This window comes from Camelus bactrianus, chromosome 3, assembly GCF_048773025.1.
Source record: "Camelus bactrianus isolate YW-2024 breed Bactrian camel chromosome 3, ASM4877302v1, whole genome shotgun sequence".
NCBI lineage: Eukaryota > Metazoa > Chordata > Mammalia > Artiodactyla > Camelidae > Camelus > Camelus bactrianus.
In genome coordinates this window covers 45,748,672-46,619,290 of record NC_133541.1, presented here as the reverse complement: position 1 = coordinate 46,619,290, position 870,619 = coordinate 45,748,672, and the positions used below count along the sequence as shown (strand labels likewise).

Below are 870,619 nucleotides of genomic sequence, written 5' to 3'. Positions count from 1 at the left end.
ACAAATGAAGAAATATGGAGAAATACAACGAGTAAAATTGACCATAAAATGCACTTAAATATTCAAGGTTAAGTGGAATTTTAAATGCAAGTAGATTTAACCATCTGGAAGCAAAGGGGAAAGCAGGCATGACCCAAAAAGCAGAACAAAAACTAAATGTACAGGAGGAAAAAACAAGATAGGACAGTTTAATACCAACTGGTGCCCATAATCTGCAATGGATATTAAATATCTCATTCTTTGCTGAAGTTGGAGCACAAAACCATATTTTGGTTTGTACGCACTTGAAAGAAAGCAAACTAGCCCTTGGGTTATTGCTAATAAAGGGCTTAATGAGCCAAACAAGGTATCCTAGGACCTCACATCACTCCCCAGACTATCATTTATACCTTGAAACACAGGAAAGTGCGTGCACAGGCCTCCCAGACATGAAAGTGGCAGTTCGCTGGAGTCACCCACAGGGTGACAGCTGACCCAGGGGATGAACGGTCTGGAGACCTGGCAGAAAACAAGACAAAATGCACCAACAACAAAGGATGGTTTGGGGTTTGTATGTAAATATGTAACACGAGGGCACTTGAACTTTATGAAAACTTCTGGGGTCCACAGATCTATTGTTTCTCCACTGACATGGTTACCTGTCTGTAGAAATAAATGAGTTTCCAGTGTCTTGTCTCATCTTCTCCTTTCCCTCACCAATTTCTGTAAGAACTGGTCCTTAGAATGGATGATGGCAGTCCATCCCTAAATGGCACTGAGAATGAACTGGGATTGTAGCAGTCACGAGGCCCACAGCTCCAGCCAAATCTCTTTCTATTTTTTATATTTGCCTGGAAAGGGGTCAGACCACCTGCAGTAGTAAAGAAAGAACACTTGTCAACAAAAAGCAAGGGCAACTCCATTTTATTGGCTCAGGCCCATGACTGTTACAAAAGTAAAATGGAAATCATAGTTTTGAAGCAGAGTAATGGGATTTTCGATGAAGAAGTGCCTTATAGATAATCTAGTCCGACTCCATCATTTGACAGATGAGGAAATTAAAACAGACTTTCCCAACCACACACAACTGGTTAATAGCAAATCTAGGGCTAGAATTCAAGTCAGTGCCTTTCTGGGCAGATTTGAATAATATTCAGATCAACAGACTGTGAGGGACGGTAATGCATGAACTTGTGACACAGTCGGAGGAACTAGAGATTTTTAACCTAGAAAGGGTTTATTATGTCCCTAGCTCAGGGACATAATAACTATTTTCAAGTACCTGAAGGGCTGGCAAGTAGTATAAGGGCTTGAACTTGTTCTGCTGGCCTGAGGAAAACAAGGGCTATTGTGGGGAAGTTAGAGGAAAGACTTTAGCTGTTCAGTGTAACACATTACCTTTTAAATAGTCAAAATTTGCCAAAACAATTCATCAGGGGATAGTAAGCTTTCTGTCACCTGAAGCAATTCAGGAAAGACTGGAAGATAATGTAGTGTGTATGTTTTGTCCATGGAAAGGGCTGGGTAAGGGGCGTGGAGGAGAAAATTCAGGCATGAAAATCATTTGGATGAGGTGACCTTTAAGAGTATGTGATTCTTTACAAACTGGGACCAAATAAGGGTTTCATTCTTGCCTCCAAACTCTAAAACCTATCTTCCCATCTGTTTGTAATAGTTTAAATTTTAATCTATTTCAGATTTCAGGGTATTATGCCCTGAATATTTGATTTGAATGCTGTGGCAGAAGGTCACTCATATTCATTTATTTTTCTTCTTTTACTCTAATACACTTGCTAGTGAGTCTTTTGAATCTATTATGCAAACACATGCAAATCATATGCAAATAGTGTGGCCTCAGAAAATGACAGAATCTCATGGCCCTAACTGAGCCACCAAACCTTTCTTTAAGAAGGAGAGTAATATCGCCTTTTGAATGTCTCTGGGGCAGGAGACAATTTCCTGAGAGTGACACTTACATGACGTTGAAATTGGTTACTCAGAGGAGTCTCTGCCTCATATTCTTCATATTTATATAGGACTTTAAGGTTAAGAAAGCATTTTCACGTAAATGATCCCATTTGATCCTCATAATTACTCTGTGATGTTGGCAGAATAGGAATTGGAATTCCTGTTCAATTACTCACGTGGGAAATAGACTCAGAAAAGTGAAATGTCTGGCCCAAGTTTGCTCTGCTGATAAATGGTGGACCTGAGGCTTCAAAGTAGCCCTGCGTTTAGTCCAAGGACTCTGCCCACGACACTGTGATGCGTATCTGTTTAAAGCTATCAGTCTGGGTTTGCTTGGACTGCATTTTGCCAAAAGCATCTTTGAAGGTGCTTTTGTTGATGAGGATGGCATTTTAAGGGTAACCAAAAAATTCTGTCTGTAGTAGCCCCAGCACAGCGCCAAGGACATAGATTCTCCAACATCTTCTGCTTTTTAGCAACTGCTCCGAAATCCCCGGATGAGGAATGTTCTTCCTCCCATCCACTTTTCAGCTTTTTCAGGAAGCAAAATTCTTTCTTAAACTATGGAGAGTAATGGTACAGCCTCTGCAGTCAGACTGTCTGGATTGGAAGCCCTATTCCACCACTTTCTAGTAGTGTGGCCTTTGAGAGGTCATTTCTCATCTATAAAAGGTCATCAGTTTCTACATCTATAAAATGGGTGAAATAATGGCACCTCTGATAGAATATGTGATAAGAAGATACACATAAAACAAAAGACAACCTGCCCAGAGTTTGACACACAGTGTGTGCTCAGTAAATGGTAGCTACTATAATGATTGTATTCACGGTAGTAATGCAGTCGTGGTGGTAGGAGTAGTATCTCAAGACATCATGAACGGTGATGTTAAGAACTGGCTCTTGGAAATGGAATGGGAGGGCATTAATGCCAAGTATCTCCTATAGGCCAAAGGGTTGGAGAATAGACAATGTCTGAGGTGGCTAAAATTCAGTCCAGTGAGGCATGCATCAACTTTAACCTTCTTTAATCACTATCACATTTTGCATCACAGTGAGGGTAGTTGCAATCCTGTTTCAAAGCTCTTTCTAAGAAGAAATAGAGCCAAGGCTGACATCCTTAACTCTACTCACCCTTAGCAAGACTGCTCTGCTTATGGCAGTGTCCTCTACTTCCCTGGGTCACCTTGGGAGGGAACCAGAAGGGATTCCACTCCAGCTGCTTTAGCAGCCCTGAATGACAAGGTCACGGGAAGGACTTGTCCTTCTCCTGTACCAAGACCAGGGGTGCATACTGTGGAGGTGGCCAAGGCAGCAGCAGAGGCACAAGGGGCAGCTCCACTCCCCTTCTGGGGTGACCCTGTTCCCTCTTGCTCTAGTACCCAGCTCCAGCGGGTGCCAGCGCAGGGCTCAGTCCTTCCATCCACCCCCACAGAGTGCTCTGCCCTTCCAGTGTGCCAGGCCCCTCCCCTAGGATAACTAACAAGATGGCCTCCTCTGTGAGGACAGCCTCCTGCTCCCAGAGCCGTTCTCGTGCAAAGGGACCGGCGGCTGTTGGATCTGGACAAACTTTAAGAGTTTGTCCAGAGTGACTGGGAACCATCACCCGGAGAGTCCATGTGACCAGCCCAAGTGGGCTGCATAACCGATTCGTGTTTACCAGGAAATGCATTGGGCCATTCTGGGGCTGGGTCCGCAGCTATTTTGAGCAAGAATGGGTACTATGCAAAAGGGACTTCCCTTTTTTTGTAGCACAGGGCCACCCAACGCTGAGCAGTCAGCAGCAGTTTTTGTTCCCAGATCATTCTCCTGTGCACCTCTCTGGCTGCCAAATTACTGAGGCCATCATAGCTTGACTGGATTTCTTAGCTCTGGCATTAACTAACCTACCAAGCTGGGCTGCACTGGTCCTGCAATGGCTCCCTGTGCCGGCTGCTTCCTGCTGGCGGTGCTGTTTTCTGCCAACTGTAAAGTCATCACCTTCTTAGATCCAATGTGCACTGAGGTGAGTCCGAACTATTTGTCTTTGTCCAGATTAAACTGCCTGGAAATGTTAAGATTCAGCATGCAGCCCCATCTGAGCCTTGGCATTCCAATATCCACTGTCTTTCAAAGGGCAACGAGGTGTGTAGAAGTTTTTCTTTACTGTGAAAGAGAAACCAAAGTGCTCAGCTGGGGTGATGATCTCAAAGATTCTTAGTAGAAAGAAGTGAGAGCTGTTTTCCTAGGCAAATTCCCCCCAAATCATCCCAGTAAGGACATAAGATGTCAACGGGTCCCAGGGCAAAGAGCAGACCTCCAAACCTGCTTCCTAGTGTGCAGGAGCTATTTGTCCAACCTCCCAGCACATGGCCACTTCCCCAAAGAGTCCTCCAGTTTCCTGGCATTCAGGATGGAGATTAGTAAAGACCATCTGTGCCAGGTTTTAGAGCATATAAAAAGCACTCTGAACAAATCTGGCTTTCTCCTTGAATTGGACAGCCCTCCATCTGTTTCACTAACCCACAGGAGTAACATCTGAGAATAGAGCCAAGTCGCACCTTCTGTTTTGGACCACAACAGTATTTATCAACCTGTGGGAAGTTCTTGGAGAGGGTGGCGAGAGAGAGAAAGGAAATGGGCTACTTTCCTTGCCATCTTCCTCCCGCTACCTCTGATCCCAACAGGTGTCCAGTACCATGTGGCCTATCGAACAAGAGCTATGGACAGGAAGGACCATCAGTCTTGGTGGCTGGGTAGGTTGCGTTCCTAGGTTGGGGATGAATGATGAAAGAGGCAGGAGTAACATGATGGAGAAAGGCAGTGCTTAGGAACAAGGGTTGGGAGAATAAGGGAGAGTGGGGCAAGGACCTGCCAGATAAGAGCAAGAATCAAAGCCAGGGCTGAAATAAGGCCTAGAAGCAGAAAGCAACAGAACCTTGTATTCAATTGGAATCAGGATGCACACTCAGACCGAGAAGAGGCACAATATCCAGGGGAAACGAAGGCTGGAAAGTTATGTTCATTTGCTTAGGCTGCTATAACAAAGTACCACAAACTAGGCAGCTTCAACAACAGAAACTTATTTTCATACAATTCTGAGGGCTGGAAGTTCAAGATCAAGGGGTTGGCAAGTTTAGCTTCTTCTGAGGCCTTCCTCCTTGGCTTGTTAATGGCCTTCTTCTTCTCCCTGTGTCTTCACATTCTCTCCCCTTTGTACATATCTGTGTCTAAATTTATTCTTCTTATAAAGACACCAGTCATATTGGATTAGGGCCCCCCTAATGACCTCATTTTAGCTTAATTACCTCTTTGAAGACCCTATCTCCAAACAAACTCTCATTCTGAGGTCCTGTGGCTAAGACTTCAGCGAATGAATTTTAGGGGGACACAAGTCAGCCCACAACAGAAGTGGGCAAATGAAAGGTTTTCATCAGCCCCAGAAGGCGGTATCCTCATCATTCAGGGTGAAAAATCAATTTCACACAGGCCTGGAGCTGACATGTAAGAGGGTAGGAGTGGAGACACCACCCCCTCAGTTATGAGGTATGTTATGCCATCCACCTTCTGGCAACATCCTCAAATGGAATAATATTACCATTAAATTCCAACTTATTGGGAAGCAATCTGTTTTAAACACCCTACTCTCAAGTCTACCAGTTCATGTCTTAAATCCCTGCATTGCAGCAAAGTCTGTACATCCCTTCCAAAGTCCACGAGCGCCCTTATTCCTGGGAGACTTTGGAAAGCCCTGGAAATATTGGACTAGTCTAGCTTCCTACTGAGGGCACCAGGCCCCAGAGTTACCAGTTCTTTTTTCGCAAATGGTTCCTGCTTTAGCAGAGGGAAGGAGGAAGAGGCATGGAGAGCACCCTAGCCCTTTTGCTGCCTGTTCAGAGGACTTCCATGCTATTCAGGTGGCAGGAGTAGTGCCAAGTGTCCCAGGAACCCCAGGTCTGGCCTATGTATGCTACAGTGAGAGATTTCCTTTCTGGAGAAGTCAAGTGAGACTGAAACCCTCCAATATAATACCCTCCCTGCAGCCCGCCCTCTGAAACGACTCTGATTTTAAATGCCTTAAGAACAATTTAATTAATATTGGATCTTTATTTTCCTTTACATCTTCCATTGTGTTTGAGTTCATGACAGCTGTTTATCGAGCTATCACTTCTATGTGAATAGTAGGGAGGGAACTGGGAGATAAACTTGTTCCTGAAGGTAAAGAAATTCTGGGCTTCAGGCAAGAAGGATAAAGTCAAAGTGGTGGGAGAGAAAGCTTCTGATTTAAGGGCTTGGCCCTTTTTCAGGTGAAAAATCACCCCAGTTTTCCCACCCCTTCCCCTTGCTTTCCTTTCCTCATTCATTCTCCCCTCCCCCAGTTTAAGTAAAATTAACCACATACTGAACATACGTTCATGTAACTACCACGAGCTTATCAGGCCCTACCCTGAAAACAAGGTTTCTGTTTTGTTTTCCTTGTTTTGAGTTCAGTAAACTATTTATTGAAGTAAAACAGACACACAGAAAAGTTCACCAATCCTAAGCATAGAGTTCAGTGAGTTCTAAGTGACCACATCCATGTAAGCAGCATATGGACTGAGAAACAGAACATTCTCAGCACCTCAGAAGCCCTCTCATGTCTCCTCCTGGTCACGAGCCCCCACGAGCACCCAGTACTCGAACTTCTATCACCCTCAATTAATTTTGCCTCCGTTTGAATTTCATATACATGGGAACATACAGCATGTATTCTTTTGTGTCTGGCTTCTTTCGCTCAATATCAGACTCATGAAATTTATCAATGACGTCATGTGCAGCGATCATGTGTTCATTTTCATCATGGAATGGTATTCTGTTGTATTAGTGAAAAACTGTTGATTTATCCATTCTGTTGTTAGTGGACATTTGCACTGTTTTCAATTTTTTGGCTATTATGAATGCTATTGCTTTGGACATTCTTATCTATGTCTTTAGTAAACAAATGAACAAACATTTATTAGGTGTTTATCTGAATAGATTTATTTGCTCATAGGGTATATAGACCTGTAACTTTAGTAGATATTGCAAAACAGTTTTTCAAAGTTTCGGGACCTATCTCTTCTCATCAGCCATGTGTATGAGTTCTGATTGGCCCACAGCCTCATATACATTTGCTATTTTTTGTTGAACACAAGCCATTCTGATAGATGGGTAGGGATATTTCACTGGGATTTAATTTTTTTTTTCCTGATTAATAATTAAATTGAGTACATTTTCGTACTTTTCTTGGTCATTTGTGTATCTTTTCATGTGTCTGTGTATGTGAAGTGCCTTTTCAAGTCCTTTGCCATCTTCTCTTGGTTTGTCTGTCTTTTTTTTTTTTTTTTTTTTTTTTTTTTTTTTTGATTTGTAGTGGTGCTTTATGTATTCTGGATACAAGTCCTTTATTAGGTTGCAAATATCTCCTCCTACCCCATGGCTTGCCTTTTCACTCTTCTAACAATATTTTTTTAAAGGAATTGAAGTCCTTAATTTTAATGCAGCTTAATTTATCATTGTTCCTTTACTTTTGGTGCCTTTCTGTTCTGTTTAAGAAATGTTTGCCTACCCCAAGGCCATGAAGATATTATCATATGTTTTATTCTGGAAGTTTTATTGTTTTGTCTTTATGTTCATTTCTAGATTTCACATTTAAATTCATAGTCCATCTGGAATTGCTTTTTGCATATGCTGTGAGGTATGAGTCAGGATAAATTTTGTTAATAAACCTTTTTGTTTGAAAAACATTTCAAACTTAGACAAATTCTAAAATATATTAGAAGTCTTACAATTAACACCCATAAACACTCCACATAGAACCTTTCATTATTAATTATTAAGTGTGTGTGTGTAACATAAGTAACAAAATTAGACCTTTGACCAAGTTTTTGGAGGCTGACAAATATGCAAAGTGTAGCTGGAATTCAGCGTTCTGTGATTGGATTCTGGTAACATTTTAGATGTATTCTTGAATAATTACTTGGACGTGTAGGCAGGCCTCCTCATTTCAAATGAGCTCAACTTGGCTATCCTCTCTTCTCAAAACCATGGTAGGAGACAGTCCTTCAGGCCTCAGTAGGAGAGAGTACTTAGTAGAACTCTGTTTAAGAAAACTCCGAGTTCATGGATACAAGGGCTTCCCAATAGCTTGAGACAATGACAGGGATGCTGTGAAGACCCAGTGCAATGCTAATTTATCTTGTGAGTGCTTGACGTACCTTATCTCAGAATTCTCAGAGCTGGCCTGGCAAGAGGGGTTATTATCCTCAATCTACAGTTAGGCAAAAAATGAGGCTCAGAGAACACAGGTCCGTGGTTGAGAGCTGGGATTTGAACCCCAGCCATTTGCCTCAAGACACACAGAAAATGAACCGTATATAATTGGAATGCCCTTTGCTTGGAGGAGTGAGATTGAAACAAAGTTTTAGAGCTGTGATCTCTTGGGAGCGTTTTATTTTCAGAGAGTAATTGTTACTCTGGGACTTGGCTCAGTCAAATTGCTAGCTCTGGATAGAAGAGTAATTAATGAGGGAGGGTTGGGGTTCAGTGTCCCAGACTCCTTGTGCTTGGGGGAGCTGGTTGCTATGTGAGCCAAGTGCAGAGGAGACATCAGAACAGGTGGGAATCAGCACTTGCGTTAAACTCACAGGGTTCTAAATTAGAAAATGATTTCAACCCTTGTGAGGAGAGAAAATACTGTGGGATGGCAGAGAGTTAGAGACAGCAGAAAGGAGCAAAATCAGATCCTGATTGAAAAAATGCAAATGAATACCTGGAGGGAAGAGGGATTGCAGACACAGATGCAGCACTTGGGAGTCCTGCTCTGTAGAAAGGCACAGCTCGGAGCTGGAGCTGGAGACAAAGGGACTGGCACAGGTCCCAGGGCACCACAGGTTCTGAGCAAATGCCCACGACTTAGAATGGGGGTGGGCCTGGGGCAGCTATTGGGAATACCGTGTGGCTTTGCCTCACGCCTGCTGGCTGCGTAAGTTCTCATCCAGAAGGGTCCTGCCTGGGATGGAACCAGCCAAAGCAGAAGAGTGAGAAAGTGACTCAGGAAACTGACCTCAGACTGAGGTCTAGTGAAGAAACCTGGGGCTATAGGAAGTGATCACGTGGGGCTCAGAGAAACCGCAGGGGCTGCGAAAGTGGTGGTGGGTTTCTGCCTGGAAAAGCAACTAAACACATAGTTTTGGCTGCCAGCCCAGCCCTGTGCCAATAGCAGCAGTCACACAGTTGGGACCCAGCAGTCCTCTTCTACACCACCCTCTCCAGCTCCGTTACATTACCATTCTGCTGTCCGGGAACGCTGTGCTATGCTATCAGAACTTGCCCTCAGAAAGTTTTACTGTGAATCCTGACAGCGAGAAAGACACCATCTCCCTGATATGGTGCTGCACAAAACGTATAACCTTAATCAAATCATGAGGAAACATACAAACGCCAAATGATGGATATTCTGCAAACTCTGAGCCTAGATTCTGAAAAAAGTAAATTAATGTCAGGAAAGGTAATGAGAGGCTGAAGAATCAGCTCAGATGAAAGAAGACTAAAGAGACCTGGAAACTAAATGCAACAATTACACAGGAGTGTGAGTGCCAAAGGAGACCAGCCCAGGACAGTCTCTGAAATGCATGTGGTTTTCAAATTTTCTTATGAGCTCCGATTCTTGTCATTTGCCTCTTTCTTTAGGAATCAAGGGCAGAGAGTTCACTGCAGATTAGCTAACTGGAGATTATCGAATGTTGTGACCCAGGCTCACGGTGGACTTCTCAGCACCCCTAGGGAGGGTTATGCACTGGTTCCCGGGGTTTTCACTGGGTTGAAACTGAGCTACTTCATTTCCCTGCCTTTCCATTTGCTAGGCGCTCCCTCAGGTCACTGACTCAGGAGAGCTCCTGCTCCCTTCCAACTTTGGGAATCACATTAATGTAATAAAGTGCTTACTTAGTAAAGCACACAAGAGAAGTAATTTAGATGTCATGGGCATTTTCATATTCTGGCAAAGGAGGGAACTGTCAATGTTGAGCCTGTTCCTGTAGGGCCAGAACAGAGTGAGACAAATTGAGGAAAGGCCCCCTTTCTCCACATGTGTATGACATTTCTTAAATCAATGGAGACCAAAAAAGAAAAATGTCTCCTCAAACTAATCTGTACCTTAGCAGCTACACATACATTTTGCCTCTGGGTCTTCCATGTTCGTGGGCACCGAAGAGGGGCCCAACAGCAACTGTTTTCCCCTACCAGTCAGTTAAGTAAAAGTTTTAAATGCAAAATGTGCATGTCAAGGACATTATGTGGATTTGTGGCAGTGCCCTGAGGACTTTGGGTCTATGAAACAAAGGATGAATTACAAGAAAATGTAAGTATGACATTTTCATTAGTGACTTTCCTAATACTGTCACAATATAGAAGAAAACCAGTGATTTCCTGTAAATGAGCATGTTCACTGTAGCTACAAAAAAGTGCCAAGCTAAGCAGAAGTTGGAGTGGAAAAAGCAAAAAGCAATTCAGATGGCGACACCTCTCAAAATGTCACACTTCAGAGCAAAGGCAGATGTGTGTGGTCTTCCGTTTTCAGCTAATGAGACCTGTTTGCAACTTAGCATGAGGAAAGCTACTGATTTAGCGTTTGATGGGGCTGGTCTTTCCTAGACCCTGCAGTCTCAGTGGAGCCTCTAGTGAGACCACTGTGTGGCCAGGAGAAAAGAAGGCCTGAGAGGCTGGGTGAAATCACATGGAGCCTGAGATGATCTGAGAAGTAGCCCATGGCTCTGGGGTGTCAGTCTTCTTTGTGTCTCAAGTGTACTTTTCTTGGAGATTATTTCTGTCTATCCTAGGAGTCTCCCCATGCAAAATATACCTCATCAGGCCTTCATATTCACCCCACTATCCTTTATCCTAAGGCATCATCCAGATGAATTATGAGCCCACAATTCTATAGGCTTCTACCTAGCCCCTTTCTGTTTTTACCTAATTAGTCCAAGATCTATAACTTGAGTTAGGGAATCTTGCAAACAGTGTTTGGCAGATACCAGAATACGTGACTTTCCTGGGACCCAGGATGATAAATTCCTCTGAATTTATGTGCAGGGCTGTGCCCAAATGGTGGGTCTGGTATCCACAGCCTGCATTTCCAGAGATCCAAAACCGAGTCAGGCTTCAAGATCACAAGACCTTGTGACCTAAGGTCTGGGCCACACTGCTAGTTTTTTTTTTCTTTTTGTTTTTTCCTAACATTGTATTAAGAACATTTCTAAATATACACAAAAGCAGTTAGTTACAAGGAATCTTGTGTATATCATCCCACATTCAATAATCACCAACATTTTGCCTACCAGTTTCATCTCTCCACTCCCTCTCCTTTTGCCAGAGTATTTTAAAGCAAATCCCGAGCACTGTGTCATTTTGCCTCTAACTACTTCAAAATGCAACTCAAAACAAGATCATTTCTCTTACATTATTGCGAGGTCACTATTATTGACAAAATTCACAATTCCTTAATATTCTCTAATATTCTGTCCTCGTTTAAAATTCCCTGATGGTCTATAAAATGTCTTTTCCCAAACGCTTTATTTGAATTAAAATCTAAACAAGGGCTACTCTATTATCTGTTGCTCATGTCTCTTCGGTAGCTTGTATACCTCTCTCTCTTTATAAGAGCAGCTCCTCTCTTGTCCCACCCCCTCATTCTCCACTTCTACCAACATCATTCACATGTTGACAAAACAAAGTCTGTTATTCCATAGACTGTCCCACCTTCTGCGTTTGGCTGACTGCTACCTTCACAGGTAGACTGAAAGTTAGGCCCAAAGTCTTTTTTTTTTTTTTTAGGTATAAGAATTTTAAAACTTAATCAGTTTTCCCAAGTGTAATCACAGGTTAGATAGTGATATAGCAGTTTGGAGACATGAAAGAAAATCAGCCCACATCATACTTATTGGATTCACTGTGGGTGCATGCCTTGTTTTGTGAGCTAATCTTGTTTACATTCTTTTTTTTTTTTCTTGATTGGATTCAAGGTTAATCTTTTTTTTTTTTTTTTTTGGCAATACCTCACAGGTAGTGCTATGTACATTATACGGCATCACATCAGAAAGTGTGTACTATCTGATTGTCTTCTTTTGTTGAAGCTAATCTAGAGTTGATTTATTTGTTTTGAAGTGAAGGAAAACATTTCCATGCAACCAAAATCAAAACTGTAAAACAAAGTACATTCAGAGAAGTCTTATTTCCATCCCTATCCTTCTCTCTGGCTCCTTCCTTTCCCTAAATATAACCAGTTCGGAGTTTTTCCCCAGTTTCTTTTTCCAAATATAAGAAAACACACACGTACCTTTCTTACGTACTGTATACTATATACAGTAATAGACATTCTGCACCTTGCTTTTTTCACCTCAGAATAAACCTGCATATCACTCCATAGCAGTGTGTGGAGATGGTATTTACTCCTTTTTCAGCTGCGGAGGGTTCCATTTTGTGAATGTACCACATTTTGTTCAACTAGTCCTATATGGATAGATAATCTGGTTATTGTCAATCTTTTGTTATTTCAAAAACTACTAAAATGAATAGTGCTATGCATAAGTCATTTTGTGTTTTCCCAGTTTTATATTTGGTAAAGATTCCTAGATTGGTAAAGATTCCTAGAAGTGGGATTGCTGCTCAAAGAATAAAACATGTAATTTTGATAGTTAGCCAATCAAATTACTCTTTGATATAAATTTATGTTTTTTCTCTCATCAGAAAGAAGCCAGCAGAACATATAACTGTGAAAATTTAGGTCTCAAAGAAATTCCTGACACTCTACCAAATACAACAGAATTTTTGGAATTTGGCTTTAATTTCTTACCTACAGTTCAAAATACAACCTTCAGCAGACTCATAAATCTTATCTTTTTGGATTTGACCAGGTATGTATCCTAAATCTTTGTGTGTGCTTGATGTTTTACTTAAGTGAAAACACGACTTGCACTCAAATTGTTTCCAGCACTTTCTTTTGGGCCACAGGGACAACCTGCTTTTTCTGCATGTTTACCCTTTCCCATTAAATATTTTTAGGCAGGTAAAATATAATTTAAATAAGTGCCAGTCAACGGAGAGGAAAGTGGATTGTTCTCAAACTGGACTGTGTTGGCAGTGCTGCTTAAGAAATTCTATAGAATATCAGTAACAAAATTGAAAATAAATCTTGTACTAAATCAGATGCCACATCATACTACATTTTAGCATAGTTGAATATTAATGGATGTGGCATTTTAGGAAAACTTTACAGGAGAAATATGTATCATCTATTTTTCCCCCCCAAAATTGGGAAAAGAGTTTCATTACTTGGTTTTAGAGGCAGACTTAGTATTCTAAATGCTGAACTAGTGCTTGTTAATCAGTGGGCAGAAGTATCACAAGAAAATAAGGGAAGAGAGCAAAAGGGAAAGGCAGGGTGTGTGTGTGTGTGTGTGTGTATGCACGCATGCATGACCATATGTAAGGGGGGATAGGGTGCTGCATGTGGATGAGGTCTGCACCCCTTGCAGCATCTCTATTTCTTCTGCTCTGGTCCTTCAACTTAAGCTTCTGCAGGGCAGGAAAGCATTCACCTCCATAGAGCCACTTTGTCTGTGTAACCCCCACTGGGAGGTAGCCAGGGTGAATGCTGCCACAAAATCTCCTCCTAACAGAGGCTCCAGCAGATTTTGTGAGTTGAAGGTCATGAAGGAAGGAAACTGGGACTCTGCTCTCCTGACTGCCAGTCCAGAGTCCCCCAAATGACCCCCGGCCACCTCCCCAGCCAAGACTCAGTTAGACACAACTGAGAGTGAGCCTTGCCCTTTCAGGTCATTCTGCTACCTACCTAGTTTGCCCCAAAGAAACTGACTTTCCCTCTCTTGCCATTTCTCATTTTCAGATGAAATGAGTTTGACCACATTTTTAAGAAGTGCTGAGCTTTTCTAGCTGAAGACTCTTAAGTTTCCTCTTCCGCTATTTTCAAAAAGTGATAAAAATAGGACCTTGTACTTTCTAAAACCTTCCTCCACTGCTCCCCTCCCCGCCTTCTATCTGGTCACAACAGAGACACTGCTTTTACTACTTGACCCGGCCATTGTTCCTTTAGCTTTCCCAGCTTGCTTTCTGTGCCCTTTCTATCCCATCCTTCCGTCTTGCTTTTTAGACCTTCCTGTCTGGAATCATTTTTCTTTTTCCTAAAGCACCTCCTTAGACATTTCTTTGGTGAGTGTCTGTTAGTAATCAACTCCCTCAGTTTTTTTTTCCCCCCCTGAAAATATCTTTATTTCACTTTGATTCTTGAAAGATAGCATTTTCTGGCATATGGCTCCAGGCTGACAGTTATTTTTAATCCGGTCCTTCCAAACTATCCTTTCAGTCTTCCATCTTTGCTGTTGGGTGGTCATCTATCTGTCTAATCATTGTTCACATATTGGTGATCTGTCTTTTCTTCTCCTGAAGTTTTCAATAGCTTCTCTTTGTCCGTGGAATTCTGTTAATATCACAGTGATGCACTGTGTAGATTGTCAGGCTCCCTGACTCTGAGATTGGTGTCTTTCATCAATTCTGAAATATTCTAGCCATTATCCATCTGAACTTCAATTTGCTTCCATTTGTATCTCCTTTGGATCTATGGTTAAACTTATATTGCATTTTCTAATCTGTCCTTTATATGTTTTATCTCTTTCTTGTTTTCCATCTCTTTGGTTTTTTGGACTACATTCTAATTAATTTTTTCCTATTTACTTCTAACCAGTTAATATCCTCCTCAGCCATCTCTAATCTGTATAAACCATTTCAATTATTAACTTTTCATTTCAAGAAGTTTCAATGATTCTTTAAAATTTTACACAAATATTAGATCCATTTTAATATTTTTTCCTTTATTATACTTTTGGTTCTTATTGTTTCCCTTAAACATATTAAACATGTTTGACATAAGTATATTTATTATGTATTCTGATAATATATATCAGTTATATCATATTTTTTTATATAGCATATATACATTATCAGACAAATCTGATAATTCTGGCATCTGTTGCCTTTTTTAATCTGATTCTGGTGGAACTTTTTTTTTTTCTTTTCCTCATTTTGGCTAATGTGTTTTCCTTATATGTTTAGTGAATTTTTATTTTGAGCTCATTTATCTTGTGGAACTTTGTGTAAATTTTTGTTTAAAAAATTTTCCTGAAACTAGATAATACCAATAAATTATTAACATTATTGTGTGTGACAATGGCATCATGACTACAGAAAACAAGCCTATATATTTTTTGGAAATGCACACTGACATACATATGGATGTCTAGGATTTGACTTAAAATAACTCAGGAGAGGTAAGTGGGATTAGATGATTCAAAGCAGCATGTGTGGCAAAATTGTGAGAACTGTTGCACCTGGGTGATAGGTACATGAACGTTCATTATACTATTCTCTTTACTTTTATGTAAATTTGGAAGTTTTCCTTGTAAAAAAGAAAAATTGCTTAAGTAAGTAGATCACTCCAGAAAAGGTTTCTATTTACTTCTGCCAGTTACCTGAAGTCACTACCATTCTGGCACCACTTTAAGCTAAATTTTTCACCGGGGTTTCTTTTGGGTGGTCCACAGAGGTAGCATAAATTCAGGCTACAATCCTCATAGGTGGAAGTTTACGCTTAGGGAATCTCATAGGAGATTTTTCTTGTTGTTTTGTTGTTCTTCTACCCAGAGCCAAGGCCAAGACAAACACATATCTTCAAAGTCTCTCTGTAAGTTTTCTTTTTTTTTTAAGTCACCCATTGAAAGGATCCCCTGAGGGTCTCTGTTGTTTGCAGGTTTTTGATAAGACCTCTGATGCTATTCCCAACCATTGTCTCCTGCACTGGTCCATGTGGCTTATTAAAACCCAATCTCTAGGCCAGGAAGGATTGGCAGATATGACAAAACTAGCTCCAGAGATTGCTTGGTTCTATGGATTCAAGCTTCCTTTTGACAATGCACTTCTAAGCAATTCCCTTATTAACCTCCAGGGGAGCTCTGTGTGTGTATGTGTGTATGTGGCTCTATGTGTGTAATCCAGTATTTTTATCTGCAACACCAGGATGGGTTTCTCTGAACCTCTAGGGTTCCATATTTCACTGGAGCATTTTCTTATGTATCATTTGAATCATAACCATTTACAAAGTAATCATGGTTGCTATACTTTATAGGTGAAAAAACAGAGCTTGAGAAAAGTTGTGACTTGTCTAGGATGGCAAAGATTCTTATTTACACATCATATGTTATATACTGTGCATTATATATGACATAGTTTATATTACTTATAATAGTAAATTATAGTTTGATTTTGCCTACAAACCACTAATTATCTTATACACAAACCTGTGAGAGTTCAACCTATAATATCTGGAAAAAATTCTAAATCAAAGGGTTCACATCTGAGGCTAGTCATTAATTCAGAACCCCATCTACAGGTACTAACGAAAGCTTTTTATCTTTCACTTGGAATAATAATGTATACTGGTTTTACTGTACACAAAAGATGGCTTTTTAATATAGGTCACTGTGATAGTTTTTCTTTTTCCTAATTAGTTGTTATCAAATACTATTATCTTTTTAAGGTGTCATATTAACTGGGTACATGAAGATACTTTTCAAAACCACCATCAACTGAACACCATCGTGTTAACTGGAAATCCCCTCATATTCATGGCAGAAACATCACTGAATGGGCCTATGTCACTGAAGCATCTTTTCTTAACCCAAACAGGAATATCCAATCTTGAGTTTATCCCAGTGCACAATCTGGGAAACTTGGAGAGTTTGCATCTTGGAAGCAATCATATTTCCTCCATTAATCTCCCAGAAAACTTTCCAACACAGAATCTGAAAGTCATGGATTTTCAGAATAATGCTATACACTACATCTCTAGTAAAGACATAAATGCTTTGGAACAGGTCACTAACCTTAATTTCAATGGCAATGACATTAAAGGCATTGAGCCTGGGGCTTTCAATTCAAAAATCTTTCAAAGTTTGAAATTTGGAGGGACTCTAGACTTATCTGTCATATTAAAAGGTCTACAGAACTCTACTATTCAGTCTCTTTGGCTGGGGACATTTGAGGACACTGATGACCAAGACCTCACTTCAGCCATGCTTGAGGGACTCTGTGAAATGTCTGTTGAGAGCATCAATCTACAGAAGCACCATTTCTCTGGCTTTTCACCTTCCACGTTTCAGTGCTTCACTGGACTCCGGGAGTTGGACCTGACGGCAACTCACTTGCGAGAGTTACCTTCTGGGCTAGAGGGTATGAGCTCTCTCAGGAAATTAATTCTCAGTGCAAACAGTTTTGAGCAATTGTGTCAGATCAGTGCTGCCAGTTTCCCATCCCTTACAGACCTCTATATCAAAGGCAACACGAGGAAACTTGACCTCGGTACTAGGTGTTTGGAAAAACTAGAAAATCTTCGGAAACTTGATTTAAGCCATAGTGATATTGAGGCTCCTGACTGTTGCAACCTGCAACTCCAAAACCTGTCCCAACTGCAACACTTAAATCTGAGCTACAATGAGCCCCTTGGTCTCCAGGATCAGGCGTTCAAAGAATGCCCTCGGCTGGAACTCCTGGATTTGGCATTTACCCATCTGCATGTTAGTGCTCCACAAAGTCCTTTCCAAAACCTCCATCTCCTGCAGGTTCTGAATCTCTCTAACTGCCTCCTTGATACCAGCAATGAGCACCTTCTAGCAGGCCTGCTGGATCTCCGGCATCTGAATTTACATGGGAACAACTTTCAAGATGGGAGCCTCTCAAAGACCAACCTACTTCAGCCAGTGGGCAGCTTGGAGACTCTAATTTTATCCTCCTGTGATCTCCTCTCCATAGACCAGCAAGCATTCCACAATCTTGGGAAAATGAGCCACTTAGACTTAAGTCACAACCGCCTGACAGGTGATTGCATTGACGCTCTTAGCCATCTTAAGGGGACCTACCTTAATCTGGCCGCCAATAACATTCACATCATCCCACCCCGTCTCCTCCTCATCTTGTCTCAGCAGAGCACCATTAATTTAGGTCACAATCCCCTGGACTGCACTTGCTCAAATATTCATTTCATAACGTGGTACCAAGAAAACTTGCAAAAACTTGAGGGCTTAGGGGAGACCATGTGCGCAAGCCCTCCATTTTTAAGGGGAGTTAAGCTGTCTGATGTCAAACTGTCCTGTGGGATTACAAGAGTGGGCATTTTCTTTCTTATGGTATTTGTATTCTTGCTTATAATTCTGCTCATTTTTTCAGGTAAGTCTATTCTTAGGTGGAAATACCAGCACATTTAGTGCTGAAAGTTTCTAGAGATGGCAAATAAATGTTTAGCAAAATTGCCCTCAATAGAGGAACTGTTGTCTGTTAGTGATTAGACTTTTCAGACGGCTTCCTGGAGCCGGGCAAGGTTTCACTGTGCTTTTCTGAGTCCCTGCGCTAATGAATCTCCAGGGAAGGTAAACTAAGTAGGGTCAGAGGGCCAGATGCAGCCATGAGAGACACACAGCCATTTCCTCACATGGAAGGTGAGCAGAAGCTGAGGAGGACCCCTGCCAGGGAAAGGTCAGGAGAGTAACCCATCAGGAGGCCATCCCTTCCACTCATGGGCATCTTTCAAAGGAGAGTCACCTCCCACCCTGACCCTAAAAGGACACCATCAACTCCCACCACTTGGCCGGGCTGAGGACCCCAGCTCCCCAGCTCCCTGTCCCACAGCTGGGGAACTGTGCTCAGGTCTTTGCTCTCAGTAGTCACTTGGGAAATAAGTTGGGGATAAAGTACCAACACTTATTTTAAAGAAAAAAGGGAAAACACAATGAATGTAAAAAAGACTGAGAAATGAACCTTGCCATCAAATTCATTTCATTAACCTCTTTAATCCTTAAGTCTCTAAGGTTTCTACAATGCTGCTGCTGCTAAGGTACAAATAGCTCCGAAAGACAAAAACAACAAGAAAAAACCACCCACCCCTGCCAGGCTGTCCCTCCCCTAAGGTTTAGGAGTTTTGTTACACTGGCCGCCCTCACGTCAGAACCAGGGAGGTTCTTTCTACCTACCTGATGTTCTTATTCTGTTTCAGATCCTAACTTATAGGTGGGCTGTGGGCCAGATGCTCTTCTCACTTGAATGTCTGGTCCTTACAAGCTTCTTTCCCACAGGAACCATGAGATAAATGGTGGTTTGGTTCCCAGGCCAGCTCTCAAAAGCCTTTCACCTGGGATAGCAATTGAGATAGCACGTTACTGCGGAAAAATGTGTTACAGCTTGGTGTTACAGCTCAGACTGAATCGCCTCCGCAAAGAAGGACCCGGAATACTGTCGGGTGGCGAGCCTCCTCGTTCGCTTTCAGAGCTCCCGACTTCCAGACAGTTGCTCTGCCATCCCTGCAGCTCAAGGGGCCGGTGTGGTTGGAATCTCAGAATGTTGCACAAAAATGTGTTACAGCTCAGTGAGAGCCCAAGCAGCACTCAGAAAATTAGAGAACTCAGGTTTATTACGCCAGCAAGCCCAGAGGAGTTACCACTTAAAGCTCTGGACAGCATTTGTAGGTTTCACAGGCCTTTTATAAGCTGCCGGTTTTACACTTTGCAACATCATATGCAAATAAAGTATAACAGAAGTTGACCAACCAGGAAGAAGCTTTGTAGAAATAGACCAATCAGGAGAGAGAGAAATAACCAATCAGGAGTGAGGGGAATGGACCAATCAGGAATGAGAGAAATAACCAATCAGGAGTGAGCTCCATGCAAATAAAATACTACAAATGGACCAATCAGAAGTTAGGGAAGTGGACCAATCAGAAGTGAGAGTAATAACCAATCAGGAGTGAAGGAAATAACCAATCAGAAATGAGTCAGGGAACCAATAGAATTTTAGGTGTAAGTTAGCCGCTTTAGAGGCAAAGAATGAGATAGAGCCTCTGGGCCAGGGAACTGGACGGTGCTGGGAGGAGAGCAGCGGCCCTGCCTACGGGTCCTGCTGATCTTTTTATGGGGCTTCCCGCCTCAACGTCACAATGAAAACTAGCAGAAGAAAGAGAGCACCCCTGTGCACTCCCTGCGGGGCGCACCATCAGCTGGCTTAGTGAGAAGCTGGGAGTATCAGCAAAAATTGTGCCTGCGACGGAGAGGGGACAGAACCATTAAACACAGAGAGAGAAAGAGAACAGAGACGCTGGCAGTGTTATGCCTTAGGCCTTCTTCCCAAAGCACAAAGGCTTGATATTCTGAAGTCTGCATTGGTGGGCAAGAGAGCTGAGCTCTTGTACTCAGGTGTTGCATTTTAAGTCCTGGATTAAGTTCTACAACCAGTTTTAGGCCAGAGATAGTAGCTTATAGCTATAAAATTCTGATTGGATATCAAAATAAAACTTGATCAACATCTAATCAGAACTGATTAGCCCTTAGGTCAAGGGCATAATAATAGCTGGACAGAATGGAAACTTGGGGACCAACTCAGCTTTACCTCTGTACCCCTAGGAAAATTACTAAAGACAAGGGAATAGTGATGGAAAGCCATAAACCTTTCTGCAAATGCTTTGCAAGTCTTGGGATTTTTGGTGTATACTACATAGGAGTCCAGGTTTTCTCAGAAGTGCCTGGGTATGAACTCAAGCCCAGGCTAGAGTGAGGGGAGTGAGGCACCCATTCTGGGTACGAAATTTAAGGGGGAACCAAAAACTCGGTCATGAAGGCAAACCATTATTTTTAAAACTTTATATTAGTGCAAAAAAAAAAAAATCCATGATGCATATCAACATTTTTAAACAGGCTGCATAACAGTGCCACGCTGAACCATATCAGAGCCTGAGGCAAAAAGGAGATGACTAGTCATGCCTCTAACATTTTGGTATTTTGTTCATGGTGGATATTCTACCTCGGTTTTGATTTTTTATAATGTTGCATTAAAATATTTTTTATCTTTGCTACTGAGTTTTTGGGTGCCCCCTTAAATTTGGTGCCCAAGGTGGGTGCCTCACTCACCTACCCTGTCCCCACCCTAAGGACTGGTGAGAAGTGGGGGTTCCCGGCTACATACCAGGCCCCAGTTTACCGAGTGCCTATTAGCAGGCACATTATCTCAGTTTCACTCCAAAGTGTCCATCTCCTGTCTCTTTTATTTCTGGAAGCAGGGACAAGTGTTCCAGATCTTACACCTTGTTCCCCCATTTTCAGCTAACTCCTAACTCCTGGGCTCAAAGACTTCCTTCCTTCAAAGCCCAGAGAGGTGGCAGAGATGAATGGGTATCAAAATCCTCTGAGCCCTAGGAGGCCTGGGCCTGGTGAGAGGGGCCAAGTAGAGCCCTGCTCTGCTGATGACATGAAACATCACACAGTGAATGCTTTACTTATCTTGAATACCAGCCTTTGGGAAAACAGGTGCCTGGGAAGGCAGTTTTCCTCGGCTTCCCTGAGGGAGCATTGGCAAGGCAGTCATTTAAGGATGTGTGTTAAATGAGAAAGAGAGTACCTGGAAATAAAAGGACAGCGGGACACACTTCTTCAGCCACCTTTATTCCTTCCTGGGGCCTAGGATGGTGGGCATCGTTCTGAGAAGGCCAGTCTGAGCCACTGCTGGGTTGTTATTAGCCTTGAGTCTGGCAGTAACCAAGGCCTTTCTTTTCTTGTTGAGTCTTGGGGCCAGGAGGGACCTAACACAGAAGTGGGCCTGGCTGCCTTGTCCAGGCTCTCCATGCTGAGCAGCTGCTCCTCCAGGAAGCTTCCTAACTGCTGCTCCAGAAAAGGCCCCTGGAAAGGCCTCTAAGGACCTGAAGGCAGGCAGCCAGCCCTCCCAACTTAGAGACAGCACCTCCCTCTGCCTCACCACACACCTGGCCCACTCTTGTGCAGGAAGCTTCACCTTTGGGAACTCAGGCAGGAATGGAGCAGGACACACAGTTATTTTGCTGATTTTGTTCATTTGCTTGCAGCAACTTAGAGGGTCAGCTCTGGGCACTTAGGGAAATATTCCTGGTGGTGACAATGATGATGCCAAAACCATGCTGTCTGCTCCCCCTGCTTTTCTCTTTGCTTCTCTTCCCTTTTTCTCTCTTTGCTGTTTCTTCCCTTCCTTCTTTCCTTTTCTCACTGTGTGCTTCCTTCTTTCCTCCCTTCTTATCAGAGTGTATGGAAGTCCACGCTCTAAGAATCCAATATGACAGCACCAACTCACTGAGTTCCCCGTGGTTCCTAGCAAACTTAAGCTCCTTCCTGCCTTAAGGATTTAACCAACAGATAGAAAATACTAATTGCTAACTTATCAATCCACAATCACACTGTCCACCATAATACTTAATGTGTAACTCACAGTAAAATGAAAACATTCTGTAGAGTGTCTCTGATGACTGTATCTCACTAGACTAGAGGGGCGCAAGCCCTGGCAGCATGTCATGGCCCATGCTGCTGTCAGGCACCAGGCCCCACCCACGGGCTGCTCCGTAACTGAGCACTGATCTAGGGCTTTGTGACAGCGCCTCTGTTTTAAGCAACAGTAAATTGACCCTACACAGTCAGAAAGGGAGATTTTTGATGGCTGCTGTCAATTTTATTGCTTTATCCTGGTTACGAGGAGAGAATCTGCAGGCGTGGTGTGTTTATTGGTTTTATGTATCACATGTGGTGGCAGCTCTGACAAGCTACTCCTATAAAAATGTGTTATTATTGCATGTTGTAGCTCAGTGAGCTGACCCTGCATTTCAAAGTGTACTGAAGCAAACAGCATTGAAGTCCATAAAAGCCCACTGGCCTCCATCACAGAGGACTCCTTGCATGAGCTGCAACTCCCACAATCTGGGAGCAAATTACATCTTTCCCCTGTGCCAGAAGCCATCCCTGCTAACTGAACACAGCACAGACCCAAATACAGGCATTATCTATGTATCTATGTAAGATTTCAGGACACAAAATGGTCATTTTATTTCCTACTTGCCTAACTTCCCAGTAAGTGTCACTTGCAGTTTTGAAATTTACAAAAGTATGAAGTCGATGTCTTTGTAAAGTTTTTATATATGAGTATAGGATGCAAGAGGGGTGTCTGACATTGTTTTCTATCTGCTCTGAATGCCAAAGGGAAAATTAACTTAAATTACAGCAAGAGGAGACGTGCTTAGTTCTAAGCAAGTCATGACTAGGGGGAGTCTGAGTGTTGAGCTAGAATCGGTTGCCGCATACATTAGGAGCTCGAATGCCCAATATGGCGGGAGTTAGTCTGAAGGCTGCAAAGCAGTCGGCCTGCCCAGTGTAGCTCCCAGAGCTCCTGGATACTGGTTTACCACCAGAATCATCTGGGGGAATTCTTTGTAAAACAGATTCCTGTGCCTTGCCCCTAGATACTGGGATTCTGTTAGACCAGGGTTGGCCTTGGACTCTCAGCCAAATGATTTCATGAAAAATCCTTTTCCTATTCCTAACTTTATCAACCAACAGCAGAAACATGTGTTAGACTCCATGAGCCAAACAAGCTGAAGAATTCCTCCATAGCCTTTAAGAGGAAATTTCCTGACAAAATGGGAAAAAAGTTTTAAGGAGCCTTCACACCCAAGGGTGAGACATCTAGCCAAGCCACTGGTCGGTCTCCTCTGCCACAATTGCCATGTCACAGGACCTGCTCCTCAACCACTCTGCCCTCCCACCTGCCCCTACCTGTCCCCACCAGCTCCCACTCCAGCCCAGCTGTTGACAACATGAAATCACTTATTGAATATTTTGTGTCTTGAAAAAGGAGAGAACTAATTACTGTTTTTAAATTTTGTTTGGAAAATCCATTATTGCTCATGAAAGATCAAACAGTACACTTCACTGAACATCCACCACTCGCCACCCCCCACTGTCTTTAGATCATATCTGCTAAACATCTGTTCAAGACTGGGTACCAGATCCTGCAGAGGAAGCAGAGGACAGGGGGCCACCTGAGCATCCATCTCCATTCCTGTTGGTCCACGGGCTTCCTAACCAGCTTGAGTGGGTCTCCCTTTTTCTCTTTCTCCTGTCCTTGGAAACAACCTAAATATCCAACAACAGACAAATGATTAAATACAGTTGGGGATGGCATACTATGTTCTTGGGTGGGATAATAACATTCTAAACTTGCTGATTCTACCAGGAATTGAAGAAATACAAGTTAAAAATGAGATAAAGTTTTATATATATATTAGTCTGGCAAAAAGAGGAAGCTGGATAATAGTGCAGGTGGGATGTGGGGTATAGGAGCCACGTGCACTGCTGATGGGTGTAGACTGATAGGTACAGCCATTCTAGGACCACGTGGCAAATACCAGTTAAATACATGACCCATCAATTCTGCTCTAGGCATTCCAAGAAAATTTCACATATTCACAGTATTTGGGGCAGCATTATTTATGGAGGGGGAAGTTCAAAGTAGTCTGAGTTTTCCTCACTAGGAAAATGGGCAAGTAAAATGTGGAAGACGCACCCCACAGAGTGTCATATAGTAGCCAGAAACAATGGATTAGATACAGCTACAGCGACATAGTTGACTCTTCAACATACAGTGTTGGAGGAGGTGGAGAAGAGGACATGATCGCAGGCTGACCCAAAAGCTGGACCTGGGCAATTGGTGTCTCCTCTTCTCCTCCCCTGTCCTTGTATGGGTGGTGCTTTCACGACGGGAGTCATTTTCAAATGCAGACTTGAGAGAGCAGGGTGTTGCTGAGACCATCTGCACGATGTACATGACAACGCTCACCCTTTCCCCGTTAAAGCCTCCACATAAACTTTTAAGATCCTGGCAGCTGGGTGTAGGGAACTCCTTGTCTTGTGGCCGCCCAAGACAAGCCTTGTATCTAAGTTCCCTTGCTTATTAAACCTGCCACCTGTCACTCTGGAGTGGCTGCCTCTTCCTTCAGTCTCCGTTTGTCCCGTGTGAGGGCCAGTTTGCAAACCAACACAAAGAGCTTGATGGACAAAAACGAACCCCAAACGACATATTAGCATTTTTATAAGTTATAAAAATACATGCATACAAAACAATACCACCTATATTTTTTAAGATTACAGAAAGATAAATCATTAACATGGTTGCCTACATACAGGGTGGGGGAGGGGGGTGGATGGGAGTGTAGGGAAAAACTAAATGACCATGGTGCCAAGGTTGATGTGCCAAGACCTAAAGAGTAGGATGACCTCAAATATCTGCATCTGAGGTTCTCTACTTGTGCACTAGCACGAGAGAAAATAATACAGCATGCCCTTAATGTAAAATGTGGCCGTTACAAATAATATTGCAGGAGATTTACAGACACTGTGATCTCATACTAAGCAAAAGAGGTTACCAAACATCATGCCCCCTATTCACTTTTTTTTGAAAAATAAAAAAATCTACATAAATTGAAAAATTGAAAGTGGCTGGTGGGGTACAGCAGGGATTAAACATTTTTGCTTTTCTGTATTTTTAATTTGCTTTCAATAACCATGTATTGTGCAATGAAGAGGAAATCAGGATTTTTTTTTTTAAGACTTTGCTTTGGTTTTACAAAGACACAAGAATAAAGAGGTCATAGGTAGCATTTATAGGTACTGAAAAAAAAGGAAGCGATCTTTTAGGCTTTGTGTTTTCAAATGCAAATGCTCAAACCCAAGCTTTGTGGGTTGCTCTTTCCTTTTCCTTGAGGACAGAGGGAGCGAGTTGTTCTAAGGATCCCCACTTGGAAGGGGCAGTAGGTGGAAGGAGCTGGGACACGCATTACCCGGTGGCAGTGAAATGATGGACATTGAGGTTGGGGGGAGGTGGCATTCACAGGAACTCCCCTCAGTCCTGACACAAGGAAATCTGCCTCCAGCCAGGAAAGTCACTTTAGCACAGCACTGTTTCACAACGTGTATCTACTCGAAAGGGCAGAACCTTCAGGCGAAGGACTTCTACTGAGACAGGGTAGGGCTGGAGGATGTGGTGACACCGGCCTGACATAGGAAGACTTGGAAGCTGCAATCTGCTTGCTTGAGGCCTTGCAGTTTCCTTCTTCATCTCCAGGCTGTTTACAGCCATCCTGGGCAGTGCTTCAAAGACACAGCAGATGACTTTGTTAGAGGCGTTCAGCTTTACAGCATTAACAGACTTTGTAAAGCTGTGTGGAGCAATTCCTAGTCATCATAGGCAACAGATCTTTTCCCCCACATCTGAACAGACTTGACTGGCACGTTACGAAGCGTATAGGGAACTTCAGTCTTAGGAGCAGATTCCTTTCTTTGAAGTGCTTGCCTGCATCCAAGTATTGGGACTGACAGACCCACCGGCAGCCTGTGATGTTATAAGAGATGGTGACCTTGTCTTTTGGAGTGAGTGGTCCCAGAAATCTGTGAGATGTTGCTGCAGGTTCATCTGTGAAGACTGGTGTTAACGCCTCCAGTTCAGGGTCTGAGTTGTCTGAACTGCCAGAGAACATGAACCTGGCTGGACTGATGGACTTTCAGTCTACAAAAGTGATGAATTTCAGGTTCTACAAAGGTGGTCATTTCCAGCTCTTCTAGATATATGGCATGTGTACAATGCTAAGTGGGGTAGGAGGTGGAAAGAAAGGAATAACACAAAATGATTACTTTGAGGAAAGCATTAAAAACATATTAGTGGGAGGGAAATTAAATTAAGAGAACTGTCTTACCATTGAGTAACTTAATGTCTGGCCTCTACCGAAGTAAGCAAATTTCTGCAGTTAACATGGCTGTAATTTTTCATGTTACATTTGTGTTGTGAACCAAAAATCTAGATGGGAAATTGCCTACTAATGAATTAGAACTATTAAAAGAGCCCTATTACAGAGAACGATTAGCTTCCCTGGCTCATGGTTTCCCACCAATCATCGAGTTTGTAATTTTGCACCATATGATTTTTCTGCATATAAATTTAGGAAGAGGAAATGAGATGGCTTAGATCGTTCACGGAGGGTCTGCATCTGAATTCAACTGCATGAGACCCAGTAATGTTTAGAAAGGTCAAGAGCTTTAGGACCAGAAAAATCCAGGTTCTAATCCAAGCTCCTTTTACAGTGTGCATGTGAAGCAAATCACATAGCATGTCTGGGCCTGTTTGCCCATCTGTAAAATGGGGATGCCACCACCATCTGGTTTGAGGACTGTGTTGGGGCTCAGAAAAGATTGTAGTTAAAAAGCACCTTGCCCAGTACTAAGTGTATGTATACAGTAGGCAGACAATAAATGTTAGATTGCTTCCTTCCATCCTGATGGCCTTAACGGTTTTCAATTTTGAGGAAGGAGAAAGGATGGGAGGGAAAGAAAGATAAGAAAACACAATGGTAACTGATGGAGCAAGGTTTTAAGAGAATGGAAGTAGGTGGTATCACTGAGAGAGGACGCCTCTTCCCATAGACTGTAGGGAAGATGGTGAGCATGGCATGAAAGCTAGTAAGTTCTGCAGGCAAGGAAGAAGGTTGGTAGAAAGCACAGGAAGAAGCTCAAGGAGGACTTAATCTGGAAGAATGGAACATGCATGTGTTAAGTTAAAAAAAATTGCAAACATTCCACTCACCAAAAGTAATCTACACAAAACCATACTTTCCATAATAGAGAGCTATATTCAGTGACATTTTGGAGATGCTATGTATGCATGTGTATATGGGAAAAAACTTCATAGTCATTATCTTTTCATGCTAAATTTTTATTTCAATGTTATGCAACTGCATAAGTATAAATATTTGTCCAATATACAACAATTATGACATCCATAGGGAATTTCTTAGAGAAAATAAGACTGCAAACACTTTATTGCACAGATCCTAACAAACTTTTAAGCTGGTAAATCTACAGCTGGGAGTACTACTGAGGAGCACGTCTTAACAATCACAGGAGACTGACTAAAGAGAACACAGGAGAACTTCTACCAGCTGAGTGGAGAGGTTTACAACAAACAGGTACTACGTGAATGCAACCTTAGGTACTCTGTAGCCATCCAAAATGCAAAAACATATTTGGCAAAAACGGTGATACACTATACAAATATACATAAAAATATCATTTGTAAACAAGCAGCTAAGTTGTGCTTTAAAGGAAACTGGACAGTTAAAAAGCAAAGGCTGTAAACCATGAACGACCTCCCCGACAGACCTGTCTAGATGTCTGAGTGCAGAAGGATTAGGTTATGACAACTGCCAAACACAGGTATGAATTATAAATGTTGAGACCATTTGTAAAACCCATTTAAGTTCTTTCAAAATCTTTGTTTCTTCTACAATTCACAGCACAGTGATGGGGAATGGCTAAAACCACATGGGAAAAAAAATGAGGGGCAAGGAGGAAACTTTGTCTTTTTCTTGCCATCGCCTACTCATTTTACAATGAAGAACAACTAAGCAGTCGGTTAAGTTATGTCTTTGTTTTCGGAGTGGAGTTTACAGCCTCGCTAAACGATTTACAATCCACAGGGCTGTAAGATGATGCTGTGCTAGATGAACAATTTTATAGCCTGAAGATACTAAGACATCCCCGAGGGGGGCTGGGTGCTGGATTATATTTATTGGTAATTTTTTTTTCCTCTTACAAAACGAAAAAATCCTGCTGTGGATCCCAAGCATCTTAGAAATACTTCTCTGTGTGTATTTTCTCTTAGTGCCTTAGTATTTATGTCAGCAAGTGCCGTCTTACAATACAAAACAAGTCACCAGGAAAACTGCGACAACGAAAAAAAACAAACAAAAAGACCCCCTCAGCACTAAAATGACTGGACAAATTCTACAGTCCATGGTATACAAAATTTAAATAAGGCTTAGCAAAAGTAAAAAGGACAGGCACATTCAAGCACCAAATAGCTCCAACAAATCTTTTTTTGTTACAAAAATGCTGCTCTTTGTTAATACAGTATTTTTTTGCATACAAATAAAGAGACCATGTTATGAAATGTATGGAGCTACCTGATGCACAGAAATGAATGTGAAACCCAGGAACTTGCTAAAAACAGCAAGCTTCATCTACAACGTAAGGCCCCAGCTATGTATTAAAATGTATCTGATGTCCTGATTATTCCTTAGTATATACGCTATGATGTCAAAATCCACACCCCCCCCAACTTGTCCTCAAAAAAGCAAATTTAAAACCTCTTCCAATGCCTTGATACTTATTATTCAACCTAAGTGCTAGCAGATTTGTGTGCGGCCAGTAACTTTCCTCTTTGTTCAAGAGCAGGGCTGGTGCAGAACTACTACAAAATGTGTGCTTCTTGGACTAGGGACTCGTAGCATAAAGGCCTGAGTTTAAGAGCATGAAAAGAAGGGAAAAGCAAGAGAATGGAAATAAAGTCGACACGTGTTTATAGCCCCTGCTCTACCTACAGTGAAGACCTGACATACACACCCACAGACAAGGACCACTGGCCTTTCAGACAGTTGGACCCAGGATCAAAATGGCCATGAGGATGACTGTGAAATGAACATGGCTAGCTCCATCTGCTCTGGCCATTCCTGATGGAGGAGGATTCCAAATGCAGCCATTCAAGTAGTTCTTGCTTTAGATCTGGAAATATAGGTAGCCAGACACAGTACTATCAAAATCTCTGGTTAAAAATACACATTAAAAACTCACAATCTAGTGTATTTCGGGCTTTCTTTAATCATCAACTCTAGTTAGAATGTTTCAACTTAGAAAAAGGTAGCCTTGAAATATTCCTTTCAACCACAGACCAAAACATGTGGGTGGATGTGTATATACACAAATATGGGTGTATCTATACTTTTACACACACCCAGTTTCAACCATTTTACTTCATTCCTGCATTATGATCAATGGTAAAGCAAGAATCTTATTAAAAAAAAAAAATCTGCAGTAAACGACGCCATCAGCAGCAAGGAATTGGCTCTACATCCCAAACCAAACACACTGCTAGATATTTACAGAGAAAATCTTTTCCCTCAACAACCCTCAACCTCAACTGTAAAGATTGTTGTTGCTGTTTAGGTTTTGTGTTTTTTTTTTTTTTTCTCGTACAAACACTATCTGGTAACAGTTTACCGGTTACAATTGGGAAGGCATTTGGAAGAAGGTCCCCTCTTTCTCTCCATCCCTTCTCTCCCACGTTCTTCAAGGAGGCTCCGGGCTCTGCCTGGGGGGCGTTCCCACGCAGTGCTGGTTTCCAAGGTTAACAAGATGCAGTTACAAACGCAGGCGCAGACTGGGTCTCCCAGTCTCGCCCCGGACCTGCTCCATCACCAGGCTTTTTTGTGAGGGCTGCCTCGCAAACTCTCTTTTCCCCGTCTCTGCCGCAGCCCCGAGTCCTTCTCAGATGTAAGGGCGATGGGATGCTCAGTGTTTGGAGCTGGGGACGACTTAGTCACCTCTCTGCCCACATTCTGTTTCCTAGTCTGAGGAGGCTGGGTGGGGGCTGGCTCTTTCCCTTTGGTTTCTCCTGAGGGGGCTGCTCCTGAGAGGGCCCTGTCCCGGTGGCCAGCGGCCCCCACCACGCCTGGGTTGGGGTGATGCGACTCCAGAGTGATGACTGAGCTGTGGAAGGATGGCAGGGAGTCGCTCTTTGTCATCTGGGTTCTGCCGTCTCCCGCAGGCAGTGACTTCCTATGGTCCCTGCTGCTGGAGCCTGGGGGCTCAGCCGCAGCCCCGCCAGCCTGGGCAGAGGAGTTATCGCCGCAGGTTGGAGAAGCTTCTCGAATCCCCAGTCTGGCCTCAGGAAAGCTGGAAGAGTAGCTCAAAGACTTCTCTGGGAGGGCAGCACAGTGGAAAGAGCTCTGCCCCATGGCTGAGGGCGACCGTTTCATGCCACTGGGCTTGCCCGCCTCAGTCAGCGGCTTCTGGGGACTGGGCCCTTTCCCCTTGGCCTCTGGACAGCTCTTCCCCGCGGCCGCTGCTGGCCTCTCCGCGGCCGCTGCTGGCCTCTCCGCGCCCTTGGACTTGGCCTCACTGGGCGCCGGGGCAAGGCTGGTCTCCAGCTTCCCGATGTCCGCCGGGGCAAGGCTGGTCTCCAGCTTCCCGATGTCCGCCGGGGCAAGGCTGGTCTCCAGCTTCCCGACATCCGCTGGGGCGTAAAGTGCTTCGGTGCATTTCTTGCCTTCAGACTTCCCATCTGTGCTGGAGGCCAGCAGACTCGGGCTCCTGTCTGTCTGTTTGCACAGAGGGGTGCAGTCTTTCACAGTGGATGGTTTTTGGGGCTTTGGAGATGGGTTTTGCTTTTCCCCGACAGTGGGAAGTTTCTGGTCCACCGACTCACTGGCCCCTGAGTGTCCCTGCCGAGGCAGATGCTCAGGCTTCTGCAGCATCTCTGGGGGATGCCCACCACTGGTGGGTCTCAGCTTGGTGTCTAGAGGACCCCCTTCTGTGTGCAGGGGGACTGAGGGTCCACTTCCTCCCTGGCCAGTCACACTGCTAGCTGTGGCCTGGGGGCCTGTGAACACCTCCAACACACTCTTAATGCTGCCCTTCCCCTCTCGGCCAGGGCCACTGGGGGCCTGGGCACCAGGGTCTTTGCCCACTGCAGCCCCAACACTTGGCTTCTGGGAGGAGAGTGGCCTGTCTGGGTGCTTGGACTTTGGAGGGCCTGGGTCTGGGCCAGGCCTGGGCTTATGGCTGCTGCTTTCACTGTGCATGGCAGCAGTGGGCTTGGGAGGGTCCTGGAAGCCCAGGCTGGGGTCTGCAGCACAGGGCTTGCTCCCCAGCTCTCTGCTTGCAGGGTGGCTTGCTGAACTGCAATGCTGCCGAGCAGCCAGGCCAGGCAGCTCTTTGGTGGTGGGGGATTGCTGAGGGCTACTGTTGAGGTGCTTCTGTAAGGGCTGCTCTTTCTTTTCTGGTTCCCTGGGACTGTCTTTCTGCAAAGCTGGGAAACCAGAGAGCTTTGCATTCTTCGCACTCTCTGTCCTGGGTGGCTCCAGGGACCACCGGGCAGGAGTGGCTTCCGGCTTGGGCTCCAGGCCACTCCTTCCCTTGCCCAGCTCCCTCTCACAAGGAGTCCCTGCCAAGTACAAAGAGGAGTCCTCTCTGGCCAACAGCCTCACCTCATCTCGGCCATCTTTGGGGTTTGCTTTCCCACAAGGCCCGCATGCTTTCTCCATGGCCTGGATCTGGGTGTAGACATCTGGGCAGGTCCTCTCCACAGCCGGGAGGGTTTTGGAGTTGTCAATGGTTTTAGCAGCGTCTGGCAGACACAGCTCCTTGGAGGGGTCTCTGCGGACATCAGCCCTTGCAGCCGACCGCTCACTTCTGGCTGAGGAAGGGCCCTTCTCGGATGACTCCCTCCCACTATGCTTCTCCCTGGAGGGGGCTCCTTCGGGTAGGAGAGTGCTGTGCAATCTAGATAGCTCAGCGCCATGGAGGTTCTGCCCCAGGAAGGGAAGGAGCTTAACATCAGGACTGCTGTGGTCTTGGTGTTGACTGAGGCTGCCCTCTCTCCGCTGGGGATCACTTTCCATGACAATCGCCGGGGTCCTGGCTGTGTGGGAAGCCTTCCTGTCCAGCTTCAGCTCTGGGTCAGGCAGGGGAGCTGTGGGTGAACTCTGCAGACCCCGGCTGGTGGGCAGGAACCGGGGCTCGAGCAGGTAAGATTTGCTCACCTTGAAGCCAGCAGGGGAGGACTCCCTCTGACCTACAGTCTCACCCTTCCTCCCCCCGCTGCTGGGGGGAGCCAGCAGCACAGGGGGCCCCAGGTCACTGCACGGGCTGGGGCTCTGTGCCGGCTCTGGGGAAGGCAGCTCCGTCTTGGAGGCCTGCGGTCCAGACAGGAGAGCAATGTCCAAAGTGCCCTCAATTGGCTTCAAACACGACACAGACCTCCCTTCCAGCTTATACTCGGAGGGGCTTTTCCGGACAGGTGACTCAGGAGCAATCAAGCCCGGCTTCTCCACTCCACTGTCCACCCGGCCAGCTAGGGCCTTGAGAGGGACAAAGGAGATGGCGCTGATCTGAGCCGTGTGGGCACTGCTGATGAACGGCGCACGGCTCTCGGAGGCTGCCGGGGCCTCCTGCTGCCCTCCTGCCGGCCGGCCCGGGCTCCCTGGCAAGCATTCGTGGGTGCTGGGGGTCAGTTTGGGCTTGAGCACAGGGCCAAGGCTGTCATCTCTGTCTTCAAGTGACACTTTCTTTCGGAGGTAATCGATGTTGGCGAGCTTGCTGTCTAACTTCTCACCCCGGAGGCCCTCCTTGGCCTGGGGGTCCTTCTCTGAGTTGTCACCCTTCCCGGAGGTGGACCTGTTAGTGGAGTGACAGAGACCGTCTTGGAGGGTGCTGTGAGCCGAGGCTCGTTTGAGGTCACAGGTGCCCTGGCTGTGGTCCCTGGGTGCTGCCGCCCCCTCCAAGGAGACCCTCTCACTGGCCCGCGCACTGGCCTGCTTATGGAGAGCATCTTTCAGCAGGCTGCCCGGTGCCTGGGCCTCCTGCATGCCTGCTTTGTTATCAAAGTGACTTGACCTTTCTGAAGCCTTCGGGTAGATTTTCTTCTCTCTCTCTTCCAGTCTAAAAGTGGGAAGATTTTCCAAATCACTGCCAAGTCCGTGGGGTTTTGGGTGGGGCTCCTGTTTCTCTGGGAGCCCGTCGGGTTTCTTCACCACCACCTTGGCCTTCAGCTTCTCTCGGTCCAGCTCATCCACAGACTCCTGGCGGCCCAGCTTCCGGGACACAGGGCGTTTCAGGCAGCCTTGCTCCACGGGCCTGGCCCGGCTGAGGGCAGGTGTGTCACACACATTCTCCTCCAGGCTCTGCAAGGTCACCTCCCGCTGGGACTGCTCCCGCTGCACCTCCTCCTGGGTGACCTCCAGGCTGTGCTTGCGGGAGCACAGGTGCTTCTTGTCACTGCCGTAGGAGGGGGAGAGCTTCTCCTCCGACTGCACGCGCTTGAGCAGGGGGGACCGCGGGGGCTCTGCACTCTTGGGCCGCACGATGTGTCTGACAATGGTCGGAGGGGAGTGCATTTTGCTGGGAAAGGCTTGGGCAATCTTGGTGTTGCCAAGTGAGTGTCCCAACAGAGGGGATGGTGACCGCTGAGGGGAGGTGGGCTGTGGCGTGGGCGAGGGTGTCCGGGCCAGCGGGGAGAGCGGGATGCTACCTGCCGACTTCCGCCTTCCGGACCGGTACCGCTGCCCACTGAGTTTGGGGGCCAGACCATGGAGCGTGCTGGGCCGGATGTGCCCTGACCCCGCTGGGGAGTTGGGGGCACTAGAGCTTGGGGAGCTGCTCTGGGAGGAGTTAGTACCTGTGGGGGGAAAACAGAATGCTGTGAGTGATGCCCACCTTTCCATGCTCTCAGACCAGGGTGTTTTAGGGAAGGTCAGGGACAGGTCAGCAAACTGTCTCAGCATCTAACTCTAATGAATAAATGCTTTTCAGATTAAACCCTCCCACATCCAGGGTTAACTGGATACTTCCTGTCTTATTTAATGGTCCAAATCATCGTATCTTCTGCCCTTCCTGTAAATCCTGTTCTCTCTCAATGACATCCTCACCCCCTCTTTCCTTAAGCTGGAAGAAGCCTGTCTTCCAGGCTCTTCGATGGAGACCCCTCAACTCTCCCTTGCTGTGGAGGCGAGACGCCTCACTCACCGGATGGGAAGTCAGGGGTGGAGCGATAGCTGGGCGTAGGGGATCGGGGAGACAAGCTGTGAGTGGGGGACCCTGGGAGGCTCTCCCCTGATGACAGCGATCGGTTCAAGCAGGAGAAGCTTCGGCTGGTGTGGAGTAAAGGAGAAGGCTGCTTGGCTAGTTTTTTGAAAAGGGATCTCCTCCTAGGGTGAAAATAGGAGAAAACAGATCAGATTCTATATTCAAAACCACTCCTGCCTCCCCAAAATACCAGTGCATTCCGGACACACCTCTGGGCCAGAGACACAGATACAGTGGTAGATCCTATTAAAAACTGGGGACCCACTTTCAGATTAAAAAATTTCTATGACTTAGACCGAAAGAGTCTTTAATACTACGCAATGAAAGCTCCCTTCTTTCTTCTCTGAATTTCAAACCCTTTAAGAGGAGCTGGGAAAATAGAAAAAGGTATTTAATAAATACACATTCATTTGTTTGTCAGGTTTACGAGGAGATTGTTTTTGGCCTGAAAGCTTCCAAGTACATACCCCCAAACACCCTGACACCATTTAATTAAGAGATAATACAAAGTAAATCCCGGGAAGAAAAACCATCATCTTGGATGTAAACTTCTTTAGTGGTGATACACTGGGTCGAGGTTTTATCTCTGAGGGGCTGTCTGCTGTGCTTATTTCATTGTGAGCTCCCGACTATTCCTGAGGATAGTGGAGGCTGTACTTTTACATAAAAGAGCCGAGAAAGGGGAACTGAAGCTTATCCTATCAGCAGGGAGGCAGACACCAGGCTGTAGCAGAAGCAAATGTGTAGTCAGTGCCCAACAAGCACATCTTGAAGTAAAAAGCACGGCTTCAGATGGCTCCAAGTGCAGACAGCTGTACAGGGTTCCTCTGCCACCGCGCAAGCCTGGTTCACCCCAGCGCTTAGGCACTAAGGTTACAACCTGCTACTCCTTGAAAACAGTGTGTTCTATGTGACTTAAAGCACAATCAAATCTTAAAGCTCACCTTAAAAAAGAAAAAAGAAAAAAGAGATCTCAGAATGTGTGTGTGTGTGTGTAGTTTAATCAAAATAATAAATGCACTTGAGTTAAAAAGTCAAATACGTTGATGAACTTATAATGAAAAATAACAACTCTCTGCTCTGTCTTTTGCTCAATCCCCAGAGAAACCACTTTCTACTCTTCTAGCTGCTGGTTTTCCCATTTGTCTGCAAATTGTTAAGTAATATGCTTATGCTGTTTTTTCAGTTTTTCAATTTTAGAAATGATCTGTTGATTTCCTACCACAGAAAATGAGAATTAAGTTCTCATACAACTCCTTCCACCTTCTGACCCAAAATACTTCCCTGTTTCTATTCTTCCCAGTAGAGCTAAACCAAAATTTTTGGTTTGAAAAAAAAGGCTGGTGTTTTCTTTATTTTACATGATAAATACTGTTCAGAGCTGGGCCATGTAAGATATGATTCTATTTTTCTTTCTTGTACAACTCTGTCTTTCCTGGAGTTAATAGTCATTCCTTTTTTATTTGCTTACTTTTCTTTTCTATCATCAAAATTCCTCACAACCTAGGGGCAGGTATAGCCCAGCAGTAGAGTGCATGCTTAGCATGCATGAAGTCCTGGGTTCAATCCCCAGTACCTCCATTAAACAATTAAATTAAATTAAATTTTAAAAATCCTCATAATCTGATCTGACGCACCAGATCCAAGCAGGTAAAGGAGTGACACTGTGGCATCAAGCAGGGAGCACATCCAGACAGTTGCCTGGCGAGAAATGTCCCCACCAGAAACACATACACACATCATCCATGGTGTCTGCAGAGCACAAAATGGCACACAAAGTGCCTCCTGGACTGCAAATGTGTAACCCAGTTAGGCTTTCAGTCAGTAAAACAAAGCCTTTTTATTTCTAGGCTTATTTGGATGCTTTAAAGATCAGTTATCTTGGAATATCTGGCATTAAAAAATAGCAACTGTTTGTTGTCAAATTATGTAAAGGACATTATTAAAGGTAGATGTAATGCTAAAAACTGCCTGAAGTTTCAGTTCCTCAAATCCAACTCAACTGAAGTCTAGAGACTGAGAAACAGCAAAGGGCTTTTCATGGCTCTCACACGTGAGAGAATAAAGCCATCTACAGTGTAACTATGTGAATCTTTTCACTATGAAAAATAATGCTGTTAGGAATTAATAGAAATGCTGATGAATGAATAGATGTGAACCACAGCATAACATTTCTCAGAGAGAAAAGGACCCTTCTTATATGAAAGAGTTTAAATTAGGTAAGGAGTAACCCGCCTTCAGTGTGGGACACAACCAAGCCCAGGAAGAGGACTGCTCCAACGCACCTTTCTAGACTTTCCTTCTTCTTAGATTTCTTACTCCGCCTCACCATCCGGCTCTTGTAGCTGTTTCTCCTGGCTGGTCCTGTTTTGATTGATGTATTTTCAAATGGAGTGGTTGTGATTGACACCTTATTTCCACTCTATTAAAAAAAAAAAAGGGAAATGCTGTGATGACACAAGACCAGAACAGAGATAGGAGATCCAAAGACAAAGATCTGTAAGGACAGATATACTTAAAAGGCTTTCTGTTTGTCAGTGACCCTTCAAGCAGTCAAGTATGATGGAGCACAAACTGGGTGGGAGGAAACTGTGAGGTTTCCTCAGGAGGGGGGCTCTGGACTCCACAGAGCTGCCTGTACATCCCAGCCTGTGACCTGAGCACTTGCCGGTACCATCTAACAATAGAGTCCCGCCATCTCGTGGGGCTCCTCTGAGGATTAAGGGGATGGAGTTTGTAAAGCCTTTAGCACCAAGGGTGACACAGGGGAGGGGCTCTATAACTGTCATCTTCATCCATGTGTATTAAGTATAAACATGCCCAGGGGCTGTCTGCTCTTGGTTGATTTATTTTTCTTTTCTCTCCTTTTTGTGTTTTTCCTTTGACCTAGAAGTCATAGAGCAGCAAGACTGAATGAGACTTTTATTTTTAATTATTTTTAAAGATTCCTTTTCTACCACCGGAAAACCTGTCAGCATGCACAGCTGGAAAGTTTATGCCAGCAATAGCCTCTCTCTCGCCAGGTCAGGCAGGGTGAGGTCATTCCTGGCGGGATTCTGTGTCCTTCCACTTGGTCCTGGGACAGAAGCTTGCTGGGCAGGTCCCAGGGATGGATTTGACAGCAGTCACAGGCCAGGCTGAGGGATGCCCTGGGCAGGTGGGCGGAACCCATCCCAGACAGCACCCATCCCCTTCACTCCCATATCAATGACCTCTTTTTGAATTTCTTAATAACCAGGGAGAAACACATCCTTTCAAAGTCACAGATGGCCCTGATTACCCAGAAAAAACAAGAAATATAAGGAGAAGGGCCTTTTAAACGGCCTATGCCCGGCAGATGCCTAGCAACTTGGCTCTAAGTGGCGCTAAGAGTTGGGGGATCGAGTATGGTGGAGGCCGGGAACTGAAAAAAACAGAGATTGTTTCAACATCAACATCCACCTCCCCACCCGATTTGGGAAGTAATACAGGTCATTATAAGAAAAAATAGTCAAGCATATACAGAAAAAAATCATTGAGAAGCCTATCACCCAGCTAACATTGGTTATATTTTAGTATATTTCCTGCTGTTTTTTTAACAGGCATGTATAAATTATGCATCTATACATACTTTATAAATAACTTTAATCTTAATTAAACTAATCTAATGTTTAGTTTTATGTTGGTTTTTTTTTTTACTTCACATTTCATAACTCTGTAAAATGTCTCCTTCATCACTGAATATTCCTTAAGAACATAATTTTTATTGGTTATATAGCAATATTCCATGAGATGGGGGAATCAAAATTTAACTATTTCCCTACTGCTATTGTTTTCTGCTTTTCAATTATTATAAGAGTTGAAATAAATGTCTTTATCTGTAAGTCATCATTCTAACCTGACATTTTCCTTAGATTATCCAATTAGACTCAATATACTGCATCAAAGAGTCTATCTGAACTTTTAAAAGACTCCTGGTACATAATGATACACTAATTTCCAGAAAGTTTATGTCGATTTTTATTCTTGCCAGCAGCACATGAATACCTCTCTTACCACAGACTTGTCAGAACTGAATTTGGTGGTGGTGGTGGGGTTGTCAGAACTGAATTTGGTGGTGGTAGTGGGGTAATTAGGCATTTATTTATTTATTTATTTATTTATTTATTTATTTATTTATTTATTTATTTAATGGAGGTACTGGGGATTGAACCCAGGACTTCATGCATGCTAAGCATGTGCTCTACCACTGAGCTGTACCCTCCCCCTCAGAACTGAATACTAACATTAAACAAATGAGTGATTTTATAGGAAAAAGTTACATCAAGTTTTAATCTTTGTTCTTTGACTATTAACCAAGCTGAATGCTGTCTCATTTATTTTGTACCATTTGTATTTCTTCAGGGAATGATATGTTCATGTCTTACATCCAATTTAGTATCAAAGGTCTTAGTACTATTAATTTTGGAGTTCTTTATATATTTAAGAACATATAATCCCATACTTAATGTCATAATTGTAGAAAAATATTTTAGGGAAATGGGATTTGAACTTAAACAAGGGAAAAAATGTTTTTATTATGAAAGAATAAATTACATGTTTTACAAGCAAATGCCAAAACTTTAAAAATAAATCTTTATCTGATAATAGAGATGGACATTCTACTTATTCTTTAAACTAAAAATTCAGTGTATTCCTAGGAAAGGCCTACTAATGAAGGTTGTTTGGAATGGGGTTTTCTCTTCACAAACTGAGTGAGGCTGGGCTAAAATTTTCCCTATCTGCCTTAGGAGATGGAAAAAGGCAACAAACATGGCAGGAGTTTGTCCTCACTGAAGCCCCTTCCGTCCTTTTCTACATCACATACGAGTGACACAGAGCTGCAACGACCCCTGGGGCTGCTGTGGCACGTGAGTCCCTGGAGCCGGAACCCACTCACACCACAGCACTGACTTTCATATTCCTGTTGACAAGGGGCTACCAATGCCACTGAGCATTTTAAAACACATTGTGACTATTCAAGCACTTTCCATATATATTCTCTTTATTTTCACAACCAAGTCATAAGGGCTGTAAAAAAAAAAAAAAACAAAAAAAACAAAAAAACAAAAAAAAAACCCTTTCGGGAAGGGATTATTATACTTCCATTGTACAGAAGGAAAACAGATTCAGAGAAACAGGGTCTTCTTTCCCAAGTCACAGAGGCCAGAGGAAGAGCCCAAACCTGGCTCTCCTGCCCCTCACCCCCTGCCCACTCCTTACGGGCTGGGCACGTTCTCACCCCCCACCCCTTCCACCTCCCTTGTTCCCAGCAGAAGGCACAGCTTAATGAGTGGCGGTGGGAGGGTGGGGGGCGGAACCAGGTGCTGTACTGATACAAGGAATGATCACACTGTCAAGAAGAAACTTAAAATATATAAAATATCAAACATTATATGACATAAACATAATATAAATGCTGAACATTTCTCATCAGAAAATATTTATGACCAGGGTTTGCTGAATCAGAGCCCAACATTGAGCCCTGTACAAATGTCTCTTTCCACTATAAAAATCAAACATGCTTTTCTCTTGTTTCTTTATATGGCTGTACCAGAGGACAGTTCCCTTGACTTACGGAAATATACCAAGAGATAACTTCCCCAAGGAGAAAGACAGACACAAAAAATGCAGAGTGCAAATACTTGGTTGGAAACATTGTTGATTACGAAAATGGTTAAGATTGGAAAAATAATTTCACAGAGCACAGGTGAGAATTGTGAAGCCTGACACCTTGTGGATCCATTGGCTATAGCAAGTGCTGCCAGAGCAGGGAGCAACATGTTTTCCTGGCTCATTTACCTCAACAAATTGTTTTGGAGAAGGTGCAAGCTCTTATCGGAGATATTCTGTGGTATTGTTTTAAAAAATAACAACAGCAAAACCAGGCCAGTGGACTATTAAATGTTCAGTTAGTTAAGTATTCCTTTAAACTACTTGTGTGATTAGTGTACAGCGGGAGGGAAATTATTTTAAGCTGGCTGAACTGAATACAAAAAGTGAAGTCAGGCTATACAGTCTCTTCTCTCAGTCTGACTCCGTGTTGGTTTATCAGTTGGCCTTGGGTATCTCACTGAGATTCTTTCTCTGCAAAATGCACGTGATGGACCAGCACCCTTCAAGACCATGCCCTGACTCACACCTCCGTGGCCCAGCCCCAGCTATCCAGCACACTTCAACCCATATGCTATGAATTCAGGCTCCAGCTACTGGTTTACTCATGTGCCTCAAGCACTCTGAGCTTCCTGCCCTTGTGCTTTTAGGCATCTTCCTTGTTTTGCCTAGACCATCCTGCACCCCATTTCCACACATTCCACATCCACCCATCCTTCACAGTCCTGCACAGAAACCCCCCAAGTCTTGATCCCTGTCCACCCTGGTGGACAGCTCTCTATCTTTCCGAACTTGGGCCATATTTTCAGCCTACTCCTTTCATTTACACTTTGATAGCTGAGTATTGCCACCGTTTCCCCCTGAACACTGGGTTGTAAGTTCTTGGCAATCGGAGAACTCCATGCATAGAGCACTGTGCTGTGCTGGCTGGAAGCACAGGCTCGGGCTGCAATGCTGGGAGGGAATCCTCTTCTGCTCCTCCTAGCAGACACCCTTGGGCTGCTCTGCTAATTGCTCCCTGCTTTCATTTCTTCATCTAAAATGGGCACATTTATATTTATAGCACCTCAGCATGGCATATGAGGACTACCTGAGTTTACTCATGTAAAGTGCTCCCAATTACCTATTACTCCCAATTACTGATTAGAGCAGCCAAGTTGGACAGGTAATCCTGTGAGCAGGGGATATGACTGGGTCAGCGTGGCCTCCAGCATCCACTATTGTGACTGGACAAAGATTTCAGTGCTTTCATAAAGTTCTTTTAGAAAGCTACTTGAAATACACATACAGCCCTACATAATGGGCTCCGTGAGATTCTGTGAAGTGGTCTGCAAGTATAAACTACCCGTAAACAGCATCCAAGAATACCAAAATATGGCTACTACCTTGATGTCCTGCCAGGGACGGCACATCAGAGCCCAGTGTTGGTCCCAGTTACTTCACGCTTTGTCCAAGAATCGCTACTTAAATTTAGAAGAAAGCTGCATGATTACACAGTTCACTGGAAAGATAATTAAATCCCTTGTATCCTTTTTGTCTCATTACACTGGTTACTCCTCTCGAGTGCTTTCCTGGTGAACCTCTACTTGAGTCTGAGACACAGCACGCCACGGCTTCGAAAGGGAGCTAAAGGCTCTCTGTTACGCATGTCCGGGCCGCTTCAGAAGAGACACACATCAGGCCGACCCAGAAATGAAGGCACTTGGGAACCAGACGAGGACAAAGTGTTATAAATGGGATCAACTGGTTCTACCCAGAGACCTTTAGGAGAACTGGACATTCAAATTTCATAGAAGCAGGAAGAGAGATTTTAAAGTCCAGCATCATATTAAAATACTTAATAAAATAAATTACAAAAGTGACCAAAGGTCTCAGCAAAATAAACAAATGCATATTTTCTCAAGATACATGTAGGTTTCAGTTTATTATTTCTTCTTCTGATTTTATGAGCAGATGTAAGAAATAATATAAAGATATTATCAGGAGCTAAGATGGGTATAGCATAACACTGCTATAAAGAACGTAGGAGGCCGAATATGTTACCACTTAAAATCCATTTGCTGATGCCGAGACTCTAAGATGAATAACAACTAAAAGAAGCTCACTTACAAAACATAGATTTACTATCTAAACAAAGGGTGAACTAATGGAAAAGCTCAGGGAGCAGTTTAGATAGAAGCACCTGTCTGCCTACTTTTGTGGCCCTGAATCCACTGGAAAGTCTTATATATTGGATACAGTAGACAGAGGGGAAAAACCCCGAACAACTGGCCTGGGCCCTTACTCACAAAGGGTCGATGTGGAGCAGAAGTGGGGCACCCCTGGACCGCAGGCTCAGGTACTATGAGAGATGCGGCTGGTCAGACTCATAAACCTTTGGTCTCTTTCTTGAATTTTGTCTCGGGGAGTCTGAGGTCATTTCAGGTGACTCTCACAGCCAAGGGATCTCCAAGTCGACAGTCCTGCTCTGCCTTCAATTTCTTAGACACTTACTACAACAGAGTTGTTCCATGCCAGTTGGACAAAGAACATTTTCCAGAAGAGATGGTGAATGAAATTAAAAAACTCAGGTCTGACTTGTGGTACCAGAAGAGCAACTCCAGCCACCTTAAGGCTTCAGTCCCAAACCAAACGGCATATACATTAAGACATGAATCAAGACACAACACAAGTAATCGTATGTGCTTGGCTCCTCCCATGGTAACTTTTGGACAGCAAGCAAAGGAGAACCCCTGGTTCACCCCAATTCCACATACATTTACTGAGCACCCACCCACGTATGAGGCACGGGGTGAATGCTGGGATGGCATGGGAAGCTTTAATAGTAACTCCACGTCCCTCCTGCAGGTCAGATTTGCCAGGCGTTCACTGTGTCTGATTTCCAACACTGCCTATGGCCCTGAAAAATTCTCTCAATGTTCAGTCCTATTCCTCCAATGATGAATTGTATGCATTCAAGTGAAGGTTGACTAGAATTAGGGGAACCAGCTATAGGTAAGCATGACAGCAGAGCCAGGCCCCAGCTTCCATGGGGCCTGAGGCCAAGATCAAAATTTCATTAATGCTGTGAAGTGACTAATGGCAATGACTTTCCTCCAATCTGCCACTTCAGAACAGACCTTTGAATGTGCACGCTATTACTACTTCCAGAACCAAGACCAGATCCTGAATCTTTTGAAGAACATGCCTGTGTTGGCTGGGGGATGAGAGAAGGAGGAAAAGTCATCACCTCCCTGCAGTACTTTCCAAGTTTCTAATTTTCTTTCAAGTTCTAGTTCAGTGTCACTTCTCTGTGCTGCCTCTCCCCAGTCACAGAATGTTCTCCCCAAAAGGATGGCATCCCTCCGCGCCGCCAGCACTGGCTCATCAAGCTGCACTTTATCTGCTTGCATGTCTCTCCTACAGCCCCCCTCCTTCTCGAGGGCAAGGACCTGACTATGACTCCCATGTTACCAACATCTACCAGGGTACCTGCCTCAGAGCAAGTGTTCTAGAAACAGTCTGAATGTACTCTGTTCAAATGACATATCTGTTAAAGTTTTCTCTCTCACAGGCTGCAGATTATCTGGAGTGATGGCTCACATCTCTCTGACGGCCTGCCCCCTTCAAGCCCCTCCTGGTGCTCACACAGCAGGAGGTCATCCTTAAATCCACTGACTTGTAAAATAATCTTACAATTAAAGACTGTATTTTTGATCAGAGATAGTCTTCTTTTCTTGAAAAAAACTTAAAATCAAACTCAAATGTGTCTTTGTTTTAACCAGATCCATATTTGGAGCTATAACTTATATATTCCGCAGTCAGCAGGTGGCAAAGCAAATAACTCAACCAAACAGAGAGGGTCACTGGAGATAGTCTCCACCATGCTCATGCTTCTTGTGATTGTCTCACTCCACTGTCTTGAGTCAGCTTACACTCCATGTAGAAACTGGTCTATGTTCAAATTCATTTGTACAAGAGGGGAAAGGCCGAATGATTTCCAGAACCCCTTCTTCCATGACCATCTATTTCTATCACTTACAGTGTATGTTATGTACTCACAGCTCTAACTTTCAAAGGAAATCCAGCTCTCAGACGCAACCTTCAGATCTTACCTCACAGTTTAATACCACTTTGTCTTCTGCTATATAGAATAAAACCTACGAAATGTAGCTGAAGAAAATCGCCTTTAGGATAGATGTTTTCCAAACAGATGTTTTCTATGAGAACATTTACTATTTGTAATTTAGGGTAAGAAGTAAAATTAAATTAGGAAGTGATTATGCAGCTACCCAAATGTGTTTTTCCATGCTATAAAACCAAAGAATTCATGTTATTTTTGCCTTTACATAAAACCTGAGACTACTGAATCCTTTCTCAGGAATGAGACTGGGTGGGTGTGAATTTGCTGTACAGAAGGACTCTAGGACTTGGAGTAAAGAACTCTTAGTGCTAGTTCCTTCTGGCTACCTGCTTCATCTGGATGGCCATGACACAAAAAAGACAATACCTTTAGCAGGAGCTCGATAACTTCTGTGTGGACAAGTCCGTGCACTGGTTCTCCATTGATGTGTGTGATCAGATCCCCAGCCTTCAGTCCCGCCTGGCAAGCTGGACTTCCTTCTTCTACGTTCTAAAGTTCAAAAGGAGGATATATTTGTAAGCAAACAAATGAAAATCCTAACACCTGCTGTTTCTTGTGGCAGAGTATTCTGAGTTAATCAGCAAACGATCCTGAGCTCCTAAGAGGAAATCAGTAAGACATGGTTACTATTCCTTTTCTGTCATCATTCTAAAATAGGATAATTCCTATGGTCCCTTAAAAAATTTCAGATGATTTGAGAATGTATATATGTATATGTATGTGTGTGTATATATGTGTGTGTGTATACATATATACATACACACACACACACACATATATATTTTTTTTTTAAAGAAAGGGAAAAAAATTCAAGAAAAGAAGAATGAAAGAAGGATAGAAATAAGACTACCTTTGACTATTTCTACTAGCTTGGTATGCAAAGTGGATAATCATATATGAAGACTAACAGAATTATGAGAAAGAATTCATTTTTGCTAAATTCACCTCCACCACATAGATAAAGGGCAACAGGTCCCAAATGCCAGCTTCACAGAAAAAAAATTTGCTGTTAACTACACCTCAGTTACGTTAACGTATTCATTCTCTGGTTTGGCTGGGAATGAAACTAACAAGGCAGAGAGACCATGGGTCTTACCCAAACAATATGGTGCACTGTGTAGATGTCACTGTCTCCCACATACACCCGGATGGCTCGGATGGTGAAACCATAGTTCTTCCCTGAACTGTGGATCACAATGGGCTGATGTGGACTGGCAGAAGCTCCTGAGGAATCTCGGCTGGGAGAGGAATCCCGTGAAGAAGAAGGGTCCGAGGACAGGGAATGGGGGGACATTGGACTCCCCAGTGGAGAAACAGCAAACATGTCTGCAACAAAGAAGCCAGTCATCAAAGCTGATCACACACACTCCGTACAGCCAGCCCTTAACCACGGAGCCCTGACCAGCTTGGCAGCACAACCACAAAACAAATCCATTTGCTTCTAATAAAGAAGAAATAATATAGAAAGATGTATATTGGTAGCTAGCATGGATTTCAGAACACAAGCCTGTCAAGGAAATTTCAGAAGTGTCTCTTTTTAAACTAACTTTTAAAGTAATAATCTAAAGTTTTAATTCCTTAGTTCTTTACACTAAGTAAGAAACAATACAAAGTGTCACTACTGGCTGTGATTTTTTAAAATACATTTTCTTTTAATTAAAGAAATAAATCATAGATGCACGAATTTCAAGTACAGCCTCACGCAGAGGAGGCGGTATGGACAGGAAAAGACACTCAGGCTACAAATCTTGCCCTAAACACATTTAATGTGGTCCTTCTCAAACACACATGGCTGGGAAAGCAGTTCATCAGTTTACTTCTGCCTTTTATATTATTGAACTAACACTGATGAAATAACTTTCATCAAGAAAACACAGCCACGTCAGCTTCTCTAGAAAAGAATCACTACTCACGACTATGACTGGAACTGATTCTCTTCCTATATTACCTGTACATCTAGCAAGGTTTCTGAGAGGATCTGCGGGGGGATAGAGAAATTTTAAGAAAAACTCAGTTCATACTCTTCAGCACCAATTCTACTCTGTTTTCCTTGTTTTATAAGCAAACATGCTTTTGTTTTTGAGTTCTTATCACTCTTCTACCCATATGAATCTAAACAGATCTTAACTGGCCAAGTGAAATTATGTGTGTGTGTCTGTGTGTGTCTGAGAAAAAGAGAATCTACAAAAGATGCTGCAAGTTAAACAAGAACTTGGTCAGGGCCAGGCGGCCAAGGGTGGCCCTACTGAAGACTCCCAGGGTGTGGAGAGGAACATGGTGGGCACAGGGAGCTCAGTGTACCCAGACTGCTGTTGGCTCCAGTTCTCGTGTCTGTCCAGAGGAGAACAACTAGGGAAACGGACCAGGTGCTTCACTCTCTGACTTCACATGGCACCTTGGTGCTCTTTTGCTGGCTACCTTCTGTCTCATCAGAAGGCCAGGTGAACAGACACACACTGGTGGGCAGGGACTTTCACGACATGCAAACAGCAAGAGGACAGAGTGGTTACACAGATCCAAACTGCTAAAAAGCCAGGCCCCTGACCCTTACCTCAGGCCGTTTTCCCTCGTCTCCCCAGACTGAAGAACTGCCCTGTGCCCATCAAGGGCTGAGCATCCTCACCAGTGCTCAGAGTGGGCCGACCACACCCCACTTACCTTCCCTGCTGCAGCAGCACTGGGGCCACTGCCTTCTGGTTATGAATAGTCATTCAAACTACGGAGACAGGTGTTTGCTTTATGGTGCTAAGTGGGCAGCTCCCAGAAAGCAATGTGCTACAGTGAGCACCACCCGCAAGGGAGCCTTTTCGTACACCCGATTTCTTTCTGCACAAATTTGAAAAATTTTAAAAATGTAAACAATCCCTTTTATACATGGTCTGTTTCCTTCCAAATCTGCAATATTCTTCTGTCGCCACTTCCAATCTCTCATTGTCATTTGAGGGATAGGTCCCAGCCGCCAGGGCCAGGGGAGTCACTACAGACTCAGTGATTAGCAGGGGCACAACCAGGTTGTGGGAAAATCCTGCAACTCAACAAAACCATAATTAAGCCTCATTTTTTAACACCAGGCAGGAAGTGATCTGACTACCAGTAGGAGGAAGCGTAACCCCACAGACAGGGCTGGCAAAACGTATCATTTCAGTGCTGTGTGTAACTCTACAGCCCCAGAAGTGAAAACCTTGCGTTCTCTGTGTCTATTTCTTCATTAGCCAGATGAGAAAAACTATACTTAGTTTTCCAACAGAGATGCTGTAAACAGCTCTGTAAAGGATATAAATCATGTATGGTGTTAGGAGGAAAAATCATTCAGAGGAGGGAAATTTATCACTTAACTTGGGGTAGGGAGGCAGAAAAGAAAAGGAAAGAAAACAAATAAAAGAAATAAGCCTTTGTGGGAAGGGAGCCTGCCTCCTCTCCTGCTGCAGAAAGAGGAGAAGGAATAAGCCATGTGTGCCTTCTGGGCGGTCGGGAGGGAGACACTCAGGAGGGCTGTGCCAGGACACCACCCGCTACTGCTTCAAGCAACCCTGCATCTCAGTCAGCATTCCAAACCGGGGGCAGGGTGAGCACATGCACAAATCACACAATTTCATGCGAGTCGATGTCTCTCTACCTCCTGGGATCATGAGGGACAGAGCACTGGCAGAAAGGGACTTTGTGACTTTCCCCGAGATTTTCCTTTTCTCTGTGCTTTCTAATCGCGGCCGAGCCATGTGAGAAGCGGGTTCACCGGAGGGCTTTGAGGAATTATCTGTACTGTCCACACACTCGCTTCGTCCATTTATCTGATCCAAGTGCTCTGAAAAACTGCCAACTGTGCAAAGAAGAAGGGATAAACACGTTCAGGAAAATTTGGGACAGGAGAGGCAGGGAGAGGGGAAGAGAGAGAGAAAAGGAAGGACAAACACTGGGAAACAGACAACCATGTGGTTCGCGAGTCCACACGGTGTCTGGCAAACATGAAAAACACGTGATGGGTTTGAGAAAGGGGATGTGGAGGAGGAAGGACGACAGAGGCTGTCCATTCCAATTTCACTCTCCTGGTACACAAGTCTGATAATTCTCCACCAACAACTCCATTTAACTAGAATAATTACTTCTTAGAACTGAATTTTATGACCCTAGTAGAGACAACTCTTTTCCCTGACCCCACCATGAAAGGCTATGAACCAAACATCACCTTATGAACTGCACGACCACCCGCCGTATACTATAATTATCCTGTGATACTGATGATCATCATTAGCATCATTTGCTATGTGGACATCGTTTAATCACTTCCTGGGGACTTAGGTCTGTGTCTTCTCCTACTATTTTTCTAGGGCACACTTCACACTAAGCTCCGTAAGTCACTTACGGGCTCAAGTGTCACCTTTGACTTCCCCCACGCGATGCCTCCTTCCACTCTAAGCTCCTTGTACATTTCACGGCGAGACAAAGGGGTTGCCTCACTACCTTACCCAATGTCTTGCTACACCTTCTTGGCTTTTAACTGGACAGTGCCACAGGCTGATGTGGTCTGAAGTTCTGGGGTCAGTGAGAAGATCCAACCCTCTGTAAGCCAGCCATCACATCTTCTTTATTTTTAATTTTATTAACCCTTAATATAAACTGGAGGGTTTTTTTAAGTTAAAAAATTAGGACTTCCTTCAGCAGAGAAACGTTAGAGAATATATAATCATGCAGAAGGGTGCAGAAAAGGAAAATCACTGACACCAGTCTGGTAATCGCACATGCCAAGAGTAAAGAAACTTCCTGAGCAGAAGCGACATGAAGAATTTCCCAGAGAAAAGTCAAAAGACCATCCCTTTTGGTTTCTCCCATTCTTTCTCTCACAAGCTATCAGTTTTCTGAGGTTTTTTTTTTCCTTTCCTTTTTTTTTAACCAGTGATAATACACCTTTGTCCAGAAAAAACAATGCTTATCTCCCTTTTCCTTCTAAATGCTACATTATAAGCCTTTTTGCTTTAAAAATCAACACTATCATCACGTTAAGATACACAATCCACCCAGTGAATTCAATACCATTATGAATGATCCTTTGAAAGACCAGCCAGCACATTTTAAAGTGCTGACCATGTGACATTCTTTGCCTAGGAAAGAGGCTTAATTAGATTTTACACTTCTGTTACACTGCCATATACACATCACTCGACTGCACAGCTGAAGTTTGGTCCTAGTTTACAGCAGTGGCACAGACCCCAACGTGGGGTCTAAGCTAAGGGAAGCCTAGGACTTGGGACAGTGGGCGTGGGAATAGCACGGCTCAAGGTCACCCACTGTGCTGCAGGTACAAGAGAAGATTCAGAGACTTCATGGGACACTCACCTGACCTACAAAGGAAGACAATCTTAAGACAAATAGCAACCATCTTTCCTCTTCTATATCCCAAACTCAATCCCCCTTCACAGTGTATCTATTCCATTCACTCTAAATAAAGAAATCAACTGCTGAAGGTCTTGACAAAAACTGCTTCACAAATCCAAAAAAAAGAAAAAAAAAAAGAAAAAAAAAAAGAAAACCTCATCTGAAAAACTTTAAGCTTACTTTGAGGTGAGTTACACATTCCCTTCTCATTCTAATTTGGTTTGGATGGGCTCACTGACAAGTATAAAATGAAAAGCTGAATCTCTTTACAACAAATAATTTATTGGATGCATTAGAGCACTACACCTAAAACTGAGATACTTTGACTTCTCACTGCTTCAAATACAACATAGTCATGAAAAAAGAAACAGGTATAAAGCAGCACTTCCCTAAATGCCAGAGTGTGAACATACAGCATTCTCTGTCATCACCCCTCCGTCTCGTCCCGCCATCTCATTTCATAGCACTGTATACAAGCGTGTGTTTCTTTTCTGCCAATGGTGGATAATGTCACCTTAATGTTCTGTAAATGTCAAGGGTTCCTTCTTTTTGATGGTGGAGCAATATAAAAATCAACAAATCTAATCAAATTTAATTTTACTACAGTCACGGTTTTCAGATTCCCTAACTACCCTTGGCTATGAGCAAATCAGCGCATCTCTCTATTGTGAACAGCCCCCAAGGTCTTTGATTATTTTTAGTGTGTGTACGGGGGAGAAACAGAGAAAGGTGGTTTGAATCTATTAATCAAAATGCATGGCAGGGCATAGAGAGCTTTTTTAAATAATTTTTTAAATTATAAAAGTAATCCAACGCTTAGACACCATTCTCCTCCCTCCACCTCCTACATTTCTGGTAGTTAGTAAGCTAAAGAGACCGGGAGAGCCTAAAGAATTCACTCCATTAAGACTGTATTCCAAAGGGAGGCAACTACATTCAGAGTAAATAATAAACTAAGAAACAGATGAGAACTTAGGAATATAAAATATGTGACTTATCTACATTTGATTTGATTACCAAGATGAACTAAAAATGGTTAGGAATCTTAGAATACTAGCTTGTTTCTCCACTACTTTTTAAAAAAATATAATATTTATCATTTATTTTTTGAAGGGGAGACCTAATTAGGTTTATTTTATTTATTTATTATTTATTTATTATTACTGTTATTAAAAAATTCTTACTTTTTATCAAAGTGTAGTCAATTTACAATGTTAGTTCCAGGTGTACAGCAAAGCAACTCAGTTATATGTATATATACACACATATATATATTTTAGGTTGTTTTCCATTACAGCGCATTATTATTGCTATTTTTTAATGCGGTACTGGGGATTGATCCCAGGACCTCCTGCATGCTAAGCATGTGCTCTACCACTGAGCTATACCCTCCCCACCACACTACTTCCTCATTGCTATTCTCTTGGCTCTACAGAGTTAAGACAAGTGGAATTATTCTACGTGGAAACAGAATAGAGGTGAAAAGAGAGAAGGAAAAAACACAAAATCATTTTTCCCCACGATCAGTGATAAGCCCATGTGAAGCTCCACAGAACCAAACTTCTCAGTGAGGCTGAAATAAATCCAGCCTGTAAAATTTGTTTTCTTGAAATGACTCAAAACAAAACAAAACAAAACAATTACACTATGAATATTCAGTTAGTTAAAGACATGTTCACAAAAAATCTTGGACTCATTCATGGTTATCAATATAGCATGCTGGATGTGGCTTAATGAAAACATTTATTACAGCAACCTTAAGCCATATCCATGTTTTGTTTTTTAGGAGCATAAATACACATTGCTCTACAGAAGGATATGCTGTGCATGAAATTTTTACAAACCAAGTAATATTTTAAATGCACTTCCAGGACTTGCTCTGGGGGAAGTGCAAGTTTGATCATCTAATGAGGACCCCTCTATGATTAAGGACCAGCAAGTATTCATGATTCATTAAGCCTGTGAAGACACTGTTCTTGTTCTCAGGAAGGCTTACTTCACACAAAAGTGACATCATACAATGCTCTCATAGGGAAAGTCCAGGCCCCTGGTCTGCCTCCCATACAGCCAAAGATATCTCAGCAGAGTCTGCGCCAGTTACCCAGAGGCTGCAAAGGTAACCTGTGTACAGTGGAGTTGTTGCACAGGCACCTAAGATGCGGTGTTTAGCATTTCTGACTCCCCTCTCCCTTCTCCGTCTTAGATGCATGGAAGGCCACTGCGAACCTCACAGCATGAGCATCCTGCTGCACTGATGAGGGTCTAGTTTGGAAACGCTACAGGTATGGGGTACGGCATGGTCCCTAACAAAAACCAACTCCTTCAAAGAAATAACCACCTGCTCCAACACTACAGGGTACACTAGCTTACACTGTACCTTATGGGTGATGCTTTAAGACACAATGGAGGGTAATTTTGACCATGTGACTGATACACTTGCTTACAAACTTTGAGCCAGAAGCAGTGCCACAAGACATGCCTTTGCACCCATGACAGAGAACGTGCTTCCCTAATGGCCGTCAAAGGACCCATCGAAAACCAGCTGCAGAAGTGAAGGCTTCAGATGAAACAAGAATGATCTGATGTATGGCCAGACACTGTGGAGTGGTCTGGGACATCTGATCTCAGTTCTGAGGAGCTCATCACCCAAGCCTAAGAAGTGGGGCCGCGGAGGGAGTGGAGTAGCACAAAACGCCATCATCACTGCCTGGCTGGGTCTCCGGGCACCAGCAGTCCCCTCTCAATGTGCTGGGTGATGCCTGGATGGCAGGCGCCACGCTCAGGGGCTTACCTGACAGGGTGGAGCTGCTGATGGTGCTGGCGGGGGTGGTGACCTCGGGCTCCTCCTGACCACCCTCCGCAGGAGGGAGGGCTGGCTTTTCTGGCTGTTCATGCAGCTCTCTGGGGTGGGGAGCAGCCTCTTCTTGTTCTGCCTCTGCTGAAATAGCCAGTTTGGGAAGCAGGCCAGACCCAAGTTTATGTCTGTTGCTTTCAGTATCCGAAGAATTGGATGTGGATAGCTGTTGCCTTAATAAAAACCAAAAACATCTCAGGCATTGTCTTCTCTTCCTCAAGACACAGATAAAGGAGAAGCTCCTCTAGTTACTGGGATCTCTAAGGGGAGTTTTTGGAGTAGTAGCTTAAGATAGGATCTTGAGTTTTGAAATTTCTTATGCTCAACTCTTTCTAAGTCACCTGCTTTTTATTGTTTATTTCTCTTTGATCTGTAGTGTTAAAGATATTTCGGCAAAATCACTTTTGGAGCTAACTTACTGCAGCTGTATAAACCCCTTTAAATGAAATACATAGGTTTAGGGCTTCTATGCTTAAAGCAAACTCAGTAACTTCACTTCCTTCATGACATTTCTAAAAGCCTTTCATCTAGCCTTCACTTAAAATCCTAAGATCTCTTTTGGAGAGAAACTCCTGTTTAGAATAATGGCAGAAAATGAGGAAAAACTTGCTCCTCTCCTTCCTACTTTAAAGACTAAAGGTTGGATCAGCTTGGGTGAAAGCTGTGGGAAGAAAATGTAGATTATTTTTTATATTTTAAAAAACCCACAAAAACAAACAAACAAAAAAACAAAGTCATTAATCTATACATACTAGGAAACTGTGTTCAAGGTGAATTTGGGAAGAAAGAAACCAGGTAAAAATGGAACTGAGAGAGCCGAACCAAGACACATTGAGGGCAGTGATTCTTAAAGTGTGGTACCCAGACTGGCAGCATCAGCATCTCCTGGGAACCTGTTAGAAATGCACCTTCTTAGCCTGCATCCCAGATCTCCTGGGTCAGAGACTCAGGGAATGGGCCCCGCGCTCTGCTGGTACAGGCCCTCCAGGTGACCCGGATGCACACCCACGTTTAAGAACCACTGCTCTGGTAGCTGCTGCATATCGTACTTCTTAACAGGCATTTCACATACATTTCAGAATACTCTGAACTCCAGCTTAACATTTCCGTGGATGGCAAAGTCGTGCTTTTGGTTTTGTCTCCGGGATCTTCCTTCTCTTCTCCTGAATTCTGAGTCACCTGATCTATACTGCTGAAAACCTGCAAGGCAAGAAGTCAGTGCTGATTAATATCTTCTTGGAACGGTTTGACAGAAAAAAAAAAAAAAATCCTGGGAGGAAAACCTGAGAGTATGACTCAAGTTTGAATTGGGACCACGTATTCAGGAGGTACTTTCCAACACTGTTTACTTGAATTCTGAGGAGAGTTCTCAAGTCTAACTGTTTTCCTTTGGCATGGGCAGCTATGAATGCATCACCCACTCGCCATATCTCACTATGGACTTTGTATCTGCAAATAATATCCATAGATGCGCTGGGGTTTCTGGGCCTGGGATCGATGCACACATTAGATTACTTTTTAACCATGAAGTCAATCAGAAAAAGAAAATCACAGGGAAAAATTTTAATGGCCACCAGTCAGAGGCGAGAAGGAGAAAAATGCATTGCAACTGAGGGTGAAGAGAATAATAAATTACCTCTTTCAAGATGTGTAGGGGGAGAGTACACATTTGGTTAAGTCAGAGGTATTTGTTTGGCTTATAAATCACATATACAGACAGGTGGCTGCATAGGTTGGTACTGGGATTTCCGAAAGGGATGGAAGGTAAAATAGGGAGCTTAGAGCCCTGCCCAGGAAGCACTCATCACTGCCCAACCCAGCCACCTGTTGCTTCATGGGAATGGCCCTTAAACCTCCTACGCTCTACAGGGATTGGGAGGAAGGAGACTTAAGAACAGGGGACAGCGGGAAGGAACAGCTTCGTGGCTGGCTTTGATGGGCCGGGAAGCAGGTACTGGGAAAGCCCGCACTCAGTGTTATCAAAGCTTCTGCCCTGGCTCTGGGGACAGACCTGTACAACCCCTCCAGGGAAATCCCTACCTCCCTTTGTCCTTCCTATAAAAAGGGAGGGCAGTGCGGCCAATTTGCAGGTACACTCCGGGTAGTCACTTAGAAAGGTACGGAACACTTTAAAACATTCAATGCTATAGAAAAGCTGCACGATAACAATGCAAAATGCCATGGCAACAGAAAACACATTGCTACTGAAAATAGCAAAGGGAAGGCAGGGTGTCCTCTAGGTTCATTTCCATTTCCCTAGGACCCCACCCCATCAGGACTATCAGTTGTCTTTGTTTTGTTTGTCTTTTAATTCTCACCACTACCAGCTAAGAAGTGTCTTTCTCCAGCATCGATTTTATCTTCTACCATTTCCAAAATTCTCGCTTGACTTCTTACTGCCTCTTTAATACAACTTACGTTTTCTATCACTGGTTATGAGGCTTTTTCATTCCACGGTCAACTGTTCCCAAGTGTCTGGGCTTATGTCAGGGACTGAGCCTTCTCCTTTGTGTTGTATTCCGTGGGATACTAGGAGAGGGCTCTGCACACAATAACCTCAACATCCTTCATTATAAGATGAAAGAAACGGGAGGATGCCTCCACAGCCCGGCGCTGAGCTGGACCAGGGCAGCAGGGCAAGATCAGCACACAGGAAGGATCACGCATTCCGAAGAATGACTACGAGTGTTAGTCTGTGCCTCCAAGAAGAAAGATGTCAATCTATGGAGAGTGAAACAGAGGAACAGACCCCCGCAACGGGGTAGGGACTCTGGATTATCAAGATGATGGGGTCAGGCCATTTTTCCCAAACAAAAGGGAAATTTAAGTATAGGAGACCCCAACCCCCCACACACCATAGGTGGTTTTTATAATCCTGTGCAGCTGTTTAAGGCACCAACTATCAGCCCAGTGAGAGACTCTCCTAGAGACCCTCTGTGTTTATACCACAGTCCACTTACTTTTGAAAACCTGTGTGAGCATGAGGAAAACTGCCTTATTTCCACATTAAAGTCTTCGTCATTTGTATCATCTTCTTCCTCAGTCTCCATATGATGGTACTTCTCTGATCGAGCTGCAGGGAAATGTTTGGGAACAGTTCCAATTACTCAGAATTTCAGCTTTTAATTTAGATATTTTAATTATGAGTTTCTATATCAAAGCAACATTATGTTTCAGAACTTGTGGGTTCAAGATTGGAAGTTTCTTTTAAAAGTAGAGCTGGGGAGGGTACAGCTCAGTGGTAGAACGCGTACTTAGCATGCACGAGGTCTTGGGTTCAATCCCCTGTACCTCCAAACAAAGCAAAACAAAACAAAAGTAGAACTGATCTTCTACAAAGTAAAGGCCAAATAATGTTTTCTGTCAGATAATACACGTACTATCAAAATAACTTGTGTCATCTTCGGATTCCAGCTGGGGAATGAATTCTGCCTTCTGTCTCAGCAAACTGTTCCAGTCTAAAGAACGGAAGAATCGATGCTGTTTGACTTCATATGCACCACCTTGGGGTAGGGAGCGGAAGGGAAGGACAGAGGGAAAAGTTAAATTATCCTCCAAGCAAAGGTAAGCATCAGTTTTTAAGAACAATCTCCCCGCCACCCTACCCCCAAAAAAGTTCTATCATGAGAGAAGTAAAGAAATCATGGATCTTCTTCATCCTACAAGCAAAACCTCCAAAAATTTTCCCGTAATTTATCAGCAGGAGGTATGATTTTGCTAATAGCAGTTGCTATGGCACAGTTTTTCTTTGTTAATTTTTCCACAACTTCCCTATTTTTCAAAGGTTAATGATGTGGCCCCTTAAAATCAGGTTATGCTGAACCTGGGGACATGGACACACACTGGCCCAAAGTAGACTTGCTCATGACAAACCCAAGGAAATTCTAACAAGGTGCAAAATGTGTTCACAGCAATATTTCCTAGGGAGGTAAAGTTTTTATAAAGATAAATTTGTCCTAAATAGTATATAATGGTTACCATTCCATTTTATTGGATTCCTCGTTAACATGGGTAGGAATCAGATTCTGTGGATTACAGATTCTTAAGTAAGAAACTGGCAAACTTGTTTGAAAAATGTGTAATGCACGTGATGAAAATCAATCAAAATCCCGAAGTTTTAGGCTTCTTTTGGCCAAGTGAGCCTGATAGCACAATTCAGTGAAATAATGTTTTTTAATTCAGTTCATGATTTTAAAGGGAGATTTTTAAGAGCAGACCCCATCAAAATACTGTACTATCTCCCATGTAAACAGAAGAAGATGTACACATGATAAAATCCTAGTGAGAATCAGACACCTGCCCTGCTGCCAACACACATGCTGTTGGTGGAGGAGATGAGGAAGAATCAATCCTGAAACAATACCAGGAGGAGAGATTTCTCTCCAGACTAGTACTGCCATCTAATCACCCTCTCCACCAGGCGACAGCCCTCTAAGTGTGATGCAAATGCCTCTTTAATGCAGTTGTCACCCAGGCTTCTCATCTTGTCCTCAGTGGGGTTCAAAAGGAATAGGAAGAGAAACGCAAGCTGAATGAAAAATGGGCTTGGGTCTTGGGGTAGGGGAGCCGTCTGGATGGTTCAAAGATGTGGTTCTGTCCCCCGGGGCACTGCACAAGGCTTGTGGGAGCTCCAAACTCAGCCAGGGGAACCCGGGGTTCTGAAAATAGTGGAACGGAGAGAAAAAAGCAAGGTGGGAAAATCATTCCTCAAAAGGGAGAATGGGTTCTTTACAAGGCGTTTGATTAGAATCTTTACGTGGAATTCCAGCCCAGGCTTTCTCCATGTTTACAGCACAATACTCAAGCCTGTCGGTGATCCCAACAGCAATAGTGCTGGTGGCTGTGACCTGAGGGCCAACTTTGACAAGCATAGCACGAGATGCTAAAGCCGACTTGCTTCCTTTAGATAAGCCATTGAAAGTACCCCACAAAGTAGGCATTATCAACTTCATTTCTGGATGGGGAAAATAAAAATAATCAGTAAAGTACACTGGACCAAGATCATCCAGTGAGTAAGGATTAGAAGGGCTGAGGCTGAGGTCTAAAAACAGCCAGGTCCATCCTCAGTGCCACAGTGCCACCCGCCACACAAGAGGGAGGCATTCTACCATGCCACCTCTCCTGTATCATCCTGCAAATGGATTCACAACTGCTCATCATGGGCACCTGAGCCAAATAGCCAATTTCTGAGCACCCTCTGCACAGCCCAGCCCTGGTCCTCCGTGCATCCTGGTTCTTGTCCACCCCAACCAACAGCCCCAAACATATTTTCTTCTAGTGACCTTTTCCTGGAGGAGCTAGAAGGGCTTATACATTTATCTATCCAATTTCCTCACTGTGCCAGCGACACTGAGGTCCGAAGAGTTAGGCTCTATGTAGTGGCCCACCACACACTATACCTCACACTATACCTGAGTGACGATGACTGTCACTTCAGCTGCCACTCATGGGGCCACACCAAATGACAGCTGGCACTGCCAGGTCACTGAACTCTACCCAGAAAAGCACTGTTCTCCAGACTCAAAGGCTCAAAAGGCACTTCCAGATCATACCCAGAGGGTCTGAGTTTTCACTCCCCGACCTGCCAACCTTCAGAACCCTCACTGGTGAGAGCATCGCTCCATGTCTGTGAAGAATGACAAATGGGTCCTCCCCAAGGAGTCACAGCCCACTGCTGTCCCAGCTCACAGTTCTCACCCTTTGGCCTTTGTGCCCCACTGAGAAGCAGTTGCTTATCACTCCTGTTTCTCACGCACTTTTGGAAAGATGGGGAATGAAAGAATCAAAGGGACACACTGGGGAAAAATTACCTCTGGGCCAAACTTTGATATAGCATAGATGACGGCTTTATGAGCCAAATACAAATCATCAGACACAGGAACTCCTGCAAATGCCAGCTCTCACTGGAAGAATTCACCAGGAAGGGAAGGGAAAGGAAAGTGACTATTTCTTGAGCTCCTATTATATACGAGGTTTATGTACTAGATACCTTCATGAACGGGTCTGCACAATAATCCCACCAGGTATGTAATGTGTTCATTTTCATAGATTAGGAAACTGAGACTCTGGGCAAAGAACAAAGGACTCAGCATCCAGCTGGTTCGTGGGTGGGAGTCAGTCACGTGTGAGCTGCTCTGAAGTCCAATGAGCCTGGCTGCCACTTAATGCACTACAGGTTCAAAGGTCAAGTTCAAGTACAACAAGTTCCCAAATTGCAAGTTGCTTTGGCACTAATGTTTCCCCTTGAATTTTTCTCTCCTTTCATAGAAGTTTCTTAAACATCCATTATGTTCTTCACACTCCTTTTCTCAGCCTCTCTAGTCTCTCGGGCAAATGTGCACTTGCACATTTTCACGGTGCATTATTTCGCCCGCTAAATATGCATTAAATCCAAAACGCTGCCATTGCAAGCAGCATGGCAGGCCTGTGGGATTCATAGCCTCATTCTCCGGGCCCTACTGGGACCTGTCACGTTGGACCTGCCTGTTTGCCAAGCATTCCGTGACAATGCTAAGAGCTGGGGCAGGGTCTTTTAAATGTCTCTTTTGAGCTTCTGCTAAATTTGTTTCTCAAACTGTCAAACCCTGAAAAGACTGAAAGCAGCAGTCAAGGAGGAAATGTGCAGAGATAACTTGCAGCATGTAATAGATAAACCTGGATGTGCTGACCACCATCACAGCCCTGTCTTGTTGAGTGAATCAAGAGTCCACATATTCACAGAGGGGGGAAATGGGCAGAATATTAAGTGAGAAAACTCTCCAAACTGACACATGAACTCTGACTGGGACTCAGAAGGGATGTATTGACATATCACTTGTAGTCGCACCTTAGGACCGCACGTTGGGACAGCTGGGGAGGATATATAAACAGATATTTGTATTGTTGCAGGACAGTCTTACAGTGCCACTGTTTCTCACTGCTTCTTTGACTCCAGTGAGCAAAATCACTCCTCAAAACTCTGCCCCACACAGAGCCCGAACACTTTTTCTCGGACAGCTACTCATCTCTCTTGAACTAAAGCAAGTCTGACTGCAAGTCACAGACGGTGGGAAATAACAAGTGTGCTAGTCACTTCAGACAGAAGGAAAACCAAATCAAGTGGGAAGAAACAGAAAGAGCTCCATCTGCTCAAAGGTGGGGGCACCACCACCCTTTCTAAGTCTCCTCTGTCCGAAGAGGAAAGCCGGAGGTTACACACGCAGGAAAATAAACATGGCAGCACCAGCAGCAGCGGCACGCCTGGCTGTCGGAGCCAGAGCTGACCATCTTTACCTTCACAATAATCCTGTGCTGCGGTGCTACTATTATCAGCTCCATTTTACAGATGAGGAAGTGAGACGCAGAAAGGGAAATAACCTGCTCATGGTCACACGGCTGGATCTAAACTCAGGCCACTATCCAGAGCTTAGGCCATTACCTTCCCTTGGACTGCCTTTCCTAGTTAAAGGCCCACTCATCCACCGAAAAAGGCGAAAAAGCACATGGTGCTCTAGTACAAAGCTCCACTCGAAGCAATTTTCCCGAGTCCTGATTTTAAAAACTTCTTGCATCCTCTAATACAGGATGCTTCAGGTTTTTCTGTAAAGAGCCAGAGTATTTTAGGCCATGCAGTTGGTCATGACTACACAACTCCACCAGTGCAGCATGGAGGCAGCCAGAGACGATATGTGAATGTACAGTATTTCTGTATTTCAATCAATATTTACAAAACAAAAATTGGGCCCACGGGTTTTACTGCATTATCATAAACTCTAATAGCACAGCATTCCATACTTTAACAAGAACAGAGCCCTCCAACTGGGGAAGCTGTGGCCTAATGTTGAGAACAATATAAGACATGTATTTGGAGCTGCTGCAAATGACTTTTGTTTTAGAAAAAATAGGTGAGAGAATTATCTTTCCAGTAGTTTCGGATCTTTCTAGTCAAATGGGGTAGAATGAAACAGTTTAGAGTAAACAACCCAACAACGGCAATTTTCACTGATGACAATTATGGATACAGTGTGCATGTGTGTATATTATGTGTATATACGTAATGTGTGTTTATATTTAATATTTAGTCTCGTCTAGATAAATTCATATACTGGGGTTGGCTAGAATGCTTTATTGGGATCTCTTAAGTCTGTCTATTTGGAATATAAGGAAGAAAAGGAAAAAGAACTGGTGAGAAACAAAAGACTAGTAGCAGAACAGTCAGGAAAAACAATCAGCAAGAAATAAATCTACCATCTTTTTCATCTTGAAAGTCAGTGTTTTTTAATCCTCTTCCTTGGTCCACAGCGCTGATCGCCTTGATGGGAAAGCACAGCTCTACCCGAGGCGCTCATTTCTAGGACTTAGTTCAAGTACTGATAAGCCGTTTCAAAGCCTATAGACAGTAACGTGCTAGATCAAATCAGTCTACACACACACACACACACACACACACACACACACACACACACACACACACACACATTTAAAATCCGAAACAACAACAATAAAAAATCTTCCACATTTCTAATCCTCTGTATCAAAGTTTTAAGAGTCATGCTTTTTAAGACAGAAGACTTACGTGTGCCCTTGAGGTTTTCTTTCAGAGAAATTTTATTTATCGAGATAAATTAAGAATAATTTCTTCTTTGCAAAAAACAAGAGCAAAGCACAGAGACAAACAACAGTCACCAACCCTCCTAGTATACACACTTCTCTGAATCAGAAAAAAAAAATTCAAAATATTTTTGCTATAATGTATTGTAGCCACATTCTACATCAACCAACAGATGTTTCCCATGCAAAAAGCAGAACAAAAACAAAACCCTCTGAGTGCTCCACAAAGACAGTATTTCTTGCATTTTAGCAAAATTAAAACATGTGCTCTAACCTGTTCCCAGTCTCTCCAGCGGATTCTGCCTGAGAAGCAAGGTGATCAGATCCTGGGCATCGGGTGGTGGTGCCTCATCCTTTTCAGGCCAGTTGATCTCATCTAGAAGGAAGAAAAGTAGTTTATACTCTTATTGCTCAAATGGTGGTCCGGGTCCCAGCAGCATGGACAGCACCAGGGAGTTTGCTAGATGCAGAATTTCAGGCCCCACCCCAGACCTACTGAATCAGAATCTGCATTTAAATAAGATCTTCAGTTGATTCCTAGGCCTGTTGTATGAGACATGAATAGCAGAGCTTTCCACATTCAGAGAGAATATTTCAGTGAGCAGTGGGATCTCTCACTTGCCTTTTGGGTTCATTCTCCTTTGGCAGAACTGGCTCACTACAAATTGGTCCTCTAGGTATTGAGAGGACTCAATGTAGTAAAAACGCTAAACACCTGCATTTTAGGTGGTCATTCCATCCAGGAATCATCCGAGAGTCCAATTTTCTCTCCTACTACCATCCTCAATTGAGAATCTGGCCACAGCCATAGAGTTCTTCTGGTCCAAGCAGCAAAAAATTAGTTTTGTAAAAGTAATGATTTCCAGAGACAAAGGAAAGGTCAAAATGCTAAGACTAAAGGAGAAAAAAAAAATCCAGAGGAATTGTAGCAATGAGAGTATTTAAAATCTGTCATAAATATTAGAATGTGCTCTACATTCTACAAGAGTTTGCCTGAAGATAGGTGTGTATGCTTGTGTGCATGGAAATGCAATAAAAACATGAGTTGTGTCTCTGTGTGCCTGCCTCTAGCTCCTCTGCTGCACTTTAAATCTGATTTGGAAAATAAAACATGAATATGCATCTGAGCCGTAAGGCATCAAGAACAAAGCCAGCATTTGCTGCTTGTGTTAATTAAACAGTTGATTCCTCTTGCCATTCAGGACTCAGTATATCAGAAAACAGCCTACTTATAAATCCATAAACAGCTCAGATATTGTATAAAAAGGTTATACACTGCAGGCAACTCACAAATCTACTGTGTTAAAGTTTACAAATATGCCTGGCTTGCAAAGTCAACAATGGAAAATAACGCTGTGATTAAGGGGCTCCTGATACCAGAAGGAATTGTCCCGGTGTGTCCACTGTGGGACCGTGTAAGCACAGGCCAGAATGGACCAGAGGTGAGTGATAAAGATGTGAGTGATGACTGACCACCTTTGAGGAAGAGAGGCCTTTCTGATCTCTGCTTTGGGGAAATTTACAAAAACAGCAGGTAGGGTAGTAACAGAGCCTATTTAATTATCATTTAGTTTTGCCACAAGCTGCATAACAATAGTTAGGGTCAGCTCGCAGGTTAACATCTAAAGGTTATTGAATTTAGATGAAAGATGAACAGCTGTTAAGAAATAACATTACACTGTAACAACTACCAATGAAATCATTAACAATCTGTGGATTAAATTTGCTTCCTCCCCATTCTCATTATTTATTATTTGGTAGACATTTGTTTTAGGGTTTATTACACTTTTGTTAATTTCTTCATTGTGCCATTAGCCATTTTTCCCCATTTATGTAAATGTTACCCACATTAACCTTTTCTTCCCTGGTGCAACATTCCTATTAAGGAAAGGAAGACTGGACAGCAGGGAAATCATTTGCAAATCCCACACCAATTTCTTTTGCAGAAAAAGCACACCATAAAAATCGGTTCCATTGCTAGTACATTTCCAAATTCCGTGTTAACAAAACTTCCTCAGATCAATTTCCAACACAAATTGCTCTCCTGAGAATGTGAAAGTCAGTTATGTGCTATGATGAGTGAGTTCTTTTAATCTGCTGGCTACACCGTTTGATAAAGGTTAACATTTTAGTAGTCAAAACAGCGATACTCCACAGAATTATATGAAATAGCTTCTCCCCAACAGTGGCTTAAAGATAACTCCTGAATATTTACCACTGATGACTTGTCCAAATAGCTCTTCGGGAGTGTCCCCAAAGAATGGCACGCATCCAACCAGAAATTCATAGAGGATAATCCCCATGGCCCACCAGTCCACCGGCTTCCCATAGCCCTGCCTCAGAATCACTTCTGGTGCAATGTATTCAGGTGTGCCACAGACCTGAAAGATGATTGCAATATTAGAATAATTGGAATATTAGACATGCATTCAAATGAGCAAGATGGTTAAATATCAATTATTTCACCCAGAGTGCACCTGCTCAACCACATGGAACCACATGGACAAAGAACTGAAGAACAGCAATTCTAAGTCAGCATCTATAATACCAAAGGCACTGAATTACTTAAATGCCAAAAAGAGCAAAGTTTAAAATGCTGCTCTAACGTTAAACTGTGTGTAATGTCTAATTTCCAAGTAAGGGTTTGACCCTTTTGAGTGGTTTTTACTTACAATATTAAAAACATTTGAGATCTTCAAATTTAATATTACCATCCTCATCAGAGAGAGTTTTAGTATTTCTATGACCAAAATATATTCACATCCTGGTTACTGCATAAAAGCATGACAGCTGAGATGCGTTCACCTTAAGTAACTGTACAATGAACAGATTGTGGGCACGGTAATGAGGCATGCTTAAAGGGAAATGGGCCATGGCTCGGATCTGAGCACTCGTGATTGTACGACGCATCGTGAGTTTCATGAGGACTCTAGTGAGACTCCTGAATTCCTTACAAAAACAGTTTTCCATTTGTCTCTCTCACACCCTCACTGGTGTACAATTAGATCGTTCATCTTACTAATAGCCCATAATGTTGTGGGAGGAATGTGGAGGGATGGACACTTCAAAGAGGCCCAGGGAGAAAAATGGAAGCAATTTGCACTTTATTAAACGTAAGGCTTATACAGACATCTACATCCCCAGTGCTAACGCGAAGCTGGCCTACGAGAGTCGATTCTGAATTTCACCAACAACACTGTACTTTGTATTTCTCTCTAGAACTGAAGAGTGCGCAAGCTTACCTGTTTGTCCAGGAACTCTCGAGCATCCTTCTCAATATGACCCTCGTAAAGATTTGTAGTCATGCTCATTAGGCCCACCTTGGATAATCCGAAGTCGGTCAGCTTTATGTGCCCCATGGAGGTGACCAGCAAACTACAGAGCAGAAGGACACATTTTACAGCACTCACTTGGAAGCTCATTTTTTGTTTTTACTTTTCTCCCTCCCACTGTCAATTTGTAAGAGCATTTAGCACACAGATACCAATCTGATTACAAAACCCAGCCTGTGTGGGGCGGGGACGGGGAGGGTAAAGCTCAGTGGTAGAGCGCATGCTTAGCAGGCATGAGGTCCTAGGTTCAATCCTTAGTACCTCCATTACAGAATAAATAAATAAAAGAGTAAAAAACAGCCTGCAAAGAGACGAAGTCACACAAAGATGTAAAATATATGTATCTGGAGGCTGAGTGTAATTCACAGGGAGGGCCGGAGACCAGGCCCAGCACATCTTCCTTGGAACAGGCGCACAGCATCATTCATGCCTTGAAGCTCTCCGAAAAATTCACGCATGGAACTCTTGCCACCTTTCCATTTTCACAATAAGAAAATAGCAGAGAAAGGGCTACCAATAATCCTATGTCACACATCGGCAATCAAGATAAGCAACCAATCTGTGATTCAAATGAGACACGAGATAAAGAACTTGGAAGAAAAAGGTAGCATTGTTTCAGATTTCAACTTCTGGCTCGAATTTAAGTTTCTACTCATTAAGTACAAAACCTACATTTTTTTATACGTGCAAAGAATTCGCAAGTGACAGCTTTATGAATTTATAGTTTAAACTTTTTTCACTTTAAGTAGAAAATAATTTTACTTGATAGAAAAATTGAAGTAGAGGAGTCAAAAGAAATAAAGCAATTGGAAGGCTCTCAGCCCAAATTCTCACAGCTGTCTTTGTTTGATCATGTTGTGAATGAAGTTTTTCTTTTTTTGTATTTCTCAAATTTTCTGAATGAACATGAGACAATTTTATCATAAAATGTTCAGCACACTTAAAATCTTTCCATACTTACATATGTAATACTTCTAGAGGTGTCTCAAATTAGTAGAGAAAGTGTGAAACATTTAATAAGTGGTATCAAGATGAATGGCTAGTCATTTGGGGAAAAGGCGCCTATCTGTATCTCAAATTAGACACCAAAATGAACTCCACATAGATTAAAAATTAAATAATAATTAATTTGTGAATAAAATAGGAAAGAATATCAAGTACGTCATCTTGGAGTAGAAAAGGATTATCTAAGGATGATTCCAAATGCAGAAACTGTCCAGAGAACAACGCAGAATTCTGTGCAACTATTCAAAAGTTTACATAATAAAAAAAACTTTTAAAAAATTAACTAACCCTGGCTTTATAAACTTTTTCTTTTGTCTCTTAAAAGCTATCGTTATCAACATTACAGCCTTTAAAAAGATTATACAAAAATAACCATATATACTGTTAAAAATGACTCACTTGGGAACATTATGAGGGAACATTAAAATGTACAAAGCAGCATTAAAAGAAAACACTTTTATAGACATAAGAAAACTTTCTGCACTGTATGGGAAAAAGGCATATGTTTCATCAGTGTACATACTTGTCTGGTTTCAAATCCCTATGTACAATTCCATAATTATGTAGATATTCCAAGGCCAGGACCGTCTCAGCGAAGTACATCCTGGCCATGTCAACAGGAAGAGGACCCATGTTCTTCATTAAGGTAGCACAGTCGCCCCCTACAGAACACAAGGAAAAGATTTAGCAGGTGTCCTATGACCTAGGATTAAAGACCACCGGTTTAGACTGCAGCATTTCAAAGCAGACCGGCCTCCACCCACACACACTGTGTACCACGTTCATAAGTGGAAACTGTGTTAGGTAACCATATTTCTAATTAAGAAGTGGTGTGGAGAAAATACAGATTTTTATTTAAGAAGCCATACTAATAAGGGAGCAGATGTGGCCTGAAGTGGAACTGAAATTTGAAGAACTGATGTGTTTTAGGAATATGGTAACAATTTAAAATAAATCATTTGAAAACCTGGATTCTGGAATCAGGCTGCCTGAGTTCAAATCTCAGCTCTGACTCTGACAGGTGGGGACAGCTTAGGCAAACTAGGCTTGGTTCTTTCATCTGTAATATCAGGATACGAACAGTGTCATTGCTTTCATTGTGAGGTACTCTATGTAAAGAATGCAGGATGTTGCCAACACATACTAAACATGTGATAAATGTCAATTATCGTTGTTAGCATAACCAAGACAAAAATTAATAAAGTATTGGTGTGGTAAAAAGACCAACGGGTGGACATCAGGAAAGCTGTTTTGTCTTGTATCTACCACTAAATGTCCAGTAATGCTTCCCCTTTCTTGGATTTCAGTTCATTCATCTGCAAAATGAAAACAGTATTTCATGTTTCTTCAAGATACAAAGTTTTGGGATTCTGTGCAAACATTTACAAGAGCTTAAATTAGATGCTTTGGAAATTGTTCTGGCCCTTACTTACCTATTCATTTTATTAACATTGTTTATGTCCACAAGTCATGACCACTGAAACATTCAAAAATTTAATGTAAAATTGATGGAAATAAGATTACTTGGAGCAGTCAAAAGGTAAACCACAAACCCTCAAAAGTAAAAAAAGTTAGATTTTCTTAAATGTACCTTTCTCCTAGCTCATTTTTAATTTTGTACCACATACCAAAAAGGATATATTTGAATACATTCTTTTGTTTTGTTTCTGTTTTTATTTGATTTTAATATAAATTTCTTTTTTTAAATTGAAGTATAGTCAGTTTACAATGTTGTGAATGCATTCTTTAAGAAGATCCATTATAATGAATGTTTTTATGGTATATGATAAAAATAAGTAGGAAAGTGCCATCACCCATATTCTAACTTTAATTGAGAGAAGGTACTTAGGATGAAAAGCTATTAAAAAGGGAAAACAACCTTTTTCCAAATAGCTCTCATTTTCCCTTTGTTATAGTAGAGCTGGCACTTTACAAGCAATTATCAGAAGATAATGACTGGGAATACAGCCATCTCACTGCCTGGCCTCAGTTCCTGCGTGGATACAACCACGGAGGGGCACAAACACAGAAAGCGTCAGCCACACAGAGGGGCCAGTGGTTTCTGGGCCCAGGTGTGACGTTCTCCATGTCCGAGACTGACTCACCCTCCACATACTCCATGACCATGCACAGGTGGCGCCTCGTCTCAAAGGAGCAATACATGCTGACGACAAAAGGGTTTTCTGCAAAAGTCAGGATATCCCGCTCCACAAAGGCCTGCTGGATCTGGTTTCGGAGGATGAGATTCTGTTTATTAATCTTCTTCATGGCAAACCTCTGCCGCGATTCCTTATGCCGAACAAAGTAGACTGCCCTGAAAAGGAGCACGAGAGTTGGGGTTCACAGGAAGAGGGGATGCTTCTGGGTACCATAAACCATGCCATCATCCATTTTTTTTTTTAAGTTCATGTGGCTGCCGGGATTCAACTCTTACAAACTATGCTGGGAGCTACAAACATCCCGTTCCAGGCCAAAGTCCTTTCGCTAGATTGATTTCTTTTTTTTTTTTTTAATTCTTTCAATAAAGGTTATGGGTCACAGATAAGGCATCAAATTCATCTATACTGCCCAGGAAGAGGAAATGGACAGTCTCCAGACTGAGCTATTTTCCAACAGCTAGCTCTTGCTGTCAGTTTTCCCATAAACAAAACAAAATCCAGTACATAAGTTAGAACACGAAACAACAAAAGAACATACATATCCTGAGCGCGGTCTTTCCGGCATTGGATACGTTAGGCATTTTTTCTCAAATGACTAAAGCAATAATATTCTATGACACCCATGGGATCTGCCAAAAGGGACCAGAGTTGATTTCCAACCTGCCTGAGAGTAGTTTACTTCCCATGAACTTTCCAGATAAGTAAGTATGTATTAGGTCATGTGAGGCTGCCCTCCCTTCAACACGGAGCCGGTTTCCTCCCTGCGCACCTCAGCGTGACTGAGTTACACCTCTGCCTACTTCAACAGGAAATGCATTTCCCAACCAAAAAGGGGGTCCAAAGTCACTGCATTTCTGATCGATCTGACCCAGGCTGAGGTGTCCGGCAACTTTACTGTAAAATGAACAGGTTACATGGAATTTCTGCCGAAAGCCTCACCCAAATAGAACCAGTTCTGTCTCAGTAAAGACAATTGACACCCTGAAGCCTCAAATGATGAGAGAAAAGAGGTAATTAGAAGGAGGATCCTTCAAACTCTACCTGGAAATGATGAACAACAAGGAAAATGTCTTGGAGGGGCTCCTTTTCTCATAAGTTACTCCTCACTTGTCTCATTATTGAGGGAGGACAGGTTTGAACTCTCAGGTTAGGCAATGCTCAAATAATTAACAATCTACCTAAAGAGCCATCAAGTAGAAGTGTGTAACAGGTTACACGAGGCTGTCCTGCAACAAACGCAATGATCAACTAAGTAATAATTTACCTAAAAAGCAATCAATCATAGCAAAGTGCATCCAAGGATCTGCCTCCTAAACAAGGGGTTGTCTGAAATGCATGCTGGCTAGTGATATTCACTGCTCCTGAAAAAGGAAAGCAAGGGGGACTAGGACACCCTAAATTCCTGCGGAACCAGCATGTCAGGGTGATGCACTTCCATAGATCTTAAGTATATTCAATCTCAGCTGAATCAAAATGCATGTTTTCCTCTGAAGTGTTCAACCAGGAATTCATCTTTCTTTAAGTGTGTACATCTTTGTCTTCTAACTGTATCCATCTTTTCCCTTCAGTCATTAGATCACACATTCTTGGGGTCTCTGTTTAAACATTCTTTTTTTTTGCTTTACTCCTTTTTCTCTCTTCTCATTTATTTGGTTTTCTAGCTCTTCCTTCCCTATATAGTGAAAAGTTGTCTTAACCACACTCCACATATCCCACTATACAGCAAACTGACAAGGGAGCTGGCTGGCTGGGCCCCCACTGCTTCCTGCATGGGCTAGTGGTCCTCTCTCAGCAGGATGCCCAAACACTTGGGCTCCCACCAGCTGGCTTTACTTTCACACCTGTTCTTCTGGATAGGCTTGAAATCATGACTGACTTATTTAAACAAATATTTAAACTGATGAAACATGAGTGTGAAAATAGAAAGCAGTGTTGCTCATAAAAGAACTGAAAAGAATGCTTGGGAAAGGACAGATAAACGTGAGTTACTAAATAAAATTCCTATTGCTTTAGTATGAGTGAGATTTCTGAAAGTTGAGAAAATAATAAAAATCAAGATTCTTGCATTTAGATTGCTTCAAGTTCTTGCTTCACCTTTAAAGAAGCTAAAAGTGGAAAACACAAACAATGTAGGACAGGCGGCCATCCAAATCCATGGTTTCTGCATCATCAGATTCAATTGAGGATTGAAAATGTAAAAAAAAAAAAAAAAATCCATAAAATTCCACAATGTAACACTTGAATTTGCCACACTGGCAACTATTTACCTATCATTTACGTTGTATTAGGTATTATAAGTAATCTAGAGATGATTTACAGTGTCCGAGAGGATGCCATTTTATACAAGGGACTTGAGTATCTGTGGATTCTGGTATCTGAGGAGGGGTCCTGGAACCAATGCCTGTCGGATACTGAGGAATGAATGAGTATGGTTCATATTGGCTATCTTATAAAGGTGTTATATTAAAAGGTTAGTAAATTTATATACATATTTAGGTTACATTAAAATAAAGTACATATTTTTTGGTGATTTCCCACTTTGACCAACTTTTTTATTAACCAACTACTCATTCTTTCTTTTTCTTTTTTTAATTGAAGTATAGTAAGTTTACAGTGTTGTGTCAGTTTCTGGTGCTCAGCATAATGTTTCAGTCATTCATGTACATACATATATTCCTTTTCATATTTTTTCATTATAGGTAACTACAAGATATTGAATACAGTTCCCTGTGCTACACAGTAGGACCTTGCTGTTTATCTGTTTCATACGTAGTAGTGACTGCAAATCTTGAACTCTCAATTTACCCCTTCTCACAACTGTTCATTCTTTCTGAATCAGAACAAAGACTTTAAAAATTTTTTTCTATTTCCTATTACTGATTGGATAAAATCAAGATTCAAAACCCTTGAGCTTCTCCTAATCAGAAGCTGACAGCAGGACAGAGAGTCAAAGGGAGCACAGAAAATAACGAGGCTTCCTCTTTGTCACTGGTAGATATTGACATGAAGATTTTTCAAACAGAGAAACTATTTTTCAAAATAAACTTTGGAACTGAAAATGTTAAAAGAAAAAAACAGTATCTTCATATAAACACTTGTCTATTCTTGAGACTCAACTGGAATACAGCTCACTTTCCATCTCTTCTTCAATATTTAATATTGAGTAAGTTTAGTGCTGGGTACCCCAGACGTATAATACTGTGAACTTCAGTTTTTGACTATTAATAGGTTGCCATTTTGGTTTTTCACATCGCATCATAATTTCTTATATAAATAACTGCTCCACAGTGTGTTTCAGAACAACAAGAAATGAAGGAAAAAGAACAGGAATGTATAGGACTCTATGAAAGAAAAAAAGAGAAAAAAAAAAGAAAAAAAGAGAAAGATGCCCAATTTGACCAGTATCTAGACTAGGTAACGTGTATAAAAGCTCTTCAATCTTAAGTCTCAGATTTTCAGTTCATAAAATTTGACTTGACTTTCTGCTCTCCCTTGCTATTTACTTAAAATAATCAGGTAATCCTTAGGGCAATTTACCTAACCAGCTGAAATTAATCCTTTAGGTGGCTTGAGATATCATTGCCTCAGGACATACATATCTTGATCAAGTGGCAAAAGTCAACTAGACTTAATTAAAATTCCCTGTCGCTGGGTTTTTGTTTGTTTTGTTTTCTGTTGTTTTTTTCTCACATCTCTGTACTGCTTTGGGCATATTGTTCCTATCATCCTAATGCTGACATCTGTTTAGTTGTAAGTGGTATCTCTCATATACCTTCCTTCCCTTCCTGGAAGTCGGTGTTCCAAATCTACTTAAGTCAGCAGAGAGAGAAGGGGGAGAGAGAGAGAGGGAGGGAGAGGCTGAAAATGAGAAACAAAGAAAGACAAACAGTAGCCTGCCAGCAGACATCTAACACTGCTAAGCAGAGCTGCAAACCTCCCATGGCCATAAAACTAGAAGGAACTGATTCATCCCTTAACCCTGCTTTCTGGCCCCCAGGGTTGCTTTCTTTGAAAAGGCTGCTTCCGTCCCTCTTTTCCTACACTGACCTCCTTGTGAAACAGGAAATTCAAGGGTGGGAGGTGATGCATGGGGTAGCGGGCACAACTGGGGACCCTGGTTGCTGCTGAGTCAAGCATCACTCCACCCACGCAGAACAGAGGTGGGGGATGGGGAGAAATGGCATTGGAAGCTGGCAGGATCTAGAGCAGAATGAATCTGTCTTACCAGGAGTGTGAATGTTTCACGTGTATAAAATTATACACGAATCTGAGAGCCCCGTACAGGAATCCCTGCGAGCAAACCTGCACGTGGGAAGGAGAGTGCATGTGGTAGGGGAAGTGGAGAGCAAAGGCTATCAGCGGAGGGCATGCGCAAGAAGGGGCCTCCAATGACTCACAGACTTGCACACCTGCCCTCTCAGGTAAATGACCCTGTCCTTGGAGGGTTAAAAAGAGAAGAACACGCAGCAAGGCTAGAAAGAAATGTGAAGAAGCACTGTGCCTTTCAAATGGAGCTTTCTTTCTTTTAGAAATTTTAGGTCAATTTTATTCTTTCACTTCGAAGACTTTCGAAATTGTAACTTAAAAATCCAGGTGGAAGTGCTGGATGGAAAAATTGAGATGCCAAAAAGTTCTAAACGCTATTGTGAGGGAGAAAAGAGCTCTGCTTGGTATCTGAGTATCTGAGCCTCTCTCTCCCCACACCCAAGTGGAAATAATATTGACACATCACGAGGTCTTGTGAGAAGAGGACACACATATAAAGAAACTAGCATGGCGCCTGGCACACGGTAAGCATTTGCTTTCTACAAAGTGCTGAGTTGGCATGAAGGGATGTCCAACTGCCAGTCAGGGCTCTGGAACCTGTTAAACAGAGCAGGAAATCACGGGCTTATCAACTTGGCAAACTGGCTTTATACCATGAACTGTCACTGAGCAGGATGTCGAGAGAACCATGACGGGTTACAGCTCTTTCTAATGAGAGGGTTAGTGCCCAGAGTAAGCCATTTTTGAGAAGTCACAAAACTGCTGTCACTCTGAGTCACTGATGTGAGTGGTGGGCTCAGTCACACCGGTGTCTAAGCAAGCCTTGAACGGCCCCGATTCATGGACCCACAGGGGACTGTTTGTTCAGCCAGTTCACACAAGCCCACTATCAGCATCCTGAATGGGTGGGCTGATGAGTGGAGCTCTATTCAAATTTTAAATTAAAAATAATTAAAACGCAGAGGAAATTTGTCAGAAACGTAATGAGAGATGAACTCAGAGAAGAGCAAAAGAGGGAAAAAAAAAAAGTTCTGGCTGATCTGCAGAGGCTCCTGCAGGCAGCTTGTAAGCCCATTAATGACTTGGCCTGCGTCCTGGGTGTTTACTGATTCACAGCTTGTTTAACTTCTTGTATATCCCCAACCATTCCCCAAAGTGTGATATACCTCATCTACTATACAGTGGTTTAATTGCACTACAAATGAGTTTACTCAACCAATTACAGCTCCAAATACTGCTAAGATATATGCCCAAATTTGACAGAAGTGGTGCTTCACCGATAATCCTCTTCCAGAATTCTACCGCCAATAAAATCGAGCCGTGCTCAAGCCCACAGACCCCTTAAATCAAAGAAGAAACCCTCAGATGATCTCCAGAACTAAAAGAACTAAGGACCAATAATAAACAAACAAAGCCACAAACAGCTGCACGCTAAAACAATTTTCTCAGGTAGAAAAGTTCCAATGAGGTCCTGGAAAGAAATAAAATATTGCAAAAATAAAACATCAGAAAGCATTTAAAAGCCACATCAGGAAATATGCCATTTGACACAATCCTGAAAACAAATCAGTGAAGCATAGAAAGGACTCACAAATATTTAAGTTCTTCACTAAGTTAATGGTGCAGAAAATATGAGAGGCGGAAAAAAAAATGTAAAAAGAGACATCCCTGGGGCATAACAAAAATGGTTTCTATTTCATCTGCTCGTGTGTGTGATAAATGGCAATAAATGTCTACGGGATTGTTTATTGCTCTCCACCTACAGATGCAATTGAGATTAATACTTAATTAAACTGGAGTTCTGGGTTGTCTAAAATGGATCAGGACACAGGTTGCTTATTAATTACCCTCCCGAACTATTAGTAACTGAGAAAGATCTTGTCAGTATTGACCTTACGCCATGAGAAGGAAATCATCTGTCTGTAAAAATAAATCAAGGAAGGGGCACCACTAATGTGATCAGATTACAGCATAGAGTTCAACTGAAAAAAAATCCTGGTGTAATATACACAGACTAAAAGGAGTGTATTGCTTTAAACTTTCAACCAGCCTTCTTATTTAAGTGCTTCTCTCACAAGGTTGACTGCTGATCAGACAGGACAAATACTTAAGCTAATTTTCGAGTAGAAATGCTATATATGAATTTATATATATTCAGAGATACATATTATATTTGTATCTCAGATGTGTGTGTGTGTATCTAGATAAACACACCATATATAACAATTTTCCCTTTCTTTAGAAATTTTTACTATATAAAGTCTTCTCCAACCCTCTTCAATAACTCCCAGGTCACCTGGAATGTTTTCTGATGGGGTAACCAATAAAGAATGATTTGGGCATCACATTATACCCACCAATGAAGGAGCAGTGATCTGAAAACTAAAGTCCCCAACAACATCTATTTGGCAAAGGGGAAATGTGAAGAATATATCTCTCAGGGGTGTTAAAATACAATAGAGAGTTTTCTTGAATTACTCACCCATAGGCTCCATTGCTAATCAATTTAATCGTTTCAAAATCACTTTCCCGAGGTTTCCTTCGAAGTTTCAGGGAAGCATTAGAGCTCTTGGAGACAAAATACAGAAGTGAAAAAATAGCTGAGAATTCAAGAAAATGATTTTAGCAGCAAAATAAATAATATTTGAATTATATGCTCTGTTGTTTTCATATGCTGAAGTGCAGAATTCCAGCCAAAGGAACCTGGGGAACAGCTTTAAAGATCAAATTTCCAAGGCAGTGCTGATTAATTACTCCTCATGACAGTGGCTCAGTTTCATTTAAGTGAACCTCATTTCCAAGAGAGAGAGGCATCAAGTTTTTGAAAATTCCTGATTTTAGTTTACCTCTGTAAGCTACTTAATTTAGCCTCATCCTAAATTTTAAAACTTTAAAAGACTAAGTCCAAAATGCCAAACCTTAACTCTAGTTTCAGTCAACCAGCAAAAAACGGACTGGAGTGGCTCTGCATGGGCTGGTGGATGGCATGACTTCTCTGTGCCTGGCCAGACCATGTCTATTTCATCCCTGGGGCAACCTTTCCTATTTGGAAAAGGTAGTTGGCAATGAACGGGGCAGCCGAGCAGAGCAAGCTAGCCCTTCCTTCCTTCCATCCACCCATACTCTAATTTTCAAAAAGATACCAATTTTCAACAAGATAGCTCTTTAAAAAGTTCAGCTCATCCTGAGAACTGACCGGGCTCAGAGTAAAAGATTCTCTAGCTTTGTTACTCCCTCTTTGTAAAAGAAAACCACTTTTTGCCTAACTCTTTACAGACCTGCATGTTCCCTATGGCAACAGTCCCTTTCCCCTCATGCAGTAATCCTTTCAAATAAAGTCTATCCTTACTAGGGGAAAAAAAAAAGTTTAGCTCAAAGGACAAGAACAAAGTTTTTTTTTTTTGCTTTTTGTTTTTAACAATAAATTCTCTCACACCCCATGCCCCATGCATCTCAGCACTGAGTGGGCGTTAAGTCATTTTGCTCCCTCTGCAAAAACCAGAATTCCTCTCCTCTAATTTTGGAAGAAACCCCATGACTCAGTGCTGGTATCTGCTTTCTGTCCCTTGTTCCCCTACCTTTAGAAGACTTAGACTCAGCTTCCCACCTTCCTCAATGCCTGCATTCTCTCACCATCCTGGGTGACTTCAGTATCTACACACGTAACTCACCCAACAACCTGGCCTGTGGGCTTCTTGACCTCCTGAACTCAACTAACCATCTCCCTCCTCTATTTCCCCTTGGACTCTGGCCACAGGACCTGGACCTACTCATCACCTGCCATTGCCCTGCCTCAGAAAACATAATCCAAGACTGGGACCACTTACTTGTTCAAACATCCCACTCTACTGCTCTCCACAGCTTCGGCTGTGAGACCTCATCCCAGCTCCCTTGTTTCAATACCTCTTCCCCACCCGAGTGACCTCACCTATGCCCACGGATGATCCTCAGTCACTTAGACCTCCACCAAAAACTCTCCCCCTGGGGGCTGGGAGACCTTACACCTTACGTTCAATTGCCAGTTTAAAGGAACTTCAGCTTCTGCACATTCACAATTATGACAGTTATGATAAAACTCATAAAACAGTTATCATTTACTTAGCATTTACTTTGGGATGCTGTCCTAACCATTTTACAGACTGTTTCATATAATCTTTGATAATCTTTTCTATCGAGCTTACAGATGAGGAAACTGAGGCACAGAGAGATTCCCACAGCTTGTGAGAAGTGAAGTCAGGTTTGACTCCAGAGCCTGGGTATTTTAGCCTCCAGGCTACACAGCTGCCCCTCTCTCCTGACCACCCCCAAGAGTTGGGGGCTGGCCCATCTCGGTTCCTCTTCTGCTGATCACATGAGGGACAATGGCACCAGCATGCAGGACCCCTCCCCTGTGATGCTCCTGCAGCCTTTCAGAGGCTTCCCCATGGACACTGCTGCCTGCTCCCTCACCCATCTGCTCCCTACACTGCAATCAGTGTGCGATTTTTTTTCCCAGTCGGTAATTCTGATCAGGTCATCTCCCTGTCCACTCCTCCCTACTCCACACACACACACATTTCCCCCACAGCTCAGAAGCTTCCTACTGTTCTCTGAAAGAAAACGTTCAACAAAGATGAACAGCAGGGAGGTCTGAGTCCAGCGTTCACCTGGGCTCTCCAGGCTGTAGCTCTCAGGTCTCCCTACTTTGAGCCCTCAGACACACTCTCTCCCTTGTGTCACATGATGTCCCTTTGGCCTGGAATGTTCCCTCTGCCCCTTTTCATCCTAGTAACTTCTCACGTCTCAACTCAAGTGCCCTTTCCTTTGTGTTATATGCTTGATAAGCGTTGTACTTACTGTTGGAAAGCTTCACCAGAGGGTACCTGCATTTAAATGCATCACTTGGGCAAATCAATGCATTTTCTAATTAAATATAGTTGAGTTTACACATTTCTGTCTTTAAGATGGATCAGTAGTAGTTTAGTGACCAATTCATTTAAAATATTTCCTTCCTATTCTGTTCAAAAACAGTAGATTTGGTTCCAATTCTTACTGTATCTTTTTTTTTTAACAGTCTATGATTATTTTTTTAATAGCCAGGATAAGAGATAGTCTATGCTTTCACGACTGGCTTTCTGCATCTGAATGCAAATGAGACCACAGTTTTATGTTATAAAGCATGTGCTCTTAAATAGCATTATGATGTTTAAAGAAAATACTATGTAAAAGCCAAAATCTCCTGATGCTAATAAACAGAAAAACCAACATCACATTTCATCAAGAAGGATGTTTTCTGGGAGATCTTTCTGGACTGGCAAGATGAAGGTAAATCTCTTTATGTTATATTCTAGTAGGACATGGCCCTTTTTCTTCATAAACCTCATTCAAGTTTCTCATTTTTATTTTTTGTGCATGATTTCTTTTTATTAATTTGTTTCTCTTTGAATAGAGGGGCTAAAATTACATGCTTGCATATAGAAGCACAGTAAATATTTGTTGAACAAATACAGTAATTAACACAGCCAAAATCTACAGATGCTAATAAACAGAAAAAACCAATATCCTATTTCATCAAGAAAGATACTTGCACTCACTGATTCATCTGTTTCCGGTGTTTCTGCTGTTCCACTGTCATAGTTTCCCAACTGAGCCATCTCTAAGTTTAAAAAAAAGGCGAAGTTTGAGAGAAATAGGACAGTTGCAACTTGACAAGAGCACTATGTGAAAACAAAAGAAAAACAACTCCTCCAATATTAAAAAAAAAGAAAAAAGAAAGAACAATTTACTCTATACTCTGATGTACCCAGGGGAAAATTTTAAGTCCAAAATGGCAAGAACCAGCAACTGACATTTTGAAATTGTTCATTACAGACTCTTCCCTAGAACCCCATTTCTCATGAGCGCTTAGACACAGGTACTTTAGAGCTGGGCCTCTGCCCACACTAGCAGGATTCACCGGGTGACTCCATCACCACCGCTTGCAAAGGATTTGGGCCATGACTGTGCTTATAATCAGATACTCCAGACAGCCAGGTCTTCCCAGGCTCTGACAGTCATCAAAGATGTACTAACTACAGCTCAGAGATGAGTCTCAAGTTGTGGTGAGCATCCCTTGTTCCTATTCCTTCACATCCAGTGAGAGATGAACCCCCTAGTACATAAGAATGTGAAATTTGTCAGAAAGGAAGCAATAGTAGTTGTTAAGAGGACTTTGGAGTTCAAAAGACTTGAGTTAACACCACTAAGAGCACGTACTAGTGACCTTTTAACCTTGGGCTCTTCCTCCATAAGATGGGAACAATATTATTTATCTCTTAGAGTTTCTTATGAGTATGACATATGATGTGCATGTAAAGCTCTTAGCATGTTGACCAACAAAAATTAAGTGATCACTGAATACTGATTGTTATTTATTACTAATTAAATCATGTAAAGTAGTCAATCCTGGGCTGGGTAACACAGGTTTGACAACAGCTAAATACTACCCTCGTGGTCTAGTCAAGAGACAAACGCATCTAACTGCTCAATGTACATTGGAATGCATTCTTCAGTCTATATAAGTAAATGAGAAAACCTAATTCATTTTATTTTTCATTCTGATTTTTATACTTAAAAAACACATTTTATTAAAAAAAGAACATAAAAGAATTTTCTCCAAAATTGATCAGGTTATCTCTAAGTGATAGATCACAGGTAATTTCTATTTTTTAATTTTTCAAAATTGAATGTGTATAGTACAAAGTTACAGCTTTTAGTTATGTATTTTTGTGTGCATCTAGTATTATTTCTTAGACTCTTAGAATTTCATGTATTCATGTTTTTATAAATATAATCATCCTTTTTTGGGAGAGATTACACATAAAAGATACGAAGCAGAGCAACACTGGAGTGTTGCCTTTAGATAAAAACTAACTCCAGAATCGAAAATAACCAGAAACTGACACTAACTCTTCCAGTTTACCTGTAGGGGAAATTCAGGGAATGAAAAATGAGCTCAGTACAAACTGTGGACTTTCCTGGTCAAATGATGTCAACATCCCATGTGACTAACACTTTCGACTAAGGGACTAGGGGATGGACTACAATGTATTCAGCTGGAAGGGCTCAAAGGGGTAATTTTAATTTTATTTAAGTAAAACAGCAACAGCAGCTAACTTTTATTAAGCATCATTACATCTTGGGTGCAGAGGTGAACTCATATAATCCGAAAAACAACCCTTTGAAGAGGTACCATTGCATAGTGTTTATGGAAAACAGTGAGGCACAAAAAGGCTCATGGACAGTGGGGTCAAGGTCACAGCCTGCAGTGCTGGCACCCTGGGCAGTCCCATTCCAGACCCTCACTTCTACCCTTCCAAGGTCATAGTGTAGACAATGATAAGAAAGGAGACAAATGTGGATCAGAGTTTGTCATAATCACATTTTAGGTGATTACAGCAAAGAGATTAAAAACCATCCTCAAATCTGAAGCAAGAAAATTAAGTGTCCAGAGTTAAAAACACAATTCCCAGTGATAAATTTGTATTACTAAACATGAAACTTGTCAAAAATCACACATTTTTGAAAAGACTCTATAAAGGTACATTAATGGGCCTCAGATAATTCACCTGCCAAAGGCTCAGGCCACAGTGATATTTACTGCCAGGCAAGAAAACTGTGAGGAGCTCGCTCGGTCTACACTCTCGGGGCTGATACAACCTCAACCCCACCGGCGTGAAGAGTCACTATAATATACTTTGACAGCCTCCCCCACTCCAATTATTTTCATAAAAAAAAAAATTAAAAGATGGTTCTGTTTTAAATAGAATTTCTGCTAAATAACTATTATCTGGGAAATACATATTATTTGTAAGCAGTGGGTAGTAATGGAATGGAACCAAGAGTCAGCTTTTGAAGCAGGAAGCCAAGGCATCATTTTGTAATGCCTGAAGAGATTTTTAAAACTCATCTAAATACCATTAAACATCTGCCCTTTTTATTTCATTGATTTAAACCATTTCTGAAGACTCATGATTCAAAAAGGTAAAGATGGTAATTTAAAAGCCATGGGAAAAAAATCTCTCCCCAGGGAACTTTTCAGAAAAGCATCCACCAGTCTCTGATAAGTGATGAATCTGTTGTGGTATTGCTTTCAGTACAGTATAAATTTATCTGGCATTATCTCCCAGTAATGCATGCATCATTTCACTGGAAGCAAAGATTCGATGGCCCTAAGAGCAAACAAAGCGGGGGAAATAGGAGAGGAGGCAGAGGGCAGCAGGTTCCCTGGCTGTAGATGGGAAAATATCTGTGCCAACAGTCAGCATCATCACAAACAATTTAGCAAGATAAACACTGTTTGCAAATTCAATTTAATGAACCAGGAAGACAATTTTGAATAAAAGAGTCGATGATTGTTTTTGAGTCTTTTCAGGCAGTATATAACCTAAGCGTTTTAAATGACAATCTTAAATAATAATGAACAGGAAAAGGGGTGTAGGGAGTGCTTTGCAAATATCAGATTTAAAAAAAAAATTACTAACAGAGTGCTTCCTCTTCTCTGTATTTAATAGCATTAGATTTACTTTTTTTCATTTGAATCAACCAGAAATACTTTTATAAGTTTTAAAGAGCATTTTTTCCCTACTGGCTCTCTATATCACTATTTTTCATACTTTTTTGAGACAAGTAAGCACAAATAGATTTACGAACACTGCACCTAATTTAATCTATCATCATTTATCAGTCACCTCACTCCCAAATTACTTTACATTTACGTGTCACTTTTAATTTAAATGTAATGAATTTCTTCACCAACATTTTCAAGATCTGTACCCTTGAGGAGAACCCGACGGAGCTTTGCAAGAGAAAAAAAAAAAAAAAACCCAGAGAGGTTGGAAATCTAAACCCTTCCTGGACATTCTGGAATTATCATGCCGATAGGCCGCTAGGATTTCAGGGTCTGTCCCCTACTGCAGGTAAACACAAAGTGGGTCATGTTTACTTGTTTCTTAAGACTCAACTGATAGCTGTTTCCTTCAAATCACAACTGGCCCCCAAATACGGACTTTTCAATAGACAGAGCCAAAACATGAGGGCAAAGTAAAGATTTGCTGCTAAATTCTTCAAGGAGGCCGTGATGCGTAAGCAAGTAAAAGCCCCACGAGGGTTCTCACCTTCCAGAGGATCCTTGTTGAGGCCCAGCTGGCTAATGATGTACCTGGGAATGTCCGTTTTAATACCCTGTCCTTCTTTTGCATGGCCTTCTGCCGCTTCCAGTAGGTAGTAAAATTCTTCAGGATCAAATTCCTAGCAGAAGACAAACACAGATGGATACTTCTTTGAGCCAGAATTGTCTGAGGTTTTATTCCACGAATCCCATTCACAGTAAAGTGGGTGAATATACATGGTTGTGAGTTATATACACAGAAAGGAGGCAGAGGGATTATGTGATCTAAAACATACATAGTTTTCAGTTCATATCCAAAGCCTATTTACATTCTAAGGCAATACATTTATATACTTGGTAATCCGAAGATAATTTCCATGTCCAGTTTCCTCGTAATGCAACTTGGAAGGCACTATGCTCCACCTAAGGTATCTATCTTATTGAAAATGAACAGATCTGAATTTTTAATTGTGACTTTTTAGCAAAGTTTTAAAAATCAGTGACTCTCATCCAGAAGACTCAGTTTCTCTCTCTCCACAAATAGCCACAAAATGAATACAATGAGAATGCATTTTTCTTGAAGGTTTTGTAGGAAACTCCCTTAGTATAGAAGTGTCCAAAAATATTAGGAATAAAAATCTCAAAATTACCACTTTTATCACTAAACTCTAAAATTCAGTTATTAATATTTATATAACGGGAGCACTACAAAAGAAAAATATGAAAATTTCACCTCTGAATAGTTACCTCTGTCTTCTATGAAAATTCAGTAGCACCTTTTCCCCTAAGTATTTTACTTCCTTTGGCTGTCTGCTGCCAATAACAACCCTGAGGATCACATCACTCTAGATGGATGCGTGGATTTATGTGCTATAAATGATTACACTTACAGATTTAAAACACAGTTACTATTTTCAGTTATACTTCCTAGATTTCTTCCCCCAGGATTTTCCCCATTTTGATTAGTGCCCCAAACAGGCAATTTTGGAATCTCAGCATTTCACCTGAGAATTATTTTTTTTAAATGGCCTTTCTGAAGCTGCAAATGGAGTAAAGCCGAACCAATGTCCACGCTCGGTGCCCTTGACGTAAATTTACAATGAGAGACAAAGCAAGCCTGGAACTACAGGCCTGAGATGACTGGTTGGGGAAACATTCCCTAAAACTCTGAAACTGTGGTTTCATCTGAGCTTTAAACAGTGCGGAAATCAGCACCATCTTCAGATCTACTACTAAGCTCACTTGTTTCTACCTTTGATGGGCTACGTGTACTTTCACCTTTTCTCTTCTGATTAAAAGTGATTACTGTAAAAAAAAGTCCTTTCCTCTTTTAAGGCAAGATCTCTCTTAGCATATCTGCTCCTGTCCAGAGAAGCAAGTTTTAATGCTAAATGGTATTTTCCCCCACACTAAACAACCACAGGAAGTACAAGCTTGTGGTGCATAATTCAAAAGGTACAGCAGGAAGAGCAGGAAAAAGTAAGGCTTCCTTCCGTCTGCATTTGCCAGTCACACACTCTCCCCCGCAGAGGCATCCAGAGTATTGTTCTTTCCCTTCATCCTTCCGGAGACGCTCAATGCTTTTGATTCTGTGATTCTAAGGGTCCTGGCCGTTGATGGAAAGCCTTCCTCCACCACACCCCTACCTTTCTCCTCAAGACTCTGTCTACCACATCTCACTCATCTTACGGGGCTGCACACGTTTCACTCTGATAAAAAAACTATGAATCTTAATTACAGTAAGACCAAAACCAAAGCAATACCACCATGTATGTATATCCGTGTGTATGTAAAATTCTGAAAAAGCTATATTGTACACTGTGTTGCAAATACTTTAACAGCTAGTGAAACTTGAAAGTGAGTTTCGATGCTATGTTAAACCCCATGAAACTATTCTTATGTTTGAAGCTTCATATTTATTCACAGTGTTGACTGAAATCTCAATCAAAATTGCATAAAGCAAAGATTTTAAAACAGGAAAATGATCACTGACTACTTTCTTTGTACTTTTTATAATTGATAAATATTTTATATTTTGTATAATTTTACAATTGATGAATAAAAATGCTTCTTATAATTTATATAACAAACTAATCTTGCAAAGTCCCATTTCTCCAGGTTTAGATAAGGTCCCATTGTGCTCTCCAAGTGGGTTGCTGACGAGATTGCTAACATGCCACATTTAAAAAATAAGTAATAATTATAACTGCAGGTCACCATACATCCTATCTCTGATTTCCCACTCTCTGTATCTTGGCAACTCCAAAAAAGTGAGGCACAATGAGTGTTTCAAATGAGCTGTAACATAGTAATTATGCTGAGTTCAAGTCAAGTACATGAATTCATGATCATTTTTTAAGTCTGTCCAGAATGTGATATGACTATCTCTTAATACAACACAAATCCTTGAATTTTTACTTAAAACCAGACAAGAAAAAGCACCCACACATGGATGTGGTCATAAACATTCACATGTAATTTCTCTTGACTTTCCATTTAGCTCTGGTCTTTGAAGCCAAACGCAATGGGAGCTTCCTGGTGGTCACGGCCTTCCCACAGTTAACAATAAATGACATAATCACCTTGAGGGGCGACTTACCAGGCACTCTAATAACCGAGCCGGGCGGGCGATGACAATAAGGATCTTCCGAACTAGCTGTTTAACGAATGCCAATTCTCCACTTTCTGAACGATTGTGAGCCTAGGAGGAAGCAGTGGAAAGTATGATGAGACAGAGTTGCTCCATTAGACAGGAAAGAAAATTAGCAAAGCATGCTAATTAGATGACTGCAAATATTCAAAAATTAAGTGACTTAGAAAATACTTTTAAAAGATTGATAAGCAGACATTACCTCTACATAAACAGGCGCTATTAGACTGCTATATCTACAAAATGGCCCTATTAGCTACATTTTAATTGCAAACCTTTGATTTATTCTCTGTGTTAAAAATCACATGTGAAGGCTCTTAATGCGAAGCATGAATGAAGGAGACATGAAAAGTTTATGACATATTAAGTACATGGTAAAAGTAGACTGGGCAGCTGAGGAGGAACCTTGATTTTCCAGATGTCACTTCTTAAATGAATAAAAAGGCTAACACAGTAAAGGGCTGATTTTGTTATCCTGGGCAGTTAACACATTTATGAAATATATTTTACACATACTACACGATTAGCCTATAAAATAATTATTTCACAACATGTAAGAAGTTATGCACTGCTTACTTCAAATGTGAGGTGAATAATGCTTCTACTTGGATATATGCATATGAATTTGATTTCACATATTGAATAAATAATACCCAGGCACTCAAATCAGTAAAATTTAGCTGACTTAAAATCTTTTAAATTTGATTTTACATGTTGTCTATGTGTGAAATCGAAGCACAAAAAATATCCTGAGAACAAAATTCAGTTTATTAAGAGTCATTTTAATTTTCAATGATATTTTCTTGAAGAAATGAGGTAAATCTGTGCCAAGGCAGACATAAAACCAAAGTTTTAAAAATTGAAATATAAACTTCTATGCATGTTCACTTTCAGGCTTCCTTAATTTTCATATTTTGATGATTTACTTTTCTCCAAAGATTAAAAAAAAAATCAAGGTACTGCTGGTACAAAAGAATATAATTTCACAGATATAGTAATAAATATTTAAAATCATTCTTGAAGGGGCTTTAATCTGACAAGGACTGGTCCTCCCATAAAAAAGAGTTGGCGAACCAAATCTGTGAAAGATGCTTATATGTAGCGGTAGTATGTTTGCTGAATTTAAGCCATCAAATCAAAGGCAACTTTTCAAAATGTAGGTACAGAAACCATATACAGGCAAAAGCAAAACAGCTAATGTTTAAAAGAAAAAGCATAGAGAAAATGACCATCGGTGAAAACCTTTAGAATAGAATGTGTTCAAAGATAACCAACTAGTAACTATAACCATAGGTCCTAGTAACCAGTAAGGATACTAGGACATATATAAGGAGATAGACATAATATTTAAGCTGTCTTTAAGTTTTCTTTTCCCTTGTTTTGCAACCAAAAAAAAAAAAAAAAAAAAAAAGGTTTGGGAAGATACAATGAATGTCAAGAGATCTGCCTATACATGTCTTCTTCATAATTCATCTATGATCAAAACTAAACAGAAAACCTTAGAGATGAAGCAAAGAAACAACCCAACTTCTTGACTGATAACTTGAGCTAGATATTTGAATTTCTGCTTACTACAATAATTACTGCTTTATAAATTCAGGCATATAAAGAAACTCTAAAAAGCCTAATCATGTTTTGGTGGTCTCTTCAAGGGGTAACAAGAACTCTGTATCTTTAAAAAAATTAAAAATAGTCAGTCTAGATTATACAAATTCCATTTCAAAAACTGTAAAAATAATCAGTTCGTTTCAACTTATTTCTAAGAATTATCACCACAACCAAGGCCAAAACATATAATGAGTTACACTAACACAGATACTTTATCTACTATCACTAGAGGAGGAGGGGAACTTTGTTAAAACACCACCAAACAAAGCCGCACACTCAGCATGGGAAGAGAAAACAGCTTTCTGGCTGCCAGCAGCAAGCTCCAAAACTCATGGAATCCCTGTTTGTATTTTAGGTGTTGGCCACCACAAAAAATACTGAGATTCAGATTTGAGAGTAGGTTATAGCTTCCTATGTATTTTATTTTCTTTGGCTAAATACACCTATGTGAAAAAAAAAAAAAATGGAGACATAAAATCATTCATCTGGAAGTGACCTAGGCCTCAAGGCTTTAAAAAGGCATCAGTTAAATCAAGTTGCTCAACCTCAGGGGGACTTTGCCTGGGTGTGCCAAAGATTGACAACAATGGGAAAAATGGCTGGGAGACAGGCTCTGCGGGCACGCAATGTCACGGCTGGAAACTGACAATAACTGCATCGCGGGGAAGGCAAAGCAAGGTCTCACAATTTGGCTCTATCCAAAGGGGCAAGTTCCCCTGCGACCTGTTAGCTCCAAGCTCTGGAAGGACACTGTGACTGTGATTCTGAAGACAGTTTTAATTTTCACAAAAGGACAGAAGGAAAATGTTTATCTGTGGAAATGAACAAGAAAACGTTCTTGTTTATACCCAACAAGGCTACATGTATACATGTTTCTCTGCCCCAAAGAGAAACCTCTCTAAAAATGAACAATATTAATCTATTATATGATGCATTCAGATGATTTTTGAAACCGAGATTTTTAAAAATTGCCATGGAACAGTCTGCCAAATCTAACATACAGAAAGAAAGTTAAGTGGGGGATTTCAGTGTAAATAGCTTTGGCTGTCAGTTCTTCCCCTTTGAGGGGATGCCTATGAAGGAACGAACCACAGAACTTAACTGATCACTATGTTAATACCCTGGGACAGAACTGTGGAATCAAGGGAGGAGTATTTCACAGGGGTAAATTCATTTTCATTGTAATTTATAGTAGAACCGGTCCATGACAAATTGGAAATTGACAATAAAATCCCCAAACAATGTGTTCACCCAAAGAGAGTCGGAGAAACACTGCCTCAGTGGGCTGCAATAGGCTGAAATGTGAAAAACGGGAAAGAGCATGGAAAACTCTGTTGGGAGGTTTAGAAGGGAAAGGGAGGAAAAGCAGTGGCTGCTAGTCAGAGGGACTGTCTCATCTTGCCACAACTAAATTCAGTCTTAGCAAGCACAGGCGGATTTCCAGAAAACTAGGATGCCAGTATTTCCCTTCAGTTCCATGCAATTATTTACATAATCATGCCTAGAGAAAACCACCCATGATTTTATTTACAGGGGCGTAATGAATGCCGATGAGATACAGAAATACAATATATTCGAATATACAGGCTAAATAGGTTTTACTTACAGGCTGTGGCAGTCAGAACAAGCAACGTCACGCACTAATTCCATCCCACCATGCACACTCCCTCCCTGTCCTGGGTGATATCAGGAGCTGGGCCTGCAGGTGTTAGGCCTGGACAGAACCAATGTTTATCTGTCACTTTTAAAGTGGGATTTTTTTTAGAAGAAAAACTGACACTAATGAAAATATAAGTTGCCACGTGCAGGTTAATTAAGAGGACACACGGCCTGGAAGAAGCCAGCCATTTTCCATTTAGCTCTTCCAGATATTAGAACTAGATAGCATCATCAAATAACACACATACACTCAGGCAATTTATAACTTCATGGTTAAGGAGGGGGGAAAAAATCACCGCTTCAAAATCCTTTACAATCTACTTATTCTAGAGCCATAGATTGTTGGGTCCCAAGGTTCCTGTAAAGGTTATTACATTAACTTTCTACTACTATAATTGTTGACCAGAGTCAATTTATAGCAAGGAGCAATTTTTTTTTCCTCTTTCTTCTTTGCTTCCCTGGAACATGAACTCCACCTCATGGTTAAAACTTGTTAGCAAATGCTCTCATAAAAATTTTTGTTTTTTCAAGGGAAAAGCCAAACAAATCAGAAAACTTTCTATGGTTATGTGGTCCGTACCTCCTGCAGCAACTTATCTAATTTGTGCTGTAATTCAAGGAAGTATCGTGAGGTGATGAGACCCTGGTGAGATTTATCCAAGCAATCGCGAGCCAGTTCAATAATCTGATGGTGAGTGAAACTAAGCACTCCATCTGCTAGGGGAAGAACGTGGTCAGGAGAGTAGCTGGTGATAATTTCCTTTAGGCGCTCTTCCATCTGCGCTGTAGCCTGTGTAGAGAAGACACGCACACACGGATGTAATACAAGGAAACATACATGTGAACAACTCAATCGTCACATTTATTTAGCACTTTTAAAGACCTCCACAAGTTATTACATTAAATTTAATTCAATTTAAAAATTAAATTCAAAAGAAGCCTACCTTCTGTATGATACCATAATGGTACATACATAGCATTATATATTTGTCAAAACTCACATAATACACAACACCAAGAGCGAACTCTAATGCAAACTATGGACTTTGGGTGATAATGATGTGTCAGCGTAGGTTCATAGATTGTAACATATGGACCACTGGAGGGGGGATGTTGACGGGAGGCGGTTGTGTATATATGGGGTGGGAACTCTGTACTTTCTGTCAATTTTGCCATGGACCTAAAATTGCTGTAAAAAATAAAGTCAATTTGAAAAAAAAAAAAAAAAGAAGTCGTCTCATCATGCAGATAAAAACATTTGAGGCACACAAGAGAAACTGAGTCTCCCAGGGTGATCATTACTTTTTTCTATGCCCTATCACATGTAAAATGGTGCATGTAAGCTTCTCCAAATAACTCAGTATCTGTGAGCTGCTGTGCTCTCATTTCACATCTTGGGCTCTTTCAGACAGATTGCCAATAGTATCAAATACTGTAGCTCTGTTTTCACCTACTCAACAATCAGGACTGTGGCTAGAGTTCCACAGGGTGGGTCAAGAGTTTGTTCTCTTGGCTGTGTTTTAATGTACCAGGAACGAGCATCTTTTTAAAAATATTTTTTTGTGTGTGTGTGAGGGGGAGGTAATGAGGTTTATTTATTTAATGGAGGTACTGGGGATTGAACCCAGGACCTCATGCTTGTTAAGCACACACTCTATCATTGAGCTATATCCTTCCCAGGAACAAGCATTTTATACTATCTTTATCCTTTCCTCAAAAAGCTACATCATGGGAAAAAAGCCAAGGGGATTCCCTCGGTAACATAAATCTAAAATTTCCTTTCCAACTTTCATTTCGTTCTCTGGGATCCCCGATTGCCTAATCAAAATTCCTTGCTTGCATTAATTGTATGCACAGGGAGATTCCCTTGGCCTCCTGCTCCCTTCTGAAATTCTAACCAGTGTTAACTAGTGTAGTCAGGATCTCTCTCCCTGGTGAACAAGTGACATGTGATAAATAGCCAAGATGGCTTTAATCAATGACATCAATGTCCGGTTCATTACACATAATAAGTACTCTACTCCTGATTTATGAAACCAAAGATTTCCTTTTGCTCTCTTGCCTAGGGTCACAAAGGTGGGGGGTGGGGAGAGGAACAGGAACAAAATAGAAAGACTGCTTCAACCAAATGTATAGGGGAAAAAACACTCTGGTGCAAAAGCCATGGAAATGAGGTGATGGGGACCCTGAGAGGGCAGCTCCTGCAGCCAGGGCGCTGGCAACACTTCACCAGGGCCTCTCTGGTCCTTTCAAATTCTATTTGCCTGTATAATGGGGAACATTGCAACTGGACCTTCTTTTCTAAGTAATAGGGTAAGACTTATACTTACTAAAGAGATTGGGAGTCACAGCAAAGAAAAATTAGGTAAAAAAAAAAGAAAAGTAAAAGATTTTCATGGCATAGCAATCCATAGGCTTCTGAGGAAGAGAAATGGTCTCTGCTTAACAACAGAGCAGCAGGCCCAGAACATGGGCACAGGAAGAACCAAGGTCTAGAGCCTTTCAAGGCCAGTGCTCCCCATAGCACCTCCCCAGGCCCGCCCAGCGTGCAGTACAGCTGGCGGGGTTCACTTCACAGCCAGTTCAGCACACAGAAGGCGTGGCTAATTCTCAGTAGCTTTTAAAAATATTTAGTAATTTTATCTTTCTGACAAAGGCTACCATGCTACTTTATGCAAGTCGTTACTGGACTGGACCATTACTTCCCACAACAAAACCACCTTACAGATGCTAAACCTATGTTGCCCGTTCATTTAGATGCCAGGCATCTTCAATTCAATTCATTACCTTTGGGAACCTTTCTTTGTAGACATGGTTCATCATAATTATTTCATGGTCACAGCAGGCGGGAGAACGTCCAGGGCTGCAAGCAAAGCAAATTATCCTTTTAAACGTGCCACAGCATGAAATGAAAATAAGCTTTTTATTTATAAACAATGGGTTGCATCCAAAGGTACTAGGCAATCTTTGTAAGAAAAATGTATTGGGTAATAAACTACAAAATCAGTCATTAGTACACGTGCACACACACACTCACAAACACAAGAGATACTCTGAATAGGATTCAAAGAGAAAGTTCCAGAAGTGGAATGACACACATTAACGAGAGCTCTGATATAAAACTAGTTCAGAAAACACTCTTAAACTGCAACTATATTCTGTATGTCGCGTGCACTTGTGTGGTTCTGGAAACCACTTAATGAACTTCAATGTGAAAGAAAACAGGGCAGCTACAAACCACAGCATCTAGGACACGCCGCACAGTATAATTTCACACTTTCATCATACACCTGCGTTCTGCCACGTACCGCTGAAGAGGTCTAAGACTCCTCCACGGCACAGGTGTCACCACTGAAATCCATTTTCTAGCCTAGCAAATATTTGTTTGGGATGCTGAGGCCAACATTGTGGACAACATCAAACAGAGGCATACACCTGGGCGTTTTTCTCTGTTTCAGTAGCAGGCTCGTGCGCCTTCCTAGCAGTACACACTCATGCAACTTCAGTGGGAGAGTCTATGCTCCTGAGAGGATACAGCTGCTTGCACTAGATATCCTAGAAACTCCTGTCATGAAACCAAGAATGGCACCCATGTTGTTAAATACGATGGCTCTAAATGAATTCATAAAATTGGTCTTTTATTCCCTATCTCAAAATAATCTAACATGATTACTCAATGTGGCCATATTTACTTAATGATATTAAATAAGAAATGTACAAAGGGAAAACTCTTCTCAGTAAACTCTGATGTTCAACTGAACATATGACAAACTATGCTTTATAATAAAGCTCAATACATCAAAGTGGACCAGTTCTACAGCATTAAGATCTCATACTGTGAAGGACCCAGAGATCAACTGCCCTGTTCCCCCTGCAGAGAAGGACCTGTTGTCCCAGCTGCTGGGGCTACAGAAATCTGCTGTCAGTCCCATCAGGGATGACCTCAGCTACAGAGCCCCTCCATCCAAGATCATGTCCTTCCCAGGGTACCACATCCCATGACTGAGGCTGAGACATAGAGGAAGGGCCATTTGGCCCAGAGGGACAGCTCTGATGGGTCATGTTGTCCCCAGAGCTCCCTGAGGGTCACCTGTACTACAGCTAGATTTCTCCCTCTGCCCATCCTGCTTCCTCCCCTCCCTCCCACAGGTGTAATTCCCAAGCACTCTCTGATAAACATCCTGATCCCTGTGTTCAAGTCTGCTACCTGGAGAACCAAACTGTGACATCTATTATTCTATGAAACAAGGCCAAAATAAAACTGGTTCTACTCAACGTTAAGCAGATAATTTTTGGCATCCACAAAATTCAAGGGACAAAAACTCCAAACTATTTGCTCATAATCCTGGAGAAAGCAAGACTTGTGATGGTAAAAAACAATGGGTGGACTTTCATAACATGGATCTGAACTCCACATGTGAATCTGAATGTGCTGTCCTTTCTTTTCAGTCAACCTTCTCCCTCTTAAGAAACTAACTGATCTAGCACCATAATTAGATGGTTTTGAAATTTCCAATGGCTAGAAGTTTTTCTAGGTAGTCCTGGTAGTCCATCATGGTTACTGCTACTAGAGCAATTAGCAAATTATAAGAATTTAAAAGAAAAATAATACGATGTCTTTTAATGGTAACTTACAATATCATATATAGACGGAAAAATCACACTGTATTTATAGTAGCTCATAAATCAATAAAGACATATATGAATTAGAGGACTCAAATTCTTTCCTTGAAATGGTTGAAAAGAGATGACCCATTTAAGTGACATTTTTCAATCAGATCTACATACCTCAGACTTCGGGAACGGGGACGCATGGGCGTATTCCTGCATCTGTTCTCTGTGGCGATGCTTTCCGTGGTACAAAAATGTTTTGATAAGAAATGTAATTCATCTGGTGTTGGTTGATATGGTAACTGATGCAACTTCTCCTGGGAGGAACAGGATGACTAAAACAAAGCAAAGTGAGGTTCTATGACTACCTCAGAAAGACATTCTTCAAATGGATATGAGATCATAGCACTAAACTTTGTTATATCATCATTTTATACTGCTTCTTTTTCATGTTATAATTATGATACCAGTACCTAACTCTATACCTTGATGTTGTCTCTGAAAGGTCAAAGTGGCTTCCCTACTTCATCTAATTTGTCTACAAGATAATTGCCCCAAAGATAGTTTATCCTTTGGACAAAATCCAGGCTCTGAAAATTGATAGGACCCAGTCAAAGCCTGAACAAGAAAGGGACAATTGGAGTAAGAATTTGGGTGCATTAAATGACAAATTAGTTCTCAATTGAGTGTTGTACCCTCACTTCCACTGCTGTCCACAATCAAACACTGTGGCTTTCAGGTAGGTAACATGAGATGAATTCTATGATGTATGATGATAAATAAGGTAATGAGATCTCCATTACAAAGCATGCTGTCCCTTGCTGCAATTACCATCCACATGTGTCCTGGGTACAAGGGGAGGGTTGGAGAAGATACTTGTCTCATTAATGCCATTGTTTCAAAGCCTGGATTTTCTTCTGTCTTCTTTGGCTTAGGGGACACACACACACACACACACACATATTTATAGATATACACAGACTTTTTTTAAAAACAGCTTCAGTGGCAATGAGTTATTCCTTGAATATAGATTTGCTTCTTGAAGACAGTCTCTCAATACTTGGAGCAAAATAAAGTAGAAAATATGAGTGGCTAAATAACATTGCTTTTAATCAATCTGAGAGATGTAACTGTAAAGCAAAGAGACTGCTTTTTGTTTGTTTGTTTTTATTGATAGGTGAACCCTATAAGCAATTCTAACAAAAGAGATGAGAAATGTTTGAGTAATGGAAACATGGTTAGAATAAGCATATTCTGACAGATACCCCCGTTTGAACATTCTGTTCTAGCAGGCTTTTTTAATTAAAAAAAAAACTGCCATGTTAAGAGCAAACTTCCTAAGTACTGCAACACCGCAATGCAGCAACAGTAGAAATTAATGACTAAAGCTTAAAAATATTCTATACCTTGAAATTATAAAACACTTTCTAAGGACATACTTGAGACAAAGAGGAATTTTTACAATGAAATGAGATTATTTTATAAACTATAAAAATGAGAACACCACTAGAAAGACTTATAAGGTAAATCAAAGCTCTACTCAGAAAGTACAGGTATGATCTTAAATACTGTCACTGCGAAAAAAGAATTAAAACACATAAACTAATAAGCCAACTCAGAAAGTCAGTAAAAGAATAATAAAATCAATGTCAGCGGAAGAGAAGCAGCCATGAAGCAAAGATAAGGAAAGAGCAAATAGAAAAACAGAATTAAGATTTTGGACGTGTGTCTCAAAAGTCAATCAGTGTCACAATTCTATATCCAAGATTTCAAAACCCAGAAGTTTCTTCATAGGTTTACCATAATCCTTTTTGGTGGCAAAGCATCAACTGAACTGATGGAAAGCTACGTAAAATATGTATTTAATCTACTTAGTGTGACTGCTGGTTCAGGTTGGTGTAGAAATATTAATGCATTTGGTTATGAGCTGCTGGTCGAGTTGTTGCTAACCTGTTACGTACAGTACAGGGATCATGTTACCTTTCCCAAGTGTGACAATTCCAAAACACACCACGCTCAAGAGTTTCACGTGAAACTGCTTGCATGGGAAGGACACAGGCGACTTCAGGGGGGTGGTTCCCTCTATGGAGGGAGGGAAGAGAAGGGGACTGGGGGAGGGGCTTTAGATGTATTTTAATATTTCATTTATTTAAGTAAAAGTTTATTTTTTAAAAAAGCTGTAGCAAATGTAACAAACTGTAACCTGCTGATTCTAAGAGGAATACTTTGTGGTTAAGCCATACACAGAGCCATACAACTGAACTCTGCAGGGGTCGTGCCCCGGGTTTGCTGATGGGGATATGTTACAACAAATGATGACCCCGGTATAACTAAGTGTTATGAGCTTAACAGTGTGAGGGAGGTGAGGAGGCAGGGGGCTCCTCGGGGGAGACAGCTTCTTTCACCTTGGTTGGAACAAGCAAAGTGTCAATGGAAATAGGGTGACCGCAAACCCAAGTGACACAAGGATGAGCTGATGGCACTGGGAACAACCGTAGGCCCGTGAAATGGCCCGGGGATTCAAAAGGTACCAAAAGGGCCCAAAAAAGTGAGTCGGTATTAAACAGCAGAGAAGCCCAGGAGTCATTTTCAGCAGAGGTCAAAGGTCGGAGGAGAACTAGCACGGGCAACAGAGGGTGCAGGGGCTGTCCTCAGGGCCTCACACACCTACTGAAAAGATACCTCTGCTGATCGACACGTCCCTGAAACACCACTTTTACAAGAATTTCAAGAATCAGTTTGGGACTTGCCCCAAAAATCGAGTCCCATGACTACCTTTCTAGCATGTTCTCTAAGTGTGGTGCCAGTGAGTCTCATCGCCCAGCTAGTTCGCCTATGACTTTTGATGACATCATAAATCAAATCCACTTTCAAAGAGTGAAGATTTACAGGAAAACACTGTGCTTCTAGTTCTCAAGGCAATTAGAAGAGTTCCCCAAAAATGTTTTCAGTAATGATACCATTCAAATCAACATTTAGTCTCTCGAGATAACCATTTTGCAAAGGGCACTATTCATATGCGTGCAGAATTTTCTACTTGTTATTTATGAAAAATAATATGATTTTATAGTGATATCTCATGTTTATAGGGATTTATAGTCCTATTTTCATTCTTTCCCTCAGTTGAAAATAATTTATTTGGTAAGAAATATATGGGAGATGTCCTCCAACTGCTGCAATTCCATATTACTTACTTTAAAATTAAAAGTTATGATGCAAATATTATCTTGGAAAAGTTTCACAAGTGAATTTTAACTGCAAAATTTGAAGTTAAAAGAAGCTGCAAGACTAAATTTTCTCTGGAAGTCATCCTCTGTGGTCCATCAATTTCATATGACCACATCTTTCCAATTTCATAATAGAGCACTTTAACACTTGCCAATTTTGCAGTTTCCATAATATCCAAAGGATAAAGATGTGGTGCTTACATTTCAACATTAGCAATTCTGGAATTTGGCTAACAACAATTATCTGTAACACTTAAGCTGTATTTTCACAGTGTTTGTACTTTTATTTGTATATATTCTGTGTTTTTATTTAATAACTACGTTGCATTTCTATTTGGCTAGGTTGTAACCAGTTAACCCAGAAAACAAGAATCTAAGAATGATTACGTTTAGATTTAGAAAAGAAGAAAATGCAACCCCTAAGCAGTTTTGCGAAATTTTTGCCCTAATATTTAGAGGACAAGAACACAAAGAAACAAAGGGAAATGAGAAGTAGCATCTCAAAGTTTCAATGAACATTTTGACCATAACTGATACGGAACAAAGATAGTTAAACTTCTGTGTAAGAGCACCTACACTTCACAAATTTAACGGTTCCTTATGTCTTCCGGCAAGAAGTAATTTTAAAAGTTAAAATTTCATTTTGAAGGAAAAAATAGAAATATGAGATCAACAGTTATATGATACCACCTTCTTCAATAAAATAAACTCTTCAGAGAAAAGCTATCTTACCTCTGGGCAGAAACTGTTAGAAACACAGGTATGCGTGTGTGACTAAAAGCTGTCTGAGGAAGCTTTCCTCTTTAGGCATAACATGCAAGTCAGGGGCAGCAATGATTCCACTATGATAGATGGCTGGGTCAGGTTTATGAATTATCAGGTTGGTTTTAAGAAATACCCTGTAAATTCCTTAAAAAGAGCCAAGCGTCTGGGGTTTAGAATGCTTACTATATCCCTACTGCTAAAATAAGGGGGTTTGGAAAACAACCCCTCAGTTCATTCCTTGTGCCTCACACTTCTGATCAATAAAATGGCAGAAACAATGGCGACTACATTATAAAGTATGTTGCTGCTATTAGATGAGCTAATACCTTCTTAGGAAGCGGGACTAGTACCTGGCACACTGTAAGTATTTTACAAAAATACAATTTCAAAAGTAATTTGTACCCAAAGGGGTCCAATTCTATGTAGCTCACTCTTGCTTCATAAATTCAGTTTACAAAATAATGTATGATTTACTAAAGATGGAAAGAAGAAAGATCCTGTACTCTCACCTACTCTTCTTGCAAAAGAGGAATTTCTGTGTCCTAACTACAATAAAACTCGGCTGATGGGCAAAGCAAGGTGATACAGTTACAAAGAACTTAGGGCCAAGGAACACGATACAAATTGTGGGGAAGGGGAGGATTAAAGGAGAGTATGAATGGGAGAGTCACAGACCAGAGGGCCAAGTTCTCTATCTATTCTGGTGGCTGGGTTCTAACTGGAGACACCCAGGAATCCAGGGAAGAACACCCCTTAAAATTGAGAAAATTACTCTTGTTTGCTTTTTTGGCCAATCAATTTTAGCATTCATTTACATGCTGTGGTTGCCCATGCTTTCAACATCTAAAATATGGGCCAATAAGCAATGATGGTTACTGACCCAAAAAAACCAAGGGTGACTTTATTGTTATTTAGTGACAATTTTATCCACTAAAGTAATTCAGGAGTTTTAAGCATCTTTTCCTGATGTGAGGCTAAGATGCCACAGAAACTGTTCAAGGTTGTCAGGATGTTTCACAAAAATCATCTAAACGGACAATAAACTCACATACCACAACAAAATGGAGTCATGGATAGGAAAATAAATTACTTCCTCTCAATAAAATACCATAAGGAGATGGTAAAAAATAAATCAACAGATTTTAACAAGTCCGTTTTTTAAAGGTGTTCTAGAAAACCCACATTTTATTGTATCTGGAATTCTGGAAACAGAATGCACTGGTGTGACCAGTTCAAGTTTATAAATTTAATTGCAGTTTCTTTTCAACTCAAGTATTATTAAGTGCTGACTCTATATGCTTAGCACAGTGCTAAGGTTTATGGGGAAAAAAATAAACAGTCCTTTGCAAGGAACCACAGCTTTTGACAAAATGGAGATGGAAATGACTCAGAAAAGGTTCTAAAATCCTCAGGTCCACTTTCCTGGCTGGTATAAGAGCATCCAGTCTATCCACAACATACCGAGTCTTTCTAAATGATCAGCAGCTTCCAAGGCTCTGTCGAGACAAATGTCCTACAATATCACGAGTGTAAACTGAGAGAGCATATATCTAACCTACTGAATCATTTCCAGTCATTGCTAGGGCTCTTGTTGAAAGGGTGTAGTTTGCAGCAAGAGCATCCTTCTTCCTCTGTCCTATTTTCATGGTTCCATCTTGTCTCTTTACTTACTTTAATTTACTAAGTTCTTTTAATCTCTCCTTAAAAGAAAGTTCTTGTCCAGAAGGCACAAATTTAGGACTTGCCTTTTTTTTTTCCCTTTGAAGGAGAAAAATCAAAAAAGCGAAACAAAACAAACTCTGCATCTAAGCCACACAAGACAAAAAGACCCAGGACATCAAAGTTTAATGGCCTTTTTAGTGCTAATATCACTGGCGTGGAACCAAAGAAATAAAACCAGATTGTTTTTCCCCCCACAAACACCAAATGGTATTGAAACGAAGGCGCCCCATCTCCTCCCAACTTGTGATCCTGGGACTTACTCAATTTGTGCATGATAGTTTCCAAGCTTGCAGCAAAAAGTATGCCCTTTTTATGCTTGTCAGCTCATCATTTGATGCGTAGCCTATTCTGAGTGGCAGACATGCAGAATTTATCTTCTCCTTCCTATTAGGAAACACCCAGAGAAAGCACTGCCTGCGTAAGTTCTCTGGGGTTGTGAGAGAGGAAAAGTCAGGCACTTACAGAGACCGTGGAGCTGGGCGTGTTTGTCCCATAGCCAGAAGAGGGGAGAGAAGCCAAGGACCAGCGGCGTCCATCAGTCCTGGTGAGAAAGTGAGATTAGCTTCAGCCCACACTGGAGTACTGTTACATGGGAACCCCAGGGAAACAGAGTATTTTCAGTTGAACAAATGACACAAACACTGTCAATGAGGATGTGGAAATGTTCAGCAAGGGCCAGAGTAAACAAACATTATACAGCAGGTTGACTTTTATTTAAATGGAATCAATACACCCAAACAAGTAGAAAGTGAATGGGCTGATCCATATTATTGATCTCTCACTAATACACTTTGACAAAATGAATACCAGGGATAACTGCATTGGTCAGACTCAGCAGATTCAGATGAATAAAAACAGAAAGGCAGGAGGAAAAACACTCCCATCTGGAAACTGATAACCCAGGCCATGATCTCTGGAAGGGCCTGAACTCCAGCACAGTACAAGGGCCTCTGGGACTTTCACTGCATCCTAAAGGCTTTCTGCTCATTATTTTCAAGGCAACAGTCCTACTCATCACCTCTAGGGAAGAAGGGATCAGGGGGCTCATGGCCGGCTCAAGCCTTAAGTGGGAAATAAGTTCTGCACTAAGAAAGGGACTGACCTTGTGCTCAGAACCTCTTAGGAGTTATTATCTTCTGACATGACCTGGCTTTACAAAGTGTTGGAGCAAAAGCCTCTTGCAGAGTTTATGAGCATGCAGCCCAGCTCTGGCCAGTGACAGGGGGTGAAGAATGAAAACGCTCCACTAGTGATGGAATCTACTGCAAAGAGAGGAGCTGCCTGCTCCAGTCACAGAGGCAAAGCTGTCACAGAGTGTGGTTTTTATCTCCAAACTATCACTTTATTAGCAATTTTGAGCAAGACGGTGCCTTCAAAATCACATAACATTGTGAAAACAACTACACACACATTTGCCAAGGAGAAAACAGGAAAAACATACCCTTATAAAGAGCTATACCGCATTCCTAGATGGAGTATCATATGTAGACTTTTTGTAATTCACAATTGTATTAATTTACCCAGAGAGAGAGAAGAGTGGACCAAATTTACCATAGACACATTCACAGTAAGTAGAAGTGAGGGAATTCATGTGCATTCGATTTGAATTTGAGAAATGTCACAGTTAGATGTTTATGTAAAAAACTGACATTTCAGCCTACATTATAGGCAAAGGAGAATACAATCAAAGGCCACCATGGGTGTTGCCTCCAATAAATGTAAATGGTCCACAAAGAGAAAATGGAGAAATTCAGCTGGACAAATCACAGAAGTACTACAATGTTAAGATTTTAGTACAATTTACCTGTCATTTCTGTAACCATCATTGGAATACAATTGAATCAAATATGCTTGTGGGAAAAGCAAGCAAAATAAGATTTTTGTAAATATACCAGATAAGAGGGATGAGAAGAAATAAATCACATGTTCTTCAAAAATAATATTAGACAACTGAAAATATTAAAATATTTAAGAAGAAAATAATTCTAATCACATGCTTACACAGACTTCCGACCATCAGTTAAATGGTCACAGGTTGGTCCTATTTTTATCTGGCTAATTATTAAAGACTTAAGAACCCATGCCTGCACTTCCTATTTTAAACACCTCCAATTTTTAAGAAAAAAGTATATGACTGTCAAAGAATTATTCAGTCCATTTAATAACAATTATCAGAAACTAGTCTCTGGAAAGAGTGAGGGACACAATTTCCCCCACCATGATTTTGCTTTGTGATTAACTCCCTTTTCCCTCAGGTATCAATGAACATATTTCAAATGAATGAACAACTCCAAGAGGAGACATGATCTTATTAGTTCTGAAGCATAAATTACATTTGCGAAAACACACAGCTAGAAAGATATTTAAACAAGAATGTGCTTGGTACTCTGTGCTGCCACAGACCAGAAATAATTTATGTCTCATAAAGTTCCCTACGTTGTCCGTGTCTATCTACTCAAATGGAGCACAACGGACCACCGCATTTGCATTACCATGACAACCGCACATCACAAGTTACTATATATGCTATATAACAGTACTTAAGAGAGAGCAAGCCCTTTTTTGAAGAAAGCTACCACACAAGTACAGTTTGGATCCTACTAACAATGTTGTCTTTTCTTTGCAGTAGCTGCCAGTAAAATGTCATATGAAAACAAGACTATATTCTCGCTAAAGCAACAAGGCTTTTTGGAAAAGAGTTTTCTTTGTGAGTAGAAATCTCAATGTTACACTAAATGGAAAAATAAGAAAGGAAGAACATCTGATGAGAGCATAGGATGCAAAGAGACTGGCAAGAAGAAAAAAGAAAAGAAAAAGAAAAAACAACAACCACACGACTTCAACACTAATTATAAAAAAATTAGATTAATACGGTGCACAACACAGGAAGAATGAAAAGGTCCCAATATCAACTGGCTGTTATAACTGTATGAAGAGGAAGCATATTTCTTTATTTGTGTAATTGTTACAGTCATCTGGCGTGATACATTTTATGGTCTAGTTGATACTGGAACAAGCTGAACTATGCCAATATAATGTAACCAGAGTAACTCTGCCCACCTGTGCTCAACAAGAGTCTCATGACCTGAACTCAGCAGGCAAGTCTGTTCCAGTAGTTTGTTTGTGGAAATATGTTCTGAGATTTAACCTGATAAATAACAAGTGGGCAGCTAGGAGCCACCCATAGCATTTATTCAAGATTCTTTCTGTATTTTTAAGGAAAGTCAAAGCAACTTCTAACATGTAGAACATTACAACTTCTGGGGAAGGCAGAACAATGTCATTACCTCCCTCTTACCACCAAGGAATAAAACATTAAGTAACTTCATGATCAGATATTAATTGTAGACCAGTAGCACAGTTATTAGCAAAACAAAAATGTTTCCTTGCCCCAGACAAAATCTACTACACTATGATGCTCATTTTCACCCTATTTTAACTCAATACTGAAAAATTAACTCGATAATTTTACTCTTAAATATGTATGAGATAATATGGAAAGCAAGTGTGTGTCATCCTATTTACCAGTCTGAAATTCAGCTAGTACATTACAGGGATGTCGACTGGCGGAAAATTATCACAGGTTACGAGTAAGATCAGAAAAGGTTAATCAGTTTGAACTGTATCTCTTTACCCCAAAATAATTTTTAGGGCAATCTCTCCTCTCTTGTTGGACTGAATATACAAAATAATAAAATGTAGGATTCTCAAAATGGCATAACTTCCTAAGGGCTCAGAAATGCATGCCCAATGGTAGAGAATGGAGACTCACGAGTGGAATTTCCACGTTCTCTGAATGAAAAATCAACTTTCAAATGGACGAGAAAGACCCCAGATATTAAATAAAAATAAGCCAATTTGAGTTTTCACAGCAAACACAGTGCTCTGTTTACTGGAGTAAAAGTTTAAAAAGATGATCACTCAGGTCCTAATCTAAATTAATACTTTCTGAAGAGTGTGGAGGGAGTTCCAACTGGAAATTCCTGCAAAATGAACCAGAGGTCTCCTGTGGTAATCTTGTTACAGTATGGTTTATTTGTCAAAAATTAACATGCCTGGAGGTTTGTATATATATATATATATTTTTTTTTACAGCAAAGAAACCAGATTCACCTGTCCTCCAGTTAGCCACTTAATTATTAGATTCTCTTCATTTTTATAAATCTGGCAGGATTAAAAGACTATGATTTCTGTCATATTTAAGTACAGGCTGTAATGAGATTTGCAATTTCTTACTACTCAAAGTAATTAATTCCCCTTTTTTAAAAGATATGTATTTTAAAGACAATAGTGTTTTTTTAACCAACTTTTATAAGATTTCCCTTTTTACTTAGAATAATAGCACCATCATAAATTAATATTAATCGGGCAAACAAATACAGGCTTTGTGGGACCAGTTAATAGTCACATTCTCTTTGCAGTGCTTAAAGTTAGGACTAAAAGAACAAAAGTCAGAGTTAGGGAAAATCAGGATGTGGGTCTCAGGAAGTTCCTTGGAGATCACATGTTAAGTACTCTTGTGTCTGCCCCACGGTGGAGGTACACGTAGGTGGGGAATGTGTGATGTTTACAAGACAAACTTCATTTTAGAAGATTCAGAAAATGCTGCAAATGGAGCCTTTTCTCTGGATTTAGTCATCTAAAAGGTATTACGTGCTGACAAATGGCAATGAAGACAATGCAGGTTTTGCTTGTTATTCACGTGTTGCATCTATTTTTTTTAACTTGTCTATGTGTCTTAATTAAATGCTACTTTCCTTCACTTCAAGGTATGATTAGGTCTTTGAAGAAAATTTAGCAAATATCTAGGGCATTTAGACCATAAAATGAACCCAGCCCAAGTATTCAGAAACCCAGCTGAAGGGGCAATTTCATTTTCTGTGTGCTCTTCCTGGGTGGAAGCGGCAGCGTATACGTGTGTGAGAGGGATGATGGTACCCAGGAAGGTGAAGATGGGAATCCGACAGGGTGAAGTACACTAATCCCACATGCAGAATACAGAAGTGGCTGTGTAGGCTCCTCCGACTTGGAAAAATCACAGCGGACAATCCAGAACTGAAAAGGTTTGCAATTGGATCACAGGCCCACTGTTTTCTGAGCAACAACACTTTCTCATGACTCACTGACTCAGATATGAGATCAGCTGCTTTGCTATTTGGTGTCCAAATCAAACTAAGATAGGAAGAGAGAACATAAAACATCCTCATGGCATCATCTCAAGGAGCCGACTAAATTGCTGGCTTGATGATCTCAAGTAAAGGAGCATCTTAGAGTTTATACCTTGTGATCCCAAGGAAGCTCATTAAAACAAAAAGTATTTCAACAACAACAACAGTTGCACACAAAGATGAATCAAGTCTTTATAATATAAGCTCAGATAATTCAGTCAAAATTCGTTGCGCACCAAAAGCAGATACAAGACACTGTACTAGGGGTGGGAGAAAAGAGGGGAATAGGCTTTTCCTGCCCTCAGTGGGAGCCCACCATCTAGGGAAGGACCAAGAGAGGCACATACAACTCTAAGAGGAGGCATAAATCATTATTAAGACTGTTAAAGCAATAGTACAAAGTTCTGCAGTGCCTTAATGAGACCTTGGGCCCGGGAGCTTCAGAGAGGGCCCTATAAGATAATGAACAGGGCCTGGCAAGGCAGAAGGCAGGGGTGTCGGGGAGAGAGCGGAGCAGAAGGAGTGGGGGAAGTGAGGGGAGGGGGGGAACGCAGCAGGGGGAGGGGTGGGATTCTCTACCTGACACTCATTCCTGTGTTCACAACAAGTCCTTACCTCCGTGCAAATGAAAAATGGGCAGAGGCACTGGGGGAGAAATTTCTCGGACTATCTTGAGGGCTATTTCCTGTAGAGAGAAAGAAAAAAATTTTTCACCATGATTTTATTTTTGTATCATTATCTACATCCATAATCTTCTTCCCTTTAGTAATAAATTTCTGTACACCTTCATAAAATGTCCATCTCGTCAACACGTTTTTGTTCTCCTTGGAGCAGAGACAGGGGGTCAGCTTGATTCCAGCACAGCTTCCCAAGCGTGTAATACATGAATAGACACACCTATACCAGCCGGCAGTCGCCCGTATATTCAGTAATCTAAATATTCCGGCCCCCAGAATAATGACTATGCAACTGTCTTGGTTCCTGCTCTTCAGATGTTAGCATCTCCAGCAGCAGGAGGATGAGGAAGTGTAAGCTTCAACTCGGAAGGTGGCGCTTTCTATTTGAGGGAGGTAGTCTCTGTCTTTTTTATTTACAGAAACCAAATAAAAGTCCGAGTTTTCAAAAGTAAATCGTCGTATTCCCAAGTACATTTCTGGAAAGGCTGAAATGTCAGAACTAGTCATAAAATACTGGGGAGAAACCAGCAGTTGAGACCTATTCCTCAAATGGCCCAGCAGGACCAGCCCTTACCAATATTTTCTTCAGCAGTCCCTCTGCTCCTGAGCAGCTGGGTGATGACTAGCCAGGAGGCCTTTGTAAGCCACAGCCACGGAGAGGCTGGCAGAGGGGGTCCTCTCCGAGTCCTCCCGAGGCGGGTGGAGCGTGGGGTTGCTCACTGTAAGGGGGCAGCTCCTGGGGGGACTTGCTACCTGCATCATCAGACCACACAACCTGCAGCTGATGACTGAAAAAGCGTGGCAGGCAGCAGGAAGGGGGGTTCAGGGCACTCCAGAGCACCCTGCTTCCCTCTGTGTGTTTAATCACATTGGCAGAGTTGCCGGAGGGCCGACTGGGACTGTAGCTGGTGCAAATAAGGAGGTGAGGAAAGGCTGCAAACTAATCCTCTCTGTTCTCCAAACATAGAAAACAAATCAAGGAGACATGTTTAATCCTTAACAGCAAGCCAGGTGCCACGTTACTGATTTCACGCCGGAAATGACAATTGTAATTAGGCATAAGGAATACAAGATGGCACCTTGGAGTCAGCGCCTAGCTGTAAAGGTAAACCATTTATTACCTGTGTGCCAAAAAGAATAGACTAACACATTACAGTGGATCATTTCAGTGTTACCTCGAGGACTTCAGGACTGGCTACACCTCTAATGAAATTTTTTCAATTAACTTAAAGTTTCAGATTTTATAGTGATGTCTTCAACAGATGCCACTAGGTTTATGACAGCACAATTAAAGCCATTTAACTGGGAAGCGCTGAGAAGCCCATTTCTTTATGGAGAGAGACTCAAGAAGCCTTTTCTTCCTGCTGCAATGAAATTTATCATGCCTTTGCATCTGCTGTTCCTTGGGCCCCTGGAGAAATAGATTCTGCTTTTGCCAGCCAGTAATCCAGGACTCTTTCTGTGCATTTATCTGCACAGTAAATTAAGTTCTTTCAACCTCTCTCAACAGCCGTCATTCCCCCTCCCCTCCTCCCAGTTTAGTTTGTACATCACTCTACATATTCCTTAAAAGGTCATGATAACTTCAAGATGGCTGGAAATCTTGCTTCCTAAAAGGAAACAAATCAAATGCCAGAAATCTCCCTGTCGATTTTGTTTTTTATTTGGAAAAAAGACGTTCACTTTGCTCGCACCCCATATAGAGCAAACTACCAGTAAATTATGAGGAGAAACAAAACAACTGAAGCCAAGGCATTGTGAGAACAATCCCTGCTGCCCTATTCACTGAGAATCAGTAACATGGCCAGTGAAACTTGGCACCAAATTCTCAGCCCTGTGTTCTTCGTAAAGAGAACAGGAGATTCTATGAGATCAACTAGAACAACTAGACAGAGCTTATTACATATTTTTAACAATCTGAAGGAGGGAGAAACAAGGAATTGTCTTAAAGATCTTTCCACTTTTAGAGATTTTGAAGGAGTGGTCCCCCAGGAAGCCATGTAACATCCTATAATATATGTGGAGACCCATCACTTTGAGGATGCATGAGTAGAGCTAGAGCTAGAGCTAGAGCTAGAGAAGTAGGTTAATTTAACTCTACTCTTACAAAAAAAAAAAAGGCTACCATTAACCATTTCTCATCCTCAGGTTTGGCCTTCCCATCCTATGCTGCTTTTCCAGGCCCATTCATTGAGGATGTTCCTCGCTTTCTTCTCTGCTCCTGCACTGCTAGAAAACCAAGGCCAAACTCCCCCAGCTTCAAGACTATAGAGCTGCTCTATTATCTCACCAATCACAGCTCTTTTTTCTTGTTCTCATCAGACTGAAGAGCTAGGTGAAATGCAAGTACACACACCCCATGTTATCACAAAGGCTCCTAGGCATGGTGGGATGCTGGAGGAAATGAGGGTGGCTAGAGCTAGAATACCTGGTAATTCCTTGAAGACAATGGACTATAGCTTAATTTGAGGGCAGTTCAGCAAGCTGGAGATAAGAGAGGAAATGGAAGGACTTCAGGGAGGGGAGAAAATTAACAAACGCAGGAGGACAACGCAGTAGGCTCTCTAGAAGCAGGGGATTCAGACTGGTAAAGCCAATGAGCTGTGAGCTACGTGTACTGGTACCACCTAGAGAAGGGCCTTAACAGATGTTTGGACCCAAGAGAGGGACGCTAGAGATGTGAGCCTGGCATGAGTATGCTGAGTGGACAGAGGCGTTGCCAAGGAGGAGGGGCCAGAGTAGGGTGTGGAAAGCCCATAGGAAGGATATGCTGGTGAGCAGGTGTAACTGGTGTCAATTAGGACTGAGAGAAAAAAAGATTACAAACTCAAAGTGACTGACGCTTCCAATGTGAGCAGTCTGGGAGAATGACTGCCCAATTAAGAAGGAACTTTTAGGGAGAAGTAGGGTGGTAGTAATAGTAGAGGAAGAGAGTGGATAAGTATTCTATAGACTTTTGTGTCATTTGTTACAGAAAAGTCCTCATTGTTTCCTTAGGGAGAAATGACAAGATTAGCAGACTAGATAGGCAGAAGTCAATCTTTGAAGTCTTTGTTCTTATTTGAAATAAAAATTGATTTCTATGTTGTCTCTGAAGACTTGGGGGCACTATTTTGTTACACAAAACAACACTAGCTTAGAACAGATAGAATTATAAAGCACACTTTATATGTTCTTAACTTGGGGATGCACAGCACTTCCCCAGGATGAGAAAGCAAGACAGATTGAAAGCAGAGTCCTAGACTTGACCTTCACTCCTCACAGCACTGCTCTCTGAATTCATCCACCCATCTGCAAAGCAATACCTGGGAGACTCTCCAATGAAAACTGGTGCCAGTTAATTCTCTGCCCATATGTGCAGCACTTGCTGATAACTCCAATCCTGCCGCTCCCAGGGACTTGCTGGCTCTTGGATGTCTGAGTGTGAGGACACTTTATAGACTGCTGCTTCTGACCTGGTGAAGGAAACCTTCATGGCGGTCAGATATTGGATAGGTAATTAACTCCACGATCCCCAGGGGGAACTAGCATGGCTAATACGCAGGCAGTACATCAAAACAGTACTTTACCTAACGGAGCTACACAGGGTGCCTCATTGTAGAGGCAGTTATTCTTAAGAAAGTGATTTCCAGATTAATTAAATTGTTTAATTGCTTTGTAATTAGCCTGAAGAAGTTGTGTGTCTTTACCACAGAGAAACAAGCTGCAAATCTTTTTCAAAGGCATATGCTATACCCACTATAGATTATTAATGTGCTCTTAATAGCTGTCTGTTCACAAAATGAGAGCTGCTGGTTGCCATGATTTCCTAACCGGACTGAGAGAATCCAAGAATTAATGATGATTGCCATTTGAAATTCCTGGTGGATCAAAGAGGAAGCCCCTACTTGAATCCTTGTTGTTATTACTTGATGATCGGCTTAAATGAGTTGTGACGTTTTACACCATAACAATCAGCAGCAGTGTTTCTTATCACTCCACAGGAGATTCACAACAACGAAGTGACACTGCTTAAAAACCTGAAGACCAAACTTCACAGGACCAAACCTAGGACCCCTTACAAGACGAGTGCTAGCAGATAAAAGGGACCATGAAAGAGTTATGCAGGGACCTCAAGCTAAGGGAACTTGGAAAAATAACAATTCAAATTCACCTGAGCATTTTCAGTCTATGCTACCAGAACCAGCTGATGCAAGAAGAGAGTTAGAAATTCTTTTGCTTAGCTATCTCAGAAACTGGCCCCTCTCCAGATCTAACTGCGGAATATTCATTAAACATGGGCAGCTGTTTAGACTTTAAGTTGACAGAGAAAAACCTTGATTGGTCTTCAGTGGCATGCTCTCCGGGTGAGTTGGCAAGTGTTCATAGCACCAATAAATAGAAGTAGACTTTTAGGCCTGGGTTTTCAAGTGAAGAGAGAATTCCATGCAATAGACCAAGGCCTTCTTAAAGTCTGGCCTCTCTGAACCTCTTTTGGTTTCCCCATCTCTGCCATGTTGATGCTTCTCCAGCCAGCACCACAAGTCACTGTCAGCTGACTGACTCATTCAACAAATATTTATCAGTCCTCCACTAAGAGAGGGGAATGGTGTGATTTGGTTTACATGTTAGAAAGAACCCTCTAGCTGTTCTGTGACCAGTGGGATCCAAGCAGGCATGAATGAAGCAGGGAGACCAGTTAGGAGGCTACCAGCATAGACAGGGTAAGAGATGATGGTGGTCGGGACAGGATGGGAGTAGATCTCAGGTGTGTTCTGGCAGTACAGCCACCAGAGTTTACTGAAAAGCTGGACTGAGTGGAATGATGGGGGAAAGAGAGGAAATAAGAGGAAATAAGTCCAGATTTTAGGACTAAGCAAGTGGATGGATGGTGGCTCTAACTGAGACGGGGAAGAATGAGGGGGGGCAGGGCTTGGGAGTGTGAGAAGCAATTCATAAGAGCCAAGACGTGGAAGCAATCCAAGCACCCATCAACAGACAACTGGTTTAAGAAGATGTGGTATAGATACACAATAGAATATTACTCAGCCATAAAAAAGAGCAAAATACTGCCATTGGCAACAACATGGCTGGAGGGTGTTATGCTTAGTGAAAGAAAACAGAGAAAGACAAATACTTATAAGTATATGTATCACTTACATGTGGAATCGAAAAAATAATACAAATGAATCTATAAACAAAACAGAAACAGACTCACAGATACAGAAAACAAACTTATGGTTACCAAAGGGGAGCAGGAGGGAAGGAGGGACAAAATAGGGGTATGGGATTAATAGGTACAAACTGCTAGAAAGAACATAGATAAACAACAAGGATTTACTGTATGGCACAGACAATTATACCAATATCTTGTAATAACCTATAATGGAACGTGATCTGCAAAAATAAATAAACAAGCAAACAAACAAACAAACAAACAAAAAGACAAACCACTATGCTGTACAGCTGAAACACAACATTGTAAATCAACTATACTGCAATTAAAAAATGTAAAATAACCTTGAAAACCTGCAAAAGATTTATGAACTTTTCTTTATGGAAGCAGCACCGCAAATAATTTAAAATATATGAAGATGTTCTAATGCTCCACACTGTCTGCAATTGCATATAACAATGTTATACTTACGCAGTTCTCATATGTAGCATTTATATTACAATTAAACATTTAAAACTTCTGTTACAGTTTTTTTTCAATTGCACTTGAGAGCAAATAACATTTTTCCAGCTCACATTATTTAATGCCTAGTAGATTTAATAGCCCTGATCTGTTTGAGATACCCAAATGAGATAACAGTGCTAGTTAAAGGTCTGCAGAGAGGAAAATTCTGTAGGCTCACCACTGAAGTTTGGGTAATGATAACTTCAATTATTCTATGTCCTGTCACCGTAGGTAAAGCTGAATGAAATGTAATGCCATGTATACTGTACTTCATGTCTTTTTTCCTCTCACTAACTTATAATTCTAAATGCAATGATGGTGAGGGATAAACTCTGGTTACATGTGCAGACATACAAAAAGTGTATTTTGACTTCTCAGTGCCTAACCTAGCCCTTGTTACACAGTAAACTAGAAATGTGTTTTTTTTCTAATTTAACAACTACTCATTAAGTTCTTTTTAGGTACAGTGCGTTGAGCTACCTGTTAGCTAAAACAGATTAAATATCAGGTGAACAAGACCCAAAAGAGCTAAAAGTCTACTGACAGAAGCAGATTGGTACATCACCAACTCTAGATTCACAAGATGTGAGACCAATTCTGGATCCTTATTCACACAAAAAAGACATTTTCTTAAACGAAAGCCCTTAAATGTATCAAAATTACTCAGTAAAAAACAAACTCTCAATGACGATAAGACCCAGAGAATGTACTGTGTTTAAAATAGACTCTGAACAAATGAACATGTCCTACTTTCCAAGGAATGACTGATGAGCTTATAGGGTAGAAAACACGTAGGGAGTGAAAGAGAGATCCAGTAACAGGTCAATTTCTATGTCATAAGACTATCACGGATGCCTCTGTCTCCATTTCATGGCGCATTCCTCTGGAATTTGTGTAGTGTGTTTGAAATGCTGTGGCATTGACACGAATTCCTTGGAGATGTGTTATAATGGGTTCTCGAGAATGTTTTAGCTTTTCTTTGACCCTTCCTTATTACTCTGAATTGATGTCACATCTCAAGGTGATCCCGAGTAAAGACTGGTGAATGTCAAGAGTGATGAAGAAAGTTGATTTTTAGTTGTATGTTTTCCACCCACCTATAGTAATTCATCTTTGCAGCAATAGAGAAGAAATTACTTTTAGCTTTTGTTTAAAGTTACTGAGGATCGTCTGTAAGGTCAAGGAAGGGGAGGTAAGAACACAGCTACTATAACAGATATTCTGAAGTTTCATGCAATTTTATGAAATTTGATGTATTCTATTAATCTTAGATAATTAATTAGTCTCTGAATGTGGATAAAAGACTGAATTAAAGAATATAACCTAAGGTGTGCATATTTTTTTCTAACTTACATGAAGGGATTTCAATTCCATAACATAATGAGATATAAAGAATTTCCATTTTTACCTAAAAGGGGGTGGATGATATCAGGAAATTGGTTCTTCTCAGATTGTTTGCTTCAATTGCTGAGTAATTTCTAGTCAAAAAGGAAGTGTTTAAGTGAAATGCTGCACATTCATACAACTTGCTAAATGTAATCTAAATGTAATTTCTATTATAAACCTCTTCCTTTCAGTTCTGCTTAAAAATATAAATACTAAATTTAAGATGGTCCAACTTAACAACTGCTAAATGTTCCTTTGGCTTCTGTTACACAGGAACTCCATCTGACAGAAGCAAAATACGTGTATGTATTTTTTTTAATAGTTACTTGATCGTTTTCAAACTCAGAAATACACTGAGATCTAAAAGAATCAAAGACATTTAATTCTCTTGCTTCACCATAAAATAATATGTAATATACCAAGTGTCTAATGAATCAGAATTCTGACTTTCATTTCCCCCGAACCATACAGTACGAGATCTTGGAAATTCCCTGGCACCGAGAGTCTTGCTTTCTATTTTTCTCATGCCCCTCTTCCATGCCCTTAGGTCAGTAAACAGTTCTCAATCTGCGTTGAACAAGAGAATCACTTGGGAGGAATGGAGTATTACTCAATCATAAAAAGGGAGATCCTGCCTACTGCAATAATACGGATGGACCTGGAGGGCATTATACTAAGTAAAATAAGTCAGGTGGAGAAAGACAAAGACTGTAGGTTCTCACTTACATGTGGAGTCTAGACATCTCAAGCTCATAGAAATACAGGGTAGAATGGTTGTTGCCAGGGGCTGTGGGAAATCAAGTGATGCTGGTCAAAGGGTATGAATTTCTAGCTGTAAGATGAATAACTGCTGGGATTTAAGGTACAGTATGGTGACTATAATTAACAGTACTGTATTATGTACTTGAAAGACATTAAAAGAGTAAATCATAAATGTTATTACTACACACAACAAAAAATGGTAATTATGTGAAGGCCACTCCAAGTTATATGCAGATTTTCAACCACACAGGGGGTCAGTGCGCCTAACCCCCACGACTATTCAAGAGATAACTGCTTATATATTCTATACTTGTTTTTTGATTAATATTCTATAGATATAGAAAGATCAACTTTCTGTATCAGCCCTGTCATCATCTCCAGCATTGAATGAATTTCCAGTGTATCTGGTACCATAATTTAATCTTCTATTAATGGGTCTTTAGATTGATTTCACTGTTTTGATGATTCAATGAAAATCTTCTGAATCCTTAGATGATTATATCCAATACCTAGAAGCAGAACTACTGAGCCCCAAAGTGGATTCATTTTTCACTTTGGTGCATATAGCTCAATTATTCTCCACAGAAACTGCCCTAATGTGCACTCTCACTCATGGCATATAGGACACCATCTCTCCTCAATCCTGCCAATGCTGATTTTTTTTTTTTTTCAGATTTTGGTCCCATCACTTTATTTTCATATGCATCTCTTTAGGTTATAAGTGAAGCTGAGAATCTTTTAATATGTTAACTTAGCATTCATGTTTCTTTTTGTGCAAAGTACCTAATCCTTACTTTGCTCCTCTGAGTTGTTCTATTAGTCATCTTAAAAAATGATTTGCTGTTTTGTTTTTGGATTTTTTTTTTTTGTATATTGAGGCACTTCTGCCAATACAGTGAAGATGTTTCTCCCATTTGTGCTTATCTTTTACTGCTGCCCGTAACTCTTCTGTTGAGAAATTTTTATTTCACCTAATTTATCAACCATTTTTCTTTATGGCTTTTAGGTTTTGTACCTTGTTTGGAAAGGCTTTCCCCACTCTCAAATTATTTTATAAATGCAACCATAGTTTCTTCTAGTACTTTTACAATTTCTTTCTTTTTTTAATTAAAAACGCTTTTCTTTATCTACATGGGATTTATTTGGTATAAGGAGTGAGATACAGCAGTCCAGTTTATTTCTTTTCCAAGTGGCTAATCAGTTGATTCAAGACCATTCATTGGCTTTAATAATCTACATTTTCCCAATGATTTAAGTAAGGTACATTTAAGGAAAGCCAAGTAATTTGATGCAGAGACAGGGAATTGTAGGAAATTTGAGCAAGGGAGTAAATGATGGGGCACACAGAGAATGAATGAAGATCAAGCTGGAAAATCTGAAGGCCAGTTGAAAGTGTCCTTTAGGGCAGTACTCCAGGTGACTCTTCCCTCCTGTTTTTGTCAAGTACCCCAGGTGATTCCTGGGCATACTAGAGTTTCAGGATCCTGTCTTTAGAACAGTCATTCTTAACCTTGGCTTCATATTCAAATAGCTGAGGGAACTTAAAAAAAAAAAAACCCCAACGAGCAAGTCACACTTCAGTCCAATTAAATCAGAATGGGGATTGGGGTGCGGGCAGGATCAGTCATTGTTAAAGCTTCCCAGGTGATTCCAAAGTGCACTCAAGTTTGAGAAACACTAATTTAGATTCTACTGGAGAAAGTGAATTTTATAGATTAAGTTGTTCTCTAACCTTAGTATGTATCAAAATACCCTGGGGAGCTTTTAAAAAGATATATACTGATGCCAGTTCAGACACAGGAAGTTTCCGACTTAATTGGTCTGGGACCTGGGTATTTTTTAAGCTCCACAGGTGATTCAAGTGTGCAGCAAGGCTTTGGGACCTACAGTGCAGTAATTCTTCAACTGTAGAGTGCATCAGAATCACCTCAAGGATTTATTAGACCACAGATTACTGGGCACTGCCCCTGCAGTTACTTAATTAGTGAGGATTGGGTAGAGCCTGAGAGTTTGTATTTCTAACTAGTCTCCTGGTGCTCCGGGTCCTTGGATCACACTTGGAGACATCCACCACTCTGGTGTATGTCATGACAAATCATGGGATATATTTCTTTAGATAAAAGACATGATTAAGTTCATGTCTTAAAAAACAACGGCTTTCATGTAGAAAACAGATTTGCAAGGCAGTGAGAGGATGCAGCAAGATGGAGCCCAGTTCTCATTCTACTGCAAAAGCCCTGAGCCACTGGCTTGGGAGAGGAGCCAGGTATAAAACCCATTTCAGAGGAAGGCTTAGCAGGAAGGGTTTAACAAAAAATGATGCCGAGGTTGCTAGCTTGGGTGACCACATGGATGATGTTGCCAGTAACTGAGATTAAACAGAACTGGTGATAAGAAACTTGGTATTGAATAACAGTTGGGTTTAAGATGCTGGTGAGACACATTCTGATGGAGAAAAACCCAAGATAAAACTGTAGGGAAAAATTAGCACATGCGTGACAGCAGATGACCTTGGTCAAGAAGTGCCTGTCATAAGTAAAAGGGTGACAAAGGATGCAACCCAAGGGATCCCAAGAGTTAAAATGGATGGGGAAACAGAAAGGCGCCAGCCGACAAGAAGGATGGAAACACAGAAGGACGTATCATAGGAAGCCAGGGAAGAGAAATAGTCAAGAAGTAGGGAACAGTTCTGATATCACATACTGCAAGGTGTTCACACTGAGTAAGCTCACATTGTCTAATAAAGCAATCAAGGCATGTGACCTCCAGGAGACCCTGGTTTTAGTGGAGCAGCAGGTTAGGAGTGGTGTCATGCCCAACTACACCATCAGTGAATCTTGGCCAGTGTTGGACCAGAACTAGTTTCCCAAGGGTACTGCAGTAGGACTCTTTGGCTTTGTTTTACCAAGACATTAAATAAAGACAACATCTACATTTGGTTATTAATGTCATCAAGTTATAACAATAAGAAATTTCAAATGTTATAAAAGCTCTTAATTTCATAGAATAATTTAAAACCCAATGTTAAAAACATGCTCTATGAGGTGGAAAATGAAGGAAGTAACGCCTAAGTGAGGGGCCAGCTTTGACACTGTCTGCTACGAAGCTACAGTAAATAAAATGTTTCTTCTATAGGGCAGAATATCTCATTTTTGAACCTTAGCACAGAACAATTTTACTTACATATTTTCAATTAACAACATCCTTTTTTTCTAATATAGGAAGAAGTTCTGCTACCTGGTTTCATCATGTTTTCCAACAGCAATTAACTCAGACCAAAAGAAAGGAAAAAGACATTTTTATTCAGCAATGTATGTCATAAAAACACTCCAGTCTTCACCCAGATCTGACACTGCCCTCCAGCAGACACATGCTTTTCTAGGTGACGTCACGTAGAAGGTAGCAGCATGTGCCCATCACCCCCATGGGGCTGACTAAGGATAAATTAGACTGAGGGGATAACTCCAGTAGTACTACTAATACTGGAAAATGCTAAACATAAAACCATTTAACTGCTTTAAACTGGAGGCAGATGGTGAGGGTGGGAGTAATATGCACACAGGATTTTGCTGGTGAAACATTTAGAATCCATAGAAAAGGAACTGCTTTTAAAATAACTTTAAAAAACTTAATTCTAAAGCTAACATGGGCTCAAGGTTGAGGACTGCAAAATACCTTAAGTTATAAAAATGAAATTGGTAATCCTGCTAAAATAATGTCACGGTGTTTTTCTTTGGTCTATTTTTTGACAGTGTGTACATGTATATACAAAAATACTTTTAAATAGGGTCGTAAACCATATTCAGTTCTTGTATCCTGCTCTTTATAATTAGGTTGCGATTATAGTTTTCCTTTATGCCATTAAATATTTTTTAAAATGTGATTTTTTAACGGCTACAGATTAAACATTACACAGACAGACTACAATTTAAGCATCATTCTTCTATTCAGTGTTTAGGCCATTTCTATTTTGGTGCTCTTATAAATAATGCTGCAATTAACATCCTGATATATGAATTTCTGAGTAGTTTTCTGATTATTTCCTTAAGCTATATTTCATGAAGAGCAAATAGGTCAAGTGATATGAACTATTTCTAGGGTTTTCGACGTATCACTCTGCTTTCTAAAAAGACTCTAAATTTACATTCATGTACTGAGAATACCCATCTCACCAGAAAATAATTATTACCATGTATGCTTTTTAATATTTGCAAATCAGGTGAAGACTGATTTTTCATTATTTTTTAATATTTCCTTTTTATTTTATTTATTATTGTATTGTTTAATTATTTTATTTTGGTGGGGGAGGGGAGGTAATTAGGTTTATTTATTTTTAGAGAGGTACTGGGGATTGAACCCAGGACCTCATGCATGCTAAGCATGCACTCTACCACTTAAGCTACACCCTACCCCCTGGTATTTCATTATTTTGATTGGTCTCGCGTGGAGGGAGAAGAATTTGCATTTGGCCTTTCTCTTTCGAAAATCAAAACTGTTAAATGAAATGACTAGTAATCAGCTGAAAACCTCTATTTCCTGAGTTCCACTGAAATACTGGCACCAAAGAAATAAATGTGAACCAAGTCACATTTCTTTTTTCTTTCAATTTCAAGGATGCTAGAATGTATCCATTCTTAAGCCAAAGTACTGATCCCACAAGGAAGCAGGCTTTTTACCAATTAAGGAACTTGCTTCATTTCCTTCCTTTGACCTATTTAAAATGATTTGCATCTCTTAACACTGAACTGGGGTATGTTCCTTGCCTGAGTATCACACACACACAACACACACACACACACACACACACACACACACACACACACACACACACACACACACCTCACTCACTCACTCTCTCTCTCCCTCTTTCAAAACCTTCAACACTAAATTCATTCCTTTAATGGCTGGTCACTCTGGTAACTACTACAGAGTTCCGGAACCTTCCCCCATGTGCAAAAGGAGGCTTTCAGGTCTAATTGTTCCAGTTTATAGATATACTTTCCACAAACTTGGATGTAATGCTACAACTAATAAAAAAGGCGATAGCCTCCAAAGTGTGCCTGGAGGTCCAAGGAACAGCACCAGTTGCCCCATCAAAAGTCCAAACAGAACACCCATCTTCAGATGATGATGAAATGAAACAGTGACCCTATCTACAATGTGCTTGTGGGTCATTCAGGCATGTCTCCCTCCCTCCATCTTAGGTCTGTAAAGTCCAACTTGCTGTCCCACCCAAGTCTTTTCCTTAATATTTTAGATGCTAAGAGATCATTTTTCTTCAAACACCTAGAATATTAACAGTACGACCCCAATGAAGAACACAAGATCAATATGAATTAATCTTGAAAACAGAGGGTGAAAAAAATCTCCTTCAAAAACAAACCAACAAACAAAAAAATCAAGAAATATGGTGTTATAGCCTTAGAAGAAATATTTTTAAAGATTATTAGGAAAAAAATATATCTAATCCAACCTCCTCCTTTAACAGAAAAAGAAATTAAAGCCAAGTAAAGAGACTTGTACAGGGTCATACTTGATTGACAGCAGACCACCTTTAATTAACCTGGAATATAACTTCTTTATAGCTAAGGAAAAAAGGTGAACGTAGTCCATGTAATCAAATGCTGGTTTTTAGCTCACCAACACCTGATACCTTAATAAATGGACCACTGTGGAATATGCATGCTTTGGAGGAAATCCTTTGGTGCACCTGTAGCAGAGAATCTCCACTCGTGAGGGGGATGTCAGCAGGAGATTCAGCAGCACTGTAATTAGTGGATGCACAGTTTCCATAAAGATGTGTAGGAATTTTTTTCTCTATCAGCCCACGCATTTACTAGGTAGGTACCATTTCCTGCTGGCCCTCCTTGGCCTGATTTAGTCACGTGGGGGCTGTTTGTACACTATTACCCTTCTCATCTCCTAACTACTGGTTACTCTTTTGATGTATCACAGCAACAGTGCATTCCGAAAATAATCTGGAATTTTTCTCTATCCTTCAAACACACCATACATGATAACAATAAAATGCGTATAAACTCATGTGTTTCCTTCAGGAAAAAAATGAGCTCTCCCCTCCACTTCAGGTGGGGGACCAACTTCTTTGACAGAGTAGAAGAGAAGAAACACAAAGAAAGAAAAACAGTGAATATGACTCAGCCATAAAAAAGAATAAAATAATGCCATTTGCAGCAACATGGATGGAGCTGGAGATCATCATTCTAAGTGAAGTAAGCCAGAAAAGAAAGAAAAATACCATATGATATCACTCATATGTGGAATGTTAAAAAAAAAAAAAAAAAAAGAAGAAGAAGAAGAAGAAAGAAAGAAAAAAGAAGACACTAATGAACTCATCTACAAAACAGAAACAAACTTGCAGACACAGTAAACAATCTTATGGTTACCAGGGGGAAAGGAGGGTAGGAAGGGATAAACTGGGAGTTCGAGATTTGCAAATATTAACTACTACATATAAAATTGATAGAGAACAAATTTCTTCTGAATAGCACAGGAACTATATTCAATATCTTGCAGTAACCTATAATGAAAAAGAATATGAAAACATTTATGTATGACTGAAACACTATGCTATACACCAGAAATTGACATATTGTAACTGATTATACTTCAATTAAAAAAAAATATGGTAGAGAATAGTCTCAAAAAAGAAAAAGAAAGAAAGAAAGAAAGAAAGAGAGAGAGAGAGAGAAAGAAAAGCAAAAGAAAAGCATTGATGTAGACACTGTGCCAGGCCCAGGAGGAGAGAGTGAGTCAAAGCTCACCCAGGTCTTCCCAAATCCCTCCAGAAGGCATTTCCAGGGCCAGATTCCAGAGCCCTGCTAGAAGGCGGGCAAGAGGCAGTGACCAGGAAGCAGGGTTCCAGATCTGGCTCTGACACCAAGAAGCCTTAACACCTGGCTGCACTGGGTTTCAGTGTCCTTAGAATAGTTTTCAAGCCTGAATGTGTGTGTTTGCTCATGTGTACACACTAAATCCTTAACTCAAGCAAAAGATTACTCTCTAGTCCAGAGTGTGACAAAGGTAATCTCCTCTGGCTGGAGCAAAGGTGGAGAAGGGGCTGTGAACTCTACTCCCAAATCATCCCCACTCCCTAAACCTGAGGCAGCTCCCCTGGAACTGCGATGGTTCTGATCCACTGGACTTGACTGTGTTTTTTTTTTTAAATGCCATTCATTTCTCAAGTCAGCTCTAAACCAGAGTAAGTACACAACTGAGGGACCTCCAAAGGCTGGTATGCCAAAAATAAGATATCACAGACTACTACTCATGTGCCCCAGGAGAGACAGTCACCAGGATGCCACATTCCCCTGCCAGCAACCCTCTCGGGGACTCCAACAAGCCTGTGTTCTAACTTGTTTAATATTTACACACTATGTTATCCTATCATTTTAACTACATTATGAATTCAAGTTGGGTAAAATACTTCAACAGTCTCTTAAAACCTTACACTATGGCACTTTATAATATGGCAAATACTATCACATTTAAGCTATCAGATAAGGCTGCAAGGAGGCAGTTCCATTTTTTCCATTTTAGAGATAAGGAGGGGAGATCTTGAGAGTGATTTGCCCAAAGAAGCACTGCAGATACATGGTAGAGCTGAGGTCCAGTGTTTAGTACATATATCATTTGTACTTTCTCAGTTGTTACTAGATGTCAAAATTAAAAGGGTTCCGGGAGCGGGATTACTGAGTTACGTGACAGCTTGAGGTTTCTACACTGGAGTCTGGTCCTCAGTGCCCAGGAAAGCAGGAACACGGTGTGAAGCGTGAACAACTCTGCAGCTTCGTGTAATAGCTCCTTTTCCATTTACCTCACTACCTTTACCAGGTCACCATTATGTCAGTGGGTGCAAGTTCCTGGAAGTTTATAGAGCGAGCTATTGTTTCACCCAGAGAGAACACGCTTGAGATGTACGTAGATCCGTGTCGAGTTATTTTGGTGCCTACACAACACATTCCTGATGCTTATTAAATGTCATCTGCTGCAAGCATTAAACAGCATTTCCTGTGGACACAATCCTCGACTCTTACGGACTCAAAGATCTCAGTCTGACAACAATGGTAGACCCAATAGCAGAAATACAGGACAATAGAAGGCCAGCCCTTTAAGGAATCCCTTCGCAGATTAAGCTGAGAAACTAACCAAAGTTGATCACAATGACTCATGTACGATGCTATTTACCACAATATTACTTATAAGAACAAAAAACGGGAAAGAGCCAAAATACTCATTAGGGGGACATAACTATGGCACATTCATGAAATAGAACATTTTGTACTCATTAAAACCAAGTATTTGAGAAATAAAAAGGCATTTAATTGTATATAATAATCTCAAAGTAATACCAAAACGACAGAGGTACAAGCTTATATCCGATCCCATATGTATATACAGAGGCATATATATACATGTAAATTTATGTTTGTAAGCACATTTATATATACATAAGTGTTTTAAGTATTACAATAGATGTAGATATGTAAAATCTACATATTTAGACAAATACCCAAATGCCAAGCAGTTAATTCTGAGTGGCAAAAAAGAATATACATGATGCTTATATTCTTCTTTATATTTTCTTGTATTTTCTGAATTTTCTATAATAAACATGTACAGCTTTTGTGAACAGGAAAAAAGGGTTTTTAAAGACTTTTCTTAAATCCGAAATTTCATTTGTTAAGCAAAAATTCTTCTTCCTAAAACTATCTGCCTTTTCTTGCATGTACATTCTTCTAAAGTTTCTCCACCTCTCTCTTCCCTCATCTACAGAAACCAAATCTGCTGCAGACTCTGGTGAAGGAGTGCTGACGGGCTCCCCTTCCCACAGCTGAACCCTCTAGACATGTGATGGTTACCACAGGGTATGCACATCTCAACATTCCATGACAGGCTCTGCAATTACCCAGTTACTCCTAACATAAAAGCTTCGAACTTGAAAAGCCTGCAATTTGCATGGCTTTGTGCAGAAGCACCACACGTTATTGCCGTAAACACAAAAATCTGCATCGAAGCAACATTAACGCTGAAATTGTAATTATGGCAGAGTGAGTAAGTTCAAGGATGGAGACGGCACTGCTGTACCTGATGTTTAAGAAAATGCTCTTTAGCATGGGTACCTGAATTTAAAATACAGACTTTTCAACCTCCCTTACAGGTTGCCCAAGAGGGAGCACGCAGCCTCCTATCAAGTTCACGGGGTGCTTAAGAAAGACAGCAGGCTGTTCCCCGTGCGAAGGGGACCCCCGTCTCAGATTCTTTTATCTCCAAGGGACAGTGAGTTTCCCTGTGATAGAATCCACACGCTCTCACCAGCTAATGGGCTGAAGAAGACAGTCTGTACTGACATACTGCTGAGGATTTCTAACTCAAGTTCAGAGAGAACTTGGGAGTAAGCTAGTGAAGAGGCTGCCAAGCACCAGAAGCATCACAGCGCCAGCAAAACCAACGTCACTGTGACAATCACCAAAGCAGCCTGTCCAGTCTGACACCGTCAAGCAGTGAAAACCGCAAGGGTGAGGGCAGAGGTGATTTAGCAAGGATTTTAAATGTGCCTTTTCACTTTCCAGGTGATCATTTATTGATCATCTATCTTAGAAGAAAGGCAACCCTAAACATAAAGCAATCTCCTATTCTTCAACCAGCAGATAAAAAAAGGTTTTTATGTGTAGCCAGTTTGAACATATCAACTTCTTAAGATTTAGAAGACATAATAATACCTGTCATTTATAAATTTTAAAACAATGAAATATATCATTCTCACACTGTATAAGATTCAAATCTGAAGATGTCTAATCTAAAAGCAGACCAAGTTCATAAACCAACTATTTTAATCTCCATTTGTAATATTTTACAGAATTTGAAATTAAAAGGATTCTATCCCACTGCTATTCAAGAAAACTGACTATGAGAGACTTGAGTTTCTTAAGTATTCTTATCCCTCCAAAATTTCTAAGAATCTCTTTTCTCATAGAAAAAAAATAAGTTCAAGGATTCCTGGTGTCTATTTTCTAACAGAAAGAGAACAGTTCAGATTTCCTTGATTTTGGTGAAACACTGCGTTTGCTGAATGTTCTGTGGACTTGGGAGAGGGTCTAGTACCTTAGCAACCAAACTAATTAAGAGTGTGAAAGGCAGTAGTCTGGCCTCAGCTTTCAACAATGGTAGAAACAGATTATACTACAAACAAAATCATAGAAGACTTGCTAAAATGACTTTGAAAATAAAGCTATTGAGACAATGCACTATAACACGTGGGACTTCATAAGTACTTGGATATTTAACAGGACTTCCTCTCTGGGGGGAAAACAAACCTTGCTTTCGAGGCTGCATTTCTCGTCATTGGAGTAAAATGGAGCCCTGCATGTTTCTTTATAAACAGTTACTTACTCTTTCAACAAATTACTTGCAATCTGCCTGATAGATTACCAACTTAATATTAAAATTCACCACCCCCTCTCCTGGGAGCCCTGTCTTCTCCTGGGGTCTGTGACACCACCTTCTCTTTCCCTCTTGCCTCTCAGGGTGCTGCTTCTCTGTTTCTTGGTGGCTACTTGTCCTCTCAGAGTCTCTAAATGTTGGCACTGTAGACTCAGCCCTAGATTCTGTCTTCAGAACCTCCAAAACCTTTTCTCTCAATGACTTCATGCCCTCCCAAGGCTTTAAATACTATCTGTAAATGAGTGGTCCAGACTGTTATCACCAGCACAGACTCCTGAATTCCAGCCCAAATAACCACTGCTTGTTTATGTCACTTAGATGTCTCACGGACATCTTAAATCCAATCAGTGGCCAGGGGAACTGCTAAGCATTGCCTCAGATCTGTTCTTCCTGTCCTCTCCATCGTGGGAAGCACCCCTTCCACTGATGCACATTCTCAGCAAGATATCTGGAAGCCACCTTTGATCAACTCTCTCACCCCACATTTAATCCATCAGTAAATATTGTGTCTTTTAACTTGAAAAACATGTAATTAAGATCTAATTGGTACTTTAGAAAACAAGTCAAAGAAAATCCACAGCTGATGCATAAACAAAAAATACTGCCAAATTTTGATTTAAAAAAAGAAGAGCCCTTCCCAATGGATGGGGGAGTAAAATCTTCCTGAGTGGCTGCCCAGGGGACCCACGTTTCTAAAAATATCAATGAAAACAAAAACAAATACCACTGTTGTTAACACGGGGAAGCATTAAAATTAAATTTAGGCATCCGCTTTCAAAAGGTTCAATTTATAATAAAGGAGAAACCAAAAAGCTAAATCAAAGGCCATTCTAATTAAATTCCACACTTAGAGACTGGGGGAATATGAAAGATGCCAGTTATTAGATTATTATTAGGAACAGGCATGTAAACTCTACGTTCTTCTCAAAGGACCAAAATGATAAATGCAGTTCACAGGGCAGACGGAGCTGCAGAAGGAATTAACAAATACTAATGATGCTGGTCTATACCCTCGATAAGTGACTCAACACAAAGCCATACCCCAAACTAGGAAAACACAATGACTGACGTCAGTTCATCTGATTTTATCATCCTTTTCCTTAAGCAGGAAGGGCAAGATGTGTCATTACTTAAGCCAACAATTGGCAATTACACAAAGGCTAAGGATTAAAAAATAAAACTGTGGGTGCAATATGGAATAAGAAAGATGTATTCTCCATAATTCAGAGAAACTGACTTATGAACTACTTGAAATCAAAGAAACAGATGCATTGTGAAATCATACAGCATGGACACACACGCTAGATTAAGAAATCTGATTAAGTTCTGGGGATGTTTGGACAGCATGGGGACTACAGTTAACAATACTGTATTGTGTACAGAGCAGAGTACATACAGTATGTAGAGTCAATCTTAAAAGTTCTCACAAGAAAAAAAGTGTAACTACGTGAGAATATATATATATGTGCATGTGTGTGTGTATATAGATATATAAATCACTATGTTCAACATCTTAAATACAATGTTACATGTCAATAATATCTCAATAAAATTGGGAAAAGCACTATGATATTATGTTTGTCTTATAACAACAGAACCTGAAAAGCTGTAACATTAGTGTTGGCAGGAATGGAGTAAAATAAAAAGTTTCAACACATGCATTTCAGTCACATGTATAGACATACACATACACACACACAATACATAGAGGAAAAAAAGACAAGTGATACAATAAAATGTTGACCGGGGTTATCCCTGGGTAGTATGTTTAAGGGGGATTTATATTTCCATATAATTTTCCAGATTTTTCTACCAATTATCAGCTTGCTTGTTGCAATCAGAATTTCACATTTTATTTTTTAACCATATCAGCTTTGAAGATCAGAGTCCTAGGAACAGAGCCTGCAAAATTTCTTGTGAGATTTTGTCACACCTTTACAATGGCATGGAGTCATTTGGCGTCAGTGAGCAGATTAAGGACTTGGTTGGCACCGAGAGCCAAAATTTCAGGTTTTGCTAAATCCCTTGCTGCCCAGCTACATTTCTTCCAGGCTTACGGTTGGCATTCTCGGGAGAGCGGGTTATTATGAAATTCCTTGCCAAAATCAGGGATGCTGTCACGTATGTCTCTGGCACCCTGGAAGGTTTACTAATCCTGCTCCATCCCAGATTGCCTTCTTCGAATTCATTAGCCCACCTTGCTTATTTTTTCCCTATCTCTATTTCATTGCCGGACCATTAACTTTCAATTCTTTGCATCAGCACGCCTGTAAATCCATCGTCTTTTATCCTCATCCTGTTCTGCTTTACATCTGATGAATGAGAACAACTGATCAAGCACAATTGCAAGGAGAGCAAGTTGTAATGTGGTGAATCCAATGTGTGGCTCAAAAAGAAAGTCCCACACAAGTTTCAAAGAGGAAGGTCCTCACAGTTTTCTGAAATAATAAAAACTTTTTGAAAAAAAAGAATACAATGTCTCATAGTTTCTACTTGGAAACCACCTTAATTTATGCTCTGGGCTGTGTTTGTTAAGCCAATGCCCTAAGGGTAGATGTGGGGAGCAGGAAAAATAATGAAGGAATGCACATCAAAATGTTCACAGGGTGTTTTGAAGAGTGGGATTTGGGGTGTTTTCTTGCCCAACCCCCATGTGCCTACCCAGTACTTTTCTGAGTTTTCTAAGTTTCTACTTGGAGTTGTATTGTTCATATAACCTCTCCAGTTCTCTGATTATTTTCACCTCTATGGGCCTTCTTTAGCTCAGCTGTACTTTGAAGAGAGGCTTGGTGAACAGAGCAGCAAACACAGTGGTGACTAATTCTTCAGAAATAAAGTCCCTATATATTACAGATAGATAGACAGTAATTTAGGAAAGTTTTCCCAAGTAGATACTAACCTTAATAGGTTATGTGTACTTAGAGGTTTAAGAGTATTTCCTGTCTTTAATTAAATTCCCAGAGTTGTACAATAGTAAAGTGAGACTTCTTTCCATTTTTTTCTTCCAGAAACCCTTGTATAAATGAATCTAAGAAACTAGCTGCAAATTTCTAGTAAAACAATTTTTGAAGACGCAAAAGGTTAGGAATTTTGACCAATGGAGCAACATTTGATCTTAGGACTGTAAAAGCTTGGAGTCAGTAGGTCTCAGTTATTTTTCTACATCTAGTCTGTGGCTCATCCTCGGTAAGTATCACTTTTACAGCTCATACTTAACCATCTGAATCAAAATATAGTATCAATGTATTATTATGGTAGGCAGAATTTAAAAATGGTCCCCTCAGGTTCCTGTCCCCTAGTTATTGAAGCACTCATCTAGGTACTAAGAGGAAGGGATTTTGCAGACGTAAGTAAAGTCCCAGATCAGCTGGCCTTAATATACAGAGCTTATTTGAGTCGGCCTGCCCCAATCAGATAAGCCCTTTAAGATAAAGAATTTTCTTTGACTGTTGTCAGGACAAGTTAGAAATGTGAAGCATGAGAATGCTTGGATGTGCCACTGCAGGCTTGAAGATGGAGGAGGGCAGCCTCCCATTGACAACTAGGGTAAAATGGGGATCTTAGTCCTACGACCACAAGGATCTGAATCTGTCCACAACATGCATGAACTTGGAAGTAGATTCTTTACCAGTATCCAAGTTAGAGCCCAGCCCAAAGTAAACATAAATAAAGGAAGCCCCATTTTAAATGGAGTGGGGGAAGTCCTGAAGGGGGAGTTCTTACACACTACCACTCAGACCCCAGCAGGGGGAAAGAAGAATTTCTCCTAGCCCAGCAACAGCCCAGCCAATGAGAAGCCACCACCACTCTGGACTCCCCTCCAACTTTCTCTTTCCCTCCATAAAAGCCTCTTTTATTTTTTTTTTAAACTTACCTATGGTTTGCTTTAGTTTGCTAGTCCCAAATTACAGCTCTCTGCTATTTCCAGATAAACTCATTTTGCTGATAAAATAACTAGCTCTTTTGTTTTTTTTCGGAGGTCAACTGGTGACACTTTGATTTTGGCCTTAAGATACCCAGAGCAGAAAAACCAGGTGAGGGTTCCTATAGAACTAGCAGCTTATCTTTTCTACCTTTCTTTGATTTTAGCCTTGTGATAATTTGAGAGCCCCCCCTGAGGTCAAACCTACCTAGACTTCTATAGAACTTTAAGATCATAAATGGATATTGTTTTAAGTCACTACATTTTTGGTAATTTATTGCATAGAAATAGAGAACTGTGCAGGTATTTCTTTTTTTTTTTTTTTTTTTACTGGTTTTATTTTTACAGCCTTGTTTTATTACATCTTAATTTCCCTACCTTCCTATTCTCCAAAGATAAACACTGCTAAGTTTCTCCTTTCTCTTTCCAAAAATTTCCTATGAATATGTATGAATATACAAGTATGTATGTATGTATGTGTATATGCATTCTAAAACACAAACACATATAAAATTACACAATGAGTTTTTTCACTGAACAGTCTATTGTGGGCATCTTTCTAATATTAGAACATAAAAGCCCATCTCATTCTTTATAACAAATATGGAGTCTTGGATTACATACCTGAATTATTTTCTACTAAACCAGCCCTTGACTGAAGGACACGTTAAAGAATAAGATGGTAACAACTTAATTTTCCATTTGCTAGTTATAAGCAATGCCAGGCTTATTATTTTCTATTATTCAGTCAAGTAAATTCCTAGAGATGGATTTGCTGGGCCAAAGGGTAAATGTAACTGAAATTGTAACCAGTACTGCAAACTAACCACAAGGGTTGTATCAATTCACATCACCACATGATGTGAGAGGAACTGCTTCTCTTTGGATCCTATCAATTTTAAGACATTTTTGACAGCATGCGAGGTGAACAATACTGTCTCATTATTCTGGCTCACATTTCACTTATGATTGCAACAAATCACCATTTCCTATGTTTTTGTTAGCCAATTTTATTTTTTTTCTGTAACACGTCTTTTACATCTTTTGCCCATTTTTCTCCCGGTGCACTCACCATTTTCGTATCGATTTACACAAGCCCTTTGTGTATGAAGGCAATCAAGTGTTTGTCAGTTATGGGCATAAAAGTATTTTTCACACTTTGTTTTCTTTTGATTTTGTTTATTATACATAATTTTTCATTTTAGGAGAGATACACTAGTCTTTTCCTTTGGGGCTTCTGAATTACATTTCATGCTTAGAATCTCCCTGGAACTAGGAGCCTGTGATTTTTTTGCCTTTCTTTTGTTTTAATGGGACTGTCCTATACGTGGTTCTTTTAGGAATCCCTGGCTGTCAACACTGTTCTGGCTGTGCAGATAAGCTCTAGAACACAATGCCAGTGTCTCTTCTTCCTCAGCACCCTGCTGACATATCTACACAAATAAACTAATGTTCTCATCTGTACAGATTCATCCGATGGGTATAAATCCATGTGTCAGTGGTGAGTGGCCTGACTCACATAATCCCTACCTAACAAGAACAGGAAGTGCAGCTTTATCTCTGTGGTTGATGAAGCTCCGAGAGAAGGCAGGTTTTCCTTCTCCTGTTTTGATGGAGGCATCTAGAATGTCTCCTGGCCTCTGTACACCATCCACACTAGAGAACATAGCGACAGCAAGAGGTAAGAGGCACCAGGGTGAGTGAGAAGCCATTTCACTTTATCAAGACGTGAGGATGGGTTTTGTGTCTAATTTACATTTTCTCCTTTTATACAGAAGTAGGAGCCTAGGAGACTGTGTGAAATGCCATTTGTCACCAAAAGTCTGACAGACTCTTCTACAGCTTCTGAGGGCGTAACAACCTGTTGGCTCCAAAATAGAAGGAAAAATGCTCTCGGAACCTGAAAGACAGGCTTCCCTCAGCCCACTCCCCTGATCAAACACAAAATTATGTCTGAAGGAAAAAGAATTCTATGTAGAGAAGAGAAAAATAATTAAAAGGATCATTAAAGCCTTAACCACATTTCCTTTAATCTCAACATGAAAACTGAAGGAAATCATGGCAATAAAAGACTAATCAACGGGCACATGAAGTCTGATGCAAGTACTACAGAACGCTACGGAGAGGAGGAGGAATAAATTCTTTTAATCACTACTGGTTCATATGTAAGAAATAAAATTTATCCTATACTTAGCACCTACATTTACTGCTGGGTGCCCTGCTGGAGGGGATAAAAAGATAAAACAAAGATATAATTCATCCCCTGAGTAAAGTGTTTGGCCTTGCTTCATCCTCCGGTCAGCTCTGACAATTACAACAATGGTGCAGGATCAATCTCCAAACTCATCATTCAGCTTTGCATACGTATTACCAGCTGTTACCCGTCTCCACAATTATACCCCCACACCTTCTCCAAGGCAACCACTATCATGAAATAGGTCTTTAAAATGATCATACTTTCCTTTATATTCTTACTACAAACGTGTATGTACAGATACATACATATTCATATGAGTGTGTGTATGTGTTTGTATCCCTAAACAAAACACTGCATGGAGCACCACGTTAACCTTCTATGAATGGTTTAAGATTCTTTTGCAACTTGTTTTTGTTACCCAGCATTATCTCTGAAAGCTGGTTCCTTTGCTATGTGCACAGAGTTCCGTGGATGATTATGCCACAATTCATTTATCCATTTGCCAACTGACAGATATTTGGGTTGCTTCAAATGCTTAGCTGCTACAAACAATGCTACTATGAGCAGTCTAGAACATGTTTTCTTGTATATATGTGCAGGAATTTCTCTAAAGCGTTGCCCAGAAGTAGCATTTCTGGGCTTTAGTGGTCTTACTACAGTATCATAATTTTATCAATTTATCTTTTGCCTTTTTTGCTTTACCATTATTACTAGGAGGAAAACAAAATTTCATTCCAAAGAGGCAACTCTCTCTCTCCCATTTTGTCCTCAAACATGTCTAGAATAACTTCCACTCCCAATTGGAGAGCCTCCCTGAGCAAAAGGATTGTTTTCTCTGGGAAGAGTCACACCTTCATTCTAAATAGAAAGTCTACACCATTGGAAAGCCAATCACGTGAGTTTTCACAGGAGTGCAACTGAGGTCACGCTTCATCACTCCTCTGCCAGCCCATCATCCTCCATGGTCCTGAGCACATCTTCCTAAAACAGATCCTCCTCAAATCGGTGAAAGGCATTCCAAGTCCAAATTCATTCTACTCTCTGACCTTCATCTCTCTTTTCACCATTGTGTTCTCATGCAATCAAGCATACCCACCCCGCACGCTAGCCACACGCTGGGAGTTCCTCTTCTCTCACCCATTTCTACCAACCAAAGTCTGACACATCTTTCAACATTGTAAGCAATTGGCTCCTCCAATCTCACCCAAGCTTTCCTGATTGGAATTAACCTTTCTCTTCTCTGCACCATTTTGGATAGAATTAAAAAAAAAGAAAATACAAAGCCGTCTTCATCGCATCGTTTTTGTAATATGGTTCTACCATCCTTCTAATCAATTCTTAAGGCCAAGGGTCTCATCTCTTGAATATTTATTGTCTCCACAATGGTTTTGGATGCATAGATGAGATATATATGCCACTGCCAGGTAAAACTTTAGATAAAGTCTTGCACACAAACAAGAGAAGACATGTTCTAGACTGCTCACATCAACACTGTTTGTAATAGCTAATATATACAATGGTTAAGTTCAACTTTTGGGAGAAAAATACTGAGCAGTTATGATGCAGTTCAGGACACAAGACACCAAGCTATGGCACACTGGCATATTAAGTATTTTATGGTGAAGGGATTTGAGAAACAGCAAGTGTGTAAGGGCTTTCTGACCTGCCATGAAAGCTGGTCATAAAAACTTCATAAAATCTAGAAGTACCCTCCCCATACCTGGAGGAAAGGAACCTTCTTATCTCTGAAGACAAGGGACAGGAGAATCTGAACAAACAGGCCTTGCTAAGTTTCTCCCAGGTGCCTACAATTAACTCACCTTTGTCCTATACCTCTTGGTCCAACTCCCCACTGTTCATCAAACTACCATAAAAACAGTCAGATCTAACCATTTCTTTGGGTTTTCATTTCCTTATGAAGGCTCCTATGTCCTGTAAAAATGTATATTAAATAAATGGTCTTCTTTCTTTTGTTAATCTGTCTCTGGTTCCTGGCTTCCCAGTGGAGAAGTTAGAAGTTCATAACACTAATCCTCCGCATGTGATTTCTCATGTCCATGTTTCCCAAAGAAAATCCTACCGTGGGATCATGTCTTGCATCATCCACAAATTTAGACATTGAGAAAAAAAATAATGGGAATAGGATTCCACACAAGAAGGATGTCTCCATTTCAGAGTCCGAGCGCTGAAAGAGAGGGTCAGGTTCGGCTGACTCATCAGGAAGAACAACTTGGTGATAAAGCAATAGGGAAACCAAGATAGCAAAGATGTGGAGACACATCTACATTTCAAAATGCTTGGATTATTTTTAAAAATTAGCAAAAAGAAGTAAAACAAAACTCACGAAAGGGTGATTCGTTACCTGCATGAGCAGAGAGAGGTGAGTGGGGCCGAGGCAGCGCTGGCGACTGTCCATTGCCTATCAAGCTTTTGCGGTTGCTGGTCCGGCAACTGCCAAAAGGAAAGGAAAAACAGCTTTAAAAAAGAGACCATCTAGTATCAACACTGTTCACGTACGTTCAAAGTAGGCATAGCCAAGGCTGAACAATCTATCTGCTCATGCTATTTCTAAAATTTTTCAAGTCAATATGCACTGACTAAAATTTGAAGGGTGGCTGTTTTCCAAATATTAGACAATATAATGTATTCATATAGTATGTCACACCATTAATATTCCTCACCACCAGTGAAGCCATAATCAAATGCCTTCTTTCGGCTCTTGACTGCAAATATGTAAACGTGCCACACACACAAGTGATAAATTAAGGATTCAAATCAGCAAACCACAGGTAGCATCTATGTTGACATAAAAATTCTAATACAAAATTACAAGCAATGAAGCGCAATGACATTAATTTTACAATGATGCACTAATTAAAAATCTAATTATTTAGACAAATTTCATAGTTGGGCCTTTTGTCGATAGAACAGCTGATGCCTATGATAAATGTATTTCACTACTCATTCATTTTTCATCTTCATACTGCATTCAAATTCCTTACTAAGGTAGATATTCTGGAATCATAAAAACATTCTAGTCTGTGTTAAAATAACAACGAAGGCCTTTTCTCACAGGCATGTTACCTACTGTTTTTATCCTGGTACCCAGAGTAGAAATAATTCGCTACAAGTGGGTACAGGATAACTATTTTGTACTGTTTTTGCTAGTAGAAAGCTATAAAATAGATAATTTGACTCCAAAGTAACTTTCACAAGGCTCAAAGAACAGCACAAATACAAAGCTGGTTGATGGTGAAGTGGATATTGTCCTCTTTTTCATTTGCTTTTCTTCAGTACAGATTGGCACTTCGTAATCAGTATAGTGGTTAGAGAAGGGTAATAAAAACCATTCACCCATCACAAGGTTCAGGGCACTGTGACGTCATCCTCCAACACCTGGGTGGCCCTCAGCCACCACTAAAGATTTATTGTAATGTCTTCTTAATTCAGAATGTACCTGTTACAGCATTCTTGAAACAGGGCTTGTCCCCTAACTTCTAAATAACATATAGTGGATATATTTGAGAGTTTATATAAAATATTTAAAAACGAATATTTCTAAATACTATTCAAATAACACATTTCAAAACCAAACCAAATTTCTTTCAGCAAAATTGACTCGGGACGAACCCCGTCTCTTAAATATCTGCTGCTGATTAACTTTTGTCAGCATTCCCGTATTCATAATTTCTTAAGGTCAGGCTACATCTTTTTATTTTCCTTACTGGAGCAATAAACATCCCCTAGTATTATCTGTGAGTTTAATTAAGATCATGTTTACTCAGCCTTAAAGAAGTTGTTGAAGAAGAATAGACCTTTGATACTTAATTATGAAGATGGATTGTGGTATTATCAACTCATCTATCAAGAACTGAATTTGACCTATTAAATTCATAGTCATTAAGTCAGATAGTGTGATTAAAAAAATGCTGTACAACATATTTAGTGTTAATTCAAATTAATGTCTCTTCTCATTTTAATACAGAAATAATAAATCTATCCACTTGCTGATGTTAATAAAAGAAATTATAAATGATAGATTTATATCCTGGAACTCTCAGCAAAGTTATTTGTTAATTTTAGCAAACTAACTGAAATACAGGTTAACTTTCACAAAAATGGCTAGTTGCATTTTTTATACTTAGTATCTGATTTAAATCACTTACAAAAATTTTCTCTTGACATTCAATTATTAATGTTTATATATATAAATCAAATGAATAAGAAATAGGTATCAGTAGAAAGAATAACCTAATTAATATCTTGCATAGGGATATCAGTGAAATGCTGACTGAAAGCTAAAATTTAGAAAATAATATTTCTTAAAAACATTTTTAATTGAATTTCCCTAAGAAACTTATAGAATGACTAATACATTACTATAACAAGCAAAATAAGTAGCCAACAATTTCTACTTAAAAAAAAGAAGAACACAGAAAATTCTCACAACTGGATCAGGTATTTAAAATCTACCAAAAAAGGGTGGGAAAGTACTGATTTTAAAAGTGCAATTAAAAAAAAACTCAAAAAGAACTACCTGAATAAAATTTAAAAATGGAATACACTTGTTTGATCGATAGAAAAATATAACAATATAAAATAAAAAATAGGAACAAACTTAGTATTACATTTATCTCTTAATATTAAAGAGATTTACATGTGTACACAAATCTCTGCACTCATGAAGTAGAGTCTTGGCCTCACAAATGAATTTATTTGTCGCTAACATTCCTAAGGGTAAAGGAGCATATTTTATATATATTTAACCTTAAAATACCTAGATTTTCATTAATATATTTTTATTGAAGTATAGTCAGTTTACAATGTTGTGTTTGATATATATATATACAAATAATGTTAAAATACTGGGACCCTACTGAGATATTCTGTAGGTGAGTTTTCAAAATTTGATGGGAGGGATGGTCACACAATCTCATTACCATGTACTTCTGGTATCTCTGAGAGTCATCTAATCTTACTACTCTAGGTACCTGGTTGCCAACAAATGAGTCAAAATCTGCATTTAACTCCACAGCAAGAAAACTCCGAATGGGCAGGACCTATGAGTATTTATACCTAGACTGCCCCAGCACCTGGCACTGCCCACGTTAATAATGACACTGGTGCAACATGCTGAGCTGCCCTCTGTGGTCATTATGTTTACATCTGGGTATCACACTCTTTTCTGCCGATGAGAGGAGAAACTTATGGCTACTAAGTGTGAGGCTGGCTACCAAGGTGGTGGTGATCACACCACAGTCATTTAACCCATAACATGATGAAACAGTAGAAACATTGCCACTTGAGCAAAATCAAGGTCCCTTTTCTTTCCTCCAGCATCACTAAATTGGATCAGCTTTGCTTCTTCTCAAGCTGTGTCTCCCAAGGAAAAAACAAGTGCCATCCTACCAGGTAAAACAGGAACATAATTTCTACCATAGCAGGAGTCTCTGAACTTGAACATCTATCCTCGTCTAAGCACTTGAGTTTGTCAAGAGTTATCTCCAGTTCAGCCATAGGAACCTTAGAGGTATTTGATTGCAAAAATGAAACTGAAGAATAGTTATCAAGTCAAGTTTCAGCTCTCCAGCCCCAAAAAGCAATCTTCCAGCTTCATTCTTTAAGAAGAAATGGAAGCCATCCACCCTGCCCGGGGTTGGTCCTGAAAGCCATACCCAGGAATACCCACCACCCATAAAGCACCTCCTCCTCCCCAGGACACCCAGTTGAAGAAACATATGGGGACAGTGTCTGTGGATGACATGCTCAGTTTGTTCTTGCAAACGTGACACATGGCACAGATTCTTTACTTGCAAAATCTGAATTTAGTCCAAGAAGACAGTCATTCACTACTTGAGACAAAGGCAAAGATAAACTATGGATTAGGACAGGGGCTGATGATGCCAAGTGAGCATTTCTTTTTATTTCATTCCTTGGGTTCCTCCCTGGAAAGATCCACCCACATTTGTGTTTGTGTCTACATTTTCACCACTGGTATCACATATCAGGAAAAACTGATGAAGACTTAAAATTGTGTAAAAGAGATGAATGGCTTTCCTTTCCATGGCTTGTAAGGCAGTAGACGCCCCCTCCCCCGACCTCTGGGATTATCTGATTCTATAAAAGCGTATACCTGTTACTTTCTTTCTAATGACTAGGCCATTTTAAAACTCGGTCAGGGTTGGAGTTACACTGTAGAGAACTAGTAGTAATATAAGTGATTCTTGTCCATAATCATGTAAACGAATTTTGTCTAGTATAGACACAATTAATATTCACCCATAAAGAGATGACCTCAAACATTTACTATCACTGTCCTGTGAGATACTAACTAGCTTTGCATCTACTATTAAATTTAATTTCATCATTCCTAGTGCATATATATGTCTGATTTTCAAAATCTCTTACTGCTCTCTTACTAATTAATAAGTTAAATAAAATCTTTGACATGTTTATTTTATATTTGTATGACAGTCACATTTTTGACTTTTTTGATAAATTACATTTTAGCACACACTTTACATTATAGATATTCTGTAACTTTTTTCACTCCACGTTGTATTTTTGAGATTTAACCATGGCAACATAAATATGCGTTTAATTCATGCCTTTTCTTAGATTATTCATTTGAAGCAAATTTTAGGGTTCTTAAATGCACTAAAATTATATATATCATGGACATTTTTTTCTCTTAGCACACATTAAATACCTAGGCCTCTATGTATTTGCAAATCTGATTGCAAAAGCTTTGAAAAGAATCTTTGAGGCTGTACTTGAAAGAAAAATTATATCATGCCACCTAAAGCAAATCTTCCTTACAATCTTCTCTGGACATTTCTCCCCCAAAGTCTTAATTTCTTCAGATGCTGCCTTGCCCTTCTCTCCAAGTCTGTCTTCATACGATTGTCTTCTCCAGAAATAACTTTTTTGTCTTTCATATGTAAATCACTGTACCCTTCCTCCAGGCTTCTTCAAGTCAACAGCTCTACCCCTTTTCTGGTACAACACAACAAGGCCACACCTGATAGCCTGCTGGGTAAGCACTCATCCTCCTTAGAAGGCAACAGAGAACAAAGCATTCATAGTCCTGTCTCCATGACATATTGTTACTCACTTGAAGTTAAGACACTGCCAATGTCTTTCCTGTGGCCCATGAAATCAGGGCTCCACCCAGGCTTCCATTAATTCACTCAACAAATTACTTTTTGAGTCCCTAATACACATTAGGATATTTGATATTTGCTGTCCTTTAGGGACCTACACTCTAGGGGAGGAAGCAGAATTAACAAAATAAACTAGTAAAATTTGCAGTATGATAGAAGGTGATGGAGAAACATGATGCACAGAGAAGGACAGGGAGCATGGATGTAGGAAATCAATTTTAAATAGGCAGTTAGGAAAGGCCGCACTGGGGAGGTGATGTGTGAGTAAGACCACAAGAATCAGGGAGTGTGCTTTCAGCAAGAGCAAAGGCCCTGAGGCAGGGGTGCTCCAGGACCAGCAAGCAGGCCAGTGTGGCAGGAGTGGAGCGAGCCAGAGGTAAGCACACAGGGGACAGTGGACAGAGGACGGGGGGCACCTCTGTGGCAGCTCACAGGCCACAGGACAGAGACTGGCTTTTAGTCTGGGTGAAAAGGGAAGCCGCTGGAAGTTTTTAAACATGATCTGAGTTTTGCTTTAAGAGAATTCTTCTGGCTGCTAGATGGAAATCACTGAAGGAGGAAGGAGGGAGACTGGTTAGGAAGTTAAGTGAACGTGCCTGTCTGGTACATTCACATCTCCTGTGACTTGACTCTACAATATAGTACTTTATTTTAAAAATTTATGCAAAAAATCTCCCCAAGATTCAATGCAAGCATTATGGCTGTCCACACGCCTTTACACAGCCTTGCAAACACTGGGGAAAGCAGGTGCTGGGGTTGCGGCCCCTGCCAAGCAGAGAGCTTCAGGCCTCTGCATATTTACATCAGTAGAATGGCCTAGTTCACACGTACCCAGGGTATGTTATTATGAAGGCTTAGTATCGATATTATCGGCTTGATACTTGAACTTAATTTTTCCATTAGTAGAACAACTGCTTTTTAAAGGCATTAATTATAATGGAAATGAGTGATTGCTCCTACTGTTTTTACCCAGGAGCAAAAAACTTCAGGCTAATTACACACCTAGAGGAAGGTATAAGTCTCTAAGCTTTCAAAAATTCTGAGGAAAATCAATAGAAAAATACATATATTACTGCATATAGTACTTCTTGGAAATACATCTAGTCCATTAAGTTAAGCCCACAGTGTGAGGTCTGGCCCAATTTTCTGTCTTTATAAAGGAAGAGAGAGATGGCTGAACATACAGATATTCACAAGATGTTATTCAATACAAGAAATATTTAGGAAATGTCTATTTCTATGTACATAGTACTCTGGCGAATAAGAAAATGAAGAAAACACTCAAAATGTTTAAAATATAAAAGAAGAGTTAAGATTCATTCACAGATAATCTGTATTCTAAGGCAGACTCTGGCAGTGAGGTCCAAACAAAATTCTGTTGCTGCCTTAAGTATGAGCTAAAATCCCAGTCAGCTTTGAAACATATTTTCATAACTAATAAGCAGTAGCATTTTATAGTGCACACTAAGCATGGCAAATTGCCCCTCCATTTCACAGGTCTTCCCTAAATAACCCCTCAATCTCAGGGATCTGTGTGACACAGACATTTTTAAAGACCTATTTCTTCTTAGTTACTCCATTTTGTGGCTATGTCGAAGTAAGATATGTGAACACAGCTATTTCTACGTGGCTGACGTGGTGAGCTCTGAGGTCATGTATTAAGCATGGGACTGATGGGGCCTGACGTTCACCACGTTGTACCACAGTGACCCAGGCAAGCAGAGCATCCATTCTGTGGTCACTCATTCATTCAGGAAGTATAATCAGGGATTCCGCCTGGAGCTTACAACCTAGGAGGGGGTACAAAGATTATATTTTGCATCATGGTGAATCTTGGTGGATACCCAGAAAAGCACAGAAAATAAACATGACTTCAATAGAGATTCAGTAAATATTTTTGAATGACTAATTAAGTAGGTTTCCTGACTTTAAGAAGTTTCTAATTTAACCTGGAAGACAAACATAAAATAATTTATAAGACTAAACTGATCCAAGGTATTATATCATAGTCTAATTCTACTAGCTTGATCAAGGGTATACATAAAAGAAAACACAAAGAGCTGACAGCTTTATATAGTGTAAAACATCTTACTGAGAAAACCTACATACATGTCATTCTGAATAAAATCACAATGGGATAATCAGTGGAATTCAAAGAATGCCATAACACAATGTTCAAAGCTGAAGAGGAGCTGGTAATAATGTGGGATTTATAGTAGCAGGTAAGTCCAACTGCTGAAAACGTTAGAAGTAGAACGTAATTAAAATGAGAAGGGTCTAAATACCTGTTCACTTTTTTAGCAACATGCACCATAGGAGGCAGCTAGCCTGCTGTCCCCCAGGAATTCTAACACAACAGGACAGGTCATCTATTTGAATGAAGACACTTAAGGGCTGGAACAGTCAGTGATGAGATGAATTCTGGACTTCTGATTAGTCACGCAGAGCATGAGAGCTCAAACCCCGCACCAAAGCCACACAATGAAGACTGTTTGTACTGGAGACGAGGGTGTGGAGAAAGCGTTGCGAAGGCAAGGTCATTAATTCTGATTTAAGAGTTGAAGGGCATGTGCTGTGTCTTGGCAAACAGCTCCAAAGGCTGATCTGGCCAAAACATTGTGTGGAGTCATTCAAAACTGTGGTCTAATGGGTCCTGCAAGGCTAAAGGGCTGCTGTCACCTGGCCGGGCGACCTCCGGCTGGGCTATCAAAGTAGCAGCGAGTCAGCTGAGGGAGGGATGGAGGCGGTGGCCCCAATTTTATAACTGGGTAAAGGGTCAGACACCTAGGTGAGCGACACACATCTGCCCTTGTTCTCAGGGCAGATGTGGTCAGGGATCAAAGGTAAGTCTACAGACAAGTTTGGGAGTCAAGGAAAAATAAACAAAACACAAACTAATGTTTTTCTGAATCTCGACTTTAAGAGTGTGTTTGTGTTGTGGGGGTGAGGGGATGTGTGGGACACATTTTTTAAAAATTCCCTGCTTCATACTCAATACGGATAGAAGTCACCACCTGATACATTTTTTTCTAAGTAGCAGAAAGCCGAGTTCCAAGTCCAATGATAAAAATTACTTTTAATCAATTTAATTCAATAGCATTGGCTTTTTCCCAGTTGGCCAGTGTCAAGCAAACACAACTTAAAAAAAAAAACAACCTAAGAAAGTGAAGGCAGCAACAAACCAGAGTAAACACAACCACTTAAATCTAATGTTCCGATCTGCCTTTCTGAAAATACTCTAAAAAATTTTACTATTGACTTCTTTCTTCTGTACCTATTATCTCCTACTTCATTGCTTTAAAGAAAGAGCCATCAGCTTTACAAAGCTGAACTGGAAGATTTTCTTATATTCAAATCTTATGTGAACATATACACAGCTGATGTGATGCTGTTTTACCCATTCCAGGCTTCCCCACACAGAAATTAAACTTCAGTGTAACTTCCTACACTTAGAAACAATTTGGTGGATGTATTTTATTCTAGTAGGGTAATTTAGCTACAAAGCTCAGGAAGACCTATAAAAAAATCCAAGGGTCTGTCCCCTCTTTGGGATTCCGAGGACCCAGGGGCTGTTCCGTTCTGACCCACAAAGAGGAAGGGGGAGTTTACTTCCACAACCACGGCTCTTCTTTTCTGACACTCAACAGAAATTTATGTCAAGCTCAGAACGAACAGCGTGACTATTTAACACCCTTCCAACTCCAAAGCGTTTTGCATTTACAGCGATTTGGCCGAACGCTTTGCCCACGAGTGAACTGTCCCCGATTCCTGTGCCTCCGCAGTCAGAACACAAACATACACACATGGAAAGCCGACAGCACAGCTCACTTTGTTCTTTTCTGTGAGGAAAAGTCGTGTGGCAAAAAGCCATCATCTTTCTGTGCAGTATGTTTTGTTGCTAGCTGTGCCCAATTCAGAATCTTGCAAAACGACATTCTGCTAATGACATGAATGTCAAAGCTGTGATAATGGGCACAAGTAGAAGAAAATGTTTCCTAAATGGAGAAACAACAGGAAAACTGCCAAATGGATATTAAAATTAGTCGTGTGTTCGTCCCACACTTCAGCATTTAGTCCCCTACTATTTGTGCCCAACAACAAGGAAGCAGCCCTCTAAGGAGGGAAGAATAGCCCACCTTGGTGAAAAGCACAGGAAAAAAAAAAAAAAAGAGGTCAAAGGAATGCTTTCCCTTAATTAACTTGACAGATGTCTTTCCTTTTTCTCATTTGCATCCACTGATGTTTTCTTAGTCAGTCTCTCATTTTGCAAAGATGAAATTGGCCACAAGGAACCAATTCTGGTTCTAAAGACAGGAGGGCTGGGGCAATACCAGGAGATGCTGGTCTTTAAATTGCTCAGTATTCAGACTGGGTAATGAATGCTCCTTGCTCTTGCCATTTGTGGGCTGAGTAACAGAGTTTTAGCTCTGGAAGATGATGTACTGACTGCCGCGGCAGCACCACCGATGAGCAGCAAATGGGACCTAGGAAGGGAGGACATGTGGCTCCCACAACTGGGGCACATTCAAAGTTAGAAATCTCCTCATTAGACACAGAAATACATTTAACTGTATCTTATGTGAATACATTATACACTCCACAAAGGAAAAGACAATTCTGTTTAAGATTTCACAGATTGGCTATTTCTTAGAGGAGTACAGCTATACAATACAAGGACTTAACACTGGCCAGTCTGTTTTAAAATTCCTTAAGCCTCGATTTACTGATCTGTAGTATAGGAGTAAGAATATGAAGTACCTCAGAGGGCTAAGGAGAGATGAAATGAGATAATGCATGTGAAGAAATGATCATAGTGCCCAGCACAGCAAGGGCTTCATAAATATTAAACGTCAAGAGGAAACAGTTTGGTGTTTCTTTCTTGCATACACTCTTTCATGCATACTATGTTTTCCTACGTAGAATGTTACACGAAGGCTTTCCCTCAAGGATCTTGGAACAAGAAGTATGAGACTGAGACTGCCCAGAGAATTAACTTCTAAAATCAATACAATGAATTATGCAAGAGCTAAAGTGGCTGGTTCTAAGGCAGCAGACTTGACAGTAAATGTAAATATTAACACAGTTATAGAAAGCATGTCACAACAAGAAGGGCAACTGGTTGGCTTGAGAAACAGAAAAACAAAAGCTGAAGAACCACAAGTTCAAGTGTTCATCCAAGGGCTTCAAACTGGCAACCTCAAGGTGAAGAGACATGCAGGAGACCGCACCCAACACAGACGGCGAAGTTTCAGATCAACTGTCAAAACCATCTGCATCACCTCTGCCCAATGCCAGGAGTTATTTAAGTCATCCAGCGTGTCTTGCTCTGTGACCATGCTCCCCAAACCACCTTCTGACTACTTCTTGGAGAGGTCTGTCCAAATATGAATAACACGAATAACAAAAAATCAGCTGCTAACTTTCACTAAGTGTTTTTTTAATACACACCAAGTAATGGTTTAATTTGCATGAGAATCCTATCAGGTAGGACTTATTTTTATCCACATCTTATAGGCATGAACTTCTGACTGAGAAGTTCAGAAATTTGCCTAAGATCACACAGCTAGTAAGTGGTAGAGCTGGAATCCCAATTCGGGCAGTGTGCCTTCAGAGCCCGTGCTTGGAACTATTTGGTTAAAATACAAGGCAAAGAATAAGAACTTTGAAGAGCCTAAGCCCCATAATGTTGATTTTTCTGCCTGTAATTTCTCTCAGAATTCTGGTCCTATACACAAATCAGTGTGGTATCAGGAAGCAAATTTGACCATCAGAAAATCTAAAGCGTATTTATTGACTGTGTTATTGAGAAAAGTTTTTTAAAAACAGATTTTATTTTTGGTGGGAGAGGTAACTAGGTTTACTTATTTATTTTTCAAGGAGGTACTGGGGATTGAACTCAGGACCTCCTGTACTGTAAGCATGTGCTCTACCACTTGAGCTATACCCTCATCCCCGCAGGAAGTTTTTTTTTTTAAAGAAATATTTACAAATGATGTATCTCAAAATACAACAAATGCAACATTATAAAATCTACATATTGACAACTTCTCTAAACTTGTGACCCCAAACCTTACTTATTCTTTCCAGACGTCATTCCTCTAGTCTGATACCGTCCCCCATTCTTGCTCCCTGAGGACCTCCCAGACTCTAAGACAGCACGCATGAGAATATGTCTGTGCAAAGACGTTGTACTCAGTGGTGTGAATTACAGCAAAACTCTGGCAGGAGTTCAGACAGGGCAGAGAGAGGGAGGCACAAAAGCGTCAGTTCCTAAGGAAAGGCTTAGTGCTGGCTTCACTCACCTTCACATCCCTGGCCTGCCTCTTATGGGCATGGCCACCACTTTCTCACAGGGCCAGCCTTGTGTGCAAAGAGGTGACCTCATTCGTCCGGATCCTGGAATCTGGCCCTTATTAGTAAGCACCCTGAGCTCCAGAACAACACACACTCCGCCTCTTCACACACTCACTGGGCATCCCACCTCGGCTCATTCTGCACTCCCTGCGGTGACTCAGAGAGCTCCTGTTCTTTCTGTTCTTGGGTTCCTGTTTATTCAAGTTACGGAACCCTGACCTTCACATGAAAACATTTCTAAGCTGAAATTCAATGGTATAGAGAGCTGGTACCCTACTGTGTGCAATTTCCAAATTGAAAAGGACCCAAAGGAACTTGCCTCCGTGAAATTAAATTGCACATCAGGACGAGAATTAAGACACTTGAACTTACTGAAAACACATCACTGACACGATGAAAGAAATGCGTATGAAATCTTCCCCTGGCTACTTTTGCTTATTACTTTTCTAAATAGACCCTAAACCCTACTGAAAGAACAAAATATATATGAAAACAACAATGCAGCTAAACCCTCTTGAAAAGGCAATCTGTCCATAACTACCAACTGAGTCATTCCTTTGGCTTTGTGGTCACATCATATGTTCATTCACAGTATAATCATAAAATTGTAGCGTTTGCTTATATAACAAAGCGTGTTTTATGCCCGGGTCTTTAGGTATTAGCTACACTGACTGTTTATTACAGCAAGCCCCAAAGCTTCTGAACTCACACAATGATACAGTAAGGAGGAAGACCACATTGTGCAGTAAGGAGGAAGACCACATTGTGCTGTTAACCAACCTGCCTCAAGAATAGCATACCAAAACCGTGATGCTATGTTCTCCAAAGGACAAAAATCGTTTCTCATTATACTTAAAAAAAAAAAAAGTAACACAAACACTTCAGTTGTGTATTTTTGCATCTGAAAGTATCAATAAAATAGTGTAAAAGCAAGCAGCTAAGTGGTAGGCCATAGGTCCTATCATCTTTCTACAAATTAGCAACCAGCCCCTGGTGATGAACGGTTTCACAGGACAAAGTAATCTCCTCCTCCCTCCCTCCAACAATACCACCATCAGCTTGGTTTTCTTGTTTTTCTTGTTTCTTGTTTTTCTCATGTGCAGCTTTTATTACTCCAAAAATCCCCCAGGAGTTTTTAAAGAGTATTTCTGCCCCAGGAAGAGGGAGGACAGGCACCAGGACCCAAAAGAAGATGTGCTTATGAGTTTGCAACCAGGAAATGTGGGGAGGGAGACATTTCCCTGAGTTTTTAAATAGCTCCTTTATTTAGTTAGGTGACATTATGTATCTGAGAGGACAGGGAAAAAAAAAAACTGACCTACTCAAGGTTTGATAGAAACTAGGCAGTCACATTAAAAAAAAAAAAAAAAAAAAGACTAAAGACCAAAATGAAATAAACATATAACCACCTAAATTAGAAATGCAACTGTTAAAGGTTTCAATATCCGGGTAGGCAAATTGTTCCTTTCTTAGTCAGGTGAAGGCCATTTTCTCAAGTAAGCACTATAGAAAATGAAGACTATTAACATGGGGATAATTTTATCACTGAGAAATATAAACTATGAAATGAGTGGGCAGGGGAGGTCCCAGGAAGATTGTGTAAATGTATCCATAATACATTGTTAAACTAAAACATATCATTCCATCTACAAAAAGGTTTTCAAATTATTTTATTACATTAACTACCGGTAGAACCAGTAATTAATGTTTGTGCTTTAGTTGAAAAAAAAAAATACTAGCAATGGGCTGGCACCATCATTAGGAAGAACTAAAGGCATATTAATTACAACTGATAACTATATCCCCCCAATTCTCCTGGCCCTCAGCGTCACAGCCTCACTTCAGAGATGAGTCATTTTTCAACTGTTAAAACTTCCTTTTAGAAAAAGAACTTTGATTAGTTTTCTACCTCCTCATGCAACTTATGATTTTACCTCAACAAGATTAATCTCTAACTCATCTATGAGAGAGTTAATCAATTTGTAGAGAAATGAAGAAAACTACTTCCCTATTCCTTTTAAAATGTTTTTTAAAAATTGATAAGACTCAGGACTAGAAATAGGGTTGGCTGCTTTTTCTTGAGATAGCTCATTTTTTGGTCATTCTGTACTCCAAATCCTTTTCACGTACTAAATGAAATATATTTTTTAAAAGATCTACCCCACAATAAGGATCTAGTTCTGCCTGAGTCACACTAGCCTGACACTGAATGACGAAAAAGTCCAGAACTGAGGGAAGAAAAGGTGGCCCCAAGAGGTCCAGGGACCGAGGCTGACCGAGGACTGTCTGTCCCCCTGGGAATCGCAGAGGTGGAACCGCCAACAAAGCCTCTCCGCTCACCCACTCACTTTTCTCTCTTTTTTTAAAATTTAGTTTTATTTTTTAATTGAAGTATAGTCAGTTACAATGTGTCAGTCTCTGGTGTACAGCACAATGCCCCAGTCATGTATATAGTCGTTTACATGTTTTTTTTTTTCCCATTAGAGGTTATTATAAGACATTGAACATAGTTCCCTGTGCTATACGGAAGAAACTTTTTTAAAAATTTTATTTTTATATATAGTGGCTAACATTTGTAAATCTCAAACTCCCAAGTTTATCCCTTCCCACCCCCTTTCCCCAATAACCATAAGATTGTTTACTAAGTCTGTGAGTCTATTTCTGTTTTGTAGATGAGTTGATGAGTTCATGGTGTCCTTTTTTTTTTTTTTTAAGATTTCACATATGAGTGATATTATGTGGTATTTTGCTTTCTCTTTCTGATTTAAGATCACTAACAACCACCTAGAATTAACTCCTTCCTCTCTCTGGAAATTTTTTTGCTTCTAATCAAACCGATTTACTGCCCCACACCCTACCTCATACACACACCCCTTTCTGGACCTTTTCCTGAGCTGACAGAGAACAAAGGGTGATGTAGAACAAATGATCAGACTTGTTCTCCTAAAAACCCTGAATGAAGTGGTTAAATAAACTATGCTACCACCACCAGGTGGGATATTAGTCCCGAAGTGCTTACCTACAAAGACAAAGGTGAAAAGCGTAGAGTCCGAAGCTTGATATCAAACATGCTTACAATATACAGAAGGCAAAGAAAATGGACTGGGAGGAAACATACACCAACCGTCATGGTGATTACTTCTCGGAGGCAGGAATACAGGCGGATAAGCAAGTGTGTATGTGTGTGTGTGCATGTGCTTGTGCTCTGGTTTACAAAAACATTTAACCATGAATCCTGTAATCCCTGAATCTGGAAAAATATGTGCGTGTTACAAAGAAAACGGATGTGATTCCCAGGAGGAATGGAGCGAGCGAGTGAGTGATGACAAAGTGTCCCGTGACAGGGTCATTCACGGAGATATTAGTGTGTGGTATTCTTTCCACTGGAGGAGAATGAAAAGTATGTTTCCTTCCCTCATTCCAAAAGGTCCTTGTGTTCAGAGTCTGGGCTCCTGGGCCTTAGAAGCTCTTTAATAGGTCTTGGTTTCAATAGTGGAGGCAAAAGTTAGGAGGGAGCCAGAAGGCAAGTCTCACCAGGCCCCTCCCCAAGGACAGGAGAGCCTGCCGGGGATGGGAGAGGAGGAGCTGCCCAGCCTGGAAGACGAGGTGAGCTGCCCTGAGACCGGGCAGGTGGAGATGGGAGAAGGCACAGGTGTCCAGTGGCGTGTCTGGCTGTGTGAGTGGTCAGGACCTGTGTCCACCCCTAGGGGTGCACAGTGACAGAGTTAAGAACAGGAGCCATGCTCGCTTCACCAGTGCTGGTAAGAGATGCTCTTGCCTGCTGTAGTAGCCTGGGGTGCCCACATCCCAGCTCAGAACAGGTCTCATTTCACCTGGGCCTGGGAGAGAAGTAACTCAGGTGAGTAGGAAGCAATTGCTGGTTTCCACAGCACCTGAACATATCAGAAAGGCTGCATCAAGCAGCCACAGCATGACACTGCTTGTGGTGATGGTGTCATGGGTGTACACTTCTCTCCAAACTCGTCAAGTTGTATGCATTAAATATGAACAACTTCTTATGTGTCAACCCTACCTCAATAAAGTGATTCAAAAAAAAAAAAACAGCTACAGTAGTAAAACAATACACCTTGCCTCAGCTGGGAAGTACCACCCAGTCTTAATTCACAGTAACCCAAAATACCAGCAAGCTGTCTCTCTCAGAAAATCATTAATAAATGTAGTTTTACTGTTTTAGCAAAAGCTCAGCCTTCCTCAGAACCTGATTTAAAACATGAGAACAGAAACAAAGCCCGGAATGTTGACCGCACAGGTTGCTAATGAAAGAAATTGTCTGCACCCCTTTAATTACAATCCAGTGGCTGCTGGCTGTGTAGTCACAGTGGTGTTAATCAAGGCTGGGCCAGGCCCAATTCTAATAGTTATTAATGATGTGGGGAGGACCCAGCTAGACTTCGGCAGGCTTGGTCAGCTCAACAAATAGCAAAGCCAAAGGGAATCAAGTCTCCTTGACTTAAACTGCCAATAAAAGCCCCACATATAACCCCGGAGTTGCAGAGGTTTGCAAGTGAATGTGGTCAACTCAGTGGTTCCCTGGAAACTAGCAGTCCTGCAGAGGAAACTTTTGTTTATATATTTGCCCCCTGGAGTTACAAGAATACACTCATAAGTAGAGACTATCTTTTTAGAACATCCACGGAGAACACACATATTCTTATAGTGGTAGACATAACCAGCTACTCTAAAATAATAGAGAACTCTACAGACACCATCTCTTCCCGGCACTTACTGTTAAATATATTCACTCCTTGCAGAGCTTTAATTACTGAATTTATATTCAGGTGGTGATTACCATATTGCATTGAAATATAAAGTGTCTCACATTCAATTTGCAGAAAACGTGCAAAGTTGAAGCTGCAACGCCGAAGCTAACTAGAATCATACTGTTACACGTTAAGAAAGCATAAAGTTCCCAGTATTGGGATTAGTCACGTGGAACGAATCATCTGTTATTACAAAGCCCAAGATTTCAGGAAGGTCACGTATTTCTTACTTGGGGCCACAGAACTGAAAGGGGGGAAAATGTAAATTGGGAACCCAGCATCAGAGGGAGGAAGGAGGGACCTTGTAGTTTTGCAATCATTGTTAGGTAATCCCTAAGCCTCACCCAAATGCCAACAAGTATCACTGGGCATGGACCCCATCCATTTCTCTCCTGAGCCTCCTCCGAAGGTTGGAGAAATGCCACGCTTTTGGAGTAACACAGAGCATTTCAATCATGTTAGGACTTCAGGGCCCAGAAAGGATATGCTGCTTGTTCAGTACCTTACCTACAGGCAGCTTAGCAGAAAATATCTGAATAAACTCTCAGGAAAACCCCTCAATTCTCTAGGTGTGGCCTGTGATGACACCACAACAAAAGATGTAAGCCTTTTAGGTAAGTTGGTCTAAATGAAGAGATGGCACAAAGCCAGATAAGACATTGTACACTTAAGTCACTGGCCAACTGGGGCTTAATGCTCTAATCTCTTGTTGGAAATGTGGTTTGGTGTGAGGAGTCAACTGCCAATGAAAGAGCCTCTTTCACTGAGAACTAAATAAATAAACAGGGTTACAGCTACAAAGAAAGGCCAAAGAGCGTAAAAACCTGTTCTTAGACGTCACTGTTTATATGCCACTCCAGATGGCCAATGCATGTAGATGAGAATGTCATAGTATTTGACAAGAAACTGGTACTTTCCTTGAAACAAACTTATTTTGCTTATCCCAGAAAACGGTTGCAAAAACAAAGAGAAAGGTGACAACTGTAATGGAAAAATGAACACAGGCAGACTGTCTTCCCACAGCAGAGTCAAAGTTAATCAGTTCATCATATTGTAAAATCAAGATCATCCTAATGTGACAGAATTCCTAGGGCACCGCACACCTTTGAGGCGGCATTATTATCACTCAGCTGCTTTAGAATTGACTGCTTCGCTTATGACTTTGACCAGAAGCTTCTGTGTTTTGGTGGAAAAGCACAGAACATTTTCTGGAATATAATACCATGTCTATGTTGCAATATAGCACGGCAAACTAGCTCAGCCTGATCCTAGGATTTTTCTGTCTGCACTCTCCCCAAAAGGGAGAGGTATCGGTAACAATTTGAAAAAAAGCACAAAAAATTAAGACTCTAAGCAATGCTCACAACTCCAACCGTCAGCAGAGAACAAAACTCTACTTTGTTATTTTAATGTTAATAGCTGCCCCTTTTTAAAAAGTGCTATCAAGTCAGCAGGAGTTTCTTTTTTTTAAGGGTGAGTTGTTCACAGAACTAATTGCCAAGAATGAGATAGGCTTCAAAAAGAATACCGTTCTGCTCATCAAATACTGATTTCTGGTTTATCTCTTCTATGCATTCACTTTAAGTAGGACTATTCATTCCTAATCTGAGCATCTGTAAATATGGTTAGACCAGGGCGAAGAATATTTATATAATATTCTAAGACACACAATGATTGTCTTAAATAATGCTGAATTGAAATTTATCTTGTTTAACCTGTAAATATGGTCTATCACTTCTAATGCTCTGAGGCCTGTACAATGCTGGACATGAAATAAACAGCAGTAAGTCTGTGCTCCTATGTATTCTTTGCAGTTGCTCTGCATAGGTATATGTGAGTAGCTGTGCTTAATAAAATGTATTATATAATGCACATCACTTTCTTTTTCTGGAGTTTAGAACTCCATTATTCTCAATAAATCCCTTCACATTTACATCAAGTTCTATGGTAAATAACCATTTCACATACCAACATATATGACTGTGTGGAACAAGTATGCCCTCTGGTTGAGAGGGACAAGATAATACCAAGAGTAACAAAGTTAGGCAAAAAGTAATCCTCATTTTGATCTTGGTGTGGAATGTTCCACACTTCTCCACATTTAAAATGGTGTTTAAAACTGGTTTTAAAATTAACTCCTTGTGCTCTTCTACTAGGGATTGTAAACTCCTTGCAGGTAGGCATCTTATTCTTTTTGTGACCCTAGTCCAATACCTGGCAGAAAGATACACTCGATTAAACATTGTTGAATGAATGGATAACCTTTAAGACTAAGCTAATAAAAATGAGAAAAGTGTTGCTGAAAATGAGGGTGTGAGGAGTTTGATCACAATAAACCCTGACCTGATAAACCTTCCTTTCTTAAATTAGTGAAAATTACCATTTTACAGTTTCTCCTCAGAAGCCAAGAGTCTTCATTGGAAAGCAGAGATGGTGGGTCAGGATATACTGAGCCCTACACAAAGTCAGGCTGGACCCCTGGCCTCCAGGGCTGAATCTAAAATGGACCGCATGTACCACAGAATAATTTGATAGACAGATTTAAGCAACTGTAAATATCATAAAGGAACCTACAGGCTAAAGCGTAAAGTTGCACTGAAACAGGAGTTTCTGGAAGGGGACAGACAGCTTTTGACAAATAAGCACACCTACCACGCAAGTGACAGAAGTAGGTCATGATGAGTAAGTGAATTTTCCACTGACTCATTTCCACATGGATTGTGGGCAGCAAAGGCTACCAGTGAGCTAATTCTCCACCTGGCAGAGCTGGACAAATCAGTACTCTTAACGAAAGACGGGGAGTTAAAACTGACTCGTCGGGGAAAACCGCCATTCTAACCTAGAAACACATCAGTAGGCAGGAAGGTCAACAGGCCTGACAAGTGAAATGCACTTAATAAAAATCCTCATGTATTTAGAACACCTAACAGCTTTGGCTGTAGGCACAGGAGAGTGAGGTGATTCCCGTTCTTTCTCCAGCAAACAGATGGATACAGTCAGGTTTAAGTGGGGTTCCGCCAATTAACATATTCAACAAATCCTCACTAAGTCTGCATTGCAGTTTTTCAGCTTTTAACTTTGAATGCAAATAACCTCTCTTTTGGGTTTGACAGTAAACCATACTGGTAAATTATTTTTAAATACAAATTCATTTATTTTAGTGCAAATGGAGCATACCATTGTAAATGTCAAATAGTCACCATCCATTATGATAATAGGGTCCAGCCAATCTCTCCAACTTATTCAAAGTTCACTGCATGAATGATCAGAGCTCTCAGTCCCCAGACAGAACTTAAAATATGCCCTTATTAAAAAATTCAAGAGCAATAAATCAGGTTAAAGAAGTGACAAGAGATGACCCTCCTCCGCCATCTATTCTCGGCCATGCCCATTGCTTTCTGCTGGAGCAGCCAGAGAGCCGACAGTTTCTCCGTCCCTGCAGAGGACACCTGGATGGGACGTACATACCATGGAGACTGATGGTCTCCATCCACCAGGAATGTACACTGAAACAAGTCTGTTGAGATAATGTGTATATTTTACTCTAGTGGGAGATCACCCACAGATGAAAGTAAATGCTTTTCTTCACACAGGAAAAAATATTGCCCCTACTTGGAAAGATTCCACCCGATGGACATCAGTGTTATTTTTTCTAGCACTTAATGAGTTAGGTAGCCTCATGCATACTTTGTATAAAAGTAGTCAAATATTATCAGCAAGCCCTGAAGCACCAGTTGAAGCTATAAGGAAAGTAATTTTCACTGTAAAAGCTGATGGTCTGGGATCAACACCCGTGACCTTGGCCTCTTTGGCACCGTGCTCTACTGAACCAAGATACGAAATTAAAATAAAGCTATTGCAACACCCAAGGCTCTACAAAGTGAGACATTGTACACGAGTGACACAAACACTGAAGACAGGAAAGGGCTGAGGTAAAGAGCACTTACAAGATACTAGGTATTCCAAATAGAAAAAGATCATATGGCTTAAATATTTCCAACTAAAGCCACTTGAAACTACAAAATAGAATGGAGGAGTTGAAAACCACCATCTCCTTACTATGTACAAAATGGGTCTTATTCCAGATACCATCGCTGGGACTCTGACGTGAATACTCTGGAATGACGATTTACAGAAACAAAAAGGTATGTTTTCTGAGGTAAAATGTCACTCAGACGATCTATTTCTGTCCCCAGGGCTATGATTACCTCATCAAGAAGCAAACTGATGAACACGTCAGTTTACAACAGCTATCTGATCACCATCAGATGGTCATTTCAGGGCTTCCACCCAGTACTAACCTGGTTCAAGCCGAAGTTCAAAGTTCGAAAGAAAAAAAAACCCCTACACCATCAAATATTGCCTCTGAGACTATAAAACAAAAGAGATATGGAATAAAGGTATCATATCACAAAATCACTACATTAATTATAGAGCTTTAATATTGCCCTGGAAAATTAATTGTTCAGTGAAGACCTGTAAGTATGTAAATGAATGATATTTATCCATCATGTCTATAAAATATTTAGACAAAAGTATACAGTTGACCTTTGAATAGCATGGGTTTGAACTGTGCAGGTCCTCTTTACAGGTGGATTGTTTTTTCAATAGTAAACACCACAGCACCACACCATCTTGTTGGTTGAATCCACAGACGTAAAACCTTAGATACAGGCAGTTAACTGCAAATTACAGGTGGATTTTCAACTGCTCGGAGGGTTAGCACCCCTACCCCTCAATCCCTGCCATGTTTAAGGTCAAATGTATACTTAATTTGGAATTTGGATTAACAATTCTCTAACTGCTGTTAAATATACTAATATTTCACACTGAATCATGAAATTGGAATACACATCACTTTAAACATGTCTACATTAAAAAACTTTTAATGTAGTATGTAATTCAGAAAATTTCAGAAATATACTAATGACATACATCTTATTTTCAGATTAATGGGAAACTTTGTACAGACCTGTACACACCACAAACTTTAAGGCCACACACAGCCATGTCAATGATGTGGTCAACATCAGATTTTAACTCAACAAAAACAAATTTCTAGTCTCCTTACTCACACCCTTTCCCCATGCGAGGACACATGCTTTTCTTCTAAAACTTCCACCATTCTGTCCACTTGATTTTTCCCTCTATGTGAACACAGAAATCCTGCTGCCAACAGAGCACTTTTAAATGGAAAATGCTTTATGTTCTTGTCAAGAAAAACAAAATGAAAAAGCAAAGCAAAACTCAACCATCAAAAAACACTATGGCACAGAATTTTGCAACCTCAGTTTTCTACTCAACTCCTATTGTCTTTTTCCATTCTTATTTCTTTAGAGGTTGAATATACAGGATGGCGAGCTTCCCCAATATGCTTTTTTTCTTCCAGTTTTAGTTGATGTATAATTGACAAACGCCACTGCATAAGTTTAACATGTTCGGCCTAATGATGTGACTTACATACACGATGAAGTGATTATCACAATATGCTTAGTGAACACGCATCATCTCATACAGATACAAAATTAAAGACGTAGAAAAAAAGTTTTGCTTGTGATGAAAACTCTTAGCAACTTTCATGTATAACATACAGCAGTATTAATTATATTTATCATGCTGTGCATTACAGCCTTAGTACTTATTTATCTTGTAACAGGAAGTCTGTACGTCTTGACTGCCTTCATTCAATTTATGCCCCGCCCCCACCCAATACTTCTGGTAACCACAAATCCCATCTCTTTTTTATGAGTTTGTGTTTGGAGCATAACTGACCTATAACACTGTTAGTGCCTGTTGCACAATACAGTGATTTGATTTCTATACATTTCAAACTGATCACCACGGTAAGTCCAGTTATGGTATGTCATCTACAAGGATATCATATAGTTATTGATTATGTTCCCCACATTGTACATTTCATACCTGTGATTCATTTGTTTTGCAACTGAAGTTTGTACTTCTTAATCTTCCTCACCTACTTCTTTCCTCCCTCCAACCCTCTCCCACCTGGCAACCACCAGTTTGTTTTCTGTATCTATAATTCTGTTTCTGTTTTGTTATATTTGTTCGTTTCTTTTGTTTTTTAGGTTCAGCATACAAGCGAAATCATACAGTCCTTGTCTTTATCTGACTTATTTCACTTAGCATAGGAAACTATCAATACAAAGAAAAGGCCACTATGAATGGGAGAAGATACTTGCAAATGATACATTCAGTAAGGGGTTTATGTATAAAACATACAAAGAACTGATACAACTCAACATCAAAAACAAACAACCCAACTGAAAAAAGGCCAGAAGATCTGAACAGACATTTTTCCAAAGAAGACATACAGGTGGTCAACAGGCACATAAAAAGATGCTCAGCATCACTAATCATCAGGGAAATGCAAATTAAAACCACAATGAAATACCACTTCACACCTGTCAGCACGGCTAATCAAAAAGACAGCAAATAACAACTGTTGGTGAGGATGCGAAGAAAAGGGAACTTTAGAGCACTGTTGTAAATTGGTGTGGCCACTACGGAAAACGGTGGGGAGATTCCTCAAAAAATTAAAAATATAACCATCATATGATCCAGCAATTCCACTCCTGGGTATTTATTTATACGAAGGAAAAAAAATCCTAATTCAAAAAAATATATGCACCTTTGTGTTCACTGCAGTATTACTTATGAAAGCAACCTAAGTGCCCACCAATAGATGATAAAGAAGAGGTGGCATATACACACATACACACACACATATATTTTTATATATACACATATATTTATATTTATAAGTCATGCTATTTGCGACAACATAGATGATCCCCAACAAATCTTTAACTATAAGGAAAATTTCAGAATTACCATGAAACGTCAGTAGCTATAGTTTCTCCTTTGATGAAATACTTAAATCCCAAACACTACTCCAAAGTTAAATAAAACACACATGTCTATGGAAAAGATAAGTATATGGTTCTGTGGCTTGTCCTGCCTGGAAAACACTGCTTAAACCATGTACAAATCATCTCCCCACCCCCAACTCCATTTCACATGGGAAAACAGAGGGCCCAAAGGTGTAGATGCAGTTCCTGGGTCTAGACAGCCCTCAATACCTGAGATTCCTGGAAGAGAAATATTCGACAGTAAGTAACTTCAGCATTCGTCATCAATCTTTCTGTGGATAACTCTTAATCCCCAACCTGGAACTCTCTCCTAGCTCCAGGCCGTTGTATCCAACAGTCAGTTTCACGTCTCCACACGGATGTCTACAGAAGCTCCAATTCAGTGAGTCTCCAACTGAAATTATCATCTCTACCCAACCTGCCCTGCTTCCTGTGTCTCCAGTTCCAGGGTTTGGTATCATCACCCACAGCCTAAAGCAAAAATAAAGGCACAAACTCTTTGTCCTTCCTCACTCTAATCTCTCAGTTGGTCATCTGGTCCTGTGGACTTCATCTCCTGAACATCTCCCTTCATCCACCCTCACAGTCACCAAGCTGGTTGTGGTATCATTACCATCTCTGACCTAGAAGCCTATTGAAGCTTGCTTTAACTGGAATCCTGACCTCTTCCTTGTCCTATCCCAAATCATCCCCTACTGCCAGAAATCCTTCCAAAGGACAAACGTGATCCTATCACCGCCCTACGTAAAACTCTTCAGCCATCCCTCCTGTTGGCGGAGTAAATTCCAGTCTTCTATTTATCACTCTCATTGAACTCCAAAATCTCTTTGTACAGGTACTTGTCTCTTTGTCTGAAATATTCCCTTCCATCTTTCACTGACTCCTTTCACCAACCAGAGAAGGGTTAACTTCTCTGAAAGCCCACTTTCTGTCACATGCCCCTGGGATGCTCTCAAAAGTCTTTGTATTCCCCCCACCACAACACAGCTAAGAGTGGATAAGCACAGACATATAATCACAAACAGTGTTGTAAATTCTTGTTAATCCTTTGTGTCTTCCTCACCCCATACCCACTCCCACCATGTTCCCCACAAAACTGCAAGTATTCAAGAGGATCAGAACCATCTGTCTCCTTTACCATTGCCTCCCTGGCACAACGCTTGACGTAAAGGAGGTGCTCAACCAACATTAATTGAATTCATGAACTAAGACATGTAGAGGATGGAGAAAGACTGCACCCAGCTACGCAGTCCCAGCCTCATCTTCCAGATGAACTCTCCCCCGCTTTCGGCACATCTTAAACTCAGAAGCAGCCGGGACAACAGATCCGATCCTGAAGGGTGGCTTCCATGAAGTAAGGATGTTTCCTATCTGAATTGCTAAAACAGAGTGGGAGCCAAACAACTCCTTCACCCAACTCTCTATTCATTGACAATCCACAAACCTTCTTTGGCCTGAAAACTCTCATGGGGAAAAGGCTTATCACTCTGAGGGAGTGGAGAGCTTCCACTTTCCATTCGGCTAGCTAAAGTGTTTATTTGGAAAGATCTAAAGACAACTAGAAAGAGGTTCCACCATCTTTCATGCAGGTCCATAGGTAGAGGCAACTATGCATCCAAGCGCCATGTCTAAGACCCCATTACTAAGTAGGGTTTCTTCTTGGAGTTGTACCATGAGGTCCCACTAGCCCCGCCAGGCTCCGTTATGCACACATCTGCATTCATTTGTGGGGGTGTACAGGGATATGGACACAGCTAGAATTGACTTTCATTCCATGGCACAGCTGGGACTCTGATGAGAATAAAGCATAGAAGTATGAGCTACTGGTCAAGACAGATATATTTTATCTTGTTTTTGTAATAACTATATATTTCAGTGAGTTCTGTACTACAAATAAACATGACTAGTAGTCAAACCATCTATCTTAGTACAACATTAAAGTAAAAAACTGCTGTCTTCTACACTAATTATCTAAGTTGTATCATTAAATATGTAGATAATAAATATCCTTATACATCTTTGGGCAATAACTCTGAGAATTTACAATAATTACATAAACATGCCTTCTTGATGAAGATAATTTTTGATAATCTTACATACAAACATTAAAATAGGATATATTAGAGTTATTCTACCTTCCATATTTAATGTGATATATTTAGATTATCACAAATAAAGGTAACGGGCTAATTTAAGCCCAACTTCTTTTCACAGGGAGTTTCATTTTCATTTGCGTTCAGAATTACTATATAAGGTGAAGTCCAATGGTAAGGAGGGGAGGAGTCCTTACCATCCACATCCGTGTCAGCTCCTTGAGTCATTGAAAAATGATGGATTTTTTTTCCTGTCTCTTTTGAACATAATTCTGTGGTCTAAATGATCACAGGAGAGAAAAATGTGCCTAAGAGGCTATGATTTACAATTATTCTGTTTCATGCTGATTAGCATAAATGACCATGATAGAAAACTGCATGCAAAACCTAGAAGAGTCAATGAAAGATATTGATCCACAATAGCAATTACAGGAGGAAAAATCGCTTATGCTTCAAGCTTCCTATCTCATTTGGTAGAGGATCTTTTAACCTGAAAATGAGTCTATGTTTACAAAGCATTCTTATGGTCACATGACTCACCTTTCACAAGCAAATGGACAAATCCAGTCTCAACACTTTGTTGTACTCCCAGGTCTATTAGACTAAGAGTTTGTACCTAGATTAATGTAGAGGCATTTACAAGGCAACTGCAAAGCCAAAAGAATCCCCCTCTCCATCTGAAATCAGTACTGGGAAATGATGTTGAATTAGGCAAGTGGCATGTCATTTAAAAGCATTCATAGTTCCCTCCCCAAACAAAAAAATTTCTTTCTCCAAAATGCAAAGTTGAAGGGGTAGGTAGGTAATGAGAAGAAATGTCTTCCATATTCTGATAGAATTAGGAGAAATTTTGCTTGCGACTCCTCTTATGCAGAACATACTCAGACCTTCACCATTAAAACACTTACAAACTCTAAGAAAGAAAACGACCTTAAGATAAGTAAATGAGAGTTACTTTATCACTGTTATTCCTTAACTTCTTTCTAGTTCAAAGATCTCACTTTCCATCCTGGCAATACAATTCCACCCTAGTTAAGCAGGCAGGCACGGAACACGATCTCCGTGTTCACGGTCTTGATTCTAAGGAGACATGTGTGGTTACGACAAAGCAACAGCAGTGCTCTGAGGGCAAGATGCTGAGAGACACAGGCTCCTCTAAGGTAAGTAAAGGATACAAGCCCTGGTTCTGGGGTCCCTCCAGAGGCAGATGACTGGGGTGACAGCAGTCTCTGGCACTCTCTCACTATTGTTTCCTTCGCTTCCTAGTAAAGGAAGCTAGATGTCTTTTCCTAGCTGTCTTTTACTGCTAAGTAAAAGCAACAGATGAAACCCAGGGAATTTCTCACTGCTTACTTCCCAGGTGTATCAAAGGTTACTTTTCTAACGTAAGATCCCCTTGACTATGCCAGCCCCCAAAGTCAGGGTTCCAACACACTCGACAGGCCATCTGGGTCACCCTTTCTCTATACTGCTATGGAGTCTGAGCTGCCAGGGATGCAGGGAGCTTCTGGAGCCAGCTGTTCCAGACCTCTGTAGAGTCCATGGACTTCTAAGGGGCCTATAAAGAGAAATTAATGGGTCTACAAACTTGGACTGTTCTGTGGTTTTTCGCTGACCGCAAACTGAAATGTATCATTTCCTTCAGGAGCATTCACAGTGGTAGCAGTCCTTCTGATTTTGTCACTAATAGAAATCATGTATGTTTTCATATCATGTTATAGTTGCTGCAGATGTATTAAAAAATCATTTATACATAGTATCACTTCAAAATTATGGTAGTTACTAGAGCCACCTCAAGATCTTGGTATGTGGCACGTTAGTAAAGAATCACATGTATCACCAACTTTTCATTTTTTAATGACTATTTCAATGTAACTGGTTTCCTTTCTAATCCTATGTATTTTTAGAATTTTATTTTATGCATTTAAAACCATTCTGAAAAGTGGTCCACAGGCTTTACCTTACTGACAATGGAATCCAGGCTTTTAAAAACAGGAAAGCAGTGGAGGCCTGGGAAATCCTGCCAATGTCACATGACTCGTTAGCAGCAGATATGTGACTAGAAGCAAGACCCCTGACTTCATTGCTCGCAGAGTCCTTTAAAGCTGCAGCTTCGAGTAACCCACCTGTGGTCATGTGCTACCACATAATCGTTGGCTTCTCAAAGAGTCTCCTAAAAACGTCTAACTAGATCAAGACCAAGAGACTCTGGTTTGCTGGGAAAGATGAAGGATGTTCTCTGAAAGCCAAATCCAGCATATAGGAAGGTTTTCTAACTCCTGTATCTCACTCTCTTCCCAGAGACGGAAGCCATGGCTTTGAGTATGGATTGAAGCTGAGCTGGAAGAGAATATATACACGATGGAATATAGAACAAACAACACCCCAAAATTCTTTAGAGTATCTTCATATCCTTGAGAATCCCTCATCTCCACACAGACTATTTTCATTGAACACCGCCCCTGCTCTACCAGCTTAGCCCTCACATGCTTTGTATGCCATCTGTAAGGTGGCATTTCGGTGACTCCAGGTGTTCAACAATAGCATACTTGTACCAAAAGGTAGATATGGCTATTCATCATGGGTAATTTATGAGCCTGCCCAATATGAGATGAGGGAGGGGGAAATATCAAACTCCAAAAAGGCTGGAGCTGCCGAAGGTCATGGCATGGAGGCTCAATCTTATTTCACACACACAAATCAGATCAACTGAAGATGGAAATGCATAATACATTAGACAAACAGTTTCAAACCTTGATAAAAGCAGACCTTGGAATGTGCATTAACAGCAATTTGCATTTAATGATGTTTCACATTTGAACATTAAATGTGTCGAGGGGGAAAAGCAAATAAAAACATATCTAATTGCTTTCTTGAAATACTGATGACAGTACAAAGTTCAGAGCAGTAACAAAACGCCCAGGAGTTATTTGCTCGTGTAACAGTAATTTCTACCCTATATCTGTCCCTGCCTGCCTCTCTCTACTTCCCAAGTTCCACAAGAGGGATTTTTATTCTTTTAGAAGCTTTTCACCCTAAAGCATATGCAATGTGCATTCCAGACTTGAATCTGGCAATGATGTACCCTCCTGTCATTTATTTGCTAGAGAAAATATGGAACACCAGACTGCCAATCTAGCAATAATGTACCATGTGATATGCGAGTCACAAACTTGGAAGGCACCTCAAGCAGACATAAAAGCTACTTGGCACTAGGTATCAAAATTCATAAACATGTTCACGTCACTTCGACCTGAAAATCTCTATTCTGGGAATTTATCCTAAGGAAATAGTTCCAGAAGACAGAAAAAGCTATATGCATAAATATGCTCACTGTGGAGTGCTTTCATTCAATAAACCTTTATTAAGTGTCTATTATGTGCCAGGCACCATGCTGGCACAAAGTCTCTGCTTTGAGGCATTCACAATCAGCTGGGAATTCAGATAAGTATACACAGAATTACAACACATTGGGATAAATGCTAACAGGGCTGCAAAGAAGCACTAAAAACACAAAAATGTGCTGGAATCGAAAGGCAAAGAGAGTCAAGGAGAACTTTACAACATTTTAGGTAATGCTTTTATAATTTCTTCACGGTGTTATTTTTAAAGATACACGGTAATGTTAAATTGATTTAAAAATCTCTCTATTCTGAAAAAGCCTTCCTCAATACATTTTTCAAAGTGGAAAATAACAAGCAAGCATAATTGTCCTTAAGGGCTCTGTGAGGTCCTTCACCTTTCTCTTCACCGTGCGTAGGAGCTGGAGGGCAGCCAGCCACCACCACGCCCTCACCAGGTACATCGCCAGGACAGTCCTGCTCGTAGTTTTCTACTGGACACCAGAATGTCCCTCATCAAACTGCAGAGGAACTCCAAGTTCATTTTGCTTAAAACACAAAACAAAATAAACAAATGAAAATTTTTTTCTCACTCCCTTGAGAACTTTCTCTTTCCAATGGCCCAGAGTTGCTTCAGGAAAGTCTTGCGGTAAGATTTCAAAAGGTGCTTTGCTGAAGATGGTTTGTATAATGTAGAATGATTTTTTAGTGTACTGAGAAATGAAAAAAATTCCACAGTATTAGGGGCTGGGTGGAAAGCTTCTGAAGAAGTGTTCACTGGACACACCCACTAATTCGTTGTGAGAAGCTAAACTAAATTGGCACATGTCGCAACCTAAACAGCAATGCCTTTATTTACAGTTGGATCAGAGAAAATTCTATGTCTCTAACGTGCACGACACCCAATTCAAGTCAAGACATGCTACAGCTACATCAGGGCGTGGGAGCCGTGGAGACGCCTTCCCAGTGTGTTCCGGCCTGTGTCACAGCTCAAGGCTTTGGCTGTGCTCCAGAAGCAGGGAGGGGCTTCAGAAGACTCACTGGAGAAGGCCACACCTGCACCACCTTTCTTTACAGAATGCCTACAGGGAATGCCTACAGGGAAAGACTACAGTGAAAATAGTCCACGTCAAGAAGGTAAAATTAGCACTTACTGAGTGCCTACAGTTGCTAGGCATTGCCCTAGGTCCCAGTTTGGCCAAGATTTTCTGTGAAGGGCCAGATAGTATATGCTTCTGGCTTTGCAGGCCAGAGTCTCTGGTTACAAGTACTGGATTATGCTATTGTTGTACAAGCAGACATAGATCATATCTAATTGAATTGGTGTGGCCGAGTTCTAATAAAGCTTTATGTACAAAAACAGGTGATAGGCTGGATTTGGCCTGCAGACTGTAAGCTTGTCTACTGACCTAACTGCTTCACAATTTATCTTACTGAAGGCACATGAAAGACTTTATGGCTATTTTTCTTTCTTAAAGATGAGGAAACCAAGTATTAGAGGTGAGGTTACCTGCTAAAATCACTTAATCTAGCTTGCTGCAGAGCCAGGATTCCAACCAAGGTCAGCCTGCCCCCAAATCTCAACTCTTTCTACTATATGAACAGGGTCTGTTCTACTATATGAACTGATGAGGAAAAGGAGCCAACATAAGGGAAAGGGAAAAAAAAAAAGGCAAGTCTAAATCCTTCCTCTCACTTAACATTAAACTATTTATGCCCAACTGTGACAGTAAAAATCCTGGTAAACTGAGTTACAGGTGAAAGATTTCCCAAGAGAAGCTTCTGTAAAATTCCATACTGAACTACTTCATAACCAACAAGAGAAAAGGAACCAAATTTGATATTATAACATGTCAGATTATGGCAAAGCTACAAGGTGGTCACTCTCCTAGAATTCCAACATGTCCTGAGAGGATTTTGTAAAACAGCCCCACTGATATTCATATACTCAGTAATTCACTCATGCCCAGACTGTGGACTATCTTAGCTGCTTACAAAAAAGATGTCGTACTTGGTCCTTCAGGAACTTTAACAGAGTTGGAGGCAACACAAAGACACTAAAGAGTTAATTACTTGTTGATACGAACTGTCACTTGAGGATAAAAAAAACGACTGGGGTGATGCACACAGCTCAGTGCCTGAAACTCAAGGGAGAACAGGCAATAAAGATGAGTGCTTCTTCTGGCTGAACCTTGTTCTAGGTTCTCACTCCCCTTGAGAAATCAAAGATTCTATTTTCAACACAGTTGTCCTAAATTGGAATCTGGAGACCAGATTCCAAGTCCACCCAGGTTCCAATTTGCCTACCAGCTTGAAACTTTGGTATCTAAACATTAATTTCTTCATCTTACAATAAGGGGGTTCAACTGGATGTTTCTCAAGTCTCTCCCAATTTAAAGCTTCTACAAATCAATTTTTAAACATATAATTCTGTAATGCCAAACTTAAAAACAGTACCCTGGATGAAACCAAGAGGTCCAGATTTTTTCACCCGTAACATAGGGTTCATTACATCCTGAGAATGAGAAAAAGTTTCAGTTATTAAAACGACCTCCTTTAAAAAGCAGAAAGTGTCACTTAGAGAGCTGCACAATTTATTTCTGAAAATTAAATGATGACTTTCCCCAAAGGACAGAGGAAAAAGGAAGATGTGGAGCAGATGGATTCATTGTTCCCCTATGGAGAAAAAACATTTCTACACCTTGCAAAAATATATTAATTGGCCTGCCATCTGGCAAGCCTGCTCACATACATAAGGGATAAAGTTTAGAACTGGAGGTTTAACATTTAATCCTGTGGGGAGATGGTAATTGGAATCTTTCTGAGTTAGTATGAGTATTTTTAAAGGGAACATTTCAAAAGAGATTTGAATACAGGTGGTGAATAACAGAACCTAATATGTGAGCCCATCCGAGGTGACACCACGATGTCAATGGCCTCGCCCTGACTCTGCACACCAGTGGGCCGGCGTGGACGCTCCCGCACCAGGTGAGGCTATGCACAAGGGCGGTGGCTTTCAGGGCACGGTTCTGAATGACTCCCTACAGCCTGACAGATAATGCCCCCACTCCTTACTGTACATTACAGGGATTTTTCAAAATTTCTGGAAATCTTACCATTGTAAAGCTGAGTGTTTTAAAAGAAACCCTTTTAGGGAAAAAACATCTCAACAAACAGGAGGTACAATAAAATATGAGTTTTGTGGGATGTACCCAGAAAAAAAAAAACACTTGGAAGAATAACCCCTCATTTTTCAGTGGTTCTGTTTGAGAACTAGAATGTGGGGGTGATGATTTTGTGGTTGTTTATATTTTCGCCATCCTCTGTCTTGAGGATGCGTTAAGTTTAAACTTTATTTTGAAAGCTATATACAGTCCACTGAAATTAAAATATACTAAAAACAGTAGAAAGACAAGAACATTATTTTACAAAGCAAAGAAAACATCTTGAATTTATCTTCTATCACATGCACGTTTTGTTCTACCTTCACTTATACTGAAAAACTCCAAGATTCCTTCTGGATCTCTTCTCCAACAACCACAATCTTGTGCATGAAACTACATCCCTTCCAAATCTTCCATTCCATGGCCCTGCTTCCTTCCCCTATAAACAATCCCAAGTTATTTATAACCACTTCCCCCTAGGCGAATTCGGTTTATTTGGTTTCTTGAAATTTCTTCACCTGTATAGCATCAAAGGGGATATTTACACATTAATAATGTATCACACAGTTTAGGTAGTTTATGCTCCTTTCAAATATCTCATTCTGATGCATTTTCCTGGTACCTACTTGACATCACCAACCATGTAATAAGACAATGTGTTAATCACCTTCCTCATCAAAATGATTTTTAAAAAGGATGACACAATGTAATATGGTAACCAGACTGGGACACCAGGATAGAAAAAGGACAATGGGGAACAACTAGGCAAAACTTAATAAAATATGGAGCTATAATTTTTTAAATTGGGGGGCAGGGGAATGCAAAACAAAACATCTTATTCTAACCCTATATTGGCATTATCAAACAATTAAGAAGCACCTAAAACTTTGTAAGGTGATGAAATTACTCTATACCTTAATTGTGGTGATCATTACTTGCCTGTATTTGTCAAAATTCATAGAACTGCACACCTACAAAGGACAGTTTTACTGTACGTAGATTGTATATCAATAAACGGTATTTTTAAAAACCAGAACAAAACACATGTAGCTGCCTGGACTTTCTTCTTTTAGAGTGAGTAAACTGAAGTGGTAAGTTCTGTGTCAGTAGGAATCTGAAGAAATCCTAGGCCTGGATTATTAGCCATGAAAAACACCTTCTTTAACATCTAATTGGAGTACCCAAAAGGAAGACGTCTTCCACTCTGTCTTCAGGAAGGGACAGTCATTCCTCAAAAGCAGCTCACACATTGCGCCACTGAGGGCTAAGAGATGGTCAGTGAAGGGTTTCCGTGGTTTAGAGAATTCTGGATGTAATATTTGAGCCTTTTGCATGTTGTACTTCATTTTTACACAACTATTTTAAGCATAACGAAGCAGTTACATCTTAGTCCTCCAAACACAATGATTTTCTTCACAGAGGAAAATATGTATTTAAGTATCGACTCATCTCCTTAAAAACTCAGTTAGCATGAGCATAGTTGTACTTATCACTAGCATAATCAAGAGAAATTACTGTTAATTGTAAAAAGTGAAGAAGACTGTAAGCCATTCATCTCCAAGATCCCAACAGATCTTTCCTGGCATTCCCACTGTAGTGCCACAAGGTAGGAGATGCAAGAACTTTCGTCCCTTCTGTGAAATGCACTGAATGCTCTATTACATGATCAGCAAGGATTCTGAGATGACTCCATTATATATAAACTCACCTGAATGTCCAGGATTTTATAATGCCCAGAGAGAAATCTCAGCAAAATAAGCATGGGTGCAGTGGAATATTACTCATTCAAAAGGCCTGTAAGACAGCAGCTGTTCAGAGCTATACCATAAGCAAAACCTCAATTCCAAAAGCGCAAGCCCACTCAAACACCATTACAAATTGTGATCCTTTACGAGAGGGAAATTACAGGAGAACACACATACAATTTCCACTAATGGGAAAGAGAATCAGCAGGCGGCATTTTAAAACAAAGTAAAGCCTACCTCTATTTTTTTTTTATTCTCTTCCCTCAGACAGCAGGTAGCATTTCTATAGTTAAGATCAAAATTATTAAGGCTCTGTCTTTCACACATATCTTTGAATTGCCAAGAGGTTGCTATATGATAAAAATTAAGTTACTAAAATCTTACTCTACAAATATTATTTTCCACAATTAGAATATTGTTGGAGCAGTATTTCCTTTGGAGACAGGATAGGATACTTAAGCTTTTATCTGATTTACCACTTGCTACTGGCAACTTGGGGACACTTAATTGCTCTAAGCCTCAACTTTCTCATCTGCATAATAGGTATTATAGACAGGATTAAATGAGACAACATACACCAAACTGCCTTAACAGATATTCTTCTCTCCCCGCTCCTTTGCTGATGCTGATAGATCTCCTTCTGGTTATTACACATTACTGTAATTATCTGTCTACGTCACTTTCTAACCCCAGCAAATTGAGCTACCTGAACAAAAGGACATATCTTTGTTTCCCAGGTGATAATCATAGCCCTGGTCACATAAAAGGTACTCAACAAATATTTGGTACATAAATGAATCAACAAGGCAATACGATACATCCCCAGACCTTGTCCACAGAAGTCAAACAGAGTCAAATTAGGTTACTAGGTTATCAGGTTTCAGAAGGTGATTCAGGCTCATCCAGGAACCACAACGCAGGAATAGGATCACACTGAGATACTGAACGCATAAATAACCCCCTCCAACTATTTTTAAATGTAACCAACTTCCCATGTTTCAGAGGTCAATCCGCCAGATCTTGGCTTCTGGTCTCTCTGTCTTTTGGCCCAGCTTATAAACATCTGACTTCTCTTCAGTGCTTTTAAGGCAGCCAAAGCCATGGAATTGAAAGAGGAGCTGCATGGCCTTTAGGATTGGAGGCTACCCCCTCCCAATTCAACCCCCAAGACATCTTAAGAAATTCAGTCCACAACTAGAAGGCAAAAACAAAGCAAAGCAAAACAAACCAAAATCATTTCAGCCTAACAGGCCTTAGCATAGAGTTTAAGATATATACACACCTGGAACTTCCCAATAAAATCCATAAATGTTGAGCCATGAATCCCCTCCAAACATGTTAGTTTCTTATTAAATAGATTTGAAATCAAACCTGTTAAGCGGCTGCAGGAGCAGCGACAAGCCACTGCCTGTGGGACACACCTAAAAGAATGGAAGGTTTGAAAAGCGAAGCTTGTTTCCTCAGCTCCGGGCTGGGCATTTCAGTTACATGGGAACTAGAAAACTGGCTTCAAATGAGAACTATAATCTTTCTGGAACAATAGGTCATGACGAGCTTCCTTAATGCCAAAATAAGTGTTCGAGGTGACTTCTGCTAACTGAAAGAGAGCGTAAAGGGCATATATATTTACTCTGGCTTGAATACAACATTTCTGAATATGTCTATCAGTGCCAAGGGTCAGAACCCTTTACTTTACAGGTTTCAAACTTGGGACCCATTAAATGGAATGCTTTTATTTCCTAGGAACGGCATCAAAAATTTGTATCATGTTAATATCCAACCAGCTCAAGGACCTGTACCTTTTGATCCCAAAATCACCCTAGGTCTGATGTGAGAAGGTAGAATAATTTCAAGGTTAAGTCTCAAAAGGTAAAATAAACCATACCTTCTCTTGTTTAAAGAGCTTTTGTTTTTTTAAGAAGCCATTAAATAATAAGTAATCAATCACAGTTTCAAAGAAAACTGAAGTCTACCTACCAAGAGGGCATCTTGGCAATAGAGATGCTGGTAAAAATGACATCAAAACCACTAAGCTCCGAGAACTGCATTGAAGGGAGGAGAGCTCTGATCTTGAGCCTGGATTCCTATGGTAAGGAGGCTTATAAAAATCACTATTGATTTTTCACCTTAAAAATCCTAGATTTCCAAGGCTGACTTACTTGAAATTGACAGAAGAAAAGGCATCTCTTGAGAAAGAAAGCTACATTAAAAAGTTTACAGATCACATAGTGAAAATAAGGCAACTTTTACCCCTTGTTAATTCTATGGTCCAAACATTTAACTCCAGGTATCAAATCTGAAAATATGCAAGAAATTATAATTTATAAACATATTAGCTCATTTTGCAGATTCTTTAACTAAAACTATGACCTAAGCACCCCTGAACTACCCCATACTCTACCTGTCCCACCATGGCCATTTGAGATCAAAGAGAAGAAATTCCTTTGCTTAGGGACCAACTGCTTATGGAAAATGCAAATTCATAATCATCTATTTGACCTGCCATGTCAGGTGACTATGCCTACCAGCCATTCTGCCACCTGTCCTTCCTCTGGAGCAGCTAAGCAAGCATAGGCTAATTTTATAATGAACTATTTTTTTGGATTAGCAAATAATCTGTGTTTACCTAGCTAAGTCTAGAATGGAGACCATCAAGTGAGTAAAATTAATCCTCACACGGAAAACCAACCTATCCAACATGGCTTCACTATCTCCAATGCCCCGTGTCTCACCTAGGTAATCTTCTGGGAAAAGTCTTCAATTTTGTATCAAAAGTCTTGAGATTAGCCAAGTGAAAGTAATATTTGTACAGGAATTATATCTCAAGTTCCAAGATCAACAAGCCATTCCAGATCAGACTTAAGAAATAACATTACATAATAGTCACTTAATGTCTATTGTTTTACAGTAACAAAGGTTTCATTTACCGTATTTCCTAGAGTGCTTAATTCAGCTAGCAGTTTTTCCCATGGCAAACATCCTTTTCCCCCTTAACCCCTCCATGTACTTGTAAATGTAAAACATTTAATAATTACAATTTCTAATTAAAAGGTATCCATTGTACAGCACTTCAAGAGATAGGAATATTAAAGGGACATAGATGATTTTTATGCAAGTCACAGGTTCAGTGGTTTTCTTCAGATTCAGTAGCTAAGAAATCTAGCAGTGGCTAGATAATATAATAGTGACTCTCAAGACAAATGTCATAAGGTCAGAGTCAGGGTCCTTAGACATCAACATGCACTGTAATGTTTAAAATTAGAATAAAGCAGAGCAAAGACAGCTTCAGCAAACACTCAAAGGGCAAAACGACCTGGTAGCTCCATTGATTTTCTTCCCTTTCTGATTCTATGACCCTCTGGGATCTCCTCAAGTTTCACAAGTTCCTCATTCCCTGCACCCAGGTGATTCACTCAGAACCTAAGGCACAACCTCCAAAAGACACCTGCAACGTGAACGTCCACATCAGGTTAGAAGATGCCCAGAGACATGGAGCTGCTCCTCCCCTGGGAAGAGCTAAAAGCTTATTGGAGAGCTTCAGAACACAAATAGTGGTTGGCCTACCTCATGTCAAAATCTGGATTTTGCCCATATATATGCGTATATGTGTGTGTTGGGGGGGTAGATTTTGCCTGCAATTAGTTTCCCAAGAAACCCCTAACTCTAACAAAATCAGAATCACTGATAAATGTAAATTTCAAAGTCAGCAGAATGTAGAAAGACCCAGGGTTCTGTAACAAAGCAAGCAGTGGGGGAGCTTACGTTAAGATAAACATGACCGGCTGTCTACTCTTCTTACCAATCTCCTTTACCTTCAAATGCTGATCAAAGCCTAAATTCTCTGCTTGGGCCTTTTTCCTCTTTCTTCTTTAAAACAAAACAACACGACGTTTCAGTTTGATATTGCTATAATTACCTTCTCTAACAAGCATATCCAATAGCCATTAGTGTAGCTACAACTCCCATTGGTTTTCTCACTCTGTTAATAAGATTTAAGGTCAATATTTTCAGAATTTATAGCCAAGTTCACAGGGTAACTTTCCTAATTACCAAGCCAGAGGAAAGAAAATAAAGTATCAGAACTACAAGCATTAATAATCCCATGAACTTTTATTTAGACACTTTCTCTAGTTACAAAATGGGCCACGGATCACAAAAATCAAATCTGCTACTAGATATCCAGGTTTTACCGGTAGAGGTCGACTTCGCTTTTAATAAATGGTTGTATGCACACTGTGTGCCTACTTTCCTCCGGGTAGCCCCAGGACCACTGTATTATCTTGGATCTACTATTCAACTTTCAAAGGGATTACTAAATTATCATGATGTCACTCCCAAATGACTGGTTTACCTGCAGCAAAGACAGCTCGCATTCAAATAGTGTGCGCATGTTTACTCACACTTAGAGACGGGTGTGTGTGCGGTGGGGGTGAGGCGGAGGGCTCAGAGCCTCCAGTCCTAATCCCCCAAGAACCCAGCCTATTCCCATTTCCACCCATACAAAGAGGACGCTCCAAAATTATTCAGAACAAAGCCCTATTCCAGGCCTTCTCCTCTGTGGGCCATCTTCACCCAGGGGTTCACATGATTTCCTTGCAACCTCCACATCTGTCAGTTTTTAGCCCTGAAGGCAGATGGTCTCTATCGCGAGGCTGATAATTCCCCTGTTTTAAAGACATTGCTTAGGTTTCTGATAACAGGACATATGTGTAAAAAGAAGCCAACGAAGCCATGAAGGCACCTAATGTTCTGCCCCCTCCCTGGGAACTTACTGACACACATACACCCCTTCCAGTGTCGACCAGTTCCAGCCATGAATAGCCCATGCCCCACCAGGGACCATACGCTCCAAATTCGAATGCTTTGTTTTTAATGAACTTCTTTCCAAATCTACTTTTTGCACTCACACATTTCTCCGAGTCCTTTCCTCCTCCTTCTTCCCTCACAAAAGACCTACATATCCCCGGGATAAAACAGCCTGTAACCTCCTGTTGTAAACGTCCCACCAGAGGCTAAAAGCAACATTTCCGAGATGTGCATATTCCCGCTCCTATTCCTGGTGTGTGGTCAGTTTTAAGAGGGGAGCGATGCCCACAGGGGTCCCGCTAACAGCTGCTCCAGCGTGGGGCAGCCTGGCTCTGCACACAAGTCACTCAGAGAGCTGCTGTTAGCGTCCCGCCTAGGGTCTCAGCTTCCTGCTCCTCCCCAGGAGTCTCCCTGATGAGGCTGGGGGAGGGGGTGCAGGAGTGAGGGCCTCCTGGTCCAGCACCGGTCTCAGAACTAACTAGAGATGAGACGACAGGATGGAAGGGCGAGCCCCGCAGTGATGGGCGGGCCTACAGTCCACAGCCTGAAGAAAGGAGGAGGATGAAAGAAAGCAGTCATGAAACAGGCCTGGGCAAAGCAAGGAGTGGGAGGCAATGGGCGCAGACTCGGGAGGGGTAGCGCCTGCAGGTCAGGCGTGGAGACGATGAGAGCGGATGCTGGGTTTCAGCCACTTGTGGAATAGCTGGGGGAGAGGAGGGCAGGGGACCCTCCACTCAGGCTCCTACAGAGTCAGAGAGGGCGAGTGGGGGCTGGGGACACTTCAAGCAGCTCCAACTGTAAACACATTAGAAAGGAGATACGGGGCTGGGGAAGAACTTGAGCTTCCAGAGGGGAGGGAAGAGGAAGCTGTCATTGCCTATTTGGGCGATGAAGCAGACAATAAAGTGAGCAACAGTGAGTAAGGGGATATGATTCAGGGAAGAAGGCTGACAGGGCAGCTGTGAGTGTGCAGACGTGTCGCCGCTCTGCTTAGCTACCCAAAGAGGGAGAGTGGTTCCCACCCATGGTCTCCCATTCCTCCCCTCACTCCTGTTCTCTGGTGAGTCGCCCCACCCCCACCCCATCACTTGCTGAAGTCACCCAGGACTTCCCAGTCATCAGCCACAGCAGCGTTGACTGCTATCTCAGGGTGTCTGTGAGAACAGCCTGCTGGCTTCCTTCCTTCTTACAGGACTCTCCTCCACATCTCCTTTCCGGCGCCTATCTGCATCTCTGCCCACTCCTTAAATGGGGCATCTTCAGTTCTCAGGCAGAGTAATCTGACATTTTCTCATGGCCCTAATGAGGACTCCCAAGCCTATTATTTCTGGTCTAGCCTCCCCAAATGCCCTGGACCTACAATCCAACTGCCTGCCTAGGAGCTCTTTCCTTCCTACCTCAGAGCCTTGGCCGTTCCCAGATGCCTATGCCCAAACTCTTTCCACGGACAGCTCTTTCTGACCCTTTAGGTTGCCCCTTAAATATGATCTCCTCAAAAGACATCCCCTGATCACATTATCTAAAGTAGCCTCTGCCCTGTCACTCTCTCTCCTCAGCTCTTGCTTAGAGCCTTCAGAAGACAGGGACCACAATCTGGAACTTGACTGAATTAAATGTTTGTGGACTGGTGAGGCTGAGTACCCTGTCTGGTTCACCACCATATCCCTGGCCCAGCACAGGACTGGTGCTGCAGATACTGGCTGAATGAAGGAATGACTGCTTCTTGATACTCAGCATACAACAGATGCTCAAGAAATGTGCATGAATTGAGCCTCTGGGGATAAAGGGAGCGACCAGAAGTACAAGTTTTGTTTTGTTTTAATTTGGGGGGTGGTAATTAGATATTTACTTATTTATTTAATGGAGGTTCCAGGGATTGAACCCAGGACCTCATGCATGATAAGCATGCACTCTACCACTGAGCCATACCCTCCCCGCTCCGAAGCACAAGTTCTTGTGACTTCCCCTCCCCAACTCTTATATGTACAAGTGGTTCCTCCATTTCCCTGGTCCCTCAAGTCAAAAACCCCAGTGCCATTGTAGTATCTTTCTTTGTCCCTCAGAGCCAAAGTTCATCAACAACTTCTACAGATTTAATACCCTTAATATCTCTCAAGGCGTAATCTCACCACATTCTTTGCTCAGGCCTGCAAAACCCTTTAGAGAGGCTACCTCAGTAACTTGTTCATTGGTTTCTAGGTCTCTCCTCTCAGACCTACACTCCCCAGCACTGCTAAACACACCTCTCTCCCACTAGATAAAGGCCAAGGCCCCTGAAACACCAAGCATCCAGACTCTCCTCCTCAGCCATCACCCACTACTCACCCCTCTGTTGTAGTGAGAACAACCATAGTAAGAGTTAGGATGTGTTGAGAATTTTCATATGCGAATCACTGCATCAAGCATTTTACACATATGAACATATTTTAATCTTTACAACAATCCTATGAGGTAAGTAATTAACTTGTCCCTATTTTACAGACAGAGCAATTGAAGTCCAAAGAAGCAAACTCACCCAATACACAGTAGCATGGAGTTAAGATTCGAACCCAGGTGAACTGGCTCAGATCAATCCTCTTAACAACCGTGCTATATGGTACAGCCTCTCTAAACTTCATGCTTCGGCAGTGCTGAGCTGTGCTTCTGGCTCTTTATGCTCCAGCAATACTGAGCTATGCATAATCCCTTAAAGTCTGTGTTGCCAGGGCCGCCATGGTTTCATACAGTTTCTTTTGCTCCTTGGGAAGGCCTTGTCTTTCTACCACCAACCTAACCTTCAAAACCTCTTTGAGGTGTTACCTTTTCCATGTGGTGTGTATCCTGGCCCCATGAGACCAAAGTCTCTCTTATCCATTGGCCACTCCTACAGCTTATATGTACTTGTAAATACTTCTTGATTGCCCTGATTTGCAGTGATTCATTTGTGTGTCTCCATTGAAGGCAAGCCTTTGGCTCTCAGCTTTGGGTCACAGCCCAGGCGCATAATAGAGCTCAATAAACGTGGATTTAACTGGGGCTTTCTGTAAAAGGGGTGAGTAAAGGTTAGCCAAAACCTGACATGTCAGGGCAGGAGATAAACATATTCCATAGTTTCTGGAGACTATATTCATGCTCAAAACAAAAGAAAAACTCACCAAACACTACAGATGTTTCTGAAGGGAAGATGCAATGTGCATAAAAATTCAGTGCATTCTGATGACGGGAGCAGTTAGTTTAAGATCCCTGAGTGTACCTGCTGCTCATAGCAACTGCTGAATAATGTGAATTCAGCAAAAAAACAAAGCAAAACCAAAACCAAACAAAAACAAAAACAATAACAATAACAAAAAACCCTTTTATCCTAAGGGGTCTCAGAAAAATATATCTGGAACTTCACTCAGAGTGATGAATTGAGTCCCAAACTTACTCAATAGCCTGGTTAGGATTTTATTCATTTAGGTGTCACACATGTTTGGAGACACACTTAAGGCCAATGAGAACACGACAGATCTCTGACCATCAAGGTTAAAAGTCAAGCATCGTCTAGAGTCTCTAGACTGAACTTCAGTAAAATTAAAGGTGCACCTCAAAATTAAGCAGCAACATTTATAACTCAATGGTAGCCCTTTCTTTACAGTGTGACACAGAGGAGATATGAATGAAAGAGAAGCTTGATCCCTTCTCCTCCACATTTTTAATCCAATGAGAAAAGAAAAGATGTTACAAACCAAGAGTAACACGCAGCAGGGAAACGAATTCCCCCCCGTTCTACATTGTGGCGGGCTGAATGGCGTGTCCATGCATCTACGGAATTCAGTCTCTAAAGCATCCAGTTTCTGCTTCAGTTTAAAACAACATATTTTGGTTGAAATATCCTGTTCATTCAGCCTAGATTTCTGTCCCCCAAAGCAAGCAGGTGAATGGCTGGACTGAGACCACCTTGAGGAAATGAGGGAGAGGGAGAGATGGGCAAAGCTAGTCATAAAAAAGGAACCATTTCTAGTGGAAACCTGAACTTTATGGAAAAACAGCAGACAAAGTCAATGTGCACTGAGACAAACCAGCGTCTGCCACAGCCCAGGCAAAAATGAAATAACCACATATCTTTGGGATGAAGCACAAGGAAGCCAGGCTTTTGGTTCATTAGGACCATTTAAGAGTCTAGGCCTGAGAGACATTCTGTAGGTGCTTTTCCCAAAGAACTCAGGGAGTTATAGGCCCATATAAGGCTCTGAGTTGGAAAAGAAACTTTAAAAGTGTTCCTGTGAAAACCAGCAAACCAGAGTTAGGCTGAACAGCAAAGCAGATGCGATGCAGCAAAACCCAAAAGGCCTCCATGATGAGTTTCTACATGATACAGATTTAAAGAGTCTCAACCCATTCAGCCTCTCTTCCCTTTGTCTAAGTGGTACAATCATCCTATCCCTAGGAGCTGTAAGATGCTCCTTCGCAGGCTCAGAGCTGGATTTCACTCTTTGATTGATGTGAGAGGCCGACAGTAAAGGAAGGACGGTGACAGTGAAGTCCTCTGGATTACAACGTCAATCAGAACACGTAGTTGGGACAAAATATGCAAAATGAATGATCTGTCGAACAAAGTCAGCAAATGCGCAGATGCAGCTAGGCCTGGGCAGAAGAGCAGATCCCAGGGCTAAGGCATGTCCAGCTGGGGATGCGGGTAAGGCATCCTCACGTGGACACGGGGCACACCTCAATGAGGTCAGTGAAAGAAGCTGGCAACTTGAGAATGGAGAAGTGCTTTTAAAAGCACACATTTAGGGAATCTGATCAGCCCCATAAGGAAGAGAGTTCACATGAGACTTGGAGAATAAGAAGGATTTAGAGCAATTAAGGGAGGTCACGGAAGGGCAAGAGTCACGCTGTAAGCATACGCTGCATGTCTTTACGAAAGGACACAGAGTCAGAATTGATCACTGTATAATAAGAGAATGCAACAGCCACCTTCACTGGACTGGGAGGAGGACAGCTGCCCTTCACCTTCCCGGAGCAGCATAATAAAGGGAAAGCCGCTGGGGCCCTGTGAGACCAACAGTAAGTAGGTGTCTCTAGAGACGATTTTTCAGGACACACGTATTTCCCAACTCTGTGAACCCTGGAAATCCCCAATACAAACAGGCTGTGACAATCTCTACTCTTACAAGGGAGGGGGAAAAAAATCCACCACCCTCTGTGTATCACTAAACTGAAGATATGAGCCATGACTTGGGGAGTGGAGACAGCCCTCCCATACACACTCATTTGGCTGGGAAGAACCCAAGTTACTTTAGAACCTCGGCCTTCTGCCAGTGTGAGCTGTCTGAAATGGCGTGTTTCTGGCTGGACAGATACTGCCCTAAGGCCGCAGTCAGACCAGCCTGAAAATTCTTGATGCATTTGACTCCATACTACCACTGAACAGGGAAAGAAAGGGTCCAGATGCTTCCAGGTTCGGGCAGACAAGTGTGATGCCAGAGCTGACTTATCTCTTTGAGAAGTGGCTCCAGGTGAGAGTGGAGGCTGCATCACAGCTGGGACCACACCACTTAGACATATTTTAGGGCTCCTGGCAAACTGCAGAGGTACGAAGTTATAGACTTACTCCCATGAGGAGTAGGGGCCTGGTTCAGGTATGGCACATATCTCTTCAACTGATTATTGTTGGGGCGTTTGGTGCATATGGATGACACAGCTTGTAGCAAAATGACCAACATCAAAAGTGTCGCATCTCTGAATATTGACAGCAGAATGAAAAAAGCATAGCCACCTCATTTAAAAGGCACAACGTTAGAATCTAACATAGTTTAGTGGTATTAACGTTATTTAAGTTGTATTAAAAGGTTAAGTACAACTTTAAAATCGATGAGCTCTCTCTCACACATTTGTTATCTTTATGTATATAAGCATATATATAAACAGTATATGTGGAAGTATTCCAGGATGCTTCTGAAATTTAAGAAATACCAGGAGAGATTTCAAAAAGAAAAACAACCAAGTTTTCCAAAGTATTACGTATCTGCCTTTATGCCTCAAAAAGTTACTGGTATAACCAAACAGAATGAACCATTTTCCTGTATTCTTTAAACGCTAGAGCACAGAGATTATGAATCTCCAAATCTGAAAGCCAGCATCCTGTTTATTTGACTGTACCGCTGCCCTCATGCATATTCACATGTATGCGCAAGGCACGTTTTGAAGGAAAACAAAGAATCTGGATTTGCACAACTCAAAGGGTGTGCCCCTCTAAAACCAAAATCATGCCACCTGTCTGTGCTGGACGCAAATGTGGAGAGAGGAGAAATGTCTCCTTTAAGATCATTTTCTCTCACTCAAGTGTCAGCAACTAACTGAATTGCCTTTCATTTGTAGCATGAGTTCCACCTTGATTTTAAAAGTCTTTTTTCCCTTCACCTATTCTAACAAATATGTGTTACAAAATGAAAAGGCCAGACCTGTATTAGAAATAAATGTCAGCAGGCCAATAAAAAAGAAAAAAAGAGGGGAAAAAAGGCAAAGTTATGCAGACCTGTCTCTTTAAGGTAGACAATATGAAACAGGCTAACTTGAGCTATCTTTGAATCGTACATCTGCATCTTATAAAGGTCAAATATTTAATAGAGAGGAGCATCTGAAAGGCTCTACACAGAGAAGCAGAAGCTCCAACGCCTGAGTGAATGAAACGGGTGAGTGATCAGATCAAAGAGACAGACCAAGTGTCTCCTCCCTCTTCCCACCACTCACAACTCAAGGTCTGATTATCCACATTTCAAAAGGAGAACTCAGAAGCACATTCATCAGGATTACCCAGGAAATCCACAGGAGGAGGGACCACCTGAGCCAGCAGTGGTCCACCCCTCGGTGGAGTATAAACTTTTCAAACTGTCACCCAATCAACAAAACCCCAGGGGGTAAGGGGACCCAGGCAGCCAGCGCTGCTTCAGAAGCCAAAGCATTCCTTCTCCAGGCAAGGGACCCCCGCGTTTTACCTTTGTGTTCGCCGAAGCCTGTTCCCACTTCTCAAATGAGGCAAAGTAAAGTTTGAGAGCACGGTCCAAAAATTGGGGTCAGACATATCCATTTCCTTCTGGCTTCAATTCACTGCGGGTTCAAGGCCGTAAGACCAAAACGGAGAGAGGCCAGGGGGGGAAAAAAAAGAAAAAAGAAAAGCGAAAAAAAAAAAAGACAAAAAAGGTCCCAATTATCTACTCACTCCCTCCAGAGGAAACGTGCTGCCAACTGTGATCTCCAGAACAACTTGGAGCATGAGTGAGAAGTGCTCGTCCCAGCCTTTAATTAACACACAGCCATTTCTCCAACGTTCAGGCAACTTATTTCCTCTTGGGTTTGCCCTCTCCTGGTGAGCCTTGGCCAGCTATAAACAGTAATTACAAGAGTTGGGCCGTGCGTTCGGCTCAAAATGCTGTCTGTGTGTGATTCAGTCCAAGGTACTTTGTCATCTGTTTGGCAGATACCATTCGCAGCTCCTGCGGGGGGGTAGGGGTGGGGGGGAGACGACTATTTTAAGCCTCTGGTTCCGGGAGGCTGTTGCTTATCAGCAAAACCCTTCAACATCCGAACATGCCCAGTGCTGAGTTTCCTCCGGGTATCTACATACAAGGAAAGGAATTTAAATGGAAACAGCTCCTCTTCTTCTCCCCTCCTCGAAGAAGGGAAACTTAAAAGCACTTTTAGAAAGCTGGCCGGTTGGCGGACTCCAGCCGGACACCTTTGTGCAGCCTCCCCTGGAAGGGGCCGGGCGGCCGGGACCGTCCCCACCGCAGACACTCCCCGGAGGAGCGGGGCCTCATGGGAAAGGGGGCAGGCGGGACTGTGCGTGAGCCCCGGACGAGAAGCGGGGCGCCCCAGCGTCTCCCGCCGCCGCCGCGCCCCCGGCCCGGTTTCCCCATGGCTAGGCCCCTCCACATAAATAAACACGCCCAGCGCCATCCGGAACCGGGGAGCGTGCGCTGCGCACACCTGGAGGCTGATCCGTGATTCACTGAAGACTGGATCACCAGGAAAACACTCCGAAGAAGGCAGTAATGACTCTTCGCCCTGACGCTGTTTGTTGTGTGGGAAAAGCACGCCTAGGGGACGCCGCCCTCACCTAAAACCTAAGTAAACTAAATTTATGAGTTTACATCCATTTGATGAATTGCTACCGTGCACAGTTAGGCTTCACCAAATCTGGGAACTAGTCACACACTACCTGTAAAGATAGAGCCTGGCATTTAGTTAACAAGTGCTCGAATCATTTTCCTGCCAAGTGTGTTAGAGTTTGAAAGGAAGGAGTGGAGGGGAGGCTGAGTCAATGTTATTGTTATTCATTTCGAAGAAAGCCATGATATTGAAAGAACTCCCCAAACTCACCAATGCTTTGTAAAAGTATATAAAGAAAACATTAGAATTTAAATTAGCTGCCTTGAATCTGGTGTAATGTGGCAAGAAATACTAATTTTTAAAAAATGTTTAAGAAGATAACTTGTAAAAAATGGTTTAGTTCATCCAATAAATACTGGAAACAAACGCGTGCAGAAATATAAGAGTGAAGGAAAAGGGGGTTGGGGGTCAGCTGACAGGCGGGATAAACAAAGAACAGGAGTCTGCTTCAGGATGCTTTTCATCTAATTCTGGTGACCCACAGAAATATTTTCACCCAAGGACTCAAAGAATTCTGATAATTCTTGTACAGGGCTTTCTTATCCATTATGTCCTCAAATTCTCAGAGCCTTCGCAGATCCTTGAAATCTACACAGGTAGACAAAGAAGACAGTATGTTCTCAATTTTACATGACAAAATGCAGTTAACCAGATACTTAGGGGCTTGGTCCAGTACCTTTTGCCCCATTCTAAGCCATTTCTTCTTTTAAAAAATGTTTTAAAGTATTTTTAAAGGCTGACACAAAGACAGTGCCCATATGCCAGAGCACAGTTGCCCAACCTCAGCACTGTTGACATTTTAGGCTGGATAATTTTCTGTATTGGGGGGGGGGCTGTCTTGTGCACTGGAGGATGTTTAGCAGCCTCCCTGACTGCTACACACTAGATGCCAGTTGTGACAATTGATTATGTCTACAGACGTTGCCAAATGTTCCTTGTGGGGGCAGAGTCTCTCCTGGCTGAAAGCCTCTGCTCTAGATACTTTCTCTGAGAAAGGTGGTACAGAGCACTGGGCAAGAGCTGAAATCATGGGTTTGAATTGTTACAGTGACTGTAGGCAAATCACTTAATGTCTGCCCATTTTCTCTACTTTTATGGGGTCCATGATAGGATCAACTTCTAAGAGGCTGACACAAATGAAACCCCTTTGTGCAGTGTCTAGAACACAATGCACATAGATGTTGGCAACGTGAAGAAGCAGAAAGAGACCACACGGAGAGATGTAGGACTGGAGCCGAGGGCTCCCACATCATACTCTCCATTTTCATGGTGCCCTGAACATGCCTCTGCCGGGGTGCTGGTCACACTGTATTACTAACGACTGTTTACTGCTGTCTTCCCTGTTAGTCTGAGTTTCTTCAAAGCTGAAGTGATGTTCTATCGATCTCATATTTATACAATCTGACAGTTCCTGATTTACACAAATATGTAATACATGCTTTTTAAATGGAGATACTTCAGATGCTCAGGCATCTATTCTTTCTCTTAAGATGCCCTGAAATTTCTCAGTTTTAGCAGGTCAATTGATTTTCTCAGAGAATCCTCAATTTTTAAGAACCCCATGAGGTTAGAGGCTATTTTTAAATTCTGAAGACTTTCTCTTATTGACTTATTTTTATCTATATTCTGTAATTGGAAACAGAAGCGCTATGCTAACACTCTTCAGGTCTTAAGATGGCTCTAAGAAATGTCACAACCAAATCCAAGGGAAGCTCTCTTTGAATCCTACCCTCCCACCTCATCCCCAATGATAAGCCCAGGGAATAATTTTTGTGTTCACTATTAGATATCCAAGTTCAAGAGGGATAATTACATATCAGAGGCTGCCCAGGGAAGAAGAATGAAGATGGTGAAAAGAAACGTGAAAGTGTGCTATATAAATTATGGGATGAAGGAGTGCCATGTTCAAAGTGGAAAAGAGAAGATTTAGGAAACACGTGACAACTGTCCTTGATTATTGAAATAACTGCTATGTGGAAGAATCTTCAGATGTAAAGATGAAAAAGGCTGAAACAACAAGGAAGGACTTTCTATGTGGTGTTTGAGTAGAGGTAAGCTGCAGGAGATATAGTGAGACTTAAGTTCTGGATGATTTAACTCTGGTGCAACTCTGCACCTCCCAACTCTCATATCCTCCATGGTCCACAAAAGTCTATGTATTTGGGCAACACCTAAAGATGATAGCAACTAAAATGGATAAATCAATGAAATAAAACATTTATTTCTTCCCTTGCTTGAATGATACATATCCTGGTCTGTGGGCAGCAGATGCCATGACTGTCTCCACTCTACATTTTGGGGAATCTACCGTGCAGAGTCTCATGCATAAAGGCATGAGTGTTTTCAACTATGAATACTTCACTTAAATACGAATACTTTGCACTTGAAAGGCTTCAGAGAATCTGGGTTGTATCCAAAATGAAAAAATAAAAATTGGTAAGGTGTGTGAAGAGCCAGAAGTGAACTCATTAATACAGTGAAAGTAGCTGACTGATTCCTACACTCGCTGAAGTAAAGAGGAGGTGTGACACTGAAGTGTAACTTGTCTTTTAACCTGTTCGACTTGATTCAGGAACCTATGATTCAGAAGGCAGTGAAGTCAGTAAATACAAGAACTAAACTTGTCAGAACTACTGACATTTTCCTACAGACAAAATCATTATATGCGCAGAAACCAAAGCCCATTTTAGTTGCAAATGCAGTAAAATTCTGGCTACAAAGCTAAGAAGGAACTAAGATTATTGGAAAGTCTTAAGACTACAGGTGGTCTAGGTCAATATACAAATATTCAGTAAGATTTTCTGCTTATTGCACAGCAATTCAGTCAGCCCAGCAGTGGACAAGCTTTGTGAACTAGAATGCTCATTCATTTAATCAGGTTGATATTATCAATCACCGTTTCTATGAGAAAGGTGAATGAGATTGAAAACTTAGCTTGTCATGCTACTGAAATGCTATCTTAAGACAAAATGAGTATTTACCAAAGGGTCAAATTCCCCACTATTCACCCCTCTCCTACATTACAAAAAATTCCAGGTCCCTTTCATTGAGTTGAATTCTTCTGCCTACATCCCACTTCCTGCTCCATACTCATTCACTAGGGTTTCCTTCACCCTACACAGAACAGCATAAGGATAATATCCCTGGAGTCTTGCCTTGAACTTAGGCACTGTGGGAAGTTACTATTTCTAGGAGGTGTGAGGCCTAGGAAGCTGTCAGCTCCCTGTACTGACACTCTTGCTATGAGGCCATTCCAATGAGAAGACACTAAGGAAAGTGGCTTTAGTACTGAGTTTCCAAATGTATTTTGATCCTGGCTTGGTCTGGGGATTCTGCTGTAAATTAACTTTGACCTTTGTCCACCCTTGTCATCAGAGCGCCCAGAAGTGACTATATCCCCAAAGCTGTCCACACCTACAAGTGCACCTTGGTCATCTGCTAAATGCTGTCTTCAGAGTTTGAGTCTAGGAGTATGAGTAGCAAATTGCCCATCCTGAATGAGCAATGCTTTTAATCACTGTACATCTTAAGGCATAAAGCTTAAAAACTGGGCTAGAAATGTGAAGGAAGTTTCATCACTGAGATTGAGTTGTAAGAAAGCTCTTTTAGAATTGCTCAACAAATGTTTTGCTTACATTGCTAAACCATGAAGGAAGATAAAAGAGATCAATGAAAATTAACTTGGAGGGATGGATCTGCATGCTGAAAACCAAGAGACAGTCAATAAGTAGGGTTATATCATGCTGGGAATATTAAAAAACATTTTTTAAACACTATCACAATGTAAGAGAGATTCAGATTTCTAAAGGGAATAAATAAAACAAAGGAAACAAAATAAAACTGATTTCTCTTTCCTGATAGGTTAAATAGAGGTGCACATCATCCCTAAGGGCAGGTGAAAGATAGGGCCCAAGAGGGGAGAGGACAGACTAAAGAGGGACCAGAATGGGAAGAAAATGTGATATTCTTCTCAGGTATTCCCTGGATCCCAGGAGAACCAGAGACTCAGAAAGCGTAGCAAACAGCCAATACCTTCACAAAAATCAAAGAGGAGAACACATAGAGGTGAGAAATTTTTCCAAATTAGTAACTCCTTGATCTGCACATTAGAGAAGCAGGACAGAACTTGCATGATGTCAGCCCAGCACACAGGGCCAGGCGAGAGTCTCAAAATAACCGACTGTAAGCAGGTTACCCTAGCAGTCTGCCCACAGGCTCTCAAGCAGGGGGAGGTCCTGGGAGAAGCCCCACAGCTTAACCTGATGGAGTTACATCCCCTGGAAGAAGAGTTAGGCCACCAGAACATATATGTCATCCTTACAGGGCTGGAGGGGGTCATCCTGTAGGAAGGAGACTACTGAGAGTGCCACAGAAGAGTGTGTCCCTCCATCCTAAGTCAGCTGCCTGGAAGACCATCAGTAAGCCACCCAGAGCAGTGGCCTCTCACAGAGCTAAGCAATCCAATTACGGAGCCAAAAGCAGTGCTTAGATGCCACCACCTGACAAATAGGAAGGCTAGCTCCTAGACTGCTTCAAGACCAAACGTCCTTGTCACTTACTCCAGTCTTCCTATGTCCCTCCTGAGTTAGGTATTCCTCCACTGGGCTCTGCTCCTAAGAGCTCCTGCAGGAAAAAGGTTCCACCACTGTATCAGAATGTCTTTTTGCAGATCAGTCAGTCCCCCTTAGAATAAGAGCTCCCTGACGGCAGGGCCTCCATCTTTAAACCCTCAATACAACCATTGGGATGAATGTTAAGACAAGGGAGAAAGGGAAGAAGGACTTGCTCAGGGTTAGAAAGATATTTGATAGCAAAGTTTGGTCTAGAATGCTGATACTGTGAAGACTGACCTTGCATATGTTTTAAAAAGCTTTTTCTGTCTATTCCTCTTGGAGTTTTGTGAGTCCATTCCATTATCCGTATATGCTCACATCCATTCCAGTGTCTAAGATTGTCTCAGATTTCAAAATCCCAGATTTCAAAATCTCAGAAAAGAGACCATGCATATGATGCCGTGTGTATGTAGACACAGGTAAATATGTATCTAACTAGTTTGTATGAAATGCTAAATGCCTTTTGAGTAACAGCAAACCTCAGGTACTAATCATTGCATTAGGCTCTCAATCTGGAGTTAATTTCAAGGACATGGTGTTTCTTGATCCAGAAGCTTGGTCTAAGGTACATCATTTCTCATCTGGCTCCTGTGCATGAATTATAGTGCAATTATAAGAAGTGTCAATTTGGTTTAAGTGGGTCAGTGTGGTTATATTTAGCCCTTTGGTAGCTGACACTAAGACCTTTCTGTAACATTAGATTAAGGTTAATTTATCAGTTCTTCTTTTCTCGCATATTTTTCCAGGTCAGACATCTAAAGTTATGGAAAATCATCCCATTAAATTAAGAGGTAAGAATTTCCACTGAAGTACCACATAGGAAGCATCTACAGACAGAGGTAGAAACCATGTGTTTCTGTAGCCATTAGAATTTTATTCCACTGTTAAAGTTGATTCAAATTACACCACAAATCAGAAGATACTATGTCAGTGAAGACAAATAATTTTTTAGACAAGGAGTTCTCAAGCAAGCTTCAGTCCCTGTATCTATTAAGTTACATCATTTTTATAACAACAAAAATTTTTAAAGAAATATTAAGTCATAGGAGAATATGATGTTAAGCATAAAAAGTGAACATTCTTTTTCACTTATCATAACTCACAGTAATCCAATTAAAACATCAATCAGATATTTTTTACCTGTTTAACTGGCAAAGACTACAAAAAGGTAATAATGCTGGTGAGAGTGGGAGGAGAAAAGCACTCTCTACTAACTTTCTAGAAAGCAATTGAGAGAATTAAAACACACACACTATACATTCACATATGCACATGTGTCTACATACACGTGTACATATGTACAGAAATATAAATATATATGTGTGCATATACATATACAATATACACACATATACATTTGGACTATGTCCACATTCTAGAAATTACACACATATAATTGAGGATATGCACAAAGATCTATGCATATGGAAATTAATCTCAGAATTCCTTATATTAGTGTAACACTGGGAAAAACCCAAAGGTACAACACAAGGACAATGTTAATAAATATTGAAACAGCCATAAAATGAAATATTAAAAAACCAATAAAGACCATTGTGGTAGAAAAAGTAATACATCCCAAAGATACAAGGTTCCAATTCCTTGAACCTTGGGATGTGAATATGTTACCTGAATAGGAATTTTGCAGGCGTGATTAGATTAAGGATAGTGAGACAAGCAGATGAGCCTGTATCATCCAGGTGGGCCTGAAATGTCATCACAAATGTCTTTATAAGAGGGAGGCAGAAGGAGATCTGATTACAGAAGAATGTAACGACACTGAAGCAAGATGCTATGCTGATGGCTTGGAGGATGGAAGAAGGGGCCATGAGGCAAAGAATACAAGGAATGCAGCTCTCATGTTGGAAAAGGCAGGGCAACAGATGCTGAGTGTTTCTAGAGGGAGCTCAGCCCTGCTGACACCTTGATTTCAGCCCAGTGATACCGGCTTTAGAGTCCTAAGAGATTCTGACCTATAGAACCTTAAGAGAATAACCATAAGTTGTTTTAAGCCACTTAGTTTGTTGGAATTTGTTACAGCAGCCCAAGGAAACTTAGTGTTTTTTAAAAATATGTAATACAGGGGAAATGCTCCTGAAATCTGTTTTTTAAAAAAGGAAAAAATGAAGTTCTATGATCTAAATTATTTACAGTATAATAAATATGAATGTACATGAGTAGAAGAGATGGAAATAAACATAGCATTTTTAGTGGACATTTATGAGTATAGCATTATGGTTGCTTTTATTCCTCTTTATACTTTTTATACTTTTTACAATAAGTCTATATTATTTTTAAGGAGGAAAAAATCCCTCAATTTCTAGAAGTCTCATCAGGAACTGAAAGTTCAAGTTCCTGAGAATTTAAGAATGCTCTGAAGTTTTTACAAACCTAAGAAACACACAATTTCACTGAGATATTGTCATAAAATTTGATGGCTATTTTTTGACAAATAAAATTAAAGCATATGTAAAAGCGCTATAAGCCTTGGGAATAAATACTAAAATTGCTTTAAAAAAGAAAGTCTTCTCTACTCCCGGGAATTTTATAATATAAAAATGAAAAACATCTCTTTTCTAGACATAAAGCCTTACCTGTCTATGGCAACTGGGCAAATGGCTATTTGCAAAGCTGACTGGGTTATAAATGCACACAGAGCTTTGTTATGGGTTGAATATATACATTATTATTTGCAGACGGGTCAGGCTGTGCATTTTATGTGAGCCATTTTGAATTCCAAACCTGCTTCACTCCACTGGGCGGTACATGAAAGCATTCTTCTTTCATTGCTCAGAAAAATCATATACCCTTGAAAGGAAGCTCTGTTTTAATATTAGCCAAATATGTGTGCAGTAAAAAACGATGTTCTTAATTTCCAAGAATTATATTAGCTATAATTTGGGATCACCTCTCCCCAACATGTACAAACATTATTTTTTATGAGGCTAGATCATTCAGATTTTACTGTCTTTACTTAGCGAGACTGTGAGGACTGAAAGGCAGAGACCAAGTTTCTGGTTCCCACCGTGGAAATATTCTCTGAACCAATGTACATGTCATAGAAGACGACCATATGAATGTTCACAGAGATCAACACATTTTTCAACAATAAGTTGTTCCAGTTAATAAGAGCCACCACAATCGCCAATCCTGTCACCCATTATAGTGACAGCTGGGTGATGGATGAATATCTATCAATGTGAAATGAGAATTATCTCTACCAGGACACAGAGAGAATTCTCAGGACACAGAATTACCAAGAATGCTAATATACCAAGGATAAGAGAAAAACAAGGCCAGATGACATGCACATGGCAGAAACAGAACACTGAACAGGACTGAGCAAATCCCACTAAAAAGTGGCAGGAAAATATACTAGTTTGGAAAATTAGAAAATGGGGAAGTTTTTGCTGTACATAAAATGAAGAAAGAACAGCTGATGTTCATCTTTTCTCCCCACAGCCACACCCTGGTCATGGCCTCCACTGTCCCCTGCCTGGAATGCAATACCCTCTCTGTCCCCCACTCCAAATTCTTCTTCCGAAGCTGCCCAGCTCCGACATGTGCACATCATTTTGTGAAACAGGGGTCAATAGCTCCCTACTGTTGCAGTAGTATTTCTTCAGGTATGGTTTCTGTCCTACCATCGCTGAGTTACCTGGGGGTGCTTGTTAGAAATGCAGATTTGGGGAGGCTTCTCTACATCCATTGATTCAGGATTTCAGGGTGTGAAGCACAGGAGTGTGCATTCTACCAAAACGCCCCAGGGGATTCTTCTGTACATTAAGGATTTAGAGGTTTTTCATAGGAAAATCAAAACCTCTTTAAATGGAATACTTTATGATGCAGTCCCTTGTTATCTCTCCTGCCTCATCCTTCGACATGTGTCCCTCCGTGGTTTATGCTCCAATAATAGAAAATATGTACTTGTCAGAAATATCGAATTACTTTAAGCTCCCTAGACACAGTCGCTCTGCCTTTGCACATCCTGTTCCCTCTTCCTAGAATTTCCACCTCCTCTGCCTGGAAAACTTCTGCTCGTCTTTCAAGTGTGAGCTGTAAGGTCACCTCTCCAGCCAAGTTTGCTTACCTTCCTCTCGCAGACCTGAGTGTTTTTTCTCCTGGCTCTCCAGTGAATTTTATGCATATACATGCCTCTTTTATTTAGCAGTCATTCTACTGTGCATGATTGTGTGTTTATAGGTCCAGTTCTCCATGAGACTTTAAGTTCTCCAAGTGAAAGGTCAGTTTCTGATCATCAGTAGATGCCTCAAAGGACACAGAAGATACTCAGCAGAATGCATGGATGCACATGCATTATTTTCTAAGGTTAGTTTAAAAAAAAAAAACAACCTTCAACTGATTAGTTTTCTATTTCCCCAACTTCTACCCACAAGCCCTAGAGGAATGCTTTCAAAACCATGTTGGCTTCTGTCAATTGGTTGGATGATTTTTCTTTAAAGCCCTGCCTTTATTGACAACCTTCATGATAAATAAAAAAGAGCAAGAGAAATTTAAGTCTATCATTTTAAGGTGGATTTTAATAATTCATTAATAAATGCACCCCAAAACACCATTATCTTTTCACTTGCCTTCACAACAAGTATGGTTGAGTAAAGTGTTATTTTGTCTTCCCTGAGAAAAAGTGACTGAAAACCGGAACTCAGGCAGTGCGACCTTTCCTGAGGCTGGAAACTCAATCCTACTGGGGACATGATCAACGCAAACAACTGCTGCAGTGACCAGAGGGGAACTGAGAATGTCACAGCAGTAGCACCCAAGTTTGCAACGTGCTGACTCCTGCCCCTCAGCCCAGGGCTCCTGGCTCAGATACGTCGGCTTCCACAGCAAAACCGTCCACCCTGTTTGAGAGGAGTTGCGAAGATGAACAGACACAGCCCATCTGAGCAGCGTCTCACAGTCAGCCTGCTCTGCCCCTCTCCCTCCTCTTTGGCAAAAGCCCATTCCTCCATCTCACTCCTGCTCTTATTCCACAGTCCACCAATATCATCTGAGAGTTTAACTAAGAACTAACGTTTTCGTCGATAATGTTGAAGATTTGACTATCTAGCTGGGTTTACATTTTAAAGGGGATTGAAAGTTTTAGAGAAAGGTGCAAGGAGAAGGTGTGGGGGTAGAGTCCACCCCTGACTGCAGGAGTCTGAGTTCAGTGGGGGATGCTATCAATCAGGATCAGGGAACAAGCTTCCCAAAGAGTGGCAGCCATCCCGCTCTCTCCCCACTGCTTTTCAATAGAGAAAACCAGAAGTGAAGACGCAAAACCTTGCCCTGAACGGGCTATCAATCCCTGACGTAGATTCTACTGTCTCTTCTATTTTCCACACAAGCATCATGGAGAGAAGACTTATTAATAATTATGCAGCCACCAAAAGTGATCATTATAGATTATAAAACAGCGTGGTTGTATGTAACACACACACACAAACAGAAAAAGTTTAACTAGGGTATGATTATAATCCTATAAAATCACTAAGCATATAGAAAGAGATTTGTAGGCATCATAGAAAACTGCAAATAGTTCATCCTACGTGATTTATTTGAGTCTTTCGTGTCTGCTATTGCTGTTTTCATATATATGAAAGCACACTGTAAGTTTCAACAGTTACTTCCTGGTCTTCAGTAACTTGCTCCATGATTATATCAATTTGCTATGTTGTCAATTCATCTTCCCCGAAGCAACCCCAGCTGCCTTCAAATAATACCGCCTGATGCAAGACACACAGAAAAAGCAGGAGAGCTCAGGCTGTCTTCAGTGGGGACCCAGGGAGGGACAACCTTCAGTTGTTCACAAACACTAAACTATAAACTGCCAGGGGCTAAAACTGAACATCTGAACATCTTGAGTGGCATTTGAGATTTTCAAAGTCCTTTCTCTCTCCTTCAAAATAATCTTTTCCTTCTACTTATCCTTTATTAGAGTCTAGTACCACAGCTTTAAAAACATCACTGCAGAGTTCATGGTTCCCATAGATCCATCTAGTGACTGTGTCCGAGAAATGGGATCAGATACACAGTCAGCCCTCAGTATCCGCTGGTTCCCCATCTGTGGATACAGACAGCCCACTGTCCTATGCCATTTTATAAAAGGGACATGAGCATCCACAGAAGGTCCTAGAGCCAATTCCCTGTGGATACCGAGGGACAACTCTACATAATTCCATGAGCTGCCAGGTATCCATAGAGCACGTAAAGAAACAGGAGGTATTGTTTATTACTTTCAGCTTTTCTGGGGGGCAAAGCCTGCTGCATGTAATTTTCATAAGTGGAAAGCTCTGGCCCAGTCCCACAAAACCCAAAGGCCTTTTTAGTATGTGTTTTAAAAATATAAGTCAGGTAATGGAAGTTCTGGGTGAGTCTAATACCCACCTGTCAACAGGTGATAGATGGGTTGAGCCCACTGGTTAACCTAAGTATCCAAACAAGACCAATTTTAGAAAGGAAGGGGAAACCAAGTCTTTGTGGTGTCTCATAAATACACACCATGCAATAAATGATTGAATTTTTCAATGTGCTACTTTCAAGGGAAGCAAATGAAAGAACACGTAGGAAACGGTGAACAGATGAACAGAGCAGAGTGTGCAAACCAGGCAGCCAGATTTCATCAGTGCATACTAAGGACCACAAGCATATGTCCTGCCTGGAGTCTGCAATATCCCTTCTCCTATGCCACTGGCTACCTCAGTAGACTAGGGTGTAACTGCTTCTTTGAGTGAAGGAAGAATTTAAGGTCCTATATTGCAGAGTCATTATGTCTTCAGAAGCTTTCACTTCAACAATTCTGAACCTTATTTATATTCATTTTTCATCCAAAGAACTAGCATTTCAGGAGAGAATAACTAAAATCATAACATATGATTTTCCTACAAATAGCTCAGTAAATACAACAAGAATAACATCTCCTTTCCCCAATGAAATCACATCTAGTCAACCTGTCAGATTCCTGGAAACTCTAGGACAGATTCATATGTACAAAGTTCCAAGAGTAGTTAAGTAACTTTTAAAAAATTTCCCAGAGAAACATGACCAGATAAATTTCTCATTACCTGAGAGATGAATATAGAATAGTTGTGGTCATATGACTCTTTAAATTTGGGTATGAAAACTAACTTGATAAATAGAATATACTTCTCTTTAAAGTTTATTATTGATTTCAAAACAAAACTAAGAGTGTTTCCAAGGCTGTAAACAAAATTAAGAGTGTTTCTCAGGCCATATAAAAATTTATTTTTCTTTCTTTGGTAAAAGAGAAAAAGCAAAGCACGAGTAATAGAAATTTACTGATAATCCATAAATTTCACATTATGGAATTATTTTAACTTCTTGACACAATGAAACTTCCATAGAGCTGTCAGCAACTGGAAAACTCAGTCTGAATTTCACTTCTTCTGCTTCTCCCTATCAACCCTATATGGGCTTGCTGGAGAGCAGAGAAATGCCCTAAGGTAGAGATCTAAAGAAAAGTGACAAAAGCCAAATTCTCAGCAAGCTTATATATATGCGTGTGTGTATAGTGTGTGTGTGTGCGTGTGTGTGGTGTGCGTGTGTGTGGGGTGTGTGTGTGGTGTGTGTGCGTGTGTGTGCGTGTGTGTGTGCGTGTGTGTGGTGTGTATGTGCGTGTGTGTGTGGTGTGTGTGCGTGTGTATGTGGGGTGTGTGTGTGTGGTGGGTGTGTGCGTGCGTGTGTGTGTGTGGTGTGTGTGTGCGTGTGCGTGGTGTGTGTGTGCGTGTGTGTGTGTGGTGTGTGTGTACGTGTGTGTGGGGTGTGTGTGTGTGGTGGGTGTGTGTGCGTGTGTGCGTGTGGTGTGTATGTGCGTGTGTGTGTGGTGGGTGTGTGGTGGGTGTGTGTGCGTGTGTGTGTGGTGTGTGTGTGTGCTTGTGTGGTGTGTATGTGTGTGTGTGTGGTGTGCGTGTGTGTGTGGGGTGTGTGTGTGTGGTGTGCGTGTGTGGTGTGCGTGTGGGGTGTGTGTGTGGTGTGTGTGCGTGTGTGTGTGGTGTGTGTGTGCGTGTGTGTGGGGTGTGTGTGTGGTGTGTGTGTGCGTGTGTGGTGTGTGTGTGCATGTGTGTGGTGTGTGTGCGTGTGTGCGTGTGGTGTGTGTGTGTGCGTGTGTGTGTGGGGTGGGTGTGTGTGGTGTGTGTGCGTGTGTGCGTGCGTGTGTGGTGTGTGTGCGTGTGTGCGTGTGGTGTGTGTGTGTGCGTGTGTGTGTGTGGTGTGTGTGCGTGTGTGTGTGTGGTGTGTATGTGTGTGTGGTGTGTATGTGTGTGTGTGTGTGGTGTGCGTGTGTGGTGTGTGTGTGCGTGTGTGTGGTGTGTATGTGCGTGTGTGTGTGTGGTGAGTGTGTGTGTGTGCGTGTGTGTGGTGTGTATGTGCGTGTGTGTGGGGTGTGTGTGTGTGGTGGGTGTGTGTGCGTGTGTGCGTGTGTGTGGGGTGTGTGTGTGCTTGTGTGGTGTGTATGTGTCTGTGTGTGTGTGGTGCGTGTGTGTGGTGTGCGTGTGTGTGTGGGGTGTGTGTGTGTGGTGTGCGTGTGTGTGTGGTGTGTGTGTGTGCGTGTGTGTGGGGTGTGTGTGTGTGGTGTGTGTGCGTGTGTGTGTGTGTGGTGTGTATGTGTGTGTGCGTGTGGTGTGTGTGCGTGTGTGTGTGTGTGGTGTGTATGTGTGTGTGCGTGTGGTGTGTGTGCGTGTGTGTGTGTGGTGTGCGTGTGCGTGTGTGTGTGTGGTGTGCGTGTGCGTGTGTGTGTGGTGTGTGTGTGTGGTGTGTGTGTGTGGTGTGTGTGTGCGTGTGTGTGGTGTGTATGTGTGGTGTGTGTGTGCGTGTGTGGTGTGTATGTGCGTGTGTGTGTGGTGTGCGTGTGTGGTGTGTGTGTGCGTGTGTGTGTGGTGTGTGTGTGCGTGTGTGTGTGCGTGTGTGTGTGCGTGTGTGTGTGGTGTGCGTGTGTGGTGTGTGTGTGCGTGTGTGTGTGGTGTGTGTGTGCGTGTGTGTGTGCGTGTGTGTGTGGTGTGTGTGTGCGTGTGTGTGTGTGGTGTGTATGTGCATGTGTGTGTGGTGTGTGTGTGCGTGTGTGTGGGGTGTGTGTGTGTGGAGAGGGAGAGAAGGAGAGTCAGTTAGTTTGACTCTTCTGGCACTGACTACAGATAAAAAAATTTACTGAAAATGAGACATGGAATACAAATATCACTTAAAATAGATTTAAGATAAGTGATCTAAAAATCCTTTACATTTTAAGTAAAAAATATTGGTCATGTTTTACTTATTTTAGAAAAAACTTCCTTCTTCCTTGGTTGAAAACAACTTTTGCCTGGTGTGAATGTGTATGTAACTGCAAACTCGTGGGAACTCCTTTAAAACATTTACCTGAAACTCTTATTTCTTTCCTTAAAGGAGCTGGTTTCAACATGTAAGTGGGGGGAAAACAACACTTCACTATATAAAACAGCATTTCCCCAGGGCTACGCTCATGTGCCAATGTGGGTTCTAACCCATCCACACCCCTGCCTTGCTTCTCTGTCTCCAGTCCCAAATACCAAAGACTCTGCCCAATTTGCCTGAATAATTCTGGGCTGACACAAGCTTCAGTGAGGTGGTGAATATGGCCCTGGTCAATGGGTGGGCAAAATCCCTGTGAAGACAAACAGCTTTCCCCAGATATTCTGTACTGTTACTGTTTTGGGAGACTTCATGGGAATATCCAGCTTCCTAAAGGGAAAATAAATAGCCTTATTCAGATTATGCACAACAAGGGGTGAAGAGAGAGACATGGGTAAAAGGTACTTCTGAGAATCTAAGAAGAGGTAGAATTCAGGGCCATTTAAAAATCATCAATGTGCTAAGAAACCTTACCTTTGGGAGCCCCATCTGACATACTATCTAACATACTAAAGTACACCCAAATCACACATTAAACCTTTTTCCCCCTGTGAAACATGTTTTAAGTATTTTGTATTTTTGCTTTATAGCTCAACGATCATCACACACTCTTGAGAATTCTCAAGGAGTGTGAAGATCTAAAATAGAAATTGTTTTCAAAGACTCCATTTTTTTGAATGCCAAGTTTCACAATGAATGAAGTGAATAGATTATGTTTAGAGACGAGTACCTTAATTCTGCTAATAAAGCTGTAAGCTACAACCTGATTTCAGACACGTTAATGTGAAAAATGTAAGTTTTCATAGATAAAATAAGGTATGCATTTTGTCTCTGCAGTTATCTATTTGTGTTTTTTGAACCAAAACACCTTCCCTCCCCTTGCATCACACTTGGCATCATTCTGTGAACGTCTCTTTGTGCCTGAGAAGCTGGGTACGTATGGAGATATGACCTCCTGCAGAGGTGGAGAACACAGATTCTGGAGCCACTGCCTGGGGTTGTAATTGTAGCATCAATACTTACTAGTTCTGTGATCTTGGGAAAGTACCTTAGTTTTCTATTCAGTAAAATAAGAGTAGCAGTACTTATCTTCCAGGACTATTGCTAGGATTATGTTAGTGTTTTTTGAGTTTTGAGGGCAGTGTCTGATAATCTCAAAGTATTAGTCATGTTACTGTTACTTCAAACCTAATAGATGAAATAGTTTTGGAAGAATCACTCACTTTCCCTAACAAAGCTGCTCATCCACTGGGAAATATATTGAAGGAAGTAGTTGGACCCCAAATTTCAGGGAGATTTATTCATATACCAAGCCTTGAAACAAGGTCCTTAGTTCTGCCTTTTCCTTCTCAGAGATTCTTCTCTAGGATAAAAGCAGGTGTGATCCCAATGCCAAGGATAAATCCTTCCAGGTGAAGGGTCAAGGAGTAGGCACAGGAGAGATTCAACACCTTCTCTCCCCAGAATACTAGGGTCACCGCCCTCTAGTGGCTGAGATACTCAATTACAACGCCCCCAGCCAACTGTAATCCTATAGGTCTCTAGTAAACAAAATCACTCAGATGATGGTAAACTCAAGTGAAAAGTCCATTCTGAGCCAGTGGAGAGCAAGGCACAAAATAATAAACCAATTCAGTTTTCTTCGTAAAGAAATACTAAACATTTGCACAGTGTCATAATGATTAACCTTAGCATCACAAAAAGAGCAACTTTAATTAAATATAACCTCTTTGTAGGTATTGAACACCTACTTCAGTGTTCTCTAAGGACAGTATAACCCACATGATAAATAGCTTTTCCTTTCCCCAAGTTTTTTAATGGATGGGGCTCATTAGTTTACATAATCATCCCTAAAACTAGGACAGCACTCGCATTGTCGCTCTGTAGTAAAATATTAATCCTACCAAACCAAATATTTGACATGATCTGCTGGGCTTGGAGGGTTTTTCCTTAAGCCATTAACTTCTCAGAGACAGGAGAAAAAAAAGAAAAAAAACACAACATCTTTCACTACAGTTATGTTGCATAGGGAATATATAACAAAGGGAACTGGGTTTTCTTTAAGAGTATTGAAATTTTTTTTTTTTTTTAAGCAGTTTATGTCCTAAGCCATTTCAGCCACTCAGGCATCCAGCTCTTCTGAAAGGGTCTGATTTTTAAAACACTTTCCATGTGATTCATCAGCATATGCTATGTGCTGTAGCCCGACGAAGGGAGGTTACAGGAAATAAAATGTAAAAGTGTGACTGCTTTCTCATTTAAAAGTTCACTTAAGAAGGCTAAAAAGTGTCACCTACTAGACATAGAAGATCTTCCTTAAACAAGGCTCTTCTGTTTTTTTCACATAAACTTTAGACGCACATATACATACACCTGACTTTTAAAAAACCTTATAAAATACACTCAATTAAAGAGTGTATTTTATTCTTTCATGCTAGTAAATACACAAACATCAAGAAATATTTTAGCACATAATGTACCATGAAGAATCTAGTAAATCTACATAATTTCATAAGATACTGGGAGGTGTGTAAGAATACAAATATGTGTGTGCAAATTTGTGGGAAGCAAAAGATAGAGGTGTTGGAGAGGGATAAATATGAGTTTCAGAAATTTTTACTGGTGGCAATTCATCAAAGGGGTGATATTCTCTCAGCATTTGGACTCACAAGGCTAGAAATCAGCGTGGAAAAGAAAAACTGATGTGCACAATTATGGCTTCTCTCTCTATAATACAGATCAATTATTTCTCTGTTTCAAAACCAATGACCTCTACAAACCTAAATGCATTCTTACCATACAATCCAGCAATTGTACTCCCCAGATGTATTCAAAGGAGGTAGAAACGTACATCCCCACATAAACCTGCACACAGAGATTGATAGCAGTTTTACTCATAATTGCCAAAACTTGGAAGTGACTGAGATGTCCTATAGTTAAGTGAATGATCAAACTGTGGTACATCCAGCACTAGAACATTGTTCAGTGCTAAAAAGAAATGAGCTACCAAGTCATGAAAAGAGAGAGCAATCTTAAATGCATGTTACTACATGGAAGAAGCCAATCTGAGAAGGCTGCATCCTGTATGATTCCAACTAAATGACATTCTGGAGAAGACAAAACTGGAGGTAGTAGTGGTTGCCAGGGTTGTGGGGTGAAGCAGAGAGCGGTGAATAGGCAGGACAAAGGGTTTTAGGGCAGTGAAAATACTCTGAATGACACCATACTGATGATACATGTCATGAGAAATTTGTTCAAATCCATACAATGGACAAGAGGGAACCATAATGTAAACTGTAGACTTTGGGTGATAATGTGTCATGTAGGTTCATTGACTGTAACAGAAGTCCCACTCTGGGGAGGCTGTTAGTAATGGGGGAGGCTATGCACGGATGGGGGCAGGCGTATACAGCAGAGGGGAAACCTCTGTACTGTCTCCTCCATTTTGCTGTGACCCTAAACCTGTTCTGCTCTAAAACAATAAAATCAATTTTAAAAAGTGTTTTAATTTGTCTTATATTTTAGGCCAAAGGATATCCATGAAGATTGATAAATTATTCTTCCAAAAAGGACAAAAAACCCAAACCCTATAATCCCTATTGCCCACAAAAACAAAGCCCAGCTTGGTCCAGCCTCAGCACTTAGCAGGTCTTCCCTTCCCTTCAGTTCCCCGCACTGCGCACTGCGCTCCCCGGGACCCACGCTCTCCAGGCTTAAACCCGCCCTCCGGGCTTCTGCTGTGCCCCCCCCCCCCAGCTCCCCTTCTCTTTCTGATTGACAGCTTCTCATCCTTCCACAGCCAGAGAGCATCTCCTCGGGGAGCTCCCGGCTGAACCGGAATCACACAGAGTTCATCCTCTCTCCCCTTGTCTGTTATTATATGACAGTTAACTGTTTTCACGTCAGTCTTCCCGGAGGGAAGGTCATGGGTCATCCATCTTGGTAGCCCAGCCTCTGCTGCGGGGTGGTTATTGGCAATCAATACATGTTTGTAGGATGAATGAATGGTTCCACAATGTGCGTGGCCACACAGGTGGCTTCAAATCTCTTTTGAGGGAGGGTGGAGACAAGGAGGAAGTGAGGCCCAGGTTCCCCTCGTTGCTGTACTGCTTGGTGCTTTCACTACCACGTTAGCACAGGGCTGATTTCCCCCCAACTCAGCTATTTCCATTTGCCTCCCCATCCCCCACACCCTGATTCCATCTCCCCAAATCTTACCCTTCCTCCAGGCCTGGCCTCCTACCTTACCCACCCTAAAGGCCTTTTCCAGCTATACACGCACAGGCAGGCCCCAGGTAGAGGGAAGAGAAATAGGTTAAGTCGTAAAATCACTCCAGGCCTCCTGCTCAAGGAAGGCCAGCCCTGAAGACAATCCTGGTTTGGTAACACAGACGGGAAAGGCCTCCCTACAGACAGTGCCCAGGTGTCTCGCACTGATCAAGAGCCTGATCTTCCCAGGAGGAAAACCTAGTGTCTCTCAAGCTGCTGCTGTCAGCAAGGCCTTTGTCCCTTGTCACCTGCAGGGTACCTTCCCCTTGCCCGCACCCCAGGCCCCTGATTCCACGGCCTAGCCCAGGTCAGCACGGACCTCTCGGCATCACTCCACACAGGGGACAACTCTGCTGTGTGAAACCATTCTGTTCCACGTCTGTGAAACCACTCGCCTGCTTCTCCCCAAATCCCTGCCCGCATCTCCTCCAGCTCCTCAGCCCCACAGTCGTACCTGCGGGTTCCCAGGCCGAGTCTCGGAGCCACTTCTCAATAGCTGACCTCGTCTAGTCCCATAGCCTTTTATCTCCCCTACCGGCCCAGAAGACCTAATGCTTCTCTGAAATTCAGATTTCACATGAGTGCCGTATAAACGTCCCAAATTTAACATAAACAAAACCAGACTCTTGTTTTCTGCCACCAGCAGCTCCTTCTCAAGTCTTCCCCACCATGGGAACCAGAACCACCATCTCCTCGGTGACTCCAGCCAACAATCGAGAAGCTGCTCCTGATTCTGATTTTCTCTCAACCCGCCTCTTCCAGCTTATCTGTCAGTGGGTCCTGCACATCCTCCTCCAGAACACAGGCTCAGTCCAACCTCACCCATTATCCACCCCCACCCCTCCCTCCACCCCTTCCCCACCCTCACCCCCCGCACCCCCCGCCCCACACCTGCAGGCCCTTCCTTAGGTTGCTCTTGCCCTGGGAACCTCTCTGCCTGGAATGCTTTCACTTTGGTATTCTCATGGCTGGTGTTTTCCCATCATTCTGGTCCAGCTTGCATGTCATCCCCTCAGAAAAAAAGCCACCAGACCACCCTACTCAATTCCTCTGCAAATCACCTGTTCTTCTCTGGTGTTTTTTTGGCTTGTCTGTTTATGGTAGCATTCTTTCCCCCCTCCCCCAGACCTCGCTGGAATATAAATTCCATGAGAGTAGAATCCTTCTCTATCCCATTCCCTGCTGCATCCTCAGAGCCCAGAACACAGCCCAGCCAGCAGCTTATGCTCAAAATGACTGCGTGCTGTCGGAATGAAGGTGGGGCCCACTGCCTGCATCTCCCCTGCGTCACTCCTCAACACTCCTGGCTAAAATAAGACTTTGGGATGCACAATCCAAGATTTCTCTGTCCTCTCTCCATTTACACTTAACAAGAGTTTACTTTCTATCCTCCATAATCTGATGTTGTGAGTTAATCTTTGTATTTCTCCAGGATTTCTACCTTTAATAAGATTTCGCAGAAGGTAAGCCACCAGAATAGACCATCTGTCAATAAGTCACAACATTACTTTAAAAAAAAACTGTAAGCCACCTTCCTCCTCATCAGCCCGACAGCTATTATTTGCTAATCAGCTCTGTGCCTGGTACTTAATCATCCTCGACACGGAAAGATAAGCATTAGCTTCCCCATCATATGGATGAAGAAACTGGGTCTCAGAGATACAGTGTAACTGGCACCAAGTCCTTTGAAGCAAGTGACAAAGCCACAAGAGCCTGGCTAATGGTAGGTTAAAATGTCTCAGAGGGAGGTCTAGATATATAAAACAAAATAACTGTCTGTTTACCTCTAAATCAGCATCTCAAATCCCAGCTTCTGACAAAGTCACAAGAACGATCAGATCCAGAGTCACACATTCTGATTCCTGGAACAAAGCAAAGTGGTGGCCATCTGCGATCCCGGAGAAGCAGCACCACAAAGACAAGTGACATTAATGTCTCCAGAACTGCACCTATACACTGGCTTCACCTGGGGTCTCGCCCACAAATGCTGCCATTTGTGACGGCCCCCGTGACATTTCAATCCTCCTAATGAAGAAGCTACGAAGAGATGTTGGGAGCACAGGAAAGGCTCACTGGCAGCAAAAGGCTAGAATTTTCAACCACGTTTCTACTGCTCTGATGAAATGAAGTCAGCTAGATAGTCACGGCCATGCTCACCACTGAACTCCCTAAATAAAAATGCTAAATCAAAGCTGTAACTCTGATGAATGGGGTAGCATTGCTCGATACATATTTTAGTGTACTGCAGATTGATATTAAAACTAAATCTAACTAGACAATGAACCCTATGTAGTTGGGGAAATTAATCACCAGCCAAAGGGTACCACAGCCCAGCAGAGGCTGCAGGCTGGCAACCTACTTCGAGCAAATTGCCGACAGGAACTTTAATGAGGGAGAAAATACGAGCTACCGTAACTGTGGTCAAATCAGTTCCTGCAGGAGGGAAGGCACATTAACTGATGGGCTGATATCCGCAGCCAAAAGATCAGCTGCCATGGAGAACAAAAGGCTGTCAAAGCAAGATGCCGTTACTAAGCCAAGGCAGCCCAGGGTGCGGGTTTAAGCTGCAATGTGACATTCTCAAGGGGAACTCAAGTTTTGTTTCTAATGTCAGCTCTTTAAGTGATTTTTATTGATGTCGCCTAGCTCTCCCTGACTACCAACAGGAGATTCCAATAGGTTGTCATGATGTCTTGGGCTTTAGAGACCTTGATAAATAATAAAAATTTGCTGTCATACTTGATGACATAATTTTCCTACCTATGCAGGTAATGGTGTCCAGACACATTTGTATCACTCAATTGCATCTCTGAGTGAGCCTTACATCAAGTGAGACTCTTTGCCAAACCCTGATTAGAATCAACTTCAGTCTCCTGAAGGAAAGAGAAATGGCGATTGTTTCCCACTTTTTTTTTAAATTGACGTATAGTCGGTTTATAATAATGGTGGTTTTTAAGGTGAGTGCACGTGGGGACACACACAAGCACACATACGCAGTGATGTCCAGACTGGGGTCAAGGCCGCTACTGTTAAGGGAAAAAGAACATTTCGCCTGCAGAGAGCTGCAAGACCATCGCACAAGGAGGAACCGGGTCCTGGCCTTGGCATTTTCTAGTTGGCGAGACTGTGGGCAGTAATGGATTCCCTGCAAATCCTGATTTCCTCACCTATAAAGTGGGAATCTCACCGCCGAATAACTCCGTCTGCTCTACCTGCTCCCACAAAGGGGAGGCCTCAGATTACTGGGGCTGCCTCACACATCACAAGGAAAAGTGATAGGGTCAAGTTCAAATCAACAAACAGTAGGCATGACCTCACTGAGCTTTTATGAGGCACCAATTAGAGTCTGTACGTGAGGAGTGTCCCTAAATTGGAGAGCTCTGTACAATTACTGAGCCAAATTGATCTTGGCAGAGACACCAAGCTTTCAATGCTTCCCCAGAAGCTGTGTCCCTGCACAGCCCTCAGAACCAAAGTGGGTCAGAGAGTCTCTTGAAAAATGCAATCCCCAAATTAACTGGGGCAAAAATAAGGCTGGCCCTAGCCTTCCTTATCTTTCAACAACCCAAATTAATTTATAAGGTGATGGAATGCATGTTCTCCCAATACAAGTTTGGAATATATATATATATCTACTTTTAGAAGCTTCTAAAGCTTCTGGCCAATTTCTGTCGAAACAAATCCAATGCAACTAGGCCACTTTCACAATTTCCACTGCCAAATCCATGGCATAGGTGCTGCCGCCCCATCTCACCCTCATTCCTGTCACTACCACGGTAAGTACTGCTGACTCATTATACAGTTTTTAGCCATCAAGCCCCTAGCTGAGCCTCAGAATTCTTCTTAACGCAGAGTTCTAAGTGCCTCTTACACAAGAGTAGTTGAAAAGAAGTATTTATTATTAGCGATCTCTAAAAGAGAGAAATGAGCAATTGGCTTAGTTAAACGGCTTTCCAAAAAGAAAATTTCTCCATTGGGCTCGTCATTGCCAATAAATAAAAGCATCAATATTAGATAATTTCATCCATTCAATCAATAGAGTCAGCTATTCTGGGTAACATTTCACAAGTACCTTACCCTAGAAGGCTTAATAATAAGCAGTGCTCCCCAAAGTTACCCATTCTATTATGAGGTACATGGGAAAGCAGCAGGTTACAAAATTTTGCCTTTAAAGTGTTTGTGCCCAGATGATCTCTCCGGTACTCAGCTGCACAGAGCCTGGGGTCTCAGAATTCCTCAGGCTTCTCAGGGGGATCGTAGGAGAAGGAGCTTTTCTGCCTGGCTTGCTAGAGGACCTAGAGGCTGCATGCCTGAGTTGGGACATAGGGTTGTTCAGGTGTTTCTCCAATCAGAGTATTCAGCTTACTCCCCAGTTAGCAGGACTCAGGAAGTCACAGCTGAATGTGCCCCGTCAGGGCTAGTCCCTGTTCTCTGAACCGGGAACTGCTCACAGTTTTTCCTTCATTGAGCCCCAGACCACAGGAAGAAGCAGCAAGGCAGGTTCTGCGGAGTGTCTGCCTGCCACTCGCAGTCTGACAGAGGCCTGGGAGCCCTGCTGACACCTCCCACGTCTCCCTCCCCGCCACACAGGGAGCCCCGGGGACCCCTCCCTGCTCCAGCAGCAGCACCCCAGCAGCAGGCGGGATGTTCCCACTCGGCTGTTATGCCATCATTTTCAGATTCGACATTACTAAACACAACCAAAAATGAAATCGTTATTTCCCAAGTTGATGTTTCTCCTAACTCCCTATTTCTCTCTGAAATACCACAGTTCCTTCAGCCTCCATCAAGCCTCCATCAAGCCTTCCGTCTCTCAACTGGTCCTAGTGACTCTTCTTCCGAAACACCCTTCATATTCTTCCTTCCTCTTCTCAATGTCATCTTCCTAGTTCTGCTCTTTATTCTTCCTTTTCGGTGCTTTGCTTCCTCCTCTCTATTCGTACTACGTTTCTCCAGGGCAAAGACCTTACTAAAGTTCCATCTTCTCAGTGGAAAACCTCAGACACGCTCCATGCTGAGAAAATAACACCCAAGACTTGTGGACTGGCACGTGAGGCACTCTACACTTTGTGCTCATCCTTTCCCTTCCATGAAGCCTCCGCTGTCCACACTGCAGTTACTCAAGCTCTCGGACAAGCCACCTCATCGCCCCCTCCCTGGATCACACACCCGTCATTCCTTCCACTCCAACCCCTGAGGACCCGCCTTCCTTTCACTTACTTAGCCCCTCGTCTTCCTCAACGGTCCAGTTCAAATCCTGCTCCCAAATTCCTAAATCCTCTGGCTGCACCACTTAGGTGGCCCTTGTAACATCATCCTCTGCATTTTATTTTTTCAGGCGTCCAGGCTGAACTAAATTGTTACTTAAAACCAAAGTTAAGTTCCAAGAAAATCAGAACACCTCCTCTTCTGGTAACTTTCATGGCATTAGGAGAGCACACTGCCAGAGGCGGCTCTATGTGCTGACTGACTGACATGCTACAACTTACAAGTTGTTTTGAGATGACTTCCTAAGCACCGAGTTTAGAACACAGAATGAACTCGAATGGGTGCGTCTGAGGTCTTGCCTCCTGTTAGTAACCCTCACTCTCATTACCAAAAACTCACCCAAGAGCCACCCAGCCTTGGAAGCTCTTAAGAAACCACCATTTTTGGACAGAAGAGGAGAAGAGGTAAGTTCATTTTATGGAAAATAAATAGAAAAAATATTTCTGACTTTAATACCAGTTTAAACTGATTGCAGAAATTTCAAAGTATATGCTCTCTCATGTCCATTCATAACCACACTTTCAACCTGTATGTATAATAACACAGCGCCTCAGAATAAGCAAGCAGTATAAAAATTTGCGTGCTTTTACAGTGACCTACACAGTGGTCGGATAAAACCCACCTGGGAGCGCCCCCGAACGGGGAATGGCAGTGGGCATGCCTTCGGAGACAGGACAGCCGTTGAGTTCTGAGTGCTGAGTTCAAATCCTCTGACAGACAAAACAGTGAGACACATCCTCAAGCTCTTTCAGTTCTGTTTTCACAAGAGGATATAAAACCAAGTGGAACCCCACGTATTTCAACAGCTGTGGTAACTTATCATCTTTTTTCCCTTTTGGAACGAGACAATGGCCACCGTAACCTTGAGGTGTAACCCGAGGGGTCATGAAGGTGGAGGACAGTGACTCATGCCTGTGAAGCTGTTATGAGCAATCTGTGAGTCCAAACACTGCCAACAGTCTCAATAAGCAAAGCCACACACAGAGCCACTAGTATGTTTCTCAAATGTCTATAGATGCCGTTGGGAGCAATAAATTAGAGAATATTAAATGTCTTGGAATTCACAATCATTTGCTGCTTTCCATCTTTTCTTAATCAAGAGATACCTTCAATTAAGGGGTTGTGTGGGGTATTCTACCAAAAAACCTGACATTAAAAAAGGATCCCCAGAATGACAAAGGTGAGGACCATCTCTACCAGATTCCTGACGCTGACCTCGTACTCACCCAGTGCCACACAGTCCTGGGGATTTTCAAGCTTTCAGGCTGCTGGTGGTCCCCGTGCCATGTCTATGAAAGTCAGCTCCCTTTGTAACTCCCATTATTGATAGAAGAATATAGATGCAAATGAGTTGAGGATGGTGGTCAGTGGCTACTAAAAGGATAAACAGGGCACTCATTTATCCAGACTTTATCTCACATTGAGCTAAACAGAAAGCTCATATAACCAAGGCTCCGAGACAGTGCTCTAAATTCCAGAAAGGTAACAGGTAAAGGGTAGAGAAATCAAGCGCTTTATAACTGTCGCACACAAAATATCCAGATCTACACAGCGGGGATGCTAACTGTCCAGACCCCCCTGCTGGATGCCAGGGTCTAGGAATTCCCCTCCACGTCCTGGTTCCTGAGCAAGTCCGCAGAGTCCCCTCTGTTCAACACATGACTTCATTCTCCTAACGTCTGTGCAGAGGAAGTAGCATGGGATTCTCATGACCCTATTACTGCTGTCACACTTCAGTCAAGCTGTTTCCTTGCTTCTTCCCAATACGCGGCTGAGAGCTCCCTGAGTGGAGGGATGGAACCCTGTTTATTCTCATCTCCCCACCACACCAGGCTCTCAGATGCAAATTGGCTGTTGAATGAATGCAAGCACATGAAGCCCCAGCCCTGGGGGAGGGGCAGGAGCAGCAGGGCAGGCCAGGAGGCCTAGAGCATGGGTCTGCAGCCTGCAGCCGGGTCTGCAACAGGAGACTTTCAACAGCTGCTGGGGAGGAAAAGTGAGCCAAGCCAAGCACTCTGCAGGAAGCGGTAAGGCCTTGGAGGGCTAGAACGGCAGGTCATCCTGCGGCTTTTATTTGGAGCCATGTGCACTGTCTGTAATGTGTCAGGAAGCCACCACACACGTGGAAACTGAAGCAGCAAAGATTCCATGAGATGTGGCTAAAAGGCACCATCAACTAGACAGCAAGGGATTCTCTCCTCTGTGTAAATACAGACACATGGTCACACATATGCTCAAAGACATCCAAAATCTGGAAGGTTCAGACTGCACCTCAAGAGGGAATAAGGCCCCTGGGCTGTGGGAAACATGCTGGGCATCTTCCAGCCTTTAAAGACCTTTATCCTTTAAGGATGCCCTCAGGGTACCACCTCTCCCACGTCCGTCCCTGACCTCTCCAGCCACAGTGGTCTAGCTCTTTCATGAACCATCTTTATGAGCAGTATTAGAAGGAGGTGGGGTGCTGGGCGTGAAAGGACCACGGCACTAACAATCAGGAAAGCTGGTTCAGGTCACATGACTCCCCCAGGCCGTGGTCCCCCTTCTGTGAAAGGGAAGCAGAGGGGCTCATCCACAGGGCTCTCACAGAGTCATCTGAGGGTCACAAGAAAGTGAGAGAGTACACAGTTTACCATTTCATTTGGTTTCCATGGCTGCTATGACAGATTACCACAAACCGGGTAGTTTTAGACAAGGAAAAGGTATTCTCTTACCATCCTGGAGGCCAAAAGTCCAAAAGCAGATCAAAGGCCAACTCCGGATGTCAGCAGGCTGTGCTTCCTCAGGAGGCACCAGGGGAGAGCCTGCCGCCTGCCTCTTCTGGCTTCTCTGTGTCCAATCTCCCTCTTCCTCTCTCAGAAGGATTATTGTGATTGGATTAACAACCCACCGGGATAATCCAGCGTAATCTCTTCATCTCAAACTCCTTAAATTAATCACAACCTAAAAGGCTCTTTTTCCAAATAAGATAAAGTCTACTCGTTGCAGGGATTAGGATCTGAAACCTTTGGGGCCACCATTCAGGCCAATCCACTCACCAACTACATTAAGTGTTTAAAGTACAATTCCTGCCCTGTATTTGTTTCTTTCTTTCTTCCTTTCTTTTTTGCATATATCTTTTTTTTAAATTTTAACAGTGATTTTTATTTATTTATTTATTTATTTAGGTTTTTTTTCTTGGGGGGGAGGGTTATTAGGTTTATTTATATCTTTATTTTTAAGAGGAGGTACTGGGGATTGAACCCAGGACCTCAGGCATGTTAAGTATGCACTCTACCACTGAGCTATACCCTCTCCCCCCATATTCGTTTCTTAATTCACCTCCTCTCAGCTAGAACAGAAATTCTTTGAGAATAAGAACAACTCTCATACTCTGCATGTCCCATGAAGGCTTTTAAGGTATTATTTGTTCATTTGGAAAATAAAACCATTATTCTACTCAATTTTTAGTTCCCAGAATTAGATCCCATGTAAAAATTCTAACGCAGTGTCAAGTGTTTCATTTTTTTTTTCTAAAATAGCCAGAGCTTCTGTTCAGAGAAGCTGGGGAAAGAGGCACCGCATCATAGATGCTTCCACTGTCTCTGCAAGCGCCTTGCACTGAGTGTCACTTGTGACGCACTGTTAGTGCAAACCGTTCCACACCATCACCGAAATCCAAAGGCAGGAAAACCACTGGAAGTAAAATAGCAATAAACTCCCTCTAAACGAATGCGTGTGAGCTCCATGTAGCCCGATTCACCTCAGTGTCAAGAATAGACAATTCAGCAGCTAATCTGGAAGAGTTTGATGAAGGCTCAAAATGGGGGAGTACATGCATTCAGTCATTTTCTTCGACAAGTATTTATTGAGGACATACTATGTACCCAGTAGTGAGGAAAACAGGCACATCACTGCCAGTTTAAGGGCTTCATGCTAGTTGGGCAAAATAAACAACAAACAAACCTTACACAGCGAGGGGGATACACATCAAAGGGGACCTCAGGAAGCAGGTGTAAGGGAGGGGCTATTGGGGCTCTCCAAGAGGGGTGGGATGGTCTCTCTGTCGCAGTGGTGCCTAGTTCAGACAGTAAGTAAGGAAGTGAAGGAGAGGTCGGGTGACCGGAGAGCAGGAGCAAGAGTGCTCCTCCAGCCGTTCCCAACAGCTGGAACAGCTTGTTGTGTCAGAAGATGAGGTGCTCGAAGACCAACAGGACCAGGTCAAAAGGACCCAGGAGTCGGCTTGACAGGCTTCCCACTAATGAATTTGGGGACAACCTGACCAACAAAAACAGGAATGGTGGTCACGGATTATCACGCACCAAACAGATGTTATCTATTTTATTCATTGAAAAAGATGCATGAATCAATAATGACACTCCTCAAAATAGGGGGAGAGGAAGGAGGATGACTTCTCCTCTAACTGAAAAATACCAGCTAACAGTAGAATTAGAAAACCGTCACTTAACAAACAGCAACATGGCAACTGACTCCAGCAAGATCACCGAAGAATGCAAAACCACCAGGCAAAATTTTGTTGAGAAAAGGATACTCATGTGAACTCAGAATGTTGCTCCAGAGCTTACCCAATAAAGCAAAAGGGAAAAGTCTGGCAGGCACTAGATTTGGGGCTTCCCAATGTGATGCTCTGGGTAAGACACCTTCTCCTGTTCTTGTCAAACATGCTCAACCTCAATCTAATGAAGAAGAAGCCATCAGATAAACTGAGATGGTGGGATAGCCAATCACACAGTTGTCCTGTACTTTTTAAGAGTGTCAACATTATAAAAAGACCAAAAAAAAAAAAAAGTAGAACTGTTCTAAATTAAAGGAGACTAAAGAGGTATGACAACTAAATGGAATAGATCATCTTTAATTGGATTTTGGATTAAAAAATACAACTTGAAAGAACTTTTGGAGGCATAACTGCAGAAATCTGATATGGACTGCATATCAGATAATATTGCAATCATGTTCAACCTAGGAGTATAATAATGACATAATGATGTTATGGCTATGAAGTGAAGGTACTTGTTCTCAGGAGATAAATGTTGGAGTATTTAGGGGTGAAATGTCTGAATGTCTGCAAATTACTCTCAAATGGTTCAGCAAAAAAAAAAAAAAAAACAACTTTTAATATGTATGTACACTAAAAGGGAAGGAGGCAGGAAGATAAAGCCAATGTGGTGAGTGTCAACTGATGAATCAAGGTGAACATGGGTGTTGTCTGTACTGTTCTAACTTTTTTGGTAGCTTTGGAATTTTTTAAGAAGGGGAAAGCGCAAGGGGAGAACATTCTAGGAACAGGAGACAAAAGGCCATGACACGAACATGCCAGAATGGTCAAGAAAAAGCAGAGCCCAAAGCATCCAGAATGAAATGCGTGAGAGGCAGCAGGAAGGCGGGTCATGGAAGATGGGAGGGCTCTGAGCAGAGCGACTTATACAAGACCATGCCAAGTACGCGACGGAGAATGAGCCCAGCAGGGCTGAAGGGCTGAACTGAAGCAGGGGATAAGCTAGGAGGCTGCTACCAAATCCAGGGATATGTCTTTCTGACTTAAGACTGAGCCAAGTTAGTATTTTACATAAACAGGAAAAGAAAAACAAGTCCAATACTGGTGCAGGAAAAGTAGATGTTCTCTCACTTTGGGGTATCCCCATACTGTTTTATTAGCTGGAGCCAGTAATAATTCACCTTGCATGCTGCCAGGGGGAATGTAGGAGAAAAGCCTAAGAACCCATGAAATTGAGCTCATCTCTCTTCACCTGGGATCATGAATACAGCTACCCTGTTTTCATAACTTCTCACCATTGTCATGTTCCATTAGAATACACAACATCCTGCTGATACAAAGGTCGGGCTTTGCAGCTCATTTTGAATGCTGGGTTTCCAAGAACAATATGAAGCTAATAATAATAAATAATAATAATAATAATAATAATAATAATAATAATAATAATAATAATAATAATAATAATAATAAAAAAAACCCCAGAATCCTCATGTTGGAACTTTTCACAAACGCTACCTAATTAATTCTTATAACACCTCCAAGAGGTATTATTATCCCCATGTTACTGCTGGAGAAACTTGAGAATTTCTTGTATTTTCTTTTTTTTTTTTAAATTCTGCATTGGTATCACTCCTCTGACTGAGACACCTCTGAGTTTCTTGTTGTATCATCATCTTTTGCTTTCAAAGAATATCACAACCTCATTCTCTTATCAACAGGGAGGGTGTTAATGGCTGTAGCCACATTTTAAGTGTAGGAAATCAGTTTTTCAAAATGGTGTGAAATGTCTTTTTCCTAGTCTCAAAGCAATGTAGTAACAAAATGGAACATAGGGCAAAACTCACCCCCATACACACACACACACACACACACACAAAGTAATTTTTTCATTTATCCCAAGATGATCTAGTAAGGGAGAGATAAATGCTAAGGTTCCATAGAATAATTTCAATATATTCTAAAACCAAAATTCAAAATTTGGTTAAATAAACAGGTCACAATATTTGGTCCAGAAAGACAATGTTGCAATGAACACTCATGAGTGATGAGGGCCAAATGAGTGTTTAATGGCGAGTGGTAAAAAGGAAGTGTCTAGGCTCCTTGTGCTTGGGGTGGGGTTCCTTCTACAGGCCTTTAGAAGCATGCCTTCTAATAGAGCTGACAGGGCCTGAGACCACCACACCAATGGGGAGACGCTGTCAGCACGGAGCAGAAGCAGGCCAGCCCCGGTGGAGGGAACTGGGCACAGACCGCTCGGGTTAGAGCAGTGGTAGCTCTCAGTGCCTTTGGGGCCCATGGCCTGGTTTCCAAATGAAATCAATTTAACCTTCAGTGTATCACTTAGGCTCTGTCTAAAATAAAACCTAAAAAAACCCAGAAAATAGGGCACCACAATTCAAAATATGCTCCCTGGTCCCATAACCACACTCCCAACAGAGGACTGAAAAATTGACTTGTACGGTGAACCAAACAGATGAGCTCCAGATGGTAACAAAAATCACCTCCCCTGTAAAGAGCATATTCGATCCGGAACGCAAAGTTAACTGGACTGCAAACTGAAGTGTGTTGAAGGAAAGTGTAGACAGTGCAGCTTGATGCCCTAGAATGACAGTGGGGGCTCCTCCTCTGGGGGCTTGAGTCTGAGCCAGATCAAGCCTCTTACTGGATGTTGGTAAGTGGGTAAAATTTGTTGTTCAAATTTGGAGGCTTTGAGAGTGAAAGGGGGCACTTTTAACAATCAGTCTGGGACAGGAGGCATGAACTGAACTGAACCTGGGCACACTGAGATGCATGGTCACGATGGAGAAGTTTGTTTCTCTGGACCTCAGTTTTCCCATCTGTAAAATGTGAAACTGTGTTTCTTGCCTAACGGGCACTGTGAGAACTACAGGAGTTAACATACGTAAAGCACTTAGGAGAGTGTAGGGCACATAGCAAAGTCTCAGTGAACGCTGGAAACCAAGCCACTGCACATGCAAATATTTAAGTCAATCATTTTAGCCTCCCACTCAACTCAGTAAGCCAAATAGCAAAGTTAGCATGAAAAAGTGAACACATAACAAAAAACTGAGAATCATCATAACAAAAACTAAGACCCCTGAAAGGCTCCCAGTGCCTGGTGATGTAGGCACCTACACCCGTGAGAATGAAGGCTCTGAACTGATATGATAAACTTACCTGACCTTACAAGACCTCATCCCCTAGGCTCAATAACTTCGTAACAGCTAAGTTTATCATATCAGTTCAGAAAATAATAAACTCTAGGGAAAAAACCCGAAAGAAAGTACCTAAACACCTTCTGTAGTAAGTTTACTATGCATCCTTCCCCATCACTGCACATGAGTCTACCCCCGTCCCCAATCCCCCACAGACACATCATCTCATTCTCCCTTCTCTGGATTCTTACAAGCAACAGAAGCCTCAAGAGGGTGGCACTGGCATAAGCCATGGGAAGGCCAAGAGAAGTGCTAAATGGTCAGTCCACACCTTCCCTGCCACCCCTCCAGAGGCACCTGAGACTGCCAACCTTCCCATCTCTGCCCAGCCCACACCCACAGGACCAACAAAGTGTTCATAACTGTGCCCATCCCTGCTTTGCAGAACCACTCCATGGAGCACCTGCACTAAACAGCTCTGGTTCTACACAACGATTCAGAAATAAAACTCGGGGATGCATAAGGCAGTTCATTAAACCATCCCATTCCCCAAAGCACTGGAACTGGTGTCTTTAGAGTATGAATAAATTGCCATGTGGTACCAGCTTCTTCAGATTCTTCTCAATAGCTTCCACCAAGTGAAGGGGGGAAAACAGAAAATGAAAAAGACAAGTGGTCCTGCTCATCCTACAAAGTAAATGAAATTAGATGGGCTTACCAGTTGGATGATTTTCCCCACACTTACAGGTGTCCCAGGAAAAGCAGACACAAAATCACAACACACCGCCATGTATTTAGTAAATGCTGATCACGTCTGCCCCTCACCATGGCAACAAGCAAAGTGAGGGGACTCAGGAAGCTGTGGGTGCCCAGCAACCTTTCCAGCAGCAACAGGACAAATGGGCCCACTCTTGGCAAAACTGGACAAGGTGACCATTGTCCCCAGTGTCCTCCTGTGCTGAAGTATCATCTGCCTGTCTGTCCTTCCTACTACCCTGAGGACCACCACAGGTCCCATTCTTGCTAACAGAAATTTATCTCATTCATTACCTGTAAGCTATTACTCTTATTCTTAGGCTGTGTGTGAGGTAGGTGAAGACCATGAAGGTCTGTGAAGTTCATGACTTGCCCCAGGTCACAAAGCTTGTATGCAGTGGGGGCAGTGGCCAAGACTCAGGCACCATGTTCCTAGTCTATCGGGGTCCCAAATTCAGTTCCTCCAGGGCCTGTCAGGTAATGTGAGTGAAGGCAGCCAGCCAGGCGGGGTCTGTGGTACACTGGAGAACAGGAGCCCTGTAGGAAAAGGGCAGCAGGGACCCAGCTCTAGGCTAGATCACAATCACATCAGGGAACACAGACTCACTGAAGGGCTTTGGTTTTTCAAAAGCAGCTCCCCAAAGTCCCCAGTAGCTTCAAAGCCCATTCAATGACAACAATTAACTGCTCTCATGATGTATCTGCTATACACCAAGCGCTGTTGCAGGTGCCAGGGAGATGGCAGTGGCAAAACAGACAGGCTTCCACCCCATGGTGCTTACAATCTAACTCCCTTCCCTTTAAACAGCTTATCCTCTTCCCTGTGTCATTGGCCATGACTTCTGCATCACCTTCTCCGCCCCTCACCATGGCCAGGCACAGTCTCAAACATGCTCTGAGGTTTACCTTTAACAATGTGGTTCAACTCTGTCCTTGAACCTCACTTTATTTATAATTAATGCCTGGTCAGTTTTTACATCTTGAAGGTTCTAATTTAATATTTATGGAAGAATCAAAATGCACCGCCCTCCCTCTTAAAGTGTCAGCACGGTTCTCGGAGCACACAGACCGTGGACGAGCGTGGCACGCTGTGAGCACAGGTAAAGACCCCTCAACAGGCTTGAGTTCCAGGGAACGGCACTCAGTCCATGAGGACGCATTTATGGAGCCTCTACCACGCGTGCCAGGCACTATCTGGGGCTCTGTGGTTACATCTGCGGAAAGTAATAGACAGAAATCAGTGTCCTTGAGGAATCTGTGGCACAATGGCAGTATTCCTCTCTGAAACTGGTACTCAAGCCCACCAGCAATGTGGCATGTGTGATTTCAGTCACAGCCAAAATGAAGGGGGGGGGGGTGGTTTGTGAGAGAGAAGAAAGAAGTGGAACAGCCAGTCCACTGATATCTCTTGTGTAGCTGACTGCGTGTCCACCACCTTGAGACTCCAGGAACCAAATGGGAAGGTGAATTAAAGGATTGGAAGAAGTAAACTATGAGTGCAGGGAGTGCTCTGATGGTTGCTATCCTCTCAGAAGTGGGGGCATGCAATGAAAATGCAAAAGAACATCGCTGTATCAACAGAAACATGGTCCCTGGGGAATGGCACCTAGCCTCCAGCTACTTACTGGTCCCTACTGAGGGCCAGGCATGCTCGGTGCCAAGAAAGATCCTGAGAATGTAAAACGAGGGAATCCCCTTTGGAATTCTGCTATCTAATAATCACAGGCCAGATTATGAGCTGGCCTGGGTCATATTCACATTTTTCATGAGGCACTGATGTCATCATTATATGAACAGCCACTAACGTGGAGTCAGTTTAATAAGTACTGGGGATTGTGGAAATTCTGAGTGGCTATGGTTGCCTCCAAATGGGGAAGTGGAAGGCATATATCAATTCTACTCAAGGTTTTTTAAAGTATTTTTCTATCACAGTGGGGTTGATAAACTGATGTTTGGCGCATTTTTTTTTTAAGCTCTTGGATAAATTTTGTATTTTGCCTTTCTCTCTCCAGCCTATTGTGAGACAAGAGAATCAGAATTTGGGGATGGAGAAGCCTTCAGGAATAACGTGGTCTAATTATCTGTTCCACATCTTTCCAGGTACATGGGAACTTGGCTTTCCTGAGAGATTTCCGGTGGCGTGAAACCAATGGCCTGATGAGGTGGCCCATTCTACAAGCAGAAGGCTTTCTTAGAAAATTCTTCCCCTCATACTGAGCCAAAACATGCCTTGCTGTGGCCTCCCTGCAGCACTGCAAGGTCTCATTCCTGAGACATACCCAACTGCATTTGTGTTTCTTTTAGCAGCTGAACTTCCCCAGAAGCTACAGATCTCTCATTTCAGGGCAGTCTTCAAGAAGTACTAACTCCCATCTCAGCACAGCCTGCCCCCAGGGCTTCCCTAAGAAAGGAACAGAATCTTCCACCACCATATTGAGAAACTGTGTGTCAGCACCTCAAAAGGTCACAGGCACCTGTTAATGTTCACCACCATCATTCTCCCCTGACCTTCAAACACCACTCATAAAAAAGGAACAAAGAAGAAATCTGATCCATCACAATCAATAGAAGAGAAAAACAAACAAACAAACAAACAAACAAACAAACTCTCTGCAGAGATGCAATAAATGCTTTTTTTGTATGGTAATAGCATGAACCTACTTGGAATCTCTACAGTTCACATGGGACCATCATCTGGGGGCACATTATTAGAGACACCCAATTCCAAGCTGCCAAATAGATCTCTCCACCTAAATCTCAGTGTGTTCAAGACCAAACTCATCCTCACTATAATTTCCCTCGCCCTCCAATTCTGCTCTCTTGGGTTCTGTTCAATTAACACTAGACATCTCAGTGTCCATCATCCATTCAAAACTATCTACTGGACACCTACTACGGGCACCTTTCTTTCATCAACTTTTGTGACAAAGATTGCTATTACCAAACTCATTTCCTCTGCTTCCTGGACACAAAGAAGCTGTACTCTCCAGCCTTCCTTGTCCTTGGGTGTAGTCGGAATACTGAATTTTAGGCAATGGGACATGAGTGGAAGTGATGCATCTGCCAGGGCACCCTCTCCCATGCTCTTTCTCTCTTCCACCAGCTGGAATGATGTCCCAGGGCAACCTTACAGGCTATGCGTTGAAGATCCCCCTGGGTCTCTAAATGACTGTGTGGAGTGGATCCTTTCCACACTCTCGGTCTGCGAGTGAGTGAGAAATACAGTACCATCATATCTGAGCCAACATATACTTGTTTGGTGGCTGATTTGTGAGCAGCACTGTAACCAGTACATCTTCCATTTCCAATTCATTCATTCCTCCATTCTTTCATAAACATTTCTCAAAGACTGACTATACTCCAGGCATTGGAGAGGCACTGGGGAAATAAAAATGACTAAAGGAGGTCACAGGTCTACCTAAACCAGACAATTAAAATCCAGTATAAATGATCTCATGGCGATGTGTATGTCTTAAGTTAGTCACAGTGGAAAGATCTGAGACTTCATTTTGAATCCTAGGCTGGTTAAGCTGCTTAAATACCTAAGTGTGTTAGCATCTTCATCCATAAACAGAAGCAATACTCCTTCCTGCCTAGTGTCAGGTGGATTAAATTGAATGAAACAGTGTATACAAAAGCATTCCGTCAACTATAAAGTACTTTGCAAATGTTAATTTAATTCACTGCAATTGTCCTAATCCAGGACCTGTTATTCGTGAAATATTGCACCAGCATCCTCATTAGAGTTTCTACCTAAAATTCTACCTATTCTTAATGAACAGATTAGTGAAGGTAACTTTTCTCAGTCTGAGCTTGGATTGGTCATTTCCTTATGCAAAAAAGTCTTCCAATACTGTGCAATGCTTACAAAATGAAAGTCAAACATCTTAGCTCAGTATTCAAGGCCCTACATAGCACAGTCCCAAATTAATTGTTTTGTTTTGTTTTCCAAATTAATTTTTAAGTCCGTATCAACCTCTGTGCAAGTCCAAGCTTTTCTTCTACTTCGCCCACACGATGTTCTAGCTAACACACCATTTCTACAATGTGCCACACTTTTTCACCTCCTTGCCTTGGTTTTTCTTTGTCTTGTTTTGTCCTTCACCACCATCTCTCCCCATTGAAACCTCCAAAATTTTTAAGGTCCAGCTCAAATATCACCAGCTCCCTAAAAATCTCTCTCCAAAAACACTTTTCAGAACCTCACCCGCCTCTGCACTACCACACAGCACTTAGTCTGAGTATTCTCCTCCACTATTGATAGATAGCACCTTCATTTTGAATAGCCTATTGTCTTTAGGAAGGAAAGAGAAAAGGAAATGTGAGCATTTAATAAAGGCACGTTACACTGAAGAAGAAAGTTCAGAAGGCATTCCAATTACTTGCGGCTGAATCACCAAAAATAGACAAATTACAAGAGCAATGGAATTCTCTCGATTGTCAGAAAACTATTTCTGTGCTTTAGGATCTATTATATTCAGGGGATGCCTTATAAAAGCTATTACATGGAACTTCCATGTTGAAAGTCACTTTTACAAGAAAAAGTATAATCCTATCAGCAGAAGAGTAGAACCAAAGTTCAAAGTCACTAATTCATTTCCCCAGTCAATTCTTCTTTGCAGATTTTAGTTCAGTCTTATTTTAGAAAAATGAGAGAAACACATTTGTTAAATTGTCCCACTGATACCACGTAAGCAGAAAGCTTCTATGTTAGTGTTTTTATGCAACTAGCCATGAGTGGCAAATTTTTCATTCATCTGCATATATAAAGTTAAAAGTATTCATTGATAAAAAATAATTTAAGTCACTCTTTCTGTCAACTGAGAGTTTGCTTCATTTTGTCCCTTAGGATTAACAAAGGGCGGAGAGAAGCTGGGGACTCTCTCCATATCAACGCCTCTACTCTAGATACTGAATTCATGAAAATCTTAATAGAACATACATACCACACGTACAATGCTAACAGTATTTTCTATCATCTATTCTTGTAACAAACTGGGCTAAAATGCAATTCGAGTTCCTTGAAGATATTTCTCTATAGAATAGAGAAGAATGAATTTCTATCAGCCTGTGAGTGAGAGGATAGGGTATGTAACTGGGAATTCTTAAAAAAGATTAAAAAGTACTACTCCTTTTAGACAATTTAAGTACTTTTTCCTGTAAATAACAGAATAGGAAATTACTTGTGGCCACAGATATGCTACTCTAACATATATTAGAAAATGCTTTCCAGAAACTGAAAGAAACTGTATCTATCATAAGCGATTGATCAAAACGCGTGGAATTCAGTGCAGACCATTTCCTGAGGAAAGCCATATGAAAAACAGTAATACACACACAGGAGTCCAGCAAACAACTAATCACTGGCCACTAGGTGAATTGAGTAAGATATGCTCTATGGCATAAGCACAGTACATTTTCTCAGCCTGATCAAGCACAACCAGCTTCCTCGCTGCATATGTTAACGCTAAGACAACAGTTAAGGAAAAACTGTTCACTGCGTAGTGCAGTCCAAAGCATTCACACAGTCGTGCTAGGATCTGAAGGCAAAGCAGCCCCGGGCAGGCACTGGAGCGCGCTTACCTCCAGAAGTGAAAAGCGAAGAGAGGACTACAGGGACTGCCTGGGCTGGATGGGGTTGGACTCAGGCTCCTTGGAGTGAGACTGAAAGTTAAAATAATGTCATTCCAAGTGGGAGAAATGATGGCAGTATAAACACTACAGCTCATTGAAAGGACTCTGTTCCCTCTAGGCCAGAACCATCACAGCTCGCTTATCAGGACCACTAGGTAATCATCTAATCACGTGCCCCTTTCTGGCTCTCAAACGGAGAACAAGCACAATGCTTCCTGCTGAAATTTACATTCTCAAAACCACTGCTGCCATTTTTATTTGTGCCTTTCCTTTGTCACAAAACAACTTGGCAGATATGTTCGACATGCGATGTTTGCAAAGAAAATCCACTGTTTTTTTTTTTTTTTTTAACATTGAGTATATTCTATTTCTGATTCAGAAGCAATGGTAAATCTATAGAAGAGCTATCAGACCACAGAAATGAAAATTGAAGTTAAATACTGCAGCTTTTTAAAAGCAAAGCCAACAAACATTTCCATAAAGGAAGATGCATTTTTAAGCACTTTGCAGTGAAAAGTAGCCAACATGTTCTCTAATTCTCAGGGGGCAATGGTAAAAAGTGTTCTTATGTTGATATTTGTAATAAGTAACTACAAAATTTCTCATATATGGCTATAAAGTATTTTCCTCTCCAAAGAGGTTTTTTCAAATTCATCTGTAACGGGCCATTATAATTTCTATTCTCACCAACCCATCCAAACCACCAAGGGTATTCACCAGCCAACTCTCAAATATTCAGCATGGGGTGATCTTACAGTCTCTTTAACTCCTTTACTTTTGGCTTCATGGCTCTTCTCTTTTAGGGAGGAAGTGAAACTTAAATTTATCAGATATCTTATAACAATTTTGCCAATAGATCTAATCTATCTAAGTATGAAGTTAATACTAGTCAATTCCCAATTATTTTCACCTGGCAAAATCAAAGTAAGAATTAGCTAGGTATTCTGGTACCAATTCTTAGGTTGAATTGAGTGCTGGAAACTCCTGCTACATTTTATTGAGTTTTTAAAAGAACATTCTTCTGCCTCTCCTTTGGACCATGACTCTACATTGTACCACATTTTCCTACCCAAGAGAAAGGTGTCATGGAACTGAGTTACATTTTGGCTAATTCAAGCTGGTTGTGCCCTTCACTGAACAGAGAAGTGGCAACAGTAACTAAAATCAGATTTGAGCATTTTAATGCCATCCTTTTTCCCCATTAGGTGGATAATTGAGACTTGGCTCTATTTGTTTTAAACCAAAATGTTACTGTTCAAAATGTTCCAATTGACTTAACAGAGTAACATTTTATATCTTCTAAAACCATTCTCTGGTCTGTTGCCAGTACTTGGTAAACTGACGGATTGTTTTCCTTATACATTCAGAGCACAGTCAAAAGCTGCTGCTTTTAAACATACTGGAGTCTAACTTAGCAGCTCATTGGAAAGCTCTCATGAACGTCCACAGATACAGCCATCATTTAATCTAAGTACAGTCTTACCTGTTCCTTCTGGTCCTAAAACAGGCATGCAAAGACACTGAAGCAACTCCACGCCTCCAAGCTGAGACACGTTAACATGTGTGCTATGAAGTGCCTATGAACCTAATTCTATATTAAATTGAAAAAAGGAGGAAAAAAATCCAATTTCTCAGAAATCAGAAAGCCAAGCATCGGCCATTTATATGTCAGAAATTTTTGGATTAATTAATAATCCATTCATTTCTAAAATACTTATATATTTAGTGTCTCACATCCAGGATTTCAATTTCTGAAACAGGAATCAGAAACTGCCTCATGTTATTCATAAATCAGATGGAAAATTCTGAATTGCATCTACAGAGTATAAAATACGCTAGTGTAATAGTCCATGCTGCAGTACCTATGAAATTAACTCTCCTGAAAGAAAAACAGCAATGTCTCATGAGAGAACATTCAAAGCTGTTCTGAGTAGTTGGTCTGTTATAAGGTTCCCCAAATAAATAAAATTACATATATTAAAACTGCTCTTAATAAAATCAATGATAAGACTTTCTATTTTAACAGTTCTCTGCAGTGGTAAGAAACTGAATTTACTCAGACTGCAGAATTAGCTTTCTCAAATGAATGTAAAATTAATTACCTACCTAAGAGTGGTTTTATTTTTCAAGGTGAACAAAACATTCAAAGTGAATTTCACGCTAACACTACAATGACATTGAAGGGTGGTCCTCTATTCTACTGTCTCAGACTCCTCAGGTAGAGGAGTGAGCTGTTTTTAGATGCACAGTAACATTTATCAGGGTAGAGGCCAGATCGAGGGGGTGTGGTCTGAGACCAAAACAAAATCCTGGGGAACCCCCTGTGCTGGGCTGACTCATATGTCCTACGTCATCGCTGGCAAAGTCATAAGATTTGTGGCATACCCCAGTCTCTGGAATTATACAGGGAACAATGGATACAACTGAGTCTGTATTTTAAAAAGTAACTTTGATGTATCTCCTGTTAATGTGGTCAAGATACCAAAAAAGAAAGAAAGCAGAGGTGTGATGTGAAATGATAAACGCCAAGTCCAAAGACAACAACCAGGGAGCAGCACAACCAGAAGCAGTGGCAAAAGCGAAGCGGGGGGTTAAAGCTGTCGTTCCTGGGCCTGGAACACAGCCACAGGCATCTGAGCTGTGTGTTTCCAGAATGTAAGAGGGAGGACAGCTAAGTAGAAAGATGAGTGCATGCCACCCAAATATTTCACACAGATGAGGAGGGCTGAACGTCAGGGTGGAGAGCGGGCAACACAGAAGGCAGTGGGTATGCACTCTTTGTATCTCTATTACATGAAAAGCCACATCTAGCAAGAAGGTTGTAGGAGCCCTCCAACTTTTTGCAGCTGAGCACCTGTTAGTAAAAATTCACTGTATAATTTTAAAGCAAGAACTGATTAGGAAAGTACTCAAATCACTTCACAAATGTACTTTTTTTTTTCTTTTCTTTCATCTATTAATTGAGAAAACAGTTTCCCTTGTATATGACGCATCTACAGGATTCAAAAGGAAGAGTTACTGCTTGGAACCAGGCACAGGTCTCACCTGCAGTCTCCTCCTGGAAGAAGTCCAGTATAAGATGACTGGGATTGCCCAGATTTCAACAAAAATGTAATTTTCTATCTGTATTGCAAGTTAGAAGGCAGACTTCTCTTTTTCTACAAGATTTCTATTTCACTGTTTATCATTTTAAGTGTGCCAGCACAGACTAACTCAGAGCTTCTGCATCTCTGACTACCAGATTTAAAATAAAAATTTGCTGACACTTCCTGCATCACAGATGTTCAACTTCTGCGCCACAAATTAGATGTGGGCATTTGACGTGGCTCCATCAAATCCCAGGGCAGTCAGATGCTTTAATGGGTTAAAAAGAGAGAGAGAGAGAGAAACACAGCAAAGCAAACACAGAGCTCAACTAGGTAAACACACTGCATGCGGTAGTTGGAGACTCTGCAGAGAGGATGCAAAATGTACCACAGTTCATTAATATTCGGTTGCACAGATAAAACATGGACCACATCTAATGAGTGTCACAGATAACCCTTCTCTTGCACTCTTCTCCACTGTAATGTCTTCTGTTGTTCAATGCAGACAGAGGCCCTTCTTTAGAAAAAGACGGCATGGGGATAAACAAACAGTAAGAGAGAGGGAGGAAAAGAGAGACACAGCACGGCCTGCTGATACATTCTTTCACAATGAGCTGTTAAGCTGTTTCCAGCACTGAGGTTTAGGAACTTTAAATATGCAGCAGTGCTTTTCCTCTGACTGCAATGCAAAAAGGCTGGGTCTGGGTTTCCACATTAGCCGAAACCAAATGCCATACATTTAAGGCAGGTTCCTTCCACCTCACACTGCAGTGCTCTGAGGCTGTCAGTACAAACAAATGCTAAATAGCTATTGGTGGCAGGGACGCGAGTGCCATGCAGAAAGCATTAAAATATTAAAGAGAGACAATACTTACTCCAAGGTCAGCCCCGGAATCTGCAGCCTTTCCCGCTGGGCTTTCATGGTTGTTATATGTCACCACACTCTATTGTAACCATGACACATAGTCCCTGCCAGCGTCCCGGCGATGACACAGAGCCGAAAAGGAACCTCTATAAAGGGCTGGACTAACAACCTCTCGAGGGGGAGGGGGATCCTGCAAGTTTGGGTCCTTCCACCTCTCGCCGGAACCCGGAGATGCCAGCCGCACTCCTCAGGTTAACGGCAGTGCACACTGCACTGATTTCGTTAAGGGAATGAGGCTTTCGGCTCTGCATATCAAGTAATTGGGTTTCTGATTTTTTTTTTTTTTGAAAGAAAGTCGCTCCACTCACAGACCCAGTTTTCACCTCAGTGAAATGAAAAGTCCTTTTCACCACGCAGACTGGAAAGAAAAATAACAGAGCAATGGCATCATACTTGTAAAAGAGTTGATCTCAGCAAACCTCAACTATTCCCCACCTCCCAGGGATGCTCCTGAGAAGAATTTGGCCACCCTGAGGAAGCTGAGCTTATCCTGTCCTTGGTGGAGTTAACAAAATTAGTCATGTTCCACAAGAAGGGCTCAGGGAATGGTACCCAATGAAAATAATTAGATTTTTTTTCTATATATGGCAATCATCAGAAAGAGGAATAAACTAACTGCCTTAATTGGGGGGAAGTTGAACTCTGTTGTGAGGCAGAGACTTGTGTGAACAGGCAGAACCCTGCAATGGGAAAATACCAACTGCAAGCACAAGAGGCAGGCGCTTGTATGTTTAAGCTGACTTTTAAGAACATCGCAGGGCTACATACTTCACATAAGTAAGCACACGTGAATAAGGAAGGAAAGGGAGAACATATATTCTGGAAGCCTGAGAGTTCATCCCGCATTTACTTAATGGACAGGTTTTCACAGTATTCATAACTTGGGACTAAGTATGCTTCCATTGTCACGGACAAAGAACGTATCTGACTCACTTCCTGTAATGCATTTTAAAATGTTTTAAAATCTGGCCACTGTTGGTTGGTTGAGAAGAAGTACTAGAACAGACCCACATTTTATTTTAGCAAGATTCTTCATTTTCAAGCGCTGCAAGGCTACATACACACAGCCAAGCTGCGGTGAAACAATTGTGTTCAAATGGTTACTTTTAAAAGGCCGTGAAGTCAAACTACACCTTTTCACAGATGACAAAGCTACGGGCGCACAGTTGGTGGTGGTGCTGGAATTAGATTCTGGTGTTTACTCCTGTCCCAGGGACCGTCACGTACAGGGATGAAGTGTGCAGTTGTTCTGGTTGCGCCCTACACTAGGATGCTGAAGTCCAGCCTGCTTCCCACTTCACCAAGCCTGTGCCAAGGCTCTGGGCTGCTTCTGTCCTATCTTTTTTCACTTTCACAACATCGCCCTCAGCTCTGCACTCATCTAGAGGGTCACCTATTTCTAAACCTACAAAGCTGCATGAGGGTGAGAGGAAATTCAGATGACCTTCCTGGAACCCCTCTCTGCAACCTGCCTGCCAACTTGCTCTGAGACATTTGTTAATGTTACTTCCCCTTTTGTGTGAGCTGACACAACTAACCAACCCTGCTCCTTTTTAGGGGCAATAAACCCACTCCCGCTGGGAATACAGTCATTGGTTAGTCCCCATAGGAAAGCAGACAGAAATGTAAACAAGGAACTGTAATTAGTATAAAAGCATAACAATAAGAAATAATAAAGATATAATGGAATACAGAGGAAGCAAGATCAACTTTGTTCCCCATCCTCCCCTCCCCCATGCAAATTAGCTCCTTTGCAATGCATACTATCCAGAATCGCCCCATTCTTTCCACCTGAACCACGTGATCCAAGATAGACTGTGTCTAGGCTAGATCACTGTAGTCTCCTGCTAACTAGGCCCTCTACTTCCTCCCTGCTACCCTCCTACCCTTTTTGGCCACATGAACTCTCAAAGAATCTGTTCCAAAATATATCACTCCTCTGTTCAAAATCCTCCAATAGTTTCCCCCTTACTCCAAGTAAAAGCCAAAAACCTAGCAAATTTGGCCAAAAAATGGGATAATTGAGCATCAGTAAGAGTGATAATGGCAACGTATTAAAATAGATGGGAATTTAAAGTCATGAGTTCAAGAAGATAAGGAAAGAGGGGGAAAGGAAGGAAACCAGCCAGCCAGCCAGGGCCACCTTTGAGGATGCCAGAAAACTACCCCATTCATTCTGAAAACTGGTAAAGGGAAAAAAAAAATCAAGCTCTTATCCTGATTTCTCTATGAATTCTACCTCATAGATGGGAAATGATTCTTTTCATGGAAGTATTCAAAGTAGTAAATAAAGAACGAATGACAAAATTAGATGATCACCATTTTTTCAAACCCAACACCAATCAGTAGATCTAGGCCATAAGCAACAAGGACTGCTGACATCACAGAGACAACCGGGCCCTGTATTATTCTTGATGCAAAGCATAGGAAGTGGTTTTACCAAAAAAGCCATATCACCTCTGGATACAACCAACCTCTACATCAAAATATCATCCTATAGTAGTGACAAAGGAACATGTTAATATCACAGAGACATGATCAGCAAAAGCTAGACTGTGAAAGCCAGAACAAATGATCTAGTTTCTTAAACATTTTCAAAGGAGGAGGGGGAAAAACGATGGAAAGGGAACCTAAACATTAAAAAAGACTTGAGACTTATCAACTAATCGCAACATATAAACCTTTTTTGGGGTCTTGGTGTCAAACACATAAGCATTCAGACAATAATCAGCATGACACACCACACACACGCGTGCGTACACACACGTACGTGCGTACACACACACGCGCGTACACACACACACGCGTACACACACACACACAGGGTATTTGTTAATGCTAATCAGCTGTTTTTAAGTATCAAGTTGGGATCAGGATCATTTTTAATTCCTTATCTTCTAGAGACACTCCCCAAAATATTCATAGATAAAATAAAATGTCTAGGCTTTTCTTCAGATTAATCTGGAGAGGGAGATTAAGACATAATATATATAAAAGAAAACTGCCCATGAGTTACTATTTATTAAACCCAGGTGATGGGTAGATGGGGGCTCATGGGAACTGCTCTGTCTAGTACATGTTTGAAATTTTCTGCAGTAGAAAACTGAAGAAGAGTTCTTACCATGCCCACAAAGCTCTGTGTGACAGGTACAGACCCACCTTCCTGGCCTCCCTGGCTTCCTCCCGGACAGCTCCCACCCTCACTCCTGGCAGTTCTTCTTGTACACAAAGCACATTCCTACCCTACGGCCTTGCACTTACTGCTCCCTCTGCCTGGAACTCCTTTCCCCTGAGACATCCAAATGTCTTGCCTATTGGAAATTGCAAGCTTTCTCCACACCTTGTGTTTCCTTCTCATCCAGAGGTATTTTTCTCCTCAGTACTGATCATCACTTGACATATTCTGTACTGATTTGCTGATTGTCTGTCTTCCCCTAAGAGAGGAGGCTCCAAGAAGGTAAGTGGGTCATGTGCATCTCCAGTGCCAAGAAGGGCCCACAGGTATTCAATACATGACTACTGAAAAATGAAATTCCCCTTCCTATATTGCTGAAACCACCAACCAAAGAGATTCACTCTCCTTTTTCTTATCATTAGAGATCCACACAGTGTTAGATAACTTAAGTGTCAGAACCGTGACCTCAGAGAGTGGCCTTCAAGAAACTGGAGAATCAGGCCATGTTCAGATACCCCATGAAGACCCAAAAAGACCCTGCCGGCTGGAAGGCACACAGCAAGGGCTAGCTGCACACACATCCGTGCACAGGAGAAGACTAAGGTTACTCTAATGTGCTATGTTTTGACGGCAGGTGCATAGGTGGGGGAGGACATTGGTTTAAACTACTTTGGAATGACTGAGAACACATGCACAGAGGCCAAAGTCAAGCAGCCTTCTATTCTTACAGGGAAGGAACACCAGTCATAGCAACGGTGTGAGATGGGCTTTGAACAAGCCCAGGGCATGGCTGGCTTAAGCCTGGGTCCTTTTGTGTATTCTCTAGGGCAGTACTTCTCAGCCAGGAGTGGTAGTGTCTGGGGACCTTTCTGGTTGGGAGGAGGGTGCTGCTGTGGGCATCTGGTGGGCAGAGGTCAGGGACGTTGCCGAACCCCCTGCAGTGCCCACGACTGCCTTCATGACAAAGAATCACCCAATCCCACATCAGGAGTCCTGCTCTAAGAACCCTGCTGTGAAGGCAAGCACTAATTTCTACAGGACCCTCAGCATCACTAACCAGCATGAAACATTCTGGTTCTGATTTCATCGCACTCAGGAAAAAAACAAAAGAGCAGTCTTATTGTTTGTTTTATCTTCCAATATCACCTCTCTCAGCAACATTACTAACCTAAGAGTAGGTCATGCTCCCGTCCTGTTTTCAGGGGGAATGGCTTTTGACAGCCAGAGCCCCAGAAGTGTCTAGAAATCACAGAGATCTAATTACCAGGGTCTCCATGCCACACATGAACAGCAACCTAGATACTGAAATCTGCAAAGCAAGACAACCCAGCTACAGTCAAACAAGCTCCTGGCGGCGCCGAGGCCCCAGCTGAAGGGACGTCTCACACATCCAGCCAGGTATGGGATCTGAGGCACAGGGCAGCTGAGACTTACACATAAGGGTTTGACTTCTTAGACGGAATTCAAGGGACAGACAGCAGGTCAGTCTGTATTTTTTCATTTTTTGTCTCTCCAGATTCAAGGCTTCCGCAAGAATGATACAAAACCCTAAGGCAAGAGTGAAAATGCACATCACTCTCCCTGGATATTCAATTATTTATATATTCTTAAAAGGTGGGCATGGTTGAAGAAAATGTCCAAAAAGGTGTGTGTGTGCTCCCTTTTAAAAGTCACATGACCCAAAAGTACTTAGACCACATTATTAGCATTTTCTCTCCCTCAGTAGCTGATATCACTCCTTTCAAAATGTTTTATTCAGCAGTCCCTGTTCTAGGTGTGAGAGGGAGAGCGAGCAGTAGATGAGACAGAAAGACTCGTCTATGGAGCCCAGTTAAGCCGGGGAAACAAAGGACACATAGATCACTTCTGATAAGGACAGGTACTGCGCAGGCACCGTCACAGGTGACACGATGATCAGTGACTTGGGGAGCAGACAGTGCTTTTAGATTAGGACCAGGAGGACTTGGTGATGCACAAGCTTCATTTGCAGGATGAAAAGGAGCCAGTTCATGAAGAGTCAGGAAAAGAGAATACAGGCAGAGGGAACAGCAATTGCAAAATCTCTGAAGCTGGGACAAGGTTGACTCATTTCATGGCCATAACGAAGGCCATGTGTCTGACGTGAAGTAATGTAACTACAAAATGCAAACTTTTTGAGCATTTATGTAATGCATGGTACTGGGGAGGGATGCAATGATGGAGCCTACGTAAGTTTGGTTCTTACGGATTTTATCATTTAGCAAAATAGGAGGAAGGACAGGATAAAAAGTTACAAGAGGGAATAGCTTTATCTTCTATATGCCATGAAGATAAAAAATCAGGTCTTGATTTTTGTGACACCTTTAATAATAAGCATTAAAATTTTAAGCAGGCCTTTTTGAAAAGCCAGTTAACGGCTTCTGAGGACTCTTCAAAGAGCAGGTAACATGAGGCCGTCCACATGTGTTCATTCATTGAAGGACATTGATCAAGTGCTTCCTCCAGGCAAGACACTGGAGAAGCAAGATGACTAAGATAGGATGCCTCCTAGAGGGGCATGACGAGTAAAGATCAGGGCAGAAGCATCTTCCACTCCTTCCCCCCTCCCTGTCTCCTGCCCTCTCCTGTTCTTCCCTCAAACACAGTAATACCCTTCTCAACAGAGAGGGCTCATCACCAGCATCTACAGAGTTTGCTAAAGACATTTTAAGACACATAAGGTATCAAATTAACCACCTGTACACCTTTTCTGAAGAAACTACTAGGGGATATGTTTCACCTTAACAATGAGGTAAGCCATTTAAGAGAAATGCATATGATCAAGGACAGGGCAGTGTAGGGAGAGACGTGAAGGGAATTACCAGGATGAGGGTAATGATGGTAAAAGGACACCCCAAGAAAACAGCCATGCAGCAGACCTCGAGAGCACACAGACCAGTCTGCAACAGAAAGGTGGAGGTGTCCATCAATGGATGAACAGATAAACCAGATATGATATATACATGAAGTGGAATGTTACTCAGCCTTAAAAGGGAAGAACATTTTGACATACACAGTAATATGGGTGAACCTTGAAGACATTATTCGAAGTGACACAAGCCAGCCACAAAAGGAAGTGTCTAACTCCACTTTTATGAGGTGCCTAGTATAGTCAAATTCCTAGAAACAGAAAGTGGAGTGATGGCTTGCCAGGGGCTGGGGGAGTGAGTGTGTAATGAGTCTGGGATTTCAGTTTGGAAAGATGAAAAGGTCCTGTGGAGGTAAGGTAGTGACAGTTGCACAACAGTGTGAAGGTACTTAATGCCACAGAACAGCATACTTAAAAACATGGTAACTTTTGTTATATATATTTCACAATTAAAAAAGAAAAGAAAAGAAAAAGTGTATCTATCCTATGACTCTACTTATCTGAAGTTCAAAATCAGGCCAAACCAACTGACACTATTAGAAGTCAGGAGAGTGGTGGTAGGGGTGGGACATTGTTGGGGTGGCACTGACAGGAGGTATAAAGGGGACTTCTGAAGCACAAATAATGTTGTTTCTTGACCCAAGTGCTGGTTATATAAATGTACACAAATGGGGAAAATTCCTCAAACTTGTGAATCTGGGGATTCCTCAAAAATCTCAAGCTGCATCTCTCACAAAAAGCATAGAATCTATTTTAGAGGTTTTACAGCTTTCTTACACACATCTCTTTTTTAAAAAGTTATTTATACTCAGCCTTATTCCATGCAGTATCTGAGGCAGTATGTAAGAATACACACACACACTACTCAATAACTTCTGGTTAAATTAACACATGAAGCAAAGTAAAAAGTAAAAGTCAATTAAATCAGAACCAAAGAAAACAGAAAATGGAACAAAAGGACAAATTCATGGGAAAATACGAACCCAAATATTCAGGAAACACAGAATGCTAAAGTAAAGGGGTAAATTTTACAGAGCTATCTGAGAGCAAAGTAATTAATCACTTGCCCAACATTATACAGCTATTAAGTGACTGAGCCAGGATTTTAAATCAGATTTTCTCACCCAAAATACTTTGTTCTTTTTACTAAAGTACAGTATATTTTTCCAGGTCACAAAATATAAACACTGAATTACTCTACAAAATGATTTCAGGAGCACTTTTCTAGGTAATATTTTCTACATATTTAATTCACACCAAAAACTGATTTTCAATAGCATTTTGGAAAACATATTGTGTAAAGCCAAATGCACTCTGGATACATAACCCAAAGAAAAGCTAGTAAACTCTTTTTGAGGGGCTGGTAAACTGTCAAAAATGGCCAATAAACAGAAATATTAGAGTAAATGACACAGGGCTTGTAAGAAGCTTCACAAACTACGAAGCACTTTCCCAGGGTGGTAACTGATGGAAGACCGCTTGTCTCCACGCTCGGCCCCACAGTTACTTCCTGTCTGGATAGATCATCATGGGTACAGGATACACAGCAGTGTCCTTGGTATCTTCTATTTTTGTTAAGTGCTTAATTACATGTGGCCTGACCCCTTATCAGCCCCACCATCTTCTTTCAGGAGCTCAGCCCACACACGCAGAGTTCCTCATTAGAGAAAAGCTCTCTTTACAGGTTACCCTCATGATGTCTGATTTTAAATTTTTTTTAAATTTTCTCATTGTGAATTTACACAACTAAGGCATTTTCCACAGCTGAAACTCTGTGAAGTTTTTATAAATAATAGATGCCAAACAGAGACCTAAAAGAGGTAATGTGAAGATGGACAAATGAAAGAAAAATCTTACTTTTTTAAATACGAGGAGGAGAATGGTAAATTTAAAACAATCAAAAGAAAGAAGGAAAAACTCAGATGATCACCAATGAATTTTAAACACAAAGGGCCATATGCAATAGTTAAGCGATTTTAGGGAAACGTCATCAACATTTGTGAACACAGGTTCTGAAACCTGGGCCAGACAATGTGATAAGAAGAGGCACAAAAGTTTTCATCATCACTAAAGATCTATGGTCTTAAAAACGCTCAACTTTTTGAAATTTCTGCCCTGAACATATCTTTTATAATTGCAAGTCAAGCATATCCTTCAGTTGTTATGAAATGCTACGATGAGCTGATAGCCCTTAGCAGATGACCCATATGTGTGTGTTGTTCTGCTGTTCGAAGTCATGGTAACAAAAACATCAGAATTACATGACTAGGTGCAATGCATGCAGTGGAGGCTAGCAGAGCAATGGAAATACAAATGCTATTTCTTTATATTGAATGTTTGATAACTATCATTCCTCCAGCAAACATTTACTGAATACCTATTATGTGCACCATGCTGGAAATAACAGAGAAAATCAGTATTTCCTAGTTTTGTTATAAAATGTTTTCTTGGCTTAAAAACAGAATTTTACGGGAAAGGTTTCATTGGCTCTATTCTGGGAGTTGGAAGGGAGGGAAGGAGGGACACATTGACCCAAACTTGTTTTCCTTAACAACAGTCTTTACATTGATTTTCATCCGGATAATCGAAGCTCTGTTGGACAATAGAAGAGGTGAAATTAAAGACCGGAAAGAGTAACGCTGGCTTTGTGGTCACACTATCTGCTCAGACTTAAAGCATTCTGTGTGAGCAAAAGAGAAAATGGGGCTCACACTTGTCTACATCAATTAGCCAAGCAACACAGAGAGTCACATGCTGTTAATGTGATATTTTCCATCTTGATCAATGTGTATTTGTTAAAGTTTTTTTTGTTTTGTTTTGTTTTAAAGAGTGTGTAGCTTGTAAGAGCTGTCCCCCAAGTACAAATCAGCTGGCCAGCATGGTATCATGAATCCAAAGATGAAAACCAAAAAGAGAATGCAATCTGAAACACAAGTATCACTGTCTGGTAATCTGAAAATCCTTCTCACCAGCTGCCATCTTTTCCATTGAAAAACACAATCTTTCAATGCAAATACAGCACCTTCTCAGAAACACTAGGAATTACTGAAATAAGCATTTTATAAAATCTAAAGATCAATGAATTTTGCAAGAATATCAAGTGATTGCTGAGTTATATACATGGAGAAAATACAAAATGCATTCCATAGAAAAATGTTGAAAAACACATTTCAAACTATTGATACTCTCCTGAGCAGAACTTGAATTTTTTAATGTATAATATTCTGAATAACTATTATTATCTTCTAAAGAATTTCCAATTATGATTTTTACATTTTTCTTTTAGTCAAATTTTATTTAGAACATTATTTCCAAAGCTTCTGAAAAACATTGTTGATTTCTAGGATTATACTATAAATATCTAACATTTAGCATTTGTGTCAATTTCACGTGTTTCTATCTACAGGCGTTCTTACCCCGTTTTACAAATGAGGAAAGGAGGCAGAGAAGTAATTAACTTGTCCAAGGTCACCCAGCGAGGAAGACAGGAGAACATTTAATAGTAGGCTCTGGATAATTTATTGAGATTGCTTTCTGTAGCTTAATAAAGGATCGATTGGATGAAAGTTCCTTAAGTATTGTGAAGTGTGGTGGGAAGATATAGTCTACATTTACAGCATATAACATTCAATATAGATCCATTCAAATCCTAATTAACTTTATTTTTATTTTCTTGACCTCATGTTGATAACATTCTGTTAAAACACCTGCACGCTACCCAAAAGTAGGTGCCTCTTAGACCAGGATACAGAAGGTTTTCATTTTTTAGGATTATTGAAGGACATCATTTGTTTCTGAGCTAGCTCGTACACCTGGGGAGGTTGACAGAGCATCAGATCTCCGAGTCAACACTCTGACACATCGTAGTTACTCAAATCTCTTGAGTGAATGCAGAACTTTCCTTTTTTCAAAATAAGTAATTATCTTCAATTTCTAATAGTATATTTGTTCCTAGCACTCATTATTTCCACATTCAACCATTTTACCACACTATTTACTGTTTGTCCCCAATAGTCTTCTCCTTAATATGGATTATTATTTATAAACATTTTATACATTTTGAATTATTCTATTTGTTTATGTTTTTTGGTAACATCTAATGTTTATTATTAGTTAGCACTGTAAGATTAAATATGTATAAAGGATCTATGATTTCAACTGTTGTAAGAACTCTATGATGAAACAGAACTACTCAAATTTATCTAAGACAAAAATGACTTTCTTCAACTTTACTCAATTAAAATATTGACCTCAACTTAAACATCACTTGTTCAAAGAGATCTCCCCTGACTTCCCGATCTAGATTAGACCCACAGTTATCCTCACCTAGGACATTCTGCTCTTTTCCTTTGGAGCATCTATCACAATCAGGATAAGTTTTAAATATATGTAAATATAAACCCATGAGGGCAGGGGTCATGCCTTTCTGTTCACCACTTTATACTAAATGCTTATTTCATATGCTGTTCACACATAGGAGGCATTCAACTAATACCTGACAAAGCAAAGAAGCAATAGTTAAAGGTCACTAGAAGTACAGTCATCAGATTCAGCTGGGAGATTGTTTCTAGAAGACTTAATTACCATTCTTTAGAGAAATTGGAATCACTCCGGACTATCTTGAGAAGTCCAGTGTGCCATGTTTTACTCAAGTCCATCCAAACCAGTGGTACAGACGGCGTCATCTCAGAGCGGCAGTAAGAGCCATGGAGCTTGGAGACTGCTTTGGAGGAAAGCTGAGAGCTAGCTGGAGAGAGAGAGGCTGAGGTGAGGTGATTGGCCCTGGACCAGCAGAGGAGACAGGCAGAGGCTGCAAAAAGGCTTTGGGTGCCAAGAGGTGGGAAAGGAGAAGTGTAAAGCCACAAATTGTGATGATTCTGTCATCGTGCCAAACGGCAGAGGACGGCTCAAGAAGCACCCCTGATGACATAACACAGTTTATACGTGAAGACCAGTCACACCTCATCCCTTTCCCAATAACCTAAACTTGGAATCAGATTCTACATCTGTCTTCCCATGCCCACATTCTAACAGAACGCAGTCTTCGGCTCTGTGACAACTAATCCAATTCAGAAAATGACATGGGTTCCCATCTTCACCATTCCTTCTCTGTCTGCTCAGCCAGCCTGGGAACGCAGCCTCTGAGTAGGTTTAAGTCCTATAAGCCACCAGTCCCCTTCATTACTGCACCTCTTCTTTAGAAATGTGGTACTCAGGATGGTTGGGACTTGTGACACCTGCCCTGTGGATAAGAGGGATGTCACTTTGTTGAGAAACTCATCATCTAAATACTCCATTTTCCTTTGTAGCTTGCAGGGGAGAGAAATTTTTTTTTGTAAAAGTTGCCAAATAGTACGAGATAATTAAATAAGTGTCAATGTATCTTCACCAATCGCAATCCCCAACTGCCTCCTTACATCACAGGCTGCTGCCTCTAAAAGAATGGAATTCCTAAGATCCACCACTAAGACCTGAAATGTACCCACAATCTCAAATCTATGTTAAAATCCAACTTTCCTGTGGGGCCCGAGCTTGGATGGTACCAGCTTTACGGACTATGTGGTCGCCTGCCATAGAAAAGGCCTTGCAGGATGGGCAAGGATTACAGCAGAGAAGAGACTGTCCTGTGGAAATTTCACTATAATAATTCTTCTAGACAGAAAAGACTGCAGTGAGAAGTGGTATTGAGAGTAAAGTGAGTGGGAGGTTAGCTTCTAATCTCTAGATGGCAAAGTAGAAAACTTAAAATACCTGAAATCCCTAAGTAATCAGAGAAGAGTGTGAACCCTTTCCCCTGTGATTTCTGTAAAAGTACAGACTGAAAGCTCATGTGCTTTATGTGAAAAGGCAGAAGCGAGAGACATTCACACATTTCTTTGTGTGGAGATGGATACGGTATATGAATTAAAAAGAAAAGCTATGTTCCTTTATTTGAATGTGCCTTTGTCAGGTCAGGACCAGGCTGAAACTGAGGTCTATCCAAACCCTACAGGGACCATAAAAGTCATCCAGAGAAAAAAAATATCCATTTTTTTAGGGTCCTACTTCTTCTAAGGCAGAAACAACAATAAAGAATTCTGAGGTGAAAAGAATTAGTACATCATAAAACATAGGAAAGAAAAATAAAATACTCTCACACTGACTGTCCCTAAGAGAATTTATTCACATACTTAAATTTATGCAGCAAGTTACCAGGAGCCTCGTAAATACTGGGCCCATAATCAGGCTGTAACCATTCATTGTATTTACATTTCATTAGGGGGCACTAAGGTAATGATCTTCGAAAGACTTCACTGCGGCCAGTGCAGGAGAAAGTGGACATCTTAAAGGGAGAGGGCATAAAAAAGGAACGTCATTTGTCCCAGTGGCACAGAATTATTAAAAACAATCTGTTTAAAAAGTTACTCTGTGCTTTTATGTGTTTCCCACTTGCAATGGCATTTGAAATTAGTTCTATTCCACACATAATATGGGAGGTAAGACCTGAATCTCTCTGACTCCAGAATTTAGAGTGAACTTTGAGCAGTACACGGGAAACAAACACACTTCCATGAAATAGAGGCTACAACAGTCATTTCCAATAAATCTAGAACATTCGCCATATATATATTACCGCTTGTCATCTACTGCTGGCAAAATCCATGACAACCTTTCAGGCCCTTCTGCAGCAATCTGAATAGCTGCACCGAAGGGCAGAGCAGCAATACACTGAATAAAACATCCGATGCCTGCATTATTCCTTTGAAGGCTGTCAGCTATACATTTTGAATAACCTGAAATGAAGATCAAAAGGGAATGGAATGCATTTATTTATTTATTTTACCCGAGGCAGTGAATGAAAAGAAACTAAAATTTAGGATTAAAAAAAAAAAAGTTTAAATGGAGGCAAACATCAATACTCAGTTGCTAAGATCCATGAAGTTCAATCACTTCCTCTAAGTCACAAAGCATGACACTGAGCTATAAAACTGAAAGCAAAGGAACAAAAAGAGTTAAAGAGAAATAAAACCAGATATTCGGTCCTCCCACTTTTTTCCTCCTCAGTCACCTCCAATCTGACCTTCCACTGACACAGCTCCTCCTGTATTCCAGTCATGAGCATCACCTCGGTTCTCTTCAATCATTTCAGCCTGAGAGTGGTTCCTTCTTCCTGTGGGGATTCCCTGGCAAGTGTTCACATTTCTCCCTGTTTTCGCAAGCACATTTTAAAGACAGGAAGAACGTGATGGAACTCAAGATGGAAAGGGGAGAGAGAGGCTGTGTTATTTTGAAACTATTCTACCTAACATGCAGATGTTAGTCTGAGATAAGCGTTCTAAGCCATTTTTTAAAATACAGATTCAAAAGAATATGGTTAAAGAAAAATGAAGGGTAGAAATGACTGCTGAAGTTTCACACCTAAGCCACTGTACGAGCTTAACGGCCCCATTTAAAAACCTGACATCATCAGGTAACTAACTATATATGATTCTATATAAAAGGTAATTCAATGAACAAGATTCTGTATAGAGAATATAGCATAATTACCTAATTGATAAACTAAGTATGATTCCAATTACTCACTGCTGGAAGCTTTCCCTACAATAACAGAAGCAGCTACCACTGCTGTCCCCAGGTACCTCACCTCCGGACAGGCACACAGACAGCTGAGGGGCAGCACCTGCTGCTGCCCTCCCCCCGGGTGGGCACTCAGGCACTCCCATCTCTGAGGAGCTGTCCCATGCAAGGCAGGCACACCAGCTACACAAGCGCCAGGACCTTCGACAGCCTCCATGGGGCTCAGGGATGAGGACCTGCGGGGTTCTAGGTTACTCAGACAATTTGCCTGAGAGTATGTGCTAAGTCGGAGTCTGCAGAGCAGCCTGGGAACTCACTCATTATTTCTGGCATAGCTTCCCTGCGGAAACGCCTTCAGAGGTCTTCAACAAGCGATCTGAAGGTGAACTGATAAAAAAAGTGCTCATTTGAAAACCTGTGGCTGTTCACGAAAAAGCAACTAAAAATGAGGCTCTCACTCAATGGGAGATTCTGCCTCCAAGGATTTTTGTTTGATCCTTTCAGTCACTGAGACCTTGAGCCAGTGGTTTTGCCTCTGTGTGTCTAAGTTTCACTGGTTTGTAAAATGGAGTTCATAACACTGAGCCTTGCAACCAAGAAGTGGTCAATGTGTTCAAGTATTTCCTTCCTCAGAGAAGAGTTGTAAAAGCTCAGGATATGTCAAACAGAATTCTAAGAAGATCCCAATAACCTGCACTCCTGTATACTTCCCCTTCCCTGTCCACTGTGGCCAGACCCGTCAAGATGATAGAATATCACGCCCATGCTTTGATTACTAATAAGCTGACTTCAAGTGATTCAAAAAGAAATGGTCCTGTGTGGGCCTGACCTAATCAGGGAACCTTTAAAGAAGGTGAAGCAGCAGAGAATGGCTTTCTGTCCTTGCTCAAAGAAGATGGAAGACACTGTGAGCTCTGCAATTGTAAGGATTTGAATTCTGCTGACCACGTGAGCTGGGAAGAGAATAGAGCTGAGCCCGGACCTGACTTCTGATGTCCAGAACTGGGAGATAATAAGTGGCTGTTGTTTTAAGCCATTAAGTTTATGGCAATTTGTTACACAGCAATAGAAAAAACTAATACAGAACATAGCTATAAATTTATGTTTCTATAACCACTGTGTAAAAAGGCATCAGAAGTAACACAGTACACATGTATTAGAAAGAAAAAGGGAGAGGGAGGGGAGAGACTTAATTTGTATTGGGCCAGGCTCTCTGGTAGATGCTTTCCAAATGCTATCTTTTATAAAGAAACAATTTTATTTAAAAAACAATTCTAGTGTCTTCTATTACTCTAAAATAAAGTTTCAAATTAAAGCCCAATTACCACCAACTTAACAAAAGTTTTAACTTCCTTATCATGACAGAAATCTTTTAATTAGCAAAAGGATGTAATCCAAAGATGGCTTTAAAGATCCCTATTTTAAAAACATTCAGAACAAACAATGTGTAGGTGATTGTAACCTTTAAAACAACTACACAAAATAAAAATATTGCTCATCATATTGGTCATTCAGAACCAATTTTCTCTATTAATGAGAAAACTAACTCATTATCTTAAAAATAGATGCAACATAACCCATAAAGCAATGCAGAAGACAATTAACTGCACCAAAGACATTCAGAATAAAATATGAATTGTGACCTATTTTTTTTTGAAATAGCAAAACCAGAAAATACTCCACAATGTTTAAAAAATAGGAGTTGTATGCAGCCAAAAAGCAAAAGTAGGGAGAGGTTTATGTGCACCTTAAAAATATCAGCATCTATGTATGATATGCAGCGTTAATGTCACAAGATCCCTTGAGGTTCCTTAAACACTGAAATTGACTTCACAGAGAAGACCGGTGAATGCAAAGCCTACCTTTGCAACTTCAGACTTATTTTGAAATTTCTACCATTTATCATGCTGTAACTTTGATCCCTCAAAAAAAAAGAAAAGCATATGTATCAAGCATAGCCTCAAAACATCTCAGAATGCTACCACAGTGAAAAGGCAGCACTGTTCTTAGGTAAGCACATCTTCCTCCATATTATAATTGACAGCCCAGTGATCCAGGTGAAAGAATGGAAATATTCAAATAAATACTAAAAAGTTTTAGGCACTATTAGTAGTCATTTTTGCTGAAAGACAGAACTTGATGAAGTGAATTCACCATGCAATTCCATTAAACAAATGAGCCTCTTGGAATTTGCTGTTAATTTTATATAGATATATTTCAGCTGCTGCTATATAGCTTCCATGAGATAATGAAAACAAAAGCTATTCAGGGATGTCAAGCTTCCCTACAGTCACTGCTTACTTCTTAAAAGCAGTAACAACTTCAGAAAACCAGGAAGAATCTTTAAATACTCCTTAATCACAGAGTCTGACCTCTGTATTTCAACCAAAATGTGAACAGGCATGTTTTACTAGAAATGCTAACCACAGCTTTCATCCCTAAGCGCTTTCTGGTGAGTACTTGACATGCATTATCACATTTAATTCTATGAGGTAGATACTGTCATCAACCTCATCTCATTGGTAATGAAACTAAGACCTAGGTTATTTAACTTGTCCATAGTTAAGTGTGATGTTAAGTAGTAGAACTGGGCTGGCCAGTCCCTAAAGCCAAAATAAGTAAGCAATCCTCAAGTATTAACTATCTTTCATGAAGTAATTACTCTTAATAAAACATGAGAGGTATGACATCTATCACAGCTACTTTACTATGACAGGGAAAAATGAATGGAAATTTTCGTACATATGTATGCCAATAATCTAACAATTTTAGACTTACAAGAGAACAACACACTTGCACGCTCACTGTCACACACACATACCCTCTTATGCTGGTAACAACACAGTGTTACCTCAAACTGCATGAAAACTACTAGCTCTTTAATTATGCCTAAGTAAATGTGTAACATGCAAATTAGGCAATAGTTACATTAATCAATTTATAAGCATAAAGTAAACTGACATAATTAATCTAAGACCAACAAGAAAATAATTAAGAAACTTAACTGAGAACATAAAGCTATCACCAACAGCTTTTGTCATACAAGCTAAATTACAAGGGTAATCATAAGATATGCACACACACAAACTTGTATATATGACAGTCTGGAATATAGAAAATGGTGATTGTTCTTACGCATGTAGTTTAGAATCATGCTATGAAAGCTAGTTTTATCATCTTATATACTCTTCCAGTATAATTGTCAGAATACAAATCCAGATTTCTTTGTTGCAAAATAAAATATCATATTAATCACAAATATTTTATATATAGATCTAGAAAATATATTTTTAATGGAGATATTAAAGGTTGTATCTTAGATATAAGAAAATGTACAAGTTGGTAAGACAAGTATACACTCCCAGAGACATAATAGCAAATATATGAATAGATACTTCTCAGAAAAGAATGCCTAAAATTTGTCTAAAATAAATTTAGACAAAATATTTTATTAGTAAGTGAAATGCAAATTAAAGTCACAATGAATTATCACTTCACATATAAATTGGTAAAATATAAACAGAGTAAAAGTGCCTATTCCTGGCAGGGATGAGGGAAAAGACAGTTCTTTTCAAATCATTAGCTAGTGTAAATACATACATTATATTATTTCTTCTCTCTAGTTCAATTTGAATATTTTCTGCTAACCTGTCTTCTAGTCCATGAATACTGTCTTCTGCTGTGTCTAATCTACTGTTAAACCTATTCAGAGAGTTCTTAATTTCAGATATGTATCTTTTGGTCATAAAATTTTCTATATGCCTCTTTTTCCACAAATTTCAATTCCACGGTGAAATTTTCTAATTTTTCATCTTTTTAAAAACATATTTGTAATTTTATTTTTAAGTCCCTACATTCTAACTTCAACCTCTGAGTTAAAATTGCAACTAGATATTATGTTTTCTCTTTTCTCTCTTGTCTTTTAAAGGTCATATGGCCTTGTCTCTCAGTGTAACTACAACTTTTGATTATCAGGTGTTGTGTAAAAAAAATTGAAGAATCTAAATCCATGTTTCCACCACACTACACAGGACATTTAAATAACACAGATACACTGTATATCTCTTTATGTGTTTTGACCTTTGAAAAAGCACAAGACATTGTAATATTCAATATTTCTTCACCCTTTAAGAACCAAGATATCCCCCCTTGGGAAAAATAATAGCACCCATGAGAATTCATGCTCTAAATACTGTTACCTTATACCAAAAAGGGTTATTCTTCCTCTTCTGGGCTGAGAATTAATCACATTAATCTAAGCACAGCCTGAGCTGATTCAAGCTTGGTTGCACTTTTGGGATGATTTAGCCTATTTCTGACTCATCTCTGTTCCTACAGTGCAGGCCCTCTAGGGCATTCAGTTGATGGCATGGTAGATCTTGGCCCAACTTGTCTGTCAACTCGAAAACTAGACAGCAACCTTGGGGGACATGGGTCATCCCGTACTCTCCCAGCTGGAAGGTCTTTCTTTGGCCTCAATTCCTGTCTCATAGCCCAAACTTCCGCCTACAGCAGAGTCTTCCATGCCCAGTGCATCAACCTCTACCTGCAGGCCTCCCCACCCAATGCCCTGCACTAAATGCTGGCTGAAGCCTTGGGAGCGGACGGGTCATCTTCTAGAGAAGGGCTGTCCCAAAGGGCAGAGGTACCTGGGTACCAAGGGGATAAAGGAGCCTGGGTTGCCCCCATCCTGCTGAGGGAGTTCCCCTTGCTGTCCATCCTCTGGGAATTGTATACACACTATAAATATATAATGGGGAAAGGCATGGGTGGGGAAGGGTTGTGGGGCTGGGGCCTCACTTCCCCTCCTCCCACCTCCCCTGATCCCCTATCCCTGGGGTTATTTGTTAAAAAAGTATAGTAAAAGGATTTTTAAAAATTTCCAACCACTCTCCCCAAAACTCTAAACTAGAGCATAAAAATTATCATTCGCACTGTAGAACCAATCAAGACAGTGATCTTCTGATTAAAAGGGATCAGTCCACCCAATTCAGGCAATTTATTCATTTCTTGAAGCTATTTTCTCTTTCTGGGTGGCAAACAACTCTCAATTAAATATGAACAAAACACTATGTGACAAAACTACTATGCAACTTAAGAAAAAAGTTCAGTTTTATGTCCCTTTTAATTGTAGCATTTCTTACACTAGTGAGTACATTTCACACTAACAGTCTTTTGCTTTACAAGGCACTAGAACCATTCCAGGAGCAAACCATCTACCATGATTGTTATGTAATACTTATTTAAGAACAGAGTTCAATGCAGTATGACAGTAAAAAAAAAAAAAAAAGAGGTAAAAATACTGAAGAATAAAAATTGTTATTTGTACATAATATAATTTTATGTCAATAAAGGCAAACACAATCAAATTGAAAGGCAAAGATAATCAAATTGACTGAAAAACTATCAGTTAAAAAAAAAGTCGAGCAGCCTGTACAGATCCCATATACATATACAAAATCCATTAGTTTTGCTATCACTGGCAAAAAGAAAATATAATTTAAAATATCCTATTTGCATATTTTAAAAACTTAAAAATACCTCAAGGTATCTTAATGAGAAAACTGTGTGATCTGTAAGATCTATTTTACAGAGGAACAAATATCAGCATTGTTAAGGTGAATGTAGTAAATGTTCCTAGAAGAAAAAAAGATACCGTAAGATGACATTTCCCTCTAAATGATATGTATACTTTTAATATTCCACTTAGGGAAATATCTCATGGTGAATGAAACTCAAATATGATTCTAATATTTACCCAGGGGAAAAAAACATGAATAGGTTAAAAATTTAAAAAAAAATAAGAGATGAGTCTATCACATAAAAACCTGAAAAAGAAGAGTAAACATGAAAAGCTAAGTCTACAGTTGTTAAAAACAATATGGTACTGGTTAAAGAAAATACAGAACACAGATACAAACAAGAGTTACAGGACATATACTAAGTATGATGAGATATAATAAATCAGCAGGGAGAGAATTATTTAGTAATGGGAGAAGGGAATTACTGGTTAGCAAAAAAGGAAGAAAATTCTATTCTACTATGTACCAGAATAGATTACAAATCCCCTCATACAACAAATCCATTTATACAACAGATTTTTTGTGCCTACTGGTGCCAGACACTGTTAGGTATTGGAGATTCCAAGCTGAAGAGACACTCTAGTAGTATAATAAATGAAGTAAAAATAAAATAAATTAAGGAGCACATGTGAAAGTGCACTGAGGTCACCCAATACCTTCTAGTGGGAAATATCTTACTATGCTAATCTGAATAAGCACTCATGAAACTCAGAATGTGCTCTGTGTGTCCTAATCACTGCACCTCCCAATGCCTTCATACCCAATCGTACAGTGCCTGACACACAGCAGGTGCTCAAGTTATTTATGAATAACAAATTACTTGAAGTATTTTAAAGTAAAATGACTGCTCTTCTGTGTGTGTTGCACACAGAAAAGCCTGGACTCTTGTTCTTCCACTTCCAAAGAGGGAAAGTTTACTGCATTTTGTTATTGGTAGAATGGTTGGAGGGACAGAAAGCAAAGGGGAAGATTTCAATAAAGAAAAAGAAAGGTAACATTTCCCATTATGGCAAGCACTGTACCTAGGAGGAGAGAGGGGGTAAAGGCAAAGAACTAAGAATTGGATGAAAGTACCTCTGAGTAGAAAGGAGATACTGCTAAAAAGTGCAAACCCGAGAGCAAAGAGCTGAACACTTCAGTTTTATGACTTTCTAAAAGCAAACACTGGTGGCGTAAGAGCTCAGAGATGAAGATTACCTAAGAAAAAGATACTTCTGGGAAAAGAAATAAAAAAGACTCTTTCATTTACTGACATTATGAAGTCATTTTATTGCATTTGTTTAACACACCTACATGATGTTTAATACACACCAGGAACTGTTCAAGGTGATTTTACAAATATTATTTCATTTCATATTTCACACTGATGAAAGTCGTCAAAGAAAACACCAGTGAAAGGAAAGATACACCATTCTCATGGCTTGGAAGAATTAACACCATTAAAATGACCATACTACCCAAGGCAATCTATAGATTCAGTAAAATCCATAACAAATTACCAATGTCACTTTTCACAAAACTAGAACAAAGAATTCTAAAATTTTTATAGAAACACTAAAGATGCTGAACAGCCAAAACAATCTTGAGAACGAAGAATAAAGCTGGAGGTATCACACGCCCTGATTTCAAACTATACTACAAAGCTACAGTAATCAAAACAGTATGGTACTGGCATTAAAAACAGACACACAGATCAATGGAACTGAAAGAATAGAAAGCCCAGAAATTAACCCACTTATATGGTCAATTAATCTACAACAAAGGAGACAAGAATATACAATGGAGAAAAGATAATCTCTTCAATAAACAATGTTGGGAAAACTTGACAGCTACATACAGAAGAAACTGGACTACTTTCTCACACCACACACAAAAATAAACTCAAAATGGATTAAAGACATAAATATAAGACCTGAAACTATAAAATTTCTAGAATAAAACATAGGCAATATGCTTTTTAACAATATTTTTTGAACATGCCTCCTCAGGCCAGGGAAACAAAAGCAAACATAACCAAAAAATGGGACAGCTCAAACCAAAAAGCTTTTGCACAGCAAAGAAAACCATCAACAAAACGAAAAGGCTGCCTACTGAATGGGAGAAGATACTTACAAATGACATATCCAATACAGGTTAATATCCAGAAACATACAAAGAACTCATACAACATCAAAAAAATAAAATAAAACAAACAAAAACCAAACAACCATATTAAAAACTGGGCAGAGGACCCGAATCAATATTTTCCAAAGACATACAGATGGCTAACAAGCACAGTAAAAATATGCTCAACATCACTAATCATTGGGGAATGCAAACCAAACAACAATGAGGTATCACCTCATATCTGTCAAAATGGCTATTATCAAAAAGACAACAAACAACAAGTTTTGGTGAGGATGTGGAGAGAGCGAAATGTTGTACACTGTTGGTGGGAATGTAAACTAGTGCAGCTGCTATGGAAAACAGTGTGAAGATTCCTCATAAAATTAAAAAAAGAACTCTTATATGATCCAGCAAATTCATTCCAGGGTATTTATCAAAAGAAAATGAAAAAACTAATTTGGAAAAACACATGCATCCCTATGTTCATTGTAGCATTATTTACAATAACCAAAACCTGAAAGCAACCTAAGTGCCCATTGATAAAGTGCCCAAGGATAAAGAAATTGTGGTATATACACACAATGGAATACTACTCAGCAATAAAAAAGAATGAAATCTTGCCATTTGCAATAAACTGGATGGATCTAGAGTGTATTATGGTAAGTAAAATAAATCAAACAAGAGAAAGATAAATACTGTATGAGTTCACTTCTATGTGAAACCTAAAAAACAGATGAATAAACATAACAAAACAGAAACAGTCATAGAGAACAAACAAGTGGTTGCTGGGGAAGGAGAGAGAGGAATAGGTCAGGGAGATTAAGGGGTCCAAACTTCTAGTTACAAAATAAATGAGTCTGGGGTATGAAATGTACAGTGTGGGAAATACAGTCAATAATAATGTCACATCTTTATAAGGTGACAGATGGTAACCAGACATCATGGTCATCATTTTGAAATGTTTGAAATCACTATGTTGTACACCAGAAACTAATATACTGTGGGAGGTCAATTATACTTCAAAAACAAACTCACAGAAAAAAGGATTAGGTATTTAGTTACCAGACCAGGGGTAGGGTGGGGTGGGAGGAAGGGAGAACTGGATAGAAGTAGCCAAAAGGTATAAACTTCTAGCTATAAAATAATAAATATTCAACAAAATTATTGTGGCAATTATTTCACAATATATATAATGCAAATCACTGTGCTGTACACCTTAAATTTACATAGTGCTGTATATTGATTATATCTTAAGGAAACTATAAAAGAAAAAAAGTAAAACATCTCTTATAAAGAAAAAAAAGAATTTGAGAGGAACAAAATAAAAATGGTTCACAAAAAATGTAGGCCCATTAATATGCATGTAATTAAAAGACATGACAATGTAATAAAAATAAATTTCATTTATGCAGCACAAAAATATCACCAAATATTATTTAATTTAATCTTTATAATAACCCATGATTCGAGTGTCATAACCATGTCCATTGTACAGCAGAAGAAACTGAGTACCAGAGATGTTCTAATTAGCTTGACCAAGATTGTGTATCTATGAAGTGGTTAAGACAGGATTTAAATTTATGCTGTTATCAAGAAGTCCCCATTGATATAATTCATCCCAAATGCAAGACCCTCTAACACTTTCTTCATTTAAGGTGGGAATAACAGAATGACAAGAAATAAATAGAGAAGTCAAAGAAGAGGTGGCGACCGGAGTTTTAACCCTCTATCAGTGACCAACGATGAGGCTCTAGGCAAGTTAATAATCTTTCTGGGCCTTGGTTTTCACATCAGTTAAATGGCGACAATACACCTAGCCTCCAAATTAAGGACTGACTGAGGGAAAATACAGTGTATGGCGAAGCACCTGGCACCACGCAGCACAAAGCTGGAGCAAGGGCGGTGCATGCAGCTATAGCTACACCAGTATTGTGTGTCGCACTAAGTATGAAGCTGGCAAAGCTCCCCGTGGAGTCTCCCAGAACAGGAAAGATGGCTCAGATGAAGTAAAGGAGTTGATGGATAACTAGGTTGGAAAAGGGCAGAAGGACAGTTTCTGTGGGTAGCAAGGAGGTTGCAAGGTTACAATACGATCTGCTCCGCAGGCACCTTGGAAGTCGGTACTTCCTCTGATAAAAGAGCTAATAACAGTAAGAGTCCACCAACACCTACACCAAGAACGCTGCACAGTGTCAACATCCAACGACTAAGCTGAGAAATGGGGAAGCTCCTTCTCAGACCTTTACTTGTGCACCCTGCACATAAAAGGAACAAAAAATCAGATCCTCCGAATACCTTCCTTCTCATACTAGTAGTACTATCAGGTGTCAGCACACGTTCCTTGGTGCCTAGCATGTGCCAAGCACCATACAGAGCATTTTTGAGGCACCATCTCACTAAACCCTCATAAAGATCCTATTTCTATCTTTCCCATTTTACAAGAGGCTAAGTCACACAGCTGTGAGTGGCAGGACTAGGCTGGAAGAGAAACTTACCTCCTGAAAAAAAGCATATTATCTTAACTCTAGCAGTTACTGCTCTCAAATATACTGTTTATGGGGAAATCTTTAGAGAAAGCATGGAATCACCAAGTCAAAGCACCATGCTTCCACGCACGCAGAGGTCCACCACCTTTTAACTCATTAACATCAGGTTGGCAGACATTTTTCCCTATCCCACGCTTGGGGTTCCTCCTTGGCTGCTAAGTTAACTCACTGACAGTAGGCGAAAGAGTTCAAAGCAAGACTGGATTTTGAATAGCAGACAACCAAAGACAAATACACAACAAAGAAACAAACAAAAAACAACCAAAAAACTTAGACCCAAGTAATTATTTCTGCAAAATACAGGAAGACAAGGAGTAATTAAACCCGGGCTCACCTATCTCAAGTATAAATATTAAATCAGACTACTTATAAGTCAAGTTCTATCCATTAATGTATTAACAGTAATTTGCACCAATTCTGGCCTTTTATATATTCTATGCCAGTGTTCCTCAAAGTGGAGTCTAAAAGTCATTCTTGGGGAAATACGAACACTTGATACAGTAAAAAAAAATTTTTTGGTTGACATTTCATTGATACTTTGCAACAACTATCCTTTAATTTCACACTGCTAGATGATTCCAGCGCCACATCTCCCCTTGTGTTAATGGTCAAGTTGGCGGAGTAGCACTCTTTCAGTTGCCCTGAGCTAACGAGAAAAGAGCAGAGGCCCAAGTACACAAGTGAAATGAGGGCCAGAAGATACCACGGAGCAACAAGGATCTATCACTGAAGGCTTTTTATTAGAAAAATCACAGGAGAACTGGTTTCACATTGCATATGATAAATATGAGAACTCAAAATACAAACCAATGAAGCAAGCAGGTGCCTTAGCAGTCAACAGTATATTAAGATTGCTTAAAAATGAGTTCGTTTTGGCAAAGTATTATCAGTAATATGTAATATTGCTATTGTTACTTTAAATGTTACTCTGCAGTTTTGTTCTATTTGTTTTAATTTGTTTTAGAGGTAGGGGTAAAACTGTTAAATACAGGTTTACCTGACTTTTTCCTTTGTACATAATTAAATATTATTAAAATAAATATATTTAAGTTGACATTATAGGTGTGAAACAATTTCTCTTTTAAAGGAGCTCACACATCCTTCAAATTAGAACACTTCTAAATGCACGGTCACAAACTACACGGGTTTGGAAAGCACTGAACTGGCCAGCATCCTCCACAAGCTGCCACTCTTCTGTTCTGCACTCCTCACAGAGCAAGTGTGAGGCCAAGTGCCTCTCCACAAGCAGCTTAACATTTAGGTAGAGAACAGGTCCATTTGAGGAAAACAAAATAATCCTTCTCAAGGAGGATTTTGAGAATGAGATGAAAGCTATTAGAAAACACACGCACACACAGACATTTATATACCATTTCAGGGAGCTTACAGATTCCAGAAAGCTGATCCTAGGATGAGAACACCTCAAAAATCAGAGAACAAGAATAATTTATAAAAGGCGAATTATTCTATTTAATTAGTAAGTGGAAATAAGATGATGACATGCAACCAGGAAAGAAATAAGTAGGGACCGAAAAATTTGAAAATAACTTGCTCGATCATTAAAAAATTCAGGAAAAACTATTAAATAGGTTTGGCTGGGGAAATTTTGCTCAAATACAAGTATACACAATTCCAGATCTCATGATCTCACTTTCAAGTGGTCAAAATACAAAAATTCAATCATCACTGAAATATTTTTATTGATCAGAAATTTTAGTACGTAAGAGGGTCACGGAGGACAATGTAGGCATAGGGAGTTATCAGAAATATAAGTACTCAGTTTACCCCAATTAAAGAGATATGGACAGAGTCTATGGCTGGTTAAATGGAATAATAAATGATAATAAACTTGAGATAAGCAAAGGATTAGTCATATTAGGCTTTGAAAGGCCAAAGAAATCTCTGGCTTCCCAATGTATATGAGTTTCAAAATATGATTCCTGTTCAGATGAGAAAAGATGAAACTCTCAGATGAGAAATAATTATGAGGAGCTATGTTTACTGGCTGCAAAAGAACAACTAAGTAATATTTTGAGAACCCCCAACACAATGTTTTGTTGCAATTTACTTTAATCAAGTGCAGACTTTGAATAAATAAAAGGACTGAATTACTAAATGTCATGGTGTGTCAGAGAGAAAAACATCGAATTTCACTCCATCAAAGGTTAATAGAAAAATCGTAACAAAAACTATGCAAATTATTGCCATAGTTTAAGTAGATATCAAAGATTGCAGACATGCTCTAAGGAACAGAACTAATTGTCAACCCATGACCCACGCATAGCTAATAATCAACCCCAACGTGGAGGCCTATTCAGTTCATACTGTGGCTTTCAGGTCAAGGTTTCATCATTTCTGGTCTTAAATATGAACCAGCCATGCAAGGAATTTAATTCAAAGCACAAGCACAATTTCAACACAAGTTTATTTCATCTCCTTTTTTCCCCCTCCACTTTTCCTTTTTATTTTCATGAGAAAACAAACTTATTTCTTGAAATATGCAAACTGTGAGGTAGCCTAGATTTCCCGGTCACCTGCAGTTCTCTGAAATCACACTAACCAACTACATGAAAACAATGAAAATAAAGTCTCCTATGAAAAATTATGGAATTACTATTTGAGTCAGCAAATGAGAGGTTAAAACCAGACATTCAGTTCTAGGGTTGAACCCCTCTCTCCAGGCCCAAGAATTCCCTTATAAAACTGATGAGGCTACTTTCCCACTAGAGAGGAAGAGCTTTTCCTGATGAAGACTTCCTACCTACTCAATTCCAGAAACTTCTCCGATAATTCAAACTGAAGTCTGACAAACAGGCACAACTATAAAAAGCCCTATTGATTAAGATCTTATGAACAGCAATTCAGGAGGGACAGTTAACGGAAGACAGGCAGTGTTACATTTCTTACCATTAGGTTATTTTTGAAGACAGTCTGCATACCATTACCACCCCTGAAAAAATATGCTGCGTACTAACCTCTTTTACAGAGTTGCCATCATTCTCTGAAGACAACATGGATCCAGGGCTCCTTCCAAGATGTCCTTTCAACACTGGTGATGCCATCTAACAGGATCACCATACTGGTTGGAATTTCACTGGGAGGTGACTAGAGAAACTGGATGCTGCCCCTTTTCTACAGTATCTTAATACACACATGCCTTTTTGGTAGCAACAATGCTTTCAATATGATCTGAATATTTTTGGTGACAGAGGCCAGGGAGAGTATGGATAAATAAGACACAAATAATTTTCAAACTTTTTAGGTTGCTGCAGATTAACAACTGGAAGTTAATAAATGAAATCCAATGTAAAGTCATGCCTAATTCTATTTCACTTACAAATGGTAAGTATCACTTCATCAACAAAAGAAAACTGTTTGAATCCAAGTTAGCTGGGCTCCTGTACAGACCACACCATCCTCCAAGCCTTGCCCCCCCCAAATAAAATACATACATACATACATAAAGGAAAGAAGGTATTTATCCTAAAACAATGTAGAAATTCCTCTCCCACCACAAAAATCAAGATCCTGAAAAATGCCAACAAAGGGGAACCCACAATTGATAAAATCAATAGCTTGGGGGGAAAACAGTTATGGGAACTGAGGTTAAGAGTGAAATTTTCAGAGCCCTGGTAAATATGTAAAACCCCATAAAAATAAAATAAGGAAAATCATAACATTTTAGACACTTTTAAGGAAATACAAATGGATAGCATTAATTGCCTTTGAAGTTCCTCAAGTAGTAGATACTTTTTAGGATCTCACATCATTGTGCCTTTAAATGAGACACAGAAAATGACTTCCCTTTGTTACAGATAAAGAAAGTCCTAAGGAGCCATGTTTCCCTTAAATCTGGACCTCCATGAAATTTCCAGGGGCTAGCCAGTGCAGAGAAACAAAAATAATTCAAGGTGGATAAAGAGAGCTTTGGGATAACCTTTGTTTATCCTGCACAGCTACCTGGAGTGGGTGTCCCACTCAATACCAAGCACATAACTTCACTCCTGCCACACCAATTTTATAAATCTCAGCATCTCCTACCACGTGCAGTCCTCAAGTCAGCTCACTAACCCTCCTTTCTTCCCAATTCCTTACACTGGAGAATCAGATGCCAGAAAGATAGTGAATCCACATATAAAGGCAATTTTCTACTTATTCTGCTCCATACGTTCCTGAAACCATGTTAAAGAGTCAAATACATAATTAGGACATTTTTAAAATCCAAACTTCTGCATTATTCCTCATACAGTCCTCATTGATTTATTGCAAATCTGTCCCCATTCTTTAATTTTGTTCTTTTCATTCGCAGTCAAATACATACACCACTGGCCTAAGTACAATGAATGTCTGATTGAAACTCAGTAGTCCTTTTCAGAAAGACAAATAATTTCCCTCTGGTCTCAGCTGCATTAAGTTTATGAGAGTGACACTTAACGCTGACATCAGCATGTTCCTTTCTCTGCTTTCTAGTCAACTTTCTGGAACAATGGTAAAAAGCCATGAAGTACTCAAAACAGTGTCTAACTACCAAGATGGTGATGCTACTGAAGCTAAATGTTAGCTTGCAGAAAACGGTGACGACTAACACCATCTATGTTATAGGAAAGGGAGTTTTGAATAAATAAGGGAGCAGTTAAAGGGGGCACAGTCTTCTCTTCCACCTCACATAAAAGATGCTTTGGGGAAAAGATGTCACGGGGTCCCACAGACTAGTTCTTCTTTAGGTCTTAAGAAGAAATTCTCTTTTCTCCATTCTCCTTAAACCAATCTTTCCTTTCTGATACACTATATACTCTGAAGACCAATAACTGCAGTTCCTGTGGAGAGGGTCTCGGTGTCACTTAGGGTTACACATAGCTGCAGCTACATTTAATTGGAAACCCAAATATGCAGCTTAAACAAAATACCTTATTGTTCTCTCAGGTAAAAAAGGATCAGAAGCAGGAAGTCCAAGTGGTGTGGTGGCTACAAATTACCAGATTAAAACTACTTCTATTCTTCAGTTTTATTATCCTTAATAGTCTATCCTCATGTTCTACCTCATGGACCAATGTGGTTGCTGGAGCGCTCATCAACACAAACACATTCCACACAGGAAGAAGGAAGTAGAAGAAAAGAAAAAGGAGCCTCACCAGCTGTCTGTCCCCCAAGTAATTTCTGCTTAGATCTCATTGGCCAAAATGTAATGCCATGGCTATATACAGCTATGAGGGAAGGAGGCACGTAGACACAGTGACAAAAATCAGTTTTATCAGTAGAGCAGAAGGGAATTATGGATACTAGGCATACAGCTGGGTGGCTCTGCCAGTGCCCCAGCCAGTGTCAGTTCTGGACCGGAGTCCAGTTCCCAGGGGAATCCCTGAGGCACCTGAAGGTCCAGCCTTGTTCACCAGAGAGACATCGCTGACAAGTGGGGCGACAGCCTTCTGGCAGGGAAGAGCACCCCCGCTCAGAGTGCCCCTCTGCATCTTCCCACAAGCAGCCCCACGTGGTGGGGAGAAAGCTGCCGTGACCTCTAGTCCTGGGCAGCTCCCTCTCCCTGGCTCATCTCAACAGCACACTAAGCTGTGCTCTGAAGCTGCCTCTGTAAGATTAAGACACCAGATTGCATTTTCAGAGAAACAACGTTATAAACAGAGGGGGAGATTTCCAGGCTTATCCACAAAGGCCTATTTCACAGGTAATGTAGTAGAAACAGTATTTATTGGCCATCATCTAAAGTGGAATTGATGGGATTTCGATAGATTAGTCTTTGCTCTAATGAAGTATGCAAAAGAAGCTGGATGGAAGGAATAAGAAAGCAGTGGCAAGGAGCAACTCATGTTTCTTCCTGGCTTTGTTCTCTGGCAAATGCACCTCTCAACTGCTCTCTCCCCAACCAGGCACTTGTCTTATTCCTGTGCTTCTCCACAGTCCCTTCCCTGTCTGTCAGCAGGACCATGGAGCCCATTCAGAGGAATTCAGTGAGAAAAGGAGGGGACATTCCATGGACCACAACAAGCTCAGGCTGACAGGTGGAATCTACCTTCCAGATGTGAGCAGTGGGGATGGGGGCGGAGGGAGATTATGGATGAAACTGTGTCCCCTCAAGGATGGTGAAGTCCTGACCCCCAGGCCCTGCAAATATGACCTTATTTGGAAAGAGAATTTTGCTTATGACCAAGTTAAGATGAGGTCAATAGGGAGGGTCCTAATCCAATGTGACTATGTCCTTATAAAAGGGGGAATTTTGACACAGGGGAAATGCCACGTGAAGATGGAAGCAGACATGGAAGTGATGCATGTACAAGCCAAGGAACACCAAAGAGTGCCAGCAAACTGCTGGAAGCTGGGAGAAAGGCCCGGGACAGACTCTCCCTCACAACCCTCATGACAAGCCAGTTGTGCCAACACCTTGAGCTTGGACTCCTGCTTCTGGAACGAGAAGCTTCTGCGGTGGAAGCCACCCAGCTTGCAGCACTTTGTTCAGCAGCCTTAGCAGACTAACAGCCTGAGGCGGCTGGAGCATCGTCTCCCACCTTGGGCTCCGGCTGCGCAGGTCCCAGGGGTGGTTCCAGGAAAACTCCCTGACGGCTGGGGTGAGAGTGAGGGAAGCCGCAGGGCCTTCCCCTCAACTAGGATCATCCAACACTACAGTCAAGGTAAGGAGAAGTCAGGTGCTGCTGTCTCGGGTACGACGTTTCTAAGTCTGTGCACACGGCAGGACTGCATGGACAGGCAGCTGCCTCGGGCTTCAGGAGGGACAACTATGTGAGTGGGAGAAAAGGAGATGGAAATGTCGTTCTAGTGAAGGAGGCCAGAAAGAAAGGAAAATACCATATGACATCCCTTATATGTGGAATCTAAAAAAAGAAGAAAAACAAATGAACTTATTTACAAAACAGAAACAGACACACAGACATGGAAAACAAACTTATGGTTACTTGGGGGGAAGCAGGTGGGAAGGGATAAATTGGGGGTTGGGGATTTGCAGATACTACTTTATGTAAAATAGATAAACAACAAGTTTAAACCATAAAGCACAGGGAATTATATTCATTATCTTGTAGTAACCTATAATGAAAAGGAATATGAAAAAGAATATATGTATGTATGTATATGACTGAAATGTTATGCTGTACACCAGAAATTGATGCAACATTGTGAAGTGACTATACTTCAATAAAAAAAGGACCAAAAAAAAAAAGAGGCACTGTAATCACTCACTTCCGAGGACTCGGCAAGTTCAAATACCTAAGAGGGCTCTACTGGTCAGCATCTCTCACACACACTGTCCTCCTTCTGTAACGCCTCCCCCTTTTTTTCCCTCTCCTGGCCTTTCTGCACAGCATCTGTCTGGAAGACACTAGAAATGGAAGAGGCTGAAAAAGCTGATAAAGAAAGCTAATCCTTTTAATGATCAAAGTGGACTCCCCTCACTTCCATGCATATCCACACTCCATCTTTTATTGCTTTTAATAAAACATCTAGGAAGGGAGTAACAGAACAAAGCCCTCCATCTGTACATCAACGACCCAACTTGGGGAATCTCACACGCTGAAACCTCAGCCCCTCCCTGATCTCAGCTCCCCTCACTCTTCCCAGAGGGACGGCCAACATGATTTCTGGAGTTTCTTACTCTCATGCAAGTACGAAAGCCCTTACACGTTACTACCAAAACATCCCCCCGCCCCCAGAATGATGGTGCTCCCTGTCGCAGTCCCACTGGTTACTTTTTTTCTTAAACTCTGTCTCTTTCCTTTCTTTCCCTCATCCAGCAAAAGAATGACTGACAGAGATATGCAAACCATGAGAGTCATAACTGCAAATAGCTTAATTTATTCCTATCAATGAATATCTATTTCATTTACTGTGTTACCTGTTCCCTCCCCTCAATAAAGCTGTGATGCAGAGAATTCAAGCCAGACCAAAAGGAAATTCAGTTTGCATACTTCTCTATTTCTGGCACTTCTTAACTCTGATTGGCAAATGGAAGCCTCTTTCACCTAGATGTACAATTCTCTGACAAAAACCCACAATCAATGAATTAGAATTTAGGACAAGATTAAATTTAAATCACGCTCCTTTACATAGAGGACTGGAAGAACATGAAAGCACTGATCAGTAATAAATCCATCACTCTTATCTGTTATCATATTTCAAAAATTGCACTAGACTCAAATACATTAAGTGGATGATCCAGCATCTATCATCAAATTTGGGGCATGGCATATTCTTATTGAAAGCTGGAATAATTTAGTGTATGAATACAATAATTACTCAGTCAATTAATTAATGGTTTAGTCCATGAGAGTGTTAAATAGTAAGAGAGATACATGATTTTAAAACACCCACAAAAATATTTATGGAACAACTGTTACACTCCAGGCATGGTTCTAGGCACGAAGGATACAGCAGGGAATGAAACCCCCTGGCCATAGGGAACCTCCAATCCAGGAGGACAGCAGGTGCAAGGAACTCCGGGAAGCCCTCCCTGATCACTAAATCACTCTACAACTCACAACTTGGCTGCAGTGCAGCTTTCTGGGGCAATCTTACAAACTCCCAAGTGTTAAAAGCCAAACAAAGAAAATCTGTTCTATTCCCTAAATGAATATAGCATCTCTTTGTTGACTCCTGGAACCTATTAAAATGTGTTGTTTGGAGTGATTTCCCGCACACAAAAACTAAAAGCTTTTCTGAACCTAAACAAATATTGCCAACAGCTGTAGAAAAAATGTTAGCATTTGGAATTATATAAAACAAATCACTGAAAGCAAAGAAATGCCTCAGGGGCCCACACAACTACACACGACCATTAGGAACAGCCCAGTGCTCGGCTCTCCTGGCTGTTTCTGTCGGAAGACACGGAAAATTCTGTGGGCAAGCTGGACACTCAGCTCAAATACAACTGGTCAGCTCCAGCAAGCAGTCCCCAGCTGGCAAGATAAAGCACACCAAGAACCAACAATCAACAGGGAACAAGGACTTAGAAGAAACCCTGACAAGAAACACACTAACATGCTGCTGGGAGCTACCTCTGCACAGTGAGACTAAGGATGGAAACTTTTCTTCTTTACAGTTCTCTTTTTCTACGACGGAAATAACCAGGAAAAATGATTAATGCTTTCTGCTCTAACAATGCTCACAGTAACATAAAACGCTACCCCATTTCTTAAATGCTACCAGAGTATGACACTGAAAATACCCAAAGGAAAAATTACTCAACAGACATATGTGAAAGCTAAACTCTCTGCTTTCTAAATTATCTTTTAAGTGATGAGATGTAGGGTACTTTTGAATGCATTTTTTTTCCTGTTTACTAGTTATTCTACAATGATCCCCTGTGTGGACTGATAGAAGTATTATTTAAATTATTATTTTCTACAAAGACCAATTAGCTTTAACTAAGATACTATAAATTCTACATTATTACTTAAAAAATAGACCACAGTAATAGGGATATACATGTCAGTATATTCTCTAAAAACAAGTGTTGGAAATGCCTTCAGGATTGAATTATTTCCCTCTTTGAAAGGATCCTTGTAAGTTCAGAGAGGTCAAAACATACAAACTCTTCTGAAATTAGCTCTTTCCACAGAACACACGTCCCCGGTTCTCCATCTCTGCTACTCTGAGCAAATCAGCACCAAGTCTGATGAGTCAAGGAGACGACAACAGGGAGAAAATGAAGGGCGAGGTTTTTAAACCTCTGTCTTACGACTTACACTGCAGGATTAAAGTATTTCCTGATGACAGAAACACAGCTGATACCAGGCCAGCTACCTTCTTTACGATGGGCTATTAAAGTGCATCTTAAAATGAGCTTTTCCTTCCTTCTGCTCCAAACCCCATTTCTCCATAATCAAACGATAGGTTATGAAGTCAGAGAGCAATTTGTTACGTCTATGATTCCCTCTGCCTGCAAGGTCAAGTTTCATCAGCCCTCCTTGCTCCAAACAACTTGAAATATATGACTGTGTCCTTAGGTTAAGGTCAGTGCTCCAGGTTACAAATGGGCAGAGTGGCTTCTCTATGGGCAACACAAACAGCAAGAGCTTGTTGGGCATCCTCAGTACAGTCATTTACTCTGCAGAGAAGAGGGATGGGTAAGAGTCGCCCCCAGGTATGAAGCAATGAAGCTTGGAGGGTTTCCGGAGGATGCAGATCTAGGACCACAAAAGGAAGCCAGAAAGAGACAGTAAGTTGAAACACGTGAGCCACAACCTCAAAGCACCTACAACCCTCAAAGCACTTACTTCCCTCAGTGACCAGCTTCATTTCTTTTCGAGGCAGTTCTCCCAATGGCTGGCTAGAGAGATTTTTTTTTTCAGCCTTCATTTTGAAAGCTCCTGCTGCCAACACCTGTCTCCACTGTCACTGGCTGACCCCTAAATACGGGAGAGTGAGATTCCCCAATATTAACGGACCCCAAGAGAACAATTCTTTCTGCCAGGCTCACACCATGGGTAGGAAAGCCTTCAACTACCAGGCATTTCTTTTAATCAGTTACATTGCTTTGGGGCTCATTTTACAAAGCCATCTGGCTTTCCAGACATCAATGCAGGGACTATGAAAAACCCACTTTTTACTGTGGCCCCACAAAGGGGAGAAATCCACTTCAAAGAGTGTTAAGCTCCCAGGGTCCTGGTGTAGATAGAGCTCGCTCCAATTCTTCATTGTTCAGACATCCAAGGAGCCGAGCCATCTACGAGATAAAAGGAGTCCTCTGAAAGCACCATGTAAAGGAAAACGTCTGTTCAGTCACAGAGTTCCTACAAACGTTATCTCATGTCCCATGGCAGGGTGTCTAAGAAGATGAAAATGAAGGGGCTTTAGCAGACCTGGTGGAGACCCGGCCAGATAAAAGGGGAGTTGAGGGACAGGTGCCGTCCTAAATTGGAGACTGCTGAGGTGCCCTCCCTCCTATGAATATTCTCATTCTGACAAAATGTTCCCCACCTCAGGATGGCATTAAGGAGAAATGCTTTGACTTTTTTTCTCACTACTGAATACAACTGCAATTATATTTAAAATATCTCTACTTTCTGTTGCTTTGACAGGTTCGTTTTTGAAGTGTTCTATTCATACATTTCAATAGTCCTATCTCTGTCTAAGAGAGCGTAAGCTGGCTTTTAACAAATCTAATACTAGGAGAAGGGGCCAATGGTATTTTTTCCTTTCCTTTTCCTTTTTTTTTGCAAGTAGTGTTTTCATTCATTAGAATTTGCATGTTGGTAGAACTTACAAAACTCAAGGAGACTGACATGTAAATGTTTAGATGCATACAAATATTAAGGGGATTCATAACTAGAGGTCAAATTTAATGTCATTTTAAAAAGTCGCCCTTTGACATAACCTGGAAGTTAAATGCAGCTGGAGGTTTCATATCATCAACACTTACAGGTTTCTCAAGAGACAGCTACTCCTCTTCAAGGCACAATGAGGGTTACTGACTACTGACCCAGGGGCTTCATGAAAATAAATGGAGCAGGCTCCACGCAGTTTTTCCACATTTCTTGTATTGTTTTTACTTCTTTTTATTATTAAATCTTGATGAGTTGAGTTAGAGAAAAAGCTGCCAGGAGATTTCTAAGCCAGATGCCTGTTTAACTTCTGAGGACAAAGAGGGATTTCCTCCCTCCACTTTTTATTGCTATTTTTTTTTAAATGAAGTGTAGTGGCTGTGCAATATTATATAAGGTACAGGTGTACAATATAGTGATTCACAGCTTTTAAAGGTTATACTCCATTTATAGTTATTATAAAATATTGGTTCTGTTCCCGTGTTGTACAATATATCCTTGTAGCTTATTTTATACCTGAGTTCATACCTCTTACTTCCTATCCCTTATTGCCCCTCCTGCTTCCCTCTCCCCACTGATAATCACTAATTTGTTCTCTACGTCTGTGAGTTTGCTTCTTTTTTTGTTATATTCACTAGTTTGTTGTATTTTTTTAGATTCCAAACATAAGTGGTATCATACAGTATTTCTTTCTCTGCTTGACTTGTTTTACTTAGCTTATTACCCTCCAAGTCCATCCATGTTGCTAAAAATGGGACATAATTAAACTTCAAAGCTTTTGCACAGTAAAGAAAACCATCAACAAAACAAAAAGACAACCTACTGAATGGGAGAAAATATTTGCAAATGAGATGACTGATAAGGGATTAATATCCAACATATGTAAACAGCTCATACAACTCAACATCAAAAATACAAACAACCCAATTAAAAAATGAACAGAAGAACTGAACAGGCATTTTTCCAAAGAGGAAATGCAGGTAGCTAACAAGCACATGAAAAGATGCTTCACATCGCTAATCATCAGGGAAATGCAAATCAAAGCCATAAAGAGATATCACCTCACACCTGTCAGGAAGAATACAAATCACAAATGTTGGCGAGGATGTGGAGAAAGGGAACCCTCATACACTGCTGGCGGGAGTGTAAATTGGTGCAGCCACTATGGAAAACAGCATGGAGGCTCTTCAAAAACTAAAAACAGAGCTACCGTATGATCCAGCAATTCCACTCTTGGGTATAAATTTAAAAAAAAAAACACCAATTGGAAAAGATACATGCACCCCAATGTTAACAGCAGCACTGTTTACAATTGCCAAGACACAGAAGCAACCCAAGTATCCATCAACAGGTGAACAGATAAAGAAAATGTGATATATATATATATATATATATATATATATATATATATGCAATGGAATACTACTCAGCCATTAAAAAACAACACAAACCACATTTCTTAATAGCCAGAAGACCTGGCAGCAGGGGAAAAAAAATGAAAAAGCACTTAGGTCACAATTATGACTGATTTATAATTTCTGCAACAAGCCCAGGGACAGGGTGGGCCCTCACTCCAAAAGAACCACATCTTCTCTGGTAATACTGCACATTACCACCCACAGACCTTTAAAAGTAAAGCAACAGGGAAGTCTCATCCTTGCACTGGATCTGTCGCATCAGTGTTTTGTTCTAACTCCTACATGTAGGAGGCTTAGCATACTCTAGCGGTGGATTAAGGCAAAATAAAGATGGGATACTGGTGATATTCACTTTGAGACAATTTAAGATAGCATCAAACACACGAAGGCAGTATTTAATGAGGACAACATTTTAACAAGAACAAGAGCATAGTGTTACATTAGAACACTGTTAAGTGAAGTTACATATTACTAGTAGTGACCATTTGTAGGCAAGCTTTATGAGTCTTAAATTGGTAATTAATGTGTACAAAATATTTACTGTGATTCAGTTTTAATTTTTAGTTGTAAGACTTCTTTCATCTTTTCAAAGTACAACGTCACATAAGGTTGTTTTACTTCAGTTTGTTCTAGATTAAGAACACCTATGTATGAATTAAGGTGGGTTCCAGCTTCCCTTATCACATGAGGTCCAGAAATGATAACCTTGGCTTGAAGGAACATTGCTTTGAACATAATACCTGAAATATTTTTGGAGACACATCATTGTTTTTTGGTCAGCACAGTAATATTATCACTTGCTTAGTATCTTCATGTAAGTAGTGGGGGCTCAACATAACCTTCAGTTGATTCATTAAAATGAACACATATGGTTATTTTTACCCAAGGTTGCAGCATTGGGGCACTTCCTTCCTCATTCCTTAAGACCCATGAGCATTATTTTAATTATTCTAGTGCTTCTATCTTCCCAGTTTATCACTTCAAATCCTCTAATCACAGTGGCTTTTTGAATATGTTGATACACTTGCAGCAACTAGACTGTCTCTGGCTTCAAGAACAAAAACTCTGTTTATTGCCCATGGACTCTAATAAAGCCACCCCAACACCTGGTCACAAACGGTTGTTTATGTTTATTTATTTTACAAAAACAGAGAGGTTCTCTGTCCTAATTTAAACAATTCTATCTTCCAGAGTCTAGGATTGGGCAGCCTTGAGCAAGTTAAAGGCTTAAATATTTGGCAAATTATAAGAAAAACATTTCTTTATTATTAATCTTATGATACTCTTATTTGTTCTTTTTTTACTGTGACTTTAAGTTCTGATGATAGCCTACAAATATTTAAAAACTTTAAAAGTAACACTATAGAATTTACACACATGCAAAATTACATTTAAATATACTCTAATTATATCTTTTTTATTGAAGTATAACTGATTTATAATATTGTGTTAATTTCATGTGTAAAGTGATTCAGATTACATATACATATTCTTTTTCATATTTATTTCCATTATAAGTTATTTCAAGATATTGAATACAGTTCCTTGTGCTATATATACAGTGTGTTCTTGTTGTTTATCTGTTTTCTATATAGTATATATAGTAGTGTGTATCTGTTAATCCCAAACTCCTGCTTTATCCCTCCCCTCCATTTCCCTTTGATAACTGTAAGTTTGTTTTCTACATCTGTGAGTCTGTTTCTGTTTCACAAATACATTCACTTGTATTATTTTTTAGATTCCACATATAAGTGATATCATGTAATATTTCATAACAAATATCTTTTTATATTTATGTTTATCAACTTTGTCTATTTTGATGATGACTAAAACTTAACTGCAGGGAACACAATTTGAGTTGGTCAAAATACAGCTCATTTGGAAACATGGGAAATGTGATGTTTCCTTTTATTTGGTATAGTTCATATGATTTGTCATATTTAATATAACATGATTGATTCTTGGCTTTTGGCAGGCTCAGTTTATTCAACAGCTTGTAAGTACCATTTCCTCTGTCACTTAAACTTCCATACTGGCCAGCAGGAGCTCCTTGGTTCATCTGTCCTTCATAGTTCCAAACACTATCAAAAGCATCCCTGCTCATCAGGGGAAAAAATATCCCCCCCCTCCAAAAGTCAAAACAAAACAAAACAAAAAACTGTTCTGAAACCAACAAAATGTTCCCTATCCCAACCATGACATCTGGTTACGTCCCAGAAAGAATCCTGGTGTAGTGGAAAAGGTGGAAGCTAGGAAGCAGCTGTTCATCGTCTTATTTAGAACAAGGCAGAAAAATTACACTTGGTTTTGATTTAATAAAGATTGCAAGTTCGTATAGAAGATTCAAAGTGAACTCTAACTTTTCTAAGTCCTTTTTTAGTCTTGATGTGAATAATTTAGTTTCTCCCTCTTTTTAAAATTACCATCTTTAATATTTATACATATGCAAAAAATTCCCATACCAATCCATTTATTTGAATTATAATATCATTCAAAGTACTAAGAATCTCATTTTTTAAAACATAATTATATTTTTCCAAGTATATCATTCAATAATAATCACAATATATAATTTCATCATTTCCTTTTTGGCTATAGAACAAACTAATGGCTTTTTTTTTTTCTCCCTCTAATTAACCAAGTAAACATGTGTAGAACCTACATGGGAATGTTCCTTTACTTTCGTAAGCAAAATACAGACCTCATGAGTATTTGCAAATGTATTCATTTTTAAGATAATACTATTATTTTTAACCACAGGAAGTTTTAGTGTTTAGCTCCAATATTCTAAAAGTCTGTAGAAAATGCAAATGCAGGTATTTATCACATTAATATTAACAATTAAAGTTTTCAAAAAAAGCAATTAAGAATGTTAGTGAACACAATTAAGTTATATCACATTAACACATATTTAATGTTAAGAATGGTCAAAAACACACAATATTAGACAACTTTACTCCAAATTTTCAGTGTGAAAATTTCTTAAGTCAACATTGTTTAAGTTTTAGGAAAATGAAATCATAAGAGACTGATTGAAATCATAAAACACACAGTTTTTATGCACTCCAGTAACAGTTCTTTGTTCCCATTATCTACACACCCCTCAACCAATCCAGTTTATAGTTTGTTATATAAACAGAAATACAAATTATGTATAAGGTTACAGCCACTAAAAGCTTTAATCACTTTAGCTTTATTAAAATCTAATTTTTAGACAGATTAAAATATGCCATTCCTGTATCCCCATTTTTGCATCTTGGGGTAATTATCACAGAAACAAAGTAAAATCACATTTAAAGAATTAAAATTCACAGAAGAAATAACCTCAAGGTTATCAGTAAATATTTTCCAAAGAGATCCTCAAACTGAGAAATAAAAATTTTTGGTTCTATTTATATTACTATATTATATATTACATTCAAAACATTTACGATAAAAATCCTCAACTTTAAGTTTTAAAATTTAATTTAACCAGATCAGTATGAAACAAAAAATAAATGTCTAAAAACAATCATGAAAAGTATTAAAAGAAGTCCAGTGAGGGAGAACTTACCAGACATTACAACTCACTAGAAAGCCATTGAATTCAAAACAAAATGGTGATGGCACAGAAACAGACAGGGATCAGAACAGAGAGGCGAGAAATAGATACAGACGTATACGGCATCTTTATATTTGACAAGGGTAACATTTCAATCCCATGGGAAATAAAGTTTCTTGTAGTAACTAGGACTTAAGTAACTGGTTATCCATCTACAGTGATTTAAAAGAAAGAATCCAACTTTGTATCATCTATAATACTTAAAATGGGAGTAAGACTTTAATGTTTTTTTTAAATTCAGAAGAAAATTTACATGACCGTGGGACAGACAGTACCATCTAGCAAAACAGGTAACTCAGAAGCAATTAAAAAAAAAAAAAAAAGACAGACATACTTGATTAAATAATAAACAACAATTTCCTTGGTAAAAGATATCATACACAGAGACAAGAACTGTAAAGCTGTATTTGTACACATATAACAAAGGATTAACATTTCAAAAACACAACAAATAGCTCCCAGAAATTGTGAAAGAAAAAACACTACGAAGTAGAAAAAATGGGCAGTGGAAATGAATAGGAAATGAAGAAAAAAGAAATTCAAATGGACAATAAACATATGTAAATATATTCAACATCAGTGGCAGTGAAGAAAATGTAAATTAATGATCAGAGATAATAAGATTGGCAAGAATTAAAAGGAACAATGGTATCTAATGCTGGTGAGAATGTAGGAAGTGGGTACTCATGTGCAAACGTGATATACTCTTCCTTTGGGAAAAATAATGTATTAAAATCAAAAATACACATACCGTTTGACCAAGCAATTCCACTTCTGGGAATCTATCCTATAGGGAGAAAAAAAAGGACCAGTACGTAAGGACACAGGTACAAAGATTGCAGTATTGTTTGTTGTGGGGCAGAGGAGGAGCAGGGGATTGGAAGTAATGTGAATGTCCATTCATGGGGAAATGGTTAAATGAAATGTGGTCTATCTATAAAATAGAATATTAGGTATTATTAAAAAGAGTGGGGATAAATCTGTAGATACTGACTTAGAAGGTTGATAAAGTAAGCAAAGCAAATTCAAGAGCTATAATCCCATTATAACAACCACACCAAAACAATGAATGTGAATGCACTCATATGTACATGGAATAAGGAACAGAAGAACACAGACCAAACTGACAATGGCCACCTAGGGTTGTGAGTGGAAACAGAGGCTGGAAGGGATGGGGATAATTTACTTCTTTTTAGTGTATCTTTGTGCTATTTCACTAGTTACTATGAGCCTTATATTAATTTTAGAACTTTCACAAATATTCTTAAGGAAAAAACATTAGCTTTTATTAGTAGTAGAAAAGCAGTAGTACTTCTAGACATTCATCTTTAATAAAATAGTAGCAATTAAACAAATATTCCCTCCTCTGCTTACGCTAGTCACCAAAGAGTTTTTTTTGATTGCTTGCCCAATATCCATTCCACCTCTCTGCCATATGTGTATCAGCCATGTGGTTTGGGTGTGATTGACTCCACCCCATTCTCAGGGACTTCTGAATGGTCTATGCTAATTCTGTCCACCAAAAATGCAATTTGAAGCCACCTATACAATTTTAAATTTTCTAGTATTCACATTAAAAAAAATTAAAAGCAGGTGAAAGCAATTTTAATGACGTATTTATATTCTGACCCAATATATCCCAAAACACTGTCATTTCCCATGCAATTAATATATAAATTATTAATAGGTATTTCACATTTTTTCATATCTCAATTGGGACTAGCTACATTTTAAGAGCTCAGTAGCCACATGTGGCCAGTGGTTACCATACTGGACAGCACCAGTCTGAGCTAATGAGAGTAATGCTATAACTATTACCATATTCAACAGTGGACACAACACCTAAGAAGGCCCAATAGAAGAGAAACCCCGTAATGGTAGGATTATGATGAGAAGAACCAAGAAAAAAGTAACCATAACCACCCCCCCCAAAAAAAATAAAAACTGCTGGCAGCCAACTATGAGCTAGGAAGGGAGCCTGCACTGGGATGAAGGAAAAACTGGATTCTGGTGTCAATACTGAACCTCTGGATCACACCCTGCAAGAAGTCTGGCCTTCCTAGTTACATTAGCTGGTCAATTTCCTGTATTTTTTTCAGCCACTTTGAGTGAGGTTTCCTATTACTTGCAACGAAAAGTATCCCAACTGATAAACTCATCCATGGGCAATGCCATATCTAAACAAATACGTTCTTCTTAAGTGAATTAATTCAAATGTTCAACATTTCTTGCATTTATTTGTACTCAAAGTACGCTTTTGTTAAACTATGCTAATTTGGTAATACTTTTATGCATCTTCTGAAAGCATGCCCAGAGAAGATTTCCAAAGACTAATTCCTGATCATGCAGAGTCACTTTTCACAGTCATCACACAAAAGAGTATTTCTCTTCAAGACAATACAGACATGAGGCATCAGAGGAATCAATCAGCTCCACTCTCATTCCACCCTCTTTTCTGGTCCTCCCCTTCTAGACCAGTGTTCCCCACCTTTGGCACTGTTAACATATTGGGTAGGTAAGTCATCATTGGAGGTGTGCGTCTTCCTGTACACTGAAGGATGCTTAGCTGAATCTCTGGCCTCTCTTTACCCATGAGATAATAGATGAAACCCCACCCCTTCCAGTAGTTGTAACAATCAAACATGTCTCCAGACACTGTCAAATGTCCCTTTAAGGGACAAAAATCACCTCTGGTTGAGGACCACGGTTCTAGACCAACTATCAGTTCTAATGTACAACTGACCTTTGTTTTCTGATGACACGACTCCTCTCTGTGTGTTCCCTGCATCCTAATCTTTGCAGGCCTTGTCTTCTCCTCCTCTAGACATGAATACGTGAACCTTATCTGGCCACGCTCTTCCTCCTACTCTTCCTGACTACACTGACCGGGAGCTCTCCACTGCTGTTCTTCTTTCCAGAAGAAACGTAGCTAGTCCCCTCTGACTTCAGCTTGAAATCACTACCTGAGCTGCTCCCTGAATCACTCACCCAATCATTTCTCATGGGCTTCTCTGAGGGGTATTTGCTCGTTTTTGGTCACTCATTCCTCAATTTCGTTTGCCCCGGCTGGATCACCCATCTCCTCCATCAGTATACCATCCTAGTCTCTCCATACTGCATCAGCTCACACGTTATTCTCCCTAATACATCCCTAAGACCAAAGTTTCATTATAGCCACTGGAAAATTCTTCATAGCTTCTCAAATTGATCTATAGGTACAATGCAATTTTGATTAAAAAATCTCCACAGGCCTCTTTGGGTAGAAATTGACAAACTGATTCCAAAATTAAAGAATGTAGACTAGTCAAAACAATTTTTTTTAAGAAAATGAAGTTGGAGGACCAACACTATCTGATAGCTAAACTTATCATAAAGCTACAATAATCAAATCAATGTGGTATTGACATAAAGACAGTCAAATAAGTCCATGAAACAGGAAGTCTGTAGATAGACACACATATATAGACAACCAATTTTCAACAAAACCATAAGGAAATTCAGGGAAGAAAGGACAATTGTTCAACAGATGGTGCTGGGTCAATTAGATACCTGTATGCAAGAACAAACTTTGACCCACACTTTACCCACAAACAAACCTAACTCAAATGGATGTAGAAGTGAAAATATAAAATATAAAATTATAAATCTTCTGGGAAAAACAGAACAAGAATGAAGAAAACCTCTGTGATCTGGAATTAGGCAAACCTGGCTTCACCAAAGCCAGGACCACTTAAATAACAAATTGATAATTCAGACTTCATCAAAATTAATAACTTCTGCTCTTTAAGAGATGCTGTAAAGAGACTGAAAACATAAGCCATGAGCTGGGAGAAAATTTACCAATCATGTATAGCAGTTTTATTTATAATGGCCCAAAACTATAAGTGATCCAAATGCCCATCAACTAGTAGATGGATAAGCAAAGTATGGTATATTCATTCAATAGGATATTACTCAGAAACAAAAAGGAATGAACTCTTAACATAAACTACAACATAGATGAAGCTCAAAATAACTATGCTGAGTGAAAGAAACCAGACCAAAAAAAAAAAAAAAAGTACAAACAGTACTTTAGAAAATGCAAACTAATCTTTAGGGATGGCAAGTATTTAAGTGCCTGATTAGGCATGTGGGGGTGGGAGGAGGAAGCAAGTACAAATCGGTAAGAGGGAACTTCTGGAGGAAACAGGTAATTCATTACCTTGATTGTGGTGGTGGCTTCACAGGTATATACGTACGTCAATTTATGAAGTTGTGTGTTTTAAATTAAGTGCAGTTTATTGTGTGCCAATTACGCTTCAATCAAGCTTTTTTTTTTTTTTTTTTTTTAATAAAGGGGAGAGGGAAGCACTGTTCACTGTTGGAGAAAACGTTAACCGCTAGACCATGCAGGGCTCCACTGTTCTTACAGCTGAAACTGGTTGATGCCAAATGGGATTTCATGAGAGAAGCTGCTTTGTTTTTGTTTAGTTTTGTTGTTTTAAATTCTGCTGTGGGTTAATACAACTAGAATTCCCAGTTCCTAGGTACTTAACAAAACACAGCCTGGGTGATGTTAAACAGTAGCTGAAAGGTGTGTGCTGGGTGGGAAGAGACTACAAAGAGCCTCAAGAAGTACACATTTAAAGTATGTTTGCTTTAATTCTCCTTTTAAGTGTCTCCCAAGATAACTACCACTATCACCAACCCCTGCTGTGGTCTTAAGGATATGTCTGACCAACATCTTTCATTAAAAAAAAAATTAGAATAGAGCTAAGCAGTCTGAATTCTCAAAGATAATAATTAAGTAATGTGCTTTTAAGCAGATGTTTCATGACAGTATTTTTCCCCATGATTCTATCAGAATCAAGTGCATTTACATACAAATTGGTAATACCTGAGAATCCCACCTAAAAAAGCCACCATTGTTCCCCTAAGACACAAAACCATGGACCGATCTATCAACTCCATTTCAGTTTATGATGTCAAGTGCATTTTAGAAATATACTCCACGGCTTCCAAAGGCTTCTTTAATCCATAAGGACTGGTTTTAGTGTTTAAACTGATTCACCCTAGACATGAAAAAACCTTCTGCTGCTTCTCCCAGGTAATTGATTCTTGATTTGTTGAGATACTAAACACTAGGCTTTATGCCCTGAAATACCAAACCCCCAGTGAACTCACTCATTGCCCCACACAGAGCAAATCCTATTTAGTGTTGCAGCAGAGAGGCCAAGGGAAGCTGAGAAAGCAGACTACTCCCCTGCTCTGCCCTGTTGCCAGCAGAGGGGGAAGGTCCCCTCTGTCCCTGCAGTAAGCATCGTTTGTCCCACAATAGCTACATGAGGATGTCAGACGGTGCCCTCTGCAGTTTTTGAAAAATAAGAATACAAACTGTCGACTGAAATAAATGTGCAGCCTAAAAGTTAAGCGTTATGTTTTATTTGGCAGGAGGACTCAAGCCGGGATGACAGCCTCTCAGATGGCTCTGAGGGACTGCTCCGAAGAGGTAGAGGAGGAGCTAGGATATATAGGAGCTTTACAACAAAGCTGTAAACAAGTAGTTGGAACAATAAAAGATTGCTTGTTATCTAAAGAAAATCAGGCATCTCAAGTTAAAGAATTTAGTGCTTTTCTATGTATGGGAGGAGGCAAACATTTGGGCTCACTGAATTCATTCCTTTGACAAGCACCTAGCTATCTAGGGCCAGTATTCTGTCCTTTCTTATTCTGAGTCCGCTCAGAGTGCTCCATTGAGAGTGGCTGCAGAGGCTGGGCTGCAGGCCTGTCCTCACTGGGGGGTGGCGGCGGGGGTGGCGGCAGCCGCTGATGACTTGGTTTCAGCATTCTTTGTTTACTGATATGGTTGCAGTATTTTCACTCACACTGCAGTATTTTCGTTCACAGGTGCATGCTTGGCATGGGTGAGGTCCCAGGTTCAATCCCTGGTACCTCCATTAAATAAATAATCAAATAAATGAATCTAATTACCGCCCCCTCCACCCAAAAAAAACTTTTTTCCTCTCATGGAGTTGTGTTTACGGGACTAACTGCATAGAATTTCCTCATGGCACTGGTCAAAAGCTACCTGAGGATGTGTGAGGTGAAGCAGAGCCAGAAGGCCATTGGGGAGGGGTACAGCTGCTGGCATGTTCCACAGGCACGTCATATGTTCCAATACAGAAGCAGGGCGAAGTCCTCCACCTCCTCCCAGGAGAGGGGCTTTATATAACAACATCTTAAAAGACAACGCATCTGTATTCAGATGAAAGAAACGACCACCAGAAGTCTCAGACAGTGAGGCTTCTATTGAAGAAAAGGAGAAGATAATCCTAAAATTCTTTTCCCCCAGCCGCATAGGTCTGCCTATTGGCAGCTGCAAAGAGTAAAAGAGCGAGGTGTCTAATTCTCAGGAGTCCAAATGGCAGAGGGAAAGGTCAATATCCTAAGGAGAAACACCAGGACACAAGCAAAATCTCCCAGGTTCCCCTCCACGTGCCCCTCAGAGGCCTGACTTACTACAGCATAAGGGGTCAGGGGAACAGGAGGGAATGCAGCCACCCTGCTCCCACGTCTCATCGGATAATGGTCACATTTGGGGCCTGCCAGCTACTACAGGGGGACTGTCACACCCCACCAGCGTAGCCATCACCCGTCTCATGACTAGTCTCAGTAAACTCAGTGTCCTGCTAGTGCTGCTAGGTAACTTAAGGCTTTCCCTTTGGTTGCCATGCTAAGTGTAAACTCTTAAGAAGCGTTTGAGGCCATGCTTTCCAAATTGTTCAAAGAAACCATGACAAGCATGGTGAAGACAAGTGCACTCTGTCAAGTCTACTTTATGCGACCCTCACTGTGGAAGTCGAGGCCGAAATTCATGTCTTTATAGAACAAAACGCACCCACAGCTTTGCTGATTATCTCTTTCTAACTCAAGTGTATCACCCTGAAGGAGGAAAGGTTGCTTTCCAGCCTCTGGTGGGTGGGAACTCTAAATTCTGGCCACAGTTCACTGTCAAGAAACAATCCTAGCACAAGTACATCTCAAATCCTCCGAGCTGTTAGCTCCTCACTTATCCGACAAAGATACTTAGAATTGGTTTCCTGTTAAGGCTTCTTCCAGCTCTCAAATCCTAAGATTACACTTTTCCATATGGACATCTGTGATACCCCAATACCTGCCTGACTCAACATGGTTTTGAGAAGTAGTCTGTATACCAGGCTGGGAAAGGTGGGCAGGTTTCAAGGGATGGATTATTCTGGAAGAGGGGCCACTGAGCACAAGGAGTTCCCTCATGGCTTGAAGCTACAGAGCCAGAACGTGTGTGGGGTCTATCTCCATCACACGCCTAGAAACGTGTCACCAGTGTTGACCATGGAGGGACACAAGGCAAGATCGGCCCAGGAATGTGGGGTCAGCTGTCCCCTTTAACACCTCTCCGTTGACAGAAGGGTTGGTAAACAAAGCTGCCCCCAGAATACACTACTCAAAAATGATCTGGCTTTAATGGACCATCCTCAGCCTACTTGGCAGTCTTTTGCCTAACTCTATAGGACAAAAATAAGTGATGGCAGTAGGGGAAAGAGGGTTTAATTCCATTGTTATTATTATTTTTAACAAAACACTTACATAGAACTTACTGCATGCCAGGCACTGTTATAAACGTTTTACAAGTATTAACTCATTTTATCCTCAAAACACTCCAGGATAGAAGAGTACACCCATTTTTACAGATGAGGAAACTTAAGATACACGGAGGCTAAGTAACCATCTGCGGGTCACACAGCTGGTTAAACGGCAGAAGTAGGATTGACCCCAGGCAGCGTGGCTCTGAAACGCCTATTGAGCAACAGATTTGAGAAGGCGTCTTTGAATGAGAGAGCATAGGCACCCGCCTTGCTCCGTGGGCCACCTGAAAAACTCCCAATTCCTGTTTGACTCGCGTTTGCTAAAACGTCATTTAGTAAGCATGAAGCAGAGAACTTCCCCTCATGCTTTGGGTATCCAGACACTACCAGCACCTTGAATCTCTCCCAAGAACAGCAGTTCCCAGCTGGGGGTGGCATTTTAGATCCCCAGTGAGAAATGGGCTCCAAGTCCACAAGCCGCCAGCTTCCTCTGCCTCCCTCCCCAGCATGTGTACATGCAGATCCAGATTTGCACTCCCAAGTGTGTTTGGAAATGCACATGTATTTTAATGAACCTCCCTAAGTGACGGAACCTCCCTTGCCTGGGAGCAACACTAAGGTCTTCCTAGTAATTTTCAAAGGTGAGAAGATCAATCCTACATTGTTTCCATCCCCCAGGTCTCCTCCCTTACCCACTGCACAAGAGATGAATGCAGGTGGGATGAGGGATGCTGCGAATACATACCAAATACCAAACTGCTATTTGATGAATATATAAATGCAATTGACATTCTTTCACAGTCTGAAATCCTTTTTACTCTCAGGATATATTACTGCATTCTCTTTTTATATAAACATGCCACTTTAAATGCTAATTCAGATGCAACACTCAATTTTTTCTTCGTTTTGTTTCTGGCTTTCTAACATTCAAAATGACACTGGACTTCCATTTGGCTTTGACAATAGATATTTTAAATTCTTGCTTCGATATTTGTGGGGCTTGGAGGGAAGGAAGTCCTAAGAAGAAAACTAAGTTTATGTTAAAATTTATCCAAATATGGTTTGTACTCCCATGTCCTTTATTTTGCCTAAATTAAGCCCTTTCCCTCTTTCAGAAAATGTTGTCCTCACTTTGCTGAAAATCTCATAAATCTAATTCAACTCAGTTGTAAAAACCAAGGTGATTCCCTCTTTTGCATTCTAGAAATAACCTCATTTTACTCAAACTACTTTTCTAAACAGCTTGTCAAGGCAGTATGTTTTGGCTGAAATACAACTGGCCTGAATATGTCTTCTCTTTAAAAAAAAATACACAGACCGACATATGCCAATTACATCAACCCAAGCCTATCCAATTACACTGAAGGTCATTTCCTGTGTTGGCTCAAAATGAAGAATTTCAGCCTAAGAAATATCCTAATCCAGTGCACCCAGTCCAATTTATCTGCAGTGAGACAAACTCTTCCAAGTCGAGCAGGTCCAGCTCCACCCAGAAGTTTCCAGTAACCTTCAGAGTCCTCTGCCTCTGTAGTCCTACCCACTCTGACAACACTCTCTCCCTCTGCTGCTCACTCTCATCTTCCACCTCATACCTAAATACCCTTTCCTGCCCCTGCCCAAGAGAGACAAAATGAGAAAGACGTGAAGTCAGTTCATCACCCTCTTCATCCATTTGTTGATTTATACATGTGGCAAAATGGTCCTTGACAGAACTCCCGTATCTGGTAGTCTCGTCCCTCGCCAGTTCACCAGAAACATCCCATTAATGATTCATCTTCTGCTGTGCTAAGAGCAGTTCAGGGACACCTTGCCCAAAGGTACATGCATTTCAATAAAACACTGAAGAGAAAATACCTTTAAGAGCCAACTGAATAAATATCTAGGGCTGGGATGTTAAGTGTGTTTAGGATGCCTGTCTTCTTTGTGGATAAGGAGGTGGACCTCCCAGCAGATCTAAAACTGTTGCAAGCCGACAGAACCTTACCCTACTCATTCCGTGGCCAGCCTTACTAGACCCCAGCCATTTCAGAATAATAATGAAAGCAAAGGGGGAATGGAGAAGGGACAAAACTCTATGGAGAGAAATAGTACTGCTGCCTTGATCAAGAAATTAAAATAAGCAAGACAACTCCTAAATGGCTTTTAATCATTTCGATACTCCCAGCAATTCCTCAGCATGCACAAACATACTTCTCCAGGCCCTCTGTGCACAGGAGGAGCTGCTTTCTGCTTTGAGTTTCTGCTGCTGGATGTGTGTGGCCAAAAAACAAAGCCAAGAAACAGACCAAGTATCAGTCACTGTTTCTACTAAATAAAGTGATAACTGCAGATAATTCCGCAGATCCCAGCACTCCAGGGCTCCATGAAACAGTGCACTTGTGCTCAGGATTAAAGGATGTAGAAGAAAGGCTATTTTAAGTAGCAAGGATAATTTACTTGCTAAGAACAGATAATGCAGTTTCCTTCTCTGAGTGGGTGAGGGGGCAGACTGGAGGGGGATCTGAAAGATCATTAAAAACCAAGATTGAAGGAGGCCAGAGAGCTGGCCCCAGCCAATTTCCTGCTCCTCTCTCTAGGGAATTTTATGAAAAAAGAAGCCCCCTCTGTCCTGGAGAGCTGTTTACATGGGCAATTAACAAAACACGAAGGGGTCCTTTAAAATCAAAGAGTAGCTGCTAGGGACACTTAGGTTTTGCTCCGCACCATCCATTAGCTCACACTGTGGGCTTTTTACCCTTTTTCCACTTTCCCTGCCTGAAAACAAACACCTCCTAGAGAGCTCTGCCCCTTCAAAGTGTCATTTTAGGACCTAGGTTTGTAAAGACAGTTAAAGGACCCACAACACTATTAGCTCTTTTATAAATATGGACAACTGCAGATTCGCTGTTTTTAGAAATCGTACAATATAAATGCCATCTTGTGTCTAGAGTTTACTTTTAGCTTTTGCTCAGAATTGTATTTTTTTTATCATTATACTTGTTGATGCATCCACCCTCGTCCATTCATCCTACCTGCTGCCCAGGAGTTCACTGGATGACTGTATCATGATGTATTCAATGGATGTACAGACTTTAAGAGGGAGCTGAGAGGAAGGGAGTAGAGAGTATGGCAACTTCAGTTCCAAAAGAAAGAGAAGGAAAGTGATAGAAGAATCTGGGATCGAGAACCTTGGCAAATGGCTACTCTTTGTAAGGAGAAGGAGAGAACTAGCTCACATCCGCCTACACAGAAAGCCGGAGTAGAGGTGGGCTCTGGGGCTCTGAAGTTGTAAAGAGCTAGAAAAGCCTCTGGAAAACTGATCTGGGGTCACCTGGTTATTTAGTAACATCTGGCTTGGAAAGCTGTTTCCTTGACCTCTCTTGTCTGCTGCCTTTGGTACCATTAAAAAAAAAAAAAAAAAGCCACAACCATGGTCTTCGCAACCTCTTAAACACATATGAAATGCAGACTTCAAGTTAGTCCTCAAAAAAAACAACAAACAAAAAAATGACTGCCAATCACAAATTAGTGGGGATCTGAATTTTCTAGACAAAATACAGTATGCTTTTTTATCCCTTTCAGTTAATTAGTATTAAAAAGAAAAGCCTACTTTCTGTGTTCTTTTATTTGTGAAAGCTTTCACTGATATATATAGAGTATATGTTTTTATCATATGATTCTAGGCATAAAAATTATATGTAATCTTACTTAAAACAATAGTAATTTTAAAAAATCTGATAAATTCCTAAGTGTCTAAATGATGAAAATACATTTTAAAAATATTACCCAGCAAGACATTCAAATGACAAGTGGCAGATACAACAAATTCAGGTGTCTTCTTCCACGAGTACAGCTTTCCTGAAGGTACACCCCCTCCGACAATCGCTTTGCTGGGTAACCAGAGACAATGAATCAGAGACAACTGCATCACATTGTGCAGTTGCTCACTGTTGACATGGAAAGACAACGCAACAGAAGAACAGGATCAAATCCTCAATCTTTCTGAGAAAAGGTACTGAAAGACTTGAAAGCATTTACACAGTACATAAACTGAGCAAGTGTTAACAGGTTTAATGATCAGGTACCATTATGCCGGCTAGCACCAATCCACAAGAAAAACACATGGGAGCCTTTCTTCATTAGATCTGTATTAAAATCACTCGAGCACTTATTTTATAAGTAGTTTCTTTTTCTCAAAGTCATAAAAGAATCTGCACGAGGAGAGTAATGACCGGCATTCTTTGCGATGGTCACTGAAAACGCAGAGTGGCATTATGTCTCAGACATCTACGTCATTAATTAATTCTTTTGGGAATACTGGTATGCAATAGAAAGTTCAGCACAGCATGTTTATTTCCGGCTTGCTTTACTTGGAAGTATTATTTTTTTCCAAAATTCACTTTAAAAAAGTAGATTTATGATGACATATATACGATGCTTTATACCCATCATCTGATTGATAGGTCCATTGATTTTTATTAGGAGGGGATTTTAATTGGCTTAAATGTAATTCTGTTCTCTTACTAAGTATTCAGAGCATGGACTCCCAACAAACTGTTGCCAACATCCTTTTTTTCCATTAAAAATTCCATGTTCTCAAGTAGAGAAATGTAAATACTTTCGTTACCATATATTCCCCCATTGACTCATGGCTATCAGCTAACATGAACAGAATCGAGACTTATCCAAGTGCAAAAGGAGATACGGCCCTTCAATAGATATGAGGAATCAATTTTGCTAATTAATATTACCATAATAATTTATAGAAAACATACTAACTCAAACAGAAAAAAAAAAAAAGAACCATCTACTATAAAGGCTAAATGCAAGATCTGACTGAAGTTTTAAAATTTTAAAATAAAGTTTGGAAGACAAACCTAGGATGATTTTTAAACCAAACTATGAGGGAAAAGAGATTTTTGTCTATAAAGGAATTTCATGCATCCTGGCATTTCTGCTTTTCTTTTTTCTTATTTCTCATCATGATGGGAAATATTCAAAAAGTCTGAACTTTTCCAAGTCTAGGCAAAAGAGTCCTAATCATAATGCAGAAGAATGGAAGTTTTTGATTCTAAAGGCATTTCCTATGGCAAACTATTAGCCCATTAACCTCTAGTGCACAGAGATGTAAGCCGGAAGCTAGTGAAAATTTACTTAGGCTCATTCTCCAAGAACAATGACCCCGTGTCCCCCTGGCAACTAAAAAAGTAAAGACTAGAATGGATAGTAATGAAATGTTCATGGTTGATGAAGTTTTGGTTCCTAGATGCAAAGGATGAAATTTTCCAAAATTTTGTCAACAGAATGAATTCTTTCAACAATCACCATATATGTTTCTAATCTCCCAAGTTGAAATTTGCATGAATTTATCTTAAATACTGTACTTATTTTTTAAAAGGACATTGCCCTAGCCACTAAATTCTTCAGTATAAATCAGATACCAAATCCAAATGTTTCTGGACCAGCCCTTACAAAGTATTAGTTGGTAACAAATCTATCCTAAATTTAGTAGAATATTAAAAGCAATTAATTTCATTCTGCATCTTGTTAATGGGAAAATACTATGATTTATGCAAATAAATTACCTTTAAAAATAAAAGGCTGAAACACTACAAAGAAATCAGGTCAATGTTCACAAATTTGCTATTTTAACATGAATGTTACATGTTATCAGTTCAGTAAGGGCTAGATCTAACAGAATCTTTAGCTAATGCAGTCCTCATCAATTCAAATGCAAACGTATATATCATCTACTCTGAATAAAATTCATAATATAAAACATCAATCACAGGTTTCCATACCATGTAGATAAGCACTAATTCTTTATGCAGACCAATTTAAACTATCTGCAGACCACATAATGGTTTTGCTTGATTGCATAATAGAATTTTCAAGTTTAAATTAAGGTTCTCCCAGGAATAAATATGTATTTTGGCTTACAATGCCCATGAGGAACAAACCCTGGAAACTTTCTTCGAGCTATCTTTAAGTCATTAATATTTGACATTTACAAATAAATGCAGAGCTTTTTGTTTTCTTAGTTCAGCTGATTATCATTAATCTTCTGATGGCCACTGAAAATCTAACACATCAGAGAATAATCACATTACCAACTGTATCCCAAAATACAAATAAATCAATAAGGAAACTAAATTAGGCTACTTACAAACTTCCTCTTCTGGGAAGACTCAGCTCCTTCTGCAAAAGGAAGAAAGAAAACATATATGTGAGATGCTACATTAACCTTAGACCACTAGGACACCGAGTGGCTAAGATAAAACGTTATTCTTCTCCTTATGCTTGATTTGGCATTTTCTATAACTGAAAAGATTTCAATGTAATAATTTTATGCTGGATCCCTTCTTACACTGTACTCTTTAGACACTGTGTTTAAGGTACAAACACGGTCTACCTAAATTCCAGAGCAAAAAAGACATCAATCCTCCCAAAGCAATGACAGAGACTGAGTTGAACTACATGACCCCTATAATTGAGGGTAAGGAAAACCTGAGGAAGCAAAGAACTTATCCAAAGAGGAAAAGGACACAAGGAGGAGGAGAAATTTCGCAGGATTATAATTAAGTGAGAGGTGAAATGAAAAGGGTAGTTAAATCAGACTATTTGCCCCCAACAGAAGTAAACTCATTCAAAACACTGTGTCTACTGAAGATTATAATTTATAAAAGAAACACAGCAAAAAGTTTCCTTCTGGTATTATTTCCTAAAACAAATGTGATTTATGATTTATGCTATTTTGAAGTAGGTTAATGAACCTCTCAAAAGGTAACCAGAGAGCAACAATTAACAGAGCGCTTTATAGTTTCAAAGGGTGCTCTCACACTCAGTTCAAATTAAGATCATTATCTATCTTTCTATGGAGAGTCTATGGAAAAACAAAAAACAAAAACAACCAAGCAAACAAGCCAAACAAACAAAAAAGGCTAACAGAAATACCTCCACCCACTAGTGGAGTTTTCAGAAGCCCAGGGAACTCAAGGATTACTTGATGACAATAATTAAAGAACAGGAAGCAATGATTCATCTGGCTATTTTAACTCAAAATTCGAAAAGGCTGACTCAATTTGGGTTTTCATTCCCATAATTACCATTTCATTTTTTGTCTTCCAGGAGCTCCAGCATCATTTTTTGAAAGGTACTTCCCCTTCAGCTTCAAACTCACCTTTCCTGTTCCCTATTTTTATTGGATTCTTAAACGTTTGTCATGGCCTGTGGCCTCCTATCTTCTAAACCGTGCAATTTACTCCAGCCCAGCTCCCAGAAAATGGACCTGAGAGCAGTGAGGCAGGAGAATAATCCTGCTTTAAATAGAACTTATTTAAAGCTATTACTTAACTTAGCTATTAAGCGGAAAACATACTTTGATACAGAGTTATAATAATCACATCACTGTTTAATTCCAAGAAGAAACAACAATTTTAGGGACAGAGTATTTTCTTCCTTCTCTCAAGAGCTAACATTTTCTTTCCAAGGGTTGCAAGGTTCAGTGGTGAAAGGCTTTATTTTTTTTGTTTTGTTTTGTTTCGAGTTTTTCTTTAATCCTTCATTAGCCCCAAGAAATTACAGCGTTTGCTGAACTTGGCTCCCTGATGCTGAAACATAAATATACCTTCATTGACTAAAGCTTCTAATGATAAAAGTCTTTGATCAAGACAGTTTTCCTTGGGTACTGAAATGTAAATAGATAAACCAGTGAGTAATTTTTTTATATGTGTGTCCTGGGATATGACAAGCACTGAGAAATTTGTTTTGTATTCAGGTTAAAAAAAAAGAAAAAAAAAAAAAACACAACCAAAAAACCTCTCCCTAGAAGTGATCATTCACCAGAGGGTTTCTTTTAGAAAGAAATTACTGAGACCCACTACATAGCAAAAGGCTAGAGTTCAGTCAAGTAAGTAAATACTGCTATCCAGTAAGTTGATCTCACAGCAGCATCAAAAGAAAAGGAGGGATACCTGAAGTGTTATCATTAATAATAGGAAAAATATTAAGTCAGGTGTTATTTCAACTGTGTATGCAAACAGATCAACTGTGTATGCAAACAGATCACTCAGAAGACATAGAGGGGGAGGGCCAGATAAATGATCCTCAAACAGTTCAGTCAATCATATTCCACCAAATACCCTGACCATAAGCTGGCTGCTTTGCTCTGAGAAAAAAACTGCTGAAACAGCAAGATGAGGGATAAAAACCAAGTCTGTTGTTAATCAGAAGTCTTTCCAACAGGTCTAGAATGATGAGTCCTAAACAAGAAGAAAGGTTACAGTGGGTAACCCCGCCCTGCTGCTCCCTGGGGCTGGCAGCTGAGGTTCCAAGATGAGGAGCCGGGGACATTTAAGAGGTCACTGTCAACTGACCTGCGGGGTCAGCGCTAACCAGGCTGAGGAGCTAATCCACCTGACGGCTTGAATGTCAGGCTCGGAACTGGAAACTCAATTTGGTAGCAAATTGGAATCAGATGCGATGGTAATAAAGTGAGAGAAATGAATGTGCTGTGGCCAAGACCTTGTGAACAGTGGCTGCAAAAGCCTGCAAGTATCAGGAGGGCTAAGTGATTGCAGACAGAGCCAGGAGGGGCTGCTGCCCAGACGCATGGGGACCATGCACTGACCGACCGGCACCGGATGGACGGACCTGCGCAGCAATCAAGGCACTGACTGCCCCAGCGCTGGTGGTACTGTGTGTGTGTCCTCATCTTATTCTCTTAATGCCAGCATAAAGTCACTATCAGATAAACACACTTAGATCATTAGATAAAACATGTGGTATTGGTCCAAGTCATAAACCAAAGCTTGTGCTTAGCGTATTTGGAACATGTCTAAAAGATCAGCATCAGGTAATAAAAGAGAAAGGAAGGGAGGGGGAGAAAAGAAAGGGCACGAAGCATCAATCTGAACTAAACAACATGTAATTATTAATTATCACAGGGCAAAGAAATTCTTAAGAGTGTATTTAAGAATATTAAAAATTTTAAATTACTTTTATTGATATTGATTTCTCAGTGACTTCTAATATTTTTTAGAATTGCTGTGTATTATTACTTGCTTGAGATCATGAGCTCCTTGGCCCCCCTTTCTAAAACTGCTAACTAGCAAATGTGTACATTGAAAATAAATGTGAAGGAAAGTTATCTGTCTGAGAACTCTGTTTGTCTTCTTGCAATTCCTTGATAAGACTGTGGACACTTAAATCTAGAAGGAGCATTTCTGTGGGTTTGGGAAGAAAAGAGCCTAACAAATGATTCTGTCCCTTTTCTGGCCAAACTGGGCCTCAAAAGGAGAAAATAACATTGTTTCATTCATAAAGGCAATTGAGAAATAGCCGTAATGTTTAATATGTACAAGCCAATTTCCATAATGATAATTTTTAAAATATATACTATTTAGTAGGTATTTAATAGCTATACAAACACAAATAAAATGACATGGCTACACATGCCACATGTGTTTAGGAAATCTTTGAACTATTCTCTTAAACTGATGGACCAGTTTATGATTTAAAAGAGAAAGGAGATTCACATGAATTATATTACAAGCAGGATATGTAGATATCCCCTCCTTCAAGAGGTGGGGCTTAATTCTCTCCCCCTGGAGAGTGGGCTGAACTTAGAGACTCCCTTCCAGGGAGCAGGGAAAGGGAAGAGCAGCAACTTGTCAGTGGAGAAACCTGACAGACACCGTCTTAACCAACCACGCGATCAAGGTTGGCCATGTGCTGACACCTCATACCCTTGCTATGATACATTGAGAAGGGACTTCACCTCTGGGGCATTCTCCCTAAAAACCTTAACTCCAGCCTCATCATGAAAAAAAAAAATCAGGAAAATACAAATTGAGTCATTCTACATAACATCTTTAAAACTGGGTTGTGAAAAACAAGGAACAATGGAGAAACTGTCACAGATCAGAGAAGACTAAGGAGAAAAGATGACCAAATGCTTTCCTAGTACAGGACTGTAGACTGGACTCTGGACCATAGAAAGGACTGTAGTGGAAAACCTGGTGAATCTCTGTATAAAGGGTGTAGTTCAGCTAATAGTGACGTATCAGTGTCAATTTCATGATTTTGACAAGTATATTAAGGTTATATAAGATGTTAACACTAGGCAACAATGGTGGAAGGATATGTGGAAATTCTCTCAACTATCTTGCAACTTGTCTATAAATCTAAGATGATTAAAAAAATTAAATTCTCTCAAAAGAGAAGAGAGGTAGGGAGAAAGACGTGTGTGTGGGGGCAGTGTAGGCTACAGCATTAAAAGCATGAACTAATAAATTTCTAAATATTCTAAGCTTATTTTAAGGCAATATTTTCATCCCAATATTTTAGAAAGTTATAGGGATAGTCCAAATGAGAGAAGACTGTGGGTAGGACCATCACGGAAGATGGTGAAAAGCACTCAGATCTGTGAGAGATTTTTTACAGAACTTACAAAAGAACTGGATGTGGAAGACAGAAGAGAAAACAAGAAAGAGTCAAAGCTTTTGGCCTGAGCAAATGGAGGTTGAGGGAAGAGGAGTTCTGTCTGGATATGTTACATCAAGCAAGTCTATAAAGATTCCAAAGAAAAAATTCTAAGCAGGTGGTTGGACAAATGAACCTGGGTTCAGGATAGAGGTCAGGGCTGGAGACATCATCATGTAGGAGGCTAGAAGAGATACGAGAAGAGAGATCAGACAGAAAAAGGAGAGGCACAGGTATATACGACGCTGCCGGAAATCTACAAGTGGGGAGAGTTGTGCTACATGGTGTTAAATGATGTGCTGAACTACGCAGCCCCTGGGGCTCTTCAAACAACAGAAACTGAACAAGGCTAGCGAGTGAAAAAAACTATTGGGTAAACACCAGCTCTCACACAGGTGACAGGATGGTTGCACAGATAAGGATAGAAAGTGACCAGGAACCAGGAAATTCTACCCCAGAGAACATGACCACACCTGGGAACAGCCCAGCTAGGACACAAGTGGAGCTCAGCCTCCAGGAAAGATCTCTCAGCCATCCCTGCACCTTCCCCTGAGCACTCGGGCAGGGTCCCTGTGAGTGTCCCAGGACCGTGGGTGGCAGCATGATCCCAAGGGAGCAGGAACAAGAAACACTGGCTCCCTTCACAAACATATTGGGAGGTGGGGCCAGGTCTACCCAGATTCATACCCTGGGATGTCCTCCAAAAAAAGAGGAAGAGGATTTGCAAGCTGGCAACCTGCCATCCCTCCAAAAACAAGACAAAAACAAAATAAAAACAATACCCTGCAAACATTTAGAACGGCAATGTCTATCATCCACCATTTCCCCACTGTTTTCCAGAAACCATTCAATTTAAAGTTCATGTATTTCCCTATTACCATCATTCCTTAGTCATTGGTGGCATCACCCTGTCATCAAGAGTGACTACAACTACTCTGCACTGACAAACCATTAATTAGGGGGGGAGTTCTGAGACCCGAGAGGTATGAGGCAGTATATCAGGCACTGTTAGAGACACAGCAAAAAACAAAACAAAACATTGAAAAGCCCCACTGGGGAAACACACATACACACATACACAACAAGAGAGGTATCACCAGGTTCAAGTATATTACGCAGCATAATTTGAATAAGTAAATGCTAGCAGGGGAGAGAAAATAAAAGGGGATGAGATAATTCAGTGGTTCTGAACGCAGCCTGGCTACACATCAGTCACCCAGGGAGCTCTGACAAGTACCAGCGTCTGAACACCACCCTGGAGATGGGGAGAGAGTGGTTTGCAGGCTGTTTGGTGGAGGTTGGTAATGTTAAGTATCCTTAAGGACTATTAGTTTCCATAAATTGTTTCCCTTTGGATTTTTTTCCTTTTTGGAATACTACCTTTCTAGCTGTCACTACAGCAGGGAAGTTAGGTTTCTGGTTATTTCCTACGCGAGTGGGCAGTATCGTAGGGCAAGCAGTGTACTCCAAACGGAACTCTCCCTATATGACAGAGCGTGGCATTAGCTAAGGGATTAGGCTCAGTCAGGGACTGCCCTGTGTCACGTAATGCTTTTGGCCCCATTTCTGAAAGTCACTTGTGAAGGCAGAAGCACAGGACAGAGAAGTCCACGCCACAGAACCAGATCTGCCATGAAGACCTGGTTCTGAAGCAGAGCAGCAGGCAAAAGGGGCTTATGTTCAAACCACCTTGAAAAATCCAGTGAGCTGCCCATGCGGTACATGACTTTCTGCACAAACACCTAGAGAGGAAAGCTGGAAAGGCAGAAGGTAGACCTCTACAGATGTGCTTGGACATCTAAACCATTCGACCAGCCAAACACCACTGAAATCCTGCCTTGAGGCCGGGAGATGGGTGGAGGATCCTAAAGGACTTCCCCTTTCTTGTAGGTTTTATTTCATTCTATTTTTGTATATATAACCATACTGTACTTTAATACGTTTATTTGTGGTAGTGAAGTTCAACAAAATAATCCATAAAAGGTACACACAAAAATGCCTGCTGGGTTTTCATATAAGTTTCACCTCATTGCAACCACATACTCACTTCCTCTGAAAAACAGGAGAAAGTAGTTAATGCCTTCCTTTCTTTCTGGGGTCGGCTTTTTCTGTCGTGAACCCAAATCAACAGCCATCATCCTCAAGGCTTGGCATTCGCCTCGCAGGCTTTTTCCATACATAAAGCTTCCGAGTCACACTATGGGAGTCTGTCTCTGAGTTTCATAAGATCCTATCAAAAACAGAGTCTAAATGACAAGATCCTACTGTATAGCCAGGGAACTACATTCAATAACTTGTAATAACCTATAACGAAAGGGAATATGTATATATGTATAACTGAATTACTATGCTGTACGCCAGAAACTAACACAACATTGTAAATTGACTACAGTTCAATTAAAAAAGAGAGATAGTTTGTGATCTCCTAACAAATTCACCTGGCTGTCTCGCAGGACCCTTTGTAGTTCTCTGAGATGATCAATTACCCAGGATCACAAAGCCAGGAGATGGTGGAAGTAAAATCTGAAACCTATATCATCCTGCCCCAATTTTCCCTGCGCTCCAACTCTGGCACTCTGAAAGGGCCAGGGAGCAGGACACAGTGCTGTGTGAGAGACAAAGAGGGGGTCTGAGTACACAAGCAGAGGGGGTTGGCCTTAATTTCAAAAGAGGACAATTTTTCCTCTAAAGAGGAAGAAAAGTGCAGGTATCAACAAGTACCTTTTAAAGAGGAGCAAAGGAAAACTGAAGCAATTTATTTGGATTTCTGTAATTTCAGAAACACAGAAGGCAAAATCCTCTGCCCATGGTGAGGATGAGGGGCACATGCGGTGATTAAAGCCAGCGAAATCGGATTCCTTAATTCAATTGTATACTTTTTAGTAAAGGCTGATGTAGCAAGTGCTGTGCCAGGCACTTGGGATAAAGGACTCTACTTGCTGTAAAATCCAGTGTGGCAGGGCCTGGAATAGAGGTTTCTTCATAGCATGCAGGAGCCCTGAGGGTGGGAGTGATTAGTTTTCTTTAAAGAGAGTCAGAATTTTTTCCTGCCCAGTGATGCTCCCCATTATTCACGGTAATAAAATCTGGTGGAAGTAACACCATTCTCAACCTCAAGACTTAGTTCAAGTTAAGCTAATGACAAAGTTCATTGTCTGGGCCAAAGTAATCCATTCAAAAGAGGGCATCTGATTCAATCCAGGAAAGCAAGATGCAAAACAACGTTAGCTCCAGGTTTCTGGGAAAGTGTTCCTTCCCTTTTCCGAAAAAGCTAGCAGGAAAGGAGAATTACCTCAATAAGCTAATGACAGCTGCAGGGTAGAAGGTGACAGAGAAGAAAGACAGCTACAAACTGGGTCTTGGGTGATATCTCTGAAACAGTGGATCTGGTCTTGCCTGTACCTGGATTTCTCAGTCACATGAGCCAATCGATCTCCTTTACTGTTTAAACCAGTTTAACCTGTGTTTTCTGTTCCTTGCAATTCAGATATTCCCTAGTGAGCTAATACTCAAGCCTGGCCTTTCTTCAGTAGCATTTGGGAGCTGGCTAGGCAGACTGAGGAGGAGGCAAGGAGAGGGGCATTCCAGGAGAGGGAATGGATGTAGCAAAGCAGGGTGGAGTGAAATAGGACACAGCTCTTAGTAAACCTGGAGTGGCCAGAACAGAGGCGAGAAAGGAAAAACCAACAGGACATGAGTATGGAGGCAGGGACAGGGCGAATCATGGAAGGTTTTTGGAAGAGTCTGTCTTCATCCTATAGGTGATGGGGAACTCACAGAACATTTTACATAGGAGAATAAGATGATCAAATCTACATGTTAAAAAAGGATCACTCTGGTATCAGGATGTCATACAGCTTATGGAGGACAAATGGGCAAAGAATTCAGAGGCTTATTCAATTGTCTTGGAAGCATAGCCCAGCATCAGAACCAAGGAAGAGGCAGTAGGCAAAGAAAGGAGGGGCAGATTCAAGAGATAAATATATGTATAGGATCAACAATTAAGAAGAAATGCCTAAATTCTGGGAAAGTTTAGAACCGTAGGAGCTAAGGGTGGGCGCCATCCAGCGGTCAGGAATGAGGGCCATCCAAAAGCACAGAGGGCCTTTCGGAAGGTAAATAATGGAAATCTGAACGTGAGTAAGGGGTGGAAAAACCCTGTGGTCTCTAATGGGCAGGATTGTGAGATAGATTTGCAAAATAAGGTAAGAGCCAAGGCGGGTATCCCAAGTCTTTCCTGCATGAAAGTTAAATAACATTCATTACAAATGCATTTTCCACTTTAAAATTTTCACACAGTTGATGAGAGTTGTTTTTCCTTACTAAGCCCATCAGCCTTCATCCATCTAGGAACAGTCCCTAACATGTACTGCGTGGTGACGTTCATTGTCTCATTTCATCTTCACTGTTATTACCATTTTACAGAACTGAAGCACAGACCAGTTAAGGAGCTACATAAGGTCACAGAGCAGGTAAATGGTTTAGCTTGTCTTTGAATCCACATCAGTCTAAATCCAAAGCAGTTTAATTATTTTTCATCACCAAGTAAGATGTGGTGTGTTTGTCCTACGGACCCACCTTGAGTAGGCTATCAAATTGCATTCATAGTTGGTAACACACTGGCAATAACTCTCAGAAAAGAGTATTACAACACAGCTTTGCAGCTCTTTCTAAGCAAATTTCACACTTAAATTATTTTTATAGACTCTGATTTTATTTGAAGCAAAGCCTTGTGAACACGTTACTTTTAACCCAGACCTTTTAAAGCAGAGAAAGCGTAACAAGTCAAATCACCGGGGCACCCCAAGTAAATGAGCAAATGAAACAAGCTTCCTTTCCAGCCAATTACTATGGGTTTTGATGCTTCCTAACATGTTACACCTTTGACATCAAAAAATCGAGTCTGGGAACCTCATATTTATATACATGTTGCCTTCCAATTCAGTACTATGTGAGGGAAATCTGCCTCCTAACTCAACGTCTCCACGCTTCCGTGCAGGGTACGCTGAGTCATAACTAGTATTTATATTAATAACACCTCTACTTTATTGAGAGCTTACTATACACTAAGTGAAGTGCATTTATTTCCTCAAAATTAGCAGCTTTCAGCCCACAGTCATACTGTATTTTATGGGCTCATTTTGTTCTTAGAGAACAAAAGGCTTCGTCAAGTAAAAGTGTGGCATTTTTGAAATTAAGGAAACTCATTTTGATCAAATTAGTTCTCAACAGAGGAAACAAGAAAACATGTATTAGATCAAGCAATCTTTATGTTAAAAAAAAAAATCCTTATTTCAGCCAATTGTGTACTTTACAGTGCTTAAATGAACAAGACCTAGATTCAGAAATACCTATATTCTAACATAAGTCAGAGCTGGAAAATATCCTTGGAAAATATCCTTGAAAAATCCTTCACTACTGTGAGACTCTGTTTTCTAAACTAAAAGATGAGGACACTACAATCTGTCATAAGGTGTTGAGAAGACTCGTGGGAACATGTGCCCTGCACGCAGCACAGCTCCTGAACTCGAGAGCACCCTAGACAGTCAATCCGGACTATTTAAGTGTGACACTCACATCAGATGCAGCACCTGGGGCACAAGGGAAGAGCTCTGATCCTGATAGAGAGAGAAATGGGTAAAATCAAAGAGCAAGGGCAGAGGACGCCTACCTGCTCCTCCTCTCTGAATGGAGAACCTGGGCAGAGTTCCCTGAAACAACTGGAAGACTTCAAGCAAATCAGGCTTCAGTGAAATCACATACCCTGTTACTGATCAGTAGAAAAATTCCTTTAGCGGAAGGAGATCAAACACAAATGCTGGATATTTAAAATTTTAATTGACAGTGTACTTTTAGAGGTCCTTCAGGACTATAAAATTAAGGTCACCATAGACAAGTTTCGAGATTCTCTCTTTTCCCTTGGAAGAGACTCATGAAGGCTCCCGATAAATACGTGCAGCAGCCCTGCCACTTAACTCCGTTTCTTATTACTTGGGAAAGCTTGTGACCTACAGTGAGCTCAAATAAAAGGCAACACCACACAGCTGTGCCCTGCAAGGCTCCGCAATTTTTTTCAGGTCTTCCATCCATTACCAGCAAATTACAGTAAATTCAAAATATTGATCTGCACACCCCTATATGGGAAGAAAGTTACCATTGACTTTTATTGCTTATTGTTGGGTACAATTCCCAAGAATCAATAAAAGCTACAATGTTCATAAGCTTCTAAAAAGCTAGTTAATATAGTGGATATGAGACACCTCTTAGGATCACTATCAATCTATAAGATTCTTCAACAGAGCAGTGGCAAACATCTTCACTGTTCAAAAGCCTTATTTGATTTTAGAATCTTCACATTACCCAAGGAAACGCCCTGAGAAAGAAATAAGTATCAATGACTGGCAATAAAAATTAAGCAACTAGGAAGAACCCAGCTTAATAGATTTCCACTTTTACCTTTTGGTTCCCTTGTGCTTCCACACCGACATTACTGTCCAACCCAGAGTCAGTCATTAAGAGTCGTGATTTTTTTTCTTAAGTGTATCCTAACACAGATTTAAGATGAATTTTTCTTGACTAAGGTTTCCAGGTTCTATCAAAGGAGACCAGTTTGCCCATCAACAACATTTCAACCACTCCTAATTTAAAGAATCAATATCTTTTTATGAACCAATTTTTAAAAATCAGACAATAATTCAAAGATTCCATTAAAATTACAGACAACCTTAATAAAAAAAGAAAAAGGCTTTTCATAGAACCAGGAAACAGAATTGGATGAGACTGGTGACAGTGAATTTATCCAGCTGAGATTAATCACTTTTATTTACTAAGGACACTTTGTCGTTTATCTGGCAGTAACTATTCTAAAAGTCCATTTTAGTGTAGAAATTGACAGGCAAATCAGCTCAAGGGAGCCCCTGAAGTGCTATATGAAGCTAATACCCACAAGTCTGCTTTCTTCTGAAACCACTCTTCTCCATCTAAATGCAAAAGACAACACTTAAAATGTACATATAAAATGTATGGGGGCGATGGAAGATTAATGACATACATATTCAAATAATCAATAATGTGTCTTAAGCCTTTAATGGTACTGAAATTTATTGTAAAGAGGTCACAGAATAAAATAAACAATTGCCTTGTAAAGGATATATTTTACTTAGTAAATGATGGGTTCTATTTGTTAAAGGGTACAGAATCAGACTTTTTTAAAGTTATTTTTTCCAATGTGTGATTTCAAATTCCATCAGCTGAAAGTGTGCTGGAACTGGGAACCCCAAAACTGAAGAACAGAGCTTAAAGTAGGATCCCCTGTTTCCTACTTCACACCTTCCCCTCCATCACCACTATGAAAACTGGCACTGCTGGGCTCCCGCTGTGATGCAAGATACCTAGTGAGTGTCAGGCTCTGTGCGATACACTTTCTTCTACAGGATTTCATTTAAGCCTTACCCCTACCCTGCAATTACAGGAAGGGTGGCCACCATTTTTTTTCTGATGGAGATACTGAACCTTGGAGAAGGTACGCTGTAATTTGCCCAAAGTCAGAGGTCTCACGTTAAGGAGAGCAGAGCAAAAGCAAAGTAGCCTTGATGACCCTGTTCCCATACGGCACTAGACCTCAACACTCGACCAACAAACATTTTTATGAAAGGAACCCTAAATCCTTATTTAAGCTGCTATCAGTTGCCTTTTTGGTTATTTGCAGGTAAATACGTTCCTGATAGTCTCCAAAAAGAGTACTGAAGTTCGCAAGTTGGCTTCCAAACACTGATCCAAAGGCACACCAAGCATTAAGACAACCTTGACACCATCAACTCTGAGCATTAGGAGGGCTGGTGCTGGTTACCCAGAGAGAAGTGACCAAATGTTCCTTAAATGAGGATTAGGTTCTATGATGAACACAATCCTTGGAAACACTGATTACAGACCTGTCAAATGCAGTTCTTTCTCCAAAATAGATTTGGGAGGGCTGCACAGTGTGTGTGAATGACTTTGAAGTTAACCAAAGAGACTCCAAACTTAATGGTATCACATTTGTGACAGTTAATTAGCAGAAAATATTACAGTGCAGTGGAGTTTTGCCTTTTTTCAAGCATCAAAAGCAATAAAAGGCTTTCGGGTTTTAACTGCTTCTTCCCAAAGACTAAACTCTATTCTCATTGCAAAGACAGAACCCTTTCTCTCAAAGTCAAAATGATCCCTTGTGTGATTGTGATATTTTTGGATCACTCCAACAGGGGTGGACATTTAAATTGGAGACCTAAGAAAGTTCTCATAAGGTGGCCTCTTATTTTTGTTAACTGAAAAAATTAATTCCCGAGCAGAAAGGTTTCCCCCGTATCGTATGGGAATGCTGCCATTTGTAATTCAAGGGTGACCTTAGGTGGTTTCCACTTTGGTTTCTGTTATACTAATTAGGTCCTTCCTTTTAAAAATCAAAAGCATACTAGACCTTGCTGTACTGATACGATTCCTGTATTACACAGAAGCTCTGAGTTCTCATACTGGATTATCCTGTATCACCTTGGAAAGTGGAAATTGATAATTAAGTCAGGAATCACTGTCTATAGAATAAGTTTAAACAAAAAAACAGTAAAAACTGATGATACTATAACACAGTATGAACAAAGGGAAGAGATCAACTTTAGAACACGGAAGAACCCAAAATTATAGGCAGCCTAAACTATCTTTCAAAGCCACACTATTTAGACAAACTAATGAATTTGCACTAACACTTTTAAATGGTTCTGTCACTTCAGATGCTAGTAAAAAAAAGAGAGGAAGTAACCTGAATTACACTGAATAGAATTACACATCAAGAAAAAAAAGTAGTGAAGTGAAACAGACAGTTAAAGAAGTACATGTCTCTTTTCTTACTGAGACATAGTCGACATATAGCACTGCACGTTTAAGGTGTGCAACATTGATTTAATACACTGCTATTGCAATATGCTTGCCAATGCAGTGTCAAACACCTCTATCACATCATAAAATTATCATTTTTTTCTAGTCATGGGAAAAATTAAGATCTAGTCTCTTAGCTAGCTTAATGTTTATAACAGAGTTTTGGATCTTACCATCACTGTACTGCATGTTAGGTCTGCAGGACTTACTTATGTACTAGTTCCAAGTACGTCCCCTTATAAAACATCTTTCCTGTTGTTCCACCCTCGGCTCCAGGTAACCATCATTCTTCTTTTTTCTGCTTCAGTTTTTCTTTTTCTTCTTCTTCTTTTTTAGATTCCACATGTAAGAGATTATATGTCTCTCTTAAAGATGGAATCTAAATACAAAAATCCTAAAGGCTAAAAGATATATGCTAACTGAATTAAGCTGCTAACCCAAATGTCCTTCAGCCCTTGAGGATGAAGGTGTTACGGTGGCAGAGCCTCAGGGAGGCAGCCAGGCAGGGTGGCTCAGGAGACTGGCTCAGGAGGATGGCCTTGTACAAACTACTTACCCTCTCTGTGGCTTTCTTCCCTCACTGGAAATTATCGATAATAAGAGCTTATAGTGTTGTTGAGCAGATGAAATGAAAGAATACAAATAAAGTACCTAGAAAAGTGACTGGCACACATTGAGCAGGTTAACAATATTAGGTTATTATTTTATCTTAAACATTCATTCACAAATTTGACATTGCAACCCTCAGGTTTTGCAATTTGAAAGTATAAAATGTTCATCTACATAATAGGTAGTTATGCTGATGTATCTTCTGTGAACCAAACAACAGATGAAAACTAGTGATTTACTTAAATAGTCTATTCGAATGAAAGCTTAGAGAATCTATCCTTCAATTTCTTACTGATACTCTCAGGTGCTTTCCAGATGAGCTCTGCTGAACTAAAACTAAGCCCAAATAGATTACCTGGGCCATTGTAACTGCCCTTTATCAAGCATGAAGTCCATCCCATGAAAAACAAACTTCTCAAAAAGCCAGATTATCTTTTGACCCATACGCATGCTAAACAAGTTGGCATATGTTCCAAGCATTCCATAGTGTATCTTTTAAGAAGACCCTTTTTATCTATCTCATGTAGCTTTCATTAAATTACAAGAGAAAAAGTATTTCTCACCATGACCAGGAATAATGCGAGATTTGTCGTCTCCTCCGTTTTCACTCTTTCTTTCTCTCCATCTACCTTTCATCAATAAATAACAGTGTTGCTTTAACTAAAAAGTGTGGAAAATTCTGATTGAATTTTCCACTTCAGAGTACACAAAATCATTCCATCTAACATGCTGTGTTAGAAAATCTATGCCCCATTCCTACCTCCTGTTGCAGCCTATTTCAAGTATCGGTGATGCACCATTTCACGCTGCATGGCCGGTGAAGGAGAGTCAACATATTGACTGAGAAATGTTTGGAAAAAAACCCCTATTCCACATAGATCCCAGTGCCTGTCAAAAAGCACAAACATGTTTGCATTCTGTCTGCGCAAGGGCATGACAGAGCTCTCACCATAAGTGAAACCAGGTCCTTGCATTAACTCTCCACCTAAGCGGACTCTGCAGGGCGGGGGGCTTGGGGGAGGAAGAGTGGCCCAAATAATATGCTCAGAGGTGTTGGAGAGAAGATGTTATTAACTGTGCCCTTCCTTTCACCTATTTGCAAGGTTAAAATAAAATTTAGCAGAAGAGATTACCACCACTATGAGAAGGCACAGCTCAGCCTGCAGGCAAGGCGCACATAGAAGGAAAGGTAATATATTGATTGACCTTTCCTTCCAATTGCAGCCTGGGCAGCTAGCTGTCTTTTTTCATTTGAGGGGATATGACAGCTGACCCAGCTTATTTTCCTGGACTAGCCAACTAGGACAGTCCTTGGACAAGTGAGGCTGTCTACGATGGCAGAACCCAACAACATTAACACTGCTGTAATTAAGAGGCCCTACGTATAATGCTGTAATCTGATAGGATTTGAGCTCTTCCTTCCTCCCAAAATGCAAGCTTCCTTGGCAGAAAGCAGTGGGGGAAGATGTTTCCCAGGTGTAGAGAGTGGCAGCCAATATGAATTATTCATATTCCTTGAAATAAAGAGCAACAGGGTCCATTTAACCCAACAATCCCCAAAGAACTTTGCTAGGGGGTGGTGATAAGAAAAACTTCAATGCCCTTGGCGAAAGGGTCTATATTCAAGTAAGTCTGAGAAACACCTAATTGAATATAGTTCAGAGAATTTACTTCTAGCAAGATTTTCACAATTATTAGCATTTCATTTAACAAGCACAGAAGGCATGGTCTGCGGTGTTCCCCAAATTAATGGGACCATGGGACATGTTGGGGAAAACGCTACTCAGGCACGTACACAGACATGCTTTGAGAAATGTAGATTTAACTGAGTCTTTAGTACAATGATAGGATGACTGTAAGAAAAGCAGAGACCAAATTACTGCCATGTGATACCCCAGTTACTGCACTTAGTAACTCTGGATTTCTCAGTCTGGTACTGCAATCTGATGAAAGAGGTAGGTGCCCTGCACCATAATTCAACCAAGTGTCTCCTAGGACACCTTGAAAGGCTGCACAACAAATCCGAGAGAAGACTGAAAACAAGAGCTTCATAAACAAATCCCTTGTGCACAACAGTGACCCAATCACTAAAGAAATAAACTCCAAGCATAAAACTACATGACAAAAAAGACAAATGATCTTATTTACAAAATAGAAACAGATTCACAGACATAGAAAACAAACTTGTGGTTACCATGGGGGGAAGAGGGTGGGAAGGGATAGATTGGGAATTCAAGATTTGCAGATACTAATTATATATATATAAAATAGATAAACAACAAGTTCATACTATATAACGCAGGGAGATACATTCAGTATCTTGTGGTAACTCATAGTGAAGGGAAATATGAAAATGAATGTATGTTTGTTCATGTATGACCGAAGCATTATGCTGTACACCACAAACTGACACAACACTGTAAACTGACTATACTTCAATAAAAAAATATATATACAAAAAAAATTACATGACTACTGAAGCACAGATATATGATTAATGTGAAAGACAAACCCAGAAAACAAGGACTGTCACCACAGCCATGTGTCTACAACAGCTACAGAAGAGCTGAACTAAGCCCTGTTTATGAACGTTAAGGCTTCCCTTTGCTCTCTTCTCCCTACTGGCACATTCCCTCATCTCCTTGGACAAAGCTTCTATTTTTGAGACTTCCACTTCCACTCAGGAAGCAGACAGTCACAGGAGACCGTTACTCTCAATGACATGAATGAAGACGTGAAAGAAAAGCTAGAAACGCAAAGTATATTATCAATTTGGCTTGTTCCCCTCTTCCCAGCCATGGCAGGGTCCTTCTCCTCCCGCCATTCCACTAAGATTGGGAGCTAGCCATGGGCCTTTTCCTTCAAGAGTTTATCACTCAGGGTGGGGATAGGTATAGCTCAGTGGTAGAGTGTGTGCTTAGCATGCACAAGGTCCTGGGTTCAATCCCCAGGACCTCCATTAAAAATAATAATTAAATAAATAAACTTAATTACCCCCCCCAAAAATTTTCAAAAGAGTTTATCACTTGTGCATTCAGGTTTTTTTTTTAGGTTTATGTAGGCCTTTAGCTTTTGAAATTATTTTAAAGTATGATTTTGTGGCTTACACACCTTGCTTTGATTGTGAAGGTAACAGCAATGCTCTTGTCATTGTCTACATCCCAAGTCGAAGAGGAAGCCTCAGAAACAGGAGACACTGCTTCTTCTTGTGTTTATAATTTTAGGTGGGTGCCAAGCATTTTAATTGAAAGAACAGTAGGGACTGATGTAAATAATATTTAGCTCCAGAAAGAGATGGGTCTCTTTTATGTTGTACCAGTTGAGTCGGGGTGCTGAGTCATTCTGCTCTCTACTTGAACCAGGTATGGGTACTCTCATGACGCATGGTCAAGAAAAGAAACAGGCAATACAAACAGATGCAGAGATAGCCAAGATCCTGATGTTATCAAAGACACAAAAATAACTAGGCAAAAGGATACTGTGGCAAACGTGTGTGACAACATGAATGAGGACATTGGAAGTTTCACTAGAGAGACAAACTGTAATAATAAAGAACAAAAGGAAAAGTCGGACTGAAAGATACCAGAATAAAATGAATTTACAAGCTGACTGAACAAAGTAAAAGAAAGAATAAGCAAAATTTAGGTCAAAACCATAGAAACTGGAGGGAGGGTATAGCTCAATGGTAGACAGCATGCTTAGCATGCACCAGGTCCTAGATTCAATCCCCAATATCTTCATTTAAAAAAAAAAAAAAGAGTAAAACAAAAAGAAAGAAAGAAATTAAAAGAAATATCCAAAATGAGTCACCAAAAGAATAAAGCATAAAACAAAAACAGAACAAAAATGAAAAAGAGTATCTAAGATCTTTGGGATAACATCAAACTGCCTAATATAGGCACAAATGGAATCCTAGGAGGAGAGGAGAGAAAATAAGGTAGTAGATATTACTGAATAGATAATAACCAAGGGCTTTCCCAAAAAACTGATGAAGGGTATCAATCCACATATCTAAGAGGCTAAGTGAATTCCAAGCAGAACAAAATCAAAGAAAATCATCGTTGGGAACATCATAATCTAGTCTCTTTTTCAGGCAAGAAGCAGGTAAATGTGTGACAGGTAATAGGAAGGGAGAACCTACCTACCCCCCCCCCCAAATTAACTTGAAAAAATGTTAAAGCAAACAATGGAGGTTTCAAGATACTCAAGCCAGCCACAAAAAGATACTGTAGTGTCCAAGCACTGGCCAGCAAGTGTGTCTGTGGTGCTCAGGCTGCTCTTCTCAAGAACCGGCAGGGAACAAAATCCTTCCAAAACCCTATCAGAATCTATAGAATCCCCAGGCAAGATAAGGGTTGTCTGGCTATATGTTTAAATTACTTTTTAGAGTTGCTGGTTATGTTTTGATTTGTTTCTTTTTGCCCTAAGGGTAGAGGGATATAGGGGAAAACAGGACACAGAAGTCCTTGAAGGCAAAGAAGAGATTTCAGTAATTCTTCATAAATCTGGAGCTAAATTGGATAACCTGTACTTAGCCCAACTGATGATCTTTTCACCTCTAAATTAAAAAGATTTCCTACTCCCTTCCTCCAAATAAATTGTTAATCTCATCTTGGCCTAATGCCTGTTATACAAGTCTTTGGCAAGCACAACTCTGATGACCTGAGAAAAGTCAACAAATGTTAACTCAGCAGTTTTTTAAAGCCCTTGGGGAAAAAATCCACCTAAGGACAAGAGAAGTTAGGCTGCAACAATTCACCTATGTCTCTGTAAACTTTGCCAGCTGGGAGGGAAAGGAGGAGGAGAAGGAAGGAGGGGGAGGGGAGAGGGAAAGGGGGCAGGAGAAAGAGGGAGAGGGAGACAGAAAAGAAAGGAAAGAAAAGAAAGAAAGAGAAGGAGAGAAAAGAGAGAAGGAAAGAAAGTGGCTATTATATGATATTGACTATAGTTCCCTGTGCTATACAGTAGGTCTTTGTTGTTTACCTATTTTATATATAGTAGTTTGTATCTGTTAATACCAAACTCCTAATTTATGTCTCCCCTACTCCCCTGCTTCCCCTTTGGTAACCACAAATTTGTTTGCAAGTCTATTTCTGTCTTGAAAATAATTTCATTTGTATCATTTTTTTAGATTCCACATATAAGTGATATCTGATGTTTGTCTTTGTCTGACTTACTTCGCTTAGTATGATAATCTTTGTAATGCTCCGTTTTTTAAATCTTGGTGCTGTTACCGGGTACAGTCAGTGTGTGAAAGGTAATTGATATCTGCACTTCTTGGACATGTTACGCTTACAGGAAAAAAATCAGTCTCCAAGATCTTTGGGATAGTATCAAACTTACAATATCTGTACATTTTTGTGTTACAAGAAGATTTTTTTAGTAGATTAGTGAGAGATTCTTCAAAAGGCAGTAGGCTATAGTCACCTTCAAGCTTGTGCCCTAAATCCCACTGTGTGCTAGACCACAAGACAGCCAAATCCTTCAATACAAACTATCGGAACTGAATTCCAAAGGCATGTTTTAGTCCCACAATTTTGAATGCTTTAATATTATGTTTATATCATACCTTACAGAGAGCATCATGGAAAATAAGTAAGTGGAATCCACTTTCGGTAAAATTACTTGTATGTGTCAGAGATGTTAGGCTAAAAAAATTGGAGTGCCCTCTGCCCATTTTTCAACTGATCTGTTAGGTCCAAAATTCTGTTAAAAACAGAAAAATAAATTTTTTTCTTCAGTATTGCTTTGGCAATTCTGGGTCTTTTGTGATTCCATGTAAATTTTAGGATTATTTTTACTAGTTCTGTGAAAATGTCCTGGATAATCTGACAGGGATTGCATTAAATCTGTAGATTGCTTTGGGTAATATGGCCATTTTTAACAATATTAATTCTTCCAATCCAAGAGCATGGGATATCTTTCCATTTCTTTAAGTCATCTTTAATTTCCTTAATTGATGTTTTATAGTTCTCTGTATATAAGTCTTTCACCTCGTTGGGCAGGTTTATTCCTATTTTATTTTTTGATATGGTTTTAAAAGCATTTTTTAAACTTTCTTTTCTGATATTTCACTGTTAGTGTGAAGAAATGCAATGGATTTCTGTATATAAATCTTGTATCCTTCTACCTTGCTGAATTTGTTTATCAGCTCTAGTAGTTTGTGTGTGGAGTCTTTAGGGTTTTCTATATACAGTATCATGTCATCCCAGCAATTCACTCCTGGGCATATATCTGGAGGGAACTCTAATTCAAAAGACACACGCACCCCAATGTTCACAGCAGCACTATTTACAAAAGCCAAGACATGGAAATAATGTAAATGTCCATTGACAGGTGAATGGATAAAGTTGTGGTATATTTATATAATGGAATACTATTTAGCCATAAAGAAGGATAAATGCCATTTGCAGCAGCATGGATGGACCTGGAGATTGTCTCACTAAGTGAAGAAAGCCAGAAAGAGAAATAAAAATACCACATGATATCACTCATATGTGAAAGCTAAAAGAAAGATAAATTAACTTATTTACAAAACAGAAACAGACTCACAGACATAGAAAAGAAACTTATGATTACCAGGGAGATAAGGGGGTGGGAAGAGATAAATTAGGGGTTCAGGATTTGCAAATGCTACTATATATAAAATAGATAAACAACAAGGTCCTACTGTATAGCACAGGGAATGCTATTCAAAACTTTATAATGGCCTATAATGAAAAAGAATATGAAAAGGAATATATATATATATTAAAAAAAGAGAAATAAATCCTTGTAAGCTGGGATAGTCACACATAGGAACAGTAAGGAGAATGAATGCTTTCTAGATAGCTTTGCAGCATGATGTAGGTCCACAGTAGCATGGATTCAGGTAGCAGGAGAGTGGGATATAGGTCAAAGGAGGTCTCTGGCCCTGGAGGCAGAAAGAACATCAACTTGGGAGTAGTGGCTACCTTTTTTTGAACCCTGAGAAATGCCGCTTAGTACAGGGTGCCCACTGGGAAAGGGTGGAGCCCCTCCTAGATGGTGGTGCAAAGGTCGTGGCATGACGGCTAAGTGCAGGGACTCACTGGGCTTCACCTTGTACTAGCTCTGTGGCCTCCTGCAAGTATGTAATTTCTCTGCACTGTCTGCCAGTGTGTTATGCACAGGTGTGCCAGGAAGCCATCACGTGGTAAGTATAGCCCCCTGAGGCTCTTCCTGAACATGAAGGTAATCGTGCCCACTGTAGCTGGGATCAGAGGTAATCTGTAGATGGCTGATGTACAAACAAGCAAAAAAAAACCAAAAAACAAAACTATAAGCTGCCTCAAAAATTTTCATCATATTACTAAACGAATATATGTGTGTATATGCATGGTTGGGACATTGTGCTGTACACCAGAAATTGATACACTGTAACTGACTTACTTCAATAAAATTTTTTTAAAAACCATATATATATAAAATGACAGAAAAGAAAAAAAATTTCCATCAGCAATGTATCACCCCTAAAAGCCTTTGTAAAAAAGTTTACATAGTACAACATATGTGACTAAAATAGTCCCAGACTAATTACGGCAACCAATCTTCCCAGCCCCTTCCCTTCCTTTTCATATCCTTAAACATAGTAACAAATATTCCAGCCTCCAAAAAAGAAGAAATTATTCTTTAACACTTGAAATTCCTGGGACTAGGAAGGTGTTAATTACCATCCAGAAACTCAATATAAGGCTTTAAAATTTCTACATTTCTAAAATGTAGAAATTTTAAAGCCTATCCCCTTAGTGCTTAAAAATCAACCTATTTTCCTCTGCTATTATAGAAACACAATTCCATGATTTCCATCACCTTTATTCTACCTCATCTTTGCAACTATGAACTCTGGTCAATGCAGCCTCCTGCCCCCTCTGAATAGTGGGTTTCTAAGGTCTCAGAGACATTTACTCTTCAGATAGATAAAAATGAAAAAAGGATCAATCCTAAAAGGTTTATAGCAGTAAGAAAAGAAGACCATCCGCTCTGAGATAGCTCTGGGCTGATTTTCCCAGCAGGGGAGCCCAGGTTTTATAAACCTTGTTCTCATTAGAAAAAGGTAGAGAAATCGTTGAGAATTAGTATAAAGGATTTTCCAGCCCTACAGCAGGTTGAAACCATGTATCTTAGAATTATATGTAGGGTTTTGGTAGTTGGAATGTCTGTCCATTTGGGGAGTTTGGTTTTTTTTTTAAGAGGCTGGAATGTGACAACACTTTCTGGTTTTGAAATTTATTAGATGCTATGCCGACCGCTACTTACTCTCACAAGCTCAAAATTTCAATACCGTCTTTACGAACCTATTTATTCCGGATCAGCAAAGCTTCTGATGAAAAATGACAGCTCATCTAGAATAAATCTTCATCATCCTTTTGTGCTGAAATGCCAGGAGATTTGAAAACGAATCCTCTGCATCTCTCGTGTTCTTTTCTGTCCACCTCCTGTCTCCCCAGATCGTGTCCCTAATGCTCCCGTATCAAACTGATTTTTATTTAACAGAGGCCTTTACCAGCTCTGCCAATAACTGCTCTGTGGTCCTTGAACTACTATTCCTACTGCCCGTTTTGCCTCACTCTTTGTTCATTCACTGTGTTAAGAGCATTCATACTGGGGGACGGACAGGTGAGCATATTCTCCAAATAAAAGACACTATAGAAATTCCCAGTGGACAAGCTTAGCCAATCAGCGGTACATTACTTATCTCTGATTTCTCCTTAACTCTTTACCTCTTTTTCAAATAAAACAGATTTAATAGCTTGTTTTCCTATACTCAAAGCACAAAGGCATTCTAAGACTAAGAGAAAAAAATTCAGGCTAGAGGGAAAAAAAAAGCCAACTCCTCAGGCTGAAAATGAGCCCCTGATTTCTGCTCCATACTCTCCCCAAAGCCTTAAAGTTTTAAAAAAATTTACATTCACTGAAAACACTGATGGAAGACTGCCCAGTGATAATGCTTTGCAAGTCCTGAGAAAGGATGCCATTCGCAGAGGGACTTTAGGATTGAGAAATACCACTGCAAAATCTCAGACTAAGTGGTCAAGTATCTAGTTTTAAATAGCCTTGACAGAAAAGAAAAATAATTCCATAATGTGATGAAGAGAACACTTCATAAACTCCTTTCATACATGAGAAAACCTCGAGCAGTGGGGGCTGAGTGTTGAGTGGCTGCGCACGGCCACAGAGCTGGCTTATGACAACGCCCACTGTACAGCCCGGTCCAGGATTCCTCCCACCACTCCGCACTGCAAATGGGAAACTAAGTGCCTCTACTTGATCGCACTTCTCCCAAGCTGACACTCAAAACAAAACCAGGGTTCTCAAAAGAACTGGCAGCTGGTTTGCCGTAAATTGTTACTGACCCCCAGAACATGGGCATCTTTCATTTGCCAGAGTTCTTTACTGTAACTCAGGTTATTCAGTTGAAAATAACACAGTGTAGATTCTAAACCAATGTACTCACAATGAAAGGTCACTGGCTACACGGATGCACATTTCCATTTGCTATTTACTGTCCAAGTAACCCATCCACACAGCAAATGTGGTTTCCGCCAACAGCTCCTAATGTTAGAAAGAAATTGTAGGCCTTTCTCAAATTTCTAGTACTGCAGTATTTTGGGGAGAAAAGAACTTGACCTTTAAAATCTCTTTGTTAACATTGGCTGAACCTATTCATACAGCACATTAAGGCACCAGACATCTTCTTTATAGCTGTTTAATGAGTTCCTCTTAGAGCGTGTCTAGAAAAAGAAGCCATGTTCCTTACTCAAAACAAAATGGAACAACAGAAAGACTCTCACCATCAACAGAAGAAATCCAGTTCATTTACAGTGTAATACATAACACTTTGCCTGGTGAGGCACAGAATTTCTGAAAATGCCACAGCAGAATGAAATGAGCACGGGAAAAAAGAAAGATGAGGAACAAAAGCACGTGCTGAGTTGAACCAGAACAACACCGCTGACCCAGAGGTACACCTGAGTCTAACAGTGAATGTGCTGAATCACATGCCGTTTCAGTGCCTCATTAATTAGAACTTTTAGGTGGGGTCTGAGACAGAGGGGATGTGTTCCACTTCAGCAAGATTCACCTCTTACCTGATGAAAACACCCAGGTTATTTAGCGCTAGTTTATTTTCTCCCTCACATACTAACCCAGCTTTCATGACATCATCACAAGGATCCTAAGCCAAAGTGAGCTGTCTGGAGCTTGGGGAAGGGGACAGCCCAGGCATTTAATAAATGTAACAAAGGGATATGACGCCTGGAGTCCACTTTCAAATACTTCCACATAAGCAATGAAATCTGATGTACTGAGAATATCCAAATACAGTTAGGAGCCCTGGTCAGAATTTACTCCCCCAGCATGGTCAACTAGCCTTACGTCAGAGGTATCCAAATCTAGGTCACACTGGAGGTTTTGCTCACTGGCGTACTGAAATGGGTTTTCAATGCTGAAATCAAAATTAGTGGCCTCCCAGTCAGTATAATGGATGCTAGAAACAGGCTTTCATTGTTGACTCTAGTGGTATTTAAGGAAAGTGAATTGGTAAAAATCATTTTTGAGATATTCTCTGCCCCTGAATGAACAAGGCGTAAAAATTTATGAAGGTCTGTAAGTTAGGCCCTTAAGACTGGCACCCAAGGTGCAAACAAACATTCAGTGGCCTCATGCCCAGTGGCTGGGTCAGAGGTGCCCCCACTACATAATGCCCACCACAAAAGTGAGAGCAGCCAGCCTCTGGAAAGTAGTCAGGTCATTAACCTTGAGTGGAACTTTCCAAAAAGATTTGGCTGGGGCACCTACAAAGCCAAAGAGCAGGGACTTCACTGAGTTTACAGGACAGGCTACAGTTATGCCTTGTGCCTGTTTGCCAGTAAATATCTGTTTAATGAAAGTCTGTGTGCAGCAGGACTGGCCTGCAAGTTACGTTAGCTCAAAACCTCAGCCACATTTCTCTAGACCAGAAGAGTTGCGCATGACCAAGTTGGATAAAGACAATTCTCAATAATGTATCACACATGTAACTCCTATACTGGAGCCCACCCACACCAGCTCAATAAGCTTTCAGGAATTTTATAATCCAGTTGTTATATACAACCCTTATTGCCGATTAAAAAATACCTAAACTACCAATGAAATATACTGAAAACAAAGGTAAGAGATACTCAAAATTGATTCACTTCCTAATTAATTTGCTATACTTTACTAGGATATTTGTCAGTTGTATCTGTACATAATAGAGCTTCACTGGGCATCTCTTCCCAGGTCTGAGGTCACTTTTGCCACACTGGTACTTGAAACTGGCCGTGGTGGGAGCACTGACACCACAGAAACCAGCAGATGCTACTGATCAGGGTTTTGCTTGTTTCCAAGTCTAGTTGTTCAACACAGGAACTCCCTTGCTACAAGTGGTCTTGAATTAACAGAGAAGACTTTGCCACCTCTCAGGCCTTCAAGTATACAAGCATAAGTAATCCCCCACCACCCCATTCTCCGCAGTGGGAACACACCGCCATGCACCATGCGACAGGACACACTCACTTTTGAAGCAGCTGGGTCCACTAGTCTCTGGCGATGTCGGGCTGAGTTGAAATGGCTCTTCGGAGGCTGCCCTTCCTGACAGGGGATGGAAGATGGGGATGAACGAGGTGGGAGCGGACAGAGGGGTCATGGGATGATGGGAACATGGTCAGAAAAGGGAGAGGGACAGTGTTTAACGGCACTGTACTTGTCTGTTTTAGCTAAAATCCAACAATAAAAGCACGACACATTTTTTCCCCACAAAGCACATGCCACGTGCAAGTCATTTTGTTAAAAAGAGCCTTGTGTATATGTACATATACATACGCGCATGTGTGATAAACATCTCACGGTATCACATTCCCCTTCAAACCTGTATTTTTCTCTTACCTGATATTGTCTCTAATTATATTTCAAGGATACTAAGGAAAACTGGAGCATGATTTCCCTGAGTATGAAGTCAATCTTCCTAGAATAACAGAAAGTATTAAGGGGCATTCTTAGACTTGCCACCTATTTGGGTATCACCAAAAAGATACGGAAATCACAGTGTTTCTCAAAACCATGAAAATTCTCCTGCCTTAGCCACTCCTCTCTCGGTCATTCTGGCAGAATTCCTGGTGTCGGGCACCCACCAAAAACTCTGCCCCTGAATGTGATTAAATTTTATTGGCTCAACATTACATTTATAATCTAAATGGTATAAAAGGGTGGGCTTTCTTATACCAGCTGTCATATACATATAGGACAAATGGATCACATAGAAAGGCTGAACACCTCTCCATCACTCATTCCATGTCAAACAGACACCAAAAAACCCTAAAGTACTATATTTTAAAGGGAAAGTTTGGAATAGCACCCCCCCCCCAATGGTACAGCGTTTCACTTCTCCATCTCTCAAAGTTGGGCAAAAGTAAACAAGAATTTAAGAAGCAAGCACTGCCCACTGTCAGCATCAACTTCAGGGTCAGGGAGATGAAAGCAACAGAGAGATGGTCTCAGAAAACCCCTGAGCGTAAAGCCCCTAGTCCAAGTGGGCGTCTACACAGGGAGCAAAATATCCCTCAGATGAGCGTTAGCATTTGCTCACAGAGAAGAGGGGAAAAACCCTGCTACTTGGGTAAAAATGCGATGTCTGTATTACAATACTTAAGAATTCTTTTCTTTTTTCTCTAAGAATAACAGCTCCATTACTTTTAAGACATGGATCAATCACACCCACTTGAATTGCCAACAATCACTGCTTCGGTATCCAAAGTATAACGCTTACCTTTCAAAAAGGAAATGTCACAAGTAGCAGATTGCAAGTCAGGATTATGTTTTTCCTACTAACTGCCCTGCCAACATGCATACTTTGCCTACCCTCTTCTGAAAAAAATGCAAGGAAATAGTTTTAAAGCTCAGTTGACCTAGAAAATGTACCAAAGCTTTCACAGCAAAAATAACGCTCATTAATTCACTGAATATTTGGTGAAACAAAAACAAACAAAAAACAGAGTAGGACTTGCCATTCAATAGAATCAACAGTTTTTCTATGAGAAATATATATTTTTTAAAGATTTATTTAGTGGTATTTGAAAAGTAGCCTTTAAATTTAATGGTTTATCAGAAAGTGATTTAAATGCTTTTTTCTCCTTAAAAGAGTTATCAGAGGTAAATAAACAATTATCCTCATTAATATATCTGGAGAACTACCTGCCCTTATCAACCTCCCCACGGAATGATTACAACTCATTTAAGAGTTCCAAAGCACAGTGCCAGGCTCCCACTCATCAGAAAAAAAAATTAATCTTGCCGTTAAATACACAATTACAGTCAATGTGCAAATTAACTAAATTCTCAGCCTGTGGTTTATTGCTCTTCTTCTGAATCCAAGGTGAAAATGTTATTTTTTTTAATTAGCTAATTGCACCATGAACTCAGCAGGGGGCAGATGTTGATATTAAATCTCAATCTTCAGCTCCCAGTTTGTGAAAGGCTGGTTTAAAGAGAGCAAGCATATCCTTCAATGGGAATGGAGGGGGCAGGTGGGTTTTTAAAACCTAATCTCCATTTTGTCCCATTTATTACCAAGTACAATGACTCTAACAACAGTCTGCTTGAGATGAACAAACAGGTCTGTGAGATAATCAATATATTTACACAGATTCCAGTAATACATCTTAATAGAAACCAAAGAACAGCCGGAGGAGGAGGATGAATGTTATTTTAATGAATTGCATATGAAGAAGAAATAAAGGAATTCTGAACAGCTCACAGCAAGTTTTTTGCCATATGATTCATGACTTAAACAGATCTTAATTTTCAAAAACAGTCACATTGTATCCTACTGTTGAAAAAAACAGTTGGTGATGGTCTGTGGCTTGTGTATTCTAGACTTACTGAGGCTTTGCAGAAAGGTGTACTTAACTAGATTCTAATTAGGAACTTTTGAGAATTTAAGTCATTAGAAACTGGACATGCCCCCTTCTTCACATCAGGAAGACCTTAATTTAAAAGCTTTCCTCTTTTATTGCCGGCTGATTCCCTCACACTGCCAGGGAAGGTGCACATAGTGCATTTCTGAGCAGAGTCGGCTCTATCAGTTCAATTGTGAAATATTTTGCATTCTTGAAAAAGCAAAACAGGGTTCTCATAATTGGCATTGCAGGAAACCAATATCCTTTCCATGTTCAAGAACAACACTAAATTCTACCACTCGGGCCAACATTAAAGACAAAATTTGTGACTTCATTTTCTTTTCCCAAATTTTTAGTCCCAAGAATTCATTTCTCCTCCTAAACAACAGCCTTCAGCGGCTGGTATATGTCTTTCCAGACTGAGACATCAGTCTCCTGGTACCATTTACCTCCAGGTTAATGCTACCAACATCAGCACAATAACAGATTGGACCTAGGTGGGCCCCACAGGGCTCTCAACTGAATGGCTTATTTACATATGTAAATAGGGCTTCTTTACTGCAAGGGGAGGGGAGGAGGGCTGGATTCCTCACAGTTAGTTTTGTGCAAACAGAAGCACATTACATTGCTTAGGTCAACTTACCAGAAACATTTTGTTGTGATAACCACCACTAATAAAAGTAGCAGCCCTCGGTTATGTAAGTAACTATTGAAAGATGACAAAAGAAGTGTTGACATGTGCATAATCTGGAAACTTAATGAGACATATTTCATCTCCATGCTAAGTGCTTTCATCAAGTCTTCTTCTGTTAAGTAAGTCATTTTAGAAGTTATAAACATCCCTTAACACCGCAGATCATACTTTTTAAAAAAATTATTGTTCCCTAAACATTACAGATCTGATAGCGTAGTACTTTAGCCTAATTTGCATTTCATAAACATATTTACAAGGATGCTCTATGGAAAACAGTATATCAGATGTGAAATAATGGATGCCCAATGAATTTAGTGGCTGACATCAGATTATTTAAATACCTAACTCTTTAAATCATGTTTAAGTTACTCTATTTCAAAATTAGAGCCACAAGGAAAATTTAAAACTAATGCTTGGCATTATTCCCATTACCTTTGGGAAAAAAACCCAAAAACTACCACTAGACATTTCCAGCCTAGACATTTTAATATAAGGGAGAAAAAAAATAGAAAATCACATAATTGTCTCAAGGGCTCCAGAAGGACTTCTTAAAAGTCCATTCAAAACAGGTGTAATTCTAAGAAGCACATGCATTCTCAGGTAAGAATAAACTTTTTCTCCCAACTCTGAGACATCCCTTCGTCTGTGTTAAATATAGTCCTCCCACAACTGAAGCTCTCACTCAACACTATACTTAAGTATGTACAACAAAGCTATTGCAAACAGGCTCTGATAAAGGAACCCCTGCACATCAATAAGGCAATCTAGGACCATGTGAAGTCAAAAAACTCCATGAAAATAAATCGACTGGAAGAATTCACAAGCTGGGGGAGATTTAGCCATTACCAGGTGTATCAAAATAGGGATCAGAAACCCAAATGAATGGGGAAGAAATGTACCATTTAGAAGCTAGAGCACATATCCGACCATGGCATCATAGGATTCTAAAGCCTGTGGAACTAATCCTACAGTAATTTATGAAAACCTCCATAATTCATAACCTTGTAAAGATGAAAGTACATCATTTTTTCTTGTCTCCTTTCAAATCCAGGTTTTTCAACTTGGCTCAAGAAAAGAGTCACCAAAATGGTGCAGGAGAAGGGACACTCCCACCTGTGAAAGCAAACGCTGTGACAGCGGCCTTCTAACTTCTCACTGTGATGCTCAGTGAGAAGCATGTTCTACATCATGAAACAACACTAGCCAGCACTACAGGCAACGCACCCTATCCCAGCTAGGCGAGTCCCCTGTGAAACAGATGTTGGTCTCCACTGCGAAACTGATGATTTGGCCAGCGGTTAAAAACCAAGGAAGGGTTCTTAAACTGTACTGAGACAGGAATCACCTCGAAATGCCTTACAATTAGATGCTTTAGGTTGTGTCCCAAACTTCAGTCATTTACTTACTTTTTCCCCGACATCCAGGGACATGTGTTATTACATCTCCTATACTATCCCTTTCTTAATTGTTTTGTTTACAAAGATTCTGCCTTTTTTTTTTTCAGAACTTACATACTACAGTTTTTAATGAAGGCTTAAGCAGTAACATCTTGAAACCATGGCTTGGTTGTGCTCGTTACATTTTGTTCTAATATGTATCAAGAAAAATATATTCAGCACTATATAAAAACATCTGTGCACTGACTAGAGTCACCCAGGCACAACCAGTGGTGTCCGTGCCACCTCGGGCGGCAGACGGGGGGAGGCAGTAGCCCAAGCTCTGTCATAGCATCTCCCTCAGGGGGTGGGGGTGCAGCTTAGTGGTAGAGCATATGCTTAGAATGCCCAAGGTCCTGGGTTCAATCCCCAGTACTTTCATTAAAAAAAAAAAAACCTCAAACCACCCCCCTCAACCCCAAGTGCCTAGTCAAACAAGGACTGCAAATTTCACATGTCCATGACCCCATTCTGGACCTGGACCTCTGTCCCCCAAGTCTGTCCTCCTCAGTGTTCCTCATCTCCAGGAAAGGGCATCACTCATCCAATGCCCTAGGAGTGTACCTTGCTGTCTCATCCTTAATCTCAGTTCCCATGGGCCAAACCTCAACCCCACCACCCCTGCCTAACCCATCAGCAAATCCCCCTGGTCTAATCTTCATAATGTATTTCAAATTCAGCCTTTTCACTTTCACCATGATCAGTCTCATCCAAGCCATTTATCTCTATTGGTTTCCTAGGGCTGCTGTGACAAAACCCACAAACGGGGTGGCTTCAACAACAGAAACGCACTGTCTCACAGGTGCGGAGGCCAGAAGCCTGAGCCAAGGAGTCAGCCAGGCCGGTTTTTTCCAAGGGCTGCCAGGGAAGGGTCTGCTCCTCACTCTCTCCTTGGCCTCTAGGTGGCCATCCTCTGCCTGGGTCTCTTAACATCATCTTTGCTCTGCCAGTCTCCTTCTGGGTCCAAATGTCCCCTTATTTAAAAGGACATCAGTTTTACTGGATTAGGGGCCACCGTAAAAACTTCCTTTTCGTTTGATTACCTCTGGAAGACCTCGCCTCAATAAGCACACATGCTACAGCAGAGGGGCCAGGAGGCCAGCATGTTCGTGGGGAGACACAATTTAACTGATAACAGCCTCCAGTCACCCGGACTCTAGTGCTGGGCTCACATCCCTATTCCACTACTTTTGTCCTTCCAGCAGCAGACAAAGCCACCCTAATAGTGTCACTTTTCCAAACTCTCTAGTCCCCTTCCCTTCCACTCCCCTGAAGTCCTTCCAGGTCCAGCAAAGCCTCAGGCAACCCAGCCCTGCTCCTTTTCTGAGTTCTGACTGCTCCCCCGACTCACTCCAGCCACGCTGGTCTTCCCGCTGTTCCTGGAGCCCTTCAAGCACTCTCCCAACTCAGAGTCCCTAAGGTTCCCGCCACTAGAAAGCACTCCTTTTTTGTATTTTTGCAAAGTATGCCTATTCACTCCATTTAGGAAACCTCACGGGTCCCCTCCCCTAAGAGGACCCCTCCATCACGCCCTTTCCCCTTTGTCCTCCTTTACTTCCCAACAGTTACTACTGCCTGACATTACATTGTAGGTGCGTGTGTTTGTCTTTTTTTAAAACTAAGCTCCACAAGGCCAGGAGCTTTGTCTAAGTTGTTCTGGTACTTGATGGATGCTGGATAAATAGTTATCAAACCAATAAATGAAGCAAATGTATTTATATATGATGCCCCAGCTCATCCACACCCCATGTTTCGGTCAGGGTTCCTGCAGGAATCAGAGAGTACCCTCAGATTGGGTGGTTTGAGAAAACTTTGATAAAGGAATTACTTAGGAGTAGGGCTCCTTCACCACCCTTAGGCCAGAAGGGACAAAAGGGAGGGAGCTGCTTCCAGAACCCAGAACAGAGCTGGGTGTGCAGAGTCCACTCAGATCACATAGCCAGCCTGGGCCGGTGCCCCGGGTGGAGCCAGAGAACAATGGCTTCCATCACCTTCCCCAGTCTCTCTCCTCCCCCACTCGGATCACCTGCTCCCTACTGGGCCACACCCAACCAGACACCCAGAAGCTAGGGATGCAGGTCCCCAGGGGAGGAAAGAGAGGGAGAGAGGACAAGAGAAAGGAGGGAGGGTGGGGAGGAAGGGAGAGAGGGGAAAAGAGAGGAAGAGAAGTGGGGAGAGGAGGGAGGGGAGGGTGGGGGGGAAGGGGGCGTGAAGGAAAGGTGCAAAGTGATTTGGAGGTCAAAGGAATGATAAAAGGTACCCACTCCATCACTGAGCAAAAGTTAACAGCAGCAACCATACAGGCTGCTTCCCTTTTCTCTCCGTCTCCTCGCCCAGTCTGAGTTTCTTCAGCAGCATGTGCTGCTCCACCTTCAGAATGGCCCTGGCTGCACTGAATCCAGGATGTGCATCAGCACTGAAGTGCTGCGAACACACCTATGTGTTCAAGGGGAAGAGAGGCAAACAGTCTGAGCAGAGAAGCCACACGCTACTTCTCTTCCCTGGCTCTCACTTCCCAGAAATGCTGAAAGGGTGAACTAGATATTATCTGTGAAGTGCTGCGTATCTAATGACAGGGCTTTTTCTTTTGTTAGGGTTTCACATTAATGTCATTTTGGTAGGTCTGCAGTCTCAAATCAAAAGAAAACCCTGGGATTGGATTCTTGATGAAATTCTTACTTTGAATTCAAATTTACTTCCCAACCCTGGCACACTCCAATTTGCCTTTTAAAGTTATTCAACACTGGGAAAGTAGAAAAGCTAGTCTGCATCTAATCTGTTAGCTGGGGCACTCCCTGGGGCACAGCGGGAGAAGGCCTGGGGGCCAGCCTCCTCCCTGCTGGCACTGGGTGAGGGAAGCCAGTCGCAGGCCCTCGGCTTCCTGGACCTCAGCATCCACATCCGTAACTACACATGATCCACCTGATGGTTTGAAATTCCACGACATTCCAAGTTCCTCTCCAAAGGTTAGCTCCACATTATACAGATCAGAAATAACCAAGATACCCTGTTTTAAAAATGAGTGAAGTCAATTACTGGGATCATGCCATAGTTCAGATTTCTTGTAGGCTTTATACTGTCTGAATTTCAGGAGTCACAGTACTGACTTGCTATTTAGAAAATGTTTACATTTACTGCTGTTCATAGAAAAATGTTTGGGTCTTAGACTATATTATACCCATCAGTCAATGATGCTTTGTTAGAGCATTTCAGAACCTTACATATTGATTCAAATTAATGAATTTTGTGTCAAAGACCAGTTAACATATTTTACCAGAGACAATAAGTTTATGGATGTAATTACTGACTTGAGCTCCAAAAACACAGCACAATTATACAGCAGCACATATGTCAACCCATTTAAGTCACTTCAATTTAGAAAAAAATTTAATGATATCACATGCCACACTTTTTTTTTTTAATGAGAAATATTACAAGATACCTAAATTAAGAGAACCAATTTTCCACAGGGAAATCTGGGGGGAAAATTTAAAGGTAAACCAATTTTCTGAAGGCAAAATAAAATTTTCAACGTAGCTCTGAGTTGTACCCAAAGCAAATTATTGCTGGCAAGTAATATGGCTCTGATAATTAGACTTGATTGGGGTTTAAATTAAGCAGGGGGATGCACTCGACTTCTCAGAGCTGTTTTGATTTGTTTCATCTGTTTGAGCAGCCGTGCAGAGACCGGTCAGGGGCCCAGGAAGGGGGAAGCAGCCTGGCTCTGCAGATGTGGGCAGGCTGCTGTCTAAGTGACCTCTCTCTCATCTTGTAGCTGCTTATCACACAGATTCACATGTGGAGCAGAGTAAGGGCCTACACATACAGCCAGTCCTAACTACAACACCAAATGCCTGATACAACACTGCCACCCTGTCACACAATGACAATCATGAAGGGTTTTTTTTTGTTTGTTTTTACCCTAAGAGTGAGTAATTGCCATAAATTCTTGGGTGGGGTATATGGATGAAAGGTTGTCTTTTCACTTCCTCTCATTAATAAGGCCCTGGATGCTTAGAGAGCATGAACTTTTTTTTTTTTTTTTTTAAGGTACAAGAAAAAGGGACCCTCCTGTTTAGGTCACACGGCTATAATTCCATTCTCTGCTCTTTAACCAAAGCCTGCTTTATTTGGAGAACATTAAAAAATGCATTTTGATTTTTCCTAGTGGTTCCACTTGCTAGGCTTTGCCCCATGGGATACACACAGCACGTGTGGAAGGCACTTTATCATGGTGGAAATGGTCCCCAAGACCCACAGATGTCTGCATCTGTGAAATGGGGTAACAGCTGCCTCCACAGGGTTGTGAGGTCAAATAATGCGTATACCATATTCAGCCCGTGCATGGAATGGGAAAACACTTAATAAACGTTGGTTATTAATGGTACCAAGATGGCTTTGGGAACTACTTATTTATAGTACCTCTAACATTGACCCCCTTCACTTCTAGCTTAAACTCTACGTAATTGATTTTGTGAGGGGTTTGGTGCATTTTCTACACTGGTGAATGTACACAGCAATAGAGCCTAGACCTGGGATTCTAGGCTTTGTGGGGATCACCAATGATTCAAATTCCCCATCTGCTCATAAATCACATGCAGCAAAAGCTTGCAATGGGTACCTCCAGTTACCCAATTACAAGGCAAATCCTCGGCTAACCTCTTAGAAAATAACTGAGCAGTGACTACAGACTGGAAGCAGATGGCTTCATTGCCTGCCTCTGAGTAGACCCAAGCACTGCTTCTCGTCCCCCCACCCCCAGTCGTGTATCCTGACTGCATTATAGAAGAGCTGTCCATCCACGGTGACACGGTGACTTTCCCATGCTGTCAGTGCACTTCCACTCTGTCCCAGGCGCCCAGGGGAATGCAAAATAGGAAGGAAACACACTCAACAATCAATGAACAAAGTTTTTTTTTTTTTTAAGTTAGAGGATGGGAAGTGGTGGGAGGAAAGTGCTGAAGCGCGGGGAATAGAATGAGGGCAGATGACAGAAAGACAGAAGCAGGGGAAGTGTTTGGGAAGAAAAACAAGAAAGGCTGCTGACGAAAAACTACTCCAGCAAAAAAAAGGAAACGGTGTTCCTTGCCAGGAAAAATGTGCTAATCTTATGCAGCTGAAACAGATATTTAAAGAAACATTGTAAGACTTTTGTCTTTAACTCCTTAATACTTAATCTGGAAGGAATACCTAATCCTGAAGCACTCCAAGACGAACAGAGGTATTTCACGACTCTGAGCTACACCTCTCTAAATGTGAACCTCTCTTCTTGTGCAATAGTAAAGACCAGGGTAGCGTATTTTACTGTCTCAATCAAACTGTAAGTTCTTTAGAGGAGAGTAAACATTCTTGTGAATACGAGTTTTTAAATAGTTATCAGTTATATATACACCACTTACTGTGACCAAACTCTTACTGTGTCTTACATGCATTAACTACTTTAATCATCCTAATGGCTTTATGAAACGGACACTTTTACTCTCCCCATTTTACAGATGAGAAAATAAAGGTATACAGAGGTTTAAAATGTGGCTGATATCACAGAGCAGGTAAGAAGTGGAATTGGGATTCAAATCTAGGCAGATTAACCACAGAGTTCCTGCCTTCAACCACTGCCCCAAAGAACTCTCACTGGTCGTAATCGATCAGTAATGTAACATATTCAATAATTTGTTTAAGGTAGCACTGATTTATCCATTTGGCTTTTTAAGTTCAGTGACTTCAAGTACTCTGAGGTGTTTTGTAAAGCACATGCAAATACATACTAAAACCAAAACCTTACTGTTCCATTAAAAGCACAATTCTAAGAGAGCCATAAATCAGTGACTTACAGTCTCAGTCATGTCCTGGCTTCCAGGAGAAAGAGCCCTCATGCAGCACAGCCCTCTTCCTGCCGCCGCTGCTGCCACTCACTCTGAGGAGTGTGAGGTGCTCAAGGGCCGTGTGGAGCCCATTAGACGTTCTTCTACGTGTCCTTAAATCACTCATTTCATGCGACACTGCACTCAGTGACCAGCTTTCACCCAGCTTCCTCAAAACTGGCGGCCGCATTTAATTCACTCTGTAGTATCACTGCTTTCCAAATATCTTTGAATCTGATAAAAATAGTTAGTAAGATAAAGATACCCCTTGGAAAACTGTTATACTGTCTAAAGATGCCAATGCATTGAAGAGTTAGCTAAGAGAGAGCTCTCCAATGTGTTCGTATTGTTGGTGGAGGAGGAGGGTGTACGGGTAAGGCATGGGCTTTGGGAGACTGGGGAGGGAAGTAAGGGCAAGAGAGTTGAGGTTGGAGAGAAAACCAAAAATCAATGAAGCCGCTGACCTGTATCTTAAATAAAGATATTATACCAATATCAATTCCATGATTCTAGTGCTTAAATATAGCACAGTTTTAAGGACTACCAAAATACCAACAAGGAGAAATGTAATTGCCAATATAGAGGGCAGAATAAGAAATTTTAATGTTTCACATCTAACAGGGTTTACAGAAGGACAGATCAGAGACGATGAGAAAGAAGAATGTAAGTCTCCAGCTGCACAGAAACAAGGTAAGAATTGTTATGATTCTGCCATGATTTGACAATGTCCCAGAAGCCCTCACCAAGGCAGTAAGAAAAGAAAAAGAAGCAGCAAATAATTGGAAGGCTATTATTGTATTTGCAGCTGATAGGACATCTCTACTAAAATAACATGAGATTCTGTAGACATTTTTTGAATGATTAAAAGAGCTCAAAAGGGACTTTATTTTGTTTTTGTTTTTTTCAAAAGAGAATTTAGATATAAAATCAAAGTACAAAAATAACAGTATTTGTATATACCAGAAACGACCAATTAGAAAACATAAAAGGAAAAAAGATACAATTCACAATAGCTGCAAAAATCATAAGGTATCTGGGAATACACCTGTACAAAGATGAACAAGCATACAGTGGCCAAGAGGTACACGGAAAGGTGCTCAACATCACCAGTCATCAGGGAAATGCAAATCACAACCACAAGATGCTATCTTACACTTGCTACAATGGCTATTAACAACAAGACAAGAGATAAAGTTTGTCAAGGATGTGGGAAAAAGGAAACCCTTTTGTACTGCTGGTGGGAATATAAATTGGCGCAGCCACCATGGAAAACGGTATGAAGGATCCTCAAAAAACTAAAAATAGAACGACTATATCATCAATTCCACTCCTGGGTATATACCCACAGGCCACAAAAATTACTGTCGCATAGAAGTATCTGCACCTCCATGTTCGTCGCAGCATTATTGTAAACAGCGAAGCCATGGAAACAACCCAAGTGTCCAATGATGGATGAATGAATAAAGAAAATGTAGCATATATCTATGATGGAATACTATTCAACCACAAAAAAGAAAGAAATTTTACCATTTGAGACAACATGACTGGACCCTGAAGGCATTATGTTAAGTGAAATAAGTCAGACAGAGAAAGACAAATACTGTATAATCTCACTTCTATGTGGAATCTAAAAAACTGAACTCAGAAACAGAACAGATTGGTGGTTGCCAAAGATGGAGGGTAAAGGGGTGGGCAAAATGGGTAAAGGTGGTCAGAGGCACAAATTCTCACTTGTAAGTCAGTCCAGGGGAAGTAATGTACAGCTCTAATGTATTAACAATGCTGTGTTGTATATTTGAAAATGGTGAAGACGTTAAATCTTAAAAGTTCCCATCACAGGAAAAAAAATTTTGTAACCATGTGAGGTGAAGACTGTTAACTAAACTTTTTATGATAAATATTTTACAGTATATACATATATCAAATCATTATGTTGTACAACTTAAACTAATGCAATGTTATAAGTCAATTTTTAAGAAGAATAAATGTACAGAAAACACTGTACAAAAAAGGATGAACAAGATCTATATAGTGAAAATTGTAAAATACTTTAATAGGCACAAATGAACACCAGAATTATAGGAGAATATACCATATACAGATGGGAAGACTCAAATACGCCCCATATTAATTTAGAGAGCCATTGGATTTCTAATCAAAATTCCAAGTATATTTGTTTTGGTGGAGTTAGACAAATGAATTCTAAAATTCATTTAGAATCCTAAATAGCCAAAAATATACAAATCAATTCTGAATAGAAGAACAGGGGACTTGTCCTACAGAAGTCAAGATTTATTATAAAACTGTAGTGATTAAAACCATGCAGTATTACTAGAGAATAAACAGACTGGGGCAATGGGAAAACTCAAAAACAGACCCTTACACAGATGGGAAAATAGTAAAAAAAAAAAAAAAAAAAAAAAGAGAGAGAGAGAGAGATAAAATAACAAGCATGAACATACACTAATTCAGTGTGGTGAAAATTCACTTTCCACCTGGAAAAACATATTTAATCCACAACACATACCACACTAAGGAAAAAAAAAAAACCCAGATGAATGAGAAACTTAATGTCAAAACACAAACTTTAAAAATTTTAGAAGAAAAAAAATAAAGAAATTTCTGTGACCTATGAATAAGAACATATTTCCTAAATACGTACGAAAAGCGAAAGTCCTATAAAAAGACTGATAAGCTGGGCTGTATTAAAATTTAAGCCTTCTCAACGATGTCATAAATTTTACAGCGACAGACTGAATTATGATGTTCCTAATATGTGAAATGCAAGAATCAATAGAAAAAGACTCCAATTAACCACTGGCCATGTAACCATGTAACCACAACTCGTGCCTAGGTCAAAGCTTAAAGCAAGGACATTCCAATTTCACAAAAAGCACAATCACAAGATTCTCCTACAGTAATATGGGCATAGAGTTGTCTTTGTGCAAACATACAGGACTTGATTCAAAACTTGATAAGAAGTAAATCAGACTGAAAATCAGGAAGGCAATCAGTCAGAATGTGTCTTCCTGATAAAAACAACGCACAGAACTTCTAATCTTTTCCTCCAGACAGCAGTAACACTGACTGGCACGTTCAAGTGGAAATAGTAAAGTAAAACGCATGAATCTTCAACAAACCACTGTACAAGAGCATTCATCCATTTACAGCCCAGGTCGGGATCAAACAGGTCCTTGATCTCCTTCACCTTCACACTCTGTCCATGAGGGTCCAAGGCTCCCCCTGAGATCAGGCCACAGCCCCCTCTGCCAGTGTAGCAGACACCAGGGGTGGGCGGCACCTCCTTCCCCACAGCCCACCCTGGACCCCCAGCAACATGAGCCTCAGCTGCAGAGAGGCCCCGGAGCAAGCTCAGACCAACCTGCTGCTACTGCTGCCCCACCTCCAACACACACGGGGCATCTTTCTACTTCTGCCCCAGGCACTATCCAGGACCACAGGGGCCAGCCAGGCCCAGAGTGAGGAGGACGTAATTCCTCTGGGACAACCTTCCACCCACAGGGACGGGAGCAGGTGGTAGATACACTCCAGCTTCTGGGAGGAGTCCTTCAAATGGATGATTCTGAGAGGGGCTCTTTCCATTTGTGTCACTGCAGTGACAGCCCAGAGCCCATGGCAGTGATGTTATATCGGCTTTCCTTCAACATCACACCTCCGTCCTCATTCCTGCTCCCTGAGACCACCTCTCAAACTCTTTGCCTTTAAATATGCATCTCCAGCCCTGCTTTCAGGAGAACTCCAAAAGATTCCCCAAAAGGTTAAGAGAAGAAATACCACCTTGTCTAGCTCTCAACCCAACTTTTATAATTTGTGAGTTCCCTTATTTTTGAAATACTTATGTGCCAAACAGGCCAAGGTCTCTGTCATTAAGGAAGTCAATCTCGTAAGGGAAAATTCCCACAAGCACACTTGTAGTCACTGTGACCCGAGCCCACAACAAGGTATGTAAAAGGTGCCCACATTGTTAGGAGGGGTGACCGCTGCTGCCTGTGGAGATGCACCCAGGACTCCACCCCCTCCTTCTCCTGGCTCTGGTAGGCCCCCAGGATCCTTGGTTCCTGGTATTCATCCCTTTAGTAATCTTCCCTTCACTGTGGGGCTCAGTTATTTCACTTCAAGAGACTAGCATATGACCCAAGTGATGAGGTGTCACTTCCAAGACTAGGTCACAGAAGACTGTGACTTCTATCTTGCTCTCACTTGCTCGCTCTGATGAAGGTGAGTCACTACGTTGTGAGCCGCCCTACGGAGGCCACCGTAAGAAGGAACAGAAGATGGTCTCCGGACAACACTCAGTGAGGAACTGAGGCCCTCGGTCCAATGATCTGCAAGGGGCTACATCTCACCAACAACCACCTGAGTGACCTTTAAAGAAGCTCTTTCCTCAGTTCAGCCTTAGATGACAGCAGCTCTAGCCAATACCTTAATGCCTTCATTTTAGCCTTCTCAGATTTCAAGAGCCTGATCACCCCGCCAAGCTGTGCCTGGATTCCTGACTCACAAAAACTGACAGAATAAATGTTTGCTGTTTCAAACAGCTATGTTTTGAGATCATTTGTTATGCAGCCATTCCTAACCAATGTACGCACTAATCACAATTAAAAGTCACCACCAATATGGAATAGTCTAGACAGAGCATGTCTGATGTCTAACTCCTGTTCTTCTATGTACTCATTCAATAAGCACTGACTATGGGCTGGGCAGTGTGGACACAAAAGTTAACTTGAAAAAAAGACACCACCTCTGCCTTCTTGGAAAAGCCAAGCTTGCAAAATTTGTGGCAAACCTCTTTATGCAACTTCACTAACTTTTTAAACTATGGCTTTTTATAAATGTTTAATTTCTGTTGACTCTATATTTTATTAAATATATAATTAAATGTCTTTGCCACATTAATTCACTCTGTGTTCAGTGCAAGATCCCTAAAGGTTTGTTCCATCTGCTCAGAACATAAGTTATATATTTAGAAAATAATTCTGATTTTCTTCTGCACAAAAATTCTTACAGGAATTAGGCCTTTTCCTTCCATTCATTCAAAAAAAAAAAAACAAAAAACCATTCCCACAAGCAGAAAACCCATGAAGCAGTGAGCTGGAAAACTTTATATCCAAACATTCCATAATATTTTCCAAATCACTACTTGGAAGTCTACATTCTCCTCTTTCTCTCTGATGAGACTCAGTAACCACTGTGCAAACCCAGGAGAAACATTTAAACGTTATTGAATAATATTACTTCTGGGAGAATTCCATCTTTTGTGATAGAATTTTTCTTTTTTAATACTAACTAGAAAGAACAAACTGAGAAAAAACAGGCATGTTCTCTTGCTTACTCATAAAATATTTCTTTAGTTCTATGTTTATTTTAAAAAATACTGCCAGCTTTCCCACAGCATCACAAACAGCTCTGAGAATAAACAGAAAAAGATAAGGGGAAATGGTCTTTCAGTAGAGAATTTAAACATACACAGACACACTTGGACCTATCAAACACATATGACTAGGATAATTAAGTGGATCCTAGGTAGATCTTTTAGCATGTTAACTAAATTATCACACTGGTTATGCAGCCTTCACAAACAAGCCTCTATTCTCTTCCCATTCATATAGTCCACTTTAACCAGCCATGACTCTCCACCAGTCGTGGCACGAGGCCACGAACCAAGGAATTTCAAAACCAGGAAAGAGTAGGGGGAAAAAGATCATAAAAGAAACTTGAGATTTATTAACCATCCTCTCTCAGACTAGCTTTGGGCTTCAACCAGGGGGTGCTCCCACAATGACATTCTTAACAAGAGCATGTCATCCAAGTTTGTTTTCCAATTTCAGATGGGATGATAACGGTAATCTCCCTCTTCATCTCATCATAGTTTCCACACACTTCTTTCCTTACTCACCAAAAGGAATGTGATGGGAAGTCTATTTAGGGAGGGAAAGTAGTTTTCACTTTGTCAGGGTGTCCTCTGAAGAATACTAACCTGAATTTCTGCACCTTTTATGAAATCACTGCACATATCTAAGCTTCACGAATTTGCAAATTTGCAATGGTATTTTCCATGTAAAAGATTTTCCTGTGTTTCTAATTTTGGGGTAAAAAGTAGCACAAATGAATGGGTTTGGCTATGCAAAATGTCTTTCAGCCCAACGTCTCTCCCTAAATTACTTTGAAGTTAAAAAGGACCAGACCACAGTATAGGGAATAAATACAAAAAGTGACGCCAAAGAAACTCAGGTCTGTATCTGCAAAAACAAGCCCTAGGACGTCCCCACAATTTGCTGAGCAACTGAGCCTCAGTTTTCTCTTCCATAAGACACGGTTAATAATGGCTCTACAGGTTGTTTGGAGGATTACAGCTAATACACATCAAAAGCCCAGCACAGAATCTAATACTCAGTAGGCATCTGCTATACTACAGAAGGTTATTATTGTGTATTTTCAAAATATTTCACCAATATTGGGGCTATTGCTAGAACTCCTAATGGAAATTATTGTTGGTTAGAAATAATAGAAGTTTAGCTAGTGTCAGATTGCCTCACTGGGCTACCCACCAAGGAGATCAGACTGGGTGGTTCTCCAGACCCACTCCAGCCCTAAAATAAATAATGCCATGAAACGGGGCACCACAAGCAAGTTTGAAAACACTCAAAAGGAAGGGCACAGATAGACACTGTTCTTCCAAAGAATTATTCCACAATTCATTAATGCTCACCTTCAGAAGGAAATCTGCCCCAAGATAATGCTAATACAAAGAGACACACTCAACAGGGAGAGAGTGCACACACTGTAATAATCCCGTGATATGTGGCATTCATAAAAACAAAAAAGGTTTTAGATACGTAGCACAGGTTTTTAAAACATTAAGAACATGGTGACTCTAAAGAGTCATTTCCTAGGGAATGAAAGAGACAGCAAGCTGGAACAGTATCTCACAGATTAAACTGTCCTTTCAGAGCAACGGCCAGCACAAAAAGAATGCATCTGAGGCTACTCAGCATCCTTATGGCTCTTGCCGGGTGTTAAATTTTGCGTAACAAAAATTTGTAACTAACGAGTTGGTTCAAATTGCCTGGCAGCCGCATCAATTAAACTGCAGCGCCAGCCCACTCCCCTATTAAACCCTAGTTAAGGCCATGCTTTACTGGAGTCTTCCCTCTGCTTTTCTGCCAACTCTTCACATAGATGCGTATAAATAGATAGTGAGATAAATAAATAGATAGATAGATAGATAAGGTTATGGTTCTCACATGCAAAAGAGCAGGGCCAAGATGGAATACTGTTTTTAGAATGCTTTGAAATCATTCTAAATTAAAAAAGACTGAGCTTACCATCTATGGGGAAAAGTTCGGCATGAGCTGAGTAAAATTACTGCCTAAGCAGCCTCTACTGGCAAGAGAAACCCTCTCCCCATTCCAAAAGAAGATTTTTCCCACTTGGATGCAATTTTGTAACGTATTTAAAAAAAAAAACCACTTAAATTGGGTTCTTTGTAAAATTTTTGGAGGGCCTAAATTTTGATAGAAATTACAAACACAAGGTTCTAGGGTTAGTTCTGGCCCACAGACATCCTCTGTTTGGGGTTTTTAGTCAAATCGAGTCTGAAAGCCTTGATGCAGGGCCCGTGGTCTACAGTTTGACCACAGGCCCCGCTATTCCCTGCTGTTCCCCAAGTGGCCTTTGTATGTATATCTTCTGTGTCGAACCCCTGAGGGCATTTTAGCTTGCCTTCCCTCTCCTAAAATATAAAATTAAACAGTTAAGAGATACATACATAGCCCAAGTCTAGAAAATGAGAGTGGCAACAACTTGGGACAGGCTTTTGCTATTAAGTCCAATCAGAAGCCTCATTGCAGGATATTAATAAACTTTCTGAAATGGGATCATTTTTCTCAGGCAACTAGTTTCTTATTTAACAAGTTATGATTTAGAAGTCCAACATACACAGGGAACTCTATTCAATATCTTGTAGTGCCTTATACAAAAAAGAATATGAAAATGAATATATGTGTGTATATGTATGTTGTACACCAGAAATTGATACATTGTAAACTGGCTATATGTCAATAAAAGATATAAAATAAAATAAAATAAATAAAAGTTCAACGTGGCTGCACTAAAGAACTTAAGCATCTGCTCCGCACAGGATGGCAGAGTAAACAGATGACACATGGAAACACTTTGATTCCGATATTCATGATTTTGGTAACTTTGATGCACTCACTTTATTTTTCTGAAGCTCAGAATTCTTGGCCAGAAGATGAAGAGATTAAGCTAGATTAAATCTAACATTTCTCTCTTGGACTTAAAATTCTATGATCCTCTAATTCTAAGCACCCCAAGGCATTAGCTTTTGAAGAAAAAGTTTGTTTTTAAACAGGAAAGCTCTAAACCTGGACCCTGGAAGAGTTAGAGGCAGTGACAGGCAAATTCTTTCCCTGGAATTCTGCAGGGAGTCAGAGGATGTGCAAGGACAAGACTCTAGAATTTATCATTTTTATTTGGGCTGATGCAACCACCCTCAGTACGCCTGTCCCTGTGAGGTAACAGGCTTTTTGTCCAGGACCCCATGAGCATCTGAACTGACTTTGAAAGAGTCTCCTTTATGTCACACATAGCTTTTATCAAATTATAGTTCTTTTTTACACTTTCTGTTCTGATTGTACAAGTAATAGGTAACACAGATTCATAACAGAATGACTCAAAAACACAAAGAATTAAAATCATGTAACCTAGCCCCTGGAGGGAATCAACTTTACAGATGATTTACCATGTCTGCCTATGTACGTGGGATCTAACGAGGGACAAGACAATTTTCATCTCCAGAGGTTTACAGACACCTGGAATGGAGAGAGACAACGAGAACGGGGCAGTTATGATGACATCAGACAAGAGTGGAGGTAGGTGATGAGACATGTACTCTGGGCTTGGGGATTTAGAAAGGAAAGTTGGTGCTCTGGGTTAAAAAAAAAAAAAAGTCTAAATAAACTGGAAAAAAAAAACGGGGAAAGGGAGAGGTGGATTAAATGAAAAAAGACAGGGGAAGAGAAAAATGGAGGTGGGGCAGGGGCTGGGAGAGGCAGGCTGCTCCTGGTAGAGGGCAGAGGTGTTTCCCTGGTGAAGATCTGATAAGAGATTCTGTTTCTGCTGCTTCCTCAGCCTCCCGCTGGGGTATGAAGCAGAATGGAGCCAACTGGGCAAAGTCAGACAGAATCCTCACAGTCTCCATCAACTGCACTTTATGGTCAACCTCTCAGCCACAGAAGCCCAGTTCAGCTACACCACAAGTCAAAGATGCCCAAGAGAACCAAAAGGGAACCCAGAACAAGGACACTCCCTATCACCCTCATTACTTTTACTTAGTCAAAGCAGGTTCCGATTTTGCAGAGGCTACGACCCGCACCAGAACCTCACCACATCAACTGATGATGCAAAAGAAACATGAAGCTGGCTGGGGTGGGCGGCGTGGACTTCAGCTGCCTCGACTCTCCGCGTCCCATGCATCTTTCTGCTACCAGCACACCAGCCATCCCTGCTGCCGCACCATGTGCATAAATGCTGCAGCTACAGACATAATGTGTGGCTTGGCAAGAGCATCTGTGGAACTGGATCTTCCATTGTGAGCACCACAGACCACAAATCTGGGAAAATTTCATAAAGTTGATGCACAGAGGAGAGGAAAACTGGGAAGAAGAAAAGACGGAAAATAAATGGAGGATAACAAAAAGTCACTAGCCACAGGATTTCCTGTTCCACATAACCTAATCCTCCCATAACTGCATCTAATAGCTGACAGATGTGAACAATTATTTAGAGCAGAAATGATAAAAGGCAATAAAGATATAAAGCTTTAGGTTGACTCGCCACATCAGCTATTTATCACTGTCAAATCACTTGGGATAAAAATTACAATAACTGAGGCTAACTGATCGTTGGTGAAGTCATGCCTAATCATTCTTTACTTGTTAAACAAACACCTGCCTGCTTCTGAGGGGTTATCAGAGTAAGAACACAAACATACTAATCCTTCAAAGAAGAAAATGTTCATTTTTATTGCAAATGTCACTGAAATAAATTTTCATTTCTTAAGTATCATCTTTTTTGTGCTTCTTCTAATCTCTTTGTAAACAAATTATATATTCAACCACATTTACACTGTAAAATAACGAAAATAAGACATGCTTGAAAAAGGGGAAAAAGCAAGATGTTTTAGGGGAGAAACACACTAAATTTACTTTGGCATCAAAATAAAAAATTCTCAATACTGAAAAGGAAAAATTGCTATCTTAAGCAAATGGTAACTAAATAAATCCACAAAATAATGAGGATGCTTTTTATTCCAAGTAACAAACTACCCAATTCAAAGCAGCTTAAACAATATAAAAGACATATCCACTGGTGTGACAGAGAAGTCCAGTGAGAGCTTTTGCTTCAGACAATGTTTGATTAAGCAGCCTGAATCAAACTGCTAAGGACCTGATTTCTTTGCATGCTTTGACCCTACTTTTCCTGGCACAGCCAACTTCCTGAAGCATGCTTTCTTCATACACCCAAAATAGCTTTAAGCTACTTCTGCGACTATGTATTTCCTAATTAAGGCCCAGGAAGAAAGAGCATCTTTGCTCCAGCATTCCCAATAAAGGGACAGAAGTTCACGCTGCTGAACTCAGTTTAGGTCACATGCTATCCCTGTAATCATTATGGTCCACATGACAGAATATGCTGATCAGTCCAACCTACATCACGTGCTCCCCCAGATATAGACCCGAGTCAGCTTTTCCAAAACCCAGCACCAGTCAGAGGCAGCTAAGAAGGAGCAAGGGAGGAACGGATGTCAGGGAGGTATTCAGCATCGGGGTACCATGTCTTCTAACTTAGTAAGATCTCAATTTGGTTAAGTCACGCAAATTTATAGGCTCTAACTGAAAATGATTTTCCATAATAAAATTAGTAACTGCCCCTGGACACCATTTTATCTCCATGAGCTCATTGGATGCCTTTCACCCTATCTTCCAAGAACTTAAATTACCTTACATAGCAACTAAAAATTTTAATCTTCCTTCTTTTTGCCTTATTCATTTCTCTCTGTTTACCAACAAGCTCTCCATACAATTAGTTTATGAAATCTTTCCAGGCTTCAAAAGAATGTTCCAGGGATTTTAAACTGGAATATACATTTCTGATACAATTATATAATTTATAATTATAGATTGGCTCTATTTCCTTTAGGACTCAATTCATTCGTCTCTGCCAACAAACCAGCAATATATCCATAGACCAGGACAGCCTGCCTCTTAGCACAGTGCACATATTTCATTCGGCTCCCCATGAATAAAATGCCCAGAACTGCTATCTAAGCCTACAGTTGCGAAATTACAACATAGCATTAGTCCCTCATCGTCACTGGAGAAGCACGGATAAACGGAACTCATTACTGTTTCTATCCAGCTAAACACCTTAACATGGACGCCTTACCACATCCATCTCTGGGCTTCCCTGTCATCCTGGATACAACTTCTACTGAACTTGTCACAATAGATGATAATTATCAGTTAGGCTGCCCTGCCCACCTCAGAGAAGCAAAAAAATCCTAAAACCATAAAAATGTAATCCAACCGCTTAGACTGAACATAGGCATCTTAGATTTGAAGCCAGGCTCTGCCACTTACTAACTCTAAGACTCAGCAAGGTTAGTTAACTCCCCAGCTTCACCTCTGAGAATTGAGGATAACAATACCTTTCTCAAGGGGTTGTGATCCTCGAAATGACCTGTCAAGGCATTATTAACTCTGTCTTACAGAAGAGGAAACTGAGGCCCAGGTGCTCAAGTGAAATGAACTGACACATGCAAAGCACTTAGAATGGTACCTGGCACTCAGAAGCTGAAACTTACGACAATTAGCATAGCTCTTGTAGGAGCACCCTTGAAGTCCCAGCACAGAGGGGACCCGACAAATACAGCTGACTGAATAAATCTCTCTCTTTTCTATTAATTAATTTGGTTCTTAAGGTGTCTCTAAAGATTAGTGGCCATAACAGGCCAAGGGTGTTTTGTGGATCCTACTTTTCTCTTCTGCCTCATAGTCTCACTGCGTGATTTCATCGATGGCCTCAGTCAACACCCATACGATAATGCCACACAGATCTTTATCTATCTCCAGGCCATTTTTGTCATTATCTCTCCAAGCTCATACATGATCTTCTTGTCCACCAGATATCTCCCCTTGAATTTCCTGAAACTTATAAGAAGAGCAGAAATCAATGGCTAACCTCCTTCCTTGATGTCACACCTCTGATAACCTCTTCGCGGGGTAAATGTCCTGTTACAAGCTCCCATAGCATCCTATATACACACCCTCTTCATCCATCCATCCACCCATCCATCCACCCATCCATTCAGCCAGCCAACCAGCCCGCCCTGACTCCATGACAGGCTAACCTTAATAACCCTCATCACGCTGCATTTAACTGCCCAGTTGTAGTCCACTTCTCTACTTCCGGGTCATAAGCTCCCAGAAGATGACACTAATTAGATTGTGTTTGTCCTTGTAGCCCCAGATTTGCACAAATTAAAAACACACAGTAAATATCTGTTGGGTGAGTGGATGAATGTTCCCATGAGACTGGTCTGATTAGGAAGAGTTAAAAACATTTCCTCAGACTGTAAGTTAATTGCAGGAAGAGAAGAACGTGCTAAAAGAATGTCACCAATCACTGTTTTCAGTGAAGACACAGAAAACCCAAAGATACTTTCTCAAATCAAATCAATATTCTTATCCTATGTCCAAGCAATGCTGGTTTTAATAAATAGGGAAAGAATATTAAGTGTGTGCCTGAAGGTTTAAAAGGTCATAGTCCCTAAATGTGAAAACCCAGGGAGGAAACTGTGGAAAGCACAAAGCAACAGCCCATAACCAACACACACACACACACACACACACACACACACCCGGCTGGGACCAGTTGTTAAAAATGAATGCCAGACCTCACACCAGTTTTCAGTTTAGAACAACTTAAGGAAAGCATCTGACAATGACGGGAAGGACTATTATAATGAAAGACACTCTCCTGGTGCAGAGGCAGGAAATGATGCAGCCACTGTTCAACCACCACCACCACCACTCCCCACGCCAGCGGAGCCACTGAAACAAATCTGAGGGCCTGGGGAGAAAAGGCTGAAAACTGAGATAACTCATAAAAGAAAGAGTGTCCAACCACAATAATGTGTGTAACTCCTTTCTGCTCTAAGCCTGGGCAGAGATCTACCGTGGCTCAATTTGGTATCAAAATTCCCCTGAACGTTTGTTATTTTCCCAGAACAACTCACCCTACTTGAGAGTTACAGAACCCTCAAGAGTGCAAAGGGAACTGATAAAGTCCATTTCATATGGCTCCCAGAAAATAACAGAAAGCTTAATTCAAACCATCACCAGCATTCCTCTATGAGGACACAGGCTTAACAAGGGATTGCACTTAAGCCTGTGTTCCTTCCCCCAAATGCGATGCTGAATAGGTAGTCAGCCTCTCGTGCACTGAAGGCTTGATCAGAAAAAGTCTGTGCCAGCACCAAGAGGCACTAGGCAGGAAGCTGGGTGGGCGGGCTCTGGATCTGGCTAGGAAAATCACTCTCCCCTCTGTCATCAGTGAAGTGACCACAGCCTAGGAAAAAAAGGGATTCTTGAAAATATTAACTGTTCCAGGAAACCTAGGATGTAGTAGAGCAGATCAAATGACAGAGTAACCTGCTGACACACAATGTTCCTTTAAAGTGCTTGACAACTGAAAAGTAGTGGATGACAGCTTTGAAAATTCAGGTGAAAGGACAGCACAGGAAAGAGTCTCCCGTTTCAGGAGCACCAACAGGACAGCTATCAAAGAAAAAGTGCTTTGACATCAATACCGTATCTCATGGAAGCCTTAGAAGCAGCTCATACTAAAGATTTTTCTGGGGCAAAACAACACAAGGAAGTTTTGAGTTCTTAACCATGAACATAGAGTAGATTTGAATAAAAACAGCTGTAGATAAGGCAGTGACAGAGGTGTATACATAAATGCACAGACACACACACACACGAACACACACACACACACACAAGAACCCATTTAAGTGTTGAATTTCAAATTTTTTTGATTGGGTAAAGTTGTCTAGGCTAGTGTGGCATTTGAGATGCAAAATTTCATTCATGAAATTTTAAATAATTGTGGTAAGATTTATCTAGGCATACAAGCAGAACTTAAATATATAGCACATGAATAATAGAATGTGCATGAATTTTGAATGCTTATTTTTCAGAAGAAAACAAAGAACTGAATGTGTGAATTCTTAGAGTCTCTAAGTGTAGCCTGTATTTGCATTTCAATCGCTCACAAGGTAAGCTCTGTGAAATTGGTCAAATGTATAGACTCTCATCTCTCCTCCACCCCAAATCAGTCAATTAGCTTCTAGAGAAAGGAGTACACAGAAGTTAATACCCAGAAGCTCAAAACCTATTCCAGCTGATACAGATCAAAATAGATTCAAAGCAAGTACGTTGAGGACACAGGTTTTGTAGGGAACAAGTTCTGGGTAAGAGCATACAATGCCAGGAGCTATGTGCTGTCGTGGTCAGGGAACACACACACGGAAGTGAAACAGACAAGGCAGTGCACAGCAAGATCTGTACAGGAGGGAAAAGCAGGCGAGTATAAGAAGACTGAGAGCCAATACAGAACATTTTTCCAGCGGGCAAAAAATTCAGCAAATTTTGTCCATTTAAGACAAAGGCATTTTAGATGCCACCTCTGCTACACTGCTTAATATAGATGTGCTATAAATAAGCACCCCTGTGAGTCCACACTGCACCCCGACCCATGCACTCTAATGCTGAATCTCTTCAAAGGAGCATTTTCAATCCTCCAATCAAAAGCTTTTACTGGCTCCACATTAGCTACTCCTTGCCCTTTATCAATTTCTTTATTCCAAAGGAGATACTTTTTAACACCCATAAGAGCAAAAGTACAATACACAGCTATGACATACATGAATGTTACCAACATAGCATATGCCTTTCAATTGCAGCAACTTGGTTCCTTCATTTTCTGAAAAGCTACTTTTACTAAGTACTTACTCACCTAGCCATGCTTAGTGCTATGGGCTGATTGCTGGTGTCCTCCCCTACCCCCCACAAATTCATATGTTGAATATTGAAGCCTTAATGTGATTGCATTTGGAGGTGGAACCTTTGGGAGGTAATTAGGGTGAGACTAGGTCACAGTGGTGGGGCCCTCATGGTGGGATTAATCCCCTTATAAAAAGAGGAAGAGACAGGAGATCTCTCCACCAGGATGAGAGCTGTCATCAGATATGGCACCTTGACCTCGGACTCCTAGCCTCCAGAGCTATGAGATATATACCTCTGCTGTTTAAGCCACCCCATCCATCACTTTGTTAGGGTAGCCTCAACTAAAACAGAGAGGTACCTACCTTTGTTGTAGTCCTTATAGTAATCCCGCCAGCTAAGTGTTAGTATCCGCACGTGCTAGGAAAGGAAACCAAGCCTCAGAGAAAATTTAACCTGCTCCAGAGCCCCACAGCTAGCATGTGGCAGAGCCACATGGTCCAAGGCCAACAGAGGAGGAGGAAGGCTCAACCATCTAGAAACACAGGTAACAAGGGCCCGACAACTTACAGTGTCCTTACTATCTGCTTGGCACTGTTCAGTCACTGACATCCATGCGTCTTATTTTTACAACATTCCTGGGAGGGAAGTGATATTCTCATTTTATTGATGGCACAAATAAAATTTAGAAGAGTGTGGCATGCCCAGGAGAGTAAACCCAGCAGGTGGGGGATCAACATTCAGAGAGAAGTCTAGAAGGCTTCCAGGCCTCTGCTCTCCACCACACAACACAAGTCTGCCTCCTGTATTAGTCACCACTGCTATCACTGTACTTGGAAACAGCCCACCACACAACTAGCGGCTAATGACAAGAGCCATTTGCAGGGCTGGAGGCAGACTGTCGTTCTGCTGGGCTTGGCTTCTGGCAGTAGGTTTACATGGGCCAGCTCCACCAGGGTTTATTCTCGGACATATTCCTTTCATGGTAGGCCATCCAAGGGCAGGGCAGATGGCGAGTCCAACCACACAAGCATATTTCAAGCCTCTGCTTGTGACACAGTCACTCATAGGTTGGTAAGTCACATAGCTGAGCCCAAAGTTAAGTTGGTGTTGGTTGGGGGTGGGGGGGGGGGTGTTTATCTGCCATAGGGCCATGAGGTCTGGGCAAGAGATTTGTATTTCTATTTCAGAGGAGTGAAAAATTAAAGAGTCTAATTGAATCTATCACACTATCCAAATTCAGTTTGTATTTACCATTGCCTTTTAGTCTAGATTGCTCAACACTTAAAGGAAAAGGAATCTATGAGCTTAACAATTTATATTTGGAATAAAGTTTTAATGGGAAAGTGTAAAACAGTCAAATCAATGTTGTTATTCCATCTTCACCTTCATGACAATGCTTCATGACAAACTTGAGAAGAGGCAATTAGAAAATAGAAAATCATCAATATCTCATCATGAAAAATACCACTATGATGAAAAATCTCATAAAATGAAGTATTTCTAGGCCTGGTTGATATCTAACTTTGAGCCCTAAGCTAGAAAAAAACCATTAAAAAGTAATGTTTCCTACAGTCATTTCAGCTCATTGTAATCCATTCTATCCCCACCTCCCCACCACTTTCCTGAAGGTTTGCATGTCCTCAACATACTAAATTACGTGGTAGGAACTCATCAAGCATTGAAGCTAATAAAGTTAAGCTTGTACCTTCATTTGTTGCCCCCCCCCAAAAAAAAGTTCAGGTTTTTAATCAGTATGATTTAATGCCTTTGTGTATCCAAACACAAATTGAAAACAGTGTGTCAGAGAATTGATAAAATTGTACATATGCCATGTGTCTTTCTTGCTGAAACCCCCAATCTTCAATTACGGGTATTCCATTCAAATGGAACAAAAATCTTGGCTGGAGCTGATGTAATCTCACTCAGGTTTTAAATTCACCCACTGTTTCGAGCAATATGGCACCAACCTCATCATCTTCATTTAAGAATGAATTGCTTTTTCCATTACAGCCTCTACTTTGAGATATTTCATTCTGCCTTTTCAAAATTGTATTGGAATGAGACTTGTAGGCAAGTTGTCAACGTTGGAAGCAATTTGCAAAAAAAAAAAAAAAATACACATCTTCAAAATTGGATACATTATTTTCAAGGCCTGACACTAAACCATAAAACTACTTTGCTCTCTATGTAATTTTAACCAGTCCTGCAAAGTAAGTGTTAAAATACACATTATGGTAATTCTTGAGAACCATTCTAACGGAACTCTATTAGCCTGAGAGAAATTGTGCTCTCTCTTTATTCACAGTCTACTTCAATTAATTATTTAAAGGGGATGAATTGAGAATCTATATCCAGACTTGACTTCTCTTTGGAAGTCCAAGCCCTTAGGTCCAGCTGCTTACTGAGCATCTCTACCTCAAAAGCTTCCAGAGGTGTTTCAAACTCAAGATGCACAGAACCAACTAACCATCCTCTCACCATCCAAAGCATTTTTATTTCTTGCTCCATTTGTTTCTAGTCAAAACTAATGCCTGAAAACCGGGAGTCACCACCAGCTCCTTCCATTTCTTTCCCCAGCTATCCCAACAGGTCGTCACGTCCTGTGAATGCCGCCTTCAGTGTGTTCTGGGCTTCCCATGCTTTCTTCATTAATGATTGAGGGTAAAACATTTCCGTGCCCCACTTCAAATCTCCCAGTGGCTTCCTACAGTTAGACTAAGGTCTAGATCCCTCAATGCAGCATCCTTCTTGGGACTCGGCTCGTCACTTCCCACCTCTCACATGCACTATCTGCAGAACTTTGAAAAGGACGCACCCTGTGTGGCCACCACACCTTCGCACACACTGCTCTTTCCCCTCCCTGCAAGGCCCTTCTTGCCTAATTGGCACCTGTTCATCCTTCATCATCTGGCAGAAGTATCCTCATCTCCACAAAGCCTTCCTGGCCTCCTGCAGCAGAGGCATCAGCCGTCCCTGGTGCCCAGGCACTACGCCCGACGTGGGTCACAGTACTTGCTGTTACAGAGACTGCTGTCTGTCTCCCCCACCATGCTACAAACCCCCGACAGGTCAGTCCCATACTCCACTCAGCTCTCTACTGCGAGAGCCCGGGGTAAAAGTGCAGCAGTAGTACATTTAAGACTCAACACTCCATCCTCTGACACAAACCTGTTCAACATATGCTGCTGTTGCTATTCATATCATTATCAAACATTAATTGAAAGAAAGGCAGAGAATGAATTTTTTTCCTGGACTGCCCGAAGCAAAAGCATTCGCATGCAAAGTCTAAGTAACACGGCCAGTGTTTTGAGAACTCAAACGTGTACCTTACTGAAGTGTATCATGATAAGGGATCCAAATCACAGGTGTTATCTCTAGCATTAGAACACTTTGAGGGGCAAAGCAACTGCCTTACCATGCCCCAGAGGTGGTTTCCTGATGTAAACCACAAGCTGTGTGCCAGCAATTTAAAAAACGTAAAACTGCACCCAGACACCACCAGTACCCTGGGTCCTAATGATCTACAGCTGCCTCCAGCCACACTGCAGTGTGAAGTGACCCCTGTGGTGGACTGGTTCATGATCTGAGCTCTCTCATCACTACCTTTGCCATTATTGGAGAAGACAAGAAACAAATACAATGAGTACACCAGCCCCCTTCACCCATCTCTCTATAGAAACAAACCCCATCTCACTGGAAGAAGGGAGGCACCTGTTAAAGGCTGTCAAACCTTACATTTGGGGGCACACAAGTAGCGTGTGCTGTGACGTATGAGTTCTTTGGACACACGATCCCCAAGGCGCAGTGGGTCTCGACCTTGGCAGCATACCACCAAGAGACACTAACGTAACTGGTGAGGGCCGCGTCTAGGCCTTTGGCTTCAGAAAGCGCTCCAGGTCGTTCAAAACGGCAACCCCGTGGGACCACTGTCCTAAGGTTTGGAGCAATGCCTCACATGGAACTGATTTACCATTTCTCAGTTCCAAAGGGATGCAAAGATAACACACAGCCGTTATGAGTCTCCCGTTGATGGTCCTGGGTGGTATAAAGTTTTTCCTTAGACAATGAAACAAAAAAATTTAAAAGAGGCCCCCCAAACCCACTTTTTAAACTAATTATAAAAGTCATATATGCTCACTATTGAAGAGTTCAAGGAAAAATATTTTATGATCCCACCACCAAGATATAATAAATTAAAATTCTGGTCCATTTTCTTACTGTTATTTTAGATGATAATGAAGAAAAGGAAAACAGGTTCTTAATGAATGTCACAAATGATGGCTATTGTTTTGCCTTTTCATATCTCATTTTAATTCACCCTCAGCAATTCTGCAATTAAGTGCATTTTACTGGTGAGGAATTAACTAGCCTGGCCACCACCATACAGCTAAGTGGCACAGATGGCCTTAAATACTCCAAAACCCACACATGCTCTCTCCTTCCCTCCCACAGGGCTAACCGGTACACACACACACACACACACACACACACACACACACACACACACACACACACACACACACACGTATGCTGCACACTTTCACAGAACTCTATACACATCAGGTATACAGTTTAGTAACCTGTTCTTTTCCTTGACGTTATTGTCAAGCTTTTGCCCGTATCATTAACTATTTTTCAAAAGCATGATTTTAATGGCAATGTTGTCTTTTAATGTGTGTCTCATAAGTCGGTTGCCAATCTCCATGCTTTTGTTGCTTCCAAGACAAATATATCATTTCTAAGACACTTTAAAAACCTATGGTGACTCATAATTTACTTGAAATGTTAAGTTTCAAGTAAATTCCAATACCCTATTTGATTTCCTTAGACTCTGGTGCCAGCATAAATGACTTATCCCTGCTTGCATACTGATCTCTGTAAGTTCACGGAATTCTCAATTTTTATAGTTTATCTAGTTTATTGACTATTTGGTCTTTTAGTTTCCTTTTGTCTTCTTCTAACATTATTCATTATTTGCTATGTTTTAAATGCAATATTATTAACTGTTTAGGTCCTACCTGCTTTGAGAAATCTTTTCAGGCAACTGAAGGTTTTTTAAAAGATATGATAAATAAAACTACACATTTCTTAAAAGAAGGAACTAGAGCTAAACAGTGAAGAAGTGGTGGCTCATTTTAATCTACAAAATGATCACAACTGAGTATGAAACTCTGTCCTGATCGGCTAAGACACAAATGAAGACGCAGCCAGCTCTCATTACCTGATTAAAAGAAGCAAACTGGTTCACCTAGGGAGGAAGAAATTTTTGGAGAACTGAACTCAGAGCAAATTTATCATGTGGGCCTAATAGAAGAGACATTGCACAACATAATGGATAAGGCTTCAAGGGGACTTTCACAAAATGTGCAAAGATTCTCTCACAGCCATTTCTCTTAGCAACCCTCAATAAAAGCCAGGGATATAATGGGAAGTTGTAATTCTGTAAAGGGATTCAGAGAGGAGCAGAGATGGACAGTCTAAGTGTGATAGGATCTGCCGGAGGGCAGAGCTCAGGGAATCTGGGAGATGAACAGTAAGAGGTCTCTTGGGCAATGGCTGTCACCTGTCACTTCACAGCCAGGATCTGCAGAGCAGAGCAATTCAAAGTTGAGACTGCTTGCAGGACTTGGAGGGCAGACACCCTGCATTATGGGCTCAAAGGGGGCCCATGTGCTTTAGATGCTAAAGCAGGAGGGAAAGAACTAACATTTTCCTAGGAGGATTAAGAGCCTGGTTGGAGAGACACCACGACACCAAAGTGGGAAACGGTTGCAGGCCATGACTTTTCACAAAAAGCAGCTCTGAATCTCTTCAAATGCTTGAACTCAGTGCAGGCCCCGAAGATCTGTGCTATGAAACTTGAACACTGGCTATGGCTGGCAAACGCTAGGAGCATATTCGCTCTTTCTAAACCATGTGGCATGTACTTCAATTGCCCATCCAGATCGACGCTCCACCCTCCCCTGGGTCTTGGAGTTCGTATGCATGGGCCACATCCAGGGGCTCCCACACCCCTCTGGCTTCTGTTGGGTTTTGCTAATAAGGAGCACCAGCAAGAGTTCAGCAGGACAGAGGAAAATAAGGCTGGGAAGTCCCCTTCGTCCTCCCTGCAGAGCCACCAGGGGCTGTGACTTCTCTTAAGCACCTGTCACATGTCTTCTCTGTCTGCAGGTTCTGTAAGTGCTCCCTCCCCCCTCCCTCCTTCAGGCCCAGTGAAGGTAACGGCCTCCTGTTGCTTCCAGCCCCTGGTACTACTGCACTTCAACTTTCTCCATACCCTACTCATGCCTTTTAAACCGTCTTTTATTTAACTCTCCTCAGGTTATCCAGTTCATGCTCACCATCTTTTTATTGCCTGAACCCTGCCTGATATCCATATTTGATTATTTAAAACCATACCATACAAAGCTCTGTGCCAACACAGAGGGCAGTGAACTAAGGTGAACTGAGTAGGTACTACAAGCCAGATGCTGGGCTAAAGGTTTACAACCACCTTCCATCGTTAAACACGTATTATCTCCGTTTTACAGACGTGGACACAGAGATCAGAGCAGTTAAGAAACTTCTCTAAAGTTACAGAGCTAGTCATCGTCACTGGACACGAATCCTCAGTGGACGACACTCAAATCATTTTAAATTAATGCATCATGCAATAGGGTCAGGTGTGCAAATAAATGAAACAGACAATGACTATTGTGAAATTCAGGATGGAATTTAGTGATTATGGAAAATTTCAGGAAAAAAAAATTGTAATTTACTTTGGTCCCTAATGAGCAGGAAGAATTTTGGCAAAATAGGGAAAAGATATTGTAGACAAAGGGGATATATCAAGTCTGGAGAGGGGGTGATGGATCAGGGTTTTGGAAGGCAAGGAGGTAGAGATGGGACCAGAAAGGTAGACTGAGGCTGAGTCAGAGGGAGTCATGTGCACTTTTCCTCTGCCCTGAAGTAGACAATGCAAAGTCAGGATTCCAAACCAAGGATTGATGTGGGAGTCTAGGCTCATTAGCAGGATGGACTGGAGAGGAGTCTGGACACAGAGGGGTCCAGACAATTCAGATATTTAGGTGTGCAAGAGGGTAGGCTTGGAGTCTAGACATATTTTTATGGGAGAACTGACAGGGCTTTGTGACAGCAGGCACGGACGAGACTAAGTTAAAGGTGGCGATCGGGTCCAAACTATAGACTCAGTATTTTTTTCTTTTTTTAATTTTTTAAAAAACTTTTTTTTAAATAGAGGTACTTGGGATTGAATCCAGGACCTTATGTATGCTAAGCATGTGCTCTCCTTCTGATCTATTATCCTCCTCCCCTCCAGAATCAGTATTTCATTGACAGAAATAGAGATGACAATTTTCTGATTTACTAACAATTAGACTAGAGAATGAGAAGGTGTCAAAGAAGAACTAGTATTTAAATTTGTTTATTTGATGTTGTTTTGAAAAAAGGGTTTATTAAGAATATAATTCTTAGAGTACAAAATAGAAATCTAAGTGAACATAAGATTTTTAGGGCACCCCATCCTTACCTCCTGCGGATCAGGAAACCAAAACTACAGTATTTTATCTCTATGTCAGAGGCAGAAATTCAGCTCCTTCAATGGGTAAGTAACACCGCTCCACTCGGATATGGTTGCAACGAGTCTAACCGATGAGGGACTCATCACTACCAGAAGTTCATGGACCATCTTGATTACTTGTCTCAAAGTCATCTCTGTGCCTTCCTGGAACCTCTGAGAACAAATGTACCTTATCCCAAAGTGTTATTATTGTATTTCTATTATAATTCTCTAACTAGACCTCTTTCCTATAACCACCGGGAGTCTTCAAGTGAATAAGGACAGAGCAATACTCCCAAGCAATGGCCCTACTATTCAAGTCCAGGTAGAGTGTAAACACACCCATAACCACATTAAAGTTGACACAGAAGAAACACTGAGACACGATGACTTGAATGAGCTACACCCCAGCACTGCCCAACAGAGGTCATTTGATACCCAGGGAGAATGTGAGAGTCCACCTGCTTCTTCGCTTCCTATGACTGAGTTCCACACCAAGACCAGTGGAAAATCAGAGCCCAGGTCAAGGTAAGAATGTTAGGTTTTGGTTGTTGTTTCAAATACGGTTAGGGGTTGCGGTGAGGTATAGGGAAAAGAGAAGCAAACAAAACAAAAACCTAAATACAAATCTAGAAGTCTAAATTATAAATATTTAGCTGTCAACTGCAACATACAGGAAAAAACGTTTTTCTTAACATTCCAGCTGCCTGTGACAGTGGACTGAAATGGTAATATTTAATTGAGGGGGGAAATCAACAGAAGGTGCTACCAAGCAAAGCAAAGCACAAGAGATGGCAGGAGAGGAATGGCAGGAGGCCTCTCTGGGATCTCCCTCTCTCGGTGCCTCCTTCCTGCTTTAATGATGCCTGTAGTTCATTTCTCTCCTGCCTTGGGATCTATCCCATTAGGGATAGGGACGCTTTCATTAAAACAAATAAAAGGGAAACATATAACGGAAATCACTGAAACAATTAATTTCTCTGACAGTTAAAAAAATTCGATCCCTGTATGAGGGATATTAAGCCCGAAAGGAACCAGTTATCCTTTGACGAATTAGGCCTGTCTAGAAATTCAAATTGCCCCGAGTCCAAGGTCTGCTCAAGCCCATCCATCCGTCAGCATTTCCCATGTTTTGAGATGCAATCTGAAAAGTTTCCCAGATTCTAAGGGTGAAGCCACTGGGGCCTCTTTCCTTCATTCTCATTTCAAAGGCAGTGAGTGAAGTGCTATCAGCAGTACTGGAAATATGAATGCAGCCCACAGAAAAGATGGAAAAGTGCCGTCACTTCAGACGAACAACCAAGTTGTGCCGTCATTTCATGAGGTAGTCATGTCTTGAGAAATTATCTGTTCTGACTAAAAATAATTTCTCAAAGTCCAAATTTTAAGAACACTACTAGGAAGCCTGTATTTTAAGAACTGGAGGAATTCTAAAAACAGGTTCTGAACACACACTGCATTATTCTACACTAAACACACTCTGCATTATTGCAAAATTAAAGTTTAGGGAATTAGAATATCTGTGTGCTCCAGATTCTGGGCACTAGGCTTTAAGTTATTTAAAGAACTGATCGGTTCTAGTTGTAAGCATCTAACATTTTCAGTGTAACAGACCAACAGACTCTTATTATTAGACAATAGCCTATATTCTGTCATAATGATCCTTATAAAATAATGCTAACTGCCTTTACTGATGATTCTTCCAACTTAAAGGTAAATCCAAACAGCAGATATGGAATAAAAACAACTTTCATCTCACTAGTAATGACACAGAATATTATAGAGAAGAGAAATTATCCTCTGCTTTTCCATAGCAATACTTAGGAGGACCTACTATATGCCAGTGTATTTATTACATGGCCTTTAACTTTAAAATTCAGTTACACCTATCTCCTGTTAAGTACACTCTAAAGTCCTATTTTACAGCATGTCTTTTACAGAAGAAAAAGCAGACACCAAGAGGGTATGTGACTTGCTCAAGATTACCAAGCAACACAGGGTCAGAATCAGGAATGCAAAAGTGTGTATTTCAGCCTAGCTTTACTACGGGTGTACCTCATTTGCCTGTCGAAATGTTTCAGAGTATGTATCTGCACATTAACTTAAATTCTCAATTCACTAGGTGGCGTCACCCTTACAAACTCTATAGTGACATCTTTCGTACTACAAATATGTACTTACGCCTCGTATTTTGTAAGTAGTTTCCCAATACTGGAATCTCTTAAAACAGCTACTCTTTATGTGAAATGTCTTTTAAAAACATATTAAGTATAATGGGAGTTAAAGAATTACAGGCTTTGTTTAAGCCAAAATAAAGTTGTAACTGTGAGGTGGCAGAACTTTTAAGCACTTTTATATTGCTATTTCTCACAGCGTGGAGACTTTGCTTCATTCATAACAGAAAACAGACACTCTTCATCTGTTATAAGTGGAGTAGGACAAGTACAATACAAGTGTGTTAAGTACAATGAAGATCTGACAGACTAAGTGCTATATTAACTAGCAATGTCTCCTTTGTTTTGTTGCAAATCTTAAATCAAAAATAGTTCCATTATTTTAAATAGCCACAATAATGGTTTATTTCTAAAATTAAAAGTTCTCTGAAATTCACATTCCTCAAAAGCACTGTATATCTCAGTCACACCCTCTGAAGTTGTGATGACACATATTATAAAAATATACCACAAAAAGGAGTTTATCAAACATACATCTTAAATTATCTAAAATGGATTAAATGAAAGAGAAAACTCTCAGCATAATTGCCATCAATTTACTAATAATCTGAACCATTAGGAGTTTAATAGAGTTTATCATCTTTTTAACAAAGAGCCTTTCCATATTTAACCAGTGACCCCAAAGAGGACGTGGACCCACACAAACAGCTGTGCATTACCAGAACTTTATAGATGTGATGAAAACAAAGAAAAGGAAATCCACAGCAGTGACTAACCACACTGTACATTCAAAACAATGACCACACTGAAAATCATTAAAAAGGCAGTCTGTTTACTCAGGTTTGGAACAATAGATGACATTTAACCCCAACTTTTGTAATCCCTCTTTTGTTTACCTACAAATAATCCTTTAGTTTATCTATAATATTATTATAATATTAGAGTAATACAAATAGCATTAGTAATTGACATTTAAAATAAAAAGCAGACAGCCAGACCAGCTATGCGTCAAAGACCATCAAGGAATATATAGAAACATTTCTACATGTACCGTATATTCAGTCTTCCCAAGCACGTTTTTTTTTTAATTTCAAAATTAATGAATGAGAGTTTAACAATTACTGATGATGAGATTCTTTCACAGAGAAAAATGATCACTTACACCCAGGAAAAAAGAGTTACCAAGGAGTTAAACGTATTCATTTTGAACATACTTATGTTTTGGCTTCCTGAAACTTACAAACTGCCAAGCAGATGTTTTTTCCACGTTTCCGGATTTGCCAAGTTTTAACTTGGAATACATTTGTATGCTAAAGTCAGAGTAATTTAATTAGAGAAACTTGGGCACAAAGCACAAGGCAGTAAGATAGGGATCTCTCCTTATCTCAACATAAACAAATTACAGGGAACTTGGATTGAGCTGCTCGCAGAAACTTTCTCTCACTGGCAGGAGGAAAGCCCCCAGCAGCTGCACACATCTGCAAGGCGATCAGACAGACGCCGCTGCCCAGGCTGATCCCGGCACAAAACTCAGTCCTGTGTTCCCAGAGCTGAACAGAGTGGCTACCCTCGACAGACTTCCCTGACTGTTGACAGAACAAACCGGCTCATCAGCTGTCACTGCCAGCCACAATTTAACTACTCTCAAACAACCAGCAGAAAACACAAACAACCCACAAAGTATCAAACTACAAGTCCTATCTATTGTCTCTGACAAAAGAGCCTTTCTCATTGAACCCTGTGGTGTGTCATTGAACCCTGTAACCAGAGACTTAGCGTATCATGTTGCCAAGTGGATACCAGGAACTGTGCACATATTTGTGCCCAGTAAAGGAATGAAAAGGAAACTTTGAAATCCTCCACAGCTGGCTGCTGGCAACTGTGTATTTCAAGAATGGAAGGATCTCCTACCTGGAGCCCTCTTCGTCTTAGAATGCTGGACTCATCCATCTCCCCCTCCGCTTTCTCTGAGCCTCTCACAACAGTCTAGCCATGCTGTACTACCTCGACTTCGGCACGCTAATTCACAGCCCGGCAGCTGCTAAACACTTACATCACGCTCTAGCTGATTGGAGCCCAGAGTCAGCTGGTCCCGCTTAGTTATTCACTCCAGCAACTTCGGGGATCACGGATGCTTGCAGTTCGCTGGGAGAGCGCAGCAAGTGGGCTCGGCCACCTAGTGCGTTTATCCAGGTGGAGGAGGCTCTTGCTAATAGACGGGAAACCGTGGGATCCCTGTGTTTCCTTCTTCTTCAAAACACTGGCCCTGGCATTCTGGGTGACCAGAAAATGGCTTTCAGCAGTGGCTTTGGGTCAAGCCCCTTTGGAAGCAATGATAAGGTCAAAGTGGCTAAGTAAATCGGCAGTGACAGACACCTCTGTGAAAGGCAGCCGCAAACTGGGACGGTGAAAAGCTAGGGCACAGCTGGCCAGCCAAGCAGCACAACCACGCCTGGCGCTCATCTTTCCTGATGCCATCAAAGAAAAGAATGCAGCAGAACACGCACGCTGCCAGAAAACCTGAAGCGGAGGGCGCTGGGCGGCTGCTCTCCAGCCACTGCAGGGGAACACTTCACACCTCCCAGTGTGAAAGCCAATTCATTTACATAAACACCTCACCAGTCAATTCCTAGCCCAGAGATACAACATTTCAGATTTTAATTTCCCTCGTGATAGTAACTTAGTTCTGATGATACCAGACCAAAATGGAAAAAGGGAAAAGAAATTCTAAGAGTTATCATTAGTTGGAATATTAACCTATTTCTAATCTATCAGCAGCTAAAAAAAAAAAAAGATTCCCATCATGTGCAATTTCACAGTCTGTTTCAGCCTGTTTACTCTGCTCATCCTCATCTTATTTCTATTCGAAGCAACCAAGAGATGAATATTAAGTTTTCATTACTGGCCTGGCACAGGAGTAACAATATACGATACCACCAATCTATAGTAAATTATTCCCCCTTGATTTCTCGTCTAAAGGTATTTAAATTCAGAAAATAGTAGGATCCTGAGTGGCAAATACTAGGACCATCTGTAGTTTGTCTCGGAACCACCTCCTCCTTCACTATATCCCTTAGAGTCTTTTTCTTGAAAGAAAGTCAGGCATAATTTTTTTTAAAAAAATCAGTAATTTCTGGTTTTTGTCTAATCCAGGTATCTAGTGATTTCTGAACGTGGGGGTGGGCAAGGAAGTGATGAGTGGTCCCTCATTTACCTGCTCTTACACTAGCTCTCTGTCTCTCTCTGGCTGTCAGCACACTATTAGGCTTGCTATCAATTGATTAGACTATGTCATTAAACATAGCTCAGGGATTTATGAATCTAACCACTGAGGAAAATTGATCGCATTTTATGTTCCAGAATAGTCTTTGCATACATCTCCAGACATACAAAGAGAACCATGTCAGGAAATTCCAGCCCTCGCAGAAGCATCCTTGGAGAAGGGTATCGGGGTGTTCTTCCACCAAGGCGTGCTCATCTGACACCACTTCAAGGAGGAAACCCCAGAGAGGTTTTAGTTCTTGCTCTTACATGGAGGAGTAATGCCATCTCTAAAAGCAAAGCAACAGCACACCAGCACACACCTGGTCATCGCTCAAACCGAAATGTAGCCCAAAATTCCAGCACAATTTTTTATACTACATTTTTCTGTTTGTTTGTTTAAATTGAAGGACAAAAAGGGAAGGAAATAAATGAAAAGAAAAAGTCTAAGGGGGGGAAGGGAGGGAGGGGCTTGCTATCTGTGGGGAATCTGCAAAGCTGGAGGAAACAGATCCTCATCCGTTACAGGCGACCTGCACTGTAGTCTTTCCCTGCAAAAGGAAGACCTTTCTCTTCAATGAAAACAAAAAGAATGACAGTTGTTGCCCTTTCTCCCTCAGTTCTCCCTCCTGAGAGAAGAGCATCAACAGCTCCCTGAATCTGAAGTGCCGTCTTGGACAAAGTGCCTTGGCAGCAGGTCAGAATGTATTTACCAACCTGGATGTCATAGTTATCTGCCCCCAGGGGCATAAGGAAGTCCTAACTGACTCAAAAACTAAAAAAATAAATAAATAAATAAATAAAAATTCATGACCCAAGAAGCTGATCTATTAAAGGAAAAGCCGAGCACGGTGTCCTTATACACACATGCTTGTGATCTGAGGACTGTGATCTCTACTGATCCTTCTACAAAATGTGGGTCTGATGGAAGACATCAAGTTCTCACTAGAGAAAAGGAAGAGGAAAGACTTTTCCCCCTCTAATAAAGATCATAGGATGCCAGGAGGGAGAGGGAAAAAAAAAAAAACATAGAGCCCAGAAGTATCTTTTCTGTGACCAATCAAGTAAGCTGGTGGGAAGTGCTACCAGAAGACATTTTGAGGACACACTGTCAAAAGTCAGGTGATGTGTATCCCAGATAAGATCCGTGCATCCTAGGCACTTGGCAGCTAGACCTGTTTGGCGGGTAGGAGTGATAAAAAGGAATCGGCTAAGAGTGAAAACTATGTTTCTCAATAAAGGAATATTTTGAGATAAAAATCTAGGTTACTATTCAACCATTAACTAAGTCTAAGATAAGGATTATGACCACTGCGCCATCAAATCTAGTATGAAAAAATATCGATTACCTGTCAAAATATATCACTTTGAGAAGTGATACACGTACATGTTAAAGAAATAAAGCCAGCCAGAGGCAAAAACATTTGGGACAAAAATGAAAGGCTGCTGAAAAATAACATCAAGCAATAATGGCTCAGCAGAGGGAATAGTAAAAGGAAAATTGCTACATTTACCCTTTGCTATGTATTTTCTCATCAAGATAAGCCATGTGTTAAAATGCAATAAAAACTTCAAATGATGACACTATTCACAGGTAATAATTAGGAGCTAGTCTAATTTCCATTAATAAACTCATTTTTTCTGCAATTTTATACCTGCATAGAATATGTTCACAATATTTTGAGTCAGTTCACAAAGCACCAGCCTCAATGTGTTCTGCTTTTCCACATGTATTCAAATAAAATCGGGTCGACTTTGTCATCAGTTATCATCTGAAGTGAGGGGCCTCATGATACTTGGTTTTTAAAAAAGTTATTTGTATGGAAACACCTCCTACATGCTGTACCATAGGCATAATTCGCTTCATAGAATATTCAAAATCTGTGGACACTGTAATAAGGGCCAAAATTAAGTTTATTAGTTATTACAATAAATGACCCACAGAAACAAAAACAAGACCAAATCCCAATTGAGAAAAATCTGGGTAGGGGTGGGAAGCGTTTGGTTGTCCGTATTTTCACAAAGGGATATACTGAGATTTTGTGATCGTTGATGTCTGTGGTAATGCCACCTGGTACCGGGATGCAGGTTTGTCCCCTGATTTACACAGTCCCAGATTTCTCACAAATTTAAAAACAAGTTCCTTCTCGTCTGTAGATCCACACTGGTTACTCCAAATTAAATGCACCTTCTGGTTTTATTCTTCAGTAACTGAATGTGCATGGAGGAACTGCTGTGAGGAACAGGGTGAGGAATTTTTAAAAACCAAAGATGGGGGATATTGGCAAACTTAACCTTACCCAGTCGCTCCACTGGCCTGACCCACGCCCTCCCAACAGCTGTCAGCCTTTGGCTCCTGGACCACCTATCCAGAAGCCAAGAGAGGTGATGTGTGCGGGGACTGAGAGGGCCATTTCCTGGTGGAAGAGAAGGTTCCTCCCTCCACACCAGCCCGAGGGAGGAGAGTCAGAGAAGCAGTCTGGGACCCTATCCTTCACCCCAACGGAGCTCTCAGTGTGCTCAGAATGGGATTTCTAGTACCATTGCCACAACTGTGGTGGGATTTTCCCTTAATGTTTTCTTGTGCATGTGTGGAAGCAATCACTGCTTCATAGCAAGGTAGACAAATAACCACAAAATGCATTAACCACCATATTCTCTCTGTTACTTTTGGACAACAGACGAAGGGTTTGTATGTCTCTGTTCATTCACCAGGTAAACCAATATGGCCAAGTGGGTAAGCCCCTCCATTCATTCACTGACGATTTTTTTCACTTGTAAGATAAATGCCAATAGCCAATGAGTCTGCTGTATTTTAAAAATGCAATATAAAGGTCATAAAAAGTTACAAATGAGAAACATCATTCATGAGAATGCATGTAATTTATCCATTATTCTGAATATAATCATTCCTGTGTTAATTTAAGGGGTAAAGAGACCCTTGAATGCCAATGTCCAAAGCAGCTATGAGATTGATTCAAAATACACATTTTAGTGTTCATATTTAAAATCTTTCTTAATTTAGCACTTCATTTTCCTCCATATTTTACTTCCAAATACTAGCCAACATGTATAGACCACATAGCACGTGCCCACCACTGCTCTAAGTACTTTCCACAAGTCATCTTATTTAGTTTTTGCAACAGCCCTATGAGTTAGGTGTGTTATCATCACCATTATACAAACAAAGAAACTGACATCAGAGAGGTTAAGTAACTTCCTAAGATTGCACAGCCAAGGAAGGGCAGAACTGGGATGCCAACTCTAACAGGGTGACTCTGAGTTTGGGTTCCTAACCACTCTACTGCTGCTTAGTGTTTAAGCAAAGAAGGAAAAAGTGCTTTCAAGGTGAAACGAACATGTGAAAGGTGTCAGATTTTGTGGCTCCAAAGGGAAATTACCACCACATTCTAAGCTGTCGTGATCAGAGCAACCAGAAAGAGCACTTGGAATCCTCAATTCCACAGGCCCTGTGTCTCTAAAGGACAAAAGAGGCAGGGTCTCACTGCTTTAGGGCAGGACCGGGGTGGAGGAAAAGAGCAGCAGAGAAGGCGTGGGGTGTGACCTCTACTTCTTAAACGTCTCCGGGCCTCTAGAGGCTCCACTCAGTTTGAACAACTCTTCACCCTTCTGGCTTCAAAATTCCACGATTCTAAATATAATACATATTCACTTACAATCAAGTGAGGTCCACAAAACCAAGGCTCCCTTTCGGCTATGGTGCCTGCATGATACACATCCCCATTAACCTGTGGGCTTTTGACAGCTCTTCAGTCTGTAGCCTGATACTCTCCAGTTTTCTGGAACTTACCATGGAAGGCACTCTGTAAATCCCTCTCTCCTTTCAGTTGAAATGACTCAGGGCAAGCTGTTCTGAGTGGTGCTGAGAAGAACAAAGAAAGAGGAAATCCCAATCTGACTTCTCCCTTCATTTTCTGGAAGTCATGACTCTCCAGCATCCTTGGAAAAAAGTTCCCTGGCCTGAGAGCCAGTGCCTGGTCAGGCTCTAGCAACAAGATGTCAGGCAGCTTGGGGAAAGTCCCTTCACTTCCCTTCACTTCAGTTTCTGTAAAATGAAGGTATTACTCTTGGCTTAGCAGCAAGAAGCTGGGAAGAGGAGGAGGCCACCTGCTGGGAAATTTGGGAAACTGGTCCCAGCACCCTCAAGGTAGGGGCAGTCCATGCCCCTCAATCTGGACACCTGGTCCCTTCCCTACTGACCCCTCAGCCTTGACTCCAAACTCCCCTTCCTCCATGCTACCATCATCTCCCCAAGCACCTGTTTCACAGGCCACTCAGCTACCTGCCTGGCTTCACGCCTCCTTTGCCCTGACAAGACACGGAGAGGCTGAGGACGGAGCTGAGCTTCCCAGCAGTCCCTCCTCATTACCACTCCCCTACGTGGGAAAGCAGCGCTCAGACGCTGGGGAAACACACGCTGCAGACTTCACGGTAACGCCGGGAGCAGATTCAGTACCTGGCTACCGTCCACATTCATCTCCATTCCTGTCTAACACGGTAATGTTACAGTATTAGTCTAATCTTTAGAAACATTTATTGTCTGTTAAAGTAACCTACGAGTGAGCCAGATACTGAGCACGAGTGTCATCGATGCTCAAAAGCAAAGAGACACCGGAAACAGGCTCCATTCTACTGAAAGTCCCAGGAAACACAGTACTTAGGAACAAACACTGAAACCACAAATTACCTTGTCCTATATTTTAAAATCGTCGTTTCAGATTTTACAATCAAGTTCTCATCTCAAAGGTCAACAGAGGTTAAAAAAAAAAAAAACCCAGCAGTTCATACTGTGGTTCTTTTTCTCCTCAAAGAGAAAAATTTTAAACCTGTCAAGGGGATGAAAACAAAGGGCAGAATGGCTTCCAGGGAAAGGAGGAAATTTTCCACTCAAAAGAAAAGAAAGGATCTAACCTCTTCCCACTGACAATACACCGAAGTCTGAATTCATCCGAAGAGCTGCATTTTCTAAAACACGTTTCATTTAGCACAAACCGCAGGTGGGGTCAGGATCAAGCATATGCCTGTGAAATACGTGCATCCCACGCTTCCAGCACTCAGCTCCATCCCGCATCCTGCCTGTAATCCTGAAGACTGTCGGTGATGCCTACAACATAACGTGTGATTTCGTGTAAGGCTTTTCACAAGAAAGCTATACTGCCTTGACGTTTGCATCACCTTTTTTTTTTTTTATCTAATTATTTCTGGCATATTAGCCATCAAACCACTACTGACAATATGACAGGAATCATGGTATGGAAAAAATTACATCCGAGGAGGAAATAATAAAATATAAATCACATACATAAATTTCTTTTGAACATTTTAACAATGACACCCTCATATACATATGAAATATCGCAGACTATCCTCATAAATGCCTTAACATCAATCACAGCAGGAAAATATTCCCTACTTTGCAAACACACGGATCCAACAAAATCTAGCATTTTTAACAGAACTGTGTAATACAACTTCATTTTTTTCATCAAGAGCGTTTATGAAGATCTGACAATGGGAAATAGCTCCAATATTTTTTTTTTCAATTATGTCCCTTCATCTCTAAGTGATACACAGCTAACAGTGGGACCATGGACTAATGTTGAGCAAACCCCCATATTTTACATTAATATATAAATGGAGATGGGAGTAGATGAGTGAAGTGACACTGGCCATATTGCCAGCACAGGAGGCTTATCAACTGTATGAGCTTCAGACACAAGGACGACAATATGTTTATATGCGTGATAATACTCCTGGCATCAACTACTTATTTTATGAGCTTCTGAAACGGAGAGATATTCCTAAAGTTATTCCTAAAGTGATGAGATATACTTAGAGACAAAAGAGGAAGAATATTTTCAGAGTTTGAACTCTCTTGTCTGTATTCCGAGTACAGCTACTAAATCAGAGATTATAAAAGCACTTCCAAGCTACATATATGTTAAACTTTTTTAAAATCCTACAGTTACAAGAGCTAAATTCTAGGTTAAATATGCTGTTACCTAGCTGAACTTCTCCCAAAAAAAAGTACACACAAGCTAGTCATCTCAGAATTGGAAAGCTGACTGACTCAAGACAGCATGCTAAATAAAATTCGGATGGGATTCCACGCATGAAGTAATCAAGCATTCTCTCCACGTCTCTGTTTGCATCAACAAGCGCTGTGATCGAGATCCAAAGAAGCTTGTGCAAGCTGACTGTTTTACACTCGATGATCACATCCAGAGCCTTATTCTACCGTGAGGCATCGGGTTAGATTAATTCTGAAGTTTTGCTGGGAACCTCATTAAGATCTTGTTTGCATTATGTACGCAGAGCAAGCACCTCGAGTCACTCTTCTGCAAATACTGAGGAGCCAAAAAGGTCTTAGAGGTATATGTAAAAATGGTTTTAAAAATAAGTCGACTAATCCCAGGCAAGCATTTGGCAGTCAGATGTCCCCCCACCCCCGAACCCTGTTGGCCATTCCACTGCTCCCCACATCTGGTTTGCCTGCCTTCCCATCATCCTGCACTAACGTGCCATCGATTCAGAAGTGACTAGAAATGGGGCTGTGTCTGCAACTCATGTTCAGCTGATGGAAAGTAAGTACTCCCTGGGACTCTGACATCTCACACGGTAAGCCATGTGTGTCCCGCTTCTCTCCGATATTAACTCTGTCTTCTAGCTTCCCTTAAACGTACTCTTCAGAGAAACACAAAACGTGCTCCAGATTCTACCTCATTAATCCTCATCAATTTCTTTCAATGTACAAAGGGAAGAGACCAGTCTAATTTACGAACGAGGAAAGTGAGGCAGTGAGGTTAAAAGAAGAGCCCAAGGTCATGGGCACAGTAAAAAGGCAGAGCAAACAAAAGAATTCAGGCTTCTCAGGGTGGATCCCAGCCCCGACAGGGTAGCCATGTTCCAAAATCCCTCCCCTTCCTCCTTCACCTTAAGTCAAGGGCAAGGGCTGCCCTGTGAAGATTTCACATAGACACAGAAATAAAAAAACCAAATCTGTGTGTTTCCACACATGCACATGCACTGAGGGAGAATCAGAAGCATTAAATGAAGGTCAGACTAAGGTTACAAACTTATGGAGAAGTCACATTAAGCACCTGATGATATAGTACTTCTCTCTATTCAGTTCAGTAAGAGGATGCTGAAAACAGTGCTTCCATTACAAGCACACAGACCATAAACATGTTTTTTGTTTTTGTTTTGTAGCAGCAAAGTTTCTCTCTACACTACAAGAACATAAAGTCATGCATCAGTACTTAAAACACCATGATTCTTGGGGTCATATTATGCATTTAGTCCATGACTCCCATCTAAGACCTTGATGAGCAGCCTCTCTCAGCTTTTCCTTCCTCCATCTCTTGGTTCAAGGAAAATGCAAACTTGTCTAGCTTTCTTAATAATATTTTTAAATGATCAATATAATAGGTGTCTATTGCAGAACATCTGGAATAGACAACACTACAACATCATTGCTAATTTACTGAATAATAATTTATTACCCCACATTAAAAAAATAATTTCCATTTATTTATTTCTTTTGGGGGAGAGAGGTAATTAGGTTTATTCATTTTAATGAAGATACTGGGGATTGAACCCAGGACCTTGTGCATGCTAAGCACCCAGTCTACCACTGAGCTATACACCCCCCCCCATTTTTTCAACACTAAGATATACATGCACACTTACACACACAGGACATGGAAATTTCTATTAAAAGTGGTTTTGAAAATAGTTCTTGAAGCAAAACTAACAGGTGGCTTTCACAGACTGAAATCAATATATAACTGTCTTCCTAAAAAATACTTTAAAACTTTGATCCTCCTGGTGACTGATTTAATTTCTCTCTAGTCTGTATAAAAATGCAGCCAGGGCTCTGGCACCTTCTCCTTCAAAATCAAGGAAATCTATCTCGAGTTTCACAGACTGATATAAAGTCACAGTGTTCTATTTGAAATCCCCAGCTCATTCATTTATATTCATTCATCTTAATGATAGCATTAATGCGCAATGTGTTTCACAGAAACTAATTGTATTTTGCCAGAATCAAGTATCAACAATTACGCCTCCCATTATCACCTAACAAAGTAAAATAAAAATTTTAAAGTCTCAGGCATGTCAGTGAATATTTTGGCAGGACAACTGATTTGCATTTTTAATGCTACAATAAACTGACCAGATTATCATCAATTAGATAAATTAATATTCTTTGAGAAGGCAGGCAGTAGGGAATAATTCCGCTAGAATTCGTCAACACTCTGTCCTCACCTTCTTCAAGCTTTACTGAACACAGGCTTAGTCCTCCTTTGTCCCCTTATCTAAAGCTGGCTTTTGCGACACAAGTTAATACCACACGAGAAAGCACATTCCTCTTTAATTTTATATACTTATCATCGCTTTAAGAAAAGACAAGAGATTAGGGAAATCTAGCCTCTTGAAGTAAAGGAGAAATAGCCACCTGGGCAGTGAAAGCGTCCTGAGTCAGAAGTGCATGAATCAACATGTTTAAATCGTTGTATTATGATACATATATGTCCTTTTTTGATTCAAAAACCAATCACTAAGCGCCTGCTATGAGTTAGGCATTAAGATGGATGATGATGAAAATAGAAAAAGGAAAATGTCCCACCAGAAAAGTCATGGGATCCCAAGACACATGGCAAAAACAAAATACAGGGAGATCAGAGGAGTCACAAGGACATACACTCAAGGTGCTAAGGCTAAGTACCCAGTGAGGGCAAACTCGGAGGGTGGGTGGAGAATAAGAGGAGAGGAGGTAAACGCTGGTTCCCAAATGCATCTGCACATCAGACGCACTGGAGGACTTTTTATAATTTCCCCAAACTAAAGCCACACCCAGACTGATTCAATCTCAAACTTGGGGTGAGGGCCAGGCAGCAACCGTTTCCGAAGTTCCCCAGGTGATGCCACTGTGCAGACAGGTTTGGTAATCCCTGGACAAAAGGGCAGAGCACTGCTAAGTGGGTAGTAGTGGAGACCTTCACCACTGGGCTCCTGTAATCTCCCCTGTAAGTGATTTTACAACTTGAGAAAAGGGAGAGGGGTAATGGGAAGTATCAAGGGGGAAGGAAGGATTGATTCCTGTAGCCAGAAAAGAATATGACTTTGATCTCTTCTCACCAAAGACTAGTATTTCCATGGAAAGACAGGGCACTTTTTGTACAATCTTCCTTTAAAATTGAAGTTCAGTGAACTGCCAAGTCCTATCTGTCTTGGTCTTACTAAACACATCATAATGACTCAATTATTAAAAGCAAACAGGATCCTTCATCTTTTCCTTCTTGAAGTTTCTCCAATGCCACCAGCACTCTGGTGATGACTTCATACCTCACCTGACAACCTTGAATGCCTGTCACCACTCTCCTCCAAGACAGGAGGAAAAGACACTTGTGAGGAGCCTGTTAATTGTGTTCTTTAACTGTCCTCTAAAGAAAACTAAAAACAATAGGATGTATGTATCCTGACTGTTTCATCCACAGAAAATGTTAGTAGATTAAATCGGATTCTGTTTTGTAAAACAATACACAGAGATCCTTCCCTTAAGCCATCAGGGAAGATACAGACTTCATTAGGAAAAAATAGATCATGAAATTCTAGTATCTATTGGAAAAGCAGCATTTTTTAAAATCCTTATTTGCCTTCTGAAATGCATGCTTTAGAAATATGGTATCAATTTCACTACTCAGTTTCTAGAGGGGACACTTGTAATTAGGAAGTGAAAATGTTGCTTCCTTTGTATGCTGCCAAATAAACATCTTTAACCATCTTTGAGTACAAAAATCATAACACGTTCTTCATGTGGAGTCGCTGATGGAGCATGGTGTTTAACTGCAAGTGCATTAACAATTTCTAACAATGCATTCCAGTAACAGGAAATCTACTCCTTCAAGAATAAGTTACATCTAACAAGTTGCACTAAAATTTTTTTTTTAAGTTACTGGAAGGAATTTCCCTAGCTCAAGTATTCAACATTTTCTGAGCATAATTTAAATTACACAAACTTAAGATACCAAAACATCTACCATACGTTATTCTCTAAAACTCAAAATGCTGTCAAGATTAACAGCATACTCTTACTTGTAGCAGTAATCTGCAGCCCAAATGTTGTGGAAAAAATCTCTGTATGACAAGATAAAGCATTTTAATTTTAACCAGACATTATCTTTTTTGAAGCTCTTCTTGACAGTTTTCTTACAATGAGAGAATTAGTTTTATATAGTCCAGCTGTTCTTTTTGTTCCCCCTAACTGACCTCATGAACCACCCTGCACAAGGGGCATACCTTTCTCTCACATGCATTATGGAAACATCTTTCTAAAAATCCTCAATGTATTTACTTCTATCAGCTGCAAATGAGATTTGCTGAGGCGCCACCTACTGGACAAAACACCACTAGCACATGCACTTCATCTTGTTCCTTTCTTCAAGCTTTTAAAACTCTTGATTCTGAGTTAATACTGAAGAAAAGTGGAAATGTTTTTCAAAGGAAAATGATCTAACAAAAAACATAGAGTCTGTCCCATCAAGGGTGCTCTGGGTGGTGATGTTTTGAATGATCCTGGTGGGAGTACTGGCTTCTTACCTACCTACGGATGCTCATCATGCTGGATGTGCCACAAGCGAGGCAACCAAAGGTCATGAAAGACCCACTAGAGGATGACGCCTGCTTGAGACCAGGATGAAAGTGATCGCCCTCCTCCCAAGCTGATGATCCACCCGGAGCTCACCCAGCACGGGCCACACAGAGTAAATGAAGATTCTCAGCTTTTTGCTAACGCATAACCGTCAATGAGTATGAACCAATATTCTGATTTCATAGTTATTAGGTCAGGTAACAACATAAAACTCTGCAAACTATCTGGAGACCCTCCTTACCTGAAGTTCCCAAAGGAGAGAGCTCTGAGATGGGGAAAGGAATGAGGCAAAGGCCACAGTCTATTCCTGCAAAGCTCCCCCTGGGGACCCACCTCTCCTTTTAATCCACAAGGGCCCAGGCTCACGCAGAGCGCGGGAAGTTTTCAACATCTCTCTCCTAAACTTCATGGGCTGGACAAAGAGGGTGAAGACCTTCTCCAAGTCTACTCTCACAATGCCCTTCCAGGGAAACACTCCATTCTGAAAACAAGGGAAGATTACACCTTGCAACTAACTTTGTCTCCCCTTCTATCAGGTTTCTACCTAACATTCCTTCCTTCCCTACTAAATACTGCTTATCATGGAATCTTTTTTTAGGTTAAAGCTGTCAGAAATGAAAATCTGAGGTTCAGAAGTAGAATCACCCATTTCTTCTCAGTGGGTGAACTATCTGCCTGATGCCATTCAACTAGCACCTTTATGAAGCTCATAAGTCCCTGTCTCCAGCTTTGCCCATTCAGGTCATTTCTAAGTGGAAATACACAGCAGTGTTGCCAGGCTCGGACATTTTGTTTAGAAGCAGCCTGGAGGAAACTCCTTCCTGCATCTGTCTTTCGTGGAGGGGGAAGACGTGGCCTCCAAAGCACTAGGATGGCAGCTGAGCCACTGGAACCCACCCCAGGTCCTTCCACTTAACTCTTGGTTGTCCTTGGGAAAGTCATTTAATAAAGCGCTTCCTTTAATTTGCCTTAGTTTCCCTAAGGGAAGAGGAAACACGCCCATCCATTTTCACTCTCCAATGTTTTACTTTGAATTTTCTCAAGCCTGCAGAAAAGTTGAAAGGATACAACACTTACACTCTTCACCTTGAGCCACCAATTGTCAACATGTCCCCCAACAGTTTTGCTATCAGTATTTGTGAAAATACAATGAAGACAAAAATGGTTTTTGCAATTTAATAGGAAAATCTTAAGAGGAATCTTAATCTAATAGGAAATCTAATAGGAAAATCTCCCCGCAAGAAGGTGCTAAGTGGTCAATAACTACATATTGAGCATAACTTTCCACAAATAATCTGTATCAGGAATTAGACTTCTTTAGAAGCTTAAAAATGCGAAAGAGTTCTCATGAGCATTTCCCAGCAGATGCTTCAATAAGGGCGGTCAGTCTAAGCTGAACCCCAGAATCATTCCATATCAGAGCTGGAAGTCATCCACTCCAAACCCTTCCTTTTAGAGATGTGAAAACTGAGACCCAGTGAGGCTACCACCACTCGCCTTTCATCCGTCATGAGCAGTACACTTCACGACAAGAGAGGTGGGGACTTGAGAAGGAAAATGAGAGAACCAGGAAGACAGGGATAAAGGCAGTATGAGGAGGTAGCCAGGTGGTCAAGGCAGCAGCTCCCCAAATTCCCCCCTGCCCAACATCCACCCCCCCCGACATCCACCCACAGGTGATGCAGAAAGCAGGAGAATCTTCTACCCCAAACTCTCAGGATCCCCCTCTTTCAAAGGTCTGACCCTGAGCCACATACAGCAAGCATTTCTTTTGCTGTTGAAGTATAGTTGATTTACAATGCTGTTAGCTAAAATGGCACAAACGAACTTATTTATAAAACGGAAACAGACTCACAGACACAGAAAACAAACTTATGGTTATCGGGGGGAAAGAGGGGCGTGGAAGGATCAACTGGGACTTTGGTTTAGTGGATACAAAGTACCATAGACAGAATAAGCATTTCTACTTTGCTTCTTTGTCGATTATGCTGTTAATGTCTCTTCTAACTAATTATTAAACACAGGCTCTACTGGAGCAAGGATGTGATCACAGCAAATGAAGCTCTACTATGTGTGGCTTCGCAAATAACCAACCGCCTCCCTGAGCAAACACAGATAGGGGCCTCTGGAGGACACACAACACAAGTTTTATGTTTCCTGAGCCCGGTTTCTGGGTTTTGTGTTATGTTCCCCTGTTATGTTGGTCTTCTGCTCTAGAAATGCAAACACTTTTGTTCGTGAAATTATCTATGGCCACTTTCAAAATCCCTGAATCAATAAGAATAATTCAGCAGCAGAATATTAATTTTCAGTAACACATCTTCTATCGATTGTTTCTTGGCATCCTTCCTGGTCTGGTGTGGCTCCACGGTCAGCCCGGCACCCACTGGCTGTATTGTAATGATACATATCGACGGGACTCTAATGCAGAAGATCACACCATTACCCAGCCGGCCCTCTCTGGCCTTTTCTTTTGTTGTTTGCTGTTCTCTTCCTCCAGCCTCAGACACAGCCCTAGACTGGGGACAGGCAGCAGTTTACAGTCAGCCATCAATTGCTTCATTTGTAAAATCAGAGCGCTCCTGAACTCCTTCTGAAATACTTCGACGAGCTTTGATAAATTATAGCTCATATGCACAATTACGGGATCAATTCCCAAAGTCACCAGGTTTTCTGTCTGTCCCTGTTGCATTCACAGCTATCTTCCTAATATCTTTTCTCCTTTCTTAGAAAAGTGTTCAAAAACCTGACAGGCACCATTATTTAAGGAGTGTGCAATGCTTTCGTCATTTCAGAGTAACAGGATAGGTCTTTCTATTCCTTTTAACATATCCATTTGCCCCCTTTACAAACTACTGCACTAGGACTGAACACGTAACTAAGTCAAGATGCAGACCAGATTATATTTTCTTGACATGACTGACTATTGAGACACATAAGGTAACAGATGCTAACTGGCCCAGGATGTCCTATATATTCTATGAAGACATCAGAAGTACTCTGAGGCTTTCCACAGTTCTGATATGCATCCAACTTACTTGAATAAACACAAGAAAAAATGGCAAAGGAGGGAGACAAAGTACCTATTTGCAACATTTCCTGGATCATATTCTCAGTTATAGTTCGAACATGTTTAGACGAGTCTTAAGTATTTTTCTCAGTTTGAAAACATACCCATATACCAAGAATTTAGCTGTTTCATTTTCCACTCCCATCCTAAAAAACAAAAAACAGAAAACCAAAAAAACCAGAGCTGAGGTGACACTGGGATCCTCAGCAGCAGAGGTGAGGACCACAGAGCATCGCTGGCCTCCCTCTCCAGTGCTCAGGGACCAGCTGTCAGGGAAGCCAGGGGCAGCACAGAGAGGCCACCATGAGCCGCCTCTGCCCAGCTCCTGTACATGCTCAGGCTTCCTCTATTGCAGAAAGTCGTCACCTGAAGAGCTCCCAGTGATGCTTATCCTGCAAATAGTCATGCTTAGAAGGACAGAGGGAATGGACATATGGTTGTTTTGTAGAGCAACTGGGGCATTTCCATCTCTTCTGCTTTCACAGAAAAGTTATTTGGGGGGCTCAGCCAAAACCTTCCCATCCCACTTTGCTACATCTTCAAGTCCAGTTACACATCTGAAAATTAAGATCTTTGCCAGATTACAGCTAGTAATACCCTATTCACGGTCATTCAAGAACTGAGGGAGGTGGGGATAAAAGGCAGAAAGGACTGTAGAGCAGAGGGGAAAGCATTTTTTTCTGGAATTACTGGCCAGTAGACTCAACACCAGGAACTTCCAGGGAGAAGACAGCCAGATGCACCACTTACGGTGACAACTGATACTCAGGTAGCACCCATTCCCAAGGTTTTGGCCATGTTTAATAGTCAGGTTTGATTTATCCGTCAAGCCATCTCCTTTTGTTTCTGGGTATGCAGCTAGAATCCATCTCCCAGCCTCTCTTGCACTCAGCAGTGGCCATAAGATTCAACTCCAGACAATGGACGATGCCCTGTGCAGTTCTTGTCCGTTACTATCTGGGTGTCAACACCCAGAAGGACCTTGGCAGAACCTCCATCAGCCTGAGTCCCTGAATGACTGTGTGGAACAGAGCCCATCTCTGCCAAGATGGCCTGTAGATGAGGAAGAAAAACTCTTGTTCACAGAAATAAACAAAAACAATAGTAACTAAACTTCAAAGCCATTTCTTCAATACAACGCAACATACTCTATGTTGTCCTGATTAAACGTTGGGAGAAAACTTACCTCACCAACCACTACCAATCATCTTACAATTGAAAATCTTACAATGAAAAATGACTGCGTGCTAGCATTCTCACAGCAGACATCATACAGGTCAGGGCTGTGGGGCTTTCCAGCTCGACAGTCCACTTCTGAGGGACTGATTGGTTGATTCACATGATACTGTGTCCATGTGATGAAATACTGTGACACCATTAAAAAGGACACAGTGGGACTGTGTGTGCTAACATGAGAGAGCTTCACACTAAGTCGAACAGTGAAGCTCAAACACTGTGTAAAATTCTTTAATTGTATATACTTATGAAGACATATCCAATTTTTTTTTCTGCAAAAAGTATCAAAAAACTATGAGCAATGGGTTACCTCTGGGGAGACGGAAAGGAGGAGAAGAATCCATTTTCACTTTGTACCTGTTCTAATATTGTTTATGTATTAATTTCAAGAGGGGTAGCAACAGGAATAGCTATTTATTTTTTCTTTTTCATACATTCTTGTATTAATTAAAAGTGACTGTTAAAATGTGAATCAGAGCACTGAAGGAAGGATTATATCAATGGAATTGAACGAGCTTTCTTCCCTCCTCCAAGGCAGATTATCCCCCAAATGAGGACACTGTGAGGTTGTTGCCGATCGATTGCCTTCTGTAAGGATGCATTTCTGAATTTGTACTGTTGTCAAAGATGACCGTAAGGTTTTCCTATTTGTTTATTTGGGACTTAGGGCTCCCTATTTCCTTATTAGAAAAGTGACATGTGGCAAGAGCTTTTCCGTTTAGTGATCATGGAAGAAATGTCTGAAGAACCAGCGCCTTGTAAATTCTCTCCCAGATGCATTAATACACCTTTCCCTCTGAGTCCAATGCTATTTGTCTAAATGCCACATTCTGTGCAGAGAAAAGGCACTGCAGTTTCAAACTCTAGAGAAAGGCACCAGGAAAGAAAAACACAGGGTGAGGGGGGCATATGCTAGGACACAAATACTCTCTGGTGGGTCCAGAGTTAGGAATGCTCACTCCGAACCCTAGAGGAAATTCTGGACCTCATTTAAAAAAAAAATATCCTCAGAAGAAGATATCTTCAACCTGCACATTTCCTAGTAAAGTACAAAAATGCAGCTTACAACTCAGGGCTTGTCTCTTTTGCCTCGGTTGAATTTCCAGAGAACAGGCTGACCAGGGACACAGGCACCACATCCAGTATAATGCAGGCGCTTGCTGAGCTGTCTGATATTTTGTTTATATCAACTGAACACAATTCCCCCAGAATACAGAAGTTCAGGCAGAGAGAATGTGTATTTAAGTATTCTGAGATAAATGGATTGTGCTACGGTCTCAGGTACCACGACCAAATGTAGGCAGAGAGGACGCTGTTAGTGTAAGCAAGGATTCTGGAGCATCCTGTGTGTGCTGGCCCTGATCCAGGACAACAGAGGTCACAAAGACACAGGCTTCTAAGAGTCCGAAGTTCACAGGGTGGGCATAGGGGGTGGGTAGGGACAGGAAGACAGACAGGGTCAAAAATAATTACAACCAGCAAAACATTGCAATAGAATACATATTTTTTAAAGAAGATGAACACTCTCCTGAACTTGACTTCAACTCTCCATTATCTTCATCTTTAAAGTATTCTAAACCAGGAAACATCTTTTATTTGATTTGGGGCTGTATATTTGACAAAATGGTGCTGCTCAAAAATAAGTTGAGCTTAGCAACCCAGAGGGCCTGGCAAGAATGAGGAGAAGGGGGCCCAGCATTTAGCATTTTCATGCCCGTGTCATTCCTGCAGCCCTGCCTGCCAGCCCTCCTGAGCATTTCCTAGAAAAATTACTAATAAAAAACCTCCAGCTACATTTTGAAGCAAGGCTGCTTACAACAAAATTCCATGGGACAAAACATGACTGAATAATTGGATTTATGTCTCTGGCTTCGTGAGGTGGAAACCCCGGAAGAGCCCAGGATAAGGATATATCGGATGATCCCACTTCATGGTGGTCTGCAGAGTTTACAACGCACTTGGAAACAGAATAAAGGCCAAGGGGAAAGAGACGTCGTCTAGACCAGGGTGACACACTGAACATCATCCTTGGGGCTACAGTCAACTGTTCTTTTCTAGTCTAGCCTCAAGGCAGAGGGAGGCAGATGCTGCCATCTAGAGATATCTAGGGATATCAGCTTTGATATCAGTGCAGCTCCCAGGGCAGGGGAAGTGGAGGACTTCAGTTAAGGAAGCAGCTGCCTGAGGGACACATTCTTTCAGGGACAGGTGCCCTGCTTGTTTGAGGAGAGGGTATGGGAGGAGGAAATGCCTGACCAGAGTCGCTTCAGCTCCACAATTCCCAGGAGAATCAGAATGTAAACTCATCTGTGATGGCGAAAGCGGACACGTGAGGAATTAGAATGAGAGGGAAGGGTCACCTGAATCAAAGTTGGGGAGCCAGGGTCAGACGTGACAGCCAGGACAGGGGGTTAGCACCTTCTGAGACACGGAAACCTTTCGAGTTCCACTGCCACAATGATCGACTACAGACAAGGAAAAAGACCAGACAGAAAGCCGGAGGGAGAAATTAAAATCCGACAGGTAATCAACCCAAATCTGGCATCATGGAAAAAACAAGAGATGTGAGCAATGAAAAGTACACAGGTGTTGTTGGAAGTTACTGGGATACACAGAAAGAAAAAGAAAATCTACGTTTAGAGAAACGATGTTATAATGGTTACATACTACACACAATTCCTGTCCCACCTGTTAAGAACATTTTCTAAGTTTCCTATGAGAATTTACCAACTTACGATAGAAAAATCAATTTTTCTTCTTAAAATTAAAGAACACAGAAATTACCAAATCCTGAATTTCCCAATTAATTGACTGGACCTAAGATTCCTGGGCTAGAAAGCTAAATAAAGGTGTACTTGATCAAAGGTGTGGTTTCATTTATCCTGGTATCAGACTCCCAATCCTTCCCTCTTAATGAAGAGCTTTCTGCACTGACAGGCTCAGATGATGGTCATAATTCAGATGCGAGTTTGTTACATCCTTCAGTCTTGTGGGACAGGTTATAAGCTTAGGACTTTAGTGAGAACTGTTGCCACCAGCAACTTCAGGGCATCTAGTTAATTTCATGTCAATTTCAGCTTTTGTTTAAAATGCCAGACTAGTGGGGACCATTCAATCCTGTTCAAGCCTCTCCCTGTTCTGGCAGGACGAGGAACCCAAGAGTTGTCAGGCTTGATGGATGAAGGAAATTATTCCTCTTGTGCTGTCAGCGTCCATCCCCTTTTGAGCACATCCTTCTCATCAGCACAAGAGGCAGAGGATGCTCTGAACAACTCAGAATAAAGACAGGACAGGAAAACAGCTCATGCCAGCAAACGGGTAGGGTCTTTAACTTCTCACTTTTCCTTTTGTTGGCTCTTGTGACAATGCCACCAAAAACGTTTCTATAGCAGAGGACATCTCTACCGCTAGTAAGGCAATTGGTGGCATTTATGGTTTCATAACTGCAAGCTATCAGGAAGGTTGTTCACTCCCTTCCTAAAATCAAAGAAATAGTGCCTGAGATTGACAAGGGAGGCAAATCTCCACCTGGGAGAGAGCACTCGGTCTCACTCCCAACTCCTGTCTCTGAAAACATCCCCAGCCTGTGGAGACTATCAGTAGGTTCCAGTTTCTCAGACTGATGGCGGCAGCAACTAGTGACTCCTGCTCCAGGGAGCAGCAAAGCCCAGGGTTATGGGTCACATACCCTGTGGGAACAAGCCACATTAAAGCCAGGGTGGATGGTGCCCCAAAGCTGTGCAGTGCACAGACCAGGAGCCTGAGCATGGAAACCAGATGCAGGAAAAAATGGTTTCTCTCCCCACTGGTGACCCAAAAGAACTATGATTTCATTAAAGTCGAAGATGTTTAATATTTTTACATGGGATGATTTTTTTTCTCTCACTGGTTTTCAAAGAAAATTAGGAAGTTATTTCCACAAACAGGAAAATGTTAAAATTAGGGGCAGTCTTTTAAATGTAACCCAAAACAAATGTAACTTAAGAGTTAAGAGGCTCCCCTCCCAGCCCTACTGGATGTTAAAAATAGCAGGAAACTATAGGAGTTCGATTATATGATATACATACAGGAAGACAAATCAAAGGAACAGAACAGAGTCAAGGAATAGACCCATAATGTACTTGGGAATTTAATATATGCTAAAAGTGGTATTACAGGTTAGGGAGAAAGAGAAGTTGCTTGATAACAGTGTTGGACTAACTGGCTAGACACTTAGAGTAAGAGTAATACGCTGAATGGCTCTTTGACTCCTTAACAAAAGTAAGTTCCAAATAGGTTAGAGATTTAAATGTTAAAAATTACCCCATAAAGATAAAATAAAATGTGAAATAATATTGTTAGAATCTGAGAAGAAAAAATACCTTTCTAGGCATGACATGAATCCAGAAGCCACCCAAAATAAATAAAATGGACAAGCCTCTGGCAAAATTAATCAAGGGGGAAAAAAAGAATGAGGAAGAGAAGAGACAAGGAAGTAATACTAAGAATGGGAAAGGAGTCAAAACTGCAGATGCCTCACAGAATTAACAAGGGGTCGGGGAGAGAGGGATAAATTGGGAGTTTGGGATTGGTAGACACAAACTTCTATGTACAGAAAAGATAAACAACAAGGTTCTACTGTACAGCACAGGGAACTATTTTCAGTGGCTTGTATTAACCTGTAATGAAAAAGAATATGTATCTACTAAATCACTATGCTGCACACCAGAAACTAGTACAACATTATAAATCAAATATGCTTCAATTTTTTAAAAAAGGAAAAACATTTTCTCAAGTTTAGAATAAGTAAACAAATTCACACCAAATTACAAAAATACCAAACTGACTCAAGAATAAATAATCTGTATGTTCTTATAATCATTAAAAAATTGGGTCAAAAATGCCCCCCCAAAGAAATTCTCAGGTCTAGATGGCTTTATAGGCAGCATTCAGAACAGCCAAGAAAGAGATTCATCCATTCCTACACAAATTCTTCCAGAGACTAGAAAAGGAAGGAAGTTTCCCTGCGGTAGATAAAACTATTGTTTAGCAAATACTCGCTTCCCTCCGACTCCCCGCCTCACTGCTGCTGGGTCTAACCATCCAGCTTTCGCCAATGGGCCCAAGTGAGACGGGGTCAGTTCCAAGCCTGATCGGTAAGAAACACTCGGTCTTTCTGCTCCCCCTTATAGGAGTTTCCAACCTCCACCATGGGAAAGCCCAGAGTAAGACACAGAAGATGTGACTCAGACCTGCAGTCTGGATGTAAGCCAAGCCAACTCACAGATCCGTGGCTCTAAGCAGCCACTCCCAGCCAACCCACAGACCCACAGTAAGAAATAAATACCACCAAAGAATGCCACTGAGAAACTGTGGCTTACTATGCAGCGTTATTGTAGTACTGAAGTAATGACCGATACATTCCTAATTCCATTTGCTGAGCCTAACGAAGAGTATAAGAAAGAGAAACTACAAGCTAATGCCACTTATAAACATAGATGGCAAAATCCTAACAAAAATACCAGTAAACTGGATGCAAAAATGTTTTTTAAATGTTGTCATGACAGTGTTGCATTTTTCAAAAATGTAAGATTAAAAACCACCAACAAATACAGAAAAAGCATTTTTTTTTGTTAAAATGAAAAAAAAATCTAGGCAAGCATCAAAAAATTTATTTTTCACCTGCTACAGAACTTCAAAAAAAAAGGCGGGGGAACATAGCATTCATCACACTTAATATGAAATGTTCAAAATATTCTCTTTATGTTTAAGAACACCATAAGAATGCATGGTATAACCACTTACATTCAACATAACCCTGGAAACATAATCCTGGAAGTTATGGTAAATGAAGTAAAATTTTTTTAAAAAGAAAGAAAAGTTATAAAGGTTGGAAAAGAAAGAAAGAAAGCTATAATTATTTGCAGATTATCACTGTCTACATTGTCTACAAAAAACTCTCATCCCCAAAATCTAAAGATGAGTAAGAATTGATAAGAATTAGCAAGGTTGATAGATTTAAAGATTAATATACAAAAGCCAATTTAATTTCCATACATTAGCCAATTGGTATACATATTTATTTTTAAAAGATATTATTTTAAATTCCTAAGAATAAATCTAACAAGTGATATACAAATTCTTCCTGAAGAAAATAGTATAATTTTATTTTGGGGGGGAGGGAGGTAGTTTCATTTACTTATTTATTTAATGGAGGTACTGGGGATTGAACCTAGGACCTTGTGCATGCTAAGCATTCTCTCTACCACTGAGCTATATCCTCCCCTCTAAAACCTTATTTAAAACATTGATGAAGTCCTAAGTAAATGGAGCAATATAGCACGCTATAGAATAATAAACCTCAACATCATAAAAGTGTCACTTTCCCAAAGTGACTTCTAGATTTAACATAATTCTAATCAAAGTCTCAATCAGTTTGTAGAACTTCACAAGTGATTTTATGCAAAAGATAAACATGCCCCAAGTAGCCAACAATTTTAAAGAACAACAATGACATAAGGGAACTTTCTTGAGCAGTTATTAACAAGACTTGTTATGAAGTTACAGTAATTAAGGAAGTGTGATATTGGCACAGTAACGGACAAACTGACCAATTATGGGATAGAGAGCCCAGGCATAGAGAAACACACAAAGAATGCCTAACACTTCGCAGTCGCCTCTGATATGCGTTATGGTCTTTCACTGTTATGACAATGCTGTCGGCATTAACCATTCCTATTTTACTAATGAAGATGCTGGGCTCAACAAGGTTAAGTGACAATTGCCCAAAATTACTGAGCCAAGAAATTTCAGCACTAGAATTCAGTCCCAAGTTTCCCCACCCCAAACATGAGTCTTTTTCATCATCTGCTACATTTTGAAGAATAGTTAGCAAATAGAGCAAGACAAAGGGCCTGCATGCTAAGGATGATGGAAGCTCAAATGTTGAGCAAAATATCTTAGCAGAAACCTAGGCGGCACACAGCACCTGCCAGCAGAATTAAGCAGTGATCGTGGTAAGAGGGGTTAAGAAGAAATGTTCTCCCCTTCTGAGCGCATCACGCTGGAGCCAGACCATGAGTTCACTTAACTGAGAAAGGTATATTGCAAGTCCTAGAGAATTAAGGTCATGGCACTGGACGTGCAGCAGGGCTGATTTATGTGGGTCACAATTGGAAAAAAAACAAAACAACCCACACACTCAAATTAGAAGACAGGCACTCACTCTCAATAGAAAAAAATATGCTCAAAGCTCTAAAAAAAACTACAGAGACCCAAACTCCGTCTTCGAGTAGATATGGCCCCCAAATCATCAGACAGAGGCCTGTTTAATGCTCTTACATACATAAGAAGTGATCAGGATTTAAAATCAACAAATAGAAATGCTATTTTAAAGAACTGTAACAGAGGGTAAATTAGGAACACCATGTCCCATAAAGTTTGCTTCCAAAGTGCCATAATTTTCTGGTTGGGCTTTCAAATATTTAGTTTAGTTACTCCTATTGAAATTCCTATTAAAATATTTTATGTTCTCAGCTCACTTAAAAGCTTGATTTTTCTAGTAGTTTATTTATGCCTAACTTCCACAAACACAGAGAGAATCATGCTTTAAATAAAAATGAAATACAAAAATATGGCATTTTGAAGAATAAAAACCAAATTAGAATCTAAATTGCAAATCATCTAACATGTATAAGAAAGCTGAATTAGAACTCCAAGAGATGCTGAAGGGGAATATATTTTAAGGGTCATAAACCAACTATAATATTAATTGCAATAAGAAGGCTTATTTAAATGAAAAGCCCAAAACTAAGGATTTTATAAGCAATGTTCCTAATTTATATGCTTAACATGCTATCATTTGTTTCTGCCTTTCCTACAACCAACCAATTACAGCATATTTCTAAAGAACCAATTTTATTTGCTGGCAATTATTTGTTATCTTAGCCATAATTCTGCAGCTTTTCAAGCAGCAAATAAATGAATGTCTTACATCTGGAGAAGAAAACACAAAAAGTGATGGTATCATGTTTGAATACATGCGTTTATTGGCACGTTACATTCTAATTAATATAATTGACTTGGAAACAGGTCTCACAATAGTTGTTAACATTTGTGTCAATTTAGTGGCAGTTAATGACAGGAATAGCAAAGATCTGCTATTTCTTCCACTTTTAAGTAAAATACAATAAACCCTTCTGAAAAAGAAAAGGCAACCTCACAGAATATTCAGAACTCTTTTTAGTCAATAAAGCTCTACCTCAGCAGGCTTACAAAGCAGACCCTGTAGTTTATTCCAAGGATCTACGAGCTGGAATATGGGCACCCAGGGGTATACAGTATGATCAAATGGGGTTCAGGAAAAAAATTACAATACTAGTTTCTACAATTCCATTTTCTATGTCTCCTTTTTTTGGTTGGTTTTAGTACATTTCATAAGTTGACGTTCAGGCTGATATTCAGCTGATATGCACCAGCTCTGGTGGCTAAAATACTTCCTTCCAGGTTACCAAACAGCCATTGCCTCAAGCACTGCCATCCTCTACCCCAGGACTCCCTGTTCCTCTCCAGGATATGGCAGCTAAATGGTTAACCCTGGCAAAGGGAGCGGCCTCCAGGCCCCTGCTGAAACCCCACAGTAAATGTCCTCTCTAATGGTTTCCTAGTGGAGATTCACAGGTCTGTTAAGATATTGGTACTACCCCCTCTAACTACATGTAAATCGTTTGAAAATACATTTACTCATTAGGGAGTACATACTCTGAGTGTTTTACCGATGGGGCGAGTAAGCAAAGATGTGAGAGGCCCAACAGGCGTCCTCTAACTTTGTTACACCTGGAGAAACAGCAAAATTCAGCAAAGCCAAATAAATGATAGCAATATTAATAATATGTTCAGTAAAATAGATGTCCAAATTCTGAAGGTCCAAATACATAGGCACTGTGATACACGGTACACAAAATGTCATGTCATCCAAGAGGAAGGAAACTGTGTATCTGATACAAAAAGCAGGCTCATGAGGTTTCTGTATGATCCAATGAGATGAATGAAAAGAAAGGAATTTCTTTTCTGGTTGCCTTTTTACTTTTTATTGTCTAATGACATCACACCTAAAAATTTACTTCATATTGAAAACACCATATTATCGTTTCCCCATAACCTTTCATTTCAAACAAGCTTCATGCCTTACAAGTTATCCTGCAGAGAACACAGGAGATACCTGCAGTTTTTTGAAAATAATCAGAGAAACGTATCTTTACAAGGCCAGCTTCATCAATTCCTTCAACCATAATCTTCAGATATGCATTTAATAGAACTTAAATTCCCTGGTTTAAGAAATACATCAGCTTACTACCCTTGGACCAGATGATAATAGTTAATGTTCTTGTGCTCTGCCTGTGTGTTCCAATTGCCTTAACACGTACCATCTCACTTGATTCCAGCAACAGCCACGCAACATAGGTACGACTAATACTCCCATTTTTCAGAGGCACAGGAACATTCTGTTCCTTGGTCAAGGTCACCCATGTAGTAAGTGGTAAAGTCCAGATACCAACCCAGGCACCCTGACTCTGGAGCACATGCTCTGAACTACCTACAATAATTAAATTATAAATAAAGTGCTTGTAAAAAATCATCACAATTTAGATAAAGGCCACTGAAGTGCACAATCTCTCCAGGCAAGGGGAGAGGGCTGACCCAAGGTCTGTTCCATCCATAAAATTCTCCAATTCCAGGCTTCATTTTCAGAAGCAAGGCTCTCAAAGGTCAATTAAAATGTTGAGAGGTCTTATAGGCACAACCTAATATAAACCCATGATAGTTCAACTACTGTCACTTCTAAGAGCCCACACAATTAAATCTTTTTGTCTCACATCCTCATCGGTTATAGATTATTTTCCTGGGCTCTTTAGGCAATCAGACCATTTGGAGATGAGAAGGGGAGGGGGAGAAGGCAAGCAAAGAGATCTTAACAAATTCATGTAATAAATGTTTTGGTTCAGATATGCACAATTCAAAGGAGGGTGCATACAATCCAGCTTGGCGTGAGGATGGAGACAGACATCAGAGAAAGCTTCCTGGAAGAGGAAGGGCATGTGCTAAAGTGCAGAGAGGCACTGGCCAGGCAAAAAGAAGGCAGCTGCACAGAGAGGCGTTTTCTCTCCAGGACAAGGAAATGCATTAGACTAGGACTCTAACACCCTTTAGGGAATGGTAGGTGGTTCACTACTGCCCACATTATTTTACCAAACTTTAGAAGCAGTTAAAGATAAGAAATCCTCCATCTTCCATCACGTGAATCTGTCAGGGGATGGATGTTCCAGTAAATGGGGAAAACACAGAAGTTTCTTAATGTCTTTTTGATCAGAGCTATGTAAAAAGCTGGAGGTGGGGAGGGGTGGACAAAATGTTATCACTGGTTCTTATTATTTATTAGGCTAAAACTTATCATTGCTTGTGTCTAAGAACAACAACAACAACAAAAAAGCAACTGACTTACATTTACATACTTAAACAAAGGAGAGAAATAAACATACTTAACTCAGCACCTATATAAGCAAAGCAGGGGAATCTGTAATGAAAGAAACACAAATTTGGTTTCACATAATGAAGAGATTTCACAGGACTTCTCGGAGCATTCATTCTTGCAAAAAGAATGGTAAGTGTATACCTCTGTTTTCTTGGGGATAGATGTATAAATAAATCTATGACATATTAAAGCCCAGCCATCACTTAGTGAATGTAGAATTCCACAGTGCCAACAACAATGTGGTATCATGAATTTTTTGGTGGTTAGGATATACACCATCTGGACAACAATTCAAGTTTAAGTCGTGAATCACCTTGGACGGGAAGGTAGAGAGACAAAGAAAAATAGATAAAGAAAGAAGGAACAGAAGTTAGGGCTCCAAGGAAGCAAACTTTCAGGAGCACTAGGGCTTGGAATGCAGACCAGTCCTCCTATGAGGTCAGAATCACTAAAACTTAAGCAAGGGCTTTATGCCTTTTTATATATTTGTAAAAACGTTTGTAAAAAAAAATTTACATTTGTAAAGAAAAAAGAAAACCCACTCTCTTTAACTAGGCACCCATGGTTTAAGTGTTTTCTTTAAATGGAGGCTGATGCACCCTGAACAATAAAACAAAGTATTTAGTATATCACAAATAGCTACGCTGGATATGCCACATGGCTCGTTCTTCACTTAAAAACAAAACAAAACAAAACAAAACAAAACAAAACAGTGTCAAATTACAAAGAAAAGATCCCATAATCCAGTAAACCATTATTAACATCTAGTCACTGATCTAACAAAAATAAAGACTTATTCCCTCATGGCGAAAATACCTGAACATAATATGCTTTCCACCTGAGAGATTTCCTAAGTAAAAAGAAATCACCAGATTGGGTGCTTGAAGGCTTCCCATCAACCTCAGACAGACATTCTTCTCACTAAGAGATAGGTGGTGGCAGTTTGGGTCATCTTCTAGGGTTCAGATTAAGTCAGAAATCATTGTACCACTGATACCCATGAGCCTCTGAATTTTCATGTGATCCTGACTATTCTAGAAACATCATGTTAAGAAACATCACTGTCCACACCACACCGTCCATGGTATCCACCATGCCCCACCCCGTCCTACCGTGTATGTAGCTCCACTACACCTTGAAGCTTGCCTAATGACACCTTTCCAGAACCTGCAGCCTCCATCATTCCCCTAAGTCAATAAATACTCACACTGTAAACTATCCAGCGTGTAATCATCATCTACTTTGCCCTCTCAATTCCCAGGAGCCTTACGTCAACTAGCTTAGAAGCCCCTTAAAAAGCAAGACCCTGTGTCCCATCTTGTCTACACAGGTTTTAACACCTATGCCAAAAAGACTCCATTAATAGTCAATTGAGTGATAAATGAAGACTATACTGATTCAGAATTCAATGGCAGATTGGTACTTTGGGTGCCAATGACCAAGGAATAATTACCAATATACTTATTCTACTGACCACCCAAGTATATTGAAAATTCAGGTAGGAAAGGTGCTGAAACACATGGGCTTTTCCAGAGCCACAATAATCGAGAATTTCCCAAGAAGCCTATGAATTTAAAAAAAAAAAACCTTCATTTTTCCCATGAAAGGAACAATTACATCCAAATACCTTCCCTCCCATAAACCACTGTGTAATTATTCCGGGTTTCTTGTTTTCTGAGCTACAGACTCCCTTTGACATTAAGATAACAAATTGGCAATGCTGCAATTTTACCACAGGGGCAAAAGGACACCAGAAAGGACAAGCTGTGTCACACCAGGAGTCCACCAGAGAGGGGCCTGTCCACCACTTCACCTTCATCACGGCAGCTGTCACTGCTTCACCACCTTTATCTCAGTCATCTCCCCAGACACACAACCCAGTCAAATCCTTCACAACCCAACCGTCCAACCTATCTGGACTCCAGGAGCCTTGGAACAACAAGCAGAAACAAAAGGAGCCTCGGAAACTATCAAAACTTGGAATTATGACCTCCTTGACATTTGTTAATAAACCACCATCATCTAAGTATTAAATAGTACACACCAGGCAGTGGCGTGGTGCTAAAGATACGGTGAGGATAAGACAGCTCAAGTGCCAGCACTCACCACTCTCTAGATTGTCTTCTAAAGCTTGGTGAACGGGTTGGCCAGGTCCTAAACAGGGACACCAGTTGGGTAAGTGAGCGGTAAGTGAAAGCTAAGCTTGCTTTCTCTCTCCCTTCCTCCTCCCCTCCCCAGTCTTACCTACTTACCCACCTACCTATCCCTCCCTCCATCCTTCCCCCAGCCCCCACCTGCCACACACATTGTACTGCTATTATAAATCTGTTTTGCTCCCCTCTATGGTGGTAAGTAATTAAGAGAGAGCATGCATCTCCATGCATTAAACCCCAGAGTGTTTAAAGGTGCCATTCACCTCACTGACTCTCAGATGCCTTTCATAATGACGAGCCCACACTTGATCAGGCTGCCCAGGCACACCCACGAAGAAAGCCACTCCAGCAGGCACCCTGTCCTTCCCAGGAAGGACAATACATACAAACAGTCATGAAGACTTTTTTTAACTTTTGCAAAAATGTAAGGAAGGGGAAACCAGGATGGAAAGTTTTAAGTGACTACTTCTGGGTGGAATTTCATTGCAGAGAAAAAAAATCTCTCTCCCCAAGTAAGTAGTAGTTCATCATTCATAGACTGAATCATCATGTACTTCACATGTTTTCTGTTAATTATTCTTTTGAAACCCAGGCATGCTTAGAGTGAGGATACACGTTTAGACTACCTTTCCCGGAGGCAGTAGCCGCATTATAGTGAGGATTTTATAGTTCAGTTTTAACCTGATCTTTGATTAACTGACTCATGTTAAGCCAGACTGTCCATGGATGGGCCCAGGTGAGCTTCTAATGAGATCTATCTTCATGGATCAGGCCTGACCTGTAATAATCTGCTCAGGGGTCCCTACTGCTATTTCAGCACTGAGCTATGAAAATTCACCCCATTACTATCACCAGAACCTAGCTCAGAGGGTAATAACTAGGAGACGTATGACTCCTGGAACACAAGCGCTCCTGAGACTTTGATTACAACATCCACAGCTGAAGGCACCATTTCACAATTGAGATTACTACTTTCCAGATGAAAAAAACCCTGAGCTGTGGAATAATACCTTCAGCTACATACATTGTAATCACATCCAGCAGTTTTGCATCCCAAGAGCAATACAGGTTACCAATTGTTGGTATAGTAAGCTGATTTAAGGAATGGAAGGGAGAAGGTACAGGAGGAAGCACAGATGAAGGTACAGGAGGAAGCACAGATAACCCTAATTTCATATTTGCTTTATCTGAGGGCTTTCGTGTAAGAGTTCAATGTGGCCAAAAACCATACCAACTTTACTAAAAATAAAAAATACATTAAAAAAAAGAATGATAATTTTTCACTTAACAAACCAGCAAAGGTGTTTTTTGGAGTTTTAAGAAGACAATACTGGCTGCTGGCCAGAGTGTAGTAAGGTATATTTTCTCAATATATGGAAGCACAAATTTGTGCTTAGAAACAATTCAGCAAAAGTATGGAGAACCTCCATAAAGCTCATATCTTTTGGCATAGTAACCCCTCCAAGAAACTACCCTGAAAATATAGAGATGAACAATGACTTATTAAAAGCCTGCTCATTACCATTATTTTCAATAGGAAAAACTTGGAAATAACCTAAAGGGGGAAACAGTGTAATAAATTATGAGAAATCCATACACTGGAATATTATGCAGCCTTTAAATTGAGCCATAATGGCTAAGGAAAAATGCTAATTCATGGCTGTATCCTACAACTTTTGTTAAACAATTCATCCAAGGGCATTCAAATTGTTCCTCCATCAATATTTAACAGACACTCTCTCAGAGCTAACTAGTTGGACTTTGGCTCAGGGTTTTGTTTTTGAGCTATAATGCTAATGAAGTATTGATATAATATTAAATGACTGCAAATAAAGCCTGCACTCTAAATAAATGCTGACATTACGTCGGTGCATTCTGAATGAATTAAAAAGGAAAAACGCACTTTTGCATACGTTCAGTAAATTTTCCCTGACTCTTCATAATGCACTTTTGCAAATGGAAGAGATGAATATTCATCAAGGCTCTTTGAGTTTATTACAGTTTAAATAGTTTGGTTTTAATATTTATAGTACATCACGAAATGTAATTTTTCCATTACAAGAAATGGATACAATGTCAAAAGAGGGCCACTAAAGAAACATAAAATTATACCGTTTAACCTAATGCTAAAAATTGAAAAACAGTATTTGAAAGCACTTCCCCCTTCAAAATAATTCACTGTTCTAGAAAGATAATTTCCAGTTTGTCGGGTTGACGAATTCTGAGTGAAAATGAGGAAGAAAGAAACAAGTAGTTGGTCCCCCATCATGCAAAGAGCTAATGGAAACTAAGTGAAACTGCTACCTCAAATCAAAGGCTCTGATGTCCTCCCTCCTGAGAATACTGTCTCAGCTAAGCCCAGCTGACAACCCCCAGGACACATTTCTTCCTACCAACCCCAGGATCGCTGACATCAGCACTTTTTGACTGAAAAGTCCTGTGCAAGGTAATGCCCAAGAGTTCACTCATTTATTCCTCACAGTAACCTTCTAAGGGGACTGCAATCATCAGCCCCATTTCACAGATGAAGAGGCTGAGGTTCACACAGTTAATAAGTGGTAGAAACTGCAGGTGATCTCAACCACTCTGCATTCCTGCCTTGTTCCCATTCACCAACTGAACCAGTAGAGTTTAATTCCTGAACACAGTTTCCAAAGTTAACTGCTCTCTGGCTTGAAGAATAACTTCTTCATTAGGCTAAATAATATAAACCTAAGACGTTAAACACATACTAAAATAAAAAAAAAAACAGTCTGTTCAAGGGCACTTCAAATGTGCAGAATGGAAATATATTCACTTATGCATTCAACAAGTCTTCACTGAGCACCTACTACATGCCAGGCACTGCTCCAAGCCCCAGGGAAACAGATAGAAAAACAAAAAAATCTCTGCCCTCATGAATTTTTCATCAGAGTAATGAGATATATAATAAGCAAATTATGTGGCATATTGGAAGGAGATAAAGCTACTGAGAAAAGTGGGTGAAATAAATGATATGTGAGGTATGTAGAGAGAGAAACACTTTCAAAGAGGATGGTCAAGGAAGACCTCAATAAGAAAGAATGTGATGGGGCTGTTCACAAAAAGAAAAACAGATGAGGCTCGTGATTCAAATCAAACAGAAAACTGGAGAAAAAGACTGGAAATTAATTTTCACCATGCTCCTGCCATCCAGCTATTACTCCAAAGTACAAACGAAGTGACTGCTTCTTCTGATGGCCACACATCCCATTCCTAAACTTTAATCCTCAAGGCTTACAACCTTATTTTCCTAGAGAAAAATAAGTTACCCCTGGTCTGGCTTTGCCTCCTGAAATTTCCATCTTTCTTGCCAGAAAGCAGCATCTGTATAAATCCCCTGCTTCTGACGACTATGACTTCTTTGATAAACTACCCAAGTGTGCAGGGAGGGACAGAAAGATGGAGGAAGCAAACGGGGAAATGAGTTTTGCCCTCTTCAGATTAATGTACACGAAATATACATCTGACACTTCATCAGCACTCCCGGCTGGCGTCCCAGCAGGCGGACACAGGCTGAGCCTGTATTCTGCCAGCTACCAGGCTACTCAGGGTGAATTGGCAACATGCCATTTATCTGGAATGCCCAATGTGTCTGGGAGAGGGAACACCACTACATTAAGCATTGCCAAGGAAAACTAGCTACTTCTGGCGAGGAATTAATCTCCTCCTTGAGAAGGTAGTTCACATTACCTCAAAGCTTACCTATGGCATTTAAATCACAATAGGTCATACATTTACTGAAATTCATACCTCCCCAACAAGGGCCTTCGTTTATATCTTACTAACGTCTGACTGCCTCTCAGGTTGAGGGTCTATTCTTTTTTGATATGTTAGGTTGTCGTGTCAAACATGGAATTCTGTGGTATCAAGTGTAATCCTTTCATTTGGACATAAACCGCTTTGATCTCGATTTTATCATTTTTTCCACACTTGAATACATATATCCCCTCAACCTCTGTCTTCAAAGAATCAACAAAATATTTAAACCAGTGTGACTGCAGGATGGCTTAGAAGCAGATTAAGGAAGTTTCCTTGCATGTGGACACTGATCATCTCTTCACAATTTTGTCACCGTATTTTTTGAGGAACTAAACAGGATTTGGCCCATTACATGGACTTGAAGCCTAATCACAATTGTAAAAGGTACACTGGACAAAACTAAAAAGTTTTTTTTTTTAAATATATTTACCATTCATTTCTATAGGTGTTTTTTGTTTTTTTTTTTTTTAGATGGCGGTACTAGGGATTGAACCCAGGACCTTGTGCATGCTAAGCATGTACTCTACCACTGAGCTATACCTTCCCCATTTAAAAAGGTTTTAGATGGATACTCTAATTAGGACATCCTCACAGTATACAGAATCTCATCATTACTCTCACTCTGCCACTAAAGGAATACATCACTTTCCATGAATAATTATCCATTCCACCGATATTATTTATTGAACGCCTCCTACAACATGGTGTTGTGTTAGGAAGAGTGGGGAGTAGAAAGTCAGAGCAGACAGGCATTCTGCCCTTGAGGAGCTTGCAGTCTAGCTGGGGAATAGGAGGCATAAACACAAAGATGCACCCTGATAAATGGTACGTTGAGTCAGGAGGAAGGTGGACAGACAGCTCTAAGATGGGGACAACGGGGGTGAGGATAGCAGCTGGGGGGAGAGGGGTCAGAGTGAAGCACGTTCTGTTGTACAAATGCACCTCCAGGAACATCAGGCTTGTTTGGAAGACAAAAGAAAGGGAGGGAAAAGAAAAAGTTTTAATAGGTGTACATGTCTACCTCTTCAGCCCTATTCTCTATCAAATCTGTTAGATGTAATCGGCAGAGATAATTTAGATGTAGTCCGACCCAAGAAACATAAAGAGATCAGTGGCTCTGCCAGGAGCACCAAAAGCAAGAAAAGTTATTAACATGTACTGAGGGACATACTGAAATAAGTGATACAACACTGAACCCTGAGCAGATTCCGGCAGAACAATGAGAAATTAAGCTGGCGCTTTGCCTGGTAGCCCTCCACCAGCCGCCGCCGCCCGTCATACAACAGAAGGTGGGGGACAGAAGACTTGGTCAAACAGCCTGCAAATAGTTTTCTTTAGACTGCAATTAGAAGTACTGAATCCTCTGAAGAAAAGACATGAGGGTTACATTTTAAACCTTCACTGTCCAGTTGTAAATGGTTAATCACAGTCTGGCTTCTGTGCCCAAGCTTACCCATAATGTGATCGTAACACAAGTATTAACACTGCTAACATTTGAGACCCGTCATGTGCCAGGTACTATTTTAAGTTGGCTTTTTGTGGTAACACTATAAAAACTCGCAGAATAAATAAAATGGTAAGTTAAGTGGCTCTTTGATAAGAATGTCAGTGGACAGACTTTAGCGGGGGTCCTCTCATGTTTTCTATTAATAGTTCTCCTTGTTTTTGTATCTTATTCCCAAATATCTTAGGTCACCTAATGTGTTTTATCAATGAATCTGTTTTGTGTGTGACAACCAGGACTAGATATATTACTTTGTAACAATGTTGTTTTAATTAGAATTTACTTGGCAGTAAACATACAGGATTACTATTTATGTGTTCAGAATAATATTGCAATGGCCCAAAATCACTTCTATTTAAAAAATAAGAAATCACGTATTGTGAGGAATTTTCCTCTTTCCTTAAGGAGTAAATGCTTACTGTAAAATAAGCTTTTAATAAAATTCTCCAAGAAGAAAAAGTAACTTCGAACTTGTGGACGGGATGGAGGAAAATGCTAACTACCATTACTTTAACTGTACTTTAAAAAATAAATCCCAAAATTTTCATGAGAAGAAAAAAATGAATTTTGGTTTAAAGATTCATAGTCAATTTTGAAGTCATAAAATATCCTGAAAGAAACTTTTTTAGGGATAATCATTCAGTATATTCAGAATCTTTATTATTTTGAAACTAGCAATAGCGAATTCCAGGGTTGAATTCCAGAGACTGTTTATATGCCTTTTCATCCTGCAGTTGCAGATGAGGCGATAAAATCTGAGAAACTAAGCAGCTTGCTCAAGCTTATACAGCTACCTAATGACAACAGCAGGACTAGAACTTAGATCTAAATCAAATCTCTTTACATTACTGAATGATTCCCAAATATCCATCATAATTTATTACCAATGTGTAAAATTATAAGGCATCACAATGCACTGATTTATATATTTGCATCACCATCATTAAAAGATATTGAGAAAACCTATTCCTGTACCACACAACCCTACCACCAATGCAAAAGTAACTTGTACAGACTGGCTAACCTAGGCTGAGCCAAAGGTTAAAGCAGAAACGTAACGGTTCACTAGAAAACGTAATTCTATTAAGAATCATGGTTAAAAATAAAAGTCCACATTATTTAAAAAAAAATGCAGAAATACATGCTACTAACATATAAACAAATATTTATGCTATGTGCCAAGCTGTAAATGTAGAGAGTGCTGGCGCTGGAATAATGACCACTTTTAATGATTATAGAAAAGAAGGGGCCAGGCAAGAATCACCAAGGAATATGAAATCTAAAGGAAATTTTTGATGAGGAGAAACACGTTTGCATGGCCTGAAATTATCTTCCCACCAAATGCTTATTGACTGCAAGAGGAAATTTCTGACTACAGTAGAGAAATTAGTCAACACCTCAACTGGGTGAAAAAAATTAGCATCACAATGAGGAGCAGATGGACATCATGTGCATGCAGATGGCATGACCTAGAAGGACACAGCATCACCAACGTCACACGCTGGTCTGAAATACAAAACCTGAAGCTCACCATGAGGAATGACACACATCACATACATGTAATAGGAGAAATATTCCATTAAAAAATGGGGGAGAGGGAGTGTCACATAGCCTGCAAAAATGTCAGTGTCATAAAAGGCAAAGAAAGGCTGTGGAGTTTCCAGATTAAAGGACAATTAAATGCAATACATGACCGTAGACTGGATTCTATACTGGAGGAGGGAAAATGCTAGAGAGGACGTTATTGGGCCAATTGATAAAACTGAAATACAGATGGCAGAATTGCTTAAAAGGCATAAGTTGAATGAAGCTGATTACTGTGACAAGAAAAAGCCATGATATATACAGCCTCCTCTCAAAGAGTTAAAAAAAATTGTGTGTGTGTGTGTGTGTGTATGTTTATATGTGTGTGCAGACACACATATCTACACATACATATATAAAGAGAGAGGGAGAGAGCAAATGGTTAATAGTTGAACCCAGGCAAAGGATCAACTGGGATTGTCTATATTTGTCTTATTCTTGCAATTTTCCTCTAAGTGGGTAATTATTTTCAAATAGGGAGTAAAAAAAAAAAAAAAAAGATTAAAAACACTTCCATTTTTAAAAAATTTGTTTTGTTTTGTTTTGGCCCAGGAAGGTAATTGGGTTTATTTATTTATTTAATGTTGGTACTGGGGATTGAACCCAAAACCTCATGACACTTTCAGTTTTTGGTTTTTTTGAGGAAATAGTTGAGACAGAGTCAAGTTTACAGAAATATTCCAACTCAGGTTGGGAGGATTTGGAAAAAATTAGCACACTGAAAGTAAGAGATTTCACACTGCCAAATCTGGGTTAAATGTTAAATGTGAGTTTAAGTTCAAACCTAGTTCAACTCAATAAACTGAGAACAGTCTCAACGTTGGTGGCGAGATGGAGCAAACCCGCCCCACCACAGACTGAGCCCGAGGACACACTCACCAGGTTGGCCGTCAGCGAGGGTGCCGACTGGCCCAGGGCCTGGCTGCGCATGCGCACGAGGTTGGACGTCTCCGCAGAGGCAGGCCAGGCTGGCCCCGCCGCAGGGTTGGGAAGCAGGTATCTCCCTGTTGGGGTGAAGAGACGACAGTGTGAGTAGCAGGCACAGTGGTAGCACTTCTGTAACATTCTGGCCATTCATCTTCCATACCACTTCAGCCACAGAGCACAATTACACTGACTTACAGTAACCAGAAGCAAACTGATTTAATTAAGTTGGGAGATTTAGTAGCAAGTTCTGACCCCTACTTTACACATAAACCCACGCAAACCTCTTCATCTCTAGCCTCTGTAGCTTTTGGTCTGCACAGGACAGAGGGTCTTCTGACTACTGCCTATTCCTCGGGAATGTGCTGAGAATATATGCAAATACACAGAGCTTTCTCAGCATGGTAGAAATAAGCATGAGCATTTGCAAATGAACTTTTAAACCATCTAATATGGAAAGTGATCTAGCAATCAACTAGAAAAGTGTCTACAAAGATCATGACCAACAAAAAGAAGAGTTGGAAACGTTTCAAGGTGAAATGGGGCTTATGCCTCTTTGCCTCTTTGTCACATCTTCTCTCTCTGAAGCACTGGTGTTCATCCAATTGTGTCCACAAGACAGATATGGTATCCATTTGCATAAACCAGGACATTAATGTCAGTGTAGGTTCACGGAGCAGTTTACATCAACCTTGAACTCTCATATATATGTGTATGTCTTTAGAAGTCAAACAGCTGAACCAACTCACACTGTATTATTTTTCTTTAGTACATGGGCTAGGTTAGTTATCAACACACAAAATATAAGGCTTTGTGACTAGAAAGTTAAGATGGACAGGAGTATTCACATAGTCATGAAGCTTGGTAAAAGCAGCGCCCACATTTAAGTTTTATGTCCTTTGCTGCAATACTAGCACAATGAATGGTCATAGTAGGTGCTCACTAAATATTTGTTCAATGATGAAAGAAAAACTGGGTTCTTCTTTCCCAAAATGTAATAGGGAAGAACAAATCTGACTCCATATTGATCTGTTCCTTTGACTCTTACCCTGTGCTCTGTTTGCTATACTTAGTCATGCTGGTTCTGCACCTTTTGTAAAAGAAAGTCACCTATAGCCTGAAATACATAGGATAGCCTATTCTCAAGGCTCTGACCTTTAAGGGTATTAACACTTTTCCATTCATATAAAGATAAAAAGTTACAGAATAGAAAATAACATTTGTCTTGTTGGAGGTTTACAGGGACATCATGACCTTACGTGGGTGGATAGCTGCAAGAACAAAGGATTCTGACACCAAGAAGTTGGCAACAACCAACCACACTCCCTCCCCTTTTTAGTATGAAAGGAGCCTGAATACAGTTATGGTGAAGATGGTTCTCCAGGATATTAACCTGCCATCTTCTTGCTGGCTTTCCAATAAAAGTCATTATTCCTTGCCCAAATACCTCATCTTCCTGTTTATTGACCTGTCATACAGTGAGCAGAGCGAGTTTAGACTCAATAACAAAAAACACATAAGGAAAATGAAAAGATGGCAATCAACCCAAAGAATCTCATCTAAAGGCTGCACATGGGGGGACTCCAGCTTCACACCTCCTGGAATTGTGAGAGATTGCAGCATGTGTTGGTGGTGGTCTCACAGCAGAGGTAACATCTGTACCTTGGATTTTCCCCAGTAGATCTGTTCCTTGTACAAAAGCCTCCTCTCTTTCCTCAGGCATGTACTTTACAAGCACCCATTGGTAAATAACTATTGAAATATGTTAACTAGTGTGAAAATTCATATTTTATGGTAAAGAAAATTTAAACATAAAAAATCTTCTCCACCCTTTGGTCTCCTCACTCCTCTCTACTGTGCATTGTGTATCTGCATTATGCATCGACCAAACCTCCCCATGGGCAGAAATACCTGCTCAGGCATAAAGAGCAACGTTCTCGTAGAATCAACAAGACAACTCCTTAAACGTAACATTCCTTCTTAATCTAGTAAGGGGCTTTGATGACTCATGACCCACTACTCACTTTGTACTAACAGATTTGGATTGTGCAATCTATCTACATCATTTAATGCACAGCCTTCTGTCTCAAAAACCTGTATTACTGCTCTTTGACCACTTAGTGGAATAGTTCTCAGAGCTTTCTGAGAGTCTATTCCTGGGTTACAATCTTCAATTTGGTGCAAGTAAAATTTTCCATCTGTTTCTGGATCAACTGATTAATTTTTTACTATTAGTGCACAGGGTAGCTAGAAGCACTATCCAAGCTCAGGAGCTAGGGGCAGCTCCTATGAGTTGTCCATGTTAAGAAGTCTAATGCTTAAATCCAAGTGCTTTCAAAAATGTATATTTTAATTGCAAAAAAAAAAAAAAAAGATCACTTTTAAAATCGCATTACAAGAATACTTAGGAATAAACCTGACCAAGGAGGTGAAAGACTTATATGCAGAAAATTATAAAACATTGATTAAGGAAATTAAAGATGATTTAAAGAAATGGAAAGACATCCCATGCTCTTGGATTGAAATAATTAATATTGTTAAAACAGCCACACTATCCAAATCAATCTACAGATTTAATGTGATTCCTATCAAATTACCCAGGACATTTTTCACAGAACTAGAACAAATAATACTAAAATTTATATGGAATCACAAAAGACCCAGAATTGTCTAAGCAATACTGAAGAAAAAGAACGAAGCTGGAGGAATAATCCTCTCAGATGTCAGACAATACTACAGAGCTACAGTAATCCAAACAGCATGGTACTGGCACAAAAACAGACACATGGCTCAATGGAACAGAATAGAGAGCCCAGAAATAAGTCCACAGACCTATGGTCAATTAACCTTCAACAAAGGAGGCAAGAATATACAAATGGAGAAAAGATAGCCTCTTGAACAAGTGGTGTTGGAAAAGCTGGACAGATGCATGTAAATCAGTGAAGTCAGAACACTCCCTCACACCATACACAAAAATAAACTCAAAATGGCTTAAAGACTTAAACATAAGACAAGACACTAGAAACCTCCTAGAAAAAAATAGGCAAAACATTCCCTGACATAAATCTTAGCAATGTTCTCATAAGGCAGTCTACCAAGGCAATAGAAATAAAAGCAAAGATAAACAATGGGCCCTAATTTAACTTATAACCTTTGCACAGCAAAGGAAATTATAAACAAAACAAAAGGACAACCTACAGACCTACAGAATGGGAGAAAATATTTGCAAATGATGCTACTGACAAGGGCTTAATTTTCAGAATATACAAACAGCTCATACAACTTAATAACAAACAAACAAAAAATCCAATCCAAAAATGGGCAGAAGACAAACAAGTAATTCTGCAATGAAGACATACAAATGGTCAATAGGCACATGAAAAAATGCTCAATATCATGAATTATCAGAGAATTGCAAATCAAAACTCACACCAGTCAGAACGGCTATCATTAAAAAGTCCACAAAGGATAAATGCTGGAGAGGGTGTGGAGAAAATGGAACCCTCCTACACTGTTGATGGGAATGTAGTCTGGTGCAACCACTATGGAAAATAGTACAGAGAGTCCTCAAAAGACTAAAAATAGACTTCCCATATGATCCAGCAATCCCATTCCTGGGCATGTATCTGGAAGGAACTCTAACTGGAAAAAATATATGCACCCCAATGTTCATAGCAGCACTATGTATAATAGCCAAGACATGGAAGCAACAGAAATGTCCATCGATAGATGAATGGATAAAGAAGCTGTGGTATATTTATACTATGAAATACTACTCAGCCATAAAAACGAATAAAATAATGCCATTTGCACCAACATGGGTGGACCTGGAGATTGTCATACTAAGTGAAGTAAGCCAGAAAGAGAAAGAAAAATACCATATGATAACGCTTATATGTGGAATCTAAGAAAAAAAAAAAAAGAAGAAGAAAGAAAGAAAAAAGAGGACACTGATGAATACATCCACAAAACAGAAATAGACTCACAGACATAGTAAAGAATCTTATGGTTACCAAAGGAAAGGGGGTGGGAAGGGGTAAATTTGGGAGTTTGAGATTTGTACATGTTAACCACTATATATAAAAATAGATAAAAACCAGATTTCTTCTGTATAGCATAGGGAACTATATTCAATATCTTGTAATAACTTTTAATGAAAAAGAATATGAAAACAAATATATGTGTATACACACACACACACACACACACACACACACACACACACAGACGACTGGGATATTATGCTGTATGCAGAAATTGACACATTGTAACAGACTATACTCAGTAAGAAAAACAAAACAAAACAAAACAAAACAAGAACTAAAAATAGAGTTACCATATGATCCAGCAATTCCACTCCTGGGTATATATCCAGAGGAAACTCTAATTTGAAAAGATACATGTATCCCAATGTTCACAGCAACACTTATAGCCAAGACATGGAAGCAATCTAAATGCCCATCTCTCCATCAATAGATGATTGGATAAAAAGTTGTTTTTTATATGTATTTATGTGTAATAAACACACACACACACACACACACACACACACACGAATACTACTCAGGCACAAAAAAGAATAAAATGCCATTTGTAGCAACATGGATGGACATGGAGATTGTCATACTAAGTGAAGTAAGTCGGAAAAAGAGAGAGAGAAAAAAATTATCACTTTTATGTGCAATCTAAAAAAAAGACATAAATGAACTTACTTACAAAATAGACTCACAGGCATAGAAAACAAACTTATGGTTACCAGGGGGAAAGGGTGAGGGACAGAAAGATAAATTGGGAGTTCGGAATTTGTAGATGCTACTATATATAAAATAGATAAACAAGTTTAAACTGTATAGCAGAGGGAACTCTATTCGATATCTTGTAATAGCCTATAATGAAAAGGAATATATATCTGTATATGTATAACTCAATCACTATGCTATACACGAGAAATTAATACAACATTGTAAACCAACTACACTTCAATAAAAGAAAAAAAAAAAAGAAACTTAAAAAAATATGAAACACAGTTACCCAACATATGTGGGATTATAAGGTGACAAGAAATAAAATTTTGTTAAGCCACTGGAAAACATAATTAAATTAGGAAGCATTTATATACATATATAATGAAATGTTTATAATCCTGCCATGAGTTAGATTTTTCCATGTCATTATTGCATGAGTCTTATCCTTAGGAATCACACGAATGTTATAAATTGGATGGTCTGTTAGCACAACACATGGATGTTTTATTCCTGCCTAGACCCCCATTAGTGTTAATAGGGAAAAGAGGACAACAGATGGACTTAAGGCAGCCATTAGAAGGCTCTAACACTGTGCCATAGTTGGTCGTGATTACATCAAACTTTATACAAATTTGCTTTCTGATGACTACCAAGAGCCTCTAAAAAGTGTGTTGCTGTTGCATTCATGCATCATTTGCTGCCTACAGTTTAAGAAAATTAGCATCTGTCAACTGCATTATTCAGCTGCACAGGGTGGAAATGAATGGATAATGCCATTCCCAATTTGTTGTCTGAGAGGTGAGCTTGCCTAGCAATCTGGCAGTGAGATTTTTATACTGAATCAAGCTTGTTGTTACACCTGAAACTCTGACCCGCTCTGTGTTCTTTGGAAACACATTTCCAAAATTCCAATATGCTTATTAAATCATTTCTTAGGTATTGTCTACTGACATAACTAGAATTTAGAGGTAATAAATACAGGTCCATCTTACAGCTGAAATCTGTTAGCCAGAGTGATAGGAGAACTTCTCAGGCTCCAACCACAGAGGTAGGGGTTATCTAAATTTTACTGGTTACTATTACTGTTTTGGTCATAGATTCTTTACTTAACAGAGTGAGTAGGAAGATCTGCAGCCTTTTAAGGTTATAGGTAAAAATAAGCAGATTACTAAACCTGGACTCAGGCTATGCCTTGGTTCTATCTAGACTACATATGGTCTCTTTCCTGCAATGTATTTTCCTTTATTTCCATCCTGAATTCCAAAAAACAAGAAGACTTCCATAAATGCATGTCTTCAAACATAATATACCTGCTTCCAAAGCACCCCAAAGCTTGAAGTATCCCTCTGAAGCAGGAAAATATCAGGTCAGCAATAATTTCAGCAGAACAGCTATGTAAAGAATTAAATATAGCCTCTGGAGACCTACTTTGTCGTCAGAGAGTTATAGTACCTGACTAGATTTAAAAGCTTGCAGTGCCAAAGTTCCATAACACCTGAACTGCAACAGAGGTTTAGCAGTCAGTCCACGGTCTCACATTTTGGGTGATTTCTCTTGGATTACAAACAGGACATCAAAGGGAAAATAAGACCCAGGAACTACATGACCAAGCAGTCTTTAGAAGTGGCTTCTGGTGCTCAGTTTACATGAGAACTCTGGAAAAGTTTGTTTATTCCTTTAAGGTACCCACCTAGCAGAAGGTGGCCCGCGTGTTGCTCCTAAGGGTTGTGGTGAGGCAGGGGAGCCACAGAAGGGAGGGTAGGAGAACGGGGCAGAGGCAAGGGGCTGGGGACAAAAAGGACAATGGGGAGCTGGCACTGTGCTGATGCTATGAGCGGGCAGATGGGGCTACACGCTCACATCACTCATCCGATAGCTTTCCCTTTGGGCCTCCAGGCTGCCGCTGTCCTGAGCAACTACTGAAGCTCTCAGAGTAGCCCCCGGAAAGCTCCCATCTACCACTAAAGTGGGAAGAGGGCCATTCCCACCACTTTTCCCTCCCCACTGCCTACTAAAACCTCCCTCACTTAATTCCACGTTTGGGTGTCTACACAAGAGAATTGAAAGCAGGGACTCAAAACAGGTATTTGTACCCATGTTCATAGCAGCATTATGGAAAACAAACTTATGGTTACCAGGGAGGGAAGCGGTGGGAAGGGATAAATTGGGAGTTTGAGATTTGCAGATACTAACTAGTATATATAAAATAGATAAACAACAAGTTTATACTGTATAGCACAGGGAACTATAGTCAATATCTTATAGTAACTTATGGTTAAAAAGAATATGAAAATGAATATATATATGTTCATGTATAACTGAAATATTGTGCTGTACACCAGAAATTGACACAACATTGTAGACTGACTATACTTCAATTGAAATATATATATATATATATATATATATATATATATATACATATATATAAAACAATAGCCTAAAGGTGAAAACAACACTAATGTCCATTGATGGATGAATGGATAAACAAAATGTGGTGTATACAAACAATGGTGTAGGACTCAGCCTTTCAAAGGAAGGAAACTGACACATGCTACACATGTGTGAACACGTGCTACACATGGATGAACCCTGAAGACAGGCTAAATGAAATAAGCCAGACACAAACGGACACATTTATATGACTCCACTTATATGAGGTTCCTGGAATAGTCAGGTTCATTGAGACAGCAAGTGTAACAGTGGTTACTGGGGGGCTGGGGGGAAGTGGGGGAATGAGGCATTATTGTTTAATGGTTAGAGTTTCAGTTTGAGGTGGTGAAAAAGTTCTTGAGGTGGATAATGGGGATTGTCACACAACAATATGAAAGTGCTAAATGCCACTGAATTGTATAATTAAAAATGATTAAAACAGAAAATTTTGTTATGGATATTTTAACACATACACAGGTATACACACACACACACACACACACACACACACACACACAATTACCCTCCCTTGCTTAGCCAAAACCACTGCACCTTCCACAGGAAAAAATGAGGGAGTTCCTTTTATTGTCCAAAAGAAGGTATCCACAGTGAACTACAACAGCACCTGCTTTCACAAGTTACGCTTAAATTATACTTCAGCCCTGAGTCATTTGTGAGTCAGAGGAACTGAGTTTTTCAAGAACCCTCAAACTTTTGGAATGGAGAAAGCCTGAAGACCGTGCTAAGTCACTGGCTGGATCTGGGCAGAATCCATGAGTCAACAGCCATCACCCTAACCTGTACTCCATCATCGAGCTTTTTCTCTCGCACACCCCACCGCTCAGCCCTCAACAACAGGTGCCACATCACAGGGACCGCCATGCTCATGGGCTGCGAGCACCTCCCTTTGCTCATCTCAGCTGTGCTGCTATGACGCAGAGACATGTTCCTTTCACCTTCTCTCTCACACGGGTGGCTGATTTCCAATTTCCTGTCCCCACTGCCAAAGAATAACTATACTTAGACAGGATTGACAGTACAGCTAAATCATTCTTCTTAATGGCATAAATAAATATAATTTGAGAAACCAACAGACTTGTGACCAGGGACTACTGAAGTTCACTGACTCCAGTATTGAGCTGCTATTCTAGCCTTAAAAAAATGGGGAAAAAAAAAGTGGTGCATGTTGACTCACACAAGTAAAGTCCAATGCATAGGCTTGACCCCAAGTCCTTGAAGACATCACTGTCTACTAGCTAGGGATCTCCCCCCATTGACAGGAAACTGAGAGCTGAATGGAGAGAGGATGCGTGTCTTTGAGGAGATGGGCTGTCACTACGAGCATGGTGACGCCAGTGGGATATCAAGGTCTGAATCAGAGTAATCGCCCAATGCAGCAGTCTCCAAATTTATGTTTTGCTACTAGCCTCAAATCCACCAGAGAGGCCCAATTTCACTTCTTAGACTATTATCATCAGCATTCTGTATTTAACACAGAATATCGAGACAATACTACCAACCACAACACTAGCAACCACAAGGACCTAGTGACAAAGTTAGGGGGATGCTTTAAAGGGAAGCTTGTAGCCAGCAGATAGCAGATGGTAAGAGTTTAGGGCAAGCCTAGACTGACTGGGTCCATGAGAAGCAGTTCAAGGAGTCTTGCGAGCCCATTCCATACTATGAGCCAGGGACTATGGGAAGATGACACACGCCTGCCTACAACACAGGAATCAAAGCCCGTGAACAAACCTCAGGTTATGCAGAGCATCTCAAGCTGCGGCTGCCACTGTCAGCTGCAGCTTTACATCAAAAGTAACTTTCAGAGTGGACAATGCGACCAGATGACTCAAAGGTACAGCGGCCTTTTCACCCTCTGTCACAGACAGCCACCCTGTTACTCTTGCCACTGTATGACAGAAGGACAGAAACGCCAACACACAGTCTGTGTTTAAATGGAGACAGTTCAACTCTACACTCCCAGAGAAATCTATGTGGCCTTTCCTCTCTTTTCCCTTAACTTGTTCTTAAAGAAGAAATATTCTTCTTATCTAGCAAGATTACCAAATTCTAATAAAGGGAGGTATGAGGATCATCTGAGTTGATACATGATACAGAGCTTAGTAAGCTTCAATCTTTCTGTTATTTTAAGTATTCACACTGCTGCCTTTCGGCGTGCCAACCCCCAGAAAATTCTCCCATTGTGCAATGAGACTCAGCCCTGGCCAGCAACTCCCGGATGCAGCTAGACCACCAAGGGAGTCTCCGTTCAGTTGGTGACTGTCTGGATTTAAAATTTTTATCCAAAGATACATAATGGTTTGGCTCTAAGCTCTCTGTACAGACCAAAGGCTAATGTGACAACTTAACATTGATTTTTAAAGAAGTATGAAATAGAGCTACTCTAATGAGCATATGATAACAAGAATCTGACGCTAAGCAGCACTGCGGGAAATGTCCTGAGGGCACCCAGGAGCTGGGTGGGGATGCTGTCTAAGCGATGCTGGGCATAGGTCAGAGTTAACATCTGCAATCTGGCCTCCCTCCATCCTCGTATTGAAATATAATTCAGCAGAATGAATTGCCAGACATGTCTAACCCCCCTGGGAAATGACAGATATTGATGAATGCTGTTGGGAAGATATATGGAAGGAAACGGCAAATAAATAGAACCATTTTTTCTCAGAGTCATTTTGTAAATGTGTGGAGCAGCTGTTAAACTACTTGTCAGCTCCTCATCCTCTCTTCCTTTCTCCTTCCTCACCCCCATCTGCATTCTCTACACCTTTCTATAACCTCCCCGAGGACCAGTATCTTGCCCTCTTCAAAATGATAAAGGAGTAAGAGCCATCTCCTCCTCCCTCGTCATACTCTGACTGCTCAAGCCACTTATGCCAATCCTTTCCAAAATTGCATTCCATCCAAACACGTTTGCTGCCATCTCTGGATCCTGGAAAGACAGGTGACCCTTGAACAACATAGATTTGAACTGCACAGGTCCACTTACTCACGGATTTTTTTCAGTAGTAAATACTGCAGTACTACACCATACACAAATGATTCAATCTGCAGGGTGGAACCACGGATACAAAGGAAACACAAATGCAAAGGCACTGTGCACAGGGAGGGCTCGCTGTAAGTTATACATGGATTTGGGACTGGAGGGTGGGTATCCCAAACCTCCACACTGTTCTAGGGGCAACTGTCCAATTTTGAAGTCATGAAATGAAACTGTTGAATTCAAGTCTATTACCATTTGGTCCCTGTCACGATGTTCAAATCCACAAATCAAAGCCTGACTATTACCGTGTAGCAGCTGTGTGACCTTGTTAACATCTTAAACCTCAGTTTCCCATAAATGTTCTGTAAAACGAGAGGACTGACCAACATCCTGGGGTGACTGTGAGGACTACTTTAGAATATCAACAGAGAGCCTGTCATACCATCTGGCAAACAGAAGATCTGCAAAAGCAATGACTAATTATCCCGTCTACTGTCCGCTGCTGAACAACTCTTCCTGGCAAGGGCACTCCTCCTTGGTGTCATCCTTGGACTGGATCAGATGCTCTCCAGTTTGGGGTCCTTTGGGGTAAGTGGTTCTCATTCCATTCACTAAGTGGACTCAGCAGCACAGAGTGGGAAGCCAGTCAGATAGGGGATTGCACCCTGCTCTCACCACTTATTAGCTGGGGAACCCTGGATAAATTACTTTGCTTCTCTGGGTTTTCATGTCTAGATCTCTAGGAATGATAGTAGGTAACACATGCCAACTGCCCACCACAACACGGAACACAGTTTGTGTTCAGTAGTAGCTCAGGTCTCCTCCAGGCTGCTTTACCCGTCTTGGCGTCACTGGCATTGAATCCACAACCAGGGGTGGTACTAGCCTTACTTTCCCCCATCAACCACCTGCTTCTACGGAGCTGCATGTGTGTAGAGCGCCATTTATCTCTGTACCCAATATGCTCTTCTACATGTAAACTGCGTCACCTGGGACCGTATCTCATCTGTCTTTGTGGCCCCACGTCACACCCCGCACACAGAACCGACTAAACCTTTACAGGGTCACACCCTTAAGTCTGTGTATGTTTACTCACTCTCTTCTCTCTCATTTATATTTCTCCCAAGGTTCAAATTGTTCCTTTATTATTTAGTTCCCCATTGCCTAGAATATTCAAATGTGGTTCAGTTGTTTGTTTTGTAACAATAACAGTGATGAAAAGGACTCAGCAGCCTTAAATTTGATGCAGAGAACATCGTGTCACTTTTACTGGCTTTGATTTTCTCTTCTGAAAGCTGTCTCCAAAAGAGTCCAACACCTCCACAAAACACTTTGTATTTTCAAGCCAAACTGATTAACCTCAATACATGTGAGGACAATTTGTACTTAGGATGTTACTTTTTAGAGAAATTATGAATCCTACTCAATACTATTCTTTCGCACACTAAGATGTTTTGATTGACATACCCAAATGTCACTGGCAGCCCTGAGATGCTAAGCATTTCTGACAACTGCCCTACATCTAAACAGTTACCGCAGAGGCCAAGGAGGAATCGGGACCAGGAATTTTACAAGAGAAACAAAAAGAACAAAGGCAGCCACAAGGGCATAAAATAAACTCCATATGACAATCTAAGCAGAAATTTCCAGACAAGTACCATTTTCCTAACAGGTTCTCTATTTTTACAAAGAAACCTCTATATACAATCTAATTCTGATAGCAGTATAGTTCCACATACATTGCTTTAGAACAGTTTCTAGTTCCATGCTGGTGTTTGTATTCCAAATAGATTTAAAATTTTTCCTCCTCAATGGCTACGTATGGTCCCGGAAGAATCTCACATTTCTGTACTAAATGTTTGTTGATACTGATTAATGAATAAGCCGAAAATCTAGAACACGATTATAAAATTTTTTTTCAAAAACATCACATAAATCTTCAGCGCCTCCAAATGCCGTTTTGTCAGTGTCTTCTTTCTGGGGTGGAGGTTCTCCATCAGGGACCATAAAACCTGCTGCCTTCTTGCCTTACTAGGAAAGTTAACGTCCACTCCAGCTGGTTTAAAAGCAATAGGATCTAGGAACCACTGTTATCCAAACTGCAACCCTGTGCCCTGAATTAAATTCTAACGAATCCTAAGCGCACTGCAAAATTTAACACTGCCCTTGTTTTTACCATGAGGAAAATTTAAGCCAAGATTAGCATCATGATTGCCTCAAGCACTGCTCGGAAATTAATGACCAGTGTAGGGCTGGAATTCAACCTTTCCATGTCTGGTCTAAAATATAGCCCCTGACTTCTTCTGAAAGCTCAGATGTCATTAAGTAGCCTTGAACTCCAAGGTCAGTGCCACATGTCTTAAAGTAACAGCATCACTAGGCTACTTCCCACTCCTCTTTAGGGAATTCAGCCATGCTTATGGGACAATCAGTGCTCTGGTGCTCAGGTAGGGGATCTGGCTGTTCCAGTCATCCTCCAAATAGTCATCTCTCAAGATCAAGAGCCTGATCATCTTCCAGCCATTCCATTAAATGCATTTAACCTCCTATTATTTGAATCCACAGAGAGCACTGTGACTGTCAAAAGAGTGGCAGTGGGGCACATACACGCAGACTTTCACACATTAAAGAATATATCATATATCAGATCTGCTTATGGTTGTCCAGAAAGTTGGTCCTGTCTCCAAGAAGACTGCAGGTAAAGTTAAAGGTGGAAGGGTTCATAAGAAAAGAATAGTGTACTAATACCTAGGTGTAAGATCTCTAGGCCCTTGCCCCTCACACCATGCATGTACCTATGAGAAACATGTCTGTGAAGGCCTCGGTATACAACCCTTCCTGCAGCTACCGATAGACTTGCCAGATTTCACAAATTAAAATACAAGATGCCTAAACAAACTGGAATTCAAGTAAATATGAATATGTATACCCCAAATATCACAATGGACATATGTATGCCAAATATTATTACTTGTCTCTCTGAAATTAAACTTTAATGGAGGGTCATGCGTTTCATATGGAGACTCCATGTACTGAGCACTTAGGAGGGCCAATGCAGGAGGTTTTGCTTTGAGGATACAAGGAAGAGGTCCTCGAGGAATTTATAAAGCAGTAAAAGGGATGATAGGTCCACAAATAATAGAGTTAAAAGTGACCCATCCTGGAAGAGGAGAGACAAGTACGGTGGTGGCAGGGAGGAAAGAATCAAGTATGGCTGTGGAAGAATCAGCACAAGTGATGTGATGGGGTTCGAGACGGAATGTGAATGCGGTAAAGGATCACAAGCTTCATTTCCCTGTTTTACACACCTAAGAATGGGGATCTTATTGCTCTGGGTTTGTGCACACATCATCTTCCATTATTTTTCTATTATTTATATACACCAGGGCAGCCAAACACTAGCTAGATGGAGTAAAAACAAAACAAAACAAAAAAATGCTTTGCACTGAGATTCCTAGCAAACAAAGCAAAGATAGAAAGATAGCTCTCATTACTCAACAAAAGAAAGAATTGAAATTTATCGGACCAAACTAATGTCTTTTCCTTCGTTTGGAGCTCAGAGAAATTTGTTTCAGGGGTTTTAACAAAAGGGCAGTGACACACATAATTGTCACTGGCATCTACAGTAATGTAGGGCAAAGATGCAGGCGCATCCTACATTATGGAGCACAAAATAAAAACCAAGGGAAATAAAAATCAATGCTGTGTGTGCATGTATACACATGAAAGTCCACATGTGTACTTAACATACATACACGCCTCTCCTTTACAGGGACTTGGAAGCTGGGAGTGAAGTTACCTTATGCAAAATTCTTGAGGCCTAATTTGGTGCAATGTCAATAATTTACAGTGGTCATGACTCAACCTGTGTTCTTACTCAGAAAAAGGGAAACAGACATTTAAATGGTATTATTCTCTTTTTTCCTAAGTTTTACCCCCCAGTGATCCAGTCAGCTCTGAGTTAAAACCAAAGAGGAGGCCTACCCTCACCTCTCCCTCCAGGCCCTAGTGGGATGCAGAGACCTAAGACAGTCAGAGAAGAGAGAAATGATCCGGCAAGGCAGACACAAGAAAATAAATCTAGCCCTGACAATAGGCACTGATTAAGTACTTGAATGACAATGGAACGTGACAGTGACAAACGCAGGCTACCACCACCAGAGTTGTCCATAGATCAGAAACACTAATTTTTGCCCATCTTTAAACTTTCCCATAGGTGGCATTTGCATTTCTTCACCTACTCGTCTTACTGTGGAGTTGACAAAGAGTCAGCTTCATTTTCAGTTTCCATCCAGGAAGTTTAAAAAACCCTCTACATTCCTGATCTTTGATTAGCCACTGAAAATGAGTTTTAAGTAAGAGATGGATGGCCTGGTGTGCTCAGTTTCAGAAGACAGGACATCACTGTCAGGTTCCTCCAGGGAAGGAAGGGGCTTCCTCACTCAGTGGTAGACAGCATCTATGTGTGAAGGGAGAAAATGAGAGGAAACCAAGGAAAACTAGTCTTTGCAAAGACTTCTATCGCTCGTCTTGGTAGCTCAAAGTATTTACTACTCAAGCTTGAAGGGACCTTGAGAGTGTCTGATCCAATATACTTATTTTACAAATGAGGAAATTGAGAACCAGAAACAAAGGCGTAACTACTTAGCAGTTGACTTGGGACTGCACCTCAAATCCCCATTTCAGGTCCTTCTCATTACACCTTGAAAAATCAGTACAGGAGATGTCAAGATGCTTTCCCCACCCAGACAAGTCACTTGCTTTCCATCTTTAAAAACCCATTCAGCGTAACTCAGGTATTCCATTCTCCTGTTCCACGTCTCCCCGAGTCACTACGGCATTACACTCCACTACCATGCCTGTGTTGTCCAGAGGATTTATGTGTGGTCCAAATGACTGATCCCAGCACATGAGCAGTTAGCACCTCACATGCACCACTATGCAATTGCCCTGCAGTTTGACCGTGTATAAGCAAGTGTTACCAGAAGAGCCAGCTGCCTACCTACATTCAACTTCATACATGGGTTCCAGTGTGACGTGAAATGAGCACTCACCAGCTTCCTTGCCTTCCCCAACCTAACCTCCCCCTCCCCAATAACCGTGGGTGCTGTATGTGGGATTTAACAGTCAGTACTAATTTTCTATTACTTAAATTCATGTTTCATATTCTTAACTATAATAGAGTCAATTCAACTTTTGTGGCTTATCAAACACACTGAAGAATCACAGGGATCTAAAACTGCTTCATCTCTTACAGATGATACATCTAAGAAACTGCGAATCACAAGCATAAGCTTGGAGTCAGCACTTTTCAGAACCTCCAAGTACACAACGCACAAAGGAAAACCACGCCCAGTCGTGTCCAGGCCTTAGCCCATGCTACCAGAAAGAAACAGACTTTCAGGGAAGTACTAAAAATACAGCCAAGGGGAAAAGAAAATAAAAAGAAATGCTTTAAAAAAAAACAACCCTGAAATCAATTTTCTATTCTAAAGGGAATTTTAAGAATCAACAAGTTAAATTTTTGATGTATGGATTCAATAAGTTCATTTTTCTCTCAGAAATAACCAAAGTCCATTATTCATGAATCACACTAGAACACAAGAAATAAGGGGTGGAGAGAGAATTGGGGAAGAGATAGGGAGAGGGAGAAAAAGTGCTTTGGGGATCCTAAAATTCACATATCTTTGGTTTGATTCTGTTAAGTTTCTTCATTAGCCTAATTGGTATGAAGAACTTCCGTATATAAAACGTATTTAGATATCTACAATCTTTAAAATAACCCCAGTAAAAACTTTAAATGGCCACTAGACCCTCTCTTCTTTGGTGTACTTTGAAGAATTTCAGTCACTGGGTTTGATCACATCCAGCACACCCAGCCCAAGACCAAGATGGCCACCTTATTTTGCAGGTGATAATGGTATAGCTGTATCTCAGGAAGCAACTCAGCTTCCTACCCCAGCAGTCTCAGGATTCTATATCACAGTGATTTAAGGCCCAAGTTACCTTTTGCTTTGTAGAAGGCACATCAAGAAACTTAAGAGAAATTGGGTCTTCTAGCAATAACATCTTCTTAATTAATGCTCAGGGCTAATTTTTAAGTCCTTCAAACTCGATCTGGTACAGAATTGTAAAACAGATTTCTGAAGAACCAGATTTCCTAACCTAACAGGCCCCCAGCCCACTCTGGAGCTCATGCACACATCAAAGCCAACAGCCCAGTCTCTCACCTGGCTCTTGGTGTAAGAGCAACATCTGATTCTCCCAGTCCTTGCTTATTCAGACTCTTTCCTTAATTCTCCTATCATGTCTTCCATCACCTCTTAGATGGTTTTGTTGGTGTAAAATGTCTGAAGAAGAGAACACAGCTTCTTGTAGGACTCTGCAGCCTGGCTCTGAACAAGGTGGCAATTTCCAAGCAGCATGTGACCTGGAGCCTGGGAACTACCATGTGAGGATCATCCTGTTTGATGGAGCAATGACTCCTGGGTAGACCACCTGCAGAGGGGCTGAGCTCCAGCAGAAGGCTCCCTGACAGGGAGCCACTGGGAGGCAGCATCTGTCAAAGGAACCAGCAAACAGCACGTGCTCCATGATGGCAGTCTCACAAGGTCTTCCTACCCTGACAAGGAGATACAGCAAACATAAAATACGCCGACACTGCCATCTTCTAATTAGAACCCCTCGGCAGCAAACAAAATATCCAGACATAAACTGACACAGGAGCAGTGAAGAGGGCAAATGGTTTTAAAGGCTACTTAAAACCATGCCCTCGCACCAGAGAAAAGATGCTCGTGGACTTGCCTCTTGATTATTGGCGACTCAGAAAAATAGGTGGAGACACCCTCCAGCTTCATAAACCATTGGTGATCAACTTCAGTTTTACAAGCTCTAAAATGGAACACTAACCCAAGAATTCCTGCCCTCGGTCATTTGCTTCCAGCATAGAGAATTTATCAACACTGAGCAATAATAGTAAAACAAATAGAAGCAGGATGTTTTTAAGTCAGTAAAAACCGTAAGTGCGAATTATCTGGGGTTTTTTTCCTGTTGGCCAGGAGCCAAGAACCCAAAATGAGAGCATCACAAGTGCACCGTTCCTAACAACTGTAAAGACCTTCGCCCTTTAAAAGTTTCAAAACTTGCCAGATTTCAAAATATTAACATTTCGGTCATCCTTCATGGGTTGGTTAAGTCCACTGCTCAGTCCACAACCCCACCACACACCCAGGCCCCACTTCCAAGCTCCCACGGGCTCTGGCTCTATCTCTGAAGAATCCCACTTTGTGCACCAAAACTCCCCTTACCCTTGGACAACTCAGCTCCACCCTCCCCACGGCTATCTTGAGTGACCCTGGACCAGGCCCCTCTGCTACATTCTGTGGAGCTACTGTTCCCAGTACACACATTTCCCTGGTGCCTTAACCTTTCCCTCAGACATGTACACTGACTTTCAGTTCATGATCTCAGACCTTAAATGGGCTCCCAATGCTTCCAAGAAATCCTACTACATTTATAGCTCCTCTTCCTGGTCTCTGAGATCATTTCAGACTTCCTTCCCTATTCAACTCCCATAATAACCCTCCCGACCCCCTCCCGGATATTTCATAATGCATTGAGAAAAGTGAAGCCTCTAAATCTATTAAACTACCTGCTTTTTATTAAAAGAAAATGTATTAAAATACATGACCTGAAAGGCAACATCTTAAAATTAAACTTTTTATTTTGAAGTAGCTGTAGGTTCACATGCAGCTGTGAGAAATACTACAGAGAGACCCCACGTGGCCTTTATCCAGGGTCCTGCAATGGTAACATCCTACAAAACTATGATGTAGTCACAACCAGGATAATGACATGGATACAATCATGTATCCTTCATGAATCCAACATGAATCCCTCATGTTGCCCAAGTAGAGCCACATCTACTTCCCTCCCATCTCCAACCTCTTTAAGCCCTAACAACCACTAATCAGTTCCCTACTTCCATAATTGTGTCATTTCAAGAATGTTACATAGAAAGGAAATGACACAGCAGGTAACCACTTGGTTTTTCTTCACTCGGAATTTTCTAGAGATTCACCCAGGTTGCTCCTAACCCCGTGCACTCCAGCTTGTCTACATTTCACCACCCTCTGTGAGGTTTCCAGAGACTACACTGTTGAACTCAAATACAATTTCTTGTCCTTATCTTATTCTCTCAGAGGCTAATCCTTTCCTTCTCAAAACTACGATGCTCTGCTTCTGTCAATGCACAGTCCTTCTCAATGTTCCTACTTACCGTCTCAAAGGCATTTCAGACCTAACATACTGAAAACCGAATTAATCATATCCTATTTCTTTATTAAAACTTATTTCTCAGTCTCCCCTGACTTCATAAGTGCCATGTTTTCCCTGCCTTTTATGTAGTTGGACTCAGAGTCAAGAGCCCAGCAGGGACCGAGGGCTCCCCCAGCGCCAGCACCAGCCTTGAATTCAGCTGTGACCATGTGGTGGTATCTTGCCAAAAGAATGGGAATAGAAACGAAGTGTGTCTCTTCCAGTATGGGACTTTTAGGAAGTCAGAAAGGTTCTTCTCTTTCTTTCCACTTCCAGCAGCTGGAGGCAGAGTATCTTGAGGCCACAGAGAAAGAATCAAAGCAGAAGGTGGAAGAAATGTGGGTCCCTAACTCACCAGGAGGGAAGGACCTCTCTGCTAACCCAAACACTTACATTAGCTAGAAATATATGGCTATTGTGTTCAGCCACAGATATTTTTTGGTTTGCTTGTTATAGCATGTGGTGTTACTCTAATACACACCATTTTTACCTAGGCATTCCTTTGATGATATTACAAACACAAAGAAACCTAGAGCATATAGAAGAGTATTTAGGTGAAATATTTACTAAATGCCAAGGCTACCTATAAAATATTTATATTTTCTGTAAATTTGCTTTAATCTAAATTCTGTCCAATGTGCCCACTAAGCTAAAGAGAACTTTAGGATGAGAAACTCATTAAACTCTACACAGCTCTCAAACTTGATACCCTTCAACTTAATTTTAAAGGAAAGAGTATTTTCTGGAACTGCATAGTTTGTTTTGCCTTTCCCTCTTTAAGTAAAATCATTCTGAAATGCCTTTTTATTTGTATTTTCAGATGTTATACAAAACTGATTTCCATAATCCAAGAAGGAAAAAAATCTCTCATTTTTTCCCCCAGATAGAATACCATCATTCTAACAGTTTCAGAAGTTCTAATTTATACTGTCTACAAAGCCGACTTCTGATTATGATGTGCAAGTGATATACATACGAAGGTTCCTCTTTGTTTTACATTCCCAACAACCCAAATATGTTGTGAAAACAATCCTCTTCATATGGAAAGAAGCCTTCCTTTGTTTCCTGGCTGTTAGGGCTGTAACACGCAGACATCACAGCTGTGGAAGGCAGGACTAGGATTCAAGGCAATCATTTGCATATCAAGAAGCCAGGAGTCAAGATCCTGAGGTTCTGCCCTTCATTCTGCAGCTTCCTTGCTGTGAACTGTCAGCACATTACCACACAGTCATGCCCAGACTTAAGGGTCTGTATAATGATTCCAATAATGCATCTCTTCCTCATCAGGGGGCCCCAAAACTCAGTCAATGTTTACGTGTTGCTTCTGGTTGCCTATTTAGCAAGCTGCGAGCCATGAAGACATAAAACATCATCAGTCTCAAAAAAAGAAAAAAAAAAAAAAAAAAAGAAAAAAAATCCAGGCAGTGATAGGCATGGTAAACTCGAGGTCGTTGTTTCAATGCCAGACCTGCATAAAAGGTTCTGGTTGTTTTTCCCCTCTGATCTAATAATCTTAGTGATTCAAAACTTTAGTTAGGGAAGAAAATACCAAAAGTCCAATCAAGGGTGACTATGCATGGTAGAATTATAGGCTTACAGTTTCTCCTTTATGGTGCTCTGTATTTACTAAATTGTCACATTAAACACACATTACTTTCATAATTGAAAAACAGGTAAACATAAATATTTTCATTGTAAGAGACTGCATTTTAAGAGGAGAAAGACTGACCACCTTAGATGAAATTATTGGTGCTAATTCCTCACTTCCCTCCCAGGAGCATTATACACCTGCATTTTGCCAAGGTGTCATGGTGGGTGGAGCATGCTTCTGCCCCTTGACGCTGGGCTTGACCATGTGACTTTCTCTGGCCAATAGGAAGTTAGCAGACATGATGCCAGCAGAAGCTTGAAACCTGCCCGTGCATGTGGATGTGCACATGCTTGCTCCTGTCTTTTACCAGGAGGACATAATGCCTGGGGTAGCTGCTGGTCCAAGGAAGACGAGAGACATGTGGAGCAGACCTAGAACTAATCGCAACAGAGCCCAGGCTAAATCATCCAAAACCTGGCTGACCTGCAGCCAAGCGAGAAAGAAAAGGAATATGTACTGCTGTCTGATAGTGACATTTTTGTGGTTATAGAGCATTATTGTTGTCAACTGGTATACCACCTGATGCCACAAAAAACCTCAGAGGCAAAAAATAACTCATATATTGAATTGGAGTGTATAAAAGGGCCATACAGCATCCTTCTTCACATGCCCACTTATAAAGGGAACCAAGTCAAACATCATCCCAGTTGGAGAAAACTCCTTAGCCGACAGGAACTGTATTCCTCCCCTTTGTGAAATATATAATTAATTACAATTATGGTAAGTCCTATGAAGAGGTACTATGAGTCCATTCAACAATGAGATTTCACACTAAAAATATATGGTGAGCCATTTTCAATGTTTAAATGTATTTTTACATCATGATATTTAATGTTTATAATAGTTTTCCATTTTATGTGTATATCATAATATGTTTAATCAATATTCTTTTGCCAGATATCTAGATTTTAGATAATATGCAATTTTAATTATTATAAATGGTGCTGCTCTAAACTTTCCTGGAGTTAATTCTCTGCATATATTCAACTATTTCTTTGGGATGAAATCTGAGGAAAAGAATGGTTAAGTTAACAAATGCATGAACTTTAAAGTTCTTTTGGGGTAATTCTATGTATTTATTTATTTATTTTTAACAGAGGTACTGGGGATTGAACACAGGACCTCGTACATGCCAGGCACGCACTTCACCACCGAGCCATACCCTTCCCCTTACTAACGTTTTTAATATGTATTAACTGCCTAGTTTTACTTTACTTTTCTAATTAATGAAACAGGATCCCTACAGATGAGTCAGCCCCAGATATTAACTGAGCAAAAATTTTCCCACCTAGGATTCACTCCAATTAATCCTGCTGGAATTTACTGAAAACCTATTGGGTATCACCCATGCCAGGCACAGTGGAGAGCTTACAGCCTTGGACCCTGGAGCTATGACATCTGGTTTCAAATCTTGGCTCTGCTGTGTATGAGCACCATGATCTTGTGCAATTTACTCAACTTGTTTGTGCCTCAGTGTTCTAATCTATGAAATGGGGATAAGTGTGCCACCCTCCTAAGTGCACAGAGATGTTGGAAGGATTAAATCAGTCAATAAATGTAATTCCCTGAAAACCATGCCTGCCACATAGTAAGCTCTTCATGTTAGCTGTCATTATTATGAGGGACGAATAGATGAAAAGACCACAGATCTTCCTCTTAGAGAGCTAACAGTTTACTGAAACTTACCAAGGACAATTGGGTGGCAAAATTTTCATATTATAAATTAAGCCTTCACAAATTCTGTCTTAAAGCAAGCATAAAGTGGCTAAGGTGGTGGGGGGAGCTCTTGGATTAAAACAACGTTAAGCAATAGGAAGGTGGCTGGCCTTCAAATTACAGAATTATCAGGCACAAACCACTGATGGAAAACCAGTTTGACTTAAGTTTAGCGACAAGGTCTATCTCAAGGGAAGAGCCTATGTGATTATTTATAGTTGCCTAAAACTATGGGAAACCATTTTGCTTAAAGATCAGAAATGATGCTGCTTCTCTCTCTGCTCCACCACCTGATGCTAGCACAGAGCCTGACACAACGTAGAAATTCGGTTGATAAGGGTTTCAAACTGATGTTCAGGAGCCCAAGTTACCCATCAACTGAAAAAACCCTCAGTTCAATTCGTTATGCACAGAATACTAATAGCCACCATCCCTAGGCTAGGTGCTTTGCATATGCTATTTCATTAAACCCTCGGTGAAGGTACGTACAAGGCCAATTAAGAATGTTTTCTTCAAATTCTGATATAACTTTCAAGTGCCTGCTTTTTAGAACAGGCTGACGTTCAAGAGATTTTTTAAAAGCTCTCCGAAAGGCTATTAAATATTTTTGAAAAGTATCTGACCAAAGATGTAATTACCTAAAATAACTGGGTATCAAGCCAAACTGCAAAGGCTAGACTTGCTAGAGCTGTTGAGATTTTCAAATGAGATTCAAGTCCAGCTTTATTTTTTTAAGCTGAAGTCCAAATTTCGTGTTTCAGGTCGTTTACCTGCATTGAGAGCTACACCTTTGCATTATGTTAAAGCTTTAAGCAAACTGCTTAAGCAAAAATTTGAGAGAACCATTGCTCCCCCCTCCAATTGGTCAAAACTAGTTTAGCCAAATTGAGTAACTTTCCTAAGTGAAATTAATAAGTAAGGGGGTAAACCTTTTAACTTGTAAGATTTAATTTCCCCACCTGAAAAACTAAGGGTTAGACTAAATCTTTAGGATCTCCCACTTAAAAAAGCAAACATTTTGCATCTATAGAAACGAAAGCAAAGAAAAATATCCTAATAACCAATAGAAGAGTATCAGTAGAGCTCAAGTGTGAACATTTGCCTTAAACTTAGTGAAGTGCAGAAATTTTTTTGATTTTTTTTTCACCCCTCAGCCTGAAATTAGATTCACCCTCCATCCCAGGAGTGTGCTACACTAGGTCACGTGTTCTAGGCTCCACTGATCACGGGACAGAAGCATTTCTGCTCCCCAAAATTCCACCTCCAAAAAGTCAAAATCCGTATTCTCCAACAAAAATGAAGAACTCAACGCATTTCCAGATCATTTATGAACTGGCAGAAAAGAATGACACGTGTAGAGAAAACTTTGCATGGGGGTTTGGAAAAACAACGAAGTTTCTTACAAAATATTTATATTTAGAGGAAAAAGCACTCAGAATGAAAAAAAAAAAACCAGAAATCTAACCTTCAGAGATATAAAATGAAGTTTAATAACCTGAAAATTTATATGGTGAGGTTTTTTTTTTAATGCTTTAAGTTATTTCAGTTTGGTTATCTTTCAAGTAAACAAAATTTATCTGTAGGTTTTCTGGATTTGAATTTTTTAAATTAATTTTAACAACATAGTTTAAAAATGAGTGAAAGAAAAAAGAAAATGAGTGAAAGATTTGAACAGGCACTTCACAAAAGGAGAAATACAAATGTACAATGAGTATCTGAAAAGACATTCGACATTATTTAGTCATCCAGAAAATACACATTAAATCCAGACTGTGATAGGACTATTTACCCATTAAAATGACTAGAATTAAAAAGACAGGCAATACCACAGGTTGGCAAGGATGCAGAGCAATTAGATTCCTTACCTGTTGCTGGTGGGAATGCAAAACGGTACCATTTTGAAGACTGGCAGTTTCTTATAAAGTTCAACATACACTACTGATACACGTGGATGAATCTTACACCGAGCAAAAGAAGCCAGACACCAAAAAGCACATACTCTATGATTCCACTAATACAAAATTCTTAAACTGAACCTAATCTAGAGACAAAAAGCAGATCCATCACTGCCTGGGCCCAAGGAAAGGGCACAGGAATATTTTATACCCTGATTTTGGCGGTAGTTACACCGGTGTGTAAATTTGCCAAAACCCATCCGTGTGTACAGACACTGAGAGCGGATATGTTTTTATTATATGTAAATTACACCTCAGTAAAATTTACTAATAAAATCCTCAGTTTAACTGCTCTCTCTTGGATTAGATTTTACCGAATGGTCTGTGGAGGGGCAGGCACATTCTTAGAGGCTGGTTTTCACACGTGGAACTCCAGTGTTGCTGGGGATCTTTCTCCCGCTGTCCTTACCTATCCATGGGGGATTGGTTCTCTGGGAGACTAAAATTCATGATGCTCAAGTCCCTTATATAACATGGCACAGTATTTGTATATCAACTATGTACATCCTCCAGTATACTTTGTCACCTTTAAATTACTTATAAAACCTAAGACAATGTAAATGCTATGTAAATAGTTGCTGGCAGACTGCAAATTCAAGTTTTGCTTTAGGGAACTTCTGGAATTTTAAAAAATATTTTCCATCTGCTATTGGTTGAATCCGTGGATACGGAACCCATGGATACAGAGGACTGTACCATGTAGGTGAAATCCCCTCTCTGAAACAAGTCTCACTCACGCGACTCACCTGTCAGAGCACCTCCCAGGCTTCCCCGCCGCAGCTGTCTTCCATCCTCACTGAGCTGTTTTTTAAACTTCAGCGACTTTCCAGGACCAGAAGCTACATCTGGGTTGCTGCATTTCCGAAATGGCATGGGTGGAGGGGATAATATGTGGTCAAGCTGCAGAGAGAAGGACAGAGGTGTCACGTGCTGGGGACACTCTCAGCACGACCAGCATGCATGAGCCACCATTCACACCTTCTTCCTTCTTTTCCTTCTCCAAAACCCTCTCTCCTAACCCTGTTTTTAATTTGGCTACTTTCGAGACCTCAGAGTTCCACTGTTGAGTGTTCCATCTGAAAGATTATCTGGCTGGCTACAAAATCACCACTGCAGTGTTTTCAAGCTTCAGGTCACAACATATTAGTGGATCATAAGGTCAAGTTTAGTAAATTGTGACCAGTATTTTTTTAGTGCAACAGAAGAGAAATCACCAGAGTCCAATGAAGGAAGGAAAAGTATCATATCATGAAATGTTTAAGTTGTAAAGTTATGTGTGTGTATCCTGAGTCACCATGTACAATACATCTTTCTGTGAGCCATCATCCCCCTAAAAAATGAAGACTATTGTTCTACAGATTCTCTAGAGAATCAATAGATCACTTCTTTAGTTGGTCACAAAAGAAAATTCACAAGATTTTGGTGCTCACAAATACACATAGGGAAGGGAAATCTCCGAGTACAATGCTTAATGGAAATTAATACATCCCTCTATCATTTTATAGCTTTTTAAAAGAAAGCATGTCACAAGAGCCAGAGAAACCAAAGTCACTTCAAAAGACAGTTTTCCACAAAAGAATCCCTCATGTCACAACACTTATTTTAAGATCTGTCCTGCTTTTATAAGAAAACCTTTCATACTGGAATAGGACCCTATCTTCTAAAATGTTCTTCTCCAAGTAAGTATATGTGCAGATGTCAGTGCCTAGATAGTTGTTAAAGACAAAAATATTCATTTGCACATGCATACACCAGACAGTTATTAAGAACAAAAAAGTACAAAAGATATTCACAGAAATTCCAACTGCCACAGAAAAGAGCCAACTTCATAGAAATTTTAAAAGCAAAAAAGAGTTGGGTGACACTGCTCAAAGCCAGACATTTTTTTAGGGATGCTTCCCTGAAATTTGTTTTGTTTTCCTGGGTAGAAAGATGGTCCTCTGGTTGTATTTGTCAGGATTTTCTCCGATTAAGACTCTCATGGATGTATTCATAGGAAGAAGAAATTCAGGATGAAGTCAGCCATTTGTCCGGCTATGCAAGGCAGCATGTTCAAAACCATGACACAAAAAGAAATGTGACCTTGCCTATGAGTAACTCCTCTCAAGACTGTTGAGATGAAATAGGCTTCATTGGCTCAGCTGTTCCATGATGTCAACTCTCCCGCAAGCTCAACTGTGTTCATTAGTAACACAGAACAGCCAGATTTCAAGCACTTGTCAGTAAGTACCATCTGCAATTCACTGCCCATCAGTACTGCACTGTATTTCATCGCCACTTAGCTGTTTAGTGAGAGGTCCTCAAGAAGTTAGCAGTACGTCCACTCCAGGATCTGCCCTGATCAGCAGGGAAAAGGAATCCCAGATGGTATTTTTCGAAGTATTTGTTGAGGCTGCTGCTCATTACATCAGTGTCCTACTTAGGAGGGCATCCCAGGATGAACTTCTGTCTAGTTCTGCCCTTAAATGAATTGTAGCATGGGAACCCTGGACAGTGACACAGCAGATACTAGAAAACACAGAACCCAGCCAGGGGTCTAAATGCAGCCCCAACCATTACATAAAGTAGAGGTTAATTTTGCTTCCTGCTAGGCTCCATTTTATGTCCTTACCCTAGTTTTTTTTTTTTTTTTTTCTTTTTTCTTTTTTCTGCCAATTTTTTGGGGGAAAATTTAAGAAAATGTGCCACAACAGACAAGTTGTGAGATTAATACAATGAACACCGTATTCCCTTTACCAGTGGTGCCACACCACTTCCACTCGCTTTCCTCTCTCTCTCCTTCTCTTTCCCCTGCAGTGAGAGTTAGCTGCAGACATTGCAGATTTTCACCCCTCAATACTTCAGCCTGCCTCTTCTAAGAACAAGGACATTCTCTTAAATTCTCCTGCTTGGTACTGTATGTGCTCTTAGGCGATGCCTCAAACCTTTTGTTACTGAGGTGAAGTATAAATACTAGGAGAAATAACATATCATGTAGATTTCATACTAAAAATTTGCTTTCACACTGAAAAGAAAACTTGCAGCCACAAGGTGGCAATGTGTCATAGATGTTCAACAAAATGCTCTGTAATCACTAGACTCCTGTAAATGCACCAGGAGCCCTTTGGAACAGCCAAGCAAGCTGGGGTCCTTTCCATTTAGTCATTTTTCTCTTAATTACCAGTGGCAGCTGCGTAAAACACAAATATTTATTGTTTAAGGTTCATCAGCTTCTGCTACTTATTTTCCACCTGAAGTTAAATTTTTCAGCGTGCGGAGTTATAATTAATTTCTTTGGCAAAGAGTGTTATATCACAAATTAACAGAGGGTGGAAAAACAAGCCGAGGAAAGATGATAATTCCTAAAGAGGCATTATGCAATATCCTTACCTATTTCTGACAAAGCCACAAAAGACATGAAACAAACGTAGAAGAAAGAGAAGGAAATCCAGGAGAAGGTGTAAGAAAAGAAAAAAAGAAAACACGTCAACACGTATAGAGTTGCAAGCTATTAGTCCATGAGCCAGAGTTTTTCATCAGAATCTCAGCCCCATGATGGGGGAGTATTATTTTAAATCTGGCAAAACCGAGGCAGTGAACTGTGAGGGCAGCAGATGCCACAATACATGCAGAACAGCCTAGCAGCACCGCGCTGTGTTCCCATTTTCCCAGGATCCCATTTTCTTCCTCACATCAAATCACACTCCCAACAGGGCTCTCTCTAAATAGATCATTTTTCCAAATTTGCTGTGTTGTCAGCGGCTCTACTTTTCTTTCTACAATTAGTCAAAGCTTCTCAAAATGTTCCACTGCAGCCTTGCCATTTATTTTTCATTTTTTGTCCTGATTCAAACACTCTTGATCCCTTTAAAAACATTTCATCAGACCCAGAGCTTCTGGCCAACAGTCAACATATCACTCTGGACATTGCCCTTTAAATGATTTCAGTTTAATGTTTTCCAATTTTTCCAAACTCCCAAAGACTCCATCCTACAAGGAACTCAACTAAAGACAGAGGTTGTCTCCACAACTTTTCACTCACGTTCAAGGGCTTCCAAGCCCGTGCTTCTTAGGACGTGCTACAGATACTTCTAACTTCCCTCCCTATGCAATCAGCGGGCTCCTAGAGAGCTAGACCCTGCTCCCTGGTCATGTAAACACACTCACCTAGCACGCTGTCAGCCACTAGGCATCCTGGATTGAAACACATTCTCCAGAAACAAGGCTTTACTTCATTCACCAACGGCAAACACTGATTTGTGGTGGATTTGCTCAAAACTTCCCACGTTTAGTTTTCTTAACCTCCTGTAGTTCCAAGAACCACAAAACAGTTTGAAGTACATTTGCATATTACTGTATTTAGAAGTCAGACAGACAGGGACCAAACGTACCTCTCCCAGGTAAGCAACGTCTCTTGCTAGCAGTGCATCACAGGAAATGGGTAAGCATCTTAGAGAACAAAAGGTGTACGCAACTACTGTAAGTCTGATGCAGATTTGGAGGAAGTTTCCAAACTCATTTGTTCTATAGAAATGCTAATCACTGGAATTCTACATCTTTTTTATTCCTTTTTTTTTTCTTTGTCTTGCTTTGATTCGGTTTCTTTGGAGGAGGGGAGGTCGGCAGTAATTAGGTTTATTTATTTATTTAATAGAGGTACTGGGGATTGAACCCAGAACCTTGTGCATGCTAAGCATGAGCTCTACCACTGAGCTATATACCGTCCTCCTATTTTCTATATTGATCTCATAGTTTGCTGTTTTACAAATACCAGGCTGAGTAAAACAGAAGAATCCACCACAATTATACTGTGGCTTCTGCCATCAGTGAAGATGAATTAAACGCAAATCATTTACAAGACTTGGCCTCATTTTGTTCAGTGTCTCTGCCATCCCCCCCACCACCACTATCTCCAAATGGACCATGAGTTTCTTCCTCTATGGCTTTATGTGTAGTTTCATCCGGCTCTTTCTAAAAAAGGCATGTTATGACTTTCGATGAACACAGAACTTGCAGCCTTCTTAACTGACAGTTTCTCCAACCGCGTCTCCAGGTACTTCCCTGCCCAAGCACACAAGTTCTGTCATTTATATTTCTTATAACCATTGTTACTTGGAAACAAATGGAAGATTTTTCTAACTTCAGTCAATGGCAACTCATTTCACCTAGCTTCTCAAGTCACAAGTCCTACACTTATTCTGAACCTCTTTCTTATTCCAAAGCCACTCAGCAAATCCTCTAACTCAACCTCCAAAACATATCCAGAACCCCATCACTTTGCCATTTCTACTGCTACCACTGCTGCCTCTGCCATCTGAGTCTCCCTTGTAATAGCCTCCCCCACCCCCTGCCCCCAATAGATCTCTCTGCTTCTGTCCTACTCTCAGCACAGCAGCAGGGACCCTTCTAAAACATACGCCAGGTGCTCCGTATCCTCTCCTTGGAGTCCTACCAGGACTTCCCCTTCCCCAGAACAAAATTCAAAGTCTTGACAATGCCCTACAAGGTCCTACCACCTCTACCCCACCTCTCTGATCCCAGCCCCTAGTACTCCACTCACTCTTGCCAGACCTCAGAAGCCCCCCATCTTCCCACCCCGGACCTGTACACCCATCACTTCCTCTACCTGGGACACACTCCAGATATTAGCTACCATCCCCGCCCCTCCCATCTTCCAGTTCCCTGTTCAAAGGCTACTCCTTGTCGGGGTGGGGGGTAGGGGAGGCTTTCTCTAACTGCCCTATGCAGAAGGGCATGCCCACCACTTTTTCCCCTTTCCTTTTTTTCTCCATAGTATCTATCACCGCATGACATGTGAGAGCGTTTGTATTTGTTTACTGTTCTTCTCCCACTAGAATGTAAGTTACATGAAATTACCTACTAGTCTGTTTTGTCCACTCTTTGTCTACTGCTCTACATAAAAAGCGCCCTGGAAATATTTGTTGAAAGAAAAAAAACGCAAATCTCTGTTATTTAGTTTTTTAAAAAACTAAAAAAATAAGACACATGCAATTAACGGTTTTTATTGTTGGAAAAAAATAGGATAACCTTATAATATTAAATGTTATTCAAGATGAAAATGCTAAAGGGAGTCTCTAGCCTTTTGACAAAGCTGAACACTTCACATATGAAAAACACCCTTAGGTTACAGCAAATGGCATCTTTTCAAAGAATCTTTTCTATATACCAAATAATATGCTAATTTTTAAATACTGCAACCTCTGAAGGTGATTCCTATATAATGAATTATTCGACCTTTAACTGTACCCTAACTAGCATAATCACTTCTGTCTATCAGTTCCTCTGTTTGGTAATTCCTCATTCATTCCTAAGATGTGGCATATGCATTTTAAAGACCCATCCAGAATGCATGTGCCCTAAGGCCAAAGTTCATTAGTTCAAAGGGATCACCAATGACATGGCATACACAATGGGGTCTCACGGTAAAGTCTTTTTGATGCTAAAAAAAGAGAAAGAGATGGACTAGTTAACATAGGATTATGAAGACATTGTTCACTTACTCTGCTTCTTGATATTAAATATTCTAAGAAATTGTAGATATGAAAATAAATGAATAATTGTAATACTGTATAGACTTTGCTTATAATCTTAATTAACTGCTGTATTGCCTTCATCCAAAAAAGAATCCAACTGGCAACCTGAATTGACTTAGACTGAAAAATCAGATTGTATTTACGTTTAAACCAAAGCCTTTAAACAAGATTTCAAAATTTGATAGAGTTTCAATAGTTAAGACAGTCATTATTGTCCTCAAACTAATTCCACAGTGGTTAGGAATGCCAAAGTTTACTATCCTAATTAAGACATTTAACTGTTTCTATGCCTGTTTCCTCATCTATAAAATGTTAGTAAGAATACTACCTGTCTCCTGAGATGGTCGTGAAAGTTAAAAGAACTCATACGTGCACGTAAAACAACACACGGAATGTAGTAAGTGCACAATAAATGTTAGCTGTGGTGGTTACTAACATCCCTGAGTAGAAGTTACCTCATGTGGAAACATCTCTGCATGTGTACTTCATCATCAACGGTTTGCAAGGAAGTTAAACTTGTTACACTTTTACTGAGTGGTCTTTTTTTTTTTTCTTTTTGGCTCAAATGAGAAGTTGGTTTGAATGAACTGCTTTCAAATTATTTCAGGCTGTAATTCTCGTGCCGTGCTCCAGATCACAAATTCCTGGGGCTTGATCACCCATTGCTGTGGGGTTTTCAGTGTGCAGGAAGTGAGGAGCCTACTCCAGATTTGAATTCTCAGGCACAGAAGGCCAATGTCATGCTGCTTAACTCCTCCCCTGAAGTACGGAGCTCAGAGGTGGTGAGGATGCAGAGGGAGGGTGGCTGAAAAGGGTGTGACACAGCACTTGGCACACGCAAGCACTCAGTGAGTAGTAATGTTGGTGATAACTGTCACCACAGCTCAATTCACTTCTCCCCTTCTCTTAGCCTGTTGACTCACAAAGCATATGGCTCTTTGTTTACCTGGCCCTTCCAAGAGTTACCTCTCAGGCATCCTTACCTCTACTCTGCACAACTCAAAGAATAGAGTGAAAAGAATTCACTGTACATGCTCACCACTGCCTGAGGAACATGCAACCTCCCTTCCTCCCTTCCCAGCATCCTAAATCCAGCTATAGATTGAGTCAGACCCTGAGAGAGCTACCATCTTGGACCACATTTTACTGGGACCAATTGAATTGAATTTGCTAACAATCATTTTGGATTATGCCACCCAGAATGCATGCTTCCATGTAATGATTTTGTAAGAAACAGCCTCATATAAATCCTGCAACTCTTTTCTATAAACAGAAGGAAGGGCCTGTATTGAACATTCTCCTCCTTGTCAAGACTCATCTCTTTACAAAAACAGTAAGCAGCTGTGCACCAGGTATTCCTCTGGGGACAAAAGTGGACAAAACAGACAAAAATCCCCACCCACTAGGAGCTTCTTTCCAGCTGGGGCAACAGAATCTCAGAGAAAATGCTGTCAGTTCTCTGCACTAGGAACAGTTTGCCTCTGCTGGGTTATGGTCTGATTTTATCCTGGGAAGTCCATGAACCACATAACTAACCACGTTCCTCAAATGCAGCAGCTACAATCACAGGGCAAAGCTTGCAGACCGTCACCAGCAAGTGTGGCCCATCCAGTCTCTATCAGGATTTCACAGACCTGGTAGCTGCAGTAACCTCACTGGATTTCACCTCACCCTCTGCTACAGACTGAATGTTTGTGTCCCCCCTGCCAATTCATATGTTGACTCCTAACCCCGAGAGTGACGGTATTTGGAGGTAGAGATTTGGGGAGGTGATTAGGTCACGAGGGGAGAGCCCTCCTGAATGGGATTAGTGCTTTTGCAGAAGACACCCCACAGACCTGCCTTGCCCCTTCCACCACATGAGGACACAGCCAGAAGAGGGGTGGCTATGAACCAGGAAGCGGGCTCTCACCAGACACCAAACCTACCAGTGGCTCGATCTTGGACTTCCAAGCCTCCAGAACTGGGAGAAATAAACTGTGTTTATAAGGCATTCAATCTATGACGTTTTGTTACAGTAGCTCAAGCTAAGACCCAGGTGGTCTCAAGTCATGGTGATCTTGCTGCCGAGGGGACATTTGGCCATGTCTGAAACCATTTTTGATTTGTCCAACATAAAGGGACAGGGGACGTGCTGGTATCTACTGACTAGCGACCACAGGTGCCACCAAACATTCTGCAATCCACAGGAAAGCCCTGAGCAACAAAGAATTACCCAGCATAAAACATCAATTATGCCCCAGTTAAGAAACTTTTCTCTATGGTTGTTTTTCTTGTCTCTCTTCACCTATTTTTAACGTATTCACCTGGCTGAGTTATGTGTTATTATTGGTCATCTTAAAAGCCTTTTGAGAACAAGAAGGGGGGTCAAAGGGAGAGCTTAGATAGACTCTTACCAAGAATTGTTTATGTCAATATGATTTGTTAAGCAAATAATTTCCTGAGCCACATTAATTTACCCAAACTATTTAGCTGTTTATTGCATTTTGCTTTCTCAGTGAACATCCATGTTTTGCAAAATACATCCATAGAACATATTTAAACTGAAAGATGTGCTAGGCACCAATATCACTTTCCATCTGCAGTTTTGTAATTAATTCTTTGAATCACAAATTTCAATTAGCAATATAAAAAGCGTTTCAGAAACATCCTAACATACATTATTAGATCCAACTACAATGGCATTCACCTAAACAGAGCTGCACCACTAGCTTCATCTCTTAAGAGAATTGATTTTCTTTCTTCCCTCCCGAGAGAAATATGTAAATTAGCACTTTGATACCACAGTCTCGCTTTTGTCTGTCAACTCAAGAAAATCAATTCCTTTGCTTATGAACATCTCTACAAACATACACACACACACACACACACAACCTGCCAGCAATATCATCACAGTCCCAAGGACAAAGCACTACACAGCAGGCTTTTAATTGCCATGTGTACATTAAGCAATAACTTCATAGTCTACAGATTTAAATAGAGCTAATATTATATTACAGGTTTTTTTTAAGCATAGCACTTCTCAAAGTTCAATTTAGAGACAATGACACTGGGGAAGCACAGAGAATATACTGATTTGACTTCACATATGTAACACCTATTTTCCTGTCACTTTATTATTCTAGATGTTTCCCTGACCTTTATTTAAGGATGTGATCTATGCCTGAAGTTGTTTACATATCTGATGACGTTAAATTCCCCTGGTACCATCATGTCCCCATCAGCAACATAACTGAAGATTCTGACCGCAGTTAACCAAACAGGAAGAAGATACATTCCTCACCAGTCATCGCCTCTGCATTTAGAGTCAGAGGGGAAAATCGCCACAATGCCACAAAACTCGACATTCTGTGCTGGTTTCCCACTCTGGCTCACAGAGTAGACCCCTAGGCGGGTAGTTGTATAATTCCCATTTTACCAACGAGGAGACAGGTTGGGAAAGATTAAACCCTCCAACGCTATCAGCTACACAATAGAAACAAAAGCAATCAAGCTCAAGAGTCCTCACTCCAAAGCTCATGTTCCTTCCACTGCTCCAAACTGCCTCTGAGAGAGGGACTCACCGTGGCGCACAAATCACACCAAGCCAGACAAAGATAACTTTCATTTCCTCTTCCATCCCGCATCTAGGAAGATCCCCAGTCAAGATGGCATCTTACACTTCTGTGTAACCCATCTCAATGGTCTAGTTCAATCCTAACCAATAGCAACAGAAGGAGTTTCTAGGGCTCCTTAGCTGAAATCCTCAAGTTAGAATTCTAGAATAACAAAATATTAGCAGTGGGAAACACCAAGACCATAATCTGTTCTCTAATTTCCTACTTTTCAGAAAATGAGGCCCCGTCAAGCCAACCACCCAGCTTTGCAAAGACAGCTGGCACGTGAATCCAGCCCAGAACGCAGGTTTCCAGGCCTGCCATCCACTGCCCAGCATGCCTCGCTCCCTTACCTACCCTGCTGCAACCCTGCTGGTATCCATCATTCAATTCCAGTTGACTTGTGTGAACTTCTGGGGGTTTTCTTCATACATGCTTTATAACCCACAGTTTTTGTTTTTGTTTTTGGTTTTTTTTGGCCAAATGTCTACTATGGCCTAGACACTGTGCTCAGGGCTGAAGATAAAAACAGAATGGACACGGTCATCATCCTCAGGGCTCTTCCAGCAGATTGCAGGAGACAGACACACAGCCCAACCATGAAACCACATGGCAAACGTGAAGACTGAGTGAGGAATGAGGGACGATAGGGGCTTTGAGCAGAGATTTCATCCTGCATCTCATTAATTTCCTGTCCTTACTGTGTTGGCTGAGCCACTCTGGTTTACTTACTGCTTGAAACACAGGAGGGAATTGACTAGCATTTACTCACAGAGATTATGGTCTTCTCGGGGACCCCAAAGCTACTTCAGGAAGGACCACAGAGTGGCGTGTAAACCCTTGGTAATTTTCCTCCTAGCTTGGAGTTTTTCAGACTTGTTTTATGGTACAGAAAAAAGTTTTACCTTCTGAACAAAGTGATCTAAGAAGACTTATGGGGAGACTCCTCTCTTTGCTCAGAAGGTGCTCTGATAAGTACCGCGGTGGGAAGACATCTGATTCCGCAGGGTCTGAGGCTGAGCAGAACTAATTTGTATTATTGTAGGAGGAAGGATTTGTTGCTCAGAGATGGAAAGAGAAGGAACATGGAAACAGTGAAATAAAGCACCAAAAGACAAAGTGTGTTTTCAACTAAATGAAAACCAACCAAGGAGAGTAACTGGGTGCCAAGCATTCTCTGAGAAGAGGTGTAGAGAAAGAACAGAGTTTCTCCCACCATCGGTGCCACCCAGCCTAACCCAAAACGTTTCTCCTTCCTAAGGCACCAACTGCGCCACCATGGCGGGTGCTCTGGGACCAGGCCGGGAATCACATCCCACTTCTGGACAGGACCAGACAACAGTGGGGAGGAGGAAGGCAGGGGTTTGAGGCAAGCCCACAGCCAGGATAGCATTTAGCCACTTAAAAGGGACAAATTATAATTTCACTATCAAGTAAGGATAATGACATCCTCTTGACAGGATTTTTGTGTATTAATTAACTTATCAGTATCAAGTTCCCAGCAACAGAAGCCATTCGAATATTTCTTCTCTTTCCCCTACTCGATCCTCTCTTACCCTGGTTCATTTTGCCAGAACCATACACGGAAATCATCAAGCACTGGAATAACATTAATAACTTCAATAACATCTACTGAGCCTAAAAATAAACTTTCTGCAAGTTTCTGGGAAAAATGTCAAAATATGCTCTTCTTGTAAAATAATGTCTAAACTCTTTAACTGGACAAACAAGTACATCAATATTCATTTCATGATTTTACAGTAAGAGGGAAAAAGGGCTGTTAGAGCAAGTCCACCGTGGGGAACAGTAGCCAACTAAACCCTGACCCAAGACGCAAGATCAACACTCTTCAGAAAAGTGTTCCTAAGAAGCACGAGTCACGAGTTCTCTGCAGCTGAGGGGCCTCACCTGATTAAAATGGAAATACTTGAGAAGGATTGGAAAAACAATCACTGAGAAGTTGGCAAATAGAAAGAGGACTAGAAGGAGGGCCCTGGGGATGCGGTGGTGCAGGGCCATGCAAATGATTTCTATCAGCTTCATGTCTTCTTTAAGAGGGGGAAACATAACCAGAGACTGAAGGGAATGGAGAAGAAAGAGAAAGAAAGGACTGAGGGACAAAGAGGAGGCAGAGGCAGATGGAAAGAGCACAGAGTGACTGAGCAAGAGCTGTTCAGGGACGTTAATGTCCTGCTGGCTGCCAGGCTCCACGTCCCCTCATCCTTCCACTCTGGCTGTGTCCCACCCCAGAGCCTAACCATCATCTTTCTTAGCAAAAACAAATAATAAGTAAATAATTATATTAAGTTAACTATGTTAAGTATTTATCTATGAATATATTCCAGAATTAAAAGTAAATGAATTCTAAGACCTTAAGTCAGTAGGTCTGTGGCTCAGCACCAAATCCATCTCACTCCTGGATCTCTGTGTGACCAGGTGACCAGGTTCTGCCCAACTGTCTATCCTGTTTCCCTGGGCTTAGTCTTTGCTTCTCAGTTACTAGTCTCCCTGGTCTGGGGCCCCAGAACTCGAGGTCTGGGGGCTGCCTTGGGCCCAGGACCTCGCACTGCCTGCCTCTTGCCTCTAAAAAGCAGCCTGCTGGGGACCAGGTCCCAACATGGTGCCTTCCGCCAGTCTGCCCAGTGAACTGCACATCTGCCCCGCCTCTGTTGGGAGCCACATCCTGGACTTAGCACTCACTCTAGAACTTTAGATAATGGTGCTAATATCCCAGCCTTCCTCTGTCCAGTCACAGCATCCCAGGGCTGAGTGCCATGTCATCATCTACCAGTTCCCAAGAGTCAGGACAGGTCTCACCTGCCAGTCCCCCAGGAGAACATGAACTACAGAAACATGGGAAGAAGAAAATGACACAGAAAGACACATAAGAGAAGAAAGGGAGAGGGTGGGAAATATAGTGAGGGAGACAGAAGAAAAAGGAAAAAGAAGAGCAATGAATAGCTTGGCAGACTCTGCAGAAAAGGAACCCATCTTAACTTCTCATCACCCACTGCTCACTTGGGTCATGAGTGTGTCAGTAACTTGATCATTCTGATCTCTTGATTACTGATTATACTGTCCTTGAAAAGTCTGATTGGCTGATCAACCAGTACAGGGAACACACATGTTTTTATCTATTCTTTGCAAAAGAGTCTGGCTCCAAACAAGAGCCCTGTGCTCTGAGCCTCCCTCCCCGCCCCCACACTTGCCAAGAAGAAAACTCTCCAGGTTCCAGGAGAGAAGAACAAAGCGAGACATTCCCTGTAACCACATGAAATCAAGTAAGGAAAAGGTTTTGCCTTTGGGTACAGGTTTATAACTCTACTAAAAGAAGTATTCACCAGAAGTTACGGTACAGTAAAAACAGACAGAAGATAATTCACTGTCAAGAATCCCTTGAGTTCTCAAAGTAGCTCCCAAGGACTGGGTTGAGTTACGTCAATAAGGCCAACACAGCAACAAGAAGAGTTGAAGAGGACTGAGAGTTTTACCATATTCTGATTTTTAACCATGTCTATAAACGATAATTCTAAAGATACAGGTAAAAATATACCTACTTTAGCCAGTAAGAAGAAACAATTCTGTTTCCCTTCCCACTAAAGAACAAAGACAAAACCAATCAATACACAAGAACCCCAGGGAACCACCTGACCAGCTAGGGAGCCAACCAGTCCTCAGAAGGCATGAACACACTGACATCTGGCCACATCTGAAACAGATGTGGGCAGGTGGACCCAGAAAGCAACTTTACCGTCGGCATCTGACCTGACTCTGACTCCCATGCCCCAGGTTTTTATTTTCCCATTCTTGCTCCAGACTCGCTGGTAGAAGGGATCTAGGTTGACCACATGTGGATCTAAAGGCTGGAATCAAAAGACACACTAAATTAGAGGAAGTTTCAAATTTGAGCTTGAAATCTGCCAAGAACAGAACACTTCACTCTCTGCATATAGATAGTCTGCCTGTCAAGAAATTGAGGGCTCTTGTGTACAAAAGCCTGGACTTACAGGTAAATAAATTATATTTCTTCTCCTTATATGGGGATTTTGAATAATGAATCTTTCTACCCTGTGTTTACTTAAAGATTAATAAAAACCAGTTAACAAAATATGAAAGCATGGTTATCTACAAGACCACGCCCACAGGACTCATCTGGCTGGTGATGTACACAGTCCCCACCCCTTTGTATCACCATGGCTACTGGAAGCCAGGTTTCTTCCCTAGTAAGGCTATGGGTTTTCTTTGTCTTCCAGCTCCTGTAATGGTTATAGTCACCCCTTACTGCTGAGAGGCCCCATCCTCACCAAGCTCAAGCCACCCTAGCCACTAAATCTTCATTCCTCATCTTCACTAGTCATTGATTTTTCCAGGAATCAGCAAACTACAGCCCATATGCTGAGTAAAATACTGGACCACAGCCATGCTCATTCGTTAATATCCCGTCCACAGCAGCAGGGCTGAGCAGGTATTACCAAGCCCGTATGGCACACAAAGCCTAAAATATTTACTGTCTGGCCCTTGACTGAACAAATTTGCCAGTGCCTGATTTCTTCAGTAAATGAGCAACCACTGTGGGCCAAGTACTGCTTGGGCAGCGTGGAGAGAGCAGGGAGCAAGGCCAACCCCCTGAGATGGTCTTGGGGCTGTAAAGCAGCAACAGTGGGAACGGGCCCCTCTATCACATGGATGGTGAGGGGCCATCTCTCTGACAGGGGGCCAGGTGAACAGAGACCTGGAGGGAGGGAGCAGTGCAGGGGGAAGAGGCTTCTAAGCAAAGAGAAGGGGAACTGAAGCAAGAGTGAGTTCAGCAAGTTTGAGAAAAATTGAACAAGGTGGCTCTTTCCCTAGTTTCAGTCCACTGCCCACCCCCTTCGCTAGGCACAACCCTCACTGCAGCAGGCACATTCTAAGTGCTGTGGGCACATTATCTTATTTAATTGTTGAAACAATCCTCTGATGTGGTATTATTTTCATCCCCACTTTACAGATGAGGAAACTGAGGTTTAGGGAGTTTAAGTGACTTACCCAAGGCATCAGAGCTAGTGATCAATAAAGACTGAGGCCCCCAGCTAGCTGTCAGGCCCACCCTCTTCCTTGAGTCCATCTGTGTGCAGGCAGCCCTGGCCCTGTCACCCAGCTGCAGACCAACAGTTTTACGTTGCACCTGGTCCAAGGTGCAGACCACTTGGACTGATGGAGGAGGCTTCCCAAGCCTGCTTTCTTTTCCACTCCCTGTTTTTGGACCATATCCTCAGTGAACTCCTCTATTTCCACCCACCCCTAACATTACACAAACGTCCTAAGACTACTTCCAAAACAAACTCACTGAACTATGGAAGCCTCACTGACACAGGGCAATAGTGAGCAAAAGAAGAAAGGAGGAGGGGAACTGATAGTTACAGAAGGCCTTCTGCGGGCCAGGCACTGATATAAACACTGTGCACCTCATTTCTGAGAGATGATGCTTGGTGAGAATGTTGAAATAGAAAAACTTGGCACCTTCCATTTAGGTTTCTGCATTCCACAGTGCTGGAGGAGTCTCCACAGCAGAAATGTTTTAACTTTAAGGGACAGCACGTGCTACTAGACTGTGTTTCAAGATCAGTTATCACTGTATGTCCTGAGACAAGACATACAGCAACCCCCTATTCTTTTCTACCTCAGACCATGTTCTTGAATGTCCCTGCTGTCTCCTCTGTCTCCTTGCAGACTGTCTATCAGCCTTTATGCTTTGCTCACAAGTGTTCAGATGGTGTCTCAGGCATAACTGATTTGTCCTAAAGGAACCATCTACCCATATTAACATGCTTACCTCTTCCTAGAGGTGCGGGAGCCCACAGGCAGTTAGGACTCTTGGTGACTTAGCATCATGATTTTCCAAGCACTCCCAAGACAGGTGTGTGGACTAACACACCAGTGTAGCCTTTAATTTATAATACCACTGACATACCTAAAAATCACTCATAGCGAAGTTCCAAAGCGACACGCACTACAGAGCGAGGAACACACCTCCATAAATGCTACCTACAAAGTATGGAATGGAAAAGTGGCAAGGGCGATGGAAAATAACTTTCCCTGCTCAGTAGATAAAAATTAGAAAAATGCTTTGCTGGCTCCTCTGTTTTAGCATTTATACAGGAAAACATAATCCCATTCTTGGTTAGTATGTCTGCTGCTCCCCATGAATCCTAATCTCTAATCTGTGCCTCCCAAAATTTAGCCAAAGGCCTGACATAGTCAACACTTAGCATATGCATCACGTGAATAAATGTAGACTTTGTACTTGAGAGCATTATCAGGTGACAACTACCCCAAGGAGTTAAGAGATACATCATTGAGAAGGAAAGAAAAGAAGACCTAAATAAGGTTAAAATGCCTCCACATATGTGTACAATGAGAGGAGGGTTAGCCATGCAAAAAAAAAAAAACTCCCTGGAGCTGGGTTCAGAAGCAGGCCAGTCATTCCTCACACCTGATTGGTATTCCTTTCTGATTGACACAAACCAGTTTTACTCACCTCCTTTTTCTCCCCAGAATTCCTGCCATGAGGGTAGAGAGGTCAAGAAAAATAAGCAAGAAGGACCTCTCCTCCAACAACTGGAGAAAGATGTAGCTAAACAGGTGTGTGACCTCTCTCTCTGGGAAAGGAGGCAGTAACAGCAGAATTATCCAGAAATGTATGTTTTATATTCCATAAATGGTATTTCACTAAAAATGTAGAACTATGTACCATTTCCCCATTTCCCAAATGAGTAAGAATATAGGAAAGAGGCAGGGAGGGTCTAGCTCAGTGGTAGAGCACATGCCTAGCATGCAAGAGGTCCTGGGTTCAATCCCCAGTACTTTCATTAAATAAATAAATAAACCTAATTACCCCCCAATTTTTTTTTATAAGAGAGAAAAGAGTATAGGAATGAGCCAGAAAGTCAATTCCATGAATTATTTTTGAAAACTGAGAAACGACTTGACATAATCACACAAACATAACTGAGGGAGGACATTTTTTACTTAATGAATCACTCATCACTGTAGTTCATTAAAACAAAGGGGAAAAAAAAGATCTCCAGGAGAACGACAAGGAAGGTATCAATAATTCCAGACTTCGATAACTGCCCTAAAAGAGGGCAACGATCTACCTAAAATCTTTAAAGGATTCTTACATTTCAGAATCTTACGTAGTCACAACATCTCATAACCAAAATTTATTCATCAACAGTGGGCATCACCAAGTTAGAAAAAAAAGTCAAAGAAGTTGGATGAACGTTATCTGTAAGCAGCCTAGGACTATGATATGGTTCTCAGTGCCCAAGGCCTGGCAGCAGCTAAAAATTCACCACCATCAAAAAAAAAAAAAAAAAAAAAAAAGCAAGAAGGCAGCCCTGTCACAGCATCTTCGAACTGAAGGAGAATGTCATGGCCACATACTCTGGCCTCCCCGAAATACCTTTAGAATCTAGAACCACCCTCCACATACACTCTTGACCCTCCCCCTGTTTTTCCCCCTCTGTGGTACCTATCAGCTAAAGCACCGTGTGCCATACTTGCTTGCTTATTGTCACCACCCCTGCCCTGCCCCCCCCACTAGAACACAAGCTTTGGGAAGGCAGGGATGAGGCTGTTTCATTCCCTGGGGAAAGCCCAGAGGCTGGAATAGTGCCCAGCACGTAGGTACAGTGGCCGTTAGTGCTGCCTGGACTGTCCTTGGGCTCTCCACCTTCTGGGCACACTGTAGCATCGTCTGTCCTGCCCCCTGTGGATGGATAGAGCCACGTGACAGGGCCTGACTAGCCAATGTGAGGAAAAGTGATGCGTGTCGTGTCCTGGCTAAAGCACTTAGCTACAGGTGTGAGAGCCTCCAGGGCCCCCGTCCCATTCTGCTTCAGATAGGGCGGCTCTGTCAGCCTGTACCGGAGTGGGGACAAGAGCCAAGCAAAGCCAGAACTGATATAAAGCACGAGCAAGAAATAAACCTTTGTGCTTCAAGCCACCGAGGCTTAACCGATAGGGTAGGTGCTCAGTAAAACTTTGCAGCTGATGTGTCAATACCCCTCACAGAGCTCTGAGCATAATGAGTTCTGAGAGGACCCGTATACTCACAACGCAGCCCATCCCAATGTGGAACAATTCACGAGTGCTTCCTGGTATGAAGTCAAAAACTCTTACAGAAAAGAACCATGTGATGGCTAATTTTAGATATCTGGGCCCTGTCTCTTTGGAGCACCCTGACTAATGCAAATGGTGGGACAGGGTTGTTATCCACTCACTCCCTGCCTTCCACATCTGTCTCAAGCTTTCCTGAAGGGGCCTTTGATAGAACAAGGTCAAGAGAGAGTGACTTGGAGTTATGTTGTGAGTAGTGATCAATATGGGCAAGAGAAAGGTTTGTTTGTCCTACAGATGTTTCACTCAGAAGCTTCTTAGGAGCTTCAAGCTCCTTCCAGCAAAGTAGACCTCAAGGATGAAACAGCCTCTCCAGGATGGACCTTAGACTTGGGAAGAGCATACATGTAGAAGCAGGTCTAAGGGACCAAAGTGTATGGATGGACACGAGGCCAAGAAGAGAGTCTCAGCTGCCCAGATGTGGTGGTTTTATTACACATACAGGAACTCTTTGGTACTCCTTCTTTAAAGAGGTAGACCGTGATAACACTCCCCTTTTCAGTGCAGGCTATACTTAGTGCTTTGCTTCTAAGGAATGTAACAGGGCAGAAATGATGATGTGTAACTTCTAAAACTTGGCCATACAATGCATTGTGGGTTTCTCCTTGTCCTCTCCCTCTCCCCTCATCTCCCCTGCTAGCCTGTCCATCCGTTCCTCCCCTTCCATGTATTAAATACTTGGTCTGGGAGAAGCCAGCTGCCACACCATGAGGATATCCAGGCATCCCTGTGGAGAAGCCCATATGGTGAGGAACTGAGGCTTCCTGACAACAGCCAGCACCAACAGGCTAGCTGTGTGAGGAAAACATCTTGGAAGTGAATTCTCCTGCCCAGTCAAACCTTCAGATGACTGTAGCCCTGGCTGCATCCTCATGAATGAGCCCAAGGCAGAATCACACAGATAAGCTGCTCCTGAATTACTAATTCAACAAACTTTGAGACAGTAACTTGCTGGATTTGGTTTTGGGTTGTTTTGTTCTTTTTTGTTTTTTTTTTTAAGCAGCTACATTTGGGGGAAAATTTCTTAAACAGCAAAGGTAAGTAATATATCAAGTGTTCTTTGGCCTGAGTGTGTGCATACATGTGCATTTTGTATGAATGGCATATGCACAGTGACTTTATACGATGGGCTACGTATTCACATTGAGAGCCCAGGTATCTGACGGATGCGAGATGTTCAATCAAGTATAGTACTCCCTGGAGTCCCTAACCCTAGGTTTCTTCTTTGTCATACTTAAGCATAGAATGGTCCTTCCCTTCACTGCTATCAAGATCTTTTGAAAATAGCCTTCCTTGTACCACAAGTGAAAAGCAGTTTTGTTCCTCTACATCACACCACCCATCACCACGATGGGCCTCCTTTCACTTCTGCACAGCTCAGGAAACTCCTGAACAGAGAAAAGTAAGAGGAATGGGTCACAGCTAATGGTACCTGAATGTAAGGCTGTGAAATGACTACCTGCTCCTTTCTTTTTCCATATTCTAACTTTTTCCCGAAAAAAAGACTTAAAGAATTTGGAAGAATAACTCCAGGAGGAATCCCGTCCCCTGACACTAATCCATTGCCAACTGCAGTGGCTCAGTGGTGCTTTCTGCCTTTCTACCTCTCCTCAGAACTTGCATTTGATTCTCTAAGTCGTTTACTGTCTTATTCAACAGTAATTCAGCGACTGATGCAGAATAAAAATACAGCTCGTATCATGTGTGTGTCAGCAGGCTGGGAGGCACACAGACGCCAAGGCACACACGCAAAAGCACAAAAACCCACAGGACACACAGTTACCAAAGGATTTCCCATCTCCCGACAATTTGCACCTTTTGCCTCTGTCCTAGTTGTGGGCATAAGTGATAGCAGGGAGATGCTCAATCTAGAACAGTCTAAGGTGTAACTTCTAAAAAAAAGTAAAAAGGTTAACTGAGGCACTAAGCCACCCTGGATGAGGACAGGAAAGAAAGGGACAAAAGTGTAAGAGTCAGGTGAGGTGAAAGCAAGATGGTGCCAAGGTTTGCGGGGGAGTCCGTCAGCTCCAGCAGAAAGCAAGCAGTGGAAAAGGGGAAACTAGCTTCTCCAGATTCCCCAAATCCCACAGCTATTGCCTCTAGGATTAAGTGTTCTGTGTCACTGTACCAGGTAGAATAATGGAAATCTTACATCAGAAGCACTGAAAAAATAAAAGTTATAATAGATTCCTTTTACTTAGACAAAAACAAAGGTGGTGCATCACTTTTGAAATGGTTTCCAATTATGTTCCAAAAGTATGTATTGAATGCCTACCCCCTGTTAAGGTGCTGTAAAAGAAATGGTAGGGTAGAGTGCTAAGTAAACATAGCCCCTGCAATCAGGAATAGCTGAATCTAATAAGTGAGTCAACCTGTGAAGTTCTCAGGATCTATAAAAATTATAGCTCTTCTCCCCCAATAAACACATAGGCAGAATAAATACTAACTTTTGCTAACAATTTCAGGCTATCTGTAAATCCTCAAGGTCCATGGATCCTACAATAAGTACTTCTTGATCTCTTGGGAGGAAAAAAATTTCAGAATTTAATAAATGTATTACATAATATGTAAGCTTAGATGTTAACCTAGCCTCTCTTCCAAGCAGTTGAAAACATCACCTTCATTCTTACCAAAAACTAGATATTGAAGAGGAGAAAATACATACGTTCGTGTAAAAGGAACACTTACTAATATTTCTGGCATCCTTTTTTTAGGTAGTAATGATTAAACTAAAATGAAATTTGTGTGCAATCTAAATTTGTAACATCTGCATTTTTAACCTCATCCTCATACTAGGTGCAGTTATTTTGTGAGGTTAGTTCTGAATATAAAACACTTTCTGTAGCTCCAAGACAGCAAGCAGAACACTTCTCAATTGTTTCAGTGGTTTAAATAATTTTTGGCTCTATTATGAGTAGAAAAAAATTCACCAGAACATTTCATTTCTTAGAAAAACTCAGTTTCTCTACATCAACTGTATTTATAGTGTCAAAAAGAACACACAAATGACAAGTGAATTAGGCCTTTCTCATCATTTCTGCAGTGTCTCCAAGAGACATGGTCTCAGATACATCGCATAAGCTGTTCTTTAGGGGAGAGCACGGGACACTAGCAGTCTCAGGAAGGTACTCAGGACAGCACTATTCCAGAAAGTGAAACCCCGGGAAACACTAAGAACACTGATTCATCTTAAACATAAAGTGTACAGATTCAGAGATGAACTATTTTCAGCTAAGCACTCCTATTTATACAGGAATGTAAACTGATACAAAGGAGGGAGAAAACAGTTAAGATTAAGCATTCTGAGAGCAATGGGGAAATGGTCCCACTTTCCACAGGACAGCCCCAAATACCCTGGACTCCATCTGAGACTCAAGTGGCTCTGGAGAGCCAGCCAGTGGAAGGTTTGTGGATTATCCCTCCTTACCAGCCAATGACAATACTTACTGAGCTCCTAACAGCTGTATACTCTCTGCAGAGAACGAGTGCTGAAATACTAAAATATTTCAGCTTTCAGGGATTTAGTGGAGAGGGACAGAAAAAAAATTTGTACATATACACACAACTTATTTATTTCTATGTGTATTTTAGAAATAAGCAGATATAACCTAACCCAACAGTAACAGGAGTGAAAGCTGTTAAAGGAAGAGAAATTGAGAGGATGCCATCTCGCTGGATGCTCTTGGACCAGGAATCAAGCAAATTCCCAAGAAAGGTGATGTAATTAAACTATCATGACACATTAACTGAAACACCTTGTTCTATATGCAAACGTCTGACAGATACACCCCAGTGGTTCCGCAGATAACAGCTGTTCTGATCTTTGGATATTGCTAAGCTGCGCCCAATGCTGCTTTATCATAAAGCAAGTCATGATCAAACTGAAGTGTTATTATGCATTCAGGCATCTCTTTGGAAGCTCCAAAATGCCTCTCAACAACACTCTCTCACCTGGGGCGCAACCATGATGTTTTTCCATAAATGAACACATAACCACATCATTTTCAGAGGTGGGTTAATGCCTCTTTTAAGGAGTACGTGTAACTAGGTCACACTGCTAAAGACGTACTTGCTTAAAGTTGCGTTGCCTGTTTAGATTAAAATTTGACGTGTTTCTATTGCCAATATCTTGAAACTCTTCAAAGTCAATATTCCCTTCTAGTCCCAGTTTTCATTTTCTACCACGTTTTAAAGTACTTTTTCCTTTTTGAGAATGTATACGGGTACATAGAGTAAAATGGCCTATTGTTAACCAATGGCTTCTTTCATGAGAATTTGATTAAGCAGGGGAAATATACAGTAGATAAGCATAAGACAATGGACATTCATCTGATAACCAGCTTCTAAAATCTACATTTTACTTAGAGACTTTGACAGATATCTGTAATTTAAGCTACCTTGATCTTAACTGATTAATGCGAGAAAAATGCTTTACCTTAACTACTGTTCAGAATCCCTTTAAATTACCAGCGATCGGCAATCCGTCATCAGCAAATATGCCTGTGTCAAATGCCCTTATAATGAGCTATTCACATTTTCAAATATTTTCCTCCATTACCTAACCAGAAGATTAACACAAGGCATACAACCTGCAGAGAAGGGAGGAAATGAAATATTGGATCTTGGTTTCAATGCGTAAACCCCATCCTGAACAGTGAGGGGGGGAAAGGAATGTATAAATTGAGAAAAGAATTACCTATTCATCTTCATCAATAGTTGACACCATCATCATTTGGCCTCTAGAAAAAAGGATGTTTTAATTTGCTGGGAAGAATACATCTCTTCAGGGAGGAGATTCAGGGATCTGACCATGAATAATAATGAAGAGAGCAGAGTTTTCTTCCTGCGTAAAATCCAGCTCTAGTCTTTCAATCCAAATGAGATTCTAAAAGTTGCAGGTGGAAGGCAAGGGATTCGATTTATTTATTCAAGTCCATGCAGGCATCCTTTATCCATACCAACCAGATCTCCATTTCCTCTCACTCAAATTAACATTAAAACAATAGGAAAATAAAATAAAATATTCCTATTTGTACTGGCCAGCTTGGAACAACAAGCCAAGGTTCAAAGAACTACCGCCATTCATAAAGCTGCTCACGGCCCTGCCTCAAAAGGGCCCCTGGAAGGAAATTCAGGCACCACTGATAGAGCCCCACTCCTTTGGTAAATGCAAAACATCCTCTTGGCATCAGCAGCTGGCAATAAATCATTCAGGCTCATGCCAAAGCTGGACACTCAGCATTTATTAATTTTAAGTAAGTTCAGATACCCATTATCAGTTATGGACAATGACAACATGTCTCTAAGCCCACGATTTGTGCTCTGCACCTCAGGAAGCCAAGAGAAAGCAACAACACAGCTGGCCTTTCGTGGCTTCCTCATCACAACTGCTTCCCACAGGGGAAAAAAATTTTAGGAGATTCCCAAAGCATGATGCACATCGGGGCAAAAAAATGAGAATCCGAGAAAAGCAGAATAACAGGCCCTCAATGTGCAGCATTGAAGTGATGTATAAATCAATAGAGGATGATTAAAACACTGCTCTATGAAGGGCTTGCATAGTTAATATACATTTCATTAAGAAAAAAGAACGCTGTCTTCAGACCAAATGCTTGGGCATGCAGGACACAAGCAAAATGTGGACCACACAGCTTACATGAGTAGAATTCCAAGGAACAGAGCTAATCAGCACCATCATTTCTTTAATTTCACGTAAATAAAGCCCTTCATATATTTCACTTGTAATTTAAATTAACACATGTGCATACTCAAAGACCAGATTTCTAACATACTTTATCACTTCCCAGGCACACCCCCGCCCCAGCTTCAAAGCCCAGCATCAATGAAACCCATACTGTTCTTACTCAGATTACAGGACAAAACCCATAACTAAATACCCCTTATTGCATGATCATTGTCCTCACTCGAATAAAACACACATTTATCTTATCCTTCCTATATTAAATGGGTCAATTAAGTGCTGGTCCGCTTCTCTCTTTTTTTCCAAAAAGCAAATGTAACAGCTAAATATGTTTTTGCTTCAATTAACTTCACTGGAAATGTAGTATTGTGTTTACAAAACAGACAGAGCAAAAACAACCAAAAAGCAAATAGTACACAAGGAAAGCCAGGAACCACGGCAGATTGAGCATTCCCCTCTCCCTCTTCCTTTCTTAGCTTACCCTACAAATACCTCCACCAGACCTAAATACTGGGCTCTGGGTGATATTTCTTCAGAAAGTTACATTTAGCACCTACTAGTATAAAGACAGCCATCATGACTTTTTTGTCAAGGAGCATTTCACTAACCCCTTCCAAAAGAAACTGAAATTCCTTCAGCCTGTTTTCTTGTACTTAAAGGGAAAGTGAAAATTGACCCCAGTAAAATTCTTGTGATAGAGGTGTTCTCTGTTGCCTATTTCCATAGACTCCGACCAATGATATCTTTGAGCTAAACTTGTTCACTATCCAACAGAAATCAGATTTCTTATAGTCATGACTTTTCCATCATTCAAAGGCATCTCATATTAAAAAAAACTTAGGCTTAGTTATCAGAAATGCACCAGAAACCTACCATGCAAAGGACTAGAGCAAAGATACTGAAATATTCAAGATTATATATACATTTACATGTAATTTAGAGTGTTTAAAAGCTTTGTTCACTCCAGGCAAATTCAGAGTGTGCTATTCCAAAGAACCAAGGTCCCTCAGAAGCCACCTAGAGAACTATCTCAATTTGGATGTACTTTGATATCTTACCTTTCTGAATTCAAGCACATTTTTTTCATGGAAATTTATCCTCTGTTCAAAGTTTCAGCACACACCAACAGAAGAACTTTGATTTTCAGCTTATTCTATATATGAAACTCAGGTCCCACATCTTCCCTAGTCCTAACTAAAATGACCCAACTAATCTAACGTCAATAATACTTTAGTTACATGAAGAAAATAACAGAGGCCATTTATTTAAACTACAATGAGGTATCACCTCACACCAGTCAGGATGGCCATCATTCAAAAATCCACAAATGACAAATGCTGGAGAGGCTGTGGAGAAAAGGGAACCCTCCTTCACTGCTGGTGGGAATGCAGTTTGGTGCAGCCACTTTGGAAAACAGTATGGACTTTCCTCAAAAGACTAGGAATAGACTTACCATATGACCCAGGAATCCCACTCCTGGGCATATATCCAGAAGGAACCCTACTTCAGGATGACACCTGCACTCCAATGTTCATAGCAGCATTATTTACAATGGCCAAGACATGGAAATAGCCTAAATGTCCATCAACAGATGACTGGATAAAGAAGATGTGGTATATTTATACAATGAAATACTACTCAGCCATAAAAACCAACAACATAATGCCATTTGCAGCAACATGGATGCTCCTGGAGAATGTCATTCTAAGTGAAGCAAGCCAGAAAGAGAAAGAAAAATACCATATGAGATCGCTCATATGTGGAATCTAAAAAAACAAACAAACAAACAAAAAAACCAAAGCATAAATACAAAACAGAAATAGACTCACAGACATAGAATACAAACTTGTGGTTGCCAAAGGGGCGGGGGTGGGAAGAGATAGACTGGGATTTCAAAATTGTAGAACAGATAAACAAGATTATACTGTATAGCACAGGGAAATATATACAAGATCTTATGGTAGATCACAGAGAAAAAAATGTGACAATGAATATATATATGTTCGTGTATAACTGAAAAATTGTGCTCTACACTGGAATTTGACACAACATTGTAAAATGATTATAAATCAATAAAAAATGTTAAAAAAAAAAAAGAGAAAATAACAGAGGCCATTTATTTAAAATGTTTCCTGTACTTCACTGTACTGTCTACATGTTAGCTCACTTAATCTTCATGAAAAAAAAAATCAACCAGGTAGGTGGTATTATCCCCCATTTTATAACTGAAAAACCTGAGTTACTTGGTCAGAGAAAACCATAATAGTTTCCAACATGGGCCCAACCCAGAGTCCCAGAGGCAAACAGCACAAGTGATGGACCCAAAGTCCTGCCATTCTACACATAATGAAGACAGGCATTTAACAGCAAGGACAAAAGGAAAAGAAAGATGACATCTTTCTCCCTCCCAACTCTCCACCACTCAATAAAAACCCACACAATGTTTCTAGCACAACTAACTACCTGCTCAGCAGAGATACGTTATCTAGGCAACCAGCAGTGATGTCTTGTGTGTCCTACTGAGAGGTCACTGATTGCCTTAGCATGTTATTTCCTCAGTGGAAATGTCTCCATAGTGTCTTGCCCTTGGAGACAATAGCCTTACTGCCTTCTCCCTCTACTCCCTCCACTGAGTGGGAGGTGTCTAGAGACACGAGACCACAAAGAACTCTGAGGGGGACATCCTGTCCATTAGAAGATAACCTGAAGAGACCTGGGCAGGTGTTTTCCACTCTGTGGATCATGATCCATCAGTAGAATCCATTTAGCAAGTCAAGGCTAGAACTTCCAAGAAATCACAATGGAATGAAATAGAAAATATCAGAGTATTGCTCCAGTAGGGTAAAAAACTGTTCTATCTACCTTTGCTTTGGCAACATAGTCTATAATCAGTTAGCTGTGTATTTTTAGGATGAGTACTAAATTGTGATATAAAATGTATTTCTTACTGTAGGTTAGAAAGCTTACTTGACTCCTCTTGCCTTTACCCCTCACGTGCAACCACCAAGTTCTGCTGCGATTACTTCCTAAATGTATCCTGACCTCTACATCCTCCCAACCCCTGCTCCCTCACACCACTTCCTAGATGAGGCCAACACCTCTCACAAGAGCCACTAGAAAAGCCTCCAAACCGATCTCCATTATGTCCCCTTAAATCAACCTCCACCCCTATGCCAGAATGGTCTATTCAAAATGCAGATCTGACCCTGCCAATCTCTCCCTTACAGCCCGTCAGTGCCCACAGAGCCAAACCAACGCTCCCCAGGAACTCCCAAGCATCCACCACGTCCTGTGTAACGCAGCCAGCTCTCACCTGTCCCTCTGCTATGCTCTTCCTCTGAGACCCAGGCTGACAGCCTATCTGGAAACTTGGAATGTGGGTAGGTGAATCTGCTCTGGGTTCCCAGCAAAATCTGTATCTACCCCACAAAAATTGATTTCCTATGTGCCTCTCTTCAATTGGGCAAGAAAGTTTTTATCCACTTCCTCCAGGTCTTTACTCAAATGTTACCTTCTTAGTGGGACATTCTCAGCCTTTCCTGATCACCTTATATAAATTTTTAACCTATGATTGCCTTCCCATTCTCTTTCCCGGCTCACTCCATTGGCTTCTTTTCTTTATCACTTACCACTAGCTTGTGCATGCATGTGTATGTGTGTGTGAACTGTATGTATACATATTACATATATGCATATACACACGCAATGTTAGACCCATGTATACATATTTGTAACTTAATACCTTGTTTAATGTCTGTTTCTTCAAGTAGGAATAGCAGTCTTTGTTTTATTACCACCGTGTTTCAGTGCCTGACACATAATGTGCTCTCAATAAATACCTGTTTAAGGAATAAATGAACGAATACCATCAAGATCAGATATTACAAATTCGAGTCCCTAGCACTGATCATTCTGCCGACTGCAGAGTTGGTACACAATAAATGTCTGCATTTTAAAAGGTGAAAATAGAAATGCACGTATGATGCTTTCTATTTTTTGGCTCATACTCTTCTCCTTTTAGTAGATACAAGGACACAAAGAAATATAAGGCTAGACAGACCAGTTAGTAGACCAAAAGGAGAGCAGACCTTTCAGAATATTATACCTAGATAATGGGCAAACCATCTAAGAAATATTTAGGGATCTTGGATCTTGGTTTCAATGAGCAATGTCAATACTATATAGAGATTCCTTCATTTCTCATGAAGATATAAAGGTTAAGAGTTTTTAATACCCATATTTTTGCCTTTCTTATTTGTTGATAATAAAACCATTAAAGTTCTGAAGGCATTTGAAGCAAATGAATCATCAGGCATTGTATTCTTTTGGGGGAAAGGAGGATCTTACTTGGTAATAAGTCATGGGCACATCCAATATTTATAATCATTTTGAAAATCAGATTAAGAATGTAAGGAGAATGATAAAATATGCATATGTTCTTGAAGCTTAAAACTAAATCTCACACATGTACTAAGCAATTTCTGTTGAAATCCAGATTTGTGAACAATACTTGAAACTAAGAAAGAAATATGAAACCATTTAAAAAATATTCCTTTGGATCAAATAAAAGATTAATATAGATGGTCTAATAAGAAAGGTGTATCACTTCATCCTTAAGATATAAACTAAACACAACTGGCAGAAATTTAAAATGAAAAAAAAAAAAACAGTATAATCCTATGACCAGAAAAATAACAGCATTTCTTAAAAATGACATAATATTTCATTAAGAGCAAGGCCATCTTAGGTGGAAAATAAGGAAACAACCAATTTTGAGTGTTTTCCAAAAGAAAAAATAGGACATTTAAAGAGAAAATAAAAGGATGGTTATAGCCCACAGAGGGACCATATAAGATAACACTATTTGAAAGCGTTCTACCTTTAATAATACATAAATAGACTCTCCAGTTTCTAAGTTAGGGCAAGAAAGACCCAAAACCACATTTATAATCCACTAGCAGTCAGAATTCCACCTGGTTGGGGACTTTACTGGATTTGAATTTAAACTGGCATCCACCATGAAATTTTGGTTAACCAGGGAGACCGTACAATACACAAAACCTTGTCCTGTATTTCTGTACTCCACACCTGGTAAGTGTATTTTTAAATCAACAACTTACAACCAACATCTCAAGAGTAATGATACAACTGTTGTTAAAGGAAAGTCAAAGGAATGAATAAGATCGCCGTCCTCTGCCAAGTGGAAAATTAATACCTTAGTAAAGTGGGCCAGTGTGGAAGCTCCGTATTTGCTTGGAAATAAAAAGAGAATAATTCCACTAAAAGTGACAATTTCCTATTTTATATCCTTGAGTCAAACTTTCAAAATATCTCCCTTGTTCCCCTTCCATCCACCGTCCCCAGAAATATCCTGGCCACGTATTTGGCAAAGGGAGAAGTGGGGAGGTGTTCCAGAGACTGCTTAGGGGAGAATATGCCTGGTATAAATTTCACCATCACTGAATGTTCTGCCTAAAGTATTTCTTAAAAATACGAGACAAACTAAGAGAAGTCGGCTTCATGAGGCATCATGTTTTAATAAAAATGTGATTTGGTTTTAAGTAACTTGATCTTTTCCTCTTAAATGATGTAGTTAAGTGGAAAAATGTTCTGTAATACTCTGATTAAAAAGGAAAATAAAAGGATCAGTTTGAGATCATTGCTGGGAAAAGCGCACAAGCATCAACTCTGAAGATTCCCATTTTTCTCGACAGCCACAAAGAAAGCTCAAATTTTGCAAAAGGGAATAAGTAATCCCCCTTTATTCATCAAATTGTTTCCACCTCCCTGAGATGTCAAAAATGAAAAATAATTAGCAATTGTCTTATCACTAAGGTTCTACATTATTTTTCAAGCATTGCAGAAGGAAGTCCTCTGAAAGGACATGGTCAGCTATGCCACGACTGAAGCTCCTTTTAGCAATTCTGGTCCACAGCACTACCAGCTCTACAACAGGGAAACATACTTGCTTCTGGGCTATTTCTCAGGCCACTTAACAAAGCAGGCTTAATAGGAGACCTAGAGTCAAGAATTCTAAAACAGACATCATTGTGTTTAAGAAAGATCACGTGAAAAACGAATAGGAAGAAGAACCTCTCAGGACTTCAAAATGATCAACGTTCAGGACAAAGGTTTCCACGAACTCACACCTGTAAAGAAGAGATTTTTGATTAAAAATGGTGTCCATCTAAGTTCCTGGTGCTGCCTCTCCCAACTTCTCACTAAAATGTCACTGAAGATTTTGAAAAGAGTGAATATTCATAGTACCTCCAAAACCCAAGCCTGCTGAAAACACAAACTACAGCCAGAACCCAGCAAGGACCTACTGTAATGACAAGACAGAAATACACGATGTTCGGCTCACAGCAGATCCTTACTTCATTTCATTAATAGATTTTATTTTAAAAGGTGGGAGATTGCTTTGTAAGTTTTCTACCACTTCCCTGACTCAGGCACATACATTTTCAACTAAGATATTCAGCAGCTGTCTCTTTCTCCACCTGTGACACTGATCTGGGGAGTAAGGAGGGCACTGCCCCCTGAATATGCCTCCCTTGTGTCTCCAAATATGGCTGCCTCCCTCACTAGTCATCTCTCTCCATTCAGAAAGAGACTGCAAATCCCAGAAAACTATTTCGAAACTAAGGACAATGAGTATGTTGAACATCAAAAGCTATGGGCTGCAGCCAACATTTCTCACAGGCAAATTACAGCCTTCATTCCCCATTCATCTGACATACACGCATTGAGTTCCCTCAACGTGCCAAGCACTGTTCTTTCTATGTGCTTCGGACACATGAGTGGAAAAAAACAAAGACAAACATCTCTGCCCTCCTGGAATTTACATTTGAATGAGGGAGGCAGACAACAAATACAGTAAGTTAAATAATTTGGTAGACAATTAAAAGCACTGTGGAAGCAAAAAATTAGCATGTGGTGAAGGGAGTTGGGAATGGATGGGAGGGGCTACAGTTTTAAATAGGGAGGTCAGTGTGAGCCTCCAGGAGAAGATGACATCTGATAAAGACTCAAAGGGATTGAGGGAATCCACCTTCCGGATATCTAGGGGAAGAATCTCTAGACAGAGGCTTGAAACAGCAGAGGCACTGAGGCAACAGCATGTCTGGCACACCCAAACACCAGGAAGGAAGCCGCCCGGTTGGGGTGGAGCGAGGGAGGGAAAAGTAGGAGTTGGAAAGGTCTGAGAAGTAGCTGGCCAAGTTATGTGTAAGGACTTTGGCTTTGATCCTGAGTACAATGTGGACTGACTGCAGAGTCCAGGGCAGAAAAGTGGGCTGATCTGGCTGACAGTTTGAAACGATCACTCTGGCTGCTCTTTTGGGCACAGAGCACAGTGAGCACAGGGAGACCATTTTGGAGACTACGGAGGTACTTACAATGAGAGACAGCAGTGACTCAGGCCTGGGTAGTAGCAATAGTGAAGGTGAGAAGTAAACAGATTCTGGCTGTGTTTGAAGGTAAAACCAAGAGAATTTTTCCTGGATTTGGCACGAGAGAGAATCAAACCTGAAGAGTGACTTCAACATAGCCTGAGCAATGAGAAAGATGAAGCCGCCATTTACTGAGATGGAGAAGACTTGTTGAACAGGATTGGGAAGCAGATGAAAAATTCAGTTTGAGACATATTCTGTTAGTGATGTCTATTAGTCATTCAAGTAGAGTGACATATCAAGTAGGCAGCTAGATATGCTCATCTGGATATTGTTGGAAACATGAGGGCCAGAGATATCAAGCTGGAGATACCAAGATGGTAGCCAGCATGCTGGGTAAGATCACAAAGGAGAGAGTCAAAACAGCCAAGAGAGGAGGCCAAGAGCACACTCTGGGACATACCAACATTAAAAGGTCAGGGGAAAAAAGGAGGAACCAGCAAAGGACAGTGAAAAGGAGCAACCAGTGACATAGGAAGACAACCAAGAGTTTGAGGTGCCCTGGAGACCAAATGAGAATCGTACTGACAAGAGAGAAAAGACTAACCATTATACGTGAGGTCTGAGAACTGACCAGTGTAGTTAGGTGACCAATGGAGGCCATCGATAACCCTGACAAGAGTAGTCTCCATGGAGTGAGGGGATCAAAGCCTGATAGGTTGAGTTCAAGAGAGACTGGGGAAACATGAATTTGAGACAGTGCATAGAAATAACTCTTGGGAGGAGTTTGTCCAGTAGAACAATGAAAATGTGGGTACCTGGTGGAAAGCAAGGACAAGAGAAGGTTTATGGAAGATGGAGCTTTAACAGCATAATGTGTGACGACACCAGGAAAGGCAATATCTGAGGTAAGAGGGAAATGGAAGAATCGCTGGAGTGGTTTCTTTCCTTTTTATATGAAATAAAATTGACATGTAACTTTTTGTACATCTAAAGTATACATTGTGTTCATTTAATTCATTTATATACTGCAGTATGATTACCACAATAGCATTAGCCAACACCTCTATCCTGACACATAATTATCATTTCTCTGGAGTTTTTTGTGTGTATGTGTGTGTGTATTTGTGTGTGTGTGTGTGGTAACGATAATTAAGATCTAGTCTCTTAGCAACTTTGAAGTTTGTAACATAGTCTTGTGGACTATAATCTCTATGCTGTGAATTAGATTCTAGAACTTATTTATCTATAAGTTAAAAGAGTATATCCTCAAACAAGATCTCTCCGATATCCCCACATTCTGTGGGGTGGCTTCTTTTGACTGGGTGAGAGGAGACAAGATGGGAGCATTTACAGAGGGACTGGCTTTAGACAGGAGCCTGAATAGTTAACTATGACTCTTCTATGACTAGCATGGATTGTTACCTATTCAACAAGAAAGAGAGAGGACAGTAGTGGAGATGCTGGGTGGGGAGATGGGTGGGGGAGTCTCTGGAATCTCTCTTCTGACTATCAGTTTTCTCACCAATATAGGGATTAAGTTCACCAGCTAAGAGTGAAGATGTAAGGAGAGGTGTAAGGTTGGAGGAGAGAGATCAGAAAATGCCACCTTAAAAAAGGTATGTCATTACTAAACAAGAAAAACATTTTTAATTAAATTATTCAACTCAAGCTTTAAAAAAATCAAATAAACCTAAAAGAAGCTAAAGAATCATTAAAAAGATAAACACAGAAATTACGGGATTAGAATATAAACAGTAGAACAGCTGGTTCTTTAAAAAGATGAATAAAATATATAAAGCTCTTGCAAAGCTCATCAAGAAAGAGGAAAAATACAATTACACAACATTGGAAATAGGAAAATGGATATAGCCAAAGAGACAAAGGAGATTTAACACAAGTTGAAAAGAATATATAAAATTTTATGCTAAAAGTTTGAAACACTAGATGAAAATAATGATTCCTAAGAAAGTATAAATTACCAAAATTAACTCAAAGGAGACTCTGAATGATTCAATAACTATACAGAAATAAACAGTGTTGACAATGATTTTACAAGGGAGCAAAAGCAAAGCTTTAAGAGACAGAATTTCTATGCTATTTAAAATGTTACACGGTACAGGGAAGAAAAACACCCCCCAAGTTTCACATTTTGTTTTCTAAAACCCAGCATAACCTTGACATCAAAACTTTAAAAAATAGTATAAGAAATATAAAACCATTTTGTTTATAAATATATCAAAAATTCTAAAATAATTCTCAAGTCACATACAGCTATAATGCGATCATACTCTAAGAGGCCAAAACTGCATTTGAAATAAATTCAAAAAAGTCATTCCTGATAAAAAAACTTTACTAAACTTACAATATCTATCACTAATCATCATTTGAGATCCTATTTCACAATGAACTACCAAAGGGCTTCCCATGAACCTCAGAAACATATAATAAGGGCTCAATAAATAGTAGTTGCAATAGTAGCAGCAATAGTAATACATTAAAACAAGAATGTCTGTTCCTACCACTGATATTTAACATCTGTATATAAGGGTAACTCTTCTCTGTCTTCACAGGAGGTAATGGTCCAGTGAGGATGGCCAAAGCTTAAAAACACTTGAGCATAAATCAGGTAGGCTGACCACAACCTTTTTGAAATATAACACAAAACACAAATACTTTTAGGGGAAAAAAAGTCTGTTTTAATTGCACTTTGTTTTAACAATGTAGTAGATCTTGTGAAATTTCTGTGAATTAAGAAAAGCAAACCTGTAAAACACTGAACAGTGAAGCAAGAACACTTTATTTCATCTCAGTTTGTAAATAATTCAGGATAATGTATAACCCACTAAACATCTGGTCTTAGTGTTTGTTCAGCTTATAGTTTATCAATAGGAAATTCTCAGCTTCAGGAGGGAAAGAGAACTTTAAAAAACGCTTGTCTTCCTTCCTAGCTTTATTTCACTGTGATTCCCCATTGGGAAGAAAGCTCATTAGGAATCAAATTAGTTAGTTTATATTTCCTCAAAAAGGATTAGTTACATCCTCACTTGCAACTCCTGAGGTTTGAGAAAGCTTTTAAAATTGTCAAGCAAAAGTAAGCAAGCAAGGCGGTGCCATCCTAGTAATGGTTGGTCCAAATGCAAGGCAACCTCATGCCATCCACAGTAGGTGGACTCAGCTTCTCAAAGGAAAATAATTTCCAAACACAAGTGCTTCACTTCCATTAAGGCACCTGAACCATTCTGTACTTGAACATTCCACTGGTTCTCCTCCCAAGGAGTCAGGAAATGGATGTTTCTTAGAAAACGCCAGGATATAACTGTATGTGTTGTTAAAGACCAAAAGGAGAGGGAGCTCAGAGCCAGATGTGACTAACTATACAAAGGTATAACAAAGCATGACGCAAGGTAACTCTTTCAAAATGCAGAGCTTTATTGAAGAACTCAACGGGAAGTCCAGCAGGAGGCAAGGAAGAGAAACTGAATAGTGTAGAAAGTAACCAAGAGGGAATGAGATCTCAAAAGCAGGATACATAGGAGTAGGAAGATGGAGGAAAGCAAAGCATGACAGCAACAGGGCACAATCCTGGTAAACCTGGGGAAACTAGGAATTAGCAAAAAGCTCAAACAATGATATTTCTTGAAACAATTCAATCGTATCAGTTTCGAACACAAATAACCCTGTAACAGGTATCTTCAAGGTTGACCAGCAAGCCGGTAACCCTGTCCTCAGGTTAATAGCCACCCGGTGGCCATGTTTGTGCCATGTGACGCTGCGGGAGCCGGGGCCCCGAGGCAGCGCCTGCGCACTCTGAGCCCATCACACTCACTCTTGCCAGCCTGTGCCCGTGCCTGCGGCTTGAACTGGGTCCAGGCCCTCAGGGGGCCCTGGTTTGGAAGATACCAAAAGAAACTTCACTAAGAAAAGCTCCTATAAACGAACAAAATACCAGCAGGCAGAAGAGGCCAGGTGTCCGATTTAATGAAGACGACAACATTATACTTAAATAATCCGTACTTAAAGCAAAGCTTTAGGGGTGCTTAAAAAAATACCTTCCAGTATGGCTCCTTTCATTTCACTTACACTTTATTTCCTTAGCAAAGCTAACAAAACACTGGTTTCAAATAATGTGTGTGTGTGTGTGTGTGTGTGTGTGTGTGTATAAAAATATGTAAATATATATATATATATATATATATATATTCTGTCACATCACATAAACCCCAAAGACACTGAAAAGAGCCTTTGAGAAAAAGGACATTTTTTTTTAAAGCGCACAGGATGTAAGCCACTGTGCAATGGCCAAGAACAACAAAACACTGTCCCAGCTGAAACGACGTCCCTCATGTCCCAGCGAGAGCTCAGGCATGGAGGCAGGCCGACATCTGTGCGGAGGTGGTGGGAACCGGGCCTGGTCTCATTCCTCGCATGGCCTCCTCCTCTTTTTCAGTCAATTAATGGGGCTTTGCATAACTGGAAGGGACTAAGACAGCTAATACCGGACGGCTATCCCAATAATAATAGGTAGAGATAATCATCTAGAGGCATTTTGTAAATATGAACATAAAGGAAATTAGAAGCAGCCTCCTCAACGTAAGGGGGGTGGGGGGAACACCGAAGACTGAAATGCTAGGAAGAATTTTCCTAACATAGGGATCTATCAAATGCCTAGCAACCTCCCTAGGGAAATAGGAGTGAAGTCACTGAGAGTGGAGCAAGAAATTCATTTCTAAAGCCTCTTTTCCAACTTGGGAAATTTAACTCTATGCCTTTGTAATCTCCAGAGACAGCTTAACTGAGGCTGCACTGGGTGTAACCATATGTCAAAACTAATACACTGGATATGCTACTTACCCACAATTTGCAAGAAAATAGTCAAAACTAAAAGTCCCAAAGCAGTCTTTTCTTTATGGATAGGAGCATAAGCTACACCTTTAAATTATTAAAAGTATTTTGTCCTTTGCCCAGAAAATTATTTAAAGAGATGATGTTTAAAAGATCATAGAACAAGTCATTGAAGGAAAAAGGGAAGGGCAGGAATATGGCCATCTTTCTATCTTAATAGCAGCATTTTTACTAGAAGTGAATCCTTCTTCTCCATCCTCCCTCACCTGGCTAAACAGTTGTGGTCCAATCCTGGGTCTCATCCTCTAGGACTCAACTTAGGATGAAGTCTTACTCTGCTAGAAAACCCTCCTTTTAAGGTCCAAAGCACCATGGACACCTTTGCTGCCCTCCAGCCTTGTGCTCCTCATGTAGGATCAGATGGCCAGTCTCCCTCTACAGATCCCAGCTCCCTGAGGAAGAACTCTCGCCTCTCTATCTGTGAGACCAGTGATGAACACACGAGGAGGCATGTGATTATTGAGTCAATGTTGACTTACTGGTGACCGAGTCAAAACAGAAGAAAAAATATAATCGATAAAGGTGACATCAGTTCTGGCCCTGGGATGCCACCACAGTGAGTAGTGAGGTCAAGGCGACAGGCCAGAAAAACAGAACAAGGAAGTCATGAGCCCAGCTTGCCCAGGTCAAGTTTCTTAGAGAAGTGGTCCACAAACATTTAGGGCTTCCAAGCTCATCCCAAGAAATCTGAACAACTATGTATGTCCTAACACAATTTAAAATACACGTCTAAGCTTGTTCAATCTAGGTTTAAACAGTGGCACAAAATCTAATTTCCAGTATCTTGTAAATATTGACATTTTTTAATGAAACTGCTTTTATTCAAGTTTTTCATTGTGTCCATTGTTATCTAAATACCATAGTGATTTAATTTCCAAGATTCATATTTAAAGTACACAAACAGCCTTTTCTTTTACTTTCTCATATTTGGATATTTTTTTCCTTACACTTGTATTTCCATTCCCCCATGTAATTTTGTCCTAATGTAATAGTTCTCTGCTTTATAGGTTTTTATTGATCACACCACTGTACTTCTCTGTAACATAAAGTTATAAAAGTTAAAATTTTTTACTTTCAAATGGTTCTAATAGTATTAAAAACTTCATCTGGGTTCAGTTATTATTACAACTATTAACAGAATGCCATTTAACAAAATAAATGCCTAATTTTGTGATAATTAAAAATTAAAGCAAGCATAAAAGTCGGTTTTTATTGGAAATGCATTTCTTATTGAGATGAATTGTGACGGTTTATTTTTGCAAAGTAGTTCATTTATCTATGAACAAATATTCCTTATTACTAGAATTAAAAACTGTTTCAGCAGCAATTTTTTTTTTTGTATTAGAAATATAAAGTAAAAAACCTTGTTCATATAGGTAAGTTTACAGGAATGAAAGAGGTTTTACTCTGTCAGTGGTGCTTAATTCTTTGGGCTCCTCCTGACATTTATCCCCCCAAATCATAAATAATTCAACATAATTTTATATGATAATCAATATTCCTTGACAGACTGTTTCGGGTCATCTTCAATTTTGTTTACACACACAAAAAAACTTAGAAGCCACTTGATTTGCAAAAGGATTAATTTCAGTGTCCTTTGATTCATGTCCCATTCTCCACAACACACCAATATCCAATACTGGTTGTCCCTTTGTCTGGTACCCCAGGGAGCAGAGGAGGTTACTTCTGGTGACAATATACCATGATGAGATTTGAGAGAGTTGAAGTCAGGCAGCTCATTAGTACAGGTGTGTTCCTGGACAGACTCACTTCAGGAAAGAATGCCTAGGGAAGGTAAAGGTCTGGATAGTTTCCTTACAACTCTGTATGGCCCAGTACCTCCTGCAGAGTTTTCATACAACCACAGAAGTGACACCCCCAAGTTTGTTGACCTCAAAGGCCACAGCGCCAGAGGCCTGTCCTTAGGCAGAGAAAAGAGATCAAATACTAGCAGAAGAGGAGAATGCAGAACAGAGAAGCTAACTCTTTGGTGGCGCACAAGACAAAACCAACCCCGTAGAGACAGAGGTAAGACCCCCTTACCCCAACACACACAAAGTACAGCAGCCAAACCAGAGTGCTTCTCCCCTGGCCACACTTGAGCAGGGGCTCCCACTCAATGGGAGGCAAAGCAAGAATGTGCCATCTAAGAAGTGAAATTTAAAGAAGGGGTGAAAAGAGCAGTAAGAATATCAACAGAAGGAGCAATGACCAAAAGCTTAGGGCATCATATTTAAATAGTGGATTTAAGAAAATGCAGAGGGAAGGTGAGGAATCACTTTTCAGTGGACAAATAGGATTTGCCAGCAGAAGGCAATGCCCTGCATGCCAAGGACATGCAAGGACCAAGACAAGACGTAGAAGAGAGGAGAGGTGAGACAGTGACTCTGACTACCATGCCACAGGCTTAACCCAGGCCTGGGCCAGGCACTCACACACCAAGAGAGCTCTTTAGTGCTCTCTTCTTAAGTTCCTTCTTAAATCCAGTTCCTCGATTTTTTAAAAATTATAGTTGATTTACCATACTGTGTTAGTTTCAGATGTACAGTATAGTGATTCAGTATTTTTGTAGATTATATCCATTATGGGTTATTACAAAGTATTAGGTATATTCCCTGTGCTATACAGTATATCCTTGTTGCTTGTCTATTTTACATACAGTAGTCTGCTTCTGTTAATCCCATACCTTAATTTGTCCACACTCTTCCCTCTACTCCCCTTTGGTACCACAAGTTTTCTATTTGTATCTATGAGTCTATTTCTGTTTTGCACACACATTCATTTGTAATATTTTTTAGATTCCACATATAAGTTATATAGTATTTGTCTTCCTCTGATTTATTTCACTAAGCATAATACTATCTACATTCATCCATGTTGCTGCGAATGACGTAAATTCATTCTTTTTCATGGGTGAGTAATATTCCATTGTGTATATTTTATACACACACATACACACACCCCTACACACACATCTTTATCCTTCATCTGTTGATGAGTACCTGGGTTGCTTCCATGTCTTGGCTACTGTAAATAGTGCTGCTATAAACAGTGTGCATATATCTTTTCAAATTAGGATTTTTATCTTTTCTAGATATCTACCCAGAAGTGGAACTGCTGGATCATATTGTAGTTTTGTTTTTAGTTAAGGATCCTCCATACTTTTTTCCATAATGGCTGCACCAATTTACATTCCCACCAACAGCGTACAAGGTTCCCTTTTCTGTCCATCTTCTCTAGTATTTACTATTACAGGAGTGAGGTGATAATTTCCTGGATTTTTAAAGTCACAGAACTCAATTCTTGTTTTCTGTGAGGAGAAAACACCAGAACCTGGCAGATGGTCCCAATCATTTGGTGAACAAGGGGCAAAGGCAGAAACTGACTGCTCATGGAATCTGCAAACAGCCTTGGGCCGATTTGCAAATGTGCCTTTCATGCAGACCTCTCCCTTGTAGATCCTAGTAGCTGAGAAACACTAGAAATCAAAGTTAAGGACAACGTGGACAGGTCATTTGTATAGTCAGAGACAGGCTGTCTACCAGAAGGATTAAGAACATGGACCCTGACACCAGACTGTCTAAGTGTGAATCCTGGCTCCTCTACTTACCAGTTTGCTGGGTAATCTCTAGCTGTAAAATTAGGATAACAAAAGTGCCTTCCTCATGGGATTATCATGAGGATCAATGAATATGAATATATTATATATATGGCATTCATAAGATTAACAGGCCCATGGAAATAATATTGGCTATTATGATTACCATCATCCCCAAGAGAGAACTACACCACATCAAGAAGTGATTTAAACCATCATACTGTACACCCTAAACTGAGACAGTATCATATGTCAATTGTATCTCCAAAACTGGGGTGGGGGGGATCTGCCAAAAAAAAAAGTGACAGGAGGCCATTTGGTTCAGGCCCCATTTCTAAGTATTCAGATCTAAAGCTGAGATCACCAACCTCAGAATAGAATCTCAGTTCTAATTTTCCACTAGCCTCACCAGCTTCTGCAGGGAGAGACAAATACTGACAAGTAATCCACTAATAAAGGCATCACAACATTCCCTCAAAAGGCCATTTCTCCCATAATTGTGAAAATTTTGCATTAAAAAATATAAAATTAAAAACAAAATTCTATTGAAGATCTTGATCCAAGTGAATAAGAAATGCAAAGTAAATTAAAGAGGATAAGCAATTAACCCCAAACTTATTAATCTAAAATATTATTTGAGCAATATATTCTGTATCATGTCTAGCTTGATACTCAGTATTTCCCAAGGCAGGGGGATAAAGTAATTATGGAAAGAATGTTCAACATACACTGGCTATTTTAAATTCCAAACTAAATTTTAGCCACTCATATCCACTGGGCTTTTCCTACTCATATCCCATGGCCCCATCAGTCCCTGCCCCTCCTTCTCCACCAGACCACCAACCAACAGGAGATTAGTATATAACTCAGGAAAGGGAAAGGGCTGTTAGAGGAGGAGAGCTGGGTAGCTTCCAGGTAGGCTGTGAGCTCAGAGCAAGAAGGAGTCTTATCTTTGGTGATGGTACAACACAAGGAGGACCATCAGGCAATATAAACAAGGGAAAACATAAAACCAGACCAAGAGAAAGAATAAACAAGAAGCAAGATACTCCCACTATTGTAGGCTGGTTTAGAGACAAGTTAGAAGAGGGAGAATGTGTGGAAAGCTCCAGATGGAGAAAAAGTACACCAGCGGCTAACACTTTCAGATGAATTCCACCAATACTGTTCCCAATCAGAGGCTATTTTTTTATTGGGCTCCTTGGGTCAAAATTCATGATCACAGTAATACAAAACAATTTTCCTAGAAGTATAGGCCTCACTGAAGGAAAACTAAATAGAAGCAAGTTCAACCCATTTTCTGATGGGTTTTACTTCTCTATAGACAGTCTTTACATTATGGAGAGAATACTCAGACATACCTAGTTCATATTTCTAAAAGAAAAGTGTAACAACTTTTTACTTTTTCAGCAAAAGTCATCCTGACTTAATACTGGCAGGATGTTAGTTCTCCCCAACTTCATCTATAAATTCAATGCAATCTCAATCAAAATCCCAGCAAGTTATTTTGTGTAACTGATAAATTGATTCTAAAGTTTATATGGAGAGACAAAAGACCCAGAATAGCCAACACATTTAAAATATAAGAACAAAGTCTAATGGCTGACATTAACCCAACTTGAAGACTTACTACAAAGCCATAGAAATCAAAATAGTATGGTAGTGGCAAAAGAAAAAACAGACAAATAGATCAATGGAACAAAAGAGAGTGGCTGGAAAGAGACCCACATAAATACAGTCAACTGATCTTTGCCAAAGGCACAAAGGCAATACAATGGAACAAAAATAGTATTTTCGACAGTGTTGGAACAACTGGACATCTACATGCAAGAAAATGAATCTAGACACAGACCTTCTACTGTTTACAAAAATTTACTCACATTGGATCATAGATCTAAATGCAAAACAAAAAAAATTTAAAACTAGAATGTAGGAGAAAACCTAGATGACCTTCAGTATGGTGATCACTTTACAAACACCACCAAAGGCATGATTCAAAACAGCAAATCATTGATAAGCTGGATTTCACTAAAATTTAGAACTTCTTGTCTGTGAAAGATAATGTCAAGAGAATGAGAAGACAAGCCACACACTGGGAGAAAATATTTATGAAAGACATATTTTATGAAGAGCTGTTAACCAAAATACACTAAGAACTCTTAAAACTCAACAATAATAGAACAACCCAATTTTTAAAAAAAGGGCCAATACCTGAACAGGTACCTTACCAAGGAAGATACACAAGTGGCAAATAAGCATATGCAACAATGCTCCCATGAGACATCATCGGGCAAATGACAACTGAAACAATGAGATGTCCCTACACACCTATGAGTATGGCCAAAATCCAAAATACTGACAGTACCAAATGCTAACAAGGATGTGAAACCACAGGAATTCTCATGAACTGCAAGTGGGAATACAAAACGGTACAGCCATTGCAGAAGAAAGTCTGGCAGTTTCTTATAAAACTAAGCACATTCTTACTATATAATCCAGCAATCATGCTCCTTGGTATTATAAACATAACAACGAAGCTGAAAACTTACATATATACAAAGACCTATACACAGATGTTCTTAGTAGCCTTAGTCCTAACTGCCAGATGTAGAAGGACCAAGATGTCCTTCAGTAGTTAAATGGATAAATAACCTAGGGTACATCCAGTTAATGGAATATTACTCAGTGCTAAAAAAAAATGAGCTATCAAGCCATGAAAACACATGGAGGAAACTTAAATGCCTCTTACCAAGTGAAAATGTCAATCTTAAAATATTACATACTGTATTATCCAAACTATCTGACATTCTCGAAAAGGCAAAACTATGGAGACAGTAAAAAGGTCAATGGTTGCCACAGGTTAGAGGGGAGGGATGAATAGGTCGAGCACCGGATTTTTAGGGCAGTGAGAATACGCTGTGTGATGCTACAATGATGAATACATGTTATTACAGGCTACCTTAGAGGTACTGCAGGTAGTTTCAGACCATTGCAATCAAGCAAATATTCCAATAAAGCAAGTCACATCAATTTTTTAGTTACCCAGTGCATACAAAAGTTATGTTTGCTCTATACTTTGTCAGATATGCAATAACATTATGTTTAAAAAACATATGTACTTTAATTTTAAAGTTATTTTATTGCTAAAAAATGCTAGCCATCGTCTGAGCCTTTGGTGAGTAATAATCTTTTTTGCTGGTGGACAGTCTTGACTCAATGTTGACAGCAGCTGACTGAACAGGGTGGTAGTTTCTAAAGGCTGGGGTGGCTGCAACAATTTCTTAAAATAAGACAACAATGAAGTTTACCACATCAACTGACTCTTCCTTTTAAGAAGGATTTCTCTGCAGCATGCATAGCTATTTGATAGCATTTTACCAACATTAGAGGTTCTTTCAAAATTGGAGTCAATTTTCTCAAACCCTGCTGTTGTTTAATCAACCAAGTTTATACAGAATTCTAAAGAAATTGCCATTTTTAGCAATAAAGCATTTTCTAATACTCCAAACATTCAATCTGTAAAAAAACACAGTATCTGTGAGGCAGAGTAAATGTATCCCTGTATACCTTTATCTAAACTCATGGAATATACAGCACCAAGAGTGAATCCTAGGTAAACTATGGACTATGGGTGATTATGATCTGTCACTGTAGGTTCACCAGTTGTGACAAATGCACCACTCTCGTGGGGGATGTTGACATAGAGGAGGTTGTGCATGTGTAGGGACAGAGGGTATATGAGCAATCTCTGTACCTTCCTCTCAATTTTTCTGTGAAACCATAAACTGTCCTCAATTATGGGGTATTCAACTGCCAAGTTAATCTCCCAGCAGGATCCAGTATTTCTCCAATTCTCCTGTAGTGTTTCCCAGGACCCCACTCACACATACACACTTTGGAAGTTCATATAAAGTGTCTAAATAGGGTCTATCAAATGAGTTAAATTCTGAAGCAAAGCTGCCAGATTCAAACTATGGCTCTATTCTTTATAAAAAGACATAAAAAGATAAGTGCACTGTCTTACACTTCTAGGAGGGGTCTGAGTTGGTGCAATGAAAACTGTTTGGCATTCAGTCCTAGAGTTGAACTCGCCCTACATATGATCAACTCCTAGACATAGACACAAGGGAAATGTGACTTTGTGTATGTGTGTATACGTGCGTGTATGTGTAAATTTAATGGTCACCAAAAGACATGTGTAAGAATAAGCATGGATGCATGATTCATAATAGCTCCAAATTGAAAACAGCACAAATGTCCATGAATGGCAGAATGAATAAATGGAAGTACCTTCACACCTTGGGTACAGCAGTGAGAATAATGCTGCCCCACCCCCCAAATTCCACATCCTAATCCCTGGAATCTGAACATTACCTTACATGGCAAAAGGATTTTGCACGGGTGATTAAATCGAGATGGGGTGAATATTCAGGTAGGCTCTGAATACAATCACAAGTGTTCTTATAAGCTGGAGGCATAGGGAGATTGGTGACAAAAGAAGTGATGTCAAGAGGAAGCAAATACTGGAGTGATGTCCTTGGAAGACGGAGGAAGCGGCCACAAGCCACAGAGCAGAGCCGGCCACAACAAGGAAACCGATTCTCCCCTCAGAGCCCACAGAAGGAAGGAGCCCTGCCCACACCTTGACTTCAGGCCCGTGGAAATGATGTCACGCTCTCCCCTGCAGATCTGGCAGAGAATGAAGGCGTGGGGTTTTAAGCCACTGACTTTGTGGTAAGTTGTCACAGGAGCGACAGGAAAGTCATGCAAGGGGATACTACACAGAAATGAGAAAGAGCAAACTACCGTAACAACAAGCAGCGCGACCCTCACAGTGTTTGGTAAGTGAAGCAAGACACAGTGGGACACACTGCGTGAGGGCATTACATACAGTTCAAAAGCAGGACTGACTAATGCACAGGGATGGGGCTCAGGACCGCAGGGATCTCTGGGAAGCAGCACTGCCTTGAAGGGAGCTGAGGGGGTGCCTGGAATAAGAGCCTCTTAATACAGCTGCTGGTTACACAGGCATACGTACTCCAGGAAGATTCATCAAAGTGTCACGTGTAATACGTATACTTTTTTTCCAAATACTATAAATCAACAAGATGAGGTTTTCCCCCCCAAGGAAAAGAAAATGTTCTTTGTTTCTTTTTCATCATTAGATCCAAATGAGTCACAAAAGTCGTCCCCCTTGCGGAAGCACTGGCTGGGAGCAATCCCAGAGCTTGGCTGTTCTCACACAGTGAGGGAAAGGAAGAAAGATAAGGAGGCCACCGACCAGACCTAAAGAGTTGATACGGAAACAGGAAGAAGGAGGTCTCTGGCAAACAAAAACAAACCAGTGCTTCTAGCAGCAGGAAGATGGTATGTTTTTGCAAATCAAAAGACTCTATACCTAGATTTTTTTTCCCGCAAAAAATGCAGTCTATTATTTTATACTAACCAAAGTAGAGTAAGAATTTAGTTGAGGTTACAGTGATTCCACTGGGCAAAGGAAGATGCAAGAGAGTGTGGATTCATGCCTAGGGAAGAAGGATGAAGGGGAAAGAAAACGACCACAGAAAAGCCCTGCCCCCCTAACAAGGTCCAGACGCTGCCACGGGGTCCTCTTTTGTTCTTACCGAGTGAAGGAAGAATAAAAGTATCAGTACTTTGACCCTGACCTGATAGATATTATCAAACATAACACCAAAGACCACAGCAGAGTTTAAAACAAATACACAACAATTCCCCATCTGAGGAAAAACCAACCACCGTTGCTTCCTCTGGCAAGTAAGATCAGAATGAATCTGAGTGGAGCGTCACGTCATTCCTATAATTAAGATGAACGAACCCAGAGAGAAGTAGAAGGAAGTAAGCTTGAAGTGCGATCAGCAGGGCCACAGCAGAATGCATCACACCAAGTCCACAAGGCCTGGCTTCAGGAAAGGAAGGAGAGAGGCAGCAGAAACCAGCACTCGTTCCTTCCGTTATGTTTTTGGAGCCAAGGGTATTAAGCTAGATGGAGAGCAACTAAAATAATACAGCTTGAAAAGGCTAGTCAGCCGTGAGGTTGAAAGTGTTCACAGTTCACATGCCGGTACGACACCCAATTTGGTAGAACACTTCATTTTCTAAAGCTTAAAATCGCTTTACTGCAACACACCCAAGAGCCAAAAGAGGCTCAGTGAAGTTAGGAATCAGAGCTAGTAAGTCACAAAGTCGGGATTTTTAAACACTCTGGTGATTCTTTTTGTCCACATTTAGCCTCTGGTGAATGAGTGTCTGCATTAATATGCTGATATGAGACTGGTTTTAATGTCGCACTCAAACATCAAATTCAAATGTCAAATCAACATTGTACACCTGCATCTCAGTAAATTCATTTGAATTTCATTGAGTTTTCACTGAATTCATATAATTGATTATAAGTTTAATAATCAAACCTAAAAGAGAAAGAATTAGATAAATGTCATTTTGGCTTTAAAAATCCATTCTGTTGCTTCAATATCCCTGAGGGTAACACAGTCAAGCCCCAAACATACATTTTCTGATGCCTAGAAGGTAGAATAATGAAAGATTTTTAAGCTTCAGAAAACTGGGAATTGTTTTAAAAATCTGGAACCAAGACTTGAAAAACAGTTAAATCAGGGTATTACCTGGGATATCCTTGGTGCTTTTCTAAAAGTGTGGAATAATTCACAATTTTAACAGAAAAAGAAAGAAAAGAATTTCACAGAAAATTTCTGTAAAATTTCTGCAAAAAATGTTTTGGATACCTTTGGGAAAAAGTAACAGAATAAAAGAAAGGGAACCCTGAGTTTGAAAAGTAATTGGAGTTCAAGTAAAGAAAATGATATACTTCCTATCTGTGCAGCCAATAATTATCTCTCAAGGTAAATTCGTATTAGTATTTATCCCATTTTCTCATTATTTCAAAATGTCAGCGTTTTTTAATGTTGTGCTTTCCCTCTGATCATTTAAATTTTTTTGAAACACTACCACCACCCCAGGAAATAAATTCACTTGTGGTCAAAGGAAATGCATGGCAACTGAAACTCAACTTTTAGGATGTTATTGTTGGTTTAAATGATTAATTGCTAATAAATAGGTAGCAACAGACAGCCCATCTAAAACCTTAGTGATGGCCAAATGCGCAGCTCACTATGACCAGGGGAAAATGAATGTTTCCCACTCATAAACAGAAGGCCAAGTTTACACAAAGCAGAAAGCCAATAGCAAACAGCATCCTGATAAGGAATCTGGAAGACTCTATATTGGTTACCACATGCCAGCCACTACTCTTTTCCTTTTTAGAGAAAAAGAACTGAGGCTCAGAGTCCAAGTGGCTTGCTAGAGTCTGTTAGGTAAGATGGGTTCCAGTATCAGATTCTTTGAGTACTCACGCAATTCTGCCTTGACCAGCAAAGTTCATCAGGACTGAGAGGCTCCTGGGATTTTGAGAGGCCTGTTCTCACTTTCATTTCATCCTTAAGCCGTCTGGTGACAGAGATAAATTAACACCCACACCACTTCACCAACCAGGGAACAGAAGGTCAAAGAGAGTTAAGTTTGACCCAAGCTGGTCAAACTTTAGCGGTTAAGCCAGGACACCAACCTCGTCCTCCATCTTCCACACGGTTTCTACAAATAACAAACACAAGCATGCTGAGAGGCCACGCCGTGCACTAAAGCTGGGAACGGCTTTGCGGAACTGAGCTTGCATCCCACTTAGTAGTTGCATGATCAGGAATGTCGCTTCATTTTTTTTTTTTTTTTTTTTGCTTTTCAGTCTTCTCATCTGTAAAATGGATCTACCACACCATCCCCCTTCCTGGGAGAACTAGAATCAAGTGAAGGGTCTGGTACCTATGGGCACTCAGATGGTAGCTGTTGCTACTGCCAATAACACCGTTGCATCTTCATAGTAACTCTTTCATGAAGTATGCTACTGAAAGTCACCAGCCTTATGGAATCAACACAACAGGTTCCATGAAGAGTTTGAAAGGCACTGTTCTCTATTACAGTAAGTGCCCTTGGTCTCTATCACTCCGGATCTAACAGTTTTCCCACTATTATGGGCTGAATTACATCCCCCACAAATTCATATGTTGAAGTCCTAACTCCCAGTTACTTGAACGTGACCATGTTTGGAGACAGGATCTTTAAAGAGGTCATTAAGGTTAAATCCAATATGACTGGTGTCCTTATAAGAAGAGGAGATTAAAACACAGACACAGAGGGAAGACCATATGAAGACAAAGGAACAAGATGGCCACCTACAAGCCAAGGAGATCGGCCTCAGAAGAGAGCAAACATGCCGGAACCTTCCTCTTGGACTTCCAGCCTCCAGAAGTGTGATCAAATAGATGTCTGCTGTTTAAGCGACCCATTCCCTGATACTGTCTTATAACAGCCTGAGCAGACTAATATACCTGCCAAGTGCCACCCTCTCCCCCTTGGCAGCTCAGTGCAGGATGAGGAATACCCAGCTGTGGCTCCCCTATTACCATGTAACGTGCCAGAAAATTGTCTGGGCTCACCAATGAGCAGCAAGATGGAACCTGTTATGTACTAGTCATTCCATTATTGACAGCCCACTGAAGGACCAACCTTTTCAAGCACTTTCAACATTAGGGGCTAGTTCACGGAACTCCATGAGGAGGGACTGGGATTCAGGAGCAGGAGGGCCCTGGCCTCTTACTGCTATCTTCTTAAGAGAGACTGGACTCTCTTTAGGTCTCCCTAGAGGGAAACACGTTCAGGCACAGAGACTGGAATCTCCCTGTCAGAACGTCCAGGACCACCACAAAGCTTTCAGACTTGTGGAGGGTGTGATTACAAGGACAATTTACAACAGCTTTGAAAGGCTAACACTGCATTTGCAGTTTCATGACTTGTAGCAGATTATGATAAAATTCTACCGCTATTACTATTACTATTAGACATTCAAATGAGGTCTTAGAGTAAAGTTCCTTGTGGCCAAAACATTTAAGACAATGAGTAATTCAGCCATGGCTCTTTATAAATCTGAGTCGAACTCCACTGGATCATCCCCCAAGAACTAAATTCCCTTTTCACATAATGGCAATTATTCAAAATGCCTGGTTTGAAGAATGAAATGGACTAATCAAAGATGAAGAATGTTTATGAACCATTAGTTTGAGGGTGTTATCTGATCATTTTAGAGAACAGAAAAATTACTCTTCCTTCCCTCATTACTTAGAATACACACTTTCCTAGAAAATTCTACATTTTTTGCAGAATACCATTCAATAAAAGGAAGTTATGAACAATATTCATTATGACAAGTCATAAACACTCCTTAAAAGAACACATAGGATAACATGTTTCATTAAGCCCAAATTCTGCCTCCTTTTACAATGAATTTAAGTTACATTTCGAGTTATTAAAACTGGCTTCCCATTTCACATGGTATTACGAGTAAGAGGTCAGTCTGGGGCTTGGCTCTGTCCTCCAGCTCACCTTGTGACATCGAGTCCTCTCCGCCCTGGGCGGAGATTACAGTCACCACCACAGGCAGAGATTAGATCATGAAGCTCCGTGTCCCCCTCACACCCTCTGTGCAGATAAAGATGCAGAGGACTCTAGGGACAGTAGAGCAGTATTTCTCACAGATGTCCCCGGACAGACTCCACCAGTGTCCCAGCGGGAGGCTTGCTGAAAATGCAGATTCCTGGGCTCCCCCTAAATTTACTAATGTTAGGGCAGCACCCAGGAAACTTCCTATTAAACTCCCCAATTGATTCTTAGACTAAGTATAGTTCAAGATACCCAAAGCAACACAGAGCATCCGCTCATGCCACAGGGCTCTGGAGTCAGATGCTGCCATTTATAGCATGTGTGACTAGGGACAGTTACTTCACCTTACTAAGCCTTCATTCCCTTCCTATATTCTAGAGACAACACCTCTGAGAGGCTTTGGAGGATGACGCCAAATAATCTACATAAAGCTTTCCACACTCTGCCCAACCCACTGCAAATATTCAAAAATGGTAGCTATTACTATTATGACATGCAAAAGGGCTCTGAATTTATTAATCAATTTTGGTCGAGTGACCAATTAACCCTTCATTACAGCAAAGTGAATGTTCTAAGGGAACCATGGAAACATGCCTTCTGATTAAAAATCAGCAAGCTTTGAGTGCTCAGAGTTTAAATAATATTGAACGGTAAATGCCAGGCATATGGCTATAGGAACACATTCCGAAAATTCAGTTCCATAGTCAACGATGTTTTCATTTCACAGCATCGCAAATGGGGGTGTCAGAGCAGACTCGGGAGAACCTGAAACTGTTTCTATGAAACATTATTTGACTTTGCTGCCCAATATCACACCATAGCATTTGACTGTATAATTATGTATTTGGCTCAGTTTTTTTTTTTTTTAATCATTTGTATCTTCTGATTTTGTCTTTAAAAAAAAATCCCTATGTAGCAGTAAAGCAGAGATTAGAAACCCACCTGGGACTTCAGTGGAACTGAAGCAGCACATGTATTTAATTACGGTGAGGTTTCCAGCATTATCATTCTAAACATGCTCATGCTATACCCATTAAGAACAGGAAAAAAAAAGGAAGCTACAGGGAAATGCAGACAGCACACAGTAAGTTTAATCTTTAGATGATCTCAAATGAATTTGTGCAAGCAGAATTCCAAATTACTGCACGTAAATAAAAAGCAGGAAATCTGCCCCTCCAATATTCACTCTCCAGAGTTGGTTTCTGGAGCATTTCTGGAATGGGTCCCCATCCGAAAACTAGGTCCCCAGAGGAACTGTGAGGATGGTGGCAGGGCAGTTTCTGTGGTTTGGTGGTCATCAAACATTCATGGCTTGATCCCAGACCAGAAAGCTCCAGAACCTTCATGCTGGGCTGCATGATCCCTCCTCCAACGCACCCAGCACCCTGAAATATTTGAAATTTCTGTTTCCCTGGATGCGGTGAGATCAACATTCTTACATGTGGGAAGAGAAGACACGGGACACAAAAGAAGCAAGTGGAGGAGCAGTAAGAAAGAGAGCCATGAGCATCAGAGAGATGTAGAAGGATCGAACAGCAGCCCCAGAGCGTAATCTTGCCTGTAATTGAAAACTGCGGCACAGTTCTATAGAGGGAGTGATGGTTATTAATTATAATAATGACTACTAATTTCTGCAAAGTTATTTCTTTACTAACATGACTAAGTGCTTTGCATACATTACTTTATTGTCTTTATAACCACCCATGAGGTCATTGTGAAGATCCCCATTTCACAGAAGAGGAAACAAAGGCTGCACACTTGACACTTAGTAAGCACTCAATCCACTAACAAATGAGCTGGTGCCACAAAGTGTACTTTTAGAAGGATGACTTTGGCACTCCAGACGCATGTGGCAAAATAAAATGAGATATAAATGGTTACAGAAAAAAAATACAGGTACTAAAAAAGTCTGTGTCTTAATCATAAACTTGAATACACTAGCCCCAGAACAAAATTAGAATGTTGATGAAAGTCAGTCCTTTTGAGCCTTCTGGCATCTTCTACCCTGATAAGTCACTAAAAACGCACCAACCAATCTCACTCACCTGCAGCATTCCTGCACCCTATAAAAAATATGGACAAGCTGATGGTGTCGGCATATGTTCACACTTCAGGTTCCTATAGAAGTCTGTGACTCAAAATATTATGATCTTTATGTTCCAGGACAGCTCCTATTTTATCATTACCTAAAGAGTTCAAACTGGAGCATAGATGAACACAGTATTTTCCAGATTTGATCTTTTATATTTAAAAAATGAGTGGCTATTGCTCAACTTAGGACATTCCTAAGCATAACAGAACCATTCCGTTGGCTGCATGAACAGGGCGTGATTGCAAATGGGCATGAAAGATCTTTGAGAAATGATTGAAAATTAGATTATGGTGATGGCTGCACAACTCTATTAAAAATTGAATTGTATGCTAAAAAAGGGTAAATTTTATGGTATATGAATTATACCAACAAATATAAACAACACTCCATTGCAACATACCTGTGGAATTCATCCTGAGAAAGCAGAATTGCAGGCTAGGAAAAAAAATAAGTTCTGGTCTTGCTCCTCCCAGGCCCTCCCCTCCCCCCCCCCATCAGGGTTCCAACTAATAAACCTAGATATTACTCAAACTGTAAAGTGATTTTCATGAGAATGATCATCCTTCCTTCCGATACTATGTAATACCTTCAAGATTACGCTGGCTTTTTTATTAACTTTTTTTTAAGGTATCATTTTTAAGGTTGCTTTTGCCATAAATGCAGTGCAAAATGAGCTTAAAATTAAGAACATTCGTCATGTCAGTGTCACCTTCTTTTTGAATCTGTCTGCTGGGCATTGAGCCATCCTCGAAGCACCTAAGGAATTCTTGAAAGGCTGAGAACTTAGTCACCCTTCCTGCACTCCGACATGACCACCTATGAGAAGATGCCCATGGAGGGTGGGAGAAATGAGGTGAAGAGCGCTATGCCAGCCACCTTGGGGAAGCCACAAGGCTGTGCATCCAATCCACCATGATTTCTGGCAGATCTACCCTCCATGTATGTCCAGATTCTGGTCACATGTCACCACTTCTTGGTTGAAGCCATGGTTTTCTTCCTTCTCAGCTGTCGTAACAGCCTCTTCACCCATCTCCCTGCTTCCATCCTTCTTCCCTGTTATCTGTTCTCAACACACCAGCTGGCGAGATCCTCCAAAATCTAAGTTGTCTCATGCCACCCCTCTGAACAAAACCCTCCAGTTGCTTCCCCTCTACTCAGTATGAAAGCCCCCAAACTGGCAGTAGCTTCAAAGCTATACCTCATTCCGGCCCTGATACCTCTTTGATTTCCTTTCCTACCATGCTGTCCCTCCCTCCACACTAACTTCTTTTTCTTCATCCATATCAAGCACTTTCCCACCACAGGGCCTTTGCATTTGCTGTTTCTCTGCCTGGAGGGCTGAAAGCCAGCCTGTTCACTCCATTCTGCCCTCCACACAAATGTCATCCTACCTGAAAGGCCTTCCCTGACCAACTTATCTAACACACCACCCCTCACATACACCAACACTGTGCTCCCTGCCCCTTCTACCCTGTTTATCTCAGCATTTTCACCACCTGAACATATGTAATTATCTGTGAGTTGCCCTTCCCTACATTCCCTATACCTGAATGGCAGCTCCATGAGAGGCAAGACTATCTCTAGATCCTGGAACAGAGCCTGACCCATAGATGGTTCTTAATAAATTCTTGATGGTAGTGAGTGAATTAGAAAAACAGTGAGCCCTATGTCAGAACGGTGAGAATCCACTAGGGATGAAGATGCTGTGCTTCACATAAGGGTGGGTACAGATTCTTAGCAGCCAGATGCTCCCATCCCTTATGGAAGAAAGGAGGAAAGGGTCAAGGAGAAAAATCAACATTAAGGACTTTTCAATCATTAAAATTCAAAGACTGCTCCTGGGGGTGGTACTCATTCAGGACCCCCTATTAACTGGGCAAAAACAGTCATCCTTCAAAAACTTCTAGGTAAGAACTATTTTTCAGTGATAGAAAAAAATACATAAAACTAAAAAATGCATATAAAAGTGAATGAAGATAAAAATAAAAAGTGAATAAAAAATAAAAATGAGTAAAAATAAAAATGAATACAATAGTCTGATATATTTTGAACTACATGTGAATTTAATTTTTTTTAAAGTTTTTAACTTGAAAAGTCCATATTTTTGGTACAGTAGAGTCCTCAGAGAGGTGAAAACTAGTACTTATAGGTCATTTTCAATTTTTTTTCTTGGAACAACAACCCTGTGAGGTGGGTATGATCATCATTTCCATTTGGTAAAAGAGTGAACAGAAAGGTTATGAAAGGTTAAGTGATTTGCTCAAGGCTGTGAAATTCCAGCATCAGGACTTGACTTCAGTCCTTCCATTTCACATCCACTTCCTTTCCTATTATTTATATATTGTTTTTATTGAAAACCAAGCTCTAGAAAAAATCGTCTTTGATATGCAGCGCCAGCTGAAGAAACATCTAAATTCAAAGAGCGGTGGCCTTAAGCCCTTGAGAATCTCAATGGTGCCAGATCCGAAAATCAAGGTCTAAGGTACTACGAGAAACTGGAGAGGTAAAGACACAGTGATTTACCTCACATGAGATACAGATGCAGGAAAACATTACATGAAACAGAAGATTAGATCTAAGAGGTACAGACCTCTGTAAGGAAAGATAGTGACGTCCCTCACTAATTATAAAATGGAACAGAGGCAAAACACCAGAAAAGAAAACACAGGCAAGTACCACAAGATATCAGGCATTGGTGCCATAATCTCTCAAAAAGTATTTAAGATAAATCTAGAGGAAATCAAGTTGTATAATTTATCTCAAAGGTCATGAGACTCACTGTATCCATAGCAAACCTATGCAGAAATAGCCAAGTTTTAGTCACTAGAATCCAAACGTATATTAACCATCAATTGTTGAAATATGTTTAAAATATGCACTAATAGTGACTTCAAAGAATAATGTTAGTCATTAGTAATAATAACCAATAGTTCTTTTAATAATTATTAATATTCATGATTAGCCATTGATAGACAAATATAAACGTACATTATAAATAGTAACCTAAATAGCATTTACAATGCAACCCAAAAGATTAAAAATATATTTGTCAAGCAGTCTTAAATCATTCTCAAGTTCTGCTTCTCAGTATGTTAATACTTAAAGACCTAAAAGGCCATAAATTAACCATCTGCCTTAGAAATTAAAATATTTGAGCTTGTTATCCAGAAATTCTATACAGTGATATAGATGTATGTATTATATGAACGTGTGTGTGTATAATTTTTTCCCCACAGCCTCACTTCCATTCGGGGAAAGCACTTGCTCAAAGCTTTGCTTCACATCACAACAGACAAATATTCAGAGGCAAAAGGCCACCTGGAGAAGACAGCTTATATTCAGAGGCAAAAGGCCACCTGGAGAAGACAGCTTCATGCAGGAGAATCTTTAATCTGAGACAAATCGACTAGAAAGCACACTTCTAAATGATCTAAATTGCCAAATGGTCTACACAAGAACTACACTGAGAAGTTTAAGAAGAAAACAAACACCTTCAACTACTGACCACGCCTTCCAGTAAGCCTTTTTTTTCCTGCTTCTTTGTGACTTCTTGGCTTTAAAAATTCTGATGGGCTACCCAATTTTAACAAATTCCAACGAGATTAACACAAGAGATTAATGCATGTCATATCACTATCTAAGGCTTAGAGGAGTTTATCAAGATTAAAGACAACTTGAACACTAAAAAACAACAAAAATGAGTGCGGGGTTAGACTGGAGGGAGATAAACTAGCAGAATTTCCCATCATGAAAGAGCAACAGACAAACTTCTGTACAATGTCTTGGTGCTAAGAAATGCAAAGGTAATATGATTCTGCTGTTCAGACATTCATATTCTCTCTGCTCCCAACAAAGCAAACAGAAAAGTATCAGTTTCCACTTAAGTCCTAACACTCCAATGCTACCCAGAAAGAAGGGAGGGTAACAGCTGTAAGGCCAACAAGTATAAGAAGAACCCAGGCTACAGGTAACACTAAAAATTACCACAGCAGCATCCATGCAGCAGCCATCATGTTCCAGTTTCCCCATCACAGCTGCATGGCTAGTTGACTTCTTCCTACAGAAATATGTGTCTCAGTTACCACTCCATCAGTAGTGCTTGTCTCAGTCACCACTACAGGCACTCTCACTGTGAGACAAGCACTACTGATACAGTGGTGACTGAGACTACGTGCCTTCAGAACTTCTGCTCAAATAAAGCAAGATGGACAACAGCAAAAGTAGCTGTATCTCAGAGGACGTGGGTTCTATGAGGACAGTAAGTTAGGAAAACACACTCAAGAATGCCAGGGCGTTGGGTGCTGGGGGATGTCCTGCTTCAGCTAGGGCAGTCAGGATAGCTTCCTGAGGAAGTTAATATTTGACTGAGAATTAAACCACAACATCTGAGGCAGACAGCACTTAAGGGAGAAGTGACGGCAAATTCAAAGACTCTGAGATGAAACCTCGGTATTAATGAGGGAAGAAGGACCAATGTGCCTGGTGAGACCTCACTGGGACGGGTTGGGCAGGGTAGAGTGGGAGAGAGGGACTGTGGGCTGCCTGGAGTTCGCAAAAAGAAATTGGGTTTTTTATCCCAACTGCACTGAGATGTCATCAACAGATTTTTAAGCAGAGGAGTGACATGACTTATGCTTTAAACAAGTTTATGCTTTAAAACAAGATACAAGCTAATGAATGGGGGATGGACCACAGGAAGGAAGAAGGGAAGCAGGGACACTGGTAATGTGCAGCAGTCCAAGTGAGAAACGCGGTGTCGTGGACGAGGGTGGTGGCAGTGGAGCTGGTAAGAAGAGGCTGGTTGAAAGGTAGAGACCACAGAATGTGCACAGCTTGGGTGGTGGATGTGAAGAATCACAATTCGGGAGGCTGAAGGTACATGGTGGCGCCAATTTTTGACATGAGAAACCAAGAACTCTCCCTTGTGCTTATTAAGATGCCCCTTAGGTATCCAAGTAGACAAGCCAGGCAGATGGTTGGACCATGAATCTGGAGCTCATGGGAGAGATCAGGACAGGAAACACCATCTTACAGGTGTTTATAGCCAAGGGATTAGTGCCATCACTTAAAGGAAATGTCTACACAGAGAAGAGAGCCAGGGACAAAGCCCTGAACTATTCCAACCCCTGTAGATGGAGCAAAGGAGAAGGTCCTTGTAAAACAGAGAAGAAAAACCAAGACTCTACAGGGTCCCAGCAGCAGAAAGAAGAGGGGTGGGTGGGGTGGGATGGACAATGCAGTGGAGAGTAGAAGGGAAGGGGAGAGAGAAGGGCAGGTGATGTGGCCTCTCAGGGAATAGGAACGGCAGTGAGAGGACCAGCAGAGCTGAAGTCAGCCAGGGACACTCAGCTGCTGGTGCTGAGAGGGAAGATACTTGGATTTTACCAAGTCAGAGCTGTGTTAAGGCAAGTTCATTGGAAAGGGAGACAGAGGGGCAAGGGGTTTTCTGGAGTCCAGGCTACATTCTCTGAGTCAGAAGGGAAGCCAGGCCATGAGAGGACCGAGGGCTCGTCAAGCCTTCCAGGTAATTATGGATGTTATTCTTCAATATTACACTAAACCTCACCAAGTGCTAGTTTTCTAAAGGTTAGGTGCAGTAGGAATTTGAAACCATATCAATGAATAGTTTAGACTCTGTAACATTGTACCCATTGGTCTGTCTGCACTTTGAATGGACGGACCTTTTATCCATGCAAAATTTTGTTAAATTGTCTATCAGTCATTTGGAAAATACTCATTCCTTATATTATACAGATCTTCCAAAAACTGACACATCAGGAAGGTCTTTAAAGTATCTGGGAAGCTTTCAAGCTCAGGGTAGTAGATAGAAGTTTTCCAAAATTCTGATTTTCACTTGAAGGCTTATATTCATCATTGGTAACCAGTACAATCAGTTATTTTCCTGAAGTGGCAGGATGACTTCTTTCAAGAAAATGTCTGTCAAATAACCAAGTCTGATAACCATAGTTTTTCCGCTAGTCATGCTTTTAAGCAAAAAATAGTGTTCCATGGAGAAAAATTGGCTAGTTCAGCTCACAATTCAAACAACCACACCAGCGCTTTTCCTTGAGCAACCATTGTATTTCATTCTGCAGAGGTGCTTTGTGCATACTTCCTATTTCACCACATGGAATATTAAAAAGAAGTGCTCTCAAGGGGTGAGATATAATAAAATTAATAATATTTTACTGCTCCATCAAGAACATTTCTTAAGTGCAAGTGGCATTATTTACTGCAAGTGAGAGTGAAGGAAAAAAACCACTCATACTGTTTGGTGCTCAGGTGCTAGAAGTTTCAGTCACCATTGCTTTTGCCAATCAGTGCAAACATCAACACAGTAAAAATTATGTCTCAGTATAATTAAGAAAACAACTGTGACCTTGCAGACCATTGAGACAGTCCGGTGGACCCCAAGGAGTTCGGGAACCATTAGCCCCGGGCGTGGCCATGAACATGTGTGTGGCTGAACTCAGAGGGAGAAGGGTCTGCTGGACTGAGGAAGCCAAGGAGCTGAGAGGCCTGAATGTTGACTTGACCATAGTATGGAGGCTAATGTTTCTGAGAACAACAGGAGGATTAAGGGAAAGGGAGAAAACAAGAAATGAGGCAATACTGATGTTAATGAATGAGTGAGTGAGATTAGGAAGAGGCCAAAGCCTGATGACACGTGCTTCAGAGAAGGCAGATTTTCTAAGAAGAAGGAACAGTAGCTCAGAAGTGGCAATAGCAGCAGCGAGAATACCTCCCCTGCTTCCAGGCTCTGACATACACCAGGTAAGGGAGAGGGACCACAGCTGCTGGAAACCACCCAGGGGGTGGGCTTTGGGCTCACCTTCACTGGTTCCTCTTACCTAGGGCATGGGTCTCAGATCCACACCTCACCATCACCTGGGGAACTGCTGAAAAACAATCAAGCTTGGGGCTCCACACCAAAAAAATTGTAACCCAAGAAGTCTGGGATGGGCCCTGGGCAACTTATCCTTTCAGTGATCTCCCTGATGGTTCTGCTGCCTGGTCCACGTTGAAAACAAACAGCAGGTAGGAGAAATGCCACTTGAACTTGACCGCATCTCTATAAAGCCTCCACTCTAGCCAACTGTAAGCGTTTGAGTTTCTCCCCAAGTATGTGCGCATACCATCTTCCTCACCTAAAATACTCTACCCCTACCTGTGTAAGCCTTCCCTTGTTTGAAGCTTTTCGGTAACCACCACCACCCTGGTGAAGGCCTCCCACTCTCCACTGTACTTGCTAGTCTGTTTCTCTTGTCAGTTTCACACCCATGGGCTGCTGTGCTGTCTCTAAATGTGCTCTGGCCTCATCTCAGTCCAAAGCTCCTGGAGAGTTGAGGCTGTATCTAGGGGATTTGAGAGCATCCAGCACTGGGTTTTACAACAGTGGGCATTTAAGATATGTGATTTCAAATCGCATTTTGCTCATATTGTTAGTGACTGTGGCCAGTGAATTTCTTCCATGTTCTTGTGGAGGAGTGAAAACAAAACACCCATTTGGTGGTTCAGAGATTTCATTTCCAAGTCAGGGTTTTCCTGAAAGGGCTTCACTTACTAAAAGAATGTGAAAGTGAATAATAAAGTCTTTATTTTATGGCTTTTGTTTCCCTGTAAAACATTCACTTACTTTAAAATATTTTAATCTCGGATTGTTTTCAAGTGTGTTACAATTGTAAAATTATATTACAGGCATCAATATTGTAAAAACTTTTATACTTGATAGGATTACAATACTGATCTTTAAAGACTGCTGCAAGCAAGGCAAAGCACAGAATAAACATTATTAAGAAGGTCCCGGGGGGACCTTGCTGCTAACTCTGCAACAGAGGACTTTAAAATTTCAGTGCCAAGAACATGTTAAACGGAGCGAGAGACCCACTAGTCCCTAGGAAAAAATCTTGTGAAATCTTGTAACCTTTGCACTATTGTGGCTAGTTCATTTGGGAGCTTTTTAATCCAATGGAAAACAAAACAGTTAAACTTTACCATCAAAAAATATGTTTTTGCACTCATGCAGGCTAAATATTTTCAGTACTCAATTTCATACAAGACTGTCTAACCACACCCCTTTCTCTTTTCTTCTTACCTGCCCGACAGCTACCATTGACCTATTTCAAAGCACACCAGGAAACTTACTGCAGAATGATTGAGGAATCAAAAGATGAGGAATGAAACGCAAATGAGTTGATTAATTATTAGAATCTCTAGCAAAATGATTTAGTAAGTCCACTCCCTGGAAGCAGGCAGTAAAAGACCCACTAGAGTGTTCTGGTGGTGAACAGCTACTGCCTGTAACATAGAAGGAACACCTGCCAGGGATGGAAGGTGAGCAGGAGCTGCTCTGCCCACTGGGTCTAGACTCTGCGATTCAGGACAGCCCTCAATTAAGGCCAAGCAAGAGCCATCAAAAGAGGTGGACTTAAAGAATGAATATAAGCACAGAAAAGTTTACATAGGGAGAAAGAGGATGTGAAGAAGCAAGGAGAGAAAGAAGTGTGCCCACATTGCTGGTCCAATCACAGCTAACTGAGAATTAAGGATGAATTTTCTTTTAACTCTTGACGAAGTTTTTCTTACCATGGAATTGACTTCTCAACAGGAGAAGGAAAGAATCATCTTTTATATAACATATTAGGGTGTACTGTAACATTCAGTATCTTTCCAGGCTACACAAAAATAGCTAAGACTTTCACCAGGGATATCCTATATACATCTTTGGACTCCTTCAATTACACACACAGACACACACACACACACCCCTCCCTCGATCTAAGTCAAAATAAAATTGGGTACCACTAACTGTACATTATTAATAAAGCCTCAATTACAGCCTCAATCTTGGACGTGAACAATCATTACTATAAACAACTAGATGGCCATTATCAAGATTATTTCCTATGTAGCCTTTTCTTTTTATTTATTGTAACCCACAGGCTCTGAAAAATATTTTACTCAATTTACTTTCTGCACTTAAAAATGGCCTTAATATGATATATTTCTTTGGTTCTGGCAAGAATCCTAGGGGAGTTAAGACACTTGGAAAAAAACAGTAATTTGAAATTAAGCCATCAGAAGCAAAAGTACAAAAAGGCAACAATTTCTTAAAGAATTCTCCAGCAAAGCAATCTGAAATGCCCTACTTTTCCCAAGAAAATTTATCTTATTCATTCAAAATGTCTTAGAGTATACAATTAGCGGGAAGAGGAAACCAATGCAGTTCAAATGCTCAGCAACAGTCACAACTTCAGTTCCACTACTTACCAGGTTTTGGAATCTTAGGCAAGTCGCCAACCTAAACTACTAAGTTACCATCATTCTAAATGAGTTACCTGGAGGATAAAATAAAATTCAATGAGGCAATATTACCTAAGTCACTTAGCTAAGTGCACTCAAAAGCAATCACACAAGTTTGTGGAACTGAAAATGCCCAATTCTTCCTTAGCAACCCAGCTTGAAAGCAGATGCCAATATTTGACTTCAGGATGTCCCACAGGCCTCGGGATGCTGGAGAGAGCAGTTACCCTGCATAGAGGTGCTGTCGGCACCATCACCAGTGGTCACATCCATGCTTCTAGGACTGCCGGAGTAAGGTTATTAAAGGAGAGACAACTTCACTAGAAGCTCTATGGCTCTGGCTCTCTTAGAATTCGCCTCCTCAAACTGTCAACAGTGTCAGATGAAAAGCTCTGTAGCTGTTCCCTTCTCTCAGGACTCACACAAGCACACAAAGAAGGCTCACCAGGAGCGAGCCACTTGAGTGAGGTAAACACAGTCCAGAGAAGGAAGCCACAAGGTGTCTTTTGGAACATTCTAGTATTTGAAGAAAAGGAGATCGGAGAAAATTCTTAAGGTGGACAGCTAATGACAATATGAAGCTTTGGAACATGTCTGGGAAGCAATGACTAGAAGAAAACTACAGCAAATACTTTTAACCCGAGAATGAAAACGAATACACAATTCCTCAATAAAGGTTATGTGGTCACTGAAACAATACGAGAAACATAAAAACTGATCTCCTTCCAAGATCCCAGTCCTATAAATACTTATCAAATAGCAGCACTAAATCCATTATACTGACAGAATATGCCTGGATTCTCCAAACATGCCTTTATTATTTAATCCTTAAATTAGCAATCCTGGCAGGAAGACAAGGCCGGTATCATGGTTCTCATTTTACAAATGAAGAAACTGAGGCTTGAAAAGCTAAATGACTTGCCCAAGGCCACAGGCGCAGTAAGTGGGGGAACAGGAAGAGAACTGCCCTAAACCAGAGCTTTCCATCCATTGCCCCACACAGATGAATTACTTCTTACAATGATTAATGTGACTGCAAGGACTCTTAACCGTTCCAAAAAGTTTCCACACCACACGCTTACAATACACTTAAAGTTTTCCAACAGGGAGGGCCATTTCTAGGCGTAGCCAAATCATGTGAAATAACAAAAACCCAAAAGATCTATGTTACTACTCAGTAGTATGGAGAAAACATAATTTGAGATTCTATTACCCTCTTGTAATTCTTGGGCTTTCCACGCAGATAGTACTGTATACTAGACTACACCACCAGGCACTGTCCATTTTAATGATTGTTAGGATAAAAAGTAAACTGTTTAATCAGAAATGCAGAGCTAAGGTTATCTAGTCCCTGGAGATGTTATTCATCAACCTCAGGGACAGACCAACACCCAGAGGTAACCAGCACACACTAAAAAAGGGCAGGCTTAGAATTCCCAACGATTTGGAAACCATTGGATTTTAAGATCAAGATAGGTCAGACAAACAGTAAGATACTGGGCTAAGGTTTCTCAGGAGGGAAGACAGAGAGAGAGAGAGAGACGTCTCTGTGAAGGGCAAGTCAATAGGAGAAGAGTCAGTGTCCGGGAAGGGCAGACCATCTAAAAGCACGGAGTCATCACTGGGGGAGCAGTAGACGCAAGCCCTGCAAGGAGACCCACCTCCCCTCTCTTTGGGATGGTGGGGGACAGTACAGACTGAAGCCGGCCCTGGTCTCTCTTCAAGAGCTCACAGATGTTTCAGAGGAGACCAAAGATAAAATGACAAAGCAGCATGCGATCAGACAGATAGCCTGAAGAAAAGAATACTAAGTAGCAATTAATGGTCTTCACGAATATGAAGAATTCTTATAAAGATCAAAGTAACCAACTGTTTTCATTTTCACTAAAGCTTAAATTGCAAAACGAGAAACTGTTTAAGCAGAGCAGTTACTGACTCTTAAGACACTGTTACTAGGAGACCCTCAGATCCTCCTTTAAATTTTTTTTCCCCAGGGATAGAACAAAATGCCTGAAATAAAATGCCTGAAATGCCTGGAAGTCCTTTTGTGGTTCTGTTCTGATGAGGAGAGGTTAGGGGCAGAAATTTACATGTAACGCTTTTCAACCAAATTTTACCAAATGCTCCTCTTCATTTGAGTACACCCCTGGTCCCCATATACTAGAAGGGCTGCCTGGCCTTAGTGGCCAGTCTTGGTCTGTAAAAGGTCCTTCCCCACCCCTCCCCCAGCTGTCCAGAACATCTCAGCCCCTGAAATCACTGAACAGGAATCGTTTTCCATATGTTAATCTTGTTCAATTTAGCAATCATGCTTTCCTCTTTGTCTCATTCCAGAAGTACTGGCAAGGTCCGAGGTTCAATCCCCAGTACCTCTATTTAAACAAACAAACAAACAAACTTAATTATCTGTCCCCACCCCCACCAAGTGAAACAACAACAAAAAACAAAAGCCAGAAGTACTGGACAAGATACCACTCTACTCACTACCCACCTCGGAGAGTCTGTGGGAAGACTGGGACTTTTCTTGTCCAGGGAAACAGAAAAGGTGTTAAGAGCCAGCCTCTGTGCGTCTTTACCCCCCACCAGAGCACAGGGTCTCGGTCACCCTTGCAGGTTCAACCTCTGCAGAATTCAGCTCTGCAAAATGGCAACTGTGCAGATTAGCCTGGCCAGTTAAGGCTCAGTGCGCCCCGACTTGGTCTGAAACCATGAAGGAAACTGGCTCCAGACAGTGCTTGAGGAGGTGTGATTGCCAGAACCTTCCTAAGGCTACCTCATACCTATTTGAGCGGGCATGTCAAAGCTGCAGGCACCCTACACAATGTGCCCTGTGACACTGATGCTGTAGAGCGGTCTTGGAAAATAGGTCATCCTGTTTGGCCTACTTGGCACAGGGATGCTCCAAGGCAGAGGCACCTGAACCCAGTGGGCACTGAGCTTAAACACCACCACCACCACCACTAATCTGAAGTTCTACGACCTTAGGTGGATAGTGAGTCACGCTGCATTAATGTCTAAACCAAACCAAAGTTTCTCCCGACCGTGGAAAAGTTTGACAATTCTCACGGATATAAGATTTGGACATGACAGTCCAGCTACTTGTACAGTATAAACACAAGCTAAAGTTCTGTGCCACATGCATGCACACACCTGGAGAACTCCATCACCATCTTCCAGTATGACACACAGCATCAAGTGAATTTAGGATCCATGGTTTTTTAAAATCAACTTTGTCCTTAAAAAAAAAAAAAAAAAAAAGCTAGAAAACAAAAAAGGTTTGAAACCAAACAATTTCACGTAGACAACTGATGTTAAGATTTCCCCAATCCACTAAAAAAAAATTTTTTTTAAAGAAAGGATATTGTTTGCACACTTGACGTTCAGCCCTACAAATAACAATTCAAAACTCCTTGAAATGAATGAGTTTACCTAAATTAAGGCTTCAATATGATGGCTATATTTTCATATTTTAAATTTTGTATAAATGCTTTCCATGTATAAGGTACCAAATTAGGGGGGAGGGTACAGCTCAGTGGTAGAGCACGTGCTTAGCATGCATGAGGGCCTGGGTTCAATCCCCAGTATCTCCATTAAAATAATAAATAAGTAAATAAATAAATAAATAAAATGTATTACCTTTCCCTCCAAAAATTTTTAATAAAAAATTTAAAGGTACCACATTAAGTATTTGACAATACCCAAGATTGCATGCTGTAACCCCTGCCCACAGAGCTCACACACTCTTACAAAGCAGGGAGTGGGAGTGGGGGGTGGGGGGCGAAGGGGGATGGTTTGAAATGGAGGGAAGAGAAATTGGAACCTCCAAAGTAATTTTTTTAAAAGAGCATAAAACGTAGGGGTGACAGTGGGGAAGAAACACAGGGGAAGAGTTGATCATGGGCCAAAGAGGAAGCAATCCAACGTTAAGCACACAATTGGAATTTTGTTATTGTGAAACGTGCTGCTTTTAAGTTCCGTCCTGGCAGAGGAGCTAACAGAGGATAACTTTGTCCTAGTAGGGGACAGCTGAGAAAGATAAACAGGAGCCCTTCCTGGAAATCTTTTTAAAATAGCTTTACTTCCATGACCAATTTTTAATCTCAGTTTTAAACCTCCAAATTAAGAAATTCATTATGAATCTTCAGTTTACTCACTCAGAAAAAGACATTTTTATAAAACTGTCGTATGCTTCTGAAAGTGTACATGGCTCTAATAAAAACCCAGTAACAGCGATAACAGTAGTCGTAACTACTAATGGCTGTCATTCGTTCCGTGAAGATTATTGTGCCACGTACTGTTTAAGTACTTAAAGATATTAACTCATTTAATCCTATAACCACCCTCTGAGGATAAGGAATGTTATTTTACTGATCAAGAAACTAAGGCATACGCGAGGCTACTACTGCTCTAAAGTCACAAAACTATTGTCGGGGCCAAGATTTTAACCCAGGTGGTCTGATTCTAGTGCCCTCATTTCTGTCCTCCATCCTCCAAAACAGTCAGTCATCACTCTTTCCTTTAGAGCAAACTCCAGCAGGAAACACATCTTCTTTTTGTAGTAATGGACACTTTCTCCTACACATGGTTCCTGAAACAAAGGACAGAACTATGGTCCGTCTCATCGTTTCTGTGAAACACCTGCCTAACTCAACCACTACTATTCTGGGGGCACTTTTTCTTCCATATCTACATTCTTATTTTATCAATGATTTCTTTTAGGAAAAAAATTTTCTAGAGAGGAAAAAAAGCCAAGTGGGCAACTAGGTTTGCCTCTACAGAAACAACCACACAAAGAGTTTATTTCCTCCTTCCCAGGCCCTGCTTCCAGCTCTGCTGGATCACCTCTGATCCTTTAGAACTTACTGCCTTATCTCTATGGAACTCATCTGATCATGTGCGGGGCTATTATTTTGCCAAGTGCACAAGCCCATGCCTGAGCCCATCAGCTCCTACTGTTACACTGTAAGAACCACTAGATTCCTGGAGGACAACAGCGGCCCTGCCACCTGAGAGAGCTCAGGCTTGCTGACCGAGCACCAGCCAATGCTGGTTCCCTGCAGCATCGCTAAGCCATCAAGGTGACCGCTCTTCACAACCTTTCCTCTTACCTACTGTAAACCCTCAAAAATGTCTAGCCCGATTCTTTCCAGGAACACTGGGATGAAAATGAAAGCCCCTCTGTTTGTAGCTGACAAAGCAACAGTCATGTTGTCTATGCCTGATTAATTAGACATGTGACTGGCAACTAGCCCTTCAGGCAATTTGTCAACCCTGAGCTTTAGCCAAATGTTTATGTATATTACAGACACATGCACCTGCGCCCACATTCACACTCATATATATACATATGAATATATATGAACGTATCTATTTATGTATATATACACTTATAAACAAATTCCTTCCAGAGTCATTTAGGCACCTGATTTCCAAACACATTTAATTGAACCTACTCGCTTCAAATGAAATTCCTACTTAATTGGTAACTGCGTGTGAATTATTAACTAGTGCTCTTTGAGAATAAAACAAAAAAGAAGAGAAAGAGCTCCAGTGTAGCTGGAAGATTCAAGAAGTGACTACATTTTCCCTCAATGGCTAAACAGGCTCCTTCCCTTTCCTCCAGGAAGAGGGCCACTCACATCTCTGCCCTATTTGGATGGAAAGATGTTGAAACAGGCTCTGCAGAGCAAACACTGCCTCAGCTTCCGTCCTAAGAGTGGAACAGAACCCACTGATCTCCCTTAAACATCCACTCACTCTGCTGGGCCTTTTAATATAGCTGCCATGTTAGACTTTGCAGACAAAGCTTCACTGCTCTAAGTACTAAGAGATGAGGATGAAAAACACCTAAACTTGTGTGCTCATACTGTAATTCCTAAGGTGTAATACCTATCTTCCTGGCACAGACCCTGAACTCCACTCTCTTTTTCATCATGAATAGCATGCTTGGATTCCAAGTCAACATAAACGAGTTTCCACATCTTAGGTCCATCAGCCCAGCTCACATCACCAAGGAGGGCACTGACGTTTATGTTTAACCTTGACCTGTTGCTTATCTCAGAGCTAAAGAAGGGAGCAGGATCATGTGTCCCAGGAACCTAGCTTTACCTGGGCAAACCGAATCCCAGTCTTAGGTGATCTTCTGGGGACCCAGAACATTTAATGACCTCAAGGCAGGCCTTGGAACGTGGTAGTTAGGTTTGCACAGCTGACCAGGGAAATCTGCTCCAGAGGTGGTGGGGTGCCAGCGAAGTCAGCTTTGGGACATCCTTCTTTCTTTTAGGTGGCCCATCAGCCCTGATCCTAGCTGGGAAACCTGAAGGTTGGTCAACTCAAAACAGGATAGCACATGTAAGAGCAGTTTGAAGACAGGTGTCTACTCCCGGTCAGGCACTAGATCTAGGTTAATCTGGTTAACAACACAACATGTATCTTTTAAATACAGGTGGTAAACAGCCAGCAGGAAGCATCTAAAGGTCCCAAATACCAGAGTAACAGCAGTAAAGGGGCATCCATCCAAATGCCACTTCTTATCTTGGTGATACTCCTGCTTCCATCTACATGATGCCAAAGGACTGATGTCCACAGCTAGGGCTGCGGGTGAATCAGGGGTTATAAATGGCAGCCACAATGATGCTGACAAGGCCCCAGAGAAAAAGGATCTAGTGTCTCAGGACAGTGGAGTAGCTGCTCATGAATGAGAAGGAAGTGAGTACTCATTTCTAAAACTCAAGGTCTTTTGTTTTCTGCCCGAGTTGAGTCCTGGGGGCTGGGTCTCCTGTAGTGGGTTCTTCTTTCCCCCAAAGGTCCCACCAATCCTCTCCCATCTTTCACTCCATCCAGGGCTCCCTGTTACCACCAGTCAAGACAACAGTCAAAGAGCAATGTACAAACCACAAGCAAACAACCTCTTCAAAGGTCAGCCACTGAGGAAGAAAAAAACAGATGGTTTTCTCAGCCCACACAATTACTTATGTCCCCACCTGCTTCACCTCTTCAGATAAGTAGGTTATAACCAGTGGTACTCTCCCTCTCAGGCAGTAATAACAATGCACATTTATTCCCTCGTTCCCCTGTGCCACACTCTGTACTAAATGCTATCACCTATTATCAAATTCAACAATTCTAAGAGACAGGCCCCTCCATTGTCCTCTTTTCCCAGTTGCAATGTTGTCAAACAGCAGGTCTAGAATTCCTACCAGGTCTGACTCCAGAGCCCTAACTAAAAGGAATCCACCTTTATTTTCAGCTTCTCTCTCGAAACAATTCACTGCCGTCAGCATCAGCAGTGACAGCAGCTTTCACGTGTGAGAACTTGTAGTGTCTCGGTGGTTCTTCACGCGGCCCGCCAGGCACTCACAAGCAATGACGGCGCTTAAAGAACTATAACAGATGAATGACAAAGCTGATGAAATTTACCTCAATAGCCCCAGAGTTTAGGCGCCAAGCACTTAAGGCCAGGTCTGACTGACACATTCAAATCCATCTCCAGGTGTGGGTCCATCCCTGACTGTTCTTGGCCCTGATCTAAGGGGCAGCCTTCTTACTTCTGTGCAGGTATAGGCCTCACCACAGGAGGTAGCGGGAAACCCATCCAACCCAGAAGCTTTCACGTAGGTCAGGCAGCAAGTATTTTTATGATCTGAAAGAAAGCCTGGACACCTGTTGACACATGAAAGGAGTTAAAGAGTGGAAGTTAAATCCGGAGGACATCCACCAGCTGTTTTCACACAGCTGTGTGATGAGAGTCGCCCAGGAAGTCTGTTCCACATGCAGGTCACTGAGACCCACCCTTCCTGGATGCTGATGCAGCCCTTGTGGAGTGGGGCCCAGGAATCTGCCTTCTCAGCAGGCCCCAGGTGGTCTGAGGCAGGTGGTTCCAAATGCTGACTCAGCCTTCCCCGCCCAGCAGCTGGGGAAGCAATTCCAGAAGAGCTGGAGACCTGGGTTCAGGTCCTGCCTCTGGTTACTCAGAAGTTTCAGGACCTGGGCAAATCATTTGATATGTCCAGACATCTTTCTTGTCTGTTAAATGAGGAGACTGGAAATAATCTCTAAGGGCCCCCTCTAGCTCTGAAATACAGCAACTGTGCAAAGTGCTTATGATAGTAAACCTGGTAGCCCAACACATTTTTGCTTCATGAACTCTCAGTTAGTACCTTTGGTGTGCAGGAATCAGCTGAGGTATGAGAGGTGAAGTCAGACTGGGTTTGGGAGTGCCACCTTGTTAAAACCTGGTGGAACTGAATACATCCTCGGCCATGGCCCCCCTTGTGGCCAAAGGCATGCGCCCCATGAGGGGGAGGTCAGAGGCGCAGGTGACACAGAAGAGGGTCAACAACTGGCCCAGAAGCCAGGGAGGCCCGTCTGTGCCCCTGGGCTCCTCAGACAGAGTGTCTTGCCCCCATGCGCACACAGGCTCTAAGTCAAGGGGGTTCCAGCTCCAGAGAAGGCACCTCCAGTATCTTCCCAATGAAAAGAGCTTTCACCGAAACCACCAGGGTGTCACTGCAGTCTTGATTCTGTTTCTACATCAGAACTGCCTTTTTGAGGGGCTGGAGCAGGTGACACCACAGGGGGCGGAGAGAAACCTCCCTCCTGCTGCAGCATGAGCGTGAACAGTGCAAAGAGCTCCCCCCCCCCCAGAAGTGTGGCACTGCTTGGCTATTCTCAGTGAAATCACAGCTTGTTTGTTCAGTAAATAAAGCATCTGAATTAATAGGGGATTTAAAGAAGCTGGAGGGAAAAGGCCTTCCCTAGAATAAGAACTGTGGGTAGTGCCAGCGCTCAGCGAGGAGCCGAGCTGACACTCTCATTCCCTCTTTAATTACTAAGGGAGGGGGCACCAGCAGCAGGCGCGGAGGGGACTGTCAGTGAGGTTAGGAGGGACCCTGAAGGGCGATGAATGACAGCACTGACACAGGCTTAGCAACCGCTGCCTGGCTCTTCCCTTATTTCCTTCCCAGACAACCAGATAAATTAGATTACCAACCAGTGAATCTTATAGAAAAAAAGAAAGAAAGAAAAGCCCACAGAACTCTGCCTCAATTTAGTGTCTCTTTCCAGCATGAAAGGAGAGCCAGGAATAGTAAGATGAAAGGGTCCCAGGTTCACCAAGCGTATTCCCAGCCTTTCCCCGGCTCAACCTCCCATCTAGGTACACCATTTCAGGAGGAAGCCACAGCCTGATCCAAGCAATCCAAACTGGGCTCTCTCACAAGGACGTAAGGTTCTCCTTCCTTCCTCAAGGTACGTAGGATCAGTCATTACCGGGAGGGGATGGGAGGACCTAATTTACACTCAGGGATTTTGTAAATATGTGTAAAAGAAGAAGAATGTTTTAGTAATAGCAACTGTAACATAAAGGAAAAAGTCTACACTGGGCTTAATGCTTCAGAATACGGGCTTCAGAGGATGAGGAACTCCACCATCAACCCAAGGGCATCAGTCAAGGTGAGAGCCAGTGACCGTCTGGCACAGAGCCGGCGGAGCTCCTGCTGGAGAGCATGTGGGAGGGAGGGCGTTTATACTCCACGGTGCAGAGTTAATGCCTCCCCAACACCAGGAAGTCCACATCTCACTGAGAAGCCCACAGATCTCATCCCGTTACAGTCGCTGGAGTGATCTAACTCTGGATGCACGTTTGCTCTAGGATTGCCAAGCTTCTCCAGTTTAAGCAGTGACGAAGGAGGGCTAGGAGGTTATGGCAAATGGGAAGGAAAAAATCTCACCAGGCGCCCTCTTCTGTGGGGTCTACACACAGGGCTTCTAACCTGCTTCTCTGCTCCGTTAGGAAACCAGAGCTGGTGCACATAACCACGGAAGCTGCTCGGGGCCCTTGCCTGCCACCAGCACGTCTGTCCCCAGCAGTGATCCTGGAGCACCTTCCTCAACACAAGACAAGGCACTCCCAGTTTCTACCAGAAACGGAGGAGCTGCCCACTCAGCCATATCCGATTACCACTACATCCCATCAATTCTACCTCCTGAACACGATTCAGATCTGCCCCTCCCCGCCGACCCAGCAGTAATCCCCCGAACTATCACCGTATTCCGTCCATAGTGAGTCCCACACCATCTTCCTCTGTCTCCACCGTCCAAGTCATCTTTCTAAAATCTCACCTGGACATGACTCACCAGCTTTCCATTTTCCAACGCTCCCAATTCTCCCCAATGAGGCTTCTCAAACTGTCAGACTTGACACTCGGATATGCCCAGCCCCACCTCCAGAGCATCCCACCCGAAGTGGAGGCAGATGAGGTCGGGACCAGTAATCTATGTTTTCAACAAGTTCATTAGGTGATGGAGAGCCAGCAGTGTTTACCTTCAGACGGTCTTTTATTATCCCAGAACAATAAACTAAGAGAGTTTAGAGAGTGGGTAGAAGAAATGCCCAAGGAGTGAAATTAGTCCAGGGATCAGTGCAGATTTTACAAGGCAGGTTCTGGTGACTGCACATTTCCAGCCACTGTAACTTGGGGATCCTATACAAGGCTGTAATTTTCAAATCGGGCTGCAAGCTAACTGCTTTTACGCTAATCTCTCTCAATAAAGACCATGGCTGGAGAAGACACGTACACTGGTTTGTATCATCAAGACCAAAAACCTTGAAAACACTACTTTTTAAACTTTTAACTTCCATCCTAGGTACAAGCACTCGAACTCTTCTCAGCTGCAATAATGGTTGCAAGACACACTCAATAAATGTCCACTGAGGGGCGTGGGGATCGATGCCAGCTACCGAAACCCCTAAAAGCTGCTCCTCCACTAAATGGCCTTCCAAGAGGAGATACTTTATGAATGAACTCTTTGGCCCAATTCCCAATACCGGATGATGAATCAATATGTCATTTTCTTGACAGAACCATTATTTTGCAACTTGTTTATATTTTTTTAAAGTGTGGAAGAGACTGCTCTGGATCTTTGGCAAGTTAAAGTCCCATAACAATTACCTTTAGATTTTACTTCATCAGCCATTCTAACATCCTGACAGCCTAAGGATGAAAATAGGTTTAAAGTAAAATACCATTAATGCAAAACCCACAAGCCTCCTGAAGAGGGGCCACTTGTGTGACAGCAGCCTGGTGCCAATTAAGAAGAAACCTCCTTCTCAGCAAGGGCTCTGCTGATTGGTTTATGAGCCCATCTTTTCCAATCAAATATTTATTGGCTTGCGGAGTTGGTTTTTTTTTTTCAGAAGACCTTCCCTTACAGCTTTGTGATAAATTAATAGCCCCAGGTCTGAAAGCTATTCTGAGTCTTTCACTAACCTCGAACAGATAGTAATATTTTTCAGGAGTCTTGTGAGGAAAGCTTGGGGTGGGGGGATTTCAACCATCAGGGGATCTTAAGGCCTGTGAGAGGAATGTGGGCAAAGATGCTGGTCAAGTGTTTGAAACTCCCCCACAACCTAGCTGGTCACAATTAGTGGTCACAAACTATGTGCAACTTACTACACATCCCTTCAAGGTGTGTTCAGCTCTTGGTGTTAAAACCCCGTCTTCATGACTGATATCCACTGCACCGTGCTACATGGTCACAGCACCCACTCCTGCCTCCATTCGCCTGCCTGTACTTGTAGATAGCAACCCCATCTCCAGGTCTTCAGGGTAGCTGCTCGTCCCTTTAACAGCCCCTCACGTGCCATGCTCTTACATCTCCTTGCATTTCTGTCACTTTCTGCCAAAAACCAAATGCTAAACAGCATTCTTGAGTGTGGCCAGAATCAGTGAACACTTCCTATGTCATCTGATGCCAGAAAAGTAGAGGGAAAATCCCTGCCTTGTGATGGATGCTTTATTTTCACAAACACGCTATAGGATCACCTCAGGAGTTTTGTTTCATTTTTTTTTTTTTAAAAAAGAAGACATCAAGCTATTGACTCATAGAATGCTTCCCTTCAACTGAAATGTTCAAGGCATTTCCACATGTGATGCTGTAAAGTGGTAACTTCTTTATTCATCACATACATGCAGTCGGTTTTCCGAACATCAAAACAAGGCGAAATACTCATTCCCTCCTCAATTTCATCCTGTTAGAGTCAGCTCTTTGTTCCAGTGCACTCAGTATTTCCCTTCCTGCTTAACTTCAAAAGCAGATTTGATGAGCATCCCCTGATGTTCTCAGCCAAGTCATTAAGGAGCCCAGGCTCTCCCCGCTTAAGATGCCTGAAGGCATCACTTATATTACTTAGCCGTCTTTGAGATCAGATGTTCCATCAGTTGTGCCTTGTATATGAGAGTCTGTGGGAGAGGCCTCCCTAAAATTGAGAATAACCATCTTTGTGCCATTCTAACTAAAGAATCCCCACAAAAAGGATGAGGCTCGTCTGTTATGAATGGCCCATAGTTAACCACACTGGTGCCCAGTGGCGATCTCTTTCCTATGACTATCATAGGGAACATTCACCACTCCTGATGGATCTCCAATTTCTGGACACTCTTCCTACGTTTGAGGGCTCTGCCGGTGACGGAGACTTGGTGGGGATGTGAGAGCATCACTTTCTTCTAAAGAAGGTAAAAAGGAAGCTAGATGGACAACTTACCTAAGCTCAGCAAGCAGATATGCCTACCTAGGACTCTGAGTCTGCAGCGAACAGCACAGAAAAGCCAGGGCAATTCACAATGCATTCTGGTGGCTGAGTCAGGAGCCCAGTAGATAGCAGTGAATGACAGCAGTGCTCCCAGTGGCAGCTTGCTAACATCCCTTTCCCTCAGCACAGGCTGGCCTTGCCTGGCATCTGCCATTTTCTGAGACAGGCTCTCCAATGTTCTCATCAAGATATCCAATATCCTTCTAATAAGACCCGTTTGCATTTAAGTTACTCAGAGTTGGATTCTGTTGTTCACAACCAAGGACTGATAACAGCCACACCACCAGTTAATCAGTCTAGAATTCTGCCTAGAGCCCATACCAGCACGGCACCCACCTCTTACTCCTTTTCAAACTTAGACAACACCACCCTCACTGCAGCATCGTCTCCCTCCCCAGTTCTGAAAGACATCTCAGAGCAAGTTCAGCAATGCCTTATACGTGTTTTCTCACACCCTGGGATGCAACACATCCACGACAGAGACTCGGAGCTCATTTAGACCACAAGGTGCCTTTGTCCAATCTTTGCACTCATCTTAGGTTTCTAAACCCTCTTACCAAGGTCTGTCCTTACACTTTCCAATCATCTTATCATTCTCTTTAATAAGAAAGCAAAACAGAAATCAAGTATTTTTTCCCTTCTCTGTAATCTCTCCAGACACTACAAGAAATAGTCTCATATCTCCATGTTTTTTCTTTGAATAGCTAAGTCTGCTTTACCCACAAGGTCCAGAAACTCTCTCACAACAAATTAAGCAGGTGGTTGGCCTCTGGATAGAGTAATCAAAAGGATGCCAGTGGCTCTCATTAGACCTATTACCTTTCCCCTCCCTTCAAAAAGTTAGTCATTGCACACAGGTCAATACAACATCTTACTTCCAAGTCAAGCTTAAACTCTAAAAATTCCCATGCAATATATTCGGTCTTATTTTTAAGGCAACATCAGATGCTATGACTCGACAACTAGCCATATTCTCATCAAATTTTAACTTTCACACAGCTTTAAAAAAATTTAACTTTCACATTATATATCTAAGTTCTTTTCTGGGGAAATAAAGCTGAAATAGATTTTCCATATCACGACTTTTCAGATTTTGTGTAATCTCGAAAGCCTTATACTATGTAATGCTGTTTTTACATTTTTTTTTAGCTAAACATAACAATGCAAGGTACAATTTCACGTAGATGACCACTTTGTTAGGTTAATGAAAGATGAAGGCTCAAAAGCCATGTAAATCTTTCAACTTCTATTTCAGTTAAACTTAAACTGCTGTCTCTAGTTTAAAAATCTAGACTATTAAGAGTTCCAATATAGTGATTTATGCCTCAGAGAGGCACAGTGATTTCCTAAGATGCTAAGTAAAAATGTTTCCTCAAAAGGAAGATACAATAAATACTTTTAGAAAAAGTAACACTAAAAAAGAAAAGAAAAGGAAAGAAATGAGCCAAGTTAGTGGCCTAGGAATCATAAAAACAAACAAAACACTGACTATAGTATCATCAAAATTTAGAATTTTTGTCTAAAGGATACATGGACAAAGTTAACAAATAGCTGAGAAAGTGTAGGCAGATACCATTTTAAATGTATCAAACTGCAGAAATAATTCATTTCTACAATACAGTATACCAGAAAGTCTACAAATCAGTAAGAGAAAGATAACTTCAGTAGAAAAATAGTGTTGCGAGCAAACAATTTGAAAAACAGACATAAAAATGTATTTGATGACGCAAATGATTCACAGACTTACAGACAAAGAAAACAAACTTGTGGTTAGCAAAGGAGGGTGGGGGAGGGATAAATTTGGTGTTTGGGATTAGCAGACACCACTATATACAGAATAGATCAACAAGGTCCTACTGTAATAACCTACAAGGAGAAAGAATATATTTATATGTCTAACTTAATCACTATGCTGTACATCAGAAGCTAACACAACATTGTAAATCAACTACACGTCAATAAAAAAAATTTTAATGTATTTGATGGCATGCTCAGATTATGTATGTGTAATCAGAGAAAAGTTAACTAGAACAAGGAGTCACCATGATACACCAATCAGATTGGTAGGTATCAGGAAGGTAGAAGGCAGCAAATGTGGACAAGTATGTGGGGACAGGGAAAATCTCACCTAACTGAACCTGGTGTGGCCGCTAAAGAGAGCACTCAGGCACAGTTGAAGAAAAATGGCATATATGATTATCCCATGACCCAACAGTCCTGCTCCCACGTGTAGGTCCCTGGAAATGCTCTCACAGATCCATGACGCAGCATCAACAGGAAGGCTCATTGGAATGTCGTTTGTGTCATCTCCTCTCCCTGGTGTCTGGAAGAGGCTGCACTCTGATAAAACTGGCCCCTGACAGTGCCTGCCTCACTGACAAAGGCAGGCACCTCTCCCAAGGTGAAATGGGCAAGGAAATAAAAAGGCGTGAAGGTGCTTCCACGGTATGTGAAGAGAGCCCTGGGAAAAGACCACCAAGCCTCTGTGGGGTTACAAATGCTGGACAGTCAGGAGGCAACCGAAGTACCAATCAATGACAAGGTGACAAGTAAAAGGGGGTAGATGCAGCCCCGGCCACAGCTACATGGACTCCATGTCCACACAGCAACATGGAACTGATCTTAGAAATGGTATGTGCTGTGGAAAAAAGAAATGATTTCTATTATATGCATTTTTACATATTCAGTATTCTTCCTCTTTCTTTCATCATCCCTGGGGATATATAATACTTAAAAATGCAAGTAATATAAGTTGAAGTAATATAGCATACACTATATATAATAAAACCTAAACTATAAATGCACTCAAATAATACTTATTTGTAGTAACTCAGATAAAAAGATGCCTATGAGGGAAAAAATAAGAATGGACAATGAGACAAAAGGAGGAGGAGGGAAAAAGGAAGGATGTATTGAATGAAACTTTTAACTTATAAAAAGAAGAGCATACTTCCTAAGTGTCAATGGTTAGGGGCAATTTTTCTTTGGGACCCGGAAAGGGAGCTAGTGAAGACTAAGCATGTATGTGTACGTGATCTAGATAAGTGAACTCTGCCCAGGTTATATATGTGTAATTCAGTTACATTTTGTTCCTTGTAACCAACATTGACATGACATGGTTTGGATTCATAGCAGCACCAGATGCCATAAAATACACTATATATTTAAATTAAACAAAATTAAGGCACTTACAAGGATTAGAAAGAATTAGCATATTCATGCACATCTTTGGCGAGTTTCTAGTAAAAAATGGGAAAAATTAAAGTCGATGTGCCAATATAATATATTCGACATTACAAGGTGCTCTTAAAAATTAAACAGCATTTTTCCCCCAAATTTTAATGACATTAAGGACATTGTAGAGTTGTTCACACTTAACACAATCTAAGCTGATGAAATATACACTCTTAAAGCAGTTGGTCAATCAGTTAGATTTTCAGAATTAAATTAGGGGGAAAATTAAGTTGGACGTTGTGTAAGATCCACTGCACGTCATTGAAGGAGATCAATTTAACCTCTCATAATTCTTGCTCAGTCATGGAAGTTACAGCGGCTTGTGGTGCTGCATGGCTAACTCTTGAAAGCAATTATTCCAAAAATCGTTACTTCTGCATCAAACAAACAGTACATTTTACAGCTGTGTCAGACTCTGTGGCCTGGCCACCATTCATAGACCGTTCTTCCCAGTCCTCCTCTAACACAGAATTTGAAAATTTCCCAGAAACTCCTGCAGCTAAGGGTAAGCATGGGATCCACTTCCGACGAATGTGAAATTCACACAAGTTGCTAGGTAAGTCTTAGAGGAAAATTTCTACCGAGGGACAGACTCAGCTGGCAGGACTCTTTTCTTCTTAGTCCTTCCCCCATCTTCCCACTGAAGATAGAGGCAATGCTGAAAGTGAGATGGGGATAAGGGCCATCCCCCAAAGATGGTGGAATGGAAAGACAGGCTCTCTATCTTGATAACAATCTGGAGTGGACTCGACCATCTATTTGCAGATTTCTTGTGAAGTTAAATAAATAAAATCCATATTGGGAAGCCACTAGTAGTTGAGTTTTAGCTAAATGCATTCCTCACTGATACAGTAGTAGTGAAAAAATACGGAAACTCTGCAGCAGTGCAATACACTAGTAATGCTTATAGTTTGTGCAAAATCTTTCAAGGCATATCTTTATCTCATCTTTCTGATTACAGAAGAGCCAACAATTCACGCTTACTTCTCTAACCAACCTCCTAACCGTAGCTCTTTATCTCCTTTGGAACGGATTCTGTGCTTGTCTTACAAGGAAGTCAGTGCAAAATAGTTGTAGTGACACACACTGCCTGCAATCCTCAGTGAAAAGAAAATCTCTTGCTTAACATTTTTCTATATACCTTCAATTAAAAACAGTTTTCCTGAGAATTTCTCCAACCAAAGCTTCCTTGTAAACTAGCATATTTTATCCAAAATACAGCTCATTTTCATCAGGTAACATAATTAAGTGGCTTCCAGAATCTGATTTTTAACAAAGTCTGGAAGAACTGATCTACCCAGAAGAAAATTAACCTACTCTTGGATTTACTTGTTACAAATGAGAATGACTGTTTTGAAAATTAAAGTATTTTAGTTATATGTTTCTTAAAACTGAGACCCACACACCCCCAAGCAGACAGACCGGAGCAGCATCTACAGTGCTACGGCTGATTCAGGGGAACGGCAACTCCAGGGCCGTTTGTACCTGACCTTGGAGCGTTTGTTCTTCTACTTCCTTCTGAATAAGATCGGGACACACAGGACTGTCAGCTTCTGTAATAGCCTCACAAAAATTATAACCACATAGTGCAGAAGGTTAATTGCCACACCTTCCCTGGGAATCACCCCAATTCTGCAGGGTAAACTACCAAATCCTAAGCAAGGCATTGCAAAGCCCTGCACGTCCCAGCAGTTACCTAGCTTCTCTGGCTCATCTCCTGTCACTTGTCCCTACTGGCTGAATGCCGGGCAGACGTTCAAGTTCACACTCGGGAGATAAGCTTGCCTTCCAACTCTGCCTTTGCCTCCTTTTTCTCTACTCTTCATTCAAGATGTAACTGAAATGTCACCCTCTTTCAAATGCTGAGGCCAAGTGACCCAAGCCAAGAGGATAATTCTTTCCTGTACACTCCCCTCTCAGCTAGTTCACTCATTTCAGAAGCAATTCCCCTCGGCGCTGGCAGAGCTCTCCAGGCCCTCAGCGATTTCCTTTTCCCTAGTCTGGGTGCTGTGGAGAATCACGTTGAACACCCTCTTCAGCCAGGAGCTTCAAGTCCATACTCTCCCCACCTGCTGGCTTCCTAAGCCCAGTGCCCTGCCAGCCCCGGCTCTGCCCTGCTTGGGTCCCCACCATCCCCACTGCTGCTGCGTCCAGGGAAGAAAATCTCCAAACTGCTGCAACATTCTACAATCCTTTGTTTGATCCTCACCAACTAGTCCCTCCCCTAGCCACCATCGCCAGCTCTCATCTCACCCCAAACTGCCCCAGACAGGATTTGGCCTTCCAAGTATCACAAAACAAACAACAAAGAACTACCTGAACAAAGAACAAAGAGACAAAGAACTTCCTGAAGACCTGAGACCTATCACTACACCAATGGATCTCTGCTTTTAAACGAATAATCGGTACATCCTCCTTTTCCTACCGGTAACAACTTTTCTATAGAAATGTAGCCCATTTCCAGATGACCAGGATGCAGGCAGTACCCAGCCCCAGAGCATCTTGAGCTGCAGCTTATTTGCGAAGATGACCCTTGTATCTCTTTAAAACTAGCTTCTGAGACCCAAGCCTGAGATGTGGTAGACGCTGTATGTCAGCTAAGTTCTCTCATGCTGGTTCTACAGTTTTCCTTGAATTGGATTCTTATCCAGGCACCAGACAGATTTAAGGAAATGAACTTGAACTGTGGATGCTGCATTCATGCTATATTCCCTAAGCTTTTATTCTTGGAGCTTTGGACACTTTCTGACTTCTTCTTTTCCCCAGCACGTCTAGGGTAGCTTTCTGACTTCTCCCCTCTGAATTCCTCCTCTCTGCAACAACAGCTCTTTTAACTTCCACTGTTTCTGGTCTCTGAGCAACCAGCAGCTGGAGGTCAAATTCGGCCAAGCCCGTGTTTCCTCCTACCCCGAACTTCTTTTACTACTGAATATTAAGCAAATCTTATCTTACAGGCACAGACAGTTTTCTTAAGACCTTATTGAAGAGTCTCTTAAACAAAATTACATCAAACCAGTAACATTTAACATTCTTGCATTTCCTGTGTGCCAGGCTCTCTTTTAACCACTTTACATGAATTCACATTCAGACCTCCCCATTATCTATGGGGGTGTGTGCTGTTACTGTCCTGTTTTACAGAGAAGGAGACTGTCCCTCTTGGGGGACTCACTAGGACAGGTGTTAAAGCTACTTCGTTCCCCCTTAGACTACCTTCCACCCACAGTATCTCCCACGACCCACTCTAGTCCTTTCTTAAAATGGGCACAAATTACCAACTTAAGCAGAAAAGCCATCTTTCAAACCCTCTCTGAAAAGGGGGGAGGAAAGCGTAGATACTGGATTTCAAACATCTCAGACACTTGCTAAAAGCAAGAGAACTGAAATGTCCAAGCAAGTAACCCAGCAGAGGTTTACCACTGCTCAAAAGGGCTATACAGGAGGCTGTGAGGATAAAAACTACGCATGAAAACAACTCAAAAAATCAGAGTTCACTACTTAAGCTTCCTGACCATGGGTATTGATGTCTGATTACAGAACATAAAGCTAAAGATAAGAATTATAAACTCTGGTTCTTCCTTTGCATCTCAAATTATGATCATTACAAAATAAAATTGCTCCAAATTAGCCCAACTGTGATTGCACTCTGAGTGGTCCGGCATTTGGTGCAAAGCCATGGGCCAACTCACTAACCCCATAGAATCACTTCCTCCTCATCTGAATTCAAGTGGAAGATCCTGCTCAATGTAGAATGAATAGGAGGTGGTTCAACAAGCTAAGCAATCTGAAGTTCAGTGCATGAGGGAAAAATTAGGTCATCGACTGTCAAAGCAGACTCTGAAGTGCAGTTCTTTTCAAGGCTAGGCTCGCTGTTGGTAGACAGTGAAGCTGGCCCTTAACATTTTCAAATTATGATGAACAGGTGAAAATGAATTGCACTTTGACAACGTAAATACCAAATTCCATCACCATTTGCTGCAGAAGCAAAACTCAACTACCATTTCTTGGAGATGTTATTAGCAGCAGCAGCCCCTCTCCTCAGACCAAAAGTATCAAGCAAACAGGTAGTTATCCCAGGATTTCAGTCCATAGGCAGTAAAAGGGGGAAAAGAACGAAATTCATTTACAGTGATGCACGGCAGAGGGGGAACTCAGCAGCAACAAGGGCAGAGAGTAATTAGGTGACAATTTGAGATCAACCATGGATCGGGGGCTGCTGACTGGGGGGTCACTGGATTGGACAATGCCATCAGCAGCATTTGGGGGTCTAGGCTAGGCCACAAAATATGATGAAAGAAAAGAAGATACAAGGGCCAACAGAAACATGCTAAGATTATCATACATCCCAAAATGGGACTGGATTTCACCAAAAAAGAATGAAAGAAAAAATAGAACACAAAATGTTTCCCTCTGAGGGACAAGATATTGGTAGTAGTGATACAGTAGTATATTTAGAACAGTCCACTATTCCTAAAAGGACTGTAATTAGCTAGGTATGAATGGTAAGCCATTTAAAAGGAGAGCATCTAATGAGTTCAACTCCTGTTTTATTATTTCATTCCTCTCTATGAATCTTAACCATGGGTAGGGGGCCTATATACATAACTTATTGTCCAAATCAGTTCAAACCAGTTCATTTTTATTGTCCAACTCAGTTCTTTTTTGTAAGTACAAGCAAAGCTATTAAAGATTATACAAAATAGGCATCAGTTTCACAGGGGTCTATATCGTTCGTAACTCCCGCCCCCCTCCTGCACATCTGGCTACTCCCACTCATTCCGCAGCCCTCAGGGTAGACGCTACCTTTTCCCCGGGGCTGCGGCCCTCCACCCAGCAAGATGCTGGTGAACTGCCCCACTCAGTGCCTTCACGCAACCCCAGCATCTACTCTTACCCAGCATTTGCTACACTGCATTATAAATGTTTGTTTACTCATCTGGCCCCTTTACTAGCTATGCCAGAAGTTTATTCCTCAATTTCATTTGCATGCTGTGGTTTCTAAAATGGCCTCGCATTTCTCAGTACTATTAATTTATGGGGAAATAAAATTTTAAATTATAAAATCACAGCCACATGAGTTCTAGGGGCTTCTGCATCAATCTGTGGGCTTGTAAATTTTATGGAAAAACAGCAGTCCTTGAGAAGAAGAGACACTAAAGTGGTTTCGTGTCCATTTCTATTAGAGGAGACACTCCAGCCAATTTCTCCCCTAAATTAGCTTTCTTTGCCATAATGGAGTCAATGTGATAACACTGTCCCAAAGGCTGTACATTCTAAGTCACATAAAAAACAAATGTGCAGGAATGAATATTCCATTTTATATTTGGCATGCCGCACAATTCATTTGGTGTGATTTGTGCAATTTCTCCCAGACTCCAGAGTTCCACACAAGAGAAGCATACAGCAGAATACAGATTACCAGATACGACATGGAAATCAAGAAAGATACGTAGTTTTTCTAGCTGGTTAGGGGTCGGGAGAGACAGACATCGTTACCCTTACCGACAATTCAAAGTCATCCAGAACAAAAATCCGAGCCAAATTTTGAAGGCTTGACCCAAAGTACATTTGTGAGCACAGTCTTGGGAAACTCAAGCCTAGTGCAAAGCTTCTTGAGGGCAGGGGATGCTGAATGACATTCAACCACCTAGGGCCAGCGCAGCCCTGGCTACAAATTAGAATAATTGAAGTGTTTTTATTTGTAACAAAATACTAATGATCTAGGGACCTGACGCTAGACCAGTTAAATTAGAACTTTAAAGGCTAAAACCCAGGCATTGGTATTTTTTAAGAGGCCCTATGAGGCTGTATTATACAGCCAACGAGAACTATTCTTCCACCTCCAATAGGTGTTCCCATAACCAGAGAGAGTAGCAAGAAACATCTGCTATTTCCTATGTGCCAGGCACTATTCCAGGAATGAGTAGGTACTGACTCATCCAATACTCATAACAACATTCCCACCACATTTTACCAATGAGGAAACTGAGCCTCCAACAGGTTAAATAACTTGCTCAATATTTTACCTCTAATAAGTAAAGAAAATATAACTCAAACTTCAGTTTTCAGCTGCCCAAGTCAACTCTCTTTATGATTCTGTAGTTCAGATATTTGGCACTAAAGAACATTCCTGTAGGACCCAAGCTGGTGTCTCCCTATCTAATAGGACTTGGGGAGTCTGAGTTTAGAGGGTCACAGATGAGAAGAATCTTGCTTAAATATGCCATTAATACTAGAGCCAATGATAGTGAGAATTACACAATTTAAAATACTTCCCTGATTTTTAAGAAATAGTATTCTTATAGCAGATCTACTTTCCTATCTGTATCATTTAGAGCCAAATAGGGACTTGGAGGCAGTTATGCAGAAATGCTAATACTATTTTTGCCACTGGATCCTAGCCAATGTCCCCACCCTCATACACCAACAGTCTCTCTCCTGGATCATTACTATCAGTATATAAACACGTTCTAGTAAAGTAAAACAAAAAAAACTTACTTGTCCCCAGGTCCCAAGATCTCTTAAAATACTGCTGGGTTCTATTTTCCCTTGTCTTTCTTTGGACTCCAGTGACAAGCACGCTAGACCTTTCGACCATATCCCATGAAGACTTCCAGCTCTTCTCTCTGCTTCAGTCTGAAGATTTTCATATGACTTATCTTCCAGTTAACTTTGTAAAAACTGCACGTAAGGCTGACCCACCCTTTGTTTTTTTACAGTTCTAGTTCACAGCAAAATTGAGAAGGTACAGAGATGTCCCAAGTGCCCCTGCCCCTACTCACGCACAGCCTCCTGTATTATCAACATCCTCCACCAGAGCAGTACCTTTGTTATCATCGATGAACCTGCACGGATGCGTCATAATCACCCAAAGTCCATCGTTTACACTATGGTTCACTCTTGGTGTTATACCTTCTATGGCTTTAGTCAAATGTATAATGAATGACATGTGTCTATCATTTTAGTATTATACAGAGTATTCTCACTGCCCTAAAAATCCTGTGCTTCACCTATTCACCCCTTCCTCCACTGATCTTTCTATTGTCTCCATAGTGTTGTCTTTTCCACAGTGGCATACAGTTGGAATCATACAGTATGTAACATTTTCAGATTGCCTTCTTTCAGTTAGTAATATGCATTTAAGATTCCTCCTTATCTTTTCATGGCTTGATTAGCTCATTTCTTTTTAGCACTGAATAATATTCCACTGTCTGGATGTACCACAGCATATTTATCCATCACCTACTAAAGGACATCTTGGTTGCTTCCAAGTTTTGGTGATTACGAGTAAAGCTGTTATGAACATCTGTGTACAGGTTTCTGTGTGGACAGAAGTTTTCAGCTCCTTTGTATAAATACCAAGGAGTGAAGCTGCTGGATTGTATGCTAAGAATATGTTTAGTTCACTTTTCAAATAAATCTAATCTTCCATGAAGCCCATCAAATTCTTTATTTTGATTACTTTCTGGTTGTAACATGTGCACTTGTTTTTCTAATTCCTAAGTTCTGACAAAATTCTCCATCTCACCCTTTAATTCCTTGACCTTACTGACAGTTATTTTAAAGTTTGTATTTATTTTCTCAATTTCCTATGAGTCAGTTTCTTTTTTTTTTTTTTTTCCCTTGGTTTTTTGATAAGTCTTATCTTTTCCTTCTTCTCTCCCCTGTCTACACTTTCTGTCTTCATGACTTCATCCAGCACCATGGCTTTAAATACATCCTGTATGCTGACGACCCCAAATTAGTATTTCTAGCCCTGACCTCTCCCCTGAGTTCAAATTTTTATCTCCCACTGCCTCCTAGGTATCTACACTTGACTGTCTCCTAAGCTTATCATCAAAGTTAGTATGTTCAAAACCAAACTCCTGATTTTTATCCCCTCTTCTAGCAATCTTCCACATCTTGGTCAAGGACAATTCTATTTTCAGCTCTTAGACCAGAAACTTTTGGAGTCATTGTTACCTCTTTTCTAACTTACACCCACAATTCAAGTCCATCAGCAAATCTTTGCATCTACCTTCAAAATGTACACAGGATGCGACTACCTTTCAGCCCCTTTGCTTCTGCCACCAGCTTGGCCCAAGCACCCTCCCCTCTCACCTGCATTATTGCATTAACTTCCCAGCTGGTCTCTTCCTGCTTCTACCTTGGGGTCCCACAATCTATTAACACAGTAGCCAGCATGACCTTGGCTTTAAGACTTAAAGTATCCTTCACTTCTTCACTCAAAACCTTCCACTGGCCTTTCTTCTCAACCAGCATAAAAAGCTAAGTTCTTCAAATGGTGCTTATGGTCTTCCCCGTTCTCTCTCTGAGCACGTGTCCTGCTTCCTGTCACTTGCTGACTCCTCTCTGGCCACAGTGGCCTCCTCCCTGTGCCTGCAACAGGTCAGAAGGCAGACATCCTCTCTTTTCAGGACCTGGCATTTTCTGTTCCATCTTGAACACCCCACCCCTGACACCCATGGGATTCATCCCCTCACTTCCTTTATGTCTTTTTTTCTCTCATAGGTATATATATATTTTTTGAAGTATAGTCAGTTTACAATGTTGTGTCAATTTCTGGTGTACAGCATAATGCTTTAGTCATACATGAAAATACATATATTTGTTTTCATATTCTTTTTCACAAGTTACTACATTATTCAAGTAAGTCACCTTCTCAAGGACACTTCACACAACTGACCAATTAAAAAAAAGAAAAAAAAAGAACAGCAACCCCTCCCACCACCTGTTACCCCCTTACCCTGATTTTATTTTTCTCCACAGCAGTTATCACCATTTGGCATTAATTACGTATGTTATTAGTTTTCATTGTCTCCCTCTTCTAGATTTCAAGCTCCATGAAAACAGGAATTTCATGTTTTGTTCACTGCTGAGAAATCAGGGCCTGACATGTGGGAGGTGCTCAAATAAAAGGGCCTGGATGAATAATGAAGAATCAAGTTAACTGATAACTTTGCACCTGCCTGACTTACATGAACAGATGAAGACCATTCTTAAAAATATGTATCTTTCTTAGGATTTGTGACTTACATTCAATCCTAAAAAATGCACAATACCCAAAGTGGCATACAACCCAATAGACAACACTGAGTTCACCAATGAGATACCAAAATTATCAAAGAACCCATAACTGAGTAAGTACTTTGAAGAGAAATATTTCTTTTTAAAAAGCATTCTGCAGCTAACGATCTATAGTCTCCTAGATTTTTTTCCCCAATTTCTTCTTTGCATTATCTTTAAACAGATGGAAGCAATAAAAGGCAGTCAGCATGCTCAGTATGCTAATTACTTGACTATAACTCTTTCAAAATGCCACTGTCCCTTTAATTTTAAAATAAACTGTTTACACGTCCAAAGTTCATAATATTAAGTGCTCTTGAACACATTAAGAAGTACCTAAAGAACTAAACTCCTTGACTGTATTATAAGATTTAATTAGGAAAAGAAAAGAATTCTGTAATTAAGGTATTTTACATGATGGAAATGTGAAATGAAGAGCTTAAAATGAAATGATTTGACAGACTTTAAAGAAGTCTCTCTGCTCACAACTTTTAATTGACTATGTTTTGTCTCTCTGAAATTGATGACTATTGCTTAATTAATCAGCAATTACATGTCTGTCAACAAGTTTCAAAGACAGAAAAGCAAAATGGAAGGGCAATAATAGTCCAAAGAGTGTTTTTTAATAACCCCAATTATTTAATTACGAAGTGCTCACTTAACACTCTAGATTCTAAGTTCCATGAGGGCTGAGATTTTTTTCTGTTTTCTTCATGGCTGTAACCCCAGAGCCTAGAATAGTGCCTGATACAGAGAGGTGCTCATAACAAATTTTTTTTCAAGGTTTAAATAGCACACTTACTCCTGGACCCAGTATAGGGAAAACCTACTTGTTCTGATTACCAACACCAATGACAAAAGATCACCTATAATGGCTCCCTTCTGGTTTGGTTAGCATCTGGAAAGTGTATTTTAGGGGGGGGAAAAAAGCACGTTTTTTAGCAGATTATTATTACATCCTGCTGTTTCTTTCAAAATGAAAACTTATGCGAACCTAAAATTGACCACAGCTCTTGGAATTCCATATTGCTAAATATTTGAGAATACACCCTTCAGTTCAAAATATTAAGAAATTCTTTGTGTAGCCTATTTTATTTCCAATTTATTAAGGGCAAGTACAGGTGTCTAGCTTGGCTTTTTTTTTTTTTTTTTTGAACTTTTTCAGTCCATCTTCTTGCTGGAGGGAATATTAATTCCATTTCCAAGGTGATGGGGCAAATGCACAAAGGATCCAGGCACTAACCAGGCTCATGTGAGGATCCTTAGACTGGGTATGATGACACACACTATAGCTGCCTACCAGACACCCTCCTCTTCTTTCTCACTAGCAGAGTCCAGATTCGCTTCCCAAGAGCAATAGGCCTACCTAAAGAAAAACAAAAAAAACCCTACATTCTCTGAACTCCTTTGCAACTAGGAATGGCCATATAACAGTTTTGGCCAGTGTCACGAATAAAAAGTGGTTAGGTGGAGTACTAGTCAGGCAGACAGCAGGGTCATGTGTTTTACCAATCGCCTTGGTCCTGCTGGAATGCAGATGCAGTAATAGAAGCACAGCAGCCATCTTAAGACCATGAGGGGACAGGCACACACCAAGGACAGCTGACAATAAGGAGAGAAAGGTCTGGAATCCTGAGGGAACACTGGAGCCATCAGATCAGTTATGCACTGCTTACCTCACTTTTTGCTCCAGTGAAAACTGAACCTCTAACTAGGTTAAAGCCACTGTTTTCGGGTTGTATTTCTTGATGCAGATTTGAATCCTCACTGGTACAGATGTTAGTGGCGATTAGAAGATCAGAGGAAATGAGAGCTTTTGGTGCTGCTTTCCCTTAACTTTACCCTGGCATATTTATAAAAATGAAGAACTACATGCTCATTCCTGATTTTTCACATTTTAGCAAGGCAACAATATTGAGGGACTAACTTGTCTAGTGCTAAGAGAAATTAAGAAGATACATTCTTTTATCAAATAAAATTAACTAAAAAAAATTTTTACTGGGTTTGGGGAATCCAAGCACTACTAATCCAAGTCTGAACTAATAGAATTTAATTTTACTCCTTTTACCTTGATAATTAATTTGTATATCAATAATGGACCAAGAACCAATGCCTCATCCTCTCTGGGAAGGTTATCCCCTCACTACCTTACAGTCACACCCTTACCGCAGTACACTCCACACAGCAGTGTCATGATCTCTTTGTGTATCTGGTATTTCTTATCTGGCTACCAACTGCTCATTATAACTATGCTTTCTTCATCTTTGCTTCCCTAGAATCCATGAAAGACATGGGAAAATAATCCACATTTGCTGAATGACTGAATGATTCACTGAATACAAGATGGCATTTACTGATGCCACTATCATAGAAAAAGCCATCAAAATTCAAGTTATGACTTATAAGGTATACATAAAGCTACATTGACTTGCAATAGACTCTTTAAAGGAAAACAAAGGGTTGTTCTGGTCACTATTTGGCCTAGAAATATTTTAAACCTGGGTATGAAGGCCACCTTACATCTGAAAAGCACTTTATTAGCATTTGTTTGCACAGTGTCTGCTGAAGCTACAGCATCCTGACGAGGTGGGTCCTGGGTGGCAACGCGGTGCGTCAGAGAGAACATCAGAAATCAAATGACTCCATTGCAAGTCCCAGCCTGGCTACCTCCAGCTACCAGACAGTAACTGCTTTCCCACCTACCTTACAGGCTGCTGTGAGGATAAAATTTCTCATTTGTTGCTGCTCCCAGACCCCAGCCAGAGCATACTGTCTGGCACCTAAGGGGCATGCAAATGTCACAGAATCAGTGGTCCAGCAAAGTCACAGTGTCTGGCCTCAGAGACCAGGCCTTTCCCCACCACGCCCTGTGGGCTCACAATACTTCTTTATAAAAGCCCACTTTTCTACAAATTCAGTCTAAAAATATCAGTTACTGGTTCTCTTCTCTGTACGGTGCTTTCTGGAAAGACTACATACCAGTTGTTGCCTTGACAATTCCACTTGCCTAAGTTTAATTTGATATTGATTTAAAAGGAAAGCAGGAGGAAAAAAAAAAACCCTTAACCATTCTACAATTAACAGTTAAGCTTACATACAACTTGGTTAGCAACAAGCCAGTCTCTGTGACACTTTGTTTTCTCTAGAATAGACCTGACTGTCTTTTCAGTCTAGGCAAGTCAACCTAAGATGTTTACCTGGAGCATCAAGGGCACGTTCACAATTAAACGTCAAAACAAATACTTAACCTATGTATTTTCATGCAAATAAAAAAGTGGAATTGTGTAGCCTGTGTCCATCTCTTCCTATTCCTTGACCTCTTTATACATTATACACATTCCAATTACTGCTTCTCTTCAGAGGTGAGCAGCTGGTTCTGCAGCAGCAGCACCTTGCCCTGGAAAACACAAACTGATGATCCAAAGTTTACTAGTATCCATAAAATAAATGTTTATATGCAGACGCTAAATTTGTATCCAGTCCATTCTTCGGTCGGTTCAACATAAACATATTCCTCCAATTAGACGCACTATAGAGGATTTTAAGGAAGTATGTTTCACCTTTTTACCTTCCTCCTTTATTTTCAGTTTCCCCATTTCCTGCATGGGTGGGTTCCATTTCTTAACTGTTTCTATGGTTTATCACACTGGAATAGAACTAAAGACCCCACGTAACTATCAGTAACCAAAGCACACTCTTCGGCCATCTTCATGGTTAACAAGGAAAATGACAGGCAGCAAAGTAGGAAGAGCGAGCATATAGACATAAACAGAACTCAGATGGAATGGAAATTAAACTTCCCTTGCTGATAGGACTCACACACCCATCTTTCACTCAGGACTATGCACTTACGACAGAGAAATTTGATTAACTGGAAATGTATACAGGGAATTGCATTACAGATACTGATTTCACTTTGTTTTAAAATGCTGAAGAAAACTATTGTTACTGAATTGCAGGGGTGGGATGGGGAGGATAGAGTACCAGCACATTAATACAGAATATGCAATTCCTTCTCCAAGCAATATGAGGGCAGCATTATTTTATGAGGATACAATTGGGATTTTAAAGGGTCTCTGGGTGTTGTCCAACTGTGATTGGGTTGCAGACTGCTCATCTATTAGAAGCTCTGAAGATATTCTCCTTGGTGATAAGACAGTGCCCCCTGGTTAAAACAATGATAATTTTTATCTATGCTTGTCACTGAGTAAATTGGATAGGCTGTTGATTTAGACTGGACATCGAAATACCCAAACAGCAATGAATGGTGAATAAATTCAGTCATTAACAGAAGGCAAAGACAGATCGGTTTTATGTAGCTGGTCAGCCATTGGTCTAGAAAACAGGAATAATTTATAAAAACCTCCAGAAAGACTATTTTTCTTGTAAGTTTCTTACCCTCACTGAATCTTCTCAGAAATATGGTGAACAACATTTACTCTCCAACCACAAAAATAAGTAAATATATGAAGGAAAGAGATATTGGATACTACTGGGCAAAGTAAGATATATGGGCTCTCAAAACTCCATTTTCCTTGGGAGAAATGAAACCGATATACCCAGTATTTGAACGGACCTGTATTACATACCCAAGAATTATGTCTCACAGGTATAAAAAGGCATTTGGCCTTTCCAAGGTACTGGAGAAGGAAAAGATTTCATGGAGTAATTTATAAAATCTACGTGAGCCTCACACTTCAGTGTACTTTAAAACTGGGAGGTATTCTTTTTTTCATCAAGACAAGTCACAGAAGCAAAAAGATGCTCTTGCAATGCAAAAAGCATCCTTTCAGCCAATAAAGCAAGCTCTCTTAGACTGGTCTCTCCATTCCGTGGAAAAACCCAGTGAACCTCATCAAGTGAGGTTATCAGAGTTTCTTTAATCGAATCTGGAGTCCCGCCCACACTGTCCTCTCATCAATATTCCTCTCCGCTTCCTCTCCCCCAATTACAACAGACCAGATAACCCTGTGACTGATGGGAGATACGCACAAGCTTATTTTCCACTGTTCAACAGAGCTAACACGCCCAGGGAAGCTATTTCAATTACTGAATAAATGAAGAAGGGTTAAACGTGGAATTTAATGGAACAGGATTTAACAATGTTCCCAGCCCTCATCAGCAAGAAAACAGGCAATTTCTAAGGAAAATATGCTCAAGAAGATAAATCTTACCAAAGATAATGGAGAGACCCAGCAATCACATTTCAAGGTTATTTAAAAACAACAACAGAAAAAAAAAAAAAAAAACCTGAGCAGTATTTGATATGCAGTGGCCTATTAAGACAAGCACCAAGCAGAAAGCAGGAAGTTCTCTATCCTCACCACCCCTCTGCAGAGTTTCCACCTCCATGCCTGCAGTCCACGGGTGGCCCCCTCCATCAAGCCTGCCTTTCCCGCCTCCTCTGCTATGTCACATGGACCACTTTCTTCACAACCAGGTTCTTGGTTCACGTCCCATCCCAACTTCCATAAACCACTATTGAGCTTTAAAGCCATCAAATCTCTAAAGGCTATCATTTTCAACAAATATTTTCCAAGTTCGAAAAAAAAAAAAAAAGACATTGTGAATGGTTTGGGGGTGTCTTTTGTTTGTTTTTAAACTCACAGTGAAAAGTTCTGAATCCTGCCCCTCATTTACAACCACACATCAAGGCACAACCACACGTCAAGGCACAACCACACGTCAAGGTACAACCATACTTCAGCTGGGTTGGCCTGCTTATTAGTAAGCCCGCTTTCACAGCACAAAAGGTAACACACGGGCACTTCCCACTGCATTTGGACACATGAGTAAGTGTAGAATCAACACAAAGTGATGCATCTTGTCTCCCCAGCCAGGGTGTAAACTCCTGGAGAGGGAAACAGCCAGAGTGCTTTCTTCACGTTCTCTCCGAGCACCTGGGTCTGAGTATTTGCTGTAGGCTGGGCTGGGTGTGCCAAGACCGGTTTCCTGAAGAAGAAACTTGGGACAAAAGGTTGCCTCACCAGCAGGATAGTCTTTGGCAAAATTCGCTCTCAGAACTGAAATCTCTGAACATCCAGATTAATGCTCCTTCCATTAAGGTCCAATATCTAACATGGATGCGTTGCCTTTTTTTTTTTTTTTAAACCTGGGTTCTGGTTTAAAAACCACCCAGCTATGTAACTTGAAGAAATCACTTTTACATCTCTCCTTCAGCTACAAAAGGCTTAAGCCTGTTCCTCCATGAAAGCACCATGATTCTAAATTTAAAACAGTTTCTTTAAAGTGCACCAATCTTCTAATGGACAGCATTAACACCTTACCACTCAAGACAGTTCTGAAGCGTGTAACACCAAGGTTCTCGACTCCAGCCACAATGCGACATATCTGAGCTGATTCAAGGGGCTAAAAGCAGTGTCTGCCTCACAGTCTTGCTGTTTGTGGTGAAGGTTAAACCAAGTAATGAATGTAAGACATTTAGCTCAATGCCTGGCATGTAGTAAAGCACTCAATAAATATTAGCTGTTATTAATAATAAAACAAATATAATTCATACTAGTTGTGTGGCTTTTCACCAAAAATTCACTATTTAAATGTAAATAAGCTGACAGAACTGAGTCTATCTACAAATTCCTTAAAATAGGAGAAAAAAAAAAGGAATTACAATGTGTTCACTCGGCCACTACACATGTTATCAAGAAGACACACATCCCAGGATTTCCGTATTTAATTTTGTGTGATTCTCAGCTGAATCTTGTTTCCTGATAAAAATTAATCTGAGCACAATTCTGAATAAAGCTGTCTACCAATGAAATGAAGTTTTCTTAATTTGCTCTATTAAAAAGGTGTGTTGATACAGTGATTATTCTTTCCTCTAAACCTACTTATCACTTTTGCTGCTTAATTTGTACTTAAAAAAGGCTTCAACAACAGGTGAACATTCCAGTTTTTCCTATCTAGCCCGTCCATCCGAACCTTTCCCCCACCCCTTCACCTCTTCTCTGAATCAGTACTTGTGAGGCCCCAACTTGTACAGCATCGTCATTGTCCTCCAGCTCCCTTCCAGTCTCTTCTCTGACTGTGTCATCACCATCTCTGCGTCCCCAGTTCTTTCATGAAGCTCCCAGAGAGATTTATCTACTCCACAGCAACTGCAGTCCTTCAGAAGCAAACCACCTCTGCTTGCCTTATAAAAAGTTGAAGGTGTAGGATGTTTGGTGGTTACCACTGTCTTTCTAGATGCCTAATACAGAATTACCCGGTACTCCTATTTGTCAGACACAAAGCTTTAACATCAGTACTTTATTAAACATAATCTCCCAGAGAGGTTTCCCTGACTGTCCCACCTAAAGTCCCCTGTTCCTGTTTATCCCAACACACTGTTTCCTTCATAGCAGTCAGCACAGCATTATTTGTTTATTTTAATGCCTCCTTCACCAGTCTGGAAGCCCCATGAGGAAAGGAACTTTATTTATTCATTCATCAATGGAGGCCAACTGTCTAGCACAGTGTCTCATAAAAAAGTATTCAGTATATGTGTCGGATACATCAATGAAATCTGAGATACTTCTGTGGTCCAGCACTGTGTCAGGCTCTGTGGGGGAAAAAGGTAATAAGAGACAGTCCTGCATTAAGGAACTTACAATTGAACAGCAACAATTTTATTCGAGAAACCGGTAATTTTATGGAACTTAACAATTTATTGAGGAAACAGGACACACTAAGTAAAGAAAAATACACAGGAGGCATGGTACAGATGACAAGCACCCAAGAGGAAAGGAGTCAGTGTTGAAAGAGACGAATGAACAACAACGGCCATCGGAACATCACATGGATGGAGGAGTAGGCCTCATGCTGGTCTTGGGTGGATGGAGTAAATTAGGGCTGGAGAAGAGTCTAGACGGCATTCCTCAATGAGAGGATGCTGGCAGAGCTATGCCAAGGAAGGGGATGTGAACAAGCCTGACCTATGCGGAAAAGACACATGCACGACTCACACTGCTGAACAGAGAGCCGGCTGGGCAGCCTGGAAACACATTAGGAAGCATCAGAATAGGCAGAGGCCAGCATGCAAGAAGGAAGACTTTCCAGGGGATGCTGTGGCTGGAAGAAAACCTGCCCAAGTTCAGTGGGGAGCATCACACTGGCATTGGGAGAGGACTGGCCTAGCAGTTACCACCAGCCAGGTAACAAAAGACTGGAGGCAGGGAAACCAACAAAGATGTAGTAGTTACCTGGGTAACAAGAGTGAAAATAGAGAAGTAGCAAATACCCGAGACTGGGCGATTTCCCACAGTCGCCACCTCTGTGTTAGGGGAGAAAAAGCAAAGAGGGAGAAATTCACGTGGTTTCAGTGTCAAATATCATATGATATCACTTACATGTGGAATCTAAAAGAAAAAAAAACACAAATGCACTTGTTGTCAAAATAGAGATTCACAGACATAGAAAACAAACTCGATTACCGGGGGGAAGGGAGGAGGGCGAACAAACTGGGAGTTTGGAATTAGCAGATACAAACTACTATGCGCAGAATAGATAAACAACCAGTCCTACTGTATAGCACAGGGATCCATATTCGCTGTCTTGCAGTAACTTGTAATGAAAAAGAATATGTGCATATATATATATATATATATATATTATATATATATACACACATATATATGTAACTGAATCCCTATGCTGTACATCAGAAACTAATACAACACTATAAATCAACTATATTTCAATTTTAAAAAGTTAAAAAAATGAATTAACCATTCTCTGCCTCAGATGAATGTGCACTACATGCAGGGAAGACAAGAACAACATAGTTACTATTAATGACACAGGCTAAGTCCTTATGTCAACCCATAACACTTCAGATGCACTAAATGAGGTTGATCACAAGAATGAACTACTGAAAATCTATCATGGATCCAGCACAGCTCTGCCCCTTTGAACCACCACAGACTAATTCCTCAGCTGCTCCCTGAAGATGCATGAAACAGCAGAGCCACAGGGCCGGCCTCTCCTGGCATCAGGATCCACATTAACAAGGCAAAGCTCAAAATCATGCTAATACAAATGCTCAAGGTGACACTTTGAGAGAAGTGAACAATGGGAGTACCTGCCTCAAATAGACCAGATAATCTCTTTTCCTTAAGTAAAAATATAGAAAAGGTAAAAGGTGATGTTATTTCATGCCCAAATCCCAAAACCTTAAATATGTGTGTCCCAAAAAGCTATACATAGTATTAAGACTCTAAAGACCTACTATGATCCGAAAGAACTGTCAAAAATAGGAAAACTATATTATGATCTCAGCTTGCATTAAAGATTGAGTTCTGTCATTCTAAGTGAAGTAAGCCAGAAAGAGAAAGAAAAATACCACATGAGATCGCTCATATGTGGAATCTAAAAAACAAAAACAAAAACAAACAAACAAAAACAAAGCGTAAATACAGGACAGAAATAGACTCACAGACAGAGAATACAGACTTGTGGTTGCCAGGGGGGTGGAGGGTGGGAAGGGATAGACTGGGATTTCAAAATTGTAGAATAGATAGACAAGATTACACTGTATAGCACAGAGAAATACACACAAAATGTTATGACAACTCACAGAGAAAAAAATGTGACAATGAGTGTGTATACGTCCATGAATGACTGAAAAATTTTGCTGAACACTGGAATTTGACACAACGTTGTAAAATGATCATGAATCAATAAAAAATGTTAAAAACAAAAGGTTGAGTTCTACTTCTTTAGCAACACGGCTACTTAGGTAAACTAAACGGCTACTGGTGAAGAGTTATCAATTGCTCTTTACACCTCACTCTGAAATCAAGGCAAAATTACCACTGCAACTGCTCTGCTGATAAATTAGTTTTATTATTTTAGTCTTCAGACTCAGGCAATGGAGAGCAAACATTCGGAAACAGGTTCGAGCCATATAAATAATCTAAACTGAAGGATTTTTTTTCAAGCTTGAAAAGCATTTAAATGTATTTGTTATATGGTACTATACCTTTGTCTGTAGTTAAGGAAACAAACACAAAGAAAACTAAGAGGAATAGGAACAGCTAAGAGAGTCGCACTGTCACTGTCATTTCATTGTTCATCAGTACAAGTGTTTATGGAGTACTGGCTGCATTTCTGGCACCCTGAGAGTGATGTGGTACAGTGAACATCTCCTTTATGCAGTTCACGTCCTAGCATTAGCTCTGACCTCAGTGTTTCAGATGGTCCTCTGGGATGGAGAAGACTCCAATCTGAAGAACCAGTTACATTGTATGCTGGTATCCAGGTCTTGAAACAAACAATTTAACCTCCCCAGTGCCCTCTAGCTTCCTAACCTGAAAAATAGGAATTTTATAGGCACCAGATACAACAATCTAATTGCAGTAAGCAACCACTAAAATAGCCCCACCCATTGTCACCTCCTCATAACCATGCCCTTGTGTAATCCCTCTCCTTAAATGTGGGCTGGACCTAGTGAACAGAACATAGATAAAGTTATGGGTATGACTTCCAGCATCAGGTGATGGAAAAGACTATCTTTCATTTTGCTCACCCTGTGGAGAAGCCCCGTGTAGCAAGGAACTGAGGGAGTTCTCTGGCCAATAACCAATGCAGAACTGAGGCCCTCAGTCCAACAGCCACCTGAAAATGAATCCTGTCAAGCCCACAAGTGAGCCAAAGTGGTTTCTCTCCTAGCTGAGGACTCCAGTGAGACTGCAGGCTTGGCCAGCACTTTGAGTGTAGTCCTATGACAAACCTTAAGGCCAAGGCACCGAGCTAAGCCACACTCAGATTCCTGACCACCAGAAGCTGGGAGATGAGTATTTGTGGTTTTAAGCTGCTAATTTTGGAGCCATTTGTTACACAGCAATAGATAATTAATACAATAATATAAATGCAATTAATAACAGAGTGCATTACATAAGATTTTTAAAAATTTTATCTCAGACAGTAATAAACAAGATTTTTTTAAAGTCCTCTTAAGACCTTCCTTGTCTTGAATAAAAGTAATCTATTTTTTATCCACCATCATCTAATGCATATGAAATCTAACTCATCAAAGGTACAAATCACTATTAGTACTATCCCAAATTAGAGGTGAATCAACCATCAAAAGAAGAACTTTGACAAATTTTATGAAGATACCAGTGCTACTTAAGATACATGGGGCCAAAATATAAAGGGAGAGTAAGAATGAACACTGATACCAGACAAAAGTCTTCAGAGGGAAAAATAATTCAGCATAAAAAAATACACTGAATGATAAAGGAGCAACCTACTAGGAAAGAACCCTTCATCTATGGCTCCCTGACACTGTCTCACAACACGTAGAGCAAAAATTCAGACTTCATTTTTTTACCCCTACATCTTTCCTGAATAACAGTTATTATATTGTATGAGACATCCTTTAAAAAAGGATTACTATCTCAAATCTGCTAACAGAATTTATATCCAAGGCTACTTCCACAAGAAATATGATTTAAGCATTTCAAAAGATCGTATTAAATGCAATTAATATAATACAGATACGTTGTTTCAATACTCAGCATGGTCAGGAGGCACCGTGTGTGATACACTGAATCACTGGCCCTAATCCATCACCTTCCGCTTAGCCACACCCTTTGCCACCTGTCTTTGTAGTTCCTCCCTCTACAGGCAAAGTGTGTTCCCCATCCATTTACTTTGAGCCCTGTCACGAGACTTGCTTTGACCAACAGGATGTGAACACACACGACAGCATGGCAGTTTCGAGCCTAGGCTTTCTTGCGCACCATGTATCTGGGTTAATCCAGGGATGCACTGTAGCCAGCATGTACCAGCTCAGGAAAACCACGTGTGACATTTTCAGCAATTTACGGGTCAGCTGGTAAACATAACATACCCATTAATAACAATTAAATTACATAGTTACATTACATAAATTTAAAAGTAAATTATATTTTTAAAAGGCTCTCAAAATTCCTAATTTCCTAATTATTTTACTACCTTTTACTACTGCATGTGCTTTTCAGGTTGTCTACTGCAACTGTATGATAAAAAATACTCTATGATGGTGTTGCTGTGCTGGTGACGTCATATGGGTGGCTTGAAATCAGCCATAAGAGCATATACACCAAAATGGGCAAACGTTAAAAGTAGGGCTTGTCTTTTTCAGAGAGCTGGGTAGGTTTCTATCACCATGAGAGTAGTTAGTCTCTACCTTGCCAGCCTGCTCCAAAAGGAACACATAGGCAGCACACCTGAGCCCAGCCCACAGGGCAGGGACAGGTCCAGCCAGACCACAGCTACAAGCAGAGCCAAGGCCAAGACCAGCACAGATCGGCCAATACCACAGACAAGCAGGGGAAGCCTGAGTCTGAGAACAGATGTGGATTGAATAAGCTGGTTTAGGAGAGAGTGAGGTACTCAGCATTACTGTGGGAATGGCCAACTGAAACACATGGTCAAGGAGTTTGGTCAGTTAGTCGAACTAAAGAGGTGAGACTAGCATTTAAGAAAGGAAGTCAACTGGCCTAGGCTCTGAGAGTAGGAAGTTGAAGGGCAACCACTGAGACACTGACAAAACGCCATGCTCCGAAGAACAGAATGGACAGCCGTGCTGAAGCCTCACTGCGATGGTGAAGGAGGCTGGCCTGTGGAGGGGATTTGGCAGGAACTGACCGAGCCTCCTTCCCACACACCAGGCACCATATGCGGGGTCAGCAGTGAAAAGGAGAGGCAGTCAACGTGCTTCCAGGCTGGTGGGAGAAACAGGTAAGGATGGGGGCCATTATGATCCAGGTGCTGAGAGGCAGGTGAGAGGACCATGGCAGGGTGTCATGCAACCACAGAGCAGAGGCCCCTGGGCCAGATCATAGCATTGGGGAAGGCTTCCCCAGGGAGGTGACCTGGGAGCTAAGAATACTCCAACAGTTCACTTAGAGATAACTAAAGGATAGGTGATGAAGACGGCTGCTGGAATTAAAAGATTCTACAAGGAAAGGGGGCAGGATTTGACAAGTGATTAGATGAAATATGCAGCACAGCTGGCTGTGGAACACCAGCTGGGTGAGGGCAGAGCCCATTTCTGCTCCCCCTGTATCAGGCAGGGGCTGCTCATAGGAAGAAGTCCTATTCCTCTACACAACCCCATGGACAAGCGCAGTCTGGCCCAACGTTTGTGCTCAGACACTGATTACTGCAATTGTTCTCACCTCTCATTTGATGCTTTATCCATTTACCTGCCAGACAACTCTCAAACGTGTCCCAGAAACAAAATACAACAGCTCAATTTCAGTCAGCATTTCTTAACAGCATTTATGCTCAAGAACTGCCTATAAGTGGTACCACATCCAAGTGGATTAATTCAGTGCCTGGACCAGAGCTTCCAGGAACACGGCATCACAAAAGCAGGAATGCCCTGTGCTCCTGACAAGGAAGAGAACACACACGTGTGGAAACCACTACCTTCTTTATACACTTTTTCAATCCAAAATATACACACCTATTACTTTTATAAAGATATGTCCAAACTACCCAGCTTAAACAAGCCATTTCCAGTAGAAAAATAAAATGTCAAGGTACCCTGAAATTTAATCTTTTAATCTGAACAGTCCCAATTCATACTGGATGATCATGATTACACACCAGCAAGTCTTACTTTAATAAGAGTTTTGTTTTCAAGAGTTAATTCTCTAAGCACGACTACCACATGAATAATGTAAAAACTAACTTCATTTTAGCCACACTGGTAAATCAAGCATACTAAAAGTCATCCCATTAGGTGACAATACAAATATTGAAACACAGAAGGAAAATAAAATATTTGACAAGGCTTTCATTTAGAAATATCTCAGGATACAGTTCAATTGACCAATCTCTTCTTCTGAGATTGTTAACTTGAAATAAAATATTAAAACTAATAAGGCCATTTTCCTCAGAGACCTGAATTAAAAAAAAACTCAGGAGGATACCACAGACAGGACAGAGTCTTAACTGAAGAAAAAAAAAGTAAGTTAAATCACCAATCCATTATTGTCTTTCTCTGTCACCATTTAAATACACACCTAAGGCATTTCCGGTATAAAAACAAAATGTAAACTGTGGAAGAGACAGAACAGTCACCCTGTTTTATTTTCCTGCTTCTGCTGGACTTTACTCTTGAGCATCCTGTACATTTGATTCCTTTTTCACCAAGTATTTTTTTCTGCTCAGCCCAATCTCTCTGCCATGCCAAGTTAAACTTTCCCAAATCTTCATGTTCTAATCATAGCACAGCAAACTCTGGTAAAAATAACTAAGTAAAGCTTTCTTAAAATGACTAAGATCTGTAACAAAAAGCAGCTTCAGAATTAAGATTTTAAAAAATATTATGGTCAAAGTTACCACGTTGCCACAAAAGTCTGAAACAGCATGTCAACACTAAGCGCAATTCACACACACACACACAGGCTACATTAACCACTCAAACAAACTTAAGAATTTCCCTCAAACTGATAAACACACAATATGTAAGTGACTTACCAGGCATAATTACAGTACAGATCATTAGAATTAGGTCCAATTCCTGCCTTGATCCCTTTATTTCCAAAGTTCAACTCAGTAACTCAGTCTTTACCCCCTTTGTGTTTAAGGCAGCAAAGGTAGAGGCCTGAAAACTGAATGGTCCAGTCAGTTCTCAAGAAGCAGTTATGGTCCTCCAGTGGCAAGAGACACAGGAGTTACCCTGTGCAAGTACATAATGGGCCTTCACTCCCCGCACCACATTGAGGGAGCCCATAACCTGTCACCTTATACAAAGGGATTTTATTTGGTTATGGACACACTGTCTTCCACCAAACTACAAACCGCCTGAGCCAGAGTTAGATTATTTAGGACAGTTTAGCTTCTCTTTTTTTCCTTTTAGTGAAACAATGCAAATAATTCTAGGTAATTTTCTTAAGAATTGGTTGATCTATGCAAAACGTTAGGTAACTTCCAACCTTCCAACACTTAGCTTCTGCTCCTATTGATTTTTTTTATTCAATATCTAACGCCTTTGGGGGAAAAAAGTCTGTTACATATTTTGAAACTAACTATTTAGATGTTAGACTCAAGGATAACAGGGCAGCCACTCGGGAGTGGGAGGAGAGGGTGACTCAGAGGTCTGAATAACTAGTTTTGGAGAGGGCTCTTCCAGCTCATCATTTCTTTGAAGACCTAACAGATTTGTTACGGAGGTACAAAATATTTAAGTGATGGCCCAGTCATTGACTCTGGAGCCAAATCTTTGAAAACCACCAAGTTTTTCAGGAGAGAATGGGGACACAGGTTATGAACAGACAGCTTACTTGGCCAGGGATTTAGTATATGAAGGCCATTTAGACGTTTGTTTATGAAGCACTGACATTCATAATCCCCAATCTCTGTCCTGCAATGGCAGTGACGTGCCCTGGAAAAACCAATCAATGTTCTATGACATTTGGAGGCAGAGGGCAAATCTCCAAGTTTGAAATTAACAGGAATGACTTAGACAAATAGCTAAGTTGGACACCTTATTTAAAGGCCATTTTAAGGTCATTTAAATTTTCAATCACATTGATAAGCTTCTGGAAGTTACAGGCATTAAGCCTAGGCATTACAAAGAAACATGACGTCAGTCTTGAGTCTGACACTGGCTTCTGTTGGCTAGGGAGGCTGCCTGGGGCCAGAGCATTCTTGAGTTACTTGGCCTGTTCTTTGGTCATGATGGTTTCATAAAGTCTTCATGGCACATCTGACGTCATCCACTGAGGCTGAGGAATAAGTGAAACACGACTTAGAATTAAATGGAAAAGAAATGGTGTAATGATTTTCTAACATTTGGTGTTAAAAAAGATTAATAAAGAAATTAATAATATTTCTATGAACATAAGTAATCACTGTGGTATTCTTTCCCAAAATAATACTAGCTTTCTGGAAAAAAATTGTTTTAAATATATACTTTATCAGCATGTTTTTGCTATTCCCACATAAGCTAAAGTGACAAGTTAAGTAGTAATAGAATGTTACTTTTTAAAGGTAGCATTTGAAAAGAATTTTTAGCACTTAGAGAAGCTCAAGGCTGCAGCAATAAGTAAAGGATTAAAATCAGAGTCTATAATTGAGATTTAAAATACATGTTGCTGTCACAATTCAATTTCTGATGTCTGCCTATAACCAGTGGCATCCCGTAGAAATTTTGGGCTCGAAAACAGTCAAAATGATCTATCACAAAACACTTTTTTAAGTATATGCTTTATCAATGATTAACAACCAGGAAGTTCTCTCTATATATCTGACTGAATGGCAAAAAGAAAGGTTGATAACATTTACCCTCTTCATGTGGTCGAGGACATGAATATGAAACAATGGGGGAAGGGGAGGTGGGAGCGAGATGTATTAAAAAAAAAAGGCACATTGTCTCAATGTTAGCAAATGCCTTATAATTTCCTATACTATCAATCTCAATTCCAGAACATTTTAACCTGTTAAAATAAAATCAGAGCATTAGCATTGTATGGAACAAAAGACACAACTATCTTAAGTCTTACATGAATCAAGAAAACATTTCCCGGCAAAATGTTTTAAAACCAAAAGATGGGCAAAAAATTGAAATCTGGGAAGAATGTCCAATCAGGAGAAGGAGGAAAGGGAAAGTAGAGTGGGATGGACTGGAATCTGAAGGACAAAATGGTTAACATATGGGAAGTTGAAATTCAAAGTAAAATTGCAAACGCTGCCAGAGAATGCCAAGTGGTTCAAAATGGTTTATTATTATAAAAGCACATAACTTCAGACCTAATTTTCATTTCTTCTTGTTTTAATAATAAAGGGGCAGCTAAGCAAACACTGTAAGAGTGCTTTGAAGACATTCAGCTATTTGGGAGGAAAAAAACTATATCCAAGTCTCTACACGTAGACAGTAAGTTACTTAGAGCATAAAATCACCTTCTCTAACCATGTTGCACTGGCTGGGAATGAGGGACATATGCAGTTGAAAATCATAAAACTGAAATAAATGTTCAATTCTTTAACTCCAGACCACCCAACAACACTACCAGCTCCCAGAAGGCCCAGCTCAGTTACTAGATTATTACAACAGCATTAGCCTGGACATGGTCTTCACTGGTCATTTTGAGAAACTAGATGGCATAACTTTCTCTCTTCTATTCTCACAGTCTTAAAGAACAAAATTTAGGATGCCACAGTTCAGATAATGGTCTCTAAAGTCAGTGTGCCTATAAAAGCGATAGACAAGAAATAATAAACTAGGTCTGATTTCAGTTTTCTGATGACTCAGAAAAGTGATGTGAAGTAGGGCTCTTCATCTCCCTGGGCCTTAGTTTCATCATCAGGAACATAAAAGAGGTGGGCTTATGGTGGTTCTGAGCTTTCCTGGTCACAGGGTCCCCTTGTGATATTGCTCGTGAAATCCCCACAATCTTCCCCTGCAAAAATGTGGACCCACGATCAACACATGATATGTGACTATGGGAAGGTAGACCACCACCATAACCCTGAAGCCCATCCATCAATCCCACTCTAATCCCTATGTTGGAGGACGTCTAAGGTCCCACCTAGTTCTCAGACTCTGAGCCTGTCACTAGGGTATACGAAGACCTATAATAAACTACCTCCCCAAATGAAAATATTGGGGCATGCTCACCTACTGATAAAAGGTTAGAGCCTGGCTATGACATGGCCAAGTACATTTCAGAGAAACGTCTTGTATGTGACAACCTCTTCAATTTCAATAATAAGAAAATCAGAAGTGGGATTGCTGTCACATAGGGTAAATCTATTTTTAGTTTTTTTTTGAGGAATCTCCATATTGTTTAACACATGAAGATAATCTAAATGTCCATCGACAGATGACTGGATAAAGAAGTTGTGGTGTATTTATACAATGGAATACTACTCAACCATAAAAAGAATAAAATAATGCCATCTGCAGCAACATGAATGGACCTGGAGATTGTCATTCTAAGTAAAGTAAGCCAGAAAGAGAATGAAAAATACCACATGATATCACTCATATGCAGAATCTTAAAAAAAAAAAAAAAAAGACACAGATGAACTTATTTACAAAACAGAAACAGACTCATAGACATAGAAAATAAACTTATGGTTACTAGGGGGAAAGGAGTGGGAAGGAATAAATTGGGAGTTCCAGATTGGCAGATACTAACTACTATATATAAAATAGATAAACAACAAGGTTTTACTGTATAGCACAGGGAAATATATTCAATATCTTGTAGTAACCAATAATGAAAAAGAATACGAAAACGAATATATGTATGTGTATGTATGACTGAAACATTATGCTCGTACACCAGAAATTGACACATGGTAAACTGACTATACTATCATTAAGAAAAAAGAGCCAGAAAGAAAAAAAAAATCAACCACTATAAATATAGCTCTCAAAACAAAGAATCCTAACTCATTTGAACTGTGTGCGTGTGGTCATTCCTCCTAGATCCCTATTTGGGATATAATGCAGTGTTAGTTTGGATCCCAGCTTCTGTAGCCTTGACCATCCCCACCTGTAGCCCCTGGAAGCCCACCCTACCAGATGGCATGCCCCCTTCTAGAACAGTAATAATTCCAAAGGCATGGGTACCTCTCTCAGGGTGATTCAGTCCATAAACCGAGCTGAGCCCATGAGCTCTCTCTCTCTCTCAAAATGTGAATTAAGAAACAAAGTAACTAGAGTGAGATAGTAGGAAAGGATGATTAAAGACTACCCTGAGTACAGATTTTGATTGACACAATCAGGGTGTAATAACTGTTTTCATACTTTCCCCTGCCTAAATGAAAACTGGCAATACAGCCAGTGATCACCTTAATCCTCGGAGAAATGAAAGTCTGATCAGTAGATCCTCATTATGTAAAGATTTTAAGAGCTTTTAATATTGTCCACACATAAATCTAATAGAATCTTAGTATTTCCCTTTAAGTCTTTAAAAAAAAAAAAAAAAAAAGGGAAAACTAAGTCAAACTAAAGTTTTCCCCAACAGTTTAACTATTAAAATAGTATAGGTACTAAAAAGCAAAGGGCATGGTTCAAAAAAATAAAGGCTTGTAAATGAACATTTGTTCATATAAAGGACTCTACAGAACACAGGAACTCATATTGCAAATAATATTACAACTCTTCGTCAAAATTCATTTTCTGCTTCTGAAAGCTATCTGGGTCACTTGAATACGATAAAAATCAAGCCGTGCTCTTCTTTCTTTCCCAACAAATCCCTTAGAAACATCAGCAACAATTTAGGAATGTAAATGGATTTTCCATTTGCATTTATACTTAAGATGACTTAAACAGAAGGAATACAGCTTAATTTTTTGGAGGGAGATTGAACCCATAGGAATACGTTGTTTGGAGGGGGAAAAAAGGAAAAGCTTATTTGAACTAGCAAAATAAAAAGAATGTCAAAAGAGAAAACCTGGTATAAAAAAAGCAGTTGAAGCCAAAGAGAAATTTGAAAATACAGCACTCTGACGGCTAGTCTGATGATGATGAAATGTGGGGTGCCCATCCTCTGCTCAACGTTAAAACTGAAGAACACTTCTCATTAAAAGCCTACCAATACCCATTTGGATTCATTTCAGTTTTACTTTCTCACTCTTTTTAATTTCTTTTGCTAACTTGGACTTCACATGCAACTGTAACTAATGTTTACAAACTTTTAAATAGAAGATAGATGTGGATACTGTAATATAAGACATCATCTCACACAGGGCACATCAACAGCTTCAAAAGATAGTACCTCAAAAATAAGGAAGTTCCACATCGACTTCCTTAAGTCAGCACTCCTGGAAGTCCCTTCCAAATGGTCCCTTCTTCTGAAAAAAAATTGTTTCCCCTGACATTTTATGGGAAGCAAAAACTTGAAGCGAATTTTTCCTAAGTCTAACCTGCAAGTACTTTTTGTATTTAATTCTATGTGTCAGATAACTGATCCACCCAAAAACCATTTCTCCCCTAAAATATACATGAGCATAAGCCTATGTCATCTTATTAATATATTAATAATCCTTCAGTAAAAGAGAAATTAAATGATACCTGTTCAGAAACTCACATTTACATGGCAGTTTATGTTCAAAACCTACAGGTTCAATTTTAGGTGAAGAACATGGTCATTGCTCCTCTTCCCAGTTTTCCAACGACATGAGCAGTAACATCACACACCACGGCAAATCATAATCCAAGGTATTATTAATGCCATGTCCATCCCAGAAAAGACAACACTAGACAATGTAAGAGACAGTGCAATACAATTCAGAAGCAGTATTTGACAAAGTGCTCAGCCACTGATTTTGAGTACTCTCAGAATTGAGTATTCTCAGCATGTATAATTATGGGTAATAACACCATAATTATATCCAGTGATTCTTCATGGGGATAAGATTAAGAGTCACTTGAAAAAGAAAGATTTCAAACCTAGACAAAAGTAGAGAGGATAACGATCCAGCTTCTATTATCATGTCAGGGTTGTTCTTGTTTCCTCTGTCCCCTCCCACTTCCTCACCCTCCCAGGCATCATTTCATTACATCTGTAAGAACTTCTGCATTTATATTTAACAGATAGCTCTTTCTAAATATAACCACAATATCACATCTAAAAAACTGAACAGTAATTGCTTATACCAACTATCTAGTCGTTGGTCCACTTCCCCAGTTGTCTCAGAATGTTTTCAGTTTGTTTAAACTGAGATGCAAACGGTATTCATGCTGAAATAATGCCACTTGCAGCAACGTGGATGGACCTAGAGATTATCATACTAAATCAGACAAAGACAAATAGCATATGATATCATTTTCATGTGGAATCTAAAATAGGATACAAAGAAACTTACTTACAGAATAGAAACAGACTCACAGACATAGAAGACAAATTTATGGCTACCAAAGAGGGTAGGGGGTGAGGGAGGGATAAATTAGGAATTTAGGATTAGCAGATATAAACTACTATACCTAAAACAGATAAACAACAAGGTCCTACTGTATAGTACATGGAACTATATCCAATATCCTGCAATAAATCATAATGGGAAAGAATCTTAAAAAGAATATATATATATATATATATATATATATATATATATATATATATATATATATATATATATATATATATATATAAAATTGAATCACTTTGCTGTACACCAGAAAGCAACACATTGTAAATCAACTATACATCAAGTAAAAAATAAATTAAAAAAAAAAACAGCATTCATACCTTGTAATTGATTGATACCTTTTTTTAAAGCATTTTTTAATTTTTAGGTCCCTACTCCATGTTCTTATCCATTGCAACTTATTTGTTGGCAAAATCATAGAGTTTGTTCCATAAACTGTTTCCCATGGTTCAGATTTTGCTGATTGCATCCCCATGGTGTCACTTAACAGGTTCCTCTTTTCCCTGCATTCTTTTAAGTTGGCAGATCCAGAGACTTGAACAGAACCATTTTGTGTGTTTGTTTTTTGGCCAGAATACATCCTAGGTGGTGTTGCCCACTTCCATCAGGGGGTACAAGATGTTTGGTTGTCTCTGTGATGTTAGTAGCTATTAATGGTCACTATCTGAATCCACTACAGTTGACCCTTGAACAACTCAGGGGTTTAGGGTCCCAACCACCTCTCAGCTGAAAATCTGCATAGAGCATCACAGTCGGCCCTCCGTATCCACAGTCCCACAGCCACAGGTTTGACCAGCTGCAGATTATGCAGCACCACGGAACTTATTTATTAACAAAACCCACATGTAAGTAGACTCATGCAATTCAACTCTGGGTTGTTCAAAGGTTAATTGTATTTTATTAGTATTTGCAAAACGGTAATATTCTAGATTGTCTTCTTTATTAGCTAAAAGACTTCTGTAATAAGAAACGCATTGGAAAGGCAAGATACATTTTTTTTTCTCTTTTGGTTTTTAAGACTTCTGTTGTTTTGTTTATTATGGTAAGAACACTTAAAATGAGATTTACTCTCTCAACAAAGCTTTATGTGCACAGTACATAATTATTAACTATAGGCACAATTTTTTAACTTTAATTTTCCTTTTTAATTATGTAAAACATTTATTTTCCCCCCCTTTTCCTTTTCAGTTCTCTCTTCCTTCTTTTTTTTTAAACATAAGCTGTGATCAACACACTGATCACTCTCTCCATGAAATACTCTCCCTTCTTGGTTTCTATGATGTCATACTCTCCAGGTTTTCCTTGTCTCTCTGGTTTTTCCTTCTTACTCTCCTATTGTTCCTTCTCTACTTATTGGAGCTCCTCAGAGTTCAGACTAGGACACCTTCCCTTCTCTCTACACCTTCTCTGCAGCATGTTACCTATTCTTATGCCATTAAATATCATCTATATGCTAATGAATGCAAATTTCTCTCTCTAGTCCAAAGGTCTCCTCTGAGCTCCAGACTCCGATACTCAACTGTCTATAAAACTTTGATACCTGGTTGTCCAATAAGCACCTTAAGCACATGCAAAGCAGGACCCTAAACCACTCCTGTTCCCTCAAAAGTGCCCATCCTCTCCTCCACCATCTCAGTAAATGGCATCAATCACTCGAACTGAAAACCCATGCAGCAGCCTTGATTTCTGCCTCTGCTCCATACTTTTTACCCAATCCTGTTCCAAGTTCTGTTTTTCCTACTTTCTGTCCCCTCTTCTCCATCTCCTGTGCTACCTGCTCTCTCTCCTTGGGAACCTCAACATCCTCCTCACAGGCCTTCAATCTTCATGCCTCCCTCCACATGACCCACCAACCAGCAATCAGCATGGTTCTTTTAAAGACTAATTTGAACCTACCACCCTAAAGCATAAAACAAACCAATGCCTTTCCTTCATGTCTTAATTCTCAAGTCCCTCTCAAGGCCTACATGGTCCTGCATGACTGGTCCTGCCTTCCTCTCCAACTCTTTTCCATTCAATGCTCCTGCTCTCTTGACCCCCTGTTCCTCCCATGCTGAGCCACAGTGGCCTCTTCTCAGTCCTCACATGTACCAAACTCTTCTCTCTGCTTCACAACCTCAGCACGGCGGTTCCCTTGGCCTGCAAACCCTTCGCTGTACTCTCTTCCACTTTTTACAGGGCTGGCTCCTCCTTATCCTTTTAATGCTCTCTTAAATGTCACCTCCTCTAAGAAGCCCTCCCTGGCAATCCCAGCTAATTAGGTCAACCTCCATCACTTCAACTTACATGTAATTATTTATCACTCACCATATTAACTTATCGTGGAGAGAGGGTCTGCGACCTGCTCCCTGCACTGGCTCACGTAATGCACTATATATACATAGTACACTACTTACTGGGTATCAGCAGATTTAATTCCAGCACCCCGAGTATTCCTTATCTATTTCTGGCTCACTTGGTAACTGAGTCATTCTACTTCTCTACTCAAGAACTACGGAACACCAGCCCAAGTCTTAGTTTTATTTCACTGGACTATGTGGTAGATATATAGTCCTTAAAATGAAGGCTACAGTGCCTATTCCATTTAGAAAAGAGCCCTTTGCTACACAGATGCCCAAGCAATCCAAAGATTGAATTCAGAAGGCCATGAACTTTGATAAGAAAACAACTCCATGTTTTGTTTCAACTCTTAAATTGAGCATTTTCACTCATCGTGAAGGTGGGCTACAACTACAGGACTAGTTGCATACCTGTGACTTTGTCACCAATAGAAATCCTCAGATGTTTTCATATCGCATTATAACCTAGAAATCTTGAAGTATCATTTATCCTCATTATGACTTTGAAATTAACATTATTAAACCTACTGTTACATCTTGTCAGTCAATACTTAAATAAAGGAGCAAATATTTTTCTCTATTTTATATCTTTAATATTTTGATAACTGCATTCCAATATATTGGTTTCCTTCATAACCCTTGTGTTTTATTTTATGCATTTAAACTTTTGCTTGGATCCACATATTTGTAATGTTTTAAAGGGGTAAGAGGTGGAAGAGATCCATCCAGTGGGGAGAAGCATACACTGACTGACTTGCCTAGAATTGCCAGCACATGGTGACAATAAAAAGGAGGCTGGCTTTTCGTCAGTTTCAGTGTTGTTTCAAATGCTCTCCCCCATTTTGCCTGCACCTGGAGTGGATTATTCCCACCGTCCCTCCCTTGGTACACCACAGCCTGGACTACCACAGACCTCCCCAGACTTCCAAGGGGGCTCCGCACACACAGAAGGTTCAAGAATTCCTGAGCTGGAACTTCCATATAGTGTAAGAATAAAGAACAACTGAAGATTCACAAAAGTGATTAAGTAGCTAATTTTAAAATCTTTGATACAGAAATGAAAACCAACAAAAATTTAATCAAGGAAACAGAAGACATGTCAATATGGAAGAAAGTTTTAAAATAAGAAAAATCAAACTTTCAAGCTACAATAAAATGGGTAATTTCACCCATTAACACACCACTAAAACTGACAGGAAGGAACTCTAAAAGTAAAAACAGAATTCTTACCAATCAGTAAGAAAAAGACCCAACAGAAAAATGTCAACAGACACAAATTATCAAATTGGAGGGGAAAAAAACTGTCCACAAACATATGACAATTTTTAACTTCACTAGTCATCAAAGAACTGCAAATTGAAACACTGGGTAATATTTCATCTATCAGATTAACAAATTTTCAGAATGACAATACAAGTAAAAGGGTGAGAGAAATACTCATATACATTACATTGTTTTTCTGAAGGACCATACACGCTATACACATCCAACATCTTAAAACCTATCCATTTTTTGTCCAAGCAATTCAACTTCTAGGAACTTATCTTAAGAGAAAGATCACACAAGTGTGTAAATATTTATGTAAAAGTGTGTGATCAAAGCACACTTTGGTTTATAACTAAATTTTTTTAATGAATGAGAACAAGCCACGTGTCCAGAAAGAAATCAGTTAAATTGTGGTACATCCATACAATGTGAAATCATTTTAAAACCTGATATGGAAAAATGCTTAAGATACATTAAGTGGAAAAACTAGATTACTAATTTGTGTGTCTCTTATGAGCCACATCTAGGGGTTTTGTTTGTTTGTTGTTTATTTGTTAGGTGCGTGTATGTGCATAAAATCCTGAAGGCTATCAAGATTTCCAGAGTAGTGTTACCTCTAGGTCATATACAAATGACTTTTTGTAATTTAATATTGTGATATTTTGAACAAAATAGCATATTACTTTTATAATAAAAAAGGTATTTACCTTTTAAAGTGCAATTAATATGTTTAAAATATTCAGGGTCACAGAGTGAGATGAAAAGTAATAAGCATCCTCTTAAATAAGATGACTTCTGAAGATAATTTTAGTACTTCTCCCAAACATACTGTGAGGTATGTTTCCTGTTTCTCCAAGTCAAGGTACCAAGTCCCTCTCTTTAGTGTATACCCTGGCTGTATGGGCCGTAATAAATATGCAGACAGGAAAACTATACCTCAGGTACTATTAGTAATTACCATCTCAATAATGTCGGTACCACCAAATACTTATCAAAAGCTGGATGGGGAAAATGAGACTGAAAGATCATGAACTGAAGGATATGGAATCCACCTTTTCTTCTCTACTCTGCAACTAGATTAAGCCAAAATCAGCAGAAAGCATTTTGGGGCTCATAACTGTCCCAACCACCACCTCTGGATATTAAAACTACCTCCCCTAGTCCCTTATATAGACTAGATTTTACTGAATTAGCATCCATGGAATTCCATCAGCCTACATTGTGGAATGTCACAATAAACACGCCTATGAAACTCATCATTGTGTCCACTGTAAGTGAGGGGAGTGTCTGTTACCCCTGAGAGGAATTTCTGCCTGGGCTTAGCATCAGAAATCTGCAGTGCTTCTTCTGACTAAATGGTCTGTATCCCACATTGTGGGTTAAACATGCCCCTGAGAATCTGATGAAAGCTGTGATTCCTCTCTCCATATGCACATACTACACTTTGCCAACAACTTCAGGGAGTGCAGAGACATCTCCCCAGTCTCCAGGTTAAGAGTCCCCATCTTATGGACCAAGTTTCCTTCTCACAAGTTCCCTTTTCACATGGGCTGCTATAAAGTTTAATTTCCAATTTAACTCCTGCCTTCAGCAAGTACACAGTTCATCTGCAATAGTTGCACACTTGGTTTCAGTCCACGTCCCTGTACTAACAAACATTTAATTTATTATTTTGCTGAAACTCACGTACCCTGGAAAGTTGATTTCTGGGGAACAAAGGTAGGAAGAATAAAACACCACGCTAATTCCAAACCTAGCCTGAGAGTCACGAGTGTGATGGACCTTGCATTTCTAGTCCTCTTCTTCCCCAGGCATGTGACAGTACTGCCCTTCCTGGCTGTGGACCACATAACAAGTTCCAGCAAACAAGCTGTGAGCAGAAGTAACACGTGTCATTTCCAGACCAGCACACTGAACTGTTGTTGACAGAAACCTCTCAGGGCTCTGTTCTCTGGGACCATTACCAGCAGGGTAAGAAACAGGCTACTCAGGGAGTCTGAGTCCTCAAGTGACCACAATGCCCCTGTGGACCTGCGATGGGCCTGATGCTGTTTTAAGCTTAAAAAAAAAAATTGGTGATGTTTTTATCTGTAGCATAACCTAGCCTAAGTGGATATGTGTACCTGATGTGCAAAAACAAGAAGCCATAGACCTCTCTCTCTGTGAACCCAGACCCTAAGATTTCTGAAGGAAACACTAGGATGGCAGGGGTTGCAACCTGCAGGCAGGCTCAGGTTTTAGCAGGTCTGGTCAGATTTGGAGCATTGATGGGGCAGGACCACACCCTAGAGCACACCCTAGGACAGGGAAGCAGCAGGGTTCCTGGTCTCAAAGGAGTGGGCTGGGCTGGCCTGACTGGGGTACCTGGGCAGAGCCTGGTTCCATCACTCAGGCCATCCACTGGGCCACCCCAGGGCATTCATGCCTCACTCTGGTGTTGGGCTGCCACAGAGGGGCAAACACCTTCCACTGAGCTCTGCCAACCACTGAGGGGAAGACGACAGTCAGTGTGACTGCACAGTCACAGAGAGCCTCTTAGAATGATTTAGTCCTGCTTGTGTCCAAAAAGCACAAAAAGCAGCTCACCAAATATGTGCATTTTTCTACAGGGAAGAAGTAAGAGTTAAAAGGGAAAAGGCGAAGAATTTTTTCTTTAATTTTAAAAACATGAATTTAATTTTTAAAAAATCAAAATAGAACAGGAAAAGACCTGATTTGAGGTTCTGAGCACTATGGATAGCTAGGCCACAAATCAGGCTTTTCATCCTGTTCCTAGGCAGCCGGAGAAAGAAACAGTATCGGTTACATGAAAAACAATGTTCCTAAGAACAAACAAACTGGTTACTCAAGAGCAGGGGAACTCTCAGGACCCAGGCCAGGGAGAAATCTGTCCCCTGTGTCCTCATAACGAGGTGACTGTGTAACATGATCCTCAAGGTAAGTAAGTGTCAAGGGATTTTTCTCAGGAGCGTGCTTCAGTGTAAGCAGACCGCCTCCAACCAAGCACCATTCAGAGGAACCAGTTCCAAGGGTCGAACGAACACTAGATGTTCAGCAACTCAGCTGTCTGGTGAGCTGAACTGATCCAGCAACCATTGTCAGAATTTCTAGAAGAATTAGATGATAGGCATGTATTAAAAAAAAAAAATTTAAAACAAGGCAGGCACCCTGGTTGAGGGTAGGGGACCAATAAAGACTTTTTAAAGTGCTTGAAAATTCCCTGAAACTATATTTGAAAGATCTTAATTACTAAAATTCTAACATTTTCAGCATGAGAATCTAATAGGATGCTAGAGTTATCTCTGGGAACATCTAAGACTGATATGCAACTAGATATATAATAAAACGGACCAATGATGGGCAAATAAGGCATGGTGATAATAAAATATTTTAGTTTAAAAAACATTGTATTGACAGTATATTCTTCAGCCAACTCTCCATAACTACTGTGCTCCCGCCCTAACATTTGATAACTGAATGGCAACGGATTCCCACTTGGACTCCCCACAAAGTGCCTGGCGGAGAACCAACACTTCAGTTGCCCTCAGGTTCAAATCCAAGTATGTTACACATTAACCAAACTGGAGGTGGGAGCTTGGAGGAACCTATCCCTGAACAGAAGGAGTTCTCATCTTTGTAGAGAAGTCAGTAGAGAAAAACAGCAACAGGCATGGCCAGATTTTTCTCCAAAAGTAACTTCAGGGCCTTTTCCCACACAAGGACCAAATGGTAACCAAGGCTCCAGAATCAGGCTTCTCAAACTGAGGTACCTGTACCCCAAAGGGTCCATGAGGGGTATGCGTACACATAAGCCACAGAACGATCACGGGACACCTGACTAATGCATCCCTTTTACAGCAGTAAGTAGTCATTTTTTAAAAGTTAACGTATGTCTTACATGTAGGACAGAATGCAAAATGTACATGATTCTTAAAGTGAAATGGAAGACTTGAAAGAAAAGTCAGCTGCCATGAGATGTGTTGCCAAACACCCAGGAATTAGCATTTACCACTAACTCAGGAAATCTGAAGAGACACAAGAAAAATTAGGTCAATAAGAAAAAAAATTCAAACTCATTTCTGCTAAAATATGTATTTAGCTATTTATTAAAAATGTTTATTATATGTGTGTGTGTGTGTGTGTGTATATATATATGATGTATACTTGATTTTACACTTGCCAAGATACCTGAATTGTATAAGATACTCTTCCACACCTCAAGGCCAGAATAATTTTTAGTTTGGAAAATATACTGAGTGAAATCAAGCACCTATCTCAGCCCTTAGCACACACACCCTCCACTTCACCAAGGGAAGTTCAGCGATAGAACTTTTTAACAAGCTATGTGGAAAAACTGGAAGAGGTTGCAGACCATGTGCACAGGGACACTAGATAAAGCCAGATGGATGCAGGGGTGAGTGATGGCTAATAACCTCCATCTACCACTCACCATGCAGGACAGACATTCCCATCCCCACTGCACGGCTGGGGATATCAGCCCAGGTGTGCTGCCTCCAAAGCCCCTGCCTGGCCACCACGTTGTCCCCCAACAATCTTTCCAACACTCATAATAATGATATTAATGGCATCATGAAGACTGGTATTTTCAAATACTCCCGAGATCTCTACCACTCAGCAGAACTCCTTTACAGAAGAAAAATTAAAAACACTAAGGAAATAAACCTGCATTCCTTCCAACCGCTTTCTTCAGAAGGCAATCAGCAGCAGCAGACCTACTAACAGCAGCACAGCTGTGCCTCAAACCTGCCTGCAGCTTAACATGAGCCCAAGAAGCCCAAGTGAAGCCCAAGTTTACAACTTAAAAATATGCCAACTGTCACACATTTCCAATGGGAAAGTAAAAAAACTTAACCCGTGAGGGAAACAGGGCAGTAAATCTCCCCGAGGCAGGAGGAGTCCACAAACTGCTGTCACGTTTGACTCTTGTCTAAGTGGGTTCTATGTAAGGATAAAACTTAAAAATCCAATTATAAGTGTAAGATACATATTCAATCAGACAAAGCATGACACCTTTTTAGAAGGCATAGAACTGTTACAAAAATCACACCCGCCCCCAGAGTCAGATTTTAAAGACTGAGAGTGGGGGTGTTTATTTAGAGGATGCTCTCCAGGTCTGTACCACCTCCAGAAAAATGTGTGTGCATTGGAGATTCAAATCAGCACATGGCTCCCAAGGCCAAGGTTTGAGGGACTGTCCCAAGGTAGAACTTCCTCCCTCTCTTTCCCGATTTGTGTAATGCGATTGGCCAGGTTAGTCCTCAGCCCTAGGGTTATGGCAACAAAGACTACACGTTCTTTTTAAAATGCAATTCCTCCTGTAAAACAACCAGAAATTATGGGTGCCTTCTGGAGAGAACTTATAATTATTGCCTCAGGGAAAGGAATTCTGCAGTTCTCCCAAGTCACATCCACAATTTTGCAAGATAAACACCAAGCTATTAAAATGTAAACGGTTACTAGGCTACAAAGAAAGTTAATATAAATTACTGGTTAGCAAATACAAAAAAACAAAACAAAAAAACAAAAAAAACCCAACCTTATACTAAAAAATGTATGTTGTACTGAAAAAATTCACTTCATTTTACATTTAAGATTACCAACAGTTTCTTTAAATCTCCATTACTCATTGCTGGTAAGTTGCAGTAAAATAGTTAGACCAACAATTTTTAAAATCTCCATTACTCATTTCTGGTAGGTTGCAGTAAAATAGTTATGCTCAAAGTTTGTAGGATGGATTGATATATCTCCTTTAGAAAATCAATTTGGCAACACCCATCAGAGCCACAAGAATGCTGAAGCCATCACAACAAAAAACAAGTCCGTCAAGATAATTCTAAGAGGACCAAAACACTGTGTCCAGACACAAAGCTCTCCGGAGACTAGGCTCAATTCAAGGATAGGTTTTGGAGATGACAGAGGGACATATGTACTATCTATCCTTCAGGCAACCTTCTACACACCATTCCACTATTTCAGGCAGGGTTCATTTGGTAATAAAAATGGAAAGCCACTTATGAGGAGTTTAATAAAAGCCAATAGAGTTGTCTCCCCACGTCCAAATGCAATAAGGACAACTGGGTATTAAGAAAAATTCAACCTCCAAATTGTACACCATCAAGAATCAAGACATCTACTCTAAAATCCTCTTGCACCCAGGAGCCATTGGTCTCTGTGTTTGTCCCACCTCTCCCTCATTCTCCTCTGCTGCTGAGTCTAGCTTCTCTAGTCATTCACCTGCTTACAAGCAGCTCCTCCAAGGCTGCCCCTGAATGGTAGCCTGAATCCCCATGTTCCCATGACCTTTCAACTCAACTCCCTAACAACTCTCTGTGTCTCAATTCCAGACAGTCTGAAGAGCCACTCTGATTGTTCTTCCTGGGGCTGAGTGCCAAGCTTGGTATGATTAACTATGGAGCAAGATGACATGGTAAAGGAAGTGACCCCTGGAAGACTAGGTAGGGACATTTATCTAGAAAAGACACAGGCCAGGAGGAAATCACAGGCATCTATGCTACAGTTTCTCAGAGTTTCTGAGAGTTACTGAACAGCAGTGAGCTGAAGATTGCTCTTGGACCTACGAGAATTTTCCCCAGGAAACTGTATTAGTTTCCTATGGCTAATGTAACAAAGTACCACAAAATAGCAGCTCCAACAAGAGAAACTCATCATCTCACAGGTCTGGAGGCTACAAGTCTGAGGTCAAGGTGTCAGCAGAGCCATGCTTCCTCTGAAGACACCAGGGAAGGATCTGTTCCAGGCCTCGCTCCTAACTTCCAGTAATTCCTCGCCTTGCCGGCAGCAGAACTCCCCTCTTCACATGGCGTTCTCTCAGTGTACATGTCTGCATCCACATTTTCCCTTTCAATAAAGTTGCAAGTCATCCTGGATTAGGGGCTCACCCTACTTCAGTATGACCCCATCTTAACTAACTTAACTTACATCATCAGAGACTATTCCCAAATAAGGTCACATTCTGAGGCATGGGGGGAGGGGGTGGGACTTCAACATATGAATTTTAAGCAGATAGAATTCAACCCATAACATCTAGGATTCTGTTTATGGGATTTTTTCCCCCAGGAAAATATTTCAAAGAAAAAAAATGTTATGCATGGAAATGTTCAGTACTGGTTGTTTGTAATGAAAACTCGGGCTTGAGTTCCCAACAGACAGGACAAGCTCAAGCAACTCTCACAGTGGTAGAGCACAGCTCACCAGGACGGGGGTCAGGAGTCAGACTGCCTAGGCTCAGTTCAGATCCCAACGCTGCCAATTACTAACGGAGTGACTCTAGGAGAATTACTTAAATTCTCCTTGCTTCAGTTTCTTCATCTAGAAAATGGGGACGGTGATAATACCTCACAGGTTGTTTCAAGCATTAAATTAATAGAACAAAATCTCATCACAATGCTATGAGAAGGGGGCCAAAATACTAAATCACACAAAATACAAAATCTTCTTATTCTAAGTTATGTATAGGGCAAGTTTTGACCATTAACTTGGCTCCATAAATGTCCAATAGCCACCAACAGCTTTATATCTGAAGTTGTATTATTGCGGAGCACATTACTGAGGGGTTTATTATATACATAAAACACTTATAGCACTGCCTACTGCACCAAGACTTTAAATAAACCTTCATCTGTGCTCTTCTAACTGGTTTCCCACAGCTCACTGTGCCACTGGTCCCAAGGTGGCTTCTCTCCTTCATGCGTGCACGTGTGACTTGGCTCCTCAGTAAGACTGTATACTGAAATACGGGATTCAGGTTTAGAGGTGGATGTGTATATAAAACACAGAAACTTCATCTTCTAGACTATTTTTCACTGAAGACCTCACTTCACTGCTTCTTTACATAAGTAACTCCTTACCCCCCATTTAGAAATTAACCACCAAGCTCACCTTTCTACAGCACAGCTAAAGGACCTGAAGTAAACCAACAAAAAGTTTATTCACTGCAATTCATAGATTTTTGTTCTTTGAAAAGGTTCTTTACAATGGAATACTATTCAGCCATAAAAACCGACAACATAATGCCATTTGCAGCAACATGGATGTTACTGGAAATGTCATTCTAAGTGAATTAAGCCAGAAAGAGAAAGAAAAATGCCATATGAGATCACTTATATGTGGAATCTAAAAAAAAAAAAAAAAAAAACATAAATACAAAACAGAAAGACTCATAGACATAGACTACAAACTTGTGGTTGCCAGGGGGACAGGGGGTGGGAATACAAAATGTAGACTGGGATTTCAAAATGTAGAATAGATAGACAAGATTGTACTGTGTAGCACAGGGAAATATATACAGGATCTTGTGGTGGCTCACAGCGAAAGAGAATGTGACAATGAATGTATGTACGTTCATGTATAACTGAAAAATTGTGCTCTACACTGGAATTTGACACAACATTGTAAAATGAGTATAACTCAATAAAAAGAAATGTTTTAAAAGAAAAAAAAAGGTTCTTGGGTCTTTATTGAGAGCCTCTTAATTCTTATCTGACCCACAACGCTAACTAATTTGATCACTTGGTTTCCAGGCAGATTAGAAGCGACAAATTAAAACCGGGGGGAAACAAAATGGGAGCTGCTACAGAAAAACTACAGAAATCAGACACAGCAGTTCAAGGGCACTTAGTCAAAGGACGAAAAGCCTTACACACCTTCCCAGTTGCTCGTGAATGCAGCACCTCTACCACCCAGCACGGTTACCGTGCCTGCAATGCCAGTTCTGAGTCAGTCTGAAATATCTATCCTTAGAAAATAACTATCCTTAGAAAATCTGTAAGGCAGCAGAGATGCAGAGCAATTACTCTCCAGAACCACTTTTTTTTTTTTTTTTTTTTTGTAGTTTCTGATGCTCTCTACTAGGGTCAACTCTGAACTATGAGAAAACTGAGATACTGGAGTAACCTTCCAGTAGTCCAAACTTTAACTATACTTACATAGTGTTAAAAATACTAGTTGATTAGGTTTGCCAAGTATAATCTTAAAGAACTTTTAGAGAAAATGACGTAAATAATATACAAATAGTTTCAATCTCAGTATATGCTCTAAAGTATTTACTAATTTGTTTGATCAACTACATTGTACTCCCCTTAACAACTTTGTTTATGCTGCTGATGTTATAACGAAGTCTCTTTCAAGGGAGAACATGGATAAACTTCAGCCCAGATACCACCCAAACCAACTCTCAAAATAAAATCCAATTTATTACTATTACCACTGCACTCACTGGTAGAGTTATTCAACTTTCCCTAAGTACACTCATGAAAACGGAATGCAGATTTAGCATGATAATGCCGGAGAACAAAAAGCATCTTCTGGAGGCTCCAACTTTTTACAAGCAGTTATGGCTTAGTATCACTGCATCGTGATGGTCAGAGTTTGCAACATCCTTCAACAGCAGTGTTCAGCCCTGGCTGCCTCCAAGAATCACTTGGGAACTTCATACCGAGGTTTCATTCCAGAGAGTTGGACTTAATTGGTATGGAGTGTGGGCCAGGGATTTTTTTCCCTGAACTCAAATGACAACCACGATGAAAAATATTGCCCTTGAACGGTCCTTTCTCATCAACAAATATCAGACTTAATGAACTGAAAATGCTGTTCAACCCTTCACCCCGTTCTGAAAAAGCCCCCCATTCCTTTATATGCAAGTCAATAGTTTTCACTCAAAATATTTCACAGTTTCAAAATAAAAATACACTCCTATTCAAATGTGCATATTAATGACCCAGAGGCATTCTTCACCATTGGTTAAAATTAGCAAGCCCCAGCTTTTTAACAAGTTATTTTAATGTTAGTCCACACATTCTCAGTCATTCCTGCACCAGCCCCCAGCAGCCAGGGGCAAATAAACCAACAATTCTTAGCGATCTGACAATATTTTAAGAGTTCCACTAAACAGTGACTTATATTAAAGAAAAGCAATGAGGGACAGGGAGACAGCAGCTGCTATGCATGCTGTAAAACACACCAAAGCTTGACTTGAAATGCTTTCACTGAGACAAATGGAGATATATATGGGCCCAGGTGGAAACGGTTCATAATGTTAAATATGAAATGCTCTAAAGTAATTCGCTAAAACTTGAACAGAGAAGACAGCTGGGATTGGAAAGAAAACGGTTTTCAGGAGGAAAGGCCAATCCACAGGTGGGGATCAGCGCTCAGCCAGGCTCATCGGAGAGCTAAGCCTGCAGGACTCAGACGCAGAACCTCCCTGTAAATGTGTTTCTTCCAAACTTCACCTTTTCCAGCTTTCACTAAAGCCGTCAGCATCAAAAGCAGAATTTACACCAGGCCTTCTCACGGCATCTGGGGGCAGGAAGAGCAGGTTTTTATATGCCAAGTATGTTTTTCTTTATCTAAAGGGATTTCAGTATGAAAGCAGCACAGCCTTCCCACGCCTCCGCCCCCCCTGCCCCGGGGCAGGTCATCCACTGCAGGCACAGCCCCACTCGGCTTAGCATCTAAAGGCGGTCCCCACCTTGCACTCCACTCCACTCCACAAGAACATCAAAAAAACACGGAGATGACTGATGGCAATAATCGGTAGAGCAAGCTTTCTCCGGGAAAAAGAAACAGCATTGTTGAGAGATCACTAACATAAACATGCATTTATCACTCTCCCTCAAAGTAAGATGAAATTCTACGTAACTCTGGAGTATCTACTGTAGGGACATCGTTGGGAACACTGTACACGCATCAGTTAACATTTCCTACGTTGGAAAATTTCTCAGACCTCAAGACCAGGAAAAGCTCTCCTTGGCCTGAGTAACTGGCTTGTCTTTGCCTTCCGGACACTGAATCTCCTAACAATCACGTTTCCTTCTGAGCCTAGGCTGTTCAGACTGTACCAAATTCACAATTAAGTTTTTGGTCCTCTTCTAACAACTACACAGGACCTGTGCTCATATATTCTTCTACACTAACCTCTCCATGACTTTTTATTCCCCTCACCCTTAATTTTCCCTTTGCTCCAATTTTCGGACTTATTAAATTATCCTCTAAGCATAAGAAAAAATTTCCTCTATGATCTATAGGAAGAAATTCAATCTGACCATGTTAGAGGAAGTAATTATACATAATCAACATGTGATTTTAGCTGAATAGATGAGCTGTCATTTCCCTTACACCTCTGACCTACTGACAAGGACCCTCTGGGTCCCTTGTTTCAGAACTCTGTGATCTACATTTTAAAAAAAACGGAAGCACTGATGGCATTGTGCCCAAGAGGAGTTGAAGGGTATTCAATTTGTACAAATATTTAGCAAATCTGAAAGACCAGGATGTGAAACTGTAATGACAACAAGACCCAAAGTCACATGGCTTAACTGAGAAAGACCGAGGAAAGTTTTATAACAGAAGCTTTCAATCTTCCTGTTTTTTTTTTAATGGATAAGGCTCTGCATTTTACTATAGAGTTGCTTTTTCTTTACCTAGAAGTACTAAAATATTAACGACAAACATTAAATTGTTAGAAGAAAAATGGCAGTGATTAATACAGGCCACAGCTGCCTTAACTGTACACACTGAGTTTAGTTACTTGCAGGCATTGATCTAGAAATTCTCTCATAAACATACCATTCCATCCACCCTGCTCCAAGGTCACCAACGTCTCGTACCCTGGTAAAGACTTCTCAGTCAAGCCTTCCTTGATCTTTCAACGACACTGGACATGATTATTCCATCCTCCTCAAAACATCATCTTTACTTGGCTTCCAGGACATTCCTGGTTTCCCTCTTAAATTTCCCCCTGGGCTATTCCTCCTAGTATCCTTTGCTTGTCACCCCTCTGCATCTCCCCTGACCTACAGTACACTAAGATCTGATTCTCTATATATGTCAACTCCCCCAGTGACCCCATTGGTTCCACAGCTTTATCTACCACCAATGACTCCCCAAATGTCTCTCTCTAGCCTGCATGTCTTTTCTTACCCCTAGATTCATTTATACTTCCTTCTTCACATCTACACTTGGATGTCCAATAGCAATTTCAATGCCCATCCCTTGAGAGGATTTAATACCTCCTTTGCAGTGCATCTTAAGCACTGACATACAGCTCCTTAATAAGACCAAGGTAAGACCAAAGCATTTGTCTTAGAAGAATCACGACTTATAGTCTCCAAATCATTCCTGTGCTTTAACTGTCATAAATTTGGCAATGCATGTGTGGAACAATCTGCAGATGTTTTAGCAGACAACTTACAGAACACTCATGACTGCCCTATATTGCTTTTTGGCCCTGAACTCTACATGTTACTTACATGCACAGTAACAGTGGAGTGGGAGAGTTTTGCATCTTCTCTACAACACACAGAGAACCACCAATAGTGTGTAGAACTGAGGATTCATTGAAGACCCTGGCTCTGACACCAGATGTCAGCCCACGTACCTCCCTGTGTTGGAGGGCCTACTCAGCTATCAGGATTTCTGCCAGTAACTTTATGGATTAAAACAGAGTCACTCAAAGAATTTGTATGTAGAACCTTTACCTGCCCTGTAAGGATTCAGGATTCTGAGGGACCTGCAGTAGCACAAAACATGGACCTCTAGAAGAGGCTGAAAGTTGTGAACAAACCCCAGTGTGGATCCAACAGCCTTAGGAACTGGGCACTCTGGCCACCAGGGCACACACAAATCCGAGGGTTGAGAGAGCCCTGCTTGGCCTTGAATCTCAGGTGTGTGCTTTATCAGGCCAGGGACTCTGTGTGGGGAGATTGCTGGCTGTATTTCTACCACCTTCCCTATACCCCACCCTCCCAATTTACTCTGGGTTCATCTTTGACTCCTCCAGTCCTCACACCCCACTTTCATTGTGAGCAAATCTTGGTAAGTCCATAGTCAATGCATGTCCTGAATCCAGCTGCTTCTCACCACCTCCACCACCATAAGCCCATACCAAGCACCGTCATCTCTAACCTGATTACCTTAATAACCTCTTAATTGGTTGGCTAGGTTTCCACTCCAGATCCCCTGCAGTCTATCAGCCATACAGAAGCCAGTGATCCTGTGAAAAGTTAGATACTATCACCTTTCTACCCAAAATCTGCCAGTGACTACCCAACTGACTTACAAGTTTTTGTTTTTTAATGGCCTTACAAGCTGGCATGATGTGACCTTGTCCTTCATCTCCATCATCTCATCTTCTACCTACTCTGCTTCCCACGTCCTGGCCTTCTTACCCTTTCTTGAATTCTCCAGGTATGTCCTACCTCAGGACCTTTGTGCTTGCTGTTCCCTGGGTATGGATCATTCTTTTCCTCAGACATACACATGGCTGAACACATTTTAGTCAAATACATAAGTCACCTTTTCAGTTAGGCCTTCTCTGACCACACTGTCAAAAACTGCAAACATCCCTTGTCCCAACACCCCAATATTCCACGTTCCCTTTCATTTTCTCTTCTCCTTAGGACATCCTACCATCTAACACAGGGGTCTGCAAACTATGGGCTGCAGGCTAAATCTAGCCCACCACCTGATTCAGTCAGTAACCCACACACATACATACTGTCCATGGCTGCTTTCACACAAGGGCAGAGTTGAGCAGTTGTGACAGAAACTGCCCTCCCAAGCCTAGTATTTACTATCTAGCCCCTTCCAGGAAAAGATTGCTGACACGCAGCTTTAACACATTGTTTAACGGATTGTCTGTCCCTCTTTATACAATGGGACTTTTACCTGTGTTGTTCATTACTGTCTTCCCAGAGCCAGTAACAGTACCTGGTGTATAGTAGGTGCTCAGTAAGTATATGGTGAGTAGATGGAAGAATGAATCATGCACTCATATGGATGAGCTGGAAAATAAGACACACTGATGTCTTTTTCTGTAAACCACTTTTAAGTGTACAGAAAAATACCTAAAATTTAGATGTACAGTGTAATAAACAATTATGAACACTCATACAACCACCCCAAGGAGGAGAATACGGGTAATGCTTTTTCAGTCAAAACATGGTTTCTCTCTGAAATCCCCAATTAACTGAAATGCAAAGTAGAATGACACCTGACACAAAGACTCCATCCTCAGAACAGGAGAGCCCTGGTTGTTAGACCTGGTTCTTAGACACTAAGCAAGTGTTTTCTTGCTCCTTCCCAGGCAACAGCTTACTTCAAGACAAAGGAGGAACAGGAACAACTCTGGCCCCTCACTACCAACCACCCTGCTAAGGCTCATGTTAAGCCCTACTGGGAGGCAACTTAGGGCATTTTAATATACAACCGTCCCCTCTTATCTGGGGTCCCAGAATCCAATTCTACTCTCAAATGAGCACGGACCACTGAGGCTCCCACGTATTGATGTAAGCCTCTGACTTGATTTTCCTTAAGCATTTGTGATCCCTCAGAGCAAAAAATTAAGACAGTCACCCTCAAATTCTCTTTCCTCTATGTTTCTCTTCCATTTATTAACGAGACACTGCTGCTGGTGCCCAGAGAATTCAGAAAAAAACAATCTATTTAGAAACAATTCTGGCTTAACCACTGTGTCAATTCCTATCCACGTCTCCCTTCCTCTGAATCAGGGGGGACATTTGCATTAAAACTGTATCTCTCTTACTTAGAATGCACCTGCTCAGGCTGATTAAACCCCAACTGGAGTCATAATCCTCCACTTTTGAGATCACTACCCTTCTAACAAAATGAATTAATGCTTCTGGTGAGACACAAGGAGAAAAAAAAATTGGGACCTGAAAAACCGGAATTGTCCTCATGTGAGGTGGGAGAAAAGGAGAGACAAAGATGCAGGAAAAGGATTTAAGAGGTAAGCATTAGCAAATATTCTCTTTTAAAGTCACAAATCATAATTAACATTCCATAAATGAGACTTCGGCCCACAGAGCTCAATTCTTCTCTACTACCAGAAACGCTCCGGATCGTTTTGTTTTACAAAGGGCCATGCTTTGCTTTTTTCTGAAGTCCATCAAACAGCAAGTAACGCAGATGATCCGCCCATTCTAAATTCACACAGTAACCTCTTTTTTCATTATACTAAACGGTAAGTCTCATCTCTTTATACAAAATTCAAAATTGCACTGAGCTTTTAAAACAGAGACAGGCATAATTCCATACAGTTTTAAGGTAGAGGGAGAGCAGTTCCATACAGGTCCATGTGTCTTCCTGTCCACAAATACTCATCAACATGATACAGTCTAACCATTTTATAGTAAAAGTGCTGGAGAAAAGGGCAAGCTATCCACTTTATTCTGTATCAAGGTTTCATCTTACACAGTTAAGCATAATCAAGTATGCTTTTCCCTATAGAGTATTTAGGTAACTGCATTATCATTACTGGGTAACTTGCTTTTAAGTACTGCCCCTCTCCTCACTCCATTAAAAGGGAAAAAATGGTCTAAATCTCTCACTTAGGTTAAGACCTATACTTAAAATATCAATATAAAGTCTTAGGCTAGCCTCATACTTTCTTTTTAAGGGCACAAGAATATACACAGCGTTGGTAAGGACTGACAAATCTGCTGTTTCTAACACAAAAGGTGACCTCATTAAAAATATTAAGGGTAAAAAAAATTAAATCTAATTTTATTTCTTTCCAGATACACAAGAAAGCAAAGTATCATCATAATAATAAAATAAATAGATATGCTGAAAAGGTATCTAGTAAAATGTATGTGAGGTTAACAAAATTTCACTTAGTGGTCAGAATGGAATCTTTGGAAACTGTGCATAGAAATATCTTAGTCACACTGAACTAGCAGAGGGAGAGATTAGTTTATTTCCCTCAGCAAACCCACTCTGGCACATACATGAGCCTCCAACACAGATTCTCAAGCACACATCCGTGTCCATGTATATGAGGAGAATGATGTATTTATTAGGGAAAAGGACATAAGCAGCTCAAAATGCTGCAGGATCTTGCGGGCACTGATACTGCAATATGAATTTTTATGAGTTTTCAGGGAGAGAAAAAAGCAGTTCTAATGAAAGGTTGATAAGACTTGACAGCTCCGAGTAAGTGAAATACATACACCCTCGGGCTCCCGCTCGCCCAGTCGCTGGTCTGCAGGTGGTGGGGCCGTAACCGAGCCCCCAGCGAGTCCCCATTGTGTTCAGGGACCCCAGTTCAGGACAGGAACCTCATCAAATCCCTTGTGTAAGACCGTCTACCCCAGTTACTCCTGTACAACTTACTGTCTCATAATGGTCACACTTCTACTTGAGAACCAAAACACTGACAATGACCAAAATTCATTAGATGAGTGTTAGTGGCGAAAAATAGGCAGGGAGGGAGGAGACTGTTTTCACTGTCCAAGTCATCTTCCACGTGGGTTCCAGGCCTGCCGTGGGGTGACGGGCTGGAATGCAGAATGTTGCCATGAAGAGAAGGCTGTATTTGTAAATGGTACTTTGGTTGGACAACATCTTTTCGCTGGCATAACCACCACAGAAAGACACTGGCACCCTAGAAAGGGAGAGAGGTAGGCTTCTTTCTCCGTTTCCTCTCCTCACATCTGAAAAAACCCATCAGTTCAGCAAAATTAAGTCAGAAAAAAAAACATAACCTTTCTTTTTGTAAAATGCATACTAGCAATTCTCAGGCTACAAAAGGAAATGAAAGGCATGATGCTCCTAATAGGAACAACACTTTTTTAATAGCCACCTTGCTATTTGAGGATCCACTCAAAGACAATCAGGGTGAACATCAAAAGCCGCATCCAGCTAATCGGAGGCCTTTTAAATTAGCATGTTGTTCCTCTATATAGAGCAAAGTGCTTAGTCCTGTAATGAGACATCCATGTCTGTACAAAAGTTAGGCTGTGGTGAGAATATCAGTTTGCAAGGAATTATGCCTTCAAGCATGCACACACACACACAACTTGGAGTCTTCTACAGGTTACAAGACACTCACCAACAATGGAGCAAGTAGAGCCTAGTACGCAAAATCCTTCGCTCCTCTGAGGACACAGGTCTGTGTCCTTTACATAAAGCCCTCAGATCAGAACTAAAGGTCAGGGAAAATCTGAGTGCAAACACTTAGACAGCTGAGAGGCCAATAGGTGGTTCCAATCCTATCCCTGTATCTAGTGAGATGACCAGGTACCAATGACTGGACTTCTCTGAAATGCCTGTTTCCTCACCTGTACAAGGGGGCTCCTCCTCCACCTCATGGACCTGCAGTGAGGGTAAGAAGGAATGCGTAAGCAGAGGAACCAGCCCAGCTCCTGGTCATCTAGGCCCTCGGCCAGGGGCGCCCGCAATAAACATGATCTTCCTCCACCGGCCAGTGGGGCGAGGCCAATGCTTCCTCCACTGCTGGCCACTGCAGTTAGCTGAGGCCTCTTAAATGAACAGAACCACCTGGCAGCCTTCTAACAGACGGGCTGGCAAAGTCAGGACCTCCCAGTTGGAGCCTGATGGGTCGAAGCTCCAGAGGAGGTTCGAAGATGGTCAAGCTATAAGAGCACCTCATTCCCTGTTCAACCCATGCTGCCAGGCAGACAGGCTGAATACTGCGCTCATTGAGCTCCTGGCTTTCCCACATATTGTCTTTCTCTCTTTACTCACTTGCTTTGGTGTTTTATTTTGTTAATGGTCACTGGTCTTTCCACATTGGTGCGTACACAGTAAGTTTTCCTCAGAGAAGGTCCTGTGGGGAGAGACGGTTTATGAGCGGAGAGGACCAACATCCTCAGCAAGAGAAACAAAGGGAACCAGGGCCAGGGAGCTGGTTATTTCTCATGTGTTACATTTTATCCCAAAACTTAGTGGCTTAAAACAACCTCTGTTTTATCTTCCTTCAAATTTTGGGAGCCAGGAATTCAGCCAGGGTTCATTCAGCAATTCTGCTCTACCTTTTATTTTTTTTAACATAGTTTTTTGTTTGTTTAAGTAATAGCTACTAAATTGGTAAATCTGTTCATGAGCAACTTAAAAAATCAGCTCCTGTCTGCCTTTATAGACCCACCACGGGAAAAATACTGGTTTTTTACATCAATCCCGTGAGCAAGCTATTTAATTTCTGTGAGCTTTGCTTTCCTTCCCTATGAAATGGAGATACCCCCACCTTCCTCGTAAGATCACAACAGGTCAAACTAAAAAACAATGCATGTAAAGGACGAGGGAAGCCGAGCACACCATAGACCTCCGATAAGGCCTATGCTGTAAGGCTTTCCTTCAACATTTTTTAAAGCTAGAGAGCCAGAGTCACTTCTAATTAACGGCACCAGCAAACCCAAATATTTTAATGAGATACTGCTTCTGCTTGTATCTGAAGGTTACATACATGCCTCATACTCAAATTTAGTGTTTTTACATTTCAGAAAGAAATTCAGTCAATTAAATCATTAATGACAGATCCGATATTCTCCTTCCAGTCCAGAGGTGAACGTACAAGGTTTTTATTTGCAAGACTCCACTACTTTGGCTGCAACCATTTTCCCCCTGCTTTCTATGTTTTTATAGCGTGTTATTACACAGATAACTGAGCACTGGCAAAGAGCAGCGAACAAGGCTGTCAGGGAAATTAATTAGCAAAAGGAAAAAAAGGAGCAGCACTTAACCAACTGTGTACACAAGGAAGTCCTGGTCTTCTTTCCAGAATTTGCACATTTTTTTAAATGTTGGCCCGTTCAGAGGACAGAGCACCCAAGCTCCCTCACACAGAAGCCCCTGCCAGCTGCTCACCCTGGGAGCCTGAGAAAGCAAAACCCAGCATCCCCGGGGCCTCACGGAACCTGTCAGTCCGGAAGGGGAGCCCTTCGCCTCCCAGCAGGCAGGCCTTGGGCTTCTCCCCGTCCTTCACCAGCACTCTCTGGAGCTCAGGGAAGAGGACCAGGAGCCAGTCCTGACACATCTTCTCGGAGGTCCAGCCAGCCAGGTCATCTTCCAGACAGTTCTGCCCAACCGGCCAGCCAGCAGTACCAGCCTTCTAAAACTGATTCTTACATGTAACTTCAACATATTATGACTAAAAATTTCATTTTAATTTTAAAACATCTTTGTATCCCCCTCTCAACAGGGGGACATGGGATCAATGTGGGAAATTGAAGCTCTGCCCCAATCCATGATCCTCGAGGTAAAGTGAGGGGACTCCATCCTAGAGTCCTTCTCAAGTCAGGCTTTCAGGACCAGCTCTGACTTCAGAGGTTGCCTTAAGCTGTAAGGTTTCCTCCATGTGTTTGTTTATTCAACAAAGATTCACAGCACCGTGAGGACAGGCTCTCTTGTGCTCCTGCAGTTCGCAGTGTGGCAAGGGGAGGAGACATGGAGATGTGATGAGGACGGTGCACCAGCAGCCCCGTGGGTGACATCCAGTGCAAGAAGCCGCTCACGTGCTGGGTGGGCAAAGGGGAGAGATGACAGGAGCTCGCGGTGCCTTCTTCTGATCACAGCACTTTAATTTTAGGTACAATTACACAGAAGGAAAGGACCAAGATTTTAAGTGCATAAGGCTGTAGCATTTCATCAAGGCATTGTCAGGAACCCATGTTTGGATCACGGGTACAGCAGGTATGAAAACTCAACTCATAAAGTCAGATGTAGCAAAAACCAACAAGCAAAAGAAACCCTTCCCTTGAAATCAAATTATTTCTGATTCCAAAGCCATGGGAAGACACTGATCCTTCAGAGATGTTCCTGGGATGTGACACCAAGGGAAGCCTCCTGTGCTTACTACTAAAATCCTCGTGGTCAGCCGGCCCCCGAGGGCCCTGGAAATCCTGCATGTCTGTACTGCCAGGCCCCACAGGTGGCCCCAGCATCTCTGCCAAGGCAGGAAGCTAGGTGTCTAAGTGCTGGCCTTCCCAGGCCCACCCAGTGGCCTCCTGCCTTGCTTCCTGCTGCCACAAGAGAATCATGAACCCCAACCCCTGTGCCCCAGAGCCCACCTACCCTGACCCCTTTCCAGTTCAGGGAATCTGCTTTCTCTCTCCCTGCTCTCCCAGGAAAACCACCCTCCACCCCAGTACACACAGCCTTCTCTCTTCTGTAAGTGCAGACTTTTTAGAAAGAGACTGAGAAGAACCTATTCTTTAAATTGCTTCAGTTTTCTGCCAGGCAAATATCCCCGAGGCCAGGAATTACAACTGTCCCAGTTCCTACTTAAAATATCAGAGAAGAGAAAAAGCAGAGAGCAAGACACAGATTTAATAGCTTAAAAAAAGATTTCTCTGCCATATGCGTTCCCCTCAAGCAGAGCATCACAAAGGATGCCTTATCTTTAGCTGAAGATAAGCACATCCTCAAAGAAGCACCCCCACTGCCTCCCAACAGGAGGGCTCCCTGGTCCTCTCCCTACCTGTGGACCAAGAGGTTCCTACTCTCCCCAAACCACTGTCCTAGCAGCTCCCTCACATTGGGAGTTACGCCAAATGCCATGTCTTTTCAGCACAAAAGAAATCTGCCAGCTCAAGAAACAGGAGGAACTTACTCTCCCAAGAATGGGAAAACTGGGGTTCCTCTAATGGTCTTCCACTCTGCAACATGGAAAACCTTCAGTAAGATTTGTTTCAAAGCTTAATCCAAGACTGGGATCTTACTGCCCTCGTCCAGAGCGAAAGAATTCTAGAGACCTCAAGCACATTTCAGTAAGGGCAAATCAAATCCTTGACGTCACAGGCCAGGCAATTCAGGTCTTAAAGGAATAACTCCTACCCTCTCCATCATTTCATGCATTAACCAGGCTGTCAGCAAGCTCTAGGTGAAGAGAGTGAGTATTTAGTTTTCAGAGTTAAGATTAATAGCAGACTTGTAACTGTAAATTTCAAAAGTCCAAAGTACACACTGTGTGGGTAGAATAAAAATAACTGCGACAGAGGCTCTTTGAAGAAGTTGTGGAACTGGCCAGACACTGGCACGGGGCTCACAGACTGCTTTCTTAGTTATTTTTCCTGAGGCAAGAGTGAAGGCTGAGATGTACTGGGCCAGGGCACAGAGGATAGGGCTAAAAGTCAGTTCATTTGGGAGCTTAATGTTAATTATAAATGCGTAACAGCCCTCATCGTTCCACTTTGGCTTGGTCATTATAAGTAACACCAACTCCTCTCAAGTTTTCCCCACTCCTGCTGAAAAAAAAAAAGCATTTTCTCCAGTCTACCCTGCTGCCTTGCTTTGTAATCTTGTGTGGCCTTTGCGAGCAGCCCCGGTGTCACACATGGCTCCCACACCGGTAGACCACGACTGGCAAGCGCTGACCCTCAGGTGAAGGACTTTCCCCCGAGCCTGCAGGCCCCTGAAGGAGACACAGTCCCCAGAGTCTTTTTAGAAAGCAGGCTTTATCGTCAGTGGGCTCTCCTCCCGCCTGCAAGCCCTGGAAGCTAGCTACCCGGAAAGGTCTGAGGCCTGGAGAAACCACCTTTTCTAAAAATCACAGGTGCTGCCTCCTATGACCGGTTGCTCTGTGGGTGCTGAGGACATTGAGCAAGTCCATGTTGCTCAGAGGTCTCAGAAAGCCCCCCGGTCAGGGGCTGTCACGGCCACAGGGCGAGTCCTCCGCTGTGTAAGGGGCTCCACCCTGATGGAGGCAACGGTTGCTGCCCAAGACCCAGAGGGTGAGAGCCTCTCCTCGAAGTTTTTCAAGCACACTTTGAGGAGAAAAGAAAGACAACTGGGGGAGTGTCTGAAATTCCAGCTGGGCCAAAAACATCATTGCTCAAAACTTGGCACACTTCCAGTAATGAGTAACTGAAAGATATCCCAAAGCATGAAAAGAAAGTGTTATCTTCAAGAGAGAGCATCGAAAACAGCTTAGCTGGTAAATTCTCACCAAACACGCTTTCTCCCCAAACTCTGCCCCCCCAAAACTAACAAAAACAGTGATTTAAAAGACAGTGATTTAAAAAGCATTAAGTGGCTACACAGCTTAGTTATCTGGGGAAATATAAATCTTATAAAAAAAAATACTCCTGGAGGGCGGGTGGGTATAGCACAGTGGTAGAGCACATGCTTTGCATGCATGAGGTTCTGGGTTCAATCCCCAGGATCTCCATTAGGGAAAAAAAGTACTCTTGATTAGAAAGTTATGAAGCCATAAATAAGCTGGTAAGAGAAAATGCTAAAATCCTGGTAATGTAATTTATCTTTATCAGTAATTTTAAGTTACACAAACAGTTAACCATAACAAATGTTAAAACCAACCACCTATTACTACCTATTACTATTCCTTCGAAATATTGTTACTCCTAAAGAGAAAAAGAGACTTTCCTAAGACTACACCTGTAATGAGTGACCATACCTGATGGGGCAAATCATTTCATCTGCTACAAGCTCCTTTTCTTTCCAATGCTTAGGTCTTCAAGGCACCAGGAAAACACCCTTCCAGCTAAATCCCCTCAGGCTGATGATTCTCAACTTGGTTTCTTCCCCAAACTCACCTTCAGTCTGAACTGCATTTTCACTTGTTGATAGTGCACTGTGCACATTCAGGTCAACTCACTCGACTGCATGTTGCTTTAGGTGCTGACCAGATTTCTGAGTTCTTTTACGTCTCCCTGTCCTCCCACTGCCATATTCTACAGAGTTTCACAAGCAGCAAGGCTCAATGAACACCTCTGGACAAAGAAAAGCGTATGCTCTCACACTAGCTCTGCCCCACAGCAGGAAGGGCTAGCAGCAGCCTGGGTACCAGGGAGGAGCCCTGCAACTCACCTCCAACAAGGGCATCTTCACCAGCATCTGTTGTTGCAACAGTGTGCTAGGGTTACACCCTTATTTTCTAGAGCCTCTGTCTGCCCTTTTTGCCCTTCAAAAATGCAGGCTAATAGAAAAGGAGAAGAGAGATACTACAAAAAAAAAAAGAGAGAGAGAGAAAGAGAGACACCCCAGAAGATGCTGACTTGGCACAGCTCCCGTTACCCTGTACTTGAGTAACGTTGGATACATAGCTCCAGTCTGCAAGTTTAGGTTAAAAAGTTTTGCGTCTCACACACAAAGCCCACTGTGTTGGAGCCCCAGTTTTCTAGGACATCCTGAGTGAGTAGCTGTCGTAACCTCATCTAACTGAAAGCTGTCCCCTCAAAGAGTCGACATGAGTCTGACTGCCTGAGACTTTATGTTAATACTTTAAAAGCTGCCCATCCAGATTGCAAGTTCAGAAACAAAATTTTGAACACTCGTGAAAATTTTAACTTTTAAAAACTACATCTCAGTGGCAATTTTGTTACATAATCTGCCACTTTTCATTCAAGCCCACAGAGAGAGCAGCAGCAGTAATTAAATTTACATCCTTAGATGTCCTTAAGTGTCAAAATAAATTTCTAAAAACAGCAGGTAACGGTATCTGAGCAATCTCAAGACAGTGCCCATCTGATTACAGGTTTTTCACAAGTACAAAGTGAGTACCCCATGATGTTTCTCAGCAGGGCGTCTACCTATCATTTTGAAATCACTTGGTAAACCCGTATTTATCATTTTTTAAGAACCTGTGTTTCACTTTCTTTTTAATTACCACAGACAAGCTCTAAAGGGACATTTTGGAGAGGCTCTGATGAAATCATCCTCATTGCTGGAAACTAACTCTACACTATTTGGATGGGGCCTTCGCCATCTCTTTAAAAAAAATTAATTGCCCTAATTCCACGACTCAGCCTTATCCCTCTCATGAAGGGAGGGAAGGAGAGAGATGGAAGAGAGAGAACAAAGAGAAAAACAAGAGCTCACAGCACAATGAATGAAACCACCCTCGAGTTGGAGTGATAAATTCACCTTTCCTCAAATTCTGTGGATTTGGGCTCAGGGAGATAAGAGGCCCCTAAAACCACACAGTTAAGTGTAAAGCCCAATGGATCAAGGATATGCGGCAATTATTTAAAGCCTCATCTAGAGGCTCCATCATGTGAGTTAAACTACAAGAAAAAGCATGGGAGAATCCAGTGTCTACAGGTGAGGGAGACACACTGTGCAAATTAGGACATCATTTGTTCTGCAAAGAAGTCTTATTATACAGAGAATGTTTTGAGCAAATAGCCCCTTGATATTTCTACTAATAGTATTTGGTTTATTTAAAAGGCATTCTGATCAGTTTTCTGAGGTAATCACCTTCTACCATTTTTTAAATTGAGGTGTAACTGACACATAACATTATATTGGTTTCAGGTATACAACCTAATGATTTGATGTTTGTATATATTGCAAAGTGATCCTCCAATATGTCTAGTTAATATCCATTATCAAATGTAGTTTTCTTGTGATGAGAACTTTTAAGATCTACCCTCTTAGCAACTTTCAAATATGCAATACAGAATTATTAACTAGAGTCATCACACTGTATGTTACATCTCATGACTTACTTTATAACTGGAAGTTTGTACTTTTTGACCCCCTTCACCTATTTCATGCATAGCCACCCACCCCTGCCACCACTGGCAACCACCATTCTGTTCTTTGTATCTATGAGTTATCTTTTTTTTAACCAATTACACATGTAAGTGAGATCATCAAGTATGTCTTTCTCTGACTTATTTCACCTAGCATAATGCCCTAGGGGTCCATCCATGTTGTCACAAAAGGCAAGATTTCATTTTTAATGGCTGAAAAATAGTTCACTGGGTCTATACAGACACACACTCTCCACATCTTCATCCATTCATTCATCGATGGACACTTAGGTTGCCTCTATTTCTTGGCTATTGTAAATGCTGCTGCTGTGAACACACGAATGCATCTATCTTTGAGTTAGTGTTTTCATCTTCATTGGATTAAATACCCGGAAGTGGATTGCTGGATCATATAGTAGTTCTATTTTCTGAAGACCCTCCATACTGTTTTCCATTAATTCACATTCTCACCAACAGGGCACAAGGGTTCCCTTTTCCCCACATCCTCACCAACACTTGTTGTGTTTTCGGTAACAGCCATTCTGACGGGTGTAAGGTGGTATCTCCCACCTTCTACCTTAAAATTCTGAGCCTTCACAGGCCTCCTCCATTAGAACTGAATTGAAAAGTGGCAGGAGACACCGTTTTGGGTTAAAATGATTTGTCCCAATATGAAAAGGAGTCTTGGGCATCCATGCAAGTGTCCTAAAGACAAAGAAAGGTCATTGTCACACCTCCAGGAGGAAACCCAGAGCCACCACATAGCTGTAGTGGATGCCGAGTGCTTGGGTTCCCTCTCCCCAGCTCGTTATTCATGAATTCTGACACCTGGGAGGGCAGCTGGCTTATCTGGAAACCAAACCATCATTTAAAACGTCTCTATGGGACTTCACACTCCAAGCTTCAAACAACTTCCAGATGAACTTATAAACTAATCCCAACAGATCAGGCCAACAGCTTAGGCTAGAGCAGTCAGCCTCTGGCTTAAAAAAAAAAAATCAGCATGCTGCTAAGAGGTAACTTCTGATTGATTCTGATTTAACTTTGCAAACAAACTTGAGTCCACTACAAGGACTGGGTAACTAGGATCCAGAACAGTACAGGAGGGCCCTGGCTGCCTGGGGGAGCAGAGATCATACCAATATTCTAGATAAGAGAATAGTTTTTAAAAACCAAAAGTTGCTGCTCTAGAACAGACTTGTGACATGACGTGTGGCCCAGACTAATTCCAGGCAGTATGCAAATTCCAAACTCAACTCTTTTCAGTTTGGAGCCCACTATAAAAAAGCAGATTCCACCACTGATCTAAGGACCTGCAGATGCTCTAAGGGAGAAAGATCCAGTTCTGCAGTCAGAGTCTCCAAGAACTCACACCCAAAACTCACCCTTTGTAATTTCACCTACAATGGTAATTTCTGGTGCACACAACAGTCTGCGGTAGCATAGAGAGAAATGCAAAACTGTGTTGTCCAGTGTTTACCTTCTTTGCAGGGTTGGGAGGTGAGAGAGCCCTCAACACATCTTTGTGATGACTGACAGAAACATGCCAAATCATTTTAAAAGATGAGTGAAAGCAAGATATATACGTCGACTGCACTTCTGTAAGTTTAAGTCAGCGTAATCTAAAAGAATCCTTTAAGTGTCTCTGTGAGAATTCCTTTCAAGCACGTGCCTATATACAAATTCAAATTTGTCAAAACACAAATGGGAGTGAACGGTTCTGTAATAAATTAGACACTGATGACAACTTCCTATTTTTCAATTAATGTTTCTAGGGTAAGAAGAAACAACTGCAGCTGGAGTTAGAAAGGACCGCCTTTCATTACACGTGAAGATTGTGGAGATGAACGCTTGGCCAGCAGGGAGCCACCACACAGCTGGGACCTCCCAACTCCCCCACAGATACTCACCCAGAATTCCTGAACCCATTTCCACAGACAGCAGTTTATCTTGAGCACTAAGGAGTACAGGCCAGAACCACGGTTAAAATTTTAAGGCTAGCTGTCAATGTTTCATCAGAAATTAAAATAATTCCTTTAAAACACGTGGCCAAAAACGACTTAGAGCTACAAGTGATTGTAATGAGTAACGCAGCAGGGCAGAGTTTCCCAATGCTTAACAGGAAAAGAATTGGTTTATCGTGAAAACTTTTCATTGGTAGAAATCCACTCAGCCAGCCCATGAAACCTATGATCCCGGGTTGTAGGTCATCAGTTAAATCTTGACCCTGACCTGAACAGAAAGAAGTTCTACAGCCACTTAACCCAAACTCTTAATGCCAACTGCATGGTGCACAGAGTTGATAATAACAATGCTCTGTCCCTAACAGCAGTTGAGGCATATTGTGGGTAAAGACACCATTCTGAGTGTTTTACATGCATTTACTCACTTAACTTTTACAACAGTCTTTTTAAACTTAATTGATAATTCAGTTGGTCCATATTACCATATCAAGGCCAACTGACCCACTTAACGTTATACAATCTAGTGGGAAAGAGATTTAACTATTAACTACACTACAAAAAGTGAGTACAAAATGAGAATGAGAGAACAGAAATAATATCAGGAAAAGCTGTGCAAATTGTTAAATACTGTACATATATTAACAATATATACAAGACCTAGCATAACCCAGAAACAAAGATAATGCAGCACATTCCTCAGGGGAAAAAAAGACAGAGAACTTACTAACTTTAACTTCTCGAGTTAAGAAATCAATATTACCCACTTATTAACAGCACATGCAACTGGAATTTGACACAACATTGTAAAATGATTATAAATCAATAAAAAATGTTTAAAAAAAACAAAAAACAAAAAAAAACAGCACATGCAATTTTACACTTTATACTTCTTCTCATGCACTTTTACATATTCAATAGTTTTCAAAGATGACTGATGCCCAAAGTGAGAGCCCTAAAGCATTACGAGATGTCCAAGCATTAAAAAAAAAAAACAAACACTAACTTGTTCAGCACAGAATAATAAAAGCAGAAAAATCACACCATATTTATAAGGAAAAAAAGGCAAATGAAATGAGAATTAAAATGAGAAAAAAAATGAGAATTAAAAAAAGCTTTCAAGTTAATTTTTAGTGAATCATAAAATTCAGTAACCAAAAAAGGGCTCTCCCCCAAACATTCTATTTAACAAAGGTTTTACTATAATCTTTCAACCAAAGTGATTTGTGAGGTTCTTTTTAAAATTCTAATGACCAAGCTATGGATAGGAAGGGGAAGAAACAGGAATGAATTAGAACACGGAATGACAGGTAACCTAATACACAGAAAGTGATGACTCAAACAATCTTAAAGAGATTTAAAACAGTAGGATTCTAGCAGGTTACACCACCGTCATGTTGCTACTTTACTGGTAGCAACCAGTGTTATTCCATCATTTTAAAACTGTTGCCCTCAGCTTCCTCCAGGTAAAAATGTTTTAATTTCAAAAGGAGAACTCTTGAAAACTAAAGTGATATTGACACTGCAATAATAATTTTTAAAAAAGCGTTCACAGTGAATTTCCATGTTATCTCTTGTCCTCCTAACAGAGACTGCATCATGGCAAGGACCCAACATCACCGCAGCTTAAAGTGAATCCTAAAAGGTCTCAGGCGCATTTTGAACCTGCCTCCTCTTCCCAACTAACAATGAACTGGGGCAGATTAAGGTAACAGTGTCCATAGAACAAAAAAACTAAGCAATTCCAAGGAAGTCAAGTGGTACATGAAGTGAAAGTTAACAAAGGTAATTATTTCAAACAACACACGAATAATTTAAAGTACCAAAACGTGAGGCAAAGAGAAGACAGTCTCTCCCTATGTGACAAGGAGTACCTCTCCTCCGACGCTCTCTCACGCTCACACACGCTCGTTCAGTCTTTAAACTAAGGCCCCACTGGCTTAACCAGGAGAGTCTACTTACCAGTCTGATAAGGGCCACAAGAAGGGGCAGGTCAGCATTTTCTCGGGGCTTCCGGATATGTACTCTATTCATCTGCAGCGAGTCTGAAGTTCCCCTTAAGTAAAACTTCTCAACAGTCCTTTCTCTCTAAACAAACATTAGGGTTGGGGTGGCCCTCTTCTCTGCAGCAACTCTCCCCTCCTCTGCTTGGCCGCATCTGAGTGAGCATCCTCAGAGCTGCCTGGTTAAAACGAGAGGCCTGGGGGTGTTAAGGATTTCAATTAAGCCCCAGGTGCCTTCAATTAAGCACTCTGGCCGAAATGAAGGGAGTGATGCAGCAAATTCTGTGAGTTTGCATATACAGAAGCTAGACACATACCTATGGAACCCAACTCATTCATAAACTCTTTGTGAAAATAATCATTTAACCTTTATCCACAAAATGGATTTTATCACAACTGCATTCTATTTCAGCACCTTAATGCAGTTTGGCTAGCAATGATTGCCTTAAGAAGCAATTTTACATTGGTAGTTTCTGCAAATAAAAGTCTCAAAGACAGTGTACAGTGACATAAGATTTTTAGCCACCGACTCTAATTTTACTTTATTTCCCTACCACTGGTGAGGGGCAAGGACCTTTTCTGTGTTGCAGAAGTTACATCCATCTCTGCATAAAGAAACGCCTGAAGAGACAAATAGTAACAGCAGAATCCCAAGATAGGATGATATTTTTAAAAACATAGAAAGGCACAAAATCATTGGCCAGGAGTAAATTACATACCTAACTTCTCAGCTCATTAAAAAAAGTAGCTGACCAAGTTCTAAAGGCCAAAAGACCCACACCTGATGCGAGTTTGTTAATGTGTGTTCACTGACCCATACTGAATTGGGTGCACCTGTGCACTCGCTGGCCACTGGAAAAAAACCCCAAAGTCAAGAACATTAAAATTAAATTTTTATTTTCCACACAATAGCCTATGAAACGACTGAAGAAAATAAAGCCAATCTGTCAGTATTTCCATCCTCTCTCCCACCTTCCCTCCGCCCCCAATATCAGCACAAAGTATTTGGTTAAAAGGTTCAGAGGAAGTAAGCACCATAATCAAAAGTATATGGACTGTGTCCAAGAGGGGATTGATGGGCAAGCAAGAGCACAGGCCTATGGTACAAATACAAGCTGTCTCACAGACATGCGTGTCTAGTTATGAACTCAAAGTATTAAAGAAGCACTGAATGCTTTTTATTAAGAGAACTTGGAGGAGCAACCGGAAATTTCACACAAGTTCTATAAATTTAAATGACTTTAATGTATGTATACCGCTGACCACGGTCCTGAACCAACTCTCACATTGAGGGAAGGGTTTTTTTTCCTAAGCCTGGAAGCACAGGGGATTACTATCCAATCCTTCCCAGGAATTCTGAACCAGGTGAGAGAAGGGCAAAGAGAGAGAAAGAAAGAAGTGCACAAAAGCTACTGGAGAAAGAGATTTCTGCTTAATCCTAGCTGGTGTTATGCTCTACCCCAAAATAACAGAACAAGATAAGAAACCAGACAAAATATCGGAGACATAAAAGGGCACTAAAATCCTTGAACTCGACAATGCAAAGCTGTGTAAATGTCAACCTGAACAGGTTCAGAGGGCAGAGCCCCAAGTAGGTGGGAGAGAAATGACCTGCAGTCACTGCACCAGCATTGATCTGAGTTATGTCAAACGTGCTCCTAGGTGTTTGCAATTTTGCCTTAAAAATTTGAGATGTTTACATTGTCCCAAAGGGACAAAACAAGTTTTTTGCTGGGCAATTCACATACCCAAGTTCTTTTATTTTTTAAAAGTTCTATTCCGTTTCTAACAGATTTCCCTCTGTGAAGTTGGGGTGGCTCCTGGACCACCTGCCTCCACCTTCAATGATTATATTAACCAAAGCTGGCTTCCAGAAAATCATTTGACTGCCTTCTTACTCCCTTCTCAGCCCCCCACATCATCACGAAGTACCTGGTCATCTCACCAGCTTCATCACATGGCTGGCTTACTGCCTTCTGACTACATCCCTGGGCACAGCTAATAATTTGCATGTTCATACAGTCTTTTAGGATATTACTTAATAAATGATCACTAAGAGCAGGTTCCATGAGCAAAGGAGAGATGGTGTCTTACAGGAGGATTAATGAACCATACACCATAAAGCTGTGCTGTTAGTACATCATAAGAAATGCTGGGTCCATGAAATTAAAAGTGATCACTATGTTACGTATCTACCTACTCATGAATGAAAGAGCCTCCCAGAAGGACCAGTAAAACATGCTGGTAGCATAATCCATCAGGGAAGGGCCATCTAGGCATCTGATTATTCCTGGCTATGGCACAGATATTCTGCATAAATCAGCTTTTTCATACTCTGTAATAATAGCAAACACCATTGTGGAATGCTGGGTCTTCTACAGAAAACATCTTAGTAATTCTCATAACGACCCTCTGCAATAAATACTGGCATGTCCATTTTACAGGTAAGGAAATGTCTCAGTATTAATAATCTTTCCAAAGACACACAAAGACCTCATAGTGGCTGAACTGGGGTCATTAGGTCTGGATCCTTAGACACAACAGACTCTGACCCCAGAGCACGGAACACTGGCTGCTGGTCTGAGAGGAAGGAGAAGAGAAGCATAAGCCCCTTCCGGGCAACACTTGAGAATGTGCCAACGTGCTTATAAACGGCCCGGGGCATCCTCCATCTAGAAACAAGCATCTCCGCTAAGACGTGCGCGCATGCGCACTCACAGCCGCCACCCCCACCTTAGTTTTCTCTAACGCCAGGCCACCTGGTTATGAGCCCTTCTCTTTGTGAGAACTTTTCTCCCAGGATCCTTCCTACAGTTTTCCATATTCCCAGTCCACAGTATAATGTGCTTCCAAACTGTTCCTCACAGGGATAGACTGAAAAACAGCTGGACTCATGCCACCGTATCCACTAAGTCTGAGGGGACCGATAGGCAGACTTGGTCCCTGGTTCCAAAACAGTAACAAAATATAAATATTTGACAATTCCTAGAATACCTCAGACCCAGGGTAGAAAGGGTAAATAAAAGCCTTAGTTCCCTGAAGCTGACCCTTCCTTCTCTAGGCACATCCCAGCCAACAAGCCAGACTCTCAGAATGTGTGTTGGTTCAAACACCCCACTGCCCATCACCAGGGAGCCTCACACACCTCGGGACAATGTCCCTTGTATTCATTTACGTGGGGGTCAGCAATCCCTGCAACTGACTCTGGAAATGAGCATTTGCAAGGCCTCTTCTCAGCTCCACTCATGTCAATTAAGTTTTCCCTTCAAGAAAATACTAGGCTTAAGGAAACACTGCAGTGAAAAGCAGCCTTCACATCCACACTAAGGTGTTCTCTGGAATAGACCTAATCCTTTTCCTATTCCATTTCAGGTGTGTTTAGGTGGATACCTGAACTGCCAGGAATGAGCTGCCTGTTCCATCTACACATGATTTATTAGGATGCCATCTTCTCGGGTTATCAGCTCCCTATAACCAGGAAACACAAGCTACACAGCAGTTCCCAACAGGTGGGCCCCAGGCTGCCTGGCCTTCCCAAAATATCAATCTGATCAAGTCACTTCCTTGCTGCAAAGCCTTCAGTGGCTCTGGGTCCCTCAGAACAAAGCCCAAAAGACTGTGCATGACCCAGCTACTGTTTCTCTCTCAAGGATCACCCAAGGCCATGCTCTCCTCTGCTTCATGCCACACGACCGCTCTCAATCCCACAGACCCACCGTGCTGCCCCCTGCTGTCCTCATCACTCCTGTCCCTCCCCTTCTCCCAGGAATTCCTGCACACATGCCTTCCTCAGTGAGGCAGCTCCCACCTCCCAGACCAGAGAAGGTACATACCCCCTCACAGCCTGGTCCCCATTTACCACCTCGGAAACCAATTAATGAAGAATTGTGTGTTTAGGGACTATCTCCCCCATGACGCTAGATGCTTCATGAGGTCAAAACTCTCTCTGTCTTGTCCACGTCCGTGTCCTCAGTGCCCAGGATGACACTTCCCAAGAGTCAGACACCGTCCACTGGCCAACTGCCTTTCTGACTTTCTGAACCTGCGGCTCTTACTGGAGCAGTAAGTCAAAAGCAGACTTAATAATAAACATGCCAACATTTACACACTACTTTTCTTCAAATTATGTAGCTGCTATGATTCGTAAAATACAAATTCAGTGAAAAGCTTTCCTGAATTTGTGATTGCCGTTTGCTGTTTATTCTTTTCACCAATGAACATTAGACATTTATCTACTGCATTACTATAATTGAGGGAACCCCCCCCAACACACACACACCCAAAATGATATTAAAAGCAGTCCTCAAACTCATACATCACTTAATAGAACAGCTGAAAGACATCTCAGAATTGTGCCTATTGTTAATAAGGGAAAGTGTTTCCCACCTTATGCCAAGAAAATAAATCCTTTAGGGTAGAAGAGTATAAATGAGACGCTTTATATTGAGTTGAAAATCCTTTTAGCTACTAAGCCTTTTTTTCTGCTGTTCTAAGAATCCCTAAAAAGTTTCAAGTTCTAACACACACAGCAAAAAGCAGAATTAATACGCAAGTCCCTTCACAGACGTTCTGAGTGGATCCTCTGTGATGTGACTTTCTTCGAAATTTACCTGGAAAAACTGCTCATAACATTATCAGTGTGATCCAGGAGGCTTTTTTGACAAGAGAGCTAGAGGTTTAAGCATAATTCACAACAGACAAAAACAAAAGAATATACACCCTTCAGTCAAATGTGCAACTGTTTTCAGAGATGTGTTTTTTCCTCTTTCATTTAACATATATGTACTGAGCCCCTACTAATATGTTAGTGGCACCTTGTTAAGCACACAAAGACGAAATCCCTGCCCTCAGGAGTTCACCAACACACAGTAAACAGCACCAAGTACTTTATGGGAGCCATCACGATGTGCTTTGTGGAGAGACAGTGCAAAGTGCCTAAGAGTAAATTTCAGAAATGTTGTTTGAGGAATGGTCCTCCAATCTAGATGGTCATAACTATCGGAAACGCAGCCCACTACTCTCATCATGCACAGACCCCGAATCCACAGGCTTGGGGAAGCAGGGGTAAAGTCAGATGCACTTTATTTAAACAAGAAGTCATGCACCATCTCTAACTCTCATGTATTTGATATTAAGTACATAAAAACTACAACCATTGCCATGTTAAACTAAAGTATTGTTTTTAAGACCCTGAAAGCTCAAAGGGCTGATTTAGGTCCATGAGACTTAGTAAGTTTATACAAATATTGACAGTAAGATAAAATATGAAATAGGTCAAGCACTGTTGCCATTACTAGATATATGCAAGGAGCTTTAACAAAGTTGCCCCAAAAATTAGCACTGCAATAATACACTTGGAACTTGAATTCTGCTGGTTTTAAAAAACTGATGCAGTAAGCTACTGAAGAAATGTTTGGAAACCAGTGAGCCTGCCAAGCTGGACATAACAATTTTAAAATCTAAATAAACCTCTTTCCATTTTATGGGTTTTACTTAAGCCTTTTAAGGCTTTATACTCAGTGCCTTGCTATTGGATAACTGACACTACACTAACAATGCCTTGCCATGATGCAACCTGATACAAATAAAAACTGTTTCCCAGCTTATACTAATAAATGGTAACAAACTGAATAGACAAAGCCTCAGGTTCTCTGAAAGTACATAGCAGATTAATTATGCACAAATAAAATCAGCCAGCCCAAACTTATACTCATTTCACAAAATTTTTAATCACAATTTAACTTGAAAAATTAATATTTACTTAGCACTTAATGCTAAAGGTAGATGCCATGCTAGGATTAAATTAGATGGCATGCATAAAATGCCTAATAACTCTATTACTATTATTCCCACTTAAGAGGGGGAAAAATTGGGCCTTACATCAGCTGAATGGTCCACATCACACCGCTAGTTAAGGTGGCAGAGCTGGGAATCAAACCCAGGACTTTCCACCTAGAGTTCCTCACTGAACCCTCTGGAATGGTAATTCTAAGTGTGATGTTTTCTGAGGAGAGGGTGGAGAGCTTTCACTAGATTTGCAAAGAGACACAACACTCTCTCAAAGGTTAAGAACCCCTGCACCACGCCGTCACCAGTGTAAGAACCAGAAAATGCACACTGGACTTCAGCCCTCTCACCAGGTCTGTCACTTCGCTACTCCAGTTTTAGTTTCGCTTTAAAATTCTCAGAGCAAGCCAAGATTTCCACTCCTGGACAATTTCCAGCATCCCCTGCCACAGGTTAAGTTGCACAATAAATTGCAATACTGTATCAGTTTACATCCAATTCTGAGATTTCACAAATACTGACCAATGTTATTTAGTCATTCCACTTTCCAAAATGTGTTTCAATCAACCAAACCTCACCACATTGCCTGAGAAATAAGCTATCATTATATCCACTTCCCAGAAAATAAAACACTGTCACCCTGAGGCCAGGCAATAAATCAGCTACAGGACTGGGATCAAAAGTGAGAGGTTTCCAACTTTCCCTGCCTGGGATCTTCAAGAGCATATTATGTTATCATGAAGCACCCTCCTAGCTACACAGGAAACATGGGGCAACTAACTCTGCCAACTTCTCTACCAATGGAAACACTATCTTAGAATCTAGTGGTAAATCATTAAGTTGGGTCATACCCCCCTGCTGCCCACTGACCAGCGTGCTCATTTCTGAAGGTTGAGGCAGATGTCACAGGGTAAACACCAGCGTGTACCTGGCATCTTCCACAGGAGATGCAACCACTGAGAACACTGATTCAGTCCAGGGTTTGGTCAGGTAGCTCTGTGGTGGGTGTGGCCCTCAGCTCAACTCCCAGCACCCTGTCCCTAGGATTAATCTGAACTTTGGATTCATTCTAAATTCCTGATCAGAAAAAGGGAGCATTCATGTGAAAATGAAATTTACCTTGAAGTTCATTGGTCAACTCTCTCATTTCACAGATTATTGAACTGACCTCAGGAACAAAACAACTCATCCAAAGTCTCACAACTCATGAGCAGAGACAGTTCTAGAAGGCAGGTTTCCAGACACCTGTCCAGGATCCTTACACTCCTCCGGGAACGGGGGGATGGGTCCTAGTTACTGCCAGGGGCTTGGCCAACCAACCACTGGGGTTTTCTCCATCTCTGCCAGGCTAGGACTTGACTCCCTTCACTTTGTGTGACATCCAGTGTTTGCCTCCGGTTTGGGGCCCCAGGGGGCTACTGTCAGAGCACTGGCCCCAGCTTGCATCCTCTGAGAGACAAAGACAATTACTTGCTAAAGCTAACCCCAGAAAGGAGGAAAATACTACCCTGGCACTGAGGAATGAACTTCACTAGGAGGTTCTGTTAGGATGATTTATTTATAGCTTGGCCTGATCAAGATGACCTCCCCACAAGAAACGTCCAAAGCAAACAATTTGAAAGGCACGAAGAAACTTCTGCTTCCTTAACTGTTCTCCAAAGACGGAAAAAAGCCAGAGAGAACAGACGGCGGACACCAAGTCATATCCTCAGTGTGTCAGCGCGAGACCCAGAAGTTTCAGACGAACATTATTCCAGGAAACCAGGATGGACACAGTCCCACGGAAGAAGGTGGGACGTTCCCCACTCAGTTTGGCGACCAGCGCGCACCTGAACATCCGGAACAAGTCCGAACGGGAGCTGCAGAAGCGCAGGTCAGCGCCACCGGCCGAGAGATGGGAGTCCTCCTTCCGCGCCCGGAAGACCGAAGCCGCGGGACCAGCCAAAACCACCCGCGGGGGATCCCGGAGTCAACGTCACTGAAACCCGGCCGCTCAACTCCGGGAGTACCGCTCCCAGCCGTCCCCCGCCCCCTATACGCCTTCTCTCCCTCTCAAACCATACCTTCATCACACATCCCCTCGGCCCGAGCGCTTCGGTGGGAAGCAACGCCCACTTTGGAGAATAAGGTCTCAGACGGGGACTAGCCAGGCGTCCAGATCATATCCATTCACAGATTGAGAGTAAAAAATCCCGACACTAGGGAGTTTGCCGCTTAGACACTGTAAAAGCTCACTATCAGGCAGCACATGGACATGGATGGACACACAAACACACACGCACGCACGCACACACACACACACGGAGGTAAACAGCCACGGGGAAATCAATGACCCACAGGGAGGCTCCCGTCATTACCCCTTGTGGTCCCTCCCCCTCTCCATGCCCCATCGCGCGCCGCCCACCGCCCGCGTGCGGGATGGAGTGCTGGGGTCGCCAGGCAGCTGGGACCGGAGGGGCCGAGCTGGGGGAAGGCGGGGCCCACCTCCTCGCCCTGCTCCTCCTGGGACGCGCTGCTGCCCCGGGGCGCAGGTGGCGCGGCTCCTCCCGGGAGCGGCGGCGGCGATGGGACTCCGAGCTCCGGCACCACGCGCGCGGGAGCCCACGCGGCGGGCGGCCGGGCGCCGCCCAGCGGCGGCGGCGGCGGCGGCGGCGGCTGCTCGCGGGAGAAGCCAGGCTCCCCTTCCTCTGACAGAGTTTCTGAGCCTGAGGAGGACTCCGCCGAGGAAGCGCCCGGCGAGGACGCGGCAGCCTCCGCAGGGGCGGGAGTCCGGGCTCCGTGGCCGCTGCAGCCGCGGGGCACTGGCTCCGGCGCCTCAGAAACTTTCTCCCCCATCTCCCTCTCGGGCCCAAAGTGCGGCCGGAGGGGCGGTGGGGGCGCAGCGCTCTCTCAGCGCCTCTGGGGGGAAGCCACGGGCTGCTGGGCTCCGGCTCGCTCTCGCTGCCGCTCCCGGGCTGCGGGGAGCCCCGCCGGCGACTACATGGCCGCGGCCGGGCCACCGGAGCCCGCCGTCAAGTAAGCAGTCGCCCGGGCCCGGCGGCCGACGGGGTCTCCGGAGCGCGAGGACATGCTAGTGCTCGGCGCTCGACAGTGCTCCCGCGTTGCGCCCGAGCCGCCGGGACTGCGGCTTCTCCAGCAAAACCTGCCTCCGGGACTGAGCGGGGCCGGCGAAAGAGACGGGCAGCCCGGGGAGCCAATGGCAGAGCAGGCGCGCCAGTGGGCGGAGGCTGCGGCGTCTCCGGCCGCACCGGCGTCAGGTAGGGGAGGCGGGGCCGAGGCGCCAGCTGTGGGGTCCCGCCCGAGCGCTGGGGACTGGGGCCGTGGGTAAAAGAGCAAGGCACCGGCGCCCTGGAGGGTGAGAGTGGAGCTCGGAATCAGCCCAAAGCTGGGACTCTGAATTTAGCGGAGAACTGGCTGGCGGGCCTGGGAACGCCAGGGGGAGATGGTTAAGCAAGCGGTGAGACCTTGGAGAAAAACTGGACTTTGTTTCGAAAAAGTGAAATCGAGGACACTGACTAGTCAGAGAAGTAACAGGGCTTTGAGGGTAATAGGAAGCACGCACACACAGCCACGCACACACTCGCACCCACCAGCGTGCTGGAAAAGAAAGGGGGAGAACTTCATGGTATAGTGAGTGGATCCAAACGGAGCTGGTCTCCGATCCCGGATTTTCCTCTTAAGCTCCTTGGGCTGCAGTGTCCTCAACTAGAAATGGAGATATTCTTACCTGTCTTGTCTTGCTATGGGCAGAATTAGAGCAAATATACATAAAGATTCAGCAAACTGCCTTGCTTAGACACATGGAGAGTTTTCAAAAGACTACTTTCTGTCTTTCTGTTTGTAAACTAAAAAGTTAAGTCAAAGACGTGTAACTTTTGACAGGGAGGAAAATAAATTATGCCCCTGAATTTAATTAGGACCAAGAATATGCCCAACACTAGGCCAGATCCCAGACAAAGCTGAGTTAGAGAGGGCTGCCTGGCCCACCATTGCCTGTCTCTCCACATCAGCTAAGCAGAGGATGAAAAGAGTTCACATTTCCACTTCGCTTTCTCCTGGCCCTGGATTGTAAACTACCAAAGATGCAGGACTGGTTGCTTCATTTTCTTTACCTCTAAGAACTAGGAGAAAGAACTTTCGGCAAGGGCACTAACAGAATCACCTTAAGGCCCTCCCTGGGGCTGGAGGAGGCAGCCTTCAGGGTGATGAGGTGACTTGAATTTCTCAGAAGCCAGCCATCAGCTCAGCAGTGGGAAATAAATGATTTCTCACTTTCCTTCAGCTCCAGTCCTATTCTGAGCTCTGGCACTGCAACCTGGGATGTAAATTCAACCACATTCAGTTCCACAGAGGTTGATTGAGATGTGTGCCTGATGCTTGCAGGGAATACAAAGATGAATAAGGCAGGTCCCTTGCCCTCGAGGAGCTTATGGTCAAGCAAGAGATTGATGCTGCATAATACAGCTCCATTATTAATTTTCCAAAGCTACAGAAACAGGGTGCCATGGGAGAAGAGGGGAGAGTTACAGAAAAACAGTTGAGGTCCTCAAGCTCAGGAGTCCTCAAGAATATTAGATTTCTCTTTGTCAGAACGATTTTGCCAAAGGTCCTTAAGAACTGCAGGACTTGAGTTGAAAGCCCCTTCAGCTAACGAGCCCTTTTATGCTATCACAGTATTTACAAGTGATACATCATACAAAGTGCTTCATCATATTGGACAGTAAGCTTTGTCCTGATCAGTTTCCTTCCCCTAAGATGATGGTGAAGGAAATATAATGTGATCCCATTGCCACAGACAGCCTTACTGCAAAACAGCTCCGGCTGGCAGGCTTTCATTGTGACACTTCAGAATTATCTGCAGGGCCGTGAAGACCTGCTGAGGCAAAAGGACAGTTCTAGTGACTTGGCTAGTTGTAAGAGCAAGGCTGAAGAGAGAGCACAGTGGGGCAGTCTGAATCCCAGCCTGAGCCTCACAATTGCTTTTCTAGCCAGGAGTCTTGGTCTTTATCTGAGCCCCTATGTGGTTGATTCGCTACAGCTGAAGTGAAATGATGACTTAAGCAAGCCATTCACAAGAAAGAGGAGGAGGGGTACTTTTCAGTGCACCAGGAAAGAAGAAGCAAAGACGTGATCTGAATTACTAACAGGAAGAATGATAATGGCTGTAATCACTTCAGCCCTAAGCATCTATGGATGTTCTCATTTAACCTTATGAGTCAGAATCTATTAGCCCCACTTTATAAAGTAGGAAACTGAGGACCTGCAAGGTCAAGTAACTTGCCAAAGGTCACAAAGCAAGTGAGTGGTGGAACTGTGATTTGAACCCAGCAATCTGATCTGAAGCACTTTCTTAAACATGCCAATATATTGCCACTTGGAACAGACAACTTTTTCAAGTCCACATATACATTAGATTACATATCCATTCAGCAGGGACTCTGTTTTCTTGACTTAACATGTAAAAGGATATAAAAAGACACTTGCAGAACAGATTTCCTCCCTCCCCCATAAACCTTTATGAGGCAATTAGTATGTTTCAGTCAAGGTTTTAAGTATTTTTATTTTACAAATTTTAATTTTCTCAATTCTGATATCAGTGGTATGAGATAGACACTATTATTACTCTCTTATTATATATGTGAAAGGTGTGAAGACTATGGCACAGAGAAGTTAAGTAATTTCCCCTAAGTCACACAGCTAGTAAGTGATGGAGCCAGGATTCACATTTGAACAGTTTGGCCCCAGCATTCAGGCTCTTAACCCCTGCAGATCAAAGTCAAGTACTAGATCAGCATTTCCTGAACTTTTAAAACTTTAACCTCAAATAAAAAGTATATTTTACATTGCAACTCATGATACACGTACACACCTACAAATACATATGAGGTTTCATGAAACAATACCCTTCCTGTAAGCACTGGAATTTTTTAATGTTATATTTTATTGAAAATAAAAATGCCAAGTGGATGATCAGCTAAATGGACTTCACACTCCACTTAGACACCTGCAGTTGAAAGCAGTGTGCTTAATCATCTCCACAGCTGACCCATGAGGGAAAGATGACTATGGTTCAGGCTAAGAGTTTCCAGAAAGAACTGTGCAAACTCTATAAATAGAAGATGAACAAAAGGTCAGGACAGTTCCCTAAAGGTACCCCAATTAGACCTATGGACAAATGCTGGGGTATGGCCAATCAAACTTGATTTAAATCCTACAGTTCACCTTCTCATTTTATTAAACTATAAACACTGTCCTCAATGGCCAGAAAAACACCCCTCCAAGAGAATGTCCAATAAATGTCCCTAATGTTGGAGACTTTGGGACTAGAGATGAGTATAAAAGCATAGCTTTTTTCCTGCAGTGTCACTGTAGGCAAGAGCCAGAAAAATAAAAACGACTTAGTCATAATTCCTTGGAAGCCAATAGTGTTGCCAAGCTTCATGTGACAGAACCAGATTAGCTGATAGACTAGAAAGGACAAGGTCAGCCGACTCCAAGGTAATCGGGGTCCACACATTTGCTGGGTATGCTCTCAAAGTGTTTGGTTCAGGGACAACACCCCTGGACACCAAATGTTTATTGTATTGTGACTGGACACTTGCCTCAATTTTCTGCATTGTTCTCCTAAGTCATGTTAGGCATTGCCTCTGGGAGTCTCTATTGTTTCTGCCAGTCCCCACCTTGTGGGAAGGGCCAAGTGTGAACGTCAGTGTCAAGCTCTGTCTCTATGAGATGGAGGATTTTCAAGGGCAAGTCATCACACCTTTCATCTATTCCCAGTGTCATGACCTTTCTCCCAAGAATTAGGGTTAGCACTTAATAAACTTCAAATCCATTGTCCTTCTTTCTTACATACTTAAAACTAGAACATTATCAATTCAGAATGAATATTTTTGCAAAATTACAAATACGTAAATTTTACATATGTAACTTCAATAGCCCCCAAAATCCTAGATATTATATCATATGATCTTTGAATTATATGATAAGATCTTTGGATTAAAGATGATGATATTATTCACCTTTGGTAGGTTTTTAAATTTTCATTTTTAATGATAGATTTGCCTGCTGCCCCATGACTAATAAAGCGCAATTTTGAGACAATTTAAACATAGATAAAAATGTGGCCATTGAGGTGGCCTACATTGGGGTTTTTGATTTAGAGCAGAGAGTGTAACATGATACAGAACATGGCAGTTTCTGACCAGCCAGCTGGGAGATAAAGCCTTCACAGCATCTCAAGCTTTTGTTTGTGATTTGAGGTCTAGGGAAGGAAAGGTTATGATACAAGGTTTCAGAAGGTAAGTAGAAGAAGGTTTTAAGTGATGGTTGAAAGGGACAGGGAGGAAGAGTAATAACATGGTTCGCCTCTGGTGGAGTCTCTGACCTAGAGGTTGAGAAGGATGGGAAACTAAATTATGTTAGCAAATTAAAATAAGCCTGCAATGGACCAAACGAGAGGATGCTGCTGATCTGAGCTCCTTGTTCAATGTTTCTCCATGTGCTGTCTGTGGAGCACTTGTGTCACGTCGCCAGGATACAGGCAGGGGAGCAGGCAGCTTCTTCTCAGGATCCACCTAAAGGTCTGGGGATATGCATTTTTTTTTTACGGAACACGCTCACGCATGTATCAAGTATATTAAAGCTTGAGGATCACCATTAAGAATCCTCATTTGAAGATCAAAGAGCCATTTTGTGAGGCAAATGTGCATGGCTCCGTAGAAGGTGTCTAGAATGAGCTTGACTGATTGCAGTCTGCATCGCTTTGGACCTCTTTGTTCTTGGAGAACAATTACCTTGGGGACACCAAGGCAGCTTAGCAGCTGGACAGGAATATGCATGTTCTGAAAACAGCTGGAAAAACTGAGCTAATCCACAAAAAGAACTCAGGATAATGTTCCCTCGAGGATTCTGTTTAAACAAAATTCAAAATGGTGACCTATTTCCCACAGAAGACTCCAGGCTTTTGCACTTGTCTTTCCGAGGTGGATAAGATGGATGTTCACATCTGGGATGCTTTTGTTATGCTTTCAGCATGAAATTTTCTTTTATTATCACTCTCCATTTTTCAAAAAGATTTATTCAGGACTCTTCACCTGTTTAGGAACTAGAAGACAAGCAAACACATTTACTCATTTTTATCCCTTGTAGCGGTCTGCTTTCAGAGTCAAATTTGTAGAGCAACCGCCTTCACTCTGTCTACACAGGATGGCAAGTTGTTCCTTCCACCATGAACCTCGACTAATTAGAAAATAAAATGATGCTCAGTAGTAACCTAGCAAGCAGTGACCCTTTCCACAATCATAAGCCAGTTTGCAACCCTAGGGGTGGTTTTTAAGGATCTTTGTACTTGAGGAAACAGTGTCTTCTAGTCCCTTTTCCCTCAAAGTGTGGTTGCCAATAAGCCGTCCAAGGAACTTGTTAAGGGCAGAGTCTCAGTCCTGGCTGCAGAGCTATCCTGTCAGCATCTTAACAAGATTCCTAGGGATTTCATAGCCAATTAAAGTCAGAAAAGCAGTGCTCTAGAGTGGTTCTCACACTTGGCTATATATTAGAATCACCAGTGGAAACTTAAAAATTACTGACCTCTTGGTCCCACCCTCAAGATCTTCTGATTTAACTGGTTTGGGTTGCGGTCTGGACACCAAGATTTAAAAGTTCCTTAAGTGAAAAGTGACTGATTGTAAGGCCGAGATGGGGAAATACAGGACAAACCTGGAACAATTCATGGTGCCACAAATTAAGTAATTGCTCCAAAAAAGATAGGACCTTGTCAGCAGAACACAGGTACCAGCCTAAAGGAGTTCCTAATGGCCAAAGCTAGTATAGTCTGAGTAATACAATAATTTATGATACTGTTGGATTTAAGCCATTGAATAAGATAAATATTCGTGAATCCAAACTCATATAAATAATGAAATAAAAAAGTAAATGGAGAAGAATTCAAAAAGAATTCCAATTAACAGGTATAGAAAGAAAAGAGGGAGGTAAGAATCACCATCAGGCAAATACCACAAGAATAACTGTTGCAGATAAGATTCAAAAATGTATGCTCAAATTAGCAGGCAACAGTTTGAGGAGAAAAAGGATTTGCATGGACTAGAAGTACTTCTCCCACGATACTTGCCAATGCAAAACCTACCAATATAAAGTGAAAGACAGTCACTTTACAGGATAGAAACTGAACAGACACCAGCCTTACCATACAAATATCACTGGTGATAAGACGCAGAACACCCTGGAACCCCTTGCTATGATGCACGTCATTATTTTTGTGGCATTCTTTTTTTTTATATTGAAGTCTAGTTGATTTACAATGTTGCATTTCTGTGACATTCTTGACAAAAAAAAATGCATAACCTAACTCCAGTCATAAGAAAACAGGACAAACCCAAATTGAAGGTCATTGTTCAGAATTACTGATCAGGACTCTTCAAACATATCTAGGTGATGAAAGCTAAATAAAGCATGGGGAACATTACAGAAACTAACAGGTAACAAGTAAATAAAATGTGGGCTCCTGCTAGGACCCTGGAACTAAAAAAAGGACATCAGTGAGAAAAAAGTGGTGAAATCTGAATCAAGTCAGTAGTTTGGTTAATAATACATCAATGTTAATGCCTCTTTTGGACAATTATACTATGGTTATATAAGATCTTATCATTAGGGGAAGGAGGGTATGGGATATTAAGGAACTCTTGGTACTATTTTTTGCAACTTTTCTGCAAATCCAAAATTAGTTAAAAATAAAATGTTAAAAAGCAAAAATCCCTGGGTGAATAAAATAGTAGCCAAAGTTGACAACTACTATTCCAACTTCAATGGGCCACCCCCTCCACTTCTCATTTCTCCTTAATCAAGGAAAATAATGTCTCCCTTCTTGCCTTCATCAAGTGGACTAGCTTGGGGTGCCTGGGACAGGGGGCATCACTGTAAGTAACAACATTAACACTACACCCAGGGAAAGGTCCATGGTGAGTGCCATGGGGATAATATACTTGGAGCATAAACATCATGGTAGACATGTATGGTATCTGTCTGCCTATATCCATTCTGCCTCCTTTTGATAAGAGCATCCCAATTGACTTGTGAAGAATTGCCTATTTCCTTTTGATGGTCTTGTCATTCCAGGAGTGGACTATCCTTGGATTCTGAATCTTGAGACGAGTAACACAAGGACAGTAATGTCTGGACAAAGCTATCAGTTAGCTCCCATTACCTAGGTCTGGAGTTGCCAGCCTGGTACTTTTCCAAGTCTCAGTCTCTGGCTTTTCCTTTTATTCTCTGAGCGACCAGTAACACCTCCTTCTGACTGAATTAGCTAAAATCAGCTATTACTTGACACCAAGAAACTCCAAGAAATACAGGTGTGCTGAAATGAATCCACTGGTCACTTAATCCAGGTGAGAAGAAATCCGAATGCCATACAAAATGATTAGTGATACTAACCTTAAAGATATATTCCTGACCTCAATAAGGGTCAAAATTTAGGAAACTGCTAATATTTCAGGTGAAAGGAAGGGATTTCTCTTACTGCAGGTTAAATTACTTGAGGAAAAAAAGAGTGCTTTGACAGGGAAAAAAGTTACTTCAAGTTATGGCAGAAACAGATCTTGGCATATACTATGTTGGAACTGTCTTTCTACTACGCTATGAAGAGTCTTGAAGGCAAAAGCAAACCAAATCTTATTTATGGAGCACCTTATTTGTGCTGACATCTAGCATAATGTCTGTCATACAGTAGTTCGTGATAGTTATTGAGTGAATGGATAAAACCATTGCCACCATAAGACTTTAAACCAGCTTTATTAAAACTCTATGTTTATCTAAAGTTTGCTCAGTCCAAGATTTGTATAGGTTGATTAAAAACCAAAAAAAAATCCATGAGGGGAAGAAAAATCTGTTCCTAGAATAATGTGGCCTCATTCCCAAAGAGTCACTCATTTTAATAAAATGAGTAAGTGCATAAAAATCTGCAGCTCAAACTATCACTATTACTGTCCTGTTGACCGAAGTTCCTCCCCAACTATTTGCCCTCCTAAAACAACCAAACTAATAAGAACTGCCTGCTTGTGATGTGAATAGGATGGAAAGAACAACGGAGGAGTGTTTAAGACCATCTACTGGTCCAGCCTGTCGGCAAGGCGGGAGAGGCTATTGTAAGCTACAAGAACCTTCCTGCCAGCAGCCCAAGGACACTACTCAGATGCTACAGGGTGGGAAGAGTCTGTGCCCATTTTTATAGAAAGCCTCATTCTTATGGAAACTCCATTCTTATATAAGAATATTAGGATCCTTTATTACAGTTAGCCATGTTGCAAAATTAATGCAAGGGAATCTTTGTGGCAAGGAAGAAGATGAAATTAGATGATGGGGGTGTTTCAACATTACAAAAGTCAGAGGTCTTAGCTGCCAACCACAGAATCAATTCTCTCTTGTTAAAGTAGGAAGTGACTTATTAAAAGATATTAGAATGCTCACTGAGTCTTTGGAAGAACTGAAGAGACAGGCTGTGGAGTGAACTTCCAGAAACAATCCCCCAAACCTCAATGCAGAAATGGGTGGGGAGGAAATTGCCACTCCTGATGATGCCAGAACCACACCACCTCTCCCACCATCTGTGCCTGCAAAATAGATGCCCTGCACCCCACCGGCTTCCTCACATAAATCACTTCTGTATCCACATCTCTGTATATGCATTTGATTAGCAGAACATGAAGTCACATGATGCTCCCTGGAGGCAAATGAAACTGAGAAATGTAGGGCTTTGCATCCTATCCTGGGAAGATGGGACTCACACCATGGGGAACCATCATAATGTAGAAAGAGTGTCAAAAGATTTGGCTAACAGGGTAAACCAGAATAATTTAGGCTTTAAAAGGGTCTAGCCCTTGATTAATTGTACTAATCTGCCCCCTGGTGTAATGTTTTCAGCCATCAGGTACAAGTGGGCCAGAGCATCAGCTTCAGGATGCTGGCTCCAAACTTCAGTCATTTCCCCGCTAAGTATCGCATAAGGGAATGGAATGATCATGTACTGAGCACCTTCCATGTGCCAGACACTGTGCCAGATGCCTTATATGCATTATGTGTTTAATCTCCTCAGTGACCCAATTCAAGGGGACAGTACCCCTTTTACAGAGAAAGAAATCAATACTGAGATGTTAGTTTTTCTCAAAGTCACTCAGCAAAGTAGGGCTAGGATTTAATCCAAGATCACTCTCTTTTGAGTTATGCTCTTTCTAATACAGACGGTCCCTGATTTAGGATGGTTCAACTTAGCAATTTTTCACTTTTACGATGGATGAAAAGCAATACGCATTCAGTAGAAACCATACTTCGAATTTTTGATTTTGATCTTTTCCCGGGCTGAACTCTCTTGTGATCCTGAGCACATCCCAGTCAGCCATGCAGTCACAAGGGGGAAACAACCAACACCCATACAACCATCCTGCACCTGAACAACCTTTCTGTTCTCCATTTGCAGTACAAGAGTCACTATGTTACAGGAGAAATCCAACACTTCATCATAAAACAGGCTTTGTGTTAGATGACTCTGCCCAACTGTAGGCTAATGTGCTTGGGGAACGTTTAAGGTAGGCTAGGCTAAGCTCTGATTTTCAGTAGGTTAGGTGTATTCAATACATTTACGATTTTGGATTATTTTTAATTTATGATAGGTTTATCAGGACTTAACCCCATGGGAGGTCGAGGAAGATCTATACTGGGTTCTGACCTAGGGCACTCATGAACCCGCTGAAGGTGGTATTGGCTTCAGGAGCCCTTGTAATTGTGGACGTGCATCTTTCTGGGGGGTGGTGTCATCTACACCTTTTAGGGGCAGAAGGGCACATGACCCTCAAACAGCAATGAACCACTGCACAACCCAAAGATGTAGTCTCTCTGTTTATGATCATAAAGCTATTGTTGAGGGTGGGGTACACTCCAACTAGTTTTTTTTTTTTTTTTTTTTTTTTTTTTTTTTTACTTTTGAGCTTAGCACTTATTTATTGTGATGTCATTTTGTAATATAACATTTAAACTTAAAATGTGATCCAAGCACCCTATCTCTTGGGGGCAAAAATACGTGTCTGCATAGGAGTGAGTAAGGGTGAAAACCGATGAGAAAGTTTTTCTCTACAAGATGAGAAAGGGCCGAACAAAACAGGAACATATTTTTCATTTAACTGCTGAAGTCCAAGCTGTACATCAGAGGACCTAGCATCTATTTGTGGCTTTGTCACCGATTCCATTTATCAGGGCCTCCACCACCTGTGTGATGGGAGTAATAGAAAACCTGCCATCATTTCCTCCACCGTGATGTTATGAGAGTGTTTGGAAAGTACTTTCATCTCCCCAACAGAAAGGCATTACAGATCTATATATATACCTGTTATGACTTCTTTGGGGAAAAGGAAAGCACCTCAGAGAAGACTTGGCTTACAACTTCCAGGACTGAATGATTTTCGAGCCTCACAGGCATCCAGTGTGGGAAGTTCTTTGTGAAGAACAATTTGCTTATTTCTCAGTTTTTCATTTCTAGTGGGTTGCTTCTTCCTCTCTTTCCATTTGTTGTGTTTAAAAAATTTTTTCCAATATAAATAAGCCTCTCAAATTGTGTTAGCTAGCTGGAATGTTGCTTTAGATGGTTCATTATTTGTGCTTGCTGTCAACATGCACATTTTCTAGCAGAACACAAAAGCTTTATGCTAGAAACAAGGTAATAATTGTTTCCAAGCAGAAAGATGCAAAGAAGCCCAGGAGAGTTAGCCTGGCCCACTTAGACAAGTAGCAGTATATCCCATAAATACAGGAGCATGTCTAAATGTAGCATTTTACGAACAGGGTCAACCATATGAGTGTGAAACGTCCCCTTCTTTGCCATCTAGTCCCCGAAGCAATCAGTTTTTTAAATGGCATCTTAGAAAGGTAATGAATATCTACTAACACCAGATGTAAACTTAATTTCAAAGCCATGGAACAGGCCATAAATAAAAACATTGAGTGATTTCCAGAGCTCACCCTGTTCATACCGACAGAAATATGGATGATCAGCAAGGAAAGCCAAGGCCTCTTCTCACATAGGGTAAAATGTCAGGTAGTATGAAGTTCAATTGTTGGTGGTTGTTGCTCTTGCTGTTACTGTTGCTGATTGGTTTTTGTAAAGAAAAAATATGAATAAACTAACAATTATGGTGGTATCCAACATAAGAATTCAACATACGATATTTACGGATCAGGTGGCAGGGAAGAGAGACAAAGGAGAAATTTTGAAAACATCTTCTCCTTGATGTTTTCTTCAACTACTGTAGCTCATAATTTCAAACCACGGTATTACATATTATATTGCCTGGATGGAGGTTAGTTGTAGATATTCGATTAGACGCCCAATGCATGAGCAAAAGGTAAAGAATTCTTCAGATCACCACTGGCACAGGAAGGCTAAGCCACACTGTTTCGCCTTCATGGGAAGCAGATGATGCTCCAGCTCTTAGGATTCCCTCCATAGCTAGTCCATCATCAAGCCTGTTGAGTTTTCCTCATGTAACTCTCCCATTCTCCCCTACTTTCCCATGTTAAATTCTGCTTCCCTGACTCAGTCTGTGTCACCAATAAGATTACAGCAACCACCCTCTAAATGATTTCCTAGCTTAGAGTCCAGCCCTTCCAATTTCTCTTGTATCTCCATGCCAGATTAATCTTCCAGAAACACTGCTTTGATCATGCCACTCTTGCAAATCAGTAAGATAAAGGCCAACATTCTTAGCCTAGCGTGCAAGGCCCCATATCTTTCCAGGTTCACCTTCCAAGTCTCACTCCACAGACCTTATACTCATGCCAAACTGGATTATTCATTGTTTGTGACCCAGGCTCTGTTCCAGTCTTCTCCCCCAGAAGTTTCAATGCACCTAGAAGCCTATTTAGCCCTTCTTCCCATCCATTTAAATCCAACAACTACTCAAAATCTATATATTTGCCAAAACTTGACTAAAATCCACTCCCCTTGATGGCAATTTTAAAACATGTCCTCCAAGTCTTTGACACTTCTCCCACTGAGAAGTAGGCTCTAGGTCTCCTATCCTCAAATCTGGGTTGATCTTTAGGGATTCTCTTTTAACCAGTGGATTATCACAGAAGGGGATGCTGCATAACTTCCAAGGTTCTGCCAGAAATGGCCATGTAACTTCCACCTGCTTGTCTTAGAATTTTTGCCCTGGGGGCAGCCGGGAACCAAGCAAGAAAACCAAGTACTTTAAGACTACCATGATGAAGAGACCACATCTATAAATTCTGGTTGACAGCCTAGCCGAGCTCTAGCGTAACTGTCCTTTAAGGAAAGACATCTTGGGTGTTCAGCCCACACGGCCTTCAGACAACTGCCCCAGTCAACATCCTAGGAGAGAATTGTTCCCCCAAGCCCTGCCCAAATTTCTGGCACCCAAGTCAGGAGCAAAACAAATGGTTATTTTAAGCCATTAAGTTTTGGGGGTAACGTGTTATGCCACAATAGTAATTAAACATCCTCACAAATTCTCTTCCTGACCTTTCAATCCTCGAGTCATCTCCCTTTTAAATTCCAAAGCAATTATTCTCTATTTTCATTTATTCTGGAAGTACTAACTGAGGCATCTACTAAGTCACAGGCCCTGTGCGGGATGCTGGGGAAGCAACAGATTTTGAGGAAGACACTAATTCCTGCTCAGAGATATTTATAGTCTGGTGGAGACAGATGAGAAAACAGGTAATTATAATACATTGTGTCTATGATAAATATCTGAGGCCCGATTTCGTGCCAGGCCGTGTGCCACAGAGAGATGAGTTTGAAAATATAGATTTTTTTATAGGCCATGGGATATCGATGCAGAATGTTCCTGGAGATAACTGAGTGCATGTTCTGGAGAGAGAATTGGGCTGGAGATTTAGATATGGGAGGGAGTCACCAGCACTTGACGACCGTGAAAGCCATGGTCATGACTGAGATTTCCCAGAAAGCGGGTGAAAAGGGCAGAGAATCTCAGCAAGAATCCGACAGCAAAGGAAAAGGGTCCTTCAAAGGAAAAGAAGGTCCAGAGAAAAAGCAAGGGAACTAAAGTCTGTGAGTTCCCCAAATCAAGGCCAACGGGTGTTTCAAGGAGCAGGGGGCAGTCAATTATGCCAAGTGCTGCAAGGGCCAGACAAATCAGGTCTGAAGAGCATACTTGTTCATGTAGACAATCCGAATGTCTCTGACATCTATTTAATTGTGGTCTAGGGCTGCTGTTTGAAAACCTTTTTAGGTATCAAGGTCACTCTGAAGTTTCAGCTTCTTTGTGGACGGGACTTGTTTATGTTGCAAATTTGAATTTCACAGTTACAAGACGCAGATGTGTAAGTTGAAAATTTTTTGTGTTAACTGAAAGGAATTCTCTGGTTCCCATTCTGGCTGATGGCAGGTTTAATCCTGCCATCATTCATATAATGTAGTTCCTTCTATTTTAAAATACATTCCTTTTTTTTTTTAAGTACATGCTCAAATCCAAGATTATCCAGGTTCCCAGGGGTGCTGAGGTATGGCCCTGGCAGGAAATCAGGTTTGCATCAGCGTCCACTGTGCATGCTAGACTCTGCTTGGGTATAGCTCATTCCTCCATTTTAAGCATCAACTTCTGTCTTCATCGTATCCGCTGTTGATATCTGAGGCCCCATCATGGCCTACGGTTGTTGATCCATGCAACCTGAACCATCCCTGTTCTTTCTCAGGGCTGCCAGCTACTCCCTCCTTGCCCTCCTCTTAGCTACTTACCTGATCCCCCACTATGGTGGCCAGAATCCTGGAACCCTGGACATCTCCCTCGGTCATCCCTACTCAACCACCCACGGGCCACAGTGGACATGGTGCTTCTTTAGAGTTCATGGTATAACTCCTCTAAATTTATACCAAAAAGGAAAAACACTGTTACTTCTTACTGTCACAATACCAGTTCAGGGCATAGAATTTCATACATGAAGCCAAGTTTTCAGAATCTCTCCCAAAACCTATTCGCTCATAAGAGCTTAAGAGATCTTGAAAGTCAAAAAGCGTTTTGGCTTTCAGACTACTCTCTCTGCTCTGGACTTTAATAACCTTCTTGCAACTGAAAATTGCCTTATTCTAGAATGCATTATTCACCATTTCTTGCTCAATAAATGCTATTGATACAATGGGGAGAAAACAGGACAACTAAGATTTTTCCAGGAACAAAAAAAAAAAAATGCATCAGATAGTATTTTATTTATTTATCTATTTCTCTATCTCTTTATTTATTTATTTATTTATTTATTTATTTATTTATTTATTTATTTATTTATTTTAATGGAGATACAGGGGATTGAACCCAGGACTTCATGCATGCTAAGCACATACTCTACCACTGAGCTATACCCTCCCCTAGACAATATTTTAAAAGTCTTATCCAATTATATTGGTTATACACATAGTAAGTAATCAAATTATACAATTTAAAATATGTACTGATGGTTATTTGTTATGAGAAAGGTAAGTAAGTTGGCCTAACATTTGCTATCTTTTTGTAAATCTGAATTTTCAAGGTCATTCTCTAAAGGACTCTATTCCATTACTAGGACTTAAACTATAAGCATTTAAACTATAAACAGTATCAGTCATCATAGTGTTGTTGGTGGTTATGACTTTGCTGGCCCCCCAAATGATGTCCCATAGGCATTATTAAATGAGAAATAAAGATTAGTATGTTTTCCCCTGTAATTATACTTCTTTACATGAAAGTAAAACTCTTGATTAAACCAGACAAGCACCAATACTTATTAATATTACTACATAATTGCTCTGTTTAAATGGGACATATAATTAGGATTAATTTAAAGAAATATAAGATTCTTAACACAATTACAGCCTCCTTTCTCATAATCTTTTTTGTTCATCATTGCTTAATTTAATCCTGGGTTTATCCTGAGTTTAAATAGAATTAATGTACCCTTTACCTTCCCAAAAATTAAACCTCAAGCTCCTGGACCCCTTGCCTCAAGTGACACACCATTGGCTATTTCTGATTAAGGAATATTCCTATAAACGCTTATTCTTCCACAGTACTGTTAAAGCAATTTTCTACAAATTCTAACTCTCTTCTTTTTAGAGCATATCCTTGTTCCTTTTCTCTTCTTCTTCTTCTTCTTTTTTTTTTTTTTTTTTCAGAAATCTTAGCAGAAATTGAGGGAGAGACATGTAGCACCTGGGCGACTACAGCTTAAATGCCCGAGGGCAATCTCTTCCCCAGACTAGAAGACAGTTCATTTCACCACCCCGCCAGCTCTCCCTTTTGAGGAAATCTGACTTTCTCATCCAGTAATCCACCCTGCATCGTGACTTCATATGTAAAACTGCTTTCAAAATGGGCTAGGTTTACAAAGCAAGGCTTATCAAAAGTTCCCTTTTCTAGTTAGGATTTTTTAAAAAAGAGATATAAAATAAAGTCACCTTCATTGGACTAACTTTCCACTAGCAGAAAAGCAAGGCAATAATTTTAGATGTGAATACATGCCCTTGAGAGTGTTTTTGTTTTGCTTTTTTTTTTACAAGGAAGAGCAAGGAAAGCGCTGGATTAGAAGGTAAAAGCCAATCAAGTCATAGGTAGTGACCTGAAAACACAGCAACATGGGGAAAATAAAGTCAACAAAAATAAAAGAATGGTGGGAGAAAATAAGAAGAAAACAAAATGCTACTAAAGAAAACGAGAGAAGAAAAAAGTCTGAATCAAACTGCATCTAAGAGAGAGCGAAGTGTTTAAAGTCAACGGGGGAAAAAGGGAGCACACAGATGATTTCAAAAACAGAACTAGGGAAATGTCGGTCCTATAGTTGGAAAAAAATTTTTTTTGTTGTAATATTTACGGTGAGTGAAACAATTTAAAAGCAGCGTCTTGTACCTCGTTGGGTCCCCTGGGAGTTATCAATACATAGCTGTCGACTAACAAAAGCTAGGGAAGTTCTTGGAAGAAGCTGGAGAGTGCGGAGGAGGAGGGACAAAGAAATTCAGCTGGATTACAAAAAGAGGAGCGTCTGTTACCCATACCTGACCTATGACGTACTGACATAGTTTAGGGATGTGTTTACCCCGTGTGCTCCCTCTGCTGGCTCACAGAGCGTGGGGATGGGGAGAACCACACTCTGAAAAGCCTCCTACCTGACTTTCTAGGGGATCACACGGAAGAATGTCTCCTCGTATGATCCGTTCCTTCACTCTTTCTCTTTCTCAATTCAGCGCTAAAAACATAAGATGAAGTTACAGAAAACCGTGTATACAATTTATAAAGTAAACAGGCCTTCTAGTTATTTTCAACATCTTCTGTCTTCACCATTTGTGAAGATTCAGAGGTGATGTTTGTTTATCTAGGAAGGGCGTCTATTTCAGTCTTTGGAGGAAGAGGACAAATGACGACTCTTTGTCCTCAATCAGGCATAACCTAAATTTTACTTAATTGTAATTAATTTAATTTTACTAAAATAAAATCAAGAACAGTGTGTTTACTTGAGAACCACATTTTCAATAATGTTGTTTTCTACTTCTTGTGAATCTTCTAATGCTTTTTCTAATAAATTGCTGAGTTAAAAATTGCAGATATGTCCAACAAAAAGACATTGAAATGTTACTTGCTTCATATAACCATTTTCCTGTTATGCCTTATGAGGCAAAGATGTCCTGGATTATTTGCTTTAAAATAACCCACTAGGGAATGGGGGTTTGGAGGTTATAGGCAAAACAAGATTGGCATGTGTTGATAATTGTTGAAGCTGGTAATGGGAGGAGAAAGTTCATTATTCTATTCTGTTTTTGTAATTAAGTAAAATGTATATACAAATATGTCCACAGTAACAATGTTTATAACACCAAAAAAGTAGAAATAACTGGATTACTTAATAATAGAGAATGGCTAAAAAATGAGAAATGATGATTTTTTTTAAATTAAATTATCATAAAAGTAAATTATCACATGGCCACCACAGAAAAATCATGTTTTCAATGAATATTTAATGACATGGAATAATGCTTACAATATGCTAAGTGAAAAATCTGGGTGGAAATCCATATGTATAGTATGATACCAATTTTTTTTTAATATAAATATTTGGGATAAGATTCTTCAGGCTGGCCCTGTTCTAATTTTCATCCTAAGAAAAAAAATCAGAAATACACACAAAAAAGTTACTTATACAGATGCTCATTATAGAGTTTATTATAATTTTAAAAATAAGAGACAATTTAGAAACTGGTCAATTTAATATATGCCTACTTAGTGGAAAACTATACAGTCATTAAAAGACACATTTTTTGAAGATATTTAATGAAATTGAAAAATGTTTGTAAAATGATGTCAAGTTAAACAGCACAATACCAAACTCTATATAATAGCATGGTTCACATTTATTGAAAAGGGAATCAAATTTAGAGTTAGGTAATGAGGAATTTTAAAATTTCACATATAAGGGCCAACAATTGAAGCAGAAGGTAATTTTCAAGGTTAGAGTTATTCTAAGGTTAGGATTAAGTCATAGATGGAAATTTAATAGCACTCCTACAGATTTTTAAGTTCTTTTCTAAAATACATGAGTCCAATCAAAGTAGGCTCTCTGACCCAGGCTTTAAAGCAAAATCTCTTCTGGACAATATGGTAAATGAAGAATTCCTGATATGAGCTTCTTGGTCCCTGTCCCTCGCCCTCAGTCCTAGGCTGAAGCTTCCTGGCTTGTGATATTTTGATGACCAACTAGATACCCACTTCTTTCTTGAGCCCCACTATTGCTTCTCCCAGGTGAGGTACCTTCTTAATCTTTGTCTCTGGGGTTGACAGAAGAGACCCACAGACCTGGCCTTGGCACTGGCACTTAGCATCCACGACCTGTCCTCCTCTGCAGGTGGGAGATACTCTCAGGCGGGCATTTTCTTTTCTTGGCTTTGTGTAGTTAGGAGGTGAACCTAAGTGGGTCAGTAAATAAAGGGTCACTTTTTCTTAAATCCCTACCTGTCTTTATATTTGTCCAATGTGGGACTTTTGACATTCCTTTTAGAGGACTGCCCATGCTCATAAATTTGGAACAGGAGACTCTAAAGCACGATTATGCCCTGATTGCTTACTCTTTCACCACAACTGCTCAGCATCCATGCTCATTCAATAATCGTCCATTCTTGCTCATAGCTTGGTAAAGTGACAAGAAATAAATGATCCAAGTAATGTGATATATCTGGAGGGCAAATCAGTCCTAAAACCACCCCTCTACACACACACACACATCCACACACACATATACACATGTCAGATAATCCCCACTATAAAAATAGCTCTTAAAAATCAACCGACAAAGAAAAACCCATTAACCTCTGATAGAAAATGGGGTAAAGGGCACAAAGAGATCATTATACTAAAGAAGAACCCAAAAGGCCAATACGTGTCAAAAAGAATTATTTAAGCTCAGTGGTAATTAAAGAAAGATCTATTAAAAGACAGTTAAACATCCTGTCTGCCTATCAACGTAGTGACTTTTATTAAATGATAGTGTTCAGTTGCAGCAAGAGAGTAGCATCCTGGGTCCTACCGTGTCCTCGGGTGTGGGAGTACAGAAGTGTAACCTTTCTGGGAAGCAGTTCAGGAGGACATACCAAGAAACAGCAAGAGGTTTGTTTTCTTTCACGTAGTAGTTTAATTTCTAGGAATCTGATATGAGGAAATACCAGCGATGTTGACAAAGATTTAAGTACAAGCTTATCCATTATATATATATTATATACAGTAGTACTTATAATGGTAAGGAATCAGATACAATCTACCTGTGCAGTTGTAAGAGACTGGTTAAATTGGGGTATGATTATATTGGAATGTTATGTAGCCATAAAAGCAATCATATTGACAGGCCAACCTCTACTCATCCTTTAGCTATCTGCTCAGTTCTAGAAAGTCCTCCCAGGCAGGAGCTACTCTCACATTTTCTATTCCATGTTATACTACCTACTTCTGTTCCATTAAAGTTGCTCTTTATTTGCATGTCTTCTCATTTGACTACAAACTCCAAGAGGGCATGGGTCAGGTCTATTTTTTAATTAAATAAATCCCAAGTGCCTGGGAAAATGCCTGACACATTGTAAACACTTAATAAATAGTTGCTGAATAAATATTAAATAATTTGAGGAAATTGTCATGACAAAACCTCAGGCTAAAAAAAAAAACAAGATAACAAAAATGTATAAAATCTGATCCAAACTTAGAAGATAAAGAAAGAGGAGATATTATGTGTATGTATATAATCATATTTATTTATGTAATTATTTTATACATATAAATATATATGGAGAAGAAACAAAACTGCTTATATTTGAGTACTATCTGGGTGGTATGGATATAAGTCATTATTATTCTCCTTTTAAAACTCCTATACATACATTTTCTGCAACGGGCATGTATTTATTACTTTCGTAAATAGAGACAAAATTTTTACAAATTCCCAACATAAAACTGAGTGAAAGAGCTCCAGAACTAAGTTTCAATTCATTTTCAATTACTGAATCATTTGGGTTATTTTTCTTATCGTTAAAGTATTCATCTTTTCTTTTTGAAAGAAAAGAAAAAGATTTTTACTATTAACATCATTTTAGAAAACAAATGGAATGTGAAAATTGTACTGTCTTCTAATCTCCTGGGAGACTGTGTGTCTGTGCGTGCACGCATGTGTTTGTGTGTACATGTATTTGCCACTAGGATTTTCTAGGTCTGAAACTAAACTCAGTTATCACTGACAATGACTGTTCATGCCACCTACTCAGACTGGGTGTGTTTGGAAACTTGCCCTGCAAACCGGGTGAGCTAACAAGTTTCCCATCGTGCCTTCTCTGCTCACTGTGCATCCCAATGTGCAGAGGTGGCTGCCCCAGCTGCTCTCGTTACCATTTTAAAAATGCAACAACACAACAATCTATAGGAAAAATGAAGCCTTTGAAGCTGGAATCACTAAATATTCATGCTATCACTTGAAAATTAAACAAAGACAATTTTCCCTCTAAAATATGTAGGTATGGATTATCTGAACTTTAATTCCTTACTTTTTATAGATACTGTTAACTATGATTTATGATACTATGCAATGTGATTTCTTTATTTCAGTATTTATACACAACACTGAACACTTGTTCAAATGCCATAAATGACAAAGGGGACATTTTGAAGGTCAAAAAGGACTTCAAGGACAAAGAAGATAATGGAACAGGATAAAGAGAGAAGTGTCTCAGGATGAATAGAGAAGGGCACTTAGTTAAAGGAGCACTGCCCTGGCCCTTTAACAGCTGAGTCTTCCCTGAAGGAGGTCACTAACTCGAAAATCCTTATCATAGTCACCCGGAGGAGCAGCACCCACCTTGCCCTCCCTCATCTGGGGAACTGGCGCCTCATCTTCCTCCAGATTTCACCAGCCCTCTATGCCCCAGCCTCCCAGACTCTGCAGGCCTGCGGGTGACCTCCGAGATGAATCAGCAGAGTGGCGCTGAGGGCCTGTATGATCTGTGCACAAGAGCCCAGCGTGTCCTGGGAAGTACAAGGAAGAATGCTTGGTCCCTCCCAAGACTGAAAGCAGGAACCATGCGGCATTTGGTCTGCAGAATGAAGCAACCCACTGTGATCATATCTGGCTCCACTCCACAGACCCCAAGTACCTACTTCTGAATCGGATGCTGCCGTTTTGAATTATAATGGGCTCTACAGTCAAGTTACATAATCCTATGAATTAGGAAAAGAGATGGTGTGAGTGTGTGGGTGGGGAACAGCTTAGGCTCTTCACTCAGAGTGGGGATCCTAACAATTCACTGTTTTTTCTATGTCACTCCCTTCAAGATTTATCAAGTATGTTGTTAATACCTTTTGGAAGACATTATCAAAAGTCTTAAAATGAAAACAAAAATTTATAAATTTGACCCAGCCAATGCTCTTCTTGAAAATTACTCTAAGGAAATAATCAATGCACAAATACTTATGTAAAAGGGTTTTCATCAAAGTGTTGTTTATGATACCAAACTATAAGAAACAACCTATGAAGCTTGATGAAATAAATGACGGTATATACACATAATAAAATATTGTTGATGTGTTAGATAGTATAACACAGTCATCTTTATTATTAACTGAGAAAGAGGTCCAGACTTTGTTAAGTGAAAAATTTAGGTTAAAAATAGGATGCATGGTATGATCCCATTAAATTTTAACATATACACAGAAAAGAGTCTAGAAGGTTCTATGCCAAAATATTAGCAATATTTATCTCTGGAAGTATTGTGGGTAAATATCACTCTTCTTTGTATCTTTATACACTGACAGAACAGTGCATAAAATAAAGCAAGTGAAAAAGAATCCACCCCTGCCTTTTGGAACACAGGAAGGTTTTTACTTGAATGATCATTCAAACAGCCTAATATCCCATGTTTCTGTGTAACATCCTGTTTGTGTCTGTACTGGGATGCAGCATGGTCCTGGCCTGAGTTTGGACCAAGCAGTAGGTATACAGATATGACATACTTTATTCTCCAACTTACTAGCTCCAGGGTGTCAGGAAATCATCCTGACTACAAGTTGAATAAAACGGGTCCAAACAACATTAGCATCTTATCTCCATGCTGTCAGTATGTGTCCATAATCTTGCGACTGCAATCTGGCAACCTCATGGATGAACAGTTCTATTCATCAGAAGATTTCTATTCAGGGATTAAAAATACATGGCATGGCTATCACCACCACCTCCTCTTACAACCCTGGCAGACATCATTAATCACACTTTGTTCTGTGAACCCAGATGTGGCCTCAAAATCCTTTCCAACACAGCTGTGCTCCAGGCAGCCCCTATCAATCATTTATTTCAACTCAAGTTGAAACCTATTAGCCATATCTGCTCTGATTACTCTGGCTGGAACATTATTATTCCTTTGACTGGTTCCCAGACTATAGAGTTGAGAAGCACGACCACTTTCTTTCTGTAATGATCCCTCTTCCCTTAAAATGTCTAGAGCTTATAAAGGTGTTACTGACATAACAGTTAATTCTCCAAGCAGCATGTTTTTAAAAGCCCCCTACCTCCAGCCCCGAGCCAGAGAAAAGAGCTATCTCTTTTCAGGAATTACAGGGGGAAAAAAAAAAAAACTGAACCCTATCTTCCTGTGATGACTGCATTTATATAACATATAAAATAATAGAATATTAAGAACAGTCACAAATATGAACAGAAAGTAGAACCCTAAAAGGAACATAACAGACTGGAATGGCCAAGGTTGGCTTCCATGGAACCAAAGCAATAAGGAATAATTTTTATCTTACATCCACAAAGGTCATACTTCTTCCAAAAGTTTGTCTGAGGAAGGTATTGTGAAATCCCAAACAGGGAACCTTTCTTTGTAGGACAGGCAAGATCCAGCCTCAGAGAAATGATCACTTGGTAACCTGTATCAATACGGTAGATTAGTTACATATTTCTAACTCCCAGCCTCAAATCTCAAGAAACGGACACACACACTCATGTGTGCACGTGCATACACACACACACAGAGTATCAGCCCTGGAAAAGCAGAATTATGTGTTACCGGCAATCCAGAAATGTTGAAGAAACCCCAAAAAGAAATGATGTGATCACACTAGTTGAGAAAACCACTGCCGAAATCATGTAGAAAAACATAACTAAGAGAGTGGGAGTGGTTTAAAAGGAACTCCAGAATGTGAGACTATTAAAACTGGCAGAGTAAGAAATCAAATATTAATATAAGAAAATTTCCCAGAGCTGAACAGTGACACATGTTCTCAGATTTAGAGGGCCCACAGAATGCTAAGCAGATTGGAACAGACACATCTTGATGACATTTCAGTATACCAAGGATAAAGAGAAAGTTTCCACAAGAGAGACGCAGAGAGAGAAAGAGAGAGAAAAGATCACTTAGAATAAGAATCAATATGGCATCAGACTTCTTATCAGAAACACTGGTTGCTAACAGACAGCAGGAAACCTCAAAATTTTAAGGGAAAAGTGGATTTTGAACAGAATATTTTGTTCATAGAAACTAACATTCAAGTTAAAGGGCAAAAAAAAAAAAAAGACCATTTTAAGTGTGAGAAATTTGTTGCAATAAAGAATTTATAAAGGGATTAAAGTTTTAAAATGATGAGGCATTCAGGAAATTGTATTTTACTTTGAGAGGAAGCAGGGTTTTGATTGCTTTTAAAATAGTTCTCAAGAATATTCAGCCAAGTTGCTAAAGATACCTATTTAAAAAAGAAAAAGAATGGAGCGAAAGATAGTCTTCTCAACACAAGGTGCTAGAACAGCTGGACATCCACATGCAAGCAAACAAATCTAGACACAGACCTTACACCTTTCACAAAAAATTTACTCACATTGGATCACAGATCTAAATGCAAAACAAAAAACTTTAAACTAGAACATAGGAGAAGACCAAGATGACTTCGGGAATGGTGATGACTTTTTAGATACAATATCAAAGGTATGATCCATGAAAGAAAATTGATAAGCTAGACTTCATTAAAATTAAAACTTTCTGCTCTGCAAAGGACAGTGTCAAGAAAATTGGAAGACAAGCCACAAACTGAGGGAAAATATTTGCAAAAGACACACCTGATAAAGGACTGTTATCCAAAACTCAATAATAAGAAACAATCAGATAAAAAACTAGGCCAAAACCTGAATAGACACCTCACTAAAAAAGGTATACAGGTGTCAAATAAGCATTTGAAAAGATGCTCCATCTCATATGTCACCAGGGAGGTACAAATTAAAACAACAGTGAGATGCCATGACACATCCATTAGAATGGCCCCAGTCTGGAGCACTGACAACCCCAGATGTTGGTGGGGTGTGGAGCCACAGGGACTCTCACTCATTGCTGATGGAAGTGCAGAGGTGCAGCCACTTTGGAAGACAGTCTGGCAGCTTCTTACAAAATTAAACATACTGCTACCATATGATCCAGCAATCATGCTCCTTGATATTTACCCAAAGGAACTGAAAACTTATGCCCAGATAAAGACCTATACATGGATATTTATAACAGCTTTATTAAGAATTGCCAAAACTGGAAATTACCAACATGTCCTTCAGTATCCAAGTGAATGGATAAATAAACTTTGGTACATCCAGACAATGGGATATTATTCAGTGCTAAAAAGAAATGAGCTATCAAACCATGAGAAGACATGGAAGAACCTTAAAAGACATATTACTAAGTGAAAGAAGCCAATCTGAAAAGACTACATATATTATGGTTCCAACTATATGACATCCTGGAAAAGGTAAAACTATGGAGATAGTAAAAATATCAGAGAGGATTTTTAGGACGCTGAAAATGCTCTGGACGGCACTACAGTGATGATACATGTCTTTATACATTTGTCCAAACCTACAGAATGTACAACACCAAGAGTGAACTGTCATGTAAACTATGGACTCTGGGTGACAGTGACATGCCAACGTAGGTTCATCAGTTGTAACAAATGTACCACTATGCTGGGGGTGGCGGGGGATGTTGATAAGAGGGGAGGTTATACATGGGTCAGGGTGGGGAGTATATGGGAACTCTCTGAACCTTCCTTTTAATCTTGCTGCGAACCTAAAACTGCTCTTAAAAAATCAAATCTTAAAAGATGATTGCAAATGAAAGGAAAAGAGATGGGCTGGAGAGGAGGGGAGAAAGAAAGAGGAAGGAAAGGAGGGATGGAGGAAGGGGAGGGTTGGAAACAACTACTTTGAGCAGCTTAGTTAAGGAGCAGTGAAAAGTTATTACCCTCTGACATCCATTTAGTGAAATGTGCCAGTTCTGAAGTCCAGTTTCCTGTATTTGGAATTTGGGGGTTTACATTCTCAGAAGATATGGCAAGTGCTCTGTGCTTGTCCCCTTTTCCAGGGCACGGGCAAAGGGCAAACAAACAGATCTACTTCCCTACAGACTCTTCATCATTATGAAAAGAATAGCTGGTTTCCTAGGAGGCTGTACATGGTCCTCTTTCATTTATGAAATTAGAAGACAGGAAAGGGCAGCGTTCGCCCTACACAGCAGTAGAGCATCGGTTTCCTCGAATAACCACATAGATGTAAAGTGTCACTCATTTATAGTATTTTCATGACCCTAAAATATGTAAACAGGAACGTGGTCCAAAGGAATCATGAGATAATCCTTTCATAAAATAGTAACAGCCAGCTTTGTGCTCAAAGTGCTCTCACATAATTCTGATGCCACCCTCACGAACAGCCCTGTGAGGTTGGAAGGACAGATATAATTATTATCTATTATTTTATAAAAGGATAGTTTTCAGCCCAGAGCATTTACTGAAATGTCAAAGAGCATTCAGCAAGTCAGCCAGGCTGGATCCATGAGGATCTTCTGTGTGTCAACACCTACTGTTCTGAACACAGACCAAAAGCTGCTAAGTCCCTCAACAGGGAACTTAAGGACTAGGAGGGGGAGACAGGTGAGAAACACATGTCTTAAGTATGTATCTTAGTCTGGTCAGGCTTTTGTAACAAAATACCAGAGACTGGGTGGCTTATAAACAACAGAAATTTGTCTCTCACAGTTCTGGAGGCTGGGAGCCTGCGATCGGCATGCCAGCATGGTGGAGTGAGGGAGTCTCTCCCAGGTCGCTGACTCCTCCCTGTGCTCTCACAAGGCAGAGGGGTGAGGGATCTCTCTGGAACCTCTTTTATAAAGACACTCATAGCATTCACCTCCCAAAGTCACCACTCCTCAATACCACCACCTTTGGGGGTTAAGATTTGCATCTATAAATTTGGGATGGGGTCACAAACATTCAGAACACAGCACATATAGATAATTTCAGGCACTGGTCAATGCCACGAGGAGGAAGACTAAGTGGCAGTGTTGAGAAGGAGGCAGGTGTGTGAAGATCTCAGAGAACAGAAACAACCGTAGCAGAGAAACACCTTAAGGCAGGGATGAGCTTGGCAGGTTAGAGGGGTCCAATCAGGACCATTGGAGCTGGGATCCAGTGAACAGAGAGGAGGCCAGTAGGAAACGAGGTCTGAGAGGCAAGTACAGGTCAATCATGTAGAGCCTTATGAACCACAGTAAGGACTTGGGGTTTTATTTTAACTGTAGTAGGAAGTTTTGGGAGAGAACGTGGAGAAAAGAGGAATAGGGTGAAGGATGAAACCCAAGAGGTATTTCAAAAAAGTTACTTACAGAGATCAGAGGGTAACCTTGACAATCTGAAAGCTGGATTAGGGTGAAGGTAGGTAAAGGAAGCATCTAGAAACATGTTCAGTTGATTAGTGAGTCTACACCTGGGCCATCCAATACTGTAGTCACTGGGTGAGCACTTGAAATGTGGCTCATCGAACTGAGACATGTGTAAGTATGAAAATACACAGTGGATTTCAAAGAATTAATACAAGAAAGAATGTAAATCCTCATTCGTAATTTTTACATTGATGACCTGTTGAAATAACATTTGGATACATTGGGTTAAATAAAACTATCATTAAAATTAATCTCACCTCTTTCTTTGTACTTTTTTAATGTGGCTACTAGAAAATTTTAAATTGCACATGTGGCTCATCTTCCATTCCTAGTGGGCTGGTCTATAATGTTCTGCCCACAGTCTCATCCTTGTTTTCCTGAAATATCATTGTGGCACATTACGATAACTTTGAATTTGAGGACTCCATAGGTATTTGCTGCAAGTTTTTCTAAAGGCATCCCTCATGTCCATGACTTAAAGGAAAAGTGCCAATCTTGGGCATGTTGGATACATGCTTACATTCTGCAGTTAGACCTATATTTTTGGAAACACAATGCCACATGGGTAATTTGAGCCTTGCTGAACTAGAAAACTGTTAAAATTTAAGTACCATACCCTTGATAATTGCAAGACTTAAGATGTGCTTGCTGACTATGAAAAAAGTTCAATCAAATAAATCCCTTCTTCCATCTGGTGAAATGCAACTTGATTAAATGAAGAGAAACTTAATTATTTAGTAAGGTCACAATATGAGTTAGTAATTACTTGAGTTTTTCTTTATCATCTATGAGATTCTTAACATACCACAAAAATCAGTTACATCAAATTCTGTTCCCATTGGTATTAAGGCAAGAGTTTCCCTTCAGAAATAGAAAACATTTCCTTTGATTAGAGATCATAGAAATAAACTATGTGGATGCAATTTGGTGAAACTTCCCCATTTTTTCCTTGCCTCCAGTGAATAAGGTCATTTGAACAAGGTAATACCCCCAAAGGGTTAGAGCTACATAGTTTTTTATGTTTTATGAGACAGATAACCAGGCAAATTTTATACAGATCACTGTGAGAATTTTTGTGATCTCAGTATAGAGTTTTCTCTAATGCTTATGATTAAAATATCGAACCCAGAGGTATAGTAAGAGCTTATTCATCTAGACCATTGAAGCACTGGTTGGCTGTTCCACAGAGATGAATTTTCTTAGTGGCTAAGTATTGTACACGTTACTTCTTGTAGCACTAAATTTTCCCTTCTAAATACACTACCCTGTTGCAGGCTGGCTGCCTTGGTAGAACATGCTAAACACACTATCATCCTCACTGTGTAACTCAGAGAAGCTGCTTGTTGTAGAAAGATGATTGAAATTGTCTAGAGACTAGGAGTCTGGTGCTGCTATGCCATTAACTTTTCATGTGACTTAGGGAAAGTTACCCAACCTCTCCGGGCTTCAGTGTTCTCATCTACAGAATAAAGGCATCAGCCTAGATCAGTAGTCCTTAAGTAAACTTCAGCATGCCTCAGAGGGCTTGTTAAAACAAATTGCCCAGCCCTACCCTCAGAGTTCTGGGTGTAGTAGGTCTGAGGTGGGCCCTGAGAATTTGCATTTCTGATCATTTCCCAAGGGATGTTGTTACCGCTGTTTGCGGGGCACTCTGAGGACCCCTGGTCATCTTCGCCATGTCCCTGGTAGCTCGGCCTTTTCTGATGTTACACGTGCTAAGTGGAAGTTTGCTTCTTGGTTTACTCACTTGAGGCAGAAATCCCCTAAAGATCTCAGACAGTCTGATAACCCTAAAATAGGATTTCATAAAGCAAACCAGTCATCAGAAATTTAGACACCTCTAATTTTGATAAATGGAAACGAGATTATTTTATTAACATTCTGAGATTGTGTATAAGAAATGCAGTTTGGAGAGGAGATAAGTCAGTATTAATTTCTTTCCTCAATGTACCACTTACTGCTTATCCATCTACCCATTACATCTCAGCTGGAATATAAATTTGGGAAAACATGCAGCCCAGACTGCTCACTCCCTCCCTGCACAACGCTCTCTGGCACGAGAGCTTTTCTCCTTGGGTTGCTTCCACTAGGCAATCATGTTTTATTTTTCATTTCTGTTGCAGAAAGCTGAAAATCAAAAAGATTATTTAAAATAGTGTGCTGTGAAACTAGCCTTATTAATTCAAATCTTTGCCACGGGAATTGGCCAGCATTTTAGTGTTTTAGCACTAAATCAAACATCTTTCCTTTCCTATGTCTGATGCAGAATCTAGTTTTTAGTACAGTATAGAGACTTTGAAATGTCCTAAATCATGAAAACTTTAGGAAAGTAAGTACTATTCTTAACTCTGCTAGGGGTTTGCTAGTGATAGTTGGAGAAGACATTTGTTCTTATTTTAGTTTTGTTTTTTAATTTGTGAAACAAGAATGGAGGTTTCCCTGTACGCAGTGTTTATTGAGGACATAATTCATTTTAAGCAATATATTTTCTTAAGTTATTGTCTGAAAATGCTGGATTCCCTATCAAAGCAGGTTGTCCCCTTTCACCATGTATGCAGCTTCCGAAGGTACAGGCGCCCATGGAGGAAGGCAGCCAGCCAGCTGGAGGTGAGCATTACAGCCCACTCACCTCACACTGAAATATCAAGCAGTAATGATCATCAGCATCAGAAATCATCAAGAAATGACTATTTGAAAGGATTGAAAAGAGTATTCAAGGCTGGCCAGGGCCCAGTGTTAAGAGGAATGAAAGCTGATACATCATTTCTGGAAAGTAGTTTGGCAGGAATCGTCACGATCTGTAGAAATGTACTTCCTTTAACTCAGTAACCCCCTTTCTAGGAATCCATTCCCAGCAAATGTCAGCGATACTGACAAATATTTACATTTGTATTTATATGCAGAGAGTTACTTCATTGCTCTTTGTAATATAGAACAGGAAACATTCTAAGTTGCCAATAACAGAGAGATGGTTAAAATAAATAATGGTTTATCAGAACGTCTTCCAAATTCGTTTAGAGGAACAGTGATACAGGAAAATGCTTTTGCTATGTCAAAAGGGCAGGGCGGGGAAAAGCCAGATAACAACTTGCAAAACTGTATGATCTTAGGTTGGAATATGCTGTGTAGACTTAGTTAAGCTGGGAACCACGGGTCCCAGAACTCTGAATTCTGCTCCCTGCATGGTTAGAACTGGCCCAAAGAGAAACCTGTGTGAGATTTACAAGGCAAAAGTAACAAAGCTGCCACTGCTTTCTGAAGGTGTCTGTAGACGTAGTGAAGGACTGACCAAGAGTTGACTAAGAGGGTCCCAGCTCTTCTCTGCTCTGCGCCCAGCACTTCCTGCTTCTGGCCTTGCTGACCAACCCACAGCGGTCTTGGCCCAGCACCAGGTGCACCTGCAGACCCACAGAGGACGCAGCTACACAGAGGCAACAGCTTTCAACAGGCACCTGCAGACACACTCCCTTAGCGATCTCACTTTGTGACTGAATGTGTGCATTTGTTTCCTCCTGCTCCTCTAATGAATTACCACAAACTTAGTGGCTTAAGACAACACAATTTCATTCTCTTGCAATTCTGGAAGCCAGATGTCCAAAATCAGTTCCACTAAGCTAAAGCCAATATGTCAGCAGGACTGGGTCCTCCTGGACACTCTAGGGGAGAATCTGTTTCCTTGCCTTTCTAGCTTCTGGAGACCACCTGCATTCCTTGGCTCCAGACCCCTTCCTCACAGGCTCCAATTGTCATCACATTTCCTGCTGCTGTGGTCAAACCCCCTTCTGCCTCCCTGTGTAAGGACACATTATACTGAGTCCACCTGGATAATCAGGACAATGTGCTTGGCTTCTTAGTTTTCTGGTGAATGACTCCTCTCCTCCTCCAACACCCCATCAGGGACCCTCATTCTCTCCTCCTGACAACTGTGGACTGTCGCATTAATATAATAAGTCCCACAGCTTGGTGACTCTGCTCCCTGTTTGAACTCTAACAGATAAACATCCCAATGATGTATGAAATGTATCCTTATGTATGAATAAAAAGGGCTGAAAGGAAGTACAGCAAATGTTCACAGTGCTAACGTCTGGGTGGTAGGACCACAGCTGTAGAGAGGAAGAGGTGGAGACGGGAAAAGCACTGAGGAATGAGATGCAGAGCATGTGAGAGACACTGGCTTAGCTGGGAGGGGAGACCATGCAATACAAGGAAGCAGGTATGGGAACAGGGGTGCTGGTAGGTTTGGTGGCAGGTTTCTCCTGGCTCCTGTTTTCTCTGTGAATTGGAAAGTAAGTTCACATGTTAAAATAAGAGGCAAGTGGCTGGGTCTGAAGTTTGAGAGAGAAGAGCATTTGGGAAAGTCCTGACACAGAGTGAGAGAGGCGGGGGCTGGAGGGGCAGGGTGGTGTTTGCAGTGTTAAGGTTGTGGTGGAGCAGCACCAGCCAGCCTGGGTCTGTGATTTTCTCTAGTCACACTCCTCCGTAGCTGGGGTGCCGGGGTGCCGGGAAGGGAAGGCAGATAGTAGGGCTGTCCAGAGTTGGGGTTTCCCAGGCAGGGGAGAAGGAAAGACAGTGGGTCAAGTAAGTTTCAGATTCTCCAGTGCAGTTTCTCTCTCTGCTCCCATGTGCTTTAGAGGAGGACATAGAAACACAGGGATTTAGAGTGACTTATCCAAAGCCATGGACCACTAGCAGGCGAGGCTGGACCTAACACCCCCTGCAACTCCCCAGAAGAACAGTGCAGGGCTGCTAAAAGTGCAGCTGGTTAAAATGCAGGCCCCCAGGCCCAGATCTCTGGAGTCAGAAACACAGGACAAATGGCCCAGGAATTTAACAAGCACCCTCAGGGACTCTGAAGCCCAGCAGGATTTAAAGACTATTGGGATAGGGCAGAGTCCTTGTCTTGCAGAATTACGGCCAGGAAAGCAAGGGAGGAAGGAAGCAGTCACAGTTCGGTGTTGAGAGGCAAGATACAGGAGCATCTGGGGAAGGCAGGTTGGGCATAAGGAGGGTCGATGGATACCAGATGCTGGGTAGGTCTGCAGGGGTGGGCGGGCTTATGTTAGGAATGGAGGAAAAGCTGAGCCAAACCCCGCCCTTTACACAGCATTTTCTTTTTTCTTTTGCTGAAAGTTCGAGGGCATTCATAATCCAAGCAGTATCTCTACTTCTAAGTAAGACTTGGGGAAATTCAACATCATCTCAATTTTCCTACGACTAAATTCTCCAAAGCAAATGGAACTACCACAGACTCGCTGGGCTCGAACTGCAGACCCAGAGTTGGGATAGGCAGTGAGACTCTGAGAGTGCCAGAAATGACATACTGTGTGCCTGCAGCTGGTAGGGGGGCTGTGACTGCTTCACAAGATACCAACGTCCAAAACTCACGCCAACTGGGGGGAAGAATGGCTGTTCCTCCAAGGGTAGTGAGCCGTGTGGGATCTGCACTGTCAGTGCTAAGCCAGAAGTTGGCTTCATGCAGCAGAGACTTGAAGGGAAAAGCTACCTTCTTTCTACTGCAAATTTATCTGAAATTTATTGTCCCCTATAAATGGGACACATTTATCTAAAACACATTTCTACCTATAAAACGTCCCAGATCCAAGGAAAGATTTTTGTTTGTTTGATTCTGTTTTGATCAACACCTGATTTAAAAAATACTAGCATACGTGGCCTTGAGACAGTGAGTATGTAACATAAGTATCTCCTTTTGCCTGCCCATGACCTGTTAGCACCGAGGACCTGTCATCTTTAGAAAGATAAGGGTTTTTAGAAATGTAAAGAGAAAATCATAAAGTGATTACTTAAATTTCCTACTTACTGTTACTAAAAAGTTCAATCTCTGACTCCAAGGGCTGTTGTGGTGGTGTTCTGCATATCCCAAGCTACCTTCACAGGTAACACAAAAATATCAACTTAATATGTCATAGCGGGGAGGGTACAGCTCAGTGGTAGAGCACGTGATTAGCATGCACAAGGTCCTGGATTCAATCCCCAGTACCTCCATTATAAACAAACAAAGAAATAAATAAACCTAATTACCTCCCCCCAAAAAACCTAAATATATATATATATAATATATATATCACATACACCACTTTAAGGGTTAATAAAATTGAACAATAACAGGATGCTACCATGCCAGATCAGTTTGTATTTTAATATATAAATACAAAGTATCTTGAAGAAATCTTCATAAGAGGTCAACTTTCAAAATATACCGCTATGTAGCAAATTTATAAATGCTTTTCCCTCTGATATGTCAAATATATTCTGACAGATACACATGCCCTATACAAAATGATGAAGAGCTAAGATTACTATTTGAAGCTTTTTTTTTTATAACAGCGACAGACTGACTTAATTCAGCACGTAAGGTTCCCCATGATCACACAGCTGCTGACTTTTCCAGGCTCATTCCTTCCTAGTCCTACACTCCCCCTCCCAATGCCACATGGAAAGCATGCAGCCAGCTTTCCCAGCCCACCACCTCTTGTCTCCAGGCCTTTTCGAGTGCTATTTCCTCTGCAAAGACCACTCCTCCTCTTCTTGGTTTTCTCTGGCTTACTGTTGTTTGCTCCAGCCCCAGCTCTGGTCAAATCATTGTGGGAAGTCTTCCCTGACCACCCACTAATAGATCTCACATTTTAAGAGTTAAAGAAATTGAATAATAACAGGATGCTACCTTGACAAACACAATACAAGATTTACCAGTTTATGTTTTAATATAGCACTACAAAATCTTGGAGAAAGTCCCCAGGTTATGTTGGAGTGATTGACTTGCTAAATATCACGCTGTTTAGCAAATATGAAAATGCTTTTAGCCTTTCTGGGTGAAGTAAACTTTCTTATGAACTTGTATCATGTTGCACCCCGACCCCTTACACCCCGCATTCCTCTACCTTAGCACTAATCAGACCATTTTATAATTGTCTGAGTCCCTCACCAGACTGTTGCCTCCTTGGGGACAGGGACACTTCACTTTAATTGTTGCATCTCCAGTGCCTAGCAGTGTTGACTGTAACCTACATGATACTAAGCAAGACGTGATTAAAGGGCAATGCCTACTTTGGCCAGGGAGGGTGTCAAATGGTGTTGTACAGCAATTGTCATGGGCTCTCTATTTCTGATCTATGACAAAGGTCTTTACAGTTCGACATCCAAGCGGGAAATGACTCTTCTGATTTAAAGAGTTTTTTAAATGCCTCAACAAAAACCACAGGGCTGAGAAACAAAATCCCACAGTGAGAGCATTTGGATAGATCTCATAAACAAGACCTAGAGCAGTCCTTCCCAAGGTTAAGACACAAAGTCGAATCCCTCTCTGGGGCTAGTAATAAGAGACCTATGGTAAGGAGGGTATTTCCAAATCCATATAGGAGGAGGCCACATAGATACACAACTACACTGGAAGAAAACAACCCAGACTGGACCAGAACTTTTCTCTCTGTTATAGTAGTGAAAGAAAGATTCTCAATTTCTCCAGTGAGGAGAAATTAGAGGCTGATAGCAGACTCACTGTTGGAGCCTTTATTATCGGTATACTATAAGATGAATTAGTAAATATACAATTTTCAACTATAGATTGAGTTACTCTTAACAAAGTTTGTGTTAAACAACCTTAAGTTATCGATTTTCTAGACACCTAGACCCAGGGGTTCCTGCCAGTAACTAGAATCAAAATTCTAGTCTAGTTCAGAATGGGCAAAACCAAGTAAGTAGTTCCCCATTCCCCTGCTCCCCCTGTGCATCCTTCCTGCCCCACGTCCCTTTCAGATTGGGTCTTATTATAGTTTATTTTTATCTCATGCACACATAATTGATGCTGAAGATTTGTTGAATGAATAAGTGAATGAATGAATGAAATATACATGTGCACCTGCCAACATTTCAAGTTCTACATCTTAACATTTTATACCTTGTGCCACTTTCTCCATCACAAGCATAAATCTAATAAATGGATTTCATGTACTTTGCTCTGTTATATTAACAGCTAGATATAGCTCCAATGCCAAAGACTGTATTTTCTTTTACCATTAATCTTTCTCCAGCTTGTGAGCTGGAAAAGTCATTATTATGGGAGTTGTCATAATGAACCCAAACAGTAATTGTAATAAGAAAACAGAGGAAGAATATTGAAAAAGAAAATGTCTCTCCCACAGCACCACAGATAAATGACCTTATTCTCTCCTGAGTCCAAATCCACATGGTTGTATTTGTTCTTGTCAAGATCATTAGGTGCCAAAAGACCATCTGACATTAGTGGAAATGATATTTTTAATAGGAATAATATATTGATATATAAAAAAGAACATACATCTTCTCTCTGCAGGTTTTTGTCTAATTTGCAAAACTTTAAGAGTTAAAATGCATTTAAAATACTTAATACAAAGTTTGTATGAATGAGACATGGAAGTGAGTACCCCGCCTTAGCCAATCTTCCTAAAGCAAGATAAGCAATTACTTCTAATAAAGCAATCAAGGACTTGAATGAGAACAGGTTTAATGCTAACTTAAATATTAATTTGGGGATTTAAAAGACTCTTTCCATAGCTCTTTTCTAATCTGTAAAAAAAAAAAAAAGATGTTTTCAAAGTCATTTTGATAAGTTACATCTTCCTGTCATTCCAAAGCATTTAACATACAATGAAAATTACTATAGAATATAGAGAAATTTATAAGACTGCTAAATCATTCTGACACCCTCTGGGTCCTGATGGATTTAGTAATGAGTTTCACAATGAGATCCCAGACAAATTAAGTAACGAAGCACTTGATCCAGAGGAAAAAAAAAATGTGGCCTTATTCCAAAGTGCCAAGAGCTTAGTTTGCAATGATTGCTCTCCACTCTGGCCATCTGGCAATGATGCCACAAGAAGGCATTACTTATGTTAAACTGACACTCATATCATATTGTCTCCTTCCACACTGCCCATGTTCTTGCCCTGATGCTCAACTTCCCTCCAGGTAAGTTCAACACAGAGAACTCTGATCTTGTCCCAGTGTTTATGCTTTATTTTAGGACAGTGGAATAGACATTCTTAAAATAGAGAAATTATTTCTTCTGCTATCACTTTATCTTTTCTAGCCTCCTTAAAGTGACGATTTTACACTCAACCCAACTCTTAGACAGAAAGAAGAAATCAGAGATGCACTGGGTAAAGTCCAGATTCTCAATCCTGGCTGCACACTGCAATCACTGGGAAGCTCTTAAAATAGTCCCACACCCAGCCTCCACCCCAGGTCAATTATGTCAGAAGATCTGGGGTTGTGGGGCTGGATCCAGGGATCTGTTTTTAAAGTTCTCCAAGAGATTCCAGTGTGTCGCCAGTGTTGAGACTCTTTAGGAGAGTTGAGACAAGTCGATGAAGTGTGCTTCAATTCATCAAAAAAGCAGTTAGCTGAGTACTCTGCCCACGTGCAGCACTGGGCTTGGAGATGCCCTAGCAACCTATGGCATAAAAGAACCTGCAGAATGATTTATGTCTAAAAAAATTATCTGTGAAAAGACTTCTACTTGGTTTATTTAAAAGACTCTTCAAATTCATATACTCTGCTAGTGTAGGGATCCTCAACGACCTACTATAGCAGGAGGAATCAGATGAAAAAGGAAAGCCGTGCTCTGCACCCAAGGCTCCCAGTGCCAGCTTCTTCATCAGGTTAGTTTCTCCCTGCAGAGAGGTCTGCAAAGGCCTCAGTGACTTCTAAAGATAGTCGATGCAAAAAGCACCAGAACCTCCTGGGAAAATCAAGCCAATCTCTTCTTTAAGAGGAAAAATGAGAAGAAAAATTCTACCCAAGTTGAAGGAGATGATGCTTTGCTGTTATCACCCAAGGTGGCAACCCCAACCAAGTGTGACTTATGGAAACCTTAGTATCTCAGGGTTAGAGGACTGGTGATGGGGCAGATGACTGGGAGCAAGATGGCACTTTCAGCTACTGGAACTGATTTCCTGGAGGGATTCCCAGATGGCTTTTTCAAGGACTCCCTCTTACACTGAAGTGAGACCATTAAATTGATAAGCCCAGTGCCCAGCGGCCAAACGTATGATCATCGTGGCAGGCAAAGCTCCATTACATGGGTGGGTTGTATCTGCTCTTACAGCATTGTGCACAGAAGCGCCTACATTATTAAGGCCAATTTGACTCATATTCCTCATTCAAGAGTGTTTATTCTGTTTGTTCTACTCCATCCTAAGCCCAGTTCACAGGAATGAGCAGTTTTTTTCCACATTTATTCCTCTTTCTTTTGAACTGTGACATATAAGCTCTGTGAGGGTAAGGCCTCTGCTTTGAAGCTCTCTACAAGCACTGAAAAACAAAATTCTTTTAGGGGTAAGAGATCTTGTCTGTCTTTCTCTATTAATGTAGTAGTATGGTGTAGTTTCTAAATTTTACAGTTTTGCTACTAACCAGCACATTTGGCCAGGATTACTTTTAATGAAAATATCCAGGGTTAGCAGGTTAATTTGCACAGACTTTCTAAAAGACAACTTGCTCAAAACTGATTTTAAATAAATTCTTAAACTATGCAAACCCTTTGACCCAGAATTTCTGCTTCTAAAAAAGAGTCCAAAGGAAATAAATGAATATATAAATGAGCATATGTGCCAAGATTAATGGTAAAGATGTTCACTGCAGTGTTGCTTATAACAGAAGTTTTTTGCAAATAACCTAAATTAAGAGAAATCAGTTAAATATATTAGGGCACATTTGTAACAACCCTTGGATCCACAGGGTTCCTTGGTGGTGCCTCAGGGGCCACGAGGTGAAGGGGAGGTAGAGCAGGAAGAAAGCCAGGGGGAGCCTGAGTGAGTGGGGCCCTGGATCTCCCATTCCTGCTTTAACCTCAAAAGCTTGAATTTTAGGTTCCTTTTGCAGAATTAGTTCTGCTGCCAAAAATAGTTGGAAATGGTCTGAATATTACTGAAACAGGAGGATATCTATAATGCTTTGTAAAGTGGAAGAAAGCAGACTACAAAATGACTTCAGCATCATCTCATTTTTGTCTCCATATATGTATAAGTATATATACATAAAAATACACACACCGATCATTTATACAGCAATGAGCATGCTATCCTTTTGGGTGATCGGCAAAAAGTTATTTTTAACTTCAAAAACATGTTTTTTACATGATTTTCAGCATTTTAAGTTTTTCAACCATTATAATGCCTAAAATCAAATCAATAGTTAACTATCAGTTCTTGATCTTAAGACTAGAACTTTCACGTAAGAATCTTGAAACGAATTGTTCTTCTGTCCCTTTCAGAGGAAGAGAAACTAAGGAATGAAATAATACTGTGAATTACTGTGAAATTGAGAAACTGCCATGGATCCCGTAGACAGTTTCCTTTTTGAGGTATGTGTCAAGTGTCACCGTAGAATCCTTCAGTTTTTCAAAGGTGGATAAATCATTTGGTAGATAGGGGAAAACCGTATGTTTTCATGGTAAAAATACAAAATTCTTACATGTTTTGTACTCAATGAAATTATCAGAGCAAAGAGATGCTAATGAAAAGTTAATATAACTAGAGGCACTTAGCAAGGTCGGAGGAAACCAGCAGGCAGGAGAAGGTATGGCCCTGAGAACAGCTGAGGACAGTGGGGAACAGCGGGCAGTAGCTTCAGCAGCACATCATGGACACTGGAGGCACTTAATTCAACTCTAATCAATGAAGGTAAGAATGATGGCAGTGGTGACGGTGATGGTAACACTAACGTTTACAGAGAGATTACAGTGGCCCAGGGACTGCTCTAAGCACTTTACATGTATGAGCTCTTAATCTCACCACACCCTTCCAGGGTAGGAACTACTAATAGTCCCATTTTCCCAAAGAGGAGACTGAGGAACAGAGAGAATTCACAGTCAGTATCCATGACAGGATGTGAAGTGCTTCATTCATTTTATTATCAGTATGCTAACTCTAAAAATAAAAATGAGATCATTTTCATTTGTTTTGTTTTTGTACACACAGAGGCATAATGACAAAAGACTTCTGATGCCAACAGACCTAGGCTCAAGTTCTGGATCCCACCTTCCTCTTGGAGCCTCAGTTTCCTCACCTGACACACTGTCAAGGTGCTGTGAATAAGGCGATTTTGTGTATCCAGACCTTGGCCCACAGTGTGCTGTAAGTGGGTGCAGAATAAATGGAAGCTAATAAAGTTACTAAGACAAGAAAAGGAAGCAAGTGAGGGGACTTAACTGGATAACACTTCAAGTTATTGAGTAAATGAGTAAATGCACCTGAGTATACTTTTATGGTGACTATATAATTTATTATCTAAACCAGGAGACATTAAAGAGGAAAGGGGTCCTATTAATGATTACTCTGGGATAACAGGTATAATCAGATTCTGTCCTGGGCAAATCTGGCTGCGCAGTCACCTCCTGGTAAACAGCGGTTCTGAGCCCACAGCTATGGGACGTTTTCCCGGCTTCACCTAGCCCATCAACCCCTACTTCAGGATGGTCACTAGGCTGGGGAAGGAGAGGCATCAAAGACGAAACTCTCTAGGCTGTGCATTAGCAGTAATGCAGGAGACGGGAGTCTATAGATCTGCGTAGATGAACTCTGTTCTTAAGAATTATCTTAATTATTAATTACTGGAAAAACCAATCTTCATCTAGTATTTATGCTCCACTACGACATCTTGTCTTAGGATCACTCATCCCTCTGTGGTCTTTGAAAGGAAAGACTGTACAAGCTCACAGGTAGAAATTTAAAATCAGACCTCACATACATGCCCTCCTGCGAGAGGCTCTGCCGCGCTGACAGCCGTGATGACTGAGCACCGGCAACGTGCTCTCTGAAGCTATGTACCCCTTGCAATGACATGGTACGTGGCTTGCAAACAGCACTTCTCATTCACAGGATCACAAGATAGCAGAGCGTGCAGGGATTCTTTGGTCCAGTCCCTTCATTTCAAGCCCAGAGTTCTCAAGTGACTTAACTTAGGTGAAGCCACACACTTGGCTAACTGCAGAAGAGGAACAAGAAGCCAAACCCAGGATGGGGCACAGAGCACGCTATTCTTTCCATTGTTTTCCAGCAGCTTCCCTGAAAAATAACCCTACTAGCTCAAAGAGCAATATAGTAACTCCAAAAATAACACATGATTTCAGGTGTGTCAGAGTTACTAGTAGGAACTAAATATTCTCCCATTGTAGTCTACAGTATTCTTATAATTAGACATGTTTTCAGTTCTTATTGGGATAAAATTAAAATTAGATTTATGTTTAAATTCTCTGCATTGGCCAGATAATAAAGAGTTTAAATAACACATGTGCAGCAAAGACCAGACGATAAACAAAGCCTCTAATTTGGGACATTTACTTCCCAACACTGACAGATGGGAATTAAAAAAAAAAAAAAAAAAAATCAGACAGCCCAAGCCAGGGTGAGGAAGCCAGAAAAGAAAATAGTTACTAATCTGGTGGTTTGGGGATGCCTGACCAGGTATATAAATGAAAAGCAACCTCAATTGGTTATTTGTTTGCTTTCTATTGTTTAAAATTTACATTTTCCTGACCTTTGGATCCAGCATGGTAGTTTAAGATAAGATAGAAGTTTGGGGTGAAAGAGAGCTGGATGAATGCTCTTGGCTGGGACACTGAGTAATATCCAAGGTCAAGCTTTTTTAAAGAAAGAAATAAAAGTACTCTGCCTCGAATATATATTCCGTTTTAAATAGGAGAATCAGAGAAGAGACATGGCTTAATTGGAAATGAAGAAAGAAAGAACACCAACAAATAGATTAATTTGCCAGATTCTGGGTTCCTAGATATTCTTGGCCTTGCCCTTCTGAACTTTTCCTCTTATGACAAAAGAAATTCTACATTCTCCTGACTCTTCTTAAATTGGGTTTAAAATACTCAATGAGCCAGGGTAATCAGGTAAGAAAAAGAAATAAAAGGCATCCAGGTTGGACAGAAAGAAGCAAGATCTATTTCTGTTGGCTGGTGACATGATCTTATACACAAAAAAATCCCAAGGAATCCACCAAAAACACTATTATAACTAATAAACAAGTTCAGCAAGGTTGCAGTGTTAAAGGCTGATCTTCAAAAATCAATTGTATTTCTGTACACTAGCAGTGAATAATCCAAAAATGAAATTAAAATCACAGTTGAAGCTATAATAGCATCAAAATGAATAAAATACTTAGAAATAAATTTAACAAAAGAAGTATACGATTTATACACTGAAAAGTATAAAACAATGTTGAAAGCTTTAAAGAAGACCTAAATAAATGGAAAGGTATCCCATTTCATGAATCTAAAGACTTCGTATTATGAAAATGGCGATTCTACCTAAGGTGATCTACATATTCAGTGCAACCCTTGTCAAATATCCCAACTGTTTGTTGTTGTTTTTTTTTTTGCAGAAATTGACAAGCTGATCATAAAATTCATGTAGAAATGTAAGGAATCCAGAAGAACCAAATCAATCTTAAAAAAAAGGACAAAGGTGGAAGACACATTTCTCAGTTTTAAAACTTACTACAAAGCTGCTGTAATTAGGAGAATGTGGTACTGGCATAAGGATAGATGTGTAGATAAATGGAATAGATGTAAAATTCACTTACGGTCAATTAACTTTTTTATAACGTGCCAGACAATTCAATGGGGGAAAAGGCCTTTTCAGCAAATGGTCCCGGGAAAACTGGATGTTCACATGGAAGAATGAAGTTGGATTTCTATTTCACACCATATACAAAAATTAACAGAAAGTCAATCAGAGACTAAATGTAAGAGCTAAAACTATACAACAATTAGAAGAAAATACAGAGGCAAATCTTTGTAACTTTGGATTATGCAATGGTTTCTAAGATATGACACCAAAAGCACAATCAACAAAAGAAAAAAAAAATAGGTAAATTGGACTTCATCAAAATGTAAAACTTTTGTGCTTTCTTCACCAAGAAAGCAAAACACAATCCACAGGATCAGAGAAAATATTTGTAAATCATACATCTGATAGCAGACTTGTATCCAGAAAATACAAGGAGCTCTTATAATTCAACAATAAAAAAACCCAATTTAAAAATGGGCAAAGGATTTGAACAGACATATTTTAAAAGAATTCATATAAATGGTCAATAAGCATACGAAAAGACCCGCAACCATTAGGAAAACATTAGCCATTAGGAAAACATAAATCCAAACCACAATTAAGAAAGGAAGGGGAGTGATGAGTTATTGTTTAACAGGTAGTTTCTGTTTGGGATGATGAAAAATTTCTGGAAGTGGATGGTGACGATGGTTGCCCAACATGTGAATGTACTTAATGTCATTGAATTATACACTTAAAATGGTAAATTTTATGTTATATATATTTTACCATGGTAAAATTAAAAACCATAATGAGATGCTATTTCACACCCATTGGATAGCTATAATCAAAATGATAAAGAATAACAAATTTTGGTGAGGATGTGGAGAAAACGGAACTCTCATATATATTGTTGGTAGGAGTATGAAATGGTGCAGTCGCTTTGGAAAAGAGACTGGTAATTTCTCAAACAGCTAAACATAGAGTTACCATGTGATCCAAAAACACCCCTCCTGGGTAAATACCCAAGAGAATTTAAAACCCGTTCCCACCTGAAAATCCTGTACATGAATTTTCAGTGAAGCAGTATTCATAATACTCCAAAAGTAGAAACAATTCAGATGCCCATTAATTGATGAATGGGTAAACCAAATGTATATTCACACAATGGAATATTATTCAGCCATAAAAAGTAACATGGCACTGATACATGCTGTAACATGGACAAACCTTGAAAACATAATGCTAAGTAAAAGAAGTCAGGTGCAAAAGGCCACATGTTGCATGAGTCTACAGAATGTCAAGAACAGGCAAATCCATAGAGACAAAAAGTAGATTAGTGCTTGTCAGGGGCTGGAGGAGGGAAGAATAGAAAACAACTGCTAATGGGCACAGAGTCTCTAATAGGGTAGGAAAATGTTCTGAAATTAGATATTGGGGATGGTAAGCACACTTTGTGAATGTGTAAATTATATTTCAATAGATCTATTATTTTTTGAAAATGATCATCAAATGGAGTGCTGAGTAGGCATGACACTTCAAAGAGTTTAACACCCCATAATTATAGCCCAGCTTAACTGCGTTGAAAGCAAATATTTTAGGGTTGGAAAAACTACTCGCTTGATGTACCCCTTTCTCTGCCTGAGGGCACTGTTCATCATTCCCAAGTGATTCACATCCCTCTGCTCTGACCTCTTGCTCTACGTAAGAAGGATCAGACAAAAGAATGAAAACATACAAGCATCTGTGGGTTCCCTCGTAAAATATCGAGAAGACAGTGATGACCGTGCATGTGACTCACTGCTTCACTCATCCCTGGCTTTGGCGAGGGCAGAGAGCAACATTCTGGGAAAATGAAGCCAAGAAGACATAATTACAGGTAAGTCCACTTTGGCCAGAGAGAAGCAGTGCACACTCATATTTGAGACAAACCTTGCACTCTCAGCATCCCCAGAGCCAACTACAGTGAAGTCTGTGAAATGGATCCTCCCAACAGACACGTAAACAGTTCTAGAGAGACTTAAAGCACAAGTAACGTGGTGCTTGGGAGAAACCTCCATCATACACCAAGATGTAACTGTGGTCTGCTATGTGTCCAGAAGAGTAAAAACTTAGCTTATTACACTAAGCAAATCTTGGTGCAAAATGAAGTGAAAAGAGTACATAACGTCCTTCTACCACTTTGGTAGAAATTGTGGTCTTTAAGCATTAAATACCATTTTAGGCATCTTTTCTTAATAATATCTTGAAATAAACAGAATCTAAAAGCAGTTTTAGGTTATTGGAAAGAGGAAATATAAGGTATCAGTCAAGTATAAGAGTTTAAAAAATTCCAGCACTTCTTCTTCCTAGCCATAACTTTGAGCAAATTATTTAAACCACAAAGCTTCAATTTCCTCACTTAAAACATGAGGATAATAATAGCATTGACATCATCAGAATGGCTATCATTAAAAAGTCCACAAATGATACATGTATAAATAAACACACACACGTGCATACAGTGGAATATTACTCAGCCATAAAAAGAATGAAATAATGCCATTTGCAGCAACATGGATGGTCCTGGAGATTGTCATACTAAGTGAAGTAAACCAGACAGAGAAAGACAAATACCATATAATATCACTTATTGTGGAATCTAAAAAAAATGACCCAAGTGAACTTATTTACAAAACAGAAACAGACTCACAGACATAGAAAAAAACTTATGGTTACAGGGGTGGGGGAGAAAGGGAGGGTGAGGATACTAACTACTATACATAAAATAAATAAACAACAAGGTCCTACAGCATAGAACAAGGAGCTATATTCAATATCTTATAATAGCCTATAATGAAAAAGAATATGAAAAGGAATATATACATGTATAACAGAATCACTATGCTGTACACCAGAAATGAACACAACATTGTAAACTGACTACATTCAATTAAAAAAAAATAGTACTATTGACATCATAGGATTGTTGAGAAAATTAAAGAGGCCGCAGTGCAGGTAAACTGCTTCACGTGGAGCCTGACACACGAAAAGCACTTGACTGATAATCCTACTCTCCTGAGTGACAATTCTCTTTCACTGGAGTAGGGAACATGAAGGTCTGGGAAGGGCCTCCCACCAGTATCTCTGTGCACCAGAACCCCAGTCCCCTCCTGTCTTGGCCTCCATCTCCCAGCAGCGACATTGGGCTCATCAGGACCATCCTTCTGTTCTTCCCACAAATCACCTTCTCCTTCAAATCTCACCATTTCTCTCAATAACAGCTCATTGTTCCTCTGTCAGATTTGAAATCTTGATGTTTTCTTTGACTCTCTGTCCATTCCCTACATCCAAAAAGTGTTTTAATTCTTGCCAACTCTTGCTTTCCATTCGCGCTTGGTCTCTGATTTTCACTGTACAAATTGCTCTTACCATCCCTGTAATCTAAGCCCATTCTTGTCCCTGATCGATCTCCTAACCCGCATGTCCTTGTAAGGCAAACTACTCTGCTGTGTATTGGATCACAGCTAAATATCAGTCCTGACTTAGCGCCCAATCATTTTGCCAGTTCAGTTTCATCCTCTACCATGCCTGAATATGAACTGTTTGCTTTATTTTATTTTTAAAATCATATTATACAAGTAAAAAGCTTAATCCCTTATTTTCATCAATTTAATTTTCTTATCATCTGTCACAAATACCCAGTAATTTGGCCCTAGTTCTTTTTGTACATCAATTTGATTCTAAAAATACCAAACAGTAAAATTTACTTTTTTCTTTTGATGCGCAGTTGTATGCGACATGTTAATGCACGTGTAGCTCCATGTAACTGCCACCATAATCAAGATACAGACCAGTTTCATCATCCCCCAAACCTCCCTTTATAGTGCTGTCCCTTCGTAGTCACCCCTTCTTCCTACCGTCACCCCTGACAACCTGACCTACCTTCTGCTTATGCTGCTCTAATTACCTGGGATGTCCCCACTCCTCTTCTCCAAGTCATCTAGAACTTGTCTGTCACGACATCACACAAACTCCACCTCTCTGTGAATCGCTGATTGTGCCCGTTCATTAAGCACTTGTGAAGCACTGAGTACATGACAAACACAGGACTGGGTACAGGGAAGACAAAGATGGGTCAGAGCATCTGCCTGCCCTGACGAAGCCCATCGACGTGCTGCGTGCCACAGGAATGGTACCTGCACGAGCTACGGTGACAGTCCGGAAAAGCAGGTGGCAGTTCCGTCAGAGGGGACAACATTTACACCATGTCTTCAGAGGAAAGGAATGTCCTCCGAAGAGGGAGCCTCATGGGCTCCAGGGACAGATTTGGTTTATTGGGCCTGAAGCTGATGCCATTTGGGGGTCTTTGATTAAAAAAGAATGCAATGTTTACAAATATGAAGTTAGGTAAAACTACAAATTTTCTGAAGCTGATGAACATCATGAGCATACAAATTCCAGAACATGACACTGTTGTTATTGTTGTTGTTGTTTATTAGTGAATTAACTGCTCCAAATGCTTCTATGATATTTTCCTCCTGTGCTTTGGCCTCCTTCTCTGATTGGTTTTTGGTTGGTTGGTTGGTGATTTTGTTTTGTTTGAGGGGGAGTTAATTAGGTTTATTTATTTATTTTAATGGAGGTACTGGGGATTGAACCCAGGACCACGTGCATGTTAAGCATGTGCTCTACCACTAAGCTCTACCCTCCCCCTTTGATTGATTTTATATCATTTTCTGTAGAGAGACTAGGAAGATCTGTCTTTCCTCTGGCATGGGTGTGAGAAATCCAGTTTTTGTTATGGTTTTAGAAGTTTCTTTCAGTTTCACAACTTTGTTTCAGCCATGCCTCATCTGTCACTTCTCTCTGCAATATCTTTCTCAGCCAGAGGAAAGCCTGAGAGTTTCCCCATCCCCCCAGTGGTGACCCTGGGCTGGAGGAGGGAGTGTGAGGTGGCTGTGCAGCCTGAGTCAGAGTGGCCCCCTCACAGGGCAGAGTGGCTCTAGTTCAGATCTTCCTCTGGAGGTCAAAGACAGGCAGACACTCAATGAGGTGGCTGGGAGCAGGCTGTCACTGGGGTCTGGGCAGGTGGGGAGGAAGTACAGACAGACCATTGGCCTTGCCTGGAGCCCCAGGACTTCCACCCCAGGGTGTGACTGTGCCCTTGGCTCAAGCGCCCAGCAAGGCTGCTGCTTCCTCTCTGAGTCCTGGAAAACATGCCAAGCCTTGGAAGGTGCACATTCAAATGCCCTGAAGCATAAACTTTATATCATCACCGGAAATCCACTTCTGTGTAAAGCAAGAGTGTTTAAGACAGCAGGGCATATTCAGGGAACTGCACACTATCTAGTTTGCTGGAGGACTGCTGAGAAGTTTGAACTTGATTCTTTAGGAAAAAGGAAGCCAAAGTAGCTATCAAAGCATGTAAAAGAAGTAGTCAGCTTTGTCCCGTAGGAAAGGCAATCAGATGAAAGTCACAGCATGGATGAGGGCAAAGTCTTGAAAAGGTCATTAAAATGGTCCAGGAGAGGAATGACAAGGCTGTAATGAAAGCAGTAGGAGTAGAATGGAAATGTAACAGTGATAATGATCCTAGAAACATCAATAAAAACTAACATTCATTGAGCATGGCACTGAGTGCTTGTAAGTGTCTTAACTTGTTTAATCCTCATAGATCCTCCAAGAACAGATGAGGAAACTGAAACTTTCAGAGGTTAAGTAACTTGTACGTGGTCAGTAGGTGACAGGGATGAGGACCCAATGCATCTGTTTCCTGAGCTGTGGAAAATGATGCCAGATTAGATTTGGGGGTTGAGGGAGACAAAAAGAAATGATGGAAAGGGGAGCATTTAAGGTGAATAAGATAATGAAAACTGAATCAGGAATACTTTTCCCTCTTCTTGATTCTTTGAGCAAATAATTTCTATTACTGTCTAGATGTTTTCACAGTTGAATGTATTGTTTTTACAACCAGACCGTAAACTACCTGAGTAACTACCTAAGTACAGCATTACCTATGCTGTATATCATATACTCAGTCAACAATTACTGGGTGTCTACTTACAGCCAGAGCCTGGGGTGGACACCAGGAATACAGGGATGAAGAAGACAAAATGCCTTCCCTGAACTTTGACATTTACAGCCCAGCGGGAGTGATAGCGGATTTTATTGTGATACTACAGGGCAACCCTAGAGTTATAAATATTGCCATCTGAGAGCCCAGAGGGGGAGAGCACATCTGGACACCTCCTCCCCTGAGGAGGTCACAAAAGTATTCAACAACAGTGTTACTTAAACTAGGGATCAACATATACACAGGGTCAGCATATGCATAATATGGTCCTTCCAGCCTGATGAGACTCCACGTACAGAGGCTTGAGATGTTAGGTGTGTTCAGTAGAAGACAAAAGTGACTTAGATGGAATGGAAACCTAGTGGTGAGTGGTTGGAGATTGATGGTAAGTAATTCTGAAAATTATCATCAGTGACCAGTCTGTACTTACTTGACTGCCTGGAATAATTGGTGCATGGGATGATTTAACCAGGGTGTTGAGAGCAGGAGAAGCAAGACATGGCTGCCTACGGTAGATTGTAATTCCTTATATGTACACCCTTTCCAATTGGATTTTGCTGCTCTTCCCATCAAGAGGTGGGTCTGTTTCCTCATTACTTGAATGTAGGCTTGGCCATGTAACTAGCTTTGAGAAATGGGTCATTCACAACTGTGATGCAAGCAGTAACTTGAAGAGTGCTTACCTATTGGGGTTTACTAACTTTTGCTATTCTCTGGGAATTCTTTCGCCATTATGTGAACAAGCCCAGGCTAGCCTTTTGGAGGATGAGAGACCTAGTGGATAGAGGCTCTGTCCCAGCCATTTCTAAATCATCTAGACATCTTAGTGACGCCAACCTAAATGAGGAGCCTCAGCTAAGCTGGCCTAGATAAGAAGTTCTGGGAGGGGTGGGTATAGCTTAGTGGTAGAGCACATGCTTAGCATGCAGTAGGTCCTGGGTTCAATCCTCAGTATCTCCATCAAAAAAGAAAAAAAAAAAAGAAATGCCCACAAAACCCACAGAGTAGCAAGAAATGATAAATATTGATTGCTTTAAGCCACTAAATTTTGGAGTGGTGTGTTACATAGCAAAAGCCAGGTGACACACTGCCCTACTTCCTCTCTTCTTCATCATCACAATCTGGATTGCGAACATCAAACAGCAGGGGAGGGTATAGCTCAACTGGTAGAGCTCATGCTTCACATGCCGAGGTCCTGGGTTCAATCCCCAGTACCTCCTCCAAAAAGTAAATAAATAAGTAAACCTAATTACCTTCCCCCCCAATCAAAAAAAAAAGTAAAAAATAAAGTGAATATGAACATCAAACAGCAGTTATTCACCTAGATTCTTTCCTTAGACTTTGGGAGGGGAAAAGTGAGTCCTCACAATTAGAAAAAGAATTAATCTTCCAAACCTGGATGCCATTACTATTTGCTTCTAGGATTCCAATGTCCTTGTAATCTATATGAGTTGGTACAAGGTCTTTGCTGGACTATGAATCAGCTCACACGTCTCTCTAACCACACCCTTCCTGGAGACGCTAAATTGAGTTTAGGCTCAGGGGTAATAACAGCAAAGGGGCCTCATGTTCTCTGAGGAGGACTGAGTCTTGCTTCCCTCTTGAACTTTATTGAAAAATTGTGGAGAGATATTAAGGGGCTGATTTTTCCACCTCAAGGGGAAAAACTCTGGGTTATTGTCTGGATTATTGTCTTTTCACAAGCCTAAATTGCCCTGGCTGCTCTACAAAAGAAACTAACCGTCTCTTCCTTGTGATCCCCACAGAGTAAAGCTCAAAATTTTTCACTTTGTCTTCCACATAGTTAAGTTTGCTGGTTGCTCTCATTAGTTAATCTGAAATATTTTGGAAGAGTGTTGAAAGGGGTTTCACAACAACAAATAATTCTCCTAGAGGGAAATGTTAGAAACTCAGCTGTGGATGAAATAAATGTGAAACATGTAATACCTATCTGTTCCACTCCCCATTCCACCCTCTGAGAAATCAGTAGAGATAAAGATGGAAGATAGTAATTTTCAATACTTGAAACTTTTCTATAGTAAAACTGACCTGAGGCTAAAAATAAAAAGACATTTCTTAAGTAAGCATTTGCTTAAACACAGAGGGTGAAGACAGAGCTACAGAAGAAGGAAACGAATCTGCATTCCTATCTCTGAGTTCTGAGACTCCTGGGAAGACCACCAGGAATCCAATTTTCATGAAAGCAAGATTAAGACTCTTAAGCAGTGAAAGGAAACAGAGGTACTGTTCCAGTGTTCACTTTCTTAGAAAGCAGCTCTCCAATTTACACACTGGGAAGGCCACTCATATCTCCAAACTCAATTCAAACATCGTGTCTTCTAGAAGCCTTCTTGACCACTATACCCTAAAAAAAAGTTCATAATTTGTGCTTCTACCTTTGCCCTTACCAGCCTGCTTTATAATGTACTTCTTCACATATCTGCTTCTTCCACTAAATTCAGAATGGATTCAGATTGAAAGGGATGAAGAGGCTGTGCCTTATCCATCAAGCAAAGGAGTTACAAGAGATAAAAAAATTTGTCAAATTAATGAATTAACAAATTAGACACCAGTTAATGGAGAGTGAATAAGACAGAGGGTGGAGCTAGTCAAATATTCTTTTGTACAGATACTAAGGAAATTGTTCCAAATTCCCCAATAAGTGGAATAAACAGAAGGCACCCAGTAACCTACATACTTGCTATTTGAAGTGTGGTCCACAAACTAGCAACATCAGCATGATCTGAGAGCTTGTTACAAAAGCAGAATCTCAGGTCCCACTCCAGAACCACTGAATCAACATCTTGATTTTAACAAGATCCTTAGGTGATTCACATGCACAGTAATGGCTGAGGATCACTTATTTAAGATACTGGCTTTCATAGCTGTCTGTATATTGGAATCACCTGTAAAGTTTTCCAAAATGTTGATGTCTGGGTCCCACTTCTAGAGATTCTAATTTGAATGTCTGGGACTTCTTTCTAACCAAGATGGAGTCACAGAGACCTAATTTATCCTTCATGACTTAAATGACAGAACAAAAACAGACAGCCTATGTGAAACAATGATTTTCAGACTGCATTAATTGTCTATTGCTGAGTAACAAGTTACCGCCAAATTTAGCAGCTTGAAAAATGCACATTTATTATCTCACAGTTTTTATAATTCAGGAAGCCAGGCATGGTTTAACTATTCTGAAATTGTCACATATTATCAATATTAGTAATGATCCTCTAGCTCAGGGTCTCTCCCAGGGCTGCAGTTGAAGTGTTGGCCAGTGACATGGTTTCATCTGAATGCTCAACTGAAAAAGACTCCACCTCTAAGCTCACTCATGTGGTCGCTGGCAGGACTCAGTTCCCTGTGGGCAGTGGGACTGCGGGCCTCCATTACTTTCTGACTATTGGCCAGCGGCTGCTCTCGGTTCCTTGCCATGCAGTCCTGCCCCAACATGGCAGGGTGCTTCATCAAACAAGCAAGAAAGAGAGTCTTCTAGCAAGATGGAAGTCAGTGTATTCTGTAACCTTCTGTAATCATAGAAGCGACATCCTATCACACTTGCCTTATATTTGTTAGTTACTAGATCCAGCCCTGGCTCAAAATATGGATACCAGAGGGTGGGGATCATCGGGGGCCATCTTAGATGCTTCCTACTACACAGATAGCAAGTGTCAATGGTTTCTAACTGAAGGGTTACAAACAAAATTGGATGAACAACTATACTTACCAGCTTACTGTCAGGAGGCAGTTCTAGGCTGCAGTGCATGAAACGGGAAATCAACCAGAGTTCAGTGGTTTCTATGAAGTGAAGATACAGAGAGGCCAAGGCAGTAAGAATTAATGAGTTAGAGTACTAGTTGCAGAGAGAAAGCTCAGGAAATGTAGTGAGGGGTCTCCTTGAGTCTCTGGCTGAGTACTTATCCGTGTATGTCTGAGTAGGAATCACCTGAATACACAGAAATAACCATCAGGAAGGAGTAATGAGAAAAAATTCCAGAATTCACAGAGGGCAAGAGTGGAAGTGACCATAATCCACAAGACATAGAGTGGAACCACTAGATACTCCTCAGCCTACACTAAAGGCTGCTCTGGACTTGTTCTAACAAAATTTAAAAGGAAGTCTCTAAAGTTTCAACTAATTCCAAGTAAATTAAATGTGTGCCAGAGCAAAACCCAACCTTATTTGAAAAAACAGTACAAAATCCAACAATCAATAATGTAAAATTCACAACAGTTAACATTTAATAACAAATTAGTAGGCATGCAAAGAAGTAGGAAATAAGGCCTAAAACCAGGAGAGAACTCAATCAAAAGAAATAGATCTAGAAGACAGAGAGAATGGAACTAGCAGAAAAGAATCTAAAAAATAGTTAGAACATTAGCATATTATAAATATGATCCAAATGTTTAAGCAGGTAAGGGAAAATATGACCATGATTTAGAGAAAAATGGAAGGTATGAAAAAGACCTGAATGAATGACTAAAGGAAAAAACTCCAACATGTGAAATGAAAAATACACTGTTTGGGATTAATAGAAGTCTAGACATTGAAATGTTCAATGACTATGAAGGTAAATGATAACAATATCCAAAATGAAACAGAAAAGCAACTGAAAAAAATATGAAGAGAGCAGCTGTGACCTGGGGGACAATGTCAGGTGGGCCCATATACGTGCAATTGGTATCTCAGAAAAAAAGAGGGGGAAGGAAGAAAAAATATTTATGAAAATAATGGTCAAAATTTTCCAAATTTGATGAAATCTATAGACTCACAGATACAAGAAACTCAATGAATTTGAGCAGAATAAGCATAAAAAAACACATTAAATGACTAAAGCTGGTGATAAAGAGAAAAAAATGAAAGCAGTCACAAGAAGATAGTGTATCCAATAAACAAGCTTCTTATCAGAAACCATGCAAGTCAGAAGATGATGGAAAGTCATCTTTAAAGCATGAAAAGAATAAAATTACCAACCAAAATTCTTTACCCATAAAAACTACTTTCAAATTTGAAGGCAAACTAAAGATATTTCAGGCAAACCAAATTTATTGCTGGCCTCCATGAATTCTGAGCTCTGTGAAGGCAGTTCTTTAGGCAGAAGGAAAGTGATACCTGCAGGCAGATGGAAATGCATAAAGGAAGAAAGAGAACCAGACACGGTGAATATGTGACTAGGAATGACTTTTTCCCTTTCAAAAAATATTTTTTTAAGTAATTTTTAAATAAAAATAATAAAAATGTATTCTGAAAATGCAAAATATAACATAGAGAGAAGTAGAATTTGTAACAATATCACAAAAGATGAGCAGGTAGAAATGAAAGTACCAGCCGGAAGGTTCTTGCACCAGGTGCTGATCTAAGTGTAACTTCTGAGGTGAGAGTTCTTCTTCATCCAGTTCTACCATAACTAGAAGGATAAGGAAAAAATGGTAATACTGTTAAGGGTTTGAGTCCCAGAGAACCCACCAGAAGAGAGGAGGCTGGGAGGCCCCCAGGCCTCAGAAATAACAGGGTAGTGGAGAATTTGGATGAAGGATGCTGCAATTGCCACCTCTAGCTTGATTTTCCCCCAGTGGTGGCCTAGATCAATAGGTTCCTCACAATTTAAAAAATGAATCATTTTTATCACATACCTACGAAAGTGGCCATAACTTTTGTTTATGTAAAATTAGCTTTAAAATAAGAATGAACCCCAAATAAACATGAACCAGATTTGCAGTCATTAATTTAATCCACCGGCAATTTTACTTAACTGTGAACTGAGTCTGTAAGTATACACCCAACGGCTTCTTTGAAAGAAAGAAAGTAATTGTATCAAAAAAGTAATTACCAAAAACAAAATTCTGCAACATTATCATATTCCTCAAACTTGATGAGATGTGGCTGGGATGCTGTCCCACGTCACAGGGTGCAGACTCAGCAGAACAAGCCTGGGGAGTTCAGCAGTCACAGGCTTAGGAGGCTCCCCTGCTCAGGGCCCAGGTGATGAGACCACATCCAGCAGGAGCAGGGAGTCACATTTTCGGTCCAGGCTTGAAAAGAAGAGACTGGGGATAGATATATATATATAGTCCTATATATATATACATATATATATATCTAGATAGGACTATATATATATAGATAGATAGATATAGGACTATATATATATATAGGACTCAAACCCTTAAGAGCATTACCATTTTTTCCTTATCCTTCTATATATATATAGTCTATAAGGACAGTTATGAACAAATTAAGGAGACTGAAATTAGGATCTATGAGGGAAGCTTTAAAAAGTGTTGGAGGTAATTTCGCATGAAAAAGAAAAAGATAAAGGGTGACTAGCTGTCTTCAAATAAATTAAGAGTAATTACCAATAGTAATTAACAGTATTGCTCATTCCTACTATACAAGATAGAAACAAGAAGAAATGAGTTTAAATTTCAACAGTGAAGTTTGGTCACTGAAAGTAGAATTTATTGACCAGAAGGGTACTTAAGCACAGAGAAAAATCTAGGTTCCCAGAACGTTTCAAGTGAAGCTAGGCTTTCCTGACAGCAAAACATCTGGTGATACTGAAAATTTCATCCAGCTGACCTTTGAAAGTCATGTGGGTAAAACATCTGTAAGATAACTGGAATTTTTTAATGGATTAATTGAACTGAGTAAATGTTTTGTGGCTTTGGGGCAATTTCACCTAAATAATGAAAACAAAGGAGCATATTCTGTCTGACCTTTGCAAGGAATAATTTATATTACATAATTAGAATAACACCCTCCATCTGGCCATGGACCTGCTCCTGTGGGCTCATACACACAGCAGACACAGCGCCACCTAACCCTCCAAGTGACTTCAGTGAGATTATAGTGAGAGTTACTTAAACACTCCATGTCCTGACTCCCCAGTGATTCTCTGCTCTCTACCACCTATGAACCAAGCCGTCCAGAAGCTTATAAAAACCTCAACAAACTGATAATTTTTTAAAACAGAGACTGAAGGTACTGAGATTTCTCATCATGTTCCAAACATGTTATCTTCTTGGATTCAGGCAAGAAAGGCCTTTACTGACTAATGTTTTAGAGCATGTAAAAACTAAGATGAAGTGAAGCTGGAGGACTGTCATGCATCCAGAACCTGTTTTTCCAGAAATCTAGTCACCAAATGATGAAGGCAGGGGTTCTCCAAGTGTGTTTCCAGATCAGCGTCAGCATCCCCTGGGAACTTGTTGGAAATGCAAATTTTGGGGTTCCACTCAAGACCTATTAAATCAGAAACTCTGTAGGTAGAACCCAGTAATCTGTGGTTTAATAAGCCCTCTAGGTGACAGATACACATGAAGGTCTGACAACCTCTGGATTAAAGGAGTGATTATTCCCAGCTGAGCCCACACTGGGTTTCAGCATCTGGCTCCTTGTGTAACTGGTCTTTACAGGTCTTTACCGGTCTCTCTCTCTCTATGAACTGAGACACATAGGAGTTTCAGGTTTTCTAGATGAAGAAAATAGACACAGAAGATGGGAACACAGCAAGATGCCTGGATATTCAACTTTATAGTGTATATTAAATATCTACTGATTTTTTAAAATAGCAGATTTACACATAATAGAATCCATAATAATTTGTTGGTTATCTAATTCAGCTTAGTCCTTCTGCCTAATGCACTGGTTTTGATCCCCAAAGAAATGGGGAGGGTCAGAAGCTGAAAGATGGATGCTCAGTGAAACAAAATCAAACCAAACCCGTCATGGGGCTTAGAGCATAAGCAACTGCTCCAGCGCCCAGGAAGAAAGGTGGAGGTCAGCCCTGGACCACTTTGGAGCCTGGGCAGTTGAGGGGCTTAAAGCAGCTCCAAGGAAAAGCCGGTTGTGCCAAGTTCAAGAGTTCTCTTCCGAGACAGCAGCAGTAGAACTAACGGTAGGAAAACCAGAGAAACCTAGAGAAAGAGTGAAATACTACAGCCGCTGTGATCTGAACGCCAACAGGACCGTATCTCTGTATCCACAGGCTGGTCAGGCCTGGGACAGTCATGTTAAAAATATACGGCAACACTAAACCCAACTGGGAGAAGTGAAAAAGCACGTTACCGACGTTCCCCTCAGGGTGTTACAGAGACAGTAATCTGAAGTTCTGGCAAGCTTGGTCTAGGTGCTTCGGATTCCAAGAAGTGACGTCAGGCTCAGTGGCCAGCTAGCTGTCTGTTGACGTCAAGGGCTTCGGAATTATGCACCCCTAGAAAAATCAATTCCTATAAAGTTTTTTATACAGAGTAAGCTGCAGTAGGGTCTATATATACGATCAGTAGAACAGAGAATATTAAAGCAGAGAGGCTTCAGTTCAGTCCTGAACCAGTGGTCTACACATATTTATTGGATTTATAATGTGCGCCCTTAACTCATTCTAGAAATACTTCCTAATGCCTCTTTGCTTCAGGAATGGTGCTGGACACTGAGAGCCACTGAAATCTGACAGACTGTGGACAGGTGCTCTAGAGCTGCTCTCTTCAGTACAGGAGCCACCCGTCTCATGACCACTGCAATTCAATTCCTCTGTCGCATTTGCACATTTCAAGTACTTAATGGCTGTGTGTGGCTAATGGCTGCCATCTTGGAGAGCACGGATACAAGACACAAGGTAACAGAGGGGAGTTTCCCATTGTCTGTCCTCCCAAGTCCCAGTGCTGAGCTTTTCCTTGCCTACTTCCATCTCCCTCAAGGGATCAAACCCTTACTCCTTCTTTCTAGGTTGATGTTGTCCTGGACCACAGCATTGCCAGAAGGTGTCTATGGAGAACACTCTGTCTGGGTCTCAGAAAAACCTTGAGGCAGAGGCAGGCCTCCATCAGCTGAGAGGACCATGGGCAACATGTCACATTCTCTTTCTAATTCCACCGTTAAGGCATACACTCTGGGTATGGTATAAAGCCCCTAGACTTCCCCTTTGGATTCTCAAAAACTCTATTTTGGAGATTAAGGGGAAAAAAGAGAAAACTGCCACATTAACAGTTTCTTGCTTTTTCTTATTCCTGTTTTTCTCCCTGAGGTGATGTAGATGCCTCTGCCCGAGAGGAGGAAAGTCACTTGCAAGGACAAGAGGAAAACAAAACCACAAAGATTAATATTTCAAGATACTATCTTGCTATATCAAAATAAGAAAAAATATGATTCTTGCCTCTAAGCTGCCTATAGAACCGAGGAAACATGAAAAATGGGGAAATTCATGAAAAGTTAATAACCATAAAGAGTAAAGTAACAATATTAAACAGAAAGGAAAAAGATGTCACCCAGATCTACAAGATTAATAGCTCAGTGCTGGTACAGACCCTAAGTGTGACTTTTCACTGAAAGGTGGGGTCTAAGCTGCAAAGATTTAGGTAGGTAGAGTGGGGAAGGCGAAGAACTGCAGGTGGGGAAATATGATAAGCAGACGTGTGAATGTGGAGCGCAAGTGCTGTTGAAGGCACAAAGAAGGTGGGAGTTTATCCTGCAGAGAGAGGGGAACTAAGGCTGCAAGGGTAGGCAGGGGAACACCATGGTAGACCCTGACCATCAGGCTGAAGGATTTGGTCCTTATCCCTTAGTGGGATGGGGATGTCACTGATGATTTGAATAGGGAAGTGATATAGCTAAGGCAGCGTCACGAAGTATCTGACACTGGACCCCAGCAGTGATAATTTGCAGGTTCAGAAGCCAGGTGGGCTGGAGACTGGAGGGTGGTCAGGAGACTACTGCAGGGGTGTAGGCACAAGCTGCAGGACTGGAACACGGTGAGGAGCAGTGGAATAAAAAGGGTGCAAGGAGTGAGTAGCATGTTGAAGGGAGATCAACAGAGCTTTGATTTTTGGAGCTGAGGGAGGGAGAGAAGTCAAATATGCTATTAACTTGGGCAGATTACTTAGCATCTATAAAATAGTGATAATAGCTGTGTTTTACAGGTTTGCCATGTGAATTAATGTCTCTGGCATACAAATGCAATTGAAATCCACTGTTTGGAACCCAGATGGCCCAGAGCTGCCCTCTGCATTCCAGCAGTCAGGGCCCCAGGCCAGCAGACCCAGCTGCAGGGCAAGACCAGCGGACCCTCTTTCCTTCTGGTCCTAGAGTCGTCAGGCCTGGCACGCAGACACACAGTTCTGAATTCCTCTTGCTCAAACAGGTTTATGTCCTCTTAGTCCAACCCTCAGTGATGGTGTCAGGCCAGAACCCACTGAAACATAATAAAATTCACCAGAACATACTGGGTCCCTGTGCTCTATTTTCAAGCACATGCCAAGTTTCAGGGCTCTTCTGAGGCCTCTCCCCTTACAAATAAAAAACCAGCTCCAAAGCCTGATGTGCTTTTGTCTTTTATTGTCTCAAACACCTAGTCTCATCCTGTAAACCACCTCACCACCTGCTACCCCTTTGTTTCTAATCATTCCTAATAAAATGGCGCTTGTATTTCCACATAGTCCACAAAACCTTGTTCAGCACAAAGTACTGCTGCATATGCCTTAGATTTACAATGAGAAATAGAAATAGGTGCTGTTATACTGTTAGCTATCATTTTCTAAAAAGTAAAAAAAAAAAAAGAGAGCGAGAAAATAAGAAAAAATGAGTAGGAAAAATTTTTCTTCTGTTTATGTTGAATACTGGTACATGAGGAAAAGCTGGTTAAATTAGTGGACGTTAAAGGGGTGGACAGAGATTTCCATAAGAATTTTGAAGGAAATTTGAGCACTTTCAAGTGGTCAATAAATTAAAGGTCCTGAGTCTTTATTATGTTTAATGTAAAATCTCTGACCCTCCCTTTTACTTCAAACAGGTGTGTGTGTGTATATATATACATACACACACACACACATATATATCAGCAAGCTGTGAGGATATAGATATGTGTGTGCACATGTGCAGGTGTACAGACATACATATATGAATGTACATACTCATAAAATGTACACAGGAAAGGAAAAAGATGATAACACATCAAAAGAAAGATTTTTTTCCTGAGGGACCTCTAAATAAGGGAAAAAGGGGAAAGAAGTTTAAAAAAGAGCATATGTATATAGAAGAAGGAATGAATTGATCTGTGAATAGCAAAAGCAGAAAAGAAAAAGGAAAGAAGATAAAGACATAAGTCTGGCACCTCTAGTGTGTGGTGGTGGTGTAATGAACAAGAACCCAATGCAGAGGCCATGCAGCTGAGCAGCGGCAAGAGGAAAGTCAGTGTCTGACTAATCATACGAATGTTCAAGGTCTGAATTGGTAGCTTAGAGAGTGTCCCTATTCTGGAAACAAGAGTCAACACAAATTGAAAGTTGGATTATAAATAATGGTACTTTCTTCCAAGGGACATAGTATCTCTTACTGCTCTGGTTAGACAGGAAGTACCACTGAGGCACCGACCAAAGCACCATGCCCAGATTTCCTTATTGCCCTGGCCCCATCAAAATATTTCTATCTGCTGCCCTCTCCTTTCAGAAAACCATTCTAAATGATGGTCTGCTCGGTTTATCTATACATATCTGAATGGGAATGCTAGTAAGTTAATTTGCAATTTCTAGATGATTCTAGATGATTTTCTAGAAATAATCATTTGGGCTCCAAAGGTGTCTTGGCCAAGCTGACAGGTCTGTAGGGAAGACCAGTTTGGATAAGGGAGTTTCTTCTGGCACAACTTCTTAAGCCAGGCCGTATAGAACTTTGATTCAGCCCGAATAGAGGAGGCAGGGAGAGAAGGTTCCTTTTATCTTCCATAGCCAATTGCCAAGGGGCAGGGCCTGAAAACTGAGAGAGGTCCAGGGAGCTGGAGCTATTCTGCCCTTTTCTATTTAATTCTCAGAGAACCCAACCAAGACTGCTGGCAGCTCTTGGATGAGGGTGACCAACTGTCCTGATTTGTTTAGATCTGGGAGGCCCCACGGACATGGAGCTTTCAGTACTAAAACCAGGAGAATCCTAGGCAAACTCAGTCAGTTGGTCACACTATTCCTTCTCAGCAAGGTCAGGCACTGACTTGAGTGAGGAATACCAGTAACAGATATCGATCTACCATCTGAACCCCAGCTAGCTCTTTAGTAAAGAAGTGGTAGGGCTCGATATACGTACGATCAAGTCTTTAATATTTCCCAATAGTCCTCTCCCCTCCCCGGACATGTCTGTAGTAACAGCAAAGGTCAGTTCTGTTGTTTGGTATCATCAGCCCAAGTTAAACAGGCAGATTCAAAATTATTGGCAGTCACAAAGCATCCCAAGCAATTGAATGCAGAATCTACAGCCCCTACAAGTTCCAAGTCTCTGTGGTTAGTTACTGCACTAACGGTCTGGGTTTATAAAGTCTGAGGCTGGCCTTGGAAAAAATCATAAGGTACCCATTTCAGGTGTCTCAAGTCCATTACGACTGTCTCTCAAACAGAACTGGAGTACTTCACCCCCCTTCTTCCTCACAGTTAAACCTGTGCCCAGGGAACGAATACCAGCACTTTACTCATTAGTGTGAATGAAGTGGTATCTCCCCCAGGCTGAGTTAAATTGTTAATTCTTACCTTTAATTACATTCTTTCATTCCTTCTACTAATAAATATTCGCTGAGAGTGGGAATACCAGACGTGAAAAAGACACAGAGCCTGCCCCCAGTGAACTTACAAACTCGGGCCTCCATTAATTGCAGGCATCAGTTTTCCAGCAAGAAACGAGCAGTTCCTGGTGGAGGTGGCTTTCCTCAGTGCCCCTGAGAGAGAAGCTCTTAGGTCGGCACTGAGACAGGTTGTTGTGTCAGGGAGAGAGGGTTCCAAACACACTGGAGAAATTAATAAGGATACCAAAGCTTAAAGCTGAAAGTCTCAGAGTCTTGTCTTACTTCTGTTTTATATGTGTTCTGAATTGAATGATGATGTGAAGAACAAAGGGGAGGGAAACTGGGGGATTGACTCCACGAAAGTCTGGACAAGGAATAAAATGAAAAAGGAGAAAATTTTAAATAAAGAAACATAAAATCTTGATTGTGCTCCAAAAAATTATTTGATTTCAGGACTATAGTAAAATCTCCCCAAGCCCCACAAAGAAACCATTTTATGTACAATAATAGAACCACCTTAATGTCTGAGACAGAGAGTGGGTGAGTAAATATGGTACATCTTACTATGGAACTTAATGTGGCTATTTTAAAGTACAATTATAAAAATATACAGTGACGGGAAAATGTTAATATGTTAGCCTTTAAATTCAGGATATGAAAAATTGTCTAAGTTATGTTGAAAACTATATAAAACTTATATAAGCTTATGAGCAAGGAGTAGAGAGGAACTTGGACAATTGAAAATCATTGGAACACTAGCAATAAAAAAGAATGAAATAATGCCATTTGCAGCAACATAGATGAACCTAGAGATTATCATACTAAGTGAAATTAAGTCAGAGAAAAACAAATACATGTTATCACTTATATGTGGAATCTATAAAAAAAAAAATGACACAAATGAAGCAGAAACAGACTCACAGACATAGAAAACAAACCTATGGTTACCAGGGAGGAAAGGTGGGGAGAGGTAAATTAGGATTTTGAGATTTTCAGATACAAACTACTATATATAAAATAGATAAACAATAAGTCCCTACTGTATAGCACAGGGAACTATATTCAATAGCTTGTAAAAACCTATAATGAAAAAGAATATTAAAATATATATATATGTATAACTGAATCACTATGTTGTACACCAGAAACTAACATGACATTGTAAATCAACTATACTTCAATTTAAAAATATAAGAAAAAAAATTGTCAATGTGGGCCTAGTAAGATTCTAGGTCACATTTCATTTCCATCTATCTTTTCAAATATTGCTTGTACAACAAACATTACAAGGAATCAATTGGACAGGTGAGGATGGGGGAAAACAAATGCTTGTTTGCAAAACACCTGGTGATTTGATTGACTGCAAGCTCAGAATAAGCCAAATGACATTGTTATGAGACTACTTTTTAAAAAACTTATGAAATCAGAGTTTATTAATGGAAATACAATCCAGATCCAGCAGAAACATAAGTTTCAGCATACTGTGCATTAATCTGACCACATCTGGAATATTCTTTTTGGCTCTGGATGACACATTTTAGAAGAGACACGGATAGACTACAGTAAAAGAAGGCAACTAGAAGATCTGGAAAGATCCGAAAAGAACAATACATGACAAATGGTTTTAGAAGCTTTGCAATTCTAACACAGAAAAGATGAGACTCAGAGTGGGTGCATCTGTAGGACTGTTACTATGAAAATTGTCTCAGGTTTTTTTTATAAGTTTAGAGGGCAGAATTAGAATCAAAAGATAGAAACTTCAGCATAGCAGTTTCCTGGCTAAAATTAAGGATGAATTTTCTAATGAGAACTGGCCAATAATGCAATGAACTATTTCAAAAGGTAGTGAACTTCTCATTGTGGAAAGTATTTACATAAAGACAAGATGCTGACATCTGTTGGGAGATTGTTCTGAATGGCACCTAAAGATCCACTGAATCCTCAGATGCTATGTTTTTTTTAACTTGAGAATGAGAGAAATTCTGTTATGTTTCTGCAATTCTTCAGGTATAGACATGAGACAGGTCAAGTCTTCCCTTCCACATCCTCATCCAATTTAAAGACATAAAATGTAATTAGACTGAAGCCGGATGAGAAGAAACAGATTTTGTCAGTTCCCTTTGGATTGTGTGGGTGTATCCTCAGATTCTACTTTAAAATTCCATTGCTCAACACCCATTTGAGTACTCTTAACCTAATTACTTTTGGCCACACTGTAATTATATTCTTGACCTTCGGTCTAATCACTGAGGAAACAGTTAAAATAAGTAACTTGTATGAAGCATCCTCTATGACCCCAGCACCACATTAGGCATATTATATACATAAGTTAATCAAGTTCTCCAACCTTATGAGGAAAGAATTATCATCCTGAGTTTATAGATAAGTAAACGCATCCAAGTTCCCATAGCAAGAACCAGAGCTGGACTTCAAAGCCTGAGTCTGGGGTATTCTAAGGCTCTGCTTCAGCTCTCCCCAAATCAGACCACTGTGAGACTGAAATTCACCCATAAGCAACTACAACTCCACCTCTGTGTAAGATTCTGCCTCTGTATTCTGTTGGTTTTGTTTTTGGAAACTGAGCTCATTCCCACAAGAGGACGGAAAGCTGCTTGCTCTTTCAATGAGAATGTTCAAGCCGGTAACTTGCTTCTGGGGTTACTGGCTTCACAGCTGTGGGAGAAAGAATTATGGCCCCAAAGATGTCCATGTGGCATGACAAAAGGGACTTCTCTGATGTAATTAGGTTTAAAAGTTTGAGATAGATTGTCCTGGATTGTCCTAGTAAAGCCAGTGTAATCAAAGGTCCTTATAAAAAGGAGCCAGGAGGGTCAGAGAAGGACAAGTGATGATGGAGTCAGAGGAAAGAGAGAGTGACTGAAGATGCTACGTGACTGGCCTTAAAGATGAATGAGGGACCATGAGTCTCTAGAAGCTGGAAAAGGTAAAGTTACAGCTTCTCCCAAAGAACTTAGCTTACTGATACCTTGATTTTAGGACTGCTTTTCTTCCAGAAATAAGATAATACATTAGTGTTGTTTTAAGCCACTGGGTTTGTGGTAACTTGTTACAGCAACACAGGAAACCACAGCCTTAAATACTCCTTCTATTTGAATAAAGAGAAACGATCACATTGAAGAACATCTTGACAGCTGTAGAGAGGCCAGGAACCTCTTTCTGTTTCTTTTCAGTCCTGCCTGCCCAGGAGAGAACCAAGATGACTGTGAGTGTCCCTGGCAGACCTACGACCCAGGAGGGAGAGAGGAGGAGGGAGAGGGGAAGGGAGAGAGGGGGAAAGCAAGGAGGGAAGTGGGGTCAAGAGGAAAGGATGCTAAAAGAGTAAAACTGCAGAGGAGAGAGAAAGAATAACGTACAGAGGGTAATGAGCTGCACCTTGCCACTAAATTTTGTTCCACCTAGAACGACATATTTCTAAGTAGTCTATTCCTGAGTGAAATTACCATGTTGATGATAACAGGTACTGTATTAATACAAAGAGCAGCAACCTGATTCAAGTTGTGAGAATGATTTTCACTTGTTTCTAAACCTCTCGGATTCACTCCAGTGTTACTCTCTGTCCACATGCACAACCTACGGGAGAGGTGGTGAGAAAGCCACACTGTGGGCAGGGATCACCTATACTTAATAGCTGGTGATGACCTGTAATGAAAACGAATATGAAAAAGGATATATACATATGTATAACTGAATCACTATGCCGTACACCAGAAACTAACACAACACTGTAAATCAATTTTACTTCAATTTAAAAAATTAATACATTAATTTTTAAAAAGGTAAGCATTACCCCTAGCTCAGGGCCCACCCAAGTGAAGGGCACCGCCGTCCTGCCCTGCTCCTTTGCAAGAAGCAGCACTCAAGCTGTCAGCCTGGTAGCAAGTCCCTGATTCTAACCCTCCTCAGTTTTCCAAACAACAGCCACAAAGTGTGGGCCCTAGAGGACCCCTCCACCACCGCCAGGGTGACGATATGTGTGCTCACGGGACTGCAGGTAATTCTAAGCCTACCAAACCAGATGGATTTGTCCTTAAATGTTCTGTAATATTAGGAACTTTTGTCTTTCTGCAAGGTTTGCCTCACTTATCTAAACCAAGCCATAACCTGATTTGAGCTGACATGCCCAGAATCTATACAAAATGCTGTATTTGATTTAGCATGATCGCTGCCTGTGTAAAACTAGCTAAGGAACCTTTGGGATTCTAAGAAACCATGGAAGCTTACTATCTGTGGGGTCCTGGTAGATTTATTTTTAGGTAAATGCTTCTTAAAGATTCTTTAGTATCCTGCATTGACAGAAGTCAGCGCAGCATTCGGCTGTGTGACTTCAAGTAAATTACTTCCCTTCTCTGCGCCCCAGTTTCCTCTCCTAGGATTCAGCTTGTGCTGGGATTCTTTGAGTCTAAGGAAATGCAAAGTGCTTTATTCCTGTTTGTATTTCAGTAACATTCTCCCTGGCCCGTTTATTAGATGGTACATTTTTCTAAGTCATTTTGTAATAAAAGCTCACTTTAATGCCAGGAAATATATCTTCTCTAAATACAAAATTCAGCTGTTCCTCTGCTCTCCTTCATCTATTCTCCATTTTAAATGGATTCATCATCTCTGTAAACCCCAAAGTCATCCATTGTGATCTTTTGCATGGTTGCTTTGAATGCAGGAGAAGAAAAAAAAAAAAAAAAGATTCAGGGCAGAGTAACTGGAGAACCAGCCCCCAACAATCAATAATAACAAAAATGTATCTCCATGTCTTGACTGAGCTCCTCCTATAAAAATTAGTTCTTTAGTTCTTTCCTTCATGAATACTTAGTGAGAGCCTGCAATGCATCAGGCCCTGTTCTAGGCACTTGGGAGGCAACAATAAACAACGGAAAAGTTTCTGACTTGAAGGAAGTTAGCTGCTAGTGGAGGAAGACATACACTGGCAATAAGCACGAATCAGAAAAATAACTCTGGGTGAAGGGGTAGAGAGCGCTGAGGTAGGCAGAGGTAGGCAGGCATTTCGCTGTGTTGGGCAGGGCTGTGAGCAATGGCAGGAATCAGAAAATATCATCCCTGTGATGAAAAGTTTACAGTTTAGATGAAGAGATCGAACACCACAGGATGACATTCAAGGGACCAAATAAGATAGTTTATGTATTTGAGCTAAATTCAAAAAGGCTTTGGGATACACTGGGCAATTAAAGAAATTGGGAGGGAAGAGAAAGATACAGAACAGAATTCCCACCAGAAGGTCCCTTGGGTCCACTGTGTGGATCAGAAACAGGGGTGCAGTAAAACAGAGGAGCTGCTCCCCTGCCAGCTCCCCTGGTACAGGAGCCCCGCCATGGACAAGAGAGCCTATGTTCCTTTCTGAGCCAGGACCCACATCTCTGAGTCGTGTTCCTACAAGGAAAGCCTGATGTCTGCTTTTCTCTTCCCTAGCACGCCTCACCCTAACTCTCCCCAAGGACCACGGGGAGGGTTGATGAGGTAATGTCTACAAAGGGGTGAGTTAGTGCTCTGATAGCTCTGTCAGTAAAATGCAAATTATAACCAGGTGAAGTCACAGTCTAGAATGGAAATCCTGAAGCTCAGATATTCTAAACATAACACTGAATACATAATCTCGCCCTAATCAGACAGCCGAGAGTATATATGACGTGGCAGGTTTTCCTGTTTCTCCTGACCACTGAGAACACTCTAACCTCTGGCTGGTAGTAAGTGGGTTTGGGGATGCAATGTGGAAAAAGCACAAGTGACTTTCTGTGAGCCGTGGAGCAGCGTTCCAAAGTAAATCAGGACACACATATATCAGGCATGCTCACTTCCTTGGCTCTGTGTTTGGCCAGATGATGTCAATACTTAGTGTGCCGCCCCTCTAGTTCCAGCTGGCAAGCGGCGCCTGCTTAAGTTATAGGATCTGAAGGACTGAAAGAAGCAGCATGACCCAGAGGATGAAGTACAGGACAGTGAGATAGAAAAACCTCACTTTCAACAGGCTCCACAAATCAGCTTATCCTAAAACTTCAATTCATCATCTAAGTGAAAGCCTCTTGTAGAACTGTGAGGGGTCTGATTAGCAGACACTTTCAAAATACATCTCAGATATGAAATTCTATGGCGCTCCTGAAGGACAATCAAATTACATCCCTTAATTCTCCTTCGTGAAGGTGCTGCCTTATGAATCTGAAGTCTTGCAGCTGCTGTTGAAAGTGACAGGCTTCAGCGTGGAAAACTGACCAAAGATATGTGTGTGTATTCCTTTCTGATAATATATCTCATATTTTTAAATTTAAGATATGCAAAAATACATATAAAAGTAAATTAGTATCATCCATAATCCCACTGCTCTGAGATCATCATAGAAATAATTTGGAAAATAGCCTTCCATATTTTTGAAAAGCACACATGTTTTTAGTAAACTTAGGATCTTATTTCCTATGTTTCATAACTGGCTTTTTTAAAAAATAATTTTCACTCAGAATAGAAATTATATGTGATGTGACTGATTCCTTGAAAGGCAGGTCAAAGTTCGACCTTCTCAAATATGTTTTCTGATGTTCATTTAATGAATGCCAAGGAGGAGCAATGAAAGTCCCAAGTTGGCCTCAGAACAGACAGTACACAGGGAGTGGCTCTACCATAGGACTTTCTTCTGTGTAGTCTGGGACTGAACCAATGAAGAGGACGTGGCATTGGAGTGATGGGCGTCAACGAGTCTCTGCTCTTTCCTGGGTGGTTCAGTGAGGTTTTCCATAACACCTGCTCCTTTCACATACTTACTGGATTTTCTAAGTGGGCTGCATAGGGACTGAACTGACCCCAAGAAGACATAGGTCTCTGATTGCAGGTAACAATAACCTACACGTAGGCATTTCTTTCTCAATCAAAGCAGTTCACAGATATTTACTAATTTCTATTTCAACTTAATTTATTTTCCAACATGCTATGGAACTTGTGAGGTGAAGTGGGTGAAAGCTATTTTAACTCTTATTTTACAAATTACGAAAGAATGGCAAAAAATGTACAGAACTTGTCCAGAGCCATTAAATAAGCCGATTAGTAGTCTCTTAATACGAATTCAGCTCCCCAATTACTGCACTAATTCTTTTAGCTCCTAGGTAACGCTAGACTAATTCTTTAATGAAAGTGTTCTTGTTCTAAATAATATATTTTCTGAATTTTTTTCCTTCCCTGACTTGAATTTTCATGAATATTTAAAATGATGAATTTTTTTAAGAGTTCATCAGTTTCTGCTCCATACACCTCACTGCAGGCATAATGTTCTTTATTATTATTATTATTATTATTGAAGTACAATCAGTTACAATGTGTCAGTCTCTGGTGTACAGCATAATGTCCCAGCATATTGTACTTTTAATGTTGGTCTATATATGATTGAAGTAAGCAACATGGATATAGGGAAAATGAGCTGTTTCTTCAAGCCCTATTTCCTGTTTCCTCATCACCTCTTTTGCTCTGTCATACCCTTTCAGGTGGACCAGTTACTATGTGATGCCTCTATAAATGACTCTTATCCCAGCTAGAAACCATGGCGGGAGCTTACTGTTCCCACCTGTGGGTCACACAAGGGGACCTGCATATTCTCCCTGCTGAACACTATGGTCAGAGCGGTGTGCTGGTAAACTGGCTCTTTGTGGAGAAAAGCCTTGAACTGTAGCATTTGTCAATTTCTGTGGTGTCAATACCACCACCAAAGCTGGTTTCAAGCTACCAACTTTATGTCAGCAAAAATGGAGGTGGGATGAGACGCATGCAGGTAGCTCAGGTGTAAGCCAGGGTTGGAACACCGCTGCATGGAGCCCTGTGGGGACCACGTATGCCTTTCTCCAGGGTGGCACTGGGGGAGAAGCCCTTGTAAAACCACACAGTACAGGACCCTGAGATGCCCCTTCAGCAATCTTTTGCTTAACATACATACGTCCTGAGATTGTTTTGGGCTCAGGGTGAGGTCTCAGATGCCCTAAGAATAATTGCCTTTCACAGGATGGTTCTGGGTGAGGCTTGTACCCACAGCGTGGTCTGAGGACCCAAAGTGTTGGCCACACCTCAGAGCTTGTCAGAAATGCAGAATCTTAGGTCTTACACAGACCTATCGAATCTGAATGTGCAGTTTAACAAGATTCTCAGTTGGAGAAGCCCCCATCTAGTAAATTTCAGCCAATCTCAAAGCTATGATGCAAATTAAGACCCAGGAACAACACTGGATATCCCATACTGAATTTCGTAAACATTTAACAGAATCTAAACCTGACCAGAGGCAGCAGATGAAATGAGCCCCCTAAAATGAAAATAAGTATATGAGTAAACTTCTTAGGACAGGTGGATTTTAGGATCCCAAAATTGCTAAGGGGAGAAAGCCTTTATTCGAGTTTGAGGTCAGTTTCCTACCAAGAGCCACAGACTCACAGGAAATAAAGAATCAACAGAGAGCCACTTATTTTGTCTGATTTTGCCTATCTGCTTTTAGGTAATATTTAGATTTGAAATACTTTATTGCTTTATTTTAATGAGGAAAAAGGAGTTAAATGCTCTTTCCACATTGCCACTGCTGCATAATATTCCACGTATGCATGTAGCACATGTCAGTGCTCAAGTTCTCTGGTAAAGGATGTGTAGAGGGTCTCCTCCCCTTTGCTACTACAAATAATGCTTCCATGGACATCTGCATACATTTCCCTTTTTGGATGATCAACGTGAGAGTTATTCTGGGTATACATCCAGGAATAAGGTGACTGGAGTTGCAGGATATGTACACCCTTAATTTCCTTGAATTCTTTTGGATAGCTCCCCAGGATGGTTCCACCAATTTACACTCCCACCAGCAGTGCTTGGCAGTTTCCACTTCCCCACTTCCTTTTTATTTTCTGACTTTTGAATTTTTGCCAATCTGGTGGATATAGAATGTTGTCTTATACTTCTCTTCATTTGTATATTTCTGATGAGACTAACCATCTTTTCACATGTTATTGGCCATTGAGATGCTCCCTTTTGCTAACTGATTACTCATCTCTTTTGTATGGGATTCTGCTCTTTTTCACGTCCATTTGCAGGAGTCTATCCATTCATTCACTTAAATTTTTATTGAGCATCTACTGTGTGTCAGGCATTGTTCCAGGGACTAAGACCATAAAGTGAACAAAATAGACAAAAAGTCCTGATGTTACTGAGCTTAGAATTTTGGGGGGAACAGAACAATGAACAAATAATCATATAATCTAGAGTTTTGATATGTGTTATGAAGAAAAATAAAGTAAATTTAGGGGATAAATGGTCAGGAGGGAGTAGCACTTTGGATGGAAAGTCAGGGAAGTCCCCTCCAAAGTGGCAGTGTCTGAGTAGAGATCTGAATGAGGGATTAATTGTGTATGCTGTGTGCTATGCCCATTGTCATCCTTTGTCCATTTTAGACGCTGTAAATATCTTCTCCCAGAAGGTTACTCATCTGTTAACTTTATCCATGGTTCCCTTTGTTATTCAGAAATCTTTAATATTGATGCAGTCAAACTCATCATTTTTTCCTTTTATGGTTTATGCTTTTTTGAGTCTTGTTTAAAAAATTATTACTCAAAGGCACAAGGATATGCTCCTCCATTTTCTTCCATTAACCTTATAATTTTACATTTTACACTTAGATTTTTACTTCACTTGATGTCGAGGAGGAATTTTATTTTTCAGAGAGAGAGCCATTTGTCCCAGGATGATTAATTAACTAACCCCTTCTTTCTGCACTGATTTGGGATGTCACCTCATTATATACCAAGTTTCAGGTACTTGTGAGTCTTTTAATGAGCTTTCTTTTTTTGTTTCATTGGGGCATCTGCCTATTTCTGATGAGCACCACACTTCTGTCTTGTCTTCCTGAGCTATGGCTTTGGAATATATACCTTGATATCAGATAGGAATCTACTCTTAATAATTGTAATTTTCTGAAAAAAGAAAACTAAGTTGTCTAAAGCAAAGTGTATGATTCAATCATTTGTGTTCTCTGTAGAACACAGCATATTGTCTTATAGTCAGGTGTTGCTCAATAATTATTTTAAAGATAGGTGGAGATAAATTTTTTCTTCAGATCTTGCTATTCACTTGCGCTGTGAACATCACTAATAGTTAACAACTATTAGCCTGTCCCTTTGCAGTGCTGAATTTACTTTTTCTGAATTGGAAAAGCTGACTTACTGCTTCTATCTTAGCATAAAAGAACATTTTGAAAAACATGTTTATTTTATAATGTAAAAATTATTTTATAATGTAAAAATCAGATTTCACATGGGTGAGTGACAATGGTATAGCAACTTAAAATGAGTCAATCCATTTATGATTTAACAGTTTTCAGTTACCTGGAATTTTGTGAAAAAGTAAGACACACGTTTTATCATATTTAAAAAGTAATATGAAACAGGCATATATTTCATTATTCTTAGCATTTTTTTTCCTGAGTCAATTCCAGCTCTAGTGAGGATAAGATAAAATTCAGTTTCTTTCATAAATATTCAAATAAATATTTTGAGAATAGAATTCCTGCTTCAGTTAATATTGGATTGGGTAATGTAGAACAATCCTTGTTTTGGAAAACATTGAGAGCAGAGGGGAATTAATAAGACAGTGAAGAACTGTTGGGCAAAGATACAGGAGAAGAAGGAAACACCAGAAGGTTACACTCAGAATTTAAATCTGATTTTCCACTAGGAGCATCTGGCAATAAAAGAGTCACTGAGAGATTAAGAAGTTAAACACAGATCTTTGTTAGCCTTCCCAAGGGAATAAAAATTAAAGTCCAGGACACACCAGGGAGGAGGAGGGAGCTCTCCCATGCTTTTGGTTAGAACCCCTAAGGGCTACAACTTAGAAATAAAAGTGAACTAGAATAGTCTGGCCCTGACTTAGACTGAAGGCTAGTCTAAATAACCCCAATCCTTATATTAATATTAAGGTGAGCTGGGATAGCCACATCCCTTGTTGTCTACCAAAATATAAATCCTCTTATGCTTCACATTATTTCCACATTTTAAAAAAATGCAATGCCCAGTAAATGATAAAAAATAATCAGGCACATGAACAGACAAGACAATGTAATTTAAAACCAAGAGAAACAACAGACATTATAAGTAGACCCATTTGGGATCTAGACACTACATTTTAAAAGGACAAAACATAAATTCTAGAATTGGGAAAAAAATGTAATAGTTGAAATAAACAACTCACTGCCTATTTAATTGCATGTTAGGTACAACTAATGAAAGAATTCATGAACTTGGAAGAAAAAATATCCAAAATGAAACACAAAAACAAAAAAGGATGGAGAAAAAAAAAAAAAAAAAACTAGGAAAAAGTGTAAGAGACTCAGGGGTTTAGTGAAAAAGGTCTAACATGCATGTAATGGAAGTACCAAACAGGTAAGAGAGAGATAAAAAGGCATAGCAATATTTAGAGAGTTAATGGCTGAAAACTTTCCCCTCAAATAATGCAATAATTAAATTCATTAAGCTTTTTTTCAAGAAACTCTACAAATGTGATTTTCTATTGAATTATTCTGCTTGACAAGATACATCATGATAAAACTGCTGAAAGCAAGCAAACAAACATAAAACAAAAGTTAAGATGTTTAAAGAAGCCAAAGAATCATGATTTTTAAAGAAACAATAATTAGATTATCACACTTCTTTCCAGAAACAATGAAAGTTAAAACATGATAGACATAGCCTCAAAGGAAGTACCTGCAAAACAAAATTCTGTATCTAGAAGAAAAATATCTTTCAAGAATAAAGGTGAACTATAGATAATTTCATACCAAAAAATGGATGGGGGTGGAATTTGTTACTGGCAGACACATATTACAGGAAATATTGAAGGACACACAGGAAGCTCAAAGATGCAGGAAGGAAAGAAAATCAAACAAAGAATGAACTGTGGTAAAATATAAATAAAAGCTGACTATATAAAATAATGATAATAGTTTCCTGTATGATTTAAACTAGATACAGAATTAAAATTCATGATAACCACAGCATAGAGGTAAGAATGGAGGGGTTTAAAGTGTTCAATGAGTTATCACCACACACCTGTTAGAGTGGCTATTATTTGAAAAAAGACAAAAAATAACAAATGTTGGTAAGGATGTGAAGAAAAGGGAACACTTCTGCACTGTTGGTGGGAATGCAGATTGGTCCATTGGTACAGCTACTATGGAAAACAGTTATGGAGGTTCCTCAAAAATTAAAAATAGAGCTATCAGATGACCTAGCAATTTCACTTCTGGGTGTTTATCTAAAGAAAACAAAAATACTGACTTGAAGAGATATATGCACCCCCACATTCACTGCAGCATTATTTACACCAGCTAAGATATGGAAACAACCTAAGTGTCAACTGATGGATAAATGGATAAAGAAATCATGATATATAGAAATAGAAATAGTTATAGATACATAGAAGGGAATATTATTCCACCATAAAAAGGAATGAATTCTTGCCATTTGTGACAACATGGATAGATCTTAATGGCATTACACTAAATGAAATAAGTCAGACAGAGAAAGACAAACACCATATGATCTCTCTTATATATGAAATCTACAAGAAAAGCAAAGCAAGCTCATAGATACGAGAACAGATGGGTGGTTACCAGAGGTGGAGGGTGAGGGGCAGAACAAATGGGTGCAGAGGGTCAAAGGGTGAAAAGAATTTTTAAATAAGGTGTTCTAAAGTCTTCGCATTGGCCAAGATAAGGTAAAAGTGTTAATTTCTAAACCATGATAAGTCAATGTACATGTTTTCATCTCTGGGTAAGCACTAAAGCAAGCAAACAAAAACAGTAAAGAAATATATAACTGTATATAATGTATAGTCTAGGGTAGTTCATGTTTTCCAAAGATGGTCACAACAATATCTTTCACATGCTTTTTTATAACATGACCTTGTCCCCCACTGATAAATTATAGACTCTATTTCTGGGTGGGCCCTGTGACTCCTTTGACTGGTAGGATATGACAAAAGTGATGTCAAACCAAGTCCAGGAAAGCTGTGAACTGAATTGACAGCATCCACCTCTGCCTCATAGAAGCCAGTCTTCACGTAAAAAGTGAGATTATCCTAAATAACTGTGCAGTGAGAAGGACAAGCAAATTAAAGAGACTCTACTGAATGAGATGTCATGTGTGGAGAGAGAGAAAAACAAAAGAGAGAGAGAAAGAGAAGCCAAGGAACACAGTGGCATCAGGTATACGAGTAAAGAAGCCATCTGAGAAGTTGATCCTACAGCTGTGCCATGGGAATCGGACATGAGCTAAGTCCTGCTCGAGTCTCTGACTTACAAATCGTGACCAATCTACAATGATTATTATAAGCCATTAAGTTTTGGGGTGGATTATTATGCAACAATAGATCATCAGAACAGCTACCAAGCTAGGAAGTCGGGTGAGGAATGAAATAATAACTATTCTAATCAACCCACTGAAAGGCAAGAAAGATGGGAGTAGAAAGAACACAGTAAGAAGGCAGATTTAAATCTCAATGTACCAGCAATTACATTAAATGAACCAAATGTCTCAGTTAAAAGACAAAAAAAAGAAAAAGAAAAAATCACCAGCCAAATTTACAAAAAACAAATACATGATACTTAAGAGAGATGACATCGAAAATACAAAGACATACAAAGACTGAAAGAAAAACCATGGGAAAATATATGGAATCCAAACACTAACCAAAAAAAAAAAAAAAAATACTGTGACTATTTTAATATCAGGGAAAGTGAAACTTGAGGCAAAAAGCATTTTTAAAGATAAAGAGGGATACTTCACAATGATAAAATGTTCAACTCATCAGAAAGAAAAAGTATTTAAAATTTGTATGCATATAATAATACATTGTTAAAATACATGAAACAAAAATTTAAAGCACCTCAACAAATAATGGATGAGTCCACAATCAGACTGGGGGGGTTTTAAATACTTTGAGAATAAATTAGTTAGCTCATTTATTCGTTTAACCTCTCTTTTGGATTCTCATTCAACAAATAAGAACTGTGCTGGATGATTGCTGTGGGTGTTACACAATCTCTACTGAAGAAATCATTCTAAGTGATGATTCACCATTCTCTTTGTTTAAGCCAAAGAAATTAAGATAAGGCCCAAGTTTCATCTGAAATCTTAAGGTTTCCACCCATCTTCTGCCTAGATTTTATTAACTGATAAATTTTTGGAGAAGTTGGAGAAAGGCCAGCTGTCTAGAGTCTCACAGAGATAATTTTCCACATCAACCTATCTATGGACTTACAAGACTATCTCAGTTGAAAAAAAAATTCCTAATATGTATTTAGCAGGAGTGAAGCACTATATTACAATGAGGTAACCAACAGATCAGAAACTGAATTATCATCCAAAACACACCAGCCCATTCTGCAGAGCAGATAGGCAGATCTGACTCCTCCGTGGCCCAGTTTTCTCCATTACCCCATGGTGATAATAATTTACTTCTCAATAACAATCATTACAGGGCTTATACAGATATTCAATTAGCAGCCAGATGATCCCATTTTCCTCTATTCTGCTCGTCGATAACACTATATGACAGTTCTGCTGCATTTGAATCATCTGTTTAACACATTTGTTCACAATGCTTTAGCTCTGTTTACACCATTCTGTTCCTTTGGGATCAAGGATTGTTTTACTATTGACTATGGGCCCTCAGGAATATGGTCCCTAGTCTTATCTTGATAAGAGAGCATTGTGTCTTATCTCAACCAGAAAGGTAAACATTCAGAAGACATCGACTTCATAGTCCTACTTGGTAACATTTTTGCTTATCTAGGTATGCTTATCATGCGTACTGCATGAACGTTTCATTTTGAGCATTGTTTTAAATGTTCTGGTATTGAGATGAATATAGACTCCTGGCAGCTAGACCGAGTACTGGCAGTCTATCACCCTCCGTCTCATGCAGGTCTCTAAATAGAGTCTGGACAAATCTGTGCAGCTGCTCCTGCCAAGTCTTTCCACCAGGACTGTTACCATCACTCCATGCTCCTGATTCTCAGCCAACAGTACATTTATTTAAGTCTGCTAAATTAAAATGGAGGAACAGGTTTTTTGCTTATCTGCCAGAAAAGCACTAAGGGTTATTCATTGAAGCAGTCAGAGGAAATCTTCCTACAGAATACCTGTCGATGGGATAGCTTGCTGAGGTAGAACAGCGCTTCTGAAGAGGATGATGACCTCTAGCTTCTAAAATCTCTAGTACCTCAGCTCTCCAGAATATCATTTACAAAGCTAATATACTGTTTCCTCAGTTTCTAACCCCAATCTATGGGTAAATGCATCCGTTTTGCTCAGTTTGATTACCTTTACTCAGAAGCCAGCCTGCTCACCATATAGAAGCAGTGTCTATTTCACACTGGCAAGAAGGATGAGTCTCCCCTGATGATAGTTAATACTCTTCACTGGGCTGGGTCTTGTCTTTGATCTGCTGACACAATTGATCTTGAATTTATTTCTATTGGTTCTGATGCATCCTGTTTTGAAATTTCTCACTAGGCTTTGTTTAACTCTCTTGCTTGTCGTTTTATGTCTGACCTCTGAACGCCCCTGAGGGGCGTGATTTCCACTCTCCATCCCCTTTTCTCTTTTTTCTTATCTTTTAAGCTGATTTAGCAAGATCTTCAGGTAGTGTTTTAGAAATAATGTGTGTGTAGGGGGTAGGGGTGGGAGGAGAGCTGCAGTGGTAGAGAAGCAATGGTATTATATTGCACACAAGCAGGTTACATTTTTAAATGTCTATCATATCCCCAGGGAATCTTTGGAGGGCTTCTGCTTAGGGCAGCTGTGTATTTTCCACATCTTAAGAGCAAGCTAACTAAACAGCCATTTAATGTTGTGATTCAATTCTGCTGCTTTTATTGTAGCTTCCTGAGATTCAAAGATACCTGTAGTCTATGCATGGTGCTACTGAAATTTTAGTTCTACAGAGTAAAATAATGCCTTAACTTTGTGTAGTACTTTAAAATTTTAAATCTACATCAGTGCTCATATGAGTTTCAGTGCAACCTTGCATATTGGTAAAATAGGAATAGACCTGGAAACACAGGTAACTCAGAAGGGTCAACAGGAGTCTCTCCAGAAGGCCAGGCCCTCCTCCTCTTCTCTCCTTCTCAGCAGAAATGAATAATAATCTGTGTCCTGTGCCTGAAAAGAATCGTAAGCCAACTGAAATGCAGAGGCCAAAATGAAAAATTTCCTGCCTAGAGCTTTGTACTCTGTCTTCAGTTTACAAACTACCCTGCCCTAATGGGGAGCAGAAAGATGAGCCACCTCCTTTGCTTCAGTAAACAAATCACGAGGAGGGGGCTGTAGTTAGATGCACATTTCCAGGGCCTTGATGGATAATTAGCCAAGGGACTATCATTAAGGTTAAATGACCTCCCTCAGTTCAATTTCCTTGCATTGTATATCGTTGGAAATAGATCCTCTGGGTCTAGGAAGCTATTTTAGGGTCGCTGCTGTTATTCGAAAGGGTCAGTCCCATAGCTCACCTCTATGTTGGCTTAACTGATGAATTAACAACTGCTTCTAAATGACTCAGGGATAGGGTCCATTTCCCGGGCCAGGCCATGGGAACCAAGCGCTAAGGAGAGTTCATCAACAAGCTAAGCAGATTAGCCAGAAAGGAACTACCACGTGCTGGTACAAGTAAGAGCACAGCTTCTGGGAACAGCAGGTAGGAAAATGGAGCCAGCTATGGAGGGGAAAGCAACTCACGAAGATGCCATGAAAAATCACCTGTCTCCTAAAATTACAGCTAAACAGCATGTTAGGGAATTTAAGGCAGGTTCTTATGCAGATGGGGACTTCCTCTTTTTTTTGCACCTGCTGTCAGTAAGCATTAGACCACAAACATCAGCAAACATTGATTAAGCATATTGCCTTGATGAAACTTCAGGCGAAAGAAGAAAGCGGTTCAGCAGCTCCAAAGCCCAGAAGACAAATTACTCTTGGTACAGCAATTAGAATGGGCAAGATGGCTGCACCTTTTTCAAAAAGCACTCTGACCTTGGTTCTGTAGATAATCTAATAATAGCTGGTATGACTTTAGAGAAAGCAGTAGTACTCCTATTATGGTTTGTAATTTTTCAAAGTATTTCAGCTTTATAAAATGCCACATGACCACAACTATAAAAGTCAGTCTATTTTTAAGATACACCTTAGATTGGATGCTTTAAACTAGTTTGCATCAAGAAATATGTGGTATATTAAGTGAAATAAGAAAGACTTAGGGACCCAGCATTCCTGCACTTCCTGTAGTCATGTCCATCCTGAGCTGGGTTTTCTGTTAATTTCCATGAGCAGGTCGATAATATGAATGCTTCACAAGCAACTTTAAAATGCATTAGCCATTTAGAATTCATTTCTTCCGTGTTCTTTCTACTCCTTTTGATCATGCAGCTGCAGTTGGGCTGTGAGTACAAAATAACAACATTCTCCATTGAGAGGACCTATGTATGCAGTGCTGGCAATGAACACAAGTAAATTCCAGCTTACTTCTAATTTGAACACACCAAGCTGAATACGAATGTGAGTAAAAGTAAGGCTGCACAAGTTTGTGTCTGTGTGCTTGTGTGTGTTGTGCAGCTAGCCTAAAATGGACCATTTATTCTGAAGTCTGTAATGCTTCTTTCCTTGAAGTGGAAGGAAAATAAAATTCATGTTTATAGTGCATTTATTATGTGTCAGGCTTTGTGCTGGTCCGAATCAGAGCAGCCTAGTGCTTAGACATGCGGCCTCTGAAGTCAGGCTGCCTTGGTTGAAATCCTGACTCTGCCATTACTAGGATGTAACATTAGAAACATGCTTAACCTCTCTAAGCTCCTGTTTCCTAACCTGAGAAACATGAAGATCAATGGAACTTACTTCATAGGATTATTGGGATGATTCAGTGAGATAAATTATGTAAAGTACCTAGCACAGGGTCTGGCACATATTAAAGCTCAATAAATGAGATACTATATGATATGAGATATTGTAACATACAATAATGACAACAATCCTATGAAGTGCATACTGTTAGCTCCATTTTACAGCTAGGATGACAGAGGCTAAAGGGAATAAATGGACATATCCATAATTTCAAAACTAGTAATGATCTCAGCCATGAAAAAAATTAAATGGATTTTCAGTGAAGGAACAACTATATTCACTAGGGGAAGGCTAGCTGCTGTAACAAATAAACCTCGTTTTTGAAAGTTCATACACAACACAAATGCACTTCTCCCACGTAACTTTTGATAGTGTGTGTTCCTAGTTGGCAAATGACCCTGTTCCTTGCCATGACTCACACATGTAGGCTTCTTCCATCTGGGAGTTCTGCCTTCCCCCAAGGCCATGAAGTCATTTATATCCAGCTAGCACAAGGGGACAGAGGTCATGGAAAAGGCATCATGACTTTTAAAAGGCCTTGGCTCATCAGACATCACTTCTGCTATTAGACTGGTAAGAACTAGTCACCTGGCCGCATCTAGATGCAGAAGGTACTAGGAAATGTAGTCCCTGTCCAGGCAGCTGCTTCCCAGTGACAACACTAGTCTATGTAAGGGGGAATACAGTGTCAACATAATACAGGGTTCATTCCCTGCTATCAGTGGGTCAAATGTTAGCATCTTTAAATATGATAGACATTATTTGATTTTACTTTCCACTTACTTCATAAAAATTTCTCCAAATTAAAATTGTATTCCTCTTCTGCCTGTCATTTTCCTTATTTTTCGCCAAAGGAATTTCAGATCAATCTAGGGCAGGGCTTGAACAACAGTCTTCATGGGCCAAGGTAATTGTGTGATGCTAAGTCTGATGGAGAAAAGAGCAAGAGGAATCCGGCCAGCTCAATTTATAGCCCGAAGCTTGTGGGTTTGTTATGTGTGTGATTTTCTGGGCTTCAAATATTGATAAGGGCTATCAAATGAGTCCATCTTAAAAAAAAAAAAAAGTTAAGAGTCTTGTGCTGACTGTGAACTAGAGAGATTCAGCATTGAGTAGCTAGTATTAATCCACAGAAAAACATACTAAATGCCTGAAAGTGGAGTTCGGCTAATTAAATAATGAATAATTAAACATGACCACACGTATAATCAATGACCCGTGTTTCAGTTATCTGTTGCTGTACAAGGAACCACTTCCAAACAGTGGCTTTTAAATAAAAACCATCTATTACCCTCACTAGTCAGTGGGTTGACTGGGCTTATCTGGGAAGTTCTGCTCTTCATCGTGTCAGCTGGGGCCATGGTCATGTGTGGACTTGATTGACCTGGAAAATCCAAGCTGTCTCCTATGACTGGTGCCTTGGTGGAGACAGCTAGCAGACTGGGTCCAGCTAGGATACTGGGACAGTTGGGTGCTCCCTATCTTCCCATGTCACCTCCAGGCCTGTCCCTCTCCATACAGTCTCTCCACGTGTCCCCATGTGATTTCTCCAGCAGAGTAGCCACAGTTTTAATATGGCAGCTCAGGATTCCCAAAAGCACAGAAGTGGAGGCTGCCAAGACCTCCCAAGCTTTAGTCCCAGGATTAGCATAAGGTCATTTCTGCAGAATTCTATTGAATAAAGTGAGGCACAGGTGCAGCCCAGGTTCAATGCTCTGGAATCATTAACGGATCTCTACTAGGAGGTATGGCCCACCATCTAGGAAGCTGTTTGAGCAACCTTAGCTCAACAATGAGAAAAAGCACCGTGTTATAGTCCAGGTCTAGCACTGCTAAGAAATTTGATATATTTGGCCTCTCATCTTTCCCTTTCAGCTTAATCTTCCCCTAGAGCCCGTTTTGCAGGGGAGCACTATGGCTCCATAGATTCCTGATCTCAGAGTCAGAAAGGGCAGGCGGCGGTAATCTGAGCTGTGATGATACAACTTAATTCCACTTATTTAGAGGTGGTTCTCTCACTGTTCTACTTTTAGATGACTGAAGAGGTGCATTCACAAAGTTGAGGAAAGTAGAACTAGAAAATGGGGAGGGCCAGACAGTCAAAATAATCCCTTAACAAATGGGACGGCAGCTGTGGCAAGGCCACGGAGTGATGCTACAGGCCGGGGGAAGAGTTAGGCAGCGCCGGTGTCGTCTAGACCAGGAATGATGAATTTCGGATCTGCTGTAAACCACAGTGGGATTTCAGAAGAGGAGATGCATTTCAGAAATATTTATGATGTCTAATCCATAAGATTTGATGGCCAGTGGCTTTAAGAAGGAAGGGGAGAGTAACTCTGAGTTTAGGGACTAGAGTGGCTGGATGAATGAGTGCCATTAGATACCAAGAAAGGAAAGAGAGTAGGACATGTAATTTGGGGTAAATAATAGAGATTTCACCTTTGGACACACAGATTTGAGGTGTTTGTAGATGATCTAATGAAGTACAATGGGAAATTGGACAAACGGCTCTGTGGTGGCTATCTGCTTGTTTTCCCTTTATTTGACCATCCTTCCTAACCCTCTCTTCCTTATTTTTTTCTACTGTCCATGTCTCCTGCTTTGTGTAGGTGGGAGCTTTTCCAGTGAGTGAGTCTCAGTGAGGGACAGCCCATGTCCCACTATAAAATCTTAGAAGGCCAAGTATGTATCCTCCAGCCCCCTTATAAGTGGGATATGTACACATTGATCTAGGGTTGACCCATCAAATGCACCCACCTGAGACTTTAGTAATGTGTGACTCAAAGAAACAAGGACAGTGGGGAATACACTCTGGAGGTGGCAATGACATCATTTTCCCAGGAACAGCACTGATAACGAAAACGGTAGTGTCCACTGCCTGGGGCAGCAGGGACCTCCCTGAATAATGTGGCTTAGCTTTGGCCTCCCTTTCTTCCAGCCCATTTTCCAACAATTCTGAGAGCTACACAATGTCTCTTTGATAATCCACGTAGCGGCTCGAGTCTGCCTCTGTGGCTTAATGGCTTAGAGCTGAGATCCTAGGCCAGCCAATATTCTGAATCCTGGAGGAGGGGCTGGGGGGTTCATGAGAGAAAACATGGAGGTAGAGGCCATAGGGGTGAATGAGATTGTCCAGGGAGAGAAAAGAAGTGGGCTGAGGACAGGAGCCTGAGGAAGGGCCATGTGTGAAGGCAGAGTCGAGCAGAGTGCCAACACTGGGCCCCTGAGGGTGGTCACTTAAAGGGTTTTCTTCCTCTAGCAGTTGACCAAAGTGAAATAATCCAGGGGATAGTGGATTCAGGAGTCAGAGGTGTTTAGGACTCAGAGTCCCACCAACATCAAAGATCTGTTGGTATTGCAGGTCAGAGAAACCACGAAGGCCGTCAAGGGAAGGAGGCAGAATTGGAAGCAGGAGGCCAGCTTCCACAGTCAGGCATCTGGAGAACAGGAAAGGCAGAAAGGATGAGGCACAGGTGAGAGGTCCAGGCCCGGGGACCTCTGGGTCCAGAGCTGGGGAGAACGCCACCGGCAAGGAGCAGGTACCAAGGTATGTGCTGCACCCGAGGGCCCCCTGAACGTTCACACTTTATCCCACCACGAGGTGCCTGGCCTTAGAGCCAGAGAAAGAATAAGAACCCTCACGGGCACGGAACTTATAAAGGAAGAAGGAGGGCTAAGCCTCCTCGAAGATCTCACTCCAGGCAACCCTAACAACTGGGTGGTTTAAATGATAAAAAGACTTTATCCAAATTGGAACCAAATAATACATGATATTTCTGGATGTAAGTTCATCCCTGGTGTCCAGAGCTACTAAGGGTGAGGAGCCCTATTGGTCAGCATCTCACAATTCCCTGACACCTGCTGCAACCCCTGCCTCTCACATCTGCTCGGTACTTTGTTGCGTCGAAGGCACTGATCCCCTAATAGTTTGTACTGCATGAAATCGCCCTGTAAAACACACTGTCCTGGTCCTTCATTATCATATGTCTAAGCCTCTTCAACTTGGCTAAAACATCTCCTAGCATTTAATACCTCTTCTGTTCTTCCCCAGAGTAGCTGCAAAACACCAACGTGTAAGTATTCAGTAGGTACTCAACCGAGGTGGCTTATATATACAGAACAAGTTTCTATGCCTAAACTTCAGATCAGTTTTTACCATAGGTCATGGCCTATTTTTCTTACCATAGCTTTTTCTTTTTGGCTCTAGTACCTCTCAGAAAAAAACTAGGACACTGAAATATGAGGACCTAATGGCGTTTGGAGACTTCGTTATCTGATGTCTATAAAGCTGACTAGTCTCCTTCTGGTCAATAAGATCATATGGAAGCTTCAGTGACAAGCTTCTACTTTGCTAACGATTTTATGATCCTGTTACCCATTGTAATTGCTTAAATGGCGTTTTAATTAGCTGCTTTAAATGACTTGGCTTTTTTTTTTTTTTTTTTTTCACTAAAATCAGTGTGTGCTTTAGTTTAAAATATGGGCCACTGGTGTTTCCTTTTACACGATGGCTATGTTTAGTACAAGGGGGAAGGAGTGTATGTTTGTAGGGGTTTTACTCAATCATTTCTGTATCCCAGGTTGATTTCTGGAATATAAATTCTTCAATACTTTTGTGGGTTCATTGGTGTTATAAAAGGTTTATTACATTTTTCCTGGTTTTTAAATACTGTTAATTCATTCATGAGCTCTCCAAAGTGCCAGTTTATTTTTGGTAACTGCAACAAGTCACTCAGCTGCGTTCATGATTATACACAGTTTTAGAAAGGAGAAGTGACTTAGTACATTGTGTGTTAGGAAAAAATGCAAAGAGAGACACTATGGATACAGATTTGTCTTCCCTGCATTCGTTGCTTCTGCCCAAACTACCATCCGTGGACTTACCTACTGTCTTGGTGTTAGTAAATCACTTCACAACAAATAAAGTACAGCAGTGGGCCCATACTCATGAATTCACTGGTCTTAACATGGTCCCCACCATCTTGAAGCACCTGGCTTGATAGAAAAAGGGAATGGCCTTTTGAAGATTCAATTCCAGCACCAGGTAGATGGCAGTACCTTGGACTGGGGCAAGGTTCTCTAGGAGATTGTCTGTGCTCCAAATCAGTGTCTAAAGTATGGTACTTTTTCTCCTACAGCTAGGATTTCTGGGTCTGGGAATCAAGGGGTAGAAATGGAGATGACATTTTTCACTGTTACCCCTAGTGACCGACTAGCAAATTTTTTGCTTTCTGTCCCTGCAACCTGATGCTTTGATGGCCCAGAATTTTTAGTTCCAAAATAAGGAATTTTTCCACCAGGAGACACAACAGTGATTACACTGAACTAGAATTTAAGACTGCCAACCAGTCACTCGGGCAATTTATGCCTCTAAATCAATAGGCAAAAAGAGAGCTACTGTGCTGGCTGGGATGACTGATCCTCACCACCACCGAGTAACTGGATTGCTATGCCACAGTGGAGGTAAGGAAGAGCAGCTGGAATACAGGAGGTCCCTTAGGACATCTCTTAGCATTGCCACGTCTTGTGATTAAAGTCAATGGAAAACTTCAGCAACTCAATCCAAAAAGGACTACTAATGACCGACATCCTTCAAGAATGAAGTTTGGGGTCACTCCACCGACTAAGAACCATGACCAGATGAGGTGCTTGCTGAGAATGATATGTGGGAAAACACAAAATAACAGGCAGAAACCAATTCAGATACACCAGAAATTGCATCAAATGGGTTAAGCTTCCTTATTTAAAAAACAGGAGTTCTCAGTTTATATTTTTAAAATTATAACAACTAAACCCAAGTAAATTATAAGGTATTTAAAAGTCACACCTAGACCTTAATAACAGATGGTTTACAAAGATTGAAATGATATACCAAGGAAATAGTGATAGAAAAGACATGTGAAAATATTGTTGTCAGACAAATAAACTTTAAGGCAATAATATTAGTGATAAAACAGGCCATTATGCTCTGATAAAAGGAAAATATCATTTTTTTTGAATTAATATACATTTGACAACGTAGTCTCAATATGTACAAAGCAAGTTTAGGCAGAATTACCAGGAGACAGTGCTATGGGTGAAATGTTTGTGTCCCTCCCTCCCCAAATTCGTATGTTGAACCTTAGCCCTCAATGTGATGGTTTTGGTGGTAGAGCCTTTGGGTGGTAATTAGGTTTAGATGAGGTCGTGAGGGTGGAGACTTCATAACGGGATTGGTGCCCTTATAAGAAGAGACCAGAGAGTTAGCTCTCTCTCCCTCTCCACCGTGTGACAGTACAACAAGAAGGCAGGCATCTGCAAACCAGGAAAAGGGCCCTCACCAGACACTGAGTCGTATGGCACCTCAGTCTTGGACTTCCAGCCTCCAGAACTGTGAGAAATAAATTATGCGTTGTTTACGCCATCCAGTTTATGGTATTTTGTAATAGCAGCCTGAACTAAGACAGATGGGAAGAGCTAATTATTTCAGAAAGACTTTGCCAGGTGGTAGTGTCTTTGTGGGATCACTGTTTGCCAAGAGTTTAATTTTCTTCAGTTCAAGAAGGGTGCTAGAAAACTGATTAACTAATAATGTACATGCAAGGGAAAAAAGTCTTAATATTCTGTGATTTGTACAGGTGTGTTTGCCTTCATGCAATCACCATCTGCATTGCCCTCTGTGTTTTTTTTTTTTTTTTTTTTCAGCACATCACCAATCAAAGACTGGGCTGTAGGAGGCCTTCATGTATATTTGGCGTATATTTATATGCAAAGGGAAACTAGATAAGAAATTGGAGAAGGCAAAGACTCATGAGTGAGGAATTGATTAAGGGAGAAAATGCCTTGAGAAAGGGATGAGCAATACGTCAGGCAGCAAGGTTAGCCTTGAACAGGTAGAGTGACAGCTCCTCCACTAAGACATGGGGAAAGATGTGTGTGGGCACAGAGAAGTGTATTTGTGGAATGGGTTGGGGCAATTAGTTGAGGGGGTTCCCCCCCCCCCATCAACCTGTGTTTGCTTGCAAGTTATTCAGAGAATATAAACTGTAAAAAGGCAGATATTTGCCTATCTTGTCACCATTATATCCTCAATACTGAAAACAAGGTACATGTACCTGTAAATGCCTGAATGTAATTATTTGTTATGATGTTAACGAGCTGTGGCATGCCATGCCATGATGGAGGGTGGGAGAGGTGAAAACAGAGAGCATGGGGAAGTAAGCAAGTTAGTAGTCAGACGGTAGCAGGGCTTTGCAAATGAGCCCAGGACTGAGTGCATCTCTCACAGTAAGCTTTGGTGGCAGGGTTGGGGGCAGGAAGTAAGCTGTGCACAGCAGGAATCACAATCTTTGAAACAAGAAGTGCTTGAAGGCAACTTCAAGGATCTTTTCAGACATATCCTCTTAAAACTAGAGGGGAAGCAGTGGCCCTTTACCTGAGGGTGGCGTCGCCTTAACCGCTAGGTGATGCCGCTGTCTTACGAAGCCAGTGAAACACGAAGCAGCAGCTCAGCGGAGCCTGAAGGAGTCTGGACACGTACATGAAGCCAGTCACTGGGGCCTGGGATTTCCGGCTTAGATAGTATCTCTATTGCATGTACGGGCCTGGATTAATACTCAACAACCTTCCTTTTTTAATATTCCATATCGAATCGTGAAGACTTGTCCTTACCCTGCTGTTTCCAAGATTAGAGAAGATCTATAGACTACAGTAGTTGTGCTTAAGTTGATGGCTTCCTTTTCAGGTAGTCACCCAAAACCCCTTGCTGAAACTTGGAAATGCCCACGTCTTATTTGTAGCACCAACCAGTCATTTCCTGGGTGAGCTGGGACGATCTTCCCAGATGTCTGCTCATATCTCTGTTCAATGAGCAGTTTCCAACAGTAACATTCTTTTGACTTATCAGAAAGAAGTGCACCATTTTAGACTGAGGTTTCAGATCTAAAACACCTTCATTTTCTTTTTTTTCTCAGCCCCTGAGAAATTCAGTGTTCCTACCCAATGGCCATATGTTAATTATTTCCCTTTAACGCTCAAATTTTTACACAATTTAGATATTTCCCTGATAGAATACCCAAATTCTATGTCAGAATAAGGTTATTAAGGAACTTGACAAATCTAAGTTGCAATTTTTGACTCACATACAAGGTAATAATTTGTTTCTTGTTAAGAAACCTTGAGAAAACAGTGTTAGGCTATCTCTGTTAGAAACAGATTTTTTTCCCCAAAAAATTACATTGGTTTTTGATTAGCAGCTGAATATTGTTCACAGGCAATATCAGTTTTAGCACCAGGATAAGTTTGAGTAACTGCTATAATATTAACCAAAATACACAGACTGTAAATAGCAGAGACCCAAATCAAAATAGCTCAAAGAAACAAAAAAAAGAATATGTTTTCCTTATATTAAAGTGGCCTCAAATTTTATCATCACAATGGCTTCATCTCAGACAGGCTTTCTCCAAATGGTGGGAGAGATGTCCCTGTTAGCTCCAGCTTTACACTATCTTTTGGTTCCAATCCCAGTAAGAAGAAAGAGAACCCCTCTTTCCGTCCATCTATATCAGTCTATGAAAACACTCTGGCCCCCTTGGTTCATACGCTCTCCCAAGACAATTTGCTAAGCCCAGGAATTTGGAGTAATAAGATTGGCCAGCCCAAGCCCTGCCTCTCCCTCCCTACCCTCATCCCCACGATGGCAAAGGCAGAGCTACATGACTGACAGCCCATCTCCAAAGGCAAAAGATGCTGAGCAGACAAAGAAAAGTAATAAACCTTCATCTCATTCTTTCCAAGACATCTCAGTACAAGGGATCTGTAATTGGACAGATCTGCACCTTTCACTAGCTTGAGCAAGTTACCTAACCCCTGTGGCTCTCTTTTTTTTTTTTTTTTTTTTTTTCATTTGTAAAGAACTTGCAGAGTTGCTGCAAGGTTGAAGGTCACCTATGTAAAGCACTATTCAGCTACTTCCATTCCTCCTTTGTTTCCATCTCTGTTCTTGGCTGATAAAACACCAGTCCTCAGCCTGTACAGAGGAAGACAGTGTTTATCTTTACCACCCACTTCCCTACCACCCCAGCTCTTGGAGCTGTCTCCTGGCTGCCTGCAAGTCTCCCCTAATGTGTCCTCATAACCTTTTCTGATCCTCATTACATAAGGTAGCATTCCCTGCCCCATTCTTGGTATCTTAGTCCATGCCAGCTGCTATAACAAAATACCACAGACTGGACAGCTTACCAACAATAGCAGTTTATCTCTCACAGTTCTGGAGGCTGAACGTCCCCAGATCAGGGCGCCATCACATTTGGGCTGTGGTGAAGGCCCTTCTCCAGGCGGCAGACTGCCGACTCCTCCTTGCACTCTCACGTGGCAGAAAGGACGAGAGCTCTCTTGGGCCCCTTTCATAAGGGCATGAATTTTATTATCAATCACCTCTCGAAGTCCCCACCTCGTAATACTATCATATTAGGGGTTAGGATTTCAACATATGAAGTTTGGAGGCACAAAGACTCAGACCATAGTACTCGGTCACTGACTCACTCATCGATACCATGCTGGTTCCTCCCCCTCTAGCTGATGTGTGACCTCCCTCTTATGAGGAAGCAGCAAGATGCCAAGAAAGAGGAGGACAAAAGTTTTCCTGAGGAGTAACACCTGTGAAAGGAAAAGGGAGAAAACAGGATTGGGCAAAGAGAACTCTCAGACGGGGGAGCAGACATGACAAGCTGTTGGCCACCCCAACAGGAAGCTACTCTGAGCAGGGACTACGACACTGGGCAGAAATACCTAGGCCACGGCTCCATCATATTCCTCAGGCATCGGCTGGGAGTCACCCAGGAAAAAAGTACACCCTCAACTACCATCCACATGCTCGGGCATTGGCTGGGAGATACCCCAAGATGGTGATGACCCGGGCTCAACAGCTGAGGCCAACCCCAAAGGAACGGCCAGTGGCCACCACTGGTCACAGTCTTCGAAGCTGGGCAGTGAGGCCTTCCTTGAAGGGGGATCTGTGTCGTGTCTTATCAAGTCTGTCACAGCCTCCAAGATACTGTTTAAGAGGAAATGTCTAAGGAATCAATGTCTGGCATCCTGATTATGGAAGGAAGATGGGAAACAAAGCAGGGGAAACCTCTGAATCACATCACCTGGAGGCTGCCTACTCAGCCCTCAGAGCCAGCCCCACCTACACCCCGATTCCCTCTAGGACCTCTCAAACCAAGGGGCCTTCCAACTTAGTCAAATGCATCCTTCTAGCCTTTCTGTGCTCCTTCAGGTATTGGTATTTTCCCAGATCATATCTATTCAACGTATGGAAGATTAGAGCCAGGCTGGTGGCGTACGAGGAGCCAATTGTGAGGAGGACTTACTATATAGTAAAATGTAAGAAATACTTACCATGTCATGCAATAATGCCCATTGCACAGCTTAAGAACCTGAGGCCCAGTAAGGAGAATTAGCCAAGAACACCCAACTAGTAAATGGGGCTGTGGGTCTTCTAGCTCTGTTGCCCTCCTAAGTCTATATTCTTTCTATTGGCCACTCAGGAGAGCGTGTAAAACATTTTCCAGAAAGTTTTTTGTTAACCCAACATGGTTTTAAAAATATTTTGTGTTTTATTAGATACATTTCTGGCTATTCAGAGTGCTTGGCTATCTAGAATGACCCATTCCAAAACGGTACCAGAAAGCTGAAACTTCACTCTCTGACGAATTCCACGCCAAGAGTTCAGCCTGCAAACTATTCGAAAGTGAATTCTCTTTTACAAATACAGCTAACCCTTGTGGGCTAACTCTCGATAGCTAATCCCCTTCGAACTTTGAGGGCTCTTTCTCAGTCTCTCCTTCCTCTGCCAAGTGGCTTCACAGTTTCAGCTGACCTTGGCTATGACATTGAACAGTGTTCATTTACAAAAGCCCTGTTGACCTGAGCATCTGATCCTCTATTTGTTATTCACATCATATCCTCCCTGCCTTTGAGTGAGGAGTTAATATACATACGAGGACAGCAAGGTCCAAACCTCACTCGTTAAAATGAGCAAGCCAGAATTACCACAGGGACCAGTATCAAAAGCATCTCAGGAAAAACAAAAAAAAAAGCATCTCAGGCGCAAAAATAGTCCTGAGTTACTTTTACTTGTTTATATTTAATAAGAGTCTGACAGCCTTCTTCTTGGGAAAGCACTCTTCAAGGCATTGCTTCTCCCAGGGCCAGGGGAAGGGCAGACAGACAAGCAAAGTGCTTGGCTAATAAGGACAGAGGCATCTGCATTAGCTGTTTGAAGACGACAAAGGGAATTGGAAACACATTTGTTTAACCACAGGACTTATTGCCTTATTATTATTCCTGCTTAGTGTCTGGCTGTACATATGTGCATTCAACGCTGGAATCCACAGTTTGAGATGTTTAACTGCTTATCCCCAGATAAATGTGCAACTGAGGAGCTGGGGGATGTGACCTGAAACACAACACCTGGCCTGCAGGATGCAGAGATTACTGGTAAAAGAGAAAGAAGGCATGGGGTTCTCATGCATGTCTTTGTTTTTTCCTACCCTAGAACCACATTGATCCTCATCTTAAAAGGCAACCTGAGGAGTTAATGAATGTTCTTTTAGCCAAGTCACCTGAAATTGTTACCCAACCAAAGTAGAATGCAAATATCTGAGGCTTTCTGATCTGGGGAACGTGGGGTGATGGGGGTTGTATGTTTCGTTATTCATTTGTTTTTTGGTATCAGCTGCTACTTCTGGAAAGGCAAGTGTGGAAGCGGGTGGTTCACTAGTTGGAGCACGTTGTGCCTTGAGCTCCCGAGCTCGGAGCAGCCGCAGGGGGAGGCCCAGCTCATCTCTGCTGTCGTCAGCATGTTTGGTCTTCCCTATCATCAACGCTTCGGCTCAGTTAAGCTAGAGCTGAGCTTGGCTACAGCGAGATCACTTCCATATGTAACACCCATCTCTGCAGGACACCAGTTCACTCTCGGAAAAGTGTCACTCATTACTTTATTTTCACAACTTTCACATAAAAATTCAGACAACCACACAAAACAAATGCACACCGTAATGAATGATTAACGCAAATGCTTTTATAACTACTATTCAGGTCCATAAACAGAACTTTGCCAGCAACCCCAGAAGCCCTAGCATAGGCTCTTCCTTTCCTCCCTAGGTAATTACCATTCTCATTTTTAGTCATCTTTCTTGTGTTTCTGTATCATTTTTCATCCAAGTAATAAAAATTATGGGTTAGTTTTCCTTTTAAAAAAAAAAAAGATGTATTTTAAGTCTCTTTAAACCTGCAAAACCTCCTCAGTTCTTCTCTTTTCTTTATCATTTATCTGTTGAAGAACTCAGGGAGCTGGATGGGAAGAGCGCACCACAGCCTGGATTTGCTGAGGCCTGGGTGGTACAGTCCGAAGCATTCTCCTGCCCTAGGGTTCCCTATAAATTAGCAGCTGGACTCATTATACTGCTTGGCTTTAACAAGTCTGGTAACCAAAATTTCTTCCTTCTCTCTCCCCTCCCCCCAAGAAGGAAGGGGATTCTCCTCCAAGGGGCAGACGCAGCCACTTTGGGCACATCACCCTTTCATGCTTCTGTATTTTCCTCCCAGCGTGTCCCTCTGCCTGAAGTGCCCTCCCTGCTTTTCTCTGGAGAACGACTACTCAGTCTTCAGAGCCCGATTCAAAAGGCAAATGTCACTCACAAGTCTGAGATGTCTTCACACATTCCCTCAGCAGAATATGTCACTGAGACCCCACCGCATTCTCACTCCCCTGGATCATAGCACCTGCCACACTGTCTCGTAATCACCTGAGCTCGTCGCTCCCCCACCACCCACCGTTCCCCTCTTTCCCCCTCCTTGAGAGGAGTGACCTTATCTGAGTAAAAGCAGATATCAGCTGTGGGCCACACAGTTCTGCCTGTCCTTGTGAGGGACACCTGGATCTCCATCATTCTCTCACCCCACAGTGGTCCATACAGGACCACTCTCCTCCAGGGGACCTCCTTCCCTTCCTGGTGCCTCCAAGGTGACTCTGCTCTTAAGGAATGCTTTTGTTTCAAAGTGCACAGCATGCTTTCCTGCCCTCAGTTGCCTCTTGTTCCTTAAGAAGGATCTGGACCTCATCTGATCCGAAGTTGGCTTGGAACCTGGCACTGAGAGAGAAGGATCCCAGACTATTACCCCGTCCCCTGCCTCCTCTGCCACTCGGCACAACTGCACGTGCGGTGTGATGAGGCCTTGCTTCAGTGTGCCATTCACCCATACACCAATGGAAATACAAGCCCAAATGACACCTGTCCTCCGGGGCGGGGTGGGGTCGGGGGGAAGGAGGGAGGTACTCTCTCATCCCATTCCATTAAATTCTCTCTCACCTTTCAAATCTGGCTTCAAAATCACTTCCTAAGAACCTTCCCTGATTAGCTTGACCCAATTCTCTTAATTCCTGTACTCAATGAGCCTTCATTAATTATGTACCTAGAGATTTTACACTATCCATCTGCTCTTGCTATATCCGTCTATGAATATGCTTTTCATATGCAGTTTCTCATATGCGGAAAGTCTGATTCTGCAGCTCTTTCCAATCCCTCCCACCATTCCTGCACAGAAGACAGACCTAGTCAACGTCACTGGCTGACCAGCATCTGTGACCACACATGTACCTCGACCCCTGCAATTTTCTGGTACAAGAACTGAAAGAGCTGGGGAAGAAAAGGCAGTAAAATTTCTAGCCCCTCTGAAGAACATTTTACCCAAAATGTCTGTTTTCCTTTCCCTGAATGGCTTTTATTTTTTTCCTTGCTAATCTGCTGAAATTTGCTAACGTGCCAATCTTCTGAGTGCTTGAAATAAAGACTTGTTGAGCCAGCTTTTAACTTTTCAAAGAAGGGTTTCAGAACCCAATTTAAAGCCCTAACTATGTCAAAGGGTATTACTTTGCGTATTGCTATAGCTACTTGTGTTTGTTGTAAATAAACACCATTGAGTCCGTGCTTTTTCATCAACCTGCAGTTTTCATGGATTTTTCCCACAGTCCCCTATGATACAGTAATGGTTTCTCTGAGGTAACGAGCTGTGGGAATAGTGTTGTGAGTTAAATTTGAATTATTTACATTTTTATTACTTTTTACTTTCTAAAGAGCGTTTTTCAAGTCCTGCAGATCTGTGATGATTTAGAGTAAATGCTGGTACTTTTCTGAAGACAAAAGGCATTTGGCCGAATCTGGACTGAAGAAACTTGGTATTTCTTCTGAGAGAAAGTGAGACCCCAGAAGACTCAGATTATTTGTTCATTTACCCGAAAGTTTACGAAAAAAAAAAAAAGCAGCACATGTATGTGTATGCGTGTGCGCGTGTGGGCGTGCACGCATGTGTGTGTGTGAGAAAGAGAGACAGAGAGAGAAAAAAAATGTTCCAGTTGCACAGGGCAGGCTAGGCCCCCAGCTGCCAGGTTGAGGGAAGGACATCATTCATTCTAGAATAATGACAGGAAGTTCCTTGGGATCTTTCCTCACATAACTTTTCAGTCTATAAGTTAAGGAAAGATCTAGAAAATTTACAAAAAAGGTTTGTAAGATTAGCAGTGTGTGTGCACACATGTGCCATCGTGCATGTTTTGGTGTTCACATCGTTAGCTAATAAATGCATATAGTAGACTTCACCTATTAATTTTAAAAAGAATCACAGCCTTGGTTATGCTAACCAAGTTGAAACATCTCATTTACTCACAGTAATTTAACTGTTTAAATTGGAAGATACTTCTTAAAAGAAATGAGTGGATAATTTTGATAAAATGAATGGGAGAGCTGAGCTCACCCTATGTGTAATGCCATCTCCCGGGCTGCACTCCCTCAGTGATGGGCAGGCTGAGCCCTCGGGCTCAGTCATTCATCCCTGATATGCTTTCAAATTGCTCTTCCTTCCTCCCGCCCTCTGTCTTCTCCCAAAAATAGTTAATACTTTTATCTTTCTTATTTCTAGCTGCTACCACAGCCTTCTCCTGAGGTTATTTTATTCCCTAAGCCTCTCCTCTCCCTCTTTCCAATCAGCCTGAAATAATCAGTTGGACCCTTGTAGTTCTAGGTTATTATTTATCTCTAAATGGGAGGAAATAAAGACTTCAGAAAATCCCTAAAAGTGATAATTTACTGAACCAGAAACCTTTACAATGTCTCTCTAGACCTGCATCATCCAATATGGTAGCCACTAGCCACACATGGCTATTTAAATATAAATTTAAATGAATTACAGCTAGGTGAAATTAAAATTCCAGTTCCTTGGTCTCACAAACCACATTTCAAGTACTCAGTAGCCACAGCTAAGGTATTAGATGACATAGAGTATTTCCACCATCACAAGAAGTTCTGCTGGACAGAGCACTGTTCTAGACTCCCTCCTCTGAAGGAGGGGCCCATCCCTTTCTCCTTTCAGTAAATGCCCTTCTTTCTTGTTGGGGAGATCATTCACCTTCAGGGCTTGCCAGACATCCCAGTGGTGTGCTCAGTTCTTAATTTTTCATTAAACGTGTGCTCTTAAAATGTTTATTGTTGTGACAAAACAGTAAGTTAAGGAATTCTAAAAGCTTCCTCCATAAAGCAATGAAAAAAATTGACAAAAATAGTAAAAATCAATTTTTGTGGAACCTTGGAAACCAACCAAAAGCTTGCAGCAACCCGGGGAATGTTGATTCAAGAAAAATGACTGAATCTTGGTAAGAACAGTGAGCTTTGTGGCATCTTAACTTACTTTAATCCCATTCCCCACCCTCCAGCTCAAAAGTGGCCTTGAAACTAGCAGCCCACATTCCTGGTACTGGTAGAGGAGAAAGCAGAAGAGACAAACTTTACAAATTGCTCTTAGTTGTTCTGTCTGGTGGCTCTCTGGGGGAGCTTCCCAAAAGACTTGTCTTTCTCTCACCTGACTGGAGCTCTCATCTAAAGAGTGCTAAAGCTGTTAATGGGGGCAAAGCCTCTTCGTTGAAAACATTTATAGGCAAATGTTTTAGTCCCTGCTACCTAATGCAATAAATAACAATTGTAGCTACCAGTAGATGAACCAAAAAGCTTGGGAGGAAAGTCTTAGAGTGATATATTTTAGAAATATAGAAAGGTGTGGCATATTCCTGGAAATTTAGAAAGACACACATGCCCAGGTTCATGGACAGGTTCAGCTGTGTTCATGCTCAGCAGGGACCTGAGAAGGCCCTCAGCTCTCACCTCTGGCTGACTTGAGGCTCTGAACATATACAGTTGGCCAATATGCACAAGGGAAGATGCTCAACATCATTAGTCGTTAAGTAAATGCAAATCAAAGCCAAAGTGAGATATCAACTTACACCCACTAGGATGGCTATGACCAAATGTAAAATAATAACAAATGTTGGTCAGCATGTGGAGAAGTTGGAACTCTCATCCTTCTGGGTGGGAATGTACAATGATGTAGCTACCCTGAAAAACAGTTTGGCACCTTCTCAGAAAGTTACATATGATCCAGCAATTCCACTCTCAGGTATATATGCAAAGGCCTGCATATTCTGTGACTCCATTTATTTAAAACATCCAGAATAGGCAAATACATGGAGACAGAAAATAGATTGATGGTTGCTAGAGCAAAGAGAAGGAAGTTGGGTGTGACTGTTAACAGGCACAGGGTTTTGTTTTTTTGGGGTTTTTTTTTTGGCATAATGGAAGTGTTCTGGAATTAGATAATGGTTATGGTTCCACAGTATTGTGAATATACTCAAAACCACTGAATTAGACATCTCATATTGCTTGAAATGGTGAATTTTATGTTATGTCTATTTAATCTCATTAATAATAATAAAGCTCATGCTGATGACAGGATTTATTTTTGTAAAATAAATCAATGTTGGTTTGCACTGTATGATAAATGAGAGAACTGTAGCAACAAAGCATTCCAACCACCATCTCTGTGTGCACAACTGCAAGACTGCTCAGCCGCTATGTTCTGGACATATTCCATGGTACAACCTATAATTACCCCAATTGCCCACTGACCTTCATGCCACGTGGCCTGGAGGTCTTGCTCCTCGCTCCTACAGGTCCTGGTAGGACTGGCTAGATTACCAGTGTCCACCTGGAGCAACAGCATCGACCACCTCCCCCACCCTCGTAGGCTGGCATGAGCAAGCTGTCCTTCACTGCCTGTGTTTCCAAACACTAGTTTTTATCAGTGAGTGTCCTGCTTGCTGTCCTTGAAATGGAAATGCTAGCTGACACTGTATCTACAAAAGGTCAGGAAAAGACAGGTTCTGCTGGTCATCTTTAACTTAACTACATGTTAAAGTGAGAACTCTGTTCAGCACATGTATGTCTCACATACAACTAGATTTGACGTAGTGCGTGTGAAGGTCTACCAAACCCATGCTGGTTATTTTAACGTCGTTATTAATAATAAGACTCTGTCTAAAACAAAAACCAAAAATCTGAGGCAACTGCTAATATAAGAAGGGATGCCAGGAAAAGAGGTTAATCTGGACTTCCAGTCAAATCAGGAGCTGTGTCATGTTAACTGTAATGCAAGTCATGGCAGGATAAGTGTCAAGTATCCGGCACAGAAATTAAGTCTACAGAGGTCAGCGGGGGAGATCACGCCTAGTCTCTTAAAGGCTTGTGTTTTGTGCTGTAATAATATCACACAATATTAACAGGCAAAGACAGAAAGGACAATCTGGGAGGAATGGAAAAGGGGCAGAAAAGCAAAAGGTTCATTTAGAAGGGAACAAGGGGTTCGTCTGTTACTGAGTATTTACATGTCCTGTTTTAATTTGATTACCTGTATTTTCCATGTTTTCCAGTGGTCTGTATACAAACTATACCTGGGTATTGCTCACATTGTCTAACTTCTGTCTTGGTGCCTCTTTTCCAAAATGATAAAGGAAAAGAAGAACAAGAGAAAGCATTAAACAGCTTGCAAAAGCAAGGGTGTTTTCTTTATCTCCTAATAAACATGTAAAGTTCTCAAAATATATGAATGAATAACCATCATTGGTATGGATAATCTTTATAACTCCTGTTAAAACAGAGATTAATTCAAAAAAGATACATGCACCCCAATGTTCATAGCAGCACTATTGACAATGGAAGCAACCTAAATGCCCATCGACAGATGATTGGATAAAATAGTGGTATATATATATATATATATACACACACATACATACACAAAGGAATACTACTCAGCCATAAAAAAGAATAAAATAATGCCATTTGCAGCAACATGGATGGACTTGGAGATTGTCATACTAATGAAGTAAGCCAGAAAGAGAAAGAAAAATACCATATGGTATCACTCATATGTGGAATCTTAAAAAAATGATGTAGATGAACTTACTTACTTACAAAACAGAAACAGACTCACAGACATAGAAAACAAACTTATGGTTACCAGAGGGGAAAGGAGAAGGGTGGATGGATAAATTGGGAGTTGGGGATTAGCAAATACAGGCTGCTATATATATAATAGATAAACAACAAGGTCCTATTGTATAGCACAGGGAACTATATTCATTACCTTGTAATAGCCTGTAATAAAAAGGAATATATATAATGTATAACCAAATCACTCTGCTGTATACCAGAAATTAACACAACATGATAAACCTACTATACTTCCATTAAAAAATAGAAAAAAAGATTTATTTTTTAAAGACTTCCATTAGGTTTAACCAAAGCCTTAACCACCACCAAGTTGAAGCACAATGATGAAGGAAGCTCAGACTGAGTGCATTCCATGCACTTTCTACCCTGCCCAAGCTGACAGCAGCTTCCGGCTTTCTAAACTCCTTTGCAGGGCCATGACTCCTTTCCAGAAAGCAGTAAGTGCCCAGGACCTTTTGTCTTCTTCCTCCCCACAGATTTCTCCAGGAGACTTTGCTGCCACAGTGGCTTTATATTTACCAGTGCATATGATCCTGTTGCAACCTAGTCTGAAAGCTCTTATGGCTACAACTTGGCATTTCCAAAGATTTGCCAGAAACGTGTGCAAACAACTACTCTCTGCCATTAGGGTGGATATAAATCAGTGTCCAGAGTAAGCCTAGTCACACAAGAGTTTCTAACAGGTACTCCTCAATTCATCTTTTGTCCTCTACATCATCTTCTGTCCTTCTCTACCTACTGGATGCAGCTTTTTGAGAAGGGCACTTTCCTGGAGGAATGAAAGTGTTTCAGCAACAATCACACTTACAGGAAAAAGTTAATTGGATCTAAAGTTGTCTTTTTGGGGGGGGGCAGTATTTCAATTTGTTGTTTGCATTCCCTGAAGCAGGAAACTATTATGGATCCAAAACATTTTCATCTACTATTCGGTTGGACTTTCATGGAGATTAAAAGTCTTTGGAAGATAAATTTAGAATATTGGTTGAGTTTCCTAATTAGAAAAGCTGAGCAGAAATCTGTATTTTAAAATTTATTAGGCATCAAAATGAGGTTTTTCAAATATGAAAAAAGTAGAGGAACTATATGCTTTATCCACATAATCTTGAAACACCCACTTACTTAAGCCATTGCTGAGGGAGAAAATTGCTATTAAATCAACTGCCGAGTTTCCTTAGATCAGAACATGAAATAGAGGTTCTTGTCCCAGCAAAGAGATAAGACTTGGAGTTTTATTGTCAGGAAAATTCAGATGTGTCAGCGATGAAACTAAACATGAAAAGACAAATATTCATTTGAAAGTTAGAAGTGATCTAGATAAAAGAGTTGGGACTTAGTAAAACTTTACATTTAGTCCTTAGACACTGGGGACACTGTGTCGGACTTTTCCATGGAGAGGCAGGTGGCTGGCTAGAGCAAAGCAGGAAAGCAGTCAGCTCAGAGAGCAACCACCCTTTTTATTGTTTTAAGAGAAATTCAATTTAAAAATTAGATTTATGAGAAAGGGTCAAGAAAAGTTGAACAGTTTCTCCCAAGAGAAGGCAGAACGGCTGTTTACGAGAACAGGGCTTGTTATTCTCAAGGACGGTCACCTGAAATTATGCGCAAGTTCGCAGCGGCAGCGGCGGCTGGGGGCTGAGGAACTGAGTTGCCTTGGGTCAGGGTCAGGCTGAGTGTGAAGTGCCCTGGACCTTGCCAAGGGGGTAGAACCCCGTCCTCGGAACACTGAGAGAAGGCTGAGTGAAATGTGGTGTTTCCTGGACATTTTTCTCAAGAGTTTGGATTAAACCAAAGGAAATATTATCCTCCACTATCTCGGGTATACTGGGTACCGAAACCTCTCTGTAAATGCATTTCTCCTGGTTTCTTAGTCTATGAGCTCTTAGGAGCAGAGTGCAGATGCCCAGGCCAGGCGCTTGCAGGGATGTCTGGGGTTAGGAATGTCTAGGGACCAACGTGCCACCAAAGTGTAAGGGAGAAGAGATGTTGCGGGCCCTCTTCTTCACGAGTCACCAATGAATGGAGGGTTCATTTGATGCCACCAACTTTGAAGGAGTTGTTCAGTTCTCTATGGTTTCTGTCAAGCTAAATAGAGTCAAACTCTCTTTGATACAGAGAGGCAGGCCTAAAAAAATCACACCTTCTTGGGCTTTGCCAAAGCTTAGTTTTTGGTTTTGCATTAAAAATTAGAAGTATTTAAGCCCCAGTTTAACCTTTGAAGTCATCTGCATTCAACACTTCGAGTCAGATTTCTAATCGAGGCCCCTGGACTGAATGCCATCCCACTGTTGGGTCTGTAGCTGTGATTCTGGATAAATTGGAACCAGAAACACACACCGACGCCAAGTCCCTGCATTAATATTCAGTGCCTTTCCTTACGGAAACAGGCCATGAGGACACTCGCTCTCGCCTGTGCTATGGCTCCACACGGGTACCCAGAGCAGCCTGTCTTGAGAAAGGCATAGCCATTTGAAAAGGTGAGATTACGTAAGCATAAATGCAAATTAGTGCCATATGTTGAAGAGCCTTTTTATTTATGCCTGAACCAGATGCTTCTGTCCCCTACATTACATTTGCAATCAATCACTTTTTAGCTCTTTTTCCTGATGCAATGTCAATTCAATAAAAGAATTGTGTTTCCTTTCTTCTTCATGACTATGAGAGCTCTCATGACCAAATAACCTCACTATGTCATCTCAGAAATGTTCCCCTTGGAATAAATTACTTTGAAATCAAAGTATCCACAGGTCCTTTTAAAAACATCATTGGTGCTTCTTCCCCACAGATTACCCACCACAGTCAAATCAAGTTCTCACCATGGTGTCCCAGAGAAGTATTAGAGCAATAAAAATACACAGTGAACCACTGCAATTAACCCAAGCGCTCCATGGCAGTTTTCAAGTGATAGTCTTATTCTTATTATTATTTTACATTGTAAAATGGATTTTAAAATGTCCTATGGTGGAATTATGCCTGAGATTTAAACATGGACATATGGGATCCATGAAATTCTGCCTTGAGTGTAACATACATTATCAACATTGTGCAAATGTATTACTGCTTGTTTAAAAAATATTAACTGAAATATATACACATATTGGCTCTTTTGAAAGTTTAGAGATAGTTGACTCTCAAATAATGAAACCATTCCCCAAGCTAACCAAAAACATCTCTGCCCTTATTTTGTTTTCTGTCTCCTAATTCTTCCTGTATCCACACACTATCCCAGCATCTACCTCTTTCACTATTTCCTAATGATAACCTATATTCTAGATTTTTACCTTAAAAAAACTGGAATAAAATATAAATAACATAAAATTTACCATTTTAACCATTTAAACTGTACAGTTCTGTGGCATTATGTACATTCACAGTGTGCTTACCATGCCTTCCATCCACCTCCAGAACTTTTTCATCTCCTCTAACTCTGTCCTGCTTAAACACTAACTCTCCATTTTCCCTCCCTTTTGCCCCTGGCAACCACCATTTTACTTTCTGCCTCTGTGAATGTGATGCCTCCAGGTACCTCATCTAAATGGACCCATACAGTCAACTTATTTCACTTAAACTAACTTCCTCAAGGTGTATGCATGTTGTAGCACGTGTGAGAATTACCTTCCTTTTCAAGCCTGAATAATATTCCATTATACGTGCATATCACATTTACGTATCCATTCATCCATCAGTGGATACCAGAGTTGCTTCCATCTTTTGGCTTTTGTGAATAATGCTGTTATGAACATGGGTGGACAAATACCTGTTTGAGTGCCTGCTTTCATGTTTTCTTTGAGTATACACCCAGAAGTGGAATTGCTGGATCATATGGTAATTCAATTTTTAATTTTTTGAGGAATCACCATACTGTTTTCCACAGGGGCTGCATCATTTTACATTCCCACCAGCAATGGCAATACACAAAGTTTCCAATTTCTCTATATCCTTATCAGTGTTTGTTATTTTCTGGCTTTTTGTTTTAAATAATAGCCATCCTAAGGTAGTATCTCATTGTGAGGTAGTGAGGTAGTATCTCATTGTGGTTTTGATATGTACTTCCCTAATGGCTAGTGCTGTTGAGCATCTTTTCATGTGCTTTTTGGCCATTTATGTATCTTCTCTGGAGAAATGTCTATTCAAGTTCTTTGCCTATCTTTAAATGGGTTATATTTTTTTTGCTGTTAAGTTGTAAGAGTTCTTTATATGTTATGGATATCAACCCCTTAGAGTTTTAGTCTTACAGGTAGGCATTTGATCCATTTTGAGTTAATTTTTGTATATGCTGTAAAGTAAGAGTCCAACTTTTTTTTTTTTTTTTGCTTGTGGATTTCCTGGTTTTAAATACTTCCCCCCAATCCCCCTCAGTCTGGACATCAAACTCAGACACTGTCTTTATTCTCTCCCCTCCCACACTGATTCTCTACCTCCTTGACCTGTTTATAGTATTTCCATTTTGCTTTTCATCCTAGATAAATCTGCATATACCTGTTCTTTGTCTTAGTGTATGAGCTGCTAAAGGAAGAAAGAGTTCACAAAACTGGAAACTTTCTTTATAAATGCTTTTGATCATGGCCACTATCTCAACTGAGGTTCCATAACAAAAAAACAGCAACAACTCCAGCTATCTTCAGCAGAAATAGACTTAATAAAGGGCCACAGGTGTTTGCAAATTCACGCGGAAGGCTCAAGTAGTAGGGTATGCTGGGTTTTCACCTTGCAGACCCAACCATCTAGGGAGTTGCTACTTCAGTCTCAGCAAGAAGGGGAGAAACACAGGAGGCTCCTACTGGCTGACTTCCCAGACAGCACCCTCGCTACGGTCCAGGAATCAGGAAGTCATCGCTGCGGCACTGGAAGCTCTAAGATTACCCCCAGGCTAGATCCAAACTGGCCACAAGTGGGTCCTCCACATGTCGCCTCTCCAAACTCACGAAGCCAGTGACTGGGCACTGGAATCTTGCTGCAGAGAAACCCAGCACCTTCACAAGTATGCTCACTAGCCGGACTGCAGACACAGCATAAAGACGTCCAATACCTGCTTTCGGCCTTTCCAAGCCCATCTGGGTGCGTCTAAAGAAACAAATCTCTTCAAGAAACTTAGCTGCAAGGGAGTTTGGCAAACGCCACGTTTAGCTTTTCAGCCTCTGTAGACTAGGAAGGCGTACCAGAGGGAAAGTGAGAAGTTAGGTGCCAATCCCCCTACTCCCCTTATTTGCCACCAGGATAAAGATGATGATGACGAGCTTAGATACGTGTAAGGTAGCAGCTCTCACCACCACGCAAAAGATCTGGCAGCATTCGAAGCCATATGACATGGCTTCATGATACTATGTTATTGTTATTGGGCAATACATTTTTCCTGTTACATGAAACAGACCCAAATCCCTGGCAAAATCTTAAGGTCAGAGAAGTAACTTTCTTGGTTGCCCTCAAATCACATCCCAGAGATGACCACCTGCCACTGACTCTTCAGATTTTTCTCAGTAACCAAGGCCTGTGCTCTTCTGGTTCAAGTTCTATTTCATAGAATTCTTGCTCTTTTTGCTTGTGGAACAAGGAAGCATTTGGAGGAAACAGAGGGTTCTATATTGTATTTTGTTCTATAGATTCACGTAAGGATCCTTCAGGGTTACTGGTCACCTTCTGTGTAGTCTGCCTTCTTAAGGCTTATCTTAGGGCTATTTCTACTTGATTTGGCCAGGCCACTCACACAGCAAATCAACTCACTGGAAAAAGAGAAATTGCATTGGTTCCTGGGGTCATGCAATTGGTAATCTTGACTGTATTTGTTTTCTTTGCTTTTCATCTATTTGGCTCAGTATCATCCTGAAGACGGAGAGCATGCATGGAAAAGAATCCAACCACTCCTTTCCCCATAAGTATTGATTTCTATTGCTCTCTTTTTATCAGCCTCAATTTTCTTAATCCTGAGCTGATTTGGATTGAAGACAGACTGAGCTCAGGCTTTTTTCCAGTATAGTTCCACTGGGCATATTTCATCCTGATCTGTTAAACCAAAAAAGTTGGTTATGGGGCTACAAGGGAGGGTTACAGGGCCAGATTCAGGTACAATTAGATTCAGGGATCAAGTAATTCATCATAACAGTTTTTTTGCCATCCCTTGGCTAAGCCTCCTGCCTACATTGGCTTACTGCTCAAACTCCGTGATAAACCCCTGACAACTTGTGCTCTCTCTGTGGTGGTCAATGCACGTAACAGCTAAAACCTCTCAGGTGGGCAAAAGGGCAAGAGTTGCTGGCAAGCTCTCTTAAAAGTCTGAGGTTCACTCTGATTGGCCTAGGTTAAGTCACGTGCATCTCCTGAATCAGTCTTTGTGGCCACAGGAATATGATACAGTAATTAGGTTAAATCATGATCATAATTTGACCCTTAATCTTCGAGTGAAAGCCCCTCAGACTACATAGATCCAGCACAGAGGGTGGATTCCTCACCCCCAAAGCCAGAGACCATAACCAGAAAAAGAAGTGAGTTGGGGAGGTAAATGACTAGTATGTCTTTCCACCTAGTCTCTTAAGTCTAAGCAGCTGGCCCAGTGCCTGGCATAGTGTAGACTGTTCACTGAAACAATAAATATTTGGTACACATGTGTTATCATACCCTCCGCGTTTTCTTCCCTTGCTTCACACCAACAACTTTTCCAGTGCAGAAAGGCATCTGGTGAATTTTTAGCTGACATCCACTGAGTATTCCTTTAACCACATGTCTTTCTTTCTTTTTTTTTTTTTTTTTCTACAACTGAACTCTGCCCAAGAAGGTTAGAGTCATTTGAGATACTCAGGAACAATCCAATTGTTCCTAAAGAAATCGGATGCAATTCAGTCACTTCTAGGTATGTTCAGGGGCAAACTGAATAGTGTCTGATACAGCTGGGAGCAAATCAGTTGCATTTGAAAACTTTTTCTCACTATTCAGTTGGGCTGAAAAACTATTCTGCCCTAACTCTAACTCCATGACACATAACAACTGTAACAGTTGTTCTCTGCGGGAAAGCCAGTCTTCTAGGGGGAGGAGCACTTTTAAACAAACATCAATAATATTAATCTACTTTTTAGTCATCAAAAATAAATCTGAGTGTTATTCTACTGGCTAAAAAGAAAGCTAAGAGAGAATTTTTCTCAAGAATTTTTCTCAAGAATTATTTAAATAGGTGGAACTGTAGCAGTAGTGGCCAAAAGCATAAATCCAGCAGAAGGTACAAACTGCAGTCCTAAAGCGAGAGGAAGAGGCATTCCAGGAGAGAAACGGGGCCCTTGAGGAAGGCTTGCTCCAAGAGGACCTGATCAGGGATAAGGAATGTGCTGCTCAAGATCTCTCCTCAAACTGAGTTCGATTCAAAGAATTTTACTTTGATTTGTTATGACACTGAGAATGAATTTGATATAACGCCTTAGGTACATTCACGTAAGTGGATTTTCAGTCATCTGGGCTCACCTACCCTAACTCTGAAGGCCTCCTGATTCTCATCCTGACTTTTGTTCTCATTATTATTCGCAACAAATAACTAACTATATGGAATAGAACACTGAGGGCAAGCGGGTCTTAGTACCCTACTTAGTTACCGCGGCAGCTGTGTAACTGTCCAGCAGGCAGTTTGCCTTTGGCAGTTAAGGTCGGTCTCCCCAGCCCCATCCCTCAGAACCCTCCATCCCTTAGTGGAGGTTAGTTTCATCTCTCAGCTGCCCAGTGGCTCCTGCCCTTCCTTCCCACATTTACCAAACTGTGTTCTTGAATTGTTCACACACACTGAGTGATACATGACAATGATTTAAGATGCTACACCACTGTGGGTATTTGAGTTTTGATTGATCAGAACCTTAAAGTCATTGCATATCAGCAGTGGAATTTCAGACTCTGTCATGGGGGAGACAAGACTCCAGGTAATACTGTGCTTCTTGACCTGGGTGTGGGTCCCATGTGTGTGGTCAGTTGTACACTCATGATGTATGTATTTTCTGTGTGCATATTATACTTCAACTCAACATTAAAAAAATATATCCAGGAGAGAAATAAGGAAGTCCACATTAAAGTCAGGGTGGAGAGAAGTAGTCAAATGTGAGAGATTTCAGCAGTAAAATCAATAGTGCTTAATAATTAATAGAATGTGAGTAAAGGAGGCCAGGGTCATGGAGTTTGGGATGCCAAGTTGCTAAAGTTGGCATTAACCCAGATGGGGTTTATGGAGGAAGAATACTGGAGAAGAAGAGATTGTAGAAGATAATGGGTTTTTTGTTGGTTTTTTGTTTTGTTTTGTTTTGTTTTTTTGGATATGTTGAGCTTGAGCCATTGAGGCAAGAGACAGCTTTGAAATAAAGGTCAGTATCTTGGGAGAGAAGAAAAGCCCAGAAATAGATACAGAACATTGATGTTTCAGTGGTAAGTGAAGCAACTGTCAGTTGAAAGTTAGGCAGAAGAATGTATTTGAATGTGTTCTTTGAGAAGAGAAGTAGATTGATTTTGGACCTCTGGGGAGCATCAATATATTACATATTCTCTCTCTTAATAGATTGATAGGTAGATAGAGATATAGACGTATATGTATCATGTATATGTATATCTTTCTAGAGAGAGGGGAAATGATGCCACATGGAAGGCCAGAGAGGGGTGATCAGCAGGACCAGGCAGAACAGTTTCATGGACATCAACCATTTTGGCACTATCTCAAGATGCTTTGACGGGATATCATGTAGTAAAAAATTTCTCTCCTCCTCTACTTGGAGAATGAAGAGAAAGGATTAAAGCCATCACAGAATCAAAATTTTTAGCAATCAATATGGCATGGTCACCTGCCAGTCAGAATGGGCCTTCAACCAATCTGGAGGGACCCTGGCACATAAACGAACCTGCAAGGCCACGCCTGTGCATACTGGCTGAGTGTGCACCTTCTGAGACCCTCGCAGAATGCTGCTGAGGCCCAGTACAAGGTAGAGGCTAAGAGGGTCTGCTTCAGATCCAGTCCGCTTGGGTTTTATTCTTGGTTTAGCCACATTCTAGCTGCATGCTGTACTAAACATCTCCGTGTCTGTTTCCTTATCTGCGGAATGAGGATAATCACATTTTCATTGTGAAAAATGAGTTTTAAAAAGTTTTTAGAACAATGCCTGGCATGTGGAGAGCACTAAAATCGTTAGTTGTTACTATTATATCTGCAGAATGACTGAGGCCATGGGAAAATCCGCCTCCGTGAACTCACGGGACTGAGACTTGCTCTTTCAGCTGTGCTGAGCCCAAATGGGCAGGCAGTGGTGCGTTCAGGCAGCCATGATCCCCTCTTGGAAAACCTCCTAAGTTCAATTAGCATCTTCAGCTCAGCTAAACAAAATGTGGGGGGGAAAGTCCCAACTGCTTCAGATACTTTACTTAGATGAAATCAGAAAGGGAGAAAGAAACCTTTGAAATGAAACCAAAAATACAAACACATTTCACGGTTGGAACTACAAGAATTTCAAAGGCATTTGCTTTTTTGGAGCAAGGTTTGGAGATTTTGACTAAAATGCTCTTTGAGAAGTGAAATTTGGAAAGAAGAGACACTTCATTTGTGGTACAACTGTTTCATCTCTATCCTGAAATGGACTTTTGCCAGAGGATTTGCTTAAGTTCTGTTTATAGTGGCCATTATTTTGTGGGAAAAGAAAAAGAGACTGCAATCACAAACGAAAGAAAAAAATTGGAGAAGATAGGTTTGAATGAACAAGGAAGATATGATAAAATATTTTCTGTGGCTTTCAGAAAAATCTGCTCGTCTACACCATCTTCTACACCATTTGTAAAAACCTGCAAAAATGAAAGCTCTGAGAAACTGCAGTGGTGGGCCAGCTTAGGAGCAGTTTCTTGTGGATGGCAAGGAAACTGATTAAGAACAAATTCCCAAGCTTCCTCCCAGAAGAGGGTGGACAGCATGGTGGGTTCACCGTAGTTCAAGGTGGTGGCTCAGATGCCACCTGTACAGGCTGTATTGAAATCACTCAATATTAAATGATCCCTTGTATTTTTCTCCAGTCTCTTGCTTTCTTTTTCTGTAGCACACTTCTGTTATAACCACTAAGTGGATTGCTTGCTTTCTCGCTCATTGTCTATTTCTCCACTAGACTATAACTCCACCAGGGCATTTTTCCTCATTGTATCCCCAGTTCCTTCCAGAGCACTGAGAACACAGAAGGAGGCCCAGGATGTGTGTTGAATGAATGAGTAAATGAATGAATGAAGACAGTTGTCATAGTGAACGTTTTGCATAAGATGTTGCACAAATTCAGTGCCACACATATACATTATCAAATTGGCCACTGATCAATTTGGTAGGCATTTTGACCAAATTAAATAGTCAAATCAATCAAAACATGACAAGCCCAGAAATTTCATTCAGAGCGTTAGTTTAGACCTGTTCTAACTGTAACTTTAATTTTGACAGAGGTTTTTAAGTCTCTTCCTTGTACACCTCTTCTATAATTTTCTTTTCTACTTAGTTGCTTCCACAATCATAACTAATAATAGAAAATAAGCAATATATTAAATTGTAGAACAATTAGGTTGCTGACGCGGAATGGTTGATCTAGGTAAGTCAAATCAAATCAGGGGCTTAGTTATTACGGAGCAATTGACCTGAATGTGGTCATTATATTAACCACTGAATCACCAAATTTAGAGCTTGGACAGAACTCTTAACACAAGACCACACTCTTTGCATCTCTATTTTAAATAACTAAGAACAACTTTCTAGAGTTTAATAGGTGAAGAATTTTACTGTGTATTTGAAAAGCATATAGGTATCGTTCATTCGTTTTGGAAAAAGTCTTAGGAAAAAACAGGTAAAAAGCAGGACAGGAGGGAGGGAGGCTGGCAGGCAGTAAAACCACACGCACGCACACACACATGCACATACACACACACACCTAAAACAAATTGAAACAAAACTCAATTCCCTAAAATCCAAAGCACTTAAGATGGAAATGAAGCGGTGCCTCTCAAGCATATTACCAGAAGGAACGTATAAATGAGAGACCAGCATAGAGTCCTGGATGTTTTTATTAGGAAGAAATATAAACTATCGAGCAGCTGGCTCCACTGTTGGAAAAGTTTTCTCAAAAGTATATTTTACCAAATGCGCTGAATTGGATGTGAAGAAAATGTGAACTATTTTGTTTGCCTGATGTCCACTCTTGGTGGTTTTAAGTGTGAAAATACAGCATCCCAAAGCCACAGTGACAAAGCCCTCCCCAAAAGCCATGAAAGGAGCTTTTGTCTTTATCATGACAAGGATGATGATTATGCTTCTTCACTGACAGAAAAAAATTCTTTTGAGGAAAAAGAGAGATTTTCTTCTAGAGATTAAGTTGTATAGAGTTAACATCATCTCTGTCCAGGTTGCTGGGCCCCATCAGTATTCAGGGCCAAAAACAAAGGCTGAGGAAGGGACAATCGATTTGAGAACTGAGTGGGCTTAAATAGTTCAGTATAAAGTGATGGAGGACTTGGAGGCGGGTGGAGGGTGGGCAAAGGAACTTTCACATCATAAATGGAGCTCTTTTCAGTGCTTTGTAGGTACGGGATAATCCAAGGAATGACTGATTTTCATAATGTATGCCAGGCTCCATATTTCACATAAATTATTTTGTTTTAGCCTCACAACCATCCCATGTGGTGCATATTATCATTTGTGTTTTACAGATGGGGATTTAGAGCTCAAGGGCAAACAGTCATTGAGAAGTAGAAACGGCTGGCAATGAAACCCATGCTCCCATAGGGCAGCCAGCAGCTTGCAAGGACTTCACCAAGAGCGACTGATTCTGGCCTGCCATCAAGAATGGGCTATCCTGGAGGAGGGGATAGCTCAGTGGTAGAGTGCATGCTTAGCATGCACAAAGTCCTGGGTTCAGTCCCCAGTACCTCCATTTTAAAAATTAAAAAAATAAATAAACCTAATTACCGCACCCTCCCCACAAAACAGAAGTTAAAAAAAAAAAAAAAAGAATGGGCTTTCCTGAACTTTGGGATAAATCTATTGCCCCTGAAACCTTAACTGTCTCATCCCTAGAGAGGACAAGGAGGAACCCAGGTAGAAGACAGCCCCGGTCAAGTAGGCAGAACCAGAACACAGCCCAAGTACAGATGGTAGCTGTGCACCACGTAAGGGGGTGTCTTTTGTTTCCATGGCATCTGTAGGCGGGTTTTCACATTTAAGAGACTAGGATGGATTCAAACCTACCAAGAAAGGTAACAGTTGATTCTGATATTTAAAGATTGAATTGGAAACTACAGAGGAGAGGGCAACTGAGATGGTCATACTGGGATTACAGAGTGGATTATGAATATTTACTTGGTGAGATTTATTGGAGGAAAACAATTTGGAAACCAGAGTCGGAGGCAAGAAAAATGGGAGGCTGTCCCATTTACAGAGTAAGGACTTGGAGGAAGAAAACAAGAGGCAAGTGGGGAAAGGGGGAAGCCGAGGGGACCCAGAGGAGGGGCATAACTCAAACTACCAATGAGAGAAGTAAACCACAGTGACCAGCCTCAGAAGACGGTCTGTGTGAGGGGCAAGGGATTAGACTGAGGGCATCTGGAGAACTGTGGACTCCATTCTCCACTTCATCTCTTTCCATGAAAATGAAAGATAATTCCTTTGACAGGAAATAAACAAAAACAAACCCTCTGGGTCTCTGAGTGCATTTGGATTTGTGCAGCCCTGCCCCAGCTGCTTACAAATGATCTCTGAGTCCTCAGCCTTGTCACCAGCAATGCGAACCCCTAACATCGTAATGCATGCAGCGGGAGAACAAATGAAAATCAAATGGGAAAAGGCAGGAGAACTCCATGCTGCTTGTCAAGAGACAGGGGAAGCAAAAACATAACCTTGTAATGAAGTGATTGAAAGATTGTTAAGACATCCCATGTACAAGATACACCATCATCTCAGGGATGTGATTGCCTGATTCCCTGGGAGACAATACGCAGGTGAACATCTCCCTTTCCGAATAAAGCAATCTTGCCCTAAGACAAGGACAATTTCCCTGCATATTGCAGAGGAAGTGAGAAGTGGCACATTGGATAAAGGATTGAAAGTGCCTGGCAGATGCACTCTTGGAGGCTGCCGTCCCTCCTGGGTTCTGGACACCCCCTGAGAGAATTCTCTCTTGCTGTTCCAACTAATCCAGCCCCCCAAACTGGCGATGGGAATATGAACCTGCCTGGAACTCACCAGTGGACGGGGCTGTTCTTAAGGAAACAAAGAAACTGTTTGGGTTGCATTGTAGCCCATTGTAGCCCATCGGCATGTCTGCAAGGAGTGTGTCCAGTGCAGCTGTCTCATTTTTGACTGTTTCCCATACAGGAGCCCAGCCACACACCACTCCAGCCTGGGTCGGGGAAGTGGAATTCACTCTCTAGAAATGCAGTGTCTTGGTACTTAAGTGGGATTTGACTGATGGTGAAGCTGAATGTGAATTTCAAGCAGGCCATTTCCTTTGACTACTTCAGGGAAATCTTGTCACAAAGAGAGGTTTTTAAAACCAAAGAAGAGAGGTGGTCATTAAACCCAACGAGTAGCTGAATGCCAAAGAAGGCATTCACAGACTTTGACCATAATTATATTATTATTTATACATTTCCATAATAAGAACTTATTTCCAAGGCAGTTCAAATTGTTTTATCAATGCAAGTTTCCTAAACTTTGGAGTACCCCTCAACTGCAGATTGGGAACTAGTTTTATTAGCTCCACTTAGAGATACAGAAAAAAGAAGGCTTAGGAAGGTTAAGTTTCTAATTTCCGGTCACTGAGCAAATGAAGATTTAAGTTGTGGAAGGAACTAACACACCTGTCTTCCAATCCGGGGCTGTTTTCCATTCCACTAACACAAATGAGAGATGCACAAAAAGGCCTTCTCAGGGCAATAGGAGAGGGTTTGAATGTAAGAATGGAGCCGAGGGTGGCGGGTGGCGTGGAGGGTGTGAAGCAGCAGCTCTAATCAGCACACCTGCCCCTGGGGCCATGAAGGCAGAAAGGAGGAGGGTGCACTGATCAGGATGCAAAGGCCTTCTCTGCAGCCTGGGAATGAGCATCATGGAGGAAGTTGTGGAAATCCCTTCCCTTGTCCCCTTCCTGGGTTGACAGGGAGAGAAGGCTGGCTAGGGCAGGTGGTGCCATGTGAAACCTGCAGCCCACAGATGGGAGAACAGGCCCTGGGCTCTTAGGCAAATCATTTGTCTCCTGCCTGGTGGTGGCCACAAGCCTGAAACAGCCCACCAGCACCTGCAGTGCCTGGGCGCCTCTTAGAAATCCAGACACCCAGGCCTCACCTCAGACCAATGGAGTCTGTTTCTGCGCTTCCCAAGATCTCTAGGCGGTTTCCATGCATGTGAAAGTCTGAGACTCACTCTTACAGTAGTTAGGTGTAGAGGCTGGATTTATAGCATCTGAGTTAGCATCCCCGATTCTCCACTTAAACCATCAGTGTGACCCCAAGCATTTTCCTTAACCTACATTCACTCATCTGTGAAATTGCGGACAATAAGACTGTCTACATCAGAGGTTATTACGAGGATTAAATGAGAGAATCCATTGTATGAAGGACTCTAAGAGACAATTCATACCATATATTGTGAACAGTTCCCCCTACATAGCAATTGCTCCATGTATGTTCTCTTCTAATTCATTCTAATGTGACTTTACATGGTAAAATATTTGGATATCATGCATTAATTTTCTCTGGGGCCCCCATTTTTTTTTAGGAATGCTGTTTTATAAGCCATAGGCTGTGTCACATCTTTCCTCCAACCAACTCCCTGCCAACCTCCCCACTCCCCAAATTTTGTTTGGGAGGGGGCAGTTTCCATGTCAGGGCTGCCTGTAGGGGCACAAGACTCTCCAGGAGCTGGAGTCAGTCCCTGCCCCATGATTTAGCAACAGTCTTACCCACCCCAGCTCCCACCAGGATCCTGAATGCTGTTCAGGAGAATGACTGTCAATAGAACAGTGGGACAGCCCTGCCACCCAGAGCTCTGGTGCAGAGCCACCCTCAAAGCCTGGTATTGTCAGGAACGTTCGGAGGCTGAACTGGTCTGGGACGAGACAAGGACATAATGGGATGAAACAGGCTGCCTACTGTTCCCTTGACCTTTATTTTAGCACACAGAGGTTTTGTATAAAAACACACACACTACCAGAATGAATTCTGCCAACCAGGTAAAGGCCAACCCAGGTTAGTCTATTCACAAAAGACTGCCCTTTCTTTAACTACTAAAGAGAGGTCTACAGGAAGGGGCCCACATTTATCCATAAACCCAGAATTTCTTTCTACAGGATTTAATTAAGAAGCAGAACCAGGGCCAGTTCCTCCTTGGCCCCCAACACCCACAGTCAGGAGAAAATGGAGGGAGCACACAGGGGAACCTCCCTGACCCCTTCCCAGCCAGCGGGAAACACAGCTCACATTTTTAAAGTGAATTTTCCAATGAGAACCTGTATTCAGATCCCCGTGATCAGCATTTCTGAACACAGAATCTAAATTTTTCCCCCTTCCTTTCCTCTCCTTCTTTCAGACCACAAGAGAAAGAGCAGAGCTCTCAGGGCTAAGGTCTGAAATCAGCTGTCATCAATGAAAAAGACGAACAGACTTCATTAAGCAGTTAACCATCTGCTAACCAGAGCACCACCTGGAAAGAGCAGACTTCAGGGCTGACAGATACTACATGTTTTTTCAAACAGGTAAGATCCAGAAGTGTTAGTGACATCTCCCCCAAATCACAAGCCACTCAGTTAAGGGGTGCTGATGTGAATTCAGGTCCTTCTCTTCTCCCACACCTCCCTCAGCATCTCCTCCCCTCTCAGCAGTCTGCTTATTTACCCCATCAATAAATCAAGAATGTAAACAAGGAGTGGGTGGGCTCAACATGGCCATCAACTTGGCCAGTGAGGTTTTTAATTCAGACCTCCCTCAGCCCTGGGCTCTTCTTGGAATGTGGACAACCTCTTAGCTTCCACGTGTGGACTTTGCAAATGTTACTTGTCGGTAGTGGGCACACACATTCATAGCAGGGATACGATGTAACAGGAAGAAGGAGGCTTGCTGCTGTTCCCCAGACATTGATTCAGTTGGAGTGGGGTGCGTGTTTATATCAACGTAAAACAGCTGTCACATAAACAGCCTGCCATAAAGAGGAAAAACAAGAACCAAGTGACAAGGGAGGAGGGAAGTGACTGAGACTGAGATATTTCCAGGTGAACAACCCACACGTACGCAAGCAGAGAACTGTGACTTTACTTACTAAACATTTAATTTGGTAGAGTTCTAGTTATAAAAGAAGAACCCTATAAATGGCTGGGCTTTGGCTTCCCAAGTAAAACCGGAGCCGGCAAAGTGCTGTGCTGACAGCACGGCAGGTTAGAAATACGCAAAAAGCAGCTGGTTTGGGGGTCTCGGCACGATTGCTGCAAACAGAGTCCCTGTTCATGGCTTATCATGGGTGTGCTGACGTCTCCATTTTTCATTTAGGAAAAATCTGGGTGCCACTTAAACCTTGGCAAGGCCTCAGGAAGTCAAACAGAAAGCATCTAGCAGCATTTTCTACTTACTGCTCTGTGTTCCAGGAAATGCCAGAAAGTGCTGTAGATTGCTGGATGCAGACAGACGTGGTGTGGATCACCGTTGGCTTCATGAGCTCTCTCCTCTTGGGGGAGAAGGAGGCTTGGGGAGACAAGTTCGGACAACAAGTCAACCATTAAACCCAAGCCACTTTTCCAGCTCCTGAATGTCTTCTATCGTTCCTCAAACTCTAGCACGCTTCAGTAACACTGGCAGGGCTTGTTAAAACACTAATTGCTCAGACCCTCCTACCCCCAGAGTTTACCATTTAGTGCCTCTGGCGGGGGTAGGGGGATGGAAATTTGCGTTTCTAACAAGTTCCAGCTGTAGTTCTAGCAAGTGCTAACAAGTGGTGCAGATGCTGTTGGTCCAGAGAGTGCACTTCGAGAGCTTCTAGGTTAGGGAACCTTGGGGGCCGGGGCATTCCCTGCCAGTCCTGCTATGTCTTCAATATTTAAGCCTGATCTGCCTTTGGTATCCTGTGGAAAACTGGAAGAGTAGTTGCCTCTGAAACAATGCCCTCAGGCCCAGAGCTGACAGGAAGCTGCCTCTTCCTTAAAGAGAAAGGCAGAAACAACTTGGACTTGGAGCCTGTACTGTGAGGCCCTGTTGGGTATCACACCAACCTGGAACATCTCAGTCTCACGGAGCCAGGTTGTCCCATTGCCTGCGGGGACCTGCTGGGAAGCCACACCTGAGACAATGTGCAGTTCCTTCCCCTGCTTCTTATCTGAATGGTAAGATTTAATTACAGATCCTCTCTCCTTGTTCATAACCAGTGTTGATCAAATCATTTAGAGCAAAAAGATCAAGGGAGATTGTGGAACACAGTTGAGTGAGTACAGAACATTCTCGTTCCTGAACAAGTCCCCCACGGCAGATTGCTGAAACCATGGAATATCCAATGAAACAATTTCACATTACTGACCTACGCCACCCCCAATTTGAAACGCCGTGCTACTCGGATTTGTCTGATAGGCACTTCACTTTCTTGGTTCTCTTTCCTATTTGCTCGTTACTTCTTAAATTTTTGCTCATTTGTGTATTAACTACTTTTCATAATGAAAAACGACTGTGTTTACCACAAGCATAGAACTTCAAAATCTGTCTGAGATGTGGGTATTTGCTCGAGAGCTCAGGGACTCACTCCCACACATTAGCCTTGAAGCATGTGTTTCATCAAAATTATGTTACAACACATCATGGAGCTTTGAGGTTGAAAGAACAAAGTTAAATCATTGCCAAGGGCTGACTGGCCTGAGCTGACTTGCATTCTGGTGGCCAAGCCAGACCCCCTAAACTCACTGGCCGTGCACCCTCATCCAGGTCATCTAATCTTTCTGGGCCCCATCTTCCTTATCTGTGCTTTGGCAGTTCCCTTGACTGGCCGGAAGATCACTGTTTTGCAAGGCAGTGCATTCCATTGTGGGGCAGCTCATTCCAAAGTCAAAAGCTTCTTTCGTAATTTATGCCCGAGTCTGACACCCGTTATCACCTATTCACTTTCCCTAGTTGTACCCTCTGGAAAAACAAGATAAGCCTTCTCCCTCTTCGCACACTTGAAGACAGCGGCCATGTCTCCTTTAAATCTTCTCTTTCTGACAGTACATCTGAAGTTCCCTCAGCTGTTTCTCACAGCAGGTAACCCCGAAACATACTAGAGCTGTTGGCAAATAGGAGACGTTCAATAAGTGTAAGTTAAAGAAATGGATAAGTGAATGGATGGATCAGTGCATGGGTGGACACAAATGTTAACCTTCCCACCCTTAAGTCAGTGAGCAACCCTCTTTAAGTAAGGTGCCTCCAACAGTCCTCTTTAAGTCAGTTCACTTTTCACAATCACCAAGTTAACATTTGCAGTTTTAACTAATCAGAGTGACTCTCAAGGCCTACACCTGTTCTAATGTCATTTGGTTATGGCAAAAAAAAAAAAAAAAAAATCGGAATCAATGCCACCAAGTTGGTGTGACAGGTAAGGCAATGAAATCATGTAGCTAGTCAGGATACTTAGCTGATGCTCCAGCATCCAAATCTCAATTTTACTTTTATTACACATGTGTTTCATAGTGCATATGATATTCTATAGAAATTCTGAGAAATTCTGAGAATCTGCAAGAATTTTAGGTCAGATTTCTGTTGAATTATAAAGGAGAAGGGTTTTCCAAATGGTCTAACAAGGAATCCAGTGGCGAATGATTTTCCATTATCAGGCCCCTGTGATAACTGTGGAAGCTGACCTTTCCTCGGCCTTCTTCTCTCAGCTGGGTCACACCTCCACATCACACAGGGATTTGTCACATGAACAGCTCTTCAGCATGCTCTCCCTTTTGCTCTGTTTATGCTTGTCACGGATAAAATGAGGACACTCAAGTATCCAAGAGGGAGACTGGCTGGCTACTCCACTGGCCTCAGAGGAAAATGGGATCTACCCGGACACTGCTCCTCAGTTTTTTGGGTCAAGAAACTCATCATATCAGAGCAGTCACTGCCATTCAGGCTCTTGGGCCTGATTCACACAAATCTAACTCCTGAAAGATTGATGTATAAACTAAAACGCCCTCTTAACATTTCTAATGGGGGCTATACTTTTACAGTGACTACAATACTTGTGTCTAATATGAAAGGGATCTCTTGTTTAAAAAAAAAAAACCCTAGAGAAGCTTGATTAATAATCAAAAGCTTGCTCAAGTGAGCACAGAATCTAAACCAAGAGAATCGAGTGCTCTTGTGTCATATGAAACATTCCCTCCTAGCACAAAAGTATTCACAGCTGCTAAACACTACCCTTCTTCCTTGGTTTAGGTAAATATTGACAAATCCACACGACCTAATTTCTCTCTGTCTAGACTCTAAGCAGACCCCTTACCTCCTATAAATTTATTCTTTTTCTAAACAGAAGAAAATACAATGGCTTAGGTTATAACTGTCTTAAGTTATACTCCAGGCAGGAAGGTATCCTAGCTATCATGATTGTAGTAGGAGGTTTTCTAGTTCTTTGTCAGCTACATCTTTAGAAACTCTCTTAACATGGATGACCTTTCATCTATTTTAGTTTTCCAATGTTTTAAATTTTTGAATAGGTAATGCATGCATGCACATGGCAAAGGAAATTTTTTTTCAAAAGATACCCAAAAAAAGATGTATCGTGAAAAGTTCTCTCCCACTCCTGGTCCCCAGTCTCCTCCACTGCTATCAGTCTCTTGTGTATCCATCCAAAGATAATCTCTGCATATCCTTTTCTTTTGCATTACACAAATGATAGTATACTATACATATTGTTTTGTTCCTTGTTTATAGAATAGTATTTGTTAACAGCTGCATAGAATTCCATTGTATGGATGTATCATATTTATTTAACTAGTCCCAGTCACTGTACACATTTAGATTGTTTCCAGTCTACCATTAAAAACAATACTGCAATAGAGTTGTTTAATTAACATTTCATACCTGGGCAAGTGTATCTTTGGATGTATTTATAGATATGGAATTACATTTCTACTGTAATAGATATTGCCTGCTATGTCTCCATGGCATTGATCCAATTTATATTCCTACCAGCAACTGATGAGGGTGCCTGTTGCCATACACTCACCACAGAGCAAGTTCATTCGTTACCTATTGCTGTGTAACAAATTACCAAAACGCGTACTAGCTGAAAACAACAAGTATTTTCTCCCACTTTCTGTGAGACAAGAATTTAAGAGAGCACAGCTAGGTGGTTCTGCCTCACTGTCTCTAGGTTGGCCAACATCACACTCACCCAAACTGGCTTAACTGGGGCAGGGGATCCACTTCCAAAATGTCGCACTCACAGGTCTAGAGGCAGAAGGTCTCAGATCCTCGCCGACTGCTCCACATGGGGACTTCTCCACTGGACTCCTGGGATGTCTTCATGACAGAGCAATTGGTTTTCCTCAGAGCAAGGGATCTGAGAGAGAGAGCAAGTAAGAAACAGCAATGCCTGTTGCGACCTTTCACGACCTGGACTCAGAAGCCACAAACCATTCTGTCTACTACACTTTACTCATTAGAAGTGAGCCACTGAGTCCAGCCCACACTTAAAGGGAGGAAAACTGAGTTTCCTCTCTTGAAGAGGAAGAGTATCAAAGAATTTGTGGGTGTTATTTTCCATCACCAGTCACCACGGTGAGTTCTCCAACTTTTTTTTTTTGGCCAATCTGATGAGTAGAAATGGTATCTTCTGTGGATTTTTTTAATGAATAAATCACTACTTATCAATTCTATTACTGATGATACCTACACTTCTTTTAAATTGAAGTGTAGGTGATTTATAATTTTGTGTTAGTTTCAGGTATACAGCAAAATGATTCAGTTATAGATAGATAGGCAGACAGACAGACAGATAAACAGACAGAGGTTTTAATGTGCATTTTCTTATTATGAGTGAGACTGAGTATTTTAATAGCCTCATTGAAGTATAACTGATATACAAAGGACTGCATACATTTAATATATACAATTTGATGAGTGTAGACAAATTGCAAACACTCACAATATCGTCACCACAATCAAGATAACAGACATATCCAACACATTCCAGGATAAACAAGATTGACAAAACTTTAGCTAGTATAACTAAGAAAAAAGAGAAAAAAATTATAATAAAAGCAGAAGTGAAAGAGGAGACATTAACAACTAATACCAGAGAAGTAAAATGGGTCATAGGAGGCCACTATGAACAATTACAAGCCAACAAATTGGATAACCTAGAAGAAATATATGAATTAGATGCATATTACTTACCAAAACTGAATCATGAGGAAATAGTAATCTCAACAGACCAATAATGAGTAGGGAGACCGAGTCAGTAATTAAAACCTCCCAGCAAAGAAAAGCCCATGACCAGAAGGTTTCACTAGTGAATTCGTGTTTTGTTTGTTTGTTTGTTTAAAGAATCATTCATATATTCTGTCTGTAAACTTCCTGTCCATGATTTTTGCTAATTTTTCTTTTGGGGTTTTGGTGTTTGTCTACAAATAGACATTGTTAATATTTTTCCTGTTTCTTGATTTCCTTTGTGCTGGGACTTTTTTTTTTTTGACATGTCAACATTTTTCATGGAATTAAATTTTTCAAGTGTTTCTTATCTGGAACATCTTAGAAAGACCTGCCCTCTGAGATTTTTTTTTTATCCACCATGTTTTCTTATATGTTTTTATAATTTATTTCTTTTACATTCAAATCCTTGATTCATCTGAAATGTATTTTGGTATAAGGTGTAATGTATCCTTCACAGGTTGACTACCTAGTTTCACCAACATCATTTATTGAATAATTTATTATTTTCTCCTGGCATCAGTGTATGTCCTGTCAGGAAATCTCAAAGCACTATTTCAAGCAGGGAGAATTGAATGCAATGAATTAGTGACAAAGACATTGAACTAAAGGAACAAAGGGAGAAAGTGATATTAACCAGTGATCACAAAGCCCCTAGTACCCCCCTCTCTGGAAACCCCCCCAGTTGGTGCTCCCTGCTGAAACGTTGGTAGCACAGTCAGTGCTTTTTTTTATGGAATCTCACGGCAGACACTAAGCAGGAACCCAGGAACTTAAACTTTAGTCATGCTGCCAGTATCTCACTGATGCTGGTGAAGCCACTGACGCTCTTACTGCAAGAAGAGGCGCCATAGACATAAAAATGGCTCCTTCTTACTTCTTGCTCCTCAATCCCAACGAATGCCTCCCATTCACAGAATCTAACCAAAGGAAGCTGATGAGGAAATCTGGAAACACAGCACACTGGCTCTCAGCCAGCAACTTTGGAACATCCGAGAGCATGGACAGTTAAGAAAGGAGCTCAGCGCTAACAAATAATCAGCCCACCCACTGATCGGAAAAGCCATGTTTATCACACAATAAATTTCTCCATGTGTGAGGGTCGATTTCTAGACTTTCTATTTTTTTTCCCATTCGTCTATTTAAGGCCTAGTGTTAACACTGTTTTGAATATTACGTTTTCATATTTAGTAAAAGACAATCTCTCATTTTTTCGTTTGAAATTTTCCTAGCTTTCTTATTTATTTTTCCCTATAAATTTTAGAATTAGCTTGCCTAGTTCCAAAAGACTTCAGTTTGCATTTTATTGGAAGTGTATTATAATTTTAGCATATCTTAGGAGTAATTCATATCTTGATGATGATGATACAATTGCCTATTCAGTATACAGATCATTTGTTCAAGTCTCCTTTTTTTTTTTTACTTGTTTAATTACATTTATTGAAACTACTTCTTGAGAACCACTAAGGGAGGGTTATTATATATATTCGAAAGCATTAAAATCACACTTCTTCCCATATATTCAAATTCATGTATTTTCAACAGTCTGTGCCTTCGTACAATGATCTCAAACCATTTAGCTAATACTATCAAGTCTCCTTTTGTGATCCTCACCAGTATTTAAAATGTTCTTTCTATAGATCTTGCACATTTCTTGTTAGGTTTATTCATAAGTATTTTATGCATTTTGAATTTTTTCTGAGGTTCTCTTGTTCTGATTGATTATAGTTCATATATCTGAAAGCTAGTGATTTCCATATATGATCCGTGTTTGGTTACCTTATTGAATTCCCTAACTATTAACAGTATTTCAATTTTTACTCTCTTGGATTTTTCAGTCAAATAGTTATATTATAAAATTATAATTTTATGTACTCTGTTTCAATTTTTAAACCACCTATTTCTGTCTCTTTTCTAATTGTGCTGATGAACACTACCAGACCATGATCAGTAACACCAGTGAGAATGCGTCTGTTTCTTGTGTCTGACTTTAATAGGAATGCGTCTACTCTTTCCCTGTTTTGCATAATGCTGGGTTTTGCACAACAGAATAACATCTGATTCTCATTCTATTCAAACTTCTCAAACAATAAAGAATAGATGTTGAATTTTCTCAACAGCCTTCACAACGCTTATAGAAATGATCAGATGATTTTTCTACTTCTATCCATTAATGGGATCTACATTAATAAATATACAAATGTTGAAACATCCTAGCATTTATGGAATAAATTCCTTTGGTCATGTAATATTAATCTTTTAATATGCTATCTGTTTGCACATATTTTATTTAGGATTACTGCACTGATTGGCATGAGTAAGACTGGTCTGTAGGTTTGTGTGGATGTATGTGTACACGTATACCCTTTGTCCTCGTTCACTTTAAATCGACCTTCACTCTCAGATAGTCACCCTGCTACTAGTTTCCTCAGGATTCCTCACAGTGGCCTCCTATATGGTGATTACAATGAAACTGATCTTTTAAATATAAATATTGGACTTGATGTTTACTCTTGATAATTTCATCTTATGGTTTTATTTATGGCAGCAATCTACCAATATCTTTTTGGTTACTTATTCCCCTCCATATATTCTATTCTGTGATTTAAAGAAACAATTGGCAGATGGGTCAAAGCCAGTAGTTAGACTGGCCAACAACTTCGCGCTTACCTCGTGAGAAAACATAGAAGGAATCAGAATCAGGTAGTGACCCTCCAGGCCATAAAGGAAGGACACTGAAGAAACACCTCCAGCGGCAGGTGAAGGTCAGATGAAGATCCACCCACCAGGTCCTCCTGCAGCCAGTAAGGAGCCCTCAAGGAAGGCCAGGAGCTCAGAGAATTTCTGAGGCCATTGCTTTGGTTTCCAGAGGTGTGTTTTTCATTAAGTCAGAAGGCGGAAAGCATGCTGCAAACTGGGACTGAGGGCAGTAAGTGTGAGGTCGTTTATGACTGTTCATGCCAGGCCTGAGTTATAACTCCAAACACTCAGACCTTGTAGGATCAGAAAGCAGGAGCCAGCCTGTCGGAAGCCATTTGCCATATTCACCCAAGACTCCTACCCTGTATGACGGCTGAAGAATACACGCTTCCAAGGGGTGTTTTGTTGATTGAGAAACAACTAGGAATTCATTTTGTAAACTATTACAGGAAACAATAAATGTGAATTTATGTATCTGATAAAGACTAAACTCATTCTTTTAGGCTCTGCCTACAAAACCAAAGCTATTTTAAAAAACACAAAAAAACTAATCAACTAGTTACTTGTCAAACTACAACAAATCTTGAATACACAATTAGGATTATTGTATCTTCTTGGTAAATTGATACTTTTCTCATTGCATGATGCCCCTTTACTGCTGGTAATATTCCTTGTTCTCAAGTGTGTCTTGTCTGACATTAATATAGTCACTCCAACTTTTTTAGATTGTTATTTGCATGATATATCATTTCTTATACTTTTATTATACATATATATATTCTTTTTCATAGTCTTTTTCATTATAGGCTACTGCAAGGTACTGAATACAGTTCCCTGTGCTACACAGTCGGACCTTGGCGTTTATCTATTTATATATAGTAGTTAGTATCTGCAAATCCCAAATTCCCAAATTATCCCTCCACCCCCTCCACCTCCCCCCGGTAACCATAAGTTTGTTTTCTATGTCTCTGAGTATGTTTCTGTTTTGTAAATAAGTCCATTCGTGTCATTTTTTTAGATTGCATATATAAGTGATGTCATATGGTATTTTCCTTTCTCTTTCTGGCTTACTTCACTTAGTATGACAACCCATTTTGAGTTTACTTTTATATTAAGATGTGAGACTTGGGTCCTCCTTCCGTCTTGTTTTTGTTTTTGTTTTTGTTTTTTGTTTGTTTGTTTGTTTTGCCTATGAATGTCCAAGTCCCAGTGGTGCTATTTGTTGGAAAAGCCGTACAATTCTCAATTTTGTTGCATTGATCTATGGATCTATCCTCCATCAATACCACGCAAATCTTGATTATTTTAGTTATATAAATCTTGAAATCATGCAGACTGATTCCTCCCATTTTATTTCTTTTCCAAAATTTTTCTAGCTATTCTAGTCCCTTTTCTTTTCCATACATTTAAGAATAATCTTATCTACAGTTATAAAACATTTTCTGGGATTTTGATAGGAATTTGTATGAAATCTATCATTTGAAGGAGCATTGACATCTTTATTATGTTCATTATTCTAATCCACAAACATGGCATGTCTCTCCATCTATTCAGAGTCACAATGTTATGTATATGCTCAGTTTTATTAGAAAAGAAACTGCCCATTTTCAATGGTAATTATACCAATTTACACTCCCTCCAGCAATGTATGAGAATTTCAGTTCCTCCACATCCTTATCAACACTTCTACATTTTGGCCCTTCTGGTGGGTGTGTAGTGGTGTTGCATTGCGGTTCTGCATTTCCCTGATGATCAATTACACATTACTTTTAACGTATACTGTTACATTTTATGGTTATTGCATAATTTTCTTTTTTTCCAGTTTTATTGAGATATAATTGAAACATAACATTTTATAATTTTAAGGTATACAATGTAATGATTTGATATATGTATGTATTGTGAAATGATTAGCATAAGTTTAGTTAACATCCATCACCTCACATAGTTACAACTATTTTCTTGTGATAAGAATTTTTAAAATCTACTCTCTTAGCGACTTTCAAATATATGATACAGTATGGTTAACTATAGTCATCACGTACATTACATCCCCAGATCTTATTTATCTTATTACTGGACATTTGTAACTTTGGATCACCTTCTAATTCCCCAGCCCCTATCCCCCAAATCTGATCTCTGTTTCTATGAATTTGGTTTTTTACATATAAGTGAGATCATATAGTATTTGTCTTTGTCTGATTTATTTCACTCAGTATATCACCCTCAAGGTCCATTCATGTTGTTGCAGACGGCAGAACTTCCATGTTTTTTAATGGCTAAACAATGTTCCATTGTATACATACATACCACATTTTCTTTATCCATTCAACCTTTGATAGACACTCAGGTTGTTTCCAGGTCTTGGCCATCGTGACTAATGCTGCAATGAACACAGAAGTGTAGATTTCTCTTTAAGACAGTGATTTCATTTCCTTTGGATAGATACCCAAAAGTGGAATTGCTGTATCACATGGTACTTCGATTTTTAACTTTTTGAGGAATCTCTGTAATGTTTTCTGTAGTGGCTGCATCAATTTACATTCCCAACAAGAGTGCAAAAGGGTTCCCTTTTCTCCATATCCTTGCTAATACTTGTTATTTCTTGTCTTTTTGATAATAGCCATTCTAAAAGGCGTGATGTAATAGCTCACTGTGGTTTTGCTTATGAAACTTTGCCCAGGGATTTTTGTTGTACTTAGGTGGTAGAAGAGGGAAAAGTATGTCTATTCTGTCTTCTTAGAAATAAAGTTCCTGTTTTGACATTTTAGTTTGGCTTGGATTTTGTACAATTATCTGCATGGTTTTGCCACTGGGGAGAGGAAGCATTAATGGAACTTTCTGGTGATAATTTATGTAAGCTGGCAATAGTTTGGGAAACACTAGAATCAATGGATCATAAGTCTTTTCCACATTTATTCTGTTCATTTCAGAGAATGAAACTGCACTCACACATTTCTCAATTGCTTATTAAATGTTTACTATGTACCAGCCACTGTGCTTTGCTCTGGGTATAGAATAATAAACAAGTTACTGTCCTTGCCCTCAAGAAGTTTACAATCTAAACCTATGGAATGGGAAAAAATATTTGCAAACCTACACGGTATTAATTTCCAAAATACACAAACAGCTCATACAGCTCAATATCAAAAAGCAAAAAGACAAAAACTATCCCATCAAAAAATGGGCAGAAGACCTAAATAGACATTCCTTCAAAGAAGACATACAGATGGCCAACAGACACATGAAAAGATGCTCAACATCACTAATTATTAGACAAATGCGAATCAATACCTCACCCCAGTCAGAATGGCCATCGTCAAAAAGTCTACAAATAATGAAAGTTGTAAAGGGTGTGGAGAAAAGGGAACCTTCCTACACTGTTGTTGGGAATATAAATTGGGGCAGCCACTATGGAAAATAGTACGAAGTTTCCTTAAAAAACTAAAAAACAGACTTACCATATGATCCAGCAGTCCCACTCCAGAAAAGACAAAAACTCTAATTCAAAAAGATACATGGAATACACCCCAATGTTCATAGCAGCACTATTTATAATTGCCAAGTCATGGAAGCAACCTAAATGTCTGCTGACAGATGAATGGATAAAAAAGATGTGGCATATATATACAACAGAATATTACTCAGCCATAGAAAGGACAAAATGTTGCCATTGGCAGCAACATGGATGAACCTAGAGATTACCATACTAAGTGAAGTAAGTCAGACAGAGAAAGACAATTATCATATGATACCACATATATATGGAATCTAAAAAAATACATAGATAAACTTATTTACAAAACAGAAACAGACTCATATACATCGAAAATAAACTTATGGTTACCAAAGGGAAAAGGAAGAAAAGGATAAATTAGGAATTTGGGATTATAGATACACATCACTATGTGTAAAACAGATAATCAAGGGTCTACTGTATAGCACAGGGAACTATATTCAATATCTTATAATAACCTATAATGTAAAAGAATCTGAAAAAGAATATATATATATGTATAACTGAATCACTTTGTTGTACATCTGAAAGTAACACAACATTGTAAATCAACTACACTTCAATAAAAAATATTTAAAAAAGAAGTTTATGGTCTAGTAGGAGAAACAGAGAAGTGATAATTTAACACATTGTACAGAAGTAACTACTCTGATAAGAATGCTCCCACAGGAAGGCTAAGGAGACAAGAATGCTTTACAAATGGAAAAAGAACTGAAACCAACTCTTTCTAACTTAAAAATAAGGAAATTGGATACAAAGAGAATCAATACAAGAGCTGGAGAATTAGGCTTAGAAGAGACAGAAATCAGGGCAGTTTTGAATTGTTGGGAAATAGGAACACAGGCAGGGTGTCTGGGCCAGAACAGTCCAGTCAGAGCCCTGCCCTGGTGTGGAGGAATTCCAATGTCTTTCATCCCCAGCACTATTTATACAAGATTCAAAGCCCCGGATAAAAGCATCTGACTGATCAGCATAGGTCACAGCTCATCTACTCTATCAGGAGCATGAGAGAAAGGAGCTAACTCAATTTAGGTTCTATGATAAGAGGTAGACATCTCAGTTTACCATCTAGCCAAGGATACCCAAAAGAAAAAAGGGTTAATTCTCCTGAAGTCAATCAAGATGCTAAAGGAAGTGTGAACATAGCCAAACAATGACCAAGGTCCTTGGCAACAGCTAAGCCAAGACTGATGCATAGGCAAGACGTAGCTAGTCTCAGAGTGAGAAGAGTATTTTAGGAAGAGAGACCAGCGTATGCAAAATCTGGGACAAGAGGAGGCAGGGTGAATTGAAATGACTGCAGTAGCTCATGATGGCTGGGGCAGAGCGTCAGGGGTCGGGGTCAGGATATGGTAGGGAAGGGGCGATGTTAGGAAAACAGTAACAAAGTGGCAGTGTGTCTTGAAGACAAGTGAAAAGCTTGCAGTTTAATCCTGAGGATGAGGGAGATGTTAAAGTGATTTACATAGAGTGACGACTTTATTTTTGAGAGGTGGCTTTGGCCATTGCAATAATTCATGGAGAAATCAAAGTAGCCTGAACCAGGATGCTACTGAGTGGATGGAGAGACATGATTAATTAGACTTAGGAGAGGGGGAGGTGGTGGAGGGGGAGGAGACAGGATGATCCCCAGGTTTCTGGCTTTGGTTGCTGCAGGGATAATAATGCCACATACGGAGGAAGGGAATTAAGGTGGGGAAATGGGCTTGGTGTTGGACATACTGAGTTTGAAGTAGACTGGTGAATATATGGCTTTGAAAGTTGGGAAAGACAATTAGGCAAAAGATTTAAGTTAGGTATTCATCACTCTCTAGAAGCCAGAGCGATAGATGAAACACCCCAGGACTAGTATACAGAGTGAGGAGAGACTAGACCCTAGGGTGGAACCCTCACAGCATCAGCATTAAGGACTAGGCTGAAGAAAAGCAGTAGCCAGGAGAGGCACATGGCTGACCAGAGAGGTAAGAGGGAAAACAGATGAGTGGTGTCCGAGAGGACAAGGGAGGGACTGGTTCCAGCTTGGAAATGGCCAGTGATGTCAAATATTGAGTAACATATGGAGGGAGAATCGTCCACTGGATTCGTCAACAAGAGGCTGGTGTATAGAGATTGGTGGGAACAGCAGCCAGACTGCAGTGGGCCCAGGAGCGAGGAGGCGTGAGGCCGTGGGGACAGCACAGCTGTGGCACGCAATCCCGCTGCAGGAGAATCACCCGCAGAGCTCTTCAACCTGGTGCTGCTGGGGACCACCTCTCCAAATTCAGATTTAAAGAGAGTGGAGTAAATTTACATGATGTGTTAGTTTCCTCCTGCTGGAACAAATGACCATAAAAACATCACATTTATCTCCCAGTTCTGCAGGTCAGAAGTCCTACAGGGTCTCACTGGACTACACTCAAGGTGTCAGCAGAGCTCTATTTCTTTCTAGGGATTCCAGGGAAAAACTGTTTTCTTACCTTTTCCAGCTTCTAAAGGCCCCCTTCATCCATCTTCAAAGCCAGCAACATTGCTTCTCTCCTATCCTTTCTTCCGTGGTTACATCTCCCTCTCACTCTCTCTTCTGCCTCTCTTTTCCACTTTTAAAGACCCCTGTGTCCTTTGGGATTAATAGATAGACATATATATGTATAAAATAGACGAACAACAAAGATCTACTGTACAGCAAGGGAACTATATTCAGTTCTTGCAAGGAGCTGTAATGGAAAAGAAGCTGAAAATATGTATGTATGTATGAATACGTATAATTGAATCGCTTTGCTGTACACCTGAAATTAACATTGTAAACTGACCACACTTCAATAAAAAGTAAGAATTGAAAAAATAAATAAAGACCCCAGCAGTTACATTTTGGGGCCCACCTGGATAATCCCGGACAACTGCACACCTCAAAATCTTACTCAGAGGGAGGGCTACAGGTCCTAGGGATCAGGACACAGACATCTCTGGGAGGCTGTTATTCTGACTATACACGTGGGTAAAATTTTAAACCCCAGGGGACTCTTCTGAGCATCCCAGATTATTAAGCAACCCTTGATGGAGAAAGAGGATGATAATGGAGTTGATCAAGAGTTTTTGTCTCTGTTTTTAAAATGAGGAGTGCAACAGTAGAAATAAAGAAGACAATCATTTTAATTCCTAGCTCTCTTTTTTCCTGTGGAGTCTTAATAGAGAAATCATGTCAGAGAAGAACAATCTTACTTGATGCTTTTAAAGTCTGCCCAGAGCTGACTCTCACCCCCTTCTTTCCTTACTCATGACATATTGTATGAAGCTTCCAGACCCATCCTTATAATTAAAAAGACGAGGGAAAGATATGCGGTCTCATGCTTGAGGTGAGCCTGAAGATATCCAAACCCAGATTTAGAGAAAATGAGCTTTTCAGAGACAGAAACTGAAGAGGCTAATTTGAAATGAAACTCAATTTTCTCCAACACGGCAGCCAGAGGTTACTTGAGACCAGTCTTCTGTCAGCACTGGGGACTCAGACATGAGAGCAGACCGAGATGATCAAACGCCAAGACTGCCATATTGCACAGGGAAGGCGAGCATGTGTTTTGGTTGGAAGGGGGAAGAGTGTTCAATTAATCCTGAAATGTTTGGGAAAACAAATGATGGGGGAGAAGGAAACTCAACTTGAAAGGGGTGTAATTCTTTATGAAAGGACCCTCTCCACCAGTCTGGCAGCCACAAAATAAACACGTCAGCCGGCCAGGCCGGAGCAGATAATTAGGAATGTGCAGCAGCACGTGGGCAGTTTTCATTAAAACCAAGGCGGGTGGCAGATGGGCAGGCCTCGGTGGCCCGCCTTGGTTGCCCAGCACTGTGGGCCTGGGGGAGGCTGAGCCAGGCCTCCCCTGGTCTTCCTAGGGCCCAGGGACCAGCCGCTCCCCCTTCAACTGGGGCTAGGATGGGAAGGCACACATCCAGACCTTGCAAGCGTCTGTGCTCCCCTCAGCTCCAGGCCAGCCACAGAGCGTGAGGCCATAGTAATTAAGCCCCTGGAGGGATCCCACAGGCCTGTCCAAGTGATCGGACTCCCTCCCCACCTCCTCCCCGCCCAGAAATGCAAAGTACTTGAGGGTTGCCTTGCCCTTGACCCTTTAACTATAGCCGACAAAGAGCCACCAAAAAAAAATGTATTCTGCTTAAGCAATTGCCTCATTGTTACATCAGAAAATGAATATTTATGTTAATTCAGTGAAGGCAGAGTGCTGATCTCTGCAGAAAGAAGGCTGGGGTTGACAGGCGCTCCTTCGCCACCGTCCACTGTCGCTGTGGTTGTGTCTGGGTCATGACATAACCAAGACTTTGTGGCCAGACTTGTGCCTGCTTGGCAGGAAAGCACCAGTTGGACGACAGTGATGCATCCAGCTCCCCAAGGAGGTTAGCTTTGTGGCTGCCCTGCATCGATCCAATAGAATATTTGATTAGTGATGCTGTAAAAAGCACTGTGGGCTGCCAGACTGAAGTGACCGCACTGAAGTGACATAGTCAAACAGAAGGCAGGCCAAAACATTCTGAGCTTCCACACTCCTGCCCCGCCTCCCCTGCTGCCTGTCTCCACACTCGCAGGGGCCGTACTGAATTCGGCCCTCCCCTCTTCCCTGCTTTCCAGCACTCACCCTTTTCCCAGCCTCCACTCCCGTAAAACCACCCCTCACCATTCAGCAGAGCCGCCTTCCTTTTCTGCTTTGGGCTTTGCTGGGTGGCCGCTCTGCTCCTCCTGGGGCAGAGCTGGGTCACAGAAGACAGGGTGTCATGACCTATTTGATAGAGAGTCCAGTCCCGCCCACCACTTCCTTTTGGCTGCCTGCATCCATTTCCCTCGGGGACACTCTCCTCAAAGGCATGAGTTGCTCCAAGGGAGGGGCCATCTGGGGTCACTGCGCACTCCTGAGAGATGCAGTCCACTTTGTTATTGGCATATATGCTTCCAGACTTTTTTCTGTACATTTATACATACCTGCAGAGAGCTGTGTGTTACAGGTCAGCCTCCTGAGGGTCCCTCCCCTACTCTGCTTCTGTATCTGTGGGCACCTGGTCAGCTCTGCCAGTGAAGGCACTGGTGGAAAACTGGAGGGTTGGAGGCAGGAAGAAGCCTTCCTCTGCATCCTATGGCATCTCCTCCACAGCATCAGAGCTCACATGACAGGCACCAAGTTCAGCTCCAGAGTATGACCCTGATTCTGACAGCTTGTCTTCTCTACCCTTTCCTCTAACAGAGGGATGGGGGCAGCTTCCTCTGTTGCTAATCACTGGATGATCTCAAGACCTTCCATTTGCTTCTCTGTTCTTCCATCTCCTAAAGCCAATTCTTGGTACTAGATTCACTCAGATAATCATCTTGACCATTTCTAAGTGTGCAGTTCAATAGTATTAAGCATAGGCAACTTACTGTAGATTCCTCTCTCTTAAGTATCAGAGAAGTACCTTATTCTCCTAGTTGATATAGTTCTTGGAATGGTTTTTAAAAAAACAGATTTCTCAAAATAGAATTCTGCTTTGCATTGCTCACCTGTTAGAGCATAATATAGTGATAATCTCCTTGTAGATGGAAGTAATAGCTGGCATGCAGGGGAACATCTTCACTTAATTACCTGAAGGTTGCCTGGGATAATGTGCCAGTTAAGACAAAATTTTGGAAAATCAAATAACTCCTGCACTGGACTGGTGTAAGCTATTAAGTGGCCTGCTGCTTCTAAAGGTGGTGAGAGCTTACAGAAAGGAAACTATAAGCTCGGGCACAGGTGCAGCAAACCATTGAGCTGCTTTGCCGTCTTTAAAAGAAGCTCTTATTTCCAGTAGCCATGGGGTAGACACGCCTGAAGACCTGGCCCCAATCAAATAGTGCACATTACAGAATAGCATTGTAAACTGGGTACAAAACCTAGCCGCGTCTCATATATTAAAGTCAGATTATTAGTTGAGAAGAAGTGGGATCCTGAGCCTTGAGAAGGGGACATTTGGATGGTTTGACAATGCTTAGAACCTTGAACTGGCAAAGCCCTCTGAACCCCCCTTTCCCGTGGAGGCAGACTGTCTTCCTCCATCTCTGGAAACTAGCCTTCTCTTGCTTAAAGTCACTGTAATATAATGTAATGATCTTATCTTAGGCAACTTTTGCAATGGGACACTGTTCTCCTCAAGACCCACTCCTATTAGCTCTTACTGCCTCTGGACCTGTAAGTAGAATCCGACCCCACTGTACTGTAGGGGGAGAATTGCAAGGTGTATTCTGGGAAAAGACATCCTATCCACCAAAGGAAGTACAAGCTCTTGCTATTTCTTATGAGCAGGAGCTCATAAGAACGGCTGTGCCAGCAGATTTTAAGGGTAACAGCCTAAGAATAGAAAATAAAATTAGCTGAGGCTGAATTTGTCAATAAGGATACACTCACTCAAAAGTCCAGACAATGCTCTAGCTCAGGCAGCTAGAAATAGCTGTTTCCTTGATTGGTTGACTGAGCCTTGGACTCAACTGCTGACGTTCAATTACATGAAGATGCCAAACTTCCCCGGTCTAAAGAGCTTCGCGCATCTCTGTCAGCGCCATTGTCCATGGATTTAGGGAACACCTCGTTTATCATGACGGGTGTCTCACACAACATTCTGAGCAAGTAATATATTTTATAGTGAAGGAGGCGCAGCAGTGGCTTCACACTCTTGGAATTCACTGTCCTTGGCACAGACCCACAGTGACTGGTCTGACAGAATGGCTTGTTATAGACCCAGCCACAGTGCCAGATGGGAGACCACACCCTGTGAGGCTGGGTTCTGTCCTAGAGGATGCAATATATGCTTTAAACTGCAATAAATGGTCTGAGCTCTTTCTCCTGCAGTCAGAACACCCAGGTCTGGGGACTGAGGGATGAGGACTGGCCCCATTTGCTATATACCCATTCTCAGAGATGTGTTTCCTGTCCCTGCAATCTTGGATGTGCTCCCAAGAGATGATGGCTTCCACAGGGAAGAGGAAGAGGAGACTGCCTGCCAGCTAGCTAGTGGGATTACCTCAAGTCACTGGATCAAAAGAGAATGGGGTTAATTTCAATTGTCAAGGGGAACTTGGGTTGCTACTTCACAGTGGGGGCAAAGAGGCCATCACTGGAGCCCAGGGATAATCTTAGATGCCTCTTCTGACTTCCAAATAAAAATCAGTAGAAGAATAGGGCAGTCCAATAAAGGCATGGCCACTAAGGACTCAGAGCCTCCAGGAATTGTGATTTTATCACCCCACCGGGTCAAAAACCCCAAGAAGTAGAGTGCTGGCTAAGAGCAAGGTGACTGGGGACAGGCGGCAGGAGGAAGAAATGGTAAATATCAACTATCCTCTTATGCCAGGTACAGAAATGAGGACTTTAGCAGCTATGAATATTTTGTTATGTTTCTATTGATAGATTCTTTTTCTCTCTCTTTTCTTTTCTCATCCCTTATTTTTGATGCTAAGCGTCAGCAGCATTTAACTTTCTAATTAAGTTGAGAGACCACCAGACTATGAGAAGTCACATCCAGACCTTTGGGAAGGATTGTACCTACTGGAAATTATGCGCTCAAAGTGGACAATGACAACGATGGGGCTCTGGGCCTCCCCTTGTTGAGAGGGTGAGGACATTTTTGGTTTATATGACTCATACCTCATGACAGGAAGATGAGAACAGGCGGCTGGTTGCAAAAGGGATACAGTGTGTAGGTCAACTGCCTATTTGCTTTCATAGCCACTCTCTGTGCCTCTCCTGCTCTGTTCTGTACTGCAGGAAACTACATTTCCCAGGCTCTCTTTCCCCCTGGCTTCTGCGTAAATATGACCAATAGCTTATGATGGGAGGGAGACCAAACAATGGGAGGAGGAGAGAAAGGGAGGGTATTTCTCCCCATCGCCCTGCTTCCTGTGGCATCTCTGTAGTGGCTGCAATTCCCCTCAGCTTCCATGGGACAGACCCTCCACACAGTGACTCTGGTATTACTGTCTCCTCTCTCTGTCTTTCCAATGTAGGGGTGCTCTTTCCTTTGCAATCAATTCCCTGCATTAAATTCTCTCTTTTTAAATATTTTTAGGGCTTTTAATTTTTCTGGTTGGACCATAACTGATACAGTTTGTTTTGTTACATGATTAAAAAAAATAAGCTATCTATTGTTCAACAACTTGTTCTTGAATCTACAATGTATCAGAAACACGCTTCTATATCAGAGAGACAGATCTTTTTTTTTTAAGATATAGTTCACAAACTATTAAACTCAATTTTAAAGTTTATGACTCAGTGGCTTTCAGTGTATCGTTCACAAAGAGTTGCCACATGACTCACAAAGTTCTAATTCCAGGATGTTTCCATCCCCATCCTGAGGAGCTCTGTCTGTATTCATTAGCAGTCACCCTGCCCCCCATTGCTTCCCTCTCCTCAGCCCCTGGAAACCATCCATAGACTTTTTCTCTCTGTGGATTTGCATCCTCTGAACATTTCATATGACTAGAATCCTACAATCCGTCCCCTTTTGTGTCTGGCTTTTTTCACGTAGCATAATGTTTTCAAATTTCATCCACACTGTGGCATGAATCAGTGCTTCATTGCTGTTTATGGCTGAATAATATTCCATTGTATGGATATACCACCTTTTGCTTATCCATCCATTAGTTGAATGATGTTTGGTTTGTTTACATTTGGGGGCTCTTATGAATAACGCTGCTATGAACATTTGTGTGCAAGTTTTGTGTGGACATAGATTGTCAGTACTCTTGGTTATATCCTTCTGAGTCATATAGCAACTCTCCGTTTAACTTTTTTGAGGAACTACCAAGTATTTTCCAAAGCAGCGGTACCATTATACACTTCTAAATCATTCTTTTCAACAGCTACACAAAACCCACAATATAGATTTTTTTTATATAATTAATTCAGCACTTCCTCTGCCAAAATATTTGTTTTCTCCATTTTTTTCATGATTATACATGAATGCATAATTTTGTGCACCTCTGTGGATATAGGGATCTTTGCATGTGAAGTCGCTATAGCCATTTAATTTTTGCTTTTAATTTTTTTTGCTATTTAAATTTAGACTTTTCAAATTACTTTTTAATTTTTTTAATTATTTCAAGTTTTGCTTTGAAACGTGCCAAAATAACCCCAAAAGTTGTTACCAATCCATAGTCATACAACAGTGTATTAGAGAGACAATTCTCCCACATTCCTGCTAATACTGGATATGGTTTTGTTTTTGTCAACCTGACAGAGGAAAACTTGGTCTTCTCATTTTAATTACATTGTTCTGATCGCTGGTGGGAGTGACCGTCTTGTCAAGTCCTCATATATTTACCACCCAAACATAAATAGCTAGATTGGGTGATTTCTAAAATCCTTTGCAGCTGTAAACTCTGACGTGTGTGATTTATGCTCTGGCAAGAAGCGATGGTCACTGCAATGCTGGCTGGGGCTGGAACTGACTTTATGGAGCGTGTGATTATTTACTTGTGTTTCACAGGTGCTGGAACAGGCCTTCATGCTCCCCAACATCCTCCCACAGGACCCCCGCTAATAGAGCCACATCTCTTTATATTTGGCCTAGAAAGAGATGCCAATGCCTCTGGGGGAGACAGAAGTTAGCACAACCAAGGGGATCAGGGGATCAGAGCAAGTCAACTGAAATTAGGGAACTGATATCTGAGAGGGCAAAAGGTCACAGAAAAAAGAATCTGCAAGACTGAAGGACAGAATTGACCTATTTCTCCTTTTTACCTAAAGCCAACTGTTTCCCAGGGGGGATTTTGTGTTGCAATGAAATGGACCTTGAATCTAGCTCCATTTTTTTTTTAAATGAAAGTACTGGGGATTGAACTCAGGACCTCATGCATGCTAAGCTTGCACGCTACCACTGAGCTATACCCACCTGGGCCGTGAATTTAGAGTCAGAAAATCAAGGGTCTGGTCCTGACTCAGACACTCCTGTGAGAGACTGGGCCATTTCCATGACTCACTTTCTAGTCTACTAAATGACAATATTCCCTATGACATCAAATTATTATAAAGTTCAAATAAGAGAACAGGAGAAAATGTAGTGAAAAAAAGATACTGTTCTACCTAAAAGCCAGTACTTTTGGTTCTTCTCTCCCAAGTCCGGTGGTCAGGAAAGCACCATAAACTGGCCAGCAGTCCAGACGGAAGTGCCTGGCAACTTGACGCCTCCACTGGGCCAGAATCCCAAAATGACTCTCCGAAGCACACAGATTAGAAGAGCCGCCCTCCACCCACTTTTCCTCATTGCAGAATTTTGCATATCTGGGCTCCAGCACCTGTGCTGGGTCTCTATCACCTAAAAAGATGGAGACAGTCGTTTAGGGACCTGGACGGGCTTTGTCTCCATTTCAACTATTTCTCAGGTTATCTTCGTCCATTGTTTTCCTCTGTAGTTCCAGTTATTTCCCAAACTCTCCCACATTTCCTTGTAAATCAAATTAAGTGGTGGCCTAACTCGGAAGACAGCTGGTGGGCTGACCCAGCTGCGTGCCAGTGCTCCACACAGAGTCCATACTCTCCAATCCGTAATTAAAAGTTTGATGAGAAGCACCTAGGGACCACATTTCCCAGCCCCTTGACATCTAGATGGGGCCATGTGACTAGTTTTCACCCGTGGACTGTGAGTTGGAATTAGGTATGTCCTTTCCTAACCAGAGTTCTTTAAAAGTGGGAATACCCGATTCACAACCTCTCATCTTCTGCCAGTTGGATGGAGCTGATGACACAGCTTAGAGAATGGCTGAGCCACACGATGAAAGGAGCCTTGGTTCCTGGATAACCATGCCAAGGAAAGCTGGCTTGCTTTGACTATTAGATAAGAGAGAAATCAAATTCTATAATTGAATTTTGAAGTCTACCTGCTTCAGCAGCTACCATAACTTTTGACATCCTGCCCGAAAACATTTCACCAGCGTGACCATTATAATAAGCCAGGTAGCAGCAAACCTCATGACACTCCCAATAGATATCTTCATTGAAGCCTGGAAGCTTCTTCAAACAGAAAGCTCATTAAATTATCCTCATGTCATAGGACAGCTCGATTCTCGTATCTCCAGCAATTCCTGGCTTGTGCTTTGAAAAGCTCTGAAGCACGAGAAACAGATGTTTTACAATAAAAAATTACTACCAGTATGTTGATTGTGTATTACTGAAAATTATCAGGGAGCACGAAAGAGTCAAACAAATATTGGAAGAACAGGATCAGTCTTGTCCAGGAGCTCACAATTTAAATGGGAAGGCAGGATGCTTATACAAATAACTCTACCTCAAGACTGTGTCTGGCTGGTGCCAGGAATAGGTGATCTAAGACCTTTCAAGAGGGTAAGATTATTTTTACTGGGGAGTAATAAGGTAAAGCTTTGTGGAGACAGGATTTGAGTTATGGCTCACAAATGGGGTGGAATTTAGCAGTAGAATCACGTACAATGGCTAACAGAAATTTAACTGGCAAGTTAAGCTGCTGTAGATATTAGCCATCTAAAAGGTCTTGAATGCCAGGCCAAGGAAGTTGGACATCATTATAAAGGCAACAAGGAGCTGATCATTTTAGATCCCCCTTAATTCCTAGGATTTTAGAGCTAAATATGTGCTTTCCCATAGCAAAAGCCATGGCAACTATCTATTTTTTTCAGATATATACTACAAGCTTCCTTTACTTTCTTATGGCTTATTTTCATGGTCCCTAAATTTCAGTTATTTAAATGCCACCTTCATATTTTTGTTCCACCCCTATGTACTACTTGTATATTTGTTATTTAATATGTTTTAAGCCTAGTTCTGATTGACTCCTAAGCAAAAAATATCTGTGAAATTACAGGGTAGACATACATGTTGAATAAAATAAAATAAATCCTTGCCTTAAAATTTGTAAAATGTTCTTCTTCTGTTTGCCACCTTCACATACTCAGTTCCCATTAGTGGTTTCCAGATCACACTTGGGAAACCATGGTTCCCCTCTGAACCATCACACGTCTTCTCTCCTGGGTTCCAGCTCACTTATCTTTCCACATTCACTCCTCCATCTTGTCTTGTCCATTTCGGATTCAGCAACTGATCAGTATGTTGCCACAGACAATTCTAAAACCTAGTGGTTCAACAAAACAAAAGTTGATTTCTTGCTCATGACACAGGTGGGACAGTCCTCCTCCACCTTGTAGCTAAATAATCTGGAACACAAGGCCTCACCATAGCCAGGGAAAGAGAGGAGCTGGAGATTACATGGGTTTATTGAGGGACTAGGCCTGGAAGTACCCTCCATCACTTTTGTTCACATCCCATTGGCCATGTGGCCCCAACCCAACTGCCAAGGAGGCTAAGAAATACAGCCGATCCCACAGATTATTGGTGAGCACTGAGGCCATGGTGAACCAGGTATACCGACCTGGGAAGCCCCTGGATCTTTGCCCCAAAGTGCCCCAAGAACAGAGCTGGATGTCTCAGAAGTAAAAGATCAGATGCATGTGGTCAACGGGGCAGGTATTTTTATTAAAACGGTCACTAAGGAATTCAAGCAGCCACGCCTAGCAGTCGTTCTCTTCACCTCTCCCTCGTTATTACAAAGGGCAAACAGAGATCTACATGTTTCCCCGCTTTCACTGTATTACCTTTCTCCCATTCAGTCTGTAGATTGGGAGTTTGAAAATAGAGGCTGTGTTAGTTTCCTTTTGCTGCTGTTACGAATTATCACAAATTTGATGGCTTAAACAACATAAATTTATCATTTTACAGTTATGTAGTTGAAAAGTCTGAAATGCATCTTACTGGATGAAAACCAAGGTGTCAGCAGGGCTGATTTGCTCCCGGGAGGCTCTAGGGGAGAATCCATTTCCTTGACCTTTCCACCTTTCAGAGGCTTCCCACACTCCTTAACTGGTTGCCCCCTTCCATCTTCAAAGCAACAACATTGCACTGATTCATTCTCGTATTTTATCACTCAGACACCAACTCTTCAGCCTCCTCTGTCCACTTTTAAGGACAATTGTGATTACATTGGGACCACCAGGATTATCCAAGTTAATCTTCCCATCTCAAGGTCAGCTGATTAGCTACTTAATTCCATCTGCAACCTTAATTCTCCTTTGCCATGTAACATAACACATTCACAGTTCCTGGGAATTAGGACATAGATATCTTTAGAGGGAAGGGCATTATTCTGCTCACCACAGAGGCCCACAGGCCAAACCCAGATCATCAGTTTTATCAGTCTGGTGTTTTCTTTTTCTTTCTGATTTTTAAAAAATATTAAATAAATTTTTTTAGAAATTTAAGTTAAATGTTTTTAAATCAGGGAGTTTTGTATATTTTTAAAATATTCACATATAGCTTCTCTTGAAACCTCAGAGATCTAGAAACAAGGACTAGGATTTCCTCATCAAAACAATGTCTGGTGCCCAGAGTGGCTGCCCCCTTAAATGGAGCATGGGGCTCCTAGACTGCAGGGGTCTCCACTTCTTGCCACATACTGCTGGCCCACTTCAAGTTATGTGACCTGCCTTGCCCCTTTAAATTTGCAAACTTTGTACCAGGTATCTGGTACCCCAGACCATCATCTCACTGTCTGTACTGGACTTTAGAGACCTTCATCCTCTTCCCGCAGCACATCCTCCCATTCAGAGTTCTTCTGTCTGCACTAGGTGTCATGGCAGCCCTTCCAACTCTAGAAAGGAATCCAGCCCATGGCTTGGATGGGGGTGTGGTATGGCTGGATCATAGGCATTCAGAAGCCCCTCTGGGGCCTCTGTGTCATAAATCTGTAGAAGCAGGGACCTATGTGTATCCCAGAGCAAGGGACAAAGTTTTAATTTGCTGTCGCTCAATCAACACCCTCTCCCACCCTCTTTCTTTTTCTCTCCAGTCCTTGGTACAAGATCTTCCCTAATGAATTTCTTTACTGTGACAACAGGCCCACCTCTGGCTCCCAGCCAAGCGGTACACTGGCTTTCATTGTCCTCATGGGCTTAAGTGAAGGGCATCTCACTCTGTTTCACTTGCAGATGCTCACAGATCCAGCACTGGCATTAATAACACCGCCGGCCCAGCCACTCCATCTTCATCAGTGGCCGCGCATCACGCGCGGATGGCGAGCAGCCTCAGCCGACAGGGAGATGAACTCTTCATTACCCAGGTCGGGCCGCGGGGCCTCCACACCAAATACCTGAAAATCACATTAGCCCGCGAAATCTCTCCCGTCACGCCGACAGCAGGTGGAAGAAAAAGACCTTAAAGATCTAGATTGTGTTGAAACTCTTACAAAGGTCATGGCAGCAAGAGACAAGGACGGGAGCTCTGTCCCTGAGGGTGGTGTCTCCCCAGCCTCTGTCATCTGAGCTCCACCTTTGGGAATTTTGCCATGGCTGCATAATACCTGTAATTTAATGGGTTTAATATTTTCCTCAAATGAACTCTACATTGATTTGCTTTTCTTTAGCCCTAGCCTAAGCAATAATAGCCGTAAAATTAGAGCTGAGATATGCTGGGTATACTTTTTTAAAAGACACTTTAAGTTGGGATGTTTATTTAATTAATTAAAATTAGAATATTAATATTAAAATAAGAAATGTTGATCCACATATCACCTAGAATTATCTTATATGCTCTTCATTGGATGCAAACCATACCACGTTTTGGAAAACACAGATCTAATCTATCCTCCCAGCTCAGAACAGAACTACACCTGAACTAAATGATCAGATTACTCCCAGCCCATTCTCTAGGCTCTCTGGATAGAGTTCCCAAAATCCTGAGGGTACTGATGCCCATAGGTACTGGCATCATTGAGAAGTTCTTCCCTACATCTCTCCTAAATATTTTGATCTATAGTTGACAGTATCAGAACTAAGAATTCTAGACTGCTCAGCAAATGATTCTAGAAACAGTCCATCTCCTCTAAATGCAGCAATTCCTAGGTGGAATGGCAGAAACCAGCTTGGAGCGAAAGTCTCGAAGTTCAGAAATGGACATGGCTCACACTGTGGATGGTGATGAAGATTCAGACTATTTTAATATAGAAACACACTAGTTTTGTTTTGTTTTTCTTTTCCTTACTGCATTGGGTAGGTATGAAGTTTAAGCCCCACCACACCCCACTCTTTGAGAGGTAAACTAGCTTTCCACTGATTTGAATTCTTGTGCCTAGGATTCTGGGAGTTGATCAAAGAGAAGTTGTCCAAGAAGACAAAGGAGTCTCTACGCAGGAATGGTTGAGAGATGGAGTACCACGAAAGGGACCATTTGAGCATTAAAACAGAGAGCCTCCACTCAACAGAGTAGCACCCATCTCCATCCTCAGAGACCATGCTGGCCAGTTCCTGAGAGAAATTTCATGGGAACCTCACTTCACTGGAAACCACCCAGCATGTGGTCAACATCTTTCTTGGTTTTCTTCGAAGTCACACTGGACACCATAGGAGTGAGACAGAGCACTCACATGCCTGTAACAGAATAACCTGAACCAGTTGAGAATGAATGAGCTTGCATAATAATAACTCCCCCATCATGCTTTATCCTCATTTTCAGATGACAGTGCTGAGGTTCCAAGATTAATATACTGGTAGAACCTAGATTAGAACCATTGTTTGAACGAAAGCCTACACTTTGTCCACTATGTGATACTCTCTTGATAAAGGGAGTAAGTCCAAACATGAGTGTCTAAGAGACTAAAAACATAAAGCCTAGAGGAGACTTTGGGATGGAGGTAGACAGGGAGGAAGCTGGTTCCTCCTTTTGGATATTTGAAGTGTTATTATCTGGAAAATACATGAGACTGTTCGGTGTTATTCCATGAGTAGGCCTTGGATCACTTAGAAGTCACGAGGAGATCAATTTCAGCTGATAGCAGCAGAGGGCTCCAATGTGGGATGCACTTCCTTCCTGGGCAGTGAGATACCTGCCACTGGAAGTGGACGAGCAGATGCTGAGGGAGCAGGACAGGGATGCGGAACACTGAGCAAGAGACAGGGTCTTGTTCTCCGCAGTCTTCCCTTACACTAAGATTCTGTGACGCTAAGAAGACAGGAGTTTGGCAGAAACTCTGAACCGTGACCTGGTTCCTGGTTCCATGTTCTGTGGTTCTGCTCACCCAAAACAGCCAAAATTTCCTACCACCAGGAGTGTCCCTGGGAGATGCCCCGTGCCTGGCCTGCCTGCCTTCATGCTCTGGATTAGCGCATCAGCCCCGTTTCCTGCTGCCCCGAGTGCTTCTAAGCAGCACATCTCCATACAAACATTCCCTGGAACCTTCTGCTGCCTGACCCACGTGCCTCAGGGGGACCCCTGAATACCAGAGCCAGGGGAAAGCAGGTGTCATGGGGCAGGAGGTCAAGGCACACTTCCAACAGTAACTTTCCAGCCCTAGGAGGCCCCTGTGAAGCTCACAGCATTCATTCTTCATCAGACCTCATTGCCCTTTTCAAGGAGGACTTTTGTGTTCTTTGAAGCTGACTGGGGAAAGAGGACGCACACATGAGATCTACTCACACATGGAGTCAGGGTGTGGAAAGCGCCTCACTCCAGAAGTGGTGGAGGCTTTGGGGGTTGTTGGAGAGAGTGCTGGACCTGAGAGACCCGGGCCCAGGGCAGGGACAAGTAGATGCAGGAGGGGAGGAGTGTTGCAGGGTGCTAGTGTGACATTTGTGGCTGAAGGCTCTGGGAAGGGACCGCCCTAGGGTAAGAGAGAGATGAAATGCCCATGTCCTCAAAGTTTGTGGGGACTTAGCATTCTCGGGCCTGACCCTTCCAGGGCACTAAGTCACCACAGAAGGGGAGAAACTCCAAAGTAGAGCCTCTCCTTTTTCCTTTGAAAACCAGCCTCTTCTCACTCACCTAATCAGTGTCTACACAGTGAGGGAACAACCGCCCCTGCAGAATCAAGAAAAATGGCTTCAAGTTTAGCCATGAGGAGGCCCGGCTGTGCAACCTCGGAAGGCACTTTACGACTCTGGTACTTGGGGCCCAGATGTGCAGAGGACAGGGTTAGGCCTCCACTGCAGTGTGACAGGCAGATTCCAGGATGGCGGCATCCCTAGGCCCTCAGTGCCTAATGCATGTCAGCCTTCATGAGAGCTGGTGATAGTTTCTGCACATGAAACACATACCAATATTTTCACTTTAGGAGGCATGAATATACAACAGAGAGAAGACAGTCTCTTCAGCAAATGGTGTTGGGAAAACTGAACAGCCACATATAAATCAATGAAGTTAGAACACTCCCTCATGTCATAAACAAAAATAAACTCAAAATGGCTTAAAGACCTAAATATGATATGACACCGTAAAACTCCTGGAAGAGAACATAGGCAAAACTTTCTCTGACAAAAACTGTAGCAATATTTCCTTAGATCAGTCTCCCAAGGCAAAAGAAATGAAAGTAAAAATAAGCAAATGGGACTGAATCAAACTTAAAAGCTTTTGCACAGCAAAGGAAACCATAAGCAAAACAAAATGACAACCTACGGAATGGGAGAAAATATTTGCAAATGATGCAACCAACAAGGGGTTTAATTTCCTAAATATACAAACAGCTCATACAACTCAATATCAAAAAAACAAATAACCCAATCAAAAAAATGGGCAGAAGATTTACCATATGATCCAGCAATCCCATTCCTGGGCATATATACAAAAAAGACAAGAATTCTAATTCAAAAAGATACATGCACCCCAATGTTCTCAGCAGCACTGTATACAATAGCCAAGACATGAAAGCAACCTAACTGTCCATCAACAGATGACTGGGTAAAGAAAATGTGGTACATATACAGTGGAATATTATTCAGCCATAAGAGGACAAAATATTGCCATTTGCAGCAACATGGATGGACCTACAGATTATCATACTAAGTGAAGTCAGTCAGGCAGAAAAAGGCAAATACCATATGATATCATTTACATGTGGAATCTAATAAAAGGAACCAAATGCACTTATTTACAAAACAGAAACAGAAAACATAGAAAACAAACTTATGGTTACCAAAGGGGAAGGGAGTAGGGGAGGGATAAATTAGGTGTATAGGATTAACAGATACATAGTACTATACATAAAATAGATAAGCAACAAAGATTTACTGTATAGTACAGAGAACTATATTCAATAGCTTGTAATAACCTGTAACGGAAAATAACCTGCATATAGTACACATATATATATAACTGGATCACTTTGCTATATACCTGAAACTAACACAATATTGTAAATCAACTATACTTCAATTTAAAAATAAAATAAAAACAGCAATTAAAAATATCAAAAAAAAGTTTGCTTTAGTATTTTACTTTTAAAACAAAATTAGAAAGGAGAGAAGACTCAGGAATGGGCCAGGTTAAGGCAGAGGTGGCTATGTATCACTCCATCTGAGGTTAGGGCCACATCACCCCAGAATCTGTTCCCCAAGAACTAAAAAGTGCTCCCCAGCAGTGAAGGACCACAGACATGCAGGGTGAGTCCCTGATAGGACTGAGATGGGGAGAGGAAGAAAGCAGGGTTCATGGTGGCTACATTCTCATGGGAGGGGAGACCCAGGGCCTGGTGGGGGGAGGTGGGGAAAAGCCACGTGGGATTCTGGGGAAACATACGGAACCCGACACTGGATAGTGTGGGGTTTACAATTCCTTCCTGGAAAGGGACCATCAACATCCCAGGTGCTCTGTTTCAAAAGGCCCCTTTTAATGACCATAAATGAGACTGTTCCAAACAGCCCATCTGTCACCTACTTTTACAAATATTTAATTCTGCTCATACTCTGTTCACAAGGGAAATGGTGACACAGAGCTGTTTGCCCACCACGAATCTGTCCAATTGAATGATTAATGAATTCCTAATGTCAGGAAAATAGAGATGGCTGGGACCACAGGGACCCCTGGGGCCCGCCCTCTTGGAGAAGCTGTCTAGTTAGCTCTGGTGCGGAGCCACAGCTCCCTTCCTCTCCCTCCTTCAGCCCGTCGTCTCCAACTGTGGGTGATGGGGCTGCACTTCTCCACCGGGAGATTTCCCCACTGACAAAATACGAGGGAAAGAAAACAGAAAGAATTGAGGAAGAAAGGCTGTGCCCCGCCTACCCTCCAGAGCCACAGCTTTCATCTCAAGCCTTTCTACTGCTCCTCCCTGTCCCCTTCCCCTCCTTGGATTCCCAATTTTAACTCCATTCTGCTTTCCCCAGACCCCTTCCTGCCTCATCCAAGAAAAAGCAAGGACAGTGTATGGCACTCACCCGACAGGGGTCTCTCTGGCTCCCGATCTAAACCCCTGCTCACGTCAGCTACGTCACAAGCAGTAAACCTTTCGGCTAAATGCAAATACCTGTGTCATTCTAAGGAGCCAGTTTGCCTTTTAGACTCACACTCAGGGCAAATTGCACAATTTCAGGATTTCTCTCCTAGCACATGTCTATTGACAATTAGGAGGAAGAAATATTTTCTTTCATTTTGATTTCCTCTATAATTTTTCCATCCAATGGACTACTACTGAAATCGTAGCATTATATTCATACTTCTATTCCTTGAACTTCCTCACTTAACAATGGATGCTGGAATTGTTTCATGTTAGATCTACAGAAGTAGGTCGACACTTGTACTTCAGTCTTGTTAAAGGCTGCAGAGTATTCCACTTTATACTATAATCCAGTCCATCAGTTTCATATTCCTGGGCATGTAGGTTGTTTCCAGACTTCTCTTATTTGACACAATGCTACTGTGAATATACATAAATCTTTCAGCACATGTTCAAGTATATCCATGAGGACAAATTCCTAAAAGTGGAATTGCTTCGTCAAAGGGAATGCTCATTTCACATTTTTATAGATACACATAGCTAGATAGAGACATCATAAACATAAACTGTATCAATAGCTAGCAGAACTAAACTCTAGAAACTAGCAAATGAAAGGTATCAATCCTTTGGGAGGAGCTACACATACACGCCTTGCATCTTCTTCCTTACCCCAGACATTTTAGGTTTACAAGATGTTTGTGTTTTAGATGGCCTCTAGTTAAATAGAGTTTTCTGGAATAATTGAAGTATTTGAGGTAGGAAAGGTTTTAGACAAAAAAAAAAAAAAAAAAAAAAGGACAACAGAGCATTGAGAGGTCAGTCCTACCTAGCTATTCCCAGTTATTTTCTTCCCCACTCAGTCTGTGCCTGGCTTGTTACAGACATTCAAAAATATTGGATGAATGAGTGAATGAGTGCAGGAATGAATGATAATATAACTATGAAGACTCGCTCAAGGGTCCAAGATCAGACTTTAAAGTTCGGCCATTCTCATCTCCTTTTAGATGCTCCCTGGTGAATCAGTGCCCTTAAATCTATTAGACTCAGTTTTGCCACTTTATGTGTAAATCTATAGGCTTTGGGCTTTCATTTCAAAAATCAGTTATATACTGACAGTCTCAGTAGCCAAGAATGATAGAGTAATATCCATATGCTGGTATATTTTGGAGTCAGATCGAAATCACTCAGTTCCTAAATGCCTCATGATCTAGCAGAAAGGAGTCTGGAAATTGGAAAAGCTAAGAAGTTGAGTTGCAGTTTGATCAGCTACCCAACACTGAACACACAGAACAAGTAAACTGTGGCTGTGGCAGCTCCCCAGTCCTTCTGTCTTGGATTGCAGGAGATAGAGCCCCAAACCTGAAATGGGTTAGATATGAACATAATTAATAGCCATGTGACTTTAAAGTGACTGAATTTCTCCAAGCTTCAGTGTCCTCATCTGTAAAATGGGGATTAAAATAGTCATGTCCGTGGTAAAGCCAATTCAGGCACTATGATTACATCTGTAAGACAAACGTAGCTAGTACCTCTTCTATTCCTATGTCTCATCTGATCCTCCTCACAACTTCCATTATCAACCAGGTAGCAAGGGAGGAAAAAAAAAAAGCCAAATTTAATCCAATCCAGAAACAATCAGCCCAATACAACACTTAGAGCTGTTCCTTTAGTAAACTCAGTCTCTTCCAGATTAACACCCAATCTTGCAGCATCTTACTCCCTCCTGTTTCCCCTCCCCACAGTGAAAGCCAGCCTCTGGCAAGCTTCCTGGGCAATTAAGGTCCATCTGGCATGTTCTGTCCTATCTACTGGCTCCTCTGGTCGCCTCTTCTACCTGGTTGCAGGTGGCCTCCTGCCATCCAACAGTGGTGTCTGTCCTTCATGTTTTGGTCTGTTCTCTTGGCTAAATCAGGGGCTAGTGGATCTTCTCAGCTGACTTGGACTCAGCTGGGCCTTTGCTGGAACTGTGAACCCTTGAAACCTGGCTGTGACGCCCATTCAATCCTCAGACTAAGCAGCCAGCCTCATAATCCTTCGCTGCAGTTTCATTTCACTCCAACCACTGTGAATCCATCTCCTCACTCCCATCTGCTCCTACAATCTCTGCAGTCTGACTCTAAGCAGACTCTGAATATCTCTTAAGATTACATTTATCTCACTTAAAAACAATCTAGAGGTAGACAGTCCAGGGTTTGTATCTCCACGAAATCATCAGGACCGAGGCTTCCCATATGTCTTCTCTTTTGCCAGGCCTGCTTCTTCTATGCTCAAGATTACCTCATGTTACAGAGTGCCAACTGAAGTTCCAGCCATTTTGTCCTGCTTCCAAGTAATAACAAGAAGGATGGGGAGTGTCTCTCTGACAGGTCAGCTTCCTTTAAGGAGCCATCCCAGAAGTTTCACTCAAACTTTTGCTTAAATTTCATCGTCCATAATTGAGTTTTATGGCCATATCTAGGTGCAATATAGACTTTCAACTGGGTGAAATTCTGCCCCCAAAGTAGGATTCCATTACTTAGGAAGACAAAGGAATTAAAAGTTGGGAGATAGCCAGTTATCACTGCTGACTACAGAACTTGTGCACTTATCCCATCCCATTCCGGCTCTAGAGTTCTCACTCAGGCCTTCTGTCTGCCTCACAGGCTGGCAGCCCCAGGTTGTGGTTCACTCTGCAAAGTAGTCTTATGCACGAGTGCCATACAGGGCATTTCACTAGGATCTCTTCTGCTCCCAACTTGTACCTCCACCTAAACGTGCTCCCTCACCCGTAAACACACATTCACACATGCCCTGGGGCTCCGGCCAGAGCAAGCACGGTCAGGACCCACGTGCCACCAAGTCTTCCCTGGATTTCATCCCTTTCTTCCCACAACTCCAGGGATGGAAGGAAGAGGATTTCCACTCCCTCATCCTTTTCATCCCTGCCCTTCCTGTACACCCACAACGCACAGCCCACAGCCCTGCCTCCTTTTCCCAGACACAACTGAGGGGGGAATGGCCGCCAGGCACTAAGCAGGAAAAAAATGAAAATGCACTGGCTTAATATTTTGAAAATATTACCCTGTTACAGCTATATTCTTTTTTATTTATCGAGCACATGCGAAGTATATAGCACTTTTAACGAGCAATAGGGTTGTCATGGGAATCAAAATGAGATAAAATATGGAAATCTCTTGCCACAACACATGGCATATTGTACATGCTTAATAAATGTTAGCCATTATTGTTGTTATTATTATTTAAATAATAGTACCCAGTCCGCCTCAGTCTATCTCTCCCATGCACACCGCATGCAGAGCTCCGTCTCACAGAGCGTTATGCTCAATCACAGCAGTTTCTGTTTTGCTTTGTTTCAAACCCCATTTTCTGGAAACAGAAGGAATTTCTTCCTAAGAAAAGGTGTACATACTACTGGGAGACCTAACTCCTAATTAACTTTGTTACTAGATGCCATGTAACTGTGAGCAAGTCACTGTTCTTTAGGGGAGAGGACTAATTGGAAGAGGAAAGATTGATGAAGGTCAGTGTGGATGGCGATGTGGAATTATGGCTGGAGGCTGGGTCAGCTGCAGTCAGGTCTTTCCAAAGCACAGCTCATCGTGGACTCTAAATTATTTCTTATCCCCCGTGACCTCCCACACTTTGTGTGTTTGTGTAGCAGTAGCTCGAGAGAGCACATGAGTTGAATAAGGCAAGATGAGAATTGATCTATTGACAGTCAATCCAGGGGTGGCTCAGAGAGTCTGCAAGGGAGATACGAGAGGCTCTGGACAAAACTACATTTAAGCAGATTTGGAAAAAGAGTTAGGAGGAAAACAAGGATGTAAATTCAGTTGACTCGGGTGTATTTGGGTCTCAGAGCTCACCAGGTGCATTGGATTTCCTAGGGTGGAGCAGGAAATCCCCCGAGATTTAGAGCTGTAAATAAGGAGGTTTTTTAATGTAGGGAAAATATGACTGAGCAAATATGCAATAGTTGCAGGTCAGTTACATTTAAGTACAGCATCTAGCCGTCCAACAAGAATGTCAACAAATGCTTTAAATAGCCTCAGAAAGTATCATTGCCAGGACCAGCCTCCACAGGGCAGGACCTTCTCAGACTCAGGGAATTTCCAGGTTGTAGCAGAAGAGCAGGGACGTTGAGATGGGAGGTGATGGGTCTGGGGGGACAGGACAGCGGCATTACAGGGTTCAGCAGGAGCCTGGGGTTGGGGTTCTCTGAAGTCTCGAGGCAAATCTGTCCTCATTTCATCTAGTCTCCCACACAAACGAGCTGAATTCGGTGTAGTCAGCCAAATCCGGAAGTACTTATGTTGATACTACGTTTCATGGGAAGACAGTGTTCCTAGTGGGAAAGCACTCTCATGGTAATGGCTAAATCCATGCACTATTGGGGAAAGGAACAGGAGGGAATGAATGTTGGCAGACCTGAAACCAATGCTCAGAATAGGTCAGGGAATGGATTTGGGAAATGTCAGATGAAGGCCTGGGTTTCCTAGTTGACACTAATGTATACTTATTAATAGCCGACATAGAATGACCCCTTACATATATCCTCTCACTTAATTTACACAGTAAATTTATGAAGCAGGTAATAATTATTATCTCCATTTTACAGATGAGGAAATTGAGGCACAAGAGCGGTCAAGAAGCTTACCTAAAATTACTGATTTTGTAAATGGTAAAGATTTGAACCCAAGGAATCTGACTCCAGAGACCCATGTTATCACTGGGATATGTCAAAAAATCACTATGTGTTAGACCAAAAATCCCAACAGTAAAATCTATAAATCAGCGAACTGATTCTTTTTACATTAGCTACAAAGTACTAGATTAGCATAAATTTCTGTAAGGTAATTTTCAGTTATTAATTACTTTACAGAATTCTTAGCTCCACTCAGCGCTGTCCTTCAATGAGTAGGTTTTTTTCTGCATTTTAAAATAATTGCCTCTGATTTGTATCTTTAGCTCAGATGTCTTTTCACTTTTAAGAGCCAGTGTCCAGGAAGTAAGTTCAGACCAACCAAAGGGTGATGACTTACCTTCAAGTTGCACATTGAGCTCCAATTGTGTTTTGAGAGTTTCCTCTGACAGCCTAGAGACCCCCAGAGTGCCGAGGGCAGAGCCTGATACCTTCCCAGTTACTGAACTGAAAGACTGAATAGAATCTGAGGGAATTTCAGAATCATATTTTCACTCATTGACTCTGAGAACTACCTTCTAGTAGCTGTAATTTTCCCCAAGAAATTTTAGCTTTATCGTCAGGGAAAAAAAAAAAATCATCTAAGCTCTTTTGTGTTCATGTTTTACAACTCATTTTGAGAATTAATATTTTATAAGAAAATTATTTTGATTCAAAATGTGACTTTTAAAAGCTTTATGGCATTCTTAAGTGTAACTTGCACTATGCCTTGGGGCCAGTAGCTTTTCTAGAGGAACACATTGTAGTTCATTGATGTATTGCACCCCTTGTGAATGTACCTTCATATTCTGAGACTGAAACAAGAGAAATTATTTTCTGTACATAATTTACTACCTTCTTTCCACCTCTACCCCTCCTTTTCCCTGGCTGCTTCTTTTTTTCTTTTTTTCCTTTCAGTGCAAAATAAAATAACCACCTTTACCAGTAAGAGGAAAAAAAGTCACATTTTAACCAAGCCAAAGTTAAATTAAAAGAATTGGAAGCTACTCATCAAGACCTGGGAAGGCAGATGTGAAAAACTATCCTCTCAGTTCTACACCAGTCTAATGCCCTTCCCTCCTGATTATTATTTTCCTTCTTTCTCCCCTGGTCTATGATGAAATGGTTGATCTCACTTTCTACCTTCCACATGACAGACAGGCAGGCATTGACCTTCCACTGAAGTAGCTGCCTGATGCTCTTCTAAAAGGTCTAGAATGCTAAAGTCCTCAAATGAAAACTCAAGATGCTCAAGTCTCTGTATCAGTTAGTTAATGGTGCATAACAAACGATCTTCAAACACAGTGGCTTAAGACAAAAACTATTGATTATTTCTCATGGTCTATGGATTGAGTCGGGGGACTGGCTGATTCGAGTTAGGTTTGGCTTATCTTAGCTGAGCTCTCTCATGCATCTGTGATCAGCTAGTGGACCAGCTGGTCTAAATGGCTTTGTATGAGGCAGCTCTGCTCTCCTCCACGTATCTCTCACACCCCTCTTATGGGCCAGCCCAGCATGTTCTCAGATAGTGGCAGGGATCCAAGAGGAAATGCACATGTGCTTTTCCAGCTTCTACTTGCACCAAGTTTGTTAACATCCCATTGGCTAAGCCAAGTCACATGGTTAAGTCTGGAATTAAAGTAGGAGGGGACCAAGAGTTAGAGGGCAGACAGCCTGATGCTGGCAGACCAATGTGGAGGCTGTAAACACAAACAATCTACCATAGTTCCTAAATTAAAACCTGAAAATGAGCAAAAAGGGACATTTTGAAAGTAAAATACAATTGTTCCTCATTATTTGCAAATTCCATATTTGAGAATTGTCTTACTTGTTAACATTTGTTTGTAACCTCAACCTCACTACTTGGGGCACTTTCACAGTTATTTCTGTACACACACAGAGCAGTGGAAACTTTGAGTTGCCAGACACATCCGTGCTCTGGACTGAGGTCGAACAAGGCAATGCTCTGCATTCTTGTTTCAGCTTTCTACTTGCAAGCAAGTGTCCTTCTCATGAGATATTTAGCGCCAAGGTTTTCGCATCTTTGTCCTTTTCATTGGTAATTTCCCTGTTTAAAGTGGCCCCCAAGAGTAATGCTGAAGTACTCTCTGGTGTTCCCAAGCACAATAAGGCTGTGATGTGCCTTAAGGAGAAAATACACATGTCAGATAATCTTTGTTCACTGCTGTTGACCATGAGTTCAATGCTAATGAGTCAACAGCATATATTAAATAAGGTGTTTTTAAGCAGACAGACACATAAAACAAGATTATATATTGATCAGATGAAAATGTTGTGACCAGAGTCTCACAGGAACATAACCCCATATTTCCCCTAGGAGCAATGATTCAATATGCACTAATTCAGTGTTTGCAGAGACTATAACTACCACAAACAATAAGAATCAACTCTGCTTCCCCTTTACTTTGGGATTCTAAAACAGATTTAATCTTCTAAGAAAGATTTTAAGATAACAAAAGCTATCATCTTATCTCCATATGTAATTGCACTCTTCTGAAAAGCAGACCAAAAACAACTCTCTTACGTAAAAATCAACCTGGACTCACACAAAGCAATCTTTTATTCTAAGCAAAAGATTTTAGGAATGCACTCAGTAATGGATGAAAGGACACATATCAGCAAGATTCCTAATGGCATTCAATAAACAGTTATTCTAGCCGAGGCTTAATTTTGTAGTAAATGGATGAAAACTCTCAAGGAACAATAAAGATTCCAGAGAGTAAACTAGGATTCAAACGTGTTTATGAGTCTTTAAATGAAAATACTGAGCAAGAGAGAATGGCACCATCATAAAATTATTCATATAATGAAAGCCAAGGAAAAACAGGATTCAACATGAATACAATTTTCAGGAATGCATCTATTAAATGTGGAAGTTCAAAAGCACTTTGTCTTGTTAGAGCACATGGTATCCCCAAAGAGCTTTGAGCCCCACATTTGAGCTTCAATGTTGGTATGATGATAAGGCCAGAGAGCCCTGTGTTTAAAAGCTCAGTCTGTGCAGTCAGTCAGACCCAGGTTTGGGTACTGGCTTCACTTGATTGACTAGGTGACATGGCAAAAGACACTCCCTCTGTGGGCCCCAGTTTCTTCGTTTGTAAAATGGGAGTAGTAATAAGAGTAATAATACGAATGTAATCAGACATTTTACAAGTGCTGACCAGATCCCTGGTACCCTGTTGGGAGCTTTCCTTGCAATGCCTCCTTTAATCCACACCACAGTCCTCCAAGGTGGGTGCTATCACTATTCCCCATGTTGTGCATGAGAAAATAGAGGCAGAGAGAAGTCACATGATCTTGCAAAGAATTAGAATTGGCAGAGTCAGAATTTTATCCTAGGAATATGAGTCTACCTTCTTCATGATACTGTTTGTGAAAATTAAGCGAGATGCATATAAGATGCTCAGCACAGTGCTAGGCATGTAATAAGAACATTTAATAAGAAAGACTTTTTAAAAAGGCCCTTCCCCCACTCCCACTGTAACCAGCAGATCTGCAGTACATAGTGGCTGTGTAGGGGAGTTGCAGGGAGACCCTGCGGATGCTGGATTCTACTCCAGTTGAAAGCACCACAGGGAAGAGTCGTAACTCCCCAGGGAAGGCATTCCAAACAAACCCCTGGAGAAATTTCTGTTTGTCTTCCTGAATGGAAGATAATATATAACGAGTTGGGAGGTCAGAGTCAAGAGTTGTGTTTGAACAATCTCTCTCACTAAGGTTAAAACTGTCAGTGGTTTATCTCAACCCTTCTCGAATCTGTTTGTTTAATCCATCTAATGTTGTTAACTTATTTTTTGTTCCAATCTCAGATATAACTATATTGTTTTTATGGAAAACATTTTAAGTACGGAGTGAAGCCAGCTGTATAAGCCAACCTTCCGACAGGCCAAAACAGAACACACTTTGGTATCTCCAGGGTTTTCATCCTTGTCATAGGAAGGGGAACGAGGGAGAAAACGAAGATACCTGGAATATCATTTTCACTTACAGAACTTTCTCTCCCATTTTAATACCTGTTTAATCAAGTTGCCCCAGCCTTGTTTCTCCTAGTCCTGTACTTTAAGGTCAGGCAGACATAGGCATGAGCAGGAACTACTGATTGTTCTTTCACCTTCAACAAACAAGACCCCTCCTGGCTCTGCCCTCCTTCCTAACTAAGCCTTCAGGGGATCCTGACAACTCAAGCAACCCTTAAAGTGGCAGAACACATGGAAGAAACAAAAAGGAAAGAAACTATTCCCTCATCTTGTCAGAAATCACGGGCTGGCCAGGACAACCTGAATTATTCAGTATGCCCTGAGTGGGAGTCTTAAATTAGCAAGACTGACGTAGAATGATGGATGCCAATATGGAAAACTGCCAGTCTATATTGCTAAGTAAGAAAATTCAAGCATGTGTATACTTTTTTACAGGTATATACGTGTAAGACTCTTGATCCAGAATGATACACACAAAACTGGTAAGAGTGGTTACCTCAGGGGAAAGGGTTGAGTGTGGAGGTAGACTTGTTTCTCAACATACATCATTTAGTACTGTTTGAATTTCTTATAAAGAATAACAATAATTGCTCAATAATAAAGAAAAATGTTTAAACAATTAATAGTATGCTGGAGGCTCTACTTGGAGACACAGTGACCTCCCATTTGGGTGATCTACTCTCCCCAAATGAGGAAGAGCAGAAAACTGAAGAGAGATGTGCCTTCCGGCCAGAAGGAAAATCTGAAAAGAGTTCTGAGAAGACATTCCCCAGATTGACATTCATGGCTTCCCCTATTACCATCCTCCTGTGTAGACCTGTCTCCTCCTCCTATTAGCATAAAGAATGCAAAATGGGACCCATGTAAAGATAGCACCTAACAAGTAAGAAACAAATCTACCAAATGACAGCAGATTAAAAAAAAAACTATTCAGAAAAAGAATCACTTCAGAAAAGAGAAGAAAATGTCATATACTTAACCCTATTTTAAGGAAGGAGAACTTAGTTTGTTTGGGAAGAGACAGAGAGAGAAAAGAAAGGAAATCAGACAATCAAAGATTAGAGTGTGAAACAACAAACAAAAATAAAATATAAACTGAAGTAGCATTGGAAAAAATTTAAGGTAACAATAAAAGCATAGGAATGAAAGTCACATTAGGGGCAGCAAGAAGAACAGACAATACTGAAAACACAGCTAGGGGTACAGAAGTAGAGGTGTAGCTGGAGGAACTTACACAAAAAGAAATGAAAAAGAATTTTTAAAAAATGAGATGGAGTATAGAGAAGATGACAAATGCGTGAGAGGTTCATCAGTGTATAGCTGAGATTCCTAAAGTGGAGAACAGAACAAATATTCAAAGATAACAAAAAAAGAAAATTTTTTCTGAAATAATGGAAAATATTAATCCACTGATTAAAATCTGCAGAAAATAGAATTTTTGTTCAAGAAAAAATACAGTCTCAAATTCGGGCCATATCTTAGTGGAGACAATGAATTTCAAGAATAAAAAAAAAACAACCCTAAAAGTATGTTTCCCAAAGGAGAAGATGGCTTACCTGAGCCTTCTCCAAACCAACATTCAGTACAAGTAGTGGATGAAACAATATCTACAGAATTTTGATGGGGAAAATGTGTGGCCCAAAAAATATATGCTTTATGTAAAGATAGTTTTAATAATGCAAAGAATCTGATAACATATCACTTATGAGCCCTTCCTAAAAAATATCGGAAGTCATATCATGACGAGGAAAGCCACGGATGAAAGGACTGTTGGTGACCACTGAGTGTGTAATTACGTTTCCAGAGCTTAGTTATGTATAAGTTATAAATTTTGGTAATACAAAAAAAGAAAAAAAAAGTGAGATGAGGGGAAGAAACTGGAAGTAAGTATGAAATATAAATTTTCCTCTTTTTTCATGATGAGGTGTAAAACTGTCCAACATTGATAAAACAAGAAAGGGATTTAACTATCAAAGTTTCAAATATTATCATAAGTGGGAAGACAAAGCAAAACAAAGAATGCACAGAACAAAGAGCCAAAAAAAGTTTAAGGCAACAATATAAATGGAAAACATAGATCTGCTATAACCAAATACATATTGTGATAAAATTAAGTGCAACAAATATATATTATAAAAAATAAATGTAAATGAGATAGATACATATAATAAAAGAAAAAGACGGTCAGTCTGGATTAGCAAAACTCATCTATTTATCACGCTAATAGTGAAAACACAGGAGGCTTGCATAAAAATTAATGACACATTCATATCACAGAATACATGACAGTCATTAAGAAAGAACTGGATATGTAAGAAATGCTGTGGAAAGTAACCCAATATAAATTAACATAAAAGTACTGCAAGAGTAATTGAAATAGAAATGGCAATTAAAAACCTCCCTACAAATAAAAGTCCAGGACCAGACGGTTTCACCGGGAAGTTCTACCAAACATACAAAGAAGAACTCATACCAGTCCTTCTCAAACTCTTCCAGATGATTGAAAAGGAGGGAATACTCCCAAACTCATTCTATGAAGCCACCATCACCATGATACTAAAACCAGGCAAAGACACTACCAAAAAAGAGAATTATAGGCCAATATCACTGATGAACATAGATGCCAAAATCCTCACCAAAATATTAGCAAATAGAATCCAACAACACATAAAAAAGATTATACATCATGACTAAGTGGGGTTCATCCCAGGGACACAAGGGTGGTTCAACATACACAAATCAATCAATGTAATACATCACATCAATAAGAGAAAGGACAAAAACCACATAAGCATCTCAATAGATGCAGAAAAAGCATTTGATAAAATTCAACACCCATTTATGATAAAAACTCTCACCAAAGTGGGTATAGAGGGAACATATCTCAACATAATAAAAGCTATATATGACAAACCTTCAGCCAGCATAGTACTCAATGGTGAAAAACTCAAAAGCTTCCCACTAAAATCTGGGACAAGACAAGGATGCCCACTATCACCACTCCTATTCAACATAGTCCTGGAAGTCCTAGCCACAGCAATCAGGCAAGAGAGAGAAATAAAAGGGATCCAAATTGGAAAAGAAGAGGTAAAAGTGTCACTATATGCCGATGACATGTTACTATATATAGAAAACCCTAAAAGGTCCACACAAAAACTACTAGAGCTGATCGAAGAATTCAGTAAGGTAGCAGGTTACAAGATTAACGTTCAAAAATTGGTTGCATTTCTTTACACTAACGATGAATCAACAGAAAAAGAAAGTAAAGAAACAATCCCCTTTAAAATAGCACCCAAAGTAATAAAATATCTGGGAATAAATCTAACCAAGGAGGTGAAAGAATTATACACAGAAAACTATAAACCATTGATGAAGGAAATTAAAGAAGACTTTAAAAAACGGAAAGATATCCCATGCTCTTGGATTGGAAAATCAATATTGTTAAAATGGTCACACTCCCCAAGGCAATCTGCAGATTTAATGCAATCCCTATCCAATTACCCAGGACATATTTCACAGAACTAGAACAAATCATAATAAAATTCATATGGAACCATCAAAGACCTAGAATTGCCAAAGCATTACTGAAGAGAAAGAAAGAGGCTGGAGGAATAATTCTCCCAGAGTTCAGACAATACTATAGAGCTACAGTCATCAAGACAGCATGGTATTGGTACAAAAACAGACATATAGACCAATGGAACAGAATAGAGAGCCCAGAAATGAACCCACAAACTTTTGGTCAACTCATCTTTGACAAAGGAGGCAAGAATATACAATGGAATAAAGACAGTCTCTTCAGCAAATGGTGTTGGGAAAACTGGACAGCAGCATGTAAAACAATGAAGCTAGAACACTCCCTTACACCATATACAAAAATCAACTCAAAATGGATCAAAGACTTAAACATAAGACAAGATACAATAAACCTCCTAGAAGTTTTTTTGAGACATACATCTCAAAAATCTTCTCCTAGAAGAAATAAAAGCAAGAATAAACAAATGGGACCTAATGAAACTTACAAGCTTCTGCACAGCAAAGGAAACCATAAGTAAAACAAAAAGACAACCTATGGAATGGGAGAAAATCTTTGCAAATGAAACCGACAAAGGCTTGATCTCCAGAATATATAAGCAGCTCATACGACTTAATAAGAAACAACCAAACAACACAATCCAAAAATGGGCAAAAGACCTGAACAAGCAATTCTCCAAGGAAGACATACAAATGATCAACAAGCACATGAAAAAAATGTTCAATATCACTAATTATCAGAGAAATGCAAATCAAAACTACAATGAGGTATCACCTCACACCAGTCAGAATGGCCGTCATTCAAAAATCCACAAATGACAAATGCTGGAGAGGCTGTGGAGAAAGGGGAACCCTCCTACACTGCTGGTGGGAATGCAGTTTGGTGCAGCCACTATGGAAAACAGTGCGGAGATTCCTCAAAAGACTAGGAATAGACTTACCATATGACCCAGGAATCCCACTCCTGGGCTTGTATCCAGAAGGAACCCTACTTCAGGATGACACCTGCACCCCAATGTTCATAGCAGCACTATTTACAATAGCCAAAACATGGAAACAGCCTAAATGTCCATCAACAGGTGACTGGATAAAGAAGATGTGGTATATTTATACAATGGAATACTACTCAGCCATAAAAACCGACAACATAATGCCATTTGCAGCAACATGGATGCTCCTGGAGAATGTCATTCTAAGTGAAGTAAGCCAGAAAGAGAAATAAAAATACCATATGAGATCGCTCATATGTGGAATCTAAAAAACAAAAACAAACAAACAAACAAAAACAAAGCATAAATACAAAACAGAAATAGACTCATAGACATAGAATACAAACTTGTGGTTGCCAAGGGGGTGGAGGATGGGAAGGGATAGACGGGATTTTAAAATTGTAGAATAGATAAACAAGATTATACTGTATAGCACAGGGAAATATACACAAGATCTTATGGCAGCTCACAGAGAAAAAAATGTGACAATGAATATATATATGTTCATGTATAACTGAAAAATTGTGCTCTACACTGGAATTTAACAAAACATTGTAAAATGATTATCAATCAATTAAAAAAAAGAAAGAAAGAACTAGATATGTAAGAAATGTTGTGGAAAGTAATCCAATATAAATTAACATAAAAGTACTGCAAGAGTAATGCATGTTATTCCATTTATATTTTACAAAGCATATGTTGTTCAAATACATATACATTTGCCTGCATAGATATGTGTATACATATGCATTTGCTATGTGTGTGCGTGTGTTCAGTGTTATATCAATGGGGAAGGTGAGCTGGTGAGAGCACTCCGCCGCATAAGGAGGAGTATTTTACCCCTGACATTGTTTAAAACTGCTGGTGTATGGTGCTAATAAAAAGTAGACTGACTTTAAGGAGGCTTCATTATTTTTTACAATTCTCTTCTAACAGTGCACCTCCTGATTGTCTACACCCAGAGTGGACCGTTCCACTCTCCTTGCTCTTGGTATGCGTGTGTGTGTGTGTGTGTGTGTGTGTGTGTGTGTGTTTAGTAGCTGGATAATATACAACACACAGGTAATAGTGTCCACACCTAGGTGTGGAATTGGAGGATATGTGAAGTACAGACCACTTACCTTTTTCAGTACTATATGAAAATTTTTATGAGAATATATCTCTTTATAATATACTTTTAATCAATAATAAAAATGAGAAGTGTATAAAAGAGCTCTACTTGGAGAGAAGCAGTCAATATACTTGAACACACAATGGAGTTTGGTGCTCCTGCCAGATAGAGCAAAACTGAATACACCTTGGGTTACATAGTGCTTACATCAAATAAAAGAAAGCATACTAGTTTACCTGTGCTCCAATATCTAGCCCAGCTCCTGGCACACAACAGACATTCAATAAAGATTTGTCACGAGAATTAATAAATTAATCCCATCAAAGAAGCTTTTTCCTAGTAAAGAATTTCAGGAAATGTTATTGAGTGACACTTTCAGAAATAGACATACAAAAGATACAAAAAACACTTGCAAAATCACCCTTTGCTGTATCAACTCTCAAGACTTTCAAAGGCATAACACTCAGTCTTCTCTCCTGCTAGACCTTTCTTTAGGGAGCTCAAAAACATTAGTGTGCTGCTTCCTGGAAGCCTGAATTAATATACAGATGGTGCTTAGAGGATGTAGTGAAACTGACATGGAGCACGTCCCTTAGACTGGCTCTTTCAAGTGACAGATGTCTCAAGTGGACTTTAGCAATTGCTAGGTTGCAGACACCTTCTAGTGGCGTCTCTTACAAGTGCATGAAGAGCCATTTGTTGTTACTGATATCTAAAGACTCATCCATTCTCTTTAGACACCTGGTGAGCTAGTGACTGAATCGATGTTGCATTCAGCTGTTTAAAAACTAATTTACTCATTCCTGTGATAGAAATAAAGCAGGTTCTTTTTCTTCTACACTAATGGGAGTTTGCACAGAGAGCTAGACTCACAGCATGGATAAATCCCAAGACAGCTTTCCTTCTGCCTCCCATTCGCCCCAGACCCAGTGGGGAAGAAAGGGAAGGGGAGTGATGAAGTGAGGAGTTCAGGGTTACAGTTTCTCACAATTCTAAGCAGAATAATGCTCATACTGATGGTGCCATCTCAACATTTTATAACATCCCAGCAGGTAGGAGAGCAGTGGCAGGGACCCAGAGAAGTTCCTCTTCCTTAGGCTGACCCTATGGGATGCACGTTGGGCTTCTTCTCAAATGAGACCAGCTGAGTTTTGTCCTGACTCTTACTGAGTGCTTACAAAACATACATACAACTAACAGACATTCAGACAGCAGTGTGTCCATCGTGGCATTAACACTTCAATTCAAACTGCAGTATTCCAATGAATGTGCATCAACCAGGCTCATGTTTAAGGCTATAAGTTTTTCCTATTCTGCAGGACAGACTGGTGACCAAAGAAAGTTTCATTATACAGTAGCATTTTCTTAGAGGTACCCAGTCCTTAGGGTGAGTTTCTCCAAGGATCCTTACCATAATAATAATATCTTAACGAGGAATGACATGTTCCTAGAAAGATTATGTCTTGGCTGTACCACACTAATGGAAAAGCTTGGGATTTGGAGTTGGATGAATGGTGGGTTTTGAGTTCCAATTCTACCACTTTTCCAGCCAAGTGAGCTTGGGCAAGTCATTTAACATCTTTTAGCCTTGGGTTTGTTTGTTTTCCTGTAGGACCGCAAATGGATAGAATTCAGTTCATCACTATACTTGGTTCATGACACATTCTCACTAATTCATCATTGCAATGATTCATTCATATTATTGCATGCAGGTGATGTATCTTAAACTGCTGTATGATACCTCATTATGTGGATGCAGACAAGGATCACTAATGTATGTGAGAGTTAGCAGTCGCTGGGTAGCTCCTGCCATGTACACTGTCATATCTGTGTCAAGAAGAGATGCTACATAAGAAATGCCAACTAGACTCAGAATTGGGAAAGACATTCCTTGAAGATGCTTAAATGCAGGAGGTGGGGGGAAGAAGGGGCAGGGGAGAGCAGCAGCGGGAGAGGCGGTGGACAACTCGGAGATGAAAGGGGGTGAATGTCCAGCACCAGAGAGTCACTTGAGCTGGGGCCAGACACCCATGACAGAGGACGACCAAGCTGCCCACTCCAGAACCATGGTCCAGATCTCCAGGAATTCTGACTGCACACCTGCTGAAATATTTGCCATCCCCTACTTCCAGTTACCTTCACTGTTCATCCCCACTCTGGAGCATGGCTTTGACCCTCAAACCTGGGGAAGCCCAGTTAATACGCAGGGGCCCAGAAGAGCAAGGCTGTGAAGCAAACCAGATCACTCCAGTCAACTGTCACAGCCGGGAGGAAGTAGGAGCCAAGGAGGCTGTGGATACTAATGATGGTTCCAATGAATGAGGGAGGCAGGGGTCAAAAGTGAAGATGCAGGAGGGAGGTTCCTGAGTCTAGAGTGAAATACAAAGAAGAGATTTGAAGCATTAGCCCCAAGGAAGACTTCAACAGCCACAACCAAGTAGTTACACAACGTGATAACCCCTCTCGGAAAGCTCATATTTGATGAGCTCTTTGAAAACCTTGGATGAACTTTCTCCTGGCTTGGTTAGGTGACCCTCCTGGGTGGTCCTCTGGCATCCTGTTCTTAATCCTCTCACAACACCTACCAGACTGCAGTGTCCTTGTCGATTTGCTCCCCTCTCTCTTATAAGGATAGAGGCTATGTCTTACCATCTGAGTATTTCTAATACCCAGTGGAGGGAAGAGGTGGAGAGAGGGGGAGAGAGAAAGAGAGAAAGAGAGAGAACAGGGAGGGAAGGAGACGTGGGGAAGGAGGAAGAAGGGGGTTGAGAGAGGGAGAAGGAAAGAGAGAAAGAGAGAGAGATTAAGTGAACTTGAACTGAGCTGGCAAAGCTCCACCACAGCCAAATCACCTGGAGATCCCAAGGGGTGTGTTATCACAAGGTTTCAACTGCATTTCCAAAGTTAGCTCATGCTTGCTGATGCTTTGGGGGTAACTTATGGTGCAAGCAGGGTGCCTCTGCCAAATTCAATTTCACCCCCTCGCTACATCAGCAAGACACTTCTCTTTCCATGAAGCCCCACCCTCCTTCTTCTTTAGAGCCATTGTCTGCTTGACATGAAAAAAGTCCTGTAGAAAATGTAATCACTAATTACATCAATGAAAAAAATCCAGCTCTCAGATGTGGAATGATTAACCAGAGGAAAACAATTCTTCAATAATAAATTTCCAGTCCTTTATTTTCAGCTAGAGTTGGTTTTCTGCCTGTGCAGAGGGTTTTCCTGGAGTCCCTTAATGCTTTTACCCACTGTCAATTCACAGTAAAAACCCTCTAGCAGAGTTGGCACTCTGGATTAGAAAAGTCTGAACTGCACGTCCCCTAATTGAATCACTCGCCTTGGTTTCTCTTCTAAGGAAGTACAAATGCCATTTGCTTTAAGCTTCTGAATTTTCTTGATTTCTAAACTCCCCCTGGATTTTCCTCACACCCCGCCCTCCTATCCTCTTATCTCTGCCTTCCCAGTTGCCCAGCCATTCGCAGCCCCTTCCTCACCTGCAGATCAGTCATGATGGGCCAGGCCCTGCGCGTCCTGCCTTGCACGGTCAGAGGTGGGAAGTGAGTGTGGCAGGATAGCACCCTGCCTGGTTTCAGAGGACCCCTCCATCTCTCCCAGAGAACATCCTCCAGTGCTCATATCTCTCTGCCCCCCAGACAGGTATGGAGCCCCTCCTGGGAGCCCTGCCTTGTGCGAAGGCTGAGATGGGGGCAAAGACTAATCAGATGTAGGTGGTCGAGCCCCTGGGTCTCCACCTGGCAAGTGCCCTTCCCTTCAAGTCCCAGCACCAAGGTCACCTCCTCTGTGAAGGCGTTCCTGAATCAGACCTCCCTCTCTGGCCCCATAGACCCCTGTTCATATTTCTGTTTCAATACTTAACCTCAGTTAGGACTTAAGGGAAATAAATTACACCCTGCCCTCTGATTTGGAATCAACTGAGAAAGATACGCATGAGGTGAAGAGATGGGGCTCATGATGTTAGCTTCCTTACATAGATGAGGCTGGTGGGAGAAAACACTGGGCCTGCAGCCAGACGAGTTCCCAGGATACCACACACCCACCAACAGCCTGACTTGTCCCCTTGGCCACACTGAGCAGCTGGAGGACTTCAGGCCTCTCTCAACCAAGCGTGAATTTGAACCTCAACTCTGCCGCTTGTTCGCTAAGTGATGCTGGGCCAGTTACTTAACTTCTCTACGTCTCTGTTCCCTGAGCTACGTAATGGGGTCCTGGCGTGTGGAGAGCACTGAGTGATCAAGGGTTCGTGAAGCTCTCAGCACAGACTCAGGGACTGGTAACCGCACAGACGCCTGTCCCTGTCTCGTCGCCCTGCATGATCCACTGGTCGTAACCCAGAACTCTTGGTGAGTAAGAACACAGGCCCTGGAGCCAGAGCCTGAGTACACACCCAGCCTCGGCCCTAACTCCGTGACCCAGGGCCAGTCACTCAACCTCTCTGTGCCTCAGTTGTGTTACCAGTAAAAGGGTCATTCGCAGCGCCTGCCTCTCTGGTTGGTAGAGGACTGTTATGCAATATCGTGGGCAAAACACTTGGAACAGCTTGTCTCTATGTGGTTTGGGCTCAATATGTTAGGGTATAAACAGTTACACCAGTTTTTTACACTCTGCTTAAGACTAGAGGAAAAGAGCGATGTTTGTGGACAGACTTCATCAATCAGCTAACATTGCATTTAGACCCTTACAGAGTAAACTTCCCTTATCAAAAACGAAGTTTTCCACCATCACTTCATTTCACTTCCAGCAAAGGACCACCTCACACTGCTCACCAGCAGCCTGTGAAGGTCTTCGTGACCAAGGCCAGGTGAGAGTATGGTTAGGACCAGGCAGACATGCTCGGACCGCCTGGGGACCCAGTTCTGGCCCTGCTCTTCCTGGCTGCACAAACTCGGGCAAGTTTTTGAACTTCCCTTTGCCTTGGTCTCCTCTACCTGTAAAATGGAAATTATTAAGCCCACAGCACCTGGCACATCGTGCTTAAAAAATGCTGTCAATTATTGCTACTGGGAGCTTAGTTAACTGCCATTGATTTCATCCGGGTTGTTCTCATCGTCCACATTTTACAAACAAGGGAATCAAGACAGCCAGTCTTGGCTGGAGTCGTGGCTGAACTCCAGCCTTCGGTTTTACTGCTTGTTCCATTAAATTCCACTCCGAATGGAAGAATGATTTTTGGTGTGTAGGGACCACTCCTGTGTCAGTTTATTTTCCCCTGGTGCATTTTAGAAACAAGGAGGTCAGTATTCCTCGCCAACTCACCTACATTTCAGACTCAGTAGACTCCTTTCGGTTTCCTCCAAGAAAATAAAAACGCAGGGCTCAAAACAGAACAGCACATTGCAAAATTTCCCCAACAAAGAGGGTCTAATTGTGGAAAATAGGACCAGGCCTTCAAATTGGCACCCACTCGACCTAGAGACAAACCAGTGATGTCACCACATCCCTGCCCCACACTGGCCCTTTCGAACACAGCTAGAGATGAGAACAGGGAGAAGAGAAGGCAGCAAGATCCCAGCGTTTTATTACAGTTATCAGAGCACATGACCAGTGTTCACAGAGCAGCTTACACCCTAAATCCCAACAGGAACTCCTGCCAGGAAAATACATGTCTTTCCTCCTCCACAGCCTAGTATCTCCTGATCTATCTGGGCTGCTTCTGGAGCTTGAAATAAAGTTCAGATCCATTGCCTTGTAAGGAGAAAAGGGGGTTTTTGTGTTTCAGCCACAGTAACTTTTCATCCCTCTATCTGAACACAACCTCCAGAATCACATGTCCTTCCAGCTGACAATCGAGTGTCAAACCTGGGACGCCACTCGCTCCCCGGGAGCTCAGGGTGGAGGTGTCAGCCCTGGCAGCTCTCACATCCTCCTTTCCAGAGCCTACGAAAACCCACCTTGATGAAGCCAATTCCCCCATCAGCCAAGTATGGATTTGAGGCCAAGTAGGACTGATGCCTCCTTCAGAGCTCAGAGGAATTGTTTTAGCTGCAAGTTCTGAGGGGTTCACAGAAGCTAGAGAAAGCACAGTAATGATAAAAGCCATTTACAGTCCACTTCCTTAAGCAGCAGGAGGCATGCTAAGTGCTTTATAGACATTATCTAATTTACACCCAATCTCGACCTATGAAGTAGTTTCACATCTATGTCTGAGAAAATTCAGGCTTATCGAGCAAAAGTCACTTGCCCAAGGTGGCCCAACTAGCAAATGGTGAGGCAGCGATCTGAACAAGGGTCTGCTCTGCCTCCAAAGCCCGTGGCTTACCCACTCCTTGTTAACTCCTAAGACATGACATCCACCAAAGACGTTACATACTCTCAGCAGAAGATAGCTGGAGAAGCATTCGTTCAACAGACAGGTTATCAAGCACCTGCAGTATGTCAGACACAAGGCTAGGTCCAGGGAATACAAAGGTGAACAGGAGGCTTAGAGCCTCCTAAAGACAGACAGCGAAGTAACAGTCACTCGACAGTGCATCCTGTGGAAATAGACAACTGAGCCTTCAAACACTTTTCAGGAAATCTGGGAATAAAAGGGCCTGGTGCTGACTTTCCACCTGGCGCTCTGGAACACTGGCCAACCATGCAGATGAATCCACAGAAGACCAATCGCTATTCAAGGTGTCCAGGTCATTGGGACGGGGGTCAACCTTCCAGGGTTCTGTAGATCCCAGCAACCACAGGGAGAGCAAACTAATTCTCCCAGGTTCCAGGGATAGACTTGATGAGTGCTGTGGCCCTGAGGATGAGATGCAGCTAGAGATGGCAGCACGGTCCTGCAGTGTGGGTGCAGGCTGCTTCAGCAAATCCCAGTGGAAAGTCTTCACCAGAAGCCAACAGTCAAGACCAGACAGCACTACAGAATATGGATGGCAGCCCAGAGTGACCACCAATTCTGCCTTTTCAGTGCCGTTTCACCGTGAATTCCCCCAAAAAGGAAAACTCTTGCCTTGCCAAGGAGAGGGAGGGAAGGAGGGAGGGAGAAATACTTGAATCTGATTGAGCCTCAACTCAAGTAAACTGAGAAATCACTGAATCTCACTGAGTTGACCTGGGCGTGACTAGACTGAGCTTCCTGCATCAGTTGCCATGGTGACTGCAGGTGGAAATTCAGGAGAGCTAAAGGAAAATTTTAAAAGCTACACTTCTGCACATGAGAAGTGTGAATCCACCTCTGTGGGATATAGCAGTAGTTGGAGTGAGTGTTGATGACAGCCTGGATTAGAGGTGAAGACGAGCTGGGGAGAAGTGGGCGGCTTTAAGTCATATTTTAGACTTAAAGAGGCAGTGTTTGGGGGACACCGTGATGGGTTGGATTTCAAAGAGATGGGTGTTATAGGTTGAACTGTGATCCCCAAAACTTCATAGGCTGAAACCCTAAGCCCCAGTCCTTCAGAATGTGACTTTACTTGGAAATAGGGTCAGGGCAGCTGTAATTAGTTACGACGAGGTGGGCCCCTAATCCAATACAATTAGTGTCTTTATAAGACAGCTTTGTGAAGACAGAGACACAGGAAGAAGCCCACTGAACATGAAGGCAGAGATCGAGGTGAAACACCTACAAGCCAACGAACACCAAACATTGCTGGCAAAGCCCCTGAGCTAGGAGAAAGGTCCAGACAGAGTCTCTCCCACAGCCCCCACAAGGCACCAACCCAATGGACACCTTGATCTTGGGCTTTTAGACTCTAGAACTACAGGATGAATTTCTGTTATCGAAGCCACACACTGTGGCAGCCCTAGCAAACTAACACAACGAGAAGGCACATTTTTATTTGTTCATGACACGTGTCCTAGTACCTTGCAGGTGCAAGGTAAAGCAGAAGGTGCTCTGAGGGATATATAGCTCGACACTGCCTGTGACAGTTATTCTCATCCCCAGGAGCCACAGTCTCATAAATGCATCTTCAGGCACAAGAGGCTGCTGGAGGGAATCCCTGGTTCTCTGGACAAGGCTCCTTCTGGAGGCCTGAGTCCTTCCCAGCTACTGAAGGTGGAAGCCTCACGGCCACATAAACCCACTAAGTCTCACAGTCCTGTAGCCTGCTCCTTGTCCAAGATGCAAGTCCCTCTGATTGTCTATCTCATCTACCAACCATAGGCTTCATTTCTCCTGACCCGATCTCCTTGCGTAAGACCGACTCCTAAGCTTTCCTAGAACACATACTCTGTGAAAAACGAATCCTCCAAGCCTCACTCTTCACAAAATACACACTGGCTCTTGTTTGAACTGAAACTGAGACAGGAGGGAAGGGGACAGGCACAACCACTGAGGGAATGACACAGCAATTGAGGACAGGACTAACTGGTTAGAACCAAGATGGCAGAAGATTCGACTTCCGGTAGACCTCAAACCTCATGGCATACCCACGGGCACCATGACAGTTCCAAGGCTGACCGTAAAAGGCCAAAAAATGGGCATGGATACAATTCCTGGAAATCCCTGCCTCTTTCCCAAAATAGTTGATTAGCATATGAAATTACTGAGCACATAAAAACTAACAACGTGGCACCTCGTGGTCCCTCTCTCTCTTGCCTTCTGAGCTGGCCCATAGTCTGTCTGTGGAGTGTGTATCTCCCTGAATAAACTTACTTTCACTTTACTGTGCCTCACTCTTGAATTCTTTCCTATGGAAGACAAGAACCTAATGTCCAGTAACAAAATGTAACTCTGACCTAAGGACTCCTGTCTCTTTTACCACTGGATTTTCTCCTTCCCCTACACCCTGGCACTTCAAGGTATAAGTCTGTTCAAGGAATCCTATTTCCCTGACAGAAAAGTAGGCCCTATTCTTTAACTCCTTCTCTCACTCTCTTCTGGAAGCCAACGGCACCATATTCTGCAAGTGGACACTAGTCCACTCTTCACCTCTGCTCTTATAACCTTATCTCCAAGAGTGGAGAAAGCTTGTTGGCCCACATTCTTTGCCCTTTGGTTAGTCCAAGATCTTAGCTCACAAATGTTCAAAACATCTTTTTCTCTCAAGACCTTGACACTGTCTTGGTGCTCAAGATCTCATGGTGACACTCCACAGCAGACCCACAGCAACTCCTTTTTTCTTTGCATTCCTGATGTAATGTCCTAATCACCCAATGCAACAGAAGCCTCTGAGGAACATCTGCATGTTCCATTTTGAGAAGAATGCATCCTCAAAAAAGAATGTCTTCTCTAGTTTTCTGCCCCAGCTCCCTGCTGTAGACAATGAGATGGGGGTACAGGGGGAGGTGACAAGGAAAGGGGCATAAGAAGCTATTCAAAGCTTTATGAGAAGAAAATATAAAGAGAGAAAAATACTATTGGCCAGTTTTTCCTTATTATATCTGCCCCATATTTCTCTTCCTCCCCAAGCCCAGTACCCAAAGAGCTAACAAATAATCTGAAGAAAACTCTAATTCAAAAAGATACATACATCTCAATGTTCATAGTAGCACCATTTACAATAGCCAAGACATGGAAGCAACTTAAGTGTCCATCAACAGATGACTGAATAAAGAAGATGTGGTATATATATACAATGGAATACTACTCAGCCATAGAAAATAATAAAATTTTACCATTTGCAGCAACGTGGATGGACCTAGAGATGACCATACTAAGTGAAGCAGCCAGACAAAGACAAATATCATATATCACTTATATGTGGAATCTAAAAAAAAAAAAAAGACACTAATGAACTCATTTACAAAACAGAAACAGATTCACAGACATAGAAAACAAAGGAGGGAAAGGGGGTGAGAAGGGATAAATTAGGAGTTTGGGATTAACAGATACAAACTACTATATATAAAATAGATAAATGACAAGGTCCTAATGGGACAGGAAACTACATTCAATAACTTGTAATAACCAACACTAAAAGGTCCACACAAAAGCTACTAGAGCTGATCGAAGAATTCAGCAAGGTAGCAGGTTACAAAATTAACGTTCAAAAATCAGTTGCATTTCTTTACACTAACGATAAATCAACAGAAGAACAAAAGTAAAGAAACAATCCCCTTTAAAATAGCACCCAAAGTAATAAAATATCTGGGAATAAATCTAACCAAGGAGGTGAAAGAATTATACACAGAAAACTATAAACCATTGATGAAGGAAATTAAAGAAGACTTTAAAAAATGGAAAGATATTCCATGCTCTTGGATTGGAAGAATCAATATTGTTAAAATGGTCACACTCCCCAAGGCAATCTACAGATTTAATGCAATCCCTATCCAATTACCCAGGACATATTTCACAGAACTAGAACAAATCATAATAAAATTCATATGGAACCATCAAAGACCTAGAATTGCCAAAGCATTACTGAAGAGAAAGAAAGAGGCTGGAGGAATAACTCTCCCAGACTTCAGACAATACTATAGAGCTACAGTCATCAAGACAGCATGGTATTAGTACCAAAACAGACATATAGACCAATGGAACAGAATAGAGAGCCCAGAAATGAACCCACAAACTTTTGGTCAACTCATCTTCGACAAAGGAGGCAAGAATATACAATGGAATAAAGACAGTCTCTTCAGCAAATGGTGTTAGGAAAACTGGACAGCAGCATGTAAAACAATGAAGCTAGAACACTCCCTTACACCATATACAAAAATCAACTCAAAATGGATTAAAGACTTAAACATAAGACAAGATACAATAAACCTCCTAGAGGAAAACATAGGCAAAACATTATCTGACATACATTTAAAAAATTTTCTCCTAGAAGAAATAAAAGCAAGAATAAACAAATGTGACCTAATGAAACTTACAAGCTTCTGCACAGCAAAGGAAACCAGAAATAAAACAAGAAGAAAACCTACGGAATGGGAGAAAATTTTTGCAAGTGAAACCGACAAAGGCTTAATCTCCAGAATATATAAGCAGCTCATACGACTCAATAAGAAAAAAATAAACAACCCAATCCAAAAATGGGCAGAAGACCTAAACAAGCAATTCTCCAAGGAAGACATACAAGTGATCAAAAAGCACATGAAAAAATGCTCAATATCACTAATTATCAGAGAAATGCAAATCAAAACTACAATGAGGTATCACCTCACACCAGTCAGAATGGCCGTCATTCAAAAATCCACAAATGACAAATGCTGGAGAGGCTGTGGAGAAAGGGGAACCCTCCTACACTGCTGGTGGGAATGCAGTTTGGTGCAGCCACTATGGAAAACAGTGCGGAGATTCCTCAAAAGACTAGGAATAGACTTACCATATGACCCAGGAATCCCACTCCTGGGCTTGTATCCAGAAGGAACCCTACTTCAGGATGACACCTGCACCCCAATGTTCATAGCAGCACTATTTACAATAGCCAAAACATGGAAACAGCCTAAATGTCCATCAACAGGTGACTGGATAAAGAAGATGTGGTATATTTATACAATGGAATACTACTCAGCCATAAAAACCGACAACATAATGCCATTTGCAGCAACATGGATGCTCCTGGAGAATGTCATTCTAAGTGAAGTAAGCCAGAAAGAGAAATAAAAATACCATATGAGATCGCTCATATGTGGAATCTAAAAAACAAAAACAAACAAACAAACAAAAACAAAGCATAAATAAAGGACAGAAATAGACTCACAGACAGAGAATACAGACTTGTGGTTACCAGGGGGGTGGAGGGTGGGAAGGGATAGACTGGGATTTCAAAATTGTAGAATAGACTACACTGTATAGCACAGGGAAATATACACAAAATGTTATGATAACTCACAGAGAAAAAAATGTGACAGTGAGTGGGTATATGTCCATGAATAACTGAAAAATTGTGCTCTACACTGGAATTTGACACAACATTGTAAAATGATTATAAATCAATAAAAAATGTTAAAAAAAATAACTTGTAATAACCTATAATGAAAAAGGAATCTGAAAAAGAATATGTGTGTGTGTATAACTGAATCACTATGCTGTGCACCAGAAATGAACACAACATTGTGAATCAACCATACTTCAACTAAATAAATAAACAAACAAACATTGCCGAAGAGCCAACAGCATTCACTCATGGCTCTGAGTGGCAAGTATGTACACATACGACAGTGAAAGTAGGAGACAGAATTCAACTGAGTTTCTAAGCAGATATTCTTTATTTCATGTTTGAGTTGGTGGTCTCAATAGCTAAGGCATTTTTGATTTGTAAGAAACTGACAAGAGTGAGAAAAGATGATGAAAGTCCAAGAGGAACTATTCATCTCAGGAGAGCCACTGGGTAGAGAGGCTGATGAGGCCCGTGAAGCAGAATCCAGCTCCTCAGGGCTGGGAGGATGTGTAAATGAACCCCAGAACTTAAAGCACCTCCAGGGGAAAGAGACAGAGAATAAGAGGGGAAACATCCTTAAGAGACAAAGCAAACAGTGAAGTAACAGAGTTTATCTTGAATTGTCTACAGTCTAGACTCTAGGCATAGTGTCCATTACCCAGAATGATGGGGGTTTGTTATAGAAAGCTAAACTGTTACAGAAAAAAATACTTTTTTTGAAAAAGAGATTTTAAGTTACATTTCTGCAGCGTGCTTTAGGTTTGACTCAGACCCACATAACTACTAACAGGTAGAGCATCCCCCAGTTCCATGCTTCCAACTCACTGCTCACAGGAGATTCCCTACCCACTGCCTCTCCTGTCCTTCAGTGACCTCTTATTGCACTTGAAATAAAATCCTGATTCTTTACCATGACTTCAGAAAGTGAGCCCGATATGTTCACTACCTTTCTGCAGCATCTGGTCTCTGTCTTCCTCTTCATGAGCTTCGTGCCCCTCCCACCTTGGCTCACAGTCTCCACCCACCATAGCCTTCTTTCAATTCTCAGGCTTGCAGAACCCTGCCCCACCTTGTGCTTTTCAACCCTCTGTCCCGAGGCTGCTCGCACACCCGTCCCAGGGCTTCTCATCCCTCAGACAGACTGACTGGCATGGATGGCACTTCTTCACAGAAACCTCTTTGACTCCCAAGAGGGCCCATGTCTTCCCCTACTCCCCCACTTCTCTGTCTCAACACTGAGAGAACTTCCTGCACGGACTCCCCCTGCCTCTCATTGTTCCATTTGTTTGCTGTTACTGTTGTCTTAGTTTGTATATAAACTCCATGAAGGTAAAACTGCATCACTCTGGTTTAATCTTTATTTCCAAGGACTAGCCCAGTGCCCGGCACTCACTAAGTATCTGTTAAATGAAGGAATGTGCGAACCCCAGCTTATTGCCGAGGTAGCTTCTTCGATGGAGCAAGAAGAGTGAAGTTTTCTCTGTTGATGTGGGTAATGCCTCTACACCAGCTGTTTACAGTACCCGAGGGAGCATTTTGCCTTAACAAGCCCAAGAATTTACATCGCCAAGAAACACATGTGGTTACTAGTGACATTAAACTACTGGTGAGCAACCCTTTCTGCTTCAGAGCCAACTCAGGAAAAATACAAATGTGTATGATCAGCATTTTAAAATTTAATATGAAGTTAACTTTACTGAATCCTATGGGGAGGGGGCAGTGGTGTGTATTTTCACCATTGCAATGTTATACTTTATTGATCAGACAAACATCAGTGGGTAATGGACATTACTTTTGAGCCACTCAAATGCTAATATGAACAGCAATTCACAGATGTCTGTGATATAACGAGAAATATATATTTGGTCTTTGTCTCTGGTTCCTGACAAAGAGCTTCTAGAACCCTCAGACCTTCCAAAGTGGTAGGTAACAGTTTCTTTTGTTATTCATAGCAAGCCACTTTCAACCCTACCTGAGTTTATGATAATGAGGTGATTCTTGATGGTTCCCTAGATAGCTTCAGGATGGGGGCTGGTTGCCAAAGAAACCAACCATGTGATCAGGGGGTTGGAACTTTCAGCAGCAGCACCACCACCACCACCACTACCACCTCTGGGAAGGGGAGATTGTTGAAAGTGGCTGAAGATTGAAATCAGTCACTAATGGCCAATGATTTAATAAATTATGCCTATGGAATGAAACCTCCATAAAAACCCCTGTACAGTTGAGTTTGGGGAGTTTCCAGGTTGGTGAACACATCAAGGTGCTGGGAAGTTGTCGTGCCTAGACAGGGCGTGGAAGCTCTGTGCCCCTTCCCCAAACCCTGACCAATGCAGCACCTCCATTTGGCTGTTCCTGAGTTGTATCCTCTATACTAAACCAGTAATAGTAAGAAAGCATTTTCCTGAGATCTGTAAATCAATCTAGCAAATCATCAAACCTAAAGAGGGGATTGTGGGAACCCTGAATTCATAGCTGATTGGTCAGAAGCACCAGTGACAATCTCAGACTTGTGACTGGCATCTGAAGTGGGGGCAGTCTTATGGGACTAAGCCTTTAACTTATAGGATCTGATGCTAACTCCAGGTAGACAGTGTCAAAATGGAATGGAACTGTGGGACACCCAGCTAGTGTCAGAGGGTTGAAGTGGTGCTGGGAAAAGATACCATGCATTTGGTGTCAGAAGTGTCGTAAGAGCAGTTCAACATCCTATCTCTTGCCCCTTAAGTATAGATCAGACTTTAAAATAATGATCTTCAAAGTAAGAAAAACACACCCCAAGGGCACACAAGGTTATTCACTGGTTACAGGAAAAATATATTACAATTATTAGAATATATTATTTATGTCTCATCCATTAAAAATACTATGTAAATATATAATAGAACTCGCGTGTCGTGTGTGTGTGTGTGTGTGTGTGTGTGTGTGTAGTGGGAAGCACATTTAAAACTTCTGACTAATAGAAGGGCATGCTAAGAAAAACAGGGTGCTACTGATGTCACGTCCCCAAGCACATTAAAGTATTTCATCCTTGAAGCAACAGTATGAGAGTCACTATGATCCACACTTAACAGATGGGAAAACTGAAGCTCAGAGGTGAACCGACTAGTTCAACATCATACAGTGTTAGGATCACAGCTTGGGCTAGAATGTGTTCACGCCATTCTATCACATCTCCTGACTGACTATCTGTCCCCTGCTCTGTGGCAGGTGTTCGGGATAAGAAGATGAATAAGATATACTACACACAAACCCCCCAAAAAACTTGTGCCTCCTCAGATTGGGCCACCCACTCCCACTGTGACTGTCTTCTCTCCGGTCAGGGTGTGGGGCCTAGAGCAGCACTGGCTACTGTAGTTTCCTGGGACCTTCCTCTCTGCTTCTCTCCTGGAACCATCTTCATGGAACACAAGAATCTGGGCATCTGTGGTTCTTCCTGAGGACTCTAAGGACATCCTAGATGGTGGCCAGGTCCCTCTGGGGCTCAGCAGCATGTTAGAACAGGCACTTGCATGGAGAAGGGTGAGTGGACTCAGAGGCTGGACACCTATGGGATAGGGTGGCTCCCTGCAAGACCCCAGCAGGAGGCAAGAATAAGAATGAGACCACATGTCAGGGAGTCTGGGCTCACACTGCACAGAGAAGTCCATGGGTTGAGGGCAGAACAGCATCATGGGCATGTCTCAGGCAGGGACTCAATCAGGAGGACCAAGGCTCATTGCAGGGCTCCTGCCCCCTGGAGTTGCCGGAGGAACTGATCAGGGATCTGTTTACTGGAACTGAGATAAAAGGCAGAAGCTTATTAACAAGGAATGAAGTGAGAACCCAGTTGCTAGAACTGAAAACATGATTGCTGTGTGCTTGTCAGTAATGCTGGCTTAAAGATACAACTGAACTTATTTACAAAACAGAAACAGACTCACAGACATAGAAGACAAATGTACAGTTAACCAGCAGGGAAAGGGGGTTGGAAAGGATAAATTGGGAGTTTGAAATTTGCAGATACTAACTACTATATATAAACGAGTTTATACTGTTTAGCACAGGGGACTCTGTTCAATATCTTGTAGAACCTATAATGAAAAAGAATATGGAAACGAATATATGTATGTATAAATATGACTGAAGCATTATGCTGTACACTAGAAGTTGATGCAACATTGTAAACTGACTACATGTCAATAAAAAAAATAAATAAATAATGCTGGTCCATTAAATCGTCAGCTACCTGTCTAAAGTAACTTTAAATTCCCCCAACTTAGTACGGGACTCTTTCAAGAGCTGAGGAGAGACAGAAACTAGAAATAGTGAGTCATAAGTATATCACCTTTCTTCATTTATTAGACCAGCATCGACTGAGGGCTGCTGTGTGTTGGTCGGTGGGCCAGATATGAGGTACAACCATGAATGAGGCTCTGCTTCCACAGGGCTTCCTGTAGAGAAGGATGCAAACAGCTAGAACTATGACAGAACAGACTGAGCACCGAGAGGGCATGTGGAAGTGGTCAGAGGGGTTTTTGTGCTTCTTCAATCAAGAGGCAAAGATGTAAGTATATCCAAGCAAACTCAAGAATTGAAGCATATTCACTGATGGAAAGGAACCTGGAAGAAACAGCGGTAGAATATGAATAGGGATAACTAATGGTTTGAGGACCTTGAGGATTCAAGAAGGGAGTGAGACAGAGAGCCTTCTAACTTTATATGGTATTCTGTTTACCAGTTAGAATAATAAACACATCTCAAGTGCTAAGATAACAGGAATAATAGAAGATTAGGTGCCAATATCTTAATAAGGAACGACAGGCTTCTAGAAAGATTGTGACTTGACTGTACCACACTGTCTAATGGAGAAGCTTGGCAACTGGAGTTGGATGAATGGTTTTTGAGTTCCAGTTCTACCACTTTCCCAGACAAGTGAGCTTGGGCAAATCATTTAACCTTGGGTTTGTCTGTTTGTTTTCCCCTGAGATCTCAAACTGACGGAATTCAGTTCATCACTATCCTTGGTTCTTGACATATTCTCGTCATTAATCCATCATATTGCAATGATTCATTCGTACCTTTGCATACAGGTGATGTATTTTAAACTGCCATATGATAACTCATTATGTGAATGCAGATATGGATCACTGATGTTAAGTCCGAGTTAGCAGTGGGGAAAGGAGAAACTCAACTAAATAGAGCTAGAAAATAAAATAATAATTACACAGGAAATAAAAAGGAATCCCTAAATGATCCCACATGTAAAAATTAACTCTACACAACATTGTAAACTGACTATCCCTCAATGAAAAAAAAAAAATTAACTCCAGATGAATTTAAAAGTCTTACATGTCAAAAACAAAACGTTAAAACTTTTAGAAGAAAATCTAGGTGAATGTATTTTAGACCTTGTAATAGGGAAAGATTTCTTAAAGAAGACACATATGGCATTGTTTATAAATAAAAGATTAATTAATTTAAAAATATATAAAGTTAAGAATATTTTCATCAGAGTATTTTCAGCTCCAACTTTCTCACTAACAAAATGGGGATAATAATACCTTATACGGTTCTAAAGATGAAATGAAATAACACATGTAAAACACTCAGCACAGATCCTAGCACCTAGAAAATAAATTATTATTATTATTATTATTATTATTATTATTATTATTATTATTATTCTCAAACAATAATGTTATTATTTATCAAAACCAAGGACTAGGATAAGACATATTTAAGCCATATGAGAATAAGTATTTAATATCACAGTGAAGGCTTCAAGAGAGAAATCATAATGTAAACTACATTATTAGTCAAATATTTATTGAATCTATAGTTAGACAGTCAACAAATAGTTATTGAGCATTCATTCCAGGCACTATGCCAGGGGCTGGTTAATTTATACCAACCACCATGACTTTTTTGCCACAATCTAATACACACACAACTTTCACACATTTTTCTGGGACCAGAGCAGAGAAACAATCTCCCCAGTTTTTGATAATCTATACACAGCACTGTAGCACTGTCCAAATCAGAAATCCTAGAACTGTCCAGTTCTCCACTATTTGTGCTAATGGGACAGTGCAGTAAAACAGACAACCCAAAATTGTAGATAAGTGTTCTCTCATTTGTTATGTTTTGGATTTTGTGCAAATAATCAAAAGCCTCAAATCAGTCTGATCCAACAATAAGGAAGCAAGACTAGAAGCAGGGCCATTTTCAGGGACCGTTTGATCAGCAGCTCCATAATGACTTAAAGCTTCTCTCCACTTCTTTGCCTTGTGGCTCTGAATACAGAAGTACATGCACATACACTTCAATATGGCTGATGGCCATTCTGCAATGTACGAAGCCTTGAATAAAGAAAATGAAGCTGTGCCATGGGAACCTGGTTTGGGAAGTGCTGAACAGCAACTCAGGGTCTGCTCTGCTGCCTCTGTTTTCTAAGATTACACCACCTCACAGGCTTTGTATATTCATGTGTCCTGTCTTTCTTGTTGGCTGCCTCCTACCAGGAAAAGTCAACATAAGCTTTGAAAAATAGTGAATTGTATCTAAAATAGATTTTATCATATAATTTACCTAGTGGGATTTCAGTAAACATTTTTTGAGCTTTGGGTGTATCAGCACTTACTCAGCTCTCACAAGTAATATTTGCTTAAAAGTTTAACCAAGTATAGGGTAACAACCTTCACAAAGTGTGAGCTCACATCCAGCTAACCCGAAGTAAACCGAAACATCTCCTGGAGAACAGTTCTCCTGAAAATCGTCCTGATGTGACTTACAGGGCTGACATGGATGTGGACACTGCTTTTTAAGAGAAAAGGTAAGGAAGAAAGCTACTGTCTACCGTAGCATGTTCTTTTCCCCAAGAGCTGGTGAATTTCTTCCATTTCTAGGACCAATCCAATAATTTTCAGAATACTTTCTCTTTCTGGGAATGTGCTTAGAGTGGGAGTGACACACCCAGGGTGGGTGTAGGAGGAAGTAGGAAGGGAATTAGACGGAATCAAAACCCAGGTTCCAGCTCTGGTCTATCACTTATTCGCTATGCGAGTCTGGACTTAATACCTCCGAGTTTCTACTGTGTCATTCTTCACGTCAGATCATCATCTGCCTCCCCTACTTCACACATGGTGTAGGATAATGTTTTCAGAAACATGTTAAAGGTTATAGCACAACTTATACTTATTTCCTACTACATCATGAGTTCCTTGAGGGCAGGAAGCATGTCTTAATTATATTTGTATATCCCACTGCTCAATAAATGTTGATCTTAAATGACAGCTGTCATGAAATAAGAGAAAAACAAAAGTCAACAGTAAAAGCTCAAATAAATACTTGGGATGTAATGCGCAACGTGGTAAATATAGTTAACACTGCTGTATATTATATATGAAAGTGGTTAAGAGAGTAAATCCCAAGAGTTCTCATCACAAGGAAAATTTTTTCTTATTTCTTTAATTTTGTATCTATATGAGCTGATGAGTTATCACTAAACTTATTGCGATAGTCATTCTAAGATGTAAGGCAAATCATTATACTGTACACCTTAAAATTACACAGTGCTATATGTCAATTATACCTCAATAAAACAGGAAGAAAACATAATTTTAAAAAACAGGAAAAAATAATAAATATGTATTTTTAAAAACCAGTAAAGACTCAAGATGTCTGCTGGCTGGCATATGACACATCACACCTGAAGGACGATGGCAGTTAAACAGCAAAAGAATACACTCTGACGCTATCTGAGCAGTAAAGTGTTGAAAACCACAGACTCTTTTCGGCCACTGTTTTACATTTAGAAATGAAAACTAGTCAGGCTAGGCTGAGAACAGAGAATGAGAAATTAATAGATTGCAGCAGGCTTAGGATCATTTCCAAGATGAGAAGTTATCCTGGCCTCTCCCCATCCCAGTTCTCAATCCTCCTCTGGGAGTTTCTCTTCCCTAATGTACACCAAGATGGGTAAATTTCAGAAGAACAACTGGGGCTGGCTCAGTTCAGCGTCTCCTCTTCTTCTTCCTGGAGGTCGGTTTCCAAAGGCCATCTGCCAGGAAAGAGTAAAGCTAACAGGGAGAGGGAAAAGAGATATCAAGAAGCAGAAAGAACACAGAAGATCAAAGCAAAGAGGGTGGCAAGCAGAGCCAGTGAAAATGAGGACGTTCCAACAACAAGGGTATCTAATGTCCAATTTTTTCTTTTGATTTTGTGAAAATCATCTATTACGTGATACAGCAATGTAACCAGCTTTGGTACCTATGGTCTTTCAATAACGTCACGGCTTTGTGTGCCGTGGAGAACTGAAGGAAAGGGGGCTGTGCCCATGTGGGCGAGATGATGTGCAGAAAGGACGGTGTGTACACGAGGAAAGACAAGGAGAAGAGATGAAGGTTTCACTGGAAGCAGGCACTTGGAGCTAAAGAAACAGAGGGCTACGCACAGCTCTTGCAGATATAGATCCTTCTAGTTTTTCAAGACCCAGCCCCTCCCAACTTTTTGCAGCCATCACCAGTCCCAGCAAGCTGAACTAATTACTTGTCCCTTGTGCTTCTTTGGGGAGAGAATAGTGCCTATTACACCGTATAATGAGTCAGTTGTAAAGTCAATGGCAGCTTGCAGCTGATGGTGAGTGTCCAGAGGACAGCCCCAGCATCTCTGTACCCCAAGAGCCAGCACAAAGCTTGGCACACAGTGGCCATACGCACAAGGTCAGTCTGCACAATTCCTTGCCGCCTCCCTCTACAGGAAGTTACAGTTGACTCCTGTTCCCACAAGATCCATTCACATTTCAAATGGCCATTTAAAAAAAAAACAACAATGATTAGCTATGATAGCAAAAGAAGAAACATGAGCAGAGTTTATTAGTTTGCCAGGCTAATAAATATCATCTTGCTTTGCTCCCTAAACTCCCTAATGAAGACAGCAGCTCTCAGGCAAATAAATAAAACATTAGGTTGACAACACACAGCCCATCACAAGCACAGTTGGCTAATTTGCTCATTGCCTAAGGACATCAGCCGCCTTTGGGGTAATCTCCATAAGCACACTGCCCAGTCTTCCTTTCCCCTAGATAAGCAGCGTCAAGCTAAGGTTTTAACATTTTTCAATGTCTTATATGTTTTTTATTTCAATAACTGTCTTTTAATAGCCAGATACCCATCTTCATCAAATGAAAGCTATTTTTCAGTAATTGTCCTAACAGCCAATTCCTTTTCTGGGGAAAAAACAAAAAAGTCCTTTTGAATCATAGGCAGTTGGGCAAAACAGTGTTCCCCAGAATATGAATGTGAGCTTAAGCTATTAAAATGTCACGGTTAACCTTTTTAAAACCTAATTAAATTAAAATAATAATATGTGGAACGGTTTTACTGGAAGGAAAGGCTCTTTTTCAAAAAATCTGTTCCAAGTCTCAGCACTAACACCTTGAAGCCATGGTGGGAAAGAGTTTTTGCAGGCAGAGGGAGCCTGGCTTCGCACGTGCTATGATTAACTTTTGGTTGTTAGTATTAGACTTAATTATTGCAGCATGCTGAAGGGCAGGGACAATTTACTTGCCTGATCACACCTAATAAGATGTATTTGCAGAGGCAAGCATCTCCCGGACTTAATCAACAAACTATCAAGACAATCAATGCTGTTAAGCCTCATGTACTTGTGATATTTTTTCCAAACAAAAAGATAAAAATCCAAGGGCAGACTGTTAGTGATGTTGGCAAGCTGCTCTGAGGGTCCCCTTGAACCAGCATCAGGCCTATCTCCCTCCTTAGATGGCTGCAGCCACTATGCAGGAGGGTTGGTTCACCCTAAGGCCTGATTCTATCAAGAGCAAAGTTCAAGCCAGCCTACAACCAGTGCAAGAAAATTAACATCTGAAAACTCCTGCATTTCTTGGTCACTGGCCCTAAAAGGCTTCAAACAGGCTCTGCCAACTTTATCTGGGGGGTGGGGTGGGGGGAGGCTGTTACCCTCTAAGACACTGCACTCACCTCTTGCCACACAAGAAATGAGTTTCTGTTCCTTTATTTGATAATCTCCACTTGGGTCCAGGGATGAATTTTTAAAAGAAACTGGCTATAATATAGAACAGATTAGCAAACTGCACAGAACAGCATGCTTTGGTTTCAACCTTGATTCTTCAAGGGCTGCCATCATACCACACAAAGCAGTAGGACTGTGGCACATGGGCCCACAAAGTGAGAAAGTGCTCCCGTGACCAAGCCAGAGAGATCGCGGACAGGTAATGGAGACATGCAGGTGATGGCAGTGGCCAACCTGGGGGCGGACACTGAAAGCTGAACTAAGGCTAATAAGTTACCTGTCCTGAATAATGAAGGATGACCGTCCTTCAGTGCGAACACCCAGACTTCTGTGTAGTCCGCTTATTTCTCCATTCATTCACTCAACATGTATGTATTTGGGGTTTTATTTTAATTTTTTTAATTAGAATTCTCTTTTTTGGTGGTGGTGGGGTGGTAATTAGGTTTATTTATTTATTTTTAATGGAAGTACTGGGGATTGAACCCAGGACCTTGCACATGCTAAGCAGGCGCTCTACCACTGAATTTTACTGTCCCCTCAACACATATATATTTGTTGAGTACCTACTTCTCACCAGACACTGAGCTGAACATGTCCCTGGTTTTACTAAAAGTGGAGCTGTGCAACTTTGAGCTTTCAGTAGTTTGCACAGGGCTCATCTTGGGTAAAACTGCTCATATGAGAAAGCTGGGAATCTTTGTTGGCCTCCTGGCTTCCACACATCACACCGGCAAACATCACTTCCACTGACATTCCATTGGTGAGTTGTACAGACACATCCGAAAAGGAGGCTGGGAACTGTAGCCTTTATTCTATGCCCAGCTAAAAGTCAGGGGTTCTATTACCAATTGAAAGAAGGAGAAAACCAGAAAACCAATATCAGTGTCTCTGCTATCATGTTTGTTTCTATAACAAAGGCTTTAGTGACCTAATCAAACCGATGAGGCAAGAATTTGGGGCATCTCCATAGACCAGAGAGATGGAGGGATGGCCAGGAGCCAAGGGCCATGCAGGCAGATTTCTCAACTGGGATGCAACCCTACTTCAAGGACATGGCCCAAGAGTTAGGTGCAGGTCTCAGGCCCCTAGAGGACTAACAGGTGAATCATGTAGGCATTGCTATTCATGCAAACTTCAGAAAACACCATGCTGTGTCCTTTTCAGGCATATGTTGACCTTTTTAAAGTTTGAAAATAAAGGCACAGACTTCAGAATTATTTCTGATTTACAATTTCCTAATAGAACATTTCTTAGTATCAAGGAGGAAAAAATTTTCCACCAACTCTTAGGGTTTGGAAACCTGCAAATTAAACTGACACAAGAGAGATTACCAAGAGAAAAGACAAGTTTGTTCACTTCTCTGTGTGGGAGCTTACAAAGGAAGTGGTCCAAAGAAGTGGTTGAAATTCGGAGCCCTATGCCACAGGGGTACATTCTAGACCCCTTTAGAAGTCACATCCAAATTCTATAGAACCAAGTGCTTTGAAAGAAAGAAGGAAGGAAGAGAAAAGGAAAGAAGCAAAGGAAGCAGGCACTGGCTAGGATCAAATATTTTTCATGCAATGTAGGAATTTTAGAAAAAAATTATATTGACATCCCCAAAAGTCAATGCATCATTTTATACCAAACAACATGTGGAGAAAAACTTAAGCTACATTCCAAATTCAATTCATAAAACAAGGTCCTACTGTAAAGCACAGGGGACTATATTCAATACCATGTAATAGCCTATAATGAAAAACAATATGAAGAATAACATACATGTAAAAATGAATCACTGTGCTGTACACCAGAAAGTAACACAACATTGTAAATCGACTACACGTCAATTAAAAAAAAATTCAATTGGTAAAATTTCAGACTCAGTGTGAGCCATTCTCTGCCTGGTGTATCCTTGCCTGAACGTATTTCCACAAGCCTTGGATAATCTGCTCTGACTTTTGCTTAGTGTTATACAACAAGTCCCTGAGAAAAGGTTGAAGAAAACCTTGGAGAGAAAAGCCGTGCTATTGGAAGAGGAAATCCTACTGCATGCAGAGAAGTTGTCTGTCAACAACCACATTAATAGTCTGGGATTAGGAAGGACTGTTTTAAGCATTTTACATTCTAATATGAGAGTGTTTTATTCACATGTAGGCGTTTTACTATGTTTCAGTTACTTTTTAAGAAATTGCTTGGGGATGTGGAATTGATGTGTGACACACTGTAATTTTTCCCACTTCAGGTAATAGGAAATAGGCTCTGGTTAGCATTTTTGTGCAGAATATCTGATTTTTAGAAGCCAGTTACTGGTGTTAAGAGGGAGGTGCCTGTGTTTTAGAAACTGGATAGGAAGTGATGCCCTGTAGCTCTGTACTTAACTCCACACCCATTCGGCTAACATCGAATGAGAACAGTGAGCCAGGCACCGTGCTGAGGGCTGTGGACCAACAGTGAAGGAGCCAGCATCCCTGTCCTGAAGCACCTTGAAATGAGGTCAGAGGACCAGACAGAGCAAGTTCGGGCCGTGGGGTAGGGACCCTAACCCAGCTCCCATAGCCAGGGAGGCATGAGTGAAAGTTCGCATGGCGAAAGGAGAGAGTGCGTAGCAGGGAGAGCAGCCTGTACAAAAGCCAGGAGGCACGAGGCGCCGCTGAGCACAAGGGGGCAGGTCCTCCCCCAGCAGCTCCCCTACTGCGCCCGGGAAAGAAAAGTCCCGTTCCTCTCAGTGGCTGTGCCCACAAGCTCCTGCACCCATCTTCATGTTAAGCTATTGCAGGGACAAAACAGTGATCGGGCCCTAAGACTTGGTCTCCTCAGCTATAAAATGGGATAATTAAGTTTCACCTTACAGTTATTGAATGAGTTAACATGTGAAAGTGCTTAGACTGGTGCCTAGCACTTTTCAGTACAATATGTTAGCTATTATTATTAGCTAGAGGCCCTGTAAATGTGTCACAGTGAAGCCAGAGGGTCCCTGAGCTCAGGCTGAGGTTATTAAGACCGGAGTTTCTCTCCCCGCCCCCCAACTCCTCTCCTCTCTCTTTCTCTCCTCTTTTCACTTCTTTTTTCTTCCACACAGGCAAATGCATATTTTTGGATCACCCACTGGTGCAGTGAAACTGCATCCTACATGGAACAAAGCCCTCCAGAGGAAAGGGTGATACGTGCCCATCCCTCCAATGGGACTGCTTTCCTAGCCTTGCCTGGTCTCAGCATCCTGAAGCAGACTTGCAGGCGAATTAAGTGAATCCCAGGCATAAATTTGACCCCATGCAATTTTCACCCTCCACGCTGCCTCTGGAACCCAAGCCTTGCTAAAAAGGAGATACCCAGCACCTCTGTTCAGCACTGAGTAAATTCTAATTGAATTAGAAATTTCTGAGGCTTTCTAAGAGCTGGTCTTCACTGTGGACAGTTTAAGTCACCCCTAAGTAGAGTAGAATGAACACCTATTAGAAGTGGAAACATGAAGAAGGAGCTGGGATTTACCACCTGAGCCACCTCCCTTTCCCTCCCCGTCACGCTCCTGGGACAAAATCTGCTTCCTCCCTGCCTAAAGTAGGGCTAAAACGAGATCACCAAGCTGGAGACTGGTCACATGGAAGCCACAGCAGGGCAGGCGCAGAGCCCCAGAGCTTGAAAAATAGATGTTCTCAGCCCGCAAGCCTGGCGCTGCTCCTGAGCTCAGCCAGGTACGTTCTCCCCGCTGGGTTTAATTTCAAAATCCAGTGCAATCACTGAAAAACAAGAGTGATTCGCTCTTTCAGGTATGCACAGTTTCCATCAGCAGTCTCTGGCGGCTACAGTCTTGGGCCGTCTTTTACCACATCCCCTCGTCCCCCCTCTCCAGGGAAAGGGCTTTCCTAACGGCCCTCGGACGCCTGCCTGTGTTTTGAGGCACTGTCTGAGCGCCAGGTCCAGTAGATAGAATTCTCTTTCCCCAGTCAGACATTTATAGAGAGCTGTGGTCTCAAATTTCAGCTTGCTTCTGACTTCCCTCTTCCTCCTGAAATCCGATGATGCATTTTGTCTTTCATCCACAATGACATATCGAAAGATAAACAAGACGATGCAACAGTTCATGGCAAGTGGTAAACAGAAGGTATAATTACAGCTGCCCCTGAACGCAGCATCTTTGGGGGAAAAAAAGGAATAAAAAAGAATATATTCTTTCTAACCTATTCTTGTCTTTATTTTCAGCGTGGTGCTCACGTCTCAGTCCCTAACACTGGAAAGTAAGTGTATACTCATGTACACGCAAAAACACGCATATATTCACCCACACACCCGAGCAATATTCTAGAGCCCGCTGGTCTTTGATTTTGTTATTTTCAGCAAATGAACAACTTGCCTCAATAGTCAAATAAACATCAGAAGAGCAGGTTTGGGTCTTCCTCTGCTGCGGCTAAATACAGGAACTGAGATTAGCAAAACAGCATAAAGCCTGAACCAGCTCACGCGGAAGGACTCAAGAGAACAGAGCCTTCCGAATGGAAACTCTGGTTAGTCGCGGTGCTCTCAGAATCTCAGCGCTTAAATTGTGATTCCAAAGAGGAAATCCCTTATGGCCCAGCAGGCACACACTATCAATTGTCCACATTACTTATGTAAAAACCTGTCTTGTTGAATATTCTAGACATAGAAGTGACGGTTTCAAAATGAGATTTGCCAACACAACCCCCTTTTCCCCAAACAGTAAGAAATCAGCAGAATATCCCTACAAGTCCTCTTAATTTGTTCTTCATTAGAAGCCGGGGGGAAGGGAACTCGGTGAAGTGAAACCCCAAGCTGCACAAAGGCACTAGCCTAATCCCATCCAGAGGAAAACAAGAGGAGAAGGTGAACGGGGCGCTCTTAAATTAGTGGGCAAACTCAGAGACTTGGGGGAGCTCAGTCAGGCAGGGCAAGAATCAGACCAAAGTCACAAAGAGCCAGGCCTGATGAGGTGTCTGGGCTGTGGGACCTGAGGTGGGGGGCAACAAAGCAAAGGCTCTCGGGCCACCCGACCTGTCCATAGTGGCACGTGTCTGTCAGGCATAGCGTGAGTCTCGCTTTAGAAAGCAGGATGGCAGTGAGGCTTTACATGAATTCTTCAGTGTTGCCCAAACCCACCCTCCCAATTTCCTGCAGGCTCCCCAAAGGAAGGGGCTCTGATTAAACATGAGATGAGACCTCAGCCACGCACAACGGCCTCACCCAGGGTACTGCTCACCCACGCCCCTCCTGCCTCGCAAGAGTGGGGAGTGAAATCACAGCTTCAGTGAGAAACTCCCTCCTTGCTCACGTGTTCCCTCGCTCTTTCCTCTCTTTACTGGAGAAGTGACAGTGACTGGGCTTTCCCTCTGCTTGGGAAGGCTTCTCTCTGGAAGGCTGAAAAGGGAAGCCCAAGGGAGCAAAGATTGGCTGTTCCAGACCTGCGCTGGCTGAGTCTGGGAAAGAGAGGAAGTTGCTGAACTTCAGCGTTGTCAGCCCACATCCCTGGCCACAGAAGAAATAAGGTTCAGGCAGACGACCCAGGAGAATGATGCGGTAGGTGGGAACGAGCTCAGTCCCGGTGCGAAGCAGGAAGGTGTGCAGATCAGGCCCAAGTCACGGAAGCCTTAACATCAGTGGAGCCCAGAATCCGGGAAGCACCCAGCAGCCACCTTCCCTCCAGTGTGCTCAGACATGGACGGGACGGCACCAGGGCGTGGGAAGCAGAGTGCTACCTGGGAGTCGAGACTCCTAATTCTCTCTAGGTCCACATGTCACTGCTTCTCCTATTATGTCCCCTGGCACAGGGGAAGAAAAGCGTAATACTGGGGGCCCGCAAGGTAAAAGGGTCTGCAGATGACACAAAAATTAACAAGACACTACTGTGCCCTCAAAGACCAGGTGGTTAAAGGAAAGAGCGTGGGTTTTTAAAACCATCCTGATCTTGGTTCTGTCATTTATAAATTGTGTGGCCTCGGCCAAATCATTTAGTGTCTCTATAAACTGGGGATAAAAACCCTTACCTCCTGAGTGTTTCTGAATGAACAGAGATAATGTATCCAGAGCATTTCTGCCAGGGGCATGGTGACCGTGACAAACTGCAACAGTGTTACCAGCGTGCAGAACCTCAGACTTGCAAGTGGCTAACGACAGGGCAGGGGAATGAGACCAAACAGAGTGGATCCAGAACCAGAACAAAGTGGGCTGAATGCGGACGGGACAGGAGAGAGTGAAAGCGGGTGCATCGCAGAGGAGCTGACCTCGCTGCTTTCAGAACAGGGACAGGCCATGACTCCATGCCTGGGCAGCCTCATGAGCGCAGGACCTCGGCGGTCACACAGGGCCCTGCCCTTAGAAGAGCCTGTGCTTTGGTTAGTGCCCTGCGGTCATCATGAAATTCTTGATAATTTTTGAACAAGAGGACTCACATTTTCATTTTTAACTGAGCCATCAAACTATGTAGCTATCCCTGCTCCTGCTCACTGAGACGGATGGGGTTTTAATGGACTGCCTCCACTGAGGCTCCCCCTGCCCCAGGCCTCCCAAGCTGGGGAGACCCTAGGGTCCCTCTGCTGTCCCGGTTTCAGACATACTGGGCACATCAGGCTTTCCGTCTCAGCTCCAGGCTCCCTAATCCACATGGCCCATCCTGGCTTCTCTGTGGGTAACTGAGTGGAAAGTAGATCTGCACCAGGTCTTCACTCTCAGTATACAAGGGGATGCTCTCCTCCAGGAAAACCATTACCAGAATTCAAGACTTCTACCTGGTAAAGACCATGCCTATGTCCAGCCCCATCTGCCTTCCATTCCACCAACTTTTATTGGTTCTACCCAGCACTCAGCTGGGCCTGACTGAAGCCTGTCTTCCTGGCCACAAGTAAATCCCACCTAGAACTGACAGGTGCTTAGCTAAAGGAACAATGTTCCCCAGGACCTAGGGTAGGATAAATCTGTGGGCGATTTGACCTCGAAACTGACACTGGGCAGAAAGTGCACATTCTGGAATGGGGATGAGAACACAGAAGTAGGGATGTGTTCTCTCTGACGCCAACAGCCAGGCAAGGCAGTTAGATGAGATGCTGGAACCCTGTCATGTTTCCCTGCCTGCAGTTAAGAAGTGCCCTAAAAAAATTAATTAACTAAATTAAATATTTATTGAAAATAAAAAAAAAAAAAAAGAAAAAGAAAAAGAAGTGTCCTGCCCACTAGGAACTGCATTACAGCCACGTGTTCTATATCCCTGGGCATGACCCTCTGGGATATGGGCACTTCGGCTGGCGGGTGGGGGCATCAACTACCTTTGGCCTGGACTCACTTCCCATGAGGAAGGTGGTTTAGGGTATTCACAGGTACAGGAGCAGCGAGAGTTTGAGGATACCTTGAAGAAAGTGGTCTGCAGGGTGGCCAGGTAGCAGGTAGAGATGTCCCTGCTAACTAACCTCTCTTCCTCTGTGAGAGGCCCACCTCTGAGTAGCCAGAGACCCTAAGGAGAGAAGGTCCCAGAAACTGATCTATAGGATGTGCCAAGAAAAGATGCCCCGTCCATCAAAATCAGTGACCTGTAAGCTACAAGCAGTGAGAGTAAAACCAGCCATATCCATCTCAGGAGGCGGGGAGCAAAGACAGAGCGAGGGGAGAGCCTCCCCTTCCAAATCTGCTCTAAGCCAGGAGTTCTTGGCATTTTCTAAAATCCGTGCCCCATTGTAACAAATGTGAAAACCTCTCACTCTCTTTTAGAGTTGTATAAATTTCAAGTAAATTAAGAATATCAACTTCAACTAAGTAAAAGGCATAACGGTGATCTAAGCATATGCTTTTTGAACTAAGCTTGCTACTTCTCCCTATCTCCAATTCTCCTATTCCCATCCCACTGCCCGAGATTCTAACATGTCTTTAATTGGGGAACTCTCTTTGTCCCCGCCCACATTGGAAATACTCATTTTAAACTTATTTTAGGTTGTGACCTCCTTGAGGTGCCGTCTTAATCTTCTTATATCTTCTTTGAGTCTCTGGCTGCTCAGAGAAGTGGGGCTCAGGAAGAGAAGAGAGGTTGGTTGGCAGGAACCCACATCTCACAGGTGCTATCACCATGACTAGTAAACAGCCTGGCACAGTCAGTGCTCAATACATGTGGATAAAAGATTGCATGTGTGGGTGGGTGGATGGATGGAGAAGTAGAGGTAAGGGATGTCACATCTTGTCCACTCTTCTTTAGGGCCAAAGTTAATTTTGTGCTTTAACCTTGGGCTTTAGGGGACCATACTCTGGGAGAAAATGAGAAGAGATGTGGGGGGTAGGCAAATCCTCAAAGAGAACAGGCAAGTCTTAACAACCTACGTTTTCCATACTTATTGGGAACATCCAACGTCCCAGCTCTCAGCATTCCCACGTGGGCAAAGACAGTTGCTATGCACAGAGCAAGCCAGACAATGCCAGAAAACCTTTCAGAGAGGCTCAGAGACTCCCAGCTTCCACACACAGGAAAGCCTGGTGTTCTGACCCTCCTGGATTGCAGACAGAAGGGAGGAGACGGGCCATACATAGCTCACACTGACAAATCAGAGAACATCAAGCAAAACAGGAAGGAGCCTACAGTTGTGTTCTGTATGATCAACAACTGAATGAACTGAAAATAGTTAGCCACTTGGCGAGGGGAGGGTAAAAGTGGCAGCTGAGAGCTAAGAACCCTCTTTGGGAATTCGAATGACAGATGTTGAAAGTCAATACACCTGAACGTTTAGATCTAGAGAACAAAACCATGAGCAAGGGTTAGGCTTGCTTAATTTCACACAAGGTAGAAGTCAATTAAGGTGTCCCACAGTGGAAGATGCAAGTCTATCACTGTTAAGAGGTCGGATGAGTAAGTTTCCTTTCAATGCAAAGACTGAAACAGAACCTGCATGATCATCTGTCTGAGCTGTCATGTGAGGCATTTCTGGGGTGGAAGGGAGGTCGGGCTAGATACTTTAAGCTCTTTTCCATGACTCATCTGTTCAGGTTAGACACCCGTACCATTCTCACTCCTCACCCCACCCACCCCCACTGAGATGGTGAAATCAACTTTTAATTCAAGGGTTTGGCTATGAACTCAATTCCCCATGTAGAATTAGGAATCTTCAAATTCCTAGGTTTATTGGTGGTTTATTGGTGTGCAGACCTCAATGGGAGCTAGCCTCTTTCCCTCTTAAAGGGTCATACTCACCAAGCGATGGTGGAAAGCTTTGTTTATGAAGGTCTTCTCAATCTGTCTGTGGGCTTCTGTTTCTGTTTGTCTCTCCTTCTCTCTCCACACCCCCGTACCCCAAAGGGATTCTGAGCAAGTGCTTTGGAAAAGTTCTCCCTTGGGTCCCTGAGCTCTTTCTCCCTCCTGGTAAGCCAGTTAAGTAATCTTTCAGCTTACATCTGGAAGACAACTCACACTAGTGCCCCTGCCTAGAGGTCACCAGACTCTTTTAAGGAAGTGGTTTACAGCCCTTTAAGGTGAGCACTACTAGGAAGTATGCTGAGGACCACCGCACACCCCTCTATTGCCAACCTGGTGTCACACGCCTCACGCCTCACGCCTCATGCCTCACGCCTCTCCATCTCCATCTCCACCATGCTGTGCTCTGAGCAGGGCACAGGCCAGTGCCCAGCATCCCAGGGTATCTGTGCCCACTGCCACCCCAACCCAACTGAGTATTGAAGTATTGAACCCTTTACTCTCCTCGAGTATATAAGGAGCTTGGAACTCTAAAAACTTTTAATTTCCCTTTACACACCCACTCTATCCACAATGCACAAAAGGGATGCATGCAAATTAGGTGCCAGGAACTGTCCAGAGGGCCCCAAAGTCCACCTTCAAACTGAACCCTGAAACTGACTGGGTTGCCAACATCATCCAAGCTGAGAGTGGGTACCTGACCACATGTGCCAAGTCCAGCAGACTGCTCAGTAAGGAGTCATGGTGTTGATGGCTCAATAGAGAGTCACAGTGATGATGGCTACACTGCTGAGTGGCTCTGAGCACAGATTTGGGAGTTGGGAGAAGTGACTGGGCTCTGTTTCTTCATCCATCAATAAGGAAGTGGGTCTTGGGTTCTGAAGCTTTACCATGTCTAAAATGACACAATTTTCTGATTGAAAGGGACATTTTCCCTCAACCTCTTGGGTTTCAGGTGAGGAAATCTATGCCCTGGGAGGCATACCGACTTGGCCAAACTCACCCTGGTCTGTAGAGCTTGGTCTTTTGCCTCCTGGTCCTAGTTCCACTGCACCCATCCAGACCGCCTCCCAGACCCTAGGAGACATGTGGCTTTGGATATTGGGAAAAGGAACTGAAGAGGGCACCTCATAAAGGGCACAAAGGGTAAAAGCAGCCTGCAGTCCACTCCTTGGTTCCCTTTGGCAAAAGGCTGTGCGGTGCTATTAGCATAAAACCCTTAAGTAGGTATCAATTCTCCACAAGTCTTCCTTCTCCTACCACCCCTCCATCAGAGCTCAAAGTACAGTCCGAGGCAAAACAGTCTCCCTAGGAGGTCTCTGCCTCAGACTATATTCAGATCTAGAACAACAAACACCAAAGAACCACTTACTTCTGAATTCAATGTTGCTATAATCCGGCTGGGTGTGGGTGTTTCAGGGGACGCTGGGAGCTGGCCTGGAGCCCTGCTGGAGGTGTGGCAAGCACCTTCTCCTGTTCTCTAAGCAACTCTCAAAGAACCCTTTGGGAATAATTATTACCTCCCATTGATGACTAAGACTGTTCATCCACATGAGTGCTGAGTGCCCTCTTATGCCAGTGAGGTGAAGTCAGTGGAAGAGCAGTCAGGTCTTTAGTTCCAGGCCAAAAACCACATGTCCAATAGGTAAGTTTAATGAGGTTTCCTAAGTGAAAGTAATTCATGGTTACTTGACAATGGTCATGTGATAAAGTTCTGGCAAATGTCGTTAACTTTTAAGGACAAAAAAGTAAGATACTCTATGGTTAGAATAGTCATACTGGAAGAATGATGTAAGATTTTAATTTGCGGGAAGATCCCTTCTTTTACAGGATTGTTTGTGCTATTAACTTTGATGATCTAATTCATCTTCAGTTTTTCCATGACCCAAGCCAAGACTGAAAATAGTCAATAATACCATCATGTGTAACTAACACTGTCTACATACAAATCATTTGGAAGACAGCCTGCCTACTGCTCTGAATGATTTGCAGATTGCTCTAGGTGAAGTCCGCATGAGCCTTTCAAACGCCTGCCTCGCTGTCGCCAAGCAGGCACCAAATCAGGCTGACATCAGTGACTGCCTGGGTCCATGTTCCAGAAACTCGGTACCCTGAAATGTCTGCATGGCTCAGCAAGTCAAGAAATTTGTGTGCACACAGTAACCATGCTGATGAAAACACGCCATGGTGGTCACCCCTGGAGCTTCTCCAAATCCCGTTGCCAGAGGCAAGCAGAGTAAGTGCTGTAATCTAACTGGCTAAGACATCCCTTAGGCTACGTCAATTATCTTGTCAGCTATACAGAAACACAGCTATTCCAGTCTTGTCACTAGTTTTCTTCTAAGCCCTGTCTGTTTGCAAAATAGAAGTGAGACAATGCACATGAAAAGAACCAAAGGTTTTCAGAGTCGGAAGGAACCTCAGAGCTCATCAGCCCAGCTTCCTACTTCACTTCACAGAGAACTAAACTGAGTTCCTAAATGATATTCTCTAAAAGCAGAGCCTGAGACAAGGATTTAGGGCACATGATTTATTGAGGCTCTTTAAGAAAAACCTATGAGGGAACAACAGTACAGAAAAGAGGAAAATTCTAAGAAAGGATGTGACCTCAGGAGAAATCTAGGCCTGGAGGGCTCTGGCTATGGACCTCCCGTGGGATGGGAGGGTTGGCTGTCCTATCAGCCGTGGATAATGCTAGAGAGAAAGGAGCAGCTGTGAGCTGGGGGGTGGGCCCACTGGCCCAGTAATGGGATCTGGGCGGGGTCCCATAGTAATGTCTGCTGCAGCCCCAGAGAAATGTCTATAGATAATGTCTAGATAAAATGTCTATATAAGTATGTATTTTTATTTCCATAATTATATAAATGTCTATATATGTCTCTCTAGATATATGGAGACAGGCAGACAGGGACAGAAATAGAGACAGACACACAGAGAGGGAGGGGGAAGACACACAGGCTAAAATGGGCCATGCAGAAGTTGAAGTTATGAGGGAGAGTATACTGTGAGTAATGCAGACACTTGGCAGAGAAAACACGGAGCAGAGGATGAGAAGTCTCAGGCACCAGAGGGCGGAGCAGACACACAGAGAGCGTGCGTTGTGTTGTGTGAGTGGTGGCACAGCTCTAAGATGAAGAACCATGAACTCCACCTACTGATGCACAGTTTTATAGGTGAGGCCAGGGGAGTGGGAAACTGGGGACATACTTGTGCCTGAGACGGGGACAGATACTGGGGCGTGAGCACTGCTGCAGGCAGTAGGACGGCACCTCACAGTCAGCAGACAGCATGCCGAGAAGCCAGGGCTGACCCAGTGGTGAACACAGATTTAAGACCCCGCAGAATCAGGTGAGTGGGACCCTGCCCAGCATCAGCGCTTTTGCCAGGGGGATGGGAACAGGCTGCATGGGTGACTGGGGACAGCCTTAGGGAAGTCAGAGGCAGGGTCATGATGCCAGGCAGACTTGGCAGGTGCACAGCTCTCGTCTGATGGGAGGGGGACCAAGGAGAGGTGTGATGGCAGAAGGAAGGCAGGAACCCAGCAGAAGCACCAGCTTCCAGCAGGACTAGCAGCAGATTCGCCTTCTTGGCAGGCGAGGGTTTCTTGTATCCCTTCTCCTTGGTCCCAGAATGAAGGGCGCCTGAAGCTAGCAGGTGGCTGGGTGGAGTCAGGGGACTGGGAAGGTGAAGGGCGAAGTGGTGAGAGGTCAATGAACTCTCTGAGGGCAGAAGTAAGGTCTCAGCAGTGCTCTGAGGCAAGAAACCTACTTAGAAAACCAAGCATTGCAGGCAGTGGAAGACTCTGGATGGGAGTTTGTATCTGAATCTCTGGGGGGTCAAGGCAGTCCCTCTCATTATCCAAGTCTGTGTTTGCTAGATGTGCAAACATTCACAAGTATGGATCTTAAAAATGATCAAAAAGAGCAAAACTCCTACAGGGAAAACACACTATTAATCTTAAAAGTTCTCTTCCATTTTTTTTTTTTTTATGGTTGCTCTTCTCCAATAAAACATCACATTGTGGTTTTGTTTATTTTAGCGTATTACAGTTTGGATAAAGCCCCAAATCCTTACATCAAATATATTCTTCACTGTCAAAAGGGCATGCAAAGGAATGTTTCCTAATGAAAGATTTATTTTCCATCTGACAGTGATGATTTAGCTGGTGCTGATTTCTTCATCCTCTTTTCCATTAAAAAAAATAAAAGTTGAACAAAATTACCTTTCTTGGAATAACAGCTCGTTTTAAAACCTGACTGCTTTGTCATTACCTCTGTAATCTCTCTTGAAGATTAGGGGCTATTCATTTTCTCCCTGACTCCAATTTGCCTTTTGATATTTTTCTTTGGTCTGTTCACACAGTCCTCCGATGGCCCAGCTCATCAGAGCGAGGCCTGAGCACGAGCAAGAGCCTACCGGCACGGCGTGTTGCCCACAGCGCGTCCCCCAGCGCTCCGCCGGCGCTGGGGCCCCTCCGTGTACTGCGGCGCCGTGGAGGTGCTTTGAAAATGGTCTAAGCTCTTCTTGTTAAAGCTTTCTCTTGCTCTTATCCCTGTGACATCTTTTATCTATAGATCATGTCAGGGGCCGCACCCTCATAATCCTAAAAAAAAAAAAAAAAAAAAAAAAAGACAAAAAGAAAAAAAAAGGTAGCTACTGAACCTTTAAAAAAAGGAAAACCTGAGAAAAGGAAGGACTGGCTATTGGGCATATTAAGCTGTGGCTCCTGAGGGCCCCACACACAGCTGAGAGGGGGTTCCTTGCACAAGGGGGCCTGACTGAGAGGTGAAGAGACCTGAAACTCAGCCCACATTGAGCTGCGTGTGCCCAGAGAGGGTGCCTTTTCCCACTTTGCACCAAAGCACCATCTGCATTAGCAGCATCCCGGGGTTCTCAGTGGGTAGTTTATTCCGGATGCTGAGCTGAGCCAAGCCAATGGGTCGGGTGATACTGGTTTTGTTTGTTCTCATAGTGCTGAGTTGTTGCTGTTTTCTTCTTTGATTTTTTTTTTCTTTAATTTCACCTATGTGATTTGATCTCTGCTGTCCCCCATGGAAAGTTTAGCAGCCCCTGGCCCAGCCACGGTTCAGAGGAAGCACCGCATACACAAGAAGTCTCACACACCTCTCTCTGCCCCTCCTCTTAACCATCCCTTCAAGAAATGTCTTTTCAACTATGTTTAAGAAGCGGTGTGGATCCAAGTCCACTGGCTGAGTCCTTACTAGATTTTGAATGCACAGTCACATCCTGACTCATTAGTGACAGGAAAGCTGAGCTGTCAAGCCTGGCTCCCAAAACTCTAGGGAAGGGGTCTGTATGAGAGCAAGGTCCAGGATCCACACACAAGCTGACCTGGCTTTTTCATTTCTTTTAAGCTTTATTGATCGCAGGAAGAACTGAAGGCCTGTTGGAAAATGGTGGGAATCAGCTCAACATACTAATAATGTAACAAGATGTATTATTTATGGACTTAAAAAATCCGAGACTCACGGCAATAAGGAAAAATGAAGTCATGGGATAAAACTGCCATTGGATACCATCGCAACATTAGGAGAGTGTCACACAAGTGCTGAGAGATCTCGCAGAGTGAGAATGGGAGAGTGGAAGCAATGGCATCTTAGATCAGACAGCACCACCTCCACATGAAACCAGGAGCAAGTCCTAAGAGCTCTCTAGCCTTCAGTTTTCTCATCTGTAAAATGGACAGAAATATCAACTCTAGGCATTGTTGTGATCCTTACATGGGAGAGGTAATGGATGAAATTGAAAGTGGTTACAAATGCCTGTTGTGGGTATCCCGTGTGAGGAGGGGCATGTGTCCAACTCCTAGACTCTTGTCACAGAACGGCCACCTCTCCTGACCAAAGCCCATGGAAGAGGCAACTCTGGCAGAAGTAAAGAATGCCCCCCATTTTTACTCCAATAAGACAATAAGAAAAACCTGCCCCACTAATTCAGGAAACAACTCAATCTCTCTGTCTCTCTGTCTCTCTGTCTCTCTCTCTCGGTGGTCCCCTCCCACCCTGGCTCCTGTCTGCCACCAGAGCAGCTGTTGAAACCTGATTGTCCACAGCCCAAGACATCCATCCACCCTGTGCTGATCCAGTACCCTGGGTCCTCTGAGGGGGGATGGTGGACCTCAATGTCAAATTCAGCAAGGGATGCCCACCCCTAACCTGGGTTCCCAGGACAGCAGTTCTTAGCTGGTATTTGTCCCCTCCCTTCCTACCCGTTCCCCAGATGGCAGAGTTTCCAGGAGCTCTCTATGAGAATTAGTTCGTGTGGCAAGAACCCTCTGACCCTTTCGGTTCCCTGCTTTCTCATTTTCCTTTTCAGCTTTAGAATCCAATGATCTCATAACAATCAAGGATGGCTATCTTGACTGTCTTCAGGGAGCTGAGCCCTCGCCTTCTCCACCAGCACCCCTTCCATCTCCTTCCCGTCCCCTCCCCACTTCCCCTTCCCAGTTCCTACTCCATCTTCTCTCCTCCCCTCCCATCCCCACCGCAGAAGGGAAAAACCTACCTCCTGACTCTCACCCCAGGGATTTCATGTCTCTCTCACAAAACACAAGTTCAATCTTCAGTGAGACATTTTGCTACAAATACAATATTTATGGAAAGATTACTGTGTATGACAAACACTGCGCTAGATATTTTACATCCCTTATCTCCTTTAATTCCCACAGCCGCCTGATACAGGTATTATAACCTCCATTTTAAATATGAGAAATTCAGATTTTAAGAAGCTAAACAACTCATGCAAGGACCCAGAGCTTGTAGGGAGCAGAGTACAATTTGAAGCCCGGTCTGTGGGATTCCTCTGCTCCTTAGAGCCCCACTTCTCTGCATTCACTCCACGCTACTAGTCTATATTTGACAATCACATACTGTGCCAGGAATTCTTCGCAGTTCTTAGCCCTCCTTGTCAAACAACTCATTTCATTCTCATGGAAACCCTAAGGTAAGCACCATTATTATGCCCATTTCACAGACATGGAAACTGAGACAGCCTGAGTTTAAGTAACCTGCCTGAGCTCCTAAGCTGGTACGTAGCAGGTCAGGGATGCAAACCCCAGTAGTCTGAGACCCTTTAGGCTGAACAGCTCAGACCAGCCTAGCTCCTCCCAGAACCCCACCCCCAGTGGAGGCATGGCAGGGTCAGTGGGAGCTGGGAGATGCCAGTGGGACAGGGACTGTTGCATCACGTGGTCGGAGAATGGAGGTTCCTAAAGGGCCCTGCTCTGAGAAGACAGGGTAGAGGTCAGCAGGACCAGGGAGAGGCTCGAGCCAGGGCCACCTGCTTGTGTGGGATGCTCCTGCGTCCTCTGCCACAAATGTCTCCCCACCCTCTGGACGCAGGTACAGAGCCAGGTGCCCTGACCCAGGAAAGGAGCAGCCCAGAGGACTGGACACTAAGCCAAGACTGACTTGCCAGGGTTGGAATTGTTAGACAGGGACAAACAAGTCCTCAAGGAGAGGTGGATGGTGGGCCAAGACCACAGGGGTCCACGCTGGCATTTCCTCACGGGGCAGCCTGGTGTCCACACCTGCAGAGGACCCCGGAGGAGCCTGCCATAACCCCTTAGCTGTACTGGCAACTGGGCAAACGCTGCTTCCTGGGAACCCCTCCCTGAGTCTGTCTGACTGAGGAGGGTCTTCCTCTGACCTGGGGAGGACACGCAGCTGGCACTCAGGGAAAGCTGGGAGAGCCAGCAAGTTAATGCTCTGCAGTAACCTGAACCACATGGGTGGGCGTCGGTGCCTACCAGCTCCCTCACCCCGCGCCGGGATAACCCTAGGGGAGTCCTGTGCTGTCTCCCACGTTCTCCTTCAGGACTGAACTCCAGGTACCTTCAGTGATGATGGACTTTCAGCCGCTACACTCTTTCCTCAGGTTGGGGGTCACCTCCACTCCTCTGCTTCACCCGGGGTGAGCTCCCAGGTAAGCCATGCATACTCAAACCCTCGTCCTAGGCTCTGCTTTGGGGAGCATTACTTTGAGTATTTCATTTTACTCTGAATTTTCCTTCTGCATTGAGATTGCCTGCTTGACTAATTTGGGGCTGTTTTGCCACAATTCATCCCTGAATATCATCCCCTGTTCTGTACTTTACATGGGTGCATACACAGTTCTGTGATACGGGAGATGAGGAAGTGAACTGGAGATGCAGGCGCAGAGAAACACTGCCAGATAAAGGCAGACCTGTGGTTGAAGAGTCGCACTGACTACCATCTTTAAAATGAGTTTAACCTTGATCACTTCAATCGAGTTCTATGTTGGCTCTTGCCAACAAGTCAATGAACAATCACTGAGCTTCCACATGTACAGAATAATCTGCTAGACACTGTGCATGATACAAAGCATGAGAGACACTTACTCTCTCTAGAAACTTTTAAGTGAATTGAGGAAACAAAAGTCTATATACCTAAAAATAGCTCATAAAACACGGTGGCATGTAACAAATACTAAATGGATGCCACGTGACTTGAAATTTCAAGGAACAGCAGAATAAGTTTAATTTCTTGATAGCTGGATAGCTCATCAAAAAGTTCAGAAAGAATTCCATTTGCTTTGCTGACTGCAAATAGCTTCCCATCAGAGGAGTCCCTGGTCAGTTCTGCAATGCAAGGATTAGAATCTCCACCAACAGAGTTCCTTCTTTACACGAAGCATGCGTTGCTGATAAGAGATACCCTTTTAATGTACAAACATGTTCTCTAGGGGTAACCTGATTCTAGGGATTAGCACCAATGATCCCAGAATCCTTGACTCTCAGAGCTAGAAAGAACCTTCCAGAACTTGAAGCCTGACCCCATCTCCCACAGGTGGCCATCTAGCCCGACCATCCTCAGCGACCTGAAGCTCATTTCCAGCAGTATCCCCTTTCTTCCTGGGATACCCTAAGAGCTAGAAGATTCTTCTTCCAGCAGTGAAGGTTCTGTTGGAGTCACAGAGAAAGGCACTTTGGGAGCCCTGGTCAGTCCCTAGACACCGTAACACTGGATGGCAACAGTTTCACAAAGAGATGAAGGCTACATAAACACCCAGGAAGGCAGGGAGCTCAGCGCTCATCTCAGGCATAGGTCAGTGCCAGAGAGGACCAGTTTTGAGTACGCATCCCTTGAATCTTCACAAGAATTTGTTCTATAGTCCTCAATGCAGGGGTTTATAAGGTTCTGCAGACCCAAACCATTTGAAAACACTTGAAGGCCTGATATTCTGAGATGAGTTAAAGAGCTCTGACCACCTTAGGGTGTGCTAGGGCAGATCAAGGAAGGCAACAGCAGAGGGTGACAAGGGCAGCCTTGGATCTTCAGAGAAAGAAAGTTACTCGGAGGGGTTGAAATTCCCAGGAGTAAAATGGGTGAGAGTATAGAGTTAAATCTGTAACTACAAGCGTTAATTGAGCACCTACTATGAGCTTAATACAATGATTAAAACACTTGGTCCTTGACCTTAATGTGCTCAGTGTATATCTTCCACCCAAGCCTTTGATTGTCTCCCACAGTTACACTTAAATAAATCCAAAGCTGCAACATGTGTTTTTCTTGTTTTAAGACTTAGGTTTTTAAACAATACCAAAAAACAACAAATAATATTTTACAAGTCCATATTTCCACCATGTAGAATTAATAATTTTGTTTGCTGTCTCTTTTTTCATGAGCATCATTCCATCTTCACTCTCACCCCTCAACCTTCACCCCCAGAAAATCACTACCATAAGTTTAGTGGGTATCTTTCAGTCCATTTTTTCCAACAATCTTACAGTCATAATCCTTTATTTTTCACTCCTGGTTTAAAAGTTTCACTTTCTAGTTCTGTTTTGCAACGGTCACCCTTGAGATTCTAAAGTGCATACTTAGCTTTAAATTTTTGCAACTAAATCTAGAGTTATTTTGATACCTGCCTTCCACCTCCCAAACCTTTGCTTGCTTTAACTTCCCTCCCAAACTTACCCAGTCTCAACCTTTGCTGCTTTTATGACCAGAGTGTTAGTTATATTTTGTTTGTAAACAAGTAAATAAATTGCTTTGCTTTTGTATCCCATACCTTCCTTCTGGGTTCATTTGCATTCTTGCTTTAGGACACCCTTTATTAGTTCTTTCTCTCCATGAGTAACTCTCCAAGTTCTTTCATATTTAAATAAAAGTCTTTATTTTGCCCTCACTCTTAAAAATAGTATTAGGCTGGTGTTATGTAGTCTATAATTTGCTTTTGAGTGTTTCAGCCGAGATAGCATGACACATCTATGAATGTATGCTAGTTTTAATCTATGGTCATGGTTGGTTAAGACTGAAAGTACCCTAGTCGATAATAAACACTCCAAGAGTGGTTAGTTAGATTTTCAATTTAAAATATCCCACTCAAGACTCACTCCCGAGAGGCAATTTCTGCAAGCTAAAGACTGCAATCCAAAACCACAGAGAGGGCGTATTAATTAGCATTATTTTATAGAAATATTTTTTATTGTTGAATTAATTGGTAGTCAAGCTATGTGGATTGGTTAGAACTATTGCAGAGACAACTCCCCCACTGCGGTATGAATAGATATAGAACTGGGCCCGCCCAACAGCATACCTCCCTGTAAAGCAGCAGGCTCCCTTCTCACCATTTAGTAGAGGACTCTGCCATTTGATCCAACAAGAATATCCTCTTTTAAGAATACTGTCACATCTGCCTCTATGAAATATTTTATGTAAGACATGGCAGAAATGCCTAAAGAATGCCAAACTAGAATTTCCTTGACCTTATAAGAACAGGTATGATTGTTCTTTGTGCCTGCATACCAAAAATTATGGGGAGTGGGGCAGAATTCAATCTGAGACTTGCTTTCATTATAACATCCTGCCGGGTGGCAAGATTGTGCAAAGGAGACCTCACTCACCACCAATCACTGGAAGCCACCAAAATTTACCAAAAGAATAGAGCAGTGATTGAATAGGCTTAATTTAGTTCTTAACAGCTGGATATTAAATTCTGGGGTCAGAGTGTTCCAGAGTAGCAGCTATTGTCTTCTGGCATCTACTGATGAGAAGTCTGTCAGACTGATGGCTACTGCCTCACAGGTAATTCTGGTGGATTTTGCAATTTAATATTCTGTCATTCCATCACAGTGAAATCCACTGAAGAATTTTTTTTTCTTTAGTCTTTCTTGGCATTCTGACTTTTTCTCTGTAAAATTTTATATCTTCATATTCAGAAAACACTTGGTTATTGCTTCTGTGAATCTTGACTTTCATCATTATCTCTAGTCTTTGCTCATAGGGTTTTTATTAGATATAAGCTGGAACTTCTCATCGTGTCTTCCATGTCTCCTAATTTGTCATATTTCTATCTCTTGATCTCTTTGCCCTACATAGGGAAACTCTGCTAGGGCTATCTTCCAAATACTAATTCTCTCTTTATCTGTGTCTAAACTATTCTACCACCCATCTATTGAGCTTTTTATGTCTATGACTCTGTTTCTCATCTTTAAGATTTCTGCATGGCTCTTCTTGACTTTGAATCATTTTTTTCTGGGATTTCTACATGTTTGATATGGGAATAGGGTCTCTTAGCATGTGTTCAATTTGACCCTTTGATTCAGAAGTCATCACATTAATTCTTCAGATAAATGGGAAGTGGATTCAAGGCAACTTGATTTTAGGGAGGTATGAGAGTAAAAGTATGAGGAAGGCACTCAGAATCTGTTTACTGTTAGAAAGACCAGAACCAGGAGAGGGACAACAGCAAAGCAGGAATCTGAAAGGTTTCATCTGCCTGGAAAAGCCCTTTTACAGCTACTTTACAATTACACTGTGCCCTCTAAAATCAGTTTTCAAAACATCATGGGTAGAGCTTGACTTTGTAACTCCAAACGCTTGAGGGAAAACTGTGCCAAAAGGCAGAAGTGTTTGATCCTCTGAGAGATAGTTATTAAGGGACCATTTGATGCAATAAATCAACAAACACTAAGCAACTGGATACCTGATACCAGGGAAAGCTTGGAGAGACCTAGGGGCCAGCAGGCAGGGAAACTGCTAATTGGAAATAGACAATCATGGGGTTTTTAAGCAGACCAGTGACATCATGCTGCTACTTCATTTCTCTTTCTTTTTCTGCTTTGTGACAGAATTGAGGAAAGATACAAGGGACTTTTTAGTTGTTCAGGAATGCCAGGAAGGTTAAGTCAGGCAATCCCTCTCATTAGCAAACAGCCTATGGGGAAAAATAGTTTTTGGTTCTAACAGAAGAGTGGTGGAGGGCTAGAAAGTGTGCAACTGCAGAAACAAACAAACAAAAAAACACTGACGCTAACCAAAAGCCCCTGAAACAACTACCACAATGCACATTCCTGCTTCCGCCCAGAGTGCTCCACTCAGTGGGTCTGGGGCAGGGCCCAGGGGCCTGTGTGTTGACAGGCACCCCCGGATTCTGATATGAAAGATCGCAAAAATGCACTTTGAGAAACACTGGATTAAATTGTGGAACAAATTATAGCTTAGGTGATAGTATATATTTCAGTTTAGCACTAAAATGTGGTTGAACTTTTAAATAAAATAATTAGTGGATACAGTTTCTTTCACTGAAACAAAGGCAAAAAAAAAAAAAATGGAAAGCTACACTAACCAGAATTCCCGGTTACCCACACCTGTGAGACAGGAGTACTATAAAGCATCTCCTCCAGTCTCCTCCACTACTTTAGTACAGTGGTTCTCATCCCTAACTGCACATTAGAATCACCTGGGGCACTTATTAAAAATACCAATGCCTGGGTTACCTCAGCCAATTAAATCTGACCATCTGGAAATGGAACCCAGGCATCAACAATTTTTAAGAGCTCACCAAGCAATACTATGCGCAGACAAGGTCAAGAACCAGTGGCTCTAATGGGAACTGAAGGGCTAGTCTTGCAAAACCAATCCTGGAAGGCGAAGACAAATATTGCTTCCTTAAATGGCACTCAGGCTGGACCTCAGAAATAGGCATCTGGTGGAAAGACCAGTATTTCAGAATGTACCTTGAAAGCAAGCTGATTTGGAATTCACAAACATTGGTTTTGCAGGTAGGACTCTTTCGGAAATAATACTAGGCAGGCAACTTTTGTTCCAACGTCCTATGGCTTCTAAGAGGACATTACAGCTCCATTCTCCGTTAGTTATCAGCTGCAGTTGCAAATTAGCCCAGTCGTCACCATTGATTAAGCAGTATATTTCAAAGTCTCTCTATTCATCAGGAAAGGGATCCCACCACGCAACAGATTAACAGATTATTTTAGTGATGCGTGAGTGTTTTTCATCAGGTTAGCAAAATGCTTTATAGGTATAATTTGGCCAAGCGATGGCCCCTGATACTGACGAAAGAAGGCTGCCAGAGCCTCTCCCACACCCACTCCTGACCCTCACGGTTGGTAAAGGCAGGAAATTCACCCCACAGACCCCTGGTATCATTGCCATTACCTCTGTCTCCTTCATCCTTTCCACCTCCTCTTACACTCCAAGGAGAGCATAAATTCTGTTTTTTTTTGCTGGACAACAATATTCAAATTCTCTTTCTCAGTGTTGCTTTTCTGAATGAAACAAGCTCCAACACCTTGAACACTGTTCTTCCCAAAGTCTCCTGCTTCGTGGAAATATTTTGATAAGCTTCCTCTGTCCTCTCCCTCCTTTCGCATCACAAGAAGAGCCAGTCAAGCAATCATCCAGATGACGGTGTGCCTTGGGAAGGGGTACAGCTGGCAGCAGAGGGACCAGGACTCCTCTGCTCTTGCCCTGAAATCTCCAGCACCAGATCTTTGATTCTTGGCCAGCTTTGTAGAAGCAGCCTGGCTAGAATGGCATTTCTTGTTGCCCCCTCACCATTGCACTGCAGGGAGCAGCTGGGTATGATGGGGTGGGGGAGGGGAGTGTCAGAGCCCAGGAAACTGAAGAGGCAAGTCAGCGTTACAACCCCGCCTTCTATCCGGATGACCTTGGGCAAGCTATTTAACCTCTCTGAGCTTCCATTTCCTTTTCTGTGAAACCGACATAAAAACATCCACCCTGCCCTCCTTAACAGATGGCTGTGAGAATAAAGCGAGGTGATGGATGTGAAAGTGCTCAGTAAATTGTAAAGTCTGATATAACGCCAAAGTTTTATCATCAGACTGTGTGATCCATGCTCCCCTGAATTCTATTCTTCATGACAAAGAAAGCCATCAACATCAAATGCACAATTGAAGCGTCCCTCTGGGACAGGCGACAAGTTCTCCTTCCTACTGGCTGAATTACTGATGGGGACAGATATTCCCAAGGCATAGAAAATTCTGCTGGCCTTGGTCCCCAGGGAGCTGTCACAGAAAATATGACAAGGAAGCCTAGAGAAAGAGGAAGGGATTAAGGGGCATCAAAGAGAGGGGTTTTGTTTTAGCAAAGACCTTTCCTATAGCGCCTTGAAGCCAGGACGGGCTCCTCACTCTCCTGAGACGGTTTACATGGTGGCCCTGTCTGAAGGCCACAGAGGGCCACAGTGATCTCTAGGAGAGCCTCACTCTTTCCAAGGAGCCTAAATTATAAGCAAGCAATCAAGTTTCCAGTTTTTCATATTGTGCTTGATCAGCCAAAACGCATCAGAAAGCAAATACTCCGCCAGTGTCGACAACAGAATCATGCACATTTTTACCACGTCGTTTTAATAGCAAATGGAATGTGAATTCACTTGCCACACAGTGGATGGGCCAGAGGAATTATCCCTATCCAGGGAATAAGCTGGCTTACTGTCAAATAGGATGAAGCTACGTTCCTAAGAATGAATGTCACAGTAAACGTAAAAGGTTCAGGAAAAAATAATGATGTGGAAAATGTATACAGTACAAACAGAGTTTTAAAATATTAATAGAATGAGGGGAAATGCAACGGTTGGGAAATTCTCCACCGCAATTGTTCTAAGAAGCTTGATATTTAGTGACATCTAGTGGCGTCAGGTATGAAAGACTTCCTGGGTAAATAACATGTGAAATCAAAAACAATGAACTCACCAAACTTGCCTATTGGTCCGAACAATAGTTTTTTGGTTTGTTTTGCAATTCTTGCCTCCCTTGCCCTTTCCCCGTGAACCAGAACTTGAAGAACCACATCCAATGGCAGAATATGGTAACAACAGTCACAGAGAAGAGAATATCTTCAGGCCTGCGGTATTTCATTTTTATTTAAGTCGGTGCTAACAGAAGCTTGCTTCCTTAAGACACAGTAGATGGTTGTAGCAGCAAGTATATGGCATGTGCATGGGCCAGTGATCCAAAATACATTGCCTGGTACAGGCCTGGTTTAGCAGACCAGATGTTAAAGAGACAGTGGCACCAAAGTTTAACCTCATTCAAAGAATGAACAGCATATTACCTTTTAAAATAATAAGACTTCTCAAAGATGCTGCTATCCCCAAATGGTAGCCTTTCTGCCTTATACCCACTGGGCTTACTGTTCTTTTATATTATACCATCCAAACCTGACTAGCATAAACTGCATCTTACAGGCCCTCCTGGACAGTGAAGTAGCAAGACAATACCTTTCCAACGTGTCTTCAAAAACTCAAAGTGTTCAAATGGCTACAAGCTTCAGTTTCTGAGACACTCTTTCCTACAAGGCTTGTATGATCAAGAAGCCAGTGAAGGTCTCTGAGTAAATCAGCAGTAACAGGAGCGAGGGTCACTAAGCAGACAAAGAAAACGCTCACTTGCAACTTGCCTCAAGCACAGGAAACAGTAATTTCTTTACTTCCCATTCTCGCCCCCTTTGAAAATTCTCCTGGGATTTTGCATAAGTACTCGTTCACTCGTTCATTCATTCATTCACTCAAATAATCCAAGACCAAGATCAGTAGAGAAATGAGAACTTTATGAGACTCTCTTGTCTTAGTCATTGAATTTATTGGATGAGGTGTCTTTTAATCCCAAGTTAAAAGTATAATTTGAGTTTGAATAAGCTGATAATTCTTTAGTCCCTTGCATCACACCGTACAAGATGTGGACACCTCAGAAGACACCTTGTCCTAGATGTCATTCAGGCTCATCCTGGTTCTCAGGAGAGCCCCCTGGTGTTCAGGAGCAGTATATGCACCAAGAGGAGCTCCCTGCTGCTAGATCCAGACTGCAGCCCAGCCCTAGGGAAAACTTGAGTGCTCAGTGCCAGGATCGGAATTGGGAGTGAGAGGGAGGAGGAGGCATGGCTGAGGCTGGGGGATCCTGCAGTCTCCAGCACACTCAACATCAGGGAGTTCACAGACGGAAAGACTGCTACCCACAGACACACAGGAAAAGAGGGAAGGTTATGCCTTTACCTGTCAGTAGGCATCTTCCTCCCAACTTTGGTTCCATAGCTCTTAAAACTAATAGGAAAAGCAGCCTGAGAAATGCCCAGCTACTTGTGTGAAATATTTGCATGCCTTGCTCCAGGACTCCATTTATGTATAGACTTGAACATTTCCTCCTTAGAATGCTCTTTCCTGACCATCTCAAGTCCCCATCCTGCTTACTGCCAGAGCCCTCTCTGACTCATATTCCTCGTTGCCATTAGAACTGCCGCCCCTTCTCCCCCTAACCCGCTTCTCATCCAGGACCTGTTGACTCTTCCTTCTAAATCTCCCTCTGATTGGTCCCTTCTGCTCCAGGCCCTCCATCTCTTCCTTAGTTTAGACTTTTCACTGAGTTTTATTTCTCACTTGGCTATGGAAAGAACCTCCCTGCTTTCAAGCTTGCCTCCTCCAATTTATTCTCTGCACCAGGCCAGAACAGTCTTTTTTTTTTAATATATTTTTATTGACGTATAGTCAGTTTACAATGTTGTGTCAATTTCTGGTGTACAGCACAATACTTCAGTCATATAGAAACATACATATATTCATTTTCATATTATTTTTCACCATAAGTTACTATAAGATATTGAGTATAGTTCCCTGTGCTACACAGTATAAAGTTGTTTATCTATTTTATATGTATTAGTTAGTATCTGCAAATCTTGAACTCCTAATTTATCCCTGTCCACCCTCTTCCCCTCCTGGTAACCATAAGTTTGTTTTCTATGTCAGAATAGGCTTTCTAGTCCTGTCCCCCAAGCCCTCCCACCTCCTAAACTTCCTGACAGGTACAGGATGAAGTCTAAGTCTCTCCAGGACCTGGATCCTAGGCCCTCATCCCTCCCCATCCCCCATATGCTCTCACAGGTAGAGATATTTTGGAACAGTCCACAGTTTTCCATGCCTCTGTGCCATTTCACATGCTGTTCCTTCTGACTAGGACGCCCATCTTTCTAGACTTCTACCCTCCTCCTCAGCCTCCTTCCCCACAGATTTAGTTGCTCCTTCCTCTGAGTTTTCATAAAACTTTGCTTTATCTCTCCTCAACAACTCTCTCACGTATTTCCCATAATCGTCGTGTTCACATGTCTCCTCCACTAGACTGTAAAAGCCTCAAGGGACAGGGCATTATTTTTATTATTCTTTGTACCTCCAGCACTTGGCACAGCACCAAGCCCAGATTTAATGGTCAATAAGTGCTGGCTGAAGGAATAAAATTGTAAGGCGTCAGTTAAATCAACTACATGGAGAGATGTCTTTTTCAGCATCAAAGCAGTCTAGTGACTGTGAACACCATCTCTCTGTCTCAGAGAAAGAAGTCAGAGAGATGCCCACCCCTGCTGGCCTGGAAGAAGAAACAACAGCCATGTCATGAACTGCCTATAAGGGCCAAGTGGCAAAGAATGAGGTGTCACTGAGAGTGACTCCTGACTGACAGCCAACCAGAAAATGGGACTCTTAGCCCTATTATCTATAAACTGAATTCAACCAACAACCTGAATGAGCTTGGAAGCAGATGCTTCCCCAAAGCCTCTTAGAAAGGAACACAACCCTGCTATTCCCTTGCTTTCAGGCTTCTAAGACCCTGAGCAGAAGACACACACATGCCATGCCCAGATTTCTGACCTACAGAAGATAATTGATGGGTGTTGTCATAAGCCACTAAACTTGCGCTAATTTACTGTGGGGCAATAGGAAACCCATACAAGCATCAATTCTGTAAGCTTTCAGTGAGAGGAGACATACATGTAAAGCATTTACCACAGTTTCTGGCATGTAGTCATCACTCAGTAAATTTTAAGATTATCATCATTCATGGGACATCCACAGAGCACTGAGAAAAAAGACAAAACTCTATGGTTTTAAATTCTTATCTTGGAAAAATTACTTAACCTCCCTGAGACTCAGCTTCCCCATTAGTAAAATGAAACAGCATAGTCAATAATAATATTGGTTAGTACAGAGTCTCACAGATAGTAGCTCATTTCATTGCTCCACCAACACAGGAAGGTAACACACCTATTACTATTTTAGACATGAGGACACAGAGTTGGAGAGGTTAAGTGGCTTACCTACAATCGCACTTCTTGGCAAGAGTGAGGCAGAGTGAGGTCTCAAACCCAGGCTGTCTGACTCCAAGTCTTGTGTTCCTTCCGACTACACCTGATTCCCTCAAAGAACATTTGTAGTTCTGAAAGTGTGTTGTTCCAACGGCTGGATTTATCACACTAACTGCTTCCATTCTCTTCTCCTCATGAGCAACATCCACCCGACCACAGTTTGGTAGAAAGGGTTCTCCAGAGAAATAGAACCAAAGGAGATGTGTGTGTGAGTATTTAGATAGAGAGGTGATTTATTTTAAGGAATTGGTTTACACAACTATGGAGGTCCAAGTCCAAAATCTGCAGGGTAGATCAGCAGACTGGTGACAAGTTGATGTCGCAGCTCAAATCCAAAGGCAGTCTGCAGCAGAATTCCTTTTTCCTCAGGGAGTAACAATCTTTTCCTAAGGCCTTCAACTGATAGGGTGAGGCCCACCCACATTTCGGAGGATAATCTGCTTTCTCAAAGTGTATTGATGTAAATCAATCTCATCCAGAAAACACTGTCACAGCAACACCCAGATATGTTTGACCAAATATCTGGGTGCCGTGGCCTAGAGGAGTTGACATAAAATTGACCATCACATACACTCACTGTCCTGTGTATTGTAAGTTCCCTTGCCCTTTGCTTGTTTACCTTCTCCAGTGGTGTTGTGGAGTCTGTCTCACAGTGTGTGGGTCCCCATGTGGAGGAAGCAGAAATGAAGTTGGGTTGGGAACTTTAGAGGGAGCTTGAGCCATTGACCAAGACTGGCTGCACAAACACACTGAGTGAGAAGAGACTCTCAGCACTTTATACTGGAGATCAGCTTCTAACAATCCACCAGGTAACAATTACTAAGCTCTGTCTCCATAGAAAACTTGGACACCTGCACATACATTTTCAGTTAGCTGTCATTTTATGTTCTTTCCGAAGTGACGAAGAAATAAAAAGATAAAAGGAGTCAGAAAAATAAGGATAGCCAAAACCGTAAAGGTTAAGAATTTGCATTCCTGATGCATTTGAAAACACCACCATCTTTAAAACTCGTATAAATTTTTCATTTAATCCAAAATTAACCTCCACATTGAGGTCTTCCAAGCAGGAATACTTTAATTTAAATGGTCACCCTCATAGTAGGACAGACAACTTATTCCCTCCCGCCCGATCCCCACGCTGGGTCTGAAACTTGCTAATTAAAGAACTCATTTTTCAAACATTTTCTCGGCCACTGTTTATCAAGCTCCCTTTGGAAACTGGCAGCAGACTGGAGCTGCCTGGGACATGAAAAGTTCAGAAATAGCTTTCCAATTTCAAAATGCTTCTGGCTTAATTTCAAAGCACCATCCCTATACTTATCATGGTTAATTTTATGTGACTTGGCTATGCCAGTGTCCAGATATTTGGTCAAATATTATTCTCCTTCTATGAGGGTGTTTTGAGGGGATGATTTTAACATTTAAAGGGGTAGACTTTGAGTAAAGCAGACTGCCCTTCCTCATGTGAGTGGGCCTCATCTGATCAGGTGAAGTCCTGAATAGAACAAAAAGACTGACTTCTCCCGAACAAGAGGGAATTCTGCCAGCAGACGACCTTTGGACTTCACCTGCCACATATCCCTTTCCTCCTGGTCACCAGCCCATTGGCCAGCTCTGCAGATTTTGGACTTGCCAACCTTCTCAATTGTGTGATCATCCTAGTGGTTCTGTTTCTCTAGAGCATCAACAACACTCAAGGCAATTCCTGAAGCATCAAATGCTGCAGGTCTAATTAAAGGTAATAGAAAGCGCAGGAGTAAAGGTCAGCAGATAGGAGAAGAGAGAGTTTTTGGAGATTAAAGATCAGAGTTCAGCTTCAGATAAAAGAGAGAATTGAAATTGGCCAAGAAAAGGAGGAAAGGCATAGGGAAAAGAAAAAAAGCACTCACAAGATTAACAATGGCTTCTAGATACTGAGCCCTGCCTCTGTACCAGGCTCTGTTAATCTTTATAAAACTCCATGAATGGCCAAAATCCAAAACAAAGACAACACCAAATGATGGCAAGGATGCGGAGTGACGGAAACTCTCAGTCATTGCTGGTAGCAATACAAAATGGTACAGCCACCTAGGAAGACAGTTTGGCAGTTTCTTATAGAGCTCATCCTGGGCTTACCATATTTTCCAGCCATCCTGCTCCTGGGTATTTAACCAAATGAGATGAAAACATGTTCACACAAAAACTTGCACTTTGTTCATAAGTGTCAAAGATTGGAAGCAATCAAGATGTCATTCAGTATACAAATGGATAAGCCAACTGGCATAGTCTTATGATGGAATGTTATTCAGATAAGAAGAAATGAGCTATCATTCCTGTGCCTGGGTGAAGAGTGGCTGGGGTGCCCTTCACCGACAGGGGCCACTCAACACACTTTTGGCTGGTCCTCTAAGCTCCTCCCCAACCTGCAAACGCAGACTTGATCCGGAGTCGCATCTCAGCACTTGCATCCACTCCAGCAAGAGACCGGCTCCTGCCTTGACTCTCGCATGATTCACCTGTCACCTAATTCTGATGTCCATCCAGGCGTTAAATGGATTTTAGGTCTTTTAACCTAAAACCTTCTGCTACCTCAGTCATTATACCTAGAAATCAAACGCAAAGTGGGGCCTACTGAGTATTTGTCGTGAACAGGGTCGGCTTCCGTCTGAATGCCTGTGGGGCGGGGGAGATGAGGAGGCTCTGCGGGACAGGGGCGGCCGTGCCCTTGACCTTCCGCTGGGCTTCACCACCCAAGACCCCCGGCCTTTCCCGGGGTGACAAAAGCTGGAGGCGGGGCTCACTCCGCAGCGTGGGCTTTTTACCAGTGACTGCTCGCTGCCCTCCCCTCTGGACAGTGACGGGTTTGAACTGACTGCCTGGGCGCTGGGAGAGAAGAAAGAGAAAGGTGCAGGGACGGTTTTCACTGCTGGAGGGAACTGGGACGCCAGCCGTGGGCGGGGAGGCCCTGCGGTTCATTCTGACCCAACTGTCAAACTCTCAGGAATTTCAGTTCACCTACTTATAAAATGGAGATTTTCTACCTAACAAAAACAAAACAAAACAGGCCTAATGTAAAGGCATGAGTCATTTTCCATCCAAAGAGTTCAAAGGAGATGCGTGTTTTCACTGACCACTATCATGTACATACATACATATATAGTATGTGTACACATATACAAGTATATATACATATATAAACACACATATGCACATATGGTCACATATAAACACATATAGACAGTCAGCCCTCCACATCCCGTGGGTCCTGTATCCACAACCAACCTCAGATGGAAAATATTCAGGGGAGGGGGAGAATTTCAGAAAATTCCAAAAACAAAAGTGGAAAGCAACTATTTACACAGCATTTACATTCTATTAGGTATTGTAAATAATCCACAGATGATTTAAAGCTTACAGGAGGATGTGGGTAGGTTATATGCAAATGATATGCAATTTTATGTAAGGGACTTGAGCATCCTTAGATTTTGGTATCTGTGGGGGTTCTTGAACCAATCCCCTGGGACTACTGAGGAATGACTATATACTTCTTTCTTTATGGTCAAATTAAAGGATTTATTGCGTGTTCTAAACATTGCAATTGATCTTATTATAATGGAATTGTCTGTCATTTTGTAATTTTTCCTTTAAAACTGTTTTGAGTTGTTTCCGCACAATCAAAAAGATGTCGGGTCACCGACATCCATTCTTCTCAATCTTTTTTCACATTATCCACACATAGAAAATGATAATATTTGTATGGTCTGCTGAGGTTATCTGGGGGAGATCTGGGCATATCTCTTTGGAACTTGGTGTAAAAACATCATCATTTTATTTATTTTATATATAATCGTGATAAAAAATAAAACATAAACTATTGGGGAAGACGTCAGCTATTGAACTTGAATAAAACTTCCCCCCAAGTCTTCTCACATTTTCGATGAGAATCTTGAGCTTGCTTCTGTGACAATAACAAGCATAACTTTCTTCTATCAGATTTTAAGGGTGAAACGGCTACACACAATTCCTGATCAAGAGGCTTTTGCACGGTGACCCTTCAGATTTGTGAGAGTCACATCAATGAGAAATTTTGTTCACATAATTCTAATTTTATTTTATTTTTTAACACATAATTCTAATTTTAAAACCATTTTATAACCAATGAAATTTTTACAACAGGGAAAACACTTTAAAAATCTAAGCACTCTTCTTTCTTTTCACTGGCAAATATAACATTGAAATGTATTTAATGATGGCAACAGATTTTTAATCTAAGAAAGTTTTTTTACATCAAATATTTCAAAATAATGATAACACTCTAACTTGAAGGGCATGCATGTCATCCTTCAGGGCCAATCAGCTGCAAATCAGACCAGGGAACCATCATCTGTGTGGTAGGCTCAACAACAGTCCTCCACAGAGGTCTGTGCTGTGATCCCTGGAACCTGCGAACATGCTACTTCACACAGCAAGGGGGACCTTGCAAATGCAGTTAAATTAAGGGTCTCAAGATGGGTGGATGGTCCTGATGACCCACATGGACTCAAGGGTCTTTCTAAGGAAAAGTAGGAGGCAGGAGAGTCAGAGTCAAAGATGTGACAACAGAAGCGGAGGGCAGAGTTAGAGAAAGATATGGAGACACTATGTTGTTGGCCTCGAAGATGGAGGGAGGGGTCATGAGCCGAGGCCTCTAGAAGCTAGAGAAACTTAGGGAACAGATCCTCTCCTAGAGCCTCCAGAAGGAATCCAGCCCTGCCAACATCTTGATTTCTGGTCCAATGAATCCCATCTCAGACTTCTGACCTCTAGAACTGTAAGAGAATAAATCTGTGTTTTTTGAAGCCGCTAAGTTTGTGGTAATGTGTTACAGCATCAGTGGAAAATTAACACATATGCTTAGACTGATGGGGAGCCAGGACCTGGAGCTGGGCCCCCAAGGAACCCAGCCCAACTTCTGTATCTCCCCCACTTCCAACCACCCTCTTCTGGGGGACCAAACACACAGATTCTCCAACAGCTCCATGGGACCTTGTCCACAGTGGGTAGCAGCAGTGCGCCCTGCAGCTGGCTGCAGAAGTAGGTCGTAGGGGACAGAGCGCCTTGACCTCACTCAGCACACCAACCAGGAACCAGGCATGCTGGATGCTGGATGCTGCTCAGGATGGTTGCCACCCAAAGGGCTCACAGAGCAGCCATGAGACTCTGCTCCACTTGGGCTGCCCTGCAAGAAGCCCCAGCTGAGGCTGCTCCAGAGCTCTGGCTGCCGCAGGCCCGGCCCTGCCACCTTACAGCTGAGAGTAATAATGTCTTGTAGCACAACTGTACCCATTTGTGACGTCTCACTGTAAAGATGACAAACTATCGGGAATCTCTGACTTCATGGGGCAACTGTTACTGACTTTGGCAACACATCATGATTTTCCCACTTCCAACTTCTCAGCAGAACTTGACCTAGACTTCCCGCAATCATCACGTGGCAGGTAACCAAGTTAGTGGTGCAATCTGCATTTGCACCAAGAATCTTGCCCTGTACAGAAGTACTCAATAGAAATAGATCAGTGCCTTATATTTCCACTTTTCTGTCTTCTGTGTTTTCTGTTGGGGTGGGGTAGCCAGGGAAGACATTCTGAAGTTTCCAAGGGCAGCCCACGCCTCACGCTCCCCAGCGCTGACACACAGAAGGCACACACTGACACAGCTGGGCCACCTGTGCGCATCTCTATTGATTCATCAGGGCTCCATTTGACTATTGGTGCCTGCACTGCCAGTTGTTAAGTTGTTTTAATATAACCCTTGCTGTACCATTTTCCTGAGTACTGGCTGTATGACAACACCGGAGAACCCATTTTTCAAGGGCTCTGATATGAGTATTAAGAAAGGACAGATGAGAGGGGAGGGTATAGCTCCGTGGCGGAGTGCATGCTTAGCATGCACGAGGTCCTGGGTTCAATCCCCAGTACCTCTGCTGAAAAAAGAAAAAAACACCTAATTACCTCTCCCTAAAAAATAAATAAATAAATTTTAGAAAAAAGAAAGAAGAGATGACCAAAGAAACTTTGTTGTAGATTTGAATATATCTACAAGAATATATTGGATATACTATATCATATTCTTAATTATCCACTAAAAAAGGTGTTTAAACCTCATTAGACCTGTTTCTCCTTCTGAGAACTGGCAATTTCTATACCCTAAAGCTAGTCCTTTGTGGTCCTTCCAAAACATCAAATTCAACCCTTTGTGAGCTCTTAGAGAATGCCTGCTTGGTATGCCTTTTTCTTTCTCAAAAGGTAAGGAAGGAAACAGGAAAGCGTGTAGAATGGATTGTGGCCCCATCTACCTCCTTTCTCATATACATCATCCTCCTCACAGCACTTCTGTTTGAAGATTTTCAAAGCCCTTTTGAACAATCTGTGAAGGTTTATGTGTTAACAACTGGGCTCAGATGTCAAAACCCCTTACCTGTGGCAAGTGTGACACATCTGACAGGCAGCGTTGAGAGGGATGAGCGGGTGCACAGCCGCCACCCTCCCTGCTTTTGTTCAGTGCTGGAGTGGGTCCGGTCCTCACACTGAGCCTGAGGAACAGCAAACAATCTCACTGTTCCTTGCCACACCAGCCGGAATTACGCCACACTTAAGATCCTTGAGTGCTCCAGTCTGGTGCCTGTTTTATTCTTGGGTCCCTTTCATCACCCGATGGTAACAGAACAACTCACGAGGAGGGCACTGAATAGACAGCAAAGGAATAAACCTCTCCGCGGCTTGTGCAGCTGGTGCATGCAGCATCTTGAGTCCAGTCCTAAAACTTTCTCTTTTCCGTGTGGCACAGGTACCTCTCCTCACCACCCCGACCCTGTCATGGCATGCCACTGCCCACAGGAAGAGGCAGGCACTCCACCGAGAGGGAGAGGGTCACTTTTTTTTTTAATTAACGTATAGTTGATTTACAATGTTGTCTTAGTTTCAAGTGTACAGAAAAGTGATTCACTTATATATATGTATATGTGTGTGTGTATATAGATATATATCCTTTTTCAGATTTTTTTCCTTATAGGTTATTACAAGATATTGAGTATAGTTCCCTGCGCTATACAGTAGGTCCTTGTTGTTTATCTATTTTATATATAATAGTTTGTATCTGCTAATTTCAAACTCCTTATTTATCCTGCCCCCACCTCCCCCTTTGGTAACCGTAAGACTGTTTTCTATGTCTGTGAGTCTGTTTCTGTTTTGTAAATAAGTTCATTTGTATGATTTTTTAGATTCCACATATAAGTGACATTATATGATATTTGTCTTTGACTTACTTCACTCAATATGATCATCTCAAGGTCCATCTATGTTGCTGCAAATAGCATTATTTCATTCTTTTTTAGGCTGAGTAGTATTCCATTGTATATGTGTACCACATCTTCTTTATCCACACATCTGTCAATGGACATCTGGGTTGTTTCCATGTCTTGGCTACTGTAAATAGTGCAGCTATAAACATTGGGATGCCTGAATCTTTTCAAATTAGAATTTCTGCAGATGTATGTCCAGGAGTGGGACTGCTGGATCATACGGTAAGTCTAATTTTAGTTGTTTAAGGAAACTCCATACTGTTTTCCATAGTGGCTGCACCAATTTACATTCCCACCAACAGTGTAGGAGGATTCCCTTCTCTCCACACCAGGAGAAGGTTATTTTGTACCTGAAAGTTGAGTAATGTACTGTAACTTTCTTGAGAAAGAAGACAACATTGGGCCTCATAACTCAAAATGAAGAGACTGGTGTATAGAGTACACTACATTTTGTTAAAATATGTTTACTTTATCTTTTTCCTAAAGAGTAGTTAAGAGCTTAATGTCTTCCTAAGAAGTCATATAAGCAGATTACTAGAACGTCTACACCAATTAATTATGTTAACCTGCCTTCCTGGAGCCTGCTTCCTAACTTTTGAAAATAAGAAGACATCAAAGAGCAAAGAAGTTTTTAGTTTGAAGGCTTCGCCTTCCTCTCATGGAAAGAAAGAGCAAACGAAACACTAAGCAAATACCATGTTAAAGAAATGACATTTGCTTACCACAAGGGAAGATAAAAATCCTAGTCTTATATAGAACTAATGAGAAGATACATGGTATTAGCTTGAGGTCTAATTTAAAGTGGACAAAATGTATACAGATGATAAATTACAGGTATGCACTGTTTTAAGAAAAAATTCATCCAACAAATGTTTTACTATGAGTCTATGTGTATCACAATATCAGTTCTGCTGGTCACTCGATACAGGTGGCAATTTTTTAAAAACAAATTAGGGTGATGCCTTCTATCATTTTCTAAATGTGGGCTTGAAACACTAGCACATGCAAATAATTTTTTTTCCCTAGTTCCTGTGCCTTAAACCGAGCACTAGGACTAGGCTAATGGTAATGGCTGATCAATGGTCTGAAGAGAAAGGCAGCTTACCCAGGCAATTTATCTAAGCAAGTCATGGGCTGAGTCCTATAGAAATGCAACCCATTAATTTACAGGCATATCACATGTATTTTTCACTGAAAATAAAATTTTATTACAAATGAAGCACTGACACCATATTCCAGTTTATAGGCTATGATACACAATTTTGAAGCACAATTTAAAATAAATACAAACACCTATTTCAAATAGATATACTGTTTGTATTCAAAATAAATGATGGAGTGGTCTATCATGGCAAGGAGTATTTTATCACTGATATTTTATCACTGATTTATCTCCAGTTCAGAATATTGGTGTAAGTTCTAATAAAAAGCAGGCTGACTTTCAACCAGTTTATTATTGATCTTAAACTTCTCTTTGGCTTGTCTTTGGGGCAGACAGTTCCCTACCCTTGGCAGGTCACAGTCTTAGTTACTGCCTCAAGTCCTTTTTAGGATGAAGCAAGTATAAAAGAATGAGTTCTAACAGACCTAGAAACTAAACAAACCCAGAAGATATACTTAGGAATTTCAGAATACCATTGCCTATAGGAAATCTTATTAAAACCATTCTAATAAATGTGCAGCTGTTATCGATCATTGCTTAATCTTCTTTCCATTGCTCTATTTTGCTTTAGGAAGATGTAGTTAATTCGCCTCTCAAACAAGATCGAACAGCCACCCTTTATTAGAATTTTGGCAGAACCCCACTGCAGCCTTCAACTGAACTTATTTTACACTTTGGGAGATTGCCCCAGCCCTGCCCCCAGCAGATTCTGTGAGTACAAACTCCTCTGTAATAGCTTTTAACCCAAACAAAAATAATAAGAACCTCTTATTAAAATTTTAGACTTTATCAGAGATTACAAATTCAAATTTATAGGGCCAGGCAAGTAATAAATAAGTAAAACAATGAGGGACTGGTGGAACCGTGTAAACTGGAAACTTGGAGAGGCTGTGCATTCAAAAAAGTTCTGCACCATGCCAGATCACAAGGATACTGTGGTGGTGGTGATGGTGTCTTGGAGTTTCTATTTTATTAAACTTCAGTTTTTGGAAAATTTATTTACTTTTCTTTAAGATCTGTTTTAGGTAATTTTAATAATATTTCCATGGATGCTGGAAAAAAGTATATAGATATAGAGTAGATGTAGATATCAGAGAAACTCTTATTAGTGATGTTGTTCAGATTCTCTTTCTACTTCTAACATGATTTGCTTTGTATATTTTGAAGCAGTTATTTGGTTCATAAGGGTTCATAACGGTTATATAGTTTTGACAATAATTTAGTTTATCAACATAAAAGTTCCCATAATCTTATTTAATTTGTTCCTGAAATTCTACCTTATCATATTTACATTGTGCCTTGGATTTTTTTTTCATTATCTAATATACCTACCCTTAACCTTTTATATTTAAACATTTGCTTCATTTTGTTTTAAGTTCTACTGCTTTTCAACAGCATGAAACTGGATTTTGTTTTTTTGGCTCAGTAGGAGTCTCTACTTCTTTTAATGAGGATATTTTATTCCTTTTTATATTTATGATTTCAATTGATCTGGTTGTTCTCATTTTTATCACAGTATTCAATGCTTTCTTGATGCTAATTCAGTCTTATGACTTTTACTATGTGGATTCTTTTTGTTTGTCTTATGTTTGTTTAGTTGATTTTGATTTAGCATCTCCAGGGTTCTAGAAATTCGTTTGCTTTTTATTACATTAAATAACCTAATGCCTCTGTTTATAATACTTTAGCCTGTATTTCCCTGTCAGAACCAAGAGAATACTGTATTTTTTCATTTGCCCCTATTAGATAAGAAGTTAAGCTCATTCCTTCTTCTCTTCTGTCCACTTCTAGGGTTTTTGTTCATATAATCTGGACTTTAAAATACAGATTACTGTCATTATCATATTATATATTCTCTTTTAAAAGGATGGTGGGAAACTTGCATTCATCTTTTTTTCACTTCAATTCTGCTTTTGCTGCCTTCAATGTAATTGTTAATTCCACAATTGCCTTCTTGCTGTGAGCAATCCTCTCTCAATTCATCTAACTCCCTTTTAGGTAAAAAGGAATATCCAACTGCCGTTTCAGTTCAGCTCTTTTTTACTTTTGGCTTTCTCTCCTGATTCATAGAGGTCAAGTCTTCTTGAATGTCAAGAAGTCTACTGAAATTTTCTTCTGGGTTCTGTGGGAGATGATTTTTAAGGGTGTGATTTTCCTCTGAGTTGCCCACATCCTTTCCTTTTCTTTGTCCTGCACAATTTTTTCATGTCTCCCATGTTATTGTTTTCTCTTCCTTGAATGAAGCATCCAACCAGCTTCAGAGTTGGTCAACACAGTGTGATATGCCAGTCTCCCCAGGGTAATTAACGCTCAGTTCTGTGAGTTTTCGTACAATGATCTTTGATTTGCTGCTGAGCTATTTCCTACCTCTTTCTTGTTCTCTCCACCTGAACCAATGGAGTACATGACAGACTAGAATTTCCAGCATGCACTGCTCCCAAACGAGTGCTTTATTTGCAAAACTACGTCTCCCAAAATGTTGTACACATGTGTGCCTACACAACACACACGCGTGCGCGCACGCGCACACACACACACCTTGTGCCCAGATGACTTCTGAGATTTTGTCTCTGCCTAGACGGAGGAAGTTGATAAAGGAGGCACCTGGAAAAAGGATGCACTCTTCTAGCCTCAAAGAGGATGATCCAAAAAGTGTAGCTGATCATTTTCAAGTTATATAGGACCTAAGTTCTTGCATTTAGAGGACAAGTCGTGGTGGGATATGATGTATCCCTTGACCTTTTTCTCAGGCAGTCTGTTCTGGAAACAAATCTAAAGCTTGAGTAGCTTTCCTAGTCCAACTGCATCTGCCTTATAATTATTGTCAGTCCTTCCGAGATTCTGTCATTGGATTGTCTAGTTTTGGGTGGTGATATGAATGGTCATCTTGTACTGAATCTTTGTGGTATTTTCGTAAAAAATAAACCAGAATTCTCTTTAACTATTTGTACACCTTTCCCCCAACCTCTGCCCCTGTACAAACACACATACATGCATGAACATGTGCACACACCACACACTGCCAGGCTGTTTAAGATTCCCTTCCATCTAATTTTGATGTCAATGATGCAAAACATCCCTGGAAATCACTCAGAGAAGCTCCTGCCAAAAAAAAAGAAAAAAATTCTGGAAGCAACTGAAAGAGGTTTCTGCCATCAGATGCTTAGATTTACTCCTGTATCACAGTGACCATCCATACATTGGGAAGTTCACAGGGTGAGGCCTAACTTTTGAACTGAGTCTACAGAGCAAGGAAATACAACTGCTTAAGCTTGTCTCCTATGTACCACTCTGCCCCCTCCCTCCACACAGGAAATGGATGCTGGCAGATAGTCCCACAGGCCAAATCATGGTCTTGGTGTATTAAAAACTCATCCTTGCTCCCCTCTTGAGGACAGTAGGCTACCATCAGGTGCTGTGTGTTCCAGGACATAACACCATATGGTTTCCACCATAGCCAGAGGCTTAGTAAATGTTGCTAAAAAGCAGACAGTTGAAGGGCTGCCTCTGCTTGCTGCTGAGGCCTTTGTCTTGCCAGAAATCACTGCCTGCCTTGGAGAGCCCACAGAAGGATGGTAAATCCAGTGAAGAGAGCAATCACAGCATCTGCCCTACTCATTGCTGAGGAGCCATTGGAGTCAAACCCCACCCACCTAAGCCATCGGCCACATAGGTCCACGTGGACTCAGTGCAAAGATTAGGGGAGAAGCAACAGGAAAAATCCAGTTGGAAGCCCCAGAGACAACCTAACCTCGTCGTCCTCCCAGGAACCCACCGAAGGTCTCACGAGCCCTTCACTCAGAGGTGCGGTCCCTGCAGCTCCTCTCTGGACCTCAGGTCTCCTGCCTCCCTGCCCCTCAGTTACTGTGTGGCTTGGCCCAGCTTCCAATGGCCTCTGTCAGAGACTTGGTTAATTTTGTCATCCTTCCTTCCCCTCTTTTCCAATCTCTCCTTCCTTCCTTTCTTCTTCTCCTTTATTCTATTTAATTTGAAGGGGGGCAGTGGGGAAGGGAAAGAGATGTCAAGCTGTTTGGCCAACTGAGCAATCTGAGCTACTGCAGATCTTTAAATACTGCTAATAAAAGAGAATCCGAAGAATGACAGCCTCCGTTATGACAGGTATGATTAAACTGCCTGGCATGATTCATCTTTATTTTATTGGAGGCTGAGGGGAAAAAAAAGATTAAACCATCATATTTATCACTATTGGAAAAAAAAATTTTTAAAGCCTTTCCTTGCATACTGAAGACTGCACCTCTGCTCAGAGAGAAATTTAAAATCTACTCACGGTTGTCGGCAATGAATGAGCTGGCCACGATCAGAGCATTTGGGAAGGAGTTGATATTTGTGTCTGAACAGATGATCATTTACATCAATGTGGACAATGAGCTAGAAATTTCTACCACCTGTCGAAACAGCTACAATGAAACGTAGAGCTGGGATAAAAGATCCTTCTTAGGATGGCAGCCCACGGCAGGGCTCAGAGCAGCTGACACAGTGAGCAGTCAGGGCCAGGTGTCAGAAGGGAGGGGACATGAGCAGTGCTGTGGAAGCACTGTCTTCTTCCAGCTTCGTTCAGACGAGGGCTGGTGCCTGCAGGCTTTTAGGAGAGAGCGCTCAGGGGGTGGGGGCTCTTGCCGCTGTGTCCAGCGCCCTACAGCTTCACAGTCAGTTATGGGGGGGTGTTGCAATTCTCCCTTCCCACATGCTTTCTCAAATGGGGGAGAAGGTGGCAGCAGAGCTGATACTCCAGAAATTTCAGAAATCCAGAGTTCTCCCACAGGAGGGTGCCCCCATTCCACTATGAGTTAGGGAGGAGGAATGACTTGCTAATTTGGAAGTTCTCACTATCCTTTCCTCCCTTGCCCCCACCCCACCCCACTCCCCCAAAACACATGACCTATACCCCCCCCCACTTCCTCTCTCTCTCCCTCTGCCTCCCCTCCCTCTTTTACTTTGTCCTCAGGTATATATGATATCAGAAAACTCAGAGTGGGAGAAATTTTATATGAAAGGAATTAGAGCACATAGAATTTAGAGATCATTTTGGTTTAGGTTGGTTGGTGAGATGTTTAACTTAATATGATTTTATTAGCAATTTATTTCTAATTTATTCGCCATCCAAGGAATACAACTTTAAGAAGACATAACAACTGTACATAAACAACTCCATAAAAATGGAAACTAAGCCTTGCTTCCTTAGTGCAGCAGAAAAATCCTTGTACTGGAAGCCAGAAAGCCTAGTTTCTACCCCTGATTCAGCAGCTACATCGTTACCTGATCCTGGATGAGCTATTTTGACATCTAAGCTATTACGTTTCTCGTCAGTGATACTTACTTAACTTTCAGGGGCAGGGACCCCTCTGAGAATTTGATGAAGCTACAGACCCTCTTCCCAGGGAAACGCAGAGCTTTGCACACACTTCTGAGCTTCCTGGGCTCCCCGCAGAAACCCACCTAGGACTTCACCTGTGTGGGTCCCAGGTTGCGAGTCCTGAATGGGAGAATCGCGACAGCACCATTCCGCTCTAAAGGGCGCGACCCTGTGAATCCGCCAGCAGGAGATACTGCTGAGGGATTTGTTTGAGGAGAAAGAGGAAGAAGGAAGAGGAGCAAAAGAAAAGAGAATGAGGAAGAAAAAGAGAAGTTCTACTTCTAGTAACTCCAAAAAGTACTTTAAAAATCCAGTCGTTAAATGAACTACTTAAGTGAATTAAATGCAATATAATTAAACTTCATGTTAGAAAGGAAAGTGCGATGTAACATTTTAACTCGTTTTAAAGTTATGCCCTCTTGGGAACAATAAAATAACTTATACTGAATAAAATAAAGGAAAATGGAAGCAAAAAGCATTTACCATAACGAAACGATTATCTCAAAATGTGATTAAATACTTGAAATTCTATGATAATTGAATTAATATTTACTTTTTTTTAATCATCTGGTTCCTGTGACTTGACTCTTAAATCTTTTGGGAAAATAAACCTCCACTACAGGTTTTTAGTTCTGTAAGAACATATCACTACCCCCATTTTTTAAAATGCAATTTTTGCAACTCAGCAGAGGTATTCAATCTAAGAGATTTAATTAACTTTAGATGAATGTTTTGAGCCAAGCCCCAAGCAGAATACAGCCTCTTACAAACATTACATGAACGCTGAGCCAGAGAAGCCGTGAGCTCAGTCCTGGAGATGGGGCACTAAGATCTACCTGGGGCTCTGTTGGTCCCTCTCCAAGTACAGGTGTTGGCCCTGGTCATCTTTAGGGTCCTCTCCTGTGCTACTTTTACGAGTCTCTCTTCATCACAATCCCCAAGGCACTACCATAAATCAACAAAAGGGGCCACAACCAGTTTCCTTCCAAACACAGGAACTTGTGCATTTGCTGCTCTAAATATATAAGAGGTCCAAACTGAGCAGAAAAAGTCAAGGTAAAATAAAATCTAACCTTATGACAATTCCCTAAACATGCTTTTTTTTTTTTTTGATTTTTTTGGTTTTTTTGGGGGGTGAGGCAATCAGGTTTATTTATTTATTTTTAACGGAGATCCTAGGGATTGAAACCAGGACCTCATGCATGCTAAGCACGCACTCTGCCACTGAACTCTACGCCCTCTAAACATGCTTTCTCTAACTGCTAGGTATTCCCAGAAAGTAGAGAGGCAAGGAGCCGGAAGATGGTCTATACTTGAATATTATCAACTCGTAATTATTGATTACTAATTTGCCCTGAACATTCCTGGCTAGAGGAAAAATGTTAAACAGTTTCTTAACTCTCAGAACTTGTAACCAAAAGTGGACAACAGCAAACTAGGCAAACATAAATGTACTTATTTTAACAAGACTTACAGTGGAGATTGCACACTTAGAGGAGCCAGGCCAGTGACATAAAAGTGTGAATCGAGTTGTGTCTGATGTCACAGGGGGCACTGGGGACTGGGGAAAACAGAATCATTTTGTTAGACAAAATAAATGTGTCTGCAGGTGAAACTGATGCACAGGCCAGATCTAGTTTGAAATTCTGACTTAGAGGCTCAGAGAAGTGCCTTTTGAGATTATCCAGCTAGTGAAAGGCAGAACAAGAATTCAAACATAAGCCTTTTAGTTCTCAGACCAGTGTTTTCTCCACTTACATCACAGCTTCCTTTCGTCAAAGGTCGGGAGAATTCCCCTCAGAGCAGACGCTGGCATCATTCTCTCCCATCCCTCTCGCTGCTGCCCCTCAGACCTTGCTCCACACTCACAAGCATCAGACTCCTCCTCTAAAACACCACTTTTATAATGTCCCTTCTCTGCTCAAGAAGCATTAGGGCCCCACCTGTCTCTTCATGCCACAAAAGACCTCTCTAATCAGGCCCTGCTTAACTCAAACCAAGTGACTTGAACCAGGGTAGGTAGACTCTAGGTGCTCACTCAGCCTCATCATTCGTGGCTTAATCCTTTATTCACCACATTTCTCCCTTCTGGAAAATTCTCCACACTCATTATCCAAATTCTTTGCAAATAAATAACGTGGTAACATCAATCTCAGTTCTTCACTGTAAGACGATGAGCACACAAAGGGGCTTCCTCAAACCCCTCCCAGATTCTCTTCTTGACCTGGGATGACGCTAACCTTGTGGAGGCTTCCTTTCAGTGGCTAGTAGTCCTTACATTTCTTAAAGGGCTCAGTAACAGAACAACCAGGGAACCCAAAAAGGGGCAGGTGCTCAACTTCAAAGACACACTGGTCACAAACAGGCAGAAGTTGCTCTTGTAAGGCATGGACCCATTTTTCTGACTTATATCAATGTTCTCTGGAGGATAGTGATATCAGTCACGTGTCATCCCCAGAGAGAGAAAAAGCAAGTAACATGGTTGATGGATAGAGCACCCTCTCCATCATCCAAATCTGGCACCTTCCTTGTGGGTACAGAGAAAAGGGGCTAGGAAGAGGACCCCAGGATGCTGAAAGAGAAGTGGCATCTGGGCTCATTTTTTTTCAAAACCACTGAAGCACCCTGGACACGCTTCAGGCTTTGACATTCAGAACGTCACCTAGCTGTTAACTCTCAAGGTTTATTCTCTTTTTTCCTACTCGTATCTTAATGGTATTTCATTTCTCTCATTTTCAGGCCGGCTCAGGTGCAATAATGAAATTCTAGGTCAGGGATCATTTTTGCACATGATCAACCAGCTAAAAGAACAGTGAGTGCCTTTCCAAAAAATGAATTGTTCACCTGAGGTAATTAGCCAGCGGTTCCTAGTTTCTAACTATTCTCATTACAACCTATCTCCTCCTGCCAAAGTAAGAGTGCTGTGGAATGTGGACCTTCACGTGGGCACCGTTCCCATGTGTGGGGTTTGGAACGAGCAGAGATGCTGCCGCCTTTCATCCGCCGTGAATGAGACTCTGTCGTCGGACCGAGGCTTTCATCAGCCAGGCCGGCTGGAAACCTTTCTGTGTGAGCGGGAGCCTGCCAGACTCTCATATCAAAAATCCACAGGCTTTATTTAACTCTCCCTGGAAGGAGGTATAAAGGTTACAAAATAATGAGGAACAGCTCTGTTGAGCAGGAACCCAAGAGTCACAACCTCTTTGTTAAAAATGACAAAAGAGGTAGGAGATAAACTCTATGCGGAACAGAATCTGGGCTATTTAACCCGCTGAAGGGGGAGCCGGGAGGGAACAAAACCGCAGGATTCATACATATGAAGGGATATTATAATAGGGGATGCCAAGCAGCTGTTCCTGATTCCTCTGAGGACAGGTAAGAAATGGGCTTTAATAGTAGCAAAAGGATTTGCAAACATTTGAGTATGTTGGAAAGAATATATATGAAGACGGAAAACTAGTCCCTGTTCCTCCTTCAGCCAGTGGGCTAGCCTTGGTTCTGCTGCTTTCTGGAGAAATAGAATGGGATAGCCACCCCCCCACCCCCGAGTGCCCCAGGACTACTGTGAGAGTAAAAAGCAACGATGAGCATTTAAATGCACAAAACTGGACGTGTTAGCAAACTCTAAGGAATCGTTACCTCGGCTTCTGGGAACACTAGGTGAGGAGTCTGATGTCGTTTCACCAGCCCTGCACTAACTTATCTGCTGACCTCATGGGGTAGCATAGAGTCACCCCCAACTTACGTTTATTTCTCCAGAGCAAAACAGATGGAGTGTGTACATATGTGTGCTTGTAGACACCAAGAGTCCCAATGATGTCACTTTTAAAATTCTCTTTTAGAGGCTGATTTAGATCTAAATCAAAGTAACATGAAATGCTGAAGTATATGAGAGAATAACTTGGTTTATGAGTCATTACTGAATACTGATGTCCAGGATTTTGTTATCATGTGGCTTTCAGTCTTTGCCAAAACCACCAAAATATAGTATCCCAGCAGCTGATAATATTTTATATCTAGAAAACCCACAAGAACCCATGGAAAAACTAGATAACAGTAAAATAGTAGATTATAAAATTCATGTACAAAAATTAATAGATTTTATGTATATATATATATATATATACAAACAAAAAACAGAATAGAAGAGAATGCCCCATTTGTGACATCAAAATATGCAATAAAATACCAAGGTGCAAACTTAATAATAAATGTCCAGAATTTATATGAGGAAAACTACAAAGCACTCTTTAAGTCTCAAAAGTAAACTTGAAAAAAAAAGATATACCATGTTTTGGCATATCAGTTATCAGGAAGGTAATATATAAATTTGATACAATGAAATAAAAAATTTCATCAGAATTATTTTCTGGCACAAAGCAAGTTTACTACAAAGTTTATTTGGAAGGACATAAACAATAATAGCCAGGGGGAAAATCTAAATAAAAAGAAAGAAAGAAAGAAAGAAAAACAATGTGGGGAGTATACGGAACTAGCTTATATAAAATAAAATCTCTAGAATTAAAAACACTGGTACATTGGCACATAATTAGAGAAACCAATGGAACAGAATAGAAGATCCAGATATAGACCTAACTGCACATGGAAATTTAGTGTACAATAAAGGAAGCATCTCAAATTGGTGAAAGCAGATAAATGATAGGAGTATAACTGGCTAGCTATATGAAAAAATAAAATTGGATCCATTTCTCACACCACACATTATATAAAAATCCAAATGGATTAGAGATTCAAATGTAAAACATAAAGCTATACAAATACCATAAGAAAATATAGGTAAATTACTCTAGAAGTAGAGAGAGGGAAAATTTTTCTCACTGTGGCTCAAAATTCAGAAATAAGAGATAAGATTAATAAATTTGATTAATAATCAAAACCTTTGGAATAAGTCAAAGCACCATGAACAAAGTAAAATACCAAATGATGAACTGGGCAAAACTATTTGCAACTAAGGTCACAAAATGTTGATATTTCTAATATATAAAGAAATTCTAAGAAAACAAGAATAAAGGTCCAACCCTGAAAGAAAAATAGACAAGATGATGTCAGTGAAAATGTCAGAATAAGAAACTGAAAAAGCCCTCCTCCAGAAAAACAACTAAAACTGGCAAAACCGTCAGAATCAACTTTTTTGAAACTGGAGACAAACCAAAAGCTTGCTGCAACTTTGGGAGGACTTAATCAGCAGAAAGGGCTGGATCTCAGTAAGAACAGTGATGTTTGTAGCATTTCACTTTCCCTAGTCCCATCACCTGTTCCTTAGCCTAACAGCAACCTTGAAAGAAACAGCCCACATTCCTAGGACCAGTGCTGATGCCAGAGGGAGCAGAAAAGACCTTATTTGGAAAGAGTTGTCCCTAGTTGATCTCTCTGGAGGCTCCATAGAAGACTGGCTCAGAAGGCATGTTTATCTCACCCACGGGGGACTCACCCCGCAGTATGACCATGACCCAAGGGTCATGTGTCAAAAACATGTACAGGCAAATGTTTTAATTGCTGCTGTATGCAGCAGTGGGTAACAGTTGGAACAAACAATAGATGAACTAAAAAGCTTAGAAGAAAGGCTGGGAAGGGATACACTTTGGGGAATAAGGGTTTGGAAAAGATCCAATATTTCCCTCACAATCGAGAAGACCACACACATAAGCAGACTGTACACATGTTCAGGAAAGATTTCAGAAGGCCTTCCTTTCCCAGTCCTGGCTGACCTTGACTCTCTGCGCAAACAGGAAACGAAGGCTAAGGCAGAGTTGTACACTGCCTGGCTGAGTACTGAAAGTGTGCCCCACCACACACAGAGAGTCCATGTGCAAAAACTGAGAGCTATTTTGTGTCCAAACACTTAAGGAAATATATATCCAATTATTAACTGACCATGAGTCTAACAGAACAGAAACTTCAGATAGACTTTTAAAAATTGGTTCAGAGAAGTCACCAAAGAACAAACAACTAAAACAAGTAGAAACAACAAACTCTGAGGAAGATGGGGGATCTGATTTCCAGAGTCACCACATTGCAGTATTCAAAATGTCCAGTTTCCATTTAAAAAATTATAAGGTGTGGAAAGAAATAAGAAAATATGGTCCATATACAGGGGTAAAGAAACAATCAATAGAAACTGTCCCTGAGGTAACCCAGACATTGGAGTAATAGAAAAATATTTTGAATCAGCCATTTTATTATATATATATATATATATATATATATATATATATATATATATATATATATATATATAAAAGAAACTGATTATATATATAGTTGATTTACAATGTTGTGTTAGTTTTCTGGTGTACAGCATAGTGATTCAGTATATATATATATATATATACACCTTTTCATATTCTTTTTCATTATAAGCTATAACAAGGTATTGCATACAGTTCCCTGTGCTATACAGTTAATCCTTGTTCTTTATCTATTTTATATATAGTAGTTTATCTGCTAATCCCAAACCCCTAATTTATTTCCTCCTCCCACTTTCCCATTTGGTAACCATAGTTTGTTTTCTATGTCTATTTCTGTTTTGTAAATAAGTTCATTTGTGTCTTTTTTTTTTTTTTTTTTAGATTCCACATATAAGGGATATCATATGGTATTTGTCTTTCTGTGTCTGACTTACTTCACTTAGTATGATAATCTCTAGGTCCATCCATGTTGTTGCAAATGGCATTACTTCATTCTTTTTTATGGCTGAGTAGTATTCCCATAACTTCTTTATCTAGTCATCTGTTGATGGACATTTAAGTTGTTTCCATATCTTGGCTATTATAAATATTGCTGAGTCAGCTATTTAAAATATGTTCAGAGATCTAAAGGACAGCATGCCTAAAGAACAAAAGGAAATCATGAGAACATTTTCTTACCAAATAGAGAACATCAATAAAGAAATACATTATTCAAAGGAACCAAATAGAAATTCTGGAGTTGACAAATACAATAACTAAAATTAAAATTTTACTACAGGGGCACAACAGCAAATTATCGCAGACAAAAGAAAGATCAGCAAACCTAAAGATAGGTCAGTTGTTATCATCCAGTCAGAGAAACAGAAAGAAAAAAGAATGAAGAAAAATGAAAAAATTTAAGGAACCTATTGGGCTCCATCAATCATACCAATACATGCATAACAGAGTCCCAGAAGGAGAAAAGAGAGGGAAAGGGAAAGAAAGAATATTTGAAGAAATGATGGCAGAAAATAATTGGCAAAGCCCTCCAAGTCTCTTAGTATTAAATAGAATATTTTCATTAAATGCCCTTTGTTACTTAGAAAGACTAACTGTAACTATTTCTTCATAGTCATAGAAAGATGATTAGGAAGAAGTCAACAAAGAATTATTACTTTGCAAAACCACACTGGAACCTGAGCCTTTTCTTCCAGAGATAAGTGTGGAATCACTGCCAATACCTCATTAAGTGCTTCCTTTTGGCATCATCTTCTGTTCTTGCTGGCCAGAAAAACTTCTGCCATGCCCCAGACTGGTGTGGAAAAATACCACCAGGAGGATTCAGCTCTCAGAGCCAGTGTGCTTAGCAGATCACGAAAGAAGAGTATCAACAAAAAGACAGAAACCAAACCACGGGCTGTCTCTCCAGGACAACAAAACAAACAACTAAATACATCAGTCTAAGAACTTCTTTCAGTCTCATGAAGCCTAGGAGGGATTTGCCCTGTATTGATTTCTTCTTCTCTGAATTGATAGAGCTGATGAGGGATTTGCTATCATGCAGCTATAGCCAGAGAGTGTGTTTATTAAGCATCTCAAACTGTTGGTTGTATGATTCAGTTTCAAATGCTCTCTCTCAGTTCTTAAAAATCAGAGTAGGGAGACCTGGCATTGATTCACATTCAGAGTTAGCAAGATGGTGGGAGGTGAAATTCAGCAGATACCACAGAGTCAAGAATGGCTTTGCTGCTTTAATGCTCTCCTCTCTGTCTGCAGAAGCCCTTCCAAATGAAAGGAAATTGGCTCCGTATGTCTTGTCTTCTCTACTTCGAAAAGGTTTCCTGAGAGTTCTTTTGCAATCACAAATCTTTCTGATCCTTTCTAATTCATCACTGTAAAGACCATTTCTCCTGAAACAGGGTTGAGTTTTGCCAGAAGCACTGAAGAAACAACGTAAATTAAAGATCACACTAATTCTAAAACTGAACATTTTTTCCGTTTCAGATGAATACTTCTTTGTTTTATTGTTACTATCTTCCTGTTAGTTTCTCTTAAAAAATATTTTTCTTTAATTTTATGACCCCAGGAAAACCCTAGAATTAGGCAAGGGTGCAAGTATGTAACCAGGTTAGATCTGATTCACACCTGACTCCCAAGTATACACTCTGCACATGGGGCTTCCCTGCATCCAGGCTACTACATGAAACAGTCATCGTCTATTTACTTGTCTAGCTGTGCGGACGTGAGCAACTAAAACTCTCTGTGTCTTGATTTTCTCACCTGTAAAGTGGGAAGGATAAGAATGTTTACCTCATCATACTGAGGAATGGCACATACTAAGCATTCTGTCAGTATTTTCTGCTAGCATTATTATTATGATTAGACTGTGAGCATCTTGAACAGGAGCATTTGGTCTAATTCTACATGCCATGGTGCCTGTATAGAAGGTGCTCAGTAAATATGGGGTGGGTAGTGGAATGAAAAAATTAATGGATGGATGGGCAACCATTTAAATGAGCAAGCAGCTGTGAGAACAAGAATGCAACCCACAGTCCCACTGAAGGTAGGCTGGGAACTTGCTAGATCCTTCTGATGAGATATTCATTGGCACGTCTATGTCCAAAGCAAAAGGTGTGTGTGTGAATAGGAGTAGCGGGTGATGGTGATCTCCATGTTTTATTTGTTGATGTGTTTCTTATAAGAATGTATTCATCTGTATATCTGACACTGAAAGAGTGGTGATGGCTGCCCAGCCACAGAGAGATCCAGCCCCTGGAAACACAGGAGAGACCCCAGGAACCCAAAGAGGATTCTGGAAGCGGTAGCTATTGAGAGCTGCACATGTTCTAACTGAAGCCACTGCTACTGATTTACGTTGCCATGAAGGAGTTTCCTCAGAAAGACGTGGAAAACCACTGTGGACCAGGGAAGAAACTGTGCTGGGACATGCTTTCACTGGGAGAGCCTGGCCAAGAGTCACTGGGTTCCTTCCACACTGGGAACCACACACCCAGCGACAGGTAGGGAGATCGCTGTGCTTCTGGTTCAGGGCCTCTCGGCCTCACAACCTTGACTTTCTGGTAGAGGGTGGAGACTGTGGGTGTTTCAGTATCTTCCTCCTAAGGACAGAGAATGGTGGGGCTCCAGGCCAGCCACTCAGATAGCTCAGATTCTTGATGAAGGGTGTGGGTCCCTGCCCCTGTTTTGTGCTCCACTGTGGGTAAGGGAATTTCCTAATTATCAGTCATTATTTAATCCCTTATTTGCTTGCTTTTTTCCCCCTTAGGAAGTAAAATAATAGTAATATTTTAAAGCACAAATCATAAAAATTTCTCATAAGATATTTATTCATTTTTTTGCTAGAAGCTCACTAGTAAGCCTGGGCAAGTTATTGAACTTGGCCTTCTTCTAAGGTAGTTTTCCCATCTGTCAACTCCAGCTCCCTTTCCATTAAATATGGATAGCGTTGATCTCCACCTGCTGACTCTCCCCTTTGTGCTGATGTTTTATATTCATGGAAGCTCAGCAAGGAACAAAATCTAGAATTCAGTGCAGAGCTTCTGTCCATTGAGTTTTCATTCAAAATTCAACAGGTAGACAGAACTCCCTGCATATGAAAAGGATGAGGTGACTCAGGGAAGGCAAGTAATGATGCTTGCATGTGGGCTGCCACGGCTCTGAGAGCTAAAGAATGATCTTTTTCAAAGAAAGTGAGTCTGGAGATGTGAACAGTATATGCTAAGGTCACGCTGAGTGAGTTCTGCAACCCCAAAAGCCAGCAGAGTCTGAGCTATGCAAACACAATAAATTCCCATGTGCCTGGAACCAGATTTGTATCCCCATGCTCATCTTTACAAACTGAGATTATACAACCACATGTGGGTAATTTATCCAAAAAGCAACTAACTCTACAGCATGATGTCTAGTACCTCATGTGTGATGATGATGCTAATACTGTCAGAAAGTGCAAAGGTTACTAAGCAAGCTCCCTGCCCTCATAGAACTGACCACATTGTTGGTGAAACAGACCAACTGAAAACAAAAGACAAAACTGAGCAATGGTGTAAGACAGATTTTAAGGACTGGTATCAACAAAAAGGACTAAAGGATTTGAGGAAAGAAAGACCAGATGTGTACTTGAAAGGTTTTGTAGCAAGTTGGATTTTAGCTGGACCTTGAAGATTGGGTTGAATTCATGTTGGTGGAGAGGATGAGGATAAGCAGTGGAGGACGGGAGCAGCTCACGCTGTCTCATTGAAAACTGGTTGTTGCATTGTTCAGGAAGGTTGTCTGCCAGTTGCTAAAAGCAGTTGTTACAGGAAAATTGATTAAAAAAAAAACCCTGCAACTGAATAAGTTATATTTACTTATAGATTAATTTATATGTATAGTCTATAACTTAGATTATATAGTATTATCTAAGTAAATACCCAGAACTCATCACTTCCTAATTGTCTTACTGCATTTTACTGTTAGCTAAGCTCTTGAGATTATTTACATCTCTTACATCTGTAAGGTAGCATGCTGTGTATTCTTCTGGGCACCTCTTCCTAACTCCATGCTGGGAGCATTTCCACAGCAGAAGTCTGCAAATGCTACCAGTCAGGGCTTGATCTGTTGTGTTGTTGGTTGTTTAGACTTGAGAAAGTAATGGAAGAATATTAGTAATGCACATTAAGCTTTAAAATACATCATGTTGGTAGTTGTTACATTGTGAATAACACACAAAAAATTAAAGAAATACAGCACTTGAAAGTTACCCAATTGAGCAAAAAAGTCCCTCGTGTCACTGATGAACAGTGAAGTTCCGACGTGCTCATTAATGTGAATAAATATATGACCCAACGTTCATGAAAGAACTACAATGAGAAAGTCAGTTATTAAACACTTACCAGCACACCACTGGAAGGCCACGTCATAAAGAAACAACAGCATGTGCAAAATGACAGAAGCTGAAACGCTCGTAGTGAAGGGGAAAGTGTGTGGTGGGAGTAACATGGGCTGTAGTCACGGGTTCAAATCCCAGTTCTGCTACTTACTACTAGCTGTGCAAACTTCAGAGAGGCACATGTCACTGGCCCAGAGTTTCCTCATGTGATTATAGATAATAAAAGGTCAGTCATACAGCCTTCTTATAAGAATCAGAAAGAAAATAGTGTTCAATAGGCAAAATATTCTCTGACATAAATCATAGCAATACTTTCCTAGATCAGTCTCCCAAGGCAAAAGAAATAGAAGCAAAAATGAACAAATGAGATTTAATCAAACTTACAAGCTTTTGTACAGCAAAGGAAACCATAAACAAAAGGAAGGACAACCTACAGACTGGGAGAAAATATTTGCAAATGATGTGACTGACAAGGGCTTAATTTCCAAAAACATGAACAGCTCATACAGCTAAATATCAAAATAAAAAAAAATGCAATCAAAAACTGGGCAGAAGACCTAAATAGACATTTCTTTAAGAAAGACATAAATGGCCAATAGGCCCATGAAACGATGCTCAACATCACTAATTATGAAGAAATGTAAATCAAAACTACAGTGAGGTATCACCTCACACCAGTGAGAATGGCCATCTCCAAAAAGTCAACAAACAATAAATGTTGGAGAGGGTGTGAGAAAAGGGAACCCTCCTACACCATTGGGAGGAATGCAAACTGGTACAGCCACTATAGAGGACAGTATGGAGGTTCTTTAAAAACTTAAGACTTACCATATGATCCAGCAATCCCACTGCTGGGCATATATCCAGCAAAGATGAAAACTCTAATTCAAAAAGACACCTGCACCCCAATGTTCATAGCAGCACTATTTACAGTAGCCAAGACATGGAAGCAACCTAAATGTCCATCAAAAGATGACTGGATAAAGAAGCTGTGCTACCACACTGACCGTTCCGCCACTGACCTTCCACACTGCCTTGCCTTAGGTCACTGGTTCACAACCTTGAATTCATATCGGAAACACCAACAGAGATTTAACTAAAATGTACCCACTTCTGGATCCTCCCTCCAGAGACTTGTTGAATTGGTCTGAGGTGGGGCTTGAACCCCGTGTGACATGACCGCCCCTCTCCTCGGCCCACGCTGTTTACCTCTCACTTCCTGGCCCAGGCCTTCTCCGATGCCAAGACTGGAATAGCCACAGAAACCCACGGGACACAGGTGTGGGTCCACCCCAAGAAATGCACTCATGGGTAACGTTCCCCTTCTGGCCCTGTGCAGGCAGTTCTGATTCACATTGCATAAGGCTCCTCAGAAGTTCCCGCCGGCCGACAACCGGTGGTTTGAGCAGGGGCCGACTCCAAAAACATCCCACGCATTGGGTTTTTTCTCCTTCCCTGTTTGACTCCCTGGCCCCTCCCTTACTTCTGATCCTTACAATCATTTCCAAACAAATACATGCATGTGTTTGTCTCAGACATTTTCAGACACTGTTTATTTTGTATTGGGTTGGATTAAACTATATGAAATTGCCAATATTTGGCCATCCTTGACCTACAAAAATGCCAATTTCATGTAATCGGACTAATGATTCTTTGTTTGGATTTAGCTCTTTTCCAACAGAATGTAAGCTTCTTGAGGTCAGGAGCAATATTACTCACATCTCGTGCCCAGCACCAAATACTGAGTCTGGTACGTAGAGGTCCCTCAGTAAATGCTCAGTGAGCAGGTAGTGATCTTCTCAGTGCAGGAAAGGAAAAGGGTGAGTGAAGGAGTCTTCTGTAAATAATAGGATAAAGCAGATCCCTACCTCACACTCTGCACCAAAACAAAGTCTATTTGAATTATTAAGATTAAATATTAGAAAGAAACAACTTTTTAAGGAACTAATAAAATAGTTTATAGTCTAGTGGTGGAACAAGTTATACCAGCGGAAGCCCCAGTGCACAGTGGGAAGCCCTCCACTAGCAGAAGTGTGAGCGTGAGAGGAGCAGCTAAGGCAGGGCTGGGGGCTCCTCGGGGAAGTGACCACTAAGCTGAGCTCCAAAGGACAAGTAGGGATTAGCCAGGAGACGGGTGGGCAAGTGAGAGAGGTGCTCCAGGCAGAGGGAAGAGCCTGTGCAAAGGCACAGGGGTGAGAGAGTCAGTCAGAGGAAGTGAAAGCAACTGTCTGGAAGCCCATGGAGATGCTAACTAACCCATAGGGATTAAAACACCCTGATTTAGGGAAGGCATGTCAAGTCTCACACAAGTGGCAGCTGTGTTTTCCTGGGGTAGGAGCTCAGAGTTAGATTTGGAGTCCATGTTTTCTTCTTGGGGGTGTACTGAGATCTCAATGTGGGGCCAAACAGCCGCTGAATCCCTGGGATGACTACAGCTGTAGTCTGCATCCTGGCAGCAGCTTTGACAAGTATATATGAAAACTGGCCTGGCCCATGGGGAAGGGGCATTCTGATTCCAGGTTGGGTCCTGCACCAAATATACATATACAAACACTGTCCATTCTCCTCTGATGGCTTGTGCGAAAGCTGCTTAGCAAGTCACTCCACTGTGGCCCAGGAGCTGTTTGAAGGGTCATGACCCAGCCTGGCAGAGAAACGGGATTCAACACAGGGCCAGAGAACAGGGAGTAAAGCCAGCTGGCTCTATTTTTCAGTCTGGAGAGAAGTTAATTGCAGACTATGGGTGCTACATGTTAGGGTCTGTAACAATCAAAATCTTTTCCCTACACAAAGTCCAGTGCTTATGTCATGTTTCCCCTAATGAACTGCTCTACATAATAAAAAGATGATCCTTTGCAATTCCAATTGATGACTTAAGATATCTTCTTAAATTTTCCTGTTCCAAGAATTGAATAAATTGAATCACTATACTTCATTTTATAATAACCACACAATATTTCAAAAATGTCTTTAAAAATCCACTTTAAGTAAAAAGGTACGTGTTTTGCCATGAAATCCTTTAAAACAAGAAAGAGTGAAGTAACAAAACACCATAATATTCTAAAGAGGATGAACCGATATACTCCACACCCCCTTTCAGAGCAGTGGTGATCGAGCCCGGGTCCTGATAAGAGCTTTTATGGTAGACTCATCATTTGTCGTTTATAATAATGAAGAAACGTCACTTGGCTTTAAAAACTTCGTCTATCAGCAGAGGGTAGGCATAAACAAATTCCACTATTTTTTAAATCATCTATTTTTAAACACCTTCCCTTGGTCACTTACCTACTTTTTTCAGACATCTGATAGGATAAATTGGAAGAAACTTATCAAATAACATCTTTGGAAACATACCCAGAGAATTCCTGTAGTCGCATATTTCCTGAGTTACATCTGTGTGTTATTTATGACTCCTGTCAAAAATGCCTTGGGGTTTTGCTCCTCAATGCCGTAACAGTTTATCTCCCCAAAACTGTGCCCATGTTTTACAGCAAGGTCCACAGCAATAAAGCAAGAAATCAGAAAAATCAGCATTTGATACCCACGGTTTAGCCTTTTGTGCTACCTGCGACCATCCAGAGGAGATCACAGAAGGGGTCTCGGTGACCTTGCAGCAGCTGCATATCCCTGTGATCTGAATTCTAATAGGCTCCTCTTCAATAATACATTACAGACTCAGTGCACTTCTGCATCCTCAGGATTTCTCAGTAGGAACCAAAATTATTCCAGCACACACCGTATTTTTCTTATCACACAGCTTCCATCGATACATTTATGATCTCTTTACAGCACACAATAGAGGGCACACGTAGGCAGTGTGCCCACGTTTATCCACAGGTGCTCAGACGGATGTGTAAGTCAATAAATTCTAAATAAAAGAACTAAAGAAAATTCTTACCCAAGGGATGAATGCATGGCTGCTCATGTGCAAGATCTGTCCTGATAGAGATTGACTTGGAAACCAGACAAAAGCAAGCCAGCTGAGGTCAGCTGTGAAGGTCAGGGAGATGACGGGGCTGCAGTAGCCATCAGCTCTAAAAAGAGACCCACCAAGACCCTTGGCATTAGCCGAGAATGGGTCCCCAGACCATCGGGGGTCCCCATATTCAAGCAAGTCTCTATAGGATAGGATTCCACAATAAAAAGCAATAAAACACAAAGAGAAAGGCAATGTCTCTTCAGACCCAAGCAAAGAACAACAAAGCCACACGGAAATGTCAATGCCCATTGCTGGGAGTCCTGGGGGGAGGCCAGCCAGACCCCAGTGCTCCTATCCTGTGCAACACAGACATGCCTCCTCCCAGCTTCCTCATGAGCTGAGTGATTGACACACAGCAGGAATAACTCAAGTTTGTCCCTCTGTATGATGACAAATGACTAGACGCCATGATGATAAAAATAGTGGCTAATATGTATGGCGTGTCAACAAGATACCAGACACTGTGCTAAATGTTGTCTACGATCTCATTCAATCTTCACCTCAACTGAATGAGGCAAATATTAATATTACCCTTCATTTAATAGATGAGAATCTTAAGTTTAGTGAATTAGACATGTCAGCAAGTGTCTGTCCAGTTCACAATCATTTCCCCATCTCTCTGAACTCCCGCTTTGCCCCATAATCCAGAGAGATGACTCCCCAGGAAACATGTTTGTACCCCCGATTCTGTCACTTGAGCCATTCAAAATTCCAAATTTGAATAGCGAGCAAGAGAGACTGAAAGTTGGTTGACAAGTCTTAGCAGCAGAGATTGAAAAGAGAAGCCATGAACTTGGGCTGCTGATGTCCAGGCAGTTCTTGGGACACACGAGAGACCTTCCAGCAAGTGTCATTCTCCCTAAGCTAGACTAAGCACATTCTGTTCCCTGCTCTGGCCTCCATGCCCTAGATGGGAGGAGACAAGAGAGAGCCCCACTCACTCAAGGAACTGAGAGGGAGCTCCACACCTCAGGAAGTCTCAGCACCCCCACTAGAAGGAGTTAAGAGGGAGCCCAAGAACTCACGTGCCCTGGCAGAAGCCCCCGGCTCCCCTCCCTCCACTATTCACACCTTAGCTGCCGCTCTGTGCTTTGTGCCCACCAGGTCCTTTATCCTTGTTATATCAGCCACCACAAGAAGCCCAGGGCTCCAAAGCATCCGGGCATCTCCTTTTCTGACCCTTGTTCCCCACCATCACCCATCCCCCCACTTCTGAAACCTCCTACTCACATAACCAATCCTCAGCAAAATCTCTGCTGTCCTCAGTCTCTTCTGGGACCACTTCCTTCGCCTCTTTTTCTAACTAAATCTGAGAATACTGCTTTTCCTGCAACCCTTTCAAATAGTGGACATTTTCTGCTTCACGTCCCGTAAACAACTGGACCAGAGATGCAATAGCTGTGCTCCGCTCCTCACTGCCTTTCTTTTTCCCAAGCCTCCACCTCAGAGCTTTGCATCTTACGTCATCACGCTGTTCCCACCCACTCCCGGTCCTTGTTGCAGTCATCTACCGCACCCCCAGCCCAACATCACTACCCTCACTCCTCCAAGATTTTTGCTCTTGGCTTCCTGACACTTTCTCCAATATTGGTCTTATCAAAATTCTTGGTGATTTTAATATTCGCCTGGATGATCTTGCCAATATTCTGTTTTCTCATGTCCTTACAATCTTGTCTGCCACCCAACCTCAGACACCCACTCCTGTGGTCACACCCAGGACCCTGGCATTTATCAATCACAGCATCTTCTTTATAACATCAGTTTCGAGGACTTCACTCCTATGTCCCACTGCTTATTTAATATCCTCACTTGTCTGGTGGCTGTCTCAAACTTAGTATAAAACCAAACTCCTGATCTGTTCCCCCAAACCTGCTCCAACTGCTATCTTCCCCTCTCAGTTAAGATCCTTAACTGAGCCCCGTCCTTCCAGGTGTGTGGACCAAAAACTTTAATTTTTCTCATACCCTATATCCAGTCTGTCAAGATCCCCTTGGATCTGCCTTCAAAATATACCCAGAATCCAACCACATCTCACCAACTCACCACAACCGCCCCGACCTGAACCACCATCATCTCTTACTTGTATGACGGCAGTCGCCTCCTAAATGGTCCCACCGCTTCTACCCTTGGCCTCTCTCCCACCTCCAGTCTCCTTCAACTCAGCACCCAAAGTGGACCATCTAAAACACAAATCAAGTTATGCCCTTCAGCGCTCAAAAGCTCTCCATTAGCTTTCCATCACGTGGAAAGTAAAAGCCAGACTCCTCATGATAACTTACAAGACCTTAGACGTGTCCGTCCCCAGCACCTCCTGGACCTCCTCTCCCGCTGAAGCCCTTTGTTTATTCTGCTCCATCCCTCTGGCCTCCACGCTGTTCCTCTAACATGCTAGACACACTTCTGCCACAGGGCCCAGCTCTCTCTCCCACCTCAACCTGGAATGTTCTTTCTTGCAGACTTTCACTACCTTACTCTCTTCCCTCCTTCTGGCCTTTACTCAAAATCACCTTTCCACTGAGGGCTTCCCTGACCACCCACCTTAAAACTGAAGCCCCTCTACACGATCTCTTCCTGCCCTGAAACTTCCTGCCCCCTTTTCTTGCTTTATTTTTCTTCATGACGCTTAATTGTCATCTTCACACGATAAACATTTACTTCTTTTTTGAGTGTCTGCCTCCACCTGGTGGAATGCCAACTCCTCCAGGGCAGGGATTTTTGTGTTTTGTTCACTGCTAGGTCCTCAACACAGAGAGCAGTGCCTGGCACAGAGCAGCACCTCAATAAATATTTTTGAATTAATGAATGAATATATGAGAGCAAATAGATTTAAGTAGGTTAAGCTATTTCTCAAAGGCCACAGCACGAGTAAGTGACAGAAACAGGACTGCAGCACACGTTTACCTGAGGCCATGCTGTGCTGTCCACTCCAGGTCTTCCCTGCCTCGCGTGACTGTGTGTGCTCCGGACAGCCCACAGAAAGCCACAATCCGAAATGCTAAATTCTCAAGTGATGAGTTCGTTATGCCCTTATTCGAAAGATAAAGGATAAAAAGGAGTCTGCGTGGAATTGTTTAAATCAAAGCATACTCTGTAAAAGGCCAGTTGGTAAATATTTTATGCTTCGCAGGCTATTTGGTCTCTGTCTCCACTTACGTGACTCTGTTATTATAGGACTAAAGCAGCCACAGACAACATGGAAACAGTTGGGCATGGTTGTGCGCCAATAGAACTGCATTCACAAGAGATAGATGAAGGACTAGGTTCCACCACAGGCTGTAATTTGCTAACCCTAGGTTTAAATCTGTAAGATTGCAATTGGGATCAATGGGTTCTTGTATTTCAAATCTTAGGCAATTATAGGAAGCAATGAGCTAAAACGAAAAGAGCATCAACTTTGATTGGAACCAGTTCTGGGTTCAAATTCCAGCCCTACCGTGTGCTAGCTGTGACATTACATGGGAAAACTACCCAGCTCCTTGAAATTCAGTTTGCTTACTCATCAAAAGGGATAAATAACCCTTACCTGGCAGGGCTGTTTTGAGGCATAAAGGAGATGGTGTGTGCACAGCAGCCACTGAAGTGTACCCAACAGTTGCTCTGTCATAGTGATGATGATGATAGTATTAGTAGGTGGCTCTGATGAGACCCCACTAGACTGTAAATCCCTTGGGATGCAAGTCTCTCTCTTTTTTCATTTTGAAGTCCTCTTAGCACCTAGTTCCAACCTAGAGACTTTGGTACCAAGCATTTTGTAAAAGACAAAAGAAAGGACACATGACTTTACATAATGCCTGCTAAACTACTGAGCCCAAGATATAATATAGATTTAAAAAAAAAACAATGAGCTCTAGAAGCGTTTAAACCCATGAGGGTTAAGGACATGGTAGCTGTGCATTATGATGGTAACAGCATCTGGGTAATATTAAACCAACCGTTTCACCCTTGTTTTATCTAGTCCTCAGTTGTTCTGTGGTAGATGTTGCAGATTGTCTCACACATTTCCATTCCAACACCAGCACCACCACCACCTCCCCTGTAGCCCTGCTGCACACAGAGGCAGGAAAACAAAACTGCATTTCCCTGGCACCCTTAGATCTTATGCTGCACTTGTTACCTGGTTTCCACCAAGCAGACACTCCATAAGAGATTTGCAAATCCTCAGGGAAGTGGCTTTTCCACTGGCAAAACATAGGGCACATATTTTGCTGGCTTGGATGCTGGCTGAGGCTAGGTGGTCCTGCTGTTGAGAGAGAGGTCTCCCTTCCTGATTTCCCAGCAGAGGCAGCAGCACCTTTGCTGGGCTAATCCTGCAGTATGGTTCTAGGAGTCACTTCTAGAAGCTCAGCCTAGCTCCTCCTCCTCTAGCCTGTTTCACAAAACGTATTCAAGCTGCTTGTGTTAAAAGTAACCACTGGTTTCTGCCAGCTGGAGCTGATCCAGGACTGACACTGCTCCTTTCTTAGGAGCCCAGCCAGGCAACTCAGATCAGCAAGGTTCTTTCGTTGTGTAGAATGCACTCGAGATATGACCCCAGACTGGCTTCTTAAGCAGGAAGGAGTGACAGGCCTGACTTTTCCAACAAATGGGGTGTGGGAAGAGGGACAGAGGGAGACAAAGCAGGTGATGAGACATGTGCATCTAACCTCCCTTCTCTGGGACAACATCCAGAGGGAGAAGGCTCATTGGACAGAGCACAGCCAGCTGAAACAGAAATGCTCTCTGCCCTGCTCCTCAATGAGTGCTCACTGGGGGCAGAGCCCTGGCAGGCAGCCCCCACATCAGCATGAGTGATCACAAAGCTGGCTCCCCTATAGCCTTGAGGTTTTCAGAAATTTCCCCCTACCTGTTGAAGAAGGTAAGCTGCAATGAACAAACTGGAGGACAATATGCAAGACACTATAATTTTTGTGTTTAAAAATTGGCCCTCTATGGGAGACAGGTGTAGCTCAGTGGTAGAGCGTGTGCTTAGCATGTACGAGGTCCTGGGTTCAATCCCCAGTGCCTCCATTAAATAAACAAACAAACAAACCTAATTACCTCCCCCAGAAAAAAATAAAATAAAAATAAAAATAGACCGTCTATAGTGTATTTGTGTACAAATCTTTTGTCAAAAATATCTGTCACTTATCAAATTGTGAACAATGGTTACTCCCCACCCAAAATGGGGAAGAGTTGAGGCAAGGGAGAAACCTTACTTTTTCAGGTATAGTGTTCAATATTGTGTGAATTTTAAAATGTGAACATGGACTGCTTTAGTAATTAGAAATTGTTCCTTTTTTACCTCCTCCTTCGCAGCTGTTAGCCAAATGGAAAGAGCCAGGTGTGGGCAGCTAACAGCAGGAGCTGTTAAGCACGATCTGCCCAAGGAAATTTCTGTTCACACTTGGCCATTACTATTCTACAGACATGTTACTATTCTAAAAGTTTCCCCTCTGTCATTTTTGAGACAAGGTAAATGGGTGACATCAGAATAGTAAGGTATGTCTGCACCCTAGACCAGTGGTTCTCAGACTTGAGCAAACATCAAAATCCCCTAGCAAGTTTGTTAAAACACAGATTTCTGGGTCCACTTCTGTAGGTCTTGTTTCAGTGCATCTGGGTCAAGCCCAAGGATTTGCATTTCCAGGCTGTTCCCAGGCTGTTCCATGCTGATGGATGGACCGCGCTTTGAGACCCTCCCTCCCCTAACTGTGGTCTCAGACCAGCAGCAGCATCTCCTGGGAGCTTATTAAAGACACAGACTCTTGGGCCTGACCCCAGACCTCCTGAAGCAGAAGCTGCATTCTAACCAGACCCCTGGGTGGTTCGCACACACGTGGCAGCTGGAGAACCTGGTCTTGAGTCCAAAGCCTTTAGCCCCACACTGTGAGATGCTTCTACTAAGCACAGAGCCATCCACGAGCTCTCCCTCCACGTCCTGGCTCCATGCTGCTGAGGCAGGACAGTGCTCTGTCAGTGGCCCTGGGGACAGGAGGTAGGAGGAAGGAGATCCCATCCATGAGAGGAAAGACCTTGGCCACAGCCTCTGAGCAACGTGTAGCAGGGACACTCTTTCTCTTCTTGGGCACATATCCACAGCCTGTATTTTCAACAGGGCTGCTGAGTTACACCCTCCCAAGCTCACAGAGAGTCAGAGGCTGGACCCCGTTCTGGACAGAGCCTCCCACCAGCTCCAACTGAACACTCCCCACCAAGGGTCCTCCATCTCTGTCAGGGCGTCTCAGAAGCATACAGCCTGCAAAGCTACCTCTCAGGCAGAATACACCCCGGCCAAACAGAAAGCCCTTCGGACACTTCAGAGACAAAGCAAGCATGACTTCCAGCACTTAATTCCTTCCAGAGCCCACATGAAGGGCTGGAATAGGCAGGCCACATGCCAAGCCCAGTTTCATTGCCTGATGGGGGCCAAGCTGGCTATGTCTGGATCTTCAATGCCATCTGATTAGACCAACCAGCCTTCTGATGTCACACTTTGTTCCTACAACACGGGGAGACTCAGAGGAGAGTGACTGCTGCCCTCCCACCCCCTGCCCAGACCAGCCTCGGAGCCCCTCCTGCTGCAGGGACTACCCGCCCAGCCCCACAGGAGACCATCCCAGCAGATCTGAGCTCCTCCCTGGAAGACGGACCAGGAGAGGAAAACAGAAATTGTGAACAAATGAACAAAAAGGCTTTCAGCTGATTAGATAGGCTGTTTCTCTCTATTAATCTACAAAGCTCTGTTTCTCCATAGCTCATCTGAGACATCTCAACGCCTCCTACAGGGAAACAAGTGGCGCTGACTGGTCTCCAAACCAAGGTGTCGAGAATTGGATGGTACGCTGAATGTTTGAACAAAAATCAACTTAAAACTGGGGGAAATGAAATAAAACAATAATTTCCAAGTGAATAAACAGGTATAATCCTTCCATAAGTTGTTCCAGTTGTGGTTAAGAAACATCCTCACCCTTCTCCTCACAACCACTTGAGGTTTACGGAAGGCTGGCCCCATGCTAGGCTGTTCAGGGTTAGCCTGCTTATCTTCATAACAGTCCTCGTACTGGTAGGAGCTGTTTTTACTCCCAGCACTCTAGACACCAGATGTGCGGACTTTTTTCACACCAACAACTAGTTCTTGAACCCTCCAGCACCAGCAGGGTGTCCTACAATTCAATTCCGATACTAACGACGTAGAGTTAGCGTCAGACCCCACAGGTTAAAGAGCTCAGTCCCACAAGACTCCCCTCGCTGCCTGTGCCAGTTCCGTGCACTGAGCGCTGAGGGTACACACATGTCTGTCTGACTTGGCTACAAAGTGAGGTTCCCCCAACCCTCTGTTTCAAGTTGGATAATTTGCTAAATGGTTCAGAGAACTCAGGAAGACACAGCACAGTGTCACCAGTTTATTATAGAGGATATAAGTGAACAGCCAGATGAAAAGGTATGTAGGACAAGGTCCAGGAGGACCCCAAGCACAGGAGCCTCTGTCCCTGCAGCACTGGGATGCGCCATCGTCCCCGCACGCAGCTGTGTTCACCAGCTCCAAAGCTCTCTGAAGCCCAGTGTTTAGAGATTTAAAGGAGGTTCAGTTACAGAATCATGATTAAATCACTGGCCACTGATGACTGAACTCAACCTGCAGCCCCTCTCCCCTTCCTAGAGGTTGAGGAGTGGAGGGAAAATTTCCAAACCTCTAATCAAGCCTTGATCTTTCTGTAGACTGGCCCCCATCCCTCAGCTACCAGAGGACCCCTCAGAATTACCTCATTAGAATAAGAAACTCCAATACACTCATCCCTCAGGAATTGCAAGAGTTTTAGGAGCTCTGCCAGGAACCTGGGTCAGAGACCCAACGGCTTCCGATACTATCCAAGTGGGTACTGTCTTCTCTTTTATACAGATGGGAACACTGAAGCCTAAAGACATCAATTAACATGCCCGAGGTCACAGAGCTAGGACCTGAGGAGACTGACTGGAGCCTCTACCAATCGTTAGCCTATAGCGCCTTCCAACCTTACAGCTTAAAGGGGCACCACCCTTGACAAAAAATAAACACAATAATGAAAGGAGTATCCAAACACTTGGGAAATATTGGAGAAGCCACTTTGTCTTTGTGTCAAGGTAACCCTGGAGTGACAATCATTACATATGCCTATGGTGTGGCATGTTTGGGGGTACGTTCAGGAGGTCCAGATGGCTTGTGTATTGTTTGATAAATGGGGAGCAGTCACTCCCATCATTGGAAGGGAAAGCAAAATTATGCCTCAACTCTGGACCAGCTCATCACGGCTGCCAGCTGCAGAAACACTTCATTTGGTCATGACCCAAGCATTAGTGCTGACTGCTTTGACGCATGCGAAGGCGCCAGGTCATCAGCCCAGACTGACAGCACAAGGAGACTTTCTGCTTCTCAGTCCTCCTATCTTTGAGCCTCATTCCTCATTGCCAGGATGACAGATTGCCTAGTGTCATGCTAGGGAAAACACACACACACGCACACGCACACGCACGCACACACACACACACGGAATGCCTGAAAGGCGCCCAGCTTCACTTGATAAGCATGAGGTAATATAAATTAAAGAACCCTGCTTATATTAGTTTCAAATGGGAATAGGCAGTTGTTTTTTATTATTAAACCAAAGGATGATTTAACACACTTTGGAGAGCTGGCTACTTCACCATAGATGGAATCATCTTTTTGTAAATGCTAACACTCAAAACTTTGTCAGATATAATTCACAGGGGAGGGGGATCAATGCCATCCATGAATAAAGTGCAGAAAACACTCAAACTCATAAGCACATAACAGAAACAGAAGGGCAGTGGAAGGGCAAATGTAGTGGTATTGGACAGAAAAGCCAGATCGATGTTTGAAACTGGCCACACAGCAAATAATATACAGCACAGAAATCACAAATTCTCTCAAATGCCTTGCTGAGACATCACAGAGCTAAGGAAATTGGAATTATGAGCTGATTTATGAGCGGTCATAACGATAAATATCAGTGACTGAAGATCTACTCTGTAGCAAACAACATAGGTATGATTCCCATTTTACAGATGGGGAAACTTAAAGGCATTGAATAACCTATAGCAGATGCCATGGATGATAAAAAGCAGAACCTGGATCTAAGTCAAGGCTGAGCTGAATCCAAAGCCCATACATTTTTCAGGATACATGGGAAATGGCTATAAATGTTTTAAGACTACAAATTGGAAAATGGCATCCAATTTGAGGAATGCCTAGAAGGGCCTGCAGTGACCGCTGCTGTTGACCTGTCCAACATCCTTACCCCTTTCTTCTTTCCTGTCCAAACCTCATTCTGTTGTATATTTAGTCATCTGATTTCCAACTCCCAAAGGAGAGTCCTGATTGAGTTGAGAATCCTTCTGGCCACTGTTATCAATCTAGTGGTGAGCACATGACCTTAGATGGCTCAGTTGCACTGAAGAGAGGAACATATATTCAAAACTTGGGAGGTACTCTTCTCTCTTCTCTGGATAGAACAAGGAAGCGTGTTGCCCTTTGGATAACTGGCAGCCATACTGTGACCATGAAGAGAACCACAAGAAGACAAAGCCAACACCCCAACAATAGCACTGTGGCAAGATGGAAAAAGAACAGGCTGTAAGACAAAAATCCAATGAGCTGCTGATTTAACCAATTTTTGAAACTGTCATACTTCTGAATTTCTTGTTATGTGAAATAAAATGTCTTTATTTTTAAATAGTTTGAGGCAGAGTTTGTCACTGATATACAAAAGCATCCTAACTGATATTGGCTCCCTGCCCAAATTATCTCCTTTAATAGCCTACCAAGTCCCCATGTTCCACAATTAGAGATTTATTCCTTTGGACAGTTGTGTTCTCTAAAAGGTAAGAGGTAAATAACTATACTTAGTATTGCACAAAAAGAAGTGATTTATAAAGGAAAATATTAATACATTAAACTACATAAAAAGTTAAAATTTCTTAACATAGAAATACCATAAATAAGCTGTAAAGAGAAACAATAAACTGGAGAACAACTTTTTGCATACAATACAAAGGGTTAATATCTTTCTATATAAAAAGTTCTGCAAGTAGATGGATACTTCAAGAGCAAAATATGCAAAGACTATAAAAATCGATGGCCATTAAATGTATTTTTTAATGTTTAATTTTACTACTAATCAAAGAAATACAAGTTAAAATATGTTCATCTACCAGATTTGAATTGGTTATTTTTTTCCTTAACAAGGAATTAAGGATGACCTTATCAACTTGGCTACCAGCTGAGGGTCCTCAGCCCTCCTCATTCTTCATCAGACTCGCCCGGGCTTGTGATCATGGTAGAGGCAGGGGTTATGAGAAAAAGAGTGTAAACACACAGGCCTGTTGAGCCCAGGCTTAGAGCTGGCAAACCATCACTTCCACTGTATTCTATTGGCCAAAACAAGTCACAAGGCCAGCATAGACTGGAAGGAAACTGACTCCACCTCTTGATGGGAGGACTGGCAAAATTGTTTTGTAGACATTCTGAATACAAGGAGAGGTGGAGAATTGGGGTCCCTTTTCAATCTGTCAGAAGCATGTACTACACTATTCCAATTATGTTTTTTAAAAATTATATGTATCTATCTAAAATATATATGCATATATATGTGCACCATGGGCAAGTCAACTATCCACAGCAATTCATTCTCAATTGAACAGGCACTACAAATAGCCAAATGAGTCTACGAAAAAATGCTCAATAGCACTAGTCACCATGGAAATGCAAATTACAGCCATAATGAGACACCATTACCTACCCACCAAAATGGTTATAATTAAAACCAAAAAATTTTAAAAACTGACAATACCACATATTGGTGAGATATGGAGTTACTGGGACTCAGATATTGCTGGTGAAAATGCAGATTGGTAGGACCACTTTGGAACTTGTCCATGTCTATTCAATTGAACATATATACACTTTATGATCCAGCAATTCCACTCCCAGGTATATACCCAGAAGAAATGCACATATGCTCATGAAAGGACATGTCTAAGAACATTCACAGAAGTATATTCATAACATCCCAAATCAACCCAAGTGTTCATCAACAACAGAATGGATAAATTCTGATATTTTCCACAAAATGGAACACTACACAGCAATGAAAAAGAACAAATACCGCTATTAGCAACAACGTTGATAACTCTGACCTGATGTTGAGCAAACAAAACCAGATCCCAAAAAAGCTATATATTACAATGCCATTGCACACACGTAAGACTAACCCAAGATCTCAGAAGTCAGAATAGCAGTTACCTTTGAAGACAAGTCATTCCAGAAGGTGCTGCTAACACACTGTTCTTGATCTGGGTTGTGATTTCACATTGTCAAAATTCAAGGTGTGCCCTTAAAATGTGGGAGCTTTGCTGGGAGGTGAGAATAGCTCAGTTGTAGAGCGTGTACTTAGCATGCACAGGGTGCTGGGTTCAACCGCTGGTACATCTATGAGAAAAACAAAACAAAACAAAAAAACTATATTTAAAAAAAAAACAACAAAAAACTTGGGCAATTTGCTGTCTGTACATTATACTTCAGTAACAATATTTACAAAATAATAGTAAGAATTAGATTTGTTTTAAAATGTTCCCTATGAAAATGCAAATACCTCTCCGGGAAAGTCCTCATTTAAAGCCATCACAGAGCTCCCCTGAAGAAGGACTGGCTGGGGCAGGCTGAGGGACAGGTAAGAGGCTGCAAGACTGGCAAGTGTGAGAGGCCCAGGCTCTGTGGGGTTGTGCAGCGGGTATTCTGAAGGCGCTCAGCAGACAGTAAGCACCGCTACACGACAGTGACTGCCCAGGAGCCCAGCCAATGTGCATGCAAACAGCAGGCCCTCATGCACAGCGAAAACAGCCTCTTGCCCTTGACTCTCACAGCTCTTTGTTACCCAGCTCCTTCCCGCCCTGCTCCCCCTGCTTTGCTCCATTTCATGCTCTTCCTGGCCCTTTTAGTCACCAGCACACAGGAGAGCAGAATCCACAAAGCCTGTTTCAGGGAGAGTCGCTGCAAGAGTCAGGAGGAGCGGCAGCGAGTTTGGAGGGACTCACATGTCCACAGCAGAAAGCACCCCTTCTCAGAGCTCGCCTCCCTTTCCCTCTGCTCTTCAACTTCAATTTTCTCCATCTAATCCCTCAATGTCAACACATTTTGGATTTTCTCATGGGTAAAAATGAGATCCGTGCTCCCTAGACTTGGTGCTGCCTAACGGATATTCCCCACAAGCTGCCAGTAAGGAAGGATGTAAGTAAAATGACAGAGCTCACTCAGGAGGGCTCTGCAGACAGACGAATATCTCCAGAGGAAAGCATGCATAGACTATGAGCAAGCAACGGCCATGAACTATATTTTTAACGTTCCATTTTACTAGTAATCAGAAGTACAAATTAAAATATACTATGTTCATCTGCCAAATTTGAACTGGCAAACAAGAAATAAGGACCACCTTATTAACCTGGCGACCAGCTGAGGATCCTCAGCCCTCCTCATTCCTCATCAGACTCGCCCAGGCTTGTCATCACGGCAGAGGCAGGGGTTATGAGAGAGAGACGGGAAACGCACAGGCCTGTTGAGCCCGGGTTCCGAAAAGGCAAACCATCACTTCCACTGCATTCTATTAACCAAAACAAGTCACAAGGTCAGCAGAGACTGGGGGGAAGTTGACTCTGCCTCTTGATGGGAAGACTGGCAAAATCGTATTGCAGGGGTTCTGAACACAGGGAGAGGCAGAGAATTGGGGTCCCTTTTCAAGCCATCTGTTGCAATCATATACTACATTATCCCAATTAGCCTCTTAAAAATTATGTAAAAATGTACATATATTTCATATTTCATATGTAAATATTTTTATATATATTTTATGTAACTATATTTTATATAAATATATAACATTTATATATATACACACATATATGTGATATGAGAATACATAGACCAGGCAGATAGATACATTAGGCAGATTATTAATACAAATCATTGCATTTTTATAACAGCTGGAAACATTTATCATTCTATTTATCCAGACTTTGTTCAAGAATTTTTAAATGTGCCACAGTTTGCCCTACAGGGGTCTTAAAATTCATATGATTTTGACCAGTGTAATGTTTGAGTGTGTCTGGCCTCTACCAAGGTAGGTTGATAACAAATTTGACTTACTAACTACAGCAAAGTAGGACACAGCTGTCTACAAAAATCACTTACAATAATCAAATGAACACAGAGAGAACATGATGGGAAACAGTAATTTTCAAGGTGGAAAATCAAATACCGTACCTTTTCTGGACAGATACAACCTGCTGTAGAAGCACAACACTGATTTATTTGCTTTTCGGCCACAGGGACTCATTCTCCTTGGAGACATTCTTAACTGAATCCGAGGAGACAGTAAATAAAATTGGAAACTTTTTGCAAGTAGAATCTTGGGAGATGACTTTGACCTCGTTTTTGTCCCACAACATGTAAGCCAACCAATGCCCCAGCTAAACCCTAACCCAAATAGACAGGGATTGCCCGATTTTTTTTATAAGCCAAAGTCACAGCAACTTCCAAGTACCCCACTGGCAGTCCTGCCCACCTCCTGAACAATACCATGACAATCCACACAGCAAAGGAAGGACCATTATTAGGAGGGCTGCTATCCTCACCTATACTCCTCCTGGGAGATCTCATGTTCCAAGCAGACAGCATGATCAAGCCTCCTTAACACCCAGCTAACCTCAAAGATGCCAAGTTCTCCTAGCTTCCATGTACTGCTATAGGAAAACATATTCTTCCTCCATCCAGCTATAGCTATGTTTACCAAGGGCTGTAACTGGGCCCAAGTTGAAACTGAGCAGGTTTGTTTAATGGAACAAACATATGCCAATGCATGAAAAGAAAACAGGAAAGAAATAGAAACACTGCCATGCAGATGTCTCAGGAGTCCAGTCCTCTTTTACTTTTCCTAAGGTGATAGAGTCCCAACAGCACATAGCAGTTGTCCACTCTGCTTCTTGAATCTCTATTCATTTACCCAATCAGTGTGCCCTGACCGTCAGCTGTGGGCTAGAAATTGTGCCAGGGCAGGGGTGGGCAGACAGTGATTATTAAGATACAACTCCTGGCCTTGAGAAGCTCAGTGTGGAAGGAAGACCTATGTGAGGCCATTATGAGTGAGTGTGTAAGTGTTATGAATGAGAATGATCACTGTGCTGGAACATCAAAAAAAAAAAAAAAAACCCAATCAAAAAAATGGGCAGAAGACCTGAACAAACATTTCTCCAGTGAAGACATACAAATTGCCAATAGACAAATGAAAAAATGTTCAATACCACTAATTATCAGAGAAATGCAAATCAAAACTACAATCAGAACTACACCTCACACCAAGCAGAATAGCCATCATTAAAAAGTCCACAAATAATACATGCTAGAGACGGTTTGGAGAAAAGGAAACCCTCCTACACTGTGGATAGGAATGTAATTTGGTGCAGCCACTAGGGAGAACAGTATGAAGATTCCTTAAAAAACTAAAAATAGATTCAGTATATGATTTAACAACCCCACTCCTGGGCATATATCCAGAGGAAACTCTAATGCAAAAAGATACATGCACCCCAATGTTTATAGAAGCACTATTTACAATAGCCAAGACATGGAAGCAAACTAAATGTCCATTGACAGATGAATGGATAAAGAAGTTGTGGTATACACATATACAATGGAATACTACTCAGCCATTAAAAAGAATAAAATAATGCCATTTACAACAACATGGATGGACCTGGAGATCATCATTCTAAGTGAAGTAAGCCAGAAAGAGAAAGAAAAATACCATATGATATCACTTATATGTGCACCTAATAAAAAAAGGCACAAATGAACTTATTTACAAAACAGAAACAGACTCCTAGACATAGAAAACAAACTTGTGGTTACCAGGGTTGGGGGTGGGTGGGAAGGAGGGATGGAGAGATGAACTGGGAGTTTGGGATTTGCAGATACTGACTACTATATATAAAATGAATGAACAACAAAGTCCTACTGTAGAGGACAGGGAACTAACTATAATAGCCTACAATGAAAAAGAATAGGAAAGGAATATATATATGTACAACTGAATCACTATGCTATACACCAGGAATTAACACAACATTGTAAACAAAGTACACTTCAATTTAAAAAAAAGAATTGGAACAGTCTTTCAGGAAATTAAAAAATGCATGTGCTGAATGTAGAGGTGTGGGGACGGAAGGTGAGGTGTTATGGCTCGTGTACAAAATGCAAAAGGATGTCAGAGGAGACCAGCCATGGAGAGCTCAGTGTGTTTTAGTTAAAGTTGAATTTTGTTTGACATGTGTCCATGGAGAATGAGGAGGAGCTACTGCAGGGTTTAGGTCAGTTGCATTTTAGAAAGCTCTCTCTATCCAAACTGTGGAGACTTTCCCTCACCACCCACGCCCACAACCAGTCTATCAGGAAGTCCTATCAGTTCCATATTCCAAATGTATCTAAATTCTTACTTGTCTTCCTACAGCCACTGCTACCATTCTGATCCAAGCCACCGTCATCTCTTCTAGATTTTGAAATAGCCTCCCATCTGGTCCTGATTTTCTTCCTGCCAGTCTCCTTCTGCTCTCAACACAGCGGTCAGCATGACCCTTACAAAACTTAAGTCAGGTCACGTCACTCCTCTCTTTCCTCTTTCACTCCTGTTCTTCACCACACTGCCCCCAACACCTGCAGCAGCCACTGTGGCCTCCTTGCTGTATCAGCACACAGTACGTGTTGACAAATATCTGATGAATGACTAAGTGAACAAATGAATGGGGACTGGACCAGAGCAGAGATTGGCCTGTGGCTGAGAAGTCAGATGAACACAGAACACTGCATAGTAATCTTGACTCTGAAAAGAAGTGTCACAAAATTATGTGATCAAAGACAAGCCTTTGAAAGACAACTTGGAAGGACTGGGAAAACAAATCTATGGTTCTGACAGTAAACTAACCCAAGAAGGATTTGCTAAGGCAGGACCAAACTGTGTCAAATTTCAAATAAATTTTGGTAAATAAAATATTCTCAGCACTGGACTTAGAAGTCATTCAACAAATATGTATCAAGATATTATGGTGCTCAAGGACATTAAAACATCAAATCTCAAGAACTTTATAGTTTGATAAGGGAAATAAGGAAATGCATACCAATTGCCTTAAAAAAAAATCCTCTGATCTAAACTAAGGAGAAATAATGCATAGGGAAAAAACTGAGAAAAAAATGCACCAAAATATTAACAATTATTGTTTCTGAAGAATAAATCACCAAAGTTCAGTGTCTTAACCCAACAGTGCATCCTATCCATGTCAGAGCATAACCCAGTGTTCCAGTCCACAAGGGGCTCTCCTCCAGGTAGTGATTAAGGGATCCAGTCTCCTTCCATCCTGTGGTTCCTCACATACCCTAGGGCCTCATGATCAGTTGCATCCTCCCAGCAGAAAGGGAAAAGATTATGGAGAAAGTACACCTGTTTCTTCAAAGTCTTGATGCACAAGTTATATATACATATATATATTTGCAAAAAGAAACAAGTTAATGATCTTTGACCCAGTGGCCCTATTCTATAAATCTATAGTAAAGAAATGGAATTGTGGAAAAGTATGCTGGATAGATAGGTTGGTAGGTAGGTAGATAGGTAGGTAGATAGATAGATAGATAGATAGATAGATAGATAGATAGATAGATAGATAGATAGATAGATATACGCTAGTAGATACACAAAGACAGAGGCATGAATTATGGTAGAATTATATAAAATAGCACAAAAAAATTCCACAACAAGAGTATGCTCCAGCCGCATGTAAAATATTACCTAATCATAAATATTTTCAATAGTATACACAAAATAGTAAATAAAATTTTTAATGGCCTATGTTAATCTATCCAATTAAAATATATATTTTAAGTGATACCTAATTTGGCATAAGTGCAAGGGTATGCACCTATTTAAATAGGTACAATCTTTTTCAAAGGCAACTGGAAATAAGTATAAAACGTCTTTGTCCTTACAATTGTATGCTACAATGTATCATAAGACTAAAAGTAGAGCTGTACAAAGTCACTTCTCTGAATGCTAAGAATGTTGATTAAATTTCCCTGCAAAAAGAAAAATCATGAGCAACTTAAATTTACAATAATCTCTGGTTATTTAAAAATATTCTGATATATTCTGGCCTATTCATGTGATGGATTACAATGTAGCCTTTCAAAATGTGCTGTAGACGATTAAATAGTATGGAAAATATTCACAATGCATCAAGTTAAAAAGCAAGCTTCAAAGTAGTATGCACAGTAATTTATATACATAAAATGCTTAGAAGATTGGAAAAGTATACATCAAAATGTTGAGTTATTTCTGGGTGGTGGGACTATCCATATTTTTTGCTTTATTGTTTATGATTTTCTCCCTTCTCAACATTTCAACAATAAATGTATAATACTTTTAAATCAGATTTTAAATATTTTACTCATATTTTAATAGTATTTGTGGAAATTCTCACAATGATTTTGAGAAAGTAAACTACTAAACCACATAGGATGTGATTCCAGTTGTGTGTGTGTTCACGAAAAATACATATTGGAAGAAAAGACAGCAAAATATGAATATGTTTATTTCTGAGCAGTAGGGTTCCAGTTCAGGGGAAAATGGAAAGTTAGCAGGTCTATCCCGTCTCTCCCCCGCTAAATGCAGTTATAAAATCTGGACAGAACACAAGGAGCAGCACTTAAGGATTCTAAAAATAAAGCAGCCAAAGGGCTGCGGAAGATCAGCATTTGCAGCAGCCCTGAACCAGTGGAGGGCTTACCATTTTCTAATTCCAGTGTACCCTTGTCTGGATGCGGGAGTTACGGGGGTGAGTGGGGGGAGGAGCCACGAGGAGGCTTCCACACAGACAGACAGCTCAGGGAGAAACCCTCCAGCTCCGGCTCCAGGACCAGGAAACAGGTCTCCTGGTAGTGACAGTACCAGCAAAAGGCACCCACAGATGCCTGAAACGCTGAGTGAGAGGAACCTTCTTCTCTAATCAGAAGAGCTGTCTTCCCAAAAGACTGGGGCAAACTCCATTGCTTTTTCCCTCTCTCTGTCCTTCCAGCACTTAGAGTACATGGCAGAGCAGAATATATAAAGCCACAGCTTTCTGGGGAAAGTACCAAAAAGAAGACTCCCCAGGGACCTGAATGTATCAAGACATCACAGAGAGAAAGGAGCTTGGAAAATCAGTCCCACAAAGTTGTAAATAAACCCCTGGGCTCACTACCAAGCGGCACATGTACGGACATAATCCTAACCAGCATAACAACTTTGGGAGCTGAACTCAGGGGTAAACCACCACCCAAGTGTCAGCCTGGTGGCACTCTCCTGGGACAGGTCTGAATAGCACTGCAAAGACTTTGAAAACAAACTGACCTTGAAACCACAGCCCAGAAAAAGCTGGTTAAGAACTTGCAGCCTGAATTCCAATGGGTCAATCACCTTCTAAAAGAAGGGCAACTTCTACAAACAGGTTAATAGCCCTCCAGGTGGAAGACATTCTCAGATGAAGAAAAACTAAGAAAATGATGGTTGGCAGACCTGCTGTAAAAGAAGCACTGAAGGAAGTTCTTCAGGCAGCGGGGAAGTAGCACAAGAAGGAAACCTGGATCTTCAGGAACGAAGGAAGAGAAACAAAAATGGTAAATATCTTGTAAATGTAATGGATTATTATTCTCCTCTTGAGCTATTTAACAAGTGCATGGCAATTGAAAACAAAAATTATTGTCCGATGGGGTTTGTAATATGTCGATGTTACAAGATCACTATAGCATAGACAGAAGAGAGCAAAGAGAGCTATGTGCTGCTGATGTTAGAATAAGAACTTAACAGCGGGGAAGACGTTCATGCTCTGGGTACGAATGGGGAGCAGAGAGAGTCCTCCAGACCAGAGCATGTCCTGGGACCACAAGGCCTGTCCCCACCATCACCTACCAAACCCAACTTCACTCTTCTTTCCTTCCTTCTAAGTCCACGAAGCCTTCACGAAGTCATTCTCACTTCCTTCACAGCGTCCCCTTCGCATGTGGTTTATAACCACTTGAGGGTTCTTGTTGTAAACTATAACTGATAATGTTAATAATAATAGCAGCAACCATCTACTAAGTATCTCCCGCCTACCAGATCTAGCACTAAGTACTTTACAAGCATTATTTCTGATTCTTATGCAAAACCTGGTGAGGGAGATAATATTATCCCCCACTTGACAAAAGAGGAAATAGACTCAGTGTGCCAGTGTGATTTCCACACTTGTTTTATTGACAGTGGTTAGACTTACGGGGTTCAATCTATCCTTAAGCACCTTCTGGGTCCTAGAATCTGAGCTAGAAGGACCTGAGTAATCTGCTTCTACTTTAATCCTCCAGTTCTACAGCTGACAAAATTGGGCTAGATTGGTTTATTTTGAAATTGGGTTCAACCCATAAACCTGAAAGGACAGGCCAATAAATGGCTCTTAAGCCTCCTCCCAAATAACACGCAAGAAAAGGCTGTGATAGTTGGAGGGTTTCATGCGAACAGTAGAGCCATTCTTGATCCTCGCTGAGATCAGAATGAAACAATTTATGTGTCTGAGCATCAGTACCTTCGACTGACCTTGTTGCTGAGTGCTTACTGTGATTTTTGTGCTGCAGCACATTTCAAGTTCAAAGTAAGATGGATATGCCTTAGTAATACGTGCTGGAGAAAAATCAATTTCTATGATAAATGGTGTGATGCTTGTCTTGACTTGGGGCTGTGTGGGCAGCCTCCTGAAAGGCCACAGCTCTCCCCCTGTGCACCATGAAGTCCTTGTTACCTTGGAATTTTTGGGGCTGAGCTGCAGTGTGCAGGAAAAGAAACAGTATCCAACCATTTGATTATAACATCTGCTACGGTCTGCCTGTGTCTCCCAAAAATTCATATGTTGAAATCCTGCCCCCACAACGACGATGGTCTTAGGAGGTGGGCCTTTGGGGGGTACTTAAGTCACGAGGGTGGAGTTCTCCTGAATGGGATTAGTGCCCTTTTAAAGGGTCCCCAGAGAGCTTGCTCACCCTGCCTGTCATGTGAGGACCCAGTGAAAAGGCACCAGTTATGAACCATGAAAAAGGCCTTCCCCAGACCATGCGGACGCCTTGACCTTGGTCTTCCAGCCTCCAGAACTGTGAGCAGTGAATTTCTGTTGTTTGTAAGCTACCCAGTCTGTGGTGTTTGATTATAGCAGTGCATACAGACTAAGACAGTGTCAGAGGGAACTTTGCATGGAGGAGGCCCACTGCGTTGAGCCTTGAGGGAGAAGTGGAACTTGGACTCGTAGAAATGGGATTGGAGGGGAGGAGATGCTCATGGTATTCTAAGCAGAGAAGGCAGGGCAGGAAAGGGGGCCAACTAGTAGGGAGCAGAGTTTGACTGGAGCACAGAATCTATACTCAAAGGAAAAGAAAGGAACATAGGTTCGAAAGATAGATGATGGGGTCCTGCATTAGGCATGAAGGATTCTTCCAGTGGAAGTAATTAAAATCCAATTCAAATTAGCTGAGTCAAAAAAGGAGCTTCTGATAGCTGGCCCAGCCAGAGATGGTGCCAGCCTCCAGCATGGCTGTATCCAAACACTACAAACTATTCTCCATTCCTCTCTCCCTCCCCTTCCCTCAGCTGCTCACCATGGGCCTCACTTACTCCCTCTGCAGGCCCACATCCTCCAGGTAGTTATGGAACATAACCTTCGGCAGATCAGTCAATGGCCTTGTCTGAAACGCGGGCTGTTACTGGGCCAATCACTGGGCCCTGGTAAATGGGGTGCAATGGTTGACCAGGCCTGGGTTATACGCCCTCTTGCCATAGAATAGGATAGGAAACCAGAAGAAGGAGAATGGGGAGGAGATAAAAGGGGAGATTAAAAACCACAGTTAGCACAATTCACCACAGGGCCAGCTCATGGAGGGCCTCGAAAGCCACAGTACCAGGTTGGGACTGTATGGCTTAGATAGTGGCAGGGACAGTGAACGCTTTTAAGGCAAGAGGCATAATCAGAGATGTGAGTTAGAATGAGGAGCCTAGTGGCAGCGTGCAGGGTAGACTGCGGTGGTCGGGTGGCGAGGTGGGTCCCCCCAGCCCTAAGGGCTCATGTCTGAGTTTGTATCCCTAGGGAGCCAGAGGACAGAGGACAGGTTCTTGCTATGGGAGAAGAGGGGAGAGCAGAGCACTGGAAGGAAGCGGTTCTCACCTCTTTACCCTGAGAACCAACAATGACAGCAACAGAGAACAGGGGCCCTAGTGAAACAATTACGGTTCAGTGTTTTCTCTGCAAGCCTGTGACCTCATCAGACCCACAAAGCTTAACACTGGAGGAGAGGTGGGGATGGAATGAGCTTTTCCCAGCCCATCAGATGGGGGCTCCGGGTGATAATTACATGATCTTTGTATGCATATGGAATAAGATCTAGGAGGCTGCATCCAAACTCTCAAAAGTGACTTACAGAGAGACAGGACTTTCACTTTATAACTTGAACACTTTGATGTTGTGTAAAATACTTTGACATTTGTAATAAAAACATACATATGCATTGTATATGTTGTATATATTGTTATATATGCATTGCAAAAATGTACATCATAAAGGAGAGGAATTGTGACTTTTTGTACCTCGAGCTGGTGTCTTGGGACACGGTAGATTCGCTGTGAGAAGGAGATGAGCTGGGTGCAGTGGGGACACGCTGCTCCCAGGTCACGTAGCTGCCTGGGCCTTAGTTCTTCCAGCGTGCGCCGCGCTTGGGCTGCGCTCCACTCGGGCTCTGGTTCTGCTCTAGAGACAAAGATCTTGAGGAAGACAGATCCTTCTTGCAAGGCCAGGCTGGCCTAAGAGCCTGGCAGGTTCCTGCAGTTGCCCTGGTCGAGGGCAATGGAGGGCGTCCATCACCAACAGGCCTTTGCTCAGCAATTTCAAGCTTTAGTACAAGCCGAAGATTGCTCAAGAGTCCTTTAGGATGGAGCCATTATTTGCGAGCAGCTCCCCACACCTCTGACCCACACGCTGTCCACCCCTTTCTTGCCCTCTGACCCTGTAGTCCCTCCTCCCCCAGCTGAGGGCTCCCTGCCGGTTCCGGTTCCGGTTCCGGTTCCGAGGGACTCGGTATGGAAAACTAGGATCCAGAGCCCTGCTTAGATCGTGAAGCGGGGGAGGCTGGGTCTGCGGAGCCTGAGAGCCCACTCAGTCATTTTAAAAGCTTGTTATTTTTAAGGCCCCAAGCTCAAGAGATGAATTCAGAAAGAAAATGGAAAAAAGAAAAAAATAGCAAGACAGATAGCAGGAGCGCGGCCTCCACTAACACGCGCCGTCAGCTGAAACCAATTTGCAGCGCTCCGCTGTCTCAGCCCACGAGCTGCGCTCCACCCCAGAAGAGCCCCTCGGCAGCGCGCGCGCGCGCGCACGCGCACGCAGGCTTGCAGAAGGTAGGCTGGGTTCAGAGCTCTTCAGCATAAAAGAAACAAAGGATCCCTGCTTCTTTCTATTTAAGTGAGAATCTCTGTGGTTTTGACCTCACTTGCTTAACCTCTTCTGAAGAGGAACTAGCTGCGCAGTCATCCCGCGCCTGCAAGATAGACTTTTAGGAGACAATTCGGGTTAGAGAACTCAGGAGAAACGTGGAAAATTCCAGAAGCAGCTCCTGCTGCCCTCGTTTACACTAGCCACTTAACCCCGCGAAATACCTCGTCTCTCCACCCACCTTTATTTTTTCAAACCCAGAAATAAAGGATTTGAAGTCTTAAAATAGGTAAAGTGCCCCAACTCGGAGCTCACCGGAGAGTGCCTGAATCCGAATTCCTGAGAAAAAAGTGGCTAGTCTGCTCTGAGGGAAGATCAAAGGTCCTCCCTTCCCGGTGGCCTCCATCACGTGTTGGGGAGGAAGACCTGGAAGGCGCGATCTCTCCCCAGATCCTTTAAGAACCAAGTCCCCACCTTCTCCTTGGAACTTTCTGCAAACTAAGTCAGTCCTCTAGGATTTTAAAATCCTTGTCCCTGTGAGCTCCCTGTCCTGACTTGGGGCACAGCCCCGCTCACCCAGTCACTCCTGGAGTCCACTCATTCCTGGTGTCTAGGAAAGCTTGGATGCTTTCCTAATGAGGAACATTCCTTCACCTTCGGTCCATGACAGAAACGAGGTGGAGAAAATTTTTACTCTGTTATTAAGTGAAAAAAGCAAAGTTCAGAGCTCTGTGTATGGTAAGCTACTAATTGTATAAAAAGGGGAGAAGATGTGAATTAATTTGCTTGCATATAAATATCTCCCAAAAGATGCATAAGAAACTAATTACACTGTTTGCCTCTGAGATGCTTTTGTCACCTTTGGATTTTGAAACATGTGAATGTATTACCTACATTCAAAATGAAGTGATGAAAACACACTTTAAAATACACATTTTTTCAAATAACATTTTTAAAATGTTTTTATTCACTAGAGCTTCAAGGATGACTAGATAGAGTAGTAGTAAACAGATAATACATAATTTCTAAAATGAAATCTAGCTCTGAAGTTTGTGGATTTTATGATTAGTAATTAGAGAGAGTGAAGTTAGGCATAATATAGGGTTTGGAGGACCTGCAGATGATTTCTAAGGTAGATTTTAGTCCTTGAGGTAAAATACTCTAACCAAAACTCTAACACTTCATCTGAATCAATGTTACCCCAACCTTTGGAGCAAAAAATGAGACATATTTGATTCATCAAGCAATTAAATTGCTCATTAAACTTTTGCCACCTGACCTGGAAGAACAGAAAATCTTATTAGAGTGATGTTAGAAGATGCACTCATTATTTGTTTTCCTAGATAAACTACTTTTTAAAGTCATGTACTGATAATGAAGTTACATCAGCCTTTTTAGGATATCTTTGAACACAAATCGCATTAACTTGGATGTCTCAGTTGGTTCATCAAGAGTAATGGAATTATTACTGCCAGAAGCCATGATTCCATGGAAATGAAAATTGTATTTTTTCAAGTACTATAAATGATGATGCTTGGAAGTCCTGTAATTATTGAATGAGAAGTTCTCTTTTTATCTGGACTTTTGAGATGGGTTGTTAGCAGCATTTTGAGAAAAAAAAAAACTATCCAATTTTTAATTTGCAAAAATGGTAGTTAAATACTGAAAGGAAATTGCTCATGGTCAGGCAGTAGGTTGTGGAAAGAACACAGCCTGGAATCCCAGTATTCAGGCCCTGTCCAGACGCTGCTACTTAGGAGCGGTGAGACCTGGGGCTGCTTTCTTCCTCTTTGAACTCTCAGGTTCCTCGTCTGTTAAAGAGCTGAAAGGAAGAACTTGATCATTTCCAAAATCCTTCCAAGCTCTAAAAAGGACATTTTATTCCTTATCCTGTGGGCATTTTATTCTTACTCCTCTGCAGCAGGTTTATATTGGGTCAGGATTTCATGGTTAGGCTTTCATCCTTTTTTAAGCCAAAAAACATCTCACCGATCTCTCAGTCCCTCCACCTATGAAACAGGCCAGCCAGAGGCCACGGCTGGAGGGAAGATTGTTGAAGCAGCCTCCTGCCACTGGTGGCCCACAAACAACTGTGTAGTCAATTTATTGCACGAAGATGCCCAGTCGAGGAGACAAGGGAGCCTGAACTCTGAACTGAGATCCATTTGCCAAGCCAAGCATCCATGAGGTTGCATCACCCGGAGGCAGCACCTTCTCCTAACTCCCACAAAGGCACCAAAGAGGCTCAGAGCTGCCCCACTCCCACCTCCCTGGATTTCATACTTTCTTTGAGAGGCTGTCAGATGCCTCTCTTATTTCAGAGAAAACAGTTAAAGAATATACTTATGTTTTATTACAAATTTCTTATCATTTATCATCATTGTTCTTAAGAACTGATGAAGAGCCTACATGCCTGTGGACCCAGGGAGCAGAGACTGGCTAAATAATTTCAAAATTCTAATTGTCCTTACATCACCCTACTCTACACGTGACAACAGTCTAACTTGCTCGCTGTGGTTTAATTAAATGGTTTAGCTTAAATTGTTAGTTGTGTGATTTGTTCTATAATCACACTATCCTGATTAGGGTGTTTCTTAGTTTAACCTCCATTCAAATCTCTGGAATTAGCTTGCTCTCATACCATGTAATTAGTAGGAGCTAGAAGTCAGAACAAAAAAGATAAGGGAATGCAACACAGATTCAGCTGGTGTGGTACTGTAAAGTGAGGCCTCTTCCAGGCAGGTGAGCAGCCTGTTGGATGGATAGCCCCCACCTTGATCTGCTCCTGAGTCACCGGACCAGGCTGCCTGACCCTGGGGGCAGAGGTAGATCCATTGGGTCCAAGCTTCTGGCTTGAATGCCTTTCCTGAATTTTTAAGCAAATGAATTTTTATGATCAAGAAATCAGTCCTATAAACACTACCTCCTTCAGTAGTTGTCACTGTTTGCACTGCATTTAACAAATAGTCTGATCAGGCTAGACTTAAGCCTCTGTCTTGCCAGATCTTGTCCTTCCTGTTTTCTTAAAAAAGATGGATTAAATTCAAGACCCATCACTTGCACCAGTCATTTCCAAGACTCTGGTCAAGTTTTTTGTTTTTGTTTGTTTGTTTTTTGGTAGAGTAATATACATTATCAGCACAAAGTATGCAGCCCAAAAAGTAGGTTAAAAAATATTACAGCAGATGTCCACTTTTGGCTATGATGGAATCACAGAAACATGTTTATCATCTCACTTGAAACAACAAAACACTGGAAAAAATAAACATTTGTAACAATGGTTTTCAGATATTGGACATCAGACAGTGCAGGCCAGTGATCGCTGACCAACAAATGAGGTGAGCCCTGTGATTGCCCCCAGCTTACAGCCTGGGAAGAGTGTAATAGGCTGAAGCAGAAGGGGAAACCAAGGCAGAACCCAGTGGTCTGAGTTGAGATGATGTTGGCAGTCCTCTGAGGGCAAGGCAGCCACAGACCACAGAGCAGCATATAGATGAAAATGCTGCCCAGAGGAAAAGCTCTGAGGATTTGCACACTGGGATGTTTGTGTCTTCACTTGAGTAATGATCAGCATATGCATGTAAAGAAACTACCCTGAGGCTCAGGAAATAACATCAGAAAGGATCAAAGGGAAGAATCTCCGAAGTTTAAAGAGGCTGGAAATTGTGTTCCCATAGGCCAGGGTGGGGTTGTAGGGGAGCATAATTCATAGAGCATAAAGTACCCAGAAGAGTATCACTTCAGTAGTACGGTAACATTAGCCCTAGATAAATGGCTCATCTGGTCCTCCCTAACAGTTCCCAAGTAACTTAAGTTCATCTCAGAACAAAGCTCAAGAATATGAATAGGATACAAAAAAGAAAAGATGGTCTCACGCAAAATAAATAAGGTCCTCCTGTATTGCACAGGGAACTATATCCAATGGCTTGTAATAACCTATAATGAAAAAGACTATGAAAAAGTATATATATATAATTGAATCACTACGTTGTACACTAGAAACTAATACAACATTGTAAATCTGCTAGACTTCAATAAAATAATACTTTTTAAAAGACAGGGGAAAATGTCTCGTCAGCTTACACTTTAAACCAGAAAAAACAAAAAACAAAACTAAACCCAAAATAGGCAGAAGAAAGAAATAATGAGTAGAAATCAGTGAAATAAAAAGCAGAAAAAGAGAGAAAATCTGATTAAAACAAAATCTGATTATTGGAGAAAATGAAATTGATAAACCTCCAGCTAATCTCATCAGGATAAAAAAAAGAAAGATGTAAATTAACAATATTAGAAATGAGAGAGGCTATCACTAAAGACCTTACATATATTAAGAGATAGTAAAGGAATGTCATAAACAACTTAGGAGTCCCAGAGATGAGAAAGGACCTGAGAAAATACTTTAAGAGATAATAGCTGAAATTTCCCTAACTTGGGAAAGGAAACAATCACTCAAGTCCAAGAAGCCCAGAGTCCCACACAGGATTAACCCAAAGAGGAATACTCTGGGGCACATAGTTATCAAACTGACAAAAATTAAAGATACGGAGAAAATATTAAAATCAGCAAGAGAAAAACAACAAACAACACACAGGGCAACTCCCATAAGGTTATCAGCTGACTTTTCAATAGTTAAAATATTGCAGAGTAAATGCAGGATTGGGAGGACTCAGCAGATAGGATTGAGGGTAGGGTCAAGACAGAAATTAACAATGGCAATGCAGAACTGGGAAGATGTCAGTTTTGGTGAAAAATAGTAAACAGCAGAGGCACAGACTTGGTGTTGGAAACTGACTGAGTATTTTGTTTGAAACTGGACAAATTTACAATGCTTGTAAGATACCCAGTATTTAATAGCTAATAATCAGAGTTCTTTGTGTTAAGTGCTACACTAACCAGGTGGTTGGAAATTGGAGGCTGGAGCTCAGTAGAAGGAAATACAGTACTAGAGGTCATGTTTATATAGAACTGATTGCTTACCACTTCTGATTATCACACTGTGGCTATTACTACATTAAATAGAGTAGCATACTTTTAAAGAGACTTTATTCTATTCAGTGAATCTTAGGGTGTTCTTCTCAAGGCAAGAAAATAATCATTATAAAAAACTGAAAGTACTGTAAATATACTCCTTAAGTATTTTTTAGAAAACGCTCGTAATAAAGATAATGCAACATGAGTCATTTTGTCTGGAAGTCTACCGTCAAATGTGCCTGCTATTCCAACCTGGCATTCTTCTAAGAAGTCCTGCGGTGCCCACACTCGGACAAGTCCAAACTCACTGGCAAGGGCCTCTCCTCCCTCACTCCCAACCCAGCCTCACACATGCAGTTCATCACCTTTAGAAACCAAAATGGCTCAAGGCCTTTAACCACAGAAGGCAGCTGAAACAGCTGGTCTCCAGAGAAGTCAGTATGCATAGCCTCACCATCTCTGGACCAGCTAAACCATCAAGTCCCAGGATTCTAAATTTACATATCTGATAGCCAACTACTTTTTTTAAAGAGACACTTCTAATAGGCTGTCTCATTTAAGTGGCTACCTCCAGTACACAGTTTATTCACCAAATGACAAGCTGTACTTTGAGTAAGTGGGAGAAGGCATTCCACTTGATGATAAAAGACAAGCAGTGGCAATTTTCATTGTGCAAATACCATAGTAAGGAGATGACTGAAAACAAGAGAGATTCAAAATGCTATCACTTACAACAACACTACAAAATATTGAAGGTGCAAAGCCTTGGCAAGAGTTCACTGCCACACAACTTGGCCCAATGTTCAAAAATCTTTCTTTTGGTAGTAATTTTGAGCACTGGAAGAGTCTGTTACCAATTACTTAGTTATAAAAATAAGCTGTAAATATGCAAATAAATGTCTCAGAAAATAGGTGAAATTATTACTCAACAGTGGCAAGATTTTAAATTTTCATTTTATTAAAAATATAGCAACACAGGAGCAGCAGCATCTGATAAATCTTTACTAGTACCATATGGAAGTAGTCCCACTCACATATAAATAATACACACCACCTAAGCAGCACTTAATGTTTACATAACTCTCCCCTTGATAATTCATAGCAATATGTAAAGAAGAGTCTTACCATATTAATCCTATTAAGATAGAGAGTAATAATTACCTATTCAACGGAACTACCTATACAACTACACAGTATACTCAAAGGTAACCTACTGGGGAAATCTGCAGAAAGTTCCCCAACAGAGTGCTGCCCACCAGTAACCCTTAAACTGGTAGAACTCTTCAACTCGAATTCTTTCAGCACAATTTTCATGAATTTGAACTTACCTATATAGTTAAGAAATTAGCTATCTAGCAAATAAAAGTTAATCAATGGGGGGAGGGTATAGCTCAGTGCTAAGAGTGCATACCTAGCATGCATGAAGTCCTGAGTTCGAGCCCCAGTACCTCCACCTAAAAATAAATAAATCAACCTAATCATATCCCCCCAAAATAAATAAATTAAATTGTACAAAAATAAATGTTCTAAAACAAAAAATTTTAAGTTAATTAAGAATGGAGGGAACTCCATTCCAATCCTGGAAAAATAAATCTTACTGGTAAAATCTGTTAAGTGTCAGAAAAGTTGGCAATTTTCAAAATTAAAATGTAGCTAAGTACAAAGTAAATTTAAAAATGAGGCAACAGACAAAAAAAAATCTGCTTTTAAGAACAATATACTAAGAAATGTGGTATTTTATATAAACAATTGTAACAAATTAATTGCTAGAAACTAAAAGCACCTTAAAATGTAATAGAAAGAAACCTAGTTATTTTACTAAATCCAACCTAACTGAATATGGACCAAAAATCATTAAGAGCTCTAACTTTTACTTTTAAAATAATGTACCAATCTTTGGCAGAATCATCAATAAAAGTGTATTTAAGAAAAACAAATTCACCCACAAACCCAAGATTAAGTAGGGAAGTCAATTTTATTTTAAAAGATTATTTTATTACATTTATACTCGACCCCTGCTTCCAGAAATATAACCTAAACCTTTTAAGAGCACTAACTTTTGCAATTTAAAGATAAACAATTTAATTTTAAATGACTACATTAGTAAATGAACATGAGACAATACTAAGTATATGGGTAGTGAAATTTTTTAAAATATATATTTAAACACATAAGGAACATAGTAACTTTGTGGAAATGGCTCTACTTCACAACTTACCCAGTTAAAACCAGATACTACCTTTCACTGAAAATATAAGAAATGTCTCATTGAAATTGTTACTCAATGCATTCCTCCAAAAGGATTCATTTTAACTGCTAATTCAACTACTAAAGAAAGATTTAAATCAAATCATATTATTTCTAATAGATTTTTTAAAAAACCTTTAAAAGTCTATTACTATATATTATAATCCTTAAATTTGAGTATCTTTAGATGAGAGCAGATTTGGCTCAAGATTCTGTTTTGTTTTGTTTTTAAGTTTTAAAATAAAAATAGCAACATGTATGTAAGAATGAATGAGGGTCCAGAAAATGACTAATATCACAAAAGAAATTATTTTCTTGACAAAAAATTGATTCTAAATGCCAGTTTTTACTTTTAATTGAGCATGTCAAAAACTTAATTCTTCGATACTTCTGAAGCATTTACTGAACCTCTTAGAAAATAAGATTCTAAACAGAAAATCACAAGCTGACTAGTGTTTCTAACTATACGTTAGATTTGATAAAAAATAATAACCAAGGACATAGTTGCAGAAGTTAAGGATTTCTACCTGTTTCCTCACATGAAACTGGCTAACTTATGAAGGACCATCTTTTATTACTAGTTACATGTGAAAAGCAAGAACAACAGGAGCAACAGAATTTGGTTAGAATGGTAAAGAGCAACGACAATTTAAGGATCAGAATGTACTTGCTATATAATCACGTAAAGCTAACAAAGAGAATTTACAGAAGGTATCAAGTGTAAAATGGCTGTCTTCTTGGCCTTACCTCAAGTTTTCCTCATATCTACCTGGGATGAAAAAGATAGTTACACAGAAAATTTAAAAAAATCTTAAAAGAAAATAATGAACAAATGAAAACTATCAGCTTATAAGTGAACAAAAAGAAAATGTCTCTCTCTCTCTCCTTCTCTCTCTCTCTCTCTCTCTCTCTCTCTCTCTCTCTCTCTCTCTCTCACACACACACACACACACACACAAACAGTTTTAGCCCCTAGAAAGCTTTGTTTCTCCCTAAGCCTGTTTGAGAAAATGATTTCACTTTCTCCAGATCTCCTGTACACCTACTCATGCCCAATTTTTACAAATCAGTGTCTTTCAAGATTAGTATGATTATTTTAAAGCTGAATAAATCATCATCAGCAAGAATAAATAATAAATAGCATCAGCAAGAAAAACAATCAGCTGCTGAAACCAAATTAAATACATTAATTACTGACATAAAAAACATTTAATGGAGTCCAGAGTACAAGAAAATACTCAAACTTGAAATGACTGCTTTATAGAAGCCACACAAACATGCACTCTCCATGTCAAAACAATTTCTAAGCCAACTAAAACAAGAATGTGATAAAACTAAGATGCTGTTTCGAAATGCATAAACAAATACTTTCCTCTAAAATACTTAGCTTTATTAGAGAAACGGTACTAAAAATAACAGATTCAAACATTTGCTCTATTCTACTTACATATCATAAATAAGACAGCTGTTGATGCAAGACACACATTCCTTCCTTCACAATCTTTCCATATGCACCCAAGCATTCTTGTAGAATAAGCTGTTTACCAGCCAACCGTATGTGGTTGAATGATTAAAATGACCACCTATACTTTACATAGTAAAGCATTTTCAAAAATTTTAATGTACACAGTGACAAAAAGAAAAAAAAAAAACAAAAAAACAGTAATTCTGAACACATGAAGAGTAATTAAGCAGCTTCATAATCAAACCAGGCTTTATCACTTGCAATAAGGACAATTCTTTCCATTCTCAACCAAATACCTTGTTTCAATAGTATTACCATTAAAAGAAAACTCAAGTTGAAACCAAGTAACTGATGTGTTACCCAGCTTTTTAAATAAGTAACTCTTCCCATGAGGTAAGGCAACTGAGTAATTTGATTGTATTAGATTACATTAAAATAATTATACTTGATTTTTTAATAACATGCTAATTAAAAAGTATAACTTTTTTGGAACTGTAACAATGAAGAGTTCAGAAACTACAAGCTGTGGTTTGGGGGAAATTTTAGCAATGCTGTCATTTTACTATTTGCATACTTTCTTCAAAAAGCGTGCCTAACAATGTCGGATGACCTATATTTTAAACTCAAGTAAACACATCTTTACACATAAAACAAATCATCTTATATATTCACCTTTAAGTACAATTTCTGCACATCATTTATGAGAAGATGATTGAGAGGTAATAATTAAGGCCATCCAATGTAGACAACCAAACGGTTTGCTTTAAGTAAAATAAGAACATGCTGCTTCATTTTTAATTATCACAGTATAAAAGTGATGGTCCCAAAACTGCATTGTTGTTTTAAGCTCTAATGTCATTCCTGAAAACAGGACTTCTCTCTCATATTATGTGAACTAAAAGAAGCTCTTCTGACATACCACTTGCACACTTCTCTACGGGAGTGAATGAAATATCCATCTAAATTCCATATGAGTTGAGAATGACTAGCACATATAAAATTCTAGAAAACAGTATATACCACATTGTAGAAGGCACTAAAGCTTCAGCTTGTGCTCCCATAGCCCATTTTGAAAACCCAGTTTTCTTTTTATAAATGGCACCTTTGCCACCTACAGCTGACCAACACACACTGCAATATTGTTCATAATAAGCTTGGAAATGTCAAGAAAGTTCAAAAAGAAATGCCTACTTTGTGGGGAGACCCAAAGATTCTAAACACTGAATACTAATGCATGGTTAGTATTCAACACAGTTGCTCTTCCTTTTGAAAAAGAACAGTAGCATGCATTGTCAGTTGGTTTTTAATCCACTTATTTAAGCAATTTTAATCTGTAAAACTATTTTAAAGAAAAACTGCTGTCCTAAACAGTGAGCAAAAGAAAACACAATAGTGAGAATTTAACACAATCACTGTAAATCCTGTGAAGTAAATGTTAAAATTTCTTATACTCTGCACTTACAAGGGTGTGTATATATTTGCACCGATTTCAAGCACATCATCCATCTGTATATACTGAAATTAAAAAAAAAAAAGTAAAACGATACAAAATTCAGTTACTACCATTTTTTAAAAGAGCCTCCAACGCTTATCTCCAGTCTTTATGGACAGTACAAATTTGGATCTTTGACGTCCCATTTTCTTTGTAATGGTTCTTGGCAAACACTAACAAACCACATGACAAGTGTGTCAGCCACCATGGAAATGCACAGATTTTAGAAGATGAGGAGTTTGGGTAACACCTGTTATTTTCACGGTGTCCATGCTTTATTTTCTTACTCAGTAACAAGATGGCCACCAAGTCATCTAACAACTAGAAAAGCTGTTAGCTCGTATCTTTATGCTCTACTGGACTTCTTCACTGTCTAACATCTTGCTGAGAGAATTAAAAGCTTTGGATTTTATTCCAGCGTGTGCTTCGAGGTGCATCTGTCGGTCCTATACTGCTTCTGTTTTGGTGGAGAGGTTTTCATCGTTGGGCTGACAATTTCCGTTCTGCTGTACTTTGTTTTCCTCAGTCCTTGGTGCGTCTTTGTCTTCTACCTCTTTGCCCATGCCTGAATCTGGTTCTTTATTGTGCTCCTTCTCCTACAATGAATGTTAAGGTACACATTCAACATTGTTCCCAAGAGTGGCCTGCTATTGCATCTAGTTATGGCTAAAACATCTAACTTTATCTTCTGGGAACTAGTCAAAGTGGATATTCTCTCTCATTATCTTTCACATAAACAGGACATGCAAACACGTATCAATATGTCCTTTGTACTTCTCATAAAAGATGGACAATCCATGGAGATTAAGTTAGAATAAAATAGGTAAACAGAAACTTTAGAGAAGAACTCAATAAATGTCGCTGATTGACTTGAGAAAGTGGAACATATCTGCTGTAAGTAAAATAGTTCCCACAGATGCTAGGATAGATTTATAATCTGCGTACCAAAGAAACAAAAACAAGGGAATATAAAAAAGGAAGTCACTACTCATCCTACCAAAGACTGCTCAAGACAGTCCAAATTCAGCCCTCAACTTGAGGGAGAATTAAATGAGAACACTTGGGACAGTGCTTCGAATACAGTAAATGCTCAAGAGATATTATCAATGTTACTGACAATGATGATAAATATCAGTGTGAGAATAAATAAAACTGTAAGATGAACGCTCCACAACTCATAACTGATTTCCAAACACAAATATACTTACCAGTATACCAGTATAAAAGGAAATTAACATAATTCACAAGTACTCAAAATATTTATCAAAATTTAAAAAAAACCTTACTTGGTGGAATTTGGCTTCTCATTAATTATTCTAATTCAACAAACCTAAACTTCAGTATATATTACAAAACCAATGATAACAGATCATCCGTCAAATCTGCTAAAACAAATATAGTGAGAAAAACTGCATCAAGCAGGAATCTTCCTGTAGACAGTTAAATGGTTATTGTATGCCATTCTATGATTCTCTAAAATAAGGGATGCATTGTTTACATTTTAATTAGTTCTTATCTTCAAAAATTTAGATTAAAAAGCTACAAATTTAACAAACATTAAATAATCCCAAAAATGTGCAAGACACTGTTACTCTCAAGCAGCTTCTAGCCTAAAACTATCTCTATGCAATAAAGGACAATCTCAATTATTAACTATTCAAAGCCTCAACAATGACTTGCTTACTTTAAGTGAAGTATTGTTCTTCTCCACCTTTTCCTTTCCATCTCTGTCATTAGAACTCTTTCTTGTAGAGGTTGAACGCTCTCTCTCTCTTCTTTCACTGATGTGGTCCCTTTCTTTTTCTCTCTTTTTATCCTTCTTATTTCTGCTGTAAGATATTAATAGTACGTCAGTTAACTGCTAAAAAATTAAACAACCACCATACTGTTGACAAGATATTCTCACCTAACATTAATGCATCGCAAATAAGCGTATCAGTAACCTGGGTGACCAAGTACCATAAATGAGTCCTGCAACCTATCCAACTCCACTCCATACCCCAGTTTTTAAAGACACAAGTCATTTTGCAGAGGCCACCACGTGTTCACATAAAACACAACTTTGTATTATCAATTTCAGTTTTGAAATATTCAAGATTTACTAATCAACTGTAATTAGGAAAAAACAAAATCAAATACAAAAAAATGACTAAGTAGAAAAGAATAAAAAGGATATGGGAGAAGTGGGTATAGCTCAGTGGTAGAGCTCATACTCGGCATGCACGAGGTCCTCAGTTCAATTTCCAACACCTCCATTAAAAAATTAATTTTTAAAAAGAATAAAAAGGGTAAAGAAACAGATACAGTTCTCAGGCAAGGCTGAATGACTTCTAGAAAAACCTGAATTTGAAGTGAAAAAACTTCAAATAACCAATGGTGCCATGTGCCCTCCTCTCATTCACAATTAAGAAGAAGTCCCAGCACCAATTCAAGAGCAAAAGTTAAGCCGAAGATGCAATGAACAAGTTCCATTTGTAAAAATAACATATCCTTAAAATTACAAGGAAAAAAATGATGCATTTCATATCAGAAGCATGTTTAACAGACACCTTCTACTTAAAATAATTAGCCCTAACATGAAATTCTGAACTTTTTTCTTAATTATGAATAGTTGAAAAATAAACACAAAGTCCAGGGGGAACAAACAAAAACTCAGGAAACAGACCCAAGAACCTATGAAAATTCAGGGGAACAAAGGGATGGCATCTGAAATCACTGGAGAAAAGATGGTTCTTTTATAAATAAAAGACTTGGGGACAACTGGATTATTATTTGGAAAGTGACAGAACTGGGTCCATATCTCATTCACATAAATAAATAAATCCAAATGGATTAGAGATCTAAAATTTTTAAAAGGAAACGATAAAACCACTAGAAGAAAACATGAATTCATTTCTAACCTGAGTGAAAAGATTTTTTAACCATAACTAAAATTACATGTATGATAAAAGATTCGTAAGTAAGCCTATATAAACTTATGCAAAGCTAAAAACCCACTCTTAGCATATTCAGAAGAAAAATAACAAACCAAGAAAAATTTATTTGCAACACATTTGGATATGTATGTTTATATATAACTCTTAGAAGTCAGGACACAACTGCATCAAAGAGAATAATATTCTTACAAACAAATTTTATCAGAAAGGCAAAAATTTTGCTGAAAGAAAAAAAAGACATAAATAAATGGAAAGATATCCCATGTTCTTGGATCAGAAGACTTAAATAGAGTTAAGATAACAATAGTATCCAAAGCAATATACAAATTCAATGCAATCCCTACCTAAATCTCATAGGCATTGATAGAAATAGAAAAACCCAGCCAAAAATTCATATGAAATCTCCAGCAACATTTAAAAGCCAAAATAATCTGTAAAAGAACAACAAATTGGAAGACACACAATTCCTGATGTCAAAACTTATTACAAATCTGTAGTAATCAAACAGTGCGGTACTGGTGTAAGGACAGACACACAGACCAGTGGAAAAGACAGAAATACATGGTCACATATATGGTCAAATGATTTTTGACATGGGTGTCAAGACCTATTCAATAGAGAAAGGACAACCTTTTCAACAAATGGTGCTGGGAAAACTGGATATCCACATGCAAAACAATGAAGCTGGACCCTTACCTTACACCACATGTAAAAGTTAACTCACAATGGATCAAAGACCTAAATACATAAGCTAAAACTATTAAACTCTTAGAAGAAAACACGGGAAAATCTTCATGAGATTGGTTTTGGCAATGATTTTCTGGATATAACAAAAGACAACAAAAGGAAAAAAAAAAGATAAATCTTATTTCATCAAAATTAAAAACTTGTGCATCAAAAGATACTTAAAACAGTGAAAAGACAACCCACAGTATGGGAAAAAATACATGCAAATCATGTATCTGGTAAGGGATTAACATTCACAACATAAAAACTACAACTTAACAAAGAGCCAAATACTCTAATTCAAAATGGGCAAAAGACTAGACATTTCTCCAAAGAAAATATACAAATGGTGAATAAGCACATGAAAAGATGCCCAACATTACTATTCATTACAGAAATACAAATCAAAACCATAGTGAGATACCATTATATACTCACTAGAATGGCTACAATCAGAGAAAGACAGTAACAAATGTCAGCACATAGAGAAATTGAAACACTCACACATTGCTGATGGGAATGTAAAATGGCACAACCACTTTGGAAAACAGTTTGGCAGTTTCTCAAAAAGATAACGAGAGTGTTCCTACATGACTTAGCAATCACCACTCCTAGGTATATACCCAAGAAAAATGAAAACACGAGACGACACCAGAACTTGTACATAAACATTCACAGCATTATTCTTAATAGCAAAAAAATGGAAACAATACTAAAAGTCCATCAATGAGTGATGAACTAAAGCATGGTTTTATCCATGCAATGGAATATTATTCACTCATAAAAAGGAATAAAGTACTGATTCATGCCTCAACATGCATAAATCTTGAAAATATTACATTTAGTCAAAGAAGCCAGATACAAAAGACCAAATGTACTATGTAAGTCTATATGAAATGTCTGTAACAGGCAAATCCACAGAGACAGTAGATTAGTAGTTCTCAGGAGCCATGGGGAGTAACTGCTAATAGGTACAGGCCTTCTTTTGAACTAACAAAAAAATGTTCTGGAGTTAAGCAGCAGTGATGGTTGCACAAAATTGTGAACATACTAAAAAGCCACTGAACTGCACATTTAAAAGGGTGAATTTTATGTTACATGAATTACATCTCAATTTAAAAAATAACTCAGGATGGAAGCAAGACTGGGTATAGTCACTAACCATATACACACTTACACACATACAGTGTATATATAGTGAATGCTGTCTTTTGTGAAGAAAAGGAGAAATTCAAATGTATGTGTCTGATTAATTTTATTTTATTCTTCCTGTGTTTCTTTTTACAAACAGTTGATCACTCACAGAGGGTGGATGCGGAACAAAGTAGAAGGAATGGGGAAGGAAGTGATACTGTGCAAATTTTTTGTCTAACTTGAGTTCACAACTAAGAAAAGTTTTGACTTTCATGAGTAAAGTATTTTTTTAAAATACAAATTTGACCTGCCTCTACAGTATCCCTAATGCCTTCCATTATTCTCACCTAAAAATAATTCACAAACAAAAGAACCCTGATGAGAAACATGCTTCTTCTACCCTAGCAAAACTTTTTATAAATTTCTCTTTTCTATACTTAGAAGATTACAGAAAACCAAATGAAAAACCATGACCCATCAGTAAGATAATGGGCTGAAAAAATAAATACCAAGAAATCAATACCCTTCCTAGGTAGGTACAAACCCAGTCTCCAATTACATGACATCATGGAAGAAAAGACCTCATTTACAAGAACAGAAAAGTAAAAAATATCTAGGAATAAACTTCAAAAATACATAAAACCTGTATGAAACAAAAACTGAAACATTCATGAAAAACACTAAGGATGGTCTGAATAAGTAAGCCATCCATATTTCTGGATAAAAAGATTCACCATCGTAAAGCTTTATTTATTAATAGATCTATTATTCAATTTTCCTATGTTAATTAATAAACTTAATAAAACTATATTACAAATTATAAGTAGGTTTTATTTCTGTTACCTAGACAACTGACTCTTAAGTTCAAACAGAAATATATATACACAAGAATAGTCAAGAATGCTCAAAAAAAAGAGCAATATGAGGATGTGGGGGAGAACAGGCCTTACTAAACATTTTAAAATACTATACAATCTGAATAATTTAAAGCAAGAGGCACCAGTACACAAATCATCAGTCAAACCAATCCAACAGCGTGGAGGGCCCAGAAATAGACTCCAATACAGACAGAAAAATTTAGTACGTGACAAAGGCAACATATCATATTAGGGTTAGAAAAACTGAATTTTTAATAAATGATATTAAAACAACAAAGCAGCATTTGGGAAAAAAAAAATTGGACCCATATGCCATATTGTACATAAGGATAAACTTCTAACGGATCAAAGACATAAATGCAAAAAATAAAACCCTAAAAGTATAAACAACAGCAATGGAGGAATTTTATTATAATCTTGGAACAGAAAAAGACCTTTCTCACTTTAAGACTCAAAACGTGGAAGTCTCAAGAAAAAAGCTGAGAAATTAAACTATATAAAAGTCAAACACCTCTATAAAATCAAGTCTCATAAACAAATAGGAAAAACTAGGAATGATATTTGAAATCAAATCACTGGAAATGGGGGGGGGGAAACAAACACAAAAACAGACCCCACAAAAAAAATGGGCAATGTATACAATGCACAGAAAAGGAAATACAAATGGCCTTCAAATATACGAAGAGATGGTCACCTCACTCTTAAGAGAAATGCAACTAAATTTACTGTCACAGTACCATTTCTCATCTATCAGATGGACAAAAACCCACAACTCTGGTAACAATCTGTCGTAGCCGTAGGGAAACAGGCGCGCATACGCAGCTGATTAAAGTGCAAGCCGCTGCCAATCCTTATGAAGAACAATATGGAAGTAAACATCTCTCAGTATCACGAACATCTCACCCTCTGACCCAACAATACCATTTCTGGAGAATTTTCCTGCACACTCGCACATTATAAAATGATGTAAGTCTACAGCTATTCACTACAGGCTTGTAAAACTCATAAAAGGGAAATTAAGAAAACCCATTCTACCACAGGCCGGTTACTTAAACCAAGGTACTGTCATACAATGGAAGCCCATGCAACTGTAAAAAGGAATGAAGTAGCATTTTCTGATGAATAAAGTTCTCCTGGTAGTTAAGAGACAAAAGCAATTGTACAACACTGTGTATTCTGTGCTACCCTTTGTACCTATATACAAAAAAACTAGTAAAGCCATTACTTACGAGGACAGAGTGAATGGACACATGGGTGGAAGTTAAGACCTATCATAGTATAACTTTTCATACTGTTTGGATTTCTATACTATGCAAATGTATTATATATTACTCATTAAAATATAAAGGTTAAAAAAATAGATTGAATAGAGAAATTTTCCCCCTACTTCCTCCTAAGTTTTAGCAGAAGCTTTCAACCTACCTCCTCGGGGATGGAGACCTAGAAGATTTCCTTTTGATGGTTTTTGATGTTCTTGGTGATCTGGAAGAACTCCTGCTCCTCCTCCTCCGCCTTTCCCTGAAAGTTAAAAATATATCATTTTAAAAAACAACAATTTAAAAGGTAATTCAAATATACAAAAGCAAAAGGGTCCTTAATGATCTCAAGTGAACAGTATTCTTTAGAGGCCAGTTTAAATTAATGACTTTCATGAAAATGTTCTACCATCTAATTTTTAGCAGGTCAAATTATGAACTGTGAATTTTACAGACCAATGAAAACATTTTCTAAGATTTCATATTAGAAAGGGTAGAGGATCTCCTTTTCACCTGATTTATTTGGACAGTAATTTCTTAAGTAGAAAAAGTATTAATGGATGTTTCAGATTCTCTCTCAAGCTAAACATATTCTTCCTCAGGATCTAAAGCATGTTTCATCCGATCCTTTGTCGTGCATCTAGCTCCCTGCTGCCCCACTGTGGATTACTGTGTAACAAGGTAATAGGACCTTTTCAAGAAAAGAAAGGTAAGTGGGCTCGCAAAATGTGAACTTTTTAAACCCAAGTATTGAAAATGTCTCTTTAAAAAGTATTTACATTGATTCATTTTACAAAGAAATTGCTTTGACCCTCCAACCTCCTACCACTTCATTATTACTGTTCTAGTCATTTAAAATTGAGCACACAGGCTGCTTAGATGTAAGAAAAATTAGTTAAAGCCTGGAATTTAAATATGACAGAGTCAAAAATAATTAACTAGATTAAGTGTTTATTATTATTAAAAAACTATTCTGCTTAACGTATTAGCAAATGATGCATACTCTAATAAATTACTTCATTTGTAGGGGTGGTCACCTTAGAAATAATGAATTTCAAGTTGTCTACTATTCAGGTGATGAGGTATGAGGATATAAATGACTAATGTATCCAGTGATCTACCTCACAAGGAGCTCTGATAATTAGTGGTCACAGAGCTGAAAGAACCAAATCCTCTAGAATTCAAGTTCTCTTTATTACCTGAGTAAGCTGATTCTAGGCGAATGAAACACTTTGTGTACGTTCTTCATCTATAAAATAAAAAACTAGACAATGCTCATATGTGGTATATATGGTAGATGTTAAGACCAAAACAGCTCAAGAACTTTGAGAACACAAATAAATCAAACTCTACCTAAGATTCTCCCTTCCATTACCCCACTTTGTTTTCAAGTCACCCCCAAATTATACTTCCTAAGATGGAAATTAGATAACTATATTCCATTTAATCAATGCCATTCTGTAGCAGCACCCCCTCATGCACCCTGGCACAAGAACTGGGAGTATTTTTTTTCATAACACGAGAATGTTAATGTATTCCAGACTTCACATTTACACAGAATGGCTCCATCTTCATCCGCATTATGTAACTCTTTAATTGTTGTTCCGGAAGCACTGTGTACAGGTGGACATCTAATAAACTATCAGGTGGTGTGAGAGCTAAGGCTGGAATAGACAGCAATCCAGAATGTCAGTTAGAAAGCAGCTGTCAGCTCCAGTATGCAGAACTCGAGTTGGTTAGGCTTATATTTAAATTTTAGTTCCACACCTAATCAGCTGCATGACTGGAATCTTATTATCTGAGTCTTAGTTTTTCCAACTGGAAAATGGAGACAGTAACTCAAGCCTTGTAGTGTTGTTACGAAGATTTAGGGTAACACTGTAAAGTACTAAGCCTGCTGTCTGGTGCATAGCAGGTGCTCAATAAATATTTTCTCCTTCTCTTCCTTGGTTTCATCCTTATTGGTAATAATTTCAAGCATTAAAAATTTCTAAATATCAAATTGTTTCCTTAAAAACCTAGATTAGAAGACAATGTTGGAAATAAAAATATTAAATATACTATTTTTCTGAACAGTTAATGTATTTCCCATTCACTAAACATCAGAGCACCTGAAAGGAAGAAAAATGTTAAAAGATGAGAAATTGTAATTCTTCACAAAGTTCCTCTGAAAGCATGAAATATTCCAAACTGCTGAACTTTAGGAACTAACGTTAGTCAGCATCTATTCCTCAGGCCCCAGAGGTTATTTAAGAACTTACTTAGGACTGAATGTGAACATTTGAACTTTCTTAAATATCAAGTGACTTAAAATGGCCCATGAAAAAATTAAACATTTCAAAGTCATCTGGAAAAGTAAATTCAACTGAATTTAAAAGGAACCAAAACATTATATGGTGTTGTGAGGACAATGTCTAAACAATCATATAAACACAAAGGAATGTGTGAAACATAATATAATAACTGTGCTATAAAGATGCAGTCCATAAGGTTAATTAATATCCACAGCAAATGAATTTAATTCTTCAGGTTTTGGTTCAAAATGCTGAAATGTGGCAATGATCTATTGATTTGTAGTCTATTAATACATTGTAATCTATTAATATATATTGTTGCTTTCAATATTATGCTTCTGAGGCATTCTTTAAAGTTGGTACCAAGTACTGGTTAGAGTCCTCAAAAAAAATCTCTAAAATAAGAAAGAGCTACTATACTACTATATTTTTGGTTTAAGTATAGAGCAGATGGAAATTTTCCTCTAAGCTTTGGTTTCTTCATGTTTTAAAACCATGATAATAGTCTTCTCAGAGGCTTATTACGAGGATTAAATAAATTAGTCATGAAAAACTTTGCTGAGACATAATATCTAGCATATGGTAAAGCACTGGAAAAATGCTTACAATTATCTTCTATTAACTAACCAAAGCCTAGTATTAGAACAAGCTATCAAAATTGCCGAGAAGAGAATATAGGCAAAACATTCTGACATAAATCGCAGCAATGTTTTCCTAGGTCAGTCTCCCAAGGCAAGAGAAATAAAAGCAAAATAAACAAATGGGACCTAATAAAACTACAAGCTTTTGCACAAAAAAGTAAAGGAAACCATAATCAAAACAAAAAGACAACCTATACACTGGGAGAAAATATTTGCAAATGATGCAACTGACAAGGGCTTAATTTCCAGAATATGCAAACAGCTCATACAACTCAACAAGAAAACAAACAACTCAATCATAAAATGGGCAGAAGACCTAAATAGACATTTGTCCAGAGAAAACAAACAGATGGCCAATATTGTTCAGTATCACCAATTATCAGAGAAATACAAATCAAAACTACAATGAAGTATCACCTCACACCAGTCAGAATGGCCATCATGGGGGGAGGGTATAGCTCAGTGGTAAGAGTGCATGCCTAGGATGCACAACGTCCTGAGTTCAGTCCCCAGCACCTCCACTAAAATAAATGAATAAACCTAATTACCTACCTCCACCCCCACCCCCAAAAAAACAGAACCTGGGTGAAAAATAAAGTCTAACCTTTAAAAAACAAAATGGCCATCATTAAAAAGTCCACAAACAATAAATGCTGGAGAGGGCTTGGAGAAAAGGGAACCCTCCTACAGTGTTGGTAGGAATGTAAATTGGAGCAGCCACAGTGGAAAACAGTACAGAGGTTCCTTAAAAAACTAAAAGTATATCTACCACATGATCCAGTAATCCCACTGCTAGGGCATTTATCTGGAGAAAACTATAATTTGAAAAGATACACACACCCCAATGTTCACAGCAGCACTACTTACAATGGCCAAGACATGGAAGCAACCTAAGTTTCCATCAACAGATGATTGGATAAAGATGCAGTATATATACACAATGGAAAATTACTCAGCCATTAAAAAAGAGTGAAATAATGTCATTTGCAGCAACATGGATAGACCTAGAGATGATCATACTAAGTGATGTTAAGTCACACAGAGAAAGACAAATATGCTGGAATCTAAAAACGAACAAATGAACTTACTTACAAAACAGAGCTCACAGACATATAAAATAAACTTATGGTTACCAAAGGGGAAGGGGATGGGATAAATTAGGAGTCTGGGATAAGCAGATATAAAGTATTAAATATAAAATAGATAAACAAGAAGGTTCTAATGTATAGCACAGAGAACTACATTCAGCATCTTGTAATAACCTATAGTGAAAAAGAATATATATGTATAACTGAATCACTATGCTATATAACAGAAACGTAAATCAACTATACTTCAATTAAAAATAAAACTAAACCAATAAAAAAATAAGTTATTAAAACAAAGTTAAAAATAGGAAATAAAATATTCCATTGTCTCAGAAATTTTCTACAAAAAAGCTTAAAAAAATTTTTTAACTTGCTAAAAATGTAATTTTTAAGTACTTTAAAGATATGGTTTAACACAACTTAGGAACTTCCATTTATTTATAGTCATGGCACCATGTGGAGTAATGGATGTAGGTTTAGATAATGTTGAATTAAGGAAAGTCCTCATTTTCCTGCTGTTACTATAGCAACATGCTGCCACCTGGTGGCAGTGTACCTACTAATAAGTTGAGGGAACAGTCCTAAGGAAAACAGCAAACCTTTAACAACGAAATGAAAATTAAAATTTAAACATCATGCACTCAACAAAATTGGGCAGTAAAAATAAACTGAGATGACAAAAGGGACATCATTTCAAGGAAACAGAGAAGCATAATGGGTCAATATGGGTCAATTTCTCAGTACTAAAAAAAAAAAAACTTGTCCCTGCCATCCTACCCTCCAAGGAAATAGTAAGCAGCAGCAACTGCAGCCACTGGTGCCACTGCAAGGTTCAAACAGTGGATCACAAAGGGCAGTTAACTTTTCAAATTATTTTGCCCAACATTATCTCTTTCTCCTTACAGGTTCAATACTGTAACAACCCCTCTGCTAGAGAAATGTTTAGACTTCCATCAGAGGGAAATGTTCTCATATTATTATACTGATTCTACTTGTATAAAATAATCTTTTCCCCCTCAATTAAAATTTATGTTTTCATTTGTCATCAGTAAACCCCTTAGTAAAAGTTGAAATTATCAAACCTGCTGGAACTACGGGATCTTCTTGATGCATTGTAACTTCTGGGTGGTGTTCTGGATTTTTTATCCTTCTTTCTTTTCTCATCCATCTCTTTGGATCTGTCCTTTTCTCGTTCCTTTTCTTTGTCCTGTTCCTTCTCCTTCTCTTTGTCTCGTTCCTTTTCATGTTCTTTTTCCCGCTCTCTCTCTCTGTCCTTCTCCTTGTCTTTCTCTCGGTCCTTTTCCCGTTCTTTATCCCGGTCTTTATCTTTGTTTTTACCCCGTTCCTTCTCCTTTTCACGTTCCTTTTCCCTGTCTCTCTCTTTTTCCCTTTCCTTTTCTCTATCTTTTTCTTTCACTCTTTCCTTTTCCTTAATTTTTTCTCGGGTGTCTTTTCTCTTGTCCCTTTAAAAACAAAAATAAGTAAGTAAGTTCACAATGGAAAAAATTCTACTCCCCAAAAAAGGACCTCCTCCTCTTCCCTCAACCACTATCAACATAAAACAATTTATAATACCTATAAGACATTATGCATAAGTTTCTATATAATTCATGTGCATATGAAGCTGCTAAATGAAGTAATTACCAGGCTGAATTAAGAAGTCTGGAAACCTCACAAGTCATACTGACCATCAGATTCAAATCAATGGCAATTAGTATTAATCTACTAAAATAATCAGAAAAAAGTATAACTTCTTTCATTAAAAACCTAAACCACACAGTTTTTTAACAAATGATGCCATGAAAAAATTAGCCTTATTTTCCCAAAAACTCACCGTGAACGCGAACGACTTCTTGACTTCCGTCTCTCCCTTGATTTAGAACGTTTTTTATGAGGGCTCTTAGATCTACGTCTATCCTTTTGTCTTGAACGTGATCTATTATGGGATCTACTCCTAAAGAAAAGCAAATCTGTTAGGATCTGAAAACTTACTAAGAGTTTCAAATTTTAAAAATTTAAGACCTTTAAAATAAGAGAATTGTAAAACTGACCCTGACAGTTTCAATATGTTAAAACTATCCACTATGTTTCAGACTATCTGACACAAATTTATTGGAAACTATACTAGATAGTTCATTGTCCAGAACACAAAGACAGAAGCAAAGAAACAATTTAAGTTATTTCCTATGTCAGACTTAAAAGTTGATATTTTCAGCTGTGGCTTTGTTTTGCTAATTCTCAGATGGCTCAATTAGTACAGAAGATTTCTCCCATGGTCCAAGTTCTCAAACCATAAATTGTAACTCTTGACTTCCATGTAATACGACTACTTGTGGTTATAACTTATCCTACCAGGGAGTAGTGGTTATATGGCTCAATGGTTTCTATAAATGGCTGTATGCTGTCTTAAGAAAATGTATAAAGAAGCACAGTAGTAATGATAATGATGGTGCTAGTATGACAGGAAACCAAACATCATTACCCATGAGTCCAAGCTAAATATAATCAAGTGTTGAATTCGCAAAGCCTTGATTTTATCATTATATAAACATAGCTATAAAAAGAAACCTTTATTACTGGAATTCTTACAGGAAAAATAACTTGTTTCAATTCTGAAATTCTGTAGGCTCCTTTCCCCACTGAAATAACAGCTTAGATAATGTGATTTTTTTCATGAGGTATCCTAGGAACTGTTTGTTAAAATATAACAAAATTGAATCCATACAACTTAAATAACAAAGTGATGAGACTCACCGGCTTTGGAGTCAGACAATCTGGCTCTGACACTCAGCTCTGCCACACACTAGCTGTGAGAACTCTGGCTAGTCACTTAACTTCTCTAAGCCTGAGTTGTTTCATCTATAAACTGGAGTAAGAATCATACCTACATCTCCTAGCTGTCATGAGGATTAAATCAGATGATATATGGAAAATTGCCTAACAGTCTCTGGCAAAGAGTAAATGCATAAAACTCTTAATTCCCAATATCAGCAGCATCATCATTATTAACAATTAACAGAAATGTAAACTCTAAATCTTTATTTATTCCAAGGTCAAATGAACTTCCACAAGTATGCCTTATATAATTAAAACTCATCCTGACAGTAATATTTTCATGAATTAAGTTAAAACAATAATCTATAAAAGAAATATAGTTAAATGCTTGTGATGTGCTATGAAACCAGAAAAATCTCCAGACAGCCCTCAATCAATAATGAAGTCTTCTTTACAAAACACATTTTTCAATTAGTTAAAATTTATTTCCCAAAAGCTAATTTTCAACTGAACCACTCCACTCATCTATTATATGGCTTTAAAAATTATACATTTAACTTCATACCACATTTTTAATACAGGAAGATAATTCAGTTTGTTGAAATGTTTATCATTAATAACCTAAGAGACACAAGGGTCAAGTAGTACGGTATCATGGCAAAACTGCAAAATTTAACAGCATTTTTAGTCCATTTACAGACATCCACAAGGGTAATGTTTTTAAAAAGGGCCTCTGCTTCTATGTACTTAAAATTAATATAATACAGAATATAATGATTTTGTTTTCTTCAAACAGTGCTTCCCAGCCTTAATTAAGTAAAAAAAAAAAAAACTTTAAAAAATTAAGCATAGTCTTAACAAACGTTAATAACAAAAAAAAAATGCACTGATCGCTTCACTTCCTACCTTATCCTGTGGGTCCTCAGAGTTTGAAAGTCACTGCTCAAGAGTAATTACTTTATTTCAATTTTGATATTAAATATTTCATGTCTACCTCACTTACTAGTCACCTAAAAGTTGTCTGATTAGGAATGCTAAAAGCTTCAAGTCAAGAGCAAATCTAATCCAATCAAAGATAAAGATTTAAGTTATTGTTAGCAGTTCTCGTTTTAGCATAATGTGTGAAATTGCATTTATAAATTAAACTGTAAATAAACGGCAACTTACCATTATGTTGCATCAAAGTTCATTTGTAACTCAGTTGTTTCCCATTAAAATATTATAAAATGTCTTATAGTTGCTATGCTGGTCTGTAAAGGTTACTTAACTTTAAAATATAATAAAGAGTACTACCCACCTTTACTAATACTGTCCCTATGAAAAAAAAACACATAAAAATTCGGACAAAATGGAAACACATCTTCCCAGACCTAGTCAAGGTCATAGTGACAAGAAACCCCTTCTTCCCTCCTACAGAGAGAAGGGAAGGAACAGGGAAAGGGTCAGGGGCTCTAGAAGGATCTGAGAACATGAAGAAGGGGGAAGCCTTCAAGAGCAGGGTCTCCAGCAACTCACACTCCTGGCTAAGTCTGGTGGGTCAGAACCAGAACTGAGGGTATCCAATCCCACCAGCAGGGAGGGGAAGTCAAGAAATGCTTGCCATCTGCTACTGATTGGGTGGGGAATGGAGCTTCTCAAGTCAAATGGTTTGGGGCAAGAAATTTTTTTCTTTTAAACAAAATACAGTATATCTCTTTTGTATTTGTTTATGAACTTAGTAAACATTTCCTATGCTTCTATACATCATATATAAAAATAGCATATGCTTACAAAAAAGATATAGGCATACATCAGAGATACTGCAAGCTTGGCTCCAGACAATCACAATGTGAACGATACGAATTTTTTGGTTTCCCAGTGCATATGCAAGTTATATTTACTCTATACTGTAGTCTATTAAGTATGCAACAGCATTATGTCTTTAAAAAATGTACATTTCTTAAATAAAAATATTTTATTGCTAAAAAATGTAACCATCATCTGACAATGCAGAGTTGCCACAAAACTTCAATTTGCTGAAAATCACAGTATCTGTGAAGCACAATAAAGCAGAATTCAGTAAAACAAGGTATGCCTCTGTGTGTGTGCACATGTGTATGCCAAGAACAACTAATTTCTAATGCTATGTAATTAGACAGACCTCCAAAAAATAACTCCTACTAAAATAATGAACAAATTTCATTTTAGACTGAATAACCCTTCCCCCACAAACACTCGGAAGGCGAAAATACTCAAATATACTCGAAATGATGAGTAAAAACCTTAAAGTAGATAATTAAATTCTTTGTCCCAAAAGAGAAAGCTTCACAGAAATTATCAAGGAAACAATGATGTTAATCATCAAATGCTGCTTTTCTTCCAGACTTAGATAACGGCTAAGGTATTAGAGCATGGCTCTTATAACAACACAAAGTGAGATTCAAGTCACTGGTCTTTTTCTTCCTCAGGTAAGTTATTACTCTTCAGCTCAATTCTGTATTTTCTTGATCTCAAAGATCTTAACTTCACTACCCTGTCAACCTACAGAAGTACCCATAATCTAGTACCACTGTTTCTATACCACTTTCCTTCTCTAATTCTGGTTCCGCTACGCTGCCTTATTCCTTGTAGAGAAAACAACTTCCTTCTTCTGGATGTGAATTGGCCTTACCGTAAGGCTTTGGATGAAGATAGTAAAACCATATCCCAAAAGAAAATCTGCAAGCAATTTGTAATAGAGAAGTCCACCAGCATACAGCTAAAAGTATAAGTTGCTAGAGTCTAAAAACATATTTTTCTATCTCACCGCTTCAATCCCTGTGACTGTCACAGAAAAACAGACTAAACTGAGTTCTAAGCTGATGAGGTTCAAGATATAGCATACTGGATCCTTTTTACCCTCCCCTCAAGCCCTCCTCCTTCTCTAATACTCCCAACAACATGCACACACACATGGACACAGTTTTCTCTGCCTCTTCTCTTTGGAGAGACTATGAGTATGTATGTACATATAACACACAATTAGGATCCACTATACATTTTCACATTTCACTTCAACAGCCCCCTCCACAACTTAAAGAAGACAACAAAACTTATTATTTTAGACATGATTCTTAACAGTACTTCCAATTAAGATGGCGTTACAAGTTTTCATTTTGAGATTCCCCTTTGCACCAAACACAACACAAAAGATTCAAAAACAAATTGAAATGACAAAGTTGTGCTCAAAAATAAGATAAACAGAACAGAAATAGAGCTTAAGCATAATACAATAGTTGCAGTTAAAGCTGCAAGTTACTCCTGTGTTTCAGATCCCAAAGTGGGTGGAGGACACTCTTATCACCAAGAGTACAAGGACTTAAAGTACCCCACTTGACACACAGTACTGGAGATAGGTAACTATGTGAAATCAAGATCTGGGGTGGTACTCCCTAGACCTTGAGGGAACTGGGGGAAGAAAACAATAAAAAAGCTGTGACTTTAGCAATATTTTCAGCAGCATCATGCATATGTTCCCTTTTCTCAACATGAAGAATGGAAAGTTTCTGCCAGTTCTGTACGAGACTAGTTTACTCTTAGAGAGATCAGGGATAGAGCATCTTAAGATAGAAAACCAACTTCTAAAACTGAAAATTAGTTGAAATAATTTAAAAATTATATATTAACTAGAGAAAATTTCATTCTTAACTACAAGCAATATTTAATGATAATCATACTTCCCGGTGAACAACACTGGAATTTTTAAATTCTGATATTCAGATAAAAACTCAGAAAATCTTAACTACTACAAATACAAAACCGAAAAAAGTTTAAATATGACAGCAGAAATTCTCACCTGTGTTTTGACTGTGATCTCTTCCTTCTAGAACGGGATTTTGAGCTAGACCTGGATTTTGAACGAGTATGGGAACGAGATCGACCGCCTTTTCTTTCATTGCTCTTTCCAGACTCTGGGAGGAAAAAACCACTTTGCAGTGTAAGCTCAGAACAATTAAAGATCCCAGTTAATAATCAGGCACAAGTGGAATGTACCACATATAGTGCAAGGGGCCTACTCTCTGTACATCCTCCTCCTGTGCAATTATCCTTCAGAAACATCCAAGAAAGTCATTGCATAAACTCGTTGAGTGCAGCCACCCTGCAGCAGTACATATAAACCAGATGATTATAAACAGCTGTTCGTAATATTTTGTTGCTGCCATAATGTACGATTATAACATGTCTGTAATTCCTATGACAGTGATTTTAAATCCTTTCTCCATGTATTTTCCTAGAACTGAAGCTTAAATTCTGAGTGCTAATTTAGAAAATTTACTCAAATGTAAACCATCTAGACATTTTTAGCTTGGATTTTTAATTTCAGTTAGCAACGCAAAAGTTTAAATAGGTGTTCCTTTACCTTGCTAAAACAGAGTCTCCGTATGTTTCCTAAATCATCGGCGCTCTATTTTTAAAATAAAACTTTGAAGGAAAAGTGAATCTGCTTAATCATTAACATTATAAATATACTTATTCTTGCTTTTAGCCTCACAATAACATTTATACTTTTGCTTTCAGCAAATCAGTTCTGAGCACTGATTTTGCTATTAAAATACAAAGAACTTACTGACTCCAGCTAATATATCTCAATTCAGTATCATGGGGAAAGATCTGTGTGCTAAATAGTTCTCTGACCTTTAACACTAGTTAAGTCACTTACTCTTTCTTGAGTTTCAGTCGTCTTGTTTGTAAAATGAAGGGACTGAGCAAGACCATTTCTAAAATTCCTCCCAGTTCTAAGAGTCTATGACCTCAAACTACAACCTGTGTAACAGCACTGAGGTCTTACCTGGTTCGATAGCTGCTGAGATAAAGGACTGAGCCTCCCGTACTCGCTTCATTACTTCTTCTAACTCCTTAGCTGCAGCCTGAGGTGTCATCTCAGGGGGCTTTACTATTGCATTGTTGGAGTGATTTATTCTAAATTAAAAATATTAGCATATCACAAACACACCATATCTTACAAAACATGAGACAAATGTTTATATGATACACATATTTACAAATCTGGTATCTCAAAAACACACTAAGATTCAATCCCCAGTACCTCCAGTAAATAAATAAACCTATAGTTACCTCCCCCTCAAAAAAAAGTTTTTTAAAAAGCACAATGAGAATATAGCCAAATACAGAATAACCAAAACCAACCTCAAAACCACGATTAATCTCATTCCCACCTGCCATCATCTATTGCTAACAAAGGCAAAAGCAAGGGAGAAAAAAAGAAAAACTGAACCCTCAATCGTCTTTAACAAACTGAATAGATCAGGACAAGTGCTTTTCCACACAGTTTAGAATTATAATCAATTAAAATAGTAATGCCAATATTAAAATGAATCATTTGTATCTCAAATTATAAGATTTTTGTTGATAACTTCTGCACCCTGAGAGAATGAAGGGGAAACTATATAATACGTGTACCATTTTAATCAACCCTGGACAATGGCTAAGTCACACGGCTTCAAAAGGGGGAGGCATCTGATAAAACTCTTTTCCTTACAGGTAAGAGTGGTTTCTCTGATGCACATAAATGAATTTGGTGTGTCCCTCTTTACTCTTTCCATGGTGAAAAGGGAAGCATTCGCTAAGAATAGTTATTTATCCTTTAATAGCATACATTATATAATTAACACAATCACCTACAGAATTCAGATAAAACTGTTGCCTCAATTATCTACCTGAAATACAATTTCTGGTCTTGAGTATCTGAAAGGCTACATCAATTTTTCATTTTACAAACAAGCACGTGAGCAAACGTTAAAACTCAAAAAGTATGATTTAAAACATTTTTGGGTACTTTTATTTTCTTCCCAAGATTTTGTATTTACCAAAATTCTTATTACTATATTCCTGTAAGTTTAACCCATATGTTAAATTGCCCATTATACTAGTGCAATAATGCAAAACAAACCTAACTTTTTAAAGCTTATGGAAAAAGACCTATGACTGATAAGTATAGTACATAAATGTTAACATTAAATTAGACCTTATGAAACAGAAAATGTCTTCAAACGCAACTTTAACTTAAAGCCTAAAATGGTAAGTATCTCATTTCTTTCATTCATACTTAACACAAAGTCTTCCTTTCCACAAATTGCCAATTACTATTAAAAAGAAAAAAAAAATCTTAATTACATCAAAATACTTCAAATTTTTTCAAAATCATTAGAATTTCTTTGTTTAGGGTTTCTTACTTCAGTGGCCTGTCTCCAAACATAACTCCATTAAAAGCAAGGGCCCTTGGTACAGAATTTTGGTCTGCAAATTCCACAAAAGCAAACCGAGTTGGCTGAGTCTCATCACCTGCCATCCGCACAAACTTCACTTCTCCAACTTGTTTAAAAAACTCAAGTAGTTGATCAGCTGTCGTTGTCTGAAACAAAGTAACACTTTAATAAAGTATATTCTTTAAAAATCCAGTAAATATTACTTTATCAATTGATACGATTTTTTAAGAAAGGAAAAAGAATAAGAGGTCCTACCACTCAATTCTTCTTAAATTAGTTACCTGGGAATTCAAATTGCCCACATAGACTGTTCTCCTAATTTCGTCAATTTTGGAAGGATCTACATTTCCCATAAGTGGTGGCTGTGGTATCTCTCCAAGTGTTGCAATGTTAGGGTCTAGTGCTGCTGCTGGTATAGCTCCCAAACTGCTAAGGGAAACACCCAGCTATTTAAAAAAAAAAAAAAAGCACATATTTTCTGTTAGTATCAAGAATTACCTTTCTCTAATCTTGAAAAGTACTGATCAACTCAATAAGAATGAGAAAAGACTAGAGAGTTCTAACTTTAAGCCACACATGTATCTGAATTATTGAGCGTGAGATTACAGTAGTTTTCAATGTAATTAGAAATATAACATTTAACTATCTGGATATTTTAATTACTTTTAAGCTTGACACTAAAAACAGTCAACTCTGATTATTTGCAGTAATTACATCCTATAAAGTTTGCCATGAACACTGAATTACTAAATACTGAATCACGGTTCCTAGGGCAAATAGAGGGCTAGGTTCCTGCAAGCCTCTGGTCACAATAATTTTACCAAGCAATAAATACATGACCTTGTTTTACATGTGTTTCTGGATTTTCTTTTTTAAGGATACCTTATTTAATATATATTATTCACTCATTAACATTAAACTCATGGCAAAAAGCAGTATCAACTCATGCCTCATGAACGAACCCTATCTTACACAAGTATTTTCTCTGTAAGGCACATCACAGCCTTCCAGTGCTTAGAAACACTGAACAGAACTTTAGTACTATGCCCGCAGGCTAATTTAAATCACCATTATCGCCAACAGAAAGAACAAAAATACGAAAAACATGGCACTAAGGACCACCAAAAAAGCCCAGTTATTTACAGCATTAAGGCTAAAACAAGAAGGCAAAGTGTTACTCTGTTTGACCTCATCTGGGAATGTACATATCAAGCAATTCAAATTTTCCATCATTCTGTCTGTGTTGATGAATGACTGCAAAAGCACAAGTTTTGAGGTTTCAAATAAATTTTAGCTAGTATGTAAATTCACAAATAATGAGAATCAACTGTACCTTGGGCATTCAACATTATGTGAGTTCCTAACAGTAAATAATAATCAGACACCTAATTTTTGCTAGGTTATTAACTTAATCTTCATACCAACTCTAAGAAAAAGGTATTACTATTATGCTAATATCACCAATAAATACAAAAACAGAGAAATTAAATAATTTTCTCAAAGCTACTCAGCTAACAAGTGGTAAAAGCAGGGTACCATCATGCATAGACTAAGATTAAAAGGTAAGTTTACCTAAGAAACCTTTTAAAAAAATTACTTATACTATGGCAGAAAAAAGACAAAAACCTTTGAATGATCTTTCATAACATTACTAAAATCAGTTTTTAGTTCAAGCATTAAGAAACATGTTTTTAATGTGACTTTAAACTAGAAAATATAGAAAATCTCAGAGTTTGAAAATGAGAAACTTTGCAGAATTAACAGACTTTTCAAAGAAAGAAAAAAAAAAACACTGCAACTTTCATTTCCACCTAGGCAATTTAAGTCAACTAAGTCAACTGGCTTATATATATTGTTACACTGTTACAAAACTACTAAAATTTAACAACTGTTAAGCAACAGTACTTCCTAAAAGTGAAAATACTAGTTTATGAAGTAAGTAACACTATGCTTGTCATAGCAGCCAGTGTGTTATCTTTTTAAGACCTGTCAAACCATGTTTAACTCCTGCTTAAAACCTGTTAGAATAAAATCCAAACTTCTTTCCGTGGCCTAAAAAGCAAGGCCTACATACATTAGGGCCTATCTACCCCTCCAATCCCCAAACACCTAATTCCATCCTCCCCAACTATGCTTCACAACGATGCTGACTGCCATCCCGCCATTCTATGCACCTTGAAGACACAAGTTTTTCTCACTTTATGGCTTTTCACTTGGTGTTCCTCCTACCCTAGAAAGGTGTCCCCTAGCTTCTGCCAGCTGAGTTCTTCAATCATCAGGTTTATCATTCCCCTCCAAGAGGCTTTCCCCGAACTTATTTATAGCCTCATTTACTCCTTACCATATTACTCCGGTTTTTTTCCTTCATAGTATTAATATTCTGTGGGATACTGCTATTAACAAATCTCAGATTTTTGCTATCACCACTTCAAATTATCATAAAGTTGTAAAAATATCTTAGTTGAAAACAGGTAAGTTATCTAGTCTCTCTCCACATGTTGCTCCTGTAATCTCACTCCTTCTTCCCTGACAACTTGTCTTTGATAGTCTAACAGAGATGATTGAGGGTCACACCTTTTTTTTTTTTCCCTACTGTGGAAGAGAATTATTATACGTAGTTAAGCTAAACCACAAATGTGTGTCTTACTATTTGTTAGTTTTGCATGGAAATAAAACTAAATAGGCCTTTCCAGGTATCCCCAGCTGTCAATCCCTCTGACCTACAAATTTCTCCACTAGGACATACTGCTATTTAATATGTAGTCACCAATCATATATGGCTATTTGAATTTTAATTAAAAATCAGTGCCTCAGTCACACTAGCCACATTTCAAGTGTTCAATAGTCACACGTTGCTAGTGGCTACGACACTTGATAGTACAGTACAGACATTTCCATCATAGTACCAAGTTCTACTGGATGTGGCTGCTCTAATAATTCAATTACCCTTCTTCAGCTCAGTCTGTTTTCCAGCCCTGGTCTAAAGGGCCTTAGTATTTAGGCTGCCCTTTTGGTCTCTAATGGGTTGAAGATGATCTCAACTCTCGATATACCACTTTTGCCTTCTGACATAGAAATCTTGGCCTCTCTGAAAATGTGACTTTTAAGTAGAAACCTTATGAAAAGTTTCACTCTTATGAAAGAGTGAATCTTTTTAATGTTCTGAGAAGAGAATGAACAAATACAAAAGCTCTAAGGCAGAAAAATGTTTGGCATATCCAAGAAATAAAACCAAAGCGGCTGAAGTTGAGGGGAGCCAGGGAAACAGGTAGGGAAAAAAGGTCAGAGCCAAATTACAGTGGGTCACCTTTCCCCTCTTTTCTAACTAAAACTCTTCTTTATAAATTAAGTTTTATAATAACAGATATCCACAGCTGAATTAAAAGGAAATCATTTGCCCTCAAAGCAATAAATTAAATAATAAAAACTTTATATTGTTGATAAATAAACCCTAAGAATTTTCAAGATACCAGGACAATATTTTCTAGGAAAGGGAGAAAAAGGTGGTAATCCAGGAATTAATGTTAGAATATACCAAAACATACCCAAAATAAAATTTCTAGAAAGCCCAATTCAAATGATTAATGTTCAGTTAAAAAGCATCTTCCTCCCATGGATCACTATACAGGGCTCTAGCAGAACAATGTCATGTAAAAATTAAAAGACCTAAAATTTTGCAATTCTAAGTCAGAAACCACTTTTCTAACTTGGATAAATAAACTACAATCAAAAGTTTATTGGTTTACTCCCAATAACCCAGTACCAAAAAGCTAGATACAACTTTCAATTAAAGTGAGTTTTGTATTTTGTCTTGGGTTCATTTTTGAAGAAAATAAATGACCAGAATCTTTTATATAAAGCAAGAACCCAGTAACAGCAAACCATTTTTAACTCCACTTGGAAATCACAAAGGAGGCATTAAGTTATTATTTAATTCTGCAAAGTTAGTAAAAAAATGTTTTTACCATGTTATATTTTCTCAGTGACACATAAATGCTTGCTATGAGTTATTTTTTCCCATTACCAAGGTTGTGAATTAATTCCTATTTTTCAGATGGATTTAGTCCTCATGGTGGGAAATACAGTTACCTAGATTCTCCAATTCCCCATGCTATCTAAAATGCTAAGTTTCAATCACCAATATTCCAATGAATAATATATTCCAGTTCTCAAATTTAAATGAATCCCAATTATTTCAGAAGCGATTCCAAAAGGCAGCTCAAGTCAGTGATAACATGGGGTAAAAAATCAAGCAGACATTTCTAATCCTCTCCATTTGCAAAAAGATTCAAAATAGAATGCTTTCTAAGCTCAAAAAAAAAAAAAAGTTTTCGAAACTCTTTATTCAACTGATTACATACGTGAATGTTCCCTTTTAGAAGAGGGTGCATCATACTTACCGTAGTCAAGGGATTTGGGGTCGGTATGGGAAGCAAGCCTGCACCAGGCATCAGACTGGTCATGGTTGGAGCAGGAGCCAACAAAGAGAGGGCTTTGGATTCCTCTGGGATTTTACCTGCAGAGGCAAGTTTCAAACATTACAGAAAGCAGAAACACCACACAAACTTTACACTATGATTTTACAATTACCCTTGCACTTAAAAAATAATAATAATAAATGAATCTATCTATCAGATCCGTATAAAGAAATAAATAAGAACTTAAGTCTTTCCTTTTATCCTGCTCTACTAGGAAAAATAAAAGTGAGCAAAACTTCAAAGACTAACAATTTCATTAATGGAATATTATTTTAAAAATTGAATAATGTAGACAATTATTTAACACTTTGAGCTATGGGTCACCTGTACTGGAAACTTAATGTTCATGAACCAAACGATATCAAGCATGGACGCTTTCCCAGGACGGTGTTTTCGCGGTGATCGAAAGTTGTGTTACACATGACAACCGTTCGTGTTGGCTGCATCACTAATAGCACACAGAACATCAGATACAGAAAAGAAGAACATTTTTTAAAGTTTAATCCCCAGAAATGGCAAATAACCAAATTAGTCAAAAAAAAGAAAAAGAAAAAAACAAATATGTGCGAATTGAAATTTGTTCCTGAGTGTCCCTGTTAACTGAAACTACCTACTTGTGAAGAAAACAGTTTTGATAACCTTGCAATAGATTCCATTCAATTTCAAGTAGACACAAACAAAAGCCTACTGCATGTCACCAGCTTCAACTGAAAAGGAAACCTACACCCACTCGGTTAATAAGGCATCTCACTAACAATGTCAGAAATGCCTAAAAGAACTCAATTCCAAAGAATATGCCTTGGGAAACTGCTAACACTTTTGAAAATGACTAACAAAAAAAGTTCCCTAGTCTCAAGGGAACTTCTTATATTATCGACTTGTAGGACCCATTTATGTATACTTATCTGAAGAGGGGTGGGTAATACTTAAATATCTTGCTTATAAACATCTTAACTGCCCAACAGTAATAACAATAACAAAATAATCTTGGACACTAAAAAGAAAAAGAAATCCCTATGACTAAAAAGTAAAATTTATTCTGAAATAAGTCCATCAATTTGTCATATTTAATTAATGAATTCTAACCAATTAACTTTGATAAGGACTGCAACTTTCACACATTTTTTTTCTGGTCCTTTCTCTCAACCCCTCCAAAAATAAAATTTCTAAAATGTTGACTACATACAGCTATTTTAGAAGAACTACTATAATTATGCGGCAGTTGGCTACACATTTCCATTACAAATTCTTCAAAAGTAATTTAAAACACAGTGTATAAAGTCACGCTAAATTGAAAACAGCATGTAGAGTAAATTTTCAAAAAGCACCATGCTGGTTTCTGTGGTAAAAATTCTATTGAAAACCGCCAGATGTGCAGGGATAAATCTCTGAACAAAATTATCTGAATGCATTTCTAAACACGGATGGAATTCAAGATAAATTTTTAAATTTGCTTTAAATATGGTTATAACTTATAAAATACAAATAGAAAAAAATTACATTTTATTAGCGTTAGCAAATGTCTACTTATTTCTAACCTTTGCAAATCTAAGTCTATATTACATTTGCTAATTTCAAAAACAAAGTTATTTTACTATTTCAGGGTAAATCCTGCATAAGCACAAATTTTAACATGCATAAAGATAAATAAAAGGTAGGTAGGCCTTATTGAAAAACATCAAATAACAATATTTTCTGTTTATTAGTTACTAGCATTAACACATGTATCTGTATACTCACATATATACTGTACTATTTATTGCTATCAGACCTGTTTTATCTGCCATAAATAGGTATTACTTTTTAAATGTTTACATAACCTGAACATATCTTAATAAATAAATTGAACTCCTAAGGTGGAAACCCAATGCTTCACTGCCCTAATTTGCGCACCTAGAAAACAAATAAAGGGTTCCAAGCTAGTAATGTCCCCCATTTAACATTACTTGTCAATTAAATAAGCAAAACTATCCATACAAGACAGTGTAGAAAGACTACACAAACAAAAAGGTTATTCAACACAGGCCAAAAGTTGATTATAATAATATAAAGTCTTTCACTTCTGTCTTAAAAAAGTATCACTAGATTGTCTGACTCTCACTGCCTTTCACAGTATAATAAACTATTGTAAGTATTAAGTCTAACTACAATATATTTTTTCTTATTCTGATTACCATTAAAGATGCTTTAAGAAAAAAGTTCCATTCACTTAATTCCAAGATAGAATTCAACCAAATGTACCTTCTAAATACTATCAGCATGTATAAAGTATAAAACAAATCAGCATTTAGCATTTTCCCCAAACTATCCTCCTCAAAGAGAAAAAAAAATCTCTCACTTGTCCTAATCTCAGAATCCATTTAGAAACTAGTAATCTCTGAACATTTTCAACAAAATATTCAAGCAAAGAGAGAAATACACACAAGTATTCAAAAGTTTCTCAAATATCCAGTCCCCACATAGGCAGCTAAAAGTCTTTTTAAGTCAAGAAAGTAAATTATTGTCTACAATAAATAACTATCATAAAAGTGAAAAGTCTCTTCTTGTCCTCTACCCCCAGATTATTATAAGAAATTTAACTTATTTTCCTTGATGATTTTGTATGCCTAAAATTCTAGGGGTAAAGATGAAAATTAGAAGCTATCAGTTGGTTTTTATGAGAGATGCAGGCTTGGGAGAAAACTGCAAAAATGTTACACTGAGATCAAAGAGTGTCCTAAGAATCTCATCAGTGTTTTAAGGTTTCAAGCACAAAATGCACCTGATCAGTCTATAAACACCAATTAAGACTGGCACTGAGCTTCACAATACTGTACCCTAATTTACTGTGAAAATTACTTTGTTAAGGTTGAGCTCTACTAATCAACTCCCAATACAATTCGCAATGCAATGTTATGAACCCTTAATGGAATACCATTTACAAAGAACTGGAAAACCAGCTCACAAGTTAAAGTAAAGAGATTTAACAAAACAAAAACAAAAACAAAAACAAAAACAAAAACAAAAACAAAAAAAGGGACAAAATAAAGAAAAAAAAGAAATGAAATTAAAGTAAAACAATAAAAAACAGAGACAGGGCGTCCATCTTCTGCGGTTCAGACTCCGATCTCATTTCCCCAATGAAGGTTTCACTTGACGGCAGGTTTAGTGGCATGGCAAACAATGCCTAACTCAGGCAAGTGTAACAGGTCTGCCTTGGCCAGTCTAGTCATCTAATAATGCACAAATATCACATAGAGAAAACATACAAAACCAAATTAATAGTCAAAATCCATCTACCAGAAAATGTGGACATAAACTTATGACTGATGATTAGGCTGACACCCTGTTATGTCTGACCTTAACTTTTTCTCAGTGGTAACATTTATAAAAAGAAATCTGAGATGCGCGCAACAACAAAAAGAGGTCATATCTGGACGAGTATAATAAAAATATATTTTATTTTGAAGTGGCATGTTTTATTAACAGCACCTAATGCTTAATATGCATGAAACTACTACACATCAAACATTATTTATACAGCTTAGGATCTTCTCACAATAATACTGTCTGCATTTAAAAAAAAAAACAGCAAATTGAAAGAAAACGAAAAAACTTCTTAAAATTTTTTCTATGGTTTTCTCATTTCTTTCATAATGCTGTTTCTATAACATCAAGGAAAGAATGCAATCAGTGAAGTAAACAAGATTGCTTACAGCACCACAGAACATCTCTTACAGAACTTACTCCACTGGGACTCTTTCCTTTGATTTGTTTCAAACTCACTTTGCTACCTTTTAGTACAGTAATACAGTATTATTACTTGGCTTGCAGTGCATAATCAGATACTTAACACCTCACTGCGACATTCCTCAGGTTCTATGAATTCACCTATGTTATATTTAGTTTAATTAATAAAAAGTGTATATCTGAATGTTTTTCTAGTACCAATTATTTTATAGCTTAGTGTTCTAAAATACAACTAAATTGGAATAAAAATACATTTAAATTTCCATGTTCAAAAACTGCGAAATTTTGTCTCAAAACGATAACATTAAAAATATTCCAAAACTATAATAAATGTGCATTTATTCATTTATATCAAATAAAACAAACAAAAAAGGGAACCTCTATATGCCCATAATCTTGAACATTTATGACAAACCATGGTCACTCCTCAAATACATGAAAAATTCTATGGGAATACAGCAAGGTTCCAACAAAGCAACACTAATAAAATTCTTCCCTCCAATTCAATAAGTTAACATCATACAAGATCCTGTACTGCTGGTGGCATTAATTTTTTGATACAATTAATATTTCCATTTAATAAATCATCTACTTGATATTTTTTCCAATGCAGTTTATTTGATGTGAAATTGATATGAACTTAGTATGCAGAACTAAACCACAACAGCTCTTTTCTCACCTTGTTCTCCAATTCTGGGGTCACTGTCCCCTTACAGATCAGTAGATAAGGACAGATATTTCACAAACAGTTAACTGTAATCCACTCTAACTCCCAGGAATGGGAAAAATACTTTCAAATTTATCTGAAAAAACCTAGAAAGTTCTATTCTGGGACTTCAAAAATAACACAGTAGTACTCACTGTATCTGACTGTCATGTTTTTGACATCCCAGAACAGGCATTCTGAAATAAGCATAAAACCTTAAAAGTGCAGCAAACTTTTATAATACTTAAAAAAGGTTTTAAGACATTACCTATGAAAACTCATTAAATTGTTTCAGGTAAATTTTTTACGTTGTGGCACAGTTACCATCAGTCACCAGTGAAAATATATTTTAAAGACATTTAAACTGTAATAACCCAATTCTAGAATGTACACGTGCCACAGTCAGTGCTCTAAATACAAATTAATTACACACCAGAACAGTCAAATTCAGCACAGCCTATTATATGTGAGTGGCTCTGTAAACAAAAGTTACTAAAAAATAAGTATTAATAATAATTAGCTTTTAAAGCAGGTTAAGTCATAAAATTTAACAAATAACTATAAGGCCTTTGGCCCTGTTCCCACCTTCAACAACTATTTCCTCGACAGAGGCTTTGGAAAATTGCTTTCCATAATTTTTCATCAATTACCACCCCCCCGCAAAAAAAGCCAACAAAATAAAAAAGTAAATTCCAGTTCCACAGTAAACAATTACACTGAATATGAAATAATGGTCTCAGTAACAATTAAAGTAAACTACCTTAAGAGGATACTTTAAAGCTTAAATAATGAATATTTTTCTCAAGCAAAAATACGACTACCTAACCCCAATTTGGCAAAATGTGTACACTGCTTTTATTTATTATCATTAATGTTATATACACAGGGGCAAATACTTATCTATATATTTAAAATAATTTCCTCCACCAACTTAATATTTTAATTTCAGGAAGATTTCTTTGCAACTTACAAATTGAATATAGAAAGCCAAAGCAAGCCCAAGAAGTGAAGTAATTTATGAATTTTTAAATGTTTAGTTATAAATCTCAAATATACATAAGTAATGAATTAACCATTTTAATATATATTATTATTAGGTAAAATTCTTTCCTTCTCCAAATTTTACTTTTACTTACACACAAATACACATACACACAAACACCAGAGTACTATCTACTTGCCAATTTCTAGGAAAGCCAATGGTAGTAACAGACAGGACAGAGATTAAAATAATTTTAAAAACATATGAGATACCAACCTTCTGCACAAGGAACAACTATGAGAGCTCTGTCAATAAAAACCGTGTTAGTTAGATGCTGGGCCACGCCAACACTTGATGGGTCACGAAACTTAACATAACATACTTTGGAAGAAAAAGCAAGAGGTGCGTTGCTGCAAGATAAAAAGAAAAACAATTGAACTAATAAACATCTGGTTGGTTTTGTCATTTTCATTTAAAATTTCTTTCTTAGATCTTTATGTAATCTTACATAATCAAGGCAGGAATTTTTATTGCTAAGGATCATTAAGACATGAGACAGCAAAACTTAGTCTTTTAGTGGCAATTTGTCTACAAAGACTGAAAGCAATCTAAGCAAGCTTACAATCTTTTTGTTAAAAACGTGAAATTTAAATTAACACATTCTTAATCTCAGTGTAAAGTGGTAACAGCCGATTTAACCCAAATATGTTCAGTTAGTACATCACCATAAACAGGCAAAAATCCCTTTTCATAAAAGCACCAATCCTCAAGACTTCAAATTTTGTAACCACCCCCAATCCTTCCTTATGTGATTCCTGGCATTTAAATCACTAAAAATTTCACAAGAGTCTTAGAAACAATGATAACCAGAAATTAAAATCAAGGTCTTTTGCATATACTAGACTTCTTCAGGCTAGGCAGCTTGTGATTTTCCAAGAAAAAGATTTTACAAACACAAGTTTACGTATTTTATACGCAAAATAGCACAGACTCAGATTCAGTTCAATCTAGGCAGGTCTATGTTAAAAAGAAGCCAGACAGAGAACAGATGAAATCAATTTTTCCATAATATTAATCCATCTTGTTAGATTCCAAAATACACTATTCACATGGAGGATGATTTTGTCAACTTGCCCATAATTATGTTCAATTAAAGTCTATAACTGAATTGGCAAGTAAAAAAGGAACCAAACTAAAGATGTACCTAATGTTTAACATAAATGTACAATCCTTTTAAACATTAACGTTTTTCACACTAAAAAAGATCATTTGAAAGATACCAAATATGCCTCGTGCAATAACAGTAATTTCTTTACAAAAGAGATCAAAGAAGCTGACCATAATCTTAGTCCTAGTAAATGGCAAAGATGGGATTTACAGCCTAATCATCTAATTCCACATCTCATGCAACCTTAATTACTCAATTAATCAAGAATTCTAAAGCCACTTTAATATACTACTAACATACTCTTTAATTTGTAAATTCATAAATATTCATCATTTTTTTAAATTTAAAAATTACATATAGAAACAACTCCATCTTGATAATGGCTAAATATATTTATGATACTAACCAAACACTGATAACAAAATAAATTGTATCTAAAACTAGAAACTATTTATACTGTTATTAACATAACTTAACTAGTCAGGCTAATTAAAGTAGCAAAAACTCTACTTTCTCACCCAACCCATCAATTCACTCCTGCTGAAGGCCATCCTATTCAGGCTTCAGGCCAGCCCTCTCCAACAATCTCTTCCTACTCAACATCTAAGCCACCGAAGTCATTTTATGTATATTTGTCATGAGGTAAATACATTTGCATCTAGACTTTACCAGCCTTTACATTACCAAATCTCCAATTTAGGCATCTCCAGAGCTCTAGATACCGAGAACCAAGTGCGTTCTGGAATTCTGCTCACCTTGATGGTCACAGGGCCCAATTCTGAACTTTTTCTTAAATTCATCATCCTCCTTCTTCACCAATCCTGCCCTTTGTCCTGTATTTCCTATCTCAGTTAAAGATACTACCACATTATCCAAGTCAGAAATCTGGGAGTCACTAATTTGACCATCAATAGTACTATTCACCAAATATTCACAAATCACCTTCTGGCTACATGGTAAAATTCCAGTTCTTTGTTCCTCAAAGTTAGGTATGGCCTTGCAATCTGCTTTAGCCAATTAAACATGAGCAGAACTGACACGTGTTAGTAGCTTTAAGGGCAGTTGCTCGGTTCTCTTCCTCTGCCATGGTGACCAGCAACATTCAAGAAATGGGTGGCTGATACATCAGCTTCAAGTGACCACGACAAGCAGAGTTCTCCACTCCCCCAGTTTAGTATAAGAAATAATCTGTTTTTATCAAACTACTACTACTGACATTTGTGGGTTATTTCCATCTTTGACTTTCCCCTCTTCTTCGTCATACAATTGGTCTTTAAATCCTATGAAGACTGCCTCCCACATATTTGTCACATTAATTCTTTCATCACTCATCATCAATGCCTTCACTCAGGCCGTCAGTCATTTCTCACTCGGATTACTACAACAGCTCCTAACCAATCACACTGCCTGCAATCTCAACTGCTTATTAAGTCTTTCACAAAAGTTGCCAGAGTAATCTTTTTAAACCTTAAATTTTGTTATGTCACGCCACTGCTTAAACTTCCTCAGAGATACCCTTCTGTTCTTGCTTTATCATCTAAATGCACCCAAAAATCCAGGCATATAAGACTTGTGGTTCCCGTGACACATTCTGAACATCTGGGCCATCTTTGTACATGTTTCATTTGGCTATGATGTCCTCTCTCACTCCCTTTTTGAATGGTATTTCCACTTTTCTTCAAGGCTCCAGTTTCCAAGTCTCCTTGGAAAGTCATTTTTAAAAAATCAAAGTGATTAGGTACCCCCACTATATGTCCTATCAAGACATCCTACATACCTTCAGCACAGGCCTTATCAGTTTCCTAACGTGACACCCTCAACAAATCTTGCAAGCTTCTAGACACATGACTAGCCACATGACACAAGGGCCCATTTCACTGGCTAACCAGAAACCTGTTATTTGGGTGGCTTGACCAAATGAACCTGAACAACCAGATTTTCTCTCTTGGACTGGAAAGTCACTTAGAGTAACAGCTTGGGCCAGATGCCAGATGGCTGAGTACAGAATAGGTCTGCAAAGAAATTGAGCAGATATGCAGAAACAAACTGAGCTGACAGTAAAGCCTCTGATAGGAAGAGGCAGACAGTCGCCTAGGATGCAGATAGCTCTCTAGTTCCCAGTCCCAGTTCCCATAGGGCCTGGCTGTACTATACTTTTTATTCTTCTACTTATGGATATCTCCACCTTTTTAATAATGTCTCTTCTTGAGGTAGACTGAGTTACACTGTTTCTGCCCTCTGCAACCCAAAAAAAAAAAAAAAATCTATGATTACAATGAGCTACTAAAGCCACAGCAATGGCAACAAGTATACTCTTTTAGCACTGACAAGCCACCAAGGAAACTACGTTTCCTAAATTGACATATCTTTTTGAGAAAGGATGGAAACCTAAGCAATCACTGTTAAAAACAACAAATATTTCCAAATAACCCTGCTTGAAACCCACATCATTTCAAACTTAAAATATCCACAGGAATAGGAATGTGAGCCCGGCTAGTAAAGCAATTACATGTTAAGACATGCCACTGAGATTTGAGAAGCCCAGGAAGTGGTTAAAAAAAATGCCAGTCTGCTCTGTACAGCAATATCACCATAAGAGAATGGATACTACACGTGGCTCCACCAGTGCTATAAGCAATTTTCTTCACCTTCATCTCCAATTGCCTTCTTTAAAATAGAGAGTAAAGATCATCATAGTATTTACTTTATAAAAGTGTAAACATATTAGCTTTTCAGGAGAGGTAGTAACACTATTTTATTCTGAATGTTATAGGCTAAAATGATACAGCAGCAAGTCTAAATACAAGTATCTCAGAGAACAAATGTGTATTTTTATATTTATAAATCAGTATGTTTCCAAACCTTATATTTAGATCTTTCTCTCTGGTATACCTAAGCTATTAAACAGATTTACTTTTTAAAAAATTAAACAAGATTATCACTTTAAAATGTAATTTTTGACCTACACTTTTAATTTTTGAAAGGGGTTACATACTCCATTTGGTCCAAATGTATGCTTCTAAAAGAAAGTAACTACCCAAATATAGCAGATTTTACTTTCACCTCATTTGTTGAATCAAGTTTTGTTTCGGTTTGGTTTTTTAAATATAAAACTTTCTACAATCATTTTTCAGAAAAATCAGAACTTTTTACTGGGAGTTCAATGCAAAATCATAGAATCAACTTTTCGAGCATCAGTTAAATTTCTTGGACCCTAACTTGTCATCTTGCTTTTCATTGAACATGGTGATGGCACTGTACAATCTTTTTAAAAAAAAAAAATCAATGTGATAATAATATGTCCAATACTTTATTATATTAATATACAGCCTTCGAGGAGCTAGCAAAAAGAACACAATCCAAAACATGAAGTACATGGTTTTATGTATGAAAATAATAAATGACATAATTTAAACAGTTTCTCAGCAGGGCTCCAGGGATACTTTGGATGGCATAATTCCCCTTAGTGTAAGATTTCCTTATGAATCACTGACACCTACTAAATGCCAGCAATCCTCCCCCACCTCAAAAAAGGGAACCAATACATCCAATGATAGAATTTCAAAAACACATAAATTTGAAACATTAGTCTTTAAATATTATTACGATAAAATACAGCAAAGAAAAACGCTTACTACTGGCTGAGTGAAAAAGTTTACAGCAACAATGTATAAATCCTCTCATTACACTATATTAAATGTATATAAAAAAGAATGGAACAAAATGGAGAGAGGTTTTGATAGGGTGGAAGGATAAAGGGGCAGGGTTTCCTTTTCTCTATTTCCCATAAAATGATTATACTGATTATATTAAGTTTTTTAAGTAAATAAATTTAACTAAAAAAATTTAACTAGAAAAACTAGTTGAGAGATTTTACATTATGAATACTTTTGAAAGACCAGAGAAGTGAAGAAAACCAGCAAGAAAAAAAAAAAAAACACAGGTGTTGATGTTAGAAACAATGTTAGAAATCAGGCTAGGATTACCCCTTGGGGATAAGACACTGGAAGTGGGGCAAAGGAGAGCTCCTATGGCACAGAGAGTCCTCTCTGGGTGCTGGTTCCACAAGTGTGTTCACTTTGTGAACTCATCAAGCTATATATACCTACCCTATACACTTTTCTACATGCACATTTACAGGAAAAAAAAAAAAATTTCTTACCACTGTAAAAAGGTTTTCATGATGTATCAGAATCTTTTATTGCACAAAAAATTAAAAGAGAAATTCTGGATTTATCATCTGGCAGCACAAATAATTTTTAATGTTTATGATGAATGTTTACACTAATGCCTAATGTTTAAAAAGAAATGGAATAATGCTTCATGCCAAAAGAATTAAATTTAAAATCTGAATTTTCATATTAACAACTAAACTCTTAAAACGTTAACGAGAAATTTTCATATTCTGTTATATTTCCAAATTCATAACAAATAAATTTCCACTCAGCTTACAAAGGTAAATCATAAAATACTGTTTCTGCAACACTGCAAAAATAATTACATCTTCAATACGACTACTATTGCATTTTTATCCATTTCAGTCCAAATTTGGAAACACATCTTTAATACAACGACCAGATTAATGACAACCTCATTACAGAGCAGAAAACATGCTTGTTAGTAAAGCATGTCAATATTTTTGAAAAAACAGGAATAGGGATTGAACTTGTGGAAAAAGGATTTTGCCTGGCCTATATGTTATATTTATGTTACAATTTTGCAAAATGCATTAGTTTGTGACACACTGACTCTATATTAATGCACTGTTTAAGTGCAGAGCTTTTTATTCTCTTTGACTTTTAAACTCCAAACAATTAACACTTGATTTCAAAAAATAGTCCACTACTAAGTGTTAGACAATAACTGGCAGCATATTGCCACCCAAGCACACGTTTCAACTATGTACGTGGTCTCATCTAGGCAATGAAGAATATTCTGTGATTTATTTCTTCTACACATAAGACACTACCACAAACTTGAAAGCAAGGTTAGTTTACAGAGATTGACGTACAAAGTATTTTATTAGTTAATTCCATCTTTCAGAATATAGCACTCCTCCAAACACATCAATTATTAAGAAATGTTCTGAGTGCTTGAATGAAGTGATAACTGAAAGCATTTTCAAAAGTTAAGTAAGCTATTCAATACTATATATGCCACAGCTAGTCAATAAAGATGTGCATGAACTTAAGCATTCTTGACAAAAATGTACTAACTGATCTATTCAGGTAGAAAAAATCTATATAAACCTAGATGAGTCATTCTACAAAATAAATTACAAGACAAAAATATTGTCATGAAAGACTTTTTTAAAGGAGGGGCTGTTCTAGATTAAAGGAGATATCCAAATGCATTGAGTGGTCTCTGATTATATCCTAGATTAAAAAAGGGGAAAAAGCGCTATCAAAATAATTGGAGAAATTTAGATGTTATACATTATTTCATCAATGTTAAACTTGTTCGATGTGTTAATAGTATTGCGGTAATGCAGAAATAATGTACTTCTTAAGACATACATACTGAAGTGTTGAAGGGTGAATAGTCATGGTGTCCGCAACTACTTTTAAAAGGATGGAAAAGGGAAGGGGTGTGTGTGTGGGTGGGTGGTAGGGTGCAGAGCTGGAGACAAGGAGAGGGGGAGACACAAAGAAATTAACTCTGGCAAACTGTGAACGCAGGTGAAGGGAACATGGGTGTTATTCTTTCAACTTTTCGGTATGCATGAAATATTTCAAAACAAAAATTAGAAGAAAAACTTAAAATTTAAAAATCCAAACATCAACTTTTATCAGTATCTATGCTGTAGCAGCAATGCGATAAACTTACAGAAAGAAAACTGAAGAGAAAAAGGTCTACATGCAACACTACGAAATAAACCAAAAAGTCAAATACAAATTTTTTAAAGAAAAATGCTTGGCAACTACTACCCCTTCCTTCAAAGGATTTTGACACAATGAAGAAAATACCGAGGATTTCCAGATTCTAAGCTCTAGCTTTAAAAAGCTTAAGCGTGTAAGAAAGTAAACAACCCCCAAAGCCCTTACAAATTTTGTGAAAAGATAGTATTGTACAAGGAAAAATCCTACTTCAAATACACTACTTGGGAAGCGTCCGAGGACTGTGAATGCCAGTCCAGATTCGGACTTTCAGAAGTATACAGCAGGAGTGATCCTGCACCGACCATTACTTTTTCTGAAAGGTTTAGGACAGTGTGACCTTCCATGAGGAAATTTTAATCTGGTGCCAAAAGGGCGAACAGACATGATCTTTAACAACATGGATGAGCTCGGTTAGATCAACGAAGATGCTAAGTTTGTGAACACGGCCCTGAGGAACAAACTTAGCCCTGATCCCACCCTGTCATGAGCCCCGGGCCTCCTCGTCCGCGATAACGGCCTGGCACCGAGGCCCCAAGAACTGGACAGTTTCTCAGGCGCAATCTCCGCGGTTTTCACGTCGCAGAAACGCTATCAGGCGTTTGCCATGAGGACTATTCCGGGCCCACCTGCGGCCATCTTAAGTTCGGGAAAAAAAAGGGGAGGGGGAGCGAGAAGGAAGGGAAAGAATTCGAGAACCCGGCGGCGACCATTAGTCCGGGAGGCACGAAAAAGGCAACCTCTCTAAGGCCTTAGTAAGGAGTCTCTGCAGACGTTAACCCCGCAAAGTCCGACTAACCAGGAAAGCACGAGCGCGGTGCGGGGCCGCGGTGCCCTAATCAAACATGGGCACCAAGGTAAAGCCGGCGGTCACGTGACGCACACCGCGCGCCCCCGTCCGCCCTCCCCCACGCCTGGGTTCCCGAGGTCTCCCCGGAGCCCGCGCCCCTCCCCCAGCCGTGCCCGACCACTTACTCCGGGGGGTAGAGCCGCAGCTCCTCGATTTCTCCTAGGAAGGAAAAAAGCGTCCGCATCTGCTCGCTGGTCACTGCCGACGACAGATTCGTCACCTGAATCACCGCCGTAGGGGTAAGGCCGAAGCCTAAGCCCAAACCGAAGCCCCCGCCGCTGTTCATCCCGAACCCGCTGCCGCTGCCACCCGCTCCCCAACGTCTACGACGCGTCAGCGACGGAGCCGGGAAAGCGGAGACCGCGCGGCCGCGAGCGCGCTCCCGCTGGCGAATTCACGGCGGCGGGCAGGTCTAGCCGCTCGTTTCACAACTCCCCTGCTCCCAAGGCTGCGCGCGCCACCCGGAAGCGTCGCCCCGGTAACCCGCCGGATCTCGCGAGGCTGCGGCCTGGTGCTGCCAGGTACCTGCGGCTGTGGTTCTTGCTCGCTTCTCCCCGCCAAGATTTTTATCGAATTTTTTCCCCGGTACAACTCGATCAGATTCTTGTGCTCCTGTAAACGAGGAAGACCCTGCTCTTTCCAGTCTTTGCTCTAGGTGGGAGTGGGGAACCAAGAGGCCTGGCGTGCCGGTGCGGAGCTGTGAAGGAGGAATGACTCGAGCCATCACAGAAAAATAACTTGACCAGGCTATAACATGTTTTTATTACATACAGGCAACTCCCCGACCCCAACTATTTAGAAAATTGGCCGGCGTCTTAATTGTGAAAAAACTTGAGAACTTTTACAAAACATGCAAATTCAGACTGAATTAAAGAAGGAGGCAGTAAGTTGAAGGCTATGCAGCCGTTGTTTGTAACTTGTCGTTTGCTTGCTCATTCCGCAGGTATTAATATTTATTGAGTGTTATGTACCAGACACTCTTAGACAAGGGCACATACAAGACAGTTACGGACGGTTCACATAGGCCTTGCAAGCTAATGAGAGACAAGTAATAGAGTGTGAAACTAGGGCAGCTGTTCCCAAAATGCCATTCGCAGAACCCGGAGGGTCCTCGAGACCTTTTCAGTGGGTTCTCAAGGTCACGACACTTAATAGTATTACTAAGATTCTGTTGACCTTCTTCACTTTGCTGACATTTACACTGATGGTATAAAAACATTAGTCACTGCTGGCACCTTAAGCAAGAATCAAGGCGGTGGCGCCAAATAGTGGTATTTTGTATTCTCCACCTCCTTGCACTCATAGCACACAACATCTAAGATTTTTAAAATAAGCTAGTTTAACTTAAGAATGTCTTTGACAAAGGAATAAAAATTAATTTTATTAAATCTTCGCCCTAGCACACACCTCTTTTAATATGTATAAAGAAATGGTGAGTACTCCTGCTGCATGCCCAAGTAGGATGGACATCTCCTGAAAAAGCACTTATGTGATTGAGTTTTCATGCAAAAGTCCAAATTTTATAAAATATATCCACCTCCTTGAGCTTGACAGCTTTCCAGTATTTAGACTTTTCTGCTAAAAATACCAGTGATATTAACAAATGTATTTTTTAACATTATACAATAAAATAAGTGAACATTTGGAAGATCTCTACACCTCAATGAACAACTGTTTTCAAAATAAGCAATGCATGCCATTACAAAATCAAAAAGAGTCATCCAAATATAAGATAGATTATATTTTAATGGATTTTAATGTAGCAGAATACAAAAAGTTAATTCATATGGCTTCCGACTCAGGCCACATTGCAATTGCACTCTAAGAAACTATCAGATGTCAAATTTGGTGTAGTATCAAACAAGAATATCTAGAATTATCTAGAAAGACTATGAAAGTAGTTTCCTTTTTTCCAATTCCTTATCTGTGTGAGACCAGATTTTCTTTATATGTTTCAACCAAAACATATCACAACAGATTGAAAGCACAAATAGCTATGGAAATTCAGCTGTCTTCTATTAAGCCAGACATCAAAGAGCTTTGAAAAATGTAAAGCAATGCCACTCTTCTCAAAATTCTTTTTTGGAAAATATCACTGTATCATAAAAATGCATCATTTATCACCCCCAGTCATCAGGAGGGGGCTAAGAAATGCATCATTTATATAATTACATAATGGGTTTGTAATTATTTTAAATGGGTTTCAAATATTAAATTTCAAAGATTTAATTTCTAATATAATAAATATGGATAGATATCCCATAAATCTCTTAGGGTCCTCAGTAATTTTTTTTTTTTTTTGGTGCCCAGTATTGAAAGTGTCCTCAATAATTTTTAAAGGTCTAAAGGGATTCTAAGACCAAATATTTTAGAGGAATAAGCACAGGGAGAATTGGGAGCATACAGGAGGGCCACTTAAACTTAGTGCCAATGGAACACTTCCCAGAAGAGATGTTGCTTGCCCTGAATCTTGAACAAATAGGAATTAGCCAGGCAGGGAGGGAGGGAGGAACAGTGAAGGGCATTCCAGACTGAATATGAAGAATACACAAAGGCAGGGACGTATGAGGGCCAAAGTGTGGTCCAGAATATTCAACATTTATTACTGATAGACCAAAGGCTGAAAATGATTAGAGAGACACAAGAAAGAATAAGCCTTGATGGAAGGAGCTATTTGTCCTGCTAAGAGGTTACTTTATCACAAGCTGTTGGGAGCCACTGAAGACATTTGAGCAGGAGAGGGATTATGTCAGATTCCTAGAATGATCATTATCACTGCCACAGGGAGATAAAGGCAAAGGGACTGGATCAAAGGGTAAGTAGTGGTAGTAATGGAAAGCAAGAAATAGTCCCAAATTTGGAGTCATGGAACCCGTTTAAGAATAAAAGGAATAAAAGCTATCCACTCAGAAAAATATATATGAACATACACTTGGTTTTAGATATAATGACAGGTGCTTTCTGGTCCTCCTCAAGCTAAACCACCAATCCCTGGGATTACCTACTACTCAGAACATTGGTCCTCAGACTTTCGTGTGCATCAAAATCACCTAGAGGGAATGTTAAAACAGAGTGCTGGCTCCATCCCCAGGGCTTCTGATTCAGTAGATCTGGAGGGGAAGCCTGAAAATATAAATTTCTAACAAGTTCTCAGGTGATGCTGCTGCTGGTGACCCAAAAAATGAAGAGTAGGGAGGAAAGAATGATCAAAGTGTCAAATTCTGCAAAAATGACAAAATTAGGAATAAAATGTGCCCATTGGTAGATACAATGTAACTACTGAGACAAAAGCTCCATGAACCAGTTTAGAGAAGCAAAGGTCACAGTTTCATTATCACCTCCACTGATTCCTCAATGAGTCTCTCAGTAAAAATTCCTACACTTTGGCCTGTCCTTATTACTCCATTACTCTGACCAATATCAGACTGCTCCCCCCGGCCCTCTGAGATGTATTTTAGAATTCCAGCCTCCATGGCATTATATTGTGTCCAACTTCTATAATCATAATCATTTTCATGGCCCCAATTTGCAGATACTTCTTCATCATGAGGCTTTTTGGTCTCATCTGCCCCAACATCTTCTAAAACAATAAGACAAGCAGTGACAAAGTTGCAGTGCAGGAAATAAGGGCTCCTCACAATTAGCCCAGGCCCACAAGAGCAAACCAGAAACCAAAAACAAGAAAAGATACGTTCTTGCAAATAAATTAACAACAAATAAAGAGAGAAATAAATATATTAAAAGTTTATGCATGGTTGGAATTTAGAGGCCAGAGGTGAATATGGAGAGAGCAGTTCCAGAGAGCACAGTGACAGGAAGAGAATGTTGAGCTGTGAAGTGTGGTGGTAGGAATGGAAAGCAAGTACAGTGTGGACCGTACTTACAAGAATAGGCCTTGTGCCTTTGTTCAGTCATCTTGTTTTGCTTTTGGGACACGTAAGAGCTGCAGCAAACCAACTCTACGGAATTTTACAGGAAATTTTGACAGTACAGTAATTTTGACAATTTAGAAGTAATTTCAGGTAAGGAAGAATCTATAAGTAGCTCTATCTTTGAAGGAGGAGTGCAGATTGTAGTCCTAAGACAGCAAGAAAGCCCTGGAAGACAGGTTGATAAGTTGCATGAGAAAGAGTCAGAAAAGGAGTGAGGACTGTGCATGCATGCATGAGTGCACGTGTGTGTGTATTGTGTGCATGCATGGGATGTTTTGAAATAGGACTCTTCCAGAAATGAAGCAGAATCTCTTAGTCTTTTCCTGTGCTAAACCACATGACCCTCTTCTTTCAGTATCCAGAACTCTCAGTTCATGATGTCTCTAGTGGGCTAGCTCTGGAACCCTATCATTGGCATAATTTTTTTTATTACTAAAAAATTATTCTAGCTGGCTTAACCAGAGAGAAAAGTGTAGGTAGTGATGAAGTGAAAGAAATAATTGTACAACCAAATCTTGAGAAGGGATATAACTATAGCATATTTAGAACAGACTTTGGCTACTCTAAATAAAACAGAAAATATGTGAGAAGATGACCAAGGTATTTAATGGAGTTGCAGGAAGAACAGCAGAAAAAAATTTTAGGAAGGAAAGTAACCAGGACAGCACTCAGAACTTTAGCAGCAGACATTCGTAGATCCTCTCAAGAGTGTTACCAATAAGGTAAATCACCTCTCCATAATGTTTTTCACAATGAATGGCTGCACCAAACTACATTCCCCCCAACAGCATAGGAGGGTTCCCTTTTCTCCACAGCCTCTCTAGCATTTATCATTTGTGAAGTTTTGAATGAGGGGGCCATTCTGACTGGTGTGAGGTGATACCTCATTGTAGTTTTGATTTGCATTTCTCTGATAATTAGGAATACTGAGCATTTTTTCATGTGCCTGTTGGCCATTTGTAAGTCTTCATTGGAGAACTGCTTGTTTAGATTTTCTGCCCATTTTTGGATTGGGTCATTTGTTTGTTTGTTATAAGTTGTATGAGCTGTTTAAATATTCTGGAAATTAAACTCTTGTCAGTCACATCATTGGAAAATATTTTTTCTCATTCCTTAGGTTGTCTTTTTGTTTTGCTTATGATTTCCTTTGCTGTGCAAAAGCTTTTAAATTTGATTAGGTCCCATTTGCTTACTTTGGCTTTTATTTCTAGTGCCTGAGTAGATTGCCCTAGGAGAACATTGCTAAGATTTATGTCAGAAAATGTTTGCCTATGTTTTCTTCTAGGAGGTTTACAGTATCTTGTCCTATTAAACATTTATTTTTTGATTCATGATACACTATAGCAGAAACATACTCCCAGTTTCACCCCCAAACATTATTACAGCCTTAGCTTTTTTTTCCCCAAGAGCAGAAAAACATTTATAAAAGAAATTGTACTCAGGCTGCAGCTTGCTTTATTTTTTTTCCTTCTAAAATTCCTAGGTTAGGTAATCACAAAACAGAAATTTAATAAATATCCTCCACAGCCTATTTGCCTTGCTTTCACGTTACTGCTTCCTTGATCAGAAATGCTGCATTAGTTTGATAGGGCACAGAAGTGCCCCCTTATCTGAGATTTCGCTTTCCACAGTTTCAGTGATCCTCAGTCAACTGTGGTCTGAAACTATTAAATGGAAATTTCCAGAAATGAACTAATAAGTTTTAAGTTACACACTGTTCTGAGTAACATAATGGAATTTCACACCATCCTGCTTCATCCCGCCCAGGACGTGAATCAGCCCTTCGTCCAGCGTATCCCACTCAATTAGTCACTTAGGAACAACCTCGGTTATCAGATCAACTATCACAGTTTTGCAGTGCTTGTGTTCAAGTAACATTTATTTTAATTAATAATAGCCCCAAAGTGCAAGAGTAGTGATGCTGGCAATTTGCATATTCTCCTATTATGCCTAATTGTAAATTAAACTTAATCAAAGGTATGTATATACAGGGGGAAGACACAGTACAGGTAGGGTTCAGTACTGTCCTTGGTTTCAGGTGTCCCCTAGAGGCCTTGGACCGTATACCCCATGGATGAGGGGAACTACTATACCACAAACTAGATGGCTTAAACAACAAAAATGTATCATCTCACAGTTCTAGAAGTTAGAAGTCCAAGATTAAGGTGACAGAAGGGCCAAACTCCCTCTGAAGGCACTAGGGAAGGATCTGTTACAGGTCTCACTTCTAGATTCCGGTAGGTCCTCAGCTTTTGGCAGCATAACTCGAATATTTACATTATATTCCTGTGTGTGTCTGCATGCCCAAATTTTTCCTTTTTATGAGAATACGAGTCATATTGGAACAGGGGCCCATCCTCCAGTGTAACCTCATGTTAATCACATCTACAGTGACCCTATTTCCAAATAAGGTCACATTCTGAGGTACTAGGTTAGGACTCCAACATATGAATTTAGCAGGCAGATAATTTAGCCCGTAACAAATGCCCTCCTTCATTTGCTCACCTGGAAATGCCTGCTCACTTTTCATGGCTGACAGCACCCTCTGTGAAGCCTTTCCTATCTCCTCCGGGGATTATCCACAATCCCTTCCTTTGTGGTCCCACTGGGCCCTGTGCTACCTCTATCACATTGATTGATTTTCTAGCTTTTCCTCCCCTACTAGACTGTAAGTTGCTTGTGGGCAGGGACCTATCTTGCTCATTTTTAACCCCTTAGCATCTAGCAGAGTGCAGAGCACATAATTAATGATAAGTAAATATTGATTGATTGAATGGATGAATTGGGTAGAGACCAATTTAAATAGGAGAGGAAAACAAGCTAAATCCCCAGCATCTGTTTCAAAAATGGAGCAATAGGAACCCAAGGAACTTGGCCAGTCTGGCTCAGCATTTGAAAGAACACTGCTGTTCCTCAGCACAAGTAAGTTTTTGTGCATCTAGACCTGTGCTATCCAATACAGTTACCACTAGCCACATGTAGCTATTTAAATTTATATGAGGTGGGGAGGGTACCCAGTGGGAGGGTATAGCTTGATGGTAGAGTGCATGCTTAGCATGCATGAGGCCCTGGGTTCAATCCCTAGTACCTCTGTTCAATAAATAAATAAGTAAATAAACAAACCTAATTACCTGCCCCCCCCCAAGTCAAACTAAATTTAAGTAAACTAAAATTAAATACAATAAAAATTCAGCTCATCACTTATCCTAGCCATATTTCAATGTTCAATAGCAACTTGTGGCTACTGGCTACCATATTGCACAGCATAGCTGTAAAACATGCCCGTCACTTCAGTAAGTCCTACTGGACAGTGCTGGCCTAAGCAATAAAATACTTTCAAGGAGACAGTCCTTCCTCAAAGACACAGTTCAATTTAGCAGTATTCTCTCATCCTTTCATATAGGACACTACTAGCATGCTTGGTGTCAGCAAGACACAAAAAAGGAATAAGTCTGATCTTAAGGGACTCACCATTTATTAGTTCAGTGAGATTGTCTAAAGATATTTTGCTAACAAGAAATTTATTACACTTGAAAAGTCATCTATCAAAGTGAACAAAAGTAAAGAAATGCAGAAATGCTTTTTCACTCATTAATGGATTATTAAATTGACAATATAAAAATGAAAATAAGAGTGCTTGTACTGTAGACAGCTGTGACGGTCATGGCCCTCATGCACTCATGCTGATCGCTGTCAGAGATGGCACAGGGCCGCATTTTGATTTAACATACACATATCCCACCTGAGATTTCTTTTCTTTTTTTTTAATTTATCTATTTTATTTTTCTAATGGAGATCCTGGGGGTTGAACCCAGGACCTCATGCATGTTAAGCATGTGCTCTACCACTGAGCTATTTCTCTAGCTCCAACCTGAGACTTCTTAATTCAGTTTAGTATTGAGCTGTGTTCTAGAATCTCATGAAGCACAATTAAGTCAAACTAAATTACTTTTTTTTCAATTTAGAAACAACCTCACGAACAGGTTTACTACAAACAATCAGGTCAGATAGGAACTGGTGAAAATCTAGGGAAAAACAACTTTCCAATGACATATGGCAGAGCCCCCTCAGGCTTATAATTAGACCATAGTAATATGATCTTATGAGTCACAGAGGGTGGTTGTGCAAACATTCAAGATGATCAAGTTAAATTTGAAAATGAATATATTTATTAACTTAGAAATAAAGGTAAGAACATTGGAGAAATGAAGAGAAACCATTTTGTATGGAAAATATCTTTCTTGCACAGTAAATTTGAAACCATATTTATAGAAATATTTCAGTCCTTTTCAAAAGAACTGCCTTAAATATCATATTTGGTTTTGAATTATATACAACATGTGCTTTTATTTTTTCCAGCTTTATTGAGATATAGTTGACATAAAACATTGTGTACATTTAAATGTACAAGGTGTTAATTTGATACACATATATTGCAAAATGATTATCACTCATAGTGTTAGCTAACACCTCCATAACATCACATAATTACCATTCCGTTTTGTGGTGAGAACATTTAAGATTTACTCCCTTTATTGTGTGTTTTTTTTTTTCTGTTTGTGTTGTTTTTTTTTGTTTGTTTCTGTTTTTTAAAATAACCCCATGTTCTAAGTGTAAACTTTCGTCACATTCTGCAACAGTTATTTCATACAGATATTTAATACTTAAGTTATTGTGTTCTTTCCTAATAAGTATTCTGATTTTCAAAGATTACTTTTTATATTATTAAAAATATATTTGAACTTAGAATACAAAAAAAAACTTGGCAACTTTCAAGTGTATAATACAGTTTTGTTAATTATAATCACCATGCAGTACATTAGACACCCACAACTTATTCGTCTTATAACTGGAAGTCTGTACCCTTTCACCAACATCTCTCCGTTTCCCCCACCCCCTCAGCCCCCAGTAATCACCATTCTACTTTCTGTTTCTGTGTTCAGCCTTTTAGATTCCACATGTATGTAAGTGATATCATAGAGTGTTTGTCTTTGTCTGACTTATTTCTCTCAGCACAATGCCCTCAAGTTTCACCCATATTGTCACAAATGGCAAGCTTTCCTTCTTTCTCATGGCTGAATTTATGTATATAGCACACACATACACACACGCATCTCACATCTTTATCCTTCATCCATTAAGAGACACAGGTTATTTCCATAACTTGCCTATTGTGAATAATCCTGCAATGAACATGGGAGTGCAGATACTGTTCAAGATCCTGATTTCATTTCTTTTTGGTATATACTCAGAAGTGGGACTGCTGGATCATAGGGTAGTTCTATTTTTAACTTCTTAAGCAGGTTCCATACTATTTTCTACAGTGGTTGTGCCAACTTACATTACCATCAACAGTACACAAGGGTTCCCTTAGCACAATGCCCTCAAGGTCCATCCATATGTTTACACTCTGGGAAAAAACAGCCCATGGTTTCAATGATTTTTTTCTGTTGTTTTTCTGGTCTCTATTTCACTTATTTCTGCTCAGATCTATGTTATTTCCTTCTTTCTGCTAACCTTAGCTTAGTTTGTTCTTTGTTTCTAATCCCCTTAGGTGTAACGTTAGGCTGCTTATCTGACATTTTTATTTTTTCTTCATGTAGTATTTATCACTATAAACTTCACTCTTGGAACTGCTTTTGCTGTATCCCATAGGCTTTGTATGTTGTTTTTACTTCTTTTTCTTAATTTCCCTTTTGATTTCTTCCTGTCTCATTAATTGTTCAGGAGTGTGTTATTTAATATCCACACATTTGTGAGTTTCCCAGGTTTCCTCCTGTTACTGACTTTTAGCTTCAGAACTTTGTGGTCAGAAAAGACATTTGGTATGATTTCAACATTAAATTTGCTACGAAATATTTTGGGACCTGCCATATGATCATCCTGGAAAATGTTTCATGTGCACTTGAGAAGAATGTATTCTGCTGCTGTATAATGGTATGTTCTTTATGCATCTGCTAGGTCCACTCTCTCTCAAGTATGGTTCGAGTTTAATGCTTCTTTGTTGATTTTCTATCTAGATGATCTATCCATTGTTATAAGTAGGGTATTGAAGTCCCTTACTGTTATTGTATTGTGGTCTATTTCTCCCTTCAAATCTGTTAGTATTTGTTTTATATATTTAGGTGCTCTGTCATTGGTGCATATGTATCTATGATGTTATATCTTCTTGATGAATTTACTCCATTATTATATAATGACCTTCTTTGCTCTTGTTACCATTTTTGGCTTAATGTCTATTTTGTCTGATATACGTATAGCTACTTTTGCTCTCTTTTAGTTTCCACTTGCATGGAATCTCATTTTCCAGCCCTTCACTTTGAGCCTATGTGTATCTTTAAAGCTGAAATGAGCCTCTTGTGTATAGTTGGATCGTGTTTTCTCACCTATTCAACCACTGAATGTCTTTGGATTGGAGAATTCAAACCATTTTCATTTAAGGTAATTCTTGACAGGTAAGGACTTTTTATAAAAATTTTTTTGGAGGGAGGAGGTAATTAGGTTTGTTTGTTTGTTTGTTTTAATGGTGGTACTGGGGATTGAACCTAGCACCTCGTGCATGCTAGGTACACACTCTACCACAGAGCTATACCCTCCGCCTGGTAAGGATTTCTTAATGTCACCTTATTGTTTTCGGACTGGTTTGTAATTCCCTTATTCCTATCTTCCTCTCTCTCTGCCTTCCTTTCTAAATTGATTATTTTTCAGTGATATGCTTTGATTCTCTTCTCTTTATATTTGTGAATACTGTAGTATTTGCATCACTGTGAGGCTTATGTAAACCATCTTTTGATACACTATTTTATTTTACTCTGACAGCTTAACTTTGATAGAATACAAAACTCTACTCTTTAACTCTCCCACTTTAATGGTTTTGAATCACAGTTTACTACTATTTATATAGTATAACCATTAACAAATTCTTATAGTTGTAACCATTTTCAAGGCTTTTGTTCTTTAACCTTTATACTAGAGTTAAGTAGTTAACATATGACCATATTGCACCATTAGCAGATTCTGAATCTGACCATCTGCTTACCTTTACTTATGTGTTGTACAGGCACACACTGGAGATATTATGGGTTCAGTGCCAGACAACTGCGATAAAACAAATATCCCAAGAAAGCTAGTCATATTAATTTTTTGGTTTCCCAGTCCATATAAAAGTTATGTTTATATTATACTACAGTCTGTCAAGTGTGCAATAACACTATACCATCATCTGAGCCCTCAGTGAGTTATAATCTTTTTGCTGGTGGAGGGTCTTCCCTCAATGTTGATGGTTGCTGATTAATCAGGGTGATTATTGCTTGGGGTTGGGGTGGCTGTGGCAATTTCTTAAAATAACAGTGAGGTTTGCCACATCAATTGACTCTTTCATGAATGATTTCTGTGTAGCATGCAATGCTGTTGGGTAGCATTTTACCCACAGTAGAACTTCTTTCAAAATTGGAGCCAATCCTCTCGAACCCTGCTGCTGCTTTATCAACTGAGTTTATGTAATAGTCTAAATCCTTTGTTGTCATTTCAGTAATCTGCACACAGGAGTAGTTTCCATCTCAAGAAGCCACTTTCTTTGCTCATCTATAAGAAGCAACTCCTCATTCATTAAAGTTCTGTCATGAGATTGCAGCAATTTAGTCACATCTTCTGGCTCCACTTCTAATTCTAGTTCTCTTGTTATTTCCACCACATCTACAGTTACTTCCATCACTGAAGTCTTGAAACCCTCAAAGTCATCGATGAGGGTTAGAATCAACTTCTTCCAAACTTCTGTTAATCATGATATTTTGACCTCTTCCCGTGAATCATACATTTCTCAATGGCATCTAGAACAGCGAATTTTTCTAGAAGATTTTCAGTTGACTTTTCCCAGATCCATCAGAGAAATCACTATCTATGTCATCTATAATCTTACAAAATGTATTTCTTAAATAATAAGACTTGAAAGTTGAAATACCCCTTGATCCTTGGGCTGCAGAATAGATGTTATGTTAGTAGGAATGAAACAACATTAATCTCATTGTACAATTCCATCAGAGCTCATGGGTAACCAAGTTCACTGGCAAGGAGCAGTCATATTTTGAAAAGGAATCTTTTTTTCTGAGCAGTAGTTCTCAATAGTGGGCTTAAAATATTCAGTAAACCACATTATCAGCAAATGTGCTGTCATCCAGGCATTGCTCCATTTAGAGAGCAAGGCAGAACTGATTTAGCAAGATTTTTAATGGCCTTAGAATTTTCAGATGGCAAATGAGCATTGGCTTCAACTTAGCATTAGCCCCTTACAAGAGAGTCAGCCTGTCCTTGAAGCTTTGAAGTTGGGCATTGACTTCTCTCTAGCTATGCAAGTCCTAGGTAGCATCTTCTTTCAACATAAGGCTATTTCATCTGCATTGAAAATCTGTTGTTTAGTGTAGCCACCTTCATGAATTACCTTCGCTAGAGCTTCTGGATAACGTGCTGCAGCTTCTACATCAGCACTTGTTGCTTCATCTTGTACTTTTATGTTCTGAAGACAGCTTCTTTCCTCATAAACCCTGTGAACCAACCTCTGCTAGCTTCACACTTTCCTTCAACAACTTCTTCACCTCTCTCAACCTTCACAGAAGTGGAGAGCGTTAGGACCTTGCTATGGATTAGGTTTTGACTTAACAGAGTGTTATGATGATTTGATCTATCCAGATAACTGAAACTTTTCCCATATCATCAAGGCTGTTTCACTTTCTTATCATTTGCGTATTCATTGGAATGGCACTTCTAATATCCTTCAATAACTGTTCCTTTGCATTCACAACTTGGCTGTTTGATGCAAGAAGCCTGTGAGGTCTTTGGCCTGTCTCAGCTTTGAACATGCCTTTCTCACCAAGCTTAATTATTTCTAACTTTTGATTTAAAGTGAGAGATGTGCAACTCTTCCTCTCGTTTGGACACTTAGGCCACTGGAGGGTCACTAGTTGGCCTAATTTTGACATTGCTGTGTTTCAGAGAATAGGGAGACCTGAGGAAAGGGGGAGAGATGGGGGAAAAGCCAGCCTGTGGAGCAATCAGAATACACAAAACACTTATCAATTAACTGTCTTATATGGGCACAGTTTGTGGTGGCCCAGAACAATTACAATGGTAGTATTAAAGATCACTGATCACAGATCACCAAAACAGATATAATAATAATGAAAGAGTTTGAAATATTGTAAGAATTACCAAAATGTGACACAGAGACATGAAGTGAGCAAATGCTGTTGGGAAAATGGTACCAATAGTCTTGATTGATACGGGGTTGCCATAAACCTTCAATTGTAAAAAATGCAGTATCCGTAAAGTGAAATAAAATGAGGTATGCCTGTATATATTCATGTATTTTCATGTTACTAGTTAGCATCCTTTCATTTCAACTTGAAGAACTCCTTTTGGCTTTTCTTGTAATGCAGGTTTAGTGGTAATGAGTTCCTTCAGCTTTTGTTTGTTTTGGAAATTCTCTCTCCTTTTCCTCCTATTTCTGGGAGGACAACCTTACTGGGTAAAGTATTCTTGGATGGTGGTTTTTTTTCTTTTGGCAGCTTGAATATATCATCTCGCTCTCTTTTGATCTGCAAAGTCTCTGGTGAGAAATTCACTGATAGCCATATGGGGAGTCCTTTGTATGGGAGAATTTTTTCTCTTGCTGTTTTTAAAATTCTCTCTTTGCCTTTGATTTTAGACAGCTTTGGTGTAATGTGTCCTGGAGGTCAGTGGATTGAAATTATGGGGTGATATATTAGCTTCATAAACTTGGGTGTCCAAATCTCTTCCCAGCTTTGTGCAGCTGTAAATAAGCTTTCTACCCCCTTTTCCCTCTCTTCTCCTACTGAAACGCCAATAACATGTACATTGTTTCTCGTGAAGGTATCATCCCACAAGTTCATTGGCTTTCTTCATTCCTTTTTATTCTTTTTTGTTTGCTCCTCTGACTGAATAGTTTGAATTGATCTGTTTCCTAGTTCACTCATTCTTTCTTCTGATTAGCCATGACTGCTATTGAAGCTCTCTACTGAATTCTTCAGTTCAGTCATTGAATTCTTCAGCTCAAAAATGTCTGTTCACAAAAATAAATAACAACCAACTCTAAAAGAAAAAAAAAGCCTGTCTGGTTCTACTTTATGTTCTATCTCTTTGTTGAACTTCTCATTTGGTTCTCATGCTGTTTTCCTGATACTGTTAAATTTTTTATCTGTGTTCTCTTATAGTTTTCTGAGCATCTTGAGAACAATTGTTTTAAATTCTTGTCAGGCAATTCTTGAAACACCATTTCCTTGGCCAGTTACTGGAGGTATACTGTATTCCTTTGGTAGACTCCTATTTCCCTGATTCTTTGTGGTCGCTGCAGCCTTGCACAGTTGTCTGTGCATTTGAAGAAGTTACCTCTTCTAGACTACAGACTGACCTGGATAAGAGAAGATATTTACCTATGGGGAGGGTGGGGAGGCATGCTGGAGCATGTTGTCATCCTGGGCCTAGCTGTACCGGGCACAAGGTCCAGGTATGTGTGGTGACACTGAGTCTAGGGTGGAGGTAAGGGATGTGCTGTCTTTTCACTTCATGCACTGTGTCCACAGCAGTTGTGTGGTCCTGTGGTGGGCACTCTGGTGGGTCTGCAAGGGTTGTTGGTGTCCTCAGCAATACTTCCAGGTCCAGTGGCTAGGGATCAGCCCAGGCAGTGGTGATGACCAAAGCTTGTGGTATGTACAAAGTCAGCTGCAGGGGTCAGCTGCCGGTGCCTATGTAGTGGCAAGGGCCAGATGCAGACACACACATAACTGTGAAGGACAGGGCAGGCTGGGCCAGGGCCAACTTTGGGCTCACTGACAGATGCAGGGGATCTGGCTGTCAATGTGTTCTCCCGTGGCTGCACAATATCCCCTGTGCTGTGGAAGCCAGTGACAGGGATTAGGTCAAACGCATGCAGGTACACAGTTGGAGGGGTGAACATGTTGGTACAGGCCAGTGACAAAAGACAGGGCCTGATCCAGGCCCACAAGCACGTGCCTGGGCCCTGGTTGTTGGCCTTCTGTCTCCTGTCTGCAGTCTTTCTCTGCGCCTGCTCACTGCAGTGGAGACTGGATGTCAGGTCAGCTGGCACCCAAGTGCAAAACCGGAGTGGCTAGGCTCCAGCAGGCACACGGTAGTAGGGGTCAGCCACAGGGGTCCATGCTTGTGTACTGCACTTGCAAAATCACACGGTCCTGAGCTGGCTGCCAGTGCAGTTTCTAGGCTGGCAGGGGAAGGGAATTTGGAGAGAAGAAGCTCTCAGGCAGTTGGTGTCAGCAAATGCAAATACCTGTGGGGTGAAAGTAAAATCTGCAGGGTGTCCCTGGAGACGCACTGGCTATTGGTCTCTTCAGTGGTAAAATATGCTCACTTATCTGCAGAGCAGGTCACTGGGAACTACAGCTGCTCCCACTCTGTAGGCTGCTCCTGTCGCCCCTGCTTTTCTTCCTTGTTTCTGGGTGTCTCTGTGTCTCAGCTTTGCCCTTCTGGGTGAAGTGTAACTGAAGTGGGACCTTTGTGCAGTGCCCAGAAAGACTGGGGAAGCTGGTTGCTCACCTCGCTCTTCCTTTCTGGGTGAGAGAGACTCTTTCCAGCTGGGAAAGTCCCCCTTGGTGCTGAGCTGTGTCGGCCCAGGGGATGGGATGATACAGGCAAAATGAAGCTGTCTTTCCTCTCCCCTTATGGGGTTATTCTCAGGTCTTTTGTTCCCATGTTGCTAAAATTTCTTAAGTGAACCCCAGAACTTTCCCGGAGCAGTTTCTGTTCACAGGCAGCTCATTGTTGGGGGTGGTGGGAGCCCACAGATGAGGTCTCCTGCATCAGCGTTTGGGTCTATGATGCCTGCTTTCAACTTCTCTGCTAGTTGTTAGTGGCCAAGTATTTGCTAATATATTTGTTAGACTGACCCAAGATCACATTTCCCCCTTAAAATTTAGAAAGCCCACATAACAATTACAAAAAAGTTTTGATAATAGGGCAAGAACTTTCTATAAAGCTATCGCTCCAGTCTTTATATGACATTTCTGTAGTGGCCATCATGGGGTATATATAATTTTATAAACTGTCTTTTCCACTTAACATGATGTTTGTCTGTGTTGCCTTCCTATTTTTCTATGTTGCTTTCTTATCTTCCTAATTGTCATCATTATAATTTATACAGTAGACCAAGTAGCTGGTTTATTTAATTAACTGTTCTCATATTATTGCTATTTGTGTTGCTACTAGTTTTTTGCTTTTACACATAGTACCACCATAAACACCAAAAGAATTTTGTAATGCTCAGTGACATCAAGGTTCCCATTTTTGTCTGAAAACAACCAATTCAAAAGTCAGTATTCTAATTTGTACCCTGTCTCTTTTATATTTCGCAGAGTTTAATGCAAATTAGACAATACAGGCTTTTTGAAATTGTCTAGAATTAAGTAATCTCCATATTATTTCTTATTGTTATAGAAGACTTCTTTTTTCTAAAAATTTAATAGATTTTTCTTTCTTGTTACCGACCAAAATAAAAAGATGTGTAGGAACAATTAACTACAAACAAATAAACACTTTTCTTTTCCTAACGTACTAATCCAGTGGAATCTTTCCCTCTTTTTAAATATTTCAATACAAATTGGCTTTTGCCAATGAATTTTATAATAAATACTTGATAAATGAAATTCTTAGCTTATTATTTCCACAGCTGTAGCACAAATAATGGTATTAAAAAATGGAAGCTTATGTACAGCTGTGTAACATTTTCTTAACACAGGAGAAGAATGTTTCCAAAACTACTGAGGAGGAAAAGCTGATGTCCTGTACCCTGACGTCTGTATGGTTGCCTGATGTATCAATAAATAATACTTGAAAATGTAATCGGTTAAATCCAGTTCATCTTTAAACCATGAATATAGTGATTAAAGTAGAAACGTTTTTGCCTTTGTTCTTAAAGATAATGAAACATGCTATTGGGATGAAAAGAAACTGGGGATAGGGAGCAGATGGGATTTTTGGCAAAGGGTAGGCAAGTCTGACTGTCGGCAGCAGGAGCTGGCTAATGCTCTAGCATACGGTGCTGATAATACCTCAATCAATTAAAGAAGTGCCATCCAGGATTTGCCAGTCAGAAGACATCTTAACTACTTTTTCTCAAACCCAAGAGCAGCTTTGTAACAACCTCCTTTGGGGCCAAGCAGCCAATTAAGGGTTCACTTTTTGACAGTCTGGCTGCTGTCAGTTTTTCAATGAATGTACGTTCATGCCTGGAAATGTTACTAATGTGAAATACTGCAATTTGTATGATACTAAGTCACCATCTGAACAGCACATGCATAATTTATTCATCATCCACAAATATTTATTGAACTCAAATGTTGAGTGCTTTAATATGTACATAACAAATCTTTTGTTTTCAAAGCTGAGTATGCTGCAAGTCAGCAGGGGGCTTCCTGTGAATGCCCAAAGCGCTTGCTCCTGCACCTCTCTTCAAGGCATTTATCACTTTCTTTTTATACTCTCCCCCCCAAGTAAACACCAAAGTCATCTTTACCATGGCTTAACGGACCCTACCCAAACGTGCCATATGTCTGATCTCTTGACCTCTTTTTCTCTCTCTTTCTCTCTGACTCTCTTCATGTGCGGATGAAACGTAAAATTCACTGTAGGGGAACAAACAGTCCTTTCTACGGTGTTGAGTATCTATTGCATACCCAGTACATCAGAGTGGATATAAAAGATTCTTCCATCAAGGAGTTTCCAACAGTTTTGGAAATGAGACTAAATACTACACATGACAATATGGGAATGAATACGTTGTTATTAAAGCATGTGGTATAAATTTTAAATATCAAATTATAGGAAAGTTCAGAGTTCAGATAAGGCATGATAAGGACTATCTCCTTGTATCCAGTTACCATGGTGACAGGACTAAACTGACAGCCTCTAAATCTTTCTTTCTCTCCCATTACTTTTTCTGAGTACCAGGTGGGCATTTCTGATTGCTCCAAACTAAGGAAGTGCAAGACAAAATTTATTATTTCTAATTTCAGTTAGTGGCTTCACTACCTATCCTCCAACTCCAGTCAGAATTTGGAAGTCACCTTTAATTTTGCCTTCCTAATTGCCTCCTTACCCCTGTCTGCATCTTATTAACCTAGCACTTCCTAAGTATGTCTTATATATCTATTCCCTTCTCTAAACTTCCATTTCCAGTACCTTGGCTGGTGCCAAAGTCATCTCTGTTCTGGACTTTACAACAACCTTCTAACCATGTCACTAACTAACCTTCTTATCCCTGCTACTGCTATCCATTTGTTTTACATACAGCAGAGTGATCTTTCTAAAGTTCAAATAAAATTGTTTATGTCTGCTAACAACCTGAATGAGGCTGGAAGAGGACCCCAAGCTCCAGATGAGACTGCAGACCTGCTGTATTGACTGTAGCCTGTGGGACCCTGAGCAGAGGTCCCAGCCAAGCTGTGCCTGGATTCCATACCCAGAGAAACTGTGACATAATATATGCGTATTGTTTTAAATGGTAAGTTTGCAGTCAGAGCAATAGAAACCTAATATATCTAGCCATAGTTCAGTGTCTACTTCTGCTTCCCATGACCCCTCTACTTCTACCCAACAGGGCTGGAGTGGAGCCTGTTTGAGAGCCTAAATCTTGGCCTTGTGCCTAGAAGCGTATTTCCCAAGTCCCTCCCCCAGACCTCACTCCACTGCCTTGAATCAGACCCCCTCAATTAATACTGGCCCTGGTGGGGCTTGTTAGATGTGAGGATAGGAAGAGTGCCCCACTCCCTTCCATCAGACCTGAGAGTGGCCAGAACGTCACTTGGAAAGGCTGTGTAACAGGCAGGACTACTGATGTCATGCAAAGGACTTTATTCTGAGAGCAGTGAGTGGTACAATTTTATTTGAACTTTAGGGAGCATACCACTAGACAAATAATCAATTCCAGTGGACTGTAGCCATCTTTAATCTATGGCTAATTCTTCCCCATTACTGAGGCAAGACTCTTCTGGGTACTCTACCTGATGTCTGTGAATAATGAGATTTTTCCACACATGCTGGTGGATAAGGGCATTTTTACTCACTTTTTGTGAGCACAGGGTACTGTCATTACAAGTGTTGGGCACTCTTACCTCAAATCTTTTCAGGCAGTTCTTTATCCTGCCCTGAGGATTTTCCTTACACACATGCTGATCAGAACTCAGCTGAATCTCTGGAATTCTCCCCGCTCTGTGCAGCAATCTCCACTTCATTATTCTGCCCTGTGACTACACTTCCCTTGGTGTCCCTGGACTCTCAGCTCCAGCTCATCGATTTAGGGAGTCTGCCTGGCTTGCCTGAGCTCCCCTCTCCAATGCTCCATGGCTTACGAAGAAATACTCTTCAGGTAGTAAGCTGGGGACAGTCAATGAGTTCACCTCTCTTTTTCCCCCCCATCCCTCAGGGATCACTGTCCTTCACTGCCTGATGCCCAGTATGTGGAAAATCATTATTTCAAATAGTTTGTCTGTTTCTTGTAATTTCAGGAGGGATGATAAATCCAACATGGCCAGAACAATCAATACCAGCAAACTTAACTCTGAAATGTACACAGAAAAATTAAAATGTACATACACCTGAGCCAATTTTGAAAAACAAGAGCAAAAAGGGGAGACATCTTGTAAGATAAAGATTCTCTTAAGTGCTAGTCCCTAGACCATAAGCATCAGCATCACCTAGGAACTTGCTGGAAATGGAAATTCCTGGGAAACAACCCAGACATGCTTAATCAAAAGCCCGTGGGGTGAGGCCCAACAAGCCCTCCAGCTGATGTGGTAAAGCTTGTGGTCAAGCCAGATACGGTTTTAGTTACAAAAGAAACATAGTACATAAAAGCAAATATAGAAAAACGTTAATGGAAGAATCTAGATGATGGATGTTCTTTATAAAGCTTTCAAATTGGCTGGGAAAAAAAAATGGTACAGATGTAAGAACAGAAAAACAGACCAAACGAATACTATAGAGAGCTCAGAAAGTCTGCATATGCATAAGGACTGTATATATAATAAAGAGTGCATCACAGGCTAATAGAAAGAAGGAGATTTGTTTACTAAATGATACAGAGAAAACACGGGACTTCATCCCAACTTTAGACCAAATAACCATGGTGGACTCCAAATGGATTAAAATCTAAATATTAATAATAAATATATAGATAATAGAAGTAAATGTGGGAAAACAGCGTTTTGACTCAGCAGTGAGGAAGACAAGAACAGCAAAGCATAAAAGATAGACTTGTCTCTGTCTATTTGAAATTTTTTTTTTTAAAGATACCACAAAAAAGTTAAATAGTCTGGACTGGGGGAAGATACTTGCAATGTCTAAAATGAAAGGAGACTAGTACCTGGAATAGACAAGGAACTACTGCAAACCAGCCTCAGAAACAGCAGAAAAATGAGCAAAGGGAATAGGACAGTTACAGAAGGGTAAACCTTAATGGTGAACAAGTGTATGTACTTGTAAAACCCGTAAGTAATTAAAGGAATGAAATTCAAACCAATGTCAAAATAAAATGTTATATTCATCAAACATGCAAAAATTAGAAAGACACATAATGCTGTTTGCAAATATGTGGGGAAATGTTTAGCTAGTGAGAATATAAACAAGGGCAGACATTCTGGAAAGTACTTTAGCAGTATTTCGTTGAAATTAATATTATCTATGACCTAGAAATTGTACTCCTAGGTATGTATTCTGGAGAAATTTTCACACAGGTTCAAAAAAATGACATGACTGAGGATACTCACCACTGCGGTATTTACGGCAGCAGGGAGGTCAAGTTGAGGCATCTGAGGTCTTCATCACTATAAAAATGGTAAGTCAAATGCAGTGGAGTCAAACTATACGTATATACATCATTGTATGACAAGAAAACTATAGCTTATTGCATTTATTTGTAAAAATAAAGAACACACACAATTCTATATATCTATTCTTTGTATAATCATTATTCACCAACTTCAATTTTTCTGTCAGAACTTAAAATTAACCAATATGGAGAGTTTCTTTTAGAAAAAGTGTAATTCTCTTCTCACTTGCAGTGATCTGGTATTTTACATCTACACTGTTTACTATCAATACTAATTACACTCATTTCCACTACAAGTGATTTGGGTCACATTATTTCTTGGATCCCAAATCTACTTTTGAGATTAATTTTTCACTTTGTTCCAATACATCCCCTGGTACAATCTTATGAAAATGCTCTGTGGGAGGTAAATCTTGAAACCTTGAGTTCCTGAAACTGTATTCTGCCCTCTGACTTAAATAACCTGAAAGTTTTGGATCTATTTCTTTACTGTATCCTTGCATTCAACCATGCTGATGAAAATTGTGAAGTCAACCTGATTAAGCTCACTTTGCAAGTGATTTCCTTCAAATTTTGGAATTTTGTAGGGCGTCCTTTATACCTGATCTGAAATTTCATGGATATGTATTTAGAAGTGTGTGCATGTTAGTTTTTGTGTGGTTACGAAGGGACCCATTTGGTCTGAGGACCTAGGTTGAGCTTCAGCTTTAGAAATGTTCTTTTTTTCTCATTCTGTGTCTGTATTTTCCCTTCTCCTTTAGATTCCTACTGGATCCACGCTGAAACATGAAGACTTTTCTGAATTCTTTGGCATTACATTCTATGGAATCCAATCTAGAGAGCTGATTTGTTCTTTAGACATGTACTTCCTACTCTTCAGCACAGCTGTTCATTTTGTGACAAATTCTACTTTACATCATAAAGATATTTAAATACATTCGTAAGTTTGCTTTGCAAATTCAACATTCTCACTGATCCATCAGAAGACACTGCTTTTAAATATTGATTTCTTCAGTGACTCTCTTTATAGTGTTGTTTTTCTTCAACTATTCAGCAACTATTGTTGCCATCTTAGTATGAGCTTGTCTCAGGTTACCTGCTTACTGCAAACTACCCACACTGATGGTGTGGGTAAAGGGAAGGACATGGAACTGGTAAGCTCTGCCACTTCAAAATGGCTGTACTGGTTTTTCTTTCAAACCTACACATCCACACTCACTGCTCCTGCCTTGTGCCAGACATCTCCTACACACTGCTTGACATAAAAAAGGTAGTAGTCCTAACCAGTTTCTTATGATACAGTGCCCCAACCATCACTAGAATTTGTTATTCTTTTACAATTTATCCCTCTTCCACCCTATCCTTTACCCTTTAGTAACTAAGTTTTTTTCTCTGTCTGTGAGTCTGTTTTGTAAATGAGTTCACTTGTGTCATATTTTGGATTGCACATGTAAATGATATCATGTTATTTGTCTTTTTCTTTCTGATTTACTTCACTTAGTATGATAATCCCTGGGTCTATCCATGTTGCTGCAAATGGTATTATTTCATTCTTTTTCATGGCTGAGTAGTATTCCATTGTGCATATATACACCACATCTTCTTTATCCATTCATCTGTTAATGGACATTTAGGTTGCTTCCATGTCTTGGCTCTTGTAAATAGTGCTGCTATGTACACTGGAGTGCATGTATGTTTTGGAATTAAGTTTTCTCTGGATATATGCCCAGGACTCAGATTGCTGGATCGTATGGCAACTCTATTTTTAGTTTTTTAAGGAACCGCCATACTGTTTTCCATAGTTGCTACACCAATTTACATTCCCATCAACAGTGTAGAAGGGTTCCCTTTTCTCCATACCCTTCAACATTTATTTGTAGACTTTTTGATGATGGCCATTCTGACCAGTGGGAGGTGATTCCTCACTCGTTTTGAATTGCATTTCTCTGATAATTAGCAATGTTGAACATCTTTTCATGTGCCTATTGGCCATCTGTATGTCTTCCTTGGAGAAATGTCTACTTAGGTCCTCTGCCTATTTTTTGATTCTTTTTACTGACTGTATGAGCTGCTTGTATATTTTGAAAATTATGTAGAATTATTCCTTGATCCATTGTTCTGTTTCTACTTTAGAGGCATCCCTGAAGCCAAATTCACCTTTCGTGGTAGAATCTTCTGGCCCCATCTGCCCTAGGCCTTCCAAGAATTCCTCAAAATTTATCTATCAAGTGTACTCCTTTGGGAAATAAATACTTTGGGAAATAAATACTTTTACCTATCATAATATTAAATAATCATCTTTTGTCACTTCTAGGGATATGGACCGGAAGGGGAGCTTGAAGCATGGGCCA

The 870,619-nt window shown here is 40.8% G+C and overlaps 3 protein-coding genes, 2 long non-coding RNA genes and 1 other non-coding gene across 24 annotated transcripts; 2 read left to right on the top strand and 4 right to left on the bottom strand.

Annotated features, from left to right (window-relative positions):
• The first annotated feature begins 3,707 nt into the window (after positions 1–3,707).
• Positions 3,708–18,324, top strand: CD180 (CD180 molecule). 2 transcript variants are annotated; one of them, XM_074359211.1, is made up of 4 exons: positions 3,708–3,949; positions 4,611–4,679; positions 12,688–12,854; positions 16,550–18,324. In XM_074359211.1, the coding sequence occupies exons 1-4, from the start codon at positions 3,860–3,862 to the stop codon at positions 18,270–18,272; spliced, it is 2,049 nt and encodes a 682-aa protein (XP_074215312.1). In that variant the 5' UTR covers positions 3,708–3,859; the 3' UTR covers positions 18,273–18,324. The 2 variants fall into 2 exon arrangements, with proteins under 2 accessions (XP_074215312.1, XP_010947656.2); XM_010949354.3 differs by lacking the exon at positions 4,611–4,679.
• Positions 18,325–27,585: 9,261 nt separating this feature from the next.
• MAST4 (microtubule associated serine/threonine kinase family member 4) lies at positions 27,586–541,897 on the bottom strand. Of its 15 annotated transcripts, XM_074359140.1 has the most exons (31): positions 541,243–541,897; positions 395,286–395,439; positions 370,678–370,802; positions 296,809–296,883; positions 271,421–271,452; positions 258,423–258,458; positions 129,825–129,913; positions 103,014–103,083; positions 97,693–97,771; positions 91,694–91,851; positions 89,693–89,768; positions 87,486–87,695; positions 83,588–83,689; positions 80,996–81,128; positions 77,435–77,496; positions 74,344–74,429; positions 67,542–67,750; positions 65,960–66,098; positions 64,342–64,474; positions 63,315–63,480; positions 61,374–61,475; positions 55,891–56,013; positions 55,471–55,583; positions 53,583–53,710; positions 52,448–52,683; positions 47,903–48,103; positions 45,383–45,612; positions 44,653–44,775; positions 36,818–36,954; positions 34,473–34,654; positions 27,586–34,125 (listed from the first exon to the last, which is right to left on the bottom strand). In XM_074359140.1, the coding sequence occupies exons 1-31, from the start codon at positions 541,591–541,593 to the stop codon at positions 30,143–30,145; spliced, it is 8,043 nt and encodes a 2,680-aa protein (XP_074215241.1). In that variant the 5' UTR covers positions 541,594–541,897; the 3' UTR covers positions 27,586–30,142. The 15 variants fall into 15 exon arrangements, with proteins under 15 accessions (XP_074215241.1, XP_074215257.1, XP_074215245.1 ...); XM_074359156.1 differs by lacking the exon at positions 47,903–48,103; XM_074359144.1 differs by lacking the exon at positions 296,809–296,883.
• Positions 126,706–127,524, top strand: LOC141576311 (uncharacterized). Its single transcript, XR_012504659.1, has 2 exons — positions 126,706–126,946; positions 127,041–127,524. It is a non-coding gene; the product is annotated as an uncharacterized LOC141576311 (long non-coding RNA).
• Positions 169,661–169,733, bottom strand: TRNAD-AUC (transfer RNA aspartic acid (anticodon AUC)). Its single transcript has one exon. It is a non-coding gene; the product is annotated as a tRNA-Asp (tRNA).
• A 112,044-nt stretch (positions 541,898–653,941) lies between the features above and the next one.
• LOC123615118 (uncharacterized) lies at positions 653,942–804,933 on the bottom strand. The gene is made up of 4 exons (XR_006722677.2): positions 798,689–804,933; positions 788,260–788,445; positions 657,840–658,007; positions 653,942–654,181 (listed from the first exon to the last, which is right to left on the bottom strand). It is a non-coding gene; the product is annotated as an uncharacterized LOC123615118 (long non-coding RNA).
• A 1,536-nt stretch (positions 804,934–806,469) lies between these two features.
• On the bottom strand, positions 806,470–847,925 carry SREK1 (splicing regulatory glutamic acid and lysine rich protein 1). 4 transcript variants are annotated; one of them, XM_074359123.1, is made up of 12 exons: positions 847,592–847,925; positions 839,849–839,982; positions 834,078–834,193; positions 829,959–830,123; positions 829,645–829,823; positions 828,240–828,370; positions 827,247–827,361; positions 822,492–822,611; positions 821,740–822,120; positions 816,801–816,896; positions 811,389–811,530; positions 806,470–810,300 (listed from the first exon to the last, which is right to left on the bottom strand). In XM_074359123.1, exons 1-12 carry the CDS (start codon positions 847,750–847,752, stop codon positions 810,151–810,153), a joined length of 1,890 nt encoding a protein of 629 aa, XP_074215224.1. In that variant the 5' UTR covers positions 847,753–847,925; the 3' UTR covers positions 806,470–810,150. The 4 variants fall into 4 exon arrangements, with proteins under 4 accessions (XP_074215224.1, XP_045368357.2, XP_074215229.1 ...); XM_045512401.2 differs by having other exon boundaries at positions 811,389–811,533; positions 847,592–847,923; XM_074359128.1 differs by lacking the exon at positions 847,592–847,925 and adding an exon at positions 834,480–837,367 and having other exon boundaries at positions 811,389–811,533; positions 839,849–839,983.
• Positions 847,926–870,619: the final 22,694 nt, after the last annotated feature.

Coding starts and splice junctions, on each gene's coding strand:
- SREK1 (XM_045512401.2), bottom strand. CDS start 847,752: ATGAACAGCGGCGGGGGCTTCGGTTTGGGCTTAGGCTTCGGCCTTACC. Junction 811,534..816,800: donor AGGTCTCCATCCCCGAGGAG/GTAGGTTGAAAG, acceptor AATATCTTACAG/CAGAAATAAGAAGGATAAAA. Junction 810,301..811,388: donor AGAACAATACTTCACTTAAA/GTAAGCAAGTCA, acceptor CATTCATTGTAG/GAGAAGGAGCACAATAAAGA.
- CD180 (XM_074359211.1), top strand. CDS start 3,860: ATGGCTCCCTGTGCCGGCTGCTTCCTGCTGGCGGTGCTGTTTTCTGCC. Junction 4,680..12,687: donor CCATCAGTCTTGGTGGCTGG/GTAGGTTGCGTT, acceptor TTCTCTCATCAG/AAAGAAGCCAGCAGAACATA. Junction 12,855..16,549: donor ATCTTTTTGGATTTGACCAG/GTATGTATCCTA, acceptor TATCTTTTTAAG/GTGTCATATTAACTGGGTAC.
- MAST4 (XM_074359140.1), bottom strand. CDS start 541,593: ATGGGGGAGAAAGTTTCTGAGGCGCCGGAGCCAGTGCCCCGCGGCTGC. Junction 395,440..541,242: donor AGGAGGAGCAGGGCGAGGAG/GTGGGCCCCGCC, acceptor TTCTCTCTGCAG/CTTGACCACATATTATCCCC. Junction 36,955..44,652: donor TTATCGAGCTCCTGCTAAAG/GTATTGTCTTTT, acceptor TTTTTTTAATAG/AGTGGAAATAAGGTGTCAAT.